The sequence below is a fragment of the Nyctibius grandis genome, chromosome 10, assembly GCF_013368605.1.
Source record: "Nyctibius grandis isolate bNycGra1 chromosome 10, bNycGra1.pri, whole genome shotgun sequence".
In the NCBI taxonomy this organism is placed as follows: Eukaryota; Metazoa; Chordata; class Aves; order Nyctibiiformes; family Nyctibiidae; genus Nyctibius; species Nyctibius grandis.
The window spans coordinates 25549085-26531913 of record NC_090667.1 but is presented as its reverse complement, the minus strand read 5'-3'; the positions used below and the strand labels follow the sequence as shown (position 1 = coordinate 26531913).

The following is a 982829-nucleotide window of genomic DNA, read 5'->3' as shown; positions in this document are numbered from 1 at the left end:
CACTGTCATTTGTAATTACAGTCTATAAATATTTTATATTACTTTAAAATCAGGCTTTAAAATATTTAAATTAATCTGGGCTGGTGAATTAGATAGCCAGGAATTGGAAACTGAGCTTGTCTAATCCTCTGTGCTGCTTTTTTCAGCTTTTAACTGTAGCCCAAACTCTACCACTTTCCGTAGGATAAAGCAATGGGAGAGAATTTTACTTGTAACATATTAATGGTTTGATTCAGTTAGCAATGGTTTGTGTTTTCTTGCAATTATTTCAGCTAACTGAAACTGGGCTAACCCGGTCCCCTCTGAGTATGCAAGCTGCCAAAGTATGAATGTGGATGGGTGGGCACCACAGAGGATCTGCCTGAGCCTTGTAAAATTTCACAGTTACAACTGGGATTCATCTGTAAAATGGGAACCTGTCCTGTAGTCATGCCATGTGCTGTGCCCCATGCAGCACTCCCTGTATTCCCTAAACTCTGCTTCAGCAACAGAAGGATCCAGTGGATTCTCAGAAGATATCCCTTTCCATACTGTGTCTAGTGACCACATCAGGGCCTAGAAAGGATGTTTCCAAAATACTATGTATCACAGATATGTCATGGCAATTGCCAATATGTCCCAGAAATGTGCTGAGTCCTATAGTGACTATTTGTAGGAATAATCCCACAGACTGCATGCTCAAACTTAGGTTTTTATTTGGCATGTGAGATACATATAAAGGGAACTTCAAGAGCTGCATGTTATTACTTATTAGTGTGATGTTTCATTTTACCACAGGTTTGGGTAGTGTCCATGGAAGACTTTGGATAAATTGAAACGATTCTGTAGGCTGTTCACCAGGGAATAACCAAAGCAACAGTTGAAATCTCTGAGAATTTTAGAAAGAGTGAATAAACCTGTTGAACATGATACCACAGAAGACAACTTAGAGGCCCTGGGTGTAAAAGTTGAGGGAAACTATTATGCTTATCAGAGTTGGTTTTGAGGAAGTTTTTATTTTCTTAAGAAGCTCAAACAAGCTATTATCTTTAATAACTAGCTACTAGTCTGAATTTCAAACCAGATACTGTCAGTCTTATTCAACAAAGCTGTCCATTCATCTACCGGCTTATGCAGTGAGTGGATCTTTCAGGAGAGGAAGAGGAGAAGAAAACAATCATGGAGGAAGGTACCTTCCTGCAAGCTCCATTACCATTTATGGAGTTACTTAGCTCTTATTCTTTTTAATCATGAAGTGCAAGGTAATATTTAAGAAACATTTCTGGTACAAAACTCAAAGATACTGAATAGTGAAGCACAACTGATACCTTTCCATTCTTTTAGTAGAGCTTCAGCAGGTGTGAGGCCAGTGTCTTGTCTCACACACTTGGAACTTGAGAAAAAGAGGAAGTTTTGGGCAAACACATGTTTGGGATCTTTTCCTTAAATCCAGATCTTGCACTGGATTATTACCTTGTATATTATCCATAGGCTGAAGTAAACTACAGTTTCCCCTAGCATCCCACTTTTAAACCCTAGAAATAGGGTTTGTTTCACACACAGTGACTAAATGGGAGCAGGGAACAGTATGATTGATTTTCACTGTGACAAAAGCCACCTGGTTCTCCTGGAGAGAGGACAGGGAGGAGGAACCAGATTCCCTCCTAGCTGAGCTCTTCATCTGTTTCTGCTCTACTAAAGATTATCTAAGGCCATTTCTTCCCATGTTGCCTCTGTGCAAGTCATGCTTTGCATTCAAAGACAATTTGTCCCAGGACTGTAATCATGGCATAAACAGACCTATGCAGGGGCTCCCTGAATCTGCATTCACTGAAAAATCCCGTACCCAGCATGTCTATGAGGAACCATTCAACCAGCTGACTAAGTGCATAAAGCATTTGAAAACACTAGCCTTATCTCCTCGAGAGTCGACAGCAAAATGTATGGCTACGTTGAAGTTCCTGGCAGTTCTAGAAATAGTGCCTGCTGAGCAAATAAGGTCAGAGTGGGTGGGTGAAAATAGATTGTTCTCAAAATTTGGCACATAAAACTTTAAAAGTGCTTTATGAACAGAAATCATTCTCTCAGGTCTTGATCCTGCGAAAGCTCACGTGGGTAGACTTCTCAAGCTCATAAATTTAAAGATTTGTTTATGTTTTTGCAGGGTGGGGTTTTAAGCTAAATAAAAGAAGGTGAAACATTAGCCATAGGAGTTTTCACCTTCAAAGGAAGATATTCGTGCCTTTCTGTTTCTTAGTTTTCCTGTGAGCAAAATACTTGACTAACTCATTTTTTTCATTTGCCCACCCTTTCAAAACTTAAGAAGCATCTCCTCTGGGGCACTTGTTTTGATTTTTCCACTTAGGTATTCTAGGAACTTGCTTAAATCATTTGACGTTTGTGTTAATAACATAAAATCTTAGTGATCTGAAATCTTTATATAATTAAGCAAAATAATATAGCTCCCTACATGGAACTAAAGTAGTTCAGGGAAATTCTCAGTGGATGACTCATTCCTCAAGCAACACCAACAATTAAGTATATATAAGCTATCAGTTCCCAATTGGAAAAAAAGGGGACATTTATATAAAAAAGGGCTTTCTTAACCTGCGTGGAAAGATGATAAGGTATTTGTACTAGCTGAGACTCTATTCAGGAATATGTTTACCAGTGCTTGAGCAGCATCCAGTGAATAAGACCGTACTGGTGGTAATTTTAAGCCTCACATATTTGTAAAATCATTATGCTGTCAGTCTTTTCTGATGCCAAAGCCTGCATGCTGTGCATTTAAGATTTTAGGATGAAGGACTGAAAAAAAATTCTACGTTTAGGTATTTAGAACCAAACAAAAGTTGAGATTTGGGCAAAATCCAAAGAAAGAAAACGTTCTAAAGAAAAAGCAGCCTTAGGTGCTATAAAATCATTATCTTCCTGGTAGAGGTATATCATTTGGAAACTCTATACACCATTCAGCTTCTTCCTTTGGCATCAGCATGCCCCTTTCCTTCACTTCATTTGTCATGGCTTGAATCTGAGGTCTAATCACAACCACGTCACTGCATGCCTTGTGCGGGGTGATGGACATTGTAAGCAGCCACACAAACCCTGGGATGCCTTTAGATCACCTCTGTCATTTGGGTTTTTGCCTATCATGCTGACAGAGAGATCCCTGTGTGGAGAAACTCAACAATTCTTAACTTAAAACACCACCAGAGGTCTGTTCCAAATTAATCATGTATTGGCACCTGTCTCTGCTCCAGACCAAAGCTAATCAGCCAGTGCCCGTGCTGAAGGCTACGTGGGCCTTTAGTATCCACAGGCAGGTGTCAGCAATAGTGGCTAGCAACACTGCTTGGTGCCCCAGAGCCCTGTTTTTCCCCCAACACAATTTGGAATCCCACATTATTTCTCTCTTGTGGTATTACACCCCGTTTCCCGCTGAAATCTCATATTCTTCTCAACAGGTGGGGACCAGGGCTGTGAGGAGAGACAGCCAGGGTCACAGAGAAGGCTGTGAGGGCTGGAACAGTCCTGAGGCTCCTGCCTACCAAAGCTGTCCTCTGCACAGTGGGGCAGCAGCATTGCCCCACTGCAGGGCAGTGTGAGGGGACAGACTGCACTGTGAGACTTTCAGATGCTAAAGGGATGGGACTGCACAATGACCAGAGCCAGGCACCTTTTTGTAACCTCTCCACTGCAAGTGCTTACCTCTAAGAACTGCTCATCTGGTAACAGCAGCAGCTTTACCAAACCTATGGTTTTATGAACACCAGCACATCATCTGTTCTTTCATCCTTTGGTGTTTTAGAGACAGCTTGACAGGAAGCACAGTGTCTATTAAACACGCAGCTGGGCAGATACGGCTCTCTCGATAGCTAACTTCATTACGTGTGTGTCTCTGCTTACACAATACACCCAGTTACGCTGCTTCTTTCCTAAGGAGTGAGATGGTTTCTTAAACTGACGTGAGATTTGATCCACCTTGTTTATAGCACATATTGGATGAACCCTAATTTGCAGGAAGTCTTTACAAGTGGAAAACCTTGCTAAAACACATATTATTGAATGGATATCTTGCTGTGCTTGGATCAATGAAGCTTATACTGTGGCTTAGGCCTAATCTTACAACAATTCGGCAATTGAAACCCCTTATGTTAGGCTACTGGCAATGTTGCAGGATGCATTTTGTATCTACTGATTAACTGTGTTCAGTTTGTGCATAAAATGAAAAAGAAATCAATGAAAACACTTAGAAAAATAAAATAGAGAGAAAGAGATGGACATAGCAAAAAGCAAAAAGAAGAAACAGCCCTGTAGATTCTGTAGTGAGATGGCAGATTTCTCTGAATTAGTATATTTTCCTTGGTATCCTGGAATGATTCTTAGGTCATCACACTGAAAATTTAATTTTTAAACATTCAGTGCTTTAACTTTTAAAATAGCAGCAGCTCTGGATATGTGGTGGCTTTATGTAGGACCACTGCAAAAAGTCCACTGGAAAGCCATCGGCCAGCAGACAGGACTGTGATGCTTGATAACATGGACAAGCAATGTTTCAGACTGATTTCTTGGGATCATGCAATTGTGGGGATGGGCACAGGGATGGAGGTCTCTAATTCCTACAGCTTTCATACACAGTAGTAGGTAGTGAGAGGAAAGAGGCGATCTTAATGCTTCTGGTAAGGGGAAAATACTTCAGTCACATCTCATGCCTTATTAGATATTGGGAACTACGCAGAGGCAATCTGAGTGTAATCCACAAAAAAAATGTTGGTTCAGGCTGCTGAGGGAACTGCTTGTTATGAATATGGACCTGAGAATTCAACTCTCCCTATTTAAGTATTTTGGAAGTGATTTTCACTGTTGGATTCATCTCCAAATGGGAGAAAAATGTAGGTGTAGTAGCCTAGATTTTGATCTTGCAAAGCATTCCCTAGGTCTGTCACTTGGTTCTTGCTAAGTGGCTTCACGCAGCTAGGGATACATCTTAGCATGTGTAGTTAATGCTTTGAAAGGTGCTTAGTGGACAGTCTCAGAGGATGAATTCTGGGCATATTCTGCCTTCAGATATGTGCAAGCTACTCCCCTTGCTATCAGTGAGAACTGCCTTTGCTCATTGGAGATGTAGGCATCTTACATTTCACTCCTTGTCTCTCCTCTGTTACTTTGACATACTGGCAATACTGAACCTTCCCCTTTTTAATGATAATTTTTAATTTTTACGTGATTCTTACAAGATTGATCAAAGTGTGCCTACTGGAAGTCAGTGCTGGAAGTGCAGCTGTATGAAGGCATCTTGCTTCATAATCTTAATCTTTTTCTTTAGACTAGCCTCAGCATCCCTTGATGATTTCTTTAATTCTCCCCCAAATGCCTCTACTGAGTCTGTTATTCTGTATTTGTCTATGTTCCTACACCTTGATCTGATGCAGAATTACCTCACATTGGATTTGTGTTCTGGTGTCTGTTTCTGTACTTGCATGTCTTCCACCGCTTCCCAAATGTGTATGACTTGCTAAGTTCCTGTTTGGAGATTATTGCTTCCCCTCTCGAAATCTGAATCTGCTTTTGTTTCTTTGATCTTTAGCCATCTATTTTTGTGCACAGCTCTAGCTTTTCAGTTGCCTCTGTCTTATTCTGGTATTCAGGGGTGCCCACAGTGCCATCCAGATTAAGCTTGAGCAAAAAAAAAGCAGCTACCGAGAGGGGAAGACAGTCATTGGTGTCAACACTGCCAGAGCGTGGCTGTGGGACATCCCTCTATTTTGCTTACCCCAGAACCATACTGGCAGCTCCTTCAGATGCCACAGGAGAGGACAGGGTAAGCAAGAAGTGGGACGAGGAAGCAGCACTGTGCTCCTTGCTCCTCCCACGAAAGCAGGTGCTGCCTTACTATCCATAAATCTCTCCCTGCTCCTCAATCCCAGCTATTTTCTTCAGAAGAGCAAAAATCAAATTTGCCTGCACTCCTGAGAAACCAGAAGCTGTTTTCTGATGCCATCAGACTGAAGCATTGTCTGCTTTACACTTTTCTTAATATTCCCCCCTGCCCTCTTCCATTCCCATTGCTTAGGGTTTCTTATGATTTGAATCATATGCTCTCTGACAGTAATCAGATTAAAATATTAGGTTTCTACTTTTGAGATTTCCTTTCCTGACGCTCACAGAAAAGAATTGCAAGGCAAGGTGGCTCCTCAAAAATTGCTATCATAAAGTTCTATATTTACCCAAACTAAGTTGAGATTCACATTGTCTGTTCTCTAAGCATCACTTCCACAGATTATTTTACCATTACCCTTAAAAGACAATGCCAACAAGCTCTTCTTATGCTGTACTGATTTTCTAATTTATTTTCTATCTTAATTTAAGATAAAAGCTAACCACAGCCTTCCCTCTGTTCAATCTATTGCTTCTCTGCCAGGAAATCATCTTCTGCAAGTGGCGTATTTGTAACCTAAGAGCACACAAATCAGAAAGGAACTTTTGGCTTCCAGAGTTATGCCCAATGGTTAATCACTGGACTGTGTGGTGCCAGGTACTTTTTCCTGTGATGTTACTATGAGCACACAAGCAAATCCTGCTTTCTGACTAGTGGGAAAAATCAGATAACCCCAAGGAGAAATCATACTAAATCTGCAAAGATGCTAATGTGTTAAGAAGCTAGTCAGGCCTTAGATGAGGTGAAAAAAGGACTCTATTTCCGAAAAAATAAGGATGCAGGTGAAGAAGATGTATAAAATCCTGTAGATAAAATGGAAAGTAAAGATCTTTCTCTTGTTTCCAATGAAGTGCCGCTAGAGGGTGTCCCAAGAGATTGCTGCTAGTCCATATATTTTAGATTCCTGGAGTTTAGTTGTTTCAGCACAAAAATGAAATAATATAAACTGATGTCACAGCATATCCTTTTGCCTTGGTATCAGCTGTCTGAAGTCTTTAATTTTGACCAAGATACTACATCTCTTTATTTGTGGTTCAGTTTCTGTTCACTTCTCATCACAGAGCTAATGGATTCATTCAGACTTGCAAGCCTGAGTGAGCTGGACAGGTGAGGGCTGGCAGCCGCCCCTGGCAGAGATCCATGAGGCGCATACAACTCAACAGCTTTCCTATAGTTTCATTTTGAATATTGTAAAAGCCCATTCTTTGATAACAGATTAGTGCATCATACACTCAGTGTAACATTGTACAAACTCTGATTAATAATTACTTCTTTATCAGTAAATGTAGCTACATATACACAAAATTGCTTATACATTAAACAAGGCTGACATGAACATGATTATGTAAGTGTATGTGTCTTTCCTTTAGTGCATAAAGAGTAATTTTTATTGGGTTTAACTGCAACAGCCACATTTTTATTAATTGGTTATAAATTCCCTTAGTACAGGACTTCTCAATTATTATTAATTGTTCTTATCCTGGAAGAAACAAGCCCATGAGGCTCCAGAGTGCTGTCTCGTTACCACTGTACATCTGCACATAGACTGAAGCTGAGGAATGACTCAGCAGCACTCAATGACAGGTGCAGACAGCCTCAGCTTTTCCTCTGTGGTAGTATTTATAACCAAAAAGCCAAAAATCAAAAGGTGAAAGGGTAAGAGTAGGTTTCCTCCAGGGTTGCATCCAAACCCCAAACCAGATCAATGGTAGGGTCATATTCTTTTATTTTCTAGGCAGCTGTTTTACAGATCTTGACTCATGTGTGAACATTTTATGTCAATGAGTTGTGCTAAGTGACAGCTGGGCTGCAGCCCTTCTTCCTGCCCTGCTGGGGAGTGCCCTGGTGCAAAAGGGAGAGGGTATTTGCCCCTCCTTGTGCCCATATGAGTTGTTGGGTTCAGACTGGGAAATACTATTGCTCAGGCATTCTAGTTCAGGTTTCTGACTGCCCTGCCATGTGCCTAATTATTCCCAGCACAGGTACATACAAGTTGCCTTCACCCATGCTGTGGCATGGGGGTGCAGCAGATTTGCTCCCATTTTTCTCTGCAATAGGTGGTAAGTGCTGAAGTGATGTTAAAGTTGTGGCCTTTTCACCCCTTCCAGGCAGTTTTCTGCCACTGAGCGTGAAGGCTATGATCAGCTGCTGTCCTGCTGCATACCATGCACATTCTTATTTGTAATGGTCCCCACCATGTTCACCCACCAGCTGTTGACACAGGCTGACATCAGTTCCTTCTCATTTCTCATAGCTGTACTCTGGGTTTAGCAAAATCTTAGCTTTTAATCTCAAAGATAATAATTTTCACAAAGTGTTTCATAAGCAAGAAACACTCCTGAATTTTTGGAATTAAGTTTAAGTGATTTCATGTAATTCTCACCTTTCAACTATCACTTTCAACTTTGCTTTTTATTCTTTTGAGTTGCTCCTTGTCATGTTTCAGTTCAGAAAACATTAAAAGTAACCTTTTCCTAATGTTACAAGATATCAGGAGAGTTGTCTGCCTGAGTAATGGAAGTGCTAATTTGAAGCGGGGGGGAAGTTATCAGCTGACTAATACAAAGGCAAGGAATTATGTCTAGAGGCAAAGTCCCTGGACTGGGACTCAGAGAATGTCTTCCCATCTCCACTGTGTGAATTTCTTTCTACTCTGTTTTCTCTTTTAAGCTTTCTATATCTCATCTACTAAGGCTTTAAGTTCTTTAGGGTAGGGGCTCTACCATGCACCAGTGCAGTACCTGAAACTATGGGGCCCTGAATTTTAGTTGGAATGTCTGGGTACTATTATAATTGTAAAAAAAAAAGAAATAGTAATAATGACTGGTAGAAACTGGTTCTCCTGGATATTGCTTCTAGCTCCAGTCAGTGGGTTAGTGTAGGAAACAGGCAAGGCATATAGCCTCTCTGATCCAGACTCACTCCTAAAGGCACTCTGTTCATCATCTTAGCCTTTTACAACTGTCTGAAGTTGGTTCTTTATATGTTTACGCACCAGTAAAGTGTATGCTGAAATTCTCGTCTACCTCCTAGGGGTGTTATTAGGTTTAATACATTAATATTTATAAGTACCTTTATATGCTTGGATGAAAGTAGCTATAGATATACAGTAATGCTCTGCTTAGGCTTAACATTAATAAAGCACTATGGAGAGGGTACGGGGGCCTCGCATACAAGATACAGCCTTTCTGGGGGTGGCATGAGCCAAAGGGGTGTCCCAGTTCAGGGATCTTATGCTGGGCAAGCATGTGTTCCTGGAGATGAATGAGACAGGAACACACCAGTGAGCAAGGCTGACCATGGCAGGGAACATGCTTGCCACTCAGAGCTAGAAGTAACGCACACAACTGTCCTTCCAAACCACAGAGCTGCAATCATACAGCTACCATGCTTCGGCAGCAAGAAGAAGTCGAAAGAGATTTAATTGCCCCAGTTTTAGAATTGGGTAATTATAGCTGGTCAAAGTGTTTTGGCACTGAATTAATAATTAACCATGTAGTGCACTGGTTCTCCTGACAGCTCTACAGTCAGTCTTTTCAAAGCTGATTTCCTCCTTCTCTATTAATATGCATTTGCAACAAAATCTATGCCACTGACCTTATGTCTTAATGACCATTTGAGTATAGGAAAAGATGCAAGTCAGAACCCCAGAGGTTAATGTATCTAGCTGCACAGCAAAAAAATACCATTCGGACTGGGAACTAATTTCAGTTCACTTTGAAAAAGAAAAATCTGCCTTAGATGAGGTGATTTTTAAATGCCAAGATCATCTATTTAGAAAACTCATTAAAAAGATTTTTTATTTCTAACTTCCTAGTCCATTCACTTTATAAAAACTTCAGGTGAAAACTACAGACTACAGACACTAAATAGCGATACCAATTTATTTAAATTTCAGATTTCAAAAATTCTCCTTGAGACCACTATGTAACTACAAGTCCCTGTGAAGAAATTCCTAGTCTAAACCAAGAGTTCAGTTCCTTCAGGACTGAAAGATGGAGCAATAACATTGGGTAGATGTGGAGCTATGATGATTTTGAGTAACATGTGCTTTGAGAGAACAAAAAGAAAGAGACAAACAGAAGAAGGCAGAGTTAATGAAGGTGGCTGGCTATTTGGGACAAATCCTGCAGACACAAGATATTTATAAGATGCTTTGTGGTTACGCTGTGGTGGACCCATAGTTCAGTTTAATTAGATTAAATACCTGGGATCATCAAAGCCTTTGTGTGGCAAGTAACAAGCATGTGTTGGCTATGTGCCCAACTTGATCTTTCTGTGTTGGAAAGCACCGAAAAATCAAGTTGGGCACTTTTCTGCCAATGGGATCCATCCACTCCACAGTGTCATCTGTGTTTTATAAGAGAAAGAGACTGCTCGGAAGAAGGTGACGTATTAGGAAAGTCAGAATTTGAGCTGATCTTAGGGGTTCATGTCATTCAAAGTATTATATTTTCATTTATTTAATTTCAATTCATGTGAGTCTGCCTGGATAGGAAAAAATCCTCCACAAAAAAGTTTTACAGCAGTTATTAGGTCTCCTGCATCACTTAGAATCCCTTCAACAACAAACCGGGCCAATCCCAACCTTTTTTTGCTGTATTTTGTGTCTCTAGAAGCTTGTAATGAAAAAGGACAATTGCTCTTCTTTCAGCAAGTAATCCAAAACCACACTGAAACCCTCAGCCAGGGAAAGACCAGGCCCTGCATGCAGGGGAACTGACACTTTTGCTAGAGGGTAACCTGAGGCTGCAGTAGGCTGTTCTCCTTTAGCAGATGTGACAGTTAAAGATGACATTCACTCTCTGTTATTGCCATTGACAGAGATATAATATTAAAGAAAGTTTGTTTTGTACATGTACTTGTTCAGAGACTCAAAGTATTCTGAGCCCTGACAATGAAATAAAAGCTAAAGAGCTAAAACATTCTTGAAATGGCTATGTAATACAAATACGTTTACAGAGAATTTGCACAAGTTGCATCCCAGTGTTGCACGTTGCACTTCTGCTCGCAAAAAAATATTCATTTAGAAAAAGAGAACAGGAAATATCACTATATTCAGTGCATTGTTCTACTGAGGAAAAACAACCTATTTACTTAAAGTGAACTAACTAATTTGAAGACGCCTGGAAGCTATTTCCGGACAATATTAAGGCAAAGAATAAAATGTATAGTTTATAGGAAACATGGCAAATGATATCTTCTCTGATGATTGGCTGGAAGTATTTGATATGAAACATCTGTCTCTTAATGAAATTGTTCCCCAAAATAATGATTACAAGGTGCTTCAGGAAATATTTAAGTCTAATTTAGCTTTATTACTAGTGTTCTAGGTTAATGAAAAGCATTCCCTATGCAGCTGCACATTGCCTGCTGTGTTTTTTTCTTATTATATATCTCATGGCATAAGCCATAAGAATATAAAAAAAATACATGCTACAGGGTCATAATGTACTTACGGGCTGGTGCAACTGTGTTAGCATAGAACAATCAGGCTAGCTGCACCAGCAGTCCTCTCTGATGTCTGCGACATTAGCAGCAGAAAACAACTACAAGTATTTGTGAAGCGTTATCTGTGTTTTTAATTTAAGAAAGGAAAAAATGAAATAGTGAAACATCCCATTTAAGGTGCTGAAGCACTGAAGAGCCATTTCCTACCATAACTCCTTCCTAATGGAGATTTTTTCACTTGAAATACCATGTACTGCATTATGTCTCTGCACTTTTCAAAGAACACCACCAAAGGTATCTGTAATGCAAAGGAATAGCCATTGATATGGTAATCAAATGTAAATGTCATAGTAGGTTACCTGAGATTATGTATTTTACAACACAATTACATTCCCATTAAATTAATACAGGAATCTTGCATTAGCAAGTCACACTTGGTAGCAAATACCTACTAAATGGTTGTCTGTAACAGTGCAGAAAAGTGCAAATTTTGACTGATGTTGAAATGCACTACTTTGTTTTAATAGACAAACAATAAAATGCTAGCTGATCTAATTCTCAGTGGTTTGTGGGTTTATCTTTTCCTTATCTAATTTCTGGGTTTACAGCCTGGATACCTAATACACTGACTCATATTTCAATATGTGACTGAAAAAAACCCAACCGACCAAACCTGATCACTGGGAGAATGTACCAGTTTTCATGTCCAAAGTGGAAATGTTCCAATGATTTATGTTTCTAATACTATGCCTTCTTTATCTTCAGCCCAGACCTCTAAGTTCCAAACTTAAGTGGTTTCCTGACTTAGGATTTTTTGTTGAAAATTTAAAAGTGGAACAACTTATTGTCCTGTTTACAGTCTTGAGTCTAGCTCTTGGCATGCTACAAGGTTCCCTACATTAAGGATTTGTTACTTCCAGCTGACAGTGTAGAGCTATGGGCATTTGGCAGTGAACATACCAACTCCACTGGGTTACTTGACACAAAGGGCTGGAATCCCTTTTTACTTTTTTCTTGCTGCAGCAATGGAAATCCCTACTTTCAGCTTCCTGACTTGCCAGGAGAGATGGAGAAAATCCTATATCCTGATGAGAACTCCAGAAGTAATTAGCATTCTAAAGATTTACACCCAGAAGCTGTGTCATTTTCCCAGAACTCTCCAGAACAAATTGGTTGTTTGTTTAAACTCGTTATGTCTAACTGGGCTCTTTGATACACTGGGAGACATTCTCACTGTCTAACCTTAAGTGCTTTCATAAAACATGCTGGATGTTTTCACCTTCCCCCAGTGACTGAAAAGAGACTGCTGAAAGTCATGGAGGCCACTGCAAAATAAAAAGAATGTGATGGAAAGTTGGGGCTGTTTCCTTGGTTGTGGTAGCTCAGAATGACTTTCGCAAAGTCAATACTGCTACACTTAATTACTCTGAGTTAAAAATCTTGGTCCATATTTTCATCAACCTTCCCAAGCAATAGAATCTTTGTCGCCTACCACATAGCACTCATGGTGGCACACAACAGAATTAACTATGGCCGTGAAAAAAGCACAGATCGATTACTGAAGTAAAAAGCCTTGTTATTTACAAAGACAGACTTGCATTAAGTATGCATAATCATAGGCTGAGTCAGAAGAGCCTTTCCTATAGCTATTGTCAAAGGCAATGAAACAAAGTATTTGTGTAGATTCATTTCTCATCATAGATATTAATGCATCCAAATTCTTTTTGGATTCCTTTCTACAAACCTTAGCTCAGTCCTTAATCTCATGATTTGGCCCCAAACTTAGAAAAAAAAGTTGGTCATGTAACATTTGCAGCTGGCTGCAATGTAAATTGTAGTAGAACATTCATTTCTGCTTGATTTATTGATGGTGCTCACTTAAATATTTTGTACCACGATGGATTGCATCTCAGTAAAAAGGGCCAAACCAAAATGGTATTTGGATGAAGTATAAAGCTTTAGACCCTGACCTGAGCCCATTCCTATGATTCAGTGACTTCATCATCTAGCCATTCCTAATTAAAGATGAAGAGCGTAGGAAGTTGAGCATAGCATATGTAAATGTGTTTTATATAGAATATGCTTACTTTCACTATTTTTTGGTATTGTTTGCACACCCAAGGAGAGTAAGATGAATTTATACAGATTCTCTGTGGGCATAGCAATTGCACACTCATCTAATAAAGGAAACTATATACATTAAAATTCCATTTTCCGGGAATTTAACCAAATTCATCTCTGTGAAGCAGACAGTATTTTCATATATATATCTCTTCATGATTTTTTTTTCCAAGTAAAAAAAATAATCAGTCCTCATCACAAGTCCATCTTAAGAGATCCATTATATGAGTTAAATAGTAGCAAAATGCATGAATTACATGAAAATCTCTGTGGTGATGTCCTTGTATGACAAAGACCGAATATATGTAAAGCCAAGCTGAATATATTTATGAAACAGAGAAAAGTTTTAATGTCTGCTCTGGACCTGAAAAGAATTGTAAAAAATCTCTTGTATACTGAGAAAGAGGTGAAACAGAAAGAAAATTTGAAAGCTGCCTCATACAGTGAGTAACACTGTCTGTTATCTACATTTTAAGAGCATCTTCAGAAAGAATCAAGTCAAAACAAGGATTATCATCAATAGAAAAGAATCATCAGCAAGGACAGAATTTTAGGAGCCTCCTTCTATGCTTAGATAAAGAGAAATAAACTTGTAAGTAGGAGGCTGAGAGAAGATTATGACATTAAATGGAATAATTATGCTTTTATTTCCACATGTAGTCAAATGGAGAAACAATCAAGTCAAACTCAAGACATCCTTGCTTCTTTTTCCATTTGTCTGTCATTCTGATGACTTGTCTGATTTACAAGTGATGAAAAATAATAATTCACAAGTAATTCCTCCAGTCAGTCTCAGAACTGCTGAACTATGTTTTTTATGTAGGTATTGTGAATATCTGGAGCAAGGATCATGAGCAGGGTCTGGATTTGTGAACAGACACAAGGAATCTCCAGTTAAAGAAATGAGAACATATAAAGCACGACTGCAAAAAGGATAAAATATATGTACAAATGGTCATTCATGAAAAGCAACACTCAGTGATGACAATAGTATTGTAGTACTGTGGCAGTGAATATTGCAGCTCTCCTCTCTCTTCACATACTGCTTTTAATCCAACTTTAGTTTCAAGTATCATGACCCATAAAGCCCTGACCAAATGTTTCAAGGTGACACTGGAATGCTTTGGATATCTTTTCCACCTCTTTTTTGATATACGTGTGTTAAATCATTCTTAACTCTTGCTAACAAAGAGTTTGTATTTTTTCCATTTCTGTATGGAAGCCTAGCTCTCCTTTTTATACACTTTTACTCATTGTATTTAACCTAAACCTTTCTATTTTTATTTAAATATTCATATATAACCATTTACAATATCAAGATATTATAAGTTGATAGAAGAAGCATTTACATTATAATGAGGATGCTGCTATTTCAACCTTATTGACCTTGTTACAGCTTGTCTTTCAATTTCTTAATTAAAAAGATGCAATTTTGTTTCTATAAAGCACCTAAGGAAGATGAAATTCTGCACCAAAAATAAACTAAACCTCTTCTGGAATTTATTTATAACGAAATCTCTTATCAATGTGAAAGGTCATTGATTTACTGCCTCTGACTAATTATAATTAATTTGGGAAACAGGATGTTTCTTACCCTCATTAATATTTTCCATTACTATAGGGATAGAGATCTGTGACTTGGACAAAACAAGAAAGGTCATAAATGTAGAGCATCATTCTTTTTCTCTTTTGAGAAGCTACTGAAGTCCTCAGAGAGGCAAGATATTTAAGAATGTGCTTAAATGTCCCCTGTCAGTAAAGCACATCAGCACATTCTTCTGTTTGCTTGGAAATTTAGGTATCTTCTTACTGTGCTGAGTTGAACTGAGGAATCTTTCTAAATTCAGAGAAAAAGCACAGTTTGTACTGTAGGAAGGTAGGGAAATCTAAACACAAATTCCAACTTCCTCATAAAAAGGAATCTTAGCATTATTTGTTGATTCCATTTTGCAGGGATGAAAATAGACCATTTATACATATTTGCAAAATGCTTCTTTGATAGTGGTGCTTTGCAGTGAGGATTGCTCATTGATGTTTCCTTTTCAGAGTCTGATAACTATGAAGAGTCCACCTTTGATGGATTGTCATCCAGTCACTCCATTCATATGAGAAACTCCATCTATAAAGATGATGGTATGTTTTGAAAAGCAGCTGCCAGGCTTCCTATCAAAATGGTAACGAGATCAGCATTTCAAGGAGCAAAGAATACACTACAACTAGTTTATCTAATCCAGCCAAGCCCAGCAGTGTTCAGTAGGTGATGCCAAAAAGGTGTTACAGATGTTGTGACCAGTTTCATTGTTAACGTTCTGTTACTTTCTACATAATTTCGTAAGCAGTTTACAAAAAAGTGATGCAAGATTAATTCAAGCATTGTACTTGCAGTTTGAAAATAAACTCAGGACTGTAAATGTTTATATGCGTTAATAGTAACATCACCAATGCAAACATCACCAATGCAAACAAGTGTAATGTTACCTGGTGTATGATATTACAGATCTGAGTGAAAGCCCTTAGAAACCAATGGCAGTAAGTCTGTCCACTGACATCAGTCATCTTGCTAAATAGCGAAACAAGTGTGGGCCATTCTGGAAGGTATTTTTGTCTGTTTTTTCCTGGAAAACCGCATTGTGGCACTCTTAATCTTCCCCCAAGAGTCAACTAAAAATGAATGCAGGAGGAAGGACTTTTTGCTGAAGGAAAAGTATCTTCTTCATCTTAGATGTTCATAGATTTAATTACTCATTTTATTAGTTGACATTGCTCTGAATAGCAGTAGTTAAGAAAATATCAACCACTGTTTAAAATCCAGCTTCAAGTATTTGCAAATACTTAATAGACAAGATGGATGACAGAAGATGGAGAGGAAGACCAAGCTGCAGGAAGTGCCAGGGTTCTGCAGAGCCTGTTGTTTGCAACAGGAGTTTCCATCTCACAACCCATTCCCCAGGCTCTATGCAACAGCGATTTTTCTGCAGAGCACAAACTGAGGAAGTGACCTTTGCGGTGGTGCTGCATGTAGCAAAGATGAGAGCTTTTGAACATCATGTGTTTCCAGCAGAGGGACACCTTGTCAGCCAGTCACTGAATGACACTGAATGACGTCTAATTCATCCTTGCCACTAGATGACAGCACAGCAACACACATCTATAAAGTAACCAGTAGTTTGCTACGGGTTAAGAATTTCTGGAGAAACGGGTTTCAGGAATTTTAAGACTAGCCCCATGGCAAGAAGGGATGACATGAAATTTCTATGTCTTTGGACTTCATCATCCAACCTGAACGCTGAGAAGCAACTTGAGTGACTTCTGTATAGCTGAGCAGGACACAAAGCCTCACATTCAACTGAATGCTCTGCATCTGGATGGTTCCTCCTTATGTTTGCATAGATAAAGCAGAAAGTATGAGAATGTGGTGGCTAGAAACTCTCGATGCCAAAACACAAACATGACTAGTAAATCCAAATGCCTAAGGAAGGTATTTGATAAGAGAAGAAATGATATTCATACTTTTGAGATCAGATGACTTATGATGTTCTAGTTTAACAAGTCTTTTCTCAATGCTGATCTGGTGACTCCAGTGATACAGTAGACTTGTAGTCTGGATATTGAAAGACTAGAGAACTCTGGATGCTTTTGACTGGAAACCACCAATAATTCTGCCATTATTTCACTCACACTTCTTGACACACTCATCACTTTTGGTAAAATACTTAACTTTTGTCAGTTGTTCTAAAGAGAAATAAAGATGATTAAGGGAAAAAATCCATGGGTTCAATTGCATGAATGTTAATTCTGGAAAGTTTACATGAACAAAGGTCTGTCTTTCTTCTCTTTCTCCTATTCCAAGTTACACTATTCTTCCAAAGTACATGGCTGTATTTTCAAATAAGGGAAAGGAGAGAGCTACCATACAAACAGGTCCCTTCTCCAAACTGCTATAATCCAGTCCACTCACTGTGTGCTCAGTGCAGGAAGGTGGACTACAGGATCTATCAAGGTCCTTTCCATTCCCGTTTTTCTTTCTTAAGTCATTGTAGGCCTTGAGTTTGAATTAATGTAATATTTAGCTATGTTAATCCTTCACTCCCAAAGGAGGAAGGTCTAGCAGTATGTCAATATGCCCATGTCACAAGATAGGGCTCTACACCAGACTGTAATGAGAAGATTCTCTTATGGTGGAATAATCTAGAATTAACTGTTCCTTGGATTGGTCTCCCACACTTGTGCAAGCACTCTACCTTCAAGATATTCTGGGGTCACACCCAGTCTCTTTCCTCCCCTCCACCTTTGCGCAGACATTTCTGAACCTAAGCCATTTTTTCACCTGTCAAAAAATACGGTACATTCCTGTGAAAACTTTTGCCTTTGACAAATCACTGTTTTTCCAAGAAACTGTTTTTTTCCAAATCTTTTCCAATCAACAGCTGGAGAGATGGTTTATAGTTTCCCATGTGGCAAAAAAAAAAAAAAGAACTATGGATTTAATTTGAATGTAAGAGTTTAAAAACTCAATACAAAATATATTTGTCCTCCCCATCTGTCCTTTCTTAAAGGCGTCCATGTCTAATACTCAATGAAAATAGTATTTTCTCCTGCTTACCTCCACTTTCAGTCAATGATGTCCCTGATAATTAGCACTACTGCACATGTGTATGTATTCGCCACATAGAGGTTGTGACACAACCGGACTGTAATATATTAGCATTTTGAGACCAATTCTTAAACATGTTTACAATTTTCTTCGTAATTCTACTTTCTTTCAAAGGGCAAGGAGAAATTACAGCCCACTGAGAAAAAGGGGAGAGAATAGCTGTGTGTGGGCAGAGAATAAGTATATTCCAGGATTTTGTGGCTTTTTCTTTCATCTGTTTCTTTCTATTTGATAATACAGCTGGTGGATACCATACAGGGAGTACTTTATCATTGGCAAAAAATGTGTAGGAGAAAAAAAAAACAAGCATGCCGTTAATTGCTTATAAATATATGCTCTCAACCCTAGCAATCAGCCTTCAGGTTTTCTAACCTCTAAATTCTGTTCAATTACTTCATTTGAATAAAATTATCAACTTGTATCTTTTCTAGTATGATTAAACACATTGCTTGTAGGCAGATTATGATTGAATAGGAAAGATTTGCATTTTTTGAAATACATGGTCTGTGTTTCTCTCTCTGTAGGTGTGTCTATGTGCATACATGCACCCATATAAACTTACACACCTGTACATACACACATGCATGTGTGTGTGCATGTGTGCATGCCTCTGTGTGTATGCATGTCTGCATATAAATTGGAGGGGTGGGAAGCAGGAAAACAACGAGGGAAAGAAAACCCAGAGCTATTAGATGGAGTCATCTAGATGTTATGGCCAGATTTTTCAAGCTTCTGCACCCAGTTGCATCCACTATGACATTCAGAAAAATTCAGTACTGAATTTCTCAGGAAGGTTTAACACCCGAGATGCTGAGCCTTTCTCACTCTTCCAACCACATAGCTTAAGGAGCTCAGTGTGGTGGTTGTTATTTCTTACCTAGAAGACCTGTGTTTTAAAAGTAAGTAGTAAGAAAAAGAAACTCTCTCAGCCTGCTGAAAGCTTTTTCTTTAGACAGTCATGCCTTGCATACGAATGGTTGCACCTGCAAACACTACAGGCACATTTGTGCAGGCCTGTTGAAAAGCTGGCCATAAAAGTAATTTTCCCCAAAGTCATGGCTATAAAAAAAATTTCCTTACCAAAATGTTACGTGGTTTTAAATCTATTTTTATTTTCCTTACTTATTATTTACTGTGATTCCTCCTCCCGACTACAGAGTACCAAGTAGCCAATACAGCTGTGCATGCAGAGAGACATAAACATTCTCTCATGTTATGATCTGACACTGTAATGTGTTCTGATATTGCAATAATAAATGAGAAAATTAAGTGCCTATAATACAACATGTCAGTACACGAGAGGAAAAAAAACACAAGTGACGGCAGACAGGGATGTATTTCATGTCTGCTAAATGGTAATTGGGGCTGAGATGAGCACTTTTGCTGATCATAGGCCTGCCTGTGGCAACTGAGTCTGAACTTCATTTTTCCATCGCTCGGATGGTTTAACACTGATACAACAGCACTGTGGAATTACGGCCAACTGACACTGGTAAAAGAGAGGGGAAAATTAAGTCTCCTCTGACTACACATCATCCAGTTGATCTTCTTTTCCTCACAGTCTCTAGCTTTCCTCTGCCTGGGGCCAGTTAAGTAGGAGGCTCCTTCTTCTAGGGCAGGACACTTAATATGAGGTTGCTGTTCATCTTGCAGTTATAGCTGTCAATCAGCCTCAAGAGCTACATTGTCAGTTATGGTCTCATAGGACCAAAACGCAGAGACATTCCATGTTATCATTTTCACTTGCAGTCTTCTATCATGAGAATCCGGAGTTTGTCATGTTAATAAGATTATGGTAAGAAGAATGTTATCAAGGCATGACAAATTCTAATGCCGTGGGACCCATACTGTTGGACAGCAGAGTTTTTCTCTTCATTCATGGATTTGCATTACATCGCTGGTAAGAGACTCTACTGTACTCCTCAGTAGAGAAGTTGCAATATAAATAGACAGGACAGACAATAGATAGGAAAAAGCAGAATCATCATTCTAGACAGCCAGACCTTCTGGGTCTCCATGAGATTATATGATCTGCCCAAGGCCACACAAATAGTCTGTGGCAGTGCCAATTTTCTGTTTTTCATACAGTCTTTTGTAAACCTCTGTGCTACAGAGCCAACAGGTTTTCAAGTTGCCTTTTGACCTGTCTTTCATACTGTGATCTTATGCTTCAAAATAAGTCCATGACTATGATACCAAATGTAATTTAAAATAGTATACACAGCCATTGTAATTCTTTTGTCATAATTCTTCATAGGACAAGTTCCTCTTTGATTCCTACCCTATGCAGACAAATAATTTTAAATGTTCTGAAAATGAGGCTAGTTCTCAGAATTTCTTTAGTCTCAGTAAGGTTCAATCTTTAAAAAAGGAGCAGATGAATTTCCACAGCTTGCTTTTATACATACTCTATGCTACATTTCCCCCCTATTTTTTTTTTACTAATCCAGGACTACTGCAGCTTTAACTGAAGAATGAACATTTTTGAAGTGAATTAATCAGCTGAGATGCATACCTTTATGTAAGCATGGTTAATTTTAAGTTCAAACTGACATCGATGGTCAGAATTTTTCTCCCTCCATCATGGGACAACTAGATACCTATTGCACACTTGGTTTCTAGCCTTCAGTCTGAAAGCAACAGTATGACTCTCGGGCACTCCATATCACATATACTAATAAATTATATGAAATGAAATTTTCTGCACTATGTATGTGAAATGCAATTACTAACCTGATGCTTAATTTAATCTCAGTAAGTAGAACAGGTTTACCTTGATTAGTGATTATGTCTCTTTCAGATCAGTAATAAAGCTAGCTTGCAACAGGAAAATTCAACTGTGAGGAGGTTTGATGGCCTTTACAATACTTCCCAAACCTAGGAAATACTGCACAGCTTCATTTTCTGGTTCAGTTCCCTCACAATTTTGTCCACCTGGGCTGTAGCACAGTAGTGGTACACCAGTTTACCCCCCGAGCACCTTACTCATGCATTCTCCCCAGCTTTGCAACCGATTGGTGCAAATGTGTCACTTTTGTGATTCTGTCACCACTCAACAGGAGTCAATGATCCTTTGTAGTAAATAAAATTTACCTAATTTTTAATGTGGCATCTTTTACAAAGATAAAAAGAGAGATAAAGTTAAGGACTAGGTATTTTTACAAATGCATTTGACAGCAACAAAGCAAAAAGATTTCATTAAAGTCATGTATGCTGTAACACTGCTGATTTCAGGAAAATTGTGCCAAATAGATCTGACCCAATCACTTTTCTCTTTATGTGAGGGGTCAGGGGTGCTCAGAAAAAGACAGTCAGAAAGGACTAAAACAACCACAGAGAATTCAGATAAAAGGAGCTTAACTGTACAGCTGATCTACAGCTGGTTAGGAAGTAGAAATGGCTGTAGATGGACAAGAAAAATCCAGAATCATTTGGGTACTTGCATGGATTGCACTTAAAATGTTTGGAAATGTGATCCATAAGGTGCTAAAATTCTATAGTAAGCCAAATGTGTAACTGGGTATGGTGGAAAATTAGTTGAAAGGACTAAGAAAAGGTGGTCACACATATGGGGCAATGCCAGCAGTACAGATGGTGTTTGTTTTATTTATGTCTTCACAATTGTGTTTACGTTCTTTTAAGAAGCCTGTCTGGGTGGAGCCTTGCAGAGAGGGTGTGCAGACTCCTTCCTCAGGGAAGCTATTGAGTATGTTGAGATAGAAACAATTCCAGGCTTCACAGGACAGGCAAAAGATACACAGAATGAAGATGATGGCTTGAAGCTCATGCAAAGACACTGCAGGAATGGCATGGGTGCAGTTAGGCAAATCCCACAAAAGATGAAGAGAGCTTCCCAGGGACAAGAGGAGAACAGAATTTGCTCAGTGATTTAGGAAGTCATTGAGTTGGCTGGAAGCAATCAACTGCCTGCAAGGTCAGAGGGAACATGGGATAGCTGTGTACAAAACATTGTAATGCAGTTCTGTCCTCCTCAGCTGTTTTAAGTAGTATTTAATTAAAAAGTTTCATTTCTAGTTTTTCTTCAAGTAAATGTTGGCTTTTCAGAATTTAAAACCATTCTGTCTGCTCTGGGGTGAAGGTCTAGGCATATCGAACACAGTGCTGTGGTTGACTCACTGTCCTGTCAACAGTCAAAATATAAAAAGTGTTAAAACAACCTAATTTATTGCAAAAACCTATTGAACATTTTCTAACTTCTTGAGAAAACAAAGCACTAGAATTCCTCTACTGATAATGAATACTTAAGTTATTATTTTGGTCTTTAAAACTTCTTTGAAGAACAACAGATTATATTTAGAAAAATATCTTCAGTAAGTACTGTGTTTCAGGAATACTCACATTCTCCTAATAGTGGTTTATTTTTTTGCCAGATATTTTTAGGAAACAAAGTCCCTTTGGCTCAACTGAATGTTCTCTTAGAACATAGTCCCATCTTCACGTAAGTCTTTGGAGCAGATCACTAAAATACTGTTTATTCTTGTCAGTTCTTCAGATAACTTAACTGCTTCAGGTGCTTTTTGGCAACTGTAAAATAGAACTCCTTTATGGTGAAAAGATTTTGTTTTTTTTTCAGGACATTCCCAGGAGAACTGAATCATTCAGCTGTCAGTTTCTGTTAGGTAAGCAGCACATCTCGGACCTTAGTGCAGAAGTCTCTCATTGCTACTACTGCATATAGCATAATGCAAGCAATTTATACTTCCCATTTATGTTAATAGTGATTTATTAAAAATTCATCAGAGCAACTGAAGCTGGCAGAATCCCCCAGAATCCCTAAATAATTAATAACTCTTCCACAAAGGTGACCTAGGCTCAGCATGAAATACCTATTTTTTGGCTTACCACTGGAGTTTCTTGTTCCCTACTAGAGTAAATAACTAGTCTCCCTATACCAGTGCCAGGGAAGAATTAGGTATGTTTCAAAGCTATGTTGTTCAATAAGATGCTGCCTAATGTAACCGATACTAAATACCAAGGAGAGAAAAAGTTATTTCCTAGTCTGCACTCTTTTCTGGCATTTCCCCCCCTCAGAACTTTACAGATGTGAATGGCTGGCTCTCCACTCCAGGTCCCTTTTCACAAAATACAGCAAGAAGGAGTGGTGATGTTGCCACTACCTTTTATCTAGGTGATCAACGGTTAGAGTGTGAAGGAAATGAAAAATACAGACTCAAATCTCTTTTTAGCTTCAGCAGATTTTAAGACACATCTTCATCCTTCCAGAAAAATCTGTTTTCTAGCAGCCTGGTTGATTTTGAGAGTTGCTCTCAGTTTTGACTGTTATCATTTCCATTTGACATGACATACCTGAAATAATATACTTAATTCGAAAATCTAAACAGTCATTGGAGAAAGAACCTAGGAGTCCTCACTTCCTAAGTGGAGAGATAGATTTTAGTTGCACTCACTATTTTGATCTCTCTATATATACAAATATATTGAATTTTCAATTAATATTCAATTTTTCCATGTAATGTGCTACAAGTTCCAGAGATGAGTATTCTCTCTTAGAATAATCAATAATTGGGTTTTGAAGACAACATGACGGAATTTGCAGGTCAAGTCCTCCTCAGGAAAAGAGAAAACTCAATATGGATCTGTCACATCTTCAATCTGCATATTCAAATATTTCAGCAAATTTGGGACAGACTCTGGACTGCTCAGCACTGGCAAAAGGCATTTCTGATCATGATCAATTACTTCTTGATTGTTTATCATCATGATCTATCACTGGTGGACAAGTTTTTACATTTATAGACTTCAGGTGGCAACTGGAGAGTGAATCTGAGGATTAAATGTGGTATGAGGGTCTAAAGTCACAGTTAGGAGTCTAAGTCCAGTACAAGCACAAGATATTGCTCTTACTGAGTTGTTATCAGGTGAATAACTAGGGCTGTAAAAAAGTTGTAATTCTGTGCTTTTCATACTCTCATCTATGAGTAACTTCAATAATTTCAATTGTACCAGTTGACAAAGGAGGAGCGCCTTCATTTCAGTTTGATAGAATAGGAATTATAAATTATTTACTTTATATTATGATTAGAATAATGCCTAAAAAATACAATCATTTTAATGAACAATGTTACAACTAACTGTACAAAACAATACTTTTTTTTTTATAGCTGTGCAAGTGAAATCATTTGTTCAACTGGAATTGTAAGGTATTGATCAGCAAATCTAGTCCTCCAGTATTTTACCTTTTTTTGTTCCATAAAACGTAAGTAGCCACAGTCATTTTAAAAAGGAACATTGAAATTTATTCCTCCTTCCAAGAGGTGTGAATTACTAATTCTGTTGGTTTGCCAGTACAATAATGGTGAAGTAACTCAGTAAGCGCTGAATTTGAGGCTGCCACAGCCATCAGAGGTTTTTTTGGACTGACAGACAAATCAGCCTTAACAGCATACGTTCATTTCCACAGTCTCTAAAAGTCTGTAAGGATGCAAGACATATTTTCTTACTCTTACCAACTTCATGTCAATCACTGAACACATGCAATTTGTTAGCATGGGAAATGATTGCAAAAAAGAATCTATTGGGCTGAAAGATGTTGTGAAGAGACAAAAAGAGGCTAACAGTGATCTTTTAACATTCAAACAAGACGACTGCCCTATTAGAACCTGTTTACTTAGGCACAGGAAGAATCTATTTACTTAGCAGAGGAAGAGAACTCTTGTTTTTATATGCCTCTGTGACGTTTCTATCCACCAGCCTTGCTCTATATAGGAATCACAATGAAAAAGATGATATGGAACTATAGAACTTATATCCTAACAATATGCTGTGCCTGTAATGGGAATTTGAGGTACTTTAGTGCTCCTTAAAAGCTTCCTTCATCAGTAGATTGGCAAATGGATTGGTACATGGCATAAGGGAGACCAAACAATAATCTAGATCCCCAAAAGAGAGGGAGATATGAGGAAATTGGTAAGTTGCTCTCCTGAGTAAGTTTTTCCCCCTTCAGTCCTTCTTTTTAGACTGTGATCTTTCGCCATGCGCTTCTCAGAGGTCTCTGGGTCTGGGTCTCTCTAGCTGAGTACAACGGTAGCTTTAATACTTCTGTGTCACCTTGAATTCTATTCCATTAGAGTGTCCTTGAAATCTCTCAGAGAAAACAAGCCTAACTCCTCATAATTACTTTGTATCAAAGACTCTCATAAGCTGGAACCACCCTGACTTCCTGCACTGCAGCCTTCCAGGACTGATAGCATCCCATACATGATAAGGTAATCAATGCTGACTGCAATACTGCAGATGGAACTAGATTTTATACACTACGTCTTTTCATTAGTATTCCCTGTCTCTGTGTTTTTCTCTTTCTATTGATGCATTTCAGCAAGTGTGGGGTTTTTTCCCAATTGACTGGGATGATGACTTCAAGTACTTATTGACAATAGCCCTTACACATTCTTTTTCTGGTCAGTACTCTGCACAACTTTTCTATTTAATAAGTACTTCCTACTTCCTTACACAAGCCCAAATTACCTGTATTGTTGGAGACCCTGAATGTCAGTTGCTCCTAATTCAAATACAGTTTATATCCCCTGGTAAAAGCCACTGAATGCCCCTGTGGTTACCCAGCTATGTGGCCTTCCATTATATGCCCACTGACTTATAAGAATTGCACATCCTGATACCCCTGGTTGATGAGCGAGGAGACAAAGAGGAAATCATCTTCCATTGTCAGACAATGTCTAGGTCTCAGTGTTATTATTACTGAGCCTGCACTCTTTCTCCCTTGCTGTGAGAGGCAATTTTTTCTTTAAAGAAACTAACATCTAAACAGATGAGATAAAGGATGGAGAAAGGAAGAATATATTACCCATTTTATAGATAAGTAGCAAAGGTACAGGGAAAGTAAGATACACTCCTGTGGTCACACAGGAGGTCTTTGGCACAGGCATGTTCCAAACAAAGCCTTCACTCTTTGGTGAGGAGTCTATGGACTGTGAGTTGCAAGGATGTTAAAGCTCTTTTGTTAAATCACATTTTCTCTTTTAAGCAACTTACAGCAGGGCTTTTTATGGGAATCTTCTATGATGTTCTAACTAATCATCTTCAGACATATCACTGCAGATTCAGTACCTGCATTTTCATGGAGCTGGCATTTGGTTTGGGTTTTTTTGGTTTTGTGTATGATGATACCCTACCTGAATTCCTCCGGGTGCTTTGTTTCATTTTTATTAAACTTCACTGTCCCCTTTTGCTGGCCAATGTCCGTGGTTACATTAATACTGTCTTTACTATGTGTGCAGCAGGTACCTGAGCCAAGTAAGTGGCTTGTGCACATAGTGAGCAGAGTTAACAGCTTCTGGTACAGACTGGCTGTATCTGCACTGAAGCTGAGGCAAAGGGAGAGTGTGAAGCTGGCTGAGTTACCACTGGAGCTCTGTATCGTGTGAAAGGAATAAAACTTTTCTCAGACTGCATTGTGTCTATGCAGTGTAATACGGCCCTTTAATCTACATTAGGGTCTCTCTGTCCAGTGAATGAATTGGTTTTGTCCAGAATGGGGTTAGGCAAGAAACTAGTATGTATATAGTGGGGACAACTGGGAGGCTTCAGCTTAGAAACAAACAAGTGAACCAACACAGCAGTGTAGCTAACACTAATTGAATCTTTCCACTCAGCATAGGGTTTGCTTTTGGTTGATTCTAACATGGCCTATTCCCTGAAATCCTCACAGATGTCTTGTCAGAAGAAAGGATTAGTAGAGGACAAGCATGGAAATCTGTCTGATGGCACCATTCCTCTTGTACTCCCTTCTCGATTTGTCCCAACTTTAGAGCATGGCCTGAAAACTATCATTAGGCAGGACAAACAAATTCCCAAACACCTTAAGTAATTTGCATTGTTAGACACTATCTAAGTCTCCAGGGGTTTCTCTGTTCCAGAGGCCATGGCTGCCAGGATGGCTCATGAACACAGGTGGATGGTAACATGGACTTGATTCAGAATACAGTTTTATTTGGGAATGGTGAGAATCAGGGATAACTGGTAACATGTGAAATGAAAGACACCAAAATACTTAAAACTGTGCTCTTAGGGAACTGTTTTTGTCTTGGGGGCATGGTTAAAAATGGGACTAAATCTACGTGTGTGCTTATGATCCCAAGAGTGGGTCAGGGCCTTTCTGTACAGAACAGAAAAGCAGCTACAAAGAGCCTACATAAGACACAGAAATTACTTTTCTGTTTCAGGATTAAGTGTATTCATCACATCATCATAGCTAGAATTTTTGTGGCTTGGTTTCCTTTGTTTGGTTGCTTTGCATTAATATTAAAAGACGATTTCGGGGGGGGAGAAAGAATGTCTCTTGAGAAACAGAAATGCAAAGGAAAAAAACCTTTTGTTTGCAAGTGCATCAGACCTTATAAAAGTATATAATCCATGGATCATTGGCACGATCAACTGTAATGGCTCCAAAAGAGCCATTGTGTTAATGTAGCCGATGAGTATAAGCACTGCCTCTGCATACTAAAAATCCTCATGAAAATTTTAACAACATGCAGATAGTGGATAAGTGCAGCATGTAGTTGTTTTTAAAACTGAGAACACAGTGCTGGACGTTTCATCAAAATGCAGAAGAAAAACTAAAATATATCCACCAGCAAAATGTAACTTTAGTAACATCTCATATTTTTTCTCAGATAAAGTAATTGATTTTTGACAAAGGAAATGAAGTAGGTCTCATTTATCTGGACTTCATAAAGGTTTTTGATATAATACTCTTTGGGAAATTACTAGTTAAGCAAGAGAAGTTGAGGAATAGTACAAGAAATCTAAAGTAGGCAAGAAATATCTAAAGAAGATATAACAATTTAAAGGGAAAGCATTGCAACGAAAAGAGCATGCTAATGGAGTTCTTCAAAGACTGATTTAATATATTTTCATTAATGAGCATGACACAGAAAGGAAAAATGTGGTAGTGAAATTTCCTGAAAACAGAAAATGGGAAGGTATCATCAACACAGAAGGGGACCAGAATATCATGTGGGACGACCTAGATGATTTGATGATCTCAGAAATAGAAACAGAATGGCATTTAATATTGCACACTGCAAAGTCACAGGTTCAAAGACAGAAAGGAGAATTTTTGCTTTTAGCTGGTGGAAGCCCACAAAAGGAGATCTATGAGTCTTAATCAGCTGCAAGATAAGTGTAAGCACCAATGCCAAACAAGAGTGAGAAAGGAAAACATCATCTTAGGATGTATCAGGAAGGTATGGGAAACAGTATTGCATTTAAACAGTGATGTAAGACTTGATCTTGAACATGGTAGAGAATCACAGGCTGAAAGAACAGAATTTCTAATGTGATTAGAGAAAACTTAAAGAATTTGACTTGTTTAGCCAGCAAAACAAAGGCTGAGAAAGGTTCTGATTAATGCCTGCAAATACTGCGCAGAGGTAAACAGCAGATATAGAGGGTAGCTATTAAAATTAGAAGTATTGCCGATAACGGACAGCTTCACATTGGCAATGCACACTTTTTAGTTGGGAATTAGAAGGATGATTCTGGTCATTGAAGGAGTGACATACTGGAACAAATTCTAATAGGAATAAGTGTCAAACACCTAGCGGTTTCTACTATAGGATGTGAACAGCTTGTGAACGGGATGAACAGGAGATAGTGGTGGCAAGCCCACAAGATAGGAATAACCTTTGTATGTCAGAATGTTATCCTATGCAATAATGTATTTTGAATCTTACTAACGAACCTCTGAGTGAAAAGTGTGATATCAGCACATGATTATATGATTCAAACAGACAGTTATTAACTCAAACTTATGTCATATCTTGTATTGCTTTCCGTGAGAACTGGTATTGCTTTCCATGAGTCCCATTTATGCTGAGACTGAACTTGTGCATTCCAGAACTTCTGTACTTTAAAACAACTGTGTAATTCTAAGTAATTTTATTTGTAGAGCTCTTGATTATTTCCTTTTATAATCTTTGTTCTTTAACTTTTCAGTTTCTAAAAATTTGTAGCTAAATATTCTGGTTTATTGTGTAAATAGTCTGTTTATTTCCAAATACTCTGGGTTGAGTTTTTGGAAACTCATTATCTTTACGTTTATCCAGCAATGATTAAGACTGACTGACGTTAAGCAAAAAGAGAGATGGACAGACATAGAATTTACAGCCTCAAAAGAGTATTCTGATGTTGCTGTGCATTAAATGATACACTATTAATTAGTTATATATTTACTGTGGTATTTTGCATGGTAGGGAATAGTCGGAACTTGCTTGAAATTCTCAATTTTTTACTGTCCTGGTTTGGCCTAAACCAGGCCGATTTTCCTTTCAGTGATTTTTACTTTCAGCTAAGTCTCCTCTAAATAACTGCACTTTCTGAAACTAACTGCATGTTTTTGCAGACAGTGTCTGCTTCTAGGACTGATAACGCTCGAAGTTTGTAGTTATCGCTGAGACACCGGTAGGGATGTTGTGCAGTAAGGCTCTTGCTGTACTTTTTCTTAGAGAAACCAAGGTCACTGCTGATTCCTCACTGCTTACAAGTGAAAAGCTGAAGGGGGGGTCGCAGCTGCAGGGGGGAGCAGACAGGGCAGGTGACCCAAAATTGACCAACGAGGGTATTCCATCCCATACACGTCATTCTTGATATAAAGCGGGGAGATCACGAGGGTCTCGCTCCTCTTGCTCGCTCTTGCTCTTTCTGCTATGGCCGGTGTCCAAGGAGGACTCCGACTGTTTTCCTGCTGCCCCCGATTCTGATCCGTGCATCCCTGAATCCAGCTCTTGACCGTCGCTAGGCCCAGCCTGGGCCTTCCCGGAGCCTGCCCTGCAGTGCCGGTGGTGACGTTGCCGACATCGGGGGAGCTCGATCTTGGTTTTGTATATATATTTGTATATATTTGATTATTCCAATATTATTATTATACTCTTTTTCATTATTATAGGTTTATTAAAACTGTTTTAACTTTCCAACCCATAAGTCTCTCTCCCTTTTCCCTTTCCCTTTCCCTTCGGGTGGGGGGGGAGGGTTAACAGAGAGCGTCTGCTACAGGTTTAATCGCCAGCCCAGCTTTAAACCGTGACAGATTTATTGGCGCCCAACGTGGGGCTCGAGAGAAGCTCCAACAGGTTCCTCTGATAAGTCGAATCCCAGCTCCGGCGGGAGGAGACCCGGAGAGCTCAGCTGAGAGAGTATCAGATTTCTTCCTTTGAGATTTACGAGGGGTTGGAAATTAAAACAGATAGGGAAGATGCTGATGTCATTTTTGAATGCTGTATTATCTCATCTCTTTATAAAGCCTTTTACAGAATTAAATATAATGATACCTTACTTGCCATATGCGCTGTTTGTTACTGTTTATGTGCAGTTTATCACTGCTGGGCACTGGTCAATGTACATTGTTTTGTTATGGCGTTTCATACTGATTTATGTCGTGATAAACTGGGCTATTACTATTCTGACCGCGGTAGCAGCGATTTTATCTGCGGGCTCCGGGCGTCCTTTAGCTGATTGTGTTAATGATTACACTTCCAATTTTACTTCGGGAAATAGTACCTTCTCCTTTTCTGCCAAGCTGATTCCTCTAGATTTTGTGAAATTCGGATGGTGCTGTCTAGGTGGCATGTTTTTATTTTCGGTTGTCCTGAATGTGTTTCTGATGTGGGATAAGATTAAGTATCGGTGCAGGGACAGGTGTAGGTGTTATGCAGCCACCTCAGATCCTACAGCGTGTGCTGCCGCTACAGCTCGCACCGCAGCTGCTACACCCCCCAAGATGGCCACTGCACCTACTCAGACTCTAACGAGTCTCAACACTCCCACAACAGCCACTGCATCTACTCAGACCCCAGCATCTAACGAATCTGTACCAATTGCTCCTGTAACCAGGAAGAAATACAGAAAGAAATCAGCTCGTGAAGAGGAGGATGATGACTCAGAGCCTTCTAAGGCAGAGCCATCACAGGACCCAGGTGAGGGCCCTTCTCAGGCAGAGTTAGGGCCCGACACAGATGGGGGTTCCCTTGATCATCATTTTAAAGCAGACCCATCACAGAAGAAAGGTCGTTCTAAAGCAGAACTATCACAGGAGGAGGACTCGGATGTAGAGATAACCTACCACTCCTTATCCCTGAAGGACCTGAGAAATATAAGGAAAGACTTCAACCGTTATGACGGTGAGCCTATTATTACCTGGTTACTCCGATGCTGGGATAATGGGGCGGATAACATGCAATTAGATGGCAGAGAAGCCAGACAGTTGGGATCCCTGTCCAGAGATGGTGGTATTGATAAGGCGCTTGCAAGAAAGTCAAACACTATCAATCTCTGGAGGCGACTCTTATCAGCTGTAAAGAGCAGGTATCCCTATAAAGATGATGTTATGAGCCACCTAAGCAAATGGACCACTATAGAAAAAGGTATTAACTACCTTAGACAACTAACTGTGCAAGAGATCATTTATAGACACCCACGGGACATTATAGATCCTGTAGATCCTGATGAAGTGGAATGCAACCGATCCATATTCCGGAAGGTTGTGAAGAATGCTCCACCGACATATACCCATACATTGTCAATATTAGTCTGGGGAGAAAATGCTATGGCACGACCTAGTGTGGATGAAATGGCTAACTGTATGCGACAGTATGAAGATAGTATTTCTTCCCCACTGCAGGCCCGTGTCTCGGCTGTGGAAAAACTGACAAAGAAAAACAAGGACTCATTTAAACAACTATCAGACAAACTGTCCAAGATCGAGAATAAACTTAACTCTCTACCTACACAGGCACGCGTTGCAGCTGTTAAGAGAAAACACCCTCCTACAGGACCAGCTCAAAGGAAACGGAACACATCACGAGGTATCCTGTGGTTTACCCTGCGTGGTTATGGGGAAGACATGAACAGATGGCATGGACAACCTACCAGTACCCTACAGGCACGAGTACGTGAGTTGCAAGCTAAAAGAAATACCAGAGAGAATTTTTCTAGGAGGATGGCTGCTCCAGTTACCAGTGAGCAGGACCCCAGTCAGGGTAGATGGGCCTCAAATTCCTTTTTCCAAAGTGTGAATAGGAGAAATGAAGATCCAGTCCCTGTGAGCAGCACGAATCCATTTCTTGATTAGGGGGGCCCTACCTCCAGCCAGGTGGAGGAAAGGGACAACAGAGTTTATTAGACTGTGTGGATTCGATGGCCTGGCACATCAAAACCACAAAGGTATCGAGCCTTGGTAGACACTGGTGCACAGTGCACCCTAATACCATCGGATCATAAAGGGGCAGAATCTATCAGTATTTCAGGAATAACAGGAGGATCTCAAGTATTATCTGTATTGGAAGCCGAAGTGAGCCTAACTAAAAATGAATGGAAAAAGCACCCCATTGTGACTGGCCCAGATGCTCCGTACATCCTTGGCATAGACTACCTCAAGAGAGGGTATTTTAAGGACCCAAAAGGGTATAGATGGGCCTTTGGTATAGCAGCTGTAGAGACTGAGGACATTAAACAACTGTCTACCTTGCCTGGCCTCTCAGAGGATCCTTCTGTTGTGGGGTTGCTGAAGGTTGAAGAACAACAGGTACCAATTGCTACTACCACGGTACACCGACGACAATATCGCACCAATCGAGACTCCCTGATCCCCATTCATAAACTGATTAGACAATTAGAAAATCAAGGAGTGATTAGTAAGACTCGCTCACCCTTTAATAGTCCTATATGGCCAGTGCGAAAGTCTGATGGAGAATGGAGATTAACTATGGACTATCGTGACCTAAATGAAATTACACCACCACTGAGTGCTGCTGTGCCAGACATGCTAGAACTTCAATACGAACTGGAGTCAAAGGCAACCAAGTGGTACGCCACCATAAACATTGCTAATGCATTTTTCTCTATTCCTTTGACACCAAAGTGCAGGCCACAGTTTGCTTTCACCTGGAGAGGTATCCAGTACACCTGGAATCGACTGCCCCAGGGGTGGAAACACAGTCCTACTATTTACCATGGACTGATCCAGACTGCACTAGAAAAGGGTGGAGCTCCAGAACATTTACAATACATTGATGACATCATTGTGTGGGGTGATACAGCAACAGAAGTTTTTGACAAAGGGGAGAAAATCATCCAAATTCTTCTGAAAGCTGATTTTACCATAAAAAGAGGCAAGGTCAAGGGACCTGCCCGGGAGATCCAGTTTTTAGGGATTAAATGGCAAGATGGGCGTCGCCAGATCCCGATAGAGGTGATCAACAAAATAACAGCTATATCCCCACCTACTAACAAAAAGGAAACACAAACCTTCTTAGGCGTTGTGGGTTTCTGGAGAATGCATATTCCAGATTACAACCAGATTGTACACCCTCTTTATCAAGTGACCAGAAAGAAGAATGATTTTCAGTGGGGTCCTGAACAACAACAGGCCTTTGAACAGATTAAACAAGAGATTGTGCATGCAGTAACCCTTGGACCAGTCCGTACGGGACAAGATGTTAAAAATGTGCTCTACACCTCAGCTGGGGACAATGGTCCTACCTGGAGCCTCTGGCAGAAAGTACCAGGGGAGACTCGAGGTCGACCCCTAGGATTTTGGAGTCGAGGATACAAGGGTTCCGAGACCAATTACACCCCAACTGAAAAAGAGATACTGGCAGCATATGAAGGAGTTAGAGCTGCTTCAGAGGTAATTGGTACTGAAACACAACTTCTCCTGGCACCTCGATTACCAGTACTAGGCTGGATGTTCAAGGATAAGGTTCCCACTACCCATCATGCAACTGATGCTACATGGAGTAAATGGATTGCATTAATTACACAGAGGGCTCGAATAGGAAACCCTAATCACCCAGGAATCTTAGAAGTGATCATGGACTGGCCAGAAGGCAAAAACTTCGGAATGCCACCAGAAAAGGAGGTGACACGTGCTGAAGAAGCCCCACCATATAATGAACTACCAGAGGATGAGAAGCAGTATACCCTGTTCACCGATGGATCCTGCCGTCTTGTAGAAAAACATCGGAAGTGGAAAGCTGCTGTATGGAGTCCTATACGACGAATCACAGAAGCCACAGAAGGACAAGGTGAATCAACTCAATTTGCAGAGGTAAAAGCCATCCAGCTGGCTCTAAACATTGCTGAACGAGAAAAGTGGCCAAGGCTGTATCTTTATACTGACTCATGGATGGTGACAAATACCTTGTGGGGGTGGCTAAAACAGTGGAAGCGAAACAACTGACAGCATAAAGGTAAACCTATTTGGGCTGTTGAACTGTGGCAAGATATTGCTACTCGGCTAGAGAAACTAGTCGTGAAGATACGTCATATAGATGCTCACGTACCTAAAAGTCGGGCAACTGAGGAACATCGAAACAACCAACAAGCAGATCAAGCTGCTAAAGTGTTCCAAATAGATTTGGACTGGGAACATAAAGGTGAACTATTTTTAGCTCGGTGGGCTCATGACACTTCAGGTCATCAAGGAAGAGATGCAACATACAGATGGGCTCGTGACCGAGGGGTGGACTTAACTATGGACTCTATTACACAGGTTATCCATGATTGTGAAACATGCGCCGCAATTAAGCAAGCCAAACGGTTAAAACCTTTGTGGTATGGGGGGCGGTGGTTGAAATATAAATATGGGAAGGCCTAACAAATTGACTATATCACACTCCCTCAAACCCGCCAGGGTAAACGCTATGTGCTTACCATGGTGGAGGCAACCACCGGATGGCTGGAAACATACTCTGTACCCCATGCCACTGCCCGGAACACTATTCTGGGCCTTGAAAAGCAAATCTTATGGCGACATGGCACACCAGAGAGAATTGAATCGGACAATGGGACTCATTTCAAAAACAATCTCATAGATAACTGGGCCAAAGAGCATGACATCGAATGGGTATATCACATCCCCTATCATGCACCAGCCTCTGGGAAAGTTGAACGGTATAATGGGCTATTAAAAACTACCCTAAAAGCAATGGGGGGTGGAACCTTTAAAAACTGGGATAAACATTTGACACAAGCTACCTGGCTAATTAACACCAGAGAATCTATCAACCGAGCTGACCCTGCTCAGTCAGATCTTTTACATACAGTAGAAGGGGATAAAATCCCTGTGGTGCATGAAAGGAATCTGTTGGGAAAAACTGTCTGGGTTCTTCCTGCTACGGGCAAAGGTAAACCCATTCATGGGATTGCTTTTGCTCAAGGACCTGGATGTACTTGGTGGGTGATGCTGCAGGATGGTGGAATCCGATGTGTCCCTGAAGGTGATCTGATCTTGGGTGAGAATACTTAATTCTGAACTGCATGATGTTAATTGCTGCATAATACTAACAATATTCATAAGTGTCTTTCAGGTTAAGACAGTGGTGACGAGACCAGAGCTAGCTACAAGTGGCATCCAGTAACCTCCTCGAGACTGACATCTTTAACCTGCAACCCGTGGGCATGAACTGTAACAAAACTCATACCATGTCTCCTACCCTGAGAGACTCCTAACCAGATGGAAACCCACAATCCTGAACTAAATGAACTTGATGAACTTTTTTTTTTCTGTATAGAGATGAATCATAAACTAAAGTTATCTGTATATATTTTAAAATGAAAAGTTAATAGTGATCTGAGTATGACGTGAATGATATGGAATAAGGGGTGGAATGTCCTGGTTTGGCCTAAACCAGGCCGATTTTCCTTTCAGTGATTTTTACTTTCAGCTAAGTCTCCTCTAAATAACTACACTTTCTGAAACTAACTGCATGTTTTTGCAGACAGTGTCTGCTTCTAGGACTGATAACGCTCGAAGTTTGTAGTTATCGCTGAGACACCGGTAGGGATGTTGTGCAGTAAGACTCTTGCTGTACTTTTTCTTAGAGAAACCAAGGTCACTGCTGATTCCTCACTGCTTACAAGTGAAAAGCTGAAGGGGGGGTCGCAGCTGCAGGGGGGAGCAGACAGGGCAGGTGACCCAAAATTGACCAACGAGGGTATTCCATCCCATACACATCATTCTTGATATAAAGCGGGGAGATCACGAGGGTCTCGCTCCTCTTGCTCGCTCTTGCTCTTTCTGCTATGGCCGGTGTCCAAGGAGGACTCCGACTGTTTTCCTGCTGCCCCCGATTCTGATCCGTGCATCCCTGAATCCAGCTCTCGACCGTCGCTAGGCCCAGCCTGGGCCTTCCCGGAGCCTGCCCTGCAGTGCCGGTGGTGACGTTGCCGACATCGGGGGAGCTCGATCTTGGTTTTGTATATATATTTGTATATATTTGATTATTCCAATATTATTATTATACTCTTTTTCATTATTATAGGTTTATTAAAACTATTTTAACTTTCCAACCCATAAGTCTCTCTCCCTTTTCCCTTTCCCTTTCCCTTCGGGTGGGGGGGGAGGGTTAACAGAGAGCGTCTGCTACAGGTTTAATCGCCAGCCCAGCTTTAAACCGTGACATTTACCCTTTTCTGCTTCTTAAGATTCAACTCTCTTCAATCCTGTGGTACCTAACCTTTTTTCCACGAGGTCTCAAAGATGTCTGTCAGATCCTTCTCAGCCAATTCCTTAAGATCCTTTCTTTGAATATGATTTGGACCTTCTGAATCATAAATATTTAAATTATCTAAATATTCTTTTACCTGCTCTTTATTAATTCTGCTGCTAGATATTCCCAAAGTTTCATTAATATTTATCTCACTGAGCTCCATGCTCCCCTCCTCTTTTATATTAAATACTGGGGAAAAATGTAGATGTTGAGCAATTCTTTTTCTCTCTGGCCAGTATCAGTTGACCTTTCTTTTGATTTAGGATGATCTTTGTTTTCTTTTATCCACAGTGTATTTATTTTCTTCATCTCTTCTCCCAGGTTACACCCTTAACTTGAATTCTATTTTGCCCTCTCCCTTCCTTATTATTTCTATTGCTCTGTATTACACATGTAGCTGCTTGTATTTTTAGCTCGACTATTATGTGTTCTTTTCCTCCTTTCATTTTGTAAATGGACTGTGTTGTGTATTTATGACTAAGTGATGTTTCTGTGTAGAACTTGTATATTAAAATGTGACCGCCTCATAAAAATATTAAAGTACTTTATATATTTTTCATATGTACAGCTATATAAGAATAATGTCTGTTCACTTTTGCTAATTTAAAATAATGGAATTTGAAATAGTAATTTAAGGAGACTTGTTAGATGCAGGTGTTTGAATATGAACACTGTGTGATTAAATGCTGGCATCATTGTAGCCTATGGGAATTTTGCCATCAGCTTCAGCTGGGTTAGGATTTTCTTCTGATTCTGCACTTATACATAGATTTAACTTTAAGCCTAGAACTAGACCCATGGACTTAGTAAAAGTTGCAACACAATATTCCTCTGCCTAAGAGTTTGCTGAACTGGGGCAATATATTCCAGGTAAGAAATGTTTTCACACAAAGAACGAATTAATGTAAAATTTAGATGTTTCTATTTTAGAGTTAATGAACAACCTGAGCGAATCCTTCATGTGCACCTGCTCAAAAAGCAATATAAAAATACTTATGGACAATGTATGCTTTCAAAATACCTGATATATCCACAATCTCATTTGTATAAATGCTCTTTTGCAGTGTTCCATTCACAAGGCTCTTCAAAGAACGAAGCAGAACAATTAAAACAATATTTTATTAATTATCATTAAGCAATAAAAAGATCCTTAAATTGTGACATTAAGGAACCCTAATTCCAAAACAGAGGGACTTAAGTTTTTATTTTTGATCTTCCTTGATACAAGTTGCTATTTTTTGAATTTTGGGGTAGAGTCTAAAAAATAAGGCCTAAAAAACACTACTGCTATGCTATGAGTACTATTACAGTATAGGTGTGTATGTATGTAAGGTTTTTCTAAACAATGGTTACTTCAGAGAAACAAAACTTGCATCATGTAGATAGCTGGAGTGTCATCTAAACGTAGGATCTGGAGAGGTTTGCTAATTGTAAGGCGTCTGCAGAAGGACATGCAATTGATGCTGATCTGTATTTGCAAGTGTGGCTGAAAGCTAAGGTGGCACTATGTCACTTATCTGTCTGAAGACATGTCAGTTAAGGCTGGTCCAAGAATATAGAATCTTTTTCTCATCTGACTTTAATTTATTGATTGAGGGTAGTTCTTTGAACTGCATCCTGAGTTTTTAAGGAAGTTGTTTTCTTATGTTGTGTAATTAGAAGTGTCTCTATAGATATGACAAAAAAAGGACTTACTCTTTCAAGTTCTTTGTGCTGTTTCTCATTGCCAACTCAATAGATACTGAAATTTTGAATTTCTTAAAAATTAAGGTTAACATGGAAAAAACTAACACTATATTAACTGCACTGAAGCCAAAATTTGTTATAAATATCAAGAGTCCTGCTGTGGCTTTTTTATTGTAAAAGCTATCTTCTTAACTATTTCATTCAGAATCAATAATGATAAATAAAACAAGACCTTCAGACACTACATGAAAGGACTATATGTAGACTACATTTCAAAGACTCAGTATACTTTCACAGGTTATTAATATGGATTGTGATTACTGTACTTTTGTAATTCTGTTTCCATCTGGTTTTACCTTATGTTCTAGAAAATGCATGTTTGGATAGAGATCTTGAGTATCTGTCTTATTGGCTAAGCTGCTAGAAGCTGCAGTGCCAAAAGGACGAATGTGAAAACTGACATGTAACGAAGGCTGATAAATAGAGGTGCAATAGCATGAAAATTATGGTTCTGAATAAAAGATTTATCCTCAAAAGCATGATTTTTTATATAGTTTATATCATCATAGTATACAATTTTCCACTGTCACTTACTCCTTGCTTGTTAAATTCTTCACAGAAAAGTAACTGATACTTTCAAGTCAGGAATACCAGCAGTTGTTCAACAGCTAAAACAGGCAGTTGCATGAGAAATGGTCATAACAATGAGCTGGAGCTGTTCATCCGGTATCATTTTGTTTATATTGATCTCTTGCCAGTGTTTGCATTGAATAAAATATCTTAGCCAGTTTGTAGCATGGAAATAAATATAAATGTCTAAGGATGTACTGTCTGTATCCTTTCCCAAATGTTGGTGTGCCAGCAGGACACTTTCCAATTTGCTTGTCTTCTTTCTTAAGTACATAAAAGCCCTTTTCTACCAAGAATAATTACAGTAATAGACAGACAGATTATTGGTGCCCAACTAAATGTAAAATGAAGATTCCTAAATATTTACTAAAGGTTTGTTGCAAAATTCTAGCGATATTTAAGTAAATCAACAAATATGGCCACCTCTATTAACAAATAAACACATGAAAAATGAACTGAGTCACCACTACTTCTCCACTGTTGTGCAGCTCTAACTCCACCAGTGTCCCTAGTGTGGCAATGCGTTACTGTGACCTGCTAGGTGTAATACTTGAGCAAATACAATGAGGGCTCAGAGTCTGCTTCTTTCTACCAGACATTTATATGGCACAGTCACCAAACACCATCAAGCATGTGAATGTGTCAGCTAAAGGTCATATATTTTGCCTGCTATTGTATCATAAAAGGCTTGCTTTGCAGCTTGCTTTCACTGGTTTTACGCTAGTGCAACTCCACCAAGTGACCAGTAACCTATGCCAGGTAAAGTGAGTTGAATTTCAAGCCCACCAGCTGCCAGAGGTTCTCTGTTCCTGTAAGAGGACTGAGTGGAAACAGAATGAAGCCTGTAACTACTGGGTGCTACTCTGTCCCTATCACAATTCTTTGTTAGAGTATCTGATCAAACGCTGTGCTCTGCTTCGGGACCATCATTTCTTCACTGCATGTGCCTCCACATCTCTGGAAACTGGGATGGCTCATTGTTTTGCAAAGAGGGGAAAACCTGATGCAGGTGAATTCTTACAAATCATCTCTTGCAGACTCATACTGTATCTTACTGAATATTAAATACAAAGCAAATTTATGTTGTGCAGCAAAAATGCACCACGCACCATATTTATTGTATGTTTGCTTGTAAGTGGAATATTTCACCATGATAACAATTCTCTGTTATTTAATACTATTCATATTTGATTATAGAAAGAGTATTGACTTCAAAGTCAAAACCCCATTGCATTTGAGTTGTTATGTCCATCTCATTACAAGAGATATTGCATGCAACATGCTTCCTATTGTGCGAGATTATGAAAACCTCCTTTCCGCATGAAACTCTTCAGGCTTTTGTAAGTCATGGGTTACCATACTGGATATTTCAGAGAAAGGTGATTTTCTAAATTGAGTTGCGATATATACTTTAAAAGGCTTCTACATATTCCAAGTACAAAACAAATGTAAAAAAAAATAAACCTGAATTTAACCTGAAAATTCAAGTTAAATTTATCGCTCAGACCCTAGTGATACCTTTTTCACTGGCTTGTTTTTCTGAAGATGAGGTACAAATATTTGAACTTACTCTAAATCTTAAAATTTCTCATCAGATTCTGTTCGACTTGGTAAAGTTTGTCCTGCACTGCTTAAGATTATGTCTGTGTGCAGGGCTCAATTATGATTTTTCTATGTATTTTTCTATATATTTCATACTTCCTACAACCTTTGAATATTCACCCCAATTAATCTGACAGTGACAGCTGCTCTGAGTTTAGTAACACACAATAAACAGCACTTCACAGGCTTATGCTCCTATTTTGGTAAACATGTCTATGATAAGCATATTATTTGGAAAGGAGACAGTGGTGAAACATAACTGGTATTTGTTTATTTAAAACTTCTTGTTTTAAGTCTTGTGGATAACTTGCCAACAACTAGCTTTTTTTGTTTTCTATAGAGCAATTTTTTTCCATTGTTTTAAATCTGGAACCTGATCAATGCCATTATTCCCTGGGCATGACAGTCAAAAGCCATACTAAACCCAAATAAAACCAACCATTTAATATCATATATAAACCAACCATTTAATATTATATATAAACCAACCATTTCAGCTGTTGCCTAGGGATTCACACTGTAAAAGCAAAAATCCAGAATAACTAGTATTTTCTAACCTATCATTTTAATCTTGCTTTGTGTACTTGCACATGGGGAGGTGGTACACATATAGCAGCTATATAAGAAATTTAAGTAAATAATCCTGTCATAAAAATCAGCAGCGATCATTCCAACTTCATTTTAAATCAGACTAATTTTAAAACAGATATTTATGTATCTTAGTATTCTTCAAGTATAATCCTTCACAGCATTCAAGTGGAATGTCTGCAGATTTTGTAACAGGAAAAATACCTGCACAGGGATAGGCCTTATATTTTACACTAAATATATTAAAATTCAAATGACATCTTATGGAAAAGAGAATGAAACCAAGAGCCATTTATTAAACATCACATAAAAATTTTAGAGCAGCTAGGGCTAGATTCTGCTCCCTGTGGAGACAGATCAGAGTAAAGAGTAGAAGTAAGAAAGTAGATGTTAGGAAAAAACACGGGGACTTTCCTTTTCAGCACAGTAAGTTGGTTGTGATTTCTCCTCAGTGCCCAAGGATAGGGCTGCTCTCATTTGAACACTGTAGCTTCAAGATGGAATAGTCTTTTACTGACTTTCTACATATCCTATTATCTATATCCTATTCCCATGCTACCCAGTGTATTGTGTTATGGTGTTACCAGACCAAACTGCATGCTGCTTCTCTTTCAAGCAGAGAGTAGCTACCTGTGCATTTTAGAGACTAAGGAATGAATAAGGACTAGAGAATCCTTCCCCGTCTTACAGGAATCATAAAATATATCGGCTAGGACAAGCCTTTTTGCCTACACATTGCCTGAGTGGAATGCCAATTTAGGTTAAAATTCTGTCTATAGTTTTTAGCAATTCTCCTCTACCAAGTATAATATTCTCCTCTACCAAAACAAACGAAACATTTTTTTCCACTATTTATTTAGGCAAGCATATTACATTGCATTTAAATGTTCCCGTGTGGCCTAATGTTTGTGAGACTGGAATTTACCTGAACGTTTTTGTTGCCATTCTGTTGGCAATGAGTCTAGGCTTGCTGTCTCGCCAACTAAGCGATCTTAATAGTACTAGCTGTTTCTTGAGTAGTGCCATTTTTCTCTGTAATTCTCTACTTGCTTCTCATGTTAATTTTGCTTTGCTTAGAAGCTTCTTGTGATAGCTATGCAGTCTTGCTTTGTACTCTAATCTTTTTGCATAAAAAGTATGAAAGTAAAACGACAGTTTAAAGACCTGTGAATTTCTGTACCGAATCATTATGTTCTAGAAGACGAGTGATTTCATAATGGATCCAGTTAGGAGACTTAAAAAGGACTGAATCTAAACATCAAATATCTTGGTCTTCCTCTTGAATTTAGCAATATAGCTTTTGGTTAATTTATGCAGCTTATATTTTTATAAGGTTAGTCTCAGTTGGTTCTGCTTACTTCTGGACAATTGCTAGAGAGCACACAGAAGACACAGCCATAGAGTACTGATGAAGGCGAAAGCGGAGTGGCAGCCTACAGTTAATTACTGTAAATTACTGTAAAATAAAACCATCCATAGATTCTCCCTCTCTCCAACCAGCAGTAGAGGCAACTTTTGCTGATATCCCAGTTTGAAATCATCTCCTTTCCCCAAAGGAATGGTGTAGGTGGGAATAATGTGACAAGCCTGTGCTGAGACTGTGGCATTGAGTGCTGCAAATTTTTGTCAGTCTTTGCACAGGGCTGTGCTGCTTCTACTGCTGCCTACCTGTTTGCAGACTACACTCCCGGATTAATGCCAGATGTAAGAACCATATGCTAAGAGCAAAAACTGGTCATGGTCTCATGTTAATCAGGGAACACCTATTCAAAACTCCATGGGTTTCTTATTGAAAGAAATGTAAGACAGGGTCTTACGTGCTTTAGCAAAACTCCCAAGTATAAACAAGAAGACATATTACCGAAACTATCATTAATACTAAACTATTATCAATATCATTAAAACTAACTGAAATCTCAGCAAACAAAGCAAAACCATATTGACATCAAAGCAACCAGTCAACAAATGACTGACAGGATGTAGTTCAATTATCCAGTTAATTAACCCAGTTAATTAATTTTTACACATTCTGACCAGGATTTGAGAAAACTGACTGTTGGGTTATAGATGCCAAATAAACAATTTACAAGGTGAGTCATATCTGTGATTTGTACTGGTTAAGAAATGGCACCAAACCCAAATTTCTTAATGTTCAAATCATAATTCTGCCACCAGGTGTAAAGTTTCATCTTGTAGAATTCAACTTATACTAAATTTGTACTTGTACTGTAGAACTGCACTGTGGTACTTCTGTCATGGAGGCTTACTCTTCCCTCACAGCAGTGACACTGTGATTGATACAAATTATAAGGACAGCTTGGTGGATAGGAAGGGGAGGACTACCGCTCCCAGTTTGACTTTGCCTTATCTGGTATAGATAGCATGATGTGTGACCACGGAGAGACTGTGCTGCTCTGTGGACTCGTCCCCACCAGCAGCCCCATAGATGCAACTGTCCTTGCAACTGTTCAGAACAATCTTGAGAAACAGTAGTTTGATGATTCTCATTTACCAAAAAATTACAGTAATAATATCAGTTCCTTAAGACTTTAAAGATCAGAACATGCTGTAATAAAAATGACTACAAGACAGTATTTTAGTACTGTTTAAAACCCATTACTGTTTTTTCTAGCATCTTTCCTTTGTTGACTGCATAGGTGCTCAGAGGTATGTGCATATACAGTTTACAAAACCTACAGTCACTTCCAAATCTCCGCCCTCCCTTGCAAAAAGAAATCACTGGAGAAACCAAAGGAAAAAAGAAATCTAAAAATATTGGAATATCCCTTACCTACTAAAATTGGAGCATAAAGAGGAAAACATGAAACTTTTAAGCTATCATCAGAGGTGTGGAAACCCTTCAGCTTTCTGTGGTCTGGTCAAGTAAGATTGGAACTGCATTTAACTAGCTGCTGGCACAGCTGTTTTCACCTGTGAACATTTTTCACAAGCACCAAGAATTGTCAAAGGATGAGTTACATGTTTGTTGATACTTTATCAGTTTTATGTGATTTAGAAAAAAGGTCCTTAAATGACAGTGTCACTGACATATGGAAATTTTATAAAAATGACTCACTGAAACTGAACTCATAGGTATAAGTAGTTCTTCAACAGTAGTCCATCAGCCAATTCAAAATACACTTGAGCAAACCTACGATCAGTTTTATTACTTCCAGTGAGATGCTTACAAGAGAAATTTAGAGAATTTTTCTATGTAAAACAGAGCTCTATATTACTTATCTTACGGAATCTTTAGGAGGGAAAGATAATTTGAAGGTTACCAAGATGAAACCACCTCAGATAAGAAATTTAAAATTTTACCTAAGTTCTGTAAATCCATATGAGCCATATTCCTCACACAGAGCTTGTATGTGAAGACTAGAGCTGGCCTGCAAAAGAACAAAGATTGTAACAATGCTTAACTATGCTGCTTTAAGTGCTGTTAGTATCCTGCAACTTTTCTGCCTTTTGTTTCTTCCTTCTTAGTAAAGCACAATATAAGTAATATACTTGGTAAATTTTAAAAACATTTTCTAAATTCTTTTGACATGCCATGTCATGCCATGTGCCAAATCAAAAGTAATTTTCCCTTGATTTTGCAACAAGTACTCCACTTTGTTGTATGCCCTTGATAGCATCACAATATGAATATTCTTTGCATTACTATTCCCATCCATTGTTTAAGAACTTCTGAAGCTATGTGCTGCCCAACCTTTACTTCTATATTTAATTATTGTAATATGTGTTTTAGTTGCTGTGGTTCCTCACAAAATTGCCTAGCAGATTTTGAAAGAGTTTTCTGCAGTATGTCAGAGCTTCCTTGCTTTCTTCTTTGTGATAAAGATCCAGCTCTTTTTATATTAAAATGATCTTGTTTAAGGTTGTTGTTGCTCCTTTAGTTAAACAGGCACCATATACCATCTTGTTTTCAAACACTGCAAAAAGAACTAAAATAAAACCTGAAACAAACAGAAAATCTTTATCATTGTTTTCAAAAAGAGGTAATGATCATAAGAGTAAGGTAAATACTGAAGTCTTTATGTACAAATCTGTTTCTTTTTCTGCTTTTTACACTTATAGTCTATGTATCATCCTCTAACAGACTCTGAGGCCATTGATCACACAGTATCTTTGCAACAGGCCCTCTGTGCACTCAGGCAAGCAGCATTCTGAGAAACCATCATGCCCATAGTATATATACCTCATATACCTGTGATTTAGCTCAGTGTGCCCTTTCCCAGGAGCTTATGATTGCAACATAGGCCAAGTTATACAGCTAGTAGGGTCATTTAATAATATAAACAATTTATAGGCTTTCCCTTAAGCTAGTGCATCAGTACTAGCCTTTTTTTTCCCATTTTTATATCATTCTTGGAATTATGAACCACTTAGCCTTCTGAGATGTGCTTTCTTTTCAAAATTGAAGGCTGATATGTGTCAGCTCTTTTCACATATCACATATTTTTACAGTATCAAATTCACCCAGTCCAGATCTTTTGAGGAAGGAGTATATGACATAAAATGTGAGAAAACTAAACACATATTTTACGGCTGTAGGCCAGAGTTCTAAATAGGTAACTCTCATATTTTACAGAATAGGTCAGTTTTTTCCTGCTTGGTTACGTGCTTTACATATAAGTTCCATAGTAAACATATAGAGGGGTAAAAAGAAGAGGCATAAAGCTTATGCAAACAGGTTCTTCCTCTGTTTATGTCCATGGGGGGCGATTTTAACCACATCATCAATCTGTGTTTTCAGGCTAGAGACATTGTGCAAAATGACAAAACCTGGGGTTAGAAAGGTCCTAAATATTCTCAAGGTTGTACAAAACGAATTTTTAAGAAGTTGGGGAAGGGTGCAAATTTGTATAAAGTTCAGTATCTTTATACATTTATTGGCTACATGTTCAGCATATTAACTCAACATAGTACATTTCAGGTTTTTATGTGAAAAAACACGCTCCTCAGGTGTTATACTTCTTGTTTCTTGCTATTCTCAAATTTGACCTGGCTAAGACATTTAGGCAAGAATTTGAAATAATTAAGCATAGAACGGAAGAAGTTGAAGAAAGTTGAAGAAAACCTGAGTCTGGATGTAGCCCTTACAACAATCATAACACTTTGTGTCTCTCATGTAAACTGAGTATCTTCAGTTACCAGGAATATTTGTGTAAAAAATACATTAAGGAACTTCATTGCTCCTTAGTTCCAAACTACAAAATCAGCATATTTGAAAAAGAAGTTTCCCAGTATCAGGAGACAAAGAGTGGCCTTGGCTTATTCAAAGTACATTGTTAATCATCTAAAGAATTATCTAATTTATTTAGTCTGTACTGATTAACTTCATTCTTGATGGAGACAGCTGCTATTGCATGTGATGACAAACGAGACTCCCTGCTACGCTGTAAAGTTTTCTGACTAAATTGGCTGGTTTCCTACTAGCCTCAATGGCCACAGACAGCAAGAAAAGAACAGATGAAAGAAAGACCCCTAATGAGTTAGAAAAACATTAACAGTTCCCCATATTTTTTCTTCATCTTTACCAGTTAACTGAGGGATTGTAATTAGGGGCTTACTTTGTGTGGTTTTTTTTTTTTGCTATTCCTAAAATTTGAATTCAAGTTATCAAGCTGCGTTGATTGGAAAATTGGTGTTTATATTTTATTTATTGTATTGTATACTATGACATATGTCTATGACCCTACATCAATAAACCATTTTCTTTTTCAAGATACAAGTGTTGTTTCAATTATCCTTTTGAAATTTTATTTGTGGCATGCTGCAATTACACCTTTCACATATATTTTGTAAAGTTTCCCATTGAACTGAGAAACTGTGCATTACGTTCACAAAAACCAGTTTGTTGTGTTCACTGTATTAAGCATGCTGTGAAAGCTTGTCCTTTGTGCTCAAAATTTAAATTGGACATAGCTAATTGCATCTACTGCTGGTGATGATGTTCAGTGAGTGCAGATTTCTGGAGGGAAATGTGCCTACGCTTCTCCTCATGCATAGATATAACTGTGAGTTCTCCTTCAGATATGCTTTGTTATTGGCAGGGTTAGGCTTCATTGCCAGTGCTTCTTATGAGAAACAAAAACATTTTGTACTCTACTTGTTGATATAAACCTGGAAATGTTTATCTGTGTTGCATGTAGAATACTTCTCATTGCTTTCTGTGCAAAACCCTCTTCCTGAAATCTTAAGTGATGAAACTCTATCCTTAAAGTAAAAGTAACATTATACTCTTAACGCTGTTTGTAGACTCATTCAGTCATGAGAGAGGTACAACACGTAACGTAAAGAGAGGCTGCAGTTCTGTGGTCAGCAGCTGCAGCTGCTGAGGTAGTGAAGAGGAAAGTTCATAAAAGGATGTGGTGCTCTTATTGAAAATACAGAATCATTTGTGGATGCCTTGTGGGTGCAGTCACGGGAAATGCACAGGGTGTAAACTCAGCAGACATCTGGTCATGACAAGCTACCAGAGAGGAATTAATGACTGGCTTCACAGAAGGGGCTGTTTTGGTTAGATGCAGTATCATTGTTACTCTGCCAAAAACATGAATACTGTTCCCGGTTTTGAGGAAAAGAGAAATGACTAATAGTGAGTTAGAAGAAACAGCCAATTGGTCTTAAAGAAGTAGTTGTTGAGTTGACCAGTGGATAATACATTGCAGCTTGAAGAAAATACTTAGAGCAAACCTGCATCACAGTAATAAAGAAGTAGCCATGAAAGTGAAACTGTATTAGTGACTAAAACCCATGTTCCTTAAAATAGTGGTAATCCAGCACAGTATATTCTCTGGATTCCATCTAAATAAAACCAACAAAAGGCAGCTTTAGGATTGAATACTAAAAAAAGAAAACAATGAAAACTTCTTACAAAAGTCCTGTGATGCTTTGTTGCCTTTCTGATGGCTATACACTGAGGTCTTTTCTCAGAGATGCTTGAGGGTGGTGAGTAATGTCATTTCACATAGAAAGAAGAAATAGACACACATTTTCAATCTCAGAACCCAGCAGAAACAGACCGTAAAAAGAATCACTTTGTTATATGAAGGATGACAAAACTGCAAGATTTTGATTTACTAATACCATTGTTGCTTCCTCAGAACTAGTGTTCCCAAGTCTTGGATACACAACAAATACTAAGGCAAAATGCAGAAGAAAGTTTGTTTGAAAATACACGCTATGTAACATCACGGCTCTAGGACTTGTAATTTAAGAAAAAAATAGTTTCATAGTGGAAACCACAGAACTCACTGAAAAATAAACTAGAATTCCCATGCACCACAGAGCCAGATAGACCCTCATGTACCACTTTGCAGATAAACCAGCTTTTATAAGGACTTGACTTACTGCAACCGTGAGATTGGCAAAGACAAAGGTTCATGCTCCTGATAGGGATTAGAAGGAGAAAAAATTTTGTTTCTGCATATGTACAAAGCAGCTCAGCATAAGGGAAAAAAGTGAACTGTCCCCAGGAAACAAATAAGCAAGAGTGAGCTAAAAGAATGTTTTCCTGGGATCTCTACCCGGCTTTTCTTGAAGAGGAGATTTCATGCTCAGTTGAATGTTAGAAGCAGATTACCTAGAAACACACTTCACTTTTGCTTATGTATTGCACTTGTTTTTCTCTGTTAATAACAGAATATTAAATCTATTTTTTTGGTAAGCAAAGGCTTCTGCTGTAGCAGTAGCCCACCTCTTCATGTGCTTTTTACATATTTTAGCAATTGCAAGTATTTACGTAACACATAATCTCTGGTTACAGACCAGAGATTGCAACGTTAGAAATGGAGAATTATGCCTAGAGCTATTCAAAGAGATTAGGATTTGCAGTTTGTTTTCAACACTGTTGAATAACATTCAGGGTTTTTTTTTCTTTTATTGGTTTTAAAACTTTCCGACATGTTTAAGCAGATTTTCTGATGTGCTGCTTTACTGAAGTCTCAATTCTTTCCAGCATATACTTCAGTATAGTGTTTGTTTTCACAGTATCACAAGCGTGTGGCTGGGACAACAAAAGAGTTTTAAATTTTTATCTTTGTTTGCAGAACTCAAAAGAGGGAATGTTTTTGAATACTATTTTAAAACACTGAGTAAACAAGGGACAAAACACATAAAAGGATAAATGAGCATATTTTCATGAGGGTGTGATGAGCACATCATGTCACACAGTACCCCTTGATTTGAATGGAGTTCCATCTGCAAATGGCAGTGAAACTGTCTATATAGAAGTCTGATGGTCTTTGCTTTTACTAGTGATATAGTCTCCTTAACAGTGAATGGCAGTAAAGCATGTCATGAAGGGAAAAGTAAGATCCTTACATGGTCAAATAACTTAAAGGCAGCAAGGTGATGCAGATGATTAGGCTGTTGAAGTAAAGAGACAGACTTCACTGTCTTCGTGTTCTTTAATGACAAATTGAGCCAATTTGGGGAAACAGAGTCGCTGCTATTTGCCTGCTGTACTATTATATATTAACTCAGTTCAGTGAGATCAATAAGACATGAGGAAAACTACCAAATCAGTGCAAGGTAATAAAGTCAATGCACAACTGTAATGTCATTAAAAACATTAGGACTTCAAGAAAGTACAAAGCAATCTTCAGAGTCAAAATGTACTACACAGAAATTAGCATTTGCAATGACCTGGTAATTTGAGGGAAAGGTCTGTCTGCCATCCAGGGTGTAATTACAGAAGATAATCATTCAGAAATATACAAATGTGACCCTGTGATGGCAAAATACTTCACTTGCACTAGATATGGGAATTGTACATGCTGTATTTGCTTTTGTAAACAAAATGAGTGCTCAGTATGTTTCTCAGGATCAAGTGGATATAGGAAGAGCAGCCAGTACTGGATTATCAATTGTATAATCCTAGAAGACAGGTGTATGCAATGTAAAAAGGGACATATCTGGGGTAGCTTTGCAGACAACTGACACAAGGGAGCTGTCACTGTGCACTGTCACAAAGGGCTGGCAAAATGCATAACAGCAGGGGAATTAATGCTGTCACTTCAGCATGGCGCGATTTTTGGGATTACGCAGGGGACTTTGCTGTATGAAAGTACAGATATTGAAGCATTAGCCACGGCAGTGGCATCAAAAGGCAATCTTGTCTCTCTCTTGGCATTAAGTAATAATGACACTCGATACCACATTCATGGATTGCTGACAATGTCTTCAGTATGATTGTACAAGATAAGCTATGATACTTGCAGTATTGGTCATTATTTGTGGCAGTGTTCATTAATACAGCAATAAGAAGAGTGCCTTCCATTAATTCTCCGTGGTACTGGCTCCAGCAAATACATTAAACCTGTTTTCCATTTGTTGTACTCATTTCCTTTAGAATAGAAAATAAAGTTTAAGGTTTGGGCTTGACTCTAAACATATCTGATTGCCTGAAGCACTGGAATAGTGTAGCCAGCCAGTCTAGGGAAGTTTGCAGCTCGGGGCCTGAGTACAAATCCACGGCCATGTTCAGGTTCAGAAAAAGTGATTGGGGACACACGAGGGACACGCAGGGCCCTCCAGCAGCGGAGGAGAGGAGCCAACTGGTGCAAAAGACCTTGTGTGACTCCAATACTAAACTGAGGAGCACCAACGTCCATGTCTGTGCCAGAGAATTCAACAGGGACATCACTACTGCCTGCACTGAGGCAGGGAGGGATAAAGTCTCACTGTCACTACATAGAAATTAAAAATTAAAGCCACCTGAGAGGAAAGGAAAGTTGATGGTAGTGTTGCAACTCTGTTTCCAGTGTGGGCCAAAAGCAGATACCTAGGCAGCAGTATAAGCTCAGGGGACACACTGTGACATGACTTCCCCTACTTGTAACAGTGTGACCTACTCGTAATGCTGAGTCAAGGGGGGCAGCCACGCAATTTGTGAGACTTTTCCCTACCAACTCGCTTCGGGCACAGCTGAACCCAGACACGGCTTTTACCACCCACGGCAGAGCCCCAGGTGTGCTCCTCACCTCACCAGCTGTAATTTGGCTCCAGAGGGCTCTAACCTGAGGCCACCTGAGGGGCGGCCACCGTAGCTAAGCTGCCGCTCTCCTCACGCGGGGGAGCGACCCTTCCTGCCCCGCTAACTGCTGAGGGAGAGGCGCGGCGCGAGGCGAGGCGGGAAAATCTGCGCCCAGCGCCCACCCGCGCCCTGAGCCAGCGGCCCCCGCCGCCCCCGCGCGCGCAGAGCGCGCACGCTCGCGGGCTGCCCCGGCGGCCATTACTTCAGTGGCGAACCCTCCTCCCGGCCCGCCCTCGGGTGCTGGAGGCCGGTGCCGGCGCTCCGCGGAACGCCCCTTTCCGCCGGCGCGCCGCATGCGTGTTAGGAGAGGGAGTGTAAGTTTCCATTTTGTGTTCTTTCTCCCCTCCCTCTCCCTCCTCGTGCTGCGGAGCTTTCCAGCGGGGAGGGGGCGGTGGCGGCCGCTGAGGAGAGCGGGGGGACGCGCCGTGCTGTCCGCCGCCGCCGGACTTCAGGGCCGGGCGGGCGCTGCCGCGCGCTGCCTGAGGCGGCTGCAGCCGGTGCCGCTTTCCGCTCCCTCAGCGCCCGCCGCGCTCGGGCAGCCGAGCCATCCGCCCCGCGCCGGGGCTGAGGCGGGCTCGCTGACCACTTCTTTCCCCTTTTCCTCCTGGCTGGATATTGAAAACCCGTTATGGGAGCGTTTCGCAGTTGTTTGTTTCATTTACCGGGACCGCTTGGCCATCTCCGCTCGCCTGGGGCTTGCGCCTGGCGGCGCGCGGGCAGCGGCACGCCCGGTGGCCGTGGTGGCATTTCCCCATGTCCGCGCACGCTTGGCTTCGGCCTCCCGGGGAGCAGCGGGGAGGGGGTAAACCCGCTTTCTGGGCAGAAGTGCGGTGGGTTAAACAAATTAATCTTCACGCTCCAGCAAAACCAAAGCAGTCATTGCAGCAGCCTGCCTGTGTTAGTATCACAGAGACTCTGGCCAATCACTTCAATTTAAATTTATGTATAATGTAGTAACACTTAAAATAATTTTAGGTGCATTACACACTTCGTCCAAGTGATCGATCTGGTGCTCTAATACCAGTTCGTAGGATTTTAGCTGAACCTGGGTAGACTGGGTGACAACACCATACACATAGCAAAGGTAGTTGTGTTTTTCTAAGGATAGCATGTGTCCAAGGAACAGGTTAATTTTGCAGATTCTTAATCAGTTACTTAAGAAATGAGTAAAGTCCTGTTCTTGGTTCTAGGCTAGAACTGAAAAAAATGTGACCTCAGGGATGTTCAGGTGAAAGTTGCTTTTGAGACAAAAAATAGCTTAGGCTTAAATTTTTTTGTGGGGTTTAATGTTGTTAAAAATCTTAAATGATAACATGCTTAAAAAGAAAAATACAAAGTTCAGTTCAAAGAATAATTGCACACAATATGACATCTGTAAGTAGTTTTCTGAGTAATTAATTTTCAAATGTTGGATGTTAGTGATTCAAATAAGGCATTCCAGAGCATGTGCTAAGATCTTGCTTACTTAAATTGAATCATTGAAGTGTCTAATGGAAAAATGGCATTGAATACTTTGCCTTTTTCCTCAGGGCAAGATGTCTCTTGTCTCCAATAAATAGTAGGCCTCCTGATTTCATAACCTGCTTTCCTATTTCCCCTCAAATTCATTTTTAGATATTCTGAGTAGTTTTACATCTTTGAATGACAGCAGAGTACCATTTCTGTCTTTAAAAGTTACTTCCTGTGTGCTGAAAAGAAATTCTGCACAGGCACCTTGTGTTTTTCCTGTGAACGTTAGGCATAGAGTGCTGGTAAAAGCTGAATTTAGTTCACTTGTCAATTCTGCCACTTACTATGAAACCTTTAGTTGTATTTCTTTCAGCTTGTTTATTTTTTTTCCCTTGCAAGATATTTGGGCAGAAATGTTGCTAGTTTCATTCAGTGTGAGCTGTTATGTTTCCAAGTATAGCACTTCTGATGCAAGTCCTAATTAAATCTCTTCAAAACATGCTGTTTGTTTAATTGGTATTATAGTCTTGAGAAAACTTAAAAGAATTAAGGGAGCAATATGTGAAAACTGTGGAGCCTACCTGTTTTCATTTACTTATTAAACAGTTTTTTTTAGTTGAGTCCATTTTTCAGATGTTTCTGTTCAGCTTCTTATGATTTTGTTACCTTTGTCGTGGTTTGTGTCTCAGACTCTGAGTGCAATGAGAAGAGTGTGTTAAACTAAGGCTGTAGTAATAGTCAGATACGTTAGTTTGACAGCCTTTCAGTTGTGTGTTTGCAGTTTCCATTGACTTCACCGGTGACCAAGTTAATATATTTACATGTTGGGAAAACTGGAGGATATATAGATGATATTGGAAGCAGTGGCTTGGGTCAATTCATATAACTTAATGTTGAGCACAGGATTATCCACTTGTCTTACATATTACAACTGTGTACGTACTTTATAGGATTTGCCTTTTTATAGTTACAATATGTAATCCTCTTGTTCATTTTTTCATCTGTCACACGAATCCTTTTGTGAATTTGCAGTAAATAGAATTGTTCGGTTTTGTACATTCAAAGTCATTCTTTCTTCCACAGTGTCTGCAGCTTCGTTTTTGTCAATTACGTTTATTTATGTAACTATGTATTTATAATTTTGCCTGTTTCTGCAAAAGTTAAAAATATTGCCACTTTTCAACCTTGTCAACTGATTTGTGTACACAATGTCATTAGCGTGTATATAAACAGCTTCAGACAAATTGGTAATATTTACTACACAGAGGCCCAAATGTTGATCTGTTAAGTCTACAAGAAAACTGTTGTGTCTATAGCTCAAATTATAGTACGGAAATGATTCCGATAATGCAAGTTGATTGTTTTCAAATAATTTGGTGCTATGTAGGCAGTTTTATTTTGTGCATTAAGTTTAATTGTTTTTAAGTGGATTGACCAGTATCATCTGTATTTTCGCCCTTTTTAAAATAATAGGTTAAATGCCTTGTTTACCTTGCTATAAATTCTTTGCGCTTATGTTTAAATTATTCGTACAGGGCTACATGTTTTTGTTGCTTTGTTATTTCCATAAGCTCTAGGGGAAGATGGACGCTTTAAAGGAGGTCTTAATAAATTATGTTCATTCTTCTTGTCTTTCTCTCCTAAACTAGTAATTTATCAAATAAGTGTCAGATATGTTTGGCACAATGTGTTCTCTGTGCGTTCTTGTAGTTTATAACTCATGTTTTCCAAGTGCAACGTTAAAATATGTATCTAAAGAGACTTCGAAAAAAAGTATAACCAAATGTGTGTTTGGTTTATTTGGTGATAAAATGCCTGCTGGGTTCCTTTGGGTGGTTGAGTCTGCATGAGGGAAATAAGATTATCTTTAAAGCTACGGGGTAATTCTGAATATCCATTGTAAATACTCAGTGTCAGAATTTGAAGCCTTTAACTTCTGAGTGTTTGTAAGTTTTTCTAGTGAAGTGGTTACCTCTTTACATAATAGCATGCACGCAAAGTAAGGATAAAATTGGGTTGTATGAGAAGCAGCTTCATAATGTTCAGCATTTAGTAAGCTTTGCTATTAGAAATGAAACTTATGTTAGTTAAACTTGATTCACACACTTTTTTTGGTTGTATCTGTAAGCTGGATCTAGTCCTCTTCATGAGTAACCCATTGCTTTCTATGTTGATGCAGTCTTATTGGTGAGTATGCAATTAAAATGTTATTTTTCTCTTAAAAGCCAATAAGTGACTCAGCTGGTGAAAGAGCTTCTGCAAAAGACCTTAATTAAGACTAATTCCCCTCTGCGCCCCAGTTTTCAAGGCAGTAGATATGTTAATTGTATTCCTACAAGAAACAGATTGGAGAGTTGTTGTTAAAAAGAGCACTCCTCTCCAAGTACTTAGATTGTGAGAAGGAATCCAGTACTACAAAAGGACCCTAAATGGAGGTTCAACAGAATGTAATCCCTCAGGGAGGTGTATCAGGGCCGGAGGGCTGAGGTTACCTTCAGAGAGGAGCCGGTATATAGATAGGTTCCTGCAGATGGTTCTGGTAAAAGGGTGGAAGAAAAGACTGGTTTTGAGTGTGCTGAACTCTATTTTGAAAAATACCATCCCACCCCCAAAAGTTGAAATCATTAACATAAGAAATCCTATAGCTAAACAGCACAGTGGGTTGAAGGCCTATTTTCTGTTTTACTTGTTTCCCCTGTCTTCAGCTGAAGTCCAAGAGAAACATTGCAAATTTCATGAATATTTTCATAGATATTCAGTTTTACTTACATTGATCTTTGGCTATTGTTGTGATATTCCACCAGAACAGTATATCATTGTGCTGAGGATTGGGACAGTAATCAGATGATTTATTAGCTACGTTTTAATAGAATTATTATCTGTACTCATCCAGAGAATTTGCTTTGATTGGCAAATGGAACATTAAGGAATCATCCTTGATTCTTAGTCTGGTTAAACTTTATCTTGAGGTGGTGTTGAAGAGGAGCTTGGTCAACATAGCAACTATTCAGATATAGGAAAACTAGCATTCTGGAGGCACATTTTGCAGTAATCAGATTATTATAATTGTTCACAGTATGTTACTGACATTTCTAAGGAAATGCTTTGTTGACCAGACTCCTTTTTACTGCAGTAATTAGAAATTTCTTTTTCCTCCCATCTTATTTCTTATATGTAGAGTGGTGTCACGGACTAAGTAGAGTTCAAAAAAGCAAGTTTTTGTAATGAATAGACAAAACAGCTAACACTATTTTTGAACTTATTTTTTCTTTGTTGACACTTTATCCTTGTTAAAGTCAGCTGCTGATACTGGACCTTTCCACTCCTACTTGCTTTTCCAGGTCTTATAAGATTACTTCAGCTTGCTTCTGCCAGGTGTTCTGTTTTAGTTACCAGGTTTCAGTTTCCTTGGAGCAGAAGACAGGCAAGATAGTGTTCTGATGTACAGTTCAAGTGAAATGTTCTCCTTGCAAATACTTGTAATTAAGACCAAGGAGTACAGAATGTATGTTTTAAAATACTTAAGGTAAAAGTAAATTGGAGCACTGACTCCTGTAAAAAAAAAGAAGAAGAGTTTGGGAGTATGAATAGCTGTATAAATAGTGGTGTATGCTTGTTGGCCCTGGTGCTGCTCTTCTGACAGGAATCCCAAGGTTACAGTTTATGCTTGCTTTATACATACACAGCACAGAAATGGTGATTGTGTTGGAAAGATTCAGAGTACTGATTTGTCTTCATGTAAGTGAAAGCTTTTGAACAGTAATGTGTTTGGTAGTATTGTCTTCTTCAGAACAGCCACAGATCCCTTGGGTCTTAGAAAAACTGCACAGGAAAACACAGTTCTGTCACACTAAAAAAAACCCACCAAAACCAAAAACAAAAAACAAAAACAAAAAAAAAACAAACCAACCACAAACCAAAGGAAATGTGTAGCTCCATATGCTCAATATGTAGCTCCATAGCAGGATCAAGCATTGGTATTTGCTGAAAATCAAATAGATTGTCATGAGCAGAAGCCCCTGGTAGTTTTTGCTTTCTGTTCCTTCTTAGAAGGAACTTGGAAAGGTTGGGCATATTTTAATGGTCAACAGTGCATAGATGGGCAAAATGTGTACTTTGGGCAGATCATGCCTAGCAAGGTGATGATTAATGATTCAAGATAGGTCATTGATAGCTAGTACCTGGTTTTCCTATGTTAAAAAAACAGGTATGCTGTGCTTCCTTTGGGGATAAAGGGTTACATTCCTTTGTGCCATGAGAAACAAGGGTATCTTTGGATGGTAGAGAGGTTTGGGTAATGCCAAATCTGATTCTTCAAAAACAAACCCTCAATCTCAAACATTTAAAATTACAGTAGAAATTTTCAAAATTATGTAGTCCTCCTAAAGGCCTCCACTTTTTGGAAGTGGTGTGGTTATTCTAGTAGTAAACTTGAAAAATGATAAATAGGCCTTGGTTAAAGAGCTGTTTTTAACCTTGTGAGCAACACTAAAGAAAGTGTTGTAATTGTGAGACGTAAAGAAACATTTTGATTTTAATCGGAATGTGTGCTTTTCCTCTCATCAATTCTCGCTGCAATACTGAATATTCCCAGTATAGCTCATCAGATTTGCAGTGTAATTGAACCAACTCAGCAACTGCATTTATCAACTTCACATTTCTACATACTCCAAAGTACAGTTTTTCTGTATTGGCACTGCAGTGCTGCCTGTTACTTTATCAAAATAATGCTGTGGCTTAGTGCATGAATGGTCAAAAACATTTATATTAATTCTTCTGAACATAAACGTTTATTAGCATTTGCACAGATTTGGCAAGGTCTTAAATTGCTAAAAATGTGATGTGTCTGGTAGGTATTGGCCTTGGAAGGCATTCTGTTGTTTAGAAATCGTTGCACAGTGACTTGTTGGAATAGTTTACATGTCATTTAATTTGATTTCAAAACTTTCTGAAATGTTAAAGAATAAGGCTTTAAATTGGCACAGTGCTGACATTTGGCACTAAATACACATATGATTTGTCCTGTTCAATGGTATTATGCAAATACTGAAAATTAAGTACCTTCTAAACTCTTTTGCTGGATTTGTGTACAAGTCTTAACTGAGAACTAAGAGATAATGAAAGCATGTTACAAAGCGCTAAGTAACGTACAAGGCTCAAATTTGCATTTAGCTTGTATTAAGACTGGGAATCAGTGTTCTGTTAATAAAAACAATATAACGATTCCCTGAACTGAGAGGACCTAAAGTATTTCATAGTCTGTTTGGATTTGGAAATAGCTTGTAAATGGCATTAATGCATTATTTTTCTAAATGGTCACTAAAGTGGTTCTGTATTTTATATTTTTTCCTGTTGTCAGTATTTTGTTCTTTTTGATGCTGTACCTGATTCTTACCACCTTCTTGATGTTCCACTTTCAAAAAAAAATTAATTTTATATACTTGAGATGAAAGTATATGGCATTGAGATGCCATGATCTTTGGCATCTCAATGCATCAAAACCAGTAGCTTCATTACATGCTTATTTAATATACAGTAGCAGAGCAACCAAGCTGACAGTCTTTAGATCCCTATGTGAAAGGTCTTTGAAATTACACTTGCAGAGAAATGTATGTCTCCTTTTTATTTCTTGTGCTGGGACATCTCCTAATGATTTCAGGCTTTCAGTCTCTTTAGTGCGTGTTGTGTTATTAAATATTTAAGCATTATATGGTTGTGATGAATACTGTTTCAGAATAGCAGAATTCTGTTCATTGCAGAGAAGTTTTCAGGTCAAATTTGGCTTTAAAACATTCAAGTTTAGAAGGATGTGGGGGAAGGACAGAAGGGAGCTTGCCTAAATCTAAAGTTTATAAATATCTTCAGTCATATTTTTTATTAGGTAGATCTTTTGCTGATGAAAATGTCTAGTCTTGTTTAAAATATGATTAGGTTCGTGTATTTATGGAAAAAACAAAATACAGACAAGCACATCTCGAATGAAGAGCTAATAGTCTACACAATATTTCAATTGAAAATTTTACGACCATAGACTTCAGACTCCATTGCTATGCAAGCTTTCACATAAGTTGTATTTAAATTATCATAAAACTACAGTGATGTTATTGTTTTGAGATGTTGATTGTCACTGTTGTGCCTGTTTGCATGTTGCTGCATGCAGATTGTCAACTAATATTTTTGTTCAGTTATTACAGACTTGCGTAAGAGTAGCCATTTGCCTATTAAAAACTCTGATATTATTTATAGTTATTTAATAATTATTTGAATAATAAATTATTATAAATGTATTTACCATAAGTTGTCCTACTGAGTACCGAATTGGAAGAGGAAGGGTATTCTTGGCAGTTGGACTGTAGCAATTAAATAGTTCGGTGTGGGATGGTAAGTAGTTACTGGTCTGTAACTGTAACAAAAATCAGGATTTATCTTTGCAGTTGTTACAGAAGAGAATCCTAGGTGCAGGATTTAAAGCAGGAAAGATTTAGTGGTGTTTGGACATTGACGCAAAGCAGTGCAAAGAATCCTAATGTGTTTTTTGTTTGGAACTCAGGATACAAGTCGAGGTACTCTAACATTAGACAAAGTAGTGCATTTTAGTATAGCTATTTTAATGGGCGTAGTCAAACAAAAATGGCTTTCTTAGGAAAACAAGTATTTTTTTAAGGATTTTTGTGCCTAAAGATGTAGACAAGTGCTTTAAAATTTGAAAAGAAAATATCAAAGTAGAAAGAGGTTTTATTCTGTGTTTGGCAGCTGTGTTTTTCTAGTGAGCTTTTGAGGTACATTTAGCATGTATGTGAGCATTCTTTGTACATTGGAAATATGAATACGAAGGCAGCATTGGAAAAGAGAAAATCATCCTACATTATTCCTTGAATGTTTTCTGTTTATTATCTTAGCTAATTCTCAGTTTTGTGTGTTGAGACTGTATGATGGGACTACCAATAATATTTTCCAATGTTGTGAGAAACCACCTATTGTAGAGCTGTTTAATTCACAAATATTTTTGGACTATACTACCTTATGAAAACATGTGATGGAAACTTAGATACTTTGGGGCTGATGATGACCAGATGATACTATATCCTTTTCCTCTAAGTGTCAGAGTTTGAAATCACATTTTAATCATTCAAATGATAAGAATATGTTTGAGACTGCTTTTGCCAGACCAAATGTGTTGCTGGTATGATACCAGCATCTGGAAGGATATAGCCATACAGGCAATTAAAGTGACTGTCAGTTTTGATGCTGTGCTAGCATGGATTGAGTCCATGCAGAAACCACTGCAGTAATGTCAAAGTAAAGGGTGGGAAAGGTAGCTTAATAATGGGAGTGAACTACACCTGTACTTATAAGACTAATTTCTTGCTATGTAGATGCAAGAAATACTGAGCTAGTGCTTGAGTCTAGAGATACCGGGGTCTGTATAGAGGTACTTGTGTAATCATTTAATTGAGAAATGATTAAAAAGTTTCTAAACTGTCTGCTAACTGTCAGCGTAAGCACTACTGCTTTTTTTAGGACAGTTAGTTTTATGAGATTCAGCCACTACGAGAAGAAGGATTTATTAACAGAAGATTTCATTCCTTTTTTAAATTTATTTTATGTTTAATAGCATAACCAGCTCAGGGAATTCCAGATCAAGCAACTCCATTCAGCTGCTGGTTTCCTTGCCCACGTGTAATACATTTGTTATCCTGGTACAGCTGTTTCTTGGATTGTGTGGTGGGTCAGACCAATGGAGACATCTGAGCAAATTGGCTATAGAAAAAGGGGTTGTTTTTGACCTTGACAAACTTGGGAAGTTCATTGTTCCAAGTCATTGTGCAGCCTACAGACAGTTGCTCACAGGAGCTTATGCAAGATCTGGAGAGAGAAGTGGCAGTTGCTTTAGGTGGAAGAATTGCTAGCCTTACCACCCAGAAACTTGTGCTTGGAAACATGGGGTAACTGAGAGTGCCTCATCCTCTGAACTAGATTTACACTGCAGTAGTCTAGACAAAGTGTTGTTTTATTTGTACATTGGCCCAGCTGAGGTGAAAAGGAACAATTTCTAAACAGCCTTTTCATGCTAGCCATATCTGTACAAATGCTTCCGTAAGTTCAACAGATCCATTTAAACCAGTTTGATTGTGATCCAGAGTGGACTAGGTAATAATTTGTATATTACTGGATTTCTCTGTTGAAAGGTGGCTGCTGCTTCTTAGCTCTTAATGACAACGGAATGCTTACAGTCAATTTTAGAGATAAGCTGAATGCTGTCGTTTCTTTGCAGATACTGATTACAGCTTTCCAGCCATACAGGCACTGCATCAAAACTGGATTTATTCAATATTAACACCAAACTGGGATGTGGCCATGTTGTAATGGATCAGCAGCTGAGTTGCGTTACTGTGTAGAGAAGTATTGGCATAAAAGTATACATTAAAAAAGTCATCTATTGGCATAAAAATATTGTACAGAAGTTCAGCATAAAAATATATTTTATTAGTGTGTATTATGGACAGGTCATAAAAGCTCTGCATTGTAAATTTAACTAGTCAGAGCATGGATAAATCATTGGCCTGCCTTGTTAGTAGATCAACAGAGTTTTTCTTGGATATGCTTTCTGAATCTTTTTTCCCTATATACCTTTAGCAGCCAGCATAGTATATATATTGAAAAGTTTTTAAAAAATTTGAAATAAACACTGCCTTAAAACCTATTGCTTGAATCACATGTGGCTATAAATATTTGATGTTACTAGGAGAAACTTCTTACTTTAAACTTTGTTTGACAGTTTAGGAGAACTTAGTATGAAGTTAAATTAGAGTGAATGCATATACAGTGAAGTCTCTTCCCCCCGCCCTGGTTAAGATGGGTGTTGCTGCTTAACAGATGTTGCTGTTGGTGTCATTTCCTATTGAAAACAATGAAACGTGAAATTGTCCATTTTGATTTTTAAGGATGTTAGAAAAAAATCTTGAAAGCTGTAGTTGAAAAAAAAAAAGAAAAGCAATTTTAACTAATAATCAGATAAAGACTCTTGTTTCTTCAGTCTAAATGTTTCAAAATTTGTTAAAAAAAAAAAGTATTGAAGAAAAAAGAGCGGTTTTTGACTGAACAAGCTTTCCCTTAAAGTTCAGTTCAATGGAACATTGCATCTCTTTGCATCTTCTTATGGAAACATTCTTTTTCCTTTAATAATGTGAATGATTGAACAAATATTTTTTTCTACTAGGCTCATGAGCATTCCATAGATTGGAGCTTTCCTAGGTGGAAACTGTAGTAATTGGTGATACATGTAGGCTTTCTTTTCCTACCTCAAACAAAATAAAACTGGAATTTACATTACAGCAGAGTGATAACTTCCAGTTCATGTTAGTAAATTGTAATGCAATAACATAGTCATAAGTTACTTCAATACTTATTAACAATTTTTTCAGTTCATTTTAAATTACTTTCAGTGTCTGGAAAATTGGGCCTTACTCAAGTTTCAGTTTCTCTAATGTACATTTCCAAGTGCTGGGTCCTGTATGACTGTTTGCAAGGTCAGAATGCTTTATGCTCATAAGTATTATGAGGGTAGTGGTCGTTCTACAAGGAAACAGCCAATGTATAAAATTCATTTGAGCCATACATAGTTACAGATTCATGCAGTTAACAGTATTTACTTCATACTTTCTTTCCAGCTGTTCTAATATTTAAGTGGTTTGTTAAACTGAACATTTCCCTGTAAATGCTAAGGCAGCTAGAAGTCAATTGAACTAGTGCTGTTAGATTAAAACGTATTATTTGACAAAGCTATATTGCCCTATTGCATCCCTCAAATGGTCTTGAGTAAATACTAAATTAATGAGGGTCTCTGTTCTACTCACTAATTTTTTCTCAAAAGTACCAAAGCCAAACCAGCATTTTAAACGTGTATTTGTTTAGTTAGATGTATTTTCCTCCTGCTATGTTTTCCAGCCTGGGCCAAACCCTGTTGTCGCTGTCTGTGTGAAAGGTCTAATCTGATGGAGGTTGTGCGTTCTGAATCTAAACAGGGCTTTCAGCTCTCCATGTTAATTCTCCTCGTTTCATCAGGCATAAGTAATAATATTATACTTGTAGTAAGGTGTTTTGGAGCTTACATAAAGTATAAGGTTTCTTTCTTGTTTTTTTCCAAGTGTTACAATCTTTGGTGTCTAAGTGGTTTGTAACTTGTAACATCTGTCCTTCCAGAAAAGAAGGTATTGTCAGCTAGTTTCAGCTAAGGCTAATTTGTTTATAGTTCTGAGAACTTCTGTTCTTTGTAACTAGAGATTTTTACTAGTCAGCACTGCTTGTCCGATTATTTATGCTGCATTTCTTGATTTTTTTTTTTTTTTTTTTTACTCATTATCTATGAAAATCTAAGATAACCAACATAATTGAGAAGCTTTAAGTAGCTTAGTGTATGCTAGGTGATCAAGGAAGCAACTACTGGCCACTCCTACAAAAATTAATTTTTAAAATTTTTGTGTAACTTGTATTTTTTCTTTTAAGTGTCAGCTCTTCAACTTAACTAACAGAAACTTGCATAACTGTCAGAAAGGGCTTTTTCTCTCTAAAGCTGTATTGTGCAGCTTTAGCTTCCCACTGAGAATTTCAGAGGAATCCTTTCTGAACCTGAGACTCTTAGGGCTGATGGCTATTTAAAAAAATATTTAAAGATGCTTTTATTTTGGTAAAATGTTGTCTTTTTTTTCCTTGAGTAGTTTTGTCATCTTTGTGTTGCTACATGGAAACTTAGACAGACTAACATAGTGCAAATGTGATTAAAATTATCTGTGCAGTTTCAAAGGTCAGGTGCACTCAGTGAATTTGCTTTCAAATTATTTTGTTTATTCTGTGTACGTATGCATCTTGAGCTCTATAAAGGTCAGGAGAAGAGATTCATTTTGGAGTTTAAAGAAGTTAGGTTTTTACTGCTGGTAGCCCTTGTTAGTTTCATTTGAATTAATGAAAATTGTTTTCCTTTGTTTTTTTTTGCTGTCAGTTTTATTTCTCTAATGAAGCTCATTCGTAACTATGAGGTTCATTTAAAAATAAAACAGTATTAGTAATGCATTTTATTTTTTCATATTTTGTTATCTTAAAAAACCAAGTACTGTTTGCACAAATTAAAAAGTAGTCTTATTTGGTTTCTGATTTCTTGGCTTGTTTAATTCATGTGACAGACTAACATTTTCCTAGCTAGAATGACATATTTAGAGGATACACAGTATTTAACTGTCTTTTATCACAAATGGTTTAATAAAATAGGGATGGTAGTGCAATCCCTTAACAGTCCTGCTTATTAATGATCAGATTTAATAATATGACAACAAAAGGATTCACGGGTGTGTCAGTGAAGCATAACTAATTGCAGTTTTCAGTCATAGAACCAATGGCAATAAGTAAGGAAGTGGACTTCTATTAAATACAATAGAAACTGCATCTGTAAGGTGCCTAAAAAAGGCTGTTGTAAAAGTCCTCTTATGTTATAATTCTGTCTGTAGAATGGTAGAAATATTTTTGTTGCCTTTTTAAATGATAACTCATAGCGATAAAGAGATTTTCAAAGCAATAATAATAATGATTTTTCATTTAAACATAAGTACCTTTTTCAAAGTTTACATTCACTTGGAAAGTCTTGAGCTGTTTAACCAAATCAGATTTTTCTGTCAAAAACATTCTGACACTGTTTCATTTCTGATTTTAGGAGGTGAAATCTGAGTGAGACAAAACATGCTGATTGATTGAACTTAATACCAAAATGTAACAAAACTGTGTGTTAGTGTACACTTTATGGAAAGGATGGACATATTTGGCAGTTATATGAAAGATTAGGAAGTTGTTCTGAGTCTCTTTTTATGGGTAAAAGAATATAAACCTTATCTAGGAAGTTGTGGTACTTTCAGTAGTAAGAAGGTGGTCTATTTCTAAGTAGAGGACTAATCTTCCTTGCCAAAGATTAATTTACTGTGTATTTAATCTGCAGTTGCTTCAATTCTTGTGGACATAACCAAGCTGGGATATTAGTAGCAACAGATTGGTCACACAGATTTGTTTTTAGTTTGAAAAATTACTTTAGTAAATTGGGTATTTGGCGAGGCTGGTTGACTCCAATTTCATACCGCAGACAGTTGACTGCTGGGTACGTGTACTTCTAAAGATGCAGAAGGATGGTGAGGCCTGGACCGGTAGGGCGTTTGCTTGTGGGAGTTTAGCCAAGATGCTGCTACTGCTTTGAGGCTCTTATTTTTCTTGCCTGCTTCTTACTAATTAGTATAATTTGTAAGCTTCCCTCCACTGATTCATTATTGTTAGTAGCAGACACTGTCTTTTCTCTTTAGAGAGATTTCTGTGTCAGCTTTTCCTCAGTTTTGCTGTTTAAATCCTAGTCCATTAAATAGCTCTAGTGTTTTATACCTGTTGAGATGTATCCTTCCCAGTGCTGCAACTGAAGCAGTAGCTGTTAGGCCTTGACAGTATGATATAACAAAACAAACACACAAAAAAATTTGGGAACTTTAGGCTATTTGAAGTACAGCTTAGAATGTCAGTGTTTCTGTGATTCTGTTTTATAAGATGAAACATACAAAACTACTGTACATATTTGATTTACTTGGAACAGTTTCTCTTAAAGTTTTATCCCGTTTTTTGTTTTCCCTGGTATCAGGAAAAAAATTGCCTTCTAGTACTGTGACATTAATGCTTTTCATGTCATGTTAATTGTGAGGTATGACTTGTTTTTAAAAGACTTGACTAGCTGGGATAAAATCTCAATGCGACACATGCTATAACAGCGCATCTTTGAGCGGTGAGTATGAGTATCGGAATTAAAGACAGTATCAGTATCTAAATGTAGATTTATGTTAGTTCAGGTGAAAAAAGAGGAGTAGAAAGGGAGAAAATGTAGAGTGAGAAAATATTGTTATTTGGAGGAAAATTAATACTTACCTTCAATGAAAGTGATATATAAGGCCTGATGTTGCACGTAATCAGAATTAGAAATGGATAATTAGCCATAACGTCTGGCTTAAATAAATACTTTGGATACTACTTAAAGCTTCTAAAGTTACTTCCTTATTTTTTTCCAGAATTCTACTGTAATGTAGAACCAAATTCATATCAATATGCATAGCTTTACAGATGATCAAACATTAGTACCAGTGAAGATATTTTAAACTTTGTACATAAAACAACTCTCTTGAAATATTTGGGTTTGGTGGATTCCAATGCTATTAGGTACTGAGCATCTTGTGAAATACACTGCGAGTCCTAGAATTTGGGGTGCTTAGTCCTTTCAACTTTTTTGCTATTATTTGATACTGAGACCAGAACAATGGCTTTCTGTGCGTAAGGGAATTTGGTATATGGGTGTGTAGTCAAATGTTCTGGTCTCTGTATGCTGTAGCGGGCACTGTATAATGATGTACTTTCCGGCTTTTGCACATTTATTGCATTGTCATTAGGAAGCTTATAATGGACATTTCTCTTGGGGTGTAAGAGTTAATTCCTAGATAGAATGCTGTAATGGATGGTTTCAAATGGTGTAGCTTTATCTCAAAATAATTTGTTTTTAAAAAAATTAATGTATTGTATTTGATCTTTAAGTTGGACAGTCAGTATTTCTTTGAAAGTTACTGCATATTTTAATTATCTTTGCATACACATTAGATGTGACAGGGTAGGACTGCTTTGCCTAAGTTACTTCTAGTGTAAATCAGCATTTTGAATGGGAAAATAGCAAAACTCTTAACAATGTAGAAGAAGGTTTAATGAGCAGTGGATGTTTAACCTGTAACTGTTGGCAGGTTCTGATGGATTGTCTCAGCCTGTAAGCTTACATTGGTTCCCCTGGGTGCTTCTAACTTGTACAGTGAATGTACTGCAGGAATGTTGGGCAGCATATGCTGGGACGCTCTCATTTTCAACTTCTTGTGGATATGTACTGCAAACAGTGGAATCTAAATATGTAAACAACTAATGTTTTCTTAAATGCAAAGAATACAAGCGACTAGCTGTTTGTGCATGTTCTGTGCACTTGTGACATGAAATATCAGTGGCTGGTATTGTCTTCTGGCAAAAACACTGCTGCTTTTGCACCTGAAAATTCTTGAAGCTGAAATGTTGTGGCGGTATTCTTTTGCTTTGGAGATGTTCCATCATAAACATAAATAATGTCTTTAAAACATGGAAGTAAATGATGCTGAGTATGAGCATTATTCATTCTATCCATATATATTATGTGTTTATGCTGTTATCTGTTTAGGGTTCTGTGCTCATAATTGACTGAATTAGTTACGCATTTGTGGAGTTCCACTTTGTTTTGGAGTATGTAGACTATATGTCTTCAGGAAGTTTGAAGAAAAAGCTGGAGAATACAAAAAATAAAGTATTGTCAGTGTTGATGAAAAACATAAATCAGAAAAAAATCTGATAACATTGTTTAAATAGCTTCTCATAACCGCATTTGATTCTCATCAGTCCAACATCACAAGACTAATGCATATTAATGAATGAGATCAAAGACATTTAGAAATCAAAGCAAGTAAACAATAATTATTTTTAAGAATTATATAAGTTTTTAACTGCACAAAAATACGAGTCTTTGTAACTGAACAGCTCCATGAGAAGTTTTTCTTGAAAATATTTTTCCTGAAAATTTTTGTGTTGAACTAGAAAGGCAATTACATAATGTAAACAAAACAAAAATATATGCATCAAAACCTGAAATATGTAAAATGTTCTGAATATGGTGTATTGAAATACTTACACATTCAGCTGTGGAATCTAATAGGCCAGGAATTTGAGCTTGACCAGAGTCCGTGATTGGAGCTTGACTCAGACTGCTAACACAAATTGGTGAAATGTTGAGAAGGAAATTACTTCTGGATGTCTCAGACTTTTGCTATTTCCTTCTACATTTCTAGTGCTTTTGGACAAAAGTTACCTGTGCTGAAACACATAGTGTAATTCTGTTAAAGAGAATAGTTTTGTATGTCATTGAATAAAGAGTCTGATCATCGAATGTCAGAGTAAGATAAGAACTTTCTTTATCTCAATATCTGCTTTTCCAAATGTTATCTAGATCCACCATGTAGCACAATCTGTATACCACATTTATTTAAACTTTGAACTGGACATGCTAGTGGTATCTGGGCATGCTGGGGGTATTTCATCATCACCATGTAATGCAAGAGAATCTTCCAAGATTTAGGGAAGTAATTGGAATAGATTATTAAATATTACTTTTAGTTCTCTTTAAATGTCTACTATCATTCAATTCTTCTATTCCACTAAAATAAAATAAAAATTTCTACATGAGATGATGACTGAAAATAATAGGTCTAGGCATGAGTTAAGGCATCTTTTATTTTTATTTCTGCAATGAAAAAAAATTGTATATCTGTGTAATAATCTTTAAAATTCTGTGAGGATTTTAATCAATTCAGTCCACAAAGGTCATAATGGAAATGTTACTCCAAAGGCACAGATCCCCTGGTGCCGAACAGGAAAGTGTTCTGGTCATAAAGTACCCAATCCCTATGGGCAATAGTGACATTATTTGACAGGTTGAGATTCCTACAACCTTTAATGGCAATGTAAGGCTCACAAGAGGATTCTTCAAATACTGTCAAAGTAACAGTTTCATTTTGAACCTAGATATAAAGCTAATGGTATCTAACAGCTTTTAGTGTCACTGAATCAAATTCCTCAAGTAGGAAGAACGGTTGACATTCTGTTTTAAAGTGACCGTATGTTTGACCCAGTTCTGCGATCGTGGTGTCATTGCAATTGTATCTTGCTGCTGGAGACTCTTGGAGGCTGACAAGCGGAACAAGTTGCTTTAGCTCACATAGCTCATCTGTCACACTGAGCAGCTTGCAGATTTCTATTATCTGAATGAAATGTGGAGAGAGTACTTCTTGCTCTCAGCCTATCAGCATAGCCAGCAACATGCTCACACCCCCAGTAAGAGAGTGAAATGAAACACTAGAAAAATAGAGAATAATAATTTTTATAAAAAAAGGTTCCAGAGATGCAGGTGTAAACCACAGATAATAATTAAAAGGTTTGTGGTTAAAAAAAAAAAAAAAAAGAAAAGAAAAAAAAGAAAATAATGTCCAGGAACTAGATGGAGGGCTTTGGATTGCTGGTAAAGTTAATTTCCAAAGAAGGCTTGTGATTACCTTATCTGAAAAGAAAGATGAAAAGCTTTTAGTCATATGTTTAAGATCCAATGTTATGAACAGTTTTGTAGTTCAGTAGGGCAGTGACAGTCATCTCTGTTTTTGTGAGCACTTTATTAGCTTTTAAAATGTTCAAACCTTTATGGAGATGTCATTATATTTTCCCAAAATAGTGCAGCTAGAATTCTGTACACTAGGCCAAACCTTGCCGTAATCTCAACACAGCTATTTGAAGCCCTGTGATGAGAGCAATATTAGGGCACTGAGTTTGGGCAGGTTGCTTTTTGAAGCTCCTGTGTGGCTGGCTTTGGGGGCTTTACTCTTGCAATGACCAATTTTTACTTCTCATTTTGAAAGTATTAGCAAAAGAAGCACAAAACATAATGTTTAGTGAACGTTGATTAGAGGTTTTTCCCATGTCAAACATAGGAAGAAGTTTCTCTAGCCCTTTATATGTCTAATTTTTAAAATGTTTTTACTAGAGTAAAATTACAAAGTACCGTAACTGTCAAATTGTCTTATCCAACTTAGAATAATCAGCAGTAACACTCCATTTAGGGTTATTCAATTAGCCATTATAGGAACCACAGAAAGTACATAATGTGTCAATTTGTGTTCACTTGAATCTGGTTATTAAGCTTTGATGGAAATTCCATTTAACCAAATATTTTGATTTACAATAGTATGTTTAACTCTTATCTGAGTAAAATTTGAAAAATGATTGTTTCATTGATCCTTGCTTTTATCTTTTGCAGCCGCTTAATATATTTCTAAAAATGTTTGTCCCAAATTAGAAGATTTTTAGTCTTTTCTTTAAACTACTGACTGATATTTTTGACTGTTCTTTTTTCCTATATGAACACTGAAGGTAAATTATATATAACTTTAAGTATAGTTAATAAATTTGTAAACTTTAGAACTACTTTACAGCTCTCAAATATAAAAAGTATTTGTTGTGGTAGTAGTAACAATTGATAAAATTAAATCTTTGGGGAAAATTATTGTGGGTTGAATTTTAAAATGCATTGAACTGAGTTGTAATAGTTAAGACTTAAAATACTTAAGGTCTTTTTTTAATCTTTACAGGTCTCACAGTAATGAGGTGATTCACACATAGTCACAATATTTTTTTTTTTTATTTTAATAAAACTTTCTGCTTTGGTCTAGTCCTCTGAATTAAAGCATCATTCTTCCTAATGCATACAAAAATATGTAGTTCATCAGTACCCCTAATTCTGGTAACTGCAGCAAGAACTAGATAGTAAGGTAGCAAGAGTGTGACTTAAAGAAAAACAGTGTATTCCTATGGTGTTTATATTTTTTTTAAATACTGTTGTGAATTACCTGTTCTATTTCACATCAATTTGTATCCAATTAGATGTGCACTTGACATTTAAAAATAATTTAACTGCAAAACTGAATGCAAGTGAATTTTAATATGGAAAAGTAATCATGCTATATTTGCATAGATTTTCTTCTTTTGCTGTTTAAAGAGAATTATTTTCATTGAATCAGCTGTCTCTGAAAAATAGCTGCGTGAAGTACTGTGGCTACTGGATATAATGTTTACAGGCATAGCATGTAATTTGTATTTGCTTATAGTACTTGTGGAATTGTCATAACCTTTTTATTTAAAAGATTATGCTGATTATATGTTTTATCTATTACTTCCATAAACACATAGCACCTTAACCATGTCTGCATGGTGCATGTCTTAAAATGTCTGTATGCAGATAAAACTTAGGCTTTCTCTATCGTGGCAGTGACAGACTACTTTGGTGGAGTTACTGGGGTATTTAGAAACTAGACAAATGTTAGAACTGATGATCATTTGAGGATTATGGTGAGGCATCAGTGGAGAACATGCTGTTAAAAGGCAGACAGATCAAATCTTTCCTTTAGCTGGTAACAACCACAAACTGGCTTCTGTTTTTTATAATAAGAATGATTGTGGCAGTCCATGAGCAAAATTATCCATGTGTGGCACATATCAGAAATACCCTCTGGTATTAAAGAATGTGATAGATTACACTGGGGGAGAAGCCTGTTAATAATGTTTTTATTCAAAGTGATGCTGTACAAAATTATTCAAAAGAAATACACAAGCTGATATTTTCACAGAGGAAATGATGAGATGAACCACCACGAACTAATCAAAAATAGGACTGTGGAATGTGTGGCATATGTATGAATTAGGAAGATATTTATATCTTTGGGCTTTACAGCTTTAGTGGAATAGAAAGGGTCATTCTGTGGTGATAGATGGATATGTGGTGAATTGCACAAGATCTGAGAAAAAGAGGATTGCATTTATCATACCTAAGGGGAATGTCACTGTGTGTGTCTGCCTATAACCCTATCAGTGGTAAAATGATTACAGTATGCCTTTGGGAGAGACCAATCAATATGACTGTTGTAAAGCTCAACAAGGGCTGATGACAATTCAGCTGATGAGTTCTGTGGATGGCTTAGAGAGCGATGCAAAAAGAAGAAAAAAACTGAAGAAAAGTATCATCTTTGTACCAAAGACCTGTGTGGAAAAAGTTTGAAATAAGTCTCATAAAAATGAAATGGAACATAATGTTCTAGGTTGAAAAATTATATAAAGATTTTCAGGTGAATTGTGTTCACCTGGTCATTATAGACAGCACCTGCACTCAATATCATAGTTGAGAGTGTAACAAAGAACCAAATGACTTCTGGTGATCTTGAAGACTGAGAGTGAAATGAACTTCCCAAAGTGCAGTTTGTTAGTAAAACCGTTAGTTATTAGCCTCCTTAAATAAGAAATGATGATTCATTCAGAAAACTCACTGGTTTGCTCAAAAGAAATAAAGCCTATGACTTCTGACCAGAATGAATCCATGGCAATGTCACAGGTGTGAAAAGAATATCCAAAACAAGCTCTGAAGTAAAATGTAAGTGAACAGAAACTTTTTAAAAAGTCAGCAGAATATTGCTGCTTCTGTGATGAACTCTACAACACGTGAAGGCTAAAATGTATTTTGTATTTTTCTTTCAGTAAAACTGTGAAGCCTGAATCAGTTCTTCTATGGGTAAGAGAGAAGGATTTATGAGAGGCTAACCCAAACACATGCTGATAAAAACGTGGATATACAATTTATACATGCACACTTAGTCTCGCTAAAAATTTTTAGCAATAGTGAAGATGTACACATCTGAAATCTATGTTCCTAAATCCTAAGTTTCTAGCTAATACATGTGCAGCTTTGTCCCTTGACTTGACCCATTTTTGCTGGAGTGAGTATCTTGCTCCTTATGTAGCCAGATGTCACCAATCTAAATAATTTGAAGAATCGTTACCATTTAGGTGCAATTGTGAAATTAAAAGGGGGAAGAAGGTAGAAATGTTTTTTCTCAGTGTAGCAGTAACAAGTTGAAGACAAAAGGTAACTCTCACTTGATTCTATGATTCTATGAAAACTGAAGGAAAGACTCAGAATTTGGTTTTGGACAAATTTGTATTTCTTATTATGCTAAAATAAGATTTAAATTGTACATAGTGTTACTAGGGTGATGTATAGATTCATAGTAATAAAGATCAGAAGAGATCATGGAAGCGTTTAGTTTGATCTCCTGTCAGGAGTGTAAATTTCGTTCATTTCCCTTGATGGAGGCAGGTAACTTGGGTTAGGCTAACGTGTATCTGCTGGGAAGCTTGTCTTCATTTGAAGAAATTGGGAGTGGGGTGAGCATCCACTTCCTTTGGTAATTAGTTCTACTTGTTTGTTAATCATCTTCGAGATTAAACTTTGGTTTGTACAAATTGATCTTTTGCCTGTGTTGAGTTGTCTCACTGACAAACAGGCAGGGCAGTTCCCCTGTAACTTCAGAGGAAATCGGTACTGGCCAAAATCGCTTTAGCCTTGGCTCCCCTCTCTGTAGTGACTGCTGGATGACTTGAGTGTTAATGATTGAACTATGGTGTCATTAAAGCAGTGGAGAGAAGCAACATCTTATTAGTACAGACTCTTTACATGCAGTAGTAGCTGAACAAAGTAAACATTATTATTAATATATAGGCCAAATATTCTCTTTTTACTGACACGCAGGTCATTATTTTTATATATGTATTTATTTTCCCTTTGTAGCCTTGAAGTACAGAAAGAAGATAACTGGAAAGGTAAATGTGTTTATTGCATGGCATTGACAAACATTACCTTACACCCTTTGTTGTTATATTCACAGATGTATGTGCATAGATTAAAGATAAAACTGACAGGACAACTCCTTTAGCCACCTGGCTTCCCTATCATACAAAAATGCTGAGTGATAGTTAGAGGGAAAATGTAAAGAAAGTCGATGTGCTAAGGGTCGCCAAATCTTAGAGAATGACTGCTGACTTCTGCTTTGTTGACAGTGGTTAAGTTATTCTGGTGTAGTTACATATGCAAAGATTAATGCTAGTGTATTTAAAAATAAATGCACTGGTACTGCTTCTGGTCCCCAGCTGCATAATGCCAGGTGAGAAGAAAGAAAAAAAAAAAAAGTGGCTTTTTTGTTGTTCTTCTGAATTTGCATGAGGCTTGCATATATAGTAGTATGCATCAAGCCTTTCTACAGAAAGCAGGAAGTTAAGATACATAATACTGCATAGCTATGGATTTCTTACTATGTATTAAGTGGATAAATATCTAAAATTTAGGTAGCAGAGCATAATGGTTATCTGTGTACAAAGTATCACATTAACTTTAGTCTTTCCTTTGAAGATAATTCAGCAGTCTGTACTTACTCATAAATGTGTAACTTAATTGTTCTTTGATTAATAGTTACAGTAGAAATAGTTTTTGCTAAAAAAGAGATTGGATAATATATTGGGCACCCTGACAGAGACCCATTTTCATCAAGAAGCTTTTTTGGTCAGATTCAAATATCCCATAATCTCATATTTGTTTTCAACAACTTCCTTTCATTTTGAGATTTTCTTTTGTCAGTTTCAGAAAAGTTGAACTGTGATAATTAGAGCAGCCTGCAACATAAAAGGAAGATTTAGAAATTCAAGATAGTCACATTATACAGTGAAATTTAAATTGATATGAATTTATGGTGTCATAAATTGTAAATCACTGTGATCAACTTTTTAAATACTTGTTAAACAACAGATGTGTATAATGTAGAAGAAAGGAATATATACTATGCTGTGGTATGAGTTGGATTTTTGTTTTCCCTGACTATGTTTGCATTTTATGACAAGGTGAATTCATTTTAAGATTTATATGCACAGTTAAGCTGTTTATAGGTAGATGAATATTTAAAGGAGATGATTGGAACAAATATTTGTGGTGAATAAAAGTATTTTCAAAAGTAATTTTAAGAGAAGCAAGAAAGTGTATATGTGGCAGCAGCAATTTGTAGGTTTACAGCTGTTTGTACCTGCTTAATCTTCTCTTTAACTACAGTTATCATGGTGCCTGCAGTGTTACATGGCATAGGTGACCTGTGAACCAAATCTCCTTATTATATTTATATTTATCTTTAATTTAGATAGTTTTGTCTTCCATTTCTTACACACACCCACACACCCCAGTTCTTTCTCCTGTTCTTTATTTGGGTGCAGAATGAAAATGTATGTTAGATTCCTTTCAGTGTCTTCATCCTTTAGGTGGCACATCTGCATAGCTGCTGTCAGATGCTATTACCTGCATTGATTGTCAGACTTGCTTTTTCTTGGAGGGATACTGGCAATCTCCTCTTCCGAGGAGGTGATTTGTTCTGCCCTAGTGTGAGCAGATTTCTTAGATGTTATAGTCCGTGCAGATAGCAGCTCTTCACACCTTCATTGTGGACTGGTGAATGTGAGCTAACTGCATCCTGAAGCTGCTGTGTCAGCCCTTTAGCACTGGGCTGAGCTCAAGCTACTCTGGTTTGCCCCTTAGCATAAGCTACTGATCTGGGTTTCATGTCAAATTAAGAGAATCACGCAGCTTTTCTTTGGGTTGAAAAGGAAGTGTAGATATACCTTTACTATGTTAGTAAGACATTAAGCAAACGGACTGGGTGAGCAGAAAATGGTGATGAAGAATCTTGATTGTAGAAGCTTGTACTTGGCGGGAATGGAATTGTGTGTGTTGATCTCTGTGCCTTGGTGAGAGCCCGACTGCTTTGCTTTTGAGCCCTGAGCAGGCCTGGTGAACTGGATCAATTAGTCTTTTTGTGTTCCTAATGCATTTCTTTTAATTTATTGTAGACTTGAGAGTTGGAAACACTACTAGTTGCTCAAATTCCACAAATGAATGGGAGCAATCCTACCTTGAAACAAAATAGTAGTGTCCAATTCCTAGAGGAATAAGTGTGTTCTCTGAATGCATTTATATTTCAGCAGATTAATTTAGAAATAGCTTGCTTAGTGAAAGCAGCGAAGATCTGTTTTCCAGACTACCTCCTTCATATATCTGAGATTTCTACGACAATCTGCAGTAGCTGTTTGCTTGCGAGATGGTTGATTTTAATATTTTTCTGGGACAGTTGTTTGTGGAAGGCATCACTGGGTTATATATATACTTTGAAAATATAATTGCATTGAACAGCATAGATTTAATTTTTTGATGAATTATCTGAATTTGGAAGTAGCTGAATTTGGAAACCTCACTCTGTCCTGTAGAAAGCAGCATGGTAGAATTGGAATGTATGGTTAATACGTCCTTTTTAAAGAGAGAATATTTGTAGTAATAGAATACCAATGATATTATTGATGCACCAGAAGAATGGAAAGGTGATTACTTGATTTAAGGTGACATTGTGTGTGAGTGTGATCGAATTTAGGTTCCCTCTTACTAAACGCAATTGGTAAGCTCTTAGAATCTCCACATAAATACTTGTGCTTTAAGGTCAGTCCAGACCTCATGGATTGCTTTTGCGTTCCCTGATAAAAGCAGATGCAAGCATGCCAAATTGCTTTGCTCCAGCTTAACCCTAGCACTGTTTGAATTCATAAATGCTACAGAAGCAAAGCTTATAAACGCATACAACAGTGAAGTGGAAAAATGTCATGCCTACCCAATCTATTTCCTTGGATGGGGGGAAAAAATCTTTTTATTCCTTTACTGAGACTTGAGGAATAAAATGAGGACTGAATGTTACGCTTATAATCAAGATTTGTCTTCCCTATTTTCAGTGGATATAAACTCAGTGTTTTCTGTTGTCTTTCTGGTATATTGTCTCTGAAATGAGACAGTAAAGGAACGGTTTTTTACTGTATTGAATTAGAATAGTATGCTGTATTTAAATTCTTTTCCATTTTTTGTACTAGTTTATATAATAACTATTAAACAGCTGTTTTCTGAACCTCTTGGTTTAAGGACAAAGTGTGTTCAAATGGTAGCACACCATTTAGTAGACGAAACAAAGCAATGCTGCATAAGGGCTTTATATGGCAACTAGTCTACAGCAGTATCAGAAATGGCATCAATGGGAGCTTTGCTATGAATTGATAACAAGTACATAGTTTTAAATAACTTGGACAGGAAGAAAATGCTCCTAAAATAGAGCGTTTGAGGGGAAAAGTAGGTTTTCACATTGTAAACAAGGTATTTTGAAAGCTGAGGGATGGGAAAAAAAGTAAATGGGAAAAAAAAAAAAAGGAATTCATGCCATGTTTCCATCATAAAGTTTTTGTCATAGCTTTGTGGCTCAAAACAAACTCTATTTGCAACAGCTACTCTGTCAGAGCTCACCAGTACAGTAAGTTAAATCATTATGTCATTTTAAGAACACTTGACCATTTGCAGTGGGTGTTTTTTTGGATGTTAGTAAGATGAATTGTTGAGGAAGGAAGTAAAAGTGAAGTAGTAGTGGGCATGTGTTGATACTGCATCTTTTTGTATACATAAATTGAATAGCTGAATGGAGTAATTTTTCCCATTTTTACTTTCTGTAATAGCTTTCTTATATCATGTTGTCTTAAATACTTAATATACAGCCAGGGTGTTATTGCAGTCACATGGTAATTTTTAATTCCTTGTTCACAGATGAGGACTGGTGAATTCTGAGTTGCTTCCTCAGTTTTAGATAGTATGGAAAAATATTATTGATGCATCAGTCAAGATGTGCTATGCTTTTGTCAAGGGCAATAGCAATGTTATGCATGTTCTTCCTTTACTGAAGAGGAGAAGGTTATTTACCAAGAAAGGAATATAGACGTATGTAGTGTTTTCACAAAATTTCTTTTATATCTTGCATATACGATAGGGATTTTAAATAGGTCGTGTGAATCAAGAAGAAAAAAAAAATGTTTCAACAAGAGACAGTGATTTCTGTCCCCTTATATGGAAAAGTTCTTTCTTATTTCTGAACATTGGTACAGAAACAGCTCTTGGAAGCATTTTCTGGTTTCTCAACTAATCATCTCCGCCAGTATATTTACTGCATGAACTTGACAGGCATTGTCCTTCAAACTTTGGAAGATGAATGCGTTTTACACCTTGAAATCTGGGATTACACCTTTCAGGCTGTATACCACGTTGATTTCTAACTTTAAAGGTTTCCAACATACTATTTGCCAAGTTTATGTTAGAATTTAAGTATGGATGGAGAATGAGATAACAGCAGTGGCAATCTGTTTTCCAAGTGACTGCATCATATGGTCTTAAAATTCTGTATATCATGATAGGACTAAAATGCAATGGCTCCGTACAACCTGAAATGTGAATTTATACTGAGATTCAGGTTGTATAACACTTATTTTTGATCTAGGAGGTTCAGATGATATTAAAAATGCATCTATCTCAGGATTAGTATTCCATTGTTATACCAATATTTCTTGGCTAAGATGGAAATATTTGTTGAAGTCACTTATGGATGTTTTTTCAAAGTGAAACAAAGAAGACTCAGAAGCCTAGGCATGGCAGGGCCATCACTTGTCATTAAGTATGAGAAAATGAACTTTTCTTTTTAGGAGGGTCTTATTTCCTTCAACTATGCTTTAAAAAAATTAAAAAATAAGCAACAAAATAAACACACACCCCCCCCCCCCCGCCCTTGGCTCTGTAACCTCTGGCATATATTTATTGTTTTATTGAAAATATTTCCGAAGGAAAAGCCACTGAAATACATCATCACCCTGGCAAGGGAATTTTGTTAGGAATAGAAACAGGGATAGTACATGTCACTGCACATGTCAGGCACCCTTTTAATTCAATTAAGACGACTGTCAAAAGGTTAATGCAAATCAATTTTCAAAAAGGACATTCTTTATCAAGCACTTGTGAAATGGCGGTTTTGAACTCTTAGTAGAAATTAAATAAAGATTCTAATTCTGTCTTTCATACTGTATACTGTCAACATAAAATCTGGCTTAATTTAGTGATAGTTCCAATTTATATCTAGAAGTTGTAATTTTCATTACTGGTATGCAGCTTAGGCATTATTCCTGCTTATCCATACTAGATGTGTATAATGCCATTTTTGTATGGTGATAAAGTTTAATATCTAAATAATCATGCTACTACATTTGCAGTATTGTATGTTACAGTATTTCAGATTTAAGAATAGAAATTTATAACAGTTTGAATCAAAGTTGCAGTATTTTGTTATCACTAAATAGTTCCGTGACTACTCAATAATTCTACAGAAGTCCAGCTCTCTAATAAAATGCTCTTCATGAAATGATTTGCAAGAAGCTTCTGATTATCTTTAAACTGACACCACATTTTTATGTCTCAAGCCACTGTCTTCCATCTTCAGTTTTCAAATGAAAAGAGAGTTTCTTGGATTCTCTGCTAATCTTCTCAATGGAATGAGAAGAGCAAAGAAGGTAGAAACTAAACTGTTTGTTCCAGCTGCTCTTCGGGAAGATTGTGTCTGGTAGCCGTCCCTCCCTGCCCTGAGAACCTATCTCAGGTAAGCTGAGCTGAGTGGTTTCAGTGAGGTTGAGTGTTCAGGAGTGGTTTCGTTGTAAGGAAACTCAAACTTGGGTTCCATGCTACAAGGCAAGGATGGCTTTTTGCCATGTCCTTGTTATGAAATGTCATAGTCTTTTTTGCCTATCAAATGTTACTAATTGTTAGGAGTAAGAAGCTGTGGTAGCTAATTGATTCTTCTTTTTCCCAATGTCAGTGTTTTGTACTCTGCGTGAGGGAGCATAAATTCTTACCGTAATTCACATGTATGATTTAAAGTACAGGTAAATCTGTTAACCTGCAGGTAGGTAAACCTGCTTGTTTTTATTATCATAAAAATGAGATGTTGAGTAAAATAGTGGAAATCTGAATCTATTAATATGTTTTATGCTATTTAAGTCAGTATTTTCAAAATATTTATTTTAGTATTTTCCTCTGGCTAATGCCGTAGTAATACAAATCTCTGCTGCTGCTTAAATAATTTTACAAATTGGGTTACTTCCAAGCCTAGACAACACTGAAAGGTCCTAAAAAGGACTTGCCCATTTCTTATGTATTGGAAGACTAATTGCAAGAATAAAAGTTTAGTGCTGAATACCTAAATTGGTTGGAGAGTATTACAATGCATTTTTTGCCTCTTCTAGCTTGGAAACTTTTAATTTTTTCATTTTCTCCTACCTGGCAAAAGCTAACTTAATCAAGCAAACCAGATTACACTTCAGAAGCATACAGAAGTTTGGTCCTATTTAATATGCTTATTGCTCCCTGGATATATCTCAGCTTCTTCTCATAGGACTGATAGATGCTTAAATGGAAGAACTTATACCTGTAGTGGGAGGCACTGACACAAATTCAGTTGACCGGGGGGTTGGTTCTGTCTCATGTTGTCCCTTCTAATGTCACAGAACAAATTGCCTTGGAAAAGGTGAGAAGCATGCCCTGTCTGCCTTATTGAAAGCTGTTTCTTCTGATGTGTCATGTCATGATATCTTGTTTGAACAGTTTTCTTGAATAATCTTACGTTCAAGCCAAACTTTCAAAGCAGTTTTCCGTTGTGAAATGATCTTATATGCAGTGATTGACTGTGGATGAGTATCAAAGGGCCTGTTCACTATAAGATCAAAGGCTCTGTCTATAGCTACTAAAACGTGTTAGATGAAGTTACAGATGTGCAGGTATGGTATGTTGGCAAGAGCATTCTGGCATAAATCCCTTTGTTCAATCACCAGATAGCGAAACTAATGAACTTGATTTGTCCCATATAAGTGAATTAAAGAAACGGATTTATTAATGGAGATCTTGCTGAAGAATTTCACTCATTTGGTTCTTTCCAAAAGGAAAATTCCATCTTTCCTTTATCCAAAGCTGTGAAGATTAACATTATATTTTATGCATTATATTTTACGGATTTTGCATGTTGTTCAGAAGAGGTTATGTTGTTTAGATTTAAAAATAATGATTTCTTAGCCCCAGCCTTTTTAGGAGGGGAGAGGTTTACTGTAAACACTCCATAGCATGCTCACAGTTATATTGAAAGAGAAAGTGATTAGCTATAGCTTCTTCTTTCAATTAATTAAATATTTCTTGGATTTGTTAATAGTCACAAAACTTGACAACAACGTTGTCTTTTGAATCTGTTTATTGTACTTTTTCAGTATATTTTAAATAAGCTATATTGTAAATGATACAAGGACATTCCCTTGTTAGAGGTGATATCTTATGTTGCACTGCTGATCCTTATGGAAAAAGAAGATCTAGCCTTTTTTTCTCATTGTCAGCTGTTTAATTAACTATTTCTGTCTTCCCACACATACGCATTGTACTTTAAAGTCATTATAAAAAAGGGAGGGAAGGAAAAAGATGCTTTTGACACTATTGGTCTAGGAGAAAAAGTGTTGGGAGAGAAAATCTGCTCTCCAAAGAAGGACGTCTGGGGAAGAAGTACTGGCAATTTCAAAGAGAACTTTTGGAACAAGTACATGTATAGGTAGCCCTCTTCTTCTTGGTAGGGGTCAGTGTGAGGGAAAACTGAAAAAAGGATAACGATCTAAGGAAACTCTGTCAACTGGAGCATTCATACTGCAGAATACCATGTTATGAACTTAAGTTCTCAGAGCAGGCTACCATGTGGGTGTGAGGAGTTTACTTTTATTGGGACTGTATTCTAATAAAAGCTTTCCTAGGTTTTGTAGAATAAGTAGGATGAACTTGGGATGTAAAAATGAGATGTTGGTTTGCTCAGCAGTGCAACAGTTCAGAGCACCCTTGAAGGGTTTGGTTTTTTTTGTTTTGGTAAAATGACAATGTTTTTGTGTTTTGGTAGGCACAAACAGGTAGAAGGAGCAGAGGCAGATAAAGTTATGTTCAGCATTGAGATGAACTAGAGTTAATAATGTATTACTGCACATCAAAAACTTTTTTGAGAATGTTTTCAGAAGATATTTTGATGAGTTCAGGGAGGAGTTGGTGGTATCATTAAATAAGTTGCCAACTTTTGTAACCAGCTTTTTGGTATTATAGCTCAAGGGAAAGTCAATAAACTTTGATTCCCAGCATTAATGTAATTATTTTGATTTTTTTTTTTCCTTTTTTTCTTTTCTGGCTCCTTCAGCAGAAGGCTGCAGTAATATAATATCAGATGGCCAAAAGCAATTCAGAAAGTCAGTGTCCCATAGGATGACGTACAAATGTAGGAAGTCTGGGGGTGGAATAAATCATTTCCTCTGATCTTGTTAGGGATGAAATTATTATAGAGAAGCAAATGCAATTTGCTGAATATTCTGTGAGGAAGAGAAGTATGAAGCTCCTTTGATTACCAAAGGTACTATTTTTAAAATGTTTTTCTCTTCCTCCCACTTACAGTGTTTTCCTTACACAGTATACAGAGGTGTTCTTATTGCCACTTGTTTTGGTAGTTGTAATATACTACTTTAAGTCAGCTACTACTCTTATATTTTGGTTGATTTGGGATAAGACATTAATCTTCATCTTCCCCTGATCTTGGCCTTGTAAGAAATTACTTTAGATGTTTCAGTAAGAAAATGTACATTGTCTTTCTGATTATTTAATTATTCTGATATTAATGTATTCAATTTCATGCTCCCATGAGAGAATACAGAAGACAGGTGAGATGGGTGAATCATAATATAAATGCCCTGTTGAATAGTATAGGCCAAAGAAGTTGCAAATTGACCTTAAACCACAAAAGCTTGATCAGCTTCCTGTGAAAACTCTTTTCTCTGAACAAAAGAAAACTAAAGGATGATGTACCGAATCTTTAAAATGAAACCTTTCCATAGGTAAATGAAATGCATCTTGGTGTGCCAGTTTCTTAGACAAAAACGTAAAAGTGGGAGACCTATGTGTACCCAGTATCTTTTAACTGTATTTTGTTCTGGAAACCAAAGGTTGTAAAATAGAGTGTCCTAGAAGCCTATGAACTTTTTTCAGCCTTGTTTGCAGGATTCAAAGAGTAAGAATCCTGAAAATAGTAGCTTTTGATGTGTTCTGATACATTCTTTTTTTCCCCTTCCATTTTTACTATTTCTTCACTGGGATGCACAAATACAAGCAAATGATTTTCAATACCTAAATTTTATCCTTAGAACTTTATCTGCAGAACACTAGTAGTGATAAAGAAAAAAAAAAACAAACCCAAACAGGAAAAAAATCCCAACTCCAAAATGAAGAGTTTGTGTGCTGCCTCTAAACAGAAAAGACTAGGTGGTTTGTTTAGCATACGTAAAGAGAGATTCTTGCCAGGTCCAAGCAGAACACGCTGGAAAGTAGTATTCTTTCTGTATGGCCACCATATGTTCTGGTATTGTGCCAGTCCCTCTTGGAGTGCGCAGCCTGTCCCTGGGTGGTGCTTTCTTTAAGTAGCTGGTACGGAGGTGATGCTGGAGGAGATTCCTCACAGTGCATAGAAGTGACTGTTCCAGACCCAGCCAAAATTACCTGTCTGCTGTAAACAATCTTTGGCAAGCCCTGCTGCTGCTATTCCATCACCTGAGAGCTACACCGTCTGTGGGAAGCTTTTCCTTTCACCAGTCAGGCAGGCATTGACCCAGAAGTCTTTACTCTGCTCCCCACCCTACTTCTGCCAGCACAAACTGTAAATTGTAAAACTGCAGCAGAGGCTTTTTCCAGAAGTATTTTGTCTGAAGCGAGATGTGGAGTCTCTAGAACATCCTGTTGGGACTGTGGTTATTTTCACAGCTTCCTACCAAAGATTGCAACTTAAAGTCTTCATGCTCAGTTATTTAAGGCTGAGCCAACTACATTCTGTTCAAAGTGGCATGTACAGCAGTAAACCTGATCAGGTGTGATTTAGCAGCTGAGGTCACATAGACCTGCTTTCAGTCACCTGAGCAGCTAGCAATTAGCAGCCATCATAGAAGGTTAAATTCAGTGTTAGTCTCAATGCATGTCTACCCCAAAGAGTCAAACCCTAATAACTGTAACTAGGCATATGCAATTCCGTGTAATTCTGACTTTCATGATCTGGGATTTCACATGCAGTGTTTTCTAGTTAAAGCCTGATATTGGTTAGAGTTGTCAGTTATGGTTAGGGAGCAATTATGTTCCAAATGGTTAAATTTAAGGGTAAATTTTTCAGCTATACCCAACTGACTGAAGTGCCTCAATTCCAGTTTTGGGAGAGGCTTGACTTTCCATAAGATTAACACTTTTACCTCATGAGTTCAACGAACAATAGGAGAGACTGAATTTACTGTTTGGTGGTTACTCTGTGGTCATTCCCCAGGTAAACATTTATAGAGCACACTAACATAAGATGCTTTTGTTTGCACTACCTCACACTTACCACACACTAGGAGACATCCAGAGAATTAGTAGATTGTATCACGATCATTCTTACCTTTGTTTATCATAGTAACTTCCCCATGAAGACAATCTTTGAGGCTCATCAGTACATAGGAACCTGTTTCACAAAGCAATTACAGGTTCAGATGATGCAGCTAAGTATGTCTTATAAATCCCACTATCTGTGTTATTAGACATTTGAGGTTGGTGACCTTTGGTAATTAGATTGTGTGATCTTTCAAAACAAGGATAAGGCTTGTAGGTCACTCAGGTGCTTTGGGAAATGGTACTTTGTGATGTTTATCTCGTACAACTGCTATTTTCTGGCATTTAATAGGGAAAATCTTTTACTACACATAAAACTGAACCTGAATGAGGTAGTCTACATGTTCCTTCCTTGTGGTTTGTTGGTTTTTTGTTTGTTTTTTTTTTTTCTTATTATTTCCCTTTTTTGTAGAAACTAATAATCAGAATAGCAGACTTCTGTCTGGTAAGAGCTGTTTTGTATAGCTGTGAGTAGCACTACATTTTGAAATGCTGACAGGCCTTGCATGAGCCATGATCTGATTTTTTTCATCCCTTCTGGCAAGAAGGCAAGGTCATGATCCTTTATTATTGAAGCAGGTTCTTGTGTTGTGTAACTAAAGCTTGAAAAATCTATCACATTGTTCTTGAATTTCATGTCTACGGGTTTGATAGTGCCAAGCTGATCCCATGATTCTCTGCTGCAGAAGCTTCACTGTACTGACTCACAAGTGAATTGAGCCAACATGACAAGAAAACACATAATTTTCATGACTAAAGAAAACATGAAAGGTAGAACTATAGAGGCTGAGTGGAGGCAAAAGTAAAGAAACATAATTTACCTCACTTATTGGTTTTACTTATTCCATAGTTATTATCCTGCTGAAGTTCTGCAGGTAATAAAACTGTGTTGAACTCTCTTTTTTTTGTTGTGGCTTGTTTCTGTTGTGTCACCTTTTAAAAATATTTTATTTTTTCCTGAAGATATAATTTAACTTTTCCCAAGCATGTGTTTCACACTTTGAAGTGATCATTAGTGTATCCTTTGGAAATATATTTTATTGGAGCATTAACATTGCAGTTGAGTCATTAAAAAATGTGGGAGCCATGGGCACATGAGGCTTGGCAGGTATAGTTTTCTGTTAGTAGAGAGTAATAGGATTTTTTTTAGTGATCTTGAGTAGAGACAACTGTCAGTAATGTTTACCTTGGCAAAAACAAGGTATTGCAAGTGGAATAAGCCATAAGGGTAGTATGTAAGTAAAATTCTGAATAAAAGTAATCATTATTGGTGCTTATTAGCAGATGCCACAGTTGCATGTGAAATGGATGGCATACAGAATTGTTCTGTAGACTATACTTCTGAAACAGCTAATGTCAGTTGATATATAGATAATTAATGAATTTAATGACCTTTTTGCATGCTTTCTTGAAAATCTACATGGGAAGTTGGTAGTTAGAGTTAATGGTAAAATCACAGAGGATTATTTCGCATAGTGACGTGTGTTTTATTCCTAGGTGTCTATATACACATCATTAAATTCCTATTCATGGTGCAAATATTTGTGTAAGTTCAAAATCCTGAATGACCAAGCAAATTTTATAGTTTGAAGTAATCTTCCACAGGCAGTTGGCTGTATGACTAATAGAATTACGTATGCGTAAAATTGCTTTTACTGTAGAAGCCAAAATGCAGAATAATAGCTTGTCAAACTGTCATTTGCAAGTGAGATCATAGATTTCATAGTCCAAATTAGGTTGTGTTCTTTTTCTTTTTGTCAGGTCACATTCTAATAACCATACTGTGCATTAAACCCTGTGATTATCTGAACACTTGACAGATGGTAGGCTGTTAATTTATATGTAGGAGACAGTGATTGCCTGTGCACTGATGGTATTCAACAAAATACGAAATGTCAAAATCCACTTTTTTGTTATGTTTTTACTTGACTTATTTCAGCAAGGTAATTCTATCAGAGTAATTTTTTTCATAGCTAAACATATGCTTCATTTACTAGTGTTAACAGGTTTTGGACTTTCAAATCTTACTTTTTATATTGAGAGATGTTTACATGTTGGTCTAGAGTACAAGCAAAGTGTAGAGTACAGTGAAAATGAAAAAGTTATTACGTTTATGTATACATATTACTCAATTTTAAGGAAAATGAGATTAGTTTTAGGATCACTTAAGAATTAGTATGATACTGATTGGTTTTATGATAACACAACTGTCCTGACCTTATACCAGAGTTCTATTAAATTGTTATCAAAATGAGTGGTTAGTTTGAAAACATAAGCACTAGGACTGCTATGAAGGTAACAAGCAAGAGCATTCAAAGTCCTGACAAGCAAATAAATATTGGGCTTTTTGTTTTTCTTTGCTTCAGAATTTATATATACTCTATTGTCCTCTATTGCCATTCATACCTCTTTTAAACCAGTGTATGAGTTGTTTTGAAGCCAGTACACTGACCTTCAAATGAAAGGGCAAATCTATTTCCTTTATCTTATGATTAAGAAATCAGTGATTTATATCTAAATTTTTCTGAAAACTGACTCATTCTGTCAAGAAAAATTGCCTTAATGCTAGTACGGAGCTAGAGACAGTCTTGCTGCCTTTTCTTGAGAGCAGGGGATCATATTGTAACTTTTAATAAAAAGTTGGCTCTGAACTCGTGATTGTTCAGTTAGTTTAGAGAACTGCCTGAAAAAATCCTAGACATGCTTTGTTTAGAGAAACATCAAATTCTAATATTGATAACACTTTAAATACATAAAGTGCGTGATTCCTGAAGTAACTTCCTGAAGCTGAAATACAAATACCCAAAGAAACTAGCTGACATTATAGTTTCCTTTAACAATGCTATTTTGAGAAAATTCTTTCTAGCTTTACCTCTTGTCAAAGAATTCCTTATCCCCTTCAGATTATTGAGCTCTCTCTGCTTGTATGCAAGTTCAGTGTTTGCTTATTTGTTACTGATTTGTTATCTGCTGAACCTTCAACTAAATTTTAACACCTTTGAGTTGAAAAAGATATATTTTAGGAGACAAAGTCCCCCAAATACTTGGCTTTTGAACAAAGAGTTGTAATACTGGGGAAAAGAAATCAAGGAAAAGAAAAATAAGCAGCCAAGTATTTCATTTGCTTGAAACACTCTCCAACAGAAGAGAGTTGAAGCAGAAACTCCTAACAGTCTTAGTGATGTATTTTTGCAGTTCAGTTGTCTTTGGCTGACAGATTATTATTGTTATGCATTTGTAATTGATCACTGTTATATTTAGGTATTCAGTAACTCTTGATTTACGGAGGAATAAGTTCCTTATTAATGTTCCTTAATCACTAACAAAATTAGTTTTCTGTAAACTGTGTTTCAGTAGGCCGAGAAAGGAGTTCTCAAACCCTAAAGAATGGTAATTTCTTCACTTGTATTTCAAAATGTCACAGTATTGTCATTTTCAGTGTGTGTGTATGTGGGAAATCTTAAAGGTTGTGAACTGGTACTTCAGGAATGGAAACAGCAAAAGTAACTTTTTTGAGTATATGAGTTACACGTTTTTTTTTATTGGTGTCCAAGCTTGGGGAAAAAGTTTGTCATCAGCATAGTTAATATGCATTATATAAATACTTACTATAAATGTTCTAACATCTTGGACACTATGAAGATATGTTCAGTCATGGATACCTGTGACTTGTTGAAGGGACTGCAGAACAGTGTGGTATATGATGATCTGCACATTATGTTATAATGGTATTTCATGTAACCTTTCCAAATACAGGGAAAAGCATTGTTTTTCTGTTTTGATAATATTCCAAGTAAGTACTGCCAAAGACAATTTTAAATTCAAGTAATAGCATTGTTGTAGCCATTCAGTTTTTCTGCAGTTTTGCCTGCCATTTTCTGTAACAGTCCCATTAAAGTCTATTTAAAATAGAAAATATAGTTGCTAAGATGACCTTTTGCAGTACTAAATAGCAGACCCAAACCCTGCTGGGCCTGTCTTATCAAGCCAAGCTGCTTCTTAGTATTTCTTTTTAGGAAATATTCTCCTTAACTTCGGAGTAAAGTAGTAGCTGCTTCTTTGGTGATTTATTTATTAATTTTCTATTGTGCTCTTAGTGATTGGGCTGGAAGGTGTTGGCACATGGTCAAACAATTTGTATAACTGCCATTTCTGGGTAAAAATCCTGCAGTTGGTGATCATTAAGTTGTTAGAAGAATTTGCTAATGGTTTTGTGGCCTCAGTTACTTGTTCTCAGGCCTTCTGTCATAGGAATTGAAGCACAAGCACAAAAATGGTTGCTAGAAGACATCACAAAAATGTTTGAAAGTGTTCACTGAATTAGGATACTTGCATTCTGTAGCTGATTAAAATATGTTAAAGAAAACTTTCAAAATGCATTAAGAAAATAGTGCACTCTGGAGGATAAAGGATAACTACATGAAGTGCATTAGCTAGATCCTTAAACATGTGGTGTTAACAATGCTTACTTTAATGATTGTTGACAATGTAAATGTTCCTATTTGTACTAGAAGTGTTGCATCTGGTTTGGGGTTTTATGGTACCTATTTTCTGCAAGATTCAATACATTCAGGAGCTTTATTTAAAGCATACCACAGTAGTTGTATCATAGTATTGTAATATTGTTGCTTTTGATTTGATTAATAGATTTGTCTATATAGAAGTAACAAAGTATTGCCATAAGCAATGTTATTGTTGTTTGCTCTTGACACTTTTGATAGATGGAATTGTTATCAGAACATTAAAACTTTTAACAGAGGCCAAAATATGAAGTTCCCATGAAGTCTCCTTTTGAAAAGAAAATCTTGAACAAAATCTTTTTTCATTTAAATAATGAATCATTCTAGATGCACTCTTCTTTATAGAAAACCATCTTCCATCAAATTTGCTTCAGTAAGAATGTCAAATGAAGTATTAAAAATGCACTGAATGATCCACATGAAATCTTTGTATTAGCAACTGTTTGGGGGGAAGGGAAATATTAGGCATACCTAGTGGATTATAGACATTTTTCCAGACCTTAAATATGTTAGAGATTGTGAAGGCTCAGTAAAACACTAAAGTTGTTGAAATATAACCTGTTATGCAGCAGCAGCTTGTAGTTACGCAATAAGGGAGATAAAAATCATTGTTCTTACTGGGAATATAAAAAGAAACAAACCAAAATGAAAATAAGTGCAGGCATTAACGACTTTAGAAGTGGAAGAGCATGTTTTAATTAAGAGAGCAAGCAGTCTAAAAGGAATGATGTACAGGTGTTTGGTGAGGGCGAAGTTGGAACTACTTTTCAATCTTATATTTTGCAGATATTTTTGTGACATAAAACCCGCTTCCCTTTGAAATAGATGAGTGCTCAAAGTCCAAGGGTACTGCCAAGAATTTGCCAACCATGATATCTGGAAGAAAGAAAGTTGGTCCTCATTAACACTTACTGCATCTTCTCAAAATCCCCATTCTTCCTGAATAACTTTGGCAACCTCTTGTGATGACTGCCAGTTAACTCATCGATTCAAGTTTCATCTTTAACCTTATAGTTCTTGGTATCAGCTACTTCCTATTGCACTCTTTTCTTGAAGGCAGATAAGAATCAGGGGGCTACATAATACATAAAAATATGGTACAGTGAAATGTTTTAATATTTGCACTGGAGCTACACTGGAAATGAGCTTTACAGCTTTGCAGTCAGAACTAGATTCTGAATTGAGAAGAATTCTGGTGCACTGGCCCACTCGGAGTAACTCTTCAAAGTTAATTGCAATGTACGTAGTTGTAGCTGATGAGTATCTGATGAAGTCTATAAATGCAGAGTAATAATTCTGTGGATAGTTGAAGGAAAAGACATGCAATAAGTAGCCTTTTTGTTATTTTGCTTGTGTTGTTTTTTTATATGGTGTTGAATATATTTTCAGTGCACCTAAAGTCACTCAAATACTGCTTACAAATCGACATTTTACTTGACAGTGTGAGGTGTGTTTTCAAATAGGAATTGTGTTCCAAAGGACTGTTTGAAATACGAAGCTTGTTTGTATTTCTCTAGTATATGCATCTAAGGATCTTGCAGCATTTCATAAGCATTAATGAATTAAGCCTCACTGCAAGGTAGGTATTATCCCAATTTCACAGATTGCAGGGAGGTTAATTATCTTGCCCAGAGTCACTCGGTGATCTGTGATGAAATTGGTTTCTGTTTAAAAATGTCTGGATTTGCAGTCTTCTGCTTTAACCATTAGGCTGTGCTTCCAACATAATTTTTATGGTTGAAAATAATGTTTGGCTTATTATCAAGTTATAATAAGCTTTGTCTATGCACAAAATAGAGTTGAAGTCACCAAATCAGTTTTAACTTTATGTAGGTACTTTGCAGGTTTTGAGGATAGACAACTGAACAGAATTGCATTTGATCTGGGTTTAATCTAAAAGAAACTTAAACTAGATGAATAGAAAACAGTCTTAATGCAAAGTGTGTGTCTGTGTTCAAGTTTGTGCTAGTTTATGTCAAAGTATAAATTAAAACTAGTGTTCCTGTTTGGTCTGAGTTTTTAATAGACACATTCTAATTTCACTTTACTTAATCTAGTTTAACACAGATAACAAATAAATTGAAAAGTGAGGGGAAAAGGCGCTTGTCAAATAAATTTAAAAGTCATTTGGTCATATGTCCTGTTGGTTCCAATTATTAAAGTTGTATAACCACCACTTCTAATTTAAAAATGTATAAAAAATTGTTTCCTGTTAAATGTTTTCACTCTTATTAATGAAAGATATAACCTCAGCTGAAGAAACTTATTAGTAAAATTTTATTTCTGGGAGAATCCATCTCTGTAGTTTTGCTCGCTTGATAGGAGAGAAAGTAATTTAGGAGAGAAGGCTTTATTTTGTTTGCTGTATAGCCCTGTTTCCCCTGCTCTTACATCCAGGTGTGCAGATCTGGTAGGAAAAGTGATGATGCTTGGGTCTTAAGAAACCTGCAGCTTCTTCAGACTCCTGCTGTTGAATCTTTGTGTCCTTTGATAGGACATTTAAACTGGTTTTAATATAGGTTCTGGATTTGCAAAATCAACACAATACTTGTAAAATATTTTGAAAGTTTGAAATCTGTTATCAGGAAAGTATTATTTTTATTATAAAAGTGTTAGAAGCTTTTCAAAATAGAATAACCTTTATTTCAAACTGTAGATTCAATCTAATAAATCCCAGTTAAATGCAATTTTGTTTAATGAATGAGGCTGGAATTCATCACTTATTCTCTTAGTTAGCAGCACTTGACTTTATGCACCAAAATGCCTGATTTGAAAACTATTATTTCTTTGCAGTTTAAAAAAAAATTTAGGCCATAAAGGTTTTTTGAAATGCCATATAAATTTCTTGTCATGATTGCTAATTACCAGTAATGCAACACCTATGTAGAGCATATAATTGTGGCACAACATGATCTTTTCTTTGGTCATTGTGGCTTCTAAGATAATGCAATAAGTGCATAAGTGAGTGCTAAAGTTTTAAATAGCAAAATCATGGGATGTGGCATTCTCATCTAATTTAAACTGATTTTTACAGCTCCAAATGCAGTAAATCATTAACATCCAGGTTAATGTGTTCAGAAGACTTGCCTTTTTCAGAAATAAGCTTACCAATGAACCTTTCAATACTTCCTTGTCCTTGTCACTACTTTGCCGTACCTTGTTTTTGGTTGAAGGCAAGCATATATTTGTAGTTCACCAGCTCTATACTGGTTTTCCTAGATTTCTTTCTTTTTCTTTTTTTTTTTTTTTTTTTTTTCTCCAAGCAATGAGAAAGCTTTTAAGAGTATTCTGAAGGTAGTGGTTTACTTAGTGCTGACTGTAACAACTTAAAATCTGTCTCTTCACTTGTATGTAATTTCCATAATGGCACTGGGGCCTGTAAGTGTAATATAATATAAATAATACAACATGCTAACCAGGAAAAACAGTTTGATTTAATAAATGTTCCTCCAGCACATTAGTCGCTCATAGTATATAATTACTTGGAGACTCAGAATAGGCACAGCTGTAATATGGATGATGTTAAAATTGAGATTTTTCAATGATGTATTTCATAGATTACTCTTTCAGGTTTCCTTCAAGTTCCTCTCTCTTTGTATTGTGCAGAAAATGACTTCAATCAGAAGTGGGTTGACTAGGAATTGTTTTTTAGTCTTGCTGCCATTCAGGCTTTTGAGAGAGTAAACTGGATTGTTCAGTTACACAGATGGAGAATTAATAGCAGGTAAAAGCTTCCTGTATTTGTCAGACTGTTCTTTTTTAAACACAATGTGATTGCTGCTTGAGGCGTAGAACCACAATGAGAAGTGGCTGTATGTATATGCAAACTAACTTCCTAGTCAATTTATAAATTTCAAGAACATGTTGCAAACAAAAAGAGAGTGCTGGCCAAAGGTATACGCCAAGATTTGTCTAACTATACTTGTGCTGGACTAAATAGAAAAAAGTTATACATTTTACCAGAGTATTTAACCTTGTAGTATTAGTAGTCTTGGTCATATACTGCATTCTTGAAAACATAAATTTGGGTCACTTTTGGTATATATGGCTGCTTTGGCAAAGTGACTTAATGATTTCAATTGGACTTGTGAATTTGCATACAGCTAATGCTCCTCACTGTTGAGGAAACTGTCCTGTCAAATAGAAAATTGTTCTCAGTATTTCTTTATCCTGCTGGCATGCTGAGAGCAATACTAGCTGGGAGTAGTACCCAGCTTTTAGGTAGAATGGAAATTCAGTTTCTTCAGTTGATTTATTTCTCAATAGAAATAAATTTTATGTAGTATTCTCAGAAAAATTAGATGCAACTGTCCAGGGAATATATATCAAGGTAATACTATGCTTCTATGGTTAGGACAATATTTATTAGTTATTATCTAATAGTAGGGGCAGGATTGTTATGGTCAATTTGTTCTTTTAATATTGTCTTCAAATCTTTTGAACATTGAGGTGTTACTGTCTATGCCACAAAAATATGGCTTCATATCCGAGGTCATTTAGATGCTGTTGAAAATTCACTTTTCTTGAGGTTTGTGTAGATATGTTTGTATGTCTTCAAGGTTGGAAATGAAGATTTTTAAGTTTTGGTGGTGTTTCTTGGTTTTTGGTGATCCTGTTTTTGTTTGATTGATGGGATTATCTTCATGTTTCTAAGTGTTTCAGAGCAGACTCAAGTATGCATCACAGGGCTCAGGTGGCTTAGGTGTGAGTGAGTACCTATTTGTCAAGCTGGAGAACCATGATAGCTAAGGGGCAATTACAACAACATCATTTCTTTGTCATGTGTTGGCCACAGGTTCTGGCATACATGTACTAGCCAAGTAATGCCAAAGCACTACACAACTTTTTTCATGTAGTATCTGAATAGTTTTTGTAGAGTCTGTCATTATATAAACTATTATCTGCCTTCATACCATCATGTAAAAAGTAACTGAGGCTTTCATTGATATTTTTTTTTTTTTTTTTTTTTTTTTTTTTGTGGTAGGTAAATCTTGGTAAGTTATTTCACTGTTTCTATGTATTTGGTGGTTAAATACCAGCAGCCCTAGTTTCCTGGGATTTATGGACTGACAGTTCAGGGGCAGAGGGGAGGGATTTTCCTTCTCCTGTGTTTGCTACAGCCCTCAGGCATTTTCAAAGGTACTGCTGGAGCCTTATGATATTTTTTTTTTTTTCCCTTGTGTTAACACCTTTCCCTTGGTAAATAAGACTTACTAAAAGTAGTAATGCAGTTCATCTCAGCATTCCGGCTTTGGAAAACCAATACTGGTACCAAGGGGACGAGCGTTGAATGAGACTATGGATTAATGCTGACTCTGAAAGTTTTTAGAAACTGGAAGTTTTATCTCCAGTTAATCTTGTTTTTAACATGTGCCTGTGGAGTGTCAATAGCATAAGAATTCTTCCCTTTGAAATTCTTGCATATAATAAAAGGATTTGTTTTATTAATGCTCAAATTTGTTGTGATTCTCTCTAGTGACTCAGAAATGATTTTGTGACAGGAATTATAAAGCATAAAAATCTACTAAAAAGAGGTCTTGACAATTGAAAATTTTGGAGGAAAATTGACTTCCTTTTTTCCTGTATAAAAGTAACTAGGAAAATCGCTTAGTTTGTATTATAACTTAAGGGTAGAATGTGAAGCTTCTGAAGGTATGACTGCTCAAATGGCTGTTGAAGATGGTAATTTATGAACAGCAAAAATGTTTAGAAGATTTTTCACTGACTTGCTTCGAGCATAATGTATTACAGAAATCTATAATATAGGAGGCAGAACATATCACTACCTGACTTAAACATGGAAAAAAACCAAGTTTTAGAAAAAGGTTTGGCTTTTTTTGTCCCCCTTTTTTTGTAATGGTCCTTATTTTCTACTTTTCTGTTGTACATTCCATCAAGTACTTTAATGAAGTGCTCTGAGATCTGAAGGTGAAAAAGTGTGGATTTAGCACTAAATAATGAAAATGAGGGCTGAGAAACATCTGACTTCTATTTATGTTTATATTTGTAATATAATAATCAAGCATATCAGTGATAGAAAACTTGAAAGTAAAAATGGACAAAAAAGGTGCTATTCCTGTGGTTTGGCAGTGAATCTAACTTAACGTAGGAGTTATTTTGTGTTAATACGAATGTGTTTCATGCCCGAAAGTGATGTTAAATACAAATGAAAACCCCTTCTAACTATTATAACAACTATGTGCTTCAAATTGATGCTGGCTTATACCAGCTGTTACTGGCTCTGCATAACAGCCTTCCCAGTGGAATGCCTCACCTGTATCAAGTTGAGTATATGCATAAATCTTTGCAAGACTGGAGCTGTAGCATTTCATTAAATGCAAAATGGTAAACTTTTATAGTTCTATGCTTAGTGTTTTTGTAAACCAATCTATAATTTCATTATGGCAGGGGAAATTGTCTGAGTTTTATGATAAGCAGTCTAAACAATGACATTTTTTAAGTCTTTTTGAGGAGAGGAGATAAAATAAATTGGGCTTTTGCTAGTACTGAAGTAAATCTGTTTTGATATTTTTTTTTAACAGAGCTGGGTGTATCCTACACACCCCGTAATCTGAGGATGTTTGTTTAATGAGGATCTTGTGTTGCTGCTTTTTTCTCCCTGTACTTCTGGCTCAAAGGAGAAAGGCATCAGCAAAGGGGGAAAAAAAGCTTGTTTACTTACAGGGTCTTGGTAAAAGACAGTAACTATGTTTATCCTATCATTGTTCTTACTTTGCCATATGGCTGTTTTGGTATTCTCATCTATCATGTCATGTCTTTTGATCAAGACTCTCACATTTTCTCCTCTTTCTAGGCACATGACTTAGCCGAGTGAGTTGACTAATTGTCCTTGGCTCCCTTCGTATTCAGAAGTGGGGAAAGGCTGGTGCAGTGTGTGACTTAGAGCACCTCCAGAGGAGCTAGCCTGGCTCTGCTGCCTTCAGGTGACACATAAGAGGCTATAAAAGGTAGCTATGCGTGACTAAAGCTGCATACGTTGCTGACATACTTCAATGTCTCAAATTTGATTTTTATTAGAAAGCGAGGAATATGGCATTTTTAAGACCAGATTCAAGCTCTTAGAGGTTTTTATAACAAGTCAATGCTTGCTTTGTAAAATTCTTTTTTTCTAATTAGAGAAACTGCATATAAACTTTGGTGTTTGAGTTCACTTGTGCCCAGATTTGAAGCGTGTCTCAATGTATATATTCACATCGTAGGCATGGTATCAAATTTTGCATACCTGAGAACGTTAGAAACTTGTGACTTGGACTTGAGTTCTGGCAGTTCAGAGAGGATTTGCTATTCTGGTATTAAGTAATGATGCGTATAAGGAGGTAAAGTGCATAGTGATGTTCAGTGTGGTAGAATATAAAAAGTAAAAAAAAAAAAAAAAATCACTCCCAAGTGATGATTGGACTTGTTCTGAATAGGGTGGGTTGGATTTTTTTTTTTGTTGCGGGTGGGTGGTTGTTTTTTGTGTGTGTTTGGTTTTTCTTCCTCTGAAGAAGAGCAGTAAATAGCAAAGCATGTCTTTTCGGTGATTGCTGAAGTTGTCAGTCTGAAGCAAAGATGAAAATTCTCCAAACTTTAAATCAAGTAAGTGATGTTAATAGCCTTTCTTTTGATTGGCAGGAAATCCTTTGATCTGTCACAACTTGATTAAAATACTGTAAGATTCAAAATGCAATTCTAAATTTTATAAATTCTTTGTACAAGGAATGAATTACTGATGAAAGAATATACTAAGTATTTATTTTGAGAAAAGAAAATTAATTGTTTATGTTAAATTCTACTGGGACTAAATTTTACTTGAAGTTGTGGTACATACAATTTTCTAAGATATATGTAAATGAACTCATTAGTGCACAGTCATATTGAAATCCTATTTTGGCCCTGGGATAATTTGTCTTTTCAAAGCACAACATGCCATTACTGATTCTTACATATTTTTCTGTTTCTTTGAACATATTATTTCTGTTTCTTCTTTCCATCTTATGCATGTGTCACCCAACATAAGGAAGATGTTTTCTTTTTCCCCCTTTATATTTTCAAATAGATGTTCAAACAGACTTCAAAGTTAATCTTACAGTTAGGCCAGTGGAGGAAGAAGAGTAATCTATGGTGACTGGCAAAGAGCTAAGGAGGGAGTGTTCTCCCCAGATGCTGGTAGTACAGAATTTATGGGCTGATCCCAAGGGAATTACTTGGGTATCTAAGTACATAATACTTGCAGAATTGGCAGCTAAGTGGCAAATAGAATATTTTATATGGTGGTCCGCTCACTTTGATAAATTTGCTCAAAATAAATCTGAGCTTCATACCTTCATTTTAGATTTTGTTGTGTTGCTAAAATAAAATCTCAATGTATTTGGAAATCTGCACTTGGCATATACTATGTAAAGTTCATTTCCTACACTTGTGCTAATTCTCTTATGGATATGCTTTTACAGAAATAGCTACATTTGCTTTTACTATTACGCTACTATAGTATTGTGATTGGAAGTGTTGGGGGACAAAAGGTATCTGAGTAGTTTAAGGAGCAAAACTGTACAAATGGTATGCATAAACTAATTGTTTCATAGGAGCTTTTGGTTCCTACTACTGTAACTGTAGGATATTGAATTTGCTTGTACAATATTTCTTAATATTTTAGAGTGGATCTGCAGTAATGGAATGAATGTCTTTAACAAAAGTGGGTTTTAATGTTCTAAGGTACGAATAGAAGTTGTGGATGTCCCCTCCCTGGCAGCGCTTAAGGCCAGGTTGGATGAGACTTTGAGCAACCTGGTCTAGTGGAAGGTGTTCCTGCCTGTGGCAGGGGGGTTGGAACTAGATGGTCTTTAAGGTCCCTTCCAACATTTTATGATTCTAATATAAATGAGACTGTCTCATCTTACTTATTTGCTTGCAATTGTTCAGTTTACCTGTGTCGCTCCTCTTTAGAAATGTATTTGTGAGATGATCTAATGTATGTAATCAGAGCTTGCAAAAAGGTTTGCTGTGTTCTACCTAGAATATTAGTGTGGGGAGGTTTGAACCAGGATTGAAGTTGATTTGTGTTTGGCTTTTTTGTTGACCCACCCTGAGCTAGTTTTGCTCTTTTGTGACTTCCTTCTTTAGCACTTAATTACAGGGATCACTTTAAAAATAATAAAAAAAAAAACACAAAAAACCCCCCAAAAAACCCCTCACCCCAAAACAAAAAACCCAATTGTGACTGACTTTATGAAATCGTTCTAATCCAACATCAGAAAGAAAAGTATACAAGTATGAAACAAATTCGTGTCACTGTACATGATCTAAATCTGTGAATATGGAGGCCTTTTATCTATTACTTATTCTACCAATATATAAACAAACGTATCTAGAATTATAATTTACAATTACAATAGGTATTTTGGCCACAGAGAACTTGTCAAGACTATATATTTTCCTGAAACTTTAGTTTACTAAATGCATCCTACCTTCTAAAAATAAATGTCTTGCCATTTGAATGCACATACTAGAATAAGTTGGAAGTCTTGGAATTGCTTTGTAAAATACAAAACAAAACCCACCAAAACAGCACAAAAAAACCCCAAAACCCAAATCACCTACCCCCAAACCAAAATAACATAAACCCCACCCCAAACCAATGATTAACTATTTATTTATTTGGAAGCAAAGAAACAGTTGAAGTGTATGTACTGCCATCTGTCTCATTTTGCCAGAGGTCTCAAACTCTCTGGCGTACCAGTGATATCAGATGCAAGATTCTTACTGAATAGAAAAAGCAAAAATTAAATGCATTGTGCACCTTGTGGTTTAAGGAATGGTATTGGCAGGTGTTAAAAATGTTTTTTGGAGTGTGCAACTTGGTTAATGTAGATTATTTTCATGTGTCTAATGACCCATGGATAGCGAGTGTATCTCATTTGTTTCAAACATCCTGTGCCAAATCAAGAATAAGCAGCTGTTTTGTTTTAGTTCATATTTGCACTATCAATTTAATCACTTTAACCCTGCTTAAAGAAATGATGAAGAACAAGTTGCCAATGATGTTCATAAACTGCAGGAATTTCTACCTTTGTGTTGCTTGTAACCTTGACATGGAGGCCAAATTCAGCTCTTTCAGTGTCTGTTAAAATGTGGTAATAGATGTTTTAGATTACTAATTTACTAAATTATAAATTAAATTAATAGTACAGAGTGATTTTTAAAAAAAAAATGTATAGGTAGAGTGAAGTACTGGAAACAGGTGCTTTGTAAAACGAAATAGTCACATAAACGTTTGAATCTTTCCCTTTGGCTTAAACCTTTTTATTTTCTTATTTGCAATAGAAATAAAGATGATAATACTGCATGTTGACAAACTCAGTTATACTGTATAGTTTACCTAGGAGTAAACATTATCTGCGAAAAGTAATAAAGTAGCATCAACCTTATAACTAAAACTAGAAATGAATGAAAACACTTTTCGAGATACCCATGGGGATATAGCACCCTTTAATTTTTTTTGAAGTGTATGCTATTTAGAAGTACTGCATACAGCTTAGAAACTTTAATAAAAAGGTAGAAGAATTCTAAATTCTAGTAGGTTTTCTGTGCAGTTGGGCTATATGGAGACAGAGTTGAGATGGATTCTATTCTGGATTATAGCATTTTACTGCCCTAATTAGTGTATGGAGGCCCCATAGCCAATTCTCTACCTTTTATGTTCAAGAAGCCACTTGCTGCTTTTCTGAACTGAGACTTCTCATATGTAAAAACATAGGATTTGTTATTTGATTAATACAAAATTTGATATTCTGTCTTGCCTGGATTTCCCAGAATAATGAAAACTTGTCCTTTTTGATTTGGTTTAGTTGAGGAGTAAGCAAAACGTAACTGTGAAACTCAACTGTTACTTCCCTTTTTCTGCTCAGCATTTTTTCCAGGGCATGACTCTGTGTAGTCATACATATCACCCTATGTAGTCATCTACAAGCTTGTCCTTATTACAGTTTTTGTATACCAGGAGATTTGACCTAAATGGCATGACTGAAAATTTGTCTTGGAAAAGACCCAGAAGGTTAGTTATATCAAGTAACTCTACCTCCAGCATACAGTATTGCATTTTTCTTAATACTGTTGTTTTGAGATTTTTGTTAAATTATGGTTTGTGAAGTTCTATCACTAAGAACTGCGGAAAATAAAAAGTCTTGATTTAGATGGGGCTTTTTACATGAGTGAATGAGATTGTATAAATGGATGTTAATGAGACGACTCAGTTAAGCAATCCAGGAAGTCCCTTATATTCCTGAGTTGTGTAAGTTGGTCCCCCATGTCATTTATGGTGTTAATGTATCTTTGGCATCCTTTCCTAAATCATATACCTGATGCAATCATGCTGTGTTTCTGCCCATCTGTCCTCTCTTCAAACTCATGGATCAATGTCAAACAAATTTGGAAGAGGACCTCAGATAACTGAGGTCCTGTGAATTTCGAAGGGCATACACTGACCAAACATCATCTACTTAAGATCATAACAAGGTTTTTATCCTGACAATGGTGCTCCGTTGTTTATGCAACCAGCTGATGTCCATGGCTGTTGGCAGTGATGACTCTGAACCATTCTTATCTGCCCTATTTGTTGGCAGCTTCACAGTAGTAATTCTTGCAACCCTTCCCATTTGAGCAGAGTAACCAGTTTGAGAGAACAACCTTTTTAGTTCCATTTTGTGCTTATCACTCTAGGTCTTGATTGCTTCTAGGTGTGTGATTGCATCTAGCTCTCTTCAAGGGGACTTGCCTGTAATCGTGCAAAATTGGGCAAAAAGAGTTGAGTGTTAATATATTGAGGTAGCATATTGATAAATCAGTGCTGCCTTAGCAACCATTGTTGCTCAAGTTTTTTATATTAAAAAGAAATCAATAAACCTCCAAGTAGCCCTTGAACAACTTAAAAGCATTGGTGGAAGAAAAGTAAGTTGAAAGAATTAATGAGTTATTCAAAGTTACCTGAAAACTTTTCTATGTAAAGTGATCACCCAATGTGACATCTCACGGTAGGGGTCTGCTCACCCTGGAACAAGGTGACACGTTATTTCCTCCTTTGTGGTCACGCTCACTGCCTTAAGAGTATGTCTTCAGGTGATTAGATATAAAAGGAGTAGGATATTATCTCCTGGGGATTCCAAGAATATGTTTAACAGGCTCGGGGAGGATGAAATACTGGATAGAGTTAAACTTCCCAAGTTTTGGTTTAGAATTTTTCTGTGAATTTTAAAAATGCTTTCGTGATTAATGGACATTTTACTTACCACTTAACAGGAGACGGATGTTGTACTTTGCATGGAGGAACAGTATACTTTTAATGTAATGGAAATCAGTTTATAATAAAGCTTTTTTCCCCCAGGAAAGTTCTTAGTCTTCAGTAAACTCGTACTTAAATTCTGACTTTTTTATAGTAAGATTTAAGTTAAGCTGTTTAAAATGAGGGTTGAAAATAAGGTTTTCATTTCTTAATACTGAAGCATCCAAGTCTGTCTTGTAGGAGGAAGCTTTTCCAACTGAAATCCTGATGCAACTGAATTTAAGATTTGCAAGTAGCCTTAGTAAAGGCAGTCCAGCAAACTCAACGATTTCACAGCAGTTGAAAAGGGAACTTGGGCCAGAAAAGATACCTAGAAAGAGGTATTCTAGAAGATGGTGGGGGTTATAAATGAGGATCAATCAGATGCTGAGGTTCAGAGTAGTTGGAATTCAAGGTGCTGTAGATATTGTTTGTGATATGTATAGGGATATTTCATTTAGATCTGCTGTGCTTTTTGATTTTGTGTAAAATGTCTTTATTCAGCTTTCTGATGGTGTATTAAAGGTATGGTCATAACACCCCTTTAATGTTAGTGAGAATTGTATGTTCTATTCTTATCATGTCACTGACTTACTGTTAAGTTTTTCACACTTCTAAAGTCTTTCAACTTAATGTCAGCAGCCCCAAAGAAAGGGGACTGACTAGTATCTCTAGAAGTCAAGCATTCAGGCTTAATTTAATTTAATATACAGAGAACTATTTCTATAGGCCCCAGCCCAAGTCGTCTCAAAGTCAACAGTGTCTTTCCATAGACTTCTACTGGCTTTAGATCAGTTTTCTATAGAACCTGTTTATCTAACAACATGAAGTGTTATTTTTTTTTTCCTGAAAAGTGGAAGAGCACCTTTGGGTATGTAGTTTATTGAAGGAGTGATAATATATTAAAATGTATGCCAGGGTATTTAGTGGGTAGAATTTCACAGTTGTTTTAGATGCAATACAGCTTTAGTTGTTCAGTGCTAAATTATTTGCATTTTGAATTCTCTTATGTGACTATTATACTCTGTCCTAGAATTACCTCCATTTATTGGTTTGGGGCATATGCCAGTCTCTAATTGTTTCTTTCAGATAGCACTTGTTCAGAGTGCTGACTTCATTCTAGTAATTCTTACTCTTCAGACTGTACTGTCCTTTGCCGTATTCTGCCAATCTCCCTGAGCAGTTCGAGGGGCTGTGTACTTGATCTGTCCTAGTCTTTGTCCTACCAAATTCTGTCCTTCATGCTTAAAGCATTTTGAAACTACTTACCTGTTGCTAGCAGGTCTTTTATTTTTTACATCTTGGTGGGTGTAGCTGTATTGTGTATGTGACTTCTGTGTCTTAAAACTCTTCAATATCTATGTCAGATGGAAGCATTCTCTATGTCAGTTTACATCTGAATCCTCTTACATACTGTTTTCATTCTGCAGTCTAGCAGTCCCTCACTCTTTCGGACAGATTTATGCAGCTCTTTTCTATGGAGGAACTTTCAGTTATGTTTTACACTGGTTACTTATTTTCTCATCCCTCAGCCCCCAAAACTATACGAACTGCTTTTCCCCCAGTCCCTCAGTTTTCTTTTATTGCAGCTCAGACTTTTCTGTTTTCATTCTTCTTTCATTCCATTATTTGCAAATAGCTAATTTCAATATGAATTATTTAGGGAAGAGAAAGTCTTATTTCATTTTTATATATATGCTGCGTATGTATATATATAAATATATATGTATATATTTTGTTAGAAGAACACTTTTAGATAACTTGTTCCCTCCCTCCCTCCCCCCTTATTCAGTGCTGGCATTGTTATAGGTGCCTTAGTCAAATAGTTCTTGATTTTTATGATTGGCTTGTTTAGTAGGTCAGGAACCTTCTTGTTCAGACAGATTTTTCCACCATTGCCTTGAGAATAGACACATAAACTCTAAAGCAGAACATTTGGACATATTGGTGCTAGACACTGCTTAAGTTGTACTTTCCTCTGTGTTTACTGCCACAGGTAAGACTTGAAACTAACTTACATTACAAGTTTAAATTGGTAAACATGGTATTCTCTGTGAGAGGGGAATGAGTGAAAGTTGCTCAGGGAGACTTAAACTGTACCACTAAAAGTTAAACAGAAGTTTCCTTCATAGAATGGCTTTCCCATTAGCACTTGTGGTAACTGAAGGTTTTTGGGTTTTTTGGGGGTTGGTTCCTCCCCATTATAACTCTGATAAAACCTTTCCAAAGAGGTTTTAACTCAGCTGCAGAGAAATTTCTTCTTTGGTTAAGTCTAACCTGGATTCTAGAATATCTTTATCTAATCACATGTGATAGACAGCTGTTTGGGAATTAAGATTATTTCTAGTCTTTAAAGTAGCCCTGGAGCTGCAAATATCACAGTGGTGCTGAAGAATAAAGGAAAGGTTGGAGTGAAAATAGTAGATTTAAGTTCAGCAGATATGAGCTCAGTTCCTAGCTCTTGCTCCTTACTGTCTTCCTGCTTGGCCCTGGTAAAACAGTTTTGGTTTTGTCCAGTATTTTGAGGATTTTATATTCAATATCCCACTGACTTTCAAAGTGACAGGAATTTAGATGTGGAAGTAGGTGATTTTGAGAAATCTTACCTTTTATTCTTCACTCCCACCTGAGAGACAGACGATGGTAATTCCATTCCTTTACCTTCTTTTTTTAATTTATATTATCTTCACTGGACAGGGCAACTGCGCTACTGCACGTGAACAATGACCATCCCAGTAGGGATGGGACAGTTTGAATTTTGCAGAACTCATAGAAAGCTATAGGGAATTCATTCATGGAAATGCACTATGCTATGTTAAAGATTCTTTGAGATCTTGAAAATGGCAAATGAAAAGCATTTGAGGTTTTTTTTAAAACGCATTTTTACAGATGCATAGTAACAGTTGTTATTGTGTCAGCAGATTTTAGAGGTATGCTGAACAATAGCTTAGCTAAAAAAACCTAAAACAATGTAATACAAGTTTGATGGATAAGAAATATTTATGTAAAATGTCCTGGCGACTGTAGTCTCTGAGTGATAATTTCAAGGAGGAAGATTTTGTTTTAGCTCTTCAGTAGAAAATTAAACCAACAAAATGCAAACCAGCAACAAGAACTCAGCTTACCTGGATGCAAAAAGTACAAGAAGAGTTTTTGTAAGTATTTGGTTGTCTAAAATGTCTTGTCAAGGAGCTAGCCAGAATTGGATTTCAGTCATTGGCCTGTGCTTTATTTTTAAGGCAAAATAGATAAAAGCTTTGCTTGTTGACTACTATGGAATCATTTAAATTTCTTTTTCAATGTAAGAGCTATTAAAATTAGATAAGAGATGTAAGGCTTTTAATAATGGTTAAAGAGATTTAAAACATAAAGTAGGGGTCTTATTTATGATGATGCACAACAGCTTTATTTGTGTTCAGCTTAGAGTGGCTGTTTCTTAGGAAAGCTATAGTTTAGGATGTTGCTGCTGTCTAGATTGTGTGCAAAAATTAGAAATGCTGCTGGATAATGCTAAAGCATTTTGGTAAAATATCTGAAAAATATATTAGAGGATTTTAGAAACATGGAAAACTATCTCATTGGGCCAGGTAATGAGATTATTGTAGTAACATCAGGAATTGTATATTGGTAGAATTATTAGAAAACATGCAATCAGTTAATCTAGTTCGAAATTCTAAAATCCTATAGATGTCACCAAAAAACTGAGGGTTAGAAAGGTTTTCTTTTCTGGGGATGAATAGCACAAAATTCTGTTGAAATACTGAGTGCGTGGATTCCCTCCCTCACCCCTTAACTGTTATGTACAATGGACAGTTAAACAAGTTGCAGTGGCTATGCAGCTTTGCCTGATTTATTGCGCGTTTAATTTAACTCACTAAAGGTGACCTTTTTATATTTCACTACAGACACAAACTTCGCTGGCTCTGATTACCCAGGCTTATGTTGGAACTTCCCATCGGTAAAAAGGACATGACAGTTGTACCCGCATGCCATTATATGACTTGGCTTTTGAGCATTTCATTACCTACCTTGGCACTATTTTAATTTCCTTATCAGAGTTGCTTACTTTTAGGGGCTTGAGCAAAAACTTTTCTTAACCATGTCTTTACCCAGTATGTGCAAGCTACCTCGAGCAACAGCTGCTTCAGCACAATGCGAAAACCTTTTGGACTGTTAGTTGGTGAGAACACAGTATGGTGAGTCGGCGTTGTGCTGCTGGTGTTTCTTTGGGTCATAAGGAATTACTTTGGAATATATATATATTCATAGCTTTGAATATATAATGTGAAACCTATTCTCTCAGGAGAAATAGAGGAATGATGACTTTCAAGAGGCAATTTCTTTGAATGCATTCTGCGGGTAAGTTTAAGAACGAGCTGTCCCTCTGCATAGTTCCCACAGTGCTGCTGTTAGTCCTTTGAACAGGGGTGTGTGGAGTGTAAGGCCTATAAGTGTGCCTGTGCCTATTGCTTTTTTTTTGGAGCAGGGGCATGGGGTGGGTGGTATTAGTTGTTTTTTGCCAGTCAGGTGTCTTTTGGAAGACCTGGGAACCGATCCCTCCTGAAACTTTCCCAAGGGATGGAAATTAAATAATTGCTTAGGTAAAAAGGACAAGGCTTCCCTCTTTTTGTCTTTTGCCCATCTCATACTTAAAGATGTGAGAAAAAAACCCAAGTGACTGACAAGCCTTTCACCTGGACAGATCATCTCCTGTCTAGGTTTTCTTTGTCCTTCCTGGAACTCACAGGTCTTAAGTCACTCTTATTGGAAGGTCTTAATCAGTAAAACTCTGAGTCACTTTTCCTCAGTACTAAATTTCAAAAGTAAATCTAGTTAGTTGCTGTGAAATACTGATTTTTACTCTGCCTCTTTTTTGTTTCTAAATAATATGTCATAGAATAGCAGTAATTGTGTTCTGTGTTCAGCTCTAATTTAGTGTTAGAATTCAATCTAATTGACATATTTCAATTTTGCAATAGAAGCTTGAGTCTAATTTGATGTTTAGACACAGGTTGAATGTTGTGTCTTTGCATATTAATAACTATCCTAGCAAGGTATCTAATTTTCACAGCAATAAACTTTAACAGCTTCTGTTTGTACACCATTCGAAAACATCTGGTGTTATGAAAACGCATAGACAAAATGAATTTATTGGAGCGAAGACTGTCCTTTTCTGCTTAAAATGACCTCAGCTGTTTATTTTACCTTTAAATAAAAACAATTTTATATGTATGTGATAATATTAAGACCCCTCATTATTAGATTTTGGTATTACATAAAATTTGAGGAGCTGCTTTTGCTTACACAATGATTTGGTGATGTAGTTTTTTTGGTTTGTCTCAGATAAGCATCTCCAAGTGAAACAGTGCAGTGTAAAAGCTGCTTTCTTCTAACTTGTTCAGAACTGTGTTTTTATAGCTGTTACACTCAAGTGCGTCTTGCAAAAAATTCCCAAGCAGCATAATAGTTAACTGAGTAAAGGGTTTTTTTGGAAAATGCTCTTGATAAAATTCTGGAAAGTTGCTGTTTGTGTTTGCACCTGTGCAATCCACCTGTAGGAAAAAGAACAATTACTCTCTTGAGCTTAAAATTTTGTTCACATTTCTATGTGCTGCAGATTTAGGGAATTAGCTCTTCATTAATACAGACCCTCTGTAGGTGAGCTCTGTCACCTGTGTTAATCTGGTTTACACCTCTATTTAATTTTTTTCATATGTACTAATATTTAAAGTAGCAGTGAATAGGAAACATTATCAGATTTAGATGACTATTCATGATGTGTGCCTGATCCTCAGTCTACAGAGTATAAATGAATTTTTTTTTTTCGCTGAAGATTGGAGATTATAGTGCAAATTCAGATGAAAATCAGGATGGTTGTAAATAGGGTTTAATCTTCTCCTTCAAATGCAGCTGAAATAGAAATTACTGTAGGGAATGGAAGTGACCCTAGGGAACAGAAGTAAAAGATAGACAGTCTGGAGCTATACACTTCTGCATAATGGCACTCCTCACAGTAGTTCTTTCAAACAATGGTTACAGCTTTTCACAACAGCAGCGTCTTCACTTCAATATGAAAATCCTCAAGCAAAATGATTGCCCAATCACTGGATTTTCTTCTCATTTGACTGTTGAAAGATGAGTGGTTTGTGTGGTGTGGTTTTCTTTTTTATTTTTCCCTCTAGTACCTGTAGTCTGTATCTTGGCCAGACCTCATTTATATTAGCTGTGTGTTTGCAAGTGTAATATAAAGACACCTGTGGATCGGAAGGGGATCTTGCATCAATTGCCAAAGCTGGGAATATGTGTGACTGTCTCAGAGGATGTATGTTCTGGAAATAAAGACCTCTGAGGGTAATATTGTAATAATAACTTTAAAAATAGTGAGTCCTGTATAATTAAAAAATAAATAACTGTTGCTGTATTTTGCAGTATTCTGTTTTACCCTTATGTATAAGAAGGTTACCAAGTAAATAGTATGCCAATATTAAGACATGGACCTGTTGGAGGAGGTCCAGAGGAGGGCCACAAAAATTAAGAGGCATGGAACACCTCTCCTATGAGGAAAGGCTGAGATAGTTGAGGTTGTTCAGCCTGGAGAAGAGAAAGCTCTGGGGACACCTTGTTGCAGCCTTTCAGTACTTAAAGGGGGCTTATAAGAAAGATGGGGACAGACTTTTTAGCAGACCCTGTTGTGACAGGACAAGGGGTAATGGTTTTAAACTGAGAGAGTAGATTCAGACTAAATATAAGGAAGAAACTTTTTACAATGAGGGTGGTGAAACACTGGAACAGCTTGCCCAGAGAGGTGGTAGATGCCCCATCCCTGGAAACATTCAAGGTCAATTCAGTCTGAGCAACCTGATCTAGTTGAAGATGTCTCTGCCCATTGCAGGGGGGTTGGATTAGGTGACCTTTAAAGGTCCCTTCCAACCCAAACTATTCTATAGCTTGGGTTTTTAAAATGTGACACTGAAACTATGCCTTTGTTTGTATGAAATAAGAAATCATACAGAGTTTGTGATCATTCAAATGGATGATATATGAGATCTTTAAGTACTACCTTAACAGTTATGTTTGATGTGCAGTCAATGAAGCATACTGCCTATTGCATTTGTTGATTTCATTAGTTAAATCATATGATAGATTTTTTTTTTTCTGTAGATGATATTAGGGAAGCAGTCAATGGTTAGTTACCATAAATCAATAGTTTGTCTGGTTCTTCAAATATCTACCATAAAACAACATGAGTCTCAAATCTATGAACAAGGGAATAAATTCGATTTTGGGAATTTGCACAAAAGCATCTGCTATACCATAAAGTAAAAGTTATGTATGATAACTTGGGTGGAGGGAAGGATGCTTCTAAGTTAAAGATGTTGTCTTTTGATAGAAGTCAATGAAAGGAGGCTTTGCGGCTTTTCACATTGATGCTGAAAATGACAGCAGATAGCATGAAAAACTAATTGGTGAAAAATGGTTTTGGTACAACTTGCATTGCTACAAGATTTCACTGGCCTTTTTTTCAGGAAAGTGCTGACGTTAATTAACTACTAATTTAAGGAAAATATTGTTTGAACAATAGTATTTTGTGTGTAATTTACGGAAAACAAGTTCTCTTAAGTTCTTATTGCACTTACTGTTGTGACATTTAAGGATTTTCCAAGGTTTAAAAAACCCAAATGATCTAGGTCCATCAAAGAATCAATACAAGATGGAATGGCAAGAAAACAAACTGATGTTTTCTATTTTTAATTTTTTTAAAAGTAAAACCTGTACTTATGCTGATATATTATGTGATGCTGTGTAAGCAAAATTTAAGTGTTGTGTCTGGAACAAGATATGGTCATTGTGGTTTAGTGTCTTTTCTGATAAAGATGACTTTTAATTAGAATAAAAAATAGTTTGAGAAAGAATTGAAACATTGCATTATAGAAACTGAAATTTATATTTTTGGTCCTGACTTTATGATTAGTGATATCAAATTAACTCTTTCAGAATAGGTTTATTAGATGGGCAAAACTCTGTTAATATTAAAACCAAACTTCGTTATTATTGAAATGCTTCGTGCCATCTTCCTTCTCCACTATTGATTTATATAAAATTTAGAATAAAAAGTAATTTCCAGTGGCAACTATTTAATTAGAACACACTTCACCATTCTCCTCCCCACAAAGTATTATGAATAATTATTCTCAAATTTATGTATGTTTTTTCTTAAATATATGCTGAACTTGAAAATGAGGAATTCAAATGTTTTGTTGAAATGGGGAGAGACAGTTTGATCATTATTGGAAGGTTTGCACTAGTTGTATTTGTGAGCTCCAAAATCAGAAGATTAAAAAGGCAGCCCTGAACCACCCAAAGCAGAGATTTCTTACTGCGTACGGAGACAGATGTATACAAATACAATTCCATTTGATGATGACGTTCTTTTTTTTAAAACCTGTCACTCATTTCTTTAGTTCTATGAGCAGGAAGACGTAGTCCTTTGTAAGCATGCATTATTAGTACTAAAACTTTGTTGTATGTAATTATCTTGCTTTTTTTCCCACTTTTTGCATTTGTATTCGGTTCCCCTGTTTTTCCTGAACAATTGCTATAGTAGAATTGAAAAGCTGAGGCTTTAAGAATATCTGTCCTTTTCATACAATACCAGGTGTACATCATGATTACTTGTGAAGTACTGCAGGTCATTGTTCTCCGAACAGTTATTTAAAACACGTGTCAATTATTTCCATGGACTGAGAAATTCTTATGGTTTCTTTGTACTAAAGATGAAAATCATAAGAATAACTGCATGCCTATTAATGTAGACAGTTTTTGTATATCAGTGAGTACAGTACAGATGCACTGACTTAAGATGGATTTGAAATTAAAGGTTTGGTTGTTATTTTTTTGGGCAGGGTCATAGAAATGTTTGAGTATGTCTTGATTTTTTTTTTTTGGTATTTTTACAGCGATTTAGAAGAATATGTTGAAACTGTCTGGCTATAATATGTGGATGTTTTTGTAGAGTTAATACTACTATACAACAGAAGCCTTATTTTAACTGGAGAATGTTTTTGCTTTATCGGAGTGGAGGAGTAGGCATCAGTCCCTAACATCCAATATCACGAGAAATCTTTTGCCTTAAGTGGAAAATACGTCTTGATGATCCCAGAGGTCTCTTCCAACCTAGCTGATTCTGTGATGCTGTAATATCCTACAACTGTTATCTTCAAATTTTCATATTAAAGGTAGTGGTGTTATGAATGTTCCTGTGCATAGTGAAATAGTGTCAGTATTTGCAGGAGAGCAGCCCATACCATCTTCAGTTAGCTCTTCCTCTTTCTCCTGCCCTTTTCCTTTCCCTTCTCTAAATTCTAGAAACTCCATCTTTCTTCCCCCAAAAGATTCAGAGAAGCTGTAACACAATTAAGTCCTTGTGTTCGCATGTTACATTGTAAAGTGTAGTCACCTTAGTTCATGCTGTATGTTTCCAAATGAATGCTTTTAGAGCTTCTTAAATGCTTCAGTAAGGTTGAATTACATTTATCTGAAAACAAGCCTGTGGAAACAAGGCAAAAAAAAGGTTTGAGAGCTGAATCTTTTTCAAAAGAGGTTAGTCTTCCTATCCAGTTTAATTGAAAAAGCAGCATGTTGGATAAGCTGTTATCCCTGTCTCACTAGTCCCTTAAATCTGAAATTCTTGTAGACTATGGTAATGTCTTAAATAACATGGCAGCTAACCCCTCTTGATAACTCCCTGCAGAGTTGCCTTTTTTCAAATCTGATTAGTGCTGCTTACCAACAGACGTTTGTATTTTGTTAAAAACTATTTTTTGGACTTTGAGCAACAAGGACCAGAATAAGAGAGATCTCAGACTTTTCCTCTCAAGAATGTTGCCGTTTGGCTTCCAGAAGTACTCAGCTAGGTTAGGAGTCAGTGTTGTGAAGCTGGTGCGCTGTCCGCTGGCTTTGTGATTAGCTAATGATGCTGTCCACTGGCTTTGTGATTAGCTAATGAGCTGGCCTGCAAGTATTCTGCCAGGAGAAAATGATGATATGAGTTAGCTAGTTCTTTGGTTCTAGCCCTTTTCTAGTAAAATACACATGCTTCCTTCTCCAGATGAGAGTGTAATAGCTTCAGTAAGGAAATCCTTGCTCACTGTTTCCAGACCTGGCTCTCTAGGTCACAGTCTTGTTTTCTGCTCTCTTGTGATTAAACTCGTAATTGCTTCTTGGCCTTTTAAAGGTTTTTCCTTCTGACACCTCCATAAAGCTGAGGTGGAGGGATGGGATATTAAATCAGAGAAGTGTCCCAGGCTTTGCAAAAACACTTCTACCGTTTAAAGCTTGATTATTTTCCAAGAGTAACTTCTAGCACAGGCCTTTATGAATGATCCAGTCACTTGGTAAGCAGCTTCTGCTGTTTCAGCTACATGAGTGTATTAAGGAGCTTAAGTGCTTATACAATTTAGCCACAGAAAGGTGGTTTAGTAAATTAATACAAAAATAATCAGGTAAATGTCAGCAAATTACATGAGCTATTTTCGGAGCCTAGCTAGTAACTTTTTGTGTTATACTTCTGCAGAATAGAAACAAAGCAGCTGTTGTCTTCAGAGAAGATAACACGCTCAGGACTGTCTGGGCAATTGGTCTATTTTTTTGAAAAAATGTCAATACCTTTTATGAAGATATATGGAGAAATAAAGGAAAAATGGTAATTTTCAGAAGAAAATCAAAATGGTAATTTTCATAATTTATGTATTTTAAACTTTATAATAAGAAGAAAGTATTTCATAGTACTTTTTTCTTTGCAGAGATGAAGATCTAAAACTTTATTACGGATACAACTTATGTTAAAAGCATTTAATTCAAGGAGGTCTTCATGGTTTTTATTGAGCACTTAGACTGAAATACCTTGCCTATTGTTACTGCTAAATTAAATTTCATTTTGACAGCTGACCACCAAGTCACTCTTCCAGGGACTATTTTGTTCTTTGAGTGAATGTGACATAAGGAAAATGGTTTATCTGTGAATGTTATTGCTTGTAGATTTTTTTGTTCTTACAGATATGCTTTAACAGGCTTCAAGATTCTTGGAAGAGTGCTTTTTTCATTCTCTTGACATTTTTTTCAGTGTGAAAGTTGTGAAGTGTTGAAAGCATAGATTTTCCTTGATTAATGGAGCCTTTGAGATTCTCAGCTTCTTGGCAGCATGTCCCTAAAGATTACTTTCTTTTTTCTTTTCTTTTTTCCCACCTCCAAGATATAGAGGAGTAAACAGGTACATACTTCCCAGGGAAAAGAGATGCTTGAAAATAGAGAGGGGAACTAGTCTTATCCCTAGATTTAAAAATAAAGTTGTTCTCCCCCCCCCATTCCTCTTCATTCACACTTTTTAATGGACTGTTTCCTTGTTAATAGAAAAAATGAATTGTTTAAAATATGCATATATTGGGGAAGCAGGATGACTCTTGTCTGTGTAGAGCATTGTCATAGAAGTTTCTTGAAGCATGAAGAAAAGCTGAGGTGTACTGATGCTAAAAAGTTGAGTGAAAATACTATATTTACTCACTGTGAAGTGTTCTAATTTTACAGATGTAAGGCATACCTGATCTGCGAAGACAATGTGACGTAGTTACAGAAACTTGATTTAGTGTAGCAACAATTGAGTCTGTTTATGCACTATTGATTCCGAATTGTCTGTAGACCTTTGCATTTCGAACGGCTTTAAAAGATGAACCAAACTCCACTGATTCAAAACTGTGCTGTTTTGCTTTAAATCAGGAAACAAAACCCAGTATCTACTCTTTTTGCCTTCAGAAAAACTTTAATATCATCAAGTAAAATAATGAAGGCAGCGTGTGTGGTCTTTTTTTAACTGTCTTTAGTTTGTGAAAGATGCTTCAAGTTCTAGTTTTCACTTTTATGCACTTGATTGTAGGAATGCCTAGTGTTAAGTGAATATGTATATACAAAAATAATTGCAAGTCAAATGTGTACTACATTTGATCTGCTTGTTTAAAAATATACAATAGTATTTAGTCTGTGAGCTGTAGGTATGAAAACTTCCACGTTAGGTGATTTGTGTGTAATGCTGATGAGGAAATGAAAGCACTTGAAAAAGTGTTTCTTAAGCCCTTCTGGTAAACTGCTAATAAAAATAATTCTTTGTATGAAGAGGAGCTTTCAGATTAAAGGCTTTGAATAAACTTGAGGTATTTGGATCCTCCGTTACGGAGAACCTAATCTAGTTGCTAGGGATGTCTGCTTGACTCCTTCAGACTGATCTTAACCAGGTTTGAGTAAGATCCCATTCCTCTTCAGTATTGCCCAGTTCACAAATGGACAGATGACATGTGGATGAGAAGCAGGTTGCCTCACAGATGTATGTCTTTGGAGATACTTTTCTGTCATTCTTTGGTCCTTGGGCAAGAGAGGCAGAACACTGGATCAGGGTGGGTTTCTGATGGCTGGCTGATGTTATGTACAAAGCTCCTTTCTGATATAAGGAGTGTGTTATGATGGCAGGTCTTTAAGCTGACTTTGCCCTTCTTAGATTGCTGTGCTCTGCTACTGGGTAGGCAGTGAGCCTGTCAGAGAAACCTGTGCTGCAATCCCAGCAGGGGTTTTGTGGGAATGAATGTGGTCCTGCACAGCTCAGCAGCAGAGTGGGTGGCAGTCTTATTGTAGGGCTGAACTGAAAGATAAAGTTTAAAGACGGAAGCTGTCTTTTCGCATGATACTGTTCAGCCTATGTGTAGAATGCAATTATCGCTGTTTTGATCTCCTTTTAAAACCTTTTGTCAGTCAGGTATAGTCATGCTTGGTTTTGATTTGCCTCATTACTGTCTGTAGACTAAATGATAACCATTACTTTTGCTATTAGAATCAGCAGTGCAACTGCAGAGGAAAAAGCCACAGCTATTGGGTAGACATTAAAGAAATGCTTCTTGTTTGATGTTCCAACTTGTCATGCCTTTTTTCTCATTGGGTCAAAATCTTCCTTTGTTCTTTTGAACATTTCAGGAATTAGGCTACATAGAAATGACACTTGCTTCTGAATGTGGGGGTACCTAACTGCAGCTGTCCCCAGAGTAGAACTCACCAGTGACATGAATAAATGAGGTAGCTTTTCATATCTGTGAGAAGCTTACAAAGCAGCTTGCACTCTCTGACAATTGATGCTTAATTGGTTGAGATTTAAAGAACCTTAAGACAACATTTATTCGTAGGTTTTTTCCTCCAGTTTTTCATACTTCTTACCTGAGAGCTTTCTAGCACTAGTACAATGATGTTTTGAAATATAAATAGATATAAAAGAAAATTGCTGCTCTTAATGAAGAGCATTATATATAAATATATATGTAAATGTATATATATATTTATATAAAAAAAGAGAGAACTAGGTTTGTTTAAAATCTGTATCATTTGAAGTTTTGGGAGTGGGCAGTTTGGGGCTTGAGTCTAACTGAACTCTAGAATTCAGAGGCTATTATTTATCATAGTCATAACTGCCAGTCTTTTAAAATTTTTTTTGTTTTTGTTTTGTTTTTGTTTGTTTGTTTTTTCCCCCTTCAGTATATGTGTATCCATTTTTTATAACTAGGATGATGTCATTGTGCTAGAGCATGGCTCTTTTTCCACCCTTTGCTGGAGATTGAGATTTTTTTGTTTGCAGGTATCCTCAGGTAATCACCATTTCCTCTCTACCTCTGTGAGGCAAAGACCCTCATTGGGGAAGGGACAGTTTGTGTGATTTGTTTGCACAGATGTGTGTTTAATTCACCTCAAGGTGTACAATAAAAATTCCCCAATGCTTTCCTCTGTTGGTAAGGTTCCATATTAGACAACTGCTTCTAAGGGTAAGAGAGTGTAAAAGGGGGGGGAAAATTATATTCAGAGCCTCTCTACACTGGTAGATGAATATGAAGAGTAGTAGGCTTTAGAGTAGGTTAAGTATGTTCTCTACTAATATCTCAAGTTATTGCAGCTATTGACAATCAAGTAAGTTTTTTACCAAACAGTTCTAGGAAATCGAAAGGTGTTTTAAGAGCTGGTATGTAAAATCAGCTCTGAAATAATGAAATCTGAATAACTGTGCATTTCACAAGTAGCATTTCTCAAGGTTTGTAGATTGTTATGGCTGATGGATAGGTTCTCTCTTAGCAGAGAATGTGATAAACCCTCCTCTCTTGGTCCCATTCCAGTGTTGGATAATGAGAACATAACTATTAATCATGTCTCTACAGATTTCCAGTAATCTGTTATTAATGCTTGTATTCAAGTAAATATAACTAAAGTTGACAGATGTAAAAACTGTTGCATTCACATTCCAATGATGCACTGAGGTGTAAAAAATGTCTAGGAACTGTAAAATATAGCCTTTTGCGAAACCTAGTGACAGTGTCAAACTTTATGATGAAAACACATTATTGTGAATGTCAGCGCACAGAGAATTGTTTAGACAGACTGCAATGATGATTGCTAAAGAAATATCAAAAGCAATAAAATATAGAACAACAATCTTCCATTGGTTTTGTTATAATTCAAATATGTTATCACTTGTGTAGTATCATTTCATGCAGAGAATCACATTCAGTGTGACAGGTGATTCTTTAAAAGGAAGTCATGATAAAAAAGGTTTGCTTTTGCTTTTAATATCTTAAAGACAATGTGAATGCTGGCATATATTTTGTGTCTAAAACCCAATATTATGGCAATTTGAAATGGAAGAAACTTTGAATTAGTTAAACTATTTTTTTTTTGTCAGTGGAGTTTGAGGCTCCAATTAACTTTTACTAGTAACTGAAAGATCCACTTCTGAACAGTATTGATTTGAACAGTAATCATACTTAGTGGAAACAATTTGTTAAAGGGAGAGTTGGGTTGTATCCTTTTTGATTTTGCAAATTAAACAAACCAAAGGAGGCTGCTTTCTGTTGGTCACCAATAAAAAAAGTTTGTATTTATGAACATTGGTTGTTTCTCAAGGATTGTTTCTGTATTTCATTTAAGATGCATTAAAGTACTGATTATCTAACAAATTACAATACTTTTGTGGTATAATTATCTTTTCAGAAAGGAGAAGGTTTTATCCTTTTAAAATAATAGGTCACTATGTACATGAGATCCCTTTGAGTTCCCTTGAGGTTGAAAATAAGTTGCAAATCTTTGATCTCTAATTCATCTAAATTATAACTTTACTAGCAAATCTAAATTTGAGGTTAGTAAGGTGGAGTCATGCAAGCTGTACTACTTAAGGCTTGTACAACAGAAGGAAGTGTTGAGGCAGTCTTATTTGCAGGTACTCTGTCTAAATAATGACTCTCTCCTGGAGCCTTGAATAGAAGGCTTTGCAGAACTGTCTGCTACAGTGGGTGTTTAGAGACAAGACCACAGGCTATGTCCTCTGGACGTGTTCAGCAATGTTGGCTGTTTTGGGGTAACCTTTAGTCCCCCATTATCTGCTGCTTTGGCAAGAGGCACTTGTCCTATTATTGGTGCCAGTGTTTCTCCTTGGTTAATCAGTGGCATTCTCACTCAAAAAGAGAAAGTAGAACTCTAGTATCAAACTGACTGCTCGGAATATCAGATTTGTCCTGAATATAGTTATATGAGAAACAGGCAATGCTCACTACCTGTTTGTAAAATCTTGACAAGTTTTAGTAAGTCTTTCCTGTCTTAGCTCCATATGATACCCCCATCCTTTCTGAATGAGTTAGGTTATCATTAAAGCAAATGAAAATATTACATCATTATTTTGTCGGTTCTGCTGTAGAAAATGAAATACTTAAATAATAAGCAAAACATGCTGTAGGATACTGATTTTTATATTAAATGTTTTTGTTATTTTTTAAAAAAAAGTTGCTTTGGTACTTTCATTAGTGATAGGTTTATGGTGGGAAACTAAAAAGAACTTTAAGCCAATCAAATTTTATTTTCTTTTAAGAGGTTAAGATAGTGTAACTGTGGTTTGTCTTTTTGTGACACAGTGTTGAGCAGATTTAAGCTTTCACTATATTGCATCTGTGGAGAGACAGAGATGGCTGAAGAGAATATAAAGCATCTACTATTTTATCAGTTCTCTTTTCAGTGAAAGTGCTAGTTGGGTCCCTTGGCTGCCTGAACAGCCACAGAAAACAAGAAGAGATAGTGCAAAAAAAAAAAAGAATGTGCACATGGGATTTCATGTAGTGATGTACAGGAAAAACTCCCCATCTCCTTCCCCACTCCTGCAAAACCAAAAGCAAATTAATGAAAGCTAAATAACAAAATCTTAAAAATTCAGGTCTTAAATGAGTTTTTACATTGGTTATGTTGTGTGTTGCTGACAAACTAGGATGACTTTTTTAAATGTTAAACTTTTATAACTGAGTCATGCGCAGTTCTTTGTTCTGTCATTTTGAATTTCTGTTCATATCTTCAGTTCAGTGAGCCCTTTCTAGTGTTACCAAACATGGCTCAGTATTGGGAAATACTATGAGAATATTAAATTTGAGGTGCTTGGTTTTATTTTCAAGTTTCACTTATTGATAGGAAGCATCCCTCTTATTTACAGAACTGTTGTTTTGTATTACTTCTCTTATGATAAACATCATTAATGAAATACTTCAAGTCCAGGCCATCTGAATGCTGCTGGTGAAGTTATCTTTTGTTCTCTCTCTCTTCTCCCTCCTTTCCTTCTCTGTCTTGCTGTATCTGGAGAGCTCATTTTTGTTCCAACCAGTTTTGCATTGCAACAAGGTCAAACTTCTTATTCTTGCTTTTAAGACTGATCTGTATATGTTCATAGATAGTATCTGTCTACATTTATGATCCCAGGTTTTTCTCATGTTCTCTAAAGCTGCCTTTTCCTATGGAGGCTGGGAAAGAGTTCTGAAGTTAAGTCAAATACAAACGTGAGAAAAGTGGTCAGAAATAAATGCTTTAAAAAATACAAGTTCTGAGTATGGCAAAAATAATCTGCTAACAGAAATAGGGTATGTATTTTTTTTCTTTCTTTATTCAAGACGAACAAGGTCTACAGAACAAAGCGTAATAGGGGGAGAGGAAGACCGAGGGCACCAGCTCACCTCTGCTCTCCCATTTAAAAATAGTCGTGACCTCTCATTCTTCCTGGCTTGGATAAACACTAACCAGTCTCTCCTTTGCAGGAGGGCACCTGCTGCACTTACAATTTATATTGACCAGGGGCTACATAATAAATACATGAAGATTAATACTGAAACAGGGACTAGGGAGATGGTAGACTTTATCTGATGGCTATATTGGCCTACCTATTTTCTGACTTTGTAGATAATTAACTGAAGTAAAGGTGAAATGCTGGTACTTGACTTGTGACATGTTATTTCAGCATTAAAGGTATGTTTAAATAAAAAGGAAGTATTTGTCAGTAAACCTATTGCATGGACAGATTCAGCTAAACTACAGAATAATATAGTACACTCTTCTGTATTTCATTTTTTTTAATAATTCCAGACAACAGCCCCATACATCCTAAAATCTGTTACTGGATTGCTAAAATGGTCCACAAGCATGTAGTATTCTTAAATTCTCTGCTTGCATGGGAATTCAAATTTCAGAGAAATTCACCTTCATTATGTGTGACCACAAGATTATATGCGGATATTGTGCGCTCAGATCTGGTTGTGATGATCTGTTACCCTTGTAATATCTGGCCTTTGCTTTTGTAAGGTTCTGCATTTAGGTGTGAAGCAGAGTCCTGTACAGTGCTGAACACAGCAACCAGCTGTCTCAAAAGCAGAGATTATTAGGAACATGAAACCTCCATCAGAACTCGTCTGCTTCCTTTGTGAATATTTTAATGCCTGTGTCCTATTTTTTAAGTTTCATGCATGAGTATGGCCCTTAATATCCAAAAGACTTTGTTTGTATTCAAAATAATGGTCTTTATTGACACCTTTTTCTGCTGGCTGTCAACTGGTAGCAGAAGGTTTATTGTAAATACCAAGCCATTTTTTTTCTCTGTTATTTTTAAAAAAACCTTTCTCATTCTCATATCTGAAATTTGTATTAAAAAAACCCAGAAAAAACACCACAACAACAAACTCTGTCTCCTGATGATAAAGTCAGAAATGATGGCTATCACACAGAGGAAGAGCTTGAATATTGTTGAAGGGAGCCAGAGAAAGAGCTTGCATAATGAGAGAACACATTATGCCTTTAAAGGGGCAGTGGAGGAGAGTTGCTAAGTTTTTCAGGATCAAAGAAAAAGTTTTTAAATATAGACATGGTGGAAGAGTTGATAGCCAGGTGAAGGGAAGCTGTAGAAAATGAGAGATAACTGGGAACAAGAGATGTCATGGAATGGGGAGGAAGTTCTAGACTAAAGGGTTGTATTGAAAGCTACAAAAAAAATACATTTGATGTAGGAGATATGGTAATACATAGAGTGCAGGGTTGATGATACAGTATTTCTAAGTAGCTTGCACTTGCATTCATCATTGGACATGTAATCATTGAAAAATCAAAACTTTCTTTAAGGAAAATAAGTTCAGAAATAACCTTTTCTGTAGTTAATAGCATGTCTGGTCAGTGTGCTGCCAAATATACGCTGAGCTTAGTATTCCCACTGTGATTTCTTTTTCCGTAATGGAAAGAGCAGAAATGGCTTTCATAAAAACTGTTTGTCATCTTTTAAAGCATGTATTGTTCTCATTGACAAGCATGGCCTTTGGCATTCACAACATGCTTTTTCATAAATGCAATTCATTGGCAGAGTTAAATGTTCTGATGTTTGTAAGAAGTATGATTGAATCAGGCAAAATAACTTGAATTACTTGAATGCAGGATAATAAAGACTTTCTGTAATGCAAATAAAGTGTTTCCTAGACAAAAACATCATCAGATTTTTTGACTTTTAATGGAAATTTTTCATTTTGGAAACCTAAACTATATTTGATATGTTAACATTATTTTGTACTTTCTTCTACATGAGCTTAAATTGTGATTAGAGTGTTAGTTCAAATATACAATTCGTAATGAAGCCTGCTCAGCATAATAGATGGGAGGCTCCAATTCAACAAAACAGAATTTGTTTGGTTTTCAGCTGCAGTAACTGGTATTTGTAACGAATTATTACACAGATATAGGTACTTACAGACTATAACAGATTAATGATAAATAGATTATTATAGCATTATTAAATTAATATATGATGTTGTCATAGATAATTCCAGAGGAATGTATTATAAGCCTGTGCTTTGTTCTGTAGTAGTATCCAAGCAGTAGCAACTACTGTTTTGACTATTACTCACTGCTACTGGCAGGTTAAGTTTTGGGTCTGTATACCTTCAGATCAAGGATTGTGTATTTGTCATACTTAGGAATCTGTATTTTGGGGGTCTGCAAGCAAATTCTATCTTTTAGGTGAATATTGGCAAAATAAGCTTTCCTGTGAAATGGTAGATATGTGTCATTGTAAACTTGAGATGTGCATATTGAAAACAACATTTTACATTTTTGGAGTAATGCAGAAAGGGCAGTGGGCAATAGGGAGTTCATTTCTGTGTATTTGTAGACATCTTTATTCTCCTCTGTGATCGTGGGTGAGGGAAGCAGAGATATCCGTGGGGATATTTTAGAGAGTTTATTTTTCATTAAAAATGGATATGCTTCTTACTTGATTCGGTGTGGTTTTTTGAATCACGTTAGGTATCCTATATGAGGTATAAAACATTACCTTGCAAATAATCATTCTATAGTTTAGGAGGAGATTGTTGTCCTGAGGAGTTGGCTGCATAAAATAGGGGGCTCAACTCTTTTTGGGGTGGAACTGCAGTAGGGCAGAAAACGTTGTTGTCTCAGGAGTCTGAAAAATGAACAATCACAAACAGCAGTATGAATGAGTATATTTCAAATTACTGTATTGAAGTTAAGTTTAACTTACTATATATCATAGACATAGAATAGTTGCCCAATTTCTTTTATCGTACTTAAAAAAAAAAAGTTTTTGCCTTCTCAGATTTCCCAATGCCTTCTAAAAAACTCATTTACAAGAGTTTTTAAATCCCATTCTTAAATCCCCAACTTTTATTGACACCAGTAAGACTTTAATGGCTGTTGACTACTGAAAGTGTATTTGAATTCAATATTAAATATTCTATTTTAGAAGGACATTTATGGAGTGAAAGGAATACTCTGACTTCTTCCCTCCCTATAATTAATAATTTTGTCATGTGCCTTCTCTGTGCCTCTTCAGTAACCATGACTCACCTTAATACCAGTGTTTGACATTAGAAGCCTCTCCAGAGAGGAAGAAAATCATTCAGAAATAAGCTGGATAAAGGTTATTAAACCAACACTTAAAATTCTAGTCCTGCACATTTTCATTTACCCCTAATTAAATGTCAAGAACAGCAATGTAGAATTTTCGGTATATACATATACTGAATATACCTTTATCAGAGGAAAAGTACCTACAGGGAAGGGAAACATTATTCCCAGCAGTCACATCCTCTTGCTTGTATATTTTGAATCCTGTTTTTCAAAAATGGGGAAAGAAATCTTGAGGATTGAGTGTCCTAAAACTACATGTTGAAGTATGTAGATAATATGATTCTTTTCTTATCCTTTCTTGTACAAGTCAGGCTTTTAGCTTCAGTTGTCTTATTGACTTCAGCAGTACTGTTTGTATAAGTAAAGGCAAACTGCAGGAGTAAAGTTTGTAACATTGGGTCGATACTGTGTATATACATCACTGCTTACAAAGTTCTCATTTGTCATCTCCCAGAAAGCTCCAGGACTAACTGGAATATCAATATGAATGGTACGTGGAACAGCTTATTAATTTTCTAAATGACTGAGACCTTTGAATTGTGGGGCAAAAAACCTTTGCACCCCAACATTTTGTGTTAACTTAGGTTTTGCTGTTTCTAAAGCTTCTACAAACCGTGGTAGACTGGGAAAAAATTAATTTTTAATCAGCAGACTGTAATGTGCTTACATACATTCTCTTTACAGGTAGGAGACATTGGCATCTGCAAAGCAGTGATAATTTGCAGTGTTATCATTCTGACTTGCAGTGCATGACCCTGATGAGGTTGGGTCCTTTCAATTAGCAAGATGATGGTGTTAAATCCCATGCTATTATACTCTTGTTGCCAGGCTCTACTGCTGATTTACAGAATATTACATAGGTTGGCCATTAAAGGCTAATTCCTTCAATAAAAATTTAACACAAACTTCTTTTCCTAATTTATAAAACTATCTGGTTCTCTTTCTAACCAACTTTCTCAACCTTGTGCATGTCAAATTAATACTTCGTAGAAGTATAAAAAGTCTCTGGATCTTTAGTCTCGTGTTGACTGTTTCAGCGAATTTTGCATAATACTTTCTTAAATTATTTTACTCTCATAAGTGGTAAACAGGTGATGCAACTTAGCTGGTTGCAGGTACTATTTTTGATATTTAGTGCTTACTGGAACATTTCCAAATAATTATAGCATCTCTAAAAGCTTTAGAATCCCCAAAGTGCTATAAAACTGTGCTGGTACTTGTCCAGTATAACTAATGCTTTTTTCTCCGTTCTGGTGAGAAAAGCGGGCTACCTTGTAACAACCAAGGACTGATCAGTTAAATGGAGATCACTGTGTGCTGCTGCTATTTCTGTCTATGCTGTTCCGTAGTACTGCCATAATGATGATGGAGAGAAAAAAAAAAAGTGTTCCTTATTGAATTCTCGTAAGTGGTGATGGTTCTACAGTAAGTTGAACCATGTTTGCCAGTGAGAGATTTGTTCTCTATCAGCCACGTAAAATCACTGAATCTATGTTTTACTTTTACAACAGGAGTTGGACTCTATGATCCTTGTGGGTCCCTTCCAACTCAGGACATTCTATGATACTTTAAAAAGAGAAGTTTTCTGTAAAATCTCTGCTTTCTTTTAATGACATCTTTTAAATTAAAAAATGGCAAAACAATACAGCAAGCCCACATAATCACAAAAGAAACAGTACCTGGTTCCATGGAGGCTCATCTCTATAGTAAGAGCTGTGGCTACTAAGAATTGTTTATAGTCATGTTCCTACTATGCTTTTTCTCTGATCTTTGTCCTTGCACTTCACTCAAGTTTGACTTCATTCTTCTGCTGCCACCCCTTCTTCACATCTCCATGCCCTAAAGTTTGCTTTGTTGTCTCCTGTGATTCCCACATTATTCTTGCTTCCATTTTTTGTTTTGTTTTTGTCTGCATGTCTTTGGTCACTGACCATCAAGCCCTTCTGACAGTCTGTTGTTAATTCATTGTTCCTCTAAAAGGAAAATAAATCAGGAAGAAAGGTTCCACTTTGAATGGTGGAAAGTATCTGTGAGAAAGTGGTGTGCTATTTTGAAAAGAGGAATAAAACAGGTAAAAAGAAGAGCTACCGCTCTGAATCTACACCTAAAGGACCATTACTACAATGAAGATATTAGTGCTTCCAGTCTCAAAAGATGTGGAAGGAGAGAGCAAACTGGCAAAAAAAAAATATTCCTGAATATCTCTGTGGTGGAATTTGGATGGGATTGAAGGGTTTAGTTAGCACTGCTTGGAAAGGAAGAAGAAAGATTCAGATAATGTGCTGAGTTTGTCATCAATAGGTGTTTAGCAAATTCTTTTCATCCTTTAAGTCAGAGGAAGCAAGAGGGAAATTGTTTTTACACTTTTGTGACAGGTCAGAAGTTTTGTGTTCTGTTTCATGGAGCTGAATCCTGTTCTGTGCATTATCAAGTTCTTGATCCAGAACAAGAGAAAGCACTGCGTGCATTTTAGGAGGAGAATAAGATCATACTGTCCCAACAAGGTTTATAGAATACCAAGTGCTACCAATGTGCCTATCTCCCATCATGTAGAAATGCTGCTGTTGTCTCGTTCTCTTCTGATAGACTAAGTGCAGATATTATGACTACTTTTTTTTTGAAAAGAGAGTATGACAGAAGAATGCACATGAATCAGGGGGCAAGGACAAAGATACAGCAAGTATAGGAGGAAATGGTTTCTATACATTTACTTCCTTTGTACAATTCCCAGTAATGGTTTATTAATGATAAAATTCCTGCACTTCTTGAGACCAGACATCCACAGATACTTAAAATGGGACCAAAGTTTGCCTTTTAAGTTAAGTTTGTCTTTCTGCAAAAGCCCCTTGAGTTTCTGTTCTGCAGCCTTATCCTAACTCTCTGATGTCCTGAAAACTCCATCAGTTTTCTGGATCCCTTATCTGTCCTAATATTACTTCCCATATGTCATTTCCAGTTGAGGTGCTAATGCTGTCTCTGATGCCAGCTTCTGTCCTGCACTTGCTTAATGCTATTCCTTTCGCCTAACCAATTATCCAGTTCAGAAGTTATCAGAAGAAAAGGATGTTAGAAATATTAGGAGTAAATCTATTTATTTGCAAGACTACAGAAATCTGTTTCCCTTAATGCACTAGGAATTGGACAGAGGACTTTGCTTGGAGCTGAGTGCAAATCAACACTCTCCAGTCACCTCCTAACTAGAAAACCCTATCAATTAACTGCTCTCAGGACGCTGCTTCCTGCACTTATGTTCTTGGATTTTGCTCGACTTCATCAGTATGTGCTTTGGTTTCTTTGAGATATAAAGTTGAACATGGCTTCATAAACAGTGAGTCTACTGGGATCTACTGAATCCCCAAGAAATTGCCCGTGTGTTGGTGGCATAGCTTCTTTAAACTCCTGAGGTACAAGTGTGAATTGTGGGTGGTGGCCTACATTGCTCTATACAAGCAGATATATAATTCCTCCCTTTTTGGTCCTGTGTTTCAGCTCAGCTCTTATGTCCACTAGTTCTAGTGAAACGTAAATTATTATATAGAATTAAATTTACTGGTAAGTACCTCTTGTGATTTCTGTCATGCTGTCCTTTACACTTAGGAGTGACTCCCCTTAAATGCATTTATAACTACTGAATTATCTGTACTGAAACTTGTCAGTGTCTGTGATGTCTCAATGATCTTAACGTTTGCTAACAGTACTGCGTGTCTGCAGCAATGAGGTTATTTCATAGTTTCCATTGAACATCTCTTCTGCCTTTTGCAGTCTCTTGACTGAGCTATCCTGCTTTGATCCATGTTTACAGAGAATCTGACAGCAGGTTTATTCCCTGATTAGGCTTATGATACTAAAAATGATAGTATGGCACCCCAAAGGCAAATTTTAGCCAAAATGAGAATTTCCTAAATTGGCAGACCTTATTAGAAGACTGTTTTCAAGGAACACAAACAGCAATGCTAGAAAAAAAAACAAACCCCGAGAGTTATGAAAATCTGGAAACTCTGTTGTTTTTTTTCTATAGGCGTGGTTTATAAAATAGCATTTATTTTAGCTTATTTCTCAGTTCTTGAAATTCAGATAGTATTTGACAATAACAAATTGAAAAACCAGGGATGAAATCACACTCTAATTAGGTAAGTCAGAACAAGAGACAGATCTTGCAAAATAATGCTGTATGTGTATGCTTTTTTTCTGTGCATGTACACATAACCAGTGCAACTTTTGTCTCCTCCATGGTTGTTTTCAGTTAAATACCTATTAAAACAGGTATATAAACTGGGCAGAAACAAATTTCAGGGGTCATGCCTTTACTTGTTGGTTTCATAGTTTAACATCTATGAATATAAATATTAATTTTTTTTTCTTAGCTAAGTATACAGATTTTTGGATTTTAAAGGTTTCTCTGTTTCTTCATTTTAAGAATACATATCCATGTTTGTTTTGGTTTTTATAATCATATTGTAATCCTAATTTGTAAATCAAATCATCCTGTTTCTTTTGAAGTACCTTACCCAAGTGTAGTTACCATGTTCTGCCCCTTGTGTCATTATCATTGTTATCAGTGCAGTGGGAACAGTGCAGCATTGCTACTGCTCTGTCTCTTAAAATTCATGTCATTTGCTTAAAAATCAGCTTCCATGGTGCACAAGAAATGAGGGCATCTGTCCTAAAACTTCTTAATGCTATTTTTAATATCCTTCATTTGAATAGGTGTTTCTTTTCATATTGTTCTACTTTTTTGTCAAATGATGAGAAAGCAACTATACTGCAGTGTCATTGGTGTTGATACCTTAGGAGTGTTTATACTCAGTTAAAAGTTGCAAAACTGAGAAATTTCTTTTCATTAAAAACATGTTTCATTTAGCCAATGTAAAATTTGAGGAAGGCTTTCATTCTGCAACTAGTATTCATATTAATGCACCAGTATCCGTGTTGGTTTCCAAATTTGTTTCTAATTTTGCCTTCAAAATGCATAACATGTCTCCTTATATTTCTCTGCTTTCTACTCTGGGTATTTGCTGGCTTACCAGGTGTTTAATTGCAAACTAAGCCTATTGGACATGCAATAAAGTAGGTTGTGGTTTGGTTTTTTTTTTTTTTAATTAAATCTTACCCTTTGGTAATGTAAAAAAAACCCCAAACAACTGTGATTCTAAGACATCTATAAAGCAATCATTTAATAAGATGAGTGAGAGGTGAAATTATGAAGTGTGAGGATGTGGAAAAATTTTCAAAACCAATAACTAATAACCAATAACCAGTAACTAATATGCAGTGGTAATGGTACCAGAATTTCTCCTCTGTTTCTTAAGTGCTCTTCATATTACTGGTCACGTGGGTAATGCTACTAATTAATTTGCAGTCTTGCACAAGTAGTCTGGCAATAGTTTAAATTTCTCTGAGATAAAAGGTAGTAACAGTACTTCTTCCCTGAAAAATAACTTCCATGCAAGTTTCTGCAGGATTCCCTTCCACTACAGCTGAATAGTCAGTGAATGTTTCGGCTTGGTGGCAAAACCAAAATGAATAAAGATGAAAAGTAGATATATTGCAAATGATTTTTTTCTCCTCCCTCCTTCAAACTCTTCTTCCCTCTGGTTCCTGGACAGCAAAATGAAGGACAGTACCCAAGTGTTGAATTTGATTCAAACTCACAAAGGTTATTCTGATTTTGGGAGTTAATATTTTGTGAAATTTTTACTTATGTAGACACTGATATACCTATTTTAGTAATTCTAAAATGTTTAGATACTTTACAGTTGCCTGTCAGTACTGTCTTTTAAATTATTTGTGTAATGCAATCTGAATTCCTCACTGTTACTCGCATGGCTTATCTGTTGTTCACAAACACACAGGAGCACACACGCACCTGCATGCACACGTTTGTATTTTTATACTTGTGAATGTTTCCATCTGTCTCTGACTCTTTCACATCTTTCTTTAGAAGGTAATTTGGGAACATGCAGTTATCAATATGTAGACATTTTTTATTATTTCAAGAGTTCAGACTGTTGCTGCTTTGTCAGAATCTGTTGATCTGTAGTGAAATTAATAGTCGATTTAATTAGGTGAGTTGGAAGGAGTATTAATTGAGAGAAACAAGCGTTCTGATGCGTCATGGATGCTAATGCAGGTGTTAGCAGTACAGCTTTTGCCAAATGATTCCTGTCTTGACAAGCCTGGTGGGTGCATTGTTGTTTGTGTATTGAGGGTAAGAACTGGCAATCTCTAGGGTCGCTGATTATCAGGGGCTGGCCAGGGGACTGCAGTCATTTGTTCTCTAATGCTGATTTTATAAGCTTCTGTAACTTGTCTATGACCTCATTGTTTGTAGGTTTGACTGTTTCAAATCTATTTTAGCCTATCCTAGCCTCTGTTTTAGGGGGAAGGGAGGAAAGTTCCTGCTAACAGACAGTAAAAGCATAAATAGTGTCATGGCTCACTGGGAACACCTGGTTCTCAAGCCTCAGTAAGGGCTTTCAGTTCCTGTCTTGATTCTTAGTTTGGAATTTAGTTATTTAAGAGTCTGACTTTTAGCTCAAATCTCTATCAGATGAGATGAGATTTGTTGGAAAGCACGCACAGCTTGAACTTCAGTCAAAAGCCTCCATATACAGATAACTCATTCCCTTTCATGGTTGCCCACAGAACCAACATCTAGAAATGTTCTGGAGGCAATTAATTTGCTAAATCCTTTTTTAAGTCATGATGTGAATCTTAGTTTTTACGAACTAATGTTGTAACTCAATTGTTGTAATAACTGCTATATTGATATCTGCAGAAATACTTATTCTATTTCTTGTCTTATCCCAGACTTTTTCTGACTATAATTAAATTCACTGTATGTTATGTATCTTCCACAGTAAGTCAGGTGCAAATAGTTTCCATATTTGCTTTCGTAGTATGGATTATGGCATACAGGAGTGAATCAGTTTTACATTTGAGCAGTAACTCAGTAACCGGCACTGGATCACTTTCATAAATAAAATCCTGTCCTTTAAAAAAAAGTCTTATCAAATACACTGTGTATTGTGCATTCAGTGCTTGTCTCCCCTCCTAGTACGGCAGTAGTAATGGTAAACTGATAGATACTCTAGACAAGGTACAGAGTCAGAATTATATAATTAGTGTACAGTTGCTTTGAGTTTTTTTTTGCAAAGAAAACGTGTTACTAATGAAGGTCTGGTCTCGTCATGTAGAGAACATTTTAGTCTTCAATTTTCACTCCCTTAATACTTTTTTTTTTTTCTTTGGAAGCTATTATTGTAGGAAAGGTGCTGAAGTGCCCTTTATGAAGTCATTTGCAAATGCCATGAGTTTGCCAGCAGGGTATGAATAGCAGTGCAGCTGGTGGTCTTCCTATCCCCTCCAAGGCTACTGTTGCTATTTCAGTTATAATAGCCTTAAACAACAACATTCTGTTTCGCAATTCATATTTTCCATCTTACAGTGCAATAAACTCTGATCTTGTTATAAAGCTATAGTGTCCCATTAAAGCTAGCTATTGTGACTGTTTATTTAAATCCAGTTTTGATAAAGCAGAAAATTAATTCAGTTTCTAAACCAAGTAAATCTCTGCCAACCTGTCTCATTTTATCAGTGAGCACTTGAGAGATTTAGTAGTTCCAGGAATTTTCTTCCATGACTGGTACAGATCAGTGGAGTTGAAGCACTGTTTATGCTGGAATGGGGATGTAGGTGGAGTCCTTCGTATGCTAGGGATGGGGGCTGACAATGGAACAATTGATTATAAAACCTTTCCTTCCTTTATAATACTAGTAAAAACAAGCTGCGGTGGTGTGTAGTACGCATAGAGACCTCTCTCCTACTTGACTTGAAGCACTGCAGTAATTTTTAGAAGAGGAACTTTTTAATTTCTTGTAATAAGAATTTTTAGCATTTTCTCTTAACTTTGTCTGTATTTACCTATTGTAACAAGTCTGGTTCTTTTACACATTTGCCTTATTTCTAGGAAGAGATTGTAAATGTTCCTTGTAGCCAGTTGGCACACAGAAATCAGAGTTATTGGTTGCTTTGCACAAATTTTACAATGTCTCATATAACTGTACTGAGTTTAGGAATCACAGTTTAGTGATGGGGGGATGTTCATTTTCTATCTAGCACAGGGATAGAAAATGTTCTTTGTTTCATTTGTTTGTAGTTATTCATAGTAGGAAAGATATATATGGCAGACTATTCTTCTGCTGGAATATTAAGAAAAACTTGATGACAAATATTTATTTAGAAATCTTGTAACTGTAGAGAATAACTACTTATGATTATGACCAAGGCAAAAAAAAAAACCTGTCCAAAAGTACAAACCTAAATTGTGGCTGTTGGTGTAAGTGATTGTTACTGCAATAAAAGGAGTGGAGTGATTGCTTTTATTAGGTGGACAGTCCAGTAACTGAGAAAAGATGAACTAAAAAGGAATTTCTTAAAATTTTTTTTGAGCATCACTGATGGAATATCTTCAATTAAAATTGTGTTACTACTGCCATTTGTTGTATTATTTAAGTTCTGTGGTATTGCCTTGTATTTTTAACACTATTGTGAAATATTTTGTAAAAAATACTAATGCAAAATTCCCATATTTAATCCTGAGTAAAATCATAGTAAATTAAAGATAAAAACATGGGCAATGTTAACTCTAGGAATACGTATAATCTATAAAATCACGAGCTGCATTTTATGCTGCCTTTATGTCAATCTCTTATCAATAATAGGGGATCTAAATACCTAAGGTTGATTTGTACTCAGAGGTTATATTTGTGGAGGGATATCCAAGGAAGCTTTGTAGCCCTTTGCCAGGCAGGATTCTGAGGAAGAGAGCTCCGTGCCGAGATGTGCTGGACAAATAAGTCTTACTGAAGTCTGTGGGAATAGCAGCAATTTCTCATGTGATGACTCAGATTTTGAGGGGAAGATGATCCTGAAAACTTCTTGGATCAAGGTCTTTGAACAGCAGACCAGACAAAAACACAGTGCAAGCACTTGGTTTTGAGTGCATTGTAGCATTAGGGTTTAATAAGAGGAACATAATTAGAAAAAATATCAGCTTATAGCTGTTTGGATTTAAAAATAATGTTAAAGCTTTATATTTATATTGTATGGCTTGCCGAGAAGTACTGAATATGGTGTTTGGTGTTTTACAGGTTAATTATACAAAAAGTGTTTCTTAAGAAGTCGAGCTACAAGGAACTGGTAGGTGGAAATGTATAATTTTTGATGTTCTTGTTATTTACTTTCCTGGTTTCTGAGCACTTAGCCTGGTTGGTGTTAACTTTCAGGTTTTACTCTGGAAGAAAGGAGATGAAAAGTAGCTTTTTTAAAGAGAGGAAATAATTTAAAAAAAATGACTGTTCAGTATTTAAGAAAAATACCAAATATTGCGTTCTGCTGTGAAGTTGTGAGTACAATGCAAATCTCACAATGTTGTGAAGTGTTTTTGAAGTTCTTGTAAAGATAGTGCTAAAAATAGGCTGAATTGTTTTTTCGTTCATATTTGTCTTTATCACTTAAAGTCACTCTAAAATATCCGTTGGTGTGCTGCCTCATGAGAGTTTAATGATGACTTTCAGTGTAAGCTATCAGTAGGTCAGAGATGCCTCATATCTTGGATGGAGTTATGAAATTTCCTGAGTTTATTACCCTATTAAAATTCATTTTAAATGTCAAAGTTTCTAATTTGTACAAGGAAACTTAATTTAGGAGCATCTTCAAAGTAACACACTTCGCTTGATACTCAAGAAGAAAATTGTATCAGATTAAAATATAAGACCTTTGTAGCATATTATATTCAATTATTTCTGTGTTTTAACATTAGATAGTTTGCAGAGGTGGGTATCGGAAATAATAATTCTGTAGTCTTTTATGACTTTTTATTAAAAGCAATTTGGAGAAAATGTCTATCTTATTTTGACAAAAAATACTGATTATTTAAAAAAAAAAGTCAACATTCTCAGCAAAGCCCACCTCTGCCACTTTCCTTAGAAAATGATGTGCTTTACTATCCCCTGAACGACTCATTGTTTGCTTTGACCCTGTTTGTACTCTGTTCTGTAATATTAACTTAAATTTTCTGTCTTGCAAAGTTCTGGCCTGTCTGCACTAGACATTGGCCTCTGTGCTGGTGTAGTGCGCATTAGTTCCTCTTGTCATTGTATGGCTGTTTTCCTGGTCAGATATCTCGCGGTTCAACTGTTGAATGAATGTTTTACGGCAGGTAGAGTATTACAGAGCAAATAGATGGCAAGGCTAGATGGTAGTCCAAGTCTAAAATTGTCCAGATGAGCAGGAAGATTATCAGCTAATGATCAGAGGAAATGTTTTTCTGAGCCCTTTCATTGTGGTTCTGTTTTTGAAGCTGGATACACAACTGTCCTGTCAATCAGCTGCATGTAAAACCTGAAGCAGGAACTTTGATAAACAGATTTTTCTTGTTAATAAAGAAATGCATCATTAATGATATCAGATAACATAGGTATTGGTTTGTTGCTGTCTGATTAATTCCTTGTGTGAGTATGAGATTAACATATAGAGATGGAGGACAAAAGACATGATTAGTTTAGTGATAAGGATTGAGGGAGGGTGATCAGGAAGTAGCTGGTTTGTGAAGCTTAAATGTTACTTCCCTCACAAAAAATAATAGTTGTGTTTATGTCCAGTATCACGAGATCCCTGTTGAGTTTTGAGGATAGCTAATGTAAAGCTAAAGACAGTGTCTGTGAGACAAACAGCATGTATAATGTCTCTCAAATATTCAGATATCACTTGGTATCACACAGTAATTTTTATTTCAACAGGAAATTACAGCAGCACAAGAGAAAAATAAGAGGTTTTTAAGTCACAATGAATTTTGTTTGAAACAAACCTCTTAGTAGTTGATACCTGCATTGTAACTGAGTATATGTAGTACTCACCAGAGTCCCCTTGTTACTGTAGCTTTCTATCAGTGCACATTTACATGTTTACACATTCACAATCCATGCTAGAGGTATCATTTTCAGAGACGCTGGCTGCATCTCTAACTGATCATTGCTGTACTTGTGGGTCCGGAGTAGCTATGCATAAGCTCACTAGTCTATACTACATAGAATCATAGAATTGTTTTGGTTGGAAAAGACCTTTAAGATCATCAAGTCTGAAGTCTATATTGTGTGCCGAAATCCTTGTTAAAACAGACTTATATTGCTTGAGAATAAAACCTTAGATTTAATCATCAGTTTTTCATTACTTGAACTTGAAAAGCTTTGATTACATCATACGTTTATTTAGAATTTAAGTCACTGATTTATTCAGCCACTTAAATCACCTTCTCAGCTGAATGTGGTCCTCTGAGCAACTGTTCAAAAAAATACTAGTTTTGCTTGTTTCTTGTGACCCCACAAGAAAGAGACTTAGTTTTTTGTTGTACAATGTGAACAAGAATGCAAACTATCTTAAATTCAGGTATTGATGTAAGAGGAGTTAATATTGGGAAATTGAATGTCTATCATGTGCTCCAAATGTAGGTTTCAAGACAGTTAATTTCAGAATGGCATATCTCAGCAGATGTGTGGGATTTATAATAGATTTCATCTTCACTATGAGCCATAATATATAGTTATATAAAAATTCTAGAAATGACGAGAAGGGAAAAAGTCTCAATGCAAATCAATAACAATTTAGCTGTGCTGCCAGATCAGTTATATTCTGTGGTTTGTAATTTTTCAGTGACTGGACAGTAATGTTTTACATATGCATTGTCATTTCTTTTTGTATTGATTAATCTTAATAGTTCATTCTAGTTATTAGCATTACTATTATTTGTTTGACAGTACCAACTAGTGAATTCAGCTGTTGTCATAAGCTGTAGTGTAAGTTTCTGCACACACTTATAAGATACCTTGCAAATGATACCAAAAGCAGGACTAAATGCTATCTCCCTTTTACAGACGGCATGTTTAATGTGAGTACTTAACTTAGCTTCTGGGCAGAGTTGTACAATTCATGCTGGAAACTATGCTGCCACAACTACATTGTCACTAGTACTTGCAATAGTAAATTTGAAGCCATTTGGATTATATATGTGTAAACTGCAAAAACATCTCTTGCTTTCAGTTGTAGGGCTACTCTACTGCAATGCTCCTCAAAGGTGTAACAGGTTCTGTCATCAGCCTTGTGTTTTTAAGAAGTAGGGACAAAAGAATCTTCCAAGCTGCTTTTTTTTCATTCTCCATTCAAAATAGCCCACGTACTTTGATAGTTAACACCTTAGTTTAGTAGAAGGCTCTCATGTATTCAGGATGTATTGTATTAAGCTTTAGAAAAGAGTTGAGTGGAGAGATCAATAGTTACTGCAGAAGCCTAACTCCCTGTGGTTGGAGTAGCTCTTACTTCCATCTTCTAATGCTACTCTCTGATGTTTCTTTGCCACTGAATTTGTTCATGAATCTAGTTGCTGCCATCTTTATTCAGGCCCAGAGGTCCTTCTTCTTTTAGACTTGTGAGTTGGTAGTTTCCTAAAAGTGGTGTAGTGATTGGTTGTAGGTGGGGGAGTGTTTGGCAGTGTGTTGTCTGTGGTCCTTCACTGCCTTTGAGCATTGCTGGATTCTTTACTCAAGTGCTAACACAGCCTTGGTTGTCTTTTTATTCAGTATATGAAGAGCAGATTTGAATTTTTCTGCCATAGTATCTCATTTATTCTTGGAATTGTGCACCAGCATGCTTGAACACAACTCTAAAGATGGGAAAAATTGTTGTGCAGGTTGAGACATATTTGGACTCTTCCTTGTGGAGTTGCTTTCTTTTACCTTTGTGTACTCTGCTGTGGGAAAACTCATAGCTGGCAACTCAGAAGAAACAAAATGTGGGGGATAATGGGCAAAACTCGTAGCTGGCAAACAGGTAAGTGAGCTCAGAAGAAACAAAATGTCGGGGATAATGGGCACTTTATTTCTATAAATCCATGTCCTGAGTGTTTTATTCCTCTGCTTCTGATCCTAACCAGCAGGAACTGGAACTGCTGATGTTGACTCTTCCATTGCTCAGGGCTGACCGTGTTCCTGCAGAGCCTTCTCAAGACAGGCAGCTTTTCTTCATTGAGCCAGCCTGTGAGCAGCCTAGTGCTTGACAGGTTCATTGCAGCTCAGTCTGCTCTGCTTCTGCTCTTGTCTGAGTGCTGGTTGCAGCTGAGTGGCATAAAACAGTCTTGAAGATTCTTTTGAAGACTGAATATGAAATATTAGCCTTTCTTACACCCATTCAGCAGAGGCTTAAAGCTTGAGCTATGACTCTCATTTAGGTCATAGATAAGAGTTTGTTAATGTAACTGAGCTCCTATTGAAGGACAGTTTCTTTGTTAGTTTAAGAGCTCCTCTGTTAATCAGAAAGGAAAGAATGACTGGCTTTTTATTCATCAGCATCAAAAATGTCAAAAATAGTTCTGAATGCGTACAGTGTGTGTACAGTTTGTATGCTTCACTGTATATTGTTCTGTGTACTTACATACTAAGGATGACTTTCAGGGGTCCATCTTTCTTGTTGAGTTGGGTAACTATCTACAGCGCTGTTGCTTAGTCATTGTATTTGTTAGATTGGGTGTTGTGGTAGCCTCTTTCTGTCTGTCTGTTCCCAGCTCTGTTCATCTTCCTCTCTTCCTTCCTTCCTCAAGCACATGTAGATTTTTGTCTTGGCCATGTTTTAAAGTCATTCTCCAGCTTTCAAATTGTTGGATTAAAAGCTATCGTGATAAAAGATTATAAAGAGCAAACATAAACTAGTTAAGGGAGAGTATTCACACTTCACACTGTGTATTCACACAGATAAAGACAGACTGTACAGAAATTTCTGGTCCTCCTGACCACTGTTGTGATCCCCTGATTTTTTTTGTTGTAAATAATTGTATCCTGATATTGAAGGGCAAGTATCACATGCTAGCTCAAAGGATAGATCCTTTTGGTTTGTTCAATTTGTGTATTTTTAATATTGTTTAATATAGGTACTGTTGAGAGAGCACATACACTCTTAGGGGTGGCACAAATTAATTCCACTCCCATAATGAAATCTCTCCATGGATTTATCACAAATTGCTGCAGCTGTGAGTGATTCCATGCTCTCATGAGAAGTATGAGATTAAATTCTGTCACTACTGTACTATTTTTAATTAATTTAACCTCCAAACTAATAATTTCCCAGTGCCAGTTTCTCTCTCTTTGGTCAAGAGATTAATTAGTTAATGTCAAATTAATTAGTTAATGCAGTCAATGTTTAAAACCTTTATAAAAGTGATAAGAATGACTAGTGCAGATTCTGTGTTATGGAAGTAGGGGTTCATGTTTTTAACAGGAAAAACAGAAGTTGCATTTTCACATTGGTCACTTGACTATTACTATTGATTTCAATATGGAACATGCTTAGCTACAACAGCAAGGGTGGAAGTTTAAATACCATAGTGCCAATAGCTAGGTCCTGAAGTGATATTTCTCTAATAATTTGGAGAATAACAAAGGAAAACAGGAATAACTGACAGCTGAAAAAAAATTGAACTGCGCTGCATGCTAAGGAATGAGCATTCTATTTATTTTGGAACAGGAATCGAGGTATCTCAAAAATAACCACAAATTTGAGCTTTTGAAAGAGTTTGAAGTCCTTAACATTATCTTATTGCTGAATTTAGTCTGTGTGTTCTTATTGAATAATGTCTTTATGTGGTGAATAATGGGGAAATGAATGCAGTAAGCTGAGAATTGTTGCACTTTTACTATTTTAATGAAGAATGCTCATGCATTTGGTTTCCTGGGAGATTAGCCTTACAAGAGAGGCTTAAATAGGGAGCGGCGCAGTAGCCTTGAAAAGCACTGTTACCTGAGTTGGCAATGTCTTCTCATCATCCTCAAGTCTTGACCTGTCAGCTTTGCCAAAACTGAGAAACTGAAGCTGATTACAACGTGTGACACTGAAAAAGGCAGAGGGAAGTTACGGGGTGTAGCCATTTACCACAAAATATATTTAGTAGTATCTATATTCTGAAGCAAGATATTTGCAACTTGATGCTAGCAGAACACAGGGGATTAAGTCACAGCTGTGTCTACCCAGGAGTTTGGGGAAATGGCCAACCATAGGTAAGACAGAATGCAAGCACCTCTGGTTTTTGGCAAGTCGAGTGTATGTTACTTTAAACAAACGGCTTCTTGTCTCCTCTCGATCAGGTGTATCTGTAGTCTTTCATATATCAATAAGGATGGTTCTGCCTACTGTAATGGTTGGAACCCAGGGGTTTTAACACAGACACATTAGACTGATAGATCCCTCCAAAGAAGCCAGAATTGAGTGCTGGAAAAAAAGATAGAAGGAACAAACAAACAAAAAGATTCAAAACTACTTTCTGTAGGAAAAGAAACACCTATAAAAGCTGTTTTGCTTTTGCACTGTCCAACTCATACCCGTATGATTTTCTGAATACTTACAAAACTGTCAAATACACATGTAAACTTTGTGCTCTTACCTTTATTTGGAAACAGTGTATGAGTGTGTTTTCTTGTAATTTCTGTAAAGATGCCAGACTTTAAATACCTGTCACAAGTAAAATTTGTGTGTATCAGTGCTTAAATTAAGACTGTTAGGCATAATGGGATAGGTGTTCACTCTGGTAAATCTGCAGTACTTGGAGGCCCCTTGAGATTAATTTTGTGCAAAATTATTATCACCACCATCAGCAGTGCTCTTAACTACCTAAGTATTTTGCATTAGCAAAACCAAGGTAATGAAACATAATGCAGATTGATTTTAATAGAGGAAATAACATGTCTGGAAACTTTCATGGTAACGTGTTAGTTCTGGGTTATGAGTTAGGTTATCCCACTTCTGTCAGTTCTCTTCCTAAGAGCTCTGTTTGCTATTTCCCACAGTCCCCTCTAGGGAAAAAAAAAAATAAATTTGGGAGTAGGGGGAAAGTCAAAAATAGGCAGAAAACATACTGCGGCAACATGTTAGTTATTTTCTATGTATAGATCACCTTAAATTGAGAAGAATAACCTGCATGAGGTGTTGCAGAACTTGGAGATTATCTCTGCAAATATGAATATACTTTTGAGAAACCATTTGTGTATGAACTAGTTGCTTCTACATTGAACTTTAAAGCTGGAAGCTATGAGATCCTCTGTTTATCTAATCATCTTAACCACCTTTCTCTGAACTTAATCACTTTTCTTCAATTTCCATGCTTAGGACTGGATGGAAAAGACCTGAATCATGTCACCAGTGAGCCTAGTATAGTACTTACTGTTATGGTTAACATGATTGGAAAAGAGGTAATTTCTTCCAAATACGGTGGCTCACATAAAACAATGACATATACAAAGAAGTCAGTAATGATTTTTGAAATCTCCTGTTATGCTGCATTTAAGTGAACAGGTTTAATGTTTGTCATTATTTAGAGACACAGAAAGTTCAGAAATTGTAGAGCTTGGTGATTTAGTGTGATGTTGATGTTCTGCAGTGAAAACAATGAGATTCATTTCAATGGAACCTTTAACTCTTTTTTCATATTTTAAAAGAACACAACATTGGTTAAAAAGAAAAAGACTGTACACTGCAGTTGTAGCACAGGCAATAGAAAAGTGAAAAGTAAGGCACAAATTTTCTCTCAAACCAATTTTTTTCAGTCTTTTAGGGTTTGAATGAAGTGAGTTCTCAACTCAGTTGTTTGAGTAATGTTTATTTGGGTATTGAAGATTGCTGGATACTTGTAATTTTGTTTCTCTGCTAAAAGAAGTTCATTCAATTTCTTGTTTACTTGATCTGTGAAGTGACATGTGTGTGTTTAGTTATGAGTGTTAGACTGATTTACCTAAAGCAGCCAGGTAGGTAGAAAGAATGAATCATTTGTGCGTAGTGGTTTTCATTGTCTTGCTCTCCTTCAAAGTCTTACAACCAGATTGCTGAATTAATTCACTGTTTTAGAATGACCTTTCTCATCTCTGGGCCTCAGTATTAACCCTGCATACTGTACCAGAAACAGAAAAGAAAGGACATTTTATTAGTTATTGCAGCATTGCCATTTTGCTTGTATTGAAACTCTTGTTTATTCTCTATGCTTGCAGCTGCTGGCTGGGCAATGCAGACAGCATTATTAAATTACAATTATTGCTCTGTATCCTGGCATGATGAGATGCTCTGTCAGAGGTGTTGATCACTGAGAACATTTTTTTTCTTCAGATACTGGCACCAATGCAACTCTGAGATAATTGGCAAAGCAGTGAAGTTTATTGTAAGTATAAGTAACTGCTGTATTGCTACTTATCCTTGCTGCTTAAAGAAGTTCAAAACTCTGCTAAAGATCTGATTCTGCTTTGATATGAATAATACGGAATTTTATTTTTCCAATTTCTGAGTTTAAATTGCAATGATCGCTTTGTAAAAAAATTGCTGCGATCTTTTTCTACATTGTTTATTAACTAATGAAATAGCAAATTAGTAGTTAAAAATTATATTTACTACTTCTATATTAGTATACTCTATGATAAAGAGGCTTTAGGACATTGGAATATCGTTTCATTCTGAGCCCTGACACTGAGGAGCTGTGTAACTTCAGGCAGAAAGTTCACACTCTATATGCTAAATCTCATCACTCATGTCAAACTTAGGCATTGTAGACCTTGTGTAGCTAACAGGTGTTGAATTGGCATATCTGTAAGCATAGCCAGGGACAAACCAGGTTCAGTGGCATATCGAAGAATATAAATAATGAGCTTCATGTTATACTTGGATCTTAGTCCAACTCCTGCTCAAGGTAGAGCTGACTTTGACTTTAAATGAGATTCCTTAGAGCCTTGTCCATTGGACGTTAAACATCTCCAGAACTGGGAGATTCCACAGCCTGGCTGGGCAGACTGTTGCTTGGAAGGGACTTCTATATGTCATCTGGTCCAAACATCTGCTTAAAGCATGATTACTGCCAATGATAGCTCGAGTCAACCATGGGTTTGTTTCATTAAATTTCTAAGGATGTTTATCCACTGCCATGCTTTAATACCCAAATAAATCTCCCAAGATAGAATTTCTGGCCATAGCCTCTTTTATTGAACTTATTCTCAAAAACCTCCAGTGATGAAATTCCCAAGCTGTGTGGGTAATCTTTCAACCTCTAAAAAAATATCTTCTAGTTCTCGAATATCCTAATTTTTAGAGAAGAATTTCTAGTTTTGGGAGAGGACAAGCTGGTGCAGAAGCTCAGAATATTGTACTCAGTCTCACCAGCTGGGGAAAGTCTTCTCTCAGTGCTTCATTTGCATAAGTGTTTTGCATGTTTTAGGAGGGCGAAGGGGAGATTTGCTCTATTTGGTGTATGTGAGGCTAATTCTACTGTAGTTTGTGTTTAATAGTTTGTGGCATACTGTTTGTGTCTGAGGTCAGTTTGTATAATTCAAAGGCTTAAATACCTAGTTTGCTCATTAGTGTTGCTTCATATTCAATTCTTCTGTCACCTAATAGAGATGTTCTTCCATTTATCTTAGTCTTGGGTTTATTCTAAGTATTACTATTTGCGAGTAGTAAGCTGACTATTTCTGAATGTAAAATTTTTCTACCATACAAGAGAATTTTTATGGAATGATTATTTTTTTTTTTCTTAAGTTACCTTCTAAGTGCCAGTGCCCAGTGGAGAGGACTATATGCTTTCACAGTGCTTACATGCATCTGCTCTTTGAAACTTGCATTGGTGTTTTGGTTTTGTTTTGGACTTCTTTTAGTGTGTTTTTTTGGGGGGGTTTTTTGGTTTTGTTTTGTTTTTTTTAGTGTTTCTCCCCATGCATTCCTACTTACTCTTTAAGAAATAATGGAATTTCTCCAGTGATGACTCGGGCATACTTTGAATTTTGTTGGTGTTTCCTGTATTTCATGCTTAATCTTTTCAAATGCTATTATCCATGTGATGTATTATAAGCTTCCGGGGAGAACAGATCATTATAGTTTCTACATGAATAACTTGTAAGAAAATGACTAAGTGGACTTGTTTATAGACCTAAAGCATTGAATTTCAACTCTGAAAAGAATATAAGAACAATGGACCCTGGTTAACGTTCTGTGAAAGTCGGCACCTTTCATGTATGTACTTGCAGATGTATGCAGAACACAGATAACCAGTATTTGGAAGAGGTAAGCACATTAAAGATGTACTTGACCAGTCATAATTACAGCATTGTAAGGACAGAGTGGCACTGAGAAGTAATAAAATGGCTTTTAATCTCTTGCACTGTCAATTATAATCTGCTTGTAGTTAACAGAAAATATTTTGGTGGCTTTAGTATACTGTTCATGTGACTGCTAGGTGGGGTTTTCTTAACTTACAGACTTTACTCTGAGATAATAAGCATGTGTTGCTTAGGAATTATTTCAAAGAGGAAAAGCAGCTAAAAATGTGCCTTATTTCTTGGTTAAAAGTTCATCTGTCACTGGGGTTTGGCTGTTACTCTGACTTCCTTTCTTTGGTATGGAAAGACAGTGGAGCTCTATGCTTTTTATCTTATGATGTTTTAGCTGCCTGTGTTTTATTGAGATACTACGATGTCTTATTTAGCATTTCAAAAATTAACATGTCTGTCTTCTGATTTAGAGAAAGCATTTCCATTTGGTTGGTGTGCTAGTTTTACCCAATTATTGTTCTTCAGGGGTTTTAGGAGCAGTAACTTTACAGCATTTTGTAGCACTGCTTTTCTTTTATTTTTAATTTTTATATGCCCACCATCTGAATTTTGATTAATTACACTGAATAGAAATACCAGTGTTTCTAGTACTTAAGCTCTTTCTTATATCATCAGAAAGCATAAAATGTCAGATTAAATGTTCAGAAGAAAGGAAAATGTACTGAAGTGTGTTCTGGAAGGGAAAGTAATGACCTTACAGAACTGGACAACATCACGCACTATACCATGAGACCTACGGGTAAACTTTAAGTTGTTTCACCTTCCATTACAGAATGAAAGTGTTGGTGTTCAGAAACGGTATAAATTTCTCAGCCCTTTACAAAGGAATACCAAAAGGTAACATCAAGGAACAACTTGTAAATTTTTCTCTGTGTAAGGAAAGCAACTCTAATATACCTTCAGGTATAATAAAACAGGTACTTGACATGTTGTATGAACTATGTAGTGCAATCAGAGATGATTTTCTTACACCAGAGGATTAAATTTACGTGTTACTGCTAAATAGTGCTTCTTTGTGCTTTTTGTTTCCTAAGGAAAATCAAAATTTATAAGTTGCTGCTTAATACCACCTAAAGTGCAAGTTTCTTCATCAACGTCAATCTTCAACGTCAATTGTGAAGTTTGCAAGTGGCTGTTTAATGATGGCCATGGCACTGTTCTTTCCTTAAGGGGTAGTAAAGCGTGTACGGTTAGGAAAAGGCTTTTATTGCGAGTACAGTCCAACATTGCTGACTGTGGTGCGGAGATTGTATTACGAATGTGCCCTGTGGGAAAAGTTACGGTAGAAGCTGTGGAAATGGGTGGCATTGCTGGGGTTTAGTCACGGGGGCAGGTACTCTGGCTGTTGATGCATGTACAGAAATGTTATGCTGAGGACGCTGTGTATTTCACTTCTTGTATCAGGTGTTTCTCATGCTTTGAGCTGACATCTAGACTTGTGAGACTGCTCTCAGGCCCTCTGGGCTATGTCCATAATTCAGCAGGAGTAGTGGGAGCCATAATTTCCACTACAGTGAGTACAAGTAAAGCTAAGTGGAAAAGAAACAAGTTCTGTCCAGAAGGCTGCAAGAGTTAACTGCACACAACTGTTAATAACACAGTTCAGTATTTTCAGTCTGCTGGGTATTCTATTTATTGTTTTTTTCTCTCTGAGTATGAGAATACATAATTCTTATGCTGACTGTTCTATAAACACTCTAACAATAATTTTGTCTTGAAGGATATTTTCAGCAGGTACCTGCTTTTATAACAATAGCGGTAATAGATTGCACTAACGTACTAAAGGAACTTCAGTATTTATGAAGAAGATAAAGTGCTTGAGGTCTTAATAGCTGCAGCTTAATTGCATTGATAGTAAATGGGGAATATTCTGAAAAGAATTTAGAATTAGAAACTTGGCAGAACTGTGAGTCACAGGTGGGTTATTCCTTCTCTCACGTGAAGAATGACTTTGCTTTTCCATTTAGTTTGCTTTGTTTCTACATAGGCCAAATACACTGAAAAATGGGATGTGGTGGATAATCTTGTTTTTAGGTTTGCAATTCAGGCCATCGGTTAAATATAAGCAGTCTTTAAAACCTCATTTAGTTTTAGTAGCTTTCACAGTAATGTTAACACAACTATCGTCAGCACCTTTGCTGTGTTATTTAAAGTGCTGACACAAAGGAAGCCTGAGCTAGATCAAATATGGATTATTGTTTCCTTTTCAAAACTGCCGTTCAGTTGTTGCTATCATACTTTGATCATTATAGTCAAATAGTTTCAAGAATATTCTTTTCATTAACTGACTTATTTTTCTTTCAGATATTTCAGATACAGTCAGTTCAGTTGCACCAGTGCTGTTCAGGAAAAGGACTGATAGTAACTCTTCTGTGTCTCTCTTGTGACCATGCCAAAGCACCTAAGACCTTCCTAATCTTGCACTGTGTGATAAAAGCTTTAACCTCCTTTGCTGTTGCTGTGATGCCAGTGCAGCTACCTCACTCTCTGTTTTCTTTATATCATTATTCCTTGTTCCTTTGCCGATTTTCCTTTTCTCCTTGTATCAAACGTTTCAGTTCTTTATATTAATTTTCAGTTTGCTGTATTTACAGCTTTGTTAGTTCTTGCTTTTCTGCATGTTAAGCATTGTGGGCTTTCTGCTGTTGCTCAAGTTCTCTCCTTGTTTTTTTGAATGATTATCTCTCTAGATAGTCCTTTCTAACTAGATCTTTTATGTTACTACTTTTGTCAGTTTTCTTCACTATCCAGATTTCTTTGTCTGTTGAACTCTTACTACAGCAATGATTTTAGTCTAATTATGACTACCATAGTTGTTGTACAGTGGATTTCCAGAGGCTATGGTTGTCAAGCAGAATCTGCTGTTACTTCATGGAATCATAGGATAGTGGAAGTCTATAGGCCAACTGCCTGCTCAAAGCTAAAACTAAAGCAGGTTGCTCAGGACCTTTCCAGTTTAACTCTGAAAATCTCTAAGGATGGGAAATTCGACAGCCCCTGTGGGCTACCTGTTGCAGTATATAATTGTTCTCTTTGTGAAGAATTTTTCCTTACATGATCAGAATTTTTCATGCTATGGCTTATGCCTGTTGCCTTTTGTCCTTGCTTCTTCAGGTGGAATTTGGAGAGTTGTTTATTGTCAATAGCTTAACTACATAAAGGAATGTGTAACAAAGGATACTTGTTAATTTGCACGGAAGATAAATCTGTTCCCATAAGTTTCACAGTCTGAGCCAAATAGCAGCAAAGTGATTGAGTGCAACCTAGTTTGCTAATTGAATTATTAATCTTGCCTACTTTCACTGAAATAAGAATATTAGCAGATCTAATACTAATAAATTGCAGATATCACAGGTTGCAGGCAATTTTCTTATGGCATTTGCAGAGTTGGCTAACAACCAGAGAAACAAGAAACTTGCAAAACCAGAAACTATTGCTATGAATTAATTCTCATTTCATTGGCTAACTTGACAAATCTGCTAAAATTAATTTCCAGTGATATCTAGTAGGAGAGGTAGCACTGTTGCACAGCAGGTGCTTGCAAATAATTTAAAACAAATACACATCTGGTTTCTTTTCTACTAAAGTAAACTTATATAAACGGCTCAGAGGTGCAGCACATACCTGCCCAATGTTGTTAGAAGAAACTTAACCTTTGTTTTTCCTAAGTGAGCTTCATGGTCTCTTCTCCTGGCTGTATCCTTTCAGTATTAAATACACTGTGAATAAAGAACTTACCTTTTTTGTGTGGTAAAAAAAAAAAAAATCACTTCATTCCCTACAAGTACCAGCATCATTAAATGTGCCAGCAATGCAATATAATGAAAATTATTTCCAATTAAAACCCCTCTCAACTTTCTCTCCTTCAGCTTCTTATGTCAACTAGAAATTTCATCTGTATTACCTGTTGATCCAGCAACTAAAAAACTTGGCAGAACTTTTTTCTTGAAAAAGATTGGAGAAAAAAAGACTGTTCAGAAAAACATGCCAAATGCTGTATGTCATCCTCAACTACAGAATTCAAACTATCTCTGTGCTGTTCAGAAGGAATGTGGTAGGCTTCAGTGGGTGGGAGAAAGGGAGACCTTCAAGTTGCATAACTGGAAAGAGAATGTCTTACGTTGCTGCAGTAGTTTGCACTGAAATGTTAGGGGAGAGTTTAGGTGATTTGGGACTGTGAACTGATAACCTTTTCTAGAGCTATATATACTGGTGGGAGAGGCTGCTTACCTCTCTTCTGGTGCTGGTGGTTAGCATGTTTTCAGACTTGCTGGTTAGGGTTGCTTGTGTGAGCACTTGGAATGAGCGTTGTGGTCAATGTGCTGTTTTGGTAAGCTCTTTAAGTTAACCTGGCTCAGGAGGAAGTACAAGACATGCTTTTGTTCTCATTTCTTCTTGCAGTTGTACCTGAAATGACACCATTTAACTTCTGAGCAATTTCTCAGTATCTGACATTCAGTCTAGATTTGTCATTCCATTGATTTCAATGGACTGTTACTCAAACAGCCCTTAGTATGAATTTTTGCTGTGGTTGTACCTGTATCTGTTGTTCAGGTGCCTCCCTCCCTGTCTTCCTGGTGTGATATTAAGTTCAGTTTGGAATATTTTGAGTGGCCTGTTGTCTAAGGCATAAGCAGTCTTGATTTACCGTAAGAGCGTGATTTCTGTGATTCTTAATCTTTCTTGATCTGAAGGGAGCACCTGAAAGAGTCTGGTAGTAGTTAAAATGGAATAGATGTTTTTAATTGGTTATAAGGGTTTATTAGCTCTAAGAAGTAGTTTACAATACGTGGACAGATAGGTTCTGCCAATTAATTCTAACCAATGTACACACTTCATCTGACAGCCTGGATACATTTGTTGTTGTTGTACACTCATTCTCCATATGTTGAAGCTTGTTGACACTCTGCCTTGCTGGAAGGTGTCACTCTAGCAGGAAAGCAAGATGGAAAACAAAAACTAGCAAAGAAAATGCAGGTTTCCCTTAGGGCAGTAACTTTTGCTTCTATGTAGCAGCCAGTTTCTGTCAGGACACAGAATACCTTACTAAGCTTTCAAGTTCCTTGTATTTTCTCTTCATGTGACTTCCTGTGTTCCATGCAAGGCATCCAGAAACATTTATGCTTTTTTCTTAGTTCATTAAAGCACTTCCTTGGATGAATAATTCCTTTTCTCTTTGTGACTCTGTGTACTTGGCTTGTTTTGTGTAGAATTACAAATATGGAGGTGGGGGCCAGGGGTGTCAATACTACTACTTTTTTTCAGCAGGAACAAAATATGTGTTTTTTTAAGACTCCTGTATTTAAGCAAGCTTGAAGGCAGGAAGAGGGAATATAAGTAAATACAGCACTTACAGGCATCTGGTTTATATACAGTAAGTATTTATTAAGCAAGACAAAAGCCCTGGCAAACTGTAACGTATAAATACAAATAATGTCCTGAAATCTAATTGCTCATAAACATGTACTGATCTGAAACATTCTTCAAAATTATAGAAATGACTTATTCTTGACTTTTATAGTGCTCCCTTAGAACATCTTCATCAGAACCTCTCTGAAAGAGTTTCAGTTCACTTTGACATAATATTAACATGGGAAACAGGAATGTCACTGGCAGGAGTGACAGAGCTACAGTGTTTTAAAGATAAATAAGAAGACAGTGTTACTTAGACTAGTTTTATTTATATTATGTAAAGACTGACTTCCATATATATTTATTTTAAAAATAAGTTCCCCTCAAGAGGCAATCAGTAAGGATCTGATGAATTTTATCATTTGGGGGGTGGAGGTGGTGCTGTTTGAAAAAAGGATGGCAAAATGGTGCTTCAAAAGAAATAGAGACATTAAAATATTAGTAATAAACTTTAGATTTTGTACCAACAAATCATTCTAGCATGGTTCTCTTCAGCCTTTTGTGAGACAGGTAACTTTTGAATAATATTAAAGATATTTTGGTCTATACAACATTTTTATGCTGCTTTGTCTTTTTCTACAATAGAATGAGCAGAAGCGTTTAGAAGCTTTTTTTTTTACATAGTCTCTTTCTCTTCCTTGAAGGAACATGGAGAGTGCTTTTAGGCTAATGTTTTTGTGAAACTCATTTTCAGTGTTTCAAATGGGTAAAGATATCATTCCCATGTATGAGAGATGCATCTAGGTCACTGCTGCTTTTCCTCGCAAAGCAAGATTCCCCTAGACCGAAGAAGGGACATGAGGCACTGGTGTGATGGTTTCAGAACTGTTTTTCAGTTCTAAATTTGCAGCATCAGGTTGAACAAGGTCACCATAGGGATTTGAAAAGCAGGGCAATATTTAAAGAGATTCAAACTGTTTCTGCCATCTGAAACAATGTGAAATGCGTGCAGGAGAAAAGCTATCTGAAGCTCAGAGATCAGTGGTATTCTAAAGGCCTAAGAGAGATGCACCTCTGAATTTTAATGCAGTGGTTTTATATATCACATAAGATTGCTGCCTTGGAGGTTTTTTTTTTTTGTAATGGATGGAAATAACTTCTAGACTCTGCCTATGGCTGCAGATATGTTAAAATCCTATTTGGTAAATCGATTTCAGTGCTTTGGGTGAAGGCATGTAAGTGATTCCAGGTTAAGAGTTTTTGGCTGATTTCCATTGCCAGGCCCTGGGCTAAGAACTTTTATCATCCTTTAAAACTAAACAAACCAACCTATGAGTCCTTCTCCAAAGAAACTAAATAGTAAGTCCAATGTAGACATTATTTGTTTTGCCAATAATTTATTTATCCTTGAGTAAGAGAAATGCTAATTGTTGGTGGGAAGACTGCCTAGGCAATATGGCTACTTATGGGATTCTTTTGTTTGTGAATTTAAATACATATCACTATTAGAAAAACATAAAAAGTGGCAAGCATATCAGGGAGATAACAGAGTGTAGACATAATGGCATGTGTAATGAAAATTTACTGAGCAATAAAATAGATATTGACAACACAGATGTCTTTCAGAAAGACAAATTACACATGACGTAATGGAAACATGAAGTGGTGGTATTTTGTGTTACAAATAAATGACTCCCTTGAGAAACTTGAAGCACCTTGTTAAATGGGGCATTACTTCCACTATATTGAAGTGCACGTTTCTCCTACTCTTCTGCTGCTTTTCTTATGACAGCATATTTATATTAGGCAAATGCTTTCTTTACTTCTGAATTCAGCTACACCACTGAAAGTTCTCACGTTGGCATAATCACTCCTTAGGAATTACTATGATGTAATACTGATTTATGTCGGTAAAAAGTCTCTATTCTGTGGCTTTTATTGATAGGATCAGGTTAATACCACATTGCTAGTTAATATACTTCAACTTAGAAAACTATTAAATTCTTTAGCATTCTTTTGGTGGGTATGGATAAGGAAAGTTTGCTGTAGTAGCACCCATAGGATAAATGCAACTAAGAACTGTAGTGTTGCTGCTACAGTTTATTCTATCCATTACCTGTATAGTGTGCTGTTTCTGAAAACCCAGTTTTCCTTGTGAAAATTGTCTCTGTGCGCAGAAGTCTGATCAGTGGTTGCACCTTATTTCTCACATGACTGATGTAGTTGGGCCAGTGCAGACCTTGTCTTATGTATATACAGATTATATGACTTGTCTGAACATTAACTTTGACTTCTGGATGAAACTGAGGTTTAAATCAATTATCTGTGTTCTTTCTTAAGATAGACTTCTAAGCTTAGTAGTGATTCTATCATGGCTTTAACAAATGAAGAAAAACATTTAAGGTAAAAGAGAATAGCTGAGAGAAAATATTTTGGCCATAAAGTCTAATAAGTATTTAGAAATAATCAGCATTGGTCTAATTTGATTAATTTTGAGAAGAGATCTAAAAGCTTTCTCCTTCCTTATACACTGGTTTCTGAATAGGTGGAAAAAGACTTTTTGGAAAGATTTTTGATATTATTCTAGCTTGTGTGAAATACCTGCTATTTCATTCTTACTTAGCTTGGCTCTGCCAAGCCTGTATGTCTTTTTCCTATAATACATTTATGCCTTATGTAGATTGTGTATTATGTGAAAAGTTATTGGAATTAGTGGGAAGTTATGAAAATATCTTAGGATAATTTTGCATTTACTCCAAATTTCTGGGGGTCAAGATCCTGTCTTTGACATAATCTTCAAGAGCTGGAGGAGTACTAAGATCTTCTGCTGTTGTGTTCCAAGAAAAAGGAAGAGCAACTATGTAATCTCCAAGGACACTTTGACTGTGACTATCAGGCTGGCTTAAGCATACCAGTCACAGATCTGTGAAACTGTGCAAGCCCTATTTATGTAGGATTTAAAACCATGATGTAATAATTATCATTGAAACATTTGGACTGAGAGAGATGCTAATAAAAGCAGGAAAACAGATAATGAAGGCTGCAGTGTTGGCCTTCCATTACCTGGCCATACTGCAGAACAAGATGTTATGTGCTGTTCAGATAAGCTTTCAGTACAGTAGCCGAACTGCCAGAAGAGCTAATGAGGTTTGCTGGAGATCTTGACAGCAGACTACAGTGAAAGGCATAGATGGTGTAACATTTCACTGAACATCTGTCAGTGTTTTAAGGGAGTGGATGCTTCCATGCCAAATGGGTAAAACCTCATCTTAATTAATGATAGTGTATTTCCTTCTTACCAACTTGAATGAGAAATTCTGAAAGCTGGCTTTCCTTTGTTGGAGATTTTGTGCTGCTTTTAGGAATGCAAGGCAAACGGGTTAGCTTGAGAGAATTACCAGGCATATACTTATTTCAAGTGATTTGAGAACACTGGTCTTTAGAGTGTAGAGATTCAGATATATGGCTTAGATGTTTGTATATTTAATTATATATACTGTATAATGTTCTACGTATCATAGTCATCTAGGGGAACTGGCACATAGAGGCTTCCAAAGATCTTGCTATGAATTCATGCATGAAATGTTCTAAGGTAACTATTCATCTCACCTAAAGATGTCATATATTGTTTCTTTTTAGTATCTGATCCTTATTTTTTGCAGATCTTGGTGCAAAATGCCTATTAATTAGTAGAGGTCAACAAAATAACCGAGGCAAAATCAACATTCTTCCTTCCAACCACACCACTGTAAGTCTTGCACAGGTTCACAGATTTTTCCTTCTCAGAAAAGCTAATTAGACATTAGTTTAAGTTTGCATGACATTAAAACACTTCAAAGTTGTGATTACCAGATTTCTGTGAAATCTCAGTGTGTTTACAGTTGCTGATGCATAGGGTGTAGGTGAAGATTAATGGAGAATCAGACTGGCAAGAATTAGAAGTGTCTAGCATTCTGTTACAAGCACTTTTACCTGCTGTGTTATTCCAACAGAAGATACAGCAGGCATGTTGAACGAGCAGAACAGTTAAAAAATATACAAACGTGTAAAAAAATTAGGTTACTGTGTGATTTTTACAGAGAGCAAAATCATGAGGTTCCAGTTTTAGACTTTCTACTTCTGCACTTGTGTCAGAAGAGCTTCAGCTGTTTTAGTTTTCTTCAGTTTGGGATGGATTGGAGCTCCCCCCTAAGGAAGGCCCTTCAGACCTGCTTCAGGAAAGATTCTGAGTTGATTTCCTGACCTCCTGGTGGCTTCAGAGAGCCAGTTCAGGTTTAAAATAGCTACTACTTCTTACCTACCTGTTCTCTGGGTTCATTAGTTTGCTTACGTGAACTGTAAGATCTACATTTCCCCTCTGTTCAGTGTTAGCGCAAAGTACCTTTAGCGTAAGAGTAAGGTGGTGCTTTAGCAGTGTTGCTGCTATTTATGACAATAGTAAAACTTCCATACTAAAAAAAAAAAAAAAAAAAAAAAAAAATAATCGGAAAATTTGAACTGTTTAGAGTATCTTGTGTAGAATCCAGTTACTAAAGAACAGCTGTTACTTTAACCTATGGAAAAAAATTGAACTAGTTTAATCCAGTTACCCCTGCCTCCTCTCTCTCCCTCCCTAAGATGGGCATCTTCACTCATCTCATCTTTGCTTATCATATGATCTCTGCTTTTACTCATCTTTGGGATGACAGATGTGGTGGATGTGCAAGGAGTTCAGAGTTATTGACAGGCTTTAAGCTTTTCTTTGGCTAAATATCATGCTTTAAAACACTTCTTTCTTGTAAATTATTTTTCGAACTACAAATAACAGCAATAAAAAGCTTTGTTAAGTAGTTTAAAAATGCGTAATACCAGATCATGCTGATTTGCTACCCACAGGATGTCATTTTCATCTAAAGCTAGCTAGGAGTCTTGAGTAAATTACAAATTTTTCTTCTGTATTTTAATTAATATGAGCCATGTTTAATGTGTCTCACTATGGCTTTGACAGCAACCTAATTTCTTTTTGTTTTTTAAATGACCCCTTTTATACACTGCTGTTGCTGAAGGAACTTAGTCCTTTACAGGATGTCTGCCTTAGGAACAAGCTTTCAGTGTTCTTGTTTTCATTCCCTTGTTCACAGGCAACATAGACTTCTGAATTATTTTAGTAGTTTGTTATGTGTTGATCTTTGGTTTGTAATGTAGGAAACTTCTTGTTTCTCAGCTGGGGAGACAGGACACACTATAAAGGAACAAGTGTGTTACAAGTGAGACCCAGAGTAAGGACCTAATGAACAAGTGTGGTCAGTTCTGTGCTGCCTGTGTGCAGAGCTAGTGAGATGTATCCACTCCCCGCTACTGGAGCGGGATTGCTGGGGCATACGTGGTGCGGAAATAACCAGATGAAGGCAGCTTAGCTTGGAAGGGTGACTGCTGCTGCTGCAGCCTGTTGTGAGGAAGAGTGGTGGCTTTAGCTGATGTGGAGGGAAAGGGTGTGAGGAGCTACAACTCCTTCCATGCGCTGAGAAAGGAGCCAGGAACCTCTGGTCTATGTAGAGGATGGATGTGGTAACCAGTGGGAAACTATGGCACTTCTGGGTTGAGGGGGGAAAGTATATTGTGAAGGATCCCAAAAGCTAGGATTCCCAGGATTGCTTTCGGTGGCTGCCCGTGTACATCATTTGTATCTATAAAAAATGTCAAGATCAGACCCATTGCCTTGACCCTTAAGATAGATTTGGAAAATTATCTTCTTTTTTAGTGTGGGTTTTTTTCAGTTTTGGTGTGGCAAATTTGTCTCTGTGTGAGATATTTATTAAAAGGAAAATTGGTTCTCAAGCTTATCTTGTACAGCGAGGTAAATGGACCGGCTCTTCTCTTTGACTACATGTTTTCATATGGCAAAAGTACAACTAGGTATTAACTTCTGCTCCGGATGCTCAAAGTGCCAATTCAACAGTGTCTTGCCACTGGATATTTCTGAATCTCTTTCCAAAATAAGTGACACAAATAGGTTGTGCCAATGTAGTTCAAGCAGCTGAGTAGAATACTTTTTCTGTGTGTAAATATTGTCTTGCTTAGTAGGTGATAATACTGCGTTTTACTCACTGATCCTTTTTACTGCATGTAAACTCCAACTATTGTTACTATAATGATTAAAAATATATATGTAAGTAAAAATATATATGTAAGTAGCCTTCATGTGAGTCCTTAACACCTTGTACTTTCATTGGATACTCTTTTTTTAAAAATGCATGATATAATGTCCATAATATAAGATTATTTTTCAGTGTTGTTACTTGTTCATTTAATGTACTTTTTCAAATACAAGAAGCTTACAACTTATACGAGATTGATTTTCAGCAATGACCAGCTTAAACATCCATGCAGAAGTTAGAAGCAAAAATTTAAACTGAGTCCATTTTGTCTGTGACTTAGACAACAAACACCAGCAAATCTTTTTTGGATAATCTATGCAACTGAGGGATTACTTTGTTTTTCTTCTATAAAACTTATTTTAGATTACTGTAGTGAAATATTAAAATTCAGCTTTTGATGCATTAGAATATAACCATTGCCACTTCAGTAGCTGAAAAATTATTTGAATGGGGTTTTGCTTGTATTTAATATTACAAATAATAATACAGATTGTTTATTTTTACATTGGTATTTTTGGAGGGAGGTTATTTTAGGCTTTTTCATGTCCAAAGCCTTGTAAGTTCTCAAGTGTGCATTCAAGCCTTATTTTTAAAAACCTATAGGGTTGCAGGCATCAATGTAAATTTGTGTTTTGTATGTTATAGCATTCTGAAAAATAGTGGTTGCTTATTTGGACTGCAGTAAAGTTGTGAGTTTGCAAGCTGCTGGAATGTCCCCAGGTACTAGTGAATTGAAGACATCCCTGGGTTTACATTTTTTCCTTCTTTCCTGCTCTTGACATCTGAAAGCTCCATAGACATCAATGCACTGACGCTCATTAGAGCCGCAGAAAGATCAAGCGAAGTGTGAAAAACTAGTCTTGAAGTCTGTGACAGAGCAAAGTACTGAGCTCAGGTAACACAAATTTCAATCAGTGACCAGATGATAAAATTATACTCGCTGAAAGAGGTCTGGAAAGGAATTTTATGTGAAGTATAAACTAAACAAAGTTTCTATTTTTTTAACTAGGGATTTATTTCTAAGCAATTTCAAACCTCAGAGTTATCTGTAGTATAATTTGAACTTTCCTTTGTGAATGGGGCAGTTCAGGAAGCAAACCTCTCCAGGGATGCTCTTAAAGAAAAGCATGAAGTTTTTGGTGTTTTTTTTTTTTTCCCCTGTTTTTGAAAAACCTGTATCTTTATTTTATGGCATTAAATAAAGGAATTAAAAGGGGAAAAAAAAAAGGGAAAAAAGAAAAAGGCATGCCTTGGAGCAGTCTCTGGGGAGACAATTGTTTATATTTAAGATAATTATTGAAGGTGGTAGAAAAGAGTTTTAAAAGATTCAATGCTACTGCCTGTTTTCTTAGACTTCCTGCTGACTGCTGATGACAGCTGCTTCGGTGAGATTATTGGTTGTAGCTTTTATTGTAAGGGTTTTAAAGCTATTTGTATATAATGTATGAGCAAACCAAATGGTAGCACATCCGTATCTGTGCTTCGTTAACAAACAGGCTTACAAGAATATACTGACTTTCTAAACTTACCCTACTTAAAGCCAATCCTTAAAGAAAATCTGTGCAACAAATTTATTTCATACTTTTGTCTCCAGATTACCTCTATACTCCTGTGGGTGAGTTTTCAATCAGAAGCTTTGCACAAAAACAATGGGAAATAGGTGATGTGGCTAGAATCTCCAAAATTGTCTGGCAATTTTTTAAAAATAAGTTTCTTTGTCAAGTGAATTTCATTTTACTGCAACTTGTACTTGAACCAGAGATTCCTGTACTTTTTGGTTAGATGGTGAAGAACAACACGTAGCCTCAAAAGAATCCTGGTGCTGTTTGGCTCTGGCAGCAATGCTGTCTTTGTGTGGGGACTATTAAGTCAGTTTTTTGTTTGGCTTCGTATATTTCTTTCCTTCCTTTGTATATGTTTGTCTTTGTGGTCTCACTTGTTTGTGTAATTCTGTACCTTCAGTTCATTCATGTTCTTTGTTGTTTTGTTCTTGTACTGCCAGTTCACTGGTATAAGACTTAGATCTTTCCTACAGTTGAGTGAACCATTGTGAATCCTTTTTTGCAGATGTAAATTCCTGGGTATGATAATGTTGTTTGCTTCAGCTACAAATCCATTGGATTCGTAAAACATGAGGTCTTCATCATCAGTTAACCATGTTGGCTCACTGTAGGGTGCCTTCCTGTTAGTAGGTTGGGAAGAGTCTATTAGGATTAGATTTAGGTCTATATTCTAAATGGTAAGTAACTATTTGCAGCTTATTTACATATTTAATTCTATGTCTCTGTTAAATGCATAGGATGCAATTAGCTGTGATTTTGTTGTTGTTGGATTCTGAAAGACATATAACTCCCCTTTCTCCTTTCCAGCTCTCCCTCTAGCCTCCTCAAACATAAAACCACCCCAAACAAACTCTAAACTCCCAAGAAGATAAAAGGACTTTAGACTTGGGACGAATCTCAGAAAAACTTATTCTCAGTATCTTCTTCATTGAATATATGTGCAATATCTGTACTGTATCATCTCCTATTTGCCTACTGCTGCATAGTTTCACTGATGTGGAAATGTTTGATGGAAAATAAATTCAAGATTGTTGTCTTTTTACTGTATTGAAAAATACCTGGACTTTTACAAAGCTTTCAGAAAACTATTTGCAGTTCATTTAGGGAAGCTGGCTGAGCTGTCAATAGATAAGTCAGGTCTTTGCTTGTCTGAGGTATCCTTGAAAGGAAAGAATGTGAAAGGCTGAATTTTCTACTTGAATTTAACAGCTACAGTTGTTCCAGAATGAGCACTGAAAAAACTGCTGCTTATTTTTCTCCAGACCTTCTTTGCTGAAATGATAATGAGGGCTGCTGAGGGCATTTATTTTTGATAATATAAAATGATAATTTTACTTTTAATATAACACAGTGTTTTAGGGACCACTTTCTGATCTGAGCTTTCTTTAGTTACTCTGTCACAAAAATAAAAATATTTTCAGCTTTTGAGACTTAAGGATAGATTAGATCTTTCCTTTCTACTTTTGTGATTAGTAATTAGGTCCTATATTGGACCACTTGATTTTCCACTGGGAAAGTACAACTCTGTGGTGACAGGTCTGAGATGTGCAAAACTCTGTAGAGGATCCTAGAATAGATATCTAAGAACAAAGAATTGGAATTAAATATATTGACCCCAGATTCTGCTGGGGAAGGTGTCTATTGTCAATTCATGTAGATTTAATTCCCATTAATCAAGGTACAATACACTGCTTAGAAGAAATAAACTGGAAGTCTTTAATCTTCTGAAAAAAAACTCTTCCTAAAATGTATGATTAAAAAAAACCTAACAAAATACTGTCTAGTGTTCAAGTGGTCTACAGGCTTTATCTTCAGTTTAGTAAAAGTTTCAAGAGGGGTTGCAGAACTTCTTGTTGTATCGTGCTATCTGCTACCATAAATTCTAGAATCCTGTACAGAGATGTAGTGACATCAACCCCAGTTTGAAGTTCACTAAAATGCTTAGTGAAAGATGAACTTTCATCTGTTCACTTCTTTCTCCAGTGTCTTCCCTAGCTTTATTTTTACTTTTAAACTTACATGACTTACCTAAGTTCAGTAAGCTTTTTCCTCTTCTAAATTCAGTTTTAATTCTGATATTCCTCTAGTTTGGTCCATTAGTGTTTTGGCTGCTAGTTTGCTTTCGCCTGGTCCAATGTTATTTCCCATTCCTTATTTTACATGATCTGAACTTTATTAGAAGCTTATTGTGCCCTTGTTAGACCCTAGGTTCCTCTCATGAGTGATTTCTCATGGTGTTTACTGGGCTGATGGCTTTTTAAAGGCTCTGGATTTCAGTAATGTCCAGAGACTTCTTTGAGGTAGAGGAGCTATAAACTATTTGGCCTTTCCCTTCCTCTCACCCAAAGCTAATAGTGGAATGGGGGAAATGTGAAAGTGGGACTGTAAGAAACAAAAACCTCGCCAAGGATTTTGCAGAATTTCAGAAAAAAAGTAGGATCTTTGTAGTGGAAAACTATTAAAGATTTGGAGTATTCCCCTAAGCTGAATCTCTTGCAGAGAATGGGATGGCTTGAAGGATGGAATGTAGCAGACATAATATTTCATGTGTCACCTGTTTCTCAAGTACAATTGTGACAATGGTGCGCTTAACCCACTTTGCAGTTTGTGATGTTAAATTAACCAACCAACACTGCCATTACAATTTACGTATGTGTTTTGCATTGGTAGGAAAAGGAAGGACCAAGAATCTAATAAAAGTTGGCACTGCTCTGCCTTTTTGCTCTGAGAAATGCCCCTCAACTGTAGGGTTACTTCCATTAATGTGGAGAAATCTGATGGTATCTTTTTGTGCTCTGTTGTTGGACCTTTTAGTCATGTTTGTTCTCATATTTTTACTGGTCTTCATTCTTTGTTTCTGCGTCCTCCTCTGCTTCCCTTCCTGCTGGTTTTTTCCTAGCTGGAAAATATTTAATGATTCTTCAGGTTCAGGGCAACTTTGGCATAGTCAATGCAGAGTGCTAACAAAGTTCAGAGGAGTTTAGGAACGGTAAAGAAAAGACTGTGTGGGTGAACAGTTTTCTGTTAGTTGATGGCATTCCCACTGAGAAAATAATTTAACCGATATGCTATTAACTCTTTTTAGATATTAGAAGTGATCAGGTGTTTTGGAACATTCTGGTGTTGGAAGTATGGGGGGAAGGAGGGATGTTCTGCAGCAGCTTCTTCTTCCCTTTGTCTGTATAAAGATAATGTAATGACAGCTCTCACTTCTGGGTTTGTGGTCAGTGGAAGAAGATGGTAATGTGCCCTTCACCTAGAAGCCCTCAAAATACAGTTGTTATTCAGTGTTTTTGATTATTTCAGTGCCTATTCCCTTGAGTTTGTGCCTTTTTTTTTTTTTTTTAAGTGTGAGAGTAACATGGACTTTGAGAAATAGCGCTGATTATTTAAAGAATCACTCATGATAAAATATCTCTTTCTGGGAATTTGTGTTGCAGTAGATTAGCATTATTGATCATTCTCTCCTCACGTACTCTACAGATGATTTTAGAAATCTGAAGCTATTATTCTTTTCTTGTCTAATGTAATTACCAGTACAAGGAATGATCTAATTAAAAGACAACAAGGATGCATTCTAATTGTTCTAATAAATTATATTAATGCTTTATGCTTGCAGTCAAGTTTAGTAAGAAATCATTTGACAAAGTGACAGCTTGTCTTATAGTGCTACCAAATATAACTTCAGTTTTCTCTGACTGAAACTTACTGGTAGTAGACTTGAAACCCTGTGTTAGAGGGTTTGGGCTCTTCAAGTGCATTGCAGATTCTTAAAAATCTTTTCCGATCTAGCATTGGTAGTGCCAGTAAAATACTCTGTGTTTGGTTGTCAGGGAAATCAGGTGACTTGCTAACTTGCCCTATGTAGTTCTTAAATAGTGCAGTAGGACAAGAAACAGTCATTCAAACATCAGACCACTTCTAAAAGATTTAGTACTAAAATATTTAATGCTGGCCTAGCCTATCCACTGAGTCTTTTCCAAGATATATAACTCTACCTGGGACAAAGTGCACTTGAATAGTGTGCAGATGTTTAATCTCTGTTTAGCTCTTTCTCATCCTTTTAATGGATTACAGCCCTTCTAGTCTGCTCTGCAGGACTGTAGAGTTGAATCTCTGTGATAAGCACATGTAGGCTTCTGATGCCTTCAGAAAACTGTCAGTGGCCCCCCATCTGCCTGATGATCGGGATGGCATTACTGAACACGAGTGTACGTTACCATGCGAGACCTGCCAGGCTGTAGGTAATTAACCCAGGACTGTGTTCTTAATATTAATACGATCATGCTTATGGCAACATGAGAATGACCAATATACATTAAAACCACATGAAACAGAGCAATTGAGAGTGGGCATGGGGTTGGTGAAAGAAGATGTTAAATGGATTTAAAATACATTCTACTCAACTCCTCATATTGCAAATTCCTCTCCCCTGCATACCACCCTTTCATCTGTCCGACAGTTTTAAATTTATTTCCTTTTGCTGACAAAATATGTCTAGCCACTTAAATCTAATAGGTGATCTCTCTTTCTCCAGAAGGAGATGGAGTACTCAGTTATCACTAAACTGATCTCTGCTTTCACTCTTAATTAGATGAAGTACTGAAGGTGGCACTACTTTTTTGTAGTATTATGTCTCCAAGTCAGAGATGAATGCCTGCATGATTTATGATTAGTAGCATTAATGGGCTATTTTACTTTTAATTGTTGGTAACAAAGGGTAACAAGAACTCAGACTATTAATAAGTGCTTTGTGATATAATTTAGAAACCTTTTCCCTAGTCTTTACTTCTGTTCTTCAATCGTTACTTTTGTAAATGGAACACAAGGTACAGATAGAATTATTTCAGCCATACCTGAGCTGCTTATGCTTAGTAAATATGCAATAAGTAGTTTAGAGTTAGGTGCTGCCAACCTGAGAATGTCTGGATTGCCTTTACTGGCTTTGTATGAAATTGAGGGAGACAGAGAAGGAATTGGTAAGGGTGAGTCTCCTTGTAATCTGACCTAGGTGTCTACTGAGACAGAATACAAGGAGACTTTAAGACTGCTTAACTTCTCTCTAAACACTCTGTGTTCAAACTTTAGCCTTTACAGTTGGAAGGCCTGCTCTGACTAGACAACAAAACAAATTTGTTTAAACAGACTTCTAGAAGTTAGAATGATGGTAAGGTGGTGAAAATTTAAATGGCAGTGAGTCCAAGTAGAAATTGTAGTTATCCTACACAAGGCTAGTTCCATGCATTAGCTATGAGACAGTTACATATAGGAGGGATGTAAAAGGGATGAAATTTAAATATTTAAGTAAAAACAATCTTGGTAAAAAATACATCCATCCTTTTGATGGCTAGATGAAATTGCACTGGGTTACTGTCTGTCTATAAGCTATGTGGCATCCTGCCATTAAGTAGTCTTTCAAAGTACGTGTGTGAAGAAATACCTTGCCCTTCATTTGCTTGACCTAAAATTCAAATGCTCATTGCAGTGTGTAGCTGCATTAGAAGTGCTTAAACAAATTAAATGATTCAGTATGGTAGCTTTGAAGAATCTAATTTCCATGTGGGGAATTGTTTTTATCATCTGGCAAAAAGATAAAATGTGAATTTTACATTGGCTGCTTTTCTGGTAACATTGCATGGGGTTTGCTTTATTGTTAATCCAAACTCAAAGCATGGACCTGTTGTTTAGCTCATAAATGCTTAACTAACGTTACAGATTTTTAAGGCACAGACAGATATTAATCTGTGTACTCTGTTCTGAACTTCTCCTTTGCATACAGGTTACTGTAAGCTCTGCTAGTTGCTGTTTTGATATTCCCATCCTTTTGATATTCCCTAAACACTCAGTTCCAAAAGTTTTTGTATTATCTTCAAGAATCAAAATTTTAGGATGGTTTCATAGTGACCATATAATCATTGTGTTATAAAAAGACCTATCTTGAAGCATGACAATAAACTATTACGAGGTTCTTCCAAATGTTTTTGAAATTTCTATATCTCCCAGCTTCCCTAAATTTTACCCAGATGTCTGATAAACACAACATTTCAAGCAGTATACTAGACTTGGCAGACACTAAATTCAGCAGAATGTAAATTAGATTCAGTGTGCTTATATATCCTCTTGGCATTTTTCTCCTTCTGTAGACTCAGCACACTTTGTTACCCCAGTGAGTCCCGTTTACTAGTAGACTGGAATTCAACTGCGTGAGATACTGTTTAAAAAAAATCTCAAGCAGCTCACTAGAAACTTTTGATATTACAAAAATTACTTCCTGCTTTATTTCTTTGTTTTTCTCACTTGATTGTGTTTTATAGTTGTTTTTTTAATGTCACCAACCTGTGGCAGTAGCTGTTAAATAAAGTATCCATCCTAAAGCCTGCTCTAGCATAAGCTGCTCTTAAATGACTTGTATTAGCAGCTGCCACTTTAAGGTTTGTGCATAAGGATTTTAAAAAATGAAGAATTCCAGTTTTCAAACGACTATTCTGTGTTTTCAACTTGGTCTAAGCTCATCTCACTCCCACACAATGGTAGAACTCTACAAGTATTTGAATTTCTCAGTGTATTTTCGTTTTTCTCGTGTTAGATATCATATGTTTGGCAAGCCATATTCTCATAAATTGAATTACTGTAGCACTGAGTAATCCAGCTGCAAACCAGGACCCACTTTGAGAGCTGCCTTGCAGACCTACAGGGAAGAAGCTCTCTGATCCAGAGAGCTTAAGGCCTCTGAGTGGAAGGCTGGAAACAATCAGTATGAACAAAGAGGTGGGAGTATGGAAGCACAGAAATAAGGTGTTGGTCATCATGCTGGACAGTCTCCTTAAATCCCCAAACCCTTACCTGCTGCTTAGGTTTTTGTAGGTATAACATATAGGCAAAGTGAATTTACAAGAAACTGGAAAGGATTTTATTTTAGAGCTGTTAAACAGCTCTCATCCCTGGATTGCACTGTATTGCTTGGATACTCTGCAGCTAATTCTTGCCTTTAATGACTTGTGGACATCACCTGAACAGAAATTAAGGGTAAATCCTGTCTGACTAGCTTAACTAATACAGACCCATGACCTGTCACAGGTGTCTATGATTAGCCTTTGGTTTAGCAATTACAGAAAAATGTTAAATACTCCCATTTGACTTTACAGAGTAAAAGCAATTTCAAGTGTTGTCTGCTTGCTAGTGCTTTGTTAGAAGAAACTAGTTTTACATATCTTCATAAAAAAGCAAACCCTGTGACTAACAGAACGAGTAAAGCATAGAGTAAAACTGCCTCTGTACCTAGCCTTTGGATTTCTGTTTTCTCAGAGCAAGCTATAGTTGTTAGCCTTTTTCTCAGGAATGAAACACTGAGAGATCTTCGTGGCTAAATTTAAACCTTCTAGCTGACATGGTGGCTGTGCATATAGGTAATGGACGGAATAAATGTCCTAGATAGGTTTGGTAAGTTATGTTTGCTCCCTCCTCACAGTTAGGAATGTCTGCCTGGGATGGGAAGAAGGTTATGTTGTGGTACTTGGCAGTATTTTGGTTGATATTTCTGATGCAAGATGCAGTATTAAACTAGTGACAAGTTCAAAAGACTTGAATTCATTATGAAATACTGCATAAATCAGTAAAAAAAAGGTCATCTGTGGCAAGTAACGTGATAGGGTTTCAGGATAGCTTTTAGCCTGTAGGCTCCTGTCTCATACTTCTGTACATGTTTCTCGATATTGTGGAGCTCGATTCGTTCTTGCTGGGACTTAAATAGGATGCACCAATGTCAGTATAATGAAAGTCCATCCACATTGAAATTCAGATATCCCAGATATAGAATATACCTTACTATAAATCATTGACAAGAGTATAAATCTTAATGCTATGAATGTGTCCAAGGATGAAAATATAGATGTTAATTTTAAAAATCTACAATACTTTGAACAAACAAATCCTTCTTGTTACTATGTTTTTTTACATGATAGAATATGATTAGTCTCGTTATGTGGACGTGCTTATGCAACAGCTTATAAATATATATAAACCCCTTCCTAGAGAAGATGCAGTCTTTATTCCACAAGTCTTAGTAACGTGCTGAGATGACAAATTTAGGAAAAAAACACATAAACCATGATAAATAAATATCTCCTTTTCTTCAACGTTTCAAATGCCAAATCCATCTAAAATCTTCCTTATAGGTATATAAAACTTATACTTTCTGCTTTGATTTTTCTGTACTTTTTCTTTGAGCCCTCTTCATCATAAAAGAAACATGGTAATTAATGATAATTACTGATTTATTGATTTAGGTTATAATGAAAAACCCACTAAAATAATCAAGTTTCTTGCTGTTCCTTGTTTAAAAGGTCGTCCTGAGTTCTGCCATGTGAACTTGAGCCTGTACCTTTGGGTTTTAAATCCTGTATTCTTTATTCCAAAGAATCAAAATGGTGGGCCTTGAAGCCCATTTTATTCATGAATAAAAATTCATGAAACTGAGAACCAATAGAATTTTAATATAATGAGTTGAAATCCTGCCTGTAACTTTTGACAGTTATTTTTAAGTATCTTTCACACGTCTGTCTGTTTTAGTCTTAAATAATGATTCTGAGACATACACTGAGGTACAAATGTGTGTCATGTCAAGGAAGGTCAAATAACTGAAATATTAGTATAGTTCTAAAAAATACCTGAAATGTGTTTAAGTATAAAGCTGCTTAATTAGTGGATGGCTAGGCTTTTTGTTAATGTTTGTCTCTGTCAGTGTCTTCAAAGTGTTGGCTCGAAAACTGATGTTTTTTCACACTGTATAGATATATATGTATATATATCTAAGTTGGTCTCTAAAGTTGTCTTTATGCTGTCAGATTGCTTAGCTGAAAAAACATGGGGGTGCTTTTTTGCAGGATGAAGAATAGAAGGTATTTAACGGGATTAATAAGAAAGACAAAATATTTTGGTGTTTCCTTTTATGTGATGAGGATGATTTTTTTTAAGATTTCTTTTAACAGCTTGAATTCTATAATTATAATGGCTTTTGAAAGAGCAATATTAAATCAGCTAGCCATGAATGGAAAAGAAGGAAAAAAAGACAAACTATTCATTCCTGGAACACCAGTAAAACCAGCCATGGATGTTTCATAGCTTAAGTGAAGTTGGTCTGAATGCTTGTGGCAGTGCATTTTATCCTTCCATGTTCTGTCAGCTGAAGACTGTAGGTTTTGTAACAAAGGTGGGCTTTGCTGTCACTTGAAATAGTAAAGAATGTGCGCAGTCATCTCTGCAGAGATCTGGCACCCTGTAAAATGATCCCCTTCTGTTTGAATGGATTTACTAGATGTCCCCTTCTAGCTGAGAAAACAAGAATCCACATTTATCTTCCTTCCCTTGTTCTTGGCAGTGGTGAATACTAAAAGCCATGTGTGACTCACTGCTGGTTGCTACTGTTGGGCCATGGAGACTCTTCAGGGCAGGACATGGACTATTCTGTGTTCGTAGAATATTTAGGACAGGAGCATCCATTCTTGCTTGATCGTTAGCCACTAATACAGTAAACTGTTTAAATTACTGAAAAGTAAAAGTAGGAGTCAAAAACAAGCAAACAATTGTTCTGTTAATGCTGTCAAAGGTAATGTTTCCTGAAGAAACCTCTCAGTCTTAAGGAGTTTGTCACAGTTTTTTGATCCTCCTTTGAGGATTGCTACTGGAATGATTGGTTATTGGTGCTTCTATCCAGACTAGGTTTCCCAGAATTGTTAGTTATTAAAAGTCAATTATCCATTAATTAGTTTATTCTTATTTTTCCTTGGAGCTACTTTTATTACCTTCTCAATCTTAGGAAGACTCTTTTTAGGGTAGATACTGGTTTAGACGTGGTGCTCAGAAACTGCTGAATCTTGTCAGCTGAGTATGTTGCTCTGGCAGTGTTCCCAGTAGCTGAAATTAGGGCAGTCCCAAGTGGTCTTTTGAAGGCATTTTTGGTTAGGGCTCCAAACCCAAACTCTGTGTGTCAACTCTGCCATCTGCCAGTTCTAATCCATGTACTAGTACTCAAACAAACATCCTAGAGTGCTCATTAGCAATCAAGTGTCCTTTTAAGGAGTCCTTATGTTTTAAAATACTGTGTCCCTGACAACCAGAATTTCTACTTTCTTCAAACCATTCTTTCCCGTACTGTTAACCTTTCATAATGCCCAATGATGTGCACATTGTTGTTAACTTTTTGTTTACATTTGAGAAAAGTGTTTTGGAAGAATACAAAACGAAGTATGAATTTTTTCTTTCTTCTGATTCAACAACAGTTGTTCCCAAACACTGGAATTACATTTCTGGAACAAATTATTTCCTCTTTATAGATGCTTATGTTACTTTTATGAAACCAAAAGTGTTTTATTGGATTACAGTAAATCATATTGATGGCAACAAAACAACAGACAAGATACTGATAAGGAAACAACTGTGCCACAAAATGTGCACCTGGATGGAGGGATTTAATAGAATCAATGAACTACTACTTAGAGCACTTTCCAGTGTTAAACACTATATAGACTGACAAAATCCCACATTAGGTTGATTCTATTCATGGTGGCTTTGTACTTATGCTTAGAGAAATCTTCATGTCACTAACTTACAATAACAGTGTGGATTGTTGCATATACTTGTCTCCTAAGCATTGGCATATTTCTTACTGCAGGCTCATATTTCCTAATAACTCATTATCAAATCACATTTGGAAAAGGGACTGCTGAATTACTTGGCTAGAATGCAGTCATAGGTTTGGCCTTACTCATGACCTTCACCAAATAATAAGAGACAGCTGCATACATCTTGTTCATGACAGGAATGTTTAATCTCCATTCTCCTCTAATACACTAGTGTAATTGAGAGTGAAATGCATAGGGTCATATTGTCCCTTCCTTGCACACCACAAAATCACTCTGATCATCCTTTGCACTGAGCTATATGGTACAGATTTTTTTTCTTATCCTTGGAGCTAAAATATTTATGTAGTTAAAATAGGCCCTAAGAAGGTGATCCTAACAGTGTGCAAAAATGAGAAATACCTTTGCTTTTCTGTTGTCTTCAGACAATGCATTGGTTTACTGTATAGTAGTGGGAAGTTAATGTCATTTCATGTAACCCTTTCAGAAGATTGATTAGCTCTAGCTGTGCTATCTGTAAGGATAGAGTTGTGACTTGTTCTAAAGAGCAGATCTAATTAAAACTCAGAATTCATAATCTTTGGACTGAGCCTTGAAAGAAAATCTGAATGAAAAGACAGAATGTTGAAGGTTCTCACCAAAGAAACATTAGGTTTGTCAAGGTTTTGCTTTATGGCAATATTTGTGTTTAATTGTTATCCTAAAATACGTGGTATTGATGGTAATGCTTTCCAATTATGATACTGTTTACTTAAATAGACATTTTGGCAGCTGGTACTGTAACAGGTAGCTGATAATCGATGCTCTAAATGTTGGCGATTATCGAAATTTTTTGTTTTGATGATTTTGTGGCAGAAGTATGTACTGTAAAGCAATGTACACTTTTGTAACTATATGCAAAAAAAAAAAAGTCAAATAGAAATTGAGTGCCCGCAAAACCGAACTGTTCTGTTCTGAGGAGTCCAGTAAGATTCTCATGGAGAATACACCTCTTTCCACACAACGAGCAGTCTTGGATGAATTTCTACATTGAATAATTTTGTGACCCTCACTATTAAAGACCTATAAGTTGTATTTTCTTTTTTTTTCAGGTAAAGATTGAGTAATACATAGAAGAGGCCTTCTGCAACCACCTAATGTAAGTGTGTATTTCTCATATGAACATACTGCTCTGTTCACTGAGACATGAGATCCATCAGTGATTTCTTCACATGGTCTTGACAGCAATGAACAAAGAAATGAATATCAAAATCCAAATCGCTAATGTATTGTGACAGGGGGCATATGAAACAAGTATCCCTTTCTCAATCTTGTGCATCAGAACAAGAAACAGAAGAATTACAGAAGAACTGTTAGAAAGAAACAGAAGGATTACAATAGATCCAGTAATGCAAAACAGCTTTAGGTACTCAGGACGCGGACTGTATATAAGGCTCTTTGTTTGAATAAGAGATTAGGGTGAAGAGTCCAACCCCTAGTACACAGAGCTGGGGTGAGGGTTGTTTCGCGTTCTGTGATAGAGCTTATTCCTCTGTCTCTCTTGCAAAAAAATGTTTTAATCCGATTACAAGCCAAGAGGCTTGCTATTGGTAAACAGAGTACCCAGCTGTACACCCTAACTTCTGAAGAGAGATCGACTTTCTGCTGAAATCTGTTGTGAGGTACGCTCAAATACAAACTATCTCCTGCTCTCTTCTGCTTCCCTGCCTGAAGCCACCTGCATCTTCTAATTCTTCACCGAACTAATGTTATTTAATGGGGAGCAGCTGATGTGCCTGTATGAATTCTAAAATTAAAAGTTTAGTCGAGCCATACTATCTCCATACATTGAAGCCTTCAGTCTTTTCCATTCTAATGCATGTGGCAATAATGGACCCCAAGTGGTCATGCTGGTGAGCTGGTAACTTAATAGCAATTCCCTGAAGAAATTATGTAGTGAAATCAAGACCTTTCAATACTGAACTGTTAGTTTTGCAGGGAGGAAAAACCTCAGTGGTTTTAAAGCTAAAAGAAAAATCTTAATATAAAACTATCTTCACTTTTTATAAGGAACCACCATGACACTTTTGACTTGGGAAGTAAAGAAGGTTCTTACATTTGGGTTTCATTGGTCTTGTTATGGTGCCTCGTTTTGATAGGATTGTGGATTTGTTTTGGTAAACTGCAGTGGAGTACAACAGAAATGATCCAAGAAAGAATGAGATGGAGTATGTGGCTGGTGGTACAATGTATTGAAGTATCAAAGCCTTGGGTATATCATTAGTTAATCCTCTATGGTCTCAGCTAATGGGGGTAGGGGGAAGTATGCTATGTTCCTACTCTGTAAATAAATTCCCTGGCTAATATAGAACTGATCTAGTTAAAGAGGAGTCTCACTTGATTTGTCATTTCTTGAGTACTCAGACTCCAAATCCCTAAGAATTTAGGTAGTTTAGCAAAAACAAAAAACAAAACACCACCACCAAAGAAACACCAACTAAAAAACCCCACAACTTTATGTCCTCAAAAACATCAATGACCATTGCAAAGAGGGGAAATACTTTCCCCCGCCCCCACCCTGTAGGCCTAAAGAGAACAGCTATAACAGAATTGAGTCGAGTGTAAAGAGTTTCAGGTTAGGTTAGAAATACAGTAAGGCTAGTTAAGCATGCAAATGGATCAGAAACTCAATAATCTTCCCCTTAGGAATATGTTAGGACAAAACTTCTGTCAGACTACCTTGCAGCTCTTAGGTTCTTTGATCATCTTGAGTGAGTAAAATGGCTAATACAGAAATGACTTGTGTTTATCCTGCCATAGTGTGAAAATATGAACTAGATAATATCCAGAGATACTTGCTTGCCCTTTGATTTACTGAGTACCATGAAATGAACATGATGCAGGAGAGAGGGATATTGAACTTCTTCCTTTTCCATTTTGTTTTTTGTGAATACAAAGAATTATCATCAGTCAGTTAGAGAATAAATATGTTCTTAAATGTGTAATGTGAAGGGAAAGATGATTCATTTGAAAAGCAATGGATACATTTTGATTAATTGTTAAGCATTATGTAAAAAATAGTTTTGAAATTGCTTCTTGTGCAGTAGTTTAGCTGTGGAATGAACAACTCGATGTGCTGGCAGACACATACCTAATAAAGGAGTTCTAAATTATTCACTCTGATAACCAGCATCTATCACACGTGTTGATATTTATCCCTTTTCCCTTGTATAAAGCTGTGGATAGTCTATCATTATCAACTCTTCTTGGAAGTAACTATTGCTTTTTGGTGATAGGGAGAAGTTGCTTTTTCATTTTGTGCTTTATTTGAGGAATTTCTCCTTCCTTAATTGTGATTGAGAATTTTTTTCATTTTTAAACAGGTCAATTGCAAAAGGGAAACAAAATTTAAAGTTGTACCCTCTTCCTTTTCCATAAATCTCTTTTTCTTTGGTCCCCCCCTCCGCCAATAAGCTATGCTTTACTCTAGAGAAATGAGATCTTGTCCAGTGGAGGGATACTGAAAGCTGATGAAATAGCAGGAGACATTTTCATTTTAGTGACAGAGAGGAACAAATAGATGTCTTCTTGATCCCAGATTTACAATACAGTGAGAAAGAGGCAGACTGAGCTTGCTCCCCAAAGGAGGTAAAAAAAGAGATAGATGAATGCTGAGAATGATGTGGGTGGGTGTTTTCTTTGCTCCAATGTGGTATTTTTGTTGGTGGTATTTTTTTTTTTTAAGTCTGAAGATAGTGATTGTATCATTTTGGATCTTTGCAGGATAGTGTACATAATGTACTGCTTTTGAGACAAAGAAGTTATAAATGAACATTAGAGATTTTAATACATGATGTATTTGACTTAACATCAGTTAAGTGAATCAGATAAGAGATGCTTGTGACTATGTCTGCTTGCTGAGAATAACCCAGCTGGTCTTTATTTGGGAAGTATTCAGATAACACTCTCTTGTTAATGATCCATTGCATGATCTGACATCTGGTAAATGAAGATATTGTCATCTTTATGGTGAAAATCACCACAAATCATTACAGACTTTGAAGAACCACTCAGTTTCTTTATGCTTTCTCAAATACACTAATTATGGTAAAATTTGTTCTTATTAGCAACATTATTGGATGATGGTAACCCAAGACCAATCTCATAGTAGAATCTGTTAGCACAGACAATAACAAATGTTAATTCCAGAAGTAGTTTCCCTCTTAAGCAAGCAGGTGGCTGTGGTTTGTAGAGTTAGTTTTCTGTATTGCATATGTAGGATACAGTGAAGTTAATTTTTAGTGGAACGCTGTAATTTAAAGTATTTTATTGATCCCTTCACTGAAGAACTGAGCATCTGGAGCCATATTAACTTGATTATATTTGTTTCAGTGAGACTTCTTACGGTGAGAGTTATTTTTTACTTTTGAAACTGTATATGTGTGCGCTTGAATATGTAACAAAGATGATGTCAAGCTCCTTTTGAACCTTCCTGAGGATGAAATTCCAAACATAGCTTGGACTTCCTCAGAGGCTTTCCTGCATTATGACAGTTTTCCTTGCCTATTCTGCGGTTGGTCAGAACTTGAAATAGGATTCAACTGTTCTTGATATTTCGTAGAATTGGTAAAAATAATATTTTTTTCTGACTTATAAACATGTGGGATTCAGGGTGACGTCCAGATGAGAAAAGATACAAATTTTAAGTTTTTTAAATATGCAACTTCAGTGTGTTTGTAATGGGTAGCCACTTAAGATTATACGTTTGGTTTAAATTATTGAATCAAAACGTGATGAAGTGGAAGAATCATTAAAAGAGAAATGAAGGCTCTGAAAGAGACGGGACAAGATTTATTCCTTCACTGAAATGAGCAAGTTCAGGCAATAACATTTGGAGATGGAATCTCCATTTCAACTATCAGGATCTTTTTGTTAGATCCTTCAGTTTAGTTTGGTGTCAATTTTGTCTTTTAGTGGACTTATGAGGCAGTAGATAGGGATGTAATGCTGGTGATTTAAAGACAGATGAATGCAAAGCCTATTTTTGAAAAGGCCAGACATCTCTCTCTCCCTCTTTCTCTATTTGCACAATAACTGTCTTTCAAATGCTTGTCACCTTTTAAAGTTTATATCACTTGTTGCAAAGGTTGTCATAGTGGTTTATTTTCCATCGTAACTATTCTCTGTGTAAAGCATTTCTTCCAACATTCTCTTTGAAGATGACCTTTCCTTAGCTTAAGTTCATGCCCTTTGTTGTTATATTTGACAGAAAATCCTATAACCTTATAAACCATACCTTTTGTTCTTTTACAAAATTCTTGTGTAAGCGGGCAAGATCTGCTGTTAATTTCTTTTTCCAAAGGCTAGGCCTCATTCCTCTAAGTTGTTTTTAATTATTATTGTCATCCCAGATCTTCCAGTACCTGCATGATTGAGTGATATATTTATATCTTTATTTTTGCATACTTCTCTTAAAACAGCAATTGGAAATGTGAACATTGTTCCACATGTGCTCTGTCTCGTGTATATGCAATAAATGATGCTCCTCTGACTTACAACATGTTCATACATGAAACCATTCAAAATTGTATTAAAAAAATATTTGTTGCATTTGAACCCACGGTACTACAGGATTAAATTTTCAGTATTTTTTCAAGGTAGCTTTTACCCAAAAGATATTTCTATATAATTGGCAACTGATTGACCCCTTTATGAAATGACCCCATTTATGGGCATAATCTGCACTAGAAAAAGTCAGTTATGTACCAAAAGCAATCTAGCTTTTTTATCAACTCAATTGCTGTACAAGTTCGTCTACCTGCTTTAAAAGTATTGGCACAGAATAGTAATTTGTCAAGGTAAATCTGTGTGAATTTTCTCTCAACTTTGCAGTAATTGGTTTAAGCTATTTTTGGTTCTGTGTGAATGACTTTACCATAGGAAGAGAACAACAAAAAAAAAAATCTTCAAATTCTTTATTAGAACTGTTGCTAAACATCTTTTTAACTATCTTAAATTGCCTTTTGTATTTGAGGGTGCAGCTACCTCTTGTGATGATGAGTCTCTCCTATAATAATACATTCATAGGAACTAGACGTATGGTGTCCCTTGTTCCCTTATGGCTAATACTTTCTGTAACATCAGAATTGTTTATCAAATTACTGGGAAGTACTTTTCTCTTTTGAGTCTCTTGGATATCTTTTAATAAAAATATTTACTTTTTCCTTATTTTTTTCCAAAGCTAAGCTGCTGGGAGTCTTGAGAAGTTTGTGTTCTGTAGTATGAGCTAAAACTGGTCTGATTCCGATAAAGTATATCTTTATGTAGGTCGTAAGTCACCTGACACTCACTGGTTACTTGAACACTTAACTACGTAATGGTCTTAATAGTACTGCTACCACTTACCCGCAGTTTGTTAGTTGTAGTGTATCTTCTATGCCTTACTTCATTACTCTTGTATGCCTCAGAATTCTGCTTGTATCTATACAACTTCATTGTTTACCTTCTGAAATCAACTAAACTATAACATTTTCTTGGGTTTGATTGTGCCTTGCTCCAGGGCTCATTGCAAGCATCTGTTGATTTCTTTTGCCTTCCTGTGAGGGAAGGGACCAATTTAATAATTACCACATAAAATTCAGTTTTGCACTGCACAGTATGATAGAAAACAGGCTTTCTGAGGAAACTATCCCAAAGGTTGATTAGATAATCTTGTTTTCTTTAGAACTCTGTAATTTCATAAATTAACTGTATGGAAGGATTATGAACTTTATTATAAATGGTTTTGAAGCTTTTCATAGAACAGTATTGTTTATGTCTGTGACACATGCTGGTTTTGTCTTTATTAAATACTGTAGGATATTATTAGAAGGATTATTCTTGTGGTGCAACACAAGTTATAATTTTTCAGTGCTTTTTAGCAATCAGTCCTTCTGTTTTAAAATATTATTTCTTCTTTTTGATTATAGAGAAGTACTTTGGTTATTTCTCATGTCTGATCAATAGCCAATCCTGCGCATCAGCATTGCTTGCTATCTTACTGTCACTACTTCTTTTTTGAGTTTTTTTTTTTTTGTTGTTTATTATTTAATCTTGGAAATAATCCTTCCCTCTCTTTATCCCAAGCCCAGTTTTGAAAAACGTAAATTCACTGAATATGATCTATCTCAGTGTTGAGAAAACATCAAGTTAATGGCATGGATACTGAGAATGCAGAAGTAATGTTAGTAAAACTTCAGCGTTGAACCACATTATTACTTTGTATTTATATGGTACTGGATTTTACTTAGATGGTTTGAGCAAGCACTGCCTGTCTAACCTTGACCTTGAAGAAGGTACTTTATTTCAGTGTCCATCGTTTGACTATATCAATATTTGAGTTCTGTGCAATCCATAAACGGCAAGTTGAACACACTATTTAATTACACACATATATCCAAAAGGGAGGTAGTCATGTGTTTTACTTTTTTTTTTTTAATGCAACACTGGATCCCATATTACTGTTTTTTCTGAATTCTGCGAAGTGAAGGATCATCACCAAGGTGTACTGTGGTGCAAAAGCAGCAGCATGTAGGCATTAGTAATGACTTCTTTATGGAAAGAGATGATAATATAAACAACTGTCTAAGGAAAAAATGTCCATGTTAAATAATACACTATATTTAAGGATTCTTTCTGAAGATGAGGAAGAAAAATCCTGACGCCAAAAGATTATTTACGTACACACACAAAACTGAAGGTTAATTCTTAGATCTTGCCTTTGTCTGTGGCATGCATTGGGGCTGTTAGGCACAATAAAATGCAGTGCAGGATCTGCTGTCTAGGGATGAATAAGACATTCTTGTCATAAGGGTCTAGAGAGGGAGAAATCAAGCCATACTGGACCCTTGATTTGTATGAGGTGAGGAAAAAAAGTCATATGAAAAGTTTCCCTAAAATTTTGTTGTTTGTTTTCCAGTATATAATGATCTTCACTGACTTTGACTAAAGCTTCTTAGTTTTGCCTTATGAAAACAAAAATGCTTTCAAACTATGTTAATATTAAGAAAATTTCACTTTCGAAGTCTTAGACCATACTTACTTCAAATCTGATATCCCCAGCATGGATCATTTTTCTGCCTTTGCTCACAAATAGCTGGCAGTACCTTTCTGAGTAGAACAGGCTATGAATACAAAATATTAATAAACCAGAAACATGTAGTTCCAAGACAAGCAGTTTTAAAAAATTGCATTATGTATACTTAATGCCTAACTGACCTTTTCTGCTGTTGCTTAAATCTCTTAAAAATTCATCTAATTTCAAAGCCAGAGTATTAGCCCATTTATATGTAAATTGCCTTTAATTCATGCATTGATTTGAAAGACTAATCCAAAAGATCCTTTACCACAGGTGACCTTTTTGACACTGTACTTCTGGGAAGACTGTAAAGTGGTTTCTTATGACCTCACATCCACCTGTAGCATAACATATGCCTACTTCAGTCTGTATAAATCAGTCATAAGAGAGTGGTTTTCAACCAACATTGAATTATTAATACTGTAACTGTCTTGGTTACAGTTATAGTTAAAATAGGTCCTATTTAAACCAATGATTGTTTTCTGTTGGCATTCTTGCTTATTTTAGATGTTAAACACAATTAAGGTGTTCACTGATTATGCCCCTTGAATAATAAATAGTAGTATAATCTAGCTCCTAAATGACAGTCCCCAAAGACTGTAAATTTCAAAAAACATTCCATATTTATTATTTGGCAGAATTTCGTGTCACCGCAAGAGCTGCTAGAACAAATATGCTAAAGCTGACTTCTCTTGTTTCCTATAGTAAAGATGAAACGTTTGCCTTTGCGGTATACAAAACTGGGATTATTATGTATTAGGGATTATAAAGTTGTTTTCATCCATTCATGCTACAGAAAGTAACTGTTGATCTACATCTGCAGCAGTGTACATTTCACTGCCTTTTTAAATCCATTTCGGCAACGAAGTATACCAGACAGTGCATTTCTATATTATTATTACACAATAAGTGAAGATTGTTTTTGTGTTGCATGCTTCATGTGCGAAGACATAAAATACTTTACATGGAGTTATAATAAAGGAATAATGCTTTGTCAAGTTACATACAGTCATGGAAAAATGCAGTAACAGAAACAAAAAAGTGTGGAGATAATGAGCTCCAAATCAGCCTGTGTCTATAATTATCACATACTTTTTCAGTTGTATCAGGATAAATAAATATTAATGGTCTTTGTGGGAGGACAGGCCTGTCTGCTCTTTGTTGACTAAGGAGATTTTTTTCAGAAGGATGAGAATAAGATGGCATCAGAAGTGGTGTTTTATCATTTGCTGTTAACAAACACATAAAAACCCCCCACAATGCGCCTACCCACCGTTGTTTGCAGGATAATATAAATTGTTTTAAGAAGATGATATGATAAAACTCACAACAGAGATGGGTGCTGGAGACAAGAACATTTCCTGACAGACATTCTTAATAATCAAGCTATCTACTTACCTGCTGTTTTAGCCAGAAGTTGTTAATTATATCCTAATTTGGCTTGTGGAGATTTACTACCATGAATAAACCATACATTGCTACTGGGTATAGGTTTTTTCCTTCTTGAAATAGTGATCAAGGATTTAGTTACCGTGAGTAAATAGTGTTGTCTTGGCATATAAGGATCAAAAGGGGTTGTATTTAATGTAAGTAAACATGCAGGAACGCTGGCAGAACATAGCTGGCGAAAAAAGAAATTGGCATTTTGATGAGACTTGGAGAGTTTGGTAGAATTGAACAGATGTATTTTGAAAATGCTTAAAAAAACCCCCTACCCCAAAACCCCACAGGCGATGGGAGGACATCTTAATGATCTCACTTTGTATTGAAGGCCTGAATGGCCGTAGCTGTGAAAATCATATGCGCAAGGGGACTGGACAAGGATATACATCAGTATCCTTGTCTGGTTTGCTTATGCATGTGATTACCCTTATTATTTGCTATGGCAATACAGTTGTCTGATCAAAAATTAGAGGTAATTAGGCAATTAAAGGAATAGATGTAGGAAAGGCTACTGAAAATTAGCTGCTCATGCCAACAAATGTGATGCTGGTTGTGGCTGAGCCACGAGCGAGAACTAAGCTGTCTAATGCGAGAGTGGTAATTCTGGAAACTTTTCTGGGTTTGAAGATACTCATGGTAGTATCCGATTTAATTACTGAACCCAGAAGATAGTGTCCATGTAGAGGTTACTTTGTTTTGCTGTTATATTTTGTTATGATAAAGAGTAGGACATTGTTTACTGTTATAGAATTTGTCAGCTTTTGGCTGGGTTGAAAGGAAATAAATATTTCATTTTGTCTTCCACTGGTGTAAATACAGACATAAATATATATATGTATTTATGTATATGGGCGTATTACCCTGACAACAAAATGCGAGAATAGTAGCATTAACAAGTGAATAAGAGTAAGATGGGGGGAAAAAGTTTTGATTAGTGCAAGTATTTAAATATTCTTATCTATTTCCTCTGTCTGGATAACTATGGTCAATGAGAACTATTTTTCGTTATCTTCTGGAGTGTACATGAGAAAAGACGGAGAAGGAAAAGCACAGAAAGACACGAACTTCTAGTGTTTTCTGAAATAGTGAAACATGTTTCACTATGAAGAGTGATGAGCGATAATACTCTTATAGCATTACTACAGTTTAGTACAGCTATGAATCTGTCCCAGTGACAACAATGTTTCTGAAAGTTATGTCCATTATCCTCCTTTCCAGCTCTGGACTGGGGTTCTGTTTAGCTGATATGAAAAATGTTGGATTTTGATACTGGGTAACAGTGCAGAGAAAAAGAGACTTGAATTTGCATCTGTTTTAAATTGAAAGGATTTAGCTTCATGTTTGTATGCATGCAAAGATTTGTAAGGCCTAACCGTTGCACATACAAATACTTGTCTCATATTTACTGTGTGCTAAGTATATAAAATTAAGAACTTTATGGTTTTCTGTAGCTATTTCATTGGTATTTCTATTTAAGTATAAAGAGGTGTTCTGGTATAAAGTGGGAAGTAGCGCTGCACTATGTATAAAATTATATATGACTTTGAATATATGTGAAAACCTAGCCAGAGCTTCCAGTATCTGTGATTTGAACTCCTTGCATCCCCACTTGACTGTTGCTGAATGTCTGTCTTCACCACTGAATACAACAAACATGTCTCTCAAGAGTGCTACTTTCAAGTAAAGCCTCTGGTGCAGCGGGTAGCATTTAATGGGGTGGGACTTACGACTTTATGGAAGTCAATCCCCGAGAGGTGAATTTATGTACAAACTTGGGAGGATCAGGGAGATTGATAATGATATATTCACAGGGTAACTGTCAGGAGGGACAGGACTGCAATACCAGGGATAAATGAAGATCTTGGCTCAGCAGCATAATACTTCACAGAGTGACAGCAAAAATAAGATGACAGAAAAGACTTATATTGATCAAAAGAAATACTAGCCTTGGGTTAAAAGAACAAAGGGATTAACAAAAAGTGATGCAAGTGGCATTCAATGACTAAATTCTGACATGATTCAATGGGCACACCTTGGAAAACCTGTGAATTCATATGTCAAGGAGAGAGTTTGATGGCTGTATTAGTGCTGAGGTATTCTTCAACTGGATGTAAACATAAAAGAGAAAAAGGGTACGTAAAGGGGCATGTGAGATTATGTACTGAGCTCCTTTCCAGTTTTTCTTAGACTATTGTGATGATACTCCCAATGTCACAGGTTGAGGAAGGGCTGCGTTAACTTCTGAGTGCCATGGAGACAGCTTGCTTCTGTGACTCTGCTGTGTGCATGCAGGACTTACTGCCCACCAGACAGGTAACTGGACTTGCCTTCATAAAAGATGTTCCAGTTCACCAGGTTTAATGTGCTGTGTTAGTGTGCTTATATTTTATGAGAGTTACACATGTTACAAGAAGAATTGGAACCCCTTCTGTAAAGACAGATAGAGGGCCATTATCCCTACTGTAATTCCCATGGCTGGAGTTCCACCTTATTACAATAGTGATACACTAATAAAGCAGGAAAATATGTTCTTCCTCTTGGAGGAAATGGGCGATCACACCCTGTTGCATCATCTAGGTGTTTAGCAGCATGGTGTCTTGGCATACATGTCAGCTGTTCAGTGACAGGTTCACTGCTCTCTCTGGTCAACTAGTAAATGTAGTCGTACTCTGTGCTCCCTGTAAGCTTCTGAAATGAAGAGCTCAAGACTCTATAAAGCATTCTGTCTGACTTCTGCTATGTCTCAGAGGAGCAACAGCAGTACAGTAAATAAGTGTGTCAAAGATAAGGTTTAGCTAAATTCAGGCAGATGAGCTGTAGATGAACAGCCCTTTCAGTGCTGTTGGATAACCAAGACTGAACTGTGACGGGGGGAGCACATCAATATGGGGATGAGGAAAAGATGGACAAGTGTGTTTGAAGTAGTCTTATCTTGTTCAAAGGATACTCTGAAGTGGTCTTCAGGATGTGTAAATCAGCAAATCCATGCAAAGTGAGATTTATCTCTAAGCTTCTATTGCACTGGAATTTCTGTCCTTTTTCAGTAGGCTTTTAGGATACTCTGGCTGCTGCGGAGAGCAGCTTAGATTTTTGCCTGGAATTTTCAAAGAAGAAAAACTGTCCCTGCAAGAATTTGATGGGCTCTAGATACTGAACTCCCCCATTTTCTACATCAGTTTCTATAGCAATAAATGAACGAAACCATGTCAGTATTGCGTGAAGAGATCTTCTCTCGCAGAGGGGAAATCTCTTGTGATACTCGCGTCTTCAGTATCGGTTTTGTGTGCATATCAGGCAAATGGCAGTAGGAGATGGGAATGTGGAACGAAACTGACCCATAGCTTCTTGCGGGGTTGTCTTCTGTGAAAGTATCTTTTCCAATCCTATACAAAGAAATATATTTCTGAGGTGAGAGTTGGTCTAATGATTGTAGTTAGATCTTAAGGCTTTCTGAACACAAGGCTTTCTGTCTTACAGACAGACAGGCTTTTCTGTCATGTCCAAAAACATGACAACAAGCTTTTACTTTGAATATTTTGTTAAGAGAATTGTTTCATGCTTTGACTCCTCCCCGCCCTGCCCACACAGCTTTTTTTTTTCCTTTTAGAGTATTTAAGTTGAAAATATCCCTGCTTGGAATTTTCTTCTTCCTACGGCTTTGCAGCTTCCAAAGTCTTCAATACTGACTTTGTTTTATCCAGCTCTTAATTTCTTCAGCACATTTATCTTTCTGTTCAAAAGGAATCATAGGTCATAACTAGGAATTTTAACAATCCTTTACAGCCCCTATATTAGGTGATGACTGGTGTTCCTTCTGGTCCTTGCTGTACACAAATATTTAGCAAAGAACCCATGAAAGGTTATCTTTCTAATTTACAAGAAATAGTTTCAGGACCTTTATATCTCACATTTCGTTTCCCATTTAAATTTTGGTACTAGAGCAATAGGATTGTTTTTTGATGAAGTTCAATTTGGAGCCTCTTTTATTGTTCTTCAGAACCTTTCTTTTCATGACAAGTGGATCTGATTTTCAAGATGTTTAATTTTTTTGCCTCTTGATATAATAGATAATCCAAATAGCATACAATATTGGGAGAACATTTTTAGCCTTCTGCAAATAACATTTCCTTGTGCGAATTCTGCAAAGCAAATTGTTTTGCTTGTCCAATTTGTCTTGTGTAATATGTAGTTAAACTAAAGTTTAAGGGTCACTTGTTCTTCCCATCTGCAGCCTATTTTATAGTTTAGATATAGTAGCTAGTTTGGGGCTGATTCTGAGTATGTGTAGAGCTTTAACCATGAGACATATCCTTGTCTGATTCTTAAGTTCAGTTTATTTTTCCTTTGTGGAAATGAAGTAAAATGGAATATTTACTTGTTTATATCTCTAGTTAATTATTTTCATCTTTCTTTTATTTGTGCTGTAGCATCTTTTAATTATTCTTGTAGAGCATGCTGGCTTTGTTGCAGAAGAAAACCTGTCAGACTGGTCTGATACAAAATACTTGATACTATTTTAGTCTTATCCCCAAAATGTTTAATGTTACTGGGCTATACCATTCTGTGTTACGTGTAGTTAGAAGATCTGAAGTATGTTCCAAATCTTAACAATGTGGTTATCTGCTCTGGCTGAGCAGCAGTTTAGTCTTGGATTTGGATTATAGGCAAGGTAGCTGTTGCTATCACTAAGTGCAATAAAGCTGCTGGGATCAAGGTGAATGCCTGTGTTCCAGCCTCTTTTTCTTTTGGTGTGATCAGAAATCTGACCCTCAAGGTCTGAGAATGGATTTCTGTTCTTATTTTTGTGTTTTGTTATTGTTGATTTTCTGGTGATATTCACATCTTTTGGTAGCAGTTTGTTTTAATAGCAAACATCTAATGCCTCCACTACTTGGATATTTTCTCTTCCTTCTTGATATGATGAAAAAGAAACATTCCAGTGTCTTTACTGTTTGCCCCACATCAGGCAACTTTCTTGCAATTTAAAATCAGTTTTCCTTGGTTGCATCTTGTCAGGTGATATTTGGGTTTGCTGTGGCAGAGGGAATACATGTTTAAAAACACTATTTCCAGAGTTATTCTAATGTTCGTTGATGATGGAAGGCATGCAAAAGAATAGTTACACAACCTGGCATTGCTATAGGGATTCTATTCCTAGATTCTATTAGGAATAAGGAAGGTAAAAGAAATCGATATCTGATCAATGGAAAAGGACCAAATTGGTAGAAAAAGACATTTTGAACAGAAATATTTGAGATCACTGTGAGTGTGGGGAAAGTAAATCAAATAGATAGAAACTATAAAAATGGAGCTGAGTGCCCTTTTTGTTTGAGCTCTTTTTGGTTTTCCTCATGACATATTTTTCTGTTTCTATGCGTTGGTATGTTAAGGGGCTAACAGTAAGGCAGACAATTTTGCTCATACGTGTTTTAGGAAAGACTGATTTTTTTTTTTTTTTTTTTCCTGGAAATCAGTTTTTCTAGAGGTGTTTGAAAATCTGTAAAAGGCGGACAAGTTAAAAGGAAAATGTCTTAAATTGGGATCTAATCCTGTAGTTGTTCATGGCCAACTCAAATCATGAATGTTCCTTTGAGATCACAAGCTTTGTAATCTGCTATGGGTAATCTGTTTCATGTTGTTATGTTTCGGTACAATGATAGGTATAATCTTGTCTGTACATCTTAATTTCAATTTTTTAAAACCATTTAACATTTAAAACCGTGTTGTTAATGAAATAACATTAGTTGTAAAAATACTTGTAAAATAACAGATGCTTAATTTTGTTTCCTATTCCATTTCTTGGAATTTGGAAACTGAAATAATTGTCATTGACTTGCATTTAGGGGGAAGTTACATGGCAGCTGAGCTGTTCTAACAACTCCCTACCAGCGTCAGGGGACCTGTTTTACTGTGTTCTTCACACTCTGGCATGCATTGAACCCATCCCTGAACTAATTTGACTTGTAGTGTAACACAAAGTGTGTATTATGCTTGGTTTGACTGTGCTTTCCAAAGGGCATGCAGAGTGCCAGAGCTGAGCAGAGGGAGTGTGTCTGGAAGGACAGGGGACGTGGAAGAGGAATTGCAGGGGCAGAGGAGGATTCCCCTTTGAGACAAACTCTGGGCTTGTGCAGCCATCCTTTGTAAATTCACTCTTTAGACTATCATGTAGCAATGGAGCGCAGCTGTGTTTGTGCTAAAAGTACTGAAAGGCAAAGGACTTCTTACATTAAATGTTAATTTCTAGTTTTTTAAAATACGGAAATTGTGTTGCTCAGTTTTTTAAAAAGCTGATGTGATTGTAAGTTGTGGGTCAATTTCATTTGACACTACCCCTTTAAGAAGAAACCTCTATTTTCTCACTAAAATTAATAATTGTTTCCTGCTATTTAAACTGTGCTGATCGAATTAAATGTACTTATTTTTTTTTTTTAAAATCCTTTTTTGCAATGAGGGCAATCTAAGTGAATGGATAGTTTGAGGGGAAACGGCTAGCTAGATTCCTCTATCAGTGTTACCTTGTATTCATTTCATACTCCTCTCAATATCACAATGAAACTACTTCATTGTGTAATTTCCATGCATCTCCTTCTGCATTTTTTTTCCAATTCTAATACCTGCTTGCTATTGTATTAAAAGAATCAAGGAACCAGTGTATTTACATGAAGGACACTTTAAATTCTAATGTCAAGGGTCATTAGTCATTTTTGTTGTTGTGCCTATAAAGCTCAATTTCTACATACAGGAAAGATTGTGAGGTAGGAATTTATTTTGGAAAAAACTCTTTCAGATTAGCCTTTCACTTTCTGTGACTTGCCAAATGTAAATTAAGAAGAATACTAAGTCAAAATAGTTCACAGATACTTGAATTTTCTGCATCTGTTATCTATAGCACTTGTTTTGAGAACTCATGTTGTCATAAACGTTTCCCACAATTTATATTCCTTCTATTTTTACAATCCTTTTTCCTTCAAACTTTTTTGGTTGCACATTTTTTCCTGGAAAATTACCTTAAAAGCTTTTTTCTTTAAATTGCAAACCAGATACACATATATCTGCTTATTTTAATTACTCTTCAGGTTTTTTTTTCTGAAGGCAGAAATGTATTTGTTCTCAAATGAAATTAAACATTACTTAGTTAATCACTAAAAGGAGCTGCATGCATGAAAACTTATAATTTACGATCGTAACTGTGTTATTAATAACAACAAAGCCAAGGAGGTCAGTTTGTCAGTGGCATGAGCAATTATAGGTTCTGATGTTTTGAGTAATGTTAGAGCTAATTAAACACAACTTTGCTGTTCTTAAGAAAGGTGCAGGGTGATCTTAAATGCATTCATTGTTGGCTGGAACTAAGTGCTGTGGATTCCTCCTACACGCTGCTGTTAAAGGTTAACTGACTTACTGTTCAGTTATTTATCTGCCTGGTTAACTGCTGGTGGCTGTGGCTCGTAAGTGAATGGATTGCAATTTCCATGTTAGCTGAATAATGCTGATGTGATGTGATGTTTTGAGTGAGAAGCAAAGTTTCAGCACAAGGTTTGGTCGTTACCTTGGTGCATTACTTGTGTCATGGATTGAACCTTGCTATTTGTCTCTGTGTTGGAGCTCAGGGTGGATGTGTAGTGAGGCTGTCTGCAGAGCCATGGACTCCTCTCCAAGCAGGGAAGTTGATACCTTGAAGTTTGCCTATATTCAGAGCCAAAAGAAGAGAAACTAATTTTTAAATAAAAGCTTGTGTATGTTAGATAAATGCATCCTGAAGAATAAATGTTTATATTTAAGTTTTTCTTATAACTTTTAGAATAAAAATCCAACAGGGGAAAGAAAAAAAAAAAGGATGTTGGAAGTCTTCAGCCTAGTTTAAGCAGGAAATTTAATAAGTGGCTATGAGTTAAATATGTGCTATATTGTAAGCTATCAAATGGGAAATAATGTATTGAGCATTAATTGACCTTAATTGCTTGTGAAACATCCCAGTACACTCTTTTCAAGCTAAATTGACAATTGAGTGCTGACTACGAGTTTACTAAACATAAGAGGCGGAAGAGAAGTGATTTTATAGGTAAGCAATGACATTTTATTTTGGCAAGTTAAAGAAAAAAAAGAAAAAGATGTATATAATACTCTCCAGTACTTCACTGTGGAGTGGATTAGCATCTTTGTGTAGCAGGCAATCATTAATTTGTGTTGTAAAGATTACAGTACTAGGCATTTTTCTTTATCTACAGATGATATTATTGTTTTACTTATTGGTTATATAAATACATCACAAAGGACTTCATATGCTTAGCTACTATTTTTTATTCCATTGTAAATTAAGGCATGTTATGCCTAATGTACTTTGTGAAGAATAAGAAATAATATAGAACTATAAATAAAAACATACACTTTTTGTGAAAGGTGAAAAGTGCAAATGTTTTGTTTAAAATTGGTTAAAGTTGTATGGAGATAATATGAATGCATAGCTGTGATTTGTGGAATGTATGTTTACGAGTCCAGTGTCAGACCTCAACGTTTTAATTACTAATTTAGGGAGAATAAGTGAGAAGGGGATAATATTAATATGAATATGCTGTAAATAAATTGGGAGTTCATTGCATTTGCTTACTCTTTAATAGAAGCAGCCAATATCCTGTAGAAATAGCAAAGCTTTGCTTCAATCTGTGGACCAGTATGCTTTATGGAGCTACCACAACTTGGTTATTCCAGTTTGCCAAAAAAATACAGAAAGCTGCTTTCCCATTTCGTTTAGTTCTACTGCATGAAAAATTTCTCACTTTAGAGTCACAGAGAATTAAATTAACAATTCCCATTGCCTTACAGCAATTTATTTTTTAAATATTCATCTATAGAGTTTCCTCTTGGAGAATTTCTTAGTCTCCTTAAAAATGGCTGCTCTCAGATCCTGTTCTGTGGAAAGACAATCCGTATGAACTCCTGTGGATTGGTAGAGCCCCGCATGGTGAAAATAAACCAGATTAAATGTTTAGTTTGTTAATTTATTAACTTATTGTAATATCACACTGTTTTACTTTATTAAGAGAGGTCCTGACTGCATTGTGATTCTGTGAAGGTCAGGGCTTTGAGTTAGAAGGATCAAAGAACTTGCTGTTCTCTTCACATGCTGAACAAGAATAAACCCACTAGATCATGCTAATACTTGACATTTTTCTTCCTGAGCTAGAGGACTCTTATCAGAAAACACATCTGCCTTCATACAGTCTGAAGCATAGGAAGACTCTCTTCATACTGATTATGGTTTTGTTCTTCCTTGTTACTGATTGCAGAATTTGTTTCTTGAGGAAGAGAAAATCATAAACTTTCCTTTTTATTTACTGCCTGAACATCTAGACTTCTCAGAATTTCCCTTTACAGAGGATTCTTCAGAGCACTTTTGGAAATCCATAGCTAATCACTTTGGTAGTGTTCTTGAAGTAAACGTGATGTAAATAATGGCACAGGTAGAAGTTTTATTGACTTAAAAGTTTTAACAACAACAAAAAAATAAAAAGGAAATTCAACATTGCACTCACTTCGCAAATGCAGCTTTTTTTCTTATTTATTTCAATGGCCTTTGGTTGATTTATTTTGAAATCAGTGAAGTTTAGATCGAACAAAAAATTATTGCCCTTCCATCTCTTCTTTCCTACTGTCTAAAAAGTTTCTTTCCCCATCACTGATGATCTTTATGTGGTTTTATATACATCGTACCCTATTTGAGCAAAGTCCAGAACATCTCATAGTGCTGCCTAGGGAAATTTTGTCAGCATCAGGATAATATTAAGAGGAGGAATCAAGCAATTAATTTCTTTCAAGGTAAGATCAGCATATCTGACTAGATATTATATTACTATGTGTAGCAAAATTTCAAAGTTAATTTAGACTATGTGAAGTAAAGTCATCCTTTTTCAAATGCATGAGAAGAGATGATTAAATTCCAGATTCCAGTGTAAATTAGCTTCTAAACATAGAGGTTTGCAGCTTGAGTTGAATCAGAGTGTTTCAGAGGTTCAGTGTGTTAACTATTTGCTGATGGCTTTGCTTGATTCATTTCTGGAAATGATATCTCACTGGGGTTGTCCAATTCACACTATATAATGAATTAATGGTTTGGAACTTTATCTATAATTCTTTGGCTTTATGTTTATGTTTAAACAGATCATAAACTCTTGATATCCTTTTTTCCCTCTTGAATTCATTAAAAAAGTACCATAAAGGAAAGCTAGCCCTTTCTTTTCTTCGTATTTTATTATTTCGAAAAATGCGTGGTTATATCAATATTCTAAACCACTGTAATGTAATAATTTAAGGACTTTGGGGAAGGAAGAAAACAGAAGTCAGTCTTTTGTTGAGTCCCTTCTGTTAAGATGAGGTAAAATGGACAAATTCATCAAATGCCTCTTGGATAGGGTGGTAACCATTTTAAGGCTTAGAAAGCTAATATACCTTTCCTTTGCAGCTCTTGCAAACCATGTAATCCTGTTACCGTGGGTATGGCAGCTGCTTGAATACAATACAAGGCAAATATTGTTTTTATTATTTGACTTCTTTCATTACCTCTTTTAATCCTAACCCTAATTTTAAAATGTGTTCTACAGAAACTGTGATGTCTGTATTTTGAGCTGGACACAGCCAGGTCTGTCCTGTTTCCTGCCATCAGCTGTTGTCTTGAGATTTATAGGAGTGATTCTGTATCATTGTGTTGACAAAGATTTCTGTTCACTTTCCAGTGCAATGATTTCCCTCTCTATGCCCTCACTTTTGTTAGTCATTACAATGTTGTCATATTCAACATTTCTGTTTCAATTCAGTTGGATTAGATTATGTGAAATATCCTTCTTTATGACAGCAGTGGATCATTGACAACAGCATTCTGTCTGACAGCAGTAATTTGAGATGCTCTTTAGGGGAGAGTACCTAGTGCCTGTCTGTAGTCCATCCTTCTTGTCCTCCTAGAATCTGCAGTAGTGATCTTTGATCTTTGCCTAGCAGAGCTAGTTCTGGTCCTTTAATTAAAGCAGTTTCTAATATTTTACAAATTATCTTTGCAAATTCTAGCACACCTTCACTCTTTCCAGTTCTTCTTTTGGTGCTGTGTCTTCTCAATGGTAGCATACTACTTTTCTGCTCATTAGTCCTCTGTGAACTTGGTTTTATTGGTCTGTGGTCTCTGCTTACTTCCAGGGTGCCTTCCTGCTTTTTCAGATAATAAATAATGCAGTGGAGTTAAAGTATGGCCACCAAACTGAAATCTAAATGAGTGCTTTTTTGATGTGGATAAGTGAGAGGGAATGGGCGAATACTGAAATAGGAAGAAATGGCAGGAGGATATGTTCAATTTAATTATTCCCTTTGGGTACACTAAGATAAAAACGTTTTAAGCATAGAATGCATAATCTGCATTCCTGTGAAAGGTTTACTTCATTGGGGGATGATATTTTTTCGCTTGTATTAATAAATATTTTGAAACATTTTTGACACTTCCAATTTTCGTGTTCCTTTCATTACTGTTACTTACCTCTTTCTCCAAAAATAAAAAACCCAAAAGCCCCCAAAAAGGCAAACCAAAAAAAACACCCAACCAAACCAACCAACCAAACGAAAACAAAACCCAAGGGGAGCTGACTTTGTCCAATATACACCATGTTGCCAACATCAGCAAGCTGGAGACAAGCCCCATGTCTGTGGAAGCAACTCTTCTTCAAATATTCAGCTGTTGGTGTGTAAGTACATCTGATTGAAGCCAAGGAGGCAAAGGGCCGACTGTGGTTTCTCAACATTCCCATAAGCATTAGGTCTTGCAAGGCAATAGGTTTGGGCTTGGTAATGCCAAGTACGAGCTATTCAGTGGCTTCTCTGATCTTAGTTCTCAATTCTGGAAACTATACTTGGACAAAGAATCCATATTATTAAGAAATTGAGCAAACCCCCAATATGGGTACGTTTTTCTTGGTTCCAAATTAATAGTAATATATTTATCCAAATTCTCTGTTCAGAGATATCTGCATTTCAATGAATAATTTTTTCTCTTTACTCGAAAGCAGCATAGCTTATCTTTTCTTTTTTTTTTCCTCTTGAAATTCTAAACTGCTGGGAAGCAATGTGAATAATTGATACCTTTTATTACTCATTGTTCATTGCTCTTGCATAAAGAAAAAAATTATCTTTTATAGTTTGCTCTCCTGTGTATTAAACTGGCTTTAGGCATGCAAAAATTAGCAGCTATAGACACTACCATTTCTGAGGAGGTTTTTCATTTTCTGACTAGCTTGATAGACCTGCATTTTTAATTAACAAGTCAACAAGCACTAGTGTGGTAGTAGTAGAGCTTAGGTGAAACGTAATCAGCCAAACCCGTTTTAATGAGTGAAATTACTCTAGAGATTAACCTGTCTTGATGTAAAATGAAAGTGCTAGGAAAAACAATTGCTATTCCCCTTCCCTTGGAAAATACAGCTGTTTTCCTTCCGAAATATTTTAGAAGCAGTTAGAATTTAGATGTTACAAGCTTCTATGCTGGGAGCTAGTCAATATTTGAGGTTTATATCCAGCACAGATTTGATGTCAGATGAAGTATAAAATAGGACATTGCAATTCTTCTTTTCAAATGTATTAGCACTAGTTCTGGTTCCAGATAAGTTCATCTAAAAAGAACAAGGAATTAATTTTACAGGCCAGCTTGAGACATTTCCACTGGCACGTACTAGAATGTGTTCAGTGCAAGTTTTGCAGACTGCTGTCACAGTATTTTTAGTCTATCCTTTTACCCTTTGGCACAAAGATACCCTAACGCTAGTAGGCTCTGTATTTTCATGTAAATAATAGGATAAACGTGAAGCCGCATAGCCTTGGAAGTAGGATAAGGAACAGGGTGTCATATCTAAATTCTGTCTCCAGCTTTGTCACTGTTAAGACTTTCATGATGTCACTTATCCTTTTGTGCCTTGTTCAGTAAAAAAGGAATAATGATGCCAGCTTAATGTTGTAAAGTGTTTTCAAGATGAGAAAAACTAAGTGTGGTGTCGTTGCTTTTCTAAATGCGTTACTGGTGAACTTCAGTTCTGAAAACAACTTTGATCTTTTGGGAGGGAACATTCTCAAATTTCTACCCTGCAGGCAGGACTTGGGGAATGACCATGCTTTGGGAGATTTAATGAGCGCCCTATTTAAACAGTGTCACTGCCACAAGAGCAGAGGGTTATCTCTCACCATATCGCAGTGAATTAGTGACGGCTCCATCTTTTTTGTAATGCTCTTTGATTTTTAGTGATAAGTTAAAGATTTTGACAAGCTAATCTTTATGTGGAGTATTCAAGTTGGAAAATCTTGGATTAATTAATCATGCAGTGTTTTAGTTTAAGGAGAAAATAAAGGAATTTGAAATATAGCTGAAGGTAGCTGTTGGTGGTTACTCCCTAGCTTGCTTTGTCTCTGCCATTCTATTTCCTTAAGCAGTGATATAAGCTTTTGCTTTTAGTGCCAAGCGGTAGATTCTGGAAATGGGAGTGTCCTTGCATTTCACCAATATGTTTATAGTTTAGAGAAATGTTTTACCTGTGAAGTGAAGAGAGTGAGCAGATGGCACTTATCCACAGCAACTGTTAGTTCCAATTTAACAGCAATATCTGAATAAATCTGGTTAGGTACCCTGAGGAAAATATTGAAATGCCTGTTCAGTGCTTTTCTAGATCACAGAATCAATAAGGTTGGAAGAGACCTCTGGGATCACCGAGTCCAACCATTGCCCTGACACCACCACGTCAACTAGACCATGGCACTAAGTGCAGTGTCCAGTCTTTTCTTAAACACATCCAGAGATGGTGACTCCACCACCTTCCTGGGCAGCCCGTTCCAATGTGTAATGACCCTTTCTGAGAAGAAATGCTTCCTAATGTCTAACCTGAACCTCCCCTGGCGAAGCTTGAGGCTGTGTCCTCTTGTCCTATTGCTAGTTGCCTGGGAGAAGAGGCCAACTCCCACTCCACTACAACCTCCCTTCAGGTAGTTGTAGACTGCAATAAGGTCACCTCTTAGCCTCCTCTTCTCCAAGCTAAACAACCCCAGCTCCCTCAGCCGTTCCTCATAGGTCAGACCCTCCAGAGCCTTCACCAGCTTGGTCGCCCTCCTCTGGACTCTCTCCAACACCTCAACATCTTTCTTGAAGTGCGGGGCCCAGAACTGGACACAGTATTCAAGGTGCGGCCTCACTAGTGCTGAGTACAGAGGGACAATCACTTCCCTAGACCGGCTGGCTACACTATTCCTAATAGAGGCCAGGATGCTATTGGCCTTCTTGGCCACCTGGGCACACTGCTGGCTCATGTTTAGCCGGCTGTCGATCAGCACCCCCAAGTCTCTTTCCGCCGGGCCGCTTTCTAACCACTCTTCCCCCAGCCTGTAGCGCTGCATGGGGTTGTTGTGGCCCAAGTGTAAGACCCGGCCCTTGTTCTTGTTGAACCTCCTGCCATTGGTCTCGGCCCATCTATCTCACCTGTCCAGATCCCTCTGTAGGGCCTTCCTACCCTCCAGCAGATCGACACTCCCATCCAGCTTGGTGTCATCTGCAAATTTGCTGAGGGTGCACTCAAGCCCTACGTCTAGATCATCTATAAAGATATTGAACAGCACCTGCCCCAGAACTGAGCCCTGGGGGACACCGCTAGTGACCGGCCGCCAGTTGAACTTTGCCCCATTCACCACCACTCTCTGGGCTCGGCCATCCAGCCAGTTTTTAAGGAGATCAGGTTGGTCAAGCAGGACCTGCCCTTCATGAATCCATGTTGGCTGGCCCTGATGCCCCAACTGTCCTGTATGTGACATGTAATGGCACTCAGGATGATCTGTTCCATCACCTTGCCTGGCACTGAGGTCAGGCTGACAGGCCTATAGTTCCCTGGATCATCCTTCCGACCCTTCTTGTAGATGGGCGTTACGTTTGCTAATTTCCAGTCAGCTGGAACTTCTCCAGTTAACCAGGACTGCCGGTAGATAATCGAGAGTGGTTTGGCAAGTTCATTTGCCAGTTCCTTCATTACTCTGGGGTGAATCCCATCCGGGCCCATAGCCTTGTGGGTGTCCAGCTGGCACAGCAGGTCACTAACCATCTCCTCCTGGATTACGGGGGCTCACAGAGCCCCCCATCCCTAACTTCAGGCTCTGGGGGCTGAGTCTCCTGAGGACAACCGGTCCTGACATTAAAGACCGAGGCAAAGAAGGCATTGAGCAGCTCTGCCTTTTCCTCATCCCCTGACACTACACTACCTGATAGATCACACACTGTTAGATCCTGATGTAGATCAGACTGTGACAGTTGAGGACTGTATTTTGAGGTAAGGTAGCAAAATTCTGTGTACATTTGGGGTCTTTGAGCCATTCAAGTATTTTCTTCAGTGACTTGTTCTTTTCCCCTATATACACATTGTTTAGATAATATAATTCTAGAGGAGAGTGAAATAGCAGCTTGAAATATAAAAACATTTACAGTGTGTTACTTGGTAAGGTGAATACACCTCAAGCAGTAGTATACTTCAGTAAAATACTATCCCAAACATTAACAGAATACAGAAAAATAGAGAAGACATAGCCACTATAAAATGACATCTTTGGTTTCAGTAGGAAGGGAGTTTGACATAGTAATTTAGTGATTCCTAAAGTGGTAGAAATGGAATCCAAGTAAGTGTATTGATGTAGTGATATGAAAGAAAAAATATTATTTTTTAAGACAGGAGGATTCATGTGGTGCTATTTTGTATAGGATATCCTCTCAGTAACCTTTTCTATTTTATAATTCATGCTGCCAGTCTCAGTATTGTAACTTGTTTTTCAAACAAAGCATTCTCAAATACCAGTTATATGGGGCCATGGATATCTCCAGAGCTGTCCCTCCTAATTTGTACTGTTCTTTTTTTGTTGTGAAAGTGAAATTGTGGCAAACTACAGAGCTTCTGCAAGCTTGAGTGTTTCACGATGTTTGTACTTGGGTTCAATGCCTGCAGGCAGACTGTATTAGAATAAATAAAAAAAAAATAGAAAGCAGGAACTCAGGAACGAGTTATTTTGCAGCACATTTAGGTCTTGTTTTTTCCCACTTTATGACTTTTTGGAGCAGTTAAGTAAAACCCAAATACTTAACTGTGATGCATTGGAAATAGAAGGCACGTGCACAGAAAGGAGAGCAAACAAACTTAATATAGTGTAAGCACAATGTTATCCTCCTCACACAATGAACTTTTTTTATGTCCTAGACTTTACGAGTTCATTTTTGTCATGGGAACACAATGCTGTTATCACTGCAGCATTCCCTAGCCTTCTTTCCAGAGCATCTCAAGTTCATTATTCTCTGTTAAGATACTTAGAAGCTAAATTGAGCAATGCCATTTCATTATGAAATATAATGATTGGAAAGAGGGCAAATGGTCGTATCCTGAATCTTGTTTATCAGTTAATTCTTTATTATAGCAGAGCAGCAATTACATATGCAAAGTGGAATACTAATTACATTCTACATTTCTGTATGACAGTGTAGCAGTTATATCAATGCTATTTAGCTGCATAATGCACACAGTCCAAACTATGGTACAGCAATAAAATTAATCTGTTTAATTTCCTATTAATGAATCTACAAAATGGAATGATAGTATTTTCAGAACAAGTGGTTAATTACAAACAGCATTTGCATATTATCCTATGGTGCTGCTGTATTTATTTGTTGACATTGGTTATAATTCTTCTGTGGAGAATTCCTCATAGTGGGCCATGCCAGGAGGCTAGTGTCAAACGGTCTCGATTTTGGCCCAGATATCTCCCTTTGTTAGGATCCTGCACTAAGATGGTGGTGAAGGTGTTCTGGGTTTTTGAGTAGTTTTGGTTTTAGTTTTTTTTTTTTAATGGGTAAGTAGAGAGAAGAAGGTGGAAGAGACACGATGGGAGGTTGCTTTTTCTCATGCACTAGAAGCATTGTTTCATCCACTTTCTATCTATAAAACAGATGAGGTCTGAAAACGGTGATTTATCAAAGCTCATTTCTCTTGCACCTCTTTTAAGAAGAATTTTGCTGTCATAAAGGCACAGCATTTCTGACAGTGCAGCAATTCAGCAGTTTACTCATGTATGCTATTTTTTATGCCTGCTTTTGTGGGAGGAGCAAAGTGGAAGTGGGCCCTGAAAACCCAGTCAGTCAGCAAACGTAGCATGAGGCTTGATTATCCAGTCACTGTATTAGGAAAAGAGGCTAGGTGGTAGTTAAATATACCTGAAAGACTAGCAACAGAAAGCTCCTTCCCCCAGTTCAGTCATTGTCTTAGTACATAATACTCCATGATAGAGAGGTGAGAATTATTCGTTCATGGCCAAGGCTTTGTTGTGCAAAGGTAGCTGGAATCAGATAATCAATATAATTGTTATTGCCAGATGTTATCTTGTTAGGGAAAAATACCACTGATTAGGTCTTCTTTGTGGACAAGGAAAAATTTATTGCTAACTGTAGGAAAAAATATTTAAGTTTTAAAGCTGAAGTTCAGATGTGTTGACTATCTCTTGAAAATAAGTAGTAAATCATCTCTTTGAATGTGTTTTTGTCTGCCTTTGAGCAGATGTTGCTTTCACAATAACCTCAAAATTCCCATTGTTGTCTTGTTTTTATTAAACTTGCTGGCATTCCTTGTCGATCATCATCTTCAGTAAACTCCAGTAAGGCTGAGAGCAACAAGCAAGTTTCTTTTTCATCTTTCACCTTTAAGTGCTTCAGTATCTTCCTATTTCAAAGCTACATTGTGTTGACAATAAGCTGCTAACCCAAATAACAGTTTGCTTAGAAGAAGCTGAGCACCTAAATTATCTAGTTGCTTGCACGTCTGTCTCTTCATTGATAATTGAATGCTAGATGCCTGAAGTATATCTGGGCTACCTCCATTTCTCTCACTCCTGTTATCTCTGTATTGAACAGTCGCAGCCTGTTAAACTTTGTCTCCACCTATCCTAGCCTTACTACAAGAATCAAATGGTATCTATTTATGGCTGCTTCTAGGGATACAGGAATTTTAGTATAAATCATGATTGCTTAGTAGGTGTGATGAGGTATTGCTCACTGCAGTTCCCTTTTTATAGCTAGAAAAAAAGAGTATAGAAAAGCCAACATAACCTGTTAGTGGAAATAAGAGAATAAAACTGTAGATAACAAGTCAGTGTGTGTCAACTTCAACTGAAGGGATAAGTCCAGCTTACCTTGGCTACTGTTCCCTGTGCTTTAACTATTCTAAAATATCAGCACTTCTTGTCTGATCTAAGGCTTCTCCTTTCCTTTGTTTTGTACCAAGCTATGTTTTTGGTTGGAGATTTCAAAGATAATCAAACAATTATCTGAAATGTTGTGCCTTAAACTGCTGCAAGCTATTAGTTTCATGCTTACATTCATATTTTGCTTAGAGTCATAATATGTGTACTGTCCATGTCCATAATGCCTTACATCTATCAAGAAGAATATGCAGCAGCATAGATAAGGACCCATAGTCTTAATAGTCCTTTCCCTAGTGTCAGTCATCAGTTTGCTCCTGATGTTAGCTCCCTCTCAATGGAGTTAGCAAGCAACGAAATCAGATATTTTAATTTTTTGTCTGTATTCTTGCTCCTTGATCATTTACTAATTGTTTTTCTCCTTGTTTGTCATCTTAGAGAAGAGTTGCACTAGTCTGGGGATTTCAATATCTTCACATGAAAAGTATAGATATTTGAGGGGGAGGTGAACAAGATGCTGAAAACTCTGCCCCTGCTTTGCTCTTGAGTCTTACTGAGTCTAACATGTAATTGTGCTGAAGTTGTACTTCACTTGACTCAGAATTTAGTTAACTTGACTGAAATTGCTCTGTTTTTCCACCCTGCTTTTTCTACTCCAATAAGCAGAATGAAGATTGTTGCTGTTGAAATACGTGCACTTTCTGTTAAGCCACATGAACCTGCAAATCTTTTTGCTAAGATTTGAAAAGTCAGACATTAAGGGGAATCAGAGAAAGGGTACTGGCTGGTCAACAGAAAGTTTATCCAATTCAGTCTTATGGTTAGGCTTATTAGGCTTCGTGTCTGCTTCTTTGGAAACAGACACTGCAATTTCTTTTTATCTGCTGTGGCTGTAGGCTCGTAGAGTACATGCATTAACCAAGAAAATGGTCTGTCTGCAGCTTACGAGTTTAATCTGGATTTTTTTTAAATGCTACTACATGTGTCTTCATATCTTTCTCTTAGCAGAACTAGCATCTTGCCTTCAGTTCTCTGTTGTGTATCTTCCACTTGATCCAAATACATATTCTTATATGTAAGTGTATATATGTCTGCAAATATGTCTATAAAAATAACAGTATTTTGCTCTGACCATTCAAAGAAGGAATCTGGTAGGGGGGAATCCTAATAGGTTTGCCAAGAGTAATAATTTTCTTTTGTTGCCTTCAGGTAAGATTTGATTTTATCATATGATTCCTTTGCCCTATTTACTGTGGGTTTTTTTCCTTGATCTGCCTGTATTTTGTTTTAAAAATACTAGTAGTATTAGCATTTTGCAGTGAAAGGTTTGTCTTGAAGGAGAAGTTCCTGTCATGAGCAAGACAGTAATCAACCTGTACTGGATCTGGATATTGGGGTTTATTTAAGAACCAACAACACTAGAGCTTTTACCCTCCTTACTTATCACACTCGTTCCCTGCTAGCATTGTGTTCACTTGATCTTGGCTTCTCTTCCCAGCTGGGACATCACTGCTGCTCTGGGAAGGTTGGACAGAAAGTTGTGTCAGTTTGTGTTGCACCACTGCCTGCAGTTATTGGTTTTGGACATTACTGGCCAAGGTCCCTGGGCATCCCCTGGCATTCATATCCGTGCATCTGTCTGGTCTCCAGAATCTTCCCTTGCCTCCAAAATCATTCCTCCAGCCAGGATCTTGAGCTGCTTTTTTTCCTGGCCCACTTCTTCTGAGACCACTGCTTCTTTCTGGGAACCCTTCTTTTCAGCTTCTTCTGGTTTCTAGAACTTAAAGCTGTCTGGTTTTCCCAATCTAAACGTTCTATGTGCAAAAGCACATCTTCAGTCTCCTCATTGGTGGTTCTGTCTCATGTGACTCTCTTAGTTGGAGGATTCAGGACATGACACTTCTGTTCCAGGATTTAACAAACTTTCCAACCAGTTCATACAAATTGCAAATATCAGGCTTCTGCTTGACAGTTTAGAAGTTCAGTTTTGGGCATTCACTCCCCACAAACATATACATCCAGTTATCTGCCGCCTGTTAGTGTTCACAGTGTAACTATTTTTCCCACATGCAGAAGTTTTGTATTTAAGTTGGTAAATCATAGCTTTCCCAGAGCAAGTTAGACTCTGCTGTTATTTTATTGGGTTTTTTTATTTGTTTGTTTTTCCAGAAGTGCATGTCTCCTTATGTTGCATCATTTTCTTAATTTCCAAACAGATTATAGTGGAGGGCAAAATTTTCATCTGCACTTTCTGGTGGCTTGCGTGAATGAATGATAAAGTATCTACTTTGTGGATAGGGCTTGGGGTGAGATGGAAGGTTCGTGTATTTTTAGCCCAAGGTTGCAACAACTTAAGTATTAACTATATAGGCCTGAGGTGCTTGTACAATATTTATTTGTCACTTTGCGAAAAAGACACCTTTATTTAAGAAAAAGGACGTGGGAAGTACTGTCTTAGAACAGTGGGACCACAGTTGACGTAAAAGATTAATATTAGCTACATTTGACTACTTGGTATTCCATCTTAGCAATTCATTAACATTGTAAGGTTGTTTTGCACTTGGTTTCCTAGGGAATATGAAGCTTAATTTTGAAAGACTACTAGTCCGTTGATTCTGTCCTCTAGAGAGCTTAGAAACTGCTTTTTCTGAGGACTGACTCCTTTCAGGGTCCCTGTTGTTGGTCCTGTGCTAATTACTTAAACAAAACTTGCTTTTCCTTCAGCAGACATCAAAGGCAATTTTGCCTAATTTATTTTTTTGAGCATTTGTCCTGGACATAGAGATGACCACTTAGAAAGTAAGAGCTTTTTGAGTTTTATCAAAGCTGTCCTGTATTAGGCCATCCTTAAGAAATGAGTCCTTGAAATAGAAGTTTAAAATGGACACATCAGAAATTATTAATATTAAACATTTATTAACTGAAGTATTCCAGTATCGAAGTGGTCTGATATTTCTACTTGAGCTGCTCAGTAAATCTGTGAGATTTAACTTCAGTTACAGATAATGGATTTGACGTTATAATGTGTATGAAAGTAACCACTAAAAGTAAATGTTCTAGAATTCTTTTTCATCTTTTAACTTGCTCTTAATTTTCCTAAGCATTTTACCCTTCAGGTTGGAATCTGGAATCCATAAAGGCCTCTGAAAATGCCAATAATGAATTCTATTGCTGGGGTTTTTTTTTAATCTGAAAAGTATGCAGAATTTGTGAAATACAGGCAGGTTAAGATTCTTGTTCTGATGTTCCCATTTGCTGATATTGTTGATGTTTGTGCCTTTGCTCCTTACACTCAGCTAATAATTTCTTTGCATTAATGTGACTTTTGCATTTCACTGTGTGTGCAGTGGATAAGATTTTTGTGGTGCTGAAGCCTGCTCACATTGGTAGGACTATATATTTCTGAAAACAAGAAAATGGATGATGCAGTAGGTGATCCAATTCTGTTATGGGGCTGACCGGAATTGTAACCCTAAACTATGTTAGAAGCAAAAGCATTTAATCCATTTTAATAAAGTATTTTCTTGACGTGCTGAGCATCTGTTCTCTCTGTTAAGTAGTAAGTTTACAGAATTTAGTTCATAATATACTTTAAGTAATGACTCTATTCTTAAATTGTGATCTCAGAAAAATGAGGGAAGCTGAAGAAGTCCACTTTATTTGGGGCAAAATTTGTAGCCCAAGTTACAAAAAACTGGTAGTCTTTAATACAGGATCCTCAACCTGAACAACTTGATTTGTTTAAAAAAAATGAAATTTAAGTAGAATATTTTGGAAGTATGGCAAGGACTTCGTGATGGTCTTTGATTTGGTACTTGATGTTGATACAATTTTGAACAAACAGTGTACAACTTCTTTGCCTCCCTTTCACCTGTTTCTAAAGATGAGGTGGTAGTATGTTGGTTTTTTTTCTTCCCAAACAGTAAGCTTATAATCAAGATAGATAGCCTCCTGGCTCAGGAGTTTATAATAACAGAAATTCTTTGTCATGTAGGTAAATTCTGATTATTTTAGAGAATCTCAAGTCTGAGAATGAATTGCTGCTAAGGAGTCAGTTCCCTCCCTTTCCTTGGAACCTCATTTAGCTGCCTCAGTGGAAACCATGTATCTCTGAGCAGCTGATTTTGAACTTCGGTCCATGGTCAGAAGAGCATGGGCTTGTGCTTTGTGGAAACCTTGAGTCAACTTGTACTGCCTTATTTCCAGCAGTTAGATTGCATTGAAAGACAGGCAAATTATATTGAATAGCTTGCTAAAATTATTGTCCAATACAAGCAGTTGCCTTGCAAGTTATTATATATAAGAGAGATCTGTGTTTACTGTTTAAGTAATGGCAATTTTAAAATAAATTGACTATTCATGTTCTTGATTATTCCTGTTTATGTTAGGCAGCATCAAGCTATTTGTGTCTCAGGTATTGTCTTATGAAACAAATACTTTCAGGGAATGTTCTACAGTAGTCATCAATTGACCGTGACCCCACAAGGTTATAGAATAAGAATCTTCCAGTTTTAAAATAAGTAACTTTTTCAGCTCAGTAAGTTTGATTTGGATGTCTGAGCCTCTTCATGCTTTAAAGCAGCTGTCCATGACTAAAGAATTCTGATTTAACTTGCTTCTTTCTAATTACTGATACATGAAAACACACAGCAAAGAAGCAAACTGGAATAATTGGAAGTTTGCCTAGAATTGCAGGAGTTCGGTCTCATTGGTAGAACAGAGATGTAGTGGGGTAGTCTCCTGGCTGGAGTGCTGAAATGTGTGGGTATGGGATGAACAGACTCGGGGAGGGGTGGGGAGTGGAGTGTGTCCTATGGAGAAGAGTGGTCTGAATGCATGGAGCTCTGCTTCGAAGTAGGTGATGAGCCGGCTGAGAGCTTTTTGGGTAAAGATCATTCAGTAAAGTGATCATCAGTAAAGATCTTTCTCCTTTATAGTGTTGTAATTTGAACACTAAGAACTGGAAATACTTGGCATCAGTAATTGTTTTTAAAGAACCTTTTGTCTAAGCCCCTTTGAGACTAGGCGGCTTTAAAGGGAGTATATCAATATATTATGAAGTATTTGCATATAATATTGAGCAATGTGCGTACTAGAATTTAGAAGACTAATGTAAGATGTTCCTTCCCCTGCCTTGATGTTACTAAACAACAGGGGGAAAAAAAGAGTAAAATCATAGAGATGGGAAAAAGCTGATTCACTTTTAAGAAGGGGAGATGCCAATAGAAGAATTGGAACAATTGTTCTCCTTAAAAACTATTTTTCACTGTATGTTAAAGGAGGCAAGTAAGTCTATGGAGAGAAATCTGAAGAGGAGTGAATGAATAAATAACTTCACAGAAGTCCAGATTGCTCTTTGGAATCCTATTATCTTGACTTGAGGAGGAGTGTATTGGGGGCTTGTATGTGAGATGTGCTTTGCCCAGATTAGAAAGCAGTCCTATAAGGCTAATATTCTTTTTTAGGTGCCTGGTGGATGGCACCTCAGAGATAATAGCTAAATATGTGTTTTTTTTCTGAATTTTGGCTGACGTTTTTAAACTTAGGTGCACAAAAGAACTAGTGTCATTGTGTCCCTTGGTAGAAGGGATATTTGATGTATGTGAGGTTACACTGCATAGAGTAGCAGAATTAATTTGTGCTAATACACAGGAAAGGGGTTTTCTACATTGCAGATACATAGATTCATAAAATGCAGATTATGTCAACCAACATGGCTGTATTTTTCAATGTATAGACAGGATGGGTGGGAAAATGCATGCAATGCAAGTAATAGGTCTGGATTTCAGAAACTTCGCCTTTAACAGTGATATTGAAAAATAGCACACTGGTTGATGGACAGGAAAGAACAAATTATTATTATATCAGAGTAAGGGTCTAGATTTAATCCTGAGACATAAGTTGCTAAAAGAGACCGAGGAGCTACCTGTATATTTCTCTAGTTAGTACAGAAGATGAGAAGATGAGAAGAAGATAAACTGGTTGTTGTGTTGGTTTTTTTTTTGTGCGTGTTTTTTGTTCTAAGATCAGTGGTCCTATGAGGAACAGAAAGTGGCAAATGTGCAGCAGCAACACTGCAAGTCCTCTCTTCCTCTGTGAGTAAGGGACACCTTTTCTGCAGGGAGATTCTTCCCATTTTGAGGCATCTAGAGGGCTAATTGGTACCAAAAATAAGTTTTGCCTGATTATTAAAGATTGCAGGGTTGATAAGGTTTACTGCATCAGTTTTCTAGGTACTGGAATAAGCTGGTTTTGATTGCTTAACGCTTTGATTTTGGGGCCAGATTTTTTAAAAAAAATTATTGAAGATTAAACCTCCTATGTGCTTCTATGAGCCGAATGTAGTCTTCAGAAGTGTTCAGTATCCAATAATTCTCATTACTGTTGATACAGGTCTCTCAAGAAAACATGGAAGGTAATCTGTATGCTAGAATACAGCAAGCTGGAAATAAAATAGATTTTTAGGGTGTTCTTTAGTAATGAGATACACTTTATCAAAATAAACAAAACAGAAGAATAGATAGAGGCATGGCTAGTGTTTAAAAGAAACCACAGGCATGCCTGGTAATAAAGAACTGTTCAAGAGCAGTTCATCCTTGGGAAACGATTACCTCTGTCATCCAGCCAAGGTCAGTGGCACATTCTGTTAATAGCTACATCAAAGACAGAAGCATAAATTAAAGGCATACCATAACTCCAAATCGGTTTGGGCAGAAAACTTAAAAAATGCAGTTTGTAGGGGCTCCTTTAGCCTTTTCAGCTTTTGTGTAAGGTGTTGTGGTCTTTTGTGTGGTGATTTTCATTGTTAATAGTTCTCTTCCAAATTGCTTCCAGAAGAGCCCAGGAAAATCAAATCTTGGTTGTGTTCTAGTAATGCCAAGATGCCTTAGCCAGTAGACAAAGGTCAGATTTTGTGCATAGAGTTGGTATGTCGGTAAGCCTGGGAGTAATCCTACTGAAATGAATTTGACTGCTAATTGTTCTCACTGAGTAATAGAGGAAATCTCTGTCCTCAAAAGCCAAACATTTCCAGTGCTGGAAGCACGTACATGTGCGCATACAGTCACGTGCCCTAATAGTTAAACTCAACAACTAGTGCTGTCACATCCAGTATGTATACATACATGAAAATAGTAATTTTATTTGTCTTAAACACAAACATTTTAAAAGTTAAAATGTATAAACGTAAAGGATTTAAATGATCCCTTCTCCTTTTGTGTCCCACTGCACCAACAGTCAACCAGAAACCCTTACCACTGCTTTCCTTGCAGCTTAATTTATAAATTATAAATAATTCTTCTCAACAGCTTTTGCTTTGAAGTCTAACTTTTGAACTTTAATGTACACTACAATATTAGTGTAATAACAATACTATATTGTTACACTGGCAAACAATTGGCTGAGACAAGGTAATATGATTTTAAAGCTGTTTGCCCTTGCCTACTTTAATAAAAAAAAAGAAAAATAGCAACAGAAAATGTGACTAAAATGGGCCTTAATGATCTTAAGGCAAGATGATGCTGTTACCACATGAGAAACCTTGTTTCATGTCACATGGGACTATTGGGAATGCTCTTTCTGTCTGTAGCCTTTTAAGGTAAATGAACTATCATGTTGACTAATGTTTTATGTTTCCTTCCACTTGTCTATGTGTATTCCCCTTGTCTATTTGTTGTATCTGTTCAGATTGGAGATGGTCTGGGGCAGAGATCATGCTGCTTTTTCTGCCTGGATGTAATAATGTTTAATCACACAGTACAGGTAGGGGCTTCTTCCTAGGTACAGACCCTTCCATTTTATGTAGCATGACTTGTGGGAAGTGAAATTTTAGGTTTCTTTTGTGTTTGCTTTGAATTTACAAATAGGTGTTTTTTTAAAAAGTTTCATGAACTTAATGGAGTAGGATGAGGTTTTATTTATTTTTTTTAAATTACGGTGGATATGATGTAGGGATAGGAAAGAAACGTGGCTACGTTAATCAAAGCTGTCAGCTCTTGTTACTGGAGCGCTCTTTGTATCAATTTTTAAAGAGTTTAATAAAACATAGGGACTGCTTCTCCTCTTTCTAGTCTGTAGTCATCTAACTGCACTGAAGTCAGGGAAGGTGCTTTTCATGTACACTACAGTAATGAGAAGAGAACGATAGATTCTCTTCTGCTGAAGGTTTCAGCATCTGGTAAGCTGTTTCTTTTCCTTGGTTGAAAAAGAAATCATCAGTAGGTAATAGCCTCTGTTTAAAACTTTTGATGCACCATTGGCAGCTTTTCTTGGCTACCTCTAGGGCACTGGTTATCTTCCATATGAATTTTGGGTCAATTCTATGTAAATTTATGTCTGTAAATTGGATACAGCTCTAATTTGATTTGCTTGTTTAAGGACTGAGAGGATAATTTAGTCTCTTGGTTTTATTACATATTCTCATTTTGCAGTTCTGCATGTGCATATAAAAAAATAAGTGAGATTGCTTGATTTTGCATGAGGCTAGGAAATGCAGTGCCATCCTTTCAGACCTCTGAAGTTTGTTGTGTACTAAACGCATAAGCAGTTCTGCGTTTCCAAGATGCAGTCCTTCCTGAGGTAGACTTTGGCAACTGCATAATTAAGACAGCCACAGAGTGCAGCAGTTTAGCTTGGGAAACAAGCAAGAATATTGCACTGTATTGAAATGGAAATTACGAGGGTGCACCTTAGCCAACTCAGGCTATCCAGCTACTGTAACTACAATAGGGAAGGGAAGTCTGCAGTTCTCATGGATGAAAAATAAAACTTGTTTCACTGTGCTACTATAAGAGAAGATGTTGAGTACAGGCACCTCTGTAAAAATTAGTGCTGACAACTTTGCAGGAAGAAACAGAAAAGTGTTTACAAGAAACATTTTAAAACTAATTAGAATGGAAAGCAGTTTCTAGTCTGACACAGAAAAGTGGTCTGCTGAACTTTTTTTTTTTCCTCCTTTTCCCATTTATCAAAGAGATTTTTCATCATATTGCACATCTGCAGCCTTCAGAACAAATTCTGGCAAGAGTACTCAGTGTCACCATGAGAAAGAGCCTTAGATATTTCCCCAGGATAGAAAAAAGCCAACCCCTATCAATTCCCATTTCTCAGACAGAATGATGCCTTTAACGCTCTGTAATGAAAGTTTTTATATGTGAGAGGGTTTACCAACATCAGCCTGTATTGTTCTTTGATGTGCCCCAAAAATACTACAGCAGAAGGTATTAAAGAATAAATCGTGGGAACTGAGTAGCCCCACCAGCACAGTTTGTCTCTTTGCCCTTAACCAGTTTGTGTCAGGGTGAATTCCCTCTTTCACTGGGTCTATTGAGTTTCCCTAAGTTTTTCTGTGTGTGTATTTGTTTTTATTTTCATATGTTACTCTCATGTATGTTGATGACTTCTCGGTTTGCATTCATTATCATTATTTCATAATTTAAAGGGAAGAAGTAAACCAGTAACAATCTTGTGTCAGACTCCTCCATAGAGTGGAAGCAAACCTTCTCGTTCCTTTAGATGCAAAAGGATGGTTTGCCATGGAGGTTGCGTTTGAGTATCATTAAACCGATAATTCTGTGAAAACCACTAGGTCAAAATCTTTAGGTATTGGCTGTTGCCAGTCTCCAGAGAGTATTTGCTATGGTTTGTGGTTAGATCAGATGTAAGAAAGCCAAGAAGTGCGTGCATCTTAGTGCACATCATTCCCCTACCCACAGAATTATATTTAAAAATTAAAAAAAAACCGTGTATTTCGAGTGCTGCTGTGCTTGGTCTGTGTTCCCCACGTACTGGGATGAACATACAGAACAATAATTTCCCTGATTTTTCTCAAAAAAAAATATCTTGAAATACAGAAAAAATGGTATGAATTATGTATGTTTTTATAACTATTTCCTTTATTATAGAAAATTAATTCACACATGACCTAGAATAACACATAAGCACGGACTGAAAGATAAATATCTGCATAAATGGTATGAACAGTGAATGGATACATTTGAGGATTAGCCTCAAATGCAGCTCTGGATCCAGAGCTCAGGTTTGATATGCTTAAATTTAAAAATTTGAATAATTGGATATTTATCCTCTCCCTTAGGGAAAGTTGTAGCTTTCTAATTTTTAGCAATGTGGAAATATAAATTAAACAGAGCTTGCTCTTTAGCTTTTCTTACTGTTTTTTGTTCTTGCCTTGTGATAGGTAAGATCAAGATTTAAGCCTTGCCTAAAGGGCTGCTAATCTGTTTGCTCTTGATCTCTATACCTGTTTCCAAGAGTCCAGAATACTGCCTCTAAGGCTGACAGGTTTCTGGGTTGTTCTTTTCTTTCCTTTTCAATCCTTAAAATGTATAAGGCCTCCTGCTAAGACAGTTCTTTTTATACTTCATCCTGTAGTAGAAAGTAAGCTGCATTTTAATAAGACTTCTGTTTTTAAACAAATGAAGACTTGCCCTGAGCAGAGGTATTTATACAACAGTGTAGTCATTATAAAGGTTCTCTTCAGGCAAAGAGAGACATTTTAAATAAGGTCCTTTCCTATTCAAAACTGTGGAATCATTACAGTGGGAGGCTAATAAAGTTCAATATTAAATTCTGAAGAAATGTGGGGTTTGTTTGTGTGTGTGTGTGTGTGTGTGTGTTAGGAGTCACTGGTCTCTGCTATTTTGCCTGCTAAATATGGGCAATCAATTTTTTTGGCTCTTGGGAGACTTGCCTTGCTCTTGCTTTTCAGTGAAGTGGTATTCAGTATTGCCCAAATCATCTCTTACTCTTGGACCTCTGTTTATGAATCCATCTCTTCAGCTTGTTGAATTAGATGGCAAATTCTGTTTCTCTCCAGGGTTTATGTTGAAGCTACAGCCTGTCATTCCTGATTTGCCTAGGATCTTAGTTTTGCTGTAATGCTGAGAAATAACTTTTTTGTCTGATAGCTGAAGCTGAAGATAGTGACAGCTGAAGAACCGACAGTTCTCTGGATTGGTGGTATGACTCCTGTATCTTATCCCAAGGATGGCTACATTTCCAGAATCAAAGAAATTATTCCCATGTTAAAAACCTGTAAATTGGGTTTTACAGCTTGTCAAGAAAGTTGCGTTATTTGGTGGTAATAATCTCTGTTTAAATGTGCCTTTCTTGTTACGAGAGTTCCTATCAGGTGAACATAACCAGGCTCTGTATGTAGGCTAATTTTCTTATATGAAACTTGATTTTCCTTTTATACTTTTTAGACTTATCTTGGAATGCGTTGACTTACGCAGATCTGTAATAATTGCATTCACCTTTCATTCTAACCAGAGGCAGGATGTGGTTAGTATGTGCTAGCATACCCTTGTAGTAAGGCTTCTTCTGGAGTAACTTCCTCTTGATATTCCTTTATTAGACTTTGGATAGGCCTTGTACCAGCCCTGTAGGATGTGGATATGCATTTCAAAAGTTGGCAGAAACACATTTTATTGATTTTCTTTTTTCCCCAGAATCATACAGCCATTACTGTAATGGAATATAAGTGGGCATGCTTTGATCTACATTAAAGATACAAAAAACACTGTTCTTTTCTATTGGTTCTGAGTTGGCATGTCCTTCCCTAAAATTTTCAAAGGTTTTCTATTTAGAATAGGGCTGTCACGGTTTATATTTTAGACGGCATTGAAATTCATCAGAAGCTTCAATGTGTGTTTGAGTGCTGTTGGGAATAGGAATGGCCTTTTTTTTTTTTTAAAAAAAAAAAAACAAAAAAAAACCCCAAAAAAACAAAAAAACAAAACAAAACACCAAACAAACAAACAAAAGTGTGTAAGTGCATTTCTGAATCAATCTCCAGACTCCAGAAACATCACTTTCTTCTGCCTAGAGAGATACTGTGACATATGGCGGTGGCAGTGGCAGCTGAATCTTTGTGAAAATTTAGAACTATGTTGTATGAACTTCATTGGGAATCTAATCTTGAAAAAGACCACTGGAGATGAAAAGCCACTAGTCCATGTGCTGGTCTGTACAACTCTCACAGGATTAATTAATTTTTCTGGTACTAGTGATGAGCAATTGTAGCTAGTGGTAAATTGGTAGCTGGTAAGTTGGTGGAATTCCAGACAATACAGACGTTTATCCATCTGCCTTGTTTGTTTTCACTTGAATAAGCTTTGCCCAGTTCAAACTAAATAATTTTGGAAAACGAGACTGAAGAGAGAAAAAGCCAAATGTTTGTTTACTTATTTACAAAACAAAATGTTGTACTTAAAGTATTGCTTACACTGTAATCAGCTTTTAAAATTTAGTTTTGTACCTGATTGCAAATAAAGACATATGTATGATTAGTGATGACCAGCCTTCCAATAGTCATCCTAAACTCTCTAAGTTATCTTTTGGAAGTAACTGTAAATCACTGTTTTTCTGCTTGTGGTGGTAGACTTTTTTGGCACTGAGAAAAGAGGCTGTGTACCAAGTTTTTAAAAAGGTGCAGAGATAATGTTGATTAATGTGGGTTATTATGTAAGTACTGGACTAGCATTCATAACAGAATCATAACAGAAATTAAACTTGCATTTAATTTTAATTACAAATTAAATGTACTCATTTACTCAGTCCTCTACCACACCTGTCTGCTCAGTCATTTTTATTGTAGCACTAAAAGCACCAAAATATTGGTGAACCTGCTATGTACAGCAGAAAGATTCCTTAAAGGAATTATTTCCTAGAGAGGCAGGTGCCAATGTGGTCACCTTAGTCTGGCTTCCACAGCCACGGGACAAAGCCATGAGACTTCCCTGTATTAATTCATAGTTGAATTAGATCTTTCAGAAGAATGTTTTCTCTTGATTTGTTGAAAATTACTCTTGATAGAAAAATGCTGCTCTTGGTAATTTATTCAAATAATAAATTGTCCTTAAGAGAAATACACCAAATAAAACGTGCACTTAATTTCTAATCTGATTTTTTTTAATAGTTACCATTTTCTATCAATAGAAGCTTTTATACCTTTGTGTGTCTAGACTGTGGAGACCAGTGTGGCTTGTAGCTGCTTTTGCACTCAAGACACTCCTCAAGCTTCCCTTCAATAAGCGAGTTAGGTGGATTTCTGTGCCCTTTTACAAAGTATGTTTTCTAATTGATTTTTTGTGTTTGTCTTTCTTGAATATTCTCCAGTTTATCCACCTGATTTAAAAAATCATAAATCCTTGAATGGAGGCCCTATTCCAGCTGTGGCTGTACCAGTGCCAAATACAGAAAGTAGTTTAACATCCATTTGTGTGCTTGGGATTTCTTTGCGTGCACATCGAGTGATGATGCTAAACCTTCGCTGCAAGGTCTGTGAGGTTAATTCTGACATCTCTAGGTCTCTTATAAGCTGCTGATTCTCAGTGTAGTTTCTTAATGTGCAAATATGACAACATACTTTTTGTTAAACTTGATGTTTAGCACAGCCTCTACTCTTCTTTGCTCAGCTTCCCCAGTCAACCCATTTTCTTGCTTAGTATTGGTGTCCTGCTGTATTTTAGAGCATTCTTCAGTATGTTATGCACTAGCCTTATCTGTAATGATTTAAATTTAATTTTAAATAGCAGTAAAGATGCTAGTATGGGGTAAAATGCCAAATTCTGCAGTGCTCAGCTAAAACCAGATGAGTCTTATTTACAGTTATTTGTTGATGTCTACTAATTATTTTTTAAAAAATAAATTTTGTATATTTCATATTAACTACATAATTCCAGTTTCTTAATGAAAATGTTGTGGGCTCCTAAGTTGTTTTGTGGAAACGTGGATCATTTTGAAGATGCAGCCTTTTTTATCAGGCAAGTTTTCAAAAGCATTTATAAAAAAAAAAGCTAGATTCCAGACAGCTAACTCTGTTTCCCATAAATCCATCTTGAATGGCATTAGTTTTACTTTATTTTAATTGCTTATTAGTAAAGTCATATATCAACCATCCCAGTATTTTGCCATTAGCTGATTTCAGGCTAACAAGAATATAATTACCTTACTTGCCCAGTTTGTGGATTTTGTCTTTGCTTGCTTGTTTTTTAAAGCTTGCCAATGTAATCTTTTTCTGACACTGTTGACGCTGCTTGGCTTAGCTGTCTCAAAATACCGGGATGCAAGTTATCCAGCTCTATCTAATTTCAGCAACTGTTCATTAATTTTCTTTCCCTAATTATTGTTGTAGAAAGCACCTCACCTTGCAACACCATCATCTAGCTTTTTCCTGAAGACTAATAATTAGTGAATACATTTGGTTTTTTTCTGTATTATTATTTCTCAATACTTCTGACACAAACCATACAGATATACAGCACACTTATTCTGTGTTGTCAGTGAAATCTTTCTTAATGTCCTAAACCCTGCTGGCCATTCATTTTCCTGTATGTTTATTTTTTTCCCTCATCAGTTTTGCCATTTCTTAGTCTGACTCATATGTATTACTGGGCACTGCTTTACATTCTTTTATTCATTATGTACATTTCACTACTCATCTAAGCCAAGTTAGTTCATTTTTTTTTAATCGATCTGACCTAATTTCTGTTTGAGTTATGAATTTCTGCGAGCTTGCAACATGTTCTTAAACAGTGCCTGAACTTATATACCCCAAATTGCTTGTTCTCAACTGACTTTTATAATGAACAATGTACACTGTTTTATCATTCAGGTTTCCATAATTGCTCAGTTTACTGAATGTTTACTGTCACCTTTTTTTTTGTTCTGTTGCATTGTGGGTAGTTTTGTTTTGTACATATGAATCTTAACTTTACTTACAATTTTGGGGAAGGGGTAACCAAAGGGAAGATGATGATGTTTTCTAAATGGTCTTCCAAGAATTGTGCCATCATATTCCTTTTCTGCAGTCTAGGATTGGGGATCAATCTATTTCTTTGACTATATCTTGTCAAGTTTGCTTCTGTTTCTTACTAACTTTTTGAATAGAAATGTGCACAAATATATGCAAATGAAAAGTACTGTTAAAAGTTGGGCTGCATTTGGGATGTTGGTAGCGCCAGGTGCTGGAAGATCGTAGAGTCCCATAGATCATCTCATAGAGTGGAAACAGTGTGTGTTCAGTGGAGCTGATGCGGATGTTGAAGGGCTCAGTTTCCTGTTCATAGTTTAGAAACAATCATAAGAAAATTCCTGTAACATTTATCCTTGTGGACAGACCTTCCAGTGCTTAGAGAAAATATTTGTATATATTCCATAGAAAAAAGCAGATTTTATTTGGAAACTAGCAGGAAATCAGTGTAGTAGAGTCTAGCTTGTTTCTGCTATAAAGTATGCATTTGATTTTCATAGATGAATGGAGTCTTGTTTGAAGGTTTAAAGAAAACATTAAAAATTTGTCCTAAGTATTTTTGACACTGTAAATAAATCTAGAAATTTATTCATATTGTGTGAGAAGACAGAAGAATCTAGACCTGATTCATGTGATAAACATGAAATGAAATTGAAGTGTCTTGTCTGTTAGATAAAGTATTCAAGTGCTCTGATTTGGAATAAAGATTTTGAGGCAGAAGTTAACAGACAGAGTGAATACTGAAACAATACTATCCATAGATTGTGAGACTGAGTGTAAGCTTGGTAAGCACAATTGTCTTGTTATTCTCCCTCACTTGAATGATTGCCTGTGAGGAAACTGTTCTTGGGTTGTCTTGGTACAAAAGGACAGTTGAGAATACTAAGGTTTTGGTTTAGAGCGTGTTTATTTATATTTTTTCCAAAGTATATTTACAAACACAAAAATTCTGCTTTGGTTTGGTCTTGCTTTTCTCTGTTTTCTGCTATAAAACTAATGTGAAATATGCTAGCTGTAACAGTGAAAGAGTATGCGTACTCCTGAAAGTTAATCAGATGACATAGAAAATTAACTAGTATCATCTCAGGGTTACTTTTGATTGCAGAAATTGCTCTTTGCCCTGAAAAGGCAGTTCAAATAAATTGTGCAAATAGACAATGAGTTAATGGAATAAATTAGAAGGGGATTAGTAGTAGATATCATTTATTCATCAGAGGAGTGTCAGGGATCTGTATATACTACTTACGAAAACTGAAAAATTTAGTTCTTGTTATTTCTTATTATTGTTTCGATATATACGTGTTGAAAGAATAGGGTGAATCTTAAGTATATGTTTGTGAATGGAATAGTTATATCCATTTATAATCCGCTTTGTATTCCTCTTCAAGTTTGGGGAACTTTACGTTATTAAAATCAGTTAAATCTGAGTCAAATACTAGTATCACGTCTGGGAGATCCATACCATTGACTGCAGAAATAGGCAAATAGGCTCTAAATTCTTTCAAATAGTAAAATAAATTATGGACAATTTACCTAGTTTAGCTTTATGTAAGTAAAGTGGCACTAAATCATAGCAGAGAAGACTAGGTCTTGCAATATTGATGTGGTAAGTAGGATTTCTGAGAACATATCTTAAGTCGATTCTAGTGCGATGGGAATTTTTCCTTCCTGTTGAAAAGGCTTTGGATTGTACCTTTAATAAATTAAAACAAAAATAAACTGAAAAATTAATATAAAATAGTGTTGATTCAGGAATAATTAAGTGTGGCAACACTTGTATCTAATGCATACAAGAATTGTATGTAAATACATATTACACTTAAGCTTACCTGGTTATTTACGTATTTTGTGCATTGCAATATAATAGTTTTAAATGTCTTTAAATGCAAACTGCTGCTGAGGTTTGATTGCTGATTTGAGATAATACTTCGCTTGTGTTTGGAAAATAAGTTCCTCTGGGGAAATCAATATTTGTCATGTCAGATTCCACACCTTTGTTTGTTGGGGGACAGGGTTTCCTCTGGGGAAGAGCTGATCGTTCATATGTTACTGTATTAGCAAGATCTATTTGCGGAATAAAGAATTGCTCAGTCCAGATTCATCTATCATCCTGTTCTCTTCTGTCTTTCCTCTGAACACCCTGCACCAAGGTGGGAAAATTCCACATTCTGAACTTGAGAAAGTAATAGCTCTGGCTCCTGGTGCCTTGGCTTGTTTCCTATGTCCTCAATAAATGTTTGACTGTGTATGTTTGTGTTCAGTAGGGATAGGGAATACCAGTGTATAGGAAAGGTAAAGGGGATTGTAACTAGCTGGAGAAACAAGCTTTACTGAGATTTTTCTCCAACGTAGAAATAATGCCAAAATGTGTGCAATAGAACTGCTTTTTTCCTGGTGCTGTGGAGTGGGTATAGGCATATACACACGTGCAACGAATGTTAGTAAAATAAATGACATACTAATAACATGCTCTGATTTGTCTTCAGATTCCCCCATGATGTACGATGCTCCAAATAATTAATCAGACATATATTTCTTTAAATAAAAAACTGTTTTGCAAATTTAGCCAGCTTTTCTCTATGGACATGTAGAAATTGGAGAAAAAAAAATTACCCTGCCCAGTAAATAACCTCACTGTCCATCTGAGTAGGGTAGGCACAAGCATGGTTCCCTCTTTCTGCCTTTCAAAAGGTAAATCTCCTGCAAAATGGGAGTCATTGCTCTCTGCCCCCATGCACAGAACTACAAGTGTTCACTGTGGGTGAATGTGGCTGCTCCTCCCATGGCTTTTGAGTTTCAAATCGCATTTCAAGATATGCAATTGCTTCAGGGACTTCTTGTGAGATTATACAACTCTTTTGTCTGAGATAACTCATCCCAAATTGCTAATTCTGCCGAGTAGCTTCTTTATCGGTAATGCAAAGATTCCAAAAGTGTACTTGCCTCCTTTAGTAGTGCAAATTTTTTTTTAATAGAAAATGTTAGATCATTTAAAAGACTTCTGGTTTCTGGATAAATTTTTACCATTTCAAGGTGCTAGAGCTTATGTTTCTCAGCTACATTTTCCCTTTCTTCCCATGACCAGATATTCCATGACCCTGTACTTCAGTACATTCTAACAGATTTAAAATAAACCTTTTCTAAATTAGTGAAAGAAAATCAGAAAATTTCCAGGGAAATCCCTTGCTAGATGGCACATCTGTCAGTGCATTTCAAGCTGGAGTCATTTTCATCAGCTTCCATCAGCAGTCTTGTTCAGAACTCAAATAAAATGTTTGCTAAAGGCAAATACAATTATTTTAGGGCATATCTCAAACTTGGATCAAGTACCAAATATTTTACTGTTGAAACTGTAATGTCCCAACTTATATCAACAATGAACTAGTTAAACAAAAAACTAGAAGCAGCGCCTGAAATGATGCACAATAGTGTGAAAATCTCTGGAGACAATCTATAAGCAAAGTGAAATAGAAATGACTACCCTTTCAAGTACTGATAATATGCGGAGATGTTTGTCTCAGATCACTAGCTGAAAATGTGGCATATCACTATGTAAATTTTATTTTAGTCCTAATTATTTAAAAGATGTTGGCTTTCTGTTGCCCTTTTGAGAAGATGGAATATTCTAGGTACAGCATCTTCTGGTTTCATATTACTATAAAAATTGTTATAAATATGTAAGATCTGCTTACAAAGTATAGTGAATTTGATGTCGATTTGAACAAAGGATGTCTTCTACGTACTCTCAGACAGATATTTTAGCTGAAATATAATGTATTTCACTTATCTTGGTGATATTTAAGACCATTGGTAATTTTGCATAGATTAAATTAGTTAAAAGAGAATATTGTTTTCTTAAGGTTCTGTACAATTAGTCACTGGGGAATCTACTTTATTTTTTCAAATGATCAGTAAATATGTGAACACTTTAAAATGATTTAATATTCAAAATTTCCATTTTAACTTGAATACATTATGCTATTTTTGTACTTGAATTCTAGGAAACTCTTTGAGCTGAAACTCGCAGGATCTGGTTCTGATCTATTGATAGGTGTAACTCTTCTTGATTCAAATGCACAACTTATATGTCATCTAAATGAAATCAGGATGGGAACTATCCAGCTTCGTAGAGTCTACTGTCTTGGGTCAGATGGCAGGACTGTTTAGGGCTCTTTCTGTAAGAGCTGTGCTGTCAGAGGGCTGTTGCGGTGGTGTCTGTTGCCTTGAGAGCATGCATATGCAGTCGGGAGAAGGAAGTGGTTGTCACTGGAAAGGGACTTGCATATAAACCCTCACAAGATCGACCATCGCCCTGCTCCTGCAAGGTGCGGAGGGACTTTTTTTCGGAAGAGAAGAGTGTGTTGGGGAGATGCTATTTCTCCTTGATTCCCATGTGCACTTCTAGTTTAATTTCTGCCTGATTTATTTTCACAGGAACTAGCTAAGGGAACATGTTAGCTGCTGAGAATTAAAATTGAATGCCTTTGATAAAAATTGAAAGGACAGTCCCCCAATATATTTTCCCTTCCCAAGTCTCTTATGGTAATGCATAGTGTTAACAGAAGTAGCACTTGGACCATTTCAAGCAATTGAATAGAAAATTCAGTAGAAGCCCTGCTGAATTTACCAAGCCTAGGCAAGCTTGGTATTTTATTTTTCTAATGCAATTTTTTTAACCAAGCTTTGTTCATTACCACTTCTGCATGGAAATCAGAGATTCACAATGAGATAATAATTCATTCTTTGTATCTAAATGTTACACGTACAAACTGCATGGAGAGAACATTATTAAGAATGCAAGAGCAAGCAGTCAAGGGAAGAGGGTGTTAACGTTAAGGCTGGCATTGCAACCTAAATTCAGCTTCTCTTATGCATGTGCATTATGATGAAGTCTTTAACTGTAAAAACACACAATACTTTTCCAGAAGACTTCTTCCTTACTCAGTACACAAGATGGATAGTACTCAATTAATGAGCAGCTATTCAAGATATTATTTTATCCTCAGTGTTTGATATGTGGCCCTAAGCCTTATTTACAGTGCGTCATTCAGACCCTGCTCAGAAGTCAGAATTATTAATTTCCTCATAGGCTTTTCTGTGCTGCTCATCACTACTGTATCCAAGTGCTTCACAGGTTTTAAATTAAATTTATCTCCACAAAACCCCAGAGAGAGATGCGGTATTATCTCTGTTTTACAGATGGGAGACTGACAGAGATTAAGGTCAGAAAAATTCACCAAATTTGGATGCACGTTTTAAGATTTAAGATTGGATTTATAGAGCCCTTCAGATCATATAGGATGTACTGTGTTCGGAAAACAGCACTCATTACTTCAGCTTCGGTTGTGTTTTTCTTGTGCCTAGATATCTTCCCCAGCATCTCAAGTGTGTAAACTGCAAATTTACATGGCGCTATTGATCTCACAGAATCACAGAATGTTAGGGATTGGAAGGGACCTCGAAAGATCATCTAGTCCAATCCCCCTGCCGGAGCAGGATTGCCTAGACCATATCACACAGGAACGCGTCCAGGCGGGTTTTGAATGTCTCCAGAGAAGAAGACTCCACAACCTCTCTGGGCAGCCTGTTCCAGTGTTCGGTCACCCTCACCGTAAAGAAGTTTTTCCTCATATTTATGTGGAACCTCCTGTGTTCCAGCTTGCACCCATTGCCCCTTGTCCTGTCAAGGGATGTCACTGAGAAGAGCTTGGCTCCATCCTCACGACACTTGCCCTTTACATATTTATAAACATTAATGAGGTCACCCCTCAGTCTCCTCTAAGCTAAAGAGACCCAGCTCCCTCAGCCTCTCCTCATAAGGGAGATGTTCCACTCCCTTAATCATCTTCGTGGCTCTGCGCTGGACTCTCTCTAGCAGTTCCCTGTCCTTCTTGAACCGAGGGGCCCAGAACTGGACACAATATTCCAGATGCGGCCTCACCAGGGCAGAGTAGAGGGGGAGGAGAACCTCTCTCGACCTGCTAACCACACCCCTTCTAATACACCCCAGGATGCCATTGGCCTTCTTGGCCACAAGGGCACACTGCTGGCTCATGGTCGTCCTGTTGTCCAAGACAAAGTTTGCATTTGGTACCTTGTGTAGTATCACACAGGAACTCTGAGCTTTTTCTGAAAGAGGCAAAACTTCAGTGAGTCACCTGCAGAGAAGAGGCAGTAGGTCCTGTTGAAAACTCTAATATATATTATTATTAAAGATTGTTTCCTAATGCTTGCACATAAATTGGGATTCTTATCCTTGTCAATTTGTTTGATTTTTGCAATGGAGGAAGATTAATTGTGAATATTGAAATTCGTGATCCAGTTAATTAGGGGAATGAATATTAATGGAGAAACCATATTGCCTAAAAGGTATTACTATCTTTTCTATTATAAATATTAAAAGGATCTTTCCAAATGTACTTTCATTTATTTTCATAGTATATTCATATTTCATTCCTCTATGAAGACATTCTAAGTACCAGAACATTCATAAGCGAGTCTAGCACAATACTATTCCTCTGTATAGGAAAACTTTATTTGGTGATTTGTATGTGTTATGTCCATGTTTTGTATAGCAAGTATGTTTACATGTACCTGGTTTTACTTGTATTTTTCTCTGTTGCCGGTTTACTTTATGGCAGTTCTTCTTTTAGGTTTGCTGGCTATTAAAAGAGTAGCACAGATAATTCAAGATAACACCTTAGTTTTTCATAGTCAGTTCATAGCAGTATGGATTTGAACCAAGGCTAAATATAGTGATTTTTTGAGTCTTTCTGTTAGTTTTGGAGAATTTTAATTTGATTAAATTGACCAAGGAAAAAAGATTTCACTGTATCCTTTTCTGGCAATATGTGTTCTCCTGAGTCTATCTGTGCTTTGTTTTCTTATCTATAAGAAGGAAATTTCTGTATATTTTTCCAAAGCTCTTTGAAATCTTTAGCTGACAGTGATTAGAGAAGTGAAATGTTTCTTGCATTCAGTGTTGCTCTGCCTATCAGAACAGTGGCTATGTATGTTGTAATTGCCTAGTTAGTTAAAGAAGCAGTTTCTTTCAACACCTTTTTAGTGTTAGCCTACGTTTAGCTTGTTGTTAGGCTACATTCCTCATATTTGTGCCAAGTGCATAGCTTATGTGGAGCTGGAAGGCTACTCTGTCTGGTCAGTTGGGAGATTTTGTCCTGACTATGAAGTGCACTTGCATAAACCAGTTAATCTCTTATAACAACAAGAGAAAATTAATTTTTCAGGAGTTTCAGTCAAGGTCTCTTTTGTTTACAGCTTTAACTGTTTCCAGGCTACTTAGAACCAGCTATTCCCAGAGTTTCATGGTATTGCTGTGGCATTACTTACAGCACAACTTCTTGCTACTGAGGAAAAAAAAAAAAAAAAGTTAGTGAGAACTTTGCTTGACTAACTATAATTGCCTACTGGGTAGCTTGTGTAGTACATATGTGTCATGTAAATGACCTTTTAAATAATAAAGACCCAGCAAATTACATCCATTATTTAAGAGGTGCAATGACAGTCCAAAGGTTTCATTAGAAATAACCAATTTATGCCTGCCTTCTGTAAAATATTTGATACTGGTACTCAAGCAGTCAGGGTTGTAAGTGGAGGGCTGTGGAACTGAGCTAGCAGTCTATTTTAGGAGTTATCTGTCCAGTGGAAACCGCTGCAGTCTGAGGAATTCACAAATAAATCGGAGCTTCAGCTTTGACAAGTGGCAGCCAAATTCTTGAACCTACAGAGGGATGTCCGGTTGGGTTCTGGCAGTTTGCCGTGCTTCAGCCTAAACGTTCATCCTGCAGATTGTAGATTAAGATTTAATCGTGTCTATAGATTTCTAATTACTCATGAATATCTTATTAGAAAGCCTTGCTGGCAAGGAACACCAAAGCACTTTCAGTAGATTATACAGAAATTTGTTCCAGAATTAGTTGCAGAACAGTCATCTGGCACCCAATTCTTGTTTAAAATGTTATCAGGTTTACTGACAAATGAGAACATAATACTGTCTCAGTTATTCCAATTCACCGTGTGACCATAAATGTGTTTTTTATCTTGAAAAGTTGAAAGGAGTAACACTAAAACATTTTTTGTTGATGCCTGAAGTGATGCAAAGTTGGAAAGGAGAACAGAAATACAGCAAAAACATACAAAACATACAAAATTATTTGCTTGGTTTATGGCTTGATTATGCAGTTCTTTCTGGTGAGACTAGATAAAAAAATAATCATATAGACTATTCCCTAAAAGGAAAAAAAATCAGGAAACTTAGGGTAGTTACAGATAGATTAAAATGCATATTTTTCAGGATACTTGGCAACTATAAAGTAAAAAGCAAGCTGGAGAATGGTGTTCATATACAGTTAAATGTTATGATTAGTACATGCTACGACATACTTATGACATAAGACCATTAAAATAATACACTTTTAGAAATTATGTGCACTAACCAGAAGTAGTAAGAAAAAGTCATGCATGCCTGCATTTTGCTGGTGACTATTGTATAAACTTTTTAAGAAAAATCTAACATATTTCAGCATTAGAACAGCACTTCATCTTTTAATTATGTAGCACATAATCAGATAAGGACGTGTACCGCGGTGGCTATACAATTAGACTGTACAGCTACAACAGTCCATTTTGGGGCAGTGGCCTTGAGCTGTTTATCACGACAGGAACGTCTTTTTCTTCCCAACTGTTGCGCGTGTTGCTTGGCAGCAGCCAGCATGCACCTCTGGGCTGGCTACCCATCACAGGCAGAAGCCTCAATTAACCACAGCACTGCTGTAACTCACCAGGCTGGGATGCTCTAAGGGCCACGGGGAAGGCTCTCATTCTTGTGGAAGGAAGGAAGAGTTGTGGGAAAGATGGGGACATAAATCCTTTGAAACGAGGCTTCATTAATTCCAGCGCCCATAGAACAACCTGGTTTAAATGGCTTTATTTTGGAGAGCGCGTACATATATAAGGTGGTAAAGTGAAAGCTAATGGGATGTCTTAAAGATTCCACCACCTAGCATTAGGCATAAATGCACTGTACATAAATGTAAAGAACCCACTATCTAATGTTAGTAGCTATATATAAATGTAAATCTGACTGTAAATTTTCATTAAATGACTCTTAATCTGTATGCCTGAGGAATTGTTAGGTAAAGTACAGTGTTCTGCATTTTCCTCCAAATGTTTGTGTTATATTTATTAATTCAGCAAGATAAAATGCTTGTGGAGACATTTGGGTATCGCAGGAATAGCTCCAAATATGACAAATTTGTAGTATTAGAGGCAAAACCGTGGTCTAATATTAATACATTGCATTCAGAATGAAATTAAGTATGATAACACTAATCCTAGGCTTCTTACTATATGTATCTTGTTTTTCTTTGCATGGGCAAAAAGTATGGTCAGGAGTCACTGTATATTATGTAGCTTGTTTCTTTGTGAGTTTTTAGAAGTCTCAACTGCCTCAGTCTTTCTGTTGTTAATTTTCTTTTTAGTGAGACTGCGTTTACTTTAACTCTGCAGTCCTTTAACTAAAGTAGTTTCGTCTGAAGAAGGTGAAACTTTTTGCATCTTTCAGTTTCTCTGGTGCTAAGTATCAAAAGGTTTAAAGGACAAAAGAACAAAATAGAGTGTATACTGAATCAATAGGGGGTTTTCACAGAATCACACAGAATCAACCAGGTTGGAAGAGACCTCAGGGATCATCGAGTCCAACTGTTGCCCTGGCACCACCCTGTCAACTAGATCATGGCACTAAGTGCCATGTCCAGTCTTTTCTTAAACACATCCAGAGATGGTGACTCCACCACCTCCCTGGGCAGCCCATTCCAATGTCTAACAACCCTTTCTGAAAAGAAATTCTTCCTAATGTCCAACCTGAACCTCCCCTGGTGAAGCTAAGTGACATGACTGGTTTCTCAGTGACATAAGTTAAAAAATTCTGAATTGTGTCTGGAAACTCACCATGCAACATCTCGTGCTCATCGTACCCTTGTTTTTGTCTGGTCTTTTGTAATCATGTGCTGGCCCTGAGCTGTGTGGACCATCCTTTTGCCATAGCACACCCTGTGCTCTCTCTCTTTCTGATTGTGCTTTGCTTTATACCATCACAGGACTTGGGGAAGAGCCATTTCTCTCTCCTCATGGACTTTTTCTCCTTGAATCTTTTCACTTAGCTCTCTGCAGCTTTTCTTCTGCAACTCTATGTCCCCTCTGTTCTGTCTGATACTATAGATGTCCAAATTGCATTCACTGAAAGGAAATAGTAGCCCACTTCAGGGGAAGGCTTAGTCTTGGTGTGTGTTTCTAAAGCCTATAAAGTGACTTTATGTAGTGCTATATAAGTAATAAATAAGAATGCTAAAACAAGACAGCTTTTTCTTCTCTCTGCATTTTTAAAGCCACCTTTTTCCACTGAAGGGTGTAGCAAAAGAACATTCCTAGTTGTTCCATCATGTCAGCTGTCTTAGTTTGTAGTCTCAAAAGAAATGAGCTTAAATTCAAGTGTTTCAATGTGCAGTGTGCCAGTCTCTATAGCGACGTTCCTACCCCATCTCTGCCTTCACAAGGGTAGAGTTTTACCTTACACTTAAATCTCAAGAAATGTCACAACCTTTTATTGTTCCTCTAGCACGTAATGTAGCCCTAGGTAGCCACCCTAGAAAAAAGGATTTTCACAGTATAATTTCTGCCATTTACTGCATACTGTGTAGCATTTTCTTAACTTTTTCCTTTTCTGCCTTTCACCTTTCTGCTTTAAGAAATGACATGATTGATATTAATATTTTTTCCATGATAAAAATGTATTTTCCCTTGATCTTAGTGTTGGTAATACATTATTCAGTGTTCCTTCTTAATAAAAGCCATTGGTTGTTCCATTACTCACAATAGTTATTACAACACTAAAGGTCTCGTTCATCAGAATGACTTAGAGGCAAAACCAAAACGCTGATTTCTCCATGCATCAGGACAATAGCTATGGTGGGTGCAAGTTATTAAACAATGTTTAAAATATGTGTTTGTTTTTTTTTCCAGGAGATTAACACTAAGGAAACATTTGTGAACATAATTTATTTTATTGCATATGTAGGCTTGTACATATTTTGCTCTTCCAGTAGAAGTCAATGAGGAGGTGAACCTGTTGATTGTATTCAATTTCATAAAACATCTTCCTTAAAATCACTGATGTAGTACATGGATTTTTAAAAGCTCTTACTTATCAGTTTTTTCTTTGCCTTCATGTCATCTTCTTGGATGACGATGGAAGGGGGAGTCATAATCTTGGATCATCTCTGCTAATGAGGAGAAGTGGGCGCAGATGTCTGGCAGAGAAGACTCTGAAGCTCTAAATCAAGTCTTGGAATTGGGATTCTGTTTGAAAGATATCTTCTGTAGTATTGTGGTGTGTTAAGTTGATGATTATGTATTCTGGCATAAAATGGACATAAACCAAGCCCAGTATAATGCAAGACAGGAATTTTATTTCATGTTAGTCATCATAAATTTTTTTGAAAAAAGTAAAGTTGCAGGTATAGCTAGGGCGTCAAATAGCAAAAAAAAAAAAAAAATGTTAATGTGGTATTTGGAAACAAGTCCTAGTATATGGAAAAGTTGAGCTGTTACCTGAGCACAGAGGCAATGAGCTGCTGCTGCCAGAATTATTTTCTCAGTATGGTTAGATGCTATATGAGTCACCTTCTAGTGAACACGGTACACACATGGACAGTTGAAGGTTGTAGCGCGTTTAGTACTTTCATGACTCTTCTAAGCCTTCATTTTTAAGTTTAATGGATTATACGGTTCTTTTGCCTCTACAAACTTTTTCATTTATTGTGTATAACCTTGCACTTTTTACCTGAATTATAAGAAACAAACAAGTTGGCCTAATTTGTATTCCAAAATGCTTGCTATAGAAATGAATTTGACAACTACTTCTACATCATTTAAAAATATGCCCCCTACATGTATTATGGATGGTGTATTGCTTTTGATATCTGGCTTGATTCTGCGTTTGTTGATTAACTTGTCAACGTTGTAATTGCTTTACAGTGTTGCTACAGAGCTGTTAACTTCCTTTTAGGTGTCTGTATCCTTCTTGGTCCACAGACTTGGGTGTCTGGAGGTTTGAATTGTTTTTTTGGGGGCTTTGGGGGGAGCAGGCTGGGGTTTTGGGGGTTTGTTGGTTGGTTGATTTTTAGGTTTTGTTTTTTAAATGAAGACTCTAAAAGTCATGGCAATGATGGACCAGACAACTAGGAGAGAGGAAACTGAGGACAGACTTATATGCATGTACCTGTGTGTACCCCCACATTAGCTTATCAGGTGCAGTAGACAAGCTGTTTAATGCCTAAAGAGGAACAATTTTGAAAAAATGTATAAAGTTTACTTTAAAAATAAATAAAAGGGAAGAAGAACCAAAACAGATGACGATCTAAAGGAGGCAGCAGGAAGATGTTTTAGTAGCAAGTAAGGCTCCCTTTAAAAATTAACTTGTCAGTACTGGCATTTAGAATGGATCTGAGTTTCGTTTTATTCTGGTGGCTGCAAGTTCAGACCCCAATGCAACTAGCTTATGCTAGTATTGTATTTGACCTATAGCTTTTAAATAGACTAACAGTGTTTTGTTTGAATTTTGTGCATCTTGAGAGCTAGACTAGTTGTGCAAAGGGTGTTGAGACAGGTTTAGAGGCATGCACCTTTGCTATCAGGAGTCACAGGTGAAGATGTACATCAACTCGCTGGTGGTGGGCAGAGTGGGAAAAAGAGAAAGCCTTGTTCAGCAATAGGCAAAACATTGGTGTGTTAACAGCACTATTTTAGTCACAAATCCAAAACACAGTACCATACAGGCTACTGTGAAGAAAGTTAACCCCATCCCAGTCAGACCTAGTACAACTGGGAACTATCTAGTTTTCATTAGGACATGCTCAACAGGCCTCCCTCAGGTTCCTGCTTGTGATGATATTAATGTTAACTGGCGCGTGCTGTGCTCAGGGTTGGATGCTGCTTGGTTGGTAAGCTTTGTGTAGGCATGTTCTTGGGTCCACTGGTGTAATGCAAAAGCTACAAACAGGCAGTAGGAGAAGGGGGTGGAGGAAGGGACGATTCTCATGGTCATAGTCATGCCCTACGAGAATCTACTGTAACAGCAATACCAGGGCTTCCAGGTGCAAGATTGTCAGATCAAGACTATGAAAGCAGAATTGAAAAATACTGTTCCAGAGCAGCTCGGAAATGCTGCTGCAGCTTGCGTGAAAGGGAACAGAGCTGCAAGGGGAAGGCAGGCTATGGGATTGCAAATGGATGGCCCTTAGCATCATACACATTAAGGTGCTTGGATACTATGCAACAGACCACAGTCGATTTTAATTTTAAGTGTAGATAATTTAGCTTCATTGGCCATGCTAAGAAAATGGCAAGGTATTTAAACAGTAATAATTTTGATGCTTTCTTTGCTGCTAGGTTAAGCAGGGGAAGCCACGTGTAGTGGATTCAAGTACATCATAATCTGCATATGACATGAGAAATCGGTCCTTGTCAACACTGCCAGGATTGGTTGCATGCATCACATTTAATGGGCTTTCTGTTCAGTAGCTTCTGTGGGTGGTGAAAATGGAAAATAATCTACACAAGCTTTTCCCTTCAACCCCATGTAGAGCATTAAATTCCATCCCCATGGAGAAAATCTAGGCTATGGCTGTCAAAGATACTTGAGCACCTTTTCTCGTTTTGTAATTCTTCTTGGCTTTTTCAGAACAGAAATAGCAGTAGCATGCTATTTTTGGCTCAATGAGAATGAGAGGGTTTTTTTAATTAGAGGCCGTTTTCTGAAACCGGAAGAACTCAAAAATACATAGTTAAATCTTGTACAAGGGTGGGAGTGGAGGATGCTGAGAGATAAACCGGCTCTAGGGACAAAGGGCTAGTAGAAAAACTGAGTGATTCTAGAAGAAAATGATTTCTTTTTATTAGTGTTTTTAAGTATTCTTTGATCAAAATGGCAAATCTTGGATGCTAGGAACAAGGACATTCATTGCTATGTGCTTGGGTTAAATAAGTAATATTCTGAATTGTGTGGATTTCATCCTCACAAAGTGGCAGTGAGGGGAGGGAATGAATGAAAAATAATAATGCCTGAAGACAGGGGAGGTAGCATGCAGGGCAGTTCTTCATTGTACATCGTTTCTTCAACATGGTGCAGAAATTCAGATGTGTAAGTAGGAATATCACTTTCCACATAATCAAACCTTTTAGAGGGAAAAATGCCAAATATGCATTTAAGGGTATAGTTTTGTAGGATAAAGGGCAGCTTAGAAGATGCGATGGAAAAATCTGAAGTTAGCCATAAGCATAATTTGCTGGAGAGTTGCTTTGTTCCTTTAACTACAGCGTGTAACACAAGGTGTCTAATCTTGCTGAATTTAAAAAAAAAATTTTTTTTTGTAAAACCTTTAAAAAAAACCCAGCTAAGTTGTTTTCACTTTGCCATATAAATTTGCACTGTTTTTGCAGTGAAACTGAGTAGCAGAATCAGGAGTGTCAAAATTAACGTACCGGTGATAGTAATATGGTAAAATGACAAACTTTAAAATTTAAGAATACTTCTTGGATTGTTTCTAAAATATTCATCTACATTAGCACAGAGAGAATAACGGTATTGTAATTGGTTTTCTTTAATAGATACATTTTAAGTTAGCAGTCCATTTTTCATTTTTTTGTGTTCTCTTGTTACAACCAGATTCGTAGCTTTCCTAGAACAGTGCTCACATCATTGCTCGGCAAAAGCCTTGAGCTTGGTTCCCAGCAGGTGGTGACTTCAACACCTTGATGTTAAGGAAAAGTAATTGTGTGATAAAATAAAGGGACATTTTTGAGTACCAGCACCATCTCAATTAAGCATCCAATGGGGAGGTCTGTGGAGGCAGGAAGACAGCCTTAAAGAATTAGTGCCATCACTCCTTATAGTCAGTATGGAGAAAGTAATTTCACAGAATCACAGAATCAATCAGGTTGGAAGAGACCTCTGGGATCATAGAGTCCAACCTTTGACCTAACACCACCACATCAACTAGACCATGGCACTAAGTGCCATGTCCAGTCTTTTCTTAAACACCTCCAGAGATGGTGACTCCACCACCTCCCTTGGTAGCCCATTCCAATGCCTAATAACCCTTTCTGTGAAGAAATTTTTCCTAATGTCTAACCTGAACCTCCCCTGGTACAGCTTGAGGCTATGTCATCTAGTCATGTTGCTAGTTGCCTGGGAGAAGAGGCAGGCCCCCACCCCACTACAACCTCCTTTCAGGTAGTTGTAGAGAGCGATAAGGTCTCCCCTCAGCCTCCTTTTCTCCACGCTAAACAATTTCCAGTGGTATTCCAGGCTGTTGGTCTCTGACTCTAGAGATGACATGTAAGAAGCAGACACGTATCTTGATGTTCTAGGGACCTGTCTTTAGGTGAACCTTATCTTCTGTTCAGAGTTCTCCCTATGTATTTGACACCAATGATGCTACAGCTTCAAACAGCATAAAACAACCCCCCTAGTCCCCAAAACCAAATAAACTTGGAGAATTGAGACCTGTGCTTAAATTTCCTCTCAAAAATACACTAAATGTATGAGTAGTATTTATATAGGCTGGGCAAATGCAATGTGCCTATTGAAATTTTACGAAACTGTAATAATATTTGAAAATATTTCCGTGTATCTCAACATTTTTCTTAATTTTAGCACTCATTTTTCAGGGTGTAACGTAGAATGCTACTGTAATTTTTCTAGTATGGGTTATACGGATTTGAGATGTGTTGCGGCTGTAAAATTCATCTACTTGTTATGTTGGTCTTTAATACTATATTCCCACCTACAACTGCAGGAACACAGCTTGAAGGAAATTTAATTAGGAAAATGAGGCAGATGAAATAGGCAATGTAATGTTTACGTGCAACATGAAGAAGAGTAAATACACTTTTCATCTGAGTAGTCGGAATAGAAACTATGTTAAACTGGGCTGAAATTTTCTTTTATCAGGAATTGATTTCTTTCATTTTCTAATATTACTGTGTAATTGTCCTCCTTATTACTGGGATTAGAAAGACTACTGTCATTAAAAGAAACATCTTTCACCAATTATATTTAGTTTGTGTTTTAGCTGGCAATGACCTCCTCATTATGTGAAAAATGGAAATCCCCAGAGGAACAGACTTAGCGAGGTGTTTCCAATCAGCTGGGAAACCTTGTGCACACACTATTTGTATCTCATGACCTGCATGCGTGCACCTGTACTGTATTGATTTCTGCTTGTTTACAGGCCATTCAAGCAATAAGCAGGTAGAACTCAGATGACTGAACACTTGCTCTGCTGGTAGCAGTTTCCTGCCTCGCTGCACTCTGGAATATTCCAGCCTTGCTGCAGTGTGTTGCTGTGCAGCCACAGATTCTTCAGTTGTGCCCGTTACTCATTTCCCTAATGTATTTTTTAGCATTTGTATTGGTTCTGAGCACAGACGATCATGCTTTACAGAAAAACACAGAGGATCACTAGGGCAGAAAACAGCTTAAGTGATATATAATAGATTGTGAATAATTGTTTAAGAAAAACATTTCCCATAATCTTTCAAAATTGGAGAGAACAGACAGGGAAGTCTGCAGTATTACATGGCGCAACCAATACAACTGACACACTTGTTTGAAACACATGCTATATTTATTTAGTCTGAATCAAGAGGTAGAAATATATTATTCAGATATATTATTGTAAAGTAAGCAAATACAAAAGGTTTTAATACATACATTAATTCTATGCATGAGATTTAAAAATGTTCTAATAATTCTGGGTCAGCCCAGTTGGACTGTAACCTGATTCTTCAAACTATTGCTTAGGGAGGTGTGAGGCCAGTGCTTTTACTTTACTGATCCTTTATGGACTTTTTTTAACAAGATGGCAGTGAAATAAGTAAAGATGCATGTGGTAGGTGTATTATGAATACGTGGTATAGTCAACCTAAATTCTGTGGTCCACAGAATCTGTGTATGGATCCATTTAGCATTTTCTGAAAATGCATTTTTAATTGCTTTTAAAGCATTGAAAATACCCATCAATATTAGAGAGCAATGGTGACCCAGACTCTGTGGCTAATAATGTTGCATATGTTTATTTTGTCAAATGTTGAGTGTCTTTATACAGGGTGTCAGCTCAACTGACAAAATCTTTTTTTAAAATTTTCTCTTGAAGCATGAAAAAGGATGTACGGCATTGTTCTGATAGGGCCATCAGATATGTATTTCTCCCAATACACCTTAGGCTTAATTTTAGTAAAAACATTCCAGTGATGAAATGATGGTCTGTAACTGATAGGGTCCAGATGATGGTGAATATCCTGAAGAGTCCCTTCTCCTTTATGGTGTTACTGTGGATTGCAAACGTATTCTCCATAGGTTCATTGGAGCTTGTACAAACTACCTATGATGATGCAGAGATTTGTAGAGTCATGGACTTGGTTTCCAGTTGTGAATGAGCTTCTTGGGCCCAGGGAACTTTGCCGATTCCCTGCCTGCCACAGGTTACCTGATAGAGCAGTACCTACTGGCTACAGTGCTCTGTTCGACTTCGGGTAATCCCAAATGTCAGTTTGGGAATTTGGGCTCTGTTCCATTGTTCTGGCACGTTCTACCCACTGCTTTGTGGTACTAGCTCTTCCCATTTCGGGATATTGAACACTCAGGATTTCCCATGAATTTAACATCTGTCCTATGCAGATGTTAAATGGAGGTCTTCAGGCCAGATTAGAAGTCTGCTATTAAATCTAAATAGGATTCCAAATCCTCAGAGTTAGAGGGGGAGAGAAATAATTTTTTATTGTATGGATGGTAGGATATTGGGTAGGATAGTGGAATATTTAAATATGTAGGTAGAATATTTAGGATATTTAGATATTTAAGCTAGAAAAGATCTTCATATTGGATTTCTTCTTCAAATAAACGTGATTTTTATTGCTTATTAGCTCTCCAATATGATTCTTGTTTGTCTCAAATCCACTACCTGTAGTGATGTTTTGACTTAGCAAACCTTTTACTTTGGGGGCTGCCCTTGCCCTTAACATGAAGCCCTTAACACAAATTTAACCTTAGTTCTTGTAATTATCAATATTTGTTCCTTTCTGCAACTTGAAGAATTTTCCAACATACAGTTCAGATTGGGATTTGGTTATTTTTAACAGTTTCAGAGTTACTATTAGACTGGCAAGACCCACAGGAGCTCCTAGTAATTTTGGATAAATAATTAGAATAGAAAAGCACCAGGTCATCCATTTCCAGCTTCCCTGGAGTCTCAGTTGTTGAAGCATGGGATCTAGGACTTATTTCCAATGTCATCAACCTTACCCTGCTATTGTTTATTGTTTTTTACTTATGCCAGCAAACAGCCAGAGGACTTTTCCTGGTGATTACCAAAATCTCAGGTTCTCTGCCCCCTTAAATCAAATTTCAAAGCATCAGGTTTTTAAATCAGCATCTGTTATTTTAAAGTCTTGGTTCTGTGTTTAAGTCTACTCCGTGTCTCTGGACAGTGCTTTTAGTATCAGTAGCCTGGAAGACAGAACAAGAAATGATTGGTAGTACTTTTATTTCTGTCCAGGTATTGCTAGATGCAACATCAGGTGTGGTGGTACGTTTGATTTTCCAGATACTGGAGATACTAGCTTACAGTTTCAGCACTGGATGGTAGAACTGGCTATTTAATGTGTTCTGCTCCTTTATCAGAAACATTTCCTTCATTGAGAAGGGAACCATGTCTTTTTATCATATCATGTAAAAAACAGGGGGATTGCTGATGGACTGCTTAAGAGGAATGAGGAAGACTGGTTGAAGTTCCTAATAATTATTTTTTTCAGACATCAGCATAAAATAGCAGGTGTTTTCTCTGGTAAGTGATTCTTCCAGTAGCTAAAGAGACTTGATTTGTGTATCCTGTCAAGTTTCAGGTTTAATGTGTGGTAAGGGACACATCTTCTCAGACACTTAATCTTCTGTTGACTTCATGGGGAAAAAAATAATTGTAGAACCTTTTCAGATCTTTGAAACAGGGATGGTTAAAATCTCCACTCTTCCATGGTCTGCTCAAGCATTTCCTTTAATCTGTGATTTTCAAAAATAAAACAAGACACGGTGCCTGCTTAGAGAATGTCTGTTCCTTGAATGTGTAGTCATCTGATTGGTTACTGTATCTTATACTAAGTTTTATACATATTTTTCTGGTGTAAAGCCTGGCTGGATGCATCCACTATCCTTAATTTAATTTAGTTAAGTTCTTTTGCGGAATCAGCTGAAAAAGCCAGAGCTTTCTTCCAAAGAACAAGCACTTCTCAAAGACACTTTCAAAGTTTGTGCACTTAGAGGGGGTTGTTATATGTACTTTTTGTTGGAGCACGTACAAAGAGTGGGACCTTAAATTAGAATAAATCTTTTAGATTAAGAACCAGCTTTGGGTCTTACTAAACACAGTAGGCTTGAGAGAAAAGAACTGCAGTAAAAAAACCCTACATGACTCTAACAGTATCTTTCCCCATCTGAAGCAACTTATAAAACTGAATTTTCTGATTAGTCATTTGGTTCAAGCAAGGTAATGTTAGTGTAATGCTTTCGATGTGTCTGAAGTATTGTGTCACGTGAAATTCTTCATTACTTCATATTTTACCCTGCAGCACCTTGGATGTTTCTGATTGAATTAAATACTTTAAATACTCTGGGGATTAAAGACCTAAAATAGACACCGTTAGGATTGTGCCTTAGTCATTCAGGAAGGATTTTCACCCTCACCAGGAGGAGAGAAAATTTTAGTGAATGAAAGTGGAAATCTTTGGCTTTCTTTGCATAAGAGAAAATGTTGCACACAACTATTGATTGTCTTCACATTTCAGTTGCTCAAACTAGAAAGCGGGGATGGAAAATGACTAAAGATGCTTTCCTTAATTTGTCAGTATTTCTTCAATTGAGGTATTTAGTGGAGCGATTGATTTGGAAAATGTGGTTTCTTTATTTCGTAAGTCCTGTGTGCATTGATTTGCATTGTGGCAAAGGGCAAGTGAAATACTATTCATGCTCCTCCAAGCACATGAGACTTAAATGTATACAACGCAGAACAAATGAAAATGGGAGGGAGAAATGACATTCTCTGTCTAGAATTTTGTATCCCTACCAAGATGGTGAGAAAGGGGCTTAAGAAATTATATGTAAAATTTTTGCTCTGGAAAGAAGCCCTTTCCACCACCCCTTCAAAGAAATGATACTTTCAGGAAAGCCTTACGAACCTTTCCAAAACACCCAATGCTTTGGTGAGCCCAGGAGGCACTTTCTTTCAGAAGCTGCCTGGACAATTTGTTTGTCTTATACCTGTTGTTTGGAAAGGGAAAGTCAATCCCTTAATTATCTTAACCATTGTCTCTGTCAGACCCTGAAGATTAACATTTATCATGCTGAGATTCGGGCAGCACCTCATCAAGCCCTCCATGGTCTTCCTGAAGACTGAGCTCTCCTTTGCTCTTGTGAACCGGAAGCCAGTGGTCCCAGGACGTATCCTTTCGAGAAGCGCCTCGATGATGGGCACCTGTGATCTGGGAACAGCAGGAGGAACTCGGTGCGCTTCAAAGTCCAGGTAGGATGCTGTGCGGGTTTATTCCGAAACCAAGCAGTGGAATGTAATACGCTTCATTGGTGTTGCAGAACTACCGAAAACAGTTGCTTAGCAACTGTGACCTTAGAGGTGAATTTCTATTGACCTTTTCACCACAGAAGATGTATAAACAACCAGGTGCTACTAAAAGCATTTTAAAGTGTATCTGAGGTGGTACTGTTTAAATTTCATATTATGCTAAATAACACATCCTGCTTCCCTTTTAATAATGTCACTTATTTTTAGATGTGGTAACTTCTTTATGGAGGATTTTCAGCTTCTCCTAGCTAAATGTATGCAATTTGTAAAATGGCAGCAGAATCCTGTATGAAGGCTCTTATTTTTTTGGAGACAGATTGCTTTGATTAATTTAGGTAGGAATGGATTAAATAAACCATCTGTATAGTGCACACATTTCCTGAGGAAAAAATGAAGCCCCATGTTGTAAGTAAAATTCTCAGTCTAGAAACTGTATAGGAACTTGATTCTGCAACATGCTGAGTGTATTTTGTAGTCTGGCATATTATTTTCCAGTCAAAACTCTGCTGCTGTGTAACTTGTGCTGATTTCAGCAGCTGGAGATGGAACTTTTCAGAAATACTCAAGACTGATCACTTAATTTCCATAGAGGTCCATGGTAAAATTTTAGTAGAAACTCAGGCAATGGCTGAATGTGTTCTGGGAAAAGAAGAAAGTCATCTGGATTTTATTGAAAGCTTTCTTGGTCTTCTGTAGTTTTTTGTTGTTTCTTTCAGAATTTACTGTATAATTTGAAATTTAGTAACATTTAATGTATTTTTTTTAACTCATATATGTGTTTCTTCTGAAATATGGAGCCTCCCTCTCCTCCCATCACTTCTGTAGGTTGTAGTTGTTCAATATAGAACTTCTCTCTACAGCTGCTTTGAATGGTGTCTGTTTTTACCATAAGTGAGATCATTTGATTATAAATGCATGGCAAAGATGCATAGACTTTATAGAAACTTTAAAGGTCTTACAATCTCACCAATATATTTTAATGAATTAAATTAATAGTTCTTCTTAACTTCAAGTTTCTGAAGTATCTGATGTAAATCGATGTGATTTACAGACTTGTCATAAAAAAACATTTTCAAAGCTATCTAAAGACAGTATCGCATCAGTTTCTGTGAGATGCAGAGCCTGTAAACACCTGAGCAGTATGTTGGTATATGCATTGTCCAGATAGATCAGAGAGTAAATGTTAGCTGTACTGTGTGGAAGTTTTAAAAACAATAGTTAATGATTTTTTTTCAATTAATCAGTTAAGTGAACAATTGCATCTGTTGTTAAAAATAAAGAAGAGTTACTTCAGATGAAAGATACTTGTTTTAAAGTTTTGTGAGCACCTAGTAATGACAATTTAAGCAGCCTATAAAACTTAATTATTACAAGCTTCTTTCCTTCTTAAATTATTAAAGATTGTAAACTCTAATTGTATAGTTACTGCTGACTGTTTGGTAAATACATTTATTTGTTCAGGCTTAGCTTTTTTATCTCATAATGAGTATTGCAGCATATTTCATAGTGTCACATTGTTTTAATAGCTCATGGGTTGTGATATTTAATGTAGTCTTTGTTTCTCCATTGAATAAATGTTCAGGTAATAAAAACCCAAACCTTTCCCTTTCTCATTACAATAAGAAAAAATTAGAAAAGATCTTGATGCAAAGGCTAGAATACAGTATGTAAAATAGAGCAATTTGCAGTTTTAAGCCTTTAAAATGTCTGTATAATGCAGCATTCATCTCGAGACCTGGCAGTAACAAGTGTATTTTCTTTGTTTTATTGCAATAATTTTATCTGCCTTGTCTTTGGCACACTTGTGACATTCCTTTTCATTTTTTTTTCAGTAGAAAATAAAATATTAATGTGTGTGAATTAGAGAGACAAAGGAAATCAGTTTGAAAGCCAGCTCACTCCAGGTGGTGGCTTTAATTAACTAGTAAGGTTGAAATTCCATTCTGAAACAGAACGTAGGATTGGAGTTGTGAATTTGCTGTAATAGTTTTAAAATAAAGCTATATTCTGGAAAAAGATCAGTCAAAATGGTCTCATGGAGTTCAGTATTCATGATTTGAGCAATGCCAAAATATGTTTGTTCAGTTAACACATTACAAAGTTTAGTTTTGCTTATTTCCAGCAGCCAATCCTGTGAATTCAGTTTGACACATGAAAGTCAAACTGTGCCAATAGTAATCAAAAGTAGAAGTAGCAAGAATATAGTATTCATGGTTAGGAAAGAGTTCCTCTGTTCCTGGAGAATGCTGCCTCCATTGCCCTGGCATTAGACTTCTGTGTAATGGGTGCACGCTACTTCATGGTCTCAGGAACCTGTTCGTAATAAAATGTTTGAGTGAAGATGTTGATTATTGCAGATTCTCGAATAGGAAGTAACTGGGATCTTACTATTGAGTAAGGGATATCTGGCATTCCATTGGAATTCCTACTGTGTAAGCTAAAATATGCGCATGTGTTTGACAGTAGTAGCAAACTCATTCACCTCTTCTGGCACAACCGAATGGAGAGGGAGACCTAAACGTGGTCAGTGTGCGGGATTAGTGCGTGTTCCCCTCAGGACAGCCAGTCCCTTTGCTGTCACCTGATAGGAAAACGGTTAAGGCTCAGAGGTGTTTGACCACAGTCTGTCTGAAGACATCGGGTCACTCAACTCCCATGACAAAATGAGGAGTACGTGCCTGCTCTGTTCTTGCATATAGCTCAAAGGGGAAGATGAGGCTTTGCTGCCCCTTCTACTTGTCTGTCTTATTTCAGAGCAGCCAGGCACATGGTATTAGGGACAGTCTTGATTAATTTTTTTGGGGGGGATGTGTTTTTATATTGTTTTTCTGTTTTGTACAGAAGTGGTATGATTTTGTTTTGCTGATGCCCATGAATTGTTATGGAGCCAAGAGTCTATGTTGGAATACTGTATGCAGTGCACATCTTAGCAGTTAGCCTGGGAGTGGGGAGGAGGTGAGCTGGTTATTGTGTAAGCTTTCTGGGATTTGTACACTTACACCAGCACCAATACAGTTTGCTATGAAAAGTAGAGTCCCTGTTTCCTCTAAGTTCTGTTAGCTTGCTGCTCTGCGAAGAGAGATTGTGAAAGAAGTCATCTGTGGCTCCCTTGAACAGCTACGTAGTGTTTTAGAGGAGGTGGCTATTCAGTAGCTGGAGTAGTGCAGGGATGTGTCTATAGTCAGCAAATGCATTGTTTCTGTTACATAAAAGGCACAACACGAGCTGAACTGGTTCATGCAACCAGCATGAGCTAAGCTTCTGCTTGTCTTCTTACTTCAAGTATTTCATTCAGAGCCTTGCTGCTTCCACAGTTCGGAGCAGAATTGTAGTGTCCTTTTAAAGAAAATCCGGCTGCTCTTTGACAGGGACTTTTTGCTCTTTAATATGGTAACAAATACTTTGTGAATGACCTACCATTTTACTGATGTTTTCCTAGCCATATGCCATAGCTTTGCATGGTTTTGCTCACGTCTTCAATAAATATGAACTGTTTTTTTTAGCACTGCCTTTCTCATTGCATTGTGCAGGGTATTTGCTTTCATCTTGTGTTAAACATGAAAAATGAATTTGAACATTAGTAGAATCCATATGGGGACTAGGACTTTTATTATAAATAAAATTATTCATTTGTTATGTCCAATTTTTTTTCAGCAGACAAGATATTGATCTTTGAATTTGTGTTCAGGATGCCATAAGAAGAACTAGCACAAAAGGAACACAGCAACATTTGTAAATTGATTGAATGCAATATGTAATGACAGAGACAAACATCAGATCTATGGCAATACTATATTATACAAAGCATTTTTCAACAGTTTATTGAATTGGTTATTAAAAAGAACAGGCTTTCCAGCTGGGAACAATGAGCTGAGGGTTATCAGGACCAAGCAATTTTATAGAAATTTGTGGTGGACAGTGTGGCTCCTTCAGTAAGCGCATATGTGTGTGTGCGTGTAATAAATTAGAATAAACACTTTACAATAACTTTTCCTCTGGGTTTGATTATGAAAAGGTTTTTCCATTAAAAAAAAACCACAGTGAAACAGTGTCTTTTTTCTTTTATCTAGTGAATTTTGCTGGACTGTTTAGTATTGCTATTTCCATAGAGATCTAGTGTTTTCCACCAGAAAGTATTCTGATTGTGGGGAATAGACCATATATAAAAACCCAAAGCATGTGATATTTCTGGCAACTTCATCACTGTATGAAGTTAATGGTCGCTATTTGTTGCCAAGACAGCGTGCTGTACTGTGAGTTACTGCAGCTTGTTCCTTTTATTAATGAGTAGAGAAAACATTAGTTGAGCCAGATGCTCCTTCAAAGACTTGATAACACCCTAAGCTGCAGTGTAATTGTTCTGGGTCTGTTGCAGGGGTGGGATGGGAGCCAGGGTCATGCAACGTAAGAATAGCATCTGCCTTGCTGTGCGATTTGTCTGCAGCTTCCCTGTCCTATGCTGTCAGAATTGCCGTATTACTTGAGACTGACATATTCTCTATTGCCACAAATCATTGCTGCTTTTCTTAAAATATTTGCCATGAGAAAGAAAAAATCCTTTTGATTAGTAGTATTTGTCAATAAATTTTAAAAGTAATTTTTAATTTAGTTACAGTGTTGGCAGAACTTCCATTGAAGATAGCACGCTGTCCCTGGAAAGAACAGTAGTATTCTGTCACAAATTTGGTTGAAAACCATGGTGTTTAGCATGTATGTGAAATTTTCTTCATAAAGTTACAGAGCTGCTGTTTATTGTGATTTAGTTAGTTTGTACATTGCACATTTATCACATCTGTATTTATGCTACGTAATTATGAATTTTATGGGTTTTAGCCTAAACAAGTGTTAACATTTGCCATAAAACTAAGATTTAGAAAATAAAATTCAGTTACATTGCAGAATATATAAATTTGCATTTGCATATTGCAATAATGTACGCTGCACTGTTACAGCTACACATTACACATATAGAACCCTGTGGGAAAGTACTCTTTAGTGCTTATTACAGAAGCTTCGTATGCATTACTATTATTATTATTAGTTTGCTTTAGCACAATGCTAAGGAGCAGTCGTGCTCCTTTTAGCTCTTTAGCAAAGAGCTAAAAATAAGGGGTTTTGGTAAAGACTTTGTAACCTAAATATGATCCTGGAGATAGCAAGGGAATCACAGGGAGACAGAAAATGTTGTTTGGTACAATAAGGAGTGAACTACTTATATGAATTTCTCAAAATGTTTAGTAACTCTAGAAGAAGAGAGTACTAGGAAGAGGATTAAGTACCTTTGCTGGTGTAGAAAAGACCTCCTGAATAGGAAGAAGAGATATGAATGATGGATCTTGTGTGAAAATGTGTGGGAAGTATAGAGTGTATTTCTTCAGCAGGAATGCAGAAGAGATTCAGACTTACTTTATGTATTGTCAGTATTAGATAAATTCTTTTTGAAATACCATACTGAAGCTGTTGAGCATCAGTGGAAAGTCACAAGGTGTTTCCCCCCACCCCTCCCTCAGATCCCAAATAGAGCTGTTGTGTGACTCTCCCTTATATGAGCAGTCCTGATCCCTCAAGTAGGACTTATTAATGCCATAATGTTTAGTTGCACAAATGAGAGTAAGAAAAACAATTCCTGTGCTTAATAATTTTTAGCTAAATTAAACTGTGTTGCACAGAGGAGTGGGGCTGCACCCTTGGCAGCAGCAAGTGAGTAGATCAGCTTCACTGTATTCTCAAGCTACCTTCTGGGAAACAGGTTCTCAAACAGCTGAAAGAATGAGTGCTCCACTCTGTGTATGCAAACCACTTGAATTTAGTGGTGCTAGGGAGGCCAGTTAATTATCTCAGGGCGGGAGTCATTTTGTTTGCAGTCTACAAACAAAGAGATGGTGTTTGACTCGCATTAGGAAATGCTGCTTCTGAAGATAATAGATTCAGAGCTCTGTGCACAAAAGCTTGTCTGCCTGTTTTATTTGGGGAGCTGGAGTTCAACTGTATCATTTGGTCAGATAAAAATACTTTCTCTCCCTTCAAATCCTGTCTTGCTTGAAAGGTGCTCACTGTTGAAGGAGAATGTACTTCACCGTAAGGATTCATCTATTCTGTTTGCATTGTTATAGTTGCATTAATATAATAGTGTTGATGAAAATCCCATTCTAAATGCTCAGTGCCAGTAATTTAAATAGAAAGGAAAAAGGAAAGTAATGAAATCAAAAGTATTTGTTGCTGATTTGCAAATGGATTAAGTTACCAACTAAACTACTCATTTACTTGCATTCAGCGGATTAGTGATAATTTTTCAAGTTGCAGCACAACCTGGAAGAGGTATTTAAAAAGCTGTCTTAAGGCCACATCTGGGAGAAGCAGTAGCTCCTAGGTTGAAGCTTGGTGCATCTTGTCAAATGCTGTGGAGGGATGAGCAGTCTCTTATCAAGATGTGTTCAACTGACCTTCAAACCTCACTGTATGGAGAATAACGAGATCTCTGAAAAATGGGATTGTAAACTGTGTGCAATTAAATTTCTAGGCTACATTGGTAACATGCTGAAATCCACCTAAAAAATTCCAATTCCATTTTGGTCTAATCCCTTTTATTCACCTGTTCATCATCATTGTTGTTTGGAACTTGTAAATGACTTAAAGAAAACCACATTATGCATGAATATTTCTGCTGCTTTGTGTGTTTCAGGGGCACTCACTGTACAGCTTTGAAGGTGTGTTACTAGCGTATGTTCTCTTGAGAGTGTAACTGCTTGTCCTTATGAGCTCCAGGGACATGTAGTAGAATTTTTGAAACCTAGTCTGTGAGTCCCACCATTCTGGTACCTATTACGCATACTTACACCATGCCCATAAAGAATAATTTGGAAAGCCTGTTCTTGTCATCATGAAAAAATGTAAAACATCTAAATTTTAGATCAATTGGCTGATGATTGCTATGGAAGACCAAATTTCATAAAGGCTGCCTATTGACTTCCAAATGTTGTGATTTTTATTTTTATAATGTAATTGTTGAGACCCTGTTTTATATGAAAGCAGCTTATTTTTTCAAGGTTGAAAATATTTAATTAAACTTACATTCACATTTATAATTATTTCACTGTGTGTTAGGTTAGTTACAGCCTCCCATTTTGTCGTGTTTATCCTCATTAACAATTTGTGAAGCATATCAGCATTTTCACATCAGCTTACAGCTATAGTTTTATAGTAACTGACTTAAATGAATTTACTTTGAGGTTCTCATCATTGGGGTGGCAGAGATCATCTGGAAAAAAGAGTTTACCCGTTTGTATTTTAGCATAGCAAGAAACCTGGCTAAATGTTTAGTGAGAAAAGCCTCATCCTAAGGATCTGGAGGAAGTCACATTTAAAAGAGGAGCAAAGCTATGGAGAAGGAAGTAAAATTAAGAGGTAGGAAACTTTGGTGTGAAAGGTGGCAGGGAAACGGGTGGGATTCAGAAAAGGTAAAATGAGTGTTTCTTTTGAGGTTTAACACAGTAATTGGCATTCTTGTTTAAAAAACTGTGAGGGTCCTGTTTGTAAATAATGAATACTTTTAGTCCAGCAGTTATTTTCTAGTTTAGTAAAGAGCAAATTTGTAATTGGTGTGGTCATTGAACAAAGCTGTAATTTTATTCTTTTTATCATACCAGTAAACCCAAACAAACTCAACAGCCATAAATGGGCAATAGATAACAAATACAAAGAGGGTGTTTGCTGCCATTGCAATTTTGCCACTACAGAAAATTTAAGTACCTGTATCAATAGCAGATATCCATGTGCTTTGCATTCAGGTACCAATTACCACGAACTTTATAAAAGAAAGGCATAAAATTATTTATTTTTTTTATCAGCACATAACTGGATTTAAATTTAGCTTTTTTTATTCTTTTAAGTAGTTTCTGACTAATGAAGGAGATGACAGTTACAAGCCATTCCCATTACAGCTTGTGTATGTCTAGGACCTTTTGTCCTCTACACGGCCATCAGAATGGGATACACAGCACACACACAGTTAACTGAGTCTGGGCAAGGTGTTGCATGGCTTGCTCTTACGGCAGAATATAATTAAAAGAGATGATTGGAATACATGGTTATTCATAATAGATGTCACACAATTACCATAAGTAATGCAATACATGCAAAATCTCCATTTGTAATGAAAATAGATTTGCTGGAAAGTCAATTGGAAATTTCATTTATTGCTTATTGTTTCTAGCATATTGGAATATTTTGTGCTATTCAGTGTAATACAACTACATGTTTTCTTCAAGTACTTCTTTTTGAGAGGCATCTGACATGAATTTCCTGTTGCAAATCGTAAGAGGAGATCTAGTGAGACAATGTTAAACTGTCATCTCTTCTGTTTTCTGAATCTAGAATGTTTGCTCTGAAGAGCCTATTGTATATAGTATTTTCCTGTTGAAACACACATAAATATTCCTTGGTGTACCGTAATTATAATCTAAATAAGATATTTCATAATTTCACAAGTAATCATCTTGTACTCCTTATATTTAAAGCACCTCTGTCGTGGTTTAACCCTGGTCGGCAACTCAGCCCCACACAGCCGCTCGCTCACCCCAGTGGGATGGGGGAGAGAATCGGAAGTGTAAAAGTAAGAAAACTCGTGGGATGAGATAAAGGCAGTTTAATTGGTAAAGCAAAAGCTGCACACGTGAGCAAAGCAAAATTAAGAATTCATTTGCTACTTCCCATCATCAGGCAGGTGTTCAGCCATCTCCAGGAAAGCAGGGCTCCATCACGTGCAACGGTTACTTGGGAAGACAAATGACATAACCCCAAATGTCCACCCTTTCCTTCTTCTTACCCCAGCTTTTATCACTAAGCATGACATAATATGGTACGGAATATCCCTTTGGTCATTTGGGGTCAGCTGTCCCAGCTGTGTCCCCTCCCAACTTGTTGTGCACCCCCAACCTACTTGCTGGCAGGGCAGTGTGAGGAGCCGAAAAGGCCTTGATGCTGCATAAGCGCTAACTAACCCAGCAATAACTAAAACATCAGCGTACTGTCAATGCTATTTTCAGCACAAATCCAAAACATAGCCCTATATAAGCTACTATGAAGAAAATTAACTCTATCCCAGACAAAACCAGTACAACCTCCAACACTGAAGAAGGGAAAAAAGGGCATGCCATGTATGTGAAAAATAAGTGTGCATGCTCTCCAAACATGCAGCAATGAAGGAATAGTGCACTGTGATGTGTCATCCTAGTACCTTCTCCAGGGCATAGAGAGCAATAAATAATGTCATAGCCTAATTTCTTTGGACTACCTGGTGTAGATGTCAATCCTTTGAGGGTAAGTTCGATTTACTGTATTCTCTCAGTGAGTGCAGGCACACAGGTCTTGAATAGAGCCCGATCACTGATATCGATTTCTTCAGAGGCAACTTAAGGAAAACTTCACAAAAGGAGTATTTTGGACACGATTGCCTTACTCTGAAGCAATACTAGATGTCTGGATACCTGTGCAAAATAACTGAGTTTTGAGATGCAAGGTCCCAACTCTGCTGGGTTTCACCCCTTTTGGCATCTGTTGTTTTTTTAGGTAGGACAACATCCTTCCCTTCCTCTTTGCCTCCTCTCCACCACCACAGCACAGTTAACTCATGCCCTGTGGTGTGCTTTCTTCCACTGCCTGCTCAGGAAGGTAGCACATATAGTCTCTCCCACTTTGCTGTGTGCTTAAAGCTGCTCAATTATGCTCCTTCGTTCGTTTAGGAGATGCTTTCTTCTGTGGATTTGAACTGGCAGGTGAGACTATCAAAGACAGTGATTCCAAATGGCCCTATAACAGCTTTGCAGAGCTTCAGCTGAGGGTCAAGCACCTTCTCTAAGCAACGTAATTGGGTAAATTATGTTTTACTAAGTTGTTTTGTGTAAAGTTAGATATGAACATAGCAGACAATGGAGCCTTTGTTGTAAAATGAGGCTACAGTAGGAAATGGAGTGCATAATTCATTGATACAGATGTATTTCAATTTACTCGTACTGTATCTAGGTTTCTAAGGTTGCACAAGTGTATGTAGTCTGCTATTCATTTGCTAATGTATTTTACTTTTTGCTGTTCCTTGTAACCTGCTGACTTCTACTGTTTCTGATCAAAACTTATAAACCTCAGCACCTCTGAGAGTGAGCTCTCTTGAGCAGATGTTCATGTTGTACTATAAAAGTTGAAAATTCCCCTACTGATACTCTTCAGTTTAACATGATACTGCATTCAGATGAGTGACTTCTCTACAGAAGCTGCCTAAGAGCAGTTAGTTTTAGTTCAGGATTTGTTATCTTTATCAGTTAATAATTTGGAATTTTGAGATGACCTCATTGCTGTTTGTTTCATAAAATTGGAAATTGTGTGCGATTGTTACTTTTCACCTTTCAGGTGCATCTGGGTGGGGTTTATACAGATATACAGCTGCTTTTACACCACACTTCTTATTTTTCTCTTCTTCTTTTGTGGGGGTGGGAGGGGGGAAGTAAGTTCATGTGGTGTCTTGATTTCAGAAGCTTTAAGAGCTCAAAATGTAGTGAGACTTCTGATAACATCAAAAGAATATAAAAGAAGTTGCCAGAATGTAAGATTTTGCCAGAGAAAGTTGAAAAATGACTTGATCATACCTGCCTATATGGGAACAAAATTTCCAGGAATAAGTGTCTTAGACTGAGAAAGGCAGTAATAAGAGCTGTAGCCGTAAATTTGAAGCTGGAGATATATGAACTATAAGCAGTGATATTTATTTTATTGTATTTTTTTTTATATTGAGAGTAATTTAGTGACTGAAATGAGTTGCTGAAGTTGAGGAGCATTTGTTATTAATTGATACTTTGAAATCAGGATTGAACTTTTTAAGGTTAATAAGAAGCTATTATCTTCATAGAGGAATGATAATGATGGAATCTGTGCATTGACATGGAGGAAATCAAATAGCTGATCTCTTTTTCTCTCACTGGCTCAATGTGGACTGTTGGTGGGACAACAATGAGCTGTGACATTTTTTGCCATTCTCAAGTTTTCAAAATGAAATCTCATCTTCTTTAGAAGAAAGATTGATGTAAGAAGGAAGGAAAAGATGTGCATTAGGAAGTGAAGTCAAGATAATTGGATAACGTTTCAAAGAAAAGGTGGGTCTTATTTTTGAAGGGGTATCAATTAGCTTTGAAAGATGTAATAGACAGTTACAAATAAAGCAGCTTTATTGACCTGCAATTTGAAATTCCTGCCAGGACCTTGAAAGAGATCATAAAGTTACTTTATTGCTAGCTGTCTATTGATAGCTAATTTAGAATTTGTTAGAAGTTTGCTTAACTTATGTAGTATCGATTGTATTTCTTTAAGTCTAAACACTTAATGTGACTTCTGTGAGTTGCACTCAATGTATAGCAAAATTAAATTGAACTGCATCTGAAAAAAAGACCAGTGTTTTGGGATTTTAATTCTTCCTATTCATGAGAACATAGCAGGATATGTCTGCCAAGCATTACCTACCTCTTGAATGTTTGGGTGCAAGTACCGCCAGCAATGTTGAAAGCAGTCTAACACTTTCTTGTTAGAGCCAAATGTCTTGTGTCTCAATCTTCTATTGAAATTTTTGGCAGAAAGTCCACCTAACATGTTTGCAAAATAAAATTACGTGTTCTTCTCCCTTCCTCTTCCCCCTAATTACTTTATTTCCAGGTAGTGCAAATGAAAGACAAAGAGAAAGCAAACGTTTTAATATGCTCTATTTTGCGTAGCTCCCTTATGGTGGAAGGAAATAATGGTGGGAGCGAAAACTTTATAAGCACTTTGAAATAGGATCAATGTATTTTTCAAATGACTCTCCTTAAAAAATTTTAGTGAGAGACTGCAGACATGGCTGTTTACACTGAGTTGCAGAGGAACTAGTAGAGTATTGCAAGAAGACTTTTTTGGTTGGGTTCTTTTTTTTTCCTGCAGTCATTTTGAATGAATGTAAAACACGGAATTGCTGCCCCTCTTGGGTAGTAGGAAGATTTTTTAAAAAAAAAAAAAGCCACGTAATTAATATCCAGTCACGTGGAAGGATGCTAATGACATCTGCTCAATTAATGTTTCCCTACTATGACCCAATCAATATTAATAAAATAGGTTATACTTGCTTGTCTTTCAAAAAATATTCTGAATTTGACGTGGAGAAAGTTCGTCACAAAAACATCATGGAGTTGTATAATTCTATTTTTATCTTAATCTGAAAACAGTGATGTTAATGGAACACTGCTGACTTAGCATATTATTTTGCTGAGGTTAGTTTAGCTTAGCAAGCAGTAAAACTATCCCCTTTTCCTCTCCAGTTCTGTAACAAAATAAAATGCAATGCATTTAATATCGATTATGACTTGCTTATAAATACAGCATAGTATTGAATCATCTTTCTTAAATGTGGAGAAATATGCTCTTACATGAAGGTTAGGTATTAACTGAAAGGATCCGATACGAACAGATGTTTGCAGGAAGCGAAAACCAAGAAACAGCTTACAATAGCATTTATATATTCAGTTGAAAGAGAAAAATGGGAGAGAATTTTGAACTAAACTGCTTTCCTGAATGCTTTTAACATGTAGCTTGGTTTTTAGCATGTAGATCAACGAGTCATTTATTGCTTAATTTTCTTGATTTTTACACAGTTAAAAGTTGGAGGAAATGTTTTAGTTCAGTTATAGTCATTAACAATAATGGAGTTGGTGCAGATCTTATTCAAACTGGAGCACCACAGAGAGAACAGTTCAGCTGTTTGTTAGAAAGCATATCAGGCTTGGGTTAGCCTCTGAAGATGCCTTGCATGGAAATAATGAGTTTTATGTAGGGAGCCGAGGGGCTGTAGCACTGTGTGCAGATACGTATTTCTATGCTTTGCGCCTTCACCTGCATGTAAAATTCTCTCTTGTGATGATTGTTTTTATAACATTTATTACATCTTTATATACAAATGTTAAACTTGTTTGACCCATTTTTAAACTACAGGGACACAAGATATCAAGACGAGAATTTTTTTTTCTGTATATGTGAATGACATGCTTAATCCAAACCTATAGTGAGAGTCCAGATCAGGATTTATTCATCCTTAAACAAAAAAAATCTGATCCATTTATATGGCATTCACAGCAGCATTGTTTGTTTTTAGTCTAACCCTGTTATGTAGTGTGGATTCCTTATTCTAGTTGGTGATTTTTTTTTTTTTTTTCCCCCAACATTCATTGGTCTCTTAGAACCCCATTAATTTATCTGCTCATTCGTATATGTTACAGTGCTCACGGAGTAGAGGATAGTCTGTAAAACTGACTGCTAAAACTAGGGGGATTTTTGTATGCAAATCAAATGGATGATACTTCTGTAGGTGCCTTAGTTTCAGCATTGGGAGAATTGTATGTGGGTTGTATTTGGAAATGTAATGGGGTTTGATCCTGCTAAATTAAATAACAGGATGGATAATAATGAGTATTTTGATATGAAATGGATACAAAGAGCCTGGCACTGTTAAATGAAAAAGAAAAAAATTAATATTTTGACCAACGAGTAGAAATGCAGGGGCCCCTTCTGTGCAATGGTTGGATTGCTGTTGTGCCTATATACTCAAAAAAACTACCGCTTTTGAGTTGGCAGGGTGGGTAGGGGTCAGGGGAAAGGCAATGATGTGCAGTCCAGCTTTGAGTATTTTCTCAGATCCTCCTTGATCTTTAACCATCACATTGATGATACTTGAATGAATTTAACTTTGTACCTCAGCTAAAGTGTTGTCCATAGGGGATCATTTTAGATTGCCTGCAAGATATCAGAGTAAAGAAGATAATATGATTTGATGATTGTGTTTTGTCATGACTGAAAAGGCACAGAGAGATGCTCTATTTGTCTTTATAAATAATGAAAGTTGAATCAGGATTGTCATCTGATCTGTCAGAGGATTCAGCAGCAATAACTATCTTCCATCTCATTACTTCCCATTCCCTTTTGAAACTTTTTAATCTTTGCAAGAAAAATTGTCAACTATTGTAGATATCAAATTTTTGTTGTGCCCATTTACTGCACAACTTAAGGATATATACTTACTTCTAAAATCTCTTCACTGAATTGGTGTTTTGGTGAGGAGATTATATTGTTCTCAATTGTCATAGAGACCTGCTATGTTCCTTTATCCCTGCAGGTTTGAGGAGAGAAATAATGACTTACCTGATCTAATTATGTTCTTAATTCCTGTGGTTGTTTAGAATGGTGGTTATGATTTTTTAAGCCATATATGTTTAGTGACTTAGATTTTCAAAGCCATTGCTGAGATTATGGTGAGTGACTCCTGTGATAATTGTTTCCACTTGTAGCCGGGGGGAGGGCAGTTTCATGAACTTCAAAAATGTCAATATTTGTCCTTCTTTAAGCAAGATGTGTAGTCTTGTTTTTCTTTCCGCTGTACTGGTTGGTCAGTAGTCACAGATTGTTGTCCATTTCTGTCCATAAAGAAGGGTAGAAGATAGCTTAAGAGCAAGATACTCATAAACCTAAGGAATTTGAGAATATTTTCCAGTTGGAGTCCAGATATTTGGGAACATGTTACCTTTAAAACCATGTATTTAAAAGTGCTTAATTTAAAAACTAAAAATGCCAGTAGAAACACTGGGCAGAAAAGGAAGAGAAATGATGTGGAGGTATAATAATGTTTTGTGTTTTTCTCATGAGAGATAGTGGGCATTTGACTGTCCTGCTATTGTAGGGCTGAGGAGGTTCCCCGTGGGTTCTTTGCCTCATCATGTTGGAGTGCAATGAAAGCCAGCAGACTCATATAAACCTAATGTTATTCCAAACTCTGAATCTAATTTTTGTTCATTGTCAGTTGAGCTGCTGCACTCTGCAAAGCTTCTCCTGTCAGAACCACAGAATTCTGAATATCTGTTTAAGAAGGTCCTTTGTGACTTCCTAATTATATTTCATGACAGTCCTGCTTTGTTCAGTATAATAATGAAACAGAAAACTTTCAAAATTAGTTTTAATATAAACATATAATATATGCGACACAGTGATAAACCTTGCAAAACTGCCATTCACACTGACTAATTAAATTTCATTACCTTTAGTTACTACTGGATTGTCTGTATTTTGTTTGTTAAGTAAAGGGAAGCATAAGTGTGCTGCATATACTGAAAGCAATTCAATTTGCCCAATTAGCTAAGTTTAAGATTGATTTCAGAGACATGTTTCATCTTATGATATTAGTTGTTTTGTGCCTCTTGATGTAAAGATGTTAGCCTTAAAATGTTGTTCCTTTTTGTATTGTTGAGGCTTAATTTAACTCTAAAACTTCCTATGCAGAGTCCGTTGAAAATCAAGTTTAAAATATCCATCCCATAGAAAAGAAAAAGGCAGTCGTCATCTTCCTGTCATGCTCCTTGGAATTAGTTGTGCTAGGCACACTGAATACTGAGGATGTAACATTGTGTGCCACTTTCTTTAGAGATGTTTGTAGACTCTAATGCATTGAATCTACTCTGTTAGAAACGGAGGCCCAAGGCCTGGCCTTCACCGCTGTGCAGTATTTGGTAATAAGGATGTGGTGGTGCATTTGGCACTGACAAAAGGAAGTAGAAGGGTAATTAATTGGGTTTGACTCTGCAGATGACAGTGTAGCTCAGCTCACTTCAGAATATAAAAATACCCCAAATGATGGACATTTGGCACTAGTTTCCAATAACTTGAAAATGTCTTTTACTGAAACTGTAGAAACAGTAAGGAATAACTCCAAAACTGGAAGGCTGTTGTTGCTTATTTCCCAGTTCCCCCCAAGACCTTTTGGCAGCTTTGAGAGATTTAAAACAGTGAAAGAACAGGTAATCTGAAGGAAAGCAGTATTTTTTTCCCAGTTCTTCAGAAAACAAAGACAGATAGCTTAATGAAAGAAAGATAATTACATTTAAATAAACTTTTTAGATTATGTAGGTCTATATGATGGCAGTTATTAACATGTCTGACTTTATTCTCCAAAACAGTATTGGTTTGGTTGTTTCAACTATATTTCTGTAAATGAGAAGTGCCAACATACATACATTGCCCTGTAAGGCTAAGCTAATATGGAGAAAGAAACCCTATTATTTACTCAGGTCATATTCAACAGAGTTCTTGAAATTTTTCTAACCTAATGATTCAAACAAAATCATTTTTTTAAGAATAAGCAAGCATTAATTGCTTTTTTGAAGTGACCTTTCAAATCTGATTTCCACCGATGAAGTCATCAGACTTAGTTTGTGAATGCACTGTGGCAAGTTCTGGGGGGATGAGGGGATATCCTTTTTTCCTGTAGTGTCTGGTTGCTTTTTCTACAGTTTCATACACAACTGAGTTGATTCTGGTTGCTTAAAATCATATTGCCCATCAGTGGTTCAAGCTAGATAAAGAACTGAAGAACGCACCTAGTGTCTGCTGTAATCTAATGAATTTGCTTCTCTTCCTGTACATAAAATACTGCAATGAATTAAAGAGAACCTGATAAAAAGGTTGGCTTGGTCTATTAATATTAGGCTCAAAGACTCATTTAGGAAGCAGCCAATTTGTAGCTAAGAGAGAAGTTGCATTTTAATAAGCCTTTTGTAAGCTGGTAAACTACATTAATCTAACAAAGGCCTTGTCCCTACTTGTACTTTTTGTGGATTTTAAACATATTTTTCCTTGTATTAATCCTTACATTTCTCTGCCTATTGTGTGTGTCTCATTTAGAAGATTGTGGTTGAGTGGAGATGTTCAGTACAATCACTAAGCTATGATTTCTTAAAAAGGCTACTTAAATCAATACATAGCTTCTGATGGCTACTTAGTGACTGTCTCAGAACCCCTTATTGTTTTTCTTGTCAAGGAAAATGGTTTTGATGGGAGGAGAAAAACCCCAAAACTGTTCATGCAAAACAAGTCTTTTAGATTACTTGCCATAGTAGTTTCTTAGTAAATATTTACACTGATAACTTGGGTGAGCATGCTGTTTTTGAATATTAGGTATTAATAAAATAGTACTCTTTTAATGCCACAGTTGAATACGCTGCTTTTTTCTTCTGATGGTTTTGATCCACCACAGCAGGTTTTGAGTTGTGTGGAGATATACTTTAAATCACTGTTTTCAAGAAGAATATACTACTGACAATGAAATTTCTCCTCTTGTTTCCTGCCTGTTTTCTTACAGAAATATATTCTCATCTTGTGTACAGATAGCTGTAGTCAATAATCAGTTTCCTATATCAGTTATGGCTCTGTATTTGAGCCTTTGTCAGGATCACTGAGTAACACAGCAGAAAATATGATAAACTTTCTTAGGCTGTGAAGAAAATTGTGTTTAGGTGTATCAAGTAAACTCATCTTTACATCAGAATTTGACAGAGCTGAAAAACTATTGTTTGAAGTTTCAATATATTTAATTGTCGCGAATGAATATTCAAAATCATGATCCTTCTTTTAAATGGAGATGCATTACATAGACTAAAATCTAAATGATATGTGCTGGTTTCATTTGGAAGTATAATTAAAGTGTATAATGTCATTTAACTGTTTAATGAACTCTGCATAATGTAATGGAATACAAATATTTGACCTTCCTGACAGTGACTGATGGATTGAAGTTGCACAGCATGATATTATTAGAATGTCAAATAACATCATTATTCATGATTATCAGGAATTATTCAGGTGAAATGGCAAATGTAATGGAAAGCTATTATTTGTGTGTGGGCCGCAGATTAACTTTCTTTTTCAGTGCTGGTCTCTTGATGATACAGGGGGAAGATACTCAGATTTATTGAGCTACAAAGAATTAATGTTATAGGTTAAACAAATGTCAATAGTATCAGAAAAGTACTTTCAGTAGGTCAGGTCATGTATTAAGTTTCTAAGAGTAACTTAGTGATTTGTATATCAAACCTAAGTCACAATCCTAATGATCTAATTTACCTTTTGTTCACGATGTGTAAGTCCTAAAACCAGGCTGAAGTTGGCAGCTTGGGAATTTGTGGAAGCTTATTTTCTCTTAAGTCCCTGTACAATGTAAGTGTGCTTGAATGGGCTAACAGAAGGCTAGGTGATTTCCAATACTTATTTTCAGGGTGTTAAAAACTTCTGAATCTTCTTTTGCTCCCTGCTGCTCTGGGCTTCTACCTCAGTCAACAGGTTTTCAATCTCACCAGAACTCCCACTTCACAAGTTGTCAAATAACTGCTCAAGCAGTAAATGGAAACCTTAAACATGGGGTGTGTGTGTGATTTGAAGTGCATGTTACTACCAGGGAGCTGAAAAGTTGCCTGTCCTTAAATGTGCAAAAGATGATGAACGATAAACCATTACTGATTATCAAAGTCTGGCAATGGGCAAGAGAGATGCTATTGTTGCCATCATTTTTTCATTTTTTAAAGCACTCGAATACAATTCCAAAACTTTGATGGAGTTTGCCAGTTGTTCATCCCTCCAGCAGCTGGGTGGACAATCCTTTACATTCCCAGGGAGCTGTGCCTGCAGCAGCATGGCTTTGTAGCAGAACGGTAACAGTGTTTATCAGACGCTTGCAAGTTATATTGTGCGTGTACACAGTGAGTTGCTCCTCTGAATACAGAGCACCCTGGCTTGCAAAGGAGGTGCAGAAGAAAAATTCCTGTGCCAGCAAACTGCAGGTCCGAGCCTAGGTCATGTATACAATGTAAACAAATTCCTATGTGATTTTCAAAATCATGTTCTGTTATCTTATTGCACTTCACAGAATCACAGAATCACAGAATCACAGAATGTTAGGGATTGGAAGGGACCTCGAAAGATCATCTAGTCCAATCCCCCTGCCGGGGCAGGATTGCCTAGACCATATCACACAGGAACGCGTCCAGGCGGGTTTTGAATGTCTCCAGAGAAGGAGACTCCACAACCTCTCTGGGCAGCCTGTTCCAGTGTTCAGTCACCCTTACAGTAAAGAAGTTTTTCCTCAAATTTAAGTGGAACCTCCTGTGCTCCAGCTTGCACCCATTGCCCCTTGTCCTGTCAAGGGATGTCACTGAGAAGAGCCTGGCTCCATCCTCTTGACACTTGCCCTTTACATATTTATAAACATTAATGAGGTCACCCCTCAGTCTCCTCTTCTCTAAGCTAAAGAGACCCAGCTCCCTCAGCCTCTCCTCATAAGGGAGATGTTCCACTCCCTTAATCATCTTCGTGGCTCTGCGCTGGACTCTCTCTAGCAGTTCCCTGTCCTTCTTGAACTGAGGGGCCCAGAACTGGACACAATACTCCAGATGCGGCCTCACCAGGGCAGAGTAGAGGGGGAGGAGAACCTCTCTCGACCTGCTGACCACACCCCTTCTAATCCACCCCAGGATGCCATTGGCCTTCTTGGCCACAAGGGCACACTGCTGGCTCATAGTCATCCTGTTGTCCACTAGGACCCCCAGGTCCCTTTCTCCTACGCTGGTCTCCAACAGCTCTGTCCCCAACTTGTACTGGTACATGGGGTTGTTCTTGCCCAGATGCAGGACTCTACACTTGCCCTTGTTATATTTCATTAAATTTCTCCCCGCCCAACTCTCCAGCCTGTCCAGGTCTCTCTGAATGGCTGCGCAGCCTTCCGGCATCTCAGCCACTCCTCCCAGTTTTGTGTCATCAGCGAACTTGCTGACAGCACACTCTAATCCCTCATCCAAGTCATTAATGAATATATTGAATAGAACTGGTCCCAGAACCGACCCTTGCGGAACTCCGCTAGACACAGACCTCCAACTGGACTCTGTCCCGCTGACCACTACTCTCTGGCTTCTTTCCTTCAGCCAGTTTACAATCCACCTCACTACCCGATCATCCAGACCACACTTCCCCAGTTTAGCTGCGAGGATGCTGTGGGAGACTGTGTCAAACGCTTTACTGAAATCGAGATAGACCACATCCACAGCTTTACCATCATCTATCCACCGGGTAACATCCTCATAAAAGGCTATCAAGTTGGTTGAGCAAGACTTCCCCTTGGTGAAGCCATGCTGAGTGCCCCTAATGATCCCCCTATCCTTGATGTGCCTAGAGACAGCACCAAGGACAAGTTGCTCCATCACCTTTCCGGGGATGGAGGTGAGGCTGACCGGTCTATAGTTACCCGGGTCCTCCTTCCTGCCCTTTTTGAAGACTGGAGTGACATTCGCTTTCCTCCAGTCCTCAGGCACCTCTCCCGTTGCCCACGACTTAGCAAAGATGATGGAGAGTGGCCTAGCAATGACTTCCGCCAGCTCCCTCAGCACTCGTGGGTGCATCCCATCAGGGCCCATGGATTTATGGATGTCCAGGTTGCTTAATTGGTCCCTGACCCAGCCCTCATCTACCAAGACAGATTCCTCCTCTATCCTGACTTCTTCTGAGGCCGCAGGGGTCCAGGGCTCCTCAGGACAGCCTCCAACAGTATAGACAGAGGCAAAGAAGGCATTCAGTAACTCCGCCTTCTTTTTATCCTCTGTCTCCAGGACCCCCACCTCATTCATCAGTGGGCCTACATTGCCTCTAGTGTGGGTTTTAGCTGCAATGTATTTGAAGAAGCCCTTTCTGTTGTCCTTGACCTCTCTTGCCAGGTTTAATTCCAAGGAGGCCTTAGCTTTCCTAACTTCTCTTACAGAACAGAATAAAACAAACAAGGAAGAGCAGTAAAGGTGGTGCTAATTTGACCTTTGTGTACTGCTGTGAATAGTCCTGATTAATTTAAGCTCTTCTTACAGATTCAGATGAGGTCACTTAATAAAACTAGCTTTGAGTAAGACTTTGTAGGAGCAGATGCTGTATTTATATAACAAGAATAACACTTTAAAGTTTTATGAAATCATAATAAAAAATAAAAGACCTTATTACATATTACTGTCTTTGGTTACATGTTTATAACTTATTCTAAATAAAAGGAATGATGTATTTGCAGGGTCAATACATTGCTGTTTCAGAGATTCAGCTGTCTTTTCTAAGTGAGCTTCTCAGTATGGACTACATTTGCAAGTAAAGAAGTAGAAAGGAATTTGTATATGAACAACAGTAAGCATTTATAATATATATATCATGATAAAATTTTAATGTTATCATTTATCTTCAGACTGGAAGAGTTCCCTGCCCAATTTTAAGGAGATTTGGCAAAGGGGTGGGATATATGTCAAATGTAAGTAGGCAGCAGTGTGGAGGAGAGATACTAATGGTGACCCAAAGTGAAGATTTTATAGGGTCTTGCCTTTTATTAGGCAGTAGAGAAATCACACCAAACTGATTCCCCAAGGCATAAATCCATAGGAAGACAGTTTGAGTAGATTTTTTTATTTTCACTGCTCATAAAACTATTTGTTTATAGTATAATTGATTATAGAAAGTGTGTTCCTAATTAAGAATAATATTTTTGCTTGAAGTCTTTGAAATATTTTAACAATATGAATATAATATTGTAATCACACTATAGCTTAAAATATACCTGTATGAGAATGGAAGTCATCTGTTCAGATACTCCTGGTATTGTTTGTCAGGCACATGTTTTATTTTTGAGAATCTGCAGCACTAGTAGAATATAATTTAATTTAGCTGATTCCATTCTCAAGTTAGTTTGTTGCTTTAGTCCAATAGCTAGTGCATATGTTATCTTGCTTGATGAGATGGGGAAAATTGAAATGGATTAAAATGAGTTTTAATGAATTATAATTACCTGTATTCATAACATATATTGAAGTAGAAATAGCTTTGCAAGCCATTAGAGTTATAGGAGCAGATCTAAATTCTATAAGAGTGCAGAGATTTATACTTAGCTCAAACTGAATGATAAGAGAAACTGAGTGATGATATGGAAAATAAACATGAGATTTAGGTTTAGTCTTTTATCCTTTCAAGTGCAAGTGAGTCGGGTTTTCCATAGGAGAAACATGTGTTATAAAGGTATATGTTTGCTGTAGACTTTACTTGAAAGAAGACTAATCATGCCCAAGTGTCTTATGTGGTGTCCTTTATCTCTTTTTGCCAAGCCTCTTAACTTCTTTTCCTTTGCCTATACATGCAAAAGAAACAGCAAACAAAAAGAATAGCCCTAATTTTATGATTACTTGCCTCAAAAAATAGTAGGATGCAAATTGCATCTCATCATTTTTTTGTGGATATTATTGGAATCAGGCCATGTGTTCAGAACGTACTTTGTGCTTCAATTGTTAACAACTATGGAAATGAATATGTTTTTAAGGTTACGTTTGGTTATGAGTAGGATGTGAATTTCCCACTAGAAAGTACGTTTCTCAGAAAAATCTGTGTATGGATGACATGCTGATTTTAAGGTTAGTAAAACAGCTTGATTAGAATGAGATTTGTCATTTATGTATCTTTGATCATAATTATTTTTTTGTTTCAGATAGGTACCCTATTTCAAAAGAGCTCATGTCCCAGAAAGACAATACAGATGTGTATGCTTAAAAAAGGAATGACAGAGCCAAATAGGACTTGTTGTCACTTTCAGATGGAGATTTCAATGATGGTGAACAAAACCTATGTCCTTAAGGCTGTTAGGTTTCAGCAGGTGCAATTCTTTTGTAAAACTATACCTGCTGTGTCCCATCCTGAAGTCTCAGTTTTTTTCTGCTGACCTGTAGGGATTCACAGGTCTTTTATAGTCAATTCCATTGAACGATAATTAGCTTTGATCTAAAAGATGCTGTTTTCCTGTATAATAAAGAAAATCTCCAGTCTCGTAGGACTTGCTTTCTTTAGTTTGCCTTCCTGCCCTACCATGTATCTGGGTAGAAGTTTCAGATACTTATTACAAGGCTATTTATATTCATGACTGTTTCTATACAGAAACAACAAAATGAGCTTTTGAATAATACCTTCATTAAAATAACATAAAAATAGGTTTTTAACAAGTCCATTGTTTTGATGTAAATATGGAATAAGGAGAACACTGCTTCATCTTAAGGATACTAGTATGTAAATTCAACCTTTTTTCTTTGTATTAAGGGAATGTTGAATTTCCAGCAATGTAGAGCTGTATATTGTAAAAATAAAGAAACACTAGAATGGTTATGCATATAGTGATTCTCATAAACACCTTTAAACACCTTTTAAGTCTAGTTTGGGCTTTAAACAAGAACTGTTGTAATGGCACATGTAGTTCTGTTCCTGATGTAGTAAATTTTAAGGAAATCGATAACAGCATAAAGACAGAATTAGTATCTACCTCAAATGTCTCCACAAAAATGTAGAGCTGTTTTATCTGTAAGGAGCTGATGACTATAAAATGAAATGCATTTAAACACATGGCTAAAGATGATTAAAATATACAGAACCAAAGCACTTCAGCTGTAGATATTCATTAAATTGACCATTAATAACTTGCAATATAAAGGAATATTACTGTATTCATAAATTTTGTATGCAGATTTTATTAAGCTGGCATGTTATATGAACTGATTCCCTGACATCTTCTGGCTGTGGCTGTATAGATAAGTGTCTCGTATGAGTTTTCTATAATCCAGGAATTCTGATTGACCGTTTCTAGACAGAAATTACAATTTTGTTCTGGATGGCAAATCTTTCAACCAGTTTGCAATCAAAAAACATAATTATAGTGGTGTGTTTGGAATGGCCATGGTGTTATGTCAGCATCTGTGTCACAAACTCCTCTTTTTCCAAGGCTTATAACTTGGACACAAAAACATACTCAGACCTGACAATTACAGCTACAGTGTTTTTAACCTGCTAATTAATCTTTCTCCCTCCACTCTTTCCTTTTCCCATTGAAATATGGGATTCCATTCTGTACATAATATTTATTAATGAAAATGTTAACCTATCAGACCCTTTATTAGCAAAATTTATCAATAAACCGCTAACATTTTAGAGATTTCTCCTGTGTATTGCTATTTAGTTATTGATATGTTTTAGGGAAGAGCATGAGAAAACAAGTAAAATTCTACAGGGACTAATTACTTAAAGAAATTATTTGAATAGACTGTCAACAGTGGAGTATGCCTGTGGATACAAAACTTGAGAAATCTTGTCTTCCCAGTTGTCACTGGTATAATTTGACTATGGGGGGATCAAGGGGAATAAAACAAATGGGTATAGTGGAGGTTCCATGACTTTTTATACAAATGCTCTGTGCTTCCTACTGTTGCCAGGTATCCATGTCATACAATTTGTAATGGTAAACACTGGAAAGTCAAGGTAGCTTGAAGGACAAGAGGTAGAGAGTTCTTAGATGGCAATCCACAGTTTAGGGATCTTTGGTCCAAAGAAAATCAAGTACAAAAGCAAGCCCTCAGTCTTAGATGCTGTTATGTATATACTTAGGTGGTGTGTAGCTCAGTTTTCGGGTCCCCAATGAGTTATTTTTGAGAAGTGCTTAATATTGTGTATGAGGAAACGTTGAGATGACCTTCTCTTAATAACCTGCATTTTTTGTTCACTACTTGTTTGGAAAAGACTTGCAAATTTTAGAGCTATGTGACTTTTCAAAATCCTGGTATTCTAAGCATAATTCAGTATTCCCCATGAAAAAAGCTTTCTCATCTCCTGTATTCATTTTTATTCTACAGAACGTCTTAGATACTAGAGTCTTTTATGAGTCTAATCCTAATGTCTTTATTTGATCATTCCTTACATTAAAAAAGAAGTGTTATTTAAATTAAGTAATTACCATGCAAACCTTTCTTTTCAGCCTACCATTTATATAATAGAAATGTAGATGATGCTCTTGCAAATAAGAGTGCAAGAGGTTTACTTTCTAAAGAATTAAGGCTTAATTATCCTAAAAGTAAGCCTTAAAAAAAGGAATTATAATAAGGATATCTGCAGTTGTAACTGCTTGATTTTTACCAGCAAAAAGGTACTTTCTGGCACTTCTCTGGTTCATATCTGCAGTAGAATTGTTTGTATAAAAAGACAGGCCTGTGAGCTTAACTGTGACTCAATGTGTGTCCAAACATGTCCTTCTGTGATAATAATAAATGCATTTTCAACAAGCTAATTGTTCACATATTTCTTGCAAAATCTGCTTATTTGAGAAGCTGAAGTGTAACAAAGAATGGATAATAAAGCATCTGAAAATGTATATTCTATGCCAGCTTATTACTAATGTTATCAGATGTATTTTGCTTTTCATGGGAAATGTTGTGTTTTGATATAATATAAACTGAAAATTACAAAACATTCACTATCCGTTGACAAGAATACCTCTCATTCCATTTTTTCAAAATGAGTTAAGATTATTAACCACAAGTACACTATTGAATGTAATATAATGTGCAGTGATTTATCTGTGTTTATTCTGAAGGTGAAATTTAGTTTTTCTTTAATAATATGTACAAAGCAGCTTTGATGTGACATAAGTAATTATGAAAATTTTAACCATGATGTAATTTGTATAAGTGATCCTGAGATAATGGGATCAGTAAGTTGGATGAAGAAATTGAGAAAGAGACTTTTGGAACACAGCATTCAATATGTTTTAGACTTGATGTAGCTAAAAGTAAAGATGTTTCACATATTGGAGCAAAAAGAAAACTGAGAAAACAGTGAGGACTTTGTTCATTAGAGTTGTATGCTGCTGCTCATACTTGACCTTTTCACAAGAGAAATATGAAATAAAAGCTGAAAATAGGTCTAACATACCCAGTTCTTTTTTTCTGCCTATTGTTAAAACGCCTATCTCACCAGGCTACTTCCAACAAAATGGGCTTTCCTTTGGTTATTACAGCTACTCAGGGAAGTGGGTAAGCTCCAGGCTTTAATTATTGACTCTCACTCTCTGAAAATAAATAGAGAAGCCATTTCTATTAGCCAGGACTTTATTGCCCTAGGTAGTATCAGGATTTCCTACGAATTCTGTAATTAGACTGGAGACATTATGTTCCAGAAAGCATAGATCTGAAAAGGACATGTTATACCACTTAGTGGGATCAGAAGGGCATTTGTTAAAATGCTATCTCAAGCAGGAGCACCAAGAAAGAAGCTGAAACTTTTGCTACATGAATGGAGGAATGAAAAACACAAAAGAAAATTGTACCCATTTCCTGGCTGTGACTGCATGTTTTACCTTCTTCTGGCAGACATGCAGAATTTTCATTTTTCATGCATCTTCTGTTTTCCCTGGCTTTAATGAGTATTTTCAAAGCTATGTAGTAAACAAGATAGGTTTTTCAGTGATGCTGTTGATAGCAGCATGTTCACTCTGGCATGGGTTTGTTTGAAAACTATTTCTGAACCTCTTCTTCAATCTGTTTTTTCAAATTGTTAGACATGTCAAAAAAAAAAAGCATAATATATCAAATTATTCTTTTTTTGAAAAAAGTATATGCAGATGCATGTGCGCACACATACAATGAACACACCCTTAATATTCAGAGAATTTGTAATACCTACCCAGAGTAGTCAGGCCTTCAGTGACATTTCTTGCTTGCACATGAATTAAGAGCAAATATCCTGATCTATAAAATAAGGAATATCTTCAGAGTATGATAATATCAGTGTAGAATGCTGTTAACATAGTTTAGGGAGAGATCTTGGTAGGAAGTAGCAATACTATCTTATAAAATGTTTTATTTATTTAAAAAAAAAAAAGTAGTTGGAAATAAATCAGAATGAAAAGTCTGAATCTGAAATTTCCACATCACAAACTTAGGTCAATTTCAATTGGAGTCACAAAAATACAATATTTGTATCATAAGGAAAAGATAATTTCTGTGGTATGAAAATACAATTTCTCTAGTAGGAAAATATCTCCTGCTGATGAATTTCACCTTTCACACAAAGTATTAGTATTACTCAACTGAAATATGTTTTAGTTTTTAGAAGGACTAATATAAAATGAACCAAAATTATAACGTTGAAATGTTTTAAGCTTATCATAAGGTGAGAATTCATTTGAACATTTGTCCTGGTTTGGCCCAAACCAGGCCAATTAGTCTTAGAGAAACCAAGGTCACTGCTAAATTCCTCACTGCTTACGAGTGAAGAGCCGAAGGGGGGTCGCAGCTGCAGGGGGGAGCAGACAGGGCAGGTGACCCAAGATTGACCAACGAGGTATTCCATCCCATACACGTCATTCTCACTTTCCTATTTATCACTAACCCACTGCCTCCTGGAGGTGGGGCCCAGGAGGGAGGGGCCCTCCTGTCTCCCACTGATTGGTACCAGCTTTGCCAATTCTCCAGTTAAAAGCCTGCAGGTGTGATGGCAGGGGAGCTACTGCATTTTCCCCTCTGCCCGTGCTGGGGGGAACAGCTCTGCCTGAGGAGGATTTCCAGGCTCTCAGTCTTGGTTTTGTATATATTTGTATATATTTGATTATTTCTATTATTATTGTTATTATACTCTTTTTCATTATTATAGTTTATTAAAACTGTTTTAACTTTCCAACCCATAAGTCTCTCTCCCTTTTCCCTTTCCCTTGGTGGGGGGGGGGAGAGGGTTAACAGAGAGCATCTGCCACAGGTTTAATAGCCAGCCCAGCTTTAAAACTGTGACAACATTTCACTTGTAGGAAATGTTATTCAAAGCAACCTCTTCTTGCAAAATGTTTCCATTTTAATATGACTTCTTTTTTTTCAAATGAAAACAAGTTTATCAACAAAATAAAATTGTTCAGGTTTGCTTAGAGATAGCAGATTGTCAGAAAGGTGGTGAGGAACCTCCAGTCCTTGTCAAAAGGCCATTTTTTCAGTGTGTCTGTATGCAAATTTTCTACTTACACATTCTTCTAAAATAATATTCTGAGTTATTTAAAAGCAGAGACTTGTTATAGGAACAACTTGTAAGGTGCAATGCAGTGCTTACTTATCTATACTCATAGGTAACAGTTAAATGCATATTTCTAATCAGAACTGTGACACAGCAGGGCCATTTTAGAGGGCAGCAACAAAAACTACAGTAAAATAGTACTGCAGTAAGAAACTTTCTACATGTAAGCTCTTTGAAAAGTAGGCATTTTTAATTATTTTTCTGTTTAGTGCTGATGTAAGAAGTCTAAGACTGATGGCAGTTACTGATCACTGATCTGATTACTGTATAACATCACTTTGAACGCATCGGTGGGTACTTTGCATACTCAACCCAGCTAGCGGCTGAAGTCGTCATTGCGTGCTGTGGTTGAATGAGGGTGATATCATGCTTTTGGTTTTATACATCAATTATTCATAGTTGTAAGATGCTTACAGAAATTAAAAAACTTCACTAGTGCCAACTTCCTTGCATAATTTGACTGTGGGATGCAGACTTTTTCTCCAAGCTTCTTTAGCCTAAAATAGACTAAACCTTCTTATCTGCTCACTTTGCTCAATACAGAATTTCCTGACACCCAATGCACACAGAGGAAAGCTCACGGACAAATTGCCATGGCAACCCTGAAGTCACCTCTCAACTGACTTTATGCTGCTTTTCTGTCCAGCTCTTTCACGGCAGTATCACCGATAAATAAACTGAGAATTAAAAGATGGTTTCTCTCAAAGCATATGTTTGGCAGGTAATTTGTGTGTCACACAGTGACCCTGTAAGAATCTGCCGGACTCTGAATTGTTTACCTAACTTCTGAGTTTTAATTATAAATACATTAAAGTGCAGTCATTTAGTGAGACTAAACTAAGAGAAACTAATGAGAAACTAACAGAGAACATCTGAATTCATACTCCAGCAAACAAAAACTTAGTTGGAAGTCAATTAGGAGTGCTTAAAGTTAAAAATGAAAGCATAAACCTGTAACTATTGTAATTCATAAAAGCAAGTAAACCATAAATTATTAGGAACCTATACCACCCTACACATCCTTCCATACTTTTTTTGTCTCTCTGACAGATACTGCCTCACCTTGCTAAGGTTAAAGTATTTATTGTTGTTTATATGTGCATTACTAAAGCATATGCTTATTGTGTATTGATGGAAAAAGTATGAGTCTGGAGCTGTTTCATACTCTAGTCTGAGTAGTATACAAGAATTCTGTGTTTTCCAGACCCCTTTTCCAGAGGGTCTGGTTTGTTTTTCTCCCATACTCCTGGTAGGAAAGTGAATGAGCTTTGAAAATAAAGGTGTTAGAGCATTGGCAGTATTGTCAGACTTGTGTGAGCCCATGGGGGACTTGGGTATAGGGTTCTACAACAGGCAGGGACTTTAAAAAATTGTCCTAGGAATATTTCTTACTTTTTGGTGAAGGCTTGCTACTTGTAATGTTATAAAAAAAAAATTTAAAAAGTGGGCTTAAGCAATCAAGAATTGTTTGTATCAAACTAAAACATCTAGAGAATCTGCTGTAGTCAGTGATATAAATAAAAAAAAAGGAAAGTATAAGGAACTCATCACAAAATTTTGGATATATCTGAATGTAGAAAAAACTGGCTTGGCCTAATAAACCTTGATTTGGTGTTACAGGTTTTTTCCCTCAGCTGTATTCTTTCTTTCATATCTTTCCTCTTGTTTCTCTTTCCTGTAAAGAAACATCCACACACTTGACAAACAGTACACAAACAAGTCCCACTGAACCCAACAAGGTTAGTCAGGGCTTGAGAAAAGCACCATGTGCAATATATATGTTTTTCCTAGGGTTGAGGTGGATATCTGTTGTGTAGCAGATCCAGTAAAAAGGTTTAGTTTATGTTACTTCATAATTGGTCAAAAATGCAGCCCTCGGAGCTGTTTTGGTTTGATCTCTTCCTTTCTTTTAATGCTGAGAGAACTGAGTGCAGCAATGTTGAAGGGTGTGTCTTGGAGTAGTGCATGAATAGTGTAGGGTAACTTACCTAGAGCTGGTGTGACTGGGATGCTGAATTCCATGTATTCTCCTTTTTGCATTGCTGAATATTAATCAAAGGATGGATGGATTATGAAGGTTTCCAAATAATGCAAGAGACACACATGTATCAGGTACATTAGATTGAGAAGTTGATAAATGTTAAAAAAGACGACTGTTAACTTTTCATTCCTCTTTGAAGTGCCAGAATGCTTCCTGCCATACCAGTTATCTTTGAATTGATATTAGAAAGTCTTATGTTTAATCCTTTCATTTATGTTGAACTTTGCAAGTGGAAACACTGAATTTTAATTTAGATTAGCTCTTTATACCCTCTTAAAGAAAAAACACAGCTAACTAGTGGAAGAGAAATCACATTTTTGCCAATCAAATTGATGCTTGCCTTCAAAAAATTCTTTCTCATCAACAAGCCATATTGGTGTCAGAAGGTAAAAATATACCGTTGTTTGGTAACCTTTTTTGTTCAATATGTTTCATTGCAATTAAGGAAACATAAGCAAAAATGTTTGGGAGCCTGTCACCTAGGATTGTGTCTTCTCTTGCTTGCTTATGTTTGCTAATTCACCTAGCCCGTTAATGTCCTGTATAGCTGTTTGCAAAGCTGAGACTAAAAAGCCAGGAGATGTTGGACATGAAGAGAGACCTTGTAAAATACCTAGACAGAGAAATCTGCTGACTGAAAAATTCAGGAACTAAGACAATACTAGCAAAAAGCCTGGTCAAACCTTAGGAATTAATGTTGGATGGTGGTCTTAACAGTAACCATGCATTCTGCTTAAAACAGTTGATTAGAAACATTTTCCTTCTTATATTTTTCCTTGTTGAGAACAGAATGAAAATTTTCCAAACATTTTTGTTTCGATTCAATCAAAAAATTTTGTTCTGTTCTTGAACGTAAAAGAATATTTAAAGTATTAACACAAATGTAATTTCAAATTTAAGAAATTTATTAAAACATTTATTTCTGAAAATTCAGAAATATTTTGTTAATAAACACATGCTTCAAACCAGTTTTCCTTGAAGTTTTCCTTTTTCAAGGGAAAGTGTTTACCTCCCTCCTTTGCTGAGAGACTTCTCAAGCTAGTCACCTGCACTGCATTTCTAGTCCTATATCCTTGTGCTTGTCCTTTTTAGCATTAATGTCTATGAACACCTGTCTTATTGCTGTTGCATCTGTTCTGGAGGGGCTATAAGAACATTGCCCCATGTACTGCTGTAAATACTGGGGCAGGAGGGTACAGAAAACTTATACATGACTCCTTTTGCAGTGAGAGGGAAACAAGAGATTTGTTTTCCCACCCAGTAGCCATATTTTCCCTTATCTCTTTTCAAGCCTATTAATGGAAGAGAGATGCATTTTCTAGACATTAGAAGGGCAGTGTGTCTCCAGAACAGCAGAATCCTAGGAATGAGAATCTCAAAGTTGCTTTCAGCCTTCCCAAACAATTCATAATGCTCAGAGTGTGTCTTTGAGTGTTCCAGCTGGAGGAGCATGTTTGAGAATCATTAAGCTGAATTGTGCTAAATCTGTTGTTGCCTCCTGGCAGATAGTAAAAGGCTTTGCGGTAAATTTGTCCAACATTGCTGTGTATGCTTCCAGCAGGTTGCTACATGGCTTTGATGGATAGGATACAGGTAGGAAAAATCACCATAACATCTGGGAAAGCAAGAACACAGGCATAGATGTTCTTCTGGAAGAAAGTGACCACCTAGAGGTAATGACAGGTGGTGAATAAGCAAGCTTGTCATGTGATTTGATCAACTAATTATGGTTTTGGACTGCATAGTGCAGTGCTATCAAGCCAAAAGCAATCTATATTTGGTACTGATTTGAGAATATCTGGCATATCGACTCAACTTAATCTCCAGTGTGTAACTTCTTCTACCTCAGCAGTCGTGATGGAGGAGAACGCTGTTCTGTTTCAGACATTTTATTGTCATAAATACTGTCATAATGATGTCAAAGTGAATGCTGCTATCAAAGGCAGCAATGAGGTTGTTTGAGGAGAGGTATACCTTACAACCATCGTGCTTAAGACAATGATGGATAGCTATGGAATGTTCAAATACAAAAGAAAGTTTTATCAAGTCATAAAAAGCAATGTGATGGTTAATAATAAGACACAATGGGGAGGAAGAAAAAGACTCAGGAGAAACTTTGACTATCAGAAGAGTTTCTGAGCATAAGATGTACTATCCATGTCTTTATAGTCTGTTACGCTTTGTACGTTTAAAATTTAAGGACTAAAACACCACTGCAACATAATAGGAGAAGAGTTCTGTGCTTGTGGAGAAGTTCTGTTAGATGATTTAATAAGCATTTTTAAAATTCCTGAGAGTCTTTGACATCTGGGAAATTAAGGCCTGAGGGACCTCATCCCTGAGCTCTTCAATTTTAAAAAGTGTTCTGCTTTTACGCAGCATTTTTTACTTGGCTTATTGATGGTAACAAATTAGACTTAATAGTCCTGATTTACCTACTTTTTTTGCAAAAGCAAGACTTGACTGAGTTTTTTAATAATATGCACATATTATTATTAATGACACTTGATCTACATAAGATAACATTAAGAAAAAAAGAAAGCAGCCTTGTATGCTTTAACATTCAATGAGGCAGATGCTAAATGCTATTTTTTTGGGGGGAAGCAAATAATATTTATTCAAGCCACTTGATTTTCCTGCAATTTATGGGATATGATAATTGCTGCAATTTTAAGATCAAAAAGCCATTCCTATTCATTTGAACACTAATGTCTTTTGGGGTTTTGAGACTTTCTATTAATCCAAAATGTACAAAGGCTTAAAAAAAATCTGCAATTTTTTGTAATATGTTTGAAGGAGTGCATGAAATATGACAGTTCTCTGTGTGAAATGAATATCGTGGAGAGTTTTGTCAGTAGGGGAGAATTAAGCACACTGGAAAGCCATGAATTGCCAGTATTGGAATAAAAATATCTATGTGCTGGCCTTCAATATAATGCGTCTGAAATGGAGAGGATATATGCACATGTATACAAATATGCAGTTAGAGATTAAAAAAGCTATTATTGAGAAAAAACTATTAGTCTATTATAAGAAAGTTTCTAATGAACGAGCTCTTTAACATGCTGGTAATGTTGCTTCATTGAAATTGAAAATAAAAGATGATATGAAAAGAATATTCCCAAAGGGGTATCCATAGGCTAGAAATAAATGCAGTCAGCAGTAGCACTGTACTTTAATCTTTGTATTTTCAAGAATCTGATTTTTAAAATGTCTCTTCATTGTGGGTGTCAAACAGACATCCCGTTGCTATATCCTGTAAAGCAGAGAAGACTTGATAGTTTCTCCGTAGCACTGGAGAATTGTCTGCAGCCTTTTCCTGGGTAAGTTGCTGTGCCCTGTGAGGCTGTGTTGGGGGACAGGACGAGGGCATGCTGGTCACACACTGTCTGGTTTGGTGACAATAGCTGTGAAAAATGCTTTCTCCTCTAGCTGATTCTGAAGTTTTATCAAGCTGTGACTTGTGCTCAGGACAGCTTACTTATTGCTAGCTGCCCAGTGCATCCTACTTCACATCCTTCCTGAAAAACTGTTTTTATGCTGTGATTGATCCAGTCTTCTCTTTGGTAGTAGGTTGCTGTGAGATCTGTTGCCCACTGCTCAGTCTTGCTGTTAGCACAAGGCAAACACACTCGTTAGGGCGCACATCTTGATTGATATTGCGTGACTTTCTGGCACCTTCCAAAGGATTTCTAAAGCTCCTGGGTGAAATGGAAGTTCATGCAGTGTGGCCAGTGACAGATTTGCCACGGTGACGTGGTCAGGACCTGAGTCCATGGTCCAGGCTGTTATGGACCATATATACTGTGCCTTGTCATCAACATAGTCACATGATAGGGCTTTAATATATGCGGTTTTATGTACCTATTTTTTACAGTCTTTTTTACTATCTAGCAAAAATCACTGGGGTTAAGCAATGGAGTATTTAATGCAGTTAGTAATATTTTGCCTGTGAACTAGGTTCACAGACTATTATCCTAGATCCTATGTCTGTTAATGTTTGATCACGATTAAATATCTAGAAAATGAGCCCCACTCAGTGCAACCAGATTATGGATTAAAACAATAAACTGTAATCAGACAAGAATAAAGCATGTGCATCCAAGTCCTCGTACAGGGATGTTTCTCTAGATGATTTTGCAGTAGTTCACAAACTGAGTAAGTTCAGACATGACAAATTAGCAACCTGAATTTATAACCCATTTGTTGATTGCAGTTAACTACAATTTTTCCAGAGTACTACCTCGTTCATATCTGCCTATTTGCCAGTATATTAAAATACCAATTGTGTGAAACTTTACTGTAATTTTCTGGTGTTCTTAAGCAAGAAGACTACAGAACTCAAACTTCATTCATGTTTTCTCTGAAAAGAAAGCTCTTCGTTGGTGATAATAAAACCTGAAAGGGTCTTCTAGGCTGAAGAGCATTAGAAAAATGAACCAGGGCTAATCTGGGACAGAAAACATCACAAAAATTTGCCTCTCAGTCTAATGATAGCATAGGAACCCAATAGTTTTATGAACTGGGTACCAAAATATTTTAATATGCATGGTTTTACTTTTTGTGGATAAGTGAGGCATCTTTTGATGCCATAAAATCAGGGGAAAAAGTCCTAGGAGAAGAGCCCTGGAAGGAAGGGAACCATATCTGCTAGGCAATTGGAGAGGCTTCCTACAGAGAAGCAACATCTGGTAGGTGTCATACTTGTGATAAATTTTATAGGAAGCTGTGTCACTGCAAAGCAAATGGGCTTTCCTAGGTCTAAGAACTTTCTTTCCAGCCTGCAATAAAGCCTTACGCTCCAAACTGAGGAAAGAAAGAACAGCTGGCAAGGTTTAAAACTTGGTTGACATAGAAACTTGAAGGAGGGAATGGGTTAACTTCCTACAGAATGCATCCAGGAGTTCTGGCTCGTATGTAACACCAGTTTTCAGGAGTGCATGCAGTGAATTCAAGAACATATTTTTGTCCCTCTTCTGTATGTCATATTTATTTCATGCATCTATTGTATTTATGTTTTATAAACTGAACTTATTGGTCCATGTTTCCTTAGTCACTCTGAGTTCAGAGGTTTACATATGGCTGACTTTTAGAGACAGTGAAGCGTGAGAAAAAGAGAGTCAACATGTTGTTCTGTAGTTGATGTTGATTTTTACTATAAAATCCACAATGAGATAGAGTAGAGCCTAGAAGAAAGGCAGAGAAAATCTGGTTTTGATAATTGAATTCTCCCCAGAGAACTGCACGGATCATGCAACTAGTAAACTGCTATTACCCAAGGTGAGTATCCAAGTTCAGTGGTTTATTGAATTATATCAGTTCACTGAATGATTAACTTCTCTGTTTTATTACCAGTGCATGGCATAAAGATAGTATAGAAAAAAAAAACCAAACATGCTGGAGAGTTGATGTATTTCCTCATTTCTCTGTAGTGAACTCTGTTGTTTAGGTAGAGAATCAAGTAATTTTTCCTTTGCTGCTGTAGTGGAGAATTTTGGGAAGAGTCAGAGTTCCACTTGAATGCAAAGATTTTTATTCTCTGGTTGGAGAAAGCTGTTCTTTAGAAAACCAACTCAGAAACTTTACCCAGTAGGTTTCTTGCATTCTTTCCTGCTTTAGGATGCAGAGAATTACAAAAAGTAAGTCTAGGAGATATTTTTGTTGCTAGTGCCTTATATATGAATTAACAACACCTTTCCTAAGCCTCTTTAACAAATATGTGATCAAGTAGAGGCCATGCTGCAGGGTGTGAAGAAATGAAAGAGTGATAATATCAGGAGGTAAGTCACAACCCAGATTTCTTGCTGCCTTGTGGTTTTCTTACATGCTCGTTCTCAGTGGATTCCTGCACAGATATTGAACTGAAAACCTGCAGGTGTATAAAACGTAAAATACTTTGTGTGGTTTTTGAAACTGGAAAGCATTTAAGATCAGTTTTATTATGTTCTCCTTTTTACTTTAGAACACATTTCTGTAGTGCCATATAAATATTTGAAAAATATCAAGTAGAAATTATGAACTACTGGCACTTGGTTTTGAGACATATGTTTTCTAGAAGTCGAAAACAGCTAATGTGTGTTATGTACTGAATTATATTCCCCAAAAACCTTATCTTCCTTACTATCCATGTGGAAGGAAGGGTGTGGGAATTGTGACTGTGACTCAGTCTGGGGTTAGACCCTGAAGCTCAGCACTGGCTATTCACAGCATTCGTTTGGGGAGCCAAGATAATAAGAAACAGTTTGTGGTCTCAGATTTATTCCTGGTCTCAGGAAGCTGATGCATCCCGTGTCCAGCTTCTTTCCAGGCCATTTCCTCAAGCACTTTGTTTTCTTTAAAATGAAAAATATGAAGAAGAATTATTGAATTAATATATTCTCCTTTTAATTTCCCGTAGCCTTTCCCATAACTTTCACGGATTACACTTGTCACACACATTCACAAAACAGGCTGTTATGGCTATGTGTAAGGAACAATCTGAAAATCTTGCCTTTGGAGGTTTTGAAAGATATTTCAGAGAGTTTTTTTTGATCTGTGTGACTGTTAGGAAGATGTGTGGCATTGGTCTCCAGTCTTAATGGAGTTCTCTAACCCTACACACCCGCACATCCCCAAATTTTTTAATCAATAGAATTCTTTTTTGTCAGCAAAAATGGAATTTTTGAAGAACTGACTGTCCAAAGAAAGAGATGATGTTTCTGAAAACATTTTTATGTGTTTTTTTTTAAAAATAAGATATATCCTAAGGAAGATAATTTTCAAACTACTGGAAAATGGCCACGTCTTTTTTGAGTTGTTTGTTTGTTTTTTAATTATGGTTCTAGCATAATTTCATGTGCTATCAATTAAAAGAGGGGAAAAATACTAGAATTTTCAGGACTGCAGCTGGGATGGAGACATGAATACCTCTACTATTTGCACGTAGTCTTAAATCCCAAAATTTCTGGTGAAGTCACGTGCTTCAAAATTAAATGTAGAAACCTTTCATCTCCTTAGGAGACATAATTCCATGTAGAGAGCAATGCCTTTTTGAGCAGAGTTTAAGACATCAGCTTCACTCTAGCAGCACAAGCAGCCAATGGGATTGCAGGGTCATAATAAACGGCCTAAGAGACCTATTTTAATATAACTAAGAAAAAAATAAATTGTAATTTCTTTTAATCTCCTCATAAGAGTTTAATTAAAAGTTTTGTTTTCTTGGGACAGTCTACTGGCAGTACAGTAGGAGCAGAATAAGTTGGTGTGAAACTTGCATGTTACAAAGTGCAAAATATTTTACATTTTTAAAAGTATATTTTGATGTGTTTTTCTCTTTAGCTGTTTAAACAAATGTCCTGGTTTTGTGGGGTTAAAATTTATAGAATCACTTTTCTGTTACATTTTGTTTCAGTTTGTGGCCAGCTGTGGTGTGGTGATCAAGGCCATTAGCAGTTAAATCCAGGGCAGCTGCCCCAGGCTGGCCCACAGGTGTGTTCTGTAACATCAATGTCAGGTTCACTATAAAAGGGAAAGCTGCTGGGGAGGGGTGGGGGCTCTTTGCTCTCTTTTCCATCTTTCTCCTTCTCAATCGTTGTGATCCTTGGAGGGACTTCTCACCACTTTAGGAGCTAAGTATAACTTTGTGTCTTTTGTATTAGTATTGCTGTTGGTTTTCTCATTTTATTAAATCTGTTTAAATTTCAACCAACAAGTCTCCCTCCTTTTCCCGATTCCATTTTGCAGATGGGGAGGGGTCTTGGGTGATGGAACAACTGGTTATTGCTTAGCCCTGAGTGTGGGCTAAATGGAGACAACAAATTTGAGTTTAATAATGAGCAAGTATTGAGAACTTGGAAGATCTCAGAATGTATTTCTTAAAGTCAAGTTACAGGTATCTCATTTGGGGGGTGGAAATCTCATATTTTACAATACTTATTTTGATTAATTGCTTTAGATATTAATTTAGAGCTGAAAGAAGGAAAATAAAATATTTTGGTGATATAAATAATATGGTATTAAAATACACAGAACTTTCTTTTTAGCCCATGTCTTTTTGGATAAGTATTATTGACTTCAGTGTTGAATTTGAAGCAAACTGTTCAGTAGTTTGAGCATTTAATGCTCAGTGAGCCTGTGAGTTGTACTGCATATGGAGTGAATAGGGATGGGAAAAGGTGGTGTTTTGGTTGATTGTATGGAATGTAACTCATTTTCATCAAAACTCATGTAGTTTACTGCTGTTTCCCTGCAGTACAAGTATGAGGAGCTCACTCTTTATGGGTTTTTGTTTAGCTTCTGGTGTCATCTTGCTGTTTGCAGAAGTTCTTAAAGCATTATTACCATTCAAAGCACAATTGTTGTATTACTGCAAAGGAGGAAATCATCTGAGAAAGTGATTGTCTCATTGTTAAGGCAGGCGATAAGGTCTTCAAAAGGCTGGATTCACTTCCCAGCTCTACCACTAACTTTTGTGTTCTTTTATCTTTGTCTCAGGAAATCAGGAATTGCAGTGCTGTTCTCACAAGTCTGTGCAGATATATTCTGATACCAGAATGTTTGCCATTTGACACCTCAAATAGCATAGGAACATTAATGCTTGTAAGATGTTCTGAGATGCTCATTACTGCCTACCGCATTGTCATCATAAGCATTCTTAATCTCTGGAAAAAAAAGATGATACAGTTAAAAATAGCATGGCACAGTTAAACAGGAAATATGAACATTCCTTGAATCCATTCTTTCAGCCAAAACAAAATCAGACAGAGATGTAGATCATGAACTACCTTATGATTCATCCCCAAAACCGAACATGAATAGTGTCTTATGTTTTGTAATTTGTTCAAACTTTGCTTTTAGAGAAAAGAAAATACTTGCGCGGGTGTTAGATATGTTCTGCCTGCTCAGTGGAAAAATGGAGTACTCTACTTTGTATTGCTATGGTTAGGTCATTTCTTATTCTTAGATCCGTATGGTACTCTTTAAATATTAAAAATATTCCCAAAGAATAACTTTTAAAGCAAACTTTCACAGATGGGTTTTGGTAAGATGTCAACAAACATGACCTTTCAATCTCTAGTGCAAATGGCAATAAAAACCTAGCCTATCTAATCTGCCTGCAAATAGCTGTAGCTTCACTGATCTAGTCTAATCAAAGGAACAAGCCCACAGGGGTTTAAAGGATTTCTTGCTGTTGCTGCAGCCATTAATTTAATTGCTAGAGTACAGTGAACTCTCAGAGTACAGTAAATGTTTGGATCTGCAGGGAGATAAACAGCTGAACCCTTGGAAAAAAAATCTAAAGCAAATAGGGTTTTCTCTGCAATTAGTGTTGTCTTAAAGTATGTTTTAAAAGCAGGCCCCAGTGGAGCTGACATGAGTTATCACCTGCACTTCCATGTGATGTACCACTAGTTATTCCAACATGTCCTGCAGTAACTCCAGTGAATGGGCTGAAACTGCGAAGTGGAACGCTGAGAGATAACTTGTGCCACTAGTGCACGTGGCGGTGGTAATGTGCATTCCATCATCTGCCTTGCTGCTGCCATCCTCCTCCTCTTAAAATTATAGTTTGAATTTTGAGATGCTTTTCTCCCCAAGGATGTATTTTCAAGGTGCTACTGCAATTTTAATTACATGTAAAGCTAATTACTAGACAGGGCAGTGCTTAGATTATTAGTGGAATGTAAAAAACTGAACAGAAAGTACTCTTAACTGTGCAGGTCTGAAGTGATTCCAGCTTGAGGAATGTTTCTGAATTTTATTTTTTTGTAGTGCTTCTCAAAGCAATCTGCCAAAGAAGGCAGAGCTGCCGCCTTTTCAGTCTCAAAGATATTTTAGGTTTGGTATTAATAGAAGCATGTCTTTAGCCATGGTTGTATAAGGTGTCTTTTTGTTTTAATCAAGAAAAGAAAATTAATGTTGTTTTCAAGAAAAATTATTCCTCTGTAAAAGTCTGTGAGCAATTTACTGGTAAGCAAAGTTGGGTGCTTTCCCTTTTGGCAATGCACATTCCCACTTATGGAATGATGAATCGATTTCATTTAATAATGAGAATTGGCTTGAGGCAAAGCCAAGCTTAGAATAAAACTAAGAAGATTCTTATTGGGTTAGAGTTTAAATTGCCCTCTACCTGGTCTCTGTCTCGGCTCTAACACGTGTCTCCTTGTTTTGTTCTCCTGCCAAGAGGTGTAGGACTTGGGATAGCTGGTGTCAAGCCTGTAGAGTTTGTGTGATAGAGGAGGGTTGTATGTGGATGCAAATGTTCATTTGTTTGGTGGGATAGTTCACCACCAAAAGGAGTAGAATTTAAAATCATTTGTAGGTGGAAATGCAGGATCCCCAGTGAAGTTGTAGATTCTTACCATGTTTGTGTGATATTTTCAGATGGTTAGATGAGCAAGGATTTATTTTTAGTGTATGAAACATGGTTGTGAATTCTAATTAATGAGTTGTGCATACTGGAGATTTAATTTAATTGTAGCTTGCAGTGATGAAAAATATATAGGAGAGACAAGACTTTTTATTGTATCTTTTTAGTGCAGAGTGTGAGTGTACAAATGTATTAAGGCATGCATATATTTGCTTTCTTTTTAATGGAAAACTTATGACCTGCTTTTGGTTTCCCTTTCTCATCCACAAACCCCACTGGCTTTTCCTCATAACGAAGGACAACCAGTTTAGTGCTCCCTCCCAGCTTCGCAATGTCATAGAGCTCGTTCCTTTCTGTCTCATGTACCTTAGGCAATTCTATGAAATGTATTTCTCACTGGGCTTGGCTAATCCAGTGGAAGCACTAATGAGAAGGCTTAAAAAAAAGCCATAAAAATTGTCAAGTTCATTTATAGATCGAATGTGACTACTGAAATGCAGGAAAACTCTTGTTGCTTGACTCTAACAGAGTGATCCAGATTACAACCTTTTACAAATGTACACTTGAAACATCCCCTAGCTTACCAGCAGAACCTCCACACAGTGCTGTGTGGAGCCCTCCATTGGATCGTGCACGTTTTTCTTTAATGCAAATGACTTTACAGTTTAGCTATTCAATGAGCAGCATTGCATCAGTGTGCCCCAAAATGGGGTTTGGAAGCTTGCTTTGCAGTACAGTGGAGTCCTCAGGGGAACATGCTTTATGCATCAGACATGTCACTTTTTTTATAAACAATGTAAGAGCTAAGGATAAGCTTTAAGAAGTGTTTCGGCACTAAAGATGCAGCTGATTATCCAACAACAACTTCAGAATTACTTTGGTGCATATTAATTTCTGATGAAGACCTTTCATAGTTCTGTCTGACCACAGGCAATGTTTTCTAAGAAGAAAAAGAAGTGCTAAGCCTCATTTAATGTGTACTTGGTTTTTTGTTTGTGTTGTAGTGCTTCAGAAGGGAATTAATTTCTATATGCTGACATTGTAATCTAGGACTACAGTATTGATATACTTAAAATCAGTCAGGTATAGAAGTAAGAAAATTCCAATGATGCCCTCAAATTTAAAAAAAAAAAAGCTCGCTCAGGCATACAGTAATTAAACTGTTCATGACTGCATGTAATTGCATCATTATGTACACAGTCCTGTTTCTGTAATTTGGATCATTGGAGGGCAAAGTGTCAAAATCTCTGTAATGATGTTTAATTCCATTTTAACATTTCCTAGAGGAATTGCTTTGAGTGTGTTTTCAAACCACAAAAGTTAGAAAACCCCTTGAAGTTTGTGTGAACTATGTAACTTACAACTACTTTTCCAAATCGGTTTGATAATGCAATCATTAGTTTGCCGTACCTTCTGATCTCTCTCTTTGATTCTAACAAACATGCTGGAGTTACAGTAACCTAGTTCTTTTAGATTTTTCTCAGTACTTTTAGGAGCCTAAATACAGGATGAAGTTGCTTCATTTTTCACACGAATACATGCTTTCACTGTTTTAGTTTGTAATCACTATACAGAAATTTTATGTGTTGGTGTGAGTTTTTGCTTTGAAATGCGGTATAGGAAGTGCCATTGGAATCTCTGAGTCTGTACAACAATCTAATGTTGCTTTTATTGTCCGTGCTGTGCTCTCGTTTGTTTAGTTTAAGAAAAAAAGAGGGGTGTATTTTTAAAAAAAATGTACTTTGAGAGCTATAAATATACATCTGGGTTTTTCCCCCTCAGTTAAGATTTTTTCGCTTTGCAGAAATGTTTTAAAAAGTAACCATATTCCTAGAATGATAATTCTGAAGGCTTGTGATTAATTGCTACTGTACTATCATTAAATCTTAAGGTATTTAAAGGCACTCTTTCTTATAATTGGATTCATCACATGAAGTGAGTAACTGCGTGGGTTTGTGTTCTTTTAATAGAAGATTTCGTCTGTGTTGCTCACAAGAGTCTGACCATTGAATTCAGTAGACTTTGAATCAAGACAAAAAATAGGATTAAAAGCTGCACTGAATCTTAACAGCCATGAGGTCAAGTCTCAGGTCTTCCCATGACTGTCTTTGACCTTGAAAAGACTTTTGCCTCTTCCTGCCTCATTTTCTCTATTTTAGCAATAGTGAAACTATAACCGCGGTCAGTAGAAGTTCCAAGAATTCAGATTTCACTTCGGTTCGGAAATGATGTAGTGGTGGAAGTGCCAATTTCTCCATGGATGATAGAGAGAGCCTAAAGCAGCAGGATTGCTAATTAGGCATAATCTAAGCCTTTGTGTCTCAATTTCTCCATACACCAGGACAGAATAATTGTTTCACTTCCCTCTCATGTTTTTTAAAAATGTACTCATTAAATTGTAACCTTTTTGAGACAGACTCTCCCTTATTATGCATGCAGCATAATAAGGAGATATTTTTAGGATAAATTAATATATAAATTAATAAATAGTTTGGGTATAAAAGATGAATAAAACCTGTTAATTTCTTTAGCAGACACGTGCTCATTCTGGAAGCCAGAAAGATGGTTTAGAATTTGTATACAAAGGTTTTCTGCTTCAAAGTACATAAAATACTGGTTGCAGTTCTCATCAAGAAGTTATCTAACAAGTTAGAATACCAGGAAGCTTTGATGTCTTCAAGAATACTGGTAGCTAGCCATAGCTCTGTCTATAATTGACCTCTTGGGATGTCTATTTTGTTGTTTCTGTTGTGGGCAGGGTGAACGTGATGCCTAATTATTAACTAACACAACAAGACAACAGATTAATAGTGTTTTAAGAAAAAGCTCGATCCTTTTCACAGGCTTAATGATAGTATATGTTCATTGCACGTTAGCTCCTAGGGACCCAGCCTGGAAATCAGGAGTGCTATTATACTAATTACAACATAGATACAGAACAAAAGATGTTCCTGCCCCGAAAAGACAAGAGTGCAAATTATACACAAATTGCATATAGTTCCTTTAACAGTGGTGTATATGAACAGTAAATGCCCATTGTCCCCTGACCTTTCTGTTAATGGAGCTTTGCCCATATGAAGAAAGGAATGGGAAGAAAATGACTTTACCCTACCAGATTTGAAAGACAGAGACAAACCAGTACTTATGGAAAAGCAATTTATAATCTAAGTGCCAGGAAAATGTATTCATTTACTAGAATGTAGCATCACAGTGGACAAGAGATACTACAGGAAAAACAAGGCTTTCCCGATTCCTCGTAAACATACTGTAAAATGTCCTAGTAACTTTTTAGAAGGTTTAGAAGGACTGCAGGTTTCAAATGCCAAGAAGTCACTGAGATGCCTGTTGGCTAGAAGGAAGGAAAATGAGATAGCGTGGGCTTTTAAAACTTGGAAAGGTTTTGACTGCCAGGCTTAGAATCATCAAAGACTTTATTTCATAGCGAAAATACTCCTCGTACAAGTCAAGAACGCTTATAAAGGCTCTATAAGGAATATATAGCACAAAATGAGGAGTAGATGAGCCAAGTATCCCAGTAGGAGAATAATTAGAAGAAAGCCAGCAGTCTAAAGAGAAACAATTAGAAACTGGCATACATCCAGCTTCTATAAAGTCAGGTTATTCTAGGGCGACAAATATACCACTGTATATTGAAATTACAGTCAGCTTATCTTAAGCAGCAGCTTGTATCCAGGCAGTGTGTGGTGTTCTGTTCTGAACAAACAGAAACCATATCTCACTGGCAGAAGAATCAAAGATAAATTCATATGCGAGGGTGCCACTTGTCAGGAATTGTGTCTTTCAACAGACAAATTCTTCAGGATGCTGATACTGTATGTATTGTGGAGGGGAGAGAGAGAATTTTGGGGTTAGACAAACACCATAATCTTACACAGCTACTTCAAGAATGCACGTCGTAAAAATGTGGAAATGCTCTGTAAAAGGAGATCTTGTTTTCAGCAGTATTACTTGCCATAGAGTATTTGGTGAGGTGTTGGGGGAAGCTGGCAGCAACTTTACACTTTTTGAAACTGTACTTAATGAAATATGTACTTTTAGTACTCACATACAGAAGCTCATTATTCACTTGAAGAACAGGTTCAACAATATGAAAGCACCTCTGTTCCCCCTCTGCGGCTTCCAGAGACAGCTTCTGGTGTGATGCTTCCAAATATATTTGGCCTTTGACCTCAAAGCAAGATTTATATTGCTATTCATACTGTCAAGAACCTTCTTGTATGGCTGTGGGGAAGATGTGTAGAGTTATAAGCATGCGGTTTCAGTTGCATGTTACAGATAATACAGGCTAACATGCTGATCTGATAGTCTTAGTGTTGCATAGTCTTTTTACAGCTTGTTATTATTTCAGTTCTTAAAATATAAACATTCATTTTAAAATACAGAGGAGTGGCTGAAATGATCAGGATGGTAAAGGAGCTGCCCAGCAGTGATGGCCTAGAAAGGGTGGGGCATTGCATTATGAAGAGGAGGAGGCTGAAGAGAACATGATGATTTACAAAGTTCATAAGAGGCATGGCAGGTTTTTTAAAAAAAAAAAAGTTAAAAGCATATCTTTTCCTCTGTCCACTTCTTGCTGAATATCTGTATCCACAGCTTTTCCTCTGGACTTTAACCTGAATGCTGTTATATGGTGCTCCTGGAATGTGTCATTATGCAGCATTTCAGATCATTAACAAATCTACGGTATACGTTTGTTCCTGTTTCTCCCACCCTCCCCCTTATCCCTTTGTTTCTGTTCTTCCAAGTAACACCAATGGCAGCATTTTTTATAAAAGGTCCAAAATAAAATTGTTCCAGTGGTATACTCTCGCTCTCTTTTTCTCTTTTGCTTTCTGCAAAGCATATCAAGAGCCACAAGCTTGCTGTCAGATATCAACATTCCCTTGCTTTGTTAGTTTTGCAGCCATAGACAGCACATGTTGGAAAAGCATATGCCACGTCACCAAAATGCCTTCCCTCAGGGCCAGCTGTGATCCACTTTTGCATGTCTGAGCTTGTTTTCAACTTGTTTTCTTTTATTGTCATGACTATTTCTACTTCGCGTGATATCCTTACAGGCAATACTTTAAAATCTAACACATAAATGCGCCGTTCTTGGAAATCACTCCTGTATTCAAGAGTGTTTTATTATAATATGACAATCCTATCATTATTTTCCCAAAATGACAACTGCTTAAGATCCCTCTTTCTCCTATGTCAACTTTGAAAGCTTTAATTATAATCTCAGCAGCACTAAGCTTGTTCCAGTGCAGTCAATGCATGCATGTCTGTTGTCCTGTAAATCACTTTAATAGCAGTGGCTTTTTTGCTTAAAGTAAGTGAAGCTGTTATTATTACCAGAAAAATTACATAGGTCTTATTTGCTGGACACAGCTTGTCATACTGTCCAGCCTCAACTAATGAAGTCTGCAAGGAAGAAGAGTGTTATCCTTCCAAGATAACTCAATCTTATCTATAGTTCTATAAATATAGAAAACCTAGAACATAACTGACATTACAAAGCCTGTCAGGAGTTAGCAAATACCAGAATTAAGATAATTTGTACAGTTTTTTTGGTTCCTGTGCGTACGTGCCTTTTCTGATTACATGACCACACTATTTCTTTCTTGAAGATCTCTACGTCTTTCAGTATGCAGAAAGGGTGGTGCTAGCTTCAGGAGCAGCTGTTGAGAGTTTTGCTTCCCTGCATGATTCAGTATATGGCCCTGGTTTTTATACACTCTACTAGGACTGTCTGCAGTAATATTTGCTTTATGGACTTTCCTGTGACACTTACCACAACTGTATGTGTGAACTTGACAAATGTAATGGACTTCTGCTTGCACTATCTCTGCTGGGAAAAGATGTGATGGTGTTTATCCTCGTTTATGCAGGTGGAGCTGAGGAACAGTGAGCATAAATATCAGCTGATCTGGGGAGCTCAATCTGAGCCGTGATTTTTCAGAGCTCTCTTTTATGTAGCCTTGTAACATACAAAGTTCATATCTTCTTTTATTTGCAGCTATGAGGAAAAAAAGGAGTAGTTTAGCAGATCAGGACTACACCAAATGGAGGAATATTCAATGAGCAAAAACCTGCGGTAATTTATTTTGCATCACACCCTGCAGGTCTAATTTCTGTTGCCCTTTTCTAGACAGTGCACAATCCTCCTGTCCCATTCACTTTAGATAGCCTCTATCCTTTTCTTTCATGGCCAGTTGGCTACCTGACCAGTTTTTTCCTCACTCCATTCTTTTCAAAGTCTTCATACTTAACTCCTTTATTTCCCTTTCTCCACCACTGGTTCTCTTGGTCTCTGAGCTCTCGGCAAAAGTCTTGAATGTTTTTATTTTTTGTACTGCAGTCCTTATCTCAAGATACACTTTTACCAATTGATTTAATTCTCCCTCCTGGTTTGGGCCAGTTTTTAGTGGCAGTAGTAGTAGTACTTAGGAGTTCCTCCATCCATGAGGATGTGTGGTGAGGGTAGCATACAAGTGGTTGTATATCATGAGAGATGTGTGAGGAAGAGAAACCTGTGGGTTGTTTGTAAGAACAGAGCGGGCCCTTTCATGTTAGCACTAAGAGCTGTGGAAGCATCAAACCTCAACATATGGAGGCTATAAACATATGGAGGCTATATGGTGATGCTAGTTATTTGACTGAAAATGTTGAAAGGGCATTTCTTCAGCTTTATTGCGCATCCAAATGTAGAGGGATTTTTGACAAAGATTCCCGGTGAGCTGCTCCTTCCTACTACTTACACCTGAAGTCCAGGAGGGTAATCAAGGAAAAGGTCACCAAACTTTTATAATAGGGAAAAGAAACTTATTCACCACAAAGCCCGTTCACCAAAATAGCTGAAAAGGTTGGTTAAATGCCAGCGTCTTGGAAACAATGGCATTAGGCATTAAATGAGAATATAGCTGGATGCTGATCCACATGCAGAAGTGCAGCATGTTTCTAACAGCCCTTCACTGAAGAGCAAACGTTCAAATGCTTTTAAAGTCTTTTTTTACAAGACTTTGGGGTTGGAGGGGAGGGTCAGTTCCTTTGAGGTTGAAACTGGAAAGGTCTGGATCCATTAATTTTGGGACTTTCTGTAGAAAGAATGCCTGCACCTCCAGTGAGGTATCAGAACTGTAAAGTTAAATATTTTATTGTAGTGTAAAAGCTAGAAATTGTTAGTTTAAGGAATGTGACTGAATCTTGAGCATTTTTGCGTAGGCTTGGTATTATAAGCACTAGTTTTTTAAAAAGTGATGGGGTTTATTGTAAGCACAGTTCTGATGAATGTGTTGTGTAATACCGTAATTGTACGTGCTTCTTTAGAATTGGTATGTGAATCATATTTACCAGTAGAATAAAGTAATTCGATTAGTGAATGTATACAAATAGTCCATTGTGCAAAATAGAATATATACAACAAAGAAACCTGGATTTAATCTATTTGTTGCAGAAAGCGCATTCTAGTTTGTCTGTGCTCATAGGACAGTAAATCAATCTTCAGCAAAGATCTGCTTGGGATTTTTTTCCCTAGTAAGTTCCTGCAGTCACTGTGATATTTAACACCCAATGTGGGGAGAGCAGCCAGCCAAAGTAACCTGGTTTGGGCTTTTGCTTTCTCTGTAGTCCTTTGTGAGCTTCACTGCAAGTTTGTGTGTTCGTAGGCATCCGTGTGTATGTGTGTGGAAAGGAGGGGAGAAGAGTGCGAGTGTGCGTGTGTATGTGCACAGTAAATCTTCAGAACACCACGCAGCAAACTGGCAGTACTATTTTGATAGGGAAAAAATTTCTGGAAAAATACCAGTATTGTACTTGGTTTCTAGTGTGCACTTGTGTGACCTTGGGTTATTTCACTTAGGTTTTTCGGTGCTTAGTTTTTTCCATCTGTAAAAGAGGAATAATTCGAGTACACTTGCCCCGTATTTGTTTGCTTAAAAAACCCAGTGGTTTTCCCTTATGTAAGATTTGTTTAGTATGTTCATAATGTTTCAAGCTATTGTTGCTTTGCATATCAGTTACTCAACTCATTGTGATATATGGAAAATCTAAAACTTTGATTTTATTTTCTGATAGCATCATTACTGAAGGAAACAAATTACACTGGACATTCAAAAAGTAAGACACTATTTAAAATAAGTTTAAAGTAAAATTACTGATCTTGAGTGTCATAAAAATATCTGGTCAAGTTACAGGATGATACTGTGTAGGCAAGATGTAAAATTTATAGCTTTGGTAACAATGGAAAGTAATTTACAGTCAAAACCGAAGTTCTGCATTTCCCACTGTCCTTTTTTCAATGTTGTTACTTATTTTTAAAGCAACTGACCAGAGGGCTCATCTAGAGACCATTTCATTAGATGGTAACTAGGATATTGTTTTCTGTGTTGTATTTATTTGGTACAAGTAATGGAACATTAATCAAATATTTTTTGCAATTCACTGTTCTCCATGGTGGGAATGCTGAAGAAATAGCAGGGTTTAGGAGCAAATTGAGATGATAAATTAGTTGAATGCTCATATTGTGTCCCCTAGCCCATTGTTCTAAGTGATTCTGTGTGCTTTTTTTAGCTTTAAATGAGGTAGGATTGTTTTTACTGTTTCTGCAGATATGATTATCTTCGAGAAGAGCATCTGCATTTATTTCTTACCAATTGCTAGTCACAAATTTTATCTGCTGCTATAGTTTTGCATATAAACAAATTTAAACAACTTTTTTTCCTATAAAAATACAATAACATATGATGCCACTTGCCAAGGTGTATTGTACAAAGAAATGTATCTTTGGGAGGTTCAAACAGGACAAGCTAAATAATATTACTCTGCCATGAGGCATTTTAAGAGACAGTCTTAACTGTATTTGCAAAAAAGTTTCAGAAGTATTATTAGGTTATAATGTTTTAAGTGTTCAAAACTCTGAACTGCCACACATAGAACATTTCATTTAAAAATGGTCAGTTATTAATTTTAACTTCAGTTGAACAAACGAATAGATGCAAGTCAGAAAATAGTCTCCTAGTTCTAGAACTTGATTTAACATAAAAATAAGTTATTAAATAGTGTCAATATTTTCAGAAGATACACGTCGTAACATTTTCCTTCCATGTGTTTTCTGAGTTAGAGCTTCTCAGTGTATGTAAATATGTATGTTTTTCTCATTACTTGTTTATGTATGAATATACATATTTATAACCTCTTGTATCTTCTCAGGTCCTTCAATAATGGCAGAAAAAATATTGCTACTAAAAAAATCTATAGAAAGCAATGTTTTACTGTCTTCTTTTGCTTTAATAAGATTGTGTACACTCTTTTTGAAAATCACAATAGGATAAGTTGGAGCATTGTGTAGCTGCAAGCGCTTCAGACCATTTCAGGGAATAGTTCTACAAGACCTCTGCAAGAAGAACCCAAGTCCCTTCCTTGGACTGAGTACAATAATGATTAAGCTGAAATTCTGCTTAGGTAAATACTATAACTATTTGACCACCTTTGGTTTCTTCTGGAGGTGTTTTCGTTGGCTTGAAAAATACAGAAGTAGTCATTTAAGGAGAGAGAAAGAATAACTTCTTACTCTGTGGAGGCTTCCTGGAGTATCAGACTTGCTTCAGTGAATGCAGTAGAACAGCATTAACTGTGAGACTGAGAATATTCCACCAGCAGAATAACCCATAGTGCATCTACAGGGAGGTAAAGAGGAGCAAAATGAACACAGATGTCTAGGCTCATGGAAGGGCATTTTGAGTTCTGAACAGTACCATTAAAAGGGAACTGGTTCTGCCTTCAACTTTTTTTGAAACACGCTCTTGTTTTCCCTTTGCTTTTCCTATAGATACACACAATAAATATTTTATGTCTGGATGAATTAACCATCTTGTGCTGAACTCAGAAAATCTTGTGCTGTTTTATTGCAATCTGATGGGGAAAAACAAGATAAATAATGGAACGACTTAATCAAAACCAGTTTGAGGTTCTTTAGTGTGTTGTTTGCTTGGGTTTTTTTTCTTGCTTCCCAGTTTCAATGTTCAGCCAGAAAATCAGTTATTCACACTGTTCCTCTTATCAAATCATGAACTGATTCATGACCACCTTACCTGCAAAGAATTCATTCATGGTGGTACACTGCACAGCAACCTCCTGTGGATTGCTTGTGCCATAAGTAACAGCACAGGACAGAATGCAGACAGAACATAGCTGTTGTATTTAATGTGAAGTTGGTATACTTTGTGATGGGGTACAGGGAATCTTATGGTTTTGTTTTTGTTTTTTTTTCCCTACTCACAAGGGGCATAATAGTAACCGTACCCTGTGCACGCTTATTCAAGCCTGCATGTTGCAATACTGAAATCCAAGATGGTATCAGAAGCGCTTCCCAACTACTTTTTTCAATGCTGTGTGCCAGACTATGTCAAAGACATTTAAAAAAAAAAAAGGTGGAACTTCTGTGTTGACCATAATAAAATCTGTTGCTATCAGGAAAAAAGAAAAGAAAACATAATTACCTCAGTATATGAGGATGTACAGTCACTCAAAAATGTTCTCTGTGTCTTCATTTATCATCATTATAAAGCATTTCCAAAAGAGTGAATTTACCTTTATCAAGTTGCGAAAGGCATTTGCCTTCATGCATCCTTACCCACGTAAATTAAAATGTTTGTTTACTTTGATATTTTGAGTTGTACATGTGCATTATTCTTCATAAAAGTTTAAGTGACAAAATATGGATGCAGTTTTTTTAAATAAAAGTTTTGTATATAAAGACTAGGGCAAAGGGAAAAAATCAAGTGTTGGACATGGTACATTGAACATAGAATAACAGTTTGCTCTATGTACTAGAGCTCAACAGTAGAAAATGATGCATATATAGCTTTTAAATAATTTGCACAGTTTAAGGAGATATTTTTAGTAAAATCAGTATCCAGAGTCCCAGCAGGTGAAAATAATTGTGCTTCCATTAACCTTGAAGTATTTGTGTCATCTGACACTTTGGTTATGGAAGAAAAGAGCTGGTCTTAAGTAGAAAGTTTTTCAAAGCAGGGCTGGATGTGTTGGAGATAATCTCCAGAGCAGAATGTTATGTATGACTGCAGTTTCCCTGGAATTGTTTAACCTACCAGTTTACCCTAACATCCATCAAAATATAAGGAAAGGGTTTTCAATTCTTTTGGACACATTTTTATATTCTGTATGTTAAATTTGGTGTTAAGTAGCAGAAGGTGTTTGTGGTTTGCGTGTCAATCTCTTGTGGGTCTGGCAAGAAGCCACATGCAAACTGATGCATCCTGAATTTCCCCTGAAGTGATAAACAATCAAAATAAACCAAAAATACCTCTGTCTGCACAAGCAACTTCTTCATACAGACGGCAAGTGATAAGTGGTGTTATTCCAAATCATTACATTTTTGCAGAAGTACCATTGATTAAAACTAGGCACCGAAGTTAGGATAGGTATAGAGTAAATTTCTTGTTTTCACGTCCTGTGGATGCCTGTGGGCAAAAGAGAATATTTTCTATTTTTCAGCTTGGTTACTCTTTTGCTGCTTGTGTAATATAAATTAGGACTGCAAAATGAGGATGCTGTTGAGATGAGCAGGTACGTCTTCAAAAATGTGCTAAAAGTTTAAAGTGAGCAGGCTGTGTTATATGCATTAGCTGATTATTTTCGTCCTCTTTTGTAGATAACTGCAATGGACTAACCATATTCTGGTGGGTTTTTTTGTGCCTTTGTTACTAGTTTTCAATTTTCTTTTATCTTCATAGACAGCTTTGTCACCTTTGCTCGCAGTTTGTGACTTTTCTAACTTTATGGTGCATTCAATGAAGTTTCTATCTTCCCCAACAGATTTTAATGGCATTCAGAGTTTATCTAGCTTCTTCAGAAAGAAAAAAATACCCTTTATTTTCTATAACGTGTGTGCATATAACATTAAATTGTATGTTTATTTTGTGTTGTGCTGTGGCATTTAGGTGCTCGTGTGATGTTAGAGGCATTCTGTGCCTCCTCTGCACTAGGTCAGTTCTAACTGCTGCTTCTGCCTCATGGAACAGTTTTATTTCATTATCTGTTTTCAGTATTGAGACAGGTTTTTTGGTGGTTTTTTTGATAACTCCTTTGTTTACCACTTCCTATTCATAACCAGGCTTACACCTTGCGTATTGAAAGTGTAATTTCTATGCCTGGAATTTACACGATTTTCACTCAGACAAAACAAACATACGTGATTTTCCTTAGCTTGCAATTCCTTTCCTGTTGGCCCCTCTGAAATCCATGCTTTGAACGAGTGACGTGAAGGACATGTAGTTTCAGTGGAGTCTGAGTCTTTTCAAAGATTGGGATTGATAGAAGGGAGCAGTAGCTCATCTTCCACACTGTTCATTTTTGTTAAAGAAACTGCCTTTTTTTTTTTCTCTTCCCGTTGCAGCCCATTTTGTTCTATTTTTCTACCACTTTTTCTTCATTCTATTTCCTGTAAGGCTAAATCAGCCTTTCCAATAGGTTAAAGTAGGGCTTGAGAGTTCCCATCGCATTGCAAAGGTGAGATGTTAAATGAACTGTACTGTGAATGGCTATCAGCATTCCTTTTGCTGCCAAAACGAGTTAGGTAGATCTGATACTCCATAAATGATGACTTTTGAAATTGTGAGAGGAAATGAGGGCTCTTTTTCTGAAAATTAAAAAAACTGGCAGCATTAAACTATTTTTCAGACCATCCTTGTCAGTTTTTCCTACTTTATGAACATATATATACATTTACTAATGAACTGTTTTTTTTATTTCTACTACTTCTGTCCTGCAAGTAAATCAGCATGGTCCTTATTAGTCTTTGCTTTCTCTGAAAGCAACATCTTTATTCTACTGTTTGCCATTTTCCCTTTGTTGTGTCACATCTACAACTGCAGAAACTTGTAGTGCTCCCTCATCAAAAGCAAATTTTAAACCCTTTTCATTCAGTGGAAAAGATAAATTTTTTTTTCTCTCTTTTTTTTTTAAAAAAAATTCAAAATATATCCGTCTCATGTAATGCGGAAAGGTAAACTGGAGGATTACAAGACAACTTTTCTGGCATGACCAATTCTTGCTTGTTTCTGCTATGGATTCAAGTTGAATATTGCCTGTAAAATTGCTGCCTCCTGTTTCTCTCTCTGAGGCATAATAATGATGAAAAATAGCTTTTTTTTTTTTTATTTCACTATTACCACTATAGACTGTTTCACACCTCTGTGTATTTATAGAGAGGTATATCTGCTGTGCAACAATTCATATTTGCATAAACATGAGGATAAAAAGAAGAGTTTATAATGATTCAGAATGAAGGATAATAACTGAATGCTTGGCCACTTTTTTTTTTTGAAGAAACAAATGTGGGAAAGAAGACAATGAATGTGACGATGTCTTTGTCAGGCTAGCTAATGCATGCGTTTTTAATGTGAACCTGGTGGTAGGAGGTAAAATAAAAGGTGACATTTACACTGGTGACATGATAATTTCACTCCTGCCCCTAGAGCTTGAAATTGCATCTTTTTATATATCTATGATCCATTATTTCTGAAAGAAACACATGTCTTGGAGTATCATGCACTGTCATGAAAATCTTGCTGTAGGTGTGAAATGAATGTGTGTTATGTCTGTATTTACAGACAATCCATAAAATAATTCTTCCCTTTTCTAACTACAGGCTGGAAGCATGAGGAAAAAATGCTTAGCTTTTTAAGGGACAGCAAATGTTCCATAATTGAAATAGCTAATATTTGATAATATCAGGATCTGAAATGTTAAATCACAATTCTACATCATGATGTGATACAAGAAAGGGAAAATTAGAAATGTACTGGAGTAAAGATGTTGCTTATAAAGGAAGAGAATAATAAGTATGGAGCTGATCTAGCTGAGGGACAAAATTGATTTAAGAGTTTGTTAGTAAATAAATTTCTATATAAGGTATATAAATTCTCTTTCTCTGGAGACATTCAAAACCCGCCTGGACGCGTTCCTGTGTGATATGGTCTAGGCAATCCTGCTCCGGCAGGGGGTTTGGACTAGATGATCTTTCGAGGTCCCTTCCAATCCCTAACATTCTGTGATTCTGTGACTCTGTACTGTGGAAAGGCAAAAAAAAAGAAATGTTAAGCTGAAAATGATAGTCTGAAGAAAAGAGAAAAAGATTTTAATGACTCTAATAGTGGCTGCTGTTAGGAAATATAGAAGAAATACAAAAATATATGGCTTTCTTAATAGTAGTGAGATTTATTTTCCTTCCTGTGTTATATCCTTTCATATGCAGTTCTTACAGGGAAAAAAAAAAAAAAAAAAAAGGAAAAAAATTCTAATGCTAAGGAAGTAATGGTTTTGAATTTATAGAAGGAATCCAGGTTCTTTAACTGTTCTGTATCTGTTTAGCTGGTATAAAAAACTATGTAATTTCAGAAATGTAGAAATTTGTTTTCTTTAATACAAGTAAAAATAACTATAAATACAGCTACTTTAATTTTTTTGCCCTTCCTTACAGCCCATTTTAACCAGTTATTTCATGCCCTGGAATATGCATACAAGGCATAAAGAAAGAACAGAAGAGTCCTGATTGTAGCAGGGTCGATTCCAATAGTATCAAGGGGATGGAATACATAAAAGGAGTAAGAACAGATAAAAGTGATTGGATATGACATTTAGGATACTAAAGAAATGCTAGAATTGTCATAAGCAATATAATGGCTGCGAGAAGTAAGATTTTTCATTAGATCAACTGGTATTGCTGGGGAAAAAAAAAAACCAAACAAACATATTTTGAGACAAAAGCATGTTTTCAGCTCTTTAGCTGTGGTCTACTTGCTGTATATGTGTCCTGATCTACTTAGTATGCTCTTCTCCCTTAATTTTTGCACAGTATCATTCATCTTTTAGCTTTGGTGGGAACACTTCAAGTTCAGTCTTAGAAAATATGGTGGCTGATTGGAATAAATATCTAATTAAAAACTCGATTGGCTGCTTGGTACCAAGTTTTGTAGATTTTTTCTTTTTTTCCCAAGGATTTTGCATGTGTTGTCTTAAAATTCACATGAACAGATTGAGAAGGTGCATGCAGAAATTTCTACTGTCGTTAGGATGAGTTAAGATGCTTTGTCTTTAGAGATTTTGTGGCCCATTAACCCTAAATGATACTAATAAAGTCATTTTAAACCTCCTTTCCATTTGAGGTACAGTTGTATAGCATGCCATTGTAACATCAATATCGTAATGCGTTGGTTTCTCTAAGAGGCAGTTAGCAGGGGAATACTGGGACTTATGAAAAATACTACTTTTTCACTTTTGTGAATATGATCTAAAATTGTCATTTCTGCTTTCATTTAGTGAATTGTACAAATGGTAAAGTGTCTACAAAATAATATTCTCTTTGTTCATTGTCTGAATAAACAGATTGCACTAAAGCTGACCTCCTCCAAGTTACTGTAAGGTTTAGTACAATTATAAGGGAAGAGTTGCAACAGATGCAGCAAGTCAGGATAATCTAATTTGTAGCAGGGATTTTATCTGAAGAGTGTTCTTAAATTGCCCAAAGGAAAAGCGTACACACTGCTTTTAGTCAGTTTTACATTTAGGATGTGTTTTCAGTGATTTTAGTGCATGGTGACCCACTTTCATTAAAAAATACAACCCCCAGTAGGCTTGCATGTGAAATTAGGCACCTACATGTATAAGGCTAGTACCTAAATACTTCTTTTAAATTTTGTATCTAAGCAAAATCACCTTGCAGTTTGGAAGAATCCAGATACAAGCATTTGTGCAGAATGCAAGGAGACGTATGCATTTGTGGTGCTCTCATTTAACATTTACATCCTACAGCAGAATAAAGTTTTGGATGTAGAGCTCTAGGAAATAACATCAGTAGATCTTACTGTACAACTGCACCTGCACAGCTGAGGAGGTGCCCTGTGATGGAGACACATGAAGAAGAGCAGTGGGTGTTGCTGATACACATGAATCTGTGCTCTGAGGACATCAATGCCAGATAAAAGACATAGTGTATTTGATCTAAAGGCCAGTCACCTTGGGTGCGTAAGAGATGTAAATGTGCAAGGAGGAAGTGACACCAGCCTAGAAGAACATGCTGTCACAGTTCCCAGGGCAAAGTGAATTGCCTCCTCCAGAAAGGAGGTTCAGTGGTGGCAATGAGGCATGCTTGGAAAAGAAACGAAACCACTCGTGTGGTCTATACAGTTTTGTACTGTTTTGTGGAAGCAATAACTATTTAGTAAAAAAGTGGAGGATGTAATTCATTGTGTTACATGTTGTTACACATCTGTAGAATCGAGTAAAATGACTGCCACAGCACGATTTGTTTCACCAAAACAGGCTAAGGAACACTGGAAAACAATCTATGGTGAATATCATGTGGCCAGATATCCAGCCTACTTAGAGAGCGGAAATCATCGTGTATGTTAGGAATTGGTGTCCTACAAAACATTGTAACAACCAAAAATGGAATCTCTTCATTCATGGACTGTAGGAGTTATTGGTAGCAGAGCCTAATGTAAGACTATTTTTAGATCTGGAAAAGTACTGAAATAGGTGTGAAAATTACTAGTCTAAATAGAGTGAATAGTGTCAACTCTGCCTTGATAAGCAATAAAATTTATAATATGTATCTCTATTGCATTCAGCACCTGGAAATATCACTTATTTTAGATTATGTTAGGGAAATTGTTTGCTCAAGTACAGAATTTTGAATTTGAAATCAGAACTTTTTTTTTGTTGTTTGGATGCTATGACATCTGTTTCAGCTGCTACCATGCACATGGCTACAGTTTACTGCACATTGTTTGGAAACAGTTTTGAATTGCAGGGCAGGTGTGTATTTTGAGCATTTCAAGTCCTGTTGTAAAGCTTTCCCTGCAGGTATACATCTGAAACTATAAAGTAGGTCATATGGGTGCCAATGGTATTCCAGTTAAAGGGGTTTTGTTGTTTTCTGGAAGGCATTTTTTGGTGATGCATAACTGAGACCTTGTGAGAGGAGAAAAACATGTAAATGAAGTCAACTTCTCAGACCCCTGGGATCGGTTACAGCATGAGTTACTCTTAACAGATAATTAGCTGGGGCTATTAATCAAGTTTAACAGGTGTTGAGTAATGAACCGAGACAGGGCATCTGTTGTGACCGGCCTCTCACTCTAATCTGTTTAGGGAACGTAATGCCAGTTGGAGCCCAGAATGCTTTATAGTGAGATCCAACATTGCATTTTCCTGATCAGTCTTTTCCATCAGTCTAGTGATCACTGAAGAATGGTGACATTCGCAACAGGAATACAAAAGGAATCAGGCCAAAATTCCCAAAGTGGAAGCTATTAGTGAATACATGCTCTTCATTTTCTTTTTAGATTTGAAAGCATTTCTTTGCCCAAGTTGAACAAGCAGTTGAGCATTTGTCTGTATATATATCTATTTGCCTTCAAAAATGTAACGAAATACATTTCAGAGTACTGCTTAACTTGGATCTCGTAGACTACTGTTGTCAAAGTAGTAGGTAAAGATAGTTTTAGTATGTAATTTCCAAGACCTCTTTGCAATCAGATCTTTGCAACTTTTTATTATGTTCTTGTTAAATGATTTTACTTATTTAGGAGACCCAGACTTTGCAATTCATTGTCACACAGTAACAACTTCAACACTTTCACCATTGTATTATAAGCTGCTCCCTTGACCATTAAGCTGCTTGGTTTTCCCAATAATCTGTCTGTAAAATGAGTGGTGTGAATTCTTAAAGACATTTTCTGCTCTGAGCATGATGCCAAGTTTGGAGCTGGCTATCAGGATTGCTTGTCAAAGGATCCTTTGGGCTCTCTTTGGGTCAATCAAATGTTTTGCGTGGGAGGGAATCCAGCGTGGCTGAGTGTGTTCTGGGAGAAACATACAGTACAGATAGGTCCTAACGTGCTGTGTCTAACCAAGGTGCCTGTCTGAATGTGTATATATATGTGTGTGTGTGTGTATATATATATATATATATATATATATATGACAGATACTCTGTCATATCTGCCTCTGCCCTTGCAGGTATCTCATGGTTGACGTGAGACAGACAAGAAGCCTCAGTGTCCTTCCTGGAGGAGCACTGACAAGGGCTGTCGTACGGGTGAATGAGATGCGTATGCTGTCTGAATAGGGAATGAGTTCCCATGTTTTCATGGTTTTGATATCACTTTGCTTGGATTTAGTTCATGGAGCCTTTAAGTCTCTTTCCAACCTTTGCACAAAAGGAAAAATTAACCCAAACTTTCATTTCCTTCCTCTTACTAGATTAATCAGAGATGCTTCAAGCAGGAGTTAAAGCTGGCTCATGTTGTGTGAATATTGCAGTTCTGCGATTCTAACAAAGTCTGAGGCTTTTGGGTTTATTTTGCCATTAAATGTGGTTGTACCCGTGGCTATTTTGCTCCAGGGGTCTTCTATAAGATACTTTACTTGTTCTGGTAATTATGTATCTTGCTGATCAAATTCATAGCAGTGTTTCCAGCTATTCGGCTGTTAGCACAACATGGACTTGTGTATCCAATAATAATTAGCATTATGCAAAGAATAAGCATGTTTATTGCAACTGGATGATTCAAACTGTGTAGCCAATGTTCCTGGAAGAGAAACCAACAATACTTTCTACTGTTGGCAGTGTTTGGCCCATCTTTTGGTTGGTGTGAGAGATTATGATGCTCTTATTTACATAGGACTTAAAACCTGAGGTTTTGATTGCAGACCTCTGAAGTTATCATGGGGATTAGAAAACCCTCTGCAATGTTTCCTTACATGAGAAGTAAAGTTCTGATCCAATGGACTCAGCAGCCAATTCTGACTGACCTCGGGGGATTTAGGGTATCACACAGGAAGTCAGGAGAAACTCAGTAGAATTGGTATAATATAAAGCAACGGGTGAAGCTAGAAACAAACTCAGAATTAAGTACATGCGAATTGAGAACGAGGGAAATGGAGATATCGCACAGCTACAGAAAGAGTAGGAGGAAAATTGAGTACAGTCAGAAACTGTGCTAGGAAGAGAAGGAGGATCACATAGATCAAACTTTAGACAAGCGGAGTCTGGAGAAAATCCAGAGAGGAATATGGACTGGCTGGTATCCTGGGGGTGGGGGGAAAGCATCCCCAGTGTGGCTAGTGGAGGACCAACATCAGAGCCAAGAGGCAAGAGAACCTGTGGATTGCTGCTTTCTTTTCAGTAACAGGCTTGTATACTCTGTGATGTGTAATTTTGTCTTCTAAAAGATTGCCAGTATTGAGTGGTGCTTGGCTGTTTTATTAGAGAGATGCCTTTCTATATGTTTTTATTAAAGACATATAATTTTTCCTAAGGGGAGCCATTCCTGTCTATTATGTGCATTAAAATGTACAGTAAAATTCCTTGGGATAGCTCTTAATATACATGCGAAGCAGCTATAATCCAAAGTAGTCATAAATAACTTCCTGGAAATGTCTGAAAAGTGTTTGAATGTGGGGGTTTTTTTACCCTCCTCAGCCATGTCTTTTGTACAAATGCTTTTGTTAAGTAAAGTAGGTTTTAGTAATTCAGAAGTCCGTGATTCTTTAGCAAGTCTTAAATGATTAGTCACCAGTGCCATTTTCTTTCCCTTTTCAGGTTTTTTGCACTTCAAAGTTTTGTTGTTCTCAGAGTGCTTTAATAACAGACAGTATTATGCAATTTTTGTCTTTCTACGAATGCATACTGAAATTGCTTTTCTAAGTAAAGTCAGTGTATATTTTCCATCTTATTTCACACAAGAAAACATACAGTTTCTTTGAAGTTAGATGGTACTGTGTGTTATATCACTGGAAGCCACGTAAGCTCCAGAAAGTCATTTTTGTTGTCCAGTTGTTGCTGCTAATTAACTTGCTGATAGAACAGAATCCTTAATGCTGTGGTTTTTATTCATAAAGCAGGAGGCAGCTATAGCTGTGTTCTATTTCCTTCAGTTTCTAAGTTTTTAGTGGCAAAAACAGAGCTCTGCAAACTCCTGCAACTTTCTCCAAAATGACTTTGACTTCTCTTACGGCTTTTGTTAATTTGACTTTGATGCCTTTCTGAGAAGTATGTAATGGACACAGTACAAATGATATAAATGTGTGGTAGCAGGCTGTCATTCCCTGATCCCAAAATGCACACTGCAGTGTATGTAAGGATAATGCCTTGGTCTGTCAAGGCTACGAGAGCAAATTGAAGTTCTTTTGCGTTTCCTCTGGATTTCGGTAACATATATTTTTTTATTATATCTGTTCTATCAGGGAGTCAGAACAATCACAAGAAACTCTATGCCAGAAGAATAAACTTTTCAAGTATTATTCGAATAATCTTAGGAGTGTTTCACTACTCCCACTCTTTTTTGGAGATGCAGAGCTTCCCAGTACTATTAAATGACTCAAAGGAGCAACAAAGTATGTTAAATTCCCTGTGTTGTTTCAGTCAACAATTACAACATTGTATAACCACGTATAAGTTTGTATGAATTGCTGAGCTGATCTCTCTCTTTCTATTGATATGAGTGCAGAGATCAACCAGCCAAAAAATCACTTTCTTCCTTTCAACCAGTATCTATTGCTGCAAATAATGAATTTTAGTTTTTAAAGTTGGTCTATTTGAGTTATCTGCCTATAAGCTGAAGATCCAGGTTTTTTTTCTAAGGTAACTGTTTCTGCATTGTACATTATGTGAACCGAGTCCCAGTCACTCCACCATTTATGGTAGGAGTGTGGGCTGATTTGTATGGTTCAATCTAAAATGTCTGCCTTGTCTTGATTATGTTGAATGTCCAATAGACAACTGGAAGCTGTGAAAGCCCCAGGCTTACATAGCAACAAGTGTTCTGGCAGTTGCTTTTTGTGTAGAGAAGGAAAGTGCAGTGGCTGTAGCTTGGTTGGAATGCTGCTTCCGAGACTCTGGAAAAGAATCCTTTTCAATTAAACTGAGCCTGAGCAAAAGGCTTTTTCTGTCTGTAAGTTGATGCGCATCTGACAGATGTCAGCTTCAAAGCCAAGATAAAGACATAAAAGCTTATTTTGGAAAGTCTTTTGGGAGAGGAATTCTTGAAATAAATGTTGGATAGAGAAAATAATAGTTGTGGTGCTTCAGCCAGACTTCAGAATCCATAGAGCTTGGCAGAAGAAAATTGGAGGTAGCTCGGACTGCTTTACTGAGCCTGCTTTGAAGTTATTGTAGTTGGTAGACGGTCACAGGAGTGCTGACTAGTACTGTGGGTATCAAGAAGATGCTTCCATTTATTTATTGTTTGCTATTTAGTGTGTTTATGTTACTTATGATCTTTGACACTGCAGAATTTGTTTCAGACTGGTTTTCTGGACTGTCTTGAATGCCATGTCTGCAGCCTCAGAACTGTCTACCTTTTTTCTACATAGTTGTGTGGAACTGAGTGTGGCCTTTTTTGGTGGTTAGTATGATGCCCATGGCGACATTCTCCCCACACCACGTTTATCTTATTTGTACTTAAAAGTGAGTTTACAGTATTCTTATTTCTTGCCTTCCCATTCCATGCCAAATCAATTTTACTTTGAAACCAAGCAGAATCATCAATATTTTAAAACAAAGTTTTAGTATTTTGAGACCTTGTTCAGGTTATGAGAAGACCGAGTGAAATTTGGAATGTAGGAACTACTGTTAATGACTGCAACAGTGGTGTAGGTTTGTTTGGCGTTTTTACATGGCAGATTTTGTTTGTTTTAGTGAAGTGAACCATATTATATTTTCCAACAGCAGGGAGGTTTCCATGGATCTTCGTTTTTATAATTCTTATAATAGCATCAAACTGAACATTCTTACAGCAGAGACATCTGTTTTTCACAGTCGCCTTCTGTAGGAAGAGACCTTGTTTTGTTTTGAAATTCTTAGTTCATGTATTTTAGCAGATGATCATATTTAAGCCAGATTCTGATTGTCATCAGCACAAATTGGGAATTAACTCAGTCTATTTCACTTCATATCTCCCAGTTTATGTTAGTGTAAAGGAAAACTGAATCTATTGAATTGGCAGTTCTATTTCTGTGTTTAATTGTGTTGACAAGCATTATTTTAAGAGAAATGAGACAATGCAATTAAGTATAGCTCAGAAAGCTCCAGTATTCTGACAGCTTATCGGTTTTTATTTTGCTATCTGAAAGAGTGACTAGAAGACTTCATTTTGGGTTGACAAACAGTATGTGGTATTCCAGCCTTCTGTGTGAAGCCTTGAGCATGTTGATGCATTCTTCCAATCCAAAAAGATTTTTAAAAAATTATTATAAGATTTTGTATTTGTTCTGTCTGATGATTAATTCCTTATAGACTTTATAAAACTCTCAGGTTTTGGGTTTAGGTGGAAAAAATCCACTTTCCAGCATGTTGCATCTACTGCAGTATGTTCCCTAAAATGTGTATCAGTTGTGTTTCTAAGGTGACAATAAGGAAGGAGCAATGTGTGAACTCTTACAAATTATATTCTTAAATCTGTGCAAACAAATGTTTTGACTTTTGAAATTCTTCAAGGCAAACTTGAGAGTCATACTTGGTTTCAGTGTGTGGAAACGGAACTATATACCCAACTATGTTGGGCTCAAATTGATCTATTTCTCTTTCCAGTTTTATTTAGCTCTTGGAATGGAAATAGATGTCCATAGTAAATCCTGAAGCTTTTATAGGTCTAGTTTTATCTCAGACAAATTATTGGAAAATGCACAATGCCATTGATCTGACTAGAACTAATAGGATTTTTAAATAGCAAAGAAAATAAGACCTTTAATGCTGAAAACCTCTTCCTCTCTTCTCCCTTTCGTTCCTTCCTTCCTTCCTTCCCAAAAACATCAGCAAAAGGAGCTAATAAATGCAATTGATTTATTTTGAATTGCTGTCTTTTTCACTTTTCTTCTGCATAGCAGAGAGTCTGTGGCAGCCCTGGCTCCAGATGTCTGAGAGACAAGCTATAATGTCTTTCAGAAAGTCCGTGTTTGATTGCATTTGTCTGGGGGGAAAAAATGGAATGAGCTTTGTCTTTGCTACAGTAATGCTTAGCTCCTGAGAACAACCTCACAAGGAAGGAGGGCATTTCTGAACTAGGATTAACAAATCTCTCTGTTTGCAGTTGTTTCAGCATATTTGTAGTAAGCACAAGCAGCATCGTTTTTCTGCAGCATGTGCTAGTTAGCATGCCTTTAGTTGTATCTTTTTACTGCAAATGCTGGGGCAATACAGCAGAATGCAATAAACCATTCTGAAGTCTGTAGTTTGAAGAGCTGTCTGTCCCAAACATGTTACATAAGAGCTATGATGTTTTACTCACACAGAGTAAATATTTAAAGCATGAAATATTTGCTTGGTGGGCTCGGCCATGTCTATGAATGCAGGCATTCCTATGAACTTGGAAAACTGCACCCATCTTTCTTAGAGTTATCCTCAAATATTTAATTATAGCAGAAAATGCTTAAGGCCAAAAGTTAAGGTGCTCCCATATTGTGTTTTCATTTCAGTTTGTGTAACACTTTTCTGGAACCACTAAAAAGCCTTTTCAGGATTTTCTTTGCCAACTACAGTGGTTAGTGTTGCAGTTCAAACTGTGCATGCACACTTGAAACAGAATGTAAGAATCCAGTACCCAATAGTGGTTGGTTTTGGATAGACTACAAGACATGGGTCAATACAGAGTGATGCTTTTCCCTTAGTATATGTTCCAGCTTGAACTACCAGTGATTTACAAACTTGATGACTCTGTAAATTATTACATCATTGTAAGTAATCACAGATTACTTATTCTCCATGAATTTATTTAATTTCTCTTTGAATCCACTTACGCTCTTATCCTACATGCTGTTCTGTAGAGATGTGTTCCACAACTTAGTCACATGTTGTCTGAAAAATTTCCCACCAATATTGACATAACAGTTTTTTCGTATAACATTGTCACTTTCTGTACATGTAGAGCTCTGGGAAAGAGGTTTCGGCCAGTGTTCCTACTTGAGTGCAGGTCTGGAGAATAGAGGATTAACCTTTCCTTCTCTGATTGTCAGTTCTTTAGCTTTTGAATAAATTAATTTTGATGTCATTAGGCTGCATTTCTATGCTTTACTATTGTATATGCATTATGAGACAGAAAGAATGACTCAGAGGAATGATAGGGGGACATGATGGTTGTAGGTAAATTGTTAAAAACTCAAAGTCAGGTGAATGGTAACAAAGGAACAGTTCCACAGGAGCTGAAATATTGGTTTCAAGTGGAGGTGTGAGTGCTGTGTTACTACTGTCTCAGTGTGGATTATGGGGAAGGATGTACCCTGTTGAGAAAATTCAAGGCGTATACTTTCCATGTTGAGAAATTTGGGCAGCATGACATATGTGTGCTTTTCTTCCTGGCAACATCCTTTGAAGCACTTTGAATAGAAAAAAAACTGCAAGGGAGTCCACCTGTGATCAATTTTTAAAGAAAGGACATTCACAGCAGAAATTCTCTAACCTTGCCAATCTTGAGTTTGCAAGGGGATAATTTATTATAAATGTTTTTTAAGGTTAAGCTTGTTCATGTGTGCCAGGTATAATCTAACTAATTCTGTGTTCTTGGTTTATGTGCCACATTTAATTGCAGCAATTGGAATGGATTTCAGGAAACCACATTCCCAGTGTCAAGTGGGTTACGTTTTCTTATTTGTTAAAAAAGAAAAATCCTGGGAGTTGGATCTTGGCTTTAAGAGGATCTGCTGTATTTTTCCTGCACTGTGAGTTTCTCTCAAGGCAGCTCATTTTATTTGTCCTTTATTCAATTTTCAGTAGAAACTTAGTCAAATGTAGTCAGGAAAATGAAGCCAAAAGTTGCTAAGGAGATTTAATGGATGTTTGATAAGATATTGGAAGGTATGTGTGGATTTCCTTTGGAAGAATAGCTACTGGATGAATAGCTTCCGGATGCTAAGTCTCTAAACATGATAGAAAAACAAGGTACAAGATTTTATAGACTTGCTTTCCTAGAAGCAGTTATCTTGAAGAGTTTACTCACTAATTTTTCTGAGGCAAGTACATTTTTAGATTGTCTGAAACGGAAGGACTGAGGAGAGTGCAGTATATAGAGGGGCGATCACTGTATATCTCTGATTAGGGAAAACATTGATGCTTAAATGTAATGACTGAAAGCCTGTGCAGGACCTGGTTTGTGATCCTGAGGAACAGGGAAAGATCAGAGAAGAGAGGTTTATTATTCTCCATTATTGTTTTTAAATGGAACCTCCTAAGTATTAACCTTAAAGCTATCACATATGATCACAAACATGCTTAGAATAACTAGATGCTGACAATCATTGAGACAGTAAAGCTTCAGAGCAACATACAGCCTGTCTTACCCTGTTTCTAAATGTACGTGGCTTTTCTCATAGGTGGTTTTTGTTCATGTACTAAGTGAAGAGATGCATAATCTTTGCTGCTGGAATGCCTAGATATTGATTGGACGATGGGTAGAATTGTAATTATGCTCTACTCCTGAGCTGTGTCATAGGAATAGTACAAGAAAATTAAGTCTTAGTTTTCCTACATGTTTGTTACAAGTCTTATTTTACTATCTTATTTACTTACTGTATTAAAATCTATTTAAATTTGCTTTTCTGTGTATGGACTTTCTTTGCTGGTTTATAAAGAACAGTTTTTGAACCGTATTTGGCACTGGGTTTCAACCTGTGCCCAAATAAATCCAGTCTCCCAAATAAAAGTCTGTATGAATTTTGTAGTTAATGTAAAGAAAGAAATAGTCTTCTTTCTCTTGATACAAGGGTGGTTGATGATTCGTGTTTGAGTAATTGCTCCTAATTGTCAACTTTTCCTCTTTCAGAGTTTCTTTGTTTTATTGGCACTGTAGTAACGATTTCTTACCTTCCTTCTCACCCAGATATGAATGTGGTTCATATGACACTATTGTGACTTATTCAGTGATGTGTAACTTGCACCTCTCTATATCTTGTTTCTGCCTTCTCTGCTCAGATCCTTCCCAAGGGGCTTGTTAGAATTTTCCAATTTAGTGAAATTAATGTATGATGTACAATCCCCAGTCTGTTCTTGGTCCCTTCTTTATTGAAGGAGATTTTCTGTCCACCCTTCTGGATCCTGATACAGAGGAGAAATGAAATTATTGTAAGAGGAAACTGTCCTGTTACAGCCCTTGATCTTTGCTGGAAGTGAAATACTGCAGATTAGACCAAATCAAAGCTTTGGGAGGTGAGATATGGAAAGAAGACCTTTCCTGGCTTATAAAATATCAATGGAAGTAAACAAATGTGTTCTATTTTCCTTGCTATTGAAAGCCAGAAAGTCCTTTTTCCATTAAGAGTGTTTTGCTATTCTTTCAGAAATCTCTTTTAATTAAGGCTGTATAATATGTTTCCAAGGATATGAAAGAAATAATTCACCATGGCTCCAGCAGCTACTGTTGCTTTCTGATGAAGAAAAGCAAATATTTCTTATCACTTGGAGAGGCAGCAATGATTGGAAATAGGCTATAGTTAGGAATCAATTCAGCAGTCTCTGGGCGGTTTCAAAATATTGTTGGCTATTTTGCTATTTTATTCAATGGCGTGCTGGTACGGTACTAAGGTATCATGATCCTCACTGCGCTAGGACGTTTCTGGCAGTAGCTCTCCAGCACATAAACTAATGGAGGCTTGACTGAACCCTTGTAAAGGTTTCTGGGATGCTACAGGCATGTTTGCAATATCATCACAGCAGTCAGTGTAGTCTATTTGACACAGAGTAGGGGCATCCAAACAGTGCCAGAATTACTATTAAGTCCCCAGCTCATATAGCTGCCCACTAGCCTAGAAGTGGTGTCAATGCACTTTTATCAAGAATGAATAGAGTCCAGTTTCTGCAGTGTCAGCTGGACAAAGAAGAATATTTTAAGAGCTTCCTGTACTAACACAGGACTTGCTCGGAGTAATTCTTGGCTAGTCCTTGTCCCATAAAGACCACGAGGTGAAGTGAGAGCCTTGACCACTGACCCAGTGACCGTGGAACTAAAGAGTCGTCTTGTGTGTGCTCCTCAGAAGTACAGCAGGGTTTCAGCTCCTGCCTGAGCTGCTCCAGGACGTGTTAATGCCTGTACAGGCCTCTGCTTGAATCACAGTTTTCCCCTTACCTCACCTTCACAACCCGATCTGAATTCCTCTGCTTTTTGGCTATCATCTTAGTCTCCTTCACAATGTAGGTTCATCATAGGGAAAAGTTGCCTGAAAAGAGAGAAGGTGAACTGCTAAATATGACAGTGCTAGAAAGTCAAACAAAAAGAACCTTTTTGAATTGCAAAAGGTGACGTCCTTGTAAAAGGCTTCAGTCTGCTTTTTGTTAAACATTTCTTTGAAGAACTGTCTGTCTCATTCATTTCCTCACTGCTTACAAAAAGGAGCAATGACAGCACTGGCTCCAGGTGTCTGTCAGGAGAGCAATAAAAGTTTCAGCCGTACCCAGTGTGATTGTGTTTGATAGGTAAAAACAGACAGATGCTAATTTCAAAACTTGACTTTCAAGTAGACACTTCTCTATATGTCAGGTTAAGGAAAAGAGAGGTATGTGTGGCTTACAGAAACAAGTCACTGAGTTTTTATGTGATTAAAAGTATTAAGTTAATCTTTCACTTCATAGTGCTGATCAGAATTTCTACCAATAAGGCATGTGCATTTATTTTCTGCAGGCACTGCAGTTTTACTGTCTCATTTCAGAACAGAAATGTTGGAAATGAGTCAAATGTGATTCACTGTACATATGATGACTACTTTTGAAATAGCACTAATAGCTCCAAGAGTAGGCTGTATCTAGTGTCACCTCTGATGTAAAGACCCTATTGTCAGTGGGGTTGAAGTAGACGTAATCCAGGCTACTATGTCTTTTCCTCTGTTTTCCTTCTCTTGCTCCTGCTATTCTCCCTTTTACATTTTATTTCTAACTTGCGTTTTAGATGTGTTTTGAAGTTGCTTTCGTTGGAATTATTGCTTTATTTGTATAAAGGTTAGAGGTTTGGCACAGGACTGAACACTGGTCCTCAGTTGTTGCTTTCCCTTCAGGGCTCCAGAAAAGCATCTATCAGGAATTGATGGACTACTGGACCAAGTAGATTCAACAGGTGTGTGGTGTGAATATGGCAGCTAGTTTAGCGTTTGAGATACTTCATTTGTAATGCAAATAGTAAACGTTTTAGGAGCATCTTCAAGAGGCAGAATGAACTTGCCTTCAAGTTCTCAGTGGAACTCAACTCTCTCAACATATAAATAAGCAGCTTGCGTGTAACCAGATGAAGTTATTTGTTTACTTTCAAGGATATTAAGAATTAGATATGAGAGAGGGCAGTATTTTTTTCCAGAATGTACACTTATTTCCCTGCACTAGGTGAACTGAAATAATTCCCAATATGCTATTCTGTATCACGTAGTTGAATGAAAATTTAAAGTTGATAGCTGGCAATTACACTGATTTCCTTTTTGTTCCTTGGATATTCTTCAAAATGACAGTGCTTGTGGCAAATGTCAATTTATCAACAACAGCCACACAGCACCTTATTTCCAGTTATGAAGCACCATGAGAGTGTTAAGAGAAGCAGATAAAAGCTCTGAAGGCTTGTTAGGTTGGACAACTGTGACACCATTGCCGTGAAAATTACCGTAAATTCCTTGCATAGTCTGGGTATTTTAATTAGTTTGCTGGTGAAATAAATGGGGACATATGTTGCCACAGGAACGTAGCAGGAGATGACAATCCGTTAAACCCTGACAGGTATTGTAGGCTTGAGAATGAATAATGAAAAAATTGCCAGTAATTAAAACATGTTTACTTAAGATGACAATTAATTGAAATATGGTTGCATAGTAAAGACCTCGTTATGATCCAGACTCTGTACATAAAAATGATACTTATGTCAAGGGGTAATTAATTTGCTCTTGTAGGTGAGTGATAGTCACTTGTGGTTCTATCTCACCTTGTTTACATTTGGTGGTTCTGGTAGTGCAGATGGTTTTGTGCTTGGAACTCTTGTATGCTTTGAGGTTCAACATGATAGTTTTAATTCTGTTTTTAAATGAAAGTATCTTTATACATTCTAACTGAAGAAATGGTCAAGTCTTGAAAAGTATATGGACTTTCAAACAGTGTGTTCTCTTGCAGAAATTAGATTTCCTATAGCTGAAATAGTTGTTGCAGCCTATTTGCATCTTCCGTCTTTCAGTTCTTATTTCGGCAGTGTGGAACTAAGCATTGTAATTGAAGTATTACAAACAGTTTCAGGAGAGCAAGGGTTTGAGAGGTGTAAAAAACATGGAAGAAAAGCAGTTGATATGTTTTATCTTCCCTTGATAGACACTTTGGATTATGCTTGCACTCAGAGAGGAGTTTCTATGAAGTCTAGGTAGTTTCATTTCACAATGTTCTAAGGGTCCCAAGTATGATTAATTTTTTTAAGAGTTCAAGCACCAGATGTTGCTGAGATGGATATGTCTTTAACATTTTCCGACCCTTGTCTAAGGAGATGATACAGATTTATATTTATGAAGAACCTCAGAAGAAGAGCAGAAGATTTTGAACTATTTTTACATTCACTTTTTTGATATCATTTTGTTTTCTTTTTCCCTTGTTAGTAGGTGCTTAAAAAGCATAGAAAAGACAGATGGCAACTTCATTTCTCCTCTTTTCCCTTTCCCTACCTGCCATCCAATGTAATAATTTTCTGCTGGAGTTCAACTCTTCTTGACTGTACAAGGTTAGCGATGTGCAAAAACTGAACCTTATTAAGAATCCCTGAAGGATTTTTGTTTTTTTTATCACATTTGAAATACACTGTGTATAATCCAATACAGTACAATAATGATAGCATGCATTACAAAGTTCGACACAATACAGTAAAATAATTGTATGATCCTCATGTGTTTAAAATCTTGAGGACTATGCAAAGATTTAATGTGGTTGATGTCACATTGCAATGTAGTGACTTAGTTTAAGCAAGTTTTTAAAAAGAGTATCTGGTGCTAAAATATGTCTTCTATTCCAAATTATTTCTCACTACCTCTTAGAAATGAAAGATACCGAGGTGCCAAACTGGTATCAGAGACATCTCTCCTGTTCAGTGTGTAGTGTGGTCTCATTTCTCTGGTATGTATTAATTGTTAATCAGTCATGGTAATGTGAAGTCTGATAAACAAATTGTGCTTTCACTGCTTCAGTGAAGAACTAACAGATCCTTTTAATATATCTTGGGAATATAAGAATTGCTTTACAGTATCATGCTAGTGGTCTGTCTTGTCCATTATCCTGTTCCTCTAACAGTGCTGAAAATCAAATGCTGAAAGGAAAATGAAACAATTCACTTACTATAGCATTATGGAATGATATGGTCCTTGGTAGAGGTTGAGAAGAAAAATTCAAACATAGTGGCTGGCTTATAGCCCTTAAAATGTGTGCACATACAGTTCTTCCTCTTCTTACTGTCCTTGCATGTGTGCTTTAGAAATATCTAATCCATATTTTGTTTCTATCAAGTTACTGTACCAAAATTTGGAGACCATATCTTCTACAGGCTTTTTATGACATGGGTGAGGGGAAGAGGGAACAGGTGTCTGGTGAAGTTCTCTTCTAACAATTTAAAGTACATTGTTCCTCTTTAATAAGAAGAGTACATTAGGAATATCTGTGCTACATTTTATGACCTCTCACTTTCGTCTTAATTAGTGTCATCTTAATTAATGTCTGTACTATTTTAGACAAATTTTGACCAAGGATCATACTTTACTTCTCAGCCCTCAGTACTTATTTTCCTTAATAGTCTTTTGTATGGGACTTTGAGGAAAAAATGTATTTTCAAATAATTATTTCAAACCATGTTCCTTCATACTAGTATCCATCTTTCAGAGACATAGCCTGTTAGTTCTACATTTCTACAAGCTTTTTTCAAACATGGGAATAACTGTAACTTGATAAACAGATGTAATTGCCTCCATAGCTTGACTTTCATAAATACAAATTTTAAGTTCTGACTTGTTCTGTTCAGGCTTTTGTTTGCCGGTTTCCTGCTCTACTTTGCAATTGTTGCAGGGAAGAACAGAGTTTTCTTTCAAATTCTGTGCCATCTGAAGCAGCCTCTACCTCCTAAATTGAAAAGCAAAAATTGATCCTGGGATAAAAGACATAACACCGTAGGTTTCCAGATCTCTGAAGTTAACTGTAGAAATTGGGGTGGAAGAATGTTGTCACCTTTTATCTCTTCTGTGAGGTGCACAAAATACAGGGTAAGGATAGAGGGAAACCAAAACTGTTGGAAACAGAAGTCACATTTTTAGTTCCAGAATATGGATTATGAATTTCAGTGTTTTGTAAATCTTTGATATAAGCTTTTCCACCAGTGTCAGATTATTTGACCTGACTAATATTTCTAACACTAGACCATTCTTTATATGTATTTTAAGGGTGAACAAAAGATAGCATATATATCATTCCTATTCTGGAAATAATTTCAGCATTTAATAGAATAGGTTAAGTTTTTGTATTTTGTTCTGTGATTTTGAAAAACAGTTTTCTTACTAAATTATTATTTCTTTGATAGAATTATATACTTTCTACCTCAAAGTGTCAGATTTAGTAGAGAGACAGCTCACTGTACTAATATAAACAAAGGAACAATATTTTAATCTTAATATCGTGACAGACTTTTTGAGCAGTTTGTTACTGGTGTAGATCATATTGATCAAGCTCACAGTGAATTTTCTAATACTTTATGTAATTTAAAGCTAATATTTAGTAGAGCTAAGTCTTAGCTAAGAGTGAGCATACTGTGGTCAGTACTTACCCTGTTTCTAAGTTCACTTCTATTGATTCAAGTCAATTAGTTCAGACATTTGGAATTCTCAGAACTACTCCTTGACCTGCTATTGAAGAATAGGGTGGATTTGTCTTGGCAACACAGAGTTGGAGTTCCTTAAATACTCATTAGCTTCAGGTTTATCCTCGTTTTACTTAGACACACATACACACATGGAGTAATTAGTTCACTGTTAGCTTACATTTTCTGGATCACATCTACTTATAAAGACGTCTTTACAGAAAGCAAATACTTATTGCTATCTCAGTAATTCCCCACTAAGGTCTAATTGATTGGTTTATAGTCCCCAAGTCTACATTGCAGAAGGATTTATCCAATTAGAAATCATTCACTTTTCTAGATGGCAGTACTAGCTGGCAAATTGCTTAATTCCCATTGCATGAAAGGGAAAACTGTCCTTGATGAAAGTAAAATTATTGTGTGACATGCAAAACTGACTTTAATAGGAGATTTATCTGCTATGGTTTTGTGATTCTTTTTGTTTTGGTTTAAGTTGTTGTGTTTTGGGTTGGTCGTCCCTGTCCACACCCCCACTGGGGAGTAAATTCTTGATGACAATTCTAAGAATTGGTAAAATTTAGTGGGCTTGATCTGATATGAAAAAAAGCCAAATCTGTCATTGAACATTTTTCTTAGTGTTAAATAAGTAATATTCCACTGTTGGCAAAATCAGACATTTGGCCCAAAGTAAAATTTTGCTGTTTTCAGAGGGATTCTTTATCATTTCCACAGCCAGAGCATGGCTTATGGGAAAGAGAAAGGAGAGCTGGAAGTGTTAAGCCTCTGTTTTCATGAAATTAAAAAGGAAATTCGAGATAAAATTGGCACAAAACATGATTTTCATTTACCAGTTTTAAAGGCACTAAGATTTGGTTTTGACTTTTTTTCTTATAGCTCTACCAGTCATTTAAATTTCTTATTTGAATAAAGACTCTCAGGGGCATATACGGATCTCAGTCTGTGTTTGAGATTCCCACTGACAGCAGTGGGAGATCTGTGTGTGAGCCAACAGTGGTTTATGGCCCGCAGTTATTCTGTGCCTTAAAGGCATAATACGCTTCTGCCACTTAACGTTTAATTTACATATTCATAGTACATAGGGTTACCCAATTCTTTCCCATAATAGTTCTTCAAAACATGCATGAAAGGAGAATAGCTGCTGTTATAGTGCCCTATTGACCAATGTACAGAGTGACTTGGACCTTCTGCTGCTGAGTTGTCACGGTGCATAACTGGCCTTTGAACTTGATGCTAAGTTAATGTTGAGGCTCCTACAGTGTAATGTGTGGGAGGGTGGGATATAATAGTCACTGTCTTTGTGACCTGAGCTTATTCATACTGAATACTGAAGAAAAAGTGTGTAAATCCTTCTCTGGGAACTTAAACATTATCTTAGGTGTGGGGTAATGTACTTACTTCTGACAGAGTATTACAGACCAAAACCTCTTGAAGTTGGGCACCCATATCATCAAAAGCTGAACCAAGAATGCCCCTTTCTTAGAAAGCAAGCTTGAAAGGGGGATAGTAATGGTGCCTCCTCCACACAGTGGATGAGGAAGGGCTCCTTTGGGATGTCAGGCTTTGTCCAGCTGGTCCGTCCTCAGCTCTCATCTCAGAAATATTCTTTGTCTACCAGGACAGCCTCTGTTCTGCCATGAAGGTACATTTCACCCTTTCAGGTGAGCCTGTGCCTTTTGCAAAGGAAAAAATAAGTGAGGATGTATTTATAAATTTATGATTATTTTCAAGCTTCAGTCAACCAGAGGGAGGGAAGGGGGAACCTAATGCTGTAGTCATGAGATTGGGTAACTTAGGGGAACTCAGTTATAGGCAGAAATCCCAGGATCCAGTCTCCACTCCAAGGACTGCCTATTCATTTTACATTAAATGAGCACTGCAGAAAATGAAACTTAAGTGATATTGCCTGTAACCGTTCGCAGCATCTGCTTTTGCTGATTCACAGGGATTTGATTGATGTGTTTTAAAATTGCTTCGAGGTAGCAAAATCCACATGGAGTAAGAGCTCAATATTTATTAAACAGAAACTTGTGGCCAGCTTCACACGATGGACTCCTAGCTCTGCAAATGTCATTCAAAACTGTTCTAAAACTACAAATCGCCATTTTCATACATGGCACTGATGTAGAGATATCCAAAATGTCCCATTCAAACATCTTCTTTTTGTTTGCTTGTAGCTTTTCCAGGTATTATCTTCAGGGCTAAACTCTTTCACGCATGATACGGACACATTTTAGATCTTAGGCTGAATGGTTTCATTGCATGTTTACTCTTTTTTGGTTGACTTTATTGCAAAATTTAGGTGAAGTTATTAATCTAATTCCAAAAAGAATATTAAGGAAAATGTTTTTGAAAATGATCTAGTGGCGTTTCCTTTGGAAAATTTTTCTAGGCTCCATGGAATTCTGATACTGAGCTGTGTAAACATCTCCTAAGGAACAGCGTGTTTGAGAACAGTCTTCAAGCATTCACAGCCCTCATTCTGTTTGAAAATAAAGATGCAAAAGGAGGGAGAGAAAGAGAGAGCACTGAAATTAAGTGCAAGAGGAGCTGAAAACCCAATCCATGCTTCACTCCATGCCTTTGTCCTGATAGATGAGAAGAGCTTTTTTCACTGATGGAAGAGCTAGAGTAGCAAAAAGCACATCAGAAAGCTGTTTTAGTCGTCACACGGTCCTAGTTTTTTCTGTTATATTTCTCTGCAATTTCTGTGTGTTTTCAACCCCTCCTAATGAAATAGCGTTCAGACCCCAAGCGATGCTTCTATGTACAGTCATTGGGAAAAAAAGCTGGTTAATGGATTTGGCTGTGAAAATCACAGAATTATGGAAAACAGGAATATTTATAGACAGACCTGCCAGAGAATTTGTTAAATAATAATGGAAAATTACAGACAGCAAGGTGGTCTCATTATCTTTGGTATAGGATTAAATCAAGCATCTGGCAGAATTTGTTTAACCTTTCCATGAAATTGGACTGAATTGCTCCAGACATGAGCAACAACCCTTCAGACCCTGGTTTGCTTTTTTTTTAACATAGTTCTGAAAGTTAACATGAAGTTTCATGCAGGCAGATACTGGAAATATTCTTTAAACAAATTACCAACATGTTTAAAAAACTGCTATAAATTTTCTACCCCTATTTTAATTACACGAGCCCTACTGATCTAGGAAGTATATCCTTAGTACTACAAATGAGCAGGAATTCCTTTTGCAGAGGAAAGTGAGAAGAGAGATCTTTACATTTGAAATAGTAAGTGGGGAATGGGGAAAGAAGAAAGCCCTAGGGGAGATGCAGACCTTAAACTGGGAGCAAGCCTGAGCAGAAAGCCATTCTGTCTGTTCTTTGTGAGAAGCGTCCAGGTGCTGAATTCCCTGGACTTCTGTTGCTTTTAAGCTGAAGCAGGGAATGCTGCAGGCCCTCTGGGAAGCCCTGGGGAACTCTTGGGAGCATTCAGGTATGTATCATTCTTTCTTTAAATCTTGTGCTCTGCACTTTGTCAGAAGGCCCACTTTGAAGCAACTGTTTGGTAAGAGCATCGATGTTTGGGATCTGTCTCAGCAAGGCTTTGCATTACTCCTGCTCTTCTTGGTAATGCTTGCTTACCTCTAACGGTCATCTTCTGGGGCTTGGGAACAGTGGGTCCCAAGACCTCCAGATCAGTGGTGAAGCCCAGACTCTGAGTAGACAGCCCTAAGGAGAGCCCCACCGCAAGTAGAATATACAGCGTAAAGGTAAAAACCCAAAACTAAAAGCAGAATTGAAGGGTGGGATCATAGAATGGTTTGGGTTGGAAGGGACCTTTAAAGATTATCTAGTTCCAACCCAACTCTCTTAGCCTTTCTTCATAGGCGAGGTGTTCCAGCCCTCTGATCATTAAACTGTGACTGTGTCTCTGATTGAGGCGTTTCTTGAGCATCTAGGGAACTGAGACTCTTGGGAAAATGATGAGGTTTTAGTATACAGTAAGCCTTTGCTTCTCATAAACATCCAGGGTAATGCTAGGGATGTGATTTTTGACTGCTGCTTGGCTAGCTTTCAGGAGATGCTGTTGCATGTGGCAGCCTAAAGACATGTCTATTCTGATAAACAGCATTTGTATTTCTTTGACTGTGACATCTTCAGCCTCTGCCAGCCTAGAGACAAGGGAATACGAGTCTTGCTTTAGCCTCCCACTATGGCCCAAAGTAGAGTGCACTGTATCCGTGCCACTCAGTATAGCCTAGATAAAACACAGGAACAGTGAGTGCCTTTTGAAACAAATATGTTTACAGCCAGTATTATTTGAGACGAAACTCATCATTGACATGATATAAAGCGTGCTGCTGAGATGTCTTTTATCCAACCCTTTCATCTTGTTAACTATAGTTCATTGTTTTCTTTTTTTCTGGTGAACAGATGATTGCATTAATTTAAGTAATAACAGTTGGCACACCAAACATGCAAATGGAGCAAGACTACGGAGATAAAACAGGAAGTAATTGGCCTGTTAAAAGAACTTGATTTTTGTCCATTTAAGAAACTAAATGCCATTCGTTAAATGTAAGCCTGTAGCCACAGGTACTGTGTCTTTCATTCACTTCTGTGTGTTTAGAGATGGCTTGGAGTTGTGCTTCTGTAATGAATTAGATAGTCTTCAGTGCTTTAAAAATAGGTGTATTATTTAGAGAAGGTGAAAAGTTTGCAACTTATTTTTATTTACTGCAATCACTGCCTGAATGAGTTCAGTTTAATGAGAAACTGATATTGTACTAGTCCAAATATATTTTAAAAAAAGCCTGAAGTCATCCTGAGTTCAAGACAACTCTAATTTTTCCCTGTAGGAGACTGATGAAAGGCAATGACATCAGCCCTGCTAATAGCCCTTCCTTTAGCTTATTGTTAACGATCACCATCAAATCAAATGCAGACTTGGTGGAATTCCAATGACTTAAACAGAGCTGTATGAGAGATAAATTTTGCCCAGTTTAGATACCAGGAATACAAGCACTGAGGCACATGTACTGTCCAGTGAGCCAATTCCTGCAGTAACAGATGTTTATTCTTGTTAGGGCAATGGAAATTTAGTAACTCTGTCCTTCCCCCGGAAACAATTGTACAAATTGACGGGTTTTACTAATTTCCCTGGGCAAAAGTAGTGCATCTATAACATGCCTTTTTTTACCTCCTTTTCAACGTTTTGCCTATGCCAAGAGAAATCCACATTTTGCGGGTATCATCACCATGCTAAGTATGTATTGTGGAAGGAACTTCCTGCTGGGGACACATCTGTTGGCTAAATAAGAAAGCAGATATCCAATGATACCTATTCTACTGCAGCGTACTATAAAAAGGTAACACAATTAACAAAGGATAATTAGTTGCATTTTACTCATGATATTTTATCACAAAGCATAAAAACCCCTAAAATTATGGAAAGCTCAGTAACAAGCTTACTAAGAGAGAATACTTGGAACGAAGAACATTATTTTCCTGATTTCTCTTCCTCCTTTTTGTGTTCTACAAAGCAAGGAGAAAATGGTTCCTTGGCCATCCAAAAGCATGGTTAGATTCACCAGCTGTAACAGGCTATTGTGGTGTTATTGCTGTAGTTCCATCAATTATTGTCACCTGAAGATGACTTATTGCTGGTGAGGAACGGGGGAGGACTGGATATGCACATTGGAAGTCTGATACATTGCCCTCTGAACTCTTTAGAAAGAAGGTATTGAATGAAGGAGAGGTCGAGAGATGAGGTTTGTTCAGCATGGAGGAGAACAGGGTAAGACAGGGATCCAGTTGCTGTCCTCCACCTGGATGGGGCTGGAGAGAAGGTGGAGCCCGACTCCTCTCAGAGGAGCAGCTTGAAAGGCCAGGGGACAACAGGCACAAGTTGAAGCAAAGGAAATTTTGATTTGACGTCAGGTAAAACATCTTGCTCAGTAGAAATGGTTACAAACTGGAACTCGGGCTTAGAGAGACTGTGGGATACCCATTAGAGATATTCGAAGCTTGGGAAGGCTCTGAGCTATGGTCCAATGATTATTATAATGGTTTTGGTTTAGCCACTATAATATTTGTTAGAAACAGAAGATTAATCAGATGAACTCCATGAACAGTTTTTTGTTTGCTGTTTGAAATTAGGAGGAATGTATGTATTCTGTGTGTGAGGAAGCTAGTCCTGTAACTGAAGCCTGTATTGCAACGCAGGTATGGAAGGCGTAGAGTTAAGAGATCTTGAGCTATGGAATTTCCTCATCTAAGAATGCTTTACTTTGTCATATTCATGTTTTGAGGTAGATTTCTGCAAAATATTAGAAGTTATGAGTGGGGGAAAAGGTGTTTCAGCTCATACTGGTGAAGTGAGATTGAACTGTGTTATTGTTCTGATGTAGAATGTGATTTATACTCCGCTGAACTCTTAGTTCATTTAGGTGTGAATAATTTTGTTTGCTGTAGTGCTCAGCTCTCCAAGTCTTTTGTGTCTATTTGATGACAGTGCACTGATTAAACTAGAAGAATCATAAAGATTACAAAGAATAAAGCAAAAATTTCTGTAAATTGAGGTGCTTACATAATTACCACAGCTCACAAGTAGATTTCAAGCAGCAAACCTGAATCACACCTGTGTATTAAAAAATTATCTACATCATTTAGCAATTACTGCAACTATTTGGCAGTAGTGTTTTGTATAAAGAAAAGGAATGCTGAGAACTACAGTAAATAGGTTCCTAATGTATCTTAATTGACAAACATTTTTGAAGTTCAATAATCTCCTTCCAGAAAAACCTTCTTTCAGTTGATTTCATGCTCTGCTTTGTAAGCTGTTTGAGTTTACAACTTATGAATAATTTTGTTTCTGATGTAAGGTTTTTTTTTAAAACAAATGACAGAGATTTCATATTTGACAAAATAAATGTGTAGCTGTTGGAGTATTTTTGAGAACTAAATGTGATTATTATGCTTTTCCCCTTTTTTTTTGTATAACACCATCTGTTTAGTAAACATCAAAATGGATTGATATGAAACTTAAAAAGTTCATAATGACAACAAAATAATGCATGACAGAGCAGATAAGAAAAAGTCATTAAAATGGCCTATAAAAGGACAACCATCTGTAGCACTAAAATAATCTTTCTATTGATGACAGTAATAACTTTGTAAGTCAGTGGCAGTTTTGGATTTACAGCATAAAATAATTGGAATGTATTTTTTGTAATTAATGGATACTTTCTTTTTCCCCTATTACTGTTGTGAAGAAACAGAATTTATACAAAATATGTGTGTATGCTTAATAATGACTCCTATATTATCTCCCAAGCTCACAGAAAGCAATTATAAGTTCATTAAAAATATTATATGTAACTCTAAGTCTTTGGAAAATAATTTTATGTTTACAGAAAATGTGTCTAATGTCCTCTGTCACTCTGAAAATCTTAACAGTAGGCAAGAAGAGTCCAAAATGCTGAGGGTGCAACTTCAGTTAAAGATTCAGACGCACATAGATCCCCTCTTGGAGAGACCAGTGGGTGTTGTCTGAGTAGAGAAGGGCGAGCAGATGACCCAAGAGGAGAATATCTGTGTGTTATTTTAATTAAAAGGGTACCTGTTCATGATGGTTTGATTATGTGACCTCTTCAAGGGCATGTTATAGGGAAGCATTTACTTTTAGTTGCACAGAACCTCTGGGAACCAGGACTGGCCCCTCTTGCACCAGGATGCCGTGGTCACCTCTGTTGCTTTGCATTTTGCTGGAGGTCTCCACTCCCTAACAGATCGATCCTGTTGGGAGTTGATTTAATTCCTTGTACGTGAAAATTTATGTTCTTAGACTTAAAGCAACCCTTGTAATTCACTTTCGATGCAAAAAGGAATTCACTGAATAGAAAGTATTACCTTTGCTTCTTTTATTAGGCATATAGTTAAAGCTTTTCATCTCCAAAGTACTTTAAAAATGCTAATTAACCTTCACAAAACTTCCCTCCCCGTAATGGTAGGTGGCACATGAGTGACTCCCTGCAACATTATAATCCAGCCATTTTAGTAATTAGTTTTGAAGTATAGCACATGAACTAATTAGAAAATTGTGCAACTACTAGGCACCTGTTGGCTACAAATGCCTGGGAGCTCTCAAAAAATGTCACATAGTTTCAAGTGATGTTGTAGTTGTGTACTTCATGAAGTAATTAATTCTTTGTATGCCTTGAGACAGGTCTTTCGGAATCAGCAATGCTCAAAGTGCTCCTTGAAAGGTTTTCTCTTTTCCAGCCCCCCACTTCCTTCCCAGTCTTTTTCTGCTTGTTGAAGAGCTTTGAGGCTATGGAACCGGAGGGCTGTGCCGAGTAGCAGTGCTTTTTATTAATCATACGTATTGTACACTAGTAGAGCTGTGGCCAAGAGCCTTGCTTGGCTGCTGAAAGAATGAACTAGTGTCACAACTAAGTGCTACATCTAAGCAGATCCTACTTGTTTGTCTTGGGCCAGATCACATTCCTGCTTTTCAAGCCACAAAAAAGCATGTAGAAAAGTAAGCACGGACAGACTCTTTGAAGGTTATCTTTCTCTTGTGTGAGGGAGGCTTCATGTTCATATTGAAGGACAAGCACAGTATGTTCATGTTGAGTGCTTTTTGCCTATAAAGTGCTTTTTCTTCTTCGTTCTCAACTCTAAAGCAGAAATGAAACTTGCAATGAATACTGAATACTTAAAATGTATACCTAAGTATGTATGTGTTTGCATATGAAAAAGTACTTGGTCTATTGTTGCTGCCGAATGTACTCTTTACTTCTGAAATAAAGTTCCTCAGTATTTCTCAGACTGCATTGCTACCAAACCAGAGAGGTCTAATTTATGCAGGTCAGAAGTCCATTTGAATTGACTAAGCAATACCTTTGTTTATGTGACATAAGTTTAATTACAGAAAACTATCTCAGATCAAACAGTTCTAGCCCTAGAAGACAGAGCAAACAAACCTTGATTCATTTTGGTGGTCAGAGTCTTCAAGAACAAGTCTATTTCTTTGTGCTTTTCATGTTTTCTGCTCAATGCACAGCTAAGCAAAATGGTCTGAAACTGGAATCGAATGTTTCACTTCTTCAAATTGGTTTGCTGCAGTGTCACAGTCACTTTTAGAGTCAGTGATGCTGTGATTTTTAATAGTTTCACTTTTATATATCAGACTTTTAATAGCATATAAGACAAACTCTGCTGTACAGATAAGCACAGCTGAATTCCAGTTACTTCCCATGGTAGGGGTGATGAAATTGGTTGCCCTTATCCATATTACAGTATTGTGTGCAGTCTCTGCCTAGGATAAATCCATTTATAGCACTTGCAAGTGTGTGGCTTGTGATATGTGAGAATGTCACTTGTTTTTGTCTGAGTTGAAGTTCAGTAAGTTCCTCTGATATTTTGTCATTTGAAGATATACCCAAGTTCCTCAATTTTAAATTTAAACAATTTTGTATAATCATGTTTGTAATTACTGTGTCACTTCCAGATAAGTCAACATACAACTGCACACAGTGTACAACTATCACTTCCACCATTTTGATATTTCCCTTTTTTTCTGCTGTCCAAACATCTCTCCAAAACTCCAGTGACAAAAACAAAACCCATAAACAGTATTATTTCATACTAAAAACCAAAATAATTACCCTTCTATTGAAGACAGAGGACTAAACTGTTTAGGATTTGTTTTCAGAATTTTGTGTCAACTTTCAACAAATTTGTTCAGTTGTTTTCTGAGATAAAATAATTTGACTCATTTTGTGTATCAGTGAATAACTGTGGGCTTTGCGTCACTTCAAGCAATGCACTGAATCTGTTACTCAATTTTGAAATTATTTGAAAATTTTATTAATTTTTTTTTGGCGAGGGAGGAGAACCCCCATTCTTCTATGTTGGCAGGATTATATTGGTCTTTAGAAGATGTTCAGCTGGGTGACAGAAAATGCGTTGAACACTTACCTGCTGTTTGTGTCAGATTTTGTTGTCCTGAAATTCTCTACTTCACATAGCAATCGGGCTATTCCTCTACCTTCTAGCATCTCTTCAGCAGAAGTTTCTGGGTTTTAGGAGCTTCCAAAGCTGGTTAAATCACGCTGCCTGGAACAGTATTTAGCTTGAGAGTAGAAGGGTTTGCTGTTATTGTCTGGTTTTATTTTTTTCAAATATGATAATTTTCTCTTCTTAAGATGGTGATTCTTTTGTCTGTGAGGATTGAGATTTCCTGTAGCTGTTACATAAACTTGATATAAAACCAAGTTTTTGAAACTTAATATTTCTGTGCTTTTGGTTTCCACACCTTCAAAGGAAATTTTTTTTGGCCAGAAAAACAGAATCTTATCTGCATTCCCTTTAATCATTCTCTCTTAACTTTGTTCCACACAACATTTAAACCTGTTGTCTTCCCCAAGAGCTAAGGATCAAAATAAATATTGAAGAGACAATTTTTTAAAACTTGAAACTGTATTTACTCCCATATAACTGTACTTCTCCACATGTGAAATATTTTTTGATAGTGTTGTGTGTCTTCAAGTTTTTATTGACCTCAGTGTGAGAGTTCTTCTTGGTCAGTACATTTGAAAATATTATCTTTTATTTAGGTAGGCGTTAGATTTATGTATTAGACTATAAATTAAAATTATAACTGAGTAATTTTTTAAATTTTGTCAATGCCAGTAATCAGCTGTGGAGTATATTAGAGATGGTGCCACAAGAAAAAAAAAAAAGGTGTTTTTTTTTCTTGTTTAGTAACTATAATTTTTAATTCTCACCTGCTGTGGCTGCACTAATTTAATGTTGTTCAATTGTGGTTGATTGAAACTGTAAACTTTAGCATAGAATTTAGTGCTTTAATATTATTAATGAATTCAGTATTGGATTTTTCTAAGCTCTCACTGGATGAGTGAAGCAATAAATTAAGAGCTGTTTAGTGCAGTTCTTCGGCACTGGCTTTGTGGAAGGTTCAGTGGAGGTGATTTTTTTAGAAGAGAGTTTAGAGCAACTCAGGTGGATTCTCTTCCTTGTTTCCTTCTTTTCCTTAAATGAGCTGAATTATTTAGGGAGTTGGTCAAAGAGGACAGGACGATAGCACTAGCTGTTCCTTAGGGAAGTAAAAGAATTTGAGAAGCTACAACATCTACTGGAACTGCTGATAATTCAGGATGTAAATTATCATAGTCCCCTTACTATATACATGTCCTCATTTTGGATGCCTAGCGAAAGCTTTTTTTCATTCATGCCTAAGTTTCAGTAGTGGTTGTGATCGGAATGACCTTTAAATTTGTTTTATAATGTTTTTAGGCTAGATCCACCTAGTAACTAATATAAATGTGTGTGTTTAATGAATTTTTCAAGATGACTACTGCATGTAAAAAAAAATAGTGCATTTGATTTATTGAGAATCTGCATCCTATCAAAGTGATAGACGACTTGCTTGAACTCTCTGGATTCTAAATTCACATGATCCATACATGAATTGATATAATACTGGAGAGCTCCAACACATTTTTTTAATGATGCTTAGTAAAAACCTGCCCTAGGCATTCATGGCACTAAAAATAGAGGTAGTACCTGCTGGTACCTGCAGATGGTACTCAGTCTGTAATCTCAGGTCATACTCAGACGTTTCTAATACTTTGTGAGGTGTATGATTTCCACCAGCTTCTCCTCAATGCCTTACTAGTTAACAGAATTGTAGGTACTTTTAGTATGGTAGATCTTGAAAGTGCAAGAGCGAAAAATGGCTGATTCTTGTGTAATGAGTAATCCTCTAACATTTCTTACCGCAAGTAAAAGTTATGGGTAGGTATCTCTTTTACTAATTCACAGACTGTAGTATATTTGCAATATGAAGCTCATTAATTTATAACGTACTGTTTTGATAACAGGTGAATTAATGTAAAAATATGTATTTGTTCTCCTGCAATAAGCCTGTAGTTCTAATCAATCACTTTATGACTCTCCTCATCTGTTTTTGTATAAATTTTCATGGTGCTCTGGAGTCAGAGAGTTCCCTTTTTCAAATGTGTGCAGTCTTTGCACAGAGGTCACTGTGCCCTGTGTTGCATCCCAGCCTGGATTTGCTTACTCTAGAAGCTGCCATTTGTGCAAATGTGCAGGTGCTGACACTCCACACATTCTTGAGAACTTTATTTATTTTCTTTAATTATGTTGTTATTCACAGAAAAATATTAATCTGGATCAGCCTGAGGACAGACTCAGTGAAAATGGCATGATCAAACTGGGTCACTTGCTTGTTTTATATTTTTCTGTTTTTATTTATACAAAGACCCTTGGGCATTCTTGCACAGGCTGAGGCCCCAGTTGCACCCATGAATTGTCCTGAGACAAGGAACATCAGGGCGATTGCCTCAGGCATCTGCACACAAACCAAGATGTGCTGAGCAGGGCTTTCCTTGCCCCGGGCAGAAACTGCCCTCACCTAGAGCATTTCCTAGCAAACTAGCTGCATAGTGTGGTAGCAATTTTTTTCATGGGTATGATTGTTGTTTTCCTAAGACGTACGATTCATAGCTGGATTTATTTCTTATACTTTAATACTATATAAGCAAACAAAAAATCACTTGCTGATTTATACTCATATTTTTGCCTACACTGTCTTTTAGGTTAACAGCTCTCGCCTCCTTTTGTCTTTTCCTATTCCATCCCAAACCCTTATGTTATAGATATAACAACTCAGATCTCTTTGTCAGCCTTTGTTCTGGTACACTAGGCAAGTCTGAGTTTTCCAATAATAAGATATATTGAATAAATGCTTAAGTATATGACAATAAATTTAAAAATCAGCATTGCTTTTCTGTAGTCCGCAGTTAACATTATCTCATGTATATGTTGGTAAGTGACTTAAACTTGCTTAAATGCAACATAAAATGCTGTAATCTCTTCCCTTACTGCCCCCTCCCCTTAAAAAAGAGATGTAACATTTCTTATTTGATTAAGCAGATGTTTTGATGTAAAATAAAAATGGAAACACAACTTTCCAGGCTGTGGAAGTTTTTGAGTAAGATTCTACACTAGTTTAGAAGCTGGTGATAGAAAATACTTGGGGTCAACTTACTTTTCTTTTCCCCTTGGTTTTAGTTGAGTTCTTAGAAGTCTTTCGTTTCTTAGAAGAAAAATCATGTCTTAGAAGAAAGAGAATTGATTAGAGAATTCATCTCTCAGAAGAAAGACACTTCTTTCAGGGTGGCTGAGCACTGGAACAGCCTTCCAGAGAGGCTGTGGCATCTCCATCCTTGGAGATATTAAAAAACCTCCTGGACATGGTCCTGGGCAACCTGCTGTAGGTGACTCTGCTTGAACAGGGAGGTTCAGCAGGTGTGGATAAGATGACCTCCGGAGGTCTATTCCAGCCTGAACCATTCTGTGATTCATTGATAGAGCTTCAGATCTAGCTTTTTTGCATGTGCATCGGCATTGTGTGCTGCAGTGCTTGTCATACAATCTGATGGTGTGCCTGCATCTGCCCTGAAAACGTTGCCTGATTTCAAATTAATGCAATATGTTGTTTCTGGCCATAAAAACTGTCTGTTCCATGACTGGTGTCAATATCAGTGTTTGATTTTCTGGGCTGGTATATGTTCATAAGGAACTATTACACATCATGAAAATTTCATAAAGGGATAAATTCCCATGTCTTAAACCCAGTGTTCATCTGTGTTCAGAACACATTCTAGTTGTTTGAACTCAAACAGAAGACTCTTCCACTTTAGACATCTCTCATTTAGACTGAAAAACGTCAATTCTGTGAACTCTTGTAATATTTCTTGGTTTAGAATTTTAAGTGAATTTGAATTGTTCTACTACTTGTAGAAAACCTGTCACTTAAGCCCCTATGACAGTACCCAGCTATGAGTTTCAGGCACATTTATGCTACCTCTCCAAACAGATTTCTGTGCTCACCCTGTGGGAAGGTCTCTGACATTTGTAAAAGTGTTTTTCTGGTTTGAGCGGTTGCATTTTTGTTCCCTTTTCTTTTTTTTTCTTTTTTCTATGTGTTTTTTTTTCCTGTTTTCTTTCTATTACTTTCCACTAGTTAATGCAGAAAATCTTACCAAAGTAAATGGCAAGACTCACAGATATCTCAGATACGACCCAAACTATCCACAGCAAGAATACATAGACTTCCTATTAGTTGCTGTTGCTTATCACCGTGTATAACGAGAGCTCATCTGCTCAAGGAGCGCTAAGAACGGTGTAAGGCTGCAAGACGTGGGGGTGCTGGAAAAAGGTTAATTTTCTTTTTTTTTTTTTTTTTAAGAGAGAATGGGACTAAGAAATGTGATAGGCATTTTTGAAACATGGCAATATTTTAACAGGATAGAACTGAAGCCTGTTTAAACTTTCCCTTTTGCTTTCAGAGTAAATCTGACAATTTTTGAGCTGAGCACCTTTTCGAATCTAGTTCTCATTATACGACTACTAAAAGAGAGCTTTGTAATAGGAATTGATTGCAGCTTTAACTCGGGAGCTGTTACTTCCTTTCTGTAATGTTTTTTACTCCCTCCTTCAGTATACTCTTTATTAAATCGTTCTATCATGGTCCTTGTTTGATGCAGGCACAGTTGTGTATCTGCTGGCCCATAACAAAACATTTGTGGCACAGGTGGTTTGGGGAGCACAAGAGTTCCTCTCAGACAGGCAGCTGCTCTATGTTTTGATGTCTGGAAGACAGCTTTCCTAATTTCATTAGATGGGAGGCAGTCCAGAAAATTAAAGGTGCTGACAATTCTAAGCAGCTGATTATAGGCTAGAGTTATTAGTCCTTGTAGTTTCATGACAGCAACAATTGTTTACATTTTTTTTAAAGATTCAGAAAAACAATGAAAATCAGGTACAGCATTTAATACATAATGAAGTGAGGAAAGCTTTTATGCTGATAGTATTCTTTATTCCTTTTCGCTCTAGTTAGGCTAATTTTTATTTAAAAATCATCACCAAAAGCAATATTTACAGTCCCTTTTTAGAGAAAATAGGAATATATTAAAGTGGAGTGGAACTATTAGCACTATGTTTTGCAAATCTGATCCTGCTTCTGTGAAGGCAAGCAGGCACAAGGGAGCAGAAAGGACCAGTGAGTGCAAGGAGAACAGGCTCATGTGCTTCTCATCTCACTGATGGAGAGGCATCCTTGGACTAATTAAGGCGTTGCTTTCAGCAACCTTTCTCATTCTAATTTTTTAATAGGACTGCAAAAGATGTTATCTTGACTGCTTGAACCTGAGGCATGAAAAAAGATCTTGGAGAAGGGAGGATGATGGTAAGGGACGCAAAAGGGAAGGGAAATCACAACATGAACTGATATCTTGCACTGTGGATAGACCTGGAATTTATCTGAAGCAGGTGGAAGTGGTTTGGCCAGGATACCTCTAAGGACCAGGATGGTGAAGACCTAGTAGCCTGTGGTGCCATCCAAGGTGGAACAAACAGCTGGGACAGTAGAGCATGTTTTTTTCAGTCTACCAGTTCTCCTCTGTGCCACTGAAGTCTAGTTTTAAAGACCTCAAAAAGTTCCAGCTGAGGGGCAGAGAGGCCCGTTTTCTGATCACTTTGTTTAGGTCTCATTTCTGATGCATTATTTCCATCTCTGTCTTTGACAGTTGCCAAAGCAGATGTCTGTGGAAGGGTATGAGAGTATAATAGGTTGAGCACCTGGTGGTACCTCACTCCAGTGCTTTCCTGACACCCAACCATCTGCAGTCTAGGGACTTTCTGAGCCAGAGCATGTCTGTATGTGTTACAGCTGACTATTTCTCTTCTATGTTCTGCCATTCCTATAAATCACGATAGCTTTTACAGTCTTTGATATTGCAGGACAAGACTCCACAGCTCAACCTCATGAGGAGCTGTCTCCCTTGTGGAACTGCTACCTGATAGCTTAGCATCTCACTAGTTCTTGTGCTGGAAGATAAAATAAACAGTTGAACTCATTCTTTCCACACCACTTGCAAGTTCATAGGTGTCTGCTGTATCCTCACAAGTTGTCTTTTTTCTAAACTGAAGAGTCCTAATATTATTTCGTAATTCTTCATAAGAAAAAGGGTTTTATACCTTTGTGCTTTGTCCTTCTCTAAACCTTTTTTCTAGTATAACTCTGTCCTGGTTGCATTTGTCCAGTGTGATTTCAGTATCATCTTTTTATGTTTATGCTTGGACAAATCAATTTTCCCCCTGTTTCTGTTTTCCTCTTTTCTGTTAATCACTATTGCAGTATATGAGTATAATATTTAAGAACCTTCACCCATGTTTCTGTGACTGAATTTACCATAGGGTAGTTTTCATAGCAGCATGTTCCTACAACCTTTGCCTGGTCTACTGGAAATGCTTCTGTTTCACCATGGAAGCCTGTGAGCCGAAGGATACTCTTTGCTCCTGCGATAGTGAGGAGGGTCTTTTTTGGTTGTTTTCTTTTTCCTTTTTTTTGTTGTTTGTTTTTTTTGTTTGTTTTAAACACAGTAGTCAACGATAATGTCCATAGTTTCCTGGCTTTAGTCTAAGGTACTCTTATGCATAACCTTATCTTTACTGTGCTTTATGAACTTCTATATGCCATGTGTTAAGCACATACTCTTTAGCACACCATGCTGACCACAAGTCTGAGGACCCTTGGTTCAAAATTAGTTACCACTTTTTGTTTTGTTAAATAAGTTGCATGAACAGCAGTCTCTAAGCTTCATGCCCTGCTTTCTTTATGGTGTAATATATTTGTAAACATGTTTCTTAACTTCAAAACATGCTTTTTCCGCCTCATTTATTTGCAGATAACTTACTGTCTCTTGGATCTTTAGCTTCTTGTTCTAATGATTGCTTTGAAATATTATTTTAATGAACCTATGAAACACATCATTGTATTCTTTTTTTGTGGCTGGACTGCTAATGATACTCATCCATTAAGTAAATGGTTTTGTAAGCAATACAAATATAATAAATATAGTCAGTTCTTTTTTACAACTTTTCTGCTGATAGACATACCACATGCTGGGAAGGTAATGTTTCATGACCAGAATAGTTCAGTTTGTAGGCGGACTGGGAATCTTTGTATTCAGATTCAGTCAAAGAGCTTCAAAGAACATTGCAAACTATAATTTATAAACGCTAGAATTTAAAGTTTTTAATCTGGTTGCAATGTAAGGTATAGATTTGACTTCAGCAGTGTATTCTGAAGCATCGTGGTAGGTTTAGGCCTTACTTTGCATAGTCATTGATAGAAGTACTGGAGTTGAATCCCTTATTATATCACATTGTTTGAACACATCTCTGAAAGTGGTATTTCAGCTGCTGAATCTAAGGGCTCTGAAATATGGGGAGCATTTCACTGAGAGAAAAAAACAAAGGTCCTGTGGCTGGGAGATGCAATATGTGCAGGGAGAAACTGTTGTACTTGCCACAGGCTGCAGCTGGGCAAGTTTCCACCCATGTTTTCCAATAGGAAATAGTGAGGGTGCTTTTTGGTCTCAGAAGGGTGTTTGAGCTTATTTCATTAACACTGTCATATGGTGATTATGGAATTTACACCAAATGATGTTAAGATAAGTTACTTAGGACGATTGTGTATTTAAAAGAATAACAAGTACACTCAGAGTTAGTTATAACCCAAGGAGGGCTGGAGGTAGAAAAAAGCTCCTGTTTCAGTGTTTGAACCCTGTCTTGACCTGCTGAGAATTAGTCTGAGACCTTCAGTGGAAGATGCAAACTGTCTTATTTCAGCATGCTGCAGTGATTCTTGCTCATCCCTATGAAACATCTGGTGGGCCCATCATTACAAGTAACCCACTGGATAGATAGATTGTGGAAGAGAGCCAGCCTTGGCCCATTCTCATCACACACCTTATAAATGGCTATAAATAACATTTCTGTTGACCCACGAGGGTTAGTATTACAGGTAGGTACTTCTATTTAAAATAAATAATTAAATAAAGATAGTTTGCAGGTTGCAGAAAGATTAAAATTATTCTAGCTTTCCGTGCTTTATTTTCATATTTCTAAGATGAGCGCTTATAGGAATAGGTGGATAGTAGAGATATTTAGACTAGAGCCATAGCGCCTGCCATCCTAAATGGAGAATTTTCTTAATGAAGACAGACATTTTCTTTAAGTTCTTGAGAGATCAGTAACAAATGTCACTGTGCAAAACTTCTAGGGATGTGCCAATGGCATAAAAAAATCAAGCAGGTTATAAGTTATAAATGAGACATTTGCTTGAACTACTAGAGATGATTCCCTAATGAGATTCATGTCTCTTGATTTATTTTTTAATATATTTTAATTCTCTAAGGATATCAGAAATCTGTAATTTACAGCTCTGGAATGCAGTCAGACTTAGTAATGAGAAGGCCAGGTTTAGCCACACATATGGAAATGCCATAATATTTTACCAGGTAATTATAACTGGATAATTTAGGTTGAAAGGATAGGTCAGAAGTCTTCTTTGAAATGTTATTAATTCACTGAAGAAATGAGAATTACTATAAAAATTATTATTTTATCTCTTTTGGAGAAAGTAGTGCCTTTGCACTGCTCTAAGTGGTTCATTAAGACTTAAGCCAGATAGCACAAGCAGAGTTCACTTCCCCCAAGATTTTGAATGCACCTGCCACTAAGGATGAAAAATGAATTTACTCGTGTTTTATAGGGTCTTCTACAATCACTACTAATTTTGAAGCAGATAAAGGCAAGCATTGCCAGCAAGCATGCTTCTACTGCTCCAGCTTTTTTTTAAGTAGCATTTTAAAATGATTGCCTCAGGCATTCATTCAGGAAAAGAAGTACAGAGGTGATGGAAAATGGAGATTTTCATATGACTTCCACACATTAAGATGATTTGGGAAAATTATCCCATTTTCTAAATGTCCCACCATCAAGAAATGCACAAAAGATTAGGATTGCTTTGATTGAATGACATTTTTCTTAGGCTTTGTCTGTGTTCTGAACTCTAATGTCTGCTTGACTGGGGATTGCAGTGCAGTGCAGGCTGCAGTTACTGGGTTGAAGTTTTTAGCTTATGGAGAAGTTTTTTGAAAACATTCTTTAGCTTCTACAATGCAGGTGTGTATATATTGGCTTAATAAAGCTAAATACAAGTTTGAGGTGGCATTTTGATTTATTTTCTAAAGTTTGATGCAAATTAGATTGATATGTTATCCTAAAACTTCTGTATTTTGGTGAAGAGAAAATAAGGTGAAGTTAAAACAGATTTGATAATTATATTTTGTACTGCATGGAGATGTTAGGTCCTGGGCATATCCTGACAGGAAGAAGAAATCAGTCAGGACCTTACCTGTGGTACACAGGTATAGATTAAGTTTGCAATGCATAAATTCTGGACTAGTTAGGAGATACTTGTTGCTCTCTCAATTTACTCTTCTGAACTTCTGAATCACTAAGTTGTTTTGTTGCAATCCATGAAACTCAGATTTTTATTTGTTTGTTTCTAAATAGAGTACATCAAACAGTTTCAAAGAGACACTAACGATTCATTTGGAAAGAACAGTCACTATCCCAGGAGGTGCATTAGTAGCAGAGAAGTGTTCTAGTTTCTGGACACTGTATTCAAGCATCTCTAGAAAAAAAAACCTAAACAACTGGAGAATCTTAAGGTGTCTCTGAGCACTTTTTGCTTTGGGTTTTAGAATCAACATATTTTCCTGATTCAGTTTAAAGCTACTAGCTTAGAATTGCCATAAGTACAGGGACATGAGTGCAGAAAAGTTCAGTGTTTGCTAATAAACTGAAATGCATGAATATAAGACAATAAATGCACTTCGCTGAAGACCTTTCCTAAATGATGATTAATTACTCATTTAAGGGTTTTTTTTTCCTAGAGATATGCTGAACTACTCAACAGTAATTTGAAGTTGGCAGACCACGGACACTTTCCAGTCTGCCCTTCTTCTGCTGGCCAGCATTTGTTGGAACATTGCAGTTATCCCATTTGGAAGTGAAGTGGGAAATGTCATCCTTTAAATTTTAGCTGTCGTGTCAAATTAGGTCAGACTTTACAGCATGTCATAACACAAAGTGATGCAGCATGTTATAAACACTCTCTGCTAAAAGTCTGTGCATTATATTGCCAGTTGTACATTATTTGAGAATGGAAGTGACTTTCTGCTTGTAAATCTTCATTGGATTCATAGCTCTTCTGAGAAGATGAATAGTGGGAATTACTGGGTGCTGCAATGTTGCAAATCACTTGTGGTGTTTGACTGTTCTGTTGAAAAATCTGTTGCAGTCGACAGCACCAGTCTTCTAAAGAGGGTTGAGGTCTGCACTGAGCACTGAATCACTTCATAAAATAATTTCTGTGCAGCAAAGTTAAGCATAACAGAGTTTGAAACCACAGAAATATTGCAAGTGGTTTTACTGGTTTACTGAATTACAGAAATGATTGAGTTTCTTTCAAAAGGGTGAAGAAAAGGTAGGCTTTTTTCTTGCTGGTAAGCAGAAGATTGTGAAGGAGAACTCCACCCATTACAAAAAATGAGGTATTGTATTACCAGTCTGCTAGACTGATCTGCTAGACATACTGGCAGGAGAAACTTATAATATCCACTTCCGAGTCTGCCAGTTCTGTTACAGGAAAAGTAATTCAGTGTGTCAAGCCTGGACAAAGGAATTTATGAGAAAATATTTAAAAATATATATATATATAAAAAAATCTGTCCTGTTCCATCTTTCCTTAAGCATTCTTTTGAAAAATTGATTGATGTTCATTGTCTGGAACTGTTTTTTGACTAGGTTTTATACAGAAAACATATTTATTATACAACTGATTTTGAAAAAATATTGTTGCTTCTCCACTAACCTGGTTATGAATTGAAGTGTGAAATCCATATCTGGAAAAAGGACCCAAATGTCATGCTGTACTTGAGAAACACTATCCTGATGTTGGTCTTCTGCTAGATACAGAAAGTAGTTGCTGTATTAGTTGGGATTCTTTATTATCGACCGTACATTGTGCTGTGTGCGATATAGTCACAGGTATTTCCTGCCACTGGAAGCTGATCAGGAAATACACAATGCAAGAGGCAACAACTCAACACAAGCATGAAAAGAAAGGTCAGTGGAAGAGTATTGGTCAGCTTGATTACTGGTGCTCTGTGTAATCAAATTCTGGAGTGTGTAACACCACAATGTGATAAAAAAAATTTAATGAGTGAAGGATTGTGCTTCACTGTTCCTGGCCTGCCTTGGGTGATGGCAGATGACCCAGCCACACATACCCTTCATCTTGTACGTGGCAATAAGCATTGAAACACTCTGGATTAAGCTGCTCGAAGTGCATCTGAAAACTGAGAGCCTGTCTGCTTGTTTGTCATGGTAGTTTAGATAAATTTGAAAGATAATGTGACAGGATTCAGAATAAGAGGAGATAAAGAAGTTCTGGCTAACAGCCTCTCTATCACTTAATACTCCAATAAACCAGCAACACTGACTTTCACGGTTGTAGGTCATGTTGCTGAGTGCATAATGGCTGCTGTGTTTACTTGACAACAACAAACACTTTGCTCTACTTCAGCATGCCACTTGCCGCTGAAGGCTGTAGCTATCTCTTTCTGTAATATGTGCATGGCAATTCTATACCTCAAAAAAAACTATTATTACTGTTAAAGAGGAGTGGAAATGTGTGTATATGAACCAGATAAGCCTATGTGTACACCCACATGCATATGCCATGCACTGTAGATGTTTGTCATTCCACAATGTGGACTAAGGAACTGTATAATATACTGAATTTATTTTTTCCAACTTGGACTGTATTTTCTCTGCATCCCTCTTTAACCCAGTTACAAAATGAAGAAGCTAGCCACAGAAATGCATATTATTATTTGTAACATGGTAAAGTTTAACGGTCGAAAACAAGTTTTTGAGTTTCATCACATTTAAGTACTCGGAAGGAGATTATCTCCTGCTCTGCAAATCATATGATCTAAAAAGGCAAAATCCATGAAGGCTGTGAGAGGAAAAGGCATTTCTAAAGGGTGAACAGATTTGGTTCAAGACCTTCATGGCTTAAGTAAAAGGGAAGTTCTCCCAAACATAGTGAATTACTTTGGTTTCCATGCAAACGAAAGAAATTAGAAGGAACATTTAGTTGAACTTGACTTATTTAGTTCAAGATATGTTTGGTTCCTGGCTGCTGTTTCCATTGAATTTTCAGCTGCTTCTACAGAGTGAAGAGCCTCCATGGGCAATCCTCAGAGCTTCACTCTGTCAGGAGACTACTGACTACTCCGTTGTTCAGTGAAAGAAACCATGAGTTAGTGCTTTGGCAGTTTTGTGATTTTAGTCTTGCAAATACTTTGTGCAGGTGATACTATTAGATAAGTTTTATCTGTATGTGCAAAATCTGTGGCGGTGACTTGAGCAACATTGCTCAGCAAACTCACCAAAAACCATTCCCTCTAACTCTACTTTTGACAAGACCTGACAGGTAAGTAGGATTGACAAGTTGGAAAGATAACAGTTAGCAGGTCAGCTTAGTCTACTAGGGACCTTCCTTGGTTTGTTTTCTTGGCCAAACAAATGGCTAAGGATTCCCAGCATTTCTCCTGTTGACACTTCCAAGTGGACTCACTCCATTTTGTAGCTTTATATACCAATATATTTAATAGATTCACTGATGAGCAACTAAATAATTCAGCATTATGTTGTGTTTGTGGAACCATAACTGTTTAAGAGTAATGTTTCTAAGTCCAGTAAGCCAAAACCAAAAAGATTTTGAAACAAGAGAAACTGTACATGAACTGGAATGAAAATATTTGCATGAAAAATCACCCCAAGGACCATAACCCATCTGTTTAGATTATGCTTTCTGTGACTGATTGGCAGTGCACTGCTCTGCCTTTTTTTTTTTTTTTTTTTTTAGTGAGGAAAAAGTCCACTAAACACAGTGAAATTACTGTTCTTAGACATTCCAAATAGATAAACAATTTGCTAAAGTTAAGAGCAATAATGAATAGTCAAGAGATGAGAAGATAGAACATCCTGACTTTCTTGGATGAGTTACCAGTGGATGGAAGCAAAGATCTAGGGGCCTTTCTGGGCATATCTGTTTGGCAGCCCAGTACAGATAATTTCAGCTGTTCATGTGATTTACAGCTGTTAAGAAACATCTGTTGGTGTGTTGGGTTCAGATAGTTGGTTTGGGGGATTTTTGTTTGTCCTGGGTTTTTCTTTTTTTTATTTCATTCTGATAGGATTTTTCCTCTTACTGTGAGCCATAAAGATAGAAAAGAACGTTGTAAGGAACTGTGGAGATAGTGTGGGCCATTAAGGGAGTTTGGTGTGCTGTGGTTCATGAGTAGGTTGAATGTTGGAGGAGCCACATAACTGTTAGCAACGAACCGCTTGCAAGACATGCACTTGGAGAGAAGGGGCACAACTGTAATGTGGCTGCTGAAGGAGTTTGGGAAGTTAGAGAATGCAGATAGAGCAGAAGACCTAGCAGGGCTTGTAATTTAGAGTGTTGAGTGCCTGATAAGCAGGTCACGAGTATTCTGTTCTTTCCCCCTAAAGGATAGGGACATTGGTACCCAGTGGGTTTAAACACACCTTGACTCAATTTTCTATCTAAATACAATGACTCAGTAGAGCATTTGCTTTAAAATTTTTGCAACTTTTATACTGACTTAGATTCTGTGATTTTGCCAGTGAGGTGTCTTACCTGTATGTGGCCTATTTACTCTTCTAGGTCATTTTTCCCCTGCGGCTCTCTGAGCTGGGAGGGGAGAAAAGAGGATTTAAGAGAACCATGGTATTTTTCCTTTATTGTTTCTTCTTTTCTGTATTGTTCTAATACAGTATTTGTGTGAAATACTAAGAGGAAGCAATGTATGTGTCAAGCTGCCAGCTCAGCCCAGCTAGGTTTAACAAACTTTTGCAAAAGATCTTGCTTTTCTCTTCCATAGTCATGAATGAGAGAAGTGCAACAGAATCTGGCAGGTCTGGGAGAGAGCCAACAGAAGCTCCAGGGAAGAGTTTTGCTCATCTTTCATTGCGCTGTACAAGGTTGCTCTTGCTTTGCTTTGACATTAGTTTGCTTTTTTGGTTTTATTCATGCTGGCCCTAAGCAACTCTTTATCACTCAATGTGATCAGACCTTTTATGAGCCATATTACTCACTAGCAAGAGTTATATGCCCTACATGTACATGCAGTACCAAGCCAAACCTGAGGTATGCTATTTTTTCCACATTGTAACCCACAAACCTTTCTTCAGAGAGCATTTTATGAATGTTTTGAGTCCAGAATTGGTGTCATAGTCCAAAGCAGATATTTTAATGTAATTATTACATTTTTAAGTTGTTCCATTTATTATATTATGAGGTTACAGACCAGTTCAAAACATCATCATTTCAAAAGGCTGTTGCCCTGGAGAATTCGTGGTGAGCCACATACAAACAGTGTACCGAGAAAAATGACTGTGTTTCCTTTTCATCTCCTCAGGATCTGAGATATAGTGATGATGTGTGATTCTGAGGCTGAAATTAACATAAAAGAGAATTAAAAGTGTTTAATAAGCACATCTGAACTCTACTGAGTAGGATGGAAAAAAGGCAGAAGATTGTTTTTGCCTTGCAACATCTGGTGTAGGACAGCATTATGCAATTAGTTAGCTGTCAGAAAAGGCTGTTCTTGAACATGCAGCTTGTAGACAGAATCTTGTAATACCCAAGAACTACTAAAGACTCCTTTAAAAACTCTGGGTTTCATAAGGGGAATGATACCTTTTGTCATGCATTTGATTTGAACAATTTTACCCTAAGGTTGATGAGGAATCCAGGGCTTCCAGAATAAAATAATGGGAAGGATGAAATGAGAGATTCAATAATTCCTGGAGTTGATCAAGTTATTTAGTTAGCAAAATCTTTATTTTCGTGTGTCATATTTAACTTGGAACTCAGATTAAAACTGAACTACATCCCTATAAACATTGCACTACATACCCCATTCATAGTCTCTATCAATAAAGATGCCAAAGAGTTTCCAGCTGGAAGATATTCCCAGTTTTTACCATGTTTTTCGTGCAGATACAAATGCACAGATTGCTGCTGATTTAAAGCATGTGGAAAAAGCCCATGGAGATTTATATTTCTTTCATGATTGAATGCTGGTACTTGGTGTTATGTGGAAAAGCAGTCACTTGGTTTAATAGTTGCACAGCTGGTGTTATCTGAAAAATAATCATTATGATAGAAAGCAGACATTTTTCATGTTTTTTGTCAGGTCTGTCAGAATATGTTCTGTGCTAAGTCTACACACTTCATCTTTCATTCCTTAAATTAATATATTAACATATAATAGTTTTAAGAATGTCAAAGTTATAAAATGTGACTGTAATTGAAAATATAACAGAGTACGGCTGTGTAAAACAAAGCAATTTGCAGGATGCATAAAGTGAGAAAGTCACTATGATCCGTGTTTAGAAACAACATGACATTATTGTCTGGAAAGCAAGTGCCAAATTACAAGAATTAAAATTATGCATAACCTAGTCGGCTTGGTAATATGTGCTGATTTGAACATCTCTAAATTACAGCGAATATGAAAATATTAATTTGAAGTGCAAAACAGCTTGATTACAAAAGCTGGATTTCTCTTTGCTCCTCTATATGTTTTCAGGCCTTTTAAGCAAGCAAGGAGACACAGATCAATCAAGTCGTTAGATGAACACACAGCCTCACTTCTGAGGCCCTGGATACTTGCTGGATGTCCATTATTTCTATCTGCAGTAACTGGACAGTTGATCTTTTTATCTTCTTGCTGCTAAAGGCAGGGGTCAGACTGGGAAAGAGAAGTTAGTTTTCTCAGTCTTTTCTCTTTATTATATGTTAGTGGACAACCCAGTAACACAAAATTCTGTCCCCTGTGTACTTCCAGCAATGGGAGGAAGGATAAGGAGAGGGTAGAGCGTGAATGCAAAATGATCAGAGCACTGACTGATCAATTTATAGGTAGTCCCTCCTTCTCTTATTGCTTTGTCAAATGGCAGAGGTTTAATCTTCCAAATAAGGGGATTTTGTGAGATCCAGAAGGAAATGTTTCTATTTCTGAATTTGAACTATCTCCTCTTAATCTCATGACCTGGAATGTGAGTCATTCCTCATTGGAAATGGGGATGAATTGGCATCACCACTTAAATTGTCTGCGCTCTGGCAAGCTCTTCTATAGCATAGGACTATTGCTGTGAACTCCAAAAAGGAGCCTGAAGGAGCTGATGCCAGGCAAAATGCAAGTGTGTTAAAACAGTGTTGAGCTGCACCAGAAACACCAAACTAACAGACTTCACGTTTAAATAAATGCATGGTTTTGAACAGCTGCTTTGTTTCTATATTTATTTTAGGGTTCATGTTTTTAAATCTTTTTATTTTTCTTGTGTTTTTGCAACACAGCAATATCCTGCTATGCATGAATCAATCTGAAATACTGTTATTAGCCAAGAGAAATGTAACTTGTTTATGAAAAGAAAATTGTAAACTTAATGCACTATTTTTCTATTCAATTATAAGTTTACTAAACACTCCCTGGTGACACAATCAAGTGCATGTTCATTCTTAGTATTTCAGTAAAACCTCAGGCAAGCATATTTAGTTCCTTTATTTTCAGGACACTGGGAATTCAAGTATGTGGAAAATAAAGAAACAGTGTTTTTTATCATAAACAATAGGCATCAGGAAAAAAAACCCTGGGTAGAAAAATATTTTCTCATTTTAAAATGATTGTAATCCCCAAAACTGTATGTTCTGCTGGTTCACATGCAAAACTCTTCTACAATTTTGCTGGAGTTTTAAGGATAAGCCTATGCTTTCCACCTTCCTAGTTGTTCACAGATGTGTTCAGCTAGTGTGAATCCAGGTGGGAAGTTGCTTTTGCTTGTATCTGCGAGGATTCAAGAGAAGACACTTCCCATGATATGATGCTTATTTACTTTGCAAGAGTAAGTATGTGCCCTTGTCCCTCCTTGCTGCCTGCCTTGCAGCAGCGGTGATAGGCTCCCTTCTCTTCCATCCGACCTCAGTCCTCCTTTTGATCATAGCACTGGGCTTTGCACTAAAGCTTTTCATGCTTTTGAAGTGAAAGCTCATTTCTCCCACTGTGTTTGGGGCCTTGCACACACTAGAGAAAGAGCAGAATTTTGCCCCTTTATGTTTATATGATGGATTTTGTCTTTATAGATCCGAAATAACTTCACGAAATTCATAGGCTGGGAGAGACCTTGAGAGTTTATCCAGTTTATCCCTCTGCCAGAGGGATGCTTAGCTGGGCCTAAATTATACCTGATTGATGCTTGTCCAACTTAAACTTCTGCAACATTTCTAGGCTTCTTGTCACTGCACAATTCCAGCTCTTCTAAAATCTGAGGGTTTTGGTGATGGTTTTTTTAATTTCTTCTGGATTTTGGTGAAGATCTTTATTATAAGGATAATCTTTCTCCTTCTACCTATACTGGTTTAGGAAATGAAGGTCCAGATTAGACTGGAAGAGAACTACATCAGATTTATTCTTATAAGTAGTTCTTTTTCAGTAAGTCAGGTTGCACAAATACTGTGGAAGTCAATCCAGAACTTGTGAACAGTTAAGTCCATCCAAAACTTGTGCACTTTGCTGGACAGGGCTTTAATATCCAATATTGCAATTCTTTTCGATGCTTATTAAATTTTTAGTTGTGTATGATTAGCTGTATCTTATTTTCAGAGCTTTCTGGTGTGGTCACTATGTATATAACATTATTATCTATTCTTAAATAAGGTTACTGAATCCGTTTGCACTAATCTGTCTTGAGTATTGTAAAAAGGTTACAGATTGCTTTGGGGTTATCTGTTTTTTGTTTCACATGCAATAGTTTATTTCTTTTTTGGAAAAATATGATGGATTGAAAACACAAATAGATTGATTTTCAAGTCTGTTTAGTTATGAGTATTGATCAGATCCGAGGTCTTCGAAGAAAAGTGTCAAGAAGTTTAGGATCAAAAAGTTTATGTAATAACAGCAATGGCCATGTGAGCCTCATTTCTGTTTACTGTGCTGCTGATATTAGTGTTGGAAACTGAGCACAAGTAGCTTCTAAGACCCCATTATTGAAATACAGCTTCTGATGTGCTTTATCATGCTAAATACTACTTCGATTTATGCTTTAATATTTTGGAATATAGTCACAAGTTTTTCAACTTAAAACAGTTTTACATTAATAAAATATAATTTACCCACCTGCTATGTAGAAATTTATTTTATGTATTCCTGAATTTTTTTATAAATGTGCAGTGTGAAGGAAATTTGGTTGAGAATTGAAGTGATAAGAATAACTTGCCTGTTTCCAGACAGACAAAAGATTGAGGCCTCCAAGATATGCGTGTGTGAGACTGGCAGTGTGTGAAAGGAACTGATGGGTGCTAAACACGGCGCTCTGATGTGTAAGCAGTTTTAGGCTCACGGGAGTGCCAGCTGTCCCTCAGGGAGGCCAGGCAGAAATGATGCTTAAGCTTTTCTGTGGGGAACGTACCTGGAGACAACAGATGGATCAGTCGAGCTGCTAGACACTCGGTAATTGCAAAAGGTTTGGGGCTGTGTAGATTAACTGGGCTTCCTGGAGACTAGATGCCAAGGCAGAGCCTGGCTTGTTTATTGGTTTGCACCGGTGCGTCCCTGGATATGTTAGCACTGAAATTCCTCAGGAAGCCAAGAGAAAACTAGCAGATGGTGAGAGAAGTGTGGTCATGAGTGAAAAGAGGTATGGCTCCTGTAAGGACCAGAACCAGCTGGAAAAGCAAAGGAAACACTATTGCTTTCTTTTTCTTTTTCAGTAAGTTATTTAGGTTGTAGCAGAACAACACTTGCTTTATATCGCTGGGGTTTTTTGTCCTCATGGGAACATGACATCACTCTTTTATTGGCAGACTCCTTTGTTGGGGGGGGTGGGGGAAATTCAATCTCAAGTTTACACCCGTGCGTGTGCAGCTAAATGAGTGAGGAGCTCATTCTGCATGCTACAGCAACCCCAGAAATAAATTATCATGTGTTCAGCTTTACTCTAAAACATGATCTGAACATAAAAACCCTAGCTGTTTATAGCAGTTCAGAGATTCTGAGCTAGATTAAATTTGGGACTGTATGAGTGTGGAATTGTGTGGTTGTAAGATGGTGTAGGGAAAGGGAGCATCCCCTTCCTTTGCCTCCACTAAGCTTTGTGTGGAAGGTTTTATAAAACCAGTCAAGCCTAATGTTAGATTATCACAATCCTTTTCTAGTGCGTAATAGTGTTTTCCCTTTTTTCTTTTTTTTTTTTTTTTTGCATAGGAGCATAATTAGATATGAAAACAGTACAATGAAAACATTGCATCCCAAGCTGCCAGGATTGTGTTATGTTTTTATTTCAAGCTTGTAGGGTGTTATGGCTGCCTTGGTTATATGCCAGGTTATCTGAACTGTTGCTAAAGCAAATGTTTTGAGTTATTCTGAGCATTTCTGAATATTTGAAGACTAGTTTCCTCTTTGTGTGCTTAAAATTAGGGCCTTGAATCCTGGCCTGGGTTTTTAATGAAAGATTTCCAAGATTCAGGTGTGCTGTGCCACACTCTCAGTTCCTGTGCTCAGCAACTGAGTAGTCTGGCACTTCTCTGTAGTAGTTCTCTTGTCTTAAGGAGCTTAAACCCAAATGGCAATGCCTGACTTCAGCACCCAGGTTTGAAAATCTGAGCCTACGTTAAAAAGCAGTCATAGTATAAGGACCACCAGCAGAGTTTTGAGAGTGTCTTAAATTACCATCACAGCAGTTATGATTAATATATTTGTCTCTTTGGGGTTTTTGTGGCACTGATAATATTTGCTGTTCTCACTAAGACTCGATTAAATGAGTGCCTAAGACTGACGGGGAGTTTGTCTGTAATGACAAGTGCTTGACTGTAGCAGAAAATGATGAGCTGCCCCAGGGAGACAACACCACCCACTTGAGCGAGATCCATGAAGGGTTTATGACCCGTTTGAATCCTGATTGAGCATCACTGTCTTGACCCTCGGGGAGCCAATTGTCTGGAATACTTGCTCTGTCAGTCTGAGCGATGTGCTCAGAATCCCTCTGAAACCTGTACAGCTTGATTGTGTGTAATACACATGGTGAATTATCAAAATGGTATAAAGATGGGGAAATATTTTATCACTGGGTATCGGTATGTCATGTTTAGAGGGCACACGGTTTTACTTGTCAAGTAAAATGTACTGTGAGCTTAACCCTTTCAGGAATAAGTTATTTCAGACATTTAATGTAGAAAGGTTTTCTTTGAGGCAAATGTGTCTGATAGGTGATTACTGAATGCAATTAATCTCTGTGTGGGCAGAAAATCTGTGCCCAGAGCTCCAGGGAAGCCTGAGGCAAAATTCACTCCTGGGGATAGTCAGTACCCCTCCATGGGAGCCCACAGCAAAATATGGGCCCAGGCTGGTTGCAAGGTTTGGCCTGTTGAGCAACTCTAAGTTAAAGGCAGGCTGATGGGGATGGCAGCAGTTATCATGGCCATGGCCTTTGTGGTTTTTCTAATCATAAAGAAGGTTTTGTGACTACACTGCAAGAGTGGAGCTGGAATCCTGTCTCTGCAGTGGGGACTCTTGGGAAGAGTCAGTTCAGGGGGTGTTATAGGCTGAGATAGCTGTTGTAATCTTCTTTTGTGTGACCATTGCAAGCAGATATCAAGAATGGCACATGCCAGCTCAGCAGTGCCTGGAGTGTAGATCCTGTAGCACAGCCCTTTAGGTGCTTAAGCTGGGAGCTCCTGTGTTCTTATTACAGAGCACAGGCAAATGACAGGTGAAAATGATTTTCTCATTAGTAGCATTAACAGTGGCTACTAGACAGGAAGCTAAAACACCAGGTTGGATGGTTGGTCAAAGTCTCTGACTTTTCAAGATAATTTTTTTAACTTCAAGAAAACTTGTCATTGTATTTAGTGGAATACTGAAGAATTGTTTGGTTTTTTTGGGTTGTTGGTGGTTTGGTTTTTTTTTTTGTTGTTGTTGTGGGTTTTTTTTAATCTGAATTACCTTCCTGGATGCTTGTCCTTAACCTGCCTCTCTGCTGTGCCTGGGTAGGACAAGCCTGGCATCACAACTTCATTGTAACTTGCCTTTAAAAAGCCCAGGAAGCTCTTCAGGAGTTGTCTTTTGCTCTTGTTTGTCATTGGCCATTTACATCTAAAGTGCTCTTGTCATACCAGACTCAGGATGGTCGAGTCTTAACCCCCTGAGCAATAGGAAGGGGGTCCTCCTATTAATAAATAAACCTTCCTTCATCTGCTAGGCAGTCTTTAGAATATGTATATATGTTGCAGGGAAGAAGGAGATAGTTGGACTGTTACTGCAAGGTTTTTAGAAGAAAAAAAAACAAACAAACAAAAAACAAACCAAAAACAACAACAAAAAAAAACCCCACAAATAAAACCAAAACCCAAACAACAACAAACCTGAAAAAGAACATTTTCCCCATTCTACCCTCATCCCGCAAAAGCAGAAAACAGCATGTCAGGACCAGAAATGGAAAAAAAATCCTCCTTTGTTTTATAGTTAGTATTTCACAGCTAGCTAATCTTTATTATTATGGCTATTGAAGCAATTAAACAGATTAAACAGGATTAACAGTTGTTTTTCTCCTAACATAAAGATGGCCTCTTAATTTCTAATGCTCTTTTTCCTATGTAAATTGTACTTTCATACCTAATTCCAAGGAAATTGTGGTGAGGTATTGCATTTATGTCTATGCAGGTACTGTTTCTGTTAGCAACATTTTTTAAAATGACCAACTAGCATATGTAACTAAAACTGTGTTAAAAAACTCATTAAATGTTAAAAAAGGTTAGATAAATTAAAGGAAGTAGTAGCAGAACTCTTGTATAACTCAGTACAAGAGAACATCAATATTGCTCATTGAACAGTCTATTCTTCTAATTTGAAAAGAACAACTATTTGTCATGGTTCCTGTCCTTGGGCTGGCAGTTATCTAATTAAATGCATATGAAATTCAAAAGCCTTTACTGAGGGACAGTAATTTTCCTTGGTTGTTTTTAAAGTCACCAAGATGAAAGAAGAATTACATTGAACAGATAATGGATGAATTTCTCCATTGTGCATTAAGGTCTTGGATTGACTAATCATCCCATGGTTATTAATCAACGTGTTATCTTATAGTTTGAAATTAAAGGTTCTGTTCTCATTATTGCTGACTCTAGGTAATAATACTTCCAGTCCTTGATTACCATGACAGTACAATGTACTGTATCAGAAAATACCACAAAACTAATCAAAAATAGATCAGATCTATAAAGAGCATTCCCAGTGCATTTTATTTACATGACTCTTCAGCAAAGTATTTTTCAATCTTGTCTTTTCAGGATGCCCTCTGTAACGTTCCTGTAATGTTTTTCACATTTACGTGCATATACCCCTTTTCCCTTACCATCCAAACATAACATGCTGATTTACATGTGATGATATTGAAAGATAGAGACACTGCCCAAGTTTTTTGCTTAAAGGAGAGATGATTCCCCTGGTCATGCCAGAATAATTGCAAGTGGTGGATTGTTCCAAGTGCCACGTCAGTGTATGCAATGTAGACAGTAAATAGCATTTTAGAGTTACGGTTTCTGTACTAAATATAATGCAGTGGTCAAAGGGAGCTTGTAGACACTGATTAGCTGTGACTGTACCTTGTGAAAGGTAGTCTGACAAATTGGAAAAGACAGTGATATGTAAATATATATATATAAAAGCACACTTAGGTATTTATTCTGATATTTCTGAAGACCTGTTTTTAACCATTACAGCAGCAGATGTGGGGATGGATTCATGGGAGAGTTTTGTTACTTCCACCACCTTAGTGGCTTCCTATTTCCTTACTGTCTCTTGCCGTTACTTGTGCCCTAGGGGAGGAAATTCTATGAAACTCCAGGCTTAGTGCATGTGAGGAGCTTCTCTTATATGGCTCAAACTGAAGTTATTTTAATTAGAGAGCAAAATGGTCCCTGATTCTGTAATTGAAGCTTATGGGGGCATCATACAGATGAAAAGATCTGACTATTCATGCGCAGCTGTGGAACTGGGATCTTAGAAAGTGGGATGTTATGGTTAATTGCATCTGAAAATAGCATCTACAAAAGGGCAATGGCAACAATAATGAAAACTATATTGAATCCTTATTTCTGACCTAAAACAATCAACTTAAACAAGTCTTGATCTGTAGCACAATTATAGTGAACAATCCAGAGGATGACATTGGTTTCTTAGCAGCTCTGGGAGATTCTTTGGTTTGAATTGAGCATTAAAAAATACAGTGTAATGTTTTTCATCAACTTCAAAGATAGTGCTCTGTTTAAGGATCAAAATACTGCTTCTAACCCAAATTATGATTTAGTGAACTGCCGATAATGATTTCTGCTCAGGAGTGTTCTAGTATTGAACCCTTTTGATGGCAGAATAATGCTGCTGTTAATAGACTCCTACTCCTATTTTTGGTTTTGTCTACATCAGTGTCATGTTCAAAAGCAGTTAAATCATTCTAATTTCTGGGTTTGTTGGTGTGAATACACACTTCCATTCCTTATTTAAATACTAGGAAAGGGCATTAAAAAGTCTTTTCATGAATAGTGAATGTGCTTTAAAGCTAAATTTTTAGAGTTCTAGCTTTCAACAGAGGTGAATAACGATAGACTTCAAATTTAAAAAATAAAGTATCCGCTGTACTGGAGGAAGACTGGAAAGACCAAGTGCACAATCAAATGAAACAACCTTTCTGTGGTATGTTTGGATTCATAATATCTACTTCAGTAGATAACTGAAGACATAGCAGAGATTAATCAGTTATTTGCTGTAATTAAATCACAAAAATTGCTTCATCATCCTCCTGATTTCAGTGGTCTTTCACTTGCTCATATCCTGGTTGTGCTTGAGCCAACAGAAACACAGAAAAAGCTGAACTCTTTGAAAGAAAATATCTCCCAATAAGTCAGAGCTTAAAAATACCACAGTATTAAAATTATACTCTGCTGGAGTCTATCATGTCCTAGAGAGATTTCATTATGTTTCATACACTGAAGTTTGTACTGAAGTCCAATGTACAGTTCACACATCTGATAAAATATTAAAGAAGGACAAATGTAGGGCTTGCCAGGCTGAGCTGCTGTAAACTTGTCCGTGCATATTTGGCCTTTCATGACTTATTGTGCATCTTTATTTATTGTTTCTGAACAAAGTGTATTGTCATGAAAATGACATTGTACTTGGAAAATCCTATCAGGCAAAGTCAACCCCTAAAATAAGTGTTATAATAAATATACAGAAATGTCATTCTTTACATTAGCCCAAAGGTTTTGTATAGCTTAAGGATATGTGCAGTAAGCTAACTACAAAAATAGAAGCTTGACAGTGGGGATGAATGTGTGTGTCAAAATAATATTACTCTTTCTGGGAGGATGGCAGAAAAAATGACACTACATCCACCAGCATGATTTTTATAGATCTGCCTCTTTGCCAGATGTCACCTTTTATAAACTACTTTATAAAAACATGACAGCATAGTGAAGTAGTGTGTTTATAGCTTGATAAACTTTTGTAATAAAGTTAGGATTGGCTGGAAATTAAAGCCTTGGAGCCTACTCATTAAGCATTTGGGAAGCTCGCTCTGACTTAAAAAGAAAAATATTAAAGAAATATACAGAATGAGTCACTAGCAGTAAGTGGCCTTTTTCAAGAGCGTGTGGCTTCTGGTAGCGTTTACCAGCATGCCATGCAATAACCTATCCAGATATATTACTGGGATTTTAGAGAATAAAGTTTGCATTACTTTAAATGTAAACACACGGAGCCAAAATATACAGTGTGTATTAAATTATATGTTTCCGAAGAGTACTATGAGGACATACAGGATTATGCCATAAATATCTCCCCAGCACACAATTGTTTTATTACATAATAAAGGTCTGTATATTACCCTCTGCTGCACCATGCAACGCATAATTCAGATTTTTCGTGACATGTCTAATTTATACAAGTCTCTGGCTCTAGAAATCATACAGGAATAATATCTTAAACTGTTACTAGCCTGAAAGACTTCAACACTGGAATTGCTCTCGCAGAACAAACACCGGTCTGTCAAAGCTGGGTTTGCCACTCTGCCTGCCTCACTAACTACAGTGCAGAGAGAAAAGTCCCCTTCGGTCCCTAGGAAAGTTCGATGGACACCTTAAAGGCAGAGATGCAAAGACCTCATACATACCCTCTTACCTCCTAGAGAATTCCTGTCATACCTGTGTCTTCTCCACTTGGAGAAACTTTTAAAACTATTCCACCAAACTGTAGTCCATACATATTAATAGAGGGTGAGGAGAGGCCGCTGGCAGTACGTGCAGCTGTGTTTTGTGCATCAGCTGCCGTGATATGAAGGCTCTCATGAAACAATATGAGGTGAAATCTTTTGTGTGCGCATGGTTTCCTCATAACTGGAAGTACTGATGCACTGAGAAGCAGAAATGTGACCGCTTGAAAGAGCCCACGCTTATTTGCTCAGCTGCATTGTTTTGACGGACGCAACTTTACATGAAAAATCCTCCTGTAACATACAGGATCTTCTGTATGGGATAAACCATAAGTTGCTTTTTCGTGAATTATTTCTGTATCTGAGAGTTTTGCAGCAATGTGAAACATAGTCAAACCAATGTTGAAAATATGACTACCCTCTTGGCTATGTTTGAAGTTCTTAACTTTTCCCACTTCTACACACCCAGAGATGCGCTTTCTCTTACATCTTGAGCTTAAACGCTGTCTTTCTCTTGGGCTATGTAGGTTTGCCTTTTGTGGGGAAAAACACACACAAACACAATTTAGAATAATAGAAAAATAGGCTTGAAGGTCTCTTAAGAGAGACTTTAGTGTGCCCCGCTGTCCCGGAGCAGTATCAGCCTGTGTTGGGTTTTGCTGATGCTCTGCCTCTCACATGTTTGTTTAACCTTTTTTTTTCCCCCCACATCTTTGGTGATGGAGGCTCCACACCACCTCCAGGAAAATGTGTTTCAGTATAATACTATTCATCTGGGGACATGTTGGGGGCAGGTTTTTTTTCTGGTGTCTAACCTGACTGTCTGTCAAATTTCCACAAGCTATCTGTTTGGCGTTGTTTGGGGTTTTGTGGTTTTTTGTGGTTTTTTTGTTGTTGTTGTTGTTGGTTTTTTTTTTTTGTATTGTTTTTTCAAATAAGCACAGTTGAAAGAGAGAAAACTGTACTATCTGATTTTATTATGTGTGTTTTATAGTCCTTATGTACCCTGACAAAATGTGCAGTGCAGCAGTTTTGGGGTTTTTTTGTTATCTAGTAAACACTCTCCCCCATTTAAAACAGAGACATCACAAGTTTCTAGTATCCTAATAGGCGAGAGTTCTGCTTTGGATCACATAATAGGAAAAGTGTCTCGCTTATGTGATTAATGGTCTCTTATAGGTGTAGTCATATAGGGGTGCTGCTGTAAGTGTGAAAGTCATGTGACAGTATGGAGCAGATGGGATATTGGGCTTTTCCTGGGAAATACTCCTTACAGCTGGGCCCCCATGAGCACAGGCTCCTGCTGGGAGGCATCCTCTGTTGTGCTATGTGCAAGATGCAGAAGATCCCAGATGATACCAACCCCAAAAATGCATGTGACCCATCAGGTAACAAAGTGGTAAAGGAGTCACATTGTTGCATTGCTAATACGTGAGTTGCAGGGCTTGTTGGGAGAGGGAATGTGGCAAAAGGTTAAAATGAAGGAATCTCATACTTACTGTTTGAGACTTTGCACAGAGACTTCCCTTGGCCCTTCCTCTCAGTCGGGAGCAGACACAAAGCAGGTGGTTCCAGGTCACATCCTTTCTGTACCAATTTTCTAGACCCTGGTCCATCGATAGCAAATGTGTTTCTGAGCACTGCTGAATATTTCCCATCTTAGGAAAAATGAAGGTTATGCTAGAGACAGATCTATTCCTTACATTCTCTGCCATATACATCTTAACTGCACAGATTTTGACAATGGTAATGGATTTTTTTGGGAAGACACCCAGCTGTTTGGGCCCAGTGGCCCTCATATGTCTCTGTATATATCCTGTTATTTATGCAGTGCACTAACTGCTCATGGTACTTATCAGTCAGTTAAATAACACAGTCCCTGCCTTGAGGAGGCAATGGAGGAGGCAATGTTAATGGAGGAATATGAGGTGCTCTGGTAAATATCCAAGTAGTCTTAATGGTTGAAATGGAAAAAGAGGAAAATTACATTATGGTGTTAGAATGGGTTAGATCTTAGGATATATTTTTAATGTGGTGAGGATTAGTTTTGTTCCTTTAAGACTTTATATAGCTTTAAACTTGTGATCTTAGAAAACGTTTCTTTTGACCTCTGATCCTGAGAAGCTGCTGGGAACTTTTAGAGGCTAGTCACTAGTTAGACCTTTTGGCTTTTACTGAGAGCAACACCAGAATTACGAACAAGTCTTGGTCTTGTTCTCTTGTTCCTGTGATCCAAGCAGAATAAAGTGTGATGCAGGTGGTGCTCTTCTGGAAGCCGTGTGCTCTGAGCAAGACTACAATGTCCAGGTAGGTATTCCAGCAGGCTGGGTGTTGCACTGAATGGAGACTGATGTCTTGTTGCAGATGGCTGGGTGGATGCTGTAGTTCACCTACCTGCATGGCATGGAGTGGGGTGCGTAATCAGTTGATTACACACTTTTGTGTAACTGCAGTGCTGCAGGTGACAGCCACAGTGAATTATTGTCGTAAATACAGTCAGCACATGGGAAGTTTTCAAAGAACATAACTTAAGTATGTCACCAGCATGAGGCATTGGACAACCATACTTTAATAGCTCTGACTGCTAGTCCTACAGACCTGGGCTTTGTGTTATCCCAGTAGCTATGGTAGGATGGAGCCCACTGTGGTCTAAACAAACAAGTATTCATTTAGTTCCTTGTGCTGAGCTTTGTGCTCTTTCAGCCAAATGCAACTATCCTGAAACTAGATAGTTCAAACTTCAGTTTTTTTGGCTTGGCTGGTTTTCTGCTGATTTAGTAGACTGCGTGGGCTCCCTGAGGAGTCACGTGAGCAGCGGGGTCAAGTGCACTGTAGTTTCTCAGGACAATTTAGTGGCTGTTAAATTATGTGCAGGTTACGATATATCTGCAAATATCTATATTCAGACATTGACATTTGTAAATTAAGGGATTTCGAGATGCATGTGTTCTACTGATGGAGGGAACTTTTTGTGCCTCAAATGAAACACTTGAGCAGCACTGCCTATTTTTTTTCTAGCATGCTTGCTTTTTCTTGATCCTTCTCCTGTCATGTTGTTTGTTGTGGCTTTTAGAGTCTTAGCATAATAAAATCCTTTGTGGAAATGTCATGTTTCTATGCATGATTCCAAAGGGACGAGACTGCTTAATAATTTGCTTTGTTTAGTTCTAAAAAAAAAAAAAAAAAGGGCGGGGGGTGGCAAAAAACCCCCTGTGATATTTATGAAAACTGATCAACCTTACTCTAACAGCACCAAAATTACACTATGGGCTATGCAGCTATTTCCTGGATCCTGTATGTGTATCTTTTTATGTATGTTAATTTGCATGAAACTCAAACTGAACGCATCTAGAAAGGTAGAGGTGCTCCTATAAGCATGAGGTTTAACTCTGGTTCTATATGTCTCGTGGGCTCCCAGCCGTCTGTTCGCTTTCATTCCACTCAGCTCCTGCAGTCCGTACACCCACCCAATGGAAGTCTTTCACAGACACTGCAAAATGCCTCAAGAGGGGGCTTGACCTAGTGGGTTTGTTTCCAAAGCTGGATTTAAAGCTCAGAGGAATTCAGCAGTGTTTGGTTTGGCTCATTTCTGTTCAACATACTCGCTCCCTGCCAGCGCTGAATGTCAGCTGTAAAGATAAGGAGTGATTCTATATCACGCACAATGCACTGTTTTTGTTTCATTCCATTTGTTCAATACTTTGTCCTTTATGTTTTCACTCTCTGGTCCTTGACGGTTCCTGAGAAAGCACAAAGTGAAGTTTTGTAGCTGATTTGGGAAATGGAATTACGAGAAATTCCGTCAGTTATATGATATGATTTGATATTTTAATGCATCTGCTGCTTCATTTCTCCAAGTTATTTAAAAAAAAACCCTGAGATTTTTTCAAATTCTACTTGCAAGTTATTTTTAAATTGCTTATACCCAGAAATATGAAATAATTATAATTATAAAATGCAGTGAAATATAGTGAAAGGATTATATAGCCTTCTGTAGTGTGCCTAACATTAGGCATAAAAGATTTAAGCCAAATAAAATATATCCATGGCCATTTCTTTTTTCAAATGCTGAATTTGTTAAAACAATTTTGTTGTATGTCTCTTAAAGTCATTTTTGAAAAGAGTAGTTTTCCATCACTTGTAGCCAGTGAGCCCTATGCTTCTGGGTCATTGTCAGGTGTGCAGGCTCCTCTGTTGGGGTTGCTTAGCTGAGTAAGGTCCTTCTGAAAATTAGGAGGACAATCTACCTTTATCTGTTACTTCTGGAATATACCACAGAGATACATTCATTTTAACCCTCGAGTCTCTTTCTTAGCAGAAGAGCTCACTCACTTTCTTAATCTTCTCTCACTTTTGGAGATTTTACAGAGAGAAGTTGAGCATGCAGGCATGAAAGTAAGGCAACGGTGAAGAAATGTAAAGATCACAACAGTTAGAGGGGGGAAAAAAGCTAGCAAAATTTAAGGTTTATTAAGATCCAAATATACTTTTATAGAAGAAAGATGCTCGATTGACTTTATTGGGCTTAGCATTTGACCCAAAGTAGGTCAGCAGTGAGATACTGTATGGAAGTGTGATGAGATTGTAGAGAATTATCCTAAAATCAGGATAATCTCTGAATTAGAAAAAGCGTATGGAGGAATGGATTAGGAAGGGCTGTAAGTAGAGTGGTTTTCAGAATATTAATAATAAAACTTTTTAGATTAATGTTTCTGATAAAACAATGTTCTTCTCAAAAGTGAATAGAGATTTTCGGATGAGTATTTAGTGCTTTGTGGCAATAAATCATTACTTAGTCAAGAAAATCCTGTCGGAAAAAGAAGGATATTTTGATAGAAGGAAAGCATGTACAACTGATTCATTCACCTTTTTAACTTGTATAGTTATGAAACTGGTCCCAGGGATGCTGTTGTCTGACATCATTTTACTGAAAATTTGAGTGAGGGTTACAGAGATGAGTACTGGACTATGCACACATCATTTATTATGCATCATTTTTTCTTACTAGTTTAGTAAATAATATTTAGTGATATATATAAATGAAAAATGCCTCATCATTGCATCTTAATAGTAGCAGAAATAAATAAACCTTGTTTGTGCATCACAAAGATTTAGGCTTTTCTGTTTTTGCAGTCTTTGGCAGCTGGAGACTGGGCTTTCTTTTGAATGAAATAGCTTTAAAAAAATATAATTGTCCAGGAAGTGAAAGAAGCCATGTAAAAATCATGACCATTTAGAATTTGAGAATCTGAGGATCTTGGCAAATGACTTATTTTGACTTTCCAATAGATTTTTGCTCGTGCATGTGGCTGTTTTTTTACAAATAAAATTCAGTGCAGAAGATCAAAGTACCGATGTTCATTGCTCTTGTTTTCCTGACTACCCCCAAATGATGATTGATATATGTGCTTTAACAGCTTTAGCTGAAGGGTCCAGTTAACTGCATCTGTTTTTTATTATATAATGGGCCAAGGTAAATCATCTTTTTCTTGTATGTAGTCTGTTTTTTGGGGAGTAAATCTACTTAGCATTCCATTATTTCCTAAGAGTGACCATATTAAACCTGTCCAAAAATGTGAACCATGGACATACCAGAACTATTCACCATAGCTTTTAGAGGAGTAAATGTTATTCTTTTGTGTTCCATGTTTTAAAGTAAACACTTGGTGGTCTGCATTTCTGCAATGTGTAGCTATCTTGGATGTTTTGCTGATCTTGGCTACACAATATGAAGGCCATAATTGTATTCCACAAGGTAATACTTATTCTCTGTTAATGTTATTGAAATTGATGAAAAATATTTTATTCATGGAAGTGTGCTTTTCCTAAGTAACAGTAACCCTATTCCTTTGAAAATATAATATCTTAAAATTGTACAGTAGAAACAGCAACCTATTCCAGTATAGGTGATTCCAATGCTTTGATAGGCTCTAAAAGAGAGCAACAGGGTATGCTTTGTGGAGTTATTGTTGTAATTTCAGGAATGTCAGTTACTGAAATTAATTTTCAGATAAACCCCCCAAAAATACAGAGGAAAACTTTCTGAGTTATTAAAAGAAAAAGAGTTTCTAGTTCATCCCAGTAATAGGAAACCAGTCAGCCAGCTAGTATGAACATTTAAGAAGGAATTCAAGTTCAGATTTTGATTAAGGGACTTCTGTTTGGCCTGCAATTCAAGTAACTGTTCGTATGAGAGCCCTGGAAATCCATTGCAAACAGATTTGAAAGGGAGAGTTAAACCACCTCAACTTCAACCTCAGACAGAATGTATCTTCTTAATCATTATGAACTCCTGCCATTAGTGCTGAGGTAGGTGATAAATAGCCTGTCAGGGGTCTCTATCCGGCTGTCTTCCTTTCTATCTTTGGTATTACAACATGTTAAGTTTCCAATTTTTTTCTGGTGAGCTGTGAGACCGTAGATAATCTGTTCACTTAAGTGGAGTTCATACTAATTATATTGACAGCAAAATGAAGTATCTTAATTTTGCACTATCGATCAGAGGATTCTTTGGAAGACTACAGGGCTGACGTAGCTTTCTATTGGACCTGGACTTCATGCTGAAGGTCTGTGAAGTGGCTAATATATAGCCTTTTGTTGTCCTCGTATATGTTCTCATTTCTCATTTGATAGGTGTTTTGTGTACTGACCAGAACTGGTATATGACTTTGTGCATTTAAGGGGTCAGTTTGTAAGGCACAAAATAAAAAATAACCCATTTATATCAACCTCAAATGTCAGCCAAAATCTCTTGAGAGACCAGTGCAGCTGAATGTGCTTGAAACACTGTGAAGGAAGCTCCAGAAAACATCCCGGCTGTGTGAGTAGCAGACTTCCTTTCCTGAAGGTGGGAGGCTTTGAAACATCCCATTGTTAGCAAAGTTAATTCTTGGTTTATTTGTGATTAATCATGTGCTGTTGTCTAACAGTACATAAAAGAACTAGAAAACAATCACTTAGAATAGGAAACAACTGTCAATTAGTACGCTAGTGAATCAAGTTTACCAAAGGTGAAGCAACTTAGACTCCCAGTGGAAAACTATGACATACATAGCTTCTGTGCACAGAAAATTCATCCTTTTGCTTTTCAGCTCTGTTTTGTTCTGTTTTCAAACAGTGGTTCCTCATTATTATTTCAGCTTCCACATTGGTATATGCTGATGTTGTACTTGCACATGTTTAAACTTTTAAAATGTGATTAAATCTTACCTCTGTGGCTCAGAAAACCTGTGTATTTTAGTGCAAACTCGAGAAGGGTCTGAAACCAGGGCTCAGCTTGATTCAGCAATGTTTTTAATATTATTCAGATGAATACTCATTGTTTTCAACAGGATGAGTCACATAATAAATGTGGTGCTGTGCCAGACACTATATGTAGTAGGTGTTGCTAATATATGAGTGCCACACACACACATATATATATATATGTTTTTTTTTTTCTTAATTTGGCATTCCACTGGTACTTGCAAATGGAGTCCAAAAAGTGCTTGGATATTTCTGTTTGCAATTTAGTGTACTCTGCCACAAGTATGTGAAAAGAAAAGTCTGAGCCACTTCCATTTAAGAAACAGTGTCTTGGTAATTTGGTATTCTGCCTCAAGGTTTCAGTAACCCACATTTCAGGTTTCATTGCAATTTGCTCTGTGATGTTTTTTCCCATTATTTTTGTTTCCTGTTCAAAAAAAAAAAAAAGCAGTATTTTTGTCAGTCTTAAAGGTGTCTTTGCAATGAGCGTTGGCAAATCTCAGCTTTTCTCTGGAATCTAGGCGTGGAAACCTATCCATTTGAAAGAGATCCCATTGAATTTGGATCAGACGCACTGGGAAAAGGATGCAAACACTGCATCCTTGAAAGTTGTCAACACTTTGTATTGCCCTGTGGGCTGAGGTGTCCAGTAGCGCACAGTTTTTTCCATCACCATGGAGGAGCAAGCCTGTGAAATGCCATATATGCGGGTTACTCTCAGATATTCAGTTTATCACAGAATCACAGAATCACAGAATCAACCAGGTTGGAAGAGACCTCAGGGATCATCGAGTCCAACCGTTGCCCTGACACCACCCTGTCGACTAGACCATAGCACTAAGTGCCATGTCCAGTCTTTTCTTAAATGGTTAGTTTCAATTTGAAAGCTGTGGTAAATTTTACCCCAGTGTTTCAAATGTAGGTGATTTGTATCTTCAAGCAGGATTTTTTTCTTTTTGTTTTGGATTGGTTTTTTTTTTTTATATATATGCATTTAACATTTGAGTGCAGTAGCAAACCTTTTTTGAGTTAGGCTGGTGGGCTTAAAGGTTAATTTTATCCACACCAAACTTGCCCAAGATGTCTCCATACCAAAATGCCAGTAGTGCTGCTGCCATTTTGTGCATCTTTGCTACCTGTGTTTCCTCTTTTACATAAAATATGTCTTGGGGCAGCTCTTGAAGTGCCAGTAGGAAGCTGTATGAGAGGAAACCACGTGCATTTCCTAGGCAAATCATTTTGATATTTTCAGCATCCTGGAAACTTAGGCTGGCATAAAGGAACGCTGCAGGAGTTATACTGATGGTGTTTGCTAGCTGTGGAGGTAGCAGCGAGCGATGAAACCCAGGGTGTGGTGTTCTATCAACTCATTCTAATTATGGTTTTGGTTTTATTTCACTCATTTTAAATCATCTGTTATACTTGGGTTTTGGGTTTTTACTGTTTTGATGCAAAATAACTTTCAATGACAAGTAGTTATATTAGAGATAAATATGGCGCCTGTAAAAATGGACACAGCCTTTTAAATTGGCTTTTAATGTTATTGCAGGAAGTGCTCTCCTATAGGCTTTACTTAGGAAAATGACGTGTGGTTTAAGAGGTGCACTTCTTTGATAATCTTGGTAAGCCAGCTCTTTTCGGACTGCTGTGTGTTGTGTATATTAAAACATTTGGAATTAGCCTTCAATATATGTAAAAATTCAAGTAAAGTTTGACAATATATTGTATATTTTTGAGTAGTATCTTTTAAATGTTATACTTTGTACCTGCTTTAAAAGTAGCAAAGGTGCAAAAAACTATTTTAATATAGAAGTTTAAGTTATCTATGCAGATACCACTGAACAAGTTGACAACACAGCATAAATAGTAAATAATATTTCTTTTACACTTTGAAATATATAAGTAGCCTTGTAAGTGCTTCTCCTGCTTCAAGGCATTTGGCAGTTTATTTCTTCTTTCCAGAATATTTCAAGATGTAAAATTTTTAATGTTTAAAAGAAGCAGGGGTGTAAAACACATTGTTTTGAAACTCCGAGATGAATGGATGATTGGAGACATTGTTCCTTTAAAGCACCAGCTGAGAGACTCCATTAACTGTGTGGCAATAACACATGGACCCACACGGAGCACAACGGCGGAGGAGATAGCTGCAGCCTGAAATATCATTATTGGCAGGTTTCTGAATAATTTCACAAAGGCACTTCAGGCCAGGAATCTTGTTAGTGGAACCCCGTCTCACTTCAGTCTTTATATCTCCAGCATGTAAAACTCAGTTGTATCCTCCTAAGACTCGGAGTATTATTTTTTTATTCAATTCACTAGCTGTGATTGACAAGAACCTCTTCATGAATATGTTAAGAACGAACTGTTTCCTGGATATTATGTCCTTTCATATCTGTCATAACTAGAATATTCATGATGCTGTTTTTAACAGGCCTCCTATTGTAAAAGAAATATCATGGAAACATGTTCTAGTTTTTATAAAGTCCAGGGAAAAATGAATGCCTTAGGGGCCAATAGGTAAGGTTTTTTTAACAATTTAGAAATCCAGTGTGACAGCTAGCAGAATATATATCAGCAAGCAGAAAGTGCTTAAATATTGCAGTCATGGGCCTAGAATTGATAAACTGGTAGAGATTTTATATTTATTTTTGTGTTTTCTGATGGCTGTAGTTTCATAATAAAACTATTGTACATTTCTCTATTTAAAAATGAAATTATGAAATCAGGTTTTCTTCATAATTTTTATTTCTGGACACTGAGAGTCTTTTCAGTCAAATCCTGCCAAAACTTAGATGTGCGCAGGCATACGTCTTTGTTGTACAGGAACACTGGGCTGGTGAATGCCAACTGCCCTTTGATGGTTCAGTGCTGGCGTCTCTAATGGTGGGTTTATATGACAGAATAGAGGGCAACAAAATTAAAAGATCGAAGAGCAGCTGCCTCTTCCATGCAGAAACAAACATATGCAACCCCCCCTATATTTTTAGAGCAGGTTGAATTATTTGTGGAAGGTACTTTCAAAGCAAAAATATGATTTTGTCAAAACAAATGTAGACATTTGGCAATATGTTACACAGTTAAATGCAAATGAGGGGGTAACTTTTTCCACCACTGTACCTGAGCCTGGAAATGTTAGGATCTTACTCAGGTCATTATTTCCTGGGGAAAAGATTAGTCTAAATAACGCATGCATACAAGTAACCCCTTCCTCACTACTGGATGCCATTAGTTTATTCAGAGGACATTATTATCCTTTTTTTAGGATAAGAAAAGATGAAACTTAATGTTTGTAAAAAGCCCTGAATTTGTGGTGTTGGAGAACCGTTCTGCTTAGTTACTCTGTGGCTAATTATAGGCATCATCAGCCTTTGGCTGGAGCATGCTATGTGCTGCTGTGCTGTGAACAGATTCGTCTGGGCTGCAAAAGTGATTAAGGCCCTGTGCATACCTGGGAAGTTGCATCTGTCACCACAATTTCACTCAACGAATGGGGCAGCCCTGGTGTTTTCTTTTATTAATGTAATAGGGATAAACCTGAGAACAGCACTGTGTTTCACCTAGGTCTGTGTACAGCATCTGTTGGCTTTTACTCAGCAGGAGCTTGCCTTTCCCAAGAGCTGAGCGCTCTTGTCCCCTGCTGAGTGCTCCGAGCAGGTCCTGGTGTCTGCAGGAGCTGAGGGCAGTCGCTATGGAGTACACAGCATGTTGCAAGATCAGGCTTCATAAGCTGGGGTGAAATTGAAGACACTGACCTGCAGGTGAAAGGCTCTGTATCCTATTAGCAATCTTAGTATCATACAGTCCCCCAAAGTAAATCATTCCTGATCAAAAAGCATGAAAACAGCCCTTCTTAGAAGCAAGGCAAGCCTATTGTGTGGATCAGCATGCTTAGGAAGGTCATGCCTGTCTGTCTAGGGTAGTGAGTATTGCTGGATATTTTCTCTGCCAGAATGAAAAATATGTCTTTTGCAAGGGAAAATGAGATGCATGTACCCCCACCTTTTTGGTTTGTCTTCAGATGTTTTCTCAAAGCTTTTGTTCTCATAGAAAAGTTGTATGGCAGATGGAAGGTGTTCCAGTTCACTTTGAAGGCTCATTGATCCCTGAGCAGTGGGAATTACCATAGGAGGTAAAAAGCACTGGATTTTGCTTTTGCCTCCAAAGAGGTTTCAGCTAGGATTGCGCTTACACCTGCACATAGAATAAATATATTACACGTTGTTGAGGCTTCGCTTTGCTTGACTCAAGAGATTGAAGCAACACAAAAGAAATTATAGATGCTCATTTTTATTATGCCCCCTATGTGGACAGGTTTTCCACCGTCATGTTCAGCAGGATCTGTACTGGCATATGCTGGATGAGATTGACCCAGGACCTGCAATGCACTGTGCATGTCTTAAAGTTGTTCATATTAGAGATATTAGTGTATTAAGTCTGATTGCTAATGGACTCAAAGACTTTATAAATGTTTTACCCCTTTATGTCACTGTTTTGCACCATAAGTCACTGGTGATTCATTGAGATCTGAGCACAGGTGCCCAGGATTCTTCCACAGACATTGTTGAACTAAATATTAAATTACCTTTTCCTTGCTCTTTGTAACCTCTGTCTCTAGCTCTCATAGCTAAAGGGAAAATGGCAAAGGAGAGCCTGGATGAGTTAAATATGGATTCTGTCTGTCTAAAACATGATTAAGTAGAAAAAAAGGAAAACAATCAAAGTGGTGTTTTAATGCCAAAAGCAGCGAATAAAGAATGCTGCTGGCTTCTGTCTTAATCCATAAAAATCCCGCAGCCAGAATGTATATGGAATAATCCTTTATGAAAGAAACACAGGAGGAGAGAGAAGCCACATTGGCTTATAACAATCCATGAGTATTAAACTATCAGCACAAAAAAAAAAAAAAACACAACGCAAAACAAAAGAAAAAAAACAAAACAAACAAAAAAACAAACAAAAACCCAAAACAACAACAAAACACAAAACCAACCAACCAAAAGAAACCCAACCAAAACAGGTTAGCATAGTTATTACTTGCAGTGTTATATATGTGGATTTCTTTTTAGGTGTACTGCAACTGCATTTCTTGTTCTTGATTGACATGGCAAAATTTTGATAAATGTAAAGAACTGTGAGCTTATTTACTATTGCTTCTGGTCACATTTGAGTTACAAATGTTCTCCTCCTTTGAATAATTAATATAAGCTAGTATTAAATGAGTTAGTAATGAAAGAAATAAGAATGATGAGGAACTATATATTTTTGTGAAGAGATTCTGCATTTCTATGGAAGTTCCATCATTTGTGCATTGGATGGTTATAGAGATGTAGGGATAAAACAACTTGACCAGTTTCACAATAGTTATAAAAAATAATTCACATCTCAGCTAACGCAGACAAATGCCCTTTTGTTGTATCTGTAATTCACAACAATGTTTACATGGAACATCAGTACTCTAAGATTTGTATTTATTTCTTCTTAGACCTCTGGTTTTCTGAAGGTACAGACACCCTGATGCTGTATCTATATAAAGACACTTGAGCTAATTAGAAGTCTGCTTGACAAGTCTGTGCTTGAGAGTATGCACAGCCTGGATAGCTGAGAAGGCTGATGTGAAGGATGAAGGAGGAATAAAGCTGGTACCTGAAACAGGAGAGAATTGACTGACCTCATTGAGATAGTGAAATGGTGGGGACAGGAAAATTGGAAGTTGGGAAGAAAGGAAATGGCATTGAGAGCTTTTGGGCAGAGGAAGATGAAAGGGAAAACATGTTCAAATTATCTTGAAAGATAAAGCTTGATAGGCTTCTTGGGGTGGGGGCTGTTTTACCATATAGGAGGTCTTACTGCATCGTGTAGACCCGGTTAGGTCATGTCTTGCTGCCAGTCCCATGGTGACCACTAACTGCAGTGTGGATGTTATTGGAGAGATGCTAGATGCATTTACAGCTGATGGTCCTTTCCATTTTGGAACTGAAGGAGTGACCTGGAGTGATGGCAGAGTGTTCATGTGGGATATAAACCGAATGGTTTTGAATGACAGTGCCTTGCATCCAGGTCAGCTGGGCCTCAGTTCCCAATAGTATCTTGGAGTCCATCCTGAGCCTGACTCCAGGGAGTATTCTAGTGCTGTATTTCTGAAAAGACATGGAAACATTTATTTTATTTTTACATAACTGCAGCATTTTCCTAAAAATAATTATATGGTATGAGTGGGTCAGAATGTGAGCGATTAGACTTGAATGTAGCATACGGTGAGATCTCCCCTTTGTCTCTAAACAGAAAACAGAAAAACATCTCACCAAATAGTTTTTATATCTAATGATGCAGCTCATCTACAAGAACAGCCATTCCATAAAATGTTTGCCTAAAGTCTGTGTTTTGCTAGCCACCATTTTAGAAGATGTTCAAGAAAGAACATTGCGTATCTTTTTGTATGGCACCTCCAATTCCGAGTAATGAGAATAGAAAGACTTTCAAGTTTGCTTCAAGTTTTAGGTTGTTATATAAATAAGTTCACAGGAATCTCAAATGCTTTACATAAATCTGACAGCAGCTATAAAAGGCTTTTGAACATTTTTGTTGCCAAAGTCCCAGGGACTGCTGGAATCTTAAATAGCCTGTTTTAAGCTTCAATTCAGCGGCTTTTTGTCATGTTTAATAATGTGGTGAATAATTCCTTTTCTGTTCGTAGTTTCTACATTTATAATCCACAAGGATCTTTGAGGTGTGGAATGGATGTTTTCCAGAGCTGTAAATGTTAGGGGTCTTTCCTACCCCAAACTCAAAACTTGATTTTCAAGTTCTCTGTATTAGTCGTTGTCTATGCCTACCTTCTTCAAAAGGACTGTCATTAGAAGATGCTAAAATGAAAAGGTTGTCAGTTGTCTGAGGGAACTATGTTTGAAATATCAAAGTATCAGACTAATCATGATGATAAGTACATCGTAAAACCAGATGTGTAGCGCACAGGTTTATTAGGGAGAAGTCTACAAACAGCAAAATGGTGGGATCTGTGGCTCAGACGCAGGCCAGGGAGTCGAGCTCCACTGAGGTGCACCAATATATTTTTAAGGTGACTTATATTGCAGTGCAACAAAATAATTAAAAGCCAATTATGTCCTAGAAACACAAAGCACAGACCTTCACAGAGGCTCAGAAATGCCAGTGCCTGTCATCTGTAGATGACATAGGATGTTGTTCCTGCTGTCACTGCCAGGCTGGTAGTTCTTAGAGCTGCAGGTTCAGAATTTCATTTCAGTTTAGTAGAAATGAGTGGAGTTTTGCCTGGTTTAGGTGTATTTTGTAATGGCATTCTTAATATGAGTAACACTGTTCCTGTGCCCCAGCCTGGTCAAATTTAAAAATTGGCCTCATGCTAACTATTGTAGTTCCTTCAATTCTTGTGCATGCTCTTAAAATTGCACCGTTGTGTATTTGTCATGTTCCTAAACCAGGTTGTTAGCTTTCATAGGTAAGCAGCTAGGTTCTGTATATAATTTTCCTCATGAAATTTGATTTGCCAAGATAGAGTTGTTTGAATATACTTAACTTTGTGCCTTGTGAATAGTCTTGGTAATATTAGGATTTAGGAGAGTGTTTATGAAAATATATCTGTATTTGAGCTGAACAGTTTTTCTTTGAAGTTCTGTTTCTTCCTCTTCATTGCCACCAAGAAGCAACATTAATTCTCAGTGCACTGTGAAGGAAAAATTTGGTAGCAAAATCATTACAGAAACTATCTTGCTATATAAATATGTGGAATGGTAAATGTTCTTAAAGGCATATCTTTTTAGGGCTCTACATACCGAATGGTATGTATGTTGTTTATTTCTGACTGTTGAAGTCCACACTAAAGCTTTCTATAAACCTTAGAAATAATCATTCTAGCAGATATGAGTATTCTGAATGGTGCTTTTAATCCAAAATCATGGAATATGCCACAGGCATTCGTTTTGTAATCAAAAACTTTAAGAAATTTTAGAATAATGAAACATATTTTTAAATTGATCAAACATGAAACTTATTTAATTAGAAAACATGATATAAATGGAATTTTCATTTTGTGACAGAATAAAAAATGTTTATCTGCCTATTTTGATACCTGTTACTGATTCTGCCTCAGTGATATTAATGCCCCACATTGTTGAGCTTTCATCAAAAGACACAATAAAATTATTTTCTTTTCATGAATAGCTCTGCTGTTTTGCAATCAAACATGTCTCTGCCATTTGTCATTATATTCACCACTCTGCAGTGTTGCTCTTTAATAAGGTTCTTCTATTTGCTGTTGTACACTTTCCGGGAATAATTTTTCCATTTCGGGGAAAAGTTTTAGTTTATTGTCCTCATTTGATTTTACAGACTCATACAGTGAGGTCGTCTTTCTTTTCTCCCATTTTATTGTATGTCCTTCTTATTACATGGTTCCTGTTATTTTATGATACACTCTTCTACTTCACTTTGCAGTTATTTCCAACAGATTTAACATTTAGCTGTCCACATCCACTTTATGGGTATGTATAATGTATGGATGACAGTACAGTCCCATTAATTTTTAATGAATTGGCTCTTTATCCAGTGCTATCTAATAAAGATAATCATCAGAGTGCATTGTCATCCTGCAGCGCCCAAGAAACTTTTTAATATTCCTTATTGCATATGCATATTCCCAGATTATTTTTTACTCTCCTTTACTATACTATGGCTCAATCACATTTGCATTCTTTAGTTGAAAATCTGCATGTTTCACTGCTAATACCTAGCAGCTCAGGATGAGCAGTAAATTGGCAGAGGGATGTGAAGAAATTTTAAAGGTTCCAGTGAACAGTGGCTACTTGCTAATCTTTTATTCTCTACTTTTTTCCAGAACTGAGAATTACTAACTTAAACTGAAAATTAAACCAAATCAGTGCATCTGTGCTGATTTGTTAAAGTCTTGGTGTTTCCAACTACTTGACTTTCTTACTGAAATTCTTCTGATGTCCACCAGGTAACTGTAAGGACAGCGGAGGAGGCAAAGTTACGTTTTACTGAGTTAATTGTAGTTCTGCAGATGTGCTGGCAGAGAAAACCTGAGTTCAGAGTTTATTCACAAAATTGTTTTATTCTGTCTGGAAGCTCACTACATCTGCCAGCAATGAGTGAGGTAATTTTTTTTCCTTAGAAAAGTGATATTTTAAGTTCTTAAAGTACATAACCTCTTCTTTGTGCCATAAAGAATGCTATTTCCCACTCGCTCTGTACCTATTTGTGCTGTGCCTGTGTGGGTGTAGGTTTAGCACTTCTAAAGGGTGTGAATGAGCAGTTTCAGAGGAGGAACTCTCAATGCAGTTGCAGAACCAGCCAGCGCAACTGCCGACTCTCTACAAGCACACTTCATTTTCTTTCCAGAGCCAGTTGCCATGAATCTTGCTTAGCCATGAAACTGCCAAGATGGCTAGTGATTGCAACTGTGCTGTAGACAGTTTCTATGAGAACATGGGGTGAAGCTGGCAGTTAATTTAACAGGGACCATTCATATGTCCCCAGATGGTCACAACCTTTAGTCACTCCTGGATTTGAACCAAAGATGGGAATGGAAGCATTTACATTACAAACATTTGATTTCTGCCAGTGCACAGGTGCATACAGTAAATGGAAATACTCCATTCAGGTTTCACATTGAGAATAGGTTGCCTTTTATAATTGAAATTGAAACTTTAGTATTAAAATGTAAGGAACTGCTGTTCAAGTCCCTGAAGTCAGTCTTACATCTCTCTCCAGTCTGATTTTGGTAAGGATAGTAAATTACTTCAAATCTAAGCATTTAGTGTATATAATTAAATGTGAACCAACCTGCTGCATCAGCTCTTAGACTGTTCTTATGCTGCTAACTCCCACAGACTGCATCATTTCTCAGCCTTTCTTCCATGGCTGGTCCAGAGGCAATCTCCTCTTGCCCTCCCATGCTGCCATGGACTGCAGAGCCCTGCCTGTCTCGTTCGTCTCCTCTTTGCATGTTGCTGAGGCACCCTCTGCTTCTGGCTAGCAAAAGTGAGACTGGCCTTGAGGCATGCCCAGGAGGGTCATCACCCCTGTCTTTGTGCTAGTGGCAGCACCTCAGCGTGTCCCATTTTGAGCTCTCTTTTCCCACAGTGGAGGTGCAGGGCTGCAGGACATGGTGCTGTGATTCGAAACCCTCCTCTGGCCTGTAGTGAACTTGTTAAAGAAATAGTTTGATTTTATTACAGTAAATTCTAGATGTAATCATGTTCTGATAGTTATGTGTTTTGATAACTGGTCTTCACATACAGACAATTCTCTTGGGAATAGAGATATTAAATTGCCAGTTGGGTTCTGAATGTTTCTGAAAGGTATTTGAGTCTGTTTCTTTCATAAGAACTAAAGTGCCCTCTGTGTGTCAGTGTATATATAAAGTCCCTTCCTGTTAAGTAAGTGGCTCTTAAAACTCAGGAGATAACATTATTTTAATTGCTGCCTTGAATGGATGCTGACTGTCATTATTATTAATGTCGAATGGATTTGTAGGGCTATTTGAATCATCAGAGAGCAGGTTTTGTTGTTTAAACAAAGGTATTTCAGTTCTAATTTGCTAAAATGCTTTTTAATGCTAAGATTTCTTTATAAAGAAAATAATGATAAGAAGAAAATTACTGGTAGATTTTCTGTGATAAAAATATCCATATCAGATGCAGCTAAAGTTGGAAACAAAGGTAGCGGTGTTCTTCAATGCACATGGTATGTGGGGAAGCCCTTTTGGAAGTTGCTCAGGCTGTAAGAACTTGAATTGCTTTTGATTTGCCCTTGTGTTCAGAGGGTTTTGTGCTTTTTTCAAGACAATAAGATAATATGAAATGTTGCTGACTTTTTTAGTATCTACTGTTAAAACAGATATCATGGAATAACATTCAGCTACAAAGAACAGCTTTGTAACTGAATCTTGACTGAAGGAATAAGGCAATAGCAGCTGAAATAGGAAAAACACAAAAGTTGTTCATGGTTCTCTGGACTAAGAGAAACACAGTTTCTCTGGATACGTCTACATTGTAGTCACTTCTGTAGCTTGCATAAGACCTAGATTAGCTTTAGGCTAGTTAGAGACCTGTCATTGGCATGGCTCAGACAGGAATGTAATAAAGCCTAGGAGCAGTGGTGGGCAACCCACACTGGACATCAGGGCACTGCAGTTACCCCACGAGAGTGCCCAGCCCAGGCAGGGCTAAATGAGCTGCGATTCCTGCTCATGATCCCCAGCATCTCCCTTTACATTTGTACTTTCACAGATCTTTAGCATGTGGCTTGTATGGTTTTACCTGGCATCTGCTGTTTCTCATTCCAGTCTCCGTTCCTGCATATAAATCATTTAGGGGGGCAGGCAGAGGCAGGGGGGACTCTTGCAGTGGTGTTGAATTACAGCTGCTTCTAAATTCAGAGCCAGTCCAACAGCTGGAATTTAAGAGCAAATCTAAAAATCTTCAATTTTATCTATACTTTGTCTTAGTTATTTTAGAATGAAAAAGAACAACCACAGCAATCAAATATTGGCTGTTTCACAAAGATACAGTTCTTTCCAGCAAAGCAGATAAAAGAAAACTCCCCAAACCCACTGGAATACATTTTCCCCTCCTAAACAGCATTGTTATGCTATCATTATCCTTCCTGTCTTTCCCATTTTGCCTAGTAAGGCATCTGCTGTTTTTGTATGACCAAAAAAATGAACATCAGGTCTGACATAATAGTAAAAAATTAACTTGCTATACATGCCTGTATATTAGAGTGCATAAAGATCCTTTGAAGATAGTATTCCTTCTTTGAAATTTTGTTTCATTGGCCGAAGAGCTGGCAGTCATAAAGACTGAGATGATAGTGAAGCTCTGATAATACAGCTATTGATTTCAGTGGGGCTAGGATTTCACTCCAAGAAAGAATAATTTGGCTATCATTCTCAAAGTGGGATGGACATGTGATATTCTCCTGATGCTGAGTATGTAATATGTTCATTTTGTACAAATTTAACCTTGTCTTTCCTGGCTTTATTTTAGATTAATTTATCTCAAGTTTTTTTATTGCTGTATATTATATTATTAGCTGAACATTTTCCATAGAAAATCCAAAGCAGCATGTCCTTAGATTTCATGGAGTCTCTGCAACCTCTATTTTCAGGCTAAACACTGGTTTTGGGGACTAGGAACTTGGTTAGTCTTTTGATACTTTGGATGGAGGCTCATGATGTTCTGGGAAATATGTGGCATTATTTCTGTTTCAGAGCAATCTGCTTGGCAAGTACCTGCTGTCTGCTTTGTGTCGAATTTCTGCTTCCTAAGGTTATCCCATTAGCTTGACTGTTATCCCATCGGAAGGAAAATAAGGACAGTTACTCTAAGAAGCTATGTGAATGTTTTAACTCACTTTAGCAAAGAAAACAGTATTGAGTGAGAACGGGAGAGAAATCCCTGAGAGCACGTAGCAGCCATTTCTGACTGTGTCTCATTCCCATGGGCAGAAGCCTTTATCCAATTCAAGTCCTTTTTCGCTCTCTCATGGAGTCCATATTTACCTCCTTTTTTTTTTTTAAAAAAAAAAGAAAATTCAATAATTATGTCACCAGCTTGACAATTTTCAAACTGAAGACAGATTTCACAAGAGATGTAATAATCTCAGTTGTATGTGTTTATTTTCGTACCTGATGCTTTCCGTCTTGTCCTCCCCATTCCCTGATCTCCAACACCAGTGGTGTTTTCCCAGGCAGCACTAGTTTGACATTTATAAGTTACAGTAAGGAACAGCCTACTTTATTCTTTTCTTAAACTTTCTTTTTAATATGCACCATCATCTTAAGAATGACTGTAAAAACAATGGCAGGTTATACAAATTCCTTTTAAAAAGAAGAAATAAAATAAATTCCTTTTATATGGAGTCAAGTTTTCCAAACCTGGTTACTGGGGTTTTTGTCTGTAATTTGCACTCACAGAGGCTGTGTATGTATTTGTGTATTTGCCCACTTAGGCATGCAAGCAGTGGTGGCTGGAAAACTTTGTACTCAAATATGTTCTTTTTGAAAAGAATGGAAAATCTCCCATTCCCTCTCATGAGGGCACGAGCTGGGCTGTGGTAATGCTGAACCAAGTTTTATCTCTGGCTCTGAAGGCCACCTGGCTCTTGGCAGGTCCTTGGGGTGGAAGCTTTGTTCTAGGGTCCAGGACAGTTGTAAATGTCTGCCTGCATGCATCAGCTTATGCTGTTTCAGTCTAAATTAGTATAGTTTTCAAATGAACTGGCAGTGTTATTTGATCAGAACAGCTGTGATTTTTCTTTTTTTTTTTTTTCTGTTGCATATACAGACATTTATCTTTACTCTGGAACTTTGTCTTACTGTGTAAACTCTCAGGAGGCAAACAAGCCCAGAAACTTCCAGAGCAAGGATGTGATGAATCTGAAAAAAACAGGACCTGCAGCTTTGAGAAACTGAATCTCTCGATAAGAGCTGAAGCCCTGGGGCATACATATATATATAGCCAAAACCACAATAAATATCAGTGCACAAAATGTGTCACCAGAAAAGGAACTGAGAATTCATTCTGGGAGCAAAGATCTGCAAATCAATAAAAAAGGGGGAAAAGAGAGATTTAACAAGAAAATTTACTGTGTCTCAACACCACCACCACCCCCCCACCGCGATGACCAAGAACTGGGTTTTACATTAAAAGCACTACAGAGATAAGTTGAGCTGTAACTTGCTCACACTACTTTTATTTTTCAAAGTGTTTAAATGCTATGAATATAAAATTATCCTAATGAAAGCAAATTATATTTGAGCCTGGATATACTGCAAGTCAATAACTAGCACAGTGGCAGAAATGATGTTCTGTTTCTCTTACAGATCTTCAGCACTATACTGGGTTTTGATTCAGTGGGGCTGCCTGTTGTAAAAATCACGGCACATCTGCTGTCATGATCTCCAATGGTATTATTTATAATTTGCGTGCAACTGGAGATTTGAAAGGTGCTTTACAAAGAAGTATGTTGAGATGGTTGCAGCCACATGTAGTTTATCACACAGAAAGCTGACATGCTGAAGGGAGATGGAGAAGCCAGAGCAAGCAAATTCAGTGATGGTATTTGCCTGTGGTTTCTTAGTCCCCATTTGTTGGGTTTATTAGTTGAAACAGGAAAGGGGGTCTAACGAGATGCCTCTAAGTAAAGGACCTTTGCTCAGGAAGAGGGGAAAAGCCTATGGAAAAATGGGGAGTATCTGTATATAGAAAAAAAAGTGAGGCATGAGTGGGAGAAAGTAGAGACATTCATGGGTACGGAGCTGAATTATATGGGATCAAGATGATGGGGGTATGAGAGAAAATGTGAAGGGAGAGATCAAAGATCAAAACATGGAGTGTTTCCTACAGACTTGGTCTAAAATTAGGCTTATCTGTGAAATGGAGATAAAAGAACTGGGCAGATAAAGACAAACCAAGACATCTTGCTGTTAGTTGTCCTAGGAGAGGTATTGCAAACGTCTGTAACTTGGTCTTCTGCCCCCATGGAATTTCCTTTCCAGTAACAAAGCGTCAGCTTGGGATTTGGGATGAGAAATGCACTGGAGGGGCTCACTTGTAGGGCCAGGAACCGGACACCACGTTAGTCTGGTTTTCTTATGGGTAAGGAGCTTGCAAATTGTAAATGCTCTTGTAAATGTCCTGGCTTTGTCAGTGGGAGAAGCAGCCAGTGGACAAGTGGGCTGGGCATCTTCCCCGCTCTGTCCCATGGCTGACTTTTAGGAAAAGGAAATGTGCATATTTAAAACAAAAAGCTCTAGATTTGCATACTAATTTACATATACTCTTTTTAAAACCGGATATGACAAAACATTAAACCAATTATGAAGAACTTTTGTGCTGAAATCACTTATCAGGTTGTTCTTTACTGACTGCTGTCTGTGTGACCAGAATTTGTATGTGGCCTGGGCACCCCGTGTGTGTGCCAAGTTCTGCACAGGCTATTTGTGTAACACTGGCTTTACAAAGGAAACTAGGGTTCTGCCTTATTTAAGCACTTTCCTATCAGTAAAGTATTATCAAAGATCAAATATAACCTGATGCAGGATTTCTTCCGGTCATTGTAACCCAAGATTAAAGCTAATTACGTGATAGTATCAGTCAGTCAATCAAACAAGCCTTGTAAAAATCAATGCAGCTCGTAACATAATAATATCCTTTGTCCAGGCTCTTTATACATCATCTGCCACCTTAATTGGTACTGATGTAGAGCCACACAATGGTTCAAATCTGGACTGATTTGTTTTAGCAGTGACACTTTACCCAGCTAATACAGGATCATTAACATCATTTTTCCAGTTACTGACCTTGGAGCAGCTGTTCCTAGTTTGCTTATGAAAATTGTCATTACCCTTTACTTGTTTTTATTCGTCTGCTTCTTTCTGGATTACTTTTGACAAGAAAAGTCCAGAGCTAAGTCTTAACTGATTGGTGAGCCTATTTTTCTAGCTGAATCTGAATTATTTTGCAGTAATGAAGCTCTTATGATAACTAAGCAAAATTAAATTTCTTGATTTTATGGCCTCCAAAATGATGATACTACACATCATAAGGTTTATGGATCAGCAGTAAGTGCCTGGAAGGAGACTACTGCTTACCTTATTCACATCTTTGTCCCTATAATGCATTTTAATACAGAATCTGACAGTAGTTGTACAGCCATTCAAAAGCGTGGAGGAGAAATTGTTTTAAAAAATTCTTATGAAGCCCTTTGGATTAACCAGTTTGCTGTCACACAGTGTACCAGGCGACTGCTCAGACTATAACATCCTCCAAATTTCTCTGTGCCTGAGAAATTTATCAACTGTCACATTTAAAAAATTTCTCTTCCTACAACATGAACATTACTCCAGGGATTTACAAACTTACCAAAGCTTTGCAAATAAATGGGATGAATTCCCTAGGCCAAATCCAAGTCTTGCTGAAGTCAAAGGAAATTGTGACAGTGATTTTTAGAGACCACAATGGGGTTTAGCATGTAGCTATACATACACTGGAAGCTGATGACTACTGGAAGAGGGTGAGATTGCCAAGAAAAATGAACATAGATCTAATTTATGTTGCTGCATGAAGATTATATGATATCTGCCATATAGACATAATGGTGACTGGCAATCGAAATATGTAAACGATGATGGTGATGATAAACTTGGGTCTGTCACTTCAGTGCCCCACCTAACTCAGCGTTTGAAAAGGATGGGGTAGGGAACCCGCTAACCTCCTTGTGGGGATTATTAGCAGTGAATCCTGCAGGAATGTGGTGAGCTCTTTAGTGCTGCTCTCTGTGAACGCTGTCAGGTTGCATTAGGACCTCCCTTTCTCCCCTCAGCCTCACAGAGTCACAGTGAGGGTTTTTTTGCTGCTTGCAATAAAAGAATTAAAAATTACAGTAGTGACAGGGTGGCCGTCCTCTGTCCTTTGCACTTACTTGTTGGAAGAAACCAAGAGAATTTGTTTCTTTAGATATGCACAGCACAGTCCCAAGATTTAATCATGAGAAGCAACAGGGGGAAATTCCATTAGATCCAAATCTGAGGGAATGCAGTTATCTTACTTCATCAGGGTCTATTAATTAGGTGCAATTTACAGGCTTTAAAAGAAAAGTAAATATAGCTGGTATTAGTTTAGCATTTAGCTGTCTTAAGTAAAGAAAAACAACCTCAAAATAACCTTCCTTTAAGTCTTCCCAGGCTTGTCTACCACATTTCATTCTCATATTTACACAGGATAAAAAAAAGAAAAGCCGCCTGAAACAGAATATTGCAGTGATTCAAAACCCTTTCATGTGAGTGTCTCTCAGCATGTTATTCACCATATCACAACAGAAATGATCACACCCCTCAGATTTAATTGGCAAATCCCATTGTTATGAGGCTTCAACATATACTAAAGTGTCTCTATTTTGCAGTGAGCATGCAATGTGCTATTCTCTGTTGAATACAATGAATATTTATATTCTTCCACTCTGGGGGATTCAGAATTGTTTTGCGGTAGCTGCATCCTTCAGGACTCTTTCATTTTGTTTCCCATTTCAAGCCTTAATATTTTCCATGATTGTGAAAGGGTGTCTCGCCAGTTCCTTCTGTCACTGTCAGATCTTGGTTCCTAGACTGATGCTTATGGTATCTTTCTGGAAGAAAAGCACTTTTTCTTTGATAATGTTGTTTAACATAACGAGAAACTGGAAGATGAGTGGTGACAACAACAAAAGCTATCTTAAAAAGTAATGATTTCTGTTATGTAGCACAAAAATAAAAAGTTTAGTTCTGTGCAAAGGATATTGCCTCCTCCTACCAATGTTACTGTAATGATTTTCACAGCTGATCCCTATAATAAGGGTAATTTAGAATCTTGCCATCAGCGTGCAATTTGTGAAGCCACTTGGTAGAGTAAGTGCTAACAGAAGATACACATTTTACCTTAAACTAATCCCAAAACTGTTTAACTTTCCTTTGATAATGGAAAAAAAAAAAGTGCCACGTACATGATATCATACAGAAAATATTCACAATATTCAATTACATCTTTAAAGAACCTCTGTATTGTGATTGGGAATATAAGATTAAGAATAACTCAGAAGTCATGTTAAATACTGTATAAGTGCTAGAATAATCCCAAGCTACCTCCTACAGACAGTTCCAATTTTATTTAAATTCCTATTTTCACATAGATATCATTGTCCTTTCTGAGGGTTACAAGGTTTTACTATTGATTTTTATGGGCGGGGTTGTCAAGAGTATCTGTAAAGCTTGAATTGATTTAATGTCAAAGTCCAAATACCACATTACTCCTCTGGAAATCTAATTAATTGAAATATATGCCATTTTAACATATTTGTAGTGAATGCTGTTAACCAACCCCTGTAACAAATAGTTTAGCTGCATTTCCCAAGGTAATAGAAATGAGGTTCTCTAGATATTGGTAAAGAACACTCTTGTTTGGCTCAGGATTTGCAATGAATATGAGTTTTATTCTTGTGACTACCTATGTAAGGAATTACAGCTGAATTCTACGTATTCGCAGTGTCTGTTTTCACGTGGATTGTACAGCGTAGCTTGCTAGGCTGTTTACAAAATAGTACTTGTGTGTAGTAAACCTGCTCTCCAATTAACTAGAATAAAAGCAGCAAGATTATAATTTGTGAATATGTTTGATAAAGTCAATTCTGGAGGAAAACTGTCAAAACTGAAGAAAAAGGTAAATAAAGATAGATGGCACGGGTCAGTGTTTCCACATTACTGTCGTGGAATCCTATGATACAGGGACTGGAAACTTGTTTGAAAGATAGTCAACTCACTGTAGGTTATTTTGGAAATATAGCATAGGGCATTGTTTTTTGAGACGACTTAGAAAAAAAGATCACAGTAAGACTTTATTTATGTCAGAGCCCTTGTTTCAAAGTGAAACCCTGAAATTAATGCCTCAGTAGAAATTTTTAGCCTAAGAATTTTTGTGATGGCAGTTGTCTATGAACATTTGATGTGTAATAATAACATGGTTGGAAACCAAAACGGAAATTTTTGAGATCCCTGTTCCTGGAACTTTTTGCATAGTAGACTGCGTGTCACTGTACTTTCTAAAGTATCAAAGTTGATAATCTTTTAGATTATCTATTTTTAGTCGTTAAGATAAATATTCTTTTTTGCCACAAAGGTAATTGTGAGTAGATTTTTAATTACACTGAAGAATGTAATTGAAATACTGTGAGGCGGAATGTACCATGCTAAAAAAAATAATAAAACATTTAGAAGATTTAGACATGTTTTTTCAGGCTGTTGCATCTAAATGGCATGCCTAAATCCCACAGGCAATTAATGGTGTTGTCTGCCTACTTCTCATGGGATGCTTTGAAAATGTACACCTCTGGCATAACGATGCAGAGATACAATAGCATGCTGTCATCATCAATAATATTTATTTTTTCTTCAGAGTTGATCATACATACAGACAATTTAATGATTTTTCCTGGAGACTCCAGACTGGAGGAAAGTATGTATGTATTGTTTAGTTACCTCATTTGGAAGATGGCTGTATACATCAATATTCATTACCCTGTATTCAGCAGACACCCGACATTAGCTTTGGTTGGAAAAAGTAGATAGTTTCCTTCTTTTCTCCAACAAAATTACAGCGGTTGGAGGGGGCAGCCAAGAGGGAAAAATACTTAGCTACAACATAGTTACTTTGAGATGAGTGCCCAAACATGGCAGTACTCTGAAATATATTCCTGTTTCCCCAGTTCTCAGCTGTAACTGGTGCTGAGTGCCTAAAAGCCTGCTGGTGAGAGCAGAGCTGTGCTGCAGTAAGCATCATTGCTGCTGCACTTGGCTAACAAGTCACTCATGACTTCAACAGACACTTTTACTTTTTGGCCAATGGGAACTTTGTGAACCAGCTTTTCACTTTCTAGTAACAAATAATAAAGTAAAAACAGCTGAAGCACATGTTTTTCTGTGTGTGAAATATAAGTGACTTTCTATGAACATGACCACATCTGCCATATCTTTTTATTTCTTTGTTTTTTTAGTCTCTCTTTTTCTGAATAACATCATCAGGCCCATCAAAATCTTTTGATTTTCTCCATATTGAAACAAGGTGGCTTTAAAATAGTGCATATGGAATTTCAAATGAAATGTAGATCTCATTTCCATATCATTGTTTTCTTTACTCTTTTTTTTCTTCAGAAAACAGTCAAAAGAGTCATTATATTTTCCAGCAAGCTGCCTTGTACACCCTGAAGGGAATATTATAAGATTAAATGCAGAGTAGCATTCCTCTAGCAAGGTGAATGCTTCTCATTACAGAGATCCCTAGTTGATCTCCTAAATATAATTCCCTGTAATAATGTGAAACTTCTGAATTATTTATTGTTTCATATTAGATCAGGAGTATAATTTCTGAAAATAAATTTATTGTCATGAGCAAATCAGCTTATGAAGGTTATCTATAACTATGGAATGAAAGAGAACAGATGCTGTGTTTTGCAAGACTATCTATCGTAGCTACTTTTTGGCTTTTAGGAGGAAGCTCTAAATGTGGATTTAAAAATTGATGAACCATGATTCTGTTAATGTGCAGGCTTGGAGTCATAACACTCTGTGTCTTTACTATTTTATTAATTTGAATAAAAACATCTTTGAGTGAAGATGCATGATTGCCTGTGACCCTGTCCACCTGCCCATGTTACAGGGATCGCCTGGGCATTCGGAGGTGTAGATGACAGCGCAGAAAGTTAACTCTTAGCGCGGTACTCCTAATGCAGGAACCACAGATGACTTGATGATGCCACTGGTACCTTACAAACCAGTGAGGTGCCCATGAACTTTTAATGGAGTGTTTAAAGAAATGACAGGTGTATTTTACTTCACACATTCCCCACTCTTCCAGATGCAGAATGCAGTGGGTCAATGTGTCCTCAGCTTCCTGCTTCATCAGATGTTTCCTTGCCTTGCTGGTGTACCTTCTGCCAGGGTCCTTGAGCTGCTCTTTCTCAGGTTGTTGTTCCTCATGGTAATTCCTGTTCAGTGCTGGATCTCTTTCAAGTGCAGCTGAAATAACAAAGGGGAAATACTGCTGAGTGTCAGGGCATGTCCACAGAGGGCACTGGTCTTGATGAAGATGGAGGATCCCATTTAGCTTTTCCTGGTTTACAGCGGTCAAGGTGCTTAAGGAAATTTGAGCATTGGAGGGAGCATCTTTGTGATGGGCATAAACTTCTCTTGTTTTTTCTGTTTCTGCTTTTTTTCCAGTATGTCCATCCTCTGTTTGCATTTTGGTGTACACTTTCAGTCTCCCCATACTTGAGGAATGGATGAGTGAGCAAATTGTGTGACTCCCTTCTGTTTACCGTGAGAGGTGTCGGACTAGGACAGTAGTTTTGGGTTCTCTTGGCAGAAATAGGGCCATCTTTCTGTACGTGTCTCAGCACTAGCAGCTTGCATTGCATTGCATCTTCTCAGGGCATTCCTCAGAAGTGGTTAATAGTGGCTTGTTAACAAGTCACAAGTACAACTGCATTTCAGCTCATTAGTAAAATAAACAATGATGTGCAAAATCAAACTGATTTTTGGGCTGATACACAGCACTGAGAAACCTATAAAAACTCTTCCACAGAATGACTCTTTCCACAAAACCCCGGCTATTTTGCAGATCAGGCATTTACTGTTCTATATCTGATCAGACACTTAGGAAAAATGTAAACTGTGTTAGACTGAAAGACTCAGCAGGTAAAGTGTCTGTCTCTTGTCTGGGACAGAGGTTTAAGTCACAGTTGAAGTTTCAATTAACGGGACCTCATGGTTTCCTGCTGTGACTCTAATGGATAACGGTTCACATTAAAAAGAACTAAACATAATTTAGCACATTTTGGTGCAGATGGCTGTCTATGTTGAAGAGATGGCCACCTGGTGACTGTATTATTTTTCACCCCTGAAGAATGGTTGCTGAGGTCAAGTCTTCAATCATTGGCAGGGATGTGGAGAGGCATTTGTGCTGTGACTCTGTGTGCCACCTGGCCTCTCTAATTAAGGACTACCATTTTCTGCTTTGATAGCCCCTCTGCCTTGGTATAAACAAAATTCAGTATGATTACAAACATCCCAAACTAATGAATGCTTTCTGGATCTGAGAAGGTAAACGTGGTGATTTTAGCTTTGTTCATTCTGTTTTGTAATTAAAAATATAGAAGTGAAGAAAAAATGTTTTGTTCTCCTGCTGCCTTGAAATATACTTCTGGGAATTGTTATGAAGTTGAAATCATGCCTGAATCATTGCGGCTGAGCTAGAGCAAGCAACTACAGAACTCCTGTGTGCAGGAGTTCCCTTAACTGACTTCTAAGTTGCAAAAGATACTTCCAGGCCATTCATGCAAGAATTTTGCTACAAAATGTTTTAATTATGAACAATTAAGTAGTTAGCTAAGAGTCAAAAAATGCATTTCTTCTATTCTTGTGCATCTAATTTCTCATTCTGGTAAAGCTTTGAGTACAAATTCCAGCAGAAAAGTTTACATAATGCATGTGAAAGACCTTTCTTTTTAATATTAAAATACAAAATTATAATTTCAGCACCAAGCTGGGAAATGATTCATTATTTGGATAATCAGAGAAACAAAGATGCGCTGGCTCAGATGTATTATGATCCCTTTTGTGAGATTCATTAAATGGAGCCCCTGACTTGTAGAATCCATATCACTGTTCTCTGTCTTAGGGGGATTAAAGTCTGTTATAGATTATATTTCATTCAACCATAGTGGATTAGTTGCAGTTTCTACCTTTTAATTAAACAGCTGCTGTAACTAAACACAAATTTGAATTATTTAAGAGTCCACAGTATTTTAGTCTACTCACAGTGCTTGGATTTTTTAATTATATGAAGCTATACATTTTTTATGATGAAGGCTTTAGTCAGATCAATCGACAGCCACTGATAACGTATCCTTTCTAGAAGGCTAAAGTGTTTTCCCAGAGCATGAAAATATTTAAAGTAAATTAAAAAAGAAGGCTATGTAAGAAAATGTCTGTCACCTAAATTTGCTTTGTGGCTTTTGACAAAATGTTTGGGGTGTTTTTGTTGTTTTAAAAAGTATTCTATTGCCCTAGTGTGTTGTCCAATTTACAATATGTGTCTCATTATATCGAAGTGTAAACACTGCAGTAATGTTTAAAAGGTGGTAATTGTGCTAGATTAATGAGCATCATGCTCAGATCAAAGCATCATGATACTGGGAATTTAAGTGTCAGAATGAATATACATTTAGGAGTTTTGCTTTGTATGAATAACTGCAGCGAATGCACAGAATATTTCTTTATGATGTAATTAAAGCAAATCAATCAGTCAAGTATCTGTCATCAACAAGAATTAATTTGTGCGACGGAATTTCTTAACACATGATCAAGGTTTGTATCTTAGCCATTGCTTACTTTTTCCTTTCTTGGAATAAGAGTGGCTAAATAACTTGGAGTATACATGAACGCTATGGATCCTAAAAAGATTCTTAAAGCAATTATAGAAAAACTTGCTTGTTTTGCCTTCCATTGTGTAAGCTTATGCTATGGATTGTACACCTGTCTTTAATTTGTTAAGACACTAATTGATGTAAAAGAGGTTCATGGCTGAATTTCTTGGGCTAAAAATATACAGTATGAACAGTAATTCACCAGTTAAAAGGTTGGTGTAGAAATTCCTATGTTTGTGCACATATATTAGCATTTCATATTTGCAATCCTTACAAACGGTGACCAGCATAATGAATGGAAAGGGATGTACGCCGATAGAAGGTTGGTTGTACATGTCTAGGAAGACTCTTCCATGAAAGGTGAAAATGTCTAACTTCTAGATAGCAGCAATGCCAAGAGCATAAGTGAATCTCTTTGATCAATGTGAGGAAAATATAGTGAACCACATGAAAATACTATTGACAAAATGTGATTAATACTATAAAAGCCAAATGGAAAGTGCCTTTGTTATGTACGTTACCATCAGCATTTGTTGTGTGTTCATCAGTCAAGACTCAATGGAACTGCCTGTAAAGGAATTTATAAGCTATGACACATGTTATTAAGCTTAATGAGCTTTTAAGAATCCTGTTATTGTCACCAAGGAAAATAGTTAAACTTGGGTATTCTCTGGTTATAGTGCCTCGTGTGTACAAGGCATGAGCAGAATTCAAGAATGAGACTGCAAAGAGTCACTGAGGTTTGAGAGAATGTAACCTGCATTCAAGGAAGAAATCCTCAATATGTGTTCAGCATTATACTTAAAGCATGGGCCAGGATCAATATTTGGGTGGGAACGGGAATGACTAGAAAAGGAAGAGGAGAAAGATTATTAGAATAAACATGAAAAAGTCACAAGATAATTCTTTTTACTAAGTGAATAGGCATGAGATAGCTGCTTACTCTTCTTAACATGAAGAATGGCTGTAACAGCTAAAGCTTTTCTTAATGGCTAATACACAAATTCCATTTAAAAAAACTCAACACAGGTGAAGGTGGTAAATCTTGTGTCTATTGGAATTTTGGAGGTTACACAAAACACTGAACTCTTAAGTCTTATAGTAAACCTGAAAAATGTATGTGTGGCCTGTAAAGATTAAAAACTAGAAATCAAAGAGAATCTTGTATTTGCTGTATCTAGTAAGAGGAGTTGTAAGCTGGACTTCTGATTTTTAGGATGTGAGGTTAACAGTGCTGGACTGAATGTGGATAGAGAAAACTATCAGAGGTGGATATAGAGGAAAATCCAGGTGATTGAGTGGCATGCCTGAGTTAGAGGAAAAATCTGAAAACTCAGTGCTGAAGTTTTAATCAGAAGTGCCCAGAAATAGTCCTCGGAAGGTGTCTTGGAAATAAAGGCGGACTAACAGATAAGTAGCAGTAAGCTACAGATGGTTGTCTATGAGCTTGTTCAAAGCAGATTATCATCAAACCCAGTTGTGTACGTTTGAGAGAGAATGGGAAGGACTGTGCATAACAAGAATAGAGCCTGACCTTTGTGATGGGGAGTCTGATCCAGCTTTGACTGGACACGGGCAAGTCCCTGTAGTAACCAAAAGCCTTATTAATGTCGCTGGATGGGCAAATATTTATCCAAGGTCTACAGCCTGAGCAAGCAGAGCCTCTATGAGGTATTGTTGTTGAAAAGACTTTTGTGTCAATGCAAAGTGAGAAGACAATGAAAATAGGCAACATTTGCCTCCATTATGTTTTTTAATACATGTTTTATTGTTTAAAAAGCAGTTTTTGCCCTTTTACTTGTTCTGATTACCTAGTTAATGTAAACACATCTGTGTTCTAGTAAGATATGAAGTAATTACTGAAGCGTTTGCCATTATTACTTTAATATAATTTAATTTACAATTTTAAAAAATTCTTTCACCAACCTGACAGACAGCTTTCATTTTTTTCTCTAGCATTAAAAAGAAAACAAAGTGGCAGACATGACTGATATTATGAACTACATTCTTAAAGTTTATTTTTAATACATAAATGTCTCAGAAGAGCTCAAAATAGCAACTAAAAATCCTTACTTCTGTTTTTTCAATGGCTTGTTTTTTCTGAAATGTTGCCATGTTGTACAAAACAAGGCAATAGTTTGGGTTTTTTTTAAAAAACAAACAAACAATATTACTGTCGGGCTGAGATACTGCTTATTAAGTTTTGTCTCAGAAAGAAATATTTCAGTCAAATTCTCAAATTTCTGCAAGGTGGACTTTATGATAAAATTATTATGAAGCCTAATGGCTTTACTCTCTAGTAACCCTTACCTTCAGCATTCTGAATCGAGAAGCTCTGGAAGTGGGTGCATCATAAAAGTCTTGGAGGATCCAGCCTGCAGTCTGTGTCACCATGGAATTACTCTCTCACAAATAGTATGTGTCCTGTTTCCTTACCTTCAAAGAATTATGAAGCTCTATTTTTCCCACGACTTCAAAATATTAAAGACATACCTTTGCTTCCTCCACCATTCTGACCCAATTTTACTTTCTTTAGCATGCTGAACTTGAATGTTCTCTGAGGTCCTAGTAAAGTTTAATTATTTCATCAGTCAGGGATTCTGTTATCTTTAGTTTTCCTTGCTCATATAGAAGAAGTTATAAGAAGGCAAATTAGAGAATGCTTCAGGACAAACAGAAATAGGGAAAATCTTTTGGGCTTCTGCCAGAGGGCAATGACTTTATGTATCGGGAGAGGAAAAGTGATTGCTTCAGGCTCAGTTACCTGGGTTCTTGACTGTTTAATTTATGGTGTGTCTAAAAAGAAGTTAGAAACTTATATGGCCAGATTTGGAAAGCATATGCAGCTTTTTGACTACGAAGTAATTTCCTTAAGAGAAAATATCTTATTTGATATTCTCAAATGGTCCAAATGTTTTTCCATGTTAGTTTGCTGATAGATCAGAAAGTAAATGCAGAGCTTCCTTAAATCAACATAGAAAATAATTTTATTAAAATCAGTTTAATTTAATTTCTGCCAAGTATAATAAAAATCAATAAATATTTGAAATATTAAAATAAAAATTATCATATGAGATTGCTTTGTGGTTGGGATGAGCCTGGAGTTTGAGTTAAGAGGTTGTGCAGTTTATAGAATTTCCTGGCACTTCCTTGTTAACTCATGTAGGCAAATGAAACCCAGGATCCTAAGTCTGAGTTCAGATGTATCAATTCACTTTGCCCTAGCATGGGGTGAGTCTGCACACTTGGAAGTTTCCAACTTCCAAGATCCAGAGCCTTGACATGTGGGTGGCCTATTACAGAAGGGTGAAGTTCAGTGCTTGGATTTTAGTTTTTTCTCATGTTGAAAAATGAACACAACTGGGAATGCAAAGAGTAGGATAGTCACTCTCACTCCCTTTTTATCTACCAAAAGTGTTTCCACTTTCTATAGAACTAAAGGGAAGGAATTGGCTTTCCACTTGAAACACCTATCTTCCTCTGTAACTCAGAAGGGTCATTATTGAAGGATAACAATACATGGATTAAAAAAAAAAAAGGCGCATTGGTGAGGATAACTACGAATTCAACCAGACTGTCTGTGTCTTTTTGGAAGTGCATTATCCTCTGACCCTCTGACATAGAGGTTACACAGAAAAGATACATCAACTGTGCCCCAGCAAAATTAAATTACTTTCTGTGATCTTCTCCTTGCAAGATTTCTTGCATTTCTTTTAGTTGAACCTAATACCATGTATGTGCACTTATCTAAAAAGCTCATTGCAGCATGGACAAATTAGCAGTTTAAGTCCTCAGGAGGTCACAGGCTGCTATTTCACCCTGCTTTTGTCAGGGACACACTGCACTGAGGTGCTTGTGTCCTTGATGTAGATTTGTCCTGTCCTTTGGCCTAACCCTCATGGATTTTAATTGCCCAAACTCTGAGCATTCCCACGGCAAAAATATGAATGTTGCCATGGTGGTTGTGGAAGGCAGAATAATGTTGAAATTGTGTTACCTGTAGCTTGGACAGTGTGACAGTGTTTTGGTCTCAAAGTTTTCCATCTGGGTATGAACATGTCATGTTTACATTTATTGGCTGCAGATTTTGACTGAACTCAGCTGATTTTCGCTTCAGTGTGGTTTCACTGGTGTCAGTGAAGCAGTGCGCATGGGAATGGCTGTGCAGAGGTGAACTAGCTGCATCTCTTGTCCTTTAGCTTGGTAGCTCCATCAGAGAGAGCACTTTGTTAAATGAACATTTGAAGTTTGTTTATTCAGTTTTGGCTGAGAATATGTGCCTCAGTTACATTGTTGGAATCCATCTTGGAAATCTGCTGTTGTGCAGTAAAAAGGGCGTTTGGGGCAGCGGTGACCTTCAGAGTTTTGGGGTCTGCATATGATCTAGGTGTGTGTTTTGGCTGAGCAGGTTATTTAGCCTTTAGGAAGGTACAGTTTCTCTGAATGTAGTATTTTTTCCCTCAATACCAAAAAACTTAGCATGCGTGTTTGTGTCTGCACTTTTGGATGAAAATCCCCATAGAGTGCAATCAATGGACATTGTATGGAATTTTTTTTTTTTAACATTTGTGTATTTTTCTTTAAAACAGTAAGTGCTGAGGCCTTCCTCAGTGCTGTAAAGACTGCAGTGGCTGATGCTCAAGGTAGCTGTTCAGTAGTACCGTTAGGGTTAACCTAGTGCATTAACGCAGCAAGTGTATTTTGAAAGAAAAACAAGAAAGAAAGATGACTAAATATTGTTGGCACTTGAATAAAACACAAAACATAGAGTAATAATTTCCTCAGTCCCTGCAGTCATTCTTGAATTTTTAATATTGCTCTGTTTATTGTACCTTTACATTGCAGTCATGTTGTTTACCAAATAATTTCAGGTCATTGTAGTTGGAGAATGATGGCTTCCCAGAGTCACATTTTCCAGACGTCAATATGTGATAGGAGCTTCTGGCTGGGTTCTGTTCCTGGTTGATTCATTTGATTGTAGGCTGTCAAGTTTGGGGGATTTTTAGAGAATTTTTTCAATTGTGAGGTTACAAATGAGTCATTCTGAAATGTTTCCCTTTTGGTGTTTTTAATGTCTGGTAAAAGTAAATCTAAAAAGGTCTTTATGGTTTTTTTCCCCACTCTTTCATTACCAGATCTTAGAAGTGAAAGCCCTTTTACAATTGCTTTCAAGGTATCATTAAGGCCCTGTAAATATATTTAATCAAATGTTTTAGAAATTGTATAAAGTACAAGCTGTACAGACATTTCAAAGGCATTATCATATTATTAAGCTTGGGTTGTACTCGCTCATTTTGGCAGCAGGGCCCAGAGAAGCTTATTTTAGTCTCTCTTCTGCCTAAAGGAGCATAAATGACCTAGTACAGCAGTCACAGGTCCATCTGGCCTTGTTTCTGAAAGGGGCCAGCAGAACAGGGCAAGTAAATAGTCAGGTTTCCCCACAATACTTTCCAGCTTCCAGCATGGACCTTTCTTTAGTATAGTAGCTGAGTTATTTATGTTATTGAAGGAGAGAACAATAAGGGCCATATGCTGTATGTCGGGGAAAAAAGGGAAAATTACACATACATGTTCACGGTAGGAGGAGATGCCTAACCAAAGTCCCTGATTGTACTGTTAATTTAACTCCATTGTCTTGATGGGAGACATGATGTTTCCACTTGTCTCTGTATTAGACACTGTTTTCACTTAGTTGCTTTTGACACTTTCTCCTTTATTTCAAATGTACAATGTGTGTAGGCTGTATTTTATGCTTCTGCTGCAGTGTCTTTTGCTAAGAGAAATCCAAGCACTGTGGAGATGGATAGCTAAACTGCATAATCTCCCTGTAGCATACTGCATCCTGCTACTTGTATACCAGGTCCTATATTTTTTGCTCAATTTTCACAGTCTTTAAAAAAGCAATTTTCCTTTGACCTATATAGGTGTTTGCTTGAGTGAAAAAGGAGTTCAGGTGCCAGATTCAGCTCACTCATGGCTGAGATGACAAATAGACTGAGAATGCTATTACATTTGGGGTTATCGTGTGGGAAAGGTAGATTCTAGTTTTGCTTACATATTTAATTTGTATGCACTCACATCTAATTTTTAGAGAAACAGATATAAGTTAACTGTAAGGAAAATGAGAGTTAATACTCCTTCTTTTCTCAGAGTATACATAGGACTGTGAAAATGATTCTACTCCAGTGAGTTTTCTGTTGAATCCATGGATCAGGATAACTTGCTGGAATGTTTTTGACCAGCTAAGGCAAGAACCTCTGGACTGTTGCCTCTGAGCTGAGCATCCTTTTGTAATAGTGAGAGTAGATGCCTATTCTAAGATCATAGTTGATTCTTAGATTTTCAGACTAGAAAGGACCATTAAGATAAGGTAGTCTGCCCTGTGTAACACAGGGAGAGGATGGATCAATGTGTTACCAGTAGCAGCCCCTTCAAACAGAGATTGCTTGATCTGAGTTTGTTTTCTAGGCTGAAGCATGGTACAAAACATCTCTTTAATGAAGGCTTTGGGCAATTTATATTTAAACTTTTGTGAAAGAAATTATGCATGCAAGTTGAAATCTATACGCCATGCCTATGTAATTGGAACAGTAACATAAAATTACATTAAAGAAGGAAATTCATTATCATGCAATGTAATCAGGTACTGCAAGCTCCTGGTCATTAGTTTTAACATTTAAGAAGGAGAAATCATAGTTCAGGAAGTTGCACGGAAAGAGCAATCTCAAAGAGAGCTTAAAAGTACCTTCAGCTAATCTAGCACAAAGAATTAAGTATTTCTCAAAAGATATTGTATATAAAGAAGTGAGTACTGCAAAGCAGTGGTGGACAACAAGCAGGCGTGTAAGTCCATCATGAATCCTCATGATAGCAGAGAATCATCCCCAAAAGAATCTTAAAGGTCATTGATAAAAATTTTAAAAATAATTTTTTTGAGTGTTATGGAATAACTGAAAGAAAATCAAAGTGTACTTAATATGCTGAGGTTGCTTAACACTAGATAAGGCTGTTGCACCTGAATGCAAAGTATGCTGAAGTCTGACAGAGGAATCTTCCTGTAAACCTGCAAATACATATTTAATAATCAAGACATGATGTTATACATTTACTGTATGAACAAACAGCTGCCACATAATGTCCTCAGTACTGCTGAAGGGAGCCGGTGAATTCTTCTTCATCTTTCTGATTACAGTGAAACCAGACATAGTCATTATAACTGTCTGCAAATGAATGCTTTTAAATAGACCTGCTCTTTCTCTGGCTCGAATCTTCTCTGGCTTATTTTAATCTTTATCCATATCTTGGTCAGGCAGAATAAGGATATTTCTTTTTTTTTTCTGTGATGGCTCAGAGGTACTGGGGAAACTTTCAGCTTAAAGAGGAAGAACTGACCTAGTTTATAGGATGTTATTTATCTCTAAGGGATTTCTGCTTCTTTGGTATCTGCAATATAATGAAGAATTTTGTCATAGATGCTATACTTTGATCAGAAGTCACAAAAGGAGCAAAAAAATTATTATCTTTCAGGGAGATATTGAAACTTTTGTTGTTGTGAGTAATGTAGATAGTTAACAGTACAATAACAAATACAGAGTGTAGCAAGAAACTTTAATACAGATTGTAGAGAACCACTGAAAGGAAGAATCGTCTTTCTCAGCATCTCTAGGCATTTTTAAGCCTCAGTTCGTCAATTCAAACTGCTTGAATATAGGTAATTTCTGGTTAGAAGCGGACCACTCATTAAAAAAGTATTAAGCATAAGCAATATTTTGCTTTCTCTGCTTTGAAACATTTTATGTGCTTTTCCTAGGGCAACAGAAGCTACCTTGCATAAAATCTCTGGTTTGGCCCCAAATGTAAACACTTGTAAAACCAAAACTGTGAGTTACCTTATCCTTACACTTGAATTCCAGCTGGAAATGAGAAGAGGAACAGATAGGATCATTGTCCTCATGATTTTCCAACTTATTTTTCAGAACTTGCTCCCCTTTTTTTTATTTGAGCCAACTCTCTCAACACTTTAGATAACCCACTCCTTTTTTTCCAGAACTATCAGAACAAATAGCTTCAGGTCCAGTCGATACAGTATCTTGCAGCTGTTTCTGGTCACCCCTAGTTGTTCCAGAGAATGGTGCAGTAAGTAGTTGTCTTGATGTAATTCCGAATAAGCTCCATTCATAATCCATGAGATTTAAATGATTCTGTATTTTTTTGTTACCATTAACTATTTTGGCTATTCCTGTTAGCCATACAGCTGGTCCACGCCCTCTCTGACTGTCATTAAATTACTTTGTCCAATATGCCTGCTGGAAGCACAGCCTGGCTTGTCACAACGGGGCAGCAGAGCCGGTGCAGTTTCACTGTGCCAGTGGCAGAGCTGTGAAGCTGTGTTGAGTCTCCTGCATGGTGATGGGGGAGACAGGTCCCTGGAGAAACACGAGTTGATGTTGTGCCATGGACATTGTTTCCTTCTACTATATGTGTTGGGGAAGAGATATGTCTAGGTAGGAAGCTTATTTTTTGCTAAACATTCTAGCTTGATGTTTGAGCCACGCATAAATGGGAAGTTTGCTCCTGGGAGAATGTGTTACTTTTTGTTTGCCCAAGCGTCAAAGCTGTTGAGTGGTTAATGAAATGCAGTGTCAGCAGCACCTTTAGGAATGGGAAGTTTAGAAACAATAGTGACTCTACTGATGCATGTTCTCCTTCTCTCTTCAGCCAAAACATGCGTCAAATGAATGATAGCTATGGGGGAGTGAGGAAAGTCCATTTTTTACCTGCCAATGCATTAAAGACTATGTCTGGTGGGGTGAAACGCATGGGAGAAATGGAGGTCGCCAGAAAATTCATAACCTCAGAAACACCATATATGTCAGGAAACAGTTAATATTAAAATGATTGATTCAGTCTCCTCAAATAAGTGAGATATGGAAAGACTTAAAAGAAAGCAAAATAAAACTCTGGTCCATTAGCACATGTAACAAAGGGGGAAAAGTTATGCTTTTATATTCACCTGTAACCCTATCGGAGAATGCCAGACAATAATTCATCTCTAGCTGCCACATAAAAATATCTTCAACAAATATAGTGTTAGCTTCCCAGAAAAGGACTGATCTTTAAGACAACAATAAAAAGGGCAAGGAAGAGAGAAAGAATGGTTGATGTATGAGTAATGTGCAATATACTGTACATGCTGGATTTTAAAACCAGTTAGATCACAAAAGGCATATATACCAAAGCCAAGATTTTAAGGAAAAGAAGCCTAAGTCCTACTTGGATCTCAGTGTGTGCTAATGATTGCTCAGTGCTTCTGAAAATCAGGCAGGTACCTGAGTCTGTATTTAGGAACCTAAATTTTAATTTTTCTTGTATTTTTTAAGTATCGTGGTCTTACTCTGCATAACTCTGCACATATACAACTATGTTTGTCTAGTTGACACTGAGGACTTACCAAGAATCAGGACTCATTTGAGTCGAGCACTGTCAGTGGCCTGTTGTTGTGGTATTAGGCACTTTGAATCATAGAAGGGATGGAAATGCCCAATGAAGTGGCTATAAATGTGTCTGTTTCAGAGACTGAATGCCAGTGAAAAGAACAAGAGAAAAAAGTGAGGCTGAGTACAGCATAATGTCGGGGTAATGCACCAGACTGACCTTACATCCAGGAAAGACCCTGGGCACGTGTATATGCTTTCAGAAATACAAGTGGTGTGAACAGCTTAGCTAGGAAACATTTCGGGTGCCTGGAGTACGATTCTGTTTCTTTTGAGGTATTGTAGTGGTTTGAACATTTAACGTGGGGGAAGTTCAAGAGTGGGTACTGACTTCCCACTTCCATTAATGTATTGAAAACTCCAGTGGTCATCTGTGTTTTGCTTTGTCCCCCTGACAGTCTGCTTTCCCTTACTTTTGGTGCAGTCTGTTGCCAGTCCTCCCACATGGTTCAGCATATCCTCCTATTTTCTGTCTTCTCATCTTCTTCATTAATGAGAGATTTCTGAGGTATGTTTTTTTTGTCCCCTTTATTCAGCCAATTTGATGCCTCCTATGCACCAAAATGTGTTGGCAGGAGTCGCAACAGTAAACAAGGGGCTGTAGCCAAGGTATTTTCTTGAAGAGGTTGACCTGATGGTATCAAAGTGGTATGGTTTGCAGGCATACATTTAATAATACATGTGTAGGATGAGTATTTACTCCTTATATTTATTTGAGATATTTAGTTATCTAATTTTATTGAATACAGTCATTTGCCTCCAACCATGTAGGTATCGTGCAATCTAGTGTACTTAGGTACTTTGAATGAAGCCATTTGTAAATATCCAGTCAGCCAGCTGGATTTTTGAAAAGAAGTGAAGGTGTAATATTCTTCAAATTTTAACTACTTGCACAGAGACTAAAACTATTTTAGAACCAGCAGAGGTTACTGCATCTTTGTAGAAGTGTATGAGGGCTAGATACGTTGCCTCCAGGCACAGCAGATGGAAAGCACCCAGCAGAGGAATTTGGAAAGAGTAACCAATATGTGTTTTGCAGGTATTTTTGTGCTCTTTGTCCGCTTCAGTTTTTCCCGGTTTAGTCAGTTCTTTGGGTTTCAGGGCTGCCCGAAAGGGAGCAGCATATTAACATGTAGCTTTTTTAAAAAAAAGCCTATTTTATTTTATTTTTATTTTCTCTACCTCTGAGGTGTCATCTTGCTCTTCCTTGCTTAGCTGTCATTTCTTGGCCTTTACTCCCACAAAAAGAAATGCCATAGTCTTCCAGGTGTTACTGACCAAACCAAATACTATTGGCACCCTGCCATTTTTCTAGCAGCCAAAACCATACTAACCGTCAGTGCTCTTTCTTGCACATTCTGTGCTAACAACAGTGCCCTGCAAGTGGAGGGTGGAGGAAACTAATTCATATCGCTCTGATTTGCACTATTTTCTTATCTGCGTACTAGAATCCCAAAATTTCTCACTACCTACTTCCCTGTGAGCGTGGAAGTGTTTACAAGAGCAGAGTAAGAGAGGCTATGGTGCAGATGTTGTTGCATTTACACTTTTACCTATCTAGACTCTTCCATGGTTTCTCAATCTCATGTTTTTACCACTGATAGTAAAAATGCTGCTATTGCTGTGCCCAAGGTTTCACCCAGAGCACATGTGATGTCTTTTTAGTTGCATAGTATTATCACAAAGTGACCCCGAATCCAGTGCAGAGGCTGTCGAAGAGCCTGCTTGCCCTCTGCTCCCTGCTACACAGACCAGCTGGGGTGTACACCAGAGCTGCCTCTCTGGACTCCACAAGCTTAAACAGATTTTGCCAGAACAAATGATCCATTTTAAGATTTTGAAAATGCATTGACTTAAGGAGTTGTACCTAACACTGCTTTCTTGTCACTAAGCATCTGTAGAGATGCTTTTGTAAAGGAGAAGGCTAATGATCTTATTGCAGGATTTTGAAAGGTAATTGAGTTGTCTACCATAAACTAATGTCTCTTACTCACTCCTGTTGGAAGATCACAAATCTTTGTTCGGTGTGAGCTAGTTCTTATGTAAATTGTAGTAAATAATATATGAATGTATAGGCCAGCTAAAGTAGGGCTATACAGTGTTTGATTTTAAAGAATTGTACACACTTGTCAATGCAAAGGCATAAAGGAGGAGGGAGGACCAGTTAGCGTTTCATATCCATGTATTGCAGGAAATAAAAGTTACAGCTCTAGTAAAATTCATATGCTAGACAACTGTAGAGCTGAAGAGACAGAGAATCCCAGAGGGTTAACTCCTCCTCACCTAAGCAAAGCAAATTATTTGACTTTTTGAAATGTCTTCTGAAATGTAATAAAATCTGAAGGGGGTAAGGATCTTCATCTCATTAATACAGGGTCCCAGCAAATGTCATTTTCTAAGCTGCTTTGGGAAATGGGATTCCTTTCAGATTTCAGCGAATAGTTCGCAGTCACAGTGCATTACTTTAGCAGCACATTTCTCTTCCTTACACATACATGCAGCACAGTTTTAAACAGTAGAGTGAGCTTATTTTGGCTTCATTCCTTTATATGAACAGAGAGAATTTTGATTTGCTATATATTTCACTGCTACTGTAGATTCCCTCTCCATCTTAAATGGTAGTTTATTGAGATTAAGTGCTTTCTTATGTAGATGTATTGAAAGGACCTTTGATTTGGTTTAAATTAAATTTGATTCAATTAAAATGTAAGATAGATGGAAGCACTTTCATGAAGAGAAAATGAAAAAGGCTTCATGAAAGAGAACCAAAGCTACAATAGACATGGAATCGGGAGATCGCTATCAGGTAGGCAGGTTTTGAAAATTGGATACCAGAAACATTACTTTCAATGAAAAGTCTAACCTTGTGGTATCTAGGTGGAGTACACAAAGAATTGGTCATGTGGCTCGTACCCTAAGAAATTATCCAAAGTGACTGACTGACTGGGTCAGGTCTCGTTATCATTCAGCGCCACTGCTCAGGCACGAAGAGAGAAAGCAGAAAAGAAACATGAAAGGAGAGATTAAAGGAGGGGAATGCGACAGGAAAAAAAAAAGAAGGATTTGTGAAAGTGTTACAAACCCACTCCTTTTTTCTTTGTACTTTCCTCGACCCACATTAAATCCGTATACCAGGCCGCTAGGATGCCCTCTGGACAGGGCAAAAGAGGATTGTGTGTAGCTCATCTGCACTGAAATCACTGCTGGAGACCTCTGAAAAATTTGCCTTGGTACTGAACCTTTGAATGATCTTTCACCCTCACATGGAGGGGTTTATGAGCTGCTGTTAGAGTTTAGAGCCACCATGAGCTGTGGGTTTGGAGCCCAAGCATTTAATTAAAACAATTGTTCACTAAAACATTAGCGTCAAGCACCCCAGACTGTGCCAAGGATGTGTTATAGCCCGGAGAAAGGAGACTTTCTGGTGAGGAAATTTTCTGAGGTGGAAGTCCTTATCCACTACTGCAAAGCCACAAATTTTTTCCACACAGACCATGTCACATTTAAGCAGCTTTTGGTCATTTCCAACACAGGCTGAATTTAAATCAGCAGTGTTGAAATAAGAAGTATTTTATTTTATTGTGAACAGCCAGAGCTGCTTAGCCCACTGCAAAAAGTTTAGAAAAGCTTTTTTTTAATCCCTTATTTTCCTTTTCTTTGCATAGGTTTCCTTCGTTTCAAACCTGGAAATGCGTAACGGCTTTTGCATTCAGTGGCATTATATACGTATGATTTTTTTTACCATTGTCATTATATGATTGTAAGTCACTATGATCAACCTAACGGTGACTTTGGTTTAGCAATGCAATACTAGCAGGCCACCAAAGAAACAGTTTGTTTTGTCAGTTATGTATGAACTGTCTTCTCATTTAGATATTGAAATTCTTAGGAAATGCTGAATGTTTTTTTTCAGACTGTCAAAGTTAAATATTTAAATTCTCAGCACTGCTTTAAAGATTTTATTTTCTTCTTTCTGAGACAGAGTCACAAAGATCAAGTTTAATGTTAAAATATTGATTCTAGAAACAGTGATCTGTAAGAAAGCCAATTTCAACATTTTGTCTTGATTTAGTGGATTGCATTTAGATATTTTGCAGTCTGTTTATTGTGTGATATCACTTATCAAATGTAATCATCTGATCATGTTGACTTTGATTTGACATTTTCATATTATAAAGTTATTTAGACTCACACAAGTTTTTTCTCAGTGCTGCTTGGTGCAGTTGTATTAGGGACAAAGCATCAATTTAATGCCGTAGTTTTAAAAATATATATTTTAAAAGAAACACAATGGGATTCTGATTCCATTTGCAAAGGAAAGGGAACATTAGAATTAAATTTTAAAAGGAGCCACTAGATTCAGATATATGTATATACGCACACTGTTCTTGGAATAAGTGCACAGATACATGCCTTTCTTAGGAAAACTCATAGTATGTTTCTGAGTGCACATTAGGAAGAATAATAGACTGTGGAAAAACGTATTAGGTGTTATATAGGTCCATAATACATAATGTGCATTTCTGTTAATTGATGTAGCCAATGTACAGTATAATAGCTGCAAAGGAACTGTTATGGTGCATGCTGTGAAGGCATATTAAGACAATACACAATAGTCATTTAAATTCTAATAAGTCCTTTAACATACAGCAGCATTGGATCCAAGAGTATCTCTATGATTTTCCTGTCTCAAAGGGACATGTTGTAGGTTTTTATTTCTGCAATATTAGTAGAAAAGGAATTATGAGCCCAAGTACTGCTAGTGTATGGACTATACGATGTGTATACATATTGCTTTGGTGTCAGGTAATATGAGTTTATTTTAGTTTAAAGCAGGTTGAATAATCTTTGTGCTTTTAATATGAGCATCTAAACAACAGTTTCTGATAGTACACTGGTTTGAAGAGTCTTTGCTGATCAAAAAGCTGTTGTGTATGATTCTTTTAAACAACTGAATACCTACTCACCCATGTAATTCAATGCATTTCAAAAATGTGAGATGTCCAGAGCTTTTGACCTCAGTAAAGGCAATAACACTAGATAAAGAATTTTTCAATTACCAGAGACCAAATCTTGGTGGCTAAAGTCAGATACAGTATCTGTGGCACAAAAGGAAAAATGGGCACTGAACATTAAGAAAGGTTAATAAACAAAGGTAAATACAAAGGATGTTATTTCCCATGTATAATTCTCTGCACAACAGTGTACCTTAAAGAACATGATGCCCAGAAGCAATGATCATAAATTAATCAAGTATCACCTGAAAAGTAGAACTAGGGCTAAAAAGGACAGAGCTAATAAAACAAAGGTGAGATGAAGGATTGTACGGGAAATGTTGTTTGTTGATTGGAATACAGCAATAAAGACAGCGATGAAGAGTGTTCTAAAAATTGCAGTAAGTTCATATGTCTCAAAGAAATACTGTGATATTTTTGTAGTTCATATATTAAAAAAATAATAAAATCTCCCTTTGGCAATTTAAACTGTAAAACCAAGGAAAACTAATCCATTTACAGTAGCACATAAACAAAACCTCCCAATCCTTGTCAATGGACTGGTATATCCAGTTTGTGTATGCAGAATTTTTTGACAAACTCCCCTGCAGCCAGACTTGTCTTGGAACAAGATAGTCTTGGATGTCTTGAAACAGGCTGTAGAAAAGCTGCTCTTTCAGTATGAAACACTGTGTAGACCCTTTGAAAGTTCATCTCATGAATTTCATTTTATACTAAAGAACCATTGTTACTTAGCTGTCACCTCCCATTTCTCTTGATTGTACCACAGCAGGACTTGGAAGTTCAAAGTTGTGTATCAGAATTTAGAGCAGTGGCAATTCTTCAAGCTGAGTTTAAGTTAGGCCTCCAGGCAAGATTTATAAACGTGTTTTCCTGGAGCTCGCTTTTTACACTCTTCAAATCATTAATAATTAGATACGTTGTCTGTGAAAAGTTTAACTTGAGAATAATTTGTGAAGCAGATGATCTTTCCTGCATTTGACCCCATTTTGCTTTTACTGAGTGGAAAGGGTTCAGTTAACTGGATTAGTTTTAGGACGACAAAGGTAATTTGTGCTGGAGCCTGAGTCCAATCCAGGGTGACATTTTTCAGAGTCCTACTCTGAAACTACAAACCCTATCTCCATGTTTGATTTCACTGGAAACGTGCCTTGGTAGCAGCAAGCCTGGACAAGAATTTTGCTTAACTTGAGCGAGCTAATTTCTGAGCTATGATACTCACTTCAGTTTGAAAACAAGGGAAAGGTCTTTGCTGGTCTCTAACGATGCCTGTCCTCTGCTGTCACTTTCCCTTCTGTGTCTTGTCTTTCCTCCTACAAATTCTTTCTTAACTTTTGATAGGAGGGTATTGAGGATATTGACAAGAAAATGTGTCTTCCACACATGGTTGAACCACTGAACAATCCTTTGTGTTGCCTTTTTTGTTTCTGCACAGGGGACAATCCACAAATGGGGTTTCTTGCTCATATTTTTTAAAAAAAGAAAAAAAACCTCCCTGCAAGTTGTAGCTATTTGCAAGTTCTAGCTATTTCCTTTGTCCCTTCTTTTATGGTCCAACAGAAGTTTTCTGCTTTATGCTGCCCTGCTGATACGCAAGGTGCCAAGCGTTACCACCTCTGTCTCTAAAGAAGAGCTGATATCACATGTGAAGGGGAACAGGCAAGTGCTTTCTACCCAGCGAGCTGCAGAATGGAAAAGGGATCACTATGGCAGCAGTGTTATTAAGTGCAAAGCTTCTTTTCATTTTCATTATGTACCAACTCCCCAACAGTATCCTTTTCCCCTAAAGGTGGCAACTGTATTGCAAGCTGGCTGCAAGGCACAGATGCCAGGTTCAGAAATGCATTACAGAGCTAGCTTTGAACCCAATAAATAGACGATCCTCTAAGATGTCTGCTCCAGGCTTTAGGCTGGTGCAGTGAAAGATGTGGACACAGTTTATGGGGCTGATGTCAGCTTACATGACTGCTGGGTTGCCTTCCCCATTCACGTAACATGGGTTTTATTTTCTTGTCCGGTGATTGTCAGTGCCTCTTCTTTTTCAGTGAGAAACAGCAGGGAATAAGCTCATGAGTGAGCCACCTTAGGAGCTAGCTACACGAAATGCACTTAGATTTCTCATAAAGTCCTGGAACTGCAATAGGTTTGAGATAATTACACCACTATTATGCTTGATTGCTTAAATATACTTTAAGAATTCATAAACAAGCCTAGACTCCTCATGTAATAATAATGAAATAAACATGGCAGATGCATATTTCCATTTCAAATTTAGACGAGGTGCCTCTGAGTTCAGTTTGTCATTAATTTTACTAAAATACAGTATATGTAATTTGGCTATTTAGATGCAACATGCTTCACTGTACATTCTGGCCTACTCTGTATACATTGCTTGAATGTTACTCGCACTTCTCTGTGTCTCATTGCATATTTCAGGAAGACTGTGCTGCGTGTGAGCGTCTGTTATGCTGCTGTTTCTTAGTTACTCTGGAGCATTTTATTGGCTCAGACTTTAGACTGAAGCAACCGTGCAGCCTGAAGGATGTGTGTTACCAAATCTATAGGAAAGTGGCTGATCTCATTCTGTCCATACTTCCACACTGTCAAAGCCTATGCCAAAATGCAAAACAATGGGCTGTTTGGCTCCATCCCTTAGTGCTCATAAAGGAACTTTTATTTTAGCTCAAATAATAAAAGAGTAGCAGGAACTCAGCAGTTGCCTTGTGTTGTTTACTTCCTCATCTGTCTCCTAAAGTTTGTCTCCTGGAACAGATTCTACATCCTCCCACGACTTCTTGATTTCTTCTATGGTAGTGAGGGCAATGAATTACCACTGGAACTTAATTTTGACACTGCTCTCTGAACAAGAGGACTAAGTCTCTTGGGGACTATAAAAAGGAATATAAAATACCTTTTCTGTTGTGCTTGGAATGCCATGTCTTCTATTGGCCAGGGTGCATCTTTCACCTAATATTCTTAAATATGGCACCATTTTGAGCAAAAAAGGCAGAAAATTGCATAATAACAGTACCACAAGGAAAGTGAGCTTGACACTGGTCAAACAAAACTCAAATTTGATATTTCCATGTGAGTCATCTTAATACCTGAACTTGAAACAGATAGAAAAAAAAATGTACTCTTGTTTCTACTTAAAAATGACCATCATTCTAACTATTCTTTTTTAATTCAAGGAAGATATAATTTCAGCAACCTAGTGTTTCTTAGCTCTTGGCAAAAGCTGTTCTCTTAAAACAGTAACTGGTATTGCTCAAGGAAAATAAAAAGGAGAAGCTTCTCTAACAGCTCTAACAAGCTTTCTGCATATCAGTGAGCAGAATAGAAAAACTTACTGGTTGAAATTTCTTATAAAAGACATGGCAATGGAATAAGCAGGTATCCATCACTAGTACGATATTTAAGTAGCTCAGAATGCTTTGCTTCTGTCAGAATCAAGAGGCAAGGAGCTCACCTAGGGTTTCTTTAGAATTACCAGTGGTTTGAGAACAAAAATTACAGATAGTTTTCCTTTCATCTCTTCTTCCCCATTTATATTTCAAGGTCATCATCATCCCCTTAATATCAGGACTCCTCCCTGTAGCAATATGCTAAGATTACTCTTATTTTCTTGGAGGTAATGATATGAAATTACCTATGGTCTTTGGGTAATCTATGCAGTCATGTGGATGAAATCATATTTTTCCTAGATAGGTTGCTATCCATCAGTAGACTGCTTTTCTGCCATGTTGCACAAGGTTTACTGAAAACTTTCTATGAAAATTTTTTAATGTGCCATAAACTTAGTATTTGTTTTAATGTATTTTCATGTCGACTTTATGTATAGTAAACAAGCTGTGTTTAGTTGTCGAGTATCAGGTATGGCATCCCATGAGGATTGAGAGGTCTTTAAAACAAGTTATGGTAGGTTTAAAAAAAAGGGGGGGGGGGGTAGAGAACCACTATATTTTTTAGTAAAATTAGCCAACTTTAATTTCACATTTTAATAGAACAATTGCATCTAGTTTTCTACCCTCTGAATCAAAACAAACATGTTGGTGCCAGTATTCACCTGGTAAATGTTCATATAACAATTACAAAATGCTAGAGAAAGTGCTCCTCTCGTTAGTCGAAGAAAAAGAAGAGCTATTAGAATATGGAAAACATTATCCTCTGTACAGTACATTCTGCATCTATTTACCTTCAGCACTTTTTTTTTTTGCTTTTTACCCTTCCTGATTTCCCAGCACTCATTTCAGGAAAAGTATGTATAAACTCATGAATAAATGGGTGTTCATGTTTAACAGTGGTTATGGGGCTATGTATAGCACCAAACAGCATGCAGTGCTTGTAACAGGAAAGGTTAATGAAGGCATAGAGAAATGAAGTTATTTGCTGATGTCACATAGCTAAGTTTATGACAGAAGAAAGAAGTTGAAGTAAGATTGCTTCATTTCCTGTCAAGTATCCTTAATCACAGGATTATCTCTTTTCTTTTGGGACATAAAATAGAACTTGTTGCATTAACATTTTTAGGTATTGACTTTTTGGTCATTAAACACAGAACAGTCCATATTTCTGAAAGTGCAGAACTAAAAGCACTCAGGCAGTTCTTTTGCATCCTCAGCAAGATACAGCCTAATACGAATATTTGTACTTGAAACAGAACTTGTTTAGACTTATAGAAACATGCAAACCAAATAACTCCGATTTTCTGCCCATCAGGAATTGTATGTCAGCCTCCATTCAAAAAATTATCCAAAACTTTGCAAAGAGGCTACTTAATCACATCTTATTGTGGGCAACAGTGCTGAGTTCTGCTGAGTGAAAGTCGATTGCACTTTGTTACTTTCTTATTTTAGTATCCTTTAGTATCCTCAAGTATATCTTATTTAGTATATTAATTAGTATTTAGCATCAGTCCATGGCATGGATTGACATTGATGATTTCCATTACTTGGTGTATATATATACACATTTTCTCTCTCATTTGCATACACACATATGCACATGTACGTTCTATTGTTATCTTGCTCCCCATTCCTAGGCCTCTCACTTCTTGCAGGTAGCAAGGTGTGAATGGATTTTCTGATGGTCTAACTACCTCTGGTTTTGGTTCTCCAATATCTTACCAACCTGCCTATTCCAAGAAATTGCTGTGAATGGAAATTAGTGCAGTTCTGTGTAGAGACTCTCTTTGTCAGCCCAGGCAGGAGGAAGGCATGCTGGCTTCTTTTTAGCATCTTGACCCTGCAAATTTAGTGATGGTTGACCCTGCAAATTTAGTGATGGAAGAGAGTCAAAATAACTGAAGAGGAGGGGGAGTTAAACAAGGTGGTAGTAGCTTCCCATGCTGTTTAACAGGTTGCTCATTATGTTGGCCTTTCCCCAGTTCTAATGTAACATGGAGAATGGGTGGTCCAGGAGGTAGTTTTTATGGCTGGCTTTTGTGACGCTGTTTCTAAGGAAGCCCTTTTTTTTTTTTTTTTTTTTTTTTTGACTAGAGAATTTTAAGGCCCTATTTCCGTTTTCAAGGCACTTTGAAATGCCCGAAAAGGACTAACTGAGAAAAGTCTATAGTGGTTCAAGCTGAAAGATGTTGTCTAAGTGAAGACTGGAGTTGCTGTGTTCTTACCACTTTAGTTAACTTATTTAATAGACTTAGTAGGTTTTAATTGGCTTTTCTGTTACCCTTTCAGATTTTGACTTTCACTCCAGGCCAATATGTAATTTTTAAAAGTGAGTTTTACAAATAATGTTGGGGTGGTTCCAGGGCATCCTTGGCTCACTTCACGCTTGGCAAGCCATCAAAAAAAAATTGGTCAGGTTTCCAGTAATGGCATACATTTATATGACTGCCCCTATAAAAATGTGATTAGAATGCTTGCTAATGTTGGGGTTTTCCCAAAGCACTCTGAATTTCTTGGCTTAGCACATCTTCACAGTGACATATTTGGCTTTCTCATCATATCCTTTATGCAGATTAAAGGTAATACATCCTAACTGATTGATCAGTTCTTTGAGAAGAGGAGGCTCAGAGGTGACCTTATTGCAGTTTGCAACTACCTGAAGGGAGGTTGCAGTGGAGTGGGAGTCGGACTCTTCTCCCGGGCAACTAGCAATAGGAAAAGAGGACATAGCCTCAAGCTTTGCCAGGGGAGGTTCAGGTTGGACATTAGGAAGAATTTCTACTCAGAAAGGGTCATTAGACATTGGAATGGGCTGCCCAGGGAGGTGGTGGAGTCACCATCTCTGGATGTGTTTAAGAAAAGACTGGACATGGCACTTAGCGCCATGGTCTAGTTGACATTGGTGGTGTCAGGGCAATGGTTGGACTCGATGATCCCAGAGGTCTCTTCCAACCTGGTTGATTCTGTGATTCTGTGATCAGGTAGAATCTATACTCTTTGAATGTATAATTTTAACACCTGTAGTTCAGCAGCATGTGTGTTGATATACATGTAGGTATTAGTAGACAGCACACCTATGCTTTTCTGTATGTTCTCCTGATGCACACATAGTGGATTGTCTATATATCTTGTCTGGCTGGATACTCTCCAACTTTCTGTCCGGTAACAGATTGTTTCGGATTGCTCTTTAAAATATCTGTATGCCATAGAGATTTCATCATTTCCCATCCAAGTAAGGGATTTCACTGCTCAAAGATAATACTAAATCCCAAGTCAGGGAACAATTTAAGGTAGTGTTTTCCAACACACCAAATCTTAGCTTAAGCTTTCAGCACTGGTAGCAGAGATTTCCAACAGCCTTTCTGGACCTGGCAGGTGTGAAGAAAAGGTGCTTTAAATTGTGACATTTTCATGTAAAGAGATTACTTTGAGTCCTTCTTTCACAACCAGGCATGTTGAGATGAGAATAGTCACAAAGAACCATTTTCCCAGAGGCTCCTATTTCAACATGAATGGCCCACAAGGGCTTTGGATGAACATTAGATCTACCACACCAAAATCAGTGTAAGAACGTTTCTCAGCTGCATTACTTTTTTGATAAAGATCAAAAGTGCAGAACAAAATAAAACAACTTCATGAGTAGCTTTTGTGAGCTGCTTATTTCATAGAATGATAGAATCGTTTTGGTTGGAAAGGACCTTTAAGGTCATCAAGTCTAACCCTTAACCTAGCACTGCCTAGTCCACCACTAAACCATGTTCCTTTGGCAGAAGTTCAGGAGATTCTGCCGAACTGTCTAGCCAGCACCATAGCTTGCTTGCTGGGAGGTGGGAGATTGTGCAGACCCTTTTCCCCCTAAGGGATTTTCATCTGGCGGTGCCTCTCCAAATGCAGCTGGGTGCTGCATGGAGTTCCTGAAGGTCTGGTTCTCGGGGGCGTGCTTTGGCAAATGCTGTTGAATGCTGTCAAAGGACCATGTGATGGCAGCAGGAAATTCGATACTAGAAAAACTCCACCGGATTTCAGTGATGTAATGCTTTTATGTATGCTTATCATATTATTGGTTTGTTGTTTTTTTTTTTTAACGAGAGGTGCAATCCTCCTTTGGATGTGATCACACCAACTTAAAATTTCAGGATTTTTGTTTGATAACATTATTCTCCTCCTTATATGGAGAAATACAATATTTTAAAAACACATACCATAGAGATATAGTGCGTTCTTACTTACTTTCCTCTACCTACCAATCAATGCACAATCAGAACAGCCTGAATTTCTTGTGCTAGGCAAGGCTTAATGCAGCAATGCAGTTGTTTCAAACTTTTGGTGACAAAGCGTTCTCACTTCATCTTCCTTTAGCTGCTTCCTGTATCCCTGTAATTTACAATGTATTTACAAAAGAACTGAGGTTACATGACCATGGCTGGAAGCTCTGGGAATTAATTGTGATGAGCAGTCTCTGTGTTTGTTTTCCTTTGGAGCCTCAAATATACTGTTCTGCTCAGGTCCTCTGAACACCTCTGCAGTTGACTTTTAAAACATGACTGTCACCCTTCTTATCACTATAACATAATTGTATAAAAGGAAGCTGACAGAACTAACTTGGGCCTTTTCCCTAAAAGATGTCATCTGGCAATCTTTGTTTAAACAGTGTGAATGTTATTAATCTTGGTCTTTATTTCTTTTTTAATCTTGAAATTAGACAGTCCAGCTTTGAAGCAATTCTCATGGAGAAGTGAAGATTAGGTCTATGTCACAAGTAGTCAAATTGGTTTATAATCTGCCGTGTGGCTTGTAAGGCAGTTCAAGTTCTGTGTGGTTATTAACTGTGTGGATTTTTCATCTGGATCATGGATGAACAACTCTGAACATAAATATACATAATATATTCTATATGTGTAATTTGTCCTTGGTAGATAAAATTCAGCTAAAATGCAGTTAATGCTTGTACTGCTTTGTCTATCTTGCTAGCAGTTTTAGGAGGCTATATTGTGAATTGTCGTAGAAATATCTGAGTCTTTCCCACAAGATTCATAGCAGCAGTGAGGTCCATGTTCTCACTTAGCGCTTACAATGGAAATTAGGTATTGCAGAGGTCTTGCAGTGTCTTTTAACAGAGGCATGAATTTTCATCCTGTTTCTAGTTCATGTAATGGTGTAAGCAAAGATTAATTTGACGTGTCAGAAGTGGAAAGGATAGCTACATTTAGGACTATAATCTTCTCTTATAACATATTAATGACAGTTTTATATCTCTGTCAAAAAGAAAATGTACCTCTTAATACTCTTAGTAGTGGAGTATATTTTATTTATTTTATTAGTAAGACAAAGAACACAAGATGTGAATTGGCATTTCAGCCAATTGTCTTAAAATTACATAGTGCAAGGGTATAATTGTTACCTTCAAAAAGCTAGCTGGACTTCTTAATGATGCCTAAAGGTTGTGGTGCCACTTCAAGCAATTACTACTGTGTCTTTCACTGCTGTCCTTCAGCATTAACATAGCAAGAGACCTAACTGCAAAAGTCAGAAAAAAATATCAACGCATTAAATACACTATTTATTCAGTTGTAACTACTGGGGATTTAACTGCTGTCTTTATGAGACAATGGGACTCCAAGGCTAGTCAGAATAACAACAGGCTTTCATTTCTTTGTTGAAAATCCTTGGTTTTCTGTATTAGCTCAACTTCTTACAATAGGTGGTAAAGGCAGGATGCCAAGATAAAATCAGTTGTTAAAGAGATACTTACTTAACACCTTAATAAGCCAATCCATATTTGGATATTTTAGATCAAGGCTTTTGAGAAGATTAATCCTAAATTGCCTTCAAGGTTTTTGAGAAGATTGAAGACAATTTCACTTATTTTTTGAATGAAATCTTGAAGAATGCTAATATGTCTGACTGGAGGACACCAATTTCAAGGTGCACAAAAACATGATACTGTTAAATCAGCTTCATTTTCACTGGAATGAAAAGATCTTTTGAAAGGTTTTACAAAATACAAGAGCAAGTAACCTACTCACTTCAAAGTTACTAAGTGCTTAGGGTGTTCATTTGGCACGAACCAGATTGAAGCCACTGAAAGAAATAGCGTAGGGATTTGAAGTTGGGTTTTCTGCATCCCAGATGAGTATTCTTGGTTTTAAATGGTATACTGGTCCTTTTGTTTTTTCTTTTTTTTTTTCCCTTTCTGTATGTTGTCTGCTTAATGAATTTGTTCTTCTACATGCTGAGCATAGGCATTTAAAGATGTTGTTTCTTGTTGTCCTTTGGTAACAGTCAAATAAGTTTTTTGAAGTGAAGTGTGTTTAGATGAATGGGTTTGCCCATCCCTTGAGGGCTTTTCAAACTTACTTTGTTTAGAAGACTGTAATTGACACACTGCCGTGTTATAGCCATGTGTGCTGTGTTAAGGAGCTCCATAAGAATAATATGGCTTTGTTGAGGAGATACTGATTCTCTTTAGCTCCTTTAGCTTCCTCAGAAAGTCTCTCTGGGCTAAATTTTCTTCTGGTATGCCAAGCTGCAAATCCACTGAAGTAGCTGGAGCACTGTCACTTCACCCTTTTGGCCTTTTAACCTCAGTTTCTAAGCTGTTAAGGAAAAGAATGCCAGGGATGGGATTTTTTGGAAGTTGTCAGGAAGCAAAAAATGTCCACCAGGAATCACCTTCACTCTGTAGCTGAACTGTTTCTGTTAGGGCATGAGTAGACTTCTGCACTGGATAGTGCTTGGAGCTGGGCAGACCTTCGGTGTGAAGCCATAATATCAACTAAGCTGGACAATAGTTATGTATTAGAAATGCTTATGCTATGTTGTAACGCAGAAAGGTGGTGGCACCCTTATGTGAGCCATTTGGGTTTTTTCCCTTTCCTTTGTTCTACTGCCTTATGTGAGGGGAGATGGCTCCACAAATATGTCCCTTGTAGATACATATTTTAAAATCCTGTCTCTTGTTTGGTCGCTTTCAAAAATAAATGGAAAATTGTCAGTAGAACACTTGATGAAATTTTAGGCTTTCTATTCTTAATGCTTTCCCTAGGCTGCCTTATGATTTCTTAAGTGGCATAGTTCAGTGGCTGGTTATACTACCAGTTTTGCAGTACATAACTTCTAACAGAGAAAATCTATTATATGGCTGAAAAAATTCATATGGGCACTGCCCTTAGCTGCCCTATCTATCTCACAGCTATGCCACATCAGTTAATATTAAGCTCCTAGCAGTTTTATATTTTGTGTGTGAAGTGCTGATAGCAGAGACATGCTAAGCTTATCAAGGTTTTTGTTTTGCTTTATGAACATCGTATAACGTGTGAGGAAGGAGAAACAATAGGTCAGTAAGAGATAGGATGGAACCAAACCACATTGTCTGAACTAGGCTGTGTCAAGCTTACTGTCTGCAAAGGAGAAGACAGGGTGTTGCACACCAGAAATGCAGTGCCAACATGGTACAATTTGGCACAGCACATGTGCGTCACCCCTTCCATCAGAGCCACGACTGCACTCTCTTTGCTCCAAATCAAAGCTGGAACTGCACCGAGTTAAATGCTGCACAAATACAAAGTAAGTGATTTAGAAGAGACTGGAAACTAAGTATAGAGAAGGAAATACGGCAGGAGAATAGGGTGTGGAGACAAGATGTCATTTGGAAAAGAGATATGGCACATGAATGGCAGAGCTCAAATAGACTCGGGCATCCTGACATCCACCTTAACACCCTGTGCCTTTCACTGCATTGCTTCTGAAAATATCCTGCCCTGAAAAATGGCAGTAGGTGCATACTGAAGTAACCTGTGCCAAGCTAGATGTTTCATTTTATTTTCATTTATAATTCAGGAAACATGTTTTGCAGAAAAATATCTTGATGGTAATACTCATTACAAGCAGTGTGTGCTGTAGGATTCTCATTCTGGGCAGAGAAATACTGTGCTTGCACTCTGAATCTTTATTCCAGTAAACAACTAACTTAAGTCAAGCTCTGAATTGAATATTTGTGATTACAAATATGTTTACAACTGGAAGAGGCTGAGTAAATAGAAAAAAGATCTCTTTTGTGCAGGGCAGGTGATGCCAGTGCAGTCTAAATATTCAGCATTCTTGCTCCGGTACGTTCTTCTGACTACAGTGACACCTGCTGAGATTATATTGGATTCTTATTTTACAATATAATTTTTCTAAATTAATTACCTATCTGTAATCAGTCAACCATGGCTGCTGTTTGTAAACAACATCTCCTGTACAACTCTGAACAAGTGAATTAATGCCAATTAATTTCCAGTTATATTATTTAAGAGACAGAATAATAGTTGGGGCAGTACTATCTCTTGCTGTCTTTATGCAAAGTCTCTTGAGATCCTTAATGTCCAAGGAAATAAAAAAGAAGCAGATAGGAGGAGAGCACCATCATATGCTGTCTGAAAAATGGTGTCTTGTGATTGTGCCCCTTTCTCAGGAGGGGAAACTGTAGTAGTGGGTGTCAAGAGGAAAGTTTAAAGTGGTAATCTCATGGGCTGGGAAACGGGCATGATGTTACACAATTATAAAGGCTCCCCTTTGAGCAAATAGTTGTATTAATAGTCACGTAATGATATTGTCTCCTGTTACAGATAACCTTTTCTTTTGAAGCAGATATTTTTGATATTTTGAGCTTTCACATATAAAAATAGATTATAAATTGATTACTTGCATGGAATTTTATTCCTATCAGGAGACAGTCCAGTTTGCAGAGCTTTTATTTGTTGCTACTTCAAAATAGAGATAGAGTTTTAAACGGGGCAGTTGCTGTCTAAGAAGTCCAAAATGTGACCTGTTTGGACACAGCTGAATGCTGTGGTAGAGACTGTGCTGCTGCAGAGCCATACAACAAATGAGGCTGTGAGAGGACGGCTCCACCTGGGACCTAACCGGGACAGCAAAGGCAGGAGAAGTGCTGGGCTGTGTTGTGTTAGGAGCACTGCTAGGAGGAGATGGAGGGGGCTTGGGATGGGGAGGAAAATAAATAACAAACAAAGCCTTTCTGCTGAGGATGCGCCATTAATGGAAAGTGACAACACAAGGTAATGAAAAGGAATATATATATATATATATAAAATTGTAAAAAGCCTCATTAAGATGCTGGAATTTATTGTCATGCTGCCAATAAAAAGCACACTCAGAATTCAAAACGGTCCTTTTGCCAGCAGAAATGAACTGTGCTCAGGGACAATTAGACCACGCTTTTGTGTTTAGTATTTACAAGGCTGACTTCAGCTGCAAAGTTAATGCTTTAGCCTTTTACCTTCTGGTAGGTTGGTCTAAAATCATTGCTGGGTCTACACTTCTTTAGTTATATTTTTTTTTTCTGGCTGGGTAAAAACAAAGTGAGAGGTTTGCTTTGTAAATGCTGGTCTTCATATATTCATCTCACATTCGTGCTATTGCCCATCAAGATGTCTAAGACTGGAAAAACATCAGTATCACCATCTGAGACCAGTGATGAGTCATGTAGGATTGGTTCCTTTGGAGATGTCTTCCTTTCCTGTCTTTAGAGAACATTCAGCATTTGCCTCTTATTCTCATATGCTTTAAACACCCTTCTGATTCTCTGTATTTTGCAAAATGTTTTGCTTACAAAGGGTCCAGAAATATGATTGTCTGAATAGAAACCATGTATAGAAATATACAAACCTGTGCAGAAAAGCAGATTTATTTCATGTGACTCACTTGAGCCATGATGTTAAGTGGATTCCTATTTATTATTAAAGTCAAGAATAAAAGAGGGATATGAATCTTTCCCTGGGAAAGAGGAGGAGGAAGTATAAGGAGAACTGATCTGAAGAAACTGAGGATAAGGCTGATATTCTTTCTGGTTCTTATTCAAATTAAAAATAATACTTGGAAAACAAAATTTGAACTGGGCCATTGTGTGACTATTGTGTTAGAGACAGAATTGTGTGGCATCTCTTTTACTCATAGATGATAAATTATTCCTGTAATATTGTAAGTTTTAATTTAATACATACATCCAAATAAAAAAATATTTTAAAAAAATATTTTAGGCATGTTTTGAGTTATGTACAGCATTTTTAAATAGGTGTATATATATTTGTGTGTGTGTATTTTCCTAGACAGGCCTATTTCCTAGTTTATTGACGAGGTATTCTTTTTTATCAGCCTTTAATATGCTGACACGTATGTATCTCTTGCTCTATGCGCCAGCTGAGTTGTTCTATCTAAACGTAAAGAGTTTTCCTGGCTAGAATACAGTGTACAGGATGAGCTAAGTCTCCTGGGTTCTTGCTCACAATCATAAGCTGACACTGATAGCATTTTGCAGATGGTGCTTGGATGGACAAAAGAAGTGAACATATACAGATCTAATGAACGCGCTGAATTGGTTTCAGTTCAGCATTTCTCACTGGACTACCAGCAAAAGGAAATTAAATCAACTCACGACAGCTATCTTGCACATCTCACCTGGGAAGGTATGCATGAGGTAGGACAGGCACTGCTTAACATTAATCAGTCTCCTGAAGTCATTACATTCATGAGGAAATGTAATTCACATGTGATTACTTTTTAATTTACTCTGTAATCACATTCCAAGTGAACAGGGCAAGCTTAAAATGAAATTTAAAAGTCAAATACTGCTTTGTATTAAGAATTCACAATTTTTATATGCACTTAGGTTAATAAAGATTTTACAATAACCATTTGTGACTGAACATATAATTTTTTGATAGAAGCTGGTGCCATACTTTGGATAAAATGTATTTGATTTTTGTCCAAGCATTGTAGTGGACCCTAGGAGTTTCAGGATTATGATCAATACTAAAATTTCATCTTGTTTAAACGTTCTTTTTTTAATAATAGAACAAAACAAAATGGCTATATCCCAGATCTCAGTTTGCATGAATTAATGCATTTTTAATTTCTGCTTTGCCTCTGAGGCAAATTATACATTTGTTGTATCCATCATCAGGAAAGGCAGGCAAGATTTCGTAATAACAGAACTGAGTTTATAGATGAGAAATGTGGATGTACAATCACTTAATGGTTCCTCAAGAGTTCCTTAAACTTTTGTTTTGATCCTAATTTCAGTGAATCAATTATGAAATTCCTGTATGTCATAAATGAAGCTAGGAGCTTTTCAGAATAACAAAATCCCTTGAAATGATCTAAACCTTTTAGTCATTCTTAGCTCTATGCTCATCACTTCCATTTCTACAGAACTGTGATTTAACATCAAGTGGTAAGAAGATAGTTCAGTGTTACAGCATCCGAGTATTGCAAGCTAGAAGGATGTCTGGGGTAAAGTAAAGCCAATTTACCTTGGTTCAGTTTAAAAGGCAAAGTGAGTTCTTTCATCTAACAGTAGATTTCTGTTTTATTGGTGCAAATCTAGCCCTCTGCTCCAGGCAGCCCTGCCTGTGGTGTATGAGTGACCTTATGTTTTTGCCGAGTGTGCAGAACGTGAGAGTGTGTCCCAGAAAGCCCTGATCTTATAATTTCCTTTGCATGGGTTAGGGGCTACGTCAGCAATAGAGAGAGGACAGAAACCATGAATACACCTCTATATGCTCACCAAGCTGAGGACCAAGAGCCAGAGCTCACATTGGCAGTCACTGAGGATTTGCTCCTTTGGGTTTTTGGGTCCAGAAAGTTAAGAGGGGCACACTCCTTTGAGCTGGATTATCCAGGCTGTGAGCGAGGAGTGGGTTGGAAGGGTGCTTAGTACAGGAAAAGGGTTGCAGTTATTTTTTTCTTGTTGTTACCCCTAAAGGAATGAGAACAAAATTTCTTTTTTTTCTTCACAGTTGTCTCCGTGAAAGTGATGATTTGATACATATGTTCTAACTGATCTCCTGGCAATGTAACACTATGCATTAAAAAAGGTAGCATCCACCTACATACAAATACATGTGGGACAGGATTTTTATTCATTTTCTACTACTTATGGCAGAATACTCCCTGCACTCTTTGTTTCTGCACAGAGGGAAAGGCAGATTATGAATTAAGCTGGAGGAATTTCTGAAACACATGGTAGTTACCTCCACCCTTCATGAAGCAGGAAAGTATATTTTGCCACTAGAGCTCACAGATTTCTGAGTCTACCAAAGGTCTTGTGCCCTTTGGTTTGCTTAGCAGCATATTCTACAGTCAGAAAACTAACAGGCAAACCTCATCCTGTGGATCCTCGCAGGTTTGTTGTAGTCCTAGTCCTTGGCTTCCGAAGTCAAAGGCTCTCTCAGAGCACCACTCGCTTCACTGGGCAGTTTGCACACCCTGTATCACTTATGACTATGACTTATATCCCTCTGCCTTCACATGTATCTCTCGTAAGGGAGGTATCAGAGTAATTAGGGATATTGCTTTTTCACTTAGACCTTTTAACGGGAGGGAGTCTAGTCTGAATCTGAAGATCTCTCTGCTGTTCTGCTTGCTGCTTATTAATGGTTTGGCGATTTCTGATCCCAGAGGCTGGAACACATCTGCAGAATGGAGATTGTGCTGCTAACATATAAAACGTAAACACAGATTTTTATCTTGTGAAGTAGTTTAGTCTTTGCCAACATCAATATGTTTGTTGGTTAACAAAAACCTAATTTTCCATTTTGAAGGCAAATGGTGTAATGTGGTCAACCAGGTAGCTAAGAACTGGTTTAAACTAAGATCTCCAGTCTGCTAAAATGCAAAATAAACTTTTACAAATCCTGTGTAAAAAAGAGAACTGCAGCCATGGTTGCATGACTCTTCTTGGACTCTAAGTCTTTGACTCCTTCATGTTTAACAACATGAAGTCATGACAGATAAGCCTTCAGGTCAGCTTCTAGGCCTAACCTCCTTGGTAAGTTTTACCTTCAAAACAGAGATTGTCAGTTAAATCAGACCCTTTGTTGTAAGCAGGCATTATGCCTTGCTGACTGTTTGTGTGACTTATGCTATCATGATGTATTGCAAGCTTCAGTACAGAAAAACTTCTGTAAAAGAACAAGTAGAGGCTTTATATATTTCTAAAGCAGATAACCTTCATAAATAAGGGCACTGAGCATGCTGTTGCTAAATTACTTCTAAAATATGGTGAGATAGTTGGAATTAGGTTTTCCATGTGCTTGATCTGTGCCCAGATCTTCACATGGGTTTATGGAGCATGAATAATGAAAGAGACTTTGTACACTAACATCTGGAAAGTCATAAAAGTATATTTATCACCACCCAAGACAGCAAAGCTAAAAAATGCTGTAGACCTTGTATGAGTAGCGATAGTAACTGAGGAGGTAAGTTTAATTGATAAAGCTCTCCAGAGTGTCTTCTGAGCTATGTCTCTTGTCAGATTATTAAAATTGCAATTATAATAAAGATAACTACTGTGGGGTCTTTTGTACTCAAGGACTGGGTGAAACACAGGTCATTTTCTGCTAGTCTTAGTCAGGACAGCCTCTCAACAGATGAAGGTGACGTGTGGGGCAGGCCAGAGGTTTTACAATAGTTGCTTTGCTCATCCTTTCTAGGGAAAGAGATGGAAATCTTTTAGCAGTGCCCAGTAATACGTAAGAGCTGGAAAAAAACACCTTTTATATAAAAAATAATGTATGTAAGGAGTTGGGGTCAAAACGTAATTGGAAATCATCTGCAGTGCCAAATCCCCATCCCTGAGATTATACGAAATACCATAGAAATTAAGAACAAAAAGTCTTCAGGTCCCAGGTTTTTGTGTCAAATCTTGGTCCTCAGAATGACTCTGCAACACCTACCTTTCTTTGCAGTGAGATCCTACATCTGTAATATCTCAGGGGGCGTGGGGGGACGATCACCTACTAAATCACTAGGGCTGAATCACATTACCAGCACCTTGTCAGTCCTGGTACTACTGTGCTGGAAACCTGTCCTGGGTTTTCTCCTATTCTTACATATTCATTTCACTGCAAAGAGAAATGGACTTTTTTTTAAAAAAATCAGTTTACTGAGAAATAGATATCTAGAATTCAAGAGTTTGAAAATATTAACCACTTGTTAGTTGCAGGGGACTTACAGCAGTTTGCATGACTGTAGCACTTTTTGTTTTGATGAATTTCAAGCAGTCTTCTGCTAACAGTGGAGCTGATGAAACGATCTTCTCCAAAGCCTTTCACCTTCTCACGTATTGCATCAATGAGGCCAGTGCTATGGTACCGTGCTCAGCTCTGGTGCTCACAGGATGATGAAAAATAGTGAGACTGCAGAAAAGAACAATAACAATGAGTCAAGAAATGGAGAAAATGCCTAAGAGTGGAGAAGCCGTTGTTCAACCTGGTCATTTAATCAAACAGAAGGCTGAGAGATGCTGTGGCTACTGGGTGTGAGTGTTGTCATGAGGAGAAAATATTGCATGCTAATGGGCTTCTAAGGCTTACAGAATAAGGCAGAAAACTTACACGAATGAAAACTAGAGGACCTGCTTCACTGGTTGGAATTGTCCCTCCAGGCTGGTGAGGTTGCTCCTGTTTAAAGCTGAGGGGAACAAAACCCAAAAGTTTGTCCCACAATTAGTTAAGAGACAAAAGCAACAACAAAACAGTTTCTTACCACCATAAGCAAAGATATACAGGCAACTGAATTTGTATTTTCTTTTTTCACACAAATATCTACTGCTTAAAATAGTCAATGAAAAAAATGTTTCTGTGGTGGGCATGCACAGCTGTAGGAAAATATTTCTTAGATTTGACATGTTAAAAATAAATCATTTGGATTTTTGTTCCAGAATAACATTTTCTTCTGAAATCAGTCTTATTTAATTAAGCAAGTTCTATCATCACACAAGCAGCATCCCAACCTGGAAATCATTCATTATAGATTGAAGAGACGGTTCTGGTTAACCTGGAATAAAAATATGGTGTCATGTCAGATGGTTTGGCTGTTTTTTTGGTTTTGTTTTAATTTAAAAAAAAACAAAACTTTTTTTACATTTTGGCTTGTTGTGAAGTTACAGGTTCTCTGCTTGTTTTTCTTTTTTTTTTTTTTTCCTGTTTAACCGGTTATCTTAAGAAGCAACTATTTAACAGCTCTAGACATCCCTTTCCTGTTTATTTTAGTTGTGGAAAAAATAGCAGAGTAGCAGATGAATACGAATATCAACACTTTCTGTAAGACTTTTGCTGTCATTCATAAGCAAAATGCCCAAATGTTGCTTTGCTTTCCTGTTTCCTTTGGCCTGCCTAGGCTGCACTAGCCGGATTACACTCTTCCCAGTGAGATTAAGAAACTGCATTTCTTTTGGGGGCAGAACACAATATTCTCTAATAAAACACATCTGGTATAGCTGAAGGATCAGTCATGAGCTGACCTAAAAGTGGGTTGGAAATGCTCCTGAGGGGTCACTTCTTTCTTTGGTCCTTTTGATCTTTTTTAAATCCTTAGAAGTGGCAGCCCAGCTATATAAATAATTCCCACTCCTAATTAACAGCTCTGCCTTGCGGATGCAGGAGTATATAGACTTTGCCAAGTAAGTGTTAAGTGAGGCTGTTTTGTGCTTACCTTTCATGAGGTCAGTGTCAGAAACTCTCTTGAAGGGAACAGTCACAGGTAAATGTCAGATAGTTTTTAAGAAAACTCTCTTCATGCAGTTAAATTTAATTAACCCAAAACTGCTTCGAAAGAGTGTTTTCAGTGATTACTCTGTAGCTTGGCAAGGTGTCCCCAGCAATAGGTCTCTCCCAGTAGTGTGACATTGCTGAATCCTATCAGATTTATATGCAACCTAGTTATATAGGCAGTGGAACAGAGAGAGGAGCAAAGTCGTGCTGCTCAGCAAAACTGTCCAGAACTAGGAAACAAAAGCTGAAGTGATTGATTGTGTGAAGATTTCTGCAAATGATACCAAAATTAAAACATTAAGCTAATGACTTTAAAGAAAATTGCATTGCCATGTGCAATTTATTCAGTAAAGAGCAAGAAAATGCGGTTTTACTAATAACACAAAAAAAGACTGAAATTAAATTGAGCAAAGGAACCTCATTTCTTTCCTTCTGTCTCCCTCTCCCTGGAGCTTCAAAACTGAGTGGCTGTCAGAATTTTTCATCTGTTTGACCTGTCGCAGGAGAGGTCAATACTGATCAGTGACTATACTTTTTAACAGACGGAGGGCTGTAATTGAGAATAATTCCTCTGCAATTTGGTAGGCAGGGGTTGTTTCAAACTGGCTTTCAAAAGCAGTGCCAGAATGGAAATGTTAGAAACTCTGTAAGTGAATCAGTTTTTATTTGTGGGGCTGCAGAGTTCTTTTTAGTTTTGTTTCTGTTTTTTCATCCCTACTGAAACAACTGTGGCACGGAAGCACTCACATTTTAAACAGCAGTGTTTCTTCCAGAAGTGACTTGAAGTGTAATCAATTTTTACCATCTCCTGGGGTGCCCTGCAGCTAACACAAGAAGGAGACCAGAAATGCAGTATTTGCTCTGGGTGGCGAAGCGCTGATTGTGAGGGCTCAGATGCCCTGGGCTGGACATGTGGCACAGACAGCTGATGCACAAATGCCCAAACAGCTGCTCTACCGTGGGCTCGTGCTTGGCAAGAGGAGGCAAGGCTGCCATAGGAAGAATTTTAGGGCTTCTCTGAAGTAGTACTTGGAATAAATGAGTTTATCAGTTCAGCATTGGGAGTCCTTGGTGAGAAATTGTAGTAAGGAGCCCAGGTAAAACTAGTCCTGGTGCTTCTTGAGCATAAAAATGGCATAAGGGCTGCAACAGGGACAGTTGTGTTTACAGGATGAAGGGAACTGTGAGACTTTGTGGAAGACGGTGCTTCTCCGCTGGCCTTTGTCCAAGGGTGAGTCAATGGGCGCAGGTAGAAGCGCCCTAACCCAAGAATTACAAGTGAAATGCACAGATCAGTGTTGAGTGCAATGTCCAAACACAGGAGGTAGAAGGCAGCTGTGTGAGAGCTTTGTATTGGCTGATAAGAAGCCCAGGTTTCTGCTCACTCAGGCCTCTCTGCGCTGCACTCCATCTCCTTGGGCCGAGCAACCCTCGGGCAGGCACGTCGTCTATCTGAGCAGGTCCTTGGTGTCCCATGGCCATCGTCTTCAACTGAGGATGCTCAGTTATAGTGGCCTGTTTGAATATTGATGTGATTTTGGGGTGGCTTTTTAGATGATGAGGTTACAGTATCTTCAAGAGTTCTAAAGGACAGATTCCTAAACACCAATCTATGGCTTTCTTGCTTTCTGAATAAACAGTTTGTTCTTTAGTTAGAAATCTACAAAACTTTGATGGGTATGAACATTCAAGTTGCTCAATACTGCAACATCTCTAAAGTTGTTTCTTATTTTTTACTAGAAATCCTATAATATTCCTTGTTTTTTTATTTGGGGTTTCCACAGTAGCTTACATCCTTGTGAGAATCCTGTTCAGAGTAGTCATAGGTGCTGAGGTGTGTATTCATTAGGCACTGTCTGGTCAGACACAAAAGAATGTTAAAGAAACAGAAAGTGAAAATTGGAATGTTTGGTTCTCTTCAATCTTCCTCCCAACGCCCCTTTATTCAGCAAAATAAATCTTTTTTTTTTTTTTCCATGTCAACACTGTGGAGAAAGTTTAAAAACTTCGGGTCATTTGAATACAACTAGTAGACTACAAATTCTGAATGAGAAATATGTTTGTGCTGCAGTTGGCATACCTTTACTGTACTTAGACTTGATTATGTAAATTAATACATTCAACTTGATTATGTAAATTGAATTGATTTAGATCACAGCCTAGGCTGAGTACAATGACTATTTGGGGTTATTTGGCACGATACAGTATTATTCCTTTCCTCTCCCCTGGATATGTCTGCATACTCCCAACAGGCCAAAGCGCAATTAATTTAGAAACATGATCAAATTCCGCAATCATTACTGGATGTTGTCCACAGTCTCTAGGGAACACTGATATGAACAACAATAGACTAAGACATGGTAGTCCTCTCATCCAAGGTCTAATTACAAAGTTATACACTTCAGTTCTCAAAGGACAGCCTTTTAGCAGAACTTCAACACCTTTGGGTTCTCTTTTTGCATTATATCTATAATTTTATCCATCTTTCTTTCTGTCTTTTACAAAGCATGAGAAACAGAGGCCAAATGTATAATAACTCGTGTCTGGTGTGACGGTATTAAGGGCTTTATCATTGATGGATTGGCTAGTGTGATTTCTGTGAGTATGTGAGTGACTGAGAAATCTTTTTTTATCACTTGTAAACAGGCACGGAGAGGACAGGGAAGTGGTTCAGAATTCTCACCACTTCATTCCCAGTGGTGCCCTCGGGACAGAAAAACATTTCTTTGACCTTGTCTTGGGTTTACTTACTTCCAGCAGACTCTAATTATGATCACTTTCATTTTTTTTTATTGAATAATAAAAAAAAAAAGGCAGCCAGAACTCTTGGGCAGATATAGACCAAAATGATCACATAGCTTGAATAAGAGGAGAAGTTTTACTTTTAGAATTTGAGAAATTAGCTGAAATGACAATTTAAATATCTACCACCTCTGGAGTATTAAGTTTCAGGCAGCCTTTATTTATGTTAGCATTTTGTTAGTTTAAAGACATTTTATTAACATATGATAAAATTCTGTTTTCCTTAAATCTTAGTGTTCTCAATATAATATACCATTTTTGATGTTTGTTATCTCCAAATTGCCAAATATTAATTTATACTGAATTTCTTGCCCATCTTCAGTACCACTAGGTATGCCATCCTTCCTCCAGAGGGAGTAATGACTTGAAAAGCAACAAGGATACACTTATTCCTGCTTTTTTAGATGTCTGTGATCTTGTGAAAAAAATTATACTGGCTTCTGCATTCAGAATTTACATATTTTTTCTGGAATTCAGAGGTCTAATGTGAACTAGACCAGTCATTGTGACAGAGGCATCTAGCAAGTATTTATATTGTCTGACTTTAGCTCCATCTGCCTGGGTTACAGATTGGACTCCTTTGCATACGTGCTTTTCCACAGGGTGATTCCAGTAATCTGTCCCTTAGAAATAGGACAGCTGAGGAAGATTTGAGTCCCCAAGGAAGTACCTGAGTTAGCTCTCTACACCTTGGTATTGTGAATACATTAAGATGTATGTAGAGGATATAGCAGATTTTGACTCATACTTCTAGCAGGTTTATCTGTATATGGATAGTTACTTTACTGTTCTTATATTCAAACTATGTTTCAAGCTTCAAAATATACAATTTTTAAAAAATTGAGTAATACAGTGAAAGTAATAATGTGATTTTTCTTTTCATTGAGAAAGTAAAATTGATTTCCTTTTTTCTTTTTTTTTTCCCCTGTTTTTTCTAGAGGGTTTTGGAGAGGATTAGGCAAAATTGCTGTGCTGTATAATGATGCATCCCAGCTAATTCTCTGTTCATTCATAGAAGAGAGTTCTGCTGGTAATACAGACTGTTAACACACATTTTGATCGATGTAAATGTAGAAACGATTGGGCTACCTGAAATACATAACAGATGGAATGGAGCAGAGCTTCACTTGGCACAAATGCCAATTAGTAAATTTTTCAATTTTGTCCTTTAAAGGCAAAACAAAACAAATTTTGAAATATTTAGTCATTTTCTAAAATATTTTCCTTTTTCAGAATAAGATTTCTTTCAAACCATTTCCTTAAAAGTTACTTAGGTTTTTTAAGTTCCAGGCTGAAATGTAACATTTTAATTTTGTCAAAGAGAAACCTTTTTTTTTCCTATTTATAATCTGTCAACAAATTTTAATCATTGTTTTCATTTTCAACTGGAACTAATTTTTATCTTTTTTTTTTTTTTTTTTTTTGCAATTTTGTGTAATCTAAATATCTGGCTTGGTTTTCTTTCTGGTTTCTAATGTGTGAGAGTTTATTTTAGTATACATGGAAAGGATACTCATTCTAATTAAGTTTCTCTCAGTAACTTTATATATACCTTCTAGGGTATACGTAAACACCAACCCTGTGGAAGCTTGGTTCTGAGGTCCTGCTGTCATGGCAAAAACATTGGTAAATATAAAACGTACCATTCAGCCCATCAATATCTCCAGAAGGCAGAGAGACAAATGTGTGGGATGTCAAATCATCCTTGGGATTTTGCACTGCGACTTTAGCTAAAGCTCTATTACTTGTTCTAAGTATTTTTATACGTAAAGCTGTACATCGAAGTTTTATTTATAGTTTCATCATCTTTATGCTGAAATGCTAAGGGACACAGACAAAAAGAATTTATGCTAATCTTCATAAAAATCTTAGCCTATGTGGACATACCACTGATCTATGCTTGGTGGAGAGGTTTGATTTGCTTATTCTGTTTTCCCTTCCCCAAAAAAGTGGCATTAGTAAGAAATGACAGCTTCCTTTACTAGGTTGTTATATCCTAAAAGTGTTCCAGTGAGTATTCTGAATTTTTTTCTTTTTTTTTTTTTTAATTTCTTTTGTGGGTTTTTATAGACATAAATTTTAGGGGAAAAATTGCTGAAGCCCTGTTGCCACTCAACTGACTTCACAAGTTAAGCTGGAAAAGAACTCAAGATACCACTTGAGCTATAAATGCAGTCACTCCTGTGATGCTATTAAAAAGTCTCTGCCTAAAGAAATCCATTGATGCACTATATTCTAATTTACAGTTCTGTGACTCATGTTTGTAGCTATCAGCACCAGCTGCCAACACAGTCAAATAAATTCCAGCAATTCAGGATGTACTGATTTATGATAAGATCCCTTAGAAGGATGCTCAGGAAAACAGATACTGAAAAAAATAAATGTTACTGTATATTGCAAAATGATTTTGTGTTCGTTCTGCTTTCCAAATAAGATTACCAAATAGGCAGTAAAATTATGTCAAGATCATCTGCATTAAAACAGCTATTAAAAGTTAAAGGTGCCAAAGTACCTTCTGTAATTTTTCCCTGCTGTTTGTAATAGCACCCTGTGAGGCTTGAAATTGGAATTGGATTGTCATCTGAAATGTTACTGTCTTCTCGTCGTTGTGCTTATGAATTCTGTTGCTGAGAAACGTGTTGAAAAAGATATATTGCATTAAAATCTGCTCACTTACAATACTATTGTGAGTGAGGCAAGGGCAATGGTAGCTACAATGTCCCTTCCTGTTGAGATTCATTACGAAGGTGTTCATCAAGTGGATCTGTTGCTGATCTCTCTGGTGCATTGACAAACACCAAGAAACGAATCTGTACAACCATGTTTTTAACAGCTGAATTACCAATTTTTAGTTTTGGTGAACACAATCATTATAAAATTGTTTTCTACATATATGATGAGAGAAAATGGCCTCAAGTTGCACCAGGGGAGGTTTAGATTGGATATCAGGAAAAATTTCTTCACAGAAAGGGTTATCAAGCAGTGGAACAGGCTGCCCTGGGAAGTGGTTGAGTCACCATCCCTGGTGGTATTTAAAAGATGTGTAGATGTGGCACTTAGGGACATGGTTCAGTGGTGGACTTGGCAGTGGTAGGTTTGCAGTTGGACTCAATGATCTTAGGGTTCTTTTCCAACCTAAATGATCTATGATTCTATGAACAGAACAGGGGAAAAAACAGTGGTCAGAGGAAGGTTAGATGGACAGAAGGAAGATTAGATGAACAAAGCAATGTGCTGAGGAGGAGCAGAGCCCTGTGTCCTGAGCAGGGTAATGCACAGCAGGGAACAGGAGTATGAGGCACCTTGCATTGCACTTTGAAGACTTTCTTCCACTAAATCAGCCTTCTTTTCTTTTAATTGTGGTACTGTTAGTTGTGAGATACCCTGAAATATTGAAGAGTGTGTACACGTGAGACTGGAAACCAAGTGAACCAGTATCTTGCAGTGTGGCCATTGGTCAGGGTTGTCAGTGGCCAGTGCGCTGCGCCATAGAAGGAGGTACATGTTGCAGAACTGTTCATTTTGGGATAGGTTGCTGTGGTGATAGTGGTGAAGTCAAGATTGGTTTTGTCCTCTGCCTTTCACTCCATACCCCCAAACAACCACATGTTCTCATGATGCTGTTTGAAATAGATTAAAAGATGTTATTTTAGACTTTAAAGGGGTTATTCCATTTTTGCTCATTCTGATTTGTTGTTTCCAGTTTAAGTCTGTTCTCTGATGGCTTGTTTTCATGAGGTAGACTTGGGCCATTCTGAAATCATGATTACTGAAAGAATATGAATCTGTTGTGCTTTCAACATGGGCAAGATTTGATCTTCCCCCTTATTTCCTGCTGCAGTGTAGTTTCATATATTTCCCTTAGTCATACCTGTCATGTCATAAGCGGGGAGTTACTTGCCTTGTCCACATTTTATACTAAAAAATTCCTATACTCATATATGGGACTAAAGACTCTATGTGTGCTAAAAGGCTTTTCAGTAAGGCTCTGGTGCTGATCAAGAGCTGTCTGTTGCTGTTACTATCAACAGTGAATATTAGCTATGTTATGGACCCATGTTGATGGGTCTAATTCTGCAGGAATTGAGATAATGGTAAGGTGGTGTAAATTGTGGTAGTGCCAGTGTTTACCACCTTTGACTCATTGGTCACTAGGTTCATGCCAATAAGTTATTTGAGACCAAATCTGCATCAGAGAGGTTACTCATGTGAGAGCATTTGCAGGATCAGATTTTGTGTTTGTGCTTTGAAGTAATAAATCTCCTAGGGAAGAGTGTCATTTTTACATGGTATTTTAGACATAAAATCTGTTTGATGTTTAGGTTAGAAAATTTGATTAAAAATTGCAAATTAAAAATTTTAGTACCTCATAATTTGATGGTACCTGTCAACTTCCAGCCCAGGCTATGCATTTCAAATTCATGGGATGTTTACTTGAAAATAAATGACAAAATTATGCAGTGTGGGAGGGTTTTTTTTTCACTTTAGAATGTAGCTTTTCTATGCCTTTATGGAATATTTTTGCTAGCTCCTGATAACCATCAAAAGTGGATTTCTATGTAATTGGTTTAACTGAAAAATAATATGTTAAGATGGAGATGTAAGTTCTGGCTTTCCACGGTAATACTTCAGTTATATCGCTTTGGGTTATTCCTGCTATTTACAGAGTACTTCAAAACCACCTACCTGACTCTGGTTTCTGAACTTATTTTTTCTTTTTATGCTACATGCATCAAAAGCATTTAAATTTCATTTAGTGCTTTGTAAGCTAATGCTAATATTTTGTGTTTTGCAGAAGACAGCTGTAAGGCTACTTATTTTCCTCTTTTAAGTCTTTTACAGTTTCTTTACCTGTATAGTCTTAAAATACTTCCCTTGTCTTCTCCACCACTGAAATGCTTCTGCCACCAATCTGACCAGTTTAAGCTCACCTGGGCTGTTTTCCCTTTCATCAATTCATTTTCCAAGAAAACATGTTTGTTTTCCACTGCACTTCATGAGATATTGGTGAAATTACTGACCAGAAATAAAAACTGATAGATTTTAGTACATTTAATGACACTGGAACATCTCTGCCGTCCATCATTAGCCACACTGATCTTAATATCATACAACAAATGGTATCACGACAGGGTCCAGGTGGAGTAATTTCAGCTGAGAAACTGCCCTTGAGCTTGCCTGAAGACAAGCCAGTTGTCCTAATCTTCCTGCATGACAGCTGAGGAAGGATTAGCATCCTTTTCCCTAAAAGTAAAATCATGTGAAAATTAATATCGGGGCAGATAGCAGCCTCAGCTGGGATTACTGCTCTTCTCATAAGAGAAATCGTAAGCATGTCTGGGCTCTTCCAGTGCAAATTACAGCAAGGCGGCCTTAAATAGTTGAAGATTATTTAGGTAGAAGTGTTTTCCTTTGTGTACTGAGAAAAAAGTGGTTGCTTCACATGCCCAGTCAGTGTGTCTCAGCTAAAGGGATGTATCTCGCAGATGGACAGTAACTTTTCAAACTCCACCTGAACAGGGTTATTACGCTGAGAAAGTGGCTGCTACAGTGACACAGGGAAAAGAGAAGCCTATAGAGCAAAAAGGTTCAGCACAATGTGACTTACCAAATACCAGTATTTTAAAGGTTCCTATATAAATATACTTTTAAGCAATGTAACTTGGTGCTTGCAAACACAATTTACAAACTAGTAGAAATTCTTATAAGCCCAATCAGTCTCTGCTCTAATTTGCAGCACTTGCAATTTTCTCCTACATTTTCTCAAGTCGTACAATAGAGAGGAAATGAGGAATGGAGTGAATGTGTCCTTAACTCAGGCAAACCAAAAGCTCTGGTGTCATTTCATAATGATTTCACTGCAGGTGTGAGGCAGAAGCTTGTATTTTTTTATTATTTATTTATTAGAAACAGCCCCCCATTCAACTTATATGCAGCATTTCCCTTCACTGTGCCTTAACTTGTGTCACAATATTCTCTATCTTTAATTAAAAATTAGAATTAATCTTTTTGAATTAAGCCTTTTAACTGATAACAGTGTAACACAACTTCAGTTAAGCTGCTCCCCCTGCTTTTAGGTCGTGCTTGTTTTAAAAAAGGTTTGTTACAGGCTGACTTAATTTGCATGTATCTGAGTGCATGCTCTATCAAGAAAGGCCTGGTAATTTGATTCGGTCACTGCATTTCTGATATGACCCATTTTATCACCTCTGTAAATTCCACTGAAAGTCTTTGCATTGGTCATATACCTATATTTATTGTGAATACAGTATACAGTGTGGCATTGCTCTCTAACCTGTCAGCTAAGAGCAATTAAATTGTACCCTGAAAACAGGCCAAATAATCTTAAATAACATGAATATACTTCATCTCCCATATCTGGGAGCAGTTGCTCTCCTGCTGTCTTACACGCTCATGGCATAATCTGAGTAATCTTTTCGGCTTTTCAGCCTATTTTTAGTGTGCTGTTTGTTTTGCATTTATCTACATAACAAGTGTGGGAGATTATATAGAAGAGAGGAATGGAGTGCCTTGACCTACATTAACTTGAAGCTGGGTAGCAGCAGCATTTCTGATTTGATCTGACAACACCTGGTTAAATTGATGCATTATCTGTCCTAGCTGTTAGTTTTTGAGATGATGCTCTGCGGTCTTCCCTACCTGTCTGTGCTCTTCCCAACCTCAGTTGCTCAGGGCATTTTTTCTGTGGGAGATAGTGGATGACTGTTCAGGCCCATGAGCCTTCCCCAGACTACATAGAAAGGGATTTTGGCTGATCGTAGGCAGAAATAATTTCCTTTCTGAAGTAGCAGTGCCACCTATTTGAAAGTCTCTTTTGTTATGTATAAACTGTTCCCGAGTTTAAGACAAAGAGGGCTGAGAAAAGCTGCATAGCTCTGGCTGCCGTCCTTGTGCTCACAGTAGAGATCCCTCCAACTGCATAGGCTGGATGAGCACCTCCCTCCGGATTCTTCCTGGATCTTCAACCCTTTCTGATAGGGGTTGCTTGCCAGCCCTTTTTCAAATATTCAGATACTAAGCCTACATGCCTACGTGTTCCTTTACTATTCAGTAGCTGTCCTTTAGCCAGCTTTATCTTTGGTCACGCTAGTCACCCATAACCTGCTTTGGAGGACTGAGGATGTCCATATTAGCTCTGCAAGAACGCTAGCAGAGTGAAGCTTACCACTGGTTTTGTTGCCAGAAAAAAAGAGAAATTAGCTTCACTGCTTATATGCTAGATGGGCTGCAGTCCCAGTCAAGGGTAAGGTGTAGGCAGACAGCTGAGGATTACAGGGATGGATTGTATAAATGGCTGCTTTCAGTAAGAGATAAACTACAGGTTTCCAGTTCTGAGGAGTGACCACATTGTGATCATGGCCCTTTGAGAGTGAAGCTCAGCATTTCTTCTGCAAGTGCTTAAATAGACAGTGTGTCAATCTTAATCCTGGCCTAGTTTAGCTTTATTTCCCTTAACCACATTTGATCTGTGTGAATGGGCTGTTTATTGCTTTTAGAAAAGACAAGGGTAGTATTTGCCTTGTGTTGGCATATCCATGTACCTTTGACTTTTAAGGTGTTCATAGTTTGTTTTATAAAGCATCTGTCTATGCTATTGGCATTCCTGTAAATGTAAACACTACACAGTGCATCATACCAGATCAACACCCTCCTACACAGTACAAAATACTGCTCCATCTTAAAGAACAACTCTCCTCCTCATTTCACAGCCTTCGCCTAAAACTACAGCAACAGATCAGCCATATAGCATGTCTTAAAAGTCAATTGATGTGGACCAAGGGATTGGAGGGAGAAGGGGGTTTCAGCATTTGGTCCTTTACTGCAGACCTCCATGTATGCTCATGAACTTTCTTCACACTCCAGAAAAAGTGTGAAAACACTTCTTCCTCTTCCAACCCATCTTCTCTCTCTGTGTCTCTGCTATATGTCTCATTGCCTGCTCTTTTATTCCAGATGAATGCAGCCGCCTCAGCTCTTTGTGTGTTTCTCCTCTTTCTACTTGTGTGACAGCTTCTAGCTCCTTTGAACAGCTGTCTTTGTAAATCCTCCTTTTCCCTACAAAACTCTCCTTCTGCTGATGTTCAGCTCCTATCTGTTGCCCGTCATTCTGTACCTCTCTCCACATTTTTATTTTTGTGCTTTACCCTTTTATGTGTCTCTAATCTGTGCAGTGAAAAATCCAGTGCTTCTCTTCCTTTCAATAATTGTGAAAAGGAGTGAAAGCTAGGGAGAGATGGGATGTCAAGTTTGGGGATCCTTCTTGCTAAGACTTGATCTACTGACCTTTTGCTGGTCGCATGGACATCTCCTGGGTTGATAGCCCATCTCTTGCTCACAAACCCACGTTTTCCTATATGGCCTTAGAGAGCTCACTCTGCCTTCCCAGATGTTTCTTCTTTTCTGAGATGCATTGACAGCACATACATGCTGCTGATCATCAAGTGGCTCTCTGAGCCTTGGGACTTCAGTGTAAGTCAACATTATTTTCAGTTCATCTATTGTGCTTTGGGCAATTTCTAGTGCTTTTGTTCATTCTAGGTTGGTTTTGTCAAAGATCATCTTTGGGTTCTCTAATAATTTATGTCACAAACTATTCCTTGTGTCTTCAAGATAGGCTGCCCAGACTGCCTATGAATATGGTAATAACTGTCCTGGCCAGGCAGGTATTGTATTTAAATGGTTGTACAATTCCCAGCAGCTTAAGGCTATGCTAGTTTGTGTCTTGCTGCTGTAGCTCCTTGAAAAATTTGTTATCGAGCATATCAACTGCTCTCAAACTTTTAATGAGACGGTACAGTGTGGGTTTTTTCACCCTGCAAATGTTCCAACCCAATGTTCCTTACCATATTATCCTCAGTACAGCCTATGAAAGGGTTTCTGTATATTAAATCCAGTCCCCCCGATCTGAGCTATGCTGTGTAATTTCACTAATGTTTCAGTCAGATTCTCTAATGTACACTTAAGGTGATTAGAAATAGTTTAGTGTTCTTTCTCTGTCTCTTACCCTCTTTATTTTTTCTATCACTGTTACCCGAAGGAATTAAGAGCAGAAACTGTATGGAAGCACTTCCCTTGTTACATCATTGCTCCACATCTTCAAATTCCCTCTATAATGTATTCAATACCCTGTAATTATTCCCACTGTAACAGTAGGAACACACTTTTGGTAATTCCAGTGCTCTCTTTCACCACTAAAGTAACATTAGTTTTGTATTTAATATGACAGTATATCTGAGTTTAGTGCATCTCACAGTTTTACAACATAGGCATTCAGTGTACTGAGATTATCCATTTTCAACTGCTGCATATTAATGTTGGCTTTGTGTGTATGAACTTTTGTTTTATGAACATACTGCAATGCACTGTGCTGAAATTTGTAGATAGGCATAACATAGCATTTTGGCTATGCAAGATAAAATTTGAGAGCATAGTAATAGCGCAGCTTTCTGACAAGTGTAAATGCTGCTTGGAGACAGTGCAGCAGAAAAGCTGAGGAGACAACCGGGAAGATTTCTCCCAACCATTAGGGGAGGTTGGCAAGAAAAATCTTAATCCTTGTGTCACACACCAGCGTTCTTTTTGCTAGTTAAAAGAAGTGCTAGTAGTGCATATATCTGCGAAGACTCCTGTTCAGGCTGTGGTTTCAAAGTACTGGTAAATATTCAACCCAAATCCAATGGAACAACAATTATCCAGTGATATCGCTATTCAGAGCAATGTTATAAATCTTTCTTCTTTTCAGCAGCAGCCTAGTGGACTGCAGTCTATGGGAGGGATGCATGGGTATCTTTAGAGACAGCAGGATGTAAAAGGAATAAATGTGCCTGGGGTTTCACTTTCAGCTCTATACATCACCAGGTTTCTTCACCATTTGTTTTCTCAGAAAGTGCCTTTTTGGTCTTTCACATATGGCAACTGTTGCAGAATGCTGAGGAGTCAAAGCTTGTCCACGACTTTCAGCCTGGTAGAGTAAACTAAGACCTCCTGGATTCCACTAATTCCTGAAAATTGCATTGCTCTTCTTGCTAAGCCTGCTGAATGCTACGTATTAAATCTGATATCCTGGCTAAATTATGAGTCTCAAGATTACATTCTATTTCATCTATATTCCTCCTCTTGCACCATAATTACCATAGTTTTCTTTGCTTTCCACCTGAGAATATACACAGTGGTTTTTTGGTCCTTGTACTGAACATTTGTAGCCACCCTCGGTGAGGTTGTGTAAGCTCTGTAATAGTTACTCTCGCTGACCCTAGAACTGGCTGCACTTTAGCTGAGGTCGTGGTGATTTTTCTGTGCACAGTCTGCAGAGCACTTGAAATTAAAGGCATTATGGCGATGTAATATGCTACTCAGAAATCTAAGCATGTCTGTAAAATTAATGTAGTTTTATTTTTCAATTCATTGATAGTGTATCATTCTGGCGATCTTTACTCCACCTGTATTTCTCACTAATGGCTCTTTTGGAGCTCTACTGCTGGAAAAAAAACAGGATAAAAAAGCAACATCCATGCCATCATCTACCTCGTATTGATGCTGTCTTGACTACCAGCCTAATGACACATACTAGGCATGTTCCCTACCTTTCTTGTACAGAAGTAGTCTTTGACATTTCTAAAGGTTTTCAGCCACTTTTCCCACTTGGGTGAATTGCATTGCTTTGGGGTGAAAATAAACCATTGAAAAAATAAATTGTAAAATTTGATTGACAGAGCTTCCTTTCACAATCCCCGTGTTTCCAACTCCTCCTCCGCAGGAAGCAATTGTAAAGAACAATCTCTACCTGGCACTTAAAGACCTAGAAGCTATGTTTTCACCCTGACTGCAATTTCCAGTTCAGGTTGCTTTGTGGGATCTTCAAATCGCATTGTGAAGGCTTAGATCACATTGGCTAACCTCGAGGATGTTCAGCTGCCACAACAGTTGATTTAACAATTTTTCAAACATTTCCCTGATGCTAGCCTCCTACTAGAGAGAAAATGACATCTGTACCTTATTAAGTCTGTGCATTCCCCTTCTTATCTCTTTCCCCCTTCTTTGTAAAGGTAATGTCTAACATCAGCATGGACAATGGATTAAGCTGGTTTTCATATAGGGCCACTAGGACCATTTCACTGTTTCGGTCACATGCACACTTTCACCTGGTGGTACAGAACATCCTGGCACATAGTTCCAAGCAGTACCCGGGGTCTTAACGCCTGATAAAGTTTGCTTGATGAATTCCAATGTGTCAAGATGGTCTTTCTAGTTTGATTTCTGCAGGGCTTTTGGTGCTCTTCCTTGGGAGCTTTAAAACAGCATTTGCTTTTTCTTTTTTTAAAGGAATAAGATAACATAACTGTTCAAACTCAAGTGTTTTCTTAGAGAACAGTATCAATTGTTAAAGAAGCACCCTCTGACCTTTAAGCTTCAAATGACTTTGTGTCCAATTGTACTGACAAGCTAAAGAGTACAGATGTACAGAAGTTGAACACAAATACTTCTTTCAGTGGGGAACAGAATAATGTGTGCAATAATTTTGTTTTATTTTCCCTTGTTCTTCTTGCTTTTTTAACTGAGCAGTCAATAGTTACAACTACTACTAAAAGAATATCTTTTCTTGGGAAAATAAGCTGGGGCTGCAAAACGTTCCAAGTGATATGATTAACACAGTGATCAGCTGTAACTCCTAAAAAGACAGGCAAGAGGATATCAGTTTGTTTTGGATATGGAGAAAGTATTGCTGGATTAGAGACTGGCATTGGAACAGATCTGCAGCAGAAAATACTTCATGTAATACAGGTGGGTTTGGAACCTGTATGCTTTGAAAACGTTTTGTGCTTGGTATTGTATTAGAGTGAATCTACCCATTGGACAGTGGCTGGAAAGTCTCTCTGGGTATTTGAGAAACATCAGTCTCTCACCAGTCCTTGTATGTTTTTTTTTAGTGAAGATCATGGCTTGTGAGATGTTCTTTTAAGTTTGGTGATGTCTGGAGAGCTTGAAAACAACATTTTGAAACATCTAAACTCAAAGGTGAGAGAGTGATTTTCCAATGCATATAAATAGCTGTAAGAGTTAATTTTTTGAGACTCTTGGTAGTAAGGTCAAACAGGTTTTCTTTTTGGTGTTTTGATTGTCCTCTAAGTTGTCAGTTCTGACAAAGGGAAAGGGAAGCTGGAAATGAGGGGAAACAAAAAGCAGATCTTGTCTCAGCTCACAGACAGTGAAATGAAAGGCACGCATCCTGCAAGGGAAAGAAGAACTCTGCTATTGCCTCACAGGCTGCGGAGGTAAGTTGGGAACAAACATCGCTAAAGAGTGTTTATTCACCACTGGCTTGCAGGTAGCTCTCTGGAGGACTTTCTGTACAAGATGTAAAAATCCAGGCAATATGACCTTCCCTGAGACATCTTCACAGAGTACTTTTCAGTATAAGCCTCTAAAGACAAAATAAATAAATTAAAGGAATCCCCGAACATAAACATTTCTATAAGCGCTAAATCATCCACTAAGTCCCTCCAGGGCACAAGTGTTGGTGTATATTATCGTGTCTATCAAACAGGAGTATCTAAGGCCTTTGTATGGTTTCTTCTTAAATTAAAGCTAGCCGAGTCATGCCACCACATGTGTTTATAAAACTTTTTATAAGCATATATATAAAACTTTTAAGCATATTTGCAGGTATGTTGAACATTTAATGCTTGCAGTGGCTGCTTAGTGTCAAAAGGCTGCATATTCAAGTCTTTTTGCAATTCCGTTGTATTAAATGGACCGTTGTGGCACAGTCTAGCAGAAACCCGGAAATCCACTATGGTAAATGTTTGTTAGCTTTGCATTTACTATCTCAGAAAAGTCTGAAGATAAAATAAATAGAGTGCACTGCTCTGAACTTTCCTATCTCCTTTCATCCATGCACATACCTGAAATAACACTCGCACACTGTTTCTCTGAAGGTGGTCCCCATTTTGAAGTTAACAGAGGAGTTCTGTGTTCATAAACTCACAAGCTGTTATCTGCACTTGCTAATGCCTGATTTCAGTGGCTTATGGGACTGGATCAGGGTTGTAAGTGAACTGGTTTTGGGTCCTATAAAAATCCATGGAGGAGACCACAAATATGAGCATCTTCACTTTCTGCCCCTTTATAGGGAGACCACTGTCCTTTGGAGTTTGTGCCAGATACCTGTGTTGTGCCTGAAGGCAGAGAGAAACAATCAGTCAAGCCAGAGGCAGTTTCAGCAGGTCTACACAGGACATGCCTGCAGCTCTAAGCTCTCTCAGAACATGGGGAGCAAAAGAGGTCCTGCCTAGAGAAGCAGAATAAAACTTAGCAAAAGCAGAAGTGCAAACATGTGTTGAGACTAAAATTGTTTAAAATTGTAATTTAATTCCCCCCAAAAAAGGGGTCAGGTTTGAAATGTTACTCAGTTTGTGTAAAAAAAAAAAAATTACAGAACTTTTATGTGGGACAGATGGAGTTGTTGTGGGCGGCATTTCCACACGCACTCACACACACACATGTCAAAGTGAGAGAAGCAGCGTGTCTGAGCACTCTTGAAAATCTGGCTTTTAGTCTTGTTTTCAAGTGTTCTCTAGAGCTGTGGAAATAGTTGGATGAAGAGTGTTTGAGTCTCTTAAATCACAGAGTAGAGAAAGAAAAGGTATTAGCTAGACAATCTTCCACCCTGCTCTTCAGACAGTGTATGGCATAAGGAACCAACCCACACTCTAAGAGGTCTGCACGACTTCTGTCCTTTGTCAACAAAAAGACAATTAGATTTCTCCTCGTTAGAGGGATGATATCATCTCCATTTGAGTTTGTACTTCCCACTGACCTGTTTCACTCTTGTCTTTGTATATAGATTGCAAACTCTAAAAGCCAGAATTGTGTTTTTCTGTCATTCAGTGCCCGACACAACGGTTTCTGCCACAGCAGGAACAGCAGGGGGATGGCAGGGGTAGAACAACAATGAGCAGGGCTTTGAACGTGGGATGGAAACAGGTTTTATTTGCTTCTGACCTGCACTAGATTGGGTCCCACCAGGTGAAGAGCTGACAACTACTTATGTGTTTCCCAGAAACAGACTCTCTTGCATTCGTGTTTTCTGACATATTTAAGGGTTGAAGTCCATATAGGAGAGCACAAGAAGTCATACAAACTATTAAATCTTTCTCCTTCCCTAACACACATAAAATCAGACAACTCCACTAAAATCAAACTTGGTTAAGAAAAAAGAAAAAAAATTAAAAAGACTTGCATTGTGATTGTGTACCAAGTCCCAGCCTAGAGCAATGTTGTATAGTTTAATTATAAATCCTTGCAAACTGGGACTTACACTAGCAGCAATGATACAGCCTTAGCTGTGGAGCAGAAGCACGAACAGTTTCATTAACATAAATAAGAGCAGTTGAACTAATGGAGCAAGGTCAAAGTAGACTCCTTTTACCTGGTCTTTACTTTTGATCACTGAAAACTACCGAAGTACAGATGGGATACAATCTCTTTGGCTGAAAGCACCTGTATCCTATATAATTAACGTGACATTTACAAGACTGTTTGCTTACTCTTTTCCTCTTTTTTCTTTTATTTTTTTTTGCCAATTACTTCCAATAATGATAGCAAGTAGGTTTCTACTCCTGACTGAGTTAGTGATTATAATGTCACAGGGGCTTGTGTAATGTCCTCTGTGTCTTAATAAACCTGTCAGCTGAGGTTACGTTGCTTTCTAATTTTCACCAGTGTAACATGCTGCTGCGCAGCTGGGGAGAAATGGCAGACTCATGAGCATGCAGCCCGCTGTTGTGTGTATTTTATTATAAGATTGTGTCCTGATCAAAACATGCAAAATAGTTAAGCTTTAAGTTTACAGATTAATTCTACACTTTAAACATCAATCTGCTGCTGTCTTTTTGTGTGCTTAGTTTTGACTGTTTGATCTGTAGAGTCAGCCTTTTGCATCTTTTTTCTTAGTTTCTTTAGCTGTGCCTCATTTTAACATGCAGAATATAAATTCCACTTACAGCAGGGTGCAAACAATTAATAATCAATAACAGCAGCTAGGAAATCTTAATGAATTACTATGGAAGATGTATATCTTGATTTGTCTCTGTGTGTTTGTGATGTTTTAGAGCAAGCTAAAGCAAAAAGTTGTGGGAGGAGAATCCACAGCTCTGCAGATGGCTGAAAAGAAAAGCATCTCATTAGTTAGGTGGATGCAGTGGGAGCATTAGATAAATGGTTGCACTGTGTGAGTTCAGTCCCTTATATTTACTGTACATAATGATTTGCTTATATGTAAGTAAGGCCTTGCAAAGAGGTCTGTGGAGACAGTGCACTCAGATAATTGTGCTTTCTACCAGGCAACTCTCCCTTTTACTGAAATTTCCAGGAGGTCGGTGGGGACTGTTCAAAGGGGAATCCTAGGCAGCTGCTTCCCAGGCTTTCTGCACCAGTGCAACGGTTGCATTCCTCATTCCTGTGTTTTAGAACCATCTTCAAAGGGGAAAAGCCGTTCTCAGGATTGCTTGGCTCTTGCTGAGAAGAGAGCATGGCCAAACCACAGCAGCCTTCCTCCTCAGTCATGGGCTGCTGTGCACTGAGAAGGCCTGGACTCTTCTAGGTGCTTGTGGGTCCAGTGCAGACTTGGGCTGTCAGCAGGGTGCTGGGATGCTTCGTAACAGAAAATGCTAGTAAGGGTAAAGTCACCTGTCCTGGACAGGAACCATGCAACAGATTCACCCTGAAGCTACCAAGTCCCAGCCACCTTCTTCAAACAACTGGTATATGCATTTCACCTGCTTTTTCCCCTGTAAACATAGTGGTGTGTGCACATGATACTATCAAATTGAACAACTGGAAAACAGTAATTCTCCTAAATGAAAAAGCAAACCACCATTGCATGCTGTTTTCCCCAGTGAAAAAGGAACACAAAATATTTGCTGTGCTGTCTAATGCACAATCAACAGTAATGGAAACACAGTGATAAGAGAGTGCTGAGTCCAGGCTAGAAGCTGAGCAGACCAGAAAGCCTCAAATTCCCAGTTCAGTCGATATGCTGCTGCTCAGGACATCTGTCTACATCCTTTTTTGCTATTTTGCTTTCCTCATCAGGAATCACTGCCACTGGATATTTCTTTCTTTATTTCTTGTTTTAGTCTGTCTCCCTCTTTCCACAAGCATAATCTGTATTCTTCCCTGGCATGTTTTTTCCCCTGACTCTTGCCACTTGTGGGTTTCCACTTTCTTTGTCTCCCCACGAGGGATCACCTTGCTTGAGGGTGTCTCCTCTCCTGAGCACCAAGGAGAGAGGACCAGGTCCTCCCCATCATCTGCAACATGCATCATTTCCAAGTTAGGATTTAATCAGCCATGGGAAAGACCAATGGGTACCTATAGCAGGGAAGGTGCAACTCTGAGTATATGATAAAGGCTGAAATGACCCAGTCCAGCGTGCTGGACAAGCATTCAGCCTGCAATGGGGGCTGGATTCTGCACTTCAGTTATTTGTGATAAATGCGAGAAATTTTTTCTCTTCTTCTCATTACATTTTCAAATTTGCATTGCACAGAGCTAATCATTTATTAGAAGTGGATCAAAATCTTCTCAAGACATATAGGTATTATTGGCATCTGTGTGTTTAAGTAAGCAGGTATTTTACAGCTTGAAAATAGCATATGCCTAAGGTTTTAATGCAACAATTTAGTTTTGAAGAGCTGCAGCAGCAACACAAGCGTCTGTAACTCACCTGCCATATGCTGTAGTGTGAGGGGACAGCAACAAACACTTATGTTACGTATCCTGTTTCTTTGCTGGAGCTGGCTAAAAATGTGTATTGAAATGTGTTTGGGTTTTTTAAACGGAAAATAACATCCACTTTAAAATATTTTAATAGAAATGGGCATTTTAGTGAGCTGACTTTAATATAGACATGAAAATTGCCATGATGTGTACTGTACAAGCTGGGTTTATGTTCCAAAGTATTGAATCCAGTGGATGCCATCAGACTTCTGTACCTCAGTCACATAAGCACTACTGGCAATTCCATCTGGAAGCCATTATTCCAGTTTCCATGTTTTTCAAGGTTTGCAAGTTTGCATACATCGATCATGATTTAAAGCATTTGTCCTTTATTTAGTTAACAAGAAGGCACAGCTGTTTGCTTGCTTCTCCCACCAATCTCTTTTGCAGTGTAGCTGTCTCAGAGGACTAAAGTTACCTTGAGTCTCTCTACTCATGTAATTTACCATATGTTTTGGGAAGGCATTTTCCCAATCATTTCTGATATGCATCTTTCTCCTAATTAAAAAAAAAAACAGGGTATACCCCTTAAATAAGGTCTACACCATCAGGCACTTAGGATTTCATTTTATCTGATCTTAGGGGTTGATTGAGATGTTGAAGGCAAATTTGTCCACTTTTGACTTGAAGCCTGACTTTAAGGTATAAAAGATGTACTTTGTATTTTGGTAATTTATTTTCCTGCTTCTTTCTTTCCAAGTAATTTTTTAGAAAACGTTAAGGGCATTGGCCCAAATAGCTTAGCTGTGACTATAATCTTCTCCTCAGAAGAACGCTGGCTGACAAGGCTGCTAATGTGTCACCTTCTAATAATCTGATAATTATAAATGATGCAAACACAAGCGTGGGATAGTTGAACAGCAGCACACAACAGGCATTGCCTGCCTGATGATTACAGCAGCAAAGGGCAGGGGGGTTTGTAAGCTGCAAGTCCAAAGGCCACCATACTTTAACCACCTGAGGCATGCTTTAATTACCCTGAAAGGCACAGCCTGTCATGTTCTATTGCTATTATGAGTGTATTATGGGAATAAGGTGTTATTTATACATCAGAGAACTTATTGTAGATTATATTTTGCCTTTTATGAATTTAGAAAAGAGGTTGAGTTTTGTCAGTAAATCTGGCGTTCTCTTCTTTCAGGGGGGAAAAAAGTGTAATTTGTACTTTAATTAACATTTTTTTTCTGGATTGCAGCCTGTTTTGCAACTAAGAGAGTGTTATTGGTTTGGAATTGATTTTGGTGTCATATGTTGTCATTTGACAAAAAACAGTTTTACTAAGCTGTTTGACATTAGAACAGCTGGTAATGTCACTTTTGTTAATGTCTTTAACCACATTTTTAACAAAACAGCAGATGCTCATCACAAAAGCCATTTTCCTCTTCCATCCAAATGTGTAAAATCAGCTAACTTACTGCTTCAATTAAAGCTGAGCCTTCTAAACAAGGGAACTGACCTGAAAACAGACAACAGTTTTAGGAATGCCCTGTAGGTATGTATCTGGTTAACATAAAGACCACCTTTACACTTACGAAATTTCTTTTTTGGAGAAATACATTCTCCAGTACATATGGCTGCTGCAAAGGGAGCCCAGATTTGTTACTTCTGAATTTTGAAGGATCTGCTTTAATGCAGAAACACTCAGCAGCCATGGAAAGAACTTACCATTACTATGTGTACAGAACTGTATGTTTTAGCATTAGTGTGTCCTGTTTATTAATGTAAATAATATTTACAACTGAATAGTTCAACAGGTAAGAGGAACTGTAATCTAGGATTTATGTACCTCAGATTGTAACATATGTAAAAATATTTGTGCTTGTAAAAATGTGTCTGCATTTTGTCTGGTCACATAAAAGAGGATTTCCAGCCAGAGCGGTATGTAAGTGCATGCTAACAAGTAAGAACTTCCCCAGAATCTGCTCATTTCTTTAGGTGAGTGCAAATATTATACATATTTGATTTATGGTGAAAACAAAAGATAATATGCATTTAGCAAATACGGTGCACGTAGTCCATTTTTTATGTTATTCTTTGAAGTTTCTCAGACATCTGAAGTTCACTTACATTAGATTTCAATTTGGCTTTCGCTGTCAAGGTGACAGACTCATCCTCTGTGTCGTGTTTTAGCAACACTTCATAAAATCTTAGCTTGGATGGTGAAATGGGAAATGGCTTAAGGGAGGGATTATTTAACTCTTTCAGACATTTTAATAGGAAGAAGTTAAAATGAACCTTTAGAAATGGTAGCACAGTAATTTAAAAATAATTTTATTTTAATATAGCAATACTGTCTTCCTCTCTTTTTTTGTTTTTAAATATTTTCTTGATTTATAGCTGAAGGACAGTTCCAATACTGTAACTGTTACTAGGCAACAATTAAAAATGCAATCTCTACAGCTTTTAAATTCTGTTTATTACATAGAATATGTTAAGCTTAGACATGCTTACTATAAAAAAGAAAATATTGGGTTCTTTTTGTATGTGTGGTGATAGCAAGAGAGACATATACCTCATGACCAAGAACCATGTAGTTCAGATTCTGAAATCTACCTTTTTTTAAAAATCTCTACATCTGTAACAATCCCTGATAATACAAATTTGTTAAACTTTGTTACAAATTGTTATTGATATAGAATAGTAAAATTATCAGGGTTTCACTTGAATGCTGAAAGCCTTTTTCTAACTTATCATTTTCATTATAAGATTCAACAGTACTGTGCTTGTACTAGAGCTGGTTGTATTGTGCTTCAAAATTTCTGCTGCTGTTTTCTTCCATTTGTAGCCAAGTTACATACCTGTTTGCATGTTAACTTTCTCTGTGATTATTTTAACAAATGCATGTGCTAGGCAGGCTAGCTGTAGGAAAAACAAATATTTACCAGCTAAGGCACAATGCTTATGGAGAGGGAAATTTATATTCCTAATGGCGACCATTCAAGCTTTGTGCTGGATTACAATATATGCACGTTTTAGTTAAAGAGAGAAAATTTTCAGGTGGCCTCCCGTTGAGTGACCAATTGCAATAAACTAATCCCAGATTTCAGGTTCTGAACACTTACTATGAATTGCATCCAAACCATCTACTCTCTTACACTCTAATTCCCTGAAAAATTATACCTGTTCTACCCTTTGAAGATATCTCACTGACCAGCTAGAACTATAAGGTTAGATGATAAATGGTTGATTTAATAACATCACCGGCAAAATTCCAATTGATTTACTGTGTTTAGAGTTTCACCAGCTTAGACAAATGAAAGGTAAAATGGTTTTGGCTGTCGTCTTTGTTTGTATATTATTATCCTGTGGATTTTCATGACATAGAAAATACTCAAGCAAAATTCCAGCTGCAGGTAAAGTGAGTTTGTGTTGACCAAGGACTGGATGTTTAGTGCCTGTCTAGCTATTGAGGGAAGTAAAATACCACAATCTGCAAGGTTAAAGGGTTTAATTTGCTGTAAATTACCTGTATTCTTGAGATTTTTCAGAAACTGGAGGTCTAGCCGTAGACCTTCAGCAATTCGCTCATCCCTTACTTTATTTGAAATATTGCCTACATGAAACTAAGAATCCAGTTCAGATTTTGTTCCAGTAGTGTTTTGGTACACTGTACCACTACTCTGTCTTATTTTAAATGTGTTCTAAAGGTTTTATAAAGTACTGTAAAAAGTCCTATTTACTACAGGTCATGTTTCTTTATGTATATGTGAACAGCCCTTAAGTGAAGGGCAAAATGAAATCATTCTTCATCTAGTAAATTACAGATAGTAGCCTCTTTCAGTGGTTATACAGTACAGCAAAGCAAGTGAAATTTAAATATGTGGTGGCAGATTTTGTGTGACCGTATTCTGAGTTTATCAAAGGATGGTCCTTCTGGAAAGGGTCTTGGGCCCCTTATTTTCACATTCCTCTGGAAAGTTTCTCCTCAGTAGTTCTCTTCCTCACTGGGTACAGTTTATTCCACCCCTGTCCAAACCACTATGGCTCAATTCTTCATCTCTTCCTTCTTTGGCCCAAATAGTAGCCCTGAGTGCTGGCTAGTTTTTACTGCTCAGTAGAGATCACAAGGCGTACATTCCTTTCCTACCTTTCTTTTTTACACAGAATGATATTCCCCTAAACAGAGCAGGTTTAGTTGTTCAGTGATCTTTGAGCTGGGTTTTCTGAGTAGGTTTTTCTAGCAGGTTTTGGGGCCACAGAAACCACGCTCTTCTTGCTCTTGGAGCCATATCCATCACTGTTTTCCTCTGTGGCTTTAATTAACTTGAAGCATTGGGACAATCTCTGAGTTTTCAGCCAGTCTTCAAGACATGCTTCTTCTTCTTTCTCTGAAATAGAATTTGCCCCAAACTTTTTAGAGGATGCTATGGTGTATGTGGTAGTTCTCACTGCTTCCAGCTCCTGCTAGGTCTGAGCTTAGTCTCTCCTTCCTTTTTGCCCAGATAAAGGACAGTTAGTCTGTTTGGGTAGAGAATTGCTTCAAGGTACCCTTTAATATTTCCTCCAGCAGTTTAAGGCTCCTCACACTTAAAATATGCAAAATGTGTACTGTAGACCTATACAGAGAGAGCTAGATAGAAATGTCCTAGGCAATTTCCTTACTGAAGTTATGGGGTAAATGGAGCTTCTTAACAAAGATTTGTTGAAATCTTTGAGTTTGTGCAAAAAAAAAAAAAAGTGATTTTCCTTAGCTCGTTTCTCAGAAAGACCTTCACCATTACGGCCAAAAAACTTTAAAAAACAACTAACAAACAAAATTCTTGAGACATGCAACTTAGAAAATATCAGACCAAATTAATAAAATTTGTTGACATTACTGAGTAACTGTAAACAATGTGGAAAATAACATTAATAAGAGGGGATGTTCCCAACTGGAGGTCCCTTAAAATTTCAGTCTCCTTTCTGAGCTGACAGCAGGTACCCAGTCCATGACAACAGATGTGTGATGGAAATAGTGGTATAAAGATTTTTATGACATCAGTTCTGAGGCCAGTTTTGTACTGCAGCCCTCAAAAAATGCAGATTTGCACAACTGGAGGGGAGGCACGGTGCAAAGGGATGGTGTGGTCATGGACAAGAGTTGTCAGCCACTGTTGCAGTGTGAATCTTCATACCATGGAACTGTGGGTGCAGGCAATGGGGGTGTGGAGAAAACAGCAAATTCAGGAAAGACCATAGCTCCTATGTGGGCACAAGGTGGTGTTTCATACAGAGAGTAGGAAGGAAGGAAAGAAAATGGTGGGACTGCATGTTCCTTGTGCAGATTGGGTGGTGTAACAGAGAATTAGACATGCTGATTTGGTCTTTCTTCACACCGTTTCCCTTACAGGGAAAATTCTAGGATGCATTGTTGCAATGGTCTCTGTTGTGTACTGTGCTGTTGTGACCCCAGGCTTGTGGACTTGAAATGCTCTTGGGGCTCACTTTGAAAGACTTGAGAAGTGCTATTTCCCCAGGACCCATGTGCAAGCATGCCAGGGCTATTTGCAAAGAATTACATATATGTTGTATTCCAAGCTCCGCATTTTTTCAAACATTTGTAGCTGTGTCAGTTACTGCTTTTAAGAAGTTGTTCAATCCATCCTTTTCAAAGAGTTTCTATTGCAAAGGTCTCTATTAGAGGTGACAAACGTTTTCACTTGGTAAAGGTGAGATATGTTATGAGCAGTGCAAACTGCATTTTGGATTGTGATAACATCACAAAAAAAAAAGACTGGACATGGCACTTAGTGCCATGGTCTAGTTGACAGGGTGTGTCAGGGCAACGGTTGGACTCGATGATCCCTGAGGTCTCTTCCAACCTGGTTGATTCTGTGATTCTGTGAACATGAACTATACTGGATGCTGTTGTGCTTTTGTCATGATGTGATGTTCTGTTTGTCTCAGCAACAGCTAGACCTCGTGCTACACTGAGGAGTGCAGAGGAGGATGACTGCCTGTTTTGAAGATGGTAGGGCAAAATATGTAATGAGTGCTGTTTGGAAAGAAAAAAGGTCAAAAAGAAATTACTTTTCTGAACGGATGAATATTTGCATTATTGTGCAGAAAATGGCATTGCTAAGATGAGATTTTACTAGTCACCTAAGACAAACTTTATTATATTACAGCTGGCACCTCCCAGATACTCCAAGCAGAGTGCTGCTACATGGAAGTGCCTTATCATCATCACCTACCACAGTAGGCCCATCTAATCTCAATGGTTTCAATTCTGTGTTTACAACCTTGGGTATATCAGAACTTGCTAATGCAGGTCTTTGGTAGAATGACACAAAAAAATAGCTTCTTTAGCAGCTTGCTTAGCCAGTTTGTATTTACTCTCTGAATCCTCAGTATTTGATTCAAAGTATTTTGATAGATGTAACTGATAACTCAGCCTGCAAATGCTCTTCAGTGAAAAGACAGAGATTCCCTTTCACTGCTCAGTTACCAGTACCAGCAACAACCTGCTGTCCTGCTGTACTTCAGGAAAGTCAAATAAATTGCATACAATTTTTCTGAACTGAAGTTTTCCTTGATCTGTGTGAATTTAGAGTTATTTTGTGAAATGAAAGTTGAACCAGAAAATACCCGTTCATTTAGCTGAGTGTGTTTCAGATGAAACTTTCCTGGTTCAAAGCACTTTTCTGCATATGCAGTGCCACTGGAACTGTCTGATCTGGCTGAAAAAAATGTTAACATCACTTTCTCAACCACAGCTGCCCGTGAGTTACAGCTTTACCTTTTTGCCAGCTCCAGCGCAGATCAAATTCACATAGAATCACAGAATAATTCAGCTTGTAAGGGACCCCACATTTTCAATGGGATCTTCAATTTGTCTAAGCTTCAATGAGAGCTCATCTCTTACTAGACTGCAGAGATCCAGGAGCTGAAGGAAAGGATGTTTTTCATTTGTCCTGCTGTTCATGACATGAATTGGGAATTTGTGGTTTTCCTTTTGTCTTTATCTGAGAACTGTGAGTATAAACGATGAAGGGAATAAAAGATGTATGGCACCCCACTGGAACAGGAGATAACAGGGATCCTGAAGAAGGAGGAAGTACCTGTGTACCCAGAGATGAGGTGGAGTCAAGGACTGAGAGATCCTGGGATGGGCTGGAAGGTGGTGTGTGTTGAGGAATTAATGTCGTCTTTGGCACAGGGGAGAGAATAAGAAACCCTTCCTAGTGGCAGAGAGAAATGTGAAGGTGAAAGGAGAAGAGGAAAACAACTGAAAGTGCAGAAGGAATGTAAGGGTGTTAGGGACATGGTGAGCTGCCCCTGTACTGGGAAGGAGGAGAGAAGGAGGGTCAAGCTGTTCCCCAGCCATGGAGGAGGGGTTGTGGACTTCAGGCAGCCCTGATGGTGTGGGGAAGGAGGAGGTGACTAGCTAGGAGATCAGCATGGAGCAAGGGATGGAAGCATGGAGGTAGCTCTGGACTTCTGCAATGAGCTCATTCTATGGAGCCAAGACCCACTGCAATCCTATATTTCTTATGGTAACTTTACTAATAATGCTAACCCCTTGGTACTATAAGGTGAACCCTCATACTCCATATTCATTATATTGAATTTAGATCTTTGAATCTGAGTGCATAATGAGCTATTACTTGCTACACCCAAAACCAGTGTCATATTTTGCATGAATAGCACATAAGACATTTTTACATAATGCATTTTTCTTGTTCCAGCCTCTCAGCTAAATACTGCAAAATAATGACAAGACAATAGTTTCTGCAAAGAAGCAGAAGTATTTTATGACAAAAGCAGCATTTGGAGTAACATTCTAGAAGAGCACAGACACTTTTTCCCCCTTGTCACTCTCATTAAGGCTCTGAGAGACTTTTTTTGTACCATGTCTTGCTGTTGGAATACCTGTCTCCAAACAGCTTTCTGTAGTGGAAAATCCAATTTAATCTCAAACAGTTTTATCAGTTCTGCACTACTTTTTTCTCCTATTGGAAAATAAAATAAAAAGATCATATGTCAACTTGACTCCAAGGTCTAAAGCTTCTGAGCTTGCATTAATAACTTTATGCATCAATTATACGTTTGCACATTCATATACGTATAGCTGAAGGCAGCCTCTTTGCAGGTTAAGGTTTATTTATGCTGCACAGAATATATTTTTCCAATTTCTAGCATTCTTGAAAGGCAGATTTTTTCCAGAGATTGTCCAGCTTTCAGGTCTTCATGAGATGAAACTTAATTTATTTTTCAGGGATAAGGAACCTGAGAAATTAAATAAAATGTCTTACTTTAATTCAAATGTTAACTCATTTTTTCACTGCTCCTGCTGATGGAGAGGGGTTGCATGTTCTCACTCATGCTGTGCTTTCTACAAACTAGGGTGGGTTTGGAGAGCCTGAAGGCAAAGGAAGAACTCGCAGATGGCTTTTGTTTTAGCTCTGCAATTCAGAATATATTTTTAACAGGGGGATCTGAAAATTGCTACCTCCTGCTTCTTTCTGAGTTAAAGACAGACACTCCTGCCGAGGCTCTTGCACCCATGTGCAGCCAGCTCCAGGGCTCTGATTGTGCTTAATTGCCCTGACCAGCCCCACCTGGGACCTCCACCCACACCCCCTCAGCTTGTTGCTCTGAGGGCTGCATTTAAGCTCAGCCCTGAGGTATGCTGTGCGTCTGCTTGTCTCCAGCCCTGGACGGATTCTGGTCTGTCACTTGCTGTTTCCAGGTTGGCTGATGGACCCTGGAAGGAACATCTGTCTTTGCTGTTCTACCCAGATGCTGTGGGGCTGTGTGAGGGTGAGGTTTCTGGAGTGGCCCGTGACCCATCTACCCTGTAGAGTGGCTGCTCCCCCCTCGCTATATTAGCTTGACACCAGTGACTTGCATGTGACACCTTACCGCCTTCAAGTGAATGCTGTACCAGCTCTGGATTTTGTTATCCCTCTCTGCTTCCTGGGTCAGGTATGTCTATCAGCCCTGTGGGTTTCCCTAAGGGAATGTGCTGCAGAAGGCTGGAGGGGCTGCCTAGAGGAAAGCCCCATTGCAGCTGCTCGTGGCCTGGTTTGGGGGCAGCTCTGTCACTTCCAGAGCTGGGAGATCAGTTCTCATCAATGTGAATTTAAGAAGGAAAGATAGGCTGGAAACAGAAACCCTATTTCCTTTTTAAACAGCAGCTCTGTAGTTGTACCCATAGGAGAGAGTGCTTACCTTGTCTATGAAATAATGCCCACAGCTAAAAAGCTTGCGGCATTGTAAACGATCATACATTTCATTTCAAGGTATTTTCTCTTTCCTTTGGGCAGCGTTGTACAGCTCTATTCCTCAAACATGACACTAGTTAATGCTGCATCAAACACTTGAAAATAACACTAATACAGCACTAAGAATGAAAACTACCCCAAAGTCAGGAAATACCAAGGGCCTCGCTTTTTCTGGAGCTGTTCACTTTGTTATCCTGTGTACTCTTACATATTTTATGACATACTGAGGTAGCACGCTGCTAGCAAGTTTGATAAGGCCTAGGTTTATGAAGGAAAGAGGAAAGGAAAGAAGAATGTGAGGCTTCACTTAAAAGTTTGGAGCTGTTGGAATTTGTCAGTTCTTATAATAAATCTTGCCCCAAGACCAAGTTGGTTTACCTTTAGTCACTTATTTGAAAGTGGATACAAAGCTTTCTCTGGAGCAACTGTAAGATCTCTGTGCCGTAGCTTTGCGCAGCCCCCTTGCCGTGCGTGTTGCCCCAGCGGTCTCACTGCAGCCCTGCCTGGAGGCCCGGCCTCCCCGGCCACACGCTGGTGCCTGGCAGGGTGAAGTGGCCTTGAGGGGAGGAGGCCGCTGTGGAGGAGGCCGCTGTGGGGAGGTGCCAGCCCTGCTCAGAGCTCTGGTGGGTGCAAGAGGGAAGGACACTGAGAAGAGAACTAAGAATAGAAATTTTCAGTCCCAGTAGTGAATACGTCAGAAGAGGCCTGAAGCATGAGATCAATAATTTTTCTGTCAGTTTTGCTGCTGGTACCTGCCTGTTAATGCAGAAACTCTACCAGCGGCCTGTGCTGGTGCTTCCTCACGTTGAGCGGTACGGCCTCCCACAAAGAGCTCTGATCAGCAGGCTGGGCCAAGAGCCGGAGCAACACAACCTGACCTAAATAGTGATCACAAATGCTTAATAAAGTGAGCCCAGGGCTGTCCCAGGGATTTGGAAAGCTGTGGCTAGAGGGTGGATTACAACCAGTGTGGTCCTGGACAGTGCTGGATTTCCTGTGCTGAGCCCAGCTGCAATGGTGGTGCATGCCTGAAATGGTAGGAAAAAGCCTCCTATGTAGATTTTTGTGGTGTTTTTTAGCATATGTTGGTACCTGGGACTGGTGAATTGATTGTGCAGGATGGGAAATTCCAGGCTGAGAGGTGTGTCTGACAAAGCCACCCCAGCGTCGGGGTTGTGAGGGGCCTTTTTAAATGGGAGCCCGGGGCTTGCCTGGAAATGGCGCTCTGTGGATTGCATTTGCAGACTGGGCAAGTCCCATATAGCAGTTGCCAGGAATCTGAACCTTCTGCTGAATAAAGGTGTTATGTTATTTTCACTTGGTTATTAAGTGATAATTAAGTATTCTGTGTGACCATGTCTGCAACATGGGATGTACTCTGTTTACTGAGAGTCCTTAGAAACACCGGTGGTCTTTCACTTCATAATCTGAGCTACTTTTGAGGTAAAGTGATCTTTGCTTGTGTTATAAATGTTTATTTCCTGCCTCTACTGTTTGTAGATTTAATTTATAATGATCTGCTGCTGGTTATTGCAAAGTAAAATCTGCCTCTTTGCAGAAGATAATGAGAATAATGTATTAGGGTTAGTTGTGAGTCTTCTTGATAATGTGTATGTGGGCTTGCAGTTTGTCATTGGTTTTGATGCAAAGGAAAAAGGGAGGTTAAAACAGTAATGCAGACGATATAGGCAAAAATACTCAACAAGGCTTAGTTGGTTGAACCTTCACATTATTTTTTTAAACACTACTGTAAAGCATGTTAGGTGTTAGAGCTGTGCTGTTACATATCACTCTGAAATCTGTGCAGTGCTTGATTTGAGAAATTTTTATACAAGCCTAAGCTGCAGAAAAGGCCATTTGAAATAAGTGCTGGTGATGGATAGACTTGCTGTAGTAACATCCTTAATTTTCACAGCTTTAATGGTAAATCTACTTCATTTATTGCTGTAAATACTATACATGTTAAATGATCAGTGTTAGAGGACTTCTGGTATAAGAGCACTTTGCAATTCTTTAAAGGTGATCTAAGCTTAAACATTTTTTTCAAAAAAATGTTTTGTATGATTGAAAGGGACTAAACAGAAAAACATTCTGTATGGTCCTTGAATAACAGTATTATTTTCATGCTGATAATCTGCCTGATTGCTGGGTGTCACTGGAATACATTTATTTTCTTTTGACGTGTACAGCAGAAGTGAAAAGCAGCCATTGATGTGGACAATATCAGTGTGTTTAGCTGTCACACCTGACAAAGACCAGCTCAGTCAAATGAGGGGCCTTAGTTCAACGAAATGCATCTGTGTGCATCTACACTCAAATGTGTGTATAGGTCAGCTTCCATTTACTCCTTTGGCCTTCACAGTCACCTGAAAACTTAGGCCATGATCCTGCACCCTGCTCTGCCTGGATAGATGATAGAGAGAGGTATTTTACAGGAGCAGATCAGAAGCCACAGTGAGGACTCTTGGTATATCACTGTTACACAATGGACCTTATTACCCTCTTGTGTCCTGTCTATTGCTAATAAATGTTTACTTGATTGACTGAAATTACACTTAAGTAAAACTTGCTGTAACCATTAAAAAAAAAAAAAAAATACAGGCAATTGGCACCTGCTTTGGGTTTACCTGAACTATTTTAAGTATCTAATATATATATTTAAATAAAACCACAGTTTCCTCTGCCCTTTATCTGTCCAAAGGGTTGATATCTTTCCCTCTTTTAGCCTTATAAACATCTGGTGCATTGGGAAATATATACACTTCAGTGCTTACGAACATGAAAAGAGATGTTGTGTTTGCATCAGTGATCAGCACTGAGCATCAAGTAGTATTTGGGAAAGAGTCTGGCATATCCCTCAGTGACTTATCTGGGAAGTGTGAATGGCATTTAATAAAACAGATTTTCTAGCAAATGACAGGCCAGAGCCTTGAAGCAAAAAGTACTTCTGCCCTGTGCCAATCATTCATTTTCTTCCAGCTCAGTGATTTATCCCATCTAAAATGTTCTTGTATTTAAAAGTGGTCTATACTGCACCAATGGTAAGGTGTCAAATCCCTCACTGAAGCAATGTCATAAAATAGGAAAACTTGGAACACTAACCAGAGCTGGGTTACTCATTACTGCGTTGCCTGCCTGCCTTCCTGCAATTATTGGCAGGTATTAAGGCTGCTTTTGATGAGATATTAATTTGTGTCTTCCTTAGGTAAATAAGGTTGTTGTTTTTGATCGTGGAGTTGTGGGAGTTTTTTTGTTTGTTTGTTTCAGATACATAAAGCAAAGTAGTTGTGCCATGAAAGTTGATGGTAAAGTTTACTTTGATTTAACCTGTCCAGAATTTTGCCTGAAGACTTTTGCACAGGAAGGGTAGCTCTGAATTTCTAGTTTGGTCTCCTGTACGGTGAAAGACATGTCATTGGTGTGAAGGGATTATAAAGCCATGGAAATGTTCTCTTGGAAAACTGAGCAAGTCATTACTGTAGTAAGACAGAAGTTGTGATAATTTCTTCTGTTGCAATTTGACCTACTTTGGGCATATCTTTCCTCTCTGGGATTCCTTCGAGTGAGGTTTTGTCTCTTTAGCTGTATTCCCATATAAATCCACAGCCAATCCGAAGGCATCTCTTTACCTTCCCTGCTCCCCTGTGCTTACCCTGGTTTTAGCTCGTGAGTCTTAATTTCATTCCATTTATACATTCTTCCTTATATTATTCCTAATAACAATAGGCTTGTTGCCTAGTACATCTTCCAAGCTTAAAATTGTGGTGTAGACAAGATGCTTTTGGATTTTATTATGCACTGTGTGCTCTGAGAAAGCATTAGTATTCTGTGTACTGTTTGCTTCAACTAATGAAATTATAATAAAACTGCAGTTTGCCTTATCTAACCTAAATTTTAACACATTAGATACCTACTAACCAACGTGTTCCTTTCTCTTTTCCCCAAAAATTGTTGTTCACAGGACATACCATAAACTACTACTTAGCTAAGTGAGAAAACATATTGCACATTTTAACTTTATTTTTACATAACCCTCAATGTAAACATTGTTTTAAACACCTTTTCAGAGTTTAAATTGTACTTCTAGTTACATCAGCATGCTCCATCACAGAAAATAACATCTTATTCTTCCAAGGACCTATGTTCTTTTTTTACGGATCATATTCATTTTCCGTGAAAAAAGTAATGCATTGCAGAATATTGTGACATTAAGCAAGTTCAGTTGTGTTTTGCAGTTGTTAATTACCCTTACAAGGTGGATAAGAAGTCTGTGGGGAATTCTTTAAAAGAGAAGTGCTTTGCCCTTGGGATGTGTATTACCATATGGAAAGGAGGCTTATGTTCTTAGTTAATTATCTTTGTTGTTTCAGTTCATTTAAAGGAAATGTAATAATTTGTTGGCTGTTAGTACCTGTGTATTTTAGAATGGGAAATTGTTAGAATAATAAAGACCCCAAGGGGATGCTTACAGTACTCCAGAAAGACACTTTCAATTATTTTTTCCCAAGGCATTAATTTTTCTAAGCGGAACTGACAAAAATATTAAACAAAGGTGATATACGACATCTTTGGGAAAGTGTGTGTTTCATTATTATTGCTCTTTTGCAGATGGTTCAAAACTTTTCTCCTAATAATAATCACATTCCTATTTCTTCTTTCTGCAAGACTGGAATCACACTGAATTTGACAGCTTTGAACAACAAAATATCAAAGAAATAATTGAAAGTGGGTAGGGTGATAGTACTTAGTCTTGTCTCATGGAAATGTGAAAGTCATGGAAACAGGCAAGGGAAAAGTCCACTATTATTATAAACAAATGGATATGAGTATGACCCTATTGAACAGAGATCCTGGAATTATTTCACTTGGCTGGTGACAGGATACTGCTTCTGTCATGGTAAAATAGAGTTCTTTGCTTTATAAGGTGTTAGGAAGCTCTTTGTTGTTCGGGGGGCGGTACGCGTCCTGCAGAGCTGTGTGGGAAGCCAGCGGTTTGACTTTTCTAAAAGGCTCATGCCTGTGGCCGGGACTGAGGCCGCTCTTGTTTTGCTGTTCCTACTGTAATTATTGCTGCACAGTTCCATTAACTTTTGGCAATATTTGGAAAAGCTTTAGTTTTTATTCTTTAAGGTAAAATTAGGGTAATTTTTTCCTCTCAGCCAAACTAAAATTGTAGTTTATTATTATTTATAATTTGTAGCTTTTGCTAGTTAAGTGTTTTTATATAAGCTTATAAAAACAAAGGGTCAAATTGAAGAGGTTATTCTACTGATGTCAAGTAGTTTCTTTGGATTTACCTCCATGTGACTGAGAGCAAGAAGCAGCATCTAAATAAAACAGCAATTATTTCCAAAGCACTTGGAAATTAGTAGGTTTATTGTGTTTCATTCTCTAGAATAAAATAAAATCAGCTCTAAGCGTTTCTTTCCCAAAAATTACCTTAGGAAATCATTATGAGTTTCCAAAGCTGGAATCAAGAATGGCTGTGAATGTATTACATAGGTCCCAGATTTGTATACCTACTTCAACTGACACTGGGTTGCAATAGAAAGGATAAGCCAGACCTCATTTAGGAGGAAAGAAATTGAACGGTTGGCATCTGCTGCTTCTATGAACACTAGGAGTCTATGACTAAGATGTTCTGAAATGGAAATAAAGACTGAAGGGGAATTAAAGCACCCCATTCCTTCCTCTGTCACTGAACAGGTAAATCAGCACTGTGCACTCTTTAGGGCATAGTCAGCCAGCCTGTGCTGGTACTGGAAAAACAAATAGACCGTTCTTTCAGTGTTCACAGGCATGAGTGAGCATGTTCAAATGTGTTCCCAGAGGCGTTTCTTAAAGCTTGGAATGGACTTTCTCTAAAAATCTTTACTTAGATTCTCTTTTCAAATTACAGCGATTTTTTTCCTCTGCTTGCTACAAATAGCTTGCTACAGACATTGCTTTAAACCTAGAGCAGATCAGAAAAATCACCTAAGAACATCCCCTTCTTTGCCAACAATCCAGTCTCGTGTATATCCTGAGCCACATGCGCTGCCTTTGTCGCATATGTACTTGCTTTGTATTCCAGTTAGCCTCACAGAGCCAGGATTGCACAAGCATGATTGAGGGCAGGATTTGGTCAGGAGAATCTTGTTGCTGCTGCCACCTCTGCGGCGTGAACCAGAAAGAGCACAGCTTGACTTTCGTATGCCTGAGGTTGAGTTTGCAGAAAGCTGAGCAAACTTGCGCTGGAAATGCCAGTCACCCTCCAGAGGAGAACTGTGCTTTAATTTGATGAAATGGCTAGTTCTAACAGTATTAACTAGCTCAGGTCAGGCAGTGTCTAAAGGCAGCATCTCCTTGCAGTAGCTGTTGCCATTAGGAAGCTGTGCCCAGGCCAGCAATGTTACTACGTGGTTCTAATTGACCTTTTTGTGGGCACACTTCCCTTCAACACTGGTATGGACTTCGTTTAATTAGAGTGAGACTGAGGTGGGGTGAGTACAGGTGTTTCACTGTAGGTAGGGGTAGTAAGGCATCTTCAGCAAAACAAATTTTATTTTGTGTTTCTCCCCTCTGATAATTTGTCACATCAGGTTTTTAATATCATTCAGAAGGAAAGAATGCAAATACATATTATGTGGAATGGGTATCATTCTGCTGTCTTTGGGGAAATGCTTTGGATGTGTGTGGGAGTATAGATTGCATTTATGTATTTCACGTTCCCAGATCCATGACTGCCTTATCAAACTAAGATTTTGCCAGACTCGTGGGGCAGGCATGTGAACTCTATCTGCAAGTAGATGCATCTGGTTCTGAACTGTGGTTTTCATCTAGTCTTTTAATTAAGTGTCTTTACACACCAAGAAGCATCCTGGCTTATGTTGTGAAGCTGTTACCTGCATGATTATATTGCTGCTTGATATCTGTAAAAACCTGCTTTTAAAAAATCGGTTGAATGTAAAATTATGCTGGTAATACAGACCTATGATTCTCACTTGTCATCAGCTCTGATTTGAGATGGACTGTGGTCATTTTACAGTGCTTTTCAGATAAGGTGGCAGAAGATAAATGTATCTTCTGAGTTGCTATTTTAAGCATCACAACTACAAATGAGAGTGACAGTAGCTTGCAGTTTAGTTCACTTAGTACATCCTAGCTTATGTGTGATAAAACAAGTACAGGCTGAGCTTAAACACTGACCTACCTTTCTGACTTAGAGAAAGCAGCCTATCTTGGTGTTTAAAGATTAAAAGATCCCATCTTAACTTGTCTAAATAGCTATTAGCCATTGGTTTGATCATTTTATAATCCTTTCTTCTCAATTAGGAGAATATAAATTTATTTTCAGAAGTTACTTGGCCTTTTGTTTATAAGTTTCCTGTCAGGTGTTGTTTACTTTGACTATGAAGATCTCATTTGATCCATAGTGACATAGCTATGGAGAAAGTAAGGAAGGAGAAAATGCAAGCAGCATGTTCATTTGAATGTCACACTAACGTGGAGATGGAAGATGGGTTGGGTTTACAGCCAGGAGTAGTGAAATAGGGAGTTTGTTTGCTGTACTACTTCATATTTCTCTTAGGTAATGTAAAGGGCTGGTGTGTGCGTCTGGTCAGGAGCCAGTGATGTGCCAAATTATGCCCAAGCAGCAGTTATGTAGTATAATCCTTCTCCATAGCAGCCTTCGCCTTCTCCCCAGCCTGGCTATTGCTGGTAGGTCTGTGTGGATCATTATTGCTCAAGTCAAATTTTGCAAAGTAGCCTGTTGGAAGGTCCAGCCCTTGAAGTTCCAGCTGTGGGCAGCTCAGGCTACTGGTTCAGAGTAGGAGGAATTAGTCTGGGGTGAAACGCAGTCCTGAGCAGATAGATAGCAGCTATATGTGTAGACAACTTAAACATTTTTAAAAGGCCAGAAATGGTAAAAAAAGCAGTGTATAAGCTTTGTTCTAGCCCTCCCCACAGAGATGAGGTCTGGTTAAAGTTAAATGACACTTAGTGTTGTTTGGACTGGCATCACCTGGAATCTCTTTGTCTGGTGTTGGAGGCAGCAGACAGAAGAGGAGGCAATATAGCCTTTGTCAGCTTTGCCCACAGTTGAGTTCAAAGAGCGAGATGGAGAAAATAACTGTCATTCAAAGACATCCGGCCATTCATCCGTGTGGACTGGGGCAGTGCGAGGGTGTCCTTGCTGTGTGCTCAGCTGCCTCTGACAGCCTGCATGTTTTTCACTTCAGAGCAAAAAGCGCAGCAGCAGCTCCAGGAATTAACACTTGAGAAGTTGGTTCTCCCCACCCCCCCTTATTTTCTTGATGGATTGTCTATAGGAGAGGGAGGATTTAGGACAAAAGATTTATCTGAGATGTTAAGCTCTATCACTGAAAAATGGGCAGGAAAACACCTCAACAAGCTGTGTGAGGAACTCAAAGGCCATTTAGCTGGAGAGATGCTGCAGGGTGTTCTGAGCATGGAGCACAGAGGAGCTGAAGAAATACAATGCATTAGACTTTAATGAGCATTACACAAGATCTTCCTAAAGTATTGATTAACTAGGCATCAGGGACTTTTGAACCTTAAATGCTTGCAAAAGCATGCAGGGTTTAAAAGACTCATCGCTACTCCACAGAAAAAGAATCAGGTTCTGGGTAAAAAGACTGAATGCAGCAAAGCCCTTGGTACAGCTATTTTGGGCTACAAAGAGCCTTTGAGTGCTCAACAATAGCATCAGTGTTGGAAGCCCGAAAAGAACAGAAAAGCCATGTATTCTGAAAGTCATCTACATGGCATTTAAGCTTGGCTAGGAGAGAATGAAAAGATCCAGATAAAACATGGTGCTGCACAAAAAAAAAGGCTTTATCTCATTTACATCCTCACCTCCTATTTGGAGAGACTTTTTAGAAACTAGGACCACGACAAGGAAGAGACATAATTAACAATATGTATGCCTAGCATTTTCAGACCTCAGTACTTCATGTTCTTAGGGTTGTGATCATTTTCATAGGCTGGTAGTACTTTACTAGTGGTGCAAATGTGCTCGACTCTTCATGCAAGATAGTAACCCTGAGTATCCTTAGAGGTGATAGGTCCTACTCCTACAAATCAAGGGTGCTCGTGTCTAGTGATGACTGGGTGCATAATGAGGTTAAGATAGTCCCACTGAAGAGACACTAGGAGAAAGAAGTCGTCAAGATTATAAACTTAGTACCCTCGGCGTTTGCTATGTTCCAGCCACTAACTGGCTTCGGTTGTTTTCATTCTCAAAAACTCATAAAAACAATGGAGGTATAATCAGATAATTTAAAGTAAATTATGAATCTTGCAGTTCAGGAATTCATATGAAGTTTTAAATATCTATATATATGTATGTCACACCAGGAAGTAGGAAAAAGCTACAGTGGATGCAGAAGAAGTGAATGCTAATTAAGAAGTCTATGGCAACTTGGCCAAAGAAGACGAGCATCAAAGATAGATAAACATTATTTTAATTTCCAAACACTATAATGAACCAGTCTTTTTTTCCTTCAAATATTCACGTGATACCTGTTCCATTTCAGAATGCTTAAGGAGATGGAATAAGACTGAAGTCAAAAGGACAAAGTTCTGCAATAAAATATCCCCGTCATATGGATAAAAGAATCAGAGAATCATTTTGGTTGGAAAGGACCTTTAAGAGAAAGAAAGAAAAAAAACACACAAAAGAAAAGAGATTAAATCAATCATACTAAAGGCAACAATAAAACTCTGAAGAAAGTGAAGTAAAATCAGCAGAAGGTGGACCTGTATCTGACAGAGTGGGTCTGTCCGGTGCAACAGAGCTCCAAAACACTGTAAGCCTTGCAGAGCATGCTTACTTTAACGAAGAGATGCTGGTACAGGGATAATGACCTGGGATGGGTCCAATACTGGAATGAATGATGTTGGGATAAAGTGTGCTTGAAGCCACAGTTTGCGTGATTAGTATCTTTATGATCTTTATATAAGCAACGAATTACCATTTAGTGTAAATCTTGTGGTTACGTTTACTGCTTCTGTACACTTAGGAAGATCTCATTGCTGGTTGAATCTGGTTGATCTGCTATTTCACCATTGATTAATTTGGCCCAAGATGTATGTGTGTCTGATTAAAATGTAAGATTTTTGCAAATACCTGCTGTGTTATCATGAGAAGAAACATAATTTTGATTAATTACAAACTAAGCAAAATCAAGTAAAGATTTTTTTTTTTCTTAATTCTGCCTCCTCAGCACTTCACTGAATATTCAGGACTTTGTTTGGACTGTTTATCCACCTGTGAGAATGAGAATCCACCAGAATGAGAATCAATGGATAGTCCAGCAAAGCATTAACAAAACATGTCCATGCCTCCATGTGACTTGCAAATGTCCTTTTTTTCTGGTGTGGCTTACTGGGAAGGAGAGCGCAACAGGGACAGCGTTGCTAATGTTGGAGTACATTTGCAATTAACAGCTTTCATAGCTAACTTACATCCTTATTTTTCTGTGACATTTAATCCCCTGCAGAAGCACTTTTTCACTTGTATATTCTAACATGAATGTTATCCTTTAATTGTAAACAAGCAGAAGTGAATTACTAGCAGTAGAGAAACTCGCTGCGGCAAACCAAAAAAGGGAGTATATATTCAAAAGGTTTCGCTTAACAAGGCTTGTTCATTTTTGTACCAGACCTCCTACGTTTCAGCCATGCTCACTTTCTCCTGGGAGCTTTTGAATCTGTTGTCAGTCTGTAAAATTAGAAAGAAGAGTGAGTTAAAACCTATGCAGACGCTAGAATTTTCCTATTACAAATCATCTCTGCCTCAGTAGATTATCTGCATATCCATCCATTGCCAAATGTTCTGAAACCTTTTCATCCTGTCACAATTTTCTTCTCATACTTCTTTACTGCATTTAACAACTGGGAAGTTTACCTGAATAGTGCTGCATAAGAGAAAGTAAATTCTCACAGAAGAGATGAAGAAAAGGTGAAGCAGGCAAAGTATGACAGTGTCTCGGGGATGTACCTAATGTTGATATGCAGATTCAATTCCTACCTAAATAAATAAATGGCTGAATAGAGGTAGTGAATAGGACATTTTAGCAGATGATTACATTATTATAATATTCAAAGAATAAAGACTCTGTTACTCCATTACTCTTCTGCACTTTCAAGTCTCTCACATTTTACTTAAATGAGATCATATTTGGGAAGATGTATGTAAAGGAGTATGTCAGTTTTTAAAGGCCAGATCCTGCAACAGGCTCCAGGATTAGGCCTGTAATTTGTTAGAATAAGACAAAGCCTTTCCTTTAGAAATGTAGATTGTTTCATAAGAGGGGCTAACAGAGCAGCTCAGCGATCCTTTTCCATTAAGTACAAGTCTGGATTAGTTATAGCATATGATAGAGGGTAGAAACAAGTAAAACTCTGTAGAGGTGGGAAATTAAAACATCAGACCTTTACTGGAGTCTTTTTACGAGGATGATTTCTAAGCAGGAACCTAGCAGGCCAGAACAGTAAACCTCCCAATAAACCATACTGCTGGGACTCGTGCTGCCAGTGTTTTAACAAGGAATAGACTATCACAATAGGGTGAATAAATAAATAACTAAATATCCTGTTAGTGCTGCATCTCAGGCGAGAGGTACGGTGAGGTGGTGAGGTATTGATTCAATTATTCTCCTAATTAAACAAAAATTATCGCAAATAACTACAGGCAAGGAAAGAGGCATCAGAAGTGCCCTCTGTGGAAAATGGTGACACTTTTCAATGCCTGTCTCATGTGCATGTACCAAGGATGCTACATGGCATCCATTCAGTCTCATCTGTGTCCTGTTCATGTGGGGTGAAATTCCTGGTGACAGGGTAGGGAAGAAGCCATTTTGTTTGCTTTTAATTCACAGCAAAATAATGGTGGATCTACAGAAGTGTTTTTCAGAAGTCTTTGTGAACACACAGTTAATTTGGATAGCAGTTCTTTCAGATACACACTCAGAAAATGTCTGCCAGGACTTTATTCACCAAGAAATAGCAGTCACTCATTTAAAATGCCTAATTTGTTAAATGTGTATTTTAATCTGCTAGGATATTTAAAGCAGTAGTATTTCCTAGATGATCAGGCAATTAATGGTCCTTTCTTACAGTATGTTTGATTTTATATGAATAAATAGTGTTAACAGGGCAACAAAATTCAGTTTCTGCTGCTTAGGATTTGTATGGAGTTTGTAATATTTGAATTGTGCAGATGTTCTAACTTAGGACTGCATGTTTCTGTCTCAGAGGTACTGCTCTGTACTTACCAAGTACTGAAATGTACCTCTTGAATGGAGCTAAAGAGTGTATTCAGTGAACCTTGGTGGGTTTGCTACATCACTTGAGTGGAATTTTTCTTGTGCAGAGACTTGATTCAAAGCCCGTTAGTGTTAGTAAAAAGTTATTCTGCCCAAGTGTGGGATGAGCTATACGTGTACGGAGAAGTGATCCCTGTTAGCACATCAGAGAGGTGCAAGCAGGTCATGTACCATGTGAATTAGGAAGTCTTGCCCCTGTTCACAATCAGGTATGTTGTTGCCATGGTGTTTTGCCTAGGTAAAAAGCAGTATCTGGCATACATGCATAGGGCAAATGACAGGTAGTCTGTGGACATGTGGGTTTGCTGCAAAAGGAAAAGATATTTTCTGCTCATTTTCTATTCTTGCTTACCATGACATGCTTGAGGCATTGTTTCTACCTGTAGGTGTGCATTTTCTGTACTGCTGGCATATAGCGTGGCAGCTCTGCCACAATCTGCCTGATTTGTCTTAGGACATAGTAGTTATTTTCTTATCAAAAGGTAATTCATGTGTATTATTAAGACAATGGATTTGACTTTTCAATGAGTTTATGTCTTTAAGAATAGCTTTCAGAGAATGAGTCAGCCATATGTTAAATCAAATTTAACATCCATTATGAAACGCTGAATCATACTTTATATCTCTGTAATGATAATAAATGATCATATCTCCCATGTTCCCCTCATTTGTACTACTACTCATCAATCTTGCTAATATCACAAAGATTTATTAAATGAATAATCTTCAAACTATAGCTGTTTTAATATTAATAGCTCCATTTTATGTTGTTTCTCTTACTATAATTCCATTTGTGTTTAAGCATGCTGACTTTAAAAGTAATAATCCTTTTTATAGTGAAATTTAATGAATAGAAAACCAGTAAATCAATAATAAAGTCCTCCTTAATGAGATTTTGTAATTATACCAATACATTACAAAACACAGTAAATTTCTGAATGCCCTTCATATGTAGGAAAATCACAGAAGTGACAAACTACAGAAGGAAAGCTGAGGTAGTACTTAAAGGGAGGAGATATTGAGATACCATTGTGAGTCCATGCAGTTGAATAAATATATTTAGTCAATGTTTAAAAATATCTCAAGATTGTGGTGTGATGCTTAGTGAGCTATGGCTCAACTCACTTTAATGTAAAACCTCTATGTTAAAGATACTCTCTGGATGTTTTAGCTCTCATAATTCTGTTAACACGGTAGTCCTAGTTATATTTGGGTCATATTTGGCCTGTCTTAATTTTTGTTCTCTGAGGGCATTTGGTCTAACTTTGTTAGATTTCCACACAGACTGAAAGTAACTGTACAATCACTTTGTAACCACACTGCCAGGAGATGAGAGTGCAGCTGGAGCTGGTTTGCACAGCACCTGTAGCTCAAGCCCATCTGACCCGAGGCTCTCCTGTGAACACACCTTCTGCGGCTCCGTTCAGTAGGGAGGAATAGCTGCAGCCCTCTGCTCATAGAGCAAATGATCTGCTCTGTATTTTAACCACACAGCTGAGTAGTGTTTTAAGCTCTTGTGTGGTTAGTACACTTTCTCACTTTACATAAATAATATGGGTTTAATGACAAAACTAACTTTTTTTTTTTTAATAAACAGTTCTGGTTCCAAACTAGAGAGTTGGGGTCCACCCAGGTGAATTGGGTGACATCCAGGAGAAATGAGAAAGCTCAGATGGTCTGGGGCATTTTCCTTTTGACAAAATATACAGGTCTGAGGAAATGAAGAGTGGGTCTGTTGGTTAAATTTGACAGGAGAATCCCTGGGCTCTGGGAGAGTGTGAAGGCAAATCTGCTTTCCCCAAGGGTGCCTGATGTGCAGAGCACCACACAGTGCTCAACAAGTCCTTAACCTCTGTCTGCCCTGTTATTAATAACCAAATAAAACCCAGAGCAACCAAATCTATATCTTGGGCTTGCTGCTGGTGCAGGTGTGGGGAACTATTATTAGAAGTGGGGTTGGGAGACCAGAAGTGAAGTTTGCTGCCTTGCCTGAGGTTCTTGTTAAGCTCTCAGCATGGGTGCAGTGGGCTGTGCTCACTGACAGCTACTTATCCCTCCAGTTTCCATATTTTTGCTGTGTTGCAGTTTCTGAAGTATCTGGTCTGGAAGGCCTGTGAACAATGTGTTTCGATAATCCAGCTGAGATGTAATGAAAGCATGAATGACAGCCTAGCACCCTCCTGAGACAGCCTTGGTTGTAGCCTTACTTACTATCCTCTGCAGATGTAGAAGTTTTTGTCATGTAGCTAAACTGATAATCAAAAGATGGGCTGGTATCAAAGATGACCTCCAGGTCATGAACCTTCAAACCAGACACACTAAAACTTCCTTTAAAAGGAGCTGCAAAGGATGAAGTGCAATTCAAAAGCTATCAGGCACTAGCCAAAATAAGCTCAACATTCTTTAAATATAATTGCAGGGCATGTTTTTCTGATACCCACAGCTAAACGTCATTTAGGTGTCTCATCAAACAGGAAATTACTTCCCTTGGGTCACCTGTTATAGGAAAATAAACTGTGGCCTTATCAGTATAACAATAGTTTCAAATTATACCTCTCAGTCATGGTTCCTAATAAAACCCTAGGAGCACACAGCAGACACCTGTGAATTTAGGTCTGAGAGTCTCCATAGCACATTTCCAGAGAAAAAAAATAATAAAAATCTTATTCTGCCTGTGTCAGTGAAAACACCAAAAAGGCAGTGTGTAATAATGTAGTGCTCTAGTGCGTGGAGTTGGGCAGGGACTTGAGACCAAGGTTCAATTCCCTGATCCACTGCAGACTACATATGCCTTAAAGCCTATGCCACTGTTTACTTTTGCTCTTCCTTTTCAATTCGGATTTTAATGAGCAGGTAACACCGGGTACAGTGTGGCTTTTATCGTGGCTGGGGTCTTCCAGATCAACTATTGTGTAAATGATAAGAATAATTCCTTTCTGTATTAGTCTTGTTGTTTTAGCTTTATGTACTTTCCAGATAAAACCATCTTCATAGAGGTAGGCATTTTTCCTTAAAAAGGTTTATATCTTAGTTCTGCTGTCATTACATTATTTTACTCTGAGCTTTAACTGACAAACGGAATTACGAAGAACTGGGACAATGAGATTATGGTATCATAGCAGTAAATGCTGTGATTTTTTCTTTTAAAGCAAAATCTAATGGAGCATTTTGTGTATAGCTGACCTTACAGGAAACATCGCAAACAATGACTGCCCATTCCTAAGAGCTGAAAAGCTGCTTCCTTCTTACCAAAAGCAATTTAGCAGCGTATAAACTCCCTTGAGCTGCTGCACTGTATACCCAAGCATTAAAGCTCCTCACTTGGCCCTTCCACTAGTCTCCCAAGCTCCTCTAACTTCCTGAAATCAGACATTTTAGATGACTTTGGCCTCTAGGGCTCTCACATTTTAAGAAATAAACTTCCCCTTCTGGACCACAGAACTACCTGCTGGAAATCTTATTATCCATATAGTGAAGCACATATTATAATTCGGCAATTAATTATCTGCAGTTCTAATCCAGTGAGTCCGTGCAATTAACATCTGGGATTCAGCACATCCTTTTGCTGACTTTTTAATTTAAGGACTTGCAGATGGTAGATCCCCTCTAGGAGAGTTGGAATAAGTAAAATCTAACCTGTACTTGGAATTCTTGATCTATTTCCTGTTTTAGAACCCATCCCGTTACTCACTGGCTCTCTACTACCTTGTTACTTTTGAGCAGCTGTGGCTGTTGCTCGTGGCATTTTAACATGTGGCAGCAAACTCAAAGTGATGTAATGGAGACAGAGAATGTGGAAATGGGGATTTCTAGGCTCTGCTCTCTGCTTCTCACCTTTCTTGAAAGCAGGTGACATTGGCTTTTTTGTCATTTTGAAAATCTGAATGCTATTTGTGTCTCTGGTGTGACAGATTTAATTAATAAAAAGACATCCTGAAAACCTGTTAAAGGATACTATAAAGGTGAAAAAACCCCTGACTACTAAAGGTAGTAAAAGCCTTTCTTCAACCCAGCTCGTGGAGCTTAGTTACGTATTCAATTAGCAATCTGCCCATTTCCTGTTAAACAGAAAGAAAAGAAAAAAAAGATTCTGCTCATGGGTAGTGTTTCATCCCGGGGAACAGGGGGTTTTAATTTCTAGTGAACAATAGCAGAAAATGCACCTGATTATTTTGTTCAAAATAGAAGAGAAAATGATATAGGTAACTCTCTTCCTGAAAAGACTATTCTAGAAATCACTGTAAATTCCTGAGCAGTCGAGCATCTTTTAAAGGCGAGAGCGCTGCTCAGGATGCAGTCCTATTTTTGCATTATCAAAAAACTCACCTTCTACCTCTAAATACATTGAAGTAAAAATTTGTCCTTCGTTCACTGGGTGTCTAGATGCAAATTGCACCTGTGATACTTAAAACCCTGCTGACTCTCCCACAATTCATAAATCCCTTATTATTCAGCTGTGGTGAAATGCAGTGACAACAAAGTGTCATTTACAAAATGACGCAGCTATGTCCTCTTAGGAGCAGTCACCAGTGATGACTCAGGTTTCTCAGGGTAAGGTCTTTTAACAGTTTACTTATCAGTGTAATGTGTCTTTCTTTTGGGAAAGAAGTTGTTTAATTTCAGTTGTGTATTTGTAGAGAAGCACAAATTATTGCTTGAAGTAAAGGTGTGGGGTTTTTCCCCCCTCCTTGGCTATGTCTCTCTTGCACTATTTCTTGCATACTACGTCTGTTTTTCTACATTTTTTAGCATTTAGGATGGAATTAAGGCAAACTATTTGCGAGGGTGAGAACTGGCAAGTTTCTGTGTTTCGGTATCATTTCCTTCTCTTGCCTGAAATATTCCTGAGCACTGTGGGAAGACCTTGTCAGAATATGTAAAGGCATAACTTAATCAGCCTTCACATCATATGTGTATATGCCACAGAACGGAATATAAAAAAATCTAGAATAGGGCAACCACTTACCGTCGTTCAGTGATTTACAGGAGCATATCTAGAAGCTAGAATATTGTGTAGAAGGTATGGATTAAATATTTAAGAGTTAAGAGACAAAATGTATCTTTAGTCTCTCTGCTTGGCTGCAGGCATACAGGTAATACAAGGGAAGATGAACTCCAGTGGTTTTATCTCTGAGGTTTTGCAGTGCCAGGTTTCCTGTGACTCATCTACATGGGCAAAAAGCCAGAGCTTCCTACAGTCAGTGTAGGAGGGAGTTGACTGAGTGACTGAGCTGCAGTGTCCACCGTACAGACCTTGGGGGGGGTCTAGACTCCACTGTGCTCAGTGCCATATGAGCAGCTATGGGTTGGGAAGGGGCTGGGGCTAGGTTTCCCACTGTTGCAGTGACCTTGTGTAAAAGAGACAGCAAAGATAGACAGGTAATCGGTCTCTCAAGGCACCTACCTGTGCAGTCAATTTGTAATTCTTAAGCAGAGCCCTAGAAATATGAGAGAGCATATTCGGTATAATAAAATTGTTTGGGCCCCTAGTTAACTGGAGAACTGTCCTTTCTTGGTCAGAGGAAGTCCTTAGCTGAGGACATGATAATTTCTTTGCAAAAGAGGAGCTCCCTTAAGCTATTATTAAATTTGCCTAGTAGTGGGTATGACTGCCTTCAGGTTTTCAGGAATTGGCCTCTGAAAACTATAAAATTGGCTTAATAAAATAAGAGATTGAGAGGAAAGAGAAAGACTAACCTTGGACAACTTATTGTTTGTCTTTTAGTTTCTGAACATTTTGGGTGCATTTAGATACGTTTTCAGGCTTTTCTCATCCATCAGGAAGATTAAAAAATTGCTTTGTGTTTTCGATAAAAGCAGGAATGTGCCTGAAAGCTGTTGAGTCCAGCAACCAAGGGAAAAATCCAGCTGTTGCAACAGAAAGTAGCACTGCAGGAAGGTCAAGCGTGAGACCATTCTAGTTTGTCTTCTGACTATAACATTCTTTGAGACATGCTATATGAGTGGTCTGAAATGGATTTGACCCATGTACATTTGAAAAGTAAGATTGGTGCCAATACAACAAAAGCCTTTACAGGGGACAATAGAAATCTCTCTATCAGAGACGGGTGCTTCTGCCAAGCACATATGGAGGAGTAGCCTCCTTGTAATGACCTAAAGAACACTGTCATCTGGCTCATTACTTGTTCTGTTTATTTTGTCTTTCACCTTTGTATTTTAATTAGCTCCTTTTTTTCTTCTCTTGTTGTGATTTAGTTTACACGCTGCGGAACATGCATTTTATTTCAATATTTGTAACAGCATGGTATGCATACAAATAACACTTTGGTAGATAGTATCTATTCGGCAGTTGTAGGTGTGTGACCCATTTTCTCATCTTAATCTGTTTGGAGCGAATGGATATATGTAAAACGATTAAGAAAACAGCAACAGAACCATTATCCAACCAGAAAGGTAGATGTATTTCAAAACCAGAAGCTCAAACTGAGGGACCTAAGGAGTAAAGAACCTTGCTCCTTTTGTTGGCCCTGTTATGTTACATATTTTTGAAGTGTGCTGCATAACTGAAAACCTGCCTCTTAAGAAAGGGCTCAGTGACTGAGTTGTAGCACCTTCTGCTTTTCCATAGCTGCATGTTATCAAGGACCAAGGATGAGGTGCAGTTGTTAAAGGCTAGAAAGAGAAAGGTTGGCTGAACAACATTTGCCTTGGGATTTAAGACTGAAACCTCCAGATTTATAACATGCTAAATGCGGCATCTAACCTAGTCCCTTGCTTTAACTATTTATGTAGTAGCAGTGTGATAATATAAGCAGTTTCTCCTCACCCTTTCCCCAGACATTAGTGTTTGTAAGCCACCTTTGGCATTTACCTCTTTGTTTTGACTAAATAGCGAAACACAAGGAGCTTGAACTGAGGTCAAGAGCAAAGCCCGTCAGCATCTATTTTCATAATGTATCAACATGGAAGGATGGAAAGTTTAGCTTGTAAAAGAAAATATTTAATGCAGCTTTGAGACTTTGTAGAGAAAAGCAATGATTTCCATGGCATCACCAGAAAAGCCTGTCTGAATATGGAAGAGGATGTTTAACTCTAGGCTCGGGGTTCATCCGGCTTAGAAGTGGGCACAGAGCTAAGGCACCTCAGTCCAGACTGCTTTCTACACAGCCAGTGGGCAAAGAGAGGCACTTCCACAGGATGAAAGGATCTCTTCATAGATGATAAAGGGACCGCAGTGTGAGGAGGCTTCTCTTAGGTGCCTGATTTTAGAGGTGGAAAGGAGTGGGCAGTTTTACAAGCATGTAAAACAGCTCAGACACACATATAATGCTACAGTGTCTTTGACTCCTGCTCTTTCATCATGGCAACCTGGCTGTTGAACTCCATGGCTTCATGGTTTTACTGAAAATGTGCCCAGTTAATTTCATTTGGGCTATGGTTTCACATTTAGTGGCAGTTTAATGGTTTCTGTCCTTGATGTTCCTCTGACTCCTGTTCTCAACTCCATGCCACCCATTATGCTGTGGTGGCACAGCGTGGTGACCTGGATCAAGGGACTTCCCTGGCTGACTGCAACCCATCATGTGGATCTCCAGCCTCACAAACACAGGCTCAAAATGCTCAGGACATTTTAAAACACTTTTTAAAAGGACGACCATGTGAGCAAAGAGGGAGGAGTTGAGGAACCTGTCTGCAATGGGAGATGCAGGTGGAGAAATCAATTTCCAGGGTTCGCTGGCAGGCTGGTGGCAGAGCTTGGTGCCTGGCAGAATCTTTCTTCCTCCAGTAACAGGAATACACAACTTTGTATTTTCATACCGATTCACGTTAGCAGTCTGTGTGAATAGTTCTGGTTATTCTCTTCACACTTCTGCTCATGTTCTGCAGAACTTTGAGAATGGATTGGAATATCTTTTCAGTTTAAAATTACTTGTTCTCTGTAAATCTCTGCTCAAAGGCATGTTGTGAATGCTAGTTAATCTAACATTTCCTTCTGGCTAGCATGTTTTAATTATAGAATGCAGAGCACTGGAAGATGGTTTAGGATAACTCTGATTAAAGGATATTTCTGTGTGTTGTACCTACGATTAGATGAGCAGCAGGGCATAGTTTTGGAGTGTCATATCCTTTTACATTTTGTCTCAACTGATCACTAATGTAGATATAAAAGGTCACATAAGGTTTGACTTCTTGCAATTCTAAATGCAAGAACCAACACCCAAATGCCTTTGTTCTGAACTTTTTGATTAAAGATTAGTTCATAAATGAGCTACCTGTTAGCTCAGCCGTGCTGCATCAGACTGCAGCAAGCAAGAGTAGGCCAGAGCCAGCACTGTTGGGAATATGAACTGCTGAGGAGCAGGAGAGCTTTAAGACACACAGAGGATAGCATCAAGTGTAGTTACTTTAGGGAGTAAATACCAGCCTGGAAAACAGTGCTAGAGATAGAAATAACTTTTTGGAGATGCCACAAATTATTTCAGCTTAAGCTGCCATATTTTTTTTTTTTTTCATATTTCCTTCTTATGGTGTAAATTCATGCGGATTGTTGCACTATGCAGCACAGAGGATGTGACATTGACTGGACTGCAGGTAAGTCTGAGACTAACCAAAGTACAGGAGAAGGCATTTGGCTTATAAACCTTCTGGCAAAGACTGGTTTGGTGTTTTTCGTTGGTTTTTTTTTTGTTGGGAGGGGAGGATGTGTGTGCACCCAGCATAGTGAGACTATTTTTTAATTAATTTTTTTTTTATATGTTTAGAAATTGCCAGGAAAAAAAAGTAAATAATAACTTTTATTTCATGGCTGGTCTCTATAAGTCTTGCCAGTAGCAGAGGCATGAAGAGCCTCTGGGAAATGACAACTGGTGATAACTTTGTCCCTTTCAAATTGCTTGCGGTAGGGGTCAAGCCTAGGGTCCAGAACCTTATCTTCTGGCCCCACTGAAGGCCCAGCTGCTGGCCCTTCTGGCAAGGGAGGAGGTAGCAGGTTACTGAACCACTTAAAGGGGGAGAGAGGAAAAGGGAGGGAACATGCTGTATATACATTGATATATGTGGATATGTGATGTGTATGCATGGGTACGTACAAATAACAAATTGGTCTCTTGTTGCGTGTTGCTCTGTGGCCTTTCATATAAAAGTAGTCATTTAATATTTTCCTCTCTGTGGAAAATCTGAGACTTGTTTTATTAGTATGTATTTTTTAATTTATCAAATAAATATATAAATAACTGGAGCAGATATATTATTAATGCAGAACGCTTATTGCGTAAGTCACTGAAACTCACAGATGTGTCATAAAAATAGACGGCAATCGATAATCACAGGAAAATGTTATTTGTTCCTTGCAAAGCTGCAGCTATAAACTCCCCTTCCTGCCAGTAGGAGTGTTACTGTCAAAGCCCTGCATAGGTAGTTCAGAGCAGACAGTATCATTCACAGTTTTAAAGAACTCAACTTCAAGAAGCAGACTTTCAAGCAAATACAGCACTGTCCTATATTGCAGAATAGGGCTATTTAAAAACAAACCAGAAAAAGCTGACCAGGCTCTGAAAGGAAAGTCATCTTCATCTGCATGGAAATGAATATAGCCTCTGCATAACGTATGTACATCTTTTGGCCACTGTTTTCATTATTTTTCTCGTACAAATATAGGTAATGTAGGAAGGAAAAGGGGATTTACCAGAGGTTGCTTATTGATGTAAAGCTAGAATTCATTAAAGCAGGCTTGCAAGCCAAGAGGCGTGCATGGTATTTAAGTTATTTTGCAATTGCATCATTTGATAAATAACATTCAGAAAGCCCATCTGTGTGAAAGTCACTTCACTTTAATTACAAAGAACAGATATTAAAATAATCTCCTTAGTAAAAATATTTCAGTGCTACAGCCTTGGACCTATTTCCCTCCTGTGCTCATGGACCCCATCTGCAGATTTGAAACTGTCCATCTTGTGATTGTTCCATTTTCCTCAGCCCCAATGCCCTAGTCTAGTTACTGTACTGATAGGAATAAATATATTAACTAAATATGTTTCTGAGCGTATTGGCTTGACTGATTTGATGGCTTTGATTTTTCTTAAATGATTTTGTTGGTTTGGGTCAGTGTGTGTGATACTCACTGGGTTCTTTGGAAAGAAAAGGGAGCTTGGATTTATGGTGTGTACTAGGACTCATGGAAAATAGGTGTGCAGGAGACCCCATGGAGAAGCTGCAGCCACGGCAGATATGGGGTGCTGAGTCAGGGCATTGATTTGGCCAGACTTCAGCAGTCTCTGCTGCCTGTGCCAGCCCTACTAGGTGGAACAGAAATTTGCCACTTTCCACTGCCCTGCGTGGGTTATTCCCATGCGTGGGAGTACGCAGCCTTCTAGAGCATGCCAGGGAAGGACTTTAGGGTTTGACCCAGTCTAATTTTCTGCCAAACAAGAAGTGTTGGCATGTAGCTGCCACCTTGTTTTCATAGGTATACAGTTTCTGTGACTTATGAATCATGATGTATGAAAATGAAAAAAAAACTGTTGTGATGTGCTTTTGGCATCTGATTTCCTTTCAGGGATTCCTTATTACATTTTGACAGGTGTCTGACACAAGAAGCTGTCAATACTATGATTTAACCTTGGTGTGCCACCTCCAATTTCAGTGCCTAGGACTGTGAAACAATAGATCTCATCTGAGCTGTTGAAACTTCAATAAAGTTGCATTTAATTTTATTTTTTTAAGAGATGCTCTGTATGTAGGAGAATTTTCTCCTGGTACTCAGGATAGAAGCCAAATTTATTCACTTTTTCTTGATTTATTGGTTATCTTTTATGAGAATTATTCTCAGAAAGCAGCTCAGACCAGCCTGTCATCTTGCAAAGAATTCAGTAAAAGAGATACAGTTGTTTTGCTACTTCTTTATGTAACAGTAATTTAATTTATTATAAATATCCAAGCTGTTAATACCAAAACAATATTAGAGACTGTTACATGGATAAATGTGAAGCAATCCGAACAGGTATTTTTTTAGGCAATGTAATCACTCAGAAAACCTCAGTGAGTCAACTCCAGTCTACTTGGGCCCTCTAATTTTGTTTTATTTTGTTGAATTACCAAAATTTGTGACTACAAAGTACACGCATCTGGGTCTGTTTATCACACGCTGAGGAACATGGTAGTGCCCCCCCTCCTTTTCTACCTTGCCTTAAGGTACTCTGCAGAACTGTTGCTTTCCTGTGCAACATCAGAGAGATGCTGTTTAGAAGGGGCTCAGCAACGTGTGTTGCAGCCAGAATCAGGAGGGGGACCATATATTTGATAGGCACAAAACTGAGGTCCTGAGGCTTTTTTGTAGCAGAAGCCTGGTGGTATGAGACTGAGTCCAAACCCAGCAAGTGTCTGGCTCAAATTTCCACCCGAACTTCCAACATTATTTCCCACAAAGTGCAAGGCCCTCTGTGCTGACGGAGGAGCACCTAATACAAGCCATTAGTGTTCCTGGAAATGTGATACCTGCCAAACTGAAGTCTGGCACTTCAAAAATATGTTGCCCTGTGTCAACTCTAAAGTATCAAAGATGATGTTGTTGTCACCCGACAGTGTTCATAGGTGTTGCAGAAGGGGCTGTCATCTGGGCTTCATTGATCACACTAAGCAGCTTCTTTACTTTCAATTACTCATGGATGTCAGGAGGAGAAAGAGAACACTAGAGAGGTATTATATGTAGTGGCACTTCAAAGGTGATTATTCTTTCTTCCTATCAATCATGTTAAGGAAATTCTTCTAGTGCACTTGATAATCCTATTTTCCTTTGAAGAAATGAAACAGTCTTGATTCCAAGCTAGCCATAGGATTAACAGTGTCATTACACATTTTTGAACTCATTAGAGTGTACTTAGTATGCCTGAGATGTAATAGATTTGAAAAGCAATTTCTCCAATGATGATATGAAGTGGATAACAATTTTTTTCCAAAACAAATTGCAGATCAACTCATTAGTCTTTTTCCTAGCTTCTTATGAACAAATGCTTCACAGTTGTCTAGTTGTGTGACTTGTGAGGGGTTAAAATTAATTTACAGAAATAATATAAGGACACAATACAGCAAATAACATACATAGCATACATTTTGATTGAATGCAAATTTTTCAGGATTATTTCGTAGCCTGTTGTGATGGTACATTTTTCTATTGCTTAAATCATGGTACCTGCACACTTAGATTAAATTCAAGATCCACCATACAGCCAATCTATACAGAGAGTTTTGTTTACTTTGAAATCAATAGATTCGATAAGTGTGGGGTGGAGCAAGATTTGAATCTTAATAAAGATAAGAGATTTATTGTCAGCCCTTCCTAATAGGTTATGCTTGTTCTCCTGACATTTTTCAGACAATCTGTTTATTGAGAAAAAGACACCTGAGTTGTCTGCAGCTAGAACATTCAGATGATGCATGCAGTGCAGATTGAAAAAAACTTTGCAAGGGACTAGTGATTCAGATCTGATGGCCCTTTTCTTACAACAAATCTCAGCAGAGGCTGCTGGGTTTGCTGCAAAAAGTGGAGTGCCTCCAGTAGATCTCCTCAATCTTATGTTTCAACTTTTCTCCCCTCATCATTTCCTTTATTTTACAACCCTTTCCCGATTTATTTTACAAATCTCAGAAAACATGAGCAAAGGAGCCCCCTGGGCTTTGTAGAGACCAATAATGACTGTGTAAGTGAGCCCATTCGATTTCCTCTTGGGCTTGATTATGCACCTGACAGAGTGGAGGCTTCCCAAGGGGTCAAGAAATCTGAGGGGAAAAAAACCTCGGGCAAATCAGAGAGCTTCAAACAAATCCCCCCCGCTTCCATCCCCTGGACAAAACACACGAGTCAGCAGTGTTCCGAGGTAGAAAAGGAATGGCTTGCTTTGAGAGATTTCATTTGTTGTTAGTTCCTTCGCAGACTCTGCAAGGTTTGGACACTACAGTCAGGATCTTTTACTAAGAACGTTTGCTGTTCTGTCTGAGTGCAGCTGCTGGGAAACATTTTCTTCTTATTCTTGCCTCAAGGCATTAGTAAGCTGATGGAAAATACAGCTGACTGCTCTGTGATATGACCAGGATTGCTAAGATTGTTAGATTTCCTGGGATACCTAATCTGTCATAAACCCCCTATCTGGTTTACATAATTAATTTATCTATAGAGAGGTGCCACCCACCTTGTCCTTTATTTCCAGTGTCTGTGATTGCTCGCCTTTTTGAGCAGGATATTGGTATGTCAGACTGACAACTAAGGATGCTGAGACACAGAGATTAGATGGTTTTCCCAGTGTCATAATAAGGAATTGGAAAGGCTGTGAATAGCATAGAGTCTCCATCCCCTGCTCCGACTACTAGATGTAAAGGCCTAAACAAAGGACAGTGTATGGAGAAAAATTATTTCAGCCAGCATTCTTGACAGCTTTTGGTTGCAACACGTTGAACTGTTATAACACGAGCACGTCACACCAGTTGGGCAGAAGTGTAAGTGTGAGATCTGCAGAAGGTTGCAAATGTTCTCAGTGTATCACAATTATAGCCATCACAGTGCTAAACAACACTGTGAAAATGCAGGGTTGTGTAACCTGCAAGTTCTCACATCTTCCCCACACTGGGGTAGATTTTGGGTAAAAATAGGACAGCACAGGATAAAATTAAGGTATTTGGGTCACTCCTCTGCTTGACAAGCTTCTATTTGTGCTTTGGTCAACTGATGATAGTCAGAAGTGAGGCTCAAACCCTTGCCTTTGACACAATGGTGAAATGCCTTAGCCACTCTCTGATGTATCCTCTGAATACCTAAAATCCATTGTTTATCAAACTGTTTTGACTACCTGTAATTGCTGGGGAGCAGCCCTTCCTCCAGGACTAGTGACAAGAACCTGCACCCAGTAATTAGTGGCTGCAGTAGCAAAGACTCATTCTCTGTCCCTGTGAGCTGCTGCCAGCAGTGGCTAATGTAAATACTTTGTGAGTCCCTTTGAATTCCTCTGCCTTTGGGGAAAAAACATCATTTTTCCATGGTTTGATAAATACTGAATGAGTCTGTTGGGGCTCTGTTAACAAGTAGTTGGCGTTGAAGGTGTGTGGGGTTTAGCAGAGAGCCTATTCTGCCAGTCTGCAATAGATCAGTGCTCCCCCAGCTGCTTCTGCAGGAAGCAGAGGAAGATATTGAAGATCCTACTGTTGATTAATTTGTCCCATTGGCGTAGCCCATATTAGCAGACTCCTCTGTTACTCAGAGAGGTTATTCCTGGTTTCATAAGTGCTAGGGAAGAGGAAGTCAGACTCTTGGCAGGATGCATACATCTAGAGGACCATTCAAACACCTAGACATTTAGGAATTTTTTGTTAGTGACTTTCAAGCATGTTTAAAGATTAAATCTTAAATACAATCTTTAAACTTCTTTTAGAGAGACATGTGGATATTAACCGTGAATAATATAACACCAAGGTAGGTAAAACTACCTACCTGAAGAAAATGCGATTGTGATAGTCAGGATAACAAACACTTCCATCCTGCCCTTGAGCAATTAGTTAAATACTTTGTGGGCAGTGAGTCCACAGAGGGCCCTTTGCTTCTGCAGCACTCCAGAGATAATCGACCACAAAGTATGAAGTAGTAAGCAAATACCTGTGTGAGCTGTTGTCACATCCTGGGTTATGTTGGAGTCATGGCCTAAATATATAAGAAAATACGTGTTTCTTGATTCAAGTGGTATTTCAGAGATAACGATTACTTGCTGATTGCAGGCTAATAGACAGGGGAAGCAATGCCATTTAAAGTATCAAGTGCCTGATGCTGCTTAAAACGATGGGGAACATGCATGATTAGAATTATGTGTTTTGCTTTCACTTTGTTACACTTTGGTGTTCTCATAGCTTTGAGACAGGCATACAAAGGTATATCTATTTTCTCTTTCTGTACCTGTGCAGAATGCACTGCTGACTATTTGCTCTCTCTCAGCAAAAGATGAGAGATGCCTTAAAAGAAAGCACTTAATCATGGGCCTTACTATACAAAATACTGTGTTTATCTCTTCTTTGTTTTTTTTCCCCCTATTAAAATGACAGAGATTACAATTGGTTTGGGACAACTGTTTCCAGAATAATTATAGTTGCTACCTTTACTGGTAAATGAGTGCTTTCTCTGGAGCTGTGACTATAGGATTTTCTGGTTTAGGGTTAATGAAAAATCACACTTAAAAAAAAAAAAATCAGAGTAGCTTTTTCTCCCTAGATTTCACATTAGGGAATTAACCCAGATTGTATTATCAACATAATATATCATTAAAATAATGACACTAAATGATAGTTTACAATGTTCAGTACACACTGAAGTGGAAAAATATAATTAGCACATCTCTGCTGTAACTCTTTATTAGTTGGTATAACACCAGTCTATGTTCTGGTAAGGACCCTAAATCACAGACTTTGTCACTGCAGTCCTGCTGCCAGTAGATAGTTGCAGCCCTTAGATGAGACTTACCAAGTTTTCTGTGCCACTTGCTTTTCTCATCCTCATAATCAGGGGTTATATTTTACTGTGACTCCTTGATGGCTAGAAAATGTTGCAGGATTCAGGGGGAGCCATAGAAATGAGTCATAAACTGCAGTAGCAGCAATATTCAGCTTTTTTTGATGTCTTTCCCTTTTTTCTTTCTTGTCTTTTCACCCTTGAATTAGTGCTTATTTAAAAGAAGCGGTAGTGAAGTGAGAAGGTGGGGGTCTGGGACAAGACAAAATTGACAGATGACAGCAGAGAAGTAGATGAGGGATGGACTAAAGGAGAATGAATGGACAGGCAGGTTCTGGACAGATAGAAATGGAAGAAGGAACGGAATGGAAGCAGAAAGAAGGAGACAGGATGATGTCTCCAAAAATGAAATTAAATAAGGCCTTCTGCCTCCATCAGCCTCATGGTGCCCCTGAGCTGCCAGCCTTGTGTTGTTATTTTACAGAGCTTATTTGTGTGACAGGATTCACAAGTACGAGTCTGACCCTGGTTCTACAGGAAGCAGCAGATTTGCCAATAAGCTCAGTAGGATCAGTGCTTGCCTGGTCCTGGTGAATAAAGAAACTACATTTTAAGACACAAACACCTTGCAGCTTGCATTTATGCACAAAAAGGACATTTTGCACTCATTGTATCAACAACTTGCCACCAAAACAGAAGGAAATTACTTGCAAAAATGTAGTTTTCTCCTTTATCTCGTGCAGTTGTCATTATGCAATGAGGTACTTACACAATGCCTAGGCTTAAAATTAGCTATAGGCATAAATCAGTACTATAGCTGAGAAGGTACTACTGAGAAGGTGGCCAGCATGTGGAGCCTAGCAGACTTTTTCCTCAGGGAGGAGAAGCTGATAGTGCAGTCTGGTATTTCTTTGCTGCCATCAAGTTTATTCACAAAGAAAGCACCTTGTGACCTGTTTCCCAAGACACATTAGGCAGCAGATAACAAGACTACTTTTCTTTATCTATGAGGCCAAGCCTCTTTCTTGGTTAGTGCTTTGCTCAAAGGCTCCATTTCTGATCTCACAGGGCAGCTTTTCCAGTTCTGTTCTTATTGTATGACTTTTGGGATGTTTCTATCTGTTTAACACTTAAAAGGTTTAAGGTGTTTCTGTTCTCTTTCTGCTTTCTACATACACCCCTCATGACAGTACTATCTAGCAAAATGTTCCTGTCTGCATAGGCCGATTCCTAAATAACCTTTCCTGAGATTTGTGTTTGGGTGGATGAATCAGTATTGTTTCAATTATTCTACTTTCTAACTGTTTCCTACATTTACTCCAAATGAAATGGAGCTGCCGACAGCCTCTGCTTCAGACAGATTTCATCCATAATAGTAGCTTGTTGACTCAGTTCATAGGTCCTGGTCCAAAACTCCAGTTTTGGCAATACTTATACTACCACTTTTTAGACATTTTCAGAAAATGCAGAAGGAGACGAGGCAAAGCTCAAAAACTGGCTGGTCCTGTAATTACATGTATGTGGCAGGCCTGGATTGTGCCTCTGTTCTTAAGCATTTCACTACAGCAAATCAATCCAGGTGTTCCTATACCCTCTTGCTGTTTTCCTGTATCTCCTAAAAACCACTGAGCTGGAAATTTGTTCCTTCCATGTTACTGGTGTCAAAATGATACCACGGTTACAAGGCCTATTTCAGCCATGGTTGGGCATTTCTGATTTAGCTGAAGTTATTTTCATGGCTCATTAGGACAGCACAGGAAAAGAGGGATCCTAAAACCAAGGATAAACACTTATATTCAAATCAATACTGGCTCTTCAGGTTCACAGTAAATATGTTGTTCCTAATAAGATGACCCTGAACCTTCAGAAATGAGCTGGAATTGTACAGCCTCATTTTCTGTGTATAATAATGGACCAGAAACCCAAATATATTACTCAAGTCTCTTTCTGTAGCTTGATCACATCAGATGATCTTTCTTATTTTCCCTTTTGCATTGCAGAAAACTAATTTGAAATATAATTATGTTGCTGCTGGATATCAGCGTGGCTGTTCGGCTGCCCATGAGCACAGTGATCACCATTTGCTAGGTGACATTGTGCGATATTATCTCCTCATCTATCACAGTCTCCTCCTGTCTCATACTTGCACAATTCAAGCTAATATCCCAGCATCTGCGTGGTGAGCCTACATGGGTAATGATAGTTGTGGGTTTATGCTTGTTTGGTTTTGTTTTGTTTCTTTTCATCACAGGTCAGCAATGATTGCACAATGCTACCTTAATACATGAAAAAACACAAAGGTTTGTAATCAGCCTGTGGTTTTATCTACACAGAAATATGAGTGTTTTTTTCAACAATGCTTTTAATATTTTATAGAAAGGATTTTTTTAAAAGGTCACTTGAAAATAAAAGCTGATTTGTTTTTTCCTTTTTTAAAAAAGTAGTGTTAGCATTGACAGAGGGAGAGTGTTTTAATGAGAACAGTTCAGTAAGGGTGCCTGCTTTTCTCCAGTGTATTGTCTGATGATTTGATCCCATTTCGGTCTGTGAAAACATCACTTACTTGGCATGCTAAAAAATAAACCTTTTTTCTTTTAAAAGACTACAACTTTGTGACACCTGTCTATGCTTTGCAGTTTTCTTTTCTTACTTTGTTACACATAAGCCTTGATATTTCAGGTTTTTTTCTGAATACAGTGCTCCCTGACTGGGAGCTTGCATGAGGAGCACTTGCAGCACTGGTTCTGTGGTGCACAAAAAAAGTAGCTGGATGGTGCTGTGTGTGGTGTGTTGGTAGCAGGAAAGAGGGCTGTGAATCGGGGAGGGGGGGTTTAACTGCCTGGAATATATTAACATATGGAGCTCCCCTCTTCAGTTTCCAGGGTTTCTTGAGAAAAACAGGAGACATTGGCACCTGAAATGCCACCTGTTGTGTGTCCATGCTTCTGTTTGAAGAGACTGTGTCTGGCTGATTCTTATAAGTAATTGGCACTGGGTTTAGGATCTTTAAATAAAGGCAACTCTTTCTTCTTCTCCTCAGAAGATGAAAGCCATGCTTGAAAGCTATGTCTTTGAAAATGAGTTTCTGCTGTTGATGGGTCACTTGACATGGTTACCCTAAGAACCAGCCAAGCCTGTTCTACAGACTGAAATTATACCTTTTTGAAGTTTGAAAAATATGTCAATGTGTGTACTAAATTTTGCAGCTGGAAGAAAACAGCCTGCTACTTTAAGTCTTTCTGGGTCTCTAGGGGGAGAAAAAAATAGAAGACCAAAATCTTAGATAAAATTGTGGGGAAGTCCAGGAGTGCCAACCTGTAGTTTATCCTCTGCACTTGGCAAAACAATATTCGCTCTCTTGGCAGCTCTGTGTGCGTAATGTGCCCAATGATGAGACCCCAACTGGGCCTCATTGCCACAGATGTCTGTTTTATAGCCAGTTACTCCAAATTATGATCATTGTTCAATGGAAAGTGGAACATCTTTCCTTCAAATTCTGCTTCTCCTTAGCATCTGTTGTATTCTAGAACTCATCCACTCCCCAACTTGATATAGGAGCCATTCACTACAGCTTTATCAAATATTACAGCTTCCCCATCATGATGACTGCAACATGTTCTTGTGTCAGAATTACGTAAAAACATCTGCAAGAGACTTTCAGAGATTGTCTAATCTGTTCCATGCCCCAGGGCAGAATCACCTATGCCTTTGTCACCGGCGCGAGGTCCCACAGCTTCTTTGGACACATCTGCCCCAGAGCCCTAATGGGCATCCCCCAACAGAAAGATCTTCCTTTCTCCAGTGGCCCTTTCATGCTACAGTTTAAGCTCATTATGTTTTCTGGCCATCAGATACAGGGAGAACAGTGTTTCCTCTTCGCAACAGATACGTATATGTCTCAAGATTGTTATGTTCCCCTGTTTTCTTCTTTAGGTTCCTGTAGCCCATTACCAGTAATGCAAGATTTTTATGTAAAGCCTCCAGCACCCTCCTTAGGCAGAAGACATTTTAAAGAGATCAGTGGTCACTGATGTGTGGCTGCTCATCATAAATTAACATCATCAATATAGATGTTGTACGTGCTGACCAAAAGCTGATAAAAAGAAGAAAAGTCCCTTTACTCTGGACTTTATTTATTATATCCTCCCCATTAAAGATTTAAATGCTCACATCTTCTAGACCTTCTTTCATATAGCATGAAAGAAGTAGCTGCCCTCATTGCAGTTTCTTTGCCAAGTAAGATTAAAGACTTGCAAGATCTCTTTAATTTTGCAATAAAATCTTACCAAGCTCGTTATGTCCTTTTGTGGACAGTTGATATGTGTTGGTTGCTTCAACTGTGCCAGGCTCCTTTGCCTCCATTAGCAGACGTGTGAATTAAGAGAGACATTTCGCTTTCACTAGTGTGTGTCTTCCACTCTCCTGCTTATAGGATGCCATGCTTATTTGCTGTAATGCCACTGAAAATCTTTCCTACCACAAAAAAAAAAAAAAAATCAGAAACAGCAACCTACTGTATACAACTCCCTGGATTTTTTTTTCCTTGGATGCCAACAGAGGATAATGTGCTGTCCTTGCTGTTCTTGCCTACAGCAGAGTAATTTCAATATGCCATTCTTCCTTTGGCAGAACAGGAACAGATGACAGTCATAAAACAGATCTCTGCATTAGTCCTGAGCCCTTCTCCCACATCCCTGGCACCAATAAGATTTATTATTCTTCTAAATATCTCCTGGCAGGCTACTCAGATTGTTGGAAAAATTATAATAAAGGGTTTCAGTCTGAGCACAGACAGCATACTTCACTGCTCAAAAAGAGTGGTGAACTATATTCTTCTGCCTGTTAGGCAGAAAGACAAAGGAGATGTATCATAAAATTATGGATAAGCAAGATGTTATGTGGCCAGCAAACCAGTTGTCTAAACTAGCGCAGTATCTTTACTCGGAGAAAAAAAGTGCTACCGTGAACCCAAATTTTTTCTTTTGTTACAGGATCGCTGAAGCTGGGTTGGGTTGTACTTTCCTTTTAATCTGTTTCTGACCTCTCTCTCTCTCTCTCACATGTGTGACCACAAACTTAATTCAAATGATATTCAGGAAACTAGTTTTTATTTCGGTGGAAGCATAACTGTTTTTGAGGGTTGGAATCTGCTACATTTTTTTCCTCCCAAGTCTGTAGGGAGCTCAGTGATCCCCCACAACTATCCCAAATGAAGGGCAGCTATTATGGTCATCAGTCTCAGCAAGGTTCTCCACAATGTGCCATAACATTAATAGGTTGTACTCCTGGGTTATTTTCAGTACCACTGACACAATGCTGGATTAATATATTAATTATATGGGACCCCAGAGGGAAATGAGATAGGGGATGAGAAAAGCCTCTGCAGATACAATCATTTTGATTCCCACTAGTAAACCGCTTTTGGGTAGTAGTAGTAGAGACTGTAATATACTTCCTGCTGAAATAAAACAGTTTTCCCATTTTCAACTGATGTGGCTTGAACAGCTGATGTAGCTGGGAGAGCTCCTCTGACCAGCACCAGCTTGTAGGCCAGAGAGCGTCTGGTCTGCTCAGAGATATTTGTTCAAGATTGCTGCAAAATGTAGGGTGCTCTTTTTTGACATGTGAAGCAAGCTAGGAGATACAGTACTGGGTGAAATCCAGTAGTGATAAAATAAGGTTTCAAGAGCCATGCAAATATTGTCACCTTTGTAAAGCAACTTTCAAGACATGCAAGCAAGTATCAGTGAACAGCCAGCCAGATGTTTACTGCACACTGTGGGCTCCCTGGCAAATATGATTAATGGTTTCAGTTTTAGAAATTTCCTTCAGTCATGTGTCACTTCAGGGGAAATCATAGAGGGAATGAGAGTGGTCCTTTCCTTTTCTAACACTCCTAATTAGAGAGCGGCTGTAGCTTCTAGTGCTCGGGGGAAGATGTATCCCTTTCTCAGAAGAGGAGTATTGCAACATTGTGCCTACTCACACCCCTCCTGTTTTCTCAGAAAATATGGATGTTCCCATTCTCCAGTGGTACTGGGCATTTCTCTGTAGATCTTCAGACTTTCCAGGTTAGTTGTGGCCCTCTGACACTTGTGTTGGCTTCTCCCATAGCCAGAACTTGTGCGAGGGGGGGGGGTTTGAGAAGATCCTTCTCTGTTCCACATTTGCATCTCCCCCAACCTCTGTTTGCAGTCTGAACCCTAAATTGCATGCTTCTCAGTGCAGCTGCCTGTTCATGAATGGAATAATGTATGGTGCACACATCCTGTCATATGTCTTCTGACATCCCAAATGTGCCTGCGAGTCATGCAGCCAAGTGATCCCAACAGCTCTCAGAGGCTGCAGCTGCTGAATGTCCCCAGACTTTCTATCAGTGTGGTGTTATCTCCAACTCCCTCCTCTCCTAGCTGCTGATTTCCTTGAAATAGCTGGGAATTTTTATGTTGAGACTGTTCCCAGCTAAGGTTTATCAGACCCTGTTGCTCAAGGTCAAAACATTTGGGGATGGGAAAGGCAGGGAAGAGAGGCTGGTGCCCAGAGCAAGGGACAGAGAGCAGGTTTATTGACTGGGCTTCCTCCCCTTAGGAGATCAGGAGGCTACTGCTAAGCATGCACTTAGCAGTTAGATCACATAAAAAATTATGGTAAGCCTTACAGTCTAAGGGAAAGACCTTATTTTTTTTCTTTTCTATTGGGCAAAAGAAATGGACCCAATACTTTGGGAAAAGGATGCAATTCTAATGAGATGCAAGCTTTTATTCATGTTTCTCTTTGTGAGCTGTGTAATACTAATAGGTAGTGGTCAAATCTTCCACAGAACTGTTTCAGGAAAAAAGTTTCAGTTATTAGTAAGCAGTGCATAATTTCTAGACATCTGTTAAAGTTTTCTCAATTTAGTTTGTTGAAAGTAGTAAATGTGACACGGTCCAAGGTGGAAGACAGGGTGAGGATTTTTCCTTTGGAAGTCAATTCTCCCTTAAAACATATTTGCAATATATTAAGAACATTAATCATATTTCTTCATGTTGTGAATAATTTAAAGGGATTTCAGCTTTGTAATCATATAGAAAAGAATCTTGGATTCTGTTGTTCTGCAGTTTAACAGTATTTAAGGTCAGTTCTTGAAAAGTAAACATTTCAACGGCCAGATCATTATAAAAATGCTTTTCATGTGTCTTGAAATGCAGAGTATTTAATGCTCTTTTGAATCAAAGAAACGTTTATTTAGTAAGACACACTTTCAATTGATTTCAGTGAAAATATGGAGCTCACATACAAAGTAGTCCTGAATTAGGGATTGCTTTTCAACTGTGTGGAAAAAAAAATGTTACTTAAGGGGCTATTCTTTCTGTGCTAAGAGAAACCAAAATCTTACTGTATTTTCACTTCCTTTAGCCCACCCTTGATGAAGAGAGCCCATTTTGCATGATAATGTATGATTAAATTTATAACTTTTTCCCAGTATAGCCTGCTGGCACCAATATGGAGAAACGTCTAGAAGGAACGCAGCAGAAATAGCTTATGTGCTGTGATTTGCTAAGGTAGATTATAGGGATAATTCAGATCTTGAAGAGGACCTTCTATTAGAATACACTGGTGCAGGTTTCCCAGTTTCTGCAGTTTCTCTTTGCTAAGGATCCAGCCCTTCACCTCCCAGAAAAAACTGACTTGGAAAATGTTGTACCTTCTGCGATACATTGTGGATTATGGAAAAAAGATGCATTATGGAAAAAAAAAGGAAAAGTAATAAAAAATAAAAATAGGTAAAGTTAACAGCTTTTGCTGTCCATCCCCAAGATGTGTCTGTGTTTGCTCCTCTGTCAGCAGCAGTTGCTCTCCTTAGACTGCAGAGCCACCTATTTTCCTTGGTGAATATCATTGCAGCTTGTTTACAACAGGGTTGAAATCAGCGGCATGATGGTATAGAGAGCATGCTGAAAAGCTTCGCTGTGTACTTTTAAAATGCATGGTAGATATTACCGTTTAGGATGGAAGGAAATGACAGAATAGAGCAAAGCAAATATGGCACATTAGTCATAGTTACACTCTTTCATTACTGCTTCAAATTGAAAAATGCCAACCCCTGCACAGCTCGCTGAAGTAAGTTCAGAGAGAACTGCACACATTCAAAGGTCAGGAAAAGGAAAGTTATAAACCATATTGTTTTACTGTCTCCACATAATGATTTATTTTTTCTTTGTCTTACTTTTGAAGTTGAAAAGATAGAGGGATTGTGCTAGGGAATGAAATTTTAGAAATTAAATTTACTTGCAATGCAACAGCTTTTTTATTTGAGTGGAAAGCTTGTCAAGCAGGGCTGTATTTATAGGCATCCTTTGGGAACTGTGCCTCACAAGGTGAGATTTGAGAAGCTTTGGAGGCTGATTTCTGGATATAAGGCAGGATAATTTAACAGGATATTGGGAGTATTTGCCTCTCCTAACTGCCTAATTTAATTTATCATTTTTTTAAATTAGCTATAAAGCACTTCCATTTTATGTTTTATATGATTTCAGTGTTGTGGGATGTCATTATTTTGCACACTTGGAGCCTTCCTAATTCTTTCTATTCTAACAAATAACATATTACAAAATTCCGGTATCCAAAAATTGTTCTGACTTCTTGGACTTTGTGTGTGGGTTTTTTTTTTCTTTTTTTTTTCTTTTTTTTTTCTTTTTTTCTTTTTATCTTTTTTCTTCTTATTTTTTCTTTTTTCCTTTTTCTTTTTATCTTTTTTCTTTTTTCTTTTCTCTTTTTTTCTTTTTTTCTTTTTTTCTTTTTTTCTTTTTTTCTTTTTTTTCTTTTTTTTCTTTTTTTTCCTTTTTTTTTCCTTTTTTTTCTTTTTTTTTTTCTTTTTTTTTTATTTTTTTTTTTACCCTCTTTGTTTTGGTGCACATTCTGTTGTGTAACTGCATGCTCTGGGACTGTATCTACTTAGAAAACTAAAACCTATATATGACTGTGCTAAGAATATTAATGAGCTAAACATTCATTTGTTCTTTTATTTTGCTTTTTATATTAGGTTCTTCTGGTGCAAATGTTTTTGTTTGTATGAACTTCATAGCTAATGGGTCGCAATGCAATTTTGTATGAAATCTGTTATATATCAACAGATTTCTATGCATACAAAACCAGACAAATATAAAATAGACATAAAGTATCTTCTCTATTTCTAGTTGAGGCTATTGTAATAATCATAAATGTGGCACGGTCTTGATTTCCACTGTTCTGACTGATGCCAAACAGAAGATTAAAACATGTGCACTCATTGACCATATCCCTATGGGATTCTGATACAGAATAAGAAAGCAATAATTGTTATTTCAGGGAAGATAACACAGATAACAAACATTATGGGCATTTTGAGAGGTTCCTGTTCAAAATCAATTGGATATATCTTTATACGGCTCTTTTTATTCCTGTAAGTGTGGTGGATTTTTAGACTAATAGCTTTTATCATATTTTTCTCAGTGTATTGCTAATTAATGAAGCCTCGATTATTTAATGAAGCCTCAATTAATTGAAAGGTCATAGGTGGATTTAACTCAACTGTGCCTTGGCTTTTTCAGCCAGGGCCTTTCAGACCTGAATGCAAGACTAGAACTTTCTTTGGCAATGAAAAGCTGCACACTGTGTCGAGATGCATTTTGTTTATGGAGAACAGGGTTTGTTTAAGTTTAATATTGTTGTCAGAAAAGCCTCTTTTTGTTTACCAGTCTTATCCCATTTAATACTCTTTGATGGTAAGGTGCAAAACTGAGAAAAAAAAACATTTTCTAGCATGATACAATTTATTAGCAATATGAATTGAGTGGCAGTGTTTTATGTAATGCAGTTAGTCACTGATAAAATAAGAGATAATTAAATAAATAATAATAAATAATAAGATATTAAAATAGATAATAATAAATAATAAGATATAATTAAAATAAGAATAATAATTTGGCATGCACAGATACAATGTAGTTGGTTTACGGGGCTTTTAGCAGAAAACAGAGTCAAGTCTTTACAAAGTAGAAATATGTAGTGAAAACTATTAATAGACTTTATTTGACTAATTTTCATTTTAAAATAAAGCTCTGTGTTAGGAGAAGGTGGAGAGGACCAGTTAGCATCAAAACCCCAGAAAGACTGAAATGAGGGGACAAGGAAACAAGTATGCATTTCGTATCTCCAATTAAGAGCGTGAAGCCTATGAATTTTGTAACAACATGCTCTCATTTTTGAGACAATTGTGATTCCTCATGTAATTTATTCAGCACTGAATTTTAATCAGTACATAGTTTGTTGATTCTTATTGTATGAATTTGTAAAAATAACAAATAATTGTGTGCTGCATAATAAAAGGATGGTATTTTGGTGGATCAATAATGAAGGATTCAGTGATCCTTAGTTAATCCCTAGATATCGATTCTGTGATCTAAATTCATTTTAAGTTGATTTTTTCAGGCTGTACTGGAGTGCTGTCCTCTGAAACCTCGGTTGTACTCCTCATTTGTTATATTAATATGTGTTCCCCATTAAAGATACGTCAAATGAATCAAGCAATTTAAGTGACATTTGATTGCTGAGGTAGTTGTTTGGCTTGGGGTGGTTATTATTTCCTTCTAATCATAATAATGAATTTGCTATGAAGGTTCATCTTTTTATGATTCAAACAAGGTATAGAGCTTCCAAGAGTTATGTTGCAATTTCTTATTGCCAGTGTCTGTCAACCATAAATAATTGTGGCTGTCTTGATTTTTCTTTACACATCTAGATAGGTTGCCCAGTGGAGCAGAGAATACCAATTTAACACTATTTAGGGCAGTATTGTGAAGTATGTCTTGAGCTATGAATTATCACTCAGGAGATGCCAGTAGGAAGCTAAGTTCAAAAAGGATGTTCATAAGAATGTGAATTTACTAAATACAGTTTCTGTGTATCGATCAGTTGGGTACAAAAAGAAAATGTCGCTTTTCTTTGTGTCCTTTTAACAGAGCAGAGCTTTTCCATGTGTGAGAGCTTGTTAGATCCTGAGTTCCTTCTAAAGTCTGCCTGAAAGCAAATAAGTAAGAATGAAACAGTTTTTAAAAATTAAGTATAGGATCCCAAAATGTGGGATAGTCTAACTGGTTTTTACAATGGGAAAAATACTGTCTCAGATTAAAACCAAAACTGATTTAAGTTTTGGGGAACGAGGAAGAGGAAAGGTTGGACAATGATTTCCAGAAAACTTGTGCACAGCACTTTACAAAATGTAGGTCTCTGACATATCTTGAAATGAGCCCTCTAAGTTATACAAGTGCTTCTCAAAATAGCTTTCATGGTCATAGCTTTGACTCACAATGCTGCTATAGTCAAGTATGCTGAAGCCAATAGCTTTAATTCAGAACAGTGAGTTACCAGTCACCATAAGTTAATGGTGAGTACAGTGGAATGAATTACCTGCTCTCTTTAGGTCCTTAGAAGAGGCAAAAAAAAAAAAAAAGGTTTTGCTTTTTGTGTCTTTAGGGTATTATATAATTGGGTTTCATTAGTTTGTAGTGCCCTGAGGCATAGTAGGTACCTTATGGAGCAGATAAGATGACTCATTTCTTCATCCTTACTATCCTAGTGAGTCTACAACTTGATTACAGTGTTGGAGCAGAACGGCAGCAGACATAGTTACGGGTGTAACAGTAAGGCTGGAGGTGACAGTTGCAGCCATAATATGTATGCAGGTTGGTCCTCATCCAGCACTGGCATTAAGTGGATATGGTTTATCTCACCATTTGTGTGGATTTTAATAAAAGTACATAGGGATTCTTGCCCATGCATGTTTAAAATCATCAGACGTCTTTATGAGCAGTATCTGTGATAGGGATTTTGAGCAGCATCTCAAGACTCGTTGACTGGTAAAGGAATACGAAGTTCCTACTTCCAGAAACTTACCAATTTGAAACTATTTAAAATTTGGCCTTTGTAGTACACAGACAAAAGTTTTACTTTGCTTATTTAGTCAATTGAAATGGGCAGCCACCTGCACCCACAATGGCTAGGATTTTTTCTTGGAAACATTGCACTTACAGAATTTATCAGTCTAGTTTATGTTGCTGCTGTTACAGTTAGTGAAGTATTAGGTACATATGAGGAAATAGGTTACTTAGATATGCCTTTGAAATGTGAAATGTACTATTTAAAACTAGTTTGTCTCATTTTACATGATATCCACAATTTTGTTGTTCAGATTGCACTGTCTTGCTTTAGGGAGATTGTACGAGCAGCTGAGCTGTTGTTTGTTATATGCATAGTATTTATACTCCCATCTTCTGTCACATTATCTGTTTGATCATGTAAAGTCACAAGATTTCAAGAACTATTTAAGGTATTCTCTTCCCTGCCCCTAAAATCAGTAGATACAATTGTCTAGAGTGAATCTCTCACTTGTCTTTTGTTTATCTGCTACATGGAACCTGGAGCTGTGCTATGCTTTAATTGAAAAAATTCCATAGGACCTAACTTAGTCCCATACCAAACCCATAGTAAAGCACTCAGTAGAAAGAAACAGTAATGAAATTAATTGCCTTTCAAATCACGTCTGGATTTCAAGAGATGGAGATCACATGCTGTTTTTAGATGTTATGCAGACCTCTCATACTCTGGCAGTCTCACTGTCTCACCAAGTAGAATTTTTTGTGAATTCTTTGAACCTACTCAAATCCATTACTAAAATATCTCACTTTGCTTTCACACCTGAAGCCAAACATCCTTCAACACTTCATGAAGTTACAGATGACTGAGCCTAGAGTGTATTTTCTCAGTCACCAGAGGCAATTTTGTGCTGACTTGAAGAGTAATGGGGAACAAGGCATGTTCAGGGACACCTGCCTGTCAGTGTGTATGTTATGGGAGGATATCTATCTGTTCTGCTCTACTCATTGAAGACTCTAACAATGTTTGAATGTCAGATGTTCCTGGCAGGGGCTAACCTTGCACTGTTTTGGGTTTTTTAATCCCACTAACTCTTTTACTGTGTAAAATCCTAGACCATGTAATAGTTTCAACTTTCGCTCGTGGACTTTAATTTGGATTTTGGAGATCCTACCTCACTTCTAGCTTACAAGCGGTGGTGCAGGATGATGAGATGTGGCAGCTCTGAAACTCTGTCTGGGGAAGGAGGAGTGCTGTTCCTACTCAGAGGTTGGATTCACAGGTGGTGAAACAATGAGGAATTTAGGGTCTGATCACTAATGTTTGCATGATGGGCAGAAGACTGGGCTGCTGATGACTGATGCTAGCATCCATCTGGTTCTCCTGTGCACCTGCACAAGTGCGCTGCATTGAGCATTTCTAAATGACTCACTGACAGTTGTTGACCACCACCAAGGAGAGACCAAAGAGTTTCTGGCGGCCGGGCAGGAGGGAGGGGAAATGTTGACCTTCGTTGTCTCTAGGAAAAGGCTGATCCTCAGTCTGAGTTGCTGTCTTCTGTTTTTTTGCCTTTTTTTTCCCCCTTGTAGTTTTATATATTTTCATGTCAGTATTTTATGATTATAAACTCAACAATTACACTTTGGTCTTTTTACTGTTCTTATCTTGCGGGGCTTTAGCTCATGTGTGATATGGTCTAGGCAATCCTGCTCCGGCAGGGGGATTGGACTGGATGATCTTTCGAGGTCCCTTCCAATCCCTAACATTCTGTGATTCTGTGATTCTGTGATTCATGGTCTCTATCCCAGCTCAGCAAGAGTTTTCTCAGTAAAGATGGACCAAGGCCACCCAGTGGTGTTGCACCAAACTAGTCCTTGGGCCACAGGTATTTGAAACCTGGCTCTAGGTTACATCTTTGGCTGAAAGGAATAACTGGGTAGTTAGCTGGCTGGCTGGATGTGTCCTGTGCTCCTTCTGTGCTGGGCAGAGCACCTTTCTGTCATGTAGTTAAAGTATCTCCAATTAGATGAGTTTCTGTTCTCAAGTGTTTGGTTCCTTATTCTGGAATAATCAAAACTATCTGGAAATGGGACAGCCTGTAAGTGTTGAGAAGTTGCAGATGCGCTACTGGAGAAGGCTGTGCAGAGTTCAGGCAGCTCTGGAGGGTGCATAAAGCTGGGTTGCGAGTGGAATTAGAAAGGCTTAAGCATAAACAGCATCTTTGCCTGTGGTCAACCTGTCTAGCTTCTCCTTTCTTTGTGAAATGGGTTTACTAATATACAGAGTAGAGAGTGAGGATTAAGTGATTAATGTTTTGCATGGTATTTTGTGAATGCAAAGTGTCATCTATCTTCTAGATGAAACTGTTAGGAGCAATATATAAACCTGAAGAGTAAAGATGCTGTTACAAATTTGGTATTAGCCCTTGTCTTAACATTTTAATTCAAAAAAAGAAGATTTGACTGTATATCGATTTATCTTCTGACCACAGTATTTAAAAAGCACGGATCTTTTTACCATTGTAGAGTTTTACCATTGCAAGTGTTGCGAATTATTTATGTTTAAAAATGGGGTTCAAATCATGTAACATCTGGCTTGATTACATTTTTCAGTCTTTCCATCAAGTTTGTATTTTTATTTTAAAATATAAGAACTATCCCCCTCAATGTCAAAATTTCAACATTTTGTTTTGGGAGAGCTTTAATTTTTGTCTATTCAAGGTGAAAACAAGTGGTGAACTTCTAGAATTTCCCCTAAAAGGAAAATTTCACTTTGCAACTCTCTCCAGTTCTTTAAAACATTTAAATAATTGTGACGTCAGAACTGTCCTGTCTCCCTGTGACTGACGGTTGTGTCTGCACGTGAAGGTAGAGCAGGTCCATAAGGATTGCTTTCCAAGAGGCAAGGTGGACCACTCTCAACATTGCATAGTGCTGGAAGCAAGCCAGCTGGCGCTGGAAGCAGGTTCTTGTTCATGTGCTGGCCATAAGATATTTTAAAGCCAAAAGAACTGATTGGGTAACATAAGCCTTCTTTGTACCAGAGTGAAGGATATTCAATAAACAAATAACTGCTTATTTTTATACACTAAGAATTAGAGAACTAGAAGCTTATTCCATGGTTATCGTGATGTATTTCGTGGGTGTTATGGACATCACCAATGTGTAATTCTACTCTTGAGTACTTTCACAAAGTTTTATTTGTTCACAAATATTCCAGTTACTCTGTAGGTAAATTTCTTTATACTTAAGCAGCTACTTTTAGTATTTGTATGGAAGGAAACAAACCTTCAGAGTAATACCACTGGGCTTGAAGATTCATAATCAATGTGGAATATTATCACTGTGCATTACTAACCAGGTTTCTCATTGCCTTTTCTGGTTAGAGGATTTGGTTTTAAGATACTCTTTTCCATCTAGAGACCCGTGTGTCTAGGAGATGCACACTGGAGATGTCAGTTCATAGCATGCTGAACCTGGAATTACTAATGAAGTCTCTTCTGTACCTCATAGATGATATGCCAGTACATTTCAGCTTCAAGAGGATAGAAATACAAAGCAGTCAAGGGTACTTCCTTATCACATGAGAAGAGAAGTTAAAAATACAAAAGCATGAGAATGTAATTCTGAATGGGAGTGTTCTATTATTCATAAAGTATTTTGTTTCTGTAGAGAATCATATTATGAGATGACATTCAGATCTTACTACTCTCTTTGTTGCTGTTGTGCTATGCAGCTGTTCCGCATTAGGGGGCTTCTCCTCCATTTGCTTTGCAGAACAGTCCCTTTTTAGTATTTATTTATATTTTTAGGGTGTGATAAGAGAAGAAAACTTGTGCTTTCTTGGATTTTTGACTATTTAAAAAAATACGCATTATTTCTTGCTGAGTCACTAAACAATGTGATTGGATATAAGCAATTAATACCAGAATTGAAGTACAAAAGTAGTAGTAAGAGATATATAAAGAAAGAAATATTTTCCTTCGAAGTGCTGATGTGCTATGCATTTATAGCACTCTTCATATGTTGTTATACCATTCTGCATTTTAATTGTGACACTTCAGGAGTAATACAAATGTTTTCCACAGCTCATTTTTATGCAGTGTAATAATTCTTACTATCTCTTCCTAACTGGTTTCTCTTTGTGGGGCTTGTGTTCCAAGTGGGGCAGAGAAATTGCCTCTGTACAGATGTATGATGGCAATTGTGGCTTCCAATTAGTAAGGATAGTTTTTCTGCAGAAAATGCCGTTTTCCATTTTGCCTTAAGGATATTTGTTTCTTCTCAATCTGATACCATGATTACCCAATGTATACCCAAGTAGAAATTTGGATAAATACTTCTGAGCTATAGTGCGCTGCAAGTCAGTGCAAAAAGTAGATAATAATCTATGGATATGACTGATTTAGATTCACTTAACAGTCCTTAAGGGGAAAAAACATACCTCAGGTTTTTCTCTGTAGTGCCTATACCAGCTTTTGTAGCAGTGTTATTTCCAACAAACTTGTTGTTTAATGCTAGGTAGAAAACAAGACCACGCTGCAAGTCTGTTAGTAGCGCTAGTGAATGAAAAATAATTAGACACGATTTCCTTCCCTGGAAAGGAAAATGCAACTCTCTCCACATTGCATCAGCTTAACAAATTCACTATGAAGAGTCAAAGGCTGCAATGCATGTGATTGAGCAAAGACTGGCACAGGAGAAAATAGTAGCTTCAGCTTCTTCATGCCACTTAGTTTTTCTGCAGAGAAAGCTTCATTTATGGTCCTACCAGTAAGCTATTTGGATACAAGCAGGGCAAATCATGCATAAATGCATGATTGTGGATACAAAGTTGTGCAGATGATAGAAATAGGAAGTAATAAAAAAGGCAGTCGAGATGCTGTAAAACACAGAGCTCCTGCAAGTCCTCTTACATATGCAAACACATAGATTATCTCTCCCAAACCCAGAGATTTTGTCACATAAGCTAACAACTGTAATCTCTATGTGACATTAAGTAGCCAATATTTACAATATATCAGGCTACTGAAAGGGAATACATTCTTACACGTGGGTTTCAAGCATGTAAATGACACAGTCTGTGTAATTGACAGGTTTCAAGAGCAAGAATTTCCATGCTGTAATACAGAAGTCTAACGTTTGAAAATAAAAAGTAACTGTGAGCAGGTGAGAAGTAAGGTAGGAAATACAGCGTGCATTTTGGCGTGGAGACTTGCACTTTTAAGTACTGCACGTTTGTGGCTTTTTTTAACGTGCCTGAGTGTTTGCAGGATCAAAGTCTACAGTAGTACAGGAAGAGAAATATGCAATTTTCTGAGTCCTTGTGATCTCTATTAATAGCTCTCATCCCTGATGAGTGCAGGGATTTACATAACAGAGACAAATATACAAGAATCTCTGAATAAGAGCACAATATCCCCAATCTCCAGTCCTCTGAGGTCTCCATTCCAAAATAATAGACACTAGACAAAACAAGATTTTACTGCATGCAATGGGCCACAAGACCCTTGTTGTTTGCCACAATGTTTAATTTGTTTGTTTCCATCTCCTTGGCTGATAATTGGAATACTCAACCTATGACTTTTAATAAGCTGCCAGTCCCAAGGTTAATAATAGACTGAAGTTCTATAGGAGCGTTGACTTCTTGTGTTTGGAATAAATAGTCTGCAATAGAAAATGTAGATCAAGACCTCAGAAAACAAATTGACTAATTTTAGAAAGAAATGAGAGCAACAGAGACTGTTATTTACAATTAGTTTCTCTTTGCACATTTTCTCTCTGTTTCTTTTTGTTAGATAAATGCCTATGCAGACAGATATATTTATCAATCTATACATGTGTGTGGTTCCTACAAATATATCTGCCATTCTGCTTGTTTGCTTATGCTCGCTTTCTCCCCCCTAAGCTTTATATCCTAGTGATTCAAAATGTAGCTAGGCATGTATGGCAACTTTGTAACTCGTAACATTTTGGGGGTTTAAAATTTAATTATTTTCTAAAATTAAAATTATAGTCTGTGACAAAATAATTGTGAAAAAAATCACAACCTGTTTCAAAGTTTCATGAAACTTTAAAGGATGCCCCAAGTGCTCAATACTTTGGTGTAAATCAGAAGCTAAGACTTTTAGAAATGTGATGTGGGAAGGATAGGAACAGAAAGAAAGCCTGGTAGTGTTATTAGTCCACTTCTGCATGAAAATGATTGAACAGGAGTTCTAAGTTAGGAAATCAAAATGTTGCAAAATAATTTGGTACTCAAGAAAAAGCTAGCCATGATTTTTTGTTTGTTTTCAATTCTTACATTTAACATGGAGCTTACATTCTTGAACTTTTTAAGAGTTGACCATTAATGTTGGCTATTAAGAAGATTCAGAGGGCTGTGTGATTTCGAGAAAACTAGAGCAAATCTAATGTGCCACTATTTAAAAATTTTAAGTTTGACTTTTGTGACAAAATAACAGAGCAATTGATGTAAGATTTAATTAGTAATGCTGAAGAAATTAAAAGAAGGTAATGCTTATCACTGTAAGTTTGCAGCAAATGGTTCTTATGAGACTGGCTGAGTGGACTTCCATTCGATTCTGAGTTGTGCTGGTAAAGCCTGTGATACTGGTGTAAGATTTCCATGTATCCTTCAACTTGGTGTCACTTGTCACTTTTAGTGTTTTTATCAGTGGTCAGGATGAAAGCACTGGACTGTTATTATTCATCTTTGCAGATGATAGAGACCAGGGTGAGGCAAGTAACAGAGAGGATGGCTTGTTAACACTGAGCAACCTGGACACAAAACCTAATCTAAGTGTTAGAAATTAGGGCCTACTCACAGAACTGGTACTGCCTCTGTAGCTCACACTGCCTACCTGGCTGCTGTCCTGATACACTAGACTATAATTCAGCACAAGTTCCTGATACTGCCACCTTTTTTGCTTTCTGCTTTCCTCTGTTGCCCCGCTACAGTTTGCAGAAGACAGGAATTGATGGCTTTGCCATTCACCTGGAGTCTGTCAGGTCTGGATCTGCGGGTCTTTAACAGCCAGAGGCAGCCTTTCCTTACTTGATCAGAAAGCAGACCTAGTGATAGAGTCAGGAACCAGGCAGAGGACCCTCATAACCATGCATTTCCTGGGGTAAGCCGAATTCTTCATTCTGTGCTTGCTGAAAACCCAACTATATCACCCCATGCACGCACACACCTCTTAGTTTCCCAGCCCTTTATTTCACATGGTTCATCCCTATTCTCTGGCAGTCATCTAGGCTGAAAAGAAGCAGATAATTCCAGGAGGCAATTTATTCTCGTTACCTAAGACAGCTACCATAGGACAGGAAAATTGCACTCTAGAGAAGTCTTTCTCTTTCCCCTGAGGACAGGTTTAAACTAGGTTTAAACACATTTAAACTACCCTAATATTTAGATGGCTAAAGTTAGGTGAAATGAGCCCAAGGTATAGCAAGAAATGAATGGGGGAGTTTATGACTCTCATGCTATCATATTTAAGGCCCAGGGAGGATTTTCCCTTGGCTCACCCCACAGCATCTCTTGGATTCAAGAACAGAAGAAGTTTTTCTTTTTTAGCATCTTGAGAACTTTTGTCTGCAGGAAGCCGCCTGGACTGGTTACTACATTTTTAAACAACTGCTCTCAGTTCCTTCCCCTGCTCTCTCTAATAGAAATAGCTTTGCCATTCCAAGTGCTACTAGGCAAGGCTTGCAGTAGCTCTTGACCATCTCACTGACTGTGAAAACAACATTGAGAAGAATCTACATTGCCCAAATCCTTAGATGGCCATTACAATTCCTAAAGAATATTACTCAACAGGGATGTCTAAAGAAGACATAATACATAGTTTACCTACTCCTAAAGCTTTCAAGTAGTGTCTAAAATTCACTGACAGGTAACAGGTTTTAGGATTAACTATTGGGACCCTGAAGAAATGGCAAGGAAACCTGTTTTTTTTTCTAATCACGGTTAGGCACCTGGCTGCTTCAAATGCCTGCCCAAGCACACATGGCTTTACCCCAGAGTAGCTGCTAGTCGTCGTAAAGGGACTGCACACATTTATGTGTTTGTATCCTCAGAAACATGGTGAGTATGATCCAAATAAAGCAGTAACTAAGAAGTCTTTGACAGGGAACTGTAGTTGCAAGTTATAATTTTCTCTCTGTTCTGATCCCCATGCAATTTATTCTGAAGTCATTATGTAAAGGAACTGCAGGCTTTCTGTCAGAAAGGCGGCTGTGAGGGGCATTCATTAGAATAGCAAAAGGAGTAGTGAAACCGAGGGTGTTTGCCTGCCCTCCTCCTTTTCTCCCATGGAGAGCAGGAGTGAGCATGCCTGTTCCTACTGGTTCCTACCTTATGCCACTTCAAAGAAGATTCTTTGGAAGTCTTTTACACAAATGTGCTGGTTTTGGTTAGGATAGAGTTAATTTTCTTGATAGTAGCTTGTATAGGGCTATGTTTTGGATTTGTGCTGAAAACAGTGTTGATAATGCAGAGATGTTTTCATTACTGCTAAGCAGTGCTTACACAGAGTCAAGGCTTTTTCTGCTTCTCACACCACCTCACCAGCGAGTAGGCTGGGGGTGCGCAGGAAGTTGGGAGGGGACACAGCTGGGACAGCTGACCCCAACTGACCAAAGGGATATTCCGTACCGTATGGCATCATGCTCAGAGATAAAATCTGGGGGAAGAAAGAAAGGAGGGACGTTTGGAGTGATGGCATTTGTCTTCCCAAGTAACTGTTAGGTGTGATGGAGCCCAGCTTTCCTGGAGATAGTTGAACACCTGCCTGCCGATGGGAAGCAGTGAATGAATTCCTTGTTTTGCTTTGCTTGCGTGAGCAGCTTTTTCTTTACCCATTAAACTGTATTTATCTCAACCCACAAGTTTTCTCACTTTTACCCTTTTGATTCTCTCCCCCATCCCACGGGGGGAGGGGGTGAGTGAGTGGCTGTGTGGTGCTTATTTGCTGATGGGGTTAAACCATGACAACAAGGCTTCTGTAGAGAGCTAAATACGCAGATAAAAGTTAAGTGAGCGCACTGTGTAACACGGGATACTGGACTCTGGCAAGTGTTTGTTCTACAAATGCAGAAGCCTCTGAGAAGTAACAGCTAATGCAGATAGACCCCTGGCAGCCAAACCAGGAGAGCCCTAGCCACTCTTATGGGCAGTGTTGGCCCACGCTGGATGGATGCACAGCCTGTGGTGTGGCAGGCTTTGGGGAACTTTTGACTGCTAGCCTTTTGTAACAAACTTCACAGCCTCTCTGAATGGGGCAGTTTAGAGTCTTACAAGATGGTACTGTGGAGAGGTGTTTTAATTCCTTTCCTCCTTGGCTTTCAGCCGGTCTCAAGTGAGCTGTGTTTCTCGCATCAGTGGGGAGCTGCAGGTATGAACTGCTGTTGTGGGATAGCAAGTGATCTCTACTTCTGTGTGGGATAGCAAGTGATCTCTACTTCTGTGTAACAGGAAAAGAGCGAGGAGGAGGGGGTGGTTCATGGGCTTGCAAATCAAAGGCAAGTCCATGGCAAGATGGAGACGCAGTTACCCCACATATGGAGGGAGGGGTGTCCGCATGTGGGGGGTTTCCAGATCTCATTGTTAAACAGTAATTTTCTTTCCTTGAGCACAAGCTAAGAACCTTGTATTCATTGAGGGTGGGTAGGCTGTGCTTGTACAGCCACTGCGAATCAGCTGATGTGTGGTAGCTTCTTACCCCCAGCAGTCATTCCAGCCTTATGAGATTGTAATTACTTGCTGTTTGTATGTTATAGAGATTCAAATAATGAGCAAATATTGTATGGGCCAGGGTATAAACATTTTTTAAAAACCATGTTTTGTCAGCCCTTTATGCTTGGTTGTCAGGCAATCCATGTAGCAGTCAGGTAAAGAGGTAGCAAGTTATGCTGCCCTAGAGCCATGTAGACTTATGTGAAAATGTCCTACTTATGCAAATGGATCATAAAAAAGGACAGAGTCTGGCCTCCGGCACGTTTAATAGCATCCTTAGACTTTGCCAGGCAAGTGTTGCTTCCTGCCTCAGCTTTTGATAGATGGAAAGTTACTGCTAATGCGTTTTTAACTCGGAGTATTGTAGTGAAAATGTCACTGACTGAAATGCATTCTCTTTTCCATGCATGTTGGCTTCCTTAACGTGTCAAATGCTGCTAAGTAGATAAAAATTGTGTCTGCAATGAGATGACTGTACTCATATTGTCCTGCTTATGGACTTTCAGTGTCCAGCATTTCTGACACCAAGTGATCCATCGTGATGCAGATCCTCAGTTGTGCCAGAGCTCAGCTCGGCTCTTCGAGGGCCAGAGGTAACAAAGGTTAAAGTTTGAGAACAGCATGACCCCAAGCTGTGGTGCTTTGGCTCCCCAGACTCCTACAAATTACACATAGCAGCAGTGAACCAGTCTGGACTTGGGGATGGCTAAGCAACGGCACGGTGATGAGCCTTTAAGATGATAAGCCTTTAAGGTGATAAGGCCTTTAGAGATAGACCTTTACTGCCTCGGCAGTGCTCAGAGCTTCCTGTGGCACTGCCCAGGGTGGGATAGAGCTGCAGCTGTGACACCAATCAGCATGGCCATAGGACCGCTTTGCCACATCAGTGTGACATTGCATGACTCAATTTGGGCAGGTGTTCAGAGCAAGTACCCCTCTCCGCTCCTGTGCCGGAGGTTTGTGCAGCCACACAGGGCCCTGTGTGCTCAGGGAGCTGTGCTGTTGTCTGTTTGCTCCCCATTGAGCTCACACTGGGCATGAGTGAGTGCCTGTGATCTGTGTCTGTGTGCTTTCTTCTGTGTTGTGTGTGCTCTGCTTGGTGTGCCTGACTTTATAAAAACGTGGGCCTTGTCATTCAAAGTAGACAAACGTGTTTCTAAATACATTTCCTATTAAAGATCTCCATAGGGATTATTTAAGAACCTACCCATCAAAGCCCTGTATATCTCCTTTCTTAGGCAGAAGTTACAGCTGATTTTTCTGCATACCTGTGATGTGGGATATTTTCTGCAGTCTGCCCTTTTTCTGCTTAAGTCCTCGCTTGTGTATCACTTATGAAAATGTTTCATTTTGAAAATAAGGCCCTTACATCCCTGGTTTAGGGCAGACGTTGTTCTGCAGACATTCCCAGAGTCACAGCACTACCTACTTTTGATTTAGCTGGAGCAGAGCCTGTCTAATCTACTGGGTTGTGCTGTCCTGCAGGGGCCTTGTGGGGAGCAGCTATGGGGAAGGAAGGTGGCTGATGTGTAAATATTCAAACTTAGGCATTCATTGAAGCATTTTCTTGACTCAGAGCCCTCAAATCTCGGAGTATGTGATCTGTGCACTGAAGCTGTGCCAACCAAATATTTACTATTACTCTGCTGCTTCTTGGAAAATGTAGAGAATTCACACATATTACAAAAAGCAGCATTTTTCGGAACAGTCGTCACTGAAAGATGTGCTCTATCAGTCAAGTGGTGTGTTTTGCACTGTTATAATTAGGGTTCAGCTCAGAGAACATTTTCTCAGTAGCCTCATGTTGTTTGAATAATTCACCTATGAAAAATATCCTGAGCTAAACTCAGCTTTAATACCAGCTAATTTATGAGCCTTCCATGAAAACACACTTCAAGATGTCACTGCTTTAAAATTAAAATAATTTGCCTTTCTAGTTATTGATTTCAAATATCTTCCTTCTGCTCTTCTAGCATCCTTTGTTTAGGCATGTAATACAGAGTGACATAACATGTTTCTGGCATTATTATCTGATGTAAATAGCTGAACTTTGGTACTAGTTTGCTTTCTTGCACTCTTAAAATGAGTCCACTTGGATAGGGTTTACATTGCAAATATTACTGGGTTTTTCATTCATCTCCAGCCTGTATGCTGAGTGTCCTTAGGAAATGACATTTATATGTTCGTGCTGTATATCTCTGTTTTGAACACGTGTTTTATTTCTTCTCTTTCCATGTTCCTGTCCCCTGTCTGCCCTGTGTGACTTTTGAGGAGGGACGGTTTCTTGCTTCATCTGTGCAGGACCTAGCATGTTCCCTCTAGTTTTGCTTTTGGGGCCTGAAGGGATTGGTATTTTATAGTGCAGATAAAAAAAAAAACCCTTATGTTGATAATGAACCATCTTGTCCACCTTCAAACCAACGGAAAAATTGGATTCAGACCCAAGCATCCTCTGGAGCCTGCCTGAGCTTTGAACCCATTAACCAACTCTGACGGGGAAGTGGTCTCAAGTGGTGAGAAAGGAAGGGGGATATTATGTCCTCAGATGTTCCCTGGTAACTGGATGGAGATGTTTGGGTGCAGGAGGCAGGCTCTGACTGTCCTCCCTCATTTCCTCTGTTCTCCCAAGAAGGGCTTGAAGCATGAGCTAACAGTGATAAACCACGGAGTCCTTATGAATGGGGACCAGCACAGGGGAGACTTGAGTCAGAGTTTGCAACCTCCTGCACAGCAAAGGCTAGCAGTCATTGAAAAACAATCCAGAGGAGTCAGCCTGCTCCTGTTCAAGCCTTCCTCGAATTTGCTAATAAACCAAATTTGGGGGAATTCTTTTTCGCCATGAGGAAAAAGATCATTTTGGTAATCTTTAAAGAAAGTCCTTATTCTCTTGGCCTGTAATTCCACAATAATTGGTACTTTGGAGGAGGGTCTAACCTTTAAGTGAAACTGAGCCTTTAGTAAACTTTAGGAGCAGTGCATACCCACTGAATTGTGAAAAATACAGGAATTACTATATAGGTCTTAAACCTTAGAGAAACACTTTGCAGTTGTATAGACAGATTAATCTAATCTAAAGGGTGAGCATGGTTCTAAATGTATTTTCTAGTGAGGTCTGTACTCCTAGAAGCAGTAGAGAAAATTGCTTGACCAGCTAATGGGATTAGCCGACTACATTCAAAGGGTTACAGTCCACTATGGAGTAGCTAATCGAGTAAGATGGATATTTCTAATATTCATTGCTTTAATTTTTATGTTTTATTAAGTATGAAAGGCTCAGTGGCTGCTTGGAAGAAAGCTGGAAGGTCTCCTTAGGGACGGGTTGTTTAGGGTATAATAAACCAGAAAGACAGTAAAAAGAGGCAGAAGAAAATATCTTGAGAGCTTCTATCACACTATGAGCGTTTGTGCATATACACATATTACTCAACTAGACAGTATTATCTTACTGTGATGGTGTCATTGAAGGAGGAGGCAACTGTGACTTAAGAAGCTAGACTAAAGGTTTATGGAAATAGTAATTATTATTAGAATTACCTCAAAATACAACTGCTTTTCCCTGTTTTCAACTGCTGTAGTGCTTGGGAGGAGATGCCAGGTGCAAGGACCACAAACTGAATCTTCCTGCATATGATTCTGGCAGCATTAGGAGTAGCAGGCTGGTCCTCCCTGCCCCTTCTTCCTCTCCACCATGTCTTCTCCATGACCTTGGTGTCAGACCTCCAGTATGAATTATCTTAAGTCTTTTTTCAGTTCAGTAAGCTGTCAAGGTTAACACCCATTTGGACAGGGCCAGCTGTGAGTGGAGAGAAGAAAACCCCATATGCAATACTCTGTTCTGATAGCAGTACACGGAGGGGAATCAACCTTTCCCATGTGTGCAGCAGGGATGGCCAGAGCTGTGGGAAGTCATGGCAGGCCTGCAGGGCAAGAGGGCTTCCTCGCCATTAGCTGTCTCTGTGCCTTCCCAAAGCTTTTGGGTGGGAAAACACCTGTGGCTGACTCTGAGCCAGAGGGCTGTGCATGCACTGAGGCACTTCTCGCTCAGCGCTGAACAAGAAAGGCTCCAAATGAGGGAGAGGGCAGATAAAAACGTACATTTGGTAACATCTCAATGGAACATTATCCAAATAAGAATTGAAACAAGCATGCTACAAGCCTTAGGAAAAAAGAAAACAGATTTGAACAAAATCTGTAAGATGCTGTTAGCCGCAAAGACATAAGAAGTCACTGTGATAATGAACATACAGAAATTTCCAAAGATAGTGGGGAATTAACCCCATTAACCTGAAAGAGGAAAAAAAACCCACATGTGTCAATAAATATTTACTCTCCTCCTGGTACTTGAAAGTGTTCTATTTGCACAGCCAACTGAAAGCTTTTCTATGGGGATTTTGTAGAAGTAATATTAATATTAACTTTGTGTCTTTGTTGCTTTATTTTATTTCTTTGAAACAAGTAGTAAATTTACCATTGCAAAATTGAGATTTTTTTTTTTCAGTTGTAAAATTTATCTCAGCTCATTTGTCATGAAAATTTGCCCCTTAGGACTAGTTTGAACAGTGTCCCAGGTGTTTAATGTTGTTCACCTAATGAAGGCACAACTCATGAAAACAACTATTGAACTGTGGTACACTTCATGAATACTGAGGAGGCATTCAAATTTAAAATGCATGTAGTAGTAACTGGGTCTATAAACTGCTGCTCCTAAAGTCTTGATGCTCTATGCATATTTCTCCATATGAACATTTTTCACTTGCATGTTTTTCTATTTTCAAAGACAGTTTGTATATCGCCATTTAGCTTCATCAAGCCAGAGAGAGTACCATTCTAATTAGTTTGGCCATGGAGGGCTTGGCAGATTTTTTGTGAAATACTCTACTTCATAACATGCCTTACTAGTCACGTTTCTGTCCTCTTAAATAAGAGGAGATGGATCGTAGTGGGATGCAAATAATGTAGGAAAAGAGGTAAAGAGCAAAGAAAGAAGGCTTTTACATCCAGGCATTGGGGCTTGCTGTGCATTATGCATTGTTAAAAGAGCACATGATACGAAGATGAGGCATGAATATGGGTGGATTAGGAGAAACCTGCTGAAATGTGTCAAAAAGGAGATTTAAAAAAAAAAAAAAAAAAAAAAAAGCCTGACCCTGTTGCACGCCTGAAAGGGGAAGGGAAACCACATGAAGGGATCTGCATAGTCACTGAGCACTGTGCTGTCAGCCCATCCCTGGGGGAACAGCTTCTGCCAAGGCAGAAGAGCAGTAGCTCTGCACAGATGTGTTGTCGAGGTGCTCCAGGAAAGACGGAGGGTCTGGGAAGAGAGTAAGCCTGGTGCGCAGACCCCAAAGATGGCTTGGGGTGAAGCTGCTGTTGAAACGAGATGTCACCCTTACTACAGGGGAGCTGCAGCTCTGTCAGTCATAGCCTAAAAAAGCAAAATCTGTATTCTAGGTTACTGAAATGAAATAGATGTGGTTGTCTGCCACTGTGATGACAAACCCACTTCTTTTTTTTTTAAGCTTCATTTTGCAATGCCTGGCCCACAGGCAGTGGGGGATTCTGCTCTCTTCACTGACCTGATGTTGCTTAGCTCTGCTAAAAATGCATATCAGCATTTGGCAGATGCAAATCATTGTTCTTGATGGATTATGCAACTTGGATTATAAAAATCCATCGTTTTTCTCCTTTCTTTCTGTCTGAAATGTAAAACAGAAATTTGTAACTTGCCAACGTAGTGGGAAGCATTAGTGTTCTCATTTAATTCTCAGAATTGTTAAAATTAGGCATATTTGTAAATTTAGACTGGCCAGAAAATAAGAGTTCTGTTCTGGGAAAAGATGGTTGATGTCCTGCTATTTGTTGTTACTGAAATGGCTGTTGAATTTCTCATTAAAAATCACTGTGAGCATGTAACACAGCACAGAACCGTCACGATATTCATAACAGGATACAGATCTCTGTGCAGAATTACCATGCTCCAAATGAACGCTCAAATCCCCATATTTTTGCCTGATCTGAGATCACTTAGACTCTGGAGTCTTTTTAGATTAGTACTATTTTTATTTTTTTTAAACCAGGAATTGTCTTGTAACCCTGAAAAATCTTTTTTTTTTTTTTTTTTGGTATAGCAATGTTTGCCTGTGAGTAAATACTCACTACAGAAGAAAAATCTAAAAAAATGCCAGATAGGTCTACTTTTCAACTTTTGCTTTATCTCAAAATAGCTCCAGACCTCATTCTGTTCTGAGAGCTGCAGTGCACATCTCTGCTCTGATATGCTGCTCTCTCTGGATGGCCTGTATTTTTAGTGAAATCAGTGTGAGTTCAGAGTATATGGGACTGCAGAATCCTCGGTCTTCCTTGCTGACCTGACTAGATTTTTTTTTTCTGTGTTTGAAATGGACATGCTGCTGCAATATTAAAAATGACTCTGAAAAATTTCATTCTTGTTGCAGTCTTGTGGTCAGCATTTTGCATTTAGCCCTTTGTATTTCCACTTGAGAGCAAAGATGAACTCCTTATTCTGTTTGATTTTGTTTTTTTTTATTTTATTTTATTTTTGTTTTTATATTGAGGCCACCATGTAAGAACACTGTAGATGCAATACATTGTGTCACCCCTGCCATGATCCCTGTGGCTGAGGTACAAGCAGGTTTTTATTTAAGAAGCCCAAACTACCAGATTTGAGATCCTCTGGGCAACTATAAGGATTTTATGCCATGTGTGTTGCAATGGTGAAATGCGAAATGGAGAGTTGGTGAAGAAGTCTTACTTGCAGATCAAATTTCTTAGCTGTTGTGCTTGAAAGCCAGACACTTAACATCATTTTAATGTAGTTTTTGTGTCTGAATTAATATAATAAATGTCAATGTTGAATAGCATAAGGTCACATTTTACTACTTTGACCAGAAGTGTAATCTTCCAAGATTCAGTTTTATTACTATTATAACAGTCATGCTGGATAAGGTCACCGATATTTCTTTCAATATGAAGTAATATATGAAAGCATAGTTTATACCAACTTTATTCTCTGTAATGTGGATTTCTGCTATGAGATGTATTGACAAAGATCTACCTTGGATATATTTGCATGTAATTCCAGAGCTGGTGTAACAGTGTGTTGGTTATGCTCATTAGGGCCTTAGACATTGCAAAGAAATGAACATTTGAGGTTTGTGCTATCCTACTTCAAAAGAAAAAGGGCATTTTCTTCAGCAGTATAGATATTTAGTCTGAAAGACGCGGCTATACATTGCACAGCATGATGAAAATTATCTAGTTTTTGCATACATACACTTTGGTTGAACAACAACAGTCACCAGCAGTGCCAGATTTCAAAGGTAAATACATCAAGCGTATGTATCAAAACCTGTGTGCACCCCGTCTGCTTATAAAGAGAGAGACTGCACCAATCTTTAAAGCTGAAGTAATTGGACACCTACCTGCATATTTACATAGCCTGACATGGTGTTACAACTGCTTTTTTTGTGACTTCCAAACTGCATTTGTAAAAGAGGCAATAGATACCCTTGATTTTTCTTTTAACTGAGGGGCTGTGCTCCAAGGGACGCCATCTCTGTTGCCCTCTGTTGAAACTCTAGCACTAATGATTTTCTTCTGTTTGGGATTTCTTCTGGTTTGTTTTGTAAACAATTCTTTATGAATTTTTATTATGTGAGGATGAAATGCTACCCAAATTATTAACTTGTATACCTTCCTTAGAGAAAAGTCACCAGTTTTTGTGGAAATTTAGAGTAGAAAAAATGCAGGGGTTAAAAGGTTTTGCAACATCCAGTGCTGTACTAAATTATGTAAGGCAAAAATATTAAATAGTGATATATTCCTTATTGCACACAGCCTGTTTGGGGTTTATATAGCAGGATGGATGGATCCCAGGATCCGTCCTTCTCTACTTTTTTGTTGTTTTTTTTCAGCATTCTTCTAGCTAAAAAAGTTGTTATCTTGGCAAACTTTTTTTGCTTTTTTTATCTCAAGGGTTAACATTTCTGAATAGTAAACCTATTTAGTAAAGCTGAAGTCCCAAAACCGTTTCAGCTTTGTGTGGGTTGTGTGCAAAACAAACAATATCAGTGTGCCGCTCCTGCTATCGGTCAAGGTCTCCTTTAAGCTGTTGCAGAAGATTTGTGTGCCCCATGCCAAAGAAACTGGGTTTCAAATCTTGTTTGACAGCCTTTAGAGGACCTTGGTTCTGTGCATGCATCTATTTCTGTAGTTAAAGATACTTAATATAGTATGTTAGATTTTTCAGTTGCATTTTGCTGATGGCATGATTTGTGCTGTGGGATGGCCCCTGAGCACTGGGAGGATGCACTAGGGCACCGGTAAGGCGTAACACACAAGGCGAGGGCTGCGTCCCCGCCTTCCTGCAGCCTCCTGCCTGCAGCAGAGCTGGTGCGTGCTCCCTGGGCCGCCCATGCCTCTGCTCCCCGGGCATGGCCTCCCACGTGTCAGCAGCACAACCAGCCACACTTTGTGTTTTCCTTCTAGGCAGGGTGAGTGATCCAGATGTGTTATCACCTACACAGATACGTTGTGGGAGAAGGGGGCTGCAAATGTCCCAGCCTCTCAGCCCAGCTGCTTGTCCATCAGTGTTAAGCCATATTTGGAAAAACATTTTGAAATCCTTCTGCTTAAGGAAACTGCATCAAGGTAAAACCATTTTCTTGACATCTGCTTCCACGATGTTTTACTTGCTATTATGTGCAGATGTATTCTTCTTTTGCATTGTGGGAATGTTTTGTTCTTTGATATATTCAAAATGATGTTTAACGACTTTAGCCTTCACCTATTGGGACTTCTATTTCTGAAAAATCTTTATAGCATACAAACAGAGGAAATAGGTGTGTACGTGCAGGGACGTAAGCTAAACCTCCAAGTGAGAGTTTTCTCATTGTTGGTAAGTTTTGGGGTTTTTTTGATACATCAGTGGCAGTCTCAGAAATGTCATCCTCTAAAACACAGTTGTGCGGCTACGTGAGTTAAGGCAAGAAAATAACTTTTAAAATTATATTTTAAGAAGTTCATTACTTTAGTAATCTCTCCTGCTTTGTTAAAACTGATTTACTTTTGTCCTGTAGGTTGTCCTAGAGCACACTCGGAGAGACTGTAGATGTTTTGATATCGGAGCTCTGCACAAGGAAACATACTTTGAGTTTCAATGCACGTACACATCTATATGTCTATAGCTTACACAAGTTTAAACGAAATCAATTATCGCAGAGCAATGGCGATAGCGTCTGGAAGTGTGGATAGTTTTCTAAGTCTGAGCAAGTCTTTTGAATTTTCCAGTACTTGTTGAGGTCAAAATTACTGGGAGAGGAGGAAGCTCCTCCTTGCAGGATTTCATTATTTCAGGATTTCTGTAAATGCAGATAAAAATGCAGTGTGTAATTCAAAAGAGCGGAGGCCTTATTGAATGTTTCCAAATCTAAGATCTGTAAGACAGAGTTGCTGACAAGGCATTCTCTAAATGGGCTCCATGTCTGCTTCTGTTGACCTTTAAAGTGGGCTGGAAGGCTTGTCCCTTCCCTGGGGCTTGGGGAGGGAGGCATGGCTACTGGGTGCAATTTGTGGTACTTCTTTCCTGCTCAGTCCTTGCAGGCTAGAAGGGTTAGGTGAAACTGCCTGAGATGCCCAAGGGCAAACACGCCTTTCTGAACAAACTGAAAGAAGGTTAAAACATGTAAAATGACACAAGTTTGACCATTCTTTCTCAGTAGCAGAGTGTGCCATTTATTTTATTCAAACATCGGCTCCCCATTTCTCCTCTCATTGGAAAGCATTAAATTATTATAAGCAATATGTGAGTGTTTCATGCATTTTGTAATACTTCAGGTCATAGAGGTTGCCAGTAAGTCTAGTGTTTTATTTTTAAATGTAGGCCCCTTGATGTCTTAGCTGCTGCCACTGGAGGTTTAGGTGTCAAAGTTGTGCTACATGTGTGGTGTCGGCTCTGCCTGTGAACACAAGCTAGAGCTCCATTTTCCATGCTTTTAATTGGTATTAAAGGAGACAGCAGCAACCTCGCAGCTGGCATTTCATTTCATCAAAGCAGTGATAAACTTTATATTCAAAAAAACTTCTCTCACTTCAAAATCCTTTAGTTTTGGTGACAAATGTTGGGGTATATTTGCATACAAATCACTTTCTTCCAGAAAAAGGCTGATTATATTTTTTTTTTTTAATGCTTTCTAAACATAGTTTGTCTGAAAGTTTTATGAGCCAGTTCTTTGTCTTTGTACGCAGTCTGATGAGCTGCTTCAGGAACAGAAGAGACTGAAGCAACATTAAATCGCCTTTTGGCTCCTCTTTTGAGGAGAGCATGTTTTGCTACAGAACAACTTCCCTTCCCTCTTATAATTCTTTGGCTTCTCATGTCCATTGATAACGTTGCTTATCTTGCACTTATAAATTAGTAGTATGAATATAATTGGATCTGGCATCATGGCTGCAAGGGTTTTTTTAATTGTTCACTATTGGTTTAAGATTTTTTTTTTTAAGTTTGGTTTAAAAGGTTGTGGTTTTTATTCAGTAACTTCCCATTCTAATCGATGTCCTAAGAAAGGGGTAGTCAAATGGAAATTTTATTTACTCTTTCTCTATGGCAAATATGGCTTAAAAGGGCCTAATTCTCTCCTACTGAAAATCTATCCTGTAGAAGCACTTTTATCTCTTGGTGACTAGTTGCATGGCAAAAACATCTCAGCTTGATCTATCCTATTCTTGGACACCATTTTATCTCCTCTGCAATCGACTTTGTCTGTAGTGGAACCAACATTCTTTTTATCACCCAAGGTCTGATCTTCCAGCTTTCACCTTCAAAAGCACAGCCATCCTTAGGCAGACTGGTAGCTCAGAATGATTTATAACTGAAGAGAACTTTGAAGTTCCTATAAACAACCAAAAAGCAGTGTTTTCTGCCTCTTTTAGTTATACCACTGTTAGTTTGCTTGCTTCCACTTAGACATCTCTTGTGTCTTCTCTTCTGTATCAGTGACATGCAGCCAGGAATGACTGTGCCACCAGTTTTTGACTGGCCTGATAAGAAGCTTAAGATAGTAATGCAAAGCCCAGGAAAAATGTTTATCACACCAGTGGTAAGTATCAGCATGGGGTTGTACATGAAATGCAAACAGGCACATTCAACAGAACTCTGAAGAGAACATGTGTTTAATTTCCAGAGCAACAAGCATGCACATCACTTTTGCACGACTGAGTTTTATAAGAGTATACACAGCCATCACTGACAGTTGGGAGGTCACTGGGTGATTCGCATCCAGCAGCTTAACAAGAGGAAGCTGAACAAATGACAGTGGAGATGCTTTCATTTGGAGAAGTACCAAATGTTCCTGCTCTTTCAGCCCCTAGATATGGGATATCTACTTTGTGACCTTTGGAAGGAGAAAGACATCCATGTTTCTCAGCAAGACAGCTTTGATGGTGATCATAAACCCCCAAGAAACACTGTGTGCTTGTAATTTAAGGAAGAAACAGATCTAGAAATTTATTTGCTGGAACAAAGTTTGTGATACTAAATTCAACATCAATTTTCTCCCTCACATCCAGGATGTGGTTGGAGTACTGTCATCTTTCTTTGTTGGGTTTTTTTTTTGGCATGAATTTACTTTCTTTTTTAACATTGATAACATGTCAGCATTTTTTTTCTTCACTCCAGGGGACTGTCTGCTAGAAATAAGCACCATGACATCTTTTTGTTATCAGCTTGTATTATGGTATCACTGAGAGGTCCAAACCAGAGATCACAGCCCAAATCTTTGGGGGTATGTAGACATGCTGTGAAGTGCTAACAGCTATTCTGACCTTGCTCCAGTGAGACTTTTAGGCCTGTGATTAATTTGGAGTGCACAGCGGTCTTGCAGATTCCCATGCTGGTTCCAACAGTGGCAACAGAAATATCTGTTAATGAGCGTGAGGTAGGATGTAAGGGTTGAAGGGCCATAAAATCAGATGCTTGCCTTGATGGACCTCAGCCCAAAGCATCTGATAACCTTGAACCCTGTCCTCGTACTGTACAGCACGCATAAGGATCTTCGTGCAAGTGCTGAGGTTCATATGGATGTTTCTATTTGGGCCTATGCAACTGGGGCTCAATAAATTGGAAGAGGGAGCAGAAGGGAGGAGAGCAGGTTCAGGTCTCTACTGAGCAGAAACCCACAGAGGGATACACAGGAAGTTTCATCTCTGCAAACATCTTTTCATACTCCTTGTTCAGTTGATTTTTTGTTGATCTCACAACTACAAGACTTCCATGGTCTCCCCTTGACAGTTATGTGACAGCACCCATTTGCTTGGGAACATTTGTTTTTCCCAGCAGTGACACTGTACGAGGGATGAACATCTCTGCTTTCAGTAGTGTCAACAAAGGAATCAAACATCAGTGGCTTTTACTAGCAACTGATGTGCAGCAGACCATTTTGAGACCCATATTTGCTCTTGGAGACTCATATTTCTACAGAGCACTGGTCTGATGGACTTGGCTCCTTGAGAATGTGTGCATGTTCTGTGCTTCTCCACAAAGACTGACTTCTGTGGAGAGCAACAAAGGAGGATCTCCATCCTGCTGGTTTTGTGAAGGTGATGGGCTGGTGTGGAAATTCTCCTGTGGGCAGAAAGCCAACATCGTGCCATGCAACTCTCTGCTGTGCTCAGCCCTGCAGGGATTTTGTCATGCTGTGTATGGTGAGGTTCGGCGCTTATGGGGTGTGACAGGGCAAACAGAAGGGGGGAAATGCCCTCTTCCTCTCTCCTCCTTGAGCACCTGTTAAGGAGCTAAGCATACACTGGTTCTGGATTTGCAAATCATTATAATGACAGACTGTGACAATAAAAAGAGCCATGAAAATAGATCACGTAAAGAAGTCCTGGATTAAGGAATCCCCTGGTACACTGGGACATGACAAAACCCCACTAAGTCAATAATCTGTGCATTAAGAACTCCTCTGGTTATGTAAAAGAACTAAAACAGTCTGTTTTCTCAGTGAGACAGAGGAAGTGGTAGCTTGGGTATGTAATAGCATGATAAAGAGTTCTGGCTCTTCAGTAGCCCTTACAGTCTAACTTGATTTACAGATCAGATCTCTGTTGATGACAGTAGAAAGACTGTAATGATGCCAATGACCGTGTCTGAGAGAGTCTCAGTTGTGTCTTTATTCCAAGTCCACAGAAAGGAAATAATAAAAACAGATAATCACATTAAAGTAATGGTTTCAGATGACACACACACAAAATAAGGTTATTCAGAGTTAAACTGCTAGTTTGTCTTCTTCATTCTCATGTTCTTGAATATTGCAGAAGTCCTGAATGAGAGTATGAATTTATGTACCGTGCATGCTGAAATGCCTAGCTATGATGTGCAGAGTGGGGAACAATGAACATTAATGACAATAATAGTATTAGAACAGCATCTACAGAGGCAATCATGACACGGAGCCCTGTTGTCCTTATCTAAGAGAGCTTATTATGCAAGTGAAAAATGGGGGGAGACCTACTTTCTGATTCCCTCCTCCTTTATAGCTTTCATTGTCTCGGGTGCTTTGTAAGCTATGTTTTACCATCTCTGCCTGAGTTTTATTTTGTATTAAAAAGGAGGGCTTTGTACGGATAGTTTCACATTGAAGATACGCTCTACATCTGTTTTACATTTTCTCAGCCCTTAAGTATGACTTATCCAAAACTGACTACCCTGGCATGTGAGGGAAAATGCATCTTTGGGAGCATTTTCCCCTGACACATGCACTTTCTGTGAATGTTCATGTCAATATCAAGGTTTCTGTGTTAAAGTAGATATGAAATAAGTTGTCAAAATTAAGTAGCTAAAGAATAGTGGCTTAAAATAATTTATTTTCATGTTGGACTGCCTTTGAGTCTCTGCTTAAACACTGCATGGAGTCTTTGGTATTTCCACCCCACCTTTCCCTCTACTCCAGCTGAGTGAAGGCTGATTCCCTGCTTTGCTGCACTGGTTGTTTCAATCCCCAGATACATAAACTGCAGAAGAGGTCATTGCTATATTCCTCTTTGTTTTGAAATACCTCTCTCAGCCCCCAGTTACATTTCCCTTGTTTACGATTTCAGTGTCCTCATCCTCCAATTAACTTTTCTAAGGGTGAATGCAGGAGGGCTTCACTGGTGAATAATGTAGAACTCCTTGGGATGGCAACAGTACTGTTTTCAGTAGATCCTGCTAAATGGCAAAGTAATAACATTTGCAAAAACAATAATAAAGTCTTTTACTTGAAAAGTCATCTCTCTACTATATCGACTTCAACTGTGTACTAGCCAATGCAGTAAAGACACTCATCTAGGTTCTTTATCATGGACTTTGCAATCTTAAGCATTCAAAGGAACTGATGGAAATACACTGGCAGATTTATTTTTAGGTGTAGCAGCAAAGATGTGATCTTGCAGGGCTTTCTGCTGTGCAAGTGTGCTGAACACCTCTTTCATAAGGCAGATAGAAGGTACTCTTGTTTTCCAGACTGTTCCTAAAGGTGCTGATGTTCTTATGAAGAGCTAAGCAATTCCTGCAAGGGGTGTAGAAAGCATTTCTTTTTTTTTGCAAGAGAGTTTCTTTCTCTCCTTTGTAATTTAGGCTCATTCTACTCTTATGGAATAGTTCCCTGGAACAGCATAGCCCATCCTGTTGCTTTAGAAGCAATTTCAGTAACTAAGTGTGCAAAATATGCTATGAGAGCTTCCAGCTTAAGACAAACACAGCTCTCCATTGACTTTAATTGGAGTGGTTTTCTGAACGCCTGAACAGAACTAGGTAGAAAACCACTTCTGAGAAATTAATGGGAATCAGGTGGTTTATTCCGTTTAAAAACTTTGAAAATCCCAGTATATATTACAGTATTCTTTGAGGAATACAGTGAGTGTAAGACAGTCTGAATTATCCAAATTCAGTTTTCCAAAACTCCCTGTTATTCATGTTCCTCATTATCTATGAATTACATTCAAAATTACCTTCATTACTTGAAACCTTGATTATCCAAACGTATTCATTGTCCCCTGTGATATTCTGATAATTGTTCTTGTATTACATTCCTCCAGCTGATGCTTCTCTGGTTATGAAATGAAGGTACTGTCGGTCTGGCACGTGCTACCACAAGCTCATCTTCCTTTGCGCTGTTCAGCATAGACTTAGTGCAGTTATAAAGAGTATGTGTAAAGCTCTTGATCATCTGCCATTGACAGGTAGTTGGAGAAAGTGGATCTATTACCAGATTTTCTAAAAGCAGATCCAACAGAGAACCTTCCTTGAGATAACTTAACTTAATTCTGGAGAAAATAGAAAAGGATGGGAGGAGCGAAACTTCCTAAGCAGCAAGGTCCTTCACCACTGGCATAAAGCACTGGCTTTTCACAGTTCCAAACCCAGTGGTTTGCTCTGTCGGTCAAACCAGTTTATCTTCAAAATTAGGCAAGATATATCCCAGGGAGATTCACCAAATATTCATCTGTTTACTTTATTGCTGTCTCCTGCCATAGATGCCCAAAACAGAAAAAAATGATTGTACTTTCAAGTACCATAGACAACAATGTCAATAATGCTTACGGTTTGTTCAGAACCTTAATTCCCAACATATTCTATGGTGTCTTTCTACCAGGTTAAATTTTGTTTCCAATAAAACTTAATACTTGGAATATGGCATCCAATAAATTGCAAGAAAGTAAATTTGTCATAATTAATATTTAGTAATTAATTCTTCCCTCATTATAGCTCCTGAATCATAAGCTAGAATGTAACTTCATAATGATCACATTATTTTTTGAATATGATGGTGCCACAGCTTTAGTTACGACCCAATGCTGAAGCATTTTCTCGCAAGTTGTTTCTTATTCTCAGGTGGAGAGGCTGGATCATGAGCTTACTTCTGCTGTTTGAAATGAGGCTTTGCAAAGACATGTTGCAATTCCAGCAGGGTTAAGTTTGGTAAATTGAATTCAATGCAGTTTTCTGGTGGTGCGGGTTGTTTGGACAAGACTTTTAGCTGCTGAGCTGCTTTGCATGAACATATTAGTTTCTATGGCAAATGCCATCACTCCAATGTTTAGGCCAAAAAACTACTCTTTGAGTGTTGTACCCCAAGTGTTTGGCTTCTGCTGTCAGCTTCAGGCATGACTGTTTATTTCAGTGGTCTTGTACATTTATAATTGGTATATTTGCATAGATATTTTATGTAATTATGAATAGTTTCATCATATATTTAGAGGTAGGATATATCATCCAGAGCAATACACACTTAGTTCTTAGCTGAAATACGTTGTTGTACAGCAGTATTTCTTTACAGGATCTTCTCAGAGTGTCATAGCAGTTGTTAGACTAAGTCCTTTCATATTGGGACTTCTACGTTTCCAATTTGGCCACTGGTTATTGCTTTTGGGCATTCCAAGATCAAAAGCTTAATGTGATTCTAGAATGTGATCATGATTCCTGGTACAAATGTAAGTTTAGGTCTGCAGTAAATTTCCACCAAATGAAACTTGGATCAGGGGCATGTTTCTGAGCCACAAACTCTCCCATGGCTATTCTCACTGTGGTTCCACTTAGGCACCTGCTATTGCCCAAGGCTGCCCCTGAGGTCAGTAGCTAACAGAAAAGGACAAATCCTACAGTAAAATACCACTCGCTATGAGGAACTGAGCTTTTAGTGACCTACTTGACATACTCTAAAGGCATTTAAAGGGAATATCAAATATACAAAAGGCTTGTTTAAAATGAAAAGTGAACAGTTCTGAATCTCACGTTTCCCTGCTGTGGCCCTCTGTCTTGTGGAGTCACTGTACTTTGAGTAGCAGTACTTTGTACTTTGGTGTGCTGTCTAGCATGATTTAGACTGTAAGCCATATCTATATTTAAATTAGTCATATTGTCTTTTTTTTCCTACAGAAAAAGTAAAATAATATTTTTTGTTCATTTCTTGGAAGTATTGCACCTATCATTGACTTGAAGAATTATTTTAAGTAGCTTCAGTGGGGTGAGAATATCAGGTAGAGTAAAAAAAACTCCACTGTATAAAAGCTGCAATGTGGTCTTAAAACAGTGCACTTATAGTACAGAGAGATTCACGTCAAAGATTTATACTGATTGCTCTTGTTTCCACTGGAACCACTAATTCTCTGTTTTATTGCATAAATCTGGTCTTCTGTATTAGTGTAAACATGCACTGAGCTGCCTTATCAAGATCAACTGTTTAGATAATTTTTTTTATCTTATTCAGTTTTTTATTGATGCTTAACATGTGGTATAGCAAGATCAAAAAAATGCATTGTGTGTAGTTTTAATAGTCTGAAGCACTTTTAAAGTTTTTATTCTAATTTTATTGCATTTTCAGTGGTTCTTAATCATCTTTATCATTCACAGCTAAGTTTTCTCATAAACTACCAAGTTCTATGATGTACTATTTCCTGTATTGTACCAAAGCAGCCTTCTAAAATTTATTTAAATCCAGTTCTACATGTAAAACCCACCAAAGAGTGCTCCTCCACCTTTTCCTATTATGACATGCTCACTCTTAATCCAAACAGCCTCTACAGATTTCCTTCCAAAAATGAGTCACTCCATCTTACTGAATGAGGTTTGTCCTGGGGGAGAGACATCAGTTCTTGCATTACTACAGTTTTATGTACATCCTAATTCAGGAGGTTTTGTGGGGACTGAATGGATGCCTTGACATATTGTTGTCATAATGAAGCAGAATGTGTATCTGATTCATTTTTAAAGACTTTTTGATGCCTTGTATGTGTACGTGTGTGCACTATTTCAGTTTTCGCTTCCTTCTTAACTCCTCCCATAGGCAGTGTCTGTGGAATCATTATTGTTTTCTTCACATAGAGAAATTGCTCCCATAGCCTCGAAAATGTGAAGTTTTGTTCAAGGGCAGAAAAAAGATAAATGACTGGCAATTGTTTTTCAGTTATATTAATTTTATTAGTCATGCATTCTCCTGTGTTTTTTCTGAGCTATGGGACTTTTTTCTGTTAGCAATTAGAGCTTTTGAACAAAGAAAACTTCTGCTTAGATGCAATGATGAATTCGACACTCCTGCCTACACTCCTCAGTTGAATCTGGGGACAATGTTTTGGTGAGTTTTAATACCTGAAGCTTCGTCTGACTGATTCTCTCTGCTTGGGGCACTTGATGCAAATTCATGTAAAACAGAGTGTAAGAAAATAATGATCCCTCACCCAGCTCCCCACAGCGCATTATTTCTGCATTCCCATCAGCTAGCTTGTGGATGCGTAGAAGGGGTCTTTCATACAGAAGCATGAGATAGTTAGAAATAATCATTTATTGCAGTCTTGTGCAGCTGGTTCTTCTGGCCTCTGAGCTCCCAGCAGCCACACCAAGCTACTGTCTTCCCACTTCAGGGAGGGCTGAACTGGCCGCTGCGCAGCCTTACGCGCAAGGGACACCATCTCTGCATGTCTCTCAAATGCTTCCTGCTGTTAGAAAGAAATGGTAGCAGTATCCATGGTGCTACAGTGTGTATTAATCCTAAAATGAGCAAAGCCCTGATCTCCAAGACAGGAGTTCTTCCTGAGAGTTGCTCTGTGAATGACTGGGGTGTTTTCAGCCAGGAGGGAGAGGCAGAGGCTACTGTGCGTTGTTATTCACCTAAGCTTATGAAACACATGAAGCAATATTAAGTCTCCATAGGTACCATAGTTTAGGACACTTTATTTTTTTTTTAAATGAAAACCAGTTAGTCAAAACCAAAATATTTATGAAAAAGTCAGTTTTGATGAGTTTCCCAAATTTAAATTTTTAAGGAAAATTTTTGTTATTAACTGAACTGTCTTTTGTGTAAAAATGCTAGAATGCTAAAATAGATATTTCAAGAGCTTTAAAAGTTATGGAAATTGTATTAACTACTACTTTTTATCTTTAAAATATGTTTTTAAATTCTTTTTTTTAAATTTTGACTATTGTGCTGTTGTGAGAGGGAAGACTTTTTAAAATCTTTTAAAAAGTCTTCTGAACAGGAACAGTATTTCCATCCCAATGTGAGCTATAGATTCATGACCATGTTACACACTGAAAATAAATCATTTTCCTGAGTTAAAACCTTTTGTAAGAAATGGTTTAGAAAACTAACAATATTGGTCAAACCCAGGAGCTTCGTAAAGAAGCAATTACCCTTTCACTTCTAGATGTTCTACCTTTTTCCCCTTGTATTTTGTTCTTTTGCAGCCTAACATATTAAGAAAACTTGTCAATTGTAATGTTTTTAACTGGTTCCTCAAAAAGACAAAGAAAAAAAAAACAACTTTATTTCTGTTGTTAGAATGTCAGTACCTGGAGAGCCTTTAATTTTTTCCTTTATAAAGCTTTCAATTGTTCTGTTTGAAGTTCAAATTCAGGAATAAAACAAAAGTCAAAACAGAAAGTATGTTTTCTATATAGCAAACTAATGGACTTAACCAGGAAAAAGCTGTGTTTAGTTCTAAAGCTTGTCACATAAAAGGAATTTTAACCTCTTTGGGGTTTCTTTTTTTGGTTTTCTTTCTTTTTTTTGAGCCCCCAAAGGCCATTTTTCCAACATTTCAGAACTACAGAACGTGTGTACCTTGATAGTTGTGTGTGAAAATTTATAATGAGCACTTTGTGGGGTTGATCAAAATCCTATTGAAGGGAACACAGAGCCTGGCTTAGACCTTAAATACAGAATTACAGTAATTTAGGCTTCAAAGTCAAAGTTCAGATAAAGCAAATAAAAATTTCCACTGTGCCTTTGAATTTCAGACTCCACTATATGTGCTTTAGCGGGAGGAAAATTGCATTTGAAGTGGTCAGCATGCAGATGTTGGCCATGTGTTTTGCTTGTCTTGTAGAATCTGAGTCCTCTCTGTCTGATCAACTTGAAGTCGTTATGCGGTTAACAAACGCTCACTTTTCAGCAGTGACCCATAATCTCTAGTGTGAGCATATCCTTAAATACTTAGGTATACACGGGGAATTTGTACTTGTGCTGGGCACAATTGAACACAGCTTTGACAGTGTCCAGGTGCCCATTGCAGAACCACATTGCAGTAAATGCCTCTGAATGCCAGTCTCGAAGGGTTCCAATTATTATGGTCTAAAAAGCCAATGAAGGAGTGAAAGAGATTTATAGAAATGTGTGCAGCCTTGGCTGTTGAGGGCTGAGAGCTGGCACATGTGTTTCAGCATCCTTGCTCTGCTGGTGTGTAGAAACTTGTTGAACCATGCTTGCTCGACCATGAGTCTGAGCTTTTCCAAACAGGTTACAATCTTAACAGACCAACAGGCAGAGGCTGTTAATTTGAATTATGGAGGAGGCTCATAGGCTTTGGTGTATTAAACAACCTGCCCAAGGTTGTGCAGGGAGTGGTCTGCTGTGCCCAGTATATAAGGACAAGTGGTTTTGTTGAAATCATGGGTTATCCTTAGGTTTTAGCTCAGTTTGAGGGTAACAGGTCTGATCTACTGTTGCTTTACTGCTACTTTATGGTTATGCACTTCCACTAATATACCTGGAGTTTTAGTCTACTACCTACTGGTAGTCTTTGGAAAATATTGACATTCCTAATTGTTTAATAAATCTTTAATGGAGGTTTTAGTGTGTGTGAGGGTATGCATATTGATTTGTGTATGTGTATTTAGGTATTAGGAAAAAGGTAAAGCTGTTGAGAGACTCCTGCAAGATCTAGAGAGAGGAATGTACAATCACAGATTATAATAAGATGTAAAGGTTTTCCACTCCTTAGAACAGAGAAGCTGACATATTAAATTGCACGTACTCTAATGATGTGGACTGACTCAGAGAATTTGAAGGAAATAACAGCTGTGCATATCAAAGCTTAAAAATAGAAACCTCATCAGTCAGTAGCAGTTTAGAATGAATGAAGAAATCAAGAAATTATTAATTATGGTGGTTAGAGAAAGGAAACATAAAGTTCAAACTTTCTGAAGGCAGAATGCTCTCTTCAATCATGCGGCATGTCTGCTGGCTATCAGCCCCTTGTCCTGCAGAGCCGCTCTGTAAAGGTGGAGGCGGTGTGTGTGTGTGGGGGGGTGCTGTTGCCCAAACATAGGCACCTACTGCCATTTCAGATACCCTAAAATGACTCGGGCTTCCCACCTGGCTGACAGATATGACACAGGGCATATAAGAGACTCCTGCCCTTCTGGAGTGGCAGCTGGATGCCCCGAGGCATTTCAGATGGCAGTAGATGCTTCTGTCTAAGGAGTAATTGCATGTAGACATGGGTACAGACTCACTTTCACTTGCATCTTTAATACACAGTCACCTGAAGCGCATCAGTAGTTCATAGCAGTGTTTGCAGTAGGTAATTGCAGAAAGCAATGAACAGTTTATCTAATTTAAAACTTAGGAAGAATTTTGAGGTGAATAGAGCATTTATCTAGATTAAAATCTGACCAGGGTATAAAGTTAAAAACTATCCTAGTGTTAAAACTGTGGTTAAAAACTATGATTTAAAGTTGCAGTGGATGGTTGTTTTCCTAGTGACCTCAAATCCATGAATTCATTCTAACGTTTGCCTTTTTATATATTCATAGTTAAATATAACTTGAATGTTGTCCTAATTACATTCTCATGTTAATTTAGCTCTGATTCAGAATTTCTATCATTATTCTTTGTAGAATTATTTTGAAATGATGGAAAGTTCAGGAAAAATGCTCCAGTGTGTGATTGTTCCTTTGAATTATTTATCACATTCAAAGACATAAATATGGTTAAAATCTAGTTTGAGTTGTAAATGAGTCTTGGTAATGTAAGGAGGAAGTGAAAATCCTTTTTGCAGAACGACATGGTTTATGGGCGCATCGTTTGGTATTGCAGGAGCGCTTCACAGCCCAACATGAGCAGAGCGCCTCATGGCTTAATAAGAAAACATCCATTGCACCAACTGGCAAATGCTATCTAAGCAGATAAGACAAAGTGCGGAAGAGTAGAGAGAGAGGTACAGAGATAACTTGCCCAAATGACAGAGCAGATTAGTGACAGAATTAAGAAGAGAAAACAGATGTCCTGTCTTGGTCACGACCAGCACTCACACCATGCTCTCTCCCTCTGCTATATGCTGTGGAAACGAAAGCTCTTACAAGCAGCGTTTAGCCCATGTTTTTCACAATGCATCACAGTGGCAAGTAGCACAGTGCTAATATGAGGTTGTAGAAACCATGATTAATGCAAAAATTCATACTTGTGGCTGTGGCCCTGAGCTAGGTAGAGAACAAACAATTGCTGTTGAGGCACGTGCGAGTCTGAGAGGGCAAGAAACTGCTGCAAAAAAATCCTAAAGGAGAAAAAGAAACTTGTCTTAGCGTAAGCAGCAGTTTTGCTAGAGGTAAGTGAGGGGAAATTCTTCATTTATAAATGGTTCATTGACCCATGATAATAAAGCAGTGCTGCAGAAGAAGGATAATTATCTCCTTAAGTATCAGATGCCCTAAGGGTAAAAGCTTCCCTTCTCTCCTTTTGAAAAATGAACTCAGATTAAACAAATGTCCTTTTTCCTGTTTTAGTGTTGACATGGATTTCCTTTTTATGAGTAAAATTGATTAGTTTTTCTATTCCTTTATTCCTGGTATGGAGATCAGGTCTGCCAAGAAAGTTTCCAGCTCTTCCCATGGGCCCTAAGTTCAGCCAATAGCATCTGTTATGGAGGTGCTTTGTACAGTGTGCTGGGAAGGCACAAATAAATTACAGGGGTTTTATTATGCCCAGTAGCTTGCCAAGAGGCACAGCATTTTAGAACTAAAAACACACAAAACTACACATTTTGTCCCCCTCCAGGATTGGTTTATTTCCAAGTACCTGCTTTTTAAATACATATTTCTTCTTTCTTAAATTTTAATACCGTAAGTTGTAACAAGAGAAAAAGAGAATGGTGGTGGCATAGCTGATGCTGTACTAAAAAAAATGACGGCCAGATTTTCAAAGCAGATTAACACCTGCAGCTGGGGCCAGTCTTCTCCTGTTCTGTTGGGAACTGCTAGCTGTGGAGCTCGCTCGAAAAGTCTGCTCCCACTCTAGCAAATACCCATTACAATCTTGTCTGTCCTTATCTGGACTCTGAAAAATAATCAAAACCTGCCCCTACCTTTTTACTTCCAGAAAATGTCTGTTTTTCTCTCCAATCAGAATTATAAATGCGATTCCTATGATAAACTTGGTGAATGTAAACTTGTTGTCTCTGTGTTTATGGAAATAAATCATCTTTCGCATGTATTAATCTTTCTTTATTTCAAACGTCTTATGTGGTTCTTGAAAATCAGGTTGACGTAACCTTTGTGTGAACCTGTTAAGTACAGAGCATCTCCTAGTTACCTTTCCTGGAATATAGAGAATATTATTGAATACCTGCAGGCTTCAAGATGCAGTAAAAGTAAAGATGACTGTAATACAATGGCACGGAACTTAATTTTCTTCAAATAGTCCTTTGAACGCTCATTTTAATACTGAAAAAATACGAAGTTGTTAATTTTCATAGCCTTTGGTCATGAAAGTTCAAGTGCTGTTAAAGGTGATTTTAAGGTCTCTATTCTGCAAACACAATACTGTAAGTCAGAAAAAAAATCCTGTCTGCAGGGAATTGAAATGAGAATCAAGTCCCAAGCACTTGCTTGTTGGATTTACACAACTGAGGCTTTGTTAAGAATTCTGGACCCTATTGATGATGTTACAAAATTGATTTTCAAATGAGGAATCATAGCGATTATTGATTTCTGTGAACACAGCAGATCAGATGACGGTGAATAGTGTCTGTGTACTTCCATTGTTTACTTCATAGCTTCATTTCACTGACTCATGAAGCGCAGTCACCAAGGTAGAATAAAATCAAAGTGTATTTACAGTGTTGTGAACATGACACTTAAAAGAGAATAATCTTAATTATCTTAATGTATTTCTAAAAATGTATAATATTTATAACAGGTGAGCATTCCTTGTGAATGGTAATTAATGTGATGTAGAAATAAGTGATCTGCTATTATCAGCATAGTGTCAGCTTTTCGCATTTAGGTACTTAAAATTAGAGGTGTAAGATCAAGATTTTAAAAAATACGCACCATATATGTAGGAAAGCATTGTAAAACTGCTGCCTCAGATCACACACTCAAACCCATCTTAAATTCCTTCGACTTTTCCCCATTTCTAATCACAAAGGAAATGTCTCTGACATTCAGAGATAATAAATATAAGCATCTCTCCATCAAAATGGTAACTAGTTTAGTCATTTTGCCTGTATCTGAGAGATTTGAGGAAACAACTTCTGAATAAAGGATCATATGATTCTATGTATTTAACCTTGTGTTTCAGTTGCTCTTGCTGTAATCCTCAGAGAAGAAGAGTTTAGGCAATTCAAAGGTGATCAGAAGCAGGTTACAGGCTAGGGATTGAGACACTCGTCCTGAACCACTCAGACTTGCGTTTGTGCCTTGACAATACCGCCTTCAGATGTCCTTGTTTGTCCTGTGCGGCCAGTGGAGCGTTTCCGTGACTTGTGTCCTGAGGAAGTGGCCGATTTATTTCGTACGGCGCAAAGGGTTGGCAATGTGGTGGAGAAACACTTCTGTGGGACCTCGCTCACCATTTCAATTCAGGTTTGTAAACCAGCCAACTAAAAAAGGCTTAATGGTTTGTTTTATCAAGCTTTCAACCTTCTTCCCTAGTCCAATGACAAAAGGACTTTCAAACTTCAAGGGGCAGTAAATACAAAATAATAATAAAAAAAGGAAGCACAGTAACTGCATTGCAGTCTGCCAGATTTGCCACTGAAAAAAACCTAAAAGGCAAACCAGCAGAAAAGTGTGGATAATTAATAACTGCAAAACTTTGGAATAAGCCTGTGAACGCTCCCAAACGCAGCGCTTGCTTGTGAGTATTTCAGCAAATACTCTTCATTCAAAGAAGTGTTTGCAGGATTGACCTAGAGAAGGCAGCCACATCTCCCCATTCAGCAGGTAACCCACTGCTTGTGATGGAAACAGGTAATTCCTGCTCACAGCTACTTACATGTAGGCAAAGAGATGTCGCCAAGTAAATATGTTATCAATTCTGACCTTTCATTTATTTGTGCTCAGTGTTTCTATATCAAAAAATAGCTCCGTTTAAAGCAAATCAGGGTACTAAACCCATTTCATTAGAATAAGAATTTAAACAAGCATGCTTTGATTAAATTCACACTTACATGTCTGCTTTTATATTCACAAGGATCAGAAATCTATTGCTAGCTATTCAAAAACATGACCTGAAAGAATGAAAAATAACAACTGCCGTTTTTGTGGTCTAAGATATAGTTTCTCATTTTGCTATAGCCTGACATGGAAAGGCGCCTTGTCCAAAAACTTTATGTTGAATGGTCCCCAGGAAAATATGCTAAATTAACATACAGTGAAATTGGATGTAAATTATTATTGAGTAAGATTTCTGAATTCCAATGTAATCCTTGTTAGTTCCTCTAACATAAGACTTCTTCCTTTGCTTACAGGATGGCCCCGAAGCTGGACAAACGGTGAAGGTGAGTGCTTATTATGCATAATACAAATTAAGAGACAATTATAAGAACTAATAAAAGATCAAAGCTAGTCATCTGCAGACCACTACTGTATCATTATTTTATCCTTGAGAACAAAAAATCCCAAGTGTACAATAGCTGTAAATACATTTTATTGAAATTGTGCAGGACAATGTTTACAGGTTTTCTTTCTACACAAAAATTTTCGATCATGAAAATATCTTTCTAAGCTGCTGCATGTATTTATGCAAGGAAAGCCTTAGAAAAGACATCTGTTTAAGTTTTTTTTGTTTTATGGAGAAAATATTGCCCTTCCATTCATAATCTCTTTGTTTGTCTTTTTATTGCCTAATGAGTTGTAGCTAATTATAGGAACAGTTAAACTGAACCACATTACGAAAATATACCTTTTGTCTATGCTTTCTCTCTACATATTCCTTTCACATTCTTGTTACTGAAGTTCAAATGTAATGGAGCCAGTGAAGCTTAAAAACAGATTTTAAGTATACTTCTGAAAAAAAGGCGGGGGAGTGGAGGGGAAGAAAAGGATTTATGATTATACTCTCCACTTGAGTAATAACATAGATAACATCCAAGATGGCTCTCCAGCCATGTTTCACTGCCTCGTAATGCAAATGCAAAATGCATGTGTAGTTAGATTATATGCCTGAACATTAGATAAAGGCTATTTTTTACATTTGGAATCAAAGGAAAGTCAAATATGGCTATGGGTTAGCACTTTGTAAAATCAAATTAGATGTCTGAAAGAAGCTGTTTGGTTGATTAAGATAACTGTAACAACCAAATGATGGCATATGGAAACATTTTACTTCTTTCCAATTTGCTGTATTGACCTTATTTTTCCTACTCGTTTTTGTTGCCGGCTTTGAATATTTAACAGAGAGGTAATAGGAAGAGAGAAGAAGAAATCAGAAAATTCCCAAGCTTTGGGAAAGTGAGGAGTGATGAAGGAATGTAACACAATTTACTTCAGTACTGCAACAAAACAGGTTCCTCAGCTCGTGACTTAGAGTGCATTGGGTGGGTTTCACGAGGAGTGCCTGTTGATAGGTGAAAGTCTCAGTTTAAATACTTTACAAAGGAAATTTTGTCATTAACACCAACACATTTTGACAAGCAGATCACAGGATTCCTTTTAATATCTTGGACAAATGGTGTTTTTCTGTGTAAAGAAAAGGTTGGTAGGAATGATTATATTAAAGTGGAAGAAAATTTGCTAATATGAATGAGCAGAACTAGATGTAAAAATTCACACCTTCTGTGATTGTGAACAGTAACAAATGCTTATGTAGGCCTTAAAAAGGCAAGAAATTCTGTATCATTTTGTATTCGTACTGGAGACAAAGAGCATTAAGTGCTAATCTATTCAGTACATTGCAAAATGGTAACCACCCTTTGTGCTTCCTTCTCACACTTTTAATAAGTAGTGAGATGAAAATGACCCACTCTTACCGCTGTGAGCCCCTAGACTCTGTAATAAAGAGTGTGTATTCATAAATCAGAGGTTAGCAGTTTGTGTTTCTCTACTTTTCTGCATCATTGGGCAACACGGTAATTTATCATCATCACTTTGGGATGTTTATCATCCAAAAATGCCAACAACTATTTTCTTCAGAGAACTTAGAGCTTTCAGAACTTGAATTGGGGAAGAAATTACTATAATCAAGCTCTTCTTTAAAGTGAGCAATAGGGTGGGTACATAAATAACTGGTTCCATTTAAACTGTTTTGAACCAGAAAGTTTGGAAACCACCTATGTGATCTGCAAATAACTTATGCACCTTAAATTCAATATCATGTGTTTCTGTATGTGTTTTCCTTCATGTATCAGAATGCACAATAATCCAGTCTTCCTCTAAGAGAATTTTTAATTAAAATTTCTGGAACAGACTAAACATTAGAAAAACATTCTAATAGTAAGAATAGCAAAGTATCACAATAAATATCCAAGGGAGTTTGTAGAGACTGTTTCAATAGGGGTAGGCAAGGGTATGTCAGGAGCTAATTAGGTGTTGCTGATATTTCTTTGAATGAGGTCACTTACCAGATGGCTTCAAGAGTCCTTTCTATTCGTATTTTGTATAATTCTGTATACCTGTACAAATATAGGCTACCGTATGTGCTATGTAGGAAAAGAATTACAGGAAGCAGGGGAAGAGTACTGGCTGTTAAATTGGTTAGTGCAAAGCTTCACTACAAAATGGGAAGAGCTATCAGCCTAGCTGAAGACAAAAACTGACTGAGAAATTTTATCTGAAAAAGATTAGGAAATTCTCTTTCTTTGCAAACAAGAAGGAAGGGTGATCCATGTCCAAGAAAAATCTTGGATCTCAGTTTGAATACGAGTCTCAGGTTTTTCTTTGCTATGGAGACGCCAAAAATTGCATCAGATTTAAAGGAAATTACCCTTCCAGTGTGATTTTGGATGGAAATAAATTGTAAGATTTTCTGCCAATGTTACACGTTCATTGTGCTGCTGTGAAACCTGCTGGTGTGTGCAGGTTTCAGTCAGATGTACCGTGTACTGCAATGCCAGGATACTTTAGTGGTGCCTCTTGAACTAAAACCTTCCTAGTTACCTAATGGGAAGCTGTTTATAATCTAACATATACCTCCATTATTGATGTACTCTGTTCCTTCTGGGTACTGTCCTCCTTGGAATGTAAGCTAGCAGAGCCTGCAGGACAGCATTCTAGGGAAGCTTATGGTCCTTTCAAATTCCCCCATTATTGCAGTCTGTGTGTTTGCATTGGTTGGGTCCTTGAAAGAAATTATACTTACACCTGACCCTCAGCTCACCAATACTTTGGAAGGGTAGACGGGTCTTTTCTTACCCTTTAGCAGGAATTCTGAACCATGTCCCAGGTCTCAGATCATAAAATAATACAATATACTGCTTCATAATCTTTTTCATAACTGTCCACAGATTATGCCTATTCCAGCCCTGTCACCTATTTATGAGAGAGACAAATGTCCCTCTCCAAAGGTGGTCACAGACTTGCACACTTTGTGTTTTATTGTAAGAGGTTCTTGCACCAATTCACAACAGAGAACCTGTGGATCTCTGAGCAGTGCGTCAGCAAGCATAACCATCTTCCAGCATTAAAGACATTTTGAATACTTATTTCTTCTTACTTGAGAAAGAAAGGAAATTGTGTTAGGTCCTCTCTTAAAGAATATTTATCTTTACAATTTTGGGCTCTGTTTTTCTTGGAGAACAGAAAACCCATGGTGTTCTTGTGCCAAGAATGGAGAGTGAGTTTCGTGCTGTTTCTGTTTGAGAATGCCTTAAATATCTGGGCAATTTCATGGATCAGGGAATTCAGCTCTGCATCCTAATGCAGGGCTCTTATTGCTATGTCAAGTGAGTGACGTTTCAAGATTTCCCCGGTATGTTTTATAGCCTTCTTTTCAACATCAAGTCAGCAAATGCTCTAGCTGCCTTGGTGGATATATAGCATAGTGTAGAATAAACTCCCAGGTTTACCTTTTATGTGAGATTCAATCACAAGAAACTCCATGTACTCTGTACTCTGTAAAGGCTAAACAAATCAAGCTGGCAGGAGCATGATGCAACTAATTTATCTACAGAGACAAGATAATATTGCACAGCAAGTGTCCATTGCACAAACACATATGAACACATACTCTATTTTGCAGCAGTGTCGAAGTCTCCAGCAGCTCAGCGCCTCCACTGTTATCCATGAGTAAGTGCCTGTTTGCCAATTACAGGTTCACCTAAATAAATGAGGAAGTGAGGCTGATGGTGGCAGTGTGGGTATATGTGCAGAAATTTATTTTACATGTCTCACATTCCACTAATTATTTTACATTGAGAAGATTGTCTCACGATTATTTTTTGATGTACATGTTTTTCTTTCCCAGATGTTTTTTTTAATGCTGTGTTAAATCAATCCACCTGGCTTGCATTCTTTAGAAATCTTAACCTGAACTGTGGAGTCTAGCGTTTATTTAAACTCACAGCAGACTGCTTTTTCATACTATTTGTCTACTTATCTCTGGACCTGAAGTACTGGACTTCAGGTTTGAGTCTTTAATTTTAATCAGATTGCATTGCAGGCTGATTGTATCAGAAGGATTAAATTCACTAACTGCAATACTTTTGATGCCTCAGCCTGCTTTCACTGCAGACTGGCAGATGTGAGTCCTTGTTTAATGTATTGGAAACCACCTTTTGCTCTCTTAAAAGAATAAAAAAAGCTGGTGTTTGAGAAATGCAAAGATTTTCTTACCTCTAAACAAATATAAAAATTCAAGTAGGAAAAACATAGAAGAAGGAAACAAGTTTTTGAAAACCAGATTGTACTGAAATATGTGAACAAATGGTCTTGTTTGCTTTACTCTTAAGAACCATGATTCTCTTGAAAGCTTGTGGGATGTCCAAAAATGTTTTGATGAAGTATAGCAGTCTCTTTGAATTGCTTTGAGAACCACACTACTAGTATTTGGTTGGAGAATATGTAATATTGCAGATAGGTAATTGGTACAGCAAATTCGGTAGTCTCAGGGCTGCTATGTCTGTTTCGAGCTCAGAATTTTCTTTCTATTTCGGTACTTTACTTAGATTGGGGTGGGTTTTGGTGGGATGTTAGTGGGGTGTATTTTCAAAGCTAGGATTATGCTGCCCCTTACAGGGATGGGGAAGCAGCAGGGGCATCCAGATAGTTTGTCCCCCCACCTCCCCCACCTTAAAGCCTTTTGCTAGCTCTTTGTTTTCTACTCACTCCAAATAATAATTCTTGCCCTTTCCTTCAAGGCCCTGTTCAAAATCTGCCTTGTGTTGGTCTAAATCTTCTTTCAGTCCCTTGGCCAAAGCTATGTTTTCTATGATGCAATTAATGGCTATAGCCCTAGAGTCCCACTTTCCTCTTTGCTTGCCAGGTCCTTACTCCATTACATGTAACATTTAGTTTTTGATTGAACTATAAGCTTCCCAGGAAAAGCATCATATTGCTTTTTTGTTTGCCATGCTTATAGTCCAAAGAGGCACTGGTGGATCTGTAAACCCTCCCTTAATACACATAATAACATGCAGAACCTAGAATGAAAATGGTTCTTAAGGCCCTCGTAATTTGTACAGATCAGTTCCTGTACTTAAAACGTGGTAGCAGTTGACAAAAGGAAGAGGTGTCTGTGTCCAGTATACACCCATGTAAAGTTATAGAGGTTTTCTGAAGACTGAAGATGAAAGAAAATTAGAAATGTGGAAACAGCCTAGTGATTGATGGACACGACACCACCCTAGCTGAGAATACCAAAGGCTCCAAGGCACTGATAGATTGAAATGATGACCTGGATAATGAAGTCTGATCTAGAAATATTGGGTTGTGAAGTTCCCTGAACGGATGGGGACAGAAATTTTTGAAAGATTCTCTTTAGCAGTGAATTATGATGGTTCTGAATCTGGATGATTTTCAATTTCCAGTAGTGAATGTCATGACATGCTGTACCCCTGACTTGTAAAGTATTATTCTCTGTCTCTGGACAAACACAGAACAGTCTGTATGGACTAGAATGTAAACAAACAAACAAACAAAAAAAAACAAAACAGGATTAAAAATGTTCACCTATAAATGAGGAAAGTAAAAGAAATTTCAAAAGATATAAATTGAAGAATGCTAATGAGAAGGAAGATTTTACTGTTCCGTGCTAGCAATTTTACCCTTCTTTCCTGCCATATGGATTTCTTAGATGAATATTCTCTTTAGGTAGTTTAATTCCAAAAATACCCCCAGAGCTAGTCAGAGTTATTGACACTGTCTAAATTAAACTATAATAAGCAAGTAAGTGGGCTCAAATGCTTGTTTAAATTGCCTTAGTGTACAGATATTAAAAGTCATGCAGCTCTGTTGGCTGCATCCAGCATCTAGCTCTTCCCTTGCTGGGCAGGATCCCCTTCAGCAGCAGACCTGCAGAGCACTGGCGGCTGCCTTTTTTGTTCTCCCAAAGGTCAATGGGTGAGAGCTAAAGGGCAGGTAATGCGTGCAGACCTGCAAAGGTACCCGCACGTGCACAACATGAAAGGTGTGTGCGCTTTCAGGAGTGGCCGTGGGAGCACAGATGTGCCTGTCCCAGGCCCCAGCAGCCACGTCATGTGTCTGCAGAGCCCTGCGAGCTTGGGGAGAGGCCGGGGCTGTGGGTGGCTGTGCCGGCAGCTATAGTCCAAGTGGAAAGCGAGCAGTTGCCCCACAGAGCCCTGCTCATGCTGGGACACTGCTTCATGCTGCCCACGGTGTCCTGACTGATTGCTGCAGGGAAGGGTTAAACACTGCCAGGGCTCCCCACGCTCTGTCCTTCTGTGAAGCTCCAGGGGAGCCTGCTCCTGCTTTGACAAAAGCATTATAAATATATATATTTTTTTTTCTGGTATGTGTTCAGATATTTACGATTTTCATGGCAGAAGAATCTTTAACAAATCAGTCATTCAGAAGGGTTTATTTAGGAGGTTGAAATCTCTTCAATTTTTTTTCTTTTTTTTTTTTCTATAAACAGTTACATTTCAAAATGAGAAAGCATTTCTAGTAGACAGGTGGAAACGTTTTCCTCTGAAAATGTTATAGCAGGGTATTTTGACAACAAAAACTTTTTCTTTATGAAAACAAAACCTCTTTTGGAAATGGTTTCTGTTTTACTGAATTGGCATTTTGTGGCAAAATAAAAAACAATATGGGGAGGAGTGTTGAGAAATCTGTGAATTGCTCTATGTACTGCTCTTCATTTGCCCCACAATGACTGAGATTAGGATCAAAAATCCTATGTTTTATTTAGAAAGTATCTTTCGCTTCTTTGTTCCCATGTTACAGCAGTATGTTTTGCATTTAAATCATTCTCTGTCTCACAGTATGTACGATCAATCAAATGCCACTCTTGAGTACAGGTCCTACAAGTACCCTATTGTACTGTAAATGCAAAACCTCTGGAAATCTCAGACAATGCATGAGGTCTAAAATCATTAATAGCATAGTCAAGGCTGTCTGATTAATTTTTGTGTGGTTAGTGTATGAATTTCTTTCCAAGCTCCATCTCATCCATAATACTTTTTCTCTTTGTCAAGCTCCTATCTTATAAACCTCTTCATTTAACAGGGAATGCTTGCTTCTTTTTTTTTTTTTTTTTTGTTACAAAACATTGCTTTCAACTAGAATGTAACTCACCAAGAAATGTGCAAAAGCATTCCTGTTTAATTCAGATGCGTAACTCGATGCTGTTCTCTGTTTTGTAGTAGGTGAAAATTGTTTATCAAGCAGGTGTTGCAAAGCTAGATTTCAGTTTAATAGGTTTCTAACTCTTTCTAAAAATTAATATAATGCTTTATGGCAGAATATTGTGTGCCAATGCTCTGACCTCATGTGATTTTGCACACTTTGTGTTCTTACCTACCAGGTACTACTTTTGCTTCCTTCAAAGATCCACCATATAATTATTCCTATGCTGACCACAGATTAGAAGGAATGTCAGAGGGTCATGTGCAAATCAGACTTCTTTTCTTCATGCCAACGTGTGCCTTCTATAAGCAGGCATTTACCCACACTTAAAACTGTTTTGTGGTTGAGTTTGTTGGGTGTTCTTGCCCAAAGGCATTTTCAGTTGACTGATCTGTGTTAAACTTTGGTGCCTCAGCTGTCTGGCTGAATGCTGTGACAACCGGAGTCTCCCAGGGAAGGGCAGAATCACAGTGCTTTACTCATGTTAATGACCTAGTTTCAGCCAGACAAAGGGAACCCATTTATTAGAGTCCTGGCTGCCTTATCAATGCAATAATAAAGAAAATGTTAAGTTGGCTCCATATTTTTTTTCCTTTAAAGTCATGTCCCCTTCTGAAAATGAAAGAGCTGTCTACTTAAAGCTGTCCCTGCAGCTCCCCAGAGAGCCTGCACAGCTTGAATGAGTTTGTTGCTTAAAAATGTCAATAGGGAAAGAGTGAATGTAATGTTTTTGCATGTAATAGCAAGGGAATGGAGGCCTTTTCTAGCCCTATGTTCCTTTGTCACATGAAAGAGCGAGTGGTTACACTGTCCTGTAACCTCTTGAAATTCTAAGCACATCTGAAATACAAGTATATCTGATCTAGTCCATGCATTTTAGCCAGTTCTGGCAGCACCATGTTAGCCTAGTAGGACTTTCTTTCAGAGAAAGAAAAGCCTCTGCTTGAAATGATTTAGAAATGGAAAACTAAGGTTAAAATAATAGAATAAAACTTGCTCAGCGAGCTCTAGACAGGATGACAGCGTGAAGAGTATGTAATATTTTTACTGCTTAAAAAAGAAAAGTCAATCTGTTCTGGATACTGCAGTGGTTTTTGTATCATGCCTATTGCAAGCCAGGATGGACAAATCAAGAGCTTCCTGCAAAACAAAGCAAAACCCCTCTCTCAAGCCTCAGTTCCCCCATCCGTCCCAAAAGCTGCTTGGGTGCCCTCTGGCAAGACCACTCATACACAGGGTTACTGCTCATTCCATAAAGCTAAGCTGTAGTTTGAAAGAATTTGAAATATGCCTTTAAAATCCAGTTTCTGGGAGCATTATCAGGTGGCCCCCTCCTCATTCGGTTAGCGGTAGGAAAAGCCCACGCTGGCTGGTGATGGAAATATTGCTGGAATAGCAGTTTCTGAGGTTGAACAAGAACGGATGCCAGTGTACCTCTTGTGTGTGCTCACCATTTTACATTTTCCTTTCACTTGCTTGTAGTGATGGGAGTAAAAACCTGCAGCTTACGCAGTGCTGCTCATGCGGTGACCACACAAGGCGGTATCTCGGCTAGCTGTGTATGTCAGAGGTGTATGACTTCACACTGCTGTTTTCTGTTTTACTGTTTCGGTGACTGCTATTAAGCAATACTCTGCTGCTTGCACTGTGGTGCTTTTTTAGGCAAGTGAGGTGTAGCACTCCCGGAAGAGCTAGAGAAACACCCTAAACCTTTGCTTTTGCAGAAGTCTGAATGCCAGTGTCTACAGACAGATTGTATGCACACACATGTACTAAATGTTGAGACGTGTCTTTAAAAAGAGAAATGAATAATCATGAAACAAAGTCTGATTCTTACTTAAATGTAGGCAGTTACCTGGTAAAATTAGGTTGATGTTTGTCCTCTTCTCAGCTTTGGATCACATAAAAGAAATGAGCATTTATGGAAGTAGTTCAGCACAACTGCCAGGCCTTTTCTGGAGAGAAATTCCCTGCTTGACTAGTAGATAAGTTGCCAGTCAGGATTAAGATTTTTTAAATAAATTATTCTGTATCTGAATTAGCTGCTGCTGCTTGATTTTCTTTCAGTACATAAACATTCTGCAGACCCTTGATTTTGAAGGAAAAAAATTAGAATTGCAACTTCAAATAGTGAATTGTGTAAATAAAAGCATTTCTGGGTATTTTTCAATTTCTTTTTCTATATTAATATTCCAGATTTCTAGGAATGATGCCACAATTGACATAAATTGGGGAAAACCAAATGAATCTTTTAATAATTACACTGTCCCCTTAACTGAGGTTGCAGACAGAAGATTTGAGGCTATAGCAGTCCTAGGGAGATGGGTCAGCATGCCAAGTGAGAACCCTGAGAAAGTAGTTAGGTTTTTTTGTCGTGGATGTAACCCATTAAGGTTATGTCTACGTGGGCAGATGCAAACAGGTGGGATTTGTTAGCACGGGCTTGGGGCTGGGCTAAGAGGCTGCCTCTGCTTCTGGACTCGGAATGACACATGCAGTCAGAACAAATTTGTTTCTGCCTGTACCCATATGCAAGGACCAGCACTAAGCGTGATGTGTCTGTGCACACATCTCCTCTAAACAAATCCTGCCCACTAGCACTTCAGAGCAAGGCTCTGCATCCAGGAGCAGGGGAAATTGATAGCCTGTGGTAAAGGCAGAAGATTGGAAAGACATCCTGTGTTTGCTGGATTGCTCAGGTTTTGGAAGGAGAAAAATGGTTTCTCCTTTGGTAATCCTCCTAGATTATTATCTGTGAAAAATCAAACCATTTTCTTTTCTCTTCCATTTATACTTTTTGTGCATTATCTCCTTCATTGCTACCATGAAAATCTTCATTTCATGTTGTCTGCCTGGCATCACTGATCCAAATTCTCTCTGTGAGAGGCTGGAAGAAAATAAACTAAACCAGATGGAAAGTGCTCATGTGAATGATTGTCTTGATCTTGCTTGTAAAGATGTTAAAATCTGAAATGCTGAATTCCTCTATCTGATTTCATGAATGTTGAATTTCCCTGTCTGATTTCAAGTCTAATTTTTAGTATTTGAAGTAAAGATAATGCCCAGAGTTAGCACTTTATTTTTCTTCTTTTTTTTTTTTTTTGATGGATCTCTGAATGAGTTTTGTTAGTTCTCTGTTGAGAAGATATAGAAAAGACAATAATACTGTGATGTTTTCTCACCTGGCCTTCCAGCACACCTCCGCTGGAGAGGAGTTGTCATTGAGGGGGGGTTGGTCTGCCCAGATTGAGGAGTGGATCAGTTCACACCATATTTAATAGATGCTTTTTTCCACAAATAAGTCATCTCTGAACTCAGCAAAAGCCATTCTTTCAATTGTGGCCTTTTGATGAGGCCATCCTGAGTTACTTTTAGAATTTTGATCTAGCGGAATATGAATCTGTAACCTGTCTTCGATTCTCTGAGTCCCATGTAAGTAGAACAACCTTGGTGTCTGGGGCTAGATTATTCTCTGGTGTAAATGGTTCAGTTCACTTGTGAAAAGATGTGGACTGAATCAATGGAGCTTTTGCCATTTTTATACAAACGTTTTTGACCCTACTTGTGTAAGCAACTCTTTGATTTCGTATAGTTTATCATTTAAACCTACAATTATTAGTCATATGTGTAAATCTAGTAATTCCGAATATAAAAATAATAAAAAATAGCATTTTGCGAAAATCACCTATGAAGCATAATTTGATATAATGTTTTTGTTTTTTTCTTTGAATATCTTCCACTTCACTTGAAGAAGTTCGTTGTTACAGTAACTATCAAGTAAAAAAAAAAAAGGAAAAAATACCAGAATTTATTAGGTTCTAATAAACTCCCCTCAGTGCATATACATTTAGTAGCTTTCATTAACATTAATGAGAATTATGCATGCATCCTGGGGAGAATAGGCCCTGTTGTTTTATTTCTTTTCCTTGTTTTCAATATTAAATCTTGTCCTGTAGTCTGTTGTATAAGGCGTACATGCATTCCTGCTGCTCAATTATTTGTTCTACTTAATATATACAGTTTGAGCACCTCCTTTCGCATTGTGAAGGTAGGAAGTTAATAAATTAAAAAAAATGAACAGAATTTGTGGACACACATAAAAATAAGGGATATGCAAATTAATGAATTAATAGATTGCTATTGATTACCAGTAAGGCCTAATTAAATAATAAATTTTTTCCCACACAGTTATTTGCTTCATGTTATTAAATGATCAAATCCATAACTATTTTGGAAGCTCAGCCTCTTAGAATTAAATGAGGTGCTCAAGAGAGCAAAGTTGTGTTTTGGAGCAACAGAGGCAGGGCCTAGTTACATGGATTTATGATTTAATTTTCTACGTAATCTAATTTAGTGTAATTATTGAGTTTCTAAAAAAAAAAGAACTTTGATTAGATTTTGTTGATAAAAATAAACACAAAATATAGGATAGTTATTCATTAGGTGTAGCATATTGAGAGAAGCGACTCATGGGTATTTCTGTACCTGAAGGGGCCTATTTTCCCCATTTTCCCCACTGTGCTTTTAGCTGTATTCCACAGCAGTCAGTCATCCTCCAGGACCCATCCAGGTGTAGTGCATTACAAAGATCCAAAATCTGGAGGACACAAAACTCATTTCTGTGGGAAACTTAATTCATTTTGTATAAATAATAGCTTCATCATTCCTCATTTCTGAAACAGACACCAATGTTTCATAGAGAGCATTAAGTATATGAAGGTCCTGGGAAAAAGGCGTGTTGGAGAAGGAAAGTAAGCAAATAAAGCTCTTCAGTTTGACATACTTTCACTTAATTGGGAGTTTTAAGAGCAGATTGTGGGAGCAGGAAATGAGTCTTTCAGCTAATTCCCTTCTGCATGAAAAATGCTACGTGCCAAAACACTGCTGTCCTGGTCAAGAAAACTCCTTGGGTGTAATTCCTTAGCACAGCGCCGTGCCACAGCAATGCCCTGATGGCATCTGTGGCTCAGGTGTTGCTTACCTGGTTGGCTCTATAATTAAGGGCAGATTGCAGGACGAGCAATAGCATCTCATTCATTAGCAGTTAGGACTGTGTTTTGCTTGCATTTGCTGGGCTTGCCTGGCAGCAGATTGAAGCAGGGAGACATATTGCTTGTTCTGTTGTAGGAAACTCTGAGCCTACCTGTGCAGGAGTCTGCACATTTGTACGGACCTAGGCGTGCATTTAGTTGCTGTTGTGCTGGGGAACTCGCTATTGCTGAGCTAGCTCACTGCAGCTGGGCTAGCGGTAGGGTTTAGTAGAGCATATTGCCTTGGGCAGAGCACCGTTCTAGGTTGGCTTTATTTGATGGAGCATCTTTGTGTGATGCTCTGAAGACTTATGCTTGCAGTAACAAATCCTGGCCTTCACTTCCTGCTTTTGTGGTGCAGAGCCAGCCAACCGCTCGCTTCCCTCACTGTGATGGCTCCATGCCAGTTGGTGCTGCTCGCTGGCAGCACGTGCAGTAATGGCCCTGGCAGAGAGGAGTGACCGTTTAGAGATACACGGCTTCACTCAAAACTCACTGAGCTCAGTGCAGGGATTCAGCACTCTGGGGACTTCGTACATTAGAAGAGCCGAGGTTGTCCTTTCTTGAGAACTAGAAGGGTTTCCTTTGCTTGTTCATTACATGAAATGCGTGGATCCATTTTTTAAACCCCTCTTCCATTTTTTTTCCGTTTTCTTTTGATTAACATGTTGAATTTCCTTATGAATCTTTCTAAGTGTTTGTTGAACACCTGGGTACATAAGCAAAAAAGTTTTTCTGTAGTTGACTATAATTAGCAGCAGATTGCAATGAATGACATCCTGTTCCTTAATGGTTAGGGCTGTGTTTTGTTTACATTGGGTTGACTTGACCTCAGCAGGTCCGGGCTGGCAAACAGGGGTCAGCTCTGTTCAGCAGAATATCTTCTGGTCACTCCAGTAAAAGAGGATGTGTGTGCATAGAAGTGAAAGGCAGAATATTTGCAGTGACCGTTGAGTGGAACATGCAAACAAATTTCAATAGGCAGGCAAAGACAGGTTGCAGACCCTATTGGGAAATGATAAATTGCTGTTAAATGTTATAATTATCCCACGACATTCAGGACTGAAACTTAACTAAATTTTTCTGAAAACTTAAAAATAATGGAGAGAGGTAATATGATTTAATAAATTAGCCACAGAGTAAGTGAAAAAATGAGAACACAACAGAAAATTAATATTTATCTTTTACCAATATGTAACAGGCTTTGTTAAAAAATGTCTGAAAGCGAAGAAGAGTTTGTTAGACAAATTATAATTTTAATTGCCGACGTAATTGATTATACTCAGCATGCTCATTAAGTTAAGGGAGAATATGAGTCAACTCTCAAGGTCATTATAGTAATAGATATTGTAGGCATGTAATTTGTGATAAGCTAGTTCGTGAACATCTAATTGCTCATTCATGGCAGTGTGTCTGGCATTTTTACTCCCCAAACACCTCTTTGTCCAATTTATTTAACACCCCTTAATATTCCAGGGTCAAATTTACTACAGGAGGCATCAAGCAGTGAATTTTCAACCTCCAAATTATTACACCACTTCGCCCTTTTTGTGCCTCAAAGACAGAGCCTGCATTACTAAAACTTAGTGGTCTGGCACTAAGCAGGGTACATCACAAATAGAAATACTCACCCACAGAGACAAGCAAGAATTTCTCATGGAAAACAGCTGTTCCCTGCCCTCCCCAATGGCAGTCATACGTTGGAGTAGGATGCCAAGAGAGATGTTCTTTTTAAAAAATGCACTAATTAATCAGAACTTTGTCTTCGTATTGTTCTTTGGAAGAACATACAATAGTAGAGTTTTGTTAACTCTTTCATTATTATTTAATTTCAAGACTTTGACAGAAAGTTGTTAATATTATCTATCTCTTTGGCTGAAAATCAATTGGAATGTCACTTATCTGTTCTTACAACCAGACAAAATAGACAGAACCACTTGCAATGTATATCAACCATAAGTAACAACTGTACCTCACTTTGATATAATGCTTCATATTCTTAGGTCTCAGAGAATGAATCATCCTCATTACTGAAATGAAAATAGTTGAGGTCACTTGTCCAAAGCCAGGCAACAGCACAAAGGTGACACTGGGAATTGAAGCCAGGCATCCTGAGCTGCAGGCTGACTCATTTTCTACCTCCTCTCTACAGTAATTCTGTCTTAACACAGGATCAAACTGTTCTGATTTATTAATCAGTACTGTCATGTTATGTAGCATTGCGGAGTGGTGGCTGAGGTAAAACAAACAAAGTCATTCCCATTAGACTGAGGAGTTTGAGTCGGTCTGCAGTGTAAGGGGAAAATGTAACTTTTAATTCAAACATCTTTTTCTATATTCCAGGAATCAAGGATTTTGGGGCTTGTTTCAGATTTGCTTTTTTGTTTTTTTTTTAATAAATAAATAACATGGCTCTCAGAGCAGCATAACTTTCCTTTATAATAATTTATTTATTTGCAAGATATTATTTTCACTTGACATGACATAGTCTGTAATTATGTATTTCTTATTGCTGAAGAATGCAATAGATAAAGCTATAGATATTTAATTATATACCAAATGAATTCCAATATCATTTCATAGCCATTCTTTGTCAATATTTTTGGAAGATTCAAAGGTTTGAAGTCCTCCTTTGAAAAACTGTTCTATCTAGAAATGTCATTTTCCATATACTGGCTCTACTCTAATCTTAGCACTTGTTACTACAGTTTTGCTCTTTAAAGAATTCTCCATAATGATATATGTTCACTAAACCTCTCCTTTGCAATATAGAAATTACTATGTTGACTGACTTTCTGATTAATATTGCCAAAAAAATCCCCCTGCTTACCAATATATATCAATCCCTATAACCACCTTGTAGATTGACCTGCTGAAAAAAAAATGTTTTGCAAACACACTGCCATCTGTTGTGTAGTTATTCTTCAGTAACAGAACATAAACTGGAGATATGTCAAAGTAATTTAGTAAGTCAACAAATGTAAAATGAGACTTGGTAAATATAGTGTGTTACACTGAGTTTTATTAATCATTGTCATCTGCAAGAATATAACAGGTATACTAGTCTTTTCAAAGTCCAGCTTGTTTTGTTTCATCCCTCAAATGCTGATGTCAGAGCTAGTTTTGAGGAACATGATGTGAATTATAATCATTAATTAATTTTAAAATAAGGATTTAAAGAATTCTGTGGTTGATACAAAGCCCACTAAAAATTCTGGGATGATCCGAGCAATTTATAAGAATGTCACTAAACCCCAAACATCGTCATTTAACGAGTTCAGAGTGTGTGTTCACATTTATACTGGCGGTTTTGCTACCTGTTCAAGAAAGTGTACATGGAGTTATCACTCACTTCAGAAGTGGAGCTGATGGTACCCAAATGAAATAGGTACCTTCTAGAAGTAGGTGCTGTGTTTTAAGTAGAGTATTACAGTAAACTGGATAGAAGAATGAAAAAAATTGTTAGTTGGATTCTTGTTCTATAAGTGCAGTTCTCAAAAGGGTGTTTAGACATCCTGATAATTAATGAAGACATTTCAAATGAAGCATTTTCCAGTATCCTATCTCTTTGCTAATTTCCATTTTTTTCATTAAGAAAAGATAAATTGTATCCAATTATTGAAAATTATGTAGGTCATTATCATGAATGAAACTGCAATTAAACTCCGTTTTCACAAAGAAAGAAGAGGTTATCTTGTCATAGTGTAGGTGTTAGTGTGCCTTGCTTGGCTGGTACTCCTGCCTTCAGGCCAAGATTGTATTAGGGTCAAGTCTTACATCAGACTGAAGAGCTGTATTTGACTAGGACTGTACTAAGAGATTTTTAAGTGCCCTCAAGAACCGGAGTCTGAATCACAGTGATCGCAGTCCAAGTGTATGTTCACTGTCTCATAGCAGTTTTTATTTAAACAATCAGCAGGGGATAACCCTTTTATCCTAAACAGAGACTACCCTTTCCCATGGAGAACAAACACAAGCCCTGGCAGCTGGCGGTGCATCACTGTAGAGTAGACATGGGGTGGTCTCTTCGCCTACACCAGCAGCTCCCCAGAATGCTGTGGAATCCAAAGCCAGCCTCTCTTGTCTGAGACTGTGCACAAAGACACAGGTTTTGTCCCAAAGGACTGATAATTTCACTGCAAATGAGAGGTGACAGAGTGGCGGTAGAGCCCTTCTTGATCCTACCCCTGCTGCTGCTGGGAGTCATTCTTGGGCATCTCTCCCTCCTTCTGCCAGCTGCCTGCCAGGGCAGTGGGGAGCTTCTGGGCTTGAAAGAGGAGAAGGGAACCCTGCAGTGATCCGTGACAGCACGGAAATAACGTCCCTGAGGAGCAAAACTGAGAGAAAAGGATAGGGATGGACAACGAACATAAAGAACAAGCTGAGCAAGATTCTCCTGTACTTGCTAGGTCTTTAATTTGACCCCAAATAATCTTTTTTCTTTTAAAACAAACAAACAAAACCAACCAAACAAAAAAAAGATACAAAGCTCCCAAACAGACCAAACCCTCAGTGTCACCATAATGATACTGGTATAAAAGCAGCTGTGGGAAAACAGGTCTGATACACCAAAAAGATGAGGAGCTGAAGTGTGATCCGTGGCACCCAGCTTGTGCAGTCACACCTTGTGTTCACCAGCACAGCTTTCGGCTCATGTTGGAGCTGCGTTCACCCCGCAGCTCTCCAGCTCCAGGGGTGTTGGTGTTTGTACACTTTGCAGAACAGGTGAATTTTGAGAGAATTAAGGAGGACTATGGGGACAACATTATTTAACTACTTATATTACTCAAAATGCTGTACCTGAGGAAATGTAAAGAAACTAAATTTATTCTATTTTCTAGCCAAATATAGTAAACTAATCTAACCCTCTAACTGATGTTAAACTACATTACAGTTTTCATATTAGTTTCACCTTAGATTTCACTCTGATTATTACAGGCTCGGCTGCAATCATTGGTAATTGCAGCTTCCCATCATTTTCCAGAAATATATAATGTGAAGTGTTTTGCACTTCACACTTTTTTTATATTTATTGTTCACATCCAGTTGGATGTACTAATGAGCATTAACATGCAAATAATTCTCATCAAGATTTGATATCCGTAGAGAACAAATGCTAATACAGTTAATACATCAAATATGAAAGAGGCTTTTAATTCAAAAAAAGAAAAGAAGATTAAAAATATTAGCTTTTTATATAAAAAGCATTTGCAATGATTATAAATTCTATTGAGCTTGCAGAAATCTTGAGCTTTGAGTTTGCAATATCTCTCATTAATGTTTAGCCTCAAGAAAGAGTTTATAATAAAGGGACTTATGCAGAAAACAGATAAATAGAAATGATACAGCCAAGAGGGTTGAAGAGCCCTGGGTATGTTTGTTGTCATTCTACCATGCTGATTTCCATCAGAGGTGCTGAATATGCTAAGAGTTGTATAGAAGATGAAGTGAAATGCAATATACATTGATAACAGCTAAGGCTAGAATGCCAGGAAATTATTTTCTTTTGATTTTCCTCTAAGTTTCTTTTTCTTGTTATTACTTCCTGTGGGATGGAAGAGGTTAGCCCTGATCCTGCAAAGTCAGCTGGTTGGCCTAAACCTGCAGATCTCAGTGGAATGGTAATTGGGAGAAATCTAATGTGCCATAAAATGGAGGTCAGTGTGGGTAAACTAGAGTCCCCTGCTGATTTTAAAAACTGTGAGTATCTCCTGCAGGTTGGAAGGAAATTTTATCTGTGTAGGCACTGTGTGCCTCATGGCTTCATTGTTGGTATCGAGGTCCCTCTGTGCTTGACTGGGACTTTAATGTGGGAGAGAGATAAAAGCAAAACATCTTTGTTTCTAGAGGGCAGGCCGAGCTGAGTGGTTTGCTCTAAGGTGGTAAAGTCAGAAAAAGAAAAAAAAAAAGGACTCCCCCACTTGCAAGCAGAAGAGTGATTTGTACTGGGTGGCGAACACTGTGAAGTATGAAGCTGGGAAGGGAGGAGGCTCAAGACACAGTGAAGAGGGAGGGGCACAGGGTTGAGGTTAGATGGGAAAGGCTGGCATGCTCTTGTCAACAAGTTGTGTTGCATGTGGCATGAGCTCAGCAGGGAACAGAGGAGATGGAGCTGTGATATTTGGGCAAAGTGCAGCACCATTTTAAGCCAAATCCTTCAGTAGGCAGACCTGGGATGATAGGACTTGGAAATGCAGTGTGCATCTAAGTTGAGTTGAGTATTCATCCCTAAATAAAATCTGCTAAAAGCAGTCCTCAAATGAAAAATGAAAATGCACCAAAAGGAAGAGCAATATCAGCACTTTGTTTTCACAGTGTTTGCAATAAATGCTTTCAGTGTTCTGAGGCTGAACTAGGAGAGGGGTTTTTTCTAAATAGATTTTTTTTTTTTGTATAGCCCAGTCAATAAATGCTAGTAACCTTAATCTCTTTCACTAAGTGCCATTATATTTTATCAATTCTTCATGGAAATTAATCACTGAAATATTTAAGTCTTAATTAATTAATTGCACCAGATATTTACAGCCAATGCAGTGTGATGTCTGTTAGAAAAATGACTTAACAGGCTTTCAGTCCTGCCATTGTCCTGGCTTGTCAATGAATTACTTAAGTGTCATTTGTTAAACGAGTTAGGTCAATAAAGTCCTTTAGTTGTTTTTCAGAGAGTGAGCATTATTTCCAGATAATGTATATCTAATTCTCTTTTCACTTTAGTCTATCTGCATTGGCTAGTGTGGGTTATTATTAATTAGCCCTTCATAGCAGATTAGGCAGGAAAGATCATGACGCAGTAATAAGTAAAGGTTCACAGAGACAAAATTCTCTAATTAGGAAGTAAGGCTTAGTGGTGAGCAGTGTCTTCAAATGGATTGCCATCTGTTAAATTAAAGCTGATTTCCTTCATTTGCTTATATAATGTTTCTAAAGAAAGTGGCTCTTTTTATTTATGGAAATTATATATTCCTTTTCATTATTTTTCCCTTAATTGATTCTGCATTCCTGTAATTAGTAAGCAATGAAAACATACAGTGCAGGAGAAGAACCACAGTAATGGACGACATGACCTCGTAGTAATTGCTGTGGAACATGATTCTGCTTTAAGATGTTCCTTTTGATGTGTTTAGATTAAATGAATGTATATTCAGATTCCCATTTCCAGGGGAATAAGCTGCATTGGTTTGTGTCCTTTTATCATACTGGTTACAGCAAACTGGAGTAGGCCTGGATACGTAGCCTGTTGCCTTTTAGGCTAAAAGACAAAGATTCTTGTTTTCACATCCTTTCAAAATGTACCGATTTGGTTTGTGAATGAATGAAAGAATTAATCCAGTGTTATATAAATAAGCATGCTGTATTGGGGGCCAACATAGGCTAGAAAATTCTCATTAGAGAAATTAATCTTTGTGAAAACTTCCCTGATACCCAAGGACATCCTAGAAATCTTGGAGTTTTCTTGGCACCTTTGGAGTCCATAGCTTTGCAGGTTTGTTCCTTTGCACAGGAATTTTAATGAAAGAGAACATACTTAGAAAAAAAAAAACCTCCTTGAACTGAAACTCTGTATTTTCCATCTTTCTCTGATTCCTTTTACAGAAGAAGCTTTTACAGAAGGTCCTGCAGTGAATGTCTGTGGAGGGAAAACAATTAACACTCAGCATTTGATAGACTGCAATGGTAGCTGTATAGACATGCCCTTTGTTCCCAGGGAAGGAAAACGCTGATGTTATTGTCAGTGTCTGCAGTAATGAACTCGGAAGTTTGCATCTAGTGTTTGGTAGCTTCTGTTTGAAGAGTAACATCTGTGGTGGCGCTAGACAAATTGTGAATTACAGTTAAGTCAAAGATTATATCTCCAAGTTCTGCGCCTATTGATTGCCATGTGGAGATATAAAGAAATCTCTTTTCCTCCCCTGGATAATATAGATAATTAGATGTACTGTTAAGAGATATTCAGCTTCTGCTGCAGCATCTGGCAGTTGCCAGTTCCACAGCAAGAGATTGGCCCTGATGGATTACTTGGCCGACTTGGGCTGGTGGTGGTACTTCTGGTACGGAGGGTGGTCACAGGGTGATGCCTTTCAGGGAACTGCTGTTAAGATGGGGTGTGTGGCATACCCTTCAGAAAGGGGGGGAAATGAACTTAGTTAAAGCTTACCTCGTGCTAAAAATTCCCCAAAGCCTCTTCCACTGCATATTCTAGGGTTTCATGTGGGCTTTCCAGGGCAACATAGATATGGTGATTTGTGCATTATGTATTGAGAAATGGATCAATTAGAAACACAGAAACAGTATTAATCAGATGTTCACTTTATTTATGAACATATGTTCTGTGTTATATTTCCACTGGGATATCTAATGAAAGAGTCAGAAAAAAGAGCAGCTCCTAACATACTCCTTATATGTTCTCCCCTCTCTTGTTTTTAGTTAGAAACAAAGTTGTTTCTAGTTTCTTTGAATTTCTTTGTATTGTGGTATTTGGTAAAGTTATAACAGGCAAGGTGGAATATGGATAGAGGAGTACTGCAAGAAAATCTGCAGAGCTCACAAACATTTCCTTCAGTGAAAAGTTTCAAAGTGTCAGAAGGAAAAGAATCAGAAAGTTTCACTTAAAAACTCAATATACACTCCCTGAAGATACCCCCAAGAAGATAAAAGAATCACTGAGGAGAACAAATGCTAGATTGCAATATAAAAATATTCTACTTTTAAGTCATTGCACCACAACAGGATCTTTAAATTGGAACAGTGAAGTTGGGCCTTTTTCAAACTATCAACAATGCATTAATTGCAGAGGTTTTCTTTCTTTCTTTCTTTGTGTGTTAAGATTTGGTGGGGGAAAAATGCAGAGACCTGATATGGAGCAGTGGAAACACTGAAAGGGAAATAGAAGGCCTTTCTACTGCCAGTAGAAATAATGCATGAAAATATTAGTATAGTTAATACCTTCTTTAACACTTTTTTCAAAATTCCAAACATCCTTTGCCTTTGAAACAGGCAAGTGGACCATAGAGAGAGAAATATACTGTAATTTTCTTCTAATAGCCTCAAATTCTTCCTGAAAATGAAACAGAAGCAACTCAGCAATTTTAGTGCCAGATGGATGAAAAAAAATTGCCTATTAAGCTTTCTTTGTTAATTAAAAATTGAATACCAAGGCTTAGGTTTACAAATATCTCCAGACAGGTTTGTGTCTTGGGACAGGGTGCTGCTAATGCACTAAATATTGGCCTTGGCTATTGTTTTGTTTGAATGTTAACAAGGTGGTAATCACTGATGTTATACAAGAGTGAAAAAAAGGTACAACAGGACTAGGTAAAACAGCGTTTCAGCATTTATCACAGGGAGCAGTCCTGGAGAGGCAGGGGTCCAGACAAGATGGTCTAAGAGTTCTGTTCTAGGTCTAATGCTTGAGCATGCTGTTTGAAGTCTGTTGCATTTATGTCAATTTAATGATTCTTAAGCTTAGCACCCCAAGCAAGAGGTACACTGAAAGTGCTTGCACATACAGCAAAATTCAATTAGGCTACTGTCTACAGTCCACAGCCTAACACATACTGCAAGGCAAAATCTCTGTTGGATTTGCATGCGCTCATCTGCGTAAAAATGATTTAGGTGAGGCATGGTATGGGCTGCAATGCTTACCTGATGCTCCTCATCTTTCTTTTGTAGGCCCAAAAGTGTTCAAGTCAGAGCTGCCTGTTTGCTGTATCCCAGATAAAAAGGGGAAGCTATTTGATCCAAGGGAGAATTCTTATCATGACACATCGCTTGTTCTGTTTGTCTTATATCTCTTGAAAATCACTTAACAGCTTTTCATTTAAGGGTTTTCTTTTCCATGCAACTACTTACAGTTTCATCTGCTGAGATTTGGCTGCTATGCAGTCTCCTGCACCACGTAGTAGTGAGAGAGCTTGGTTGACAGGAGAGTATCAGGCTTTATGCCACCAAATTTAGTGATAAATGTTAAAATGATATCTGATAAGAATGGCATCAGGCAGTACCAGTTCAGTGCTACCTTTTTTTTTTCTTCTACACAACAGCTGAGTGGAAAGAGATGAGTGGTTTTGCTTTACATTGTGGCTGCTGCCGGGTGATGGCTCTGTTACCACCCAGCAAGGGTAAGAGGGAACTGGCTGCAACAGATTGCCTGTTACCACACTCCTCAAATGGTAGAGAGCAGTGGATTACTGTATTTTTAGAATAAATGAGGATAAAAGCCACACTGTAGTTTTAGAGGGCAAAATCTGGGGTTAAATTCTGCTGTTAAAGGAAATGCGTGGTATTTCCCACTAAGTTATACTGTATAACAAGAATGAGGAATGAACATCTGTCATATGTAAAAAGAAGTAATGCAGAGTTATCCTCTATGCACAGAATAAATATATTCCATAATACAAATTCAGTGGATAAAGATTGATGATATTTCATCTTCTGCCTATCAGAGATTTCTATATGCCTAGCTCATGCGATTTTGCCTGTTTGAAAACGTTGACAGGAATTAATTTTTGACTAAAAAGCATAAGTACATCCGTTTGCTTTACTTAAAAAGCAAACCAAAGTTATTACCAGGCATTATAAGACTTCTGTGTCATAGCAGAAGTCTTATAATCATGCATGCAATTAAGCAAATGTTGTCTTATCTTAAAATAAAGTATTTGACAGCAGAAGAGAATGCGATAGGGAAGTGCAGTCGGTGATGGAGGTAGATCTCTCTCTTGAAACGAAGAACTTTAGTGTTTGATGAAATCGAGATAGATAGGATGGCCAAAATAACAGGCTAAGGGAAGATCTTTACAGGGCTTTGGGGGGATAGGTGTAAGTGGAGGAGATTAAATTTTCCATGGTCTCGGACAATGACATGACCCAACAAGACAAGCAGCGGTCATGGTCTGGTGCAGAAATATATATATATATATATCTGTGTGTCCTCTGCGAGAGCAGGTAACAGCTGGTGTGCATGTGTAGGATTACCAGGGAAAGGGAAGGAGCCATGAAGAAGAAAAGACAGGAAAAATTAAAGTTTTTCTAAAGATGTATTAAGAGAAAGATCGAAAAGTAGAAAGTGACCCAAGAGAAGGCTGACTTGTACTAGCAAAAGAAGGGCAAGATTTCAAGGACAGCAACATAGACTAGGAAGGAGATTTTATTAGGAAAAGATGACTAGAAATACAAGGGTCATGCTTCCTCGTCCAAGAACTCTTCACATTATCATATTTATGTAACAATAAACTCTGTTTATGGCCAGAAGGGCTTGTTAGATATCCTGCTGCTCTGTAGGTTTGCAGAGATCTGATTTTTGCAGATAGCTAAACAGGAATGTGTCCCTGGATGTTGCATTTCTCCCATAGTGTCTTAAAAGCTTTTTGTAGAGAAACTGTTGTGATGCATGTCAGAAAACCAACCACACCAGAATGTTTTCAGCTTTACATAACAAAATACGCTTTTTGTTTTTGCTAAACATAAAAACAGGAAACATAAGCCTGTTAGTAAAAGAAGGAGCAAAAAAGACCATGAATTATTTAAAAATAAAATCATAGCAAAAAACTTATTTGACAACAGAGCTAACTTAATTTGCTAACATACAGAAACAATCCAGTCTTTCACTCTGCTTCCTCTGGATATTGCCTTGCAAAGAGGGTTTTTGGTTTGTTGGGGTTTTTGGGGTTTTTTTGTGTATGGTTTTTTTTAACATTGCCCCTTTTTTTGGGTTGGAATTTTGAAGAAGATTGAGAGATTTAATGCACAAATCTCATTGGGACAAGTCTCTGAAAATCCCTGCACTAATAGATAAGCAATAGTAGGGTCAGAGTTGCACCAGGACAGCCAAACAGCTTTGTATGGGTTGTTTTGTTTGTTTGTTTGTTTTTTTCTGTTTAACTTCTGAATTTTCTGCCCACACTAGCACTGTGGACAGGGTGTGATCAGCTACTGTAACACATGTTAATACACTGCTAGTGGCATGTCTGAATTTGTTTCTTCTCTATCCCATGCCTAACATTGTGAGGTCCCATTACCTGATTCATCTGCCTTCTCATAGAACAGATTTTTCTGATATAGGTAATATTTTAGGTTAGGAATGGCCAACAGAGGTCTAGATGCTGAGCTGGTGCCAAGCAACTATGGGGCAGAATTACTGCATTTGTTTTGCCCTCCAGTCACTCACCAGGAGGAGTCAAACAGCCTGGCATCCGGCGAGCATGGCACTGTCTGCTGCATCCTTGGGAAACAGAAAGAATGAAGTGATGCTCCAGTGAACATTATGTTGCAGTGATGCAGTTGTGCTGTAAACCTCTTCATCTGTCCTGTATTTTAATTATACTGCAGAGCTCCCCAGTGGGGCAGGTAAACAATATATAAAAATTATTCCATCTGTCAGAAAAGAGAGCCACATCTTTGAAAAATACAGTGCTATCATTTAAAACCAGCGTATGAAAACATGGTAAGAAGAATCTGATGGCTAGTTAAAAGGTGGGGAAGTGAGGTGTAAATTAGGTGGGGCATTGTCACTCCAGTTGTAATTTGCCCAGGACGTTGGTGCCAACCTGTCTACTTACAGAGAACAGAGGCCTGGGATCTGATCTGGGATGACCAGGAGTCAGCACTTCAGTCTTCTGGCTTTGGTGAAGGTTTCCTAAGTCTCTCTGCCTTTTTAGCAGTAATTAGTAAGTTTTACATCATTCACCTATTAGAAGTTACTGTGCATATAAATCTCTGGGTGGAGAGTTGGGTAATAAATGAGTCTTTCTGGTTCTGAGAAAGCTGGATGTGACAGATGTTTCACCTCCAGCCACATTGCGATCCAAGGGCCTCTCCCACTCATTTCCAGTTTGTTTTTTTTTAATATCTTCTATCTTATCAGTGCCATATGTAAGCTCTGGGGACGTGTAGCTACCTTTCACCTCTCCTGCCATCCTTTTTAGGGTGAATTAACACTGTTCTGCATGAACAGATGAGCCTAATGAGCCTGAGTCTTTCAGGAGTGGTGAATGTGATTGAGCTGTTCTTCATGCTGTGTTCTTTAATCACTGCAGTCTTCCACATTCAGTCCCCATAAGCAGTAATTGCTCCTTATGCCACTGAGAGAGGCATGAATAAGTAAATGTATTTTTGGCCCTGTCCGGGCAAGCTTGCAGTGTAATAACTGTGTGAGGGATTCCAAGAAATTTGATGTGCATCACATAACTTAAGAATGCTGGAGGAACTGGGCATCTCACAGGGTGAACCTGTGCTGCCGATCTGTGACTATGGCAGCATGTAATCCATGCAACCCCTAAAACCTAGTAGCTTCTACTTGAGGATTCAGTGTAAAAGCATTTAAGATGTGATGGATTGTACGACTGCCATATAAGATCATTCAGGGCAGTGTCTATGAAAGGGTGACCGTAGTCAAAGCGCTCTGTACTCCAGGGGCCAGGCTGGGGTGTTTGGCTTTTTGCAGCAATCCCATTGACCAGATTTCTATTCTTGGACTTGACAGTGGCTTGCTCCTTGTCCTCAATAAGTCAGTGGTTAGCAGTGTGACTGTGGGCAAACCATTTCACCTTGTTATTTCCTCTCCCACCCTTTGTCTGCCTTGTCTGTTTAGGCTGTAAATAAATTTCTTCAGGACAGCGACTTGTCTCTTAGGATGTATTTGTTCAGCAAGTACAAATAAGATCAAGGCCCCACGGCTGGGGTTTCGATGTGCTCCCACAACATGAATAATAAATAATAGCAGAGATAAACTGATTGTGTTAGTACCATTTATGTGTGGAGGTATTATTGAATGGGACAACAAAGGAATAAAATGGGAACATTCCTGAGCATTGCAGTAGAAAATTCTGATTTCAAAATAACTTTTTTTGGATTTATGGAGCAGATGTCTGTATGCAATTGATGCAAAGATTACTTTTCACACTGCATTTGTGTGGTAACAGCAGTGCCTTTAATCTCATACATGGAAATTCTGTTGTTACTATTTTAGCAAGAGTAAAAAAATAACAAATGCTACTCTTCTTGAGATGAACACAAAAGGACTCCTCACCATCCAGGAGGATTTGATGGTAGTCGAGATTTAAACCTTTGAGCATTGTGAGTGCTATCTGCTTCCACAGAAAGACTGCCTCATTTCCCTCTGGGACTTCTGATCCCAGCCACACACTCTTTGAAACTATGCATGGCTGGATGTTAATGTTGCTATGTATAGGCTTTGAAGTGATTGAACTCCCACAAGAACTTAGATTTTAATCATTGCTTTGATCTGTGGCTGTGCTACAGAATCCGTTACAAATGTGTCTTGAATCTGTAAACCTAAAATTGTGCAGGACTACTATGTGTCACCTATTTCAGAAATGGTGCAAATGATGGTATTAGTGAATCAAAGTCAAATCTGACGGGAAATGTATGGAAAGTTACTAGAGGCTCTTAAATAATCTCGAATCTATTTGTTCTGTACTGGTTTCTTAAGCTAGAAATAAGAAAACTCTAAAGACATCGTCAACTTTCTTTGTGTTTACTTCCAAATTAAGAGAGAAAAATATAAGTTCCTCATAGGACAACTGTCAAAACATTGATATTGTTGCATATATTTATTTTTTATAAAATAATGAAATTTTTTTGAGTGTTTATCATCAGCCTGTGTCCACTTGGCTGAATTCTGCAATTAAGCTTCTAGCAGTAACTGCACAAACTGAATTAGTTCGGTACTGATTATTTCCTTAAAAGCTGCCATAGAGTTTGTTCTTGCCTCCACAGAAGGAACTGCCAAAGACCCATCTGATGACTTTAAGGAAGTCGGTATTTTACTATTTTCTTCTTCCACTACGGCTGATGAGCCAAGTGAGAATTTCATATCTCATCAGCCACAGAAGTAAAGAGGGAAGGATTATGTGCTCAAGGTATTGCTATCTATATAAATAAAGCCAGGACAAATACATATTTTCACAAAACTTTCCTTAGTTATAGTAAGCATGGGGATTACTTAGAACTACAGCAGGAAGAAATATTTAAAACAGACTTTTCAAATTAATTCTTTCATTGGAAAATTCAATTATTTGTTGTTACTGAGCATATTTGTGTTGCAAATAAAAAGATCATTATTGCATGAAGGAACTTTCGTGTCTATAGTGGAAACAAGGTGGAAAAACATGAAGGACATGCTCAGCAATGTGGTAATGCTATTTGTGTTTTGGAGGTTCCTTGAGGCATAGACCAGAAACCATTCTGGATGGTAGACAAGCATGCAGTTTACTATTTTAAAGAGGGTTGTTTCTTCCTTCACAGAGTTTGTGATCAAAAGCCATCAAATGGATAGAGATGTTAGATTTTAACTCTTCTGTAAACATTTTGATGTATCAGTGGGGTGAAACAGATAAGTGAGGGAGAACAGAAATAGGATACTGGATGGACTTGTGTCTGCCTAACACACCTGACTTATACTTTAGAGAAGTTGGCTGCTGTGTGAAATCAATAGCAGAGTCCCGAATGGCTGTAAACGAGACACTTGGTTCATTGCTTCTTTTCAAGATGGGAACTCTGATGTGATATCTGCATTTTCTTGTGCTGATTTGTCTGAATCAAGTTGTTTTTTGAGGGAGGGAAATAAGATTGTTGGGCAGTCAGATCATCCATGGTGTGAGCATAGCCCTCTACTGTGAGAAGTCCTTTCTGTCTTGTTTAAAACTAAACCCTGAAGTTAAAAGAGAAAGGAACAACTGGCCTCAGTGTACTCTAAGAACACCAGAATAAATCCTGACTAATTCTGTTGCTTTAGTGGATTTATTCTTAATTTTCACTACTGCACCCAAGAGGCAAGACCAAATTTTGGGCCAGTCACTTAGGATTTCAGTTGAAATACTGGCCACAGCAAAAAGGATAGAATGAATATTTCAACTGGCATCAAATAATCCTCCTTATTTTATAATACAGATTACAGTTCTTTTGTCTTCATTTTAGTAGATTTGGCATTCCTTTAGTTACAGTTTTCATGTTTTATTTTGGTAAACCCCAGTTTAATGTTAGCCATATCATTCTTGTTGCTCGAGTGAAGGGAAGACAATTTTAAGCATATTCACTCATCTGATTTTGAAGAGAACCTAGCGTTGCTGTTCTTTAGCTGAGTCTCTCTACTCCAAAAAAGGGGAGAAACAGAAATAACATATCATGATATGACAGAATATTTAACTTTGGGAGATGTCTCCTCTCAGCTGTGACATTATCTGTCGCTATATGCCTTATAGTGTTCATTTCTTTACTCAATATGTTAATCACTGATGTTTTTTTTAGTCTTCATCACTAAGTGACTTTAAAATGAATGTTTCACTCTCTATTATAATACTAGAAAAAGTAATAAATGGAAACCTGATCATTATTAAAATTTCTGCTAGCATCTTCAAATACAACTTTCTTTATTATTAAATAAATTATTAATATTATTATATTAATATTGCAGCAGCATTTGAAATCACTGTATGTGCTGTACAGACACAGCCTCAATTCTTTGAATGCTCCAATCTATATCGGGAAGTACTTTGATAAAATACTTAACTATACTTAGTGTTAGAATTGAGCTTAAACAGATGAAGGAGGCATTGTTATCTTGCTTTATGGAGGAACACTGGGAGAGAAGTGACATGCTGAGATTTAAAGATGGAGCCTGAGGCAGAACTTAAAATAAATTGATATCTCAAAGTCCTGGTCCGGTGCTATACACTGCACGTATTTTCATCCTTTCCAGATTCACTGCCTCTTTCACTTTGAAAAACCAATTAGAGAAGACAAAATAAGTCGCTAAGACCTGTCACGTGAGCTTCTGCAGTACTGACTTCAAGTGTCTTCTGGTGACTGAGAGCCTCCTAACTGAGGACACTGGATAACTGTAGGAGTGGGAATAGATCTTGATACCTATCCCTCTTCATCATGTCAGAAAGTCTCTTGTTGCCCCCAGGTAGACCCTTGTGCATCTGTGCAATTGCAACCAGAGAGTGGGGTTTCCTGGGGAGGTGGTGCAGTTCCAAGCTGTGCTCACTTTTCATCTCTAGAAATTGGAGTCCTGAAGCAGCACCGCCGAGTGCGGAATTTCCTTTGTGCTGCTGCCCCTATTGTAAACACAGCAGGGGAATGATCTTGGCTGTTGTTAGTACTCACATCATTTTGCTCTTTTCCACAGACCCATAGGGAAGAACGTAGGGCTTATCTTTGGAAGGTGAAAGGTTCACTATTCTCATTAGAGAGTAAAAAAGAAAAAGAATACAACTTTAGCTACTTTGGTTTGAATGTTTTTCAAAAAAATGTTATACCTAACAGGAAACTGTCAGTAGAAATAAGATTTCAGAGGGCCTTTATCTTCCATAATTTAGTTTTATTGTATTTGTAGACTTGAAAGTGGATCCTGGCTGCTGAGGATTGAAAGGCATTGCCCTAAACTTCAGATAGTGCACCCAAAAAGCAATATAGTTTAAAGGTTAGGATTTCTTCTCAATTTCAAGGTTTCTTTGTATCTTTACCCTAGCATGATTGTGTTTCCCAGCTGACAGTGTTTACTCCCTAAATATTCTACTCCTGTGAAAGTCATCTGGCCTTTCACAGATTTAGGTCTGATGGACTTGATAAACAAACTCTGTTGAACATGAAAGAGAGAAGAGAGGCTCCTTAAAAAAAAAAAAAACAACAAAACCAAAACAGACTTTTGTGTCCCAGTTGTTCCTGTGTTGCACTCAGCATTACAGCTGATCCAGGCAGTGTGCACAAAATTGCAGGATCTCTGCAAAAATGTGGAAAACAGCAAGTATCAGGAGGTGTCTCGAAACATTAAAAAAAAAAAAAGTATATTGCTCATTTGGGCTGCAGTTTGGTAAAATCTCTCTACCTTTGCTCTGAAATATAACTAGGCTCATGGGACAGCATGCTGGACACCAAAAGGTTGCTACCAAGTGTTCAGATGTGAGCTGATCCTTTAAAGTAAGAATTCAGCTGTGCATTAGGGACTGAATTTGTTCATTTGTCATAGAGGAGGTAGCAGTTGTGTTGCAATTTCGCATCCTGTACTTAATAATGCCTAAACAGTTACTCACACTTGTATTCAGTCAAATACAATCAATAGACATCTGTTTGTACATGAATGACTGTACACTGGTACCTGTTTACTACTAATTAAGCTTCATTAGTGATTAGTTTGTCTTCAGAAGGGGAAAAAACCCTCCATAATTAAGGGCTAGCATATTATGTGGTCCCATATTTTCCCTTTTGAGAACTTGCAGTCTAACAGGACCATTAGTCTGCAGTACATTTGTCTGTATTTAAGTGTAACTACATTTCCTTGAAAAGACCATCTGTTCATAAAGACCATCTTTTTCATGCTCCCTGCAGTAAACTTTAGAGAGTGGTAGAATTAGCAAAGGACTGTATTTAAATGAAAATATATGTGGATTGAGAGTAGGTAAAGCTGTTCTGTACACATTAGAATGGTTCTGTGCTGGAAAGATTGTAATTATCTTCCCCCTGTACTTTTACAGAATTTTTTATCTGCACTGAATTCTGCCACCTTTGACTAATTTTGTTCTTTCTACCTACACCTGAATGGAATGTACCAAGTGGCAAATTACTTGAGCAGTGATTGTGGTGAAGCTGTTTTTACTTTGTAGAAAATGAAGCACGCACTTACATTTTCACTTTGCTTGAATTGATCATAAATAGTCACATTACCAACCTGCAGTGTAAAGGTCTGGATTCCACCCTACCACAGTAACACTGAGTGCTGCTTTATTCTACAAATTGTCGTATTGTAGAGTTAGCTACTATTCAGTTTTAGGGTGGCCTGGATGAACAGCAGGTTGGTCTCCTTTAAATAAACAATGTTGTTCAATTTAATACTATGCATAAACTGAAAGAGTAGACTGAACTGAATGTCAGCAAGACAGAAACTCCACCACCATAAAGATATCCGTGAAAGAATGTGAAATGCCCCCAGTGAGATTGGCAGTACAAAAAAATGCATTGGTGATGTTTTCATATTACACAAAACATTAAATATTCCTGCTGCTTCAATATAGATTATGCAAATACAGCCCTTCATGACCTGCGCAGATATAACCATGGCAATAGAGAGCGAAAAAGATAACATTCTTATCCAGAATTCAGACAAGAGGATAAATGTTAACTCCATGCAAGAGTTAACATAAACATTTTTTGTTTGATGGTTTATTTCTTATACTAACTAAAGCATGTACACTGGGCTCTCTTCGAAACCTAAGCAAAACACAGAATAATTGCAACGAGAAATAATGAACTGAGCAATGCTGAAGTACTTAGAATGTGATTAATTTTTTTCCCCCAAAGATGAAGGGAAGATTACAAAGGAAATTCTTGTCATTAGCTAATAGCTTCTTCTGAAGCAGTAAAATCGGTGTAACCAACGGTAAGAGAATCCTCTGGCCATTAGCTCTATTGAATTGTCTCACAGAAGTAAATCACTGTGTATCAGACATAAACAAGTCACTGGTGTGTGGAGCGCCTAAGTGACAGCTCTGTACTGTGGGAGGTATCAAACCTTCAATATCAATATGACCTACTGTATACTCTTATCAGAAGCATATGCATCTCTTCTATGGCAAGATACCCCTGTATGTCAGACAGACTGCCAAACAATTTTATTTGTTCTCCATGTACTATTCTCTAGAGGAGCCTCACATAGTAGAGGAGTTATGCATAAATGCAAAAAGAGTTTCCATTTTATTAGGAATTATTTCTTCCAACAAAATATGCAGAGTTAATGAAAAAAAGACCGCGGACAACTTATTCACAACGAGTATATCTCGTTAGATTTTAGATGGATCATGTTTTTACAGGCCCTTTGTATTCACTCTTTTCAGAATATTAATATGGATATGATTTCTGTGCGAAAACAAAAGACATTAGTGTTATGGTGTCTGATCCAAAGCTCTGGTATGATATCCCATGGTCTTCTGTAATTTTTGAACCAGATCCACACTCGCATGATGTTGGCATACCAAAGCACAGTTGATATAAAAGTTTGCTAAAGGCAAACAAGGCCTGTTTAATGCTTCTAAAGCAGGAAGCCACAGTAAGGGTATGTAATGATTTGTCTGATTTTTTCCTTAGCCATTTGTGAAAGATATACTGACAAATAGGCAGCTCTAAGTCACAATCATAGAAGATAATATAAGGCCTTTGGTTTAGACCTGTTCTGTAAGATAGTTGCAAGTGAGCTTTGCCTGAGGTGCAGGTCAGGGGGATGCAAGGCAGCACTGGTGCAAAAGCCCTGAGTGTGCTAGCATCATGGTGAACACAAGCTAATGAATCCAGCAAGCTGGGACACGCACCTTGTAAATGTGGACATGGGGCTCGAATCCGTGCTGGCCTGCATCCTGCCTTCTGGGCACGCAAACAGTGAGTTCCCATCTGTCTTCGAAAGGCTGTGGACAGAACCATAGATGGAGGATGAGGGGTCTTCCAGGGAGAGAGGCTCTGATTTGCCACTTTTATGGTTGGCAGGAGGTATTTTCTCCCTTTTGAATTGGGATAATTTTCAAAGGCTTCTCTTTCTGTAAGTGGGTTGAAAAGCTATACAGTATGGTAATTAAAGTGTGTGTTAATGAGGTGCTATGTTGCTACATATATTAGGCTAGAGAGAAAACCACAATCAGTGCTCGGATTTCCTGCAATACCCTCCACGTGTCTGTCAGTAATATGGCAGGAATGCAGGGATCCTAACATTGAAGAAACAGTATTAGGATCTTTGGATTTGTTTAGTTTTTACATTTATATTTTGAAGATACATAAACAAAGGCATAAAAATTGAAAATTATTAGAGATTTTTGTTTCTTTCTTTTTAAGAGTGGCATAGTTGAATTAAAAGTGGAGAGCACAGGGTAATGGTCCTTAAGAAGCGCAGATGGATCTACTGAACTTAGAAAAGTCTGTGTCCGAGTATGCAATTCAAACACTATGGAAAAGCCCAGGAAGTGCTCAAATGAAGTGTATCTTTTTGAAAATTCAATGAATTATGACGTTGGTAGGCCCAACTGTGTATACTGTTGCTCAGCCTGTGCCTGCAAGGAGTCTGTAAACAAGTGAGGTTTAGTAGGAATGTGTCCTTGAGCTTGCTTTCAATTGTTCGGCATTGCTAAAAGCCACATCCTTTTTCTGACATGAATTACAAAATCTAAATTGGCATAAAACAAACTATACAGCTTTCATTTCAGTTACCAAACTGTCTGTCTGTTTCTCTTTAAGATCCTATTCTGTCCCCATTGTGCTGGTGATGATCTTGAGAGCATTTTCAGTTGTGACTTTTTTGCTGCTGTTTGATGCCTTCTTGGTTCTTCAGACTCTGTGATAACATTTGTTTAATGCTTCTGAAGTCCTCCGTCAAGTGGCTCTGCCTGCAACTACAAAAGTGATTCAGTCAAAGATTGCTTCACACTTGGCTTATTACAATTCCCTTTTCAAAAGACCCCCTGTTTTTCTCTATCTTGCCCAAATGGGCTGCTCAGCTTACACTGCTGATTTTCGTGCTGCTCACGTGGTCCAATGTTATTCAGTTACACTGTTTGTCCATTTAACTCAAGTCTAATTTCAACAGTCTCAGCTGGCCTTTAATACCCACTAGCTAATGGAAACACCCTACTTCTGTGTTCTCATTTCTGGGCATTTCCAGATATTTGTTCTATTTGTGTGACAGTTTTCTAGTCTCTGCATCTTTTTTTTTTTCCTGTTGTACATGAAGGTTGGATATCTGTAGAACCTTCTCTCACAAAACAGAAGCAAGAGTATGTCAGAGTCATTGGAATGGATGCTTGTAAATGTTTGCTGTGGGTGGAAGCTGTGGTGCTTGTGAGAGTCACTGTATACATTAGTAATTTCTGGTAATTGTTAAATAGATGGTGCTCAAAGGTACGACAGCATTTCTCATAGAAAAGCCTATGAAATCTTCATAGTTGGCACTAATATTAGGCTTCTAGGTTGGTTTTATACTTGTGGAAGGCAGGACCTGGTGCAAAGGAGAGATGTTTCTCTTCACCAGATGCCCAGGTCTTTCTGCTCTATAATTTTGCAAGACAGTCACCAAAGGAAAGACTGCCTCCAGGAAAAAAACCTTTCTATTCTGCTATGCCTATGTGAATGCTTCCAAGACATTTAATTCTGCAGCCTGCCTGGTAGGGCTCCTGGGATATCTGTGAGTGGCTGCTTAGGAATTGATGGTAGTTTCCTGTTCAGCTGTCTGTATGCTGTGATGGTCTCTGGTGTTTGTTAAAGGTGTTCCCCTCACCAATTTACAGAGATGAGAAACATAGATATTCTTTTGTACAAATGTGCATCAACAGCCACCTTGTCTCTACTCTTACTGTCACTGTAGGATCCTCCCTCCGATAGCAGCTTTGGGCATAGGTGAGAATTGCAATTACATGCCTCAGAAACTTCTCCACAAAGTTAATCTTACACTCATTACATATAAGCTCTCCATTGTATAAGCAGACCTGCTTTGCACCTAAACAAATCCTGCCCACCTCGTGTGTTTTCTGTGAAGTGGTAGTGGTGTTGCTCAGAAAACATCACCAGTAACAGGAAAAGAAATCAATATGCTATCAATGCGATCATTATTAGACTCAACTTCTTAAAGCTAGCATGAAATTAACTGAAACAAATCTGAAAGCTGAGTTTGGTGTTGGTGTCCTAAATCAAATTAAAATTGAACTAGAATCGAGCACAGCATAAAATGTTATTTATACAAGGTACATGTTCAATTAAATCTTACCTCATTAGTTTAATCTTAGTTGATAGCACCTCAAAATTTCTAATTTTACAAAAAATTCCAATGTTTTTATTTGAGGAATATAGCAATTAAATGTAATGCTACGTTATGATTCATAGGATCATTTCATTAGAACTTACTGTGCTAGTACACTGGATGTAAATCATTCTTACCAGAGATGGGTAAACTATTACCGATGTGCAAAAAGTCCTATGTTTAAAGATAGTTAGATCTGTAAAATTAAACTCCGAAGGATTAGGAAAAGGCAGAATTAAGACTGCCTGTGTAGCTTTAATTTGGAACGTGAATGTAATACAGTCTTAAAGACTTGATCACAAGCTGCTACTTTACTCTGTGCACAGGGTGGACAAGATCAAGTGTTTATTTTTATCTGCATCGTTCAGTGTGCAGTTCCAGTGCTTAGATGCCATCCAAACTCTGCCCTGAATACAAGGTTATTAATGTCCTCTGAGCTTTCATACAAAGCCTCTCAGCAGAGTATCTGAAAGTCTCTGAAGCGTTAATACATATATTTTATATTTTAAGTAATGCTCATTCTCTTTGGGTGACAACTTAGCTTTAGAGCTTGATTTCTTTTGCATACTTAGCAACTTAAATGACAGATTCAGCTCATGGCTCTTAGAGACTACAGTTACACTTGTCATTGCTCAGGATTTCTGCAGACCAGGCCAGCGTGTTTCATGTGGATGCCCAGAAGGTGACCAGCTGTGAGGTGTTCTGGCTGAGGTGACTTTCCTATCAGTACAAAATTGTGGCAGAGAAAAGGATAGGCTCAGTTCTGTGAAGTGGTGTTTGATTTCCTTATCCATGGGTTTATCCTTAACCTTTTCCTTTTAACAGTCTTATGCATAATTTACTGTGCTTTCTTAAGCGTCTCTACCAGATAAAGCAAGGACCATATCGCAGAAAGCCTCACTTAATGTCAACCTGCTGCTAGAACTCTCTGTTGAGCTTTCCATGTTATCACCTTTCTTAAAACAATATTTTCACAGTTCTTGCTTTTGACTAAATGTTTCAACTGATAATTACCTATACTGTATTGCTCATCATCATATAGACCGAAGTAAGTTTAATTTTTCAAGGTAAAGCTGGTGCAAAAGCCAGTGGGAATCCTGGTAGGCAGAGGCTCCTAGGAATAGCCCCATTACAAAAACCCCACAGTCTGTACCACAGCTGTTGAACTGGATGATAAATGGCCTTCAAGACTTTCTTGAAAACCTGCTCATCCCTTGTGTGAACACCTTGAGGACCTAATACTCTGTAGGATCGTCCACACCAGTATCCCCTCTCTAGAGGTGTCCCCTTCTCTGCAAGGTGTCTCTAAGCCTGTCATGGCCCCTGGCAACGCTCTTTCGCAGGCTGTTTTCAAGGGTTTATGGGCCTTGGATCCCTGTGAAAGTGTTGCGTCTCATGCTCTCTGGGAGGGCAGGATCCCTTTGGCTTGCTTTCCTGCACAGCTGTAATGCAGGTCTGTTGTTGCCTAATTTGATCTGTTATGCAGCTCAGGGGGAACTAAACTAAGGGGCACATTTTTTCTGTATTTCAAAGAGCAGGAAGAGTACAGTTAAAATTTCCTTATTCACTCTGTAATAACTGAGGAAGGGAAAACTCCAGCATTCTATGTGAGAAGCCTTGGGATTAAATTATGTCATTTAAGAACTCATTAGCCTGTCTTTCAAGTGTATGCACTTTGGGGAATAATCATCTTTCTTCTGCTTTGCCTTTGAGTTGTTTGTGTGTCATATCTCTCATGCCTAGGAACTGCAGCTTTATGGCACTTTGGATTGGATAAACCCCCTTAGCTTTGATATGTTAAATCCCTCAATTAGTTTTAGTTGAAGACTGAAGGCCAAGCATTTCAACTGTGGGCACCTGAAGTCGACAGAAGCTGCAGGCATTCAGCACCTCTGAAAATCAAACCAATCATTTAGGTAGCTAAATTTAGATGCAGGTACCTTGCTTTTGCCAGCCCAGTTAAATCACTGAGTCCTATAGTATTATTCTGGATCATATAGTCTTTCCCTAGTCCTTTGCACTTCTGTGGTGTTTTTCTTTCCCTTCCAGAAAAAGGCTGGAATTTATGTCTAGATGTTCACATTACAATGTCCTCTTGATCCTCCCAGCAAGTTTCTCCCTAACAAATGGTTCCCTCCCACTCCTTACATGTTCAGGAGTCTAAAGCAAAAGTAGGCCCTAAAAAATTGCCTAGAAAGGTCTACATTAACTTACCAAAGACAAATGCTAGGCTTCCATTGTCTGGGTGAACCTGTGGCTTGGTTTGCTGTCATTAGCCACTATCCCTCTACGCTGTGCTCTCTGGCTATCCCCAATGCATGTCCTCTGGCCAGGATGGTCCAAAAATCTGCCTTTCAAAGTCTGCCTCTTGAAATGTATTTGGGCACTATGAAAACTATTACCCTACTCATAAGTTTTGACTTACTCCATTCTTTTGAAGGAGATAAGGGATCAAGTGAGGGCTGTGTAATTTGGACACCTGCTTTTAACTGCCTATACACATGGAAGGAGTTGATTTCTTTAATTTTCTGACTGAGATAGCAGAACAAGTATGGACAAATGAGCAACAGTGACTTGTGCGGATTTAGGTGTTTACTAATACAACTGCCCAAAGAAGTCAAATCCATGAGTAAAGAGGATTTTTAGAGATCTGTATTCATAAGATGAAAAGCTTCTGAAAGAGTGTAACAACTCTGGGACTAAACTGCCTTTCCATTGCCATGATCTTCTGCTTCTCCTGATTGTGAATGCTGAAAGTCTGCTCTGCTTCCCCAGGGTCCTGATGCAAAATTTATTGTCAGAACTGGAAAGGCAGAAAACTAGCAAAGACAAAACCCCAAACAAACAAAACTCTCAAACCCCAAAACAAGGAAAGGAGATCTCTTAATTATAGTTGCACCCTAAGCAGATGTTAACAAGTCTATTTAAACCTTTTCAGATTGTAATCTGCTGCTGGCCTCCTGTCCTCATCTGACTTGGCATTTCCCTGATCAGCTAATTCTGCCCTGATTAGCATTTCAGAAATGCACAAGTTTTGTCAAACAGCTTCAGAAGCTATTTTGGAATACCTTTTTGGGTGGTTGGTTTTTGTGAGCTGCAGATTACAAAGGATGATTTCCCAGCCTACTTCATGATATTTATTCTGGTTTTGATTCCACATGAGAAATGATTCATGACATTGAAATGCACAACATGGATAGACCTCACACAGTTGCATTGCCACTGGTTGGATGGTCTCAGCCTTGTGCATTATCCTGCTGCAGTACCAACATTAGCTCACTCCCAGTGCCCTCCTTACTTGGCAGGACAGTACCTGTTTCTCTGGGTCAACAATCTCTCTAAAGAGGCAAAGAAGAGGTTTCTCTCTCCTGTATCTCCCCACCTCTTCTCTCTTGAGGAGAGGGCAGGGATCTGGTTCTGTGCTTGGAGAAGTAGGAAAATGAGAGTTTCTTCCTCATAGAAATGGCAGGAGGGGAAGAATTTCTTTAAGTTATTTTCAAGTTGTTGAGAACATTTGGGAAAAACTCTCCCCTTAAAATGCCTATTTTGCTGAGGATTTTGGTGTAACTGAACTCAGAGCAGTGTTTCTTCTTTGTGGAGGAAGAGGGTCCTATTTTCCAGGCCTTGTTTTGTGCATTGCTTCAACAAAGAACAGGCTTCTTCTTTCCTTGGACTTCTGAATATGGAGTGCTTCCTTTCTCATGCATAAGAATATGGAATATTTCATCCCTTTCTTCTTCTGCTTATGCTCTCCTGTGCCAGTATGAGAGTCTTTTATGTCCCTTATAGTATCATGCAGTGCTTCCCCCCGCACCTCCTGCTAAGAGTCATCGTTGCTTGTGGCAGTTCTCCTTGGAGAATATATTCTTATCACCTGATAAGAACTTATGTTCCCAGAGATATCAAGGTTCTTTTAATGTGTATTGGTCTTTGCTCCTTCTCTCCAGCAGTAGCAGGAGGGTGTTTATTTGCTTGACTGAGTTTGGTACAATATAGAGGTAAATGTTCCTAGCAGCTAAGTTACCAAAGTAGGATTCTGCGTAGTGTTATTTTTAAGCTTAAGTTTGGCTTCGTTTTACTTGTCTAGGATGAATGTCATGTGATGATACAAGATTTTGTGATAAACAGGCATGGTAGGATTGATCCCAGTTTCTTTACAATTTTGTATAGATTGAACTAGAAAATAATTCCCTGTGCAAAGGACCCTGACATGTCTCCAAAATAATCAGACTTAGAATAGCTTCTGAAGTGCCTGAACCATTTGGAAAAGACATATAGGTAGAAGTTTTCATGAGAGCTTAACATAGATGAAACAGGGTTTTCAGAACTGATTGGCAATAATGTAGGTGGCTAATTTCTCTGAAGTGTACTGAATGTTGAAGTGCTTTGAAAATCTGACAAGAATTGTCAATGTCACAGTTGCTGCTTGTTGCAGAATGACTTTCAAAATTTGTCTTTAAATTTGGATGTTTGAAGATCTGACCTAAGAGCAACAGTTACCAAAGAAGCAAATAAACAAACTTATTTTGGCCTTCTTTTCAGATTGAGGTGCCTAAAGGAAAGCTCTTAAATGAGCATTTCTAATGTCTGAATTTGTGATTTGATTTTCAGAATATCAGCTTGCTCTCTAATTGTCACTTTGCACACCCTAAGGTTCTAAAATACAGGCTAGTTTGGTTCATGTTGTTTAGCAAATTCTAATGTAGTAGGAATGTCAATGTCACTCTCTCTCTGAGCATAGCTTTCACCTCAGGTTCCTCCACTGATTCAATTTTTAAGCTGAAATTAGAGTTTATTTTTGTGTTTACAGTCTGAACTACAAGGTTTTGTATTTATTGCATTCTTATTCTGCTGAGATGCCAGGAGACTGCCATGATGTCATTCACACAACCAGAGTTCTGCTCACTTGACTATGTCAAAATAATAGCAAAAAAGATCAAGCTCATCCCTGATGTAGCTCCTGGAAGTGAGGACCATTCTGCTGAGGAGTGAATATAGCTCATTAGGTGTATCTCTATGCAACTTCTGCTGCTGCTACTTATTGAAGAGTCAGAACTTCTGTATCCAGAATAGCATCCCATGAGTTTTACTCTTCGTCTTCTAGAAACCTGGCCGAAAGTAAAGATGTGATGTAAAAACCACTCAGCTCTGATCCACAGTCTTGCGGGTGGTATTCCGGCATCTGGCTATAAGGAAGCACTGAGCTTCTGACACTGAGAGTAACAAGTAGTCAGCACCTCTTAAATTCAGGCCTTTGCTCCTGGTGGCCTGAAACAAAACTAAAGTTGGCAGACTGATCTGGGGAACGTTCAGACTCTTGGAGATAACAGAGAGTTTGGAGGGAACTTTGGATCAAGTCCTGTCTTATCTGACCTGGTTTACTTATTCCCAGGCAGCACATACCACTCTCTAACATTTCTCGGGCTGCGTTTCTGAAGCAGCTGTTTCACTCTGTACAACTAGCACTTTTTTTTTTTTTTTTTAAAATGTGTAACTGGCCTGAAAGTTGGAGTGGCTAACTCTGCTAATTATGTGAAACTCTTTAATATTATGCTGGAGGTGTTGAACAATTGTACCTGCATTAAATATGCTGTGCTTACACAAACGTGGCACACAGATTGCAAGTTCTAAAATTTATCAGGCAGACTAATTATTTAAATGTGAGCTATAGGTTACATAAATAAATAGCTCTGCCGTAGTAAATGGCAAGGTGTCATGGTGTTAGCCACGTGGCTTGTAGCAGAGTAGAATTAATGTTAACACTTCTGTAGCTTTCTTTCTCTGATTAGTAATTCTTCCAATGTTAGTAGATGAGCTGAATTTATGGAAGTTTTGCCTGCCCTCTAGGTCTCTATTTTGTATTCCTTGTGCATTGCAGCCTGCTTTTGACTCTGGCAGCATTGTTGGATACTAAAACCATGAATAGCTCAGGCTCCCTGCTCAGCTTGTGGAGTGAGGCAGATCTAAACCTAACCCAGAGCTTCCCCTGGGGCAAGATCTGCTGTCCCCCAGCTCCCGTAACCCGGTCCTCCAGCTACAGAAGCAGCCCATTTGCAATTAGCAGTGAGTATATCATAGAACAATGACATAGAATTGCATATACCGCAAAATAGGCAGATCACTGTGGTAATGGATAAGGAATTTGCCAAGGTGGGCTCCTTGCATTTTGCTGGTGTATGTATGCCGCAGGAAAGATGCATGTGTGTTCACACAAAGGCACAAAGTGATGATATGCTGCCTGCAACTTTTTAGGATGCTTTTTGAGTGCAGAGTTATGAAAGCTCAGAAAATCCTATATGAGAAAAGCTTCTCTAGCTAGTCAGAAAGAGTTTCATTAAAGTTTCTTGCTGTTATTAGTTTTAAATTCACTTACATCTGCTTCAGTTTTGTTTCTGGAGGCACCTGCTCTAGTGGTTTTCTGGCAGTAACGCTGCAGAGGGTGGAGGGTGTTAAGTGACAGGTTGCATATTCCTCCTCGGTCTCCTAGAAGTGGCTTTTTTTTTTTCCTCCAGTCATGCTAATTTACATGCAGCTTTCAAAACGAAAGTTAAGCAGGCATCCTCCCTCTCCTTCCCCATCTGTCCTAATTCCCACTCCTCCCTTCTGCTGCACCAGCCTCATCGCCTGGTTTCACAAAAGTGAAAACCAGGTGAGTGTATCATTTACTTTTCACTTAAGGGGAAGCAGGTCTGATCCTGCAACCTTCAATGGCTGTTCTGGCAAACAGCAGGGAAGGTGCTCAGCACTTTGTGGAGTGTGCTCAGCCATTTGCAGACTCGCAGCCCGGGCACTGCTGTACTCCCTTGCAGCACTGCATCGCAGGGAGGCTCTTGCCCATCCGTTTCATGGTGGATTTAGGAGGAGAAACCTGGTTTCATGGCAGTCATTCAGCAGCAATGTCTGTGTTAGGCCCAGTGGAAGGAATTGGATCAACTCAGTGCAAGGGATTAAAAGAAGCCAGATGCCATCTTAATGGACAAGCATAAGGCGAAGTTGCAAACTTGCGGGAATTGAAAGCAGTTTTGTTCAGGTTCAGCTTAGAGGGTTGAGAAACAAATTGTCTATTAGTCTCAAACCAGGCTGACTGCACCCACACCGAGCTCACAGATGCTCCACACGTGCCAGGCAGAGCCGCGCGTTAACCTGCTGGCGCCATGGGGACACGCGCTTCCTCTCACAGCCTTCCTCCGGCTTGCGGAGCTGCACAAGCAGCAACCCAGAGGTCACCGAGCCACTTCCCCTGAGACCAGCTCTCAGACTGGTGCAAACGGGGCACACCTGTATGATGTGAGGTCTCTTCAGTCCAAACCAGACTCTGCAGGGCTGCTGTTTGCTCCTCATCCCTCCAGCACTGGGCTGGAAGGAGAGCAGGAGCAGGATTTGGTCACCTTAGCAACCCTTTGGCCAGCACTTCTGGAGAACACATTGCACCAGGTTTAGGCCAACCAAATCCTTTCCCCCAGCCCCAGAGGAAGGGGAAAGAGGGAGGCAGGTTGTGAGCCTGAGTTGTCAGCTGCTCTCAGCTCTGATCCCAGGACAGAGGATCAGCATGTCAAGGCTGACGATGAAACTGTGCTGTAAGTCTTCACAGGTAACCTTCGTGTTCAGTGAAAACTGAGGTTGCTTTGCTGGTCTTTTCCTAGCCCGAAGAAAGGGAACAGACACTAACAGCAGCTTCAGCTCCTTCTGTTTTCATTTTATTTCATGAACAGAGCCGCTGGTGAATCATGAAAGCTGATGTTAAGGTCCTGTTTCAAGCCCTGCATAAAGTTACACTGTTTAAAATTATTTGAATTCCTTCACTACTCAGTATTTCCTGGAAGCACTTCTTTCTTTCCTTCTTTCTTTCCTTCTTTCTTTCCTTCTTTCTTTCCTTCTTTCTTTCCTTCCTTCTTTCCTTCCTTCTTTCCTTCCTTCTTTCCTTCCTTCTTTCCTTCCTTCTTTCCTTCCTTCTTTCCTTCCTTCTTTCCTTCCTTCTTTCCTTCCTTCTTTCCTTCCTTCTTTCCTTCCTTCTTTCCTTCCTTCTTTCCTTCCTTCTTTCCTTCCTTCTTTCCTTCCTTCTTTCCTTCCTTCCTTCCTCCTTCCTTCCTTCCTTCCTTCCTTCTTTCCTTCTTTCCTTCTTTCGTTTTCTGAGCACTTTTTATATTTCCAAGGTGTTTAGCTGCAAACATGGAAGGCCGTGCAAATATGACCAAGCCAGCTGCACAGATTTTGCGCACTTAATTAAGTTGTAGGGCTTCAAATTAATTTGGCTCCAGTTTCTGATGCTTCCATGCCCTGTATTCTGTTCCAGTGTGGATGTTAAATCGTGCGGAAATGGAGCGTGACCTAACTTTCATGTCAGTTGATCTGACAGTAGCTGTTTTTGTGTAACTAATTTAAAAAGATTGATTGTTGGTTAATTACATTAATGAACTGAACCAACATGGGCACAGACCAGAGCTCAGCAGTCTCCTAAACAGTCATTAAGAATAGACATCTATCTTTTCACCTGCTTGTACAGCCTCCTGTTGGGTGGCAGAGTGTGTGGAATCGTAATTCTGAAGGTTAAATGACTTAGGGATGTAACCACAAACTGTTCACCTCTGCTACCCTTCTGCCCATATGGCCCTGGGAGTCACAGTCAAAGTCCATTTGGACAAACTGTCTGTTGAAAGGTCTCCAGGACAGCAAGTCTGGTGGTTTCAGCTGGGCTCCTGGCAAACGCCAGCGTGTATTACAAATCCAGCAAAGTTCCCCGGTTGAGAGGGTTTTGTGGATTTAAACAATTTTGAAATAACTCCTTTCCCAATTAGGGTAATTCATGCTTATCAAGGTGAAAGTGTACTAAGAAGAACAGTTCACTCTTCTCTCTAGCCAGCTTATGAATATGAAGAAAGATTGGATCAATAATACATTTCTGTAATTAAATTGGTAAGTTAAAATGATCGAGTTCTTGTTTTAGCAAACAGTCAATGGAAGGTGTATTTCTGTGTGTTTATCAGTGTTGGCCTTGTAGCCGATCACTACACTTAGGTGGGAGAAGTTCAAATGTTGCATGCCATGCAAGGGCTTACAAAAGAAGTACTTTAGAATGTTAAAAAAAAGTTTGATACAGGGACATTGGTACCTTTTCTAACCTGATTTCAAAATATGACACAGTGAATAAAGGCAATGGAATGCATTTTATTTTATTTTCAAGTTTGAGGACATGCTATTGTATATCCTTTGCCATTATTAGCACATCTACTTGCTGGATTTCTTCAGATCATGAAGGATTTAACCTGAAGTTAGTAGGAGTGTTGCCACTGGCTTGAGCAAAAAGGGAACTAGCACAGGGCTGCATATTATGAAAGATGGCAAGAAAAATCCTGGTTACTTGGGAAATCAAGAATGAAAGTACTTTTGCACTGGTAACCTGGGAGAAGTTATTAGCTTGTGTAGGTTGTTGTCAAAATCTTCAAAGGTGACTTCTGTTGGTGCTGATAACATGGTATTCTGCAAGGCCTGATGCAATAGGTGCTGAGACCGAGGAGTCGTTATAGGGATTTCAGTCACCTTTGGGTGATGTAGGTGACCTATGAAGTTTGATTTTCAAGGAGGCTGTTTACTTCCACAAAACCATTTTGTATCCCAAATTCAACAGTGTATGTGGGAAGTAAGTCAAAGAAAAATAGGATTGACCAGCAGTCATATAGTCCATGCCAAAAACCTGCTTGCTCTATTCTCAGCTCCCTCACTGGATATGCCACCGAAATGGTTTGAGGTGACAAGGGAGGAGACTTACTCCTGGGGGTTGTCTGGAGACTGGTCCTGCTTCCCTACCATCCCAGAGACTTCAGTTAACTGTTGAGGGGTGAACAGCTGCCAATGGCATTTCAAGCATTGGTTCATGACAGCTTGAAAATACTTCAAATGTGAGGTGAAGAAGTTGTGGAATGACACATACGCAAATGGCGTTAAATTATGGTTTTATCTAAGATCTTCTGTTTCAAGCTAATTGAACGACAGAGGCCATTGCTGCAGGAGAAAAATATGAAAAGAAAGCTATACTAAAACATAAAAGTGTTTCTGATCAAGTAAAATTCTGTTTCTGTTGAATGTTTTATTTTGTTCCAGTCACATAAATTACCATCTTTGAAATACTAAAACTCCCACAATCAGCTTTTTATAACAGAAAATAATTTACATTTAAAAGGTTTAACTGAAGCAGCTAAACCTCAGAGATGAATGTGCACATTCAGCAATAAAACAGGAAAACAGCCCATGTTTTGGAACCCATAGCTGCTATATATAATTTTAATATTATAAATAACTAAATACAGTCTAGTGAGTGCTATAGGTATGCACAGAGATATTTGCTAGTTCTTGGAAAATATATCCTTAAGGGTATAAATTGCCTCACTACTGACACAGTGCCTTGGAAATCTCCCTTAGCACTGATGGGTACTGTGACGGAAAGCACCATGGCTCGAATACATCTCACCCTCCACAGAAAGCTATGAGGCTCAGTCACGTTACTGTCATTGGAAACCTTTTTTTCTCTTTGCAGTAGCACCTCTCTTCCATCTTTACCTAATGAAAGAGGAGACAGGGACAGTATTTTAATTCTGCAGGGACCTTGTCATCATCCTAGAAGGAACTGCAATGGTTGTCTAAAAAGGCAATAACCACAAAAATTAGAGATAATGATTTCCCTCTCAGAATAATAGTAACTGGTATGTAAGGCTTGTCTTCCCCATGCCACATCCGTTCCTGATTTACCTTCTCTTCTTCTTCCCTACCCCCTGCATTAAAGGAGGAGTGGGCCATTGCTGCTATAATGCTCTTATTCCCTGCTAGAGGAGAGAAGATATATTTCAGCTTTATGCTCTCCTCAAATGTACTCAGACACATGGAAGAAATGTCTTACAGGTGTTTGTATCATTGCAGATACTCCAGAGGATTGAAAACCCTCTGTATTCCAACAATAATCTTTCCCTTGACCTCAGTGTGCTTTATATCTCAGCTGGGGTGCCGAGTCCTGCCGTTATTGGTGTCAGTGAGAAAATGGGTGGAAGCTTCAGCAAAATGGGGATGAGACCCTGGGTGTTAATTGTGGGGCTGTAGGGCTGCCGTTGTGGGGAAAGCTGTACACAACTTCGTACATAACAGCACTCTGCCGGCTCCGAGGGACCTGGACCTTTCTTGACATCTACAGGATTTTCTGGGGGGGGGAGAGTGTGGGGGGGGCGTTCGATCCTTACTCTTATTAATATCAGAAAGTAAATTAGCATTATATTGCCCTTCATATCAGACCTTTTGGGGGTCTCCCATCCTTTTCATTTCGTCTGGGTCTCTGAGGGAAAAACCCAGAAATAATGCACCGGTGTGATAATTAGTAAGCACATGCTATGTAATTACGATGTTAGCATCTCAGGGGGGAAATGAAAGCTTGTGCTGTCCCTTTAACGGGACAATTTGATAATCCTCTTAGCATTTTCTCTTTTGGCTGATAATATTTCACAGAATTTTACTTTGTAAAAATATTCCTAAAGGGAGGCTTAAGCAATAATGCGCAGATTATGGAAATAACTCTCATTAAGTATAGGGAGAGACTTTGGCAAAGCCGTGAACTGCTTCAAAACATGTAACCCCCATTAGGAGCTTCATTTAAATGTTTATTCACAGAGCAGTAAATGTTTATTATAGAACATTTTATTGAAACATAAATTAAAGAACCCTAATTATAGGTATCACAAGTGTTAAAACATTATGCATTTATCAAGACTTAACTAAAGATCAGAGGTGAGGGGAAATGCAATTGCTCTTGCATTTGCATCTCAGCAAGACAAAATTTGCACAAAAACACCTGGGCAAAGTGACCCTGAGGGAAGGCAAAGGTGCAGGACCTCAAGGCAGATGCTCTCCAGCTGTCCCTAAGCCTGCACCACCTTCCCGACCAACTTCGGGGTCACCTTCATTGGTTTGTGCATCAGTCTTCCCATCTGTGAAATGGAAGTGATACTTTATGCAGGGGCTCCCAGGGTTTAGGGTTGTTTTTGCAGTTCTTTGGTATTCAGGGGGTAGAAGATGCTGTACAGATCTCACAGTGTTCCGATCATAGTGTTGCTGACATGTAATCCAGGCAACACGGCATAGTAGTTTCCCCATCAGGGTCCTCGGCTGGACGAAGGTGTTCTTCCTATTGATTCACACAGAGTAATGATTGATGCTTCTGCAGGTCTTCCCGTCCTGTCCACTGTGGGTGCTGGGGAGGGGATAGGCCCTGAATAATGGCAGGTGAGAGGAGTTGGTGATGGTCCTTGGCCTGACCTTCCTACCACCTCATTCCTGGAGTTGGGGACCAGGTTAGGGGTCAGGAAATATCAGTTCAGAAGCACCATACCGCCCCTATTTCCATTTAGTTTATTCATTTGCTGCCTTTCAGAGGATCTCATGGGAGATGTCCAAATTGCTTTTGATCACCACTTCGAATGAACAGGCTAATTAGTCTTATTATTGTGCCAGTTTTCTTGGGTTTGGGGCTGGGGGGGAAGGGGTTGGCAGTTCTCTTGTACATGCTAAAGTTGCCTTCAACTGTGGAAGTTATAACTGTAGATCTCAGGTGGGTTTAAAAAATCTTTCTGTGCATATTTTCATTAGGTTGAGGTCTCTTTTCTAGCTCATCTACAGTTCATTTCTTTAAATCTTTATAGCAGTTGACAGATACATTATTTATTGAGAATGCTGAATCTGCGCATTTCTCCATCTATGTGTTTGAAGATGTACTCTGTTGCAAGTCCCCCACTTGGTTTGGTTTCTGATATATTTGCAAATTCTCTCCGTTTTGTTGCTTTCCCAAGTAAGTGTTCTCTGTGCTGAGCAATCTTGATACTCAGCCTTCCAGAGGCAAATCCATGGCATAAACGTTGGTAGGGATCATTGTAGAGCTTTCTTTTTCCCCTCCTAAGGGTATGTGTACAGTGCAGAGCCATGCAGAGGTACACAAATGGCTCCTGGAAGGGCCTCACACTGCAGCTTGGTAGCATCTGGACAGCCTGTGTGGCCTCCTCTCCCAGGACTTTTTCCCCTGTTTCTTCTGTTTTCTCTCTTTGCACCCTCTTTCCACACAACAATTTTGATTCACAAACCTTCCACCACCATCTCCAGTCTGTCAGTTGCTCCCATCCATCCTTTTCTCTGGTGGCTCTTCTAGTCCATTCCCACCTGTGTCTCTGCTGTTTCCTCTGCTGTCACACTGGGCTTTCTGAGACAGATGTCCTTTCCCCGTCCCTCCCTTCCAAAGCATCCCTCTGTCCCCCTGCACATGCTGCTCTCGAGTCTGGCAATCCATGCCATGCTTTTCCGTCTGTATCACATCCTTATATTTCTCATGATGGTAGAAAACCAAGCTTTGGTTTTGTGTTTTAATAAACCAGAGCCAAAGCAAAGGTGTTACAGGAGTGTTAGTCTGTGCAGCCTTCCTGGGTTTGGAGCAACCCTTAATACCAGAATGCCAGAGCTGCCACTGAGTGTCTGTATCTATACAGCCTTGTGCGTGAGGTTTTAGTGAAGCTGGAAAGGAAAATGCTGATTCCTAGAAATGGGGCATTTTTGTGGAAAAGGAATTGTTTCAAGTAGTTTCCTGTCATATTTTAATATGTTATAAAAATTAGGTCGTTTAAAGTGGTCTTACTTTGTGTAATTTATAACTCCTGGAAATGAAAAAAAAAAAAAAGAAAAATATTAATCTTGGCAGTAATTTTGAAGGCTGTGAAAACTGAGTATTTTAATTGACCAAAACTCTTTCTTTTCCTAATGTTGGTTAGGATGTCTTTTATTTTTTGATTTGTTTCTCCATCTCAACCCAATTCAGGACTAGGAAAAATGTCAAGAACTCATAAATACTCACTGAACAGAAATTGTTTCACATGAAGATGTCTTTGCCAGGGCCTGCACGTCAAGGGCCCCAGAAATTGGCTTGCAATGCCTAGAAAAAGCAATGTTACGGAGTGTGCTAGCGCTTGGGTGATGCCGTGTATTTTCGGGGACAGCAGAGGGAGTGCTCTCTGTTAATGAGCTATGGATATACAGGCAGGGCTTTCCACGGAATAATTTTGTAACAGGGATAATTGAGCAGTTAATCAAGAATAGCAAACAAGGGCTCCATGGAAGCCCAGTTTACAGAGAGGACAAAATTGCCCTATTTTTCATGTGGCTATCTCTGTATTATGGTTGATTTTCTTTATCACCCACTAACAGTCTTACTTGGAGAGTGGTTATTAGTTTGGAATTTCTACAGTTAATCTGTTAGTTTAGAAGAAGCATTATCACAGCTTCCCATAAGAAGCCCATGTCTCTGTAATGGACAGGGGACTTTGCAGCAAACAAGGTGTTATCTGCAAACCACATCCTTTTTCCCAGCGAACTGGCTGATGGGGGTCCCTGGCCAGCAAGTCTTGCTGCCTGCAGCAGCTAATGCCCTTCCTGCCCTTCCTTCTGCCTGAACGCAGCAGTGGCAGGGACATTGGGGTCTACTCTTCCTGGCCCTGATGTCCCTCTGTGCCCCACATCACGACCTTTCCTGATCTTGCTGCACCATGAGACCGTGGAAGCCCATGGCTGCAAAGCTTTGTCTCTGTAGAAAGAATGAAAAGTAATGAGGGAAAGGATTAAGCTGCTGAAAGGCATCTGGTTTCACTGCATGAAGACACAGCTCAGCCACATAACTGCTTTTGCAAGTGTGGGGAGAACAGCCCTTCCTCTAACAACTTTTTGGCAAGCCTCCCTGTCCTCAAGGTTGTGTGACCCATTGCCAGTTTTTATGTATTCATCCTATAGCAACATTTATAGCTAATAGACCCTGGGAGCGTCCGGAGGAATTCTCGTACAGGCTATTATCTCCCTTTCTGTTGGAAGCTGAGCTTTGTTGCTCTGCTAACCAGCACAACAGCTGAGCGAACACAACATAATGTTCATGAATTATTGCAGGCAATGTCCATGTCCCTCCCCAGTGGTGTGTGGCAGGGTCATCTGCTCTTCACTATTCTGATCTACCTGGGAAATCTCTTTCAGTGTCTATTTTTGCCTAGTATTTTCACTTTATATCCTGTGGGGTGGTGACACATTGGCTATTTGACCATAATTCAGTATATAAAAACAGCCGTAACTAGGACCATTGCTTTCTGCATGGCCTTGAGTGCTGAAGCAAAACTCACCTGACCTGAATGGGTGTTTTTCCAACAAAACGTTCTCCAGGTTTTTTGGCTGAGACTTTTGTGAGCATTTTGCAACCCTGGTTCACTGGAAATCGACTTCAGATGTATAATCCCACAAATGCCTGTGCTGCTGCCAGATTTCAGCAGTGGTGGGGTCAACATGCTCCAGAGTGCCCACCAGCAGCCCCATGCTCCCACAGTCATGCTGGGAACGCTGCGGGGCTCGAGCAGAGCATCCCCACACTGCGGTGGGAGGTCAGAGATGGCACATGCTGGCTCTGGCTCATGATTTCGCCATAGCACTACAGATTTGTTTCTTGTAGTGTGTTTTCTAATTCTCTTGCCATTCTGGGTATAAAGGTCTTGAAAAAACTTCTCTTAAGAGTGATTTTGCATCACTTGATAATTCTCATCGTTAGGAGTTTCTCACGCTGAGATTTCATGTATAATGTGGTAGCCACTGTGAAAACAGAGGAAGCTACAGTGCCAGCCCTAGAAAACTGTCAGTCTAATAATTTTAATGTTGAAGGTCCTATAAAATTCAGCTCCCACAGCTGCCTCCTTGCTGCTGCCCCAGACGTCCCTGGCAAGAAATCTTGTCCCCAGTATCAGAAGCAACTGGTGGGACTCAGGCATCTTTGACCCACACAGTGGCCCCCACCTAGGGGCATATTGCTGTGTCCCTGTGTTGTCATGCCCAGTGTGCCCACGTCCTGCGATCGTACACAGCTTTCTCCTTCAGGGTCTGACAAGAGGAGGAAATGGTAGCTAACACTCTGAGCAATGCAAGCATGTGTCTGCATTTTTTCTACCCTGATGTGGGTGATATTGATTGGTCCATTAATGTAAATGTCTCGGCTGTTGTATGTTGCTTTTCTTGCTTATTAATCAAAATAATGCAAAATGAAGGGAAAGCAATTTCTAGGAAAAAATTAAATACAATCAACAATGATTGAATACAGGCTGCTGGAATGTGATGGGGCTGTCTGCCACCCACCAGACATGAGGATACCTGCAATAACTGGGGAAAAAAGTTGAAATGCTTTATTTTGTCATTTTGTATACACAATGTTTGGATGTTTTGTCTGCAAGCAGTGTTTTGAGGGAATATTTGCCTAACTCTGTTTGCTTGGTTAAAAGAAAACGCAGCCAAATGTTTTGTTTGTATCTACTGACACATTTCAGTCAACTGCAAATGTCTTTTTTGGGCATGCAGGTTTTTGTTTTGCCTGTAAAACAAAATAGAAGGAAGCAACTTTAATTTGCGGACACCTTGAAGTTATTTCTACTACTCTCAGTTGGGGAGACTTCCCTGTAGCCAGCAGCGGATGCAAAACACTGAGACATATACATAACATCCAGGATGCAAATACTCGCACTGAACCAATTCACAGGCTGGAAATTGAACTGGTGCTTAAGTGCCTTGGTGGATTGAGGCTTTAGCAGTAACAAATAGTACTAAAGAGCAAAAATGATCAATTAAAGAACTCCTAATGAATCAAAATATCAGCCTCCCTGAGCTGGGAAGGCCAGAAGCTGAAAGGCAGATTAGAGAAGGTGTGAAATCCCCTTGTTCCATGTTTCTAACTACGTGGTAGCCACTGCTCTGTGCTGCTTGTATTTGCCTGTGTTTTCTTGGTAAAGCTCAAGAGAAAGAAACTACTTGAGACACTATTGCTGATCCTGTTCATTTCTATTACACAAACAGCAGGGAGAAGCCAGATATTTATTTATGTTCCATCCACAGAATTTAAAAAAAATGGGGTGTCTGGAAAAAATTACTCTCTCTTAAATTGATTGTAGTTACCTCAAACCTTGGAAATACTCATTTGTTTTCTGATACAGTTGACAGATTTTGGCATTGTGTAAGAACACAATGCATGTAGTAAAGGTGACTAACCCCTGAGAATGTCCCCACTGATGCCAAGTGGCCCATATGCTGTCATAAACACTTTTTCTTTTTTTCACGCTGATTGCAAGAGCCCGTTTTGGGTAGATCACATTAGGCTCATTCATTACCTGCTGTGCTGGTCTGAGCATCTGCAGTGCAGCATCTCTGCACTGAGCTTTGGACGACATCCCTGCGTGCCTTCTGATATTCCAAATTGTCTATCATAGGTATACAGATCTTCCCCTGTGTGCATCCTGGAATATTCTGCCACAGCGATAATAATTACTCTTAAAGGTTGCAGAACTTTTGGGGGATATGGTTGTTGATAGCTGATATTAAGCTGTGTATATACATTGTCAAGAGAAATTCCTGAAAATTTATATTTGTAGCAAAACTGTCACTCCTTGTAGCAGAAGAGAAAGAAAGTGACTGGCAGATTATTGTCTATTTTTATGAATAAATTTAAAATCTAATGAGAACAACAGGTGTGACACACTAGTGAAATTTTACAGTACCAGTGCAAACTTTAATCTTCGCTTTTATTTTTCTTGAAAGTCTGTCTTTGTCCAAAAGCAAAATTTCAGGCCTAGGGCTACCAAAGACCATCTTTAAAGTTGCCTTGTGATTTTGAGCAATACATCATGAGAGCAGTGATGTTCAGATGATACATTGCACTAATACATCACAAGAGCACTATCGCTCTCATGATATATTAGTATAATACACTATCAGAACACTATCACTGATGTATTACTCAAAACCACAGTTTTTAACCCTCAAGAATCATCCTCCTCTCTAGTCTGAATACACTGAAAGCTGTGGATAATGATAAGAATAAGCAACTGCATATTCGGTTTCTCTAGGGTAACCTGAGGAAAAAAAAAGTGGTATTTGGAATATTCATTAACTGAAACATCCTTGTGATTTCATTTTATTCACTGAGCGAATGTTTTTATGGATTGAAGCTAACACAATATGGTGTGTTTGAATTTTCTTACAAATAGCCTAAGAAAATCTTTTTTGATTTTGGATTTCATTACAGAATTGAGCCATGTTTTGAGAATGTTTCAATGAGGTGCATGAATTTCAGCTGATTTTTACCTCATCAAATTGAGTCAGGTGCAAGCTATCTAAATTCTCTATAAAGCATTTGGTGCTGTTTCTGATGCAGCCTTTTTTTCAAAAAGGATTTAGGCACCATCTAAAAAGATCTGGAGATGCATAAATGTGATCTGTCACTCAGATCATTTGCTGCCCCTCCTCAATGAGGTGGTGTGCTTTTTTTCCTGAAGAATTATTCTCAGGTTTTTTTCCTCAGAAGAGAGGGAAAGAGAAGGGGAAATGATGAAAGGATGCTTTGCCATGTTGTAGCTGAACTTACTGCAGAAAAGCAGATAGATGAGCGTTTGTTTGATTTCCTAGTAGAATTTGAGTCTTGAGAATCTTGAATTACCCTTCCTACATGGTATGAAGAGACTGTCATAATCTCGTTAACAGAAAAAAAGATATATTAACAGTAATAATACAACATCAAGGTGGCACATCATATATTTGCTTTCTTGTCCATATTTTTCTTCCTTTTCCCCATATCTCATCAGCATTTGTGACAAAAATACGTTGCCCTTCACCTCCCTCCCATACCGGGTAGCCCAAAGCTGCCTGTGCAGCTTATGGTCCTTAGCTCTGCTACCTGCTGAGTGACGCTGATACTTCAGACTCTGCAAAACTGGGCTCATAATTCTTGTGCCTTGCAGGTTTGGGACCACTTGGTGCACTGGAGCCCGTGTCCCCGTGGGCATGTGCCCCCAGCACGCACCTCATACCCCTGGGGGCTTCAGTCTGTTATATTTAGGCTACAACCTCCTGGGAGGAAAAGCAAAACATTAAAGTCTTTTTAACCCTGCAAAAGACATTGTATTAGCCGTGCTGTACAGCTTGGTGAGTGTCCTTTTCTGACAGCCTTTCTACCTGTGTGGTCTCTGATGTGTACCATCGGTTCCTCTACTCCGCAGCCTGTGCAGGGCAGCACTGAGCCCAGGGCTGCCCACGTGAGCCCTCTGCCCACGCCTGCTACAGCCGTGTCCCATCACTGGCACCTTCTTATTCTTGTTGGTTTTGAAGTCACAACACACAGCTCCAAGGTACACTGTCATTTCAAAGCTGTGGCTAAATACATCTCTGACAGACAACTGTGAATAATTCCAGAGAGCCCCTAAAGTTCCAGGCATTTCACTCTGAAGCTCATATAATACCGCAGAGCTGCGCTCTCATGTTTTTCATCTTTTATATTCTCCAAAGAGTTGAGATACAGTTATGGAACAGGTTAATGCATTTTCCTCTGAAAATAATGCTGTGGGGGCCCGTACGCAGTTATTTGTATGGGTGGAGAATAATGCTGACAATCCAGAAAAGAAAGTCATGAGCTTGATAATCACCATTATTTTGTTTCACGTTTTCAGCATGTTCATGTCCATGTCCTTCCAAGGAGGGCTGGAGACTTCAGCAGGAATGACGATGTCTATGAGGAGGTAAGGGCTGCGCTCCATTTCTTGTTCAGAGTTGGGTTTGCTGTTAGAAAATCACCTTAATGATACAGGGCCTGCCTTGAGTGGAGGAAGTTAATGGGATCTCTGCATCTTTATTGGTTGCAAAGAGCCTGTGATAGCACCAGGCCCTGCACTGGGATGTCCTTGTGAGCTCTGGGTCAAGCTGTGGTCACACAGGGTCCCAAGGGAGGATGCCGTTGGCATCCTTGGTACTTCAGTCTGTCATGACACACAGAGCGAGGTGACATCTCTACCAATAGCTGTGTTCTCTTATTTTGAGGACATGGGGGAAAAGGGTGACCACATGGTTAGTGTGGCATGCAGGGAGCGTGTCCTACCCCGTCTGCCAGCCTGGGACGACAAACCTCCCCTTCCAATGAGTGAAAACACGGGTGGCTCTTTACAACTCAATCACAAATTGCCTTCTGGCCTGCTTTTTGTAGGGCTCTGCTCATGCTCTGGACAAATCACGTTGTAGCCCCACGTGCGCAGATTATACAGCAGAGCTGGGGACATAAGCTGTTCCAGTGTGACTGAATTACTGGCTTTTGTTTAAATGAACAATTGTACTGGCATTAACAAAAAGTTTTCCTCAGCTTGACAGCTGTCACAATGAGTCAATGAAAAAAATCTCACTATTGTTATATTTACGGATGGTTCTTAGTGGGTTTTGTAGGATCCTCTATCTCAAATATGACGTCTCCTTCTCTTTCCGAAAGTAATTAATATAAACTTGTTCAGTGCTACTGCAATACCATCTGCTTGAAGGAGAATTCATGACCTTTTCTGCTTTTGTGTTTTTTCCTTCGTGATATATACATGATGACAACTCCCCACTCACATAAAAAAGGTAGTATATCTTAAAGTTTTCTAATGACTTAACTATGCAAAAGTAGTGAAAAAAGTTTATTATTGACCAGTTAGATGAAGCGTAGAGACTGGGAACCCCACTAATAAGGGTAAAACCTTATCATGAGGCTGCTGAGCAAGGAGATCAAATGAAAATACATGATGGCCATCTTATGTGCTGCTGTAGTTAAAGAAGTAGCTAAGCGAGGCAACTGGGAAGTTAACATTTTTTCCTTTTCAAATGTGTTACATGGTTTTAGATGCTGCACCAACCCACAAACTCTGTTTCCATTTTTGTCATATTTACAATTCCATTTTCTTCTTTTTTTAACACATTTATTTCTCCCTTGTTATATGTAAATACAAACAGGCAAAACTGTTAATGAACTAGACTATACGTTTAGTGTTGTTAAATGCAAAAGGGTGACAAATTGGTGAAAAATATTTTTATCTTGTCATTTTCAGTTACAGGCAATTGTAGGTGTTGCTTCTAGCAGACATAGGAAGCAAAAATATTTAGACAGAGATGTGATAATATATCTTTTAGCAGAAGAATGTATGGCCTCAGAGTCTAACCAGCTATTCTTGAATACCACAGGGCTAACTTATGCTTTTGTATAGACTGTAGCTGATAAAGATTTTGGTTTTTTTTAGGATGCCAGGGAAAAAACCCACATTTGATGCTATAAAAAGTTTGGTGCAAAGTTCTATTGCTGGCTGGATTAGAGGATGGAGGGGCTTAAGCAGTATGCTATCATAAGTGGATAAATCTATTATGAAAAATAGAAAATGGACAAATTATTGAAAGTACAGCTGACTTTGGAAATCATTTGGAGCTTATGTCAGTATGGCAAAAATCTTTTGATATAATGCTTCTCTGTGTTGTACCAACAAGACATATCCCTTTGTCAGGAAGACCTTTTAGAAGATTTAGGAAGATATGAGATCATGGTGGGGCAACAGGCTGAAAATCTCTGAGGGACAGAGTACCATTAGGTGAGATGTAGGTGCTAGAGAGAGCTTTAAATCCATCGTCCATGAAATTTGTACTTAGGACAATCCAAAACCTGTTTATAAACGATGCTTTATTTCCATATACTTGAGTGATAGATAGAATTGTAGTTTAGGCAGCAAAGACCACCTTCCAAAATCATCCCAACAGCCTTTTCCTTGTCAAATGTGACATGGAGGCTGATCAGCCTCCCTTAAACAATTTGTGTAATTGTAAAGCACACCCAGGCTAAATTTTGCGTGTTGCGGTGCCTGGTTTAACTACCCCAGCTAAAGACTTTACAGCTATTGGGTGTAATTTTCACAGATTCTGGGTCTCAGCTCTGACTCAACACATCTATCGCAAACCTCTCTCTATATCTGTCAATGCCGTTGAGCTCTCCAAGCTCTGCAGTTGTCATCTGCATATGCTCAGCAGATTGCTGACAAATCCCATTGCTCTGTGAGTGTTTGACAGTGAAGGGAATGCCCAGATGTTGAGACATCAGTCGTCTTAGGAGACTTCTACAGTTGAGACAGCTAGAAAGTACTTGCAGTCTCTTACCGTGTGCTTTGTTTCTCCCATTTGGTTTGGGAGTGACCACCCATCTGATTGAAAAGACAGAAAAATGCACATCAAGTTGCTCGCTGCTTAGGCTGTTTACTGGGCTCTGGTATCTTCAGGCTTTTGGCTGTGAAGCTCTGACATAGCCTCCTCTAAAGAAACTTTTAAGTGTAAAGGGTATACTTAAAGGTAAGGTATATCTTTAGCATTTGGTTTTTAATAAGGTTGTTGATGGACACTAATGTCTGCTGGTTTCTGGATATATATTTAGAACTTCAATACTGGAACTTTAATTGTAGAAGGGATAAAAGAGGGGTGACACCTATTCCACAGCACCCTCTCTATGGCATTTCTTGGTGGAATGTGTCACTTAATATTTTAGGTTTCTGTACCTCAGTGCATATGAAAGAAGTCACTGCATGATTTTTCTAAGATACAGAGAGAATTATTAATAATGAAAAAAAATCTGCATTGGGTGTTTTAGATGTATTTCCTCTGCATCATTGTGGGGCTGTTTCTTGGGAGGGTATTTCCCAGGGAGTGTTAGCTATCCACCCTCTGGGCTCACCACAGTGAAAAGCTAAAAGTATAATTTTTCAGTTCTTACAATTTCAGTTTCCTGCAATTATTTGAAGCCTAATCCTGCAAGTGTGCACATGTCAGAGTTAAATTGGTCTTACAGGGTTTTTTTTAAGGATCAGGCCCTTCATCTTTTACTATTACTGGATTACTTTTCTCATCTACATCTTGAGTAGTTCTTATTATTTGATTCACTTTTTTTCTTGAACAGCAAAACTATAGCAACTAGATATTAGGAAAACTCTTCATCAGAATACTTCTTTATTCCTCTATGTTTTCTGTTCGGTTTGAAATAGATTAATATTTTTACATTTATTAATCAAGGAACTTATAGGCCTTCCTACCAAGGAGTTGCCTGCTTTGAAGTAGACGAGGTTTTTGCTATTGTAAGGGCGTGTTCACAGTAACTGATAAGAATTTGGTATTGATGAACGTCTTTACTGTAGAATGGCACCCTGTGTTGTTGCAGTCAGCAACTGCAGGAGTGCTGCAGAGTTGTTGGAGGTCATCGTGTCCAAGGCGTGCAAGAACATTATCCTGAAATGTCTCAGCAGTTTCATACACTCAGCCATCTGTGGGCAGTCCTCATTCAATGTGTGTTTGAAAAGTCCATAGCACAGCCTGTCCCTGGTCTCCACTGAGTGGTTAGCCATTACCGCAATATAAATTAACATTCATCATCCTTTAGGTTGGCAGGTAACAGCCGTACTGGGCCAGAGGGTGTGGGGCTTTCTCAGAAAGGAAGACTGAATCAAAAGTCCGCAATACCGCTGTTATGAGTAGTGACCTCAATAAGTTAATTTTGAGGCTGACAGACTTAGATGGGTGACGGCAGCCTGGCCTCTCAGCAAAACCCTGAGCATCCCTGGCATGCAGTGATGTGTTTTGTGGTGCAGATCGCTGTTCCTCCCTGAACTCGGTGTCTCACTTGGTGGTTGCAGCCTGCTGTAACGGGTGCAGCTGCAGCAGAGATGCACATCCAGGGTTGTGCCTGCAGGGCAAAGAATGCCCATCCCCTTGCCAGCTTTACTTTCATGCCCACCTCATTTCCTCACCTGTCTTCAGTTCCCAGCCTAGGCTGGAGAGCACTGAAAATACTGTAAATGGGGAAAGTGTGAATGAGAGAGGTTAACCCAAACCCCTGTGTCTCCATCCTCCGGCTGCCTGCCAGACCTGCATCACGGACCTCTTGTAATGAGCCTGGGTGAAACTTCCTAATGTGAATTCTTTAGTAACTCAGAGATTTTGTAAAATGCAGAACGCAGCAAAAGAATTAGGTTCGTGCTGTCCTCCTTCCCCTCTGGCATTCAGGCACACAGAGAGAGAGTCACTTAGGGAAAGATATTTTGACTTAGTGATCTCATTCAGCACATTATGTTAAATCATTTCAGCAAGAATACCTATTAGTAATCATTTCCAGTTCCTGGGAGGATGAAGGAGGCATTTTGGCATATGACTCAAGAACCTGCTGGGCTGCTTCTTCAGGCTGGCAAAACAAGGGAATCGTGGTGAATTCAGAATTTTAGTCAAACAAGCCTGAAGTTTAATTCTCCATGAGTGGCTTTGACTGTGACATGCCTTTGCTCTGACCTGCAGACAGGGTCTCGCACGCTGCTGGACACAGAGCCTGGTGGAGGGCTTGAAACCTGCACAGCTGCACTGAACTGGTTGGGCTGCTTCCTACTTAAAGATAAGATATCTAATGAAAAGATAAATAAGCCCTAATCCAGGTCCTGCTAGACAAAATGGAAAGATGCCCAACAGCTTCTATGAGCATTGGATTGAACTATTCATGAAAATTAATGGCATGCAGAGCTAATAGGCTGTTCCTTGGCCTCAGAATGATATTGCACCTTCTGGGAACATATTGTAGCCTGCTGGTAGATCAGTCTGCTGCATCCGAACTCCCTTGGGGCCAGACTCTGCTTTCTTTGCACCCTGCGTAGGTAAACCCATGGAAAGGGAGGGGCAGCAGAGAAACTAAATTGGTACATATATTTTTTAAAAAAGCTCTGTTTTGCCCAGGTGCAACTCTATTTCCCCATCTTCTTCTGATGAGGCAGCAAATAAATTCTTCCCAGTAGGCTGTGGATTTTATCCTGGTCTTGCCAGTGTTGCTCTTTCTGACTGACAGAGCATCAGAGGAGGTTTCTGCTAGCCAAGGAGCATAAGCCTTTCCCAGTTGCTTCATGAGTCTCATGCTATTACAGCGACTCCAGCAGGGCAAGACAGATTAACTGCGCATGAATATTTCCAACTGAGAGTGTTGCAGTAGAAGCTAAAACTGTGAAAATAGTTATGTTTTGGATTTGGTAGCTGAACAGACAAAAAGCCATTTTGAGTTGAACTGAACCCATTTTTCTCCCCCATCAAATTAATTTCCTTTTTCAGTCAAACAGGATGATTTGTTTTCTGGACTATGATATTTTATATGATTATGACTTGAACCCCCCTGGGACTGCTGGCACCCCATGCAAGCTTCTTCCATGCGCCCAAATTACCTAAGGCAAAACTGACAAATTTGTCAGTAGAGCCTAGCAGGAATACTGGGAGACATCCTATCGTCACGTGTATATCCCAAATGGAAACCCCGCTGTTTGTGGTATTTTCTACCCTTTCCAACCCTGTGAGGCATTTCTTAATTTGATACCTGAAATCTCTGAGACTCTCCTGTATGCTGCATACATTACTGCACTTATTTCAGGATAGCAGGATATCATAATCAGATCTGATTAAGAGCCATATTCACTGATATCTTCCATTGGATCTAGAAAAGTGGAATCAGCTCAACTATAGGGATGAATTAGAAGTGGTTAGAAGGGTTCCCATTAAGGCAGCCATCCCTCATGATCACACACATGCTCTTTACACCTAGATTTTGTCTGGAAGGTGATGTGCATTTGGCATTTTACGTATCATCGTGTAGTCTCATTGCCCTCTAGCCCAGCTGTCTCTCTGCATTCCATCACTGCTCTTGCTGTTTCTTACCCTCTTCTGCCTCAAGGTTTCTACAATCGTTTTCCTCATAGCTAAAAAATGTCTGCTTCCAGAAATCACTTACATTTAGTCTATAATATGGCAGAGACAAATTATTGTGACCATTACAAAAGATCTCTTGGCCAATTCTGTAGGATATTTACTGTGTTTAGCTCATGGTGTATTTGCTCTTTTGTGTCCTTGGTGGTAGTTCTTTGGCAAGTGACAGAGCCTCCTACCAAAGACAAGTTGCTGATAAGGGGATTAAAGTGAACATGGTCTCTCCCATTTACTCTGTCAGTGCTTGGACTTGCTTAGCTGCTCAGGTTCTTCTTGTGTATTCCCAGTCTCCAGGGTAAAACTGCCTCCAGACCTCTGCTTATCCTTTGATACACGGTGTAAGCTGAATTCATGCTGGTGGGGAGAACTTGCCCCATTAGTATCCTAGATATTCAGCTTTTTGGAGTTGATGAGATGGAAAGTAAACAGAACTATCAGGGAGTTGGCATCTTCCAAAGAGAGATTTTACTTCTCTGAACTGAAATTTTGCCATCAACTTAAAATGAAATACTCCCTTGCATTCTGCTTAAGGTTCAGGATATGGGAGCAGCTGGTTGGTAACCCCTAAACCAAATGACACTGAAACCCAATGTACTGCACAACAGATGACTTCAGCAATTTGTTAGCAAGAATTTGGAGAGTCCCTTCTTAATCCATAGGTCTGGTTCCAATATGACCAGTAGCTCCCAGTGATCCAACCCTCTGACCCACACGCAGCTATGTAAAGATGCTATGGCTTTAGCTTGTGATCCCACAAGGAAAGACCTCTTTGTACCCCATAATTTGAGGCAGTTCCTTCGTCTGCTCTCTTGAAAATGTGGATCAGAGTATTTTGAGGGATCAGCTTTGTCCAGTGAAGGTTCAAGTACTGGGTATCTGGGAAGTGATCATCTCATAGGAGACACCATTTGAACTGGTTGTTGTTGGCAGTTTCATTGACTCACCCAGCACGGAATCAGCAGCTTCAGCGGTTCAGGTGCGATGCTGTCTTGTCACTTTCTAAATATGACTTTTTAAAATTAAGGTGGAGGTATATTAATGGAGCCAGGTGTTCTTCCTCGTTGGGAAGTAAATAAAAGCCTGATGGGATGGGTTCACCAATACCTGCAAGGTCAAGTTAATTTATTTTTTGAGTCAAAAGAGTGAAAAAATATATAGATATGAGAAATAAGCTTTCCAGATATGTGCTTGTATTCTGGTTTTGTCCATTGGTGGCGGGGTGAGGGGGAGCATGCTTTCTTTTTCCTTTATATATTTGCCCACTGTTTTCCTCCTTTTTTTTTTTTCTTCTGGGGAAATAAAAGTGTACAAGGAAGCTGAACTGAAAGAGAGTTAGAAAAAACTGCCAATAATCCTAAAATGGAAAACAGAGAACTGAATGTTTGTGGTTTTTCAGAAACCAAAATGACATACTGACAGTTTAAGTTGAAACAAAAATCTTATTTAAGCACTTTTAAATATGAAATTGTTTATTAAAATAAAATTCAAAGTTATAAAGTCTGAAGAAAAACACTTATTTTTTGATAAACAGGTATTTATACATTTGCATGTATATATTTATGGTCACACACTTTATGGAAATACACTTACAGACATACACATATGGACAGAGTGGAGGGCTCAGAAGCACATGGAGTATTTCTTTTAACCCCCTCTGAGATGCAGAATAATGCTGCATTTTTACATTTTCTATTGTAGCATGCTATAGCTGTGTGTTTGGGTTTTATTCTTAACCTTAGTGTTTGTGGGAACTTGTGGACCTTCTATGTTCTGCAGCAATAAATGAGATTTGAGCATCTACATCTCTGAGCAAGGTCTGATTACGTCATATCTTTGCTCGGTATTTCTGCTATGACAATCATCAGTAAAACAGTTAACAACATTGAAATATAAATTGCCATCCTTGAGGCTCCAGAGTTAACACCTTTCTGTTACCAGCTCGCTGTGGTTTCACAGTTAACACCTCACCTCTTTCTGTAGAAGGCAACACTTTACATTACAGCTTGTGGTCTGGCAAAAAAAGCTACAGAGTTTATCATAGGCAAGTCTCAGTTTCAGGCATTTAAAACAGTAGCTAAAAAATTCATTGCCAGAGATAGCTCAGGCCCTATTCTATACCATCATTGCCGTATGTTAAGAAGGACTTAATGTGCCTAAAAAGCAAAGGTACAAAATTATTTAAAGCTAAATACTGCAAGAATATAGCTTCCCTTTCTAGATGCATTTGTTCAAAATTGTTTTCTACTCTTTTGAGCCCTGATGGTGCAAGTACATGGGCCAGTTGCTGGGATGGCAAGGGCTCAGGTCTCCCATGGGCAGGACTGACGAGGGATTAAGCCCATACAATATCATGAAGAAGGCTGATGGTAAAATGAGTGCAGAATGAGACTGGACATAGCTTTTGTTGCAATTTTTTTGCCATGAAGGTAGTCCAAAGAGACCGCAGACCTGCTCCTATACTGGGAAAGAAAATGTTTAGTTCCGTTTCAGAAAGGAGATTGTAACAAATCATTGCAGCAGAGTGAAAATTTAGTTTGACAGAATGTCAGGATAATTATGCACAATTTGGTTTCATTTAAATATGTTAAGCACCGTTGTTTCTTTTCCATGTTAAGGATTGACTTGAGTGCTAGGTTGCAGCAGTTTTCCTTAATTGCTTTAATCCTCGGCCTTAAGAAAATGAATACTTTAAATTTACACTTGTTAAGTACACTGCTAATGAAGAAAAGGCTTTACCATTCTTTAGCAGACAAAACTATGTGTAAAAAAAGAGAAAGCAAAGAGAAAAAAAGAGCGAGGGAGAAGTTAATCACCAAGCCGTTCTGTTAACGCTTATTTTAATCATCCTGCCTGCCCTTCCTGGCAGACAGAGCCATTAGGCTGCAGAGGCAGGAGGCGAGCTTTCACCGTCAAATGGCGCTGATGTTGAGAATTGGGCCCAGGAGAACAATTTGACTTGTCAGTTTATATAGACATAAAGCTTCATTGTTGTGCACAGACACAACTGGCCTTTTAAAAGTCTATTTCCCTCCTGATGATGTGAGAATCTGCTCCCCTCTCTCCTACTGTTCTCCAGCCCTCAAATTATATAGATAGCATTAATAACCCTGCGCAGGGTTTACGTGGCACTGCAGGGGCAGATGGGCTTCAGCAGTGCCACGAGCAGACCACAGGGACCACACTTCCCAGCTTCGAACCACAAGGTACCTGTCGGGGTCAGGGGAGTGAAGAGCTTTAACTCCCATACTGGGTGATGTCTTGTTGCAGGGAGCTTTAAAATGCCCATATCACTGCAAAGTCTTCAGAATTGTTAGTTCTCTGTGGAATGAAGTGTGTGTTTTAAAACACACAGGATGCTCAAAAGAAGAGAGGAGCTAACAGTTTTTCCTTGGGGGGCAAAAATGAAACGTCTCCAAAATTTAATTAATTATGGGAAATGTACGATCTGTTTTCAAAAACAGCTTGTGTTGCTATTTTCCATGTATAGGAAACTTTTATCTTTCTGACAACTAACTTGTGTGCTAACAACTTCTTTTGGCTGAAAATGCCTCCCCATGTTTCAGGGAGACACTGAAAGGATTTCAAGTAGCGCAGTGCAGCATTTTTCCCAAATTTCAGCTTTAGCATCCTGCAAAATGGAGCAAGTGTTTATTGGTGCCCACATTGAGCAGAGGCATTTACTGCTTCAAGAAAAAGCAAACTTCAAAATCTGAGTTGCTGAGCTGGATCTTAATCATAGCTATCCAAGCACAGGTATTCCAATAACCAGGGAAAGCAGGGAAATAAGGCAGCCTTTGTCCCACGTTGCCCGGACAGTTACAGCATTGTGTTCGGGGCTGGCAAAGAACCCCTTCCTGCATCTAATTGCAAAAACTGATCATGAGTTTGTGGTAAACATATAAGCAAATCCAACTAAACATTTGCATCTCCCTTTTGCCTATATAAGTGACCTCTTGCTTCTAGGGATGGTAATTTCTGTGGAAGTGGGAAGGTATTGCAATAAATAGAGTTTTTAATGGAAGGCCTATTTTTAGAATCTTTTTTTCTTGAACGATCGTTTTTTTCTTCCTTTTTGTAAGGAAAAAGTCTATTCTCATTCATTATATTAGTGTCTTTGAAGTGACAAATGCACACAACTGCCAGATCATGTACAGCTTGGGAGGGTTTTCTTCAGCTGAAGCATGATTGTGAGCAGTAATTGAGATTAGCTCCCCAGGAGAAGGGACTCTGCTCTCCTCCTGATTTTTTTTCCTCAGTAAAATAGTTGCACTTAATGCACTTACGAGTAGACTCTAAGTGCTAACATACTTTCTTCCCATACCCCTGCCATTTCTGTGGCAGTCTTCCTGAAGAACTAACAATACATAAAACTGCATAAACACTTCAGGTCTTAGGTATTTGCTTCCATTGGCCCTTTCAAATTTTCTATTTGAAGATAATTTAATTTCACACTTTGACATCTGAAGTGCCTGTTTCTGGAGACCTCAGTGTATTTTTTTTTACATATGTTAATTAAGTTTCCTACCAGCTCTGTGAGTGCATTAAGTAATAGTACTTGCAGATGTGATGCAGAGAGTTGAAGGGACATTGTGAAGCTATGGAGTGAGTCAGGGTAAAGCTGCTGAGTGCAGATACATCCATGAACCTCTGAACAAGCAAAAAGAGGGAGGCGGATTGATCACCCATCTGCAGCTACATGGAGTAATCCAACACGTGAAGTTCATGTTTTCTTGTAGGAAACTGTGGCCCTAAGGCAGCTGATACGCTGGGATGTGCGCCCCAGCTTTGAGCAACATTGAAAACTGGGATGACTCTAAAGAACTTCGCTTCAGCTTTTTTCTGGGGAATAATACTGCTGAAAAAGTCAGACTGTCACCTGGGAGTACACTGGCTTAATCCAACTAAGGTGGACACCTCAGGTATTTTAACAATAGGTGACATGTTCACACACCTGTAGATAAGAGTGGTTTTACTTGGGCTGGGACTCTCCCTTCACTGCTGTGGTGTCTCCTAGCAAATGCTTAGGGAAAAAATTATAAGAATGAACACATGTATGGGGTGTCCCAGCTTTTTTTTTTTTGCTCCGGAAAGGCACATCCAGGGAGTTCTTTGCCATAAGTGGATTCTCAGGTGAAGTTTTCTAAAAAAAGGACAGGCAAAACAGCTGGGGCCTTGCCTGCCATTGACTTTCAACAAGAGTCAGCTGTCTAAATGCCTTAAAGACTTTTGAAAAGCCAGCCCTTTATCCCTCTGTATTAGGTTGCGGTGAGCGGTATTGACACTCAGTAGGATGTTATTGGCATGTGATTTTCTCCTCTCATCTTGTACAAGGGCATGAGACAGAATTGCCCTCTGCTGCATGTGAGCAGAGGAGCTTTGGAGTGATGTATCAGCACTTTGTGTTTCTGGGTTGCTTTCATGAACATGTGCAGAAGGAAAATAACAGTAGAACAAGGACCGCTTCCAGGTTAGATAATGTGCTTCGCTGATTAACATCCTTTACTCTGCTTTTAAGTGCAGTAAGCATAATGAAGCTGAGAACAATCTGGTGTTTTTCCACCACTTTTAGTAACCTCTTGTCATTTTAAGCTGCTGATATTTCTTCGCCGATACTACCTGGTGATCCTTTTTATGCATTTATTACATTGCTGCTTCTCAAGAAATAAATTTGCTGAGAGTAAAGAAAGTTGCTCATTAGGGCAGTGTAATTAAAGGAAAAGTAGACATCATGCCAAGTTCCGTTTTCTCTACAAAGCGCCACCTTGGAGATTGCCTGAAACTCAATTACTCGTTGCTATGCTTCTTAGGGAGAACAATGTGCTGAAATGATCCCTACTCCTAATAACCTTGTTTTCTACATGTGAATCATGTTAATACTTTTTTCTTTAGTGCCTTAATCACCATGTATAAAATGGGTCTGTTTCTAGAGGGAGAATGGGGAAGGTGGGCTGCGTGGTGGGTGTTCTCTGAATTGCCATTCTCCGTGGAGAGTTTCTTGTTTCCTGCTGGTCCATAGTCATTTTCGTTTGCTGATGTTTTCTTTTAATTACATGAAACAGCATTTATTAGCAAATTCCATCTTGATAACCAGTTTTCCTCTGGTGAAATGAAAAGTTCATCCTCTGCCTTGCTCCCTTCCTTTGGGGGAAGAAGTGTGCAGTATCTTCCATGTCTCAGTCTCTTCTCCCTCACCCCGTGGTTTCACCAAGACAAATAGCTTCTGCAACAGAAAGCTGCCATTAACACTTGCTAAATAACCTTGTTCCAGTAACTAGTCCAGTGCCCAACTTTTCTCCTCAGCGTGCAACCCTGATATCTTCCCACTGTCCTGCTAATAGGGTGTCTTCAGCTTCTGTGAAGAGGCTGTTCCTGTGACCCCAAAAAACCTGTGTGTTCCTGTGTTGGGCTGTGTTACAGGGATCTTTGAATAACAATCTTCTGTCAAGGGCTTTGGAAGAGACATGAAGCCGTGAAGGAAACATGATGTGCTCCCATCCACCCCAGAACATGCATACCCTCCTTAGCTCCATGCTCAAGCCTCCCGCTCTAAATGCACAGTCAACCCATTAACTGGATATTCCATCAGAAGTGAAGGACAGAAGTAAGTAGGGCCGAAAACGTCATGAGTATGTGGGGAAATTGCCTGAGGCTGAAGCTCTGTGGTGGCCAAGCTCATCCAAGTACCAGTAAGTTCCCCTACAATTCTCAGTCAAAAATGCCACAAGCAATCATAAAATAATTGTGTGCAAACCTCACTTTTGATCAGAATTGTGGATGGAAGTGGCTGGATGTTGAAAATATCTAAGAGAGAGAGGTAGGTCGTTTGTTCATAAGCAAAAGAGAGATGAGCTCGACTGAGAAAACTTTGCTCCCAGTGTGGAAAAGAACTGGATAAATGTAAGGCTTTTCTCTTCTTGGTGCATGTCCATGCATATGAAGAGGAGGCTAGTCCAAGTACCACCAGTGTCTCATGTATCATATAAACTACCAATTATATGTTACATGAATACACTGCTCCTAAAAAAATGCTTTATGTTTTCAGCTTAGAAGGAAATGCAGGGCTATATAGTTAACCATTCGTTCTCCCTCCTTCATGTCAGAATATTTCAGTCATTTTATGTAGAGCACAAGGGGACATGACTGAAAAGGAAAGCCCTACCCTTTGATGTTTATTTGTTGCATTATCCACTTTTCATGGCTCTATTATTCCAGAATCCTATTGAGCCATTCATCGCTGAGTGAAAATCTCCACTGCTGTCAGTAGGGAATTTCTGCCTCTAAATCACATAATTTGGCCCCTGTTACTTAACTTGGGGCCAGATTATCAAAAGTGTTGAGCAGCAGCTTTCCAAAGGCTTAGCACCTCCCAGTGAGGACAGATTTTCAAAACTGCTCAACAAAGAGCAGCTCCTGTTGTGACCCTTTAAGGACAGATTTGCAAAAGGACTCAGCAGTTCCCTTTCACCCAGGAGCTGAGCCCTTTCCAAAATCTGTCCAGCTTTCTTTAGCACCGAGCTGGAAGATGAGGATTTTTGAAAATAGGGCTTTTAGCAAACTCTCTAATGTGGAAAATACTAAGTTACAAACATCAGGAAGGACTCGGAGCAAGTGTTTGAGAAGAAACAAACCTCCATGTTTCAAGACGTGCTGATTTTTATTGACTGATAGAGGGGCTGGGAGGAAATTTTGGATCTGAACAGGCTTTCCCATAATTGCCCACTAGGAGGTTTCCTGCCCATTCCCCTGCAGTAGCTGCCAGGCAGGATGCTGGAGCAGAGCACCGCTGTGCTGAGGCAGCATGGCAATTCCTGTGTTCCCAAAAATGCATTTACTTAGCAAAATGTGATTTGCATACAAAGTAGCACAAAGCAGCCATTATTCTTCCACCATCCTTCCCAGGGGAAGAAAAAAAAAAAGATTCATTTGCACCTTATAAACATGGGTTGAATTTTTCTTTTGAAGTTTTAAACCCAAGATTCTCCTTGCATGCGCTACACCGACTTGTTCTCCGGAGAGGCTTCCCTGATGTGACTAGCAAGAAAAATCTGTGCAGAACACTCTGTGTAACCTGGGAAGCTTATGGGTTAATAGGTGAGTGTCAGTTCTTGACGTGGAAGTTATTGCAGGCAGGTGGCAATGGAGAATGTGATGGGGAGAGGATATTTCAGTGTATAAAAATGCAAGACTTTAGGCTTTAACCCTGGGCAGCACTTGAGCTCCTTGGAAAGTAGTTCTGATAAACTTTTGTGTTTCAGTAAACTGAAACTGCACATCTCGCATGTGTCTGCTGGAAGGCGAGTGTTTCACTCCCACGTGGGAACAGGCAAAGGAACCCTAAAGTCTCAGCAGCCAGTTCAGAACCTGGCACAGTCTAATGCAAAACAGCCATTTGTTTTTAATCTCTGGAGCTGCACAAAATACCTGGAGAGCATTGGCACATCTTGCCTTCAGTCCTCTGAGATCCCCTGTGAACTTAGGATGGGCTTTTCCTTTGGTTATCCAGCCCCACTTGTGTTTGGTTTCACTTTGACATAAGTGCTTTTTAAAACACTGAAATGGATGAAAAAGAAAGCAAGCAAAAGGGGAGGAGCAGGCTTGGTAAAAGCTTTTATCATTGTTACGGAACTGTGCAGCTTCTGTGATTATCCCTTGCCTTGTTCAGCAGTGTATAATTTAATGATTGCATCCAGGGCATGCTATTAACTTTCTTTTCTATTTCTGTGACCCCAAAGCTCATTCATTCTTTTTACTATTCCCCACTTGACGCATGTGTATGTGTACGGGGAGGGCAGTGGCTAAAGAAGTGTTATGGATTTCATATCTTTGCTTCATCTGCCACATTATAGCAAATGACAGTTGATTAGGTCTTTCTATAGATCATTACCAATTGTTTTCTACCTTGCAGATACTGCTATTAGGACAAATCTATCATATCCTAGAGATCCTATGCAGCTTGTTATTTCTGTGTGATTTATTACACTCGCAGTAGAAATGTTGTTAGCGAACATTGGGGAAGCAGTGAATATATTGAGAAATATCAATGTATCCTCATGTTCTGGCTTGCGGTGACAGTCAGTGATCCATCTCACTGACACTTACCTTGTTAACATTTTGATCAGATGGCAAATTTGTCATTTTTCATGGTAACAAGTATAAGTTTGTACAAGAATTGCAGAAACATGGGGAAGATAAAGGGCTCCTCTCTTAGTTTTTCCCAGTGTGATGTAATCAGTAATCTTTCTGGAAAATGAAATAATTACTTTGTAAGCTTGAAAAAGCTTATCCACTGGAAAATGTGGCAGTGTTAGAAAGCTCAGATTTCTCTTCATTTGAGAATTAAATGAGTCCTCTTTGCAGCCATTACTGACACTTTGATTACACACCAAACCAACATGAAATGATAATATAGAACAAAAAAGTTTACAGTCAGATTTCCTCTCCTTGATTGTAGTGGGGAACATAAAGATCTTGCAAGTAAAAGTGAAGGCATTATCTCTGGGAACAACGGACTACAAAATACTGCCAACACGATGTTGCAAATTTCTTCTAATCCTCACAGTCAAAGCTCGCTCTCAGCTCAGCTGTCAGTTCTGCAGCTCTCCCGTTCTGAAGTGTGGGCATGAAAACTGTGCTCAAAGCACAAGTGGGCTACACAGGGGGAATGTAATAGAGTCATCTCAAGGTGCTAGTGACTCACCTGCACAGCCCATAAGCATGGGGAAGGGTCAACAAAAAGACTGAGATTTTGCCTCTTGGAGCAATACAGCTGTTCACCATCTCTGTGCATGGTGTTAATAAGGGCTTGTCCACGCAAGGGATTGTGTAGGGCAGCACGGATACAAAATCAGCCTGGGCAGAGGATGTGTGCATGACTTGAGCTTCAGATCAGGACCAAAACAGACTAAAACCAACAGAAATAGACCTTCTTCCAGGACTTGCATGAATTCAGTAGTTGGAAGTTGCTTTCATTCAATTATTCTCTTTCAGTTTCATCCATTGAGAACTTCTTGGCTGCACTATTTCAAATATCAGTGGGCCACAAATGGCAAGTGCCAAATGTAACCTCTTAGTCAACATAATGGAAAAACCAGGGGCCAAACAAACAGTTCTTCATTTTAACCTGATAGCTTAAAAAATACAGGCTATACATGGTGGAGGAGTCGATTTTGAGAGTACTTGGACTATAGTTTTATTGGAAAGATACAGCTTTTCATTCCCATCTTCACCTAAATGACTGGGGAGATCTGATCATCAGTTGGGTGGTTTTATCTTTTTGCTGCTTTTCTAACTTTCTTTATAATGCATTGTCAGGATGTAAATGTTTTGAACGTATTATTCGAAAGGCTCAGATTGTATTCAGAGAACGCATAAGGAAACTGAAAACTGCTTCAGTTGTGTCACTTTGGTCATAACAGTACAGCTTTGAATTGTTTAATTCTCCTAATGTTATGCATAGCAATGCAATAGTTCAGGCACCAGAGAACTCGAGCAGTGAGTCTTAATGCTCTGCAGCAATTTGAGAAAGCACAGTGTCATCTACGAGAAGGTCTAATTGTTATGATTAATATTTAGCATAGGGAAGTCTATGTGGAAGGGCACAAGTTACATCTGCATGCTGAATTGAATGAATTACTGATTTTTCATTTCCTTTTATTTTTAGCATCCTGTTGAATAGCGGAAAATGTATAAGTACATATTTGCTATAGCAATATCTCTTGTACTAAAGGTGCTGCCTCTTAAAAATCCACTCTTCAGATGCCTGGCCCAAGGGAACAGGTGGGTAGCAGCACGTTTGCTGCTTGCTGAAGTGTGAGCCAAGGATCTCTAATGGGGGGGGCATTTGGGTGCACCAGAGGTGCAGCTGCACCAGAGTGCAGAGACCGGACAAATGCAGGAATAGGGCTTATAAGGTGATGGGAGACAGGAGTGAGCTCAGGGAGGCGGCAAGGGGTGGCTTTCCTTCCTGAAACCAGCTGTGGCTGGGCATCTCACTGATGTATCGGGGCCTGACGGCACAATCTTTCTTTTTAGTATTGCCGCACCATAAATACAACTGCCTTACAGTTCTGGTTACTTAGTAAGTGCTTCTTCTCACTGAAAACAAAGGGACTTAATTAAAAAGGAAGAAAGATACTTAATTTCCAGCAAGTATTGCTGAAGGAAGTTGGGCAAAACGTTTTCTGGGAGAAAAACTAGTAGTGAAACAGGTGCAATGAGAATAGGCAGTGAAGTAAGTTTAAGAGAGCTGGTTAACAAGATATTGCTGTGATTTGTCTTTAAGATCACACAGAGGGCTGTCAGATTTCTCTAGGTCTTGGTGACATCCATGTAAAGAAAGTTTCCTAAATCACCAGCTGAAATTTCAGACAATGGTTTCTGATAAAGGGACAGCGGAAAGCTTCACCTTCTGAAATTGGTGACTCATTTACCATTATCTCCATTGAACAGCTGAGATCTTCCCTTTAGGAAGCGAGATGAAAAATTATCTTCTGAATGTACCATATTGCTTCCAATTCCAGAGAGGAGAAGGGAATTAATGTTGTGGATGGTGTTGCAGTAATTAGTTTCAGATGCAACAGGCTGCGAGTAAATTCCACCAAGCAGCAAGCAGGGGCTTCACCACCAGCACAGCTGGAGGGCGGTACATTTTTTTAGAATATACAGTCAGTGTTGTTCAACAGTGTTTTGCTCCTTAATAATTAGAGCAAGATTAAAAAAAAAAAAAAAGCAGAGCAGATTATTGCTGGGAACACATTTATGGTTGTATCAGGAGTTAATGTTAAACTCTGAAGGTGGTTAACACTTTTGACTGAGATAGCATATGGAGGTGGTTAGTGCCTGATCGTGGGAATGTGGACCACCAGCTTCTGTTCAGTGCATTGGGAGCTGAGGACATCTGTGCTCACACAGGCTCCTTGGAGTCCAGTCCTGTTCCTATTTAAACCAGTGTGAAGATATATTAAGCTTGATTGGTGTTAAACTGGGCTCTTGAATTAAAAATTCTCCAGTGACGTAGCTGAACCCTCTCTTTTCTCTTTACCTAAGTGATGGAACTTCTCCTCTTGGGCTGTTGGCATCTCTCTTTTGCTGTCATTGATACAGAGGAATTTCCTGGGCCTGACTCTTGACCCTCTTGTGCACCCTGTTTTATCAGTCCATGGGGTTTGCTAGTTCTTGGCAGAATAGTGCTTTATCAGACTGTGTGTTATGTTCTGGCAAATTGCACCCGCTGTCACTCTTAGGAGTTTTGTTCAGACATTTACGTATTTCTAAAATATAATTTTTAACAGTCAGCCCAACTGATTTGGTTTGTAAGGAATGAAAAAATATGTTTGTCCTCAGATTTCCATGAGGGAAGGCTTTCAGGTCATTGAAGGCTTAGATGACAAAATTTTGCTGCATTTGCATTTCATTTAGCTACCATAAAAAAACAAACCAAAACAAACCAAAAAAACCCCAAAAACCAAAAAACCCACCACCACCCACCCACCAAGAAAAAAGGTGCCGTTTAGTGAACATCTTTGGTTTCTGATGGCTTTGGGTAACTGATTGCTAGTGGGCTGGAAAACCTGGCAACAGACTTGCAGTGAGGGCTTGATCCTGCAATGATCCAAAAATAGCAGTTATATTGACTAGCAGTTTCAATACACATAAAGCTAAACTGCAGTCCATTGCACCTTGGGAAGCAGAGATCAAAATCTCAGAGACTATGAGAACAAGTAAGGAAGCTCCTTACTGGGACCTCTACATTTACAAAGAGTTTTCTCTAGATTGAACACAGCTCTTGTAAGCAATCTGGTTAAATGCCTTGCAGTTTCTCAGTTCAGACCCATGTCTGTAGTGCTGGTGTTTTTCCTCACCCTTTCACCTTGAGGGTGCATGCAAGACAAAGGGGAGGGCACGCTGGGGGCTCTAGCAGGGTAGCCCCACTGGCTTCATCAAGGCAGCAAGGTTGGAAGATCAGCCAAGACATAGTTCCTTGACTTCAGCTCTCAGGCAGGGTTTGCTGGGCTCCCTGGCTGGTAGGGCTTCTTCCCTGCTTTGGCTACTTGAAGCATTTATTTCACAGTAAAGGTTGGTATCATCTAACCATCAGTATGCTAGAAATGCTATGACCTCTTTTTTAATTTATTTGTTTTACCAAGAATCGAAAGACAAACATTATTTCAGTACAAAACTGTAAGTTGCTGGATTTCTGTGGTTTCTCCTCCTTCATACATCCTCAGCCTTATTCATAGATATCTGACAAGGAAGTAGCAGCAAGTGTGAAAACAGTACATCTTGCCAACAGTAAGGTAAACCATCATCAAAACAATGGTTTTTTATGTGTGTTTTTATTTTTTATTTCTGGCATCCAATATCAGTAGGGAGATTCTAATGTGAGGCCGAAAAAGCCTAACAGAGTGTTTGAAAGCCAGGCTCTTACCCAGGTGAGTCAGAAGAACACTGAACTCAAATGAGGTTATAGACAAATATTGAGTTTTGCTCATTGCAAGCTTGACAGCCCACTTACAGCAGTTCACTGGCCTTTGCTAATGGATATTTGGTAATGTCCTATATCTTAATAGCCATGACTTTATTTTTTAATGGATTTGAGGTTGCTGTGGCTGAGAAGTCCATACATTGACTTCTTGCTAATAGTGCTTAACATTTCTATGAATCTTAGCTGTGTTTCTTCATTTCTTTATTATGGGAATATTGCAGCCATGGCACTGCTGAAATGAGGATGTAATGCATTACCCCTCTCTCCCTCTCATTTTCTACTCCTAAGAAAACCTTCATGTGGGAAAGATGGACTTACTTTGTTGTGGGCATGGGATATATAACTTGGACAGGATTCACAAAGAAACGGAAATGGTTTTGCAGAACTACTGTGGGTTTTATGTTTGCTTTTTAGCTTTTGTGGTGGGCTGGCAACTCTGTAGCATGAGCTGAGAGGTTGCCCATGTCAGTGTGGTGTTACTTGTCTGCAAACGCCAGATTGTCTTGTCAGGAAATCAAACCCACTATATATACTTTCATTGCCAAGAATTATGTAGTTCTTTTTGCTTTGTTTTATTAATTTTTTATTTTCAGAATAGAGGTTCTACTACTATCTTTGCTTTGCCAGGATCCCATGCTTCTGTTTTGGTTCTGGCAGGACCAGCCTGGCTTTGTTTTGCCAAGAATAATGTATGCTGCTTCTGCCAGGAATCTGACAGCACTACTTTCTTGCAGAGTTGTTACCTAAGATTTTTTACAACAGGTGAGGAATGATAGTGAATCTCAGGTGCCCAGTGCATAGATTATGTCTGTGGGTGCCATAGAGAACCTGCACATTGCAGGTCTTTTCATATAAAACTTCAACTTGGTTTGGACAGCAATTTAAGCATACGTTTGCTTAGTGTGGAAACACACAAATTTGTCCCATTAGAAATTATTTATTTGACTTGCTTGAGACTGTGATTGTTCCACTAAGATTTTTATTAGGGATTTGGTGCTTGTTTCTTTGGTGTCTTTACACTTCAGGGTTAGCATTCTAGTGTACTACAAAGATAAGTAAATCTTCTCTGCCACTGTGTTTCAAATACTTACCACTAGAAGATAGTACTTCATTTTAAAAAATGGTGCTGGCTTTCCATATCAGAGCATGTTGAATTCAAAGGATATGTAGTGTGAACAATGGAAAATAAGGAGTTAAGGCAGAGGTGTTCGCTCTTGCTGTAATTACTGGGATGTTTGCCTGCATACCAAATGAATACCCCCGACTGGAAAGGTTTTAAATAGACTGGACTGAAGACATGAAAAACAAAAAACAAACTGATGGGAACATTTTGTCAGGATGATGGACTGAAAAATACAGCAGGTATTTTCTGTCTTTTAACATATAAGGCTGTGTAATGCAGCTTGGGCTCTCCCACCTGAGGGGCACGCGTGCCAGTTGGCACAAGGCTCCTGCCTCGCTTGGCATGGCTCCTTCTCTGGGCCAGCCCTACTGAAGGAATGTGATCTGCTATGAAAAATGTGTTGATCGGGCTTGACTTTGTGCCATCAGGCAGATAAGCAAATTGCTTTGTCTGCCTCCCCGTTGCTTTGTCCCAGCCAGCAACATCTAAGCCTTGATGATTTTGCAGGTCTTCATTAAAAATAGCTGTTTCTATATCTGATTACTGAGCCCCATCTGGGGAGAAATGAGCCTTTCATCTGTGTATTATGAGGCCATATCTGAGCACTTTGATTCCATAACACAGTAAAACCAGACAAACTTTCTGTTCGGTTGCTCTTCCAGCTGATCTCCGAGTTCTCTATGAGCCCTGTCCCTGTCCTCAGCACATAATGTCTGGGGTTAGGGCATTTTTTTTGTTTTTAATTGCTCTTTTACTGCTAAATGCAATTTTTGTAATTGGTTACATAACTCCAGGGTTTTATTTCAAATTAATCTAACATTGCAATCATTCTACATATGTTGCTGTTAGCATTTGCCTATTATTTGGATTAATTTCACTAATTTATCACCACTGTTTAGATATGCATTGTTTTTATAACACTTGCAACTGAGTTAAAGTACGCTTGTTGGGCTAAAGGCAAAGTTTGCTTCACTAAATCAAGCAGCATTCTTTTCCCTCTCTGTTACTACATACTTACTCAGACAGGTTTTTTCCTGTGTGCTCTGGTAGTCTGCTGTAAAAATGGCAAATATTATAGTAAATAAATTCAATTATTTTGATTATAGAGTAAAAATGATGGCTAATGCTGGCATTTTCATTTTTTTGTCAAATTCTAAATTATTCCTCAATATTTAAACACCTAATTAGCAGCCAACCTCTTTCACCAAAGGTTAGCTCTAACATTTGGTGGTAGTGAAAAGAGTAGAACTGATGATTAGCTCATATTTCTAGTTGATGCCTGGCCTATTCATCTCCCAAGCCTAAAGTCAAATTGTCATGTAGGGATAACCCAAAAGCCAGTAGTCTGTCCTTCAAAGCAAGACTGCGTCATCAGGTGCCTTCTTTACACAGAGAGCAAATGGAGATATTTAATGGTGGTGCTGATCTCTCATCTTCCTGTTTTCCCACTAGTGCATTGTACAGAGACCAAGCAAATACATGATGTGGGAATTATGGGCAATTTCCTTTCTTAAAGAAAAATTTCCCATGGAAATGGGCTTCCGCTGTAAACAGGCTGTACTTCCATGAGTACAAATACAGAAAGAGAAACAGAAACACTGGAATATTTCACTGGATATATATTAAAGCTGTCTTTAGGGATATGGAAGAAAGGCTTCCTCCTGAATGAGCATGAAGGGAACAGCACAATTTATTGTTCGACAGCCCTGGCCAAACTCTTTTTAAATGAATACATGCATATATTTCTGGGATTTGGCATGTGAAAAGCCCTTGTGGATATCTCTTTGGATATGCTATAGTATTAACATATAACAGATACCAAGACTAACCTTTTCTCAGCTGAATAACTCTTCCATTGATGGTCATGCTGCAAACAACAGAAATTTGAGTTAAGGATTTCTCAGACAGGCAGTAGAGAAGGTAGCTCAGGTTCTCCACTGACTGTTAGCAGGGAAAGAGGATTTATGTAGTTACAAAAGGATACAGCCTAGATTAATAAAGGACAATTCACATTCCATCTAAAATGAGGAACAGTCAGGGTTTTTCTCGTAGCTGATCAATCCCGTACATGTAAAAAGATCTTTTTAAAAAGAAATAAACTGATTCCCTTAGATTCCGCTCTTAATCACATGTAATACATAGCGATTTTACTTTGCTATAGTGTTAACAGAGATTGTATATAGTTATTTTTCTTCCAACATGTGGTGCTTTGATGATTTCTCACAAATTACAATTTTTAATCTTAAATTGAAAATGTGTCCAGAAATTTAACTAGGCCCAGGCTTGCACTTTAGAAAATAAAGAAAACCATTGCAGCTCTCATAAACCCTTATCCATGAGTAATTATCTTCTTATGTTAAAGTGGTTCTCCTGAATATTAAAATAATTAGGACCAACAATCTCAGAAATGCTTTCCTCAGATGTTGTAATTGGCAGGGGGTGTTAACTAATTAAATGTATTTATATTGCTGTCTGGCTAAAGAAAAGGATGAAGCACTTGTAATTGCCGAAATTTAGCAAGAGCACATATTTACTACAGAGAATGAACATATAGATTACAGTATTTGCAACGGTCTAATAGCTGGAGACAGTAATCCAAACGCTTCCTGTGGGCATTTCTCATTGCTCGAGGGGAACTTGAACAAGGGGCTTTGGCAGAGGGAGGTTTGTGAGACGCAGGTGGGAGGGGGCTCTCCCCAGTGCTCCCAGTGGCTCAGCACTGGGGATTGCCACGGGGCAGAGGGAAAAGGCACACGGCTCTTTGCAAGTCTGCAAGGGGTAAGCTAATGACAAAAATGGACTGGGAGTCAGTCAAGGCAGCCAACCGGCCCCAAATCTGTGTTTGTGTACCAGTACTGGGCTAAAAACGTGCCCTGCGTGCTGCATCCCTGGGATCTCACTCTTGCCCTGGGCAGCAGGCACTGCATCCCGCATCGGTCTGCGCTTCCTTCCCGTCCTCTGCAAAGAGCAGCTGCAGGTGTCTCAGAAAGCTCTGTGCTCATGGTTACGTGCTCTTATTTCAAAAGTGTTTCTTTCTTTCTTTTTTTTTTCAAAGTTCATAGGAGAGACTTTAAAAAAAAATCACTATAAAACTGGCTATTGTCTGACCTCTGAAGTAATCAATTTTGGATTCAGCCCCCTATAACAGTTTGACATTTCAGGGTCAGCAGAACAACTTTCTGGCAGATTGAAAAGCTGTGTTTCTGGGCCCAGGGTAGATTAGAGTAAAACCGGGCCAAATAAAGTGAGGCTTCAAAGCAGCTCACTTCTATTTCACTGCTATTGGAAAAGGCAGCGAGGGCTGTTTTTAGGGAGCGCAGATGACATAAACCTTGCCTCTTTCCCCACTTCCCCATCTCCCCTTCCCCACGTGTGCTTTCCCCTCTTCTTTTGGAATGTTCCCAAGCACGGCCGTCACTTGGGCTGGAGCAACCCAGTGCAGGGTGGATCAGTCACAGCTACTCTCTGAAGCGTCCCTAAAAACGCACAGGGGGGACAGTCCTCTTGGAGGGGTGGGACATGAAAGCAGGGAGACGCATCCCCCATCCCCAGCCCTTTGCTGCCTCCTCTCCTCCTACTGCCTCTTTCTTCACTTCCTTCCCCCCCCTCCTCTCTCCTAACCCTCCAGCTTTGTTCTCCTCTGTTTTTTTATTCTTCTGCCATTTCTCCTTGTTTTCACTGCCATCCCTCAGTCCACACTCTCGTGACAGCACAAAACAACTGCAGTCTTTTTCCCAGCTAGGGGCAAGCAAGAGCCCATTAACTGCCTCAGACAAAATCCATCTCCCCTGCTCGCTCCTCGTTTTTAGCCACCTCATAAATGAAAATTCAGTTCACTAGAAGGGACATATGTTTACAATCCCACAGCTGGTAGGTACATGTGTACTGGGAGCGGGTGCCAAGGTTGTATAGACACATATCACTTTTATCCCAGAATCCCATTTGGCACCTGGGAACATCTTCATGCCGTAATGCTGTGGAGGTCATTACTACACCCTGTAATCCTCCGTGAAGGTTTTCCATTTTCATTTATACACAGTAATAAAATACACATCTCAGCATCAGGCATTAGGATTAGTACTGACAAGGCTTAAGCTGAAATGTTTTAAGGATGCATTTCCGATGTGAATAGAATAGCTGGCATGCAGCGCGCAATTATGCTGGCTTCATGGAGGGAAGGATTTATGCTTCAACGCTGTTAATATCACAGTGACACCAACGGCATAAAAGGAATTTTATTTAAAAAAAAAATAAATATTGAATTAATTTTCCATTGTAGTATTAATCTGGTATTATTAATTTATTTTAAGTTTCTAATCTCAGTAACCCACCGGACATGTGAAAAGAAATGTCCATTCTAATTTCAGGGTCTCTTCTTTATTTCTTTAAGAATGTTGAAATTCTGGGAAGTTGTGACATGGGGATGGCTGGCTGGGTTCAAAGCAGGGAATGGTGCCTGATGGCCCTGGACAGAGCTGCCTGGGGCAGAGTGGGTGCCTGGGCGAGCCCCTCACCCTGAGCCTGCCTTATTTTGCTGATGCAGCAAAGCTTTTCGCTCTGTGCTCAAGCCTCATTGCTTCCAGCAGGGTTTCAGCCTATTCCTAAATGTGTGTGAGCACGAGCATGCACCTTGCTGACCTAGTCCCTGTGCGTTTAGAGCTTGGCTTTGCTTGCTCCAGGCAGGTTGGGGTATTAATGCCCAGCGAAGCTTGCAGCCCCTGAAACACGGGCTGCACTGCTGCTGTATGCCGGGGAGGAGGGAGGGAGCGCTACGTGCTGGGAGGTTTGACCTCCTTCCTGTCTGACTTCTCCCCTAAATGTCACATCATGGTTTTAGCAGGCAGGAAAGAAGCGTCATCTCCTTGTCTTCTTCTGCCATCCACTTCTCCTCTTCCTCAGCTGGAGGAAGAATCCCTTGGAGCCTCCTCAGAGGATGAATGAGGACTCGATGAGATGGAAGAGAAGGGGAGATGCTTTTGGCGGCTGCTTCCAAGCAGCAGAAGGGTGTGACAGCTCTTACATTCCTGCCCCATGACCAAAACCCAGGGTAAAAGCTAAGTCAACACAATTAACATGTAGTGCATTGCCAGAGGTGGAGTACCGCCTCCTCAAAAACCCCATTATGCACCCCCATCCTTGGCATCAGGAGGCTCTAGACCTCTCCTCCCCAACAGTTCATCATGGAGGAACGGGCAGCCTCACAACAAAACATAAATTCGCAAAACACATGAAAAGGGGCAAACAGCTCCATTACAGGCAATGATCTTTTCCTATAATTTTTCTGAGTGCGCCGGGTGCTTGGGATGGGGGAGCCTGGCACAAGCATGTCCACTAGGTTATATATTCATTTCTAGTTTCTGGCCATTCTACACTACAATAAGCACAACTGGAGCCCAGCAGGTTCAGACTGCTTTTACGTTGCTAGATTTACAGTTGCTGGCATACTGAAGATATGAAGAATTGAGAAGCAATTTCATATATTGCTGTCGCCACTGCTGGCAGTTTCCTGCCTTTCAAGATATTTGTTGTGATAGTAGGGAACCACCCTCTCCAGAGGAGATATATTTAAAAAGCCCAAGGTTCTGAAGGAATGCTGTAGCTCAGTGTGCTTGCCTGGGTTTTTGTATCTATGTCATTATTTTCTATTTGCTTTTCTAATTCATATTTAATTGCAGCCTTAACTTTCTCTGCATTTTAGCAGAAATACAAAAAAAAATCACTCTACTCAGCCTATTATAAGAAGGAAACCTGTGGCCTGAGGAAACAACATGGTCATTATGTCCATCTATTCTTTCCTGCACTTTTGGGGTGAAAAGATGCAATTTGTTGCCTTACAGGATGGGTGCTATTTTAACAGAAAGGAATTTGCCTTCTCTCCAAAAAGAAATTAAAATGCTAAAACTCAAATACTTTAATTCAGCAGTCCTTTGTCCTGTGAGCCTAAGAACATTTAGGTATAATTTCCTTTGCTTAAGGGAAACTCATGTGGTTAAGAGCTATGGTGTCAACCTCCTTAGACATCCTTCCATGTGTACCTGCCGCACACAGTGCAGTGGTGCTGGGGGCTGTTAGCAGAAATTGCCTTAAAGAAAAATACTTTAATGTATGGTGAGGAATGGCCATCAGACGGACGACCATGGTGCACCTCTCTTCATGGCTTTGTACTGAGCACGTCCCAATGAGATCCAGCAGCTGAGTTGGATGGTACACAACTGACCATATTGTAATGGTAGTTGTGTTCTGCAGCTGCATAATGCCTTTTACAAAGCACCAGGCAGTAGTGTAATATTTTATGGCTGGTGGAAATTCAGCCACTGAGAGGCCAAAGTAAATGTTTTTCAGATGTGGTTGTCTCAAGTCAGACACCTAAATGGTGCAAAGGCTTGTTGCGGTTGGTGGATCAGGTTTCTAAGTACATTTATTTAGCTATTAAGCCTAGTTTCCAGTAGAGCATCAATAGTGTTATTACACTATAATGTAATTATTACATATTGCATTATTGTTTATTTGTAGTAGGGCAGTCCCCAGATCCTAGAGGGGACAAGGATGTCAGTGTCTATGTGAAGAGCAGGGAGGCAGAGGCAGCCTGGCTCTGTGGGAAGCATTGGCAGCATCCCATCACGTCTCTGCACGCAGTTCCCTGTCTGTGCTGCTGCTGCTGTCCTATGCATTTCTCTCATTTTCTTTTCCATTTTAGGGCTCAGACATAATGTCTCTGCATGTTTAATCAGAGCTATTTCTCTAGCTAAGAAAGCAGGGGCGGGGACACACTTATCCCCCTGACCCTGGACAGTGTCTGTGCTCATGGGTCTGACATCTCATAGGAACTGCCAGGAACTGCTGGCACCCTGCATTCTGCTGGTTCCCTGGGACACAAGTTCTGTGGATTTCAGGGGGTCATTCCTCCAAGGACCAAGTACCCAGACCACAGGGCCTGTATGCTCTTGACAGCTGCCTGTATAAACCCAAGCACAGGAGCAGAGCACTGGTGATCATGCGTACTTCTGAAATTTGAGAATCAAAAAGCACGTTGTCATTGCAATTCATACTAGTGTCCTGCATGTCAGCTTGTGGTACAAAGGAAATCTGTGAAAAATATCGTATAGCAGGTCCCTAGCAGAATGAATATTTTCCTGTTATACGAACTTTTCGTGATGAAACAGTCTCATCTCTGTGGAAAATCATTGGATTGCCCCAGCTGTTGTCAATAACTTTTATGCATTGACTGCTTTTTCCACTAGACAATATTTACACTTCTCCACTCACCCCATTGATCTTCATTTTTGCAGGGAATTTTTTGGGGGTAAAATATAACCAGTTTTTTTTAAAAAGGTAAACATCCATGTATTGCACTCGGGGGAAGATATACAGTGTAGACTTAGTGACAACTTAATAGCTTGTAGTATATCAGATGTCTTCTATGCTGCCGTCTTCTTGCGGAAAGTATTTCTATACCAGGTATAAAACTATGCGCGTAGAAAGCTATATACACTCCCTCATATTTTCTTTCTCAGGTGTAAGCTTTCTTGGCACTGGCAGAACGTGTGCAGTGCTGTACAGGAACAGCACAGTTCCTCTGCTGCGGGAAATGGAGGAAAACATTAATTCTATTGCTCAAACGTTCACAACAAGCCTGTAGATTAACTGTCCTTTCACTGAATACTGTTTACTCATTTCATAGAAAATGCATTATTTCGTTGATTTAGCTTCTATTTGGTATGCTAAAGAAATCAAATTTCCATATAGAAAAGTATACACAAAGGATATGACCTTTTAAGTTTAGCAGAGAAAATGCAATGTAATTAATATGCCATATAAATGCCAACAACAACATTAATGCACCATAAAACCAGCACAGTTAAAATGATATAGTCTGGAAATGAAAAAGTTAAGTTTCTGTTAGCTTCATTAATTTGCTCACATGGTATTTCTGCGAAAGCACCACAATCTCCTTATCTAAACCAGGAAAATAGATACATAGTGAGAGTATGCATTTTTGTTAGGAGGAAGCTGGATCTTGATTAAGGCTTAACAAAACTCCTAAGAGGTGTCAACCCTCCTTATGCTATAGTATAATTTTTCCAGTGTTTATACCCTTTAAATTTTTCCTAAAGCCTCATGAATGTCTCAGATACAAAACCTGTCCACACCTGCAGATAGGTTGGCAATAGTGTAGTAAAATAGTTGTATTTCTATAGTTATGCCATTATAATGTAGCTCTTCCTGGACTATATCTTTTTTCTGAAGTAGTTTTCTCATGCAGAGAATTTTACTGTTGTAGTTATAGTCCAGTCTCTTTATGTATATAAGATCTTTGCAGGGCGTAAATGCTTTCTAAGGTTCAAATGGCAGCTTGTACCTAACTCTAACAAAGAGGTCTCCAGGGGAAAAAGTCTGGGGGGTTTTTCTTGTTCTGGAACACAAAAATAACAAGCAAATTAATGCCTAAACTTTCCAGCAAATGGTAGCTGGGGGGGCAGTGGTCAACCACAGAAAATGTGATCCCCACGGTGAGCACATGAGGATGTTACTCGAGAGCTGAAACTTCAGTGGAAGTTGCTCTGCCACCTTTGCATTGGAGGCTGGAAAACGCTTCCCATCACAGAAAGGGTGTACTGTGGGCTGTTAACATGACTCAGGCGTGTGTCCAGCTGTTCGTCCTTTGTTTTAGTTATTAGAGGTAAAAGGAACAGGGGAAAAAAAGGTGCAAAGCTTTAGCTTAAAATAAGAAGGGATCTATGCTTCCCTCTCTACATGCACAACTCCCTTTAATAATAAAATGTTAATGATAGTTATGCGTTCACATCAAAGGCAGACCAGAGCCTTTCATCTCAGTTAAATCTTATTCGAATAATTAATGGAAGTAGTTGTCTGGGAAAAAAAAATGGTATTAAGAAATTCCATTGTAGAGCATTACAAACTTTGCTGCCCCTAGGGAGCAGCTCCAAGAATCGAGGATGCCAACAAATTGCATTTAAGTGGGTCTGTCCCTGCTTTCCTCCAGCCTTGACTGCATTGCATCCTAAAAAAACTGTGAAACATGTTATTGGCATTGCGATAGATAATCCAACAAAATCAAATCAAAAATCCCTGACAAGGCCTATGTTATGAAAATGATCATAAATCCTGTGCTGTGGTAGCTGTGTGTACCAGCATTAAGCATTCTGCTCAGGCCTGTGTCGACATTAAAAAAAAGGGGAAAACCAAGTCATATGAAGTTCTCAAATCAACTCTGCAGCTGTCGTCGTCTTCTGTGCACTGCTGCGGCAGGTCCTGCCAAACAGCGCTGCCGGCTGGCCCCTCACTTTGGTGCACGGACACAAATCTGGAATCCCTTGGTTTCCATGAGGCAGAGAGGGATAAGCCCAGTCCACAGCTCTCATTAGCTGATATTAGAGATAGGTGTCATTTCTGATGCGTTTTGGACTTCTTGCAAAGGCTGAAGTGGCCCGTTGAAACCCCCACTTCTGGGTAATGCAGTGGTTTCTGTTACACAGTTTCTTTCAGTGGTGCTGCGCAAGGGGAATGGAGGTGGAAAAGTGCAGCGTGGAGCAGCAGCCCAGCTGGGGCGATGCTCCAGACTCTTCCACAATGGCTCCACATTGCTCATCCCTGATACATCAGCCCTGTGACTTGGGAAAAGCCATCTTCATGGGCGGCAGGACTGCAGGCCAGCCGAGAAGGGTCTCAGAGACTGTTCCTGCCAGAAAGAGCTGCTTGCTCCTGACAGCTCTTACAGTACCTACACAATTTCTGCTTTTTCAGTTTCACTTTGGCTTGCGTGGTCCCCAGTCCAAGAGAAGCTCCCGAGGCTTAGCTTAGCAAGTATTGATTTCAGGAAGAAAGTTTGTTCAGTGTTTTGGTAGACGTCTGGAGCTTGCTGCTGCCATCCCCAGAGCGCTCACCACCATGGGTCACTGATGTGTGTGCAAAGCCAGAGCAGACGGGGTTTCACTGGAGATGCAGAGGCACAACCCGCCAGGAAATGCTTCCTGCGAATAGTTTTCAGTATAACTATCCTACACATGTTACACATTTGTGCTCTTGTGTAGAAGAAAGTGGTGGCAGGAAACACTTTGCCATTTCTTATCATATTAATCACAAGTGACAGAACGTACAAGAGTCACGTAGGTCACAGGAGACGGGGGCGTGAAAGAACCGATTTCTGCTCCAGACTCTCATTGGATTGTCTGTCCTGGTCACCTGCTTTGTGTTTACTTTTCACTGTTCATTAGATATTAATGGGATAAGTAGTCTGAAAACAATACTGGTGTGGACAATGGCTCTAACAGAGCATAATGTCCAGGGAGGCAGCATTTGGTACTTTGGCATGAATTTATCCATGTCTCGTGGATCCTTGCCATTTACAAACCCTGGCTCCTTTAGATCTGTGACTTCCACCAAGAAGACCTTGGAAGTAGAGGACAGTAATATATTTTAGAACTTTAGAGATCAGAAAGTTTTTTTTATACATAGATGTGCACCATGGAAGTGCCTATAAATAGGTATTAAAACTTGCAATTTATAGCCTATCATTTCATGGTCTTTCAAGGCTAGAAATAAAGCCATATTCCACTGGGAAAATTAGATTTGCAGTTTTCCATGGCTTAAGCTCCTGTTACTAACCCTGATGGGTTGCAAGATATTGGACAAGGTATCTGTCACTGATCTGGAATATATATAAAATATATGAGTGTATATAAATTAGAGGAAAATGAGGAAGTTTCTACCAGTAAATGAACAACTTAGGAGATTGTAAGATAACTTGGTGGTGCCTGGGGGAGATATTCCCAGTGAAAGTAATTTTTTTTCCTCAGTAATGATAACTTAACAAAGGCAATTAATCCACTCTCCCCAGCACACGAAGTCAATGGCATGGTAACCTCCTAATAGTGCTCTGAGGTAAAATGAGCTCCGTTAATGCACTTTGAAATAATTTTGAAGCTGCAGTAAGTCACATGGCAGTGATGAAAGGGACCTGCCTGGAGGACCTGGCTGCGAGGTTTGCTCACGCCGGTGTCGCTGGAGCACGGCGTGGGGTGTGCTACCATCATGCCAATCTCTCCCACTTTTCATGGAAAGGAATAGTCAGCATGACTGCAAAGAAAAAGATTAATTAACAAAATGAGGGACAAATAAGCGAGGGACTCAGTTTCATCCTAATGCTTGGTTCTCATTTATTTGTCTCTGAGTGTTTCACGGGGCTGAGTGATGTGTTATACTGATATTAATCCGTGAAAATCTGTTCAAGGCAGGCAAGTGCCCTCCTCGATGTCAGGGACCTGGGCTTGTGCTAATTGCAGGGGGAGGGATGCTGGACCATGTCACTTGAATTAGATGCCTAAAATCAGATGTCTCACTCCCTGTCCTCAGACCTCCTCCCCTCCCAGCCTCTGACTTTTATGTGGAAGTCTCTAGGACATTTAGACACAGTTTCCCTTGTAAAAAGTTGGGTTTTGAAAGTGTGTGTGAACAGGATATAGCTCAGTTGATAGAAATTTAAGTAAATAATTTAAATAACTTATTCAATATATAAAAAATTAAATGTCTAGCAAAAGCATCCCTCTTTCAGCATTACATATTTATTAAAACAATTTGGAGGTGTAAATTATAATCAGTCATACAGGTATGTGTCTGCTGCGTAACCCTGAATTTGAATCTGAGCTGTTTTCATCCCTCCATTAATTTTTAAAATGTATGATTTTCTCATCATCTAAGGCTAGCAAGAACTTTTAATTTGAAGTGGTTTTGAATATAACTGCTCTGTTCCAAACCATGATTGCAAATGAGATTCTGTCTTTAGCTAAAGCATAGTTTCTGGTCTGAGCATTTGTTTTGGTGAGATGGTAATTGCACAAGTGTTAAGTTTGCTGTAACTTTGTGAGACATAATAGTTTTTTATAAAATATTCTTGCTAATTAAAACAAGCCTGTGGAGAGATATGTGCATTTGAACTGGAGAATAAATGAAAATTACTATGTTGTGGTTGGGACATAGAACAAAGTTGTGCAATTGCAGGAGAAACCAGAAACATTTTTGATATAATTAACGTTGAAATGTAGCATCCGTTATAATATTCCTTCCCTTTTCTTCCCAGAACTCACAGCTTTCTATAAACAAAACCTTCTCTTGGGCATATTGCATTTATTATATTTGGGTTCAGTACAGGATTGAATTTTTTGGATGTAAGAAAATTTCGGTGAAATCCGTTTGCTCAAACAGCTTCAGGAAAATCCACGCAACATCCCCAGGAAGGCAGACTAAACAGGTTAAGGTTCTCCAATTGGAAAAGTGGCAAAGAAGGACGGAAATACAGAGATCTCTAAGAATCATAGGATGACGTGGAGAGGGTGACTAGGAGATGGTTATTCACTGTTCCTCCAAAGAAAGGGCAGGAGGGGACGTGTGGTGAAACTTTGAAGCAATATATTTGAGACAAACAGTAGAATTAGGTGATGCATTATTGAACTGTGGAGATTGGAAGCAGTTTTGGAGCCACACTGGCTCTTGTGGCCTTTGAAAATGGTGGTGGTGGAGGGCTGCGACTCACGTGTTGGTGAGGGCTCACATTTCTCACCCCGTGGAGCTGCTGCCCTGTGCTGAGCACCTTCAGCAGAGCACTGGCAGTGGCCATGATGGGTGTCACTGCCCTTTACCTGTGGAGAGTGGGAGAACGGGCCCCCCTGAATTACAGACTGATCCCTAAATTAGTGTCTGCTGTTTTAGGATTGTTCTGTAGCAAGAGGCTTTGTGATTGAGCTTGAGGGGAAATCCCTGACCCTTGGATAATGAGTGCTGTCTAGGAAATAAAGGGTTAGACGTGGGGAGAAAAGCAACAAAAAGCACGTTTTGTTATTAAACTCCATTAAGCCTGGGAGAAGAAGCAAAGGAGTCTCCCAGGGGAACTTTTGAGTTGGACATTTGTCAACACTGGCAAGGACAGGTTCACTCTTTTTTCAAGAACGTGTCTGTAGTTGAGTTTTTCCCAGGTCCAGGTTTCCATGCTGCTCTTTGCCGCCGCACTGCCGTCGGGAGCCAGGCCGGCGCGGCTGTGCCTTTAGTGCAGCAGTGCTGCACGAGGGACCTATTCGTGTATGACAGAGGCACCACGCTTACATTCCCTGATTGGATCAAAGTGCCCTGATCTGCAAGAAATCTGTGAGGGAGGGTTTTTAATTGAAACATTAAATTAAAAACTTTGCAAATTATGGACACATTTTCAGTTTCTGACCTCTTAGGTTGGGGTGCTTGGTCTGGGATTGCCTCATTAACTGCAATAGCTCAGCCTCTAGGATCTCCTTACTGTTTGATGAGGCAGATATCACATCTTTCCTGTAATTTAGGAGGAGATATGTACATCATTTATTATCTGAGGGCTAAGGTCCTCCAGCATTAGACTGCAGCTGAATTTCACTGTAATGTGGTAGCTCAGCAAAGTCCACAGGACTTTGCTCACTGGATGATTGATATCTCATGGCTTCAGAAATTTTATTTATGAAGCTGGACATTATGAACAAAGGTGGACATTGATAAAGGGACATATTTGTTGTTTCGAAACTTCCTAGCAAAATTTTCAAATTAAAACATTTGTCTATATATGATGAAGTATGACAGTTTTCTCTCATTTGGATGGTAATAGTCGCTCTTCCTCTTCATAATCCATGTGGAAATGCTGGCAGCCTTGTGTTACCAGTTACTGTTACTTTTTTTTTCCTGAAGCTGGACTTCTGTCAAAGAGAATTTAGTTTAGAAAACTTCATCCTCACACACTATGAATGCAGTTCATCTCCTCACTTACAGATGTATTTCTGTGTGTATACATACATATTCTTCAACAGAGGAACACACACAGTTGTTTATTGGGGTGGGGTTTTTTGTATAATTCTCACATCTTGGAAAGAAAATCAAGTACTAAAGAGATGAAATATACTTTTAAACTGGCAGAGCAGTATCTAGAAGCCTTCCATAGTCATGTCTTTTCAAAACTGCTGGGAAAAAAGTATTGAAAGCAGAGGATGAAAATGGAATCTCTGAAATTGCAGCAGTACCAGTAGCGAGTGAAGCAAGGCTGGGAGACAAAGGCTCTTACAGTTCACCGAGAAGGACTTTGTACTGAAGAATACAACTCACAAGTCCAAGGAAATGTCTTAGATGTACGAAGGAAAAAAAATCCTACATATATTTCTGGATGCTGTGAGAGAAGCTGCTTCCAAGCGGGGGGGGAACCTGCAGAACTGACTGCAAAGAGGAAAACAGAAAATGGACCTGAGTGTCCCAGAGCCACAGTCCTGCCAGGAGGTGGAGCAGAAAAGGACCTGGTCCAGATGAGCAAACACAAAAATGCAAAACAAGATCTGGGACCATGCCGTGTCTGCAGGAACACAGGACCAGGCTCAGGTGCCTCATCTGGCTGAGCCATTAACACGAGAGACTGTTCAACACCACCCTTATCACAGCTTAGGGGTTCATCCCAGCAGCTGGTGGTCTTTCAGAGAATGGCAGCACCAGTTGTGCCCATCCATGGCACTGTCGAGGTGCTTCATCATTTTCAGGTGTCTCCAGACCTCACTGGTCCCTTTGAATGGCAAATCACCGTTCTGCAGGGTGCGTGGCTGGAGGTGCTGAGGATGCAGTACTGCAATAACAAATTAATTAATGCCCTCTCCAGCCCCAAATAAAATTCAAAGCTAAATAAGGACCAGTTAGAAATAAGTGATATGTTAATAAAAGAAGGTCTACTGCAAGCAACCAGCTGTTGGCATCTCTTATTGGTCAGGAAGCAAAGAAGGAGCATATGACTATTGGGTTAACTGTGTTTGTGAAGGCAAAGGAAGTAACTTTCAAAACACTTTTCCAGTTTTTAGATCAGTGACTTTTTTTCCATCATCATTATTTCCCCAGTGTTGTTGAACCTGGGGCCCTGCTTCTGATTCAACTGTGATTCACTGTTTTGCCCCAGAATAATTCCTTGTAGCTAGTTCCATGGCAGTGAATCTTCACTTCATTCACTCAGAGCATGTTTCACATTGAAAGTCCCAAGCATGTCCAAAACCTGTTACTAGTAAAATTCTGAATTTCTTTAAATATTTTTTTCTGTTCTTTCCTGTTTGTTGCCTGTAAGAGAAAATAACAACAAAACTTCAAGTATACACAGTGATTGGAATACTTAAAGTCCCCAAACAAACAAAAAACAAATTTTCACTTTGTACTAAGAACTGAAAAGACATATAATAAATTTACATATTCTAACCAACCTACTTACACTTTACAGATATACTAAAGACTAATTAAGATCTGATGTTAGCTGAGCAACTTAATAACTTAAATTATTAACACTTCTGTTTAGATGCATAATTTATATATATATGGAAGAAGTAATTTAGTAATGCAGTTTAAATTTTAACTGCAATGTGTGTGTATATGCTTTGTTGCTATCCATTTTAAAAAGGAGCTTTGATAACTATGGTTAAGCTGTGGCCCTGCATTAAAGCTTTTTCCCAATCTCATGTTTTTGCAAACAGTTAATAAATGATGTGAATCTTGAGAGAGCCAGAGAATCACACAAGGCACAATATAACCTCACCATCCCAGAGAGGCAGATTAGGATTTATAAACTCAACAACTGCAAGGATAAGAGTGAAGGGAATGAATATTGAATGTATGAGGGGCATGCCAAAACAGAGCTGAAGGTGTAAAGTCTGCAACATATAAATCAAGTTTGTCTCTTGGTGGATAAATCCCATTGCAAGAACACCCAAACACTGGATGTTCCACCATCTTTGCTGCAATATTGTATGTAAATAGGTGATGGGCAGAGTGATGGGAACAGTGTCAGATCAAGCTGGGGCTTGGTAGTAGTAGTAGGAAAGGAAGGCTTCGAGAGGAAAAAAAATACATCACTGGTCGAATGAAAAGTACAATGAAAGCACTAATGGCAGAAGCTATTGCTTGGAGCACATGTTATTTTGCCATTGAATTCCTGAAATTTTCAGAGTTTCAGGATCCTCAACAGGTGAGAACTGGATTGTAAAATATTATTGGCAACTTCATTGCCCCATGGCAGACCCCTGTAGATAGCTGATATAACAAGTTAGCATCCCCTGTATGTGAACCTATGGCTGGAGTCTCCCACAGCAGGAACTGGTATTAAGTCAGATAAAGATGAGTTTAGGGCTAGTGAAAAACTTAAATTTGGGTGGAGTATGGGGTCATGTAAGGGTGGAATTGAGGTTACTCAGAATTGCAGCAGGCTGCAGCAACTCGTCAACAAGAGCAGAAGTGTGCTGGCCCAGAGCTTTTGACTCAAGCAGGCAGAGTTTACCCAGCAGCTGAAGTCAAAGCTATGCCTAATGCCATACTGAGGTTTGCAGAAACTATGGCAAGTTCCTGTGCAGGTTTAGGGGAAGGAAGAAAAAGAGATTATAGGAACAGTTGTTATCGAAAGAGGCAAGGTCTGAGAGGGAAGTGAATGGTGATAAATGAACCTCATATGAAGGGCAATGGAGCAGCCTGCTTGCAGATCTGCAGGAGAACGACTGCTGAACAGTGTAAATTTTAAAAGATAAACCAGAAGAGAATGTAGTGAGAAACTCAGTTTTAAGAAGTGATGCAGCTGATTTACCAGCTGACAGGCTGCTTCCCATGCCATGGGTACAGAAACATCAGAGTACAGGGAGAGAACAGAAAAATCTCAAGATGGAAGGAAACAACAGGCTTTATATGCTACATGTAAACATTTGTATAAACCCCAAATATCTTAATTTAACAACATGATTTCTTATAGGTCAGTAATGAGATGAAATAAATATTTTTAAAAAATAAATTACAGAGCTTGAAATGAGGTATATTTTCATTAGACAATGCCAATCCTGACTTAGAGATGAGAGTGTGGTTAAATATTTCCTAGTGCCCAGCGTTGGGAAATATCAATGTACCACAGCAATGCAGCTGAGCGTGTGGTCAGCGGGGCTGTGGGGCTCGTGGCTGGGGGACTCCTGGGAGTGGCTGAAGTTGGGTTGCAGCCAGGATAGTGCCAGGGCTTTCAGTGCCTGCAGAAGTGCAGCAATGCCCTTTATCTTCATCTGCAGCAAGTTTTGAAAGCTTATGGTAAAGTTTTGAGTGATCTCAGTTCTAAATCAGATTATACTTACAGAGCTATATCCTTAAGGAAACACTCTCATTTCTGTGATGAAGAGGCAAGGGAGATTATTCCTTCTGATGCAGGCTTGCTATTAGAAGAGCAGCTAAAGATGGTAATTTTTTAATCCTCTTTTTAAAAAACCTCAGAGAGAGCTGACCTTTTTTTTGTTTTGTGGTTTGATTTTGTTACATCAAAGAGATTAGCTTGAGCAACGCAGGTGTACTTTGAATAGATTCTCTGCAATACTGCAAAGTTTGGGGATTCAGGAACTGCCAGATTCTGAAAATTGCATAAAAACATAGGATTTGTAGGATTGGTTGTTAATTGGTCATCTTCAAGGACTGGGTGTTCTGCCTTGTAGGCTGAAAATCAGCAAAGCCACATTATGATTATATCTAGAAAACCACACATGGAGATTTAAAAACTTTAATCATTTTAAACTTTCTCAATAAGGGCCTACAAACCATGCTAAGGAACAACTCTGATTTCAGGCTAAAACATGCTTGTGATAAAAAGATTTTTTTCTTATAGAAATAGCATATTTTATTGAAAATAACCATTTTTAAATGAAGAGTAGACTCTTCAATAATTATCTTAAAAAACAGAAGCTGTTGATTTTCCCATTGATAATTTGCATATTTTCATGTTCATAAGTAAGGGACTAAATCTTCAAAAACACTTGATTACCCAGAACTTCTGTTGCCTTATAGAACTCACACCAAGTGTCTAAACAAACATTTCCAGTAGAGAAATTGCCAAAAATATGCAGAGCACTTATACAGGAGAATTTCTGGAGTTCACAAATGATGTCCTATGGTCCATTCTCATTAGTGGGAAGTTAAAATCTATAGGCCATTTCCCCATCCTCTCTTGCTCAAAAAAAAAATGTAGCCCCATGTTTATTTTCCTTCTTTTTAAACAGTGGTTTCATATAACCCTGTGTAATGGAAATCCAATGCTAGGTGTACACAGCTAAAAATGTTTCATTTGACCTGTGTGTAACATACTCAGGAAAGCAAAATGGAATAGCCTGACCCTTGAAGAAAAATAAAATAAAGAATGGAAATAAAAATGGACAGGATCACAGTCAGGATGATACTAATACTTTAAAAATCAAATCATTTTTCCTATGCCTTGTCTGACCTCCCTCCAATCTGAAATATACGGGGCAGGGTAGGGCGGAATTTTCTTCATGGTGTGCTGCGTAGGCTGTTGGTGGTTGCAAAATTATACACTGATAGAAATAGTATTTGGAGATGTGCTGTAGAAAACTTAATCTCCTTTATCTAATCTTTTGGGTATTTACACCATAGTCTTCACTTTGCAGTAGATACGGATACCAACTCCATTAGTTGTTAATTGGGAGGAGGAAGCCGAGATCTTATTTCAAGGTTTTCCAGGGTGCTTGGGGATGTATTTTCAACCAAACTCAGCTAAGCTTCCATCTTGCACTAATTCGGGGTATCTCTTGATTATTTCACATTAATTATAGCGGAAACCATCTGCTTTTTCGTTACAATTATTTAGTAGTAACAATAAGAGATGAGATGAAGGCATTAGCTGTGTTATTCTGTGAAATAAGGAAACAAATTTTCTCTCTCAGGAAAATACCACCCAAGCACACTGCATACACTATGGTTTAAATAAGCGAGCTGCCCATGTCAGAAAATGCCTTTCAAGCAAATAAAATGTCACTCTAGTTTTTTGCAAGTCTTGAGAGCTACGATTTTATTTAGCTGTAAATTTACTGAAGAAAGATTCCTTTAATATTTTATGACTCCAGTGGATTAAACCTTGTATAAATCAACAAATTAGCAGTCACACTGTATTTACGTTCAGAAGAGGGCTAGGGAAGGTGAAGGCAAGATTACTCCTTCCTGGCAGGCTGACCAAACTGAAAAGCTAAATTGAATGACTTCGGCATGCTTACAGAAATGCAGAAGTGAGGTGAGGATGATAAATAATACACACTGACTGCAGTTAAGGTGAGTGCAAAGTAGGAGGATTTTTATTCTTCTTTGAAGTTTTCTTTTTCTCTCCCTTTGGTGTGGATCAAAGACTTCTCAGTTTTGGGGGGTTCTTTAGGGACTCAAATAAAATCCATGAGACAGTGACCTTCATGCAAATTTTTCTGCCCTGATATTTTATACCTATAGTCAAATTTTCAAAAGTGTTGCTTGCGATAGCTGGCCAAAAAAAAAGAAGAATCCAGTAACTTTAAAATATTCGGAGGTGCTGTGCCTTCTCATAATTCCTCAAGTTTTCTTTTGTTTACATAAATAATTTAAATCAGAAAAGAAGTGCAGATAAATGAAAACAGGTGCTCCAAGTGTGGAGTGGGCTTTGGAGACTGATTTGAAACAGAAGCAAATGGTCCTTGGCATCTTGCGAGTATGTTGAATGGTTTTATTGTACTTTTCACCCACCAGTTTGGTTTCCTTCCTTCTAAGCAGCAAAGTAGTGCGATGGCAGAGGGATGCTCTGTGGCCGGAGTGGAGCAAATGCCCTCCGGTGAAATGCTGCTGCTGTATTCCACCCTCCTGTTATAAACATTGTATGAACCCGCACATCTGAGCCTGTTGCCAATTCATTTTTTTGAGATCCAAAATCAGAACAGCACCTTTGGGAGAGAAAACCTGAGAAAGAGGTGTGCTTACAACACATGAAAACATTTGAAATACTTTTAAAAATTCAAGCCTTAAGGCAACTGATTTTCTGAAAACAGAGTATCCTACAGTTGGTAGTTTAGAAAATTAATGCAAAAACACCATCTGCTAAACTTCAGATGTATGAATACTATTTGGTCTATAGAGAGTACAGACTGTACAGGAAACTATTGATCCCCCATCTGCTTCAGAATGATCTTTTAAGAATTTCTCTCACTGCATCAAGTATTACATTGGTAACATAACATTGTATGGAGCACAGCATCCCACTTGCTCTTAGAGGTGCAGTAAGTAGAAATGTACTTCTGTCATCCTTCAGCCACCATAACACAGAAAAATACTCTTGGCTTTCTGCATGTTTATTTCCTGTGCAGCCAAGAAAATATGGTACAAATCTCAATTAAATGCCCTTTCCTGCAAATATCATGGTTTTGGATGTGTGCGTTGTCAGATATTTCTAGGGGTAGACCACACCTTATGGAGGGGTAGGTTCCTTCCTATCTTTGGTCACCTAATTAATAATTAGATAATATCCAGATGGTGAACCATGAGGAATTCTATAATTTGTTACTGTATTTCATGCAGTTCTTGTCCCTGAGTGCATTGGGGCTCAGATTTGTACTCTGAACCTTCAGCCCTAAGACAAATGCTCCAACTTCAACTTGCACCAATGGACCCGAGAAGCGACTAAGGGAGGTGCCTCCCTGAGCATAATGTGCCTCTTTCAAAATCCAGCCCTTCTTTATTTATAAATCCCACCATATTTCTAGACGTTTCCAGCCTTTTGAGCCAGCATCCATTTGTTAGTCCTCATAATTTCTTAGGGGTAGCATGCAGCCTTATCAAGGAGCATTAAATTAAAAATTCCCAAAGGGCATTACGTCTCTGTGGACCAGATAAGGTTTCCAGCAAGGGCTGCACAGGCTGTCAGTAACCTGTGAACCTTAGCTCAGGAAATGGTGACGCAGAATATCAGTCATTCCTTGTAAGATTCACAGCCCCTTTTGCAGATCAAATTGTCTACACTCCATCCTGAGTTCCATTTATAAATTAAAGGTTAATATATTAGTGTTAGCAGTAATATATTTGTTCATCAGTGAGCCGTTATACAGCCTCACAGCTTCAAAAAACAATTATCACCATGACTTGCGATCATCTCTAAAACTTTCTTTTGATGTATTTAGGACCATGTCTAATGCGTAATACTTGTGTCTGTAGTACACATATAATAGCTGTTAATCACTTTTGGAGTTTTATGAGTAACTTATAAAAGGAGTCTGCTTCAGGAAGTCCAGAGTGGGTGAAAAGTATGGGGAAGTGTCAACGTATGCTCAACCTGTTCTTCTGTGCTTTCATTGGGACCCACTACCGGTCACTGATGGAGACGGGTCCTGGGCTAGAGGGACTTGTGGTTCAACTCATTCCCCTGCAGTTTTGCCCAAGTTCAGTGCAGCCAATGAGAGGTTAGTTTTCTTAGAGCACACACGCATAAACTAAGCCATTTAATTTGAATTCTTTGGTTCTTGTACCCTCCAACCCCCTGAAAAAAAGAAAAGGCAATTTGTTATCCCAGCCATTGGCTAGCCAGCATCTGTTTTTAATTAATCCCAAGAGGGACCTGGCAGACATTTTTACAAGAATAGTTCAACAAGTTACATGTTGCAAAATTTTGTGCATTGTATTCCATCTTTCATAATTCATGGCATGTGGATCCCAGCCATCGCACTGGCACATTTCTCCTTACAGTCATTCTAGGGTTGAGCCAGGTTTTCTAAAAGCAGATTACATCTTCACTGTGTCTACATGTCTTTGCATCTAACTATACTGGCCCAAGATCATCCTACCTAATTCCAAACAGCCCAGCTGTCGTAGTCGGGGGTGTAGTTGCCCATGCCCATGAAGACCATGGGGTGCTCCAGCACCCACTCTCCCTCAGTAGGGAGCACAGATGCTAATTTCGGCCATTCCTTGTGTTGCCGGATGTCAGGTGGATTAACCCAGACCTGTGTGATGTTGAGACAGTGGAAAATTAAGATCTACAGCTACAGTTACAGCAAAGTGAGTGGAAAGAGCCTTGGATGAACTAATTTCACCTCCCAGGTATCTTTGTGTTGTCTGCTGCATACCTGAGGCATTTGTTTCTCCGCTAATGAAACACTAATCAGGACTTGAAGCCATCCATTTGAACAGGTGTAGATAGTAAATAAAAGGCCCAAAGTACTGCACCACATGAAAGTGTTAAAAGTGAATAAGGTTGATGGTTCCACTTAATCAGAAACTGTGAGAAATTAAATGTTGTGAAATGCTTATAAGCCTAGGGACTGGGGTGCTCAAAGACAATTAGCAACTAAACATTTCATTAATGAAATAATGATTAATTATAATTACTAATTAAAATTCAGGATTATGGTGTTGGTTTTAAGCACTAACAAGAGTAATGACATTACCATTTTTAATGAAATTCCAATAAAGAAAATGATAATACAACTTAAAAAATAGGTACAGGCAACAGCAAGATTAGGAGTTATTGGTAAGCCCAGAGGCATAGAATTTTCCCAGCTGGCGAACTTAAGTTAAGTAAGTTTAATGCACTGTAATTTAATTACTAATCATAGTTTTTCTTCACGGTGGGAATTGATACTAGGTTTATATTTTACAAGAACAAAAGACGGAGTTTGAATTCCTGCTCTGTGATGGGTGGTGACATTGTGCTACAGGCTACAAATAAAATAATATTTTGCAGACTTCTGCGTAACATTTGGATTTAGATATATTAGAGTATGATTTAAATATTATTTAATTAATAATTACTGCATTAGAAATAAAGAAGCCCCTGTAGATTTTGTAATACAAGTATAATGCAGCCTTTGTGAAGAGCATACTCAATACCATTTTGTATATATATAAAATATATCTTCTTTGAATAATTCATACAGGGGCATATTAGTAGATGTCAAATTCCCACAAGAAGATGGAATTTGACCTACATTAATAAAGCTATTTAAGATTCATTAATTGTAGACAGATTTCTTAAACTATTTGCTATTACTCACCTTTTCATGCATAATGCAATACGTTGGCTTAAATACAAGTCCTAATTTACATATTGTTGGCTCTGTTGCCCTTCTTGCTATTCACTATTTGACTTCTCTTAACCTGGCTCACTTATAGGTCCTCTTAGTAATTTGCCATCTGGTGATGTTCTCAAATGTCAAGGTCAATTAGAAGTCATGTCACGGTTGGTTGTAGCTGAGCAATGAATGAAATTTCACTTTTTCCTGAATTTTCTGGGACAATAAAGAAGGGTTTAATGAAACAATTCTAATGAGAGACCTGACTCATGTTTCCTTTGATGGTGAGGGATTGTTATATTGATGTCACTGATGGAGGAAGACAGATCCTACAAAAGGAGATTTGGTTCAGTTGGATGTGAATGTAAGGAGTATAAACAAATCTAAAGAGTTTTACCAACACTCAATAATACATTTGTAATTCTTCAAGCTGGGATATGAAAGCGACATATATGCTAAATGTATGCAGGTTCAAAGAAAATTTGCCTGGAGGGATAAAAGGCTTTTTATTGTTATTTTTATTTATAATTAACTCTTTCTGTTCCAAAGAGATACTACATCCAAGACAGTGAGTAAATCGGCACAGAACATGCCTGAGGATGTACAAGTAGATACACAAATGGCTCTGTAGGGTACGTGTGAATCCAGTCCAGTGAAAGGGTCGATGTGGTGTCAGCTCAGGAATATTAAAATCTGATCATTAAACTAGTCATTAGCTCTCCGGGCAGTTTTGGGCATACTCCGGCAGCAGACAGACTTACAGATGAGCCATTCTCTAAATGAACTTTGATATGATGTTGGTGTGGGACAGGCTATGTTGTGAATTGCTGCCCTAAATGAATGGTGATGTGAAAGCCCCAGGTATACTCTGGAAGACAGGTTTTTGAGGAATGATGCTTCCTTCTTGTGTTTGGAAAATAATCAAATCTTCCTGAGAGCAATGGGCTTTCAATCAAAGCCATGTATATTTGTGTTGGAGTGTTAGAGTGAGATCCTGTCCCAAGAGATGACAACCAAACCTCGATTTCACCATTACTGCTTTTCGCTTTTTTTAATCTTTTCTTCTTTTTACATTTATATCCTAGGTAAAATTCAAATCAACAAACTAATTGTTGTGATTTCAACAGGTAATTAATGTGAGGTAAACTTAGTACGTTGCCAGCTTTTTCTCCTGATGGTGCTGCAAAAGTTGTCACTGTCCTGTTTTGCTGTTTCAAAGAGACCCGGAAACTGAGCATATCTGTTACCATAATAAAATATCCCCCATATTGTTAAAATACATAAAATAGTGTGGATAGGCAGCAAAGGAAGCCCGGTTTTGCAAACTGAGCTCCTAGGTTTTGTAATTAGTCCATAGCAAAGATGAAGCTTGACAGTCTTGCTCTTATATTGCTCTCTGGGGTACAAGTGCATGTGTAGCTTTCAGAGAAGAGCTGAAAATCAACCAGTACCTGGAATACTAATCTGTTATCTGTACCCTTCTGAATGAGAAAAATGTGCTTTCTGTCAGACTCAGAAATGCATTGGTCTCATGCCTCTCCTTTGCTTAGTGGCTATGTACAGCCGTCACCACAGAGTACCCAATACCTTGGTAGTTTCTCCTCATATTAGCATTTTTTCATGAAAAAAAATTAGGCAAAGGTATGGAGTACTACTAATATCTATGACATTAAGTATCAGCTCATTCATGTTCTTTTTCTGTCCCAAGAGTCCTGGTCAGGCTTCAGACAGTGGGGGTAAACTTTGAGGCAGAAGGACATCTTTGCCTGAGGAAAATACCAAATAATGGTGACATCCTGTTGTCCTCACTGAGCTGAAATAGTCCATTAACAATAGCAATTGGGTGGTGCACACACACATGTTTGGCAGGGTAAATAAATACAAAACAATATTATTAATTCATAGAATGGAAACCTTGTGCTAATTGCAAAAATACTTGCTAATTGCAAAAACTTCTAATTAGATATAATCATAATCTTCAAAACATGTTGAACAGGGTAGCACTTGATCATGGTGTTGACTTTTCAGTGTACATTCAGGAGAAACCCTTAGAAATGAGGCAGTGTAAAATTCATCAGAGAGCAATTAATTTGTGCAATTAGAGGCATATAATGTGAATTAACGTGTATGTACATATCAGAACATAAATGGACTTTAATGTAACTGCACATGCTTCAATTTGTAATGAGAATTCATTATATGGACAACTAAGAGAATGCATGAATAGGACCTTCCTCACGTGAGACAGTCTCGGTGATAGTCCATGGAGAATCAGTACAAATAATTGTTATTGACTATTTAAAACTTTTTGATATGAAAAGATAAAGCAATCTATTTTCTTAAGCCCAAAGTCTTGTCAAAAGACATACACCTTTAATATTTGTTTAAAAATATGAAGTTTCTGTCTCATTTTACAATTTCTGGAGAGTAAGATGTCTTATTTTTCTTTGGCCCGTGTGAATTGAGTCCATTACAGTCACCACTTTAAAACAGGATAAGAGCTAGCTAAGCCTACTGCTGCTGGTCCTGTGCCTTTGTCTCACAGTATCATTAACCAGATAGCAAAGAGCACACCAAAACTAGAACACTGCATCATGCATGTGACTCAGTTCACTTCAGAGACTCAAATCCAATCTACAGGCACCATCTCTCTTTGCTCTGTTGCTCTTAGGTATAAATTTTGCTTTTCAATTAAAGGACAGGAAGAAGGATATGAGATAAAAATTGCATAAAGCTATAAATAAGGAGTGGAGGCTCTCATGAATCTGTTTTTCTTTTGCATCGCTCTCTGGGAAAGTGTTTTCTATTACTGCTAACTGGATCAAAGACACAGATTGGATGTTTTTTTCTGACACACGTAGTCCAGAAGCACAATTTAAAACAATATATATTAGTTTTAATTCAAACTTGATGCTCCTAGATTTTTTAAAAAGAATTAATCTTTAGTTATTAGATATTCCTTTCATATTAGATTTTTCAGCTTGCTACTCCACTTTTTAATTTTACTTTGTTAGCTGTCAGTTTCTGTAAAGTGTGATCGTTCCCCAGCATTGGGTATAAATCTTTGATATGAGCCTTAATGTGATTTCAAACTCATCAGCTGAAATCAGTGCACATTGGTCTTCCTCTCCACGAGCATCTGAAGCTCCTGTTTATCAGATTCTGTATTTTGTAAATTACTGAAGCATAACTCAAATAAATAAGCCTACCTTAAAATCTGTGCCAGTCAAAATATTTTTCACAGTTTTATGTGAAGGCATACATTGTTTTCATGCAGCTGGCTCTCTCTGAACTAATTTTATTGCCGTACATCAAGCTTTAAAGACCATCTCATGTGAAACTTTGCCAATGCTTTAATGGGCTTAAAGTGCTAAGTGTTCTTATTTATTTCTCTGTATTTACTTATAGGCACTGTAATGACAAGCAAATGTATGATCATTGCTACAGAAAGCAGTATATTCGGAAAGCTGAACATGCTGCATATGAGCATATGCATACTGAGTGTAAGGAGAACCAAAGCCAGGTGTAGCCCATAGCTGTCTCCTTCTCCCCCATTCTGCAGGTTGTCATCTCCTGCAGAGGAGGAGCTGGTGACCCACATACATGCTCCCAGTTCTCACTGTAAACTGGGAGCCCTGATGCCCAGCTCTAAGATTTGGCCTGATAGTTAGGGGCAGAATCTGTTCCTTTCAGGTGACTGATGTACACAAGGGCAATTCTGGAACAGGTGGGGAGCATCAGCCCTGGGATGCACCCACAGCTGGAGTGACTCAGGGGATAAGCTGCTTTGCTGCCTCATAACAACAGACCTGCGTACCATAGGGTCATGTTTTCACCCTTGCAGGCAGGTGAACCCAGTAGGATCACAGCTGAGTCCCACACAAGCTATTTAAATCTTCCTTCAGCAGCCTCAACTTTTGCTGCTGCTTTCCTGTTGCCTGAGGGTTGTTTCACTTAGCCGTGGCTGGGTAAGTGGTTTTTCTTCTTCCCTCTGCTTAGGAGCTGAAGGTTGGATCTAAAAGTCTCTGCTCCAAGTAGAGGTGGTTCATGTGGCTCCTGCATTGAGCCTCACATCCAGAACTGATTTGATATTTGAAGGGGTGCTGTCCTGGTGGATGTTGTCTTGTAAATGAGCATTTCAAAAGAGAACAGCAAGTGTATGAGTAAAACTAAGATGATGAGCCATTTTAACTGAAGGAGGAAAAGGGAGGCTTTAGACTGATAGAGCTGTAAAAGGATATTTTGTGCATCTTAGAAACCAGAATTTCCTGATTATGTTGCAGAGATGTCCCTCGTAACCTGAATGGCCCCAGGTAGACAAGCTGAGATATCTATGCAGTGACATTCCTTCCATGGATAAGGAGTCCCTGTCCCTCAGGGAAAGGTGTTGTACTGACCTGGAAGACAGCCTGATGGCTATTTAATATCTGGGCCAGGGAAATAAAATGTCTAGAGGGTGTGACAGGCAGAAAAGATGGTCAGACCTATAGTTAAAAAGTAGCTGTTTTTATTTGCCAAATAGCAAGATATAAAGCTTTGCTGTGGCTTGGCCAGCATGCTTGTGCAGAAAGCAGACACAAGGACTTGCTGTATGGCGAGACTGTCTTGGGCTGACTTTGGCTCTAACTCTCTATGCTGGAGGCAAAGGTTTCTCCATTCTTTTCTGTTCTTTCTTGTCCCTTTACAATATTTGTATCCTTTTTCTCTTCACCCTTAAACAACCTTAAACATTTTCATTGCATGTCTACCTTAATGAGAAACTTTGGATGTGCCTGGAGCTGTATCCAAGGCTGTGCTCAGATGTTGTAATCGCTGCCTGAAAATTGGCTTCCCGGGTAATAACCTAGAGCTCAGTGTATGAAGTGTAGCGCATTGTAGATATTCTCTCAGTGCAATTTCTTTGAAGAAAAATTACCACTGTGTTTTGTATTGGGAGAAAGAGTATTTTGTTGTTAAAAGTGACCCATAAAGATAGCAGTTCTAGAATTTGGCACTTTACCTTTGCAGGTCTTTTTTAATAACTTTAAAAAATGATAAAGGTTTTCTTATTATAAGGGTCTCTGGATTACTTATCTAAATTATGAGTGAGGTGGATGTTATCCTTCAAAGGACAAGATTTCTGCTTGCTGTGTTCTCAGACAAAGTATTTTCTGACAATGTGGTCTTCAGTGTTTGCCCATTTTTGCACTGTAATGAGATGTATGCCACTACAAAACTGCATTAAAAGACTTTTTAATGCAGTCGGGAGCCACAGCTAACGGGCCTTCTATCAATGTAAGTGCTGTAGCTCAAACTGATAAAGAGCTAAATCCCTAACAAGCTCTAAGTTACAGCATGGAAATAGAAAGTAGACTTTCTCCATGCATGTTTTAAGTACCTCATTAGCTCTCAATACGTCTACATGAGCTGAAAGTAATTGATCTCATTACTATGTATATAAACATGGCAAAATTCTTAAGTTTTGCAACTTAGCTCTGTTCAATTAACTGGTTTGTTAAAATATATGTCTCTTCAATTAATTGCAGGAGTGAGAGTGTGAAAGGGAATATATGCATATGTTTGGGTCTAGAGGACAGAGATGCTGAGTCTCATCCAAATCTCAGCTATGGCATTTTGGGATTTTGAGAAATCTGGTCTCCATGGAAAGCAGTACATGGTAAGGGCTATTTGCTGCTGAGGTGGAAGAGCAGTCGTGCCCTACAGTTTCAGGTAAAGAGGTAGACTTGTGACAGTTTCAGTGATGCTGAAGGTTGTTCTCTGTATTATTTGTAGCATTAATCACACACTGTTTCTCTTCTGAAACTTGTCTGAAAGCTATGCTTTGAGGGCTGGGAGAGGCTCACAGAGCCTGTAGCTCCCTGCAGCACTTAGCCAAGTCTATACTGATGTGCTTAAACTTGCTTTATAATGCACCTGTGGCCCGGGTGCAAGAGTGTTCCTGAGTTGAGATCTTTGGTGCATATGAGGTATGTGTAATGAACAGGCCCTGTGTACACCCTCTGCTCAGAGGATAATTTCCTTTTCTGTATCTGTGCTATAGAATAGCAGATTTGCAGTCTCATCCTTCATCTGGATTTCACAAGCTTCTTAGGCACAAAATGATTCCCCTCTAAATGTCTGCAAATGGCCACAATGCCCTCGGTGCTGTGTTAAACAATTACAATAAATTCCTCTCCATCCTCTGCATCCCTGCAGTGTGGCAGTTTCTGCAGCCTCGGGGTTTAGATATTTCCCATGTCTTCCAGGACCGCCCAGCAAGAGGTGCAAGTTGGCCTGAGGTATGTGATGGGATATGCCAGAGGGGCACTTTTTTTCATGTGCTCTCACCCCTGAGCAGAGCTGCTGCTCTGCCTTGCAAATGGCAATGACTTCTGTGGAAGTTGTACCAGTAACCAGGCTCAGGGCTGTGAACACACATCTGGAAAGATCTAGGCATCTAGGAAAAAGTCCAGCCCCATGGAAAAAATAGTGATAGAACGAAGAAAAATAGTTTAAAGAAAACATGTATAGTTGTGCAATTTCTGGGATACTGGAATAAATGTGAAAAAGCTGGAAAGCCCACAGTGGAGCCTGTTTGATACAGTTTTGTAGAACGACATCTATAAGTAAAATGTAACTCTGACCAAGTGAGGAGATTTCTAACAGTCCTTGAGGTTTTGTTTGTTATGTGATACTCGTTGCTGAAAAATGAGCCATAAGGATGGAATAACCAACACAGTGTTTTTATTTTTACCTTCAGGAGTTCTTGAGCTTACCTGAACATCACGTATTACTGGCTAAGGCTGTCCTTAGGCAAAGCTCTCCTTGTCTGCAGTGAAAGCTTTTCCATGTTCAGAATTACAGGATTTAGTTTTGTGGTTGTTTGCTTCCACCAGTGTTCCTGACAAACTGTTTTCCCTTCTTTAGAGCCTGTGACTTCTAAGAACTTTTTGAACAAAGTGATCTATTCAGTTAGTTACACTACATAAAACATACCTAGAAATATTTGCAGCATGCCCTGCTACTTTTCCTTCAGTAACAAAAGAGCATGTGCTTGTTCTATTAATTCTGGCTTTTGGAGGGTAGGGGGTTATGGTTTTTGAGTAGTTTCTTTACCCGTAAACCAGATGTTAACGCAAGACTCCACATGTTTGTGATCATTAGACAATATTAAAAGCTATCACTCAATCACCATTTGGGAACAAGAACATTGGGTGTTCTGCTACCTGCAACGCTATAAAATTATTGTCTGACACATTTACAATCACAGAACTAGAAATCTGCTTTTACATGGAAAAAGGTGTGTTGTTACAACACAGTGTCTTGCTGAGCTGTTCATATATAACATTTGCATTAGATAATTTAATATAAATACATAGAGAGCGCACAGTTGTAGGTCTTATAAATAAGAAACTGAGCGAGATAATGTTCAGATAGGTACTTCTGTAAATAATTGTGTCATTCTGAATTATTTTTTTTACCTGTTTGCTATTAACATTTGCCATTTTTGCCAAAGAAACTAGAAAAGGCTGGATATTTGCAAGCATTTGAGAACTGTATTTTTCTTTTATTTAACCATTCTTTTTAACATAGAAACGGTATCAGCATATTTTCCAGTTTCCAGAGGGTGTTGAAAAGAATCATAGGAAACCATAAAACTCCTGAAAGGACTTTACCTTGGCTGAAGACTTTATATAAAAAGAGATCAATTTTCTGATAAGATTCTCTGGAATGAAAGGACATTTTGTAATTTTAGCAAACATGAATACCAAAACTAGGGATGGCCGTTTGGGACCTGGAGCCTGATACAAACCTCATTATAGGCTACAAAAAGTTTCCTGGAGCTTTATGGCCTTTGGATCCGGTCCTTTAATGTGTCTGGTACGGTAATGGTTGCAATAGTTTCCAGTGCTCTGGTCTGTTCTCTGAAGTCTACAATGCTGCCAGTTTTTGTGGAAGGGCTTTAACTCCCTGGCAAGCCATTTCGGGGGGTGGAGGGTGGGGAATCTTCCAGTGTTGGCAGCAATTATTATGTGATATAATACCTCTGCCAATATCTATTACAACCTAACTTCAATAGCAAGAAACAAAATCTGGTCATCACTGTTGGTTACACAATGACAAATAACTTTTGTATAATGTGCTGTTTTCACTGCGGTAAGTCAGCATTCGGAGGGTGTGACTTGCACAGAGGAGCCGTGTTCTTGGTAAAAACTTTTCATGAAGGTGCCCAGCCCAGGAGCTGTGCTGGGTCTCGTGGCAGGTTGTGTTTGCACAGACAGCACTTTCACAGCAGCCTTGCCCCTGTATGATGGGGGTAAGGAAGGTGTGAGTGTGACGTGAATTTTTGATCACTTTGCAAGGCATGTGCATGCATTACCCTGGTGTACAAAACCAGGGCTTGAAACCCTATTATAATCAACTCTGGCATGTCAAGAAAATGCACTCTTCTAACAGAAGACAGGTGATAATGTTGATAGGGCAATAAAACTCCAAAAGCATTAATTTTAATTGCCCATGTACAGTAAGGGGTTATCAAATATACAGTGGTTTCCTCAGAAATTAATCAGCTTATGCTTTTAGGAACAGAACCAGAAGCCTACAGAATTCAACAGGAAGGTAAACTCGCTTCAGTACCCTTTTGTCAGGTCAGAGATTCCCTTTTCATAAACTCCCTGAGAAATGCCTGTGTGAGCTCAAACCAAAATTTGTCTGTGTTTCTGTGACTTTTAGTTCTAGGCATAGGCTCCATGGCTGCTTTTGGCCGAAGTAGCTGGATCATAATTTGCTTTCTGCCCACCAACAGGAGTTAAGGATTGTGACCAGATCAAGTTTGCCTCTGAGTCTGGGTTTCCTCCAGCTGTGCAAGGTGCACAGCACTTCCTGCACCATCCCTTAGTATCCTGTGAGCTGGAAGAATTTGCCAAAAACTTGCTTCCAGTGCTGTGCTTGGTTTTGCAGGATGTGCCACTTCCAGCACTTTGAATGCAGTCTGTGTCTTAAACCATGACACAGTCCTGCAAGGCTCACACCGAGCTCATCTGCATCGCCTGGTGGATGTTTTAACCCTACAAGCAAGTAGTCAGTCGAATTGAAATATGAAGGTTTCATTCAGCTGCAAATGTGCATGGACCATCAGTGAGCAGTTAGCCACAGAAATAAGGAATACGGGATAACCTGGGATAAACCAAGGGCATAATTGTAAGTGGTGAAATGCCCAGGGAAACATGGTATGGGCAGATAGCTTATACAATACTTTTGTTACAGTTATCTGCCTTGTGGATTACCCAGATTTTTGTTTGTGTTTTTGTTTTTTTTTTTATTTTTTGTTTCTTGCTGGATGAGTTTAATACTTTCCAACAAGGAGGGCTCTTGACAAGGAGGTGGATTGTATTGCAGGTCGAGGTTCTGGACAGCTGCCACACAAAGTGGTTTAGACAGAGAGGCTCTGAGTAAGTGCTACAGTAGTTGCAAATTGGCAGATCTTCTCCAGGTGGATGCCAGATAGCCAATTCCTACTTCACAATATTGAATAATGAGCATTGTTTCTAAATTCTTTTAAGAATAAACTCTGTTAAGATGCTTGGAATGTAAATACTTCCTATTAGGAAAGTAATAAGTTTAACTTGTTTTAATTCTATTATTAGATCTGTTAATAAAAATGTCTATTTAAACTATTTAAAACATCCACTAAAATTCTACAATATTAATTTTATGAAGAACTTCCAAAAGAACTCTATTAGTTTTCCTCCATTAAGGTAACATTATGGACTTTTAATAGAGCTCTTGGCTACAGCAATTTTTATTGACCTAGTTAGTAAATGAATTAATGTTAGTCACAGTGTCTTCAAAATATGTGATATACTTTAAAAATTAAAATTTAAAAAAGTATGTAGTAATTTCTCCATTAAAACAACTTTTACCACCCGTTGATCAACTGTATACATGCACTGGGTGAATTGTAGGTATGACTTAGTTTTGCTTAAGACTTTCTGGACACCTCAGATAATGATTTTTAGTCTCTACATAACATTTTTAAGTAAGGAAGAAAAATCAATTCTTAAGTGATCTCACCCACCAGTTGGTTCCATACAAATAAATCTCAGGATGGGATGTGTTAATTCTTTTAATAATGCTTTTTCTGCTCAATCAGATTGAATAAATGCAGCTAGGTTACCTACGTGGATCATTTGTGGTTGATTTCTTTTTTTCCAAATCTTACATGCACCTAGAGATAATTGTTTATATCCTCTAGATTTGATAAATATTATGGGGTTTTATGTAGTTTTGGACAGACGTTACTCTGAGTTTCATAAGGAACTGCATTGCATTCTTACCTGTGGCTCAGAGGAAGACCTAATTCTTCTTGAAGAGTTTGAATCTGCACGGCTCTGACAGCCCAAGCTCCTGCTCAGTCTGAGGATCTCAGCTGGCATCTCAGCATGATGTTCCAAGCAAAGGATTGTGACTGACAGTATCCTAAATTCATTATGAAAACATACATTTCTTCTGGTCATGGGGTGGTTTGTATTTATATTGCACAGGCATTGGACACGCATGACATTTGCATGCTCTTTAAAGCACTGGGCCATTAAATAGTCAATCCAGTGGTCCACTAATGAGAATTTTATTAGAAAAGTAAAAGCAAAACAAATTAATGATATCTGACTGTTAATAGTTAACTGAAGTTTGTTTAAATGCCAAGTTAGGTTATAGATGAATAATTTAACTTTTTTTCCGAGGGCTATTTCATGTAAACCAGCTCTGTCCTGTCTTCAACCTGAAGACTGATTATTTATGTTTGATTTGTTGGTTTTTAGTGCATCCATTCGTATTGCATTTCATAATCTGGACTGTCATGTTGATATGAATATGACCCAGTAGCATATCGAACAGCATTAGTGTAATGCAAGCCCTCTGTAATGACCCGTCATCCTCAAAACTGAGCATAAAATAAGTATCTGACCTAAAATGTTTGAGTTATTTGCTTGCTTGTCTGAGTTGGTTGCCCATAGGTGACAATGCCAAGATGCCTAAAGCATCAGTTGTTAAAATGAAATGCCTGAGTTCAAAAGCTAGAAGGAGGTAGCCAGGAAAGTGAATCTATATTGCTACCAATTGTTTGCATGCCATTTTGTTTGCGCTCACTGGATAGCTTACATTTGCTGCCTTCCACATCTGACACCAGAGAGATGGATGTTTAACCACCATACAGAGTTGTACCACTAATTCAGTAAGTGACTTGGGCTTTTTCTGTGTGCCCTCTCGAGGGCTTTTAAATTACCTGTAGGTTATTTACTGGGCTTCTGCATAAGAATCGAGCTCATTTCTGGCCACTGAATGCCCAGATGTGCCAGAGTGACTGATTCCATGTTGTAGGAGCTAGTGGTTTAGGTCTTGATCTTATAAACACTTGCTACTTAATTTAGCTTTATTCCTAGGCACATAGTCCCTTCAATTTCTTTTCATTTACAGCTTTATTGGATCTGTCTGATGAATGTTAAGCACAACATTTATATGTTTGGGTCTTGTGAGGTGTGCAAGACCCACATGTACAAGCATTGTAGCTAAATCCTGTTTTGATGTACCAGGATCTTCTTGGGAGAGGACTGGCAGAGACTACAGATGATGGGCAGGGAAATGAAGCTGGATATGGAAAGGAGATGAACAAGATTTAGATTTGTCACTGCTGTTGTTCTCTGCTTGAAAATGCCACTGTGGAAGCTATATGTGAGAGCTTGACCTTGCTAGTCTGAAAGCCTAAAGGTTGTGCAGGCTTGTTAGTGGAGGTTGGCAGAGGGATGTTTATTTTCAGCACTGTTCTCACACTGACAACTTCAGAGTGAAATGGATCCACAAATACGTATGCTTGGTGATTTCAAGTAGCACTATCATCACCTTTGCCACTTAGTTCAGACAAGTAAATTCTAGCCAACACGTCTATGCCAGTTTGCCACTCGTGTATTGTAGCTTCAGACCCAAGAGCTAAATTTGAGATTGTTTAATGTTTGTTTATTAGTACTTTAAAAACAGCGTAGCATAGCACAGTGATGTTTGACTTTTCAAAATGTTAAACAATATGGTGATACTAGTGCATCATTTCAGTCTGTGCTAAAAACTATTCAGGTAGCAGGGTCTTTTTAGGGATCTACTTCTATACACTTCCACATAAAATATGCAGAGCCCATAAGGAGAATCTAACGTACATGTAGTAACATATATCTAGTATGTACTATGGAGGTGTCAGGTTAACCATATATTTGGGCAAATCTTTTGATGCTATGTTTGTGATGTGGCTAGGTAATTCCTTGTGTGCACGTGTACTCATCACGTGTGTTCAGGGAGATGTCTGTCTGTCCCAGCTGTTAATCAGTGGTTATCAGACTACATGGTAATATGTTCCCTTCTGACTCTTGTGTCTGCAAATCACCCTGACAGGGCAATAGAGGTTCCTCAAGCATCAGAGCTGAAGGACCCTTTCACAGCCATAGTCTCAGGTGCTTTTGTATGTACTTTAAGCAATATGACCATACTCAGAGCAAGTTCTTCAGTCTTTTCAGAGTCCCTCCTTATTTCCAAAACCAGTGACTCAGCAATGCATGCAGCCCCTTTTTTTTTTTTTCCTTGCTGTCTTTTTGCAGACTCTGCAACCACCCCATGCTGCTTTGCACATACTGTTGCCACTTTAGTATAGGAACCTTTGCAGTGGTTTCTACCATCTGGAGCAACCTATGTGTATCTTTCTGCCTCATCAACTCCCCATTTCTTCAACTTTTGTCTTTTTTTTTTTTTAAAGTAGATTTTCTCAACTGCATCTGCCTCTTAATTTTTTTCTCACTCTTTTATTGGCCTTATGGCTCAGTGCCTTAATTTTTTCATCATACAGTGCCTTTACACCACTGGTTTCTATAATTTATTCTGTGTACTGCCTGCATCCACTGCTTCCTTGTATTTAATTCTGTTCAGTGTTTGGAAATACAGTTGGTGTGAAAGGCAGTATATGATATAAAGTTGTATTATATTGTACAGAGATACAGCAGCATCTGCTGCTATACATATAAATATTCTAATTTTGCAACACTTCAATAAAGCAAGTAATTTGGGCTAGTTTTAAACAGAAAATATTCTGTGATAAGGTGTATAAAATGAATTTCAAGACAGCTTATGACCTTTATGAATAGGGGTTAATCTCTAGCACAAGGTTTATTAACTCCTGGTTTTCATATAAATATATGTTTGTGTATGTATGTACTTTTTTTGTAATACAGTATTGTTAAAAATCTCTGTTCTTGGAGCTATGTGATCAAAGGAGGCCACTGTGTTCTTTTTTTCTTCCTTTGGTTCATGTTTTTGACAATTTTGAAAATTCAAGCTCTCCCCAGGAGAGCTTTGCATCTGGCTGTTCTGGCTCACAGGAGTGCAGGCGTCCTTTTACATCTGCAGTTGTGTGCTGGCAGTTTGCTGTGGGCACATCACCTGAGCTACTCTGAACCAAAGCTACTCGCCTCTCTCTTTGCAGGTAATCTGAAGTCCCCAAGTTAGAAGACAGATTTGAGAAATGTATCTCATAAAACAAATACCTTTGGCTTTGTTTGTTCAAGTTAGAATTAAGTTCAGAAATTGATTTGCAGATTTCTGATCAAATAACACTGCTAATACTGTTCTGACCTCCCAGTTGTACATTCCGGGAACTGAAATTCTCCACTTTTCAAACCTCTGATGTCTTCCAACATCTCCAGCATTGCACAACTTGTGAGTGCTTGACTTTGATCTAGTGGGTACCTTCTGCTAGCAGGGAGACCTGCAGTGCTGTGCAGACTTTCTGGGACCAGTCCATGCCCCAAAGTTGAGGCAATCAGTATTTAAGTGTTCAGCTAACAAAAGCAGTTGAGCGTGATTTGTACTTAGGACCAGAAGTAGGATTCTCTACCAGCACTATTCCAATGGCAATCCCAAAGGCTTGTGGATATGGCTAAACATGATTTTATTTTAATGATGAAACTAGTATATGTTGATTCTGAGTTTTTTTGCTTTTTAATTTGATATTCTTTGTCCAAGCTGTGGCTGTCAGAACTTCCTTCATGAGCTGAACTAGAATAACCAGAGACAACTATTTAAAGGAAATAATTTAAACATGAGGGTGTTGGCAATAAAAAGAGTTCATCTGTGCAACAATATTGCATTTGCTGTTGTATTTGATTACTAATGAATACAGAGTACTCATCTTGGCAACAAGCAGAAAAGGGGAGGAAAAGAAGTTTTGTATTAAATCAACTAAATGATGAAGTGAGTCAGCAGAGGCTGTTTTAGTGTTCAGAATGCAAAATGTGCTGCTCATAACCATGAAATTTACTGTACCTTTTATAAACATATTTTGATTGTAAATGTGTGTGTGAGATAAAAATGCTTAGTTTTTAGGTCGAGATGGACAGCTAATTTTTTGAAAAGATGACATTAATGGCTGGAACTGTAATGCCCCTGTTATTAAGTCTTGAAAAAGTTTGCTTACAGTTCACTTCTAATGGCTCTTTCATACCATTATCAAATGACTGATAGTCATTGCAAGCATTTTAGCAGCTTTCGGATCTGTTATATTTTTAATTAAATTGGCTGTGAATTGCATAAGTAGCAAAGGTTGACAAACTAGCACTCAGTGCAGCATTGCTGTTTCTTAGCTTAGCTGTCACAGGATGTTCATGGTCTTGATTTCTTTAAACACTTTATGGTTCTTTTAATCTATATCAGATGTTGACTTGGAACAGTAAGTAAACAGCTCTGGAGAGCAGGATGGGATATCGCAGAAATACCCCTGAGCTGCTTTGATGGAAGTAGCCTGGTTTAGAGTGCACGGAGCTGTCTGACCTGCATGCTGTCAGCAGAGGCATGATGGCTGTGGGCTTGTGGAGAATGTGGTCTCTGTGCTTAAGGCTAAAGGACTTGTGTGTAATGTTCATGTGCATGCTAACACCGTGCCTGACTTTCTAGCTGGAAGATGTCAGTAAGGTCTCTTGAGCTTACTGTCAAACGTGTTACTGGAACAACGTCCACGGTCCCCCTAAGGAATTGCAGATGTCCCTTAACCACTTGTACTGTGGCAGCTGCTTGCTTGCAGAACAGGGGATGAGAAATTAGAGGCCTTAGCCCATATTCTTGTGCTATCATTTATTTTAAAATATGTTCCTGTGAACACTGCCTTTGCTGCCATTGCCTCTTTATGATTCTTTCTGCTAAGCGCCTCTTCCAGTTCCAAACCAGTAGAGCAACACTGCAAACATAAGAGAATGTGGCTCTTGTTATGTTAGTTTTGAAAGAGATATTGCAAATCAGCCTGTCTTAGACCAAACTAGTTCAGCCTGCCTGAAACAGTGGGTACCATCAATGGGAAATAGTGCTGTGATTTTTAAGAGATTAGTAAACGCTAAAGAAAGGAAACTAACATTTGGCATTTTGTATTCAAAGTGCAGGAGAACTAAGGATGAGAAATGTATGGGCTAAATATTGAAGGTTTTTTAGTCTGTCTTGTCTTGAGCAAAACCATATCAGAGGAAAAGGCCTGGGAAAAGAGAACCAGACTGGAGTCTGATTTTCACACAAAAGGTTGCTGTTCTTTTCCTATCTGCTGCTGTGTCTCTTTCTGTGCTGTACAATACACCTCCCTTTCTGAGAATATTGTAACATATTCTTCTTGAAGAAACAAAAAGCTGCAATTTTTAGGACAAAGAGCACAAAAATTAAGGTGCATTATTTGTGTTCTTACCTACCTTTACGAAGAATAGCAAAGCATACTTTTGTGGGCTTCAGCATAGGAGGAACCCATGTCACTCCTAGTTCTCCTACCATCCTGTGGTCTGAAAACCCTGTGGGCTGCTGGAGTTAAAGCAGAATTACATATAGAAGATGTCAACTGCTGTTGGTTTCTCTTGTTGCAGAACACAAGTCCAGTTTCACATTAATTATTTAGGCTGCTCTCAGGTCATACTATTTTCGCCTCTTCCAATGTTCTGAGATCGCTCAGGCTTTCAGCTGTTACCCTGCACACTGTGCTTGTCCTGATGATGGTCTTGTTAAATCAAAGTACTATTGATGAAGCAAGAAGAAAAGGGGTTCTGGAATGGGCTCAGCTTCACTGTGCATTCAGTGTTACAAACACTTAAAGCAATAGCCATGCTACCATGTATTAAAACCACTTGTAAGGAGGAGCTTCGCGCAGCATCTTTGCAGTGTAGAGGCTTTGTTTAGAGTTGAACTGTCCATGTTTTTGGACTAGATCCACTGCTGTATCTGAACACATCCTAGTGTTCCTGGCAACACTCCTCTCGTTCCAGGGTGGATCTACACCATTTTCTCCTTTTCTGTCCACCTGGACACTTGCTTATTGAGTTTCTGCTGTTACTTGGCCCTTTTAGCTGGTGTCAGTTGGCACCCATTCTTTGCTTGGGGCTTTGATCAAAGAACTGTAATATTTTCCCTACATGCTTAGCAGGCACCTGACCAACTTCTCTACTTGCTATGAGGTGGGCCGTGGGGTAAAAGGCACTTGTTCAGCATTGGAGTGCTCTCCAGTGACTCAACCCAGGAAAAACAGCACTGGGGGAAAGCTCTTCAAAGAGCTACTGTCTCTCAGCTTTAAAGCATCACCTGTCAACCCTAGGCCTAGCTCAGAACAGCAATGAAGAGCTGGAAAATTCAGGCATATGCAAACTCTTATATCTTCAAAGAATAGAAACATTTGAATCTAAATTCAGTCTCTACAAAGGTTGGCTTCAGCCTATGGGGTCAGACCACTCCCTACTTCAGAAGGGTGGCAGTTTGTGCTTAAATGGATTAGCAGCTATCCATATCCTCTTGTTAGCATTGCAATTACAAATTAGTATAACATAAAAGCTTGGTATAATTGTGCTGGAAATGAAAAATATCTCTTTATGTTGCACATTTCACAGCCACATTAGACTTGCAGAGCATTGTGGTAATGATTACTTTTTGCTGAGGGGGAGAGAAAAAGATAAATGACTTCTAAATCACCACATGACTCAGCCTGCAAGCTCCGAGTTTATTTGTAAGACATCTATCTCCTTGTATACTCACCAGGAAAAAAAATTATCATTTAATTAATAAACTTAATAGCCTGAGGTATTCCGATCAATAAAAAATAGTATGAGAGAACAGGGCCTGACGCAATGAAATATTGAGTTGTCTGCAGACAAACTCATGATTTTCTTTAAAACTGATCATGCCTAGTTAGTTAGGGGAGGCTGCATGGTAAGATGCATTGCTCTGCTGAAAATCAAACTGATAGGGCAGCCTGAACAAAAAAAATTGAAGCAGCTCCTTGTGCCTTGGAACAATTTCCCCTTCATGTTTTCTCTGTATGACCTTTTGAGCCTTTTTTCCCTGCTGGCACTGAGATGCTGAACTCGCTTCCACTGAAGCCAATGGGTGTTTTTCCACTGACTGCAGCAGACCCCGGCTGGGTTGAATTCTGCTGCTAATAGGGCCTGACTCACTGCCTGTGCCTGTTGTGACATTAGATCAAAGCCCCATTACAGCTCTGCAAATCCACAGTTACCATGCTGGCTCCAGGGCTTATCCCAGATAATGCAGAATAACCAACAGCAAGATGTGACCTGGTCTCCTGTTACCAGTGGCTCAAATGTGAGCAGCGGCGGCTGCCTGGCAGGACAGGGTTTGTTTGCTTTATCTATAGCTCTGCGATGAGCCCCATTATGATTTCACTCTTTGCCAAGACAGCCAAGGGCTGATCTAATGCACAAGTGGTTGCTGGGGGAAATATGCAAATGTGTCATTTTTTTTCTTTCAATCTATACTAAAAATGTGTCCTTAAAGAAACAACCTATGGATATTGGATACTTTCTTTGTAGGTATGCAGAAACAGTAGGAATTTTTCATCTCGCTTTGCATGGCAGCTTTACAGTGGCAAATAGAAGTGGAAGCAATACACCTCACAGACAAATGCATCAAATTAGCTCCACGTGTCATTTCTGACATCAGTGTTAAATGGTGTTTGGGTTTTTAATTTGAATATGCTTTTGAAACAGTCTGTTAGAAAAAACGGTGCTGTGAACACCGTGACTTGATTGTGAATTGGTTCTCCTCAGTTCATGCTTCCTGCATTGGAAATCCCAGGCCCCTCTCATGGCTGTCCTCTCACCACTGTTGGGTTAGGTATCTCCTTCAGTCATGCTAGGTGCTGCACAGCATCTGAGTGGGCATCAGGTTAAGTTGAAAGTGAGAGAACAACAACATAATGGAGGATAGAAAAACCACAAAGGAAGGGAAGGATGGCCAGGAATGGTGGTGTATCTCCTTCAGTAGCATCAGATGATAGTCCTGACAAGTATGCTGGCCTCAGTATAGCTGTGACAAGCTGAGTATCTAGAGCAAAAAAAGGAGCACTCTCCCCACTTTTACTGGAGCCTGTTTCACCCCTTTTGTTCTCACACTGCCTCTTTTTGAAGCTCCAAAGTGAGGTGGAAATATTAGAGTAGGTATTATTCACCTTATTTTTTCACATATTCAATGTAATTGTGGGTATGCCAATTATGATCTACTCCTAACTTATTCTGTGTTAATCATGATTCTGAGTTTACGTAGAAAGCTATCTTGTTCGGATGAATGCAGGCTCCTCCCTTTCTGTGCTGCTTTTATCAACAGCAATCATTACAAGTTTCCAGACTGTTGTGTGAAACCCCATGTTTTCCTGTGCTGAGCTCAGAATTATGGAAGACCTGCAAACCCCAGTTATCACAGTGGGTCAAGGGACATGCTAGTGAATAAGAATGATGCTTATGAGTAAACACTGCAAGATGTGGTCCTCCCTTGCTGGGTCTCCTTTTACCCCTTAAGCGCTATGTGTATTTTCTATGTTGAGGCACAAGAACACCATAAATAAGTGTTCGTTAGCCACATTTGAAACATGACAGTGGAAAAGGGTGATAACAGGAGAAGCTTCTGAAGATGAAAAAGAAGAGATGCTAAGAATGAAGGAAATCTTGCTTTCCTAAAATTTGTCAGAAAGTTTAATTTTGAACTAGCAGATAACATTTTCATGAAGAGTTTCAACTAATTTGTCATAATTTTTCCCTAGTTTTAATCCAGCTCTGCATGTGGTTTTCTGGCTCACACTATGACATGATTTCTCATTCTGTGCTGTGCTCACTGCCAGAGCATTCAGATGTCTTCACTCAATCACTTTAATTAAAGCAGGACTCCTTACCCTCAAATGTGGACAATGAGTAACACACAGCCAGCGATGCTTGTTAGGCTGAGAAGGTTTTTTTTTTAATTATATATGTGCCTACTGGTATTCAGTGCAGTCTCAATTTAGCATTTAAGCAAGCGATCAGCTTAAGTGAGTTCAAACAGATCTTAAGCATATACTCAGTATTAAGAGAGAACTTAAATGCCCTGCTGAAAGGGGACATGAATCAGCTTCTGATTTACTGACAAGATCGTTATCTAGAGAAAATGTCCTTCCTTCCTAGGATCTTGTTAGATGGAGATAATAGCCTTTTCTGACTGGTGCCAAAATCAACACAAGATCTGTCTTCATGTGGTAAGCAAAGGCTTAGTGCAGCAAGCTGGTACCAACTATTTTGTTTTCTTTAGCTTATTCTCTACCTTTCCCTCTCCCTTTATTAAAGAATAAACCTGAGATGCATCACAATGTTAATTTTCAGGAGGCTTTTTAGTTGTGAACTGGGATAGAATATTTTTTTTGCAATAACTGATTTATCCAAATTTTTACTGATGCCCCAAAACCCCAGAGCTACTTGGAAGGATGGAAGCTCTTGACTTGATCTGTGTCATAGCAATAATCACTAACACAGTATTTATAGCTTTCCTAATGTTCTCAAGGCTATCTCCTCAAATGTCTCCAGATGCTTGGCACTCTCATCTAAAGCAAACTTTCTCTTTCATGAGAAGGTGTAGAGAGAGGTCTGGAGGGTGCATTAGCTCAGGTGGAGCACCACGCAAAGGTTTGGCCCTGGACACTTGCCCAGGGGTAAAAGCACCTACCTGATGTAAAGAATTTCTCCCCAACTTGGCCGAGTGGGCCAGAGCCACCCCAGGAGCTCAGTGACATTTGACAAAGAGCATGAGTAAAATCAGGCTTGAAACAGGTTTTGAAATAAGAACACCTTCATGTATAAATGCAGTGTGGTATTGGATATAAATGGAAGTAGTGGAAATTGGATGATAGCAAAGAGTTATTTTTAAATACTATTTAGACTTTCCAAAGTGTAGTACACTATAAAAACCACAGACTGGTAAAAATTCAGGTAAGGGTAAAATGTTACAATATTCAGTATTCTCTGAGAGTAGATAAAGTACTAGAGAGAAATGGTGCCATAAGAAAAAGGTTATTCTGTTTAGAAATGCTAGTTTGTAATATTAGCTAAATTAAGCAGTTATTGATTATTAATATACATTCTTCTCTTACTAACTTATTTAATTTTTTTGTTTAAGCTTTCAGAATTTGCTATGGGTGCCCTCATTTTGAGTGGCAATAGTGAAAGATTTATGCTCTGTAGCCTGCTGGCTGTTCTGCCAGCAAGGTAAACAGCACTTTAGATAAGATTTGGGCTTGCAGCTTCACTTAATGAGAACATCATCTTTCAGGGCACGGATTTGCTCATGTAACCAAAAAGGCCATGCATATCCCTATTTGTTATAAAAATTAATATACAAAATAAACTTTTTATGTAGCTATATGGGCAAGTATGCGTCCCTTTCGGTGTAACTTCATTATAACATTACTCGGTAGCTCAGAGAAGAAATGACAGTGAAGCTCTGTGGTATCACATGGGTACTTCAGATGGAGAAGAAAATCCAGCAGTCCTGATAAGAGAAGGACTCATGCTGTATCTGCACATGTCTCTCTACTGGTAATGCTCTCCTCCGCAGTGAGCTCTAGATGATATGCACAGCACAAAATGCTTAGCTCTAAACTGAGGTTAAAATCAGTAAGGAAAAGAACATAGGAATTTGTACTGTGTGATATTTGATGATAAAATTAAATTGGATGCTTGTAAGAAGAAAAACAGCTATGCCATATTGCTGTGTGGATGCTGTTATCTACATGTGTGTTCATTTTTCTTAATGCTAAAATAATGCTGCAAACATGCAGTGAAAAGGAAAATAACGTCAGATTTATAATCTGTTCGAGAATGCTGCTCCTTTTACCATAATCGTGGTGCAAAGCAAGAGCTTCCTCACCATCTTTCCCCATTAAAGCAGGACTGATATTAAATGACACTATGTCTTTTTATACAACTCGCAGAGAAAAACAAGGAAAGCTGAAGGAAAGAGGCATGAGCTCCAGCAGTTGCCCTGCCGTGCAGATAGGGAAGCCATTGACCAGTCTCAACTTATCTTAGAGGCATTTGATAACTCTTTGAGATCACGCAGTTAGATATCTGTCATCTACCCATGCTACATAATGCACAAGATGAATTATACAGAAATGTTCTTTATTTTACAATAGCTATTTTTGTAAATGTAGTTGTGTAGTGGCCAATAAGGCAGGGTGTTCTCTCTTCCTTCCAGGCCTATCTATAAATTTGCACTTTTTCCAAGTTGTTTTTTAATTCAGATACTTTAGAGTTATACTGATTGAGTTTTTATTTTCTAATATAAAACGTTCAAATGAAAAACATTCTTTAAAAATTCTGCTGTTGGAAAATGTAAAGCAAATTTTAAAATTTGCTAATTGTAAACCCCTCTGTCTTTGGAGTGCTGCATAGCAGATCATTTTCAAGTAATTATTATGTGAAAAAATGTAGGACCTTCTTGGTTCATACATTTATTGAAGAGATGCAAAGCCAATATAAAAGATTTTTAATTGGTTTGAGATAGTAGCAGGAAATTATTTTCCTTCATTTGTAGAATCAAAAAAAATAAGATATCTCAGCTATTAAATTTGGGAAAGGAGTGCATATTTCAGTACTGCAGGTACTCATGCGTGAAATACAGAAAAATGTTAATTGAGGTAGGCTTGTGAAGTGAAATTAGTTGCAAGTGGTCTGTAGATGAGCAAAGGGATTCTTAGGATGTTGCACCTCAGCCATACTTTGACGTTAATTCATTAAAGATAATTGGAATGTTAAATAGTTTCCTATAAGGAATTGCTGCTACAGCAGTCTAACACTTTAGTTTGATTGAATCAAATGCTAATTACTAATATTCAGATTTTTGTTATGCTTATTTATGTACTGGCCACCACGATTAGTTCCTTGACTGCAGGTAATCTTTTCTGTCAAGGGTGACAGCCCTTTAGTCATCTGAAAATAAGGGCTTGAATGAGGGGAACTTCAGCAAGAGGAACTGCCTGTTCCTGTCCATGTCTCTGTATCCATAAAGTCTGGGTTAAAAATAGGAGCAGTCGAGCAGTCTTTGTGTTTCATAGCTGATTAAATCTTTGCAAATAGCCCAGAGTATGCTTTGAGTGAGCTTGACAACACTTATGTACCACTGCACCCAAAATTCAAAAAAATGGGCTCTTTGTATGGATGTAACATCAGTGGGTTAGCAGCCCAAATACCCAAGTTATGGTCTGGGTGCCTTTGGGACCTGAATGTGGCTTGTTGGACTCCAGTCGGTGTGACAGATCCACTTCCCTTGGGAGCAGGGAGAGGAGGTCTGGCCCTCCTGGCTCTGCCCCATCTCCCACTGGGCAGAGGCTATTCTATGTGTTGGAACACAATATCCCTGCCCTCATCCAGGAGGAAGGCAAACCAAACAATTGAGCATATGTTCTCCATCATAAAAGCAGAATACCAAAGTGAGTTGGACAGAAGTGAAAAGAAGTGTTGTTTTATATCAGAAAGCCAAATAAAAATCTATAGCCTGTTACAGACTTCTTTTGCTTTCCTTTATTTATTACTATGACATAAATGTCCTCTGCATCTATTTACTCTTACTTGGGGTCTCAGGCTTGCATATTTCATTTGCCCAGATGGCCTGCATCATGTTGTGAAGGATGATCTTTCTGTGTTGAAAAGGTACACGTGCCAGGTCCCATGCACGTTATCACTTATTTATTGCCTCCCTGGCGGCATGCTGTCGCCAACAGGCGTATAATTAGAATAGCTCAGGCTGGAGACCTGTGGAAAGTCTGAGTACTTTCATAATTGGCCAGTAAGTGCTGTAGGTTTTTGCTTGAATCTCTATTTCTGCTATTGGAAGCTCAAGTTTCTTTATTGAGTGACATATTTATCTCTTATAAAAAGCAGAAATCCTTGTATTTTGGATCTGTTCTCGTTTGTGTTGGCTTACTTGATGACTTGTTATTAGAAACAGCCTGCTTTTGCTTGTAGAGAAACTTCCAGTATTTAAACAGAACAGCAATATCTCTTTCTTCTTGTGCTCCCACCCTGTACAAAAAGAGAAAAAGCAAAAGGAAAAAGTGAAAAGTAAGAATAGGAGAAAAATAATATCAGAAACAGCTAAGCCAACAGCATAATCTGCAAGTTCTGTGCATACTGTTATGATATCTGAAACATAATTATCAAGCTTAAGTTAATTAGACTAATGCTTAGAAAATCTGGCATGGCAGATTGTGGTAAGTAAATATATATACCGATTAAAAGATGTAATACACAGTGAGCAAAAGCAAAAAGAAAACTCCATTTGATACAGCCAGTGAACACAGACAATTAAGAAGTCAAGTAGATGAGCACTGACAAAGATACTGAATTTAGTGGAAGATGATGGGCAAGATGACAATTTTCCAGTGGAACAGATTTTGCATAGTATCAGTCAAACTTTTGTTTTATGAAAATCCATGCTACTGTTTCCTAACTGAAATATATGAAGGGCCACTTACTTTTTGCATTAGGATTAGCTGACATGAATACAAGGGTACGTGCAAACAAGGATGTGACATTAGAATACTAGTTTACATATATATAGAAGTTGTGTAAATGGCTTTTCTTAAAAGCAATTCACAAGATGTCATATGAGAAACAAAGCTGTGAAGACCGTGTCTTCTGCAATTAAATGTAATGTAGTAATAATGCTTACAGGTCAGAATGAACGAGGAGATCTTGTGCACCTTGTACACCTCAGTACGTGCACAGGCTAAACCCTGGAAACAGACTGAGAACACGATATCTTTTGTGCATTTCGCTTGAAGGCTAGTTTGAAAAAAGAAAGATCTAAAGAAAGGAGAGAAAAATGTAGCAGTAGACCTGTGGAAGAAGTTCTGCTTGCAAGGTACCCTGCTCTGACTTCGAATTGTGTCTAAATGAATAAAATTATTTTGCAAGTCTTCCACAAAGTGTGTGACTGTACAACCTATTCTCTGATCAATTCCCACCTGAGGAATGAGTAGCAAACCTGCAAATTCCTAGTCTGGCAAATTGAGATGAAGCAAGCCCATGCCAGATCCATTCTTACAGCATTTAATCCACAAGTATTTGACTGAGCTTCTGGAATAACGTACAACCTTTTTTTTCAGCTGAGCCGTGTGTTTTATTCATATCTACTGGAAATTGTTTTAATTTCTGTCAATCTCATTGCTTCCTAACGCATGAACAAACCGATTGAACTGAAAGCAAACAAAATTACTTTGTGTCTCTGAAAATTGGGAATGTTTGGGTTGATTTTCCTGTCTTCATACCCTTCCTACCCTCCATCCCTCCGTATTCATGTGATCACCCCATCCATGCAGTGTAGGATTTTCTGTAACTCCGAAACATGTTCTCTGAGTTGTGGTGAGAGAAGGTAGCGATCTGCTGCTTAGGGTATCATCACAGGAACAGAACTTGTGAAAATATTGCAAACAAAAAAAGTTCCTGTGACATTTCCCGATGAATATTTGTAAAAAGTCTGTGCTCAAAGGTTTGAATATTAATTCTGTCCAAAAGCAAATGATACTGAATTCTACATATTAAATAATAATTGTTATGCAAATGTTATCAGTTCATGATCCCTATATAGAAACATGAGGATGCCTGGGAGGTTGTAGCATGGGCAATGGCAACTGTTTTTTCCTAGGCAGTTTAATAAGATTTTCAATGTATTTTCATCAAAAACACCTTCCTACTAATAGAAGCTATCAACCTTAATTAACTGCAACATCTATCCAGATAAAATTAATTCTCCCCAAATTCGCAGTCCCTTCACTGAAATTAATTGCAGAATACTATATTCCCAGGCTATTATACCATCCCTGTTCTTCAGCATGGGCATTAAGTGGGTATAACAGTGGTCTTATTCCCCAGAAAAAGAATTTGAACAGAAGGCCAACTCTGCAGCTTGGAAGAGGAGCAAATAGATTCCTCCTCCTTCTCAAAGTGAAGGCAGCCTGTGCCCCTCCACCCCATGAAAAAAACACAGTTATCCCAGTCTGAGTATCACCAAGCAAATAAGGGCTCCTGTACTGGGCCCCTTGTATGTGACTTTTTGCTTTCATTTGAATTAGTATATGAGTTAAGAGGTTCACCTGAGGGATGAAGGAGCCTGCTCGAACAACACCAAGCTGTTCCTCACTTTTCTTCCTCTTCCCTTGTCTGGGTCTTTGCACTAACGCTGGGATGGCAATGCAGCAGGGACCTCTTTCACAGCTTACACCTCCTGCGTCCGTCCATCCCAAACAGAATCTTGGACTGTGTTCTGCTATGTGTAACATGTCTTTGTGAAGTTTGTACAATGGGAAAACATAAATTGGGCAAAACCCTATGTGATGTCCCTTAAGGGAACTTCCAGTGTAAGTTTTATGGCAATATTAACTGACTGGAAAAACTGGAAGGGGAGATTGACCATCTGAAATCTCCAATTCTGCTCCTATATCTGTGTCTAGTGCCATCCACTGCCATTATAACGTCAAGAAGTGCAAGCCTCCGCTGGGTTTTATAAATATTCTGGACATTGAAGATATTTTTTTCCCTTTACTGCTACTTTAAGAGATGAATTTGCAGACTCCGGGGCATTTGCCCTTGACAAAGCTTGTCTGGTTCTTATGCCACTAGGTCAGTGGAATATCAATAGATTCTTAATGTAGTCTGTCTTTCAGAGTTTCTTTCATTTCTCAGAGAAGAGTAAACGTCATTCATATTGGCAGGTTATAGTGGGAACATTGAGATACTAATTTTTAAAAATATACATAGCTTCTTTTAAATAGTCTTGGTTTCCCTCTTGCGTGTCTTTACTGCGTCTATAGCAATTACAAGGTTAGATATCCCTTAAGATGCTAGAAAAGGTCATTTTGTTTTCTTTTCTACCCCATGCCTCAGTGAAATATTCATGGTACGGCTCAGGTATTGGGATTGGGTTTAATGTTTCGTTGCATCGCCATCTGTTTTGTTGTTGCAGTTCTTGTTGTTTTTTTCCCTTGGTGGGGGGTGAGGGTGCATGGAGGCAGCAGTGAGGGATGCTGGCACATGGGTCCGGACCTGATATAAAAGATGAGCACTGAATCTTGCAGGAACAGAGTAGCTCCTCTGATCTGAGCGATTTTCTTTTTAACATTAAAAGTCTTTCTGGCAAAAATCTGCCATTATGCATGTAGCTCATCAGTGGCAGATAGTCTCTGTGTCTCCTCAAAGGCTATGAAGCCACATTAAAGTAGACTTTTGTATTATATGTAAAGTTCATTCATATAACTTAGCACAGGCATTGAAATAAAGTTCCTCACTGAGACAAATGGCATTAACAAGTTCCAGGGATGTATTCAGTAGAGTTTTCCGGAGTATTGCGGTGGCTGAGTGGCAAAGGGCAGCACAGAGAAAGGCTAAACCTGTGAGGGGATTCAGAGCACCACAAGCTGCAGTCAGCCCCAACCACCCAGGTTGGTGGTGGCACCACTTCTTGGCCACCAGACCTGGGGACAATCAGGTTCCTGCAGCTCTCAGTGACACAGAGACCTAACGTGGAGAACACCTCACAGGAGGGGCAGAATGGGTTTCTCATAGATGAGTGTTAAGCTCCCTTGTGACTTTATTTTTACTATAACAAGGGTGTTTGGCCCGTAACGTTTCACCAGGATTTTTCAAATCCTTTTTGATCATCTTGCTCTTTTTCAGCATTTCCCTCTTACTGCTGTTGATTTAAATGTCATGACATTTTAAACATGACTTATTATAACAAAACAGTGTATAAAACAATATGCTGCGTAATAAATGCAGCCCTATTTTTTGGAGTGAATGTTAAATGAGAGCAATTTATTCTTCAACCTATTTTAGTACCTACTTACTAGAGGATATTGGCTGCTTAAATCCCGGGGAGGCAGTCTTGGAGGAGAGGTAGCCTTGCATGTGCAAGACTGAAAGCTAAAGTAATATTTGAGAGATGCTTGGGGGAAAAGGCCATCCTGGGGATGTAGCTTTATCCAGGAGTGCCATGACAGTGAGTGCTGTGGGGAAAGCAGACAGGACCATCCTGGGAAAGTCTGTTGACAGGTGAGGGGTCCCCTGAGAAGCACACACAAAAGCAGATTTTTGAAACCCCAGTGGTTTGCCTCAAGCATGCGGTGCGTGTCATTCTAGACATCTGAAGTCTCCTTAAAATCCTCCTACAGTCAGTGGAGAGAGTGACTCAGAGTATGAGTTACTCCAAGACACATTGACTGAATGTTTTCTTCTTAGTTTCAGAAAGTGTTGGTGAGGGTGGGGATTTGTTTAATAGGAATAAGCTAATGCCCTAGAGAAGAAGAAATCTGCTCTGGCCATTGTGGGCTCTTCCTGCAGCTCCCAGAGCTGTGGTGAGGAGGGTGAAGCGTGAGATGGGGACATGCTCACGTCCCTCTGTGCACTGAACTGGCTCTGTGCCCATGCCATGGGACCTGCAGCTGATTTCCTTTATGCTGGCAGAAAAATACAAAGAAAACAAATAAACCAAATCAACCTCCCTAACACACGTGTCTTCCTTGGAATGCTATGAATCTTATTGAGTGTGCTCAGGGTACGGCAAATATTTGTCTAATGTTAAGAAGACTAACAGGGGAATTTCTGACTTTGAAACTCCCTGTGTTGGGAGCCAGAATACATCAGCCTGATAGAGGCGCCTCGAGGTTATATCTGCTCTTGGAATGGGACATGCACATCACTCTGCAGCTCTGACCTTTTGGGAAAAGGCTTTCAGTCAAGTAATACATGCACCTGCATGAAATTTTTGAATCACTGACTCTATCCTTGATTAAAATGCTTTTCCTTGATTAAAAATAGCTTTTTTTCCAAATGAGTGGTGTTGCATGGCAGGCTGTGCACACAGGGTAACATTTCCTCCAACATTATCACGTTGATGACGTTGCCATTTCTTACCCAGGTCTCTGTGCAGCACATTTTTCTCATATAGGCAGCCCTCTCTAGTAAATGCATTAGGAAGCTCCCCACAATCATCTACACTTTCTTCCCAAGTGAAGAAGACTGCAGAGGTGTTTATAACATTATCTGCTAATTAGGAGGATAATGGGCATGGTGAAAAAGTATCCAAATACATTTATAGATTCTTGCCTGGATTTGTATCAGGTTGTAAATAGCAGTTCTCCAAGTCTTTGGCAGGACTTCTTACCCTAGTGGATATTCCTTCAAGTATCTCCTTTGTAATGTGCTCACTTTCCAAGAATTTTATCTCAGTTGGAGCCAAACTGGAAGTCTGTCAAGGTTTGAGCTCTTCAGAGTGCAATCTATGTATTTCACCGAATGGCAAACATGTTTTCTATACAACCGTCATTCTGCTCATGGGCTTACTTGTCTTTTATACTTTCAAAAGCAAATTTCTTAGGATGTCTTTTACATTTATTCTTTCTCTTGTCATTTTTGTATGCAGAATGGTTAGAAACTAGCATTTGCAGAGTTTATTTTAACAAAGCACTTAAACACATATGCTTAAGGGTTTTACTTAACCTTTATGTGTGTTTCCACAAAATTCTCTTCATCTAAGTGCTTTGTTAAAAAGGGTGCAGTTATTCATATGTCCATGTGAAGTGTGAGATTCAAGTTTCCCCAAAGCACAACAATAAAAATGAAAAAATATTTGCAGTCACTATGACAAAGAGTCGATAGGAGGAAAAAAAAAACCCACCACTCTAAAACACAGCTTTGATAAAGTGAGATTTTCAATGGAATATATGCTTTGCAGCTATAATATCAGCAGCTGTGAGGTAGAAGTGTATTTCATGTGGAAGTGGTGAAATAATTGGAGAAGGATTTTTCAGTAGATAAAAAATTGCGTCGCATATAGAATGTGGGCAACTTTGGCTTCTTCTCCATCTCCTTAAATAACTCAGATTTAATGCAGCAAGTAAAAACACCCCAAAATCAGGGATTTCTGATTCATGCAAACGCAGATATCAGTATGATATAGAATCTTAAGCAAAGTCAGCAGATGAGAAAATTATAGGATGTGTGTTTTTTCTGCAGCGTTCACTGTAAATTAGAGCAATTAAATTACAGCAATCTTGTAGCTGTAATTAAATATGGAGATGGGCCCAGAGATGCGGAAAGCACTGAACTGCCTGGGCTGCTCAGGCTGTGGAGTGGGAGCAGTGGTAAAGGCAGATCAGAAACGGGTCCTGATCCTGTGGCAGCTGATGGGGACAGCCAGGCCTCTTGCACCATGTTAACACAGTATCTTGTAGGTTGTCTCACAGGTGGTCAAGGAGGACCATGCCACGCTTGTTCTTCCTGTGTTTTTGCCTTTCCTGGGGCCCTGCCTGGAGCAGTTGCAGGGGGGATACCCAGCTGCGGCATGGCCAGGGTTGTGGGAGCTCCTGCAATGAGTACCCCAGGTAGGTAAAACGGATTTAGGTCCATGCGATTGCAGCATCCCTGAGAAGCTGCTTTGTGAAATTGCTGTTGCATCCATTATTCTTTCATTTTACATTGCTAGTCAAGTCGAGACTCAAACCACAACTGAAGGCAAATAGGATGGAGACAGGAGGCATGGACTGGCAGAGGAGGCTGCCCAGCAAAATGCTTACACTCCCTTTAGCAAGACAGCAGAGGGTGAGGAAAGGGTAGAGCATAGCAGGAGGTACAGATAGTAGCAGTAAATGTCACATTTAATTACATTATGGGGAGAGGTGGAAATGAAGTCTTACTATGAGGGTATAAGCTAAATATAAATAGAAGTGAAAGGAAAGAAAGCATGGGGGGAGAAGAGCAAGGAGGACAAGACCAGGGAGAACAAGACAAAGGAGGCAATTCAGGAATTAACTTGATGTAAAGGCAGTACAAAAGGAGACACAGATGGCTGGAAGCCACCACCAGGACCAGGAGGTTCTTAGTATCACCAAAAGAATGAGAAGCCATAGCCAGCTCAGTCCTCAAGTTTTTCTCCCACACGGTGGGATGCTTGGGATGAAGCCCCGCCACATCTGCTTGCCACAGCACAAGAATAGGGCAGGGATGTGCTGTGGGTATGTATTCATCATGTGGCTCTTGGTCCATAAGGAAGCTGGAGGAAGAGGTACATGTAACAGACCTGGGATTGTTTTTGTCTCTGGAAAAGGATTGCCACTGGAGAGAGGAGATGAGACTCTCAGCTTCCTCGTGGTTCACATGTTAAACTGATGCTGAAATATCACTCCACAGATTTCACCCAAGTGTGGGAATTAAGTGTGGAAAAGATGCCTGGGTATCCCAAGATGTATTGGTAATAATGAACACCACCAGCTGGGTAGTGCCTAATGTCTGATGCAAAGTGCTGACAGAAATTTGTTTTGTTTTGTTTTGTTTTTTTGTTACCTGCTGGTTTTGATAATATTATGTCTTATAATAGCCAAGGCAGTTGAGTTTTGTAGTGTTGTAACAGTTTGGTATAATTAGTCTCCATCACTATGTTTTTTCTTTTAGTTAAATGCTTTGGAGGCTATAAACTCTTAACTATCAACAGTAAATATTCATGGAGAGTGAGAATAGTGCTAACTACTGTAAAAGCTTTTTTCCTAATACTTTTGGTTAGTGCTCTATATTAACACAGGTTGCTTTTCTGCTAGTGTTATGGCATAAGTAGAACAAACCATAATATAGATGTTACTTCAAGCAGCAGCCTGTCCTAGACCCAGGTCCCCCATAGTCTGCTGCATTGAGAATTCTGGGCTCCTCCACAAAGGGCAAGAAGGAGAGGTTCCCCAATGCGAATGTGTTACAAAACAATATTGTGTTTCCCTTAAGAATTGCAGTGATAAAAATGTAGACCATTCTGCAGCACTAACAACTTTAATAAAATAAGATAAAGCACAGCTGTCAGGTCTGCCAGCATCTCACACTGGGAGACATGAGTGAGAAAATGAACACTTTTCACAAGCAGAAATATTCAAAGAGCTTCACTGTTTACAAGTAATCAAGACTGACAGTCATAGATTATTGGTGGAAGAGCATTTTCTGCTTGAGGTGAAAGAGGAGGATAATTTATCAGGAAGCCCAAGAAGTCAGACATCAGTAATGATCTGCTTGAAGAAGGGCATATCTTAGAAATAGTGCATTTATTTGTACTGCAAGGCAAGAAGATGTACTAAGTTATAAACAAGAGTCTTTGTGCTTGAAGAATGTTGAACAGATACAGTGTGTAATTTGCTGGGCAACTGCGATTAGAGAATTGACTAATGTGTGTCTCGGTGCTTGTTCAGAATATTAAAAGAAAAAGTTAGCATAATAGAGATTGTCTAAAAGAAACGTTCATGTTCTCCGATCCTATCCTCTCCTTTTGGAGTTATCTGAGCTACGCTAATCTGGTTGCTTACCTTTTTTTTTTACTGCTAATGTTTCTGAGACACTCCTGTAACACAGCAACGGGTTTCGCTTCAGGGAATGTGGGGCTTTCTGAGTTTTGCAGTAGAATATCTTGTCTATCTGATGTGGTGCTTCTGCATCACCTTTCTCTTACGAAAACAGACAAAGTACCACCAGTTTTAAAATGATGACTAGCTTGGAGCTCTATGAAAAGGGTTTTATAGACCACTACCTTCCCTGTCTGTACATTGGTATGCACTCTGGCCTGCAGCGATGCAAGGCTGCATGTAGGCAGATCCCACTCCCAGCACCTGTGCCATGTTCTGCAGGAGAAATTGCTGTCCAGATACCAAGAAATGCTGCTTCCTTCCTGGGATACAGCCTGGAATGGAAGGATTTGGTTGGAGCTAGATGATGAAGTTCATATCAGTATAAAACACCATGGAGATCCATCCCTTGTAGTTTGATAGTCACTGTCTCTGCTCCTGCCAGGCTCACCCAAAGCTTATATCTTTTCTTTTTTTAATGAAACCATTATAGCTTCCTAATTCTTCTTTCTTTCACTTAGTGTAGGGATTGTATATTCTAGTCTGTATTTGACCAACTTTGGCTAGCATTACCATAACATTGCTGAGGACAGACTGTGCTTCCCCACTCTTCTCCTGCTCCACGTCTACGGGGGACCTGGGCTTCAGGGAAAACAAGTCTTCCATTACCCACCAAAAAGTGCTTGTCAAGAGAGCCCAGTGTGCCTGCAGACCTCTGCAGAAGCCCCTGGTGGTGGCCTCATCAACCCATGGATGTCTCTGAAAGACCCTGACCAAAATCTGTCCCCATTTACTTCAGTGTTTTGCACAGAAGGGACTCTTGTAACCTCACCATGTGCTATTTTCACCTCACTTGAAAAAGCAGCTGCTTATTACAACTGGAAATGCACACATTTGCTTGGGAAGGGGTTCTGAAGGTGAGTGGTTTCTTCTAGAAGTGCAAAAGTTGGTGTTTAGGGGCCTTTGGGTAATACAGAAGCTGTGTCCCAGGAACCATGGAGGAGGTAGCAAAAGTGGTTTTGAGAGGATGTGGATCAGTCAATCTCCAGCAAGGAAATCTGGGCAAAACACCTCTCTCAGAAAATCATGTCAGGCAGATGTTATGGGGCTCTAAATAAGATTTGTTTGTTTGTTTTCAGAGGTTGCAGAAGTAGAATTGTTGTACAGAAAGTATCATAGACTCCAAGCTAGTCTGTGTTTGAATATCTCTATCTAAGTAAGGACGTCAGTTCAAGTTCTCCAGCTTTTTCTGACTGAGGAGAAAACAAGGGGAAATCACTAGTTTTTACAGATGGATAGCTGACATATAGAGGTGTGGGGTTTTTTTATTTGGAGTCTTCTTCAGGTGCAGGAGGTCATTGCTTCCCATGAAAATCCAAACTTTCAATAGCATGTCAGATGTTTGTAAAGATGTATGGTTGGGACTTGCATGTGCGTGTGAATATGAATACACTCCAAGGCACAGAAGTCCCTTAGAAACAAGTATCAACAGTTACGTTTGTTTCCCACTTGAATTCTAAATCAATACAATTTAATACTGCTATATGTGTTTTCTTCTTCCCTGAAAGTAGCTTTCCAACTCAGCCAAAATACTATGGAGACTGTCTTAGCCTCTTTTTTTTTTTTTTTTTTTTTTTTTAAAAAGTTTAAATAAAGTAGCTCTTGCTTACTGAGGCCCTCATATGGAGATCGGAACCTGGTTGAAAAGCACCTTACATAAGAATACATGAAATAACTAGCTGAAACCAAATCCATCCATGATCCCAATATCTTGTCTCCATTGGAGACCACCACTAGCAGATGATACCAGAATATTTGAAGAACCAGGCAGGTGCAGATATGCCTCCATTGTGCTATCCAGCCTCCATTAATTTGTGGCATGCAGGTTCTCCAAACTACAGGTGGTATCAGCAGCCCTTAAGTTATTTATCTTCCATTTATTGGTACTGTTGATCTTGAAGTTGTATAATGTTTAACATCCAGAACATCCTCCAGCAAGGTTATCCATAATTTAAGTATTGCGCTTCAAAGCGGCTAGCTATATGGTTTGGTTTGTGGTGGAGCTGCAGGATGGCAGCAGCAGAGAAGGGTAGGCAGCCACCAGAGGCAGTTTTCCATATCTCCACAGTGGTGGTTAGATAATATCAGAAACTAAGTGGCATTGGGCTGGTAACTGCTTATTGCACCTCAGAAATTACTGACACAGCAAGAGGTTTGAATACAGAATAGTCCTGGGATCCTGTTTGGGTAGACATAGTAATTTTATACTGAAATAATGCCATCTATAAGTCAGTTGAACAATGAATACATTGGCCATGACAGTGATTTAACGCTGCAGTCTGTTGTTCATAATACCCAGTGTGTCCACAAAATGTGGATACACCTTTTCAGTATGAGGGGCAGTGAACGCCTGCCGGCAGAGCACGGTAAGGCTGTGTTGGGTGCTTTCGTGCCCAGCTGGGGCTTGCTGTGCGGTACTGTGGGCTGTGCACCGGGAGCCAGGGCTGCTGAAGTAGGTTGAGTTTCAGAATTCATCGCTGCTCCCCACACATCTGTTTTAACCTTAAGTCAAAGATTGATTATTTTTAAAGGTTAGCAGTTATGTAGCAAAATAAACCCTGTCCTTTGCCAGCTTTGAGAAGTCACCACGGTCTGTGACTTCACACAGTTTTAATTTAGGCAACAACAACAGCCGTTTCAGGATATGCCTCCTTATTACTGTTCACTTAAATTTCTTTGAACAGGGAGAATAAAAATAAAAACTACAAGTCAAATCCCCACTTTACTAGTCTCCTCCCGGAGTCAGCTCTCACCTGGGTTGCACAGAAATGGAATAGCAAGGGAGAACAGCAACCAAATCTCATCACTAAAAGCACTTCTTGCACATTAAACAAGGAGACCTTGAGGAACAGGGGCTGCCCTCCCTTGCCTTCTAGCTGTTCCCTGCTGTATCTCCTTGATGCTAGGGCGAATGAGCAAGACACTGCTTTTTTAGAAAAACAGCTCACACCTCGGACAGACAGTTGATTTACCTCCACTTGGCTTGTTCTGGTGCATCCTCTTGTAAAGTGTAAGCATCACAGTCCATGGAAAGTACAGGAGGATGTATGCTGGTTCGTGTAATTTCCTCTCACTACCAGCTTGGCTGTGGTACCTATACACCATACAGATGTGTACAGTGGGTGAGAGCAGGCACATGGACACAAAGGATGCATGTGACAGTGTATACACTGTACCTGTTCCTGGCTTTTAAATCTTTCTCCATAATACCGTAGCATTATTATAAGATGGATTTATAACATACCTAGAGCTAATGTAACAATGATGATTAGTCCTCTACTAGTCGAACAGTAATACACTTTAATTTGCCTACAGCTACTGTGTCATATTGGCATGAAAGGAAATAACTTTCTAATGCAGCTTCATCTGCTGAGCAGGAAGAAATCTGTGCTGCAGAATGTAAAACTACATAGGACTATAGCTGGCAGCAAAATTCAAAGTAGAAGAAACACAGCACAAATAAAAGTATTTGTGAGTTGGATGTATGCTAACAATCCTCGTTTATTGCTAAACATGCCATATACAGTAATGCAGTTTGCTTGGCAGGTTCAGTATTGCTTCATCTTTGTTTGTCACTCCTTAATCTTTTGTACTAAAATTTGTCCAGGAATAAAAGGTGTATATTCATTAGTTTTGGTCTTTGTGGCATTAACAAAAAGTTGATATTATAATTTTCTTCAGAAGCACTGATGCTGTTAATACAATCTGTGCTGTGCTCTACCTAGATACACACTGGAAATCTCAGTACTTAAGCTGTTAATGCAAATGTTTCTGCTGTCTGTTGTAAATGTAGTCTTCGCTTGATGAGTGGCAGGCATTCTTTGAGTGGACATGGGGTACAAATAGTCACTCAAGTGCTGTCACATTATATTTACCATAAAATAGAACTCCCTTCTGGACAGCAGCAAAACCATCGGCTTCTCCCTTCTTCTGGAGAGGCAAAAGATGTGTTTGAAATTGTCATATCTGAGATAATAACATTTAATACTTACTGCCTATGGGATAGAACTTATTTTTGTGGGCATATTATGCAAACTAGATGCACAAATTAAATGTTTCGCATACTTTTGATGTTTTTCCCCACTAAATCACCAATGAAATATAGTTGTGCTTAAAAGAACAAGTTTTGTTTCTAGACCAGGGATGTATCTCACTTTTAACAAGGGCAAGGAAGGACTAATAACTTGCATGCAGGGAGGGAATGTATCTCTTCTGAAAACTACCGGTATAAACTGCCGGTGGGAAACAGCTGCCATAGCGCCTTGTTATCACAATAGGTCTTTGATGGGAAAGGTGGCCCCATGGACAGAGGAAAAGACAGAGAGAAATTTTTACATGGATTACTGACAAGGTGTCCAGGCAGCTTCTGCCTAGCTCACTCCACGGATGTAATGGGCACTTCGAAATACCTGTGTTTGTTATTCTGTTACAAACTTTGCATTAAAGTCTCGCAAGATATCTGACCATCAACTCACAAAGGTGAACTCTTTCACTGCCTATCAATCACCCTGGCACCTTGCATTATTGTCATAAAAACATCAGAGCCAGTTAACTACTGTCACCTCTCTAAACCAGTAACCTTCACCCTTCATCTCTTCATCACCAGGTCCCTCCATCCTGCAGACACATGGAATAGTTAGATTAGTTCCATACAGGCATGTCCTCAATTTGACAATAACACTGGAAAAAAATATCAACAAACTGTGTGGTTTTTTTTTCTTCTTCCTCCCTCAAAAAAGTTGCAACGACATGACAAAGAGGATTCCTCTGACAAGTGGAGGACAGAAGAAGAAATGGCAGCTGAAGCAGCAATTCTGAAGAAGTATTTTCAGGAAAGTTAAAGGTAATGATTTACACATCAACTTACTCCTGCAACATCCAAAATTCTGAGTCCTCCGTAGGCTTCTTAAGAACAGAGGGAGAATACATAGAATGGAACAAAAGAAATGAAAGCTCTTAAGTTTGTGTTGTTTCCAAAAGGACACAGCACTCCAACAGTAGCTGAAATAACATGCTCCTTCTTGGACAAATAAGTACCAACCTAGAGCATTTAGTTTCCAGACAGCAAAAAATAACATATCTGGAAATCAGAATCATCAGCAGTTACTTAAGAAGAATGTCTAACCTAACATATCCCCCCTGTGTTTTTAGAACAGAAAATAGCCTTGGTTACCTCTATGATGAGTTTAAAAACTACTGTGTCTGTGTACAGCCAGATATGCATATGGACCTATACATACAAAATCCCAGCAGAATTCAGACTATAGAGTGGATAAGCAAATGCTAACTTCATCTGGCAAATCTTAAATCATCTGATCAGTTCAACTTTCAAAATGAAGCCTTCTGGAAAACTGCCTCTTCTGCTAAACCTTCCACTGGCACTAAAAGAAAAGAAAAAAAGATTTGCAGGGAGGAATAGAAAAGAGAAAACACTTGGCAAACACTAACATTGGCGCTCTAGAAATTGAGAGTTTTTTGTTTTGTACCTGCAGTCCCAGAAGCCAGATTCTTCCAGTAGAAATGAACCGGCCCCCAGAGATCAAAATGAGTTACGCTGGGATGTGCGCTGCAGCAATGGTGCCAAAAGCTCCCTCTCCCCTGTTCCCCATATGTTGTTTGCCACCATCCAGCACTCTCATTTCTCTGTCATTTCTGACTGGTTCATATTTTTTCCTCTGAAGACCAAAATCCCATAAATATCCCTCATCTCTCCCTGTGACTCACTGCTTGCAGCCCAGCTTGAGAAATCTTGAGCTAAACTGCACAGCATGCGCGTGGCACACTTACGTGGCAGCTCTCATCTCCGGTGCCACTCTGTCATCTCCGTTTGGGTGGTTCATTGGACTCTTCCTTTCAATTTTTTTTTTTGTAATGACTATGCTCTTTTCTTCTCCAGTCAAATTAGCTGTGCCAACACTTCTGTGGGCTGGCACAGAGAAAGTTCTGTAACACACATAATTCCCATCTGTGAAGGAAACTTGTCCTCAGCATCTGGGACCTAGGGACCTCCAGGGTTTGGAGCAGCAGGGTCTGGACTACACAGTCAAGTTTCCACAGTGGCTGCTGGATTTGTATTGAGACACTCATTTTTCAACTTCTCAGAAATATGCTTCTAAAAAATTAATTACTTGTCAAGAAAGAGCGTATCTTAGGTAACGCATATGTAAGCACTCTTCTCTGCAAACAGAGGCATTATGTAGTAGTTCATCTATGGCACAGCAGCAAATGAACTTAGGATAAAATGGCACATCCCTATTCCAATGTGATGTTGTTCCCTGTTATATATTTGGTAGGTTTTGGGGGGCATTTTTTTGGTCTGGTTAGAAATGAATTTTAAATGCTTTTCTGCAGAGATTCTCAAAGGGGTTGGAATTAAATCCCTGCATATCAATAAAACGTTCTTAGGCTCTTCTGATACTAAACACAAAGCTGAATAGATGGTATAAATTCATTCCTGCAAGCAATTTCATGTGGCTGGACTTTTATTTCCATTTATCATGAAAATAAATTAGAGTGTGTCTGCATGGATGACCTCTTGATAAGTTCCCCATGATATTAAGGTCATTACCTTTCCTAGAACAAACTGGTAAATTAAATCTTATTGGCATCATTATCATGAGAATATTTTGCCTAGTGCAGGCAGTCCTTCCAACCCTTGATTCCCAACACAAGGCATCACTGTCAATCTCTTCTCCCTGACATTGTTTTTCTTCTGAGGTATAAGGCTCTGAACCTGAGATAAAGGTATATCTGAGCACCTTCTGAATTTCTCAACCTTTATCTACTTTCTCAACCTTGCTTGTAAAGTGATGAAGATTGAAAACTTTTGGCAAATTAACAAGGTTATATGCATCCTTCTTGGAAGCTATTTTTGTTTTTCACCTACAAAGGATTTATTTTGCCATTTATAAGTTTACCTGCATGCTATTTGACTTGAATTTTTTCATGCGGCACAGGGAAGGTCAGAAAGAGCTGAATGTGGGTGTTCTGGAGCCAATAAATGGCAATTTTTAAGGCCTCATGCATTATTTTTCTACTTAAGTGTTTTGTTCAAAGAAGCCCAGCTCAGCTAGATTAGCCCAAACAGACTGAGCTGTGTTTCAGAGCTTTCCCAGCTACCCTTACATTTATCACAAGTCCTTCACCAACTGTCACAACTCTTATGTGACTTGACTAGGTACAGTAGCACCTTTTACCTGTATTTATAGACTATCTGACCAAGAAGGACTTGCAGGTGACTTTTTCCTAAGAAATACTTGAACAAGGCAAGAAGCTCTTGATTCTCTCACTACTATATTTGCTGGTGTTAATCCCTCTTGACTGGTTGGGTCGCCACAGCCAAGTGCTTCTGCACCAGTCGCCAGATGATCAGAAATATCCAGCCACTCACTTAAAGAAGTGAACCCCATTTAGCCTTGCTAAGTTTACACCCTTAAGAAACAACTTAAAATAATTCATTTGTGTGTACTCATCTGCCTAGAGCAGATGAAACTGAAATCAGTGAATGAATTTGTGTTTTGCACGTGTTTCTGGTCTTTCACTGCATGTCCCCACGCCACTGTATCCCACTTCATTAGAAGGACTTGTCGCTGCTTGAACACCCCCAGCATGTGCAGGCTCTGCAGGGCTGCTCACAGTGCTGTGTCTGCAGAGCCAACGTTCAGCAGAACTTCATGTGGCTCTGGAGGAGGACAAGAAAAGGAAAAAACTTTCTGTGGAAAGGCTATTTAATATATAATTGCTCCAATTAGTCACCGTCTTGCTTAGTGGCACCAAGATTTGACCTCTTTAGGAGCCGTTCCTTGTTCATTGTAGGCTGTCATATGGTCAGCTGTGTTTGATAACCAGTCACTCTTTGAGGTGCATCCACAGGGAAAGAGTCCTTACTTGAAGAGCAAGATTTGATGCAGCATCTTAATTTCCAATTTCCTATTTTCAGATGCACCTTTTAAATTTTCTGTAGCTGGGTGTTTTGATAGTCTGTTTTGTGCATTTTAAATTACACATGCCAGCAAAAATGCTGAAGATTAAAAGAGTTACTAACCTTCAGATAGTATATGAAAAATGTTTCTCTTCAAAGGCAGTTTCACTCTGTGGTGTTGTTTCTAAAGAAAAAAACAGGCTGCACAAGTTTTAGTACAAGTTTTCCTATTTTATACATAGCTGAAGTAATACTTTTACTCCATTAGAAAAGTAGTTAGTCTTAAGTACGATGTCAAAATGTCCCTCTGCATAAAGGGGTTGACAGTGCTATTCTGTTGCCTAGTGCTTTTTGAGTTACAAATATTCAATAGCTTTTAATTGTTTAACCATCTGAATATTTTGTGTCATTCGCCATGCAAAATTCATTTTAAAATATCTCCAAATAATGCGGGCTGCACAGTGGTGCAGGATTTCTGATGTCAGTTCTCCCCTTCACCCTCAGTCTGGCAATGTTTCTGGAGAATACAGTCTTTTCAACTCTGTCAGAGAATATGAATTTTATTCTTTTTTTTTTTTTTTTTCCCCACTGTGAAAGAGAGACAATCTTATTCTTTGAGAGCACTCATCCTGTCTGACAGCTGGCTCTTCTGCACCAAGCTCTCAGCATGTGTGAAAAGGTGCTGTTCTATTGACTTCAGCAGGGAAATTACCACTGTTAAGCAGCAGATGACCAGAGGGAATTTAAGGTGGCAGTTTGGCTTGCATCTGGTTTTGTTCTAGAGAGTGAGCACCAGTGCGATCCTATCACTTTCCTTAAATTTAGGCAAGATGGCTTGCAATACCCTTCTTTGGTTGCTTTATTGCAAGAAAACCCCTCCCATTATTTCTGGTACTTTAAACTGAATAAAACCATGAAATAATGATTATGCCTCAGGGTGGATCCACAGAGTGGATCTGGGACACATGCCATGCAGTGAGAATACAGCCAGTCTGCTCCAGAAGATGCTCTACTGGGGCAGTATGGACCACAGAGCAGCTTGTCTCCTGGGTGGGTGCTACCGTGCCAACACAGACATGGCCAGAGATATTTTCTGCAATAGATGCTCCTCCACTGTAGGCAGCCTGTTGGCAAGCAGAATCACCATGCAGTCATAGAAGGTGCAACATGATGTGGACTCTGGCACAGGGAATGGGAGCAGGGGAGAGGAGTACAGCAGGAAGGGACCCCTCAGTTGCAGGAGCCTTGCTTTATAAGCAGGGCAATTTTTTGAGTCCTTACCCTGGAGTCAGACTCAAGGTGGTGCCTGGTCCTGGGGATTTTCCAGAGAGCATTGTCGAGAGCTGTTCATGGCTGCATTTAGGAGCTGTTTGCATATAATCCCTAAGTAAATACACATGCTAGTAATCAGCTATAGATTTCTCTGCACTCCAGACTTAAGTGCTATTAATTATATCCCCCACTCAGAAGCCTCCAAGAACCATTAATTAGAAAGCAGGAGCTGACTCTTTGCTTGTCGGTGTGAGACTGTTATGACCTGAGAGTGAAATATAAGCTTCAAAAAGAACATGTTTTATGAAGGTCACCTTGGAAAATATCGTAACAATCTGTCAGGAGAAGAGAATGCAGCACTCCAAGTGTGCGCTTCAGTGTGTCATTATGCTTTAAGTAGTTGGAAATAGCAAAGAGAAGATGGATCAGATCATAGGGTCTATGCTTTTTCACCCAAAATTCTCTATTTTCTGCAGTAAGTACATATAAAGCAATCTTTTTGTCATTTCAATCGAATGCAAGGAAAGTTAATATCATCAGAAATCCAACAGACAAACATAATCTGGCCCATGCTGGTGTTTTTGAAGTGTAAAACAGCCAGAGCCACCACCTCTGCAGCAGGGAGAAGGTTTATTCACAGGATTTAAATTAGCTCTTCAAGGGCAGATGTAAACAGCCAGAAGTAGTGCGGTGACTGTGTACGGCAGTCATACCCACCCTTAGAAGGCTTAGGGCGAAAGGCTTCCCCAGATAAATGTGGTGTCCTAATGCACAGCAGCCTCAGCATTGAGGTTGATTGTTTTTCTGGTGGAAGTATATAATTATTCTTATGAAAACAAAGCTGCGATAGAGTTAGCTATGGTTATAAGTGAAATGTCTTCCTCTTGTAGGAGGCCAGCATAAGCATAACGTCATGCCTATGCCAGGGTTCTATTTTGAGGCTGTAAGTAATACTGTGCTAAAAGTTATACACCTCATTTTCTGGACTTCCATTTCCCTATAGGTGGCCATATAATTTAGCTGTAAAGAGTACATGAATTCCATACAGCACTGCTTGGGTCCTGTAATTATAGCTACAGTAGAAACATCATGGCCAGAGACACAGATAACATTGTACCACATAAAGCCAAAGCAGCAAATGCGTTACTGTTAGCAAATAAAGCTGACAGAGGGCCAGATGTTCTCTTAACTTGCACATCTGGCAGCCTGAATGCTAACCTGGGCTGTCTGTCAAACACCAAGTATTTTCAGTCTGATCCATTCTTGATTCATCATTAAACTTTGTGTGTGTCACATTGTATGAGAGGAAAATGGGAAAAGCCAAGCGTAACTGATGGACGTTGTATCCCAGGACCTGGGATAAAAGTGTTGAGGTACAGAATAGTGCTGAGCGTCAAATAAGGACGATATCAACTGTGGTCAGGTACTTTTATACCCAAACCTGTGCTAAAATGGTGCTGATCTCTTGCCCCCAAAGCTGCAAAAGGATGCACTCACTAAGCAGCCAGACCCTCCTTCAAGCAGATTCACAAAACATGTGCCAAGTAATTTACAGGCTGCCATCAAACTGTCAGTCAAGAGGGGCATACAATGGAAACTGTTGCTCAAAATGCCATCAAAAGGGAAAACATATGTTTCGGTGAGAAAAGACAATCAAACAAAGAAGTGGGCGGTTGGGGAGTTGCAGCCGCAGCAGCAGCAAGGATCCAAGCCTTGCACACAGCCCCAGGAAACAAGTTTGTAGGCCGTGCCCTCGTCTAACAGTTGGGTAACAGCTTTGTGTTTAATAAGCTGAAATAATTTTCCGAGTATTAAAGCCAGCTCTAAACATGCTCTGAAGTGAAGGTACAAAACTGAAGATACCAAGCAAAAAGCCCACTTCATGCTCAATTATTAGTAAAGGTTTGTATCGTGTTATCCGATTGCTGTAGCTGCTGCATAATAGAACTGCCCAGAGAGACGCTCTAACCAGCAACTCGAACGTGACCTCAAAGCTTAAAAGCTGCCTTTGTGTGAGTTTCGGTATCTAGGCTGTGTAGGTGGAAAGGCATTAATAACTTCTCCAGTAAGTAGTTATTTGAAAAAGGAAGGAGTAATGGACATTGGAAATAGATTGGACTGAGCGTACTTGAGGCTCCCTTGTTTGCCAGGGTGTCAGTCTACACGGAAGGACAGGTATGTGCAGGGGTAAACCCAAGTGCCCAGTTTGCGCTGGCACCTGGGGCTGCTGCAAGGCTCCAGTTAATGCTGCAATAACAATTGTGCCAGGAGTTTCTGCAGGGATTTCGCAGACAGTATTCACAGCTGCAGTCGGCTGCAGTTGTCAGGCTCTCAGCATTTCTATTTCTCTGCTTCAGGAACACCTTCCGGGTCTGTCGTGGCACCTGTTACGGGTCTTTTACTAGGATGGACCACCGAGAGATGCACAAAATTGGAGCAGACATGGAAAGAAATACTCCATCCATTCTCCAGTGTGTGAGACTGGGGTGTTTTCAGGGTGATGGTCCCAAATCACTGGTGTGTAATATCTTGGCAATTAGGTAGAGTCCCATCACAGGGTCAGGATGGATGAGGATATACCAGAGATGATGATTTTGAAAGAGCATTTGCAGGAGCTTATATAAGAGATCATGTGCCCCAAAGACTCTTGCATGAGATTATTATAGCAAAATTGATTTGAAGAGTAAGAAGCGGGATTTGATGACACAAGATGCCCTTTTGAACCCTTTGTTCTTATGACTAGCGGTCAACAGAGCTGGGGACTGTGCTGTCTTACTCAGGGACATCAGAGAGGTGGCTTCACTTCATGTTTGTTTTTTGTAAAATGATCCTGACCTGCTTTGAAGGGTGCTTTGTGAGTTAGGAATGAAAAGCACAATGTGAAAGACAGGCATTCGTATTATTTGGAAGTGAACTTTATTGAAAAAGTAGCTAATAAACCAAGCAAATGCTCTTCTTTCTCTTCTATAATTTTAAAATAGTTGTGTGCAAAGATTTTCTCCTTTCTGTATCACACAGGCTATAATAGGAGCTGAAATGTGCTGTGTGTGGATTTAACACTGAACGTTTCCTTTAGCCTCTTGCTGTCAGTGTTTCCTGTTGGAAAATGCTAATGAGCACCTAACTCGTTAGCAAGAAACAGCCTTACATTTTGTCTTACTAACAAAGATCAAAGATACTATTATATGTAACTATTTGTTATGTTTGATATTTCTCAGGTAACAAAGTGTTTGAAAAATATCCTGTGACATAAGAAACTCCTCAGAAAGACAGGCCTCATTCTCCAGTTCTCGAGGCCCTGGAGCTGCAGCTGAACAGTTTTATTATGTTCTGCAAATATGGGATTCTTCCACGCAAAATTTTATTGGACCTTTGGATATCATCAAGGTTGTATTTCAGCAGAGACAACTAACAGCATGGATTCAAAATATTGCTCTGAGTAGTAACTCATATTTTTCTGAATTGTATACTTGAGAACGAATCTTTTTAAATCATCCCTTGGCCTAAATTGAAATAAAGTGGTAGCAAAATCAGGTAGCTACTGCGTTTAGGTACATTACAAAACGTTTACTCCATGTTGTGTTTTTTGAGATTTGCGTATTCTATGTGGGCTATTATATCATAGAAAAATTAGCTCTTTTAGCAGTATGACGATTCATAAAAACCAAGGGTTGGTGGCAGACTAGCCAAGATAAACTTGGAGAGCTACTGTTTTGTCAGGTTAAGGTACTATAACAAGAAATATAACACTTCCTAAGATCTTTGCTTTCCCTGTTCTATTTAATGCATTGTCACAATGCTTCTGGAGCTTAAGGTGATACAAAACATTTCTGCACATCAATGAATATGTAAAGCTGCTAATGGGATAGTAATCACACTAGGGTTAGACGGGCATCAATGTCCTGCTTGCAGCAACAAACATGAGAGGGAGCCACCCGTGTGCAACGCTCCCTCAGCAAGAAATGCCGTGTTCAGAGCCCCGCACAGGAAGAAACCCGCCATGGGTTAGTTGTTGATTGCTAACATGTAATAAAGGAAAAGAAGTCTAACAACAGATGGAAGAGAGAAGAAATGAGTCTGTGTCCTGGTTTGGCCTTTAAACCGTGACAGTCTGCAAAATATGCATGAAAAGAGCACCCGTGATCTTGCTCTTGAATTGCAGAGAAGTGACAACCGAAGTTTTCTATGTCCCCTGAACTTAGGATGGAAAACAATCACAGAATCACAGGATGTTAGGGATTGGAAGGGACCTCGAAAGATCATCTAGTCCAATCCCCCTGCCGGAGCAGGATTACCTGGATCAGCCAAGTCTTTCAAGAAGAGCCATGCTGAGAGGGGCTGTAGGGTGCAGAGTCTACCTGAAGGCTTGGGGAGGTCAGGGTCAGGTCCAAACCAGAGCCTGGCAGTGTTTTGCATGCCTGGTAGCACAGTGTGGTCACTGTCCAATGAAAATGCTCCAAAATAGTCTGCCCCGAAGTGTTGCAACCTGACCTGAGAAGCATGAAAATACACAAAGGATGAATTCTCATAATTTTCCTTAAGTCTGTCTCTGCTGTATGCTGCAAAGGAATTCAGCCTGTTGGTTTGAAGTCTTTGTGCTGGTCAAATATAAACAGAAACACTAGAGCAAAATCACTGATGTTTGATTCCATATTTTATTGTGGTGCTGTTAAAATATTGCTCCTGAAAAGGCAGTGTGATTCAAAGATTTACCATGACCCAATGTGGCCACCACTATCTTCCATTAGCCCTTTTAAAAACTGTAGAAATTATAAGGCTATATCTTTTTCCATGCAGAGTAAATGAAAAGTACATTTTGATGGTGTCTGCACTTTTTAGACCCTGAAAAAAGGGCTGAATAAACCAGGAAATGAAAGTCAGGGGGCAAGAAGTGACCGAGAAGAAAAGGTGAATAGTCGGGATGGTCAAAGGTGCTGGCAAATTGTCCCACACAAACGGTTGTACTTTAAATATTAAAGAGGCTGTGATTTCACATAGAAGGAAGACAACAGTTGTTCTGCTGGGGAAGCGCTAAAAGGAAAACCTGAGCATCAGTTACATTTGCAAGGTATTTCCAAACCTGATGCTCAATGACTTCCTATTAAGTATGGAATATTCTATATTAATTCTGCAGCCTGTGACGAGCGGGCACTGTGCCAGCCATTTTGCACAGGGGCTGCTGAGCAGATGAGTGCTGAGCTGTATGGAAGATTTCATTTGTGTAAATGAGGAAGCCGTTATCACAGCACTAAAGGTCCTGTTTTTAAAAAAAGCCTCCTGTGGCATTATGCACAAAACAACCTATTTATGCAGCATGAAAATATTTATGTGCTTTTCTCCAGCTCAAAAAGGGAATTTGCAATAGATGAGGGACATAAGAAAGGATTGGAGTGAGAGATAAGGAGAGATTAGAAAAGGCAGTTCATGAAGTACATGACATCCTGCAGCAGTATATGGAGTAAACCTCTCCCCTTTTTTTAAGACCTGAGCCTTGAGGATGGTGTCTGGATCATTCATATGCTTTCTATAGACTTAATCTTCCACAGGCAGGGCACTGCATACAAAGATGCAGTTGCTGGAGATGTGAGGATACGCTGTGCTGAAGGCACTGATGGTCTTTGTAACCACCTTTGTCCTTTCCAACCTCCATCGCTTGCCCTTGCTGGGGTCCCACCCAGGACTTGCCTTTGGGCTGGGGGATGCTGCAGAGTGCTGAGCTCCTCCACCAAACACACAGGAAAAATCGCCCATGCAGGGGCTCAGATGGACATGGTGCAAGTAGAGTGGTCCCGAAGGGGTGGCTTCGTAACAGGACAGAGCTAACTGTGCTCGCTGTTACACGGCTTGGGCCCTTGTTCCCTGTCCTTATACACAAGCAAGTTTCCCAGACTTTTCTGCTTACCTAGAGGTTTGTTTAGCTGAAGTGAGCAGTTCCTCCACGGGGCTGTGGCTGCTGTGCCTGTGTGCCTCTCTCCTCATTAGCAGAACAGCTGTGTTTCAGCCACATTGCTCTTCATTGACTTTTGTAGGACCAGGCTGGGAGCAGGATGTGGCTCCACATGCCCTCTTCCCTCTGCCTGCCTTGAAGCAGAAATTGCAGAAGAGCAGTCTCGGGCATGGTTAGTCCCAGGGGCAGGAGAATGGCCGGGTTATCAGGAGCACACATCTGACAGGGACACTGTCAGCCCGTGCACACAGTTCCCGCCATGCCAGGCTCCCAGATGTACAATCCCATCTGAAGGCCACCTGGCAGCCATCTGCTCATGCAGGTACATTTTTGGTGCTGGGCAAAAACATTAGGAATGGGTTCTGAAGGCTTTGGCACAGTGGCAGCCCGAGCCTATGTAGTGCTGCACGAGGTCACGGACACCGAGCTTCTGCACATCCCCGCTTGGTTTTCCAGTGAGAATGCTCATCTGGACTGCAATTACATTTCTTTGTGCAGAAAAGCAGCCTAGATGACTAATTGTCCTGTGGCAAATCTTCTTGCACTAAGGCAGGCAGGTGTTATTCTACAATGCTTTCAGCGAAGTCTGTGAGTACAGCACGAGGATATTTTTTAATTATCTTTCAGTGATTCAGCATCATTCTTACTTCAGATGCAAGAGTGTCCTTCCCAGCACCAGCCCCTGCTCCTCCATGGGACAGCCAGTGTGCCACCCCGGGTAGCTCAAAGGCCGTGTGTTGACAGAGCGATGGGCTGGGGACATGCCACATCGGCTCCTTGAAGTCCTTGTGCGGTATTTCAGAAATTGACTCAGTGCTGCTTGTAACCTCCTCCAGCACACACGCACCCCACCCCTCCAGGTATCAGGCTCTCATTTGATCCTGTGCTCAAATAACACAGTGTTTTGTTTTTAATTAATGTTGCAGAGAGGGGGAAAATGACTATTTGGTCTCCGTGGGAGCCTGACTTGGCTGCAGACTCAGGACAAATCTAAGACGAAGGCTCCTGGTTGAGATGAGGAGACTCAAGGTCAGCGCCTGGCTTGTGACAGCACCCTGAAATGTGGCTGAGGACTGAACACCCCTTGAAATAAAAATACCTGAATGCAAGTTGGATCTGGGGGTGATCTCACACCTTACCTGTAAAGCTACAAAAATCATAATGCCCCAGTACCTATGGAGCTAATGAAAAAATTTCAAGTCCAAATACACTCATAGTGACAGCCATGAAAGTACCTAAATCATTTCTATCTCAGTTCTCTGTGTCCTCCTATCCACTCCCCATCTCTTGCTGTCACTGTAGTCGATGGCTGCTGAAAAGCCTTGCTGGATTTCTGCATTTAGTTCCTAACGTACAGGCCAGCAGCACTGTGAAGGAGAAAACACTGCTGCTCGTGTAAGCTGTCCTGTGTGTTGGCAGGGCCGTGAGTTTCAGGGCAGAGTGATGTATTTCAGTTCTTGGGAAATTTCTGAATAATCAGCTCATCAAAAAATATCACGCAGAGTTCCCTTGTAGTCCTCTCCAACTTGCCACCTCTCCTGCCAATAGCTCTGTAGGGTGACCACAGCTTGGCATAGCCCATTAGCAGCACTCTGCACAATCAGTCATGAATAGAGCTGGCTGGAAAATGCAATTTTTCTCTTGGAAAAAAAAAAAAGATTTGGTGGGGCAGGGGGGATGTTTGGCTTGGCATTTCAGGATGAAGATTTTCTCCATTGCTCCCTCCAGCACCCTCTTCTGCTCTCACCTGCCCCTCCCTTTTTCCTCCCTACCTCATTTTTTAGAAGGTGACTCCAGGAAAATAAAAATAAAATAAAAATTCCACTTAAAGTGGCAAAGTCATAGGATACTGTTTGACCGGCCTGCAGGGCTAGGAGTCTTGCTGCAGGAGGGCACCAACCCCCTGACACCTTCTCCAGCTGGGACTCCTGGGCGAGATGCCCTTGGACCTGCACTATTGCTGCCATTGCCCAGTTTCTTCTTCAGAGTTTCTGCAAGATATCCCCCTCCCTGATCAGCTCAAAAACCTGCTGTTTAGGCACCTGGGAGCTGGCAACTGTGACCCTGTTCACTGGGAGAAGGCAGGGAAGGGCCAGGGGGTAAACCCGACCAGGAGCCCTGCAGAGACGAGGGGCTGAGCAGCAAGTTGCTGGCCTGCCTTCAGCTCTCCTCTCAGTCCTGGGTTGCCTCCAGACACATCCCCTGTGCCTTTCACCTCCTTTTTGACATGTGTTTCTCAGTCACAGGTGATCATTGCTTTGGCTGGAAAGAGCGGACGTCCTCACTGTGTCCTCTAATGATGCTCAGAGCCAAAACGGAGGGAGGCCAGGCTGGTTGCACACCCTGTGCTTAAAGCAAGTGGCAAATAACAAGTGCTGCTGAGGAAGGAGGTGCAAAAATCAATGGTTAATGCATTAGGATTAAAGCTGTGGCATTAAAGCCTGATATGACCAGGATTATTCTTTTTTTTAGGCCTGTGGTAGCTGCACTGGCTGTGGCACTTGGTGCAACGTGGGCTTAGTACTTGTGTCGCTTTGCAAACGCCTGCATGCACACACGGGACACAGCTGCACCCGTCAGCGAGAGGTGACTCCAGTGCAGTTTTGGGGCACTGCCTGTCCCCCCTTGGCTCTGCCCCCGACCCGGCCACAGCTGCCAAGCATTTACTCTGTCCCTCTTCACTTGTGTCACCCCATCTCTTTCTGCTCAGGCTTTTGTCATTTCTTTTGTCACCATAGTGACAGGAAAAGAGTGATGATTGCTGGAGTAATTTCCCATATTAGCTAGCGCTGGTCTTTCAGCCTAAATCAGAGCTTCATTTTCCCCGGGCTCTGTCTGAGCCCCAGCAGAGCGGCGTTAAAAAGCGATGGCAGAGGAGCCTCAGCGCGTGGCGGAGCTGCCAGTGCTCCTCCGGGACCGTCCGGGCAGGGACGGGGCCTTCAGGTCACCGCACATCCCACCTCCACACACCAGGGGAAGGAAAAAAAAAAAAAAAAAAAAAATCCACTTTTGGAAAGGTTTCTGCCTGAGTGCATTTGCTGTGAGTCTCGTGGTCTATAAAACCAGAGATTTGGGCACCTCTGTTTTGGGGCACATGTATGTTTGCAGGGTGCATAGGAAGAGCTCCCCAGAGGTAACCGCTCGCTCTGACCCATGCAGCAGGTTGGCAAAGACCCCGACACGTACCCCCAGCCTGCAACCCCCACTCTGCATGGCCTCTTGCAGCACGGACCGTTCCCAGGGAGCCCAAACCGGGCTGGGACCAAACCTGGGCTCGCAATGGGGCAAGGGGGCGGCTCAGCACAACGTCCTGCTCTCTCTCTGGTTTTATTAGTCATTTAGTGCATCTCAGAGCAACATACAGGATACACACAAAAATACATACTTAAAAACCAAGATCATTGAGTACACAAATATGTTTAAATAACAAACAAGCTACTGAAAAGCAGAGAAAGGTCACAAAATGTGAAATTAAAGCTGCTCTTCTGTTCTCCGTGCCGGCAGCAGCGGTCCCTGCCACAGAGGAGGATATATTAAGAAGAATCAACCTTCATTTCAAGCGTTGCTGCCTTTTGTCCTCATATCACAACACTAACATTATCCCCACATAATTTTGTGTATTTAATTTTACAATAGACTGTGCCAGTGAGCGCTGCCTGTAAATATTTGATCACTGCCGTTCCTCTAGGATTATCTTATCAAGAGTAAAGATATTAAAATAGAAATCTTGTCATGTTACTGCCTTTATACTTCCAGCCTGAGAGTTGATGATTGACAGAAAATGAACTGCCTGAACTAGCTCTAAAGTGTCTTTTCACTGAGAGCTTTAATGCCAGAGGCTATAGAAAAAAAGGTATCTAGTCATTGGAAACTAATGCCTGGCTGTAGTTACGGAGCTTTTGTACTGAAGATTAAAAAATATCAATGTACTAGGGGTATTTCTACAAGTGTAGAATGGTGTTGGTCTTTTTGTATCTTTTTGCCATCTCTAATGAGCATTAAAAAGAGCCTTCCCTTTTCTTCCTGCACTTGAATATTAGATGCAGCGTCACTGCAGCTCAGACACGGGCTGAAGGTTTGCAAGAGTAAGCTCTTGACATATCTAACCTACAAAATTTCTTTTTGGTGCTAAAACGGATTGTGAGCCAGGACTGAATGCCCCTGCCTAGCTTGGAATATCAAACCACTGTAGACAAGTCAAGGGTTCTATTTATGGCCAGTTAAAAACACACCGGTAATGCTGTTTTAATGTTACAAAATTGCCCTGAAATTGTCATGTGTCTAAAGAGCACCATGCTGCAAATATATAGCCGGTCCCTGAGGGCTTACTCAGCCTGTGCTCCAGCAGAAATCAATGAGAGTTTTTGCTGGAGTAAGGACCCAAGCGCCAATTCAGGAAAGTACCTATGCACAAGCAAACTTTAATCACAAGCTCGTGCTCCTTAGAAATCAATGCAGGCAGAAGCTGGCCGGGGCGAGGGGATGGTAAGGGGGGCGGGCAAAGGGCCAGCGGTTCCCGGCATCCAGAATAAATCTGGTTTTGTCCTGTCATGATCCTGGAGGGCAGGAGATGGTGGTTAGTTCACTGATCTGTCCCATCGCAATGACAAACTGTAGCCACCGGCATTAAATCACCCAAGACCTTCAAGGCGGTAACGAAGTGTTATTGTGGGATGACGGAGGTTGGAGTGGCCGGAGGAGACAGTGCAACCTGGAGCCTCTGCTTTAGCCGCATCATTCCTCCCACTTTTTGCTCTCCAACATGAACAATGTCTGTATGAAATTAAACAGTGGGACACTAAGCAGCCTATTGTTGAGCTGACATGAAAGGGATTTACATGGGTGGCTCCCATCAACAGCGATGGGTGGTCCTCTCCACGCTTTCCCTGGGCTCTGAATGCAGCAAAGCTTGTCCTGACATTTCATTTACGGGAAAGAAGAGCTGTGGGTTTGTTCATCATGCTCAATACACTCAATTAAAATATACTGGTGTGTTCATCAGCTATTAACTGTCTTTGCAATAGCTGTAATTAAGCACTTACCTGTGAAAGGAAATCTTTCATGACAAGCTCTGACGTGGTGGCTGAGGAGAGAGGGAACCTCCCAGGTCTCCGACGTGGGTTTGCTTTGTGTCTCTGCATGAATCTCTCAACCGCTGGGTGTTTTCCTTTCCCTGCTGCTGGAGCGAGGATGGCTTCACGTCCCACTGACGGCTGCTGATTTCCATGTAGGTAGAGCAGGTCAGCAGAAGGCAAGGGGCTGGCTGGATCCCGCTCCTTCATGTCCCTTCCCTGGGCACACTGGGGGTGAGCTGAGCAGGGGCTGTGCTGGGCTCTTGGCAGCCCTGAGGGAATAAAACCAGCCAGGCAATTTTCTCAACCAGGCAATTCACTTCCAGAAATATAATTTACCAAGTTCCACTTAGAGCCTCAGGGATAAGAAATGGAGAATGAGAGTTGGCTGCTCACGAGTTTTTAGCAAACTCAGAGGTTTTAGAGGGTTTAGCAGCTGGTGGCCTCCAATTCAATGGGCGGTAGAGTTAAAAGCCATGCACCCTGCTTTGAAAACTTCCTTCGAAGAGCCTGAAATGAAGAAAACCCCGACAAGGCAGACTAGTGCAAAGCAGAGGCAGTAACTGAAGGAAGTAAAAAGTTATTACCTGAGCCAACTGTTCTAATTATATACACACAGCAGACAAACGGTGATACCAATTGTTGGCGATCTTAAGATGGATAGCAGGGAAATGGAGATACAGTAGAAAATAACACATATTAAGGCATTAGTATTCATTATGCTAAAGAAGGAGGTGGGTATTTACATTAGTCAGAAATCAGGCGTGCAGAGAGATGGGTGACAGCAAGGAGAAGCGCAGCAAGAAAACCCAGAGCGAGAGTGTAATGGGTTTCCCTTGTAGCTGTGACCAAGGGGGTGCTGAGCCAGGCATGATGCCACCAGCATCACTGCTTTTCCCCAGAGACCTTTCAGGGCTGAGCAGCACATGCTTTTCCCAGGCACAATGTTCCTATCAGCCAGATGAGTCTCCTATATGTACCTTCCTACATGCTAAAATACACTGTTTCCCCAGGAGGCTCTGGAGCACCAGGTGCACGTGTACCACAACAGGGTGTACCCTGCCCAGGCATCGATTGTCCATTAATGGATAGCTCCAACATTGCTCCATCATATGCAGCTGACAGCACCCAACGTGCAGCTCCGGCTGCCTGCAGGCACAGGGCTGGAGCAGGGCACTAGGGAGCTCGGCGCCTTGGTGCACGGCTGCAGGATAGCACACCATGTGTGACAAGCTGGGTGTGCTCCTTCTTGCCACAGGGCTTTTGAGGGACAGTAAGGTGTCCCCTACCATGCTGTACCAGCTGGTTTCCATCTCCTGTGCTCTCACAGTCTTCAAGGGCCTTTCGCTAAAATGTCCTGAAGCTCCTTGTGACTTTGTGCCGTCGTCCTCACCAGGTACCATCAGCAAATGCCCACGTTCCTGTGCTGAGGCCCTTAATGAAGACAGATAGTGATCAAAGTAAACTTCAGCCCAGTTGTTGAAAAACCCCTTCTTTCACCATTACTGGGCCCTATTACCCAGTTCCCCACCCATTTCAGAGGTATCCAATTAATGCCCATCTTCTCCAGCATAGCTTATACTGTTAGATATTCAGAGCACAAAGGCAGGGGATTCACTGAAATCCCGGAGGAGGAGAACTGCTGGATTTCCAGTACCTGCAAGATCAGTTAGGGATTTCAGGTTAATCTTGCTTGGTAAATCATGTTGCATTTTATCCCATTTGCCTTCATGTCTCTGTAAATGGTCTTTCTCTCAGAAAAATGTCACCAAACTCTTGAGTGTTGGACCCTGTTCACTTAGCAAGCCCTTCTTAAATAGATGCGCTACATTTGCCACACTCCACAAACACAGTCCCACCCCTGAGCTGGTCCACTTGTTAAGCATGGGCCAGATCCTTCAAAATTGCAGGACATAGACTGCCCAATTTCTGCTGTTGGGCACCCAAACCCGCTCCTTAGGTGCCTAACGAACCCCATGAAATACGTGAATACCTAAAAAAAAAATATCCTGTTGCCAGTTCCCACTGGGTGATTTGTAGCCATAAAACTGAACTCAATGTGGGCTGTTGGATTCGGGATTTCATTTCTGCACATCTTAACCTCCAGTTTTGCATTCAGTCCCTTTGCCATGCTGCCTTTAGCCCATGCTCCAGATCTTCCTCCTCATCCAAAAGCCAGACATTTCTCCTGCTTTGAGGAAGAGGGCACATAACATCATTATGCTAGCCCCTACACTCCTGCCCTGTGCTACCAGCCAGCAGCCCGACAGTCTTCTCTCTTTGGTCTTTCTCTTGCCCTGTGGTTGTAGAAGTTGTGCACGTGAATAGTCTTTCCTAGGGCTACCTAAGCAAGTCTCCCTTCATCCTTTCCCTTCCTGACCTGTTAAACATGGTGTGCTTTGTTGCCAGGGCTTCCTTCTTTGTGCCACTTAGATTTTGCTAATTCTTGGACTTTCTAAGAGGCTGTTTTTTCATCCAGTTCTACCTCCAGCTCCTTCCTAAAAGTTTTTTCCCCTTAAACTGAGAGGCACTTTCCAGATCCGAAGCAGGTGGCCTGTCCCCATGCGACAATGCAGATGGTGGAGTTGCACAGCTCCTTGGGTGATCAAGCGCTTTATAAATTTCAAGCCAGAGATGTAAAAAAACCACCAAATGGCCAAAAACCAAAAGTCTTTCCAGGGAGCACAAAATCAACACAACTTTAGCTAACTGCATGCAGGCAGAAACATTGCACTGTGTTAAGTCTGCACAGATGTTTGTGCCCAGCTAAACCAAGCTTCCCAGGTACTGCCCGCAGGGTCAGTCTCCTCCTGCAGCACTTGCAAGTTCCCCTGAGCCCCATAACCAGAAGGGAAGGGAACACTAAAACCCAAATCTCTCCTGGCATAAACCAGGCTGCAGCTCATAAGCAAACCATCAGTAAGTATTTGTGCTGTAAACACTAGACAGAGGGTTTCTAGTCAAATCCAACAGTCGAGAAGACAAGCATCCCTTTCCACCCCTCTGTCTCCTCTCTGAAGAGCGAGACGTCCCTGCTGGCCCTGGAGCAGGGCTCTGGCTCTGCGCTGTCCTCAGCTGCTCTTTTTTGATTAGGTTGAGGCAATGATGGTCAATAAAACAAGAGGAAAATTAACAGTTGCAAGACAATGAATGAGCCCCGGCTGTGCGTGTGTGTGCACACCTGTGTGTCTCGCACAGGACAAGCTTCCGCACGCTGCATGTTTATCAGGGCTAAACACAGGCAGATGCCTGGAAATGCTGAGGGGGCAGGGGTGGAAATCCCACCCTCTCCCTATAGATTGGCATGAAGGACAGAGAAACAATACACACGCTCAGGCACAAGCTCAACCCAAGATGCTGTGGGCACTTAGTCGCACTTTGCTGGACAGGAGGGTCACGAGCAGCAGCACAGGCAGTGCACAGCCCACGGGCCCGGGGCTCCCCAGGCCTTCAGGGGGTGACACGGCACCAGGGCCACAGCCCTCCCAGCAAAGTACAAGTGCTAGCTAGGTAGAGATATAGAAAGTTTTCAAGTATTTATATATAAAGGTCTTTATATATCTAAAAAAAAAAAAAAATGTTTAATGTTTAAAATGTGTGTATATAAGTATATTTATATGCATATATACTTATGCTGGTTCTATGTGTGTATATATATATATATATTAAAAAAAACCCACAACCTTTTTTAATATATATATGCACATACATATTTACACATATATACATATATAAGACCTTTCTATATATATACATATATATATAAAAGATATATTTTTTTACATATGTATTTTATATATATCTCATAAAATATAAGGATATAAAGGTCTTTTAGAAGGACTATATATACGGTGTGCGTGTATGTATATTATATGAATATGTATATATGTATATAATATATAATAAATATAATTAAGAAACAACTATACATATACTATAAATATTAAATTATATATATTATGATGCATATTATATATTATACTTAATCATCTAATAATAAATGTATCTTTTTATGCTATTAATTATGTACTTTTATATTATAATTGTACACATATTTAGAACATATATTTTTAAAGGTCTTTCAAAAGGTCTTTCTTTAAAAGTATAATCAGCATATATATATATATGTGCATATAAATATATATACACACATACATATATTTTTATTTATATGTGTTTGTGCATATGAATGAGTGACCAAATAAATAAGTAAAACCACAGATACAAGTTTATGGCATTTCAATTGCAGCCCCTGGGTAGGCCTGAGATAAGGCGAGGAGATCGCTCAAATAATTTGGCAGCCTTGTAACAAAGACTCTCTTCGCCCAATGCTTTCATTTAAGCAGCCCTGTTTTAATAATACTTGCTTATTGCCTGGCAAATACAAACAAGAAAAGATGTAGATAATATCCTCTAATGATCCTAGAGAACACTATATATATATATATATGTGTGTGTGTGTATATATATGTATTTTTACATGGGGATGGCGTGTACACACACATATACATGCATATGTGTAAATACACACACGCACACACATATCCCCTTCTTATATTTCTCTCTGGGACCATCAGAAGGAAAAGCTGCTCAGCTGGGGCTCTCTGAAGCTGGGCTGGATTTAACACAGTGTAGAAAATCATCAGCAGCCCGTCACCAAAGATTACCTAAATTGTAGGAGAAGAGGAATAATATTGCTCCCTGTAGCTCCACAGTGTTTTATACATTAAAAGAGTGTGTGTATTTGTAAATGAAATCAGGTGTAACTGGATAAAACTCCTGCAATATGTATACAATATTCCTGCCATTAACTTATGAGAAGCCCTGACAAAACAGGAGCTGAGGAGCCAGCGCTGGGGTGTGATGGTGGGTAAGAAAAGTGTCCAGGATGTGTGTGGCATCCTCCTGCTCTGCTTTGTGGGGCAGAGCCGCCAGCCCTTGTGCTGGGAGAAACATCTGTGTGCCGACACCCCGGTTGCACATTTTACTTCTAAATCCGCTGGCTGCTGCTTTTGGACCTGACAGGTGCCCTGACACCTTTTCCTTTTCCTTTTCCTTTTCCTTTTCCTTTTCCTTTTCCTTTTCCTTTTCCTTTTCCTTTTCCTTTTCCTTTTCCTTTTTTCCTTTTCCTTTTTTCCTTTTCCTTCTCTTTCTCTTGCTCCTTCTCCTTCTCCTCCTTCTCCTTCTCCTTCTCTTTCTCCTTCTCTTTCTTCTTTTTCGTTATGTTATTCTCCTTCTCCTTCTCCTTCTCCTTCTCCTTCTCCTTCTCTTCCTTCTCCTTCTTTCTCCTTCTTCTCCTTCTCCTTCTCCTTCTTCTTCTCCTTCTTCTTCTTCCTTTTCTTTCTCCTTTTCCTTTTCCTTCTCCTTTTTTTCCTTTTCATTCTTTTCCCTTTCCCTTTCCCTCTCTTTCTTTTCCCACCACCAGCCCAGCCAGGAGCCGTGATGTCTGTCTGTCCAGCTCCCGGGCTCCCATCCGCTGCCAGATCCCCCTGCTCACACACGTAGCCCCTGCTGGGAAGGAGAAGCTGTCACACTGTGGCATTTCTCTTCTTCTCCGGCAACCGGCTCCTGTGGAAAGAAGTGAGGAAATAACATCAAAACCCCAGCCAGAGGCTGACAAGCAAACTGACATTTAGCAAAAAACAACCCACAACCCAAAAAAATAGGTGAGGTGGGAGGAAAAGCCTGGGTGTGTAGTTGTGTGTTTGGCTATGGTTGCAAATCTTTTGGGTGAAACTTTCTGGCTCCCCAACATATAAACACTTCCAGACAGGTTGCTAAAACACCAGGAAAAGTATTTTCCCCCTCTTTTCTATCTCGTTAGCAGCTCTCACAGAAATCCCTGCACCCAGAGGAGCTGCAGTGTTCAGGCAAACATTTCACCATCTTCAACTCCAGCAGCAGGAGGAGGGCAGGCAAGGGTTAAGTGACATCTTCTTATTTACGAGTGACAAGGGTGTGCAGAAGCCTGAAAGATTTTTTTTTTCCAATTTTCATTGGGTGACAGACACTTTACAGGCAGGTCTGCTGTCCCTGGGAACATCAGTGTGAAATGGAGAATCGGTGGCATTTACAGACTGAAGTTTCTCCTTGTACTCAATGACAGAATAAAGGGGAAAAAGAAAATAAAGCCAAACCCACGACTGTTTTTAACCACCAGCGCCTCCAGCCTGTTTTTATGCCAGCTCTAACTCTGGCTGGTTAGACTCACTGCGCTGCTGCAGTGAGAGGCAGTTTCAGCTGCTGGTGGACAACGTTGCATTCTGCTCAAACTATTTCTCACTCGGTTAATTATATCCTGCACTTACAGTTTTACAGAGAACAGATGTGAAGGCTTACCTTGGGACAGATACATTATGTATACAGCATTAACTTCACACCCATGCAGTCCCCATTTTAGTTGCACAGCCAGTGGGGGACCCAGGATAGTTTGTTGGCAGAGCATTTGGTTGCGTAAGCAATTCCCAAGACCTCAGCTGTCTGCAAGTGTCCTCACCCATGCAGGCTGAGCTGCACTGGAGATCCACCCCGTGGCCACCAAGGATGAGCCACCCACTGCCTGACCTCTGGGCTGCGATCACAAGCTCCCCCCAAATCATCAAAAGACCAACTGCTGGTGCACACCTATGGGCTTGTACAAGCTCCAGCCTGAGATTCACCTTAAACAAATATTTTGGAGAAAAGCCTTAGTGTGACATGAAATGTGAGACCAAAAGATATTGAAAGACAACTTGGACATACAGCGTTGTAGTAGTTTGTGTGAACTCCAACCCTTGTCAGGGAAACATCCATATGATGGGTCCCCACAGACTGCATCTCTCTGCTAATAAAAGCCTTTTAGCAATACTCCAAGAAGGGTTTTGATCACAGACTCTTGCTGGGTTTAGTAGGTGGTGAAGCACAAGCTAGCATTTGGTTTTGCTGCTCCATTTGATGCATCTCCTCTTTGAACTGACATAAGCAATGCCCTTACATTTTGTTAGCTTCACAGGAACTCCAAAAATTCCTCCAAATTTTAACAGATCCATAATTGGACTAAAATTTTGCTTGTGCTACCATAAAGCAGGGAAAACTGCTCTAAAAGAGCAATATTTTCTCCATCAAGCCCACTGCATCAAAGCCAAGCAAGGAGACAGTTTCTGGATTTTTTTCTTTCCCAAGGTGAACAGAAAGAAGGGCCATTTTCCTGCTTACCCCTTTATGCCTTTTCTAGGTGGCCAACAGCTCCCTTGAAACCTTTCCCCACAGCCACCTTTCATTAGCCAGGCTGCCCCTCTCCCTGCCCGCAGTGCAACCACACAGTCCTCCAGTTCGAGCCCAGGACAGAAATCATCAATATATGTATGTCAGGTGAAATTAAAATTGTCCCCATGAGTTATTCTATGACACAAGCTAGCACTGGCTATACTAAATCCTATTAATTAATATTTAATTATTTATTTTCCTTGCCTATAAACACAGAGGGCTAGAGGATAGAAGCAATTATTATCTGGGGTGCTTCAAGATATTATAACTTTATGAGTTACAAAAGCTGCGTATTTGTTAGAAACAGCATGACAAATCTGTCGCTGTTAGAGCCGCTCTACCAAGACTAGGAAAATCCTGAATAAACTGCCATAGGTCAACAATTTGCCAGAAATATCAGCTGAATCAGGAGCCTGAGGTTTCATCTCACTGGAACATTACTTATGTGCACAAAGAGCCCTACCTCAGCAGAACACTGCACATTACTTACCCAAGGCCAGCAAGGCATGGCTTATGTTTCGCTAACTTCCACTCACTCAAGCTTAATTCTTTGCTTAGTTATTTCTCATCTGCTTCCTCAACTGGTAAGGAAGGGCACACGGTGGGACAGGCAAACTCTGCCTCTTGTAGTGCAGAAGACCTTTGCAATGGCATCTGATGAAGCACAGCAGTGGGCAAAACTCAGCTGAAGTTGCCAGCTTTCAGCAAACATGGTGCTCACTATTCATCACTCACTTGGAAGTGATGCAGGAAGTATGATGGCACTTTTCTGTTTGTTTCTGCTTGTTGGGAAAATGCTCTTCCAGCCAGCAGTGCTCGGGGTGGGGGAGCTGCAGGGTGGTGATGTCCTTGCTGTGTACTACCCTAATGGCTGGCGTGGACAAGGGGGATACAAGGGATCGGGTGGTCAAAGGCAGTGAGTATCCAGGGCTGTGTCATTCCTGCAGGATCCAGCGCCGCTTGATCCACATGTGGTATAAATGCGTCAGGCTGGTGAATAAGAACTCACCAGCTACCCACCAGCCACTCATCAGCTCACCACATCTACCCCCCTTGAAGAGGCCACGATGCTTTTGGTCTCCAGCCCTACCAGGATGACAGCTGATGACATTTATTCAGTGATGACTTTCTCAGTGCCCTTAGGAGACCTGTGAGGCGAAGCCCCCAAACAAGAGCCTTGGTGGCCTTTTGAAAAATTCAGCTCTTCGTTTCCCTGCTGAAAGTGGAAGAGGAAAAAAAAAATTAAATGTCCCTTTACTGAAGTTGTTATGCAATGAGTAATTTGCTGCCTGACGGGAGATGGGCCAGCGTCCCTCTCTGTGCTGCAGTGATTTGACTAATTACTTCTATCTGCTCCAGCAGAAGAGCAGCCTCCTCCAGCCTTTCTGCTGTCTGGGTCCTGTCTGTCAGCCGCAGAGAAGTGGGTAGCAATGAGAAACCATATCCTTCTGGTTGGGGCTGTGGCATTTCGCCTGTTCCTTATGCCTGCTGGGTGGCAGGTCTCAAAATCAAGAGGTCCCACTCAGTGAAAAGCCAAAGCCTGAAAAGCTGGGGCTGGGTAGGCTGGATATTTTGGGGCCGTGCGCAGGCGTTCACTTCTTCTCATCATGTCATGGTTGCCCATTTTGCACAAGCCCATGTCTCTGTGTGCCTCTTGGCTGCCTGACTGCTGGGGTGGCAGGTCCTGTGGGGACAAGGACGCTGCACGGCAGCCGCTGCAGTGCTCGCAGTGCTTAGATCCTCCCTGGGAACTAAGCACAGTGCAGATGGCTAGTTAGACTGCCATAAGGCTTCAAGGCAAACAGTATTGCGTTTTAAGGGGGTGTTTTCTTTCGTCTCGAAGCTGATGAGTTCTCCTCGAGGATTTGGGCAGTGCGCTGCCATAGATCTCACTCAAAAACATCGCCCACCACAGCTGGGCGGAGAGCGAGGACAGCGCACGGGCACGTGCGGAGCTTCCTCCAACACTTGCAAAATGCTGCTGTCTCCTCTGAGCTGCTGAACAGGGCCTGGGCCTTCCACAACTGTTAATTAGAGGTGAATGTTATTAAAGTAAATTAGAAGAAAAAGGCAGCTGCATATGCAAACTGATTATATTTTTACACTTGTTTAAAATCACAACTGTGATTTTTAATTATAGTGGATCAAAGAAAATCACCACATTAATCCAACGTAATCACGTGCGAGCTGATTTGATAACAACATTGTATTTAATTGACAGTAAGCTCAGGCAGCGTTAAATACAAATGAAAAGCACTGACACATTCTGAAGACTAATTAATATGACAGACTTGTAGCAAATGCATTGTTTATTACTACTAATTTCCAGTAGCTGGTTCAACTCCATTTTGTTACCATGATCCCCAGTGCTGTGTCCATCAATGCATGATATTTAAAAGGAAAATTAAACGTGATTTATTTTAAGGAGGAACAAAGGAGTTCAAAGATAATTAAATTATGCATTTCAAATACCAAGCTGCAGATAAAGAGCTTTAAAATACAGGATTTTTCTCTTTCCAACTATAAGTCGCCTTGATATGTGCACGTAATTCACATTAATGTGCTACATCAGTGACAGAAGACACTTTTTTCCCCTGCACATTTTAATGCAGTTAACAAACGGTGATTTTTTTCAGGGTCTGACACAACTCTCAGTGAAGTAAACAGAAAGATTACCCTCAGGACCCTGCCAAAGCCCAAAGCCATTGGAAGAATTTCCCTTGGCTCCAATGGGCTCTCAATCATATTCTAAGCTTTTCATATCAGGGCCTGTTATCTTTTTTTATCCTTAGCAGAAATGAAGAACATTCATTCAGATAAAGTCTTTTAAATACAGTGTCCTGAAAGTTTTCTAAAGCTTTCCAGAGAGTCGCACGCATTAAAATTCTCCTACCTGACGGCACTACCTTCCTCAGTTGGTTATGGACTGTAATGGCACATATTTGTCACACCTTGTTACAGCCTTGGTCAATAGAATAATGGAATAATCAATCATCTATATTTTAGTGTGAGACATAATAAATACAGTGCATAATAGTCAATCAGGTCTTCACCAAGGAAAAGTTGAACAATTACAGTGGTTGTCAATGGTAAACTGCCTATGATAAGTATGCAAACATTGACCCCAAGTGTTACACTGAGAACATGGAAATTAAACTCATCTATCTTACTTGATTCAAAGCCTCCCAGATAACAAGGATGGTATTTAAGGAAAACCTTGGCTGGACTCAGATTGCTTTTTTCTGTTAGATTTAAATTAAATTAAGTCAAAATTTAGAAAATACTGGTTTAATTAAAGATACCTCACTAGCTCATAAATTATACATTCTCTGTCCTGTTGCGAAGTGTAAGTTTGATATTAGGTGTCAGAGCTGCAAAGGATTCCTAAAGGTTAGTTCACTTTTATGTGCCGAATAAAGCAGACTTCTGAAAACAAATGACTAATTATCAAAGTTCCCAAATTCCTACCCCAGTCTGCTTAGCAAATGTCGTCTCCCTGATTTCAGCGAAAGCAGTGTTTTCTTTGGCAGCTTAGTCCAAATATGCACAATAAGACGGCCAGAAGAGACCTTGGCCAAAAGCAGACACTGGCATGGAATCAAGCATGAAAATACTAATAGATAATCATCCAGAAACTAATTACGAAATGTAGAAAGTCCAGCTATCTTGAACAGACCACTGCAAGGAAAAGTATTTGAGTTTCATTAGCACAGCAGCAGAAGGAGAATCTTTGCAAAGTAGTTTTCTGAACTTCCTAATGCTCTTACCGATGTACATCTGTTAGCTACAGCCACATCCATTTAAATTAGAGGGGTAAAAAAAAATAATTTAACAGTGAAGGTGATAACTCACTGAAACATACTGTAGATACAAATAAGAAAAAGAAAATAAAACACAGAAAGATTGAGACCAATGCTTTCCTGGAACTATGCTGTGGTCCAGTGCACGTTATTGGGATCATCTCTAGGAAAACAGGCCAAAATTAAATGGTCAGTGATATAAAGCAGGCCAGGCTGGAAGACTTGGTGACTTCTTTTGAACTCAAAACTTCTTCTTAAAATGCACTTGATCCAAACAAATTAAAACTAAATTTAGTGGGATTTAGGCATACTCAGATTGAAGCATGAGGCAAAGAGCCATCTCTGCATCCTCCATCCTTCCATTGCTGCAGCAGCAATAGAGCCAGACCCTCCTGGTGACATCTCCACACCAGCAATGGGTTTGTCCCAGCACACATGGCCATGGCAGTCATTCACCTCCCTAACTGCAAGGCCAGTTTAGAGAAAGCAGCCTTACCCTTGGTGGGATTTAATCATGCATTTAATGTAAAGCTTGTGCTCCTGTTGTGCTGACTTTGCCTTCCCCATATCCACAGTGGCAAGTGGAGGGAAGAAGCCGTATCCACCATCAGCACTTACACTGATACGTACTGAATTGACTGCTGTGCTGTGAAAGCAGCCATCACAAACCAAAAGGAGCCTGACAAACACTCCCTTTGAGAGCCAAGCTACACTGGGTAACACAGACGCTCATCATCAGCTTGCTACCAGTAACTGTAGAGGTTTCAGTCAAGGTGCCTCCAACACAGACTTGCAAATGCTCGGTGCTGGGACAGCGGGTAATAGATGCCCATCAGAGCTGAGGAAGACTGCTGAAGATGACAACAAGGGAGAGGTAAACTCCCGGGCTCTAGGGAACTTGGAGGAGGACTAGAGGTGTTACTGATTTGCAGCATCGCTGAGAGGCTCCCTTGCTGCTAGGCAGCACTGGCACTCAGTAGGACAAGGAGTAATGTTTTTAGACTAAAAGAGGGGAGATTTCGTCTAGATATAAGGAAGAATTTTTTTACAATGAGGGTGGTGAAACACTGGAACAGGTTGCCCAGAGAGGTGGTAGATGCCCCATTCCTGGAAATGTTCAAGGTCAAATTGGATGCTCTAAGCAACCTGATCTAGTTGAAGATGTCCCTGCTCACTGCAGGGGGGTTGGACTAGATAAGCTTTAAAGGTCCCTTCCAACCCAAATTGTTCTGTGACCCTCCCTCCAAAGAGTGTCTGTGATTGCCTGAACCAGTGCTAAAGACACACATCTGTGCATCATGAAATGGTTAGAAAAGTTCCTTATGTATTGACCCAGCCATTAGCAGGGTGCTGAGAGGCAGAGTAGGGAGTGAAGCCCTCTGGCATGAGTCTTGGCTGCATCGTACCACATTTTAGAAAGCTCTGCTGAACCTCAAAAATCCCTCTGAGATGGTTTAGAAACCCCAGAGATTATTATTGAGATAAGCCATGATGAGATAAGCTGTGATAGCATCAGAAAGGGTGCAAGGCACTGTCACACAAGGCGAGAGATGGGAAGGATGTGAACTCTATTTAAGCAGTCCCATGGTAAAACAGCTTGCAGCCAGCGCACAAGTTACTGTCAGCTCTGTTTGAGCGGCTCCTTTGATTGCACCGCTCTGTGAAGGAGCACTTGTCACTTTTTATCGAAGGAGAGGGGAAGAAAGCAAGGCAGCCTGTTGCCAGGAGAAAAGATGCCACTCACTTTAAGTTAAAATATAGACAGCTGCAATGCCCTGGCTGCTGGTGATCGAGGACTAGCAGAAGTGTGAAGGAAGTATCAATGCAGGGCAAGAAAAAGGAAACAGCAAGAGACTGGAGCAAGTGCAGAGCAGGGAGGGACAGGGCCTAGACTCCCTGCTTGTAGGTGGTAGTGCCTGAGATGCATGAGTGTGCAGGAGGAGACAATGGCAGGGATGTGCCCTTCAAAAGCCAGTAGCTCCCTGTCTGGCTGAGTTGGGATGCTCCTTCCACAGCCCTTGTACCCAAACAGCCGCAGAACACCTGGGCTGGGATAAAAGGCAGACTCAGGGTGACCCACTGCAGAGGAGAGTCTTAAGTCCTCTTATAACAAAAGGGCAATGGGTTGTTTGGCACTGCCTTACTATGGGCTGGTTACCCCTTAGAGCAAGTTATCCTCAGCATGTGATGAGTTCTAATCGAAACGGAGAAAAGCCATAGCACGGCACAGCCTGTCCCACAGCCTCTGCCTTCCCACATCATCAGGCTCGGAGTTGTCAGTGAACTCCACCTCGGGAGCTGGAAATCCCTCACTCCAAAGCAAGGGTATTGAAGCACCGTGATTGTATCTTTGTAACCCAGCTAGCAGAGGAAAAGAACCTGGGGAAGGTACAAAAGCTCAAGCAATGCACCACCTCTTTCCCTCCCTTCGTTTGTCAGGATTCTGCTTGTTCAAGATAATCATCAGCAAACAGAAAACCCTGCACAAAAAGGCTCAGGCAGAGAAGCCCAATTTCCCCTCAGTCTCTGGTGCTTCTGCTAAGAGTTACTTTGGCACATTAAAAGGCACCAGAGATGACAGTAGTAACCAAAAAGATGGAGGGAATGACTCTGCAGACATAGTAGAGACAAAAATGCAAGGCAATATTACAGTATCTCAATTACCATGAGACAAAGCATTTCCCACTGGAGCTGGGAAAGCTGGTATTTAACAGCTGGATCCTGCAGCCTAACCAATTTGCTTCTATGGTTTTGTTGCTTATAGCAAAGCAGAAAATATTTATAGCTAGTGTTTTCCTAAATTCAGCTTCATCCTTGCCCGATGTGTCTACAAAATCTGTGCAATTTCTGGCAAGACTCTTTGGCAGTGCTTCCCCACGCACACTTTGCAAGGTCTATTGCATTTCCCAGTCCCAGCACACACCTGCGGTGGCAGTGAGGCTCCAACACCTTGTCCCAGCTACTGGATTTTGAAGATCATATCCCTCTGTGCAAGCATAGGAATCACAAATGGTATATCTGTCCTGAACTGATGATGGATAAAGTCACTAAAATCACTTATCCACTCACTTTAGTAGCATTAGAGCACGATTAACTTCGTCTGCTGCAGAGGGTGGATAAGTGGAGGTCTGATTTTTCAGTTGGTTGTCACCAGTCTGCTAGATTTCCTAATGCACGTTGCATACGCTCATGCCATATTTTTCCTTTAATATGAGCACGGGGGCTCACTCATGGATTCCACAATTCTGCTGCTAATATCACTCTGTGTCTCATGGCAGCACGTAGCCATCCATCCTGCCGGTGGAGAGCAATCACGCTAAGAAATTACACATACATTTGGCAACGGGAAATACCAATGTCACCTTCTAAACAGGCAACCAAGGGATGCAGGAGTAAACAGAGGAACAGCCTTTTCCCTGAAAGCAGAGGAAAGCAGTGACTCCAAGTCCTGCAATATTGAGTTATCATCTGGACCTGGCTACATTTCCCTGACACTCGCTTCTCTTCATCTCAGCCTCTAACGGGTAGGTGACATATGGACTTCTTCATGCTCCTGGCCATCTTGCCAGAGGTCACAGTCCTTTTCTTTTCCCCTGGTAAGTTGGGGGTGGTTCCTGGAAGCATGGTGGACTCTTCCCTTCCTACCTGTCTGCCTTGTGAGCTCATTAGCTCTCTGCTGTGTGGAAGGGCTTCAGGAGCAACCCTGCCACCTTCAAAACTGAAGGGTATTTTCCTACTGTAAAAACCGCATTGCTGTACAGGGCTACATCGTACCATGGGCACTTATGCGTCACCAGCACAGGGCTGCCTGGATGTGGCCCTCAGACCCAGAGTGCCGAGGAGCGCGGGGTGCCCTCCTGCATCCTGGGGGTGAGTGGGCCAAGGCAACGGCAGAAGGGGCAAACACAGCACCGGGAGCACTGCCATAGTCTGCGGGGACAGGCCAGCACCCATCCCTGGGGACACGCCATACAGGGCCCCTGGGGACACACAGCCAGAGCCGTCGCTGTCCCATGGCACGGCGCCTGGGGACGTGGGGTGTGCATCACCCGTGGGGCAGGCTTGAGCTGACACAGCACCTCTGCTGGGTAAAGAAATAAAAATGCTTTTTTGTTGTTTTTTGAGGTTTTTTTTTCCCTTTTGTTTTGAAGACAGAAGACTGCAGATCTTGTCTGTCCCAGGAAATATTTTATAAAACAGCAATTTGCCTGTCTTGGCTCTCTCACCCTAGCATTGACCCTAAAGATGAACTCCCATGAATAAGTCTAATCCTGTTTTTCATGTTTCCCCAGGCTAATGAATATTTATGAATTGTTTCTCCAGAGCCAAAGCATGGCCCTTACAACCAGCCATGATAGTTCAATTTGTTTTCTTGCCAATTCTTCGAATTGTTTTTTTGTTGTTGTTCTTTTTGAAACTTAGGGGAAAAAAAGAATCTCATTCCCAGCTGGTTCTTATCAAAGTATGTGGGGGTTTGTTTGTTGTTTGTTTTTTTTTTTTTAAATTCAGATGGTGCATGGAGACTTTCCAGTCGGCTTGAATGATTAATGTGGTGCCACTGACTTGTTTTGTGTTTGTATTAAAAAAAAAAAAACCACAATTCATGTTTTCCAAAGAGCCAGTTAGGTATCTCTGATTGACCATGCCATGTAAGTTTTAAATTGTTCTTTGTGTGCACAAAATGTATAGCAAAAAGGAAGCATTTCCACAGAGATGAATGGAACATTCAAGGTTAGAGACACAGGCAAAAAAGAAAAAAATACCACCTCTCAGCAAGCTGTGTATTAGACTATAATCATTACAAAGCTAGGTCTTAATATCTTACATTTATTTAAGGGAGAAGAATTGTTCTTTTGCCTACTATTTATTTAGCTAGTCTAAATTCAGTTTGAATAGCAAAACAGATTTCCCAGTTTAGCTGCATTACCAAGTCAAGGCCATTCCCCTCAGAGAAAGATCAAGACCCTCTATAAGGGGGGAAAAAAAAAAAAAAGAAATTACTCTCTCCCCCAATTGATCTACTGAACATCATTAGCAAAGGGTAAGAGATATCCAAACACGCTCTGTGGTCCATTGACTTGCACAGGTGCTTTTTGAGTGTGAAACAGAAGGAAGTTATGCAATTACTTTGAGGAAAAAAATGTTCCTGTAGTGGTATTTGCAAATAACACAGAGTTGTGAAGCGGGGAGGATCCTGAAGGACTCTTACAAGTTGTGTGTTTGTGAATCAATAAGGTGGTAAAGAAATGCAGCTGTATTGATCTGCATTATGTGCCACTTCCCAGGTGAGAGTTCAGCCTTTTATAATGTTTTTCGTGCAATGTTTTAATAATTTCTGTAGAAGTTTGATAGCAGTTAATAGTTATTATTTCTAAATAAATACGTGCTGTTTGTGCTTAAACTCTTTAGACTAAGATGTGCCATTGTAATCCTCCCACTCAGAGACTGCTTGGCAAAGCATGCAGGAGCTACATCTAGCGAGTGTGACTTTCACACCAGCCAAAACATATTGCGTTATAGAACCCCAAACAACAAATAATATTGCATTAATTTTTGTGATTTTATCTTTATGTCAGAGAAAAAAAAAGGTCACTTTAAAGCCTGAGAGTAAAGGGTAGCCTTTCTCAGATTGCTCTGCTGCAAGAAGAAAGACCATTACCACAGACCCAGAAATTGTTCCCAGGGTTAAAATTACTCACGGCATATTAAGTGGGACTCTGCCACATGCTCAGCACTACCCGGGGTGGGAAGACAGGGAAGCGGGCTCAGCTGCAGCCGCGTGGCCAGGGGATGATGCTCCCCATCCGCCAGCACTGCAGGCTCTCCAGGGCACGAGCCTCTTCCTCCAATGTATTTGAGCAAGACAGAACACAGCTGAACCCCGCAGAGGTCAGCGACCATGAACTTCAGTTAGGGCAGCACTGCAAAAAGCACTGGGCAAGAGTGCCTGTGCCCACAGAGGCTTTAGCCGGAGTGCCCCGAGGAGGTGACAACGCCGGGGTGATTTACCCACCTGGACCCCCAAAGCCCTGTGCTCCCTGCCTCGACGAGCCTGGCTGGGGCGTGCAGAAAGAGCTCAGAGCCTCCATGGCATCTCTCCTGCCCATGCGCACACACACGTGTGTGTGTATAGGTATAAAATATACATATACACATACACACACCCCTCAGTCCCTGCCAGCTACACAGCAAGACCCTGAAACTTTCCCTTGCAGGGGTACCTGGAAATGGTCTAGGAGGGCTCAGTTACTTTTAAATTCCATCTCCTCTTTTATCCACTGAAAGTTTAACCAGCAGTCTCTGTGAAAATAGCCTTTTTATCCACAGTGAGCTCAAGTATCCATGTGGCTTAGCACCTTTGGATGACCAAAGGTGCTCTTTCTGTCTCCACTACGCTCACGGGTAACCAGTGCCAGCTCCGCTGCCCCGAGCAGGTGCCAGTGAGGCAGGGGATCACTCTCAGACCTGCTCAAGGGTTTGAGGAAGGGCCAGCACAGCTCAGACTCACACATTTGAGACATACAGTGTCTGCTGCCCGTGTCCTGAAGAGACAACACCACAGAGGCAAAACAGGGCTAAAACAGGCTCCTCCGTCTCCCTGCCTGGCCACTGCGCAGGCCACGGAGACAGCAGCCCTATTATGGTCTGCAATTAAAGAAAAAATAAAGTAATAATAACGAAAAAAAAAACAACTTTCTTTTTCCTGTCTCCTTTGGTAGCTCACCCAGATCACTGATACCCCATTCCATAGGGTACAGCTCCCCACACCCACATTCTCCCCTGCTAAAGACGAGTCAGTGGGCTCATGTTGCCCTTACCCACGCTGGGGGAGATGCCCGAAGGGGGGGATGATGCTAACCAGAACCCAAATCTTAATGAACCATTAAAGAAAAACATTGCAGAAAGCCCCATGAGATCCCTGCCTGCTCCTCCAGCACACGCATCAGGCAGCTCCGGCAGCACATTTGCTGGTTATCATTGCTGTAAATCAAAGCAGAATTAGCATAATTGTTCAGGTCTGGGGCTTGTTTTTACTGAGGTCATAAACAAGCTGATGACACTGGGGGTTTTTTACATCAGGTTGTAATTGTGCTGGCAGCCTAATTTTCAACACCCTGTTCACCTATGCTGTCGCAACAGTGATAGTGGCAACTTTCTTCAAAAGAAAACCAGTTGTTCCAGGAACACATCTGAATTCAGTGGTATTTCTGCCAATCCAGTGGGCTGTCTTTACTTCTGCCTTCCTTAGGAGACAATCATTGCCTGCTGGGACTTTATGCATAGATTGCTAACTTGCTGTGCATACACTGATGCAAAGAATGAGCTTTGTAATTTAAATAACAGACTGTGGAATTGATGACAGACACAAACACAGACATTCACCCAGCTGCAGAAAACTGCAGCTAAGGCTCCAGCAGGAAGGTGGAGGAAACATATTGCTTGTTCAAGGACCAGAAACACAGCCTGCGGCCATGGCCATCACAGGCAGGACACCATATTTATGCATGCAAAATAAAGCAGAACATAGCAAACACCCCAAACCAGAAGGGTTTACACAGCATCCTGCTCTGAGCAGAGAGGCCGCCTTCCATTTACTCACCTGACTGGATCTTCAGTCCAATTCTGCTGCAAAGTGGAGATGTTCCTTCTTGCAAGGAGATTGGGGAAATAAAGAGGGATTTGGTAAAATCCTGGTGGAAGCTCCATGTTCCCTGGGAAGGACAGTTGGGGAAGACCCAACAGCTCAAGGATGTCAGCACCTCTCTGCTAGGCAGGGTCATACCCACCAACACTGCCTGCATCAGCAAAGCAGAGAGACAAGGAGTTCCCTCAGCCTCCAAACTGGGCTTTTTGCCCCTGAACACACTGTGGTTTACCCCCAGGCATGGACTCCCCAGCTGGTGGTGGGTCCCACGGCCACCCCAGTGCCTGCACTGAGCATCCTGGGGACCCACAGTTGGACCAATGCATCGGTAGCATCCCTGAGAAACAGCCCTGTTCAAAAGGGTCATGCTGCAGGAGCTCTGAGAGATCTCATTAGCAGGCATAGAGCTAGGGAGGGCCCTTCTGAGGATGGATGGGGCTCACAGGTAAAGGAGAAGAGGGTGTGGGTGGGCATGAGCGCAGGCCAAGGCTGGTCAGAGTCACAGTGCCGCGTGACAGAGCTGGTCCCGGTGAAGAGTTATTTTGCAGAGCAAGACAAGGGCACTGCAGACAAAAATATGACAGCAAGAGTACAGAAAATTATTGTAAATACCTGTTCAGGTAAAATAAGCCTCCTTAATCTGGTGTGTCTCATTTGCATAACAAAGGCTTTTTTTTAAGGGTGATAAATACATTTTCTTTTTGAACAGAAACAAAGACTCTGACAAGGCCTTTAATCATCAAATCAGTATAAACATTATAATGCATTAGACTTGGAAATGATAAACTATTATTATGGATCAACTAATTAAATTAGTACTGACAGCTTTCAAAGAGTAGGAGAAAAAGGCAAAATATATTCCTCGCTTTCAGGGATGAGTTTTTCTAGAAGTGAAGACAGACGAGTTGTAAGTGCTTTCCATCTGGGAATGAGGATCCACACAGGAAACACCCACACCAGAAACATGACCTCTTCCTAACACCAGGAAACCTGTTTTACAAGTGGGAGCTGAGCCTGGCCAGCTGTGAGCAATAATCAACAAGTTAAAGTAAAGTCCTCCTCAAAATGAAATCCAAGAAGGCACTGGAAAAGACTAATTACAGCCACTGTGCCACTGACCGAGAGCTACCAGTCTTCTGGCAGTAACTTGAATTTCATTGTTCGGGAAGATGAAAGCCTTCACTCGGCTGGGGAACGGCATAAAAACAATTCATAAACAGGAGTGAGAAAAATTGTGTTTATTCATGAGTAGCATTAATACCCTTTTGAGGGTTCTTATAATAATTTAGGGTTGCTATGCAACACACAGGTCCAAACCTGATTTCAGTAGCAGCAGCAAAGCAAATCGTCTGCTGGCTTTGGTAGGACCTGGGGAGATGATGATCAGCACAGACACTGATGACTGCACCCAGCACGGTATCCCAGCTGTGTATTTCCAAGTGAACTGGGGCTAAATGCAGCGTAAGCACCCAGACCACCACTGCGCACAACTACATTTCCATCCCAGGGAACAATAGCAATTGTGGAAACAGAAACGCCTCCCAGCCCAAACTCTTGTCATATACAACACGTTGTCAAGATGTTACTTTCTATAAATGAGCTTAATTTATGTGTTAATAACACCAGAAACCATGGTGTGAGAGGGAGAGAGGAGACTGAGGAGAAGGTGAAGTGGGGAGGAGAAGGTGATGTGGGGAGGAGACAACTGAAACTTCCATTTGAAGTCCTGTCAGAATTGGGAATTTTGAAATGTTTGAATAAGCTCAAAATAAAGTGCATCCATTAACTTTACTTGCATTTCATGGCAGGATCCTCTAGTTATGCACCAGCTTTTCATCTTCTGGAGACTCTTGCAGGTGGCTGCATTGTGCTCATGACAAACCTTGACTATTGTGGTTTTGATTTTTCATCACCAAAGTCCCACCTGTGCCTGCAAGAGCCAAACATGTTGTAGAGTCAGCACTTCACCCTGCCAAAAACCCACGGCACAACATGCAGCAAGCCAGCCTGCAGCCTTGCCAGGATTCGCAGGGGATACGCTTGCTTCCCAGCATGGAGGAAGCGGCTCGTTGTGATTAGAAACACAAGGAGCAGAGAAGCAAAAGCAGAAATGCTGCTCTCTTAGCTGTGGGAACTGGGAGCCAAGAAAGCATCACTGCCATCCTGCTTGGGTCAGCAGGGCTGCGGAGGAGCATGTTGTGGAGGACTAGGCACCACAAACTGAAAAGAAACTCTGGGCTGAACATCCCCAGCCCCACTGAGGGGTTTCCAGCCCTCATGGATGGAGCTGGGTTGCCCTTAGGCCGGTGAGGTCCTGTCAATCCTTCGGTGACAGACAGCTCCTGCAGTGCAACAGCTGCAGACACATGGCAGCTCCCCATCCGAGTATTCCCATCCCCACCTCAACGACTGCTTTCCTTCTCCTCACCTGCGCTTACACCTCCATGCGTGAATAGAGTGACCAGCTCTTGGCCGACCCAACCACCCTTCCCCTTTCCCAGTACAGATCTGGGATTTTCAGTGCATTCTTGTTTATCACCTTTTCCTTTTATATGCCGAACTCTCCCTTCTTTGAAAACAATTCAATGGTTGTGTGCAGGCACGTTCCCATGATAACTGGGCTTGGGAAGAAGGTATGGAGAGAGCTGGGTGGAACGAAGCCAAGGAGTTACATGTGTTTATCTGGGAGAAAAGCTGTGGAAGGAGGGGAATCACACTGCTAGTATCCTTGCTAATATCCATTCTGCACTAAAAAATGAAAAATCAGTTTACTCTGCAAATGGCAGCAGCCAACAAGCTCAGCCATCCCACATTGTCACAAGTCCTTTTGCTTTAGCTGCCCATCCACAGCACAGCAAAATCAGTACAGCTTGCAGGATCAGCCCAACAATTCAGCTCAGAAGACAGCAGAAAACAATATTTTCTGTATTTAATTACTTTGTAATAATGGCCTGTGTCATCAGTTCAGCGTTTGTGTTTGCCACAACGTTCCACTGTCAGGGCTGAAGTAAAAGTAAAAATTAAAGCTTTCTTCTGACTCTTTGTACTTGGCCACATCACATCCTTACAAAGATGCCTAATCAATTCATTTGCGCATGAAAGGACAGACAGAGCGTCCTTCCCGAAGGGCCCCTCCTAGCACAGTCAGCGTGGGAGCAGAGGTGACTCGGAAAGTGATAATTAAAAGAAAACTCTACCCAGGACTTGCAGGCCCTCTGCAGTTGCACACGTTAAGAGAAGCGTGGGCAGAGGTCCCTCTTACTCCCTCTCCCCCTTCACAGGGCTCACGGTTGGATATTTTTGGAAGTGATGCAGCCTCAGAACGGGAGGTCCAGAGATGCTATTGGGCACAGCCAGGGATGAGGTTTGGAGCTCCCTTTCCTCTCCACGATGCTCTTGCCCAGGCCTTGAGGGGACATGGACCCGTCAGGTTTACTACATGCAAAACTTTCCATCCTTCTAATATATATCATATAAACAAACCAATTGTAGAATAACAAAGAAATATAACCAGTGCCAGAAAAAGTCCTGCAGCCAGCAAGTCTCTCCTGCATATTTTATCTTATAATCCACTGCACTAATACTTAACCACCACACCAAGCAGGTGGAAGTTTGAGGGCCATTGAGCACTGTGAATTTTCCCAATGCATCACAATTACCAAAACACCTGTGCTAAATAACTTTGCGCTGAGCCACTGACAAAATTCACAGAGTGCTCAATAGCCCTTGAAATTTCTCATTTCTAACTGGCGGTGGAGTGGCTGAGTGCTCACACATCACACTGCAGCACAACGCACCTAAGGACACTGGTTCAAGACCTCATAAAGGCCCTTCTCTCCTCAGCTGGAAGTTATGCCGTCCCTGTGATTTTCAGGCTGCTCCTACCTTGTCTCCGCAATTACACTCTCTTGGAGCTGGTGAACTTTTGTGTGAGCAGACTCCAAACACAGCCAAGCTCCCCTGTCCCTCCTTCCCAGCCCAGCACAGCTGCCGGTCTCAGGACCTTCCTTTTCTTCTTGTGTAGCCAGGACAGATGCTAAATTAGAGGCACAAAAACCCCTTAGGGGGCAATAGGCTGATCCTAAGCTTGGGACTGGCCTCTCCACGCTCCTCATCCCTTTTTTATGGGGACACCAGAGAGGGACTAAGGGCTCAGCCTGATCCTGGACGTGGCAGCAGCTGAGGACAAATTCAGCCCTGGGATGCCCAGAGCAGGGCAAGGCTCAGCAGATGGCCAGAAGCTCTTTAGCCATGATGGAAGACATGAAAGACTGCACAAGCCCCTGCTGTATTCAGCTGGAAAAGAGGACAAGAACAAATTGGAGGGGTTTCAGCAGGCAGAAGCAAGAAGAATGGGAGGTTGATAGACCTCCCTTACAGCAGGGAACTAGAGACATTCAATTCATTTAGTCTGTGCCTGGGAAGGTTAAGAGGTGACTTGAGAGTGGTCAGCAAGTGCCTACGCAGAGAGAGGAGTAATAAGATGAGGCTCCTTAATCTGACAGATGAAGGCATCTTAAGACCCAGTGGCTGGAAACCAAAGGCATTTCTACAGAGAAATAAAATTGTTCTTGGTGCAGAACAGTCAAGGTAATTAATTAACCACAGGAACAATTTACCTGAGGATGCGACAGATTCCCTGTCACTTCAGCCCTTTAGATTGGACCTCTGTGGGACATCTGAACTCCACCAGAGCATCTGGGTTTGAAGACTGTGGGGCGAAGGGGCGGTCATGCAGGAAAAATCACTAGTGTGTGCCACTGGGGGCTCCTTCTGCATAGCCAGTCCAGAACTGGAGATCTTTGAAAGTCAGACAGCAATAGCTGCCAGCTGCTGTTGTATTAGATACACAGAGGGGAAGTAAAAGCACAGAGAAGCGAGAACAATTTGGAAAATACAATGCGTCTCCTCAGATGCCCCCCAAGCCTTACAGGGCAGCCCAGTGCTGTGCCCAGCCCCTGCTCTCTGCCACTTTGCTGCTCAGAAAAGAGTGGAGCAGAAGAAAACCATCTGCTCACGGATGGATGGAGGCTGAGCACGGCCCCTCCATGTCCTGGTCCTGGCCTTCCACAATACAGCTGATCGTGCCGGGCTGTGGTTTCCACACGCCGGGTGCTCAGCAGCCACTTCCAGCTCATCCATGGGACTGTAGAGAAACGCCATGGTCTTGCCTCTGAGGCCAAGTGCTTTCCTGAGGAACCATTCAATTTGGCAGCAATGCAACATACAGCAGCATGTGACTGCCCTCAGCAAAAGTCCTTTATCCTTAAAAAGACAGACTGAAAGCAAGAGTTCAGATGAGAAATGCGTGTTAATAAATTGTCTCAGTTTTCCACAGACAAATGCAATGCATTTTAGATTACATGTGCCCACATTCTCACTTTCTACAGCTTCTCAAGGCAGCCCATAGCACAACATCAGCTTATCAGTCCCACCCCATCACTTACTTGTAGCAAGTTGCCGTGGTAATGAAGTTGAACTTCAATAGCCAGTCTGGTGATACAAGTAGTATAACCCTGATTTTCAGTGTTGCTTAGCTCAGTCGCTAAAAGGTTCGCTGCATCTCTACCAACCTCCAGCTGAAATCCAGATTATTTTTTAAGAGATGACATTCTAGAAGCCTTAGGCTTTTATGCTATTTTTTGTATTTTAGAAAAAGCATGTTTTGGAGCCCTTGACACAAATAAGAGGTGAATTTCAATGGTTCCAATTTAAATGTATTTTAGTCTTAGTGATGTTTAAGTATGGTTATTTTTGGTACATTAGAATAGGAATATTGGCACAAAAGCCCAATTTTCTCATGTGCTTCTCTAGTAATTAATACTGTAGGCACTTCTGATTATAAAATTATACAAATACATCAACGTAGCAATACAAAGTAAAATAATTTTTTTAAAAAGTCAGAAACAAGTATATAACATACATGCAAAACAGTCAGGAAGGATGAAAACCTGGCTGCACAGGCACACCATCCCCACGCCTTTCCCTAAGTGATCTATCACACACAGACTCATCAAACCAGAGGGCAAAAGAATTGAGAAAACCAAGTTCTGGAAAAGTAACTTTCTGCTTAAACCACGATTAATGAGGCTGCCTGAAGGATTCCCATCTCCACAAAAGCAAGTGGAAAACCCCAAGTTGCCCAGGCAGTACATTCACATTCTGCGCTGAGCACCAATGAGCCCTGCCTGACCCCCAGCTCCCGCTGCTGAGACCCCCCGTCTCCGTGCCAGGATGCTGCACAGCAGCACAGGCTCCTCCTCGGGGCACGCACAGCCCACGCGGGCTCCGGCAGCACCACCACGAGCTGGACTTTTCCCAGCCTTGCTCTCCTGCGGCCACAGGCGCCTGTCGAATTTGCTTTTGCTCCCTGCAGCTGCTCATCCTCAGACAACAGCACTGTGTGACCTCAGTGCTGCTTCACAAGTTGTCAAACAATTATTCGAGCGGTAAAACAATTTAAGCTTTCACATATTTTGTTGTATTTGTTGTTTGCAAATAGTAAAAATAGTGCCTTGCTCTGACTATGTGAAAGAATTATTTTATTGATTGCTCACGCTTTATTTTTCTTTATTTTTTTCTTAGCAAATCTAAATGGCTGGTGTTGCTATTAACCATCAAATAACCACAGTATTGCAGCCAAAGACCATTGTAGACTGTCCAGAAGTCTCATGACTTTGCTATGATGCACAAAGAAGGAATAATCAAAGTTCCATTATAATTATAACAAATCCAAATGACCTGAGCCATTAGGTCAATGTCAGTAAAAGTGACTCTCAAATGTATGAACTGGAAGGCTTCCACAGATGCCGTTCCCTCTCCAGGAGTGAGAGACCACTCCAAATGTCAGTGGAAGGTTGTTTTGTTTTTAATTGGCACCTGAGTTTTATTTGGCTGGTTTCTAAATTATTCCCCCCTCCTCTCTGATTAGGAGACCTTTCAGATCTTACACAGAGGGCTCTCGGTCTCTTTGTTCTTCAAAAGTTTTTTTTCCTAAAAAAAACAAACAAACAAACAAAAGAACGAAAAAACCTCACATCTGCAAACAGAAATGCAGGAAGACAGCCAAAAATCAGTTCATGAGCATTAACGTTTAACTATCGCTGTATTTCACTGTGTGCCTGTACACGTCTTGTGCAAAGACAGACACCCTTATGCTCCATGTCCCCTGGAAGTAGGCAAGTACACATGCTCCATTCATAATGAATGGCCCAGCTTTTCCAAAAGCACTAACAACTGCATCTGCTTCTGTCTGTGGAGAATTTGACCCTCAAGGTTTGGCTTCACCAGACTGATGCTCTGCCTGCAAAACAGCCACCTAGGACACGCTGGAGCCAGCCTTTGTCACCTGGATCCCAGATGTATCCAAGCCAGCAGCAAACATAACCACACTCGTCTTCTGGAACCAATGCTGGCTTTGCCACACGTTTCAAGGGTGGTGGGCTTGGCCTCCAAACATGCAGGTTTCCAAGGCACTCAGTGCTTAGGATTGGGACTAAGACCTCCTGAAGCCTCAAGCAAGCTGAGAGCCCTCAGCACCCCTGCTGAACTGAATTACTACATTATTTCAAGCCATCGTACCTCCCGGAGCACAGGCAGATGCACACCACCGTTAGTGCAGAGCTGTGCCTGCACCGGTTGGTCAGCACTTCAGCTCTCAGCAGGGTAGCAGTGATGCTCCTGGCAGGTAGGTTGCTACTAAATGGCATCAAAAGCCACCTGGAGATGGGCTGACTGGTTTTATTTGCTTTTTACTGTGCCCATAGAGTGAGATATGCCCTGGGTATATTTGTTTTGCTGAGGCAACCAGAAAGAAAGCCTCCCCAAAGCAGGATCTCTGCTGCCAGACGATTGACTACAGTGAGCTGGTTTTTAAGAGGACACAAAAATGCTGGCTAGTGCAGACTTGGCCTGAAAATAACTCTCCATTCCTTTTTCTGATGGCTTTTGTTTGTGCTTCTCTCCACACAGTAAGACAGACGCCCCCTTGTGCTCCCTTGGGAGTCTTCTCAACAAGGAAAATAAAAGCTTGGCTGCACCAGAAGGCATCAGGGGCTCTGGATGTGCCCTAGGAGAGCCTTCTGCACCAGGACCTTCCACAGTGGGTGGCCCAAAAGTTGGTGCAGATGGATGCTGGCAGCTGCCCTCAAAGGCAGAGACAGCCTTCAGCTCAGCCAGGGACATTGCTCACCACCATCCATTTCACCTGCTCCCAACATCTACCATCCCCTGGGTGGACGTCCATCAACAATGTCATCTAAAAGTAAGGCTCTGTAGATCACAAACTGCCTCTGCAGCAATTCCTTCTAAGAATCATTCTTCATTGCCAGCGGTACTGAAGGCCTAGTGTAGATGCTAACAAAAAGGTCCCCCCTTAAAAACAACAAGTTGAAATGTGCCCTTGGACTTGGCTATACACTATGGTATGAACTTTTCCCACAATTATTCTGTAAGTTTTACTTTTACACACATCACATGAAGTCATCCTCAGCAGCAATGACGGCCCACAGGCATGCCAATCTTTACTTCTTCAGTTACAGCAAAGCATTTTGCATAGGGGAGTCCCCTGAAAAGAACATCCACAACTGGAGAAATTAAGCTGCTTTGTCAAGAAGTCCCAAATGTGTCCAAAAGACCTTGCTTGAAAGAAGAATACAACCTGATACGCTTGTTCTGCTTTTACCTATGTGTTGGCTGTTTGTCTCATTTTGTGTGGTTCTTCCTTACTTCAGAGTGATCTGCGAAAACCTCTAAAGGGATGACATGGAGGGAACAAAGATAATAAAGGATAATAAAAACCTACAGTAGCTCCCAAACTGACAAAAAAAAAAAAAAACAAACAGAAAACATCAAGCCAAGCCAAGTCAAATATCAATCTACTTTTGTGTGCTTCGTTTCATTAAGTTTACTTTATTATTCATTTGTAACAAACTGAGGTGGATAATGAGTGCTTGCATCAGACACCTCTGTGTGCTTAAGAAATCATTCATGCTCCACAAGGAAGGACTGGATAACAAAAAACAGAGCCCTCTCATTTGCAAAAGTGTTTGGTGGTCTAAGCATGAGTGGAGATCTCTCAAGCAGCGATGAACTGATAGCTCTAGCAATGAAGCAGTCATGTCACCACCAAAGCATTTGAGCCCTGTGGAAACAGCCCAGCCCTTTACATTCAAGTCTGCCAAGATGTCCTGCAAGCACATCTCTGAGCACACGGTGGTTTTGGGGCAGCTGCCTCCCAGGCGGATGGCCCAGGAGACATCCATGCGTGGGTGGGCCAATGAGTCTCCCAGAGCACACTGCCAACCCCATCTTAAAAGTCACAGGATGGCAAATGTCTGAGGCTGCAGAAGTCTAAGCATCTAATTCATTGATCTTGGTGATAGTCCTTCAGTTCAGGATCAGGTCTATCTCCACCAGAGATTATCAGCCCCCTTGCAACCATAGCCCAAAACCTCCACACTTTACAAACACAAGAAAAATATCCCCTGTCGCAAGCTGCTCAGATTTCAAACTGGTTGTGTCAGGTGGACAAACACATCAGGGGAAGCAAACAGAGGGTGGTATCACATTAAAACAAAACAAGCTTTGCAGATGAGTTCATTTCCCCTGCAATACTAGCCCCTACTGAGAAATTCCAGAATCTTTCTGGTTTACATAACTTTCTTAATATTTCACTCGTAAGTGATTCTACAAGGAGTCAGATCACTATGAAGACATTAGACTTCCTAAAATTCCTCAAGCCTTCTACATGCTAATCCCTGGCTGGGCCTGTCGCCTGTCTCCTTCAGCCAGGACCACAAGATGCCCAAGGGAGGCACAGAGCAATCGCACCTCCCCTCCTGCTGACCGCCCTGCTCACAGGAGTTGCTTCAGTAATGATAACCACTGTGCTGGAGAGGGCATCTCCCATGTGACAGGCAGCTAGAAATGAGCTGATCAAGCAGGAAAAAAAGCACCCCGGACCGAACTGCAGGCAAGCTGCAGGTGTTAGGATAATTATAAGAGTTTGGCAAACCACGGGAACAGCACATGTTCCTAAAACGACAGCACAAGCTTTTATACTTCCATTGCACATCTGTGTGTCAGTGCCTCAGCCTCCCTCCCAGGCATTTTGAAAGTACACCAGAGCCACGCAAAGCCTTTGGGTGAAGATCCAAACACTGAGCAAATCGATAAATGGGATCACAACCCACTCTGCTCTCTCACGCTGACTAGACCAGATGTTGAAGATGGGAACATGTTGCACGGTGAGAGGTGACTCAGTGGGGTGCTTCATGGCACTGTGGCCATTACGGAGCTGCGGAGCCCATCCCTCTGGACACCTTCAGCTGTTTTGCTCGGTGAATCCCTCTCAGCTATGCAGGAGATAGAGCACAGCACACATTTCATCCTTTTGCAAGGTAGCCCTGAGGGAATAAGTAGCCAACAGGAAAGTTTTCCACTTCTGCCGACTCCAGCTCCCTTTACCTTTTTTTTTTGTTTTGTTTTCCCCTCCTCTATTTTCTAACAATTTTCAATTTTGCAGGAACTTCAGTGTAAGAATATAGATTCTTTTCCATTATAAGGCCCCAGTAATAAAGCAACATTTATTACAGCCTGTATTTCCCCATCTCTGCTGAAGCAGAATTCTTCTGTGGAAGGAAAAGCCATGCAAGTTTACCAGCTTTTACTTTTCTGTGCATTCTGTTAACACACATTACAGTTTCCCACTCATTAATCCTGCAAAGGAGCATTTACAGTGTATTTAAAATGGTTTTTCTCCTTTACTAGCTCCCTGCGGTGCCGTCCAGTTTCTGATCTGAAGAGCAATCAATAAATAAGGTCCACCATCCGCCGGGGTTCCTGCCTGCCCGATTAGAATAGCAAACCTCAACATGCTGTTTCATTATACGACAACAGCAGTCGGCTTTGGCGCAGCTCTCAGTGCTTAATGCTGGTGTTAGATGTTTGTATTTGAGTAACAAAGCAATGTCGGCCTGGGAAGTCAGCAGGGCTGTTCTCTGCCAAACTACATACAAATTCACTTGCTGAGGACTGGAGTTTCTATTGCAGAGCGCTTTCGCCAACTGGTTGCGTGGGGGTTGATGGCCATGTCATCATTTTAATTGCTCAAAACAGTGAATGGGCGGATTTCTGGCTTGTCAAGGACATTGTACAGAAAAGAGACATTATTAATCTCTCTAAAGTCTAGCTGGTGAGCAGGTCCTTAAAACAGCTGAACAGTGAGCAAAACACATTTGGCAAGTGGGCAGCCTGCTACGGCAAGGGACAGCACGGACCATGGCTCAAAGGGAAGGGGCTGCCGGCTTGTGAGCTCTTCTCAAGCTGCTAAACAAATAATGTTAAAAAGCCTGGCAAAAAGGAGCATAAACAGAAGGTGCTGCTCCATCTCATATAGTTTTCAGAAAGAGGGATATATTTTCTTAGAGCAAATGTACTTTGTGGACCCCTGAACTGGCAATACCAGCATTTGCTTGTGCCAAGGGGGTGCCACGACCTCTCCCCAGTGCCTGGCCAGCAGAAGACAACAGGCATCTACTGATGCTACCATTGAAAAGAGCTGCTCAGCTGGTCTGGATCAGGCCTGAGGAGCCTGTGGAGAAAGCAAGGACCCCCTAGATGGGCTCTGCCTACCTCTCCCACAGCCATGGGGATTCGTGCTGTCTGGCAGATCTGTACTGACAAGAACAGCAGATCATGGGAAAGGAGCAGGACATGAGAGAAAGAGCCAGTTTGCAGGTAGCTGAGAAGAGGTATCCCATCTCACCAGACTGAGGTTTCTAAATGTATTTGAAATGAAAACCAAGCTAACTCTCCAAAAGTGTTGACAGGAGGGGATCGTATGGCTTTGCAGGGAAGCACCACCTTCCAATTAGTATTTCTTCTTCTATTACCTTGTTCCTTGGGTCACTGAGCTCCACAGAGACCTTCACTCACTACAGAGAGCACGCTTTCACAGAAGAGCAGTTCAGTCCACAGCACTCCTCATCACACTAAGGAAGGTACCAAGTTGGAAGAAACAGTTTACCCAATAGACACCGGTGGAGGAAGAGGCAGGAATCCCTGAGAGACAGCAGTGTCCCCATTTTCTAGGCCTGTCCCCATGTCACCATTTCCCTTGCCTTTAACACATCATTGCAAGGTTTAGCCTTCAGCTCAGCCAGTGAGTCTGAACCCAGGCTTGCCTCGCTGCACTCCCACGGCTGGACCTCACTCCACTCTCCTCCTCCCCTTGCCCATCATGAAACCACCCAGTCAGCCACACCACTCTGCCAAACCAGAAACTTTGGAACTTAAAATCAGATGTATGGCAAAAGCAAAAGCATGTTCAGACTCCAGCCAGCATGGCACAACACCTCGTAGGCAACAAGCAGGCTCCACTCCAGCAGGCAGCAAACCCAAACAGCTACCAAATGCAGAGTCCCTTCCCACAGATGTTCTCAAACATTTGATTAAAATACATTGCTTTGTATTTGAAACACAGCCTTGTAGGGGAGGCCTGCAGGTCTGAGGTCCATCTTCCAGCACTGGCTTAACCCATTATGGCACATGTCCCTGCCTGGTCATTCATTCTGCTCCTCCTCTCTTCTGAAGCCACCTTTCTTCAGTCTGTGACCACTACAAGTTCTTCAGGACAAGGGTTGGTTTTGATGGATGGTACATTAGTGAAATTAGAGTGGCAGCTAGTAATTTGTTTTCAGACTGCAGGTTTTTTGGGGGGATTTTGGTTTTTTGTTGTTTTATTGTTGTTTTTTTTTTAAAAAAAAGGAACATCATCAGAATTGGAAGCATTGAATGCCCAGATATTGGGAGCAGAAGGGACAGCATCCTAATACAACTGCACACAGGTTTAGCAACTCCAGTGTGGACCACAAACAGACATACCTGTGACTCTGTCATCAAAAAAATGTCTTTGGATGTTTCACCAGCACAGAGCTCAGACCAGCACCCAGAAGGAAGCATAACACAGAGCCAAGCCTTTCCCAAACAGCACACTGCCTTTTGCTAACAGCCTTAAATGCTTCTTAACCACAGCAGTCCACAAGAAGCACATTTGGAAATAAAAGATGATGGTCGTCACTCAGAAGGGGACAGCATTATCCTGGGTGAGCCTCCTCCAGGAGTGCAGCAGGGATCATTAGAGAACTTGCTTGTCTTCATTTAAGCCTCCCCAACTCTACCAGGAGCCCAGCTGACCTGCTGTTGCCTGATGAGTAAGCACAGAGACTCATTACCTTAAGGCATTGCAGGTCACTATGCCTCCTAAGAAGTAAAAAAGACAAGAGATTCCAAATTTTCCAGCTTCCTGAGAGCAGCAGACATTTTGCACATCCATAAAGCAGGTCTCTTCTGAGCTATTTGGCCTATACAGTAATTAGCCAGCACTAACTAGCTGCCAGCTTAACACCAGCAAAAATGTTATATTCCTTCTTCAGTCCTATTTTTAAGCACTGACTTTAGGAGGAAAGACACAAGGGACTTAAATCTGTGGGAAGTCTTTAAGATAGAACACATTTCTTCCACCTGCATTTTGCAGATAACACCCTAAATTTCCAGCTTTTCTGATTTATTCCCATTAATTTTTCTACTGTACTACCCACCCAATGAATGGGATATTAGCAGACTGGATATACCTCCCACAGGCAGAGCTGAAGATACCTCCCACAGGCATCTAGAGCATCCTTCAATGAAGGTGTCTTTGCATCCCTCTCTTAAGCAGCTTCCTCCTGGTCTCGCTCCTGAGTGCTCAGCCCTCAGGTGATGCACATCACACTTGATCTGTCTCCATTAGCAACTTGGCTACTTCTAATAGATGTTTGATTTTTTTTTTTCCAAGTCATAGAGTATTCAGATTGGCAGCTGCAGCCAAGAAACCATCCCTGAAAGTTCAGTGGTAAATGGGCACAGAGGAGGTAATTAAACTAAGAGAGTCCTGGTAGAGTGGAGATATGCAGGAGAACTAGGCAGCTCCATCAAAACTGCTGCTGCCAGCCAAACACCTGTCCCGAGGACAAGGGAGACGGTCTAACTCTTTTGCAGGAAAGCTGTGAGGAAGAGCGGCTGCCCTCCTCAGGTGACATTTTAAACAGGGAGACTTTTTTAGACTTTTTCAGACCTTTTCCTTGCAACCTCTGTGCTCTGCAACTGTACTGTGCTGTATTTTCACTTGAGACAAGGCTGATGCTCCAGGCCAAACACTGGTGCCAGGCAGCAGCACCTTCCCAGGGGTATTGCATAGCTGTCAGGGCCCTTTCACACCTCCCTGGGAAGCAGCTGCTGCTGCCCACGTCCTGAGACAGGCTCCCAGAGCAGGTGAATCACTGGTTTGATTAAGCCTGGCATCTCCTACCGAGTTGGACCATGACAGACACGTGCTCTGGATCCAGAAGGTACATAGCAAAGCCTGGGCATAGAGTTTGGGCTACATCACACCAGAGGTTTGCAGGGTGCAGTGCCAGCTTGAGTCTTTCTGTCCTGATTAGTGGTGAGGCATGCCAACAGGCATTTCACAAGAGAGGTCTCCCAGATTAGTAAGTTGGTTATGGTCACTGGCAAAATGGCCCCAGGGCCACCCTACCTCAGGACCTTGCTGCTCCAGGATGGTCCTTCTTGTTCACAAAGCCCACGCTGCAACTCTCCTTCTTTCACTGTATTGCAGCAAAGCAAAAGTTGGAGAGTAACTGAGCATTCCCTGCAACGAGGGGCTGCATCTGCCCAGAACTGCTACTGCAAGGCTTGGGCTGGGCCCAGAGCCCCTCAAAACCTGCATTTCCAAAACTCCCCTCCATGCTGCTGCAGCACCTGAAGCTCTCATGGCAGCTGAGCCTGGTGGCACTGCAAAGGGCTCCCCACAGGCAGTGGGGCTGGCCCCAATGCTGTGCAACGTGTTAAATAAATGCATAAGTGCCATGCTGTGAAAGGCCTGAAGCACTGGTGGTTTCCTCTGCTGCTGAAACAGACTCATGTCCCCAACTCATATTAAACCCAAGCCCCATGGATCTGAATCTTTGCTGAACGGAGCCCTAAATAACTAAATCAATCATTCTCCAGCGTATGATCCATCACTGCCCGCTGAGCTGCCATTCCCACTTCCCCCGGCCTCTCTAATAGGCTCATATTGACATTTAACAGTGAGCGGTACAGATGGGAGTCGCTGCACATGGGTGTCCCAGAGTGGTGCGCAGGCCCTGCAGACAGCACCCCACAGAGCTGCGCGCCGGCGGGAGCCTGCGGAGGCAGCGCTTCGTGCCGCGCTAATGACCACGACAAATCGCTGACCACGCTCGGCCGGTTTGCACCACGCTGCTCTGACGCTCCTGGTTGATACAAGTGGTGATGTGTTAGTGACAGGGAAACATTAGTCATCCCTAGTCCACAAATGCCAACCAAATCCCTCGTCCCCCCAGTTCCCTGCCTGCAGTGCAGCTGTGAAAGGGAAGATTACTCTGCACTGCTGGGACCACCTCCCTGTGCTGAACCGAGACAGGCGAGAGAAAGAAGAGGGTGCTGGGACACAGCACCTTGCTCCCTGCACTGAAGAGGTACCTCTGTAGAGACCAAGACACATTGTAGAAATACTTTGTCCATGATTCATGGGTTGCAGACAACCACTAGAAAGAACTAAGCCACATGCATGGAAATGCCAGTGTTCCTCCCCCTTTCCCATACATGAATTTCAAATACCACTGTAGAGACTTCAGCATCCAAGTAGTGAGGCTGGAGCAAGAGTTGTCTGCTGTTAGAGGCAGGGACTTGTCTACGCTAGGGAAGCTGATAGGCATTGAAAGCAAAGGCACAACACTGCCACATGTAAAGTCCGTCCCACTCGATGTGCAGCCTAAACTTACGCTCTGAAGTAGACCAGACTGCTGGGAGAGGGAGGGTCATGCTGGTGGGTAGCGCAGCCTATGGCCTGGCAGCCCTGCTGCTGTGCAGCGGCTGTGCATTAACTTCCCCATAAAATTAGTATCTAAGGGAAACACTGATGACCAGGTTACAAATTCTCCTGGCCCCTGATGAGACCCTACATGTGCCTTGCTTGTTTGCCTTACTCCCTCACCCTAAAAGGCCTGTATCAGCTTTTATCATTGTGGCTACAATCACATTACATCTATGTATTAATTACTAAGTCATAAGTTTTCCTCCCCATGAGCTTATAGGAGTTCATTCTGGGTCTATGAGTATTTCCAAGGCAGAAAGGAAAGCACAGCATTCTGCAGGGGAGGGAGGAATACCTGGCTGGTTGGCCAAGCTCCCAGTATTTCACTGAGCACAGCAAGTAACAATCCAGGGAGATATGTTTTGTGGCTTTTTTCTAATGAGGTCAGGCATCATGGTATTTTAGCTGGATTAAGGGTCTGCAATCACATGCCGCATCTTTGGTTTTCATGAGCTGCTCTCTGCTGTTTAGGGCCTGAAGCTGAATCAATCATTGCTGTTCTGGAGCTTCACCTTTTGTGCAATTAGCTCAACATTTCTGGAACAGCATGGATGGCCTCGTCAGTGGGAGGGCTTCACACACACCATTAACCGGACCTCGGCTCTGAAGGGCTGGGTGATGGGAGCCCATCACTTTGGCTGCCTGGGGACCCGGCCCTGAGTGCTCAGGGGAGGAGGGCAAGACTCTGCTGCCCACGAGGAGCCGGGCTGTACCATCAGCAGGAGCCTCAGGGAAGGTTTCAACACCAGCTGCTGAGAGAGCATCCTGCAGCATGGAAATCTCTACTAAAAATGAGGGGAGGCTGCCATGGGAGGGCTGAGGTCATTCTCACACTGCAAAGGCAGACATTTCCCTTTCTCCCTGCCCCATAAATGTTTCTGCCCCAGGGTGAATCTAGGTCATAAGCCCAAGAGGAACATAAACCCTGAGCATTCAAGAGGAAGAAGGGAACAGGACACCTGAGCTTCAATCCGAGATGGGAGTTGGGATGAGAGGCATCCTCTGAGGAGGGATTTAAAAGTGACAAACTGCAAACACCCAAGAACAATTTAAGCTCCCCATCCCACACAGCTCATTCCAAGAGGGCATCAACCATTTCTAAAAATCCCTGGGATAAGCAAACTGGGGAGGGGCACAAAGAAAACTGCTGATGAAAAAGGCATAACAGTCACAAGGGGTGAAGGCATCCATGGCCCCAAAGGCGGCTCTCATCTTCTCACCCCCCACCTGCTCCCCCTGCAAAAATCTGTGTCAAAGAACTGTGAAATGTGATGTTCTGTGTAAAGTTTTTGGAGTAAAAACCAAAACAGCTTTCATGGAGGAAATCTGCTTTAAAAGTAAGAGACAACTCAAAGGATGACACATCCTTCATGTCTGCTGAGGAACTCCAAGGGGAACTCCAGCTGAGGAGCTTACTGCATACTGAAGTGCGCTGAGCTGCTCTCGCAGCACCGCCTGTGCGCAAACACACTCCATATCACAGGATAACCTTAAGGGGAATAGCTTTGAAAATCCAGAATTAGATGTTGCTATTAGACATTACAAGAGAAGAGATGCTGGCTTTTAATGTTGCTTCCACCCCGAGAGTGGTTTGTGCAGGTAGGGAGGAATGTCGTGTTTGTTTGCATTACTCACCAGGAGAAAAGACATCAGGAGCATCCACTGATAGCACATTTCTGCCTTTCACGGGCTTGCATCAGCCTTCGCTGAACTCCACCAGAAAAGCTACCGGCAACATTTAGGCAGCCTCTGGCCAGCACTACTGCATGTTAGTTTGCTAGACTGCAAGACCTTGATCAAGTTTGTTTTCAGAGGAAAACATTAAAAATCTGAATTCTAGTGCAAGATGCAAGGTGTGACAGTAGAGAATAACCAACTCCACATTTCTACCTGGAAACTTCCTTTCTGTACCCCTCTGTCTCATGCACAATAACCTCTGCAGCTGCTACCCTGTTGGTAATAGCAGAAAGCAGAGCGTCATTCCGGGAGATAAATCCATGTTCATTCCATAAAGATGGGACACGGTAGCAATTTTAAATGCCAGCACTGGTTTCAAATGGATGACCTGCTGGCAGATGACTCCACGGTCACTGGGCAGTGCCCTTCTCCATAAATGCTCATGAAAGAAAGAAGGCTGAAGCAAAGGTACTGCTTGACACAAAATCAAAGTGTCCATACATCCATTCATTTACATATCACACGAGGCAAAAGCTGTGTCTTATTTGACAATGTCAGAAAAAGAAACTTAGACAGCAGAAAAGGAAACAGACTTACTCCTATGCCAAATTATCAGACTATCAAGGAATAAAACCTTGTCATATATCATTCATGCACTACATACAGCTGTCTCACTTCTGTAGCCTCTTCCTTCCTTCCTTGGATCTCAAAGCTGTTTGCAAACATAAATGAATAAAACCTCTCACCTCCCATGAAGCAAGTAATTTGTTTTTATTAATACATAAATGATAGAGGAAATTAATTAAGGAATAGAAAGGGCAAGAGGCCCAAGATCACACAGCAAGAGCACTTTAATCACTACATTCTGGCCACTTAAGAGCAGTGCTTGCATGTTAATGCTTTCCCTGCTCTCCAGCAAGTATTTGCAACGGACCACATTTCCTCAGGCTAAGGACTCCTCCGGTCCTAGCTAGCTTTGCAACTTTGCAACATCAGGGACGCAGAGTTTTTCTTCACATTCACACCATCACACCTCTGTGCCCTGGTTTAATTATTATTTATGCTGAATATAAATAGCAAAGGAGAGGATCCTAAGATGAATAATGAAAAGGCAACAAGAGACAAAAAAACTGCTCCAGTCAGCTAATATTCTACCTGCTTTATATTAAACACGTCTTAGCACTGGATCTCTGCATACCAGAGGAGGAAGGGTGAGTTTTAGGGCCATTGCACAATATGAACTTCCCTAATGTATCATAGTTACAGAACCTCCTGTGCCAAATAACTTTGTGCTGATCCACAGTGGAAATTCAGAGTGTTCAACAGCCCTTGAAATTTCTAATTTGTACGTTCCCATAGAGGAGTGGTGCAGTGGGTGCATTTCTTGCTACTGTGCCGTGCATTGGACACGGGATCAGGTACTCTTTGCAGCCTGACCACACTCCTTGAAATTTGTGGTTCTATTTTAATTATTAAGCGACGCATATCTGTCTGCTCCCCCATTTGCATCTAGTGCTTTTAACGACAAGAAAATACATCCTTTTTAAATGCTAACCTAGTAAGAGGTATTAGGAAAAGTGAAAGCTATTACATGTGCAAATTTCAGAGCAATTAGTCACAGAGGCAGAAGCACAGACTCAAGATTAGTTCTCAAGTCTCCGCTCCCGTCAGCTTCCCCACTGGAGCCAGCAGTTTTACGCAGACCCGGGAGGTGAAGGCTACGCTCAGCACCACCAGCACATGTCACACTGATTCCCCAGCACCCGCCGTGCCATTAGCAAGTGCAATGCCGCTCAGTCAACGTCTCCCACAGCTTTGCAAGGCTCTGAACTGGGCGCAGGCTGTCAGAGAGAGACTGGCCAAGGGGCAGGACTCAGAACAGGTTTAGATATAAAGAAACAAGAGATTTCTTCCTCCGTTTACCTGCAGGTGATCCCACTGAAGAAAATATTCCCTGTGGATAAAATACTAAGTGCATGTAGAAAGGGAACACAGCTAAATTCTGTTCATGTGAAGATTTCTTCCCCTGACAGTGCTATTCTAGATGCATCACTGCATATTTGCAGTGGAAAATGGAAATACTTCTGGCATTAAAGATAGTGGCATTCTTACATGTGCAGATTTTTGAGTACTGTATATATATAAAGAGTTTAACTTATTAAAAAATGGAATACAAATTATTCTGCTTTTACAGCACTCTTGAGCACTTACTCAAATCTGCTCACTGATCCAAATCTCTTTAGATTTTGGATTGTTCCCAGTTTTGAACAAATCTGTGACTACCTGGCAATGAAAACCTGTGCCTGAACAGCCTGTGGACTGTGCCTCCATTCCTTGGAGGGGATCAGAGCTGGGGAGGACCCACCATCCCAGAGAGTTCACACCCAGATCCCTACAAGAAGCCAGGTCCCCCGCAAGGGCGAGGAGCCCCGTTTGATGCAAATTTCCCAGGCCATCTTTGCTGAATACGCTTTCCCTGTCTATACTACACCGTACTCTGCAGCCACGCAGGCTGCACCTTCCTGCACGGCATCAAAATCAGCCTCCTCTCCATACCTGGAGTGCTCTGGCTGGGAGCTACCGCTCCAGTACTTGCTGCAATCAGCAAGGGTTACCTGGACTGCGTAAGGCAAATGCCTGCACCACCGACCTGTTCCTAAAAAAAAAAGAAATGGCTGGTTTTCAGCATCTGAAGGGACTCTTGCTGTTGTCAGTTAAAATCTCTCTCTGCAGCTCTGGGGAGGTTTGCCCCGCCTGAACTCTGGCTACCCAGCACAAACAGCCGTCCCTGCCCGGGCCCTTCAACATGGCCCCGCAGCTCCATGACTTCACTCAGCTATGCCCCAAGCGTGGAGCGTGGCTTAGCCCAGCCCTGCACGCTCGCCAATCTATACAGGTTGGCAAAAACATTTCGTGAGCAGGGTAGGGCTCCCAGCTGAAGGCAAACACATGTAGAAGTGCTTCCCCGCACTGCAGGAGCTGCTCAAGCTCCTCACGGGAAATTGCAGAGTGAAGGTGCCACAGGGCACAGACGGGGGATCCAGATCCGCCCCCGAATACAAGAGCTACAAATAGTCTATTTTTCTCTGGCTGACAATACATTAGCAAACCTATTTTTGTTGTTCATAGATGTTCACAGAAGACCTAAATTTATTTTCAATAGAAAATGCAATTCAATTCCCTAAAAATATCAGGAACAGGGGCTATGAAGAGTTTGGTTTTCCCCAGTAATGCACTTTTTCATTATTGCCCTGTATTAAAATTAAATTGCAAACATAAGGACAAGCAGATGAATCCGTGGTTATGATAGCATAGAAAAACGTCAATACACTGTATGCTCCTTCAGTATTTAAAGATTCTTATCTCTAGAATAATATAAACTGAAACACATTGTGAGGATCTGACACTATTAAATGAAGCAATGATGCTTGTATGGCTTCACTTCTGGGTGCTATTGTCAGACAGGCAGCATATAGTATTTTGAAAGGAAGTTTCAAGTCTGCTTTCTGGGTTTGCCCGCACAGGGAGCCAGCGTAGTCATTGTTCAAAAAGACAACAGGACTGTGTGCTTGTGCCTGCAAAACCCAATCGTAACATTGGGAAAAAAACTGATAAAAATGCTAAAATTGCATATCAACCCTAATCAAAACAAGCCCATACTAAACCCTGGATCATAGTATCTTTGTAGCGGGCACAATGTGCTGTCAGTTTTTGGTGACAGAAAAAATAGTGACTCAAGTTCTGAAATATTTAGTAATATAGTAGTGGCTTAAGAGGTCAAAGGAATTGTATCATTTCCCTGTATCATAAGAACATAAAAGTAATTGAGAAACAAACTGCTGTTTCAGAAAAGGACGCATTCATACATTCTTCCAAGACACTTTATAAAGACAACCTTTGCTCTGAAAATATCTTTTCTCTTCCCAGGGTGGCAGCACGCTGAGGTGGAGATTGCAGCCAAACTTCACTGAATTGAATTGTATCTCATTGCCCCACACGTTCCCCCAGCCCAAGAGCTGGTGCTGACAGCTCCAGCCCCATCCTGGAAAAGCTCCTTTACAGATCGTATTTCTGCCAGAGTCAGTATTCTCCTTGGTTTTCCTTTTTAGCTGGTGAAGAGTAATTTAATTTGCAAAATACATATTTTCGCACTTGTTTCAAAATAGTTTCATCACTAAGCCCTATATAAATACATGGCAACAGTGATTGACAGAAGAAGGTTACCAACAACAATCACGTTGAACAACTAATTGGGAAGTGCTTTTGATGGAAACGACATAAGTGCCAATAATTTAATTTTCTCTTAGCAACCGTTTTCCCCGGGATTATTCCCAGAATTCTGTTTGGATGCACTTTCCCCACTAGACCACTGGTTGGTACGGACACTTGGCAGTCCCCAAGAGAGAACTACCACGAGAGCAGGATTAAAGGATTGAAGTTGCATGAAATCAAGCTCTCAAGTCTCTGAACTCAGTGCAAACCCCATATTGCACATGCCGCAAGCAGCCCTGCTAGCCCCTTCAGCTCTCAGGAGATCAGAAAGGAAACCACAGCTTTGTTCTAGGAAAGGCATAAAGGGTTTCAGAAGCCACGTTACCAAAGAGCTCTGCAGGCACGGGCCAGAGTGCAGCATTTTGTTATGTAGTCTCACCTTGTTGGAAACACGTTGTTGGCTTCTAAGGAAAAAGAATAGGGACTGGGTTTATTTCTGTAAATTGAATTCTTTCGTTCTTTACTTTCTGGCCAACTGTTAAGGCTCATGCTTCTATATATTACCGCTTGGAAAATATTAATCTAAAATAATATGGACAAAAAAAAAATCACTGGTTATTGTTGGAGTCTCAGGGGAGCACAAAATGAAAAAATAATTCTGGACCATTTCTGCTCTTCCTGTAATGAAAAAAGTAAATGGAAGTATCAAAGTGACACCTCCATCAATTTAGAATTAAGGAATCGACTTTTCATATCTTGAGTCAGAACACTGCAAAAAAATTCTGACAGCCCCAGTTTAGAAAACTGCCATAAGAAAAGCAGTTAATTCATTCCTCAATGCAAGCTTTTAATGTATAAGAAACAGTGTATTATACAAACTAATATAGCTACTGAATTTTACTCTACATGATTCTTGTCTCACTTTTCACTTCTGTGCTTTCACTAATTGAGCTCCTGTCCTTTGTTATTTGTACAACAGTGTCTCGGGGGATCCTCTTGCTCTCTTTATAGAAATATAACTTAAATGCTCCCATAAAATAACCATGTCTTCATATTAACCTGTATTAATTGGTGTGCTTTATCTGTATGGCTGGATTATTTAAATATACTGGAGAGGATGCGCAGAGTATATAGAAAGCTTGCATAGTGTTTATATAGTCTTCCCACGTATTTTGCCAGAACTGTATTCTCCAAGTCCTGTGACATGCTAAACAAAAGCAAATTTGAGCACCAACAAGGGCAAGCCTTTAGAACAGAAACATATAATATGGAAATACAAGTGTTATTTACCATAAATCATACGGATGAGATCTTTAAAAGAAGCTCCTTTCCTATAGGATCTTGCCGTTACTGAAAGGAGTCACCCTTCAGGATGTGATACTCGCTGCGGGAGAGCTGAACATCAATGTTCCACAATTATGCTTCACGAGCCCTCACCATATGCCACATGCAAAACACATATAGTTTAGAAATCAAGGCCCTATCCTGCAAGCAGCTATGCGAAAGCTCAGCCATATTCATGCAAGTCCTGGCAAGTAAAGGAGACTGTAAAATTAATTACATGAGTTAGAATTTATGGGCTCAGGTATTTACATAATGATTACAATTAACAACTTGTTTATCTCCATTTTTATTCTTCATCTATGTGCTTGACATTTATATTAGTCATACAAATTATACATTTAAAAAAGGAAAAGGTAATTCAGGTCAGCCAGAAAAAGCTCTCTTTGGGATCAAACTGGAACAAGAGCTGCACAGAACTGAAACTGTCCTCCCTGCGCGTCTGCCATAAACCACACTGATGCATTTAGGCTCCAGCATGGGAAACATTAGACCTCTGAGTACTCTCTGGCCCTCATCACCCTGCTCAGCCCGGCTGGAAATGCAAAATCAGCAGCAGACTCATGTTCCCACCATGTGAGGATGCTGATAGCTGAGAACAGGCTCATGCTGCAGAGCAAAGGTGACGTCAGGTAGCAAAGGGCTCCTAGGTAGACAAACAAACTTACCCACCCAGAATGAAACCTACCCCTTTGAGTGCAATACACCTGGAGCAGCTCTCAGTGCTTCATGCTGGGGACAGCTCTGGGACGTTTTGTGGGCAGAAGTGACCTTCCGACCACGCACCACACCAGCTGGGTGCTGCAGAGGCGCACAGCATATCTGCTCCTGCCCGGCATGGGGTTGAACAGGTACCCAGCTCCTCACCAGCTGACAGCAAAACCCTGCAGAAGTGGAAGATAAAACCCTATGAAGGTGAAGTCTGGCGGGGACAAGATCCCACAGGAAAGCATCCATTGCCAAAGATATCCTCAGAGGGCTGCTCGCTCCCAAGTGCCACCAGAAGCCACATAGCATGTGCCATCCTCATTCCAGTTCCCTCCACACCCACCCTAATCCGGTGCACTACTTTCAAACCAAGGCAAAGAGATGCAATCGCAGTGACAGACTACAGGGTTTCGCTGTGCAAAGTACACCCTGTTTACAGCTACTACCGCTGAATTTTAAATTAATGATCAGAGACACAGCCTCTTCTGAAGCAAATAGTAAGAAAATACCTTTACGTTAACTTTCTGCCCCTCTGTGGCAGATCTGCAAGGAATTCATCACAGTTAGGACTGTAGTGAGCAGGTTGTGGTGGTGCACATAGGTTGCAGAAGTACTTTGTGCTGTACCAGAGCTGGCCCTGACACAGGCATTCACAGCCCCACATGCTCCACTTGAACGTCCTTTCTGGGACACACTTCTATGGGGCGTTCCTTGGGTTGCACTCATCTTTACATTGCAAATGAGCGTTTTCTTTCAAAGATCAGTTCTTTACACATTTTGGCACCTGAGCTACATGTGGCACATCCAGTCAAGCTCTACTATACATTAGCACTGTAAGGAAAGATGTATATGTATCATATATACACATACATGTGCACTGTATTGTTTTTTCTAAAGTCTGTCAGATCCCTACATTATAACAGAGAGGCTATTACAGACAGGTTTAGTTGGCTGTGCATCATTTCACACCTTCATTACAATCTTTACCAGGAAAATGGATTGCTTTTGAGCCTCTCTCCATTCTCATTAAACTTCCACTCTTGCGAGGTGTCAGAATTGTAAAATGCCTAATACGGCCAGTTAATTATAACACCGCTCACTGCTTTAGCCTTTTCAATTACCCGCATTTCCACTGGCTGAAGCAGCCAAGCTCCCACCTAGGTTTGGTCAGAACAAAACTAACAAGGGAGACCAAGGGGTGGCCAGCAAACAGAGGACAACACGCTTCACCGGCCAGGACCTGGGACACCATCGGAAAACTTTCCACCAGCGGGAGATGGTATTGCTCCGAAGGCGGAATGTGAAGTCTGCGCTCATGCAAGGGTGAAAGATGGAGGTGCGGCATGGTTTTCAACTTCCTTTGCTAATACTGGTAACTAAAAGTCTGAGAGTACAAACATTATTAAGGAAGCTGTCCTTGGAGTTGTTCAGGGTAATAGTAGTATTTGTCAGAACAAGAACTGGCAGAAATTAGCCTGAAATTACATAAACAACTTTGATTTCTGCTTCAGGACACAAGCTGCCAGATAGCTAGGAGTTAGCTCTCTCCTTGAGCGCTGTCACATTCTTGCACATATGGCGAGACCTGCAAAAACACTGCTGATGGCAGCTCCCAGGGATCAGACACTGAAGTGCCCTCCCAGTCCAGTGGGGCCACTTCCACTCCCTTCTGCAGATGGGAAGAGTGAGGGTTTATACAGAGCCTCTGACGCTCACGCAGAGCAAACTGCTCCCATGTCTCTTGAGTTTCTGATCATACAGTATTTTGGGGCTGACATGAAGCTTTCTGAAATTTCTTAACAGCAGAGATACTGTGGTGATTGGGAAGCCTGACATTTCTTCAACCATTGCTTCATGGATGAATGAAACTCTTCTGACCACCCCATCCGACTCCCCTGATAGAGCCTCCCTACCAGCTCCCATCTGAGCTGACGCCAGCCTGCTCAAAAAAATCTTGACTTAAAGCTTCTCATAGAAGCAAACCCACTAGGGCACAAAGCAAGATTTTCAGAGGATCAATTACCCTCCTACATTGCAGGCACAGCGTAAGCCCACACGAAGAACGCTAGTCTTTTTAGCTCTTTTCTCTTATTACAAAAACAAAGCCACTAAGGATTGCCCAAGTCACACCTTGCTGTACAAATGAATATTTCATTTTTAACAGGGAATAATTTTCAATGTATTTATGAAGAAAGCATCCTTGCTGTAAAGGAACACCATGTTCTGGCAGAGACATCCCAAACACAACTGAGAAAGCCATCTCCCTGGGATCAGCAGATCAAAGTTGTGTTTTATTAGTTGTATAAAAAGTATCTTTAGCTCTCAGTTGAAAGGAAAAATTTGCATTTAAATAGAAAGATTAATAACTCTAATACACAGAGCCCACACTGAATAATTTTTTGTAACAGAAAATAATTCATATTGTTTTATATAAATTGTGCACCTTAAGTCAAGCTACAAAAAATGATAATCATAATATTTTATGGAACAATTTTAATATAATACAGCTTTGTTACATTATTATTCTCCATTGTAAATAATGCATGTCTGGAGCTTTGGGAAAGGATGGATTTAAAATACTTATCTCTGAAAATTCAATAGGGCGTGTGCTTTTTGGTGTGTTTACACTATGCATGAGTTTTACTTATTAAAATAAAATAAAAAAAAAAGATCTATCAGAAGGATAGGAACAAACCATCCTTCCTACTGCAAGGACAGACCAGGAGGTGATGCCTACGGAGAGCTTATTGAATTTTTTTGGAAAGAAAGCTTTTTCTCTATAACACACAGATTTGAATTCACTCAAGTATTTTGAAATGCTATTGAACTGCTGAGTTGTTTCAGTCAGGTTAAAAACCTGATCTTTAAACCTAAAAAAATTCCATTTTGACATTCTTTTAGCATTGAGGGGCAGCTTTTAATTTTATTTTGAAATTATTTTTCACTTACAGCTACATTTTTTAGACACTGACTCCAGGCCACAGGAAAACAGCCTCCCTTTTCTATTGCATTCTAACCAAGCCTTTAAAATATAAAATAATAAAATATCAACGTTTCAGAGAAAACTTCCAAAAAATCCCTTAGGATCAACCTGAAGCATTTCCTTTTTTTGTCTGTGTGTGATTTGCTTTAATGCATTAGTTATTTGCCCAGCGCAGAGGAGGTGGGCTGGGAGCAGAGGGTTGTGTCTCTGGGTTATACCCCCCGGATGGTCTCCAGTGGCTGTCCCAGCAGGACTGTGGTACCTTGGGGGTTTGAGGGCTGCAATTTCTCCCTGCTCCATCCTTCTGGGCTGCCAGTCTCCTCCCTGCTACCCACCCCGCTTGTGTCTAGCCCGCCATGAGGGATGCGTGAGGGAAGATGTCAGGTGGAAGCCCGAGCTGCTGCAGTTAGGCAGAAAAGCTGCATTTTGCACCCATTTGCATCCATTTTGCTGCCAGTGCAGCCCAGGGGCTGCAGCAACTGCTTTGAGCAGCTCTGCTATTGCTTTTTGAGTGCTGGAAGAAGGCAATTCCTTTGCTTTCCCTCTCCGGGACTACTACCAGCAGAGCCCTACCACACTCAGAGCATTTATTCTGCCTTTGCTCAGGGGACAGCTCCTACTTCCCATGGCCAGTTCACTAACGCTGGGCAATGTCACTCGTGTCCAGGCACAGAAGCCACAGCAGTCTGCCTGCTCACCTGCCGAGGGAAGCCAGCGGCTGCCGAAAGCGTCAGAAGCCCCTGCTTGCAATAGGAAAGGAGCAGTTTCTTCGCTGGCCTCACTACGAAATGCAGAGTCTATTCCCTGCTGCAGCACAGCACCGAGCAGGGAACTTGCAGCATTTAATTTATCACTTCTTAATATATTCCAGTCCTTACCCAGAAAAACCTTTTAATTAGAGAAGGATCAGGAGGGAGTTGCCCAGCATTCTCCCAGTGCCACGTGGATAATAGGAGAAAGCAAAACCCCTTACTCTGCTCAGAGCCACTGGCACCACTAATTACTCTCCCAAAATTCAGTTTAGGCTCCTCTCACTGCTCATTTAATCTCCGTCACTGTTGCTGCCTTCCACTTCATTGCACAAGCACCGAACAACAGGCACAGACACAGTCAAGGAAGTTGGGAAGAGCCGTTAGGGGTGTACAGCAGAGCGCCCAGCACTGCTTGAACCGAGGGCTCAACAGCAGACAATCAGGAAAAGATGGGCAGATGCTCCAAAACACAGCATGTGTCCAGCAAGGAGCACAGCTTGCTCTTTAGGCTCTAATGCATCTGGACTCCAGAGGCTGCAGGCTTTGCTGTCACTGTGGTATGTGCTACTTGCCAGCGGCATCACTGGGCTTTAGGTTGGATGCTGGTGCAGGGATTGAGATGTTCATCATCACCTTCCTGCTCCCACCCCCAGTGCCACCCTGTGCCCAGAGCCCAGAGCCTGGGTGCCACCAGCAGGGACACACTGGCAAGGCTGGCAGCTCCTGGGGAATCCCTTTCCATCACTCTAATTAGAGCCAACACAAACCCAAAGTATGCAGGGAACCACATAACTTGTGAAATGCTGTACAGATACAGATGCATCAAGAACCTAATTAAAAAGTCCCTTTTAACACTCAAAGTGAAAAGGCAAAGCCCTAGACAACAACTAGAGGAGAGCACATGGAAGCTGACGAGGACAAGCCCCAACATTAGCAGCAGCACACCTGGACTGCAGGTAAGTATTGGGTGACCAAAAACCTGACCTGCCGGTGCCGGCTGGGCTCCTTCTACCCCCCCTGCTCCCTTTGGTTTGGGAGCTCAGCCAGTCAAGGGGACGCAAAAGGACGGCAAGAGCTCAGGGGCAGCCGTTCCCCAGTGAGGACCTGGGTTCAAATTTGATTAAGCAGGTGATTTACCTCAAGAGATTCGTGCCAGGGTGACGAAGTGGACGGCAGCAGATCTCAGCGGCATGAAGGGCCACCGGGCAGGCATACAGCAGCTGGCCTGATGTGCAGACACAGCTGGAATTACAGCTTTCCTTTCTGATGGGAATGCAAATCAAAGCACTCCTCCAAAACAGCATGGGAGAAACGCAGAGAACTTGGGAGCAGAAGCCTGCTTATTTAAGAACAGCGAGACCACTTCCAGGCCCAGGAGTTTCTGCTGGGTTCCTCAAAGACTTTGGTCCTATGCCAGAGTCACCCAATGCTGTCTCCTCCACTGAAGCTGACCTTGATCATCCGAAGATCATCATACGAAGATCATCCATTCATCTCAGTTCTGAGACGCTTTTAGTGTCAAGATCTTTGTTAGCAAAACGAGAAAAAAAGAGCTGAGAAAGCCCTCAGACCTGGTCACTTTAGGCTTACTAAACCATAGGACTGCTTTATCCCCACCTTTTTGATGGGCTTCAGAAAGGAGGGGATTAGAAGTTGGGTGCTACAACTTCCAAAAGATGGATCTGAAAACAGGAGGACTGTTCTGCTGCCCATGGCCACCTGACACCTCTGCAAGTATGAAAGAGCAACCCTTCCTTCAGCAGCCATCGCAGCTTCCGGCAGCTTTGCAGGAATTTGTGGTCTAGTCACTTTTTTTTCCCATATTGAGGGGGCAAAGATTGGTAAAGTCTTTTCTATTTAAAACAGCAATAAAAGCAAGCAGCCTGTTTTGTAAAGACTAATTTTCTTGCACACAATATCAGTTAGCTTTACAATATTTTGTCATATATTCCTTAGCTACTCAATGTTACTTCTGGAGCTTCTGAATGCAAATATTTCCTGACAAGGAGAAGGATGAAACCATGTGATTTTTTTATCTCAGTTATACGTTCACATACCACATACCCAAAGTTAACAAGTGACTCTCTTGTGTAAAGCAGTTTTCTACTTCCCGTGCGTCCAAAATAACAGCTATGAAAATCCTTGTCCATTACATAGCAAGATGGTTTGCTGCCCTTATTTTTCTGACCACATGTGTATTGTACAAGCAGAGGAGAAAGTCTTATCATTCTGCTGTCTGAAAATCTTATTCTGCAATCTCTGCTTTTTCTTTGCCATTTTCAGATGTTTAATGATGCCACACATGAATATGAGATGCCCCCCTTGTTACTTTTGCCCAGTCTCTATTGTTTTCTACCTCAGAACTATTGAATAAATGGAAACATAGTTACCAGCTCTGTTTCGCACTTCCTCAGCTAAACTCCCATTGGAGGCGATGAGAAATGTGGGCAAGGCAGACAATGCAGGCTTAAATGTCCTTTTTTTTTCCACATTGCCTGTATGGAAGAACGTAAAAGGAACATATTCACTGTTCATAGGCCTTGTCTGCTTTTTAGCCAAATATTACCATTAGGAAAGGCTGTTTTCTAAATGAATGATCCATGTTCATACTCTGCCACAGCCACTCCTTTACATATTTGCCTTCCACTTTGGGATCTCATGCTAGTACCAACAAAAGTCCAAGACATAAATATGCCACACTCCTCTGCACACAGGTGGGGATTTGCCCAAGAAAGCTATGCAGAAAGCCGATTTCTCACATCTCCAGCTCGGAGGTGCACCACTGACCTTTTCTTCCTGCATAGCCATCTCAAATGACAGGAACGATCAGGCTTCAACACTGAAGGTCAGTCACATCAACCTTGTCCATTTTCTACTTGCGTACAAGTTCACATACATCCTTCCACTCACCAGGATCACGCTCAGCCCACTGGTCTGCGAGAGCATACATTAGAGGGAATTTTAATGACTTGAACTCATGCTGAACTTCCTCTTTTAGCTGCTGTTTTAGTGATTTGTTGACTCTCCAAGGCTCATTCAGGACTTTTTTTTTTTTTTTAGCCTTGACAGAGCAGATAGAGTAGACATGGATTTTATGTGCCAACTCTTCTGAATTTTTGGCACTCCACTCATCACATAGCAGGTCAGTGAAAGACAAGTTCAAGCAACAGAGCATGCCTGCTGCATATCCCTGTGGTGTCTCAAAGAAGCCTAAACTAATCTCTCCCTCTCTTCCCCATTAGCAGTGACGCTAAGCTGGAAGCAACGGCTGAGGATGCTTTAACAGCCACACAGAATCTTAATAAGATCTACTTACATTTATATTGTGCATTTCAGGCCGGCTGGCTCAGTTTCCTTAGCCACAGCCTCACAAAAGGAGCTGAATACACTAGTTTATTTTTGTGGGCTTTTTAATTATTTTAGCATTGTCTCTGATTTTTGTATCAACCATCTGCGAAGTGTGTCAGGATGTGTGTAATCTTCTATGGCACATGTTGTACTTTCTCCATTATTATCAGATGGGACAGAAAAGCAAAGTTAAGGGAGATTAAGGTCAGCGTACTCTCAACATCCAATCGCTGTATAATCCACTGCGTTATCGCTAGGGAAGATTATCAGCCTTGATAGGACCTATTCTTCGAGCCATTCAGCTCTGCTGAGGCCCACTTCTCTTGCAGAATGGTATTTCTGTTCAATCTGAATGGAGAGAAATCATACATAAATTTTCCACTACATCCCACTAATGTGCAGTAAGTGATTGTCTTTGTGCAGGACACAGGAACAGCGCTTCACTGTACAGCACAGCTATGCTGCCCTGGGCCAGAGCAGAAAGGGTGTTAATGCAGCCACGCCAGCAAGTTGGAGACAGCCCCCCAAAGCCTTCACCCCAGCAATGGTCAGCTGAGTCAATCACTAAAACACCACAGGGATGAAAGCAGAGAGAACAAGCCGCACTGACCGAGGGGCACCCTCCTGGCCAGGAGGGTATTTCTGGGCAGGATCAGGCCTCCCGAGGCAGAAGTCACACACTGTTTCTTGCAAAGAGCCGACAGGTGTGATTTTGTTGATGTTGAATTGTCCAAAGAATTATCGGGGCAGGGTGAGGCACAAAGTGCAGTGTGCTTGGGACAAGAGTGACTCCATGCCCTGCCTCCCCTCTCCCAGCAGAGATGTGTGACATTCAAAAAAATGCCCTGAAACCAAGATAACTAACGCATTGTCTCCTACTGCATCATCTCTCTCTAGTAGGAATATAGCTCAACAGACACGCTTCATCTACCTAAGCTGGGTAAGGCTGGGCCACGCGCTGCTTCTGAGTATCGCCACATTTAACCAGTTAATAGTCTCTGAGTGTCTCTGTGTTAAGAATGGAGAGCAGGGACAGGACCAAGCAGACACTGGGCTCTGCCACACTTTGCGTGGGTTAAATGCACCCTAAAAGGGAGGGAGAGAGGGAGGACAGCAATACTTAGGCACAGCTGCAGCCCCGCTGTGAAATATCCAAACAATCCATTAGAATGACCATGCTCCAAGAGTTACCAGAATACCCCAGATTTCGGCATAATTTCCCCCTGTTTGCAATTAATGTATGAAGGTAGAAGTGTTTTCAAATTACTTTAATTCACAATTCCTTATCCACTCCCAACAAGTTAATGACTGTTGCTCCTCCAGAAGTTGTTTCTTAGCAACAAAAAGCCTCATCAGTTGGAGGACTCTCTCAATTGCCTGTTTCGGGGAGTTCCTATCAGAAGTCAAAGGAAGGCAAGATGAAAGAGTAGACGCTGACCTCGGACAGACACTATTCAGCTCTGGGAAACTCACTGTCAATTATCACATTGTGCACAAGTGAATGGGGGATCTTCCGCTCGGTGCCGGGAGGGGACACAGAAACAGGCATCGTCTCTTTCCCACAGGAAGATCCACCGTGTACACCAGGAGCTAATGCCTCCTTGCAAGCCTTGGCTGCAGAATGTGCTCCTCAAACTCCTGCAGGCCTACAACACACCACGGCTGCAGTTCAGGCAGTAGAAAAATTCTAGAGAATGACTTGCAATTTGGTTAGGTATATCGAACAAGCACTTCATTTTGTTCACAGGGCTTTTCAATCACTCGCAATTTGTCTATGTCACATCTTCCCTCCCTGGTAGTCCAAATTCCACAGCTGCTTTCCATGGATTTCCACTTATTTCTTGTCTTTGATGACTTGAGATCGAAGTCCTTATCTTCTGTCCCTATTCAGTCCCTGCCTGAAAGGGCGTATATAGTCTGGATACATGAGGCAGAAACGGGAACCCCAAAACCGATGGATCTGGGGCTGAGCAAATGAGCAACCAGAGCTGATACTGCAGAAGGCATCAAAACAGCACAGTTTCAGCAAGCTATGAGCAAATGTGGAAAAAAATTGATAAAATATTTCCACAGTGGGAAAACATGAGGCAAATAATCCAAACACACTAAAATAGTTCATTTTTAAAAAGTAAAAATATTTCATTTCAACGTCTTCCAAATGAAGCTTGCAGCTTTTCTCTTCAAAATATTTTTTGTGTGTAATTCAGTTTTAGAAGGAAGAAAGAAAATATTTTGGGGGTGGTTTTTTGCTGTTTTTTTTTTTTTTTTTTTAAGGGTCAGATGACCTGCAAAGTAGCCATGGCATCCTTTTGGTTGATTCACAAATGATTCAGGAATTGCAACCATGGGATCCTCTTTGAGAAATGAGGATTACTGGGGAGAGATGGGATCCACCTGATGAAGTGGGGCAAGAAGAAGTCAACAGCCTATGGAGGAGGGCATTCAACTAGGTTCACAGGGGCCAGATACCAAAGCCCACAGGCAAGAGGGAGGACTGAGAGGGGAGGAAGCAGGCACACACAGGGGAAGGGGGAGACTCTGAAGAGGAACTGCTACGACTTGAGCTTCTAAGTTATATCAAAATCAATTAAAACCACACATAACATTTTGCTACCTTGCTTTCCTGGGCAATAAATGACCGTAACTGTCATGGGGAAGGCAAATGAGGAGGACAGGAGAAGAGGCAGGCAGTGAAGTGATGTAAAACAGAGGCTTTCCCCAGTAACAGAAAAGGTCTGGAGAGCTAAGAGTCAGGTTCTCACCATGGTCCTGGGAAAGCTCCACTCTTTGCTCTAGGGTTTCCTGCAAGATAAGAGATCATCACTAATTCCATAAAACATGGCACATCTCTATGCACAAAGTGGAAAAGAAGCAGTCAAGGCTGAGAGGTGCTTAGACCTCACATGGGAACAGGATCCGGGTGAGCACCAGCAGGGTCTCCAGGACAGGTTTTTTCACGAGACATTCCCTAGCAGAGAGGAACCGACTTGGACTCAAGCGAGCAGTGTGTTTGCTCCAGTGTGGGAAACCTTCCTGGAGCCTAATCAACTTTCCAGCTAGGGTAAGGTTTTCATTCTGATATACTTTTAATTTTTTGCTTATAGCTTTAGTATTGCTGTATCATATATAACTGTACTTTCATGCTTGGGTAGCAGCAGTAATAGATCAGCAAGATTTCTTGCACCTATCTCAGGAGGAAAAGTTTTATTAAATCATTAAATAAAATCATCATATAGCCTGGCTTTACAAAATAAAAAAAAAAGGTCAGCTTTAAACTGAAACACAAGTGGGAAAGTAGGCCTTATGAACACTACACCAAACAGCTGAATTAGATGCTGCTTATCAAGGAGGAAATTTAAGAATGCATGAATTTAAGACAAAAAGAGGGGAAAAAGAAAAGCAAAAAAAGATCCTTTTGAATTAAGCCTTTTCTCACCTCTGACAAGACTCTAGAAACAGCACTAATCAATCCAAATGACACTTTAGTGGGGAGATCTATTATATTCCTCAACGATCATATGGCATTATATGTTATAATTTGGTTCTGAATTATGGCCTACATCAATTATAATTGAACACTGCTTCCCACTCTACAATCAGACTGTGATGAGAACAGAAAGGCAGTGGACATTAGAGGATTACTATCAGAACCACCTAATTTAATTAAGGAGGAGATTTATTAAAATGGTAACATTAACAGGTGTTTTATGAGACTAATAATTAATAAGGTTTCTGTAGAACATTTGTAAGAGAAATAGACAATATGCAGTGCCAGCAGAACTCCCTGTAATGGGATAACAATAAAGCATTACGAACTGTAGATCAGATATTATTATAATAATCTGATACTGTAAATTATGGTTTGAAGAGGATTAAATGCCATTACTGCAAATTAGTATTTATTTAAGCTCCAGCAGGCCTTTGCACACTGTCTGGAGGAAAGGTGGGCTGCAGACAGGCTCTCCAGCATGGACACTTGCTGTGCTCCTGAATCCTGCCATGATGAGTTGAGAACCTCTCTATCTGCCAACACAGCAATAAAGTGTCCACCTAGGAAACCGCAACAGGGCTGCGAGGGAGCGCCTCATGCCCATGAAGTCCAGCAACTCCGTTTTTGACCTTTTTGAAGTTACCTTCAAACAGCTGAAAGCAGGCAGCCCCATGCTGCTCCCCAAGCTGCAGGCTCAGAGGTGTCCCCGTGGGACAGGGGTCCAGAGTGTCTCCTGGGGCTCCAGCTGCTCCCCAGCACACAGGATAGCGGAGGGTGGGAACAGCAATGGCTGCTCTCTCCCTTCTCGTTGTAAATCCTGCAGGCACAGCAAGAGGTGAATCTCAGGAGCATGAGGAGAGAAAGGGGAAAGCAGGGTGGGAAACCAAGAGGGAGAAGGGTGCTGTCACGGCAGGGAGCAACACCCCAGCTTGCTAAAAGAAGGAGTAGAGAGAAAATAGCGTCAGGTTCTTTTCTAGGAACAAGGGTGCTGAGGGACTTTGCCAGAGTTACTTACCAATTTACAGCTCATGTTAACACCCGGCACTTTCTTAGCTCTAGGCTTTAAAAAGTTTTGTCCCAGCAGCCCCCTGGGTAAGAGGAGGGAGGTGGCTGCAGAGCACACAGCCCTTTCTCTAAACCAGCTCCAGTCCCTGACACAGTGATGGAAGAGGATATTAGCAGTGGGAAATTTTTTCAAGGCCAGGACTTTAATGAGCTCCTAAATAATGACTTTATCTTAGAGGCACGCTCAATATTCATTCAGTATCACACCCGAACAATACCGCTGCCTGACTTCAGTCAACAGAAAACAAGTCCAGAGAAACCAGCCCTCCGCTTTCGGGAGCAATGATGGGATGAGGCACTCACCCCTCACTGGGCCCAGGGTGAGAGACTTCCCTGGTGTGGCGGAGGGTGGCGTGGGCTGTGCACTCCCCTCCGTCTGCTGCTCCTGGCTGAGCTTGCACCGCTGCTAGCTCCCACCCACCCTGCATGGAGGCAAAGATGCCCGTGTGCCTTCACAGCTCAAGGGGCTGTTCATGCCACTCAGCTGAGGTCTGAGCCATCTTTTTTTCACTCTTTTAATTAGTATCTGGTATCAACAACAAGCACAGAGTTTGCAGAGCAAATGAAACAGCCACTTACTGTCACAGCCAGTGTCACCTCCCCTCTCGGGTGCAGAGGTGTTGGTTTTGGACTAGACTTCAGCTTCTCTTTTTTTCAGGTGTGGGTTTGATTTGCTTTTTAATCAGGCTGAGCCAAGGGGGAAGGCCTTCAGCCTTGCTCCTAGCACCCAGCCCCTACAGAGGCTCTGCCACAATCCTCTTCCACAAATTGCCACTGAACGGTTTTGGGTTACTTCAGAAGTGCCCATTAATCACAGTTTAGTTTCTGTGAATCATTCCTGGTTAGCACATCTCAACTGGGACAGTTTTGATCAAACTTTCCCTGCCTTTTGTTTCCAAGTTTTGGACCACAAACTTCTTGGAGATTTATACCTACTCCAACATGAAATATTGTCTCTGATAGACGGTGGGGAACTCCTGCAGGAGACTATTTCCATTAACATTTCTCCAGTTCAGAAATGGACTCTGGGCCGCAGCTTTTTTATGGTTCTGGGACACCTACGAGAGCAGATTAACCTGTCTTGACAGAGCAAACAGTTACCATCCAGCAGCCCCTGGAGCTCCCATGTATCTACTTTCAAGTTTCATTTCATTTTTAGCATTCCCCTTTATTTGTGGGTGCCTGCAGGGAGCAGAACCCCATGCCAGAGTGCTATGAATACCCTGCTTCCCCAAGCAAATACCTCATGGGCATCAGAGGCTGAGAAACGCCCCTCAGTGTTGCAGACTCTGGAGGTTCACAGCATGTAACAAAATCTCCACCCCATTTTCCATGAGCAGGCAAAGGACTCCCGGGCACTTTGAGGGACTCCCATGCCCAGCTCCCACTTCACTGACTGGTTCTGTGAATCCAAACTTCATAAGGTCCTTTGAAATTCCCACCTGTAAGTGGCACACGTTTTGTGACTATTAATTAAGTACCACAGGAACGCTCTTTTCATTTGTTTTGTATCATGGATCACATGAAGAGCAGTCTGGGGCTTGCATTTGAACAAACGTCAGTTCCGTACCCTACACGAATAATCCGTTCCCTTCTACAACCCAACTATTCATACTTGCTTTTAAAGGCTGCAGGCTGCACCCAGCAGTGCCAACAGCAGGCATCCTGTTGGCTTCACAGGCATAGTACAGGGCTGGAAGAAATACAGATTATATATTTCAAAGGGGAAAAAGGTGCACAGTCTATTCCCTCCCTGCAAGGGAGATCCTCTGGGCCAGTTTGAGCAAAACTGTTGCAAAAGCAAAGCCTGCTTTCTTCCCTGCTACTGCTATTTAAATCACTTCTATGGGATGCCACTGTCAGTCACTGAGTTTTAATATTACCACAGCAGCATTATAGGAGAATGAGTGCTGAATCAATAAAAAATTAAGGAAATACAGTTTTTACTACACAGGAATATTCGGAATCGATCCCTTAGGCTTTCCAGTTGCCTCAGTTTTGTTTTATATGCCCGTGGACAGAGTGTCGTGCAAAGTAGTTTGAATGCAGGAACCAATCAGCCATAACCTAATTTTAAATGGACCACAAGCAAACTGAGAAAATAAAGACAGGCAGGGGCATCATGTTGACAGATGGGCCTATGGTATATTGTATCACTTCTCTGCCTAAGTAGGAAAAATACTCTCTTAAATTGTGTTATCTATGTATAATACCAATAACAAGAACAATAGGGGGGAAACTTGGTTTCTGCAGGGACACAAAGAATAAATTTATAGGAAAAAATGCAAAAAGAGGAAATAATATCATCTCTTCTTGGCCTCACTTGTAAAATGCTAAACTAACAGCCAATAAGCATATGAAAAACATAGAATAAGCACCATGGATGTTTTACTTGCTCAAGTTAACAAGGATTTCTCTCTGAGGCCAAAATCCAATTGTTTGTCTGACTCCTCAAGCGAAGGGGCTATGATTTGCCTCGAGGAATCGTGGACAAACAAAGAGATTGTGATAATCAGCAGGCAGTTACACACAGGACGGTGTGCGGCTTTCTGCAGCTTCACATCACGCTGCAGTCCTAATTAATTTAAACTGCTTTCACCTGCTATTTGCAATTACAATCTTCTCTTTCATTTCTACCACCACAAGCTCTTACAGTTGACCAGTCCCTCCCCTGCTTAACCCAGCTTGCACTGCTCCATGAAGAAGATCCTTAAATTAACGACCTCCTCACTGCTCCCAATGCTGAGACACAGCAGGACTGAACTGCCCGCTGTGCTCCCCACAGACAAAATCTGAATCCCCCAAGTAGCAACGTCCTTAGTCTCAGCTTAATACGTTTGAGTACTTGAAGGTTCAGCCTCTGCTCCTTCCTTCAAGAGGGCTGATGGTCTCTATGAGGGGTCCACCTTTCACCTGCCAGCCCATGAGGGTGATTTGCCCACACATCAGAAAGTAGCTCAAGTGCCTCGGTGTGCCTTTATACCCGACCCTTCCTGAGTCAGCAGCTCTCTTTGGTCCTTTCCTGAATTTGCACCTTTTACCTCTTTATCGAGACACCCATCGCTGTAATTCCTGCTCTGTCCTGACTCAAACTGCTCTATTTGCTTCCTAAACACAAAGAAAACAGAATTAGAGGCTTGTCTATAAATTTAAGACCCAGTTAGCATAGGATGGTACCACAGTGCATTAAGAGCTGTCACTCTGAGACCCCTCCAAACCTACTGAAATACGTCTACCATAATATGAGGAAGAAGTTACATTACCACAGGGGCTCAACTTCAGGAAACACTTTAGAAACTTATATTTTTCTAACATAAAGAAATATAGCAGTTACATTGAGGTGGTGCAGTAGTCAGTCTCCCTGGATGAAAAAATAGATGAAGAGTACAAATCACCAACCTAAATATTCATCATGGCTTCACTACTAGCAATCATGACCACATTTCATTTTTCTCTGCAGATACCAGCTTGACCATTAATGCTGACTGCTGGTACTCTGAAAAACCAACAAGTCAAAACAGAAACTGAAAATGTTTTTGAGGCAAGTAAAGTGCAAGTGAATAATATCCAGGATGTAAAAAAAACCCAAAAAACAAAACCAAAAAAATCCTTGCAACCACGAAAGGAGGTTTCTTTAGTTAAAAAGGAAAAATATCCAATTAAAGTGTGAGCTGTAAAAATAATTTTAAAATTCAATCACAAATTGAAAAATTATGGCTATGATCTCAAGAAGCATAAATCAGCAACAAGGCAGAGCAGAAAATTTGAAAAAGGAACCTAAAGGTATCAATGGAAATTGTATGACTTGTAGAATAATAAAAATATGGAAATTTAATGGAATAGCATGACATTAAATCCTATCATGGTTGCAGATTTCATAATAGATGAGGATGGAGAAATTGTCAATCATCATGCAGAAAATGCAGAAATAAACAACAAACATTTCTGTTCTGTATTTAAAACGATGCAAAATTTGTTCATCTTTTACAGCGACATGGCAACACGTTCTATTCCAATAGTAACGGATTTTAAACAGCCATTAAATGTAAACATTTAAGTGTGAGATTGAATCATTTGCTCTCCAGACTATTAAAACAATTGACAAAGATCCCTCTGAAACAGCCATGTTCTTTTTGAATCATCTGCATTCAATGAGGAAGCCTCAAATGAACCTCAGTAAATTCAGGTTCACCCCAGTACTGAGAAGGTTTCACAGGGTGACAACAGCACATACTCCCCTACACCCACAGGCTGGGTTTTCATCCCTACCCCTCCCCAGATCAATGGGAAAATGCATTGCTATGTTATTTCTTGGCTTTGAAAGCTCTTTGCTGTCAATTTGTTTGATTTCCCTGTTCTCCAGCCCACCTTGGAGAATGCTATTTGTTAAATGGATACTACTTGAGAGTTTGTGAATATATTTTGATTGGATTTGATTATTACATATAAACCTCGGATTACTTGGGCTGGCCAGGAATTTAAATACAATTATTAGTAGTAACAAATATTAAACAAAGCTGCACAAACTCACTGCAAAACCCTCTTCAAGCCCAAGCCAAACAACTGCTTTTGTTTGCTTTCCTGCCCACCATTTGTGCAGCAGATGCTCTTCGAAGGAAAAGCTGTACCACCTTTACCCAGAGCCCGAGTTTGACTTTTCTATGCACTTGCCCTCTTGCTTAAGTTATGCCAGACCACCTGCAGGCATAGTTAATCCTCTTGTTAACTAGCAACTGGTAGCTCAGCTCTGCTCCACTGTGCTTAGTATTATACAGATCAGCCAGGTATTGATGCGGCATCACTGAGGAGAATCAAGACTGGGTTTTTTTTCCATGCTTCCTTCTTTTGAAAGTTAAAACACATGCTGGAAATAATTTCAAGGGCTGCTGAGTATTGCCACTGGGGGAATGCAAGCGGCTTTCAACATTAAGACTAAGAGACAGTTGGAAATTTGCAAGTGGTTGCCTTTGAAATCACATTTTGAGGCTAAATTCAAATACGCCCCCACAGTTTGTCCCACTCCCTACAAATACACATGGCACTTCTGACAGAGGCTAACAAAAGCTCTTCTCTCTTGCTGGGTCCAGCCCACTGTGCCTCATCCCAGTGCCTTGGCCCAACCGACACACCGTGGGGTGGGTTGGCATCAGCGCTGGACTTGCATCAACATCAGCCAGGGGAGGCCAGGCCAGCACTGCAAACTCACAGTAGTGCCAGCAAAGCCACTCCGAGAGGAAGGTGCAGTTCGACTCATGTTTGCTCAGCGTGCAAACTGAAGTCCAGATTTCTTCAAAGCCAAATCACCATCAGAACTGGGATGGGGAGAGCTCACCTACAACATCTCTACCCCACCAGGTCCTGAATCACTAGAGACAACCACTAGCCACCAGATACTAGTGCACATCTTCTGGTGTTATTTACCATCTCTGTTTCAGTAGCACACAGAGGTCTCCAACAGGAGCCAGACCTACCTCTGTTACATCCTTTTCATGATTAATCCTTCCACAAAGCGTTGGAACTCAAACTAGCCAAAGTAGATCAGAAGTATTATAAACCCAATGGTACAGAAGGAAAAAACAATTAAGAACTTGCTAAAGTGCACAGAAGTCTTCTGTGGCAGAAATAGAATCTAAAGCCAGGTATCCTCGGCACCAGCTTCCAGCTCAGACACTCCTTACAATCCTTTTATCTGATTTCCCCCGTGCTCCTCAGCCCTCTGAGGCATGGCAGTGTCACGTCTTCTATTAAATAAAGGTAAGTGGCATTGTATCAGAAGAGGAGATGGTAGGAACAGTCTTTGTACAGCATGTTGTGTTTCACTCTTGGTACTAGTTTCCATTCATGTAATATGCTTTTAAATTGCAAATTCCCACATTTTGTCTTCCTGTAACCAAAATGTAGCTTAGCGACATCCGCTTCCATGCCATCTCCACTTTCACACAACGAGTGGAGGGGACGTGCCAAGTCATCCTCATGGAGAGGTCACTTAATTTTGTTTTGCAAAGCCAAATCTCCTGCAATCTCCATAATTACCAATCAATTTTACATAAATAGCAAAATTAAGCCCCATTATTCTCATTTACCACAAAATTAAAGGAATTAATTAAACATGTGAAAAGTGCTGATGTCTGCCAAATTGTTACTTCCAACAGATAAAAACAAATTCAGGAATGATATGCAGACAGGAGAAGAAATTCAGTTTTCCATCCAGCAACCCAGCCAACTATTGCAAGGAAGACTGTAAATAGCAATCAGTGCACCAGGCTTCTCTATCTGAACACTGGGACAAGGAAGACACATTCTTTGTTATGGAGGAAAAAACAACTCTGAAACAATCCCCTTGTTTTTGTTTTTGCAAAACAGAAAAGGCCCTGGGGACTGGTAACAACAGGCTTCAACAAGAATGGTTCTTTCAAACTTTGATTTGTCAGAGGACTGCTGCTCTGTAATTATCATGAATGGTTTTAGCTAAACATCTCAAAGGAACAAAAGAGGGTGCAAACATTTGGAGACAAATTGTGACCACAGGAAATCTTTGCAGGTGGCTGAATAATGGCAGGGAGAGAGACTTTCCAAAGTGCAGGAGCCAGGATTGGAAAAATAGGGAAAAACTGAACTGAGCATTGAAGAGCTTTGGAACTCCAGCGTCTTCTCCTGTCCTAAAGAAGATGCATCAACAGGCTGGTTCTGAAGTTACAGTCATAAGACAAATGCATTACTGCAAGCAGTGTTTGAAAGACACTTGCAATTACAGCTGCTCTGGAACAATGAAATATATACTGTTCCTTAAATAAACTGAAAAAATTATAACCTCTTTTAACTGTCGTGGTGTAGTAGAGAGATCTTCATATCTTCCTTAATGAGATTTTTATTGCCAGTGTAAATTTGTCTTGAACTGAATTTTTGTCTTGGGAACTCTGAATTATGTTATACCGAGTTGTTCCTGGTAAGCACGCAGGCTTGCACACATTTTTTGCTGTGAAAATGGCTCCTTCTGGCAAACTGAAAGCAACTGAAACTCAATTTAATTAGCTGCCTTCTGTAAATATGCCATTATTCTTCTAGCTCAGTGCTGGAGCTATATTTACAAAGGGAACAGATAGCAATAATTATTTGGGGCTGTAGTTAGTCAGTATTAGTTAATGCCTGAGTGTAATTGAGAGGAAATTAAGACAAGTGTAGTCTTTGGGGGGGAAACAAAAGAATATATCAGTCTATGGCAGTATAGACACTGCACCTGTATGTTCCTCCTTGGGCTGGAATATGTAGAAAGTTGTAGCTAAAAAAGCAAACGTTTACCCTGTGTTGTGGAACTGCTCTGGAACCTGACAGGGTTAACAGTAGTCACCTTACATTTTTGTTCATTAAAAATTTGTCGGATTTTTGAACCAACACTTGCCAATCTTCTTCTCTGAGTTGCTATCTGCTTTTCAAGTTACAGTCCCACGCACGAACAGCCCTTGCCATGTTACTCCTCACCAAGGAAAGGAGCACTGAGCCAAGCAACTCAGAAAGCTGCATCAGAGGATCCATGGCTTGAGGAGTACAAGCTGCTTGGAAAGATTTCACAGACGGTGCCTGAGAGCCCCTGCATGGCTCAGGACAGGGGGAACCTGCTTCAAATGACGCTTTCATGGATCTCTGAAGTGAGCTAATACTTTCCAGTGCCCATCTTAAGAGCAAACATGATTATTCAAGCTGAGGCACTGCCCCATAGCCCTTTTCATGGGTCTGGATACATTATTCAAATTAACTCTCAGAAGAGATTAGTTCAATTGCATCACTATGTAGATGCTTCTATATAGAATTAGAGAGGCCTTAATTCAATTTACCTTAATCCACTTTCAAAGTAAATTATAGCAAATGAACACTTCACTAATTCTGAATGATTGTTCACACTTAGGTTAAATGCAGTTTAACTAATTCTCTTTAAATGTATGTATCTATTTAATTTTCATTACTTTCCCTTTATGTCACCCCAACATGTTCCCCCTTCTTTGAGCTTGCAAGTGTCAAACCATAAGTGAAATACTAAAAAATGAGTCAGATACTGCATTCCTTCATGGAACAAAAGTTCTTGAATAACTTGAATTTTTTTTTGCACAAGGATTAGCAAATTGGGCCCACTCTTTCCATGCTGGAAGTAGTTGTCAATGCACGCTGTAGGATGAGGATGGTTTTGAGATTAGCTTATTGCACCAAGCAATAGAAGACAGCGTTTTGAGATTCACATTCCCAACAAAAGCTCTCTCTGCCATACTGGACAAGCCCAGCGTGAATGTAATGGCTGAGGAACGTGCCCGGGCCATCAGCATCAGCCTCCTGGGATCTTGCACTGATGGCTGCTGTGCTAAATGGCTTCTGACTCCAGGGCTCGCTCACTTGCTGTACTGCCTTGCACAATGCAGAAACTCCATCAAGTTCCCTGGTCCTCAGCATCTCCTCTAAGACAGGTCAGGAATGACTTATTTTCACCTACTCCTTGCCCATCCAAGTCATTGGCTCAAGACCCTTCAGTGTGGCCATGCACAGCACAGAGAACAGCGGGAACCTGTGCCATGATACACACATGGTGCCTCCCCACACAAACACGGGGCTTGCACACGTCAGTCTTGCCAGCCACCTCCCTCTGCCCCCAGGCAAAGGCAGGATGTGCCAGGGCTCACAGCACCCTTCTCCCAAATGCACTGTTGTCCACAGCCTTCCTTTAAACTTGCCTTGAAATCATGGGTTTCTCACTGTGCTTAATGGTTGGCTAATCAGCATCACTATAAGCAAATGCACGACTACCTAGTCTGCAGGTGGCAAGTTAATGGGGTTTGAGTAGCAAGACACTGACAAGCCAGGAAGTACCCAAGCTCCGTTGGTGCTACTAATTCCTGTGCTATTTCCACACATACAGAGCTCTACAGCAAATCAAAGGACCCCCAGGGTACCTATTCAACAAGGAACAAATTCTCACTTCAGCCATTATGTAAATGAAATGATAAAAATGTTCTTTTGTTCCTCTGAGGTATTGGTACTACTAATGCGAAGCACACAAACTTCATCATCAAGTAAAATATTATCTTGTGGTTCTTGCAAAGTGCCAGAAGTTTATGGACTGCATCTCTGGGAGACTCGCAATGCTCACAGAGCTTTAGAAGTCCTTTTGCTAAAGTTCAGACAAAAAGTATTTTCATAATTTAAAACTCCGTTGTAAGGTGGGATGGGAAACGGCATGCATCTGGCATGTAGCTACTTAGAAATGAAGAGTTAGCACAATAACAATAAAAAAAAGATCTAGTGTATCTGAACACACGTGGTTTCTCCTTTGTGTAACTTATGATTTCAGAGCACCCTGCCAAAGCTGAACTGAACTATGAATACCAACTATTTTAGTCTTCAAGAGTTATACCGCAGGAAATTCACATCTCTTTATTCTTTCCCCTAGCTGTCACTCAGGCTGCTCCTTGTGAAAGACCTGAACCCAAAAGCCAGCTTTGGACATTAATTTGACAGCAGATGGATCAGATAGATTGGACCCCCATTCTAGCAGTACAAAGCTGAAATACATTGCCACGGCACATGCTGAATTGCTGTAGTGCCTGACTTACAGCATAACAGCCCCTGTTTGCCCTGCCTGGCGGCACCACTGCTCCATGGGCTGGTGAGGATCTGTCCCATGGTACTGCAGACCCACAGGCTCTCACTGTATTCATCCTGATGGGCATGACAGCCACGCTCTGCAGTGAGCCATGCTCAGCACAAGAGTCATGGGATATCAGTAAGAAGTGTCACTTTCATCTAAGCACTAAACTCCAACCCAGCAGCAGACTACAGAGAACTGCCTCTGAACAAATCCTCATGTGCTCTCGTGGCTTCCACCTGTTGACAAAGTTGATAAAACATCCAAGACGGATCCTCATAGAAACAACTGATACTCTAATTAGATCACCTCTCCCAGAAAATACATCCATCACACCCAGCATTCCACTAATGTAAGTTTCTTCCCTGCACTCAACTTTAACCAGAGCACTGCATAATAAAATCGAGTGCTACAGCGGTACCTGGGAAGACATAAAAGCAGTCCTGAGTAAGTGTCATCAGCACTGACCCAAGTGTCCACCATGTCAAAATGTTACAGTCCATCAGCCATGCTTGGAAACTTGGCTTTAGTCTCCACAAAATCCTACTGAGAGCAGAAGTAATATGTTCTAGCACTGAGAAAGGAGATGCAGAGACTGGGGCACAGAATGCAGGAGGAAGGCGATCCTATTCACTCCAGGTGTTGGCATGTGTTCAGACTCAGCTGAGACTCTGAGGGAGAAGCAGGCGATGAAGAATGGAGCATTGGGTCCAAATGAGATACCTGGCGATGACAGACACAGACCATTGCTCCCTGGGAAGTTGAATGGCAGCTGGGGGTGCAGATGAGGCTGAGGCGCTGGGGAAAGTGAAGGACATGGGGTAAGGTTTCCAGAGAGAGAGGCTAGGACAGAGTAGGGAGTGGCTTTCAAAGTCAGGACACAGACCTGACCTGATGGAAAGATAAAAAAGGGTTCAGGGCAGAGAGTGGGTTGAAGGAGAAGGAGCAGAGGCACGAGCTCAACCTATCTGCCAAGAGCTATGAAACAGCAGACAGGCAGAGAGCCTGGGAGCTGCTGGTTACTCCTCCCAGCTGAGCGGTAGCTCCTACCAAGAAATGCAACCACAAGAAACACTTCTTTCCGTACCTCAGAGTAATTCCAACCAGAGCATTAAATGGGTTTAACACAGGAATAAGCAGCAGTGGACTGAGAAGGGCTCCCTGGGCAGTGAGTCCAGGCTCCAGCAGGACCCACCCTCACAATCCCTTTCACACCCTGAGGATGCTCCATTGAAAAGCCAGCTCTGTTTTTTTTGCCTGACTGTTCCTATTGAGCCGTTGTCCCTGAATTCCCCTGATCAGACATGGGGAAGCTTCCAGCATCCTAAATTAATCATGACAAATCTAGCCCTCTTTGTTCTCCTACTAACATTATCCTCCACTGAAACAGCTCTTCCCCACCCACTTGGGTTTTTGCCCCTTGATGTGCTCATGGGAAGCAAACTAATCCCTTCTCAGCTTTTGTTTTGCTTGGCTAAGGAGGTCAAGCTGAAGTTTAAACCTATTTGTTAGCAAAGAGTTTGTAGCAGTTTCCATTAGTTTTTTAATAATGGAGTTTTTAAGCTCCAATAGAGCTAAAATGATATGATAGTGGCCACTGTTTTTTCCTGCTATAGGCACAAAACTAGAAATATAAGACACCTGGTGAATGAAATACATACAGGATGTATGTACATCACTGTACAGCACAGCAACCCAAAGCTCACTTCTACTGCTTACGTTATGCAATCAGGTAGGATGGTTTAACCAAAGCCAAATTTAGCCCTCTTGAAATGGAGGGAAGCCTGCCAGACACGCCTCGCTAATGTCAAATGTCTATATTCATGGGAAGCAATTTACATTCCTGTCAGGTCTGCTTTGCAATTAAAAACTTCTAATACTTTTGAAATGCAGTGTTATGATGGAACACCGGGTGTCTTGGACACAGAGACAGATGAATGGACAGCATGATGCTGCAGAAGGAGGTCACAGCAGTGCAGTCTCAGAGGGGAAAATCAGATGCCCAAAGGACGTACACTGGAGCAAGAAAGTTTGGGAAGTAAGCAGGATGCAGAGACACCAGCAAGCCACAGACAGCTGGATGATGCCATTACCCCATCGATGAAGTCAATAGAGAGACAAGAAAACCTACGAAGGGCTAAATTCCCATTAGCTTGCAGGGGCCAAAGGCTGACCTCTTTTATTCCAGACTTACCTGGGTGCAATAACTGTCCCAGACGAGCAGCAGGTAGTTAAGGGCAGGCACAGCCATGAGTACATAACTTGGAGCAGGGCTGTGCTTTGCACAGCAGCAGAGCTGTCTCAGTTCCACCGCTGTAACACAGATGAAAATGTGCCATTAAACATGTTACTCTGCTCAGCACTGCCGTATATAAAAATGTTTTTCCAAGATACAATTCACTACAAAAAGAGTTGAGTACATTTCTCTGTCACAGCAAGAAAAAAAAATATGGGTAGTTAGGTTTAAAGGAGAAGAAAGCTTGTGCCCTGCTTTCTGACCCTGTTTTTTGTTTATTGTTTGGATCCTACACCATATTTTTCTCATTTTCTCCTTCAATTATTTATTAAGGAAAAAAAAAGAGATGGAGAAGGGTTCTCTGTTCTTGTTTGTGCCACTGCTCATGGCTGCTGCTGTGGGAATATTGCTAACAGCAGCTACTAGTGTTTTATAAAAAATAATAAAGTATATCGTTATCATAAAATAGCAATGTCATCAAAAGGATTATTCTCTTATGCCCTTATCTGAGTTTTAACTGTAAATTAGAACTCAGATAAAAACAATCTGCTGTAGAGCATATAAAGTTTTGAAAAGCTGGTATATTTCTATATGAACTGTTCAGTTAATCTTTTATATATATTACTGAAACTGTGAATCTCACATATATTTTTTTTATACTGAACCATTTATTCTGTATTTTATAGATGCACAGGGGGCTGATTGGCTTAACTCTATCGACTTTCACAGTGCTGCTCTGGATGCGGACCCGCTCCCAAGGCAGTAAACCCTCCCTCTGCTAACAGCCCTCTTGAACAGGAATGCTGCTCCATCTGCTGGGCTCCAGCACAGGGACAAGGAAAGGCTGAGGCCTCAAGTCATATTCACTGTGAGCGATAAATTTGAGGCATATTGACACCTGGCACTAGGGCATTAAATCTGTCAAGTCAGCCAAAGTCAAACACAGAGGGTGCACGTTGTGTGTCTTCCCACAACACGCGCTGTCCTTCTGGCGAGTGCTGGGATGCAAACGCGTAGGAGTGGCTGCACACAAACATCCCTTACACACATTATCGTTCACAGCTCCTACTCGATGCTCCGTGCAAGCGCACACATCTCTGCTGACGCTCCCGAGGTACAATAACGCATTACTGGTTCTCTCACTCGCTGAAAATCACAACCCCTCTGCAACAACCCATTTTCCAACCGTCCCCTTTGGTTAAAGCATTGTTGCTTGTTTGCAGATAAATCTTTTTCTTATTTTCAGCCCACAGCACCAATAGTTCTCAGCTATTATTAGTGACTCTCTTCCACTACCTGATCGCTTTTCTAGCTTCTCATATATATACATGGTGGATATAGTCAAAACAGACCTGAGGCACAGCCAAACACATCTTCAAGCACTTGGCCTTTCCAATGAAGGCTGGTAGTATCTCTCCCACTCCCTACACACTCCTTTAAAAACAAGTGTGAGTCAGATGAATAAAATGGTGTCTTTCTCCAGCAATGTAACATGGCTTTGCATTGAAACAATGTTTAAAATCCCTTATTTAAAAAAAAAAAGAAAAAAAAAAAAAAGAAAAAGTCCTTACCTTGGTTATTATTCAAAGAATATTCAATGATTCAAGTAAAAAAAAAAATAAAATTTGCATTTAACTTCTCTTTTTATTATGCTTTATTCTCTTCCTGCATTTTTAAGAGCTCAGCCAGTGCAAAATAAAGGAACTGACTTCTTGGCTTTGTTTTTACTTTTTAACATATCATCATCTTATTGTCAATTCACTTCGGGGCCCTTTTTCATTAACATAAAGCGGTAACATCTGGATTGCAAATGCTGCAAGGCGATGTTCATTTATGTAAAAAATGTTCCTGCTGAAAATAAAGAAACAAAAGAAATTCATTTATGGAGGTGTTTTTATTAACCCAGCAGCTAGCAGAGGTTGAGAACAATATCTAAACGGAGGGACAGTGTGACCTGGTGACCTAACTGTAACATGGATGGGTTTAGATCCAGATGTTTGGGATATGAATATTGCCAGACAAATTGTTGGGGAGAACTTCTTGCAGCAGGAAGCATTTGCAGAAGCCTCTGCTGCTCACCTTCAGCCAGCTCAGGGCACGGGCGAGCCGCGTGAGCACTGCCCATCACACCGCCACAGAAACAGAGATTATCTGGGAGCTCACTGATCCGCAGGAGGAGAATAACAGGTGGCAAGTGAAGGGAGCTCAGAGATGATGAAGTGAACTGGTTTTATGTACCCAGGATGCGTAGTAAAGCAACAGTCTTAATACTTATCCCCTAGCATTAAGCATTATATTGATGGAGTGACTTTTTGGTCAGAAGCCATCTGCTGTTTCCGTGGGTAAGAGTCTAAAAGAATTTGCAAAGCTGGCTATCAAAACAGGAAAAGTTTCATTTGCCTGTGGGTGTTTTCATGAGGCACCAGATTAGCAACAACACGGAGATGCAAAATAAATCCGTTTCTGAAACAAATCAGAGTGCATGAGGCTTCCTGCTACTGAGGCCCCAGGGTGACAGGGAGTGACATCTGCTCACGTTAGCTGTCCTTTGAAATGCAGGAGGCAAAGGTCTGGTCTTTCTGGGACAACTGGGATAACTCCTGGTGTTTCCAGCTCTGAGATGGGCAGGGGTTGGGCTTTCTGGGTTTATGGATTTCAAATCTGATAAGGAGACAGGGGGAAAGGAGAGGCAGCGAGTCAAGGACAGATTGGAGGGGAAGCAGAGATGGAGCAGGGCAGGAAGGAAGGGCAGCAGGGAAGGCAGGGAACTGGGGTTACGAGTCACTGCCAGCGACTCCAGCAGGAGCAGTGAGAAGCAAACCAAACAGTGGCTGCCATCTCACACTGAGGAATGAGGTGCTGGGGGCCAAGGCACCCCAAGGACCCTTGAGCATGGCTGCATCCTGCAGCAGCGTGGCACCAGGAGCTCTTCTGGCAGAGGAGGGGCAGGATCTTGCGCATGTCCTCTGGGGCTGGACTGCAACAGCAGCCCCTGGGTCTTCAGGATAGGTCAGGGAGGGTAGGGTATGGAAAGAGAGTGACGTTCTTTCCTCTGAAAAAGTTCAAAATTAACACACATCACTCCACCAGCTACCTCCATGTGCCCCAGCCTGATGGCTTCTTAGTTTTGAAGCAGTGAAGACACCATGTGCCAGTGCTCTGTGCTCCTGACTGTGCTGCGGAGGCTGGGATATTTTGGGCATCCCCGGTGTGTCGCACAGCCTGCTTTAAACGCCACAAGAAGTGCTCAGCCATGGAAGGACACGATCAGAATGCAGGTGCACCCCAGGGCGATCACCTTCACCAGATGCTGAAGGCATTCATTCCCCTGCGCTCTCATCCTCACCCATGCAGTTGCCCCAAGCAGAAAAGCAGCAGCATTTAAAGGTGAAACAGAGTCTCACAGAGCCTGTGTTACGTAGCCCCAGATAAGAGCCCAAGTCACAGGTAGGAAGATGGGCAGCCTTTCAAATTTTCAAGAAGGTGAAGGCAGGGGAGGAGGGAGGGTGAAAGACAGGAGAGCCTGGCAGGAGCAGCCAGGACTGCTGCTCTGCTGTCACTCCCCTGGCACGAAGCAGCCAAATCCCTTCAGTTGTCAAACGTGCACTATGCTATTGTTAATGATGCTATTACTTACCATATGTTTAGCAGTATGGCCAGATTTATTCAGCTTATTCAAATGTGGGATTGAACATTTCGGTGTAGCATGCAGCCTCAGGCTCAGGGGGGTTTGAACTGTGGGAGAAAGCAAAAGCTATTGTAGAGGAGGAAAAATGTTAGTTACTTAACAAGGTCAATAGCATAAATTCTTATTTTGTTTACTTCAGAGAGCACAGAAGCTGGTGTTTGAACCCTGTTTCTGTTAATTACTTTCAGAGTAGGCTGTAAAATCATTTGCTCTCCTACTTAAAATTGTGCTTTATGCTGCTAAAAAGCCATTTCACCCAGGAATGACTACACTCTGTGGACAGATAAACTGATTCTTTTATATCATCATAGATGGGGTCAAGCTATAATATTCAGAGCCAGTGCTTGCAGGACCTGGAACATTGTTTCAGCCACTTGAAAAAAGTAAAGGTTACTTGTAAAATTTAGATTCAAGTTCAGCTTTCAAACTTGTCCAAAGATTTGGGTTATCCAGTGAGAAGAGCTTGTTAAGAGCTGGCTTGCTTTGGTTTCTCTCTTAACCACAGGTGCTCAAAACCTGTAGCTGCCATCAATTTCATATAAACCTGTGTTCTGCATGTTCAAAGAGCAAGGCCTGGTAATTGCCGAAAGTAACACAACGCTGCAGAAAAACTTATAAATAAAGTCTTAGTAAAAATCATCTTTGCTTGAAAGAGAAATAAATCCAAGAATTTTCTTGTTTCCCTTTGCCTTGCGGCCGTGAAACAGATGTTAACATCACTTATCTAACCCATAAAATATCCCCATTGGATTCTTACCCAGTACAACCAGTTTAATTCCCGAGATCATCTTATTACCAGAACTTGCTCTGGTAACCAGGTACTCCCAGCTTAGCATATCCTGCAGATGTGGCTGCTTTTACAGAAGAATGCAGCACATTGACCTCTTTTACCCCTGCCAGTGTCACATTCTGGCTCTTCTTTGATGTATCCAAGCACAGCCCTAAATCCTTCACCAGTCCAAATTCTTATTTTTATTCTGGCAGGCTGGCTGGCAATAGTTGACAGAAAGGAAACGTCTTCCAAAATTATCTTAAAAATACCGTTTTATTGGGAGTCCTTAATAAAACCAGTAAAACTCAGAGCTTGTATAAAATGCAAATGATGCCAGCTGATTTGCAGTTTGACCGGATCATGTAGTGAAGAGAAAAGCAAACAGAAAAATTGCAGAATGATATCTGTAAGCATATTATTTCCCAAAGCAGTAAGAAACCTTGCAGGACCTCTCCAGCTATTTAACATCAAATATCCTTCAATATATTAACTCATCTCAGAATAAACTGTACTAGTTCAATGCCCATGAACTACGCCTTTACTGCCCATGGTTTCCAAGGAACAGACATGGCAGTAATTAGTGGTGCATGAAAATCAATTCTGATGACTCAAAAGACAATCTGTGATTGTGGAAGTGACAGTGCCTGGAATAACAAGGAATACAATTTGCATTCTGAACAAGACAAACTCTTTCTTTGCCCACAACCATGCTTATGTGACATCATCGTATCAAACCAAACAAGAAGTAGCTCCAAACTCAGCCATTACACAGAACTGCCAGGTGAAACACCATTACTGAAGAAAAAAAAAAATGCATACTGAAATCAGTGCTACAATGCCAGGTCCTTGCCTGGCTTTCATGAAGCTACCAGAGCTCTACCTTCACACCTGAGACTGTCCCAAATAGCACTTCCCTGGCCACATCTGATGTGGTACACTTGGAGCATGCTATCATTCTACACGAACAAGGAGATGAAGATATGGCCCTCAATCCCGCTAAATCCTCTGTTTGTTTCTGCTGAAAGGGTGTAATAGGTCCATACTTGCCTACCAGTGCATTGACAATACAGGGAACCAAATACTCCCCTCATGCAGGGTACCAATCCAAACCAATTCCAGTCACAAGCCTGGGAACATGACATCCCAACACACACTAGATTACAGGGGAGTATTTCATACCTCTTGTTAGCGGATCTTTAAAACAGAAAGCCCATCAACTTCTTCAAGACTAAAAGGTACTTTGGCAGAGAAGAGTAGCCATCAAACCAACTTGCAACAAAAAGTGTGAACAAAAGCAGCAAGTTTCTTCTGCAAACAACATCACATGCTCCCTGTAGATAGCATTGTAATTTAGCCAAAGCATCACTAGCCTGACTGAAAGGCTCCTATTTCAGAAGAACACACTGCACAGGCAACCCTGAGAGCCACCTAATCAATGGACAGTAAAAGGATGGTTCTTGCAGTGCCAGATCTCAGTTAAAACAGAAAAATGTGTCCTTCCCAGAGGGGCTGCAAGGCCAAGTTGCTTTGTAGCATATACAAAACACTCAATAAGTAACTGGATGTCCTTACCACTATGAGCCAATACAGCACAATCATTTGCAAACAACAGCTCATCAGCAGCTGCCTTCATTACTTTTACCTTTGCACACAATGCTGCAGATGTGGGGCCGCCAGCACAATGCCAAATAAGGGAGAAGCAAATCCTCAACCCATTTGTAATTCTATTTGTAACCGCAAAACATCCTCAAGGGGACGATGAAGGGAGCTGGCAGCTTGTTTCAGTGCCCCAGTGCTGCTGGCACGCTGCTCCTCGGCCAGGCAGGACCAGCCCCTGCGCTGCTTCCCCATGGTGCTCCAATCACGGCCCCGTTACCATTACAGCTGGGGTATAAAAGATTAATGGCATAAAGAAATTTCAGGCATAAAGGTATCAGAGTAAGCAGAGAAATAGAAAACTATGGGTTATCTAGAACAAGGAGAGAAGAACGCTACATGTAAAAAGAAATTTTAATAAGACATTTCCTTTGGGCCAACATCTAGGGCCCAGCTTAGTGAGGCAGAAGGCACAAGGAAAGAACAGTAACAGATGCAAAAGCATCTGGGACTGAAAACAAAAAAAAGGAAAAGAAAAAAAGATACATTTCAGACCTTAAAGTAGAAAGTTAATAGTAGTAGGCTGTTCTTTAGCAAAAATACTGCTTTGATCTGTCATAGCTCTGCCTATGGGTGTGCTATCCCGAGCATTTCAAAGAAATCTCTTATCATTGTGTACCTGCCTCAGAGAAATCATACCACTGAAGGAACAAAAAGGTTGATTGTTATTTTAATTGAATTTGTTTTCAATTTATTTTCAAGCTGTCTGGGGGAAACCTTTTACACGTGCATTGTTTGATTTGTTTTTAACTTTGGTTCCATTATCCTAATAATGAAGCTTTTAAGGCATTTTAAGAAGCCTGTTTGTCAAAAAAGTTACTCACATTGATCAGATCAATACCTACAAAAGCGCCTGAAAGCAGGAAATAAATATGGATTAAAAAAGGCCAGCATTATGTTATGGAACTTGGGTTTTGTTGTGACCTCAGATGCTCAGCACGAATCGCTGACTTGATCTCTGCCAACATACACATCCATGAGCTAATGTGCCAAGGGATTATTTTCCAGCATCTTTTAATGCCAGCTACCTGCATGTGGTCTCTTTTTCGCAGGTGCTGAGCACTTCCAGCTCATGCTGCTCCTTGCGTTAAGCTCCAGGACAAAGCAGGACAGAAGGACTCCTTGAATGAGATTAACAGTAAAGCCAGGATTTGTGCTACAATAGGTTAATTAGTTTTCCAGGTAGTTAGCTAATAGTTCTTTTCAGTTTTATAACAAACCAGAAGTGTACGAGCTGTGGACCTGCAGGAAAGGGCACGCTGCATGCAGAAAGGGCTGTTGGGCAGCTATGCTCTTCTGCAGACTCCCACTGATTCCAGCGGGCCTTGTGCCAAGGCCCTGAACTGCAACAGCTCTTCTGCCCACACAGGCCCTTATGCCACCCTGAAAGCCTAAAAGGATTCTTTAATCCCTGCTCAGGCCAGAGGCATCCTCCCCTGCTGCCCTTCACACTCAGACCCGGGGAGCTGCGCTCTGCCGCACGGGACCTTTTTGCAGACCTGTTTCTTCTGTGACACCGTTGGGCACCTCGGTGCTAAGGGCAAGGCACCGGGGAGCTCCAGGGCAGGGGACGGCTGGGTGGGAGCCATGGCATGGCACCACTCTCTGCCCCAGGGCAGCTGCCAGCCTGCAGAGTCCCACGAGCTCCTCACCTCCTGCTTCTCCCCATCTATTTCTGTCGGGTCCGCGTGTGGCTTCCCCACCACCCGCCTCCCTCCCACTCTTTGAATATATCAAATTAGCAAAACATCCTATCATACAAGAAATTGAAGGGGTTTTTGTTTCTTTTAAGTGTGCTTTTGTGTTAAGACAAAAAGGTTTTAAAGTTCATCTTTTCACTTCTGAGCTTTCTTCTCCAAGTGATACACGCTTTGTTTTTTAAAGATGTTTGGAGTCTTTTAACACTTGGAACTACTCTTCATTAATAATAAAAAAGTCTCAGCTAATTTTCTAATGATCACTTTCTTTAGTGCAGTTTTAGCTCAGTTAATAGCTGAGTTTCCCTGTGCTGCCTGATGCGACAGCAGTGGCTTATACCCAGCTCTTACATTCACTTTTTGCATTTATGAATGAAATTCATTATTTCTTTTCCATGGTGGTAAAAGAGCTGTGTGGCATTTGATAGACAGGCCTTGTTTTATGTTATTATTTCAGTGAAGATCTATTAATTTTTCTGAACATGAAATTTCTTGAAAAGCAGAAATGAAAGAACCAAAATGACTTGTAATGAGCTGTATCTGTCACTCCCTTCCCTTTCCTTTAGCCCCCAAAAGGAAACAAACTGTCAACACCATTAATTTTTAAAATGCCATTTTGAAATTAAATATTGAGTTGGTTTTTAGAAGATGGGACAGTTTTAAAAATTAAAGAGCAGAGAACTAAACTAAGTACTTTTTCAGAGTACAGAGTATTTTTTTTTTGGCCACTAAACTATGACTGCTCATTCCACCTGGCCAATTTTTCGGTTTTAACAGCTGATCCAAAATATCCACGGTTTACTCAGCTCTATCTTCACCTAAGCAGCAAAGCTGGAAAGGAATCTATTTAACGTAAAGTCCTTAGGGAAGGAGCTGTCATTAGTCACATGTTTGTTCAACATAAAGTTCAAATCTTAGTTCACTGCAAGACCATACTGCGATACAAGCAGCAAGAATGTCTTTTGGCTGCAGGATTCATTAGACAGCCCTTACAGGTAGGCATAAAAGCAGAAATGCTAATGTAGGTACCTTGGGCCAAATTTAAACTCAGCGAACTTTCTTGGTCGTGCCAAGGGGACTACAGTTTGTGTTCTGCATCCAGCAGAACAGGTGAGAGCTGCAGCTGCCTACCCGTGCCCCGGGGCACGTCTCACCACACGTCTGCCTACAGGCACGGTACATGAAAAACAGCTCCAGCCTCTTTTGTAACAGGTTTTTTTATATCTCCTCATGAAAGCACTGAAGCTGAGGAGTGTTATTACTGTGTCCTTAGATTGCACCACCCCTACCTGTATCAAGAGCACTTTACTGTTCAGGCAGTCCCACTGAGATGGATAAAAGCCTCAAGAAGTATTAGACATGCAGAAGGGAGCAGCCTGGCCCGAAGTAAATGCCACTATCATATGTGGGTCTTTTGAACGGGGAGCCTCTATTGCTAGATCTGAGAGAGTAATAACTCCATTAGCTGGCATCAGCCCTTGGCTCCTGGCCCGTATTAACCTGCTGCCAGCAAGGTGAATCTCTGCCGGGGCATATCAGTGTGGCTGGTGCCAGCACCAAACAGAGGATGGAGCCCTGACATCAGAGCAGGGATATGCACCACAGCCATGCAGGGACCTGGTCCTATACCCCAAGGCTTTGGTAGATCCCATGTTGAAGGCTTGGCCAGCCAACACAACCTGTGCTATCAACAGCCATGGGCTCTAGCAGTTAGTCCGCTTACTGGTGTCCATGCTCCTTGAGCTGGAAAACCTTCATGACTCCCTTCCTCCATCACAACAAAGGAGGGAGGACATGTAGTACTGGCCTCCCTGGGTGGGCACTACCACCACCCTGACCCCTCAATATGCTCACAGGGCACAGCCACAGCCCCAGTCCCCAGCTTGGGGCCAGGAGTCACACACCTGCACACGAGCCTCCCTGCTGTCCTCACAGACTGCTGATTTAGGTGTCACCACCATTGCCCTCCCACTTCTCCTTTAATTTCTGTTCCCTGCCGTTTGCAGCAGTGAACAATGATGCATTACAATTTTCAGGTGCCTAAGGCTCAGAGAGCTTTCCTAGATATAATCAGCAGAAGAGGAGGATTTTGCATTGAAAACTAGTGCCAACATCCCTGCAGTGATAACCATCCCTGTATAATTAAAACGAACATTTCATAAAATGTCATCTCTAAGCAGCATATTTTAGATAAAAAAAGTAAAAAACATTTTCAAGATCAAAAGAAGAGAATTATAATTGGGAAAGGGTGGAGGTGGGGGATGACAGTGTGACAGCCCCAAGAAGTATTACTATTATTATGAGACAAAGTTTGCTAAAATGCCAACTGCTCGCCCACAGTGAAAGGAAGGACCAGTTTACTTGTTAATCGCCTTAATTAATTAACTGGCATTGTCCTGGATTTCCTGAAGCTGGGTTTACTGTGGGAATCAATTTTCAAGAGCTTCCAGAAAGAAAATTTAAATTTCTGCTTAAAGACTTTACAGATTAGTAAACAAGAGACTGCTTCCAAACCATTTGGACAAAACCACAGCTGTGATTTATGGAAACACAGTCTTTTTTCCCATAGAGTCTGTCGTGATCAGCTACATTGACCTACTGCACAGCACAAACTTCCCTGAATTAATCCCTCTTTGAACTATAGCAGCTCTGTTAGAAAAACACCCCATCCTGATTATAAAATTGGCAGCAAAGCAGAAGCTGGCATCGCCGTGATGTGCTGTACCAGGGGTCAGCTCCCACTGAAGCCCCTGCTTCTTCCCACCGCCGATTTGCTCAGTTCCACACTCCACTCACCGCTGGCCTTCCCTTCTGCTAGGATGAGGGGCAATTTGGCAAGCCCTTGCTCCCTGCACAAGCACTTACAGATGGTGGTGACTGAGTTCATTACCAGAGCTGCGATCTTCCAGACTTTCTCAACTACATGGGTATGAATCAGGCTCTGAGCTTTCTCACGGTTCTCTGATGCTACTCCAGTTCTTAGCATGCTTCTCAAGCTTGGGACAGAGTTGCACCCAGTGCCAGATATTAGGGTAGCATCATCTTCCTGAGAGTCATGTTAATATACACACTTATCTACCCTGTACCTTCTGACCACAACATCACATTATTCTTTCTCCCACCCAACCTGTGCACCAAGTCTTAAGCGCTGTTTCCAGGGTTAGCGATTCCCACTCTGTAAACTTGACTACTGATCTCTCTTTGGCTGTAGTAAAACAAATCTTAAAGTTACCTGTTACATGAAATGGTAACTATGAAAGCATACACAAAAGTTTTCACATCTTGAACTCAAGTCTTCTCTTCCCACATTCATCAGGATCCTTTCTTTCCTGGAGCTCTGCAGAATACTTTGGTGTGGGATGGTACTCACCTTACTGCAGACTTGACTCATCGAGGCCTGGCACCCAAAATGTCCTTTGTAATCAATAGGGAGAAACAGGGGGTGGAGAATGCATCCCTCTCACCTGTATCTTAACATCTCAGTCCCTTTCTGCCTAGAGGGGCAGGAGAACATCACAACCTAGCAACATTTTTCTTCTCTATTTCATGGAATGGCTCATCTGGCAATGGCAAAAGTTTCCTTGAGAAAACTATATTCCACAGAAGAAGGGCTCCGCAAATCCTCAAAAAGTCTCAAAGAGAAAGCTGAATGGAAAGCACACACAGCCATTTTTCATCAGCTTTTTCTAATGTGCATATGCCACAGTGCTCCACTCTTCCTGGCAGGAGCAGAAGAGCAACTAATGAAGCAATGCTGATCTCCCAAAAACAGAGAACTTCTCAGAAAAATCAAACAGAAAAACTGCTGTAACCTGCTTGCCATGCTCACAGCTCATGCCAGGTAACTGGTTTCTTACCCTGCCAGGCACACTTAGTGAAGCTGCAAGGAAACTGGCAAGAGCTGTTGCGGGGAAGAGGGAGGTTTTGCAGAAATCCCTACGTGTCTCAGCCCCTGAACATGCGCTTCCATGTAGGACTGAGAGCGAGATAGTCCTCTGTGCACTGGTGCCTGGTTTGGTATTAAATGGGTCCTCTGGCACTGAATATGGGCATTTACATAAGGAGGAAAATTTTGGGCAACACAACAGAAGCTCCATCAGCTGCAGAGAAATTTGGTGAGACCTGAAGAGGGACAAAAGACACAGTGTGGAAGGAGTGGGGAACAGAGGGAGAGAAGGGAAGAACAATGTGGCCTCTCATGGGATGAGCTGCATTTCAGATGGGCTTGTCATCCTGCTGCTCCACTCATGTTAGAAAGGACTCCTTTCTCAGCACAGCTCTTTCCTAATTGCCTGACTGTGAAATCCTGTCGAGAAACCTCTCTAAGACAGAGTTGGTCTCAGGGCAGTGGGGAGAACCAGGAACATGGCAATGTGAATGCAGGTTCATTCCAGGGAGCCGCATGCTGCCAGGGGCTGTCCGGTCACTGGCGGTGGGACAAGGCTGTGCCACACTGCAGTTTGGTGTCTTTGGCTCATCTGGAGCTGCAGCAGTCCTGGCACAGCTGGACAGGCTTCAATTTACACCCCTGTACACTCACAGCTTATCTGCAATCACCACTTCTCTAAACATCCAGCCATTTGTTATTTCCAGGAGAAGACCAATACATTAACTTTTTGCAAGATTTGACTGAAGCTGTGCAGCGAACCCTGTATTACAGAGAACATTTGGTAATCCCTGGCACTACCAATTGAGTCCTTGTCACTCAACCAGCTGACGAATAGGAAGCCAGGAGAGGAGCTTAAGAGGCAGAAGGGAAAGTAGGATAAGGGGGACTGGCAGATATTAGGTAAATACTGGGGTGCCAGGCAGAAACATCAAAGAAGCCCACACTCTGAGTGCACTTAGGAAGCACAAGTCTGTGTAGATCGAAACAGGAAAGTTCATTATTATCAAGTTGCAGTGATTGTTGCTGGGTAACCTGTCCCCACAGTCAGGGCACAACCACACACTGTGAGCAGCTCCCACCTTCTCTCCGCTCTGAGTAAGGTCCATCTTTCATGGGGACAGGAAAGGTGTCCAAAGTCTGTCTTCACCATTGAAAGCTCTTCTACTCATTACTGAGCTATCAGGCCAGATGATACCTGAACAATCCTGCACAGCAGGGGAAATTACTGCTGGACAATTAGCAGAGCTCTCCAGCATTATGGGGCTTTGCCCAACTTCATCTCCAACAATATGAAGTTTCACCTAACAGTTTGGTCTTTTCTCTGCAAAAATAGTACTGACACAGAGACATGGATAAGTCATGTGCTGGCCCATTGCCCAGCTTAGCGTTTGGTTTGGCTTCAGCAGTTCAGCTGACACATACACTTTTCTTCGATTTCCTTTCTCCAGTCTTCCATTTCCCTTGTGTCCCTTGTCCTCCTGCCCCACCACTTTCCATCACCACTCAGCCCACTGCACACACTCTCCATTCACAGGTAGGGCTGCATGCGATGCCCTACTCGGGTCACACGGACCCCTGGTTCAGGCCGCGTTGTACCTTACTGAGCAAGTTACCACACCAGAAAAAAGAAAAAAAAAAAAAAATCAATAAGGCTATTGAGTAGGATACACTAGACCTGACTGCAAAGGGCAAAACAGCCAGAGAAGAAAGTGGGAGATGATATAGTCATGTCACATCCAGCTTTTTTACATAGCCACGTACTGTCTCCTGTAGCAATGACCCAGCCCATTAGACCCACTCAGCCTTTTCTTTCACCTTTTTAGCCACCAGTCATTGATAATCTGTGCCATTAATCCTGTCTGTCACTAAAGCTACAGCATACCTGCACACTGCAATACTGTACCATGGCTCAACATACTGCATAAAAGCAAGAATCTTCTTAATGGACTTCTGCAGCGAGAATGGTAAATGGGGGTGTTCCCAGCTACATATATCCTAGTGAGAGGTAATGAACAGCACTCCCATAGCATTTTTGCTAATAACCTCAAATAGAGTGAAGAGTTCAGCTGGGAGGGGTAATTTTTTTTTTTTTTTTTTTGTAAAAGTTTGATGAGCTTTCAGAATCCAATATTTCAGAGCTTGCTCGTTGCTAATTAAGGGTTAGTATACTAAATTAGCAGTAAATTAACATTAATTTCTCTGCTAGTACACTAGAGCTGCAAGAAATTACCCAAATTATTCAGGTAGTGACGTTCATCACTGGGTGGAATGACTGTAGCTTAAACAAGATTTAGTGCTACTCTGTAGCTAATATTCACAGCTGCAGCAGCAGAGAGGCAGGCTCCTTCATTCACAGTAATTTTGACAGCATAGGTACCAAAATAGAGTAAAATATTCCTCTGAGCTGTTGATTATTGAGGCCACAGGACATGACAGGCCGTGCATTGCTGAGAGATCACTGCACGCTTGGGGTGCAAATGGGGAGGCACAGGGCTGGTGGCTGCAAGTGACCGAATGCTGCTGTAAAATGAAAATATCACCCCAAAAATATCTCTGTGCAGTTGCTGGGGATAATTGATGCTGGTGCAGCATTACTTCAAACCAGTCGTAAAGCTCCATCTGTAGCTGCAGCTCTATAGACATTTCATAATTATGTTTAATATTGCAATCCCCTATTTCTAGGGAGGATTTGAGGATCTCTGCGCATTTGTCTAAGTGATGAGCGTTTTATCTAGGACTTAGGAGCTTACCTTCCTCCTTGGGGGAATAGAAGTTGCTGACTGCCTTCAGAGCCCTCCCCCACCTCCTTTTAGGTCAAACCCAATTCAACCATAGCAGCCTGGAAGAGCCTACCACCAGACAAGCTTTTGATGGTCTAGGAGAGAGGTAGGGGGCACTTTACTGCAGTCATATGCCCATATTCCAGCAGAGTCCTTTCTTGATCCATCCATCTTCAAGGACAAGGGTACATTTGAAGCGCTGAAGCCTGGAGCTTGCTGTGTTCCCAATCCAGGTGGTAGTCAGTTGATTTGGATTTGGATTTGTCCCACCATTATCCACCCTGCCCTACTGCAACAACGTCCTGCTTCTTTCACCAGCTATCCATTTGTAGAACATTCCTTGCAAGAACTTCAAGCCAACACATAACATTTACGAAGAACGTAAAACTTGCACATTTTGGCTTTCCTAGGCACTCTGTGCTGCTGAGCAGGCTGCAAGCAAAGTGTGCAGTGAGGGAAGGTCCCTGCAGGAAGAACAAGGACTGTCCATGCCCTCGTGCAAATCAACAGCAAAGGAGCTGAAAAGAGGGAGGGAAGCAAAGAACTTGTGTGAGGAGGAAGGTGGCAAAGGGGGAGATGAAGGCTCTAAGAACAAAGTGTTGTTGCTTTCCTGTTCACTAAGGCTGTGTGTCAAGGACCAAAAGCCCTTAATGTTTGAGAAACTCTTCAGGATACCATGTTATCCTTGACTATTAAGAACACAGTCACCTTGTAAAATGCATATGCCTGAATAGACACAGTTAGATAGACAACAGGACATACCCCATTAGATCACAAAGAAGTCCACGTGCTGTCTGAAGCCTTGTGCAGAATGGCAGCAGGGGTCTTTACACTCTATTTTTGAATTCTATGGCACTCAGACTGGGGGAATGAGCTGTTCCCCCCTGCAAATAAACTCCCAGTCTAAAGCAGGCATGTTTTTAAGCTCATGGATGGGGATTTCAGATGCCACCACTATTAATTTTCACTCTTCTGGCTCTGTTCCTTGTCTGCTGCTGGCAATCACAGTGGGATCAAGAATGAGTCTCAAAACAGGAGGAAAAGACAGTTGTCTAGTTGTGCTTTTCACATTCTCTCACAAGCAGCCCAAAGCAGGCATGATAATGCACATCTTAATTAACTAAGACCCTCCACAAACTGCCTGGGGCAGGTTTTTATAGATACTGGCTTCTGGCTGGACAACTGGCAAGCAGACTTTTACTGCCTGGAAACAAAGGCATTGCAAAAAGCCAGTAAGTTAAATCAATGTTCTATTAATTCATTTTAAAAGTCTCACAGGAACATAGTACCCTTTGTCCAAAAATGTTCCAGAGCTTTAACAGCTGCACTGCTAGCACGGGAAGCATAAGAACAGGCTTCTCAGATGTCGACTTGTGCAGGGACATCGCTCTCTCCAGTTTAAAATCCACCAGGCTTCATACAAAGCTGGTATCAGCCCACTTTTGTCACTCAGCTTGCCCTTAAGATGAGGAATCACCTGACTGCTGTGCTGGGAAGGGCTGCTAACATGACAGAAGCAAACATCTAGTTTGTGGGGTGGGGGGAACCCCCCACAGAAACCCCACAGTTTGTGTCTCTCCCTTCCTTATCCTTCATGGCACAGGGTCCCCATGTATGTGCCTTGATGCTGAGCAGTGGCAGAAGGAACAAATCCCCTGTCACCATTTTGCAGCCAGTTCTGGGGGGGAATATGAGAAGAATCTATTTACTTGCTCCTTTGCGACCTGCAATGAAGAATGAATTTTGCACAGTGCTCTCAGGAGGAGCAGCCACTGCCTCCCCTCCCAAAGGGATGAAGTTTGCTCTCCCTCAGTTTCCGCCATGATCTGCCAGCCAACGAGGAGAGGACAGCAAGGGAACTGAAGTCCCCTAGATCGTTTTTAGCACTGTTTATCCTCAGGGAGGTGGAAGGGGCAGGACTGCTTCTCTCATTAGCCATGGCCTCACCTGAGCCTCTGAGTATCAGCTGCCTGCCTTACAAAGCCCTTCCTGCAGGACCTAGTTACTGAGAGCCTCATTGGAAAACAGCACTTCCAAATGTCAGTGACTGTTGAGGGGAGCATGGAATAAACCCCCAGACTATAAGAAGAACAGACAAACAGAGAAACCCAGATGTATTACTTGGTATTGAAGCTGTTTTATGAAGCCAGGCAGGGCAGGAGAGCGGGCAGCTCGCAGCACTGGGGCACACTGCTGTGTGGTGTCTGCACCCCGACCTGGCCTCGTGCCCAGCCCCATCCTTGAGAGGAGCTGTAACCACCTCACCCCCCATTTAGTAATGCTGTTCCCCAGTAGCTCACAGAGCCTGCACGTGGAACTGGAGGATCACAATCCCCATTTTGCAGAGGGCTGACGTTGCTGCAGTGACTTCCCTAAGCTCACCCAGGAGGTCCGAGAAGAGCCAAGAACAGACCACAGGTTTCCTGCGTGCCAAGTTACCAGCTCTACATTAGGCTAAACTGTCCTACAAGCATAAAGTGCCTCAGAGCACAATTTTTGGGCACAGAGTAGGAACTGCACAGAGCAGAGCATCTGTGCCGGCGCTGTACCCCCGGCTCAGCCTGCTCTGACTTTGCCTGTCCATCTGTACCCTTCCCTTTTCCCAAAGGGCTCTCCCCAACCAAACACCACTGTACCTTTTGGAAGGATTTCCATCCCATGGATATTTCATACATGTTTTTAACTTTCCACATTAAACAACTAATGTCTTGCAATAACAAATAACATATGCTGTGACATTGGAAAACATGCAGCATCTGATTAACAAAAGCTGTAGAACTAGTCTGTTACAGGGACTAAGTCAAAGTGCCAATTTTTAATGCTGTTTACCAAATCAAACAGGCATTCTGCAGTCCACCTGTTCCTAGTGCCGTTGACTTCATGATAGCCATTTTCTGAAGCCAGAGAAATAATTACTAGACCAGTTTATTGATGGCAGCTGCTTTAGCGTGAAAAAGTCCAAAATGTGCAATAATTAAAGACTGCAAAGGATGCAAGCTATTAAAAGGACAAAGAAAGTAAAACAAACCAGTCCAGAAAGGGCAAATACACACCTTCCATGGGAAGCAAAAATCTCTCCTCCGAGCTGCTGTATTCACAGTCAGCTCACAGGGAAGTCAATAAAGGTGGAAAGGGGGAAAAAAAAACAACAAGAAGCCAAACTTGTACACTTATTTTTTTATGCAGGAATTATAGCCCAGCCCTTGTCACTAGCATAGGATTCAAAGTGCTGGAGTCAAGCAATGGCCTAGAGACCAACCTGCGCCAGCTGCTTCAAAAGGCACTGTAAAATCCCATAATGGAGGATTATGCACCAGTATGCCTGAGGGAGAAGTTGCGTTTAGCGTATGGTCGGAAGTACAAAGGATGGAGCTGCAGCCCGCCTAACTGTAGATGATATTGCTAATCATACAAACGATGCCGATCTGTCGGTCTCAATATCCTACCTTGTGGCAATGAGTCCCATAGGCTAATTAAAACTTAGGTTAAAAGTGCTTACTATTAAAGCCGTTCAATGCATTGACTTCTAATTTAATTTGATGTCTCTTTTTCTTATCCAAGAGAGGAAAAAGTCAGGGCACTGTTGTTTTATTTATATCCATCATAGCCTGTCTCTCAGTGGCACATCCCATGTATTGTTCTCCCTAAAATAAACAGACCTAACCTTTGCAGTCTCTGCTTGCATGCAAATCTTCCTCCTGAAGTATTTTCCATGCCTCTGATTGGGTTTGTTGCCCTTCACTGAACCTCTTCTATTTCCTGCTCTATCTTTTTTTAATTAGGGTAACCAAACATGACTCTCAAGGTGAGGCCACATCATCATCTCTAGAACAACACTGTCATATTTTCAGTGTTGTCCTCTATTCAGCAAATTAATGTCACGCCATTTCATATTTATGCTTTCCTGATCACCAGCTCAGACCTGAGCAGATGTTTTCCATTGAGCTTTTCAAGATCTTTTTCTGTTTTGAAGCTTACCCCATTATAAGACCAACTGTTCCATCCAATTAATAGTAACTTCCTTTTATTCACATTGCATTTTTCTATCAGTATTTTGATGAATAATATAGCTTTGGTAAAACCAAAGGAAACTCTTAATCATGTTTAGATTTGATTAAATTTTGGAGCATCAAATTTCACCAATCTGTTACTGTCTTTTTCAGATTCTCATAAAATACTGGGTCCAGGCTCATGAGGTGCCTACCATACAAATAACTGTATACATAATTACTGAAGCTCTCCACAGAGATATGATTTTTAAAGAATGAATGTATTATAAATAAAAACCTAATTTATTTTTAAAGCATTTTCAAATCTCAAACCTCATCTTTCTGCACCTGTACCACAAGCCTACAAAGAGGGAAGGAGAGACATGGCCTCTGTCACTTCCCAGGGTATGTTCACATGCACAGCACCAAGCCAAACAAACCCACCTCCTCTACCTGCTGTAACACAATTTTCAAGACAGGGGAACATCACAGTCTTCAAAGGGATTTTAAACAAAACAATGGCAGGAAAGGCTTTATCACCCTATGTGCCACACACTTCTACAGCCTGTGAGGAGAAACACCCCTCAGTGAAATTCAGACCGCATGCTTACTGCCATCCTTCAGAGACTTCCTATGGAGTGGATGCTTTTCCCTCAAAAAAAAGTGTTGAATTGCTTTAGTGGGAATCAAGTTTCTGAACACCCACAGCAGGAAGAAGAGAGATGAAGGGAATCTTCAGCAGTTTTACATCTAGATAGAAGTCCCTTTCCAAGGATTTAGATAGATGTGTTCCTACTAGAGAAATATCCCCAAGTCCTTGGCAGCAGCCTCCTACAGCCACAAACTGGAGGTGTTTTGCCCTTTGGATGGCTAAAGAGCTCACCTCAAATCACCACTTAGTGCTGTGGTTGTTGGCAATGGCTTCTGGGATGTTATTAATTACAGGAGTTTTTTTAAATATATATATATATATATATGTATATTTTCCCTGGCATATGACATACTGAGTTGTCACAAGTTACTTGTTTCTAATGAGAACAATTGCATATTAGATAAGAAAATCCAGAAGCATAGCTGGGTGTTATTTGAAAAAGCTGTGTTTCCACTGGGAAGGAAAAATCATCACATTTTCCAGAGATCAGCTTTCTGGAAAAGAAAAATGGGTACATTCCTTTTAGGACAAAAACAATAGTTTCTACCTCAGCTAAAGAATCCCATCTGCTGTGGGCTCTGAGTCATCAGCTTATTAGCAAAATTGTCTGAGAGAAGCATAAATCTGATTTGCTCGGAAATCAAATCTGCAGTTAGACAAAAATCATACTCTGCCACTTCCCCCGAAATTACGCTCCTTCCTTGTCTTCAGTTCATTACCACTGATAACCATCAGCACCTGCTGACCCACTGCCGGACAGACACTCCCCCAGATCTCCTGCAACATTTCCCCTCTCGCCACGAGGCTTTCGGCCAGCACGAGCCAGACAGGTGGTCCAGACAGACCCCCCTGACAGGCAGTCCATCCACACGCTGTAATTTCTGCCTGGTGGCGTTTATGCTGTGATTCCCTCTTGGCCATATGTACAGAGCAGTCCCATTTGTTTTGCTTTTTCCTCCCTCTGCCTCCCTTTATCTTGTGAACATAATACACTGTCAGAACCACGCGTTGGTTTGTATCTTTTAACGGCTGTCCCCACTCAGCAGCTCACTCCATGGTTCTCTTTTAATGGCACATTTCTACTCTGTTTTACACTGAGCCATTACTACTTGGATGACCAACACTACACACTTCTGGGGTCAGGTGTGAGATTGTAAGTTTGCTGGGGTTAATTTCCAAGTTGCTTTTTTGCTGGTACTTAGACAAGCTCTCTTAGTAAATCATCAGAGCTAATGGTGGAGGGAGCCTGAGGAGGACGACAGAGGCATACTTTACAGGCTATGTTTATAGCTCTTCTTTCTTTTCTCCATCCAAGCCTGTCATCTGGAGAGTGGCACATCCTGATCTCTACCAATGCAAGATCAAAGCCTTCCAGGACTGTCAGAACTCTGAGCCTGTCGCTATCCCTATTTACACGTGTTTATTTTTAGTATTATTATTAACTCATCTTGGCAGTTCCTGAGCAGCCACATGGGTAAGGACCCTATCCTACTAAAGAGTGTACAAAAGCAAACCAAAATGACGTCTCTCCAAAGAGCTTACAGCCTCAGGAGAAGCTTGTAACAGAGAAGATGTTTAAATGCTGCATTTCGTTCAGGTTGATTCTGTGTAAACAGAGCCATGCTGCATAGGCCAGGTCATCACAAGAGTTTAGGGCCCTACTTTTGTTATGATGAGACAGAATTAGGCACCCAGACGTCTTTGAAGAATAAGCTGTCAGTCCCTGTGCACCTCATTTTCAGTAATAGTCACCAAATGCTTCCTGGAGCAGCGGCAGCATCCTGATAACGTTATCCCGACAATCACCCCAACAATGTTAGTGCAGTGCTCTGCACAGCGGTGCCTCATTTCAGGGCACAAGGAAGGACCATTGGGTCCCTCATGACAACCTGCACCAGGATCTTGATAGCCCAGTTCATCAGTAATTGAGGTACCCAATTCCCCTGAAAGCGGCAAAGTGCTCAAGTACCTGAGGGATTTGGGAGATCATTTCATTTTAGCAGAGCAACTCCCAAGGTGTGAGATGCCACGAGCACAGAGCCATCACGTTCACAAGTGCAGAGGTCCACTTGCAACCACCTCTGTGATAAACAGCACCAAAAGAAATATGTGCCAAATGCAGTTGGAGTTTTACGGTTGTTCCTTTATCACCTCTTTGGATTTTGTTTAGTTCACTTCTGCAACAACAGCTTGGAGCAGTATTTCCTTCAAATTACAGAAAGATTTAGTGTTATCTTAATGTGATACAAGTGTAGCCTGAATTATATTTAGGAGGAAGAACAATATGTGCTAATGAATAATAAAGACTGTGTACAAGGGTATTAGCCTGCCTCTGACTGCTGCTGCTTGAGCCAGTTCTCACCTTCTTAATAGCGTTAGTAATTCACAATGGCTCTGCCACTCAACAGCCTCCTCCCAAGGGAGCTTATTGGAAACATTCTCCATTTGTAGGGTTTCAGCTGGAAAGAGGCACCTCCTTCCAGAGAGAGCACTGAGCTGGAATACAGCTAGACTTTTCCCTCTGCTAAAGATGCCTCGCAGGATTGCAAAGCCAAGCCCCTATAAAACGGGGGTGCCCACATCCACCACGTGAAATCTGTCAGTTACACAAAGAGTTTGGGCAGAGGCTTTGCCCCAGGTTCACTCCAAAAACTGGCAGCAAGTCCAAGATGCAGTCCTTATTTTGCCCTTCTCGGTTTGTGCATCTGCAATACAAACGGGCATTTTGCAGAACATTAATGTCTATCACTGCTACGGACATGCAGCTGGTAGAAAACAGAAGTTTAGTGTAGTCAACAGTAAACTGTCAGCTGCGATCAAGAATAGCACCAATACGGTTCACTAATTATCTGAATTACTTCAGGGTATTGTAGCAAATCCCTGCAATGTATCACAGCCACCAAAGGAACACATGATTTTATGCAGAGAACATTTTAAGATGCTACAAAGAAAAAAAAAACAACAAACTGATATAAATAGCTGAGAAAGTGCAGTGCTAATGGATGTTCCTTCCTTTCTGCTTTATTTATCTTTCATAAAATACCACATAAACATGCTTTCTCCTACAGAAAGAGTCAAAAATAAAGTATTTGACTTATCTGTTTAGGAAATAGTGACATGTGTCAACCAAATCGTTTCAATACAGGACTTTTCCGTTTCAGCAACTGTCAGAGGGCTTCTCTATTGAAAATAATCAATGCCTTTGACAGATAAAGAGAGGTAATATAGTGACTTATTTTGATACAACTTGACAGCTTTTTTTGGCAGTAGTTTTCACTGTCAGTCTATTGGATTTGAATTTTAACTGGTGCCTGTGAGAAACACGCTTTTGGTCTTTAGCACTGAATCTCTGCAAGTCAAAAGGGCAGTGGGAGCGCAGTACTTACCTGCTTTTTATATGCCATTATCTATCAGTCTTCAATTTTAATTACTCATTTTTAATACCTTTCCCAATTTTTATACTCTCAAGATGTCATAATAAGGCACATTTAAACTATACTTTGCTGCTCCCTTGGCAAGAAGGGACATCTCACACAGCTAGACTTGGAAACGGAGCTATTTTCTAATGTCACTGTTCGGATTAACAGTTCAGTTCCATCAAGAGCTCATCTGTTTTGCTCTTATGAGACCACAGAAACTTAAAAGAGGTTATTAATATTGATTATGAAATATTAAAACACTTGTCCATGCAGGAGCTTGTGGGGCTAAGGATCTCTTCATTAAAATTCTTTGTACAAAACACATCTTTCCATTTAAAAAAAAAAAAAATTCAACAAAGTATCCAGATCTCAATTGTCATAGAAAAGGAACAAGGCATTTGAAAGAATCACTTATATTACAACCAGGTCCTTCACTGCTGCAGAGCAGCACTACCCCACCAAACAGGTGAGGAGCTATAGGCTTGCTGTCAGCAGACATTGCCCTCAGACAAAGAGGAGGCAGGGGCAGGGCGTAGAGGACAGAGGGAAATTCCTCATTATCCTGTATTTTGATAATAGCCGCTTTCAATAATTACCAATTTGAACAACTTCTCCCACTGAGAGGTCAGGCAGAATCCACTTGTTCTGATCCAAATTGTTTATTCCTGGCTGCAATTTCCGTGAACATTGTCATCATATCATTTATTTTGTCTTTGATACAAATATGTGACCTTGTAGGGTTCAGTAACTAAATATTTATTTGTTTCCAAACCTAAATTCATAATGTGATGTGTGAAAATTCCCTTTGGTATAAGAATGCTCAAAGAGACAAGGCTTCGAGATGACTGAAGGTACAAATGTGCAAGAAATAAAAGGACTTGTATTCCCAACTCATCATTCCATATACTGCTCGAGACAAGAATCGCATCCTGGCTTTTGATGTATTGTTGTTGTATATGTTGAGAGCTCGGTTATGTTTAAATGTAGTACTTCAGCTCCTTTGCTTAACAACACCTGATAACTTGCTTGACATCTCAAAGAGTTTCTTAAAATATTCTTAAACCTTTGGCATCCCTTCCTGCCCTGGGCTTCATGAATAAAACATTTATCCAGTCAGCAGCTTTAGCAAAGAGGAACAGCCAAGTTCCATCCATCAACGTCAGCAGCTGAATTACTGAGTGATTTCAGATCCTTTAGTAACTCTGTTTCTTTATGACTATGTTGGTAAACAATCAAATAGTGCTGGCACCTGGCTCTCAGTGAACATTAATTTTTTTTTTGCATTATCAAATACTACTAATACAGCTCGTTGCTATTATTGTTATTTCAATGAAAAAATGTCCGTAATGCTGTTCACCTTCATGAGAATGCACTGAGGTTTATTCTTGATTTGTTATGAAGGTCATCAAAAGCTACTCACATTGAACCTGCTGGGACTTTAAAAAAAAAAAAAGAGCAAGGATAAATAGAGCCTTTACTTCACATATAATGTGCTTCATTTATCATTGGGATCACCAAGAAGTAATACACTGCCCTTTTTGTAAGGTTGTTAATAGAAACTAAGCATTTTGGGGTGAAAAACCAATGATATAAAGCTGCTGTTGTTGTAGAAGTCCAACGAAGCTTGAAGATCCAAGTACTATAATGAAATTGCCTACAGATATTCAAAAGGAGGTTTCCTGGTTTGAGTCTCTGTGCTAGGGAGGAGGGGGAACAGGGAGAAGAAAAATCAGCTTTCTGAATTGAAAACCTAGCCAGAATGTATCCAAGCACATTTGGTTTGAATTAAACAGATATTCAAGGTAAAAATCTTTCCATAGCACTTTACGCTGGCAGAATAGTAGGAAGAGCTTCTCCACACACTTGGATACAAGCACTGGTTTAGCCTCTAACCAGTGTATGCAAATGCAAAGCCCCAATATTCAATTCTCTAGCCTCTCACACAGGAAAACTATTCTTAGGCATGCAAGAATAACACACTGATGTCGAAAGGGTCACCTAAATAAGGCTGACTGGCCAGGGTACAGCCCCTGGTCTGTCTCTATTCACCAGTGATTTGTGCCTGGAATATAAACAGCAAATACCTACAGACACGCTGATATGAGCATAACTTTGAATATCTGATCCTGCATAAATGATCCTTCCCAGCTCTGGGAGAGAAACAATTACCAACATGGAATCTGCAGAGGATGAAAACCAAGTGAGGTCCCAATAAACAACAGAAAAGCACAAGCCTCCCTGAGCCCATCTAGACTTTTGCTCCCAAGCCCTTTGGGTGCAGCTGAAGAGTGCCGCTGTGGGATCACCCCAGAGACTGCTCTAGGGGGTTACAATATTTTTCGTCCCCTCTGGGGAGACTCTCTGCTCCCAGCGCAGCATCAGCAATAGCTCATGTGTCGCCTTGCTCTGCTGAGCACTCCCGGGCCAGACACGAGCAGTGCAATGTGTGCAGAAATATGGGAGGGTTGTTCTCACCTCCCAATACATGTTCCCAGCTGCAGAGCAGCAGGCAACCACAGGCTGATTGCACCAGGTAAAACATGATTTTTCCAGGTTTCTGCAGGTTTAAATGAGCTCTGTGCTACTGATGTCAGGGGGCACAAGTAGGGACCAGTAACATTTTCATTTAGAGACATCTTAGAGCCTCTCCATAGGAAAATAAACAGCCTCTTCAGTAAAATTACACCCAATTAAGCCACAGGTAAATAATTAAGCCATAGGCTTCAGTATTTAAGCACTTCCTAGTTGCTTGGATAAGGGAAGTGTCACTGTTATGGATTAAGCTTCTATACTCTAAGTTTTCTCTGTTGCATCTTAAAAATAAAAACCAACACTTAGTTATATCTAACTGAAGACTGGCTCCGACTCCTGTGTTGAAATGAATACAGGTACTGTTCCTGAGGAGCACAAGGTAACCTGTTCTTTGATTCCCAGGAAGGGCGATTGCAAAGATTATTAACTATGAACTTGATGGCTTGGTAAAACAAAAACCCACTGGCACAAAAGACCAGCTCCAGACCCTTGTCACACAGTTGGCTTGCACAACCATACATGTTAACTCATGCATGTGTTGATCATGACTCATCATGCTGACCAAATCCATCATCTCTTTTTCTCATCTGCTCCTGGATACCCAGTTTTCACCCCCTCTCACATCCTGCATGCACTGCAGCCTCCCTGGAGGTAGCCCTGTGCTCCTCAAAGCCCTACACACCCACCCCCCATGGCCAGCTCGTGGCCCTTTGGCTGACCACTTTGGGGACCACTGCCACTGGCAAGGGACAAGGAGGATAAGTTCCCATTCAAGATCTTCTCCCAGCTGCACAGAGCAGCTCAACAAGGGCAGGAGAGCTGAGAGCCAGGTGGATTTTCCAGTGAGATGCTGCGTGTCCCACTCTCACTGGCAGAAGTTTGGGGACAACTTCTCAGAAATCTGCCTCCTCAGGCTGAACCAGAGACAAGGGGTCCCCCTCAACCTGTTCCAACACATGCAGGTCTGAGGTTAGTCATGGCTTTGAGGGTTGAGTTTTTTTCTAAATTTCTTTTAGAATTTGCAATTCTTCCTATGCCCTATTGAAGGAAAAACATAGGACCCAATGGAGGTCTGTGCACTGGCTTTGGAGTGAGCCCCATGAATTTCTATTTTCAGCTTAAAAAAAAAACACCAAAAAAACCAAACCTCATTCTATTTCCTTGCTTGATCCCCAGGCTCTGAAGTTGCAAATACAAACTGCACCTCACTCATTTGAAATCTGTAACCTCTCCATCATAAATCTGAGAAATTAGTTACTACTTTTTCTGTGGGAATTTTTTTGTTTTGTTTATCTTTTTTAAAGATTGTGGATTACATAATCAGACATGTGGATATCTTTTTTTTCCTTTAAGAAGGAAAAAAAAGCAGAAAAACAGTCCCATCTCCCCTATATCGACAGCAGATGCAGCTGGAATGCCAAAGGCCAAAAGTCATTTGTCTTGAATTTTTGAAAAAAGTCTGTTTTTTTCCCCTCAATATCCCCACTGAAACATGTTTCACACTTAGCTACTGGAAACATACCCTGCAGACATTTACATCATGGGTTTGTTATTATAAGTTATAGTAAAAGACAAAAGGAACAATGTTTTGTAACCAGAGGGCAAACACTGCAACTGCTAATTTGTTAGGGGGTGACATTTCTGATAATGCCTTTTCAGTCGAGCTACCATTCCATATTGTAATTTCATTATAGCATCCTATCACAGCACTTAATAGGAGAGATACACATCAACAGATCTATTACCTAAACCAAACAAAGATATTAGGAAACTTCTTGGGACTGAGTTTTATATTGACTTCTGGTCAGCATTTCCAGAGAATTTCATTAAATTTATGTCATCAAAAAACATAACATATGGACCTTCTGAGCAGGAACTCACACTAGCAGGAATAACACAATTGTTTTTCCTCGTTTTGTGATTTATCATCCATTCCATTATATGCTACATGGACTGTCATTTTTCTTTAAATGTGTTTGATAAAAGAGTTCTTGTTCTACTAGGTCAGGTATTATTATTCACCAACATTACGTATCAACCAGCACAAATGCCAGCAGCAGCTGCAGAGCTGTTGCTGAATATCAGAGTTAGCACTGGGCTTTTCCCTGCCATACACTGGTCCCATGAAATGGGGGAGCAGCATAAGGGGAAGCAGCTCCCCATTCCCTCCGTGTGCCGAGCAGGACACATGCACCCTCACCATCAATACCACAGCAGAAGGCTTCAGAAAGTGGAAAACAGCCATGCCTTTCCACAACACAGCCCACCTAAAAGATTCGGAGCTACATTTGCTCCCCGACAACCCTGTAGCAGGTTGCCACTCACGCAGGTCTGTGGTTATAATTGTCAGTGGCTCTGTGTCAATCCCCCTCTTGCACCAGCAGCTGAGACCTGCCCTAACCAACCTCCCACAGACTTTGCAGGGATTTGAAGCACAGGGATGTCAGCAGCACTGCCATGAGCATAATAGGAGGAACGAGACGTGCCCTTGCAGCCCAGCAGCCCTTGCACTGCTGAACCACCAGCACACACAACACTGGGGCTGGGGACCTGCCCTTCACATCATCTGTGCCAGCAAGTGCTCCTGGCCCTGCGCCTGTGAGATCAGTGCAGTGGAGCTCAGCAAAGGCAGGAGGAGGCTCTCTTTGCACTTCTTGCCAGTTCTTAGAGGTTCCTTTATTTGCTCTTAATTATCCAGGCTATTTTTACACTGTTTCTCTCCCCCATGTCCTAATTGCCCGAACTTATTTTCCTGATGGTTTTCTGCTGAAGACGAATTTCAGGAGCTCAGGATCTCAGGCAATTTCAAGACATAATTAACACCACCACTCCCCTCATTAGTGAGTGGCCTACTTTCTCTCCAGCACTACCATCCCCCTAGATGTTTGGAAGAAGTCCTTATTATCCTCCTGTAGCTCTTTGACTAGCATTAACTCCTTATGCTTCACAGGGCTCTCCTCTCCCTGCCTGCAGGTGGGAAACACCTGCCAGAGTCCCCTTAACTTGCTGGTTTCCTTCTCAAGATTCTGCACTGGGTAGTTCAAGGTCCCAGTCATGGATGAAGAGCTGTGCTGCCAGTCCCAGCATAGAGTTAAGTCTCTTTTTGCCATCCATCAGCAATCAGGGTACACAGCTGACACTGCTCTGGGTGCTGCCCAGACACCTAGGAGTGTCCCCATCCCAGAGGGTTTGCAATCAATTCAGAGAAGACAAGGATGGATGATAATTCTCTTGGAAATTTTGGGTACCAAGGCACAAACACACACAGCCTATGGCAAGTCCGGCTTTACAGCTTAGTTGCAAACCACCTTCTTTTAAGTACCCAAGCATTATCTCCTCCTCTCCACTCGAGCTGAACTTCTTTTGACTTCAGTAGGAGTTTTTCTCAAGTAAGAAGAGCTGATCTGGCACAGCAGACTGGACTCTTCCAGGTTCCCCTTCCCACAGTCCAACATCCCGGTACTGGCATGTCCTATAAACCTGTCACTTAGTAAGCAAAACCAAAGGCTTACTTCCAAAGCTAACCCACCAAGAGCTCACATAGGAGGCTAAACTTAATTGTCTGTGGCTGTAACAATATCAGATAACCCCTGCAGAAATAAACAAGCAGACTTGGGAGATTAATATTTTCTTTGATATAAACTTTGTAGGATGCTCTGTTGTCAAAAAGTCCACAGAGATTACTTGTGTTGTAGTAGATGGCACTTCATTTTCCAGAATCTATGACCCAGCAGAAATTACTGTCAGCTCCCTGACCAGCCGAGGGGTATTGATTCCCCCGTTACTACAGCAACCCATTAGTTATTAGATCGTGTCTTGTATGCAGTGACTAATCTGCCTCGGCGAGGTCTCAGATTTTGACACTTTTTCATTCTAATCCTTAATTAGTTTATTTGATGCAGCCTGCACATTTTATTTTTATACTAAGTAGTTGTTGAAAATACAGTCAAACTGAGCAGAGATCAAAGGAGCAAAAACAGTACGCTGTCAACTAAACTAGTTATGCAAAATAAGAAGGAAAAAATAAAGTAGCATTGCCATATGAAATGTGTAAGCCAGCTTCACTCAACACTCCTAAAGTTGCACAAAAATCAACCTAGTACACTCTTCCATCCCCAGACATCACTTGAAACACAAGTGCTCCTGATACATCACCTCCTCTGTATCACCTCCATTCCAATGATTACACTAAAAACTAGGAAGCATTCACCAGCAACGTTATCAGCTTCCTTTGATGCTTGACTTCTCGAGGAGGAATGGACTTTGTCAGGTATCTCTCATTAACACCAAAATAACCAGAGACCAATTATCCTTTTGTGGCTTACCCTCTCTTTGATGTGAAGTGGTGAGCGAGGGTCCTAGCAAAACCCAGAGCACACACCCAGAGTCCAGGTGGTTCCTGTCTGCATGACTACCAAAACCTGGACAGAGGATCAGTGTACTTGGCTAAGACCCATACTCATTCTCACAAACCACTTGACACATAAAACTGCAGGTTTTGGCCACAAACATAAGCAACTTTAACTTTATATCACACTCATTAATAAGCCTCTGTGTCACCTGACAAAAAAAAAATACCAATACTAGAAACAAAAAACCTCCCATTAATTCAGAAAGTTATTCATATTCACAAAAACACCAAAAAATGGAGAAAATTCAGTACCAAAAGTCAGAATGAAAATAAAACTGAAGAATTTATGTTTCATCGTGATAAAAACTAAAAACTACTTCTTATACCTCCCTTGGTCCTTTTAAGTTGTTATTAATTGAAACTAAAATTCCAAGTGGAGTCTGTCCCTTTCAGCTTTCCTATTACAGGATACAAAACAGGAAAGTAACCTCATTCTCAGGTAACAAAATCCAGTTATGCCTACTGACTGTACGGGAAGGGCAATTGCTATGTGTTTGCCATGGGAAAGTTTCATTACATCAACAGTCTGCATTCTGATAAAATCTCTCCTGGTATCTTTCATGGAAACTGTATACCCCTTGCACATTTGTATAAAATAGATGAAAACAAATGCTAGTCTGCTGTTCTACTGAGTATCTGCAGAACATTAAGCATAACACATTCAATTACCGATGAGGAGATGATGAGGACTGCCAGATGAATTGCCTTTGGAACAACTGCCTTAACATGGAAAGGGCAAGCTCTAGCTAATGCCTTCCAGGTAATGCCTCCCTTTCTGTTCACTTGCAAAGATTTAGGCACAAAACACCCACCAGATACTTGTGCGCTTAAATGGATGAACAAGTATCTGTGAAACTCATGTCCCTCCATAGGTTTTGACTGCACTCCATCTCTGGGTGTTAGGGTGTCCACAGGCCTCAGCTGCACATTTGAGCTTACACGAGCAAGATACATTTGTAGAGATTTAGGAGAGGGATGGAAAATTTGCCAAATTAAGCAACAATTAGAGGTTTTGCTTTAGCTTAATGTGATAGCAAATTATGGATCCATGCTGTGGTTTGTTCCCAGCTCCGATACATCACATGGAGGAAAAGCAAAAGGATCCTAAAGTAGAAAGGCATCTGATGCACGCATTTCCATTACTTGGTATTACCACCAGGTTGGAGGACACCAAATGTTGCCAATTCAACCTGGAGACTCTCTGCTTCACCAGTATTCCGTGTCCTGCAATTCAAATTGCACAAAACCAAAGAGACGGAAAGCGAACATTTAGACCACTCGCTTCCAGTCCCAGGTCACCCCCTATAGCACTTAGTTCAGTTTCAAAAGTCTCATATAATAGAGATGAAGTGCGAATAGGCTGAAACAGAACAGAATTTGGAACTGCCTTGATCTACATGATGGAGCATGGGAGTGTACATACATCTGTGCCAGCAGTTTTCCGAAACACACCCACTTTGACCCATTAGAAAATTGTCCTAGTATGCTCAAGAAAGTGTCTTGAATTAGCCCAAGCAACCCATTTATGTTATCATCCATCTTGAACAATTCTCTGGATGTAATTCATGGAACCGTGAACCAGCTATTAAATCAGAACGCTGCTCTCCAGAGAAATCTAACCTGAACTCTGAGCCCATAATGGCAGGAGCAGTCAAGTGCTCCACTTATAAGCAGCTGAGTTGGGCATATCTTATTACCTAAATGGAAACCTGTAGGCACAGTGGATTCAGTAGTAAACCACAGAGTATTTGATTACATTAAGATATATTTCATTGGAGGTGGACAGAAGCACTAACAAAATGCAAAAGGAGGTTTCTCATCACTCTTGGTGAAGATGTAGTAAAACCTTAAGGTCAATCAAGATGCAGTTGCATCAATGAAACATCACTTAGAAAATTCAAGGGCATTGGCAATTGGGCATTGGCAATTGGGCATTGGCGTTGAGTACAATTGGGCATACAACTGGGTAATGCCACTGATCAATTGAAGCACCCAAGGAGCAAAGTCATTGATCCTCATGCTCTTCATTAAGAAGATGGGGAGTCAGAAGTGATCAGTAATGATATAGTAACAAAACTGCCCACTAGACAAACTTATGCTTTCTGAAAAAGTGTTTCATAATATCATACATACCAATTTCACCATAGATGAGACAGACATTCACCTCAGCCTTTATTTTCCGTAAACCTAATACTCCAGTGCAGGCCAAGAGAAGTGCTCCCCCCAACCCTTTCCTATAGTAAATGCCCTTCTCAATTTCTTCTGAAGTTGATGGGAGCGCAGTACATCCCACAGACACCCTAGGAGGTCATAGCTCCAAGCCCAAAGGCCCAGCCTCGTCAACACTGTGCAGCTGAACACAAACCATGTCAGCCATCCCCTTGAAGTCTATTTTATTTAATTACCACTGTCAACTGTCTAAAAGGCTGTTAGCTAAAAAAGAATTTTAGGAAGGTGAGATGGAGAAAAGAAGTAGTGCTAGGAGAAGCAGCTTACAAATGATACATCTCTTGTACGCAGGCTTGGGGCTGAACGAGAAAGCAGAAGAGACGTTGCAGCTAAGTACCAGCTCCTGACTCTTTATACACCATTACATACCCACTTACCCACAAATAAAGCACATTCTGTGCTCCCTTCCACATCATATTTCACTCTAGCATATGAATAATCTGATATGCCTGTAAGCAGAGCCCAGATTCAAGACTATTAAGAAATTGCACAGATACAGTAATAATGAAACAAGATTCCTAAGCCAGAGAAAAAACAGCTGTGTGTAATTCATTATGTCACAAGACTGTCATGTTGCTCAACAGAAAAACATGCCTTTTGCCTGGCTTAGACCAGACCCTTTTGCTGCCGGGAATCACATTAAACCTATAGCAAAATACAAACTGTGCTTCAGGATATCATACATTTGTCTTGCAAACATAACCTAACTTTAGGTACTTCTGAGAATAAAGCAATGTGCAATGCAAACATACATACACTGGTAGTAAACTGACAAAACTACGGTTGGACACTACAAATCAGTGTACTGGAACACAGCATCTCTCAAGCACAAGTCCTGGCACCATCACCAGTAGACATGTCTATGGGCCGCATCCTCACGCTGATACCAATTAGTGTAATTCCCTTTACTGCAGGACAGCTATACATAAAAGCACCAGATGAACATGTAGTTTAACAGTGCCTGTGTGCTAAGTGAGGACAAGAACAAACGGTGAGGAAAAGGAACAAGTCTGTAGCAGCCAGTTTATCATACTCGAACCAAGGACTTATTCCTCTTATACACCGCCCTTTGCAGCTGCCGTGCCTTGGAGACATTTGCTTTGCTCAGAAAAAGCTGTGCATAGTAACTCTTGCACCTTCTCCTAATGGTGGCTGGCTGTGATCCGATCACTGCTGTATGTAGCATTAAGGTCAATATGCCTGTAACCATAAATACCGAAATACATTTTGTTAATGATCAGCCATCGTCACTGAGCAAAGACAAATGCGTTCACCGCAAACTCTGAGAGCACCATAGCATTGCTTTTAGAAGAAGAAAATGCACCGAAGAACCTGGACTTCTTGTCCCTGGAAATAAGCCATGTCTTCATGGCCTAGTCACCTCTATAAATACAATGAAGTATGGTAAATACATCTGGGATTACATTAGACACTGAGCAATTTGGGAAGATTGGTCGACTATGGAAATCCAAAATGATCTCACTAAAGCAGCTTAAGTGGTACTAGCTAAGCAGGTTTGGAGCCCACATTTCAATGCAGAACACCATTTTATAAGAGAACTCACTTTGCAAAACTGTCTATGCTCAATGTCTATTACTGGACTACTTGATGATTTATTGCGTCATAAGTCGGAACTTCTCCTAGTGCCCTTTGTGTTGATGATGTCATTTGAAGATCACTTCTCTTTGCGGTTGGTACGTGCAGTAAAGAGATTTACAGTGTTCATATATCTCCACCAATGGCTCTTATGTACAACCTTTAAGATCCGAACACAGAGTGGGATTCTCCTCATCTAGCCAACATCCCAAAGTCAGGCAGTGAGCCTGCTTTGCTATACAGGCTCTTTTTCTATAGAAAATAAAAAAAGGAAAAAGGCATCTCCAGATCATGAGTCTTCCCATCTAGCTCAACCATCTAATTGATGAATCCAAGCCAAAAAGAAGTTATATAGCATCATCAAATAAGTATGTATGTTCAGTGTCACAGGACAGACTTATCCGTGCAATAGAGCAGTAAGACCTCTGCTCTGTAAGCAACATAACTTGTTGGGGGGAAAGTGTATTAAGATGGCACATCCACCTTATCTATATAACTGTTTTACTCCAATTTGTATGATAAATTAATGAGATTTTCCCCTTCAAACTTCACTTATCCTGGAAACACAGTGAAACATAAACAAGTGAAAAGACCTGATCTCAAGGCATTTGTGAGGCTAAATCACATCATAATTCTCAAGTTTCTGCAGATGCAAGCCCCTTAACAAGCAGAAAGAAGCAGTGGAGGTGGATTAATCCCAATCCTTCCCCAACTCCACATGTGCTCCACTCCTGTCCCACTGAGCTTTGGGGCAGAAGTACCTCAGAAAGTGTTTACCCATTTTCACGCAGCAATGCAGTTCATCACGGACATCATGAAAACCAAGCTACTGTGTCCCACAACAGCCACTGAGCTCAGCTTTATCCTGCAGTGAAGCATCTCTGCCTTCACACCCCTGTGATTTTGCAGCCCTGCTCAGCCTGGAAGTGCTCTGTGCACAGCAGAGGCAAGTCCAGCAGTGCCTGGCCAAGGAGGGCAGAGGGAAGCTGTACAGCCACCATTGCCTTACATGACCCAAAATGCTGCCCTGGCTGCGCTACCAGTGGGAAGGATACACAGCAGCATCTACAGCAGTACAGTAAGACCCAAATTACAGTTCCTGCTTTGGAGGGTTCAACAGGGATCTTTGCGTTACCTGGAATTGAGGGAGGCAGAAGCCTGTGCCACAGCAGCCCCAAAGGCATCTCAAAAGCATGCTCAAAAAGCTGCTTTAAAGACACCAGAGGAACAGAGCTGTTGCCTCAGTGCAGAACACCAGGTAGTGAAAGAAGCGCCCACACCTTCCCTGCATGGGCTCCACCTGGTCTCACTGCAGGCAATGGGGTTTTATCCTCTGCTGGCACTGACTGCTCAATACAGCCCCATTGGGTTATTTGTCAGCCTTTCTCTGCCTTTCAGGAACATTTACGCCTCCCATCTCATGGGAGGAACATGCAATGCAGGCAACAGCAAGTGGAGATAGTCACATTTCTGGGTGCTGGGGCATCTCTCTTCCCCAGTAACCTGTGGGACACCAGCAGGAACACCAACCAGCATCTTAGCCCTTGCACGTACAAGTCCAGCCCCTGCATCCACAGCAAAGATTAAAATAGCTGCACAACCATACCACCTCTTTAAAATCCTGTTGCCACATTAGTAAGACATGCAGCTATTGTATGTCATTTTTATTGTATATAAAAAGAATCCGTTACGTTTATTTTGTACTTTTTGTTGCTGTCATGAATGCCTAAATAATCCTTCTGTGTTTAGATACAAGCCATTGGGGACCAATGAGATACATTTATTGTAATTACATGATTTTTTTAATTAACTTTTGTCCGGAAATTTCAAAGCAAAAATCTCTAGCTAAATGTGCCCCCACTTCCCTCCAGCCAATAGACACGTTTCTGAGCCTTGCTTAAAAAGCTCGTTTCCTTTTTGCCTAGTTGAAATAAAGTGGAATTGTTAGTGAGAGTGGGCAGAAAGGAGAGAACATTGTCATTAGACCACATTGTTTAAATCAACCCCTAACAAGCATTTCATTTTGTTTGGGTCATTAGCTACATTTGAGTGAAAAATGTAGTTCGCCTGGCAAATTGGTTGGTGGCCAAATGCCTTCAACAGGAGACACTTCTGGGTTAAGCCCAAAGACTGCAACACAGATACACAAATTTTACAGGCGGGAAACTTAACCATAAAGAAAACACATTTCAAACAAGCATCCAAAAAAGTGGATGCTTATCAAAGATATACATGAAATATTATATTTACCTATTTATGAGATTGCACAGCCTGAGGCAGTATTTTCATAATTTATTCTATTCTCCCCTGTAACACAGATCACTGAATGTCATAAAGCAATTCAGATAAGACAGTCTGTAATTAGGGGCTAATGATATCAACTCTGCTGGACACACAGCCACTTCTGACATATGACACCCAAGCAATTTTACTAAAACAGTATACCACATCCCTGGACAAGCCTCAAACAAATCCATTTGAACAGTCAACCCCCCTTTTCCGAGCCACACTGGTCTTTAGGAATATTCACTTACTTTCTCTCTTGCTGCAATCATTTGCAGAGTTAAAAAGCTGCCACTTCGTCCCACTCTGTTTCCCGTTACCTCAAATGAAACAAGCCCATCTCTCCCAGCCTCTCCACAGAGCACGTGCCCACCAGCCCTGCAAGGCTCCCTGCAGCTCTCCTTCGGATCCCTCCAGCTCCTCATCTTCCCCACAGCACCCCCCCCAAACAGCATAATCTGCTCAAGAGTCTGCCCTGTTGGTGTGGGTGAGCAAAAGACAGCTGCCCCTCTCCCATACACCACCTCAGGTTATCCATCTACAAGTGAAGGCTGGGTTGGCTTTTCTGCAAGAACACACAACTGTTCACCCATTCAGTTTCTGATCCCCGATAAGCTTTCATATCCTTTTTTGCCGTGCTTAGTCCAACGCTGTCAGCTTGTGCCTCTGCTTTCCGAGTCTGAAAACTCAAAGCTGGGTGTAGTGTGAGCATATATATTTTTAACTTTTTTTTAAAACTGAACTGCTTTCTGATCATTTCTCAGTTTTTCCACAGTGACCCTGAATTCTAATGCTGATCTCCAAGGTGATGCCACCTTTCTCAGGTTGGTGTCACCTCCAGGCCCTGTGTGTAGACTCTTAACTCCACTGCCCAAATCACAAGTGCAATATCAAACAGTCCCAGACCCCTGATAGGCACCGTAAGGTACCTCACCTAAAGCCCTCCCTCGTTTGACAGCAAACCACTGATAACTTTTCCCTGCAGACAATTTGCCAATCATTCACAACCTGTCGAATTGAATTTCCTTCGATTGCTTTCGAGATTGACCCGAGAGATGGCATCAAAAGCCTCACCACAGTCAACCTGACACCCCTCCTTCCACCCTGTCATGCTGTCACAGAGAACTAGGTGGAGTTGACATGATGTGTCCCTGACAGTTGTGCTGGCTGTTCTTTATCACCTGTGATGCTCCAAGTGTGTATGGACAGATCACTGAATCATTTCCCCCAGAAGTGAATTAAAACAGACCAGTCTAGACTTGCCCAGCTCTTCTTTTCCCTCTTTCAGAGGCAGGTGCTACCCACATCTCTTCTCTTCCCCTGGAGCCTCCCCAGACCTGTTCATGCTCTTGAAGATAACTGCTAATTGGCCCTGAAAATTGCTCCAGCCTCTTCTCAAAATGCTCCAAGAGCTGGCAACATCCAGTTTGCCCCGGTATCCTTATAGCTGTAGAAATCTGGAAATCTATAGGGTCTGTTGGTGCACTCATTTCCAGAGAAGAGACGTTTTCTCCCCAGGGCTCTGGCAAGCTCAGAGGCTCATTTCTTCCAACCCTTAACCATTCTGTGATTCTCTGATACTACTGGTCTCTGTTGCTGTCCTATAGACATTATATGTCAATCCTAAAGCACATTGCCTTTGGTTCAAATCGTGAGCTTTCCTTCCACAACCATCACCTCTATTGCTTTTCACCTTTTCCCACTCCACCATGATGTCCTTGTTTCTTCAGATCTGTTCCTGCCCAGACAGCTACAAAGCTGCTCTGTATCATGTCCTCCTGCTTCTCTCTTTCCAAATCCTACCTTACGCCACCAGTGATCTCATCTGCCAGGTGCTCAGCAGCAGCCTCATTCACCCCGTCTCTTTGGTGCTCCATAGCCAACTGTCTCCAACAGACTGCCTGTTCCCAACAGCCAGGACCAAGAGCCTCACAGCAGACATACCACGACTTCAGTCTGAGCATCAGCCTCTTCCCCATGGCAAAGTCCTCCCTGAACAAGCTGCATGCTCTTCTATCAGGACTCTAGCCATAGCCATTCTCTACCAAGCCTCTACTATGACTTTTAAATTATAACACTGATTATACACAATACCTGAAGTTCCTCCATTTTATGCCTTGTGCTGACATATCTAAAATATTTGACTGATGGACCGATTAATTTTCTTCTTGTAACAATTATCCCTCAACGTCTCCCAGTGGTTTGATGCACCACCATCCTCTGCCAATCTTATTTTAAAGCCTTCTTCAGCAACAGCAAATCTCTCCTCCTTGTCTGTTTCCTGCACACGTAGTTCCACTGGGACAAGGTGTAACAAGGGGACAGTGTCTAGCATTGTCTTTGGTCCCTGCTACTCTTGACTCTGGTCCCCTGCTGCCTATCATCTTAACTGCAGTAATGCTTATTTGAAACAACAACAACCCCAAGCTATTCTCTCCTATCCTCCTGTTTATGGAAAAGCACTGATTAACCAGAAGTAATTTTTTTTAAACCTAAAAGTAATTTATATTATATAAGAAAAAAAGGTCAGGTAGATACTCCATTTATCACTATTACAAAGGGCTGTAACAGTGATGAAAAGAAAGAGAAATTAATTACAAGTCAGAGGCTGCAATAACTCTCTCTGTAATTGTGACGAAAAATGTAAATTAACGTTTCTGTCACCAAGAGAAGTTTGATTAATTTTACAATAGTGGAGATGCTATCACCTTAATATTGGTGGGTAAGGAAATTTTACTATTTGCAATTTAGATGTAGATCATTTCTTTAAGACTCAAAAAGTGCCTGCGAGGCACCTTCACACTTTATTAACAGCTCAATCAGTGCCACGCTAGAAATAATTAGCCAAGAAACCATGTGGTAAATATATCTAGACAAGCAAACCTGCAGAATAAGAAGTATGTGATAAAATCCAGACCCCTCTAAAAGAAACAGCCTCCCTCCAGCGCTCCAAAGCGACAGCCGCTGCCCAGCTGCCTGCTGTGCCACTCTGCCTTTGGGGAAACAACACAAATACCAGATTTTCTGACAGCTTTGTTTTGTTTTCTGTTTTAAAGCCTTGGCTTGGTTGCAAAGCCAGAGGCCAGAAGGGTTAGATCCAAGCGGTGGCCACTGACACTGCACCCCGACATGGCAGCAGCCCTGCACACTGGGTGCTGTGCAAGGTGCTGGCTTCCCTCCGGGGCTCCCGAGTGCAAGAGGTGGTAAAGGGCTGCTGAGGAAAGCTTGCTGCTTACAGATGGTGAGTGAAATGCAGTAGGAAAGAAACCGAGGCAGGCAGGGATTACCATGGTGTGGGACCAAGGACTCGCCCAGTCTGCAGCAGTCACATCCGAGCACAGCATTCAGCAACCAAGCATCCTCCTGTTCCCAGCCCATGGACATCGGAGTTACCTTGTTTGGGTTTTGTTTTGCTTTCACTGGCTTTCAATCCTCACAAAACCCTGACCAGAGTCAGAGGCTCAGACAGGACTTGGACATACACAACCACTAGTACCCTGGCACACCAGTGGGCTTTGATATTAAACACCCCACAGGCGGACCCTACCAACCACTTCTCTCTCTGCAGGACAGTACTGAGCCCCATGTGCGATGGGCCAGGACCTGGGCAGCCTCTCCGCTCTGGCCAGGAGCGGCAGCACCATTTGAACTCACACCTTGCAGCTCCCTGCTTTGCAGAGCACAGCATCAGAGCAGGACAGGACAGCTCTGCTTTGTGATCCCCTCTGAGACCACTCGTGTTAACGGTGTGCACATCCCTGTGCCCTCCAGGACGCTTATCGTTAGTGTCTGCGCCGTGTCTGTAAGGAGAGGAAACAACTGGTGTATTTTTGTCCCCTGAAAACCTTCCCCACCTCCAGCACACACAGGAGCATGTGGGGATACACAGCGAGGGAGAGCCCAGCAGCCAGGCTCTGTGAGCAACACCAGCCCCTGGCCTTTGCTACCAGAACAACCCCTGCAAAAGCCCAAGGATATAATGCAGGAAAGTAAGGATCAGACCAAAGCCCTGGGAAGCTTTCCCAGTTCCTCTCCGCACTATTTAGCAAGGGCCATTAATTTCTTCCTTTCATAAACACTGTGAACAATGAAAATCTGGAAAATAAAATGAGCCTAACGAAAATGTATTGGTTCTAAGGCAATCAATGCCATTCGGCTTAGGGAGAAAAGGAAAGAGAGTTCCCCAGCTGCACTCTTCTCCCTGTAGTCAACAAGGCTGACTGTTTCCAGCACAGATCAATGAACCATTCGTTAGGGGAAGTGAACCTGTACGAACAGCATTCGTCTCTCTCCTCCAAGATCAAACACGCCTGCATGGGAAGTTTCAAGACTGCTCTTGAAACTTCAAGTCTAGGGAAAGTTGGAGCACTTTAAGGTAGTTTGCACATAACAGTGTCTAGTAAATCCTCATACTCCCTGCACCCAGAGACTGAGCAGAAAGAAGCTGCGATTGTGCACACGGAGGTTGGATCATCTCCTCTGCAGATCAGAGGCAACACTGCACCATGGGTGCAGGGGCTTGTGAAAGGTATTGGGGTAAGCAGGGGGAAAGGAGCTTTCTAATGCTGTCAGCTTGTAAGTGATATTAAACAGTCCATGCAATTTTCTATTTTAATTTCTTTGGATATAGTGATGCTAAAGGGAAAAAAAAAAAAGACAGGATGGAAGGAAGGAAACAGTGGTGCAATATAACCAAAGTAGTTTATTCCTCATTCAAAGAACTTAAAAGATGGGGGGGTTTCCCTAAAAAGCTGAAGATCCCTACAAGGAAAACTATGAAGAAATGTTTACTCCAGCAGCAAAGACATCCCCCAAAGCAGGCAGGAGCTGGCACTGCTGCAGTCTGCTGCAGACAGCTCTGCAGCTCCAAAGCATCCATGCAGGGGGGTAACCGTTTCGTCAAGTGCAAGGCCCTTTCCTCAGATGCATCACCATAACATCTGACAAATGGTACCTCCAGGACTGCTGTCAGAGGCTGCCATCCATAGCGTACAAGTAGCCAGTGCAATTCAGCCTGACATTAACTGATGTGGGGCAGCAGGAGGTCCACAAACCACACTCATTTAAACAACTAGAAAGCCAAAGAAAGTGCAGGCTGGCCAAGAAGGTGAACTGCAGCAGGCACATAAAAAGGCAAATGTTTATAGCACATGGGTAAGGAAAGACCATATTGCTTCCTCCCACTGAACTGACACAAAGGTTAATGGGAGATCTTTATAAGGATGGGTTATAGAAAGAGGCATTAAAGGCTGTTTCTAATGACTTTAAGGCATTTGGAAGTAGGCAACAATAAAAAGAGGAAATTATAAAATATGGATGCTGAACTGGTTGCAAGACTTGCCTCCAAAACTTAAAGGTGGAATTTCCTGACATTCTGAATATTGTTGCAAGCCGTGGAGAAACACTTAGCTGCTTTCTGAAAAACAGCTGGAAAAGCGAGATATGGAGAGCAAAGTGAGTGTAAGAGGATAATGCCATCGTAGGAGTGTGCACTGCAGTCTCAGTTACAGCTGACAATGAAACAGGACCACTAAAAACACAGTTTTCCTCAAATTGCTTCATAGCTTTATGGCTGAGCTGCCTCTTGGCACCAGGCACTGCCAATAGCCTCCAAGGAGAAAGAGCCCCCGACCAGGCAGTGATAATGCTACTGCCGAGACATTTTGGTAGGGCCTTTCACATACACCAAAACCTGCAAATACTCCTCTTCAATGAAGCAGACAGAAAGGGACAGTCCCCTGGAGACACCATCCCTTTCCCACCCCACTGGGGCTGCCACATGCTTCAACACAAAGGTGACGCTGAGCCCAGGCTTTCCTCAGTGTTCGGCTGCACCTCCTGTCAGCACAGCTGCTTCTGATGCCCCTTGCCTGCTCCCTTTCCAGGGCTGCTCTCACTTCCTGGTTTTTCTTTGAACGCTTCCCTCCTGCCCATTTCCACAACCAGTATGTACAGATCCACCTCTGCTCGAGTCGATGCCTTCTCCGGGCACTGCCAGAGTATAACGTACACATGAAGTAGTAGTTCTCCGATAAGTATTTGACAGATTAAACATTGCCTTGAGCTTTAGTTCTTCAGCAGAGTTATGAAAAATAACTTCCACTGGAATTTGCATTTCATGATAGCTTGCAGAGTGACTGCCTGCCCATTGAGGCTCCGCTTTGGAGTGTATCTGCGCTTGGCAAGTGATCCATCTCCACCCATCAGCTCCATCTCCCTCTCTCACAGCACTGCAAGGCAGGAGCCAAGATCTAGTGCTCCAGCTGCCCTGCAGAGGTGACAATCACTGAGAACAGGGCAGGCTCCAGAGGGATGCCAAGGACAGACAGTTTGTATGATACAGAGGCCGGCTTTGATGTTCTGGAATTAAATATTACAGCACAATTGGAGTTTGTCCGAGAGGCTTGATGGAGTCATCCCCAAGGACAGAGAATAGCAGAGGGCACAGATGCTGTACATCCACCCACATACTAATTGAAACAAAAAGGGTAGGAGAAATATTATGATTCTTGTTTTGAGAGCTAAAGACACATTTAAGAACATTATGAATCACCCAAAACAGCTACACACTTGTTTGACCTGGCAAGATACGAGGCTTTCCAAGCAACTTACTATCTCTGGACAAACAGATGTCACGAAGTACCCAGCTTCTCTCTTACATGTTTTCTTCTTCCTCATCCCCAAGAAGAAATGGATGTTCAGCTCAGGCAGCCACCACAGAGAATCAATTGAACCTGTTTATTGAGAAAATACTTTCAAAGAAACAACTGATTCCTTATCAGGAGGATGCACTGAGGAACTATGCACTATCTATGAATTAGATCCAAAAGCTCTCCAAAACTTCATGTCTTTGAATGGTAAAGCTTTTAAGAGGATAGAAAAAAAAAAAAAAAATCAATCCAGGTCCAATAACATTGCTAGTAACAGTTTACCTTTGACTACTGAAGTAAAAAAAAAATAAATGTATCTCTCACAGAATCCATTTTACAAGCTAATGTCACTTTGCTTTGCTTTCAATCAGAGATTAAGGTTAATCTCCAGAACTACTGGTGCACATGCAGACACGATGGAAAGATGCAAATAACTCCACAGAGGAGGCACAGAGAAGAAAGCTTTTCACCAGAAATCTATTATTCTACATTAAAATGCATCAGTTGATTTACAATCCCTATTGGATACTGAAGTATATCTGGGAACAGGCAGAAGCTCTGAGCCCAGAATACAGCACCATGAAAGCTCGTTACAAATGACTGCGCGTGTATCTGTGTCCATCTGGTGCGGGAGGGTACACCTGCATACTTTAAGTGCTTGTCAAATACTGACGTAAACACACCTCATTTTCTGTCCGTTGTAAGAGCTCTGACATGAGCCTGAATAAATACAGCAGGGTCTATTTGTGAAGATGCAGCCCTCCAATGGTGCCACCACCCTTCTGAGGCTTTTTTTTCCTCCCTTATTTCTCTTCCTCCTCAGTTTTCTTTGCTTGGTTTTGTCTGTGTTTGACCAGAGTACGACTTTGCTGGCCACAACTGACCTGGCATTTCACTGACATGTTGGTCTATTTGCGATCATATTGCTGACAGAACCATCTATTGCTTCTTTTACTTTCCTGTACACCTGAATTTGCCCCTTGCAGACCCGTTAGCACCTGCTGGGAAACTGGCAAATAATTGTTTTATACTGTAGAGTAATTCCCTATCCTCAATCTTTAAAGCTAGCTGTACTTCTGCAGCACATCTGCCTGGGTAGAAGCACACACACGGTGCAGTAACCCCCCTTTGGGACTGCATGAAAAAGACAGTCTGGAAATTTGTCAGCAAGGAAAGCCCGAGGACACTATTTTGTAAAATGTGTCTGAAAGCTGTGGAAGGTCTTTCTTGTAGTCAAGACCTAATCATTAAAATTCAATCAAAAAAGGCAGTAGAACCTTCTAAGTTAAAACACTAAATAAAAGGAGATCAAGATAAATAGCAGATATCATCTGAGCCGGTCATAAGAACGAATGTGCATCAATCTCAAAAAAAGTCACTCAAGATTGATAACACCAAAAGGCAACATCTTGATAATCAGTTTTACAGTGATGGATTGAGGGAAAGCTTAATGAGTCAACTACAGGACTGGAATTTCATTAGAGACTTTACCACGACTAGAAAAACCTGTAAAAACAGAAGACAAAATCTGCCTTGTAAAATACAGGAGTGCATACATTTCTGTCCATATGGTGAATTATCACATACATTTGTGTCAGGAGGAGTTTGACTGGAATCCACTGCAGAAAAAAGTTCACATCTCCCAGAACTATATTATGCCTACCACTCGGTAATTTAGCAGTTGTGAGAGCTGATCTAACATAACGTAATTTTATTTTAATGTCTTCTATGAGACTAAGACTCATTAGTCATCTTCTAAAGAGAAACACAAGCTGAAGTCACACATCATTATGCCAAGTCGTCAGGCATATGGTGCTCACCACTATCTTCACACTAACCTTTAAGTCAGACTGACGGCGAATGAAATCTGATAGGAGCATCCTTAGGATGCAAAGCTGTTTTCTTGTTTCAAACTAAAATAAAACCTGTTTCACCTTCCCCATTAGCAGGGCTGGTGAAAAATTGTGCCATGTTTCTTGGGTCAAATCCTCATTTTATTTAAAGCAGCAAAGTTACTCTGAATTCAGTCGATCTGTATAAGATTTCACAGCCAAGAGCTAGATCTTGATGCTAAAATCACATCAGTAGAGAAGCATCCATGTTTGTTGTATACTTTCTCCTCTTTACATAATATACCAGTTGAGTCCTCCTCTTGAGGCTTTGCTCCTCCATTTGTTAATCCACTTGGCCATTTGCCCTACTTATCTGTGTAGTATAGCACAAAGTATTAACGTGACACGCTGCTTCAGGAGTAAAATGCTAACATGGAGCTCAAAAATCCTGACTCATATGATGCTGAGGGTCCCAACTTAGTTGTTTTTAAGTAAAACTGGCTTTAACTTTTATTCTGAGAAAAGGTAGTTTTTCCTTGTTGTTGATCCAAATGCCATAAGCAACATGAATGCTAATGTCACAGATACACAGTGATTATCAGACTCTCTAGGTATTACATTAAGTATCTTGCCAACAGCATGTTTTTCTCTGTAAGGCAAACTCATTCTGCAAGGTTTTTTTCTTTTATGACTGAAAGATTTTTCCTTTTAATGTAATAAGTGTATAATAATGATCCAGTAACCTGAGCATCACAAACAAGAGCATAACCCTTTACACAAGCTATCTGTGCAAATTAATGACATAGACAGAAACACCAGGAGAAAAGTTCAACTATCAAAATAGTTATATAGCCCCTGGGACTACCTAGCAGCGATAAACTAGCTTATTATCCCTGTTGTAGGATATCTATTTGTGAAAAATTTACACTTTTCATTCCCTAAAAATGAATTATTAATAACAAAAAGCACATCCTTGCCAACAACGTCCTGCCTGTGTAACCTATGTGGAGAAGCAGCTCCGCAAGGTGCTTCAGCCTGGCGTAAGCACTGACAGCAACAGGGCAGCACTTGTATCTGAAGCCACACGTGTGCTTCTAGTGCTTCACCGAAATGGACACCCCAGATCTTGCAGTTTTTAATCCAAGCTCCCACCTCAGGGAGTGCTGGGCAGGAGGCAGATGGGCAGCAGCTCCCCACTTCAGCAGACAGCAGTAGGCAGGGAGAGACCAAGCCCTGACCTGGCCAGGCAGATAATGTCACCAGGGCACCCTAGCAGATAGCCGGAGCACTCCTCAGCCCTGGGACAGCAATGCCCAGCTGGCACAAGGGTCAGCCTCTTCCTCCAGGGACATCGGCCCAACCACAATACTCAGTTTGCAAGGGGAAGGCTAACGCCATCCCCCAAGATGAATCTAGTCAGAACTAAATGCAAGCAAACCTGCGCTGCCTTCTCCACAAGCCATAGCAATGTCAGGTGGCTTGTTGTTTTTTTCAGTTTCTGCAAAGAAACATAATATTCCTGGCAGGAGGAGAGACCCCTGTGCCCCTTGCAGGGTTCCCACTGCCACCAGCCCTACCCAGAAGGCAAGTCCTAGCAAACGCATGTCAGTGCATTGATGTGCAACTCTCCAGCAAGGTCAGGGCAGGGCAACTTTTTTAACACTGTGATAAAATTAACATATTTAACAGATGTTGAATTGAATATCTCTCTGAAAACTTAACTGGCAGACGTTTGGGTCTTCCTAAGTGGATAATTGATCACAAGACTATGCCAGTGGTGTTATGGTAATGAAACAAAGAGGGAACTGGGATTTAAGCATTTCAAATAAGCCTGTCAAAAACATGTAATAATACTGTCATATCAATTTGCTGTCAAATACAGGTGTGATGTGGTAAAACCTCAGAGTTTTTAGTAGATTATATTATTGAAGCAGTAATTTAAGAACACCTTCTAGGTAATAAATTACAATAAGTCAAACTTTAAAACATGCACCAGAAGACATACAGCATATGATATGAGAAAGACAAGTGAGTTTAAACCATATTCCCAAGTTGGAATAAAGTAAATTCAATTGCTTTAGAAAGATAATAATCAAAGCCTAGTTTTGTATGAAATCAATAAATCTTGCAAAGTTATAAGGAAAAACCTGCTAAATGCTTCTGTCCTTCACCCTCCTGTGTTTCTAGTTCAAGCATAACCAAAGGTGAGAAAGGAGTGAAAGGGGATGCCCTCACAAAACCCAGTGGTCAGTAATGAGTATTGCATAAATATAACAGGGTGGCATTTTTAAGAGAAACAGTTTTCCACAAGAAAAGTTCAATTTCTATGAACATCATCATTTCATCAAAAAAAGGAAAATATCTTAGTAGGTGACAAAATGCTATCTGCTCTCCTAAAGGAAAACACTTGATTTTTATTTCAAAAGTGTGGGGGTTTTTTTCATGAAAATCATTTTAATGTCTTCAAATCTACCTAAAAGTGAACCTGTCTGTAATTCATAGTCCATAATTCACCTGTTTCTGTCCTCTAGCACAACAAAAGGGATGGGAAGAGAAATCTGAAGTCACAGCTTGGAACCAGATGGGAAAACTGCCATCAGCCAAGTTTACTGACGAGCACAAAACAATTAGGACAAGTACAACACATGGTACTTCAACTATTTAAACAGGATGCAACCAACCAGCAGGACAATATCATGCCTGATATTGCCTTAGTGACAAAGAAAGGAAAACATTGATTATTGGAATGGCAGCCAGTAGAGATTAGAGAAGAAAATAAATTAAATTGCATCTAGATTGGTGGAAAAGTTTCACCAGCCTTCAGCAACGGCCTTTCAGCAAGAAATGTTTCCTAAAACCAAATTACACCTTGTGCTCATAAGTTACAAGGTTGTTGTTGGTCATATGTTTTCCTAGTCAATCCATTTTGCAATAGGTGTTAATTTTAAATTCCAAAAGAAAAAAGCGAATATACATATGTACCCTCTACCACTGCTCAATGCATTCATAACCACAGAGGGTCTCCGCAACAGCCATTGTAGTTACTTCAATGGAGGAAAAAATAGCACAAAAGAGAGTGTTTCATTTATTTTTAATACCTTTTAACACAGTTCAGCACCTGGAGTCCAGGATCCAGCAGGATGTGGCCAGCCAGCACTCTCCTCTGAAAAGGGATCATTTACTGCTTTACCCAGGGGAATATTCTTCCAGCACAACAGGAGCACACAAGCTGCATTCAGGCAGCTAATGCTCTGCTGTCCAGGGATCAGAATCAGCAAAATGTTTCCTCTATTATATTTTACATAGTTTTTCTTACAGAGAAAGAGACAGAGAATATTGTATTTCTCTGCCTTTGATGAACCTCTTTTCCCAGCAATCATTTGCCTCAGGTTTTCCCTTTAGAATTTGGGTCATAAGAAGCGTTGCTGACTGAACATTCTGGTGCAGTATATTTTCCTCTGAAAAGCAGAGCCCAAGAGCCAGGTCAGTATTACAGCAATGCTCATCTTCCTGCTCCAAGCTGGACCTCTTCCACAAAAATGTGTGGATACCCAATTTCTGTCAGGGCTTGCACTGAAAATGCACTGTCTGTTCTCATTTCTCACATTACCATCTCAAATGGGCAGAAAAGGACAACTAAACTGGCTATCAGCTTCCAAAAAGAGAAGGTCAAAATAGACTATCTCACTCAAAGGGCTGTCGGCTGTCATGAGAATACCACAATAGCTGCAGCCAGCAGAGCACTATGTTTCATGTGCTCACTGAAGGAGCTCTCACCTAGACAGATCCATCCCAGGGGTCTGAGCAAAAAGCACATCAATGAAGATGTTCCCCAACAGATCCAGCCCCAGCTCGCTGCATTGCTGATTTAATTGATGCACAGAACCTCACGCAAATGTATCACCCACACGAGGGATTTCTGTTGTTTTTCTTAAAACTACACCACAGTGCAGAACAAGTACACACAGACACCTGTTTAGCAGGCACCAAGGCCATCTTCTCTTGAACCTGGCCACTGGACACTCCCTAAGCTGAAGGGCCACAGAGAACTGCACACAACAGCACTGAATGGCACCAAACACCAGGCGTGAACCACACCAGAGTATGGGGATACTCAGGACAGGTAACGGCTCCACCTCATCTACATGAAAAATGCAGGTATTACATTCATCCCTTGGCCTGAAGCACCCCTTCTGATGAATAAGACACCCCTGTATCAGAGGCTGAACTTCAGTTCAGCCGCTAAGTAAGAATTGCTGGTATTCAGCAATCTGACAAGAGAAAGGACTAAATGGGAAATAACCCCTTCCCTGTTCCTGGCTAGAAAGTATGATATCAAAAGAGATCTCTGCTTTGCCTGTTTACTGAACACAGGATCAGCCGGTGCCCCACGTTGTGCCAAAAAGCACTTGGTCTAAATTTTAGTAAGCTTAGTGTTGTCACCAACTTCATCACGCATTAGAAGCTGATATCTGTATCCCTCTCCCCACTCAGAAGGTGAATTGATATTGAACTGATGCCTTCTGCTGCTGCAACAAAATAAACTCCTAAAAACCAGGAGTAAATGGAAAACATAGTGCTTTTTATTGATTGTCATGTTTTCGGTTAACTAGGTTTTGCCTGTGGCCATCCCCACAGCACGTGCGCACCAGGGGAAGTGCTGCACTACCCCAACCGATAACTTTTAGGAAACAGAAAGCTGCATCTGTTTAATAGATGTTTCCAATTTCTTACATTACCATCAGTATCTGTTTTAGTCACTTGGCAGGTTTTCTATAGCTTCTCAGGCCCAAGCTGATTTCCAACCCACTTGGTAATGTCAATGTGACTTCGAGGTTTAATGATTCATTATTTTTTAGAGTTGAAAGTAAAAGAATACGTTAATTTTTTTTTCTGCATGGACTTAGAGGGAATAAACCAGAAGGAAACCACTATGTGTCATTAAAAAGAAGGGTTGATAAGGAAAAAAATTATATATCTCAGTGAAACATAAATAGACTATTTTAAAAAACTATTAACAGCACTCTACCTTTTATAACCTGCAGAACTACTACAAGGGTAATGGTTCTCCATGCAAAACACCCTCTCCAGGAATATTAGGCTAGTGAAAACTCACCGCTCTATCCTTAGATAAAATTCACATGCACGTATATACATTTGACATATGCTAGAAAGTTTTGAGTCTTGTTCCTTCTACTTATTATTAAACAGTAAGGAAAAAACCCAAACCACCAACACACCCCCTTCTGAGATGATTAGTCAGCAATCTGTATTGCTCTGGGTGAGTTCTGTAACAATTTGGCTAAGGAATGCTTTTAGCCACAACCAAGGCAATGCACAAATGCTAACAGTGTCCTGCATACCCAGAAAGCTCTTCCACAGCTTCTTCTAGGTCTGTACATCTCACTGGAGTTTGTTGTATACCCAAAGGCCTTTTCTGTAGCACCAAAGTCACCAGTGGAGCATCAGGGACCTTCTTGCATGTCTTTCTTTGTACTCCATAAGAGCAGCAAACACTGAGCCACCTCGCTCATCAGGCACGCCAGGTTTGATGAGCACAAGGACACACGGATGTGTCACACAGAGGACAAAGCGCACAGAAGCAGGATCTCTGTTGCAGGCAGCGTGGGCTGCCCTGGGGCCAGCCAAGCTCCCAGGGCCTCCCGCCCCCGGGTCTGCAAGCACAGAGCAGCAACAGCCCTGGGAGCGCATTTTTCATGGACTAATCTGTTCAAGCGTAAGCAGGAAAGAGCTGCTTTCTGAATATCTTCTGACAAATATTATTTCCAAATCCCCTGTCACAAATCATCCTCACAAATAAAAGAAAGAAAGGAAAAAAAAAAAAGGTTTCTTCCTTCTTACAGTTTTCAGTGACGATTATTGCTGGCACATACTCCAAACTCAGGACCAGGCACTGGTTCTGGGATTTCACTATATATACACCGGAATTTAACTAGTATTTGCTGCTTATCCACAACTGCCAGAGCCTGGAGAGGGAAAGAGGGCTGGAAGAATTCATCCAGAGTTTCCTTTCTCCCCCATCTTTGCTGTTACATACAGGAAAAGGAGAAAGTATTCACATCAATAAGAATTAGAGGACTGCAGCAACTCTGGAAAGACAAGGAATTTGGTTCCAAGTTGGCACTAGTCAATACTCTCCTGTAAACAGCTCATGCCTCCCATGTTTCTCCTGTGCCAAGAAAGCACCAGTAGTTGCAGGGCGAGAATTCAGAGGGCTTTAGGTGGACAGCCTGTCCCCACAGGGACATAGGTAAACATTGGGCCAGTTCTCCCCACCCAGTGCCACTCACAAGCAACCTGCTCTCTCCTGCAGCTGGAGAGAGCAGACACAGTGCTAGACACACAAATGTGCAGGGTATAGGTCAAGCCAGAGAGATGTTCTTCTTCCAAAGACATTATTTTCCAAACAACAGTTAACATCTGCTCCTTCATGAGCAATGCCTTTGCTGTCTTGGCAGCAAAAATACACCCACCATTAAGATGTCTGCAGTTTTCCCCTCAATATTTCAGCTTCTGCATGAGCTGGGCAAGGTTTTTTTCCTGCCAAAGGAATCAAGATTGGGAGCTGAATACACCAGGAGCAAGACAAGACAAACATTGTCCTGGGGCATTTGGAAAGGGAAGAAGGAAAGCATTTCAACTAATCTTTCCTAACTGGAAGGGAATATCCTGGTTTCAGTGCAGGTAGAAAGGGACTTTGAGTTGAGGCTGGACTGATATTTCAAACTGCAGCCATTCGTTGGTTGTAGGAACTGACAAGACTGCAAATGGCCAGCCCCGAAGGCCCCGCCTGGTCCAGACGACTGCCATTGGTACCAGGACTGGGCACATCGCGTGGCTTTGGCAGGGCAGAAGCCCTCTCGCAGAGACATTAACATGCTGAATACGCCACAGCTAAACGGCCTCATTCAGCCCAGAATGAAGAAGCAGTTTCACAGAATTTAATGACTGATTAATATTCATTTAATAATTCTTGCTTAAAACTGCAGCAAATTATTTTAAATTATACCATTTGGGAGACAGCAGACTCAATTCAACGGAATCACTGGGCTCAGACTGTTCAAGTCACTCTCTGAATTATTTGGTTCTTCCTTTCCTTGCCAGGTGACTGGCAGATGTCTAACTTGCCTTTCTTTCTCTACTTATTTCTGCCTTTTTCTCTTGTTTTGTTCTCTTCTTTTTTTTTCTGTGTTTGTTTTAAAAGACATGCAGCACTAACAGGACACATAGAGGAACTGCTACCAGAGGGAGGCAATGGCCCTACTGCTCTCGCAAACCTTTGGAGACAGCAGGCTGCTGCAAACCAAGAAGGACAAGCCACACTTGATCTGCTGCCAGCAGACTCCAAAGGGAGCAATAAGGAGAGCATGCAGGGTAGAAAACAGATCTGAGCTAGCAAGCAGCGCAGCTTAAGTCTGCTCATGCTCTGTAGGAAGACTGGGATTTTAATGGCATTTTTTTTAAAAATGCAAAACAAGAACAAAAATTAAAGCCTGGTGGGTCCCCAAGCACCCCCCACTCCACAGCCTTAGCACCAAAACCTGCACCCACCAGCCCACAAGAAAGTCAAGGGAAGAACAATCAAGGGAGAAAAACAAAGCAACAAAATCCACATTATATTAGCTTCAAACCCATCCTTGGGGAGATGGGTCAGTGCATTGGGCAAGGCAGGAAAGTCAGGCTTTTTCACAACAAACCTGCAGATCAGCGACCCCCAGCACAACCTACTTCATCTAGAGCACACAGCAAGCCACAGTGCCCCATGCCAACTCCAGCGCAGGCACAACGAGGGGGTGTCAATCATATCCTGGGGTGCTTTAGGAAGAGTGTGGCCAGCAGGTCAAGGGAGGTTATTCTCCCCCTCTACACTGCCCTAGTGAGGCCACACCTGGAGTACTGTGTGCAGGTCTGGGCCTCCCAGTTCAAGAAAGACAAGGAACTACTGGAGAGAGTGTAGCGGAGGGCTACAAAGATGATCAGAGGACGGGAGCATCTCTCTTACAAGGAAAGGCTGAGGGAGCTGGGTCTGTTCAGCCTGGAGAAGAGAAGACTGAGGGGGGATCTTATCAATATTTAAAAATACCTTAGAGGCAGGTGTCAAGGGGATGGGGCCAGAGTCTTCTCAGTGGTGCCCAGTGACAGGACAAGGGGCAGTGAGCACAAACTGAAACATGGGAAGTTCCATCTCAATATGAGGAAAAACTTCTTTACTCTGAGGGTGACAGAGCACTGGCACAGGCTGCCCAGGGAGGTTGTGGAGTCTCCTGCTCTGGAGATATTCAAAACCCACCTGGACACAACCTTGTGCAATGTGCTCTAGGGGAACCTGCTTTGGCAGGGGGTTGAACTAGATGATCTCCAGAGGTCCCTTCCAATCCCAACCATTCCGTGATACTGTGTCCAACACATTATCGCTGGAGGCGAGGAATCCACAACGCTACAAAGAGAGTCTAGGCACAGCAATATGAATTTTTGTAGCTACAGATGCCCCAAAACCAACGCCTCACCCTCCCACCCAAGCAAAGCCCCAACACTGAGCAGTCTGCTCTGCTCCCACCTCTGCCTCCAAATGGAGGAAAGCAGTCAAGATGAAAAAACAATGGTGCAGCAACCCCTCAAATCTCAGAGAATATTCTTCCCTCTCCTGTTCTCCCCACAACCCCCACCAGTGTGGATGGCATCATCTTTTCCTTGCTATATTATGCCCTGGCAGCATCTCTCCCTTATCCAGAGACAACCTCCCTTCCCATTTCCAGAACCTGGCACCCGGCCGGTTGGCACCTTCACCTGAAAATCCTATTGACATACCTGCATCTGTACAACTACAATTCTTCCCTTTTCAATTTCAATTTTTATTGATTTTTGAGGCACTCATTTCTGAGATGTATGGTATCATTGTATTATACTGTTTAGCAATTTATTTGCATCTCTCTTTATGTGCTGGATTGATTCTTTTTTCCACTGAGTCTCAAAAAAAGATGCTGCCACTGTTGTTATTTGGCTATCATAACAGCTCACGTAGCCCTGAACTGTTAGGCAGTGCTGCTCCAAGAAATTTTGTGCTGAGGTAATTTGGAGACTAAATCAAGTTTTATCACTGAATGAGGTTAGTGGATATTAATGGGAAGGCAGGAGTTTGCACTGAATCATTAATGTGGATAAATGGAGAGTGCCTGTTTAATACTTTATACAGCAAGTGCTAGTAATGCCTGAAAATGGTGGGGAAATATTGCAAGTTGTATTTAAACACAGCAGAGAAGGAGGCCTAATTTGACCCGTTCTGGGTGACTATACAGCGGGGTCCTCTGTTAGCCTGAGCCATCTCTCCATGCTGCCCTGCTATATTTCAGTGTCCAAGTCCTCGCTTTCAGGGATGTTTATGAGTTTCTCTAACTGAACCAAAGAAACACATATGCATCTGGGACAATATGTATTTGAAGGAAATTGCTGCAAACAAATATTTCCAGGAACTTGAAATATAAAATAATGTTTTACACAATGAAAATTAACTTACCAAAGAAATAAAAATTAGAGTCAAGTGTGACTGCCAGAACCTGCCCATCAATTAAATGCAAAATGGTTTCTGTATAGGCTCATACATACATTGATTAGGTTGTTCAGACATGCTCAGAGCTACTGTGACCTTTGTATGCTGAGCAAGAAGCAACTGTCTGGGATATATGGCCTGAATTACCAGTCTAACATCCAGCCCACTTTCAGAAGCCTCTCTGTGAATGAACACATGGAAAGAGTGAAGCTAGAGAGAGACAGAAATACTTCTGTAAGCCAGGGCGTACTTCTGCAGCTATTTTAACTGGACAGAGCAATGCAACACACAGAGCATTCATACGTTTTACTTACAGGAAGAAATTCAGTAATAGTCGAATCATTTGTCTGCACTTGGGTGCACAATGCAGCTCTGATACTGCCAGAGTTTACAAAAGAAGTCCTGCAGCAACAGGCACTTTCACAGTCAAGCAACTGTCAGCTCAATTATTCCAAGGTAATTCACACTAAGCAAGCAAAGCGAAGGTACGTTATCAGAAGCAGACACACAGGTCCGAGGTCACCTACTACAGTAAGGAACATGCAGCCTCTGTACACAGAAGAGAGCTGCAAGAAGATGATGGGATTATAGAGGAAAACTGAAGTGTACTTACTACTAGCAAAAGTAACATGGCATTCTCTGTTTCCCAAGCAAAAGCAACTGCTCAAAGCTTACATTAACCCCCTGTGACAGTAAGAACGAAGCTCAGCAGTACTCACCAGCGGAAGAGACAGAGACCCCAGCCAGTTACAAAACAGCATCTGCTAGGCAGCTCTCCCGTATATAAAAAGCAAGCCCTGGAAAAGCAAACTATGAAAAAAAGGCTCCACAAAAAAGGGAGCCCTGCAGTGGCAGAGTTAAAAAAGGACTAGCAAGTCAAAGAGGTGCTGTTTGAATAGGGATGACCCATGCTGTTAGAAGAGCTTAGGTCCCCTTTTAAGCAGCTAAATGAAATCGCTAGTACCCTGAAAAGAGCCCCCCTGACCCAGCAGGAGCTGAGCACAGGACTGTTTGTCACAATAAAATATTGGCCACAGGTGAGCTGGGTGTGATCTGCTCTCCCCAAACACAGCTAATAAATAAGCAGCTGATAATTAGCTGATAAAATAGCTCTCAGTATCAGAGACCATTTGCTTCCTTATTGCCATACTGGTCACAAAGTTGCTGGTCAGTGCAGAGCCCTCTGGGAGAACCCTGAGTGCTCTACTTTCTTGGTGTCCTTCACACCACCTTTTCTAGGCTATGTTTCCAACGGAGTGCAATGTCACCAGTTCACATACTATGTTTTAGGGTTTCTAAAATTCTCCTGCTACTGCCTCCTGTGCCTTGGTAGGACATGGGAAGCCTCAGATACATCCTGGTCTCACTTGGGCACAGCTGGTGCTCTGCTCCTGCACACACAGCAGGTGGGTGCTGCACTCCCTTTCCAAAGCACAGTTTTTGAACCAATCTTCTGAGCACAACAGGAATACTCTGCAATATTTACTATTCATTAGCCTAAGTGAGCATCAGTAAAGCAATTAGTGTGAAGCTGATACATCAGTGGTTTGGGGGCTGCTCTTGAGGACAGAGAGTTTTTCTGTCACAATTGCAACTGGAATTAGGAGAGTTGTCTAGGCTGGCAAATCTACCAAAAAAAAAGATACGTGGTGAGCAGGCTTTCAGAGATGCATAGGCCAATATCTGATGCTGTTGTTTGATTTATCCTCTAGGAATTCAATTATATCTTGAGTATCCCCACATTTTGTATGATATTCCTTTGCAGGCTTCTCTGACTGCAGTTCAAGCAGGTTTGACTCTGCAATAGAGCTCTGCCTGGCCTGTGCAAATTGCACACACTGTTTGGGAGTTCTCAGCAAGAGTGTTTAGCAGAGGGCTAAAACTGTGGGGCACGATGGTGATTCTCTTCCAAACAAGGGAGGAAGGAAGCATGGAGCTGAGAGCGAGTCTAGCAGGGACAGTGATTCCCTCTAGCCCTGCTCCATGCTCCCAAACAGTGTAGAAACCAATGGGGCTGCTCTGGGGAGACAAACAGGGAGGGAATACACCTAGATCCATGCAGGCTACTTAATGTACATACTGGCTGTTAAGTCAGTAGTAGTTGGATAGCTGCTAACCATCAGTGTGATCAGCAAGAGATATGATGAAAGCCTGTGATTACCTGTAGGGAAATAGCGATCCCAGCCACGCTAAGAACTGCACAGTACCTGCAGCGAGTACCCCATAGCTGCAGGTCATTTCCAGCTACCGAGGGCCTGCTAGGAAGGCTGCTTCTCACCTCAAACTCTTCTATGATCAGAAAATTCAGTCAAATTGAGTTTTTCAGAAACTTTGTCAGGAATAAGGGGTTTAGCCCAGCTACAACTCACAGATCAAGTCATGCAGCTGAAAATCTACCACTTCATTGGCTTTTCCAAGTACTAAGCTTCAGATACCATCATATTTTACTGAATGCATTTCACAGAGTAAATTCTGAAATGCAAAGTCAAAGCCCTGCTGCTAGTGTGCTGTCATCAGCCTTGTCTAAAGTGACCCAAGTAATTTCCTCTCTAATCATGATGAAGCACAACGCTTCAGTCAGCTGAGAGGAAAGGGGCTATTTCAGGAAGAAGTGACTTAAGTTAAACCAAGTTAGACTATCAGGTGAGCTCAGTTGTTCTTATAGCTCGAAGTGCAATTGCAATTCATTCAATATTTAACAATGAATCTTTCTTGTTATTTGAGAAAATGCAGTCTATTCTCTTTTTTTTTCTATGTACTGAAAAGTACTGGCAAGCACAAAGTGAAGAGTTAAAACAATACTAACAGCTAAATCGAAGAAAAACACAAGTAGTGGAACATCACATAGCAACGAGAGAATTATGATGAAGAAATGATTACAGCGTAGAAAGGGCACAAAAGAACAATATAAAAGACTGAGTTATAAAAAGAATTTCATGTAAGGAGAAAATATACACAAATAGGGAAGATGCAGAGAGCTAAAGAAAATGCTTTCGAAACTCTGAAGTCTTGGGGCTAAGCACAGAACTATAATATTTTACAATATTTTATTTTACAAAAGTTTTCAGAGTCCTACAAATTTCTGCAGATTGAGGAAGTGTATGTTTATAAACCTTATAGAGGACCAAGGACAAAAGAGATACTTAGTGGTTTCTTTCTGATTTGCTCTCTAACAGAATGATAACTGGAATTTCACTTTGTGAGTCTTCAGGAGACATCCCTCATTGATTTAAACACTCCACTGGTGGCAAATCTGCCATTTCTTCCTTTAAGCTGTTTCAATTATTAATTACACTTATAGTTAAAAAACTGAATCTTATTTCCAATGCAAGCTTTGCTGACTTGTTCTATTCTCTGCTGTGAAATCAGACGCAGTTTATTAACAGGGTAGGTGCATTTTTTAATCCAGGAGTCTGCTGCCTATCAGGAATACAGGGTGAGACATGGTGAAAGACAGTCACTTCTTGGCAAATTCTCTACACCAATCCCTTCATTCAGAGATAACAGGGTGTCTTCGTTTAGCCCGCACCCAGGGCTAAACAATAGCAGTTTTTCTCTCACCCAATGTCCCTTCCCCAAATGAAGAAGGGAATTGGGAAAAGGAGAGGGAGACTTGTAGGATGAAGTTAACCAGACTTAATGAAATGAAGAAATCAATATAAATGACAACACAAAACAGACAAAAGTATACTTATCCACAAATCACTGGCCAGTTGCTCCAGGAATCACATTAACAAACATTGAAGAGAGGCAAGGAGAGCAGGAAAAGCCCCACCTCTTCCCAGCAAACCCTCTCTTTTATAGTGAGCTTGATGTCAATGATATAGAATACACCTGTGGGCCAGCCTGGGTCAGCTGCCCCAGATTTAACTGCTGAGGGCCTTGATCACCATGGCTGGCCACAAACTGAAACCAAATCCCTGTGAAACCAGGACACAGGGTGATGCAAAATAAAGTATTTTCAAAGTCCAGCTTGCATTATAAAACCTCACTGCAGCTTGGTTATCTGATGAGATACCTTCTAGGAATCTGTTTTCAAGTTTCCTATCTCCCTTTTTAAATTCTTTCCCTCTTAGTGCCAAAAGAGAAGAATTTATGTTTGGAAAGGCAGGGAGCAGGGGACATGGTTGTGGCATTCCTGTTGGCAGATTTCCTGCACTCAGACCCACAGTGCAGCAGGGAAATTGTGACTACTGCAAAGAGAGTAATGGCTGAAAGCTGTCTGAAGACAGGGATTAACCTCATGCTAGGATGTTCACCGCAAATCCAAGCTTCAAAGGTTAGGCTGGATGGGTCCCAAAAGCTAAAGGCTTACCTACAAAGGTGGGTAGTGGATTGCTGGCAGTGGCACAGTCAGCCATAGCAACTTGTGTAGACATAAATGAAAGAGTGTTTAAGGCGCAGTGCTCCATCTCCACGGAGGAGAGAAATTCTCCCCAGAATGAGGGATTGAAAAGTCAAAATAATCTCTTTAGCCCTAACTGCAAATGAACCAATTTCCAAGGCAATATTCTTAGACCTGAAAAGTCTCTCTTTCACAGAAAATAAATTCAAGCAGGAATGCTACAGGGGGGTTGAAAAACCTATCTCAAAGAAAATAATTATTTAGATAGCTTAAAATCTGGGAGGGAAACTTATTTTGAAAATATGTTTCTTCCAAAGCAAACGTTACCCCTCCAGCAGCTCCCTCCACATCCTCCCTATAAAATGCTCAGGGTGACTGCAGAAATACTGCAAACAGTGGGGCCAAAGGGTGGCAGAATGAGAAGTCATAGAAAGTGTGTTAAACAATATATCCCTAAGTTAAAAAACTTGCATTTGCTTATTGTATCCCATTGAAGATGTAACGGCTTTTTTCAAACCTGTACATCAGTCCACAAACAGATGGAAGTCCACGACTCACCCCCCTTTAAAAAGCACCATTCCTATCCTACAGCCATACAACCCACATAAGCAGTGTCAGGAAAACATTCTCCTGTTACAGCTACAAAAGAGCTGCTACCAAACTCAACCCTTTTTTATGCATCCCCCTGGCATTTTTAACACCATCTTCTTAACCAGAGGCAGTTCCAGCTCTCTGGGAACAGCCAAGGGCTGCAGTGGGACCTGTGCTGCTTCTCAGGAATTGGGGGAAAGGAAAGAAGGGCAGATCTCCTGCAGGAACATGGGAGACACCATGGGTCTGGGAGCCCGATGAAGTCTGGTCTTGATGGAAAACTGCCATATGAATAGCCCCATTCTACACCCTCCCATGGAAAATCCAGTTCCTGCTCCATTATTCCCTGTTCTCTGTATTACCATAGTTGCACCACAAGAAATCATCCTCAGAGGGATGGTTCTGCTACAGAGGAGTTGGAGTAAGGAGGCATATGAGAAAGGGGCTGCAAGAGGGGAGATCTGCACTCACCAAGCAGGGACAAGCACAGAAACCGGGCTGAGCATAGAGATGCGTGGTCACAGCCACCACTTGGTTTGCATTTTACTTCCCGGGTAGGTCCCCACCTTAGGCAACTGCCTACTTAACCTGTGCCTGAAGCCCTGGTGATAGGGCCCATCTTGTGAACTGTGGCCCTAAACAAATCCTACGAGGTGGCTGTTTCCCTTGAGAAATCGGTTGGGGAGCATTTCCAGGAGCTGGAGACTGCTGAAATCAATCAAGTTAAATGGTGGTATATGAGAATAGGAATGAATAAACCTCGAGGGATATCATTTGTCATTTACTGTACTTGTTAAAAGTTACAAAACAGCACTTCAGCAGAGGTTAGAGAAAGGACAATGCAAGAACACAAATTTTCAACCCATTTCCGAAACTGCTTACAGCTCCAGTATCTTCCAGGAAGATGAAAAATTCATAATGAGGAAAATAATAAGAATTAAAATGAAACTTATTTTGTTTCTTTTAATGTCACAGTAATAAGCTATTCAGACCTCTCAATTGCCAGCAACCATTGCTTATAAGGTGAGAGACCCTGATCTAGTCATCAAGAATTTTTGGACAATGAAATGTCCATGAACAAACACGTGAAAATGATAATAAAGAAAACTGCACAGCCAGAGGTCAGACATACTTTATACTAGCAGCTGCACTCTGATAACTCACAGTAGATTAAATTCAGCAGCAATAGAGGTTTAGCAAGAAATTTGGATGTTAGGAAGATTTAAGCTGGGAATAGGTCTTATTCTTATTCTACCAAAGGCCAGACACAGACTCATACATGTTTATGAGGAAAAAGTAAAAGTGACTGAATTTCAACGAATTGGCTGCGTAGAAAATAGTTTGGTCATAGCAAGGCCTGTTGAAAACGTTGTCAAAAGTTAGAGGGCAATAACTGAAATTTTCATCAGCAACTTTCAACTTTACTTCCAAATGTCAAAAGCCAAAAACTATGGCTAAGAATGCTAAGCACAGAATGGTTTTTGAGCACGTACTTTTCATCTTCCAATGTGAAACTGAGAATGTTGAAAGAAAGCAAATGTTTATTATCAGAATTTTTGTTATCAATTTTTTTACTTAAAAATGTTTTGAGAGATATTTTTCTATTTATTATGCTTTAAAGTCTCCTTTAGAAATAACACGATCTCTGTGATTATAGAGTAATCCTTTGTGGGCCAAGAAGCCCCTTCCATGTGGCAGAACCCTGCAGCCGTTCCCATACCATTGCATGGATGGTTCAGGGATTCTGTGGGAGGTTTCTGTGCAGAGGAATTGCAGGCTGAAAATTTCCAGTGACAGAAGGGAATGGAATTTGCAGGACAGTGGGGCAAAACTGCCTGTCATTATTATTAGCAGGTGACTACTACTGTAGTCACGTGCTGTCAGAGCTAAATTACCGCCTGCTGAGATCTTTAGCTATTCCTGTCCATAGTTATTCTTGAGAGGCAGTTGCTGTTGAAGAGACAATATAATTTTGATACCTGCTTAATTTGTGTACCTATATCCTGCCTGACAGAATGATTTCTCTGGCTTTATAAACGGATCCGTGTTCTTTTCAATTGGCATTCACTCCTCTTGCTGCAAGAGCATCCGTATGCCTGAAATCTTTAGAGAAACAGTTCATAGGGAGCAGTTAATTGTGATCTCTCAAAAAAAAATTAGTCCCTATTTTTCCTCTGACAAATTAAGACATTGTTCCGACAATATTTTCCTTCTCCACTGACAGTGCTAAATATTTATATCCTGTGCCTCCTAGAAATGCTAGCCTCCTCATGAATAAACACCAGGCTAACGACGAGCAGCTTCCAAGAAGGATGCAGGGTGCAGCTGACCTATTCACACTCCTTCCCCGTTTTAAATACCAGGTTCCTCATGACAGCCATTTAAAATCAACACTGATCGCAATACCTGACCCCATTTTTTTGTGTTTGCCAGAAAACATACTTAAATAGGCCCGTCTTGGTAGTACGTAACAAACAAGCCTAAGCCTGCATTGTAAAATGTTACAACCCAAGCCACGTATTAAAAATGCAGAAACAAAATGGATGTGTTGGTAAGCCTGGGTAAACACATCCCATTTCTGCCAGCTCCCGTTTCATTGTGCAAGCAAGTATTGGCGTGGCGTTCCTCTTTACTCTCCTGGTCTTTGCAGGTTGACCCCTTTAGCAATGAGGCTCTAATTTGAAGGGAAAGGTTCCCCTATTAACCAACATAGCCTGATTCAGTGGACAGCCCAGTGCTGTCAACGGAAAGGCCTCATGTTTGGTGAATGTGTGTTCAAAACCCCTGCACTCTCAGCTTTCCAGGTGTTTTTTCACCAAAGCACAGGCTGGGCTGGGAGCTGCTCGGCTTCCCAGACCAGGCAAAGCTGCTGAGCAGCCCTGGCCACACACCTCCGGCAGCACCAGCCAGCAGGGAGCCTTCCTCCCCAAAGCAAAGCTTTCACTCTCATTTACATTTTTATTTCAAGTTTAAAAGAAGGAACAAAGGAAGAAAATAAAATTATGACAGCTGCTGATGTTATTTTCACCATTTACCATTTTTATTCTTCTGCAGTTTAGTATTACCTCATGCACCAGGAAACAGATGCATCAACTCTGCTTCTGTCCAAGCCGTCCATCTCCCCAGGACTCCACCTACAGCAAGGTCATTTACAAAGATATCAAAATAATCATACGATAACATTCATAAGAGTCCTTTGTTGTAAAGAGTATCAGAAAGGCAGCCAATTTACAGCAGGATAAGAGCTTTGTATTCTAATTGCTACAAAGTAGACTCAAGCAATAACCAAAATAAATAGGTTTTCTCTTCTGGGAGGTGAGTATATGAGCTGATGTGGAGATTTTTTGTTACTTTAAGGGACCGGTTAGACAATTGGCTAAGACTACAGCACTGGTCCCAAAAGGAGCAGTCCCACACTCTCTACTTGTACAGCTATTCAGTGTTTTTCCACATTTTAGGATGATTTTCCCTTTTGCTTATGCAGCTGTAGTTGTTGTCATATTTACATTATCTCCTCTTTCTCCTTCCCTTCTCAAACCTCCAATTACTCTGTGCCCATCATAAGCCTTCATGAAGTTCCCAGCTTCCGTGTCTGCCGTTACTACAGCACTGCCCTCCTCTCCTTTGCAGGGCTTTTCAACCCTCAGGAAGAACTGAGCAGCCTGCAGCAATCTTTCCTTTAGCTTTAGCCCTCTTATTATCATGTGCAACTCCCGTTTGAAATTAGCCCATCAATATTTAACTTCCATCATTACATCTGGTATGGAAAATGCACACTTCCATCCCTTGTTTGCTTGCTCCCACTGAGTGCCTCTGGAAATGAATCCTATGATGTCCGGTAACAAGCACGAACCTAAGTAAGGTAAATAAAGTTCTACATAACTTCTCCTAGAAAATAATGCAAAAATTTCCCATCTTTTCTGCCCAGGCAATTACAATTCCTTTGTGTGACTCCGGAGAAGCATGTCTCTGCTGCTAAAGAAATTTCTATACCATTTCTTTCATAGATGAACTAGCCTATGTACAAGCCAACCCCTCCTAAATATTTCCCTGCAAACTGCATTGGCACAAGTTAAGTAACCCACTGAACAGCATGAATAGGAACATGCTCCTGAAGTCCATGGAAGCCCACTCGCACCAAACCCATGGCAGGAGCTCAATTCTGTTGTTTAAAAACACGGAAAGTGTTCAGCTATTGAGTTCCATTTCTCAGTACTTCCAGTACTGTTTCCCAGATGGAAAAGAAACTGAATACTTCATGTTTAAACAATCACTTTATTTTGATCCCAAGAACACTTACTGAAGAAAAAAAAAAAACACAAATCTCTTTTCTGTGGACAGAAAATCTTATCAGAAATTACCTACTTTGCCAATAACCCATCTGCACAACATTATTTGATTCTGTGTAAAGAGGAATCCAGAAGCATCATTCCTAACAGTGTTTAGCTCTCAGATAAATATGTTTATTTATTTATTTTCTTAAAGATTAACTTTTAAATCCTTACAGTTGCCTGACTTCCCAATAGCCTAGTAGAGATTTTGTTTTGTTTGAAGGTCTATCACCACCTGTCAGTGCAGCATCAAGAAAACGCTGGAATGTGCCATTAGTCCTGAGCTTGGATAGGACAGATGAGGTTTTTTAGTAGTTGTACTGTATTAATGCCTTGTTAGGGTTTCTTATATGTCTCCTGCTAATAGGAATAACCTCTGGAGCAACAGCAATTTATCCATACATCTAGCTCACGCTGCTTGTCACAGTTAGTAACAGCTGATAAACTTCTTGGGCTGCTTTTCATCTTCCGTAGAAGCACTCTCGTTCTAGAATACATTATTTTAACCTGTCAGAGTATAAACAGGACAATTACTTAGACCAATGTAGGCTGAAAGTGTTGATAACTAAAGTTAAATCCAGCATTGTCACTCTAATGTGTTCATGGTAAACCAAGCACAATGAGGCAGCTTGCCTTCTCAAATGAAAACATTTGTCAAACTCGCTAATTCAAAATCGACTTAGTGCAGATCTCTTGGTTTGCACTGCTTGCCGACAAGCCTAGGAAAGCAGCAATGGAAACAGTGAACTGATTATTGGGGCAAAGAGAGTAAATTATCAAGCGGGAAGAATCAAGCTGGCCTGTGTCTGTGAAGGCAGGACTCACCAGACTCCAGGAACAACAACAGCGACCCACCCATTGCACTCGGGTTTTGTAAGACTGGTACAAAATCCAGGCCTGCTCCTGCACTCCTCAACACTCAGGAACCATATCTGGTCACTGGGTATTTCTGAGTCCACAAAACCTGCTACAGCTGCCTCTGCACCCTTCTCTAACCTATTTACTACCGGCACATGCAGCTCTGTTAACAGCAATGTTGCTTTGCTCAACAGACCACCAGCAGCAAAACTCCAGCCCACCCTCTGCACACAGCTCACCTGCTCTTGCTGACTAATTTCTTAGAAGAGAAAAGGCAAAATATGTCCATACCATTTCCTTCCCCACACACCACCCTTCCTACAGCTCTGCTGTCTCGCTTCTCCCACAGGCACAACACTTCCTGCTAAGCAGGATCAACAGCAATGCTGCTCTCTAACCTTTTTGCTTTCTTCTTCAGGGACTGCTTCAGTGCTCGCTCTCAGATTTGATCTTATCTTTCTCCTCTGGCTCCTTCCTCTCCTTATTCAAGCCTAACAAACACAACCTCCCCTGAAATCACCCTCCCTTAAGTCTCTGCTGACCAGACCTGAGGATTTGTTCTCCATCCTCAGCTTCCTTAAGCATTCTGCTGCTTTGATGCTAGTGCCTATAGTTGTCTTCTATATAAATATGCTACTTCATCTATTTAGGCATTAGCCCCTGATCCAGCTCTGTTCAGACTGTGTTGAGACCTTGTCACTTCGTCCTTCCTGACAGTTTGTAAAAAGTCCTCAAAAATCCAAATGCCCTATATCTGCCGCATCCCACCTGCTGAAAACAATTCCCAGGTTGTGTGGTGTTCTCTTTGACACCGACACTCCAGGGAGGAACAAACCAACACAGTTGCTGAACCTAAATGGTATATGAATATAGTTTGAGCAAAAACACGATGTCATGTATGACTTTGAATCAAATCCTCACAAGACACTCCATATTGGCTAAAAATTTTGTGCAAAAATTCAGATGAAGCAAAGGGATGACTTTGTCTCCCCAGGATGGACCACAGCAAAATGGCAGGATTTCTCACAATCTGGACATGGGACCAAGCTGAATTTTGCACTACCTTGTTGTGCTATCCCACATTAAAATATCCTGAAGTTCAGAAATGCAAGCATCCCAGCTGGAAATAAATGGGCATCATTGATTGGATTCCTCTTTTACATAATTGCCATAAGCACTTTTTCCCAGTTTTCATTTCCCTGTGATTGTGAGCAAGACAAAAATTTGCTTATAGTGATCTGGTAACTAATATGAAGACTTTGAATTGAAAAGCATCTGTAAACTTACTCCTGATTGTGTTCATTAAAGTTTTTAAATGCCCATCAGTTATGAAAATTTTTATGAAATTTATACTTTTTATCAATTCCTTAAGTTTATAGCATTTGTAATTTTTTTTCCGAATTGTTTTATTTCCATTACACTAACCATACCCTTCAATCTAACATTCAGATGGTAAAAAATCCTTTTTTGACAGTTTGGGCAAGTAATTATAACAATGAACATAAGTGCAGCTAACTGCTTGCACCTCTGGATAAAGCCTTTTAAGCCATGCTTTTCAGTGAGACTGTTTAATAGGAAAAACAAGAGTGAAAATTAATGACCGTATAAGTGCCATATGAAAATAACTGGACACAGGAGCTCGCAAATAACTACCCACCAAGGCAGAAGGACTGGGGTTCAGGTATTTTCAAGCACAAAAGGGAATGCATTGCTGGTTTGCTCCCATCCAATGTTAATATTATCAGTACCCCTCCACTGATAGAAAAGATATGATTTAATAAGCTATAGTCCATTTAAAGTCTCAGGTTTATTAGATGTAGAGGCTAGCAACATAAATGTTTAAAACGCAATCAGAAAAGTTATAGATGGGTTCATTGAATATTTCTCCTGCAAAAGCCTGTGCCACAGAAAATGAGGAAATGCATAGGTTTTTTACACACAGCACAGCCTTTTACTGCACAGTAAGCCAAACACTTAACACACAGGTGAAGTTAATATATCCCTGCAGCTTCTATTTGCACATTTTTTCCCCCCTTCTTAAACTTATCTTTGTATCATTTCTCATCCTTTTCTAATTTGTAAACAGATTTTCAAAGTCTTAATTTGTTTCAAAGTCTTCATTCAGCTCTCTGCTATGACTGGTTCTTTAAAAGCCCAAAGTCCTTATTCATCACACTGTTGCTCTCTTAATGTCTACAGCTTGTTCTTTCCTACTATTTGCTTCTTTATTTTACTAAGGACTGAACCCAAATGTATCAGTTTGACAAGGGAGATAATGTATTTTCCACTGCTGCATTCTTCCCACTCCTTTGGGTACTTCTAAGGGTCTCCAAGATCTGTCTGAAATTACAGACAGCAGTTTAGCAAACCAGGGAACTAATTCCCATCCAACCTTTGCAACCCTGGTATGTTCCTGAACTGCAGGCTGTGGGTCCACTGAGAGAAATAAATAACCTATGTACCTGTCAAAAAACTCACCAACATACCACCGTTATCATTGTACTGGATAACTACAGCTCGAACTTTCTTCTTTAAGCTGAAAGAACCCAGTTATTTCCATTTAATTCATACTTACGACATTTTAGCACAGAATAATTTTAAAATGTCATTTTTGTCTTCATTTTTGCTTTTCACTTTTGACAATAAAAAGAGAGGTATTTATTTATTTTAAAATGTTGCTACCTAAGATCCAATAGAGGCCTAAGCACAATGCTATATTGAATATAGTGCTGAAGGTCAGAAGTCTTACGATCTTGCTTGAGTATATCACATGCAGCGTAATGAAGAACGCATGGATGACAACTGCAATAAAACCTTGACCAAGCAATCTCATTGTGGAATGATGGGAGAGTGAAAGTAGTTATAAACAGGGGGAAATGCCAATAAATATGAAATGTAAAAGAGAGAAAGTTGGCAGCGATACACAAGAAGGTGGGAATGACACAAAATTAATAAGGGAAGCAAAAGGACAACTGAGGAAATCAATGGTCAATAAGCTAAGGACAATAAAATGAAGTTTATAAACAGCTTTGTACCAAAGAATATCTAACCAACAGCTACTGGTCCATTACCACTATGGAAATGATAACATTGTCAATAATACTGCAAAAATGACAACTATGTTCAATAAACACTTCTGTGTTTCAGCTAGTGCCAGTGCTGTAGCCTTATGACAGATCAATGCTGATTAAATACTTCATTTTCCAGTAATAATTAATTGATAAGGATGTTAAACACCACCTCGTACAATCAGAAGCTTTAACCAGCAATCCAGACAATTTATATCCAGGAGTTTAAAGGCTCTGGCTGAAGACTTGTGTGCTTTTTCAGTCAATCTTGAACATTCACAAAATTCCAGGCTCCAGTAAAGTTACTCTTGCCACAATATTTAAAAGATTTAAGCAAAATGAATGAATTGATTACAGGCTTCAAAGCAAGAAACCAAATTGTCCAAAAAAAAAATTATCTGGGATTTAACTGATAAAGAATTAACAGAAAGTACTTCTAGCAAACTCTAAGCAATGGCAATTAACATTAATTCAAGGAAAACAGACCCTTCTGCTTTGTGTTGTATAAGATTATAAAGTTATTTAATAAGGATAATAGTCCTAACTAAACAAGAATTCTCCTACCCCATTTGGCATGGCCTCCCACAGCTTTTTGGCAAAGAAAACAGAACAATCCAAATGTACTGAAACAGACATGAAATACGTGTCAGAGATGCAACCACCAACTGGAGAAACTCATCTTAGACCAACCTAGCCAAGACGAACACTGCCCTACCTGGACAGGTCACATCCTACCATCTTTCTCTACTCTTTCTTGCCATCTTTGTAAGCAGCTGCTCTCCATACAGGCAGCAAAAGCTGTGGATCACTTTGAAGGAAATAATCTGAAATTCAGTGCAATGAAGTTAAAATACAGCAAGGCCGAGAAAACATTCTCTGAGTGACACTGATTTTATGGACAGGAGCATTGGTGAAGTAAGAACAGAAGCTTTGCTGTAGGACTCTGTGGATCAATGTACAAATTGTTATTCTCATTGTTCAGTAGAACAATTACTAAAATCCATTTGCCGGTAAATGTGCCTTGTCTTGTAAATCATTGGGTCATTAACCTTAACAATGTCAGTGTGTTGTCACTATCCAATTCAATTAAATTACTGACCAAGGTAATACCTAAAAGCACATTTCTGACAAAGGGATCTACTATTATATTATTATCTATGATGACACTTAGCAATACCTTAATTTTGTACCTGGAAATAGGAATGTATCCTAAAACTCAGGTAATATATTCTAAAAGCCAGGTGAAGAGATACACAAACAGGCTGAACAGAAGAAATGGGAATGGAATGGTTAGAAAAAGAGGAAAAGTGGGAGAGAGAGAGCGGAAAAATGGTACCGAGCAATAACCTCCAAAGGGTCATGTGTGCATTGCTATGTGCCATATTTCAATGTTCTTTGAGGTCAGAAGACAGGGATGCAGGATTTTCTCTTGCCCATCAGTTATTAAATCTGGCAAGTTGCCTTAGCAAATGTCCAGTGATGCTGTTTCTAAAAAGGGGCAATCTCTCCACCATGCCAGACCGAGTAATACAGCAGCGTATGGAAAGGTTGAAGAAAGTCCCTGATGACCTTCCCAGGCCAGCAGCAAAGCATGAGCCCGGCAGACTCTAACTGGGAGGGGAAAGAGCAGCTGCTGATTTCCAGTTTCATTTGAAAAAAAACAACAATGCGACATGTGAGGGCTGGTAAGCTGCTCTCATCACGCTAAGGAGTCTCATTTAGATGTCTTTTTGCTTCATCCTTCCACGCATGTATTCTTACATTTCAGTCAGATTCTCAGCCCACACTTCAGGGCAGGAAAATTTTCCTGGGTTTTTTTTTTCTCCCTTTGTTTTCCTCAGTTTCCTCCTTTACCCCTAAAAAAACATAGGCTTTATGACACAAAGGCACAAATAGGCAGGCTCAGTGAGGTACCTTATTGCTATCATTTATGAGACTCTTGCTTTTCCATGGCCTAAGACTTCACCGCACCTGGTGCTGTAGGAAGTACAAGAAGAAAGGATGGCCCCTGCCATCAGAGAGATGCCAGAGGGTTGTGGACAGATGGCTGGAGAATATGTGGAAGCCACAAGACCATGTTTGTCAGTACCTCAGGCAATAAGCAGCCTTGCCACTGACAGGCTTTTTGTAAACCAGGTGTCTTCTGGTCTCTGGTCCAGCCATTGTATTTGCAATGGAGAGCTCAGTCCCATTTATTAAACCCCAACAACCCTATAGCATGTCCTTGCTGGACACTTGCTGGGGCAGATCTGCCAAGGTGGAATGCTTTATCTTGAATGTGTCATTTCTAGATATCCCAAATTATCGAGGGCTTCCTCAGGGATGTCCTTGTGAAGCAACAACACAGCACCATGTTAAACTCATGAAGCTGTCAGAAACAGTGGCCACTGGCTTTAGAAGAACTGTTGATTGTGAGGCACCTATGAAAACTGTGCTCTTGTTTTAGCAAGTTTTGAGCTAGGCCATTGTGTTTGTCCTTGTTGTTGGAAGCATACACAATTCCAGGCTGAATCAAGGGGTTTATAAACCCTGTATGTGCAGAGAACCCTTGGTGCTATACAGAAATGGCACATAATGCCATGTGTGTTCTTTGTATTTTACAGTAAATAGTATCTCAGCTCTCAAAGGTGGAGGGAGGAAAACAGAGTGAGAGAAAGTGGAAAAAAATCAACTTCCCATTTTATATAACTGAAAATTTTGACCAAATAAATGCATTCTACTTTCAGTACACATTTTATCTTGAATGGAAAATGAAAATCATTCTATCAAATATTTTCTAAAAAGTTATTAGGGCTACAAACAAAGAAAATAGAACAGAACTGGAAATGAACTAAACTAAATCACCTGCAAAACTTCTATTTTTATGGGAGAGACAACGACAGGAATGGGCTTTAAGCATAACAGCACACACGAAAGGTAGAGTCCTGCTTTGTTAATGGAACTGCACTATGGATCATGAGCCGAATGGATGCAATTTTATGTGAACTGCACACACAAAAAATTCTCTCAATAAACATATGGAACACAAGGATTCTTTTCTCCTTACTTTAACTAGGCAGCGGGGAAACATTATGACCGAAGAGTAGATATCAGCATTAGAAGACTTATAGGGTTGCTTAAATGTGAGTTCAAAATAAAAAAGAAGGCAGACAAAATAATTGTTTGAGCAACATAAGTCATTGTTGTTTTCCTTATAGGTTTTCTCTTCTTTCAGGAAGTACTAACCTGGGCACAGATATACATTTTTTAAATTATATTTTCCTTTTAACTGCAGAAGTGCCTTCTGGATGTATCAAAAGAACAATATATCCTATAGAGTCTACTACAAGAGCTAGACGTCCTCAAGGAGGAAAATATCTTTATAACGAAGGAGCATAGTATCTGAATAAAGAGACACAAAGCAAGGCTTAAATAATGCTCTGTGCTTTTCAGTGATTTTTTCAGGTAACAAATAATTAACTAGGAACCACTGCCATTGACAATATTGGACTTGTATTACTTTCCTTGCTTTGGAAGCTGGACTTGGCAGCACACTTAAGACCTGTTCAGAAAGCTCCTGTTGATAAACTATTAGAGTGAAATCCACATCCCATTTGCAGTTAACTATCCTCATCAGATCATCTTTTAGTAGTCCCAGGTTACAACCCTGCTGGCAGTGACTATTTGTTTTTAAGAGAGTATCTCTTTTCAAAACTTACCTGACACTAAGGCGCTCATTATGTTGGAAATTATGGGAAACAAGGACAGCAGTTCTGGACCTAGAAAACACCATCATTGCTCTCCTGTTCCCCCATGCCAGGTCTCATAGGGATGATTGCAGTGCGATCCTTAAAATGATTATCTTCATCCATCGAGCCTTGCAAGGAAGGATTTCAACAACACCCTAAAGCTTGCTAAGAGACAATAACTCATTCAAAGACAAGTGCAGCAGCTTCCAGAGACAGATTTTCTTCACGAAGTTGCATGGATACTCCAAGTGCTTTATTGCTGTTTGAAAAAAAACCCTCTCTTAGCTGGTGCAATTTCCAAACCCCCCTTTTAGAATTCCCTGGAGAATCAGTATTTTACTGCAAAACTCTTTGCCCTTTCCTAGCTCTGAGCCACATTTTCAAATTATAGTATCTCAAAGGTCTGTCTGAAATGGCTTCAGGTTTGTTCCTTCTAGTCGGATTGCAAATTTGTTAAAATCTACAAGAATTCCCAGTAGGGAATGTGAAGGGCAGTACACGTATGTAAAATGCCAGTGTCCTCAACCTGACAATCTAGACAGGCAATTTAATGTAACAACCATGGGGCCTGAAGAGCAAATCTTGTAGTTTTATGATGCATGTTTTCAAAACCTTGTAATTATTTAGAAGGCGGCCATTCTGACTCACAAAATGCTAATGATTAGGGTCAAACAATTGGAAGCTATTGATTATTGCTGAATTCTCCATGCTGTCAGTAGCACTGACATGCATGTACCACACAGCATGGCTGAGAATACCAACACCCATAATCCGCCTTGCTTATTCATAGTGAATTAATTGCAACAGACCACACAGACCTCACATACTTCGTCATCCTGATAAGTTCTTATCACATGAATCTTCTTATGGATTAGCTTTCAGTGCTTGTTGTGATCTCTGATTCCTACAGAGGCACAGCCACACTCTGCCACTCACTCACCAGCAGATTCCACATCACTTTCGCCATCTTTCCTGTGTGCTTGCAGTTTCCAACAGCATGGGGTTTGCAGAACAATCAATGACTGCAATGATGCTGAAATTATTTCATTTACACCTGTCTCATTTTGCCTTCGATACCAGAGACACAGTGCCCAAACCCTCAGCAAAATGTCATTCTCCAAGAAGTCCAAAAATAGCAAGGCTTTCCGCTGTTCCATACTTCTTCTTTGGGAGTGCAGAGCAACTAGAGGGAATTTTTAGTATACCTCAGCTTCTAAAAGCTTTAGGAAAAGTTCATACTTCACTAACCTGCAGCTAGGCAAGTCTGCTAAATTTTTAATCACGGATATCCAGAAAAACACTCTGAAAACAATACAGAAAATCCTAACGCAACTTCAAACATCAACACTTGGATAAGTTTACTTGTTACTGTGAAGGAAGTCTTGAGCTTACTTAAATGGCATTATCTTACCTGAACCACAATTTCTCTGTGTTTCTGCAGGGCTCCTCTTCCCAGAAAGATTGCTTTTTGTTCAGCAACAATTTTTTACTACAAAAAGGTGAGTGGTGAGTACTCCAAAATCCTATATATGCTATAAGTACAGTGTGATTTCTGTGTCTAATGGTTGCAAAATAAATAATTTTCTCATCATTTTAATGAAAATGTATTCAAATTGAATGGAGATATTGCACAAAAGACATAATGCAAGCATACATGAGTGATTAGGAATGTTGCTACATTTCATAAATGTATTGTAATTAAACAAATGTCAGCAGTTCAGTTTTATGCAGAGATGATCTGACAGTACTTGCGAATCTCAATTGCACAGTTCAAGGTAATTCTGGGACCTTGTTATTGTTTGGAGCATCATTTTTTTCCTTATGCATTTTACTATAACAACCTCTTAGCAAAATTGTACTCACCTTTAATAAACGTCAGCTCTAACTAGGCATGGATGTGTCATTATAAAGCCTTGCTCTCTATCACAAGTGAACAAGGTAAGGTAATCCTGTTGACCACTTTCCAGACTTACAAACTCAGACAAACCCCATGTTTCTGTAGATATTGAAATCAAGGTTAAAACCTTCTCTGTCAACTGGCTCTCAGGGCAGCTCTGTCTCTGGGGGATAGCAGTCTTTGTTAAACTGCTTTAAACTCTTCAGCTCCTTGAAGCTGGCACATCACAGGAACTCTAACGAAAAGACACATTCCAGTGCTACCAGACATCAAGTGAGAAATGACCATGATACTTTTCCACAATGTGACTCTCAGGTACACAGGAGGGCAAGGTTCTGTGTGACTGTTAATGCAAGACTTCACACAGGCCCACCAGCAGAACAACTGAAGACCATAGTCAAATGCCATTCCCAGTGGTGTGCACCAACCAGCAAGATGTGTATATATGCAGACGCCTAGGAAATCCACACTCTGGAGAGTATAAGGGAAGAACAGGGGAAGGCCAGAAAGCTCCACTCACGTGCTGAGCTCTGCAGGTATGACCTTCTCCTCTTCCTCTCTCCTGTTCATATTCAGACCCAGAAGTCCCCACATATGACTGGAGATAGCAAGGCAAGAAAGGAGAGACTATCAATCAGCTCCATTCCTGTGCTCACTGGTTGCTAATTACAGGGCAACGCAAGTGACACCTAGATATGCCTGACAGAAAACTGTGTCCAGTTCTGGGCTCCCCAGTTCAAGAAAGATAAGGAACTATGGGAGAGAGTCCAGCAAAGGACTACAAAGATGATCAGAGGACTGGAGCATCTCTCTTACAAGGAAAGGCTGAGGGAGCTGGGTCAGTTTAGCCTGGAGGAGAGAAGACTGAGGGGGGGAATCTTATCAATATTTACAAATACCTTAGGGGTGGGTGTCAAGAAGATGGGGCCAGACTCTTCTCAGTGGTGCCCAGTGACAGGACAAGGGGCAATGGGCACAAACTGAAACATGGGAAGTTCCATCTCAAATGAGGAAAAACTTCTTTACTTTGAGGGTGACAAAGCACTGGAACAGGCTGCCCACAGGGAGGCTGTGGAGTCTCCTTCTCTGGAGATAATCAAAACCTGCCTGGACATGGCCCTGTGCAATGTGCTCTGGGTGACCCTGCTTTGGCAGGGGGTTAGACTAGATGATCTCCAGAAGTCCCTTCCAACCCCAACTGTTCTGTGATTCTGTGAAAAGCCCATGGCCAAAACCCTGTGTTTCCTTTATATCACCCTATTTTGAAATCTTTAACAATAATAAGACATCCAGCCAAGAAAGGAGTTAGTATATAACAGCATCCATTTTTGTCCCAGAAACAAGAGAGTTAAATCATTCCAAGCACCCAGCAGCATTTTTTTTTTTCCAAGCAATGGCTCAATATAACCATTACAGAGGCCGGATACACAGGTAGCAGCATACCTCTGAGTGCTGCTGTATGGTGCCTATCATATTTGTCTCCTCCTGTGCTCAACTTTCTTGTGCTGATAAAAGAGCAGTTAGTAGCTCTTTGTTATATAAATGTCAGCAGAGGCAAACAGAGTGGAAATTTGGTGGTCAGGTGTAGGTAGCTGAACACTGCTAAAAAAGATTAGGTAGCTGACAGGGAATGGTATTTACCAGCTGCATAAGGCGTCAGGTGTTGCAGAGAGGTATTGTTCTCACAAAAATGGCTTGAAATAGGTTCCTTTTGTTTCCCCCAGGCTTTTCAGCTTGGCTGGAAAGGAACCCACTGATCTCCACAGGACAAAGAAGATCCTTGAAATACTTTAAAACTTGGCTGAACCCTCAGACCCTCTTCCATAGTGTTGCTGCACAGTATCTTTGTGCTGAGTCCAAAATCACAGAAATACGGCTTTCTTACAAGAAGTGAAATCAGCCATCACTGACTTAAACATCTTACCAAACTCCTCAGTTTCTCTGAAGGAGATTTATCAAGTGTTTGTAATTATAAGTTGCCTGTGCTCCAAATCACTCCAGAGGACAGAAGAGCTCAAACGCCTGCTCTCAATGTCACAAGTCTCCAATGAATTGTGAGAAACATCCAGCACCTTCTGTGCAGGCCTTCAGGCAGGATAAATTACAACTGTTCTCTCCAGCCAGTGGAGCTATGCTGATTTACATCATGGGAAGATCTGCTCCCTTGTGTGGACAAGTTTAAAGGCGGAAATAGATTGCACCTCACTTGCTCCTTATCTCTGTCTCAACCCTCCAGTTAAAAATACATTCCTTGATTATGTCTAGATGACTTCTGAGTTTGTTTGTGATTATTTGGTCATGCCCTATCCTCTGACATGGGTGTGGAGTGATGGCAGACCCAGCTGTGGCACTGCTGCACCGCTGCACCAACGGAGAAGGTAAGAAGCCGCTGAGTGCTTCTATGTATTGTGGTTTTGCTAAGGACTTGTTTTTCGGTACAGTGGGACATGTCCTCACCTGTCTGGGGTTCAGGGCCACAGCCCAGTTCTTTGGAAGCAGTCAAGCAGTGCATGTACCCACTCAGGAAACGTTTTGCAGCACCGCGATGACAGGACCAGTGCAAGGACTGCAGTAACATGTGTCTGCAGCTTATGTGCGTGCATTGCATAAACACCTGTAATTCTGAATATGGATGCTTGAAAAGGCAAACATCAGGTCTTTTGTGAATGGGCCATTCTGAGGACCTCCAGACCCAAGATCATGAGCTGTTGTAGCTTCAGCTTAAAAAACAGGTTCAGTGGCTGAGACAACAGCCAATTTACAGCCAGGATAGACTGGTGGGGCAGCACATCTTGATCAATGGGTCACATTTCTTCTTTACATGACGTTTAATTACTACAGCTTGTGACTGCCTGAAATCCAATATAAAAAGAATGCATTCGCATAAACATGAACGCTCGAATAAGTACCTCAATAACATCAGGCACCAACTCCTCACCATGAGGATAGCTGGTAACTAACTAAAAGCCTGAATGAACAGACAAGCCAGAAACCATCCTCACGCTTTGTTGAACAGGCTCAGGCAGCAGGCTGCGTAAGGGAAGCTTTTGATCCCAAGTGCTCCAGTACTAGACAGAGACAGTTCATCTCCAGAGAAGGCAAGTACACAACACTCGGATCCAGTTCCTCGTCTTGTCCACAAGTTCATGACTCCTTTGATGACATCCTGGGGATGCAAAAGGGCCTTTCCCAGCCTCCAAATGGAAAGTTTGGGGATGGGGTGTTAGTGCTTTGCTGAGCAGTGCCCCAGAGCAGTTCTTTAGGCCTAAGTGGCAGTGGGAGGAAGTCAAAGCACCTCTTTAGTTTTAAGAAGTTGCACCCCTGAGAAAAACAAGGTTCCTATTTGGCTGTAGCATGGCATAAAAACTCTGCCTGAGCTGCCACTGACCGAGCTGAAGGTCTGGCACTACAACAAGCCCCAACTCCACGATCAACATATCTTTCCTGTTCTTTGTCACTGTTTTTAGTTCAGTGTTTCTTAAAGAGCACTGAAGTGTGACTCTTCCATTCAAATGACTGGTTTGGCAGGCAGAGGACACAGCACAGATTTTGGTGCATGCCATATGAGCTTGTGCTTAGATACTGCATGGCAGAAACCTGACCTGGTGCAGCTTCATCACTTATTATAATTAGCAATCTGTGGCCTGTCTACACATGCCAAGAATCACACTTCACGGCACAATGCAAACCTAACCTATCTTAGAGTCCACACAGGGAGATTGTACCAACTTTAATTAAATCAGTCTCCAGAACAATTTGACTACATTTCTTGTGTAGGCATGCCCCAGAAGCAAATGGATTATAAAATTGCTCGCTCTCATTTATTATCAATTTCATGCTAACTATTGTTCTTTCTTAAGCCTTAACTTCTGGAATCTTGCTATTGCCCAGAAAATTCAACTTCTCTATTTCTTTTAATCCTGTGTTTCAAAACGGCATGAAAAGATATCCTTGTGTCCCATAACTACTCAAAAATTTGCATGCAAATTATCCAACATGTATTGTTCTTTCTTTTAAATAGTAATTATTTATATGCCAGTCCCATGATGTGCAGGAGCTCTACCCAGGATCTTTGAACCTGTGAGTAAACAGTATGAAACTAGAATAAAAGGAAAGGGACTTCAGAGATGCTTAACTGAGACAGCTGCATTTAGCTCTAGGATCTTTAAAATTCCTGCAAAGATTCAGTAACCCCAAGAAGTTGTCCTGATCTTGGCTGTACTGGATCACCCCTTGCTGGTACCTCTCTCTCCAGTGTCTACTTGAAAAGCCCAGGAGTGCTCTGTTAAAGGCTTGCCATTAGGCAGGACACACCTCTGTATGTGCACAAGGGTGACCCTGCACTGCTCCCCTCTACCAAAGAGGGTAGCAATCCCAAGGCAGGGGCTGAAGTGCCCACACACCCAGCATCCCTCACAGGGAGGCTGAAGTCCTTCCCTGTTAAATATGATGAACAAAAACTATTCTGGGAGCATCTGTGTTGTAATGACAGCTGCAAGTGCAGTTTCTCTATGGCCCAGGGGACACCAGGACTAACCTGTAAAAGGGCTCCTGCCTCCTGGCAGGGCTGCTGCCTGCCCATGTACTCCTGCAATTCCTCCTCCTGCCTACGAGCCAGGCTCTCGCCCCCATGACACAAACTCTTGTACTGAAAGGAGGGAAGAGAATCCTGCCAGACAGCTGTGAATGATCTGCCATCCCACTCCGAAACCGCCAGCACAAAGGAGTTGACAAAAATCTGTTTGAGCCGAGAGTGTTTATGCTTCAGCAGTTCCATTAATAGGTATTAAATAACGCTCCTTTAAGCTACAATGCCGCTGCATAGGGTTTCAGCCTCATCTTTATGGATGCCTTGTCATAATTTCTAGAATTATAGAACTTCCTGCCACGCACCTACATATATCTGCAAAGTTACAAAATAGTCAAAGATTTTTTTTTTCTGCCCAGAACTAGCAGAAATGACTTTTCATCAATCAGGATTGGATGAGATGAAATTAAATCAATTCTTCCCCCTGAAGTTTGAGATGCACAAAGAGGGAGAAACCAACTCTTCTCAACCCTCAGCTCAGGAGCTCTAAAGTGAAACCCCAGCTCTGGGTACGTTGTCTCTGAAAGGAATTGCCACAACAAGTAGGCACCAGTTACTTACCACCTCTCTGCTACCTGTCCTCATCCACACACACACACACAAATGCCCTTTTATACAAAGTAAGCCTCCAAAACTCCCACTGACTGGGTACTTTCCAGCAAGAGAATCAGAATGTCCTTGGCAAATCCAAAACTACAAGATGCTCTAATCAAGATTCTCTAATCTGGTATATGGGGTTTAGCTGGCAAAGTTTTGGTAGTGAGGGGGGGCTGCAGGGGTGGCTTCAGTGAGAAGACACCAGGAGCTACTTCCATGTCAGGCAGACCCAGCTCCAGCCAGCTCCAAGATGGACTCACCAATGCCCAAAGCTGAGCCTGTCAGTGATGTTGATAGTGCCTCTGTGATAACATATTTAAGAAAGGGTAAAGAATGCTACATAACAGCAGCTGAGAGGAGCGAAAATATGTGAGAGAAAAAGCCCTGCAGACACCAAGGTCAGAAGAAGGACAGAAGAAGCAGCTCCAGGTGCCAGAGCAGAGATTTCCCTGCAGCTTGTGGAGAAGACCATGGTGAAGCAGGTCACCCCCCTGCAGCCCATAAAGGACCACCATGGAGCACATATCCACCCTGCAGCCCATGGAGAGCCCATGCTGGAGCAGGTTCCTGGCAGGAACTGTGGTCCGTGGAGAAGAACCTACACATGAGCAGGTTTTCTGGCATGACCTGTGGCCCAAGAGGGACCCACTCTGGAGTAGTCTGTTCCTGAAGGACTGTATCCCATGGAGAGGTCCCATACTGGAGCAGTTCTTGAAGAACTGCAGCCTGTGGGAAGGATGCACAATCTGAGCTCAGATCTCACATACATTACTTCTAGTGTTTGTATATGTGAATGCGTCCATAGCAGAGCAGGGGGATCAAGAAAAAACACGAGTATGCTGCTGCTCATGCTGAAATCAATGGATGTTTTCATTAAAACCTCTCTGAGAAACCCTGAGCACAGTGAGATGCTGTTTGCATTCCCAGAGAGGGCATGTTTCAGACACATCAAGCCTTGCTGAGCACCTCTCCTCACACCCATTTATCTCTAGATGACATTGGGGGGAGGCTTTTAATACTGTTAGAGCCTATTCTGCTCAGCCCAAAAGCATCCAATACAGTTCTTGGAGCCTTCCAGATGATAAACGGGAAACTTGAAAAAACATGGGGAGGCACATCGGAGCCCAATAAAATGAGATGACATCCTCTGCTCTGCAGAGGCCAAGACAGGTTTCTGACTGAAATGTAGCAGCAAAACAGCATGATAAAAGAGCTAAAGCAAGAGGTTATGATATGCTTGAATCACTCCAGAGAAAGCAAGTGCTGTGTGTAACTAGGGAGATAAATAATCAGGCAGACAGAGTAGCACTGCCCCCTCATTCACTTAAATCAAATCAGCTTCATTTGCCACCATTCTACCCACTTGGAACCAGCACCAGGGAATTTTAAAAGCTGTCCTTGGGAGGAACAAATAGAGAAGTGCAATTCTGGAACTGAGATCTAAACTCACAGGTAGCAGAGATGCCTCTGCAGTTGTGCTAACGGGCCGTCCCGCAGATCTGCTCCCCTAGACAGAGATGACACAGCCAAAGCCAGCAGGCAGTTGCAGCAGGTTTCTCACACGGCCACACAATGCTTGAAAATATTTGCTGCCGTGACAAGGAGCTTGATTTTGGGGATAAGCAGAGCTAGACTGCCTTACCCTCAGGATATGTCATGGCCAGCATGTACAAGCTAGAATAGAGCAGCAAACTACACTCAGGCATACTTGGCGCAAGTCCTTTTTCTGAGATCCTAATGGCAGGATGTCTGATTAGTTGGCAGTATCTGGCCCCTGACTGACTGATGCTGCTATTCAGCAGCTTGGATTTGACCCTCAGCAGGATTTACATTCTGCCTGAAGAGCCATGCATTGAAATCGGAGGGCCATGTGAGTATGTCCAAGGTCAAGTTTTCCTGTAAGTAATACCCTCCACCTCAAAAGCAACTGCATGTTCCTGACAATTATTTGAAGAGGTAATTGAACTCAGCTGTTTCAAATGTGATTTCCATACAATGTGCACTGTACTTTGATCCTGAGTTGAAAAAAGGAATAAATAATCCTGTTTTAACCTTGAGTTGACATGGCACTTACTATGCAAACACCCTGCCTGCAGATCGCACAGCCCAAGGAGGAAAGAATGTGACATTCAGGCATGGGGGAAGAGCTACTATTTGATATTTCTGCCCTTTAGCTCCCGGTGTCAAAAAGCCGTCTAAAAGATCACAAAACAGGTAAAAACTTGACAAGAAAAACCTGCTTTGGACTCCCACTGCATTCTTGAAAGGGGAAACTGAAAACTACTTCTCACAAGGAGCAGGCTTATAATGGTAGAAGGAGGATTTTCAATTCTCTTGCATTATCTTGTTGGTAGGTGAAGCCATAGTATTTGCTGCACCTCAGAATAAGATTTTTTTCCATACTATAGATAAAAAGCAAGTTTCCAAAATGCATCCTTCACATTACAAGCATGGCTGAGGAAGACCAGCTGTGAGAGAGAATCATGTTCTTCACAGGCTGCAGCAAGATCACAGCAAGAATAGCAAGGAACGGCAAAGAAGTTTCCATGTAGACAGGACTCCAGTGAGCAACCTACCTGTATGACTGTGTACTCACGTGGCTCTCCCCAGCACAGGATCACAAGCTTCAGTGAGTTTATTTACAGCACAACTATGAGTTAGAGAAGTGACCTTATTCTCCAGCTGGGAGCAAAGGAGAGAGTCCCAAGAAGCTTGTGGTGGATCAGAGCACTGATCACAGCTCTAAGCTAGCTTAGCTATCTGAGCATCCTAGAGCAAGTCTGGTAAGAGTAGAAAGAGAGAAGAGAGTACACAAAGATACGCATACACACCTGTCCACCCACTTGCACCAAGGGATAATTTCACATACAAATTATAGTGCAAAAGTACATGACTCTCTGCATGCAAAAAGCGAGGCCATGCCTGAGAAGATCTAGCTTTTGGGGTGCTGAGTGTAACTCTGAGCTTCCCTTCTATGAAACATAAGGATGTTCTAGAAAGCGCAAGATTTGGGAAGAAACACAGAAACAGGCAAAGAAATATAACTAAAAGGATGACCAAAAAGCAACATTATAATTCCAAAAGTGTCTTGAGAGGACCAGCAACAAATTGGGGGCACAGCTTCCCTAGCAATATCAAAGAAAAACATATATGCCAAGATTGCAGAAAACAAGGGAAGGTACCAGTCAGGCTGAGCAGCGTGGAAAGTGCTGACAGAAGGCACAGAGGCAGTGATGGGACAGTAACTCACAGATATTTGCATGAAGTTCTATTTAAACATCCAGCTAGCTTTGATCTCTTACTCTTGCAAAGAAGTCGTTCTTAGGAGTCCTTCTGATCTAATCCCTGTAAGCTGCTCTGTTTACCCTGCTGACATCTCTGTACAAAAACGCATCAAATACAGCCATGCACATTTGGGTGCAGGTGTGCCCATGCATGCCCAAGCACATGCACAGAGTATGTGAAAGGAAAAATTGTACATGCTTTTTATCTTTACAACCAGACCATTAATACACAGGACAGAAACCATATGTCCTTTTCACTGTGCCCATGTCTGACTTCAGCAGAACCATTCCAGAATTAAATACTGCTCATGCTGAGTGAGAAAGGCAGACTCCGGCTCTGAGTGTGTAAGGTTCACGTGTAATGATCCACTCAGAATACACCAAGGGATTCAATGAGTCTCTACATATGCTTCCTCTCAGCCTGCAGGTGTAAGATTTAAAAATCCATATTTTTCTCCAATAAACTTAGAAACAGCTATAATACCAAGTACCAAAAGCACCATCTGCGCTTCACATATAGTGATGATGTTTTTTTCAGAGTTGATGCTGTTTCTTGGTATAGCTTGATCCTATTTTGTCAACTGCATCATGAAAAGTGCAAAGAACCACTGTGGATCCAAACGTCTCCGAAACAAGATGCTTTAACAAGTGCATATGACATCTTTCTGCTTCTTTAAGGCACTATATTGTTGACTCACATACAGAGCAACATTTTAAATTGTAGAAATGTTCAACCCAGACACTGAAGTGCTCCACACACCTTGGCAGTGATTGACTGGAAATTGCTGTGGCCATCACAAAGCAAGGCTTGCTTGCTGAAGAAGCTGAAAAAGGCAAGCTCTTCCAAACCTTTATTTTCTTTGCTGTGCAGGCATCTCCTAGTTTGCCATCTCCCCTTTACTACATATCCACCACTAACATCCCCTTCAAGAAAGTCCATCTCAAGCATTGCTCTCTGTACCCTCACCAGTGTCAAAGCTTCTCTGAAGTCCCCTGGGGACCTTGCTGTTCCAATGTGTCTTGAACAGCCAGCAGTCAGAGGCCTCGGTGATGGATGTGCATATCAAACTCAGAGAGACCTGGCAAGGTAAGTTTGACAAACTCTTGTCCAGTGTTCCTCTCCCTCGCTTTTCCTCTGCTGTAAACTATAACTTAACCCTGGATCTGTTGCCTCTCCTCAGAGCTGTGTTAATGCTATTCCATTAACCTGCTCTATTTAGGGCAATGTCAGCACCCACCATCCTTCCCAGAGGTACTGCAGGTGTTTCTCACCATACTCAAATGCTGGCAGTGTGGGCATGGCTATCTACTTTAAATCTACAGTTACCAATTCAATGTTTGATATTTGATTTAAGTCAGAAGCCATCATATAGTCAGAAAACCGCCCCGTATACGGTCACCAAGGCAGATCCTACTCCACTCTGTACCTTGGTATAGCACCTGCATATGCTCCTTTTCCAATCCCTTCCTTCTCTCACTTTCTTGAATTCCTCCTTTTGTGTCTCATAATGTCTGTAGGCAGAAACATTACCAAATGCTTCTTTACAGAAGGCTTCCAGTTGAAATAAAAAGATATTGTAAGAGAGAATCTGGGTCACAACAGGGTACAGAGACAGCATTTCACCAAAAAGTTCTGCAAGAATATATTCTTAGAAAGAAACAGCAACTTTGAGCAACTTCCTTCAGTAATGTCAGCCTGAGTTCCCTTGTCATCCTTTGGTTGGCTTCCTTTTGCTTCCTCACTTTTATCTTTCAGTGGAGCACAGCTTCATGTCTGCAACTTTCTCTCTAGCAGAAATGCCGTATCTCAGCAAGGCCAGCGCCCTGCTCTGTAGATACTGTCTCCTCTTCCAGCACCCGTAACATTTTAAACGAGGATGAACCAGATGGCTACCGTCGCATAACCTATCATCATACCATCTGATAATGTACTGAAGGAGCACTTTTTAGCGACGTATCCTACTTGCCTTCTCCAGAGGTGCTTCTCACCATGACTTCCTACTTAAGTCAGCATGTTAAGTGAGCAAAAAATCACAGCATTTTATCCACAATCTAATACCACACATGTCCTTTGAAAGTTCAGATCTATTTGTTTTGACCTAAACCCATTTGTACAAGTTCCCTCCTGCTGTACTGCAGGAGACAGTCCTGATGCATTCTCCTCCAGGCAAGAAATGTCGTACAAAGCAAGGATATAACAACACGCATCAAACTGCGACAGACATCAAACTGCATTCTCTGCTGGTGTTAATCAGCATAGTTCCATCCAAGTCATTCTAGTTTTGCTAGTTTATAACAACACAAAACACGTCCCTGCATTTCTCTTCAGCCTGTCACTTGTTAATCAGTTTGAATGACGGTCATCCTATTCATATTTGCTGGAGTTCATAGTCACTACTTAGCACCGTTGCTTGAATGCTGATTTTTTGGTACCGCTCTTAGTAATATATCTATTCCTTTCATAATTTTTTGCAAACATCAAAAAGAGAGAATAGAAATGATTTGCTAGTGAAGCATATTAACATTTAAAACCAATGACCAATTAGAGATTTGAAAATGTCTGAATAGACCCACTATTCAAAATGCCAGCTGGTCTCCTGATTATTCCTTCCAAGTACTTCCTCGTGACAATGACACAAAAGAAGATTAGGACAAAAAATTTTCTTCAAAAGAAGATCACTTTTACTGTACTTAGCTGCTGTCAGTGTTGGGCAGGATAAACAATCAGCTTCCAAACAAAAATGCCTAAAGTGAGGTTACTGAAGCAGACTTTTCTTCCACTACTTTCATTTTGCACATTTTCCAGGCAACATCTATTGACTTACAGTGCAAAGCAGCAAGCGTACCTAAAGCTGTACTCTAAATTCACCCCTATTATCTTTGTGTTGACACTTCATCCTAGAAGATATATGCTGAGCTTCAGGTAGATCATTTGTAACCCTTATAATGATGATGGCAACAAATATAGCACAGTGCCCTACAACTGACATGGAATGGATACTCAATGCTTCACTATTTTGCAATGAATAAATTGGTTGTCAACATATGCGCAGTAGCAGTTTTTCCCCCAATTTAATGATCATACAGCCATGGCACAGCAGATCTCTATGTATTACAATGATCAGGAAAGCTTGATTGACAGATTTGGAGAATGAATTTCAAGCCAAAGTTGCAGTTGCCCTGGAAAGCAGCAATATGAATTGATTTCTGGGTTGGAGAGATGCCACACAGCACTTTCACCCTGCATAGGGGTGACCTTCATTAAAATACAGTTGCTTTCTCAGAACAATAAAAGCTCTCTCTTATGAAGCATATTTTCACGGACAGACAGATGCAATACATATGTCTGTCCATAAATTGGGCATTTGTCCTGGCAGTTGAGTGACTGAACACATAACTCTGTGGACATGCATTGAGGTACCCAAACAGCATGCTGCGGCAAATAGGTTTATGTAGAGATTACAAGCCATTTCCCTTCTTCTATACAAGTTCTGTATAGGAAGGCAGATGCCTCCTGCATTGTGAGCATTTGGATCTTAGGAGTAGGACGCTGTGATGGCCGCAGGAAAGCAGACAATCTCTGTGGAAGAGTGAACATGACCTACGTCCATGTCCCCATGGGGCACCAGCACCAGGATAGCCCCCACTCAGTGCTGAGCTCTCTGCCATGAGGCAACGAGAATGCAAGACTTTATGTTGCCCATCTCAGCCACCACATCTCAGCCACCACTCAGTGCAACACTGCATTTCCAGTGCAGTTCAATTAGAAGACTAGTGGATATTTTTCAGAAAAAAGTAGGGGGTTTGACAAATAAAATTCTCACTGATGGTTCCTGCTTCTTTAACCTTTTTTTTTTTCTTTTTCCCCTCAGGTATCCAATCACAACTCAGTTTTTGTGAGAACACTCAATCTTTTCAGGAAAAAAAAAAAACCCTCCAGAATTCAGATGTCAATTTTCAGTTTTACTTTTTCAGCAAAATGTCAACAATTTGTTGCCAAAAAGAACCCAGAAAAAAAGATATTTCAAAAGGAAAATCTAGACACCACTAATGAGTTCCATTTCCCAGTATGTACAGATCCATCTGGCACACAGCAGCAAATTGCTCATGACCCTCTGGCAACGCCTTCAGTATTAGGGGACTCTTTAATCCCAGTCCTCTCCTAACTGAAATTAGTAGAACAGGCAGGTAAGTGGCCCTTTATTGATGTTAACAATCTTCATTATGAATTTATATTACCATTACTTTAGAAATTCATGGAAAGCATTATATTTTGAACACCAAAGACAAAAATTTACATTGGTATAGACTGATAATTATAAATTGTGTGTTAAATTTAAGTTTAATCCCTGTGCAAAAGGCATAATTGTTTGAAATTTAGGATTTTTTTCCCCGCAGAAATATTTGTGAAGAAAATCAGCAACTGGATTATTATCCTGTCCCATTCATCTCATCAACTGTTAAAGGGGAGAAAGTGCTTTAAAACTGAAGGGGTTTTTTTTCATTTTGCTAAACTTTAGGCAGTTTTTTAATGCCTTCCTGCTCCCCAGCATATCACAGAGTCATAGAATCGTTTTGATTGGAAAGGACCGTTAAGATCATCCAGTCCAACCGTTAGCCTAACACAACCAATTCCACCACTAAACGATATCCCTAAGCACCACATCTACAAATGTATATATGCCTATAGACACATACACACACATACACTTTTTAGCACTGAAAAGCAGCACTTTTTCCTACTAGCTTGTTTACCTTTTTCTACTTTACTGGAAACAGGTTTATTCGAAGTGTGACTTTTACGTCTGAGGCGTTCTCATTGCTTTGCTTACTCTTAATTCTTTCCAGTCAGGAAAAAGTCATGCAAATGAGGCTAAGTCATTTTCACCTTTCTTTAGTTTTACCAGTGGGAAAAAACCCCAAGAACTCTAAATGTGCCCTGGAGTATATCATTTATCATAGCAATTAACAATGGTATCCAGTATTGATGAAAATTTGTTTCAGTGCAACAGCTGCACTATGCGACAGTGTCTCGCATTCTGAGTACATTTATTTCATTCCACATTACACATGTAGGCCTAGAAATGTCTCACTTTTTTAATTGGTATCTCATACCAGATGGAATGACTAAGAGTGAGTGTTTAAAATTCATGTTCAAAACTTTTCTTCCACAGGAGCCTTCAGACGGTATCTGAATACATGTCCAGCCGTGGGACAGGACGGCAGACCCTCCTGTTTGGGGTCATAAGTGGTCATTAGAGAAACAATTCATGTGACCTTGAGCAATGCTCAGGACCTTCCAGTGGTGGAGGCTTCACTTGGATTCTCCATTAAACGTGCCATTGCACAGTTTGAACAGAATGACTTCTGGTTTCAGACCAACTCCATTGTACATCCCTGAAAACATCAGCTCTTAAGGCCTGAGGCAGTAGCACTGATAAAGGCAGATGAAGACAAGTCAAGACAAGCTATTTAGCAAATCTCAGGCCAGGGCGTGAATGGACATGGGAAGTTGCAGTCATCCTCCTCTTCCTCTCTCACCTGTTTTTCAAGGGGCAGCTCAGCAGCTACTCTGCAGATTTCCCTTCTGCCTTAGCTGTGGCAGCAAGGTTTTGAAACTGCTTGCAGCTATTATATTTCTGCACCTCTTCAAATTACACACTTCCCTTCGAATACAGTATTTGCTTTAAATATTTGCAGAATGCAAATTTCCTTATTTACACATGCCTGACAAAACTCTGACTCTACTGCATTCCCTGGGTAATTCAGCAATTCTCGCCAGCCTCCCTTCAGTTAATTACTCTGTAAGACTGTCTGGTGAAAAATGAATTCTGCCTGATTCCTCTCCTGAAATACATGCAGTAAGTGGCAAATCGGACTAATTCTTGCTGCAACAGAGCAGTGCATGGAACAAACAGCACATGAAACAAATCAATATTGTAATCACCAATGCAACCAATCAAACAAAACTCCAGGATCAATCAATACTGTATCTTCCCAGATGACAACTGTGGAACAGCAGCTTTTAATACCTTTCCAAGATAAATCTCTTCCTCCACAATGTGAGACACAATTTGCCAGTAAGTTCTGCAGTTAGGGAAAGATTTTCCTGGACATTAGAAAGACTGCAGATTAAAGCAGCCAAGCCTTTCTGCATTTGAGGGGATCTCCCTGACTGCCTGTCCATTCAGGGACACTATTTTTAATAGTAACCCTTCCTGTTCTTGTATTACAAACCAAGAAATGCAAACTCTTCACTTTTGTCACTTCAGGAGAGCAGATAATTTCATGACTGAATTGCATCTGCCAAATTAAACACTTAATAGCCCAGAAACTCTTCTTTAGCACCATCCAACTGTGGTTTCAGGGACTAGTTCATGTAAATCACAGACACCAATGTGTTAATGTTAGCTTTAGATGATCATGGTCTATCTATGTACTTATCCTGGGAATGAAACCCATCTGTCTCAGTGCTGTGCAATGATTAATAGGTTTTTATCCCATAGTACCTCCGTGATGCAGTGGGCTATTAGATCCCTTTGACAGAACTAAGACATGGGGAGATTAAGGGTGTGCCTACACACACAGGTGCAGGCAGATGCACGCTTCTCTGCCTGTACTGGCTGGATGTGGATCCTGGAAGCCATGAACACACTGCTGTGCTCCCAGACAGGAGCCGTCTCATGTGCAGCCAGTCAGCGTGCAGAGGGGCATAGGTCTATCTGCAGCCATTCGTGGAGACACATCTGCAGGGACATGCCCTGCATGGACTGATCTAGGGCATCCAGCAGGTTAGTGATGGAGCGGTGAACTAGACGGAAGCCTGAGTAGACAATTCACTAGATCATTGTTCCTATCCCTCGTCTGATAAGATACAAATTAGTCACAGTGACTGCAAACCAATGCCTCAGGGAAGAGGAGGAGGAAGATAGAACATTTAAAGGGTGCTCCTTCCATCCCAGGGCTGGGAACAGGGCCCAGGAAATCAAGGGGATCAGCCATGTAGCACAGACAATTATGGGTGTGCTTGCAGCAGGGGATCTTCCATCTCACTGCTTTTTATTTTATAAAAAAAAGCCCTTCTAGCAGCTCCAGGAGCATATCATAGCTGTGAGTGACTGCTATTAGTGCCCACTTCAAAAGCACAGTAAGAAAAAACAAACAAAAAAGCAGTTCTGCCTATTTAGAATGGCTCAGGTTGAGATTAATTGGGTATACATCCTTAAAATAGACCTGCAAGCATCCAGCCACGATTCTGGCACTTACCCCTTGCACTGAACCTTGTACATTGCAGAGGTCTCTCTTTAGAGCAACAAGGGGCACATGGAGAGCATCGGCATGAACTACATATTGGAAAAAAGCCTGTTTATAGCAGCTGTCATTAAGGAAGAACGAGGGAGCTCCCTTGGAAAGAAGCAACTGAAAGATTAGTTCTTTGATTAATTGATTTTCAGGCCATTAAGGACCTTTCTTGTCCTCTCACTCATTCTCCTGTGTGAAAAGTCAGGAGATTTTCCCAGAGACTGCCAGGGCTCTGCTGGAGATGATGAGGTGTCTGTGGGGACAACCATCTGCCCAAACGTTGACAGTCTCCAGATCAGAGCCTCAGTCTAGCAAGGGCCAAATTTCACAGCCTGCAGGCATTTCATTTTCAGTTTGGCATCCTGCTAATTCCACCAGAAGTGCTGACTGAGAAAAGACTGCACATGGACCCTGAACCAGGATCTGGAACAGACAGCAATTCTTTTTTAAAACATTTCCCTCAGCCTTTTAAACAGCATGTCAAGTGCTGTGGTTCCTTCTGACCCTGAGACATTGTACCAAAGCTCCTTTTCCCTAGGAAGCTTCTCCAAGCCTCTGATGTGCACATTTTATAGAGAGAATCCTAAAATGAAGATGACAGTCCTGTGCACCACTCTATTTCTTAGCATTTTTTCTCTCTTCTTTAACTTTCCACTCCAGCAAGCAAAGTTTAACAGAATCAATTTCTTTATATGCTCAGTAAAATCCTCAGCAGGAGCCACTGCTCCATAGGCTTCTTTTAGTTATTTACTGCCTGCCTTCTGCATACCGCATATGTTAAAAGATGTACTACCAGGTTACAAAACAATTAATCCTATTATTGCTTGGAACATGGATGCTGCAGAAGCAGTAACAGCACCAAGGTAAGCTGTGCAGAAGGACTGAGTTCAAGTTAAAAGGCTAGTTCTGAGACATGGAAATACTTGACCCCACACATGGCATGAAGCAACTTTCTCTACATGCCCTAACTACTTGTGTTGTCAAGATCTTGGAAGCGATTTCCAGTCCCACCAGTAAAATCTGGAGACATTTCGGAGTTTATTAAGGTTATCAGCAAACTGCAGCTGATACCTTGACTTCCAAAAATTTGGGTGTTTACCTGAAACACGACAGATTTGGGCTGCACTCACCTACCAGACCATCAGCTGTGAGCAGGAGCTCCACATGTCCTCTCCCTGGCAAAGCCCTCACTGAACCGAGCACGCTCCTGCAACCCAATTTCATTCTAACACATCCGCTGTTGTCAACAACAATATTTTTTCCTAAACTCAGTTATCTCTAATCCAAGCGTCTCTCACTTCCACTGACCTGTTAACAGAAAAAGATTGTTCTGTACGTGGAGATGAAGTCAGGTCTCAGCGTGTCAACTTGGATGACACAGGTCCACCTGAGTTTACCCTGACCAAGGATGTTGGTGCTGCCACAGCTACAGCCTTTCAGAGGACATAAAACAAGAGCTCAACTCTTGTGACCAGGAGAGATCCCCAAACACTTTACACCTAGGCAGCAACATTAGCAGCTTGCCCTGGCTGAGCTCCATGCCGCTGTCAGAAATCTGCCCACTCACCAGCCACACAGCACAGAGGGCACCTGCAACCCAAAACACAGCTTGCTTTGAAATATAAAGCCTGTGTACAAAGCACAAGAGCTATCAAACTAGGAGGAGGGGAGGCTGTTGTACAGTATCCAGTACAAGGTGCCACAGTCAGGGCAGAGCTGAGACAGACACCTGTGAGTGTTACCAGCAGTGTCAGCAAGTGACATCCCTGCCCCAGAGAAAGACAAACATCTCAATGCATTCAGTGGACGTGTTCAGCAAAGACCTGGTTCTTGCTTGTCTGGTGTATTGTGCTATCAAGTTTACAGAGACGATTGGATTGTGATCATTTTTAGCTCAGTCTCAGTAAATTAGTTTATCTGCAGGTTAAATCTATTCATCTCTCTTTACCTTCATTTCTACATCTATAAAATGGGGTTAGAGTCAGCAGCCTTTCTCTTTGACAAGGTATTTTAGGATCATGATGAGCATGATAGAAGAATTCAGGTTTATTATACAGTTACCATGTGCAGTTATATTATGCCACCACTCTAATTCCAAATGAAGGCAGTGGTGCTGTGAAAAGTTTCAAAATTTGCACTTTTCTATCAAATTAAGACAAAAATATACCAAAATGTTGGATTTCCCTTCCCCCTTTGGAATCCACAGCACAGACACTGCCTATAGACTCCCATAACACACAGCAGCAAGTCCCTCAGGCAGTCACAGGAGTGAAAACGTAGCTGGGCAAATGGATGTCCATGGGGCCTCCAGCTACATCATCTCTGGGACCCTGTGACAGCACACGGTATAACAGAAAAAAAAAATAGAATGTCTCTGTCAAATTTTCCCAACGTGAAACCAAATCAAATTGAACTTTCCCAGCAGAAAACCTGATATTCCCCTCTGATCACTTCCAGTGAGGAACCAGCGTACAGGATAGCTTTCACCTGCTCTGGTCCAGGGCTGTCACAACCCCTACACACTGATGGGCATCCAAATCTCATGTACTTATCTTACTTTAACCCTCTGCCTTCCCCTAACCTTCAAGTCAAGGACATGTCCTCTTTTTTCCCTTTTGCTTGTTGGGGTGGCAATTACTCCTCCTGGAATTTTATGGCATCAGGCAGATGACCCTTGACTGACAGAGGTCTTCTATCTGAGCACCCACCACTGATCTTGCTGCTCTTGCAGGTCAACTACTGCTTGCGCTCACCTATCAGACGCCAGTTCTGCACGGTGGGCAAGGCTGCGGGCTGCAGCTCCAGACATGGCTGGGCCAGCCAAGGCTAGTGCAGTACTGTAAACACCTTTGCTCTCAGGTAACAAGGTCACTATCACCAGCATGTCTGTCCCAGGAAGAAGAAAAACTGAAAACCCATCTGCACCCCAAATCCTTTCCTTTTTTCAAGAGAAGAGGGTCATTCCTGCACAGACCAACACATCTCTGATGGAGGCTGCTGGGCTGCAGGTTCATGGTTCAAAGCACTGCTCCATCTTCTGAGTGTTGCTCTCACATCTGAATTACTTAAGATTTCCTGGACTGACTAGTACCCCTCTCCCAGCTATCCACCTATCCTGCTCTGGGCAGAATCCCCACAAGTATTCCCTCTGCCATTTTTTCCCTGTCTCTCTCTCTATTCCCCCGACCTACCTTGTTCTATTTTTCCCATGTTTGTAAACAACTTTGCCCTCAGTCCCCTTGGGTCAGGGAACTTAACAGCCCTTCAGCTGTCACAGACACCAATGTCAATGGCTTTGCCATTTACTCACACAGCCCAAAAGAGACAGTCCAGCCCCCCATAGCTGGAGGCATGCCCTCTCCCTGCCCATGGATCATGGGCACACAGATTCCCCTTCGCAGCCCAGGCTCCAGGGGAAATGTTTTCAATATTAAAAGCCAATGCTGTCTAAACATCAGAAGCCAGAAAACAGTGAAACAGAAATTTAAAAATAATGAAACAGCTTGGTAACACAATTTTCGACCCTGAAGTCCTCCAAACCAGCAATTCACTGCTTGAATTATGGACAGAAGTGATTGCTGAGCAAATCTGGCCATTGCTAACAGAAAGGGAAGTGCAGCCTCTCTCTCTGGTTTTAGCTCCAGCCCCAGCCAGTACCAGAAAATGCAGGTGAATGAGAGGAATAAGCAATTCAGGAAGGCAAAGGAAAGGCCCCCCACCTGGGAACGTCATTGCCCAAATTCTGTTTTGTTTTAAGCTTCAGTTCCGGGCAGTTGTGACTTTATGAGACTCACTTCAATAACAGCTAATATTTACAAGTCTCCTGTAAATTCAGTTTATTTACAAGTAAATTCTATACATAGCTCTGATCCTCAGCGAGAAGACCATTAAAGTCAACAGAAGTTTTTCTATGGGCTTTTGATCCAATTCCCTAATCGCAAATAGAAACAATCTGTCCAAGCCAATTTAAATAAAGCACTACCAGAACATTTATGGGACAGTTTTACCTATGAATTTCTATTGCTTACATCTCTGCTGTGCTGCCAGAACATCAGCCATGAAAGAAGAGTCTCCCTCAGTAAGGGATTGCTCTAGAAACACAATTAACATTTCACCACTACTTTAGCAGGAGCAGGACCAAACGCTACAATAAACCCCACAAGTCAGCAACTAATACAGGCAGTCAACACCACCAAAGCCAACAGACTTGCTCTCACGGCTTAGGGGGTCTGAGTTTGGCCAGACATTATCACATCCACAAACCAGAGCGGACTGCTATCCCCACTGCTCCCTGCAATGCTGATTCTCCCACCCACAGTCACATACGTCACATGCTGAGGAATTTCTTCCATTTATAAATGAAGCTTTATTAGTTCTGTTGCAGGGGCTTCTGCCACCCCATGAAACATGCCTAAGCCTGGCACCAAATTCCCACTGATGGTTTTCTGGGTGGATTCCTACAGTCAGAAAAAATACTGCCAATACTCTGTGCAACTTTCAAAGTATTATTAAAGCAATATTTTTTATATTATTACCAAGGTCTAATACTGTTTTGAATTTGCAGTTATGGAGCTCGTTTTAAAGCACTTGATTATACTTTGAGAAGAAATAGTCTTACAGTACAAGTCATTTTCTCAAGTACACTTGAAGAAAGGATAGTCTATGGCTCAGTAAATACAACAGTCTGAAAAGTTATGAGCTATCAGACTAAGTTGAATTGACTTACTGATATTACCTGCAATGAATGAGTTTTAGATAGCCTCTCATAAATAGAAGGCTACAGAGCCTACGATTTTATGGATGTCTTGTACTTATCAATATATATGAGAAATGATGCTGTCTGGCTTTCGAGGGGATACCATGTGAACCACACCACTGTCAATTTAATTTTTTATGATTAAATATTTGGTACTGTTAAAGGTTATTTAACATTTAATATAGCTGCTCTTCTACATAGCTGATAACTGTCATCTTTACATAATACTGAAGCTGAAAATGGATGGGGAAGGCATATTTTTTAGAAGGTTCCTATTTTTTTTTTCAATTTACTGTTAGATTTGTTCCAGTAATAGAATAATATTAGGTGAGTTTAAAAGGCTTTCAATATTCAGATGTTCAAAAATTTAGTCTTAATGCCAGCTGCAGCTGAGCTCAACGTTTGCTACTGAGGCTGCTGCGTTCTGCAGTAGAAAAATCTCTCCCAGGCTGTACTGTGGGATGGCAGCTCATCCCACAGTGGGGATCCTCGGGGCTCAGATTCAATCTAATAAGTTTTTATCTCTTCAAGAGAGACATCATTAACTTAAACATCACATTCCTGCTTGATCATTATTTTATTTTTTTGTACCTGTTAAAGTTACTTTAGCTGAAAGAGATGAAAGATAAAATTATTTTTGTGTGTTTTGCAGAAAGTACACTTTGTGCAGTGATAGAAATCTGTCTAGGCAGGCACAGGTTGTCCCCCCCACAACCATCCTGCAAACATTTACAGAGTTGAGAGAAAAATGTAACTGGCTTTACCCAGGCAGGACTCAGCTCTTAATGAGACAATTCACATATGTAAATGTAGGCACATGGGCATATGTTTCCAAAGCTCTTGCATACAACAGCATATAAAAAAAAGCACACAAGAGAAAGATGACAATTCTTAAAGCCAGAGAAATGATCAGTAAACTTCACAGACTTAATGGAAAGATCTGGTGTTTATATCACTCTCCACTATTTTATTTTTTGTTTCATTTGACAACTGATTTAGCTGGATTTTCTAAGCAGAGTCCAAAGCTATTCTTTGTTTTTTTTCCTGCACACGCACATCAAAAAGATGGAATTATTAAAACACCTAGAGGCAGAAAATAAATGTTTCTATAATTAAAAATAAAAACAAAATGTATAAAAACCAACAAACTACTAGAGTGTAGAATCAGGTCAGTTCAGGTCCTGATCCCAATTACATTTTCTGTCAAGTGGATCCCTTTGTGGAACTGAGACTTGCTATTTTCTTCAGTAGCACTTACTATGGTACATTTACAAAGGAATCTTTATTGCTTTTCAGTGACTGAATTGTATTTTTCTGTAATAAAACCCTTTATGTGGACTTCCCTTAGTGAAGTATTAATGTAAAAATGCAAGCTGCCTTAATCTCCAAAAGATCATTTGATTTTACTACAGTCTAGGGTCTTAGAATGAACTGCCCCGTGTCCTGTGGCTAAGGTCCCATCAGCTGCTTTCGGGCTTCACCGGCGCGTCCCAAATGCAGACATAAATCATTGTAAAGCCTGTAAGAAAGCTTCTGTTTTCCTGCAACAAGTTGTTGTGACAGCTCCTCAACAACAGAGCAACGAGAGCAGAATTCTCACTTATCAGTGACATTTTAAAAGTGCATGAGGCTGTTGTTGCAGGAAAACGCATGGACAACAAAGCATCAAGGCACCGAGAGCCCATTGCAGAGAGCCCTGGGCATCAGCTGCTCCTGCAGGAACAGGGACAGCACTACTATTCTGCTGCCCAAGCAGACACCTCTCACCCAGGTCCAATGCAGTAAGGGTGGATATGCTTGGACAGAGCTGCCGTACAATCCATCCTGCACAGACAATGGCCTGCCAGGGTGCAGCTGGAGGCAGCCTGCCATTGAGGTGCACAGCTCAGAGGGCTTGGGGGTGTTGATTAGGCTGGTTTCATGCACATCACACTTTCAAGCTGTACTCCACAGCTATGAGAACTAACAATGTAAACTAAAATATAAAGCCAAGAAGGTGATGCAAGCACATATGCATGAGTTTGAGCTCCCCAAAACACCAGCTTTGAATGATGCATTCTCACAGATCTGGGAAAGCTCACATTTTTTTGTTAAAATTGCTTACATCTCCTTCAATACAAAAGACTTAAGTGGAGACCAAATTTTAACCACTCTGAGCTGCAATGATCATATGTAACTGCTTCATATTTAACTTCAGAGTCAAACAGTCTCTGAATCTGTGTGTCACTGAATTGAGGGGGTTTGGGGGAGCATTTTTCAAATGAAAATTCTAATATGTCTACTGCTCCCTTTCAGTGCAGCTGAGCAAATTCAGACATTAAATGAAACAGGCACATTTTCAGATACTCAAATTAAGTTTCTACACCCCCAAATAAAGTATATTTCATCATGTCAGGTCAAACCTGCAAAATAAATAGGGCAGAAATACACATTTCCATATAAAAAACCCTGAGAAATTTTTAGCGAAAATTCTCAAACACTTGAAAGGCCTCTTCTATCTCTTTGCAGCAGAGGTAGGAAGGGCAGAAAATTATGACACAGTAATTATTATGATGGATGTTGAGCCAGTCCTTTATATTAGATACACTGCTTATGCAGGAACCAGCACTACAGATTGCATACTTCACTAAGCAGGACACTCGAGATTATAATGGGCAATAGAGATTAACAACATTAGGTTAAAGCAGGATAATTCTTCTTTCTCATTTCTATTCCTTTCCCATGGACCAGCTTCTAATTCACATTTCTGTGCTTCTTGCTTCCAAGCCTTAATCTGCACATCAAGCAGGCATTTTCTGTTTCAGCTGGTACAAATCTGGAGTAGCTTGATGGAAATTTATAAAATCGCACTCGTGTAAAACTCAACTATGACTAAAGAATCAGACATGACTGTTGCGGATTAAAGGTGATGGTGTGTTTGCTTTTGCTGTCTCATGCAAACAGCAGGAAAGATTCATCTTGCTCCAAACCAGTGTGAGAATTCAAGAGAAAGGCTTGTCTCTGCACAGTGTAAATAATCAGCACGTTGTTATAAAAGGACCTATTTATCATTGTAGCAATTATTTCAGTGTCGGTGTGAGACCAAAGCAGCGAAACGTTTTGCACGTAGGCAGGGGCTGAACACTGTCCTGTGCTCATCCCTCTCAGATTTGGGTTTGCTACCAAGAAAAAGCCAAACTGTGCTTCAGTAATTATCTTCCCAAATACAGCCTCGCTCACATGTCCAAGTGGGATCAGCTAAATACCTTGTAGAGCTCTGACACAGATCTTTTCCTGGCATCACTGGTACCTGCTCATGTCGAGTCCCTCAGCCTGCTTTCAGCCAGATAGCCCCGCAGGGCTGCAGCAGCCCAGAGCTAAGCAGGGGCTAACTGCTCGCAGTATTTACCCAGCTCCTTTTCTCCTTGGCTCCCAAGCTCTTTGTCAGTACAGTTACGCTGTCAGTATTCTCCAAGCTAGTTAACAAGCTTAAAGATAAATTAGCCTACAGGATCACGGTCACACCAGGGACAGCAAAGCAGATGTGACCTTTGTTTCTTTGGCCAAAATCCATTCCCTTCTCAGGTGACTCAGCACTCAGGTACTAAATTTTACCCAAGAAATGTCTAGGTATCAGAGGTGGGCAGGCACAGCTTGCATCAGCTTCAGCTAGTTACACCTGTCAGCATTGCCTTATGTTTCCGTAAGATAATACAGCACGTATGTTTTGCAGCGCTGTTAAGCTGCATGTTGCAGCTGCACTCTGCAATGACCAGATGCATCTCTGTCACATAAAAAAAAAATACAAAGTCTTCATCACATCACAAAGTCATACCCCATTACAGAACAGGAGAGCACAAGCAAGACAGTTGACACGATGCTTGGAGGCCTAAGTAATTGAACATGCCCCTCTCCACAGCTCATGCCAGGTGGAGTATGTGGAAAGCCAGAGCGTGGTTTCTTGGGTCTGCAGACAGGGATGATGAACTGTCCCAGTCCCAGCAGCAGCGGGGCAGTCAGGTGCACTCCACGCTGCCCCATCTCTTGTGCAGTATCAGGGGGCCCCATCTGAGGATGCCGAGGCTCCCTTGCTCATGCAGCCTGCAACTCCTGGCAGGGCTGCCAGCCTTGTCACATTCCCCCTGCTTGCTCTGCTCTGATTCCTAAAGGACCATTTTGGCACGTGTCAGAGTGACCCCTTCCAGCACGCTACAGGACTGGATTCCAGTATGGCTCATGAGGAGAGCTGTTCAATGTTTAATGCTAGCTGCAGCAGAGAAATGCTGTAAACATTTCCTGTAATTGGTCTGCTTTAAAAATTTATTTCATGTGAAAAAGCAAAGGAAGTACCACACTGCACTGTGTGGCTCAGGGGTGCTAGCAAGGCCCGAGATGTAATAATCAGAGCGAAGGCGTTATCTCCGCAGCACTTCCCTTGCAGCGTGGTGTGGAGGGCAGACGTGCCTGTCCCCCCAGCAGCGTGCACGCTGTTTGGCCCTCAGCCAGGGCTATAGGGTGAGGCAGAGAGGTGCTGAGGGCTGCACCAAGCCTCAAGAGCAGCTTACAGGTCTTTGCTGTCTCTCCTATGCTCAGCCCAATGCCTCCACTGATGGAAAGAAATGCAGGAACAGTCAGTAAACTTCTGCAGAGGGCAAAAAGTGAAGCAGGAACATAAAGAAGGGAACTCTGTGACTTAGGTGACAGAGACTGAAAGGACTGGAGATTACTTGTGCTGTGCGTTATCAGTCCTTAGGACTAGAGATAAGAGAGAAGATAATACAAAAGCAAGCTTACTGTGAGTTTATGAATTGGTAAGTCACATTCTTATAACAGCCCACAGTAAATCACTGTTCCTATGTTTCTGTAAGTTGTTATGCATTCCCTACCTGCTGTCCAGCTTTATCTCAGTTTGCTTATTTGTTAGACATAGAATTCAAGATTTCTTCTAAATCAGCTTAGCAAAACTGACATTTTCAGTCCTCTTGTTTCTTAGAAAAGGGAGGGAAAAGCGTTTTATTCTTTCAAGTCCTCATTCATCTAGTCACAATTTCTGCAGAGTTTGGTTAGTCATTTTCTTACATTGAAAACAGGTGGGTATCACTGGATCTCGGGGTATGGCTCGGTGGGCCTGGGCTTAACATACAGGAAGGCATTGCTCAGCTCTGGCTCTACTGTTCATCTTTTTGGTAAAGTCACAGAGTCTCCCTCCCCTCAGACCACAGCCATTGAGCAGAGAAGGTATTTCTCTATGTTCAGCCACTCAGTATTTCAGCCACTGTCCATCCAGGGAGATTATTAGCTCTTTACAGTAGGACTTTCTACTACTGTGAATATATATACCGTGCCTTTGATCTTGTTCAACTTGGTGCCTCTCAGTGCCATAAAACAGATTTTAATGTCCCTTTCTTCCCAGGACCTACCAGCCTAGAGTGGGTATTAACTGATTGTTCTGTTCATTTTGTTTTGCAGGATTTCTCCAGGGTGTTATCACCATAACAGAGAACAGTTTTCTTGCTTATAGGAGCTTATGTTATATCCTTTTTCTATCTTTTGAACATTGACAGTATCACCTATATTTCTGTAGGAAAAAAAAACAACAAAAAAACTACCTATCCTTTTTACTAGAGTTCGCTCTTGTGCTGTATTCCACATTCATTCCCTATGAGTGCCTGTCACTTTCTCTGATTACTTATGTAAGAAAATAATTTGTCCTGTCAAAAGTTCTATTGCTCTTTAACAAGGACTAATTAGGTACAGAAATAAACAATTTCTGTTTTCCTCCAGACACAGATTGATTGGCTTATACTTTAGCTGTGTGTATTAGACTGTTGTCTGCATGTGTGTAAATGAGCAGGGGTGTGTGCAAAAGGAAATTACTGAGGGGAACACACTAAAGAAGTCAGTTTTGCCTTTAGATTTATTACTGTCCTGAGGCCAGGTTAATGTAACTTGAGTGAGACCAAGGTTGCTAGAAGTGCCTCATGAGGTTGGGCACACAATCTGAGACAATCCCAAAGGCTTTACTTTTCGCAGCTACTACAAAAAGTACTCTATAAATAACACCACAGTTTTGGCATTCCAAGCCTGATCTACCCAGAACACTCTGTTCAAAAGCCATTACTCAGGCTTCTCACTACCACAGTTTATGAAGTGTGTGAAGAACAGCATCACAAACACTAGAACACGTATCTACACCTGGCAAATGCAAAGACTTTCCTTGAAAGGAGACAACCAGTCATGTTGATCAGGCATGTCTGGACAGTCTTAAGGTTTTGCTTTTCCACATTACATCAGTTCTGATATCTCACAGACAAATCCAAGAATTAAGCCTTCCTAATTAAGATGGATAGGATATTTTACAAGATAATATTATGCATGTCATATTATGATTCATTATCAACACATCACAAATTAATCAAAATTCCAGCACCCTCCCCCCAGTTTCTAAAATGGTATTCTAACTTACACTTCCTAGAAAGTTTCAGAAAGCTTTTCTTTATATCAACCAGGAAGGAAAACACACACTGAAATGAAAACATTTCCTAAAAAATAAAATCACAAGGTCAATGAATTGTTACTTCCTGTATAGTGGTAATTCAATAATGGCCATAGTCCAAGTCTTGTGTGGCGTAATACATCCAAAAAAATGCTCTGGCTTTTAACGTTCATTGTCTCCAAGCTATTTTTCCCCTCAGAGGTTATTAAACCTTCAGGCACTATTAAGCCTCTTACAATGACCCTTTTGCTGTCGGATGATGGGGCATTCCATAAGGAACTGTAATACTGAGGATGAGTAGTCATATTCTTCTACTACAGGTCAAGAATATTCAAGAGATTTTGTAATTTAAGCTGCTGAAGAAAGGAATAATTAACTGGCCTGAGGATTCTTGTGCTGGTGCAGAAAAAGGCCTTTTCTTGTTGGATTTCTTGGTTTTCATCACCACTTGCTGCAGGGATTAGGGTAAGCTCTTTTCATTTACAAGTAGAGTTGCTCAGGAAAAAAGAAGCTTTCTTTCCTTTTCTTAGATAAAAACCCTAGCTTTGTGTGCTTTTAAATAGAATTCTAAAGAAAACACTATTCCTAACACCTCCCAGATTTCTTCACACAAGAAGTTCAGTACACCTTTGGCTCTCCTCTTTAAGCCATACTTCAAACATTCCCTACTGTTTTGTAAAAGTTTAACAGTGCAAGCACACTATACATTACATATATACACATATATATAAGTAATAAACACTAATAAATACATCTTACAGTTGGCCATGTGAACATCAGCAGATTCTTGGAGAAGACCTTGTAGTGATGGCCAGCTGGGGTATCATCAAGATCAAGAGGGGCAGGAGGGAAGTCCAGGAGGGAAAACTAAACCTACAGGCAAGACAGGATGCTAGAGATCCCAGAAAAGCTGCTTGTTGAGTATGCAAGATCAGAGAGGCAAACAGCCAACATCTAGTTGAGAAAATACTTACAATGAAACTGTTTATTCTAAAGGATTCCTATGAGCTGAAATGACAGACATGCATAGGAAGAATATTCTTGACTATTCTTGACCCAGCAGCAATATTCCTTACTATGTAACTGAGACAGTGATGTGATAAGGAAGATTAGATCTACAGTAATGCTCAACTCTAAAAGAAGAGCTACCTAAAAATAACTATTACTAGGGAATTAAGAAATTGCAGATAAAAGAGCTAGACATTTATGGGTGGCATGGGGACTATTTAGAAAACCATAGGAGATGCTCAGGAGAAACATTTCCACTTATCCTTTCAAAAGGATCAAATAAAAGTTGATGTGGTCAAACAGGAAAAAAAAGCTAATAAGAGGTCCTTCTTTATGGTAGAAATCCAGTCTAAACAGGTAAAACAGAAGAGCTGAAACTCAGACACACTAGATAGGAAGTTTAAGAAAGTAGGCCAAAAAAAAAAAAAGGGATTTCGAACAATCCACATGCCAAAGACACAAAAAGTAAATAGCAAAAACTTTTTCAATCCACAACTCAAAAAGGAATCCTACCAAAGAGCCTGCAGGGCTGATAAGAAATTGAGCTATTAAAGAAAGATTGAAGGAAAGCCATTGCAAAAATCAAAAAAAGGCAAAAAAAAAATCCAGCCCTAAATGCAGTCTTTACATCAGTTTTCTTGATGGAAGAGATTAAGGATGTTCAGATATCAGAGAGGTTTTTTGTGGGTTTTTTTTTCCTTTTCTACACAGGAAATATGTCTGAGGAATTGTGTCAAACTGAAATGTCAGTAGACGAAATTTCAGAATAAATGAATAAAATTACTAGTAACAAGTTACCATGACCAAGATAGTATTGGATATGAAATTGCCAAAGTACTTACTGTGGCATGTACCCTATCGCTTAGTTCAGCTCAGTATTAATGACAGGAAGAAATGAAAAAATTACAGCAATTTTTAAAAGGCTTTCCAGAAGACGGAAAGAGCTAGGTCCATCAAATCTGACTGGTTGGCTGAAACTACAATAAAGAAAAGAATTAGCAGACACTTAAATAAATACAATACTATGAGAATGCACCAACATGGCTATTGTTGAAAGAAATCTTGCCTCACAAATATACTGGAGGAATGACCTAGGTGAAATATTGTTCTACTTCGGAAAAGCTTTAGGTCATATTCCTCATGAAAAGCTCTTAAAGAGCTTCAGGTGTCCTGGGGTAAGACAAGATGGTATTCCTGAGCCCACTAACAGGGTCAGGAGCAGCAAACCCAGCACAGGAAAGAATAATCTGTCCCATGGGATCTGCTCACTGCATTCACAAGTAACAGCAAAGCTGATGTGAATCCTCACATGACAAATTTCACTGAATATACAAAACTGCTCCAGATACTCAAAATCAAAATTGGCTGTGAGGTATCTTGCACATAAAACAATGAGGTGATAGAATGGTAGGTAAAACTCAATGTCAAGAGATGAAAGTCATAAAGAGGAAATACATGCATATCTATACACAGGTATTATCTCCAAATTAACTATGACCACTTAGGAAAGACCACAGTCACTGTGAACAGCTCAATGGAAATATGCTCTTACTTTAAGTAGGGGTCAAAAAAGCAAATGCAATGCTAGGGCCTAGTAGGAACACAACAATTAATTTTAAAAAGTAAGAGCAAAACAACCTTTTGTCACTACATAAAGCAACATGTGCCATACCTCTGTAGAGAACACCAGTTCCATCTTTCAAAATTGATGGAGCAGAACTAGAGAAAGCATGGAAGGGGTAACCAGCATTATCAAATACATATGAAAAACCCTACCAAATGTAATTTTGCTCTATTTCTCAAAATACAATGAAGGGGCCAAAAATTAAAATGCCAGAAACCAGTCTAAAACAAACAAAAGGAAGGTCCTTTTCACAAAAGCTAGAATTCTTTCTTAAATCCCCTTGCCACAAGATATTGTGTGTACCAACACTTCACAGAGGTCTGAGGAAAAATTAGACAAGTTCAAGGAAGAAAAATATTATATGTGATTATGTGAACATCCAAATTACAAAATTTCCTAAGCCACAACTGCCAGAATCTATGAAAATACCTATTGAGAAAATTCACATTTTAATTGCTCCCTTTTTCTGCTCTTTCCTTGAATGTCTGCTATTGACCACTGCCAAAAACAGAATATGAGACTGAAAAGACTTGGATTACACTGACTGCGGCTGTTACTATGTTCCTATGAATACAGAAAATATAATGTATGGTTGTAAGATGTGATTATATGGACCTGTGATTAACTGGACACAACATCGATCTTTGACAATTTCTTTAAGACTCTTTGGTAAAATCGTTAAAGCCAATGGAACTTTAATATAAAATGTGTTTGTGTTCTATAGGTATTTAAATAGGAATGCTTCAATTAAATATCTTCATAGCAAGTGGCCTTGATAATAAGTTAAATGCAGTTTCCATTTTTACAGAAACTGTTACCATTCTAAAAAATCTCATCTTTGTCATTCAGTTTGGGAAAAATGCCAGAATGATAAAATCTCATTTGAGCATTTTAACAACAACAACAAAAACACACCCCACCATTTTTTTCCAGAGGAAACTTATTTATAAGGAAAGAGCTGTAACTACAACTGCCCTTTTCAGCAAAAAAAAAAAAAAAAAGTGTTCTGATTAGAAAAAAAAAATACCATCCAGTCTCACTACTAAATAGGTCACCTACCCCAGATACACTTTGGCATTGTTGCTGTGGTAATTCAGCTTGATGGGTTTTTCACTGGTATGTGTGTTCATCACTCTAAACACACACCAGCAGAAAACAGCCTCTCAAGATGAAGATACAAACTCTTCTGTGCAGTTTAAAGTGAACCAGATCCTACTATTGTTTAGTTCAAATTAAACTCCAAGCATCCACCAACACTGAACCACAACAATCAGCTTCTTCAGCTGCTTCGTAGAGTTGCACCAGCTCCCTGTTTTCTCTGAAGATCACAGCTGCCATTTTACAGCCTTTTTCAGTCTCCACCCAGGCTCTGTTTTGTATTGTGGTATCGCTAGTCTTGAGAGACATGCTCAGGTTTGGTGTCTTGCGTTTGTGCTTTTTCCTTCACTTTGAACAAAGCACTTTCAGAGTAACTCTCTCACTCGACAAGGGAGTCAAATAATATATAACAAGGTCTACTGCACTCTTAAGGACCAGGACTGATGTGGGTGCAGGAGTAGAGGGACAGTGCAGCCTTGCTGGAAAAGTTCTTAATCTTGATGATCTCTAAGGACATTGATGAAATTGCATAGCGAACCCAAAAATACTCAAGCATAACTCAGTCCTGAGATTCATGTCACAGCCTTTCCAACAGCACTGGAATTTAAGTGTTATTTTGGGTGCCCCAGCTCAATTCACTAAAGGGAACTACACCAGAAACAGCATTTCAAAAGGTCCTTTGTATGTCTGAGTTCCTTGTAATGGTCTGTAGACCATAGCAAAACCAAGATATATTACTTTCAATAATTACTTTGAATAATTCCCCAGAAGTCAGGAAAGATGAAGAGCAGTCTAGGCAAACTGTTTTCTTTTACTCTCTTCTAGAAGCAAGAGCAGACACCTTTCTCATTTTCATAGTTTTCAAGCCATGCAAGTTGTACTGTCATCGATATTACACAAACTTGCTGAAATGCTCCTAACTTGAGTGGCAAAAAATACTGAGTGTATGCTGGAGTTTTCACTCACTGCGGATTAAATGCCTGTTTATCTTCTACTACTAGTAAAGAATGTTTATCATTTACTTTCAGCTCTATGTAAAATTGTTATAGATATGTACATCCATCATGAATAGTCTGAAAAGCATATAAACACAAGGTCTGTGAAATTATGTTTGCCAAGAGTATGGCATATTAATCTAATTTAATATTTTGCCTCAGTCAATTTCATTTCAGAATGGAAAGAAACACGTTATTGTTCTGAGATTTCAAAGATTTCCACCTTCCTCCTGTGTACAGGACTTTGGTAATTAGTCAGCCAGGAATGCTGAGAAGACCTCTGTGTTGAAAGTCTGTGTGTCACCTCAAAGCCTCTGCTCTTCTTCTATCTCCCAGCTCTGCACAGCTCAGTTCCCAAGGTCTTCACCCAGTTTCCTTCCACTTTAAAGCCTGAGAGGCTACTTTCCACAGACTTTTAATAGTTCTTTGCCCCAGATACAGTCCCTGAATTCCCCCTTCTGCAAATCCACTGCTGCCTCACCTCTGCTGCTCTCTTGAACTCTCTCATTATCAGGCATAAGCCACAGTCATTAACAAAAAGCAAAATCTGCTTTTAACTAGCAGCTGTAGAAATCAGCTCCTTTCTGTGAATGAGGCTAACCTGCTTGTCTCCTTCCTTCTTAGAACTGCAAGGTGCACCTCTTGATCCCAGTCCTGACTTTCAACCTATGCTGTCTGTATGGAAGTGATCAATGCAAAACATGTTAGAGAGATGGAAGGGGCTTGTCTTGCTCAAACTGAAGTACATGTTGGGGGATTTCTGCAAAATTCATTTTGGATTGATCCAGAACATTTCATTTGACCCAAAAGAAAATAATTTTGGCTACACTATATGGATTGTTTACCTTTTGGTTTGTTTGTTTAACCTTCAAATTCAGGTCACACTTTTCCATGAAAAATGCTACCTTGAAACAAAATGTTGCACTGAAACAAGGGGTTGGAAAGTTTCTCTTGATGTAGCGTGGCTGTGCAACACTGGAGAAACCCCAAAGTGAAGCATTTCATTTGAATAATGTGGGGAAGAAAAAGCACATGAGGATGCTGCACTGGGGTGAGGCTGCTGCCGCATCTTGGGCTTGGCAGTGCCCACAGGAGGACAGAGGGCTTCAGCCACCTGTGAAAAAGTTTCAACAAGTTCTAAATTTCTGCCCCTGTTTTAGTACTAATTACTGTCAGAACTCAATCTAAATTTGTAAATAGTGTGCATCTCATTACCAAAATCTCATTTTTTAACACACACACTCTTCACCAAAATACCACCCAGTTCCTTCCAAACCTTCTGGCCACGTGAAAAAGAGACAATGACACCCCTGAAACGAGTCTCAAACTCTGTAGTGGTGCATCCCAATGAACAACCACTCCTCTCAGCCACTCTGCTCGTTGTCGTTTTCCTGGGACGCTTCCCTGCTGGACCTCAGAGTGTGTTGCCAGAGCACTCAGGCAACCACAGACGTCAGCTCTCTGAGCTTATGCATGTATTTCCATCCACAAGACCTTTTGCAAGCTGCAATGACCTGAAGTACTTCATAGACAGAGTCCCAAAATTTTATATCCTTCATTGTGTATCCAGTCATACCACCACAATTATAAATCCCAGGAGACACAGCGGCAGCAGTTCTCACTGACACACCAAATAGCAGCCAATTCACGTAGCACATTTGTAAAATCAGAAAATTTAAGTACTGCGGGACAAACTATCTCTTCCTCCAGCCAAAACACTCTGTCCTAATTCTTCCAGTAGAAAGCCACATTCTGTGGCAATGCTTTGAGTTTAAATGTCTCTGTTTCCACTCATTTATACCCAGGCAGTTGTGAATCAAGGAGTTAGAGCCCACTTATTCCCCCATGTCTCCAAGTATTTTTATTAAGTAATTCTGGCCAAGAAAAGAATCTGGTTTTGCATGTTTGTATTTTTTGCTACTCTCAGCTTTGCCCTCTCTTTTCAATGTGATTTACAAGTGACAGCCCTGCAGAAAGTGCTTTTAACACAATGTACTTATAAATTATGAAAAAACAGATTTACAATCTAATCTCTTCATGTGCAGTTATATCTATTAAATTCTGTTAGCATCAGAAACCACTGTAAATTTGGTGTATGCCTAGGAAACTACAGTCCATATTATCATCAGCAAAAAAAGTGTGTGTTTTTTGCTCAGTTCTGCTACTTAGATGAGCTAGGGACAGTCTTACTGGAAGAAAATATAATTTTCCTAGCATGCTCTTCATTAGTTCAAAGCAGCAACCATCCACTCAAAAAATGAGTTAATGGTTGATTTTTCTGACTAGTGTCTACTCTTAGTCATTAGCTAGCAAAATGTTTACTCCTATAAAAATATCTGTTTCCTAGGGATTATTAATCATAGTTTACAGAGAAGCAATCAGTTACATAGTTGAGTTTCCCACCCCTTTAGAAAATTAAAATGCTGAGATATTCTTTTTTGCGTTGAATATCTATCCAGTAATTACCATATTTACTTTTCATTTATGGGGGAATAATCTGTTTTAATTAAGCCTAACTGAAGAACTTTTATCAGATGTAATTATCCCTTTCGATAAATATGTCTCCACTAATTACATTTAACCATGGGATTTATAGCTCTTAAGTCATTTGGTAGGAAACATAATAAATCTTTAGTAATACATGCTAAATTACTATAAATTAATTCAGATCATTAACATAATAAACAAATTAGGATAGTTTCACTTAATTAGTTTGGGTGGTTAACTCAAAATCCCTTGTAAAGCTTCATGGTAATCAAAAATTTTACCAGTATTTTTAGAGATAATTTTTTGTAACAAACCTGTTTGAATATTTACACAGAAAATTAGACCACTGCTGGAACACATATTGCTCTTAGATAATAGAGCCTTTCAGGAATTGATGCTGGGTACCTTCTTAAATGCAACTAAACGTGTCTCCCAGGTTTTCGAGTTTGTACCATTGCATATTGAAGAACCTGCATGGTAGTATAGTAAAATTTCAGAATTGAACTTCTTCCTCTCTCCCTCTCCCATTTTCTAGTTTTGCTAGTCATCAAAAGGCAGTTTCAGGCAAAGGTAACAGAGTACTCTGTGATCAAGAATAAGGGGATTCCGCAGGGAAAGTAAAGCGGCTTGCCTGGGCGGAGGTAGATGGCCAGCCCTGGATTAACTCCCACTGCCTGCTTCCCTTCTCTTTCAGGGGTGATGTACTTGGGGACGTGATTGAACTGACAAGCTACAAGGACAATCATGCAGCCTTTGCCAGAGGCACGTCCCAACATGCACTGTCAAACCATCAAATGCAGGCGTCCCCTCAAATGACAGCTTATGCCCCTTTCCATGCCAGGACACTGCATGAACAGTGGGTCAGGGAACTGACACCATGTATGTAACTCACTCAGTGGCTCAGAAATCCCTTTGCCGTGTTCTTCTCGAACTGAACCGCTGGTGTATCAGTCAAAGATTTTCCTGCAGTGGGTCCTGTTACGCTAGCAGAGTTCTCCCGCTTTGCGTAGCCTAGAGACAAACCCTACAGCACATCAATGTGCTAGCCCACAGTTTGTAACTCCTGCTGACAAACATACCATCTCAGCAGTGTTTCCACCTCCTGCTAGTTGGAGATAAGTCTTGAGCTTAGTTCAGCCAAAGTCAAAACCAATCTATATATTTATACAGAAATCACTCAACAGATTACATGTTCAAGGTGAGGAATAAAGATGTAAGAAGATGAGCTTTTTAGTCATGAACTTTTGGAGCTTAATCTTCTTAGATGAACTCAGACAAGCAAAGCGCTCCCCTGCAGGCAAAATATCCCTCAAATAGAGAAAAATACCAATCAACAAGACTTATTATTAAAAGAACATTTTAAATCTTTTTCCCCAAAGCATTATTGGACCTTTCTGATGGGAGTGCCACCTTTATTCCATGCTGTCCTACTTTGTTGTGTTGATCTGTGAGAGGCAGGGGGTGTTTGGTTTAATGGCCCAGGCTGGCTGCTTTTTTCTGCTCCTTTAAGTTGCAGCTTGTGTAGGTGAGGGGAATAGGAGAGAGAGAACTTTCCATGTCTCAGTATCAGTTCTCAGACAATTCACTGAATATAAAGCAAAAAGAGAAAGATAATTTTGGGGATCTTGGCTCGATTTTTATGTACCAATTTTGTTCTTAGTATTTTCTCTACTCCCTCACTGCCCAACATCAGTCTCCTGGCCCTCTGTAAGGACCTTTCCTCTGGGGTCCATAGGTGGTTCTGCTCATAGTGATCCAGCGTCCATAGACCATCTCCTAGCCAGCATACGTCACCCTCTGCCTCTCCTTTCTCCCATCCCAGGAGGTGGGCAGGCAGAAGGTGCAGTGACAGTACACTGCCACAGCAGCTCTCAGGAGCACAGAGCTGGCACAGCAGCAAAAAGAAAAAGAAAGAAAAGCAAAGTCATGACTTTAAACTGGCTTCTGTTTCACCCAGGAGCCATGGCATGACTGTGTAGCATGTCTCCATGGCAATCTGAAGGGTGGAGAAACTGTGTATCCGATCCCCCGTACTGTTTGTGCTGTCCCAAGACAGAACAGTCCACATCAGATCCACTCAGGGGAGGCAGGGCAGATCCTCCCTTCACTGAAAGCTTTGACTTCAGGGCTCAAACTCTTTGGGAAAAATTCACTCTTACATAGTACATAATACCTAGGACTAGGGCAATAGGAGGCTAACATCATGCATGGAGCTGGAGCTGTCCTTCTGTGAAGGAATGAATTTCGCCCTAAACTGAATCTTTTAATAAGTCAAGAATTGTCCATCCTCATGCCTTATTTTCTCAACATGGATGGTGCAGATGTTTTATTTGACTTAATGCTGGGAAACTCAAAATCCTATTTGTATTTCCAAACTGCCATGTTAACTTTCCTCCCATTTTACCTAACTCATTTTTTACCTTAGTCATATTAATGGTTATGTAATAATTTTAGACAATGTTTGCTAACCATTAATTCCAAAAATAATGGTTGTGCTAAATCAGAGTTAATTAGTGTGTCACAGACTCCAGTCCTAGCACAGGGTAATGACTGAATGAAAAGAATGCAATGTCACTTCACCAAGAATTACATATACAATTTTAAGAGGTATTTTAAATATTTTTCTTAATAGCTGTCAGCAGAAACGATGGGATGTGATTCTTTAGAGAGCGTTGCTCTTTACTAAGTACAGGCAAGTGAGCTATCACCAGCCTTACACTGGCTGCAGAAAACAGATTTAACATTAATTTATGAATAGCTGAACTTTTTCTCTTTAATGTTTAATAGTGAATCATGCTCTAAACCCTTTATATTTCACTGCACATCAGCAAGGTTGTCAGGAGCAAAAGATCAGGATAACATAATTCTTACGGCTTGTTCTCACTCACCCCTCATTTATTCCTGAAGCAGCCAAGATCACCCTGAAAGTAAGACGCATGGGGTGGCAAAATTTAAATGTGAAAGGAGTTGCTCTTTAAGGGCCATCAAGTTTTTAAAAGCATAACTTCCAGCTGAAACCACGTGAGCGGGATTCATTCTCTCACACAGACCCTGAGTCATGAACATTCATTCCCAGAGCCTATAAGCAAAGGAAGGTCAGGACACTGGCTGTGCCCATGTACCTGCATCCCAGCATGCACCACGGGTAGGAAGAAAATGCAGATGGCAAAGACTCCCTAGGCTCAGGATTTTCACCTTTTCAAATTTGCTCTCCTATTCACTTCATGCCATGAAGAAATAATATGCAGATATACCACTTCCTCAGTGCCTCGTGAGTCACGAAGCAGGCCTGCCAAAACAGCAACTTCTGTCATTGTTATCAGCAGATCACAGCATATTATGGATTCCACACATTTTTAACTCTCCAATGTCTTTTCAATGTAGGGCAGATGCATCAGATCTCCACATACAGTGGAAAATTACATGGCAGTTTTGATGAACTCTCAGACCAGACCCTTAAAGCCTAAATCTTACAATTGTATGGGGATAGACACCTAAAACACTTTCACAGTGCACTGCAGAATCACAGTATTGACACTAGTTTTCACTTTTAACTTTCTCCTGTTTATGCATGTTTTGCACATTTATGAAACAATTACAAACATATGTAAGATCAGATCTCTTTACTGCTAGTGAGAAGATTAAAAAAAAAGAATTTTCAGTCCTAGTAGATTTATTTATAGGAGATGTCTCAGCAGACTATGATTTGAAAGAAAAAAGAAAGCCATCACCGAGGGCCTCACAAGACCAGCAGAAACTGTGTGATTCTGCTGCCACACAATATATTATCTTGGCAAAGCCCTCCCTGCCTTCCTCTCAAAGCTTCCAATGCAACATGGAACAAGGAGCAACACCGTAGCAAAGAAACCCCACAATTCACTCATGTCACATCAAGCAGGGCTTTTTATATTAACTCCTGTACATGCTAGCCCCAGCTCTCTTCCTTCCCTTTCTTGATATTCCATCTCTAACGTCTATGGATGACAGCTCCTACCTTGCCTTAGGGTTCCCAGAGAGCACTGAGGCAATCTTAGTCTTTAGCCCTTCAATGCAAATGGCTGCAAAGGAGCTCAAGCATACACAACCACAAAGTGCCCTTCCTCTATCATGATATCCCTGGACACCAGCACAGAAGAACTTTGCTGTGAGTTGTATTTTTTTCTACATACCATGCAAAGTAAGACATTAAAATGCAAGAACTCATTAGCATTTATTTACATCTAAAATGGGCAGAGAGCTCAGGCTCCTGGAACTCTGGACATCACTTTAGTATGGCTAGTGAGTGTGGAGAACAGAAGCTTCAAGCTCTAGGAAACAGGCTCCAGTTCAGTTGCAAGCAAAAAGCTAACTAAGACCAAGGTGTAAAAACATCAAATACCTGGTATGATATTCAAAGACACAGGGACTACCATAGCATTGCTTTCACTGCTGAGCTTTGGCAGATGAACTGAATTTCTCTATCATCTGAAAAACCTGAGATCCCTCGATGAGACCCTGCAAGAGTGACTTTCTAATGCCTGATGGAGGAGAAGGCTCCAGTTAAGAATCTGACCTCTGGTGTTATAATGATATAGGAGGAAGATGAGTACTCCACAGGAACATCCACAGGACACTTAATGGAAGAAACATATTCCCTTACCAAGCAGACAATGGAAGAAAGAAGGTGAAAGACCTTTATATAAGACTTTTTATTATTACCACTACCACCTGGGTGCTCTGCCTACTCAAAATATCTCTATGATCTCTTAGGTGTGGTGAAACACTGACTAATGCTGGACACAAAATTGGTTAGCCTCCATGATCTTAGTAACTTGCAGCATTTCCTGAGTAGTTGAAAACTGTCGACAGGCTGCTGCTTTCTCCTCCCCAGGCTATTTTCTCAGTGACAGTAGATACATCCTGCTGCATCACCCCTTCAAGTGCTGCTGGTACAAACCATCGATTACAATTTTATAAAGCCATAGATGCTGGTGGTTATGTTAGGTAATCATGAGTCTGTTACAGAACTATGCAAGGGAAGTGAAGCCTTGGGCTGTTACAGTAGCTAACAAACCTGTCATTAATTACTGAGGAAAAGCTTTCTACTTTTTAAATAATTTATACAGCTGGATCTACAGTAGCAAAAGATTAAACATAATTAAAATGGAAGCTTTAAATTCCAAGGGGCAGGCTGACTTCAGGACTCAGGCCAGCACTGGCAGAGCTCAGATAAGGACCATAGCTAATGACAATCCCACCCTTGGGCTGGCACATGGCACTTCCAATGCTCACCCTGGAGTGGGGTTCCCTTTATGAAATAATTTCAGATAAAGATGAAGACCTGCTAATCTCATAAACTTGCACATTGGATACCTTGCTTAAGCACTTTATCCCTATGACCAGCATGTCTTTGGAAGAGCTTCTTTGTCTTAGTCTTTGAGGTTTAGTGAAGGGTAATGTAATCTTCCAACAGGGTTACTGCCCTCCTAGGTTTCAATTTAATTGGGCTGTATAGTAGTTCAAGTACTATGTACATTCAAGAAAAATCTTTGGGTGAATTCAATCCATATAAATACTATAGTTCCCTAATATGCAAAGCAGTGTTCTAATGCATTCCAAACGCATTTACATTCTTCTTTCACAAGGAGCAGCTTTTATTATACTGTATTTTAGAATGAAGTAAAATGTAGGAAAATATTAATCTTATCATTACGCTTCATTATAGCAGTCCTCACTAGATCTCCTGTTGTGTCTGAAAATACATCACTATTGCCCCAGTTTTCAGAACTCCAAAGCTTAATGAGAGGACTTATTATTCTTTTTTCAGTCTGGTGATTCAGGTGTCAGTTCACAGACCAAGTCCCTTCAAAAATCCTGGATACTTTGGCTTTCCAGAGTAATTCCAGAGTTTTAAAGGTCTTTCCTTCTAGCAACACGTGGAAAAATCTACAGATGCATATATTTTTATATATATACACATACATGGTATGTTCAATTATTGTAACAGCACATGACTATGCCAATCCTCAGCCTATGCAGTCCTATTAGGCTCTTTACCTGATCAGTAAAGAACTTATGTCTATGCTGGGGCTTTAGGATTTTTTTTAATGCTACTTCAAAGCTCTCTGTTCTGTTATTTCTGGCTCAAAGGTAAGAGGTTTTTTCTTCAGTGCAGATTTAGGTCATTTTGGATATATCCAATATCTTATTTATATATGGAAATTATTACAGCAAAAGCACCAGTACCTTGGTTTTTGTCTACAGCCTTTGGTCAATACCTGTATTGCTTTATCTCTCTGCACAGAGGATCCACATCATGCAATACATATTTTACAGTACAGCTAGTGTTCTTCCTTAAACTTACCTACAAGTTATACTTTATTACTACTTTTTCAGTGTTAAGGTTATCTCAAAAATGTTATTTGACATAAGTATCCCCCCATTATACTGAGTATTCCCCTAACACCACAACAGTTAACCTAGATTAACCTCCACAAAGTTAAATTAGCCTTTCATGTCTAATTATGCCCTGTGATGGGATATATTAGTTCCAATTCTCACAGCCATAAGGGATCTGTAACTTCAAGTGACCTTTATACATGGACAATAATCCAAATTAAAATAGACATGAAAGCAGGATCAAGGTCTAGACACATAGGATTTTGTACAAGTTTCCAAGGTCAATTTAGAGATTTGAAGATTCTGGACACTTCTAGTTGGGAGCTCACAGAAAATTAACCTGTTTTAAAGTTGACAAGGAAGTACTCGGCAAATAATGTGTTGTGCACAGTTTAACTTTCTATCACATGCTTGTATCCTGACAGGTTCACATGTGTCCCTAGCTACTTGCAATAGCAATACACTTACTTACTGTATTGAAAAATATACAGCAGCACTTTGGAATGAGCTAATGATTTTACCTGAATGATAAACTTGCTATCTAATTGTTATAGAGTAATCTAGGTGGCTTTTGATGCTCTGTTAATTTATGATTTTGCAGGTGATGAACTTCCCATTAATTTGCTGTTCTCATCTATCTGGCCTAATTCTGCTGTAATTTGGTTGTTTGGTAACTTTGCTGAGGTGTTCAATTTTCATTTAAAACCCAGTCAATGTAAGTTAATAAAATTGTGTCAACTAAGCACTAAGGAAATGTTAAATTGGTACAAAATAAACCTTTCTGCTGATATCTGCTCTGAGCAAAAGCAACTGCTTCACATACCAGACAAAGCTGTTCAGACTGGAAAGTCCATGGAACCAAGGAGAAGAGCTACAAGAAACTGGGTCTTAAATCATTGCTGTGTACATTTCTTCATTTGAAAATCTAAATACATTAAAACCATGTGGGTCTTAGCGTTACTGCTTTTCTCACACAGCAACTGTCCCTCGCTGCATTCCTACTAAAGGCCACATTTCAGTTGTGCAACTGGGCATGAGCAGGATGGAATGGATGTGCTAGGAATACTCAGCCAAAAATCAAGACATCTTATGTTCTTAATGCTCAGCATCACCAGCCCAAAACTGGCTGAACTTTGCACAGCACCTCAAGCAGCTTCTCTCTAGCAAGCTGTAGACTTCAAGGGCCTGTCAGGTGGAGGAAGAAAATATCAGTGCCAGATGATCTTCAGCACAATAGGAAAAATTAACTCATGACTCCAGCAGAGAACTGATGCCTGAAGTTCTTTTCTCTGGCTGTCATCAAGAGAGACATCTGGGAAAATGGGAGTTTTGCCACTGGCTTCACTAAGATAAGGACGTTGCCCTTTAGACAGAAGTCATTCTGAACCTCCAGAGAACCCTGAAGAGAGCATTTGTTCAAGCAGGTCAGCAATTTCCCCCACTTCACACTTTGCTTATGCTGAACTGGCCCTGCGTTAACTACCCTGGCAGTGCTGCACATCAACTCAGCAACAAATGCATCTAACAGTTGTCATTATTTTATGCAATCTGTATCTCATTCAAGTACTTTTGGCCCTTGTAATACGTGTTTTGATACTGTTTAGCACAATGTGTTTTCTATATTCAGCCTCCTCGCTCCTCCTCGCTCTATGTCCAACTGCCATATACAGTAACATGGCATTTGGTTGCCAGTTCTGCCTCCTGAATAATGCATAGAGTAGCACTGCAGCATTGGTCTCAGAAGTCATCCCCTCTCACAGCTGGCAGCCACTGTATTTACACATCCCGCCATTCACTGTTGCGTGCTGTCTCCTCCCACGCAGCTGAGAGCCCCTTCCCCACTCTACAGTTAAATGAGAATTCAAAACCTCTCTTGCGTTGGATAGTCAATTGGCTAAAGAAAAGCAGAGGTGCCTGTGCCAGTATGGAAGGCTGTTACCTGCCCTATAAGGGCACAATCCAACAGAAAATTACAGCCAGGACAGGAAGCAGAGGATGCCTGAGTAATCCCAGTCTGTCATGTTGACTCACATCAAGGGACACCTTCCCCCTGGCAGCCCTCCAGGCTACCTCCTGCTAACTCCAGCTCAGAAATGAAAATGCAAAATGACAAACCTGTGCCCTGTGGTGTCTTCCCCAGAGGGTTAGCATTTCCTATACAGACTGTCAGTTCTACCATAGACTTCAGAGAAATGACAAAAACCACAAAGAGCAATCTTTTCTCCAGCTCCAGCTCAACGGCAAGTCTTATACTCCATCGGATTCTCAGTGGGTGCAAACAACACAGTCCTGTAGGATGGGAAAGGTTTTGAAAATCCATGAAGTTGTACCAGTTTTCACCAACAGAGGATCTAGACCACTGTACTTAATGAGAGTTGGCTAAGGATCAAAGCACGACTAATATTTAGTGTCTGTAAAGAGCTAAAACTAATAAAATATTCAAAACAGGCGGGAAAAAATACCCAAAAGGAGTAAAGATGTAATTATGTACCATAATTTCCTAAAGTACTTTCAGTGCCCACATGTCAGTGTATGACTTATTATTAATGACTTAAATGCTTAAGTAACAAAGGCCTGTGCTACCATTTGCAGTTCATAATTATGCCACATTTGCCTGCCACCACCAATTCACTAATACTAATTTTGTTTAACATACACTGTGTGGAGAACTGTACAATAAATCTTGTGATATAAAGCAATAATGTCTCCCAACCTTATCTATGTGATTTCTCTCTTACCCAGAATACAGTTCATCTTTTTCATATTCTCTATACACAGTTTTAGGAATTAATAGCAATAAATGCATGTTTGTATTGCATAAAATGTGAATTATAGTGGAATTGTATTTGCTGAAAGGTCAGTACTGAGAGCATCTCACTGAACATGGTATATCAACTGGGAATCAAAGGTCTAGGAAGTACAAAATGTATTACTAGTGGAGTCGGAACACAATCTAATTCAGCATTCTTTTCAAATATACACTTCCATGGAAATATTTTACTTGTCAGTGCCCTTCTCCATTTGACACAGATATCTTCTTTAATGTTATATTGGTACACTCTAAGCTAAATTTTACCATTTGTTCTCTTAGCTCTATAACCAAGTCCTTTACTGCTGTATATCTGAATAATTGGGCTAGATTTTAAATTAATTTTCACAATAATCCACTGTATTATTACATTACAAGTCTTTGTTGTTGGAATCGATATTCAAAGTTACTTTTATATTCTGCATGAAGTTCCTGTACTTCTGTAACTAGAGTGTACATGGTTTGTATTATTCAAGGCTCCTACAGCAACCCCATGAATATTACAGTATTATTCCAAAGTTAACTTTTATGTGCATTTTACTGCAAGACAATTGTGCAAAGAATATAAATACAGTTTAGTCCAGACTTAGTAACCTCCTCTGAACATGTTTTGGAGACAGACAAAACTTTACACATCTGGGAAAAAAAATGTTTTACAAACTACCTGGCTTACAGAAAGCTTTAACAAATATCCTCAGGAGAGAATAGAAATCCAGTGCTTATTCATTGCAAGAGACTGGTGTTTCTTACTGACTTTTCCGTAGTTTTGCAAGAAACTGAGGACCAAAAATAGTTCAGAATTTGTGAACCACAACATCCATTACTGTGCAAATGCTATGGATATAGTCATATTTGCTGCACTTTTATCCACTGCAATTGATTTTGATCTGACTAGGCTTATTACTTACCTATGGAGACAAGACTGCTCTTGGCCAGCTCTGTGGCTGCAAGACTTCATCCATCAGTTTCCAAACATCACCAAAATATCCACCAAAACATCATCCTGAGCTGGCAGGCAAATTAATTACACGAAGTAACAACCCTCTTCAGAGATTTGGTTTTTTTCCTTTTGTACCATCCTACCAGTACAATTGTAGCTATAAAGCAGTACAGCATGGACAAGCAGGATTTAATGATCCACTTAAAACCCAGAAATGGATGTGTGGCTGACAATTCATCTACCACTTATTTACTCTAGTGCAAACCCAGGAAAGTGATGTAGTAGCATTGAGCTCCAGCTTTGTTCACAGTAATATCATAAGCACATGCTTAGCTTTAATCATGTCGTTGCTCCCATTCTGGACTTAATTGCTGCCTGGCTGCAGACGCTTTCCAGAATAACGTCTTCATGTCAGTCATTAAGATTTCTATGCATAGATTTAATGGACCAACTCCAGACTTCTTTCTTGCTAATGTCAATGGAGGGAAACGGTCACCCCAGACATCTGCACACTAGCAGGAACATTCCTATACTTCTGACAGCCACACAGCCTAACTCTGCCAACTCTAACTACACTGACAAGTTCCTTCTCATGCAAGCAGTCCCTTCCCACACAAGCAGCAGAATAGAGAAGAACGACAGTTCTGCCCTGCAACCAGTGCCGGAAAAAGAAGAAACACCTAAAAGCTTCATCGCACACTCCAAGATAAAGATCAAACAAGATCATGTTACTGAGTCCAAGTAGCATCTATTCTTCTAAATGTATCTTTATTGTTCTGAATATATTATCTTATTCCTTTTATGAAATAAGAAGCATACAGCAAATGAGGGTTTATCTCATACCTGAAAGATCTGGGTGGCAACCAACTTTTTGATCAAGATGTCTAGTTTCCATAGCAGTTCAGAAAAAGAGTGATAAAAGATAAAACCTGGTTATGTGAGTGATCTCTCTGATGCCAGAAGTCCAGCCTTAAACCATCTCCATCTGCCTCTCAAGAAAAGAGCAACAATTATCTGTCCTTACTCAAGATACAGCATTTGATCTTGCTGTTGCAAAGAGGCACAATAGCATATTTAGGTTGTATCACAGTGACGATGCAAAGCTTGACATGAAAAGTACCTTCCATAGAAGTCTCTGCTGTCACTGTTAGCTGTCCTTTAGGAGATACCAGAGATGTGCTCTGTGCTGTAGAAAACTTAGAATATTATTTAGTTTGTGTATCAAGCCGTATGAACTCAAATTAAGAAAGTTGATCACATCCTGCATTGATTTCCAGCCACACCAGGACACTGACTACCATTTAACATGTTCTAGCTAGAGTCAAGCTGAACCAGATGCAAAGATTCATACTGCTGGCTGCTATCATGTATAGAGCAGGAGGGTAAACTGAACAGCCAGCCCAGCACATCTTGACATCTCTGTTTCTATGAATTTCAGAACAAAAAGAAGTGTTTCTTCTTTGACGTCCTAAATAGTGAACAACAAATAATTTTACAGGTCCCATAAGATCTATCTTATTTCAGTGTCACGTAGTTCAGACCTATTTACCCGAAATGACTCTTAACTATATCCTTTTCTAAAATATGAAGTGGTCAACTGTAGTCTCATACCGAAAGAGTAGGGAGGAATCATCATTCCTTGGTACAGTTCTGTGCAGGCTGGACTCTGTTTTTGTTTCCTGTAACATTTCCCCCATAGATCAGATGTTTCTTTCCTATATAACTGATACATTAGAGATTTCTGTGGATCTAAAAACAAACAAAATAATCTAAGTAAAGTATTGGGAAATAGTTTCCGGATTTATTGAATACACATTCCTCTCCGCACAAAAATAATTAAAACATTCAAGTACTGAATTATTCAAAGTGCACAAAAATGGTTTAAAAAGATGATATTCATTGCATTAATTTTCTTATAACTTCATCTGAATCTGCTTCCTTATATGCTCAGATTTTTTCAGCTACATAATTACTTTATTAATTCTTAGAAAAAAATGTATTTGCAGTTATCCATTAAATAATTTTCAATTGTTAAATGGCAAATTAGGAAGAAAGATGAGAGCCTTTATCCTTTAGAAAATCAGAGGGGCCTTAATTGCATACCTTGGTATTTGACTTTGGGCACAATATTTATGTAAGCATACTGCTCCAACTAATAAAACACATGACATTATACAACCATGCTATGATATAATTGATATAATTTAGCACCATGTGAATTGCAAAATTTCAAATTTTCACGATAATGCTATATATTTACTAGGCAGTGGAAAAACTCTGAAACATTTCCCAAAACTCCCCTTGAAGTACAGAAACTCAGATTTATACTTAAGTATTTCACCATAAACTCTGAAGTCCAACCAAATACGAATTTATATCAGTCCTTAGAGAATGGGGAAAGGAAAATCTAGTTTGGGCACAAGGGAATTTCGAATTTCTTCAGTAAGAGAGAACCTGGAAGAAACTAGACTCTGCAGCAACACATCTACTGTCAGATGCGCTTCTGAATGTAATTCAAAGATGAAAAAACAGCCATTGGAGGATAATCCCTTCTTTGAAAGACAGCCTGTTCTACTACTCTAGTTACTGGGCATATTTTCATACATCAGCAAGAAGAGAGATGGTGGAGGAACCCCCCCTCACTCTTAAGTCACTAACAAACCTGGCACATGCAAAAGCCATGACAAAGTCACTACTTGGACAGCCGTGGGGGAAACAAAGTCTGCACTCTGCTCCTAGCAAATGAGTTGTTAGAATCTGAAAGTTATGGCCATGATGTGAGCCCTTTCCCTTCTAGGGACAAGCTCCAGAATGAAATGAATGCCTGTATCCAGTTTCTTGTTCAGCTGTCATGCTTTTGGCCCTGGAGACCCTTAGTTCACTTCCCCTGATACATGTTCACTGCCCAGGAATAGGTGGCTGCACTGTGTTATACATGTATTTCCACTGCAAGAACTGTCAGCCTGGCACTGTTCACGAAATACCAATGCTTTTCTATCCTGATGACTGCTTCATAGCTGTGCCTCTGATGATGAATGAGCAGTAAACATGCCACAAAATTAATTCAACCCTATGGCAGATTATCATGAGAAGTTGAAAGTTACAAAAATAGACTCATTCTTATTACAGCTTTAAGACTGATAGGTAAATCTCATTCACAAAAGGAAACTATAATGACATGAACATAAATGTTAATGTGAGGTTCAAATGCAATTTTAAATATTTATCTTGCAGAGGTAAACAGCCACTGTGAATATCTGAAGAGTAAACACGTATTAAATCAATTCAAGTACTTGCAAACTAATCTATTCTTAAATACATTTACTTAAAGGCAAAGAGTCTACATTGCCAAGAACCCAAACATTCACTGATGTCAACATACTTGAAAAGCATCACCCTCTTGTGAGCAGCCATCTTCAACAGGTCAGCTCTCTGCCCAGCAATCAGATTTCCTGGACTCTCTCATCACTAATTCTCAGGACAGTTTTCCTCTAAGTTGAGATTGAACATTTTTCCCAAAAGTGCACACGGGTGTCAAAAAAATTTTAAAAGCTCCAAATATCTCCCTGCTGTCTTTGAGATGGAAAAGAGTTTAAAAAGCCAAAATATGGATCCACATTCATACAACATTTTTGTTTTCATTGTCAAAATCCTGGACTAGAACCCAATTACAGCAGCTGATCTAAAACCCAGGAATCTCCCATGGGCAAGGCAAGCACTGTGTGGAAACATTGACTTTTCAATGGTTTTGACTGAATTTATTTTGATGGTTGATATCCAAACATTTCTCAACTTTGGAAACATGTATTTTTGCCTTAGCTTTCTATTTCCATATAGTAAAGCCAATGAGGTTAAGATTGTACCAACAAAAAAAAAAAAAGCATTTAGGAACTTTCAGACTGCTCCCTTCACATTATGCATAACATGGTTTATGTATCACTACTTAAAACTACAGAATAGTAAAGTGAAGTCTTTATAGCTCTCTATTTTAAATGAATACCTTGTTTGTACTTTTTAACACAGGCACCTTTTAAACTTTGAGTATCTCTCAAGACAGTAATTTCACACATTGTCCGAGCTGGACAGTACCTACAAAAGAATAATTATGATGTTCAATGAAGACTAGTTAGAGCTTTTTCTAGTTTGATGACAGTATAACGACAAAGAGTTGGAAACAAGGATATCTAATTTTTGTCTGCATAATGTAACTAATTATACAACATAGATTAAACAAATCTTATATAAACATAATGCACTCATTTGTAGGAATTCCCTCAGTTTAGTTAAGCAATTGCTTTTCTAATTCTTGAGGTATCATTAAAACCTTCTTAATTTGAACAGAAACAGATGTGTACCATAATACCATTGTCAAATGTAACCCTTGATACTTCAATAAATAAATGAAGGAAAAGTTATATTTTTCTCATATGCTACATAATTACTTGGTATAAGAGGAAATAACAATTGCTAATAACAAAATTAAGAGTTTCAAGATGTAATTTTATTAGGCTTTGGCATACAGCAACATTTGTCAAGGTGATTTCCCATTCCCATGGGGCATAATGTATTTTTAAAGGAAAAGAATTTAAAACCCTAGCATATTATTTGAACTTGGTCACTTCCATAAAACAGCAGGAGATTCCTCAGCTATAATACTAAATGACGCCCAGATATGGGGACCATTGGCAGTTTGAACTGAAGATGAAGGCAGTTAATGGACCAACATCAGATGTTCTTAGATCATGAAGATGCTTATTTTACAGGATGTTATTATGCTAATAGATTGTAAAAGAGCTTACAAGTACCTGGCTTTAATGTGTTTACCCCTGAAGACCATCAAAAACCTGCTTTGTAGGCAATACTCATGAATTATTACAGACCTAAAAAACAATTACTGTGTTATCATCTGTTTCAGCTTTCAGGTTCATTACTGTAAATGTACATACAGTAAAAATAGTGAGCAATCTAGTAGAAAATAGATCACTTACAAACAGAGAATACGATAATGTAAGATTGATTAGATAAAATTAGGTAAAATTAAAGTCAGATAAATTAAATAAACAGACACTTCCACCCAAAAAAATGAGGCCTTTATAGTCCAGGAACTATGGAGTATTTCACAAGCATTGGGTTGAACATTGGGTTGAAGTTCTTATCTAATTCAGCAAGTCACTTTTTCCCTGTTACCGCCAATGTCTCACAGCCAGCTGCTTGGTACCTTCGAGCCTCTAGCAATGCCACCTCCCCTTTTCTTTCCCAGCTGTTTTCCTTGTATATGAGAAAAGGAAAACAGAGGAAGATAGACAGATCAGCCCAGTTTGGCAGCCATCTCTGGAGAAACCAAACCAAATCAAAGCCTCTTAGCATCTGTTTACCAGGTCCCTTGGGGCAACAAATCTCACTTGAAAATACCTGCCTGAGGACATGTAGTCTTCACGCTGTGACAAGGCCTGGGTCTCCTTAGACAGACATATGCTTCCCGTTCTCCTGCCGCATTACTCTTAAATTAAGAAGTACAGGTCTTGTCAGGCACTGAAATGTCATAAACATCAGAGCTAGCAGGTAGCTGCGTTAGTTGCAAACAGTGTCATTTTAACAACAGGTTTTTCAAAAACAAGTCCAAAGGTACCTTACAAGCAGCAGCCTGCTGCAGCAAGAACTGGGCCCGAGAGGCTGTGCTTGGCAGTAGATGCAGGTCTTGATAGAGCATTGCTAGGCACAATTTCTGGCTATAATTTTAAAATTAAAGTAATACAAAGCACTGAACTGAAGAGAGCTCAATTAACATGCATGAGGCCAAACTTCCTGCTGATATAATTTCTCCAGCTTCAATGGAACCAGAACAGAAGTGAATCTGGCTCATTATTTCCTATTCTTCCGAAGATATACAGATGATAGTATCTGTTATACTGTTATCACAGCATGAAATGAGCTCGGTTATAGTGACCACTAATGCCATATGCTGGGGAAAAGATAAACACTGTTTCTTGCTCCCGAACAATGAACAAGGAGATTTTATCTGGTCTCACATAAGCTAATATTCAGTGTAAGCCCTTATACTACACCATGATAACTGACATACCCTGGCTAAACAGGAAGTAAGCCATGGATGGAGTCTTCTCAACAAAAAAATTAAAGATTTTAAATACTGTTCTCAGGCAAAAGTAAGGAAATGTAGGATCTAGTCCAAATTCTGCTGCAGATGTGGGCAATCTCACTACTAGCAATAGGTTTTTTATCCCCTCGGAGTTCAGACTCTACCCAAGCATGTGGTGACATCTCATAAATAATTCTTTTCCTTTTTTTGCTTCTAATTTCAAAACTGAAGCCTATTTTGCCTATCCTAGGCTTGGGATTTAACACACTTTGATCTTGGTTTGCTGATATTTGCTAAGCTGCATGTCAGGCTTTCAAAAAGGAGATGAACTTTTCCCATTAGCTCTTCTTATGTAGAGACTGCCAGTCTACACATATGTTCCCTATACCTGCCCTGCAAACTAAGGGTCACAATTAAAGAACCATTTCCTGCAGAATGAGACACCCAAAAAATCTGAAAGCATGTTACTCTGTGCTCTTATCTTTTTTTTTTTTTTTTTTTTTACTTACACAAACATTGCCACACAGGGCTAGCCTATGAACACCCATTGTATTTAGCCAGGCTTGATGTCCTTCTAGCACTTAGTCCTTTTCCTTTTCAGCAGTAGCAACCCGAGAGATTTCATTAGTCTCATTCTACTCTAGTCAAACATTCCCACTGAGGAACAGCAACTAATTAAGCACATGAAGATTAATGAAAAATATAAGAAAAGATACCGCACAGTTGTTAAATTTAAAATAGCTCCTGTGCCACTACTTAAAAAATTATATCTCAAATTTCATTACAGCCTCATTTGAAGAAATGGTAAGAATTAATATTAACAGCAAATCTTCATTTCTTAGCTCGTCACTAGCAGTTACAAGGCCAAATACCAGCAGTATGATACTCTCCTTTATTTCTATGGAAAATAAAACACAGTTGCAATGCTGGACCAGGAAGATAAAAGTATGTCTCAAGACATTCCCTGAGAAAACAGGCACAGTTAGAAGATCACTGTAGGTCAGATTTCACAGGTAGGTCACGTTCTGCCATCTGCTAATAGTATCACAGAGTATTATCAATTGAGACAGCATGCACAGTTGCCTGATGAGATACTAGATAGCTATATAGCTGCATTAGAAGAATTAGCCAGGACACGTCAATTTGGTAACCTTACTGTAATGAAATGATAGATGACCAACTGGTAGGAAAGGCCACAGCTTCCTGGACCCATGCAGAATTACCTTCTGAATCAAAGCTGACAATAAGTAAGACCGGAACATCTCACCGCAGGTGGAACAAGCCTTCAAGGAAGCCTAGGCTCTTGAAATAAAAGTATAAATGTAAGCTCAGGAGAAACTGAGCTGCAAAGAAAAGCTTCGTATTTAAGGAATCTCAAGACATCCTGAAATAGTTCTTCCTATAGCTTTTTGACAGCCAAAGCAACATCCTTTCCTTGCTAAAAGTGGCTTGGAAGACTAAAGGAGATTTACTTATGATTAAATGTACCACTGCCCAACAAGTAATGGCATTTACATAAACAAGTTGCAATTACTGGTGCTCTCCTATCTTGGAGATAAGTCCAAAGTATATTTCCAAGTGTATGCATGCACAGATTTAAAACATTTTTGCCATGGCCAAGGTGCTACTCAGATGTTGCAGTTCATTATTCATCTCATCTGCTTCTTTAATTCCCTCGTGCTGCATTTTTATTGGAACACTGAAGGCCAGCCTGTTTAAAATGTTCTGTTAAATTCTCACCTTCAGATTCTGACTTCCTTGAAGCCAAAAGAAGTTTGGCAATGAATTTTTGGATCAGGCCATGGCTTTGCCATGGGATCCAAGATGCAGATATTGATACCATCACTTTTTCCTTGAGCCTTTACCAGTACTTGGCTTCTAGTGAAACCACACATCAGTAAAAATTCTCTGCTACTCACTATCCCCATCAAATGTATTCATATCCCAATGAACTGAGCTGCAATTACTTTTCTCCCACCTTTGGAATATGCTACAACCAATACATGAATGGCTTGCTTCCTTGCTTCATCTCTCAGCCCAAATTTGTTCACTTTAAAAACCTTATTTGCTCACCATTATGAAGGGGCAATGTCTGACCCTAATTCTCTTGGGAGGTAACCAGCTGCCTCGGCACATGTAGCGAGATACAAGCACCACATGCTGTCATGGAATATTCAAGACCACTGCTAAGACATTTTTGCAGCAAGCCCATAAAAATGCCTGTGATGTTTCTGGCTAAATGGGTAAAAAAAAGAATGTTTCCTGGATGAGCTGAAAATTAGAAGGGATAATTAAATCAACTCTCAATACTGACACAACACAGTAATGGTTTCTCTCTCTCTCTCTCTCAAAAATGCACAAAGTTCAGGCTGGTCTGACCTGATTACTGGAGCCCAGGATGACAAAAGAAATGACCCAGTGGAAGAAGAAATCCCTCTCTGTGCACTTTCTGGCACGTGGTTCTGAACAATGAGAAAAAGCTGGTACACTGCAGGCTCATCAGGATGTCTGTGTGGTAGGTGCCACATACCCATGGGTCATGTCCTGTTCAAGGCGCATGTGCTCCAAAACCTGTTTGTTGTGAACAATTTTTCTTTAGGACCTGACTGACCACTGGGTATGCTTAGAGTGGACCTGCATTCAGGGCTGCTGGGACAACCACAAGAAACTTCTGCTCAAAGTTGGCATGGAAGAAGAAAATGGCCATACACATGGCCAAATGCAGATTACGGGTTTTTTTAAATGGCAGGCAGAAAATCAGACTCCTAAAGCTATTCTTGCACACCCATGGGAAACACTGAGCTGCCTTGGTGCTCATTAAACAGTTGTCCATGCTTCAATTGAGCTTTGCCTGTGCTCAGGAGAGTGACAGTGAAAATAGTAATCTACCTACTTTGGAATGTATTTTACTCTGAGCTCACTGGGGTCAGCAACAAACCTGTCCCTTAAACCTGTGCTTAAATGCTTGAAGAATTAGACTTGTCCCTCCAACTCACTTTCATGTACACAAACAGCAAAAATATCCAATAGATGCACAGAAAATTGCTTGAAGAAACTTCCTGAACACTGTTATATGGAAGATCAAGTAGAATCTTCCAGCCTTGGAATCCAGGAAATACTAAATTTCTTGCTCTGCAGTAAGAGAAAAAGAACACCTTCCAATTTTTTTCAGTTCCACAAGAATTACACTGTATTTTATCTCTAGCTTGTTCAGGTTTAGCTTCTCTGCCCACATTCATACAAATGTGCTGCTTACTGATACTGTTGTTTGTATACAGTCTTACATTACTTTCTTACAGAGGAGAAAAATTACCAATAGGGTACAGCAACAAATCTGTGACTGTATTGTGTGTGCTAGTCATCAAGGCATCTTCATTATAGCTAAGCAGTTAAATATCGACCATGAAGTTGAGCAAGGGCACAAATGCTTTATCTAAATTACCTTTGATCAACTGGTTTGAGGAGGTTGCTGAAGATAAAGAAGTCTACCGGGCTTACACGAAATCAGCCCACATACACACTCATCTGCTCTGGAGCTACCATCAAAACCCTTCTAAGATAGACTGCAGTCTTATGGCCCAGGGCTTATGTCCTTTGTAACTGGTCTATTGAAATAGATGTTGAGATACGTTACCAAGAAATACTACCAATGTACTGTTATTTACACAGAAAAAGGGCTGTATCCACCTCACTCACTTCTCTAAGACTGCTAGAGAGAGCAAACAGGACAGGAGTGGACATGGGATCTTGAAGTAATGCCACACAGCAGAAACTCAGCTTTATGTGGAGAACTAGCCAGTCCTAGTTATCTGTCTTAACGACATTGCATGAGCACAGCAGGTATCCATACCAGGAGATTACCAGGCACCAGATAAAACAGAGAGGCATTGCAACATCACCATTCAGTAGGACAGTTAAAAACTAAATAAATTAATTTGACATAGGGATTGAGTGCACCCTCAGTAAATTTGCAGATGACACCAAGCTGGGTGGGAGTGTCGATCTGCTGGAGGGTAGGAAGGCCCTACAGAGGGATCTGGACAAGTTAGATAGATGGGCCGAGACCAATGGCAGGAGGTTCAACAAGAACAAGTGCCGGGTCTTACACTTGGGCCACAACAATCCCATGCAGCGCTACAGGCTGGGGGAAGAGTGGCTAGAAAGCGGCCTGATGGAAAGAGACCTGGGGGTGCTGATCAACAGATGGCTAAACATGAGCCAGCAGTGTGCCCAGGTGGCCAAGAAGGGCAAAGGCATCCTGGCCTCTATTAGGAATAGTGTAGCCAGCCGGTCTAGGGAAGTGATGGTCCCTCTGTACTCGGCACTGGTGAGGCCACGCCTTGAATACTGTGTCCAGTTCTGGGCCCCGCACTTCAAGAAAGATGTGGAGGCGTTGGAGAGAGTCCAGAGGAGGGCAACCAAGCTGGTGAAGGGTCTGGAGGGTCTGACCTACGAGGAACGGCTGAGGGAGCTGGGGTTGTTTAGCCTGGAGAAGAGGAGGCTCAGAGGTGACTGTATTGCAGTCTACAACTACCTGAAGGGAGGTTGTAGCAGAGTGGGAGTCAGCCTCTTCTCCCAGGCAACTAGCAATAGGACAAGAGGACATAGCCTCAAGCTTTGCCAGGGGAGGTTCAGGTTGGACATTAGGAAGCATTTCTTCTCAGAAAGGGTCATTAGACATTGGAACAGGCTTCCCAGGGAGGTGGCAGAGTCATCATCTCTGGATGTGTTTAAGAAAAGACTGGACACTGCACTTAGTGCCATGGTCTAGTTGACGTGGTTGTGTCAGGGCAATGGTTGGACTCAATGATCCCAGAGGTCTCTTCCAACCTGATTGATACTGTGATTACATTTTTCGTAATCTGACCTTTTCCTACCCATGTTCACACACCCTCTCCCACATATACATCAGGGCCAGACCGGCCAAAGAGGAAGACAAGAGGCAAAGAGCTCTGAGGAGGTTTCATCTACCCTTAAAGTAGATGTTGTGACCAGCCCTCAGTGCTGCCATCAGCAGTGTGCTGAATCTGTATGGGCAGCCTGTCCCCAGCTGCCAGTGGACCTGCTGTTCAGCAGCACACAGCCAGGGACTGATGGAAGGGGGACAAGGCACAACACTGCATCACATAAGAGGGTGAGAATCACACAGGGAGAAAACATCTACAAGCATGTCACTTCTAATCCATGCAGTCAGGACTGAGTTTACACACGAGCCTGATTTGTAGACATGAGATTTAAAAAGAGGGAAAGAGAAAGAACAGATCTGCTTTCAATAGGCATGCTGAGCTGTGCTGAATGATCAGACCCCTCCCAGCACCATCCCTGGAGGAGATGGCCACTAGACTAGATGGACTGCTGTGCTGCTCCAACCCCACAGCTCCCATGAAAATGATGGAGGGAAGCAGAGCGCTCCAGTTACCATGGCATCCCTGACAGCAGCCCTCCAAGTCTTACGGTAACAATTTTGGAGTCTGATGTTTACATGCTTAGTTTAGAAGTACAATGATTTAGGAGTTGACAGGATTACACCAGAGTAAGAGAGAAGCATTTTGCCTGGAGGCTTTCTTTAGAAATTAAACATATCACTTTTAAATATGCCCACTAGCACTTTAGTGCACTTTTGAGATGTTTCTGCTCTGGTGTGGCATCTCAAAACCACAGGAAGAGGAAAATGCAGGTCTTCAACACCCAGAGTGTAGTAGGAGAGGGGGAGGTTGGTGTCCCCAAGGAAATGGTTTTGGGCTGATGTATGGAATCACTTTGTAATTCAGACTTTCTAAAAAGATGCTCACTGTAAAGGCTCCTAAATCGCAGTGCCTGTTGATTGATGAAGTAGGAGTATCCCTGGGCAGAAACAGGACAACAGCAAACATGCTTTAAATTAAAGGGAAAGCAAGCTGAGCAAGATGTGACCCAAATAGCTGAGTGGCAGTGTATAGGCAGCATTTCTTGTCTAAACCTCATGGAATTTTCCAGGCACTGTTCAAACATGCACTGCTGCTCCAGCACTATGCAGAGGCCTCAGAACAAGAGAGACAGACGATGATCATGATCACAACTTCATGCACTTTTTGCCCAGTACCTCTTATAGTAGATGAGCCAGAGAGACAAAAAAGGGACCAAGCAGAAGAAGATAAAATTGCAGTTACTGCTGATGTTGCTTGAATGTCTAATTGTCACCATTATATGGCTTCAAATTTTTAAAAAATAAGTTTCCCATAATTATTTCAAGTTTTTGGCCTAATTCCAGTGCAGGCTTTAATGGGACTCATTCTGACAAGATATAGGATATCATCCCAATAGAGTCTCATTTGGATATGGGCCACCTGCAATTACCAATGAGCAGAGCTGTGCAAGATTAAAAGCACAGGCAGTATAATTTCTACCTTGTGTCCCAGGCTCTGTGGATTTGTTACTCATCCAGCCTGTCCATCTGGGGAGCAAACAGCATGTACTCCTTGATGAGAAACTCTGGCCAACCGACCAGCTGTGAAAAAAATAGATTACTCTTGTCATTTTTTTCTCCTAGGTAATTTGCAGGGAATAAAAGTATAATTTCTTTGAAGGTTTGTAGTTAAAAGAAGATCCAAGGGATGGGCCTTATTTATATTTAAAGTCCACCACACTTTTATCTGCTAAATCCAATTGCGAAGATATGTCACTGATGGAACACTTTGCCCTGTCATTTGGGACACTGGAAAAGTGAATTTCCATTATTCAGAGTACTGTCAAAAACACAATGGCTGTTAAAGGAAAAAGTTCCTTATAAATGTACTACTGCACTCTATGAGAGAAAGCAGACATTATTAAAAACGTATTAAGAAAATGATAGGAAAAAAAATCAGATGTTCCTGCTGCACCCAGGAAACTGGACAGATCTTTTCTTATTCAAGAGGGTTTTGTGCAAAATCCCACAGTTCTTCTGAAATTTTAAGTTAAGAACAGGTCAGTGACCTAGAACTGCTCTTAAAAGGCAGATTGCAAGTAACAGACTAAATGGCATTATAATATGAAAATTACACTTTTTGGCTTATATTCAGTTGTAGCCGCAGGTCTATCAGACAGTAGCTCAGACATCACGCTCGCTAACACATTTACTGCTTTGAGCTTAAGAATTCCAGGGTTTTGCTATAGCTTCTAAGACTTTCTCTAGTAAACATCTCAAGAGGCTGCCGGAAAACCCACCTTTCCTGTGATAGAGAGTGAGAATCCAAGCAGGGCCAGAGAGTACTGTGGGTTTTAAAGGTATACAAGAGATTTCTGCTCTGTGCTTTTTAGACCTTTATCTGATGAGACAAGACTACTTAGATATGCATGTAAGGCTACTGGTCTTAAAACTTTCTTTAACACATTGTCCCAGCTACCAAGTGATTTTTAAAAAGTTATTGCTGGTTAGCACATCAGCAGGACTTACTACTCAGCAGCTGTCCTAAACTATACCAACCAGTTATGTACAGATTTAGGTCTATCAGTGCAAGAATCACCCTTTCAGGGACATTGGTTCTTTGCACATAAATCATGTCATGCAGACTTCAGAGCAGTGAATATTGTACAACCCCAAACTACATCATGAGAAGTAAAATGGTTTTACATCATCCTGTCATTCCCCACCACCTGTCACAGTTCTAAAATTAAAAAAATAAATCCTATTACTTTTTTTATACCTAAAGGAATATAAAAATTGCAGAAAGGTATTCTGAAATAGAGAAAATACTGTTATCCTTCATGATTCCCTCATTATCTCTGCTCCACATGGTATAAGTACTCTTCCTTTCCATGTGTACTGCACTTTCTATACTAAGTAATGGAAAGAGATGGATCTCAGTAATTATGTAGAGAGAAGACACAACAGGAGAACCAGCGCTTGCTGTGTGTAATGCAGCAATCGCTAACCTGACCTGACTGGCAGAGGTCATGCAGAAGGTATGACTCCTGGTGCTGTCTGATGCCTCTGACTTTAAGCACCAACTCCCCCAGATAACAGAAAACTAGTCAGAACAGCATCTTCAATGTTAAAAGGAAAGAGAAGAACAGATGTGTTCGTCCTGATTGAGAAAAATCTCTGATAACAGCTGAGCTGTCAAAAGAAGATGATGGCAGGGAACCTGCACTACAAGCAACTGTACAGACTACTTACTCCTATGATGTCAAAGATGGAATGTCTCAGGGGACAGCACTTATCCAGCATATGCAGTACTATAACATATACTGGGAACTGCTTCCCATTGTCTTCAAAATTACCTTTGAGCTAAAGAAATAAGAGAAACATGCCAAAAGCATTTCTTATTTTGCCCTTAATATTTGTATATTTCAATTTATCATAAAGGAAAAACAAAATTCCTGGTGGCTTATGACTACAGAGTGAAGTCAGATGGATCAGTTCACCTTGTAAGACAGTCTTGATTCAAGTAAACTTCCAGTAGAGATACCAATGAAAAACATCTACCAATGACTTTGGAGAAATTCGTGGTAAAAATCCCACTATTTTCAAACACTTTTCACCCCAAACAGTTATCCCATTCTTTCTAGTTTTCCATGTATGTATAAAAGCAGCATGGATGCACCCAAAGATATGCAACAACATATGTCAATGAAGATGATTTTTTTATAACCTGAAGTGCCAAAATTCAGAAGCCTAACCATTTAATTAGAGATATATATACCACAATACACACACACAGAGTGATAAATATTTGAAATGTATACATGCATATATGAAACATATGTATTTCCTACCCAATATTTCAAGTGTATTCTAATCAATGATTTATAAATAGAAGACAGACTATTTTCCATTCATGATATAGGCAGCTGTGTTGAACATTATAAAATACTGACTCAATATACTTGTTTTCTTTTGACTGCACTGAAATCTATCTAGTAGTGAATATCTCCACTGCAAAGAAGGTCTGATACTGGATTAGGAGTCATTTAAGCCTGAAAAATTAGTCTTTATCAGGCCTGTACATAGGAGTAAGTGTCACATAATGAAGGCAACACGATTCAACTGCGCAGGGCTGTGTTTTAAGTAAAACGGACAGAAGGCAACATGCCCAAAACCTACAGTGCTCTGCTGCTACATGAGATGGGAGTTATTTAGCCAAATATTCTGCTGGCATATGGCCACTGACTTGGAGTCAAAGCAGTCATAGCAGTACAGAATCTGCTACCAATTAACTGTATCGATACACACAGAAATATATTGACATGAATACACACACAAGCTTATCCTCACACAGTTTCCAGATTACTTATCTAGTGGGTACAAAAGGATACATGCTCATATTTTATACAGTACATTTGAAGTTTGAGCTACAAATAGATTCCTGCATGTGAACGTATGGGTACATTTCCTCTGAGTGGAAAGGTATGTCAGTAGAATATGATTTCACAGCCAGATCTGTAGCAACCACCCCCGAGATAACCCCAGAGGCAGTTCCACAGCCAGCTGTTCAGAGTTCACAAAGAATTCAGGCAATAAGCCAGAGTCAAGCCCAGATGCTGCTATTGGGAACTTTCCAAAGCTTTACATCTGGATCCCTCTTCTGCCAAATGCCCCATCTGCCTATAAGGTGATAAATTCCACCTCTCAGAGGACAAGTAGCAAGAGAACACAGCAGGGAAAAGGAACATCAATGCCACCAAATAGATGAGAGACACTTAACGCTTGGTTGGAATTTAAGAAAGTATTTTCTCAGTATTGTCTTGCTCCACATTCCTATACCAGTCTTCCACAGAAGGCCCAAAGTACTGCTTTTCCATGGCCTTCAGCTAGTGGCACACTAGATATCCAGGAGAACTAAAGCAACAAGGCATATGCCAAGCATGCAAGGGCAATACAAATGGTTTGTGTTTTTGGTTTGGTTTTTTTTTTTTCCCCAAGACATCAAGAGAAGGCTCGAGTAAGCCTGAACAGCATAAGGAGATAAATACTGAGACCCAACACAGAAGCATCAATAGATGATGCTGCCAAGGGGCAGGATTGTCCTTGAGAAAGGTTGTAGGTTTTAAAAAGACACTACTAATTATTTCTGCTGAACAGTCTGCTAGAGTAAAAATGTAATTCTTTATGCTCATGAACAGCAGAGAGGAAGAAAAATCTGCACAGGAACAAACATGCATCTGCTAGTGGGGCAATTCATGAGATTTGAGACTGAGGACGGTATCATAGAAGCCAAAGAGGAAGAATCCAGTCCCTAAGAAGTCACAGAGGACATTCTGTATCTGGAACTGTACAGCGAGGAAAGAAAAAAATACCGTGGAAACAGTTTTACATGCTTTAGGGTTTCTATTGCACCCCTTTTTTGGCACTTTCTCCTTCAAAACTGGCAGTAGCTCAAAACTCTCTGAATTTCACAGAATTGTCATTTCTTCTCTCACACTGAATTGCAGAAAACTCAGCTTGCGGTGGGATCTTCAGTGAAAAGCACTTTTCTGAAAAAAATCCATAGCATTATATAGCTCAAAGCCTTTGTAGTATCACTATTGTTAACAGTAATGATTTGTACACCATCCTAGAAAACTGCGATTATTTTTCAATGGGGCTAAGCATTTGAGAAAAGCTTACATGCCATCTATGCTTAAAAAGGAATTAAGGGCAAAACTAGAAAACTACAGAGCTGTAGTACAGGCAAAGATCCTAAACTCAGTGATAAGGCAAAGAACAAAAGACTATTTGGACAGGCTGCACAGTGAATGGTCCAAGAGGATTTCTAAAGGGGAGGTCATGCTCAGCAAAGCTTTTTTGAACACAACAATGAAAAGCTGTCAGGACCGAAGCTAGAGAAATACAAGGTAGTCAACTCCATTAATGCTTTTTATACAGTATTATATAACACTAGTATATAAAGATTAATAACTATGGCAATGATGGCACAATTCATAGACACGAAAATGAGCTCAGTACTGCATTTAAGGTCAGTGAGTAGTAATAGATGGGTTCAATTTGGAAAGGAGAGAAAGAAGTGACTTGCGTTGCAATCCACCTTTGTGCAGGGCCCAATTAATAAATAGGACACAACAGCACTCTGGAGGAGGCAACCAAGTTTACTTCCTGCCTATATAGTCATAGTTGGCTGAAGCATTTATCAGTCCTGGAAAAACAGACACAAAAGCAGCTATATATTTAAAAAAAAAAAAAGTAACTGGCAAGCAAGTGGCTTATACACAATAATAATTTAACATTAGATATCGCAGAGAACATAATACTGCTTAGAGGCTAATCAAGTTAATAACCTTTTGTGCAAGGTACCATGTAAACAGAATAAATATCATCCCCTGCTCCAAAGGCCTTACAACCGTGAGACAAAATAGAAAATACATGACACAGTGGGATCGACATTTCAAGAAGATAAAAGCCTAATGGCAAATATGCTAAAGATACCACAGTGAAAATGGTCCAGAGAACAAAGGCGAACAAAAACTGAAAACCTAACAAGGGCCTTGCAGTTAGAAGTTATGGAAACAACCAAAACACAACTGCACACAAGCAAGCCAAGGAAATCTCCTCGGAAGGTTCCTGCAGATAGGGTAAAAAAGATTCTAAAGACAGGAGCTAGAACTTCCAACCTGGTTGATTCTGTGATTCTGTGGACTTTCAGCACAGAATTGTGGCCTTTCCTGTTCCTTTTTACTATTTAATACAGCTAGATTCCCTTAAGTCCTTTTGGTTTGGGGGACTATTATAGGAGATTTTTGGTCCCGAAACGTGCTAGAGTGACATGAGCTATTTTCCAATGTTACAAGCCAAAGATTTATCTACATTAGTAAAAAATCAGTATCTTTCACAAGAAGGCAATAGCACAGCATGTTGCCAAAAAAAAAAAAAACAAACAAAAAAAACACACGCAGAGGCGCTTACTGCCGTGGCTGGAATGCATTTCTGCAAAGGACCGAGCACCACTTTGATTTAACGGAAGAGCAATGCTGCATTTCAGTATATCAGCCAGTGTAAGACTAATGTCTTCTGATGCGAGACTACTGCACACCAGAGAGAACTGACTGACAGAAGCATTAACTAATATTTGTAACATGATGATTTTACAATCACTATCCTCATATCTTTTTAACCTAGGGCTCCTATAAAGCAGTAGGCAACACTGCATGTCACTTTAATAAGCCTCTTAAACCTAATTCAAAGTCTAACTGTTTGTGCACACAGGTATACATCTGTGTGCATGTGAACATACACTCTATGAAATGTCTTAAGATGAATGCTTATAATTACTGGTATGGAATTGCACAAATTGAGAAGAATTATTTCTTTTTAATGAAAAATAGCAGCCTTGTGGAATTAGAGGTTTTCCAAATTTCAGTGAGATTATTTGTGGATTTAAAGGTACTCCTCTGAGAACTCTGGTTTATTTATGTCATTTTCTAACAGGGCACATTAAATTGGTACAAAATCCTACCTCATTGCCAATCAGTAGTCATGTCGATTTACAGCAAGCTCAAATATGGCTTACAAGTGGGAAGCCCGAATTCCAGCTTTGATTTGTCCTTTACTGTAAAACTGAAATTGAGCCATTTTTGGGTTAGAGACAAAAGAAAACAACATGCTTGTAGACTCAGGCTCAATTCTAAGCAAAATCAAAATGAAGAACAACAAAATTAGTATTCTGAAGCCTGTGGTGAACTCTACTGAGCTGGAGACTTCTCATTTATCTGTTGCTGGTTTACAAAATTTAAGACACATGCTCAGCTTCAGCAAGACTAAAAATCAAAACTATTTCTACTTTTCCTCATCACTAATGCAGATTAATTCATTAAGAACTAAGCAAAGACCATCAGTCTAGCTTCCAGGTAATCAATAACAAAGTCCTATAGGTTCAGACTGACCCATCTCTATTTTCACTGGAAAACAATTAGTGGGTTGAGTGTTATTAGAGTGTATTGGACCAATTCTGATAAAGATGTAATGAATGGAATTAAACTGATTTAATTAACACCTACATATTGAAAGACATACAGAACAGGCCTGGCCAGAAATCCACAAGAAATGTGATCCCAATCTGAATCTTCTCTTCAAGCTGCTGTCTGGAAAAGGACAACCCTCGTCTCTTGACTCCAGTCTCTGTCCCATTATTTTGCCCTGCGGCTCCCCCTTGATCAGGGCAGCCTAGGAGGCTTTGCAGAGGTCTGACCACAGAGAAGTGCCCCTTTGTTGTGCTCTGTTATTTCCAAGAGGCAGAGAAGTAATATGGAAACACAGCCAGTCAGATCAATCTCACATGACAGCATGCAACCTTGATACAGTTTGGTCTACTGACTACCATCCAGGCTCTGTGGAATAGAGTCAATGTTTGAAGAAGAGGTTTGGTTTTTTTTAATCCTTCCCCTTCTTTATGGGTTCATAACAGAAACAAGTAGATACCACTAAATTCTCTTGTAGTCCTCTTTTTCATCCAACATTATAGCAACCTGAACCCTTTAATAGTTGCAGACCCCGAGACAAGCCATACAAATATTCTAACAGGAATTACAGCAGGAAGAAGAGATGTCAAGCCATCAAGCCCACATCCTTGCTCATGTGACACTGCTTCAGTTCTATTCATTTAAGGTGTCATCTCCCCATCTTTGTTCTTATTTTTGCAGGTATGTTCTGTTTTAGCCAGACGTTTTTATTTTGGAGTTAATTTCTCATTCACATCCAGTTGTCTTCTTTTTTTGTTTGCACATTAATAATAAAGCAGGGTTAAAAAAAATAAAGAAGGTTCATTTGACAGCAATGCGTTCATTCTTTTTAAACTCGAAACACTGACACAGCTCAAGCAGCTACCTCATATCTCCAGGTTCCAGCAGACTAATGGAAGGACTGATAACCAGCCCACAAATCATTTCTATGCCTGTGAACATGTTAAATACAGGGTGTTTCTGTTCTGTGCAAAAGAATCTCTATATTATCATCCTTTTTCTCCTTAAGACTTTTCTACTGCTGCTTTTATGTTTCACTTACAGTGGGGAGAAAAAATTAACAGATTTCTGTTCATGTTTTTCTCTATAGCCACAGTTCAGAAATGGCAATAGAACACATAATGTGTTTGACCTTGTGGGAGTGGTGGGGGCCTCAATGCACCATGCTCTCTTGCTCTCTTCCTTTCTTTGAGACCCTGCAAGTGATGGACAGAGAATTATGAGGAGATGAAAAGATTCTTTTTAAGTTGCTGTTGAAATTAACTGATCAGACTGTCATCTGTAAGGTCCTGCTCTTCCTTTTCTTGCACTCTCCCTGGTGTGGGAATGAAACTCTGCAAAGAGAACAAAAGTGCCACTCAATTCAACTAAAAGGAGTTCTCTGAAATGGCAAGCTGTTAATGTACATACTAAAGATCATCTCCCATTGTGCTTATCAACCTGTTTGCCAGTCATTTAAGCTAACATTATCTTTTTGCTTTCTCTTAAAAGTCTCTGAGTTGCCATGACAAGTCTGGAAAAAAATCTTAAACGTTTCTTCATCTGGAGGAAGATAATTGATGACATGTTAAACTTGGGTCTATAAAGGCTAAGTACCAATTCCTGTCCATCTCAAGTCAGCAAGGTATGGACGCTTGGGAAAAGAGCTCTGCAGTATTCAGACAATCTGACTACAAAAGAACAGCTAAGAAAGTTTTCAGAAGTTGTATCAGGGATACTCTCATCAGCGAGCAATACCTGCAATGCTACTGCAGTAGAAGACAAACCTAAGGACAACATTCCCAAATAACTCATTTTGATCTGTAGCACAAAAAACAAACTTACGATGCACCCACTGCAGAAAGAAGTTATACAAGAGGCACAGACTACTTCTCCGGTATGAAAAAGAAGCAGACAAATATCACAAGTCAAGACTGCCAATATTCTGTGTGAGGGTTGTCATCTTTAGGTGAAACTCCTAAAGTAATGGGATTCCTTGCATTAGGATATGCAGGCAAGACTGAACACATCATTGGCCACAATAGTTAAGTGTTGGCATTTGAAGTCTTTTGGTTAGGCCAGTAGTGACTCAATGAGATGCTTATGATGGAGAAGTAGTTTCAGTGTGGAACAATAAGTGTGATTTTCTGCAGTAAAGAGCAGAGGGGAGAGGAAACGAGAAAAAAAAAACAGCTGATAAGCTAGATATCTCTGTGGAAGAGAAATTTATTGCCACAATGATTTTTTTTTAATCTCAAGATCACCATTCGAAATGCATGCTTCCCATGCAAAGGTGCAATCCAGCATAAATTTGGTGAAGACTATGGTCAGATTAATATCCACTTAGATTGTAAAAAGGTGTCACAGCCTAGAAATCTCTAAAATTACAGCTGCTGTCAACAGAGGAGTGTCCATTTGCAGACTCTTAGATTACATTATCTAGTACCTGATAGCAAAGATGTCTATAAGTTGATCTATAATGTTTGGGAACTTCTGCTACCTTTATATTAAATTTGGCAGATGAGCTACAATACTTGAACATATGCATGCACACAGTTTGTACAAAGGGCTTTCAAGCTGAGGGAATTTTAGGATATTGAAAATTCTCTTTTCCATCTCCATACATGCATACACACTACACTACCTGGAAATGCACAGGCACTATAGCTTTGAAAACACTGGGACTCGTTTGTAGCTAAGGCAGAAATTTTCTACTCAGAGTTACTAGCTCTTTAGAGAATAGCTTCCTTTAAATTATCTCTTCTTCCTTTCATCAAGATCACTAATTGCATGTGTATTTGCAGTGCAATCTGCAACAGGTGTCATCACATATCTTTGCCCAACTCATTTGATTAATTGCCTCCAAAGCAAGCCTCTAGCTAGGGGGCATGCCACCTTTTACTACAATCCCTGCCAGTCACCAGCAATTTATTTGTCACATGTACATACACAGCCCTAGCTAAGAACAGCAAAGATCCATGTTACCATGCCTATCTCATTCAATTAATTGCTTCAGTGGCAAGCCCCTGACCAGGACAAATTTGGGTAACTGTAGTGTTAAATGACCCATGCAAACATTTTCTACATATATACTAAATCCATTTACTGGATTTACCACTCACCCATTTTCTGTCACTATACACCCCAGTCCTTGCCACTCATTTGAAGGTTAAATATCACATGTACAAGCTTGGCTCCACCTGCTGATTTCAGACTCTGCCTGCCCTTTGCCCCCATGCTCTGGGGCTAGAATATGCTAGGTGAGATACTGTTCTTCCCAGATCTGATTATATTTTATTACGCAGAAAGTGTCAGCATTAAGAAATCGGATGGTATAAAATTTACATTATATCAAATTTATATTTTGTAGAACTTACCTACATCCCTTGTTGTTTCACAATGCCCAGATAGCTGCAGCTTGCACCAGGTATGCAATGACCAAGAACTTACCTTTGCACACCCTAAAGAGGGTACAAAAGTCAGGGTGGGGATCTCCAGAAGTCCCCAGCTCAATAAACAGCATGTGTCATTCAGGCCAATAAAAGTATTAGGTCAGAGTATACGTGTCCATGGACTCTGACAAAAAAGATTGACACTATAACTGCAGTTGTGACTGATGCCTGTGCAATGTGGATCCAGCACAGGCAAGAGGATAGGGAGAGAACATACTGCTGCAAGTTCATAGATACAGAAAATACTAAACGAGATCCCTTCAGCAGAGCCCCAACTTCACAAAAATCAATAGGAGATCTGCAGCTGTCATTAACTACAGCAGGACTCCATCTTAGACTGGCCCTCCTGATTTTACAAAGTCAGAATTGCAACTGGTACACATCACTTAATTTCTTCATAATAATGATTAATTACTAAACCTTCCCTCCCTTGAAAGTTACTCAGTAATGAAAAAAATGTCATGAAAGCAGGATTATAAATATGTTTCAAACAATTCAGCCTGACAGCCAGTGATTATGAGTTCATAACACATTACTTCAATCTCTACATTACAGTCAGTCAAAACTATCTTAAGTATTACTGTAAGTAATTTATGGGGCAGGAAGTAACATTTCAGAAAAGAAACAATACTGGGAAAATCCTGCTGGTCTGGCATGGGCAAGTTGGTGCTGTAACACAAACAGAGGCAGCTGCTGCATGTGAACCCTTCTTATGTGACAGTTACTCACACTCTGCATCTCATCAGTCATGAAAGCACACACACTATCGTCAGTCTGAATCAGATAGAAGCTACACAGCGAGCAATTATCCTCCAGGTTCACTAAATTGCACAAAAGCTCAAACACACCCTGGCCATTCTTCATTTAAGAGTCACCCACACAGCCATGTGTGCACAGCAGATTTATACACCAGTTAAGCAACTGCTGTTCATTCTGGATGCAGGACCACGCTCAGACTAACTACTGCAGTACAGTTGTATGCATTGGGAATGATACTATGATTTCTCTGGAAATCAGCCACATTTATGGAGCCTTATTTATTGATCTAGCAAAGGTTTCTGATACAGTTGACCGCACATTTTTGTTACAGCAGTTTAAGCGTGACGCAAATTTTATTGTAGCTTGATTTAGCAGCAATATAATTGGTCACTAGGTATTATGGGGAAGCTGGCATTGCAACAGCTCTGCTGTATCTGCGCTGCAAAGAAAGGACGTTCTATCCCCACAGACTGCTGGCCTAGCATCTTTTCTGAGTATGGCATATTCACTTGCCACAACCTGCATGATTCCCCTGAAAAGTTTGCAATAAACACTAGCACTTCTATTCTTCAATAGAGCCTGTCCGCAGCTTGCAGCCTGGGCAGACAAAAAGCAAACAATTTTAAACCCTCTCTGCTTCTCTGATTCTGAGCAAGGACTTGGAGGCCCCCAGCGTAATCTTCCAGGCTTTCCCCAAACGCCACAAGATTGCCCAGTATTTAGTATTGTTGTCTCTCTAACCCTCCTCTGATTCTAAGGTTTGCAGAGGGATGTGCGAAATCCCCTACAAACTTCAGTAAGTGCTCTTACTCCAGATAAGAGCAGTCTATGCTGATATGTATGTTGTTTTAAAAAAAATACTTACACAAAGTGAAGGAGTTAATTCTGTCAAATGAAGAACTTCCTGCTTTATTTACTGTGCTTCTCATCTACCTCCAAAAGCAGAGCAATACACGAGAATCTCAGTTACAGAAAATCTGCATGGTATAACATGAGTTCCTAGATAATACAGCAGTTCTGGTCTCAGAAGGCTAGCAAGCTGCATGCAGAGGGAGAAGCCATAGCAAGACTGGTACAACTCCAGCATCCAGGCAAGCAACGCAGTCACCATTGCTGGGCATCATAAAACACCAGAGGTCTTACTAAAGAACATAGCTTGAACCCACTAGTCAGACTGGAAACAGAAGGGAAGAAAAGGAGCAAACCTGTGAACAGTTCTGGGCAGGCCCTTTATCCACAAGGCACAGCAAGAACGAACAGCCCTTAATTTTCCTCAGTATTCAGCTCAACATTGAAAAATTATTGTAATCAGCTCTTTCATTTCAAGGGCTTATCTGATCACCTACCAGAGGTAGCGAAGAATTTATTTTCCTCTCAATTGAGCAGATATACTGGAGTTCTTAAGATTCCTCTACCTCCAGCCCTAAAGCATCAGAGATCAGCTGTAACACGTAGGATGTGGTAAAGAGAATTTTCTTCCTCAGGCACCCACATGTTCCTGGGTGCTGCAGGCACAGGTGGGAGGCATACCCCTCTTTCTCTGCCTGTGACACATCTGCTTCTTCCAAAGGCTAAACACTGCAGTCTAAAATCACTGGGCTGAAATCACAGACATGTCAGTGAAAGGTAGTAGTCTCTGTTAGTACAGAATTTACTTAATAGTTAAGATGATACAGTGCCCTCACATCACCTTTAACCCTATGATGACAGTATCTTAGTAAGTATGCATAACAGATTAAACTCAAGGTTCAGCAAGAAATATCATGGCATCTCTAAACTGAGCAGTTAACTCACTTTTTCCTACAGAATACAAAATAAATCGGACTTTGAATGCTATATAGCACTCAAAGATTATGCCTTAGATCACCTTCCATCAAAATTCCTTAGCAAAAGTGATGAATTGTCCAAAAAGCCCCTCACTGGAGGGAGGAAGGCAGAAAATGTTCCTCCACAAGGCCAAGAATACAGGGAGGTGACCTCTCTTATCCCAACAGATCCTGGAATCCATAGCACGGTTCCTTGATGAAGCTTCAGACGTGGCACTTTGTAAGTGCTACAACGCTAACACATGTGGCCAGAAGCTCTTGTAACCTTATGCGTTCTTTCCCGTGAAAACAGCTGCTTAAATTATTCCATACCCTCAAAGAAAGTTGCTGCATTTTCTACTCTACAGTATGTTTTGTTTCTATTACAGTTCATCTAGGATGATATTTCCATACCTTATGTGAAAGAGTGAAGCTGATCTCCTTTTTACATTCTGATTAAGGGTACTGGAATGCATTCCCTGTACACTTACACACAAAATGGCTTAGGTCCCATTCCAAATTATATGTACTTACTGAAATGGGATCCAAAAATGGAGAGAACTTGAGATCACACATTTATATTAATTTTAATGTTCTCAAGATTAGTCAGAATTTTTTAAGCAAATCATTCATTTACTTGGATCTCTGTTTCACATTAGAGAGGATGGTTGTACTGAGATTTTAAATCAATTTTGGAGTCTTTTTCTACTGAGGATTAAGCTTGATGATTAAAGGGACTTTATGTTAATTTCAATAAAATTTTGCTTCCCTTTTCATTTACTATTTTATCAATTCAGTAAGAGAATTTTGCAGAGCCTCAGAGCTCAGCTCTTGAGGTCTAACATAACAGTTTCTTGGTAAGCTGTTCTTTCTCCCTTTTACACTGACTATGATAGAGGACTTTAGCAACAGTCTCTCTCCCCTTTGACACTACCCTGCTGGAAGACCCCTAATGTCCTCCTCCCAGCCCACTATTCTCACTAAATATATTTTGACATAGATCAGAAAGGTGAATGACCAGCCCATCCCCATGGCTACTGTGGGTTACCCTCATAGCTGTTAAAGAGAACAAATACAAATCACAGTCTATGTACAAAAAACAAGAATAGCTCACGAGCAGCACTGCTGGTGCCTTTAGAAAGCAGTTCACACAACAATGAAAATCCTAGATACTGCTAGAAAACATAAAAGAACAACAAACCAACTGTAAGTTTCAGCCCCAAGCTACAGTGACTGTTATCAGAATCCGCATTATGATAGCCCTGAACTCCCAACCTAGAAATCACACAAGAAAGGGCAGGAAAAGGTTCCAGGGTCATCAAAACCATTTCCTACCCCAAGGCAGCAACAACATGCCTAGCTGTTCCTCTGAAGTGTTTGTCTTGCCTGTTCAATAACTCTACCCCCCTCACTCTGAGTCTGTACAGCCAAAAAGGACCAGTCCCTGCACCACAATGGTTAATAGCTGAGAACAAGAACAGAAGGAATGCAGAATTTGTTCCTTCCTTGTTACTGATGGGCAAGAGAGGCCTGCCCAAGGTGTAGCCCCAAATACTCAAGATAAACAGCTGTCCCAGCACAAGGGACAAAGCTATCCTTCTTCCAGTTAGATGGTAACCCAAAATGCAGCCCTACACACCAGACCTATGCACTCAGTGTGCACTTAACAGCCTCCAACTTCAGCAGTGTTCCCACAAGAGTCTCGCTGGGATATGGCCTTAGTTCATAAGGCACTGTCCCTCCAAGTGCTTTACCAAACTGGGTGCACAGCTTATAAATACAGAGCAGCTTGATGAAGCAAAATATAAGGAGACCTGGGAAGTCCCAGGAAGCGAGTAGATGAGACTGGTCCAGAGAGCAAAGCTACAAAGAAAGTTTTTCACCTAGCCAGGAGAGGAGAACTGAAAATAGAGATGGGACATTAACACAAGAATGTAAAGCAGTTTGGCCTTATACACAGAGAGATGAGCTAACAGCCTATAAAAACAAGAACATACATTTCTTCCTAACCCTAACAGTTCTGTGATGCAGGGCCAGCAACGTCCCCAGCCAGCGCCCGCCCTTCCCCCATCTCTTGCTGGCTTCATCAGGAGCTCCTCCAGGAAGGAACAGTTTCACAGTACACGTCCCCCAGTACTCCATCCCAGAGTGTCATGGGCTCAGCTGGGACCTCTGTTCCCTGTTCTCACACAATGAAACCAAACAAAATCAAGATGAGCAGTGATTGCTTCTGACAGAACGGAGGAATTTTCTCTACACTGTGTTAATAGTAATTTTCCACTTATTTTCTTGGCAATTTGCTTGAAGATTAGATTTTGCTTATTATAAGAGAAATATTCAAACACCCAAAATTTCCTTTAATTTTCCCCTCAAAAAAAAAAATCCCTTCACTGAAAACTGATGGATTCGCAAATAGTCTGTCACCGTAAGTTCCATTTTCACCAAGTACACCAACAAAGCACATAAAATATAGTCCAGTTCCAAACATGATACCAGCTTTACAGACAAAGTACTCAAGGGCAAGCCAGAGGTTAAATAGCTCAACAAATGGTCAGGGTTGAAAACACACTCTTAGCCTCATGATCCCCGTCTTGCTCCTGCGCCACCCCATCCCTCTTTGGTCAGTACCCATATTAAGAAAAGCAACACAACTGACATCACCTACATCCCGTCCATGGCTGTTTTTAACACCCCAAATCCGCTGGAAGTCTCTCCCTCTTCCCTTTTTAAAGTAAGTCTGTCAAAGAAATAAATCCTTCTCTCTGTAGAACATGGAATTTTCCCCCTCAGAAGACAGGGTAGATTTAAGGCCCAACACCTCATGATTTAGCAGAGCCAGCAGGAGGAGCTGTTCAGCGGCAGAAAGGGAAGAATTTCAACTTTTTGTTCTGGGAAGCATAGCATTTGCTTCTTCCATAAGTGTTCCCAAGAAAAGTGTGCCTAGAAAAGAGATATGAAGTCATTTTAAAAGGGTTTTATGCTCCTGCTGAGCCCTTTGGACTCACACCAGCCCACTGAAGGATTACAGTGGATTCCAGCCATTCATTCTTTACCACACACATTTCAAATTCATCATACACAAGTGGTTTGCTCTTCCTGCTTCCGATGGAAATTGCCAAGCAACAGCAACACATGAAATGTTTTTGCTTACAGGATGAGGACAGGCTTCGTCATTGTAAATAATTTCTTTAGCTCTACTGCCTCAGGTCATGGACCTCTTAATAAAAGTCTGTGCTCACCTTTCTTCCCAGAGTGTTGTTTTATTGGTATCTCAGAAACAAGAGGATGTGGGCCTCAGCTTTTGGTTGGTTGTTCCCCAAGCTTCATCCCAGGTCTTCTCTGCACTCATTTCTCCTGCCAAGGGAACTGCTCCCTCGATTCCTCATCCTTGCTCACAGCGAACAGGCAGAAGCTGCCAAGGGTTAACAACAGGTCAGTGGGACTCTCCCGCTCAACAGGCAGGTTCTGGGAATCTCCTTAATGGGAAGGTGCAAAGTTGTTCTCTTCCCCTCCTCTCAGTTCTGCTTTGCCCAAGCCCTGGCATCCTTGTAGTCATCATGTTCAGAACAGAATTAGACGACTCTCACTTCTCTCTTACAGAATACCCTGGCCTGTCTTATGGTCCTAGGGAACGACCAGCCAAGAAACCAACCAGGTCTCTCACACAGCAGTACAACAACCTCCATATACTCATCAATACACCCTTAGACAATTCTTCTCCTTACAATTAAGTCTAGAGGATACTATGCTGACTAGTACTCAGTCCTACTCTCCAATTCTCACTCAGGCTGGAAAACAAGGATATAGAAACTGTATTGCCATATTCTTTTGATAAGCAATGATTCTTGTATTGCTGTCAGCAGTGTGATTAGCATGGTTACTGCTCAGTACAGACTCCAGAGCTCCTTTTGAGAGATATGTAGGTGAAAGGTTTGTCTGCGGAACCCACTGGAATCAGTCTGGGTTTAAAAAATAGTTTAACATGCTAAAGTGACTATTAAATGCACAGAAGGTTATGGCTTCATTGCAGTTGTGAATGCAGAGATGCTAAAGACCGTCTCTATTATAACAAAGATATGAAAATCCTTTGTGTTCATTTAGGGTTTTGAGCTGAGCCCAAGCTGAAGTCAACAGTATCTTTTTCATGGTACAGGGTTCTTAAGATGTCTCTGAAGCTTTTATCAGATATCTCAGCGCACAGTTATTGAGCACAGGTGCCAAAACACAAGACTACTTCCATCTCTGTCTGCACTCCTTGACGGAAGAAAACAGGTTCTCTGTTCTGTGCCACTGCTGCCATCCAGAGCCGGTACGAATGGCTTTTTCTGAAGTCTGACTCCAGCGGTAGGATATCTGCTAGAATTTCATGCTGCAGCGTTGCTGGATTTTATTAGCTGCATTTGCAATGCCATCCTTTTTCCCTTTAAACAAATTGACCATTAGAGAACATCTTCTGTGAAAACAGCTCAGAGAGTGCTGGCACTTTGACTGTTACACTGGAGGATGGGAAATTTGTATCTTTTGATGGAACAAAGTCACTGGTTTTGCTTTGCTGTCGCTTTTTGTTAAGCAAGTGTCCAGCTTCATTTACATGCCTGTCAACATCCCTTTTCCCTTGCTTAGAAACACTGAGGCAAATACCACAGAGCTCACACTGGAAATGGAAACACAAGAATGCATCTCTATACACTCACAGCCTTAATGTCAGTGCCAGGGGACAGCCAGAAGAAAAATACCTGTGCATTTTAGCTGTGACAGACATTTAAGGACCAGCTTTTCTGAATTTGCTGCCAAAAATATGCAGATTTAGTTTTCTAAATAAACAATGCAGTCTTAGCCATGCACAGAGAGCTTTTTTGTCATTGTTGTTCTTCAGAGGGATATAGGAGTGTAGAAAAGGGGACATATGTATCCTGTATTTCATTGCTGCATCTATTACACAAGTCCTGTCCACTACATTCTGTTCTACTTTCCTAATTAAGATACCTTCACAGCAAGGTGTCTTTGGCATAAAATTTCCTGCCAATTCATGTCAGAAGCACACAGCATGTTACAGTTTTACGCATTGGATTTAGTTCATAAAGATGTCAGAGCTATACTTGTGACCACAATGGACACTGGCCTCAGCATTTGTAAAATTGTACATGTAGCAGAGGATGGTCACCCAAACTCAAGCAAACCAGCTCCTTCAGGGTAACATTGCATGAGGTAGAATATGGGTAACACAAGGGCATGTATAGGATTTAAACACAAGAGAAAGGTCTTTCCATATATGATATGCCAAGTAATAGGATGAGAGGAAATAGCCTCAAGCTGTGCCAGGGGAGGTTTAGGTTGGATGTTAGGAAAAATTTCTTCACCGAAAGGGTTGTCAAACATTGGAACAGGCTGCCCAGGGAAGCAGTGGAGTCACCATCCCTGGTGGTATTTAAAAGACATGTAAATGTGGTGCTTATGGACACAGTTTAGTGGTGGACTTGGCAGTGCTAGGTTAATGGTTGGACTTGATCTTAAAGGTTCTTCCCAACCAAAACAATTCTATGATGCAGAAAATACTCTGCTAACATGCAAGTGATGCAGGACTGCATATACCAGCCTAATCCAGGTGGTGTCATTGAGGTTACTCAAACCACCATCTGCTGGTTCACCAATATGTGCCATTACATAGGATAGTCCTTCAGAGTAGAAGCCCAGTTCAGCTACAGACTCTCAAGAGCACTGTCCTGCATCAGCATTCTATTAAAGTGAACAGGACCATTTAAAGACAGAAATAAATATTAATAAGGTGGGCAGAATTCAGCCCATAATGGCTTCAAAAAACATTAAGTATTTTTAGGCAGCATGGGGGCTGTTGTGTCAAACTGATGAATGCAGTAAAGGCATTCACTCACTTTGACAAAATAACTGTGTCTCAGTCATTTTAGACTTACTTGACTGTTCTCTATAGAATCAAATATTTCTAAATTCAGAAATTCAGCAGGGAATCTCACTTCGTGACTTTAGAACATCAGCACCTTCTAGACAAGTTACTACTAGAAGTGCAATTCAAATTTATTTTTGTACACCTCAGTACTAATAATAGTGGAAAATTCCTCATGCCTATTTAACAGCAGACAAGATCATTTTTGGTATGATTTCCAAGGGCTGTATTTTGCATTTGCATGATGATACACTTAATCAAATCAATCTTATTCTCAAAGATGAGTGTTTAATTTAGTGTTTTAAACCATACTGTACCCAGTGTTCTACATGAGAAATAGTCAGGGTGTATCCCTGTGCCTTAATCAAGACCAACTCCATTAAGACACACATCCCCTTTAAGAAAGGTGTCAGGATGGGATTCAGCAGGTGGCACTGTTACACATAATTTAACACTTTTTTTACAGGATGGGTATACTTTTTGATCTGGAGATGGGTTGTGCCTTTGTTAGTTTTTCCAGTGTAGTTTCTGGAGAGCAGGAAAGAGAGGACAGCTCTTCCAAAGTGCAGGAAGTTCTCTCTCCACTTTAATCTCTCTCACAGGAGTCAGCAGCTGAAGTGGAAGTTGAGGTGTACATTGGAAACACTGGGAGACATGATACATTTAACTTTAAGATCATTTCTGATTCAGGAACAAGGCATACATTTAAGTAAATCTCACACCGCTTTGAATACAGCCAACATCTGTATTACTCAGCTTCCAACAGGGAGTCAACACACAAAAATTCCTGAGGGACAAAACTTTTACATCAATGATGCTCACAATATTCAGTAGCAGTTATAAAAAAAATTGTCAAGTACCTAATACTGTTCCTTATGCTTAATGTTACTTTATTGTATTGAAATCGGTATGCACCTCTATGTGAGCACCAGCAGGTCTAGTGGGGTTAACAACATAAGAAATATGGGTATATTACTTGAACTCTATCCTTTTCTCCTGGCCTTGTATTTTTTCTGGGTTAACTGCAGTCCAGGTCCAATAGATGCCCTGCTCCTTGGCTTGGTGTCCTCTGTGATAACTACTCCCACCACTAGATGCCTCAAGAAGAGATGCACTGATTTGTAGTTCTTCACCAAGTAAGAGTTAAGCATTAGGAGAAGCCTTGTAACAGCAAGGAAAACAGATTATCTACTGTTTTGGCATATCCATCACTCTCTAGTCTACTCTTTATGATCACCAAGCACCTCCCAGAAACGTGCACAGCAGTATTTGAATTAGTCTTGAAGGCAGAAAGCTGGTCTCTAGGCTCCAGCCTTGTTTTCCTACACCTCTCAGTCACTCACTTCCCCTGTCAGTCATGACAGAATTAGTTACTGGCCTGCTCCCAATCCACTTGCCCCAGCATAGCTGCATCCACTACTGGCTGCCCGTCAACTCTTCCCAATAATTTTTAAAATGTGACTTCAGTTTCAAAGAACTGCTTCTTTATCACTGTTGCTAGTATTGCAAGGAATGAGACTTTGAATCCATGCAGTTTTGCTGCACAGCCAGTGATGGTAGCCAACACTTTTGAATCAGATCTAGCATTTTTTTTTCTATCTACTTGCATAGAATTCACCAAACACGAAATAAATGAGCTTTTTTTTTTTTTAAAATCATACTGTTCAAACTGAATTGTGCCAGCATCAAAAGCTTTGCACTTCTATCTGGGAGGCTGAGCTGAGTAAATAACACATATTGCTGCCTAAGCTTTGGGGGAAAGGCAAGGATAGGGAAGCATCAGGAAAGATTTATGAGGGAGAACAGTTTTGTCTATTTTGAGGCAAATCTGTACTGAGATTAAAACAGCTTTTAAAACAGATGTTTGAACCAGGAAATCACAGGTAGGAAGAGTCAGATGACATCCTCCTATGAAGGCTAAAGGAAATCAGGAGAAAAGATCTATAAAAGGCAGACTGGTATCCATTGCAGATGCTGAAGGTAGCCTCCTTGGCAGGTGCCAAGTGGGAAAAATTTGGGGAAGTTATCAAAGAAAAAAGGAATTATTGGATTCTTCTGTTTTAATTGGGGGTATGCTTATTTCTTTACCAAGAGGGTGGTCAAACACTGGAACAGGCTTCCTAGAGAGGTGGTCAATGCCCCAAGCCTGTTGGTGTTTAAGAGGCATTTGGACAATGCCCTTAAGAACATGCTTTAACTTTTGGTCAGCCCCAAACTGGTCAGGCAGTTGGACTAGATGATCATTGTAGGTCCCTTCCAACTGAAGGAGTCTACTCTATTCTTATTAATTTTCATGCAAGAAAAAATGGAACTGAGAGAAACTTGAGCCTCTATGTAGAGAGAAGTTATCAACCTACAGTGGAAACAATTTAAATATAATTTGTTCCTGGATACTAGACAAGGAGACTGTAATTCCAAAGACATGCCTACTGCTTTGAGTTAGCATTTGCCATTTGAACTCATGTCCATTTGTAAATTTAAGTCTTTGGCACCAAGAAGAGCATCAATGTCATACAGGAGCTGTGTATTTGGGAATGAATTCTCCATCACCAAGATTCCAGTGACCTTCACAGGACACTGCTGATTTCCCTGCTTGTGAGTTATTCTGATAGGAAACTAACATATGCAATTTGAAGGTGGTATGCAAGCTAAGGAAACCAGCAGACAAAACTCAGACCAGTATCAGATGGGCTCAGACAGACTTAGTATGGCAGGACATGCTGGGCTATTCTCTCTGTAAACCAACACCATCTGCCTTCCCCCTTTAAAAATTAAAATTCAAATGAAAACATAATTCTGACTGTTTCAGCCTTTATCAAACTCAACTGTTCAGCACAGCATTAAATAGTATGAAATAAGGACTCTTGGAGGACTGTGCATACTGCATGAAAGCATTCATTAAGTCTAAGTTATGGTTACTTCTGCTCTCAAGTCAACAATGCACAATCAGTGGTGGCTAAAATTTTAGGCTGGTATGTTAGACTAACAAATAGCATTTGAGCCTATATAAATTCTGTTTCCTGCTAATGAGGACAAATTATATGTCACCATAGGATTAATTTCTTTCTTTGCACTAAACAAAATAACAGGAAGAAACTTCTTCCAGATACAACTTTGTAAAAACTTGTCATGATTTTTGCTAGAAACAGCACTTCTGTTTTCAGCACTTTCGTCCAGCATAAGAGCATACAAAGATTGGGCAAAGGCAATGACTAGAAGATTTTGATTCAAACATAACCAGACTTTGAAGAGAAAGAACAAAAAGAAATTGAAATTCACACCTGTACATGGTTCTGCAAGTGCCCCATGTCATCACAAAGATACAGATTCACATGAAAATGAAGCATCTCCGAAGCTCAGAGCACACTGAATCTAAACAGAAATGTTATGACCAGGACCATCACTAGTTAGGATAGTCATCCTACACTATCACAGACCATCAACTTGAGCTATTAGATTTCATTGAATACTCTTTCTGAAGTTCATCAGCTGCTCTTTAGTGGCTTGACAAATGCCAACTCAGAGTCATTCAAATCAGCACTGCAAAACAATGTCCCTGTCTCATTTCTCTGACTGCATCACCACCACTTCCTGTGATCCACTTTGCATGGGCACAAAACCTTGTCTCTCGCACTGGACCTGTCACAGCTAACCTCCCCAGTGTCTCTAATAATGCTTCTTCAGGATCACTACAACAAAAAATAACACGTTTTGCAGTCCAGACCATGAAGTTGGATCAAGACAAAATGTCCCATACCTCTATAGAGCTGTACACTTCCAGTGGGCAAAGAACCCCAGAAAGCAAGCTCAGTGTGGGGGCTGCAAGGCTCACAAGTCAGCTTGTGTAGAAAAGAAGGGCTGTTTTTCCACGTAAAAGATAGTAAAGCTTGTTATATGTTGTTTGGGAGAAACCTTGTGTTGCACTAGAATGAATGTGAAAGCTTGCACAAAGCAGACCAGCAAAAATAGCTTCAAATTTCAACCCAAGACCCAAACACCCCTACCCCTCTGCAGGTTGCAAAACCCCTGATGGCACTTGGTTGATTAAGTGGAGTTTAACCTCTGACCATCAGCCCATGTGCTCCTGCAAATTGTAGTTCAAGGTAGTCAAGTGACAAAGTCTGTGTCTTGAGTGAATTACAGAATGTGATTTCACAGGATTGTTTACTTGTATGCAAGAAAAGTAATGAATTACTTGATGGCTTGTGTTTTAGAAGATTACATCAAGTGTTTTCAGGTGAAAAGACTTAAGTCTTTGGATTGTTGCAAGAGGTTAGATTTCTCCTACAAAGCTAAATTAACCTCAGCTCAGGTAAGGGAGTTGAGAGAGTTACCTTAGCAAATGGTTCCATAAACTTTGACGTGCTTATTGTTATATTTGATAGGAAGTTCTACAGACTGAGCTGTGTAGGCTTAAATATTTTACATTAAATATTCTAATATTTTTAACTAAAAGATATTTTTAACCATCTTTCCCTTTTCTCCAGGAGCAAGGCTGCCAGTCACAATTGATTCCTTATTTCCCAGTGCCTCATAAGGATGTCATCCCCTTCATTCCAAACCAAATCCTTTCTAGCATTTCAGAAGACAGAAATAAAATCATCTACTCACAGTTTTAGCTATAATAGTTCTGAATAATTTATAGGTAGGAAGAGACAGAAAAGAGATGTACAGCATATGACTGATCATATTAGCATACTACAGCCAGATAAAATGTTTTCCAGAGGAAAGGCAGTTTAATTGCATCTTTGCAAATTATACTCTGAGAACTGAACAAGCAGTCACTTTCAAAATGTAAATATTTCTAATGAAAGCACTGTGTATGAGAGTAGCTTCTCCTACCTTATTGCATAAAGTAGATACTGATTATTTTTCCCATAAAAGCAGAAAAGAACTATTTGACTATTTATCAAAATTCCCATTAGATTAGGGGAAGGTGCACTGAGGTATGGGCCTGAGAAGCGTGATTTCAGGTCTCATCTATCCAGCTCACTGGTCTTTCAGAGGCAGTGATGGATGGAGCATCATGCTGAAAGTCAAAAGACAAGTTGTGTTTCCAATTTCACCAAGTGATCCCAGCCAAGACATGTGTCTTGTTGAAATGCTGTGGTCTTCACAACATAACAATAGACTTCTATTACTCTAAAATCTACAAAACATGAAGAATCTACTAAGTTTAGTGAGATCACAAAATAAAAGGGACCTGGTACTTGTTCTAGCATGGAAGAACTAGTGAATTGCCCAAATAATTACATATGGTTACCCACTCTGGTTAACAAAACACACAAATTCTCAAACAAAAATACAACTCTCAGTCCAAATCTGTCTACCTCCATGCACCTTTGTAGGCTGGCATCCCCAGTAGTAATAGAAATTTCCCAATATATGCCTACTATAGACCTTACTAGGAGGTGAGTAGGTCCCTGGGGATGGGAATAGCCCTTTGCTCTTCCAGAACAGCCATACAGATTTAATGAAATTGGACATTTAGAGTTTAACAAGCTCAGCAGGTGAGGCAAATTTCACCCTTTGTCTCTATAGTATTCCCTGACTGTTTCATTAGCAGAATGCATCCCACTAGGAGAGAAGAAAAAGTGGGCATGAGTGAGAAAGACTGCATGTGCTATACACATACAGGAAACTACAAGGGAATAAATTGATGTGAAAAACTGAGTGAAATGACTGAAACAAGACAAGAAGTACACCATCATTCATATGTTATTGTGCCCCCTCTGCTCCCTAATAGCATCAATCATGATGGTCACTGGAGTGTACACAGTGGAAACAATATCTTTACATATTAAGAAAACTCTTTCTACCATTGGGTCAGACACCTGAGAGAGGAAGTAGCACAAGAGCCACTTGACCAATTCCCTGGGAAGGGTGAAAGCATTGCCTTTAAATTTTAGTCCAAAGTGACTGCTCTTCCTTTTCTGTCTCTCTTCCAAAGCTGCCTACTGGGAAGTGACAGCTTCCTCACCCTCATCCTGAGCCCCACTTGCAAAGTGGATTCTGGCAGGAAATAAAGGTGCTCAGCTCCTATTTGGACAAGGCTGCTACGTGTTAGTAACCCCACAGAGCAGCCAAAGCAGGCTGTATCGAAAGTGTCACATCTTAGCCAGTCCCTGCTTACCACACTGGCTTAATGGAAAACAGTAAGTGAAACACTCTGCTTTCTCTTGTGTCTCTGTAATAGCAAAAAACAAAAGCCAAACTCAGCAAGTCACCAGGAAAAGTGAATCCAAAATTGATATTCAACTTTTTGAAGACTTTTTGCATCCAAGGAGGTCTCTTCTAAGCACCTCTGATACTTAATATTTTCCAAACATCCTAGACACTGCCATGAGGAAACAGGTAATTGACTGAGGCCTCAAGATTTAATGTATTCACTGAACCTTGGTCCACTAACAGCTCATATTCATCTCAATAAGAATTGAATCAGCAGGTCACACCATGCCACCAGGACAATTACAGACAGAAAGTATGAGATTTTTAAAATCCACCATATTTTTTGGTGTAGTTTTAGGTTATATCAGGCATGAATGACAAGGAAGGTCCAAAAGGTTATAACAAATCCTTAGGACAATAAATGGACAGGAGAACACTATGATATTCAGACCCAATCCTGCTATCTTTAGTGAGTCAAAACACCATTATTTTCAGTTGGAAGATTGTTTTTTCAGAGGTTTTTTTTTTGCCCAAATAACAACTACAAGATTTGGCCCTATTCACATCTGAACCTAGAGGCACTTCATTACAATTTATAGTGAAACTCAGAGAGCAAATACACATTTTAAAGTATTTATAAAAGCAATCATTTCTACAGTCCACAATTTCCACACTTCAATTTGGATCTTATTTCTTCACATTTTGTTATTTACTCAGTAATCTCTGTTTATCCAAGAGTACACTGCTCAGATGTAATATCTCTCTTTCAGCAAGGCCCTACTTCTTACCCAATTTTTCACAGCTAAGTTCACTGGAGTAGAAGGAGGTCAATAAGCTGCTCTCTCAAGAATCTTAATATATAATCCAATTATTTTATGCATTTTTTTACTTGACAATGTGAAGGGTTGATAACATAAGAGTTAGACAGACACGCTGGAAACAGATGTTTGAGGCAAACTCTTCTGGCTCCCTGGTCTCTGTGTGCTGGCCAAATTACAAGACTCTTGTTCATCCATACTAAGAACAGTTCCTTCAGGAAGCACTTACATCCATGTCTCCTTTTAGCCCACACCCAGGGCTAAACAATAACCCATTGTTCTATCACCCAAGACCCCTCCCCATCTGAGAAAGGGAATTGGGAAAAGGAGGGAGACTCATGGATTAAAATTTAAACAGATTTAATAAAATAAAAGAAACAATATCAATACTAATACAAAAGACACAACATTATACTTAGCTCATAGAGCGGTGGTAAGTCCCTCTGGGTATAGTAACCGCTGAGAAGAAAAAAGGAGGGGAGAGCAGAGCAGAGCAAAGCAAAGATCCCATCTCCAGCAGCTTTCCCATTTATAGTGAATGTGATATTAATGTTATAGAATACACCTGTGGGCCAGCCTGGGTCAGTTGCCCTGGATTTAACTGCTAATGGCCTTGATCACCACACCACAGCTGGCCACAAACTGAAACAAAATGTAACAGAAAATTGATTCTATAAAATTTATCCCCACAAAACCAGGACAACCCACTAAGCTGCATCTCTAGCCTACTGACTTTAGCAGATCTGTTCACATGTCAGAGTTAGGTACCTACGTGACTTTGCTGAATCATGACCAGGATCAACTTTGCAGTAGCTCTTGTGGAGAGGCTGGTAAGTGCTGACATTTCCATTGTGCATATTGTTTGCATACGAGCAGACAGAGCCTCCTAATATTACCAGGCACTCTCAGGTATTATGGAAAAAGAACTTAGCCCTGGAGAACAGTGTATAATATAACACAGACTTTAACGTAGACAGACAAAATTGTGTTTAACAACGAGCCAGCTGACCAGAGGTAAATCCTACAAGAATCAGAGCTCTACCGACAGACAATCTTACTTTCACAAAAGCCTCATCCCACAAAGCCACACTTAATAAACTATTAGTTAAATTATTCCTTCCAGTTGTGTTAAAACATGGTCTACTTTTTTTCACTGGAGACCAGTACAGATGGAATTATGCAGGTGAAGGTAAGTGATGAAGTAAGGAGAACACTGTCAGTAAATGAGGAGAACAGAAAAATGGCTTCTTGGCTGGTCAACAGTAACTTCTGTTGAGTTTTGTCCAGTGCTACCAAGCAAACTGAAAATACCCCTGTAACCTTTCTTCATCCATGAAAATCTCTGCTTCTCCAGTCTTTGGTCTTTCTGAAGGAAAGATACTCTCTTGCACAGAAAAATTGCAAGAAGTATAGTCAACATGGACATGTGTAAGGCTAAGATCTAGACAATTATTCTGACTCTTTGTACAGCTGAAGACTCAGGTTCAAAAAAACCCATACTTCTTTTTAACTTAATCTTTAATCTTTAAAGATTTTTCAAAGTCCTTCCAGCATGCAAGTATAGCACTTCTTTTGATTTACCATGTCTGGTCAAAGTAACAGAATGATGACCAGATTTAGAGGATTAAAGGTAGGATTTTGATGTTACTGTGATAGATTTAATGGAGCTGAGGGCATACTATGCAGAACTCCAACTTGCTAGCCTTTTTCCTGTAGTGGAACAGCCTTCTCTGCTGAAGTACAGAACAGAGTTTATTGTTTTTCAGGACTAAATAAAGGTATGTGAATTAAAATTGCAAGAGGCCAAGTGCCACACAACAGTACCTTTGAATATACATTTAAATCCAGCCTCTGAAAAACTTACGAATGCATTTCTTAGACATCACTATTATGCGGTCACTCTGCTGATATTTCCAAAAGAGTTTTTCCTTCCCACTTCACTCAATTTATTGCTGCCACATAAACAGGATGTACCCACGAGGTGGCAGACATTGGCAGTACTGGAGTGGTGTCAGTAATAGCCCTATGGTTGTGGACGTTACATCTTACTGGGCACACACATGGGAACACAGCTTCTTCTGCAGAAATGACATCTCAGTCCCTGTAACGGAGTATGATGAAAGTACATACCTCGAAGTTGTAGGTACCACACAAGCATACCACAATACCTCTTAGGACAGCTAAGGAATATTTGACTGGTGTCTTGATGTGGGAAGGCACATGTACAAAGTGGGACAGTATGGAAGGAATATGGAGATAGACTCAAGGACAGAAGTCTCTTGTTATTGCCTGAGACTGACAGCAATGGCTGTTTCAGTCTGAGAACTATGCACATCTCCATGCCATAGGAACAAGGGCTGTATAATGAGATGACATCTATGGTGCTGTGATTGCCATAAAAACCAAAAAGAGGTAATGATGAGATACAGAAAAATAGAGCAGCGAGGTTTGTAACTGGGCAACCTGAAGTCTCTTGAGTGACTAAAAGAAATCAAGGAGGCCTGCAGTAATATGAAAAACCTACCTAATTTGACTGTATCATAGGACCAAGAGGAATTCCCAATCAGGACAAGCAAGCCTGGCCAGCTATTCTCCTAAGTAGTGTATCTGCATTATTACAGTCTGTCATATGTTCACAGTTAAGCCACAATAGCTAAATTCCCTTTGAATATTCCTTATTCCCAAAAAATCCTACCAACATTGTCTCTAAGTCTTGGTTAGGGTCCAAAGCCATGCCTGTTCTCCATATGTGTGCAGAGATGCTGAGGATTCATTATAATTTCCTATCTTCCCTCAACAGTTTATCATTTACTTGTACTAAAAGTCCAATTCTGTGATGTAAACTTGCGTGCAACATTACCATAGCTGATGGTAGGAATTCAACACTCCAGTATAATACCTGAGTCTGCAGCCACGTGAGTGACAAAAAAATCCTCTTCCTTTTGTTCCTCTAAATGGAGTGACCATCATATGAGCCTCTTGCTATGCCTGGAAAAACAAAAGCAGTAAGTTATGCTGGGCTTTCACTGCAGGTTAATGTATAATTTAAGTGAAAAGTTCTCTACAGACAAAAAAACAAACACACTATGCACTACCGATGTATTGGATGCTTTATTCATGTCTCCTGGCCATTAGATTAGAGGTAGATTTAGATTAGATATTAGGAAGAAATTCTTTACTGTGAGGGTAGTGAGACACTGGAACAGGTTGCCCAGAGAAGCTGTGGCTCCTCCCTCCCTGGCAGTGTTTAAGGCCAGGTTGGATGAGGCTTTGAGCAACCTGGTCTAGAGGAAAGGTGTCCCTGTCTGTGGCAGGGGGGTTGGAACTAGATGATCTTTAAGGTCCTTTCCAACCCAAACCATTCTATGATTCTATGATTAAGTAGTTGACAATATCTGCTGAATGTACAATGTAGAGGAAACTTCACCTTGTATGGAGATTTGGTAACCATGCACCCCTTATATACCTTGAAAGTTCATAGGGTATGAGGTTCTCCAGAGGATACTATATATAATCAAAAATAAGGTTTAGAAATAATTTCTATGAAACTTATCACGGCTGTCATGAAATAGCTGCACAGGAACTTCCTGTGTTGCCCCAGTATCATAAAAGACTCCAGTGAGAAAGACAATCAGCCAGATTTGCCACTGATTTAACAATCAAAACAAGAAGTTCTCTGCTCACATTTAATTAAACAATACATTAAATGCTGAGAAACAATTTTTAGATGGGGAAATTTCAGGTCATTATGCTGCAGCTTGCTGTTTGAAAGATTCAGCATGCAAATATGCTTAACTTGGTATCCACCACCAATAACCTGGCACAGTTAATCACTGTCAAAGTAACTGAAAGTTATTAAAATTATCTTCATAACACTTAGGAGTCACAGTCAGGCATTACAAGTCCTTGATATTAGACACTAGAAAGACAGAACAGAAAGACAGTACCCAGTGTGAGAAGCTTACAGCCTAGTTTCTTATATGAGACAACAGAAGAATGGATACAAATATGCAGAAAAAAAACAGACTGAAAATGGATAAAGCTTATAGCAGAATGCTCTGCAGAGATCCCCAAGTTTGTTAGCAAGTTCACACAAGAAAATGAAGCCATCTCGTGGTCTAGGAGAAGGGCTATGTTCCTTCCAGCTGGGTGTTCCCACGTATGTTCACAGTACATGTTTACTGGGTATCACACTTATGGGAAGGCAGCAACTTAATCACATTGATTCACTGCACATTCTTTACACTTTCAAAGTGCACATACACAGTAAATCCCACACTCTCACTGGAACAGTGCATCTATATGCCCAAAAATGTCAGATAAACATTTCACTTCCCAAAAGTTCATCCAAGATTTTGGCAGCAAAAGATTATGCATCTAAGAGCAAGCAAGATAGTTCTGTTCACATACCAAAGACCTCTAGCAAATAAGCCCTAATGCTCAGACATACTAGCGCAAAGGTAGCAAAATGTAAATGAGGTCATTCTGCTTGAGAACCTGTATTAGTCTGCACTTGTGCAGGCTGAACGGCTGCATTTTGGCCAGTAGAAGGCAAGGCTCCAGCAGAAGCTAACAGTTCCCATTGCCTGCAGGAGGAGAGGACCTCGCTCACAAGCTGAAACTCAGCTAAACTGCTGCCAGCAGTTCAAAATCAGCCCACCTTCCTTTGATACATACGCTGCAATTGCTAGCACATGCCCTTGGCTGCCATCAGTAAGTGAGTTAGGTCATTACGATTTGTTGCTGTAATTTCTTCTTCTGAGACATTTTTAAACAGTTTTAATCCTCTGTCTTGTCCATTCCCTCCTTATATTCCATTTTTGGGGTGCCTACTCTAAAATTGTCATGTGGTGGAATACTACAGTATATGTTGGTGATTGAAGATAAACATACTCCATGTGTGGTTCAAAAGTTCAGCTACAACTTGAATGCTTTGGAGTAGAAAGTGATAAAAGAGCAGAGAAAAAAAAAAGTGGGAAATATACGATGAAAAATGCAGTTGAGAGGAGGAAAGAGAAAGTTGTAAATGAGCATCGAAGCAATTTAATTACCATATACAGCACACTTGTCAAATGCTACATTTCCCTGCTTTGATGTCTGATCTACAGAGGAAAGCTGTTTGCTGTTCCTTCCGAGGCAGTTTGGTTTTGCTTTAGTGATTCAGAAGATACCATTGGATCATCTGCTCTGGACTTCTGCCAAACGTAGCCCAGGGAGTTTCACCAGTTGATTTCTGCACAGATCTCAATAACTTCTTGTTGAACTGGGGCATGTCTTTGAGGAAGACATCTGTTCCTGACTGGATCCATAGGTGAGTTGTTTCAATTACTAATTTCCCTTGTTGTTAAAAAATTTGCACTTTATTTCCCATTTGAATTTGCCAACCTTTGTTCTAACAGTCACAGGTTTGTACCCTGACGACAGCTCATCTATCAGTTCAGCATTAGACAATTCGTATGTGTCAATGCAGTTATCGGGAAGGGGACAATTCTGTCTTTGGAAAGATTTTCCTTTAGAGGGGCAATAAAAACAACCTTTAATAAAAACTCCTCAGCAAGAAAAACAGCCTTTAATAAAATCTCCTCTGTAACTAAAGAGTGAAGCACAAACTACGGGGAGAAACGATACAGGGAGCAATCAGTAACAGCACTAGAAGCTAGAGTGACAAGTTTGAATATGTGCAGCCTAAATAGCAGCTGCTGATGCAAAACTACAACACCCTCTCAATTATTTTTTAATGACTCAGCGATCCTGTGTTGGACTCTGCAAATCATCCCTAAAATGGAAGGGATGAGGCACCCAAAAATTGTCTATCTTAATCACCCAGACAAAGTCACTGTAGCAAAAAGTTACCATAGTTACTCCTTAAGGACAGCAAAAGCAAGTTTTAGAGTTGTTCACTGTTGCTACTTTTAACTCTCATCCTACGTTTGTTGCTACTTGCAAATATCCAAACACCACTGTATAACCAGCGGCAGCTGCCCAGAACAAAGAGTAGTGCTAGGAGCAGGGAAGTGACTACCTATGGACTCAGCACAGCACCAACGAGTGAAACTCAGCTGGCTGAGGAAAACAGCCGTGTGACAGTAGGGTTAACCTACTAGTGGCAAAAGGGCTTGGCTGAGGATCACCATCTTGCTAAAGCTGGCTTTGCAGAACAAGGGATTTTGACCAAAACAGACAGACTTCAGGGACACAGATAGCTGTTTAATACATATGCACCTCCTGAATCCATGAGGACACAATGCAACTATGGGAAGTATTAGTGCTCCAATTCTGCCAAATGCCAAAGAGGGAAGAGACTAGAGAACTATCCAGGAAAAAAAAAAAATCGCAATTTTATAAGTAAGATTAAGTATGCAGGGGCACAGTAATACTGGCTAGAAGCAAATTTGTATCAGGACAGCAGAATCTTGTCTGTACCCTCTAGGATTTCACCGTCTTGATTTTCCCAGTTCTCTGTTAACATGCATGCTATGTACTTTCCTAAAACCCAACCTGAAATCCATGCATCCATCTGTCTACTCACTTGCAAGTTCCACGTTATCTACTCACTTGCAAGTTCCACGTTATCTTTCTCCTTCTACTACTATATATACATACACACATATACATACATACATACATATATATAGTATGTATACTACTTTAATTGTAGTCAACACAGCACTTACTTCGCATCACAAAAGATGATTGTTTGCATTCTCTATCTTACACACACTCCTTTATCTTCTCTCCATTTGAGTTCTATTTCAAGTCCTCCTCCTTTTCTAGTTACCATTGGTTTATATCTCATCGATGGAAATGTCTGAAGCAAACAGAAGGGCTAGTTTCTTGCTAGAATCATATAGCAAGTTGACCCAATGTCAACCAACACTCCCTGTATATCCCCCAATTCTGATATTCTTAATCTGAGAAATGTAAATGCACACGTGAGATGGAACAACACTTTTTGACCTCACGTGGAGAGCAGGCATAGAAGTGATTTTCAGCCAAAACAGTTGGCTTCTTACTCTGTGTATCAGGCATGAAATTAAAAATCACCAGAGCCATGCCTCAAGAACTAAGTTCAAGTTCTCTTGCATGCATCTACAATTTTGTTTAGGAGAGACTGGCAGGTACATCACTGAGCACTGGAAAGGCTTCTGACTGACAGATGGTCAACCACATAGTACAAAACTACTCCACAAAGAGCCTCCTAGATGTTGTACCATAGCAGCTATGCAGCTATTCAGGTTAACATGGAAAAAGAAAATGGAAAGGCCAAATGTGAAAAGCTGTGTATGAGCCAATTACTGTTCTCTCCTCTGCAGAAACCCTCTCCAGAAGGCATGGTAGACCATGTAGGACATGTATTGGATTGCAAGCAAACCATTGACTTTCTATGTGGGGAACAGGATGAATGGCTATCATCATACTGCAATTTAGCTTCTGCTCAGAGCACTTGTCAGGTTGTGCTGGCTCACCCAGACTCAATTACAGACAAGCTGGCTTCCAGGAAGATTCACCATCAAGTCCAAATCAGTTATGTCAGATGAAGGGTCAGTGGTGGAAAGCCAAGGCTGATGAATGGCAGGCAAATGCTGACAAGCACCGTATGTGCTTGTTTTATGATGGGCTCAAGGCGGTTCATGGACCAAGACAAAACATGACAATGCTCATCATAACCAGGGAAAAAAATGCGCTGATCACAGATTGCCAAGGCATAAGGGCCCGACACTTTCAGTATTTCTTTAGCAAAAGGACAACGATTAGTAGAAATATGTTGGACTCACTCTTGAGGAGGCTTGATTGAGCTACCAGTTATAGCCAAATTAGCAATACAATAGCAACAGTGCAAGATGGTAAATGACACTTCTTGAAACACAGCATGTGAGCTGCTAGGCTCTGCCTAAATGATTGAACCATGGTTTTTTGTCAGATTTGGGATGCAGGTATCACTCCACAATATTTCAAAGATAGATACATCATCTAAAGATGGGAGGAAAGAAACCTCAGAGAGAGCAATCTCACCATTGGCCTTCACTAGCCAGTATCTTTCTCAGATTCTTCCCAATTATTTGTCCTTCCACCTCACAAAGAGGAAAGTTCTGGTCTGCAGGGTAGTTTTAAGGAAACCACAAAACATTTTACATGTATTTTGTGGCTCAGCAAATGAAGAAGAAGTGTTCAAGTTTTAGTTAATCAAAAATGGAGAGCTCAGCGGCCCTTCTATGACTATGCGAGACAGTTTCCATCATTTTTTAGATAACTCCAGCAATTAAATGTACTGCACAGCAGAAAACATGTCTCACCTTCTCTGACAAGCAAGGTTAAACAAGGATGTATCATTTAGGCCCTATACTATTTGTATTATTTTATATGGCAGAGCTGGATCAAAGTGACCTAGACCTTACCATGAATATCACGATTTCCTTTTGAACTGCCATAAGTTTGTTTAACCTATCTTTGATTTAACACAATGTTCAACTGATGCAGAACCGATGCTCAGTACTTGCCACATAGCAGTCCTCTTTTCTACCATTCCCATATGCAGATCTAAACATCTGCCTGCTTAACTGTTCACTTTCCTTGTGAGAGTTTTAAACTGTGCCAATTTTGAAAGTCTATTGCATCCAGATCAAGTTTTCCACTAGAATGAAGGTGTACAGAACTGTTTTGCCTACCACATTGCAAGTCGTGATGTTGTTTTAGAGCCAAATTTATCAGCTAGAGAAATTCTACTCCAGCTAAAGGAATATTCAGATACTTTTCTGAATACAGTGGTAAGACTAAGTGATGATTACTTGCAACATGTTGATTCTATGCTCACAAAAGCACTAATAATGAATATACAACTGATGGGTCAGGTACGCTCTCCAGATGTGAATGCCTTACTACCTCTTTTATAGATCATATTTAGCGGGGAAAGAGGAAGCATGTTTGCCTAAGAAAGTACAGCAAATACAGACAAAGGGAATGCTTGTGCAAGTGCCACTTACTGGCTAACCCCTCAAGATCTTAACTGCAAATAGGTAGCAATGGAGGGACAATATGAGGAAAGGCATAGGATGTTTGCACAGAAAGGACATGTCCTTGGACAGAAAAAAGGTGTAAAATAAAAGACACACAGCATCAAAACCAGAATGCCTGAAATAATGAGCCTTGCCAACCAAAGAAACGCTTTGAAAAAGTTTACAAATAGCCCCAATGTTGTTAAAGGTACTCATTACACTAAAACTTTAGAGTATTGTATTATGTGTGGATACAGTGCAAGAAGCTGATTAAAAAAAAAAAACACATGTTCTCTCCCTACTCAGCATGTCTGTAGTTGATAAGCTCCCACAACAATTCTGAAGTGCATCCTCATCAGCAAGCTTCTATTTTTCCCAGACACACATTGATCTGGCATCCCAGACCACAGAAGAAAGTTCTCAGATACACTATGTACTGCTGCCTACCTACACATTTTTTTATGAATTGTAAACTTGATTTAGGAAGAAAAACAGTTGATTTGTGAAACCTGTAATTTGTGTAGCTAAGCTATCACACACCAAAACAAAGATACAGGAATTAATGGAGGGCTGCATTCTCAGTTTAGGAATCTTTTCCTTTGTCTCAGCTGTCAGTTCTGTAAACCAACAGAAGCTGTGAACACGCTCCTTCCTTTTCATTTCTACACAACTGTCACATTGGACTGCAGAGTCAGTTACTGTTCTTCCAAAATTTAAAAAATATAAATCAAAATTTACTTAGTAAGTAGCATTATGTCCCTTAGAATCTAGCCCTTGTGTGGCTGCGCTTGTGTGAGTCTTTGTACATTCAAATTCTATATGATAGCTGTTTACAATGTAAATTAAGAAACACAGCTGGAATGAGGTAATAATATATAATGATGTTATCAACTCTAAACATTGTACCTATAGCAGGTCTGGAATGGGAATCCTCTCAAGTAGTTTTGAGTTCTACGGGAGTAGGAAATTGGTAATTGTCCTATTTCCATAGATGCTTTTCATAGCAGTGGTGATGACATTGTCAAGGTCCACAGTTCCCTCTTGCTGACCTGTTCATCTGCCCTAGAACTGAACTCACCAATGGGAGAAACAAGGATTCTGACATATCTAGCATTCCAGCAACATGGATTGCACATATCAGGCTACCGAGTCAAACTGAAAATTATCTGTTAATTTAGATATCACCTGCCCTAATCAGTGTCGTGAATCTAATATGACTGTATACACCAGTAATGTGAGAAAGGGTATTCAATTACGCTGAAAGCCTAGAAAACAAAGGCAGCAATTCTATATGAAAACCAGGTAGCAGAAGAGAGATTCAACAACAAATAATTGAAATCAGCCTTTAAGATGAGGACCAACCCAAAATTCACAACATAATTCTTACTGTCCAGTTTTGAATTTGGTATCCTTCTTCAAACATAGTTTTTAATTTTTAACATTGCTTACTAATCCTTTAACTGTTTTCACTGTGGCTATAAAAGCCATTGCCATGGTATATTCAAGAGGAGTCAAAGAAGGAAGTCCTATGGCAAATCTTATTTTTATACCATTCCTACAAAATAATTTAAAGCTCACTGGCTCCAGGTCACTCTCAGATTGATTTTGTGCAGCCACATCCATGCATACCCACAGATTCTAGCACACTTCATAAATGAATTCAAAAGGTATAAGGCAACAAGACAGTCAGGCTTGGCAAGTTACGTAGCTTACTAAATTTTTACTAATTTTCCTAGTGTGCAGTAATAATAATAAGTATTATTATTATCATCATTATCATAATCATCTGTTGGTATTATTATTATTATTATTATTGTTGTTGTTGTTGTTATTGTTGTTGTTGTTATTATTGCCTAGCACTATTAAATTCTGATGCCCTGGTAATATTTACAGGCTACATTCAAACTGAGCTGTGCTGTGCTAGCCTCTACACACGTTTGTAAGCAGCTCACCCTGGCCCAAAGGACATTGAACCAGAATTCTGGATCTTTCAAGATTTGTCCTTCTCCTGTATTACCTTGGTTTCACATTTCACTTTGCATTGGCTATGCCATCATTTTTCAAACCTTTCTGGTTATTCTACCTGTCAAGGAAATGTGCATTAGCCTTCAACAGGAAAAGGCCGTGTACCTGTAAGTGAAAAGCAATTAAGGCAATAATGAAAACAGTCAAGGTTTGTGTAGCTCTGTCAGAAAAATGAGAGATTTATTAATGGTACTTTGGTTGGGGAAGAGAAACGTTAACTCCTGTTTAGTTAACTTGTATATGCTTTGTACACATTTTGCTTTTGTAAGAACTGGAGAATTAAACTGTATTAATAGATGCTTATTAAGAGGGCAAGTCTGTGTTCACAAAACTTTGACCCACCAATCAATATTCACTAGTCCCACCTACACATTGATATAAATGGAGTGCAAGCTGCTTCTGTTGCAATGAGAGAGCACTTACGCTTATGAGCTGTGAAGGTTTAAATAGGTTTACAGCAGGTGGGGAGAGAATATGAACAAGTTCATCTATGAGATGCACAAGTAAGTATGCTTGAATTTTGTAGATTTGTGTTAAATAGGTCACAAAATGCTCCTGCTGTGGGCAAATTGAGTACTTGAAGATACTGGAAATTTGGCTCCTAGGACTAACTTCTTAGGAACTGACTTGTCATTGCCATTCCCAGACTATTTTGCCCAGTATCCTTACCCCATAGCAACTTCATAACACATTCTCGCTCCAGTTAGCTTAGGTATAGCTCTGCATTAACAGTTACATACCTTTTAGCTCTGGAAGGTAGCCTGCATATGTAACACTGTTGTGGTGACTCACAGGCTTCTGAGACATGTTTTCATTGCAAGAAACTTCTTCTGGCTAGCAAAGGAAATAACAGATCTATTGCCTGCCCCTTTCCTAGCTCCCTTTCAGGTTCTAGCGTTGGATGATGGCTAAGGGCTTGCTAGAGACAAGGAGAAAAAGACTGAGGTGCACCACTTACTGTATTTTTTACCATTGGAAAATCTCATGGAAGTCACAGAAATTGTGAATGCAAGCCAGAGCAGTCTTGAAATCTGACTCATTGCAAGTCTCATAAGCATCAAGCTTCTCAATAAAAAACAGTGCAAATACAGCCTAGAGCCACCTCTTCCTTTCCGCGCTTGATTTCCTTTCTGACTTCATTCTTAACTCCGGTGTAAAGAAACAGGGCCATGTTGTTGAAGTATTTATTACAATCCATGACCACCTGAAATTAGAACTGACTCATAAATAAAGTGGCACAGGCAGATTTGGGGTAAGCATATCTGATTTACAGACTACAATGCTATGCACAGAAATAGCCTTTATTAGTACCTATCTCAATTTAGTAGCTGCCTACTTACAGCACAGTTTATAATAGACTTTCCCTTCATTCATTAGCTGACTTTGTTTAGTACAATATTTGCTCCTTTATCACACACACCTTTAAGCAAAGCTGCAGGGGACAGCAACTAAGTGCAATCGAAGCAGTACCTTCTAAACAAAGATATACAGGATGATCCCTATGCTAACATAGCTGAAGGCCATGATTATAATTTGTAACTAAACAAATGCCCATAAGTATGACATTACAAGCTCTGAACCATGATGTGCAGGTAATGAAACCGTACAATCCTTGTTTATGCTATGAAACAAGCTGTTACTTTTATTGCAATTAGATAAACTCTTCTTCTGTTGCTGTATGCAGGTGCAGCTCACAGTGAGTCAAGCAGGATTTGCAAATGCACCACAGTGGCAGGGTAAGGGCTGCTGACTTAAGTATGCACTTGATTTTTAAGATCTCATACTCATGGGAGATATTAAATTGTCCTAAATGCTTATAACCAAGCAGAGCAAACTGCTTTGAAAACATTTTATAAACAAAACATAGCCTTACTATACATGTTTTTAACCTCCTTTGCTCCACTTGGCCCACTAGTAAACTGTGAAAGAAAATGTTCAGTCTCCTTTGTAAAGCACTTTGAGTTCAAGGGATGCCAGGTGCTAAGTACTGCAATATTAACAAGCAGTTTCATTACTGTAATTTCATTGTCATTAATAACAACAAAAAATATTATTATGAAAAAAGTGGTACTAGAACTTTGAATTGGGTGCAGCCTACCCTGCTGCAGTACCTCCTGATTATAGCTACCAAAAGGCATGGAAAGTTCCCTAGAAGGTCACCCTTTAGTAACCACCTAGGTTACTAAATTAGAGAAAACCTAGAAAGATTTTTGTCTCTGCATTGTAACCACAAAACACGTGACTAGAGGAAAACAGGAAAAGTGTCGGTGCAGCAGGGTTGTCTTAGCTGCTTGGGAGTGCCGCACATTGGAACAGCCCTGAGGCCTCGGGGTGGCAGGCGGGCTCCCTGCACACTGGTTTGGGCTCTGCAAGGAATAACTTTATGCTCTTTTTGTAAGCCTTCAGCCAGAACCCTCTGCTTCCCCATAGCAGCTAAGAATGACATCTTGTGTTACTGTCCTTTAATTTCAGCTCCATACCCTCTTATTACACCCTCGTCCACCCCTATTTCTATGTCTGGCACTTTAATAAGAATTAAACCTGCTAACTCTTTTCTGATGTTAACTTTAATTTCAGTTTCTGCAGAACAGGTGTCACAAGGACTTAAAGCCATTGCATTTAGCAATTCAATTAATAAAATAATATTAAAATTACAGTAGTAATGAGTAAAATCTATTTAAACTTTTAGCAGTGTGCTAACTCTCAAATTTCAGTAAAAATATGCAACCCTAATGAATTAATATTAAGCCTGGAGCCTGAGAACAAAATTTGAATTCTTTGCCATCCAATCACAACTCTGCTTTCAGCCTAACCAGTGATTAATAATTTCTCTGCTGGTGATAAGGGCTATTTTGTAATTTTATTTCAGCAATTTCTAGTAGAGCAAAGAAGACATGCAGTTTGGTTCCATTTTTCATCTCTAAAGACATGGGTAAATTTTCTGTGGATGCAGAATTTGAGCTTATGACATCTAAATAAATCATTTTCCCCTGTAGAAGTGATAGTAAACAAAAGTCAAACTCGTATTGATCTTCACCTCACACTTCCCACACTGAATCATAGAATTAGCATCTAGAATCTGAATGTAAATACATATTTTTTAGCATTATGATTGTAGAGCTAAGCTTGAATTTAGACAGCAACAAAGCATATGTCACAGTTACCTGTCAGCGTATGTGGACAGTTTGAATAAAGCTCTAGAGGTGTCAGCTGCTCTACTCATCTTCTCCACGACAGCCAGGTAGAACCTGCAGCTGGTACAACTCTGCAGCTGTACCATGTGTCAATTATTCAATATGCAAAATACAAAATTTTTGCTATGAGAATTGCCCCCCTCCTGGTACTATGCGACATAAGTTCCTGTTAGACCTGCTTGTACTCAGTTCAGCTTTCCATCTTTCAGGGAGAAAGTTTTGGAATAACTTGAGGATCAGTTGGAAGGCAATGGAGCAGCCAGGAAGATGGCTCACAAAGCAATCTATAAGTCATAACATATCTAAGAAAAAAGGAGATTCTATGTTAGATTGCTGAAAGAGCAGAATTTTAGGAGACAAATCATAAAGTTCTTTTGCAAACCGTTGCAGACAACCCAATCTGCAAAAATAATGACTGACAGAAACAATCCTGTATACATTTTATGTCATCTACTATTCTCAAAAATGGGATCACAGATGGGCATGCTTTGGTGACAGCAAGAAAGAGTGAGAATGTCAAACACACCCTGGTAAGAGGACAATTTAAGACAGTAAAACATTCTGGAATTGCTGATATCGAAGGTAGGACTGAATGCTGCAGAATGTTATTGCATTTTGCCACAGAGCCTTCACTGAACTTAGTAGCTGAACATGACTGAATTAGAGGATCTAATTTATGTATTCACCTTAAGATATTTAAAAATACAGAAAAAACCACATTGAGTAAACATGCCAAAATACAACCCATTACAAAGTCCAAGTAGTGGTAAACGCAAGTAGTGGAAAGTGTGTTTTGGAACATTTCTCCACATCCTCACACTTTTTCAAAGTGTGGCAAAAATATGTATTTGGCACAAAACCAAATTAATAGGAAAAAAAAAAACAGGATTTACAAAAACACGTCCCATTAAATCTCGACAGTTCCAGAGTACAAGAAATGTTTCACTTACAATCATCTAGGATCCTTTCAGTAGGAAATTTCCCATTGATAGTCACGGAAGCAAGACTGGATCCTGAATTATACAGAACATTTGTATTCCTCATTTTAGTAATTGCACAAAGTTCATCTGTTTGGTTAAGTACTGGCAAACAGCCATGAGAATGTGGTGACCAGACAAAACTGATGCCAGGGAAGACTGGCAGAGTCATAGATGATTAACATTACTACAATACACAGTCAGCAAAACTGCCAGTTACCTCAGACTCCCTCCTCTTCCCCTCAAAAGGAAAAAATCTTCTTAAATACTCAGGAAGGGAAAACGGGCTGGTAAGCCAAGCCAGTTGAATGAAAGATCTCTGGGACCAGATTTTTAGCTACATAAAGTGGCTGTCATGTATCAAAATCAAGATGTATTGAGGCAAGAACCACCCAAAGGGGTACTGTTTTAAGCACAGAAGAATGAAAGGTCCACAGACAAGTGCACGTGCAGTGTAAGTACTGGCATTTCTGAGCTGGGGGAACTGGATTCACGCACATGTAATTCATCAATCTAAAAGGTGAGAAATGCTTTGCCCTCCATCAGAAGCAATGCACTTTCACAGGGCTTATCTTCTGTAAATATCTTGGACCTTCAGTGAGATTTCCAGGACACTATTTCCCTCAAAACTGTTCAGTACTTCACCTATGCATCACCCAGGAATTAGTTTCCTTAAGCAGCTTTATGATGACTAGTACCATGACCTGATTCTGATGAAATTAATTTTATAGCCCTTTTTAACTTAATCCAACAAAAACCTACTCATCCCAACATGGACTCATGGATCATTTTAATATATATATTTATGCTAGTATAATTATTATTATTAATATAAATTAAATGAGAACCCTACCATTTATTTTACACAGAATGCTGACAGAATAATTAATCCCAGTGGGCATTAGAACTGTACAAAATACCTTTGAATATTAAATCTGATGTAGGTCATAGTTGTTTTAAAAGTATATGATCAGAGAAAATTTGTTGATGTAAAAAAATTTACTTCCTTTTTGCTTCTTTTTACATAGCAATTTTTTATTTCCAAATGCTTAAATACATATGTAGAGAACGGTTTATAAAATATCACACTGCTAAATCCCCCCAAGTGAAAATGTAAATCCTTAACAGACATACATATACCTGCATTTCTCCACTCAGCCACTACCTCTTCTGCTAGAGACTAGTGTATATTTTTACTACTGTGACAGAGACCTCCAGCAGATCACTATATCTCTGTGTCATTAGAAACATCAAAGTGTGATAAGAAGTATCTGTTCTGTCCAGTATTTAATACCTACTCAATTCTCAGATTGTTGAGTTCTTTTTCAGCTGTACCCATCTTCCCTGGACAAGTTGTATGCCACTTTCCCAGTGCCTCCATATCACATGTCTACAAAAGACAAACTATTTTTATTTGGATTTTTTTCCCTCCTTTTTAAGGGACAACCATGTCTTCATCACCTGGCCTTCCAATTACCAGCCATCATATAGACCCTTCATTCTCCAAAAGACCCGCTGAGGGCCGCCTCCTACTTCAATGCCAGCAAGAGCAGTAACACTCTGTAGCCATGAGGAAAGATGAAGCTTCTTTATAGCACAGATAATATCCTCAGCCACTTTCAACTTCAGCAAGCACAAGGAACAATGTGAAAAATGATTGTTTATCCTAAATAAAAATTCAAATGTATCTAAGAAGTAAGAATTCACTAAATTTATGCAGCTTGAGAAGTTCAAAGTGTTATTCTGTTATGTTTGGCAAAAAGTCTAAAACTAGGCACTAAATTATATTCAAAATCCATTTTCATCTCATGTTAATTCCTAAAATAATAATGGATTTATTTTAATGGGTTTTCAGATAAATTATCACACTTCAAGATTTATTATATTTTCTGTATAAGGTAAAGGCTGAATTCTTCATTTAAACTCAAGTGCAGACCCTAACTATAAAATCACCACTAGTGCTTCCAGAAATCTCTATGGACAGATTTACTGGTGTGGAAAAACACATACTATTGCACCAAAATTAACAGGGCCAAGAAAATTGTTACGTACTTGAAACAGCTTTCTGCATAAACTGTAGCATCTTTGTAAGAGGTGGAGCTAGAACAGCCCTTTATCTTAAAGCTTTTGCTGAGAGAAAGGAAGATTAAAAAGTATGGTTTCTTTAAACGAAAAGGCAAGTGCAAATATCTCAGAAGTGATATACCACAATTACGTGATAAGAAAGAGTTTCCTTGTCAAGTACCATACAGAATAATAGCTGAGCTTATATTAGGGATAGATACCTCTCAGCAAAAAAGGTAGCATTTGATTACACAAGTAAAAAACATTCATCTGACAGATTAATTATTTTTGAACAGCAGCAATGAACTGATTAATACACAGAGCTCTCTATCTCTGTGCTTCTATAACGGTCACATTAAGTAAATTCCATTTCCCTGAAAAGATTCAGACTTACTGAAAGGTCTTTATGTACTTATAAATGTGTCAACAAGAGACAGGGAGGTAAGAGTTTCTAAGAGGTATTACTGCAATGTATATTTGATAATGAAATTTGCTGGTTAAATTAGCCAAAGAAAAAGTATAAAGGTCTAATGGGCTTAGTCTACCATTCAAAAAAGCACACATTTCCAGTTGTAGCAAAGATATGATGGATGCTTTCTACAATGGAGTATCACAAGTAGCAAGGACAGAGATGAGTTTACCTGTTTGCAAGTGAGAGATTTTTACAAATCATTTTGGCCATGAGCATGATCTTTTCTCTTTGACAAATCAATCCCAGTTACCATGTTCACCAGTTGTAAAAAAAAAAAAAAAAAAAAAAATCAATCTTTTGTCTGGATCATTGCAATTTGTCCACTTCAGGAATCCTGTACTGGATATTCACAGAGGGTCACTGATCACTTGAGTCACAAGGTATTGCTACTGTTCTGATCCCTAACTGGATTATTGAAACTAGAAAGTGATAAATAGCAAACATGTCCATTCTGAACATTTGGATACTTTAAATTTGTACTAAAATTAATTACATTTTAAGATTTGCAATTAAAGTGAGGATTCACAGACTTCTGGGAGCTGTTCAGAGTGCACATATTGGGATTTTTATGTCCCCAAAATTAATATAAATCAAATTCAAAGCTTCTACTTACCAAAATAACTTCAGATCAATCTTATTAACAGTTGATTAGCCATACCAGCTAAACAGTTGTAACTCAATGCTACTTGTTACACTGGAGAGCAGAGCTGCCTTAAAGCAGAAATCAAAATCTCTAGGATGTAAAGATGCAGAACATTGGGGAAGCCATTTGACCAGCACTCATTTAAACACTCAGATTATATGACTAGTGGCTTATAAGGAATGATTCTAGTGTCAGAAATGTGTCATGTGTTATCATGGTATGCTATTTAATATGCATGTCACTTTTGTTACCTCAGAGCTCATTGTTTATGAAAAGGAAAAAAAATCTAGTGTGATGTCATAAAATGGTAATGGTATATTTATGCAAATACATCCTTCTCATCAAACTTCTCACCAAACAAGATGAATTACAGTTCATTCTCAACTTGAGATAAATGAGCAAATATCAGAATATTTTACAGTTATGCAATTACTTGCACCTGGAAGAACCCAATCTGAAGGGATGGAATGAAGTAGTGGAGGGCTCTGGGACAGTGTTTCTTTAAGTAAATACATCCCATATTTCTGTAGAGAATAACCTCACATTTCAGAGTTCTATATTAATATAAAATCATGAAAAAAATTGTAAAACTTTACTGGTATGTTAATGGGCTTCATCTTCCAAATAGATACCAGATTTATATTTCTTCTTATAAAATGGAACAAGTCGTTTCAGATTCCTTCTGAGGTGAGAAGAATTAATGTTCGTTTCTGGAAGTGTGAGAAATAATGCTTTATCCGTAAATATAATATCTTTACAGATTCTAGTGTGAAATTAATATATCACCACTACATAAAACGTATAATTCATTAACTGACATCCAGTCAGATGTAGCAGCCATGAAAACTGAGGCATCTGCAAATGATCAGCATACATCTGGAAAACAAGTGACGTCAACAATCCCATAAAAATGGAATATGGGGTTTTTTTAAAGCAAAAATTTTTCACTGCATCTACCTGTTACCTTTGCAATTTGTTTAAAAATTGAGACAATACTTAGAAAATAAGCTATATTTTTTTGAGATCAGCCAACAAAATCATTATCATGTATAAATAGGAAGCAAATGAGTTGTTACAGACTCTAGAAAACAAACAGCTATATACCATGAATATAATTATGACACTATCTCTTGGAGAATAGTAGGGGGCATATATTGAAACAATGATGTAGCTTATAAGTGTTGCTGAGAGCAGAATTTGGGAAATCTACAGTGAGGAAATCAGGAGCTAGTGAGACACAATATAGGCAGACCCTCACAAATACACATTTACTTTGAGTCCTTCTTTGTTGTGGACCAGAGTGCGGAGAGTGAAGGATCCTCCCCCTGCACATTAGGGAGGTGACAGATCATAGACAGGGTCACCAAGGGCAGATTGCAGGGGTGGGAGAAGAGTGATCTGTTGGACAGACACAAAGCAGCAGCAGGCACAGCAATATCAGCACCACACTCAAGTTTTTCAGTCGGGGAAGCACTTCGCTTTTCCTGCCAGCTTAGATCCTTAGCTTCTTTTCTAAAACTGCTGAAGTGTGTCTTCTTTAGCATCACATAGGATGAGGATTACTGTGTTGTGGGCACCTGCTAGATAGAAATTTCAGTAACATTGCTACCACGTGCCAAACACATTTACTTGAATCAGCTCCATGCATGTATGGCACATCATTGTAATAATTTTCATCCAATTATCCATTATTTTAGTTATTGCTCTGTACCAGGAATACTTAATTATGCATCATGAAGAATTATAAGTTTAAAAAATAAATTTTAAACAGAAAAGAACCTTGATTATATATCCATGGGGCTGCTGATGCTAAGGAATGCTACTGTTCTAGACAAAGTGTCAAAAAAATAAGATCCTTGCTGAATTCCACTTGTTGATTAAGATTATTCAGTATTACAACCTTTTCTTCTCAGGTTTTACACAACTTCATCACAAATATTCAAATATTTCTTCTGGTAGAATATTCAGCTCTTACATATTTAAGTCATTTGCCCCCATCCCCTCCAAGTTTTTCTAATGATTTATTTAGATTTGTATAACTCCCCTAATCCTCAGAGTACTGCTCATGTCTCCTCAAGGTCTTGTTATGCAAGGCAAGAGCTTCACTCTGACAATGAGACCGAATGATCTGCATCCACAACTCTAGGAGCTGAGAAGCTGGAAGCAGAATTGGAGCTGGGCTTCGGGACCAACCCCAAAGGAGAATATGTCTTGTCCTGCAGGCCCTATTATCTCCTCAGTGACAACCTCACCAGGGCTGAATCTGGAAAAGCTGTATCCAGAAACAATCAGACCCAGAGTGGCACAGCCACAACACACAACATCATATTTTAAAATGCAGTCTGAAAGACTGCTTTCTTCTGGGCAGATGCACAATCTCAACATGAAGATAACGGAATCCATGGAACATACAATATTCACCACAGAAGTAAAAAAAGTAGCATATAAATTTATGGATTAGCTTAATTGTCAGTAATTTAACAATGCAAAGATAGATATCCTGAATATAATTTTATAAACAAAAAAAATATCCAAATCAAGACAGAATCTGTACAACATATTTACTTGGAGAAGGAACTGAGTGGATTTGAGAGAGTGTGTGTAATAGTGTCTGATGCTCAGTGGTGCTCAGTGTCTGATGTGGCAGGTATCACAGCCACAGACTGAAAATGAGGGAACAAAAATGCCTTGCATCTGCCATGGCTGGAGTGCCAGTGCATAGAGATCACAGCAGGAAAAGCAGGAAGAGCCAGTGCAAAATGCCTCTTGTGTTTGTAGCTCTTTACAGAGATCTCTTTCACGTGTCAGCTGGGTGCCAATGGCCCCACATAACCATTCAAAATACACACTGAGAGGCAATTGACTTTGTTGACTGACCCTCAGAGTATTCCCCCAAAGCATTCCTACTTGTCCTTAGGGGAAAATGCTGACACGATTTGGAGCACCTTGCACAGAAGCCACAGGAGACAGAGGCCTCATTCTCCTCTCAATCACCTAAGGCTATATCCATAAAAACCCTTCTCATGGCCATGGAGCCTGATCCCTCTTTGCACGCCAGCTGCCATTCACTAATTCTAACGGCTTGAAGCAGCCCTAAAGCCCGTTAGCCAGGCACTGGCAGGCCGCCTTCCTTGCAGGTTTTACATTACCCCAGAAAACGGGACATTTCCAGTGCACCCTGAACGCACTGCAGTCCCGAGCTGTCAGCACAGCATCTATAGGTGCTGGCAGACAAGTCATGGCAGGTGAGCTTTCACTAGGAACTGCAGCAGAAGTTGGATGGCTTCAGGGTACTTGTGGCATAAAAGACAACCTTTATGCCACCTTCACATGCAGCCACAAATGAGCGTCTGGCTCTTTGCATGGGACTGAAAAATAAAAAGAATGTTTTAAAAGGACACAAAAGCAAAGAAGCATTTTGTACTGGCTTGTCCTGTTCTCCTCGCTGTGATCTCTGCACATTGGCATGCTGGCCTTGACAGATGCAAAGCACTTTTTATTCCTTCACTCTCAGTTTGCAGTGGTGGCACACACTACAAGAAACACTGTGAATGTATTAATCAATTACTCTCAAACATCCAACTCCTCCTCAGAGCAAACAGATGTCCCACAAACTTGTCACTGCATGTGGCGGGATATCTTTGCAGAGAAAGTTGTTGCTTTTACTTATATTAAATAAGGAATTAGCAGTAGAAGCTACATGTAAGGTCTGAGGAATAAGCAGGACTTGGTACCTTTAGGTAAAAATATTTTATCAGGCATCTTTAATACCTTTAATAAAATGATTTCTATATGGTTTAATAGTTTCTCATTTTTTTATATCTATCCAAGATCAGGTGCTGATCAGTCTTGGGAGTCTTAACCCCAAGAAATGAAGAGATAAATATGCAAGACACTGAATTTATACAGAACTTTACTCTTAAGAAAAAAAAGAAGACAGATCCTCTTGGAGTCTAGTCGGCTCCTCGTTCAAGCCACCACGTCATAATCCTTTTACATAGTTTTGTCTTAAAAAACATTAGAATTATTTTTGCCTCTACATCTTTCATAGGAAAGCTGTTCCAGAATTTTGGTTCACCAACAACAAAAAGTCCTTCTAGTTTCCAAATTTAATTGTATTCATGATTGCTTTATACTCATTTGTCCTTTTGCCAACATTGCTCTTTAGCTTCAGCACTTCGTTTGCTTCCTCAGTCATTTCCCATACATGAGCTTGCAACTTATTAATCTCCAAATGCACGACCTTGCACCACATAGCAGTGAATTTCATTTGATTTTGACTAATTCATGCTCTAAGTTCATCCAGTTCTTCCTATCTGACAGACTGCTCCTATTCAGAGTTCTGTCATCTGTATATTTTACGAGTATGCCCTTCCTTTTTGGGACAATGATACTAAGAAAAATACCAAAAAAGATTAGTCAGAAGACCAGTCCTTAAAAATTGTACTGTAACCTAGCCCTTCAACTAAAACTTTCCAGTATCTCCTGTAGTTCTCAGACCTTTACAGCATTCTTTACTCACTTTGCAACTTTCTTTCTGATGAGCATTATCTCTAATTTCCCTAAGAGATGCCAAATCACATACACAACTACGGTCCAGCTAGAGGAGTCCAATTGCATTTCGTTATATAGAAAATGAGTTATCTTATCAAAGATGTCCCCATGGATTTATCCTCAATGTATTCCATCAAATCAGTGCTGAGCAGTGGCCAAAAAGACAAGTTGCTGAAAGATTGTTTTCAAAAATGCCAGGTGCTATATTTTTTTATCCAGCCCAGTTCACCTTCATTGCTCACAATCCAAACATCTATTAGTGACAAATGTAACATTATTGCCAATGTTTGCCACCGCTGAGCTAAACCAAATTCCATCATCACTTGGACCTGAGTAACCCTATTTATCTCAGCAGCTACCCAGGGGCAGGGCATCTCCCCATCTTCTCTGTCTTTAGATTCACATTGTATCAAGGTGCAGCATATTCTGTAGTAGTCAGAAAATTACATCATTAGCAGTAAGCTCTGAAAAGAACAAAAAGTTCCGTCAGGGAACAGACAAGGTAAAAACGTGATCTCTTTCCCCAGGTTCATAATGACACTCATGAAGAATTGAGCCAATAGAGTTTCACACCATCAAGATGTCCCTGGTGTGCAGGACTCCTGTGAACAGTTATCTCCTGAACTATGCCAGTTTGATTTGTTCTAGGTACAGTAATTTCTTTGGGATATATCTTCCTGGGAAGAATTTGGAGATATGGAGGAAGGAGGTGATAATGAAATGTATTATTTCTGTATACAGTGATTAGCATCTCGAATTCTTCTACTCTGTAGCACAGCCCCCTGAGCTGAGAAGACGCTACATCTCTAAAATCACTCTGGTCTGTATCCCAAGCTTCTACACAATCCAAGGGTAATACAACAGAAGTTGAAGAGACTGAAAAACTTTTCCTATTTTAGCAATTCCCTAAAGCCTATTTGTCTACAGTCACCATGCATTTGGCTTTACTCATAACACCTAATGACGAAAGCATACAAACTATATTAGCAGAGTTCTGCGAAAATTCTATGAAAGCTTAAATTGTCAGTGCACACAAAAACATCATGTGCTTTCACCTTAGCAATGCATACAGGTAAGAAGTAAATAAACATACTGCTCCACAAACCATCTTATATGAGGGTGGCTGCTCATCCACAGGTAACCCACAGCACTTAGTTCATTAATTTAAAATCAAAGTTAGAGTAATTCAAGTTATGCTGCTTTTTTTTCTTTAAGAGGAATCAGTGAAAGTCATACAGAATTCATGCTTTGGAAGGGAGCAATTTATTTATGTCACATTACCTACTACAAAGCCTCTGCAAGCGAGCATATAAACTTAGAAAAGGCATGTCACATTCATTTCGGTAGGTTTAGGTTTGTTCATACTCTCCTTATGACAAAAGAATTTGTCAGCTCCCTCTTAGAACTGTATAGAAACATTTGTTTAACTTGTTTAAAACAAATCTAGTAAGAAATTATCTAAGACATGGCCCCTGTCCTTTCCACTCTGCTTACAACAGAAAATAGAGGTGACTGTATCTGAAAGAGGAACACAGCTTTAATCTTACCCATATTGGGGTTTTGCATAACCAACTACTCAGTCATAACACAGTAAGTATTGATTTATATTTCAGGTCAAAGATATGAACAAAAGGCAATAGTCAGTCAACATCCAGAATATACTGTATTACATAGAAATGTAAGACTTTAGGTCAAGTACTCCCTGTAAGTACCCAGAACCTTCCTCTCAAAATTTGTGACTTTTTTAGCCTTATTTCATATGGAATATCCTAAGATATTAACTTCCTGAAAGTTTTATAAAAATCAACAGCAGGGTGGAGAACAGACGTTATTCAAGCTGCCACTAGCGAAAGGTAGAAAGAATTAAGCCACTGTTCATTTTCTTTGGCAGTAGTCTGGCTAATATACACTTACTGGCTGTCCACTCAGCACATCTACCTCATTGGACAAACCACGGCACATACTTTCTTTTCTGGCTGCTGAGCAGAAAAAGCACATAGAGGACTTCGGACATCTGGCAGCTCTGCACTGGGGGAAGAAGAGTTTTAGGAAAACAGAAATTGGCTGAGATACAGGATAAGTAACAAGAGATGTAGGAATGTGAAAATGTTATAGAGGAAAAAGGAAAGACAAGTGGGGTTGTGTTTTAAGGGAGTCACAAGAGACAGAGTAAGTTGAGGCTATTAGACTAGAGAATTAGAATCTGCATGAAATCTGTCTTTATGAATACTTTTGTCCTCAGGACAATTTCATAAAGCCAAAATGCAGAATGCTGTATGGAATCCAGTGCTTCAGCCCAGAGGAAATAACTGAAAACTGCAGATGCTCTTTGTTTCCTGAAATTTGTATTTGGGTTTGTAGGTTTATCTACGTTCCAAATGTGCAAGGAGTTTTATTTGAAAGGACTTGTATTTCTGCAAAACCCAACATTAGTTAAAAAAAAATAATTTAAGAGGTGCAACAACAGAGGCATTTATATGCAGTGCATACTATGAGAAACCTTAAACCCTAACAATGTGAACAATAAATAAATGAAAAAACAGTATCAAAACACTAAAGAAAAATCTGACAAGTTGGATGAGAAACATCAAACTATATATTGACTTCTTTTTCTATCTTGTCAGTAAAAATAAAATAAAAAGTGGAAAGAAAGCAAAAAAAACCACCCAGTAATCAGAACGAATAAAGGCTCTGTTTATCCCGTCTCAGCACAAAAGAACACAGGAAAAGTCAGAACAGAAGAGACCATTTTGACCCATGGCAACCAATATCTCAATTTCTAATACTTCCTGCTACTTCAAAGGAAATACTCCATGGCATTCTCCTTCATTGAACAATCTGTGTCATGGAGAGAGGAAGAAATTCCTCTGTGAGTCCAGATAGCCATCCATTTTAACTCTGAATCATAAGGCTCCTTGTGAAATTGTAATTTTTATTCTTCTCTATGCAAGTCGCTAAAACTTTTTAGGCACAATAAACTATCTGCCTTAAGAATGTCCCAATAATAGCAAATTAGTGGTTAAAAATTTTACTGTATACATATACATCACAATCAAACTGATAAAGGCCATCGGTTCATTTCAGAGGTGAAATCCTCTGCAGTACTGAGACTAGCATGGAGAGGGTTTCATTCTGAAACAGCATGAAGATGGTTTCATTCCAGACTGCGAACACTATCATCCGATTTACAACAGATGATGTGCTGAGTGCCTAATACAGAAAATGTAAAATGATTTCTTAAAAAATCACTGGCAACTTAATTGTATTATAAAAATCAATAGTTTATCATTTAATGGCTTTGCTGGACAGAGAAGAGTGGCTACGCTATTTAAAGTTCCCATTGGTCATTCAGAGGCTGTTTTTCTTTAATCCTTCCCAAAGGATGAATCAAAGAAGCGTGAACAAACTATAAAAGACATTAGACAAAATCTCCTTCTACACTGTAAAGCTGAAACAAAACAACCAATAGATCAGTATAGTTTCGAGTGTTTGAAGACTATAATTACTATAAAGCAAAATAGTAAGTGCAAAGAGAACTTTTTTCACTTTAATATAACATGCCAAGCTTAAGCACAGATTGCTTCAATACTATAGCAAACCATGGCAGGTTTTCACTTTTCCTGTATGCTTTCATTGTTATTACGTAACTTCAATGAACTACTCTGAAGGAATGAAAGTCATTAGCACACATACTGCATAAAGCTGATGGGTCTTTCAGTTAAAGAAATTTACTGCCTTTTTTCAGATGTTATCACATTTATTTTATCCGTAAACGGGTAACAGTTGCCCCATATTAAACCAAAACCAAAGCAAAAAAGAGGAACAAATTCATACCTTCCCAGCTCTGTGCTGGTTGTCTTTTTCATCCAAGAACACTGGCTAACTAGCTAGGCATTCTCAATAAATATGTCTGCATAATTTTCAGGGTTTAAATGCTTGCTCTGAACTGAAATTTGGCCAACTGATCACATGGGTGGATTCCTATAAAGCCTAACAAGACATAAGTAGCCAATTTTCCAGTTTCAAGTATTACTGTCTGAGCACTCAGCGCTTTCTGAAGTGGTTCAGTGCATTTATTTCCCAGAAAGAATATGATTTTTTGTATGCTTCATGAACAGAATTAGTCTGGTGATAGCGGGATACCAATGTCTTTGCTCTCATCTCAGCACCGTCCAGTGCGGTGTAAAGAAAAGACAGATGCAGAAGAAATGCCTCCACAGCTTTCCCATCCCTACTGAAGCTGCATCCAGCCTCTTAACAGTCCCTTTGAGCATGGCCCTCCCTGGAGTCCCCTTCCAAGTTTGAGCAACAAGACTGCATAGCAGTAAGAGGAAACTTGATGAAAGTCTAATCTTCAAAGTACGCACCACAGAAATTGGCCCATTTATGTTCTTTCATAACTATCAACAATCCTCAAAAATAAGGATTCTTACAGAATTTCTATTGATGAAGTATTTGTGGAGCTTAGGAAAACAGATCGTGAACTGATTCTCAATTTTAACATATTTACCCAAGAAGTGTCTTCTCCAAATTGGTGTGTTTTCTGAATCAAAGGTGTTACTCCATCCTTCTGAAAGAAAAGCCTTAAGCTGATGGAGAGATTCTATGCATCTCTCAGAGACACTATTCTGTACTAGAAGATCAACTAGAGACAGCCAGGATAACTAACAAATTTTATTTATATCTATTTTATTTATTTGAGCAGTATTTGTATCAGAAGACTAAGGCACAAATAAAAATAAGACAAAAATCAGAGTTCATGTACATGGCTGAAGGAGGAAGCATTCTGCTGGAAATTTTTCAGAGATCCACAAATGGTAGTGGATACAATGGTGACCACGCAGTTAAATTACCCTGCATGACGTAATGTTGGCAAACACACTCGTAGGAAGGTCACTGGCTGAGGAGGAATGGTCAAAGGAAATGATCGGCCTGGCACTGGGGCAAATATACCTCAGCTTCACGGCAGCTGTTACCAAGTGAAGGCTAAGCAGGCAGCAAGGCACACTATGTCTCTCTTCCCTGTAAGTCAAGAATGGCAAGAAGGATCTACAGAAAATTTCATAGGATGCCTGGGTGTCTTCTTTCTTAGTTTAACTAGTATGTATAATTTATATAGCTCTCATAACATGGCATTTTACAAAATATAGTATGAACTGAAAGGACAAGAGATTTCCAGACTACATGAATTGACAGTCTAAAAAGGCATAAACCAAACCAATTTAGAACAATACAATACGGAACAGACTGGCAAATGGTCATTAGAGCTGAAATGGAGCTTTACACAGGAGGTAAGGGAGGCCACTTGCCATATATCAACTGGCAGCTGTTCCAAGTGTGAGCAATGGTATGCAATAAGGCAAAGCCAGGAGTGGATGAAGGAGATTATAGTACTATTCCTATGGATATAAACCCAAGCTATGTCAGTGGGGGTCCTTTAAAAATGGCTGGGTCTAATATCACACATCAAATATCTAGTGCATATTGAATACTCTCCTAAATTAAATCAGTTCAGTTCCCAGCATGACGCTACCAACACCTTGGTATTTTAATTTAAGACAGGAGACCTAACCACACCTTGTGCTTAGAGCATTTACAAGAAGAAGGGATGTCCATATGTTCCAATTTCCTACTCCAAGATACAGTAAAAATCTCTTCACTGAAATATGTTGTAACGTTTAAGGGGTTAAGTTCAGAACATAGAAGGGTTGTATTAGAAGATAAACGTATATGAATTCTCACAGTTTTCCCCAAATTATTACCCAGGCACGTGCTGAACACTCATGAAACCTTTCCCGGTCTTTAGCAGATGTACACTGCACAGCAGCCTAAAACGTTTAGCCAAAGAAAAATACACAACTCAGCAGCTCAGGTACCAACAGCAGCTGATCTACAGATACAACCTTAAAGAAGTCAGTATAAAAAACATCTTGATTGTCTGATCATTACTTTCACAGTGTTTCCCACCTTACCATAATTCCAAACCAGACCTTGGAAGTACAATGGGCTCAGGCCATAGATGGGCCAAATTTAATGACACAAGGTTCCTTGCTAGTTTTACATTACCTGCAATTTTTGAGCCATAGTGTCTACAACAAATGATATGTTTTTTTTCTGTACAACTGGAAGAAGCAGAGGAAAATAATTTCCCCTCACAGTATGTCTAAAACCAGTTTTCTCCAGCAGCCAGCAAAGCAGACTTGTGCAGCCCAGTTTTGCTGTGAGTAGGCAGGTAGCTGCTTCCACACGTTACACTCACAGCTGGATGCTTCATGTACCTTTGTAACTTTAGGCTCTTCAACCCGAATCTCAGTTTTCAACTGGAATTTCTTAACTCCACAGGCCTTAGCATAACTCCTGTCACAAAGGATTCGGGCTTTTTAGATAGTTATGTGTAACGAATTTCAAGATGACTTCAGGTTAAACCATATATAATGAACTATGTAGTTTCTGTTGGCTAGAGAACTCCCCAATAGCTTTTTAACCTTTCTTTTGCTATAGTCATCTCTCTTTTGTCCTTGTTCTATTAACAGTTTTTATTTAATAACCTGTAGCTCAGTTTTACTATTATTGTTTTCCTTATCTCCAGTACCCAAAAGAACTCTAATCAGTGTAATCCAGTGTATGATAAAACTACACTGGATGTGATTTCTTTGAAAATCCCAAGGTAAAATGAGAAAGCTAAAAAAAATCTTAGGATTGATTTAACTCATTCCCTTCCTTTGCAATACCAGGACAGTACCTTTCAGGAGCAAAAGCAAGGAAGGTGAACAGCGTGATGGTGGGCTGAGACACAGCAGGAGCCATCGATAGCTCATCACTTTGAGCTCATGTATTTCATCACACTGTGATGGGTTACAGGGTTCTTAATAATTGTTCTTTGTAGAAACATTAAGACGCACTTTAAGGAAGAAAAAAATATTCAATTATTTTCTTATGAATAGGCTACAAAGTTTCATGAAGAAATGCTGTGATCAAAAAAGCTATCACTTCAAGGAAAGAACTTCTTTGACTAATATCTCATTGTAAAACCCAGGATCAAATTGGTTCCTTGTGACCTTCTTCCCAGAGGTTTTTGAAGCCATCAGGAGGTGTTTAAACTAATGGGGCCATCCTTCTCATTTCCTTCTCTTAGAGAAAGATGCCAGATCTGCAAGTCCATGCTAATTCCTTAAAAACCAAGGACTTCGATGTGGCTGCTCTGGCTCATAGCTTCCTACATCCTTCCGAAAAAAAAACACTTCACAAGATGAAGCCTTAAAGAGTAAATGGCAAACCTATTTCAGGAGTTGCGTTCTTGGCAATATTTGCATTTGAAACACCTCCACAGGCCCTGGGTGACACAGCGCCATTTCACATGGCCACCCTCCGCTTTGGGTGCCCTGAGGGACACACTGTGAGGGAGCCAGCACAGCCTTCTGTGCCAGCTTGGGCCAGGTTTTATTCACTCAGCGGCCCACGGGCAGCCCAGCCACCGTCAGGAGACCAGCGTCCCCATCATCCTCTGAAGAGGCACCGCCGATGGAACCCGAATTGACAGGCGAGGGCGCGGCTACGTGCAGGTAACGGCCGCCCGCCGTGACTGATCGCTCGAGCCACGCCCCGTGCGCCGCCGTTTTAAACGGTTCCCGCCCTCTCTCTCCCCTCCCACCGCCTCACAGCGAGCTCTGGGTCCGCCCCATCCGTAGGTGCGGCCTCGTCCGCAGCCGCCCTCGCCCAGGTGAGACCCGGGGGACGCCTGAGCTCCCCGGGCTGAGCGGCCCCGGTCCTCTGTGGCGAGCGGTGGGGACGTGGCGCAGCGGCAGAGCCGTGGCGGATCGCGGCCAGGCCCGCCCCGGCGGCGGAGGGGCGGGGGAGGCGGCCCGGCGCTGGGGGACGCGGCCGTGCCGCTGTGGTGGCGCAGGGGAACGGGTCTGCGGGGATGCTGGTGCTTGGATCGTGGGCCTTGTGTCAACGCGTTTTATGATCGAGTTTTTATAAACGTGAAAAGCTTGATTTTAATTTTATTTTTTTCTTCTTAATTCTGCGAGTTGTGTGTAAAGGCTGGCTGTGCTGCTTTTCATATAGGAACACTAGTAGTCTTGCTCTAGTTTATTAATGGTCTTTCTGCCCATTTATTATGTTAACTTGTATTTTGAGAAAATATATAGCAGTGTTACAAACCCAGCTTTAAATATTCAATATGTGGAATTCATTTGTCTGGAAGATACTAAAACCCTTCATCAGTGATTAACTGCTTTCTCTGGTGTTGTTCCAGCCTGCCATACATCAGCGCTGGCTTTGGGCCCATGATGGTGAGTTATATCTATTAACAGTCTTGGGTCTAAGCCTCTGTTCCCTGCCAAAAATAGTGTGTGTCATTTTTCAATGCAAATTAGTAGTAGGTGCAAATTCACTTCATTTTGCTTCACACTTTTGACTTTGGAATAGAAAATCTTAAATAAACACAGCTTTTTCAACACTGGGATGTTGATCAGAAAAATGTACTTGTATACTTATGTAAATAGTCCCTTTCAAGTCAAGGGGCTAGCCATGACTACAAAGGTTTTTAAGACTGCATGAGTCTGTCTGTCCCTGTCTAACTTGGGGTTAGAACAGTGTTTAGTATTAAGTAATTTAAAGAACTGTGAAGGTCTGTCTGTTTGCTTTTGCTGTTTGTGAAATACTCTTGCTTGTAACTTACTAGGGACCAATTGTTAGAATCATGGGGTAACATAAACACAGAATATTATTGAAATATTTGAATGTGAAACATTCTAGTTTGAAGAAAAAAAATATACGTAGGAAGATGTCACAGGATGGAGATATTTTTGCAGGTTCCTAAGTGATTTGTATGAATAGAAGGATTAGAAGGCCCTTTGGACTGCTGCTACTTTACTTTTGGTGTAGGAAACATTGTGAAACTAATGATCAAAGCCAGTGCACAAATCAAGACCTCACAAGGTAAATCCTGATGGGAATCTCTTCTTCCAAAGATGAATATCTTTTCATTGTCACTTAATGTTATAAACTGCATTCTTGATGGTTTGTCATTGACTGACACTTTAAGCCTGTATTTCCAGCTGGGCAGATGTACTAAAGTACATGGTTGAGTGCAATAAAAAAATAAGTTTGATCAGTGACTGAAAAATGAGAGAACTGCTACTTTATGGCATTCTATAAAGATGTCATAAAATACCTATTTATTTGACAAATATGTAAAAAATTGTGGACTTATATTTTAAGATGCTGTTGATTTTTCCAAAATAGTCCATCTGGATTTTAAGCACTCCTGAGTTTTAGAATTTCTGGAGAGGCTAGGAAGAGGAAAGATGAAAAGAGGAAAAATATTGCAACTATCAATTTTCCAGACCATTCTCGCTTTTGTTTTTAAGCATAGGTTACTATAACAAAAGACAATGATACTTGATACATAATGAAAGCACCTCTTATTATCTCAGTAATTACATGACAAATATGTCATTCACTTAATGTTTTAGTAGCTACCAATCTTAATAGCAAAGATAATTTCTAGTCTTCATTTGTAGTAACTTAATGGAAATTGGGAGGTTACAAGTAAGCAATATATGAGCAAAAATGTATTGCAGTGTCACTTGCAGCATTTTATGCCTTTATGAAAAACAAACTGACATTTCACTCATGTATTCACAGTAATCAGCTTTGTAGTATGAATGAGTTGTCCCAGCACAAATGCTTACAAACTTTGGGTCTAGTTTACCTTTCACTAGAGTTAGGAAGAGCCATCTTGTTATGAATTTGGTAGTTACAAGGGTCATCAGTTTTCTGAGTCTGCATAAAATATTTTCTGTGAATTAGTAAATAACCTAGCTTTCCCATACATATGTCAGTTTAAAAAACTGCATTGGTGACAAATTTTAAGTCATATTGTAAGAGTGAACTTTATTTGACAATTTGAAATTCGAAGATTTTTAGCAATGGTATGAGATTTTAGTCCTTCAGTAAGTGTTCATCACCCCACAGGTTTTGTATTTCTTTTTACTACCACATGCTTCCTAGATGTTATCTCTTCATATATATCTATACCCTTTCTGTGATCCATTATGAAGGTCTTTAATTATTTGATCATTTTTTTCTATCTTAAGCATATCATTTGAATGAGAACTTTTCAGTTCAGACACATGCTTCCTCCGCTTAAATTTAAGAATTAATTAGTAGCAGAAGTCTTTGTGTGATATAGATGTGTGTCTTCATGGTGTTTTACCAGTGCACGTACGTTCTTTCCTGTGCTCAGAGCCATCTGAGAACTATTTCCATACAATACAATGTGGAGATAAATTAGTGATGTCAAGCCAAAGCTAATAAGCACTGCTGAGAGGCAAAGTGGATTAGCACAGTATTGAACCCAAGTTAATATATCAAGATGGCTTCCACTCGCACTGTATGCAGAGCTGTTTGCATCTGCCTTCAAAACCCTGTGAGATTTGCCATTAGTGGACTGGCTCTTACGAAAGACAGGTATACTTTGTGAGAAAACAGTGAAGAAAACAAAGTATTTTCTGTGTCTTGTGTCATTCTGACTACAGCAGCATCTGCAAATACTGTAGCTGTCCACTGTGCTAAGTAGCTTTAGCCTTTCCATTGTGAAAGATGGTATGGTAATGAACTTGACCTCTACATACTACACACTAAATATTTGTTCCAAAATATATAGTATGATTACAGTCAGCAGAAGGCTTCTGACCAGAATATTGGTAGTACTATTGTCTGAAAGATATTTTCAATCTCAGAACTTTATACTTTTCATACAGTGACTCTTATATGAGGATCCCTCACATTTATTTAGTCTTAATATTTTTCCATGAGATGTAATAAGGCATAACAGAACTGCAAAATATTTGAGGCTTCTGTTAGGTGCATGATGCTTGGCAGATCTGGAACTGATTTTTTTTAAAGCAAAAGTAAGTGAAAGGGCTTTGCTCCAAGGAAAAAGCAGTGTCCTCATTTGCACCTCCTTCACTTAAAAATAATAATAAATAAAAACTGAGGGATGGTGAGATCCTTAGTCCTAGAAGGACAAGTGCCTGACCATATCAGTTACAGTAATACACTCATTGTAAATATGTTCCATAGAAGGGCATGACTTCTGCCTCTCTTTCACTATGGGTCCTTCATATTTAGCTCTGGCAAAGTGAATCAAAATAGTAGGCCACTTGTGAGATTAGTTCCATGATGCTACTACTTCTCACTAAGACATGAATCTTGCAATATTGGGTAGTTCTGACTTCTTTAAAGGCTGTAGATAATAGCAAAGATAGGGCTGCAGACAAAAAAAAACGATTTCCAAAACAATTGCTATGTATGTAAAGTGAATATATATACATAAGGAAGAAATAATACACTTGCTTTAGAAATACATTCTTTAAAAGGCATTTCTAAAATTTCTAGTGCATAATTTAGAATAGTTCAATATAGCTATTAATGTAGTCATTCTTAAAAAAACAATTAGACCAACTGAACAAGTGGGAAATTTGTATAGAAAGTGATCTAAAATGCAGAATAATGCAACTGGTATGTTAGATGTGCAGTGGCAGTATTAAAGTAATACAATCAAAACACTGATTATGTTTTTTGATAGGCCTGTTGCAAATGCTGTGGTTTCTAAACTTCATTTTCCTTGCAATCAAAAAGTTTAAAACAAACTAATGTTTCTGGCAACAGCATGGGATAAATTTCTAATATCTGATTTTTTTTTTTTCCATTTTTATTTTGTTTACAGACAACTTTAAGACTTAAAATAATAGTTGCTGGTTAAAACACTTGTGGTTAAACATCAACAGAATACATCATGTTTTCCTAAATGAATGATTATACACTTTTTAAAATGCTGTTCTAATACTTCAAATGCCTACATTCTTTATGAATTCATGCATATTGTCACTGAATTCTAGTTCATTTGCAGTCATATATATTTTATAAAATTTTTTAAACTTTTTGTCACTTTCTGATTGTGAGAGCTAAACTGTTCTTTAAGAGAAGCTATATTTATATTGTATATATAAGTCAGCATATTGGTTTTATCTGTTAAGAAAATGGTTTGGGGCTCAAAAAAAATCCAGTAATTAAAAATCATTTAACTCTTTAAGTGGTCTGTGCCTGAAATGAAACAATGAGTGTAAACAAAGTACATCAAATAAATCAGACAGTCTTGTGAAAGGATTTTTCTATGAGTTGTTGAGCACTTTCAGTTTTCACAGTGAAGGTGTGTGTTGTCTCTTGTGACTGGTTCTACCTGTCTTTGGAGATTAACAGCTACCTTTCATGTTCACTTTCTCTTGACTTCAGGTGAAATTGCAGCTACTCAGCATGATCAAAGAGGGACGTGGGAGGCTTTCAGTATTAGTCCCTTCACTTTCCACTGTTCTGATTCTCCAACTGCAGACATCTCAATTCACATTGACTGTAGCAGCCCTTAAATAACTGAAGGGCTTGGCTTGAGTCTTATACTAATCATCCTCAAAGAAGAATGCTGAATGTGAAAGAAGACAATTTGTCTCAGAAGTCCCTGCCAAATATCTCTAGATGGAGTTGTTTCTATTGCAGCTGTTCCATATGTTTCTCTTTTTTCTATGTTAAATGTTAAGCTCCTCTTTAATGGAGTCTAATGTTTTCCAGTGGGCAGTCAATAACAAAGAATAATAATAAAAATGCATTAAAGATGATTTTCAAGCATTTTTAAAGCATGAGAAAGCCTTCATTGTTAAAAATAAGGGCTGACATAAAATTACTATTTTTAGTTGGAATATATGGAAAGGCAGCCCTGAGTACTTGATGCATGAAGAGAATATTTTCCAAGACAGCGTCAATATTAATATTTTTTTATATTAATTCCTTTGTGGTAGCACTCTGGTGCAGTTGATATACACTCTGTACTCATGAAAATATTTCATAATAGTATTCCTATCTTTTAAAATACTGTTAGGGTTTCATTATAGGGTTTTTTTATGTCAAATCCTATATAAAGTTTTTTGTTTTTTTTTTTTTCAGTGTAGTGTGTAAGTGTCTTTACTGATTGAGAAGCTGAAATTGTTTTTTGCCTGTGAAAGCTGGAAAATGTTCAAAAACCAGTTTCAGGTAAAACAAATATTTTTATTTTTTACCCTCTTTCATTTCACCTCTGAGAGAACTCAATTGAAATTACTTATTCTGGGGTGCAAAAAGTCCAGATACAGAAATGTTTTGGAATGTTTCAGTATTCAGTATTTTTATAGAAATGTTAGGAAATAGTGGGTAGCTGTTGATGCTGCCAGGTCTAGAATGGACGCCAACATGGTGTTACCTATGGCTTTTGTCTGTCTTTACCCTTGTGGGCCAGGGAAGGCACCCAGTCATGGAAGCAGGCCCAACTCTTAAGGTATAGCCAGAGAAGGGGAGTTGGTTTATTCTCTTGGTCCAGCACAGCATTGTGACACTAACCACATCGTTCGCAAACCTTATCCCTTTTACTGTTTCCTGGCCTTCCTTTTCACCACACTTTGCCTCCCTTTCTCTGCACCAGTCCCCTCCTAAGAGAGCAACCCACCTCTGATTACATTTTCCCCACTGGTCCCAGATGTTACATTTGTACTCGAAACTGGTATTTCTGATGCTGTTACTTAGGCTATCTCAGCTATATATGGTATTTCTGATACCATTGCCTCAGTGCTGTTGGCTTTGCAGGATTGTGCTCCCCAAAAGATGTCCCATACTCCCCTCCAATTGAGTGTGGAGTCTGACAGTGGATTAAGTCCCCCTTGGCCACCCATGAGATCCAGCCATCCTCCACAGCACTAAGTAACTTTTGTCAGCTTCTCGCATCAGTGTTTGTTGAGCACTTTCTCATATCATGTCTGGTGGTCTTCCGTATCCTGCTCAGTTAGTTTAACCTCAAATCGGGGCCTGCTCAAGGGCTACAGCGATAACAAAGTGTATTTGTAAATATGGGAGAAAAAGCCACTTGTTAAGATTTGCCAGAAGCACATAGAACTTGACAGTTAAGAATCTTTTTAACTTTCCAAGAGCTTGATCCTGTAGTCACTAAATATGTCAGATAACTTTCAAATTGATATTTTTAACTTTTTTATCTGTTATAAACTTAAAAAATATTTTATAAGTGCAGTTTATGCAATGCCATTTTGAATCTCCTTAGAACTTAGTTAGTCACTGAGGTTAGCCATGTGACTGGAAGCTGCCCGGTGTGGGTGGGCAGAGGAAAATACCCTGTTCATATATGGTGCAACGTTTATGTTCTCTGAAAGCATAATTTGAAGAGCATTTATCTTGCTGGCAAGACAGAATGAGCAAGAGGGGCAAGCAGACTTGTGTACAATTATTTGGGCAGCTGAGCATAAAGAGAATTGGGGAGTGCAGGCAAGTAGGAATGAGAAGGGAGCGGCAGACTTGTAATGATTGATTAGGTCAACCATGCTGCTGAAAAAATGCTTATCAAACGATAGGCTGAGTACATTAAATGTCACAAAAAATGTGTCTTTGACATACATGACAGCCAAACATATTCACATATGTAGACAGATAGTGTAAACTTCATTTCCATAGGATATCAGACAAAACATCCAATCTGCAAGTTTTTATTTTTTAGCAATATGTTTTAAAACTCGCTTCATTTGGTGAGTTGTAGAAATAAACCATATCCAAATATAAATTAATCTCCTGCATGTTTTTAGAATTTTTACAATAATTTTGCTTTTTAGAGAATTACATTATAAAGAAAATAATTTCAAATATTCAGTGGTATTTCTTCTATTTTATGTTCTGATCCTCTAGTAAAGCCAAATATTGACTGTATGGATTGCTATATTATAGTAGTCTAGGAGCTGTTATTAATATTATGCTGTCTGACTGATGAGCAGTACTGACTTTGGTAACAGCCTGATTTGGGGAGGGATTGTTCTTATGGACTGATAGTGGCCATTGATGATTCTGTGCTGAACATTTGGTTGGATGGTGTATCCTTAAACCATTTTATCGTAGGGTGGCCCATTTGTTGAAATATTCAGTGCACAAGGCAAGAACCCAGGAGCGAAATGGAAGATTTTTGGCAATCCATCAGCTATACGGAAAGTAAGTTTTTAAAGAAACTTATAAAACCTAAAGTATAAAACAGAAAAATGTGAATGAAGCTTAAAATTAGAAGGTAATGAGGGCTTTGACCTGACAGTGGAGTTGTCACTTGCAGTTCTGTCATTATGACAGACTAAATGACTACTTAAATTAGTTCTTTATGCCTGCTTGCAGACTAGGTTGGTGGCAGCGTAATTTTATAGTTTAAATATTTAGAAAGTAATTTTGCTATTGTGTTAACCAATGGATTGAGTTGGTCCCATTGCATCATGAGTCCTGTTTGGCAGCATTATTTGTTCGTTAAACATGCAAGGAAAAGATGTATTTCTGTGGATTATATTATTGCCATCATATTTGAACTACTGTCATACTTGCAGTGCCGTCTACCATTTGTGACTTAAAAAAAAAGGTAGCTTTGCATGTTAGCAGCATGGTTGAGTGTGAGGAGAACTCTATCAGGATGCTTATCTTTGGTTGTTGTTCCTTTTTGCAGGAATATGATAAAGAAGTAAAAGGCTTTGTTTTTGTACTTGAAGGAAGCAGTCAAATCAACAAAATGCAGCTACCAAAGGAAACTAGACAAACTTGTGAGTGTCAAAGAATTAAATGTCTGTGTTCTGATTATTAAATCAGTCATATATTGGAATGTAAAACTTGCATTATTCTTCCTTACTTTGGGTGTAATGCAGCATTAGTAAAGGAGTTTTTCATTAACTTTTTAGCAGGTTGATTACAAATAAGTAAAAGGTATAGAAATGCCAGATTAAGGTAGGTGCAGTAGGGAAGATCCTTGTTGATACATGTTGTCTTAATGCTGCTAGGTTCACTTCTGTACCTGATCCTGCTACAGATTGATGTCTGGCAAATAACATCTGGCTCCATTCAGCACTTAAAGTCAATAAGTCTATTGGCATGACAGAATGTGGAATAGATTCCTGTCCCCTTTCTCATTTTACTTTTTAAAGTATTTTTACTGTTGTGTATCAAATAAGTACTAACAGTAAAAAGGAAGTTATACCCAAATTTCAGCTGCGTTTATGTAATCAGTCTTTGGGTAGTATGGAGTGTTTCCCCAGGCTGTCTATTCCTTGTACCAGAATAGAATGCTTTGATTCTGGCTTGTGTTTCTCAGGGCATACAGCAATCGCAATAATTTATGCCTTAAACTCCACTGCAGGGTATTGTACCTTTATAAGGCATGTAGTAATGAATCAGACTGGTTTAGAATTAACTGCTTGCTTTTGGAGAAAAATTGAGATGGTGGTTTTAGTCAAATGAAACGGGGATCTTCCAGTATACTTCTCATGCAGGGTATATAATTACAAATTAGTTTTTCCAAACATACACAAGAAATAAATAAGAAATTGTATAAGCCTGGTCATGCACTAAGGCCTTGAAGATTAATCTGATTTTTATAAAGGAAATTACTATTATCTTCAGTATAATAAATATTGGTCTAATCTATCTTTCTGAGAAATGCAACTTTAATTTGTTTATTGCCTGTGTTACAATAAACTATTACAGCCTAAAATGAGGATTGAGAATTAGTGTTGTGGATTATCACTGCTAAGATTAGTTTGGTTTTAAATTTACTTTAGTGCTACAAAGTCAAATTTCCATCTAGTTACCATTCTGTCTCCCACTGTTGCTGTCTCTTCCTCTCTTGAGGTGTATGTACCTCAATTATTTCATTTCTGTCAAGTATATGATCTCTCAGTTGTACTGTAATCTTTGAATATGCTTTCCAAATAAAAGATGTTATATATACAAATGTAATTTGAAATTGTAAAGTGTCATTTGACCCACAAAAGGAGGATGTTCTCAACTGGCATTCTTTAGAAGAGCAGCTTATGTTGCTGTTGAATCTTAAGTCAGTGAAGAGCAGCCCATACTCTTCTTGGTGGAATAACTAAGCAAACAACATACCATTCAATTCAGACAGCTATTACTATCTGTTTTCCGTTGATAGGGAGCTACCTGAATCCTGAAAGATTTCTCATGTTTGCTGCCTCAGTTAAGCTCCTTTGCTATTGTTCTGAGAATCAAAAGCCTCCACAGAGCATTGTCATGATCTGGATTGTATTTCTACGCAAACGTTTTTTGAAGATGTTTAGTAAGGTGTACATTGTCACAAACATGAGAGCAAGTTTTGTATGACTATAAGATAATCTTGATAGGAAAGTATTACTTTATTTTGTAATTCCTGTGGGATATTTTGTGTGTACATGCTCTTGGAACACAGTGTGGAATTGTAAGTAAAAAAAAAAAAAGATGTTCCTTTTATTTTCATGAGAATTCCACCAAAGCCACAGATGGGACTTCTAAAACAACATTTTTATTGCAGTTTGAATTTGTTTTCTTCAGGTTTTTCTTATGTTCCTATGTTGTGTGAACCTTGCAAAATAGTGTTGCAGGGGCATAGCTGTATGGTACAAAACTGAAACGCTTGATGGTGAAATGTGCATATGCACGCACACAGCACATGTATTTAATTTTTTCCCTCTTTCTAGTGGGACTGATCCAGCAATTTCTGACTCTTCAGATTTTTGTGCCACTGGGACAAGACTTCTTCACTGAGTTACTGTAAGATGCATAAAATTTCCTTGAATACTTAATGGCTGCAATCAGGCATTCACTTTATATTAATTGTAGTGGCATATTTTGCATTAAAGCATGGTGACTTATCAAGTCAATAAGAAGTAATTAAGCTACTGAGATCATTATTTCTTGGATGTTTAAAATAGTGACATTCCTTTGAAGACAGAATAAGCTCTAAAAATTGTGAATGAAGATGGTAAAAAATCTGAAAAAATGGGGCATGAATTTATCAAACATATGAAAATATTGGCTCCTGAGGGTCTCCTGAAAATTCATAAGAGACTTGTAAATAACTATCCCAGGGCCCTTTGGTTCAGGGCAAAAAGAAATATATATTCTAATAGTTGTGGGAGAGAAAAAACCAACCAAACAAATGGTAAAAAGCTAGAACAATTTAGAGTGCTCAACTAGTATAATTACATCCATACTGTAAAGAAAGAGAGATACAGTTGAAAAAGGCCTTTTTCTTCATTAGTTCAATGTGAAATGATTTAATATACTTTTAAACTTTGGCAATTGTCAGTCTTTGGACATCATTTCCCCCCTAGTGGCACCAGCTGTTTATAACCAGCACAACCCACTCAGCTTTGTAACCAGTAGAACACCTAAGATTTGAATTAGCAAAAGAAATAATATGCCATTAGAAACCCTGCAAGAAAAGATGGGTTGAATTATAAGCAATTCAGCTGAGTAAAGTCAATGCAGAGTTTTATTTTTGTTTCTCTTTCTGTAACTTTGCATTCATCTGTACCCATAGGTGTCAGCTTTTCTTGATTGTCCAAAGTCTCTGGTGTCTGGAGCAAAGGGAAACAACTCTTGTAGGTTTAAGTCAGAGGACAAAATGAGATGCTGAGAAAATATCGTTCCAGCTATACTGTAGTAGAGAAAGTGTGTTCATTATAATGTGAATAAACTATTTCATGAAACTAGGATGATGTGCTATTTTATGTTGCTGGGTAATTGTGTTATCTTCTGTGCCTTCACATAAGTAGAGTAATCTTGGAATATTTTGTTATTTTAACAAAGAATATGCTAGTGTGAATTGAGTCATACTTACTAAAATTCCTTAGTGGATTTATAACAATCCATGCAGGTATTTTAGTTGCAGTGGTTTGTGATTTAGTGGACATTTATAAACATACATCATGTTGGTGACACTATACATTCCTCTGACACGCTTAATTTCTGACATGATTTTGGAATGTGAACATTGAGAAAATCTTCAAAGGATAAATTAACTTATTTAGCATAGATCTTCACCAGAGAATATTTTTGCTTCTCTATGGAGCATGGAAATTTGAGAGAGAATGCTGGGCTCAAAATACTTCTTTTAAAGACAGCTTTGACTCTGTGTGTCAAGATATTGGTGCAGAAAATACTAATATTTTACTAATTTAAAGTGAGGAAACTGTTGGCAGGCAGGAAAGCTAGTTAATTGTTGAATAGACCAGAAGACTGCAGGTATTCAATCAAGTTCCCTTTCTCTTTAATTTCTCTTCCTACCACAGCCTTTATACATTTTCTGTTATGTTTTCCTTTCAAGGTAGTTCTTTTTATGTCTTACCTCATTTTGAATATTTTTTTTGCTAAGCTATTAAAGTATCTCTGACACAAGCATACACAACTTTAAAGCTACCCTTTATTTTTTATCCTGCAATGCAAAGAGCTGCTTTATGTGTCAAATCACACTGACTTTTCTGATCTTCGATGAATTTCCAGAGTGTAATTCTGGTTACACTTTCTGCTCCTATGGTTTTAATTGCTGCGTTACTTCTAAAAGTGTGTAACAAAAGGGACAAAACAAACAGGATATGTCATGCAGTAAACAGAAACCAAGTACATAGATTTGCTTCTCATGGGCATTCTGTAGACAGATGGCAGAAACTTAGTGACAGGTACAGGAATTCAGATTTTCCATAGTGTCATATTGAGTTTGGTTCTTTTGGGTACTTGTCACCCCTCTATACCTCTTAACAAGAACCTCTTCTTCACTTTTCTTCTACTCATATTATTTTTTCATCACTTGCTATTTTTTGACAACTGAGAGCACTTCCATTTTCTACCACCTCTCCCACCTTTCTTTCCCCTTTCTCTTTCCAGCTCATATCTAGACTTTGTTTTCATCATCTTTTCTCATTACTTCCTGTTCCCACCATTACTATGGTCCTCTTATAACAATAGATATTTACTTCTATAATATCCATATGTACTCTATAAATTTAAATAAATGTATTTTGTATTTGCTATATATAGTTTATGTAAACTATACTGTTACTATATTTACTTTACAAATTTACTGTATTTAGTTATAACTTACTTTTCACTTTTTCTCTTTTCATCAACTTTCCTCATTCTAAATTAGTATTATCAGAGTGCCTGATACAAATCCTAATTCTCTCTTATATGGAGTGATTTCTATGTCTATGTGGATGAAGTAATCTCACTTAATATATTTCCATATACTTTTTGCAAAAGAATAGATGTTTAATTCAGTGTAACAGTTTCATTACTTAATTAGTTGTTATAATCGAATCATGCTTATTCTGATAATTACATAAGTTCATCAATGCGTTCAAAGTAACTGGAGCTACTTAAAGGTGTATATGCCTAAAAAGTACTGTCTCATTTGTTCCCCACTTAGTGCAACTGTATGCCAAAATTAATAAAACTTCAAAAATAAATTTAGTAGTTTTGTATTAGAAATCAACTGTAACTTGTTGACATACCTATAAACTCCTTCAAGACTTGCAAAATAGACTGTGTATTTTATCCTAGCAGACTCATGATAATCTAGTAGATATAATGAAGACAAGTCCTTGCCTATCGACAGGTTTGCTCAGTTAGTATCCCACTGTTCATAGTCAGATTAGCTTTGCTTGCCACTAGCCTTCACTGGCTCCAGAAGCCGTCAGTGCTTGTTATATTCTGAGGAGAGCACACATTTTAGAAACGTTTATATTAATAAGAAATTATTTTCCTGGTAGAGAGACTGATCTTACAATATTTACTGTAGTCAGTTATTTTGTCAGAGATGTACGGCTTTGTAACCTTATTTATGTTTCAGTTAAAAATCATTATCACAAGGAAATGAGGGTGAAAGGCTGTTACCTGCCCTCAAAAAACATATGTAGTAGTAAGGTTTTAATTTTAAAACGTGAAATGATCTATTAAAAGTTATGTCCTATAGTGTGAAGTATAAATACTCTGCTTTCTATAGTAAGTTATTTGTCAGGTCTTGTGGCAGATAGTTCACTTATGTTATTTCAGTATTGTACATCTTTCCTTGTACTTAGTAGCCATTTCATTTGAAACATGGATAGAGAGAGTTTTTAATTTAGTGTATCTGATTATGAATCAGGAGATCAATTAGATGATAGCATCTGCACAAATAGTTCTGTAGATATCAAAATGTTTTCTCTGTTCAATTGTCACTTTGCAGGATTTTGTCATCTATTTCTGATCCTGTTATTTGAGCATGAAATTAGGAATGATTACAAACACCATCTGACACTCTTAGATCTTTTCTGTCATAAAGAGGTTATCTGTTTGCATTCTCTGCAAATCTATCATCAATTAAGTCTTATCTTTAATTTTCTGTCTTACTGTTGGGTAGAAATAAAATATCACTATTTAAGATCCAAGAAATAACTTTTTAAAACTCAAATTATTGAGTTTTAAAACACAGCATTACTCTGCGCTTGTAAAAAATGTGAGCTTTGGTAGAAATAGTTTGGTTACAGAACTGTGTTATGATGTAAGGAAAGAGATCTTGTCCGGATGCTAATAAAAATATCCTGAGCAGAGATCAATTCCCATTATAGTACTGCCATTCTGGGTAGCAACTTGGAAGAAGGTAGAAGTGAAATTTGCCCGTGGTACCAAAGAATAAGAACTGTCCAGCTGGTAAGTAGATGTACAGAATTTATCCCACTTTGACAGGAAAGATAAACTCACCTGAAGGTTTTTGATACTTATTCCTCTTCAGGACTATTGGAATAAGTGCTGGGTATTTTTGTTTTAATCAAATTACAGTTATTTGTCTTTATATCCAATGTGATTTCAGTCAATGGAATTATTCCCACAGTTATTTTCTCCCGCTATTTGTAGTTTCATGAAGATACCAAGATTTTTTTCCCCCCCTATTTCTCTCACAACCACATGCTGATAGGAAAAAATATCTTACCTTAACTGGATATGATCCTTTTAAGGAGAAAAAATTCCCATATAGTTGGTCAAAATTAGGATAGATGATTCCTTATATTCTTTTCAGTCAGACTTTATTGGCAGGCTTTCACCATGAGCTCCGTACAGTTGATGATCCTTTCCTAAATCTTGCCACATTTCCTTTGTTTTATTTTAAAACGATAGGCAAAACCATTTCACTTTCAGTTCTGACCCTGAGATGCTTTCATCCTCTTATTACTTTCAAAAAGGGATCAGAGCAAAAATGGAGGTAAAATAATTTAACTTATTGGAACACTGTATCAATCTGTTTCTTAAAGGGAGAGTGTGGTGGGTGTCTAAGGGCATAGACCTTGATGAGAATGATTTTGTTACATCCTACAGGAAATTGAAGGGTGGGCTTAGAAAAGTTACCAGCTTTTTCACTGTAAAGATAAACTAGAATTCTAATTTTAGATAAAACTGTTACATTCTTCTGAATATTAGTGACAAGTAAATTGAGGTCTGAGAAGGAATACTTAGTCACAGATTACGATAATCCAAGTAACATACTTTGTTTCAACCTGGAAAGGAGATAGTTTGAGTCAGATTCTGGGCCAGGTAACTTACAGTGGTCCTGAATTCAGGTTCTTGACTCAGCTATTAAAAAGACCATTTTAAAAATAAATTTGCAATTAATATTTGTCTGTGGTATGTCTTGAAGCTGGTGACTTCTTTTAAAATATCCTAAATTTGGATGGGGCCTGATTGTTCCAATTAATGCCTTAAACCAGTATTTTCCAGTGTGCATCCTTCTGGTGACATGGTAGTCTTCCAGGTAGTATTCAGCAACAGTTTGTATCTGCAAACCAGGAGCCAAGGCAGGAGGTGTCAATGTGGGAAGGCAGAACAAGCATGAAAGCAGAGGAAGACTGCTGAATAGGTGATTAAGAATGGTAAGGGAGGTGGAGATCATTTCAGCAAGGTGGGGAGTGGAGGAAGGGGGCCTCTTCTCTTTCCATGCATCAGTCTCCTTTTGGCTGATCATTTTGGGCCTGCTAATGGACAGGTTATCCAGCATTACCATTTACTTAAAGACCAGAAAAACAGAATGATGAACAAAAATACATTTCTCAGACTTGTTTCAGAAATAGCATAGTGCTTTTTCCTCAGGCCAGAGCTACTCATCAGTCTGCCAAGCTCAAATTAGATTCAATTTGTACAGTGAAGTCAACAGCTGTCACAAAAAGGAGTATTTCCTTCATCAGGCTGTTGTATCCTCCGAGGCTGGTTACAGAATTTGTGTTGCAGTTGTAGTGTCTGAAAATGAACAGCTAGTGTAACTGCTTTTTTGTAAGCACAGTTACAAGTTATTTAGTATAGCACAATACCTTTAGCTTAGTCGGCTGATGAAACATTGTGTCCAGTCTGTACAGTTCCCTCTTTTTCCAATAGTAACTCCAGTCCAAGATCAAGAACACTATCTTTCTGTGCAGTATTTCTGCACAAGTTTCATAATGTATTGAAAGTAATTATTTTAACAAGTATCACTTTATCTTTGTTTAAATATGTCTTGGATCTGTGGGAACTGATGGGAGAGATGCTTTTTGTTAAGTTTTAACTTGCTAGGTAGTGAGTCTATTAATCTATCATATGATAAGATATTAAATTAATAGAGTATAATCTTATAATGGTGTTAGATGATGTCTTGGTTATATTACAGAATAAATTACTGTCTTATAGGACTCTAGAGAAGTAAAGTACTGATTATGTATATTTTGGTTGGTGGATCAATTTAAGTAACATGGAGTAAACTGAATCCTGTTTGGTTGGTAGGGTTTGTTCTTAGTCAGGATTTTCATATGCCACATAAAGTAAATGTATGATCCAGTGTTAGCAAGAAAACATAGTTTTGTCTTTTTAAAGGGCAGACTTCTTAGCAATTCTTAGTAGTTGGAATAAATGGTTTAAATGTGAGAAATGTGGCTGTACTTAAGAGGACTGTTACAAATAGCAGGTGCGAACATAACCTTTTCTGTCTTTGTAAACATGAAAGGACACATTGTCTCTTCAGAACAGATAAATTCATGGAAAGAAAAAGTGGAAAGAAAAACAAAGTAAAGAAAAGAGCCAACAGAATTAGTTGCAGGCATAAATAACTGCATTATAAGGGTAATTTGTTTAGGTTCTTGAAAAAGAAGTAGGCACTAAACTTTCCACATTAATACTCATTAGAATATTTTGTACTGAACAAATTAAAAATTATTTTCTAGAATTATGGTTTTCTAAACAATTTGGCACAATTAGCCATGCTTCAGAGGAACATACCACCATGCCTTAAAATAGAATTTACTAAATACTTGAAAATAAGAGAAAGATGAGCTCATTTCAAAACCAAGGATGTTAAAATATTGATATAAATTTCTAGAATATATGTTATGAATATTAATGACCACTTCCAAGAATGACTTTTGAAACATGCGAAGTTCGAAGAGTGATGAAACTCTCACAACAAATTATTCTTGATCAGTGAAAATACCAGGTCATTCTTTCAGTTGGAGAATTGATTGCAAATATTTCAATATCTTGCAAATATGTCAATATCTTGTAGGGAATATCTTAATGAATCTTCATAATTCCATAATTTGGAAAGTTTTTCTATTCTAGCAACCAGATTTGATGATTCACTTTTTGCACCTGCCACCTGTCTTACTGCCTTTTTATGGATACTGTTTAAGAGGACTTTGGTATGTTTTTTCCTTAATTCTCTACAGAAAAACATTATCAACAGAAAATTCCGCTATATAAAACTAAAGCTGGTTCTTCACTTGTTTGTTGAACTTGTTATCTAGGTCTAGATGACATATCAATCTTCCTGATCTCTTAGTTTGTAGAGATTTGATTGATTTTCAACATAACTAAGTCTGGTTTTATGAGGACAGAATACAGTGCTCTGGATTTCAGATGATCAGACAGTCGGTTCAATAACAGAGTATCTCCTACAAGACCAATTTAGAAGTAACACATAAAATAAAACATAAATAAGTACAGACTGCTCCTGAATGGGGAAACCTAAGACTCTGTAAGCATGGCAAATCAGCTGACCATTGCTATTCCTTTGTTTTCCTATCTTTAAAAAGGAGATGATGATGATGCTATCTAATGTTTCTGAAGCACATACTTTTTATGGAGAAAATGGCACTACAATTGCTAAGTACTAATATACCAACATACTAATAGTTGAGCTTTGACAGAGGATTCTGTCTGGACTTTGGCCAGGATACACAGAGATTTCCATGAATAATAAATTGTAGGGGAGCTGCTCTTTGCTTAGCAACATCAACGAAATACCTGCTTTCGTGTTCGTTAAACTTCCAGTTTGTGTCATTTATAAGGAGAAAAACACTTTCATTTTAAGAACAAGTGAGCCTGATAAATGAAGCATCCCTTTAACAGTCCAGCATCACTTTTTCTAAGTTCATTTTAAGCCTTGTAACAAATGGTTTTAAATTATTATACATACAGAAGCAAACTGAATAGGTAATCTGGGAAGATGAGTTTATTTGTACTGTTGGGTAGTTGCTACCATTTACTTGCAATCTCACCATAGTTACCATTGTGAGGAGGATAGTCAATCAAAGTTGAAGATATAAAATAAAATTGAAAATTGAATTGGAAGGTAATTTTACTTTCAAATGGTTTGCAAATGTAGATGTTAAGTGTGAAATGAATGCAGTTAATGACCATAGCTGGGAGAGTTATGCACCTGCTGATCACAGGAATATTATTATAAATGAGGTTGATTTTCCTGTTGACTACCTCATTTTTCTCAACATGGTCTCATTACTTTTCTATCACATGTCTGACCCTTAGATATAAATACTCAAGTACAGACATAATAAAAATACATTAACTCCTATATAGATTTTTTTTATGCATCTTTGAAAATCAAGATGTGTGCTGCAGATGTTTCTTGCCTTTGTAGGTTTAACATAGGTCATGCTTTTTGATACCAAAAAAAAAGGTTAAGTTGCACCACAAGTACTCTTGAGTCATTTTACAAGTGAGAGTTCTAATGTTCTAATTCCCATTGTCTGAATTATTTCAGAGGGAAGTTTTGTCAAACTTGTTTTATTTTTATTTTCCAAGAAGCAATGTAACTGAAAAGTCTGAAAGTTACACCAACTCTCTAATAATTTACTTTCTCCCAGGAAATAAATTATTTTACAGAATTTTAAGACCATCTTCTTTCTCCAGTTTTGCCTGTTCTTCAAATCTTTACCTACTTTCACTTGTAGAATATAAATATTTTTATTGTTGTAAATTGATTTACTGAAATAAATTTTAAACTGCTTCAGGTGTGATTATAACTATATATCTAAGGTTTGCTCCTTCTTTACAGCATACATACTATCACAAAAACCATCTTGTTTTAGACTTATATGACAGAGTCTGCTATAAATGTGTGTATTTTTATCTAAATGATTGTGGTTTGTATTGCACTTCGGAATGTAACTGAGCTGTACACTTGCTAATGGCCTTTTTATTGCTAAGGTACCTAACATTTTTCAGGAGGGAGAAAGATAAAACTATTTATATAAAAATAAATAATAAAATTTAAATATATTGAACTAATATTATAAAGTGAACTTAAGTTTTTATTGCCAGTTGTTTAGAGATGTTCATGACTAGGCTTGTACTGCTTTGTCGTAGTATCCTTTAAAGCAACATTCTCCACTGAGAATTACACAGTTTGAGTTTCAGCAGGAATAGTATTTTTATTTGTGTTTAGGCACTCAGGTTACTATAACTACCTGGTTCCTCAGCATGATTGCTCAGCTCTTCGCATAACCAGGAGATCTAGGGGAGTTTGATGCAACCACTATTCCAATTCTTTGAAGTTCTTTAGTGCCTCAGTTTCTTAGCACTTCTGAACATCAAGATTTAGAACAGAGTGGAGAGTTTCTGAAAACTACATCCATAGGGTTTTCACCAAAGGGTATATGAGAAGCAAAGTGATGGATGGAACTAAGCCTTGATCTGGGGCACAGGCTTAGCTATTCAGCCAACTGGTTGGTGATCTTAGGTCAGTTATTTCACATCTTCCTTAAATTTCTCCAAAAGTAAGACCAAGCCCAGAATGCTAGCATTATAAGACACTTTGAGGTCTTCTGATGAAATCACTTTTCAAGGACTTGATGGTATTATTCATCAATCCATAAATATATGTGCAGCTGATACTGAAATCTGCTGTGTCAAATGATAGCAGTGGTGAGTATATAATGTTCTTCTCCTGGCACAGTAGTGAAATTTCTGCCTTTGAAGTGTATGTGATTTATGAGAGGAACTGCCAGTCTTTAAAAATGAAACAGCTAGTAGACTCTTCCACTTTGTTTTGATTTGCCCACCCATGTTATGAGGATGAACAGATCAATGATCAGATTGTCTGCAAGGGAGAGGAAAGAATCAACAAGTTTCTGGAAAGCTGATGGACTTTTGGTTTGCCTGATGGTCTTAATGACTGTGGGGAAACAAGAAGGTGCTCCTTGTTTTTTTTTATTGCCTGTACTATAGAACCCTTTGATGTTTACTTACTTGCAGTGTATTTTGTACTGTCCTTGGTTGAACTCTCAAATTGCCAAAAATAGTTAAAATATGTAACTTACTCCAGAGTTAATGCCTTCCTAAGTTGATTTAAGGAACATTTGGGGACATTTATCTGCAAATTTTGGCTGACAACATTTCATTAGTTAAGCTACAGGTAGTCCTTACTAATGAAAAAGTGTTTTCAGTAATAAAAAAAAAAAAATCTACAGGGCAGTGTCTCAATTTTAAAGTAAAACCCAGCATTTAAATATAATGACTATCAGTAATTATTTTTAACAACATTAAGTAGTGACAGAAAGTTGTTTATTGTAATTATTTCTCATCTTCTCAGAGGGGCTGATAGTTGCAGAGAAATACCTGTCTGTTAGAAACAGGCTTGTTCAAAAATAACAGGTAAATTAATCATTATTTCCCCATACAGATTGCAGCCTTTAAAGTAATATCTGTTCTCCAGTATAATAAGGTAGGACTGCTGGGGGATATCAAGGTTGTGCTGCTGTTATGGTTTAACCCCAGTAGGCAGCTAAGCCACACACAGCTGCTCTCTCACTTCCCGCTCCAGTGGGATGAGGGAGAGAATCACAAGGGTAAAAGTGCAAAAACTCATGGGTTGAGATAAAGACTGTGTAATAGGTAAAGCAAAAGCTACATGTGCAACCAAAGCTAAATAAGGCATCTGCTACTTCCCCTTGGCAGGCAGGTGTTCAGCCATCTCCAGGAACACAGGACTTCGTTGCATGTAGTGGTTACTTGGGAAGACAAACACCATTAACTCTGAACTTTCCCCCTTCGTCCTTCTTCCCCACAGTTTTTATTGCTGAGCATGATGCCATATGGTATGGAATATCCCTTTGGGCAGTTGGGGTCAGCTGTCCCAGCTGTGTCCCCTCCCAGCTTCTTGTGCACCCCCAGCCTACTTGCTGACCTGGCAGTGTGAGAAGCAGAAAAGGCCTTGATGCTGTGTAAGCACTGCTTAGCAGTAACAAAAATGTCTCTGCATTATCAACACTGTTTTCATCATGGATCTAAAACATAGTGCTATACAAGCTACTCTGAAGAAATTTAACTCTATTCCAGCCAAAACCAGAACAGCTGATCACAAGACTTGAAGAAAATGGAACATAAAAATGAGCCTCTTTAAAAGAAACCTGATCTTTGTGATCATGGCTGTTGTCTGAATCTATTAGAAATGTTCAAATTCAGTGTCCTTTGTGTTGTTGTGAGATGACCTGAATAGTGAGCAATAAACTTCTGTATTGTAATTCACATTTGAAGATTATGTGCTCAGGAATTAAAACAGACAGACATCTTGTGTCTACCTTATAGCTGACAAAGAGTCTATATAAAATGACAGAGGCATTTTTACAAAAGGAAAGCAAATAATGTTTTTCTACTTAGCAGGTGACAGTGTGTCCCAAGATAACACAAGCTTAAGGGGCAGAAACAAGTGTGATTATTAAAGGCTACTGGGTTCTCAGTTGGTACAAATTGAATTCTTTCATCGTCTGAAGGGCTATGGAAATCGAGCGAAGAGTGTAGGCTGTTGAAATAAAATTAGCATGTAAAGTGATTTTATATATGCAGGAATATAGCCACCAAGTTTGAATTTGAGGAAGAAATCTCATTACTCATCTTGTAAAAGAAGTAATTCTTAAATTCCTTATTTGCTATCACTGGCATAAAGGTTCTGCATATGAATAGGTTTTTTGTGATTGCCCAAAGATACTGGATTATTGAATTGACAAAGATCTGTTCCATTCTCTCCTGCTTTTTCTTTTATAGGATAACTGATTTAGGAAATATTAAAAGAAGGTTGTATTTGTCAACGGTCCACAAGGAGTTGTCTGTAACCCCTCTGCATGCAAAAATTCCTCTGTTTATGATCAAGCGCAAAATAGTAGGTACCTTGGGAATATTCCTTGTACTGTGGTTGAGCATGCTTTTCTATCAGAAATGTTTTATGTAAGTTTATAGACCTGTTGAAATTACTATTTGGTTTAGAATTCAATTCCTGCTGATTCAAGATACGTGTGTGTGTGTCCTCTACTGGATGGTATCAGAACCACTTAATACTACTACTCTTCTACCCTTCTTCTAACATTAGGAGCTCATTCCCATTTTCTGAGATTAAGGATGTTTATGTTTATCTCTCACTTCTGCTGTCTATTCAGCCTTTGTACAGTTCTCTGTGTCTCTGATAGTTCATTATAGTGCTCCTGTTCATGTGTACCTTCTCCTGTAGTGACCTTTTATTTCATTCACTGAAGCTGCAGATAGACTGTAGCTGATAGCTACTTTCATGTGCTTCAGGTTCTTCCAGATTCTGGTATATATAAAACAATGTATATGTCAAACAGATGAAAATAAAACAATAGCCATCAGCTTCTCACTCTTCCCCTCTCCCATGCCCAGCCACAACATATGGTAATAGCTGTCAGGACACAAAACCTGGTGGTTACTGTATAACCTTGTAAAGACTCAAGACTCAAGACTCAAATACTGCTTTAGAAAATCATTTGGAGATAAGAATATTTAGATTTCAAATATTTTAAAACATAAGTATGCACCAAGAGAACTCGATAACAGTACACCGAGCAGCAGTGGATTTAAGGCTAGACATGAGAGAGAATATTTTACAAAAATGTCTATGACTTCTTTTAAGATAGTTTAGGTAAAGGCAGCTTTGATAATTTTAGATTTCAGGATTTTTCAGATTTGTGGAAGAACTGGTTGGATTTTTTTAAAATGAATACACATCAGATCATACCCCTGAAGTTGCCTTTAATTCAAGATCCACTGAAATGAAATTATTTTTCTTCAGTATAATTTCAGTTAATTGGTCTTGGTATCAGGCTAGCACAAATGTTTCAGGATTAAAATATGCATTAACGTACACCAAGTTAAATTCAGTCAGAATATGAACTTCAGTAATGTATTTTAATCAGAGATCTGTCTAAATGCTCTGATCAGTTATAACAACAAAACATTTTAATGACCTTAACGTTTGACCAATCTTAAAGAGTAAGTCTATATTTCTTAGTATATCTGAATACATATCTGTCTTATTTTAAATGGTTATCTGCATTCTTATTGTTGCTTTTACTTAAAGGAGGGAGTATGCTGCTTTCAGTGATTAGGGAGATCTTTTACATGGCTCTGCTAGTTTAACTTATTGTATACACAAACTGATCATTATTGTCAGTATGGTTGGTTGTGAATAAGGATATAATATGCTGTTTGTTCCATCAGTAGAACATAGTTTACATTTTTATATGCTAGCTTCCTGTATTGTATTCTTACAAATGATGCTATTTTTCAACCTCAGCAGTAGAAATATCAGTTATAATTAAATACTGCATTTTCCATTCCATTGCTTGGTGTCTTCAAAACAAGTATTCCTTTCCTTCCAAAATTTCACGCTTAGAAGCTGAATAGTAATGTATGCACCTAAGTTTTTTCTCAAAAAATATTTACTATTTGGCATTTAGAAACTAGTACTTTTACCTTGACTTTATAAGAAAATGAGGCACGTACAATCATTATGTGTACAATCATTATGTCTTAATATTCTTCTCTCATAATAAAACCTCAACCCATTGGTCAACTAAATTTTACACATGAGTAATCATATCAAATATATTACAATTCTGCAAATTTCATGAAAATGGTTGCATTTCTCCTTAAGGCCATCTCTGTTTATTTCCTGGTTTTAGAAGATGTGTTAGTATCAGCTCATCCTTCAGCAGATATCAGAATCAATGAGGAGAAGAATTGTTAGGAACACCAGAACTATGAGCCTGTGTGGTTTTAAATATCAGAGACTCTAAATGTAAAATATAAAGCCACAAGAAAACACACATTATTAGTTCTTCTGCTTGTAGTATTATTTGTTTTATATGAAACGTCTTTTTTTCTAGGAGGATAATGGAATTATAATATGCTCCACGTGCAAAATCAATACCTGTAACTGCTCATTTCTGTATTATAAGAAACAGAAATATACAAGTGTTGGATTAAGTGGAAAAAAGTTAAAACTGAGAGAATTTAAAGAGCTACTAGGATAGTGCAGGAGACTGTAGAACACTGGTGTTAGTATTCTGACGTTTCCTGAAACAAATAGAATAATCATCTAATGAGAATTAAAACGTGTATTTAAGTAGGATCTTTAGCAACCTAGGCAGTTATAATTATCTGATTTGTCTTTTGGAGATGTCTTATCAGGAATGGATAACATTTATTATAAACACGAAGTAGTTTTAAGATGTTACAGTACACTGGGGTCTTGTCCATACTAGAAATTTGCCTGATAGTTTTCAGTGTGGAAGGGGTGCAAGCTCTGGAGAAGTCCTTTTTTTTTAAGATCTCAGAAAGAAATCATCAAAGAATATCCAACTATAGCCTTTGGAGCACTTAAGCTGCAGTAATTTTAACTTATGAAGTAATATTGAATAACATTTTTTTTTGCCCCAGTAACCCTCAATAAATATACTTTCTCACAAGTTAGTTACTTAGAAATAGCTGCAAAACATATTGTGTATATGCTAGGTAACAGAGCTCACTTGGGCTTGCAGTCACTAGGTCATATGTACTGATTTGTTTGTATAAATAATTGTTGTAAGTGCAAATACAGCAATATCTTTGTTATTATCAAAATGTTATGCATTGTGAATCACAGCCTGTGAGAATCTAATACTCCACAGAGACTTCATTTATAGAGAACTATACATTCGTACTCTTCTGCAATGATTAGTGTTTCATTTTATTAAAGAGTATTGTTTCTCTTTTCTAGTGGTGCAATATGTGTATTGACTTGGTAGCATTCACCAGTGAAATCTTCAGAGGAGCTGTCTTCCAATCTTTGGATGGAATTACTATTTCAGCTAACTGTAAACTGAGAAAGATCTTCACTTTAAAATCCAAGCCTCAAGATACAGTTGAGGAAAATGGTGTGTTACAATTACTATGTAGTCTTAATCATGACTGTTCGTATTATAAAAATCAAAAACTTCTTAGTCATCAGATTGGCAATTTGAAAGTTTACATGATTTCATGAAAATTAAAGTGTTAGTACAGCATATTAAATCTGCTAGTGTTGGACTTCAAGCAAGTAATTACATATATGTGTACTCCTCTGTTTTAAACATTGACTTCCTTAGAAGTATTTTATTGAACAAATTCTGGCAAGATTTATCAAGTAGAGAGTTTGTTTTAATTAGGGTATCTTATGCTGATAGAAATCAGATTTTGGCCAAGACAGTGTCTGAAAGGAAAGAGAAATACTTAAACTTAGCAGCATTTGCTGTTTTTTTTTTTTCTTAATTTTGGACATTAGCAGCTAATGAAAGACTTCTTCTTTAAATAATCCAAGACAAAACTATAACAAAACAGTATTATATGAAACAGAGCTATGGAACTATCATAAACACCTCTCTGTGATCTTTAGTCCGTTTATCCTGATGTGTTCTTGTTCATTGGGGAAGTAATATTGGTCATGAGCTGAAAAATGAGAGATTATATTTGTAATAGAGCAGCATATTGGTCAAAGGTTTACCAGTCTCCAAACTAGCATCATAATCCTGAATCATTATTTTCCAAGGGAGAAAACTTCATTCCTCACTGCTATTTGCAGTAATGGAGGACATATTGTAAAAGCCCAGCTGGCCCTTTCTTATTTTAGAGGAGCCTAGGTATAGTTCAGCTTCAATTTCATTCAGATTTTCATTTTGTGGCTTTTAAAGAACACACGTGAAAAAATGGTCTGGTTTCTGAAGGAGGGATAGTTAACAGGATTGTAAGTGTAACGAAATTTATCTTCTGTTTGGAAAACCTAAACCAATAAGGGACAGTATGTGATCATTGTGATTAGTCCTCTTTTTTTCATTGGTGAGCTTGTAAAAAAAATACTAATTCAAAAAATGACTACAGAGAAAATCTGGTAAAGTCTCAGCAGAAACTGCAGTTAGAGGCTTCACTGGCTTTAGTTTAATTTAATTCTGTCGGTGCATTGTTTTCTCTCTTCCGTGCTAAACAGTTTTTGAAATGTGCGTAAACGTTCCAAGATTCAAAAATGTAGTTGACATAATGAGTAGACAGCTTTAATAAACTGTGTGCATGGTAAAATACTGCACTTTTAATTACTGGATTATCAATTCTATGACTCTTACACAGCTGGTGGGCATTAGTATTTGCTGTATGCTTATGAATTTCCTTATCTAGGCAAATCTTAAAATTATGTTGCAGGCCAAGGTTTGGCTATATTAAAATAAGTCTATACTTCATACTCAATTACAGGAAAAACAACAGTAGTTTTTTGTTATTAATTAACATTCAGTTAACAATCATGATTTGATAAAGCTTTTTTCCTCGCAGATGATTGGACCAGTTAGTTGAGCTCCACTGAATGCAATGACATTGCAACTTGTAATGAGGGTCAAGTTCTTTGCTTAAACCTCCTTGTTGTTGGAAGTAGTGATTTCAAGGTGCAATGTGTGTGTTCTTTCAGTAGCTCGTATACAGTGTGTTTTGCATTCTTAAAAGGATAGCAAGTGGAAAGGAGAAACCACATATACTAAGAAATTACTTCTGTGTGAGATCATTGAGATAGAAGAGGAAAGAATTCATCTTCTCTGCCCCATGATATTGAGGCGTGCAAGCTTGATATATACCTAGTTTCTGGTTTCCATAGTAAACCCAAGGTTATGTATGGGTTTTTTATCACTAAGTATTGTCTTACAGTGGTAAATAATGTACCAGCTTGGTGAAAAAATGGTTGCTAGCATTTATCTTAGTTAAACAAATATGTCCCCTACTGAAATATAATACGGGACACTTGCATTTTTCTGTTAGGATTTCACTACTTGATCCATTATTCGTGTTTGGTTTGGGGGTTGTTTTCCCTCTTATTATCCCTGGAAAATAAGCTAATACTCATTAGCTTACTATATTCAAGTCTTATAAAATTTGGAGTGAATTTGAATCAGAACATCAGGAATGGTTCTGACTCTGGATACCTTTCTTCGTAAAGAATAACGTTAATAAACTCAGTCTATATTGGTTATCAAAGGAAAAGCAGAGACAATCAGATCGCATTCTGCTAGTCCCTGGTGTCACAAGAATAGATAGGTTGACAGCTTTGTAGTTTATCATGAAAGTGTAATGCTGTCCAAAGTTTGGAATTAAAGCTTGTTGAATTCTTTGTTTGCGCATATGGGACTTCTGTATTTGCTACTTCAGTCCCACTGATATCAATACCATTTTCAGATGTTCATTTTGTCTGAAAATCAGTATATCAGTATTAGAATTAACTTTTATTACAACTCAGCTTTAACAAAATGTATTCTGTGATTCTGTTTTGCTTGTTCACTTGCCAAATTAAAGAAGTTGATTTACTATGGCTATTCCAGCCATTGGTGCATATTTCTTAGTTTTAAATGTATTCATATTTTTGGCCTAAAAAAATACACAATATAATTTTAAAATTTACGTGCTTATTGTCTTGAAAGTGAACAATTACAGCAGTTTTTTCAAATGACTGTAATCTATCAAATTGTTATAAACATATGAACTAAAATATATGTAATCTAACAAATAATGTAAGTCGAATTTAATTCCGTTGTCATCTGAGTGAAGTAAAGCCCGTGGTTTTTGATTCTAGATGCATGTGATGTTCCATTTATGCCATACGAGCCCACAGATGTTATTCCTCGAACCTGCCAGCTAAATACAGATGTGCCACAAGTTACACAATTGCTGAACCTGACTAAAATACACCACCCAGAAATGAAAAGCAGGAAATACCCAGTGACAGTGCAAGAAACAGGTATTCTGTTGTATTAAAATACTGTGAACGCGATCTATGCTGTATGCGTACAATTAATGGATTTTTTTGTAAAAGTGCATATTAAGAGTTCAAGTGTCTTAAAATAAACCATGACAACTCTTGCATAGCTGTAGTGTCATGAGCACATAGACACATGTCTGTTCTATAGTTTAAGAGACCTATGTGCAGCCTGAACAATTCTAATTCAAGCGTGGGATTTATAAAATATTAGAGGTATATCTTCTGAATGTACATTGAAGTGTGGCTGTTCACTTGTTACACTTCTTTTTAAAGTATATTTATATTAATGAAACTCTTCTAACGATATGACCATGCATAGTCTCCTCAGCTTATACTCTGAAAAAAGAAATCTTGTCTTATTGGCGTCTTGGAGTTATTTGAATGTTTCTGCAAGCTAGAAGATAATAAAACATATAATTTAGACTTTGAGAGCATTGCATAGAAGAGGTTTATTAAAGAAGCTAGGCAACCGTGTGCCAAGATAGAAACTATTAACTTGGATAAAAACTAAGAGACAGAAAGCAAACAGGATCAGATTTTAAATTTTTGTTATAGCTGAAGGCTAACAGCAGGAGGCCTCAAAAGTTTTTTGTTCTAGGCTCTGTATTGTTTATTATAGTTATGAATAATCTCAGAAGTGAATAATGTGGGAGCAAAATTTTCATATGATACAGTTAGTAAGTTAATAAAGAGTTTTCAACTTGCAAAAAGGGCAATCCCTTATGTACTTTTTCATGAAAAACACTACAGAGCAGGTAACATGCAGGAAAGGTCATATTTTGCTAAACAAAGTTTCAGTTTACTCTTCTTATTTCTTGTGGCCACTGTGTTGAAAAATTATGAGCTGGGGACCACTGTACTAGGTAAACATGTAGCATGACACCATTTATCTAGCTTTGATAAATGCAAAGGATTGTACATTGGGGAGAAATGTTAACTACAGTTAAGCTTTAAAGTGTCAAATTTAAATGACTCAAGGAAGGAAGGTTATCATCACCATAGATACAGCTCAGTGGAATTCTCAGATTAATATGTAGCTACATTTTAAAAAAAAAATGGGTAGCAGGAAGTTCAAGTTCATATGAAATGGAAAAGGTATCAAACCTTTAAATAAATCAATTTTGCATTATTTTCTGAAATACTTTATACATTATCAGTTAAACCATACTCACCAATAAAAATGTGAAGGGAAAATTTAATCTTCTACGTTTTTCCAGCCTTACTCTAAGAACTGTGGTGAAGGTGGATTATTTCATAAATCCCTGCCGAAATTACCTTGTGCTATTTCTGAAGCATTTGGTTTTGGCCATTGTTTGAAACTGGATGTTGGACAGATTATTGGCCTGTTCTAGCATAGCACTTCCTGTGTTTTTGTATTTAAATTGGCACATCTGTCTGCCTAAGATTCGTAAGCCAAGAATCAGTAGAAACTGAACTGTAGAAAGAAATGCCAAGATTTAAATGTGAAATTGCTTAAACAGACTTGGGTCAGACAATTTACTGCTTTTTACTGAAGCTGCTATTTTTCTTTAAAACTCTGTATTGCTTCCTACCTGCAGCAAAGTCAATAGCAAAATTTCACTAAGGCAAATGTCTTTACAGTCCTTAATGTTTTGATTCCAAATAATTAATATCCCTTTCAAACAATTTTGTAATGAGATAGATAGTCATTAAATAACAGCAATAGAATAAGAGACATAAATTGTGTTCATTAATGGAACTCTGTAGTTGTGAAGTTATTCATAAACAGTAGTGGTCTTTAAAATATAACTTAAGGTAACTTTGTAAAGAATGAAATAAAATTTTCAGCTGTTGACAGGTTTTTTTGTGGTTGAACAAAATCAGTTTTTTTAGTTGTGGAGTTTTGAAGACATCAGCTACATTTCCAGTGAGGAAATAAATCAATGTAGAAAACCCCCATATTTTTCACTAGTAGTACATTTTATTGATTAGAATTCTAAACATGTCAAAAATATAATTTCCTCACTCCCAAGATATTACTGGTTTTGTAAATCCAGTTGCACATAACTAATCTGTACTTTTTTAAAAAAAAAAAAAGTTATTCTGTATATCCACTTGCAACAGTAAATATCCTGGAATATGTGCAAGCACTTCTTGAAAAAGAGGGTTATATTGGATTTTAAAATGAGACTATTTTGTGTGCTCTGGTTCACGTCCTTCATGGAGAACTGATAATTTCTCTTCTTTTAAAATGTTGAATCGATTCTTATTTTCAGCTAAAACTTGAGGACTACATAAACTTCTTACTGCTAGAGCTTAGAAAAATACACAGGTGAAATCTCTCTCTATAGGCACTCTTTCCTCTGCTCTTTTGTTACATTATTATTGGTTTCTGTACAAGACACAAGATTAAGCCTTTAATTTGGCCCATGTAATAATTGCAATGTCTTACTGAAGTTTTTCATTTTCCCCTTACTCTCTACCACCTTTTACGAGTCATTGATTCATCGTACTAAAATAGGGTAGAAGAACATCTTTAGAGAAGAAGGTAGGTCTGAAGTAGCTTAGAAGTGGGTCTGAACAAGCAAATTAGATAAAGAATCTATTTCCAATACGTCTTCATCAGTGTAGGCCACGTTAGAAATGGTGCTGTCGGTAAGGAAGATACCTTTTTATTTCACTGATTTTAGTACTTTCTCAGTCTTGAGGATTCTCATCTTCAGTGTTTGAATTCGGTGAATAATCACTTCTACCATTTCTGTTAAAATGTTCTGGAAATACATGTGCAAAGTATTGACCTAAGGAATAAGGCAAATTACAGAGAATGAGAACTACTGGTGAAGTTTAATACTATAAAAGACAAAACTATTACAGTCAACAATAGTATTTAAGTATAGCATCTCATGAAACTCTAAAGAAAAATAAACTTTGAAAGAAGAATTTCTTTAAGAACAACCTTGGTAATATGAAAGGTTTAAGAAAATAGTTTTTAAACTTTTTTTCTTCTGTTTTTATTAGAATATGAAAAAAACAACTCAAAGATTTTATCATCCGCATTAAGCAATCATGCTGATGCTTTTTCAAGTTGTTAATTTTTGTTCTCTCTTGATATACCTCATTAGTAATGGCAGTGTTTGTCCTACAGCAGCTGAAATGAGTAGGATGGGTTTTAAATTTTTGCTTAGAGTAAGACCCTTCATATATTTACCTATTTAAATTACAGTCAGCTTTTTTTACATGCAAGTACCATTTTGTAATATTAAAGGGCAAATAATATTTTTAGAGATTATTGCCCTGCAAGTAGTCACGCCAAAATTCTGTTGTGAAGCTTGACTACAAGTTTGCTTTTGAAATAGCAGAGGAAACCCTGGAACTCAGTTTCTCAGTGACTGTATTCAAAAATCAATACTTCGTGGCTGGGTCATCAAAAAACAAAGGACTGTAAAACTTAAATGAGTACAGTAGTGTGAATGATATATCTAAACAGAAAAATGAATGTTCCTTTAAAACAAGACTGGGGTTTTACTGTCCGGACTTGCAAAGATGTTTAGCCCTTACACATATATAGTAAAATAATGAATGATAACATCCCTGACGTGCATGAAAATGAAATGCCTTCAGTTTGAGGTTTAATCTTTATTTTTAGTCATGTCTTATGAACATAGCATGTGTTCTTCCAGACATCATTTTCAAATTTCAGAAGTTGGTCTTCTTGAAAGTAGAAGCTTTGGTATGTTTAAGTAAATTTTAATTGGAAAATGTTATTTTTCTCTGCTAAACTTTTTGTTTATTTGATAATCAAAAGCCCAAATTATTTTTAGTATCATCCACTTTTAATTACACATATTATTTCATTATGCCATCAACATGCTGTTATGTGTAGATGTAGGTAATTAATTGCAGTCAATTAATGTGTTCATAAAGAGAGATTTTCATGCAAATCAACTTTTATAATTGGAGCTAACAACATCCCAAGGTAGTCAGCAAATTAAAGAAATTGATGTTAAACCAAGACAGGTCATCTAATCTTGTGAAATGGCAGCTGTTAGCAGCAACCAAATGTCACATCAGAAAAGAGGGAAGAAGGTGATGGCAGGAAGTGGCTTCTTTTGTGCTTATTAGTATGGTAAATTATGATATTTGGTGGCTAATACATGATCTTTTTTTCATTTCCTTGATGACACTGGAAATAAAGCTGATCTTGAATTAAGATTAAACAATTCTGTGAAAAATGCTTGGTAGAATTGACAAAATGTTTTGTTTCTACTTCATTGCTTTATGAAGGTGTCAGATCTCTAAAGTGAGATAGCAATTTCACACTAAAGTTGTAACAAGAAAAAAAGGTTCCGACATTGTAAATTTTAACTATAAATTAATGTGAAGACACTCTTTTTTTATATCAGCTCCGGAAAGGAGAATTCACTGACAATCCTGGAGAGTTAAAAAAGAGGAAAATAGGTATTACATGCAGTCCTGCAACCCTGGTGATAAAATTAATACGTAACCGTTTTACTGTCCTTCCTTTTAAAATTTTTTTCAGAACATTCATCTGCATTTCATGTTTACTTTTTATTTGTCTTGCAGACTGGTTGGCATTTTCTGTGCTTGAAAAGAATTATAAAAATATATCTACATTTTAAACAGTAAAAAGATAAATAATGAAAGGGTTAGAACATTTCAACAGAAATAGAGTATGTTTGCAATATTAGGGCTCAGCCCTGGTGATACAGTAGATTCAGTAATTTCAAAAAGCTACATGTAAATAGCTCTCCTGAGTTGTGAGTGATACCTTGACAGTCTTGCCTCAGTTTTCCTGTGTTATTATTTATTGATTCTGTTATTTATTAATAGAGGTGTTTTTTCTACCTGTCAGAAGTTAGGGTTTCATTGAAGTTCTAAAGAAAAGTAAACTAATTTTTTTTGTTTATAAATAGCCCCTTTTTAAATAAGTCTTTAAAACAAGGAGATTAGAAATATGTCTGTATAATAGACAAAAAATTTCTTGCTTGTATGTTGCCAAACTTTTATAAAATGTGCATTTGCTATTCCTACATAATTCTAGGGATTGTGCTATAAAGGAACATAATTTTTATGTATGTTTAGTATTCGTAATTCTTATTTCAATTGATTTGAAAAAATATTAATATTTATTCTTTGTAGGTACTGTAATTTTTTAAAAAACTATTTTTTTCTTAACTTAGGTAGCTTGGTTAATAAAGGACAAGGCAGTATATGCAGCAATAAAACTCAGGATGTATCACATATTGCATTTGGATCAAAGATCCCTGGGCCACCTCCATCTTCAAACAGAAGAGTCACTACAAGGGTATCTGGAGAGGTAAGAAGGCTTAAATTACCACAAAACTGATGCTGCTTCTACAAAAGAGACTAGTAAGCAGAGGAGTCACACTAAAGTTTTTTTTCAGAACTGATGTGAGGCTGTGTCTGGAGTACTGTGTTCAGTTGTGGACCCCCAGTGCAAGAGATACCTTAACATCCAGTGGAGGGCAAGTAAAATGCTTGGGTGGCTACAGCACATGACACAGGTTTGTTCAGCCCGCAGAAGAAAAGGCTAAGGGAGAATCTAGTTGCCATTTTCAACTGATGCAGAGTCGTAGAGAAGGCAGGCCCAGATTCTTCTAAGAGGTGCACAGTGAAAGGACAAGAGGCAGCAGGCCCAAATTGCATCGGGGAAGCTCTGACTGGTATAGCAATAAAGTAGACTGGTTCGGTACTGGAACAGGGACATAGGGAGATTGTGGAATTTCAAAAAAAGATTTGGGAACAATTATTTGAAAAATTTGAAAAATAAGCTTAATTCAAAATGTGTGTTTACCTTTGAGTATTTTGAAAGCTTTTATCTTTTTATCATTCATTAAGAAAATAATGTCTTTCAAGGTAACAAAGACCTGTGACAGCAAAGGAAATAGATCATGCCAACTTCAAAGGTCAGGAAAGCGAACTGAATCTGTACAAGACATTGAGAGATTGGAGCTATCGTTCTCACCATGCAATGATTCTCTAGATCAAGGAGGCAAAAGAAATACTCGCCAAACAACTAAAGATATATGTCAAAATGGTAAGAGCATAAAGCAAAGAATATGAAAAGACTTCAAAAATTGCCAAAATTTTTGCCGGATTCTGACTTCAGAATGTAAGACTTAATTCTCTGTTTTTCTAATCCTTTATCTACCTTGTTAATTACTGAAGACATGTATATTAAATAATGGCTTATTCTCCTGTATGAGCTTGAATAAATGCTCCTTCTATCTGCAGGTATTCGTGTTGTAAGTGTTAGAGCCAGGGATCACCACCTGCTGGCAGTAGCCACAGGTTATACACATATTCCGCTTTCCCTCATGCTATGTATATAACTGGGCTGTTGCAGTGATTCTTGATAATTTTGCAGACTTTTGCCAGCCTGTTTTTTATAACTTCTATGGATTGCCCTTCTTTCATACCTACTGTTAACTTTTTACTTTCATGTGACTGTCTTATTCCTGCTGCCCTACAAGATTCCCATGCTGTTTGGAAGATGTTTGTATCCCAGGACAATGCTCCGTATGCTGTTTTCCCATGCCTCAAGTAAGAAAAGCACACAATATGAGTGTTCACAGGCATTTCATAAGCTTCTGGGTTGTATTTCAGACCCTGCAATTCAGACTCTGAAAACCTTTGAGAGTGGAAGAACAGATTTTCAGCTTGCCTCAGCACAAGGACCATCAGCAGACAAGAACAGACATAGAACATTATCTCTAAAAGATGCAGCCAAAAGCACGTGGGAGATGATAACCAGTGGTATGGTGAAAACCAGGGCATCTATCTAAATGCTAGTTTCAGAAAAATGAATCAACACTTGTTATTTTATGTAAATATAAGCAATATGAAAAGGCAGAGAACTGAGGAAGAAGGCTATGTATAAACACTGATATTTTACTGTTTGTGAGAATGAAAACTGTTTCTATATAGTCTTAATTGGGTGTACAGGCAAAGTCACCCACGTGAGCTTACAAATTACAATTCTCCAAACTTTTTTTTTTTATATTTTGATTGCTTTGCACTGGTAGCTCAGTTTGCAGATTTCAGTTTCTTTTCAATACATGAAGTTGTCTAACTATATGTAGGTGACTTGATGATTTCTTTATCCTGTAGTATTGGATTAATCTGTGTTGAAGAGCTTCCTGTAGGGAACCTATTCATCAAGGAAAGTCCTCTTCTATGCTCTGTTCTGAACTTCTTCCAAAGTAGGATAAACTTGACCTCAGAGAATGATAAGCATTCTCTGAGGAAAAGTTCACAGAAAAGGGGGAGGAATTCAAAAGCAGAAACATCTAACAAAAAAATGAGGAGCCTAATAATTTTAAATAAAATTACACCATTCAACATATACATCTGCATAAATACTGTACAAATTATTTACAAAAGAAAGTGAAGTGTACACTGACGTTATCAGGTAAGAGAACAAAAATGCTTCTACCCATTTCTTACTTGTTCCACATTTGCGTTCACCTTTAAAAAAAAATACCTTTCTAATAAAAGCAAAGAAATTGTGATTTCTGTGATAACTTGTGTTGTAGCTGCAGTTCATGCACACAGTCAGGATGTTAAACCCATAAACCTCAGGGTCGATCTTCTAGTCAGGAAACCCAACAACTGATCTTGCCCCATAGTGAACAACCACGAGCCTGGTTCAGTGGTGATGACTGAGCCAAAAGCATAGTCCTGACACTTCTGACAAAGTATTAATGTACATACAACTGTGACAAGTCATTGGCACACAACTACATTCCCCAAGCAAGTGCAAGCTTACATGGTTTCTGGAGGGTCTGACCTACGAGGAACGGCTGAGGGAGCTGGGGTTGTTTAGCCTGGAGAAGAGGAGGCTCCAAGGTGACCTTATTGCAGTCTACAACTACCTGAAGGGAGGTTGTAGTGAAGTGGGAGTCGGCCTCTTCTCCCGGGCAACTAGCGATAGGACAAGAGGACACAGCCTCAAGCTTTTCCAGGGGAGGTTCAGGTTGGACATTAGGAAGAATTTCTTTTCAGAAAGGGTTATTAGACATTGGAATGGGCTGCCCAGGGAGGTGGTGGAGTCACCATCTCTGGATGTGTTTGAGAAAAGACTGGACATGGCACTTAGTGCCATGGTCTAGTTGACAGGGTGGTGTCAGGGCAACGGTTGGACTCGATGATCCCAGAGGTCTCTTCCAACCTGTTTGATTCTGTGATTCTGTGATGCTGTGGTCAAAACAAGTTGTATCAACAAGAATCTATCATACACTACTCTTCTTATCACCAAGCGTTTAGTATTGTTGAGGCCTGTGCAACCATATCCTATGGTGATCTTGGGACAGCACTACGCTTGTTCTGCCATTAGCTTTAGTAAATACTAAATTAAATTTCATGAGGGGAGGGGAGCTTTCATAGGTCATCATTCTTATTACCTTAGAGGTTAGTCACTGCTATTTATATCTTTTAGCTTTATTATAGAGCTCAAATCAGCATGTCTTCTGTAGGAGGTGTGCAGTACCTTTACAAAGGTAAATTGTTTTTAAGCAAGGGAAAAAATAAAATGAGTGAGCATTGTTTATAGTTTGTCAATCTTATTTATGCAATGCGGAAACCTTCATTAAAATGTTAGGCTGTAATTAGAAGCTTTAGCATAAGTCTGACTGTGTAGAAGAACTAATTAGATGTTTAGGTGATCATTCTTGCATTTATCTTGTTTGCTGCAATGTTGTGATTACATAGTAATTTGCATATTTTGCCAAGAAGATACTCCAAATTGTTCATTACAATTGACATGGAAATGCAGAGTTAAAAATAAATTCCAGTATGGTTTGTGGTGGAGAGATAACAGGATTTGGTTTGGTCCAAAACACCCCATATCTTTCACTTGTAGACTATTAACAAAATGCTACATTGACTACAGGTTACAGAAGTTGCTGAACTCTGTAGCCAGCGTAAAATGTCGTCTTAAAGTCTTACATATTTTTCTGTCTTCCCCCTGCATATGTCATTAAGAATAAGTACTGTGCCATACAAACTAATATTTGCACTTAACTTACTACTAACCCAAGTACGTGTCTTCAACATCTCTGAAATATAATGTTGTTCTTTACAGATAAGGTTAGCCTAAAAAAGCAAAATATTCAGGCTAAATACTATACAGACACTAAATCTTTTAAAGTAGTGCTTTGTATTTCCAAAGTAGTTTTGATCTGGGTAAAGACATTACTTTACTCACCATGGTGAGTAAAGTGATGTGTAAGAAGTTTTTGGATGTCTGTGTCAGAGCCAGGAGTAGGAGTCAGGAGTTTAAGCTTCCAACTGCCTCTTCTTCTCTAAGCACTTGACAAAAACTGTTACTTAAGGTTTCTATATTTTGATACTTAATTCAAAATTGACTTAAAATCACAAACCCAAGCGGTTTAACACCTTTTTTGCATCAGAATTCACTATAAGATTTTATCTGTAATGACCTCTGCAAATCAAATGGCAACAACTGCGTTAGAAGTCATTCTAGAACGAGAATAGAACAGGTGAGACTGCAGTTAGGGAAGTTGGTTGTTATTAAGTCAGTAGGCCATAATAAAAATTAAGCCACTCCTTTCTACTCATTCACAGTCCTTTGTGCATAAAAATTAGCAGATTCTCATGAAGTAGGTTGAACACTAAATGTGTAACCATACCATAGAGGGCTCATTACAGTGGTCTGATCTATTAGTGCATATTTGAAAATTTCAAAGACAGCATAATACATATCAAATCTAATTTCATGACAGGGTAAAAGGCCGTCTGAACACTAAAGAAGTATACGTTATACATTTTGGTCCTAGTCAAGCCACTGCCATTGAAACCTAGTAAAATGTGTCTAAATTAAACTGTGGAAGGGTGGGTGTCAGACTGGTCAGAAGACAGCGGAGTGCTGAGATAGGAAAAACTGCAACATACCCCAAATTTTTCTTAGCTAGGTAAGTTTTGAAGATATTTTTTGTTTTGAAAAATGCAGCAAGTTGAAAATTTTAATATCATTGCCTTAGGAAAGAAGTTAAGAGCATTTCAGACTTCATCCAGAATAGCTGGGGGAAAGATCTCTATATAAAGAGAATTGAAGTTTAGGGAACTAACATTTTTGTGACATTTCTGCATAGCACTTTCTGGAGTTGCAGATGTGGCAGCATCTCCAGGGTCAAAGTCATTCAAAACAATTTCAGGCTTGATGGGCCATATTCCTATTGGACAAATGATTGGGTGCTTTAAAATACTGATTTAGTGCAAGATAATTTGTTAATCATGTTAGGTCGCAAAACCAGATGGGGGGAAAAAGTTCCTGAGTCTTTGTTCTCAAGCATCCTAATATTGTGTTCGGCTTCATGTGAAAAGTTAGAAGATCCCTCTTTTGTTTCATTTTTATAGGGGAAATGATTACTTCAAAAATGCAGATTATATAGATATTAAGATATAGTGAAAGCATAAAAAATATTAAATGTGAGCACATGATTAATACTGGAGACGTGCAGACAGAAGATTAGTGGGTTTTCTTATGGTTTCAGTTGTTTTATTCGCATACAGCCTTTCACAGGTAATTCCAGTTGCCTAAGAAAAGTATGTTATCAGAGGAGTGTGACACAGTCTTGAGTGATCAAAGACAGGAGAATTCTGCTGTAGTATCCTCCTTTGAAAAACGTGTAGTTACTGATCAGAACAAAAGGTCATTGTGTTTACACGAATGAAGGGTGGTTCTTAAAAGTTTTGAATAGTCTCACTCTTTTCTTGAGGCTCTTGAAAAAACTAGTCCAAAATATTTGTAAAATAAATGGTATTACATACATGTTCATCTTGCAAGTCTTTTATTAGTTAAAAGCAAGGTGAGATTTCTATATATTTACAGAATAGACTTTTTTATGTCCAATAGACAATGATCTACTAGATTGTTTTAAACCAGCATGATTATCTAATATCAAAAGGGTTTACCTGAAAAGCCTTGGGGCTTCTGACTATAGATGGTTTTCCTGTAGAGACTGAAAAATAATCTCCTCTGGAACAAGTAGGTGCAAGCTATGAATGTACAAGATGTGTTAAGTCCCTGCTTTTCACTAGTTTCTAGACAAACTACTGTTTAGGATATTAACTACAGTTTGGTAGCTTTACTACCTATCTTCAGTAAACTGGAAAAAATCACAGCAACCCAGTAAGAAGACAGCTGTTTCTCCTGGAGTTCTCATTCTTCTTTCTTTTGCCTTCATTTATGGTTGTTCAGACTTTTTTCCCCACAAAGCTGGTGAATCTGCCTGAAGTGATAATTATCTCTAACAAAACTAAAAAGAGTAGAATACCATCGTAAACTTACTGTCTTCCATGACAGCAAGCATTTTATTATTGCAGTTCTACTTTATTATTACATTTTCGGTATTTTTTTATTGAGCCTTTTTTAATACGATTGGTGGTAACTTCGTTTTATGGAGCCAGAAAGTTTCAAGATCTAGTGAATAATCCACAGCACACTAGCTTTAATGAAGATAAGGGAGTATTGCATACTTGAGCAATTCTCCTTTTCTCAGGTGCTATTTGAGATTGGGTTTAATCAATCAAATTGACATTTTTTTCTATACCATCATTCCAAACAGTAAAATATAAGTTAACAATGAGAGTATAAAAATGGCCTTTTCATGTTTATCTGGTGCACTCAATCTTTAAATCCATTTCTGGAGTTTATTGTTTGTTTTAAAATTGGCAGATTAGTACTGCCTGTATTCAGGGAAACTTGGTGAAACAGATATCTTCATGCATTTTTCATATCACACTATTTTTCATCAGAGCTGTAGTTTGACATAGAGATTTAAACCATAAGTTCTGGACATGATAGAAAGTGTAGAATTTCAGCAATAAAGGAGGAGCAGATTGTAATATTATGAACTTTCCACCAACTATGGGTGATTATTTTTTTTAAATGTCAGCCACAAAAAATGTCTATAGAAAAAGATCAATAGCCAAATTTAATAAAATTATGTTTTCCTAGAATGAAATTCAGTTGAACAGTTTCAAATCTTAACAGCTAAATAGTTTCAGATTTGCAAATTGCAGGCTTGCATGTCATATATCATAGCTTGTGGATTTTTTGAGCTGTGATCTGGAAATGTTTTGATTAACCTTGCCTCACTTAGAAGGCAGCCTGATCTTTTTTGTTGCATCCTCATCACTGTTCCAGCTGTATACATCTGATAAGCAGAATGTTTCTGTATTAGAACAACTTATTTTGCTGTACAACTTCCAGAGAAAAAGTGTGTGATTCAGGGTAAGATACAATTTACATATTTGGCATTAAAATAAACATTGTATGTTTCAGATGAATGGGTGTTTCCAGAAAGTTTCACTGAGAGTATACAGTTGAATAGGAGTGAGCAGCTGGTAGCTACTGAAGATTCAGCCTGCCTTAATTTAACCTCATCACACAATGCCTCTGTTGAACATCACAGCAATGAAACAGGTGATCAGCAAGTGAGTAATAAAGAGATTTTCACAGTTTCATCAAGACCTCCATCAGCTCCTCGTGGGAAGCTTTGCAGCACAATGATTTACTCAGTTTCAATAGTTTCCAATTTGATTGCATTTGGGGTGGGGCGGGCGGGTATTAAGTCCTTTTGTAAAGATATGTCTCCAAAGCAGTGTAAAAATGGCAAACAAAAATTTCTGAAAAGCTACCGAACAGTAACGGCCATGCTATGTAAGTGAGTGAAAGTGAGTGTCTTTCAAAACGCAGTGCATATGGTGTACTTAACTGATGAACTATGAAGTTAGACACATTTATATAAATTAATCAAAAAAACTAAATTAATCATTAAACTTTGCTGGTGCTTAAGCACTTATTGAAGAAGATAGCTAACCTTCCACGCTACCCCAGAGATCCAGCGCTAAGCACACAAAGAGAAAGCAGTAGCCAAGTACTCCTGCTTTTACAGCACAAGAACATTGGGGCACAACATTAATGGCCATTCTAGAGCGTTGACGCAAGAGAGACTGATAGAAGATCCCTATGTTCTTTAAGAAGATTTAAGGTATTATATAAATTAAAAACTTACTTTGACTATATGCCAGAGGTGTGCTAGGGAACAGCCTTTATTTCATTCGTTAACTTGGATACAAACTGCATTAAATAGTATCAGCACTGCAGCTGGAAATGCATTAAACTTACAAAGCTAGAAGATAATTACATTAAACAAATCTTCAGTGTGCTAACAAATTATCAAGAGGTTTTTTTCCTCAGTCTAACTACTACATTAGTAATTCATAGTTAAGCCTGCCTTTCATGTGAAAGAAGTCACTGAACCAACAAATTACTTAGAAGTCATATTTTGCCCATATTCATCCTCTTCCTTGTACAGATAACATTCTGGTTTGCTTCCTGAAGTCAGCTTTATGCTGATAGTCTGGATACACATTTAATATTCAGATTGATCTACTTTGCATTACTGAAATAAACTAGAAAACAGTTTTATTTCAAGCACTGAAAATATAGGAAAGAGGATCCTGGAAAAGCCATGATAGCTGAACATATGACTGCTGACTTAATAGTATCTATTTTAGCACAGTTTAAGGTATCTTTGCAAAATTACCAAAATTCTTTAGCCCAACCATAACATTTCCCAGTTTATTCCACTTACATGACAAAATATTTATTTGACTAAGTTCTGCTGAATCTTGCAGTGCCTTTTAAATATATATGTTAATCTTGCATGCTGAAATAAGCTACATTGTTACTGGTTTTCACACTATTGTTTCTCATGATCATTGTATTACAGCTTTCTTTGAAATTCAAATACATTATCTTTGTGTATAACACACATGGATATGTATACACTCATGAACTATGTCAAATAAGATAGATATCTCAACCTACAATTTAAATAATTGCCTGTGAGCATAAATTGCTTTCCCCTGGAAAATATAAGTAAAACTTAGTTTTAATTAAAAAAAAAAAAAAAAGATTTTGCATATCTTTGTAGTTTAAATATCTGACTGGTAAAAAGTTCCAAAAGTTTTCCTTGGGTTTTTTATGTCACTGCATCATGAACTAAAAACTACAGTTAAAGGGGCTAAATCCCAGTTTCATCCTAGTCTACATTTGAATTTAGTGGAGCTGCAAAGGAGAATTATGTACTTTTTTATTAAATCTGTGGAAAAATCAGTATTATCTACAAAAAGTATTTACTTAATTGTAAAATATAAGAGACAGGTTGTTCATCAGGATAAATTTCAAATAAGTGAACATTGACTCTCTTTATGTTGCATATACTGAGAGCCATAAGATATGCACAGTAACTGTGCTAGAATTATACGGTTTAGGTAACTTCTGTCTTTTGAGGAGGAAATGTTTCAGCCTGCAAACTGAAAACAGCAAGTGTTTATAAATTCCCTTTAGTGGTTACTAATTAGTCACTGAAATAGTTCAATGCTGTTACTCAATTGTCAGAGTCAATCAGTAAAGGGTAAAAATTTCTTTTCTTGGAACCATTCACCATCAAGTGACTTATTTTGTAATTATATGAATGTCCATGCTTTCAGCTCAAATTTCTGTCAGAGACTTTGTATAATTAAACTTGTCATGGCAGCATTTACAGATTCTGTCAGATGCAGAGCAAAACCAAGAACTCTTGCTGACTGGAAGACTTGTGTGACTGTGGCAGGTGTGACCACATGTCATATAGTGCTGTCAAAAGTGCTGTTTCAAGTGTAACAGGCAAGTTCATTGATGAAGCCTTCAATGAAGAAATTGAGAATTTTTCTCTCCTTTTATGATTCAAAGAGTAAAAGAATAAGATTAAATAAGATAATGTTCCCTTACAAAGGCTAATAGATCATTTCACTCTGATACCTCAGTATTAAAGCTCAGCCTACAAAGGGACTATATCCCATCTGCTCCGGGTAGGTGGCTCTCTAAAGTCGTTAGAATGATGTTAAAATTACAACCCTGCAAGAGCAATCCAGAACTGCCCATCTGCGTGTTCTTTCAAGGGATACAATACATCAGTGGAAGTGCTCATTCCTCAGGAAAATCGTTCTCATCTTCAGTTTACATATGCTGCACTATAGTTAATCAAGCAAACTTCATTGATGTTTCTGGCACCATTTCATGATTTAATATTTAACGAATTATTCTAGAACCTAAATATGTATGGCTGAAGAGACATGGAAAGGTGGGAGGGATTTAAGCTTCAGGTAAATCAAAGATCCATTTATCTCTAATCTGTGGGGAAAAAATACAATGTTTTCTTTAGTGATCTTCCATCTTAAGTTAACCTAACTTCATATGGGTTTCCAGCACAGATTTTAAGATAACTTATGGCAAATAAAAATACATTGAAAAAGAGAGAAATACAGATTTGTGTTTCAAGGAAATGAGTAAGTGAGGGAATAAAACTAGAAACTTTCAAAACGTGTGTCATTAATAAAATTAGGGGATTATTTTCTTGAATGTGCATTTCATTCTGTGTAGTCTTGTCCCGGACTCACTGAAGTCAGTAACAAACTTGCATCACTTTCATTTGCAGTAGGACTGCTCCTTGGCTCTGAGAGGCATTTTGAAGACGATATTTCAGTGTCTTACTGAATCTTGCAATATATACTGCCTTACATCCAGTGTGGTAGCATAGGGCAGAGGACCAGCACAATGAGATGAAGATGAGGCCTCTCTCATCCTTTCTTCCTTGAGAATAAGAACATTGAGGCAAACACTAGATGTTCTTCCCCATTATTTTTCTTTCCATGTGTTCAGACTTGCTGTTTGTTGTTGAGATGGGATATGAGTGAACATCGTACAGTTGATTCATGGGATATTCTGCAGAGACATTGTTAGAAGCATGACTATAGGGTTAAAAGACTAGCCTCCAGAATTCTTAAATGATATTCAAATGGTACTGAATATGATATCCAACTATATTACCAAAGGTGAGCAAAGTGATCTCAGCAGGAGTTATTTCTTCTACATTTAAGTTGAAGATGTGATATGAAAATATGGAATATTAATAATCCAATGGAAAGACATCATTGTCATGGAGTTTTTGCTCACTTTTGGTTTAAAGTTGTAATAAATTTTATTGAAACGATGATTATCATGTAACACAGGTTTGGGAGGTTACCAGCATTCTAAATTTGGGCCCACATTTTAAAAAATGTAATCTTGTCTCCCTCTCCTCCTCTTTCTACTTTCTACTTTTTGCTACTGCTTGAGGTGTAAGAATATGTTTATGGTATACTCAATGTAGTTGCCAGGAAGAGCAGCTGGTTTTCAGGGTCCTTACAAATTTAGAATTAGGCAGCAGAAATTTAAAAGTCATTTTGAAATTTTAAGGTTATGTACAACTGTATTGTATGATGATGAAAGGGAATCGCTCTTGTTTTGTTTCCTAAATTTAGGATGACAACGATGATTTCATCCAGAGTACTGAGAACCTTGAGATCAGCCACAGCAGGCAAGGAACATCTGATCCAGCAGTTTTTAAAGAGATCCCATTAAAGAGGATGTCAGAGAGAAATGAAGACTGGAAGAATAAGGAACACAGCAAACATAACCTCGAAGAGACATTCTTATCAAAACCACAGAGTTCCACTGTGAGAGAAATAGATTCTGCAAACTGTCAGAGAAGCTTAAAGCCTACCATTTCTGTTTCTCCAACTGGAAGTAAATCTGAATTCTTTAAAGTAATTGCAAATGGATCTGAAAAAAGTGAAAGATATGAAGGAGTTTCTAGTCAATTAAAAAGATCCATCAGTAGAAAGTCTCTGAAGAAAATCTCAAGAGAAGATTCATGTCGAACAACACAGATTTGTGTAAGTGATTTTTACTTTGAAATTAAATTCTTAGATTGTATAGAGAAGCTATATTAGATATACCCATTTGCATGAAGTGAGAAATACGTCTTTCATCCAGATACATTCTGGTTTCATCATAACAGTATTTACAGAGCTCAGTCTCTTGAAAGTTGATTTCATAGTTTTTTGTGGCACACAAAATAGTTCTCCAAATAAAACAGAAATCACAGAGGTTTATGGATAAAAAGAGGTGTTATTGAGCAACTCACATTTTGGAAATATGTGAATTAGAAAGTAGCTTTGGGCTGAAAGATTACAAAGGAAAATTGACAGACTTTGAATTGATAACTAATGAGCAACCAAAGAAAGAGCATTAATCTAGGTACTTCATAGTACAACAGCCCTGAAAAGTAATAAATTATGTGATTGAGGGTCAGCAGTAAGGCTGTGTCATAGGCTAAACTGCTGAGCTACTAAAGGAATTGTTACATTCACTGAAGTGTTTTTTTATTCCTAGTTTTTTCTGCTTGGATTCTCCTTGTGGAAACACAGTAATTCAAGGAAAAGTTTGTCTGAAGCTAATTATGTTCTTACATGTTTCCTAATAGTTAATGCTTGTCTTTTCAGCTTATAATGATGTGCTTTGAATCGTGCTTTGAATCAGGAACTAGAGCTTAAGAATCAAGTGTATTCTGTAAATCATGAATGTGACAGTATGTTACTGTTCCATGTTTTTGGATAGAACTGATTTGGCCTTAGAATTACTGCAGATCCATATCTTTTAACATGTGACCTCTTCTCTACTTGTGTTATGAGTGGATTAGATTTATTCCTGAGCATGTGAGAGCAGAACAGGCCAAACATCTTCCTCAGGCTTCAGAGATCTTCTTTCAGACTAATACCCTATGAGACCAAAGACTTACATATCCATCATCTTCTGTCCAGCAGCGGTCAGTTGCAGATGTCTAGAGAAAAAAAACAGTGCAAGGACAGAGCAAGCATCTAGCAATACCTTGCCAGCGTGTCTTGCAGGCTTCCTTCCAGCAGTCCATAGCTTACCAACTTCTTCAGTGAAAGGTGTAGTTGCTTTTTGTATCTATATGGCCTTTGCCTTGTGACAGTGAATTTCAGAGTTGAGCTGCTATTTGTGGGAAAAAATACATATCTCCTTTTATTTGTTTTGAATGCACTGTCTCATTCCTGGTGCTTTCTCATTCTTGTGTTTGTTATAAGAAACAATGAATAATAGTTGTTGTTGTTGTTATTATTATTATTACCTGTGCCAGTTACTATTTGATGACTGTATATCATATTCCCACACAATTCTTTTCTACAGGTCAAGGAGTTTTATGGTATTTAGTCCCAGGATTGCTGTTTTGCAAATTATTTTTGTCATTTTTACCCAAGGATGTTGAATCTAGCTACTGCATGATCATTAATGTAAGAGTAGTTTTTGGATAGTAGTATCTTGAACCAGGTATTGTTCACTGCTGGGGACCAAAAGAACAGACGCTTCTCTTTTTTGTGGCTCTATGAAGCAATTATGTATTCTTTGGAAAAATTTACCCACTGTAATGTCTTGCAACATGACATATACTTCATTTGCATGAAGGAAATGGACGTCTTCCATCATTATTGTGTTTTCTGTCCTTGTAGCTTGTCTCGTCTGCTATAGGATACTGCAGTCACAATTCCAGTCAGGGGGATGTGCTGTCATTCTGCTATGGGAATTTTAGTCTGTAGCAATTCTGTTGCTTGTTGATGCAGTTAATTTTAGTTATCTGATTTGACGGCATCTGTGAAGGGGGAGGCAGGAATGACTACTTCCATGGGACAAGGCTGCTACTGCTGGGGCAGCGTCATTGTGCAGAATGGTTCTACCTACCTACTTTTGGCTGCTATGGCTGCTGAGGATGGGCCACGCTACAGCTAATTGTGGATATAGAAATCTGGGCATTGGGCTAGGAAGAGCAATCCAAATTGGGCATCAGATTAAAGAATAGTGTCTAGGAAAAATGTTCAGGTTTTCTGTGTACCTTTGGTAGGGAAATGTACATACTGCCATGCCACTGATGCTTCAGTGCTTTTTTGTGAAATGAATCTCTTCTAGTACTGGTGTAGGGATTGGGTTTTATGTGTCTCACAATCCTGTGATATAGTCTCTGATTGAGGGTTCTAGAAATCTCTTCTTGTATTCTGCAAGCAGCTTATTGGATTGTGTAAAGGCCTTGCACTTTTCCTGAAAAAAACAGAACATCCTTTTCCATGAAGGGTGTGGAGACTGGTTTCCTTTAGGAAGGAAACCAGGGGGAAGCAAGGGGAATGAAATACAATAATGCAGGTGAAAATCAGAAGCAGTGCTGAGACCTTATGGTGATGAAAAATATCAGTGGCTGGTGATCACCAGATGTTATCAGTGTTTAATGCAGTGATCAACTTTGTCCTGTAGAACATAACTAAATATAGACTACCTAGGTGGATTGCAATTAAGTTTTTAAAGTGTTAGATATCACAAAAAAGTTGTAAAATATAATTTGTTTTTAAAAGATGAAGGGAAAGAGTTATCATTTTTCCTCTGCTCGATAAATAATTGATTACTAAATTAGACAGTAGGGTTATTACCATAGTGCACCTGTAGCTGTAAATGTAATTTGTTGCTTGTAAGTATTTTTTGCAAGGACAAAGCCTATTTTCAATGTATAGAAACTCAGGAGTTACAGACTTTGTTTTATTGCTACAAAATATAAGATGAAAGTATCTGGCAGATATAGTTCTCATACTTGGTTTGATCAAGTAATAAAATTTTCCCATCCAGAAGCTTTTCCTTGGAGTTCTTTGATACTTCTTTTTGTACTAGGCCACAGTCAAAATTTGAAGCCAAAATTGAGTGCCACTGACTGCCTTTTAAACAGTGGTTCTTTATATTAGAAAGTACGTTCACCTAGCACAGAATAAGTCAGAATAAATAATAAAGTCAGATATATTTTTAATTTATTTTTATTAAGAATATTTCCAATAATTTTAAAATTAATATAATAAGCTATTTGAATGTGGCCTTTTTCTGACCACAGACATATGTAAAGCTTTTCTTGTATCTGCTGGAGCAGTTTTGCAGGAAGAAACTAGTCTTGTAGGTCCCCACAAGTGTCAAGAGAAGAAGTGCTGACATATAATAATAACTACAGTGAGACAACACTGGCGTTTTTTTGTTGGCTATGAACATGTAATTATTTTATTTCCATTTTGAAACACTGTTCATTGTTTTAAGAATTGTGTATGAAACGATAGTTTCGTATGAAAAGGTATTAGAGTGAGAGTTTACAGAGAAGTAGTGTCTTCTAAGCTGCTCATATGGAGGACTGGTAAAGAAAAGAAATGCTTAACCAACTCTTCCTGCAATCGATTTGCTAACTACTTAATACACTTTAAGGACCGGGTTGCTTGCAATGTTTTATTCATGTTTTAATAGAGTTCTCTATTATTAAGTTCAAATATTTTTAATTAAGAAAGAAGTACAGCCCTCTGGGTAATAATGCAAGCATGTAGATAGCTGGTAATTAAAGTTTTCCGCACGTATAACTACATTCAAACAATTCTGAATAAATCATGTGAGCCTACAAGAATACAAATGTCATTATATATGAAAAAAATCCTTTAAACAGGTTTTGTCAATCTAGCAAAAGTTTTAAGTGCTTAATAAAAGTACTTTATCATGAGGGGAGGATATGCAAAAAGACAAGATAAGCTTTTAATTACTAAATGAAATATTAATTTTAGACAAATTTACAAGTATTGCAAAATTACTTCTTACATAAAAGTTTCTCCTAAATTACAAAGAGAACTTAATCTCAAATTCAATTTTCAAATTCTTTCTTTGAAAATTGGCTAAGGTAATATAAAATTTGTGAAGAGGCTTTTTTGTAGTAGTCATCTGAAGCTACAGAATAAATAGTCCAAATTATTTCTCCTTTATTACCAGGAGTTTATTGTACAGGAGTTATATTAACACAGAAAATTGTCATGACATCTATTCTCCTTTCTGAGTATGGTATTTCTAGAATGAGACCATTACAAGAAAGGAAAACAGAATGACAATTTGAAATAAGCTGGGGAAAAGGAACAACAAATGTTTTTAGTTGTTTCATAAACATTCCAAAAATCTATGCATCTTTCTTTATAGATGTAAAGGAAAAGACAAGCAGTGTTGGGCAGTGTTTTGCCTTTATTAAAAAAAGAATGAGAAAAATGTCCTTTATGCTTAGTGCTTATGTTCTGCATAGTACTGGTTCATGCTGTCATTTTAATGACTGCATGCCAATTGCTTCGTATATGAGGTAAGAAAGATAAGCCAAAGTTTCTCTTATAATAATCGAATAAATGCAGAAGGCTTCTATATAGGAAAATTAACAGGAAATCTGCATCTTCAGTAAGATCAATAAAAGTTATAGCAGTTGTAGATCTGGTGGAATACTAATACATCAGAGCAAAGCAGACATTCCAGATGTGACACGGCAAGTTTCGTATGAAGTGAACAAATAACCAACAGTAACTGAGCTTATAACTTACGTTCAGTAAGGGGTCTAGAGAAAACATCATGTATTATTTTAGGAATAAAATTATAGTAATAATCACACTATTCAGGAATGAAGCTTGGACCTCAAAAGCCAGAGGTAAAAAAGGGGTGTCAGCTGCGCTAACAGCTTCTGTCATCTTCTTATACCTTTTACAAAATGGCAGACTACATTTATCTGTGCCAAAAAGTAGCCTCTGAGTGCTTGAGGTGATTCCATAGGAAAAACCTTTGCAAAGGCATTTGACTTAAGGGTTTGAGATACGTAGTTAAAAAAAAACAAAAATGTTTCCAATAAGCTTTAGAATTGTCTTTTTCAAAAAGATTTGCATACTTGCATATGCACATGTTTCCATGTGAGCACCCTTCAGTCATAAATCCTGGTTTAGGGTGATATATTTGCCTCCTGATTGTCAGGTTGCAGATGCATTTCCCATCAAAGGTGGTTCACTTTATTTCAGTGCTAATTTTCTTTTTGACTGGTTACTTGCAATAGATGGCTTTAAGTGAAATCTAGTATCATGGTAGTCAGAATGAAATGTCAGAAATATATGATAGAGTTCTACTGCCAAAAACTTAATGTTGGGCAGCAATCTTTACTGAATGGTATTTAATTTCTTAACTAGAATTAAAATAGGAAGTATTATTTTACATACTATTGAGATAATAACTGTTGATTTCTTTTATGGCAGCCATGAGGAAATAAAAATATACTACATGGTTTTTATTCTAAAACTATTTTTGCAAATACGTAGTAAAATATTCTAGAGCTTGAGCTGAAATCAAGGTTCTGTTCATTGCGTGATGCCATTACATGTATTGTTAAAAAGGAAGAGTTTCTCCACCTGTCCTTGATCCAAAATTCCCTTCCAGTGTGCATTAGATGACACATCCTATGCTTGGAGTTCAGCACTGTGAATGAATCTATGAGCATATCCCCAGTTAAACTTCTGGAGAGGAAATAAGTAATGTAGTATCCTTCATTATCTGGCTTTGCTCTGATCCCAGGGACAAAAAAAGCTGTCAGGAAAGGGGAAAAAACTGTATCAGAAAATACAGTTTTATTAAGGTATATGGAACTCCCCAAAACAATGTACTGTGTGTCACTGAAAATAACCTCCTTTTTCAGCAGTGATGTCATGTATTCTTTCTAGTGAAAGTGAGCACTTTGCATGTGAAATACTAAGCAATATACATGAAAATCTAGAATATATATGTATCTTTTGGCATGATTTCCTTAAAATAAGGAAATCAATGTCCAATGTAGAACCTCTTTTGTGGGCTGTATACATCATACCTCTGTGGAGCTGAATGATTGAACCTATATAATATTTTATTAATCACTTGCATATATTCATGAGTGCTTTTAAAAGCAAATGTTGTCTTTGTGTGGTGTCATAACCTGAAGGTATTGAATGTTGCTGTACTATTTCTCTTACTAAGATAAAGCTGCAGTTCAAGTTTTCCTATGTCTCGAGTGTGACCAATTCATTATTATAATCAACATAGAAGACTTAGGTATGTGTCTTGTATACATAGGAAGAAAGCAGAGGAGGTTGTAGTAATAATTCCAGTGTGTAGTGTCTTCTGGTGGTAAGGTGACTTTTATACCCCCAGAAGACATGCTGAAACATTACACACTGCATTTCATAGCAGGAAAAGCTAGCAATGTACATACCCCTAGTAGTGCTGACTTGTGTGTGTTCTTCAGGTCTTCAGTCACCCTGTACCTCCCCACAGCAAAACAGACTGTGAGATTGCCCCTTCTGCCAGGTACCTGATAAAGTCCTGGTCTAAAAGCCCCTTTCTCTTCACTAGAATCAAAGCACTGTCCCTCTTTGGGATAGTGTTACATAGTGTCTTGCAGCTAACTGGACATATTCTAGTGATTTAAATCCTCTGAAGTCCTGGTCACTACTTGGATTCACTTTTCAAGCAGAAATGCTTTGCAATTCCATTGAGGCCTCTAGTTTTGGTCCTGAAGTATTAGACCTATTCCTTTGTGAAACAGCAATCTATGCGGACCCTTTAAAAAAAGGGAAGTTTTTCTTTAAGAAGTAGTTCTTTGAACAAAGATGATGCCACAGCAGGTTGGGTGAACTTAAACAGCCTTATTGTGAGGTTTCGTGTGAGGTATATGTACAAACTGCAAAATAGTTGATACATGTTTTTAGCTTTTGGCCTGTGGATCAAGTTTGATATAACAACTAGAGTTACATTAACAATTCAACCTATGAGTATAAAGAAAAATGAAAATAACTTATGTTTATTTTAAAATGTATATGCTAGCAAGTTACCAAAATAACTTGTAAAATTTAGTGCTGACACATGTAGCTTTCCAGAGAAATTTTATGCTGTGCTTGACAAATAACTAAATGTTATGTTGATGGTGTTTATAAAATAAACCCAATCACGTAGTTATCATAGTATCAAGATTTGCATTTAATGCTTAAGCAAAGCAATTTTAGCTGCTGGATTTTTGAACTTCTGAAAGCCTGCTTTTATCTTCTGTTTTTAATTGCAGTGTAACAGCAACTTCACCAAACACCCTGGATTCAAACTGCATTCCATAACAGTGTTTGTGTTCTTCTTCCTTCCTGTAATTATGTGTAAATATGATTGATCTTCATAGCTGAACAGAAATCTGTTAACTAATCTTTTCTAGTAAACATTTTGTTTCTCTTTTAGTATTGTAGCTTCTTGAAGATTCCCCAAGAGATTCTCCAAGGTATCTGTTCCATGATCCTGTCTATATAGTTGACTTTTCCATTTTATTTCACAGGAGTATGACTGTAACAACTACCAGTCAAATAGACTGAGTTCATCTGAACTACAGATGCTGGCTAGCATGAAGAGACAACAAAATGAAGAATTAAGGGATACTGAGATCTCACATGGGCTGAGCGCATCCCAGATAGACAACTGCAATGTTACCATAAGTATGAGCAGTGATGATACAGCAACCTGGAATTCTTATTTCCCACCAGTAAGTCTAAACCCACAGTATTTTCTCTATAGTTTCTATCAGTTCTGAGACTCGGGGGTCTTGAATATTAAAATTGCTTTGAGTAGCTTTGAAATTTAAGGTATCATTACCAAACATTTTTCGAACTTACAGAGTAAAACACACAACCAAAATACATGCACTTCCAGCAGATTCTGTAGTACCACCATGAACAAAGAGCAAATCTATTATATATATTCCTTCCTAGAATCCTGAATAATCATGTAGGCTGTACAGCTTGTCACAATAGTGGCTGACAACCTGCAGGTGTGTGATATAGTACTTAAAAATAGTTCCAGAATGAATGAAACCCAGATATACCAGTCAGCAACTGCATTACAGTGTAAGTAATGGAAAATAATTGCTTCTACAATGATAAAGCCTCATTACTGAAAAGCTAACTGTTTAAAGGGCTGAAGCAGAAGAATAGCAGTAAAAATCTGCAGCAGTTCTGAGCACTTAGTATGAGATCCTTCTGTATTTTACACCTTGTATCATTATTTGTCCTGGTACAAAGTGGTACAAAATCACACACAGCTGCACAATGTGACAGAGTACTGTTATAAGAAGCAGAGGAGTATTTGTTACAGTCCACTGAAGAGTACTGAATGTATGAAATCACAGAATAACATTTCAGGAACTGTATAAAGCTACTTGCAGGAGCTGCTGTAAAACTAGATAACCTCATACTCCATTTATGTCTCAGCAACATAGTTCTTGCTTTATTATAGGTGAAACAATACTAAACAATGAATGTGGCTTAAGTAAAGCACACAACACAACTTTCAGAGGCAGATCCCATGTTAGAAGAGTAAAGACTGCTGTGTTGTCCCAATATAAACTATTGTGGGGCAAATGCTCTAAAGTGTTGGGTGCAAATTATCTCCAGGGTTCTATAGAGATAGAGGCCTGTAGTAGCAATCTTCCATAGTGAATAATTAACACAGCATTGGAACTTTGTAGTACACTGGTAAATGAAGGTTTCAAATGAGAAGAGATCTATCAATAAGTGGGTAATTAAGACAAATAAGAACCTGGTTTACAGAGCAATAATTTTGCAGGATATCAGAGAAACATTAGTTGGTTTTAACTATTTGGGTGACATCAACATTACACTTCTAGTTGATTTCATCATATTTCCAATGTGTTTTCTCCATACTCACTAAATATACTTAAACATGGTGTAAATCTGCAAGACTGGACAAATGGAACTCAAATAAAGAGAATAACAGTCTCATTAATTTTTGAGTAGTTTAATTATAAGGAAATTGATAAGAATATTTAGACATGTCAAGTTTGGTAATTACAAATTACATGACTAAACAAAAACTTTTAAAGTAAAGTGTACTGCTCCAGTATTCAGTGAAGCACAATGTGATTGCAAAGGCAGTTCTTGGATCTTACTGCCTTCATCAGCTTCTGCAGCTTCAGACTAATACCATCAGTCTAAAAAAATGTTTAGATTATCATAGGTGAGGCATTTAAATTGTAATTTAATATAGTTGTAGTTTTTCATAATAGTTCTTTGTGGCCATCTGTCTTTGAGGAATAGTTTTTCAAATTTCATTCAGTTGCCTGAAGTGTTGGTGTGTCTTACATGCAGCCTTGTCAGGTTTGGTAGGCTTGGAAGTTTTAAGATTTAATGGCAAGAACCTCATTTCTGGAAGACATAATTTAGAAAGCAAACCTAATCTTTCTCAGATAAGGACTAACTACTTCGTCCCTCGCTACAGCAAAGACTGCTGAAATTCAGCTTCCGCAGTCCTCCCTGCCCATATACCTCTGCCTTAACGCAAAGAGACTCTCTGTACCAGGACACTGTCGGTTAGTCCACAGTATCTGCTGCTTCACTTCATGTTCTCCTTTCTGAGACAGCTGCCACGGCACCAGCTATTCATAGATGTGGTACAAGTTTTTGCAGTGTGGACTTGTGTGTTTAACACTGCTTGATGTAATTCTGTTCCAACATTTAGAAAAATGCAGCGTATTCATGTGAAGGTGATAATTCATTTTCTAGACTTTAGTATCTAAGACGGTTATAAACAACATTTATTGGGGAAGGTGATTATAATCACCCAAAGTTGTTTTAACACAGAAGCTTTTAAAAGAGTAGCTGGGGGCATTTTTGCTATGCTGGCGTTAATTTTTAGTATATTTTGCTATGCTTACGACATTTCAGAAGACTTTGAGAGCAGTGATGCTCTGCCAGTATTGAAATGGGTAGCTGAAATGCAAAAGTTCATGTAGGCCACTTAGTCTGATATCGCTGTGAAAACAGTGAAAAATCCAGCATGGGATTCAGTTAAGAGAGATTTAAAGGGTGGTAATATGGTTAATGGTAGTCAGGATCATTTTATAGAAAACGTATCCTGTTCAAAATATCTAATTTTATTGATAAGGTTCCAACTGATAAAGGAATTACTTAAATATAACATGCTAAGACCATTGTACATATTTGTTTAAAAATGAGCAGCATACAATATTGATAAAGCACACCTTGAATGAATTTAGAACTGGTCAACTAACAAATATCAAAAGCAGTCAGCAGGGAATTATTTGTGAATAGAATATATTCACAATTATTTGTGAATAGAATATATTCCCCCTTCATGGTTCATACAGTTCTAGATCTGATGTTGTTCAGTGTTTTTTATTGGTGATCTACAATTTAATAGCCTGTGATATACATATGATCATCTTCCCTCTGGCTTTCAAATCTATAAATCTGTCAGATAATTTCATATAGCTGTTGCCAGTGAATCCCCACACATAGCATTCACATGTGCAGTAAATGTGTTACTGTATGCACAGGTAGTCTGCATAACTGAGATCAAAATACAGCCGAGTTGGAGTGATTAGAACATGTTCAAATGTTGCTCCTCCTGGATTTCAGTCTTCTGCCGTGCATGGTCTTGCTGTAAGACCTAAAATGAGTAAAGTCATCATTTCTTCAGCTTCCAGTTTTTACCAAGAAGTGTATATTTATTCCTTATATATATAATGTAAAAAATGTGTAGAATAAAAGCAAATTTGTTTTTACATCACTGATCTTTAGTACCACCATCATTTGAGTTGAGTCAAGAGAATTTGCAAAGGATCAATCCCTCCAAAATCAGATGTACAAACTGCAGAAAAGTTTATATATATCTGTAGCCATCTTCCAGTTGCGTAGGCAAATGGTTTTAGCAGTGCAGTACATAGAAAAGAAGTAGAAATAATCCTCATATTGTAGTTTGAGAAATTAAGGACAGCTTGAAATTCTTGTCATGATTAAACTTTCATGCTTACATGTCTTTCCAGGTTGTATCTTTCTGATTATTTAAATCGGTAGTATCTATTGCTTTCTCTTATGTTCTTCAAAGATAAGCAAGAAGTATTTTTATTCCAAATTTTTGTTCATTTTATAACATTTTTGTCCCTCAGTGGAATCTATGGCAACAGCACCACCAGAAGGCAGCTTTTGTGTATCTTTCCTTTTTAAATACCTATGATGCTTTGCAAGGCAGGGCAGGTTATAATCATATTAGATAGTGAACTCATGTATCAAAGTAATATTTTATATATAAAACACATTTTAGGGAGTTTATTTTTTTATCACTTGCAATTGTTAGTCTGATTTCCAGATTCATTGAAAATTCTCATGTTGCTGACTAATGAATCTAAGAAACCCTTCTGAATGTAAAGGCATGTAGATCAATCATATTGCTAAGCTGCAACTAGAACAGATGTCCTTAAACGACTATAAAACAGATATACTAAAACTGTATTTTATATCCTATGATAGTTTACCAAGAACTGAATATATGCTGTCAGGAGAAATCGTTGAAATGTAAGTTGTTTAGCAGCTGCTGTAAACTATGACAGTCAAAACGAAATGAAATAATACATTACCCAGCATAGCTATGAGTTATAAATATGAAAAACTTCTATTTTTAAATGGATTTACTTCAAAGAAGAATTATAAACCCTTGTAAAATGTGTGTGGGGCACAGTTCTAAATCAATATGTGTATGTAGGACTAAATATTTTAAAGACTTTATTTGACTGTGTCTTACTTGAATGTTTTCTTAAATCTTAAGATCTATGAAATTCCATGTTAGCTTTGCAACAATATGCAAGACACAGTTCTATACATTGCAGAGTATAATATGAAGTTTATACCCACACATATACACATTATCCAAGAAAATTTTCAAAGCTTACAAAATATTTCTGCTTAAGTGCCTTGCTTTATTCTAGAGAACCAGTAAGACCTTCCTGCCCTGTAAGGGAATTCAGCTTCTTGGATAGCTGTTTCCACACTTCAGATACCGCTTCAGATATAACACAAATATTCTGGAGAAAGATCTTATATAAGAGAATTCAGGATATCTTATTGCATATCGTCCCTGACTCTCAGTCAGAAATGCAAAGGAGAAGGAAGATTCTCCTGGATTGCTCATTGGTACATCCTAGAAGCTTGTGGTGGTATAATGCTCCATTAGCAGACTCCAAAATATATTCTCACCTCTAAGACTTGTCTTTTGACTAAAGAGTACTCACAGACAAGAAAGACTGCTTGTTCCCCAAGCAACTTCCTAAATATAAATTCAGTCACATAAGCCTTGATCTGCAAAATATTTGAAAGAGTGCTTCCAGGTTCATTCCTAATTTGTGGAAGGTCTTCTGGCCTCCTTTGTGATGTTTCAGAAAAGAAAGCCACTTAAAACAAAAATGGTCTGGCAGAACTGAAGTCTGACAGACAAGAGGAGTGATATTTAAACCCAGAATTATTCCAACTGAGAGCTCAGTTTGACAACCCCTGGAGGGATCTGTTCACATCAAGTCAAATTGCAAAACTGAGGCAGGCTATTCTTTACTATGAAATGAGACTAAAAATTATTTAGACAGATATTCTGGTTCATAGACTGACTAATTCACTTTCTGTCTCGTCCTCAGTCTTCCACTAGCCGTCAGTTGGGAATTGCACTATCCACCACCAGTCAGTGACTCATATTTGGCAGTAATTAGGATGTCATTCATCCTGAACATATATTTTACAACATCCCTCCCCACTTCCTGAAACCATGAGAACATACTCATTTTTATATTGATTTCTGTAAAAAAAGCAATTGCTTCCATAATGCTTAGTATTTATTTTTAGCATTTCATGCACTAAATTGTACAAGTATTGTTAACGTATGCTTGTATTTTCACTTCTTTTGCATTTACTTCAGTGATTTGTTTAGAACTGCTGTGGGGTGTGTGACAATGGCAGAGAGAGTCTCTTCTGGAAGCACTACGTGTATATTGAGAGAAAATGTATTTCTGAATTTTAGAATTCTTGAATTTTTATACCAGTTTATGAATATTGATCTTTCTTGCAAATAACTGTTTTTAATGCTGTAAACCAAATGTAGTTTAAAACCTTTGGGGCACATTCTTACAATGGGTAGGTAAGATTTGAAAACTGTGGAAAATTATAATCTTTTGTATTAATATTCATGCAGTCCACTGTTAGCTGTTCACGAACAGCTTAATCCAAGTTTCAGATTGGCAGTGCCGTAGAGAAGCATGTGTGCTTCAGCAAACTTCATTTGGGACTGCTAAGATTACTGTTAATGGTTGTTTTGAGGAGAGAGGAACCATGCCTGCTAGCCCTATTAGCTCTGCCTCAGTGTTGTCTAGTCTTAAGAAAAGTTGGTTCTGCACAGATCCTACTAAGAGTCACTGCACCATGCTTCCTATACACGTACAGTCCAGACATTTCTATCAGACAAGACTTTGCCACCCTTCCCTCTCTGACATTTCCTGACTCTGTCCCAACACTCTCACAGGCAATAGAGAAATGACCGTGTGGTCGACTCCTTAACTCATATGTGTTTCCACTCAGACAAGAATCATCTGTTAAGTTGTACTTTTACACAGTTAGGATCTGAATTTCCCTTTTAAATTTCACAGATAAGAAAAAAAGACTGTAAAATTCTAATATCAGAAGTTGCAAATGTGTATGCACATAAAAGATCTCTTACATACTTCTAAACATTCTGAAAGAATATTTGCAAAGTTATTTTCTCACCATTATTTTTTGTTTTCCATAGCCCGTCAGTCAGGAGCATCACTATCAGAAAGAAATGAGCCCACTTTCTCCTTCTAACCCACGGTAAGATTCCATTTATAGCCCAGGCAGTAAGGATTCAGTTAGTGTTCTGAATATTAAATGTGACATTCTTTGATTTAATCTTAAATCTCTTTTCAATTGAAACCTCCTCTCAGAGGGCTTTACTATTTCTCATTTTAGTCATTGTCTGCACAATGTTTGCGTTGTCCTGGAATGCAGAACTGAATTCTACATGTTTGGGATGTACCACTGTGTATTTAAAGTAACTAACACAGGCCTTGCTCCTACACCTGCTTTGATGCATGATTCAGCAAGCCTTCTTCATCTGACGTACATACGCTCTCACTCATTTCTTCCTCCCTCTCTCCCTCTCTGTTTTGAAGGCTTAGAACTAGAATTCTGTACGTGACTGTAGGTGTCAGGGAATCCATTTGTTACAAAAGATTTTAATGTTACTTATTTAGACAGGTTTTTTTCAATAGATAGCCCAGTCAGGAGAGGGTGTTACAGTGCTGTGGGATGGTTCTAGGGGATCCTGTCTACAACATATTTTGCCTGTCAAGTTTTTAGCTTTATCTGTTTTGTTTGGAATCAGCAACAAAATCCCTGTGACTTTAATATAAGGTGAAATGGGGATTTGAAGACAAGGGGAGAGGGTGACTAGGGAGAAATAATCCAATTGAGACAATAAAAATTAATTGTCCAGCTTCAGAACTGCCTTTTATCTGTGAAACACCAACATCACTGTCAATTTTTAACAGCCTGAACAAGAGGTGTACTTATTTTAAAAAGTAGTCCTGGTTCGCTTTGACTTGGTGTGATTAATGTTGATTTTGCCTGTCCAAGTTTTAACTGTGCAATGTATGTGTGTTAGGAGGGATAGGAGGAGAGGACATTTCAGATACAGCTTCTTTATCTTTTATCAACAGTCTAAAATGTTTTATGATAACGCACTGCCAGTCAGTTGTGCAGGATAATATGCATTTCTCCTCACACAGATGTTTTCAGTCACTTGTCTCACTTGCCATCCATGTTTTTATTATCTTCTGGTTTGATTTTATGAAGTGAACACTATGAAACTTACTGTGCAAGTTCACACAGATGCATCAGTTATTGCAACATGCAGCCATATGTTTCTTAGTGTGCTCAATATATTACTGGAGTTAAAATATAATCCTGGATTCCTGTTCCTTTTCATATGTAAAACAAAGTGCTCATATTGGTTGAAAAAAACTCTCTGCCTTGGGTGCTGGTTATCAAAGGAACTGTCTCTGTCCTTATGAATTGTTACAATGTCTGAAGTGGATGGAGACACTTGACTGTAGTCCACAGCGTGAGATATCAGGTACCTTGTGACTGACGCTTTGTCAAGGACTCTTTATTCCAGAGATTATTTCATAATTCTGAGGCATTAGAATTGCCTATATTTTAGTGCAAGCTACATTGTTTGTCTTCTTTTTGCCCATACATTGGTTGAGTCAGGTTTTATTAAGTTATTTTTATGCATGTACTAAAGCAATTTGGTACTCAGTACATTTTATGTACTGAAAAACAGAATAAACACAGTTATCTGTAAAAATAAAGCATTTCATCATATCAAGTTAATATGATCAACAATGAAAACTTCTATTTCCATACAATAAAATTTAAAACAAAAGAGTATAAATTATGATTTAGTTCTTATGCTATTTTAATCCAGTACACACAGTAGACTTAAATTGCTCTAGAAGTCACTTTCGAGAAATGCCGGCAAAGTATTCTTAAAATACCTGACTTGCAAGTGCCTCATAAATTCAGTAGCCCTTGCGAACTGCCAGAAAATCATTATTGGGCTGTAAATACAGAAGATGACAAAATTATGGGGTCAGTTTGCATCATGATATAAAAACTGGAGATTATGTGACTTGAATACCATTATTCACATCATCACCGTTCATTTATAATGGAAAACTCCGCAATGTTTTTCACAGAGGGTGTGTACCTAAATAAGAAGGAGATAAAATTAACGGTAATTCTATAACTTAGTTCCTAAACTGTTTTTAAAGCCAATTTTAACAAGTAATGTATGAGCAACTGGACAATGTCTAAAATCTTTGCAAGCCTACTGTAGCTATGTAGGGGAACACACAGAATATTTGAAAAATTTATATATCCTATGTAGATGAGTGGGTATAAGTGCCATGGGATGAAGATAGTTACATGATGCACTTACTGAAACAACAAATAGTTGGTTGTAAAGAGTGATAAAGAATTTTACAGGTCTCAAGTAACTTTAAAAAGTGTAGTAGTGATATTTTCTGGGAAATGAAAAGAGAGCAATGTGGAAGCTATTGTCCAGTAAATGTAGCTTCTGTCCATAAGAAGATAAAAGAACAAGCCAGGAAAGAAAGCACCTGTGAAGTTAATGGAATGCAGTCAATAAAAAGACCCAGCTAGACTCATTTTCCACCGGTTCCACTGGGTAAAGGTCATAAGTCTGCCAAGAATATTGCTACTGCAATACAAATCACCTCCACATCATGCTGCTTTGCAAGGCATAGAACCAGTTAATGAAAGGAGACAGGCTGACTGCAGAGGCTACAGAGCCACATGAGCAAGATGATGTGCGGTGTTTCAAGCCTTAGCTGTGCAGTTCCCACTGACTGATGTGCTGTATGGTCCTAGCTGAACTTCACAATTGCTTTCTTCTCTCCAAATAGAAAGCTGTTTGTAGCTAATATAGTAATCTATGTTACTTCTACCTCCAGCGCAGGGACTGGAAATTGCTATGTACCCTGCATCTACTTAGTAAGCATTTGTCATCCAAAATATTTGTCATAGAAGGTTTGGAAGTTTCATTAAAGGAAATGCTGAAAGTAAGTAAATATTCTAGAGGAATTTCAGCCATACTGAACTGCAAAATGTAGAGTTGCTCTCTGAAAAAGATCACTTGAGCCTAATTTTATTAATAGATTTTCTGAACTTCTACAGATGCGCTCCAGAAAATATATTTCTGATAAAAGCTGATTTTGCTGTCTTTGAGAGAGGTTTTTTTAATAAGTTGAAACCTATCTTTATAAGCATTGCCTCACCAGATCCTCTCTTGGCATCCTACTCAACTCTTCCCAAACTACCAAATAAAATTGTTCCCCTGAAGTTCAAAGAGCTGTTCTCCAGAAACCGCACTAAAGTAGGACACAAATATTTCAGCATTTCATTGGGTATCCTTTCACAAGAAGTGTATTTTACTTCAGTAATTTCATACAAAATGTAACCACACAAATTTTCAGTTAGGTTTTACCTAGACATTTAACTCTACATGTTAAAAAAAATGTATTCCTGTAGTGAATTGTGGGCACAGAGATTTGATGATAGTAAATGTCTGCCTGATTTGGACTATAGGTAAGAGTATAAGATCTGCACATAAAACACAGGCATCATTTTATGAGAAAGTCTATTAATCAGTGGTCGCAAACTAAAGAATCAAGCTGGTTTTCATTCACAAATGAAAATAATTGTTAAACTGAAGTTTAATTTGTTGTCCCTATTAGTGGCTGGTGGGTTTCATATGTTAACAGCTCTAAAATCAACAGCCTCCCCAAACTACTCTATCTATGTGGGGCTGACAGCTTTTCCAAGGGTGGTTGGAACCTGCAGAAATTAATTAGTATATCAATCAATGAAAATGATCTTTTGAAGTACTGTCTGTGCCTCTGCTGTGTGCTTGGTCAGGGTTACCCGCACAGAATTACCAGGAGTAAATAGAGCTGTACTCCCTTGTTAGCTCCACCTCTATCTCCTCTGCGCTGCTGGAAGCTCACACTTGCCAGGCTGGTATGTGAAAGTGTGTGGGTGCATGAGTATATAGTGTTCCCTGCCCAGTCAGCCCTATGTGCTGGAGTTCGCTTCACCTGATGGATGATCGTGACCCAATGTGGGGACAGGAGAGGAGTCTTAAACCTCCTTGCTGATACTGAGAGTCCATCTGCAGCTGATGATGTAGATTGTCAGCCCCGAAATTCCAGCAAGAATCTGAAGAAGCAATGAGATGTCATTTTATCAGTTTCCCATATACCCTTTCCAGTGTCTTGTTCTCCATGACACTCGGACCTGCATCCATGGAGATTATTATCGCCATAGGTTTTGCTGTGAAAAGTGAGTGTTACAGTTGCTCTGAAGTGGTAGGAGTCAGGACCGTCCTCAAGCCAGTCCAGTAAAATAAGCTAGATTTATCTGCTCTGTACATGCAAGTCAGCTGCTTCTTCAGTGGGATTTTTTGTATTTAAATTAGATGCCAGCAATTGTGAATAAAAAAGAAACCTCTTAAAACTAAGGAGCATACGAAGTCCCTAAAATTTTGAGGAAAACCAATGATTTTATGAAGTGTTTACTAAAATTGCTAAATAGAAATATGATGCAATTCAGGCCAGCATTTTGTCTAGATTTATGTTTTATCTATAAAAAGTGTCACCACTGTACTCTGGTTTAAGTCCTTCGTAGGTTTGCCACTTTTGGATGTGATATAAAGTTCCTTGTATCTATAATTGGCTGATAAGGGCCTGCAGTCTTTGACAAATGATTAATAGTCACTGACCTCACTTCACATGGGCTTGGTACGGGCTGACTAAAGCAAGCTGTCTTGTCATCGTAACCTACGTATGTTACATTAGACTGATCAGGATGTCATCATTCTTCTTTCCTCTATAAACAAAAACAAACAAACAAACAAACAAAACCTCAACAACAAAACAAAACCAACCTAAAAAAAGCTAATAACATTTTCTTCCTTTTTTTTTTTGGTAAAGGTATCTCCAGTTACGATAAATGTTAGATTCAAGATTTGTTGTCGCAAAAGAAATGTTTCATTGACATGGAGATTAACATGTTTGAGGAGGACAATAACTATAAACTTTTCAGAAAAAGTTGTAGGTTTTACCTTAAGAAAAAAAAAGGAGAACCCATATCCTTAATTACTACTTTATCAAACAATGTGATTTTCTTGTTTTTGTAATGACACGCATGCACAGTAGTTCAGATAATGAATCGTGAAATGGATAAAAATGTTTCTTTAACTACATACATTTTTAACTTCTTTTCAAACTTATTATTGGTAAAATTCTGGTATATTAGTTAAATATAACGAACACCTCTTTCTGTGCATAACTGACCACTCTATCAATTTTAGGAAGTAAATTATTTCTTTCACTTTCTTTAAAAGTTTCTGCTAGAGAAGTCTTTTTTTTTAGAACCTATTGTTGTCGTAAACATTGCCATTCTCATGGCACCTAAAATTTGCACACTATATCAATGATTCCAGCACAAAAACACATCCACTGCAAACTCAAGTATTAAATGTATGTTCAGCTTTGAGGCTACCATTCAAGTACTCTTATCCATCCCAGATGAAAACTAACATTCTAATAGCTGATGGATGTGGTGTTATACCATTGAGAGATTCAATAATATTAAACTCACCTACAAAGTGGTGCGGTAGGATTGTAGCTATAACATCTATTTGCACTACACCAGAACTTCTCCAACATGCATGCTGTGAAATTCAGACACAAAAGATCTTTGTCTCCTGTATTTCCAAGCAAAAGCTTAAATAGCAGAATAACTTAAGAAACAAATTTCAAGACTGAGTTTTGCAAACAAAGCAGCATATTTATTTTTATGATTCATTACAAGATCAAAGTCATACAACTCCATTACTTCTGCAAAACAGACAATATTACATTATGAAGTATTATAAAATTACACAACAGTTGTCAAAATAAGTGAACAAGAACAATGTATCACAAAATGTACTTTGGTTTTTCATTGTACTTCTTCAGTTATTTTACTCATCCACAAAATCGAGTAATTTGCAATAGGTCTCCCAGTCATTAATCTGAATTAGCTAAGTTCTGCTGCATTTGTCAGGCTATAATATGCATGAAAAAGAACATGACAAAAGAAGCAAATGGCACAGGAAACATCTAATTGAAAAGGTTACAATTTTTAATTGTGATGGTAAAAAGCTTAGCTGCAGAAAGGTTGTTGAGGACCAAGTGGATAACATGTAAAAGCTTGTTAAAATAATCAAAAAATGTCTTTCCCTTGTATGGGAATCTGAGAACATGAAAAAGTGGCAGCATATACACTAAGGGTTTGAATATGAAACATGGCAAATGCTTCCAAACATGCTGTTGCATCTATGTTAATATAAGGTAGTTTCTCTCTCCTTCAGTGCTCAGTTAAACTGTCACTATGCCCCATTGCCAGGGTGTCTTCTTCCAGGGGATCTCCAGTGCTTACGGATGACAAGACACTTCAGTCCAGCCACAAGCCAGCATCTAAGGTCTGAGTCCAACTTCTGACAACTCTTAGAGCCTTGGGATTTTAGGGTAGTTCATAGGGCAGGCAAACTTCCAAATAGGTTTATACTAGATGTATTGTTCACTTTTCTGGAGAGAAAAGCTTACTATCACTAACCAGCCCCCCATTTATGGAAATATATGTTATTCCTCTGTCCTCCTTCTGAACTGGAAGCTTATTTAAATACAGACAAATCAGGCTCCTTGACTGACGTCCCATATGCATACATTTCCTTACAGAGCAAAACCGTCTGGGTCTCCAAGGGCACAAATGCCCACACCTCCCTTTCCTGCTATTCCAGTATCATTTGTGCGAGAGTATTGGTTTTGATTCCTTTATGTTATTTTACGTTTGTTTTTGACAAAACTTGATGTTTTTGAAGAATTAAACTGAGGTAGCATACTGCTCACTTTGTGGTGATGATTAAGTTTCCAGCTTCATGCTGTACCATTCATTACATTAATATACTGAAAGGTCAGAGTTTTCTTGCATACAGGTTTGTTGGGTTTTTTTTTTTACTTTTCTGAAAAAGAAAGGTAGTTTTCACAGACTAGGAACATTCAACAGCATCACCTTTAACAAGTTTGATAATATTAAAGTTAGTGCTCTGTTGAGTCATGTCTCTCCATTGATTTGTAAAAGCCCTCTGGCTCTATGTCATGCGTTAAAAGTTAAATAGGGTGCAGTCTACATCCAGGATGCACAGAACAGTAAAATGCTGTTAGTGGCTGGCTGTGGGGAAAAGCAATTACTTTAATTGTGTTGTGTTTAATTGCATTAAAAACTCGTTAGGTACGAGATTCAGGTGTTTCCTGAACTAGTGGAATATTAAAATATAATTTTTAAAATGAATGGTTTATTTGTTAAAAACATGTAAAAAAGGAAGCACACCCTACCTAACAGATGCTTCATTAAATGTGGAAAACCATTTGGTTCACTGATCAATGACTATATGATGTAGTTATTAGAATTTACTTGCTTAAGATTAGCTTGTGAAGGAATTTTAACACACCTTTGCAAATTCATTACTTCCAATATATACAGCTGATCTTCTGGTAAACAAATCAAAACTAGCAAAGAAGAAAGGGCTAGTATTTTACTTAAATTAGATGATAAAACACTGGTTTTCTTTGCTAGTGTCGTTTATATTGCTAGCGAATATTGAGGCTATAATCTAGCCAGCAAGCCAACATGGTGATGAACTACAGGGTTAGTCTTTAAGTAAATTCCAATGTTACTGTTAGCTTCATGTATTTAACTGCAAAACATTGACCAAATAGCACAATATATTAATTACTAAGCCGTTAAACCTCCAAATTCAGGTCATTCATATTTTTAGACTCATGTAGGTGACTCTGTATGTTTTTAATAACCTGCACAAATTTATCATTTGAATTTGATAATGAAAGAAAAACAGTCAAACTTTCAGCTAATACCAGTCAGAATCATTATATGGTATGCACCTGTAGTAGCACCTCACACTGTCTAAATATCTTGTTTATTAAGTAGAATTCACATTTCCTTTGTTATTCTTTGATCTAATCTAGCCCCCATAAGCCAACTCATTTCCAAATTTAAGACTTTAAGAGGAGCAGATTCAAGTCTTCCATGCACAGTTGCAATTGTACTTTTTATGATCTCTTTTTTAGTTACTAAATTGAAAATTAACTAACTTAGTTCATTGAAAATTAAATATCTTAGTTTTTAAGGAGGTCTCTCTACCTCAATTAGAAGTATGGTATTTGGCAGGCTGGACTTGCTGAAGTGGTTTGGAGGAAGGAAAAAGGCATTCTGTAAACATGCTCGAGATTTTCTAAATCTTAGTGCTAGCAAAAAATAGAAAGTTCCAGTAAGGCATACAGTAAATGAAGATATTATGTATTAGGGATGGGATGAATCTGTCACTTTGACGGATTGTGAGGCAAAGAACAGATTAAGAGATTACTCATAGTCAGAATGCAGCTCACTGTGAAAAATGTGCAGGAAATGGTAAGTGTTGGTTTGTGCTGATTTAATGGTATTTTGAAACTACAATAACACTCCAGGAGAATAGTGCCATGTAGCTCATGGCTTGCATTTTTTGAATCATCAATGTATTGCTGGATTGCCCTTAAATACTTAGGATGTTTCTTTTTAAAACAGAGCTTTCAATTCATGCAGTCATATGGACATGTATATTTATGTTAATTTTACAAGATTTTTATTAAAATGTGCATTCAAAAATCCTTGATTTGTATGTATAAGTATACTCTGCATTCTTTTGGTAGTATATCTTCTGTATACTCACTGAGTTTTCCATTATAAAGATACGGTTTTTCCCACCTGGAGCTGAGTAGCACTAAACAGTTTTTGATGTATAAATTAATATTGAATGTTTCTTGGTTATGGTATACTTATTTAAGAACTTTAAGAATGTTCAAAATTTTGAAATTGTTTGACGCATTTTAGATAATGGACAATTTAAGACTAAGACGACTTCACAATTACTAGAGACATATCACAGAATCACAGAATCACAGAATGTTAGGGATTGGAAGGGACCTCGAAAGATCATCTAGTCCAATCCCCCTGCCGGAGCAGGATTGCCTAGACCATATCACACAGGAACGCGTCCAGGCGGGTTTTGAATGTCTCCAGAGAAGGAGACTCCACAACCTCTCTGGGCAGCCTGTTCCAGTGTTCGGTCACCCTCACCGTAAAGAAGTTTTTCCTCATATTTATGTGGAACCTCCTGTGTTCCAGCTTGCACCCATTGCCCCTTGTCCTGTCAAGGGATGTCACTGAGAAGAGCCTGGCTCCATCCTCATGACACTTGCCCTTTACATATTTATAAACATTAATGAGGTCACCCCTCAGTCTCCTCTAAGCTAAAGAGACCCAGCTCCCTCAGCCTCTCCTCATAAGGGAGATGTTCCACCCCCTTAATCATCTTCGTGTAGTATATGTATATATGTGTATATATATATATATAAAATATGTAGTAGCAAGACCTGAAATTTGATTCCAGTATGGTTGCATTTTGTACATAACGCAAACACATCTTACTGTTAATAGCCTTCATAAGTCCTTGCTTCACTACTGAAACTATTATTGAAGGGTTTCTTTCTACAGAAATGCTTCTATTAAAAAAACCCTCCCATTACGCGTACATCATTAATATAGTACAAAGCAGAACACAAATAAGTGTGTATAGGTAATCTGATTTAAGTGAATGAAGTTACACATATGCGTGACGTTCAGCAGGTATGTAAATAATCAAAAGTTCAGATCTGCTAATCTAGAGGAACCTGAGAAGGAATACATGCTCCAAAACAGATGTAGCAGGGAATAGGTGAGGGGTGTTACAAAGCTAGGTGACTTTTTATTGATTTATCTAAGAACTGAGTTAGTCTCTAACAACTTTTCTTAAATAGATATAATTAAAAATCCAAATAAGTGAGAAAAATAAGTCTTCATCTTATCTGAATTGAATATTCAGACTATACTGAACCATACTTCTGTTATGAGCTGGCACTTTCCATTCAGTGGATCATGGTAAGGTATTACTTATTCACTTTGAGCATTTGCAGTAGAATTTGCTTCATGTGGTATTAAATATTACTAATAGGACAGAAGTATGTTCTGAGACTTTAGTGGATAGTTGCACAAGATGTCAAGAATTCATCCTTTTTTCCTTAAAATATTTTTGTACTCTTGATTCATACATTGGCATTCTCTGGCCCTCCAGAGAAATGCGGTAAAGTATTCTATCTCATTTCACAGCAATTTTAAAAATGTTTATACTGAATGTTTTACCATTTTCTCAGTCCAGCCAGTAGGATAAACTAAAAAGCAAAAATAAGTGTCAAAAAACAAGAGTATCAAACGTGTTCATTAAGATTTAAATCAAAACCCTCTGATTCTTCAGATTTCTGTTGATGCTAATAACTTTGATACATTGTCGTTGATAAGTCCTACTTAATAAAGCATCACTAATTTTCTCAACAGATGTTACTGATGGATGCCATTTTCTGCAAAATTTAAGATACTGTCATAAGACTGAAAATTATGTTCATAAGTCCAAAAGATTATTTTGCTTGCCATCACAGTTCAGCTATGGTGTGATATTTCAATATACGACAATTATTTTCTGAAAGTATTTTTTTAAGAAAAGACCATAATAAAACAAGATTATATAACATTTTTAAAATTATATTTTGGTATGGAGAATAGCTTTCAGAATAATGAAGAATTTCGGTGCAAGGATTAAAGGTGCATGATGCTTTGACGGTGTGTGGAAGCTATTCTGAGCCTTCATACAATGAAACTCCCAATGTCAAAAGACAGTATTTAGCATTCTGCATTGTTATCAGGAAAGCTCTACATAGTTTATTGCATGTTGATTGTATTGATTACAGCTGGAGGCATTGATAGCATAAATAGAGTGTCTTTAATTAGTCAGAATGCATGATTAGCTTTTCTGTTTTAAGGAGATAAACCAGCTTCTTAAAGAAGTTCCCCAAAAAAGTATTCTTTATTCAGTCAGAAGAAAAACATGATAAATGGGAACACAGGCCATAGTCTGCATTTCTCAGAATATTGCTGGTTGTCTCCATACTGGGCTCTACTTTTAGGCAAGGTCTACAAATTTTTCAGGATGTTTTCTTTTAACTCATACGTGCTCGCTCTCTCTCACACTCACACACACGCTCACGCTTCAGTTGCTTCCTAAAAGCAACTGCAGATTACATTGTGGAAAAGTCTATCTTGACTGCTAGACTACAGCATCTGTCAGAATTACCACTGTAATCCCACTTTTCAGAGGTTTATCAATCACTGCCAGTATTTACTCTCTGCTGCAATTTGGCCAAGAAGATTTCAGCACACATAAGATTTTTTAAAATATTTTTTTCAAGATTTTAGGAAAAGTTGATTTAGACATTGTTAAGTAGCATGTGGAAGTAATAAACCAGTTTTGAATACATATTGTGTAAAATATTTCAACCTTAAAAGTAATGTAAAGTCAACAATGAATCCCTAATATTGTAGTGTTTTGATTACTTGTCTTGGTGGGAGGGGATTGAATAGCAAAACTATTCGTTTTTCTTGGACATTGAGAGAAAAATACATGAACTGAATCTAAACTGTCTTAATAGGAAATATTAAACTTGCCACATCTCTGTTGCCTCTATCATAAATAAACACTCCTTTGCCTCCCTTTAGAACCATCAGAATCCCTAGATCTAGAGAAAATAATAATTCATCTACTAAACTAGATGCTTCAAAATAAATATAAAGATAAAACTGAACAACTCCTTTACATGAGAATTGACTGTAATAAATGAAGGACAAAATCAGAGACAAAATCTTCCAGCTACTCACAAATCATCCCATCTCTGATTGCTCAGACTTGATCTTTCAGGAAGAACTTCCAGAGATGAGACTTCAAACTAAAATTCATAAATTTTCTGAGTAATAAGAACTATTAATTTAACAGAAATACTGGTTTAATGACACATTATTACCTCCCTTCCTCAATGTTCTCTACATGAATTGTCTCTTTCTTTTCCATTGGAGGTAATTGCCTTATTATCTATCTTTCCTTCTTATTAACATCCTCTCTGCTTTCCAGGCACCAACTATTTTCTTTAGAAATTCTCTGATACATATTTCATATGAAAAACACATCTCTTTAAACTCTTCTGGTTTGTGCCATATGCTCTAAAACTTATTTACTTTTCTAACTACATTTGTTGGTCTGAGATAATTCTCTTTAGAAGCAAGCACTGTCTTTCCTCTATCCTTGCACCACTTTTGCTTCACCAATCATCTTCCTAGCAGAAATATTCTAGTTCTTCTCTGGATCTCAAACATCACTGTCTTTTAAAAAAGCGGTAGTGAATTTGGAAGAAAGGGTAGCTTGGGAAGCAGAGATGTAGATTAACACTGATAGTTCTTCCTTACCTTCTCTAAAATTGCTGCAGTTTCTCCAAGAGATTGCCTTTGCTGACATTGTGTTTCAGTGCAATTGTAGAGAATCAGGTAAGTGGTAATGCTTTGTGCTCTCCTATGAGCATGGTCAGATTCCAGTGTTAGGCTTATGTTGGCTGATTCTGAGGCAGCACAAACCACACATGCAAGTGGCAGAAATGGAAAATATATTCTACTATGTCACTGGATAATCATAGCATGCATTTAAGTGTTATTCGTAAAAACTTTTGAAGCTTTGGTGTAAACAAGGAGTCTTTGTATTCAAGGAACACAAATATGGTGAGCAACAACAGAGCGAGCTAACAATGAGATGTCTAGGCATGCATATTGCTGTGTGGATTAGTCGTACCAGTTCTCACTGGCGTTAGCTGAACAGCAGAAGAGGAGGATTGGTTGTGAAGTTGGCCATATATGTGAAAATCATATGATGGTATAAAAAAATTTTGAAGTATGTTTTTTACATATTGAAGTGATGGCAAATTCAATACCTCTTCCTTTAAATCTGCTATACTGCGTGCTGGATTTCTACACCAGCAGTTGTTTCCTGAGGCAGAAAATTAGTTTTTTCCATTTTGACTGCAAACAGATAGGTGGTTGTCCCCTGATTCACCCCAGATTATGCGTACATGCCAACAGGAGATGATGTGGAATCAATAACAAGTCCAGAAGTAGCAGAAAAACTAACAAAAAAAATAAGGCAATTGGCATATTTTAGCAATTATAATACATGACTGAGCCTTGCCAGATTTCTCTGTCAGAAGCAGATCTTACATGAGATCATCAAGGCTTTGGAGAAAGTAGAAGTACATTACCTATTTACTTGATGTTGGACAATTGAGTTGAGACAATAACAGTCTGGCAACATAAAAAAATCTGTCGGGCCTTGGAAAATTTCATCCCTTCTAGAGAAAGCCATGGATGTTAAAGTTACCTCAACAGGCTACTCTCCCAGACCTTTAGCACAGGTTTGCATGCATGATGTTTTTGTGCCAGCTGTTGGAACAGCCATGGCCAGACATAAGTTGAATCAATCCCAAACCAAGTTTAATTTGCACTGTTGTCACCAGCATGAAGCAAACATAAGGGAATTTAAAGACCCCTTTTCCCTTCCATTCCCCTTGCCTTGCAGTGAAATAGGTTGGTCAAAAAAGATGGATCTGGTTCTATGAAAATGAGATGATTTACTGAGGTCCCTTGAATTCTGTGTTCAAGTGTTAACTTGCAATTACTTAGTCTAGTTAATGGTTATATGGAAGCTTTGATGTGTTATAGCTCTTTCTGTTGAAGAGGAGAGATGGGAACTTAAGGAAACATCATCTATGCACAGTGTACAGAGTTTAGTTTCATATATGAAAAGAATTACAAGACATGGTCACCTGCACAAGGAATGTCTTAAATTTGTCACTTAGATGTGTCCTTCCAGTGCTATCTTTCTCTGATTAATAGTATAATATGAGTGACTTTTTCAGTGAAAAAATCTGCAGTTCAGTTTGCAATAAAAAGCAGTAACAATAACAATAAAAACAACTGTTCTGTTTTCCTTTCTTTGAGCTGTAACAATCAAAGACAGTGTATCATAAAGTGGCGCATGTGAAATGAACATTGAACTTTGCATGAGTGTATGACAATGTGAAAATCATTTTTAAAAGCTATCAAAAAGTAGTGTTCAGGAGTGACATAAATTGCCTATTAAATTGAATAGGTGAAGAAGGTCCATACTCCCTCCACTATGATAAACATCCCATAAAAATTTCTTTCTTTGCAGAAGCAAAATAGATATGTGACAGCTGTGATGAGAAGAGTCCTCTGTATAGTCTTGCCAGTAGCTAAAATTATGTTGTGCTCAATAACAATTTTTTTATTTATAACAAGATAACATTTTATAACAATAAAAAGTTGTTATAAGCAATTGTTTATACTGTATTTACCTAACAAAGCTTTGTTCCGATATCAACAATACTATCAACAATAACATCCTGGCTCAATCCAATGTTTCCTTCTTAAAAACACTAGAAACTGATCATATATTACTCTTAGCTCTGATCACTAATTCCACCTGTTTATTGAAAAATTTTGAAGTTAAATTAAACTGGAAAGATTAAATTATTTAATACAAAACAGCTGTCCCACAATTCATGACCACTGAACTGGTATCACACTGTTGGTGGCATCCATTTGATGTCAAAGCTCAGCTCTAACTCACCAAACATTCAGACCAGGAATGATACACAACTTGCTATGTCACCCTATTACAGGGGGCCCCACGCAGTGCCAGGTCAGTGGTAAGCAAACACATCTCTTGTGATTGTCTTTAAGCCTTTTTCCTTAGAGAGGGTAAGGATTTTTAATCAAATTGACCCTCATAGTCTCTCATCAAACACAGGTTGATCATGCCAAGTCCTTATTCCTCAGAAAAAGACTCTCATGAGTCCCATAGGCTTTCAAAGTGTAGCTCTGTGGATTATGGGTCACATCTCATGTACACCTTTTGCTGAGAGAGCTATATCAGCTGAAACCTGCAAAGCAAACCTGACTTAAAACACAGATTTTTAGCGTGAACAGAACGGGTGAAAAGGCTAAGGAAGGAAGGAAGCCTTAACATTTAAGAATTGTATTAACTGTAAAGTTTATTTTTATAATAATAAAATCCAGCTTGATTTTGTTTTATCACACTTGACAACCTGCAATTTCCTTTGAAATTTTTTTTAGTCATCAAAAGAATTAGAACAAATAGGAACACAAACTGTGCTTTTATGAATGATATTTTGATTTGTATTTTTCAGGGACTGGTTGAACGCATTCAGTCCCCCCATCATTCCTGGAAGCCAACAGCTGGAAGAGCACACTAAATCTTCAACAAATCAGAATATTCCAGGTAGGAGTTTATGAAGACAATGAAAAGGACCTGGATAGAAAGACATTTCTAAATGCTGTTTCTGTAGTGCTGGTGCTGCCTTTTCATAGTTTTCTATACTGCTACATTTTGGTTCCAAGTTCTCTTATTTATTCTTCTCAGCTCAAGCTAGTAGAGTTTTCCATGCAGTATTATTTGCCTTTGATAGAAGAATAACTTATGCAGTTGCCATTTCCTAATGTTCTGTCTCAGTACAGATTAGCTCATAAAAATGCATCTTATTTGTTTAAAGTAAGGAATATATGCTAGTGGGGATGGCAAACCTATGAAAGAAAGAACGCAAGGACTAAACATTCTTATTCAGAAGCATAATTACACTTACATTAGTGATACTTCTCTTACGAAGAAAAATTTCAGATTTAGCCGTAAGTGAAATCTCAGCGTGGTTTCCTGAGTAACGACTGTTGTCACCACCTAAAGTGTTACAGGTTTTTCTTTATTAACGGTGTTTGCTTAGAGAATGGCAAAGAACTTAGCTGTATCTGGAAAGTCAACAACAGTAGAATAAAACAAATGCCTTGTTTTCTTCAAATGCCCTTTTTTCTCATGGGTTGTCTTGGGAAACAGGGTAAATATCTACATTTTTCTTCAAGTCTGTGGAATTCAATGTGAAATCTCATAAATCTGACCTGTGTATTGAGGCTGCCCAAGGGATGAAGATGTCTCGGTGATTTACTGTCTAAAATAGATTATGCCCCTCAAATTGGGAATATTTTCATAGATGTATATTTGTAGTTGTTTATGTCAGCAAAAAAGAGTTTTGCTGTCAGGAAGGGACCTTGCTTTGAAGAATCAAATAAATAATGTGTTTTGTTAAGGGTCCTAAGTAAGCCAAAGAGAACTGGACAGTAATCTTTGAGTTAAAAGCATGTTGGATATAAATTTGTGATAGGTCTCTGAGAATTTTTTTGTTAGTATTATGAAATCCAAGGCTTGCTGCAGTAAAGCTAGAATTTCTGTAAATTTTAAAAATTGTATTATCTTTTAAAAGTTTTAAAAAGAAGTATATTTGGAAATTCGTTGGATTTCTTCTGTTATTCACACTAGAATTTCCAAACTGTTTTGTGAATTGTTCCTAAACTCGTTTTCCTTTATGCTGAAATATTTTGCATCATGTGTCCCTGATTGTACATTCGGAGAACAGGAAATCTCTATATAGCATAGCTTTTTATTTCGGCTTTTTTTTGTTGTGGCTTTACTCAATCAAATTAAATTCTAACTCATGTATATTTATGATATTTGTAATTGTGATAACTTCACACAGAAACTTTTCTGTCTCCAAATACTCCAAAAAACCTGCCATAGCGTTGAAGTGATGAAGCTTCATTTCCCCAAGAAGTTGTAGGAAGTGAGAGAATAACAAAGCCATTCCGTGACCTTCCCTCCCCAACCAGCAGAGTTTGGATTTTTTCCAGACTACTAGACACCCTTCCCTATTAAAGTAGTAGAGAAGAAGCAGAGTAATCGTAGCAGCTGTGGGTAGGGGAGGCCTGAGTGGCAAACTGAAGGGGTACCTGTACAATATACAACATCTTCAAGCAACTCCAAACCTCCCTTTCTGATTGTTTACAGTCCTTGGAAAATAATGTCCTTGCACTATATTGAAACAAAACTGACATGGTTTTGCTCACATAAAAGATACACTTAAGTGAAACACAGATCTTTGGACATAATGTGGTGGTGTGTGAAAATGCAGTGCCTTGTAATACATGCCTATCAATCAGATTAGATTGTACACATCAAACGTTTGAATCTGTGTGTTTTCCTTGATGGACTATGGCAACTAGATGGTTTGGAGTATCATTTTCAAAAGATATGCTAAATAGGTCTTGTCCTGTGATACATCTCTTGCACTGCTGAAAAATCTTTTTTTTAATTAATCACTTCACTTGAGGGTAGTTATTTGTGTGACACAAGAACTGTTTTATTACTGACGATTAAGTACCAGATCTGATGAACAAACTGAATGCTCAAACTCATTTCGGAAAATTCTGTTGCCCTACTCATTTTTTTTTTTTACATATCACATTAGAAAATTGGGAAGTGACTTATGTGTCACAAGGTTGTTTTTTGTGTGTGTGCAGTTTTCCAGTATTCCAAGTATCACAGGATAACAAAAGCGTATTATCAGTATTGAAAATCTTCAGTGAGTCATAATGTATTCAAGATATTAATTTTATCTAAAAGTATCCTTAAAGAAAAATAGATAGTATAGCATTAGTATATTTATAAAGATTTTTTTAGTTCTTCTATTTAGAAAACATCTTTAAATTGGGGCATAACTTGGGGGCGGGGAAAGGCGATTAATTTCTAAGAAAGCATTTTACTGTTTAGTTCCTTTCTTAACATTTGCACCATCCATAATACATAGTTAAATGGGGAGATACACTGAAAAGTTTCACAGGTTTCACAAGACAATCAAGAGGAAAATTTAGACTTATAAATGTGATAAATTTCCATAGATTTTTCCCTTATTGGGCATTGATATTTCTGATTTATAGACAATTTCATTTATCTTGACATAACAAGTCATACAAGAAAGTTTCCACAGTAAGTGACAAAGGCAGAGTCATAAATTCTCTGGCACTTACTTTACTGTATCTTGTTACTTGTCTTAAGATAGTGCTGTAGGAACCACAGCACTGAATAGTCGTCTTTCTTGGACTGCAGCAGCTGGCAAGTCATATGGTAACCCTGCAGTACATAATTACAGTATAGATGTGAGCACCATAGTTCAGTGTTCAAGAATCATATCAGAGAAAATATTAGCAGTGTTGTTTTCAGCGTCCCCTCTGCTGACAGCTGGTCCAGTGCAGTTGACTTATGTCAGGGTCAGAATATGATCCATTAAAGTGAGATTTGCTACAAACCATTTTCTAATATTAAAACCTAGAATACAGTGAAAATATATTTCTGTGAAAAGGGAAGCTATTTATTTTAGTTCTCCAGACCGTGGTGACTATGTAAACAGTGTTAACATAATCCAAATAACAACACAGTTATTTGTACATTTATTTCAGAGTTCAGAAAAAGCTCCATTCTTTGTTATCCAGGTTTAGACATCTTGAACAAAAGCTTTTCTCCATAAAAAAATCAGCTCCCCTGATTTCAGAGGGGCAACATTTCATTTAATATGACAGGTATTCAGAGGTACTATTTTCCATCTTCTCTCAGCTCAGAACTAAAAAATACTCTATAATGTATATCACGGACTTCAGTTTTCATTTAAAATCAAGTTATTTTCTAGCTTAAAATACTGTTTAATTTTATAGTGATTTAAGAACAAAAGCTTTGATTTTGCTTTCACCATGATATTCAAATTAAACTGCCAAGAGGTTTTTTCATGCAATCCTGAGCAGCTTCAACCCCAAAAGTGTGGATGGTGGCAGCATAAACAGCTATGGAAATTTTCTTTGAAAGTGACTTGTTTATCAGTTAATTTGGCCATGGGCACTTCATTCCTGCATATGGTCAGGCTGCACACAATATAGCATTTGAAAGTAGAAAGGTGCCTTCTAATGCAACTTACACATTAGTTGAGCCTTGTAGAAGAATGTCACTTAATTAGTACTTCTTTTTAGGAAGTAGAAGAACAGAAGTGAGGTTTTCATGTGGTTTTTTAATCTGTTCAAAACTGAATACTTCATGCTGCTGTTGGAAATCTGTTGCAACATCTAGAAATGCCTTAAAATGCATCTGGAGATATTCTGAGATGCTAAAAGAAAGAAGCCTAACTTTAAAAACAAGATACGTTTAGAAAAATAAGTTCTCTTCCTGTTCACTTGAAAATACATGAAGGAAATTATTGCTATGCAGGTAGAAATCCAGCTAGTCCTGGATGCAATCGAATTCTGATTTGGTATGAATTCAAGGCATACAGGGAAAGAGGAATACCCCTGATGAGTCTGAAGAGTTTCTTGTTCTGAAATCAAACCAGGGAGTATGTTGAGGGGCCAGTTCCAAGGTAAAGAGGGAAGATTTAAGCTTAGAGAAGAAAAGAGAATCATTTTGAAGAGAAGCATAGGCAGGGAAAAGCAAAACAATAAAAGGAAGAATTCAGTGCAAATAACACCATGGTTTCAGATTAAAATGTAAGGCTATGTGAGGGAATGAGGCATGAATACCATTTGCTTGTGTACTATGATCTGAAGTGTAGAAAAAGACATTCAGTTTATGCCTCCTTTCCACGCTGCACAATTTTTCCCAAGAGCTACCCAAACAAAATATCTCAGTTAACCTCATTTAGCTTACCAGGCCTGACGAAGTACCCACAGCAAGGAGGGCAACAATTCAGCTTTACCTTTTTACCTGTGGTTACAGTAAGAGACAGTTTCTTTCTGATGGCATTTGTTAATGCTACTGAGGAAACAAAAATGAAATCTATTCCGAAAATATAACACGCACACTTCTTCTGTATGCATTAAATGCACCAACCTACTTTGTGGTCTCTAAATAATGTAACCTAATACATTGTTGTGTGATCCTGGCTGTAAATAGATTCTGAGCGTTGTGAAACTGCTGCTGTTGGCATAACATGCCATTACTTACTATGAAGTGTTAGGGCATACAAAGCATTCAGTTTGTATTAGCAGTCTGAGAAAAAGATTAACATTTATGATGAAATTCGAGATACAGATTGAGTTCAACTGTGAATTATTTCCTTTCAAAAAGATATAGGTCATATAACTTAGATTTAGCTTGTATGAAAGACAGACAGGTTTAGAAAAGGAGCTACAATATATAAAGCATCTGTAATAGAAGTCTGTATGGCTTTATCAGTGTATTTTAGACTAAGGATTCATTTCTGTTACCTGAAAACATTCTTACATGTTATATAACTTTAGACAACCTAGATTTAAAGTTTTTGTCTGAAATAATCTTATTTCCTTTCTGATATTGAAAGCTCTTTTGTACAAATTTACCTATTTTGGACATTGAGGTAACATATTGGATACCAGACATTCAACTTATTACAGGCCTTAAGTACACACTGTCTTTGTTCATGCTAAAACATTGTTTAAGAAGGTCATTGAGAAAAATATCACTTAAGAATACTGTGATCCACTGTCAGTGGAGGTACTTCTGGGGAACTGCTCCGTTGGACTTTGTAAAGTCCAGTTGTTAAGCAAGATCTGACTGACATCATTTCACCTCAAATAAATACAAGTCTTCAGAAATATAATAAAAATGTGAATTGCTGTTATCTTGAAGGTAATTCAAAAGTCAAAAGTTTACACACTTTAAAGAAAAATTCTGTCACATCTGACAGAAAGATATTTCCATGTTATCGTCTAAGTGAATAAGAGTGATTTATTCTTACTTTTCACACTTAACACAGGTGAAGATGACCTCAATGCAGAAGAAGATGACGAAGTTTTGACTCTTTTTTATGATCCATGTCTGAACTGTTACTTTGATCCAAATTCTGGGGAGTACTATGAACTGGCATAGTCAGATCATGGGAGGATATCGTTTTGTATTCAGAGTAGGTTTATCTTTTAACTGTAAAGTGTGACTGAGCTGTATAATTTATCGTGTGACTTAAAACATGAATTAAGCAATAGTTTTACAAACGAATGTATTTTTTAAATAGTGTCTTATTTTTATAGTTTTGTATTAAGTTGTAATGCAGTGGAAAAACACATAACATAGAAGTTCCTTGTACTAAGACATTTATTTGTTAGTCTAATTTGTTTCCAATATTCAAAGGTTCTCTGTGGAAACAAATGAAGTTCAGTCAAGAGGGTTTGTGATGTTCATCTGTCAGTTATGGTTTTACTCAAATAAAATTAATGTTTGTCATTACTTGCTTACTGTGTATTTTTAATTGATTCTGAGCTATATTATACTTTGTACTCTAAGATAATACAGTCTGTTGCTCAAAAGCCTCTATTTCATAAGCTCGCTTTCTCCCTTTAGTCATCAGAGAAAGCAGTATTTTTCTCATCTTCAAGAAATTCTCTGCTGTTGCATATTACAGTAATGGGATGATATCAAAGCTGTAGGGTGGTACAGTGTGTAAAGTGCGCTGCATTTTAAGGTGTGTGTATGAGCAGTTTATAAATCTGGACCACAACAGAGTAAATATGGCAGGCTCTGAGAGTACCAGCTACTGGCTACTTTACTGATGTAATTTAACATAGGACTGATAAGCAGTAAGAGTCATTGCTTGAACACTCAAAAATTGGAGCCTTGTTTCATGTAAGGCAAGAAGGTGTGTATATGATTCATATGGGAATCTGTGCTCAGAGTGCAGGTCTTACATGTTTGTATTAGTTTTTCTGTTACACCTTGCAATAAAAGAATGTAATTTATTTAACCCATCTGTATTGGGTTTCAGTGCAGTTTTCAGTGA

The 982829-nt window shown here is 39.1% G+C and overlaps 2 protein-coding genes across 13 annotated transcripts; both read left to right on the top strand.

The window, feature by feature from the left end:
* Window positions 1-51471: 51471 nt before the first annotated feature.
* FHIT (fragile histidine triad diadenosine triphosphatase) lies at window positions 51472-645294 on the top strand. 12 transcript variants are annotated; one of them, XM_068409156.1, is made up of 13 exons: window positions 51472-51553; window positions 71892-71925; window positions 72982-73013; window positions 129870-129918; window positions 137914-137965; window positions 164678-164724; window positions 226579-226700; window positions 500588-500733; window positions 501621-501650; window positions 528657-528799; window positions 556239-556307; window positions 636347-636450; window positions 644019-645294. In XM_068409156.1, exons 7-12 carry the CDS (start codon window positions 226601-226603, stop codon window positions 636423-636425), a joined length of 567 nt encoding a protein of 188 aa, XP_068265257.1. In that variant the 5' UTR covers window positions 51472-51553; window positions 71892-71925; window positions 72982-73013; window positions 129870-129918; window positions 137914-137965; window positions 164678-164724; window positions 226579-226600; the 3' UTR covers window positions 636426-636450; window positions 644019-645294. The 12 variants fall into 12 exon arrangements, with proteins under 12 accessions (XP_068265257.1, XP_068265266.1, XP_068265260.1 ...); XM_068409165.1 differs by lacking the exon at window positions 528657-528799 and adding an exon at window positions 505328-505374; XM_068409159.1 differs by lacking the exon at window positions 137914-137965.
* A 263300-nt stretch (window positions 645295-908594) lies between these two features.
* On the top strand, window positions 908595-981925 carry CFAP20DC (CFAP20 domain containing). Its single transcript, XM_068409502.1, has 18 exons — window positions 908595-908615; window positions 910512-910601; window positions 911095-911188; window positions 913112-913184; window positions 924750-924864; window positions 927757-927913; window positions 930622-930786; window positions 935970-936106; window positions 936667-936847; window positions 937417-937566; window positions 943118-943406; window positions 943688-943712; window positions 945784-945804; window positions 947185-947598; window positions 954933-955136; window positions 961235-961296; window positions 976344-976435; window positions 981813-981925. The coding sequence occupies exons 1-18, from the start codon at window positions 908595-908597 to the stop codon at window positions 981923-981925; spliced, it is 2403 nt and encodes an 800-aa protein (XP_068265603.1).
* The last annotated feature ends 904 nt before the right edge of the window (window positions 981926-982829 follow it).

Coding starts and splice junctions, on each gene's coding strand:
- FHIT (XM_068409161.1), top strand. CDS start 226,601: ATGCTGAGATTCGGGCAGCACCTCATCAAGCCCTCCATGGTCTTCCTG. Junction 226,701..500,587: donor GAAGCCAGTGGTCCCAGGAC/GTATCCTTTCGA, acceptor TACCGCCTTCAG/ATGTCCTTGTTTGTCCTGTG. Junction 500,734..501,620: donor CGCTCACCATTTCAATTCAG/GTTTGTAAACCA, acceptor CTTTGCTTACAG/GATGGCCCCGAAGCTGGACA.
- CFAP20DC (XM_068409502.1), top strand. CDS start 908,595: ATGTTCAAAAACCAGTTTCAG. Junction 927,914..930,621: donor AGATACAGTTGAGGAAAATG/GTGTGTTACAAT, acceptor TTTTGATTCTAG/ATGCATGTGATGTTCCATTT. Junction 937,567..943,117: donor GTGGGAGATGATAACCAGTG/GTATGGTGAAAA, acceptor TGTATGTTTCAG/ATGAATGGGTGTTTCCAGAA.